Consider the following 1,153,433-nt stretch of genomic DNA (forward strand, 5'->3'; position numbering starts at 1 on the left):
CTGCAGCTTTGTTTCTTGAGAGGGGAGTATAAGAACCTTCCCTTAGAGAACAACACATATATCTCCAAGGGCCTTTATCTTCAAGAACCAAGATGTTCGCACGAAAGCTTGTTTGACGTGGCCTTGTTTCTCAGAGTTCAGTGTAAGTCTACTAGGCCTGAGGCGAGCCCACGTCCATTTGAAGACCCATCCACCTGCATGACACAGGACTTAAAGGAATGAAACCCTCCGCACAACGTTTTCCTCCCTGTACAGGGTCACGCGTTCCATCTCTTTCCTTGCACACAACGCTTAACAAGCTGCTTCCAACCTTACGAAAGAGATGGTAGTCGGAGGACGGCAACACTATAGATTTGTTCTTACAGTTAAACACACGTATGCCATCTTCCTTAGGCTTGCTCACATCCTCCATTTCCATACATCGTTCTTCATGTCACGACTGTAGGCACATTCGACACGGAAAGTTAAGTGTAGGCCATGTCCCTTACGCCTTCACACCCACTACGGAAAGCACTTTCATCTCACTGAAACCATAGGACAGCTGAGGGAAGCCTACTTCCGAAGAGGTTTCTCCAGCACCGTCACAGGACCCTTTCAAGATGCCTTCACCCTTTCATGCTAAAGTGCTTCTCATCCTTACGTGTATGGCTTTCCTGATGGATTTCCTTCTCACAATGAAAACCTTGACACTTTCCTTCTGCTCTATCTACTACTCTTGCAAACACTTCTCACAGAACAAGATTCGAATGGGGACAGGTATTCTACACTAAGGATGTCTGTGGGACAGGCACGGGGCACATTCCTCGCGATTTCACACTTACGCTGGTAAAGTCTACCATGTTCAGGGAAGATGTTAGGAGAAACACGGTTTCTCTGTAGTGGTGTTTCCTCAGAATGAATAGTACTCCCTTTGTTTAGGATTCAACACATATATTTTGTGACAATGAATTCTTCGCCAACCCAGATGGGAGCTCGAAGTCGCGTTTGATATAGACTTGTTTCGCACAGATTCGTTTATGCGTTTCTTCTGAAAAACTCGCATACTTTGGAAGACACTTCTATCTTCGTGACCCATGAATGGTGCTCGTTGAGAAAACCCTCCGTAAGAAGTTGTTCCGCGGGTAAGGTAGATCACGCTTCCCCTCTGCTTTCTTTCACACTTTGCCTCAATCCGTTCGTTTCTTAGCAGAGGAGATGGCACTCGAAGGACCGCACCTCAACAGCGTTGTTTTGTGGAACTAAGTGTATAGCACGTTCCTTACGCTTCCTCCGATTTCCAGACACACACCTCTATAGGGGACAACTTGTGACTTGGTGGTCACATTCGACCCACATTTTCTTCACAATTCAGCCTATGACATTTCCCTTACGCTTTCAGGCAAAGAACCGAAAACGTTTCTAGCTTCCTGAAACAAGATCTGAGTAGGAGAAACATTCGACATAACTTCTTTCTCAAGCAGTGGTACATGACACAGTATTTGTGCCTTCACTGCGAACGTTGGAAATGGATTCCGTCTTCGTCCCTATAGGTGGTAGTGGAAAGACTATTTCCCTGCAGTTTTGCTTCTTGAGAGGTGAGTATAAGAACCTTCTCTTAGAGAACAACACATATATCTCCAAGGGCCTTTATCTTCAAGAACCAAGATGTTCGCATGAAAGCCTGTTTGACGTGGCCTTGTTTCTCAGAGTTCAGTGTAAGGCTACTAGGCCTGAGGCGAGCCCACGTCCATTTGAAGACCCGTCCACCTTCATGACACAGGACTTAAAGGAGAGAAACCCTCCGCACAACGTGTTCCTCGCTGTACAGGATCGCGCGTTCCATCTCTTTCCTTGCACAGAACGCTTAACAAGCTGCTTCCAACCTTACGAAAGAGATGGTAGTCGAAGGACGGCAACACTATAGATTTGTTCTTAGAGTTAAACACACGTATGCCATCTTCCTTAGGCTTGCTCACATCGTCCATTTCCATACATCGTTCTTCATGTCACGACTGTAGGCACATTCGACACAGAGAGTTAAGTCTAGGCCATGTCCCTTACGCCTTCACACCGACTACAGAAAGCACTTTCATCTCACTGAAGCCATTGGACAGCTGAGGGAAGCCTACTTCAGAAGAGGTTTCTCCAGCACCGTCACAGGGCCCTTTCAAGATGCCTTCACCCTTTCATGCTAAAGTGTTTCTCATCCTTACGTGTATGGCTTTCCTGATGGATTTCCTTCTCACAATGTGAACCTTCATACGTTCCATCTGCTCTCTCTCCTACTCCTGAAATCACTTCTCCCAGAACAAGATTCGAATGGGGACAGACATTCTACACTAAGTATGTCTGTGGGATAGGCACGGGGCTCATTCCTTGCGATTTCACACTTACGTTGGAAAAGTCTACCATGTTCAGGGATGATGTTAGTAGAAACACGGTTTCTCTGCAGTGGTGTTTCTTCAGACTGAATAGTATTCCCTTTGTTTAGGATTCAACACATACGTTTTGTGACTATGAATTCCTCACGAACCCAGAAGGGAGCTCGAAGTCGCGTTTGAGATAGACTTGGTTCGCACACATTCGTGTATGCCTTTCTTCTGCATAACTCGCATACTTTGGAAGAGGCTTCTATCTTCGTGAACCATGAATGGTGCTCGTTGAGAAAACCCTCCGTAAGAAGTTGTTCCGCGGGTAAGGTAGATCACGCTTCCCCTCTGCTTTCTTTCACACTTTGCCTCAATCCGTTCGTTTCTTAGCAGAGGAGATGGCAGTTGAAGGACCGCCCCTCCACAGCGTTGTTTTGTGGAACTAAGTGTATAGCACGTTCCTTACGCTTCCTCCGATTCCCAGACACACACCTCTGTAGGGGACAACTTGTGACGTGGTGGTCACATTCGACCCACTTTTTTCTTCACAATTCAGCCTATTGCATTTTCCTTACGCTTTCAGGCAAAGAACTGAAAACGCTTTTATCTTCCTGAAACAAGATCTGAGTAGGGAGAAACTTTCGACACAACTTTTTCTCAAGCAGTGGTACATGACACAGTATTTGTGCCTTCACTGCGAACGTTGGAAATGGCTTCCGCCTTCGTCCCTATAGGTGGTAGTGGAAAGACTATTTCCCTGCAGCTTTGTTTCTTGAGAGGGGAGTATAAGAACATTCCCTTGGAGAACAACACATATATCTCCAAGGGCCTTTATCTTCAAGAACCAAGATGTTCGCACGAAAGCCTGTTTGACGTGGCCTTGTTTCTCAGAGTTCAGTGTAAGGCTACTAGGCCTGAGGGGAGCCCACGTCCATTTGAAGACCCATCCACCTGCAGGGCACCGGACTTAAAAGAGAGAAACCCTCCGCACAACGTGTTCCTCGCTGTACAGGATCGCGCGTTCCATCTCTTTCCTTGCACACAACGTTTAACAAGCTGATTCCAACCTTACGAAAAGAGATGGTAGTCGAAGGACGGCAACCCCATAGATTTGTTCTTACAGTTAAACAAACATATGCCATCTTCCTTAGGCTTGCTCACATCCTCCATTTCCATACATCGTTCTTCATGTCACGACTGTAGGCACATTCGACACGGAGAGTTAAGTCTAGGCCATGTCCCTTACGCCTTCACAGCCACTACGGAAATCACTTTCATCTCACTGAGACCATAGGACAGCTGAGGGAAGCCTACTTCCGAAGAGTTTTCTCCAGCACCGTCACAGGGCCCTTTCAAGATGCCTTCACCGTTTCATGCTAAAGTGCTTCTCATCCTTACGTGTATGGCTTTCCTGATGGATTTCCTTCTCACAATGAAAACCTGGACACGTTCCTTCTGCTCTATCTCCTACTCTTGCAAACACTTCTCACAGAACAAGATTCGAATGGGGACAGGTATTCTACACTAAGTATGTCTGTGGGACAGGCACGGGGCACATTCCTCGCGATTTCACACTTACGCTGGTAAAGTCTACCATGTTCAGGGAAGATGTTAGGAGAAACACGGTTTCTCTGTAGTGGTGTTTCCTCAGAATGAATAGTACTCCCTTTCTTTAGGATTCAACACATATATTTTGTGACTATGAATTCTTCGCCAACCCAGATGGGAGCTCGAAGTCGCGTTTGAGATAGGCTTGTTTCGCACAGATTCGTGTATGCCTTTCTTCTGCATAACTCGCATACTTTGGAAGAGGCTTCTCTCTTCGTGACCCATGAATGGTGCTCGTTGAGAAAACCCTCCGTAAGAAGTTGTTCCGCGGGTAAGTTAGATCACGCTTCCCCTCTGCTTTCTTTCACACTTTGCCTCAATCCGTTCGTTTCTTAGCAGAAGAGATGGCAGTCGAAGGACCGCCCCTCCACAGTGTTGTTTTGTGGAACTAAGTGTATAGCACGTTCCTTACGCTTCCTCCGATTTCCAGACACACACCTCTGTAGGGGACAACTTGTGACGTGGTGGTCACATTCGACCCACTTCTTTCTTCACAATTCAGGCTATTGCATTTTCCTTACGCTTTCAGGCAAAGAACTGAAAACGCTTTTATCTTCCTGAAACAAGATCTGAGTAGGGAGAAACTTTCGACACAACTTTTTCTCAAGCAGTGGTACATGACACAGTATTTGTGCCTTCACTGCGAACGTTGGAAATGGCTTCCGTCTTCGTCCCTATAGGTGGTAGTGGAAAGACTATTTCCCTGCAGCTTTGTTTCTTGAGAGGGGAGTATAAGAACCTTCCCTTAGAGAACAACACATATATCTCCAAGGGCCTTTATCTTCAAGAACCAAGATGTTCGCACGAAAGCTTGTTTGACGTGGCCTTGTTTCTCAGAGTTCAGTGTAAGGCTACTAGGCCTGAGGCGAGCCCACGTCCATTTGAAGACCCATCCACCTGCATGACACAGGACTTAAAGGAGAGAAACCCTCCGCACAACGTTTTCCTCCCTGTATAGGGTCACGCGTTCCATCTCTTTCCTTGCACACAACGCTTAACAAGCTGCTTCCAACCTTACGAAAGAGATGGTAGTCGAAGGACGGCAACACTATAGATTTGTTCTTACAGTTAAACACACGTATGCCATCTTCCTTAGGCTTGCTCACATCCTCCATTTCCATACATCGTTCTTCATGTCACGACTGTAGGCACATTCGACACGGAAAGTTAAGTGTAGGCCATGTCCCTTACGCCTTCACACCCACTACGGAAAGCACTTTCATCTCACTGAAACCATAGGACAGCTGAGGGAAGCCTACTTCCGAAGAGGTTTCTCCAGCACCGTCACAGGACCCTTTCAAGATGCCTTCACCCTTTCATGCTAAAGTGCTTCTCATCCTTACGTGTATGGCTTTCCTGATGGATTTCCTTCTCACAATGAAAACCTTGACACTTTCCTTCTGCTCTATCTACTACTCTTGCAAACACTTCTCACAGAACAAGATTCGAATGGGGACAGGTATTCTACACTAAGGATGTCTGTGGGACAGGCACGGGGCACATTCCTCGCGATTTCACACTTACGCTGGTAAAGTCTACCATGTTCAGGGAAGATGTTAGGAGAAACACGGTTTCTCTGTAGTGGTGTTTCCTCAGAATGAATAGTACTCCCTTTGTTTAGGATTCAACACATATATTTTGTGACTATGAATTCTTCGCCAACCCAGATGGGAGCTCGAAGTCGCGTTTGATATAGACTTGTTTCGCACAGATTCGTTTATGCGTTTCTTCTGAAAAACTCGCATACTTTGGAAGACACTTCTATCTTCGTGACCCATGAATGGTGCTCGTTGAGAAAACCCTCCGTAAGAAGTTGTTCCGCGGGTAAGGTAGATCACGCTTCCCCTCTGCTTTCTTTCACACTTTGCCTCAATCCGTTCGTTTCTTAGCAGAGGAGATGGCACTCGAAGGACCGCACCTCAACAGCGTTGTTTTGTGGAACTAAGTGTATAGCACGTTCCTTACGCTTCCTCCGATTTCCAGACACACACCTCTATAGGGGACAACTTGTGACTTGGTGGTCACATTCGACCCACATTTTCTTCACAATTCAGCCTATGGCATTTCCCTTACGCTTTCAGGCAAAGAACCGAAAACGTTTCTAGCTTCCTGAAACAAGATCTGAGTAGGAGAAACATTCGACATAACTTCTTTCTCAAGCAGTGGTACATGACACAGTATTTGTGCCTTCACTGCGAACGTTGGAAATGGATTCCGTCTTCGTCCCTATAGGTGGTAGTGGAAAGACTATTTCCCTGCAGTTTTGCTTCTTGAGAGGTGAGTATAAGAACCTTCTCTTAGAGAACAACACATATATCTCCAAGGGCCTTTATCTTCAAGAACCAAGATGTTCGCATGAAAGCCTGTTTGACGTGGCCTTGTTTCTCAGAGTTCAGTGTAAGGCTACTAGGCCTGAGGCGAGCCCACGTCCATTTGAAGACCCGTCCACCTTCATGACACAGGACTTAAAGGAGAGAAACCCTCCGCACAACGTGTTCCTCGCTGTACAGGATCGCGCGTTCCATCTCTTTCCTTGCACAGAACGCTTAACAAGCTGCTTCCAACCTTACGAAAGAGATGGTAGTCGAAGGACGGCAACACTATAGATTTGTTCTTAGAGTTAAACACACGTATGCCATCTTCCTTAGGCTTGCTCACATCGTCCATTTCCATACATCGTTCTTCATGTCACGACTGTAGGCACATTCGACACAGAGAGTTAAGTCTAGGCCATGTCCCTTACGCCTTCACACCGACTACAGAAAGCACTTTCATCTCACTGAAGCCATTGGACAGCTGAGGGAAGCCTACTTCAGAAGAGGTTTCTCCAGCACCGTCACAGGGCCCTTTCAAGATGCCTTCACCCTTTCATGCTAAAGTGTTTCTCATCCTTACGTGTATGGCTTTCCTGATGGATTTCCTTCTCACAATGTGAACCTTCATACGTTCCATCTGCTCTCTCTCCTACTCCTGAAATCACTTCTCCCAGAACAAGATTCGAATGGGGACAGACATTCTACACTAAGTATGTCTGTGGGATAGGCACGGGGCTCATTCCTTGCGATTTCACACTTACGTTGGAAAAGTCTACCATGTTCAGGGATGATGTTAGTAGAAACACGGTTTCTCTGCAGTGGTGTTTCTTCAGACTGAATAGTATTCCCTTTGTTTAGGATTCAACACATACGTTTTGTGACTATGAATTCCTCACGAACCCAGAAGGGAGCTCGAAGTCGCGTTTGAGATAGACTTGGTTCGCACACATTCGTGTATGCCTTTCTTCTGCATAACTCGCATACTTTGGAAGAGGCTTCTATCTTCGTGAACCATGAATGGTGCTCGTTGAGAAAACCCTCCGTAAGAAGTTGTTCCGCGGGTAAGGTAGATCACGCTTCCCCTCTGCTTTCTTTCACACTTTGCCTCAATCCGTTCGTTTCTTAGCAGAGGAGATGGCAGTTGAAGGACCGCCCCTCCACAGCGTTGTTTTGTGGAACTAAGTGTATAGCACGTTCCTTACGCTTCCTCCGATTCCCAGACACACACCTCTGTAGGGGACAACTTGTGACGTGGTGGTCACATTCGACCCACTTTTTTCTTCACAATTCAGCCTATTGCATTTTCCTTACGCTTTCAGGCAAAGAACTGAAAACGCTTTTATCTTCCTGAAACAAGATCTGAGTAGGGAGAAACTTTCGACACAACTTTTTCTCAAGCAGTGGTACATGACACAGTATTTGTGCCTTCACTGCGAACGTTGGAAATGGCTTCCGCCTTCGTCCCTATAGGTGGTAGTGGAAAGACTATTTCCCTGCAGCTTTGTTTCTTGAGAGGGGAGTATAAGAACATTCCCTTGGAGAACAACACATATATCTCCAAGGGCCTTTATCTTCAAGAACCAAGATGTTCGCACGAAAGCCTGTTTGACGTGGCCTTGTTTCTCAGAGTTCAGTGTAAGGCTACTAGGCCTGAGGGGAGCCCACGTCCATTTGAAGACCCATCCACCTGCAGGGCACCGGACTTAAAAGAGAGAAACCCTCCGCACAACGTGTTCCTCGCTGTACAGGATCGCGCGTTCCATCTCTTTCCTTGCACACAACGTTTAACAAGCTGATTCCAACCTTACGAAAAGAGATGGTAGTCGAAGGACGGCAACCCCATAGATTTGTTCTTACAGTTAAACAAACATATGCCATCTTCCTTAGGCTTGCTCACATCCTCCATTTCCATACATCGTTCTTCATGTCACGACTGTAGGCACATTCGACACGGAGAGTTAAGTCTAGGCCATGTCCCTTACGCCTTCACAGCCACTACGGAAATCACTTTCATCTCACTGAGACCATAGGACAGCTGAGGGAAGCCTACTTCCGAAGAGTTTTCTCCAGCACCGTCACAGGGCCCTTTCAAGATGCCTTCACCGTTTCATGCTAAAGTGCTTCTCATCCTTACGTGTATGGCTTTCCTGATGGATTTCCTTCTCACAATGAAAACCTGGACACGTTCCTTCTGCTCTATCTCCTACTCTTGCAAACACTTCTCACAGAACAAGATTCGAATGGGGACAGGTATTCTACACTAAGTATGTCTGTGGGACAGGCACGGGGCACATTCCTCGCGATTTCACACTTACGCTGGTAAAGTCTACCATGTTCAGGGAAGATGTTAGGAGAAACACGGTTTCTCTGTAGTGGTGTTTCCTCAGAATGAATAGTACTCCCTTTCTTTAGGATTCAACACATATATTTTGTGACTATGAATTCTTCGCCAACCCAGATGGGAGCTCGAAGTCGCGTTTGAGATAGGCTTGTTTCGCACAGATTCGTGTATGCCTTTCTTCTGCATAACTCGCATACTTTGGAAGAGGCTTCTCTCTTCGTGACCCATGAATGGTGCTCGTTGAGAAAACCCTCCGTAAGAAGTTGTTCCGCGGGTAAGTTAGATCACGCTTCCCCTCTGCTTTCTTTCACACTTTGCCTCAATCCGTTCGTTTCTTAGCAGAAGAGATGGCAGTCGAAGGACCGCCCCTCCACAGTGTTGTTTTGTGGAACTAAGTGTATAGCACGTTCCTTACGCTTCCTCCGATTTCCAGACACACACCTCTGTAGGGGACAACTTGTGACGTGGTGGTCACATTCGACCCACTTCTTTCTTCACAATTCAGGCTATTGCATTTTCCTTACGCTTTCAGGCAAAGAACTGAAAACGCTTTTATCTTCCTGAAACAAGATCTGAGTAGGGAGAAACTTTCGACACAACTTTTTCTCAAGCAGTGGTACATGACACAGTATTTGTGCCTTCACTGCGAACGTTGGAAATGGCTTCCGTCTTCGTCCCTATAGGTGGTAGTGGAAAGACTATTTCCCTGCAGCTTTGTTTCTTGAGAGGGGAGTATAAGAACCTTCCCTTAGAGAACAACACATATATCTCCAAGGGCCTTTATCTTCAAGAACCAAGATGTTCGCACGAAAGCTTGTTTGACGTGGCCTTGTTTCTCAGAGTTCAGTGTAAGGCTACTAGGCCTGAGGCGAGCCCACGTCCATTTGAAGACCCATCCACCTGCATGACACAGGACTTAAAGGAGAGAAACCCTCCGCACAACGTTTTCCTCCCTGTATAGGGTCACGCGTTCCATCTCTTTCCTTGCACACAACGCTTAACAAGCTGCTTCCAACCTTACGAAAGAGATGGTAGTCGAAGGACGGCAACACTATAGATTTGTTCTTACAGTTAAACACACGTATGCCATCTTCCTTAGGCTTGCTCACATCCTCCATTTCCATACATCGTTCTTCATGTCACGACTGTAGGCACATTCGACACGGAAAGTTAAGTGTAGGCCATGTCCCTTACGCCTTCACACCCACTACGGAAAGCACTTTCATCTCACTGAAACCATAGGACAGCTGAGGGAAGCCTACTTCCGAAGAGGTTTCTCCAGCACCGTCACAGGACCCTTTCAAGATGCCTTCACCCTTTCATGCTAAAGTGCTTCTCATCCTTACGTGTATGGCTTTCCTGATGGATTTCCTTCTCACAATGAAAACCTTGACACTTTCCTTCTGCTCTATCTACTACTCTTGCAAACACTTCTCACAGAACAAGATTCGAATGGGGACAGGTATTCTACACTAAGGATGTCTGTGGGACAGGCACGGGGCACATTCCTCGCGATTTCACACTTACGCTGGTAAAGTCTACCATGTTCAGGGAAGATGTTAGGAGAAACACGGTTTCTCTGTAGTGGTGTTTCCTCAGAATGAATAGTACTCCCTTTGTTTAGGATTCAACACATATATTTTGTGACTATGAATTCTTCGCCAACCCAGATGGGAGCTCGAAGTCGCGTTTGATATAGACTTGTTTCGCACAGATTCGTTTATGCGTTTCTTCTGAAAAACTCGCATACTTTGGAAGACACTTCTATCTTCGTGACCCATGAATGGTGCTCGTTGAGAAAACCCTCCGTAAGAAGTTGTTCCGCGGGTAAGGTAGATCACGCTTCCCCTCTGCTTTCTTTCACACTTTGCCTCAATCCGTTCGTTTCTTAGCAGAGGAGATGGCACTCGAAGGACCGCACCTCAACAGCGTTGTTTTGTGGAACTAAGTGTATAGCACGTTCCTTACGCTTCCTCCGATTTCCAGACACACACCTCTATAGGGGACAACTTGTGACTTGGTGGTCACATTCGACCCACATTTTCTTCACAATTCAGCCTATGGCATTTCCCTTACGCTTTCAGGCAAAGAACCGAAAACGTTTCTAGCTTCCTGAAACAAGATCTGAGTAGGAGAAACATTCGACATAACTTCTTTCTCAAGCAGTGGTACATGACACAGTATTTGTGCCTTCACTGCGAACGTTGGAAATGGATTCCGTCTTCGTCCCTATAGGTGGTAGTGGAAAGACTATTTCCCTGCAGTTTTGCTTCTTGAGAGGTGAGTATAAGAACCTTCTCTTAGAGAACAACACATATATCTCCAAGGGCCTTTATCTTCAAGAACCAAGATGTTCGCATGAAAGCCTGTTTGACGTGGCCTTGTTTCTCAGAGTTCAGTGTAAGGCTACTAGGCCTGAGGCGAGCCCACGTCCATTTGAAGACCCGTCCACCTTCATGACACAGGACTTAAAGGAGAGAAACCCTCCGCACAACGTGTTCCTCGCTGTACAGGATCGCGCGTTCCATCTCTTTCCTTGCACAGAACGCTTAACAAGCTGCTTCCAACCTTACGAAAGAGATGGTAGTCGAAGGACGGCAACACTATAGATTTGTTCTTAGAGTTAAACACACGTATGCCATCTTCCTTAGGCTTGCTCACATCGTCCATTTCCATACATCGTTCTTCATGTCACGACTGTAGGCACATTCGACACAGAGAGTTAAGTCTAGGCCATGTCCCTTACGCCTTCACACCGACTACAGAAAGCACTTTCATCTCACTGAAGCCATTGGACAGCTGAGGGAAGCCTACTTCAGAAGAGGTTTCTCCAGCACCGTCACAGGGCCCTTTCAAGATGCCTTCACCCTTTCATGCTAAAGTGTTTCTCATCCTTACGTGTATGGCTTTCCTGATGGATTTCCTTCTCACAATGTGAACCTTCATACGTTCCATCTGCTCTCTCTCCTACTCCTGAAATCACTTCTCCCAGAACAAGATTCGAATGGGGACAGACATTCTACACTAAGTATGTCTGTGGGATAGGCACGGGGCTCATTCCTTGCGATTTCACACTTACGTTGGAAAAGTCTACCATGTTCAGGGATGATGTTAGTAGAAACACGGTTTCTCTGCAGTGGTGTTTCTTCAGACTGAATAGTATTCCCTTTGTTTAGGATTCAACACATACGTTTTGTGACTATGAATTCCTCACGAACCCAGAAGGGAGCTCGAAGTCGCGTTTGAGATAGACTTGGTTCGCACACATTCGTGTATGCCTTTCTTCTGCATAACTCGCATACTTTGGAAGAGGCTTCTATCTTCGTGAACCATGAATGGTGCTCGTTGAGAAAACCCTCCGTAAGAAGTTGTTCCGCGGGTAAGGTAGATCACGCTTCCCCTCTGCTTTCTTTCACACTTTGCCTCAATCCGTTCGTTTCTTAGCAGAGGAGATGGCAGTTGAAGGACCGCCCCTCCACAGCGTTGTTTTGTGGAACTAAGTGTATAGCACGTTCCTTACGCTTCCTCCGATTCCCAGACACACACCTCTGTAGGGGACAACTTGTGACGTGGTGGTCACATTCGACCCACTTTTTTCTTCACAATTCAGCCTATTGCATTTTCCTTACGCTTTCAGGCAAAGAACTGAAAACGCTTTTATCTTCCTGAAACAAGATCTGAGTAGGGAGAAACTTTCGACACAACTTTTTCTCAAGCAGTGGTACATGACACAGTATTTGTGCCTTCACTGCGAACGTTGGAAATGGCTTCCGCCTTCGTCCCTATAGGTGGTAGTGGAAAGACTATTTCCCTGCAGCTTTGTTTCTTGAGAGGGGAGTATAAGAACATTCCCTTGGAGAACAACACATATATCTCCAAGGGCCTTTATCTTCAAGAACCAAGATGTTCGCACGAAAGCCTGTTTGACGTGGCCTTGTTTCTCAGAGTTCAGTGTAAGGCTACTAGGCCTGAGGGGAGCCCACGTCCATTTGAAGACCCATCCACCTGCAGGGCACCGGACTTAAAAGAGAGAAACCCTCCGCACAACGTGTTCCTCGCTGTACAGGATCGCGCGTTCCATCTCTTTCCTTGCACACAACGTTTAACAAGCTGATTCCAACCTTACGAAAAGAGATGGTAGTCGAAGGACGGCAACCCCATAGATTTGTTCTTACAGTTAAACAAACATATGCCATCTTCCTTAGGCTTGCTCACATCCTCCATTTCCATACATCGTTCTTCATGTCACGACTGTAGGCACATTCGACACGGAGAGTTAAGTCTAGGCCATGTCCCTTACGCCTTCACAGCCACTACGGAAATCACTTTCATCTCACTGAGACCATAGGACAGCTGAGGGAAGCCTACTTCCGAAGAGTTTTCTCCAGCACCGTCACAGGGCCCTTTCAAGATGCCTTCACCGTTTCATGCTAAAGTGCTTCTCATCCTTACGTGTATGGCTTTCCTGATGGATTTCCTTCTCACAATGAAAACCTGGACACGTTCCTTCTGCTCTATCTCCTACTCTTGCAAACACTTCTCACAGAACAAGATTCGAATGGGGACAGGTATTCTACACTAAGTATGTCTGTGGGACAGGCACGGGGCACATTCCTCGCGATTTCACACTTACGCTGGTAAAGTCTACCATGTTCAGGGAAGATGTTAGGAGAAACACGGTTTCTCTGTAGTGGTGTTTCCTCAGAATGAATAGTACTCCCTTTCTTTAGGATTCAACACATATATTTTGTGACTATGAATTCTTCGCCAACCCAGATGGGAGCTCGAAGTCGCGTTTGAGATAGGCTTGTTTCGCACAGATTCGTGTATGCCTTTCTTCTGCATAACTCGCATACTTTGGAAGAGGCTTCTCTCTTCGTGACCCATGAATGGTGCTCGTTGAGAAAACCCTCCGTAAGAAGTTGTTCCGCGGGTAAGTTAGATCACGCTTCCCCTCTGCTTTCTTTCACACTTTGCCTCAATCCGTTCGTTTCTTAGCAGAAGAGATGGCAGTCGAAGGACCGCCCCTCCACAGTGTTGTTTTGTGGAACTAAGTGTATAGCACGTTCCTTACGCTTCCTCCGATTTCCAGACACACACCTCTGTAGGGGACAACTTGTGACGTGGTGGTCACATTCGACCCACTTCTTTCTTCACAATTCAGGGTATTGCATTTTCCTTACGCTTTCAGGCAAAGAACTGAAAACGCTTTTATCTTCCTGAAACAAGATCTGAGTAGGGAGAAACTTTCGACACAACTTTTTCTCAAGCAGTGGTACATGACACAGTATTTGTGCCTTCACTGCGAACGTTGGAAATGGCTTCCGTCTTCGTCCCTATAGGTGGTAGTGGAAAGACTATTTCCCTGCAGCTTTGTTTCTTGAGAGGGGAGTATAAGAACCTTCCCTTAGAGAACAACACATATATCTCCAAGGGCCTTTATCTTCAAGAACCAAGATGTTCGCACGAAAGCTTGTTTGACGTGGCCTTGTTTCTCAGAGTTCAGTGTAAGGCTACTAGGCCTGAGGCGAGCCCACGTCCATTTGAAGACCCATCCACCTGCATGACACAGGACTTAAAGGAGAGAAACCCTCCGCACAACGTTTTCCTCCCTGTATAGGGTCACGCGTTCCATCTCTTTCCTTGCACACAACGCTTAACAAGCTGCTTCCAACCTTACGAAAGAGATGGTAGTCGAAGGACGGCAACACTATAGATTTGTTCTTACAGTTAAACACACGTATGCCATCTTCCTTAGGCTTGCTCACATCCTCCATTTCCATACATCGTTCTTCATGTCACGACTGTAGGCACATTCGACACGGAGAGTTAAGTCTAGGCCATGTCCCTTACGCCTTCACACCCACTACGGAAAGCACTTTCATCTCACTGAAACCATAGGACAGCTGAGGGAAGCCTACTTCCGAAGAGGTTTCTCCAGCACCGTCACAGGACCCTTTCAAGATGCCTTCACCCTTTCATGCTAAAGTGCTTCTCATCCTTACGTGTATGGCTTTCCTGATGGATTTCCTTCTCACAATGAAAACCTTCATACGTTCCATCTGCTCTCTCTCCTACTCCTGAAAACACTTCTCCCAGAACAAGATTCGAATGGGGACAGACATTCTACACTAAGTATGTCTGTGGGATAGGCACGGGGCTCATTCCTTGCGATTTCACACTTACGTTGGTAAAGTCTACCATGTTCAGGGAAGATGTTAGGAGAAACACGGTTTCTCTGTAGTGGTGTTTCCTCAGAATGAATAGTACTCCCTTTCTTTAGGATTCAACACATATATTTTGTGACTATGAATTCTTCGCCAACCCAGATGGGAGCTCAAAGTCGCGTTTGAGATAGACTTGTTTCGCACAGATTCGTGTATGCCTTTCTTCTGCATAACTCGCATACTTTGGAAGAGGCTTCTCTCTTCGTGACCCATGAATGGTGCTCGTTGAGAAAACCCTCCGTAAGAAGTTGTTCCGCGGGTAAGGTAGATCACGCTTCCCCTCTGGTTTCTTTCACACTTTGCCTCAATCCGTTCGTTTCTTAGCAGAGGAGATGGCAGTCGAAGGACCGCCCCTCCACAGCGTTGTTTTGTGGAACTAAGTGTATAGCACGTTCCTTACGCTTCCTCCGATTTCCAGACACACACCTCTGCAGGGGACAACATGTGACGTGGTGGTCACATTCGACCCACTTTTTTCTTCACAATTCAGCCTATTGCATTTACCTTACGCTTTCAGCAAAGAACTGAAAACGCTTTTATCTTCCTGAAACAAGATCTGAGTAGGGAGAAACTTTCGACACAACTTTTTCTCAAGCAGTGGTACATGACACAGTATTTGTGCCTTCACTGCGAACGTTGGAAATGGCTTCCGCCTTCGTCCCTATAGGTGGTAGTGGAAAGACTATTTCCCTGCAGCTTTGTTTCTTGAGAGGGGAGTATAAGAACATTCCCTTGGAGAACAACACATATATCTCCAAGGGCCTTTATCTTCAAGAACCAAGATGTTCGCACGAAAGCCTGTTTGACGTGGCCTTGTTTCTCAGAGTTCAGTGTTAGGCTACTAGGCCTGAGGGGAGCCCACGTCCATTTGAAGACCCATCCACCTGCAGGGCACCGGACTTAAAAGAGAGAAACCCTCCGCACAACGTGTTCCTCGCTGTACAGGATCGCGCGTTCCATCTCTTTCCTTGCACACAACGTTTAACAAGCTGATTCCAACCTTACGAAAAGAGATGGTAGTCGAAGGACGGCAACACCATAGATTTGTTCTTACAGTTAAACAAACATATGCCATCTTCCTTAGGCTTGCTCACATCCTCCATTTCCATACATCGTTCTTCATGTCACGACTGTAGGCACATTCGACACGGAGAGTTAAGTCTAGGCCATGTCCCTTACGCCTTCACAGCCACTACGGAAAACACTTTCATCTCACTGAAACCATAGGGCAGCTGAGGGAAGCCTACTTCCGAAGAGTTTTCTCCAGCACCGTCACAGGGCCCTTTCAAGATGCCTTCACCGTTTCACGCTAAAGTGCTTCTCATTCTTACGTGTATGGCTTTCCTGATGGATTTCCTTCTCACAATGAAAACCTTGACACTTTCCTTCTGCTCTATCTACTACTCTTGCAAAGACTTCTCACAGAACAAGATTCGAATGGGGACAGGTATTCTACACTAAGTATGTCTGTGGGACAGGCACGGGGCACATTCCTCGCGATTTCACACTTACGCTGGTAAAGTCTACCATGTTCAGGGAAGATGTTAGGAGAAACACGGTTTCTCTGTAGTGGTGTTTCCTCAGAATGAATAGTACTCCCTTTGTTTAGGATTCAACACATATATTTTGTGACTATGAATTCTTCGCCAACCCAGATGGGAGCTCGAAGTCGCGTTTGATATAGACTTGTTTCGCACAGATTCGTGTATGCGTTTCTTCTGAAAAACTCGCATACTTTGGAAGACACTTCTATCTTCGTGACCCATGAATGGTGCTCGTTGAGAAAACCCTCCGTAAGAAGTTTTTCCGCGGGTAAGGTAGATCACGCTTCCCCTCTGCTTTCTTTCACACTTTGCCTCGATCCGTTCGTTTCTTAGCAGAGGAGATGGCAGTTGAAGGACCGCCCCTCCACAGCGTTGTTTTGTGGAACTAAGAGTATAGCACGTTCCTTACGCTTCCTCCGATTTCCAGACACACACCTCTGCAGGGGACAACTTGTGACGTGGTGGTCACATTCGACCCACTTTTTTCTTCACAATTCAGCCTATTGCATTTTCCTTACGCTTTCAGGCAAAGAACTGAAAACGCTTTTATCTTCCTGAAACAAGATCTGAGTAGGGAGAAACTTTCGACACAACTTTTTCTCAAGCAGTGGTACATGACACAGTATTTGTGCCTTCACTGCGAACGTTGGAAATGGCTTCCGCCTTCGTCCCTATAGGTGGTAGTGGAAAGACTATTTCCCTGCAGCTTTGTTTCTTGAGAGGGGAGTATAAGAACATTCCCTTGGAGAACAACACATATATCTCCAAGGGCCTTTATCTTCAAGAACCAAGATGTTCGCACGAAAGCCTGTTTGACGTGGCCTTGTTTCTCAGAGTTCAGTGTAAGGCTACTAGGCCTGAGGGGAGCCCACGTCCATTTGAAGACCCATCCACCTGCAGGGCACCGGACTTAAAAGAGAGAAACCCTCCGCACAACGTGTTCCTCGCTGTACAGGATCGCGCGTTCCATCTCTTTCCTTGCACACAACGTTTAACAAGCTGCTTCCAACCTTACGAAAGAGATGGTAGTCGAAGGACGGCAACACTATAGATTTGTTCTTACAGTTAAACACACGTATGCCATCTTCCTTAGGCTTGCTCACATCCTCCATTTCCATACATCGTTCTTCATGTCACGACTGTAGGCACATTCGACACGGAAAGTTAAGTGTAGGCCATGTCCCTTACGCCTTCACACCCACTACGGAAAGCACTTTCATCTCACTGAAACCATAGGACAGCTGAGGGAAGCCTACTTCCGAAGAGGTTTCTCCAGCACCGTCACAGGACCCTTTCAAGATGCCTTCACCCTTTCATGCTAAAGTGCTTCTCATCCTTACGTGTATGGCTTTCCTGATGGATTTCCTTCTCACAATGAAAACCTTCATACGTTCCATCTGCTCTCTCTCCTACTCCTGAAAACACTTCTCCCAGAACAAGATTCGAATGGGGACAGACATTCTACACTAAGTATGTCTGTGGGATAGGCACGGGGCTCATTCCTTGCGATTTCACACTTACGTTGGTAAAGTCTACCATGTTCAGGGAAGATGTTAGGAGAAACACGGTTTCTCTGTAGTGGTGTTTCCTCAGAATGAATAGTACTCCCTTTCTTTAGGATTCAACACATATATTTTGTGACTATGAATTCTTCGCCAACCCAGATGGGAGCTCAAAGTCGCGTTTGAGATAGACTTGTTTCGCACAGATTCGTGTATGCCTTTCTTCTGCATAACTCGCATACTTTGGAAGAGGCTTCTCTCTTCGTGACCCATGAATGGTGCTCGTTGAGAAAACCCTCCATAAGAAGTTGTTCCGCGGGTAAGGTAGATCACGCTTCCCCTCTGCTTTCTTTCACACTTTGCCTCAATCCGTTCGTTTCTTAGCAGAGGAGATGGCAGTCGAAGGACCGCCCCTCCACAGCGTTGTTTAGTGGAACTAAGTGTATAGCACGTTCCTTACGCTTCCTCCGATTTCCAGACACACACCTCTGCAGGGGACAACTTGTGACGTGGTGGTCACATTCGACCCACTTTTTTCTTCACAATTCAGCCTATTGCATTTTCCTTACGCTTTCAGGCAAAGAACTGAAAACGCTTTTATCTTCCTGAAACAAGATCTGAGTAGGGAGAAACTTTCGACACAACTTTTTCTCAAGCAGTGGTATATGACACAGTGTTTGTGCCTTCACTGCGAACGTTGGAAATGGCTTCCGCCTTCGTCCCTATAGGTGGTAGTGGAAAGACTATTTCCCTGCAGCTTTGTTTCTTGAGAGGGGAGTATAAGAACATTCCCTTGGAGAACAACACATATATCTCCAAGGGCCTTTATCTTCAAGAACCAAGATGTTCGCACGAAAGCCTGTTTGACGTGGCCTTGTTTCTCAGAGTTCAGTGTAAGGCTACTAGGCCTGAGGGGAGCCCACGTCCATTTGAAGACCCATCCACCTGCAGGGCACCGGACTTAAAAGAGAGAAACCCTCCGCACAACGTGTTCCTCGCTGTACAGGATCGCGCGTTCCATCTCTTTCCTTGCACACAACGTTTAACAAGCTGATTCCAACCTTACGAAAAGAGATGGTAGTCGAAGGACGGCAACCCCATAGATTTGTTCTTACAGTTAAACAAACATATGCCATCTTCCTTAGGCTTGCTCACATCCTCCATTTCCATACATCGTTCTTCATGTCACGACTGTAGGCACATTCGACACGGAGAGTTAAGTCTAGGCCATGTCCCTTACGCCTTCACAGCCACTACGGAAATCACTTTCATCTCACTGAGACCATAGGACAGCTGAGGGAAGCCTACTTCCGAAGAGTTTTCTCCAGCACCGTCACAGGGCCCTTTCAAGATGCCTTCACCGTTTCATGCTAAAGTGCTTCTCATCCTTACGTGTATGGCTTTCCTGACGGATTTCCTTCTCACAATGAAAACCTGGACACGTTCCTTCTGCTCTATCTACTACTCTTGCAAACACTTCTCACAGAACAAGATGCGAATGGGGACAGGTATTCTACACTAAGTATGTCTGTGGGACAGGCACGGGGCACATTCCTCGCGATTTCACACTTACGCTGGTAAAGTCTACCATGTTCAGGGAAGATGTTAGGAGAAACACGGTTTCTCTGTAGTGGTGTTTCCTCAGAATGAATAGTACTCCCTTTGTTTAGGATTCAACACATATATTTTGTGACTATGAATTCTTCGCCAACCCAGATGGGAGCTCGAAGTCGCGTTTGATATAGACTTGTTTCGCACAGATTCGTGTATGCGTTTCTTCTGAAAAACTCGCATACTTTGGAAGACACTTCTATCTTCGTGACCCATGAATGGTGCTCGTTGAGAAAACCCTCCGTAAGAAGTTGTTCCGCGGGTAAGGTAGATCACGCTTCCCCTCTGCTTTCTTTCACACTTTGCCTCGATCCGTTCGTTTCTTAGCAGAGGGGATGGCAGTTGAAGGACCGCCCCTCCACAGCGTTGTTTTGTGGAACTAAGAGTATAGCACGTTCCTTACGCTTCCTCCGATTTCCAGACACACACCTCTGCAGGGGACAACTTGTGACGTGGTGGTCACATTCGACCCACTTTTTTCTTCACAATTCAGCCTATTGCATTTTCCTTACGCTTTCAGGCAAAGAACTGAAAACGCTTTTATCTTCCTGAAACAAGATCTGAGTAGGGAGAAACTTTCGACACAACTTTTTCTCAAGCAGTGGTACATGACACAGTATTTGTGCCTTCACTGCGAACGTTGGAAATGGCTTCCGCCTTCGTCCCTATAGGTGGTAGTGGAAAGACTATTTCCCTGCAGCTTTGTTTCTTGAGAGGGGAGTATAAGAACATTCCCTTGGAGAACAACACATATATCTCCAAGGGCCTTTATCTTCAAGAACCAAGATGTTCGCACGAAAGCCTGTTTGACGTGGCCTTGTTTCTCAGAGTTCAGTGTAAGGCTACTAGGCCTGAGGGGAGCCCACGTCCATTTGAAGACCCATCCACCTGCAGGGCACCGGACTTAAAAGAGAGAAACCCTCCGCACAACGTGTTCCTCGCTGTACAGGATCGCGCGTTCCATCTCTTTCCTTGCACACAACGTTTAACAAGCTGCTTCCAACCTTACGAAAGAGATGGTAGTCGAAGGACGGCAACACTATAGATTTGTTCTTACAGTTAAACACACGTATGCCATCTTCCTTAGGCTTGCTCACATCCTCCATTTCCATACATCGTTCTTCATGTCACGACTGTAGGCACATTCGACACGGAAAGTTAAGTGTAGGCCATGTCCCTTACGCCTTCACACCCACTACGGAAAGCACTTTCATCTCACTGAAACCATAGGACAGCTGAGGGAAGCCTACTTCCGAAGAGGTTTCTCCAGCACCGTCACAGGACCCTTTCAAGATGCCTTCACCCTTTCATGCTAAAGTGCTTCTCATCCTTACGTGTATGGCTTTCCTGATGGATTTCCTTCTCACAATGAAAACCTTCATACGTTCCATCTGCTCTCTCTCCTACTCCTGAAAACACTTCTCCCAGAACAAGATTCCAATGGGGACAGACATTCTACACTAAGTATGTCTGTGGGATAGGCACGGGGCTCATTCCTTGCGATTTCACACTTACGTTGGTAAAGTCTACCATGTTCAGGGAAGATGTTAGGAGAAACACGGTTTCTCTGTAGTGGTGTTTCCTCAGAATGAATAGTACTCCCTTTCTTTAGGATTCAACACATATATTTTGTGACTATGAATTCTTCGCCAACCCAGATGGGAGCTCAAAGTCGCGTTTGAGATAGACTTGTTTCGCACAGATTCGTGTATGCCTTTCTTCTGCATAACTCGCATACTATGGAAGAGGCTTCTCTCTTCGTGACCCATGAATGGTGCTCGTTGAGAAAACCCTCCGTAAGAAGTTGTTCCGCGGGTAAGGTAGATCACGCTTCGCCTCTGGTTTCTTTCACACTTTGCCTCAATCCGTTCGTTTCTTAGCAGAGGAGATGGCAGTCGAAGGACCGCCCCTCCACAGCGTTGTTTTGTGGAACTAAGTGAATAGCACGTTCCTTACGCTTCCTCCGATTTCCAGACACACACCTCTGCAGGGGACAACATGTGACGTGGTGGTCACATTCGACCCACTTTTTTCTTCACAATTCAGCCTATTGCATTTACCTTACGCTTTCAGCAAAGAACTGAAAACGCTTTTATCTTCCTGAAACAAGATCTGAGTAGGGAGAAACTTTCGACACAACTTTTTCTCAAGCAGTGGTACATGACACAGTATTTGTGCCTTCACTGCGAACGTTGGAAATGGCTTCCGCCTTCGTCCCTATAGGTGGTAGTGGAAAGACTATTTCCCTGCAGCTTTGTTTCTTGAGAGGGGAGTATAAGAACATTCCCTTGGAGAACAACACATATATCTCCAAGGGCCTTTATCTTCAAGAACCAAGATGTTCGCACGAAAGCCTGTTTGACGTGCCCTTGTTTCTCAGAGTTCAGTGTAAGGCTACTAGGCCTGAGGCGAGCCCACGTCCATTTGAAGACCCATCCACCTGCAGGGCACAGGACTTAAAAGAGAGAAACCCTCCGCACAACGTGTTCCTCGCTGTACAGGATCGCGCGTTCCATCTCTTTCCTTGCACACAACGTTTAACAAGCTGATTCCAACCTTACGAAAAGAGATGGTAGTCGAAGGACGGCAACACCATAGATTTGTTCTTACAGTTAAACAAACATATGCCATCTTCCTTAGGCTTGCTCACATCCTCCATTTCCATACATCGTTCTTCATGTCACGACTGTAGGCACATTCGACACGGAGAGTTAAGTCTAGGCCATGTCCCTTACGCCTTCACAGCCACTACGGAAAACACTTTCATCTCACTGAAACCATAGGGCAGCTGAGGGAAGCCTACTTCCGAAGAGTTTTCTCCAGCACCGTCACAGGGCCCTTTCAAGATGCCTTCACCGTTTCACGCTAAAGTGCTTCTCATCCTTACGTGTATGGCTTTCCTGATGGATTTCCTTCTCACAATGAAAACCTTGACACGTTCCTTCTGCTCTATCTACTACTCTTGCAAACACTTCTCACAGAACAAGATGCGAATGGGGACAGGTATTCTACACTAAGTATGTCTGTGGGACAGGCACGGGGCCCATTCCTCGCGATTTCACACTTACGCTGGTAAAGTCTACCATGTTCAGGGAAGATGTTAGGAGAAACACGGTTTCTCTGTAGTGGTGTTTCCTCAGAATGAATAGTACTCCCTTTGTTTAGGATTCAACACATATATTTTGTGACTATGAATTCTTCGCCAACCCAGATGGGAGCTCGAAGTCGCGTTTGATATAGAGTTGTTTCGCACAGATTCGTGTATGCGTTTCTTCTGAAAAACTCGCATACTTTGGAAGACACTTCTATCTTCGTGACCCATGAATGGTGCTCGTTGAGAAAACCCTCCGTAAGAAGTTGTTCCGCGGGTAAGGTAGATCACGCTTCCCCTCTGCTTTCTTTCACACTTTGCCTCAATCCGTTCGTTTCTTAGCAGAGGAGATGGCACTCGAAGGACCGCACCTCCACAGCGTTGTTTTGTGGAACTAAGTGTATAGCACGTTCCTTACGCTTCCTCCGATTTCCAGACACACACCTCTATAGGGGACAACTTGTGACTTGGTGGTCACATTCGACCCACATTTTTCTTCACAATTCAGCCTATGGCATTTCCCTTACGCTTTCAGGCAAAGAACCGAAAACGTTTCTAGCTTCCTGAAACAAGATCTGAGTAGGAGAAACATTCGACATAACTTCTTTCTCAAGCAGTGGTACATGACACAGTATTTGTGCCTTCACTGCGAACGTTGGAAATGGATTCCGTCTTCGTCCCTATAGGTGGTAGTGGAAAGACTATTTCCCTGCAGTTTTGCTTCTTGAGAGGTGAGTATAAGAACCTTCTCTTAGAGAACAACACATATATCTCCAAGGGCCTTTATCTTCAAGAACCAAGATGTTCGCATGAAAGCCTGTTTGACGTGGCCTTGTTTCTCAGAGTTCAGTGTAAGGCTACTAGGCCTGAGGCGAGCCCACGTCCATTTGAAGACCCGTCCACCTGCATGACACAGGACTTAAAGGAGAGAAACCCTCCGCACAACGTGTTCCTCGCTGTACAGGATCGCGCGTTCCATCTCTTTCCTTGCACAGAACGCTTAACAAGCTGCTTCCAACCTTACGAAAGAGATGGTAGTCGAAGGACGGCAACACTATAGATTTGTTCTTAGAGTTAAACACACGTATGCCATCTTCCTTAGGCTTGCTCACATCCTCCATTTCCATACATCGTTCTTCATGTCACGACTGTAGGCACATTCGACACAGAGAGTTAAGTCTAGGCCATGTCCCTTACGCCTTCACACCGACTACAGAAAGCACTTTCATCTCACTGAAGCCATTGGACAGCTGAGGGAAGCCTACTTCAGAAGAGGTTTCTCCAGCACCGTCACAGGGCCCTTTCAAGATGCCTTCACCGTTTCATGCTAAAGTGCTTCTCATCCTTACGTGTATGGCTTTCCTGATGGATTTCCTTCTCACAATGAAAACCTTCATACGTTCCATCTGCTCTCTCTCCTACTCCTGAAAACACTTCTCCCAGAACAAGATTCGAATGGGGACAGACATTCTACACTAAGTATGTCTGTGGGATAGGCACGGGGCTCATTCCTTGCGATTTCACACTTACGTTGGTAAAGTCTACCATGTTCAGGGAAGATGTTAGGAGAAACACGGTTTCTCTGTAGTGGTGTTTCCTCAGAATGAATAGTACTCCCTTTCTTTAGGATTCAACACATATATTTTGTGACTGTGAATTCTTCGCCAACCCAGATGGGAGCTCAAAGTCGCGTTTGAGATAGACTTGTTTCGCACAGATTCGTGTATGCCTTTCTTCTGCATAACTCGCATACTTTGGAAGAGGCTTCTCTCTTCGTGACCCATGAATGGTGCTCGTTGAGAAAACCCTCCATAAGAAGTTGTTCCGCGGGTAAGGTAGATCACGCTTCCCCTCTGCTTTCTTTCACACTTTGCCTCAATCCGTTCGTTTCTTAGCAGAGGAGATGGCAGTCGAAGGACCGCCCCTCCACAGCGTTGTTTAGTGGAACTAAGTGTATAGCACGTTCCTTACGCTTCCTCCGATTTCCAGACACACACCTCTGCAGGGGACAACTTGTGACGTGGTGGTCACATTCGACCCACTTTTTTCTTCACAATTCAGCCTATTGCATTTTCCTTACGCTTTCAGGCAAAGAACTGAAAACGCTTTTATCTTCCTGAAACAAGATCTGAGTAGGGAGAAACTTTCGACACAACTTTTTCTCAAGCAGTGGTATATGACACAGTGTTTGTGCCTTCACTGCGAACGTTGGAAATGGCTTCCGCCTTCGTCCCTATAGGTGGTAGTGGAAAGACTATTTCCCTGCAGCTTTGTTTCTTGAGAGGGGAGTATAAGAACATTCCCTTGGAGAACAACACATATATCTCCAAGGGCCTTTATCTTCAAGAACCAAGATGTTCGCACGAAAGCCTGTTTGACGTGGCCTTGTTTCTCAGAGTTCAGTGTAAGGCTACTAGGCCTGAGGGGAGCCCACGTCCATTTGAAGACCCATCCACCTGCAGGGCACCGGACTTAAAAGAGAGAAACCCTCCGCACAACGTGTTCCTCGCTGTACAGGATCGCGCGTTCCATCTCTTTCCTTGCACACAACGTTTAACAAGCTGATTCCAACCTTACGAAAAGAGATGGTAGTCGAAGGACGGCAACCCCATAGATTTGTTCTTACAGTTAAACAAACATATGCCATCTTCCTTAGGCTTGCTCACATCCTCCATTTCCATACATCGTTCTTCATGTCACGACTGTAGGCACATTCGACACGGAGAGTTAAGTCTAGGCCATGTCCCTTACGCCTTCACAGCCACTACGGAAATCACTTTCATCTCACTGAGACCATAGGACAGCTGAGGGAAGCCTACTTCCGAAGAGTTTTCTCCAGCACCGTCACAGGGCCCTTTCAAGATGCCTTCACCGTTTCATGCTAAAGTGCTTCTCATCCTTACGTGTATGGCTTTCCTGACGGATTTCCTTCTCACAATGAAAACCTGGACACGTTCCTTCTGCTCTATCTACTACTCTTGCAAACACTTCTCACAGAACAAGATGCGAATGGGGACAGGTATTCTACACTAAGTAGGTCTGTGGGACAGGCACGGGGCACATTCCTCGCGATTTCACACTTACGCTGGTAAAGTCTACCATGTTCAGGGAAGATGTTAGGAGAAACACGGTTTCTCTGTAGTGGTGTTTCCTCAGAATGAATAGTACTCCCTTTGTTTAGGATTCAACACATATATTTTGTGACTATGAATTCTTCGCCAACCCAGATGGGAGCTCGAAGTCGCGTTTGATATAGACTTGTTTCGCACAGATTCGTGTATGCGTTTCTTCTGAAAAACTCGCATACTTTGGAAGACACTTCTATCTTCGTGACCCATGAATGGTGCTCGTTGAGAAAACCCTCCGTAAGAAGTTGTTCCGCGGGTAAGGTAGATCACGCTTCCCCTCTGCTTTCTTTCACACTTTGCCTCGATCCGTTCGTTTCTTAGCAGAGGAGATGGCAGTTGAAGGACCGCCCCTCCACAGCGTTGTTTTGTGGAACTAAGAGTATAGCACGTTCCTTACGCTTCCTCCGATTTCCAGACACACACCTCTGCAGGGGACAACTTGTGACGTGGTGGTCACATTCGACCCACTTTTTTCTTCACAATTCAGCCTATTGCATTTTCCTTACGCTTTCAGGCAAAGAACTGAAAACGCTTTTATCTTCCTGAAACAAGATCTGAGTAGGGAGAAACTTTCGACACAACTTTTTCTCAAGCAGTGGTACATGACACAGTATTTGTGCCTTCACTGCGAACGTTGGAAATGGCTTCCGCCTTCGTCCCTATAGGTGGTAGTGGAAAGACTATTTCCCTGCAGCTTTGTTTCTTGAGAGGGGAGTATAAGAACATTCCCTTGGAGAACAACACATATATCTCCAAGGGCCTTTATCTTCAAGAACCAAGATGTTCGCACGAAAGCCTGTTTGACGTGGCCTTGTTTCTCAGAGTTCAGTGTAAGGCTACTAGGCCTGAGGGGAGCCCACGTCCATTTGAAGACCCATCCACCTGCAGGGCACCGGACTTAAAAGAGAGAAACCCTCCGCACAACGTGTTCCTCGCTGTACAGGATCGCGCGTTCCATCTCTTTCCTTGCACACAACGTTTAACAAGCTGCTTCCAACCTTACGAAAGAGATGGTAGTCGAAGGACGGCAACACTATAGATTTGTTCTTACAGTTAAACACACGTATGCCATCTTCCTTAGGCTTGCTCACATCCTCCATTTCCATACATCGTTCTTCATGTCACGACTGTAGGCACATTCGACACGGAAAGTTAAGTGTAGGCCATGTCCCTTACGCCTTCACACCCACTACGGAAAGCACTTTCATCTCACTGAAACCATAGGACAGCTGAGGGAAGCCTACTTCCGAAGAGGTTTCTCCAGCACCGTCACAGGACCCTTTCAAGATGCCTTCACCCTTTCATGCTAAAGTGCTTCTCATCCTTACGTGTATGGCTTTCCTGATGGATTTCCTTCTCACAATGAAAACCTTCATACGTTCCATCTGCTCTCTCTCCTACTCCTGAAAACACTTCTCCCAGAACAAGATTCGAATGGGGACAGACATTCTACACTAAGTATGTCTGTGGGATAGGCACGGGGCTCATTCCTTGCGATTTCACACTTACGTTGGTAAAGTCTACCATGTTCAGGGAAGATGTTAGGAGAAACACGGTTTCTCTGTAGTGGTGTTTCCTCAGAATGAATAGTACTCCCTTTCTTTAGGATTCAACACATATATTTTGTGACTATGAATTCTTCGCCAACCCAGATGGGAGCTCAAAGTCGCGTTTGAGATAGACTTGTTTCGCACAGATTCGTGTATGCCTTTCTTCTGCATAACTCGCATACTTTGGAAGAGGCTTCTCTCTTCGTGACCCATGAATGGTGCTCGTTGAGAAAACCCTCCGTAAGAAGTTGTTCCGCGGGTAAGGTAGATCACGCTTCCCCTCTGGTTTCTTTCACACTTTGCCTCAATCCGTTCGTTTCTTAGCAGAGGAGATGGCAGTCGAAGGACCGCCCCTCCACAGCGTTGTTTTGTGGAACTAAGTGTATAGCACGTTCCTTACGCTTCCTCCGATTTCCAGACACACACCTCTGCAGGGGACAACATGTGACGTGGTGGTCACATTCGACCCACTTTTTTCTTCACAATTCAGCCTATTGCATTTACCTTACGCTTTCAGCAAAGAACTGAAAACGCTTTTATCTTCCTGAAACAAGATCTGAGTAGGGAGAAACTTTCGACACAACTTTTTCTCAAGCAGTGGTACATGACACAGTATTTGTGCCTTCACTGCGAACGTTGGAAATGGCTTCCGCCTTCGTCCCTATAGGTGGTAGTGGAAAGACTATTTCCCTGCAGCTTTGTTTCTTGAGAGGGGAGTATAAGAACATTCCCTTGGAGAACAACACATATATCTCCAAGGGCCTTTATCTTCAAGAACCAAGATGTTCGCACGAAAGCCTGTTTGACGTGGCCTTGTTTCTCAGAGTTCAGTGTAAGGCTACTAGGCCTGAGGGGAGCCCACGTCCATTTGAAGACCCATCCACCTGCAGGGCACAGGACTTAAAAGAGAGAAACCCTCCGCACAACGTGTTCCTCGCTGTAGAGGATCGCGCGTTCCATCTCTTTCCTTGCACACAACGTTTAACAAGCTGATTCCAACCTTACGAAAAGAGATGGTAGTCGAAGGACGGCAACACCATAGATTTGTTCTTACAGTTAAACAAACATATGCCATCTTCCTTAGGCTTGCTCACATCCTCCATTTCCATACATCGTTCTTCATGTCACGACTGTAGGCACATTCGACACGGAGAGTTAAGTCTAGGCCATGTCCCTTACGCCTTCACAGCCACTACGGAAAACACTTTCATCTCACTGAAACCATAGGGCAGCTGAGGGAAGCCTACTTCCGAAGAGTTTTCTCCAGCACCGTCACAGGGCCCTTTCAAGATGCCTTCACCGTTTCACGCTAAAGTGCTTCTCATCCTTACGTGTATGGCTTTCCTGATGGATTTCCTTCTCACAATGAAAACCTTGACACGTTCCTTCTGCTCTATCTACTACTCTTGCAAACACTTCTCACAGAACAAGATGCGAATGGGGACAGGTATTCTACACTAAGTATGTCTGTGGGACAGGCACGGGGCACATTCCTCGCGATTTCACACTTACGCTGGTAAAGTCTACCATGTTCAGGGAAGATGTTAGGAGAAACACGGTTTCTCTGTAGTGGTGTTTCCTCAGAATGAATAGTACTCCCTTTGTTTAGGATTCAACACATATATTTTGTGACTATGAATTCTTCGCCAACCCAGATGGGAGCTCGAAGTCGCGTTTGATATAGAGTTGTTTCGCACAGATTCGTGTATGCGTTTCTTCTGAAAAACTCGCATACTTTGGAAGACACTTCTATCTTCGTGACCCATGAATGGTGCTCGTTGAGAAAACCCTCCGTAAGAAGTTGTTCCGCGGGTAAGGTAGATCACGCTTCCCCTCTGCTTTCTTTCACACTTTGCCTCAATCCGTTCGTTTCTTAGCAGAGGAGATGGCACTCGAAGGACCGCACCTCCACAGCGTTGTTTTGTGGAACTAAGTGTATAGCACGTTCCTTACGCTTCCTCCGATTTCCAGACACACACCTCTATAGGGGACAACTTGTGACTTGGTGGTCACATTCGACCCACATTTTTCTTCACAATTCAGCCTATGGCATTTCCCTTACGCTTTCAGGCAAAGAACCGAAAACGTTTCTAGCTTCCTGAAACAAGATCTGAGTAGGAGAAACATTCGACATAACTTCTTTCTCAAGCAGTGGTACATGACACAGTATTTGTGCCTTCACTGCGAACGTTGGAAATGGATTCCGTCTTCGTCCCTATAGGTGGTAGTGGAAAGACTATTTCCCTGCAGTTTTGCTTCTTGAGAGGTGAGTATAAGAACCTTCTCTTAGAGAACAACACATATATCTCCAAGGGCCTTTATCTTCAAGAACCAAGATGTTCGCATGAAAGCCTGTTTGACGTGGCCTTGTTTCTCAGAGTTCAGTGTAAGGCTACTAGGCCTGAGGCGAGCCCACGTCCATTTGAAGACCCGTCCACCTGCATGACACAGGACTTAAAGGAGAGAAACCCTCCGCACAACGTGTTCCTCGCTGTACAGGATCGCGCGTTCCATCTCTTTCCTTGCACAGAACGCTTAACAAGCTGCTTCCAACCTTACGAAAGAGATGGTAGTCGAAGGACGGCAACACTATAGATTTGTTCTTAGAGTTAAACACACGTATGCCATCTTCCTTAGGCTTGCTCACATCCTCCATTTCCATACATCGTTCTTCATGTCACGACTGTAGGCACATTCGACACAGAGAGTTAAGTCCAGGCCATATCCCTTACGCCTTCACACCGACTACAGAAAGCACTTTCATCTCACTGAAGCCATTGGACAGCTGAGGGAAGCCTACTTCAGAAGAGGTTTCTCCAGCACCGTCACAGGGCCCTTTCAAGATGCCTTCACCGTTTCATGCTAAAGTGCTTCTCATCCTTACGTGTATGGCTTTCCTGATGGATTTCCTTCTCACAATGAAAACCTTCATACGTTCCATCTGCTCTCTCTCCTACTCCTGAAAACACTTCTCCCAGAACAAGATTCGAATGGGGACAGACATTCTACACTAAGTATGTCTGTGGGATAGGCACGGGGCTCATTCCTTGCGATTTCACACTTACGTTGGTAAAGTCTACCATGTTCAGGGAAGATGTTAGGAGAAACACGGTTTCTCTGTAGTGGTGTTTCCTCAGAATGAATAGTACTCCCTTTCTTTAGGATTCAACACATATATTTTGTGACTGTGAATTCTTCGCCAACCCAGATGGGAGCTCAAAGTCGCGTTTGAGATAGACTTGTTTCGCACAGATTCGTGTATGCCTTTCTTCTGCATAACTCGCATACTTTGGAAGAGGCTTCTCTCTTCGTGACCCATGAATGGTGCTCGTTGAGAAAACCCTCCATAAGAAGTTGTTCCGCGGGTAAGGTAGATCACGCTTCCCCTCTGCTTTCTTTCACACTTTGCCTCAATCCGTTCGTTTCTTAGCAGAGGAGATGGCAGTCGAAGGACCGCCCCTCCACAGCGTTGTTTAGTGGAACTAAGTGTATAGCACGTTCCTTACGCTTCCTCCGTTTTCCAGACACACACCTCTGCAGGGGACAACTTGTGACGTGGTGGTCACATTCGACCCACTTTTTTCTTCACAATTCAGCCTATTGCATTTTCCTTACGCTTTCAGGCAAAGAACTGAAAACGCTTTTATCTTCCTGAAACAAGATCTGAGTAGGGAGAAACTTTCGACACAACTTTTTCTCAAGCAGTGGTATATGACACAGTGTTTGTGCCTTCACTGCGAACGTTGGAAATGGCTTCCGCCTTCGTCCCTATAGGTGGTAGTGGAAAGACTATTTCCCTGCAGCTTTGTTTCTTGAGAGGGGAGTATAAGAACATTCCCTTGGAGAACAACACATATATCTCCAAGGGCCTTTATCTTCAAGAACCAAGATGTTCGCACGAAAGCCTGTTTGACGTGGCCTTGTTTCTCAGAGTTCAGTGTAAGGCTACTAGGCCTGAGGGGAGCCCACGTCCATTTGAAGACCCATCCACCTGCAGGGCACCGGACTTAAAAGAGAGAAACCCTCCGCACAACGTGTTCCTCGCTGTACAGGATCGCGCGTTCCATCTCTTTCCTTGCACACAACGTTTAACAAGCTGATTCCAACCTTACGAAAAGAGATGGTAGTCGAAGGACGGCAACCCCATAGATTTGTTCTTACAGTTAAACAAACATATGCCATCTTCCTTAGGCTTGCTCACATCCTCCATTTCCATACATCGTTCTTCATGTCACGACTGTAGGCACATTCGACACGGAGAGTTAAGTCTAGGCCATGTCCCTTACGCCTTCACAGCCACTACGGAAATCACTTTCATCTCACTGAGACCATAGGACAGCTGAGGGAAGCCTACTTCCGAAGAGTTTTCTCCAGCACCGTCACAGGGCCCTTTCATGATGCCTTCACCGTTTCACGCTAAAGTGCTTCTCATCCTTACGTGTATGGCTTTCCTGACGGATTTCCTTCTCACAATGAAAACCTGGACACGTTCCTTCTGCTCTATCTCCTACTCTTGCAAACACTTCTCACAGAACAAGATTCGAATGGGGACAGGTATTCTACACTAAGTATGTCTGTGGGACAGGCACGGGGCACATTCCTCGCGATTTCACACTTACGCTGGTAAAGTCTACCATGTTCAGGGAAGATGTTAGGAGAAACACGGTTTCTCTGTAGTGGTGTTTCCTCAGAATGAATAGTACTCCCTTTCTTTAGGATTCAACACATATATTTTGTGACTATGAATTCTTCGCCAACCCAGATGGGAGCTCGAAGTCGCGTTTGAGATAGACTTGTTTCGCACAGATTCGTGTATGCCTTTCCTCTGCATAACTCGCATACTTTGGAAGAGGCTTCTCTCTTCGTGACCCATGAATGGTGCTCGTTGAGAAAACCCTCCGTAAGAAGTTGTTCCGCGGGTAAGTTAGATCACGCTTCCCCTCTGCTTTCTTTCACACTTTGCCTCAATCCGTTCGTTTCTTAGCAGAAGAGATGGCAGTCGAAGGACCGCCCCTCCACAGTGTTGTTTTGTGGAACTAAGTGTATAGCACGTTCCTTACGCTTCCTCCGATTTCCAGACACACACCTCTGGGGGGGCCAACTTGTGACGTGGTGGTCACATTCGACCCACTTCTTTCTTCACAATTCAGGCTATTGCATTTTCCTTACGCTTTCAGGCAAAGAACTGAAAACGCTTTTATCTTCCTGAAACAAGATCTGAGTAGGGAGAAACTTTCGACACAACTTTTTCTCAAGCAGTGGTACATGACACAGTATTTGTGCCTTCACTGCGAACGTTGGAAATGGCTTCCGTCTTCGTCCCTATAGGTGGTAGTGGAAAGACTATTTCCCTGCAGCTTTGTTTCTTGAGAGGGGAGTATAAGAACCTTCCCTTAGAGAACAACACATATATCTCCAAGGGCCTTTATCTTCAAGAACCAAGATGTTCGCACGAAAGCTTGTTTGACGTGGCCTTGTTTCTCAGAGTTCAGTGTAAGTCTACTAGGCCTGAGGCGAGCCCACGTCCATTTGAAGACCCATCCACCTGCATGACACAGGACTTAAAGGAATGAAACCCTCCGCACAACGTTTTCCTCCCTGTACAGGGTCACGCGTTCCATCTCTTTCCTTGCACACAACGCTTAACAAGCTGCTTCCAACCTTACGAAAGAGATGGTAGTCGGAGGACGGCAACACTATAGATTTGTTCTTACAGTTAAACACACGTATGCCATCTTCCTTAGGCTTGCTCACATCCTCCATTTCCATACATCGTTCTTCATGTCACGACTGTAGGCACATTCGACACGGAAAGTTAAGTGTAGGCCATGTCCCTTACGCCTTCACACCCACTACGGAAAGCACTTTCATCTCACTGAAACCATAGGACAGCTGAGGGAAGCCTACTTCCGAAGAGGTTTCTCCAGCACCGTCACAGGACCCTTTCAAGATGCCTTCACCCTTTCATGCTAAAGTGCTTCTCATCCTTACGTGTATGGCTTTCCTGATGGATTTCCTTCTCACAATGAAAACCTTCATACGTTCCATCTGCTCTCTCTCCTACTCCTGAAAACACTTCTCCCAGAACAAGATTCGAATGGGGACAGACATTCTACACTAAGTATGTCTGTGGGATAGGCACGGGGCTCATTCCTTGCGATTTCACACTTACGTTGGTAAAGTCTACCATGTTCAGGGAAGATGTTAGGAGAAACACGGTTTCTCTGTAGTGGTGTTTCCTCAGAATGAATAGTACTCCCTTTCTTTAGGATTCAACACATATATTTTGTGACTATGAATTCTTCGCCAACCCAGATGGGAGCTCAAAGTCGCGTTTGAGATAGACTTGTTTCGCACAGATTCGTGTATGCCTTTCTTCTGCATAACTCGCATACTTTGGAAGAGGCTTCTCTCTTCGTGACCCATGAATGGTGCTCGTTGAGAAAACCCTCCATAAGAAGTTGTTCCGCGGGTAAGGTAGATCACGCTTCCCCTCTGCTTTCTTTCACACTTTGCCTCAATCCGTTCGTTTCTTAGCAGAGGAGATGGCAGTCGAAGGACCGCCCCTCCACAGCGTTGTTTTGTGGAACTAAGTGTATAGCACGTTCCTTATGCTTCCTCCGATTTCCAGACACACACCTCTGCAGGGGACAACTTGTGACGTGGTGGTCACATTCGACCCACTTTTTTCTTCACAATTCAGCCTATTGCATTTTCCTTACGCTTTCAGGCAAAGAACTGAAAACGCTTTTATCTTCCTGAAACAAGATCTGAGTAGGGAGAAACTTTCGACACAACTTTTTCTCAAGCAGTGGTATATGACACAGTATTTGTGCCTTCACTGCGAACGTTGGAAATGGCTTCCGCCTTCGTCCCTATAGGTGGTAGTGGAAAGACTATTTCCCTGCAGCTTTGTTTCTTGAGAGGGGAGTATAAGAACATTCCCTTGGAGAACAACACATATATCTCCAAGGGCCTTTATCTTCAAGAACCAAGATGTTCGCACGAAAGCCTGTTTGACGTGGCCTTGTTTCTCAGAGTTCAGTGTAAGGCTACTAGGCCTGAGGGGAGCCCACGTCCATTTGAAGACCCATCCACCTGCAGGGCACCGGACTTAAAAGAGAGAAACCCTCCGCACAACGTGTTCCTCGCTGTACAGGATCGCGCGTTCCATCTCTTTCCTTGCACACAACGTTTAACAAGCTGATTCCAACCTTACGAAAAGAGATGGTAGTCGAAGGACGGCAACCCCATAGATTTGTTCTTACAGTTAAACAAACATATGCCATCTTCCTTAGGCTTGCTCACATCCTCCATTTCCATACATCGTTCTTCATGTCACGACTGTAGGCACATTCGACACGGAGAGTTAAGTCTAGGCCATGTCCCTTACGCCTTCACAGCCACTACGGAAATCACTTTCATCTCACTGAGACCATAGGACAGCTGAGGGAAGCCTACTTCCGAAGAGTTTTCTCCAGCACCGTCACAGGGCCCTTTCAAGATGCCTTCACCGTTTCACGCTAAAGTGCTTCTCATCCTTACGTGTATGGCTTTCCTGACGGATTTCCTTCTCACAATGAAAACCTGGACACGTTCCTTCTGCTCTATCTCCTACTCTTGCAAACACTTCTCACAGAACAAGATTCGAATGGGGACAGGTATTCTACACTAAGTATGTCTGTGGGACAGGCACGGGTACATTCCTCGCGATTTCACACTTACGCTGGTAAAGTCTACCATGTTCAGGGAAGATGTTAGGAGAAACACGGTTTCTCTGTAGTGGTGTTTCCTCAGAATGAATAGTACTCCCTTTCTTTAGGATTCAACACATATATTTTGTGACTATGAATTCTTCGCCAACCCAGATGGGAGCTCGAAGTCGCGTTTGAGATAGACTTGTTTCGCACAGATTCGTGTATGCCTTTCCTCTGCATAACTCGCATACTTTGGAAGAGGCTTCTCTCTTCGTGACCCATGAATGGTGCTCGTTGAGAAAACCCTCCGTAAGATGTTGTTCCGCGGGTAAGTTAGATCACGCTTCCCCTCTGCTTTCTTTCACACTTTGCCTCAATCCGTTCGTTTCTTAGCAGAAGAGATGGCAGTCGAAGGACCGCCCCTCCACAGTGTTGTTTTGTGGAACTAAGTGTATAGCACGTTCCTTACGCTTCCTCCGATTTCCAGACACACACCTCTGGGGGGGCCAACTTGTGACGTGGTGGTCACATTCGACCCACTTCTTTCTTCACAATTCAGGCTATTGCATTTTCCTTACGCTTTCAGGCAAAGAACTGAAAACGCTTTTATCTTCCTGAAACAAGATCTGAGTAGGGAGAAACTTTCGACACAACTTTTTCTCAAGCAGTGGTACATGACACAGTATTTGTGCCTTCACTGCGAACGTTGGAAATGGCTTCCGTCTTCGTCCCTATAGGTGGTAGTGGAAAGACTATTTCCCTGCAGCTTTGTTTCTTGAGAGGGGAGTATAAGAACCTTCCCTTAGAGAACAACACATATATCTCCAAGGGCCTTTATCTTCAAGAACCAAGATGTTCGCACGAAAGCTTGTTTGACGTGGCCTTGTTTCTCAGAGTTCAGTGTAAGTCTACTAGGCCTGAGGCGAGCCCACGTCCATTTGAAGACCCATCCACCTGCATGACACAGGACTTAAAGGAATGAAACCCTCCGCACAACGTTTTCCTCCCTGTACAGGGTCACGCGTTCCATATCTTTCCTTGCACACAACGCTTAACAAGCTGCTTCCAACCTTACGAAAGAGATGGTAGTCGGAGGACGGCAACACTATAGATTTGTTCTTACAGTTAAACACACGTATGCCATCTTCCTTAGGCTTGCTCACATCCTCCATTTCCATACATCGTTCTTCATGTCACGACTGTAGGCACATTCGACACGGAAAGTTAAGTGTAGGCCATGTCCCTTACGCCTTCACACCCACTACGGAAAGCACTTTCATCTCACTGAAACCATAGGACAGCTGAGGGAAGCCTACTTCCGAAGAGGTTTCTCCAGCACCGTCACAGGACCCTTTCAAGATGCCTTCACCCTTTCATGCTAAAGTGCTTCTCATCCTTACGTGTATGGCTTTCCTGATGGATTTCCTTCTCACAATGAAAACCTTCATACGTTCCATCTGCTCTCTCTCCTACTCCTGAAAACACTTCTCCCAGAACAAGATTCGAATGGGGACAGACATTCTACACTAAGTATGTCTGTGGGATAGGCACGGGGCTCATTCCTTGCGATTTCACACTTACGTTGGTAAAGTCTACCATGTTCAGGGAAGATGTTAGGAGAAACACGGTTTCTCTGTAGTGGTGTTTCCTCAGAATGAATAGTACTCCCTTTCTTTAGGATTCAACACATATATTTTGTGACTATGAATTCTTCGCCAACCCAGATGGGAGCTCAAAGTCGCGTTTGAGATAGACTTGTTTCGCACAGATTCGTGTATGCCTTTCTTCTGCATAACTCGCATACTTTGGAAGAGGCTTCTCTCTTCGTGACCCATGAATGGTGCTCGTTGAGAAAACCCTCCATAAGAAGTTGTTCCGCGGGTAAGGTAGATCACGCTTCCCCTCTGCTTTCTTTCACACTTTGCCTCAATCCGTTCGTTTCTTAGCAGAGGAGATGGCAGTCGAAGGACCGCCCCTCCACAGCGTTGTTTTGTGGAACTAAGTGTATAGCACGTTCCTTACGCTTCCTCCGATTTCCAGACACACACCTCTGCAGGGGACAACTTGTGACGTGGTGGTCACATTCGACCCACTTTTTTCTTCACAATTCAGCCTATTGCATTTTCCTTACGCTTTCAGGCAAAGAACTGAAAACGCTTTTATCTTCCTGAAACAAGATCTGAGTAGGGAGAAACTTTCGACACAACTTTTTCTCAAGCAGTGGTATATGACACAGTATTTGTGCCTTCACTGCGAACGTTGGAAATGGCTTCCGCCTTCGTCCCTATAGGTGGTAGTGGAAAGACTATTTCCCTGCAGCTTTGTTTCTTGAGAGGGGAGTATAAGAACATTCCCTTGGAGAACAACACATATATCTCCAAGGGCCTTTATCTTCAAGAACCAAGATGTTCGCACGAAAGCCTGTTTGACGTGGCCTTGTTTCTCAGAGTTCAGTGTAAGGCTACTAGGCCTGAGGGGAGCCCACGTCCATTTGAAGACCCATCCACCTGCAGGGCACCGGACTTAAAAGAGAGAAACCCTCCGCACAACGTGTTCCTCGCTGTACAGGATCGCGCGTTCCATCTCTTTCCTTGCACACAACGTTTAACAAGCTGATTCCAACCTTACGAAAAGAGATGGTAGTCGAAGGACGGCAACCCCATAGATTTGTTCTTACAGTTAAACAAACATATGCCATCTTCCTTAGGCTTGCTCACATCCTCCATTTCCATACATCGTTCTTCATGTCACGACTGTAGGCACATTCGACACGGAGAGTTAAGTCTAGGCCATGTCCCTTACGCCTTCACAGCCACTACGGAAATCACTTTCATCTCACTGAGACCATAGGACAGCTGAGGGAAGCCTACTTCCGAAGAGTTTTCTCCAGCACCGTCACAGGGCCCTTTCAAGATGCCTTCACCCTTTCATGCTAAAGTGCTTCTCATCCTTACGTGTATGGCTTTCCTGACGGATTTCCTTCTCACAATGAAAACCTGGACACGTTCCTTCTGCTCTATCTCCTACTCTTGCAAACACTTCTCACAGAACAAGATTCGAATGGGGACAGGTATTCTACACTAAGTATGTCTGTGGGACAGGCACGGGGCACATTCCTCGCGATTTCACACTTACGCTGGTAAAGTCTACCATGTTCAGGGAAGATGTTAGGAGAAACACGGTTTCTCTGTAGTGGTGTTTCCTCAGAATGAATAGTACTCCCTTTCTTTAGGATTCAACACATATATTTGGTGACTATGAATTCTTCGCCAACCCAGATGGGAGCTCGAAGTCGCGTTTGAGATAGACTTGTTTCGCACAGATTCGTGTATGCCTTTCTTCTGCATAACTCGCATACTTTGGAAGAGGCTTCTCTCTTCGTGACCCATGAATGGTGCTCGTTGAGAAAACCCTCCGTAAGAAGTTGTTCCGCCGGTAAGTTAGATCACGCTTCCCCTCTGCTTTCTTTCACACTTTGCCTCAATCCGTTCGTTTCTTAGCAGAAGAGATGGCAGTCGAAGGACCGCCCCTCCACAGTGTTGTTTTGTGGAACTAAGTGTATAGCACGTTCCTTACGCTTCCTCCGATTTCCAGACACACACCTCTGTAGGGGACAACTTGTGACGTGGTGGTCACATTCGACCCACTTCTTTCTTCACAATTCAGGCTATTGCATTTTCCTTACGCTTTCAGGCAAAGAACTGAAAACGCTTTTATCTTCCTGAAACAAGATCTGAGTAGGGAGAAACTTTCGACACAACTTTTTCTCAAGCAGTGGTACATGACACAGTATTTGTGCCTTCACTGCGAACGTTGGAAATGGCTTCCGTCTTCGTCCCTATAGGTGGTAGTGGAAAGACTATTTCCCTGCAGCCTTGTTTCTTGAGAGGGGAGTATAAGAACCTTCCCTTAGAGAACAACACATATATCTCCAAGGGCCTTTATCTTCAAGAACCAAGATGTTCGCACGAAAGCTTGTTTGACGTGGCCTTGTTTCTCAGAGTTCAGTGTAAGGCTACTAGGCCTGAGGCGAGCCCACGTCCATTTGAAGACCCATCCACCTGCATGACACAGGACTTAAAGGAGAGAAACCCTCCGCACAACGTTTTCCTCCCTGTACAGGGTCACGCGTTCCATCTCTTTCCTTGCACACAACGCTTAACAAGCTGCTTCCAACCTTACGAAAGAGATGGTAGTCGGAGGACGGCAACACTATAGATTTGTTCTTACAGTTAAACACACGTATGCCATCTTCCTTAGGCTTGCTCACATCCTCCATTTCCATACATCGTTCTTCATGTCACGACTGTAGGCACATTCGACACGGAGAGTTAAGTGTAGGCCATGTCCCTTACGCCTTCACACCCACTACGGAAAGCACTTTCATCTCACTGAAACCATAGGACAGCTGAGGGAAGCCTACTTCCGAAGAGGTTTCTCCAGCACCGTCACAGGACCCTTTCAAGATGCCTTCACCCTTTCATGCTAAAGTGCTTCTCATCCTTACGTGTATGGCTTTCCTGATGGATTTCCTTCTCACAATGAAAACCTTCATACGTTCCATCTGCTCTCTCTCCTACTCCTGAAAACACTTCTCCCAGAACAAGATTCCAATGGGGACAGACATTCTACACTAAGTATGTCTGTGGGATAGGCACGGGGCTCATTCCTTGCGATTTCACACTTACGTTGGTAAAGTCTACCATGTTCAGGGAAGATGTTAGGAGAAACACGGTTTCTCTGTAGTGGTGTTTCCTCAGAATGAATAGTACTCCCTTTCTTTAGGATTCAACACATATATTTTGTGACTATGAATTCTTCGCCAACCCAGATGGGAGCTCAAAGTCGCGTTTGAGATAGACTTGTTTCGCACAGATTCGTGTATGCCTTTCTTCTGCATAACTCGCATACTTTGGAAGAGGCTTCTCTCTTCGTGACCCATGAATGGTGCTCGTTGAGAAAACCCTCCATAAGAAGTTGTTCCGCGGGTAAGGTAGATCACGCTTCCCCTCTGCTTTCTTTCACACTTTGCCTCAATCCGTTCGTTTCTTAGCAGAGGAGATGGCAGTCGAAGGACCGCCCCTCCACAGCGTTGTTTTGTGGAACTAAGTGTATAGCACGTTCCTTACGCTTCCTCCGATTTCCAGACACACACCTCTGCAGGGGACAACTTGTGACGTGGTGGTCACATTCGACCCACTTTTTTCTTCACAATTCAGCCTATTGCATTTTCCTTACGCTTTCAGGCAAAGAACTGAAAACGCTTTTATCTTCCTGAAACAAGATCTGAGTAGGGAGAAACTTTCGACACAACTTTTTCTCAAGCAGTGGTATATGACACAGTATTTGTGCCTTCACTGCGAACGTTGGAAATGGCTTCCGCCTTCGTCCCTATAGGTGGTAGTGGAAAGACTATTTCCCTGCAGCTTTGTTTCTTGAGAGGGGAGTATAAGAACATTCCCTTGGAGAACAACACATATATCTCCAAGGGCCTTTATCTTCAAGAACCAAGATGTTCGCACGAAAGCCTGTTTGACGTGGCCTTGTTTCTCAGAGTTCAGTGTAAGGCTACTAGGCCTGAGGGGAGCCCACGTCCATTTGAAGACCCATCCACCTGCAGGGCACCGGACTTAAAAGAGAGAAACCCTCCGCACAACGTGTTCCTCGCTGTACAGGATCGCGCGTTCCATCTCTTTCCTTGCACACAACGTTTAACAAGCTGATTCCAACCTTACGAAAAGAGATGGTAGTCGAAGGACGGCAACCCCATAGATTTGTTCTTACAGTTAAACAAACATATGCCATCTTCCTTAGGCTTGCTCACATCCTCCATTTCCATACATCGTTCTTCATGTCACGACTGTAGGCACATTCGACACGGAGAGTTAAGTCTAGGCCATGTCCCTTACGCCTTCACAGCCACTACGGAAATCACTTTCATCTCACTGAGACCATAGGACAGCTGAGGGAAGCCTACTTCCGAAGAGTTTTCTCCAGCACCGTCACAGGGCCCTTTCAAGATGCCTTCACCCTTTCATGCTAAAGTGCTTCTCATCCTTACGTGTATGGCTTTCCTGACGGATTTCCTTCTCACAATGAAAACCTGGACACGTTCCTTCTGCTCTATCTCCTACTCTTGCAAACACTTCTCACAGAACAAGATTCGAATGGGGACAGGTATTCTACACTAAGTATGTCTGTGGGACAGGCACGGGGCACATTCCTCGCGATTTCACACTTACGCTGGTAAAGTCTACCATGTTCAGGGAAGATGTTAGGAGAAACACGGTTTCTCTGTAGTGGTGTTTCCTCAGAATGAATAGTACTCCCTTTCTTTAGGATTCAACACATATATTTGGTGACTATGAATTCTTCGCCAACCCAGATGGGAGCTCGAAGTCGCGTTTGAGATAGACTTGTTTCGCACAGATTCGTGTATGCCTTTCTTCTGCATAACTCGCATACTTTGGAAGAGGCTTCTCTCTTCGTGACCCATGAATGGTGCTCGTTGAGAAAACCCTCCGTAAGAAGTTGTTCCGCCGGTAAGTTAGATCACGCTTCCCCTCTGCTTTCTTTCACACTTTGCCTCAATCCGTTCGTTTCTTAGCAGAAGAGATGGCAGTCGAAGGACCGCCCCTCCACAGTGTTGTTTTGTGGAACTAAGTGTATAGCACGTTCCTTACGCTTCCTCCGATTTCCAGACACACACCTCTGTAGGGGACAACTTGTGACGTGGTGGTCACATTCGACCCACTTCTTTCTTCACAATTCAGGCTATTGCATTTTCCTTACGCTTTCAGGCAAAGAACTGAAAACGCTTTTATCTTCCTGAAACAAGATCTGAGTAGGGAGAAACTTTCGACACAACTTTTTTTCAAGCAGTGGTACATGACACAGTATTTGTGCCTTCACTGCGAACGTTGGAAATGGCTTCCGTCTTCGTCCCTATAGGTGGTAGTGGAAAGACTATTTCCCTGCAGCCTTGTTTCTTGAGAGGGGAGTATAAGAACCTTCCCTTAGAGAACAACACATATATCTCCAAGGGCCTTTATCTTCAAGAACCAAGATGTTCGCACGAAAGCTTGTTTGACGTGGCCTTGTTTCTCAGAGTTCAGTGTAAGGCTACTAGGCCTGAGGCGAGCCCACGTCCATTTGAAGACCCATCCACCTGCATGACACAGGACTTAAAGGAGAGAAACCCTCCGCACAACGTTTTCCTCCCTGTACAGGGTCACGCGTTCCATCTCTTTCCTTGCACACAACGCTTAACAAGCTGCTTCCAACCTTACGAAAGAGATGGTAGTCGGAGGACGGCAACACTATAGATTTGTTCTTACAGTTAAACACACGTATGCCATCTTCCTTAGGCTTGCTCACATCCTCCATTTCCATACATCGTTCTTCATGTCACGACTGTAGGCACATTCGACACGGAGAGTTAAGTGTAGGCCATGTCCCTTACGCCTTCACACCCACTACGGAAAGCACTTTCATCTCACTGAAACCATAGGACAGCTGAGGGAAGCCTACTTCCGAAGAGGTTTCTCCAGCACCGTCACAGGACCCTTTCAAGATGCCTTCACCCTTTCATGCTAAAGTGCTTCTCATCCTTACGTGTATGGCTTTCCTGATGGATTTCCTTCTCACAATGAAAACCTTCATACGTTCCATCTGCTCTCTCTCCTACTCCTGAAAACACTTCTCCCAGAACAAGATTCCAATGGGGACAGACATTCTACACTAAGTATGTCTGTGGGATAGGCACGGGGCTCATTCCTTGCGATTTCACACTTACGTTGGTAAAGTCTACCATGTTCAGGGAAGATGTTAGGAGAAACACGGTTTCTCTGTAGTGGTGTTTCCTCAGAATGAATAGTACTCCCTTTCTTTAGGATTCAACACATATATTTTGTGACTATGAATTCTTCGCCAACCCAGATGGGAGCTCAAAGTCGCGTTTGAGATAGACTTGTTTCGCACAGATTCGTGTATGCCTTTCTTCTGCATAACTCGCATACTTTGGAAGAGGCTTCTCTCTTCGTGACCCATGAATGGTGCTCGTTGAGAAAACCCTCCGTAAGAAGTTGTTCCGCGGGTAAGGTAGATCACGCTTCCCCTCTGGTTTCTTTCACACTTTGCCTCAATCCGTTCGTTTCTTAGCAGAGGAGATGGCAGTCGAAGGACCGCCCCTCCACAGCATTGTTTTGTGGAACTAAGTGTATAGCACGTTCCTTACGCTTCCTCCGATTTCCAGACACACACCTCTGCAGGGGACAACATGTGACGTGGTGGTCACATTCGACCCACTTTTTTCTTCACAATTCAGCCTATTGCATTTACCTTACGCTTTCAGCAAAGAACTGAAAACGCTTTTATCCTCCTGAAACAAGATCTGAGTAGGGAGAAACTTTCGACACAACTTTTTCTCAAGCAGTGGTACATGACACAGTATTTGTGCCTTCACTGCGAACGTTGGAAATGGCTTCCGCCTTCGTCCCTATAGGTGGTAGTGGAAAGACTATTTCCCTGCAGCTTTGTTTCTTGAGAGGGGAGTATAAGAACATTCCCTTGGAGAACAACACATATATCTCCAAGGGCCTTTATCTTCAAGAACCAAGATGTTCGCACGAAAGCCTGTTTGACGTGCCCTTGTTTCTCAGAGTTCAGTGTAAGGCTACTAGGCCTGAGGCGAGCCCACGTCCATTTGAAGACCCATCCACCTGCAGGGCACAGGACTTAAAAGAGAGAAACCCTCCGCACAACGTGTTCCTCGCTGTAGAGGATCGCGCGTTCCATCTCTTTCCTTGCACACAACGTTTAACAAGCTGATTCCAACCTTACGAAAAGAGATGGTAGTCGAAGGACGGCAACACCATAGATTTGTTCTTACAGTTAAACAAACATATGCCATCTTCCTTAGGCTTGCTCACATCCTCCATTTCCATACATCGTTCTTCATGTCACGACTGTAGGCACATTCGACACGGAGAGTTAAGTCTAGGCCATGTCCCTTACGCCTTCACAGCCACTACGGAAAACACTTTCATCTCACTGAAACCATAGGGCAGCTGAGGGAAGCCTACTTCCGAAGAGTTTTCTCCAGCACCGTCACAGGGCCCTTTCAAGATGCCTTCACCGTTTCACGCTAAAGTGCTTCTCATCCTTACGTGTATGGCTTTCCTGATGGATTTCCTTCTCACAATGAAAACCTTGACACGTTCCTTCTGCTCTATCTACTACTCTTGCAAACACTTCTCACAGAACAAGATGCGAATGGGGACAGGTATTCTACACTAAGTATGTCTGTGGGACAGGCACGGGGCACATTCCTCGCGATTTCACACTTACGCTGGTAAAGTCTACCATGTTCAGGGAAGATGTTAGGAGAAACACGGTTTCTCTGTAGTGGTGTTTCCTCAGAATGAATAGTACTCCCTTTGTTTAGGATTCAACACATATATTTTGTGACTATGAATTCTTCGCCAACCCAGATGGGAGCTCGAAGTCGCGTTTGATATAGAGTTGTTTCGCACAGATTCGTGTATGCGTTTCTTCTGAAAAACTCGCATACTTTGGAAGACACTTCTATCTTCGTGACCCATGAATGGTGCTCGTTGAGAAAACCCTCCGTAAGAAGTTGTTCCGCGGGTAAGGTAGATCACGCTTCCCCTCTGCTTTCTTTCACACTTTGCCTCAATCCGTTCGTTTCTTAGCAGAGGAGATGGCACTCGAAGGACCGCACCTCCACAGCGTTGTTTTGTGGAACTAAGTGTATAGCACGTTCCTTACGCTTCCTCCGATTTCCAGACACACACCTCTATAGGGGACAACTTGTGACTTGGTGGTCACATTCGACCCACATTTTTCTTCACAATTCAGCCTATGGCATTTCCCTTACGCTTTCAGGCAAAGAACCGAAAACGTTTCTAGCTTCCTGAAACAAGATCTGAGTAGGAGAAACATTCGACATAACTTCTTTCTCAAGCAGTGGTACATGACACAGTATTTGTGCCTTCACTGCGAACGTTGGAAATGGATTCCGTCTTCGTCCCTATAGGTGGTAGTGGAAAGACTATTTCCCTGCAGTTTTGCTTCTTGAGAGGTGAGTATAAGAACCTTCTCTTAGAGAACAACACATATATCTCCAAGGGCCTTTATCTTCAAGAACCAAGATGTTCGCATGAAAGCCTGTTTGACGTGGCCTTGTTTCTCAGAGTTCAGTGTAAGGCTACTAGGCCTGAGGCGAGCCCACGTCCATTTGAAGACCCGTCCACCTGCATGACACAGGACTTAAAGGAGAGAAACCCTCCGCACAACGTGTTCCTCGCTGTACAGGATCGCGCGTTCCATCTCTTTCCTTGCACAGAACGCTTAACAAGCTGCTTCCAACCTTACGAAAGAGATGGTAGTCGAAGGACGGCAACACTATAGATTTGTTCTTAGAGTTAAACACACGTATGCCATCTTCCTTAGGCTTGCTCACATCCTCCATTTCCATACATCGTTCTTCATGTCACGACTGTAGGCACATTCGACACAGAGAGTTAAGTCTAGGCCATGTCCCTTACGCCTTCACACCGACTACAGAAAGCACTTTCATCTCACTGAAGCCATTGGACAGCTGAGGGAAGCCTACTTCAGAAGAGGTTTCTCCAGCACCGTCACAGGACCCTTTCAAGATGCCTTCACCCTTTCATGCTAAAGTGCTTCTCATCCTTACGTGTATGGCTTTCCTGATGGATTTCCTTCTCACAATGAAAACCTTCATACGTTCCATCTGCTCTCTCTCCTACTCCTGAAAACACTTCTCCCAGAACAAGATTCGAATGGGGACAGACATTCTACACTAAGTATGTCTGTGGGATAGGCACGGGGCTCATTCCTTGCGATTTCACACTTACGTTGGTAAAGTCTACCATGTTCAGGGAAGATGTTAGGAGAAACACGGTTTCTCTGTAGTGGTGTTTCCTCAGAATGAATAGTACTCCCTTTCTTTAGGATTCAACACATATATTTTGTGACTGTGAATTCTTCGCCAACCCAGATGGGAGCTCAAAGTCGCGTTTGAGATAGACTTGTTTCGCACAGATTCGTGTATGCCTTTCTTCTGCATAACTCGCATACTTTGGAAGAGGCTTCTCTCTTCGTGACCCATGAATGGTGCTCGTTGAGAAAACCCTCCATAAGAAGTTGTTCCGCGGGTAAGGTAGATCACGCTTCCCCTCTGCTTTCTTTCACACTTTGCCTCAATCCGTTCGTTTCTTAGCAGAGGAGATGGCAGTCGAAGGACCGCCCCTCCACAGCGTTGTTTAGTGGAACTAAGTGTATAGCACGTTCCTTACGCTTCCTCCGATTTCCAGACACACACCTCTGCAGGGGACAACTTGTGACGTGGTGGTCACATTCGACCCACTTTTTTCTTCACAATTCAGCCTATTGCATTTTCCTTACGCTTTCAGGCAAAGAACTGAAAACGCTTTTATCTTCCTGAAACAAGATCTGAGTAGGGAGAAACTTTCGACACAACTTTTTCTCAAGCAGTGGTATATGACACAGTATTTGTGCCTTCACTGCGAACGTTGGAAATGGCTTCCGCCTTCGTCCCTATAGGTGGTAGTGGAAAGACTATTTCCCTGCAGCTTTGTTTCTTGAGAGGGGAGTATAAGAACATTCCCTTGGAGAACAACACATATATCTCCAAGGGCCTTTATCTTCAAGAACCAAGATGTTCGCACGAAAGCCTGTTTGACGTGGCCTTGTTTCTCAGAGTTCAGTGTAAGGCTACTAGGCCTGAGGGGAGCCCACGTCCATTTGAAGACCCATCCACCTGCAGGGCACCGGACTTAAAAGAGAGAAACCCTCCGCACAACGTGTTCCTCGCTGTACAGGATCGCGCGTTCCATCTCTTTCCTTGCACACAACGTTTAACAAGCTGATTCCAACCTTACGAAAAGAGATGGTAGTCGAAGGACGGCAACCCCATAGATTTGTTCTTACAGTTAAACAAACATATGCCATCTTCCTTAGGCTTGCTCACATCCTCCATTTCCATACATCGTTCTTCATGTCACGACTGTAGGCACATTCGACACGGAGAGTTAAGTCTAGGCCATGTCCCTTACGCCTTCACAGCCACTACGGAAATCACTTTCATCTCACTGAGACCATAGGACAGCTGAGGGAAGCCTACTTCCGAAGAGTTTTCTCCAGCACCGTCACAGGGCCCTTTCAAGATGCCTTCACCGTTTCATGCTAAAGTGCTTCTCATCCTTACGTGTATGGCTTTCCTGACGGATTTCCTTCTCACAATGAAAACCTGGACACGTTCCTTCTGCTCTATCTCCTACTCTTGCAAACACTTCTCACAGAACAAGATTCGAATGGGGACAGGTATTCTACACTAAGTATGTCTGTGGGACAGGCACGGGGCACATTCCTCGCGATTTCACACTTACGCTGGTAAAGTCTACCATGTTCAGGGAAGATGTTAGGAGAAACACGGTTTCTCTGTAGTGGTGTTTCCTCAGAATGAATAGTACTCCCTTTCTTTAGGATTCAACACATATATTTTGTGACTATGAATTCTTCGCCAACCCAGATGGGAGCTCGAAGTCGCGTTTGAGATAGACTTGTTTCGCACAGATTCGTGTATGCCTTTCTTCTGCATAACTCGCATACTTTGGAAGAGGCTTCTCTCTTCGTGACCCATGAATGGTGCTCGTTGAGAAAACCCTCCGTAAGAAGTTGTTCCGCCGGTAATTTAGATCACGCTTCCCCTCTGCTTTCTTTCACACTTTGCCTCAATCCGTTCGTTTCTTAGCAGAGGAGATGGCAGTCGAAGGACCGCCCCTCCACAGCGTTGTTTTGTGGAACTAAGTGTATAGCACGTTCCTTACGCTTCCTCCGATTTCCAGACACACACCTCTGCAGGGGACAACTTGTGACGTGGTGGTCACATTCGACCCACTTTTTTCTTCACAATTCAGCCTATTGCATTTTCCTTACGCTTTCAGGCAAAGAACTGAAAACGCTTTTATCTTCCTGAAACAAGATCTGAGTAGGGAGAAACTTTCGACACAACTTTTTCTCAAGCAGTGGTATATGACACAGTATTTGTGCCTTCACTGCGAACGTTGGAAATGGCTTCCGCCTTCGTCCCTATAGGTGGTAGTGGAAAGACTATTTCCCTGCAGCTTTGTTTCTTGAGAGGGGAGTATAAGAACATTCCCTTGGAGAACAACACATATATCTCCAAGGGCCTTTATCTTCAAGAACCAAGATGTTCGCACGAAAGCCTGTTTGACGTGGCCTTGTTTCTCAGAGTTCAGTGTAAGGCTACTAGGCCTGAGGGGAGCCCACGTCCATTTGAAGACCCATCCACCTGCAGGGCACCGGACTTAAAAGAGAGAAACCCTCCGCACAACGTGTTCCTCGCTGTACAGGATCGCGCGTTCCATCTCTTTCCTTGCACACAACGTTTAACAAGCTGATTCCAACCTTACGAAAAGAGATGGTAGTCGAAGGACGGCAACCCCATAGATTTGTTCTTACAGTTAAACAAACATATGCCATCTTCCTTAGGCTTGCTCACATCCTCCATTTCCATACATCGTTCTTCATGTCACGACTGTAGGCACATTCGACACGGAGAGTTAAGTCTAGGCCATGTCCCTTACGCCTTCACAGCCACTACGGAAATCACTTTCATCTCACTGAGACCATAGGACAGCTGAGGGAAGCCTACTTCCGAAGAGTTTTCTCCAGCACCGTCACAGGGCCCTTTCAAGATGCCTTCACCCTTTCATGCTAAAGTGCTTCTCATCCTTACGTGTATGGCTTTCCTGACGGATTTCCTTCTCACAATGAAAACCTGGACACGTTCCTTCTGCTCTATCTCCTACTCTTGCAAACACTTCTCACAGAACAAGATTCGAATGGGGACAGGTATTCTACACTAAGTATGTCTGTGGGACAGGCACGGGGCACATTCCTCGCGATTTCACACTTACGCTGGTAAAGTCTACCATGTTCAGGGAAGATGTTAGGAGAAACACGGTTTCTCTGTAGTGGTGTTTCCTCAGAATGAATAGTACTCCCTTTCTTTAGGATTCAACACATATATTTGGTGACTATGAATTCTTCGCCAACCCAGATGGGAGCTCGAAGTCGCGTTTGAGATAGACTTGTTTCGCACAGATTCGTGTATGCCTTTCTTCTGCATAACTCGCATACTTTGGAAGAGGCTTCTCTCTTCGTGACCCATGAATGGTGCTCGTTGAGAAAACCCTCCGTAAGAAGTTGTTCCGCCGGTAAGTTAGATCACGCTTCCCCTCTGCTTTCTTTCACACTTTGCCTCAATCCGTTCGTTTCTTAGCAGAAGAGATGGCAGTCGAAGGACCGCCCCTCCACAGTGTTGTTTTGTGGAACTAAGTGTATAGCACGTTCCTTACGCTTCCTCCGATTTCCAGACACACACCTCTGTAGGGGACAACTTGTGACGTGGTGGTCACATTCGACCCACTTCTTTCTTCACAATTCAGGCTATTGCATTTTCCTTACGCTTTCAGGCAAAGAACTGAAAACGCTTTTATCTTCCTGAAACAAGATCTGAGTAGGGAGAAACTTTCGACACAACTTTTTCTCAAGCAGTGGTACATGACACAGTATTTGTGCCTTCACTGCGAACGTTGGAAATGGCTTCCGTCTTCGTCCCTATAGGTGGTAGTGGAAAGACTATTTCCCTGCAGCCTTGTTTCTTGAGAGGGGAGTATAAGAACCTTCCCTTAGAGAACAACACATATATCTCCAAGGGCCTTTATCTTCAAGAACCAAGATGTTCGCACGAAAGCTTGTTTGACGTGGCCTTGTTTCTCAGAGTTCAGTGTAAGGCTACTAGGCCTGAGGCGAGCCCACGTCCATTTGAAGACCCATCCACCTGCATGACACAGGACTTAAAGGAGAGAAACCCTCCGCACAACGTTTTCCTCCCTGTACAGGGTCACGCGTTCCATCTCTTTCCTTGCACACAACGCTTAACAAGCTGCTTCCAACCTTACGAAAGAGATGGTAGTCGGAGGACGGCAACACTATAGATTTGTTCTTACAGTTAAACACACGTATGCCATCTTCCTTAGGCTTGCTCACATCCTCCATTTCCATACATCGTTCTTCATGTCACGACTGTAGGCACATTCGACACGGAGAGTTAAGTGTAGGCCATGTCCCTTACGCCTTCACACCCACTACGGAAAGCACTTTCATCTCACTGAAACCATAGGACAGCTGAGGGAAGCCTACTTCCGAAGAGGTTTCTCCAGCACCGTCACAGGACCCTTTCAAGATGCCTTCACCCTTTCATGCTAAAGTGCTTCTCATCCTTACGTGTATGGCTTTCCTGATGGATTTCCTTCTCACAATGAAAACCTTCATACGTTCCATCTGCTCTCTCTCCTACTCCTGAAAACACTTCTCCCAGAACAAGATTCCAATGGGGACAGACATTCTACACTAAGTATGTCTGTGGGATAGGCACGGGGCTCATTCCTTGCGATTTCACACTTACGTTGGTAAAGTCTACCATGTTCAGGGAAGATGTTAGGAGAAACACGGTTTCTCTGTAGTGGTGTTTCCTCAGAATGAATAGTACTCCCTTTCTTTAGGATTCAACACATATATTTTGTGACTATGAATTCTTCGCCAACCCAGATGGGAGCTCAAAGTCGCGTTTGAGATAGACTTGTTTCGCACAGATTCGTGTATGCCTTTCTTCTGCATAACTCGCATACTTTGGAAGAGGCTTCTCTCTTCGTGACCCATGAATGGTGCTCGTTGAGAAAACCCTCCATAAGAAGTTGTTCCGCGGGTAAGGTAGATCACGCTTCCCCTCTGCTTTCTTTCACACTTTGCCTCAATCCGTTCGTTTCTTAGCAGAGGAGATGGCAGTCGAAGGACCGCCCCTCCACAGCGTTGTTTTGTGGAACTAAGTGTATAGCACGTTCCTTACGCTTCCTCCGATTTCCAGACACACACCTCTGCAGGGGACAACTTGTGACGTGGTGGTCACATTCGACCCACTTTTTTCTTCACAATTCAGCCTATTGCATTTTCCTTACGCTTTCAGGCAAAGAACTGAAAACGCTTTTATCTTCCTGAAACAAGATCTGAGTAGGGAGAAACTTTCGACACAACTTTTTCTCAAGCAGTGGTATATGACACAGTATTTGTGCCTTCACTGCGAACGTTGGAAATGGCTTCCGCCTTCGTCCCTATAGGTGGTAGTGGAAAGACTATTTCCCTGCAGCTTTGTTTCTTGAGAGGGGAGTATAAGAACATTCCCTTGGAGAACAACACATATATCTCCAAGGGCCTTTATCTTCAAGAACCAAGATGTTCGCACGAAAGCCTGTTTGACGTGGCCTTGTTTCTCAGAGTTCAGTGTAAGGCTACTAGGCCTGAGGGGAGCCCACGTCCATTTGAAGACCCATCCACCTGCAGGGCACCGGACTTAAAAGAGAGAAACCCTCCGCACAACGTGTTCCTCGCTGTACAGGATCGCGCGTTCCATCTCTTTCCTTGCACACAACGTTTAACAAGCTGATTCCAACCTTACGAAAAGAGATGGTAGTCGAAGGACGGCAACCCCATAGATTTGTTCTTACAGTTAAACAAACATATGCCATCTTCCTTAGGCTTGCTCACATCCTCCATTTCCATACATCGTTCTTCATGTCACGACTGTAGGCACATTCGACACGGAGAGTTAAGTCTAGGCCATGTCCCTTACGCCTTCACAGCCACTACGGAAATCACTTTCATCTCACTGAGACCATAGGACAGCTGAGGGAAGCCTACTTCCGAAGAGTTTTCTCCAGCACCGTCACAGGGCCCTTTCAAGATGCCTTCACCCTTTCATGCTAAAGTGCTTCTCATCCTTACGTGTATGGCTTTCCTGACGGATTTCCTTCTCACAATGAAAACCTGGACACGTTCCTTCTGCTCTATCTCCTACTCTTGCAAACACTTCTCACAGAACAAGATTCGAATGGGGACAGGTATTCTACACTAAGTATGTCTGTGGGACAGGCACGGGGCACATTCCTCGCGATTTCACACTTACGCTGGTAAAGTCTACCATGTTCAGGGAAGATGTTAGGAGAAACACGGTTTCTCTGTAGTGGTGTTTCCTCAGAATGAATAGTACTCCCTTTCTTTAGGATTCAACACATATATTTGGTGACTATGAATTCTTCGCCAACCCAGATGGGAGCTCGAAGTCGCGTTTGAGATAGACTTGTTTCGCACAGATTCGTGTATGCCTTTCTTCTGCATAACTCGCATACTTTGGAAGAGGCTTCTCTCTTCGTGACCCATGAATGGTGCTCGTTGAGAAAACCCTCCGTAAGAAGTTGTTCCGCCGGTAAGTTAGATCACGCTTCCCCTCTGCTTTCTTTCACACTTTGCCTCAATCCGTTCGTTTCTTAGCAGAAGAGATGGCAGTCGAAGGACCGCCCCTCCACAGTGTTGTTTTGTGGAACTAAGTGTATAGCACGTTCCTTACGCTTCCTCCGATTTCCAGACACACACCTCTGTAGGGGACAACTTGTGACGTGGTGGTCACATTCGACCCACTTCTTTCTTCACAATTCAGGCTATTGCATTTTCCTTACGCTTTCAGGCAAAGAACTGAAAACGCTTTTATCTTCCTGAAACAAGATCTGAGTAGGGAGAAACTTTCGACACAACTTTTTCTCAAGCAGTGGTACATGACACAGTATTTGTGCCTTCACTGCGAACGTTGGAAATGGCTTCCGTCTTCGTCCCTATAGGTGGTAGTGGAAAGACTATTTCCCTGCAGCCTTGTTTCTTGAGAGGGGAGTATAAGAACCTTCCCTTAGAGAACAACACATATATCTCCAAGGGCCTTTATCTTCAAGAACCAAGATGTTCGCACGAAAGCTTGTTTGACGTGGCCTTGTTTCTCAGAGTTCAGTGTAAGGCTACTAGGCCTGAGGCGAGCCCACGTCCATTTGAAGACCCATCCACCTGCATGACACAGGACTTAAAGGAGAGAAACCCTCCGCACAACGTTTTCCTCCCTGTACAGGGTCACGCGTTCCATCTCTTTCCTTGCACACAACGCTTAACAAGCTGCTTCCAACCTTACGAAAGAGATGGTAGTCGAAGGACGGCAACACTATAGATTTGTTCTTACAGTTAAACACACGTATGCCATCTTCCTTAGGCTTGCTCACATCCTCCATTTCCATACATCGTTCTTCATGTCACGACTGTAGGCACATTCGACACGGAAAGTTAAGTGTAGGCCATGTCCCTTACGCCTTCACACCCACTACGGAAAGCACTTTCATCTCACTGAAACCATTGGACAGCTGAGGGAATCCTACTTCCGAAGAGGTTTCTCCAGCACCGTCACAGGACCCTTTCAAGATGCCTTCACCCTTTCATGCTAAAGTGCTTCTCATCCTTACGTGTATGGCTTTCCTGATGGATTTCCTTCTCACAATGAAAACCTTCATACGTTCCATCTGCTCTCTCTCCTACTCCTGAAAACACTTCTCCCAGAACAAGATTCGAATGGGGACAGACATTCTACACTAAGTATGTCTGTGGGATAGGCACGGGGCTCATTCCTTGCGATTTCACACTTACGTTGGTAAAGTCTACCATGTTCAGGGAAGATGTTAGGAGAAACACGGTTTCTCTGTAGTGGTGTTTCCTCAGAATGAATAGTACTCCCTTTCTTTAGGATTCAACACATATATTTTGTGACTATGAATTCTTCGCCAACCCAGATGGGAGCTCAAAGTCGCGTTTGAGATAGACTTGTTTCGCACAGATTCGTGTATGCCTTTCTTCTGCATAACTCGCATACTTTGGAAGAGGCTTCTCTCTTCGTGACCCATGAATGGTGCTCGTTGAGAAAACCCTCCGTAAGAAGTTGTTCCGCGGGTAAGGTAGATCACGCTTCCCCTCTGGTTTCTTTCACACTTTGCTTCAATCCGTTCGTTTCTTAGCAGAGGAGATGGCAGTCGAAGGACCGCCCCTCCACAGCATTGTTTTGTGGAACTAAGTGTATAGCACGTTCCTTACGCTTCCTCCGATTTCCAGACACACACCTCTGCAGGGGACAACATGTGACGTGGTGGTCACATTCGACCCACTTTTTTCTTCACAATTCAGCCTATTGCATTTACCTTACGCTTTCAGCAAAGAACTGAAAACGCTTTTATCCTCCTGAAACAAGATCTGAGTAGGGAGAAACTTTCGACACAACTTTTTCTCAAGCAGTGGTACATGACACAGTATTTGTGCCTTCACTGCGAACGTTGGAAATGGCTTCCGCCTTCGTCCCTATAGGTGGTAGTGGAAAGACTATTTCCCTGCAGCTTTGTTTCTTGAGAGGGGAGTATAAGAACATTCCCTTGGAGAACAACACATATATCTCCAAGGGCCTTTATCTTCAAGAACCAAGATGTTCGCACGAAAGCCTGTTTGACGTGCCCTTGTTTCTCAGAGTTCAGTGTAAGGCTACTAGGCCTGAGGCGAGCCCACGTCCATTTGAAGACCCATCCACCTGCAGGGCACAGGACTTAAAAGAGAGAAACCCTCCGCACAACGTGTTCCTCGCTGTAGAGGATCGCGCGTTCCATCTCTTTCCTTGCACACAACGTTTAACAAGCTGATTCCAACCTTACGAAAAGAGATGGTAGTCGAAGGACGGCAACACCATAGATTTGTTCTTACAGTTAAACAAACATATGCCATCTTCCTTAGGCTTGCTCACATCCTCCATTTCCATACATCGTTCTTCATGTCACGACTGTAGGCACATTCGACACGGAGAGTTAAGTCTAGGCCATGTCCCTTACGCCTTCACAGCCACTACGGAAAACACTTTCATCTCACTGAAACCATAGGGCAGCTGAGGGAAGCCTACTTCCGAAGAGTTTTCTCCAGCACCGTCACAGGGCCCTTTCAAGATGCCTTCACCGTTTCACGCTAAAGTGCTTCTCATCCTTACGTGTATGGCTTTCCTGATGGATTTCCTTCTCACAATGAAAACCTTGACACGTTCCTTCTGCTCTATCTACTACTCTTGCAAACACTTCTCACAGAACAAGATGCGAATGGGGACAGGTATTCTACACTAAGTATGTCTGTGGGACAGGCACGGGGCACATTCCTCGCGATTTCACACTTACGCTGGTAAAGTCTACCATGTTCAGGGAAGATGTTAGGAGAAACACGGTTTCTCTGTAGTGGTGTTTCCTCAGAATGAATAGTACTCCCTTTGTTTAGGATTCAACACATATATTTTGTGACTATGAATTCTTCGCCAACCCAGATGGGAGCTCGAAGTCGCGTTTGATATAGAGTTGTTTCGCACAGATTCGTGTATGCGTTTCTTCTGAAAAACTCGCATACTTTGGAAGACACTTCTATCTTCGTGACCCATGAATGGTGCTCGTTGAGAAAACCCTCCGTAAGAAGTTGTTCCGCGGGTAAGGTAGATCACGCTTCCCCTCTGCTTTCTTTCACACTTTGCCTCAATCCGTTCGTTTCTTAGCAGAGGAGATGGCACTCGAAGGACCGCACCTCCACAGCGTTGTTTTGTGGAACTAAGTGTATAGCACGTTCCTTACGCTTCCTCCGATTTCCAGACACACACCTCTATAGGGGACAACTTGTGACTTGGTGGTCACATTCGACCCACATTTTTCTTCACAATTCAGCCTATGGCATTTCCCTTACGCTTTCAGGCAAAGAACCGAAAACGTTTCTAGCTTCCTGAAACAAGATCTGAGTAGGAGAAACATTCGACATAACTTCTTTCTCAAGCAGTGGTACATGACACAGTATTTGTGCCTTCACTGCGAACGTTGGAAATGGATTCCGTCTTCGTCCCTATAGGTGGTAGTGGAAAGACTATTTCCCTGCAGTTTTGCTTCTTGAGAGGTGAGTATAAGAACCTTCTCTTAGAGAACAACACATATATCTCCAAGGGCCTTTATCTTCAAGAACCAAGATGTTCGCATGAAAGCCTGTTTGACGTGGCCTTGTTTCTCAGAGTTCAGTGTAAGGCTACTAGGCCTGAGGCGAGCCCACGTCCATTTGAAGACCCGTCCACCTGCATGACACAGGACTTAAAGGAGAGAAACCCTCCGCACAACGTGTTCCTCGCTGTACAGGATCGCGCGTTCCATCTCTTTCCTTGCACAGAACGCTTAACAAGCTGCTTCCAACCTTACGAAAGAGATGGTAGTCGAAGGACGGCAACACTATAGATTTGTTCTTAGAGTTAAACACACGTATGCCATCTTCCTTAGGCTTGCTCACATCCTCCATTTCCATACATCGTTCTTCATGTCACGACTGTAGGCACATTCGACACAGAGAGTTAAGTCTAGGCCATGTCCCTTACGCCTTCACACCGACTACAGAAAGCACTTTCATCTCACTGAAGCCATTGGACAGCTGAGGGAAGCCTACTTCAGAAGAGGTTTCTCCAGCACCGTCACAGGACCCTTTCAAGATGCCTTCACCCTTTCATGCTAAAGTGCTTCTCATCCTTACGTGTATGGCTTTCCTGATGGATTTCCTTCTCACAATGAAAACCTTCATACGTTCCATCTGCTCTCTCTCCTACTCCTGAAAACACTTCTCCCAGAACAAGATTCGAATGGGGACAGACATTCTACACTAAGTATGTCTGTGGGATAGGCACGGGGCTCATTCCTTGCGATTTCACACTTACGTTGGTAAAGTCTACCATGTTCAGGGAAGATGTTAGGAGAAACACGGTTTCTCTGTAGTGGTGTTTCCTCAGAATGAATAGTACTCCCTTTCTTTAGGATTCAACACATATATTTTGTGACTGTGAATTCTTCGCCAACCCAGATGGGAGCTCAAAGTCGCGTTTGAGATAGACTTGTTTCGCACAGATTCGTGTATGCCTTTCTTCTGCATAACTCGCATACTTTGGAAGAGGCTTCTCTCTTCGTGACCCATGAATGGTGCTCGTTGAGAAAACCCTCCATAAGAAGTTGTTCCGCGGGTAAGGTAGATCACGCTTCCCCTCTGCTTTCTTTCACACTTTGCCTCAATCCGTTCGTTTCTTAGCAGAGGAGATGGCAGTCGAAGGACCGCCCCTCCACAGCGTTGTTTAGTGGAACTAAGTGTATAGCACGTTCCTTACGCTTCCTCCGATTTCCAGACACACACCTCTGCAGGGGACAACTTGTGACGTGGTGGTCACATTCGACCCACTTTTTTCTTCACAATTCAGCCTATTGCATTTTCCTTACGCTTTCAGGCAAAGAACTGAAAACGCTTTTATCTTCCTGAAACAAGATCTGAGTAGGGAGAAACTTTCGACACAACTTTTTCTCAAGCAGTGGTATATGACACAGTATTTGTGCCTTCACTGCGAACGTTGGAAATGGCTTCCGCCTTCGTCCCTATAGGTGGTAGTGGAAAGACTATTTCCCTGCAGCTTTGTTTCTTGAGAGGGGAGTATAAGAACATTCCCTTGGAGAACAACACATATATCTCCAAGGGCCTTTATCTTCAAGAACCAAGATGTTCGCACGAAAGCCTGTTTGACGTGGCCTTGTTTCTCAGAGTTCAGTGTAAGGCTACTAGGCCTGAGGGGAGCCCACGTCCATTTGAAGACCCATCCACCTGCAGGGCACCGGACTTAAAAGAGAGAAACCCTCCGCACAACGTGTTCCTCGCTGTACAGGATCGCGCGTTCCATCTCTTTCCTTGCACACAACGTTTAACAAGCTGATTCCAACCTTACGAAAAGAGATGGTAGTCGAAGGACGGCAACCCCATAGATTTGTTCTTACAGTTAAACAAACATATGCCATCTTCCTTAGGCTTGCTCACATCCTCCATTTCCATACATCGTTCTTCATGTCACGACTGTAGGCACATTCGACACGGAGAGTTAAGTCTAGGCCATGTCCCTTACGCCTTCACAGCCACTACGGAAATCACTTTCATCTCACTGAGACCATAGGACAGCTGAGGGAAGCCTACTTCCGAAGAGTTTTCTCCAGCACCGTCACAGGGCCCTTTCAAGATGCCTTCACCGTTTCATGCTAAAGTGCTTCTCATCCTTACGTGTATGGCTTTCCTGACGGATTTCCTTCTCACAATGAAAACCTGGACACGTTCCTTCTGCTCTATCTCCTACTCTTGCAAACACTTCTCACAGAACAAGATTCGAATGGGGACAGGTATTCTACACTAAGTATGTCTGTGGGACAGGCACGGGGCACATTCCTCGCGATTTCACACTTACGCTGGTAAAGTCTACCATGTTCAGGGAAGATGTTAGGAGAAACACGGTTTCTCTGTAGTGGTGTTTCCTCAGAATGAATAGTACTCCCTTTCTTTAGGATTCAACACATATATTTTGTGACTATGAATTCTTCGCCAACCCAGATGGGAGCTCGAAGTCGCGTTTGAGATAGACTTGTTTCGCACAGATTCGTGTATGCCTTTCTTCTGCATAACTCGCATACTTTGGAAGAGGCTTCTCTCTTCGTGACCCATGAATGGTGCTCGTTGAGAAAACCCTCCGTAAGAAGTTGTTCCGCCGGTAAGTTAGATCACGCTTCCCCTCTGCTTTCTTTCACACTTTGCCTCAATCCGTTCGTTTCTTAGCAGAAGAGATGGCAGTCGAAGGACCGCCCCTCCACAGTGTTGTTTTGTGGAACTAAGTGTATAGCACGTTCCTTACGCTTCCTCCGATTTCCAGACACACACCTCTGTAGGGGACAACTTGTGACGTGGTGGTCACATTCGACCCACTTCTTTCTTCACAATTCAGGCTATTGCATTTTCCTTACGCTTTCAGGCAAAGAACTGAAAACGCTTTTATCTTCCTGAAACAAGATCTGAGTAGGGAGAAACTTTCGACACAACTTTTTCTCAAGCAGTGGTACATGACACAGTATTTGTGCCTTCACTGCGAACGTTGGAAATGGCTTCCGTCTTCGTCCCTATAGGTGGTAGTGGAAAGACTATTTCCCTGCAGCCTTGTTTCTTGAGAGGGGAGTATAAGAACCTTCCCTTAGAGAACAACACATATATCTCCAAGGGCCTTTATCTTCAAGAACCAAGATGTTCGCACGAAAGCTTGTTTGACGTGGCCTTGTTTCTCAGAGTTCAGTGTAAGGCTACTAGGCCTGAGGCGAGCCCACGTCCATTTGAAGACCCATCCACCTGCATGACACAGGACTTAAAGGAGAGAAACCCTCCGCACAACGTTTTCCTCCCTGTACAGGGTCACGCGTTCCATCTCTTTCCTTGCACACAACGCTTAACAAGCTGCTTCCAACCTTACGAAAGAGATGGTAGTCGAAGGACGGCAACACTATAGATTTGTTCTTACAGTTAAACACACGTATGCCATCTTCCTTAGGCTTGCTCACATCCTCCATTTCCATACATCGTTCTTCATGTCACGACTGTAGGCACATTCGACACGGAAAGTTAAGTGTAGGCCATGTCCCTTACGCCTTCACACCCACTACGGAAAGCACTTTCATCTCACTGAAACCATTGGACAGCTGAGGGAATCCTACTTCCGAAGAGGTTTCTCCAGCACCGTCACAGGACCCTTTCAAGATGCCTTCACCCTTTCATGCTAAAGTGCTTCTCATCCTTACGTGTATGGCTTTCCTGATGGATTTCCTTCTCAGAATGAAAACCTTCATACGTTCCATCTGCTCTCTCTCCTACTCCTGAAAACACTTCTCCCAGAACAAGATTCGAATGGGGACAGACATTCTACACTAAGTATGTCTGTGGGATAGGCACGGGGCTCATTCCTTGCGATTTCACACTTACGTTGGTAAAGTCTACCATGTTCAGGGAAGATGTTAGGAGAAACACGGTTTCTCTGTAGTGGTGTTTCCTCAGAATGAATAGTACTCCCTTTCTTTAGGATTCAACACATATATTTTGTGACTATGAATTCTTCGCCAACCCAGATGGGAGCTCAAAGTCGCGTTTGAGATAGACTTGTTTCGCACAGATTCGTGTATGCCTTTCTTCTGCATAACTCGCATACTTTGGAAGAGGCTTCTCTCTTCGTGACCCATGAATGGTGCTCGTTGAGAAAACCCTCCGTAAGAAGTTGTTCGGCGGGTAAGGTAGATCACGCTTCCCCTCTGGTTTCTTTCACACTTTGCCTCAATCCGTTCGTTTCTTAGCAGAGGAGATGGCAGTCGAAGGACCGCCCCTCCACAGCATTGTTTTGTGGAACTAAGTGTATAGCACGTTCCTTACGCTTCCTCCGATTTCCAGACACACACCTCTGCAGGGGACAACATGTGACGTGGTGGTCACATTCGACCCACTTTTTTCTTCACAATTCAGCCTATTGCATTTACCTTACGCTTTCAGCAAAGAACTGAAAACGCTTTTATCCTCCTGAAACAAGATCTGAGTAGGGAGAAACTTTCGACACAACTTTTTCTCAAGCAGTGGTACATGACACAGTATTTGTGCCTTCACTGCGAACGTTGGAAATGGCTTCCGCCTTCGTCCCTATAGGTGGTAGTGGAAAGACTATTTCCCTGCAGCTTTGTTTCTTGAGAGGGGAGTATAAGAACATTCCCTTGGAGAACAACACATATATCTCCAAGGGCCTTTATCTTCAAGAACCAAGATGTTCGCACGAAAGCCTGTTTGACGTGCCCTTGTTTCTCAGAGTTCAGTGTAAGGCTACTAGGCCTGAGGCGAGCCCACGTCCATTTGAAGACCCATCCACCTGCAGGGCACAGGACTTAAAAGAGAGAAACCCTCCGCACAACGTGTTCCTCACTGTAGAGGATCGCGCGTTCCATCTCTTTCCTTGCACACAACGTTTAACAAGCTGATTCCAACCTTACGAAAAGAGATGGTAGTCGAAGGACGGCAACACCATAGATTTGTTCTTACAGTTAAACAAACATATGCCATCTTCCTTAGGCTTGCTCACATCCTCCATTTCCATACATCGTTCTTCATGTCACGACTGTAGGCACATTCGACACGGAGAGTTAAGTCTAGGCCATGTCCCTTACGCCTTCACAGCCACTACGGAAAACACTTTCATCTCACTGAAACCATAGGGCAGCTGAGGGAAGCCTACTTCCGAAGAGTTTTCTCCAGCACCGTCACAGGGCCCTTTCAAGATGCCTTCACCGTTTCACGCTAAAGTGCTTCTCATCCTTACGTGTATGGCTTTCCTGATGGATTTCCTTCTCACAATGAAAACCTTGACACGTTCCTTCTGCTCTATCTACTACTCTTGCAAACACTTCTCACAGAACAAGATGCGAATGGGGACAGGTATTCTACACTAAGTATGTCTGTGGGACAGGCACGGGGCACATTCCTCGCGATTTCACACTTACGCTGGTAAAGTCTACCATGTTCAGGGAAGATGTTAGGAGAAACACGGTTTCTCTGTAGTGGTGTTTCCTCAGAATGAATAGTACTCCCTTTGTTTAGGATTCAACACATATATTTTGTGACTATGAATTCTTCGCCAACCCAGATGGGAGCTCGAAGTCGCGTTTGATATAGAGTTGTTTCGCACAGATTCGTGTATGCGTTTCTTCTGAAAAACTCGCATACTTTGGAAGACACTTCTATCTTCGTGACCCATGAATGGTGCTCGTTGAGAAAACCCTCCGTAAGAAGTTGTTCCGCGGGTAAGGTAGATCACGCTTCCCCTCTGCTTTCTTTCACACTTTGCCTCAATCCGTTCGTTTCTTAGCAGAGGAGATGGCACTCGAAGGACCGCACCTCCACAGCGTTGTTTTGTGGAACTAAGTGTATAGCACGTTCCTTACGCTTCCTCCGATTTCCAGACACACACCTCTATAGGGGACAACTTGTGACTTGGTGGTCACATTCGACCCACATTTTTCTTCACAATTCAGCCTATGGCATTTCCCTTACGCTTTCAGGCAAAGAACCGAAAACGTTTCTAGCTTCCTGAAACAAGATCTGAGTAGGAGAAACATTCGACATAACTTCTTTCTCAAGCAGTGGTACATGACACAGTATTTGTGCCTTCACTGCGAACGTTGGAAATGGATTCCGTCTTCGTCCCTATAGGTGGTAGTGGAAAGACTATTTCCCTGCAGTTTTGCTTCTTGAGAGGTGAGTATAAGAACCTTCTCTTAGAGAACAACACATATATCTCCAAGGGCCTTTATCTTCAAGAACCAAGATGTTCGCATGAAAGCCTGTTTGACGTGGCCTTGTTTCTCAGAGTTCAGTGTAAGGCTACTAGGCCTGAGGCGAGCCCACGTCCATTTGAAGACCCGTCCACCTGCATGACACAGGACTTAAAGGAGAGAAACCCTCCGCACAACGTGTTCCTCGCTGTACAGGATCGCGCGTTCCATCTCTTTCCTTGCACAGAACGCTTAACAAGCTGCTTCCAACCTTACGAAAGAGATGGTAGTCGAAGGACGGCAACACTATAGATTTGTTCTTAGAGTTAAACACACGTATGCCATCTTCCTTAGGCTTGCTCACATCCTCCATTTCCATACATCGTTCTTCATGTCACGACTGTAGGCACATTCGACACAGAGAGTTAAGTCTAGGCCATGTCCCTTACGCCTTCACACCGACTACAGAAAGCACTTTCATCTCACTGAAGCCATTGGACAGCTGAGGGAAGCCTACTTCAGAAGAGGTTTCTCCAGCACCGTCACAGGAACCTTTCAAGATGCCTTCACCCTTTCATGCTAAAGTGCTTCTCATCCTTACGTGTATGGCTTTCCTGATGGATTTCCTTCTCACAATGAAAACCTTCATACGTTCCATCTGCTCTCTCTCCTACTCCTGAAAACACTTCTCCCAGAACAAGATTCGAATGGGGACAGACATTCTACACTAAGTATGTCTGTGGGATAGGCACGGGGCTCATTCCTTGCGATTTCACACTTACGTTGGTAAAGTCTACCATGTTCAGGGAAGATGTTAGGAGAAACACGGTTTCTCTGTAGTGGTGTTTCCTCAGAATGAATAGTACTCCCTTTCTTTAGGATTCAACACATATATTTTGTGACTGTGAATTCTTCGCCAACCCAGATGGGAGCTCAAAGTCGCGTTTGAGATAGACTTGTTTCGCACAGATTCGTGTATGCCTTTCTTCTGCATAACTCGCATACTTTGGAAGAGGCTTCTCTCTTCGTGACCCATGAATGGTGCTCGTTGAGAAAACCCTCCATAAGAAGTTGTTCCGCGGGTAAGGTAGATCACGCTTCCCCTCTGCTTTCTTTCACACTTTGCCTCAATCCGTTCGTTTCTTAGCAGAGGAGATGGCAGTCGAAGGACCGCCCCTCCACAGCGTTGTTTAGTGGAACTAAGTGTATAGCACGTTCCTTACGCTTCCTCCGATTTCCAGACACACACCTCTGCAGGGGACAACTTGTGACGTGGTGGTCACATTCGACCCACTTTTTTCTTCACAATTCAGCCTATTGCATTTTCCTTACGCTTTCAGGCAAAGAACTGAAAACGCTTTTATCTTCCTGAAACAAGATCTGAGTAGGGAGAAACTTTCGACACAACTTTTTCTCAAGCAGTGGTATATGACACAGTATTTGTGCCTTCACTGCGAACGTTGGAAATGGCTTCCGCCTTCGTCCCTATAGGTGGTAGTGGAAAGACTATTTCCCTGCAGCTTTGTTTCTTGAGAGGGGAGTATAAGAACATTCCCTTGGAGAACAACACATATATCTCCAAGGGCCTTTATCTTCAAGAACCAAGATGTTCGCACGAAAGCCTGTTTGACGTGGCCTTGTTTCTCAGAGTTCAGTGTAAGGCTACTAGGCCTGAGGGGAGCCCACGTCCATTTGAAGACCCATCCACCTGCAGGGCACCGGACTTAAAAGAGAGAAACCCTCCGCACAACGTGTTCCTCGCTGTACAGGATCGCGCGTTCCATCTCTTTCCTTGCACACAACGTTTAACAAGCTGATTCCAACCTTACGAAAAGAGATGGTAGTCGAAGGACGGCAACCCCATAGATTTGTTCTTACAGTTAAACAAACATATGCCATCTTCCTTAGGCTTGCTCACATCCTCCATTTCCATACATCGTTCTTCATGTCACGACTGTAGGCACATTCGACACGGAGAGTTAAGTCTAGGCCATGTCCCTTACGCCTTCACAGCCACTACGGAAATCACTTTCATCTCACTGAGACCATAGGACAGCTGAGGGAAGCCTACTTCCGAAGAGTTTTCTCCAGCACCGTCACAGGGCCCTTTCAAGATGCCTTCACCGTTTCATGCTAAAGTGCTTCTCATCCTTACGTGTATGGCTTTCCTGACGGATTTCCTTCTCACAATGAAAACCTGGACACGTTCCTTCTGCTCTATCTCCTACTCTTGCAAACACTTCTCACAGAACAAGATTCGAATGGGGACAGGTATTCTACACTAAGTATGTCTGTGGGACAGGCACGGGGCACATTCCTCGCGATTTCACACTTACGCTGGTAAAGTCTACCATGTTCAGGGAAGATGTTAGGAGAAACACGGTTTCTCTGTAGTGGTGTTTCCTCAGAATGAATAGTACTCCCTTTCTTTAGGATTCAACACATATATTTTGTGACTATGAATTCTTCGCCAACCCAGATGGGAGCTCGAAGTCGCGTTTGAGATAGACTTGTTTCGCACAGATTCGTGTATGCCTTTCTTCTGCATAACTCGCATACTTTGGAAGAGGCTTCTCTCTTCGTGACCCATGAATGGTGCTCGTTGAGAAAACCCTCCGTAAGAAGTTGTTCCGCCGGTAAGTTAGATCACGCTTCCCCTCTGCTTTCTTTCACACTTTGCCTCAATCCGTTCGTTTCTTAGCAGAAGAGATGGCAGTCGAAGGACCGCCCCTCCACAGTGTTGTTTTGTGGAACTAAGTGTATAGCACGTTCCTTACGCTTCCTCCGATTTCCAGACACACACCTCTGTAGGGGACAACTTGTGACGTGGTGGTCACATTCGACCCACTTCTTTCTTCACAATTCAGGCTATTGCATTTTCCTTACGCTTTCAGGCAAAGAACTGAAAACGCTTTTATCTTCCTGAAACAAGATCTGAGTAGGGAGAAACTTTCGACACAACTTTTTCTCAAGCAGTGGTACATGACACAGTATTTGTGCCTTCACTGCGAACGTTGGAAATGGCTTCCGTCTTCGTCCCTATAGGTGGTAGTGGAAAGACTATTTCCCTGCAGCCTTGTTTCTTGAGAGGGGAGTATAAGAACCTTCCCTTAGAGAACAACACATATATCTCCAAGGGCCTTTATCTTCAAGAACCAAGATGTTCGCACGAAAGCTTGTTTGACGTGGCCTTGTTTCTCAGAGTTCAGTGTAAGGCTACTAGGCCTGAGGCGAGCCCACGTCCATTTGAAGACCCATCCACCTGCATGACACAGGACTTAAAGGAGAGAAACCCTCCGCACAACGTTTTCCTCCCTGTACAGGGTCACGCGTTCCATCTCTTTCCTTGCACACAACGCTTAACAAGCTGCTTCCAACCTTACGAAAGAGATGGTAGTCGAAGGACGGCAACACTATAGATTTGTTCTTACAGTTAAACACACGTATGCCATCTTCCTTAGGCTTGCTCACATCCTCCATTTCCATACATCGTTCTTCATGTCACGACTGTAGGCACATTCGACACGGAAAGTTAAGTGTAGGCCATGTCCCTTACGCCTTCACACCCACTACGGAAAGCACTTTCATCTCACTGAAACCATTGGACAGCTGAGGGAATCCTACTTCCGAAGAGGTTTCTCCAGCACCGTCACAGGACCCTTTCAAGATGCCTTCACCCTTTCATGCTAAAGTGCTTCTCATCCTTACGTGTATGGCTTTCCTGATGGATTTCCTTCTCAGAATGAAAACCTTCATACGTTCCATCTGCTCTCTCTCCTACTCCTGAAAACACTTCTCCCAGAACAAGATTCGAATGGGGACAGACATTCTACACTAAGTATGTCTGTGGGATAGGCACGGGGCTCATTCCTTGCGATTTCACACTTACGTTGGTAAAGTCTACCATGTTCAGGGAAGATGTTAGGAGAAACACGGTTTCTCTGTAGTGGTGTTTCCTCAGAATGAATAGTACTCCCTTTCTTTAGGATTCAACACATATATTTTGTGACTATGAATTCTTCGCCAACCCAGATGGGAGCTCAAAGTCGCGTTTGAGATAGACTTGTTTCGCACAGATTCGTGTATGCCTTTCTTCTGCATAACTCGCATACTTTGGAAGAGGCTTCTCTCTTCGTGACCCATGAATGGTGCTCGTTGAGAAAACCCTCCATAAGAAGTTGTTCCGCGGGTAAGGTAGATCACGCTTCCCCTCTGCTTTCTTTCACACTTTGCCTCAATCCGTTCGTTTCTTAGCATAGGAGATGGCAGTCGAAGGACCGCCCCTCCACAGCGTTGTTTTGTGGAACTAAGTGTATAGCACGTTCCTTACGCTTCCTCCGATTTCCAGACACACACCTCTGCAGGGGACAACTTGTGACGTGGTGGTCACATTCGACCCACTTTTTTCTTCACAATTCAGCCTATTGCATTTTCCTTACGCTTTCAGGCAAAGAACTGAAAACGCTTTTATCTTCCTGAAACAAGATCTGAGTAGGGAGAAACTTTCGACACAACTTTTTCTCAAGCAGTGGTATATGACACAGTATTTGTGCCTTCACTGCGAACGTTGGAAATGGCTTCCGCCTTCGTCCCTATAGGTGGTAGTGGAAAGACTATTTCCCTGCAGCTTTGTTTCTTGAGAGGGGAGTATAAGAACATTCCCTTGGAGAACAACACATATATCTCCAAGGGCGTTTATCTTCAAGAACCAAGATGTTCGCACGAAAGCCTGTTTGACGTGGCCTTGTTTCTCAGAGTTCAGTGTAAGGCTACTAGGCCTGAGGGGAGCCCACGTCCATTTGAAGACCCATCCACCTGCAGGGCACCGGACTTAAAAGAGAGAAACCCTCCGCACAACGTGTTCCTCGCTGTACAGGATCGCGCGTTCCATCTCTTTCCTTGCACACAACGTTTAACAAGCTGATTCCAACCTTACGAAAAGAGATGGTAGTCGAAGGACGGCAACCCCATAGATTTGTTCTTACAGTTAAACAAACATATGCCATCTTCCTTAGGCTTGCTCACATCCTCCATTTCCATACATCGTTCTTCATGTCACGACTGTAGGCACATTCGACACGGAGAGTTAAGTCTAGGCCATGTCCCTTACGCCTTCACAGCCACTACGGAAATCACTTTCATCTCACTGAGACCATAGGACAGCTGAGGGAAGCCTACTTCCGAAGAGTTTTCTCCAGCACCGTCACAGGGCCCTTTCAAGATGCCTTCAACGTTTCATGCTAAAGTGCTTCTCATCCTTACGTGTATGGCTTTCCTGACGGATTTCCTTCTCACAATGAAAACCTGGACACGTTCCTTCTGCTCTATCTCCTACTCTTGCAAACACTTCTCACAGAACAAGATTCGAATGGGGACAGGTATTCTACACTAAGTATGTCTGTGGGACAGGCACGGGGCACATTCCTCGCGATTTCACACTTACGCTGGTAAAGTCTACCATGTTCAGGGAAGATGTTAGGAGAAACACGGTTTCTCTGTAGTGGTGTTTCCTCAGAATGAATAGTACTCCCTTTCTTTAGGATTCAACACATATATTTGGTGACTATGAATTCTTCGCCAACCCAGATGGGAGCTCGAAGTCGCGTTTGAGATAGACTTGTTTCGCACAGATTCGTGTATGCCTTTCTTCTGCATAACTCGCATACTTTGGAAGAGGCTTCTCTCTTCGTGACCCATGAATGGTGCTCGTTGAGAAAACCCTCCGTAAGAAGTTGTTCCGCCGGTAAGTTAGATCACGCTTCCCCTCTGCTTTCTTTCACACTTTGCCTCAATCCGTTCGTTTCTTAGCAGAAGAGATGGCAGTCGAAGGACCGCCCCTCCACAGTGTTGTTTTGTGGAACTAAGTGTATAGCACGTTCCTTACGCTTCCTCCGATTTCCAGACACACACCTCTGTAGGGGACAACTTGTGACGTGGTGGTCACATTCGACCCACTTCTTTCTTCACAATTCAGGCTATTGCATTTTCCTTACGCTTTCAGGCAAAGAACTGAAAACGCTTTTATCTTCCTGAAACAAGATCTGAGTAGGGAGAAACTTTCGACACAACTTTTTCTCAAGCAGTGGTACATGACACAGTATTTGTGCCTTCACTGCGAACGTTGGAAATGGCTTCCGTCTTCGTCCCTATAGGTGGTAGTGGAAAGACTATTTCCCTGCAGCCTTGTTTCTTGAGAGGGGAGTATAAGAACCTTCCCTTAGAGAACAACACATATATCTCCAAGGGCCTTTATCTTCAAGAACCAAGATGTTCGCACGAAAGCTTGTTTGACGTGGCCTTGTTTCTCAGAGTTCAGTGTAAGGCTACTAGGCCTGAGGCGAGCCCACGTCCATTTGAAGACCCATCCACCTGCATGACACAGGACTTAAAGGAGAGAAACCCTCCGCACAACGTTTTCCTCCCTGTACAGGGTCACGCGTTCCATCTCTTTCCTTGCACACAACGCTTAACAAGCTGCTTCCAACCTTACGAAAGAGATGGTAGTCGAAGGACGGCAACACTATAGATTTGTTCTTACAGTTAAACACACGTATGCCATCTTCCTTAGGCTTGCTCACATCCTCCATTTCCATACATCGTTCTTCATGTCACGACTGTAGGCACATTCGACACGGAAAGTTAAGTGTAGGCCATGTCCCTTACGCCTTCACACCCACTACGGAAAGCACTTTCATCTCACTGAAACCATTGGACAGCTGAGGGAATCCTACTTCCGAAGAGGTTTCTCCAGCACCGTCACAGGACCCTTTCAAGATGCCTTCACCCTTTCATGCTAAAGTGCTTCTCATCCTTACGTGTATGGCTTTCCTGATGGATTTCATTCTCACAATGAAAACCTTCATACGTTCCATCTGCTCTCTCTCCTACTCCTGAAAACACTTCTCCCAGAACAAGATTCGAATGGGGACAGACATTCTACACTAAGTATGTCTGTGGGATAGGCACGGGGCTCATTCCTTGCGATTTCACACTTACGTTGGTAAAGTCTACCATGTTCAGGGAAGATGTTAGGAGAAACACGGTTTCTCTGTAGTGGTGTTTCCTCAGAATGAATAGTACTCCCTTTCTTTAGGATTCAACACATATATTTTGTGACTATGAATTCTTCGCCAACCCAGATGGGAGCTCAAAGTCGCGTTTGAGATAGACTTGTTTCGCACAGATTCGTGTATGCCTTTCTTCTGCATAACTCGCATACTTTGGAAGAGGCTTCTCTCTTCGTGACCCATGAATGGTGCTCGTTGAGAAAACCCTCCGTAAGAAGTTGTTCCGCGGGTAAGGTAGATCACGCTTCCCCTCTGGTTTCTTTCACACTTTGCCTCAATCCGTTCGTTTCTTAGCAGAGGAGATGGCAGTCGAAGGACCGCCCCTCCACAGCATTGTTTTGTGGAACTAAGTGTATAGCACGTTCCTTACGCTTCCTCCGATTTCCAGACACACACCTCTGCAGGGGACAACATGTGACGTGGTGGTCACATTCGACCCACTTTTTTCTTCACAATTCAGCCTATTGCATTTACCTTACGCTTTCAGCAAAGAACTGAAAACGCTTTTATCCTCCTGAAACAAGATCTGAGTAGGGAGAAACTTTCGACACAACTTTTTCTCAAGCAGTGGTACATGACACAGTATTTGTGCCTTCACTGCGAACGTTGGAAATGGCTTCCGCCTTCGTCCCTATAGGTGGTAGTGGAAAGACTATTTCCCTGCAGCTTTGTTTCTTGAGAGGGGAGTATAAGAACATTCCCTTGGAGAACAACACATATATCTCCAAGGGCCTTTATCTTCAAGAACCAAGATGTTCGCACGAAAGCCTGTTTGACGTGCCCTTGTTTCTCAGAGTTCAGTGTAAGGCTACTAGGCCTGAGGCGAGCCCACGTCCATTTGAAGACCCATCCACCTGCAGGGCACAGGACTTAAAAGAGAGAAACCCTCCGCACAACGTGTTCCTCGCTGTAGAGGATCGCGCGTTCCATCTCTTTCCTTGCACACAACGTTTAACAAGCTGATTCCAACCTTACGAAAAGAGATGGTAGTCGAAGGACGGCAACACCATAGATTTGTTCTTACAGTTAAACAAACATATGCCATCTTCCTTAGGCTTGCTCACATCCTCCATTTCCATACATCGTTCTTCATGTCACGACTGTAGGCACATTCGACACGGAGAGTTAAGTCTAGGCCATGTCCCTTACGCCTTCACAGCCACTACGGAAAACACTTTCATCTCACTGAAACCATAGGGCAGCTGAGGGAAGCCTACTTCCGAAGAGTTTTCTCCAGCACCGTCACAGGGCCCTTTCAAGATGCCTTCACCGTTTCACGCTAAAGTGCTTCTCATCCTTACGTGTATGGCTTTCCTGATGGATTTCCTTCTCACAATGAAAACCTTGACACGTTCCTTCTGCTCTATCTACTACTCTTGCAAACACTTCTCACAGAACAAGATGCGAATGGGGACAGGTATTCTACACTAAGTATGTCTGTGGGACAGGCACGGGGCACATTCCTCGCGATTTCACACTTACGCTGGTAAAGTCTACCATGTTCAGGGAAGATGTTAGGAGAAACACGGTTTCTCTGTAGTGGTGTTTCCTCAGAATGAATAGTACTCCCTTTGTTTAGGATTCAACACATATATTTTGTGACTATGAATTCTTCGCCAACCCAGATGGGAGCTCGAAGTCGCGTTTGATATAGAGTTGTTTCGCACAGATTCGTGTATGCGTTTCTTCTGAAAAACTCGCATACTTTGGAAGACACTTCTATCTTCGTGACCCATGAATGGTGCTCGTTGAGAAAACCCTCCGTAAGAAGTTGTTCCGCGGGTAAGGTAGATCACGCTTCCCCTCTGCTTTCTTTCACACTTTGCCTCAATCCGTTCGTTTCTTAGCAGAGGAGATGGCACTCGAAGGACCGCACCTCCACAGCGTTGTTTTGTGGAACTAAGTGTATAGCACGTTCCTTACGCTTCCTCCGATTTCCAGACACACACCTCTATAGGGGACAACTTGTGACTTGGTGGTCACATTCGACCCACATTTTTCTTCACAATTCAGCCTATGGCATTTCCCTTACGCTTTCAGGCAAAGAACCGAAAACGTTTCTAGCTTCCTGAAACAAGATCTGAGTAGGAGAAACATTCGACATAACTTCTTTCTCAAGCAGTGGTACATGACACAGTATTTGTGCCTTCACTGCGAACGTTGGAAATGGATTCCGTCTTCGTCCCTATAGGTGGTAGTGGAAAGACTATTTCCCTGCAGTTTTGCTTCTTGAGAGGTGAGTATAAGAACCTTCTCTTAGAGAACAACACATATATCTCCAAGGGCCTTTATCTTCAAGAACCAAGATGTTCGCATGAAAGCCTGTTTGACGTGGCCTTGTTTCTCAGAGTTCAGTGTAAGGCTACTAGGCCTGAGGCGAGCCCACGTCCATTTGAAGACCCGTCCACCTGCATGACACAGGACTTAAAGGAGAGAAACCCTCCGCACAACGTGTTCCTCGCTGTACAGGATCGCGCGTTCCATCTCTTTCCTTGCACAGAACGCTTAACAAGCTGCTTCCAACCTTACGAAAGAGATGGTAGTCGAAGGACGGCAACACTATAGATTTGTTCTTAGAGTTAAACACACGTATGCCATCTTCCTTAGGCTTGCTCACATCCTCCATTTCCATACATCGTTCTTCATGTCACGACTGTAGGCACATTCGACACAGAGAGTTAAGTCTAGGCCATGTCCCTTACGCCTTCACACCGACTACAGAAAGCACTTTCATCTCACTGAAGCCATTGGACAGCTGAGGGAAGCCTACTTCAGAAGAGGTTTCTCCAGCACCGTCACAGGACCCTTTCAAGATGCCTTCACCCTTTCATGCTAAAGTGCTTCTCATCCTTACGTGTATGGCTTTCCTGATGGATTTCCTTCTCACAATGAAAACCTTCATACGTTCCATCTGCTCTCTCTCCTACTCCTGAAAACACTTCTCCCAGAACAAGATTCGAATGGGGACAGACATTCTACACTAAGTATGTCTGTGGGATAGGCACGGGGCTCATTCCTTGCGATTTCACACTTACGTTGGTAAAGTCTACCATGTTCAGGGAAGATGTTAGGAGAAACACGGTTTCTCTGTAGTGGTGTTTCCTCAGAATGAATAGTACTCCCTTTCTTTAGGATTCAACACATATATTTTGTGACTGTGAATTCTTCGCCAACCCAGATGGGAGCTCAAAGTCGCGTTTGAGATAGACTTGTTTCGCACAGATTCGTGTATGCCTTTCTTCTGCATAACTCGCATACTTTGGAAGAGGCTTCTCTCTTCGTGACCCATGAATGGTGCTCGTTGAGAAAACCCTCCATAAGAAGTTGTTCCGCGGGTAAGGTAGATCACGCTTCCCCTCTGCTTTCTTTCACACTTTGCCTCAATCCGTTCGTTTCTTAGCAGAGGAGATGGCAGTCGAAGGACCGCCCCTCCACAGCGTTGTTTAGTGGAACTAAGTGTATAGCACGTTCCTTACGCTTCCTCCGATTTCCAGACACACACCTCTGCAGGGGACAACTTGTGACGTGGTGGTCACATTCGACCCACTTTTTTCTTCACAATTCAGCCTATTGCATTTTCCTTACGCTTTCAGGCAAAGAACTGAAAACGCTTTTATCTTCCTGAAACAAGATCTGAGTAGGGAGAAACTTTCGACACAACTTTTTCTCAAGCAGTGGTATATGACACAGTATTTGTGCCTTCACTGCGAACGTTGGAAATGGCTTCCGCCTTCGTCCCTATAGGTGGTAGTGGAAAGACTATTTCCCTGCAGCTTTGTTTCTTGAGAGGGGAGTATAAGAACATTCCCTTGGAGAACAACACATATATCTCCAAGGGCCTTTATCTTCAAGAACCAAGATGTTCGCACGAAAGCCTGTTTGACGTGGCCTTGTTTCTCAGAGTTCAGTGTAAGGCTACTAGGCCTGAGGGGAGCCCACGTCCATTTGAAGACCCATCCACCTGCAGGGCACCGGACTTAAAAGAGAGAAACCCTCCGCACAACGTGTTCCTCGCTGTACAGGATCGCGCGTTCCATCTCTTTCCTTGCACACAACGTTTAACAAGCTGATTCCAACCTTACGAAAAGAGATGGTAGTCGAAGGACGGCAACCCCATAGATTTGTTCTTACAGTTAAACAAACATATGCCATCTTCCTTAGGCTTGCTCACATCCTCCATTTCCATACATCGTTCTTCATGTCACGACTGTAGGCACATTCGACACGGAGAGTTAAGTCTAGGCCATGTCCCTTACGCCTTCACAGCCACTACGGAAATCACTTTCATCTCACTGAGACCATAGGACAGCTGAGGGAAGCCTACTTCCGAAGAGTTTTCTCCAGCACCGTCACAGGGCCCTTTCAAGATGCCTTCACCCTTTCATGCTAAAGTGCTTCTCATCCTTACGTGTATGGCTTTCCTGACGGATTTCCTTCTCACAATGAAAACCTGGACACGTTCCTTCTGCTCTATCTCCTACTCTTGCAAACACTTCTCACAGAACAAGATTCGAATGGGGACAGGTATTCTACACTAAGTATGTCTGTGGGACAGGCACGGGGCACATTCCTCGCGATTTCACACTTACGCTGGTAAAGTCTACCATGTTCAGGGAAGATGTTAGGAGAAACACGGTTTCTCTGTAGTGGTGTTTCCTCAGAATGAATAGTACTCCCTTTCTTTAGGATTCAACACATATATTTGGTGACTATGAATTCTTCGCCAACCCAGATGGGAGCTCGAAGTCGCGTTTGAGATAGACTTGTTTCGCACAGATTCGTGTATGCCTTTCTTCTGCATAACTCGCATACTTTGGAAGAGGCTTCTCTCTTCGTGACCCATGAATGGTGCTCGTTGAGAAAACCCTCCGTAAGAAGTTGTTCCGCCGGTAAGTTAGATCACGCTTCCCCTCTGCTTTCTTTCACACTTTGCCTCAATCCGTTCGTTTCTTAGCAGAAGAGATGGCAGTCGAAGGACCGCCCCTCCACAGTGTTGTTTTGTGGAACTAAGTGTATAGCACGTTCCTTACGCTTCCTCCGATTTCCAGACACACACCTCTGTAGGGGACAACTTGTGACGTGGTGGTCACATTCGACCCACTTCTTTCTTCACAATTCAGGCTATTGCATTTTCCTTACGCTTTCAGGCAAAGAACTGAAAACGCTTTTATCTTCCTGAAACAAGATCTGAGTAGGGAGAAACTTTCGACACAACTTTTTCTCAAGCAGTGGTACATGACACAGTATTTGTGCCTTCACTGCGAACGTTGGAAATGGCTTCCGTCTTCGTCCCTATAGGTGGTAGTGGAAAGACTATTTCCCTGCAGCCTTGTTTCTTGAGAGGGGAGTATAAGAACCTTCCCTTAGAGAACAACACATATATCTCCAAGGGCCTTTATCTTCAAGAACCAAGATGTTCGCACGAAAGCTTGTTTGACGTGGCCTTGTTTCTCAGAGTTCAGTGTAAGGCTACTAGGCCTGAGGCGAGCCCACGTCCATTTGAAGACCCATCCACCTGCATGACACAGGACTTAAAGGAGAGAAACCCTCCGCACAACGTTTTCCTCCCTGTACAGGGTCACGCGTTCCATCTCTTTCCTTGCACACAACGCTTAACAAGCTGCTTCCAACCTTACGAAAGAGATGGTAGTCGAAGGACGGCAACACTATAGATTTGTTCTTACAGTTAAACACACGTATGCCATCTTCCTTAGGCTTGCTCACATCCTCCATTTCCATACATCGTTCTTCATGTCACGACTGTAGGCACATTCGACACGGAAAGTTAAGTGTAGGCCATGTCCCTTACGCCTTCACACCCACTACGGAAAGCACTTTCATCTCACTGAAACCATTGGACAGCTGAGGGAATCCTACTTCCGAAGAGGTTTCTCCAGCACCGTCACAGGACCCTTTCAAGATGCCTTCACCCTTTCATGCTAAAGTGCTTCTCATCCTTACGTGTATGGCTTTCCTGATGGATTTCCTTCTCACAATGAAAACCTTCATACGTTCCATCTGCTCTCTCTCCTACTCCTGAAAACACTTCTCCCAGAACAAGATTCGAATGGGGACAGACATTCTACACTAAGTATGTCTGTGGGATAGGCACGGGGCTCATTCCTTGCGATTTCACACTTACGTTGGTAAAGTCTACCATGTTCAGGGAAGATGTTAGGAGAAACACGGTTTCTCTGTAGTGGTGTTTCCTCAGAATGAATAGTACTCCCTTTCTTTAGGATTCAACACATATATTTTGTGACTATGAATTCTTCGCCAACCCAGATGGGAGCTCAAAGTCGCGTTTGAGATAGACTTGTTTCGCACAGATTCGTGTATGCCTTTCTTCTGCATAACTCGCATACTTTGGAAGAGGCTTCTCTCTTCGTGACCCATGAATGGTGCTCGTTGAGAAAACCCTCCGTAAGAAGTTGTTCCGCGGGTAAGGTAGATCACGCTTCCCCTCTGGTTTCTTTCACACTTTGCTTCAATCCGTTCGTTTCTTAGCAGAGGAGATGGCAGTCGAAGGACCGCCCCTCCACAGCATTGTTTTGTGGAACTAAGTGTATAGCACGTTCCTTACGCTTCCTCCGATTTCCAGACACACACCTCTGCAGGGGACAACATGTGACGTGGTGGTCACATTCGACCCACTTTTTTCTTCACAATTCAGCCTATTGCATTTACCTTACGCTTTCAGCAAAGAACTGAAAACGCTTTTATCCTCCTGAAACAAGATCTGAGTAGGGAGAAACTTTCGACACAACTTTTTCTCAAGCAGTGGTACATGACACAGTATTTGTGCCTTCACTGCGAACGTTGGAAATGGCTTCCGCCTTCGTCCCTATAGGTGGTAGTGGAAAGACTATTTCCCTGCAGCTTTGTTTCTTGAGAGGGGAGTATAAGAACATTCCCTTGGAGAACAACACATATATCTCCAAGGGCCTTTATCTTCAAGAACCAAGATGTTCGCACGAAAGCCTGTTTGACGTGCCCTTGTTTCTCAGAGTTCAGTGTAAGGCTACTAGGCCTGAGGCGAGCCCACGTCCATTTGAAGACCCATCCACCTGCAGGGCACAGGACTTAAAAGAGAGAAACCCTCCGCACAACGTGTTCCTCGCTGTAGAGGATCGCGCGTTCCATCTCTTTCCTTGCACACAACGTTTAACAAGCTGATTCCAACCTTACGAAAAGAGATGGTAGTCGAAGGACGGCAACACCATAGATTTGTTCTTACAGTTAAACAAACATATGCCATCTTCCTTAGGCTTGCTCACATCCTCCATTTCCATACATCGTTCTTCATGTCACGACTGTAGGCACATTCGACACGGAGAGTTAAGTCTAGGCCATGTCCCTTACGCCTTCACAGCCACTACGGAAAACACTTTCATCTCACTGAAACCATAGGGCAGCTGAGGGAAGCCTACTTCCGAAGAGTTTTCTCCAGCACCGTCACAGGGCCCTTTCAAGATGCCTTCACCGTTTCACGCTAAAGTGCTTCTCATCCTTACGTGTATGGCTTTCCTGATGGATTTCCTTCTCACAATGAAAACCTTGACACGTTCCTTCTGCTCTATCTACTACTCTTGCAAACACTTCTCACAGAACAAGATGCGAATGGGGACAGGTATTCTACACTAAGTATGTCTGTGGGACAGGCACGGGGCACATTCCTCGCGATTTCACACTTACGCTGGTAAAGTCTACCATGTTCAGGGAAGATGTTAGGAGAAACACGGTTTCTCTGTAGTGGTGTTTCCTCAGAATGAATAGTACTCCCTTTGTTTAGGATTCAACACATATATTTTGTGACTATGAATTCTTCGCCAACCCAGATGGGAGCTCGAAGTCGCGTTTGATATAGAGTTGTTTCGCACAGATTCGTGTATGCGTTTCTTCTGAAAAACTCGCATACTTTGGAAGACACTTCTATCTTCGTGACCCATGAATGGTGCTCGTTGAGAAAACCCTCCGTAAGAAGTTGTTCCGCGGGTAAGGTAGATCACGCTTCCCCTCTGCTTTCTTTCACACTTTGCCTCAATCCGTTCGTTTCTTAGCAGAGGAGATGGCACTCGAAGGACCGCACCTCCACAGCGTTGTTTTGTGGAACTAAGTGTATAGCACGTTCCTTACGCTTCCTCCGATTTCCAGACACACACCTCTATAGGGGACAACTTGTGACTTGGTGGTCACATTCGACCCACATTTTTCTTCACAATTCAGCCTATGGCATTTCCCTTACGCTTTCAGGCAAAGAACCGAAAACGTTTCTAGCTTCCTGAAACAAGATCTGAGTAGGAGAAACATTCGACATAACTTCTTTCTCAAGCAGTGGTACATGACACAGTATTTGTGCCTTCACTGCGAACGTTGGAAATGGATTCCGTCTTCGTCCCTATAGGTGGTAGTGGAAAGACTATTTCCCTGCAGTTTTGCTTCTTGAGAGGTGAGTATAAGAACCTTCTCTTAGAGAACAACACATATATCTCCAAGGGCCTTTATCTTCAAGAACCAAGATGTTCGCATGAAAGCCTGTTTGACGTGGCCTTGTTTCTCAGAGTTCAGTGTAAGGCTACTAGGCCTGAGGCGAGCCCACGTCCATTTGAAGACCCGTCCACCTGCATGACACAGGACTTAAAGGAGAGAAACCCTCCGCACAACGTGTTCCTCGCTGTACAGGATCGCGCGTTCCATCTCTTTCCTTGCACAGAACGCTTAACAAGCTGCTTCCAACCTTACGAAAGAGATGGTAGTCGAAGGACGGCAACACTATAGATTTGTTCTTAGAGTTAAACACACGTATGCCATCTTCCTTAGGCTTGCTCACATCCTCCATTTCCATACATCGTTCTTCATGTCACGACTGTAGGCACATTCGACACAGAGAGTTAAGTCTAGGCCATGTCCCTTACGCCTTCACACCGACTACAGAAAGCACTTTCATCTCACTGAAGCCATTGGACAGCTGAGGGAAGCCTACTTCAGAAGAGGTTTCTCCAGCACCGTCACAGGACCCTTTCAAGATGCCTTCACCCTTTCATGCTAAAGTGCTTCTCATCCTTACGTGTATGGCTTTCCTGATGGATTTCCTTCTCACAATGAAAACCTTCATACGTTCCATCTGCTCTCTCTCCTACTCCTGAAAACACTTCTCCCAGAACAAGATTCGAATGGGGACAGACATTCTACACTAAGTATGTCTGTGGGATAGGCACGGGGCTCATTCCTTGCGATTTCACACTTACGTTGGTAAAGTCTACCATGTTCAGGGAAGATGTTAGGAGAAACACGGTTTCTCTGTAGTGGTGTTTCCTCAGAATGAATAGTACTCCCTTTCTTTAGGATTCAACACATATATTTTGTGACTGTGAATTCTTCGCCAACCCAGATGGGAGCTCAAAGTCGCGTTTGAGATAGACTTGTTTCGCACAGATTCGTGTATGCCTTTCTTCTGCATAACTCGCATACTTTGGAAGAGGCTTCTCTCTTCGTGACCCATGAATGGTGCTCGTTGAGAAAACCCTCCATAAGAAGTTGTTCCGCGGGTAAGGTAGATCACGCTTCCCCTCTGCTTTCTTTCACACTTTGCCTCAATCCGTTCGTTTCTTAGCAGAGGAGATGGCAGTCGAAGGACCGCCCCTCCACAGCGTTGTTTAGTGGAACTAAGTGTATAGCACGTTCCTTACGCTTCCTCCGATTTCCAGACACACACCTCTGCAGGGGACAACTTGTGACGTGGTGGTCACATTCGACCCACTTTTTTCTTCACAATTCAGCCTATTGCATTTTCCTTACGCTTTCAGGCAAAGAACTGAAAACGCTTTTATCTTCCTGAAACAAGATCTGAGTAGGGAGAAACTTTCGACACAACTTTTTCTCAAGCAGTGGTATATGACACAGTATTTGTGCCTTCACTGCGAACGTTGGAAATGGCTTCCGCCTTCGTCCCTATAGGTGGTAGTGGAAAGACTATTTCCCTGCAGCTTTGTTTCTTGAGAGGGGAGTATAAGAACATTCCCTTGGAGAACAACACATATATCTCCAAGGGCCTTTATCTTCAAGAACCAAGATGTTCGCACGAAAGCCTGTTTGACGTGGCCTTGTTTCTCAGAGTTCAGTGTAAGGCTACTAGGCCTGAGGGGAGCCCACGTCCATTTGAAGACCCATCCACCTGCAGGGCACCGGACTTAAAAGAGAGAAACCCTCCGCACAACGTGTTCCTCGCTGTACAGGATCGCGCGTTCCATCTCTTTCCTTGCACACAACGTTTAACAAGCTGATTCCAACCTTACGAAAAGAGATGGTAGTCGAAGGACGGCAACCCCATAGATTTGTTCTTACAGTTAAACAAACATATGCCATCTTCCTTAGGCTTGCTCACATCCTCCATTTCCATACATCGTTCTTCATGTCACGACTGTAGGCACATTCGACACGGAGAGTTAAGTCTAGGCCATGTCCCTTACGCCTTCACAGCCACTACGGAAATCACTTTCATCTCACTGAGACCATAGGACAGCTGAGGGAAGCCTACTTCCGAAGAGTTTTCTCCAGCACCGTCACAGGGCCCTTTCAAGATGCCTTCACCGTTTCATGCTAAAGTGCTTCTCATCCTTACGTGTATGGCTTTCCTGACGGATTTCCTTCTCACAATGAAAACCTGGACACGTTCCTTCTGCTCTATCTCCTACTCTTGCAAACACTTCTCACAGAACAAGATTCGAATGGGGACAGGTATTCTACACTAAGTATGTCTGTGGGACAGGCACGGGGCACATTCCTCGCGATTTCACACTTACGCTGGTAAAGTCTACCATGTTCAGGGAAGATGTTAGGAGAAACACGGTTTCTCTGTAGTGGTGTTTCCTCAGAATGAATAGTACTCCCTTTCTTTAGGATTCAACACATATATTTTGTGACTATGAATTCTTCGCCAACCCAGATGGGAGCTCGAAGTCGCGTTTGAGATAGACTTGTTTCGCACAGATTCGTGTATGCCTTTCTTCTGCATAACTCGCATACTTTGGAAGAGGCTTCTCTCTTCGTGACCCATGAATGGTGCTCGTTGAGAAAACCCTCCGTAAGAAGTTGTTCCGCCGGTAAGTTAGATCACGCTTCCCCTCTGCTTTCTTTCACACTTTGCCTCAATCCGTTCGTTTCTTAGCAGAAGAGATGGCAGTCGAAGGACCGCCCCTCCACAGTGTTGTTTTGTGGAACTAAGTGTATAGCACGTTCCTTACGCTTCCTCCGATTTCCAGACACACACCTCTGTAGGGGACAACTTGTGACGTGGTGGTCACATTCGACCCACTTCTTTCTTCACAATTCAGGCTATTGCATTTTCCTTACGCTTTCAGGCAAAGAACTGAAAACGCTTTTATCTTCCTGAAACAAGATCTGAGTAGGGAGAAACTTTCGACACAACTTTTTCTCAAGCAGTGGTACATGACACAGTATTTGTGCCTTCACTGCGAACGTTGGAAATGGCTTCCGTCTTCGTCCCTATAGGTGGTAGTGGAAAGACTATTTCCCTGCAGCCTTGTTTCTTGAGAGGGGAGTATAAGAACCTTCCCTTAGAGAACAACACATATATCTCCAAGGGCCTTTATCTTCAAGAACCAAGATGTTCGCACGAAAGCTTGTTTGACGTGGCCTTGTTTCTCAGAGTTCAGTGTAAGGCTACTAGGCCTGAGGCGAGCCCACGTCCATTTGAAGACCCATCCACCTGCATGACACAGGACTTAAAGGAGAGAAACCCTCCGCACAACGTTTTCCTCCCTGTACAGGGTCACGCGTTCCATCTCTTTCCTTGCACACAACGCTTAACAAGCTGCTTCCAACCTTACGAAAGAGATGGTAGTCGAAGGACGGCAACACTATAGATTTGTTCTTACAGTTAAACACACGTATGCCATCTTCCTTAGGCTTGCTCACATCCTCCATTTCCATACATCGTTCTTCATGTCACGACTGTAGGCACATTCGACACGGAAAGTTAAGTGTAGGCCATGTCCCTTACGCCTTCACACCCACTACGGAAAGCACTTTCATCTCACTGAAACCATTGGACAGCTGAGGGAATCCTACTTCCGAAGAGGTTTCTCCAGCACCGTCACAGGACCCTTTCAAGATGCCTTCACCCTTTCATGCTAAAGTGCTTCTCATCCTTACGTGTATGGCTTTCCTGATGGATTTCCTTCTCAGAATGAAAACCTTCATACGTTCCATCTGCTCTCTCTCCTACTCCTGAAAACACTTCTCCCAGAACAAGATTCGAATGGGGACAGACATTCTACACTAAGTATGTCTGTGGGATAGGCACGGGGCTCATTCCTTGCGATTTCACACTTACGTTGGTAAAGTCTACCATGTTCAGGGAAGATGTTAGGAGAAACACGGTTTCTCTGTAGTGGTGTTTCCTCAGAATGAATAGTACTCCCTTTCTTTAGGATTCAACACATATATTTTGTGACTATGAATTCTTCGCCAACCCAGATGGGAGCTCAAAGTCGCGTTTGAGATAGACTTGTTTCGCACAGATTCGTGTATGCCTTTCTTCTGCATAACTCGCATACTTTGGAAGAGGCTTCTCTCTTCGTGACCCATGAATGGTGCTCGTTGAGAAAACCCTCCGTAAGAAGTTGTTCCGCGGGTAAGGTAGATCACGCTTCCCCTCTGCTTTCTTTCACACTTTGCCTCAATCCGTTCGTTTCTTAGCAGAGGAGATGGCAGTCGAAGGACCGCCCCTCCACAGCATTGTTTTGTGGAACTAAGTGTATAGCACGTTCCTTACGCTTCCTCCGATTTCCAGACACACACCTCTGCAGGGGACAACATGTGACGTGGTGGTCACATTCGACCCACTTTTTTCTTCACAATTCAGCCTATTGCATTTACCTTACGCTTTCAGCAAAGAACTGAAAACGCTTTTATCCTCCTGAAACAAGATCTGAGTAGGGAGAAACTTTCGACACAACTTTTTCTCAAGCAGTGGTACATGACACAGTATTTGTGCCTTCACTGCGAACGTTGGAAATGGCTTCCGCCTTCGTCCCTATAGGTGGTAGTGGAAAGACTATTTCCCTGCAGCTTTGTTTCTTGAGAGGGGAGTATAAGAACATTCCCTTGGAGAACAACACATATATCTCCAAGGGCCTTTATCTTCAAGAACCAAGATGTTCGCACGAAAGCCTGTTTGACGTGCCCTTGTTTCTCAGAGTTCAGTGTAAGGCTACTAGGCCTGAGGCGAGCCCACGTCCATTTGAAGACCCATCCACCTGCAGGGCACAGGACTTAAAAGAGAGAAACCCTCCGCACAACGTGTTCCTCGCTGTAGAGGATCGCGCGTTCCATCTCTTTCCTTGCACACAACGTTTAACAAGCTGATTCCAACCTTACGAAAAGAGATGGTAGTCGAAGGACGGCAACACCATAGATTTGTTCTTACAGTTAAACAAACATATGCCATCTTCCTTAGGCTTGCTCACATCCTCCATTTCCATACATCGTTCTTCATGTCACGACTGTAGGCACATTCGACACGGAGAGTTAAGTCTAGGCCATGTCCCTTACGCCTTCACAGCCACTACGGAAAACACTTTCATCTCACTGAAACCATAGGGCAGCTGAGGGAAGCCTACTTCCGAAGAGTTTTCTCCAGCACCGTCACAGGGCCCTTTCAAGATGCCTTCACCGTTTCACGCTAAAGTGCTTCTCATCCTTACGTGTATGGCTTTCCTGATGGATTTCCTTCTCACAATGAAAACCTTGACACGTTCCTTCTGCTCTATCTACTACTCTTGCAAACACTTCTCACAGAACAAGATGCGAATGGGGACAGGTATTCTACACTAAGTATGTCTGTGGGACAGGCACGGGGCACATTCCTCGCGATTTCACACTTACGCTGGTAAAGTCTACCATGTTCAGGGAAGATGTTAGGAGAAACACGGTTTCTCTGTAGTGGTGTTTCCTCAGAATGAATAGTACTCCCTTTGTTTAGGATTCAACACATATATTTTGTGACTATGAATTCTTCGCCAACCCAGATGGGAGCTCGAAGTCGCGTTTGATATAGAGTTGTTTCGCACAGATTCGTGTATGCGTTTCTTCTGAAAAACTCGCATACTTTGGAAGACACTTCTATCTTCGTGACCCATGAATGGTGCTCGTTGAGAAAACCCTCCGTAAGAAGTTGTTCCGCGGGTAAGGTAGATCACGCTTCCCCTCTGCTTTCTTTCACACTTTGCCTCAATCCGTTCGTTTCTTAGCAGAGGAGATGGCACTCGAAGGACCGCACCTCCACAGCGTTGTTTTGTGGAACTAAGTGTATAGCACGTTCCTTACGCTTCCTCCGATTTCCAGACACACACCTCTATAGGGGACAACTTGTGACTTGGTGGTCACATTCGACCCACATTTTTCTTCACAATTCAGCCTATGGCATTTCCCTTACGCTTTCAGGCAAAGAACCGAAAACGTTTCTAGCTTCCTGAAACAAGATCTGAGTAGGAGAAACATTCGACATAACTTCTTTCTCAAGCAGTGGTACATGACACAGTATTTGTGCCTTCACTGCGAACGTTGGAAATGGATTCCGTCTTCGTCCCTATAGGTGGTAGTGGAAAGACTATTTCCCTGCAGTTTTGCTTCTTGAGAGGTGAGTATAAGAACCTTCTCTTAGAGAACAACACATATATCTCCAAGGGCCTTTATCTTCAAGAACCAAGATGTTCGCATGAAAGCCTGTTTGACGTGGCCTTGTTTCTCAGAGTTCAGTGTAAGGCTACTAGGCCTGAGGCGAGCCCACGTCCATTTGAAGACCCGTCCACCTGCATGACACAGGACTTAAAGGAGAGAAACCCTCCGCACAACGTGTTCCTCGCTGTACAGGATCGCGCGTTCCATCTCTTTCCTTGCACAGAACGCTTAACAAGCTGCTTCCAACCTTACGAAAGAGATGGTAGTCGAAGGACGGCAACACTATAGATTTGTTCTTAGAGTTAAACACACGTATGCCATCTTCCTTAGGCTTGCTCACATCCTCCATTTCCATACATCGTTCTTCATGTCACGACTGTAGGCACATTCGACACAGAGAGTTAAGTCTAGGCCATGTCCCTTACGCCTTCACACCGACTACAGAAAGCACTTTCATCTCACTGAAGCCATTGGACAGCTGAGGGAAGCCTACTTCAGAAGAGGTTTCTCCAGCACCGTCACAGGACCCTTTCAAGATGCCTTCACCCTTTCATGCTAAAGTGCTTCTCATCCTTACGTGTATGGCTTTCCTGATGGATTTCCTTCTCACAATGAAAACCTTCATACGTTCCATCTGCTCTCTCTCCTACTCCTGAAAACACTTCTCCCAGAACAAGATTCGAATGGGGACAGACATTCTACACTAAGTATGTCTGTGGGATAGGCACGGGGCTCATTCCTTGCGATTTCACACTTACGTTGGTAAAGTCTACCATGTTCAGGGAAGATGTTAGGAGAAACACGGTTTCTCTGTAGTGGTGTTTCCTCAGAATGAATAGTACTCCCTTTCTTTAGGATTCAACACATATATTTTGTGACTGTGAATTCTTCGCCAACCCAGATGGGAGCTCAAAGTCGCGTTTGAGATAGACTTGTTTCGCACAGATTCGTGTATGCCTTTCTTCTGCATAACTCGCATACTTTGGAAGAGGCTTCTCTCTTCGTGACCCATGAATGGTGCTCGTTGAGAAAACCCTCCATAAGAAGTTGTTCCGCGGGTAAGGTAGATCACGCTTCCCCTCTGCTTTCTTTCACACTTTGCCTCAATCCGTTCGTTTCTTAGCAGAGGAGATGGCAGTCGAAGGACCGCCCCTCCACAGCGTTGTTTAGTGGAACTAAGTGTATAGCACGTTCCTTACGCTTCCTCCGATTTCCAGACACACACCTCTGCAGGGGACAACTTGTGACGTGGTGGTCACATTCGACCCACTTTTTTCTTCACAATTCAGCCTATTGCATTTTCCTTACGCTTTCAGGCAAAGAACTGAAAACGCTTTTATCTTCCTGAAACAAGATCTGAGTAGGGAGAAACTTTCGACACAACTTTTTCTCAAGCAGTGGTATATGACACAGTATTTGTGCCTTCACTGCGAACGTTGGAAATGGCTTCCGCCTTCGTCCCTATAGGTGGTAGTGGAAAGACTATTTCCCTGCAGCTTTGTTTCTTGAGAGGGGAGTATAAGAACATTCCCTTGGAGAACAACACATATATCTCCAAGGGCCTTTATCTTCAAGAACCAAGATGTTCGCACGAAAGCCTGTTTGACGTGGCCTTGTTTCTCAGAGTTCAGTGTAAGGCTACTAGGCCTGAGGGGAGCCCACGTCCATTTGAAGACCCATCCACCTGCAGGGCACCGGACTTAAAAGAGAGAAACCCTCCGCACAACGTGTTCCTCGCTGTACAGGATCGCGCGTTCCATCTCTTTCCTTGCACACAACGTTTAACAAGCTGATTCCAACCTTACGAAAAGAGATGGTAGTCGAAGGACGGCAACCCCATAGATTTGTTCTTACAGTTAAACAAACATATGCCATCTTCCTTAGGCTTGCTCACATCCTCCATTTCCATACATCGTTCTTCATGTCACGACTGTAGGCACATTCGACACGGAGAGTTAAGTCTAGGCCATGTCCCTTACGCCTTCACAGCCACTACGGAAATCACTTTCATCTCACTGAGACCATAGGACAGCTGAGGGAAGCCTACTTCCGAAGAGTTTTCTCCAGCACCGTCACAGGGCCCTTTCAAGATGCCTTCACCGTTTCATGCTAAAGTGCTTCTCATCCTTACGTGTATGGCTTTCCTGACGGATTTCCTTCTCACAATGAAAACCTGGACACGTTCCTTCTGCTCTATCTCCTACTCTTGCAAACACTTCTCACAGAACAAGATTCGAATGGGGACAGGTATTCTACACTAAGTATGTCTGTGGGACAGGCACGGGGCACATTCCTCGCGATTTCACACTTACGCTGGTAAAGTCTACCATGTTCAGGGAAGATGTTAGGAGAAACACGGTTTCTCTGTAGTGGTGTTTCCTCAGAATGAATAGTACTCCCTTTCTTTAGGATTCAACACATATATTTTGTGACTATGAATTCTTCGCCAACCCAGATGGGAGCTCGAAGTCGCGTTTGAGATAGACTTGTTTCGCACAGATTCGTGTATGCCTTTCTTCTGCATAACTCGCATACTTTGGAAGAGGCTTCTCTCTTCGTGACCCATGAATGGTGCTCGTTGAGAAAACCCTCCGTAAGAAGTTGTTCCGCCGGTAAGTTAGATCACGCTTCCCCTCTGCTTTCTTTCACACTTTGCCTCAATCCGTTCGTTTCTTAGCAGAAGAGATGGCAGTCGAAGGACCGCCCCTCCACAGTGTTGTTTTGTGGAACTAAGTGTATAGCACGTTCCTTACGCTTCCTCCGATTTCCAGACACACACCTCTGTAGGGGACAACTTGTGACGTGGTGGTCACATTCGACCCACTTCTTTCTTCACAATTCAGGCTATTGCATTTTCCTTACGCTTTCAGGCAAAGAACTGAAAACGCTTTTATCTTCCTGAAACAAGATCTGAGTAGGGAGAAACTTTCGACACAACTTTTTCTCAAGCAGTGGTACATGACACAGTATTTGTGCCTTCACTGCGAACGTTGGAAATGGCTTCCGTCTTCGTCCCTATAGGTGGTAGTGGAAAGACTATTTCCCTGCAGCCTTGTTTCTTGAGAGGGGAGTATAAGAACCTTCCCTTAGAGAACAACACATATATCTCCAAGGGCCTTTATCTTCAAGAACCAAGATGTTCGCACGAAAGCTTGTTTGACGTGGCCTTGTTTCTCAGAGTTCAGTGTAAGGCTACTAGGCCTGAGGCGAGCCCACGTCCATTTGAAGACCCATCCACCTGCATGACACAGGACTTAAAGGAGAGAAACCCTCCGCACAACGTTTTCCTCCCTGTACAGGGTCACGCGTTCCATCTCTTTCCTTGCACACAACGCTTAACAAGCTGCTTCCAACCTTACGAAAGAGATGGTAGTCGAAGGACGGCAACACTATAGATTTGTTCTTACAGTTAAACACACGTATGCCATCTTCCTTAGGCTTGCTCACATCCTCCATTTCCATACATCGTTCTTCATGTCACGACTGTAGGCACATTCGACACGGAAAGTTAAGTGTAGGCCATGTCCCTTACGCCTTCACACCCACTACGGAAAGCACTTTCATCTCACTGAAACCATTGGACAGCTGAGGGAATCCTACTTCCGAAGAGGTTTCTCCAGCACCGTCACAGGACCCTTTCAAGATGCCTTCACCCTTTCATGCTAAAGTGCTTCTCATCCTTACGTGTATGGCTTTCCTGATGGATTTCCTTCTCAGAATGAAAACCTTCATACGTTCCATCTGCTCTCTCTCCTACTCCTGAAAACACTTCTCCCAGAACAAGATTCGAATGGGGACAGACATTCTACACTAAGTATGTCTGTGGGATAGGCACGGGGCTCATTCCTTGCGATTTCACACTTACGTTGGTAAAGTCTACCATGTTCAGGGAAGATGTTAGGAGAAACACGGTTTCTCTGTAGTGGTGTTTCCTCAGAATGAATAGTACTCCCTTTCTTTAGGATTCAACACATATATTTTGTGACTATGAATTCTTCGCCAACCCAGATGGGAGCTCAAAGTCGCGTTTGAGATAGACTTGTTTCGCACAGATTCGTGTATGCCTTTCTTCTGCATAACTCGCATACTTTGGAAGAGGCTTCTCTCTTCGTGACCCATGAATGGTGCTCGTTGAGAAAACCCTCCATAAGAAGTTGTTCCGCGGGTAAGGTAGATCACGCTTCCCCTCTGCTTTCTTTCACACTTTGCCTCAATCCGTTCGTTTCTTAGCAGAGGAGATGGCAGTCGAAGGACCGCCCCTCCACAGCGTTGTTTTGTGGAACTAAGTGTATAGCACGTTCCTTACGCTTCCTCCGATTTCCAGACACACACCTCTGCAGGGGACAACTTGTGACGTGGTGGTCACATTCGACCCACTTTTTTCTTCACAATTCAGCCTATTGCATTTTCCTTACGCTTTCAGGCAAAGAACTGAAAACGCTTTTATCTTCCTGAAACAAGATCTGAGTAGGGAGAAACTTTCGACACAACTTTTTCTCAAGCAGTGGTATATGACACAGTATTTGTGCCTTCACTGCGAACGTTGGAAATGGCTTCCGCCTTCGTCCCTATAGGTGGTAGTGGAAAGACTATTTCCCTGCAGCTTTGTTTCTTGAGAGGGGAGTATAAGAACATTCCCTTGGAGAACAACACATATATCTCCAAGGGCCTTTATCTTCAAGAACCAAGATGTTCGCACGAAAGCCTGTTTGACGTGGCCTTGTTTCTCAGAGTTCAGTGTAAGGCTACTAGGCCTGAGGGGAGCCCACGTCCATTTGAAGACCCATCCACCTGCAGGGCACCGGACTTAAAAGAGAGAAACCCTCCGCACAACGTGTTCCTCGCTGTACAGGATCGCGCGTTCCATCTCTTTCCTTGCACACAACGTTTAACAAGCTGATTCCAACCTTACGAAAAGAGATGGTAGTCGAAGGACGGCAACCCCATAGATTTGTTCTTACAGTTAAACAAACATATGCCATCTTCCTTAGGCTTGCTCACATCCTCCATTTCCATACATCGTTCTTCATGTCACGACTGTAGGCACATTCGACACGGAGAGTTAAGTCTAGGCCATGTCCCTTACGCCTTCACAGCCACTACGGAAATCACTTTCATCTCACTGAGACCATAGGACAGCTGAGGGAAGCCTACTTCCGAAGAGTTTTCTCCAGCACCGTCACAGGGCCCTTTCAAGATGCCTTCAACGTTTCATGCTAAAGTGCTTCTCATCCTTACGTGTATGGCTTTCCTGACGGATTTCCTTCTCACAATGAAAACCTGGACACGTTCCTTCTGCTCTATCTCCTACTCTTGCAAACACTTCTCACAGAACAAGATTCGAATGGGGACAGGTATTCTACACTAAGTATGTCTGTGGGACAGGCACGGGGCACATTCCTCGCGATTTCACACTTACGCTGGTAAAGTCTACCATGTTCAGGGAAGATGTTAGGAGAAACACGGTTTCTCTGTAGTGGTGTTTCCTCAGAATGAATAGTACTCCCTTTCTTTAGGATTCAACACATATATTTGGTGACTATGAATTCTTCGCCAACCCAGATGGGAGCTCGAAGTCGCGTTTGAGATAGACTTGTTTCGCACAGATTCGTGTATGCCTTTCTTCTGCATAACTCGCATACTTTGGAAGAGGCTTCTCTCTTCGTGACCCATGAATGGTGCTCGTTGAGAAAACCCTCCGTAAGAAGTTGTTCCGCCGGTAAGTTAGATCACGCTTCCCCTCTGCTTTCTTTCACACTTTGCCTCAATCCGTTCGTTTCTTAGCAGAAGAGATGGCAGTCGAAGGACCGCCCCTCCACAGTGTTGTTTTGTGGAACTAAGTGTATAGCACGTTCCTTACGCTTCCTCCGATTTCCAGACACACACCTCTGTAGGGGACAACTTGTGACGTGGTGGTCACATTCGACCCACTTCTTTCTTCACAATTCAGGCTATTGCATTTTCCTTACGCTTTCAGGCAAAGAACTGAAAACGCTTTTATCTTCCTGAAACAAGATCTGAGTAGGGAGAAACTTTCGACACAACTTTTTCTCAAGCAGTGGTACATGACACAGTATTTGTGCCTTCACTGCGAACGTTGGAAATGGCTTCCGTCTTCGTCCCTATAGGTGGTAGTGGAAAGACTATTTCCCTGCAGCCTTGTTTCTTGAGAGGGGAGTATAAGAACCTTCCCTTAGAGAACAACACATATATCTCCAAGGGCCTTTATCTTCAAGAACCAAGATGTTCGCACGAAAGCTTGTTTGACGTGGCCTTGTTTCTCAGAGTTCAGTGTAAGGCTACTAGGCCTGAGGCGAGCCCACGTCCATTTGAAGACCCATCCACCTGCATGACACAGGACTTAAAGGAGAGAAACCCTCCGCACAACGTTTTCCTCCCTGTACAGGGTCACGCGTTCCATCTCTTTCCTTGCACACAACGCTTAACAAGCTGCTTCCAACCTTACGAAAGAGATGGTAGTCGAAGGACGGCAACACTATAGATTTGTTCTTACAGTTAAACACACGTATGCCATCTTCCTTAGGCTTGCTCACATCCTCCATTTCCATACATCGTTCTTCATGTCACGACTGTAGGCACATTCGACACGGAAAGTTAAGTGTAGGCCATGTCCCTTACGCCTTCACACCCACTACGGAAAGCACTTTCATCTCACTGAAACCATTGGACAGCTGAGGGAATCCTACTTCCGAAGAGGTTTCTCCAGCACCGTCACAGGACCCTTTCAAGATGCCTTCACCCTTTCATGCTAAAGTGCTTCTCATCCTTACGTGTATGGCTTTCCTGATGGATTTCCTTCTCACAATGAAAACCTTCATACGTTCCATCTGCTCTCTCTCCTACTCCTGAAAACACTTCTCCCAGAACAAGATTCGAATGGGGACAGACATTCTACACTAAGTATGTCTGTGGGATAGGCACGGGGCTCATTCCTTGCGATTTCACACTTACGTTGGTAAAGTCTACCATGTTCAGGGAAGATGTTAGGAGAAACACGGTTTCTCTGTAGTGGTGTTTCCTCAGAATGAATAGTACTCCCTTTCTTTAGGATTCAACACATATATTTTGTGACTATGAATTCTTCGCCAACCCAGATGGGAGCTCAAAGTCGCGTTTGAGATAGACTTGTTTCGCACAGATTCGTGTATGCCTTTCTTCTGCATAACTCGCATACTTTGGAAGAGGCTTCTCTCTTCGTGACCCATGAATGGTGCTCGTTGAGAAAACCCTCCGTAAGAAGTTGTTCCGCGGGTAAGGTAGATCACGCTTCCCCTCTGGTTTCTTTCACACTTTGCCTCAATCCGTTCGTTTCTTAGCAGAGGAGATGGCAGTCGAAGGACCGCCCCTCCACAGCATTGTTTTGTGGAACTAAGTGTATAGCACGTTCCTTACGCTTCCTCCGATTTCCAGACACACACCTCTGCAGGGGACAACATGTGACGTGGTGGTCACATTCGACCCACTTTTTTCTTCACAATTCAGCCTATTGCATTTACCTTACGCTTTCAGCAAAGAACTGAAAACGCTTTTATCCTCCTGAAACAAGATCTGAGTAGGGAGAAACTTTCGACACAACTTTTTCTCAAGCAGTGGTACATGACACAGTATTTGTGCCTTCACTGCGAACGTTGGAAATGGCTTCCGCCTTCGTCCCTATAGGTGGTAGTGGAAAGACTATTTCCCTGCAGCTTTGTTTCTTGAGAGGGGAGTATAAGAACATTCCCTTGGAGAACAACACATATATCTCCAAGGGCCTTTATCTTCAAGAACCAAGATGTTCGCACGAAAGCCTGTTTGACGTGCCCTTGTTTCTCAGAGTTCAGTGTAAGGCTACTAGGCCTGAGGCGAGCCCACGTCCATTTGAAGACCCATCCACCTGCAGGGCACAGGACTTAAAAGAGAGAAACCCTCCGCACAACGTGTTCCTCGCTGTAGAGGATCGCGCGTTCCATCTCTTTCCTTGCACACAACGTTTAACAAGCTGATTCCAACCTTACGAAAAGAGATGGTAGTCGAAGGACGGCAACACCATAGATTTGTTCTTACAGTTAAACAAACATATGCCATCTTCCTTAGGCTTGCTCACATCCTCCATTTCCATACATCGTTCTTCATGTCACGACTGTAGGCACATTCGACACGGAGAGTTAAGTCTAGGCCATGTCCCTTACGCCTTCACAGCCACTACGGAAAACACTTTCATCTCACTGAAACCATAGGGCAGCTGAGGGAAGCCTACTTCCGAAGAGTTTTCTCCAGCACCGTCACAGGGCCCTTTCAAGATGCCTTCACCGTTTCACGCTAAAGTGCTTCTCATCCTTACGTGTATGGCTTTCCTGATGGATTTCCTTCTCACAATGAAAACCTTGACACGTTCCTTCTGCTCTATCTACTACTCTTGCAAACACTTCTCACAGAACAAGATGCGAATGGGGACAGGTATTCTACACTAAGTATGTCTGTGGGACAGGCACGGGGCACATTCCTCGCGATTTCACACTTACGCTGGTAAAGTCTACCATGTTCAGGGAAGATGTTAGGAGAAACACGGTTTCTCTGTAGTGGTGTTTCCTCAGAATGAATAGTACTCCCTTTGTTTAGGATTCAACACATATATTTTGTGACTATGAATTCTTCGCCAACCCAGATGGGAGCTCGAAGTCGCGTTTGATATAGAGTTGTTTCGCACAGATTCGTGTATGCGTTTCTTCTGAAAAACTCGCATACTTTGGAAGACACTTCTATCTTCGTGACCCATGAATGGTGCTCGTTGAGAAAACCCTCCGTAAGAAGTTGTTCCGCGGGTAAGGTAGATCACGCTTCCCCTCTGCTTTCTTTCACACTTTGCCTCAATCCGTTCGTTTCTTAGCAGAGGAGATGGCACTCGAAGGACCGCACCTCCACAGCGTTGTTTTGTGGAACTAAGTGTATAGCACGTTCCTTACGCTTCCTCCGATTTCCAGACACACACCTCTATAGGGGACAACTTGTGACTTGGTGGTCACATTCGACCCACATTTTTCTTCACAATTCAGCCTATGGCATTTCCCTTACGCTTTCAGGCAAAGAACCGAAAACGTTTCTAGCTTCCTGAAACAAGATCTGAGTAGGAGAAACATTCGACATAACTTCTTTCTCAAGCAGTGGTACATGACACAGTATTTGTGCCTTCACTGCGAACGTTGGAAATGGATTCCGTCTTCGTCCCTATAGGTGGTAGTGGAAAGACTATTTCCCTGCAGTTTTGCTTCTTGAGAGGTGAGTATAAGAACCTTCTCTTAGAGAACAACACATATATCTCCAAGGGCCTTTATCTTCAAGAACCAAGATGTTCGCATGAAAGCCTGTTTGACGTGGCCTTGTTTCTCAGAGTTCAGTGTAAGGCTACTAGGCCTGAGGCGAGCCCACGTCCATTTGAAGACCCGTCCACCTGCATGACACAGGACTTAAAGGAGAGAAACCCTCCGCACAACGTGTTCCTCGCTGTACAGGATCGCGCGTTCCATCTCTTTCCTTGCACAGAACGCTTAACAAGCTGCTTCCAACCTTACGAAAGAGATGGTAGTCGAAGGACGGCAACACTATAGATTTGTTCTTAGAGTTAAACACACGTATGCCATCTTCCTTAGGCTTGCTCACATCCTCCATTTCCATACATCGTTCTTCATGTCACGACTGTAGGCACATTCGACACAGAGAGTTAAGTCTAGGCCATGTCCCTTACGCCTTCACACCGACTACAGAAAGCACTTTCATCTCACTGAAGCCATTGGACAGCTGAGGGAAGCCTACTTCAGAAGAGGTTTCTCCAGCACCGTCACAGGACCCTTTCAAGATGCCTTCACCCTTTCATGCTAAAGTGCTTCTCATCCTTACGTGTATGGCTTTCCTGATGGATTTCCTTCTCACAATGAAAACCTTCATACGTTCCATCTGCTCTCTCTCCTACTCCTGAAAACACTTCTCCCAGAACAAGATTCGAATGGGGACAGACATTCTACACTAAGTATGTCTGTGGGATAGGCACGGGGCTCATTCCTTGCGATTTCACACTTACGTTGGTAAAGTCTACCATGTTCAGGGAAGATGTTAGGAGAAACACGGTTTCTCTGTAGTGGTGTTTCCTCAGAATGAATAGTACTCCCTTTCTTTAGGATTCAACACATATATTTTGTGACTGTGAATTCTTCGCCAACCCAGATGGGAGCTCAAAGTCGCGTTTGAGATAGACTTGTTTCGCACAGATTCGTGTATGCCTTTCTTCTGCATAACTCGCATACTTTGGAAGAGGCTTCTCTCTTCGTGACCCATGAATGGTGCTCGTTGAGAAAACCCTCCATAAGAAGTTGTTCCGCGGGTAAGGTAGATCACGCTTCCCCTCTGCTTTCTTTCACACTTTGCCTCAATCCGTTCGTTTCTTAGCAGAGGAGATGGCAGTCGAAGGACCGCCCCTCCACAGCGTTGTTTAGTGGAACTAAGTGTATAGCACGTTCCTTACGCTTCCTCCGATTTCCAGACACACACCTCTGCAGGGGACAACTTGTGACGTGGTGGTCACATTCGACCCACTTTTTTCTTCACAATTCAGCCTATTGCATTTTCCTTACGCTTTCAGGCAAAGAACTGAAAACGCTTTTATCTTCCTGAAACAAGATCTGAGTAGGGAGAAACTTTCGACACAACTTTTTCTCAAGCAGTGGTATATGACACAGTATTTGTGCCTTCACTGCGAACGTTGGAAATGGCTTCCGCCTTCGTCCCTATAGGTGGTAGTGGAAAGACTATTTCCCTGCAGCTTTGTTTCTTGAGAGGGGAGTATAAGAACATTCCCTTGGAGAACAACACATATATCTCCAAGGGCCTTTATCTTCAAGAACCAAGATGTTCGCACGAAAGCCTGTTTGACGTGGCCTTGTTTCTCAGAGTTCAGTGTAAGGCTACTAGGCCTGAGGGGAGCCCACGTCCATTTGAAGACCCATCCACCTGCAGGGCACCGGACTTAAAAGAGAGAAACCCTCCGCACAACGTGTTCCTCGCTGTACAGGATCGCGCGTTCCATCTCTTTCCTTGCACACAACGTTTAACAAGCTGATTCCAACCTTACGAAAAGAGATGGTAGTCGAAGGACGGCAACCCCATAGATTTGTTCTTACAGTTAAACAAACATATGCCATCTTCCTTAGGCTTGCTCACATCCTCCATTTCCATACATCGTTCTTCATGTCACGACTGTAGGCACATTCGACACGGAGAGTTAAGTCTAGGCCATGTCCCTTACGCCTTCACAGCCACTACGGAAATCACTTTCATCTCACTGAGACCATAGGACAGCTGAGGGAAGCCTACTTCCGAAGAGTTTTCTCCAGCACCGTCACAGGGCCCTTTCAAGATGCCTTCACCGTTTCATGCTAAAGTGCTTCTCATCCTTACGTGTATGGCTTTCCTGACGGATTTCCTTCTCACAATGAAAACCTGGACACGTTCCTTCTGCTCTATCTCCTACTCTTGCAAACACTTCTCACAGAACAAGATTCGAATGGGGACAGGTATTCTACACTAAGTATGTCTGTGGGACAGGCACGGGGCACATTCCTCGCGATTTCACACTTACGCTGGTAAAGTCTACCATGTTCAGGGAAGATGTTAGGAGAAACACGGTTTCTCTGTAGTGGTGTTTCCTCAGAATGAATAGTACTCCCTTTCTTTAGGATTCAACACATATATTTTGTGACTATGAATTCTTCGCCAACCCAGATGGGAGCTCGAAGTCGCGTTTGAGATAGACTTGTTTCGCACAGATTCGTGTATGCCTTTCTTCTGCATAACTCGCATACTTTGGAAGAGGCTTCTCTCTTCGTGACCCATGAATGGTGCTCGTTGAGAAAACCCTCCGTAAGAAGTTGTTCCGCCGGTAAGTTAGATCACGCTTCCCCTCTGCTTTCTTTCACACTTTGCCTCAATCCGTTCGTTTCTTAGCAGAAGAGATGGCAGTCGAAGGACCGCCCCTCCACAGTGTTGTTTTGTGGAACTAAGTGTATAGCACGTTCCTTACGCTTCCTCCGATTTCCAGACACACACCTCTGTAGGGGACAACTTGTGACGTGGTGGTCACATTCGACCCACTTCTTTCTTCACAATTCAGGCTATTGCATTTTCCTTACGCTTTCAGGCAAAGAACTGAAAACGCTTTTATCTTCCTGAAACAAGATCTGAGTAGGGAGAAACTTTCGACACAACTTTTTCTCAAGCAGTGGTACATGACACAGTATTTGTGCCTTCACTGCGAACGTTGGAAATGGCTTCCGTCTTCGTCCCTATAGGTGGTAGTGGAAAGACTATTTCCCTGCAGCCTTGTTTCTTGAGAGGGGAGTATAAGAACCTTCCCTTAGAGAACAACACATATATCTCCAAGGGCCTTTATCTTCAAGAACCAAGATGTTCGCACGAAAGCTTGTTTGACGTGGCCTTGTTTCTCAGAGTTCAGTGTAAGGCTACTAGGCCTGAGGCGAGCCCACGTCCATTTGAAGACCCATCCACCTGCATGACACAGGACTTAAAGGAGAGAAACCCTCCGCACAACGTTTTCCTCCCTGTACAGGGTCACGCGTTCCATCTCTTTCCTTGCACACAACGCTTAACAAGCTGCTTCCAACCTTACGAAAGAGATGGTAGTCGAAGGACGGCAACACTATAGATTTGTTCTTACAGTTAAACACACGTATGCCATCTTCCTTAGGCTTGCTCACATCCTCCATTTCCATACATCGTTCTTCATGTCACGACTGTAGGCACATTCGACACGGAAAGTTAAGTGTAGGCCATGTCCCTTACGCCTTCACACCCACTACGGAAAGCACTTTCATCTCACTGAAACCATTGGACAGCTGAGGGAATCCTACTTCCGAAGAGGTTTCTCCAGCACCGTCACAGGACCCTTTCAAGATGCCTTCACCCTTTCATGCTAAAGTGCTTCTCATCCTTACGTGTATGGCTTTCCTGATGGATTTCCTTCTCAGAATGAAAACCTTCATACGTTCCATCTGCTCTCTCTCCTACTCCTGAAAACACTTCTCCCAGAACAAGATTCGAATGGGGACAGACATTCTACACTAAGTATGTCTGTGGGATAGGCACGGGGCTCATTCCTTGCGATTTCACACTTACGTTGGTAAAGTCTACCATGTTCAGGGAAGATGTTAGGAGAAACACGGTTTCTCTGTAGTGGTGTTTCCTCAGAATGAATAGTACTCCCTTTCTTTAGGATTCAACACATATATTTTGTGACTATGAATTCTTCGCCAACCCAGATGGGAGCTCAAAGTCGCGTTTGAGATAGACTTGTTTCGCACAGATTCGTGTATGCCTTTCTTCTGCATAACTCGCATACTTTGGAAGAGGCTTCTCTCTTCGTGACCCATGAATGGTGCTCGTTGAGAAAACCCTCCATAAGAAGTTGTTCCGCGGGTAAGGTAGATCACGCTTCCCCTCTGCTTTCTTTCACACTTTGCCTCAATCCGTTCGTTTCTTAGCAGAGGAGATGGCAGTCGAAGGACCGCCCCTCCACAGCGTTGTTTTGTGGAACTAAGTGTATAGCACGTTCCTTACGCTTCCTCCGATTTCCAGACACACACCTCTGCAGGGGACAACTTGTGACGTGGTGGTCACATTCGACCCACTTTTTTCTTCACAATTCAGCCTATTGCATTTTCCTTACGCTTTCAGGCAAAGAACTGAAAACGCTTTTATCTTCCTGAAACAAGATCTGAGTAGGGAGAAACTTTCGACACAACTTTTTCTCAAGCAGTGGTATATGACACAGTATTTGTGCCTTCACTGCGAACGTTGGAAATGGCTTCCGCCTTCGTCCCTATAGGTGGTAGTGGAAAGACTATTTCCCTGCAGCTTTGTTTCTTGAGAGGGGAGTATAAGAACATTCCCTTGGAGAACAACACATATATCTCCAAGGGCCTTTATCTTCAAGAACCAAGATGTTCGCACGAAAGCCTGTTTGACGTGGCCTTGTTTCTCAGAGTTCAGTGTAAGGCTACTAGGCCTGAGGGGAGCCCACGTCCATTTGAAGACCCATCCACCTGCAGGGCACCGGACTTAAAAGAGAGAAACCCTCCGCACAACGTGTTCCTCGCTGTACAGGATCGCGCGTTCCATCTCTTTCCTTGCACACAACGTTTAACAAGCTGATTCCAACCTTACGAAAAGAGATGGTAGTCGAAGGACGGCAACCCCATAGATTTGTTCTTACAGTTAAACAAACATATGCCATCTTCCTTAGGCTTGCTCACATCCTCCATTTCCATACATCGTTCTTCATGTCACGACTGTAGGCACATTCGACACGGAGAGTTAAGTCTAGGCCATGTCCCTTACGCCTTCACAGCCACTACGGAAATCACTTTCATCTCACTGAGACCATAGGACAGCTGAGGGAAGCCTACTTCCGAAGAGTTTTCTCCAGCACCGTCACAGGGCCCTTTCAAGATGCCTTCAACGTTTCATGCTAAAGTGCTTCTCATCCTTACGTGTATGGCTTTCCTGACGGATTTCCTTCTCACAATGAAAACCTGGACACGTTCCTTCTGCTCTATCTCCTACTCTTGCAAACACTTCTCACAGAACAAGATTCGAATGGGGACAGGTATTCTACACTAAGTATGTCTGTGGGACAGGCACGGGGCACATTCCTCGCGATTTCACACTTACGCTGGTAAAGTCTACCATGTTCAGGGAAGATGTTAGGAGAAACACGGTTTCTCTGTAGTGGTGTTTCCTCAGAATGAATAGTACTCCCTTTCTTTAGGATTCAACACATATATTTTGTGACTATGAATTCTTCGCCAACCCAGATGGGAGCTCGAAGTCGCGTTTGAGATAGACTTGTTTCGCACAGATTCGTGTATGCCTTTCCTCTGCATAACTCGCATACTTTGGAAGAGGCTTCTCTCTTCGTGACCCATGAATGGTGCTCGTTGAGAAAACCCTCCGTAAGAAGTTGTTCCGCGGGTAAGTTAGATCACGCTTCCCCTCTGCTTTCTTTCACACTTTGCCTCAATCCGTTCGTTTCTTAGCAGAAGAGATGGCAGTCGAAGGACCGCCCCTCCACAGTGTTGTTTTGTGGAACTAAGTGTATAGCACGTTCCTTACGCTTCCTCCGATTTCCAGACACACACCTCTGGGGGGGCCAACTTGTGACGTGGTGGTCACATTCGACCCACTTCTTTCTTCACAATTCAGGCTATTGCATTTTCCTTACGCTTTCAGGCAAAGAACTGAAAACGCTTTTATCTTCCTGAAACAAGATCTGAGTAGGGAGAAACTTTCGACACAACTTTTTCTCAAGCAGTGGTACATGACACAGTATTTGTGCCTTCACTGCGAACGTTGGAAATGGCTTCCGTCTTCGTCCCTATAGGTGGTAGTGGAAAGACTATTTCCCTGCAGCTTTGTTTCTTGAGAGGGGAGTATAAGAACCTTCCCTTAGAGAACAACACATATATCTCCAAGGGCCTTTATCTTCAAGAACCAAGATGTTCGCACGAAAGCTTGTTTGACGTGGCCTTGTTTCTCAGAGTTCAGTGTAAGTCTACTAGGCCTGAGGCGAGCCCACGTCCATTTGAAGACCCATCCACCTGCATGACACAGGACTTAAAGGAGAGAAACCCTCCGCACAACGTTTTCCTCCCTGTACAGGGTCACGCGTTCCATCTCTTTCCTTGCACACAACGCTTAACAAGCTGCTTCCAACCTTACGAAAGAGATGGTAGTCGGAGGACGGCAACACTATAGATTTGTTCTTACAGTTAAACACACGTATGCCATCTTCCTTAGGCTTGCTCACATCCTCCATTTCCATACATCGTTCTTCATGTCACGACTGTAGGCACATTCGACACGGAAAGTTAAGTGTAGGCCATGTCCCTTACGCCTTCACACCCACTACGGAAAGCACTTTCATCTCACTGAAACCATAGGACAGCTGAGGGAAGCCTACTTCCGAAGAGGTTTCTTCAGCACCGTCACAGGACCCTTTCAAGATGCCTTCACCCTTTCATGCTAAAGTGCTTCTCATCCTTACGTGTATGGCTTTCCTGATGGATTTCCTTCTCACAATGAAAACCTTCATACGTTCCATCTGCTCTCTCTCCTACTCCTGAAAACACTTCTCCCAGAACAAGATTCGAATGGGGACAGACATTCTACACTAAGTATGTCTGTGGGATAGGCACGGGGCTCATTCCTTGCGATTTCACACTTACGTTGGTAAAGTCTACCATGTTCAGGGAAGATGTTAGGAGAAACACGGTTTCTCTGTAGTGGTGTTTCCTCAGAATGAATAGTACTCCCTTTCTTTAGGATTCAACACATATATTTTGTGACTATGAATTCTTCGCCAACCCAGATGGGAGCTCAAAGTCGCGTTTGAGATAGACTTGTTTCGCACAGATTCGTGTATGCCTTTCTTCTGCATAACTCGCATACTTTGGAAGAGGCTTCTCTCTTCGTGACCCATGAATGGTGCTCGTTGAGAAAACCCTCCATAAGAAGTTGTTCCGCGGGTAAGGTAGATCACGCTTCCCCTCTGCTTTCTTTCACACTTTGCCTCAATCCGTTCGTTTCTTAGCAGAGGAGATGGCAGTCGAAGGACCGCCCCTCCACAGCGTTGTTTTGTGGAACTAAGTGTATAGCACGTTCCTTACGCTTCCTCCGATTTCCAGACACACACCTCTGCAGGGGACAACTTGTGACGTGGTGGTCACATTCGACCCACTTTTTTCTTCACAATTCAGCCTATTGCATTTTCCTTACGCTTTCAGGCAAAGAACTGAAAACGCTTTTATCTTCCTGAAACAAGATCTGAGTAGGGAGAAACTTTCGACACAACTTTTTCTCAAGCAGTGGTATATGACACAGTATTTGTGCCTTCACTGCGAACGTTGGAAATGGCTTCCGCCTTCGTCCCTATAGGTGGTAGTGGAAAGACTATTTCCCTGCAGCTTTGTTTCTTGAGAGGGGAGTATAAGAACATTCCCTTGGAGAACAACACATATATCTCCAAGGGCCTTTATCTTCAAGAACCAAGATGTTCGCACGAAAGCCTGTTTGACGTGGCCTTGTTTCTCAGAGTTCAGTGTAAGGCTACTAGGCCTGAGGGGAGCCCACGTCCATTTGAAGACCCATCCACCTGCAGGGCACCGGACTTAAAAGAGAGAAACCCTCCGCACAACGTGTTCCTCGCTGTACAGGATCGCGCGTTCCATCTCTTTCCTTGCACACAACGTTTAACAAGCTGATTCCAACCTTACGAAAAGAGATGGTAGTCGAAGGACGGCAACCCCATAGATTTGTTCTTACAGTTAAACAAACATATGCCATCTTCCTTAGGCTTGCTCACATCCTCCATTTCCATACATCGTTCTTCATGTCACGACTGTAGGCACATTCGACACGGAGAGTTAAGTCTAGGCCATGTCCCTTACGCCTTCACAGCCACTACGGAAATCACTTTCATCTCACTGAGACCATAGGACAGCTGAGGGAAGCCTACTTCCGAAGAGTTTTCTCCAGCACCGTCACAGGGCCCTTTCAAGATGCCTTCACCGTTTCATGCTAAAGTGCTTCTCATCCTTACGTGTATGGCTTTCCTGACGGATTTCCTTCTCACAATGAAAACCTGGACATGTTCCTTCTGCTCTATCTCCTACTCTTGCAAACACTTCTCACAGAACAAGATTCGAATGGGGACAGGTATTCTACACTAAGTATGTCTGTGGGACAGGCACGGGGCACATTCCTCGCGATTTCACACTTACGCTGGTAAAGTCTACCATGTTCAGGGAAGATGTTAGGAGAAACACGGTTTCTCTGTAGTGGTGTTTCCTCAGAATGAATAGTACTCCCTTTCTTTAGGATTCAACACATATATTTTGTGACTATGAATTCTTCGCCAACCCAGATGTGAGCTCGAAGTCGCGTTTGAGATAGACTTGTTTCGCACAGATTCGTGTATGCCTTTCTTCTGCATAACTCGCATACTTTGGAAGAGGCTTCTCTCTTCGTGACCCATGAATGGTGCTCGTTGAGAAAACCCTCCGTAAGAAGTTGTTCCGCCGGTAAGTTAGATCACGCTTCCCCTCTGCTTTCTTTCACACTTTGCCTCAATCCGTTCGTTTCTTAGCAGAAGAGATGGCAGTCGAAGGACCGCCCCTCCACAGTGTTGTTTTGTGGAACTAAGTGTATAGCACGTTCCTTACGCTTCCTCCGATTTCCAGACACACACCTCTGTAGGGGACAACTTGTGACGTGGTGGTCACATTCGACCCACTTCTTTCTTCACAATTCAGGCTATGGCATTTTCCTTACGCTTTCAGGCAAAGAACTGAAAACGCTTTTATCTTCCTGAAACAAGATCTGAGTAGGGAGAAACTTTCGACACAACTTTTTCTCAAGCAGTGGTACATGACACAGTATTTGTGCCTTCACTGCGAACGTTGGAAATGGCTTCCGTCTTCGTCCCTATAGGTGGTAGTGGAAAGACTATTTCCCTGCAGCCTTGTTTCTTGAGAGGGGAGTATAAGAACCTTCCCTTAGAGAACAACACATATATCTCCAAGGGCCTTTATCTTCAAGAACCAAGATGTTCGCACGAAAGCTTGTTTGACGTGGCCTTGTTTCTCAGAGTTCAGTGTAAGTCTACTAGGCGAGCCCACGTCCATTTGAAGACCCATCCACCTGCATGACACAGGACTTAAAGGAGAGAAACCCTCCGCACAACGTTTTCCTCCCTGTACAGGGTCACGCGTTCCATCTCTTTCCTTGCACACAACGCTTAACAAGCTGCTTCCAACCTTACGAAAGAGATGGTAGTCGGAGGACGGCAACACTATAGATTTGTTCTTACAGTTAAACACACGTATGCCATCTTCCTTAGGCTTGCTCACATCCTCCATTTCCATACATCGTTCTTCATGTCACGACTGTAGGCACATTCGACACGGAAAGTTAAGTGTAGGCCATGTCCCTTACGCCTTCACACCCACTACGGAAAGCACTTTCATCTCACTGAAACCATAGGACAGCTGAGGGAAGCCTACTTCCGAAGAGGTTTCTCCAGCACCGTCACAGGACCCTTTCAAGATGCCTTCACCCTTTCATGCTAAAGTGCTTCTCATCCTTACGTGTATGGCTTTCCTGATGGATTTCCTTCTCACAATGAAAACCTTCATACGTTCCATCTGCTCTCTCTCCTACTCCTGAAAACACTTCTCCCAGAACAAGATTCGAATGGGGACAGACATTCTACACTAAGTATGTCTGTGGGATAGGCACGGGGCTCATTCCTTGCGATTTCACACTTACGTTGGTAAAGTCTACCATGTTCAGGGAAGATGTTAGGAGAAACACGGTTTCTCTGTAGTGGTGTTTCCTCAGAATGAATAGTACTCCCTTTCTTTAGGATTCAACACATATATTTTGTGACTATGAATTCTTCGCCAACCCAGATGGGAGCTCAAAGTCGCGTTTGAGATAGACTTGTTTCGCAGAGATTCGTGTATGCCTTTCTTCTGCATAACTCGCATACTTTGGAAGAGGCTTCTCTCTTCGTGACCCATGAATGGTGCTCGTTGAGAAAACCCTCCATAAGAAGTTGTTCCGCGGGTAAGGTAGATCACGCTTCCCCTCTGCTTTCTTTCACACTTTGCCTCAATCCGTTCGTTTCTTAGCAGAGGAGATGGCAGTCGAAGGACCGCCCCTCCACAGCGTTGTTTTGTGGAACTAAGTGTATAGCACGTTCCTTACGCTTCCTCCGATTTCCAGACACACACCTCTGCAGGGGACAACTTGTGACGTGGTGGTCACATTCGACCCACTTTTTTCTTCACAATTCAGCCTATTGCATTTTCCTTACGCTTTCAGGCAAAGAACTGAAAACGCTTTTATCTTCCTGAAACAAGATCTGAGTAGGGAGAAACTTTCGACACAACTTTTTCTCAAGCAGTGGTATATGACACAGTATTTGTGCCTTCACTGCGAACGTTGGAAATGGCTTCCGCCTTCGTCCCTATAGGTGGTAGTGGAAAGACTATTTCCCTGCAGCTTTGTTTCTTGAGAGGGGAGTATAAGAACATTCCCTTGGAGAACAACACATATATCTCCAAGGGCCTTTATCTTCAAGAACCAAGATGTTCGCACGAAAGCCTGTTTGACGTGGCCTTGTTTCTCAGAGTTCAGTGTAAGGCTACTAGGCCTGAGGGGAGCCCACGTCCATTTGAAGACCCATCCACCTGCAGGGCACCGGACTTAAAAGAGAGAAACCCTCTGCACAACGTGTTCCTCGCTGTACAGGATCGCGCGTTCCATCTCTTTCCTTGCACACAACGTTTAACAAGCTGATTCCAACCTTACGAAAAGAGATGGTAGTCGAAGGACGGCAACCCCATAGATTTGTTCTTACAGTTAAACAAACATATGCCATCTTCCTTAGGCTTGCTCACATCCTCCATTTCCATACATCGTTCTTCATGTCACGACTGTAGGCACATTCGACACGGAGAGTTAAGTCTAGGCCATGTCCCTTACGCCTTCACAGCCACTACGGAAATCACTTTCATCTCACTGAGACCATAGGACAGCTGAGGGAAGCCTACTTCCGAAGAGTTTTCTCCAGCACCGTCACAGGGCCCTTTCAAGATGCCTTCACCGTTTCATGCTAAAGTGCTTCTCATCCTTACGTGTATGGCTTTCCTGACGGATTTCCTTCTCACAATGAAAACCTGGACACGTTCCTTCTGCTCTATCTCCTACTCTTGCAAACACTTCTCACAGAACAAGATTCGAATGGGGACAGGTATTCTACACTAAGTATGTCTGTGGGACAGGCACGGGGCACATTCCTCGCGATTTCACACTTACGCTGGTAAAGTCTACCATGTTCAGGGAAGATGTTAGGAGAAACACGGTTTCTCTGTAGTGGTGTTTCCTCAGAATGAATAGTACTCCCTTTCTTTAGGATTCAACACATATATTTGGTGACTATGAATTCTTCGCCAACCCAGATGGGAGCTCGAAGTCGCGTTTGAGATAGACTTGTTTCGCACAGATTCGTGTATGCCTTTCTTCTGCATAACTCGCATACTTTGGAAGAGGCTTCTCTCTTCGTGACCCATGAATGGTGCTCGTTGAGAAAACCCTCCGTAAGAAGTTGTTCCGCCGGTAAGTTAGATCACGCTTCCCCTCTGCTTTCTTTCACACTTTGCCTCAATCCGTTCGTTTCTTAGCAGAAGAGATGGCAGTCGAAGGACCGCCCCTCCACAGTGTTGTTTTGTGGAACTAAGTGTATAGCACGTTCCTTACGCTTCCTCCGATTTCCAGACACACACCTCTGTAGGGGACAACTTGTGACGTGGTGGTCACATTCGACCCACTTCTTTCTTCACAATTCAGGCTATTGCATTTTCCTTACGCTTTCAGGCAAAGAACTGAAAACGCTTTTATCTTCCTGAAACAAGATCTGAGTAGGGAGAAACTTTCGACACAACTTTTTCTCAAGCAGTGGTACATGACACAGTATTTGTGCCTTCACTGCGAACGTTGGAAATGGCTTCCGTCTTCGTCCCTATAGGTGGTAGTGGAAAGACTATTTCCCTGCAGCCTTGTTTCTTGAGAGGGGAGTATAAGAACCTTCCCTTAGAGAACAACACATATATCTCCAAGGGCCTTTATCTTCAAGAACCAAGATGTTCGCACGAAAGCTTGTTTGACGTGGCCTTGTTTCTCAGAGTTCAGTGTAAGGCTACTAGGCCTGAGGCGAGCCCACGTCCATTTGAAGACCCATCCACCTGCATGACACAGGACTTAAAGGAGAGAAACCCTCCGCACAACGTTTTCCTCCCTGTACAGGGTCACGCGTTCCATCTCTTTCCTTGCACACAACGCTTAACAAGCTGCTTCCAACCTTACGAAAGAGATGGTAGTCGGAGGACGGCAACACTATAGATTTGTTCTTACAGTTAAACACACGTATGCCATCTTCCTTAGGCTTGCTCACATCCTCCATTTCCATACATCGTTCTTCATGTCACGACTGTAGGCACATTCGACACGGAGAGTTAAGTGTAGGCCATGTCCCTTACGCCTTCACACCCACTACGGAAAGCACTTTCATCTCACTGAAACCATAGGACAGCTGAGGGAAGCCTACTTCCGAAGAGGTTTCTCCAGCACCGTCACAGGACCCTTTCAAGATGCCTTCACCCTTTCATGCTAAAGTGCTTCTCATCCTTACGTGTATGGCTTTCCTGATGGATTTCCTTCTCACAATGAAAACCTTCATACGTTCCATCTGCTCTCTCTCCTACTCCTGAAAACACTTCTCCCAGAACAAGATTCCAATGGGGACAGACATTCTACACTAAGTATGTCTGTGGGATAGGCACGGGGCTCATTCCTTGCGATTTCACACTTACGTTGGTAAAGTCTACCATGTTCAGGGAAGATGTTAGGAGAAACACGGTTTCTCTGTAGTGGTGTTTCCTCAGAATGAATAGTACTCCCTTTCTTTAGGATTCAACACATATATTTTGTGACTATGAATTCTTCGCCAACCCAGATGGGAGCTCAAAGTCGCGTTTGAGATAGACTTGTTTCGCACAGATTCGTGTATGCCTTTCTTCTGCATAACTCGCATACTTTGGAAGAGGCTTCTCTCTTCGTGACCCATGAATGGTGCTCGTTGAGAAAACCCTCCATAAGAAGTTGTTCCGCGGGTAAGGTAGATCACGCTTCCCCTCTGCTTTCTTTCACACTTTGCCTCAATCCGTTCGTTTCTTAGCAGAGGCGATGGCAGTCGAAGGACCGCCCCTCCACAGCGTTGTTTTGTGGAACTAAGTGTATAGCACGTTCCTTACGCTTCCTCCGATTTCCAGACACACACCTCTGCAGGGGACAACTTGTGACGTGGTGGTCACATTCGACCCACTTTTTTCTTCACAATTCAGCCTATTGCATTTTCCTTACGCTTTCAGGCAAAGAACTGAAAACGCTTTTATCTTCCTGAAACAAGATCTGAGTAGGGAGAAACTTTCGACACAACTTTTTCTCAAGCAGTGGTATATGACACAGTATTTGTGCCTTCACTGCGAACGTTGGAAATGGCTTCCGCCTTCGTCCCTATAGGTGGTAGTGGAAAGACTATTTCCCTGCAGCTTTGTTTCTTGAGAGGGGAGTATAAGAACATTCCCTTGGAGAACAACACATATATCTCCAAGGGCCTTTATCTTCAAGAACCAAGATGTTCGCACGAAAGCCTGTTTGACGTGGCCTTGTTTCTCAGAGTTCAGTGTAAGGCTACTAGGCCTGAGGGGAGCCCACGTCCATTTGAAGACCCATCCACCTGCAGGGCACCGGACTTAAAAGAGAGAAACCCTCCGCACAACGTGTTCCTCGCTGTACAGGATCGCGCGTTCCATCTCTTTCCTTGCACACAACGTTTAACAAGCTGATTCCAACCTTACGAAAAGAGATGGTAGTCGAAGGACGGCAACCCCATAGATTTGTTCTTACAGTTAAACAAACATATGCCATCTTCCTTAGGCTTGCTCACATCCTCCATTTCCATACATCGTTCTTCATGTCACGACTGTAGGCACATTCGACACGGAGAGTTAAGTCTAGGCCATGTCCCTTACGCCTTCACAGCCACTACGGAAATCACTTTCATCTCACTGAGACCATAGGACAGCTGAGGGAAGCCTACTTCCGAAGAGTTTTCTCCAGCACCGTCACAGGGCCCTTTCAAGATGCCTTCACCGTTTCATGCTAAAGTGCTTCTCATCCTTACGTGTATGGCTTTCCTGACGGATTTCCTTCTCACAATGAAAACCTGGACACGTTCCTTCTGCTCTATCTCCTACTCTTGCAAACACTTCTCACAGAACAAGATTCGAATGGGGACAGGTATTCTACACTAAGTATGTCTGTGGGACAGGCACGGGGCACATTCCTCGCGATTTCACACTTACGCTGGTAAAGTCTACCATGTTCAGGGAAGATGTTAGGAGAAACACGGTTTCTCTCTAGTGGTGTTTCCTCAGAATGAATAGTACTCCCTTTCTTTAGGATTCAACACATATATTTGGTGACTATGAATTCTTCGCCAACCCAGATGGGAGCTCGAAGTCGCGTTTGAGATAGACTTGTTTCGCACAGATTCGTGTATGCCTTTCTTCTGCATAACTCGCATACTTTGGAAGAGGCTTCTCTCTTCGTGACCCATGAATGGTGCTCGTTGAGAAAACCCTCCGTAAGAAGTTGTTCCGCCGGTAAGTTAGATCACGCTTCCCCTCTGCTTTCTTTCACACTTTGCCTCAATCCGTTCGTTTCTTAGCAGAAGAGATGGCAGTCGAAGGACCGCCCCTCCACAGTGTTGTTTTGTGGAACTAAGTGTATAGCACGTTCCTTACGCTTCCTCCGATTTCCAGACACACACCTCTGTAGGGGACAACTTGTGACGTGGTGGTCACATTCGACCCACTTCTTTCTTCACAATTCAGGCTATTGCATTTTCCTTACGCTTTCAGGCAAAGAACTGAAAACGCTTTTATCTTCCTGAAACAAGATCTGAGTAGGGAGAAACTTTCGACACAACTTTTTCTCAAGCAGTGGTACATGACACAGTATTTGTGCCTTCACTGCGAACGTTGGAAATGGCTTCCGTCTTCGTCCCTATAGGTGGTAGTGGAAAGACTATTTCCCTGCAGCCTTGTTTCTTGAGAGGGGAGTATAAGAACCTTCCCTTAGAGAACAACACATATATCTCCAAGGGCCTTTATCTTCAAGAACCAAGATGTTCGCACGAAAGCTTGTTTGACGTGGCCTTGTTTCTCAGAGTTCAGTGTAAGGCTACTAGGCCTGAGGCGAGCCCACGTCCATTTGAAGACCCATCCACCTGCATGACACAGGACTTAAAGGAGAGAAACCCTCCGCACAACGTTTTCCTCCCTGTACAGGGTCACGCGTTCCATCTCTTTCCTTGCACACAACGCTTAACAAGCTGCTTCCAACCTTACGAAAGAGATGGTAGTCGAAGGACGGCAACACTATAGATTTGTTCTTACAGTTAAACACACGTATGCCATCTTCCTTAGGCTTGCTCACATCCTCCATTTCCATACATCGTTCTTCATGTCACGACTGTAGGCACATTCGACACGGAAAGTTAAGTGTAGGCCATGTCCCTTACGCCTTCACACCCACTACGGAAAGCACTTTCATCTCACTGAAACCATTGGACAGCTGAGGGAATCCTACTTCCAAAGAGGTTTCTCCAGCACCGTCACAGGACCCTTTCAAGATGCCTTCACCCTTTCATGCTAAAGTGCTTCTCATCCTTACGTGTATGGCTTTCCTGATGGATTTCCTTCTCACAATGAAAACCTTCATACGTTCCATCTGCTCTCTCTCCTACTCCTGAAAACACTTCTCCCAGAACAAGATTCGAATGGGGACAGACATTCTACACTAAGTATGTCTGTGGGATAGGCACGGGGCTCATTCCTTGCGATTTCACACTTACGTTGGTAAAGTCTACCATGTTCAGGGAAGATGTTAGGAGAAACACGGTTTCTCTGTAGTGGTGTTTCCTCAGAATGAATAGTACTCCCTTTCTTTAGGATTCAACACATATATTTTGTGACTATGAATTCTTCGCCAACCCAGATGTGAGCTCGAAGTCGCGTTTGAGATAGACTTGTTTCGCACAGATTCGTGTATGCCTTTCTTCTGCATAACTCGCATACTTTGGAAGAGGCTTCTCTCTTCGTGACCCATGAATGGTGCTCGTTGAGAAAACCCTCCGTAAGAAGTTGTTCCGCCGGTAAGTTAGATCACGCTTCCCCTCTGCTTTCTTTCACACTTTGCCTCAATCCGTTCGTTTCTTAGCAGAAGAGATGGCAGTCGAAGGACCGCCCCTCCACAGTGTTGTTTTGTGGAACTAAGTGTATAGCACGTTCCTTACGCTTCCTCCGATTTCCAGACACACACCTCTGTAGGGGACAACTTGTGACGTGGTGGTCACATTCGACCCACTTCTTTCTTCACAATTCAGGCTATGGCATTTTCCTTACGCTTTCAGGCAAAGAACTGAAAACGCTTTTATCTTCCTGAAACAAGATCTGAGTAGGGAGAAACTTTCGACACAACTTTTTCTCAAGCAGTGGTACATGACACAGTATTTGTGCCTTCACTGCGAACGTTGGAAATGGCTTCCGTCTTCGTCCCTATAGGTGGTAGTGGAAAGACTATTTCCCTGCAGCCTTGTTTCTTGAGAGGGGAGTATAAGAACCTTCCCTTAGAGAACAACACATATATCTCCAAGGGCCTTTATCTTCAAGAACCAAGATGTTCGCACGAAAGCTTGTTTGACGTGGCCTTGTTTCTCAGAGTTCAGTGTAAGTCTACTAGGCGAGCCCACGTCCATTTGAAGACCCATCCACCTGCATGACACAGGACTTAAAGGAGAGAAACCCTCCGCACAACGTTTTCCTCCCTGTACAGGGTCACGCGTTCCATCTCTTTCCTTGCACACAACGCTTAACAAGCTGCTTCCAACCTTACGAAAGAGATGGTAGTCGGAGGACGGCAACACTATAGATTTGTTCTTACAGTTAAACACACGTATGCCATCTTCCTTAGGCTTGCTCACATCCTCCATTTCCATACATCGTTCTTCATGTCACGACTGTAGGCACATTCGACACGGAAAGTTAAGTGTAGGCCATGTCCCTTACGCCTTCACACCCACTACGGAAAGCACTTTCATCTCACTGAAACCATAGGACAGCTGAGGGAAGCCTACTTCCGAAGAGGTTTCTCCAGCACCGTCACAGGACCCTTTCAAGATGCCTTCACCCTTTCATGCTAAAGTGCTTCTCATCCTTACGTGTATGGCTTTCCTGATGGATTTCCTTCTCACAATGAAAACCTTCATACGTTCCATCTGCTCTCTCTCCTACTCCTGAAAACACTTCTCCCAGAACAAGATTCGAATGGGGACAGACATTCTACACTAAGTATGTCTGTGGGATAGGCACGGGGCTCATTCCTTGCGATTTCACACTTACGTTGGTAAAGTCTACCATGTTCAGGGAAGATGTTAGGAGAAACACGGTTTCTCTGTAGTGGTGTTTCCTCAGAATGAATAGTACTCCCTTTCTTTAGGATTCAACACATATATTTTGTGACTATGAATTCTTCGCCAACCCAGATGGGAGCTCAAAGTCGCGTTTGAGATAGACTTGTTTCGCAGAGATTCGTGTATGCCTTTCTTCTGCATAACTCGCATACTTTGGAAGAGGCTTCTCTCTTCGTGACCCATGAATGGTGCTCGTTGAGAAAACCCTCCATAAGAAGTTGTTCCGCGGGTAAGGTAGATCACGCTTCCCCTCTGCTTTCTTTCACACTTTGCCTCAATCCGTTCGTTTCTTAGCAGAGGAGATGGCAGTCGAAGGACCGCCCCTCCACAGCGTTGTTTTGTGGAACTAAGTGTATAGCACGTTCCTTACGCTTCCTCCGATTTCCAGACACACACCTCTGCAGGGGACAACTTGTGACGTGGTGGTCACATTCGACCCACTTTTTTCTTCACAATTCAGCCTATTGCATTTTCCTTACGCTTTCAGGCAAAGAACTGAAAACGCTTTTATCTTCCTGAAACAAGATCTGAGTAGGGAGAAACTTTCGACACAACTTTTTCTCAAGCAGTGGTATATGACACAGTATTTGTGCCTTCACTGCGAACGTTGGAAATGGCTTCCGCCTTCGTCCCTATAGGTGGTAGTGGAAAGACTATTTCCCTGCAGCTTTGTTTCTTGAGAGGGGAGTATAAGAACATTCCCTTGGAGAACAACACATATATCTCCAAGGGCCTTTATCTTCAAGAACCAAGATGTTCGCACGAAAGCCTGTTTGACGTGGCCTTGTTTCTCAGAGTTCAGTGTAAGGCTACTAGGCCTGAGGGGAGCCCACGTCCATTTGAAGACCCATCCACCTGCAGGGCACCGGACTTAAAAGAGAGAAACCCTCTGCACAACGTGTTCCTCGCTGTACAGGATCGCGCGTTCCATCTCTTTCCTTGCACACAACGTTTAACAAGCTGATTCCAACCTTACGAAAAGAGATGGTAGTCGAAGGACGGCAACCCCATAGATTTGTTCTTACAGTTAAACAAACATATGCCATCTTCCTTAGGCTTGCTCACATCCTCCATTTCCATACATCGTTCTTCATGTCACGACTGTAGGCACATTCGACACGGAGAGTTAAGTCTAGGCCATGTCCCTTACGCCTTCACAGCCACTACGGAAATCACTTTCATCTCACTGAGACCATAGGACAGCTGAGGGAAGCCTACTTCCGAAGAGTTTTCTCCAGCACCGTCACAGGGCCCTTTCAAGATGCCTTCACCGTTTCATGCTAAAGTGCTTCTCATCCTTACGTGTATGGCTTTCCTGACGGATTTCCTTCTCACAATGAAAACCTGGACACGTTCCTTCTGCTCTATCTCCTACTCTTGCAAACACTTCTCACAGAACAAGATTCGAATGGGGACAGGTATTCTACACTAAGTATGTCTGTGGGACAGGCACGGGGCACATTCCTCGCGATTTCACACTTACGCTGGTAAAGTCTACCATGTTCAGGGAAGATGTTAGGAGAAACACGGTTTCTCTGTAGTGGTGTTTCCTCAGAATGAATAGTACTCCCTTTCTTTAGGATTCAACACATATATTTGGTGACTATGAATTCTTCGCCAACCCAGATGGGAGCTCGAAGTCGCGTTTGAGATAGACTTGTTTCGCACAGATTCGTGTATGCCTTTCTTCTGCATAACTCGCATACTTTGGAAGAGGCTTCTCTCTTCGTGACCCATGAATGGTGCTCGTTGAGAAAACCCTCCGTAAGAAGTTGTTCCGCCGGTAAGTTAGATCACGCTTCCCCTCTGCTTTCTTTCACACTTTGCCTCAATCCGTTCGTTTCTTAGCAGAAGAGATGGCAGTCGAAGGACCGCCCCTCCACAGTGTTGTTTTGTGGAACTAAGTGTATAGCACGTTCCTTACGCTTCCTCCGATTTCCAGACACACACCTCTGTAGGGGACAACTTGTGACGTGGTGGTCACATTCGACCCACTTCTTTCTTCACAATTCAGGCTATTGCATTTTCCTTACGCTTTCAGGCAAAGAACTGAAAACGCTTTTATCTTCCTGAAACAAGATCTGAGTAGGGAGAAACTTTCGACACAACTTTTTCTCAAGCAGTGGTACATGACACAGTATTTGTGCCTTCACTGCGAACGTTGGAAATGGCTTCCGTCTTCGTCCCTATAGGTGGTAGTGGAAAGACTATTTCCCTGCAGCCTTGTTTCTTGAGAGGGGAGTATAAGAACCTTCCCTTAGAGAACAACACATATATCTCCAAGGGCCTTTATCTTCAAGAACCAAGATGTTCGCACGAAAGCTTGTTTGACGTGGCCTTGTTTCTCAGAGTTCAGTGTAAGGCTACTAGGCCTGAGGCGAGCCCACGTCCATTTGAAGACCCATCCACCTGCATGACACAGGACTTAAAGGAGAGAAACCCTCCGCACAACGTTTTCCTCCCTGTACAGGGTCACGCGTTCCATCTCTTTCCTTGCACACAACGCTTAACAAGCTGCTTCCAACCTTACGAAAGAGATGGTAGTCGGAGGACGGCAACACTATAGATTTGTTCTTACAGTTAAACACACGTATGCCATCTTCCTTAGGCTTGCTCACATCCTCCATTTCCATACATCGTTCTTCATGTCACGACTGTAGGCACATTCGACACGGAGAGTTAAGTGTAGGCCATGTCCCTTACGCCTTCACACCCACTACGGAAAGCACTTTCATCTCACTGAAACCATAGGACAGCTGAGGGAAGCCTACTTCCGAAGAGGTTTCTCCAGCACCGTCACAGGACCCTTTCAAGATGCCTTCACCCTTTCATGCTAAAGTGCTTCTCATCCTTACGTGTATGGCTTTCCTGATGGATTTCCTTCTCACAATGAAAACCTTCATACGTTCCATCTGCTCTCTCTCCTACTCCTGAAAACACTTCTCCCAGAACAAGATTCCAATGGGGACAGACATTCTACACTAAGTATGTCTGTGGGATAGGCACGGGGCTCATTCCTTGCGATTTCACACTTACGTTGGTAAAGTCTACCATGTTCAGGGAAGATGTTAGGAGAAACACGGTTTCTCTGTAGTGGTGTTTCCTCAGAATGAATAGTACTCCCTTTCTTTAGGATTCAACACATATATTTTGTGACTATGAATTCTTCGCCAACCCAGATGGGAGCTCAAAGTCGCGTTTGAGATAGACTTGTTTCGCACAGATTCGTGTATGCCTTTCTTCTGCATAACTCGCATACTTTGGAAGAGGCTTCTCTCTTCGTGACCCATGAATGGTGCTCGTTGAGAAAACCCTCCATAAGAAGTTGTTCCGCGGGTAAGGTAGATCACGCTTCCCCTCTGCTTTCTTTCACACTTTGCCTCAATCCGTTCGTTTCTTAGCAGAGGCGATGGCAGTCGAAGGACCGCCCCTCCACAGCGTTGTTTTGTGGAACTAAGTGTATAGCACGTTCCTTACGCTTCCTCCGATTTCCAGACACACACCTCTGCAGGGGACAACTTGTGACGTGGTGGTCACATTCGACCCACTTTTTTCTTCACAATTCAGCCTATTGCATTTTCCTTACGCTTTCAGGCAAAGAACTGAAAACGCTTTTATCTTCCTGAAACAAGATCTGAGTAGGGAGAAACTTTCGACACAACTTTTTCTCAAGCAGTGGTATATGACACAGTATTTGTGCCTTCACTGCGAACGTTGGAAATGGCTTCCGCCTTCGTCCCTATAGGTGGTAGTGGAAAGACTATTTCCCTGCAGCTTTGTTTCTTGAGAGGGGAGTATAAGAACATTCCCTTGGAGAACAACACATATATCTCCAAGGGCCTTTATCTTCAAGAACCAAGATGTTCGCACGAAAGCCTGTTTGACGTGGCCTTGTTTCTCAGAGTTCAGTGTAAGGCTACTAGGCCTGAGGGGAGCCCACGTCCATTTGAAGACCCATCCACCTGCAGGGCACCGGACTTAAAAGAGAGAAACCCTCCGCACAACGTGTTCCTCGCTGTACAGGATCGCGCGTTCCATCTCTTTCCTTGCACACAACGTTTAACAAGCTGATTCCAACCTTACGAAAAGAGATGGTAGTCGAAGGACGGCAACCCCATAGATTTGTTCTTACAGTTAAACAAACATATGCCATCTTCCTTAGGCTTGCTCACATCCTCCATTTCCATACATCGTTCTTCATGTCACGACTGTAGGCACATTCGACACGGAGAGTTAAGTCTAGGCCATGTCCCTTACGCCTTCACAGCCACTACGGAAATCACTTTCATCTCACTGAGACCATAGGACAGCTGAGGGAAGCCTACTTCCGAAGAGTTTTCTCCAGCACCGTCACAGGGCCCTTTCAAGATGCCTTCACCGTTTCATGCTAAAGTGCTTCTCATCCTTACGTGTATGGCTTTCCTGACGGATTTCCTTCTCACAATGAAAACCTGGACACGTTCCTTCTGCTCTATCTCCTACTCTTGCAAACACTTCTCACAGAACAAGATTCGAATGGGGACAGGTATTCTACACTAAGTATGTCTGTGGGACAGGCACGGGGCACATTCCTCGCGATTTCACACTTACGCTGGTAAAGTCTACCATGTTCAGGGAAGATGTTAGGAGAAACACGGTTTCTCTGTAGTGGTGTTTCCTCAGAATGAATAGTACTCCCTTTCTTTAGGATTCAACACATATATTTGGTGACTATGAATTCTTCGCCAACCCAGATGGGAGCTCGAAGTCGCGTTTGAGATAGACTTGTTTCGCACAGATTCGTGTATGCCTTTCTTCTGCATAACTCGCATACTTTGGAAGAGGCTTCTCTCTTCGTGACCCATGAATGGTGCTCGTTGAGAAAACCCTCCGTAAGAAGTTGTTCCGCCGGTAAGTTAGATCACGCTTCCCCTCTGCTTTCTTTCACACTTTGCCTCAATCCGTTCGTTTCTTAGCAGAAGAGATGGCAGTCGAAGGACCGCCCCTCCACAGTGTTGTTTTGTGGAACTAAGTGTATAGCACGTTCCTTACGCTTCCTCCGATTTCCAGACACACACCTCTGTAGGGGACAACTTGTGACGTGGTGGTCACATTCGACCCACTTCTTTCTTCACAATTCAGGCTATTGCATTTTCCTTACGCTTTCAGGCAAAGAACTGAAAACGCTTTTATCTTCCTGAAACAAGATCTGAGTAGGGAGAAACTTTCGACACAACTTTTTCTCAAGCAGTGGTACATGACACAGTATTTGTGCCTTCACTGCGAACGTTGGAAATGGCTTCCGTCTTCGTCCCTATAGGTGGTAGTGGAAAGACTATTTCCCTGCAGCCTTGTTTCTTGAGAGGGGAGTATAAGAACCTTCCCTTAGAGAACAACACATATATCTCCAAGGGCCTTTATCTTCAAGAACCAAGATGTTCGCACGAAAGCTTGTTTGACGTGGCCTTGTTTCTCAGAGTTCAGTGTAAGGCTACTAGGCCTGAGGCGAGCCCACGTCCATTTGAAGACCCATCCACCTGCATGACACAGGACTTAAAGGAGAGAAACCCTCCGCACAACGTTTTCCTCCCTGTACAGGGTCACGCGTTCCATCTCTTTCCTTGCACACAACGCTTAACAAGCTGCTTCCAACCTTACGAAAGAGATGGTAGTCGAAGGACGGCAACACTATAGATTTGTTCTTACAGTTAAACACACGTATGCCATCTTCCTTAGGCTTGCTCACATCCTCCATTTCCATACATCGTTCTTCATGTCACGACTGTAGGCACATTCGACACGGAAAGTTAAGTGTAGGCCATGTCCCTTACGCCTTCACACCCACTACGGAAAGCACTTTCATCTCACTGAAACCATTGGACAGCTGAGGGAATCCTACTTCCAAAGAGGTTTCTCCAGCACCGTCACAGGACCCTTTCAAGATGCCTTCACCCTTTCATGCTAAAGTGCTTCTCATCCTTACGTGTATGGCTTTCCTGATGGATTTCCTTCTCACAATGAAAACCTTCATACGTTCCATCTGCTCTCTCTCCTACTCCTGAAAACACTTCTCCCAGAACAAGATTCGAATGGGGACAGACATTCTACACTAAGTATGTCTGTGGGATAGGCACGGGGCTCATTCCTTGCGATTTCACACTTACGTTGGTAAAGTCTACCATGTTCAGGGAAGATGTTAGGAGAAACACGGTTTCTCTGTAGTGGTGTTTCCTCAGAATGAATAGTACTCCCTTTCTTTAGGATTCAACACATATATTTTGTGACTATGAATTCTTCGCCAACCCAGATGGGAGCTCAAAGTCGCGTTTGAGATAGACTTGTTTCGCACAGATTCGTGTATGCCTTTCTTCTGCATAACTCGCATACTTTGGAAGAGGCTTCTCTCTTCGTGACCCATGAATGGTGCTCGTTGAGAAAACCCTCCGTAAGAAGTTGTTCCGCGGGTAAGGTAGATCACGCTTCCCCTCTGGTTTCTTTCACACTTTGCCTCAATCCGTTCGTTTCTTAGCAGAGGAGATGGCAGTCGAAGGACCGCCCCTCCACAGCGTTGTTTTGTGGAACTAAGTGTATAGCACGTTCCTTACGCTTCCTCCGATTTCCAGACACACACCTCTGCAGGGGACAACATGTGACGTGGTGGTCACATTCGACCCACTTTTTTCTTCACAATTCAGCCTATTGCATTTACCTTACGCTTTCAGCAAAGAACTGAAAACGCTTTTATCTTCCTGAAACAAGATCTGAGTAGGGAGAAACTTTCGACACAACTTTTTCTCAAGCAGTGGTACATGACACAGTATTTGTGCCTTCACTGCGAACGTTGGAAATGGCTTCCGCCTTCGTCCCTATAGGTGGTAGTGGAAAGACTATTTCCCTGCAGCTTTGTTTCTTGAGAGGGGAGTATAAGAACATTCCCTTGGAGAACAACACATATATCTCCAAGGGCCTTTATCTTCAAGAACCAAGATGTTCGCACGAAAGCCTGTTTGACGTGCCCTTGTTTCTCAGAGTTCAGTGTAAGGCTACTAGGCCTGAGGCGAGCCCACGTCCATTTGAAGACCCATCCACCTGCAGGGCACAGGACTTAAAAGAGAGAAACCCTCCGCACAACGTGTTCCTCGCTGTAGAGGATCGCGCGTTCCATCTCTTTCCTTGCACACAACGTTTAACAAGCTGATTCCAACCTTACGAAAAGAGATGGTAGTCGAAGGACGGCAACACCATAGATTTGTTCTTACAGTTAAACAAACATATGCCATCTTCCTTAGGCTTGCTCACATCCTCCATTTCCATACATCGTTCTTCATGTCACGACTGTAGGCACATTCGACACGGAGAGTTAAGTCTAGGCCATGTCCCTTACGCCTTCACAGCCACTACGGAAAACACTTTCATCTCACTGAAACCATAGGGCAGCTGAGGGAAGCCTACTTCCGAAGAGTTTTCTCCAGCACCGTCACAGGGCCCTTTCAAGATGCCTTCACCGTTTCACGCTAAAGTGCTTCTCATCCTTACGTGTATGGCTTTCCTGATGGATTTCCTTCTCACAATGAAAACCTTGACACGTTCCTTCTGCTCTATCTACTACTCTTGCAAACACTTCTCACAGAACAAGATGCGAATGGGGACAGGTATTCTACACTAAGTATGTCTGTGGGACAGGCACGGGGCACATTCCTCGCGATTTCACACTTACGCTGGTAAAGTCTACCATGTTCAGGGAAGATGTTAGGAGAAACACGGTTTCTCTGTAGTGGTGTTTCCTCAGAATGAATAGTACTCCCTTTGTTTAGGATTCAACACACATATTTTGTGACTATGAATTCTTCGCCAACCCAGATGGGAGCTCGAAGTCGCGTTTGATATAGAGTTGTTTCGCACAGATTCGTGTATGCGTTTCTTCTGAAAAACTCGCATACTTTGGAAGACACTTCTATCTTCGTGACCCATGAATGGTGCTCGTTGATAAAACCCTCCGTAAGAAGTTGTTCCGCGGGTAAGGTAGATCACGCTTCCCCTCTGCTTTCTTTCACACTTTGCCTCAATCCGTTCGTTTCTTAGCAGAGGAGATGGCACTCGAAGGACCGCACCTCCACAGCGTTGTTTTGTGGAACTAAGTGTATAGCACGTTCCTTACGCTTCCTCCGATTTCCAGACACACACCTCTATAGGGGACAACTTGTGACTTGGTGGTCACATTCGACCCACATTTTTCTTCACAATTCAGCCTATGGCATTTCCCTTACGCTTTCAGGCAAAGAACCGAAAACGTTTCTAGCTTCCTGAAACAAGATCTGAATAGGAGAAACATTCGACATAACTTCTTTCTCAAGCAGTGGTACATGACACAGTATTTGTGCCTTCACTGCGAACGTTGGAAATGGATTCCGTCTTCGTCCCTATAGGTGGTAGTGGAAAGACTATTTCCCTGCAGTTTTGCTTCTTGAGAGGTGAGTATAAGAACCTTCTCTTAGAGAACAACACATATATCTCCAAGGGCCTTTATCTTCAAGAACCAAGATGTTCGCATGAAAGCCTGTTTGACGTGGCCTTGTTTCTCAGAGTTCAGTGTAAGGCTACTAGGCCTGAGGCGAGCCCACGTCCATTTGAAGACCCGTCCACCTGCATGACACAGGACTTAAAGGAGAGAAACCCTCCGCACAACGTGTTCCTCGCTGTACAGGATCGCGCGTTCCATCTCTTTCCTTGCACAGAACGCTTAACAAGCTGCTTCCAACCTTACGAAAGAGATGGTAGTCGAAGGACGGCAACACTATAGATTTGTTCTTAGAGTTAAACACACGTATGCCATCTTCCTTAGGCTTGCTCACATCCTCCATTTCCATACATCGTTCTTCATGTCACGACTGTAGGCACATTCGACACAGAGAGTTAAGTCTAGGCCATGTCCCTTACGCCTTCACACCGACTACAGAAAGCACTTTCATCTCACTGAAGCCATTGGACAGCTGAGGGAAGCCTACTTCAGAAGAGGTTTCTCCAGCACCGTCACAGGACCCTTTCAAGATGCCTTCACCCTTTCATGCTAAAGTGCTTCTCATCCTTACGTGTATGGCTTTCCTGATGGATTTCCTTCTCACAATGAAAACCTTCATACGTTCCATCTGCTCTCTCTCCTACTCCTGAAAACACTTCTCCCAGAACAAGATTCGAATGGGGACAGACATTCTACACTAAGTATGTCTGTGGGATAGGCACGGGGCTCATTCCTTGCGATTTCACACTTACGTTGGTAAAGTCTACCATGTTCAGGGAAGATGTTAGGAGAAACACGGTTTCTCTGTAGTGGTGTTTCCTCAGAATGAATAGTACTCCCTTTCTTTAGGATTCAACACATATATTTTGTGACTGTGAATTCTTCGCCAACCCAGATGGGAGCTCAAAGTCGCGTTTGAGATAGACTTGTTTCGCACAGATTCGTGTATGCCTTTCTTCTGCATAACTCGCATACTTTGGAAGAGGCTTCTCTCTTCGTGACCCATGAATGGTGCTCGTTGAGAAAACCCTCCATAAGAAGTTGTTCCGCGGGTAAGGTAGATCACGCTTCCCCTCTGCTTTCTTTCACACTTTGCCTCAATCCGTTCGTTTCTTAGCAGAGGAGATGGCAGTCGAAGGACCGCCCCTCCACAGCGTTGTTTAGTGGAACTAAGTGTATAGCACGTTCCTTACGCTTCCTCCGATTTCCAGACACACACCTCTGCAGGGGACAACTTGTGACGTGGTGGTCACATTCGACCCACTTTTTTCTTCACAATTCAGCCTATTGCATTTTCCTTACGCTTTCAGGCAAAGAACTGAAAACGCTTTTATCTTCCTGAAACAAGATCTGAGTAGGGAGAAACTTTCGACACAACTTTTTCTCAAGCAGTGGTATATGACACAGTATTTGTGCCTTCACTGCGAACGTTGGAAATGGCTTCCGCCTTCGTCCCTATAGGTGGTAGTGGAAAGACTATTTCCCTGCAGCTTTGTTTCTTGAGAGGGGAGTATAAGAACATTCCCTTGGAGAACAACACATATATCTCCAAGGGCCTTTATCTTCAAGAACCAAGATGTTCGCACGAAAGCCTGTTTGACGTGGCCTTGTTTCTCAGAGTTCAGTGTAAGGCTACTAGGCCTGAGGGGAGCCCACGTCCATTTGAAGACCCATCCACCTGCAGGGCACCGGACTTAAAAGAGAGAAACCCTCCGCACAACGTGTTCCTCGCTGTACAGGATCGCGCGTTCCATCTCTTTCCTTGCACACAACGTTTAACAAGCTGATTCCAACCTTACGAAAAGAGATGGTAGTCGAAGGACGGCAACCCCATAGATTTGTTCTTACAGTTAAACAAACATATGCCATCTTCCTTAGGCTTGCTCACATCCTCCATTTCCATACATCGTTCTTCATGTCACGACTGTAGGCACATTCGACACGGAGAGTTAAGTCTAGGCCATGTCCCTTACGCCTTCACAGCCACTACGGAAATCACTTTCATCTCACTGAGACCATAGGACAGCTGAGGGAAGCCTACTTCCGAAGAGTTTTCTCCAGCACCGTCACAGGGCCCTTTCAAGATGCCTTCACCGTTTCATGCTAAAGTGCTTCTCATCCTTACGTGTATGGCTTTCCTGACGGATTTCCTTCTCACAATGAAAACCTGGACACGTTCCTTCTGCTCTATCTCCTACTCTTGCAAACACTTCTCACAGAACAAGATTCGAATGGGGACAGGTATTCTACACTAAGTATGTCTGTGGGACAGGCACGGGGCACATTCCTCGCGATTTCACACTTACGCTGGTAAAGTCTACCATGTTCAGGGAAGATGTTAGGAGAAACACGGTTTCTCTGTAGTGGTGTTTCCTCAGAATGAATAGTACTCCCTTTCTTTAGGATTCAACACATATATTTTGTGACTATGAATTCTTCGCCAACCCAGATGGGAGCTCGAAGTCGCGTTTGAGATAGACTTGTTTCGCACAGATTCGTGTATGCCTTTCTTCTGCATAACTCGCATACTTTGGAAGAGGCTTCTCTCTTCGTGACCCATGAATGGTGCTCGTTGAGAAAACCCTCCGTAAGAAGTTGTTCCGCCGGTAAGTTAGATCACGCTTCCCCTCTGCTTTCTTTCACACTTTGCCTCAATCCGTTCGTTTCTTAGCAGAAGAGATGGCAGTCGAAGGACCGCCCCTCCACAGTGTTGTTTTGTGGAACTAAGTGTATAGCACGTTCCTTACGCTTCCTCCGATTTCCAGACACACACCTCTGTAGGGGACAACTTGTGACGTGGTGGTCACATTCGACCCACTTCTTTCTTCACAATTCAGGCTATTGCATTTTCCTTACGCTTTCAGGCAAAGAACTGAAAACGCTTTTATCTTCCTGAAACAAGATCTGAGTAGGGAGAAACTTTCGACACAACTTTTTCTCAAGCAGTGGTACATGACACAGTATTTGTGCCTTCACTGCGAACGTTGGAAATGGCTTCCGTCTTCGTCCCTATAGGTGGTAGTGGAAAGACTATTTCCCTGCAGCCTTGTTTCTTGAGAGGGGAGTATAAGAACCTTCCCTTAGAGAACAACACATATATCTCCAAGGGCCTTTATCTTCAAGAACCAAGATGTTCGCACGAAAGCTTGTTTGACGTGGCCTTGTTTCTCAGAGTTCAGTGTAAGGCTACTAGGCCTGAGGCGAGCCCACGTCCATTTGAAGACCCATCCACCTGCATGACACAGGACTTAAAGGAGAGAAACCCTCCGCACAACGTTTTCCTCCCTGTACAGGGTCACGCGTTCCATCTCTTTCCTTGCACACAACGCTTAACAAGCTGCTTCCAACCTTACGAAAGAGATGGTAGTCGAAGGACGGCAACACTATAGATTTGTTCTTACAGTTAAACACACGTATGCCATCTTCCTTAGGCTTGCTCACATCCTCCATTTCCATACATCGTTCTTCATGTCACGACTGTAGGCACATTCGACACGGAAAGTTAAGTGTAGGCCATGTCCCTTACGCCTTCACACCCACTACGGAAAGCACTTTCATCTCACTGAAACCATTGGACAGCTGAGGGAATCCTACTTCCAAAGAGGTTTCTCCAGCACCGTCACAGGACCCTTTCAAGATGCCTTCACCCTTTCATGCTAAAGTGCTTCTCATCCTTACGTGTATGGCTTTCCTGATGGATTTCCTTCTCACAATGAAAACCTTCATACGTTCCATCTGCTCTCTCTCCTACTCCTGAAAACACTTCTCCCAGAACAAGATTCGAATGGGGACAGACATTCTACACTAAGTATGTCTGTGGGATAGGCACGGGGCTCATTCCTTGCGATTTCACACTTACGTTGGTAAAGTCTACCATGTTCAGGGAAGATGTTAGGAGAAACACGGTTTCTCTGTAGTGGTGTTTCCTCAGAATGAATAGTACTCCCTTTCTTTAGGATTCAACACATATATTTTGTGACTATGAATTCTTCGCCAACCCAGATGGGAGCTCAAAGTCGCGTTTGAGATAGACTTGTTTCGCACAGATTCGTGTATGCCTTTCTTCTGCATAACTCGCATACTTTGGAAGAGGCTTCTCTCTTCGTGACCCATGAATGGTGCTCGTTGAGAAAACCCTCCGTAAGAAGTTGTTCCGCGGGTAAGGTAGATCACGCTTCCCCTCTGGTTTCTTTCACACTTTGCCTCAATCCGTTCGTTTCTTAGCAGAGGAGATGGCAGTCGAAGGACCGCCCCTCCACAGCGTTGTTTTGTGGAACTAAGTGTATAGCACGTTCCTTACGCTTCCTCCGATTTCCAGACACACACCTCTGCAGGGGACAACATGTGACGTGGTGGTCACATTCGACCCACTTTTTTCTTCACAATTCAGCCTATTGCATTTACCTTACGCTTTCAGCAAAGAACTGAAAACGCTTTTATCTTCCTGAAACAAGATCTGAGTAGGGAGAAACTTTCGACACAACTTTTTCTCAAGCAGTGGTACATGACACAGTATTTGTGCCTTCACTGCGAACGTTGGAAATGGCTTCCGCCTTCGTCCCTATAGGTGGTAGTGGAAAGACTATTTCCCTGCAGCTTTGTTTCTTGAGAGGGGAGTATAAGAACATTCCCTTGGAGAACAACACATATATCTCCAAGGGCCTTTATCTTCAAGAACCAAGATGTTCGCACGAAAGCCTGTTTGACGTGCCCTTGTTTCTCAGAGTTCAGTGTAAGGCTACTAGGCCTGAGGCGAGCCCACGTCCATTTGAAGACCCATCCACCTGCAGGGCACAGGACTTAAAAGAGAGAAACCCTCCGCACAACGTGTTCCTCGCTGTAGAGGATCGCGCGTTCCATCTCTTTCCTTGCACACAACGTTTAACAAGCTGATTCCAACCTTACGAAAAGAGATGGTAGTCGAAGGACGGCAACACCATAGATTTGTTCTTACAGTTAAACAAACATATGCCATCTTCCTTAGGCTTGCTCACATCCTCCATTTCCATACATCGTTCTTCATGTCACGACTGTAGGCACATTCGACACGGAGAGTTAAGTCTAGGCCATGTCCCTTACGCCTTCACAGCCACTACGGAAAACACTTTCATCTCACTGAAACCATAGGGCAGCTGAGGGAAGCCTACTTCCGAAGAGTTTTCTCCAGCACCGTCACAGGGCCCTTTCAAGATGCCTTCACCGTTTCACGCTAAAGTGCTTCTCATCCTTACGTGTATGGCTTTCCTGATGGATTTCCTTCTCACAATGAAAACCTTGACACGTTCCTTCTGCTCTATCTACTACTCTTGCAAACACTTCTCACAGAACAAGATGCGAATGGGGACAGGTATTCTACACTAAGTATGTCTGTGGGACAGGCACGGGGCACATTCCTCGCGATTTCACACTTACGCTGGTAAAGTCTACCATGTTCAGGGAAGATGTTAGGAGAAACACGGTTTCTCTGTAGTGGTGTTTCCTCAGAATGAATAGTACTCCCTTTGTTTAGGATTCAACACACATATTTTGTGACTATGAATTCTTCGCCAACCCAGATGGGAGCTCGAAGTCGCGTTTGATATAGAGTTGTTTCGCACAGATTCGTGTATGCGTTTCTTCTGAAAAACTCGCATACTTTGGAAGACACTTCTATCTTCGTGACCCATGAATGGTGCTCGTTGATAAAACCCTCCGTAAGAAGTTGTTCCGCGGGTAAGGTAGATCACGCTTCCCCTCTGCTTTCTTTCACACTTTGCCTCAATCCGTTCGTTTCTTAGCAGAGGAGATGGCACTCGAAGGACCGCACCTCCACAGCGTTGTTTTGTGGAACTAAGTGTATAGCACGTTCCTTACGCTTCCTCCGATTTCCAGACACACACCTCTATAGGGGACAACTTGTGACTTGGTGGTCACATTCGACCCACATTTTTCTTCACAATTCAGCCTATGGCATTTCCCTTACGCTTTCAGGCAAAGAACCGAAAACGTTTCTAGCTTCCTGAAACAAGATCTGAGTAGGAGAAACATTCGACATAACTTCTTTCTCAAGCAGTGGTACATGACACAGTATTTGTGCCACACTGCGAACGTTGGAAATGGATTCCGTCTTCGTCCCTATAGGTGGTAGTGGAAAGACTATTTCCCTGCAGTTTTGCTTCTTGAGAGGTGAGTATAAGAACCTTCTCTTAGAGAACAACACATATATCTCCAAGGGCCTTTATCTTCAAGAACCAAGATGTTCGCATGAAAGCCTGTTTGACGTGGCCTTGTTTCTCAGAGTTCAGTGTAAGGCTACTAGGCCTGAGGCGAGCCCACGTCCATTTGAAGACCCGTCCACCTGCATGACACAGGACTTAAAGGAGAGAAACCCTCCGCACAACGTGTTCCTCGCTGTACAGGATCGCGCGTTCCATCTCTTTCCTTGCACAGAACGCTTAACAAGCTGCTTCCAACCTTACGAAAGAGATGGTAGTCGAAGGACGGCAACACTATAGATTTGTTCTTAGAGTTAAACACACGTATGCCATCTTCCTTAGGCTTGCTCACATCCTCCATTTCCATACATCGTTCTTCATGTCACGACTGTAGGCACATTCGACACAGAGAGTTAAGTCTAGGCCATGTCCCTTACGCCTTCACACCGACTACAGAAAGCACTTTCATCTCACTGAAGCCATTGGACAGCTGAGGGAAGCCTACTTCAGAAGAGGTTTCTCCAGCACCGTCACAGGACCCTTTCAAGATGCCTTCACCCTTTCATGCTAAAGTGCTTCTCATCCTTACGTGTATGGCTTTCCTGATGGATTTCCTTCTCACAATGAAAACCTTCATACGTTCCATCTGCTCTCTCTCCTACTCCTGAAAACACTTCTCCCAGAACAAGATTCGAATGGGGACAGACATTCTACACTAAGTATGTCTGTGGGATAGGCACGGGGCTCATTCCTTGCGATTTCACACTTACGTTGGTAAAGTCTACCATGTTCAGGGAAGATGTTAGGAGAAACACGGTTTCTCTGTAGTGGTGTTTCCTCAGAATGAATAGTACTCCCTTTCTTTAGGATTCAACACATATATTTTGTGACTGTGAATTCTTCGCCAACCCAGATGGGAGCTCAAAGTCGCGTTTGAGATAGACTTGTTTCGCACAGATTCGTGTATGCCTTTCTTCTGCATAACTCGCATACTTTGGAAGAGGCTTCTCTCTTCGTGACCCATGAATGGTGCTCGTTGAGAAAACCCTCCATAAGAAGTTGTTCCGCGGGTAAGGTAGATCACGCTTCCCCTCTGCTTTCTTTCACACTTTGCCTCAATCCGTTCGTTTCTTAGCAGAGGAGATGGCAGTCGAAGGACCGCCCCTCCACAGCGTTGTTTAGTGGAACTAAGTGTATAGCACGTTCCTTACGCTTCCTCCGATTTCCAGACACACACCTCTGCAGGGGACAACTTGTGACGTGGTGGTCACATTCGACCCACTTTTTTCTTCACAATTCAGCCTATTGCATTTTCCTTACGCTTTCAGGCAAAGAACTGAAAACGCTTTTATCTTCCTGAAACAAGATCTGAGTAGGGAGAAACTTTCGACACAACTTTTTCTCAAGCAGTGGTATATGACACAGTATTTGTGCCTTCACTGCGAACGTTGGAAATGGCTTCCGCCTTCGTCCCTATAGGTGGTAGTGGAAAGACTATTTCCCTGCAGCTTTGTTTCTTGAGAGGGGAGTATAAGAACATTCCCTTGGAGAACAACACATATATCTCCAAGGGCCTTTATCTTCAAGAACCAAGATGTTCGCACGAAAGCCTGTTTGACGTGGCCTTGTTTCTCAGAGTTCAGTGTAAGGCTACTAGGCCTGAGGGGAGCCCACGTCCATTTGAAGACCCATCCACCTGCAGGGCACCGGACTTAAAAGAGAGAAACCCTCCGCACAACGTGTTCCTCGCTGTACAGGATCGCGCGTTCCATCTCTTTCCTTGCACACAACGTTTAACAAGCTGATTCCAACCTTACGAAAAGAGATGGTAGTCGAAGGACGGCAACCCCATAGATTTGTTCTTACAGTTAAACAAACATATGCCATCTTCCTTAGGCTTGCTCACATCCTCCATTTCCATACATCGTTCTTCATGTCACGACTGTAGGCACATTCGACACGGAGAGTTAAGTCTAGGCCATGTCCCTTACGCCTTCACAGCCACTACGGAAATCACTTTCATCTCACTGAGACCATAGGACAGCTGAGGGAAGCCTACTTCCGAAGAGTTTTCTCCAGCACCGTCACAGGGCCCTTTCAAGATGCCTTCACCGTTTCATGCTAAAGTGCTTCTCATCCTTACGTGTATGGCTTTCCTGACGGATTTCCTTCTCACAATGAAAACCTGGACACGTTCCTTCTGCTCTATCTCCTACTCTTGCAAACACTTCTCACAGAACAAGATTCGAATGGGGACAGGTATTCTACACTAAGTATGTCTGTGGGACAGGCACGGGGCACATTCCTCGCGATTTCACACTTACGCTGGTAAAGTCTACCATGTTCAGGGAAGATGTTAGGAGAAACACGGTTTCTCTGTAGTGGTGTTTCCTCAGAATGAATAGTACTCCCTTTCTTTAGGATTCAACACATATATTTTGTGACTATGAATTCTTCGCCAACCCAGATGGGAGCTCGAAGTCGCGTTTGAGATAGACTTGTTTCGCACAGATTCGTGTATGCCTTTCTTCTGCATAACTCGCATACTTTGGAAGAGGCTTCTCTCTTCGTGACCCATGAATGGTGCTCGTTGAGAAAACCCTCCGTAAGAAGTTGTTCCGCCGGTAAGTTAGATCACGCTTCCCCTCTGCTTTCTTTCACACTTTGCCTCAATCCGTTCGTTTCTTAGCAGAAGAGATGGCAGTCGAAGGACCGCCCCTCCACAGTGTTGTTTTGTGGAACTAAGTGTATAGCACGTTCCTTACGCTTCCTCCGATTTCCAGACACACACCTCTGTAGGGGACAACTTGTGACGTGGTGGTCACATTCGACCCACTTCTTTCTTCACAATTCAGGCTATTGCATTTTCCTTACGCTTTCAGGCAAAGAACTGAAAACGCTTTTATCTTCCTGAAACAAGATCTGAGTAGGGAGAAACTTTCGACACAACTTTTTCTCAAGCAGTGGTACATGACACAGTATTTGTGCCTTCACTGCGAACGTTGGAAATGGCTTCCGTCTTCGTCCCTATAGGTGGTAGTGGAAAGACTATTTCCCTGCAGCCTTGTTTCTTGAGAGGGGAGTATAAGAACCTTCCCTTAGAGAACAACACATATATCTCCAAGGGCCTTTATCTTCAAGAACCAAGATGTTCGCACGAAAGCTTGTTTGACGTGGCCTTGTTTCTCAGAGTTCAGTGTAAGTCTACTAGGCCTGAGGCGAGCCCACGTCCATTTGAAGACCCATCCACCTGCATGACACAGGACTTAAAGGAGAGAAACCCTCCGCACAACGTTTTCCTCCCTGTACAGGGTCACGCGTTCCATCTCTTTCCTTGCACACAACGCTTAACAAGCTGCTTCCAACCTTACGAAAGAGATGGTAGTCGGAGGACGGCAACACTATAGATTTGTTCTTACAGTTAAACACACGTATGCCATCTTCCTTAGGCTTGCTCACATCCTCCATTTCCATACATCGTTCTTCATGTCACGACTGTAGGCACATTCGACACGGAAAGTTAAGTGTAGGCCATGTCCCTTACGCCTTCACACCCACTACGGAAAGCACTTTCATCTCACTGAAACCATAGGACAGCTGAGGGAAGCCTACTTCCGAAGAGGTTTCTCCAGCACCGTCACAGGACCCTTTCAAGATGCCTTCACCCTTTCATGCTAAAGTGCTTCTCATCCTTACGTGTATGGCTTTCCTGATGGATTTCCTTCTCACAATGAAAACCTTCATACGTTCCATCTGCTCTCTCTCCTACTCCTGAAAACACTTCTCCCAGAACAAGATTCGAATGGGGACAGACATTCTACACTAAGTATGTCTGTGGGATAGGCACGGGGCTCATTCCTTGCGATTTCACACTTACGTTGGTAAAGTCTACCATGTTCAGGGAAGATGTTAGGAGAAACACGGTTTCTCTGTAGTGGTGTTTCCTCAGAATGAATAGTACTCCCTTTCTTTAGGATTCAACACATATATTTTGTGACTATGAATTCTTCGCCAACCCAGATGGGAGCTCAAAGTCGCGTTTGAGATAGACTTGTTTCGCAGAGATTCGTGTATGCCTTTCTTCTGCATAACTCGCATACTTTGGAAGAGGCTTCTCTCTTCGTGACCCATGAATGGTGCTCGTTGAGAAAACCCTCCATAAGAAGTTGTTCCGCGGGTAAGGTAGATCACGCTTCCCCTCTGCTTTCTTTCACACTTTGCCTCAATCCGTTCGTTTCTTAGCAGAGGAGATGGCAGTCGAAGGACCGCCCCTCCACAGCGTTGTTTTGTGGAACTAAGTGTATAGCACGTTCCTTACGCTTCCTCCGATTTCCAGACACACACCTCTGCAGGGGACAACTTGTGACGTGGTGGTCACATTCGACCCACTTTTTTCTTCACAATTCAGCCTATTGCATTTTCCTTACGCTTTCAGGCAAAGAACTGAAAACGCTTTTATCTTCCTGAAACAAGATCTGAGTAGGGAGAAACCTTCGACACAACTTTTTCTCAAGCAGTGGTATATGACACAGTATTTGTGCCTTCACTGCGAACGTTGGAAATGGCTTCCGCCTTCGTCCCTATAGGTGGTAGTGGAAAGACTATTTCCCTGCAGCTTTGTTTCTTGAGAGGGGAGTATAAGAACATTCCCTTGGAGAACAACACATATATCTCCAAGGGCCTTTATCTTCAAGAACCAAGATGTTCGCACGAAAGCCTGTTTGACGTGGCCTTGTTTCTCAGAGTTCAGTGTAAGGCTACTAGGCCTGAGGGGAGCCCACGTCCATTTGAAGACCCATCCACCTGCAGGGCACCGGACTTAAAAGAGAGAAACCCTCCGCACAACGTGTTCCTCGCTGTACAGGATCGCGCGTTCCATCTCTTTCCTTGCACACAACGTTTAACAAGCTGATTCCAACCTTACGAAAAGAGATGGTAGTCGAAGGACGGCAACCCCATAGATTTGTTCTTACAGTTAAACAAACATATGCCATCTTCCTTAGGCTTGCTCACATCCTCCATTTCCATACATCGTTCTTCATGTCACGACTGTAGGCACATTCGACACGGAGAGTTAAGTCTAGGCCATGTCCCTTACGCCTTCACAGCCACTACGGAAATCACTTTCATCTCACTGAGACCATAGGACAGCTGAGGGAAGCCTACTTCCGAAGAGTTTTCTCCAGCACCGTCACAGGGCCCTTTCAAGATGCCTTCAACGTTTCATGCTAAAGTGCTTCTCATCCTTACGTGTATGGCTTTCCTGACGGATTTCCTTCTCACAATGAAAACCTGGACACGTTCCTTCTGCTCTATCTCCTACTCTTGCAAACACTTCTCACAGAACAAGATTCGAATGGGGACAGGTATTCTACACTAAGTATGTCTGTGGGACAGGCACGGGGCACATTCCTCGCGATTTCACACTTACGCTGGTAAAGTCTACCATGTTCAGGGAAGATGTTAGGAGAAACACGGTTTCTCTGTAGTGGTGTTTCCTCAGAATGAATAGTACTCCCTTTCTTTAGGATTCAACACATATATTTGGTGACTATGAATTCTTCGCCAACCCAGATGGGAGCTCGAAGTCGCGTTTGATATAGACTTGTTTCGCACAGATTCGTGTATGCCTTTCTTCTGCATAACTCGCATACTTTGGAAGAGGCTTCTCTCTTCGTGACCCATGAATGGTGCTCGTTGAGAAAACCCTCCGTAAGAAGTTGTTCCGCCGGTAAGTTAGATCACGCTTCCCCTCTGCTTTCTTTCACACTTTGCCTCAATCCGTTCGTTTCTTAGCAGAAGAGATGGCAGTCGAAGGACCGCCCCTCCACAGTGTTGTTTTGTGGAACTAAGTGTATAGCACGTTCCTTACGCTTCCTCCGATTTCCAGACACACACCTCTGTAGGGGACAACTTGTGACGTGGTGGTCACATTCGACCCACTTCTTTCTTCACAATTCAGGCTATTGCATTTTCCTTACGCTTTCAGGCAAAGAACTGAAAACGCTTTTATCTTCCTGAAACAAGATCTGAGTAGGGAGAAACTTTCGACACAACTTTTTCTCAAGCAGTGGTACATGACACAGTATTTGTGCCTTCACTGCGAACGTTGGAAATGGCTTCCGTCTTCGTCCCTATAGGTGGTAGTGGAAAGACTATTTCCCTGCAGCCTTGTTTCTTGAGAGGGGAGTATAAGAACCTTCCCTTAGAGAACAACACATATATCTCCAAGGGCCTTTATCTTCAAGAACCAAGATGTTCGCACGAAAGCTTGTTTGACGTGGCCTTGTTTCTCAGAGTTCAGTGTAAGGCTACTAGGCCTGAGGCGAGCCCACGTCCATTTGAAGACCCATCCACCTGCATGACACAGGACTTAAAGGAGAGAAACCCTCCGCACAACGTTTTCCTCCCTGTACAGGGTCACGCGTTCCATCTCTTTCCTTGCACACAACGCTTAACAAGCTGCTTCCAACCTTACGAAAGAGATGGTAGTCGGAGGACGGCAACACTATAGATTTGTTCTTACAGTTAAACACACGTATGCCATCTTCCTTAGGCTTGCTCACATCCTCCATTTCCATACATCGTTCTTCATGTCACGACTGTAGGCACATTCGACACGGAAAGTTAAGTGTAGGCCATGTCCCTTACGCCTTCACACCCACTACGGAAAGCACTTTCATCTCACTGAAACCATAGGACAGCTGAGGGAAGCCTACTTCCGAAGAGGTTTCTCCAGCACCGTCACAGGACCCTTTCAAGATGCCTTCACCCTTTCATGCTAAAGTGCTTCTCATCCTTACGTGTATGGCTTTCCTGATGGATTTCCTTCTCACAATGAAAACCTTCATACGTTCCATCTGCTCTCTCTCCTACTCCTGAAAACACTTCTCCCAGAACAAGATTCGAATGGGGACAGACATTCTACACTAAGTATGTCTGTGGGATAGGCACGGGGCTCATTCCTTGCGATTTCACACTTACGTTGGTAAAGTCTACCATGTTCAGGGAAGATGTTAGGAGAAACACGGTTTCTCTGTAGTGGTGTTTCCTCAGAATGAATAGTACTCCCTTTCTTTAGGATTCAACACATATATTTTGTGACTATGAATTCTTCGCCAACCCAGATGGGAGCTCAAAGTCGCGTTTGAGATAGACTTGTTTCGCACAGATTCGTGTATGCCTTTCTTCTGCATAACTCGCATACTTTGGAAGAGGCTTCTCTCTTCGTGACCCATGAATGGTGCTCGTTGAGAAAACCCTCCGTAAGAAGTTGTTCCGCGGGTAAGGTAGATCACGCTTCCCCTCTGGTTTCTTTCACACTTTGCCTCAATCCGTTCGTTTCTTAGCAGAGGAGATGGCAGTCGAAGGACCGCCCCTCCACAGCATTGTTTGGGGAACTAAGTGTATAGCACGTTCCTTACGCGTCCTCCGATTTTCAGACACACACCTCTGCAGGGGACAACATGTGACGTGGTGGTCACATTCGACCCACTTTTTTCTTCACAATTCAGCCTATTGCATTTACCTTACGCTTTCAGCAAAGAACTGAAAACGCTTTTATCTTCCTGAAACAAGATCTGAGTAGGGAGAAACTTTCGACACAACTTTTTCTCAAGCAGTGGTACATGACACAGTATTTGTGCCTTCACTGCGAACGTTGGAAATGGCTTCCGCCTTCGTCCCTATAGGTGGTAGTGGAAAGACTATTTCCCTGCAGCTTTGTTTCTTGAGAGGGGAGTATAAGAACATTCCCTTGGAGAACAACACATATATCTCCAAGGGCCTTTATCTTCAAGAACCAAGATGTTCGCACGAAAGCCTGTTTGACGTGCCCTTGTTTCTCAGAGTTCAGTGTAAGGCTACTAGGCCTGAGGCGAGCCCACGTCCATTTGAAGACCCATCCACCTGCAGGGCACAGGACTTAAAAGAGAGAAACCCTCCGCACAACGTGTTCCTCGCTGTACAGGATCGCGCGTTCCATCTCTTTCCTTGCACACAACGTTTAACAAGCTGATTCCAACCTTACGAAAAGAGATGGTAGTCGAAGGACGGCAACACCATAGATTTGTTCTTACAGTTAAACAAACATATGCCATCTTCCTTAGGCTTGCTCACATCCTCCATTTCCATACATCGTTCTTCATGTCACGACTGTAGGCACATTCGACACGGAGAGTTAAGTCTAGGCCATGTCCCTTACGCCTTCACAGCCACTACGGAAAACACTTTCATCTCACTGAAACCATAGGGCAGCTGAGGGAAGCCTACTTCCGAAGAGTTTTCTCCAGCACCGTCACAGGGCCCTTTCAAGATGCCTTCACCGTTTCACGCTAAAGTGCTTCTCATCCTTACGTGTATGGCTTTCCTGATGGATTTCCTTCTCACAATGAAAACCTTGACACTTTCCTTCTGCTCTATCTACTACTCTTGCTAACACTTCTCACAGAACAAGATGCGAATGGGGACAGGTATTCTACACTAAGTATGTCTGTGGGACAGGCACGGGGCACATTCCTCGCGATTTCACACTTACGCTGGTAAAGTCTACCATGTTCAGGGAAGATGTTAGGAGAAACACGGTTTCTCTGTAGTGGTGTTTCCTCAGAATGAATAGTACTCCCTTTGTTTAGGATTCAACACATATATTTTGTGACTATGAATTCTTCGCCAACCCAGATGGGAGCTCGAAGTCGCGTTTGATATAGACTTGTTTCGCACAGATTCGTGTATGCGTTTCTTCTGAAAAACTCGCATACTTTGGAAGACACTTCTATCTTCGTGACCCATGAATGGTGCTCGTTGAGAAAACCCTCCGTAAGAAGTTGTTCCGCGGGTAAGGTAGATCACGCTTCCCCTCTGCTTTCTTTCACACTTTGCCTCAATCCGTTCGTTTCTTAGCAGAGGAGATGGCACTCGAAGGACCGCACCTCAACTGCGTTGTTTTGTGGAACTAAGTGTATAGCACGTTCCTTACGCTTCCTCCGATTTCCAGACACACACCTCTATAGGGGACAACTTGTGACTTGGTGGTCACATTCGACCCACATTTTTCTTCAGAATTCAGCCTATGGCATTTCCCTTACGCTTTCAGGCAAAGAACCGAAAACGTTTCTAGCTTCCTGAAACAAGATCTGAGTAGGAGAAACATTCGACATAACTTCTTTCTCAAGCAGTGGTACATGACACAGTATTTGTGCCTTCACTGCGAACGTTGGAAATGGATTCCGTCTTCGTCCCTATAGGTGGTAGTGGAAAGACTATTTCCCTGCAGTTTTGCTTCTTGAGAGGTGAGTATAAGAACCTTCTCTTAGAGAACAACACATATATCTCCAAGGGCCTTTATCTTCAAGAACCAAGATGTTCGCATGAAAGCCTGTTTGACGTGGCCTTGTTTCTCAGAGTTCAGTGTAAGGCTACTAGGCCTGAGGCGAGCCCACGTCCATTTGAAGACCCGTCCACCTTCATGACACAGGACTTAAAGGAGAGAAACCCTCCGCACAACGTGTTCCTCGCTGTACAGGATCGCGCGTTCCATCTCTTTCCTTGCACAGAACGCTTAACAAGCTGCTTCCAACCTTACGAAAGAGATGGTAGTCGAAGGACGGCAACACTATAGATTTGTTCTTAGAGTTAAACACACGTATGCCATCTTCCTTAGGCTTGCTCACATCCTCCATTTCCATACATCGTTCTTCATGTCACGACTGTAGGCACATTCGACACAGAGAGTTAAGTCTAGGCCATGTCCCTTACGCCTTCACACCGACTACAGAAAGCACTTTCATCTCACTGAAGCCATTGGACAGCTGAGGGAAGCCTACTTCAGAAGAGGTTTCTCCAGCACCGTCACAGGGCCCTTTCAAGATGCCTTCACCCTTTCATGCTAAAGTGTTTCTCATCCTTACGTGTATGGCTTTCCTGATGGATTTCCTTCTCACAATGTGAACCTTCATACGTTCCATCTGCTCTCTCTCCTACTCCTGAAATCACTTCTCCCAGAACAAGATTCGAATGGGGACAGACATTCTACACTAAGTATGTCTGTGGGATAGGCACGGGGCTCATTCCTTGCGATTTCACACTTACGTTGGAAAAGTCTACCATGTTCAGGGATGATGTTAGTAGAAACACGGTTTCTCTGCAGTGGTGTTTCTTCAGACTGAATAGTATTCCCTTTGTTTAGGATTCAACACATACGTTTTGTGACTATGAATTCCTCACGAACCCAGAAGGGAGCTCGAAGTCGCGTTTGAGATAGACTTGGTTCGCACACATTCGTGTATGCCTTTCTTCTGCATAACTCGCATACTTTGGAAGAGGCTTCTATCTTCGTGAACCATGAATGGTGCTCGTTGAGAAAACCCTCCGTAAGAAGTTGTTCCGCGGGTAAGGTAGATCACGCTTCCCCTCTGCTTTCTTTCACACTTTGCCTCAATCCGTTCGTTTCTTAGCAGAGGAGATGGCAGTTGAAGGACCGCCCCTCCACAGCGTTGTTTTGTGGAACTAAGTGTATAGCACGTTCCTTACGCTTCCTCCGATTTCCAGACACACACCTCTGTAGGGGACAACTTGTGACGTGGTGGTCACATTCGACCCACTTCTTTCTTCACAATTCAGCCTATTGCATTTTCCTTACGCTTTCAGGCAAAGAACTGAAAACGCTTTTATCTTCCTGAAACAAGATCTGAGTAGGGAGAAACTTTCGACACAACTTTTTCTCAAGCAGTGGTACATGACACAGTATTTGTGCCTTCACTGCGAACGTTGGAAATGGCTTCCGCCTTCGTCCCTATAGGTGGTAGTGGAAAGACTATTTCCCTGCAGCTTTGTTTCTTGAGAGGGGAGTATAAGAACATTCCCTTGGAGAACAACACATATATCTCCAAGGGCCTTTATCTTCAAGAACCAAGATGTTCGCACGAAAGCCTGTTTGACGTGGCCTTGTTTCTCAGAGTTCAGTGTAAGGCTACTAGGCCTGAGGGGAGCCCACGTCCATTTGAAGACCCATCCACCTGCAGGGCACCGGACTTAAAAGAGAGAAACCCTCCGCACAACGTGTTCCTCGCTGTACAGGATCGCGCGTTCCATCTCTTTCCTTGCACACAACGTTTAACAAGCTGATTCCAACCTTACGAAAAGAGATGGTAGTCGAAGGACGGCAACCCCATAGATTTGTTCTTACAGTTAAACAAACATATGCCATCTTCCTTAGGCTTGCTCACATCCTCCATTTCCATACATCGTTCTTCATGTCACGACTGTAGGCACATTCGACACGGAGAGTTAAGTCTAGGCCATGTCCCTTACGCCTTCACAGCCACTACGGAAATCACTTTCATCTCACTGAGACCATAGGACAGCTGAGGGAAGCCTACTTCCGAAGAGTTTTCTCCAGCACCGTCACAGGGCCCTTTCAAGATGCCTTCACCGTTTCATGCTAAAGTGCTTCTCATCCTTACGTGTATGGCTTTCCTGACGGATTTCCTTCTCACAATGAAAACCTGCACACGTTCCTTCTGCTCTATCTCCTACTCTTGCAAACACTTCTCACAGAACAAGATTCGAATGGGGACAGGTATTCTACACTAAGTATGTCTGTGGGACAGGCACGGGGCACATTCCTCGCGATTTCACACTTACGCTGGTAAAGTCTACCATGTTCAGGGAAGATGTTAGGAGAAACACGGTTTCTCTGTAGTGGTGTTTCCTCAGAATGAATAGTACTCCCTTTCTTTAGGATTCAACACATATATTTTGTGACTATGAATTCTTCGCCAACCCAGATGGGAGCTCGAAGTCGCGTTTGAGATAGGCTTGTTTCGCACAGATTCGTGTATGCCTTTCTTCTGCATAACTCGCATACTTTGGAAGACACTTCTATCTTCGTGACCCATGAATGGTGCTCGTTGAGAAAACCCTCCGTAAGAAGTTGTTCCGCGGGTAAGGTAGATCACGCTTCCCCTCTGCTTTCTTTCACACTTTGCCTCAATCCGTTCGTTTCTTAGCAGAGGAGATGGCACTCGAAGGACCGCACCTCCACAGCGTTGTTTTGTGGAACTAAGTGTATAGCACGTTCCTTACGCTTCCTCCGATTTCCAGACACACACCTCTATAGGGGACAACTTGTGACTTGGTGGTCACATTCGACCCACATTTTTCTTCACAATTCAGCCTATGGCATTTCCCTTACGCTTTCAGGCAAAGAACCGAAAACGTTTCTAGCTTCCTGAAACAAGATCTGAGTAGGAGAAACATTCGACATAACTTCTTTCTCAAGCAGTGGTACATGACACAGTATTTGTGCCTTCACTGCGAACGTTGGAAATGGATTCCGTCTTCGTCCCTATAGGTGGTAGTGGAAAGACTATTTCCCTGCAGTTTTGCTTCTTGAGAGGTGAGTATAAGAACCTTCTCTTAGAGAACAACACATATATCTCCAAGGGCCTTTATCTTCAAGAACCAAGATGTTCGCATGAAAGCCTGTTTGACGTGGCCTTGTTTCTCAGAGTTCAGTGTAAGGCTACTAGGCCTGAGGCGAGCCCACGTCCATTTGAAGACCCGTCCACCTGCATGACACAGGACTTAAAGGAGAGAAACCCTCCGCACAACGTGTTCCTCGCTGTACAGGATCGCGCGTTCCATCTCTTTCCTTGCACAGAACGCTTAACAAGCTGCTTCCAACCTTACGAAAGAGATGGTAGTCGAAGGACGGCAACACTATAGATTTGTTCTTAGAGTTAAACACACGTATGCCATCTTCCTTAGGCTTGCTCACATCCTCCATTTCCATACATCGTTCTTCATGTCACGACTGTAGGCACATTCGACACAGAGAGTTAAGTCTAGGCCATGTCCCTTACGCCTTCACACCGACTACAGAAAGCACTTTCATCTCACTGAAGCCATTGGACAGCTGAGGGAAGCCTACTTCAGAAGAGGTTTCTCCAGCACCGTCACAGGGCCCTTTCAAGATGCCTTCACCGTTTCATGCTAAAGTGCTTCTCATCCTTACGTGTATGGCTTTCCTGATGGATTTCCTTCTCACAATGAAAACCTTCATACGTTCCATCTGCTCTCTCTCCTACTCCTGAAAACACTTCTCCCAGAACAAGATTCGAATGGGGACAGACATTCTACACTAAGTATGTCTGTGGGATAGGCACGGGGCTCATTCCTTGCGATTTCACACTTACGTTGGTAAAGTCTACCATGTTCAGGGAAGATGTTAGGAGAAACACGGTTTCTCTGTAGTGGTGTTTCCTCAGAATGAATAGTACTCCCTTTCTTTAGGATTCAACACATATATTTTGTGACTGTGAATTCTTCGCCAACCCAGATGGGAGCTCGAAGTCGCGTTTGAGATAGACTTGTTTCGCACAGATTCGTGTATGCCTTTCTTCTGCATAACTCGCATACTTTGGAAGAGGCTTCTCTCTTCGTGACCCATGAATGGTGCTCGTTGAGAAAACCCTCCATAAGAAGTTGTTCCGCGGGTAAGGTAGATCACGCTTCCCCTCTGCTTTCTTTCACACTTTGCCTCAATCCGTTCGTTTCTTAGCAGAGGAGATGGCAGTCGAAGGACCGCCCCTCCACAGCGTTGTTTAGTGGAACTAAGTGTATAGCACGTTCCTTACGCTTCCTCCGATTTCCAGACACACACCTCTGCAGGGGACAACTTGTGACGTGGTGGTCACATTCGACCCACTTTTTTCTTCACAATTCAGCCTATTGCATTTTCCTTACGCTTTCAGGCAAAGAACTGAAAACGCTTTTATCTTCCTGAAACAAGATCTGAGTAGGGAGAAACTTTCGACACAACTTTTTCTCAAGCAGTGGTATATGACACAGTGTTTGTGCCTTCACTGCGAACGTTGGAAATGGCTTCCGCCTTCGTCCCTATAGGTGGTAGTGGAAAGACTATTTCCCTGCAGCTTTGTTTCTTGAGAGGGGAGTATAAGAACATTCCCTTGGAGAACAACACATATATCTCCAAGGGCCTTTATCTTCAAGAACCAAGATGTTCGCACGAAAGCCTGTTTGACGTGGCCTTGTTTCTCAGAGTTCAGTGTAAGGCTACTAGGCCTGAGGGGAGCCCAATTCCATTTGAAGACACATCCACCTGCAGGGCACCGGACTTAAAAGAGAGAAACCCTCCGCACAACGTGTTCCTCGCTGTACAGGATCGCGCGTTCCATCTCTTTCCTTGCACACAACGTTTAACAAGCTGATTCCAACCTTACGAAAAGAGATGGTAGTCGAAGGACGGCAACCCCATAGATTTGTTCTTACAGTTAAACAAACATATGCCATCTTCCTTAGGCTTGCTCACATCCTCCATTTCCATACATCGTTCTTCATGTCACGACTGTAGGCACATTCGACACGGAGAGTTAAGTCTAGGCCATGTCCCTTACGCCTTCACAGCCACTACGGAAATCACTTTCATCTCACTGAGACCATAGGACAGCTGAGGGAAGCCTACTTCCGAAGAGTTTTCTCCAGCACCGTCACAGGGCCCTTTCAAGATGCCTTCACCGTTTCATGCTAAAGTGCTTCTCATCCTTACGTGTATGGCTTTCCTGACGGATTTCCTTCTCACAATGAAAACCTGGACACGTTCCTTCTGCTCTATCTCCTACTCTTGCAAACACTTCTCACAGAACAAGATTCGAATGGGGACAGGTATTCTACACTAAGTATGTCTGTGGGACAGGCACGGGGCACATTCCTCGCGATTTCACACTTACGCTGGTAAAGTCTACCATGTTCAGGGAAGATGTTAGGAGAAACACGGTTTCTCTGTAGTGGTGTTTCCTCAGAATGAATAGTACTCCCTTTCTTTAGGATTCAACACATATATTTTGTGACTATGAATTCTTCGCCAACCCAGATGGGAGCTCGAAGTCGCGTTTGATATAGACTTGTTTCGCACAGATTCGTGTATGCGTTTCTTCTGAAAAACTCGCATACTTTGGAAGACACTTCTATCTTCGTGACCCATGAATGGTGCTCGTTGAGAAAACCCTCCGTAAGAAGTTGTTCCGCGGGTAAGGTAGATCACGCTTCCCCTCTGCTTTCTTTCACACTTTGCCTCGATCCGTTCGTTTCTTAGCAGAGGAGATGGCAGTTGAAGGACCGCCCCTCCACAGCGTTGTTTTGTGGAACTAAGAGTATAGCACGTTCCTTACGCTTCCTCCGATTTCCGGACACACACCTCTGCAGGGGACAACTTGTGACGTGGTGGTCACATTCGACCCACATTTTCTTCACAATTCAGCCTATTGCATTTTCCTTACGCTTTCAGGCAAAGAACTGAAAACGCTTTTATCTTCCTGAAACAAGATCTGAGTAGGGAGAAACTTTCGACACAACTTTTTCTCAAGCAGTGGTACATGACACAGTATTTGTGCCTTCACTGCGAACGTTGGAAATGGCTTCCGCCTTCGTCCCTATAGGTGGTAGTGGAAAGACTATTTCCCTGCAGCTTTGTTTCTTGAGAGGGGAGTATAAGAACATTCCCTTGGAGAACAACACATATATCTCCAAGGGCCTTTATCTTCAAGAACCAAGATGTTCGCACGAAAGCCTGTTTGACGTGGCCTTGTTTCTCAGAGTTCAGTGTAAGGCTACTAGGCCTGAGGGGAGCCCACGTCCATTTGAAGACCCATCCACCTGCAGGGCACCGGACTTAAAAGAGAGAAACCCTCCGCACAACGTGTTCCTCGCTGTACAGGATCGCGCGTTCCATCTCTTTCCTTGCACACAACGTTTAACAAGCTGCTTCCAACCTTACGAAAGAGATGGTAGTCGAAGGACGGCAACACTATAGATTTGTTCTTACAGTTAAACACACGTATGCCATCTTCCTTAGGCTTGCTCACATCCTCCATTTCCATACATCGTTCTTCATGTCACGACTGTAGGCACATTCGACACGGAAAGTTAAGTGTAGGCCATGTCCCTTACGCCTTCACACCCACTACGGAAAGCACTTTCATCTCACTGAAACCATAGGACAGCTGAGGGAAGCCTACTTCCGAAGAGGTTTCTCCAGCACCGTCACAGGACCCTTTCAAGATGCCTTCACCCTTTCATGCTAAAGTGCTTCTCATCCTTACGTGTATGGCTTTCCTGATGGATTTCCTTCTCACAATGAAAACCTTCATACGTTCCATCTGCTCTCTCTCCTACTCCTGAAAACACTTCTCCCAGAACAAGATTCGAATGGGGACAGACATTCTACACTAAGTATGTCTGTGGGATAGGCACGGGGCTCATTCCTTGCGATTTCACACTTACGTTGGTAAAGTCTACCATGTTCAGGGAAGATGTTAGGAGAAACACGGTTTCTCTGTAGTGGTGTTTCCTCAGAATGAATAGTACTCCCTTTCTTTAGGATTCAACACATATATTTTGTGACTATGAATTCTTCGCCAACCCAGATGGGAGCTCAAAGTCGCGTTTGAGATAGACTTGTTTCGCACAGATTCGTGTATGCCTTTCTTCTGCATAACTCGCATACTTTGGAAGAGGCTTCTCTCTTCGTGACCCATGAATGGTGCTCGTTGAGAAAACCCTCCGTAAGAAGTTGTTCCGCGGGTAAGGTAGATCACGCTTCCCCTCTGGTTTCTTTCACACTTTGCCTCAATCCGTTCGTTTCTTAGCAGAGGAGATGGCAGTCGAAGGACCGCCCCTCCACAGCGTTGTTTTGTGGAACTAAGTGTATAGCACGTTCCTTACGCTTCCTCCGATTTCCAGACACACACCTCTGCAGGGGACAACATGTGACGTGGTGGTCACATTCGACCCACTTTTTTCTTCACAATTCAGCCTATTGCATTTACCTTACGCTTTCAGCAAAGAACTGAAAACGCTTTTATCTTCCTGAAACAAGATCTGAGTAGGGAGAAACTTTCGACACAACTTTTTCTCAAGCAGTGGTACATGACACAGTATTTGTGCCTTCACTGCGAACGTTGGAAATGGCTTCCGCCTTCGTCCCCATAGGTGGTAGTGGAAAGACTATTTCCCTGCAGCTTTGTTTCTTGAGAGGGGAGTATAAGAACATTCCCTTGGAGAACAACACATATATCTCCAAGGGCCTTTATCTTCAAGAACCAAGATGTTCGCACGAAAGCCTGTTTGACGTGCCCTTGTTTCTCAGAGTTCAGTGTAAGGCTACTATGCCTGAGGCGAGCCCACGTCCATTTGAAGAACCATCCACCTGCAGGGCACAGGACTTAAAAGAGAGAAACCCTCCGCACAACGTGTTCCTCGCTGTAGAGGATCGCGCGTTCCATCTCTTTCCTTGCACACAACGTTTAACAAGCTGATTCCAACCTTACGAAAAGAGATGGTAGTCGAAGGACGGCAACACCATAGATTTGTTCTTACAGTTAAACAAATATATGCCATCTTCCTTAGGCTTGCTCACATCCTCCATTTCCATACATCGTTCTTCATGTCACGACTGTAGGCACATTCGACACGGAGAGTTAAGTCTAGGCCATGTCCCTTACGCCTTCACAGCCACTACGGAAAACACTTTCATCTCACTGAAACCATAGGGCAGCTGAGGGAAGCCTACTTCCGAAGAGTTTTCTCCAGCACCGTCACAGGGCCCTTTCAAGATGCCTTCACCGTTTCACGCTAAAGTGCTTCTCATCCTTACGTGTATGGCTTTCCTGATGGATTTCCTTCTCACAATGAAAACCTTGACACTTTCCTTCTGCTCTATCTACTACTCTTGCAAACACTTCTCACAGAACAAGATTCGAATGGGGACAGGTATTCTACACTAAGGATGTCTGTGGGACAGGCACGGGGCACATTCCTCGCGATTTCACACTTACGCTGGTAAAGTCTACCATGTTCAGGGAAGATGTTAGGAGAAACACGGTTTCTCTGTAGTGGTGTTTCCTCAGAATGAATAGTACTCCCTTTGTTTAGGATTCAACACATATATTTTGTGACTATGAATTCTTCGCCAACCCAGATGGGAGCTCGAAGTCGCGTTTGATATAGAGTTGTTTCGCACAGATTCGTGTATGCGTTTCTTCTGAAAAACTCGCATACTTTGGAAGACACTTCTATCTTCGTGACCCATGAATGGTGCTCGTTGAGAAAACCCTCCGTAAGAAGTTGTTCCGCGGGTAAGGTAGATCACGCTTCCCCTCTGCTTTCTTTCACACTTTGCCTCAATCCGTTCGTTTCTTAGCAGAGGAGATGGCACTCGAAGGACCGCACCTCCACAGCGTTGTTTTGTGGAACTAAGTGTATAGCACGTTCCTTACGCTTCCTCCGATTTCCAGACACACACCTCTATAGGGGACAACTTGTGACTTGGTGGTCACATTCGACCCACATTTTTCTTCACAATTCAGCCTATGGCATTTCCCTTACGCTTTCAGGCAAAGAACCGAAAACGTTTCTAGCTTCCTGAAACAAGATCTGAGTAGGAGAAACATTCGACATAACTTCTTTCTCAAGCAGTGGTACATGACACAGTATTTGTGCCTTCACTGCGAACGTTGGAAATGGATTCCGTCTTCGTCCCTATAGGTGGTAGTGGAAAGACTATTTCCCTGCAGTTTTGCTTCTTGAGAGGTGAGTATAAGAACCTTCTCTTAGAGAACAACACATATATCTCCAAGGGCCTTTATCTTCAAGAACCAAGATGTTCGCATGAAAGCCTGTTTGACGTGGCCTTGTTTCTCAGAGTTCAGTGTAAGGCTACTAGGCCTGAGGCGAGCCCACGTCCATTTGAAGACCCGTCCACCTGCATGACACAGGACTTAAAGGAGAGAAACCCTCCGCACAACGTGTTCCTCGCTGTACAGGATCGCGCGTTCCATCTCTTTCCTTGCACAGAACGCTTAACAAGCTGCTTCCAACCTTACGAAAGAGATGGTAGTCGAAGGACGGCAACACTATAGATTTGTTCTTAGAGTTAAACACACGTATGCCATCTTCCTTAGGCTTGCTCACATCCTCCATTTCCATACATCGTTCTTCATGTCACGACTGTAGGCACATTCGACACAGAGAGTTAAGTCTAGGCCATGTCCCTTACGCCTTCACACCGACTACAGAAAGCACTTTCATCTCACTGAAGCCATTGGACAGCTGAGGGAAGCCTACTTCAGAAGAGGTTTCTCCAGCACCGTCACAGGGCCCTTTCAAGATGCCTTCACCGTTTCATGCTAAAGTGCTTCTCATCCTTACGTGTATGGCTTTCCTGATGGATTTCCTTCTCACAATGAAAACCTTCATACGTTCCATCTGCTCTCTCTCCTACTCCTGAAAACACTTCTCCCAGAACAAGATTCGAATGGGGACAGACATTCTACACTAAGTATGTCTGTGGGATAGGCACGGGGCTCATTCCTTGCGATTTCACACTTACGTTGGTAAAGTCTACCATGTTCAGGGAAGATGTTAGGAGAAACACGGTTTCTCTGTAGTGGTGTTTCCTCAGAACGAATAGTACTCCCTTTCTTTAGGATTCAACACATATATTTTGTGACTGTGAATTCTTCGCCAACCCAGATGGGAGCTCAAAGTCGCGTTTGAGATAGACTTGTTTCGCACAGATTCGTGTATGCCTTTCTTCTGCATAACTCGCATACTTTGGAAGAGGCTTCTCTCTTCGTGACCCATGAATGGTGCTCGTTGAGAAAACCCTCCATAAGAAGTTGTTCCGCGGGTAAGGTAGATCACGCTTCCCCTCTGCTTTCTTTCACACTTTGCCTCAATCCGTTCGTTTCTTAGCAGAGGAGATGGCAGTCGAAGGACCGCCCCTCCACAGCGTTGTTTAGTGGAACTAAGTGTATAGCACGTTCCTTACGCTTCCTCCGATTTCCAGACACACACCTCTGCAGGGGACAACTTGTGACGTGGTGGTCACATTCGACCCACTTTTTTCTTCACAATTCAGCCTATTGCATTTTCCTTACGCTTTCAGGCAAAGAACTGAAAACGCTTTTATCTTCCTGAAACAAGATCTGAGTAGGGAGAAACTTTCGACACAACTTTTTCTCAAGCAGTGGTATATGACACAGTGTTTGTGCCTTCACTGCGAACGTTGGAAATGGCTTCCGCCTTCGTCCCTATAGGTGGTAGTGGAAAGACTATTTCCCTGCAGCTTTGTTTCTTGAGAGGGGAGTATAAGAACATTCCCTTGGAGAACAACACATATATCTCCAAGGGCCTTTATCTTCAAGAACCAAGATGTTCGCACGAAAGCCTGTTTGACGTGGCCTTGTTTCTCAGAGTTCAGTGTAAGGCTACTAGGCCTGAGGGGAGCCCACGTCCATTTGAAGACCCATCCACCTGCAGGGCACCGGACTTAAAAGAGAGAAACCCTCCGCACAACGTGTTCCTCGCTGTACAGGATCGCGCGTTCCATCTCTTTCCTTGCACACAACGTTTAACAAGCTGATTCCAACCTTACGAAAAGAGATGGTAGTCGAAGGACGGCAACCCCATAGATTTGTTCTTACAGTTAAACAAACATATGCCATCTTCCTTAGGCTTGCTCACATCCTCCATTTCCATACATCGTTCTTCATGTCACGACTGTAGGCACATTCGACACGGAGAGTTAAGTCTAGGCCATGTCCCTTACGCCTTCACAGCCACTACGGAAATCACTTTCATCTCACTGAGACCATAGGACAGCTGAGGGAAGCCTACTTCCGAAGAGTTTTCTCCAGCACCGTCACAGGGCCCTTTCAAGATGCCTTCACCGTTTCATGCTAAAGTGCTTCTCATCCTTACGTGTATGGCTTTCCTGACGGATTTCCTTCTCACAATGAAAACCTGGACACGTTCCTTCTGCTCTATCTCCTACTCTTGCAAACACTTCTCACAGAACAAGATTCGAATGGGGACAGGTATTCTACACTAAGTATGTCTGTGGGACAGGCACGGGGCACATTCCTCGCGATTTCACACTTACGCTGGTAAAGTCTACCATGTTCAGGGAAGATGTTAGGAGAAACACGGTTTCTCTGTAGTGGTGTTTCCTCAGAATGAATAGTACTCCCTTTCTTTAGGATTCAACACATATATTTTGTGACTATGAATTCTTCGCCAACCCAGATGGGAGCTCGAAGTCGCGTTTGAGATAGACTTGTTTCGCACAGATTCGTGTATGCCTTTCTTCTGCATAACTCGCATACTTTGGAAGAGGCTTCTCTCTTCGTGACCCATGAATGGTGCTCGTTGAGAAAACCCTCCGTAAGAAGTTGTTCCGCCGGTAAGTTAGATCACGCTTCCCCTCTGGTTTCTTTCACACTTTGCCTCAATCCGTTCGTTTCTTAGCAGAAGAGATGGCAGTCGAAGGACCGCCCCTCCACAGTGTTGTTTTGTGGAACTAAGTGTATAGCACGTTCCTTACGCTTCCTCCGATTTCCAGACACACACCTCTGTAGGGGACAACTTGTGACGTGGTGGTCACATTCGACCCACTTCTTTCTTCACAATTCAGGCTATTGCATTTTCCTTACGCTTTCAGGCAAAGAACTGAAAACGCTTTTATCTTCCTGAAACAAGATCTGAAGAGGGAGAAACTTTCGACACAACTTTTTCTCAAGCAGTGGTACATGACACAGTATTTGTGCCTTCACTGCGAACGTTGGAAATGGCTTCCGTCTTCGTCCCTATAGGTGGTAGTGGAAAGACTATTTCCCTGCAGCCTTGTTTCTTGAGAGGGGAGTATAAGAACCTTCCCTTAGAGAACAACACATATATCTCCAAGGGCCTTTATCTTCAAGAACCAAGATGTTCGCACGAAAGCTTGTTTGACGTGGCCTTGTTTCTCAGAGTTCAGTGTAAGGCTACTAGGCCTGAGGCGAGCCCACGTCCATTTGAAGACCCATCCACCTGCATGACACAGGACTTAAAGGAGAGAAACCCTCCGCACAACGTTTTCCTCCCTGTACAGGGTCACGCGTTCCATCTCTTTCCTTGCACACAACGCTTAACAAGCTGCTTCCAACCTTACGAAAGAGATGGTAGTCGAAGGACGGCAACACTATAGATTTGTTCTTACAGTTAAACACACGTATGCCATCTTCCTTAGGCTTGCTCACATCCTCCATTTCCATACATCGTTCTTCATGTCACGACTGTAGGCACATTCGACACGGAAAGTTAAGTGTAGGCCATGTCCCTTACGCCTTCACACCCACTACGGAAAGCACTTTCATCTCACTGAAACCATTGGACAGCTGAGGGAATCCTACTTCCGAAGAGGTTTCTCCAGCACCGTCACAGGACCCTTTCAAGATGCCTTCACCCTTTCATGCTAAAGTGCTTCTCATCCTTACGTGTATGGCTTTCCTGATGGATTTCCTTCTCACAATGAAAACCTTCATACGTTCCATCTGCTCTCTCTCCTACTCCTGAAAACACTTCTCCCAGAACAAGATTCGAATGGGGACAGACATTCTACACTAAGTATGTCTGTGGGATAGGCACGGGGCTCATTCCTTGCGATTTCACACTTACGTTGGTAACGTCTACCATGTTCAGGGAAGATGTTAGGAGAAACACGGTTTCTCTGTAGTGGTGTTTCCTCAGAATGAATAGTACTCCCTTTCTTTAGGATTCAACACATATATTTTGTGACTATGAATTCTTCGCCAACCCAGATGGGAGCTCAAAGTCGCGTTTGAGATAGACTTGTTTCGCACAGATTCGTGTATGCCTTTCTTCTGCATAACTCGCATACTTTGGAAGAGGCTTCTCTCTTCGTGACCCATGAATGGTGCTCGTTGAGAAAACCCTCCGTAAGAAGTTGTTCCGCGGGTAAGGTAGATCACGCTTCCCCTCTGGTTTCTTTCACACTTTGCCTCAATCCGTTCGTTTCTTAGCAGAGGAGATGGCAGTCGAAGGACCGCCCCTCCACAGCGTTGTTTTGTGGAACTAAGTGTATAGCACGTTCCTTACGCTTCCTCCGATTTCCAGACACACACCTCTGCAGGGGACAACATGTGACGTGGTGGTCACATTCGACCCACTTTTTTCTTCACAATTCAGCCTATTGCATTTACCTTACGCTTTCAGCAAAGAACTGAAAACGCTTTTATCTTCCTGAAACAAGATCTGAGTAGGGAGAAACTTTCGACACAACTTTTTCTCAAGCAGTGGTACATGACACAGTATTTGTGCCTTCACTGCGAACGTTGCAAATGGCTTCCGCCTTCGTCCCTATAGGTGGTAGTGGAAAGACTATTTCCCTGCAGCTTTGTTTCTTGAGAGGGGAGTATAAGAACATTCCCTTGGAGAACAACACATATATCTCCAAGGGCCTTTATCTTCAAGAACCAAGATGTTCGCACGAAAGCCTGTTTGACGTGCCCTTGTTTCTCAGAGTTCAGTGTAAGGCTACTAGGCCTGAGGCGAGCCCACGTCCATTTGAAGACCCATCCACCTGCAGGGCACAGGACTTAAAAGAGAGAAACCCTCCGCACAACGTGTTCCTCGCTGTAGAGGATCGCGCGTTCCATCTCTTTCCTTGCACACAACGTTTAACAAGCTGATTCCAACCTTACGAAAAGAGATGGTAGTCGAAGGACGGCAACACCATAGATTTGTTCTTACAGTTAAACAAACATATGCCATCTTCCTTAGGCTTGCTCACATCCTCCATTTCCATACATCGTTCTTCATGTCACGACTGTAGGCACATTCGACACGGAGAGTTAAGTCTAGGCCATGTCCCTTACGCCTTCACAGCCACTACGGAAAACACTTTCATCTCACTGAAACCATAGGGCAGCTGAGGGAAGCCTACTTCCGAAGAGTTTTCTCCAGCACCGTCACAGGGCCCTTTCAAGATGCCTTCACCGTTTCACGCTAAAGTGCTTCTCATCCTTACGTGTATGGCTTTCCTGATGGATTTCCTTCTCACAATGAAAACCTTGACACTTTCCTTCTGCTCTATCTACTACTCTTGCAAACACTTCTCACAGAACAAGATTCGAATGGGGACAGGTATTCTACACTAAGGATGTCTGTGGGACAGGCACGGGGCACATTCCTCGCGATTTCACACTTACGCTGGTAAAGTCTACCATGTTCAGGGAAGATGTTAGGAGAAACACGGTTTCTCTGTAGTGGTGTTTCCTCAGAATGAATAGTACTCCCTTTGTTTAGGATTCAACACATATATTTTGTGACTATGAATTCTTCGCCAACCCAGATGGGAGCTCGAAGTCGCGTTTGATATAGAGTTGTTTCGCACAGATTCGTGTATGCGTTTCTTCTGAAAAACTCGCATACTTTGGAAGACACTTCTATCTTCGTGACCCATGAATGGTGCTCGTTGAGAAAACCCTCCGTAAGAAGTTGTTCCGCGGGTAAGGTAGATCACGCTTCCCCTCTGCTTTCTTTCACACTTTGCCTCAATCCGTTCGTTTCTTAGCAGAGGAGATGGCACTCGAAGGACCGCACCTCCACAGCGTTGTTTTGTGGAACTAAGTGTATAGCACGTTCCTTACGCTTCCTCCGATTTCCAGACACACACCTCTATAGGGGACAACTTGTGACTTGGTGGTCACATTCGACCCACATTTTTCTTCACAATTCAGCCTATGGCATTTCCCTTACGCTTTCAGGCAAAGAACCGAAAACGTTTCTAGCTTCCTGAAACAAGATCTGAGTAGGAGAAACATTCGACATAACTTCTTTCTCAAGCAGTGGTACATGACACAGTATTTGTGCCTTCACTGCGAACGTTGGAAATGGATTCCGTCTTCGTCCCTATAGGTGGTAGTGGAAAGACTATTTCCCTGCAGTTTTGCTTCTTGAGAGGTGAGTATAAGAACCTTCTCTTAGAGAACAACACATATATCTCCAAGGGCCTTTATCTTCAAGAACCAAGATGTTCGCATGAAAGCCTGTTTGACGTGGCCTTGTTTCTCAGAGTTCAGTGTAAGGCTACTAGGCCTGAGGCGAGCCCACGTCCATTTGAAGACCCGTCCACCTGCATGACACAGGACTTAAAGGAGAGAAACCCTCCGCACAACGTGTTCCTCGCTGTACAGGATCGCGCGTTCCATCTCTTTCCTTGCACAGAACGCTTAACAAGCTGCTTCCAACCTTACGAAAGAGATGGTAGTCGAAGGACGGCAACACTATAGATTTGTTCTTAGAGTTAAACACACGTATGCCATCTTCCTTAGGCTTGCTCACATCCTCCATTTCCATACATCGTTCTTCATGTCACGACTGTAGGCACATTCGACACAGAGAGTTAAGTCTAGGCCATGTCCCTTACGCCTTCACACCGACTACAGAAAGCACTTTCATCTCACTGAAGCCATTGGACAGCTGAGGGAAGCCTACTTCAGAAGAGGTTTCTCCAGCACCGTCACAGGGCCCTTTCAAGATGCCTTCACCGTTTCATGCTAAAGTGCTTCTCATCCTTACGTGTATGGCTTTCCTGATGGATTTCCTTCTCACAATGAAAACCTTCATACGTTCCATCTGCTCTCTCTCCTACTCCTGAAAACACTTCTCCCAGAACAAGATTCGAATGGGGACAGACATTCTACACTAAGTATGTCTGTGGGATAGGCACGGGGCTCATTCCTTGCGATTTCACACTTACGTTGGTAAAGTCTACCATGTTCAGGGAAGATGTTAGGAGAAACACGGTTTCTCTGTAGTGGTGTTTCCTCAGAACGAATAGTACTCCCTTTCTTTAGGATTCAACACATATATTTTGTGACTGTGAATTCTTCGCCAACCCAGATGGGAGCTCAAAGTCGCGTTTGAGATAGACTTGTTTCGCACAGATTCGTGTATGCCTTTCTTCTGCATAACTCGCATACTTTGGAAGAGGCTTCTCTCTTCGTGACCCATGAATGGTGCTCGTTGAGAAAACCCTCCATAAGAAGTTGTTCCGCGGGTAAGGTAGATCACGCTTCCCCTCTGCTTTCTTTCACACTTTGCCTCAATCCGTTCGTTTCTTAGCAGAGGAGATGGCAGTCGAAGGACCGCCCCTCCACAGCGTTGTTTAGTGGAACTAAGTGTATAGCACGTTCCTTACGCTTCCTCCGATTTCCAGACACACACCTCTGCAGGGGACAACTTGTGACGTGGTGGTCACATTCGACCCACTTTTTTCTTCACAATTCAGCCTATTGCATTTTCCTTACGCTTTCAGGCAAAGAACTGAAAACGCTTTTATCTTCCTGAAACAAGATCTGAGTAGGGAGAAACTTTCGACACAACTTTTTCTCAAGCAGTGGTATATGACACAGTGTTTGTGCCTTCACTGCGAACGTTGGAAATGGCTTCCGCCTTCGTCCCTATAGGTGGTAGTGGAAAGACTATTTCCCTGCAGCTTTGTTTCTTGAGAGGGGAGTATAAGAACATTCCCTTGGAGAACAACACATATATCTCCAAGGGCCTTTATCTTCAAGAACCAAGATGTTCGCACGAAAGCCTGTTTGACGTGGCCTTGTTTCTCAGAGTTCAGTGTAAGGCTACTAGGCCTGAGGGGAGCCCACGTCCATTTGAAGACCCATCCACCTGCAGGGCACCGGACTTAAAAGAGAGAAACCCTCCGCACAACGTGTTCCTCGCTGTACAGGATCGCGCGTTCCATCTCTTTCCTTGCACACAACGTTTAACAAGCTGATTCCAACCTTACGAAAAGAGATGGTAGTCGAAGGACGGCAACCCCATAGATTTGTTCTTACAGTTAAACAAACATATGCCATCTTCCTTAGGCTTGCTCACATCCTCCATTTCCATACATCGTTCTTCATGTCACGACTGTAGGCACATTCGACACGGAGAGTTAAGTCTAGGCCATGTCCCTTACGCCTTCACAGCCACTACGGAAATCACTTTCATCTCACTGAGACCATAGGACAGCTGAGGGAAGCCTACTTCCGAAGAGTTTTCTCCAGCACCGTCACAGGGCCCTTTCAAGATGCCTTCACCGTTTCATGCTAAAGTGCTTCTCATCCTTACGTGTATGGCTTTCCTGACGGATTTCCTTCTCACAATGAAAACCTGGACACGTTCCTTCTGCTCTATCTCCTACTCTTGCAAACACTTCTCACAGAACAAGATTCGAATGGGGACAGGTATTCTACACTAAGTATGTCTGTGGGACAGGCACGGGGCACATTCCTCGCGATTTCACACTTACGCTGGTAAAGTCTACCATGTTCAGGGAAGATGTTAGGAGAAACACGGTTTCTCTGTAGTGGTGTTTCCTCAGAATGAATAGTACTCCCTTTCTTTAGGATTCAACACATATATTTTGTGACTATGAATTCTTCGCCAACCCAGATGGGAGCTCGAAGTCGCGTTTGAGATAGACTTGTTTCGCACAGATTCGTGTATGCCTTTCTTCTGCATAACTCGCATACTTTGGAAGAGGCTTCTCTCTTCGTGACCCATGAATGGTGCTCGTTGAGAAAACCCTCCGTAAGAAGTTGTTCCGCCGGTAAGTTAGATCACGCTTCCCCTCTGGTTTCTTTCACACTTTGCCTCAATCCGTTCGTTTCTTAGCAGAAGAGATGGCAGTCGAAGGACCGCCCCTCCACAGTGTTGTTTTGTGGAACTAAGTGTATAGCACGTTCCTTACGCTTCCTCCGATTTCCAGACACACACCTCTGTAGGGGACAACTTGTGACGTGGTGGTCACATTCGACCCACTTCTTTCTTCACAATTCAGGCTATTGCATTTTCCTTACGCTTTCAGGCAAAGAACTGAAAACGCTTTTATCTTCCTGAAACAAGATCTGAAGAGGGAGAAACTTTCGACACAACTTTTTCTCAAGCAGTGGTACATGACACAGTATTTGTGCCTTCACTGCGAACGTTGGAAATGGCTTCCGTCTTCGTCCCTATAGGTGGTAGTGGAAAGACTATTTCCCTGCAGCCTTGTTTCTTGAGAGGGGAGTATAAGAACCTTCCCTTAGAGAACAACACATATATCTCCAAGGGCCTTTATCTTCAAGAACCAAGATGTTCGCACGAAAGCTTGTTTGACGTGGCCTTGTTTCTCAGAGTTCAGTGTAAGGCTACTAGGCCTGAGGCGAGCCCACGTCCATTTGAAGACCCATCCACCTGCATGACACAGGACTTAAAGGAGAGAAACCCTCCGCACAACGTTTTCCTCCCTGTACAGGGTCACGCGTTCCATCTCTTTCCTTGCACACAACGCTTAACAAGCTGCTTCCAACCTTACGAAAGAGATGGTAGTCGAAGGACGGCAACACTATAGATTTGTTCTTACAGTTAAACACACGTATGCCATCTTCCTTAGGCTTGCTCACATCCTCCATTTCCATACATCGTTCTTCATGTCACGACTGTAGGCACATTCGACACGGAAAGTTAAGTGTAGGCCATGTCCCTTACGCCTTCACACCCACTACGGAAAGCACTTTCATCTCACTGAAACCATTGGACAGCTGAGGGAATCCTACTTCCGAAGAGGTTTCTCCAGCACCGTCACAGGACCCTTTCAAGATGCCTTCACCCTTTCATGCTAAAGTGCTTCTCATCCTTACGTGTATGGCTTTCCTGATGGATTTCCTTCTCACAATGAAAACCTTCATACGTTCCATCTGCTCTCTCTCCTACTCCTGAAAACACTTCTCCCAGAACAAGATTCGAATGGGGACAGACATTCTACACTAAGTATGTCTGTGGGATAGGCACGGGGCTCATTCCTTGCGATTTCACACTTACGTTGGTAACGTCTACCATGTTCAGGGAAGATGTTAGGAGAAACACGGTTTCTCTGTAGTGGTGTTTCCTCAGAATGAATAGTACTCCCTTTCTTTAGGATTCAACACATATATTTTGTGACTATGAATTCTTCGCCAACCCAGATGGGAGCTCAAAGTCGCGTTTGAGATAGACTTGTTTCGCACAGATTCGTGTATGCCTTTCTTCTGCATAACTCGCATACTTTGGAAGAGGCTTCTCTCTTCGTGACCCATGAATGGTGCTCGTTGAGAAAACCCTCCGTAAGAAGTTGTTCCGCGGGTAAGGTAGATCACGCTTCCCCTCTGGTTTCTTTCACACTTTGCCTCAATCCGTTCGTTTCTTAGCAGAGGAGATGGCAGTCGAAGGACCGCCCCTCCACAGCGTTGTTTTGTGGAACTAAGTGTATAGCACGTTCCTTACGCTTCCTCCGATTTCCAGACACACACCTCTGCAGGGGACAACATGTGACGTGGTGGTCACATTCGACCCACTTTTTTCTTCACAATTCAGCCTATTGCATTTACCTTACGCTTTCAGCAAAGAACTGAAAACGCTTTTATCTTCCTGAAACAAGATCTGAGTAGGGAGAAACTTTCGACACAACTTTTTCTCAAGCAGTGGTACATGACACAGTATTTGTGCCTTCACTGCGAACGTTGCAAATGGCTTCCGCCTTCGTCCCTATAGGTGGTAGTGGAAAGACTATTTCCCTGCAGCTTTGTTTCTTGAGAGGGGAGTATAAGAACATTCCCTTGGAGAACAACACATATATCTCCAAGGGCCTTTATCTTCAAGAACCAAGATGTTCGCACGAAAGCCTGTTTGACGTGCCCTTGTTTCTCAGAGTTCAGTGTAAGGCTACTAGGCCTGAGGCGAGCCCACGTCCATTTGAAGACCCATCCACCTGCAGGGCACAGGACTTAAAAGAGAGAAACCCTCCGCACAACGTGTTCCTCGCTGTAGAGGATCGCGCGTTCCATCTCTTTCCTTGCACACAACGTTTAACAAGCTGATTCCAACCTTACGAAAAGAGATGGTAGTCGAAGGACGGCAACACCATAGATTTGTTCTTACAGTTAAACAAACATATGCCATCTTCCTTAGGCTTGCTCACATCCTCCATTTCCATACATCGTTCTTCATGTCACGACTGTAGGCACATTCGACACGGAGAGTTAAGTCTAGGCCATGTCCCTTACGCCTTCACAGCCACTACGGAAAACACTTTCATCTCACTGAAACCATAGGGCAGCTGAGGGAAGCCTACTTCCGAAGAGTTTTCTCCAGCACCGTCACAGGGCCCTTTCAAGATGCCTTCACCGTTTCACGCTAAAGTGCTTCTCATCCTTACGTGTATGGCTTTCCTGATGGATTTCCTTCTCACAATGAAAACCTTGACACTTTCCTTCTGCTCTATCTACTACTCTTGCAAACACTTCTCACAGAACAAGATTCGAATGGGGACAGGTATTCTACACTAAGGATGTCTGTGGGACAGGCACGGGGCACATTCCTCGCGATTTCACACTTACGCTGGTAAAGTCTACCATGTTCAGGGAAGATGTTAGGAGAAACACGGTTTCTCTGTAGTGGTGTTTCCTCAGAATGAATAGTACTCCCTTTGTTTAGGATTCAACACATATATTTTGTGACTATGAATTCTTCGCCAACCCAGATGGGAGCTCGAAGTCGCGTTTGATATAGAGTTGTTTCGCACAGATTCGTGTATGCGTTTCTTCTGAAAAACTCGCATACTTTGGAAGACACTTCTATCTTCGTGACCCATGAATGGTGCTCGTTGAGAAAACCCTCCGTAAGAAGTTGTTCCGCGGGTAAGGTAGATCACGCTTCCCCTCTGCTTTCTTTCACACTTTGCCTCAATCCGTTCGTTTCTTAGCAGAGGAGATGGCACTCGAAGGACCGCACCTCCACAGCGTTGTTTTGTGGAACTAAGTGTATAGCACGTTCCTTACGCTTCCTCCGATTTCCAGACACACACCTCTATAGGGGACAACTTGTGACTTGGTGGTCACATTCGACCCACATTTTTCTTCACAATTCAGCCTATGGCATTTCCCTTACGCTTTCAGGCAAAGAACCGAAAACGTTTCTAGCTTCCTGAAACAAGATCTGAGTAGGAGAAACATTCGACATAACTTCTTTCTCAAGCAGTGGTACATGACACAGTATTTGTGCCTTCACTGCGAACGTTGGAAATGGATTCCGTCTTCGTCCCTATAGGTGGTAGTGGAAAGACTATTTCCCTGCAGTTTTGCTTCTTGAGAGGTGAGTATAAGAACCTTCTCTTAGAGAACAACACATATATCTCCAAGGGCCTTTATCTTCAAGAACCAAGATGTTCGCATGAAAGCCTGTTTGACGTGGCCTTGTTTCTCAGAGTTCAGTGTAAGGCTACTAGGCCTGAGGCGAGCCCACGTCCATTTGAAGACCCGTCCACCTGCATGACACAGGACTTAAAGGAGAGAAACCCTCCGCACAACGTGTTCCTCGCTGTACAGGATCGCGCGTTCCATCTCTTTCCTTGCACAGAACGCTTAACAAGCTGCTTCCAACCTTACGAAAGAGATGGTAGTCGAAGGACGGCAACACTATAGATTTGTTCTTAGAGTTAAACACACGTATGCCATCTTCCTTAGGCTTGCTCACATCCTCCATTTCCATACATCGTTCTTCATGTCACGACTGTAGGCACATTCGACACAGAGAGTTAAGTCTAGGCCATGTCCCTTACGCCTTCACACCGACTACAGAAAGCACTTTCATCTCACTGAAGCCATTGGACAGCTGAGGGAAGCCTACTTCAGAAGAGGTTTCTCCAGCACCGTCACAGGGCCCTTTCAAGATGCCTTCACCGTTTCATGCTAAAGTGCTTCTCATCCTTACGTGTATGGCTTTCCTGATGGATTTCCTTCTCACAATGAAAACCTTCATACGTTCCATCTGCTCTCTCTCCTACTCCTGAAAACACTTCTCCCAGAACAAGATTCGAATGGGGACAGACATTCTACACTAAGTATGTCTGTGGGATAGGCACGGGGCTCATTCCTTGCGATTTCACACTTACGTTGGTAAAGTCTACCATGTTCAGGGAAGATGTTAGGAGAAACACGGTTTCTCTGTAGTGGTGTTTCCTCAGAACGAATAGTACTCCCTTTCTTTAGGATTCAACACATATATTTTGTGACTGTGAATTCTTCGCCAACCCAGATGGGAGCTCAAAGTCGCGTTTGAGATAGACTTGTTTCGCACAGATTCGTGTATGCCTTTCTTCTGCATAACTCGCATACTTTGGAAGAGGCTTCTCTCTTCGTGACCCATGAATGGTGCTCGTTGAGAAAACCCTCCATAAGAAGTTGTTCCGCGGGTAAGGTAGATCACGCTTCCCCTCTGCTTTCTTTCACACTTTGCCTCAATCCGTTCGTTTCTTAGCAGAGGAGATGGCAGTCGAAGGACCGCCCCTCCACAGCGTTGTTTTGTGGAACTAAGTGTATAGCACGTTCCTTACGCTTCCTCCGATTTCCAGACACACACCTCTGCAGGGGACAACATGTGACGTGGTGGTCACATTCGACCCACTTTTTTCTTCACAATTCAGCCTATTGCATTTACCTTACGCTTTCAGCAAAGAACTGAAAACGCTTTTATCTTCCTGAAACAAGATCTGAGTAGGGAGAAACTTTCGACACAACTTTTTCTCAAGCAGTGGTACATGACACAGTATTTGTGCCTTCACTGCGAACGTTGGAAATGGCTTCCGCCTTCGTCCCCATAGGTGGTAGTGGAAAGACTATTTCCCTGCAGCTTTGTTTCTTGAGAGGGGAGTATAAGAACATTCCCTTGGAGAACAACACATATATCTCCAAGGGCCTTTATCTTCAAGAACCAAGATGTTCGCACGAAAGCCTGTTTGACGTGGCCTTGTTTCTCAGAGTTCAGTGTAAGGCTACTAGGCCTGAGGGGAGCCCACGTCCATTTGAAGACCCATCCACCTGCAGGGCACAGGACTTAAAAGAGAGAAACCCTCCGCACAACGTGTTCCTCGCTGTAGAGGATCGCGCGTTCCATCTCTTTCCTTGCACACAACGTTTAACAAGCTGATTCCAACCTTACGAAAAGAGATGGTAGTCGAAGGACGGCAACACCATAGATTTGTTCTTACAGTTAAACAAACATATGCCATCTTCCTTAGGCTTGCTCACATCCTCCATTTCCATACATCGTTCTTCATGTCACGACTGTAGGCACATTCGACACGGAGAGTTAAGTCTAGGCCATGTCCCTTACGCCTTCACAGCCACTACGGAAAACACTTTCATCTCACTGAAACCATAGGGCAGCTGAGGGAAGCCTACTTCCGAAGAGTTTTCTCCAGCACCGTCACAGGGCCCTTTCAAGATGCCTTCACCGTTTCACGCTAAAGTGCTTCTCATCCTTACGTGTATGGCTTTCCTGATGGATTTCCTTCTCACAATGAAAACCTTGACACGTTCCTTCTGCTCTATCTACTACTCTTGCAAACACTTCTCACAGAACAAGATGCGAATGGGGACAGGTATTCTACACTAAGGATGTCTGTGGGACAGGCACGGGGCACATTCCTCGCGATTTCACACTTACGCTGGTAAAGTCTACCATGTTCAGGGAAGATGTTAGGAGAAACACGGTTTCTCTGTAGTGGTGTTTCCTCAGAATGAATAGTACTCCCTTTGTTTAGGATTCAACACATATATTTTGTGACTATGAATTCTTCGCCAACCCAGATGGGAGCTCGAAGTCGCGTTTGAGATAGGCTTGTTTCGCACAGATTCGTGTATGCCTTTCTTCTGCATAACTCGCATACTTTGGAAGACACTTCTATCTTCGTGACCCATGAATGGTGCTCGTTGAGAAAACCCTCCGTAAGAAGTTGTTCCGCGGGTAAGGTAGATCACGCTTCCCCTCTGCTTTCTTTCACACTTTGCCTCAATCCGTTCGTTTCTTAGCAGAGGAGATGGCACTCGAAGGACCGCACCTCCACAGCGTTGTTTTGTGGAACTAAGTGTATAGCACGTTCCTTACGCTTCCTCCGATTTCCAGACACACACCTCTATAGGGGACAACTTGTGACTTGGTGGTCACATTCGACCCACATTTTTCTTCACAATTCAGCCTATGGCATTTCCCTTACGCTTTCAGGCAAAGAACCGAAAACGTTTCTAGCTTCCTGAAACAAGATCTGAGTAGGAGAAACATTCGACATAACTTCTTTCTCAAGCAGTGGTACATGACACAGTATTTGTGCCTTCACTGCGAACGTTGGAAATGGATTCCGTCTTCGTCCCTATAGGTGGTAGTGGAAAGACTATTTCCCTGCAGTTTTGCTTCTTGAGAGGTGAGTATAAGAACCTTCTCTTAGAGAACAACACATATATCTCCAAGGGCCTTTATCTTCAAGAACCAAGATGTTCGCATGAAAGCCTGTTTGACGTGGCCTTGTTTCTCAGAGTTCAGTGTAAGGCTACTAGGCCTGAGGCGAGCCCACGTCCATTTGAAGACCCGTCCACCTGCATGACACAGGACTTAAAGGAGAGAAACCCTCCGCACAACGTGTTCCTCGCTGTACAGGATCGCGCGTTCCATCTCTTTCCTTGCACAGAACGCTTAACAAGCTGCTTCCAACCTTACGAAAGAGATGGTAGTCGAAGGACGGCAACACTATAGATTTGTTCTTAGAGTTAAACACACGTATGCCATCTTCCTTAGGCTTGCTCACATCCTCCATTTCCATACATCGTTCTTCATGTCACGACTGTAGGCACATTCGACACAGAGAGTTAAGTCTAGGCCATGTCCCTTACGCCTTCACACCGACTACAGAAAGCACTTTCATCTCACTGAAGCCATTGGACAGCTGAGGGAAGCCTACTTCAGAAGAGGTTTCTCCAGCACCGTCACAGGGCCCTTTCAAGATGCCTTCACCGTTTCATGCTAAAGTGCTTCTCATCCTTACGTGTATGGCTTTCCTGATGGATTTCCTTCTCACAATGAAAACCTTCATACGTTCCATCTGCTCTCTCTCCTACTCCTGAAAACACTTCTCCCAGAACAAGATTCGAATGGGGACAGACATTCTACACTAAGTATGTCTGTGGGATAGGCACGGGGCTCATTCCTTGCGATTTCACACTTACGTTGGTAAAGTCTACCATGTTCAGGGAAGATGTTAGGAGAAACACGGTTTCTCTGTAGTGGTGTTTCCTCAGAACGAATAGTACTCCCTTTCTTTAGGATTCAACACATATATTTTGTGACTGTGAATTCTTCGCCAACCCAGATGGGAGCTCAAAGTCGCGTTTGAGATAGACTTGTTTCGCACAGATTCGTGTATGCCTTTCTTCTGCATAACTCGCATACTTTGGAAGAGGCTTCTCTCTTCGTGACCCATGAATGGTGCTCGTTGAGAAAACCCTCCATAAGAAGTTGTTCCGCGGGTAAGGTAGATCACGCTTCCCCTCTGCTTTCTTTCACACTTTGCCTCAATCCGTTCGTTTCTTAGCAGAGGAGATGGCAGTCGAAGGACCGCCCCTCCACAGCGTTGTTTAGTGGAACTAAGTGTATAGCACGTTCCTTACGCTTCCTCCGATTTCCAGACACACACCTCTGCAGGGGACAACTTGTGACGTGGTGGTCACATTCGACCCACTTTTTTCTTCACAATTCAGCCTATTGCATTTTCCTTACGCTTTCAGGCAAAGAACTGAAAACGCTTTTATCTTCCTGAAACAAGATCTGAGTAGGGAGAAACTTTCGACACAACTTTTTCTCAAGCAGTGGTATATGACACAGTGTTTGTGCCTTCACTGCGAACGTTGGAAATGGCTTCCGCCTTCGTCCCTATAGGTGGTAGTGGAAAGACTATTTCCCTGCAGCTTTGTTTCTTGAGAGGGGAGTATAAGAACATTCCCTTGGAGAACAACACATATATCTCCAAGGGCCTTTATCTTCAAGAACCAAGATGTTCGCACGAAAGCCTGTTTGACGTGGCCTTGTTTCTCAGAGTTCAGTGTAAGGCTACTAGGCCTGAGGGGAGCCCACGTCCATTTGAAGACCCATCCACCTGCAGGGCACCGGACTTAAAAGAGAGAAACCCTCCGCACAACGTGTTCCTCGCTGTACAGGATCGCGCGTTCCATCTCTTTCCTTGCACACAACGTTTAACAAGCTGATTCCAACCTTACGAAAAGAGATGGTAGTCGAAGGACGGCAACCCCATAGATTTGTTCTTACAGTTAAACAAACATATGCCATCTTCCTTAGGCTTGCTCACATCCTCCATTTCCATACATCGTTCTTCATGTCACGACTGTAGGCACATTCGACACGGAGAGTTAAGTCTAGGCCATGTCCCTTACGCCTTCACAGCCACTACGGAAATCACTTTCATCTCACTGAGACCATAGGACAGCTGAGGGAAGCCTACTTCCGAAGAGTTTTCTCCAGCACCGTCACAGGGCCCTTTCAAGATGCCTTCACCGTTTCATGCTAAAGTGCTTCTCATCCTTACGTGTATGGCTTTCCTGACGGATTTCCTTCTCACAATGAAAACCTGGACACGTTCCTTCTGCTCTATCTCCTACTCTTGCAAACACTTCTCACAGAACAAGATTCGAATGGGGACAGGTATTCTACACTAAGTATGTCTGTGGGACAGGCACGGGGCACATTCCTCGCGATTTCACACTTACGCTGGTAAAGTCTACCATGTTCAGGGAAGATGTTAGGAGAAACACGGTTTCTCTGTAGTGGTGTTTCCTCAGAATGAATAGTACTCCCTTTCTTTAGGATTCAACACATATATTTTGTGACTATGAATTCTTCGCCAACCCAGATGGGAGCTCGAAGTCGCGTTTGAGATAGACTTGTTTCGCACAGATTCGTGTATGCCTTTCCTCTGCATAACTCGCATACTTTGGAAGAGGCTTCTCTCTTCGTGACCCATGAATGGTGCTCGTTGAGAAAACCCTCCGTAAGAAGTTGTTCCGCGGGTAAGTTAGATCACGCTTCCCCTCTGCTTTCTTTCACACTTTGCCTCAATCCGTTCGTTTCTTAGCAGAAGAGATGGCAGTCGAAGGACCGCCCCTCCACAGTGTTGTTTTGTGGAACTAAGTGTATAGCACGTTCCTTACGCTTCCTCCGATTTCCAGACACACACCTCTGGGGGGGCCAACTTGTGACGTGGTGGTCACATTCGACCCACTTCTTTCTTCACAATTCAGGCTATTGCATTTTCCTTACGCTTTCAGGCAAAGAACTGAAAACGCTTTTATCTTCCTGAAACAAGATCTGAGTAGGGAGAAACTTTCGACACAACTTTTTCTCAAGCAGTGGTACATGACACAGTATTTGTGCCTTCACTGCGAACGTTGGAAATGGCTTCCGTCTTCGTCCCTATAGGTGGTAGTGGAAAGACTATTTCCCTGCAGCTTTGTTTCTTGAGAGGGGAGTATAAGAACCTTCCCTTAGAGAACAACACATATATCTCCAAGGGCCTTTATCTTCAAGAACCAAGATGTTCGCACGAAAGCTTGTTTGACGTGGCCTTGTTTCTCAGAGTTCAGTGTAAGGCTACTAGGCCTGAGGCGAGCCCACGTCCATTTGAAGACCCATCCACCTGCATGACACAGGACTTAAAGGAATGAAACCCTCCGCACAACGTTTTCCTCCCTGTACAGGGTCACGCGTTCCATCTCTTTCCTTGCACACAACGCTTAACAAGCTGCTTCCAACCTTACGAAAGAGATGGTAGTCGGAGGACGGCAACACTATAGATTTGTTCTTACAGTTAAACACACGTATGCCATCTTCCTTAGGCTTGCTCACATCCTCCATTTCCATACATCGTTCTTCATGTCACGACTGTAGGCACATTCGACACGGAAAGTTAAGTGTAGGCCATGTCCCTTACGCCTTCACACCCACTACGGAAAGCACTTTCATCTCACTGAAACCATAGGACAGCTGAGGGAAGCCTACTTCCGAAGAGGTTTCTCCAGCACCGTCACAGGACCCTTTCAAGATGCCTTCACCCTTTCATGCTAAAGTGCTTCTCATCCTTACGTGTATGGCTTTCCTGATGGATTTCCTTCTCACAATGAAAACCTTCATACGTTCCATCTGCTCTCTCTCCTACTCCTGAAAACACTTCTCCCAGAACAAGATTCGAATGGGGACAGACATTCTACACTAACTATGTCTGTGGGATAGGCACGGGGCTCATTCCTTGCGATTTCACACTTACGTTGGTAAAGTCTACCATGTTCAGGGAAGATGTTAGGAGAAACACGGTTTCTCTGTAGTGGTGTTTCCTCAGAATGAATAGTACTCCCTTTCTTTAGGATTCAACACATATATTTTGTGACTATGAATTCTTCGCCAACCCAGATGGGAGCTCAAAGTCGCGTTTGAGATAGACTTGTTTCGCACAGATTCGTGTATGCCTTTCTTCTGCATAACTCGCATACTTTGGAAGAGGCTTCTCTCTTCGTGACCCATGAATGGTGCTCGTTGAGAAAACCCTCCATAAGAAGTTGTTCCGCGGGTAAGGTAGATCACGCTTCCCCTCTGCTTTCTTTCACACTTTGCCTCAATCCGTTCGTTTCTTAGCAGAGGAGATGGCAGTCGAAGGACCGCCCCTCCACAGCGTTGTTTTGTGGAACTAAGTGTATAGCACGTTCCTTACGCTTCCTCCGATTTCCAGACACACACCTCTGCAGGGGACAACTTGTGACGTGGTGGTCACATTCGACCCACTTTTTTCTTCACAATTCAGCCTATTGCATTTTCCTTACGCTTTCAGGCAAAGAACTGAAAACGCTTTTATCTTCCTGAAACAAGATCTGAGTAGGGAGAAACTTTCGACACAACTTTTTCTCAAGCAGTGGTATATGACACAGTATTTGTGCCTTCACTGCGAACGTTGGAAATGGCTTCCGCCTTCGTCCCTATAGGTGGTAGTGGAAAGACTATTTCCCTGCAGCTTTGTTTCTTGAGAGGGGAGTATAAGAACATTCCCTTGGAGAACAACACATATATCTCCAAGGGCCTTTATCTTCAAGAACCAAGATGTTCGCACGAAAGCCTGTTTGACGTGGCCTTGTTTCTCAGAGTTCAGTGTAAGGCTACTAGGCCTGAGGGGAGCCCACGTCCATTTGAAGACCCATCCACCTGCAGGGCACCGGACTTAAAAGAGAGAAACCCTCCGCACAACGTGTTCCTCGCTGTACAGGATCGCGCGTTCCATCTCTTTCCTTGCACACAACGTTTAACAAGCTGATTCCAACCTTACGAAAAGAGATGGTAGTCGAAGGACGGCAACCCCATAGATTTGTTCTTACAGTTAAACAAACATATGCCATCTTCCTTAGGCTTGCTCACATCCTCCATTTCCATACATCGTTCTTCATGTCACGACTGTAGGCACATTCGACACGGAGAGTTAAGTCTAGGCCATGTCCCTTACGCCTTCACAGCCACTACGGAAATCACTTTCATCTCACTGAGACCATAGGACAGCTGAGGGAAGCCTACTTCCGAAGAGTTTTCTCCATCACCGTCACAGGGCCCTTTCAAGATGCCTTCACCGTTTCATGCTAAAGTGCTTCTCATCCTTACGTGTATGGCTTTCCTGACGGATTTCCTTCTCACAATGAAAACCTGGACACGTTCCTTCTGCTCTATCTCCTACTCTTGCAAACACTTCTCACAGAACAAGATTCGAATGGGGACAGGTATTCTACACTAAGTATGTCTGTGGGACAGGCACGGGGCACATTCCTCGCGATTTCACACTTACGCTGGTAAAGTCTACCATGTTCAGGGAAGATGTTAGGAGAAACACGGTTTCTCTGTAGTGGTGTTTCCTCAGAATGAATAGTACTCCCTTTCTTTAGGATTCAACACATATATTTGGTGACTATGAATTCTTCGCCAACCCAGATGGGAGCTCGAAGTCGCGTTTGAGATAGACTTGTTTCGCACAGATTCGTGTATGCCTTTCTTCTGCATAACTCGCATACTTTGGAAGAGGCTTCTCTCTTCGTGACCCATGAATGGTGCTCGTTGAGAAAACCCTCCGTAAGAAGTTGTTCCGCCGGTAAGTTAGATCACGCTTCCCCTCTGCTTTCTTTCACACTTTGCCTCAATCCGTTCGTTTCTTAGCAGAAGAGATGGCAGTCGAAGGACCGCCCCTCCACAGTGTTGTTTTGTGGAACTAAGTGTATAGCACGTTCCTTACGCTTCCTCCGATTTCCAGACACACACCTCTGTAGAGGACAACTTGTGACGTGGTGGTCACATTCGACCCACTTCTTTCTTCACAATTCAGGCTATTGCATTTTCCTTACGCTTTCAGGCAAAGAACTGAAAACGCTTTTATCTTCCTGAAACAAGATCTGAGTAGGGAGAAACTTTCGACACAACTTTTTCTCAAGCAGTGGTACATGACACAGTATTTGTGCCTTCACTGCGAACGTTGGAAATGGCTTCCGTCTTCGTCCCTATAGGTGGTAGTGGAAAGACTATTTCCCTGCAGCCTTGTTTCTTGAGAGGGGAGTATAAGAACCTTCCCTTAGAGAACAACACATATATCTCCAAGGGCCTTTATCTTCAAGAACCAAGATGTTCGCACGAAAGCTTGTTTGACGTGGCCTTGTTTCTCAGAGTTCAGTGTAAGGCTACTAGGCCTGAGGCGAGCCCACGTCCATTTGAAGACCCATCCACCTGCATGACACAGGACTTAAAGGAGAGAAACCCTCCGCACAACGTTTTCCTCCCTGTACAGGGTCACGCGTTCCATCTCTTTCCTTGCACACAACGCTTAACAAGCTGCTTCCAACCTTACGAAAGAGATGGTAGTCGGAGGACGGCAACACTATAGATTTGTTCTTACAGTTAAACACACGTATGCCATCTTCCTTAGGCTTGCTCACATCCTCCATTTCCATACATCGTTCTTCATGTCACGACTGTAGGCACATTCGACACGGAGAGTTAAGTGTAGGCCATGTCCCTTACGCCTTCACACCCACTACGGAAAGCACTTTCATCTCACTGAAACCATAGGACAGCTGAGGGAAGCCTACTTCCGAAGAGGTTTCTCCAGCACCGTCACAGGACCCTTTCAAGATGCCTTCACCCTTTCATGCTAAAGTGCTTCTCATCCTTACGTGTATGGCTTTCCTGATGGATTTCCTTCTCACAATGAAAACCTTCATACGTTCCATCTGCTCTCTCTCCTACTCCTGAAAACACTTCTCCCAGAACAAGATTCCAATGGGGACAGACATTCTACACTAAGTATGTCTGTGGGATAGGCACGGGGCTCATTCCTTGCGATTTCACACTTACGTTGGTAAAGTCTACCATGTTCAGGGAAGATGTTAGGAGAAACACGGTTTCTCTGTAGTGGTGTTTCCTCAGAATGAATAGTACTCCCTTTCTTTAGGATTCAACACATATATTTTGTGACTATGAATTCTTCGCCAACCCAGATGGGAGCTCAAAGTCGCGTTTGAGATAGACTTGTTTCGCACAGATTCGTGTATGCCTTTCTTCTGCATAACTCGCATACTTTGGAAGAGGCTTCTCTCTTCGTGACCCATGAATGGTGCTCGTTGAGAAAACCCTCCATAAGAAGTTGTTCCGCGGGTAAGGTAGATCACGCTTCCCCTCTGCTTTCTTTCACACTTTGCCTCAATCCGTTCGTTTCTTAGCAGAGGAGATGGCAGTCGAAGGACCGCCCCTCCACAGCGTTGTTTAGTGGAACTAAGTGTATAGCACGTTCCTTACGCTTCCTCCGATTTCCAGACACACACCTCTGCAGGGGACAACTTGTGACGTGGTGGTCACATTCGACCCACTTTTTTCTTCACAATTCAGCCTATTGCATTTTCCTTACGCTTTCAGGCAAAGAACTGAAAACGCTTTTATCTTCCTGAAACAAGATCTGAGTAGGGAGAAACTTTCGACACAACTTTTTCTCAAGCAGTGGTATATGACACAGTATTTGTGCCTTCACTGCGAACGTTGGAAATGGCTTCCGCCTTCGTCCCTATAGGTGGTAGTGGAAAGACTATTTCCCTGCAGCTTTGTTTCTTGAGAGGGGAGTATAAGAACATTCCCTTGGAGAACAACACATATATCTCCAAGGGCCTTTATCTTCAAGAACCAAGATGTTCGCACGAAAGCCTGTTTGACGTGGCCTTGTTTCTCAGAGTTCAGTGTAAGGCTACTAGGCCTGAGGGGAGCCCACGTCCATTTGAAGACCCATCCACCTGCAGGGCACCGGACTTAAAAGAGAGAAACCCTCCGCACAACGTGTTCCTCGCTGTACAGGATCGCGCGTTCCATCTCTTTCCTTGCACACAACGTTTAACAAGCTGATTCCAACCTTACGAAAAGAGATGGTAGTCGAAGGACGGCAACCCCATAGATTTGTTCTTACAGTTAAACAAACATATGCCATCTTCCTTAGGCTTGCTCACATCCTCCATTTCCATACATCGTTCTTCATGTCACGACTGTAGGCACATTCGACACGGAGAGTTAAGTCTAGGCCATGTCCCTTACGCCTTCACAGCCACTACGGAAATCACTTTCATCTCACTGAGACCATAGGACAGCTGAGGGAAGCCTACTTCCGAAGAGTTTTCTCCAGCACCGTCACAGGGCCCTTTCAAGATGCCTTCACCGTTTCATGCTAAAGTGCTTCTCATCCTTACGTGTATGGCTTTCCTGACGGATTTCCTTCTCACAATGAAAACCTGGACACGTTCCTTCTGCTCTATCTCCTACTCTTGCAAACACTTCTCACAGAACAAGATTCGAATGGGGACAGGTATTCTACACTAAGTATGTCTGTGGGACAGGCACGGGGCACATTCCTCGCGATTTCACACTTACGCTGGTAAAGTCTACCATGTTCAGGGAAGATGTTAGGAGAAACACGGTTTCTCTGTAGTGGTGTTTCCTCAGAATGAATAGTACTCCCTTTCTTTAGGATTCAACACATATATTTGGTGACTATGAATTCTTCGCCAACCCAGATGGGAGCTCGAAGTCGCGTTTGAGATAGACTTGTTTCGCACAGATTCGTGTATGCCTTTCTTCTGCATAACTCGCATACTTTGGAAGAGGCTTCTCTCTTCGTGACCCATGAATGGTGCTCGTTGAGAAAACCCTCCGTAAGAAGTTGTTCCGCCGGTAAGTTAGATCACGCTTCCCCTCTGCTTTCTTTCACACTTTGCCTCAATCCGTTCGTTTCTTAGCAGAAGAGATGGCAGTCGAAGGACCGCCCCTCCACAGTGTTGTTTTGTGGAACTAAGTGTATAGCACGTTCCTTACGCTTCCTCCGATTTCCAGACACACACCTCTGTAGAGGACAACTTGTGACGTGGTGGTCACATTCGACCCACTTCTTTCTTCACAATTCAGGCTATTGCATTTTCCTTACGCTTTCAGGCAAAGAACTGAAAACGCTTTTATCTTCCTGAAACAAGATCTGAGTAGGGAGAAACTTTCGACACAACTTTTTCTCAAGCAGTGGTACATGACACAGTATTTGTGCCTTCACTGCGAACGTTGGAAATGGCTTCCGTCTTCGTCCCTATAGGTGGTAGTGGAAAGACTATTTCCCTGCAGCCTTGTTTCTTGAGAGGGGAGTATAAGAACCTTCCCTTAGAGAACAACACATATATCTCCAAGGGCCTTTATCTTCAAGAACCAAGATGTTCGCACGAAAGCTTGTTTGACGTGGCCTTGTTTCTCAGAGTTCAGTGTAAGGCTACTAGGCCTGAGGCGAGCCCACGTCCATTTGAAGACCCATCCACCTGCATGACACAGGACTTAAAGGAGAGAAACCCTCCGCACAACGTTTTCCTCCCTGTACAGGGTCACGCGTTCCATCTCTTTCCTTGCACACAACGCTTAACAAGCTGCTTCCAACCTTACGAAAGAGATGGTAGTCGGAGGACGGCAACACTATAGATTTGTTCTTACAGTTAAACACACGTATGCCATCTTCCTTAGGCTTGCTCACATCCTCCATTTCCATACATCGTTCTTCATGTCACGACTGTAGGCACATTCGACACGGAGAGTTAAGTGTAGGCCATGTCCCTTACGCCTTCACACCCACTACGGAAAGCACTTTCATCTCACTGAAACCATAGGACAGCTGAGGGAAGCCTACTTCCGAAGAGGTTTCTCCAGCACCGTCACAGGACCCTTTCAAGATGCCTTCACCCTTTCATGCTAAAGTGCTTCTCATCCTTACGTGTATGGCTTTCCTGATGGATTTCCTTCTCACAATGAAAACCTTCATACGTTCCATCTGCTCTCTCTCCTACTCCTGAAAACACTTCTCCCAGAACAAGATTCCAATGGGGACAGACATTCTACACTAAGTATGTCTGTGGGATAGGCACGGGGCTCATTCCTTGCGATTTCACACTTACGTTGGTAAAGTCTACCATGTTCAGGGAAGATGTTAGGAGAAACACGGTTTCTCTGTAGTGGTGTTTCCTCAGAATGAATAGTACTCCCTTTCTTTAGGATTCAACACATATATTTTGTGACTATGAATTCTTCGCCAACCCAGATGGGAGCTCAAAGTCGCGTTTGAGATAGACTTGTTTCGCACAGATTCGTGTATGCCTTTCTTCTGCATAACTCGCATACTTTGGAAGAGGCTTCTCTCTTCGTGACCCATGAATGGTGCTCGTTGAGAAAACCCTCCATAAGAAGTTGTTCCGCGGGTAAGGTAGATCACGCTTCCCCTCTGCTTTCTTTCACACTTTGCCTCAATCCGTTCGTTTCTTAGCAGAGGAGATGGCAGTCGAAGGACCGCCCCTCCACAGCGTTGTTTAGTGGAACTAAGTGTATAGCACGTTCCTTACGCTTCCTCCGATTTCCAGACACACACCTCTGCAGGGGACAACTTGTGACGTGGTGGTCACATTCGACCCACTTTTTTCTTCACAATTCAGCCTATTGCATTTTCCTTACGCTTTCAGGCAAAGAACTGAAAACGCTTTTATCTTCCTGAAACAAGATCTGAGTAGGGAGAAACTTTCGACACAACTTTTTCTCAAGCAGTGGTATATGACACAGTATTTGTGCCTTCACTGCGAACGTTGGAAATGGCTTCCGCCTTCGTCCCTATAGGTGGTAGTGGAAAGACTATTTCCCTGCAGCTTTGTTTCTTGAGAGGGGAGTATAAGAACATTCCCTTGGAGAACAACACATATATCTCCAAGGGCCTTTATCTTCAAGAACCAAGATGTTCGCACGAAAGCCTGTTTGACGTGGCCTTGTTTCTCAGAGTTCAGTGTAAGGCTACTAGGCCTGAGGGGAGCCCACGTCCATTTGAAGACCCATCCACCTGCAGGGCACCGGACTTAAAAGAGAGAAACCCTCCGCACAACGTGTTCCTCGCTGTACAGGATCGCGCGTTCCATCTCTTTCCTTGCACACAACGTTTAACAAGCTGATTCCAACCTTACGAAAAGAGATGGTAGTCGAAGGACGGCAACCCCATAGATTTGTTCTTACAGTTAAACAAACATATGCCATCTTCCTTAGGCTTGCTCACATCCTCCATTTCCATACATCGTTCTTCATGTCACGACTGTAGGCACATTCGACACGGAGAGTTAAGTCTAGGCCATGTCCCTTACGCCTTCACAGCCACTACGGAAATCACTTTCATCTCACTGAGACCATAGGACAGCTGAGGGAAGCCTACTTCCGAAGAGTTTTCTCCAGCACCGTCACAGGGCCCTTTCAAGATGCCTTCACCGTTTCATGCTAAAGTGCTTCTCATCCTTACGTGTATGGCTTTCCTGACGGATTTCCTTCTCACAATGAAAACCTGGACACGTTCCTTCTGCTCTATCTCCTACTCTTGCAAACACTTCTCACAGAACAAGATTCGAATGGGGACAGGTATTCTACACTAAGTATGTCTGTGGGACAGGCACGGGGCACATTCCTCGCGATTTCACACTTACGCTGGTAAAGTCTACCATGTTCAGGGAAGATGTTAGGAGAAACACGGTTTCTCTGTAGTGGTGTTTCCTCAGAATGAATAGTACTCCCTTTCTTTAGGATTCAACACATATATTTGGTGACTATGAATTCTTCGCCAACCCAGATGGGAGCTCGAAGTCGCGTTTGAGATAGACTTGTTTCGCACAGATTCGTGTATGCCTTTCTTCTGCATAACTCGCATACTTTGGAAGAGGCTTCTCTCTTCGTGACCCATGAATGGTGCTCGTTGAGAAAACCCTCCGTAAGAAGTTGTTCCGCCGGTAAGTTAGATCACGCTTCCCCTCTGCTTTCTTTCACACTTTGCCTCAATCCGTTCGTTTCTTAGCAGAAGAGATGGCAGTCGAAGGACCGCCCCTCCACAGTGTTGTTTTGTGGAACTAAGTGTATAGCACGTTCCTTACGCTTCCTCCGATTTCCAGACACACACCTCTGTAGGGGACAACTTGTGACGTGGTGGTCACATTCGACCCACTTATTTCTTCACAATTCAGGCTATTGCATTTTCCTTACGCTTTCAGGCAAAGAACTGAAAACGCTTTTATCTTCCTGAAACAAGATCTGAGTAGGGAGAAACTTTCGACACAACTTTTTCTCAAGCAGTGGTACATGACACAGTATTTGTGCCTTCACTGCGAACGTTGGAAATGGCTTCCGTCTTCGTCCCTATAGGTGGTAGTGGAAAGACTATTTCCCTGCAGCCTTGTTTCTTGAGAGGGGAGTATAAGAACCTTCCCTTAGAGAACAACACATATATCTCCAAGGGCCTTTATCTTCAAGAACCAAGATGTTCGCACGAAAGCTTGTTTGACGTGGCCTTGTTTCTCAGAGTTCAGTGTAAGACTACTAGGCCTGAGGCGAGCCCACGTCCATTTGAAGACCCATCCACCTGCATGACACAGGACTTAAAGGAGAGAAACCCTCCGCACAACGTTTTCCTCCCTGTACAGGGTCACGCGTTCCATCTCTTTCCTTGCACACAACGCTTAACAAGCTGCTTCCAACCTTACGAAAGAGATGGTAGTCGAAGGACGGCAACACTATAGATTTGTTCTTACAGTTAAACACACGTATGCCATCTTCCTTAGGCTTGCTCACATCCTCCATTTCCATACATCGTTCTTCATGTCACGACTGTAGGCACATTCGACACGGAAAGTTAAGTGTAGGCCATGTCCCTTACGCCTTCACACCCACTACGGAAAGCACTTTCATCTCACTGAAACCATTGGACAGCTGAGGGAATCCTACTTCCGAAGAAGTTTCTCCAGCACCGTCACAGGACCCTTTCAAGATGCCTTCACCCTTTCATGCTAAAGTGCTTCTCATCCTTACGTGTATGGCTTTCCTGATGGATTTCCTTCTCACAATGAAAACCTTCATACGTTCCATCTGCTCTCTCTCCTACTCCTGAAAACACTTCTCCCAGAACAAGATTCGAATGGGGACAGACATTCTACACTAAGTATGTCTGTGGGATAGGCACGGGGCTCATTCCTTGCGATTTCACACTTACGTTGGTAAAGTCTACCATGTTCAGGGAAGATGTTAGGAGAAACACGGTTTCTCTGTAGTGGTGTTTCCTCAGAATGAATAGTACTCCCTTTCTTTAGGATTCAACACATATATTTTGTGACTATGAATTCTTCGCCAACCCAGATGGGAGCTCAAAGTCGCGTTTGAGATAGACTTGTTTCGCACAGATTCGTGTATGCCTTTCTTCTGCATAACTCGCATACTTTGGAAGAGGCTTCTCTCTTCGTGACCCATGAATGGTGCTCGTTGAGAAAACCCTCCGTAAGAAGTTGTTCCGCGGGTAAGGTAGATCACGCTTCCCCTCTGGTTTCTTTCACACTTTGCCTCAATCCGTTCGTTTCTTAGCAGAGGAGATGGCAGTCGAAGGACCGCCCCTCCACAGCGTTGTTTTGTGGAACTAAGTGTATAGCACGTTCCTTACGCTTCCTCCGATTTCCAGACACACACCTCTGCAGGGGACAACATGTGACGTGGTGGTCACATTCGACCCACTTTTTTCTTCACAATTCAGCCTATTGCATTTACCTTACGCTTTCAGCAAAGAACTGAAAACGCTTTTATCTTCCTGAAACAAGATCTGAGTAGGGAGAAACTTTCGACACAACTTTTTCTCAAGCAGTGGTACATGACACAGTATTTGTGCCTTCACTGCGAACGTTGGAAATGGCTTCCGCCTTCGTCCCTATAGGTGGTAGTGGAAAGACTATTTCCCTGCAGCTTTGTTTCTTGAGAGGGGAGTATAAGAACATTCCCTTGGAGAACAACACATATATCTCCAAGGGCCTTTATCTTCAAGAACCAAGATGTTCGCACGAAAGCCTGTTTGACGTGCCCTTGTTTCTCAGAGTTCAGTGTAAGGCTACTAGGCCTGAGGCGAGCCCACGTCCATTTGAAGACCCATCCACCTGCAGGGCACAGGACTTAAAAGAGAGAAACCCTCCGCACAACGTGTTCCTCGCTGTAGAGGATCGCGCGTTCCATCTCTTTCCTTGCACACAACGTTTAACAAGCTGATTCCAATCTTACGAAAAGAGATGGTAGTCGAAGGACGGCAACACCATAGATTTGTTCTTACAGTTAAACAAACATATGCCATCTTCCTTAGGCTTGCTCACATCCTCCATTTCCATACATCGTTCTTCATGTCACGACTGTAGGCACATTCGACACGGAGAGTTAAGTCTAGGCCATGTCCCTTACGCCTTCACAGCCACTACGGAAAACACTTTCATCTCACTGAAACCATAGGGCAGCTGAGGGAAGCCTACTTCCGAAGAGTTTTCTCCAGCACCGTCACAGGGCCCTTTCAAGATGCCTTCACCGTTTCACGCTAAAGTGCTTCTCATCCTTACGTGTATGGCTTTCCTGATGGATTTCCTTCTCACAATGAAAACCTTGACACGTTCCTTCTGCTCTATCTACTACTCTTGCAAACACTTCTCACAGAACAAGATGCGAATGGGGACAGGTATTCTACACTAAGGATGTCTGTGGGACAGGCACGGGGCACATTCCTCGCGATTTCACACTTACGCTGGTAAAGTCTACCATGTTCAGGGAAGATGTTAGGAGAAACACGGTTTCTCTGTAGTGGTGTTTCCTCAGAATGAATAGTACTCCCTTTGTTTAGGATTCAACACATATATTTTGTGACTATGAATTCTTCGCCAACCCAGATGGGAGCTCGAAGTCGCGTTTGATATAGAGTTGTTTCGCACAGATTCGTGTATGCGTTTCTTCTGAAAAACTCGCATACTTTGGAAGACACTTCTATCTTCGTGACCCATGAATGGTGCTCGTTGAGAAAACCCTCCGTAAGAAGTTGTTCCGCGGGTAAGGTAGATCACGCTTCCCCTCTGCTTTCTTTCACACTTTGCCTCAATCCGTTCGTTTCTTAGCAGAGGAGATGGCACTCGAAGGACCGCACCTCCACAGCGTTGTTTTGTGGAACTAAGTGTATAGCACGTTCCTTACGCTTCCTCCGATTTCCAGACACACACCTCTATAGGGGACAACTTGTGACTTGGTGGTCACATTCGACCCACATTTTTCTTCACAATTCAGCCTATGGCATTTCCCTTACGCTTTCAGGCAAAGAACCGAAAACGTTTCTAGCTTCCTGAAACAAGATCTGAGTAGGAGAAACATTCGACATAACTTCTTTCTCAAGCAGTGGTACATGACACAGTATTTGTGCCTTCACTGCGAACGTTGGAAATGGATTCCGTCTTCGTCCCTATAGGTGGTAGTGGAAAGACTATTTCCCTGCAGTTTTGCTTCTTGAGAGGTGAGTATAAGAACCTTCTCTTAGAGAACAACACATATATCTCCAAGGGCCTTTATCTTCAAGAACCAAGATGTTCGCATGAAAGCCTGTTTGACGTGGCCTTGTTTCTCAGAGTTCAGTGTAAGGCTACTAGGCCTGAGGCGAGCCCACGTCCATTTGAAGACCCGTCCACCTGCATGACACAGGACTTAAAGGAGAGAAACCCTCCGCACAACGTGTTCCTCGCTGTACAGGATCGCGCGTTCCATCTCTTTCCTTGCACAGAACGCTTAACAAGCTGCTTCCAACCTTACGAAAGAGATGGTAGTCGAAGGACGGCAACACTATAGATTTGTTCTTAGAGTTAAACACACGTATGCCATCTTCCTTAGGCTTGCTCACATCCTCCATTTCCATACATCGTTCTTCATGTCACGACTGTAGGCACATTCGACACAGAGAGTTAAGTCTAGGCCATGTCCCTTACGCCTTCACACCGACTACAGAAAGCACTTTCATCTCACTGAAGCCATTGGACAGCTGAGGGAAGCCTACTTCAGAAGAGGTTTCTCCAGCACCGTCACAGGACCCTTTCAAGATGCCTTCACCCTTTCATGCTAAAGTGCTTCTCATCCTTACGTGTATGGCTTTCCTGATGGATTTCCTTCTCACAATGAAAACCTTCATACGTTCCATCTGCTCTCTCTCCTACTCCTGAAAACACTTCTCCCAGAACAAGATTCGAATGGGGACAGACATTCTACACTAAGTATGTCTGTGGGATAGGCACGGGGCTCATTCCTTGCGATTTCACACTTACGTTGGTAAAGTCTACCATGTTCAGGGAAGATGTTAGGAGAAACACGGTTTCTCTGTAGTGGTGTTTCCTCAGAATGAATAGTACTCCCTTTCTTTAGGATTCAACACATATATTTTGTGACTGTGAATTCTTCGCCAACCCAGATGGGAGCTCAAAGTCGCGTTTGAGATAGACTTGTTTCGCACAGATTCGTGTATGCCTTTCTTCTGCATAACTCGCATACTTTGGAAGAGGCTTCTCTCTTCGTGACCCATGAATGGTGCTCGTTGAGAAAACCCTCCATAAGAAGTTGTTCCGCGGGTAAGGTAGATCACGCTTCCCCTCTGCTTTCTTTCACACTTTGCCTCAATCCGTTCGTTTCTTAGCAGAGGAGATGGCAGTCGAAGGACCGCCCCTCCACAGCGTTGTTTAGTGGAACTAAGTGTATAGCACGTTCCTTACGCTTCCTCCGATTTCCAGACACACACCTCTGCAGGGGACAACTTGTGACGTGGTGGTCACATTCGACCCACTTTTTTCTTCACAATTCAGCCTATTGCATTTTCCTTACGCTTTCAGTCAAAGAACTGAAAACGCTTTTATCTTCCTGAAACAAGATCTGAGTAGGGAGAAACTTTCGACACAACTTTTTCTCAAGCAGTGGTATATGACACAGTGTTTGTGCCTTCACTGCGAACGTTGGAAATGGCTTCCGCCTTCGTCCCTATAGGTGGTAGTGGAAAGACTATTTCCCTGCAGCTTTGTTTCTTGAGAGGGGAGTATAAGAACATTCCCTTGGAGAACAACACATATATCTCCAAGGGCCTTTATCTTCAAGAACCAAGATGTTCGCACGAAAGCCTGTTTGACGTGGCCTTGTTTCTCAGAGTTCAGTGTAAGGCTACTAGGCCTGAGGGGAGCCCACGTCCATTTGAAGACCCATCCACCTGCAGGGCACCGGACTTAAAAGAGAGAAACCCTCCGCACAACGTGTTCCTCGCTGTACAGGATCGCGCGTTCCATCTCTTTCCTTGCACACAACGTTTAACAAGCTGATTCCAACCTTACGAAAAGAGATGGTAGTCGAAGGACGGCAACCCCATAGATTTGTTCTTACAGTTAAACAAACATATGCCATCTTCCTTAGGCTTGCTCACATCCTCCATTTCCATACATCGTTCTTCATGTCACGACTGTAGGCACATTCGACACGGAGAGTTAAGTCTAGGCCATGTCCCTTACGCCTTCACAGCCACTACGGAAATCACTTTCATCTCACTGAGACCATAGGACAGCTGAGGGAAGCCTACTTCCGAAGAGTTTTCTCCAGCACCGTCACAGGGCCCTTTCAAGATGCCTTCACCGTTTCATGCTAAAGTGCTTCTCATCCTTACGTGTATGGCTTTCCTGACGGATTTCCTTCTCACAATGAAAACCTGGACACGTTCCTTCTGCTCTATCTCCTACTCTTGCAAACACTTCTCACAGAACAAGATTCGAATGGGGACAGGTATTCTACACTAAGTATGTCTGTGGGACAGGCACGGGGCACATTCCTCGCGATTTCACACTTACGCTGGTAAAGTCTACCATGTTCAGGGAAGATGTTAGGAGAAACACGGTTTCTCTGTAGTGGTGTTTCCTCAGAATGAATAGTACTCCCTTTCTTTAGGATTCAACACATATATTTTGTGACTATGAATTCTTCGCCAACCCAGATGGGAGCTCGAAGTCGCGTTTGAGATAGACTTGTTTCGCACAGATTCGTGTATGCCTTTCTTCTGCATAACTCGCATACTTTGGAAGAGGCTTCTCTCTTCGTGACCCATGAATGGTGCTCGTTGAGAAAACCCTCCGTAAGAAGTTGTTCCGCCGGTAAGTTAGATCACGCTTCCCCTCTGCTTTCTTTCACACTTTGCCTCAATCCGTTCGTTTCTTAGCAGAAGAGATGGCAGTCGAAGGACCGCCCCTCCACAGTGTTGTTTTGTGGAACTAAGTGTATAGCACGTTCCTTACGCTTCCTCCGATTTCCAGACACACACCTCTGTAGGGGACAACTTGTGACGTGGTGGTCACATTCGACCCACTTCTTTCTTCACAATTCAGGCTATTGCATTTTCCTTACGCTTTCAGGCAAAGAACTGAAAACGCTTTTATCTTCCTGAAACAAGATCTGAGTAGGGAGAAACTTTCGACACAACTTTTTCTCAAGCAGTGGTATATGACACAGTATTTGTGCCTTCACTGCGAACGTTGGAAATGGCTTCCGCCTTCGTCCCTATAGGTGGTAGTGGAAAGACTATTTCCCTGCAGCTTTGTTTCTTGAGAGGGGAGTATAAGAACATTCCCTTGGAGAACAACACATATATCTCCAAGGGCCTTTATCTTCAAGAACCAAGATGTTCGCACGAAAGCCTGTTTGACGTGGCCTTGTTTCTCAGAGTTCAGTGTAAGGCTACTAGGCCTGAGGGGAGCCCACGTCCATTTGAAGACCCATCCACCTGCAGGGCACCGGACTTAAAAGAGAGAAACCCTCCGCACAACGTGTTCCTCGCTGTACAGGATCGCGCGTTCCATCTCTTTCCTTGCACACAACGTTTAACAAGCTGATTCCAACCTTACGAAAAGAGATGGTAGTCGAAGGACGGCAACCCCATAGATTTGTTCTTACAGTTAAACAAACATATGCCATCTTCCTTAGGCTTGCTCACATCCTCCATTTCCATACATCGTTCTTCATGTCACGACTGTAGGCACATTCGACACGGAGAGTTAAGTCTAGGCCATGTCCCTTACGCCTTCACAGCCACTACGGAAATCACTTTCATCTCACTGAGACCATAGGACAGCTGAGGGAAGCCTACTTCCGAAGAGTTTTCTCCAGCACCGTCACAGGGCCCTTTCAAGATGCCTTCACCGTTTCATGCTAAAGTGCTTCTCATCCTTACGTGTATGGCTTTCCTGATGGATTTCCTTCTCACAATGAAAACCTGGACACGTTCCTTCTGCTCTATCTCCTACTCTTGCAAACACTTCTCACAGAACAAGATTCGAATGGGGACAGGTATTCTACACTAAGTATGTCTGTGGGACAGGCACGGGGCACATTCCTCGCGATTTCACACTTACGCTGGTAAAGTCTACCATGTTCAGGGAAGATGTTAGGAGAAACACGGTTTCTCTGTAGTGGTGTTTCCTCAGAATGAATAGTACTCCCTTTCTTTAGGATTCAACACATATATTTTGTGACTATGAATTCTTCCCCAACCCAGATGGGAGCTCGAAGTCGCGTTTGAGATAGGCTTGTTTCGCACAGATTCGTGTATGCCTTTCTTCTGCATAACTCGCATACTTTGGAAGAGGCTTCTCTCTTCGTGACCCATGAATGGTGCTCGTTGAGAAAACCCTCCATAAGAAGTTGTTCCGCGGGTAAGGTAGATCACGCTTCCCCTCTGCTTTCTTTCACACTTTGCCTCAATCCGTTCGTTTCTTAGCAGAGGAGATGGCACTCGAAGGACCGCACCTCCACAACGTTGTTTTGTGGAACTAAGTGTATAGCACGTTCCTTACGCTTCCTCCGATTTCCAGACACACACCTCTATAGGGGACAACTTGTGACTTGGTGGTCACATTCGACCCACACTTTTCTTCACAATTCAGCCTATGGCATTTCCCTTACGCTTTCAGGCAAAGAACCGAAAACGTTTCTAGCTTCCTGAAACAAGATCTGAGTAGGAGAAACATTCGACATAACTTCTTTCTCAAGCAGTGGTACATGACACAGTATTTGTGCCTTCACTGCGAACGTTGGAAATGGATTCCGTCTTCGTCCCTATAGGTGGTAGTGGAAAGACTATTTCCCTGCAGTTTTGCTTCTTGAGAGGTGAGTATAAGAACCTTCTCTTAGAGAACAACACATATATCTCCAAGGGCCTTTATCTTCAAGAACCAAGATGTTCGCATGAAAGCCTGTTTGACGTGGCCTTGTTTCTCAGAGTTCAGTGTAAGGCTACTAGGCCTGAGGCGAGCCCACGTCCATTTGAAGACCCGTCCACCTGCATGACACAGGACTTAAAGGAGAGAAACCCTCCGCACAACGTGTTCCTCGCTGTACAGGATCGCGCGTTCCATCTCTTTCCTTGCACAGAACGCTTAACAAGCTGCTTCCAACCTTACGAAAGAGATGGTAGTCGAAGGACGGCAACACTATAGATTTGTTCTTAGAGTTAAACACACGTATGCCATCTTCCTTAGGCTTGCTCACATCCTCCATTTCCATACATCGTTCTTCATGTCACGACTGTAGGCACATTCGACACAGAGAGTTAAGTCTAGGCCATGTCCCTTACGCCTTCACACCGACTACAGAAAGCACTTTCATCTCACTGAAGCCATTGGACAGCTGAGGGAAGCCTACTTCAGAAGAGGTTTCTCCAGCACCGTCACAGGGCCCTTTCAAGATGCCTTCACCGTTTCATGCTAAAGTGCTTCTCATCCTTACGTGTATGGCTTTCCTAATGGATTTCCTTCTCACAATGAAAACCTTCATACGTTCCATCTGCTCTCTCTCCTACTCCTGAAAACACTTCTCCCAGAACAAGATTCGAATGGGGACAGACATTCTACACTAAGTATGTCTGTGGGATAGGCACGGGGCTCATTCCTTGCGATTTCACACTTACGTTGGTAAAGTCTACCATGTTCAGGGAAGATGTTAGGAGAAACACGGTTTCTCTGTAGTGGTGTTTCCTCAGAATGAATAGTACTCCCTTTCTTTAGGATTCAACACATATATTTTGTGACTGTGAATTCTTCGCCAACCCAGATGGGAGCTCGAAGTCGCGTTTGAGATAGACTTGTTTCGCACAGATTCGTGTATGCCTTTCTTCTGCATAACTCGCATACTTTGGAAGAGGCTTCTCTCTTCGTGACCCATGAATGGTGCTCGTTGAGAAAACCCTCCATAAGAAGTTGTTCCGCGGGTAAGGTAGATCACGCTTCCCCTCTGCTTTCTTTCACACTTTGCCTCAATCCGTTCGTTTCTTAGCAGAGGAGATGGCAGTCGAAGGACCGCCCCTCCACAGCGTTGTTTAGTGGAACTAAGTGTATAGCACGTTCCTTACGCTTCCTCCGATTTCCAGACACACACCTCTGCAGGGGACAACTTGTGACGTGGTGGTCACATTCGACCCACTTTTTTCTTCACAATTCAGCCTATTGCATTTTCCTTACGCTTTCAGGCAAAGAACTGAAAACGCTTTTATCTTCCTGAAACAAGATCTGAGTAGGGAGAAACTTTCGACACAACTTTTTCTCAAGCAGTGGTATATGACACAGTGTTTGTGCCTTCACTGCGAACGTTGGAAATGGCTTCCGCCTTCGTCCCTATAGGTGGTAGTGGAAAGACTATTTCCCTGCAGCTTTGTTTCTTGAGAGGGGAGTATAAGAACATTCCCTTGGAGAACAACACATATATCTCCAAGGGCCTTTATCTTCAAGAACCAAGATGTTCGCACGAAAGCCTGTTTGACGTGGCCTTGTTTCTCAGAGTTCAGTGTAAGGCTACTAGGCCTGAGGGGAGCCCACGTCCATTTGAAGACCCATCCACCTGCAGGGCACCGGACTTAAAAGAGAGAAACCCTCCGCACAACGTGTTCCTCGCTGTACAGGATCGCGCGTTCCATCTCTTTCCTTGCACACAACGTTTAACAAGCTGATTCCAACCTTACGAAAAGAGATGGTAGTCGAAGGACGGCAACCCCATAGATTTGTTCTTACAGTTAAACAAACATATGCCATCTTCCTTAGGCTTGCTCACATCCTCCATTTCCATACATCGTTCTTCATGTCACGACTGTAGGCACATTCGACACGGAGAGTTAAGTCTAGGCCATGTCCCTTACGCCTTCACAGCCACTACGGAAATCACTTTCATCTCACTGAGACCATAGGACAGCTGAGGGAAGCCTACTTCCGAAGAGTTTTCTCCAGCACCGTCACAGGGCCCTTTCAAGATGCCTTCACCGTTTCATGCTAAAGTGCTTCTCATCCTTACGTGTATGGCTTTCCTGACGGATTTCCTTCTCACAATGAAAACCTGGACACGTTCCTTCTGCTCTATCTACTACTCTTGCAAACACTTCTCACAGAACAAGATGCGAATGGGGACAGGTATTCTACACTAAGTATGTCTGTGGGACAGGCACGGGGCACATTCCTCGCGATTTCACACTTACGCTGGTAAAGTCTACCATGTTCAGGGAAGATGTTAGGAGAAACACGGTTTCTCTGTAGTGGTGTTTCCTCAGAATGAATAGTACTCCCTTTGTTTAGGATTCAACACATATATTTTGTGACTATGAATTCTTCGCCAACCCAGATGGGAGCTCGAAGTCGCGTTTGATATAGACTTGTTTCGCACAGATTCGTGTATGCGTTTCTTCTGAAAAACTCGCATACTTTGGAAGACACTTCTATCTTCGTGACCCATGAATGGTGCTCGTTGAGAAAACCCTCCGTAAGAAGTTGTTCCGCGGGTAAGGTAGATCACGCTTCCCCTCTGCTTTCTTTCACACTTTGCCTCGATCCGTTCGTTTCTTAGCAGAGGAGATGGCAGTTGAAGGACCGCCCCTCCACAGCGTTGTTTTGTGGAACTAAGAGTATAGCACGTTCCTTACGCTTCCTCCGATTTCCGGACACACACCTCTGCAGGGGACAACTTGTGACGTGGTGGTCACATTCGACCCACTTTTTTCTTCACAATTCAGCCTATTGCATTTTCCTTACGCTTTCAGGCAAAGAACTGAAAACGCTTTTATCTTCCTGAAACAAGATCTGAGTAGGGAGAAACTTTCGACACAACTTTTTCTCAAGCAGTGGTACATGACACAGTATTTGTGCCTTCACTGCGAACGTTGGAAATGGCTTCCGCCTTCGTCCCTATAGGTGGTAGTGGAAAGACTATTTCCCTGCAGCTTTGTTTCTTGAGAGGGGAGTATAAGAACATTCCCTTGGAGAACAACACATATATCTCCAAGGGCCTTTATCTTCAAGAACCAAGATGTTCGCACGAAAGCCTGTTTGACGTGGCCTTGTTTCTCAGAGTTCAGTGTAAGGCTACTAGGCCTGAGGGGAGCCCACGTCCATTTGAAGACCCATCCACCTGCAGGGCACCGGACTTAAAAGAGAGAAACCCTCCGCACAACGTGTTCCTCGCTGTACAGGATCGCGCGTTCCATCTCTTTCCTTGCACACAACGTTTAACAAGCTGCTTCCAACCTTACGAAAGAGAAGGTAGTCGAAGGACGGCAACACTATAGATTTGTTCTTACAGTTAAACACACGTATGCCATCTTCCTTAGGCTTGCTCACATCCTCCATTTCCATACATCGTTCTTCATGTCACGACTGTAGGCACATTCGACACGGAAAGTTAAGTGTAGGCCATGTCCCTTAGGCCTTCACACCCACTACGGAAAGCACTTTCATCTCACTGAAACCATAGGACAGCTGAGGGAAGCCTACTTCCGAAGAGGTTTCTCCAGCACCGTCACAGGACCCTTTCAAGATGCCTTCACCCTTTCATGCTAAAGTGCTTCTCATCCTTACGTGTATGGCTTTCCTGATGGATTTCCTTCTCACAATGAAAACCTTCATACGTTCCATCTGCTCTCTCTCCTACTCCTGAAAACACTTCTCCCAGAACAAGATTCGAATGGGGACAGACATTCTACACTAAGTATGTCTGTGGGATAGGCACGGGGCTCATTCCTTGCGATTTCACACTTACGTTGGTAAAGTCTACCATGTTCAGGGAAGATGTTAGGAGAAACACGGTTTCTCTGTAGTGGTGTTTCCTCAGAATGAATAGTACTCCCTTTCTTTAGGATTCAACACATATATTTTGTGACTATGAATTCTTCGCCAACCCAGATGGGAGCTCAAAGTCGCGTTTGAGATAGACTTGTTTCGCACAGATTCGTGTATGCCTTTCTTCTGCATAGCTCGCATACTTTGGAAGAGGCTTCTCTCTTCGTGACCCATGAATGGTGCTCGTTGAGAAAACCCTCCGTAAGAAGTTGTTCCGCGGGTAAGGTAGATCACGCTTCCCCTCTGGTTTCTTTCACACTTTGCCTCAATCCGTTCGTTTCTTAGCAGAGGAGATGGCAGTCGAAGGACCGCCCCTCCACAGCGTTGTTTTGTGGAACTAAGTGTATAGCACGTTCCTTACGCTTCCTCCGATTTCCAGACACACACCTCTGCAGGGGACAACATGTGACGTGGTGGTCACATTCGACCCACTTTTTTCTTCACAATTCAGCCTATTGCATTTACCTTACGCTTTCAGCAAAGAACTGAAAACGCTTTTATCTTCCTGAAACAAGATCTGAGTAGGGAGAAACTTTCGACACAACTTTTTCTCAAGCAGTGGTACATGACACAGTATTTGTGCCTTCACTGCGAACGTTGGAAATGGCTTCCGCCTTCGTCCCCATAGGTGGTAGTGGAAAGACTATTTCCCTGCAGCTTTGTTTCTTGAGAGGGGAGTATAAGAACATTCCCTTGGAGAACAACACATATATCTCCAAGGGCCTTTATCTTCAAGAACCAAGATGTTCGCACGAAAGCCTGTTTGACGTGCCCTTGTTTCTCAGAGTTCAGTGTAAGGCTACTAGGCCTGAGGCGAGCCCACGTCCATTTGAAGACCCATCCACCTGCAGGGCACAGGACTTAAAAGAGAGAAACCCTCCGCACAACGTGTTCCTCGCTGTACAGGATCGCGCGTTCCATCTCTTTCCTTGCACACAACGTTTAACAAGCTGATTCCAACCTTACGAAAAGAGATGGTAGTCGAAGGACGGCAACACCATAGATTTGTTCTTACAGTTAAACAAACATATGCCATCTTCCTTAGGCTTGCTCACATCCTCCATTTCCATACATCGTTCTTCATGTCACGACTGTAGGCACATTCGACACGGAGAGTTAAGTCTAGGCCATGTCCCTTACGCCTTCACAGCCACTACGGAAAACACTTTCATCTCACTGAAACCATAGGGCAGCTGAGGGAAGCCTACTTCCGAAGAGTTTTCTCCAGCACCGTCACAGGGCCCTTTCAAGATGCCTTCACCGTTTCACGCTAAAGTGCTTCTCATCCTTACGTGTATGGCTTTCCTGATGGATTTCCTTCTCACAATGAAAACCTTGACACTTTCCTTCTGCTCTATCTACTACTCTTGCAAACACTTCTCACAGAACAAGATTCGAATGGGGACAGGTATTCTACACTAAGGATGTCTGTGGGACAGGCACGGGGCACATTCCTCGCGATTTCACACTTACGCTGGTAAAGTCTACCATGTTCAGGGAAGATGTTAGGAGAAACACGGTTTCTCTGTAGTGGTGTTTCCTCAGAATGAATAGTACTCCCTTTGTTTAGGATTCAACACATATATTTTGTGACTATGAATTCTTCGCCAACCCAGATGGGAGCTCGAAGTCGCGTTTGATATAGAGTTGTTTCGCACAGATTCGTGTATGCGTTTCTTCTGAAAAACTCGCATACTTTGGAAGACACTTCTATCTTCGTGACCCATGAATGGTGCTCGTTGAGAAAACCCTCCGTAAGAAGTTGTTCCGCGGGTAAGGTAGATCACGCTTCCCCTCTGCTTTCTTTCACACTTTGCCTCAATCCGTTCGTTTCTTAGCAGAGGAGATGGCACTCGAAGGACCGCACCTCCACAGCGTTGTTTTGTGGAACTAAGTGTATAGCACGTTCCTTACGCTTCCTCCGATTTCCAGACACACACCTCTATAGGGGACAACTTGTGACTTGGTGGTCACATTCGACCCACATTTTTCTTCACAATTCAGCCTATGGCATTTCCCTTACGCTTTCAGGCAAAGAACCGAAAACGTTTCTAGCTTCCTGAAACAAGATCTGAGTAGGAGAAACATTCGACATAACTTCTTTCTCAAGCAGTGGTACATGACACAGTATTTGTGCCTTCACTGCGAACGTTGGAAATGGATTCCGTCTTCGTCCCTATAGGTGGTAGTGGAAAGACTATTTCCCTGCAGTTTTGCTTCTTGAGAGGTGAGTATAAGAACCTTCTCTTAGAGAACAACACATATATCTCCAAGGGCCTTTATCTTCAAGAACCAAGATGTTCGCATGAAAGCCTGTTTGACGTGGCCTTGTTTCTCAGAGTTCAGTGTAAGGCTACTAGGCCTGAGGCGAGCCCACGTCCATTTGAAGACCCGTCCACCTGCATGACACAGGACTTAAAGGAGAGAAACCCTCCGCACAACGTGTTCCTCGCTGTACAGGATCGCGCGTTCCATCTCTTTCCTTGCACAGAACGCTTAACAAGCTGCTTCCAACCTTACGAAAGAGATGGTAGTCGAAGGACGGCAACACTATAGATTTGTTCTTAGAGTTAAACACACGTATGCCATCTTCCTTAGGCTTGCTCACATCCTCCATTTCCATACATCGTTCTTCATGTCACGACTGTAGGCACATTCGACACAGAGAGTTAAGTCTAGGCCATGTCCCTTACGCCTTCACACCGACTACAGAAAGCACTTTCATCTCACTGAAGCCATTGGACAGCTGAGGGAAGCCTACTTCAGAAGAGGTTTCTCCAGCACCGTCACAGGGCCCTTTCAAGATGCCTTCACCGTTTCATGCTAAAGTGCTTCTCATCCTTACGTGTATGGCTTTCCTGATGGATTTCCTTCTCACAATGAAAACCTTCATACGTTCCATCTGCTCTCTCTCCTACTCCTGAAAACACTTCTCCCAGAACAAGATTCGAATGGGGACAGACATTCTACACTAAGTATGTCTGTGGGATAGGCACGGGGCTCATTCCTTGCGATTTCACACTTACGTTGGTAAAGTCTACCATGTTCAGGGAAGATGTTAGGAGAAACACGGTTTCTCTGTAGTGGTGTTTCCTCAGAACGAATAGTACTCCCTTTCTTTAGGATTCAACACATATATTTTGTGACTGTGAATTCTTCGCCAACCCAGATGGGAGCTCAAAGTCGCGTTTGAGATAGACTTGTTTCGCACAGATTCGTGTATGCCTTTCTTCTGCATAACTCGCATACTTTGGAAGAGGCTTCTCTCTTCGTGACCCATGAATGGTGCTCGTTGAGAAAAACCTCCATAAGAAGTTGTTCCGCGGGTAAGGTAGATCACGCTTCCCCTCTGCTTTCTTTCACACTTTGCCTCAATCCGTTCGTTTCTTAGCAGAGGAGATGGCAGTCGAAGGACCGCCCCTCCACAGCGTTGTTTAGTGGAACTAAGTGTATAGCACGTTCCTTACGCTTCCTCCGATTTCCAGACACACACCTCTGCAGGGGACAACTTGTGACGTGGTGGTCACATTCGACCCACTTTTTTCTTCACAATTCAGCCTATTGCATTTTCCTTACGCTTTCAGGCAAAGAACTGAAAACGCTTTTATCTTCCTGAAACAAGATCTGAGTAGGGAGAAACTTTCGACACAACTTTTTCTCAAGCAGTGGTATATGACACAGTGTTTGTGCCTTCACTGCGAACGTTGGAAATGGCTTCCGCCTTCGTCCCTATAGGTGGTAGTGGAAAGACTATTTCCCTGCAGCTTTGTTTCTTGAGAGGGGAGTATAAGAACATTCCCTTGGAGAACAACACATATATCTCCAAGGGCCTTTATCTTCAAGAACCAAGATGTTCGCACGAAAGCCTGTTTGACGTGGCCTTGTTTCTCAGAGTTCAGTGTAAGGCTACTAGGCCTGAGGGGAGCCCACGTCCATTTGAAGACCCATCCACCTGCAGGGCACCGGACTTAAAAGAGAGAAACCCTCCGCACAACGTGTTCCTCGCTGTACAGGATCGCGCGTTCCATCTCTTTCCTTGCACACAACGTTTAACAAGCTGATTCCAACCTTACGAAAAGAGATGGTAGTCGAAGGACGGCAACCCCATAGATTTGTTCTTACAGTTAAACAAACATATGCCATCTTCCTTAGGCTTGCTCACATCCTCCATTTCCATACATCGTTCTTCATGTCACGACTGTAGGCACATTCGACACGGAGAGTTAAGTCTAGGCCATGTCCCTTACGCCTTCACAGCCACTACGGAAATCACTTTCATCTCACTGAGACCATAGGACAGCTGAGGGAAGCCTACTTCCGAAGAGTTTTCTCCAGCACCGTCACAGGGCCCTTTCAAGATGCCTTCACCGTTTCATGCTAAAGTGCTTCTCATCCTTACGTGTATGGCTTTCCTGACGGATTTCCTTCTCACAATGAAAACCTGGACACGTTCCTTCTGCTCTATCTCCTACTCTTGCAAACACTTCTCACAGAACAAGATTCGAATGGGGACAGGTATTCTACACTAAGTATGTCTGTGGGACAGGCACGGGGCACATTCCTCGCGATTTCACACTTACGCTGGTAAAGTCTACCATGTTCAGGGAAGATGTTAGGAGAAACACGGTTTCTCTGTAGTGGTGTTTCCTCAGAATGAATAGTACTCCCTTTCTTTAGGATTCAACACATATATTTTGTGACTATGAATTCTTCGCCAACCCAGATGGGAGCTCGAAGTCGCGTTTGAGATAGACTTGTTTCGCACAGATTCGTGTATGCCTTTCTTCTGCATAACTCGCATACTTTGGAAGAGGCTTCTCTCTTCGTGACCCATGAATGGTGCTCGTTGAGAAAACCCTCCGTAAGAAGTTGTTCCGCCGGTAAGTTAGATCACGCTTCCCCTCTGCTTTCTTTCACACTTTGCCTCAATCCGTTCGTTTCTTAGCAGAAGAGATGGCAGTCGAAGGACCGCCCCTCCACAGTGTTGTTTTGTGGAACTAAGTGTATAGCACGTTCCTTACGCTTCCTCCGATTTCCAGACACACACCTCTGTAGGGGACAACTTGTGACGTGGTGGTCACATTCGACCCACTTCTTTCTTCACAATTCAGGCTATTGCATTTTCCTTACGCTTTCAGGCAAAGAACTGAAAACGCTTTTATCTTCCTGAAACAAGATCTGAAGAGCGAGAAACTTTCGACACAACTTTTTCTCAAGCAGTGGTACATGACACAGTATTTGTGCCTTCACTGCGAACGTTGGAAATGGCTTCCGTCTTCGTCCCTATAGGTGGTAGTGGAAAGACTATTTCCCTGCAGCCTTGTTTCTTGAGAGGGGAGTATAAGAACCTTCCCTTAGAGAACAACACATATATCTCCAAGGGCCTTTATCTTCAAGAACCAAGATGTTCGCACGAAAGCTTGTTTGACGTGGCCTTGTTTCTCAGAGTTCAGTGTAAGGCTACTAGGCCTGAGGCGAGCCCACGTCCATTTGAAGACCCATCCACCTGCATGACACAGGACTTAAAGGAGAGAAACCCTCCGCACAACGTTTTCCTCCCTGTACAGGGTCACGCGTTCCATCTCTTTCCTTGCACACAACGCTTAACAAGCTGCTTCCAACCTTACGAAAGAGATGGTAGTCGAAGGACGGCAACACTATAGATTTGTTCTTACAGTTAAACACACGTATGCCATCTTCCTTAGGCTTGCTCACATCCTCCATTTCCATACATCGTTCTTCATGTCACGACTGTAGGCACATTCGACACGGAAAGTTAAGTGTAGGCCATGTCCCTTACGCCTTCACACCCACTACGGAAAGCACTTTCATCTCACTGAAACCATTGGACAGCTGAGGGAATCCTACTTCCGAAGAGGTTTCTCCAGCACCGTCACAGGACCCTTTCAAGATGCCTTCACCCTTTCATGCTAAAGTGCTTCTCATCCTTACGTGTATGGCTTTCCTGATGGATTTCCTTCTCACAATGAAAACCTTCATACGTTCCATCTGCTCTCTCTCCTACTCCTGAAAACACTTCTCCCAGAACAAGATTCGAATGGGGACAGACATTCTACACTAAGTATGTCTGTGGGATAGGCACGGGGCTCATTCCTTGCGATTTCACACTTACGTTGGTAACGTCTACCATGTTCAGGGAAGATGTTAGGAGAAACACGGTTTCTCTGTAGTGGTGTTTCCTCAGAATGAATAGTACTCCCTTTCTTTAGGATTCAACACATATATTTTGTGACTATGAATTCTTCGCCAACCCAGATGGGAGCTCAAAGTCGCGTTTGAGATAGACTTGTTTCGCACAGATTCGTGTATGCCTTTCTTCTGCATAACTCGCATACTTTGGAAGAGGCTTCTCTCTTCGTGACCCATGAATGGTGCTCGTTGAGAAAACCCTCCGTAAGAAGTTGTTCCGCGGGTAAGGTAGATCACGCTTCCCCTCTGGTTTCTTTCACACTTTGCCTCAATCCGTTCGTTTCTTAGCAGAGGAGATGGCAGTCGAAGGACCGCCCCTCCACAGCGTTGTTTTGTGGAACTAAGTGTATAGCACGTTCCTTACGCTTCCTCCGATTTCCAGACACACACCTCTGCAGGGGACAACATGTGACGTGGTGGTCACATTCGACCCACTTTTTTCTTCACAATTCAGCCTATTGCATTTACCTTACGCTTTCAGCAAAGAACTGAAAACGCTTTTATCTTCCTGAAACAAGATCTGAGTAGGGAGAAACTTTCGACACAACTTTTTCTCAAGCAGTGGTACATGACACAGTATTTGTGCCTTCACTGCGAACGTTGGAAATGGCTTCCGCCTTCGTCCCCATAGGTGGTAGTGGAAAGACTATTTCCCTGCAGCTTTGTTTCTTGAGAGGGGAGTATAAGAACATTCCCTTGGAGAACAACACATATATCTCCAAGGGCCTTTATCTTCAAGAACCAAGATGTTCGCACGAAAGCCTGTTTGACGTGCCCTTGTTTCTCAGAGTTCAGTGTAAGGCTACTAGGCCTGAGGCGAGCCCACGTCCATTTGAAGACCCATCCACCTGCAGGGCACAGGACTTAAAAGAGAGAAACCCTCCGCACAACGTGTTCCTCGCTGTAGAGGATCGCGCGTTCCATCTCTTTCCTTGCACACAACGTTTAACAAGCTGATTCCAACCTTACGAAAAGAGATGGTAGTCGAAGGACGGCAACACCATAGATTTGTTCTTACAGTTAAACAAACATATGCCATCTTCCTTAGGCTTGCTCACATCCTCCATTTCCATACATCGTTCTTCATGTCACGACTGTAGGCACATTCGACACGGAGAGTTAAGTCTAGGCCATGTCCCTTACGCCTTCACAGCCACTACGGAAAACACTTTCATCTCACTGAAACCATAGGGCAGCTGAGGGAAGCCTACTTCCGAAGAGTTTTCTCCAGCACCGTCACAGGGCCCTTTCAAGATGCCTTCACCGTTTCACGTTAAAGTGCTTCTCATCCTTACGTGTATGGCTTTCCTGATGGATTTCCTTCTCACAATGAAAACCTTGACACTTTCCTTCTGCTCTATCTACTACTCTTGCAAACACTTCTCACAGAACAAGATTCGAATGGGGACAGGTATTCTACACTAAGGATGTCTGTGGGACAGGCACGGGGCACATTCCTCGCGATTTCACACTTACGCTGGTAAAGTCTACCATGTTCAGGGAAGATGTTAGGAGAAACACGGTTTCTCTGTAGTGGTGTTTCCTCAGAATGAATAGTACTCCCTTTGTTTAGGATTCAACACATATATTTTGTGACTATGAATTCTTCGCCAACCCAGATGGGAGCTCGAAGTCGCGTTTGATATAGAGTTGTTTCGCACAGATTCGTGTATGCGTTTCTTCTGAAAAACTCGCATACTTTGGAAGACACTTCTATCTTCGTGACCCATGAATGGTGCTCGTTGAGAAAACCCTCCGTAAGAAGTTGTTCCGCGGGTAAGGTAGATCACGCTTCCCCTCTGCTTTCTTTCACACTTTGCCTCAATCCGTTCGTTTCTTAGCAGAGGAGATGGCACTCGAAGGACCGCACCTCCACAGCGTTGTTTTGTGGAACTAAGTGTATAGCACGTTCCTTACGCTTCCTCCGATTTCCAGACACACACCTCTATAGGGGACAACTTGTGACTTGGTGGTCACATTCGACCCACATTTTTCTTCACAATTCAGCCTATGGCATTTCCCTTACGCTTTCAGGCAAAGAACCGAAAACGTTTCTAGCTTCCTGAAACAAGATCTGAGTAGGAGAAACATTCGACATAACTTCTTTCTCAAGCAGTGGTACATGACACAGTATTTGTGCCTTCACTGCGAACGTTGGAAATGGATTCCGTCTTCGTCCCTATAGGTGGTAGTGGAAAGACTATTTCCCTGCAGTTTTGCTTCTTGAGAGGTGAGTATAAGAACCTTCTCTTAGAGAACAACACATATATCTCCAAGGGCCTTTATCTTCAAGAACCAAGATGTTCGCATGAAAGCCTGTTTGACGTGGCCTTGTTTCTCAGAGTTCAGTGTAAGGCTACTAGGCCTGAGGCGAGCCCACGTCCATTTGAAGACCCGTCCACCTGCATGACACAGGACTTAAAGGAGAGAAACCCTCCGCACAACGTGTTCCTCGCTGTACAGGATCGCGCGTTCCATCTCTTTCCTTGCACAGAACGCTTAACAAGCTGCTTCCAACCTTACGAAAGAGATGGTAGTCGAAGGACGGCAACACTATAGATTTGTTCTTAGAGTTAAACACACGTATGCCATCTTCCTTAGGCTTGCTCACATCCTCCATTTCCATACATCGTTCTTCATGTCACGACTGTAGGCACATTCGACACAGAGAGTTAAGTCTAGGCCATGTCCCTTACGCCTTCACACCGACTACAGAAAGCACTTTCATCTCACTGAAGCCATTGGACAGCTGAGGGAAGCCTACTTCAGAAGAGGTTTCTCCAGCACCGTCACAGGGCCCTTTCAAGATGCCTTCACCGTTTCATGCTAAAGTGCTTCTCATCCTTACGTGTATGGCTTTCCTGATGGATTTCCTTCTCACAATGAAAACCTTCATACGTTCCATCTGCTCTCTCTCCTACTCCTGAAAACACTTCTCCCAGAACAAGATTCGAATGGGGACAGACATTCTACACTAAGTATGTCTGTGGGATAGGCACGGGGCTCATTCCTTGCGATTTCACACTTACGTTGGTAAAGTCTACCATGTTCAGGGAAGATGTTAGGAGAAACACGGTTTCTCTGTAGTGGTGTTTCCTCAGAACGAATAGTACTCCCTTTCTTTAGGATTCAACACATATATTTTGTGACTGTGAATTCTTCGCCAACCCAGATGGGAGCTCAAAGTCGCGTTTGAGATAGACTTGTTTCGCACAGATTCGTGTATGCCTTTCTTCTGCATAACTCGCATACTTTGGAAGAGGCTTCTCTCTTCGTGACCCATGAATGGTGCTCGTTGAGAAAACCCTCCATAAGAAGTTGTTCCGCGGGTAAGGTAGATCACGCTTCCCCTCTGCTTTCTATCACACTTTGCCTCAATCCGTTCGTTTCTTAGCAGAGGAGATGGCAGTCGAAGGACCGCCCCTCCACAGCGTTGTTTAGTGGAACTAAGTGTATAGCACGTTCCTTACGCTTCCTCCGATTTCCAGACACACACCTCTGCAGGGGACAACTTGTGACGTGGTGGTCACATTCGACCCACTTTTTTCTTCACAATTCAGCCTATTGCATTTTCCTTACGCTTTCAGGCAAAGAACTGAAAACGCTTTTATCTTCCTGAAACAAGATCTGAGTAGGGAGAAACTTTCGACACAACTTTTTCTCAAGCAGTGGTATATGACACAGTGTTTGTGCCTTCACTGCGAACGTTGGAAATGGCTTCCGCCTTCGTCCCTATAGGTGGTAGTGGAAAGACTATTTCCCTGCAGCTTTGTTTCTTGAGAGGGGAGTATAAGAACATTCCCTTGGAGAACAACACATATATCTCCAAGGGCCTTTATCTTCAAGAACCAAGATGTTCGCACGAAAGCCTGTTTGACGTGGCCTTGTTTCTCAGAGTTCAGTGTAAGGCTACTAGGCCTGAGGGGAGCCCACGTCCATTTGAAGACCCATCCACCTGCAGGGCACCGGACTTAAAAGAGAGAAACCCTCCGCACAACGTGTTCCTCGCTGTACAGGATCGCGCGTTCCATCTCTTTCCTTGCACACAACGTTTAACAAGCTGATTCCAACCTTACGAAAAGAGATGGTAGTCGAAGGACGGCAACCCCATAGATTTGTTCTTACAGTTAAACAAACATATGCCATCTTCCTTAGGCTTGCTCACATCCTCCATTTCCATACATCGTTCTTCATGTCACGACTGTAGGCACATTCGACACGGAGAGTTAAGTCTAGGCCATGTCCCTTACGCCTTCACAGCCACTACGGAAATCACTTTCATCTCACTGAGACCATAGGACAGCTGAGGGAAGCCTACTTCCGAAGAGTTTTCTCCAGCACCGTCACAGGGCCCTTTCAAGATGCCTTCACCGTTTCATGCTAAAGTGCTTCTCATCCTTACGTGTATGGCTTTCCTGACGGATTTCCTTCTCACAATGAAAACCTGGACACGTTCCTTCTGCTCTATCTCCTACTCTTGCAAACACTTCTCACAGAACAAGATTCGAATGGGGACAGGTATTCTACACTAAGTATGTCTGTGGGACAGGCACGGGGCACATTCCTCGCGATTTCACACTTACGCTGGTAAAGTCTACCATGTTCAGGGAAGATGTTAGGAGAAACACGGTTTCTCTGTAGTGGTGTTTCCTCAGAATGAATAGTACTCCCTTTCTTTAGGATTCAACACATATATTTTGTGACTATGAATTCTTCGCCAACCCAGATGGGAGCTCGAAGTCGCGTTTGAGATAGACTTGTTTCGCACAGATTCGTGTATGCCTTTCTTCTGCATAACTCGCATACTTTGGAAGAGGCTTCTCTCTTCGTGACCCATGAATGGTGCTCGTTGAGAAAACCCTCCGTAAGAAGTTGTTCCGCCGGTAAGTTAGATCACGCTTCCCCTCTGCTTTCTTTCACACTTTGCCTCAATCCGTTCGTTTCTTAGCAGAAGAGATGGCAGTCGAAGGACCGCCCCTCCACAGTGTTGTTTTGTGGAACTAAGTGTATAGCACGTTCCTTACGCTTCCTCCGATTTCCAGACACACACCTCTGTAGGGGACAACTTGTGACGTGGTGGTCACATTCGACCCACTTCTTTCTTCACAATTCAGGCTATTGCATTTTCCTTACGCTTTCAGGCAAAGAACTGAAAACGCTTTTATCTTCCTGAAACAAGATCTGAAGAGGGAGAAACTTTCGACACAACTTTTTCTCAAGCAGTGGTACATGACACAGTATTTGTGCCTTCACTGCGAACGTTGGAAATGGCTTCCGTCTTCGTCCCTATAGGTGGTAGTGGAAAGACTATTTCCCTGCAGCCTTGTTTCTTGAGAGGGGAGTATAAGAACCTTCCCTTAGAGAACAACACATATATCTCCAAGGGCCTTTATCTTCAAGAACCAAGATGTTCGCACGAAAGCTTGTTTGACGTGGCCTTGTTTCTCAGAGTTCAGTGTAAGGCTACTAGGCCTGAGGCGAGCCCACGTCCATTTGAAGACCCATCCACCTGCATGACACAGGACTTAAAGGAGAGAAACCCTCCGCACAACGTTTTCCTCCCTGTACAGGGTCACGCGTTCCATCTCTTTCCTTGCACACAACGCTTAACAAGCTGCTTCCAACCTTACGAAAGAGATGGTAGTCGAAGGACGGCAACACTATAGATTTGTTCTTACAGTTAAACACACGTATGCCATCTTCCTTAGGCTTGCTCACATCCTCCATTTCCATACATCGTTCTTCATGTCACGACTGTAGGCACATTCGACACGGAAAGTTAAGTGTAGGCCATGTCCCTTACGCCTTCACACCCACTACGGAAAGCACTTTCATCTCACTGAAACCATTGGACAGCTGAGGGAATCCTACTTCCGAAGAGGTTTCTCCAGCACCGTCACAGGACCCTTTCAAGATGCCTTCACCCTTTCATGCTAAAGTGCTTCTCATCCTTACGTGTATGGCTTTCCTGATGGATTTCCTTCTCACAATGAAAACCTTCATACGTTCCATCTGCTCTCTCTCCTACTCCTGAAAACACTTCTCCCAGAACAAGATTCGAATGGGGACAGACATTCTACACTAAGTATGTCTGTGGGATAGGCACGGGGCTCATTCCTTGCGATTTCACACTTACGTTGGTAACGTCTACCATGTTCAGGGAAGATGTTAGGAGAAACACGGTTTCTCTGTAGTGGTGTTTCCTCAGAATGAATAGTACTCCCTTTCTTTAGGATTCAACACATATATTTTGTGACTATGAATTCTTCGCCAACCCAGATGGGAGCTCAAAGTCGCGTTTGAGATAGACTTGTTTCGCACAGATTCGTGTATGCCTTTCTTCTGCATAACTCGCATACTTTGGAAGAGGCTTCTCTCTTCGTGACCCATGAATGGTGCTCGTTGAGAAAACCCTCCGTAAGAAGTTGTTCCGCGGGTAAGGTAGATCACGCTTCCCCTCTGGTTTCTTTCACACTTTGCCTCAATCCGTTCGTTTCTTAGCAGAGGAGATGGCAGTCGAAGGACCGCCCCTCCACAGCGTTGTTTTGTGGAACTAAGTGTATAGCACGTTCCTTACGCTTCCTCCGATTTCCAGACACACACCTCTGCAGGGGACAACATGTGACGTGGTGGTCACATTCGACCCACTTTTTTCTTCACAATTCAGCCTATTGCATTTACCTTACGCTTTCAGCAAAGAACTGAAAACGCTTTTATCTTCCTGAAACAAGATCTGAGTAGGGAGAAACTTTCGACACAACTTTTTCTCAAGCAGTGGTACATGACACAGTATTTGTGCCTTCACTGCGAACGTTGGAAATGGCTTCCGCCTTCGTCCCTATAGGTGGTAGTGGAAAGACTATTTCCCTGCAGCTTTGTTTCTTGAGAGGGGAGTATAAGAATATTCCCTTGGAGAACAACACATATATCTCCAAGGGCCTTTATCTTCAAGAACCAAGATGTTCGCACGAAAGCCTGTTTGACGTGCCCTTGTTTCTCAGAGTTCAGTGTAAGGCTACTAGGCCTGAGGCGAGCCCACGTCCATTTGAAGACCCATCCACCTGCAGGGCACAGGACTTAAAAGAGAGAAACCCTCCGCACAACGTGTTCCTCGCTGTAGAGGATCGCGCGTTCCATCTCTTTCCTTGCACACAACGTTTAACAAGCTGATTCCAACCTTACGAAAAGAGATGGTAGTCGAAGGACGGCAACACCATAGATTTGTTCTTACAGTTAAACAAACATATGCCATCTTCCTTAGGCTTGCTCACATCCTCCATTTCCATACATCGTTCTTCATGTCACGACTGTAGGCACATTCGACACGGAGAGTTAAGTCTAGGCCATGTCCCTTACGCCTTCACAGCCACTACGGAAAACACTTTCATCTCACTGAAACCATAGGGCAGCTGAGGGAAGCCTACTTCCGAAGAGTTTTCTCCAGCACCGTCACAGGGCCCTTTCAAGATGCCTTCACCGTTTCACGCTAAAGTGCTTCTCATCCTTACGTGTATGGCTTTCCTGATGGATTTCCTTCTCACAATGAAAACCTTGACACTTTCCTTCTGCTCTATCTACTACTCTTGCAAACACTTCTCACAGAACAAGATTCGAATGGGGACAGGTATTCTACACTAAGGATGTCTGTGGGACAGGCACGGGGCACATTCCTCGCGATTTCACACTTACGCTGGTAAAGTCTACCATGTTCAGGGAAGATGTTAGGAGAAACACGGTTTCTCTGTAGTGGTGTTTCCTCAGAATGAATAGTACTCCCTTTGTTTAGGATTCAACACATATATTTTGTGACTATGAATTCTTCGCCAACCCAGATGGGAGCTCGAAGTCGCGTTTGATATAGAGTTGTTTCGCACAGATTCGTGTATGCGTTTCTTCTGAAAAACTCGCATACTTTGGAAGACACTTCTATCTTCGTGACCCATGAATGGTGCTCGTTGAGAAAACCCTCCGTAAGAAGTTGTTCCGCGGGTAAGGTAGATCACGCTTCCCCTCTGCTTTCTTTCACACTTTGCCTCAATCCGTTCGTTTCTTAGCAGAGGAGATGGCACTCGAAGGACCGCACCTCCACAGCGTTGTTTTGTGGAACTAAGTGTATAGCACGTTCCTTACGCTTCCTCCGATTTCCAGACACACACCTCTATAGGGGACAACTTGTGACTTGGTGGTCACATTCGACCCACATTTTTCTTCACAATTCAGCCTATGGCATTTCCCTTACGCTTTCAGGCAAAGAACCGAAAACGTTTCTAGCTTCCTGAAACAAGATCTGAGTAGGAGAAACATTCGACATAACTTCTTTCTCAAGCAGTGGTACATGACACAGTATTTGTGCCTTCACTGCGAACGTTGGAAATGGATTCCGTCTTCGTCCCTATAGGTGGTAGTGGAAAGACTATTTCCCTGCAGTTTTGCTTCTTGAGAGGTGAGTATAAGAAACTTCTCTTAGAGAACAACACATATATCTCCAAGGGCCTTTATCTTCAAGAACCAAGATGTTCGCATGAAAGCCTGTTTGACGTGGCCTTGTTTCTCAGAGTTCAGTGTAAGGCTACTAGGCCTGAGGCGAGCCCACGTCCATTTGAAGACCCGTCCACCTGCATGACACAGGACTTAAAGGAGAGAAACCCTCCGCACAACGTGTTCCTCGCTGTACAGGATCGCGCGTTCCATCTCTTTCCTTGCACAGAACGCTTAACAAGCTGCTTCCAACCTTACGAAAGAGATGGTAGTCGAAGGACGGCAACACTATAGATTTGTTCTTAGAGTTAAACACACGTATGCCATCTTCCTTAGGCTTGCTCACATCCTCCATTTCCATACATCGTTCTTCATGTCACGACTGTAGGCACATTCGACACAGAGAGTTAAGTCTAGGCCATGTCCCTTACGCCTTCACACCGACTACAGAAAGCACTTTCATCTCACTGAAGCCATTGGACAGCTGAGGGAAGCCTACTTCAGAAGAGGTTTCTCCAGCACCGTCACAGGGCCCTTTCAAGATGCCTTCACCGTTTCATGCTAAAGTGCTTCTCATCCTTACGTGTATGGCTTTCCTGATGGATTTCCTTCTCACAATGAAAACCTTCATACGTTCCATCTGCTCTCTCTCCTACTCCTGAAAACACTTCTCCCAGAACAAGATTCGAATGGGGACAGACATTCTACACTAAGTATGTCTGTGGGATAGGCACGGGGCTCATTCCTTGCGATTTCACACTTACGTTGGTAAAGTCTACCATGTTCAGGGAAGATGTTAGGAGAAACACGGTTTCTCTGTAGTGGTGTTTCCTCAGAACGAATAGTACTCCCTTTCTTTAGGATTCAACACATATATTTTGTGACTGTGAATTCTTCGCCAACCCAGATGGGAGCTCGAAGTCGCGTTTGAGATAGACTTGTTTCGCACAGATTCGTGTATGCCTTTCTTCTGCATAACTCGCATACTTTGGAAGAGGCTTCTCTCTTCGTGACCCATGAATGGTGCTCGTTGAGAAAACCCTCCATAAGAAGTTGTTCCGCGGGTAAGGTAGATCACGCTTCCCCTCTGCTTTCTTTCACACTTTGCCTCAATCCGTTCGTTTCTTAGCAGAGGAGATGGCAGTCGAAGGACCGCCCCTCCACAGCGTTGTTTAGTGGAACTAAGTGTATAGCACGTTCCTTACGCTTCCTCCGATTTCCAGACACACACCTCTGCAGGGGACAACTTGTGACGTGGTGGTCACATTCGACCCACTTTTTTCTTCACAATTCAGCCTATTGCATTTTCCTTACGCTTTCAGGCAAAGAACTGAAAACGCTTTTATCTTCCTGAAACAAGATCTGAGTAGGGAGAAACTTTCGACACAACTTTTTCTCAAGCAGTGGTATATGACACAGTGTTTGTGCCTTCACTGCGAACGTTGGAAATGGCTTCCGCCTTCGTCCCTATAGGTGGTAGTGGAAAGACTATTTCCCTGCAGCTTTGTTTCTTGAGAGGGGAGTATAAGAACCTTCCCTTGGAGAACAACACATATATCTCCAAGGGCCTTTATCTTCAAGAACCAAGATGTTCGCACGAAAGCCTGTTTGACGTGGCCTTGTTTCTCAGAGTTCAGTGTAAGGCTACTAGGCCTGAGGGGAGCCCACGTCCATTTGAAGACCCATCCACCTGCAGGGCACCGGACTTAAAAGAGAGAAACCCTCCGCACAACGTGTTCCTCGCTGTACAGGATCGCGCGTTCCATCTCTTTCCTTGCACACAACGTTTAACAAGCTGATTCCAACCTTACGAAAAGAGATGGTAGTCGAAGGACGGCAACCCCATAGATTTGTTCTTACAGTTAAACAAACATATGCCATCTTCCTTAGGCTTGCTCACATCCTCCATTTCCATACATCGTTCTTCATGTCACGACTGTAGGCACATTCGACACGGAGAGTTAAGTCTAGGCCATGTCCCTTACGCCTTCACAGCCACTACGGAAATCACTTTCATCTCACTGAGACCATAGGACAGCTGAGGGAAGCCTACTTCCGAAGAGTTTTCTCCAGCACCGTCACAGGGCCCTTTCAAGATGCCTTCACCGTTTCATGCTAAAGTGCTTCTCATCCTTACGTGTATGGCTTTCCTGACGGATTTCCTTCTCACAATGAAAACCTGGACACGTTCCTTCTGCTCTATCTCCTACTCTTGCAAACACTTCTCACAGAACAAGATTCGAATGGGGACAGGTATTCTACACTAAGTATGTCTGTGGGACAGGCACGGGGCACATTCCTCGCGATTTCACACTTACGCTGGTAAAGTCTACCATGTTCAGGGAAGATGTTAGGAGAAACACGGTTTCTCTGTAGTGGTGTTTCCTCAGAATGAATAGTACTCCCTTTCTTTAGGATTCAACACATATATTTTGTGACTATGAATTCTTCGCCAACCCAGATGGGAGCTCGAAGTCGCGTTTGAGATAGACTTGTTTCGCACAGATTCGTGTATGCCTTTCTTCTGCATAACTCGCATACTTTGGAAGAGGCTTCTCTCTTCGTGACCCATGAATGGTGCTCGTTGAGAAAACCCTCCGTAAGAAGTTGTTCCGCCGGTAAGTTAGATCACGCTTCCCCTCTGCTTTCTTTCACACTTTGCCTCAATCCGTTCGTTTCTTAGCAGAAGAGATGGCAGTCGAAGGACCGCCCCTCCACAGTGTTGTTTTGTGGAACTAAGTGTATAGCACGTTCCTTACGCTTCCTCCGATTTCCAGACACACACCTCTGTAGGGGACAACTTGTGACGTGGTGGTCACATTCGACCCACTTCTTTCTTCACAATTCAGGCTATTGCATTTTCCTTACGCTTTCAGGCAAAGAACTGAAAACGCTTTTATCTTCCTGAAACAAGATGTGAAGAGGGAGAAACTTTCGACACAACTTTTTCTCAAGCAGTGGTACATGACACAGTATTTGTGCCTTCACTGCGAACGTTGGAAATGGCTTCCGTCTTCGTCCCTATAGGTGGTAGTGGAAAGACTATTTCCCTGCAGCCTTGTTTCTTGAGAGGGGAGTATAAGAACCTTCCCTTAGAGAACAACACATATATCTCCAAGGGCCTTTATCTTCAAGAACCAAGATGTTCGCACGAAAGCTTGTTTGACGTGGCCTTGTTTCTCAGAGTTCAGTGTAAGGCTACTAGGCCTGAGGCGAGCCCACGTCCATTTGAAGACCCATCCACCTGCATGACACAGGACTTAAAGGAGAGAAACCCTCCGCACAACGTTTTCCTCCCTGTACAGGGTCACGCGTTCCATCTCTTTCCTTGCACACAACGCTTAACAAGCTGCTTCCAACCTTACGAAAGAGATGGTAGTCGAAGGACGGCAACACTATAGATTTGTTCTTACAGTTAAACACACGTATGCCATCTTCCTTAGGCTTGCTCACATCCTCCATTTCCATACATCGTTCTTCATGTCACGACTGTAGGCACATTCGACACGGAAAGTTAAGTGTAGGCCATGTCCCTTACGCCTTCACACCCACTACGGAAAGCACTTTCATCTCACTGAAACCATTGGACAGCTGAGGGAATCCTACTTCCGAAGAGGTTTCTCCAGCACCGTCACAGGACCCTTTCAAGATGCCTTCACCCTTTCATGCTAAAGTGCTTCTCATCCTTACGTGTATGGCTTTCCTGATGGATTTCCTTCTCACAATGAAAACCTTCATACGTTCCATCTGCTCTCTCTCCTACTCCTGAAAACACTTCTCCCAGAACAAGATTCGAATGGGGACAGACATTCTACACAAAGTATGTCTGTGGGATAGGCACGGGGCTCATTCCTTGCGATTTCACACTTACGTTGGTAACGTCTACCATGTTCAGGGAAGATGTTAGGAGAAACACGGTTTCTCTGTAGTGGTGTTTCCTCAGAATGAATAGTACTCCCTTTCTTTAGGATTCAACACATATATTTTGTGACTATGAATTCTTCGCCAACCCAGATGGGAGCTCAAAGTCGCGTTTGAGATAGACTTGTTTCGCACAGATTCGTGTATGCCTTTCTTCTGCATAACTCGCATACTTTGGAAGAGGCTTCTCTCTTCATGACCCATGAATGGTGCTCGTTGAGAAAACCCTCCGTAAGAAGTTGTTCCGCGGGTAAGGTAGATCACGCTTCCCCTCTGGTTTCTTTCACACTTTGCCTCAATCCGTTCGTTTCTTAGCAGAGGAGATGGCAGTCGAAGGACCGCCCCTCCACAGTGTTGTTTTGTGGAACTAAGTGTATAGCACGTTCCTTACGCTTCCTCCGATTTCCAGACACACACCTCTGCAGGGGACAACATGTGACGTGGTGGTCACATTCGACCCACTTTTTTCTTCACAATTCAGCCTATTGCATTTACCTTACGCTTTCAGCAAAGAACTGAAAACGCTTTTATCTTCCTGAAACAAGATCTGAGTAGGGAGAAACTTTCGACACAACTTTTTCTCAAGCAGTGGTACATGACACAGTATTTGTGCCTTCACTGCGAACGTTGGAAATGGCTTCCGCCTTCGTCCCTATAGGTGGTAGTGGAAAGACTATTTCCCTGCAGCTTTGTTTCTTGAGAGGGGAGTATAAGAACATTCCCTTGGAGAACAACACATATATCTCCAAGGGCCTTTATCTTCAAGAACCAAGATGTTCGCACGAAAGCCTGTTTGACGTGCCCTTGTTTCTCAGAGTTCAGTGTAAGGCTACTAGGCCTGAGGCGAGCCCACGTCCATTTGAAGACCCATCCACCTGCAGGGCACAGGACTTAAAAGAGAGAAACCCTCCGCACAACGTGTTCCTCGCTGTAGAGGATCGCGCGTTCCATCTCTTTCCTTGCACACAACGTTTAACAAGCTGATTCCAACCTTACGAAAAGAGATGGTAGTCGAAGGACGGCAACACCATAGATTTGTTCTTACAGTTAAACAAACATATGCCATCTTCCTTAGGCTTGCTCACATCCTCCATTTCCATACATCGTTCTTCATGTCACGACTGTAGGCACATTCGACACGGAGAGTTAAGTCTAGGCCATGTCCCTTACGCCTTCACAGCCACTACGGAAAACACTTTCATCTCACTGAAACCATAGGGCAGCTGAGGGAAGCCTACTTCCGAAGAGTTTTCTCCAGCACCGTCACAGGGCCCTTTCAAGATGCCTTCACCGTTTCACGCTAAAGTGCTTCTCATCCTTACGTGTATGGCTTTCCTGATGGATTTCCTTCTCACAATGAAAACCTTGACACTTTCCTTCTGCTCTATCTACTACTCTTGCAAACACTTCTCACAGAACAAGATTCGAATGGGGACAGGTATTCTACACTAAGGATGTCTGTGGGACAGGCACGGGGCACATTCCTCGCGATTTCACACTTACGCTGGTAAAGTCTACCATGTTCAGGGAAGATGTTAGGAGAAACACGGTTTCTCTGTAGTGGTGTTTCCTCAGAATGAATAGTACTCCCTTTGTTTAGGATTCAACACATATATTTTGTGACTATGAATTCTTCGCCAACCCAGATGGGAGCTCGAAGTCGCGTTTGATATAGAGTTGTTTCGCACAGATTCGTGTATGCGTTTCTTCTGAAAAACTCGCATACTTTGGAAGACACTTCTATCTTCGTGACCCATGAATGGTGCTCGTTGAGAAAACCCTCCGTAAGAAGTTGTTCCGCGGGTAAGGTAGATCACGCTTCCCCTCTGCTTTCTTTCACACTTTGCCTCAATCCGTTCGTTTCTTAGCAGAGGAGATGGCACTCGAAGGACCGCACCTCCACAGCGTTGTTTTGTGGAACTAAGTGTATAGCACGTTCCTTACGCTTCCTCCGATTTCCAGACACACACCTCTATAGGGGACAACTTGTGACTTGGTGGTCACATTCGACCCACATTTTTCTTCACAATTCAGCCTATGGCATTTCCCTTACGCTTTCAGGCAAAGAACCGAAAACGTTTCTAGCTTCCTGAAACAAGATCTGAGTAGGAGAAACATTCGACATAACTTCTTTCTCAAGCAGTGGTACATGACACAGTATTTGTGCCTTCACTGCGAACGTTGGAAATGGATTCCGTCTTCGTCCCTATAGGTGGTAGTGGAAAGACTATTTCCCTGCAGTTTTGCTTCTTGAGAGGTGAGTATAAGAACCTTCTCTTAGAGAACAACACATATATCTCCAAGGGCCTTTATCTTCAAGAACCAAGATGTTCGCATGAAAGCCTGTTTGACGTGGCCTTGTTTCTCAGAGTTCAGTGTAAGGCTACTAGGCCTGAGGCGAGCCCACGTCCATTTGAAGACCCGTCCACCTGCATGACACAGGACTTAAAGGAGAGAAACCCTCCGCACAACGTGTTCCTCGCTGTACAGGATCGCGCGTTCCATCTCTTTCCTTGCACAGAACGCTTAACAAGCTGCTTCCAACCTTACGAAAGAGATGGTAGTCGAAGGACGGCAACACTATAGATTTGTTCTTAGAGTTAAACACACGTATGCCATCTTCCTTAGGCTTGCTCACATCCTCCATTTCCATACATCGTTCTTCATGTCACGACTGTAGGCACATTCGACACAGAGAGTTAAGTCTAGGCCATGTCCCTTACGCCTTCACACCGACTACAGAAAGCACTTTCATCTCACTGAAGCCATTGGACAGCTGAGGGAAGCCTACTTCAGAAGAGGTTTCTCCAGCACCGTCACAGGGCCCTTTCAAGATGCCTTCACCGTTTCATGCTAAAGTGCTTCTCATCCTTACGTGTATGGCTTTCCTGATGGATTTCCTTCTCACAATGAAAACCTTCATACGTTCCATCTGCTCTCTCTCCTACTCCTGAAAACACTTCTCCCAGAACAAGATTCGAATGGGGACAGACATTCTACACTAAGTATGTCTGTGGGATAGGCACGGGGCTCATTCCTTGCGATTTCACACTTACGTTGGTAAAGTCTACCATGTTCAGGGAAGATGTTAGGAGAAACACGGTTTCTCTGTAGTGGTGTTTCCTCAGAACGAATAGTACTCCCTTTCTTTAGGATTCAACACATATATTTTGTGACTGTGAATTCTTCGCCAACCCAGATGGGAGCTCGAAGTCGCGTTTGAGATAGACTTGTTTCGCACAGATTCGTGTATGCCTTTCTTCTGCATAACTCGCATACTTTGGAAGAGGCTTCTCTCTTCGTGACCCATGAATGGTGCTCGTTGAGAAAACCCTCCATAAGAAGTTGTTCCGCGGGTAAGGTAGATCACGCTTCCCCTCTGCTTTCTTTCACACTTTGCCTCAATCCGTTCGTTTCTTAGCAGAGGAGATGGCAGTCGAAGGACCGCCCCTCCACAGCGTTGTTTAGTGGAACTAAGTGTATAGCACGTTCCTTACGCTTCCTCCGATTTCCAGACACACACCTCTGCAGGGGACAACTTGTGACGTGGTGGTCACATTCGACCCACTTTTTTCTTCACAATTCAGCCTATTGCATTTTCCTTACGCTTTCAGGCAAAGAACTGAAAACGCTTTTATCTTCCTGAAACAAGATCTGAGTAGGGAGAAACTTTCGACACAACTTTTTCTCAAGCAGTGGTATATGACACAGTGTTTGTGCCTTCACTGCGAACGTTGGAAATGGCTTCCGCCTTCGTCCCTATAGGTGGTAGTGGAAAGACTATTTCCCTGCAGCTTTGTTTCTTGAGAGGGGAGTATAAGAACATTCCCTTGGAGAACAACACATATATCTCCAAGGGCCTTTATCTTCAAGAACCAAGATGTTCGCACGAAAGCCTGTTTGACGTGGCCTTGTTTCTCAGAGTTCAGTGTAAGGCTACTAGGCCTGAGGGGAGCCCACGTCCATTTGAAGACCCATCCACCTGCAGGGCACCGGACTTAAAAGAGAGAAACCCTCCGCACAACGTGTTCCTCGCTGTACAGGATCGCGCGTTCCATCTCTTTCCTTGCACACAACGTTTAACAAGCTGATTCCAACCTTACGAAAAGAGATGGTAGTCGAAGGACGGCAACCCCATAGATTTGTTCTTACAGTTAAACAAACATATGCCATCTTCCTTAGGCTTGCTCACATCCTCCATTTCCATACATCGTTCTTCATGTCACGACTGTAGGCACATTCGACACGGAGAGTTAAGTCTAGGCCATGTCCCTTACGCCTTCACAGCCACTACGGAAATCACTTTCATCTCACTGAGACCATAGGACAGCTGAGGGAAGCCTACTTCCGAAGAGTTTTCTCCAGCACCGTCACAGGGCCCTTTCAAGATGCCTTCACCGTTTCATGCTAAAGTGCTTCTCATCCTTACGTGTATGGCTTTCCTGACGGATTTCCTTCTCACAATGAAAACCTGGACACGTTCCTTCTGCTCTATCTACTACTCTTGCAAACACTTCTCACAGAACAAGATGCGAATGGGGACAGGTATTCTACACTAAGTATGTCTGTGGGACAGGCACGGGGCACATTCCTCGCGATTTCACACTTACGCTGGTAAAGTCTACCATGTTCAGGGAAGATGTTAGGAGAAACACGGTTTCTCTGTAGTGGTGTTTCCTCAGAATGAATAGTACTCCCTTTGTTTAGGATTCAACACATATATTTTGTGACTATGAATTCTTCGCCAACCCAGATGGGAGCTCGAAGTCGCGTTTGATATAGACTTGTTTCGCACAGATTCGTGTATGCGTTTCTTCTGAAAAACTCGCATACTTTGGAAGACACTTCTATCTTCGTGACCCATGAATGGTGCTCGTTGAGAAAACCCTCCGTAAGAAGTTGTTCCGCGGGTAAGGTAGATCACGCTTCCCCTCTGCTTTCTTTCACACTTTGCCTCGATCCGTTCGTTTCTTAGCAGAGGAGATGGCAGTCGAAGGACCGCCCCTCCACAGCGTTGTTTTGTGGAACTAAGAGTATAGCACGTTCCTTACGCTTCCTCCGATTTCCAGACACACACCTCTGCAGGGGACAACTTGTGACGTGGTGGTCACATTCGACCCACTTTTTTCTTCACAATTCAGCCTATTGCATTTTCCTTACGCTTTCAGGCAAAGAACTGAAAACGCTTTTATCTTCCTGAAACAAGATCTGAGTAGGGAGAAACTTTCGACACAACTTTTTCTCAAGCAGTGGTACATGACACAGTATTTGTGCCTTCACTGCGAACGTTGGAAATGGCTTCCGCCTTCGTCCCTATAGGTGGTAGTGGAAAGACTATTTCCCTGCAGCTTTGTTTCTTGAGAGGGGAGTATAAGAACATTCCCTTGGAGAACAACATATATATCTCCAAGGGCCTTTATCTTCAAGAACCAAGATGTTCGCACGAAAGCCTGTTTGACGTGGCCTTGTTTCTCAGAGTTCAGTGTAAGGCTACTAGGCCTGAGGGGAGCCCACGTCCATTTGAAGACCCATCCACCTGCAGGGCACCGGACTTAAAAGAGAGAAACCCTCCGCACAACGTGTTCCTCGCTGTACAGGATCGCGCGTTCCATCTCTTTCCTTGCACACAACGTTTAACAAGCTGCTTCCAACCTTACGAAAGAGATGGTAGTCGAAGGACGGCAACACTATAGATTTGTTCTTACAGTTAAACACACGTATGCCATCTTCCTTAGGCTTGCTCACATCCTCCATTTCCATACATCGTTCTTCATGTCACGACTGTAGGCACATTCGACACGGAAAGTTAAGTGTAGGCCATGTCCCTTACGCCTTCACACCCACTACGGAAAGCACTTTCATCTCACTGAAACCATAGGACAGCTGAGGGAAGCCTACTTCCGAAGAGGTTTCTCCAGCACCGTCACAGGACCCTTTCAAGATGCCTTCACCCTTTCATGCTAAAGTGCTTCTCATCCTTACGTGTATGGCTTTCCTGATGGATTTCCTTCTCACAATGAAAACCTTCATACGTTCCATCTGCTCTCTCTCCTACTCCTGAAAACACTTCTCCCAGAACAAGATTCGAATGGGGACAGACATTCTACACTAAGTATGTCTGTGGGATAGGCACGGGGCTCATTCCTTGCGATTTCACACTTACGTTGGTAAAGTCTACCATGTTCAGGGAAGATGTTAGGAGAAACACGGTTTCTCTGTAGTGGTGTTTCCTCAGAATGAATAGTACTCCCTTTCTTTAGGATTCAACACATATATTTTGTGACTATGAATTCTTCGCCAACCCAGATGGGAGCTCAAAGTCGCGTTTGAGATAGACTTGTTTCGCACAGATTCGTGTATGCCTTTCTTCTGCATAACTCGCATACTTTGGAAGAGGCTTCTCTCTTCGTGACCCATGAATGGTGCTCGTTGAGAAAACCCTCCGTAAGAAGTTGTTCCGCGGGTAAGGTAGATCACGCTTCCCCTCTGGTTTCTTTCACACTTTGCCTCAATCCGTTCGTTTCTTAGCAGAGGAGATGGCAGTCGAAGGACCGCCCCTCCACAGCGTTGTTTTGTGGAACTAAGTGTATAGCACGTTCCTTACGCTTCCTCCGATTTCCAGACACACACCTCTGCAGGGGACAACATGTGACGTGGTGGTCACATTCGACCCACTTTTTTCTTCACAATTCAGCCTATTGCATTTACCTTACGCTTTCAGCAAAGAACTGAAAACGCTTTTATCTTCCTGAAACAAGATCTGAGTAGGGAGAAACTTTCGACACAACTTTTTCTCAAGCAGTGGTACATGACACAGTATTTGTGCCTTCACTGCGAACGTTGGAAATGGCTTCCGCCTTCGTCCCCATGGGTGGTAGTGGAAAGACTATTTCCCTGCAGCTTTGTTTCTTGAGAGGGGAGTATAAGAACATTCCCTTGGAGAACAACACATATATCTCCAAGGGCCTTTATCTTCAAGAACCAAGATGTTCGCACGAAAGCCTGTTTGACGTGCCCTTGTTTCTCAGAGTTCAGTGTAAGGCTACTAGGCCTGAGGCGAGCCCACGTCCATTTGAAGACCCATCCACCTGCAGGGCACAGGACTTAAAAGAGAGAAACCCTCCGCACAACGTGTTCCTCGCTGTAGAGGATCGCGCGTTCCATCTCTTTCCTTGCACACAACGTTTAACAAGCTGATTCCAACCTTACGAAAAGAGATGGTAGTCGAAGGACGGCAACACCATAGATTTCTTCTTACAGTTAAACAAACATATGCCATCTTCCTTAGGCTTGCTCACATCCTCCATTTCCATACATCGTTCTTCATGTCACGACTGTAGGCACATTCGACACGGAGAGTTAAGTCTAGGCCATGTCCCTTACGCCTTCACAGCCACTACGGAAAACACTTTCATCTCACTGAAACCATAGGGCAGCTGAGGGAAGCCTACTTCCGAAGAGTTTTCTCCAGCACCGTCACAGGGCCCTTTCAAGATGCCTTCACCGTTTCACGCTAAAGTGCTTCTCCTCCTTACGTGTATGGCTTTCCTGATGGATTTCCTTCTCACAATGAAAACCTTGACACTTTCCTTCTGCTCTATCTACTACTCTTGCAAACACTTCTCACAGAACAAGATTCGAATGGGGACAGGTATTCTACACTAAGGATGTCTGTGGGACAGGCACGGGGCACATTCCTCGCGATTTCACACTTACGCTGGTAAAGTCTACCATGTTCAGGGAAGATGTTAGGAGAAACACGGTTTCTCTGTAGTGGTGTTTCCTCAGAATGAATAGTACTCCCTTTGTTTAGGATTCAACACATATATTTTGTGACTATGAATTCTTCGCCAACCCAGATGGGAGCTCGAAGTCGCGTTTGATATAGAGTTGTTTCGCACAGATTCGTGTATGCGTTTCTTCTGAAAAACTCGCATACTTTGGAAGACACTTCTATCTTCGTGACCCATGAATGGTGCTCGTTGAGAAAACCCTCCGTAAGAAGTTGTTCCGCGGGTAAGGTAGATCACGCTTCCCCTCTGCTTTCTTTCACACTTTGCCTCAATCCGTTCGTTTCTTAGCAGAGGAGATGGCACTCGAAGGACCGCACCTCCACAGCGTTGTTTTGTGGAACTAAGTGTATAGCACGTTCCTTACGCTTCCTCCGATTTCCAGACACACACCTCTATAGGGGACAACTTGTGACTTGGTGGTCACATTCGACCCACATTTTTCTTCACAATTCAGCCTATGGCATTTCCCTTACGCTTTCAGGCAAAGAACCGAAAACGTTTCTAGCTTCCTGAAACAAGATCTGAGTAGGAGAAACATTCGACATAACTTCTTTCTCAAGCAGTGGTACATGACACAGTATTTGTGCCTTCACTGCGAACGTTGGAAATGGATTCCGTCTTCGTCCCTATAGGTGGTAGTGGAAAGACTATTTCCCTGCAGTTTTGCTTCTTGAGAGGTGAGTATAAGAACCTTCTCTTAGAGAACAACACATATATCTCCAAGGGCCTTTATCTTCAAGAACCAAGATGTTCGCATGAAAGCCTGTTTGACGTGGCCTTGTTTCTCAGAGTTCAGTGTAAGGCTACTAGGCCTGAGGCGAGCCCACGTCCATTTGAAGACCCGTCCACCTGCATGACACAGGACTTAAAGGAGAGAAACCCTCCGCACAACGTGTTCCTCGCTGTACAGGATCGCGCGTTCCATCTCTTTCCTTGCACAGAACGCTTAACAAGCTGCTTCCAACCTTACGAAAGAGATGGTAGTCGAAGGACGGCAACACTATAGATTTGTTCTTAGAGTTAAACACACGTATGCCATCTTCCTTAGGCTTGCTCACATCCTCCATTTCCATACATCGTTCTTCATGTCACGACTGTAGGCACATTCGACACAGAGAGTTAAGTCTAGGCCATGTCCCTTACGCCTTCACACCGACTACAGAAAGCACTTTCATCTCACTGAAGCCATTGGACAGCTGAGGGAAGCCTACTTCAGAAGAGGTTTCTCCAGCACCGTCACAGGGCCCTTTCAAGATGCCTTCACCGTTTCATGCTAAAGTGCTTCTCATCCTTACGTGTATGGCTTTCCTGATGGATTTCCTTCTCACAATGAAAACCTTGACACTTTCCTTCTGCTCTATCTACTACTCTTGCAAACACTTCTCACAGAACAAGATTCGAATGGGGACAGGTATTCTACACTAAGGATGTCTGTGGGACAGGCACGGGGCACATTCCTCGCGATTTCACACTTACGCTGGTAAAGTCTACCATGTTCAGGGAAGATGTTAGGAGAAACACGGTTTCTCTGTAGTGGTGTTTCCTCAGAATGAATAGTACTCCCTTTGTTTAGGATTCAACACATATATTTTGTGACTATGAATTCTTCGCCAACCCAGATGGGAGCTCGAAGTCGCGTTTGATATAGAGTTGTTTCGCACAGATTCGTGTATGCGTTTCTTCTGAAAAACTCGCATACTTTGGAAGACACTTCTATCTTCGTGACCCATGAATGGTGCTCGTTGAGAAAACCCTCCGTAAGAAGTTGTTCCGCGGGTAAGGTAGATCACGCTTCCCCTCTGCTTTCTTTCACACTTTGCCTCAATCCGTTCGTTTCTTAGCAGAGGAGATGGCACTCGAAGGACCGCACCTCCACAGCGTTGTTTTGTGGAACTAAGTGTATAGCACGTTCCTTACGCTTCCTCCGATTTCCAGACACACACCTCTATAGGGGACAACTTGTGACTTGGTGGTCACATTCGACCCACATTTTTCTTCACAATTCAGCCTATGGCATTTCCCTTACGCTTTCAGGCAAAGAACCGAAAACGTTTCTAGCTTCCTGAAACAAGATCTGAGTAGGAGAAACATTCGACATAACTTCTTTCTCAAGCAGTGGTACATGACACAGTATTTGTGCCTTCACTGCGAACGTTGGAAATGGATTCCGTCTTCGTCCCTATAGGTGGTAGTGGAAAGACTATTTCCCTGCAGTTTTGCTTCTTGAGAGGTGAGTATAAGAACCTTCTCTTAGAGAACAACACATATATCTCCAAGGGCCTTTATCTTCAAGAACCAAGATGTTCGCATGAAAGCCTGTTTGACGTGGCCTTGTTTCTCAGAGTTCAGTGTAAGGCTACTAGGCCTGAGGCGAGCCCACGTCCATTTGAAGACCCGTCCACCTGCATGACACAGGACTTAAAGGAGAGAAACCCTCCGCACAACGTGTTCCTCGCTGTACAGGATCGCGCGTTCCATCTCTTTCCTTGCACAGAACGCTTAACAAGCTGCTTCCAACCTTACGAAAGAGATGGTAGTCGAAGGACGGCAACACTATAGATTTGTTCTTAGAGTTAAACACACGTATGCCATCTTCCTTAGGCTTGCTCACATCCTCCATTTCCATACATCGTTCTTCATGTCACGACTGTAGGCACATTCGACACAGAGAGTTAAGTCTAGGCCATGTCCCTTACGCCTTCACACCGACTACAGAAAGCACTTTCATCTCACTGAAGCCATTGGACAGCTGAGGGAAGCCTACTTCAGAAGAGGTTTCTCCAGCACCGTCACAGGGCCCTTTCAAGATGCCTTCACCGTTTCATGCTAAAGTGCTTCTCATCCTTACGTGTATGGCTTTCCTGATGGATTTCCTTCTCACAATGAAAACCTTCATACGTTCCATCTGCTCTCTCTCCTACTCCTGAAAACACTTCTCCCAGAACAAGATTCGAATGGGGACAGACATTCTACACTAAGTATGTCTGTGGGATAGGCACGGGGCTCATTCCTTGCGATTTCACACTTACGTTGGTAAAGTCTACCATGTTCAGGGAAGATGTTAGGAGAAACACGGTTTCTCTGTAGTGGTGTTTCCTCAGAACGAATAGTACTCCCTTTCTTTAGGATTCAACACATATATTTTGTGACTGTGAATTCTTCGCCAACCCAGATGGGAGCTCGAAGTCGCGTTTGAGATAGACTTGTTTCGCACAGATTCGTGTATGCCTTTCTTCTGCATAACTCGCATACTTTGGAAGAGGCTTCTCTCTTCGTGACCCATGAATGGTGCTCGTTGAGAAAACCCTCCATAAGAAGTTGTTCCGCGGGTAAGGTAGATCACGCTTCCCCTCTGCTTTCTTTCACACTTTGCCTCAATCCGTTCGTTTCTTAGCAGAGGAGATGGCAGTCGAAGGACCGCCCCTCCACAGCGTTGTTTAGTGGAACTAAGTGTATAGCACGTTCCTTACGCTTCCTCCGATTTCCAGACACACACCTCTGCAGGGGACAACTTGTGACGTGGTGGTCACATTCGACCCACTTTTTTCTTCACAATTCAGCCTATTGCATTTTCCTTACGCTTTCAGGCAAAGAACTGAAAACGCTTTTATCTTCCTGAAACAAGATCTGAGTAGGGAGAAACTTTCGACACAACTTTTTCTCAAGCAGTGGTATATGACACAGTGTTTGTGCCTTCACTGCGAACGTTGGAAATGGCTTCCGCCTTCGTCCCTATAGGTGGTAGTGGAAAGACTATTTCCCTGCAGCTTTGTTTCTTGAGAGGGGAGTATAAGAACATTCCCTTGGAGAACAACACATATATCTCCAAGGGCCTTTATCTTCAAGAACCAAGATGTTCGCACGAAAGCCTGTTTGACGTGGCCTTGTTTCTCAGAGTTCAGTGTAAGGCTACTAGGCCTGAGGGGAGCCCACGTCCATTTGAAGACCCATCCACCTGCAGGGCACCGGACTTAAAAGAGAGAAACCCTCCGCACAACGTGTTCCTCGCTGTACAGGATCGCGCGTTCCATCTCTTTCCTTGCACACAACGTTTAACAAGCTGATTCCAACCTTACGAAAAGAGATGGTAGTCGAAGGACGGCAACCCCATAGATTTGTTCTTACAGTTAAACAAACATATGCCATCTTCCTTAGGCTTGCTCACATCCTCCATTTCCATACATCGTTCTTCATGTCACGACTGTAGGCACATTCGACACGGAGAGTTAAGTCTAGGCCATGTCCCTTACGCCTTCACAGCCACTACGGAAATCACTTTCATCTCACTGAGACCATAGGACAGCTGAGGGAAGCCTACTTCCGAAGAGTTTTCTCCAGCACCGTCACAGGGCCCTTTCAAGATGCCTTCACCGTTTCATGCTAAAGTGCTTCTCATCCTTACGTGTATGGCTTTCCTGACGGATTTCCTTCTCACAATGAAAACCTGGACACGTTCCTTCTGCTCTATCTACTACTCTTGCAAACACTTCTCACAGAACAAGATGCGAATGGGGACAGGTATTCTACACTAAGTATGTCTGTGGGACAGGCACGGGGCACATTCCTCGCGATTTCACACTTACGCTGGTAAAGTCTACCATGTTCAGGGAAGATGTTAGGAGAAACACGGTTTCTCTGTAGTGGTGTTTCCTCAGAATGAATAGTACTCCCTTTGTTTAGGATTCAACACATATATTTTGTGACTATGAATTCTTCGCCAACCCAGATGGGAGCTCGAAGTCGCGTTTGATATAGACTTGTTTCGCACAGATTCGTGTATGCGTTTCTTCTGAAAAACTCGCATACTTTGGAAGACACTTCTATCTTCGTGACCCATGAATGGTGCTCGTTGAGAAAACCCTCCGTAAGAAGTTGTTCCGCGGGTAAGGTAGATCACGCTTCCCCTCTGCTTTCTTTCACACTTTGCCTCGATCCGTTCGTTTCTTAGCAGAGGAGATGGCAGTCGAAGGACCGCCCCTCCACAGCGTTGTTTTGTGGAACTAAGAGTATAGCACGTTCCTTACGCTTCCTCCGATTTCCAGACACACACCTCTGCAGGGGACAACTTGTGACGTGGTGGTCACATTCGACCCACTTTTTTCTTCACAATTCAGCCTATTGCATTTTCCTTACGCTTTCAGGCAAAGAACTGAAAACGCTTTTATCTTCCTGAAACAAGATCTGAGTAGGGAGAAACTTTCGACACAACTTTTTCTCAAGCAGTGGTACATGACACAGTATTTGTGCCTTCACTGCGAACGTTGGAAATGGCTTCCGCCTTCGTCCCTATAGGTGGTAGTGGAAAGACTATTTCCCTGCAGCTTTGTTTCTTGAGAGGGGAGTATAAGAACATTCCCTTGGAGAACAACATATATATCTCCAAGGGCCTTTATCTTCAAGAACCAAGATGTTCGCACGAAAGCCTGTTTGACGTGGCCTTGTTTCTCAGAGTTCAGTGTAAGGCTACTAGGCCTGAGGGGAGCCCACGTCCATTTGAAGACCCATCCACCTGCAGGGCACCGGACTTAAAAGAGAGAAACCCTCCGCACAACGTGTTCCTCGCTGTACAGGATCGCGCGTTCCATCTCTTTCCTTGCACACAACGTTTAACAAGCTGCTTCCAACCTTACGAAAGAGATGGTAGTCGAAGGACGGCAACACTATAGATTTGTTCTTACAGTTAAACACACGTATGCCATCTTCCTTAGGCTTGCTCACATCCTCCATTTCCATACATCGTTCTTCATGTCACGACTGTAGGCACATTCGACACGGAAAGTTAAGTGTAGGCCATGTCCCTTACGCCTTCACACCCACTACGGAAAGCACTTTCATCTCACTGAAACCATAGGACAGCTGAGGGAAGCCTACTTCCGAAGAGGTTTCTCCAGCACCGTCACAGGACCCTTTCAAGATGCCTTCACCCTTTCATGCTAAAGTGCTTCTCATCCTTACGTGTATGGCTTTCCTGATGGATTTCCTTCTCACAATGAAAACCTTCATACGTTCCATCTGCTCTCTCTCCTACTCCTGAAAACACTTCTCCCAGAACAAGATTCGAATGGGGACAGACATTCTACACTAAGTATGTCTGTGGGATAGGCACGGGGCTCATTCCTTGCGATTTCACACTTACGTTGGTAAAGTCTACCATGTTCAGGGAAGATGTTAGGAGAAACACGGTTTCTCTGTAGTGGTGTTTCCTCAGAATGAATAGTACTCCCTTTCTTTAGGATTCAACACATATATTTTGTGACTATGAATTCTTCGCCAACCCAGATGGGAGCTCAAAGTCGCGTTTGAGATAGACTTGTTTCGCACAGATTCGTGTATGCCTTTCTTCTGCATAACTCGCATACTTTGGAAGAGGCTTCTCTCTTCGTGACCCATGAATGGTGCTCGTTGAGAAAACCCTCCGTAAGAAGTTGTTCCGCGGGTAAGGTAGATCACGCTTCCCCTCTGGTTTCTTTCACACTTTGCCTCAATCCGTTCGTTTCTTAGCAGAGGAGATGGCAGTCGAAGGACCGCCCCTCCACAGCGTTGTTTTGTGGAACTAAGTGTATAGCACGTTCCTTACGCTTCCTCCGATTTCCAGACACACACCTCTGCAGGGGACAACATGTGACGTGGTGGTCACATTCGACCCACTTTTTTCTTCACAATTCAGCCTATTGCATTTACCTTACGCTTTCAGCAAAGAACTGAAAACGCTTTTATCTTCCTGAAACAAGATCTGAGTAGGGAGAAACTTTCGACACAACTTTTTCTCAAGCAGTGGTACATGACACAGTATTTGTGCCTTCACTGCGAACGTTGGAAATGGCTTCCGCCTTCGTCCCCATGGGTGGTAGTGGAAAGACTATTTCCCTGCAGCTTTGTTTCTTGAGAGGGGAGTATAAGAACATTCCCTTGGAGAACAACACATATATCTCCAAGGGCCTTTATCTTCAAGAACCAAGATGTTCGCACGAAAGCCTGTTTGACGTGCCCTTGTTTCTCAGAGTTCAGTGTAAGGCTACTAGGCCTGAGGCGAGCCCACGTCCATTTGAAGACCCATCCACCTGCAGGGCACAGGACTTAAAAGAGAGAAACCCTCCGCACAACGTGTTCCTCGCTGTAGAGGATCGCGCGTTCCATCTCTTTCCTTGCACACAACGTTTAACAAGCTGATTCCAACCTTACGAAAAGAGATGGTAGTCGAAGGACGGCAACACCATAGATTTCTTCTTACAGTTAAACAAACATATGCCATCTTCCTTAGGCTTGCTCACATCCTCCATTTCCATACATCGTTCTTCATGTCACGACTGTAGGCACATTCGACACGGAGAGTTAAGTCTAGGCCATGTCCCTTACGCCTTCACAGCCACTACGGAAAACACTTTCATCTCACTGAAACCATAGGGCAGCTGAGGGAAGCCTACTTCCGAAGAGTTTTCTCCAGCACCGTCACAGGGCCCTTTCAAGATGCCTTCACCGTTTCACGCTAAAGTGCTTCTCATCCTTACGTGTATGGCTTTCCTGATGGATTTCCTTCTCACAATGAAAACCTTGACACTTTCCTTCTGCTCTATCTACTACTCTTGCAAACACTTCTCACAGAACAAGATTCGAATGGGGACAGGTATTCTACACTAAGGATGTCTGTGGGACAGGCACGGGGCACATTCCTCGCGATTTCACACTTACGCTGGTAAAGTCTACCATGTTCAGGGAAGATGTTAGGAGAAACACGGTTTCTCTGTAGTGGTGTTTCCTCAGAATGAATAGTACTCCCTTTGTTTAGGATTCAACACATATATTTTGTGACTATGAATTCTTCGCCAACCCAGATGGGAGCTCGAAGTCGCGTTTGATATAGACTTGTTTCGCACAGATTCGTGTATGCGTTTCTTCTGAAAAACTCGCATACTTTGGAAGACACTTCTATCTTCGTGACCCATGAATGGTGCTCGTTGAGAAAACCCTCCGTAAGAAGTTGTTCCGCGGGTAAGGTAGATCACGCTTCCCCTCTGCTTTCTTTCACACTTTGCCTCAATCCGTTCGTTTCTTAGCAGAGGAGATGGCACTCGAAGGACCGCACCTCCACAGCGTTGTTTTGTGGAACTAAGTGTATAGCACGTTCCTTACGCTTCCTCCGATTTCCAGACACACACCTCTATAGGGGACAACTTGTGACTTGGTGGTCACATTCGACCCACATTTTTCTTCACAATTCAGCCTATGGCATTTCCCTTACGCTTTCAGGCAAAGAACCGAAAACGTTTCTAGCTTCCTGAAACAAGATCTGAGTAGGAGAAACATTCGACATAACTTCTTTCTCAAGCAGTGGTACATGACACAGTATTTGTGCCTTCACTGCGAACGTTGGAAATGGATTCCGTCTTCGTCCCTATAGGTGGTAGTGGAAAGACTATTTCCCTGCAGTTTTGCTTCTTGAGAGGTGAGTATAAGAACCTTCTCTTAGAGAACAACACATATATCTCCAAGGGCCTTTATCTTCAAGAACCAAGATGTTCGCATGAAAGCCTGTTTGACGTGGCCTTGTTTCTCAGAGTTCAGTGTAAGGCTACTAGGCCTGAGGCGAGCCCACGTCCATTTGAAGACCCGTCCACCTGCATGACACAGGACTTAAAGGAGAGAAACCCTCCGCACAACGTGTTCCTCGCTGTACAGGATCGCGCGTTCCATCTCTTTCCTTGCACAGAACGCTTAACAAGCTGCTTCCAACCTTACGAAAGAGATGGTAGTCGAAGGACGGCAACACTATAGATTTGTTCTTAGAGTTAAACACACGTATGCCATCTTCCTTAGGCTTGCTCACATCCTCCATTTCCATACATCGTTCTTCATGTCACGACTGTAGGCACATTCGACACAGAGAGTTAAGTCTAGGCCATGTCCCTTACGCCTTCACACCGACTACAGAAAGCACTTTCATCTCACTGAAGCCATTGGACAGCTGAGGGAAGCCTACTTCAGAAGAGGTTTCTCCAGCACCGTCACAGGGCCCTTTCAAGATGCCTTCACCGTTTCATGCTAAAGTGCTTCTCATCCTTACGTGTATGGCTTTCCTGATGGATTTCCTTCTCACAATGAAAACCTTCATACGTTCCATCTGCTCTCTCTCCTACTCCTGAAAACACTTCTCCCAGAACAAGATTCGAATGGGGACAGACATTCTACACTAAGTATGTCTGTGGGATAGGCACGGGGCTCATTCCTTGCGATTTCACACTTACGTTGGTAAAGTCTACCATGTTCAGGGAAGATGTTAGGAGAAACACGGTTTCTCTGTAGTGGTGTTTCCTCAGAATGAATAGTACTCCCTTTCTTTAGGATTCAACACATATATTTTGTGACTGTGAATTCTTCGCCAACCCAGATGGGAGCTCAAAGTCGCGTTTGAGATAGACTTGTTTCGCACAGATTCGTGTATGCCTTTCTTCTGCATAACTCGCATACTTTGGAAGAGGCTTCTCTCTTCGTGACCCATGAATGGTGCTCGTTGAGAAAACCCTCCATAAGAAGTTGTTCCGCGGGTAAGGTAGATCACGCTTCCCCTCTGCTTTCTTTCACACTTTTCCTCAATCCGTTCGTTTCTTAGCAGAGGAGATGGCAGTCGAAGGACCGCCCCTCCACAGCGTTGTTTAGTGGAACTAAGTGTATAGCACGTTCCTTACGCTTCCTCCGTTTTCCAGACACACACCTCTGCAGGGGACAACTTGTGACGTGGTGGTCACATTCGACCCACTTTTTTCTTCACAATTCAGCCTATTGCATTTTCCTTACGCTTTCAGGCAAAGAACTGAAAACGCTTTTATCTTCCTGAAACAAGATCTGAGTAGGGAGAAACTTTCGACACAACTTTTTCTCAAGCAGTGGTATATGACACAGTGTTTGTGCCTTCACTGCGAACGTTGGAAATGGCTTCCGCCTTCGTCCCTATAGGTGGTAGTGGAAAGACTATTTCCCTGCAGCTTTGTTTCTTGAGAGGGGAGTATAAGAACATTCCCTTGGAGAACAACACATATATCTCCAAGGGCCTTTATCTTCAAGAACCAAGATGTTCGCACGAAAGCCTGTTTGACGTGGCCTTGTTTCTCAGAGTTCAGTGTAAGGCTACTAGGCCTGAGGGGAGCCCACGTCCATTTGAAGACCCATCCACCTGCAGGGCACCGGACTTAAAAGAGAGAAACCCTCCGCACAACGTGTTCCTCGCTGTACAGGATCGCGCGTTCCATCTCTTTCCTTGCACACAACGTTTAACAAGCTGATTCCAACCTTACGAAAAGAGATGGTAGTCGAAGGACGGCAACCCCATAGATTTGTTCTTACAGTTAAACAAACATATGCCATCTTCCTTAGGCTTGCTCACATCCTCCATTTCCATACATCGTTCTTCATGTCACGACTGTAGGCACATTCGACACGGAGAGTTAAGTCTAGGCCATGTCCCTTACGCCTTCACAGCCACTACGGAAATCACTTTCATCTCACTGAGACCATAGGACAGCTGAGGGAAGCCTACTTCCGAAGAGTTTTCTCCAGCACCGTCACAGGGCCCTTTCAAGATGCCTTCACCGTTTCATGCTAAAGTGCTTCTCATCCTTACGTGTATGGCTTTCCTGACGGATTTCCTTCTCACAATGAAAACCTGGACACGTTCCTTCTGCTCTATCTCCTACTCTTGCAAACACTTCTCACAGAACAAGATTCGAATGGGGACAGGTATTCTACACTAAGTATGTCTGTGGGACAGGCACGGGGCACATTCCTCGCGATTTCACACTTACGCTGGTAAAGTCTACCATGTTCAGGGAAGATGTTAGGAGAAACACGGTTTCTCTGTAGTGGTGTTTCCTCAGAATGAATAGTACTCCCTTTCTTTAGGATTCAACACATATATTTTGTGACTATGAATTCTTCGCCAACCCAGATGGGAGCTCGAAGTCGCGTTTGAGATAGACTTGTTTCGCACAGATTCGTGTATGCCTTTCCTCTGCATAACTCGCATACTTTGGAAGAGGCTTCTCTCTTCGTGACCCATGAATGGTGCTCGTTGAGAAAACCCTCCGTAAGAAGTTGTTCCGCGGGTAAGTTAGATCACGCTTCCCCTCTGCTTTCTTTCACACTTTGCCTCAATCCGTTCGTTTCTTAGCAGAAGAGGTGGCAGTCGAAGGACCGCCCCTCCACAGTGTTGTTTTGTGGAACTAAGTGTATAGCACGTTCCTTACGCTTCCTCCGATTTCCAGACACACACCTCTGGGGGGGCCAACTTGTGACGTGGTGGTCACATTCGACCCACTTCTTTCTTCACAATTCAGGCTATTGCATTTTCCTTACGCTTTCAGGCAAAGAACTGAAAACGCTTTTATCTTCCTGAAACAAGATCTGAGTAGGGAGAAACTTTCGACACAACTTTTTCTCAAGCAGTGGTACATGACACAGTATTTGTGCCTTCACTGCGAACGTTGGAAATGGCTTCCGTCTTCGTCCCTATAGGTGGTAGTGGAAAGACTATTTCCCTGCAGCTTTGTTTCTTGAGAGGGGAGTATAAGAACCTTCCCTTAGAGAACAACACATATATCTCCAAGGGCCTTTATCTTCAAGAACCAAGATGTTCGCACGAAAGCTTGTTTGACGTGGCCTTGTTTCTCAGAGTTCAGTGTAAGTCTACTAGGCCTGAGGCGAGCCCACGTCCATTTGAAGACCCATCCACCTGCATGACACAGGACTTAAAGGAATGAAACCCTCCGCACAACGTTTTCCTCCCTGTACAGGGTCACGCGTTCCATCTCTTTCCTTGCACACAACGCTTAACAAGCTGCTTCCAACCTTACGAAAGAGATGGTAGTCGGAGGACGGCAACACTATAGATTTGTTCTTACAGTTAAACACACGTATGCCATCTTCCTTAGGCTTGCTCACATCCTCCATTTCCATACATCGTTCTTCATGTCACGACTGTAGGCACATTCGACACGGAAAGTTAAGTGTAGGCCATGTCCCTTACGCCTTCACACCCACTACGGAAAGCACTTTCATCTCACTGAAACCATAGGACAGCTGAGGGAAGCCTACTTCCGAAGAGGTTTCTCCAGCACCGTCACAGGACCCTTTCAAGATGCCTTCACCCTTTCATGCTAAAGTGCTTCTCATCCTTACGTGTATGGCTTTCCTGATGGATTTCCTTCTCACAATGAAAACCTTCATACGTTCCATCTGCTCTCTCTCCTACTCCTGAAAACACTTCTCCCAGAACAAGATTCGAATGGGGACAGACATTCTACACTAAGTATGTCTGTGGGATAGGCACGGGGCTCATTCCTTGCGATTTCACACTTACGTTGGTAAAGTCTACCATGTTCAGGGAAGATGTTAGGAGAAACACGGTTTCTCTGTAGTGGTGTTTCCTCAGAATGAATAGTACTCCCTTTCTTTAGGATTCAACACATATATTTTGTGACTATGAATTCTTCGCCAACCCAGATGGGAGCTCAAAGTCGCGTTTGAGATAGACTTGTTTCGCACAGATTCGTGTATGCCTTTCTTCTGCATAACTCGCATACTTTGGAAGAGGCTTCTCTCTTCGTGACCCATGAATGGTGCTCGTTGAGAAAACCCTCCATAAGAAGTTGTTCCGCGGGTAAGGTAGATCACGCTTCCCCTCTGCTTTCTTTCACACTTTGCCTCAATCCGTTCGTTTCTTAGCAGAGGAGATGGCAGTCGAAGGACCGCCCCTCCACAGCGTTGTTTTGTGGAACTAAGTGTATAGCACGTTCCTTACGCTTCCTCCGATTTCCAGACACACACCTCTGCAGGGGACAACTTGTGACGTGGTGGTCACATTCGACCCACTTTTTTCTTCACAATTCAGCCTATTGCATTTTCCTTACGCTTTCAGGCAAAGAACTGAAAACGCTTTTATCTTCCTGAAACAAGATCTGAGTAGGGAGAAACTTTCGACACAACTTTTTCTCAAGCAGTGGTATATGACACAGTATTTGTGCCTTCACTGCGAACGTTGGAAATGGCTTCCGCCTTCGTCCCTATAGGTGGTAGTGGAAAGACTATTTCCCTGCAGCTTTGTTTCTTGAGAGGGGAGTATAAGAACATTCCCTTGGAGAACAACACATATATCTCCAAGGGCCTTTATCTTCAAGAACCAAGAAGTTCGCACGAAAGCCTGTTTGACGTGGCCTTGTTTCTCAGAGTTCAGTGTAAGGCTACTAGGCCTGAGGGGAGCCCACGTCCATTTGAAGACCCATCCACCTGCAGGGCACCGGACTTAAAAGAGAGAAACCCTCCGCACAACGTGTTCCTCGCTGTACAGGATCGCGCGTTCCATCTCTTTCCTTGCACACAACGTTTAACAAGCTGATTCCAACCTTACGAAAAGAGATGGTAGTCGAAGGACGGCAACCCCATAGATTTGTTCTTACAGTTAAACAAACATATGCCATCTTCCTTAGGCTTGCTCACATCCTCCATTTCCATACATCGTTCTTCATGTCACGACTGTAGGCACATTCGACACGGAGAGTTAAGTCTAGGCCATGTCCCTTACGCCTTCACAGCCACTACGGAAATCACTTTCATCTCACTGAGACCATAGGACAGCTGAGGGAAGCCTACTTCCGAAGAGTTTTCTCCAGCACCGTCACAGGGCCCTTTCAAGATGCCTTCACCGTTTCATGCTAAAGTGCTTCTCATCCTTACGTGTATGGCTTTCCTGACGGATTTCCTTCTCACAATGAAAACCTGGACACGTTCCTTCTGCTCTATCTCCTACTCTTGCAAACACTTCTCACAGAACAAGATTCGAATGGGGACAGGTATTCTACACTAGGTATGTCTGTGGGACAGGCACGGGGCACATTCCTCGCGATTTCACACTTACGCTGGTAAAGTCTACCATGTTCAGGGAAGATGTTAGGAGAAACACGGTTTCTCTGTAGTGGTGTTTCCTCAGAATGAATAGTACTCCCTTTCTTTAGGATTCAACACATATATTTGGTGACTATGAATTCTTCGCCAACCCAGATGGGAGCTCGAAGTCGCGTTTGAGATAGACTTGTTTCGCACAGATTCGTGTATGCCTTTCTTCTGCATAACTCGCATACTTTGGAAGAGGCTTCTCTCTTCGTGACCCATGAATGGTGCTCGTTGAGAAAACCCTCCGTAAGAAGTTGTTCCGCCGGTAAGTTAGATCACGCTTCCCCTCTGCTTTCTTTCACACTTTGCCTCAATCCGTTCGTTTCTTAGCAGAAGAGATGGCAGTCGAAGGACCGCCCCTCCACAGTGTTGTTTTGTGGAACTAAGTGTATAGCACGTTCCTTACGCTTCCTCCGATTTCCAGACACACACCTCTGTAGGGGACAACTTGTGACGTGGTGGTCACATTCGACCCACTTCTTTCTTCACAATTCAGGCTATTGCATTTTCCTTACGCTTTCAGGCAAAGAACTGAAAACGCTTTTATCTTCCTGAAACAAGATCTGAGTAGGGAGAAACTTTCGACACAACTTTTTCTCAAGCAGTGGTACATGACACAGTATTTGTGCCTTCACTGCGAACGTTGGAAATGGCTTCCGTCTTCGTCCCTATAGGTGGTAGTGGAAAGACTATTTCCCTGCAGCCTTGTTTCTTGAGAGGGGAGTATAAGAACCTTCCCTTAGAGAACAACACATATATCTCCAAGGGCCTTTATCTTCAAGAACCAAGATGTTCGCACGAAAGCTTGTTTGACGTGGCCTTGTTTCTCAGAGTTCAGTGTAAGGCTACTAGGCCTGAGGCGAGCCCACGTCCATTTGAAGACCCATCCACCTGCATGACACAGGACTTAAAGGAGAGAAACCCTCCGCACAACGTTTTCCTCCCTGTACAGGGTCACGCGTTCCATCTCTTTCCTTGCACACAACGCTTAACAAGCTGCTTCCAACCTTACGAAAGAGATGGTAGTCGGAGGACGGCAACACTATAGATTTGTTCTTACAGTTAAACACACGTATGCCATCTTCCTTAGGCTTGCTCACATCCTCCATTTCCATACATCGTTCTTCATGTCACGACTGTAGGCACATTCGACACGGAGAGTTAAGTGTAGGCCATGTCCCTTACGCCTTCACACCCACTACGGAAAGCACTTTCATCTCACTGAAACCATAGGACAGCTGAGGGAAGCCTACTTCCGAAGAGGTTTCTCCAGCACCGTCACAGGACCCTTTCAAGATGCCTTCACCCTTTCATGCTAAAGTGCTTCTCATCCTTACGTGTATGGCTTTCCTGATGGATTTCCTTCTCACAATGAAAACCTTCATACGTTCCATCTGCTCTCTCTCCTACTCCTGAAAACACTTCTCCCAGAACAAGATTCCAATGGGGACAGACATTCTACACTAAGTATGTCTGTGGGATAGGCACGGGGCTCATTCCTTGCGATTTCACACTTACGTTGGTAAAGTCTACCATGTTCAGGGAAGATGTTAGGAGAAACACGGTTTCTCTGTAGTGGTGTTTCCTCAGAATGAATAGTACTCCCTTTCTTTAGGATTCAACACATATATTTTGTGACTATGAATTCTTCGCCAACCCAGATGGGAGCTCAAAGTCGCGTTTGAGATAGACTTGTTTCGCACAGATTCGTGTATGCCTTTCTTCTGCATAACTCGCATACTTTGGAAGAGGTTTCTCTCTTCGTGACCCATGTATGGTGCTCGTTGAGAAAACCCTCCATAAGAAGTTGTTCCGCGGGTAAGGTAGATCACGCTTCCCCTCTGCTTTCTTTCACACTTTGCCTCAATCCGTTCGTTTCTTAGCAGAGGAGATGGCAGTCGAAGGACCGCCCCTCCACAGCGTTGTTTTGTGGAACTAAGTGTATAGCACGTTCCTTACGCTTCCTCCGATTTCCAGACACACACCTCTGCAGGGGACAACTTGTGACGTGGTGGTCACATTCGACCCACTTTTTTCTTCACAATTCAGCCTATTGCATTTTCCTTACGCTTTCAGGCAAAGAACTGAAAACGCTTTTATCTTCCTGAAACAAGATCTGAGTAGGGAGAAACTTTCGACACAACTTTTTCTCAAGCAGTGGTATATGACACAGTATTTGTGCCTTCACTGCGAACGTTGGAAATGGCTTCCGCCTTCGTCCCTATAGGTGGTAGTGGAAAGACTATTTCCCTGCAGCTTTGTTTCTTGAGAGGGGAGTATAAGAACATTCCCTTGGAGAACAACACATATATCTCCAAGGGCCTTTATCTTCAAGAACCAAGATGTTCGCACGAAAGCCTGTTTGACGTGGCCTTGTTTCTCAGAGTTCAGTGTAAGGCTACTAGGCCTGAGGGGAGCCCACGTCCATTTGAAGACCCATCCACCTGCAGGGCACCGGACTTAAAAGAGAGAAACCCTCCGCACAACGTGTTCCTCGCTGTACAGGATCGCGCGTTCCATCTCTTTCCTTGCACACAACGTTTAACAAGCTGATTCCAACCTTACGAAAAGAGATGGTAGTCGAAGGACGGCAACCCCATAGATTTGTTCTTACAGTTAAACAAACATATGCCATCTTCCTTAGGCTTGCTCACATCCTCCATTTCCATACATCGTTCTTCATGTCACGACTGTAGGCACATTCGACACGGAGAGTTAAGTCTAGGCCATGTCCCTTACGCCTTCACAGCCACTACGGAAATCACTTTCATCTCACTGAGACCATAGGACAGCTGAGGGAAGCCTACTTCCGAAGAGTTTTCTCCAGCACCGTCACAGGGCCCTTTCAAGATGCCTTCACCGTTTCATGCTAAAGTGCTTCTCATCCTTACGTGTATGGCTTTCCTGACGGATTTCCTTCTCACAATGAAAACCTGGACACGTTCCTTCTGCTCTATCTCCTACTCTTGCAAACACTTCTCACAGAACAAGATTCGAATGGGGACAGGTATTCTACACTAAGTATGTCTGTGGGACAGGCACGGGGCACATTCCTCGCGATTTCACACTTACGCTGGTAAAGTCTACCATGTTCAGGGAAGATGTTAGGAGAAACACGGTTTCTCTGTAGTGGTGTTTCCTCAGAATGAATAGTACTCCCTTTCTTTAGGATTCAACACATATATTTGGTGACTATGAATTCTTCGCCAACCCAGATGGGAGCTCGAAGTCGCGTTTGAGATAGACTTGTTTCGCACAGATTCGTGTATGCCTTTCTTCTGCATAACTCGCATACTTTGGAAGAGGCTTCTCTCTTCGTGACCCATGAATGGTGCTCGTTGAGAAAACCCTCTGTAAGAAGTTGTTCCGCCGGTAAGTTAGATCACGCTTCCCCTCTGCTTTCTTTCACACTTTGCCTCAATCCGTTCGTTTCTTAGCAGAAGAGATGGCAGTCGAAGGACCGCCCCTCCACAGTGTTGTTTTGTGGAACTAAGTGTATAGCACGTTCCTTACGCTTCCTCCGATTTCCAGACACACACCTCTGTAGGGGACAACTTGTGACGTGGTGGTCACATTCGACCCACTTCTTTCTTCACAATTCAGGCTATTGCATTTTCCTTACGCTTTCAGGCAAAGAACTGAAAACGCTTTTATCTTCCTGAAACAAGATCTGAGTAGGGAGAAACTTTCGACACAACTTTTTCTCAAGCAGTGGTACATGACACAGTATTTGTGCCTTCACTGCGAACGTTGGAAATGGCTTCCGTCTTCGTCCCTATAGGTGGTAGTGGAAAGACTATTTCCCTGCAGCCTTGTTTCTTGAGAGGGGAGTATAAGAACCTTCCCTTAGAGAACAACACATATATCTCCAAGGGCCTTTATCTTCAAGAACCAAGATGTTCGCACGAAAGCTTGTTTGACGTGGCCTTGTTTCTCAGAGTTCAGTGTAAGGCTACTAGGCCTGAGGCGAGCCCACGTCCATTTGAAGACCCATCCACCTGCATGACACAGGACTTAAAGGAGAGAAACCCTCCGCACAACGTTTTCCTCCCTGTACAGGGTCACGCGTTCCATCTCTTTCCTTGCACACAACGCTTAACAAGCTGCTTCCAACCTTACGAAAGAGATGGTAGTCGAAGGACGGCAACACTATAGATTTGTTCTTACAGTTAAACACACGTATGCCATCTTCCTTAGGCTTGCTCACATCCTCCATTTCCATACATCGTTCTTCATGTCACGACTGTAGGCACATTCGACACGGAAAGTTAAGTGTAGGCCATGTCCCTTACGCCTTCACACCCACTACGGAAAGCACTTTCATCTCACTGAAACCATTGGACAGCTGAGGGAATCCTACTTCCGAAGAGGTTTCTCCAGCACCGTCACAGGACCCTTTCAAGATGCCTTCACCCTTTCATGCTAAAGTGCTTCTCATCCTTACGTGTATGGCTTTCCTGATGGATTTCCTTCTCACAATGAAAACCTTCATACGTTCCATCTGCTCTCTCTCCTACTCCTGAAAACACTTCTCCCAGAACAAGATTCGAATGGGGACAGACATTCTACACTAAGTATGTCTGTGGGATAGGCACGGGGCTCATTCCTTGCGATTTCACACTTACGTTGGTAAAGTCTACCATGTTCAGGGAAGATGTTAGGAGAAACACGGTTTCTCTGTAGTGGTGTTTCCTCAGAATGAATAGTACTCCCTTTCTTTAGGATTCAACACATATATTTTGTGACTATGAATTCTTCGCCAACCCAGATGGGAGCTCAAAGTCGCGTTTGAGATAGACTTGTTTCGCACAGATTCGTGTATGCCTTTCTTCTGCATAACTCGCATACTTTGGAAGAGGCTTCTCTCTTCGTGACCCATGAATGGTGCTCGTTGAGAAAACCCTCCGTAAGAAGTTGTTCCGCGGGTAAGGTAGATCACGCTTCCCCTCTGGTTTCTTTCACACTTTGCCTCAATCCGTTCGTTTCTTAGCAGAGGAGATGGCAGTCGAAGGACCGCCCCTCCACAGCGTTGTTTTGTGGAACTAAGTGTATAGCACGTTCCTTACGCTTCCTCCGATTTCCAGACACACACCTCTGCAGGGGACAACATGTGACGTGGTGGTCACATTCGACCCACTTTTTTCTTCACAATTCAGCCTATTGCATTTACCTTACGCTTTCAGCAAAGAACTGAAAACGCTTTTATCTTCCTGAAACAAGATCTGAGTAGGGAGAAACTTTCGACACAACTTTTTCTCAAGCAGTGGTACATGACACAGTATTTGTGCCTTCACTGCGAACGTTGGAAATGGCTTCCGCCTTCGTCCCTATAGGTGGTAGTGGAAAGACTATTTCCCTGCAGCTTTGTTTCTTGAGAGGGGAGTATAAGAACATTCCCTTGGAGAACAACACATATATCTCCAAGGGCCTTTATCTTCAAGAACCAAGATGTTCGCACGAAAGCCTGTTTGACGTGCCCTTGTTTCTCAGAGTTCAGTGTAAGGCTACTAGGCCTGAGGCGAGCCCACGTCCATTTGAAGACCCATCCACCTGCAGGGCACAGGACTTAAAAGAGAGAAACCCTCCGCACAACGTGTTCCTCGCTGTAGAGGATCGCGCGTTCCATCTCTTTCCTTGCACACAACGTTTAACAAGCTGATTCCAACCTTACGAAAAGAGATGGTAGTCGAAGGACGGCAACACCATAGATTTGTTCTTACAGTTAAACAAACATATGCCATCTTCCTTAGGCTTGCTCACATCCTCCATTTCCATACATCGTTCTTCATGTCACGACTGTAGGCACATTCGACACGGAGAGTTAAGTCTAGGCCATGTCCCTTACGCCTTCACAGCCACTACGGAAAACACTTTCATCTCACTGAAACCATAGGACAGCTGAGGGAAGCCTACTTCCGAAGAGTTTTCTCCAGCACCGTCACAGGGCCCTTTCAAGATGCCTTCACCGTTTCACGCTAAAGTGCTTCTCATCCTTACGTGTATGGCTTTCCTGATGGATTTCCTTCTCACAATGAAAACCTTGACACGTTCCTTCTGCTCTATCTACTACTCTTGCAAACACTTCTCACAGAACAAGATGCGAATGGGGACAGGTATTCTACACTAAGTATGTCTGTGGGACAGGCACGGGGCACATTCCTCGCGATTTCACACTTACGCTGGTAAAGTCTACCATGTTCAGGGAAGATGTTAGGAGAAACACGGTTTCTCTGTAGTGGTGTTTCCTCAGAATGAATAGTACTCCCTTTGTTTAGGATTCAACACATATATTTTGTGACTATGAATTCTTCGCCAACCCAGATGGGAGCTCGAAGTCGCGTTTGATATAGAGTTGTTTCGCACAGATTCGTGTATGCGTTTCTTCTGAAAAACTCGCATACTTTGGAAGACACTTCTATCTTCGTGACCCATGAATGGTGCTCGTTGAGAAAACCCTCCGTAAGAAGTTGTTCCGCGGGTAAGGTAGATCACGCTTCCCCTCTGCTTTCTTTCACACTTTGCCTCAATCCGTTCGTTTCTTAGCAGAGGAGATGGCACTCGAAGGACCGCACCTCCACAGCGTTGTTTTGTGGAACTAAGTGTATAGCACGTTCCTTACGCTTCCTCCGATTTCCAGACACACACCTCTATAGGGGACAACTTGTGACTTGGTGGTCACATTCGACCCACATTTTTCTTCACAATTCAGCCTATGGCATTTCCCTTACGCTTTCAGGCAAAGAACCGAAAACGTTTCTAGCTTCCTGAAACAAGATCTGAGTAGGAGAAACATTCGACATAACTTCTTTCTCAAGCAGTGGTACATGACACAGTATTTGTGCCTTCACTGCGAACGTTGGAAATGGATTCCGTCTTCGTCCCTATAGGTGGTAGTGGAAAGACTATTTCCCTGCAGTTTTGCTTCTTGAGAGGTGAGTATAAGAACCTTCTCTTAGAGAACAACACATATATCTCCAAGGGCCTTTATCTTCAAGAACCAAGATGTTCGCATGAAAGCCTGTTTGACGTGGCCTTGTTTCTCAGAGTTCAGTGTAAGGCTACTAGGCCTGAGGCGAGCCCACGTCCATTTGAAGACCCGTCCACCTGCATGACACAGGACTTAAAGGAGAGAAACCCTCCGCACAACGTGTTCCTCGCTGTACAGGATCGCGCGTTCCATCTCTTTCCTTGCACAGAACGCTTAACAAGCTGCTTCCAACCTTACGAAAGAGATGGTAGTCGAAGGACGGCAACACTATAGATTTGTTCTTAGAGTTAAACACACGTATGCCATCTTCCTTAGGCTTGCTCACATCCTCCATTTCCATACATCGTTCTTCATGTCACGACTGTAGGCACATTCGACACAGAGAGTTAAGTCTAGGCCATGTCCCTTACGCCTTCACACCGACTACAGAAAGCACTTTCATCTCACTGAAGCCATTGGACAGCTGAGGGAAGCCTACTTCAGAAGAGGTTTCTCCAGCACCGTCACAGGGCCCTTTCAAGATGCCTTCACCGTTTCATGCTAAAGTGCTTCTCATCCTTACGTGTATGGCTTTCCTGATGGATTTCCTTCTCACAATGAAAACCTTCATACGTTCCATCTGCTCTCTCTCCTACTCCTGAAAACACTTCTCCCAGAACAAGATTCGAATGGGGACAGACATTCTACACTAAGTATGTCTGTGGGATAGGCACGGGGCTCATTCCTTGCGATTTCACACTTACGTTGGTAAAGTCTACCATGTTCAGGGAAGATGTTAGGAGAAACACGGTTTCTCTGTAGTGGTGTTTCCTCAGAACGAATAGTACTCCCTTTCTTTAGGATTCAACACATATATTTTGTGACTGTGAATTCTTCGCCAACCCAGATGGGAGCTCGAAGTCGCGTTTGAGATAGACTTGTTTCGCACAGATTCGTGTATGCCTTTCTTCTGCATAACTCGCATACTTTGGAAGAGGCTTCTCTCTTCGTGACCCATGAATGGTGCTCGTTGAGAAAACCCTCCATAAGAAGTTGTTCCGCGGGTAAGGTAGATCACGCTTCCCCTCTGCTTTCTTTCACACTTTGCCTCAATCCGTTCGTTTCTTAGCAGAGGAGATGGCAGTCGAAGGACCGCCCCTCCACAGCGTTGTTTAGTGGAACTAAGTGTATAGCACGTTCCTTACGCTTCCTCCGATTTCCAGACACACACCTCTGCAGGGGACAACTTGTGACGTGGTGGTCACATTCGACCCACTTTTTTCTTCACAATTCAGCCTATTGCATTTTCCTTACGCTTTCAGGCAAAGAACTGAAAACGCTTTTATCTTCCTGAAACAAGATCTGAGTAGGGAGAAACTTTCGACACAACTTTTTCTCAAGCAGTGGTATATGACACAGTGTTTGTGCCTTCACTGCGAACGTTGGAAATGGCTTCCGCCTTCGTCCCTATAGGTGGTAGTGGAAAGACTATTTCCCTGCAGCTTTGTTTCTTGAGAGGGGAGTATAAGAACATTCCCTTGGAGAACAACACATATATCTCCAAGGGCCTTTATCTTCAAGAACCAAGATGTTCGCACGAAAGCCTGTTTGACGTGGCCTTGTTTCTCAGAGTTCAGTGTAAGGCTACTAGGCCTGAGGGGAGCCCACGTCCATTTGAAGACCCATCCACCTGCAGGGCACCGGACTTAAAAGAGAGAAACCCTCCGCACAACGTGTTCCTCGCTGTACAGGATCGCGCGTTCCATCTCTTTCCTTGCACACAACGTTTAACAAGCTGATTCCAACCTTACGAAAAGAGATGGTAGTCGAAGGACGGCAACCCCATAGATTTGTTCTTACAGTTAAACAAACATATGCCATCTTCCTTAGGCTTGCTCACATCCTCCATTTCCATACATCGTTCTTCATGTCACGACTGTAGGCACATTCGACACGGAGAGTTAAGTCTAGGCCATGTCCCTTACGCCTTCACAGCCACTACGGAAATCACTTTCATCTCACTGAGACCATAGGACAGCTGAGGGAAGCCTAATTCCGAAGAGTTTTCTCCAGCACCGTCACAGGGCCCTTTCAAGATGCCTTCACCGTTTCATGCTAAAGTGCTTCTCATCCTTACGTGTATGGCTTTCCTGACGGATTTCCTTCTCACAATGAAAACCTGGACACGTTCCTTCTGCTCTATCTACTACTCTTGCAAACACTTCTCACAGAACAAGATGCGAATGGGGACAGGTATTCTACACTAAGTATGTCTGTGGGACAGGCACGGGGCACATTCCTCGCGATTTCACACTTACGCTGGTAAAGTCTACCATGTTCAGGGAAGATGTTAGGAGAAACACGGTTTCTCTGTAGTGGTGTTTCCTCAGAATGAATAGTACTCCCTTTGTTTAGGATTCAACACATATATTTTGTGACTATGAATTCTTCGCCAACCCAGATGGGAGCTCGAAGTCGCGTTTGATATAGACTTGTTTCGCACAGATTCGTGTATGCGTTTCTTCTGAAAAACTCGCATACTTTGGAAGACACTTCTATCTTCGTGACCCATGAATGGTGCTCGTTGAGAAAACCCTCCGTAAGAAGTTGTTCCGCGGGTAAGGTAGATCACGCTTCCCCTCTGCTTTCTTTCACACTTTGCCTCGATCCGTTCGTTTCTTAGCAGAGGAGATGGCAGTTGAAGGACCGCCCCTCCACAGCGTTGTTTTGTGGAACTAAGAGTATAGCACGTTCCTTACGCTTCCTCCGATTTCCAGACACACACCTCTGCAGGGGACAACTTGTGACGTGGTGGTCACATTCGACCCACTTTTTTCTTCACAATTCAGCCTATTGCATTTTCCTTACGCTTTCAGGCAAAGAACTGAAAACGCTTTTATCTTCCTGAAACAAGATCTGAGTAGGGAGAAACTTTCGACACAACTTTTTCTCAAGCAGTGGTACATGACACAGTATTTGTGCCTTCACTGCGAACGTTGGAAATGGCTTCCGCCTTCGTCCCTATAGGTGGTAGTGGAAAGACTATTTCCCTGCAGCTTTGTTTCTTGAGAGGGGAGTATAAGAACATTCCCTTGGAGAACAACACATATATCTCCAAGGGCCTTTATCTTCAAGAACCAAGATGTTCGCACGAAAGCCTGTTTGACGTGGCCTTGTTTCTCAGAGTTCAGTGTAAGGCTACTAGGCCTGAGGGGAGCCCACGTCCATTTGAAGACCCATCCACCTGCAGGGCACCGGACTTAAAAGAGAGAAACCCTCCGCACAACGTGTTCCTCGCTGTACAGGATCGCGCGTTCCATCTCTTTCCTTGCACACAACGTTTAACAAGCTGCTTCCAACCTTACGAAAGAGATGGTAGTCGAAGGACGGCAACACTATAGATTTGTTCTTACAGTTAAACACACGTATGCCATCTTCCTTAGGCTTGCTCACATCCTCCATTTCCATACATCGTTCTTCATGTCACGACTGTAGGCACATTCGACACGGAAAGTTAAGTGTAGGCCATGTCCCTTACGCCTTCACACCCACTACGGAAAGCACTTTCATCTCACTGAAACCATAGGACAGCTGAGGGAAGCCTACTTCCGAAGAGGTTTCTCCAGCACCGTCACAGGACCCTTTCAAGATGCCTTCACCCTTTCATGCTAAAGTGCTTCTCATCCTTACGTGTATGGCTTTCCTGATGGATTTCCTTCTCACAATGAAAACCTTCATACGTTCCATCTGCTCTCTCTCCTACTCCTGAAAACACTTCTCCCAGAACAAGATTCGAATGGGGACAGACATTCTACACTAAGTATGTCTGTGGGATAGGCACGGGGCTCATTCCTTGCGATTTCACACTTACGTTGGTAAAGTCTACCATGTTCAGGGAAGATGTTAGGAGAAACACGGTTTCTCTGTAGTGGTGTTTCCTCAGAATGAATAGTACTCCCTTTCTTTAGGATTCAACACATATATTTTGTGACTATGAATTCTTCGCCAACCCAGATGGGAGCTCAAAGTCGCGTTTGAGATAGACTTGTTTCGCACAGATTCGTGTATGCCTTTCTTCTGCATAACTCGCATACTTTGGAAGAGGCTTCTCTCTTCGTGACCCATGAATGGTGCTCGTTGAGAAAACCCTCCGTAAGAAGTTGTTCCGCGGGTAAGGTAGATCACGCTTCCCCTCTGGTTTCTTTCACACTTTGCCTCAATCCGTTCGTTTCTTAGCAGAGGAGATGGCAGTCGAAGGACCGCCCCTCCACAGCGTTGTTTTGTGGAACTAAGTGTATAGCACGTTCCTTACGCTTCCTCCGATTTCCAGACACACACCTCTGCAGGGGACAACATGTGACGTGGTGGTCACATTCGACCCACTTTTTTCTTCACAATTCAGCCTATTGCATTTACCTTACGCTTTCAGCAAAGAACTGAAAACGCTTTTATCTTCCTGAAACAAGATCTGAGTAGGGAGAAACTTTCGACACAACTTTTTCTCAAGCAGTGGTACATGACACAGTATTTGTGCCTTCACTGCGAACGTTGGAAATGGCTTCCGCCTTCGTCCCCATGGGTGGTAGTGGAAAGACTATTTCCCTGCAGCTTTGTTTCTTGAGAGGGGAGTATAAGAACATTCCCTTGGAGAACAACACATATATCTCCAAGGGCCTTTATCTTCAAGAACCAAGATGTTCGCACGAAAGCCTGTTTGACGTGCCCTTGTTTCTCAGAGTTCAGTGTAAGGCTACTAGGCCTGAGGCGAGCCCACGTCCATTTGAAGACCCATCCACCTGCAGGGCACAGGACTTAAAAGAGAGAAACCCTCCGCACAACGTGTTCCTCGCTGTAGAGGATCGCGCGTTCCATCTCTTTCCTTGCACACAACGTTTAACAAGCTGATTCCAACCTTACGAAAAGAGATGGTAGTCGAAGGACGGCAACACCATAGATTTGTTCTTACAGTTAAACAAACATATGCCATCTTCCTTAGGCTTGCTCACATCCTCCATTTCCATACATCGTTCTTCATGTCACGACTGTAGGCACATTCGACACGGAGAGTTAAGTCTAGGCCATGTCCCTTACGCCTTCACAGCCACTACGGAAAACACTTTCATCTCACTGAAACCATAGGGCAGCTGAGGGAAGCCTACTTCCGAAGAGTTTTCTCCAGCACCGTCACAGGGCCCTTTCAAGATGCCTTCACCGTTTCACGCTAAAGTGCTTCTCATCCTTACGTGTATGGCTTTCCTGATGGATTTCCTTCTCACAATGAAAACCTTGACACTTTCCTTCTGCTCTATCTACTACTCTTGCAAACACTTCTCACAGAACAAGATTCGAATGGGGACAGGTATTCTACACTAAGGATGTCTGTGGGACAGGCACGGGGCACATTCCTCGCGATTTCACACTTACGCTGGTAAAGTCTACCATGTTCAGGGAAGATGTTAGGAGAAACACGGTTTCTCTGTAGTGGTGTTTCCTCAGAATGAATAGTACTCCCTTTGTTTAGGATTCAACACATATATTTTGTGACTATGAATTCTTCGCCAACCCAGATGGGAGCTCGAAGTCGCGTTTGATATAGACTTGTTTCGCACAGATTCGTGTATGCGTTTCTTCTGAAAAACTCGCATACTTTGGAAGACACTTCTATCTTCGTGACCCATGAATGGTGCTCGTTGAGAAAACCCTCCGTAAGAAGTTGTTCCGCGGGTAAGGTAGATCACGCTTCCCCTCTGCTTTCTTTCACACTTTGCCTCAATCCGTTCGTTTCTTAGCAGAGGAGATGGCACTCGAAGGACCGCACCTCCACAGCGTTGTTTTGTGGAACTAAGTGTATAGCACGTTCCTTACGCTTCCTCCGATTTCCAGACACACACCTCTATAGGGGACAACTTGTGACTTGGTGGTCACATTCGACCCACATTTTTCTTCACAATTCAGCCTATGGCATTTCCCTTACGCTTTCAGGCAAAGAACCGAAAACGTTTCTAGCTTCCTGAAACAAGATCTGAGTAGGAGAAACATTCGACATAACTTCTTTCTCAAGCAGTGGTACATGACACAGTATTTGTGCCTTCACTGCGAACGTTGGAAATGGATTCCGTCTTCGTCCCTATAGGTGGTAGTGGAAAGACTATTTCCCTGCAGTTTTGCTTCTTGAGAGGTGAGTATAAGAACCTTCTCTTAGAGAACAACACATATATCTCCAAGGGCCTTTATCTTCAAGAACCAAGATGTTCGCATGAAAGCCTGTTTGACGTGGCCTTGTTTCTCAGAGTTCAGTGTAAGGCTACTAGGCCTGAGGCGAGCCCACGTCCATTTGAAGACCCGTCCACCTGCATGACACAGGACTTAAAGGAGAGAAACCCTCCGCACAACGTGTTCCTCGCTGTACAGGATCGCGCGTTCCATCTCTTTCCTTGCACAGAACGCTTAACAAGCTGCTTCCAACCTTACGAAAGAGATGGTAGTCGAAGGACGGCAACACTATAGATTTGTTCTTAGAGTTAAACACACGTATGCCATCTTCCTTAGGCTTGCTCACATCCTCCATTTCCATACATCGTTCTTCATGTCACGACTGTAGGCACATTCGACACAGAGAGTTAAGTCTAGGCCATGTCCCTTACGCCTTCACACCGACTACAGAAAGCACTTTCATCTCACTGAAGCCATTGGACAGCTGAGGGAAGCCTAATTCAGAAGAGGTTTCTCCAGCACCGTCACAGGGCCCTTTCAAGATGCCTTCACCGTTTCATGCTAAAGTGCTTCTCATCCTTACGTGTATGGCTTTCCTGATGGATTTCCTTCTCACAATGAAAACCTTCATACGTTCCATCTGCTCTCTCTCCTACTCCTGAAAACACTTCTCCCAGAACAAGATTCGAATGGGGACAGACATTCTACACTAAGTATGTCTGTGGGATAGGCACGGGGCTCATTCCTTGCGATTTCACACTTACGTTGGTAAAGTCTACCATGTTCAGGGAAGATGTTAGGAGAAACACGGTTTCTCTGTAGTGGTGTTTCCTCAGAACGAATAGTACTCCCTTTCTTTAGGATTCAACACATATATTTTGTGACTGTGAATTCTTCGCCAACCCAGATGGGAGCTCAAAGTCGCGTTTGAGATAGACTTGTTTCGCACAGATTCGTGTATGCCTTTCTTCTGCATAACTCGCATACTTTGGAAGAGGCTTCTCTCTTCGTGACCCATGAATGGTGCTCGTTGAGAAAACCCTCCATAAGAAGTTGTTCCGCGGGTAAGGTAGATCACGCTTCCCCTCTGCTTTCTTTCACACTTTGCCTCAATCCGTTCGTTTCTTAGCAGAGGAGATGGCAGTCGAAGGACCGCCCCTCCACAGCGTTGTTCAGTGGAACTAAGTGTATAGCACGTTCCTTACGCTTCCTCCGATTTCCAGACACACACCTCTGCAGGGGACATCTTGTGACGTGGTGGTCACATTCGACCCACTTTTTTCTTCACAATTCAGCCTATTGCATTTTCCTTACGCTTTCAGGCAAAGAACTGAAAACGCTTTTATCTTCCTGAAACAAGATCTGAGTAGGGAGAAACTTTCGACACAACTTTTTCTCAAGCAGTGGTATATGACACAGTGTTTGTGCCTTCACTGCGAACGTTGGAAATGGCTTCCGCCTTCGTCCCTATAGGTGGTAGTGGAAAGACTATTTCCCTGCAGCTTTGTTTCTTGAGAGGGGAGTATAAGAACATTCCCTTGGAGAACAACACATATATCTCCAAGGGCCTTTATCTTCAAGAACCAAGATGTTCGCACGAAAGCCTGTTTGACGTGGCCTTGTTTCTCAGAGTTCAGTGTAAGGCTACTAGGCCTGAGGGGAGCCCACGTCCATTTGAAGACCCATCCACCTGCAGGGCACCGGACTTAAAAGAGAGAAACCCTCCGCACAACGTGTTCCTCGCTGTACAGGATCGCGCGTTCCATCTCTTTCCTTGCACACAACGTTTAACAAGCTGATTCCAACCTTACGAAAAGAGATGGTAGTCGAAGGACGGCAACCCCATAGATTTGTTCTTACAGTTAAACAAACATATGCCATCTTCCTTAGGCTTGCTCACATCCTCCATTTCCATACATCGTTCTTCATGTCACGACTGTAGGCACATTCGACACGGAGAGTTAAGTCTAGGCCATGTCCCTTACGCCTTCACAGCCACTACGGAAATCACTTTCATCTCACTGAGACCATAGGACAGCTGAGGGAAGCCTACTTCCGAAGAGTTTTCTCCAGCACCGTCACAGGGCCCTTTCAAGATGCCTTCACCGTTTCACGCTAAAGTGCTTCTCATCCTTACGTGTATGGCTTTCCTGACGGATTTCCTTCTCACAATGAAAACCTGGACACGTTCCTTCTGCTCTATCTACTACTCTTGCAAACACTTCTCACAGAACAAGATGCGAATGGGGACAGGTATTCTACACTAAGTAGGTCTGTGGGACAGGCACGGGGCACATTCCTCGCGATTTCACACTTACGCTGGTAAAGTCTACCATGTTCAGGGAAGATGTTAGGAGAAACACGGTTTCTCTGTAGTGGTGTTTCCTCAGAATGAATAGTACTCCCTTTGTTTAGGATTCAACACATATATTTTGTGACTATGAATTCTTCGCCAACCCAGATGGGAGCTCGAAGTCGCGTTTGATATAGACTTGTTTCGCACAGATTCGTGTATGCGTTTCTTCTGAAAAACTCGCATACTTTGGAAGACACTTCTATCTTCGTGACCCATGAATGGTGCTCGTTGAGAAAACCCTCCGTAAGAAGTTGTTCCGCGGGTAAGGTAGATCACGCTTCCCCTCTGCTTTCTTTCACACTTTGCCTCGATCCGTTCGTTTCTTAGCAGAGGAGATGGCAGTTGAAGGACCGCCCCTCCACAGCGTTGTTTTGTGGAACTAAGAGTATAGCACGTTCCTTACGCTTCCTCCGATTTCCAGACACACACCTCTGCAGGGGACAACTTGTGACGTGGTGGTCACATTCGACCCACTTTTTTCTTCACAATTCAGCCTATTGCATTTTCCTTACGCTTTCAGGCAAAGAACTGAAAACGCTTTTATCTTCCTGAAACAAGATCTGAGTAGGGAGAAACTTTCGACACAACTTTTTCTCAAGCAGTGGTACATGACACAGTATTTGTGCCTTCACTGCGAACGTTGGAAATGGCTTCCGCCTTCGTCCCTATAGGTGGTAGTGGAAAGACTATTTCCCTGCAGCTTTGTTTCTTGAGAGGGGAGTATAAGAACATTCCCTTGGAGAACAACACATATATCTCCAAGGGCCTTTATCTTCAAGAACCAAGATGTTCGCACGAAAGCCTGTTTGACGTGGCCTTGTTTCTCAGAGTTCAGTGTAAGGCTACTAGGCCTGAGGGGAGCCCACGTCCATTTGAAGACCCATCCACCTGCAGGGCACCGGACTTAAAAGAGAGAAACCCTCCGCACAACGTGTTCCTCGCTGTACAGGATCGCGCGTTCCATCTCTTTCCTTGCACACAACGTTTAACAAGCTGCTTCCAACCTTACGAAAGAGATGGTAGTCGAAGGACGGCAACACTATAGATTTGTTCTTACAGTTAAACACACGTATGCCATCTTCCTTAGGCTTGCTCACATCCTCCATTTCCATACATCGTTCTTCATGTCACGACTGTAGGCACATTCGACACGGAAAGTTAAGTGTAGGCCATGTCCCTTACGCCTTCACACCCACTACGGAAAGCACTTTCATCTCACTGAAACCATAGGACAGCTGAGGGAAGCCTACTTCCGAAGAGGTTTCTCCAGCACCGTCACAGGACCCTTTCAAGATGCCTTCACCCTTTCATGCTAAAGTGCTTCTCATCCTTACGTGTATGGCTTTCCTGATGGATTTCCTTCTCACAATGAAAACCTTCATACGTTCCATCTGCTCTCTCTCCTACTCCTGAAAACACTTCTCCCAGAACAAGATTCGAATGGGGACAGACATTCTACACTAAGTATGTCTGTGGGATAGGCACGGGGCTCATTCCTTGCGATTTCACACTTACGTTGGTAAAGTCTACCATGTTCAGGGAAGATGTTAGGAGAAACACGGTTTCTCTGTAGTGGTGTTTCCTCAGAATGAATAGTACTCCCTTTCTTTAGGATTCAACACATATATTTTGTGACTATGAATTCTTCGCCAACCCAGATGGGAGCTCAAAGTCGCGTTTGAGATAGACTTGTTTCGCACAGATTCGTGTATGCCTTTCTTCTGCATAACTCGCATACTTTGGAAGAGGCTTCTCTCTTCGTGACCCATGAATGGTGCTCGTTGAGAAAACCCTCCGTAAGAAGTTGTTCCGCGGGTAAGGTAGATCACGCTTCCCCTCTGGTTTCTTTCACACTTTGCCTCAATCCGTTCGTTTCTTAGCAGAGGAGATGGCAGTCGAAGGACCGCCCCTCCACAGCGTTGTTTTGTGGAACTAAGTGTATAGCACGTTCCTTACGCTTCCTCCGATTTCCAGACACACACCTCTGTAGGGGACAACTTGTGACGTGGTGGTCACATTCGACCCACTTTTTTCTTCACAATTCAGCCTATTGCATTTACCTTACGCTTTCAGCAAAGAACTGAAAACGCTTTTATCTTCCTGAAACAAGATCTGAGTAGGGAGAAACTTTCGACACAACTTTTTCTCAAGCAGTGGTACATGACACAGTATTTGTGCCTTCACTGCGAACGTTGGAAATGGCTTCCGCCTTCGTCCCTATAGGTGGTAGTGGAAAGACTATTTCCCTGCAGCTTTGTTTCTTGAGAGGGGAGTATAAGAACATTCCCTTGGAGAACAACACATATATCTCCAAGGGCCTTTATCTTCAAGAACCAAGATGTTCGCACGAAAGCCTGTTTGACGTGCCCTTGTTTCTCAGAGTTCAGTGTAAGGCTACTAGGCCTGAGGCGAGCCCACGTCCATTTGAAGACCCATCCACCTGCAGGGCACAGGACTTAAAAGAGAGAAAACCTCCGCACAACGTGTTCCTCGCTGTAGAGGATCGCGCGTTCCATCTCTTTCCTTGCACACAACGTTTAACAAGCTGATTCCAACCTTACGAAAAGAGATGGTAGTCGAAGGACGGCAACACCATAGATTTGTTCTTACAGTTAAACAAACATATGCCATCTTCCTTAGGCTTGCTCACATCCTCCATTTCCATACATCGTTCTTCATGTCACGACTGTAGGCACATTCGACACGGAGAGTTAAGTCTAGGCCATGTCCCTTACGCCTTCACAGCCACTACGGAAAACACTTTCATCTCACTGAAACCATAGGGCAGCTGAGGGAAGCCTACTTCCGAAGAGTTTTCTCCAGCACCGTCACAGGGCCCTTTCAAGATGCCTTCACCGTTTCACGCTAAAGTGCTTCTCATCCTTACGTGTATGGCTTTCCTGATGGATTTCCTTCTCACAATGAAAACCTTGACACGTTCCTTCTGCTCTATCTACTACTCTTGCAAACACTTCTCACAGAACAAGATGCGAATGGGGACAGGTATTCTACACTAAGTATGTCTGTGGGACAGGCACGGGGCACATTCCTCGCGATTTCACACTTACGCTGGTAAAGTCTACCATGTTCAGGGAAGATGTTAGGAGAAACACGGTTTCTCTGTAGTGGTGTTTCCTCAGAATGAATAGTACTCCCTTTGTTTAGGATTCAACACATATATTTTGTGACTATGAATTCTTCGCCAACCCAGATGGGAGCTCGAAGTCGCGTTTGATATAGAGTTGTTTCGCACAGATTCGTGTATGCGTTTCTTCTGAAAAACTCGCATACTTTGGAAGACACTTCTATCTTCGTGACCCATGAATGGTGCTCGTTGAGAAAACCCTCCGTAAGAAGTTGTTCCGCGGGTAAGGTAGATCACGCTTCCCCTCTGCTTTCTTTCACACTTTGCCTCAATCCGTTCGTTTCTTAGCAGAGGAGATGGCACTCGAAGGACCGCACCTCCACAGCGTTGTTTTGTGGAACTAAGTGTATAGCACGTTCCTTACGCTTCCTCCGATTTCCAGACACACACCTCTATAGGGGACAACTTGTGACTTGGTGGTCACATTCGACCCACATTTTTCTTCACAATTCAGCCTATGGCATTTCCCTTACGCTTTCAGGCAAAGAACCGAAAACGTTTCTAGCTTCCTGAAACAAGATCTGAGTAGGAGAAACATTCGACATAACTTCTTTCTCAAGCAGTGGTACATGACACAGTATTTGTGCCTTCACTGCGAACGTTGGAAATGGATTCCGTCTTCGTCCCTATAGGTGGTAGTGGAAAGACTATTTCCCTGCAGTTTTGCTTCTTGAGAGGTGAGTATAAGAACCTTCTCTTAGAGAACAACACATATATCTCCAAGGGCCTTTATCTTCAAGAACCAAGATGTTCGCATGAAAGCCTGTTTGACGTGGCCTTGTTTCTCAGAGTTCAGTGTAAGGCTACTAGGCCTGAGGCGAGCCCACGTCCATTTGAAGACCCGTCCACCTGCATGACACAGGACTTAAAGGAGAGAAACCCTCCGCACAACGTGTTCCTCGCTGTACAGGATCGCGCGTTCCATCTCTTTCCTTGCACAGAACGCTTAACAAGCTGCTTCCAACCTTACGAAAGAGATGGTAGTCGAAGGACGGCAACACTATAGATTTGTTCTTAGAGTTAAACACACGTATGCCATCTTCCTTAGGCTTGCTCACATCCTCCATTTCCATACATCGTTCTTCATGTCACGACTGTAGGCACATTCGACACAGAGAGTTAAGTCTAGGCCATGTCCCTTACGCCTTCACACCGACTACAGAAAGCACATTCATCTCACTGAAGCCATTGGACAGCTGAGGGAAGCCTACTTCAGAAGAGGTTTCTCCAGCACCGTCACAGGGCCCTTTCAAGATGCCTTCACCGTTTCATGCTAAAGTGCTTCTCATCCTTACGTGTATGGCTTTCCTGATGGATTTCCTTCTCACAATGAAAACCTTCATACGTTCCATCTGCTCTCTCTCCTACTCCTGAAAACACTTCTCCCAGAACAAGATTCGAATGGGGACAGACATTCTACACTAAGTATGTCTGTGGGATAGGCACGGGGCTCATTCCTTGCGATTTCACACTTACGTTGGTAAAGTCTACCATGTTCAGGGAAGATGTTAGGAGAAACACGGTTTCATTGTAGTGGTGTTTCCTCAGAATGAATAGTACTCCCTTTCTTTAGGATTCAACACATATATTTTGTGACTGTGAATTCTTCGCCAACCCAGATGGGAGCTCAAAGTCGCGTTTGAGATAGACTTGTTTCGCACAGATTCGTGTATGCCTTTCTTCTGCATAACTCGCATACTTTGGAAGAGGCTTCTCTCTTCGTGACCCATGAATGGTGCTCGTTGAGAAAACCCTCCATAAGAAGTTGTTCCGCGGGTAAGGTAGATCACGCTTCCCCTCTGCTTTCTTTCACACTTTGCCTCAATCCGTTCGTTTCTTAGCAGAGGAGATGGCAGTCGAAGGACCGCCCCTCCACAGCGTTGTTTAGTGGAACTAAGTGTATAGCACGTTCCTTACGCTTCCTCCGTTTTCCAGACACACACCTCTGCAGGGGACAACTTGTGACGTGGTGGTCACATTCGACCCACTTTTTTCTTCACAATTCAGCCTATTGCATTTTCCTTACGCTTTCAGGCAAAGAACTGAAAACGCTTTTATCTTCCTGAAACAAGATCTGAGTAGGGAGAAACTTTCGACACAACTTTTTCTCAAGCAGTGGTATATGACACAGTGTTTGTGCCTTCACTGCGAACGTTGGAAATGGCTTCCGCCTTCGTCCCTATAGGTGGTAGTGGAAAGACTATTTCCCTGCAGCTTTGTTTCTTGAGAGGGGAGTATAAGAACCTTCCCTTGGAGAACAACACATATATCTCCAAGGGCCTTTATCTTCAAGAACCAAGATGTTCGCACGAAAGCCTGTTTGACGTGGCCTTGTTTCTCAGAGTTCAGTGTAAGGCTACTAGGCCTGAGGGGAGCCCACGTCCATTTGAAGACCCATCCACCTGCAGGGCACCGGACTTAAAAGAGAGAAACCCTCCGCACAACGTGTTCCTCGCTGTACAGGATCGCGCGTTCCATCTCTTTCCTTGCACACAACGTTTAACAAGCTGATTCCAACCTTACGAAAAGAGATGGTAGTCGAAGGACGGCAACCCCATAGATTTGTTCTTACAGTTAAACAAACATATGCCATCTTCCTTAGGCTTGCTCACATCCTCCATTTCCATACATCGTTCTTCATGTCACGACTGTAGGCACATTCGACACGGAGAGTTAAGTCTAGGCCATGTCCCTTACGCCTTCACAGCCACTACGGAAATCACTTTCATCTCACTGAGACCATAGGACAGCTGAGGGAAGCCTACTTCCGAAGAGTTTTCTCCAGCACCGTCACAGGGCCCTTTCAAGATGCCTTCACCGTTTCATGCTAAAGTGCTTCTCATCCTTACGTGTATGGCTTTCCTGACGGATTTCCTTCTCACAATGAAAACCTGGACACGTTCCTTCTGCTCTATCTCCTACTCTTGCAAACACTTCTCACAGAACAAGATTCGAATGGGGACAGGTATTCTACACTAAGTATGTCTGTGGGACAGGCACGGGGCACATTCCTCGCGATTTCACACTTACGCTGGTAAAGTCTACCATGTTCAGGGAAGATGTTAGGAGAAACACGGTTTCTCTGTAGTGGTGTTTCCTCAGAATGAATAGTACTCCCTTTCTTTAGGATTCAACACATATATTTTGTGACTATGAATTCTTCGCCAACCCAGATGGGAGCTCGAAGTCGCGTTTGAGATAGACTTGTTTCGCACAGATTCGTGTATGCCTTTCCTCTGCATAACTCGCATACTTTGGAAGAGGCTTCTCTCTTCGTGACCCATGAATGGTGCTCGTTGAGAAAACCCTCCGTAAGAAGTTGTTCCGCGGGTAAGTTAGATCACGCTTCCCCTCTGCTTTCTTTCACACTTTGCCTCAATCCGTTCGTTTCTTAGCAGAAGAGATGGCAGTCGAAGGACCGCCCCTCCACAGTGTTGTTTTGTGGAACTAAGTGTATAGCACGTTCCTTACGCTTCCTCCGATTTCCAGACACACACCTCTGGGGGGGCCAACTTGTGACGTGGTGGTCACATTCGACCCACTTCTTTCTTCACAATTCAGGCTATTGCATTTTCCTTACGCTTTCAGGCAAAGAACTGAAAACGCTTTTATCTTCCTGAAACAAGATCTGAGTAGGGAGAAACTTTCGACACAACTTTTTCTCAAGCAGTGGTACATGACACAGTATTTGTGCCTTCACTGCGAACGTTGGAAATGGCTTCCGTCTTCGTCCCTATAGGTGGTAGTGGAAAGACTATTTCCCTGCAGCTTTGTTTCTTGAGAGGGGAGTATAAGAACCTTCCCTTAGAGAACAACACATATATCTCCAAGGGCCTTTATCTTCAAGAACCAAGATGTTCGCACGAAAGCTTGTTTGACGTGGCCTTGTTTCTCAGAGTTCAGTGTAAGTCTACTAGGCCTGAGGCGAGCCCACGTCCATTTGAAGACCCATCCACCTGCATGACACAGGACTTAAAGGAATGAAACCCTCCGCACAACGTTTTCCTCCCTGTACAGGGTCACGCGTTCCATCTCTTTCCTTGCACACAACGCTTAACAAGCTGCTTCCAACCTTACGAAAGAGATGGTAGTCGGAGGACGGCAACACTATAGATTTGTTCTTACAGTTAAACACACGTATGCCATCTTCCTTAGGCTTGCTCACATCCTCCATTTCCATACATCGTTCTTCATGTCACGACTGTAGGCACATTCGACACGGAAAGTTAAGTGTAGGCCATGTCCCTTACGCCTTCACACCCACTACGGAAAGCACTTTCATCTCACTGAAACCATAGGACAGCTGAGGGAAGCCTACTTCCGAAGAGGTTTCTCCAGCACCGTCACAGGACCCTTTCAAGATGCCTTCACCCTTTCATGCTAAAGTGCTTCTCATCCTTACGTGTATGGCTTTCCTGATGGATTTCCTTCTCACAATGAAAACCTTCATACGTTCCATCTGCTCTCTCTCCTACTCCTGAAAACACTTCTCCCAGAACAAGATTCGAATGGGGACAGACATTCTACACTAAGTATGTCTGTGGGATAGGCACGGGGCTCATTCCTTGCGATTTCACACTTACGTTGGTAAAGTCTACCATGTTCAGGGAAGATGTTAGGAGAAACACGGTTTCTCTGTAGTGGTGTTTCCTCAGAATGAATAGTACTCCCTTTCTTTAGGATTCAACACATATATTTTGTGACTATGAATTCTTCGCCAACCCAGATGGGAGCTCAAAGTCGCGTTTGAGATAGACTTGTTTCGCACAGATTCGTGTATGCCTTTCTTCTGCATAACTCGCATACTTTGGAAGAGGCTTCTCTCTTCGTGACCCATGAATGGTGCTCGTTGAGAAAACCCTCCATAAGAAGTTGTTCCGCGGGTAAGGTAGATCACGCTTCCCCTCTGCTTTCTTTCACACTTTGCCTCAATCCGTTCGTTTCTTAGCAGAGGAGATGGCAGTCGAAGGACCGCCCCTCCACAGCGTTGTTTTGTGGAACTAAGTGTATAGCACGTTCCTTACGCTTCCTCCGATTTCCAGACACACACCTCTGCAGGGGACAACTTGTGACGTGGTGGTCACATTCGACCCACTTTTTTCTTCACAATTCAGCCTATTGCATTTTCCTTACGCTTTCAGGCAAAGAACTGAAAACGCTTTTATCTTCCTGAAACAAGATCTGAGTAGGGAGAAACTTTCGACACAACTTTTTCTCAAGCAGTGGTATATGACACAGTATTTGTGCCTTCACTGCGAACGTTGGAAATGGCTTCCGCCTTCGTCCCTATAGGTGGTAGTGGAAAGACTATTTCCCTGCAGCTTTGTTTCTTGAGAGGGGAGTATAAGAACATTCCCTTGGAGAACAACACATATATCTCCAAGGGCCTTTATCTTCAAGAACCAAGATGTTCGCACGAAAGCCTGTTTGACGTGGCCTTGTTTCTCAGAGTTCAGTGTAAGGCTACTAGGCCTGAGGGGAGCCCACGTCCATTTGAAGACCCATCCACCTGCAGGGCACCGGACTTAAAAGAGAGAAACCCTCCGCACAACGTGTTCCTCGCTGTACAGGATCGCGCGTTCCATCTCTTTCCTTGCACACAACGTTTAACAAGCTGATTCCAACCTTACGAAAAGAGATGGTAGTCGAAGGACGGCAACCCCATAGATTTGTTCTTACAGTTAAACAAACATATGCCATCTTCCTTAGGCTTGCTCACATCCTCCATTTCCATACATCGTTCTTCATGTCACGACTGTAGGCACATTCGACACGGAGAGTTAAGTCTAGGCCATGTCCCTTACGCCTTCACAGCCACTACGGAAATCACTTTCATCTCACTGAGACCATAGGACAGCTGAGGGAAGCCTACTTCCGAAGAGTTTTCTCCAGCACCGTCACAGGGCCCTTTCAAGATGCCTTCACCGTTTCATGCTAAAGTGCTTCTCATCCTTACGTGTATGGCTTTCCTGACGGATTTCCTTCTCACAATGAAAACCTGGACACGTTCCTTCTGCTCTATCTCCTACTCTTGCAAACACTTCTCACAGAACAAGATTCGAATGGGGACAGGTATTCTACACTAAGTATGTCTGTGGGACAGGCACGGGGCACATTCCTCGCGATTTCACACTTACGCTGGTAAAGTCTACCATGTTCAGGGAAGATGTTAGGAGAAACACGGTTTCTCTGTAGTGGTGTTTCCTCAGAATGAATAGTACTCCCTTTCTTTAGGATTCAACACATATATTTGGTGACTATGAATTCTTCGCCAACCCAGATGGGAGCTCGAAGTCGCGTTTGAGATAGACTTGTTTCGCACAGATTCGTGTATGCCTTTCTTCTGCATAACTCGCATACTTTGGAAGAGGCTTCTCTCTTCGTGACCCATGAATGGTGCTCGTTGAGAAAACCCTCCGTAAGAAGTTGTTCCGCCGGTAAGTTAGATCACGCTTCCCCTCTGCTTTCTTTCACACTTTGCCTCAATCCGTTCGTTTCTTAGCAGAAGAGATGGCAGTCGAAGGACCGGCCCTCCACAGTGTTGTTTTGTGGAACTAAGTGTATAGCACGTTCCTTACGCTTCCTCCGATTTCCAGACACACACCTCTGTAGGGGACAACTTGTGACGTGGTGGTCACATTCGACCCACTTCTTTCTTCACAATTCAGGCTATTGCATTTTCCTTACGCTTTCAGGCAAAGAACTGAAAACGCTTTTATCTTCTTGAAACAAGATCTGAGTAGGGAGAAACTTTCGACACAACTTTTTCTCAAGCAGTGGTACATGACACAGTATTTGTGCCTTCACTGCGAACGTTGGAAATGGCTTCCGTCTTCGTCCCTATAGGTGGTAGTGGAAAGACTATTTCCCTGCAGCCTTGTTTCTTGAGAGGGGAGTATAAGAACCTTCCCTTAGAGAACAACACATATATCTCCAAGGGCCTTTATCTTCAAGAACCAAGATGTTCGCACGAAAGCTTGTTTGACGTGGCCTTGTTTCTCAGAGTTCAGTGTAAGGCTACTAGGCCTGAGGCGAGCCCACGTCCATTTGAAGACCCATCCACCTGCATGACACAGGACTTAAAGGAGAGAAACCCTCCGCACAACGTTTTCCTCCCTGTACAGGGTCACGCGTTCCATCTCTTTCCTTGCACACAACGCTTAACAAGCTGCTTCCAACCTTACGAAAGAGATGGTAGTCGGAGGACGGCAACACTATAGATTTGTTCTTACAGTTAAACACACGTATGCCATCTTCCTTAGGCTTGCTCACATCCTCCATTTCCATACATCGTTCTTCATGTCACGACTGTAGGCACATTCGACACGGAGAGTTAAGTGTAGGCCATGTCCCTTACGCCTTCACACCCACTACGGAAAGCACTTTCATCTCACTGAAACCATAGGACAGCTGAGGGAAGCCTACTTCCGAAGAGGTTTCTCCAGCACCGTCACAGGACCCTTTCAAGATGCCTTCACCCTTTCATGCTAAAGTGCTTCTCATCCTTACGTGTATGGCTTTCCTGATGGATTTCCTTCTCACAATGAAAACCTTCATACGTTCCATCTGCTCTCTCTCCTACTCCTGAAAACACTTCTCCCAGAACAAGATTCCAATGGGGACAGACATTCTACACTAAGTATGTCTGTGGGATAGGCACGGGGCTCATTCCTTGCGATTTCACACTTACGTTGGTAAAGTCTACCATGTTCAGGGAAGATGTTAGGAGAAACACGGTTTCTCTGTAGTGGTGTTTCCTCAGAATGAATAGTACTCCCTTTCTTTAGGATTCAACACATATAATTTGTGACTATGAATTCTTCGCCAACCCAGATGGGAGCTCAAAGTCGCGTTTGAGATAGACTTGTTTCGCACAGATTCGTGTATGCCTTTCTTCTGCATAACTCGCATACTTTGGAAGAGGCTTCTCTCTTCGTGACCCATGAATGGTGCTCGTTGAGAAAACCCTCCATAAGAAGTTGTTCCGCGGGTAAGGTAGATCACGCTTCCCCTCTGCTTTCTTTCACACTTTGCCTCAATCCGTTCGTTTCTTAGCAGAGGAGATGGCAATCGAAGGACCGCCCCTCCACAGCGTTGTTTTGTGGAACTAAGTGTATAGCACGTTCCTTACGCTTCCTCCGATTTCCAGACACACACCTCTGCAGGGGACAACTTGTGACGTGGTGGTCACATTCGACCCACTTTTTTCTTCACAATTCAGCCTATTGCATTTTCCTTACGCTTTCAGGCAAAGAACTGAAAACGCTTTTATCTTCCTGAAACAAGATCTGAGTAGGGAGAAACTTTCGACACAACTTTTTCTCAAGCAGTGGTATATGACACAGTATTTGTGCCTTCACTGCGAACGTTGGAAATGGCTTCCGCCTTCGTCCCTATAGGTGGTAGTGGAAAGACTATTTCCCTGCAGCTTTGTTTCTTGAGAGGGGAGTATAAGAACATTCCCTTGGAGAACAACACATATATCTCCAAGGGCCTTTATCTTCAAGAACCAAGATGTTCGCACGAAAGCCTGTTTGACGTGGCCTTGTTTCTCAGAGTTCAGTGTAAGGCTACTAGGCCTGAGGGGAGCCCACGTCCATTTGAAGACCCATCCACCTGCAGGGCACCGGACTTAAAAGAGAGAAACCCTCCGCACAACGTGTTCCTCGCTGTACAGGATCGCGCGTTCCATCTCTTTCCTTGCACACAACGTTTAACAAGCTGATTCCAACCTTACGAAAAGAGATGGTAGTCGAAGGACGGCAACCCCATAGATTTGTTCTTACAGTTAAACAAACATATGCCATCTTCCTTAGGCTTGCTCACATCCTCCATTTCCATACATCGTTCTTCATGTCACGACTGTAGGCACATTCGACACGGAGAGTTAAGTCTAGGCCATGTCCCTTACGCCTTCACAGCCACTACGGAAATCACTTTCATCTCACTGAGACCATAGGACAGCTGAGGGAAGCCTACTTCCGAAGAGTTTTCTCCAGCACCGTCACAGGGCCCTTTCAAGATGCCTTCACCGTTTCATGCTAAAGTGCTTCTCATCCTTACGTGTATGGCTTTCCTGACGGATTTCCTTCTCACAATGAAAACCTGGACACGTTCCTTCTGCTCTATCTCCTACTCTTGCAAACACTTCTCACAGAACAAGATTCGAATGGGGACAGGTATTCTACACTAAGTATGTCTGTGGGACAGGCACGGGGCACATTCCTCGCGATTTCACACTTACGCTGGTAAAGTCTACCATGTTCAGGGAAGATGTTAGGAGAAACACGGTTTCTCTGTAGTGGTGTTTCCTCAGAATGAATAGTACTCCCTTTCTTTAGGATTCAACACATATATTTGGTGACTATGAATTCTTCGCCAACCCAGATGGGAGCTCGAAGTCGCGTTTGAGATAGACTTGTTTCGCACAGATTCGTGTATGCCTTTCTTCTGCATAACTCGCATACTTTGGAAGAGGCTTCTCTCTTCGTGACCCATGAATGGTGCTCGTTGAGAAAACCCTCTGTAAGAAGTTGTTCCGCCGGTAAGTTAGATCACGCTTCCCCTCTGCTTTCTTTCACACTTTGCCTCAATCCGTTCGTTTCTTAGCAGAAGAGATGGCAGTCGAAGGACCGCCCCTCCACAGTGTTGTTTTGTGGAACTAAGTGTATAGCACGTTCCTTACGCTTCCTCCGATTTCCAGACACACACCTCTGTAGGGGACAACTTGTGACGTGGTGGTCACATTCGACCCACTTCTTTCTTCACAATTCAGGCTATTGCATTTTCCTTACGCTTTCAGGCAAAGAACTGAAAACGCTTTTATCTTCCTGAAACAAGATCTGAGTAGGGAGAAACTTTCGACACAACTTTTTCTCAAGCAGTGGTACATGACACAGTATTTGTGCCTTCACTGCGAACGTTGGAAATGGCTTCCGTCTTCGTCCCTATAGGTGGTAGTGGAAAGACTATTTCCCTGCAGCCTTGTTTCTTGAGAGGGGAGTATAAGAACCTTCCCTTAGAGAACAACACATATATCTCCAAGGGCCTTTATCTTCAAGAACCAAGATGTTCGCACGAAAGCTTGTTTGACGTGGCCTTGTTTCTCAGAGTTCAGTGTAAGGCTACTAGGCCTGAGGCGAGCCCACGTCCATTTGAAGACCCATCCACCTGCATGACACAGGACTTAAAGGAGAGAAACCCTCCGCACAACGTTTTCCTCCCTGTACAGGGTCACGCGTTCCATCTCTTTCCTTGCACACAACGCTTAACAAGCTGCTTCCAACCTTACGAAAGAGATGGTAGTCGAAGGACGGCAACACTATAGATTTGTTCTTACAGTTAAACACACGTATGCCATCTTCCTTAGGCTTGCTCACATCCTCCATTTCCATACATCGTTCTTCATGTCACGACTGTAGGCACATTCGACACGGAAAGTTAAGTGTAGGCCATGTCCCTTACGCCTTCACACCCACTACGGAAAGCACTTTCATCTCACTGAAACCATTGGACAGCTGAGGGAATCCTACTTCCGAAGAGGTTTCTCCAGCACCGTCACAGGACCCTTTCAAGATGCCTTCACCCTTTCATGCTAAAGTGCTTCTCATCCTTACGTGTATGGCTTTCCTGATGGATTTCCTTCTCACAATGAAAACCTTCATACGTTCCATCTGCTCTCTCTCCTACTCCTGAAAACACTTCTCCCAGAACAAGATTCGAATGGGGACAGACATTCTACACTAAGTATGTCTGTGGGATAGGCACGGGGCTCATTCCTTGCGATTTCACACTTACGTTGGTAAAGTCTACCATGTTCAGGGAAGATGTTAGGAGAAACACGGTTTCTCTGTAGTGGTGTTTCCTCAGAATGAATAGTACTCCCTTTCTTTAGGATTCAACACATATATTTTGTGACTATGAATTCTTCGCCAACCCAGATGGGAGCTCAAAGTCGCGTTTGAGATAGACTTGTTTCGCACAGATTCGTGTATGCCTTTCTTCTGCATAACTCGCATACTTTGGAAGAGGCTTCTCTCTTCGTGACCCATGAATGGTGCTCGTTGAGAAAACCCTCCGTAAGAAGTTGTTCCGCGGGTAAGGTAGATCACGCTTCCCCTCTGGTTTCTTTCACACTTTGCCTCAATCCGTTCGTTTCTTAGCAGAGGAGATGGCAGTCGAAGGACCGCCCCTCCACAGCGTTGTTTTGTGGAACTAAGTGTATAGCACGTTCCTTACGCTTCCTCCGATTTCCAGACACACACCTCTGCAGGGGACAACATGTGACGTGGTGGTCACATTCGACCCACTTTTTTCTTCACAATTCAGCCTATTGCATTTACCTTACGCTTTCAGCAAAGAACTGAAAACGCTTTTATCTTCCTGAAACAAGATCTGAGTAGGGAGAAACTTTCGACACAACTTTTTCTCAAGCAGTGGTACATGACACAGTATTTGTGCCTTCACTGCGAACGTTGGAAATGGCTTCCGCCTTCGTCCCTATAGGTGGTAGTGGAAAGACTATTTCCCTGCAGCTTTGTTTCTTGAGAGGGGAGTATAAGAACATTCCCTTGGAGAACAACACATATATCTCCAAGGGCCTTTATCTTCAAGAACCAAGATGTTCGCACGAAAGCCTGTTTGACGTGCCCTTGTTTCTCAGAGTTCAGTGTAAGGCTACTAGGCCTGAGGCGAGCCCACGTCCATTTGAAGACCCATCCACCTGCAGGGCACAGGACTTAAAAGAGAGAAACCCTCCGCACAACGTGTTCCTCGCTGTAGAGGATCGCGCGTTCCATCTCTTTCCTTGCACACAACGTTTAACAAGCTGATTCCAACCTTACGAAAAGAGATGGTAGTCGAAGGACGGCAACACCATAGATTTGTTCTTACAGTTAAACAAACATATGCCATCTTCCTTAGGCTTGCTCACATCCTCCATTTCCATACATCGTTCTTCATGTCACGACTGTAGGCACATTCGACACGGAGAGTTAAGTCTAGGCCATGTCCCTTACGCCTTCACAGCCACTACGGAAAACACTTTCATGTCACTGAAACCATAGGGCAGCTGAGGGAAGCCTACTTCCGAAGAGTTTTCTCCAGCACCGTCACAGGGCCCTTTCAAGATGCCTTCACCGTTTCACGCTAAAGTGCTTCTCATCCTTACGTGTATGGCTTTCCTGATGGATTTCCTTCTCACAATGAAAACCTTGACACGTTCCTTCTGCTCTATCTACTACTCTTGCAAACACTTCTCACAGAACAAGATGCGAATGGGGACAGGTATTCTACACTAAGTATGTCTGTGGGACAGGCACGGGGCACATTCCTCGCGATTTCACACTTACGCTGGTAAAGTCTACCATGTTCAGGGAAGATGTTAGGAGAAACACGGTTTCTCTGTAGTGGTGTTTCCTCAGAATGAATAGTACTCCCTTTGTTTAGGATTCAACACATATATTTTGTGACTATGAATTCTTCGCCAACCCAGATGGGAGCTTGAAGTCGCGTTTGATATAGAGTTGTTTCGCACAGATTCGTGTATGCGTTTCTTCTGAAAAACTCGCATACTTTGGAAGACACTTCTATCTTCGTGACCCATGAATGGTGCTCGTTGAGAAAACCCTCCGTAAGAAGTTGTTCCGCGGGTAAGGTAGATCACGCTTCCCCTCTGCTTTCTTTCACACTTTGCCTCAATCCGTTCGTTTCTTAGCAGAGGAGATGGCACTCGAAGGACCGCACCTCCACAGCGTTGTTTTGTGGAACTAAGTGTATAGCACGTTCCTTACGCTTCCTCCGATTTCCAGACACACACCTCTATAGGGGACAACTTGTGACTTGGTGGTCACATTCGACCCACATTTTTCTTCACAATTCAGCCTATGGCATTTCCCTTACGCTTTCAGGCAAAGAACCGAAAACGTTTCTAGCTTCCTGAAACAAGATCTGAGTAGGAGAAACATTCGACATAACTTCTTTCTCAAGCAGTGGTACATGACACAGTATTTGTGCCTTCACTGCGAACGTTGGAAATGGATTCCGTCTTCGTCCCTATAGGTGGTAGTGGAAAGACTATTTCCCTGCAGTTTTGCTTCTTGAGAGGTGAGTATAAGAACCTTCTCTTAGAGAACAACACATATATCTCCAAGGGCCTTTATCTTCAAGAACCAAGATGTTCGCATGAAAGCCTGTTTGACGTGGCCTTGTTTCTCAGAGTTCAGTGTAAGGCTACTAGGCCTGAGGCGAGCCCACGTCCATTTGAAGACCCGTCCACCTGCATGACACAGGACTTAAAGGAGAGAAACCCTCCGCACAACGTGTTCCTCGCTGTACAGGATCGCGCGTTCCATCTCTTTCCTTGCACAGAACGCTTAACAAGCTGCTTCCAACCTTACGAAAGAGATGGTAGTCGAAGGACGGCAACACTATAGATTTGTTCTTAGAGTTAAACACACGTATGCCATCTTCCTTAGGCTTGCTCACATCCTCCATTTCCATACATCGTTCTTCATGTCACGACTGTAGGCACATTCGACACAGAGAGTTAAGTCTAGGCCATGTCCCTTACGCCTTCACACCGACTACAGAAAGCACTTTCATCTCACTGAAGCCATTGGACAGCTGAGGGAAGCCTACTTCAGAAGAGGTTTCTCCAGCACCGTCACAGGACCCTTTCAAGATGCCTTCACCCTTTCATGCTAAAGTGCTTCTCATCCTTACGTGTATGGCTTTCCTGATGGATTTCCTTCTCACAATGAAAACCTTCATACGTTCCATCTGCTCTCTCTCCTACTCCTGAAAACACTTCTCCCAGAACAAGATTCGAATGGGGACAGACATTCTACACTAAGTATGTCTGTGGGATAGGCACGGGGCTCATTCCTTGCGATTTCACACTTACGTTGGTAAAGTCTACCATGTTCAGGGAAGATGTTAGGAGAAACACGGTTTCTCTGTAGTGGTGTTTCCTCAGAATGAATAGTACTCCCTTTCTTTAGGATTCAACACATATATTTTGTGACTGTGAATTCTTCGCCAACCCAGATGGGAGCTCAAAGTCGCGTTTGAGATAGACTTGTTTCGCACAGATTCGTGTATGCCTTTCTTCTGCATAACTCGCATACTTTGGAAGAGGCTTCTCTCTTCGTGACCCATGAATGGTGCTCGTTGAGAAAACCCTCCATAAGAAGTTGTTCCGCGGGTAAGGTAGATCACGCTTCCCCTCTGCTTTCTTTCACACTTTGCCTCAATCCGTTCGTTTCTTAGCAGAGGAGATGGCACTCGAAGGACCGCCCCTCCACAGCGTTGTTTAGTGGAACTAAGTGTATACCACGTTCCTTACGCTTCCTCCGATTTCCAGACACACACCTCTGCAGGGGACAACTTGTGACGTGGTGGTCACATTCGACCCACTTTTTTCTTCACAATTCAGCCTATTGCATTTTCCTTACGCTTTCAGGCAAAGAACTGAAAACGCTTTTATCTTCCTGAAACAAGATCTGAGTAGGGAGAAACTTTCGACACAACTTTTTCTCAAGCAGTGGTATATGACACAGTGTTTGTGCCTTCACTGCGAACGTTGGAAATGGCTTCCGCCTTCGTCCCTATAGGTGGTAGTGGAAAGATTATTTCCCTGCAGCTTTGTTTCTTGAGAGGGGAGTATAAGAACATTCCCTTGGAGAACAACACATATATCTCCAAGGGCCTTTATCTTCAAGAACCAAGATGTTCGCACGAAAGCCTGTTTGACGTGGCCTTGTTTCTCAGAGTTCAGTGTAAGGCTACTAGGCCTGAGGGGAGCCCACGTCCATTTGAAGACCCATCCACCTGCAGGGCACCGGACTTAAAAGAGAGAAACCCTCCGCACAACGTGTTCCTCGCTGTACAGGATCGCGCGTTCCATCTCTTTCCTTGCACACAACGTTTAACAAGCTGATTCCAACCTTACGAAAAGAGATGGTAGTCGAAGGACGGCAACCCCATAGATTTGTTCTTACAGTTAAACAAACATATGCCATCTTCCTTAGGCTTGCTCACATCCTCCATTTCCATACATCGTTCTTCATGTCACGACTGTAGGCACATTCGACACGGAGAGTTAAGTCTAGGCCATGTCCCTTACGCCTTCACAGCCACTACGGAAATCACTTTCATCTCACTGAGACCATAGGACAGCTGAGGGAAGCCTACTTCCGAAGAGTTTTCTCCAGCACCGTCACAGGGCCCTTTCAAGATGCCTTCACCGTTTCATGCTAAAGTGCTTCTCATCCTTACGTGTATGGCTTTCCTGACGGATTTCCTTCTCACAATGAAAACCTGGACACGTTCCTTCTGCTCTATCTCCTACTCTTGCAAACACTTCTCACAGAACAAGATTCGAATGGGGACAGGTATTCTACACTAAGTATGTCTGTGGGACAGGCACGGGGCACATTCCTCGCGATTTCACACTTACGCTGGTAAAGTCTACCATGTTCAGGGAAGATGTTAGGAGAAACACGGTTTCTCTGTAGTGGTGTTTCCTCAGAATGAATAGTACTCCCTTTCTTTAGGATTCAACACATATATTTTGTGACTATGAATTCTTCGCCAACCCAGATGGGAGCTCGAAGTCGCGTTTGAGATAGACTTGTTTCGCACAGATTCGTGTATGCCTTTCTTCTGCATAACTCGCATACTTTGGAAGAGGCTTCTCTCTTCGTGACCCATGAATGGTGCTCGTTGAGAAAACCCTCCGTAAGAAGTTGTTCCGCCGGTAAGTTAGATCACGCTTCCCCTCTGCTTTCTTTCACACTTTGCCTCAATCCGTTCGTTTCTTAGCAGAAGAGATGGCAGTCGAAGGACCGCCCCTCCACAGTGTTGTTTTGTGGAACTAAGTGTATAGCACGTTCCTTACGCTTCCTCCGATTTCCAGACACACACCTCTGTAGGGGACAACTTGTGACGTGGTGGTCACATTCGACCCACTTCTTTCTTCACAATTCAGGGTATTGCATTTTCCTTACGCTTTCAGGCAAAGAACTGAAAACGCTTTTATCTTCCTGAAACAAGATCTGAGTAGGGAGAAACTTTCGACACAACTTTTTCTCAAGCAGTGGTACATGACACAGTATTTGTGCCTTCACTGCGAACGTTGGAAATGGCTTCCGTCTTCGTCCCTATAGGTGGTAGTGGAAAGACTATTTCCCTGCAGCCTTGTTTCTTGAGAGGGGAGTATAAGAACCTTCCCTTAGAGAACAACACATATATCTCCAAGGGCCTTTATCTTCAAGAACCAAGATGTTCGCACGAAAGCTTGTTTGACGTGGCCTTGTTTCTCAGAGTTCAGTGTAAGGCTACTAGGCCTGAGGCGAGCCCACGTCCATTTGAAGACCCATCCACCTGCATGACACAGGACTTAAAGGAGAGAAACCCTCCGCACAACGTTTTCCTCCCTGTACAGGGTCACGCGTTCCATCTCTTTCCTTGCACACAACGCTTAACAAGCTGCTTCCAACCTTACGAAAGAGATGGTAGTCGAAGGACGGCAACACTATAGATTTGTTCTTACAGTTAAACACACGTATGCCATCTTCCTTAGGCTTGCTCACATCCTCCATTTCCATACATCGTTCTTCATGTCACGACTGTAGGCACATTCGACACGGAAAGTTAAGTGTAGGCCATGTCCCTTACGCCTTCACACCCACTACGGAAAGCACTTTCATCTCACTGAAACCATTGGACAGCTGAGGGAATCCTACTTCCGAAGAGGTTTCTCCAGCACCGTCACAGGACCCTTTCAAGATGCCTTCACCCTTTCATGCTAAAGTGCTTCTCATCCTTACGTGTATGGCTTTCCTGATGGATTTCCTTCTCAGAATGAAAACCTTCATACGTTCCATCTGCTCTCTCTCCTACTCCTGAAAACACTTCTCCCAGAACAAGATTCGAATGGGGACAGACATTCTACACTAAGTATGTCTGTGGGATAGGCACGGGGCTCATTCCTTGCGATTTCACACTTACGTTGGTAAAGTCTACCATGTTCAGGGAAGATGTTAGGAGAAACACGGTTTCTCTGTAGTGGTGTTTCCTCAGAATGAATAGTACTCCCTTTCTTTAGGATTCAACACATATATTTTGTGACTATGAATTCTTCGCCAACCCAGATGGGAGCTCAAAGTCGCGTTTGAGATAGACTTGTTTCGCACAGATTCGTGTATGCCTTTCTTCTGCATAACTCGCATACTTTGGAAGAGGCTTCTCTCTTCGTGACCCATGAATGGTGCTCGTTGAGAAAACCCTCCATAAGAAGTTGTTCCGCGGGTAAGGTAGATCACGCTTCCCCTCTGCTTTCTTTCACACTTTGCCTCAATCCGTTCGTTTCTTAGCAGAGGAGATGGCAGTCGAAGGACCGCCCCTCCACAGCGTTGTTTTGTGGAACTAAGTGTATAGCACGTTCCTTACGCTTCCTCCGATTTCCAGACACACACCTCTGCAGGGGACAACTTGTGACGTGGTGGTCACATTCGACCCACTTTTTTCTTCACAATTCAGCCTATTGCATTTTCCTTACGCTTTCAGGCAAAGAACTGAAAACGCTTTTATCTTCCTGAAACAAGATCTGAGTAGGGAGAAACTTTCGACACAACTTTTTCTCAAGCAGTGGTATATGACACAGTATTTGTGCCTTCACTGCGAACGTTGGAAATGGCTTCCGCCTTCGTCCCTATAGGTGGTAGTGGAAAGACTATTTCCCTGCAGCTTTGTTTCTTGAGAGGGGAGTATAAGAACATTCCCTTGGAGAACAACACATATATCTCCAAGGGCCTTTATCTTCAAGAACCAAGATGTTCGCACGAAAGCCTGTTTGACGTGGCCTTGTTTCTCAGAGTTCAGTGTAAGGCTACTAGGCCTGAGGGGAGCCCACGTCCATTTGAAGACCCACCCACCTGCAGGGCACCGGACTTAAAAGAGAGAAACCCTCCGCACAACGTGTTCCTCGCTGTACAGGATCGCGCGTTCCATCTCTTTCCTTGCACACAACGTTTAACAAGCTGATTCCAACCTTACGAAAAGAGATGGTAGTCGAAGGACGGCAACCCCATAGATTTGTTCTTACAGTTAAACAAACATATGCCATCTTCCTTAGGCTTGCTCACATCCTCCATTTCCATACATCGTTCTTCATGTCACGACTGTAGGCACATTCGACACGGAGAGTTAAGTCTAGGCCATGTCCCTTACGCCTTCACAGCCACTACGGAAATCACTTTCATCTCACTGAGACCATAGGACAGCTGAGGGAAGCCTACTTCCGAAGAGTTTTCTCCAGCACCGTCACAGGGCCCTTTCAAGATGCCTTCACCGTTTCATGCTAAAGTGCTTCTCATCCTTACGTGTATGGCTTTCCTGACGGATTTCCTTCTCACAATGAAAACCTGGACACGTTCCTTCTGCTCTATCTCCTACTCTTGCAAACACTTCTCACAGAACAAGATTCGAATGGGGACAGGTATTCTACACTAAGTATGTCTGTGGGACAGGCACGGGGCACATTCCTCGCGATTTCACACTTACGCTGGTAAAGTCTACCATGTTCAGGGAAGATGTTAGGAGAAACACGGTTTCTCTGTAGTGGTGTTTCCTCAGAATGAATAGTACTCCCTTTCTTTAGGATTCAACACATATATTTTGTGACTATGAATTCTTCGCCAACCCAGATGGGAGCTCGAAGTCGCGTTTGAGATAGACTTGTTTCGCACAGATTCGTGTATGCCTTTCCTCTGCATAACTCGCATACTTTGGAAGAGGCTTCTCTCTTCGTGACCCATGAATGGTGCTCGTTGAGAAAACCCTCCGTAAGAAGTTGTTCCGCCGGTAAGTTAGATCACGCTTCCCCTCTGCTTTCTTTCACACTTTGCCTCAATCCGTTCGTTTCTTAGCAGAAGAGATGGCAGTCGAAGGACCGCCCCTCCACAGTGTTGTTTTGTGGAACTAAGTGTATAGCACGTTCCTTACGCTTCCTCCGATTTCCAGACACACACCTCTGGGGGGGCCAACTTGTGACGTGGTGGTCACATTCGACCCACTTCTTTCTTCACAATTCAGGCTATTGCATTTTCCTTACGCTTTCAGGCAAAGAACTGAAAACGCTTTTATCTTCCTGAAACAAGATCTGAGTAGGGAGAAACTTTCGACACAACTTTTTCTCAAGCAGTGGTACATGACACAGTATTTGTGCCTTCACTGCGAACGTTGGAAATGGCTTCCGTCTTCGTCCCTATAGGTGGTAGTGGAAAGACTATTTCCCTGCAGCTTTGTTTCTTGAGAGGGGAGTATAAGAACCTTCCCTTAGAGAACAACACATATATCTCCAAGGGCCTTTATCTTCAAGAACCAAGATGTTCGCACGAAAGCTTGTTTGACGTGGCCTTGTTTCTCAGAGTTCAGTGTAAGTCTACTAGGCCTGAGGCGAGCCCACGTCCATTTGAAGACCCATCCACCTGCATGACACAGGACTTAAAGGAGAGAAACCCTCCGCACAACGTTTTCCTCCCTGTACAGGGTCACGCGTTCCATCTCTTTCCTTGCACACAACGCTTAACAAGCTGCTTCCAACCTTACGAAAGAGATGGTAGTCGGAGGACGGCAACACTATAGATTTGTTCTTACAGTTAAACACACGTATGCCATCTTCCTTAGGCTTGCTCACATCCTCCATTTCCATACATCGTTCTTCATGTCACGACTGTAGGCACATTCGACACGGAAAGTTAAGTGTAGGCCATGTCCCTTACGCCTTCACACCCACTACGGAAAGCACTTTCATCTCACTGAAACCATAGGACAGCTGAGGGAAGCCTACTTCCGAAGAGGTTTCTTCAGCACCGTCACAGGACCCTTTCAAGATGCCTTCACCCTTTCATGCTAAAGTGCTTCTCATCCTTACGTGTATGGCTTTCCTGATGGATTTCCTTCTCACAATGAAAACCTTCATACGTTCCATCTGCTCTCTCTCCTACTCCTGAAAACACTTCTCCCAGAACAAGATTCGAATGGGGACAGACATTCTACACTAAGTATGTCTGTGGGATAGGCACGGGGCTCATTCCTTGCGATTTCACACTTACGTTGGTAAAGTCTACCATGTTCAGGGAAGATGTTAGGAGAAACACGGTTTCTCTGTAGTGGTGTTTCCTCAGAATGAATAGTACTCCCTTTCTTTAGGATTCAACACATATATTTTGTGACTATGAATTCTTCGCCAACCCAGATGGGAGCTCAAAGTCGCGTTTGAGATAGACTTGTTTCGCACAGATTCGTGTATGCCTTTCTTCTGCATAACTCGCATACTTTGGAAGAGGCTTCTCTCTTCGTGACCCATGAATGGTGCTCGTTGAGAAAACCCTCCATAAGAAGTTGTTCCGCGGGTAAGGTAGATCACGCTTCCCCTCTGCTTTCTTTCACACTTTGCCTCAATCCGTTCGTTTCTTAGCAGAGGAGATGGCAGTCGAAGGACCGCCCCTCCACAGCGTTGTTTTGTGGAACTAAGTGTATAGCACGTTCCTTACGCTTCCTCCGATTTCCAGACACACACCTCTGCAGGGGACAACTTGTGACGTGGTGGTCACATTCGACCCACTTTTTTCTTCACAATTCAGCCTATTGCATTTTCCTTACGCTTTCAGGCAAAGAACTGAAAACGCTTTTATCTTCCTGAAACAAGATCTGAGTAGGGAGAAACTTTCGACACAACTTTTTCTCAAGCAGTGGTATATGACACAGTATTTGTGCCTTCACTGCGAACGTTGGAAATGGCTTCCGCCTTCGTCCCTATAGGTGGTAGTGGAAAGACTATTTCCCTGCAGCTTTGTTTCTTGAGAGGGGAGTATAAGAACATTCCCTTGGAGAACAACACATATATCTCCAAGGGCCTTTATCTTCAAGAACCAAGATGTTCGCACGAAAGCCTGTTTGACGTGGCCTTGTTTCTCAGAGTTCAGTGTAAGGCTACTAGGCCTGAGGGGAGCCCACGTCCATTTGAAGACCCACCCACCTGCAGGGCACCGGACTTAAAAGAGAGAAACCCTCCGCACAACGTGTTCCTCGCTGTACAGGATCGCGCGTTCCATCTCTTTCCTTGCACACAACGTTTAACAAGCTGATTCCAACCTTACGAAAAGAGATGGTAGTCGAAGGACGGCAACCCCATAGATTTGTTCTTACAGTTAAACAAACATATGCCATCTTCCTTAGGCTTGCTCACATCCTCCATTTCCATACATCGTTCTTCATGTCACGACTGTAGGCACATTCGACACGGAGAGTTAAGTCTAGGCCATGTCCCTTACGCCTTCACAGCCACTACGGAAATCACTTTCATCTCACTGAGACCATAGGACAGCTGAGGGAAGCCTACTTCCGAAGAGTTTTCTCCAGCACCGTCACAGGGCCCTTTCAAGATGCCTTCACCGTTTCATGCTAAAGTGCTTCTCATCCTTACGTGTATGGCTTTCCTGACGGATTTCCTTCTCACAATGAAAACCTGGACACGTTCCTTCTGCTCTATCTCCTACTCTTGCAAACACTTCTCACAGAACAAGATTCGAATGGGGACAGGTATTCTACACTAAGTATGTCTGTGGGACAGGCACGGGGCACATTCCTCGCGATTTCACACTTACGCTGGTAAAGTCTACCATGTTCAGGGAAGATGTTAGGAGAAACACGGTTTCTCTGTAGTGGTGTTTCCTCAGAATGAATAGTACTCCCTTTCTTTAGGATTCAACACATATATTTTGTGACTATGAATTCTTCGCCAACCCAGATGGGAGCTCGAAGTCGCGTTTGAGATAGACTTGTTTCGCACAGATTCGTGTATGCCTTTCTTCTGCATAACTCGCATACTTTGGAAGAGGCTTCTCTCTTCGTGACCCATGAATGGTGCTCGTTGAGAAAACCCTCCGTAAGAAGTTGTTCCGCCGGTAAGTTAGATCACGCTTCCCCTCTGCTTTCTTTCACACTTTGCCTCAATCCGTTCGTTTCTTAGCAGAAGAGATGGCAGTCGAAGGACCGCCCCTCCACAGTGTTGTTTTGTGGAACTAAGTGTATAGCACGTTCCTTACGCTTCCTCCGATTTCCAGACACACACCTCTGTAGGGGACAACTTGTGACGTGGTGGTCACATTCGACCCACTTCTTTCTTCACAATTCAGGCTATTGCATTTTCCTTACGCTTTCAGGCAAAGAACTGAAAACGCTTTTATCTTCCTGAAACAAGATCTGAGTAGGGAGAAACTTTCGACACAACTTTTTCTCAAGCAGTGGTACATCACACAGTATTTGTGCCTTCACTGCGAACGTTGGAAATGGCTTCCGTCTTCGTCCCTATAGGTGGTAGTGGAAAGACTATTTCCCTGCAGCCTTGTTTCTTGAGAGGGGAGTATAAGAACCTTCCCTTAGAGAACAACACATATATCTCCAAGGGCCTTTATCTTCAAGAACCAAGATGTTCGCACGAAAGCTTGTTTGACGTGGCCTTGTTTCTCAGAGTTCAGTGTAAGTCTACTAGGCCTGAGGCGAGCCCACGTCCATTTGAAGACCCATCCACCTGCATGACACAGGACTTAAAGGAGAGAAACCCTCCGCACAACGTTTTCCTCCCTGTACAGGGTCACGCGTTCCATCTCTTTCCTTGCACACAACGCTTAACAAGCTGCTTCCAACCTTACGAAAGAGATGGTAGTCGGAGGACGGCAACACTATAGATTTGTTCTTACAGTTAAACACACGTATGCCATCTTCCTTAGGCTTGCTCACATCCTCCATTTCCATACATCGTTCTTCATGTCACGACTGTAGGCACATTCGACACGGAAAGTTAAGTGTAGGCCATGTCCCTTACGCCTTCACACCCACTACGGAAAGCACTTTCATCTCACTGAAACCATAGGACAGCTGAGGGAAGCCTACTTCCGAAGAGGTTTCTCCAGCACCGTCACAGGACCCTTTCAAGATGCCTTCACCCTTTCATGCTAAAGTGCTTCTCATCCTTACGTGTATGGCTTTCCTGATGGATTTCCTTCTCACAATGAAAACCTTCATACGTTCCATCTGCTCTCTCTCCTACTCCTGAAAACACTTCTCCCAGAACAAGATTCGAATGGGGACAGACATTCTACACTAAGTATGTCTGTGGGATAGGCACGGGGCTCATTCCTTGCGATTTCACACTTACGTTGGTAAAGTCTACCATGTTCAGGGAAGATGTTAGGAGAAACACGGTTTCTCTGTAGTGGTGTTTCCTCAGAATGAATAGTACTCCCTTTCTTTAGGATTCAACACATATATTTTGTGACTATGAATTCTTCGCCAACCCAGATGGGAGCTCAAAGTCGCGTTTGAGATAGACTTGTTTCGCACAGATTCGTGTATGCCTTTCTTCTGCATAACTCGCATACTTTGGAAGAGGCTACTCTCTTCGTGACCCATGAATGGTGCTCGTTGAGAAAACCCTCCATAAGAAGTTGTTCCGCGGGTAAGGTAGATCACGCTTCCCCTCTGCTTTCTTTCACACTTTGCCTCAATCCGTTCGTTTCTTAGCAGAGGAGATGGCAGTCGAAGGACCGCCCCTCCACAGCGTTGTTTTGTGGAACTAAGTGTATAGCACGTTCCTTACGCTTCCTCCGATTTCCAGACACACACCTCTGCAGGGGACAACTTGTGACGTGGTGGTCACATTCGACCCACTTTTTTCTTCACAATTCAGCCTATTGCATTTTCCTTACGCTTTCAGGCAAAGAACTGAAAACGCTTTTATCTTCCTGAAACAAGATCTGAGTAGGGAGAAACTTTCGACACAACTTTTTCTCAAGCAGTGGTATATGACACAGTATTTGTGCCTTCACTGCGAACGTTGGAAATGGCTTCCGCCTTCGTCCCTATAGGTGGTAGTGGAAAGACTATTTCCCTGCAGCTTTGTTTCTTGAGAGGGGAGTATAAGAACATTCCCTTGGAGAACAACACATATATCTCCAAGGGCCTTTATCTTCAAGAACCAAGATGTTCGCACGAAAGCCTGTTTGACGTGGCCTTGTTTCTCAGAGTTCAGTGTAAGGCTACTAGGCCTGAGGGGAGCCCACGTCCATTTGAAGACCCATCCACCTGCAGGGCACCGGACTTAAAAGAGAGAAACCCTCCGCACAACGTGTTCCTCGCTGTACAGGATCGCGCGTTCCATCTCTTTCCTTGCACACAACGTTTAACAAGCTGATTCCAACCTTACGAAAAGAGATGGTAGTCGAAGGACGGCAACCCCATAGATTTGTTCTTACAGTTAAACAAACATATGCCATCTTCCTTAGGCTTGCTCACATCCTCCATTTCCATACATCGTTCTTCATGTCACGACTGTAGGCACATTCGACACGGAGAGTTAAGTCTAGGCCATGTCCCTTACGCCTTCACAGCCACTACGGAAATCACTTTCATCTCACTGAGACCATAGGACAGCTGAGGGAAGCCTACTTCCGAAGAGTTTTCTCCAGCACCGTCACAGGGCCCTTTCAAGATGCCTTCACCGTTTCATGCTAAAGTGCTTCTCATCCTTACGTGTATGGCTTTCCTGACGGATTTCCTTCTCACAATGAAAACCTGGACACGTTCCTTCTGCTCTATCTCCTACTCTTGCAAACACTTCTCACAGAACAAGATTCGAATGGGGACAGGTATTCTACACTAAGTATGTCTGTGGGACAGGCACGGGGCACATTCCTCGCGATTTCACACTTACGCTGGTAAAGTCTACCATGTTCAGGGAAGATGTTAGGAGAAACACGGTTTCTCTGTAGTGGTGTTTCCTCAGAATGAATAGTACTCCCTTTCTTTAGGATTCAACACATATATTTTGTGACTATGAATTCTTCGCCAACCCAGATGGGAGCTCGAAGTCGCGTTTGAGATAGACTTGTTTCGCACAGATTCGTGTATGCCTTTCTTCTGCATAACTCGCATACTTTGGAAGAGGCTTCTCTCTTCGTGACCCATGAATGGTGCTCGTTGAGAAAACCCTCCGTAAGAAGTTGTTCCGCCGGTAAGTTAGATCACGCTTCCCCTCTGCTTTCTTTCACACTTTGCCTCAATCCGTTCGTTTCTTAGCAGAAGAGATGGCAGTCGAAGGACCGCCCCTCCACAGTGTTGTTTTGTGGAACTAAGTGTATAGCACGTTCCTTACGCTTCCTCCGATTTCCAGACACACACCTCTGTAGGGGACAACTTGTGACGTGGTGGTCACATTCGACCCACTTCTTTCTTCACAATTCAGGCTATTGCATTTTCCTTACGCTTTCAGGCAAAGAACTGAAAACGCTTTTATCTTCCTGAAACAAGATCTGAGTAGGGAGAAACTTTCGACACAACTTTTTCTCAAGCAGTGGTACATGACACAGTATTTGTGCCTTCACTGCGAACGTTGGAAATGGCTTCCGTCTTCGTCCCTATAGGTGGTAGTGGAAAGACTATTTCCCTGCAGCCTTGTTTCTTGAGAGGGGAGTATAAGAACCTTCCCTTAGAGAACAACACATATATCTCCAAGGGCCTTTATCTTCAAGAACCAAGATGTTCGCACGAAAGCTTGTTTGACGTGGCCTTGTTTCTCAGAGTTCAGTGTAAGGCTACTAGGCCTGAGGCGAACCCACGTCCATTTGAAGACCCATCCACCTGCATGACACAGGACTTAAAGGAGAGAAACCCTCCGCACAACGTTTTCCTCCCTGTACAGGGTCACGCGTTCCATCTCTTTCCTTGCACACAACGCTTAACAAGCTGCTTCCAACCTTACGAAAGAGATGGTAGTCGGAGGACGGCAACACTATAGATTTGTTCTTACAGTTAAACACACGTATGCCATCTTCCTTAGGCTTGCTCACATCCTCCATTTCCATACATCGTTCTTCATGTCACGACTGTAGGCACATTCGACACGGAAAGTTAAGTGTAGGCCATGTCCCTTACGCCTTCACACCCACTACGGAAAGCACTTTCATCTCACTGAAACCATAGGACAGCTGAGGGAAGCCTACTTCCGAAGAGGTTTCTCCAGCACCGTCACAGGACCCTTTCAAGATGCCTTCACCCTTTCATGCTAAAGTGCTTCTCATCCTTACGTGTATGGCTTTCCTGATGGATTTCCTTCTCACAATGAAAACCTTCATACGTTCCATCTGCTCTCTCTCCTACTCCTGAAAACACTTCTCCCAGAACAAGATTCGAATGGGGACAGACATTCTACACTAAGTATGTCTGTGGGATAGGCACGGGGCTCATTCCTTGCGATTTCACACTTACGTTGGTAAAGTCTACCATGTTCAGGGAAGATGTTAGGAGAAACACGGTTTCTCTGTAGTGGTGTTTCCTCAGAATGAATAGTACTCCCTTTCTTTAGGATTCAACACATATATTTTGTGACTATGAATTCTTCGCCAACCCAGATGGGAGCTCAAAGTCGCGTTTGAGATAGACTTGTTTCGCACAGATTCGTGTATGCCTTTCTTCTGCATAACTCGCATACTTTGGAAGAGGCTTCTCTCTTCGTGACCCATGAATGGTGCTCGTTGAGAAAACCCTCCATAAGAAGTTGTTCCGCGGGTAAGGTAGATCACGCTTCCCCTCTGCTTTCTTTCACACTTTGCCTCAATCCGTTCGTTTCTTAGCAGAGGAGATGGCAGTCGAAGGACCGCCCCTCCACAGCGTTGTTTTGTGGAACTAAGTGTATAGCACGTTCCTTACGCTTCCTCCGATTTCCAGACACACACCTCTGCAGGGGACAACTTGTGACGTGGTGGTCACATTCGACCCACTTTTTTCTTCACAATTCAGCCTATTGCATTTTCCTTACGCTTTCAGGCAAAGAACTGAAAACGCTTTTATCTTCCTGAAACAAGATCTGAGTAGGGAGAAACTTTCGACACAACTTTTTCTCAAGCAGTGGTATATGACACAGTATTTGTGCCTTCACTGCGAACGTTGGAAATGGCTTCCGCCTTCGTCCCTATAGGTGGTAGTGGAAAGACTATTTCCCTGCAGCTTTGTTTCTTGAGAGGGGAGTATAAGAACATTCCCTTGGAGAACAACACATATATCTCCAAGGGCCTTTATCTTCAAGAACCAAGATGTTCGCACGAAAGCCTGTTTGACGTGGCCTTGTTTCTCAGAGTTCAGTGTAAGGCTACTAGGCCTGAGGGGAGCCCACGTCCATTTGAAGACCCATCCACCTGCAGGGCACCGGACTTAAAAGAGAGAAACCCTCCGCACAACGTGTTCCTCGCTGTACAGGATCGCGCGTTCCATCTCTTTCCTTGCACACAACGTTTAACAAGCTGATTCCAACCTTACGAAAAGAGATGGTAGTCGAAGGACGGCAACCCCATAGATTTGTTCTTACAGTTAAACAAACATATGCCATCTTCCTTAGGCTTGCTCACATCCTCCATTTCCATACATCGTTCTTCATGTCACGACTGTAGGCACATTCGACACGGAGAGTTAAGTCTAGGCCATGTCCCTTACGCCTTCACAGCCACTACGGAAATCACTTTCATCTCACTGAGACCATAGGACAGCTGAGGGAAGCCTACTTCCGAAGAGTTTTCTCCAGCACCGTCACAGGGCCCTTTCAAGATGCCTTCACCGTTTCATGCTAAAGTGCTTCTCATCCTTACGTGTATGGCTTTCCTGACGGATTTCCTTCTCACAATGAAAACCTGGACACGTTCCTTCTGCTCTATCTCCTACTCTTGCAAACACTTCTCACAGAACAAGATTCGAATGGGGACAGGTATTCTACACTAAGTATGTCTGTGGGACAGGCACGGGGCACATTCCTCGCGATTTCACACTTACGCTGGTAAAGTCTACCATGTTCAGGGAAGATGTTAGGAGAAACACGGTTTCTCTGTAGTGGTGTTTCCTCAGAATGAATAGTACTCCCTTTCTTTAGGATTCAACACATATATTTTGTGACTATGAATTCTTCGCCAACCCAGATGGGAGCTCGAAGTCGCGTTTGAGATAGACTTGTTTCGCACAGATTCGTGTATGCCTTTCTTCTGCATAACTCGCATACTTTGGAAGAGGCTTCTCTCTTCGTGACCCATGAATGGTGCTCGTTGAGAAAACCCTCCGTAAGAAGTTGTTCCGCCGGTAAGTTAGATCACGCTTCCCCTCTGCTTTCTTTCACACTTTGCCTCAATCCGTTCGTTTCTTAGCAGAAGAGATGGCAGTCGAAGGACCGCCCCTCCACAGTGTTGTTTTGTGGAACTAGGTGTATAGCACGTTCCTTACGCTTCCTCCGATTTCCAGACACACACCTCTGTAGGGGACAACTTGTGACGTGGTGGTCACATTCGACCCACTTCTTTCTTCACAATTCAGGCTATTGCATTTTCCTTACGCTTTCAGGCAAAGAACTGAAAACGCTTTTATCTTCCTGAAACAAGATCTGAGTAGGGAGAAACTTTCGACACAACTTTTTCTCAAGCAGTGGTACATGACACAGTATTTGTGCCTTCACTGCGAACGTTGGAAATGGCTTCCGCCTTCGTCCCTATAGGTGGTAGTGGAAAGACTATTTCCCTGCAGCCTTGTTTCTTGAGAGGGGAGTATAAGAACCTTCCCTTAGAGAACAACACATATATCTCCAAGGGCCTTTATCTTCAAGAACCAAGATGTTCGCACGAAAGCTTGTTTGACGTGGCCTTGTTTCTCAGAGTTCAGTGTAAGGCTACTAGGCCTGAGGCGAGCCCACGTCCATTTGAAGACCCATCCACCTGCATGACACAGGACTTAAAGGAGAGAAACCCTCCGCACAACGTTTTCCTCCCTGTACAGGGTCACGCGTTCCATCTCTTTCCTTGCACACAACGCTTAACAAGCTGCTTCCAACCTTACGAAAGAGATGGTAGTCGAAGGACGGCAACACTATAGATTTGTTCTTACAGTTAAACACACGTATGCCATCTTCCTTAGGCTTGCTCACATCCTCCATTTCCATACATCGTTCTTCATGTCACGACTGTAGGCACATTCGACACGGAAAGTTAAGTGTAGGCCATGTCCCTTACGCCTTCACACCCACTACGGAAAGCACTTTCATCTCACTGAAACCATAGGACAGCTGAGGGAAGCCTACTTCCGAAGAGGTTTCTCCAGCACCGTCACAGGACCCTTTCAAGATGCCTTCACCCTTTCATGCTAAAGTGCTTCTCATCCTTACGTGTATGGCTTTCCTGATGGATTTCCTTCTCACAATGAAAACCTTCATACGTTCCATCTGCTCTCTCTCCTACTCCTGAAAACACTTCTCCCAGAACAAGATTCGAATGGGGACAGACATTCTACACTAAGTATGTCTGTGGGATAGGCACGGGGCTCATTCCTTGCGATTTCACACTTACGTTGGTAAAGTCTACCATGTTCAGGGAAGATGTTAGGAGAAACACGGTTTCTCTGTAGTGGTGTTTCCTCAGAATGAATAGTACTCCCTTTCTTTAGGATTCAACACATATATTTTGTGACTATGAATTCTTCGCCAACCCAGATGGGAGCTCAAAGTCGCGTTTGAGATAGACTTGTTTCGCACAGATTCGTGTATGCCTTTCTTCTGCATAACTCGCATACTTTGGAAGAGGCTTCTCTCTTCGTGACCCATGAATGGTGCTCGTTGAGAAAACCCTCCATAAGAAGTTGTTCCGCGGGTAAGGTAGATCACGCTTCCCCTCTGCTTTCTTTCACACTTTGCCTCAATCCGTTCGTTTCTTAGCAGAGGAGATGGCAGTCGAAGGACCGCCCCTCCACAGCGTTGTTTTGTGGAACTAAGTGTATAGCACGTTCCTTACGCTTCCTCCGATTTCCAGACACACACCTCTGCAGGGGACAACTTGTGACGTGGTGGTCACATTCGACCCACTTTTTTCTTCACAATTCAGCCTATTGCATTTTCCTTACGCTTTCAGGCAAAGAACTGAAAACGCTTTTATCTTCCTGAAACAAGATCTGAGTAGGGAGAAACTTTCGACACAACTTTTTCTCAAGCAGTGGTATATGACACAGTATTTGTGCCTTCACTGCGAACGTTGGAAATGGCTTCCGCCTTCGTCCCTATAGGTGGTAGTGGAAAGACTATTTCCCTGCAGCTTTGTTTCTTGAGAGGGGAGTATAAGAACATTCCCTTGGAGAACAACACATATATCTCCAAGGGCCTTTATCTTCAAGAACCAAGATGTTCGCACGAAAGCCTGTTTGACGTGGCCTTGTTTCTCAGAGTTCAGTGTAAGGCTACTAGGCCTGAGGGGAGCCCACGTCCATTTGAAGACCCATCCACCTGCAGGGCACCGGACTTAAAAGAGAGAAACCCTCCGCACAACGTGTTCCTCGCTGTACAGGATCGCGCGTTCCATCTCTTTCCTTGCACACAACGTTTAACAAGCTGATTCCAACCTTACGAAAAGAGATGGTAGTCGAAGGACGGCAACCCCATAGATTTGTTCTTACAGTTAAACAAACATATGCCATCTTCCTTAGGCTTGCTCACATCCTCCATTTCCATACATCGTTCTTCATGTCACGACTGTAGGCACATTCGACACGGAGAGTTAAGTCTAGGCCATGTCCCTTACGCCTTCACAGCCACTACGGAAATCACTTTCATCTCACTGAGACCATAGGACAGCTGAGGGAAGCCTACTTCCGAAGAGTTTTCTCCAGCACCGTCACAGGGCCCTTTCAAGATGCCTTCACCGTTTCATGCTAAAGTGCTTCTCATCCTTACGTGTATGGCTTTCCTGACGGATTTCCTTCTCACAATGAAAACCTGGACACGTTCCTTCTGCTCTATCTCCTACTCTTGCAAACACTTCTCACAGAACAAGATTCGAATGGGGACAGGTATTCTACACTAAGTATGTCTGTGGGACAGGCACGGGGCACATTCCTCGCGATTTCACACTTACGCTGGTAAAGTCTACCATGTTCAGGGAAGATGTTAGGAGAAACACGGTTTCTCTGTAGTGGTGTTTCCTCAGAATGAATAGTACTCCCTTTCTTTAGGATTCAACACATATATTTTGTGACTATGAATTCTTCGCCAACCCAGATGGGAGCTCGAAGTCGCGTTTGAGATAGACTTGTTTCGCACAGATTCGTGTATGCCTTTCTTCTGCATAACTCGCATACTTTGGAAGAGGCTTCTCTCTTCGTGACCCATGAATGGTGCTCGTTGAGAAAACCCTCCGTAAGAAGTTGTTCCGCCGGTAAGTTAGATCACGCTTCCCCTCTGCTTTCTTTCACACTTTGCCTCAATCCGTTCGTTTCTTAGCAGAAGAGATGGCAGTCGAAGGACCGCCCCTCCACAGTGTTGTTTTGTGGAACTAGGTGTATAGCACGTTCCTTACGCTTCCTCCGATTTCCAGACACACACCTCTGTAGGGGACAACTTGTGACGTGGTGGTCACATTCGACCCACTTCTTTCTTCACAATTCAGGCTATTGCATTTTCCTTACGCTTTCAGGCAAAGAACTGAAAACGCTTTTATCTTCCTGAAACAAGATCTGAGTAGGGAGAAACTTTCGACACAACTTTTTCTCAAGCAGTGGTACATGACACAGTATTTGTGCCTTCACTGCGAACGTTGGAAATGGCTTCCGCCTTCGTCCCTATAGGTGGTAGTGGAAAGACTATTTCCCTGCAGCCTTGTTTCTTGAGAGGGGAGTATAAGAACCTTCCCTTAGAGAACAACACATATATCTCCAAGGGCCTTTATCTTCAAGAACCAAGATGTTCGCACGAAAGCTTGTTTGACGTGGCCTTGTTTCTCAGAGTTCAGTGTAAGGCTACTAGGCCTGAGGCGAGCCCACGTCCATTTGAAGACCCATCCACCTGCATGACACAGGACTTAAAGGAGAGAAACCCTCCGCACAACGTTTTCCTCCCTGTACAGGGTCACGCGTTCCATCTCTTTCCTTGCACACAACGCTTAACAAGCTGCTTCCAACCTTACGAAAGAGATGGTAGTCGAAGGACGGCAACACTATAGATTTGTTCTTACAGTTAAACACACGTATGCCATCTTCCTTAGGCTTGCTCACATCCTCCATTTCCATACATCGTTCTTCATGTCACGACTGTAGGCACATTCGACACGGAAAGTTAAGTGTAGGCCATGTCCCTTACGCCTTCACACCCACTACGGAAAGCACTTTCATCTCACTGAAACCATAGGACAGCTGAGGGAAGCCTACTTCCGAAGAGGTTTCTCCAGCACCGTCACAGGACCCTTTCAAGATGCCTTCACCCTTTCATGCTAAAGTGCTTCTCATCCTTACGTGTATGGCTTTCCTGATGGATTTCCTTCTCACAATGAAAACCTTCATACGTTCCATCTGCTCTCTCTCCTACTCCTGAAAACACTTCTCCCAGAACAAGATTCGAATGGGGACAGACATTCTACACTAAGTATGTCTGTGGGATAGGCACGGGGCTCAATCCTTGCGATTTCACACTTACGTTGGTAAAGTCTACCATGTTCAGGGAAGATGTTAGGAGAAACACGGTTTCTCTGTAGTGGTGTTTCCTCAGAATGAATAGTACTCCCTTTCTTTAGGATTCAACACATATATTTTGTGACTGTGAATTCTTCGCCAACCCAGATGGGAGCTCAAAGTCGCGTTTGAGATAGACTTGTTTCGCACAGATTCGTGTATGCCTTTCTTCTGCATAACTCGCATACTTTGGAAGAGGCTTCTCTCTTCGTGACCCATGAATGGTGCTCGTTGAGAAAACCCTCCATAAGAAGTTGTTCCGCGGGTAAGGTAGATCACGCTTCCCCTCTGCTTTCTTTCACACTTTGCCTCAATCCGTTCGTTTCTTAGCAGAGGAGATGGCAGTCGAAGGACCGCCCCTCCACAGCGTTGTTTAGTGGAACTAAGTGTATAGCACGTTCCTTACGCTTCCTCCGATTTCCAGACACACACCTCTGCAGGGGACAACTTGTGACGTGGTGGTCACATTCGACCCACTTTTTTCTTCACAATTCAGCCTATTGCATTTTCCTTACGCTTTCAGGCAAAGAACTGAAAACGCTTTTATCTTCCTGAAACAAGATCTGAGTAGGGAGAAACTTTCGACACAACTTTTTCTCAAGCAGTGGTATATGACACAGTATTTGTGCCTTCACTGCGAACGTTGGAAATGGCTTCCGCCTTCGTCCCTATAGGTGGTAGTGGAAAGACTATTTCCCTGCAGCTTTGTTTCTTGAGAGGGGAGTATAAGAACATTCCCTTGGAGAACAACACATATATCTCCAAGGGCCTTTATCTTCAAGAACCAAGATGTTCGCACGAAAGCCTGTTTGACGTGGCCTTGTTTCTCAGAGTTCAGTGTAAGGCTACTAGGCCTGAGGGGAGCCCACGTCCATTTGAAGACCCATCCACCTGCAGGGCACCGGACTTAAAAGAGAGAAACCCTCCGCACAACGTGTTCCTCGCTGTACAGGATCGCGCGTTCCATCTCTTTCCTTGCACACAACGTTTAACAAGCTGATTCCAACCTTACGAAAAGAGATGGTAGTCGAAGGACGGCAACCCCATAGATTTGTTCTTACAGTTAAACAAACATATGCCATCTTCCTTAGGCTTGCTCACATCCTCCATTTCCATACATCGTTCTTCATGTCACGACTGTAGGCACATTCGACACGGAGAGTTAAGTCTAGGCCATGTCCCTTACGCCTTCACAGCCACTACGGAAATCACTTTCATCTCACTGAGACCATAGGACAGCTGAGGGAAGCCTACTTCCGAAGAGTTTTCTCCAGCACCGTCACAGGGCCCTTTCAAGATGCCTTCACCGTTTCATGCTAAAGTGCTTCTCATCCTTACGTGTATGGCTTTCCTGACGGATTTCCTTCTCACAATGAAAACCTGGACACGTTCCTTCTGCTCTATCTCCTACTCTTGCAAACACTTCTCACAGAACAAGATTCGAATGGGGACAGGTATTCTACACTAAGTATGTCTGTGGGACAGGCACGGGGCACATTCCTCGCGATTTCACACTTACGCTGGTAAAGTCTACCATGTTCAGGGAAGATGTTAGGAGAAACACGGTTTCTCTGTAGTGGTGTTTCCTCAGAATGAATAGTACTCCCTTTCTTTAGGATTCAACACATATATTTTGTGACTATGAATTCTTCGCCAACCCAGATGGGAGCTCGAAGTCGCGTTTGAGATAGACTTGTTTCGCACAGATTCGTGTATGCCTTTCTTCTGCATAACTCGCATACTTTGGAAGAGGCTTCTCTCTTCGTGACCCATGAATGGTGCTCGTTGAGAAAACCCTCCGTAAGAAGTTGTTCCGCCGGTAAGTTAGATCACGCTTCCCCTCTGCTTTCTTTCACACTTTGCCTCAATCCGTTCGTTTCTTAGCAGAAGAGATGGCAGTCGAAGGACCGCCCCTCCACAGTGTTGTTTTGTGGAACTAGGTGTATAGCACGTTCCTTACGCTTCCTCCGATTTCCAGACACACACCTCTGTAGGGGACAACTTGTGACGTGGTGGTCACATTCGACCCACTTCTTTCTTCACAATTCAGGCTATTGCATTTTCCTTACGCTTTCAGGCAAAGAACTGAAAACGCTTTTATCTTCCTGAAACAAGATCTGAGTAGGGAGAAACTTTCGACACAACTTTTTCTCAAGCAGTGGTACATGACACAGTATTTGTGCCTTCACTGCGAACGTTGGAAATGGCTTCCGCCTTCGTCCCTATAGGTGGTAGTGGAAAGACTATTTCCCTGCAGCCTTGTTTCTTGAGAGGGGAGTATAAGAACCTTCCCTTAGAGAACAACACATATATCTCCAAGGGCCTTTATCTTCAAGAACCAAGATGTTCGCACGAAAGCTTGTTTGACGTGGCCTTGTTTCTCAGAGTTCAGTGTAAGGCTACTAGGCCTGAGGCGAGCCCACGTCCATTTGAAGACCCATCCACCTGCATGACACAGGACTTAAAGGAGAGAAACCCTCCGCACAACGTTTTCCTCCCTGTACAGGGTCACGCGTTCCATCTCTTTCCTTGCACACAACGCTTAACAAGCTGCTTCCAACCTTACGAAAGAGATGGTAGTCGAAGGACGGCAACACTATAGATTTGTTCTTACAGTTAAACACACGTATGCCATCTTCCTTAGGCTTGCTCACATCCTCCATTTCCATACATCGTTCTTCATGTCACGACTGTAGGCACATTCGACACGGAAAGTTAAGTGTAGGCCATGTCCCTTACGCCTTCACACCCACTACGGAAAGCACTTTCATCTCACTGAAACCATAGGACAGCTGAGGGAAGCCTACTTCCGAAGAGGTTTCTCCAGCACCGTCACAGGACCCTTTCAAGATGCCTTCACCCTTTCATGCTAAAGTGCTTCTCATCCTTACGTGTATGGCTTTCCTGATGGATTTCCTTCTCACAATGAAAACCTTCATACGTTCCATCTGCTCTCTCTCCTACTCCTGAAAACACTTCTCCCAGAACAAGATTCGAATGGGGACAGACATTCTACACTAAGTATGTCTGTGGGATAGGCACGGGGCTCATTCCTTGCGATTTCACACTTACGTTGGTAAAGTCTACCATGTTCAGGGAAGATGTTAGGAGAAACACGGTTTCTCTGTAGTGGTGTTTCCTCAGAATGAATAGTACTCCCTTTCTTTAGGATTCAACACATATATTTTGTGACTGTGAATTCTTCGCCAACCCAGATGGGAGCTCAAAATCGCGTTTGAGATAGACTTGTTTCGCACAGATTCGTGTATGCCTTTCTTCTGCATAACTCGCATACTTTGGAAGAGGCTTCTCTCTTCGTGACCCATGAATGGTGCTCGTTGAGAAAACCCTCCATAAGAAGTTGTTCCGCGGGTAAGGTAGATCACGCTTCCCCTCTGCTTTCTTTCACACTTTGCCTCAATCCGTTCGTTTCTTAGCAGAGGAGATGGCAGTCGAAGGACCGCCCCTCCACAGCGTTGTTTAGTGGAACTAAGTGTATAGCACGTTCCTTACGCTTCCTCCGATTTCCAGACACACACCTCTGCAGGGGACAACTTGTGACGTGGTGGTCACATTCGACCCACTTTTTTCTTCACAATTCAGCCTATTGCATTTTCCTTACGCTTTCAGGCAAAGAACTGAAAACGCTTTTATCTTCCTGAAACAAGATCTGAGTAGGGAGAAACTTTCGACACAACTTTTTCTCAAGCAGTGGTATATGACACAGTATTTGTGCCTTCACTGCGAACGTTGGAAATGGCTTCCGCCTTCGTCCCTATAGGTGGTAGTGGAAAGACTATTTCCCTGCAGCTTTGTTTCTTGAGAGGGGAGTATAAGAACATTCCCTTGGAGAACAACACATATATCTCCAAGGGCCTTTATCTTCAAGAACCAAGATGTTCGCACGAAAGCCTGTTTGACGTGGCCTTGTTTCTCAGAGTTCAGTGTAAGGCTACTAGGCCTGAGGGGAGCCCACGTCCATTTGAAGACCCATCCACCTGCAGGGCACCGGACTTAAAAGAGAGAAACCCTCCGCACAACGTGTTCCTCGCTGTACAGGATCGCGCGTTCCATCTCTTTCCTTGCACACAACGTTTAACAAGCTGATTCCAACCTTACGAAAAGAGATGGTAGTCGAAGGACGGCAACCCCATAGATTTGTTCTTACAGTTAAACAAACATATGCCATCTTCCTTAGGCTTGCTCACATCCTCCATTTCCATACATCGTTCTTCATGTCACGACTGTAGGCACATTCGACACGGAGAGTTAAGTCTAGGCCATGTCCCTTACGCCTTCACAGCCACTACGGAAATCACTTTCATCTCACTGAGACCATAGGACAGCTGAGGGAAGCCTACTTCCGAAGAGTTTTCTCCAGCACCGTCACAGGGCCCTTTCAAGATGCCTTCACCGTTTCATGCTAAAGTGCTTCTCATCCTTACGTGTATGGCTTTCCTGACGGATTTCCTTCTCACAATGAAAACCTGGACACGTTCCTTCTGCTCTATCTCCTACTCTTGCAAACACTTCTCACAGAACAAGATTCGAATGGGGACAGGTATTCTACACTAAGTATGTCTGTGGGACAGGCACGGGGCACATTCCTCGCGATTTCACACTTACGCTGGTAAAGTCTACCATGTTCAGGGAAGATGTTAGGAGAAACACGGTTTCTCTGTAGTGGTGTTTCCTCAGAATGAATAGTACTCCCTTTCTTTAGGATTCAACACATATATTTTGTGACTATGAATTCTTCGCCAACCCAGATGGGAGCTCGAAGTCGCGTTTGAGATAGACTTGTTTCGCACAGATTCGTGTATGCCTTTCTTCTGCATAACTCGCATACTTTGGAAGAGGCTTCTCTCTTCGTGACCCATGAATGGTGCTCGTTGAGAAAACCCTCCGTAAGAAGTTGTTCCGCCGGTAAGTTAGATCACGCTTCCCCTCTGCTTTCTTTCACACTTTGCCTCAATCCGTTCGTTTCTTAGCAGAAGAGATGGCAGTCGAAGGACCGCCCCTCCACAGTGTTGTTTTGTGGAACTAGGTGTATAGCACGTTCCTTACGCTTCCTCCGATTTCCAGACACACACCTCTGTAGGGGACAACTTGTGACGTGGTGGTCACATTCGACCCACTTCTTTCTTCACAATTCAGGCTATTGCATTTTCCTTACGCTTTCAGGCAAAGAACTGAAAACGCTTTTATCTTCCTGAAACAAGATCTGAGTAGGGAGAAACTTTCGACACAACTTTTTCTCAAGCAGTGGTACATGACACAGTATTTGTGCCTTCACTGCGAACGTTGGAAATGGCTTCCGCCTTCGTCCCTATAGGTGGTAGTGGAAAGACTATTTCCCTGCAGCCTTGTTTCTTGAGAGGGGAGTATAAGAACCTTCCCTTAGAGAACAACACATATATCTCCAAGGGCCTTTATCTTCAAGAACCAAGATGTTCGCACGAAAGCTTGTTTGACGTGGCCTTGTTTCTCAGAGTTCAGTGTAAGGCTACTAGGCCTGAGGCGAGCCCACGTCCATTTGAAGACCCATCCACCTGCATGACACAGGACTTAAAGGAGAGAAACCCTCCGCACAACGTTTTCCTCCCTGTACAGGGTCACGCGTTCCATCTCTTTCCTTGCACACAACGCTTAACAAGCTGCTTCCAACCTTACGAAAGAGATGGTAGTCGAAGGACGGCAACACTATAGATTTGTTCTTACAGTTAAACACACGTATGCCATCTTCCTTAGGCTTGCTCACATCCTCCATTTCCATACATCGTTCTTCATGTCACGACTGTAGGCACATTCGACACGGAAAGTTAAGTGTAGGCCATGTCCCTTACGCCTTCACACCCACTACGGAAAGCACTTTCATCTCACTGAAACCATAGGACAGCTGAGGGAAGCCTACTTCCGAAGAGGTTTCTCCAGCACCGTCACAGGACCCTTTCAAGATGCCTTCACCCTTTCATGCTAAAGTGCTTCTCATCCTTACGTGTATGGCTTTCCTGATGGATTTCCTTCTCACAATGAAAACCTTCATACGTTCCATCTGCTCTCTCTCCTACTCCTGAAAACACTTCTCCCAGAACAAGATTCGAATGGGGACAGACATTCTACACTAAGTATGTCTGTGGGATAGGCACGGGGCTCATTCCTTGCGATTTCACACTTACGTTGGTAAAGTCTACCATGTTCAGGGAAGATGTTAGGAGAAACACGGTTTCTCTGTAGTGGTGTTTCCTCAGAATGAATAGTACTCCCTTTCTTTAGGATTCAACACATATATTTTGTGACTGTGAATTCTTCGCCAACCCAGATGGGAGCTCAAAGTCGCGTTTGAGATAGACTTGTTTCGCACAGATTCGTGTATGCCTTTCTTCTGCATAACTCGCATACTTTGGAAGAGGCTTCTCTCTTCGTGACCCATGAATGGTGCTCGTTGAGAAAACCCTCCATAAGAAGTTGTTCCGCGGGTAAGGTAGATCACGCTTCCCCTCTGCTTTCTTTCACACTTTGCCTCAATCCGTTCGTTTCTTAGCAGAGGAGATGGCAGTCGAAGGACCGCCCCTCCACAGCGTTGTTTAGTGGAACTAAGTGTATAGCACGTTCCTTACGCTTCCTCCGATTTCCAGACACACACCTCTGCAGGGGACAACTTGTGACGTGGTGGTCACATTCGACCCACTTTTTTCTTCACAATTCAGCCTATTGCATTTTCCTTACGCTTTCAGGCAAAGAACTGAAAACGCTTTTATCTTCCTGAAACAAGATCTGAGTAGGGAGAAACTTTCGACACAACTTTTTCTCAAGCAGTGGTATATGACACAGTATTTGTGCCTTCACTGCGAACGTTGGAAATGGCTTCCGCCTTCGTCCCTATAGGTGGTAGTGGAAAGACTATTTCCCTGCAGCTTTGTTTCTTGAGAGGGGAGTATAAGAACATTCCCTTGGAGAACAACACATATATCTCCAAGGGCCTTTATCTTCAAGAACCAAGATGTTCGCACGAAAGCCTGTTTGACGTGGCCTTGTTTCTCAGAGTTCAGTGTAAGGCTACTAGGCCTGAGGGGAGCCCACGTCCATTTGAAGACCCATCCACCTGCAGGGCACCGGACTTAAAAGAGAGAAACCCTCCGCACAACGTGTTCCTCGCTGTACAGGATCGCGCGTTCCATCTCTTTCCTTGCACACAACGTTTAACAAGCTGATTCCAACCTTACGAAAAGAGATGGTAGTCGAAGGACGGCAACCCCATAGATTTGTTCTTACAGTTAAACAAACATATGCCATCTTCCTTAGGCTTGCTCATATCCTCCATTTCCATACATCGTTCTTCATGTCACGACTGTAGGCACATTCGACACGGAGAGTTAAGTCTAGGCCATGTCCCTTACGCCTTCACAGCCACTACGGAAATCACTTTCATCTCACTGAGACCATAGGACAGCTGAGGGAAGCCTACTTCCGAAGAGTTTTCTCCAGCACCGTCACAGGGCCCTTTCAAGATGCCTTCACCGTTTCATGCTAAAGTGCTTCTCATCCTTACGTGTATGGCTTTCCTGACGGATTTCCTTCTCACAATGAAAACCTGGACACGTTCCTTCTGCTCTATCTCCTACTCTTGCAAACACTTCTCACAGAACAAGATTCGAATGGGGACAGGTATTCTACACTAAGTATGTCTGTGGGACAGGCACGGGGCACATTCCTCGCGATTTCACACTTACGCTGGTAAAGTCTACCATGTTCAGGGAAGATGTTAGGAGAAACACGGTTTCTCTGTAGTGGTGTTTCCTCAGAATGAATAGTACTCCCTTTCTTTAGGATTCAACACATATATTTTGTGACTATGAATTCTTCGCCAACCCAGATGGGAGCTCGAAGTCGCGTTTGAGATAGACTTGTTTCGCACAGATTCGTGTATGCCTTTCTTCTGCATAACTCGCATACTTTGGAAGAGGCTTCTCTCTTCGTGACCCATGAATGGTGCTCGTTGAGAAAACCCTCCGTAAGAAGTTGTTCCGCCGGTAAGTTAGATCACGCTTCCCCTCTGCTTTCTTTCACACTTTGCCTCAATCCGTTCGTTTCTTAGCAGAAGAGATGGCAGTCGAAGGACCGCCCCTCCACAGTGTTGTTTTGTGGAACTAAGTGTATAGCACGTTCCTTACGCTTCCTCCGATTTCCAGACACACACCTCTGTAGGGGACAACTTGTGACGTGGTGGTCACATTCGACCCACTTCTTTCTTCACAATTCAGGCTATTGCATTTTCCTTACGCTTTCAGGCAAAGAACTGAAAACGCTTTTATCTTCCTGAAACAAGATCTGAGTAGGGAGAAACTTTCGACACAACTTTTTCTCAAGCAGTGGTACATGACACAGTATTTGTGCCTTCACTGCGAACGTTGGAAATGGCTTCCGCCTTCGTCCCTATAGGTGGTAGTGGAAAGACTATTTCCCTGCAGCCTTGTTTCTTGAGAGGGGAGTATAAGAACCTTCCCTTAGAGAACAACACATATATCTCCAAGGGCCTTTATCTTCAAGAACCAAGATGTTCGCACGAAAGCTTGTTTGACGTGGCCTTGTTTCTCAGAGTTCAGTGTAAGGCTACTAGGCCTGAGGCGAGCCCACGTCCATTTGAAGACCCATCCTCCTGCATGACACAGGACTTAAAGGAGAGAAACCCTCCGCACAACGTTTTCCTCCCTGTACAGGGTCACGAGTTCTATCTCTTTCCTTGCACACAACGCTTAACAAGCTGCTTCCAACCTTACGAAAGAGATGGTAGTCGAAGGACGGCAACACTATAGATTTGTTCTTACAGTTAAACACACGTATGCCATCTTCCTTAGGCTTGCTCACATCCTCCATTTCCATACATCGTTCTTCATGTCACGACTGTAGGCACATTCGACACGGAAAGTTAAGTGTAGGCCATGTCCCTTACGCCTTCACACCCACTACGGAAAGCACTTTCATCTCACTGAAACCATTGGACAGCTGAGGGAATCCTACTTCCGAAGAGGTTTCTCCAGCACCGTCACAGGACCCTTTCAAGATGCCTTCACCCTTTCATGCTAAAGTGCTTCTCATCCTTACGTGTATGGCTTTCCTGATGGATTTCCTTCTCAGAATGAAAACCTTCATACGTTCCATCTGCTCTCTCTCCTACTCCTGAAAACACTTCTCCCAGAACAAGATTCGAATGGGGACAGACATTCTACACTAAGTATGTCTGTGGGATAGGCACGGGGCTCATTCCTTGCGATTTCACACTTACGTTGGTAAAGTCTACCATGTTCAGGGAAGATGTTAGGAGAAACACGGTTTCTCTGTAGTGGTGTTTCCTCAGAATGAATAGTACTCCCTTTCTTTAGGATTCAACACATATATTTTGTGACTATGAATTCTTCGCCAACCCAGATGGGAGCTCAAAGTCGCGTTTGAGATAGACTTGTTTCGCACAGATTCGTGTATGCCTTTCTTCTGCATAACTCGCATACTTTGGAAGAGGCTTCTCTCTTCGTGACCCATGAATGGTGCTCGTTGAGAAAACCCTCCATAAGAAGTTGTTCCGCGGGTAAGGTAGATCACGCTTCCCCTCTGCTTTCTTTCACACTTTGCCTCAATCCGTTCGTTTCTTAGCAGAGGAGATGGCAGTCGAAGGACCGCCCCTCCACAGCGTTGTTTTGTGGAACTAAGTGTATAGCACGTTCCTTACGCTTCCTCCGATTTCCAGACACACACCTCTGCAGGGGACAACTTGTGACGTGGTGGTCACATTCGACCCACTTTTTTCTTCACAATTCAGCCTATTGCATTTTCCTTACGCTTTCAGGCAAAGAACTGAAAACGCTTTTATCTTCCTGAAACAAGATCTGAGTAGGGAGAAACTTTCGACACAACTTTTTCTCAAGCAGTGGTATATGACACAGTATTTGTGCCTTCACTGCGAACGTTGGAAATGGCTTCCGCCTTCGTCCCTATAGGTGGTAGTGGAAAGACTATTTCCCTGCAGCTTTGTTTCTTGAGAGGGGAGTATAAGAACATTCCCTTGGAGAACAACACATATATCTCCAAGGGCCTTTATCTTCAAGAACCAAGATGTTCGCACGAAAGCCTGTTTGACGTGGCCTTGTTTCTCAGAGTTCAGTGTAAGGCTACTAGGCCTGAGGGGAGCCCACGTCCATTTGAAGACCCATCCACCTGCAGGGCACCGGACTTAAAAGAGAGAAACCCTCCGCACAACGTGTTCCTCGCTGTACAGGATCGCGCGTTCCATCTCTTTCCTTGCACACAACGTTTAACAAGCTGATTCCAACCTTACGAAAAGAGATGGTAGTCGAAGGACGGCAACCCCATAGATTTGTTCTTACAGTTAAACAAACATATGCCATCTTCCTTAGGCTTGCTCACATCCTCCATTTCCATACATCGTTCTTCATGTCACGACTGTAGGCACATTCGACACGGAGAGTTAAGTCTAGGCCATGTCCCTTACGCCTTCACAGCCACTACGGAAATCACTTTCATCTCACTGAGACCATAGGACAGCTGAGGGAAGCCTACTTCCGAAGAGTTTTCTCCAGCACCGTCACAGGGCCCTTTCAAGATGCCTTCACCGTTTCATGCTAAAGTGCTTCTCATCCTTACGTGTATGGCTTTCCTGACGGATTTCCTTCTCACAATGAAAACCTGGACACGTTCCTTCTGCTCTATCTCCTACTCTTGCAAACACTTCTCACAGAACAAGATTCGAATGGGGACAGGTATTCTACACTAAGTATGTCTGTGGGACAGGCACGGGGCACATTCCTCGCGATTTCACACTTACGCTGGTAAAGTCTACCATGTTCAGGGAAGATGTTAGGAGAAACACGGTTTCTCTGTAGTGGTGTTTCCTCAGAATGAATAGTACTCCCTTTCTTTAGGATTCAACACATATATTTTGTGACTATGAATTCTTCGCCAACCCAGATGGGAGCTCGAAGTCGCGTTTGAGATAGACTTGTTTCGCACAGATTCGTGTATGCCTTTCCTCTGCATAACTCGCATACTTTGGAAGAGGCTTCTCTCTTCGTGACCCATGAATGGTGCTCGTTGAGAAAACCCTCCGTAAGAAGTTGTTCCGCGGGTAAGTTAGATCACGCTTCCCCTCTGCTTTCTTTCACACTTTGCCTCAATCCGTTCGTTTCTTAGCAGAAGAGATGGCAGTCGAAGGACCGCCCCTCCACAGTGTTGTTTTGTGGAACTAAGTGTATAGCACGTTCCTTACGCTTCCTCCGATTTCCAGACACACACCTCTGGGGGGGCCAACTTGTGACGTGGTGGTCACATTCGACCCACTTCTTTCTTCACAATTCAGGCTATTGCATTTTCCTTACGCTTTCAGGCAAAGAACTGAAAACGCTTTTATCTTCCTGAAACAAGATCTGAGTAGGGAGAAACTTTCGACACAACTTTTTCTCAAGCAGTGGTACATGACACAGTATTTGTGCCTTCACTGCGAACGTTGGAAATGGCTTCCGTCTTCGTCCCTATAGGTGGTAGTGGAAAGACTATTTCCCTGCAGCTTTGTTTCTTGAGAGGGGAGTATAAGAACCTTCCCTTAGAGAACAACACATATATCTCCAAGGGCCTTTATCTTCAAGAACCAAGATGTTCGCACGAAAGCTTGTTTGACGTGGCCTTGTTTCTCAGAGTTCAGTGTAAGTCTACTAGGCCTGAGGCGAGCCCACGTCCATTTGAAGACCCATCCACCTGCATGACACAGGACTTAAAGGAGAGAAACCCTCCGCACAACGTTTTCCTCCCTGTACAGGGTCACGCGTTCCATCTCTTTCCTTGCACACAACGCTTAACAAGCTGCTTCCAACCTTACGAAAGAGATGGTAGTCGAAGGACGGCAACACTATAGATTTGTTCTTACAGTTAAACACACGTATGCCATCTTCCTTAGGCTTGCTCACATCCTCCATTTCCATACATCGTTCTTCATGTCACGACTGTAGGCACATTCGACACGGAAAGTTAAGTGTAGGCCATGTCCCTTACGCCTTCACACCCACTACGGAAAGCACTTTCATCTCACTGAAACCATAGGACAGCTGAGGGAAGCCTACTTCCGAAGAGGTTTCTCCAGCACCGTCACAGGACCCTTTCAAGATGCCTTCACCCTTTCATGCTAAAGTGCTTCTCATCCTTACGTGTATGGCTTTCCTGATGGATTTCCTTCTCACAATGAAAACCTTCATACGTTCCATCTGCTCTCTCTCCTACTCCTGAAAACACTTCTCCCAGAACAAGATTCGAATGGGGACAGACATTCTACACTAAGTATGTCTGTGGGATAGGCACGGGGCTCATTCCTTGCGATTTCACACTTACGTTGGTAAAGTCTACCATGTTCAGGGAAGATGTTAGGAGAAACACGGTTTCTCTGTAGTGGTGTTTCCTCAGAATGAATAGTACTCCCTTTCTTTAGGATTCAACACATATATTTTGTGACTGTGAATTCTTCGCCAACCCAGATGGGAGCTCAAAGTCGCGTTTGAGATAGACTTGTTTCGCACAGATTCGTGTATGCCTTTCTTCTGCATAACTCGCATACTTTGGAAGAGGCTTCTCTCTTCGTGACCCATGAATGGTGCTCGTTGAGAAAACCCTCCATAAGAAGTTGTTCCGCGGGTAAGGTAGATCACGCTTCCCCTCTGCTTTCTTTCACACTTTGCCTCAATCCGTTCGTTTCTTAGCAGAGGAGATGGCAGTCGAAGGACCGCCCCTCCACAGCGTTGTTTTGTGGAACTAAGTGTATAGCACGTTCCTTACGCTTCCTCCGATTTCCAGACACACACCTCTGCAGGGGACAACTTGTGACGTGGTGGTCACATTCGACCCACTTTTTTCTTCACAATTCAGCCTATTGCATTTTCCTTACGCTTTCAGGCAAAGAACTGAAAACGCTTTTATCTTCCTGAAACAAGATCTGAGTAGGGAGAAACTTTCGACACAACTTTTTCTCAAGAAGTGGTATATGACACAGTATTTGTGCCTTCACTGCGAACGTTGGAAATGGCTTCCGCCTTCGTCCCTATAGGTGGTAGTGGAAAGACTATTTCCCTGCAGCTTTGTTTCTTGAGAGGGGAGTATAAGAACATTCCCTTGGAGAACAACACATATATCTCCAAGAGCCTTTATCTTCAAGAACCAAGATGTTCGCACGAAAGCCTGTTTGACGTGGCCTTGTTTCTCAGAGTTCAGTGTAAGGCTACTAGGCCTGAGGGGAGCCCACGTCCATTTGAAGACCCATCCACCTGCAGGGCACCGGACTTAAAAGAGAGAAACCCTCCGCACAACGTGTTCCTCGCTGTACAGGATCGCGCGTTCCATCTCTTTCCTTGCACACAACGTTTAACAAGCTGATTCCAACCTTACGAAAAGAGATGGTAGTCGAAGGACGGCAACCCCATAGATTTGTTCTTACAGTTAAACAAACATATGCCATCTTCCTTAGGCTTGCTCATATCCTCCATTTCCATACATCGTTCTTCATGTCACGACTGTAGGCACATTCGACACGGAGAGTTAAGTCTAGGCCATGTCCCTTACGCCTTCACAGCCACTACGGAAATCACTTTCATCTCACTGAGACCATAGGACAGCTGAGGGAAGCCTACTTCCGAAGAGTTTTCTCCAGCACCGTCACAGGGCCCTTTCAAGATGCCTTCACCGTTTCATGCTAAAGTGCTTCTCATCCTTACGTGTATGGCTTTCCTGACGGATTTCCTTCTCACAATGAAAACCTGGACACGTTCCTTCTGCTCTATCTCCTACTCTTGCAAACACTTCTCACAGAACAAGATTCGAATGGGGACAGGTATTCTACACTAAGTATGTCTGTGGGACAGGCACGGGGCACATTCCTCGCGATTTCACACTTACGCTGGTAAAGTCTACCATGTTCAGGGAAGATGTTAGGAGAAACACGGTTTCTCTGTAGTGGTGTTTCCTCAGAATGAATAGTACTCCCTTTCTTTAGGATTCAACACATATATTTTGTGACTATGAATTCTTCGCCAACCCAGATGGGAGCTCGAAGTCGCGTTTGAGATAGACTTGTTTCGCACAGATTCGTGTATGCCTTTCTTCTGCATAACTCGCATACTTTGGAAGAGGCTTCTCTCTTCGTGACCCATGAATGGTGCTCGTTGAGAAAACCCTCCGTAAGAAGTTGTTCCGCCGGTAAGTTAGATCACGCTTCCCCTCTGCTTTCTTTCACACTTTGCCTCAATCCGTTCGTTTCTTAGCAGAAGAGATGGCAGTCGAAGGACCGCCCCTCCACAGTGTTGTTTTGTGGAACTAAGTGTATAGCACGTTCCTTACGCTTCCTCCGATTTCCAGACACACACCTCTGTAGGGGACAACTTGTGACGTGGTGGTCACATTCGACCCACTTCTTTCTTCACAATTCAGGCTATTGCATTTTCCTTACGCTTTCAGGCAAAGAACTGAAAACGCTTTTATCTTCCTGAAACAAGATCTGAGTAGGGAGAAACTTTCGACACAACTTTTTCTCAAGCAGTGGTACATGACACAGTATTTGTGCCTTCACTGCGAACGTTGGAAATGGCTTCCGCCTTCGTCCCTATAGGTGGTAGTGGAAAGACTATTTCCCTGCAGCCTTGTTTCTTGAGAGGGGAGTATAAGAACCTTCCCTTAGAGAACAACACATATATCTCCAAGGGCCTTTATCTTCAAGAACCAAGATGTTCGCACGAAAGCTTGTTTGACGTGGCCTTGTTTCTCAGAGTTCAGTGTAAGGCTACTAGGCCTGAGGCGAGCCCACGTCCATTTGAAGACCCATCCTCCTGCATGACACAGGACTTAAAGGAGAGAAACCCTCCGCACAACGTTTTCCTCCCTGTACAGGGTCACGAGTTCTATCTCTTTCCTTGCACACAACGCTTAACAAGCTGCTTCCAACCTTACGAAAGAGATGGTAGTCGAAGGACGGCAACACTATAGATTTGTTCTTACAGTTAAACACACGTATGCCATCTTCCTTAGGCTTGCTCACATCCTCCATTTCCATACATCGTTCTTCATGTCACGACTGTAGGCACATTCGACACGGAAAGTTAAGTGTAGGCCATGTCCCTTACGCCTTCACACCCACTACGGAAAGCACTTTCATCTCACTGAAACCATTGGACAGCTGAGGGAATCCTACTTCCGAAGAGGTTTCTCCAGCACCGTCACAGGACCCTTTCAAGATGCCTTCACCCTTTCATGCTAAAGTGCTTCTCATCCTTACGTGTATGGCTTTCCTGATGGATTTCCTTCTCAGAATGAAAACCTTCATACGTTCCATCTGCTCTCTCTCCTACTCCTGAAAACACTTCTCCCAGAACAAGATTCGAATGGGGACAGACATTCTACACTAAGTATGTCTGTGGGATAGGCACGGGGCTCATTCCTTGCGATTTCACACTTACGTTGGTAAAGTCTACCATGTTCAGGGAAGATGTTAGGAGAAACACGGTTTCTCTGTAGTGGTGTTTCCTCAGAATGAATAGTACTCCCTTTCTTTAGGATTCAACACATATATTTTGTGACTATGAATTCTTCGCCAACCCAGATGGGAGCTCAAAGTCGCGTTTGAGATAGACTTGTTTCGCACAGATTCGTGTATGCCTTTCTTCTGCATAACTCGCATACTTTGGAAGAGGCTTCTCTCTTCGTGACCCATGAATGGTGCTCGTTGAGAAAACCCTCCATAAGAAGTTGTTCCGCGGGTAAGGTAGATCACGCTTCCCCTCTGCTTTCTTTCACACTTTGCCTCAATCCGTTCGTTTCTTAGCAGAGGAGATGGCAGTCGAAGGACCGCCCCTCCACAGCGTTGTTTTGTGGAACTAAGTGTATAGCACGTTCCTTACGCTTCCTCCGATTTCCAGACACACACCTCTGCAGGGGACAACTTGTGACGTGGTGGTCACATTCGACCCACTTTTTTCTTCACAATTCAGCCTATTGCATTTTCCTTACGCTTTCAGGCAAAGAACTGAAAACGCTTTTATCTTCCTGAAACAAGATCTGAGTAGGGAGAAACTTTCGACACAACTTTTTCTCAAGCAGTGGTATATGACACAGTATTTGTGCCTTCACTGCGAACGTTGGAAATGGCTTCCGCCTTCGTCCCTATAGGTGGTAGTGGAAAGACTATTTCCCTGCAGCTTTGTTTCTTGAGAGGGGAGTATAAGAACATTCCCTTGGAGAACAACACATATATCTCCAAGGGCCTTTATCTTCAAGAACCAAGATGTTCGCACGAAAGCCTGTTTGACGTGGCCTTGTTTCTCAGAGTTCAGTGTAAGGCTACTAGGCCTGAGGGGAGCCCACGTCCATTTGAAGACCCATCCACCTGCAGGGCACCGGACTTAAAAGAGAGAAACCCTCCGCACAACGTGTTCCTCGCTGTACAGGATCGCGCGTTCCATCTCTTTCCTTGCACACAACGTTTAACAAGCTGATTCCAACCTTACGAAAAGAGATGGTAGTCGAAGGACGGCAACCCCATAGATTTGTTCTTACAGTTAAACAAACATATGCCATCTTCCTTAGGCTTGCTCACATCCTCCATTTCCATACATCGTTCTTCATGTCACGACTGTAGGCACATTCGACACGGAGAGTTAAGTCTAGGCCATGTCCCTTACGCCTTCACAGCCACTACGGAAATCACTTTCATCTCACTGAGACCATAGGACAGCTGAGGGAAGCCTACTTCCGAAGAGTTTTCTCCAGCACCGTCACAGGGCCCTTTCAAGATGCCTTCACCGTTTCATGCTAAAGTGCTTCTCATCCTTACGTGTATGGCTTTCCTGACGGATTTCCTTCTCACAATGAAAACCTGGACACGTTCCTTCTGCTCTATCTCCTACTCTTGCAAACACTTCTCACAGAACAAGATTCGAATGGGGACAGGTATTCTACACTAAGTATGTCTGTGGGACAGGCACGGGGCACATTCCTCGCGATTTCACACTTACGCTGGTAAAGTCTACCATGTTCAGGGAAGATGTTAGGAGAAACACGGTTTCTCTGTAGTGGTGTTTCCTCAGAATGAATAGTACTCCCTTTCTTTAGGATTCAACACATATATTTTGTGACTATGAATTCTTCGCCAACCCAGATGGGAGCTCGAAGTCGCGTTTGAGATAGACTTGTTTCGCACAGATTCGTGTATGCCTTTCCTCTGCATAACTCGCATACTTTGGAAGAGGCTTCTCTCTTCGTGACCCATGAATGGTGCTCGTTGAGAAAACCCTCCGTAAGAAGTTGTTCCGCGGGTAAGTTAGATCACGCTTCCCCTCTGCTTTCTTTCACACTTTGCCTCAATCCGTTCGTTTCTTAGCAGAAGAGATGGCAGTCGAAGGACCGCCCCTCCACAGTGTTGTTTTGTGGAACTAAGTGTATAGCACGTTCCTTACGCTTCCTCCGATTTCCAGACACACACCTCTGGGGGGGCCAACTTGTGACGTGGTGGTCACATTCGACCCACTTCTTTCTTCACAATTCAGGCTATTGCATTTTCCTTACGCTTTCAGGCAAAGAACTGAAAACGCTTTTATCTTCCTGAAACAAGATCTGAGTAGGGAGAAACTTTCGACACAACTTTTTCTCAAGCAGTGGTACATGACACAGTATTTGTGCCTTCACTGCGAACGTTGGAAATGGCTTCCGTCTTCGTCCCTATAGGTGGTAGTGGAAAGACTATTTCCCTGCAGCTTTGTTTCTTGAGAGGGGAGTATAAGAACCTTCCCTTAGAGAACAACACATATATCTCCAAGGGCCTTTATCTTCAAGAACCAAGATGTTCGCACGAAAGCTTGTTTGACGTGGCCTTGTTTCTCAGAGTTCAGTGTAAGTCTACTAGGCCTGAGGCGTGCCCACGTCCATTTGAAGACCCATCCACCTGCATGACACAGGACTTAAAGGAGAGAAACCCTCCGCACAACGTTTTCCTCCCTGTACAGGGTCACGCGTTCCATCTCTTTCCTTGCACACAACGCTTAACAAGCTGCTTCCAACCTTACGAAAGAGATGGTAGTCGGAGGACGGCAACACTATAGATTTGTTCTTACAGTTAAACACACGTATGCCATCTTCCTTAGGCTTGCTCACATCCTCCATTTCCATACATCGTTCTTCATGTCACGACTGTAGGCACATTCGACACGGAAAGTTAAGTGTAGGCCATGTCCCTTACGCCTTCACACCCACTACGGAAAGCACTTTCATCTCACTGAAACCATAGGACAGCTGAGGGAAGCCTACTTCCGAAGAGGTTTCTTCAGCACCGTCACAGGACCCTTTCAAGATGCCTTCACCCTTTCATGCTAAAGTGCTTCTCATCCTTACGTGTATGGCTTTCCTGATGGATTTCCTTCTCACAATGAAAACCTTCATACGTTCCATCTGCTCTCTCTCCTACTCCTGAAAACACTTCTCCCAGAACAAGATTCGAATGGGGACAGACATTCTACACTAAGTATGTCTGTGGGATAGGCACGGGGCTCATTCCTTGCGATTTCACACTTACGTTGGTAAAGTCTACCATGTTCAGGGAAGATGTTAGGAGAAACACGGTTTCTCTGTAGTGGTGTTTCCTCAGAATGAATAGTACTCCCTTTCTTTAGGATTCAACACATATATTTTGTGACTATGAATTCTTCGCCAACCCAGATGGGAGCTCAAAGTCGCGTTTGAGATAGACTTGTTTCGCACAGATTCGTGTATGCCTTTCTTCTGCATAACTCGCATACTTTGGAAGAGGCTTCTCTCTTCGTGACCCATGAATGGTGCTCGTTGAGAAAACCCTCCATAAGAAGTTGTTCCGCGGGTAAGGTAGATCACGCTTCCCCTCTGCTTTCTTTCACACTTTTCCTCAATCCGTTCGTTTCTTAGCAGAGGAGATGGCAGTCGAAGGACCGCCCCTCCACAGCGTTGTTTTGTGGAACTAAGTGTATAGCACGTTCCTTACGCTTCCTCCGATTTCCAGACACACACCTCTGCAGGGGACAACTTGTGACGTGGTGGTCACATTCGACCCACTTTTTTCTTCACAATTCAGCCTATTGCATTTTCCTTACGCTTTCAGGCAAAGAACTGAAAACGCTTTTATCTTCCTGAAACAAGATCTGAGTAGGGAGAAACTTTCGACACAACTTTTTCTCAAGCAGTGGTATATGACACAGTATTTGTGCCTTCACTGCGAACGTTGGAAATGGCTTCCGCCTTCGTCCCTATAGGTGGTAGTGGAAAGACTATTTCCCTGCAGCTTTGTTTCTTGAGAGGGGAGTATAAGAACATTCCCTTGGAGAACAACACATATATCTCCAAGGGCCTTTATCTTCAAGAACCAAGATGTTCGCACGAAAGCCTGTTTGACGTGGCCTTGTTTCTCAGAGTTCAGTGTAAGGCTACTAGGCCTGAGGGGAGCCCACGTCCATTTGAAGACCCATCCACCTGCAGGGCACCGGACTTAAAAGAGAGAAACCCTCCGCACAACGTGTTCCTCGCTGTACAGGATCGCGCGTTCCATCTCTTTCCTTGCACACAACGTTTAACAAGCTGATTCCAACCTTACGAAAAGAGATGGTAGTCGAAGGACGGCAACCCCATAGATTTGTTCTTACAGTTAAACAAACATATGCCATCTTCCTTAGGCTTGCTCACATCCTCCATTTCCATACATCGTTCTTCATGTCACGACTGTAGGCACATTCGACACGGAGAGTTAAGTCTAGGCCATGTCCCTTACGCCTTCACAGCCACTACGGAAATCACTTTCATCTCACTGAGACCATAGGACAGCTGAGGGAAGCCTACTTCCGAAGAGTTTTCTCCAGCACCGTCACAGGGCCCTTTCAAGATGCCTTCACCGTTTCATGCTAAAGTGCTTCTCATCCTTACGTGTATGGCTTTCCTGACGGATTTCCTTCTCACAATGAAAACCTGGACACGTTCCTTCTGCTCTATCTCCTACTCTTGCAAACACTTCTCACAGAACAAGATTCGAATGGGGACAGGTATTCTACACTAAGTATGTCTGTGGGACAGGCACGGGGCACATTCCTCGCGATTTCACACTTACGCTGGTAAAGTCTACCATGTTCAGGGAAGATGTTAGGAGAAACACGGTTTCTCTGTAGTGGTGTTTCCTCAGAATGAATAGTACTCCCTTTCTTTAGGATTCAACACATATATTTTGTGACTATGAATTCTTCGCCAACCCAGATGGGAGCTCGAAGTCGCGTTTGAGATAGACTTGTTTCGCACAGATTCGTGTATGCCTTTCCTCTGCATAACTCGCATACTTTGGAAGAGGCTTCTCTCTTCGTGACCCATGAATGGTGCTCGTTGAGAAAACCCTCCGTAAGAAGTTGTTCCGCGGGTAAGTTAGATCACGCTTCCCCTCTGCTTTCTTTCACACTTTGCCTCAATCCGTTCGTTTCTTAGCAGAAGAGATGGCAGTCGAAGGACCGCCCCTCCACAGTGTTGTTTTGTGGAACTAAGTGTATAGCACGTTCCTTACGCTTCCTCCGATTTCCAGACACACACCTCTGGGGGGGCCAACTTGTGACGTGGTGGTCACATTCGACCCACTTCTTTCTTCACAATTCAGGCTATTGCATTTTCCTTACGCTTTCAGGCAAAGAACTGAAAACGCTTTTATCTTCCTGAAACAAGATCTGAGTAGGGAGAAACTTTCGACACAACTTTTTCTCAAGCAGTGGTACATGACACAGTATTTGTGCCTTCACTGCGAACGTTGGAAATGGCTTCCGTCTTCGTCCCTATAGGTGGTAGTGGAAAGACTATTTCCCTGCAGCTTTGTTTCTTGAGAGGGGAGTATAAGAACCTTCCCTTAGAGAACAACACATATATCTCCAAGGGCCTTTATCTTCAAGAACCAAGATGTTCGCACGAAAGCTTGTTTGACGTGGCCTTGTTTCTCAGAGTTCAGTGTAAGTCTACTAGGCCTGAGGCGAGCCCACGTCCATTTGAAGACCCATCCACCTGCATGACACAGGACTTAAAGGAGAGAAACCCTCCGCACAACGTTTTCCTCCCTGTACAGGGTCACGCGTTCCATCTCTTTCCTTGCACACAACGCTTAACAAGCTGCTTCCAACCTTACGAAAGAGATGGTAGTCGGAGGACGGCAACACTATAGATTTGTTCTTACAGTTAAACACACGTATGCCATCTTCCTTAGGCTTGCTCACATCCTCCATTTCCATACATCGTTCTTCATGTCACGACTGTAGGCACATTCGACACGGAAAGTTAAGTGTAGGCCATGTCCCTTACGCCTTCACACCCACTACGGAAAGCACTTTCATCTCACTGAAACCATAGGACAGCTGAGGGAAGCCTACTTCCGAAGAGGTTTCTTCAGCACCGTCACAGGACCCTTTCAAGATGCCTTCACCCTTTCATGCTAAAGTGCTTCTCATCCTTACGTGTATGGCTTTCCTGATGGATTTCCTTCTCACAATGAAAACCTTCATACGTTCCATCTGCTCTCTCTCCTACTCCTGAAAACACTTCTCCCAGAACAAGATTCGAATGGGGACAGACATTCTACACTAAGTATGTCTGTGGGATAGGCACGGGGCTCATTCCTTGCGATTTCACACTTACGTTGGTAAAGTCTACCATGTTCAGGGAAGATGTTAGGAGAAACACGGTTTCTCTGTAGTGGTGTTTCCTCAGAATGAATAGTACTCCCTTTCTTTAGGATTCAACACATATATTTTGTGACTATGAATTCTTCGCCAACCCAGATGGGAGCTCAAAGTCGCGTTTGAGATAGACTTGTTTCGCACAGATTCGTGTATGCCTTTCTTCTGCATAACTCGCATACTTTGGAAGAGGCTTCTCTCTTCGTGACCCATGAATGGTGCTCGTTGAGAAAACCCTCCATAAGAAGTTGTTCCGCGGGTAAGGTAGATCACGCTTCCCCTCTGCTTTCTTTCACACTTTGCCTCAATCCGTTCTTTTCTTAGCAGAGGAGATGGCAGTCGAAGGACCGCCCCTCCACAGCGTTGTTTTGTGGAACTAAGTGTATAGCACGTTCCTTACGCTTCCTCCGATTTCCAGACACACACCTCTGCAGGGGACAACTTGTGACGTGGTGGTCACATTCGACCCACTTTTTTCTTCACAATTCAGCCTATTGCATTTTCCTTACGCTTTCAGGCAAAGAACTGAAAACGCTTTTATCTTCCTGAAACAAGATCTGAGTAGGGAGAAACTTTCGACACAACTTTTTCTCAAGCAGTGGTATATGACACAGTATTTGTGCCTTCACTGCGAACGTTGGAAATGGCTTCCGCCTTCGTCCCTATAGGTGGTAGTGGAAAGACTATTTCCCTGCAGCTTTGTTTCTTGAGAGGGGAGTATAAGAACATTCCCTTGGAGAACAACACATATATCTCCAAGGGCCTTTATCTTCAAGAACCAAGATGTTCGCACGAAAGCCTGTTTGACGTGGCCTTGTTTCTCAGAGTTCAGTGTAAGGCTACTAGGCCTGAGGGGAGCCCACGTCCATTTGAAGACCCATCCACCTGCAGGGCACCGGACTTAAAAGAGAGAAACCCTCCGCACAACGTGTTCCTCGCTGTACAGGATCGCGCGTTCCATCTCTTTCCTTGCACACAACGTTTAACAAGCTGATTCCAACCTTACGAAAAGAGATGGTAGTCGAAGGACGGCAACCCCATAGATTTGTTCTTACAGTTAAACAAACATATGCCATCTTCCTTAGGCTTGCTCACATCCTCCATTTCCATACATCGTTCTTCATGTCACGACTGTAGGCACATTCGACACGGAGAGTTAAGTCTAGGCCATGTCCCTTACGCCTTCACAGCCACTACGGAAATCACTTTCATCTCACTGAGACCATAGGACAGCTGAGGGAAGCCTACTTCCGAAGAGTTTTCTCCAGCACCGTCACAGGGCCCTTTCAAGATGCCTTCACCGTTTCATGCTAAAGTGCTTCTCATCCTTACGTGTATGGCTTTCCTGACGGATTTCCTTCTCACAATGAAAACCTGGACACGTTCCTTCTGCTCTATCTCCTACTCTTGCAAACACTTCTCACAGAACAAGATTCGAATGGGGACAGGTATTCTACACTAAGTATGTCTGTGGGACAGGCACGGGGCACATTCCTCGCGATTTCACACTTACGCTGGTAAAGTCTACCATGTTCAGGGAAGATGTTAGGAGAAACACGGTTTCTCTGTAGTGGTGTTTCCTCAGAATGAATAGTACTCCCTTTCTTTAGGATTCAACACATATATTTTGTGACTATGAATTCTTCGCCAACCCAGATGGGAGCTCGAAGTCGCGTTTGAGATAGACTTGTTTCGCACAGATTCGTGTATGCCTTTCCTCTGCATAACTCGCATACTTTGGAAGAGGCTTCTCTCTTCGTGACCCATGAATGGTGCTCGTTGAGAAAACCCTCCGTAAGAAGTTGTTCCGCGGGTAAGTTAGATCACGCTTCCCCTCTGCTTTCTTTCACACTTTGCCTCAATCCGTTCGTTTCTTAGCAGAAGAGATGGCAGTCGAAGGACCGCCCCTCCACAGTGTTGTTTTGTGGAACTAAGTGTATAGCACGTTCCTTACGCTTCCTCCGATTTCCAGACACACACCTCTGGGGGGGCCAACTTGTGACGTGGTGGTCACATTCGACCCACTTCTTTCTTCACAATTCAGGCTATTGCATTTTCCTTACGCTTTCAGGCAAAGAACTGAAAACGCTTTTATCTTCCTGAAACAAGATCTGAGTAGGGAGAAACTTTCGACACAACTTTTTCTCAAGCAGTGGTACATGACACAGTATTTGTGCCTTCACTGCGAACGTTGGAAATGGCTTCCGTCTTCGTCCCTATAGGTGGTAGTGGAAAGACTATTTCCCTGCAGCTTTGTTTCTTGAGAGGGGAGTATAAGAACCTTCCCTTAGAGAACAACACATATATCTCCAAGGGCCTTTATCTTCAAGAACCAAGATGTTCGCACGAAAGCTTGTTTGACGTGGCCTTGTTTCTCAGAGTTCAGTGTAAGTCTACTAGGCCTGAGGCGAGCCCACGTCCATTTGAAGACCCATCCACCTGCATGACACAGGACTTAAAGGAGAGAAACCCTCCGCACAACGTTTTCCTCCCTGTACAGGGTCACGCGTTCCATCTCTTTCCTTGCACACAACGCTTAACAAGCTGCTTCCAACCTTACGAAAGAGATGGTAGTCGGAGGACGGCAACACTATAGATTTGTTCTTACAGTTAAACACACGTATGCCATCTTCCTTAGGCTTGCTCACATCCTCCATTTCCATACATCGTTCTTCATGTCACGACTGTAGGCACATTCGACACGGAAAGTTAAGTGTAGGCCATGTCCCTTACGCCTTCACACCCACTACGGAAAGCACTTTCATCTCACTGAAACCATAGGACAGCTGAGGGAAGCCTACTTCCGAAGAGGTTTCTTCAGCACCGTCACAGGACCCTTTCAAGATGCCTTCACCCTTTCATGCTAAAGTGCTTCTCATCCTTACGTGTATGGCTTTCCTGATGGATTTCCTTCTCACAATGAAAACCTTCATACGTTCCATCTGCTCTCTCTCCTACTCCTGAAAACACTTCTCCCAGAACAAGATTCGAATGGGGACAGACATTCTACACTAAGTATGTCTGTGGGATAGGCACGGGGCTCATTCCTTGCGATTTCACACTTACGTTGGTAAAGTCTACCATGTTCAGGGAAGATGTTAGGAGAAACACGGTTTCTCTGTAGTGGTGTTTCCTCAGAATGAATAGTACTCCCTTTCTTTAGGATTCAACACATATATTTTGTGACTATGAATTCTTCGCCAACCCAGATGGGAGCTCAAAGTCGCGTTTGAGATAGACTTGTTTCGCACAGATTCGTGTATGCCTTTCTTCTGCATAACTCGCATACTTTGGAAGAGGCTTCTCTCTTCGTGACCCATGAATGGTGCTCGTTGAGAAAACCCTCCGTAAGAAGTTGTTCCGCGGGTAAGGTAGATCACGCTTCCCCTCTGGTTTCTTTCACACTTTGCCTCAATCCGTTCGTTTCTTAGCAGAGGAGATGGCAGTCGAAGGACCGCCCCTCCACAGCATTGTTTGGGGAACTAAGTGTATAGCACGTTCCTTACGCGTCCTCCGATTTCCAGACACACACCTCTGCAGGGGACAACATGTGACGTGGTGGTCACATTCGACCCACTTTTTTCTTCACAATTCAGCCTATTGCATTTACCTTACGCTTTCAGCAAAGAACTGAAAACGCTTTTATCTTCCTGAAACAAGATCTGAGTAGGGAGAAACTTTCGACACAACTTTTTCTCAAGCAGTGGTACATGACACAGTATTTGTGCCTTCACTGCGAACGTTGGAAATGGCTTCCGCCTTCGTCCCTATAGGTGGTAGTGGAAAGACTATTTCCCTGCAGCTTTGTTTCTTGAGAGGGGAGTATAAGAACATTCCCTTGGAGAACAACACATATATCTCCAAGGGCCTTTATCTTCAAGAACCAAGATGTTCGCACGAAAGCCTGTTTGACGTGCCCTTGTTTCTCAGAGTTCAGTGTAAGGCTACTAGGCCTGAGGCGAGCCCACGTCCATTTGAAGACCCATCCACCTGCAGGGCACAGGACTTAAAAGAGAGAAACCCTCCGCACAACGTGTTCCTCGCTGTACAGGATCGCGCGTTCCATCTCTTTCCTTGCACACAACGTTTAACAAGCTGATTCCAACCTTACGAAAAGAGATGGTAGTCGAAGGACGGCAACACCATAGATTTGTTCTTACAGTTAAACAAACATATGCCATCTTCCTTAGGCTTGCTCACATCCTCCATTTCCATACATCGTTCTTCATGTCACGACTGTAGGCACATTCGACACGGAGAGTTAAGTCTAGGCCATGTCCCTTACGCCTTCACAGCCACTACGGAAAACACTTTCATCTCACTGAGACCATAGGGCAGCTGAGGGAAGCCTACTTCCGAAGAGTTTTCTCCAGCACCGTCACAGGGCCCTTTCAAGATGCCTTCACCGTTTCACGCTAAAGTGCTTCTCATCCTTACGTGTATGGCTTTCCTGATGGATTTCCTTCTCACAATGAAAACCTTGACACTTTCCTTCTGCTCTATCTACTACTCTTGCAAACACTTCTCACAGAACAAGATGCGAATGGGGACAGGTATTCTACACTAAGTATGTCTGTGGGACAGGCACGGGGCACATTCCTCGCGATTTCACACTTACGCTGGTAAAGTCTACCATGTTCAGGGAAGATGTTAGGAGAAACACGGTTTCTCTGTAGTGGTGTTTCCTCAGAATGAATAGTACTCCCTTTGTTTAGGATTCAACACATATATTTTGTGACTATGAATTCTTCGCCAACCCAGATGGGAGCTCGAAGTCGCGTTTGATATAGACTTGTTTCGCACAGATTCGTGTATGCGTTTCTTCTGAAAAACTCGCATACTTTGGAAGACACTTCTATCTTCGTGACCCATGAATGGTGCTCGTTGAGAAAACCCTCCGTAAGAAGTTGTTCCGCGGGTAAGGTAGATCACGCTTCCCCTCTGCTTTCTTTCACACTTTGCCTCAATCCGTTCGTTTCTTAGCAGAGGAGATGGCACTCGAAGGACCGCACCTCAACAGCGTTGTTTTGTGGAACTAAGTGTATAGCACGTTCCTTACGCTTCCTCCGATTTCCAGACACACACCTCTATAGGGGACAACTTGTGACTTGGTGGTCACATTCGACCCACATTTTCTTCACAATTCAGCCTATGGCATTTCCCTTACGCTTTCAGGCAAAGAACCGAAAACGTTTCTAGCTTCCTGAAACAAGATCTGAGTAGGAGAAACATTCGACATAACTTCTTTCTCAAGCAGTGGTACATGACACAGTATTTGTGCCTTCACTGCGAACGTTGGAAATGGATTCCGTCTTCGTCCCTATAGGTGGTAGTGGAAAGACTATTTCCCTGCAGTTTTGCTTCTTGAGAGGTGAGTATAAGAACCTTCTCTTAGAGAACAACACATATATCTCCAAGGGCCTTTATCTTCAAGAACCAAGATGTTCGCATGAAAGCCTGTTTGACGTGGCCTTGTTTCTCAGAGTTCAGTGTAAGGCTACTAGGCCTGAGGCGAGCCCACGTCCATTTGAAGACCCGTCCACCTTCATGACACAGGACTTAAAGGAGAGAAACCCTCCGCACAACGTGTTCCTCGCTGTACAGGATCGCGCGTTCCATCTCTTTCCTTGCACAGAACGCTTAACAAGCTGCTTCCAACCTTACGAAAGAGATGGTAGTCGAAGGACGGCAACACTATAGATTTGTTCTTAGAGTTAAACACACGTATGCCATCTTCCTTAGGCTTGCTCACATCGTCCATTTCCATACATCGTTCTTCATGTCACGACTGTAGGCACATTCGACACAGAGAGTTAAGTCTAGGCCATGTCCCTTACGCCTTCACACCGACTACAGAAAGCACTTTCATCTCACTGAAGCCATTGGACAGCTGAGGGAAGCCTACTTCAGAAGAGGTTTCTCCAGCACCGTCACAGGGCCCTTTCAAGATGCCTTCACCCTTTCATGCTAAAGTGTTTCTCATCCTTACGTGTATGGCTTTCCTGATGGATTTCCTTCTCACAATGTGAACCTTCATACGTTCCATCTGCTCTCTCTCCTACTCCTGAAATCACTTCTCCCAGAACAAGATTCGAATGGGGACAGACATTCTACACTAAGTATGTCTGTGGGATAGGCACGGGGCTCATTCCTTGCGATTTCACACTTACGTTGGAAAAGTCTACCATGTTCAGGGATGATGTTAGTAGAAACACGGTTTCTCTGCAGTGGTGTTTCTTCAGACTGAATAGTATTCCCTTTGTTTAGGATTCAACACATACGTTTTGTGACTATGAATTCCTCACGAACCCAGAAGGGAGCTCGAAGTCGCGTTTGAGATAGACTTGGTTCGCACACATTCGTGTATGCCTTTCTTCTGCATAACTCGCATACTTTGGAAGAGGCTTCTATCTTCGTGAACCATGAATGGTGCTCGTTGAGAAAACCCTCCGTAAGAAGTTGTTCCGCGGGTAAGGTAGATCACGCTTCCCCTCTGCTTTCTTTCACACTTTGCCTCAATCCGTTCGTTTCTTAGCAGAGGAGATGGCAGTCGAAGGACCGCCCCTCCACAGCGTTGTTTTGTGGAACTAAGTGTATAGCACGTTCCTTACGCTTCCTCCGATTCCCAGACACACACCTCTGTAGGGGACAACTTGTGACGTGGTGGTCACATTCGACCCACTTTTTTCTTCACAATTCAGCCTATTGCATTTTCCTTACGCTTTCAGGCAAAGAACTGAAAACGCTTTTATCTTCCTGAAACAAGATCTGAGTAGGGAGAAACTTTCGACACAACTTTTTCTCAAGCAGTGGTACATGACACAGTATTTGTGCCTTCACTGCGAACGTTGGAAATGGCTTCCGCCTTCGTCCCTATAGGTGGTAGTGGAAAGACTATTTCCCTGCAGCTTTGTTTCTTGAGAGGGGAGTATAAGAACATTCCCTTGGAGAACAACACATATATCTCCAAGGGCCTTTATCTTCAAGAACCAAGATGTTCGCACGAAAGCCTGTTTGACGTGGCCTTGTTTCTCAGAGTTCAGTGTAAGGCTACTAGGCCTGAGGGGAGCCCACGTCCATTTGAAGACCCATCCACCTGCAGGGCACCGGACTTAAAAGAGAGAAACCCTCCGCACAACGTGTTCCTCGCTGTACAGGATCGCGCGTTCCATCTCTTTCCTTGCACACAACGTTTAACAAGCTGATTCCAACCTTACGAAAAGAGATGGTAGTCGAAGGACGGCAACCCCATAGATTTGTTCTTACAGTTAAACAAACATATGCCATCTTCCTTAGGCTTGCTCACATCCTCCATTTCCATACATCGTTCTTCATGTCACGACTGTAGGCACATTCGACACGGAGAGTTAAGTCTAGGCCATGTCCCTTACGCCTTCACAGCCACTACGGAAATCACTTTCATCTCACTGAGACCATAGGACAGCTGAGGGAAGCCTACTTCCGAAGAGTTTTCTCCAGCACCGTCACAGGGCCCTTTCAAGATGCCTTCACCGTTTCATGCTAAAGTGCTTCTCATCCTTACGTGTATGGCTTTCCTGATGGATTTCCTTCTCACAATGAAAACCTGGACACGTTCCTTCTGCTCTATCTCCTACTCTTGCAAACACTTCTCACAGAACAAGATTCGAATGGGGACAGGTATTCTACACTAAGTATGTCTGTGGGACAGGCACGGGGCACATTCCTCGCGATTTCACACTTACGCTGGTAAAGTCTACCATGTTCAGGGAAGATGTTAGGAGAAACACGGTTTCTCTGTAGTGGTGTTTCCTCAGAATGAATAGTACTCCCTTTCTTTAGGATTCAACACATATATTTTGTGACTATGAATTCTTCGCCAACCCAGATGGGAGCTCGAAGTCGCGTTTGAGATAGGCTTGTTTCGCACAGATTCGTGTATGCCTTTCTTCTGCATAACTCGCATACTTTGGAAGAGGCTTCTCTCTTCGTGACCCATGAATGGTGCTCGTTGAGAAAACCCTCCGTAAGAAGTTGTTCCGCGGGTAAGTTAGATCACGCTTCCCCTCTGCTTTCTTTCACACTTTGCCTCAATCCGTTCGTTTCTTAGCAGAAGAGATGGCAGTCGAAGGACCGCCCCTCCACAGTGTTGTTTTGTGGAACTAAGTGTATAGCACGTTCCTTACGCTTCCTCCGATTTCCAGACACACACCTCTGTAGGGGACAACTTGTGACGTGGTGGTCACATTCGACCCACTTCTTTCTTCACAATTCAGGCTATTGCATTTTCCTTACGCTTTCAGGCAAAGAACTGAAAACGCTTTTATCTTCCTGAAACAAGATCTGAGTAGGGAGAAACTTTCGACACAACTTTTTCTCAAGCAGTGGTACATGACACAGTATTTGTGCCTTCACTGCGAACGTTGGAAATGGCTTCCGTCTTCGTCCCTATAGGTGGTAGTGGAAAGACTATTTCCCTGCAGCTTTGTTTCTTGAGAGGGGAGTATAAGAACCTTCCCTTAGAGAACAACACATATATCTCCAAGGGCCTTTATCTTCAAGAACCAAGATGTTCGCACGAAAGCTTGTTTGACGTGGCCTTGTTTCTCAGAGTTCAGTGTAAGGCTACTAGGCCTGAGGCGAGCCCACGTCCATTTGAAGACCCATCCACCTGCATGACACAGGACTTAAAGGAGAGAAACCCTCCGCACAACGTTTTCCTCCCTGTACAGGGTCACGCGTTCCATCTCTTTCCTTGCACACAACGCTTAACAAGCTGCTTCCAACCTTACGAAAGAGATGGTAGTCGAAGGACGGCAACACTATAGATTTGTTCTTACAGTTAAACACACGTATGCCATCTTCCTTAGGCTTGCTCACATCCTCCATTTCCATACATCGTTCTTCATGTCACGACTGTAGGCACATTCGACACGGAGAGTTAAGTCTAGGCCATGTCCCTTACGCCTTCACACCCACTACGGAAAGCACTTTCATCTCACTGAAACCATAGGACAGCTGAGGGAAGCCTACTTCCGAAGAGGTTTCTCCAGCACCGTCACAGGACCCTTTCAAGATGCCTTCACCCTTTCATGCTAAAGTGCTTCTCATCCTTACGTGTATGGCTTTCCTGATGGATTTCCTTCTCACAATGAAAACCTTCATACGTTCCATCTGCTCTCTCTCCTACTCCTGAAAACACTTCTCCCAGAACAAGATTCGAATGGGGACAGACATTCTACACTAAGTATGTCTGTGGGATAGGCACGGGGCTCATTCCTTGCGATTTCACACTTACGTTGGTAAAGTCTACCATGTTCAGGGAAGATGTTAGGAGAAACACGGTTTCTCTGTAGTGGTGTTTCCTCAGAATGAATAGTACTCCCTTTCTTTAGGATTCAACACATATATTTTGTGACTATGAATTCTTCGCCAACCCAGATGGGAGCTCAAAGTCGCGTTTGAGATAGACTTGTTTCGCACAGATTCGTGTATGCCTTTCTTCTGCATAACTCGCATACTTTGGAAGAGGCTTCTCTCTTCGTGACCCATGAATGGTGCTCGTTGAGAAAAACCTCCGTAAGAAGTTGTTCCGCGGGTAAGGTAGATCACGCTTCCCCTCTGGTTTCTTTCACACTTTGCCTCAATCCGTTCGTTTCTTAGCAGAGGAGATGGCAGTCGAAGGACCGCCCCTCCACAGCGTTGTTTTGTGGAACTAAGTGTATAGCACGTTCCTTACGCTTCCTCCGATTTCCAGACACACACCTCTGTAGGGGACAACTTGTGACGTGGTGGTCACATTCGACCCACTTTTTTCTTCACAATTCAGCCTATTGCATTTACCTTACGCTTTCAGCAAAGAACTGAAAACGCTTTTATCTTCCTGAAACAAGATCTGAGTAGGGAGAAACTTTCGACACAACTTTTTCTCAAGCAGTGGTACATGACACAGTATTTGTGCCTTCACTGCGAACGTTGGAAATGGCTTCCGCCTTCGTCCCTATAGGTGGCAGTGGAAAGACTATTTCCCTGCAGCTTTGTTTCTTGAGAGGGGAGTATAAGAACATTCCCTTGGAGAACAACACATATATCTCCAAGGGCCTTTATCTTCAAGAACCAAGATGTTCGCACGAAAGCCTGTTTGACGTGCCCTTGTTTCTCAGAGTTCAGTGTAAGGCTACTAGGCCTGAGGCGAGCCCACGTCCATTTGAAGACCCATCCACCTGCAGGGCACAGGACTTAAAAGAGAGAAACCCTCCGCACAACGTGTTCCTCGCTGTACAGGATCGCGCGTTCCATCTCTTTCCTTGCACACAACGTTTAACAAGCTGCTTCCAACCTTACGAAAAGAGATGGTAGTCGAAGGACGGCAACACCATAGATTTGTTCTTACAGTTAAACAAACATATGCCATCTTCCTTAGGCTTGCTCACATCCTCCATTTCCATACATCGTTCTTCATGTCACGACTGTAGGCACATTCGACACGGAGAGTTAAGTCTAGGCCATGTCCCTTACGCCTTCACAGCCACTACGGAAAACACTTTCATCTCACTGAAACCATAGGGCAGCTGAGGGAAGCCTACTTCCGAAGAGGTTTCTCCAGCACCGTCACAGGACCCTTTCAAGATGCCTTCACCCTTTCATGCTAAAGTGCTTCTCATCCTTACGTGTATGGCTTTCCTGATGGATTTCCTTCTCACAATGAAAACCTTCATACGTTCCATCTGCTCTCTCTCCTACTCCTGAAAACACTTCTCCCAGAACAAGATTCGAATGGGGACAGACATTCTACACTAAGTATGTCTGTGGGATAGGCACGGGGCTCATTCCTTGCGATTTCACACTTACGTTGGTAAAGTCTACCATGTTCAGGGAAGATGTTAGGAGAAACACGGTTTCTCTGTAGTGGTGTTTCCTCAGAATGAATAGTACTCCCTTTCTTTAGGATTCAACACATATATTTTGTGACTGTGAATTCTTCGCCAACCCAGATGGGAGCTCAAAGTCGCGTTTGAGATAGACTTGTTTCGCACAGATTCGTGTATGCCTTTCTTCTGCATAACTCGCATACTTTGGAAGAGGCTTCTCTCTTCGTGACCCATGAATGGTGCTCGTTGAGAAAACCCTCCATAAGAAGTTGTTCCGCGGGTAAGGTAGATCACGCTTCCCCTCTGCTTTCTTTCACACTTTGCCTCAATCCGTTCGTTTCTTAGCAGAGGAGATGGCAGTTGAAGGACCGCCCCTCCACAGCGTTGTTTTGTGCAACTAAGTGTATAGCACGTTCCTTACGCTTCCTCCGATTTCCAGACACACACCTCTGCAGGGGACAACTTGTGACGTGGTGGTCACATTCGACCCACTTTTTTCTTCACAATTCAGCCTATTGCATTTTCCTTACGCTTTCAGGCAAAGAACTGAAAACGCTTTTATCTTCCTGAAACAAGATCTGAGTAGGGAGAAACTTTCGACACAACTTTTTCTCAAGCAGTGGTATATGACACAGTATTTGTGCCTTCACTGCGAACGTTGGAAATGGCTTCCGCCTTCGTCCCTATAGGTGGTAGTGGAAAGACTATTTCCCTGCAGCTTTGTTTCTTGAGAGGGGAGTATAAGAACATTCCCTTGGAGAACAACACATATATCTCCAAGGGCCTTTATCTTCAAGAACCAAGATGTTCGCACGAAAGCCTGTTTGACGTGGCCTTGTTTCTCAGAGTTCAGTGTAAGGCTACTAGGCCTGAGGCGAGCCCACGTCCATTTGAAGACCCATCCACCTGCAGGGCACCGGACTTAAAAGAGAGAAACCCTCCGCACAACGTGTTCCTCGCTGTACAGGATCGCGCGTTCCATCTCTTTCCTTGCACACAACGTTTAACAAGCTGATTCCAACCTTACGAAAAGAGATGGTAGTCGAAGGACGGCAACCCCATAGATTTGTTCTTACAGTTAAACAAACATATGCCATCTTCCTTAGGCTTGCTCACATCCTCCATTTCCATACATCGTTCTTCATGTCACGACTGTAGGCACATTCGACACGGAGAGTTAAGTCTAGGCCATGTCCCTTACACCTTCACAGCCACTACGGAAATCACTTTCATCTCACTGAGACCATAGGACAGCTGAGGGAAGCCTACTTCCGAAGAGTTTTCTCCAGCACCGTCACAGGGCCCTTTCAAGATGCCTTCACCGTTTCATGCTAAAGTGCTTCTCATCCTTACGTGTATGGCTTTCCTGACGGATTTCCTTCTCACAATGAAAACCTGGACACGTTCCTTCTGCTCTATCTCCTACTCTTGCAAACACTTCTCACAGAACAAGATTCGAATGGGGACAGGTATTCTACACTAAGTATGTCTGTGGGACAGGCACGGGGCACATTCCTCGCGATTTCACACTTACGCTGGTAAAGTCTACCATGTTCAGGGAAGATGTTAGGAGAAACACGGTTTCTCTGTAGTGGTGTTTCCTCAGAATGAATAGTACTCCCTTTCTTTAGGATTCAACACATATATTTTGTGACTATGAATTCTTCGCCAACCCAGATGGGAGCTCGAAGTCGCGTTTGAGATAGACTTGTTTCGCACAGATTCGTGTATGCCTTTCTTCTGCATAACTCGCATACTTTGGAAGAGGCTTCTCTCTTCGTGACCCATGAATGGTGCTCGTTGAGAAAACCCTCCGTAAGAAGTTGTTCCGCCGGTAAGTTAAATCACGCTTCCCCTCTGCTTTCTTTCACACTTTGCCTCAATCCGTTCGTTTCTTAGCAGAAGAGATGGCAGTCGAAGGACCGCCCCTCCACAGTGTTGTTTTGTGGAACTAAGTGTATAGCACGTTCCTTACGCTTCCTCCGATTTCCAGACACACACCTCTGTAGGGGACAACTTGTGACGTGGTGGTCACATTCGACCCACTTCTTTCTTCACAATTCAGGCTATTGCATTTTCCTTACGCTTTCAGGCAAAGAACTGAAAACGCTTTTATCTTCCTGAAACAAGATCTGAGTAGGGAGAAACTTTCGACACAACTTTTTCTCAAGCAGTGGTACATGACACAGTATTTGTGCCTTCACTGCGAACGTTGGAAATGGCTTCCGTCTTCGTCCCTATAGGTGGTAGTGGAAAGACTATTTCCCTGCAGCCTTGTTTCTTGAGAGGGGAGTATAAGAACCTTCCCTTAGAGAACAACACATATATCTCCAAGGGCCTTTATCTTCAAGAACCAAGATGTTCGCACGAAAGCTTGTTTGACGTGGCCTTGTTTCTCAGAGTTCAGTGTAAGGCTACTAGGCCTGAGGCGAGCCCACGTCCATTTGAAGACCCATCCACCTGCATGACACAGGACTTAAAGGAGAGAAACCCTCCGCACAACGTTTTCCTCCCTGTACAGGGTCACGCGTTCCATCTCTTTCCTTGCACACAACGCTTAACAAGCTGCTTCCAACCTTACGAAAGAGATGGTAGTCGAAGGACGGCAACACTATAGATTTGTTCTTACAGTTAAACACACGTATGCCATCTTCCTTAGCCTTGCTCACATCCTCCATTTCCATACATCGTTCTTCATGTCACGACTGTAGGCACATTCGACACGGAAAGTTAAGTGTAGGCCATGTCCCTTACGCCTTCACACCCACTACGGAAAGCACTTTCATCTCACTGAAACCATAGGACAGCTGAGGGAAGCCTACTTCCGAAGAGGTTTCTCCAGCACCGTCACAGGACCCTTTCAAGATGCCTTCACCCTTTCATGCTAAAGTGCTTCTCATCCTTACGTGTATGGCTTTCCTGATGGATTTCCTTCTCACAATGAAAACCTTCATACGTTCCATCTGCTCTCTCTCCTACTCCTGAAAACACTTCTCCCAGAACAAGATTCGAATGGGGACAGACATTCTACACTAAGTATGTCTGTGGGATAGGCACGGGGCTCATTCCTTGCGATTTCACACTTACGTTGGTAAAGTCTACCATGTTCAGGGAAGATGTTAGGAGAAACACGGTTTCTCTGTAGTGGTGTTTCCTCAGAATGAATAGTACTCCCTTTCTTTAGGATTCAACACATATATTTTGTGACTATGAATTCTTCGCCAACCCAGATGGGAGCTCAAAGTCGCGTTTGAGATAGACTTGTTTCGCACAGATTCGTGTATGCCTTTCTTCTGCATAACTCGCATACTTTGGAAGAGGCTTCTCTCTTCGTGACCCATGAATGGTGCTCGTTGAGAAAACCCTCCGTAAGAAGTTGTTCCGCGGGTAAGGTAGATCACGCTTCCCCTCTGGTTTCTTTCACACTTTGCCTCAATCCGTTCGTTTCTTAGCAGAGGAGATGGCAGTCGAAGGACCGCCCCTCCACAGCGTTGTTTTGTGGAACTAAGTGTATAGCACGTTCCTTACGCTTCCTCCGATTTCCAGACACACACCTCTGCAGGGGACAACATGTGACGTGGTGGTCACATTCGACCCACTTTTTTCTTCACAATTCAGCCTATTGCATTTACCTTACGCTTTCAGCAAAGAACTGAAAACGCTTTTATCTTCCTGAAACAAGATCTGAGTAGGGAGAAACTTTCGACACAACTTTTTCTCAAGCAGTGGTACATGACACAGTATTTGTGCCTTCACTGCGAACGTTGGAAATGGCTTCCGCCTTCGTCCCTATAGGTGGTAGTGGAAAGACTATTTCCCTGCAGCTTTGTTTCTTGAGAGGGGAGTATAAGAACATTCCCTTGGAGAACAACACATATATCTCCAAGGGCCTTTATCTTCAAGAACCAAGATGTTCGCACGAAAGCCTGTTTGACGTGGCCTTGTTTCTCAGAGTTCAGTGTTAGGCTACTAGGCCTGAGGGGAGCCCACGTCCATTTGAAGACCCATCCACCTGCAGGGCACAGGACTTAAAAGAGAGAAACCCTCCGCACAACGTGTTCCTCGCTGTACAGGATCGCGCGTTCCATCTCTTTCCTTGCACACAACGTTTAACAAGCTGATTCCAACCTTACGAAAAGAGATGGTAGTCGAAGGACGGCAACACCATAGATTTGTTCTTACAGTTAAACAAACATATGCCATCTTCCTTAGGCTTGCTCACATCCTCCATTTCCATACATCGTTCTTCATGTCACGACTGTAGGCACATTCGACACGGAGAGTTAAGTCTAGGCCATGTCCCTTACGCCTTCACAGCCACTACGGAAAACACTTTCATCTCACTGAAACCATAGGGCAGCTGAGGGAAGCCTACTTCCGAAGAGTTTTCTCCAGCACCGTCACAGGGCCCTTTCAAGATGCCTTCACCGTTTCACGCTAAAGTGCTTCTCATCCTTACGTGTATGGCTTTCCTGATGGATTTCCTTCTCACAATGAAAACCTTGACACTTTCCTTCTGCTCTATCTACTACTCTTGCAAAGACTTCTCACAGAACAAGATTCGAATGGGGACAGGTATTCTACACTAAGTATGTCTGTGGGACAGGCACGGGGCACATTCCTCGCGATTTCACACTTACGCTGGTAAAGTCTACCATGTTCAGGGAAGATGTTAGGAGAAACACGGTTTCTCTGTAGTGGTGTTTCCTCAGAATGAATAGTACTCCCTTTGTTTAGGATTCAACACATATATTTTGTGACTATGAATTCTTCGCCAACCCAGATGGGAGCTCGAAGTCGCGTTTGATATAGACTTGTTTCGCACAGATTCGTGTATGCGTTTCTTCTGAAAAACTCGCATACTTTGGAAGACACTTCTATCTTCGTGACCCATGAATGGTGCTCGTTGAGAAAACCCTCCGTAAGAAGTTGTTCCGCGGGTAAGGTAGATCACGCTTCCCCTCTGCATTCTTTCACACTTTGCCTCGATCCGTTCGTTTCTTAGCAGAGGAGATGGCAGTTGAAGGACCGCCCCTCCACTGCGTTGTTTTGTGGAACTAAGAGTATAGCACGTTCCTTACGCTTCCTCCGATTTCCAGACACACACCTCTGCAGGGGACAACTTGTGACGTGGTGGTCACATTCGACCCACTTTTTTCTTCACAATTCAGCCTATTGCATTTTCCTTACGCTTTCAGGCAAAGAACTGAAAACGCTTTTATCTTCCTGAAACAAGATCTGAGTAGGGAGAAACTTTCGACACAACTTTTTCTCAAGCAGTGGTACATGACACAGTATTTGTGCCTTCACTGCGAACGTTGGAAATGGCTTCCGCCTTCGTCCCTATAGGTGGTAGTGGAAAGACTATTTCCCTGCAGCTTTGTTTCTTGAGAGGGGAGTATAAGAACATTCCCTTGGAGAACAACACATATATCTCCAAGGGCCTTTATCTTCAAGAACCAAGATGTTCGCACGAAAGCCTGTTTGACGTGGCCTTGTTTCTCAGAGTTCAGTGTAAGGCTAGTAGGCCTGAGGGGAGCCCACGTCCATTTGAAGACCCATCCACCTGCAGGGCACCGGACTTAAAAGAGAGAAACCCTCCGCACAACGTGTTCCTCGCTGTACAGGATCGCGCGTTCCATCTCTTTCCTTGCACACAACGCTTAACAAGCTGCTTCCAACCTTACGAAAGAGATGGTAGTCGAAGGACGGCAACACTATAGATTTGTTCTTACAGTTAAACACACGTATGCCATCTTCCTTAGGCTTGCTCACATCCTCCATTTCCATACATCGTTCTTCATGTCACGACTGTAGGCACATTCGACACGGAGAGTTAAGTCTAGGCCATGTCCCTTACGCCTTCACACCCACTACGGAAAGCACTTTCATCTCACTGAAACCATAGGACAGCTGAGGGAAGCCTACTTCCGAAGAGGTTTCTCCAGCACCGTCACAGGACCCTTTCAAGATGCCTTCACCCTTTCATGCTAAAGTGCTTCTCATCCTTACGTGTATGGCTTTCCTGATGGATTTCCTTCTCACAATGAAAACCTTCATACGTTCCATCTGCTCTCTCTCCTACTCCTGAAAACACTTCTCCCAGAACAAGATTCGAATGGGGACAGACATTCTACACTAAGTATGTCTGTGGGATAGGCACGGGGCTCATTCCTTGCGATTTCACACTTACGTTGGTAAAGTCTACCATGTTCAGGGAAGATGTTAGGAGAAACACGGTTTCTCTGTAGTGGTGTTTCCTCAGAATGAATAGTACTCCCTTTCTTTAGGATTCAACACATATATTTTGTGACTATGAATTCTTCGCCAACCCAGATGGGAGCTCAAAGTCGCGTTTGAGATAGACTTGTTTCGCACAGATTCGTGTATGCCTTTCTTCTGCATAACTCGCATACTTTGGAAGAGGCTTCTCTCTTCGTGACCCATGAATGGTGCTCGTTGAGAAAAACCTCCGTAAGAAGTTGTTCCGCGGGTAAGGTAGATCACGCTTCCCCTCTGGTTTCTTTCACACTTTGCCTCAATCCGTTCGTTTCTTAGCAGAGGAGATGGCAGTCGAAGGACCGCCCCTCCACAGCGTTGTTTTGTGGAACTAAGTGTATAGCACGTTCCTTACGCTTCCTCCGATTTCCAGACACACACCTCTGTAGGGGACAACTTGTGACGTGGTGGTCACATTCGACCCACTTTTTTCTTCACAATTCAGCCTATTGCATTTACCTTACGCTTTCAGCAAAGAACTGAAAACGCTTTTATCTTCCTGAAACAAGATCTGAGTAGGGAGAAACTTTCGACACAACTTTTTCTCAAGCAGTGGTACATGACACAGTATTTGTGCCTTCACTGCGAACGTTGGAAATGGCTTCCGCCTTCGTCCCTATAGGTGGCAGTGGAAAGACTATTTCCCTGCAGCTTTGTTTCTTGAGAGGGGAGTATAAGAACATTCCCTTGGAGAACAACACATATATCTCCAAGGGCCTTTATCTTCAAGAACCAAGATGTTCGCACGAAAGCCTGTTTGACGTGCCCTTGTTTCTCAGAGTTCAGTGTAAGGCTACTAGGCCTGAGGCGAGCCCACGTCCATTTGAAGACCCATCCACCTGCAGGGCACAGGACTTAAAAGAGAGAAACCCTCCGCACAACGTGTTCCTCGCTGTACAGGATCGCGCGTTCCATCTCTTTCCTTGCACACAACGTTTAACAAGCTGCTTCCAACCTTACGAAAAGAGATGGTAGTCGAAGGACGGCAACACCATAGATTTGTTCTTACAGTTAAACAAACATATGCCATCTTCCTTAGGCTTGCTCACATCCTCCATTTCCATACATCGTTCTTCATGTCACGACTGTAGGCACATTCGACACGGAGAGTTAAGTCTAGGCCATGTCCCTTACGCCTTCACAGCCACTACGGAAAGCACTTTCATCTCACTGAAACCATAGGGCAGCTGAGGGAAGCCTATTTCCGAAGAGTTTTCTCCAGCACCGTCACAGGGCCCTTTCAAGATGCCTTCACCGTTTCACGCTAAAGTGCTTCTCATCCTTACGTGTATGGCTTTCCTGATGGATTTCCTTCTCACAATGAAAACCTTGACACTTTCCTTCTGCTCTATCTACTACTCTTGCAAACACTTCTCACAGAACAAGATGCGAATGGGGACAGGTATTCTACACTAAGTATGTCTGTGGGACAGGCACGGGGCACATTCCTCGCGATTTCACACTTACGCTGGTAAAGTCTACCATGTTCAGGGAAGATTTTAGGAGAAACACGGTTTCTCTGTAGTGGTGTTTCCTCAGAATGAATAGTACTCCCTTTGTTTAGGATTCAACACATATATTTTGTGACTATGAATTCTTCGCCAACCCAGATGGGAGCTCGAAGTCGCGTTTGATATAGACTTGTTTCGCACAGATTCGTGTATGCGTTTCTTCTGAAAAACTCGCATACTTTGGAAGACACTTCTATCTTCGTGACCCATGAATGGTGCTCGTTGAGAAAACCCTCCGTAAGAAGTTGTTCCGCGGGTAAGGTAGATCACGCTTCCCCTCTGCTTTCTTTCACACTTTGCCTCGATCCGTTCGTTTCTTAGCAGAGGAGATGGCAGTTGAAGGACCGCCCCTCCACAGCGTTGTTTTGTGGAACTAAGAGTATAGCACGTTCCTTACGCTTCCTCCGATTTCCAGACACACACCTCTGCAGGGGACAACTTGTGACGTGGTGGTCACATTCGACCCACTTTTTTCTTCACAATTCAGCCTATTGCATTTTCCTTACGCTTTCAGGCAAAGAACTGAAAACGCTTTTATCTTCCTGAAACAAGATCTGAGTAGGGAGAAACTTTCGACACAACTTTTTCTCAAGCAGTGGTACATGACACAGTATTTGTGCCTTCACTGCGAACGTTGGAAATGGCTTCCGCCTTCGTCCCTATAGGTGGTAGTGGAAAGACTATTTCCCTGCAGCTTTGTTTCTTGAGAGGGGAGTATAAGAACATTCCCTTGGAGAACAACACATATATCTCCAAGGGCCTTTATCTTCAAGAACCAAGATGTTCGCACGAAAGCCTGTTTGACGTGGCCTTGTTTCTCAGAGTTCAGTGTAAGGCTAGTAGGCCTGAGGGGAGCCCACGTCCATTTGAAGACCCATCCACCTGCAGGGCACCGGACTTAAAAGAGAGAAACCCTCCGCACAACGTGTTCCTCGCTGTACAGGATCGCGCGTTCCATCTCTTTCCTTGCACACAACGTTTAACAAGCTGCTTCCAACCTTACGAAAGAGATGGTAGTCGAAGGACGGCAACACTATAGATTTGTTCTTACAGTTAAACACACGTATGCCATCTTCCTTAGGCTTGCTCACATCCTCCATTTCCATACATCGTTCTTCATGTCACGACTGTAGGCACATTCGACACGGAAAGTTAAGTGTAGGCCATGTCCCTTACGCCTTCACACCCACTACGGAAAGCACTTTCATCTCACTGAAACCATAGGACAGCTGAGGGAAGCCTACTTCCGAAGAGGTTTCTCCAGCACCGTCACAGGACCCTTTCAAGATGCCTTCACCCTTTCATGCTAAAGTGCTTCTCATCCTTACGTGTATGGCTTTCCTGATGGATTTCCTTCTCACAATGAAAACCTTCATACGTTCCATCTGCTCTCTCTCCTACTCCTGAAAACACTTCTCCCAGAACAAGATTCGAATGGGGACAGACATTCTACACTAAGTATGTCTGTGGGATAGGCACGGGGCTCATTCCTTGCGATTTCACACTTACGTTGGTAAAGTCTACCATGTTCAGGGAAGATGTTAGGAGAAACACGGTTTCTCTGTAGTGGTGTTTCCTCAGAATGAATAGTACTCCCTTTCTTTAGGATTCAACACATATATTTTGTGACTATGAATTCTTCGCCAACCCAGATGGGAGCTCAAAGTCGCGTTTGAGATAGACTTGTTTCGCACAGATTCGTGTATGCCTTTCTTCTGCATAACTCGCATACTTTGGAAGAGGCTTCTCTCTTCGTGACCCATGAATGGTGCTCGTTGAGAAAAACCTCCGTAAGAAGTTGTTCCGCGGGTAAGGTAGATCACGCTTCCCCTCTGGTTTCTTTCACACTTTGCCTCAATCCGTTCGTTTCTTAGCAGAGGAGATGGCAGTCGAAGGACCGCCCCTCCACAGCGTTGTTTTGTGGAACTAAGTGTATAGCACGTTCCTTACGCTTCCTCCGATTTCCAGACACACACCTCTGTAGGGGACAACTTGTGACGTGGTGGTCACATTCGACCCACTTTTTTCTTCACAATTCAGCCTATTGCATTTACCTTACGCTTTCAGCAAAGAACTGAAAACGCTTTTATCTTCCTGAAACAAGATCTGAGTAGGGAGAAACTTTCGACACAACTTTTTCTCAAGCAGTGGTACATGACACAGTATTTGTGCCTTCACTGCGAACGTTGGAAATGGCTTCCGCCTTCGTCCCTATAGGTGGTAGTGGAAAGACTATTTCCCTGCAGCTTTGTTTCTTGAGAGGGGAGTATAAGAACATTCCCTTGGAGAACAACACAATAATCTCCAAGGGCCTTTATCTTCAAGAACCAAGATGTTCGCACGAAAGCCTGTTTGACGTGCCCTTGTTTCTCAGAGTTCAGTGTAAGGCTACTAGGCCTGAGGCGAGCCCACGTCCATTTGAAGACCCATCCACCTGCAGGGCACAGGACTTAAAAGAGAGAAACCCTCCGCACAACGTGTTCCTCGCTGTAGAGGATCGCGCGTTCCATCTCTTTCCTTGCACACAACGTTTAACAAGCTGATTCCAACCTTACGAAAAGAGATGGTAGTCGAAGGACGGCAACACCATAGATTTGTTCTTACAGTTAAACAAACATATGCCATCTTCCTTAGGCTTGCTCACATCCTCCATTTCCATACATCGTTCTTCATGTCACGACTGTAGGCACATTCGACACGGAGAGTTAAGTCTAGGCCATGTCCCTTACGCCTTCACAGCCACTACGGAAAACACTTTCATCTCACTGAAACCATAGGGCAGCTGAGGGAAGCCTACTTCCGAAGAGTTTTCTCCAGCACCGTCACAGGGCCCTTTCAAGATGCCTTCACCGTTTCACGCTAAAGTGCTTCTCATCCTTACGTGTATGGCTTTCCTGATGGATTTCCTTCTCACAATGAAAACCTTGACACTTTCCTTCTGCTCTATCTACTACTCTTGCAAACACTTCTCACAGAACAAGATTCGAATGGGGACAGGTATTCTACACTAAGTATGTCTGTGGGACAGGCACGGGGCACATTCCTCGCGATTTCACACTTACGCTGGTAAAGTCTACCATGTTCAGGGAAGATGTTAGGAGAAACACGGTTTCTCTGTAGTGGTGTTTCCTCAGAATGAATAGTACTCCCTTTGTTTAGGATTCAACACATATATTTTGTGACTATGAATTCTTCGCCAACCCAGATGGGAGCTCGAAGTCGCGTTTGATATAGACTTGTTTCGCACAGATTCGTGTATGCGTTTCTTCTGAAAAACTCGCATACTTTGGAAGACACTTCTATCTTCGTGACCCATGAATGGTGCTCGTTGAGAAAACCCTCCGTAAGAAGTTGTTCCGCGGGTAAGGTAGATCACGCTTCCCCTCTGCTTTCTTTCACACTTTGCCTCGATCCGTTCGTTTCTTAGCAGAGGAGATGGCAGTTGAAGGACCGCCCCTCCACAGCGTTGTTTTGTGGAACTAAGAGTATAGCACGTTCCTTACGCTTCCTCCGATTTCCAGACACACACCTCTGCAGGGGAAAACTTGTGACGTGGTGGTCACATTCGACCCACTTTTTTCTTCACAATTCAGCCTATTGCATTTTCCTTACGCTTTCAGGCAAAGAACTGAAAACGCTTTTATCTTCCTGAAACAAGATCTGAGTAGGGAGAAACTTTCGACACAACTTTTTCTCAAGCAGTGGTACATGACACAGTATTTGTGCCTTCACTGCGAACGTTGGAAATGGCTTCCGCCTTCGTCCCTATAGGTGGTAGTGGAAAGACTATTTCCCTGCAGCTTTGTTTCTTGAGAGGGGAGTATAAGAACATTCCCTTGGAGAACAACACATATATCTCCAAGGGCCTTTATCTTCAAGAACCAAGATGTTCGCACGAAAGCCTGTTTGACGTGGCCTTGTTTCTCAGAGTTCAGTGTAAGGCTACTAGGCCTGAGGGGAGCCCACGTCCATTTGAAGACCCATCCACCTGCAGGGCACCGGACTTAAAAGAGAGAAACCCTCCGCACAACGTGTTCCTCGCTGTACAGGATCGCGCGTTCCATCTCTTTCCTTGCACACAACGTTTAACAAGCTGCTTCCAACCTTACGAAAGAGATGGTAGTCGAAGGACGGCAACACTATAGATTTGTTCTTACAGTTAAACACACGTATGCCATCTTCCTTAGGCTTGCTCACATCCTCCATTTCCATACATCGTTCTTCATGTCACGACTGTAGGCACATTCGACACGGAAAGTTAAGTGTAGGCCATGTCCCTTACGCCTTCACACCCACTACGGAAAGCACTTTCATCTCACTGAAACCATAGGACAGCTGAGGGAAGCCTACTTCCGAAGAGGTTTCTCCAGCACCGTCACAGGACCCTTTCAAGATGCCTTCACCCTTTCATGCTAAAGTGCTTCTCATCCTTACGTGTATGGCTTTCCTGATGGATTTCCTTCTCACAATGAAAACCTTCATACGTTCCATCTGCTCTCTCTCCTACTCCTGAAAACACTTCTCCCAGAACAAGATTCGAATGGGGACAGACATTCTACACTAAGTATGTCTGTGGGATAGGCACGGGGCTCATTCTTTGCGATTTCACACTTACGTTGGTAAAGTCTACCATGTTCAGGGAAGATGTTAGGAGAAACACGGTTTCTCTGTAGTGGTGTTTCCTCAGAATGAATAGTACTCCCTTTCTTTAGGATTCAACACATATATTTTGTGACTATGAATTCTTCGCCAACCCAGATGGGAGCTCAAAGTCGCGTTTGAGATAGACTTGTTTCGCACAGATTCGTGTATGCCTTTCTTCTGCATAACTCGCATACTTTGGAAGAGGCTTCTCTCTTCGTGACCCATGAATGGTGCTCGTTGAGAAAACCCTCCGTAAGAAGTTGTTCCGCGGGTAAGGTAGATCACGCTTCCCCTCTGGTTTCTTTCACACTTTGCCTCAATCCGTTCGTTGCTTAGCAGAGGAGATGGCAGTCGAAGGACCGCCCCTCCACAGCGTTGTTTTGTGGAACTAAGTGTATAGCACGTTCCTTACGCTTCCTCCGATTTCCAGACACACACCTCTGCAGGGGACAACATGTGACGTGGTGGTCACATTCGACCCACTTTTTTCTTCACAATTCAGCCTATTGCATTTACCTTACGCTTTCAGCAAAGAACTGAAAACGCTTTTATCTTCCTGAAACAAGATCTGAGTAGGGAGAAACTTTCGACACAACTTTTTCTCAAGCAGTGGTACATGACACAGTATTTGTGCCTTCACTGCGAACGTTGGAAATGGCTTCCGCCTTCGTCCCTATAGGTGGTAGTGGAAAGACTATTTCCCTGCAGCTTTGTTTCTTGAGAGGGGAGTATAAGAACATTCCCTTGGAGAACAACACATATATCTCCAAGGGCCTTTATCTTCAAGAACCAAGATGTTCGCACGAAAGCCTGTTTGACGTGCCCTTGTTTCTCAGAGTTCAGTGTAAGGCTACTAGGCCTGAGGCGAGCCCACGTCCATTTGAAGACCCATCCACCTGCAGGGCACAGGACTTAAAAGAGAGAAACCCTCCGCACAACGTGTTCCTCGCTGTAGAGGATCGCGCGTTCCATCTCTTTCCTTGCACACAACGTTTAACAAGCTGATTCCAACCTTACGAAAAGAGATGGTAGTCGAAGGACGGCAACACCATAGATTTGTTCTTACAGTTAAACAAACATATGCCATCTTCCTTAGGCTTGCTCACATCCTCCATTTCCATACATCGTTCTTCATGTCACGACTGTAGGCACATTCGACACGGAGAGTTAAGTCTAGGCCATGTCCCTTACGCCTTCACAGCCACTACGGAAAACACTTTCATCTCACTGAAACCATAGGGCAGCTGAGGGAAGCCTACTTCCGAAGAGTTTTCTCCAGCACCGTCACAGGGCCCTTTCAAGATGCCTTCACCGTTTCACGCTAAAGTGCTTCTCATCCTTACGTGTATGGCTTTCCTGATGGATTTCCTTCTCACAATGAAAACCTTGACACTTTCCTTCTGCTCTATCTACTACTCTTGCAAAGACTTCTCACAGAACAAGATGCGAATGGGGACAGGTATTCTACACTAAGTATGTCTGTGGGACAGGCACGGGGCACATTCCTCGCGATTTCACACTTACGCTGGTAAAGTCTACCATGTTCAGGGAAGATGTTAGGAGAAACACGGTTTCTCTGTAGTCTTGTTTCCTCAGAATGAATAGTACTCCCTTTGTTTAGGATTCAACACATATATTTTGTGACTATGAATTCTTCGCCAACCCAGATGGGAGCTCGAAGTCGCGTTTGATATAGACTTGTTTCGCACAGATTCGTGTATGCGTTTCTTCTGAAAAACTCGCATACTTTGGAAGACACTTCTATCTTCGTGACCCATGAATGGTGCTCGTTGAGAAAACCCTCCGTAAGAAGTTGTTCCGCGGGTAAGGTAGATCACGCTTCCCCTCTGCTTTCTTTCACACTTTGCCTCAATCCGTTCGTTTCTTAGCAGAGGAGATGGCACTCGAAGGACCGCACCTCCACAGCGTTGTTTTGTGGAACTAAGTGTATAGCACGTTCCTTACGCTTCCTCCGATTTCCAGACACACACCTCTATAGGGGACAACTTGTGACTTGGTGGTCACATTCGACCCACATTTTTCTTCACAATTCAGCCTATGGCATTTCCCTTACGCTTTCAGGCAAAGAACCGAAAACGTTTCTAGCTTCCTGAAACAAGATCTGAGTAGGAGAAACATTCGACATAACTTCTTTCTCAAGCAGTGGTACATGACACAGTATTTGTGCCTTCACTGCGAACGTTGGAAATGGATTCCGTCTTCGTCCCTATAGGTGGTAGTGGAAAGACTATTTCCCTGCAGTTTTGCTTCTTGAGAGGGGAGTATAAGAACCTTCCCTTAGAGAACAACACATATATCTCCAAGGGCCTTTATCTTCAAGAACCAAGATGTTCGCACGAAAGCTTGTTTGACGTGGCCTTGTTTCTCAGAGTTCAGTGTAAGGCTACTAGGCCTGAGGCGAACCCACGTCCATTTGAAGACCCATCCACCTGCATGACACAGGACTTAAAGGAGAGAAACCCTCCGCACAACGTTTTCCTCCCTGTACAGGGTCACGCGTTCCATCTCTTTCCTTGCACACAACGCTTAACAAGCTGCTTCCAACCTTACGAAAGAGATGGTAGTCGGAGGACGGCAACACTATAGATTTGTTCTTACAGTTAAACACACGTATGCCATCTTCCTTAGGCTTGCTCACATCCTCCATTTCCATACATCGTTCTTCATGTCACGACTGTAGGCACATTCGACACGGAAAGTTAAGTGTAGGCCATGTCCCTTACGCCTTCACACCCACTACGGAAAGCACTTTCATCTCACTGAAACCATAGGACAGCTGAGGGAAGCCTACTTCCGAAGAGGTTTCTCCAGCACCGTCACAGGACCCTTTCAAGATGCCTTCACCCTTTCATGCTAAAGTGCTTCTCATCCTTACGTGTATGGCTTTCCTGATGGATTTCCTTCTCACAATGAAAACCTTCATACGTTCCATCTGCTCTCTCTCCTACTCCTGAAAACACTTCTCCCAGAACAAGATTCGAATGGGGACAGACATTCTACACTAAGTATGTCTGTGGGATAGGCACGGGGCTCATTCCTTGCGATTTCACACTTACGTTGGTAAAGTCTACCATGTTCAGGGAAGATGTTAGGAGAAACACGGTTTCTCTGTAGTGGTGTTTCCTCAGAATGAATAGTACTCCCTTTCTTTAGGATTCAACACATATATTTTGTGACTATGAATTCTTCGCCAACCCAGATGGGAGCTCAAAGTCGCGTTTGAGATAGACTTGTTTCGCACAGATTCGTGTATGCCTTTCTTCTGCATAACTCGCATACTTTGGAAGAGGCTTCTCTCTTCGTGACCCATGAATGGTGCTCGTTGAGAAAACCCTCCATAAGAAGTTGTTCCGCGGGTAAGGTAGATCACGCTTCCCCTCTGCTTTCTTTCACACTTTGCCTCAATCCGTTCGTTTCTTAGCAGAGGAGATGGCAGTCGAAGGACCGCCCCTCCACAGCGTTGTTTTGTGGAACTAAGTGTATAGCACGTTCCTTACGCTTCCTCCGATTTCCAGACACACACCTCTGCAGGGGACAACTTGTGACGTGGTGGTCACATTCGACCCACATTTTCTTTACAATTCAGCCTATTGCATTTTCCTTACGCTTTCAGGCAAAGAACTGAAAACGCTTTTATCTTCCTGAAACAAGATCTGAGTAGGGAGAAACTTTCGACACAACTTTTTCTCAAGCAGTGGTATATGACACAGTATTTGTGCCTTCACTGCGAACGTTGGAAATGGCTTCCGCCTTCGTCCCTATAGGTGGTAGTGGAAAGACTATTTCCCTGCAGCTTTGTTTCTTGAGAGGGGAGTATAAGAACATTCCCTTGGAGAACAACACATATATCTCCAAGGGCCTTTATCTTCAAGAACCAAGATGTTCGCACGAAAGCCTGTTTGACGTGGCCTTGTTTCTCAGAGTTCAGTGTAAGGCTACTAGGCCTGAGGGGAGCCCACGTCCATTTGAAGACCCATCCACCTGCAGGGCACCGGACTTAAAAGAGAGAAACCCTCCGCACAACGTGTTCCTCGCTGTACAGGATCGCGCGTTCCATCTCTTTCCTTGCACACAACGTTTAACAAGCTGATTCCAACCTTACGAAAAGAGATGGTAGTCGAAGGACGGCAACCCCATAGATTTGTTCTTACAGTTAAACAAACATATGCCATCTTCCTTAGGCTTGCTCACATCCTCCATTTCCATACATCGTTCTTCATGTCACGACTGTAGGCACATTCGACACGGAGAGTTAAGTCTAGGCCATGTCCCTTACGCCTTCACAGCCACTACGGAAATCACTTTCATCTCACTGAGACCATAGGACAGCTGAGGGAAGCCTACTTCCGAAGAGTTTTCTCCAGCACCGTTACAGGGCCGTTTCAAGATGCCTTCACCGTTTCATGCTAAAGTGCTTCTCATCCTTACGTGTATGGCTTTCCTGACGGATTTCCTTCTCTCAATGAAAACCTGGACACGTTCCTTCTGCTCTATCTCCTACTCTTGCAAACACTTCTCACAGAACAAGATTCGAATGGGGACAGGTATTCTACACTAAGTATGTCTGTGGGACAGGCACGGGGCACATTCCTCGCGATTTCACACTTACGCTGCTAAAGTCTACCATGTTCAGGGAAGATGTTAGGAGAAACACGGTTTCTCTGTAGTGGTGTTTCCTCAGAATGAATAGTACTCCCTTTCTTTAGGATTCAACACATATATTTTGTGACTATGAATTCTTCGCCAACCCAGATGGGAGCTCGAAGTCGCGTTTGAGATAGACTTGTTTCGCACAGATTCGTGTATGCCTTTCTTCTGCATAACTCGCATACTTTGGAAGAGGCTTCTCTCTTCGTGACCCATGAATGGTGCTCGTTGAGAAAACCCTCCGTAAGAAGTTGTTCCGCCGGTAAGTTAGATCACGCTTCCCCTCTGCTTTCTTTCACACTTTGCCTCAATCCGTTCGTTTCTTAGCAGAAGAGATGGCAGTCGAAGGACCGCCCCTCCACAGTGTTGTTTTGTGGAACTAAGTGTATAGCACGTTCCTTACGCTTCCTCCGATTTCCAGACACACACCTCTGTAGGGGACAACTTGTGACGTGGTGGTCACATTCGACCCACTTCTTTCTTCACAATTCAGGCTATTGCATTTTCCTTACGCTTTCAGGCAAAGAACTGAAAACGCTTTTATCTTCCTGAAACAAGATCTGAGTAGGGAGAAACTTTCGACACAACTTTTTCTCAAGCAGTGGTACATGACACAGTATTTGTGCCTTCACTGCGAACGTTGGAAATGGCTTCCGCCTTCGTCCCTATAGGTGGTAGTGGAAAGACTATTTCCCTGCAGCCTTGTTTCTTGAGAGGGGAGTATAAGAACCTTCCCTTAGAGAACAACACATATATCTCCAAGGGCCTTTATCTTCAAGAACCAAGATGTTCGCACGAAAGCTTGTTTGACGTGGCCTTGTTTCTCAGAGTTCAGTGTAAGGCTACTAGGCCTGAGGCGAGCCCACGTCCATTTGAAGACCCATCCACCTGCATGACACAGGACTTAAAGGAGAGAAACCCTCCGCACAACGTTTTCCTCCCTGTACAGGGTCACGCGTTCCATCTCTTTCCTTGCACACAACGCTTAACAAGCTGCTTCCAACCTTACGAAAGAGATGGTAGTCGAAGGACGGCAACACTATAGATTTGTTCTTACAGTTAAACACACGTATGCCATCTTCCTTAGGCTTGCTCACATCCTCCATTTCCATACATCGTTCTTCATGTCACGACTGTAGGCACATTCGACACGGAAAGTTAAGTGTAGGCCATGTCCCTTACGCCTTCACACCCACTACGGAAAGCACTTTCATCTCACTGAAACCATAGGACAGCTGAGGGAAGCCTACTTCCGAAGAGGTTTCTCCAGCACCGTCACAGGACCCTTTCAAGATGCCTTCACCCTTTCATGCTAAAGTGCTTCTCATCCTTACGTGTATGGCTTTCCTGATGGATTTCCTTCTCACAATGAAAACCTTCATACGTTCCATCTGCTCTCTCTCCTACTCCTGAAAACACTTCTCCCAGAACAAGATTCGAATGGGGACAGACATTCTACACTAAGTATGTCTGTGGGATAGGCACGGGGCTCATTCCTTGCGATTTCACACTTACGTTGGTAAAGTCTACCATGTTCAGGGAAGATGTTAGGAGAAACACGGTTTCTCTGTAGTGGTGTTTCCTCAGAATGAATAGTACTCCCTTTCTTTAGGATTCAACACATATATTTTGTGACTATGAATTCTTCGCCAACCCAGATGGGAGCTCAAACTCGCGTTTGAGATAGACTTGTTTCGCACAGATTCGTGTATGCCTTTCTTCTGCATAACTCGCATACTTTGGAAGAGGCTTCTCTCTTCGTGACCCATGAATGGTGCTCGTTGAGAAAACCCTCCATAAGAAGTTGTTCCGCGGGTAAGGTAGATCACGCTTCCCCTCTGCTTTCTTTCACACTTTGCCTCAATCCGTTCGTTTCTTAGCAGAGGAGATGGCAGTCGAAGGACCGCCCCTCCACAGCGTTGTTTTGTGGAACTAAGTGTATAGCACGTTCCTTACGCTTCCTCCGATTTCCAGACACACACCTCTGCAGGGGACAACTTGTGACGTGGTGGTCACATTCGACCCACTTTTTTCTTCACAATTCAGCCTATTGCATTTTCCTTACGCTTTCAGGCAAAGAACTGAAAACGCTTTTATCTTCCTGAAACAAGATCTGAGTAGGGAGAAACTTTCGACACAACTTTTTCTCAAGCAGTGGTATATGACACAGTATTTGTGCCTTCACTGCGAACGTTGGAAATGGCTTCCGCCTTCGTCCCTATAGGTGGTAGTGGAAAGACTATTTCCCTGCAGCTTTGTTTCTTGAGAGGGGAGTATAAGAACATTCCCTTGGAGAACAACACATATATCTCCAAGGGCCTTTATCTTCAAGAACCAAGATGTTCGCACGAAAGCCTGTTTGACGTGGCCTTGTTTCTCAGAGTTCAGTGTAAGGCTACTAGGCCTGAGGCGAGCCCACGTCCATTTGAAGACCCATCCACCTGCAGGGCACCGGACTTAAAAGAGAGAAACCCTCCGCACAACGTGTTCCTCGCTGTACAGGATCGCGCGTTCCATCTCTTTCCTTGCACACAACGTTTAACAAGGTGATTCCAACCTTACGAAAAGAGATGGTAGTCGAAGGACGGCAACCCCATAGATTTGTTCTTACAGTTAAACAAACATATGCCATCTTCCTTAGGCTTGCTCACATCCTCCATTTCCATACATCGTTCTTCATGTCACGACTGTAGGCACATTCGACACGGAGAGTTAAGTCTAGGCCATGTCCCTTACGCCTTCACAGCCACTACGGAAATCACTTTCATCTCACTGAGACCATAGGACAGCTGAGGGAAGCCTACTTCCGAAGAGTTTTCTCCAGCACCGTCACAGGGCCCTTTCAAGTTGCCTTCACCGTTTCATGCTAAAGTGCTTCTCATCCTTACGTGTATGGCTTTCCTGACGGATTTCCTTCTCACAATGAAAACCTGGACACGTTCCTTCTGCTCTATCTCCTACTCTTGCAAACACTTCTCACAGAACAAGATTCGAATGGGGACAGGTATTCTACACTAAGTATGTCTGTGGGACAGGCACGGGGCACATTCCTCGCGATTTCACACTTACGCTGGTAAAGTCTACCATGTTCAGGGAAGATGTTAGGAGAAACACGGTTTCTCTGTAGTGGTGTTTCCTCAGAATGAATAGTACTCCCTTTCTTTAGGATTCAACACATATATTTTGTGACTATGAATTCTTCGCCAACCCAGATGGGAGCTCGAAGTCGCGTTTGAGATAGACTTGTTTCGCACAGATTCGTGTATGCCTTTCTTCTGCATAACTCGCATACTTTGGAAGAGGCTTCTCTCTTCGTGACCCATGAATGGTGCTCGTTGAGAAAACCCTCCGTAAGAAGTTGTTCCGCCGGTAAGTTAGATCACGCTTCCCCTCTGCTTTCTTTCACACTTTGCCTCAATCCGTTCGTTTCTTAGCAGAAGAGATGGCAGTCGAAGAACCGCCCCTCCACAGTGTTGTTTTGTGGAACTAAGTGTATAGCACGTTCCTTACGCTTCCTCCGATTTCCAGACACACACCTCTGTAGGGGACAACTTGTGACGTGGTGGTCACATTCGACCCACTTCTTTCTTCACAATTCAGGCTATTGCATTTTCCTTACGCTTTCAGGCAAAGAACTGAAAACGCTTTTATCTTCCTGAAACAAGATCTGAGTAGGGAGAAACTTTCGACACAACTTTTTCTCAAGCAGTGGTACATGACACAGTATTTGTGCCTTCACTGCGAACGTTGGAAATGGCTTCCGCCTTCGTCCCTATAGGTGGTAGTGGAAAGACTATTTCCCTGCAGCCTTGTTTCTTGAGAGGGGAGTATAAGAACCTTCCCTTAGAGAACAACACATATATCTCCAAGGGCCTTTATCTTCAAGAACCAAGATGTTCGCACGAAAGCTTGTTTGACGTGGCCTTGTTTCTCAGAGTTCAGTGTAAGGCTACTAGGCCTGAGGCGAGCCCACGTCCATTTGAAGACCCATCCACCTGCATGACACAGGACTTAAAGGAGAGAAACCCTCCGCACAACGTTTTCCTCCCTGTACAGGGTCACGCGTTCCATCTCTTTCCTTGCACACAACGCTTAACAAGCTGCTTCCAACCTTACGAAAGAGATGGTAGTCGAAGGACGGCAACACTATAGATTTGTTCTTACAGTTAAACACACGTATGCCATCTTCCTTAGGCTTGCTCACATCCTCCATTTCCATACATCGTTCTTCATGTCACGACTGTAGGCACATTCGACACGGAAAGTTAAGTGTAGGCCATGTCCCTTACGCCTTCACACCCACTACGGAAAGCACTTTCATCTCACTGAAACCATAGGACAGCTGAGGGAAGCCTACTTCCGAAGAGGTTTCTCCAGCACCGTCACAGGACCCTTTCAAGATGCCTTCACCCTTTCATGCTAAAGTGCTTCTCATCCTTACGTGTATGGCTTTCCTGATGGATTTCCTTCTCACAATGAAAACCTTCATACGTTCCATCTGCTCTCTCTCCTACTCCTGAAAACACTTCTCCCAGAACAAGATTCGAATGGGGACAGACATTCTACACTAAGTATGTCTGTGGGATAGGCACGGGGCTCATTCCTTGCGATTTCACACTTACGTTGGTAAAGTCTACCATGTTCAGGGAAGATGTTAGGAGAAACACGGTTTCTCTGTAGTGGTGTTTCCTCAGAATGAATAGTACTCCCTTTCTTTAGGATTCAACACATATATTTTGTGACTATGAATTCTTCGCCAACCCAGATGGGAGCTCAAAGTCGCGTTTGAGATAGACTTGTTTCGCACAGATTCGTGTATGCCTTTCTTCTGCATAACTCGCATACTTTGGAAGAGGCTTCTCTCTTCGTGACCCATGAATGGTGCTCGTTGAGAAAACCCTCCGTAAGAAGTTGTTCCGCGGGTAAGGTAGATCACGCTTCCCCTCTGGTTTCTTTCACACTTTGCCTCAATCCGTTCGTTTCTTAGCAGAGGAGATGGCAGTCGAAGGACCGCCCCTCCACAGCATTGTTTGGGGAACTAAGTGTATAGCACGTTCCTTACGCGTCCTCCGATTTCCAGACACCCACCTCTGCAGGGGACAACATGTGACGTGGTGGTCACATTCGACCCACTTTTTTCTTCACAATTCAGCCTATTGCCTTTACCTTACGCTTTCAGCAAAGAACTGAAAACGCTTTTATCTTCCTGAAACAAGATCTGAGTAGGGAGAAACTTTCGACACAACTTTTTCTCAAGCAGTGGTACATGACACAGTATTTGTGCCTTCACTGCGAACGTTGGAAATGGCTTCCGCCTTCGTCCCTATAGGTGGTAGTGGAAAGACTATTTCCCTGCAGCTTTGTTTCTTGAGAGGGGAGTATAAGAACATTCCCTTGGAGAACAACACATATATCTCCAAGGGCCTTTATCTTCAAGAACCAAGATGTTCGCACGAAAGCCTGTTTGACGTGCCCTTGTTTCTCAGAGTTCAGTGTAAGGCTACTAGGCCTGAGGCGAGCCCACGTCCATTTGAAGACCCATCCACCTGCAGGGCACAGGACTTAAAAGAGAGAAACCCTCCGCACAACGTGTTCCTCGCTGTAGAGGATCGCGCGTTCCATCTCTTTCCTTGCACACAACGTTTAACAAGCTGATTCCAACCTTACGAAAAGAGATGGTAGTCGAAGGACGGCAACACCATAGATTTGTTCTTACAGTTAAACAAACATATGCCATCTTCCTTAGGCTTGCTCACATCCTCCATTTCCATACATCGTTCTTCATGTCACGACTGTAGGCACATTCGACACGGAGAGTTAAGTCTAGGCCATGTCCCTTACGCCTTCACAGCCACTACGGAAAACACTTTCATCTCACTGAAACCATAGGGCAGCTGAGGGAAGCCTACTTCCGAAGAGTTTTCTCCAGCACCGTCAGAGGGCCCTTTCAAGATGCCTTCACCGTTTCACGCTAAAGTGCTTCTCATCCTTACGTGTATGGCTTTCCTGATGGATTTCCTTCTCACAATGAAAACCTTGACACTTTCCTTCTGCTCTATCTACTACTCTTGCAAACACTTCTCACAGAACAAGATGCGAATGGGGACAGGTATTCTACACTAAGTATGTCTGTGGGACAGGCACGGGGCACATTCCTCGCGATTTCACACTTACGCTGGTAAAGTCTACCATGTTCAGGGAAGATGTTAGGAGAAACACGGTTTCTCTGTAGTGGTGTTTCCTCAGAATGAATAGTACTCCCTTTGTTTAGGATTCAACACATATATTTTGTGACTATGAATTCTTCGCCAACCCAGATGGGAGCTCGAAGTCGCGTTTGAGATAGACTTGTTTCGCACAGATTCGTGTATGCCTTTCTTCTGCATAACTCGCATACTTTGGAAGAGGCTTCTCTCTTCGTGACCCATGAATGGTGCTCGTTGAGAAAACCCTCCGTAAGAAGTTGTTCCGCCGGTAAGTTAGATCACGCTTCCCCTCTGCTTTCTTTCACACTTTGCCTCAATCCGTTCGTTTCTTAGCAGAAGAGATGGCAGTCGAAGGACCGCCCCTCCACAGTGTTGTTTTGTGGAACTAGGTGTATAGCACGTTCCTTACGCTTCCTCCGATTTCCAGACACACACCTCTGTAGGGGACAACTTGTGACGTGGTGGTCACATTCGACCCACTTCTTTCTTCACAATTCAGGCTATTGCATTTTCCTTACGCTTTCAGGCAAAGAACTGAAAACGCTTTTATCTTCCTGAAACAAGATCTGAGTAGGGAGAAACTTTCGACACAACTTTTTCTCAAGCAGTGGTACATGACACAGTATTTGTGCCTTCACTGCGAACGTTGGAAATGGCTTCCGCCTTCGTCCCTATAGGTGGTAGTGGAAAGACTATTTCCCTGCAGCCTTGTTTCTTGAGAGGGGAGTATAAGAACCTTCCCTTAGAGAACAACACATATATCTCCAAGGGCCTTTATCTTCAAGAACCAAGATGTTCGCACGAAAGCTTGTTTGACGTGGCCTTGTTTCTCAGAGTTCAGTGTAAGGCTACTAGGCCTGAGGCGAGCCCACGTCCATTTGAAGACCCATCCACCTGCATGACACAGGACTTAAAGGAGAGAAACCCTCCGCACAACGTTTTCCTCCCTGTACAGGGTCACGCGTTCCATCTCTTTCCTTGCACACAACGCTTAACAAGCTGCTTCCAACCTTACGAAAGAGATGGTAGTCGAAGGACGGCAACACTATAGATTTGTTCTTACAGTTAAACACACGTATGCCATCTTCCTTAGGCTTGCTCACATCCTCCATTTCCATACATCGTTCTTCATGTCACGACTGTAGGCACATTCGACACGGAAAGTTAAGTGTAGGCCATGTCCCTTACGCCTTCACACCCACTACGGAAAGCACTTTCATCTCACTGAAACCATAGGACAGCTGAGGGAAGCCTACTTCCGAAGAGGTTTCTCCAGCACCGTCACAGGACCCTTTCAAGATGCCTTCACCCTTTCATGCTAAAGTGCTTCTCATCCTTACGTGTATGGCTTTCCTGATGGATTTCCTTCTCACAATGAAAACCTTCATACGTTCCATCTGCTCTCTCTCCTACTCCTGAAAACACTTCTCCCAGAACAAGATTCGAATGGGGACAGACATTCTACACTAAGTATGTCTGTGGGATAGGCACGGGGCTCATTCCTTGCGATTTCACACTTACGTTGGTAAAGTCTACCATGTTCAGGGAAGATGTTAGGAGAAACACGGTTTCTCTGTAGTGGTGTTTCCTCAGAATGAATAGTACTCCCTTTCTTTAGGATTCAACACATATATTTTGTGACTATGAATTCTTCGCCAACCCAGATGGGAGCTCAAAGTCGCGTTTGAGATAGACTTGTTTCGCACAGATTCGTGTATGCCTTTCTTCTGCATAACTCGCATACTTTGGAAGAGGCTTCTCTCTTCGTGACCCATGAATGGTGCTCGTTGAGAAAACCCTCCATAAGAAGTTGTTCCGCGGGTAAGGTAGATCACGCTTCCCCTCTGCTTTCTTTCACACTTTGCCTCAATCCGTTCGTTTCTTAGCAGAGGAGATGGCAGTCGAAGGACCGCCCCTCCACAGCGTTGTTTTGTGGAACTAAGTGTATAGCACGTTCCTTACGCTTCCTCCGATTTCCAGACACACACCTCTGCAGGGGACAACTTGTGACGTGGTGGTCACATTCGACCCACTTTTTTCTTCACAATTCAGCCTATTGCATTTTCCTTACGCTTTCAGGCAAAGAACTGAAAACGCTTTTATCTTCCTGAAACAAGATCTGAGTAGGGAGAAACTTTCGACACAACTTTTTCTCAAGCAGTGGTATATGACACAGTATTTGTGCCTTCACTGCGAACGTTGGAAATGGCTTCCGCCTTCGTCCCTATAGGTGGTAGTGGAAAGACTATTTCCCTGCAGCTTTGTTTCTTGAGAGGGGAGTATAAGAACATTCCCTTGGAGAACAACACATATATCTCCAAGGGCCTTTATCTTCAAGAACCAAGATGTTCGCACGAAAGCCTGTTTGACGTGCCCTTGTTTCTCAGAGTTCAGTGTAAGGCTACTAGGCCTGAGGCGAGCCCACGTCCATTTGAAGACCCATCCACCTGCAGGGCACCGGACTTAAAAGAGAGAAACCCTCCGCACAACGTGTTCCTCGCTGTACAGGATCGCGCGTTCCATCTCTTTCCTTGCACACAACGTTTAACAAGCTGATTCCAACCTTACGAAAAGAGATGGTAGTCGAAGGACGGCAACCCCATAGATTTGTTCTTACAGTTAAACAAACATATGCCATCTTCCTTAGGCTTGCTCACATCCTCCATTTCCATACATCGTTCTTCATGTCACGACTGTAGGCACATTCGACACGGAGAGTTAAGTCTAGGCCATGTCCCTTACGCCTTCACAGCCACTACGGAAATCACTTTCATCTCACTGAGACCATAGGACAGCTGAGGGAAGCCTACTTCCGAAGAGTTTTCTCCAGCACCGTCACAGGGCCCTTTCAAGTTGCCTTCACCGTTTCATGCTAAAGTGCTTCTCATCCTTACGTGTATGGCTTTCCTGACGGATTTCCTTCTCACAATGAAAACCTGGACACGTTCCTTCTGCTCTATCTCCTACTCTTGCAAACACTTCTCACAGAACAAGATTCGAATGGGGACAGGTATTCTACACTAAGTATGTCTGTGGGACAGGCACGGGGCACATTCCTCGCGATTTCACACTTACGCTGGTAGAGTCTACCATGTTCAGGGAAGATGTTAGGAGAAACACGGTTTCTCTGTAGTGGTGTTTCCTCAGAATGAATAGTACTCCCTTTCTTTAGGATTCAACACATATATTTTGTGACTATGAATTCTTCGCCAACCCAGATGGGAGCTCGAAGTCGCGTTTGAGATAGACTTGTTTCGCACAGATTCGTGTATGCCTTTCTTCTGCATAACTCGCATACTTTGGAAGAGGCTTCTCTCTTCGTGACCCATGAATGGTGCTCGTTGAGAAAACCCTCCGTAAGAAGTTGTTCCGCCGGTAAGTTAGATCACGCTTCCCCTCTGCTTTCTTTCACACTTTGCCTCAATCCGTTCGTTTCTTAGCAGAAGAGATGGCAGTCGAAGAACCGCCCCTCCACAGTGTTGTTTTGTGGAACTAAGTGTATAGCACGTTCCTTACGCTTCCTCCGATTTCCAGACACACACCTCTGTAGGGGACAACTTGTGACGTGGTGGTCACATTCGACCCACTTCTTTCTTCACAATTCAGGCTATTGCATTTTCCTTACGCTTTCAGGCAAAGAACTGAAAACGCTTTTATCTTCCTGAAACAAGATCTGAGTAGGGAGAAACTTTCGACACAACTTTTTCTCAAGCAGTGGTACATGACACAGTATTTGTGCCTTCACTGCGAACGTTGGAAATGGCTTCCGCCTTCGTCCCTATAGGTGGTAGTGGAAAGACTATTTCCCTGCAGCCTTGTTTCTTGAGAGGGGAGTATAAGAACCTTCCCTTAGAGAACAACACATATATCTCCAAGGGCCTTTATCTTCAAGAACCAAGATGTTCGCACGAAAGCTTGTTTGACGTGGCCTTGTTTCTCAGAGTTCAGTGTAAGGCTACTAGGCCTGAGGCGAGCCCACGTCCATTTGAAGACCCATCCACCTGCATGACACAGGACTTAAAGGAGAGAAACCCTCCGCACAACGTTTTCCTCCCTGTACAGGGTCACGCGTTCCATCTCTTTCCTTGCACACAACGCTTAACAAGCTGCTTCCAACCTTACGAAAGAGATGGTAGTCGAAGGACGGCAACACTATAGATTTGTTCTTACAGTTAAACACACGTATGCCATCTTCCTTAGGCTTGCTCACATCCTCCATTTCCATACATCGTTCTTCATGTCACGACTGTAGGCACATTCGACACGGAAAGTTAAGTGTAGGCCATGTCCCTTACGCCTTCACACCCACTACGGAAAGCACTTTCATCTCACTGAAACCATAGGACAGCTGAGGGAAGCCTACTTCCGAAGAGGTTTCTCCAGCACCGTCACAGGACCCTTTCAAGATGCCTTCACCCTTTCATGCTAAAGTGCTTCTCATCCTTACGTGTATGGCTTTCCTGATGGATTTCCTTCTCACAATGAAAACCTTCATACGTTCCATCTGCTCTCTCTCCTACTCCTGAAAACACTTCTCCCAGAACAAGATTCGAATGGGGACAGACATTCTACACTAAGTATGTCTGTGGGATAGGCACGGGGCTCATTCCTTGCGATTTCACACTTACGTTGGTAAAGTCTACCATGTTCAGGGAAGATGTTAGGAGAAACACGGTTTCTCTGTAGTGGTGTTTCCTCAGAATGAATAGTACTCCCTTTCTTTAGGATTCAACACATATATTTTGTGACTATGAATTCTTCGCCAACCCAGATGGGAGCTCAAAGTCGCGTTTGAGATAGACTTGTTTCGCACAGATTCGTGTATGCCTTTCTTCTGCATAACTCGCATACTTTGGAAGAGGCTTCTCTCTTCGTGACCCATGAATGGTGCTCGTTGAGAAAACCCTCCGTAAGAAGTTGTTCCGCGGGTAAGGTAGATCACGCTTCCCCTCTGGTTTCTTTCACACTTTGCCTCAATCCGTTCGTTTCTTAGCAGAGGAGATGGCAGTCGAAGGACCGCCCCTCCACAGCATTGTTTGGGGAACTAAGTGTATAGCACGTTCCTTACGCGTCCTCCGATTTCCAGACACACACCTCTGCAGGGGACAACATGTGACGTGGTGGTCACATTCGACCCACTTTTTTCTTCACAATTCAGCCTATTGCATTTACCTTACGCTTTCAGCAAAGAACTGAAAACGCTTTTATCTTCCTGAAACAAGATCTGAGTAGGGAGAAACTTTCGACACAACTTTTTCTCAAGCAGTGGTACATGACACAGTATTTGTGCCTTCACTGCGAACGTTGGAAATGGCTTCCGCCTTCGTCCCTATAGGTGGTAGTGGAAAGACTATTTCCCTGCAGCTTTGTTTCTTGAGAGGGGAGTATAAGAACATTCCCTTGGAGAACAACACATATATCTCCAAGGGCCTTTATCTTCAAGAACCAAGATGTTCGCACGAAAGCCTGTTTGACGTGCCCTTGTTTCTCAGAGTTCAGTGTAAGGCTACTAGGCCTGAGGCGAGCCCACGTCCATTTGAAGACCCATCCACCTGCAGGGCACAGGACTTAAAAGAGAGAAACCCTCCGCACAACGTGTTCCTCGCTGTACAGGATCGCGCGTTCCATCTCTTTCCTTGCACACAACGTTTAACAAGCTGATTCCAACCTTACGAAAAGAGATGGTAGTCGAAGGACGGCAACACCATAGATTTGTTCTTACAGTTAAACAAACATATGCCATCTTCCTTAGGCTTGCTCACATCCTCCATTTCCATACATCGTTCTTCATGTCACGACTGTAGGCACATTCGACACGGAGAGTTAAGTCTAGGCCATGTCCCTTACGCCTTCACAGCCACTACGGAAAACACTTTCATCTCACTGAAACCATAGGGCAGCTGAGGGAAGCCTACTTCCGAAGAGTTTTCTCCAGCACCGTCACAGGGCCCTTTCAAGATGCCTTCACCGTTTCACGCTAAAGTGCTTCTCATCCTTACGTGTATGGCTTTCCTGATGGATTTCCTTCTCACAATGAAAACCTTGACACTTTCCTTCTGCTCTATCTACTACTCTTGCAAACACTTCTCACAGAACAAGATGCGAATGGGGACAGGTATTCTACACTAAGTATGTCTGTGGGACAGGCACGGGGCACATTCCTCGCGATTTCACACTTACGCTGGTAAAGTCTACCATGTTCAGGGAAGATGTTAGGAGAAACACGGTTTCTCTGTAGTGGTGTTTCCTCAGAATGAATAGTACTCCCTTTGTTTAGGATTCAACACATATATTTTGTGACTATGAATTCTTCGCCAACCCAGATGGGAGCTCGAAGTCGCGTTTGATATAGACTTGTTTCGCACAGATTCGTGTATGCGTTTCTTCTGAAAAACTCGCATACTTTGGAAGACACTTCTATCTTCGTGACCCATGAATGGTGCTCGTTGAGAAAACCCTCCGTAAGAAGTTGTTCCGCGGGTAAGGTAGATCACGCTTCCCCTCTGCTTTCTTTCACACTTTGCCTCAATCCGTTCGTTTCTTAGCAGAGGAGATGGCACTCGAAGGACCGCACCTCAACAGCGTTGTTTTGTGGAACTAAGTGTATAGCACGTTCCTTACGCTTCCTCCGATTTCCAGACACACACCTCTATAGGGGACAACTTGTGACTTGGTGGTCACATTCGACCCACATTTTCTTCACAATTCAGCCTATGGCATTTCCCTTACGCTTTCAGGCAAAGAACCGAAAACGTTTCTAGCTTCCTGAAACAAGATCTGAGTAGGAGAAACATTCGACATAACTTCTTTCTCAAGCAGTGGTACATGACACAGTATTTGTGCCTTCACTGCGAACGTTGGAAATGGATTCCGTCTTCGTCCCTATAGGTGGTAGTGGAAAGACTATTTCCCTGCAGTTTTGCTTCTTGAGAGGTGAGTATAAGAACCTTCTCTTAGAGAACAACACATATATCTCCAAGGGCCTTTATCTTCAAGAACCAAGATGTTCGCATGAAAGCCTGTTTGACGTGGCCTTGTTTCTCAGAGTTCAGTGTAAGGCTACTAGGCCTGAGGCGAGCCCACGTCCATTTGAAGACCCGTCCACCTTCATGACACAGGACTTAAAGGAGAGAAACCCTCCGCACAACGTGTTCCTCGCTGTACAGGATCGCGCGTTCCATCTCTTTCCTTGCACAGAACGCTTAACAAGCTGCTTCCAACCTTACGAAAGAGATGGTAGTCGATGGACGGCAACACTATAGATTTGTTCTTAGAGTTAAACACACGTATGCCATCTTCCTTAGGCTTGCTCACATCGTCCATTTCCATACATCGTTCTTCATGTCACGACGGTAGGCACATTCGACACAGAGAGTTAAGTCTAGGCCATGTCCCTTACGCCTTCACACCGACTACAGAAAGCACTTTCATCTCACTGAAGCCATTGGACAGCTGAGGGAAGCCTACTTCAGAAGAGGTTTCTCCAGCACCGTCACAGGGCCCTTTCAAGATGCCTTCACCCTTTCATGCTAAAGTGTTTCTCATCCTTACGTGTATGGCTTTCCTGATGGATTTCCTTCTCACAATGTGAACCTTCATACGTTCCATCTGCTCTCTCTCCTACTCCTGAAATCACTTCTCCCAGAACAAGATTCGAATGGGGACAGACATTCTACACTAAGTATGTCTGTGGGATAGGCACGGGGCTCATTCCTTGCGATTTCACACTTACGTTGGAAAAGTCTACCATGTTCAGGGATGATGTTAGTAGAAACACGGTTTCTCTGCAGTGGTGTTTCTTCAGACTGAATAGTATTCCCTTTGTTTAGGATTCAACACATACGTTTTGTGACTATGAATTCCTCACGAACCCAGAAGGGAGCTCGAAGTCGCGTTTGAGATAGACTTGGTTCGCACACATTCGTGTATGCCTTTCTTCTGCATAACTCGCATACTTTGGAAGAGGCTTCTATCTTCGTGAACCATGAATGGTGCTCGTTGAGAAAACCCTCCGTAAGAAGTTGTTCCGCGGGTAAGGTAGATCACGCTTCCCCTCTGCTTTCTTTCACACTTTGCCTCAATCCGTTCGTTTCTTAGCAGAGGAGATGGCAGTTGAAGGACCGCCCCTCCACAGCGTTGTTTTGTGGAACTAAGTGTATAGCACGTTCCTTACGCTTCCTCCGATTCCCAGACACACACCTCTGTAGGGGACAACTTGTGACGTGGTGGTCACATTCGACCCACTTTTTTCTTCACAATTCAGCCTATTGCATTTTCCTTACGCTTTCAGGCAAAGAACTGAAAACGCTTTTATCTTCCTGAAACAAGATCTGAGTAGGGAGAAACTTTCGACACAACTTTTTCTCAAGCAGTGGTACATGACACAGTATTTGTGCCTTCACTGCGAACGTTGGAAATGGCTTCCGCCTTCGTCCCTATAGGTGGTAGTGGAAAGACTATTTCCCTGCAGCTTTGTTTCTTGAGAGGGGAGTATAAGAACATTCCCTTGGAGAACAACACATATATCTCCAAGGGCCTTTATCTTCAAGAACCAAGATGTTCGCACGAAAGCCTGTTTGACGTGGCCTTGTTTCTCAGAGTTCAGTGTAAGGCTACTAGGCCTGAGGGGAGCCCACGTCCATTTGAAGACCCATCCACCTGCAGGGCACCGGACTTAAAAGAGAGAAACCCTCCGCACAACGTGTTCCTCGCTGTACAGGATCGCGCGTTCCATCTCTTTCCTTGCACACAACGTTTAACAAGCTGATTCCAACCTTACGAAAAGAGATGGTAGTCGAAGGACGGCAACCCCATAGATTTGTTCTTACAGTTAAACAAACATATGCCATCTTCCTTAGGCTTGCTCACATCCTCCATTTCCATACATCGTTCTTCATGTCACGACTGTAGGCACATTCGACACGGAGAGTTAAGTCTAGGCCATGTCCCTTACGCCTTCACAGCCACTACGGAAATCACTTTCATCTCACTGAGACCATAGGACAGCTGAGGGAAGCCTACTTCCGAAGAGTTTTCTCCAGCACCGTCACAGGGCCCTTTCAAGATGCCTTCACCGTTTCATGCTAAAGTGCTTCTCATCCTTACGTGTATGGCTTTCCTGATGGATTTCCTTCTCACAATGAAAACCTGGACACGTTCCTTCTGCTCTATCTCCTACTCTTGCAAACACTTCTCACAGAACAAGATTCGAATGGGGACAGGTATTCTACACTAAGTATGTCTGTGGGACAGGCACGGGGCACATTCCTCGCGATTTCACACTTACGCTGGTAAAGTCTACCATGTTCAGGGAAGATGTTAGGAGAAACACGGTTTCTCTGTAGTGGTGTTTCCTCAGAATGAATAGTATTCCCTTTCTTTAGGATTCAACACATATATTTTGTGACTATGAATTCTTCGCCAACCCAGATGGGAGCTCGAAGTCGCGTTTGAGATAGGCTTGTTTCGCACAGATTCGTGTATGCCTTTCTTCTGCATAACTCGCATACTTTGGAAGAGGCTTCTCTCTTCGTGACCCATGAATGGTGCTCGTTGAGAAAACCCTCCGTAAGAAGTTGTTCCGCGGGTAAGTTAGATCACGCTTCCCCTCTGCTTTCTTTCACACTTTGCCTCAATCCGTTCGTTTCTTAGCAGAAGAGATGGCAGTCGAAGGACCGCCCCTCCACAGTGTTGTTTTGTGGAACTAAGTGTATAGCACGTTCCTTACGCTTCCTCCGATTTCCAGACACACACCTCTGTAGGGGACAACTTGTGACGTGGTGGTCACATTCGACCCACTTCTTTCTTCACAATTCAGGCTATTGCATTTTCCTTACGCTTTCAGGCAAAGAACTGAAAACGCTTTTATCTTCCTGAAACAAGATCTGAGTAGGGAGAAACTTTCGACACAACTTTTTCTCAAGCAGTGGTACATGACACAGTATTTGTGCCTTCACTGCGAACGTTGGAAATGGCTTCCGTCTTCGTCCCTATAGGTGGTAGTGGAAAGACTATTTCCCTGCAGCTTTGTTTCTTGAGAGGGGAGTATAAGAACCTTCCCTTAGAGAACAACACATATATCTCCAAGGGCCTTTATCTTCAAGAACCAAGATGTTCGCACGAAAGCTTGTTTGACGTGGCCTTGTTTCTCAGAGTTCAGTGTAAGGCTACTAGGCCTGAGGCGAGCCCACGTCCATTTGAAGACCCATCCACCTGCATGACACAGGACTTAAAGGAGAGAAACTCTCCGCACAACGTTTTCCTCCCTGTATAGGGTCACGCGTTCCATCTCTTTCCTTGCACACAACGCTTAACAAGCTGCTTCCAACCTTACGAAAGAGATGGTAGTCGAAGGACGGCAACACTATAGATTTGTTCTTACAGTTAAACACACGTATGCCATCTTCCTTAGGCTTGCTCACATCCTCCATTTCCATACATCGTTCTTCATGTCACGACTGTAGGCACATTCGACACGGAGAGTTAAGTCTAGGCCATGTCCCTTACGCCTTCACACCCACTACGGAAAGCACTTTCATCTCACTGAAACCATAGGACAGCTGAGGGAAGCCTACTTCCGAAGAGGTTTCTCCAGCACCGTCACAGGACCCTTTCAAGATGCCTTCACCCTTTCATGCTAAAGTGCTTCTCATCCTTACGTGTATGGCTTTCCTGATGGATTTCCTTCTCACAATGAAAACCTTCATACGTTCCATCTGCTCTCTCTCCTACTCCTGAAAACACTTCTCCCAGAACAAGATTCGAATGGGGACAGACATTCTACACTAAGTATGTCTGTGGGATAGGCACGGGGCTCATTCCTTGCGATTTCACACTTACGTTGGTAAAGTCTACCATGTTCAGGGAAGATGTTAGGAGAAACACGGTTTCTCTGTAGTGGTGTTTCCTCAGAATGAATAGTACTCCCTTTCTTTAGGATTCAACACATATATTTTGTGACTATGAATTCTTCGCCAACCCAGATGGGAGCTCAAAGTCGCGTTTGAGATAGACTTGTTTCGCACAGATTCGTGTATGCCTTTCTTCTGCATAACTCGCATACTTTGGAAGAGGCTTCTCTCTTCGTGACCCATGAATGGTGCTCGTTGAGAAAACCCTCCGTAAGAAGTTGTTCCGCGGGTAAGTTAGATCACGCTTCCCCTCTGCTTTCTTTCACACTTTGCCTCAATCCGTTCGTTTCTTAGCAGAAGAGATGGCAGTCGAAGGACCGCCCCTCCACAGTGTTGTTTTGTGGAACTAAGTGTATAGCACGTTCCTTACGCTTCCTCCGATTTCCAGACACACACCTCTGTAGGGGACAACTTGTGACGTGGTGGTCACATTCGACCCACTTCTTTCTTCACAATTCAGGCTATTGCATTTTCCTTACGCTTTCAGGCAAAGAACTGAAAACGCTTTTATCTTCCTGAAACAAGATCTGAGTAGGGAGAAACTTTCGACACAACTTTTTCTCAAGCAGTGGTACATGACACAGTATTTGTGCCTTCACTGCGAACGTTGGAAATGGCTTCCGTCTTCGTCCCTATAGGTGGTAGTGGAAAGACTATTTCCCTGCAGCTTTGTTTCTTGAGAGGGGAGTATAAGAACCTTCCCTTAGAGAACAACACATATATCTCCAAGGGCCTTTATCTTCAAGAACCAAGATGTTCGCACGAAAGCTTGTTTGACGTGGCCTTGTTTCTCAGAGTTCAGTGTAAGGCTACTAGGCCTGAGGCGAGCCCACGTCCATTTGAAGACCCATCCACCTGCATGACACAGGACTTAAAGGAGAGAAACCCTCCGCACAACGTTTTCCTCCCTGTATAGGGTCACGCGTTCCATCTCTTTCCTTGCACACAACGCTTAACAAGCTGCTTCCAACCTTACGAAAGAGATGGTAGTCGAAGGACGGCAACACTATAGATTTGTTCTTACAGTTAAACACACGTATGCCATCTTCCTTAGGCTTGCTCACATCCTCCATTTCCATACATCGTTCTTCATGTCACGACTGTAGGCACATTCGACACGGAGAGTTAAGTGTAGGCCATGTCCCTTACGCCTTCACACCCACTACGGAAAGCACTTTCATCTCACTGAAACCATAGGACAGCTGAGGGAAGCCTACTTCCGAAGAGGTTTCTCCAGCACCGTCACAGGACCCTTTCAAGATGCCTTCACCCTTTCATGCTAAAGTGCTTCTCATCCTTACGTGTATGGCTTTCCTGATGGATTTCCTTCTCACAATGAAAACCTTCATACGTTCCATCTGCTCTCTCTCCTACTCCTGAAAACACTTCTCCCAGAACAAGATTCGAATGGGGACAGACATTCTACACTAAGTATGTCTGTGGGATAGGCACGGGGCTCATTCCTTGCGATTTCACACTTACGTTGGTAAAGTCTACCATGTTCAGGGAAGATGTTAGGAGAAACACGGTTTCTCTGTAGTGGTGTTTCCTCAGAATGAATAGTACTCCCTTTCTTTAGGATTCAACACATATATTTTGTGACTATGAATTCTTCGCCAACCCAGATGGGAGCTCAAAGTCGCGTTTGAGATAGACTTGTTTCGCACAGATTCGTGTATGCCTTTCTTCTGCATAACTCGCATACTTTGGAAGAGGCTTCTCTCTTCGTGACCCATGAATGGTGCTCGTTGAGAAAAACCTCCGTAAGAAGTTGTTCCGCGGGTAAGGTAGATCACGCTTCCCCTCTGGTTTCTTTCACACTTTGCCTCAATCCGTTCGTTTCTTAGCAGAGGAGATGGCAGTCGAAGGACCGCCCCTCCACAGCGTTGTTTTGTGGAACTAAGTGTATAGCACGTTCCTTACGCTTCCTCCGATTTCCAGACACACACCTCTGTAGGGGACAACTTGTGACGTGGTGGTCACATTCGACCCACTTTTTTCTTCACAATTCAGCCTATTGCATTTACCTTACGCTTTCAGCAAAGAACTGAAAACGCTTTTATCTTCCTGAAACAAGATCTGAGTAGGGAGAAACTTTCGACACAACTTTTTCTCAAGCAGTGGTACATGACACAGTATTTGTGCCTTCACTGCGAACGTTGGAAATGGCTTCCGCCTTCGTCCCTATAGGTGGTAGTGGAAAGACTATTTCCCTGCAGCTTTGTTTCTTGAGAGGGGAGTATAAGAACATTCCCTTGGAGAACAACACATATATCTCCAAGGGCCTTTATCTTCAAGAACCAAGATGTTCGCACGAAAGCCTGTTTGACGTGCCCTTGTTTCTCAGAGTTCAGTGTAAGGCTACTAGGCCTGAGGCGAGCCCACGTCCATTTGAAGACCCATCCACCTGCAGGGCACAGGACTTAAAAGAGAGAAACCCTCCGCACAACGTGTTCCTCGCTGTACAGGATCGCGCGTTCCATCTCTTTCCTTGCACACAACGTTTAACAAGCTGATTCCAACCTTACGAAAAGAGATGGTAGTCGAAGGACGGCAACACCATAGATTTGTTCTTACAGTTAAACAAACATATGCCATCTTCCTTAGGCTTGCTCACATCCTCCATTTCCATACATCGTTCTTCATGTCACGACTGTAGGCACATTCGACACGGAGAGTTAAGTCTAGGCCATGTCCCTTACGCCTTCACAGCCACTACGGAAAACACTTTCATCTCACTGAAACCATAGGGCAGCTGAGGGAAGCCTACTTCCGAAGAGTTTTCTCCAGCACCGTCACAGGGCCCTTTCAAGATGCCTTCACCGTTTCACGCTAAAGTGCTTCTCATCCTTACGTGTATGGCTTTCCTGATGGATTTCCTTCTCACAATGAAAACCTTGACACTTTCCTTCTGCTCTATCTACTACTCTTGCAAACACTTCTCACAGAACAAGATGCGAATGGGGACAGGTATTCTACACTAAGTATGTCTGTGGGACAGGCACGGGGCACATTCCTCGCGATTTCACACTTACGCTGGTAAAGTCTACCATGTTCAGGGAAGATTTTAGGAGAAACACGGTTTCTCTGTAGTGGTGTTTCCTCAGAATGAATAGTACTCCCTTTGTTTAGGATTCAACACATATATTTTGTGACTATGAATTCTTCGCCAACCCAGATGGGAGCTCGAAGTCGCGTTTGATATAGACTTGTTTCGCACAGATTCGTGTATGCGTTTCTTCTGAAAAACTCGCATACTTTGGAAGACACTTCTATCTTCGTGACCCATGAATGGTGCTCGTGGAGAAAACCCTCCGTAAGAAGTTGTTCCGCGGGTAAGGTAGATCACGCTTCCCCTCTGCTTTCTTTCACACTTTGCCTCGATCCGTTCGTTTCTTAGCAGAGGAGATGGCAGTTGAAGGACCGCCCCTCCACAGCGTTGTTTTGTGGAACTAAGAGTATAGCACGTTCCTTACGCTTCCTCCGATTTCCAGACACACACCTCTGCAGGGGACAACTTGTGACGTGGTGGTCACATTCGACCCACTTTTTTCTTCACAATTCAGCCTATTGCATTTTCCTTACGCTTTCAGGCAAAGAACTGAAAACGCTTTTATCTTCCTGAAACAAGATCTGAGTAGGGAGAAACTTTCGACACAACTTTTTCTCAAGCAGTGGTACATGACACAGTATTTGTGCCTTCACTGCGAACGTTGGAAATGGCTTCCGCCTTCGTCCCTATAGGTGGTAGTGGAAAGACTATTTCCCTGCAGCTTTGTTTCTTGAGAGGGGAGTATAAGAACATTCCCTTGGAGAACAACACATATATCTCCAAGGGCCTTTATCTTCAAGAACCAAGATGTTCGCACGAAAGCCTGTTTGACGTGGCCTTGTTTCTCAGAGTTCAGTGTAAGGCTAGTAGGCCTGAGGGGAGCCCACGTCCATTTGAAGACCCATCCACCTGCAGGGCACCGGACTTAAAAGAGAGAAACCCTCCGCACAACGTGTTCCTCGCTGTACAGGATCGCGCGTTCCATCTCTTTCCTTGCACACAACGTTTAACAAGCTGCTTCCAACCTTACGAAAGAGATGGTAGTCGAAGGACGGCAACACTATAGATTTGTTCTTACAGTTAAACACACGTATGCCATCTTCCTTAGGCTTGCTCACATCCTCCATTTCCATACATCGTTCTTCATGTCACGACTGTAGGCACATTCGACACGGAAAGTTAAGTGTAGGCCATGTCCCTTACGCCTTCACACCCACTACGGAAAGCACTTTCATCTCACTGAAACCATAGGACAGCTGAGGGAAGCCTACTTCCGAAGAGGTTTCTCCAGCACCGTCACAGGACCCTTTCAAGATGCCTTCACCCTTTCATGCTAAAGTGCTTCTCATCCTTACGTGTATGGCTTTCCTGATGGATTTCCTTCTCACAATGAAAACCTTCATACGTTCCATCTGCTCTCTCTCCTACTCCTGAAAACACTTCTCCCAGAACAAGATTCGAATGGGGACAGACATTCTACACTAAGTATGTCTGTGGGATAGGCACGGGGCTCATTCCTTGCGATTTCACACTTACGTTGGTAAAGTCTACCATGTTCAGGGAAGATGTTAGGAGAAACACGGTTTCTCTGTAGGGGTGTTTCCTCAGAATGAATAGTACTCCCTTTCTTTAGGATTCAACACATATATTTTGTGACTATGAATTCTTCGCCAACCCAGATGGGAGCTCAAAGTCGCGTTTGAGATAGACTTGTTTCGCACAGATTCGTGTATGCCTTTCTTCTGCATAACTCGCATACTTTGGAAGAGGCTTCTCTCTTCGTGACCCATGAATGGTGCTCGTTGAGAAAAACCTCCGTAAGAAGTTGTTCCGCGGGTAAGGTAGATCACGCTTCCCCTCTGGTTTCTTTCACACTTTGCCTCAATCCGTTCGTTTCTTAGCAGAGGAGATGGCAGTCGAAGGACCGCCCCTCCACAGCGTTGTTTTGTGGAACTAAGTGTATAGCACGTTCCTTACGCTTCCTCCGATTTCCAGACACACACCTCTGTAGGGGACAACTTGTGACGTGGTGGTCACATTCGACCCACTTTTTTCTTCACAATTCAGCCTATTGCATTTACCTTACGCTTTCAGCAAAGAACTGAAAACGCTTTTATCTTCCTGAAACAAGATCTGAGTAGGGAGAAACTTTCGACACAACTTTTTCTCAAGCAGTGGTACATGACACAGTATTTGTGCCTTCACTGCGAACGTTGGAAATGGCTTCCGCCTTCGTCCCTATAGGTGGTAGTGGAAAGACTATTTCCCTGCAGCTTTGTTTCTTGAGAGGGGAGTATAAGAACATTCCCTTGGAGAACAACACATATATCTCCAAGGGCCTTTATCTTCAAGAACCAAGATGTTCGCACGAAAGCCTGTTTGACGTGCCCTTGTTTCTCAGAGTTCAGTGTAAGGCTACTAGGCCTGAGGCGAGCCCACGTCCATTTGAAGACCCATCCACCTGCAGGGCACAGGACTTAAAAGAGAGAAACCCTCCGCACAACGTGTTCCTCGCTGTACAGGATCGCGCGTTCCATCTCTTTCCTTGCACACAACGTTTAACAAGCTGATTCCAACCTTACGAAAAGAGATGGTAGTCGAAGGACGGCAACACCATAGATTTGTTCTTACAGTTAAACAAACATATGCCATCTTCCTTAGGCTTGCTCACATCCTCCATTTCCATACATCGTTCTTCATGTCACGACTGTAGGCACATTCGACACGGAGAGTTAAGTCTAGGCCATGTCCCTTACGCCTTCACAGCCACTACGGAAAACACTTTCATCTCACTGAAACCATAGGGCAGCTGAGGGAAGCCTACTTCCGAAGAGTTTTCTCCAGCACCGTCACAGGGCCCTTTCAAGATGCCTTCACCGTTTCACGCTAAAGTGCTTCTCATCCTTACGTGTATGGCTTTCCTGATGGATTTCCTTCTCACAATGAAAACCTTGACACTTTCCTTCTGCTCTATCTACTACTCTTGCAAACACTTCTCACAGAACAAGATTCGAATGGGGACAGGTATTCTACACTAAGTATGTCTGTGGGACAGGCACGGGGCACATTCCTCGCGATTTCACACTTACGCTGGTAAAGTCTACCATGTTCAGGGAAGATGTTAGGAGAAACACGGTTTCTCTGTAGTGGTGTTTCCTCAGAATGAATAGTACTCCCTTTGTTTAGGATTCAACACATATATTTTGTGACTATGAATTCTTCGCCAACCCAGATGGGAGCTCGAAGTCGCGTTTGATATAGACTTGTTTCGCACAGATTCGTGTATGCGTTTCTTCTGAAAAACTCGCATACTTTGGAAGACACTTCTATCTTCGTGACCCATGAATGGTGCTCGTTGAGAAAACCCTCCGTAAGAAGTTGTTCCGCGGGTAAGGTAGATCACGCTTCCCCTCTGCTTTCTTTCACACTTTGCCTCGATCCGTTCGTTTCTTAGCAGAGGAGATGGCAGTTGAAGGACCGCCCCTCCACAGCGTTGTTTTGTGGAACTAAGAGTATAGCACGTTCCTTACGCTTCCTCCGATTTCCAGACACACACCTCTGCAGGGGACAACTTGTGACGTGGTGGTCACATTCGACCCACTTTTTTCTTCACAATTCAGCCTATTGCATTTTCCTTACGCTTTCAGGCAAAGAACTGAAAACGCTTTTATCTTCCTGAAACAAGATCTGAGTAGGGAGAAACTTTCGACACAACTTTTTCTCAAGCAGTGGTACATGACACAGTATTTGTGCCTTCACTGCGAACGTTGGAAATGGCTTCCGCCTTCGTCCCTATAGGTGGTAGTGGAAAGACTATTTCCCTGCAGCTTTGTTTCTTGAGAGGGGAGTATAAGAACATTCCCTTGGAGAACAACACATATATCTCCAAGGGCCTTTACCTTCAAGAACCAAGATGTTCGCACGAAAGCCTGTTTGACGTGGCCTTGTTTCTCAGAGTTCAGTGTAAGGCTAGTAGGCCTGAGGGGAGCCCACGTCCATTTGAAGACCCATCCACCTGCAGGGCACCGGACTTAAAAGAGAGAAACCCTCCGCACAACGTGTTCCTCGCTGTACAGGATCGCGCGTTCCATCTCTTTCCTTGCACACAACGTTTAACAAGCTGCTTCCAACCATACGAAAGAGATGGTAGTCGAAGGACGGCAACACTATAGATTTGTTCTTACAGTTAAACACACGTATGCCATCTTCCTTAGGCTTGCTCACATCCTCCATTTCCATACATCGTTCTTCATGTCACGACTGTAGGCACATTCGACACGGAAAGTTAAGTGTAGGCCATGTCCCTTACGCCTTCACACCCACTACGGAAAGCACTTTCATCTCACTGAAACCATAGGACAGCTGAGGGAAGCCTACTTCCGAAGAGGTTTCTCCAGCACCGTCACAGGACCCTTTCAAGATGCCTTCACCCTTTCATGCTAAAGTGCTTCTCATCCTTACGTGTATGGCTTTCCTGATGGATTTCCTTCTCACAATGAAAACCTTCATACGTTCCATCTGCTCTCTCTCCTACTCCTGAAAACACTTCTCCCAGAACAAGATTCGAATGGGGACAGACATTCTACACTAAGTATGTCTGTGGGATAGGCACGGGGCTCATTCCTTGCGATTTCACACTTACGTTGGTAAAGTCTACCATGTTCAGGGAAGATGTTAGGAGAAACACGGTTTCTCTGTAGTGGTGTTTCCTCAGAATGAATAGTACTCCCTTTCTTTAGGATTCAACACATATATTTTGTGACTATGAATTCTTCGCCAACCCAGATGGGAGCTCAAAGTCGCGTTTGAGATAGACTTGTTTCGCACAGATTCGTGTATGCCTTTCTTCTGCATAACTCGCATACTTTGGAAGAGGCTTCTCTCTTCGTGACCCATGAATGGTGCTCGTTGAGAAAACCCTCCGTAAGAAGTTGTTCCGCGGGTAAGTTAGATCACGCTTCCCCTCTGCTTTCTTTCACACTTTGCCTCAATCCGTTCGTTTCTTAGCAGAAGAGATGGCAGTCGAAGGACCGCCCCTCCACAGTGTTGTTTTGTGGAACTAAGTGTATAGCACGTTCCTTACGCTTCCTCCGATTTCCAGACACACACCTCTGTAGGGGACAACTTGTGACGTGGTGGTCACATTCGACCCACTTCTTTCTTCACAATTCAGGCTATTGCATTTTCCTTACGCTTTCAGGCAAAGAACTGAAAACGCTTTTATCTTCCTGAAACAAGATCTGAGTAGGGAGAAACTTTCGACACAACTTTTTCTCAAGCAGTGGTACATGACACAGTATTTGTGCCTTCACTGCGAACGTTGGAAATGGCTTCCGTCTTCGTCCCTATAGGTGGTAGTGGAAAGACTATTTCCCTGCAGCTTTGTTTCTTGAGAGGGGAGTATAAGAACCTTCCCTTAGAGAACAACACATATATCTCCAAGGGCCTTTATCTTCAAGAACCAAGATGTTCGCACGAAAGCTTGTTTGACGTGGCCTTGTTTCTCAGAGTTCAGTGTAAGGCTACTAGGCCTGAGGCGAGCCCACGTCCATTTGAAGACCCATCCACCTGCATGACACAGGACTTAAAGGAGAGAAACCCTCCGCACAACGTTTTCCTCCCTGTATAGGGTCACGCGTTCCATCTCTTTCCTTGCACACAACGCTTAACAAGCTGCTTCCAACCTTACGAAAGAGATGGTAGTCGAAGGACGGCAACACTATAGATTTGTTCTTACAGTTAAACACACGTATGCCATCTTCCTTAGGCTTGCTCACATCCTCCATTTCCATACATCGTTCTTCATGTCACGACTGTAGGCACATTCGACACGGAGAGTTAAGTGTAGGCCATGTCCCTTACGCCTTCACAACCACTACGGAAAGCACTTTCATCTCACTGAAACCATAGGACAGCTGAGGGAAGCCTACTTCCGAAGAGGTTTCTCCAGCACCGTCACAGGACCCTTTCAAGATGCCTTCACCCTTTCATGCTAAAGTGCTTCTCATCCTTACGTGTATGGCTTTCCTGATGGATTTCCTTCTCACAATGAAAACCTTCATACGTTCCATCTGCTCTCTCTCCTACTCCTGAAAACACTTCTCCCAGAACAAGATTCGAATGGGGACAGACATTCTACACTAAGTATGTCTGTGGGATAGGCACGGGGCTCATTCCTTGCGATTTCACACTTACGTTGGTAAAGTCTACCATGTTCAGGGAAGATGTTAGGAGAAACACGGTTTCTCTGTAGTGGTGTTTCCTCAGAATGAATAGTACTCCCTTTCTTTAGGATTCAACACATATATTTTGTGACTATGAATTCTTCGCCAACCCAGATGGGAGCTCAAAGTCGCGTTTGAGATAGACTTGTTTCGCACAGATTCGTGTATGCCTTTCTTCTGCATAACTCGCATACTTTGGAAGAGGCTTCTCTCTTCGTGACCCATGAATGGTGCTCGTTGAGAAAAACCTCCGTAAGAAGTTGTTCCGCGGGTAAGGTAGATCACGCTTCCCCTCTGGTTTCTTTCACACTTTGCCTCAATCCGTTCGTTTCTTAGCAGAGGAGATGGCAGTCGAAGGACCGCCCCTCCACAGCGTTGTTTTGTGGAACTAAGTGTATAGCACGTTCCTTACGCTTCCTCCGATTTCCAGACACACACCTCTGTAGGGGACAACTTGTGACGTGGTGGTCACATTCGACCCACTTTTTTCTTCACAATTCAGCCTATTGCATTTACCTTACGCTTTCAGCAAAGAACTGAAAACGCTTTTATCTTCCTGAAACAAGATCTGAGTAGGGAGAAACTTTCGACACAACTTTTTCTCAAGCAGTGGTACATGACACAGTATTTGTGCCTTCACTGCGAACGTTGGAAATGGCTTCCGCCTTCGTCCCTATAGGTGGTAGTGGAAAGACTATTTCCCTGCAGCTTTGTTTCTTGAGAGGGGAGTATAAGAACATTCCCTTGGAGAACAACACATATATCTCCAAGGGCCTTTATCTTCAAGAACCAAGATGTTCGCACGAAAGCCTGTTTGACGTGCCCTTGTTTCTCAGAGTTCAGTGTAAGGCTACTAGGCCTGAGGCGAGCCCACGTCCATTTGAAGACCCATCCACCTGCAGGGCACAGGACTTAAAAGAGAGAAACCCTCCGCACAACGTGTTCCTCGCTGTACAGGATCGCGCGTTCCATCTCTTTCCTTGCACACAACGTTTAACAAGCTGATTCCAACCTTACGAAAAGAGATGGTAGTCGAAGGACGGCAACACCATAGATTTGTTCTTACAGTTAAACAAACATATGCCATCTTCCTTAGGCTTGCTCACATCCTCCATTTCCATACATCGTTCTTCATGTCACGACTGTAGGCACATTCGACACGGAGAGTTAAGTCTAGGCCATGTCCCTTACGCCTTCACAGCCACTACGGAAAACACTTTCATCTCACTGAAACCATAGGGCAGCTGAGGGAAGCCTACTTCCGAAGAGTTTTCTCCAGCACCGTCACAGGGCCCTTTCAAGATGCCTTCACCGTTTCACGCTAAAGTGCTTCTCATCCTTACGTGTATGGCTTTCCTGATGGATTTCCTTCTCACAATGAAAACCTTGACACTTTCCTTCTGCTCTATCTACTACTCTTGCAAACACTTCTCACAGAACAAGATTCGAATGGGGACAGGTATTCTACACTAAGTATGTCTGTGGGAGAGGCACGGGGCACATTCCTCGCGATTTCACACTTACGCTGGTAAAGTCTACCATGTTCAGGGAAGATGTTAGGAGAAACACGGTTTCTCTGTAGTGGTGTTTCCTCAGAATGAATAGTACTCCCTTTGTTTAGGATTCAACACATATATTTTGTGACTATGAATTCTTCGCCAACCCAGATGGGAGCTCGAAGTCGCGTTTGATATAGACTTGTTTCGCACAGATTCGTGTATGCGTTTCTTCTGAAAAACTCGCATACTTTGGAAGACACTTCTAACTTCGTGACCCATGAATGGTGCTCGTTGAGAAAACCCTCCGTAAGAAGTTGTTCCGCGGGTAAGGTAGATCACGCTTCCCCTCTGCTTTCTTTCACACTTTGCCTCGATCCGTTCGTTTCTTAGCAGAGGAGATGGCAGTTGAAGGACCGCCCCTCCACAGCGTTGTTTTGTGGAACTAAGAGTATAGCACGTTCCTTACGCTTCCTCCGATTTCCAGACACACACCTCTGCAGGGGACAACTTGTGACGTGGTGGTCACATTCGACCCACTTTTTTCTTCACAATTCAGCCTATTGCATTTTCCTTACGCTTTCAGGCAAAGAACTGAAAACGCTTTTATCTTCCTGAAACAAGATCTGAGTAGGGAGAAACTTTCGACACAACTTTTTCTCAAGCAGTGGTACATGACACAGTATTTGTGCCTTCACTGCGAACGTTGGAAATGGCTTCCGCCTTCGTCCCTATAGGTGGTAGTGGAAAGACTATTTCCCTGCAGCTTTGTTTCTTGAGAGGGGAGTATAAGAACATTCCCTTGGAGAACAACACATATATCTCCAAGGGCCTTTATCTTCAAGAACCAAGATGTTCGCACGAAAGCCTGTTTGACGTGGCCTTGTTTCTCAGAGTTCAGTGTAAGGCTAGTAGGCCTGAGGGGAGCCCACGTCCATTTGAAGACCCATCCACCTGCAGGGCACCGGACTTAAAAGAGAGAAACCCTCCGCACAACGTGTTCCTCGCTGTACAGGATCGCGCGTTCCATCTCTTTCCTTGCACACAACGTTTAACAAGCTGCTTCCAACCATACGAAAGAGATGGTAGTCGAAGGACGGCAACACTATAGATTTGTTCTTACAGTTAAACACACGTATGCCATCTTCCTTAGGCTTGCTCACATCCTCCATTTCCATACATCGTTCTTCATGTCACGACTGTAGGCACATTCGACACGGAAAGTTAAGTGTAGGCCATGTCCCTTACGCCTTCACACCCACTACGGAAAGCACTTTCATCTCACTGAAACCATAGGACAGCTGAGGGAAGCCTACTTCCGAAGAGGTTTCTCCAGCACCGTCACAGGACCCTTTCAAGATGCCTTCACCCTTTCATGCTAAAGTGCTTCTCATCCTTACGTGTATGGCTTTCCTGATGGATTTCCTTCTCACAATGAAAACCTTCATACGTTCCATCTGCTCTCTCTCCTACTCCTGAAAACACTTCTCCCAGAACAAGATTCGAATGGGGACAGACATTCTACACTAAGTATGTCTGTGGGATAGGCACGGGGCTCATTCCTTGCGATTTCACACTTACGTTGGTAAAGTCTACCATGTTCAGGGAAGATGTTAGGAGAAACACGGTTTCTCTGTAGTGGTGTTTCCTCAGAATGAATAGTACTCCCTTTCTTTAGGATTCAACACATATATTTTGTGACTATGAATTCTTCGCCAACCCAGATGGGAGCTCAAAGTCGCGTTTGAGATAGACTTGTTTCGCACAGATTCGTGTATGCCTTTCTTCTGCATAACTCGCATACTTTGGAAGAGGCTTCTCTCTTCGTGACCCATGAATGGTGCTCGTTGAGAAAACCCTCCGTAAGAAGTTGTTCCGCGGGTAAGGTAGATCACGCTTCCCCTCTGGTTTCTTTCACACTTTGCCTCAATCCGTTCGTTTCTTAGCAGAGGAGATGGCAGTCGAAGGACCGCCCCTCCACAGCGTTGTTTTGTGGAACTAAGTGTATAGCACGTTCCTTACGCTTCCTCCGATTTCCAGACACACACCTCTGCAGGGGACAACATGTGACGTGGTGGTCACATTCGACCCACTTTTTTCTTCACAATTCAGCCTATTGCATTTACCTTACGCTTTCAGCAAAGAACTGAAAACGCTTTTATCTTCCTGAAACAAGATCTGAGTAGGGAGAAACTTTCGACACAACTTTTTCTCAAGCAGTGGTACATGACACAGTATTTGTGCCTTCACTGCGAACGTTGGAAATGGCTTCCGCCTTCGTCCCTATAGGTGGTAGTGGAAAGACTATTTCCCTGCAGCTTTGTTTCTTGAGAGGGGAGTATAAGAACATTCCCTTGGAGAACAACACATATATCTCCAAGGGCCTTTATCTTCAAGAACCAAGATGTTCGCACGAAAGCCTGTTTGACGTGCCCTTGTTTCTCAGAGTTCAGTGTAAGGCTACTAGGCCTGAGGCGAGCCCACGTCCATTTGAAGACCCATCCACCTGCAGGGCACAGGACTTAAAAGAGAGAAACCCTCCGCACAACGTGTTCCTCGCTGTAGAGGATCGCGCGTTCCATCTCTTTCCTTGCACACAACGTTTAACAAGCTGATTCCAACCTTACGAAAAGAGATGGTAGTCGAAGGACGGCAACACCATAGATTTGTTCTTACAGTTAAACAAACATATGCCATCTTCCTTAGGCTTGCTCACATCCTCCATTTCCATACATCGTTCTTCATGTCACGACTGTAGGCACATTCGACACGGAGAGTTAAGTCTAGGCCATGTCCCTTACGCCTTCACAGCCACTACGGAAAACACTTTCATCTCACTGAAACCATAGGGCAGCTGAGGGAAGCCTACTTCCGAAGAGTTTTCTCCAGCACCGTCACAGGGCCCTTTCAAGATGCCTTCACCGTTTCACGCTAAAGTGCTTCTCATCCTTACGTGTATGGCTTTCCTGATGGATTTCCTTCTCACAATGAAAACCTTGACACTTTCCTTCTGCTCTATCTACTACTCTTGCAAACACTTCTCACAGAACAAGATGCGAATGGGGACAGGTATTCTACACTAAGTATGTCTGTGGGACAGGCACGGGGCACATTCCTCGCGATTTCACACTTACGCTGGTAAAGTCTACCATGTTCAGGGAAGATGTTAGGAGAAACACGGTTTCTCTGTAGTCTTGTTTCCTCAGAATGAATAGTACTCCCTTTGTTTAGGATTCAACACATATATTTTGTGACTATGAATTCTTCGCCAACCCAGATGGGAGCTCGAAGTCGCGTTTGTTATAGAGTTGTTTCGCACAGATTCGTGTATGCGTTTCTTCTGAAAAACTCGCATACTTTGGAAGACACTTCTATCTTCGTGACCCATGAATGGTGCTCGTTGAGAAAACCCTCCGTAAGAAGTTGTTCCGCGGGTAAGGTAGATCACGCTTCCCCTCTGCTTTCTTTCACACTTTGCCTCAATCCGTTCGTTTCTTAGCAGAGGAGATGGCACTCGAAGGACCGCACCTCCACAGCGTTGTTTTGTGGAACTAAGTGTATAGCACGTTCCTTACGCTTCCTCCGATTTCCAGACACACACCTCTATAGGGGACAAATTGTGACTTGGTGGTCACATTCGACCCACATTTTTCTTCACAATTCAGCCTATGGCATTTCCCTTACGCTTTCAGGCAAAGAACCGAAAACGTTTCTAGCTTCCTGAAACAAGATCTGAGTAGGAGAAACATTCGACATAACTTCTTTCTCAAGCAGTGGTACATGACACAGTATTTGTGCCTTCACTGCGAACGTTGGAAATGGATTCCGTCTTCGTCCCTATAGGTGGTAGTGGAAAGACTATTTCCCTGCAGTTTTGCTTCTTGAGAGGTGAGTATAAGAACCTTCTCTTAGAGAACAACACATATATCTCCAAGGGCCTTTATCTTCAAGAACCAAGAGGTTCGCATGAAAGCCTGTTTGACGTGGCCTTGTTTCTCAGAGTTCAGTGTAAGGCTACTAGGCCTGAGGCGAGCCCACGTCCATTTGAAGACCCGTCCACCTGCATGACACAGGACTTAAAGGAGAGAAACCCTCCGCACAACGTGTTCCTCGCTGTACAGGATCGCGCGTTCCATCTCTTTCCTTGCACAGAACGCTTAACAAGCTGCTTCCAACCTTACGAAAGAGATGGTAGTCGAAGGACGGCAACACTATAGATTTGTTCTTAGAGTTAAACACACGTATGCCATCTTCCTTAGGCTTGCTCACATCCTCCATTTCCATACATCGTTCTTCATGTCACGACTGTAGGCACATTCGACACAGAGAGTTAAGTCTAGGCCATGTCCCTTACGCCTTCACACCGACTACAGAAAGCACTTTCATCTCACTGAAGCCATTGGACAGCTGAGGGAAGCCTACTTCAGAAGAGGTTTCTCCAGCACCGTCACAGGGCCCTTTCAAGATGCCTTCACCGTTTCATGCTAAAGTGCTTCTCATCCTTACGTGTATGGCTTTCCTGATGGATTTCCTTCTCACAATGAAAACCTTCATACGTTCCATCTGCTCTCTCTCCTACTCCTGAAAACACTTCTCCCAGAACAAGATTCGAATGGGGACAGACATTCTACACTAAGTATGTCTGTGGGATAGGCACGGGGCTCATTCCTTGCGATTTCACACTTACGTTGGTAAAGTCTACCATGTTCAGGGAAGATGTTAGGAGAAACACGGTTTCTCTGTAGTGGTGTTTCCTCAGAACGAATAGTACTCCCTTTCTTTAGGATTCAACACATATATTTTGTGACTGTGAATTCTTCGCCAACCCAGATGGGAGCTCAAAGTCGCGTTTGAGATAGACTTGTTTCGCACAGATTCGTGTATGCCTTTCTTCTGCATAACTCGCATACTTTGGAAGAGGCTTCTCTCTTCGTGACCCATGAATGGTGCTCGTTGAGAAAACCCTCCATAAGAAGTTGTTCCGCGGGTAAGGTAGATCACGCTTCCCCTCTGCTTTCTTTCACACTTTGCCTCAATCCGTTCGTTTCTTAGCAGAGGAGATGGCAGTCGAAGGACCGCCCCTCCACAGCGTTGTTTAGTGGAACTAAGTGTATAGCACGTTCCTTACGCTTCCTCCGATTTCCAGACACACACCTCTGCAGGGGACAACTTGTGACGTGGTGGTCACATTCGACCCACTTTTTTCTTCACAATTCAGCCTATTGCATTTTCCTTACGCTTTCAGGCAAAGAACTGAAAACGCTTTTATCTTCCTGAAACAAGATCTGAGTAGGGAGAAACTTTCGACACAACTTTTTCTCAAGCAGTGGTATATGACACAGTGTTTGTGCCTTCACTGCGAACGTTGGAAATGGCTTCCGCCTTCGTCCCTATAGGTGGTAGTGGAAAGACTATTTCCCTGCAGCTTTGTTTCTTGAGAGGGGAGTATAAGAACATTCCCTTGGAGAACAACACATATATCTCCAAGGGCCTTTATCTTCAAGAACCAAGATGTTCGCACGAAAGCCTGTTTGACGTGGCCTTGTTTCTCAGAGTTCAGTGTAAGGCTACTAGGCCTGAGGGGAGCCCACGTCCATTTGAAGACCCATCCACCTGCAGGGCACCGGACTTAAAAGAGAGAAACCCTCCGCACAACGTGTTCCTCGCTGTACAGGATCGCGCGTTCCATCTCTTTCCTTGCACACAACGTTTAACAAGCTGATTCCAACCTTACGAAAAGAGATGGTAGTCGAAGGACGGCAACCCCATAGATTTGTTCTTACAGTTAAACAAACATATGCCATCTTCCTTAGGCTTGCTCACATCCTCCATTTCCATACATCGTTCTTCATGTCACGACTGTAGGCACATTCGACACGGAGAGTTAAGTCTAGGCCATGTCCCTTACGCCTTCACAGCCACTACGGAAATCACTTTCATCTCACTGAGACCATAGGACAGCTGAGGGAAGCCTACTTCCGAAGAGTTTTTTCCAGCACCGTCACAGGGCCCTTTCAAGATGCCTTCACCGTTTCATGCTAAAGTGCTTCTCATCCTTACGTGTATGGCTTTCCTGACGGATTTCCTTCTCACAATGAAAACCTGGACACGTTCCTTCTGCTCTATCTCCTACTCTTGCAAACACTTCTCACAGAACAAGATTCGAATGGGGACAGGTATTCTACACTAAGTATGTCTGTGGGACAGGCACGGGGCACATTCCTCGCGATTTCACACTTACGCTGGTAAAGTCTACCATGTTCAGGGAAGATGTTAGGAGAAACACGGTTTCTCTGTAGTGGTGTTTCCTCAGAATGAATAGTACTCCCTTTCTTTAGGATTCAACACATATATTTTGTGACTATGAATTCTTCGCCAACCCAGATGGGAGCTCGAAGTCGCGTTTGAGATAGATTTGTTTCGCACAGATTCGTGTATGCCTTTCTTCTGCATAACTCGCATACTTTGGAAGAGGCTTCTCTCTTCGTGACCCATGAATGGTGCTCGTTGAGAAAACCCTCCGTAAGAAGTTGTTCCGCCGGTAAGTTAGATCACGCTTCCCCTCTGCTTTCTTTCACACTTTGCCTCAATCCGTTCGTTTCTTAGCAGAAGAGATGGCAGTCGAAGGACCGCCCCTCCACAGTGTTGTTTTGTGGAACTAAGTGTATAGCACGTTCCTTACGCTTCCTCCGATTTCCAGACACACACCTCTGTAGGGGACAACTTGTGACGTGGTGGTCACATTCGACCCACTTCTTTCTTCACAATTCAGGCTATTGCATTTTCCTTACGCTTTCAGGCAAAGAACTGAAAACGCTTTTATCTTCCTGAAACAAGATCTGAAGAGGGAGAAACTTTCGACACAACTTTTTCTCAAGCAGTGGTACATGACACAGTATTTGTGCCTTCACTGCGAACGTTGGAAATGGCTTCCGTCTTCGTCCCTATAGGTGGTAGTGGAAAGACTATTTCCCTGCAGCCTTGTTTCTTGAGAGGGGAGTATAAGAACCTTCCCTTAGAGAACAACACATATATCTCCAAGGGCCTTTATCTTCAAGAACCAAGATGTTCGCACGAAAGCTTGTTTGACGTGGCCTTGTTTCTCAGAGTTCTGTGTAAGGCTACTAGGCCTGAGGCGAGCCCACGTCCATTTGAAGACCCATCCACCTGCATGACACAGGACTTAAAGGAGAGAAACCCTCCGCACAACGTTTTCCTCCCTGTACAGGGTCACGCGTTCCATCTCTTTCCTTGCACACAACGCTTAACAAGCTGCTTCCAACCTTACGAAAGAGATGGTAGTCGAAGGACGGCAACACTATAGATTTGTTCTTACAGTTAAACACACGTATGCCATCTTCCTTAGGCTTGCTCACATCCTCCATTTCCATACATCGTTCTTCATGTCACGACTGTAGGCACATTCGACACGGAAAGTTAAGTGTAGGCCATGTCCCTTACGCCTTCACACCCACTACGGAAAGCACTTTCATCTCACTGAAACCATTGGACAGCTGAGGGAATCCTACTTCCGAAGAGGTTTCTCCAGCACCGTCACAGGACCCTTTCAAGATGCCTTCACCCTTTCATGCTAAAGTGCTTCTCATCCTTACGTGTATGGCTTTCCTGATGGATTTCCTTCTCACAATGAAAACCTTCATACGTTCCATCTGCTCTCTCTCCTACTCCTGAAAACACTTCTCCCAGAACAAGATTCGAATGGGGACAGACATTCTACACTAAGTATGTCTGTGGGATAGGCACGGGGCTCATTCCTTGCGATTTCACACTTACGTTGGTAACGTCTACCATGTTCAGGGAAGATGTTAGGAGAAACACGGTTTCTCTGTAGTGGTGTTTCCTCAGAATGAATAGTACTCCCTTTCTTTAGGATTCAACACATATATTTTGTGACTATGAATTCTTCGCCAACCCAGATGGGAGCTCAAAGTCGCGTTTGAGATAGACTTGTTTCGCACAGATTCGTGTATGCCTTTCTTCTGCATAACTCGCATACTTTGGAAGAGGCTTCTCTCTTCGTGACCCATGAATGGTGCTCGTTGAGAAAACCCTCCGTAAGAAGTTGTTCCGCGGGTAAGGTAGATCACGCTTCCCCTCTGGTTTCTTTCACACTTTGCCTCAATCCGTTCGTTTCTTAGCAGAGGAGATGGCAGTCGAAGGACCGCCCCTCCACAGCGTTGTTTTGTGGAACTAAGTGTATAGCACGTTCCTTACGCTTCCTCCGATTTCCAGACACACACCTCTGCAGGGGACAACATGTGACGTGGTGGTCACATTCGACCCACTTTTTTCTTCACAATTCAGCCTATTGCATTTACCTTACGCTTTCAGCAAAGAACTGAAAACGCTTTTATCTTCCTGAAACAAGATCTGAGTAGGGAGAAACTTTCGACACAACTTTTTCTCAAGCAGTGGTACATGACACAGTATTTGTGCCTTCACTGCGAACGTTGGAAATGGCTTCCGCCTTCGTCCCTATAGGTGGTAGTGGAAAGACTATTTCCCTGCAGCTTTGTTTCTTGAGAGGGGAGTATAAGAACATTCCCTTGGAGAACAACACATATATCTCCAAGGGCCTTTATCTTCAAGAACCAAGATGTTCGCACGAAAGCCTGTTTGACGTGCCCTTGTTTCTCAGAGTTCAGTGTAAGGCTACTAGGCCTGAGGCGAGCCCACGTCCATTTGAAGACCCATCCACCTGCAGGGCACAGGACTTAAAAGAGAGAAACCCTCCGCACAACGTGTTCCTCGCTGTAGAGGATCGCGCGTTCCATCTCTTTCCTTGCACACAACGTTTAACAAGCTGATTCCAACCTTACGAAAAGAGATGGTAGTCGAAGGACGGCAACACCATAGATTTGTTCTTACAGTTAAACAAACATATGCCATCTTCCTTAGGCTTGCTCACATCCTCCATTTCCATACATCGTTCTTCATGTCACGACTGTAGGCACATTCGACACGGAGAGTTAAGTCTAGGCCATGTCCCTTACGCCTTCACAGCCACTACGGAAAACACTTTCATCTCACTGAAACCATAGGGCAGCTGAGGGAAGCCTACTTTCGAAGAGTTTTCTCCAGCACCGTCACAGGGCCCTTTCAAGATGCCTTCACCGTTTCACGCTAAAGTGCTTCTCATCCTTACGTGTATGGCTTTCCTGATGGATTTCCTTCTCACAATGAAAACCTTGACACTTTCCTTCTGCTCTATCTACTACTCTTGCAAACACTTCTCACAGAACAAGATTCGAATGGGGACAGGTATTCTACACTAAGTATGTCTGTGGGAGAGGCACGGGGCACATTCCTCGCGATTTCACACTTACGCTGGTAAAGTCTACCATGTTCAGGGAAGATGTTAGGAGAAACACGGTTTCTCTGTAGTGGTGTTTCCTCAGAATGAATAGTACTCCCTTTGTTTAGGATTCAACACATATATTTTGTGACTATGAATTCTTCGCCAACCCAGATGGGAGCTCGAAGTCGCGTTTGATATAGACTTGTTTCGCACAGATTCGTGTATGCGTTTCTTCTGAAAAACTCGCATACTTTGGAAGACACTTCTATCTTCGTGACCCATGAATGGTGCTCGTTGAGAAAACCCTCCGTAAGAAGTTGTTCCGCGGGTAAGGTAGATCACGCTTCCCCTCTGCTTTCTTTCACACTTTGCCTCGATCCGTTCGTTTCTTAGCAGAGGAGATGGCAGTTGAAGGACCGCCCCTCCACAGCGTTGTTTTGTGGAACTAAGAGTATAGCACGTTCCTTACGCTTCCTCCGATTTCCAGACACACACCTCTGCAGGGGACAACTTGTGACTTGGTGGTCACATTCGACCCACATTTTTCTTCACAATTCAGCCTATGGCATTTCCCTTACGCTTTCAGGCAAAGAACCGAAAACGTTTCTAGCTTCCTGAAACAAGATCTGAGTAGGAGAAACATTCGACATAACTTCTTTCTCAAGCAGTGGTACATGACACAGTATTTGTGCCTTCACTGCGAACGTTGGAAATGGATTCCGTCTTCGTCCCTATAGGTGGTAGTGGAAAGACTATTTCCCTGCAGTTTTGCTTCTTGAGAGGTGAGTATAAGAACCTTCTCTTAGAGAACAACACATATATCTCCAAGGGCCTTTATCTTCAAGAACCAAGAGGTTCGCATGAAAGCCTGTTTGACGTGGCCTTGTTTCTCAGAGTTCAGTGTAAGGCTACTAGGCCTGAGGCGAGCCCACGTCCATTTGAAGACCCGTCCACCTGCATGACACAGGACTTAAAGGAGAGAAACCCTCCGCACAACGTGTTCCTCGCTGTACAGGATCGCGCGTTCCATCTCTTTCCTTGCACAGAACGCTTAACAAGCTGCTTCCAACCTTACGAAAGAGATGGTAGTCGAAGGACGGCAACACTATAGATTTGTTCTTAGAGTTAAACACACGTATGCCATCTTCCTTAGGCTTGCTCACATCCTCCATTTCCATACATCGTTCTTCATGTCACGACTGTAGGCACATTCGACACAGAGAGTTAAGTCTAGGCCATGTCCCTTACGCCTTCACACCGACTACAGAAAGCACTTTCATCTCACTGAAGCCATTGGACAGCTGAGGGAAGCCTACTTCAGAAGAGGTTTCTCCAGCACCGTCACAGGGCCCTTTCAAGATGCCTTCACCGTTTCATGCTAAAGTGCTTCTCATCCTTACGTGTATGGCTTTCCTGATGGATTTCCTTCTCACAATGAAAACCTTCATACGTTCCATCTGCTCTCTCTCCTACTCCTGAAAACACTTCTCCCAGAACAAGATTCGAATGGGGACAGACATTCTACACTAAGTATGTCTGTGGGATAGGCACGGGGCTCATTCCTTGCGATTTCACACTTACGTTGGTAAAGTCTACCATGTTCAGGGAAGATGTTAGGAGAAACACGGTTTCTCTGTAGTGGTGTTTCCTCAGAACGAATAGTACTCCCTTTCTTTAGGATTCAACACATATATTTTGTGACTGTGAATTCTTCGCCAACCCAGATGGGAGCTCAAAGTCGCGTTTGAGATAGACTTGTTTCGCACAGATTCGTGTATGCCTTTCTTCTGCATAACTCGCATACTTTGGAAGAGGCTTCTCTCTTCGTGACCCATGAATGGTGCTCGTTGAGAAAACCCTCCATAAGAAGTTGTTCCGCGGGTAAGGTAGATCACGCTTCCCCTCTGCTTTCTTTCACACTTTGCCTCAATCCGTTCGTTTCTTAGCAGAGGAGATGGCAGTCGAAGGACCGCCCCTCCACAGCGTTGTTTAGTGGAACTAAGTGTATAGCACGTTCCTTACGCTTCCTCCGATTTCCAGACACACACCTCTGCAGGGGACAACTTGTGACGTGGTGGTCACATTCGACCCACTTTTTTCTTCACAATTCAGCCTATTGCATTTTCCTTACGCTTTCAGGCAAAGAACTGAAAACGCTTTTATCTTCCTGAAACAAGATCTGAGTAGGGAGAAACTTTCGACACAACTTTTTCTCAAGCAGTGGTATATGACACAGTGTTTGTGCCTTCACTGCGAACGTTGGAAATGGCTTCCGCCTTCGTCCCTATAGGTGGTAGTGGAAAGACTATTTCCCTGCAGCTTTGTTTCTTGAGAGGGGAGTATAAGAACATTCCCTTGGAGAACAACACATATATCTCCAAGGGCCTTTATCTTCAAGAACCAAGATGTTCGCACGAAAGCCTGTTTGACGTGGCCTTGTTTCTCAGAGTTCAGTGTAAGGCTACTAGGCCTGAGGGGAGCCCACGTCCATTTGAAGACCCATCCACCTGCAGGGCACCGGACTTAAAAGAGAGAAACCCTCCGCACAACGTGTTCCTCGCTGTACAGGATCGCGCGTTCCATCTCTTTCCTTGCACACAACGTTTAACAAGCTGATTCCAACCTTACGAAAAGAGATGGTAGTCGAAGGACGGCAACCACATAGATTTGTTCTTACAGTTAAACAAACATATGCCATCTTCCTTAGGCTTGCTCACATCCTCCATTTCCATACATCGTTCTTCATGTCACGACTGTAGGCACATTCGACACGGAGAGTTAAGTCTAGGCCATGTCCCTTACGCCTTCACAGCCACTACGGAAATCACTTTCATCTCACTGAGACCATAGGACAGCTGAGGGAAGCCTACTTCCGAAGAGTTTTCTCCAGCACCGTCACAGGGCCCTTTCAAGATGCCTTCACCGTTTCATGCTAAAGTGCTTCTCATCCTTACGTGTATGGCTTTCCTGACGGATTTCCTTCTCACAATGAAAACCTGGACACGTTCCTTCTGCTCTATCTCCTACTCTTGCAAACACTTCTCACAGAACAAGATGCGAATGGGGACAGGTATTCTACACTAAGTATGTCTGTGGGACAGGCACGGGGCACATTCCTCGCGATTTCACACTTACGCTGGTAAAGTCTACCATGTTCAGGGAAGATGTTAGGAGAAACACGGTTTCTCTGTAGTGGTGTTTCCTCAGAATGAATAGTACTCCCTTTCTTTAGGATTCAACACATATATTTTGTGACTATGAATTCTTCGCCAACCCAGATGGGAGCTCGAAGTCGCGTTTGAGATAGATTTGTTTCGCACAGATTCGTGTATGCCTTTCTTCTGCATAACTCGCATACTTTGGAAGAGGCTTCTCTCTTCGTGACCCATGAATGGTGCTCGTTGAGAAAACCCTCCGTAAGAAGTTGTTCCGCCGGTAAGTTAGATCACGCTTCCCCTCTGCTTTCTTTCACACTTTGCCTCAATCCGTTCGTTTCTTAGCAGAAGAGATGGCAGTCGAAGGACCGCCCCTCCACAGTGTTGTTTTGTGGAACTAAGTGTATAGCACGTTCCTTACGCTTCCTCCGATTTCCAGACACACACCTCTGTAGGGGACAACTTGTGACGTGGTGGTCACATTCGACCCACTTCTTTCTTCACAATTCAGGCTATTGCATTTTCCTTACGCTTTCAGGCAAAGAACTGAAAACGCTTTTATCTTCCTGAAAGAAGATCTGAAGAGGGAGAAACTTTCGACACAACTTTTTCTCAAGCAGTGGTACATGACACAGTATTTGTGCCTTCACTGCGAACGTTGGAAATGGCTTCCGTCTTCGTCCCTATAGGTGGTAGTGGAAAGACTATTTCCCTGCAGCCTTGTTTCTTGAGAGGGGAGTATAAGAACCTTCCCTTAGAGAACAACACATATATCTCCAAGGGCCTTTATCTTCAAGAACCAAGATGTTCGCACGAAAGCTTGTTTGACGTGGCCTTGTTTCTCAGAGTTCAGTGTAAGGCTACTAGGCCTGAGGCGAGCCCACGTCCATTTGAAGACCCATCCACCTGCATGACACAGGACTTAAAGGAGAGAAACCCTCCGCACAACGTTTTCCTCCCTGTACAGGGTCACGCGTTCCATCTCTTTCCTTGCACACAACGCTTAACAAGCTGCTTCCAACCTTACGAAAGAGATGGTAGTCGAAGGACGGCAACACTATAGATTTGTTCTTACAGTTAAACACACGTATGCCATCTTCCTTAGGCTTGCTCACATCCTCCATTTCCATACATCGTTCTTCATGTCACGACTGTAGGCACATTCGACACGGAAAGTTAAGTGTAGGCCATGTCCCTTACGCCTTCACACCCACTACGGAAAGCACTTTCATCTCACTGAAACCATTGGACAGCTGAGGGAATCCTACTTCCGAAGAGGTTTCTCCAGCACCGTCACAGGACCCTTTCAAGATGCCTTCACCCTTTCATGCTAAAGTGCTTCTCATCCTTACGTGTATGGCTTTCCTGATGGATTTCCTTCTCACAATGAAAACCTTCATACGTTCCATCTGCTCTCTCTCCTACTCCTGAAAACACTTCTCCCAGAACAAGATTCGAATGGGGACAGACATTCTACACTAAGTATGTCTGTGGGATAGGCACGGGGCTCATTCCTTGCGATTTCACACTTACGTTGGTAACGTCTACCATGTTCAGGGAAGATGTTAGGAGAAACACGGTTTCTCTGTAGTGGTGTTTCCTCAGAATGAATAGTACTCCCTTTCTTTAGGATTCAACACATATATTTTGTGACTATGAATTCTTCGCCAACCCAGATGGGAGCTCAAAGTCGCGTTTGAGATAGACTTGTTTCGCACAGATTCGTGTATGCCTTTCTTCTGCATAACTCGCATACTTTGGAAGAGGCTTCTCTCTTCGTGACCCATGAATGGTGCTCGTTGAGAAAACCCTCCGTAAGAAGTTGTTCCGCGGGTAAGGTAGATCACGCTTCCCCTCTGGTTTCTTTCACACTTTGCCTCAATCCGTTCGTTTCTTAGCAGAGGAGATGGCAGTCGAAGGACCGCCCCTCCACAGCGTTGTTTTGTGGAACTAAGTGTATAGCACGTTCCTTACGCTTCCTCCGATTTCCAGACACACACCTCTGCAGGGGACAACATGTGACGTGGTGGTCACATTCGACCCACTTTTTTCTTCACAATTCAGCCTATTGCATTTACCTTACGCTTTCAGCAAAGAACTGAAAACGCTTTTATCTTCCTGAAACAAGATCTGAGTAGGGAGAAACTTTCGACACAACTTTTTCTCAAGCAGTGGTACATGACACAGTATTTGTGCCTTCACTGCGAACGTTGGAAATGGCTTCCGCCTTCGTCCCTATAGGTGGTAGTGGAAAGACTATTTCCCTGCAGCTTTGTTTCTTGAGAGGGGAGTATAAGAACATTCCCTTGGAGAACAACACATATATCTCCAAGGGCCTTTATCTTCAAGAACCAAGATGTTCGCACGAAAGCCTGTTTGACGTGCCCTTGTTTCTCAGAGTTCAGTGTAAGGCTACTAGGCCTGAGGCGAGCCCACGTCCATTTGAAGACCCATCCACCTGCAGGGCACAGGACTTAAAAGAGAGAAACCCTCCGCACAACGTGTTCCTCGCTGTAGAGGATCGCGCGTTCCATCTCTTTCCTTGCACACAACGTTTAACAAGCTGATTCCAACCTTACGAAAAGAGATGGTAGTCGAAGGACGGCAACACCATAGATTTGTTCTTACAGTTAAACAAACATATGCCATCTTCCTTAGGCTTGCTCACATCCTCCATTTCCATACATCGTTCTTCATGTCACGACTGTAGGCACATTCGACACGGAGAGTTAAGTCTAGGCCATGTCCCTTACGCCTTCACAGCCACTACGGAAAACACTTTCATCTCACTGAAACCATAGGGCAGCTGAGGGAAGCCTACTTCCGAAGAGTTTTCTCCAGCACCGTCACAGGGCCCTTTCAAGATGCCTTCACCGTTTCACGCTAAAGTGCTTCTCATCCTTACGTGTATGGCTTTCCTGATGGATTTCCTTCTCACAATGAAAACCTTGACACTTTCCTTCTGCTCTATCTACTACTCTTGCAAACACTTCTCACAGAACAAGATTCGAATGGGGACAGGTATTCTACACTAAGGATGTCTGTGGGACAGGCACGGGGCACATTCCTCGCGATTTCACACTTACGCTGGTAAAGTCTACCATGTTCAGGGAAGATGTTAGGAGAAACACGGTTTCTCTGTAGTGGTGTTTCCTCAGAATGAATAGTACTCCCTTTGTTTAGGATTCAACACATATATTTTGTGACTATGAATTCTTCGCCAACCCAGATGGGAGCTCGAAGTCGCGTTTGATATAGAGTTGTTTCGCACAGATTCGTGTATGCGTTTCTTCTGAAAAACTCGCATACTTTGGAAGACACTTCTATCTTCGTGACCCATGAATGGTGCTCGTTGAGAAAACCCTCCGTAAGAAGTTGTTCCGCGGGTAAGGTAGATCACGCTTCCCCTCTGCTTTCTTTCACACTTTGCCTCAATCCGTTCGTTTCTTAGCAGAGGAGATGGCACTCGAAGGACCGCACCTCCACAGCGTTGTTTTGTGGAACTAAGTGTATAGCACGTTCCTTACGCTTCCTCCGATTTCCAGACACACACCTCTATAGGGGACAACTTGTGACTTGGTGGTCACATTCGACCCACATTTTTCTTCACAATTCAGCCTATGGCATTTCCCTTACGCTTTCAGGCAAAGAACCGAAAACGTTTCTAGCTTCCTGAAACAAGATCTGAGTAGGAGAAACATTCGACATAACTTCTTTCTCAAGCAGTGGTACATGACACCGTATTTGTGCCTTCACTGCGAACGTTGGAAATGGATTCCGTCTTCGTCCCTATAGGTGGTAGTGGAAAGACTATTTCCCTGCAGTTTTGCTTCTTGAGAGGTGAGTATAAGAACCTTCTCTTAGAGAACAACACATATATCTCCAAGGGCCTTTATCTTCAAGAACCAAGATGTTCGCATGAAAGCCTGTTTGACGTGGCCTTGTTTCTCAGAGTTCAGTGTAAGGCTACTAGGCCTGAGGCGAGCCCACGTCCATTTGAAGACCCGTCCACCTGCATGACACAGGACTTAAAGGAGAGAAACCCTCCGCACAACGTGTTCCTCGCTGTACAGGATCGCGCGTTCCATCTCTTTCCTTGCACAGAACGCTTAACAAGCTGCTTCCAACCTTACGAAAGAGATGGTAGTCGAAGGACGGCAACACTATAGATTTGTTCTTAGAGTTAAACACACGTATGCCATCTTCCTTAGGCTTGCTCACATCCTCCATTTCCATACATCGTTCTTCATGTCACGACTGTAGGCACATTCGACACAGAGAGTTAAGTCTAGGCCATGTCCCTTACGCCTTCACACCGACTACAGAAAGCACTTTCATCTCACTGAAGCCATTGGACAGCTGAGGGAAGCCTACTTCAGAAGAGGTTTCTCCAGCACCGTCACAGGGCCCTTTCAAGATGCCTTCACCGTTTCATGCTAAAGTGCTTCTCATCAATACGTGTATGGCTTTCCTGATGGATTTCCTTCTCACAATGAAAACCTTCATACGTTCCATCTGCTCTCTCTCCTACTCCTGAAAACACTTCTCCCAGAACAAGATTCGAATGGGGACAGACATTCTACACTAAGTATGTCTGTGGGATAGGCACGGGGCTCATTCCTTGCGATTTCACACTTACGTTGGTAAAGTCTACCATGTTCAGGGAAGATGTTAGGAGAAACACGGTTTCTCTGTAGTGGTGTTTCCTCAGAATGAATAGTACTCCCTTTCTTTAGGATTCAACACATATATTTTGTGACTGTGAATTCTTCGCCAACCCAGATGGGAGCTCGAAGTCGCGTTTGAGATAGACTTGTTTCGCACAGATTCGTGTATGCCTTTCTTCTGCATAACTCGCATACTTTGGAAGAGGCTTCTCTCTTCGTGACCCATGAATGGTGCTCGTTGAGAAAACCCTCCATAAGAAGTTGTTCCGCGGGTAAGGTAGATCACGCTTCCCCTCTGCTTTCTTTCACACTTTGCCTCAATCCGTTCGTTTCTTAGCAGAGGAGATGGCAGTCGAAGGACCGCCCCTCCACAGCGTTGTTTAGTGGAACTAAGTGTATAGCACGTTCCTTACGCTTCCTCCGATTTCCAGACACACACCTCTGCAGGGGACAACTTGTGACGTGGTGGTCACATTCGACCCACTTTTTTCTTCACAATTCAGCCTATTGCATTTTCCTTACGCTTTCAGGCAAAGAACTGAAAACGCTTTTATCTTCCTGAAACAAGATCTGAGTAGGGAGAAACTTTCGACACAACTTTTTCTCAAGCAGTGGTATATGACACAGTGTTTGTGCCTTCACTGCGAACGTTGGAAATGGCTTCCGCCTTCGTCCCTATAGGTGGTAGTGGAAAGACTATTTCCCTGCAGCTTTGTTTCTTGAGAGGGGAGTATAAGAACATTCCCTTGGAGAACAACACATATATCTCCAAGGGCCTTTATCTTCAAGAACCAAGATGTTCGCACGAAAGCCTGTTTGACGTGGCCTTGTTTCTCAGAGTTCAGTGTAAGGCTACTAGGCCTGAGGGGAGCCCACGTCCATTTGAAGACCCATCCACCTGCAGGGCACCGGACTTAAAAGAGAGAAACCCTCCGCACAACGTGTTCCTCGCTGTACAGGATCGCGCGTTCCATCTCTTTCCTTGCACACAACGTTTAACAAGCTGATTCCAACCTTACGAAAAGAGATGGTAGTCGAAGGACGGCAACCCCATAGATTTGTTCTTACAGTTAAACAAACATATGCCATCTTCCTTAGGCTTGCTCACATCCTCCATTTCCATACATCGTTCTTCATGTCACGACTGTAGGCACATTCGACACGGAGAGTTAAGTCTAGGCCATGTCCCTTACGCCTTCACAGCCACTACGGAAATCACTTTCATCTCACTGAGACCATAGGACAGCTGAGGGAAGCCTACTTCCGAAGAGTTTTCTCCAGCACCGTCACAGGGCCCTTTCAAGATGCCTTCACCGTTTCATGCTAAAGTGCTTCTCATCCTTACGTGTATGGCTTTCCTGACGGATTTCCTTCTCACAATGAAAACCTGGACACGTTCCTTCTGCTCTATCTCCTACTCTTGCAAACACTTCTCACAGAAAAAGATTCGAATGGGGACAGGTATTCTACACTAAGTATGTCTGTGGGACAGGCACGGGGCACATTCCTCGCGATTTCACACTTACGCTGGTAAAGTCTACCATGTTCAGGGAAGATGTTAGGAGAAACACGGTTTCTCTGTAGTGGTGTTTCCTCAGAATGAATAGTACTCCCTTTCTTTAGGATTCAACACATATATTTTGTGACTATGAATTCTTCGCCAACCCAGATGGGAGCTCGAAGTCGCGTTTGAGATAGACTTGTTTCGCACAGATTCGTGTATGCCTTTCTTCTGCATAACTCGCATACTTTGGAAGAGGCTTCTCTCTTCGTGACCCATGAATGGTGCTCGTTGAGAAAACCCTCCGTAAGAAGTTGTTCCGCCGGTAAGTTAGATCACGCTTCCCCTCTGCTTTCTTTCACACTTTGCCTCAATCCGTTCGTTTCTTAGCAGAAGAGATGGCAGTCGAAGGACCGCCCCTCCACAGTGTTGTTTTGTGGAACTAAGTGTATAGCACGTTCCTTACGCTTCCTCCGATTTCCAGACACACACCTCTGTAGGGGACAACTTGTGACGTGGTGGTCACATTCGACCCACTTCTTTCTTCACAATTCAGGCTATTGCATTTTCCTTACGCTTTCAGGCAAAGAACTGAAAACGCTTTTATCTTCCTGAAACAAGATCTGAGTAGGGAGAAACTTTCGACACAACTTTTTCTCAAGCAGTGGTATATGACACAGTATTTGTGCCTTCACTGCGAACGTTGGAAATGGCTTCCGTCTTCGTCCCTATAGGTGGTAGTGGAAAGACTATTTCCCTGCAGCCTTGTTTCTTGAGAGGGGAGTATAAGAACCTTCCCTTAGAGAACAACACATATATCTCCAAGGGCCTTTATCTTCAAGAACCAAGATGTTCGCACGAAAGCTTGTTTGACGTGGCCTTGTTTCTCAGAGTTCAGTGTAAGGCTACTAGGCCTGAGGCGAGCCCACGTCCATTTGAAGACCCATCCACCTGCATGACACAGGACTTAAAGGAGAGAAACCCTCCGCACAACGTTTTCCTCCCTGTACAGGGTCACGCGTTCCATCTCTTTCCTTGCACACAACGCTTAACAAGCTGCTTCCAACCTTACGAAAGAGATGGTAGTCGAAGGACGGCAACACTATAGATTTGTTCTTACAGTTAAACACACGTATGCCATCTTCCTTAGGCTTGCTCACATCCTCCATTTCCATACATCGTTCTTCATGTCACGACTGTAGGCACATTCGAAACGGAAAGTTAAGTGTAGGCCATGTCCCTTACGCCTTCACACCCACTACGGAAAGCACTTTCATCTCACTGAAACCATTGGACAGCTGAGGGAATCCTACTTCCGAAGAGGTTTCTCCAGCACCGTCACAGGACCCTTTCAAGATGCCTTCACCCTTTCATGCTAAAGTGCTTCTCATCCTTACGTGTATGGCTTTCCTGATGGATTTCCTTCTCACAATGAAAACCTTCATACGTTCCATCTGCTCTCTCTCCTACTCCTGAAAACACTTCTCCCAGAACAAGATTCGAATGGGGACAGACATTCTACACTAAGTATGTCTGTGGGATAGGCACGGGGCTCATTCCTTGCGATTTCACACTTACGTTGGTAACGTCTACCATGTTCAGGGAAGATGTTAGGAGAAACACGGTTTCTCTGTAGTGGTGTTTCCTCAGAATGAATAGTACTCCCTTTCTTTAGGATTCAACACATATATTTTGTGACTATGAATTCTTCGCCAACCCAGATGGGAGCTCAAAGTCGCGTTTGAGATAGACTTGTTTCGCACAGATTCGTGTATGCCTTTCTTCTGCATAACTCGCATACTTTGGAAGAGGCTTCTCTCTTCGTGACCCATGAATGGTGCTCGTTGAGAAAACCCTCCGTAAGAAGTTGTTCCGCGGGTAAGGTAGATCACGCTTCCCCTCTGGTTTCTTTCACACTTTGCCTCAATCCGTTCGTTTCTTAGCAGAGGAGATGGCAGTCGAAGGACCGCCCCTCCACAGCGTTGTTTTGTGGAACTAAGTGTATAGCACGTTCCTTACGCTTCCTCCGATTTCCAGACACACACCTCTGCAGGGGACAACATGTGACGTGGTGGTCACATTCGACCCACTTTTTTCTTCACAATTCAGCCTATTGCATTTACCTTACGCTTTCAGCAAAGAACTGAAAACGCTTTTATCTTCCTGAAACAAGATCTGAGTAGGGAGAAACTTTCGACACAACTTTTTCTCAAGCAGTGGTACATGACACAGTATTTGTGCCTTCACTGCGAACGTTGGAAATGGCTTCCGCCTTCGTCCCTATAGGTGGTAGTGGAAAGACTATTTCCCTGCAGCTTTGTTTCTTGAGAGGGGAGTATAAGAACATTCCCTTGGAGAACAACACATATATCTCCAAGGGCCTTTATCTTCAAGAACCAAGATGTTCGCACGAAAGCCTGTTTGACGTGCCCTTGTTTCTCAGAGTTCAGTGTAAGGCTACTAGGCCTGAGGCGAGCCCACGTCCATTTGAAGACCCATCCACCTGCAGGGCACAGGACTTAAAAGAGAGAAACCCTCCGCACAACGTGTTCCTCGCTGTAGAGGATCGCGCGTTCCATCTCTTTCCTTGCACACAACGTTTAACAAGCTGATTCCAACCTTACGAAAAGAGATGGTAGTCGAAGGACGGCAACACCATAGATTTGTTCTTACAGTTAAACAAACATATGCCATCTTCCTTAGGCTTGCTCACATCCTCCATTTCCATACATCGTTCTTCATGTCACGACTGTAGGCACATTCGACACGGAGAGTTAAGTCTAGGCCATGTCCCTTACGCCTTCACAGCCACTACGGAAAACACTTTCATCTCACTGAAACCATAGGGCAGCTGAGGGAAGCCTACTTTCGAAGAGTTTTCTCCAGCACCGTCACAGGGCCCTTTCAAGATGCCTTCACCGTTTCACGCTAAAGTGCTTCTCATCCTTACGTGTATGGCTTTCCTGATGGATTTCCTTCTCACAATGAAAACCTTGACACTTTCCTTCTGCTCTATCTACTACTCTTGCAAACACTTCTCACAGAACAAGATTCGAATGGGGACAGGTATTCTACACTAAGTATGTCTGTGGGAGAGGCACGGGGCACATTCCTCGCGATTTCACACTTACGCTGGTAAAGTCTACCATGTTCAGGGAAGATGTTAGGAGAAACACGGTTTCTCTGTAGTGGTGTTTCCTCAGAATGAATAGTACTCCCTTTGTTTAGGATTCAACACATATATTTTGTGACTATGAATTCTTCGCCAACCCAGATGGGAGCTCGAAGTCGCGTTTGATATAGACTTGTTTCGCACAGATTCGTGTATGCGTTTCTTCTGAAAAACTCGCATACTTTGGAAGACACTTCTATCTTCGTGACCCATGAATGGTGCTCGTTGAGAAAACCCTCCGTAAGAAGTTGTTCCGCGGGTAAGGTAGATCACGCTTCCCCTCTGCTTTCTTTCACACTTTGCCTCGATCCGTTCGTTTCTTAGCAGAGGAGATGGCAGTTGAAGGACCGCCCCTCCACAGCGTTGTTTTGTGGAACTAAGAGTATAGCACGTTCCTTACGCTTCCTCCGATTTCCAGACACACACCTCTGCAGGGGACAACTTGTGACTTGGTGGTCACATTCGACCCACATTTTTCTTCACAATTCAGCCTATGGCATTTCCCTTACGCTTTCAGGCAAAGAACCGAAAACGTTTCTAGCTTCCTGAAACAAGATCTGAGTAGGAGAAACATTCGACATAACTTCTTTCTCAAGCAGTGGTACATGACACAGTATTTGTGCCTTCACTGCGAACGTTGGAAATGGATTCCGTCTTCGTCCCTATAGGTGGTAGTGGAAAGACTATTTCCCTGCAGTTTTGCTTCTTGAGAGGTGAGTATAAGAACCTTCTCTTAGAGAACAACACATATATCTCCAAGGGCCTTTATCTTCAAGAACCAAGAGGTTCGCATGAAAGCCTGTTTGACGTGGCCTTGTTTCTCAGAGTTCAGTGTAAGGCTACTAGGCCTGAGGCGAGCCCACGTCCATTTGAAGACCCGTCCACCTGCATGACACAGGACTTAAAGGAGAGAAACCCTCCGCACAACGTGTTCCTCGCTGTACAGGATCGCGCGTTCCATCTCTTTCCTTGCACAGAACGCTTAACAAGCTGCTTCCAACCTTACGAAAGAGATGGTAGTCGAAGGACGGCAACACTATAGATTTGTTCTTAGAGTTAAACACACGTATGCCATCTTCCTTAGGCTTGCTCACATCCTCCATTTCCATACATCGTTCTTCATGTCACGACTGTAGGCACATTCGACACAGAGAGTTAAGTCTAGGCCATGTCCCTTACGCCTTCACACCGACTACAGAAAGCACTTTCATCTCACTGAAGCCATTGGACAGCTGAGGGAAGCCTACTTCAGAAGAGGTTTCTCCAGCACCGTCACAGGGCCCTTTCAAGATGCCTTCACCGTTTCATGCTAAAGTGCTTCTCATCCTTACGTGTATGGCTTTCCTGATGGATTTCCTTCTCACAATGAAAACCTTCATACGTTCCATCTGCTCTCTCTCCTACTCCTGAAAACACTTCTCCCAGAACAAGATTCGAATGGGGACAGACATTCTACACTAAGTATGTCTGTGGGATAGGCACGGGGCTCATTCCTTGCGATTTCACACTTACGTTGGTAAAGTCTACCATGTTCAGGGAAGATGTTAGGAGAAACACGGTTTCTCTGTAGTGGTGTTTCCTCAGAACGAATAGTACTCCCTTTCTTTAGGATTCAACACATATATTTTGTGACTGTGAATTCTTCGCCAACCCAGATGGGAGCTCAAAGTCGCGTTTGAGATAGACTTGTTTCGCACAGATTCGTGTATGCCTTTCTTCTGCATAACTCGCATACTTTGGAAGAGGCTTCTCTCTTCGTGACCCATGAATGGTGCTCGTTGAGAAAACCCTCCATAAGAAGTTGTTCCGCGGGTAAGGTAGATCACGCTTCCCCTCTGCTTTCTTTCACACTTTGCCTCAATCCGTTCGTTTCTTAGCAGAGGAGATGGCAGTCGAAGGACCGCCCCTCCACAGCGTTGTTTAGTGGAACTAAGTGTATAGCACGTTCCTTACGCTTCCTCCGATTTCCAGACACACACCTCTGCAGGGGACAACTTGTGACGTGGTGGTCACATTCGACCCACTTTTTTCTTCACAATTCAGCCTATTGCATTTTCCTTACGCTTTCAGGCAAAGAACTGAAAACGCTTTTATCTTCCTGAAACAAGATCTGAGTAGGGAGAAACTTTCGACACAACTTTTTCTCAAGCAGTGGTATATGACACAGTGTTTGTGCCTTCACTGCGAACGTTGGAAATGGCTTCCGCCTTCGTCCCTATAGGTGGTAGTGGAAAGACTATTTCCCTGCAGCTTTGTTTCTTGAGAGGGGAGTATAAGAACATTCCCTTGGAGAACAACACATATATCTCCAAGGGCCTTTATCTTCAAGAACCAAGATGTTCGCACGAAAGCCTGTTTGACGTGGCCTTGTTTCTCAGAGTTCAGTGTAAGGCTACTAGGCCTGAGGGGAGCCCACGTCCATTTGAAGACCCATCCACCTGCAGGGCACCGGACTTAAAAGAGAGAAACCCTCCGCACAACGTGTTCCTCGCTGTACAGGATCGCGCGTTCCATCTCTTTCCTTGCACACAACGTTTAACAAGCTGATTCCAACCTTACGAAAAGAGATGGTAGTCGAAGGACGGCAACCCCATAGATTTGTTCTTACAGTTAAACAAACATATGCCATCTTCCTTAGGCTTGCTCACATCCTCCATTTCCATACATCGTTCTTCATGTCACGACTGTAGGCACATTCGACACGGAGAGTTAAGTCTAGGCCATGTCCCTTACGCCTTCACAGCCACTACGGAAATCACTTTCATCTCACTGAGACCATAGGACAGCTGAGGGAAGCCTACTTCCGAAGAGTTTTCTCCAGCACCGTCACAGGGCCCTTTCAAGATGCCTTCACCGTTTCATGCTAAAGTGCTTCTCATCCTTACGTGTATGGCTTTCCTGACGGATTTCCTTCTCACAATGAAAACCTGGACACGTTCCTTCTGCTCTATCTCCTACTCTTGCAAACACTTCTCACAGAACAAGATGCGAATGGGGACAGGTATTCTACACTAAGTATGTCTGTGGGACAGGCACGGGGCACATTCCTCGCGATTTCACACTTACGCTGGTAAAGTCTACCATGTTCAGGGAAGATGTTAGGAGAAACACGGTTTCTCTGTAGTGGTGTTTCCTCAGAATGAATAGTACTCCCTTTCTTTAGGATTCAACACATATATTTTGTGACTATGAATTCTTCGCCAACCCAGATGGGAGCTCGAAGTCGCGTTTGAGATAGATTTGTTTCGCACAGATTCGTGTATGCCTTTCTTCTGCATAACTCGCATACTTTGGAAGAGGCTTCTCTCTTCGTGACCCATGAATGGTGCTCGTTGAGAAAACCCTCCGTAAGAAGTTGTTCCGCCGGTAAGTTAGATCACGCTTCCCCTCTGCTTTCTTTCACACTTTGCCTCAATCCGTTCGTTTCTTAGCAGAAGAGATGGCAGTCGAAGGACCGCCCCTCCACAGTGTTGTTTTGTGGAACTAAGTGTATAGCACGTTCCTTACGCTTCCTCCGATTTCCAGACACACACCTCTGTAGGGGACAACTTGTGACGTGGTGGTCACATTCGACCCACTTCTTTCTTCACAATTCAGGCTATTGCATTTTCCTTACGCTTTCAGGCAAAGAACTGAAAACGCTTTTATCTTCCTGAAAGAAGATCTGAAGAGGGAGAAACTTTCGACACAACTTTTTCTCAAGCAGTGGTACATGACACAGTATTTGTGCCTTCACTGCGAACGTTGGAAATGGCTTCCGTCTTCGTCCCTATAGGTGGTAGTGGAAAGACTATTTCCCTGCAGCCTTGTTTCTTGAGAGGGGAGTATAAGAACCTTCCCTTAGAGAACAACACATATATCTCCAAGGGCCTTTATCTTCAAGAACCAAGATGTTCGCACGAAAGCTTGTTTGACGTGGCCTTGTTTCTCAGAGTTCAGTGTAAGGCTACTAGGCCTGAGGCGAGCCCACGTCCATTTGAAGACCCATCCACCTGCATGACACAGGACTTAAAGGAGAGAAACCCTCCGCACAACGTTTTCCTCCCTGTACAGGGTCACGCGTTCCATCTCTTTCCTTGCACACAACGCTTAACAAGCTGCTTCCAACCTTACGAAAGAGATGGTAGTCGAAGGACGGCAACACTATAGATTTGTTCTTACAGTTAAACACACGTATGCCATCTTCCTTAGGCTTGCTCACATCCTCCATTTCCATACATCGTTCTTCATGTCACGACTGTAGGCACATTCGACACGGAAAGTTAAGTGTAGGCCATGTCCCTTACGCCTTCACACCCACTACGGAAAGCACTTTCATCTCACTGAAACCATTGGACAGCTGAGGGAATCCTACTTCCGAAGAGGTTTCTCCAGCACCGTCACAGGACCCTTTCAAGATGCCTTCACCCTTTCATGCTAAAGTGCTTCTCATCCTTACGTGTATGGCTTTCCTGATGGATTTCCTTCTCACAATGAAAACCTTCATACGTTCCATCTGCTCTCTCTCCTACTCCTGAAAACACTTCTCCCAGAACAAGATTCGAATGGGGACAGACATTCTACACTAAGTATGTCTGTGGGATAGGCACGGGGCTCATTCCTTGCGATTTCACACTTACGTTGGTAACGTCTACCATGTTCAGGGAAGATGTTAGGAGAAACACGGTTTCTCTGTAGTGGTGTTTCCTCAGAATGAATAGTACTCCCTTTCTTTAGGATTCAACACATATATTTTGTGACTATGAATTCTTCGCCAACCCAGATGGGAGCTCAAAGTCGCGTTTGAGATAGACTTGTTTCGCACAGATTCGTGTATGCCTTTCTTCTGCATAACTCGCATACTTTGGAAGAGGCTTCTCTCTTCGTGACCCATGAATGGTGCTCGTTGAGAAAACCCTCCGTAAGAAGTTGTTCCGCGGGTAAGGTAGATCACGCTTCCCCTCTGGTTTCTTTCACACTTTGCCTCAATCCGTTCGTTTCTTAGCAGAGGAGATGGCAGTCGAAGGACCGCCCCTCCACAGCGTTGTTTTGTGGAACTAAGTGTATAGCACGTTCCTTACGCTTCCTCCGATTTCCAGACACACACCTCTGCAGGGGACAACATGTGACGTGGTGGTCACATTCGACCCACTTTTTTCTTCACAATTCAGCCTATTGCATTTACCTTACGCTTTCAGCAAAGAACTGAAAACGCTTTTATCTTCCTGAAACAAGATCTGAGTAGGGAGAAACTTTCGACACAACTTTTTCTCAAGCAGTGGTACATGACACAGTATTTGTGCCTTCACTGCGAACGTTGGAAATGGCTTCCGCCTTCGTCCCTATAGGTGGTAGTGGAAAGACTATTTCCCTGCAGCTTTGTTTCTTGAGAGGGGAGTATAAGAACATTCCCTTGGAGAACAACACATATATCTCCAAGGGCCTTTATCTTCAAGAACCAAGATGTTCGCACGAAAGCCTGTTTGACGTGCCCTTGTTTCTCAGAGTTCAGTGTAAGGCTACTAGGCCTGAGGCGAGCCCACGTCCATTTGAAGACCCATCCACCTGCAGGGCACAGGACTTAAAAGAGAGAAACCCTCCGCACAACGTGTTCCTCGCTGTAGAGGATCGCGCGTTCCATCTCTTTCCTTGCACACAACGTTTAACAAGCTGATTCCAACCTTACGAAAAGAGATGGTAGTCGAAGGACGGCAACACCATAGATTTGTTCTTACAGTTAAACAAACATATGCCATCTTCCTTAGGCTTGCTCACATCCTCCATTTCCATACATCGTTCTTCATGTCACGACTGTAGGCACATTCGACACGGAGAGTTAAGTCTAGGCCATGTCCCTTACGCCTTCACAGCCACTACGGAAAACACTTTCATCTCACTGAAACCATAGGGCAGCTGAGGGAAGCCTACTTCCGAAGAGTTTTCTCCAGCACCGTCACAGGGCCCTTTCAAGATGCCTTCACCGTTTCACGCTAAAGTGCTTCTCATCCTTACGTGTATGGCTTTCCTGATGGATTTCCTTCTCACAATGAAAACCTTGACACTTTCCTTCTGCTCTATCTACTACTCTTGCAAACACTTCTCACAGAACAAGATTCGAATGGGGACAGGTATTCTACACTAAGGATGTCTGTGGGACAGGCACGGGGCACATTCCTCGCGATTTCACACTTACGCTGGTAAAGTCTACCATGTTCAGGGAAGATGTTAGGAGAAACACGGTTTCTCTGTAGTGGTGTTTCCTCAGAATGAATAGTACTCCCTTTGTTTAGGATTCAACACATATATTTTGTGACTATGAATTCTTCGCCAACCCAGATGGGAGCTCGAAGTCGCGTTTGATATAGAGTTGTTTCGCACAGATTCGTGTATGCGTTTCTTCTGAAAAACTCGCATACTTTGGAAGACACTTCTATCTTCGTGACCCATGAATGGTGCTCGTTGAGAAAACCCTCCGTAAGAAGTTGTTCCGCGGGTAAGGTAGATCACGCTTCCCCTCTGCTTTCTTTCACACTTTGCCTCAATCCGTTCGTTTCTTAGCAGAGGAGATGGCACTCGAAGGACCGCACCTCCACAGCGTTGTTTTGTGGAACTAAGTGTATAGCACGTTCCTTACGCTTCCTCCGATTTCCAGACACACACCTCTATAGGGGACAACTTGTGACTTGGTGGTCACATTCGACCCACATTTTTCTTCACAATTCAGCCTATGGCATTTCCCTTACGCTTTCAGGCAAAGAACCGAAAACGTTTCTAGCTTCCTGAAACAAGATCTGAGTAGGAGAAACATTCGACATAACTTCTTTCTCAAGCAGTGGTACATGACACCGTATTTGTGCCTTCACTGCGAACGTTGGAAATGGATTCCGTCTTCGTCCCTATAGGTGGTAGTGGAAAGACTATTTCCCTGCAGTTTTGCTTCTTGAGAGGTGAGTATAAGAACCTTCTCTTAGAGAACAACACATATATCTCCAAGGGCCTTTATCTTCAAGAACCAAGATGTTCGCATGAAAGCCTGTTTGACGTGGCCTTGTTTCTCAGAGTTCAGTGTAAGGCTACTAGGCCTGAGGCGAGCCCACGTCCATTTGAAGACCCGTCCACCTGCATGACACAGGACTTAAAGGAGAGAAACCCTCCGCACAACGTGTTCCTCGCTGTACAGGATCGCGCGTTCCATCTCTTTCCTTGCACAGAACGCTTAACAAGCTGCTTCCAACCTTACGAAAGAGATGGTAGTCGAAGGACGGCAACACTATAGATTTGTTCTTAGAGTTAAACACACGTATGCCATCTTCCTTAGGCTTGCTCACATCCTCCATTTCCATACATCGTTCTTCATGTCACGACTGTAGGCACATTCGACACAGAGAGTTAAGTCTAGGCCATGTCCCTTACGCCTTCACACCGACTACAGAAAGCACTTTCATCTCACTGAAGCCATTGGACAGCTGAGGGAAGCCTACTTCAGAAGAGGTTTCTCCAGCACCGTCACAGGGCCCTTTCAAGATGCCTTCACCGTTTCATGCTAAAGTGCTTCTCATCAATACGTGTATGGCTTTCCTGATGGATTTCCTTCTCACAATGAAAACCTTCATACGTTCCATCTGCTCTCTCTCCTACTCCTGAAAACACTTCTCCCAGAACAAGATTCGAATGGGGACAGACATTCTACACTAAGTATGTCTGTGGGATAGGCACGGGGCTCATTCCTTGCGATTTCACACTTACGTTGGTAAAGTCTACCATGTTCAGGGAAGATGTTAGGAGAAACACGGTTTCTCTGTAGTGGTGTTTCCTCAGAATGAATAGTACTCCCTTTCTTTAGGATTCAACACATATATTTTGTGACTGTGAATTCTTCGCCAACCCAGATGGGAGCTCGAAGTCGCGTTTGAGATAGACTTGTTTCGCACAGATTCGTGTATGCCTTTCTTCTGCATAACTCGCATACTTTGGAAGAGGCTTCTCTCTTCGTGACCCATGAATGGTGCTCGTTGAGAAAACCCTCCATAAGAAGTTGTTCCGCGGGTAAGGTAGATCACGCTTCCCCTCTGCTTTCTTTCACACTTTGCCTCAATCCGTTCGTTTCTTAGCAGAGGAGATGGCAGTCGAAGGACCGCCCCTCCACAGCGTTGTTTAGTGGAACTAAGTGTATAGCACGTTCCTTACGCTTCCTCCGATTTCCAGACACACACCTCTGCAGGGGACAACTTGTGACGTGGTGGTCACATTCGACCCACTTTTTTCTTCACAATTCAGCCTATTGCATTTTCCTTACGCTTTCAGGCAAAGAACTGAAAACGCTTTTATCTTCCTGAAACAAGATCTGAGTAGGGAGAAACTTTCGACACAACTTTTTCTCAAGCAGTGGTATATGACACAGTGTTTGTGCCTTCACTGCGAACGTTGGAAATGGCTTCCGCCTTCGTCCCTATAGGTGGTAGTGGAAAGACTATTTCCCTGCAGCTTTGTTTCTTGAGAGGGGAGTATAAGAACATTCCCTTGGAGAACAACACATATATCTCCAAGGGCCTTTATCTTCAAGAACCAAGATGTTCGCACGAAAGCCTGTTTGACGTGGCCTTGTTTCTCAGAGTTCAGTGTAAGGCTACTAGGCCTGAGGGGAGCCCACGTCCATTTGAAGACCCATCCACCTGCAGGGCACCGGACTTAAAAGAGAGAAACCCTCCGCACAACGTGTTCCTCGCTGTACAGGATCGCGCGTTCCATCTCTTTCCTTGCACACAACGTTTAACAAGCTGATTCCAACCTTACGAAAAGAGATGGTAGTCGAAGGACGGCAACCCCATAGATTTGTTCTTACAGTTAAACAAACATATGCCATCTTCCTTAGGCTTGCTCACATCCTCCATTTCCATACATCGTTCTTCATGTCACGACTGTAGGCACATTCGACACGGAGAGTTAAGTCTAGGCCATGTCCCTTACGCCTTCACAGCCACTACGGAAATCACTTTCATCTCACTGAGACCATAGGACAGCTGAGGGAAGCCTACTTCCGAAGAGTTTTCTCCAGCACCGTCACAGGGCCCTTTCAAGATGCCTTCACCGTTTCATGCTAAAGTGCTTCTCATCCTTACGTGTATGGCTTTCCTGACGGATTTCCTTCTCACAATGAAAACCTGGACACGTTCCTTCTGCTCTATCTACTACTCTTGCAAACACTTCTCACAGAACAAGATGCGAATGGGGACAGGTATTCTACACTAAGTATGTCTGTGGGACAGGCACGGGGCACATTCCTCGCGATTTCACACTTACGCTGGTAAAGTCTACCATGTTCAGGGAAGATGTTAGGAGAAACACGGTTTCTCTGTAGTGGTGTTTCCTCAGAATGAATAGTACTCCCTTTGTTTAGGATTCAACACATATATTTTGTGACTATGAATTCTTCGCCAACCCAGATGGGAGCTCGAAGTCGCGTTTGATATAGACTTGTTTCGCACAGATTCGTGTATGCGTTTCTTCTGAAAAACTCGCATACTTTGGAAGACACTTCTATCTTCGTGACCCATGAATGGTGCTCGTTGAGAAAACCCTCCGTAAGAAGTTGTTCCGCGGGTAAGGTAGATCACGCTTCCCCTCTGCTTTCTTTCACACTTTGCCTCGATCCGTTCGTTTCTTAGCAGAGGAGATGGCAGTTGAAGGACCGCCCCTCCACAGCGTTGTTTTGTGGAACTAAGAGTATAGCACGTTCCTTACGCTTCCTCCGATTTCCAGACACACACCTCTGCAGGGGACAACTTGTGACGTGGTGGTCACATTCGACCCACTTTTTTCTTCACAATTCAGCCTATTGCATTTTCCTTACGCTTTCAGGCAAAGAACTGAAAACGCTTTTATCTTCCTGAAACAAGATCTGAGTAGGGAGAAACTTTCGACACAACTTTTTCTCAAGCAGTGGTACATGACACAGTATTTGTGCCTTCACTGCGAACGTTGGAAATGGCTTCCGCCTTCGTCCCTATAGGTGGTAGTGGAAAGACTATTTCCCTGCAGCTTTGTTTCTTGAGAGGGGAGTATAAGAACATTCCCTTGGAGAACAACACATATATCTCCAAGGGCCTTTATCTTCAAGAACCAAGATGTTCGCACGAAAGCCTGTTTGACGTGGCCTTGTTTCTCAGAGTTCAGTGTAAGGCTACTAGGCCTGAGGGGAGCCCACGTCCATTTGAAGACCCATCCACCTGCAGGGCACCGGACTTAAAAGAGAGAAACCCTCCGCACAACGTGTTCCTCGCTGTACAGGATCGCGCGTTCCATCTCTTTCCTTGCACACAACGTTTAACAAGCTGCTTCCAACCTTACGAAAGAGATGGTAGTCGAAGGACGGCAACACTATAGATTTGTTCTTACAGTTAAACACACGTATGCCATCTTCCTTAGGCTTGCTCACATCCTCCATTTCCATACATCGTTCTTCATGTCACGACTGTAGGCACATTCGACACGGAAAGTTAAGTGCAGGCCATGTCCCTTACGCCTTCACACCCACTACGGAAAGTACTTTCATCTCACTGAAACCATAGGACAGCTGAGGGAAGCCTACTTCCGAAGAGGTTTCTCCAGCACCGTCACAGGACCCTTTCAAGATGCCTTCACCCTTTCATGCTAAAGTGCTTCTCATCCTTACGTGTATGGCTTTCCTGATGGATTTCCTTCTCACAATGAAAACCTTCATACGTTCCATCTGCTCTCTCTCCTACTCCTGAAAACACTTCTCCCAGAACAAGATTCGAATGGGGACAGACATTCTACACTAAGTATGTCTGTGGGATAGGCACGGGGCTCATTCCTTGCGATTTCACACTTACGTTGGTAAAGTCTACCATGTTCAGGGAAGATGTTAGGAGAAACACGGTTTCTCTGTAGTGGTGTTTCCTCAGAATGAATAGTACTCCCTTTCTTTAGGATTCAACACATATATTTTGTGACTATGAATTCTTCGCCAACCCAGATGGGAGCTCAAAGTCGCGTTTGAGATAGACTTGTTTCGCACAGATTCGTGTATGCCTTTCTTCTGCATAACTCGCATACTTTGGAAGAGGCTTCTCTCTTCGTGACCCATGAATGGTGCTCGTTGAGAAAACCCTCCGTAAGAAGTTGTTCCGCGGGTAAGGTAGATCACGCTTCCCCTCTGGTTTCTTTCACACTTTGCCTCAATCCGTTCGTTTCTTAGCAGAGGAGATGGCAGTCGAAGGACCGCCCCTCCACAGCGTTGTTTTGTGGAACTAAGTGTATAGCACGTTCCTTACGCTTCCTCCGATTTCCAGACACACACCTCTGCAGGGGACAACATGTGACGTGGTGGTCACATTCGACCCACTTTTTTCTTCACAATTCAGCCTATTGCATTTACCTTACGCTTTCAGCAAAGAACTGAAAACGCTTTTATCTTCCTGAAACAAGATCTGAGTAGGGAGAAACTTTCGACACAACTTTTTCTCAAGCAGTGGTACATGACACAGTATTTGTGCCTTCACTGCGAACGTTGGAAATGGCTTCCGCCTTCGTCCCTATAGGTGGTAGTGGAAAGACTATTTCCCTGCAGCTTTGTTTCTTGAGAGGGGAGTATAAGAACATTCCCTTGGAGAACAACACATATATCTCCAAGGGCCTTTATCTTCAAGAACCAAGATGTTCGCACGAAAGCCTGTTTGACGTGCCCTTGTTTCTCAGAGTTCAGTGTAAGGCTACTAGGCCTGAGGCGAGCCCACGTCCGTTTGAAGACCCATCCACCTGCAGGGCACAGGACTTAAAAGAGAGAAACCCTCCGCACAACGTGTTCCTCGCTGTAGAGGATCGCGCGTTCCATCTCTTTCCTTGCACACAACGTTTAACAAGCTGATTCCAACCTTACGAAAAGAGATGGTAGTCGAAGGACGGCAACACCATAGATTTGTTCTTACAGTTAAACAAACATATGCCATCTTCCTTAGGCTTGCTCACATCCTCCATTTCCATACATCGTTCTTCATGTCACGACTGTAGGCACATTCGACACGGAGAGTTAAGTCTAGGCCATGTCCCTTACGCCTTCACAGCCACTACGGAAAACACTTTCATCTCACTGAAACCATAGGGCAGCTGAGGGAAGCCTACTTCCGAAGAGTTTTCTCCAGCACCGTCACAGGGCCCTTTCAAGATGCCTTCACCGTTTCACGCTAAAGTGCTTCTCATCCTTACGTGTATGGCTTTCCTGATGGATTTCCTTCTCACAATGAAAACCTTGACACTTTCCTTCTGCTCTATCTACTACTCTTGCAAACACTTCTCACAGAACAAGATTCGAATGGGGACAGGTATTCTACACTAAGGATGTCTGTGGGACAGGCACGGGGCACATTCCTCGCGATTTCACACTTACGCTGGTAAAGTCTACCATGTTCAGGGAAGATGTTAGGAGAAACACGGTTTCTCTGTAGTGGTGTTTCCTCAGAATGAATAGTACTCCCTTTGTTTAGGATTCAACACATATATTTTGTGACTATGAATTCTTCGCCAACCCAGATGGGAGCTCGAAGTCGCGTTTGATATAGAGTTGTTTCGCACAGATTCGTGTATGCGTTTCTTCTGAAAAACTCGCATACTTTGGAAGACACTTCTATCTTCGTGACCCATGAATGGTGCTCGTTGAGAAAACCCTCCGTAAGAAGTTGTTCCGCGGGTAAGGTAGATCACGCTTCCCCTCTGCTTTCTTTCACACTTTGCCTCAATCCGTTCGTTTCTTAGCAGAGGAGATGGCACTCGAAGGACCGCACCTCCACAGCGTTGTTTTGTGGAACTAAGTGTATAGCACGTTCCTTACGCTTCCTCCGATTTCCAGACACACACCTCTATAGGGGACAACTTGTGACTTGGTGGTCACATTCGACCCACATTTTTCTTCACAATTCAGCCTATGGCATTTCCCTTACGCTTTCAGGCAAAGAACCGAAAACGTTTCTAGCTTCCTGAAACAAGATCTGAGTAGGAGAAACATTCGACATAACTTCTTTCTCAAGCAGTGGTACATGACACCGTATTTGTGCCTTCACTGCGAACGTTGGAAATGGATTCCGTCTTCGTCCCTATAGGTGGTAGTGGAAAGACTATTTCCCTGCAGTTTTGCTTCTTGAGAGGTGAGTATAAGAACCTTCTCTTAGAGAACAACACATATATCTCCAAGGGCCTTTATCTTCAAGAACCAAGATGTTCGCATGAAAGCCTGTTTGACGTGGCCTTGTTTCTCAGAGTTCAGTGTAAGGCTACTAGGCCTGAGGCGAGCCCACGTCCATTTGAAGACCCGTCCACCTGCATGACACAGGACTTAAAGGAGAGAAACCCTCCGCACAACGTGTTCCTCGCTGTACAGGATCGCGCGTTCCATCTCTTTCCTTGCACAGAACGCTTAACAAGCTGCTTCCAACCTTACGAAAGAGATGGTAGTCGAAGGACGGCAACACTATAGATTTGTTCTTAGAGTTAAACACACGTATGCCATCTTCCTTAGGCTTGCTCACATCCTCCATTTCCATACATCGTTCTTCATGTCACGACTGTAGGCACATTCGACACAGAGAGTTAAGTCTAGGCCATGTCCCTTACGCCTTCACACCGACTACAGAAAGCACTTTCATCTCACTGAAGCCATTGGACAGCTGAGGGAAGCCTACTTCAGAAGAGGTTTCTCCAGCACCGTCACAGGGCCCTTTCAAGATGCCTTCACCGTTTCATGCTAAAGTGCTTCTCATCAATACGTGTATGGCTTTCCTGATGGATTTCCTTCTCACAATGAAAACCTTCATACGTTCCATCTGCTCTCTCTCCTACTCCTGAAAACACTTCTCCCAGAACAAGATTCGAATGGGGACAGACATTCTACACTAAGTATGTCTGTGGGATAGGCACGGGGCTCATTCCTTGCGATTTCACACTTACGTTGGTAAAGTCTACCATGTTCAGGGAAGATGTTAGGAGAAACACGGTTTCTCTGTAGTGGTGTTTCCTCAGAATGAATAGTACTCCCTTTCTTTAGGATTCAACACATATATTTTGTGACTGTGAATTCTTCGCCAACCCAGATGGGAGCTCGAAGTCGCGTTTGAGATAGACTTGTTTCGCACAGATTCGTGTATGCCTTTCTTCTGCATAACTCGCATACTTTGGAAGAGGCTTCTCTCTTCGTGACCCATGAATGGTGCTCGTTGAGAAAACCCTCCATAAGAAGTTGTTCCGCGGGTAAGGTAGATCACGCTTCCCCTCTGCTTTCTTTCACACTTTGCCTCAATCCGTTCGTTTCTTAGCAGAGGAGATGGCAGTCGAAGGACCGCCCCTCCACAGCGTTGTTTAGTGGAACTAAGTGTATAGCACGTTCCTTACGCTTCCTCCGATTTCCAGACACACACCTCTGCAGGGGACAACTTGTGACGTGGTGGTCACATTCGACCCACTTTTTTCTTCACAATTCAGCCTATTGCATTTTCCTTACGCTTTCAGGCAAAGAACTGAAAACGCTTTTATCTTCCTGAAACAAGATCTGAGTAGGGAGAAACTTTCGACACAACTTTTTCTCAAGCAGTGGTATATGACACAGTGTTTGTGCCTTCACTGCGAACGTTGGAAATGGCTTCCGCCTTCGTCCCTATAGGTGGTAGTGGAAAGACTATTTCCCTGCAGCTTTGTTTCTTGAGAGGGGAGTATAAGAACATTCCCTTGGAGAACAACACATATATCTCCAAGGGCCTTTATCTTCAAGAACCAAGATGTTCGCACGAAAGCCTGTTTGACGTGGCCTTGTTTCTCAGAGTTCAGTGTAAGGCTACTAGGCCTGAGGGGAGCCCACGTCCATTTGAAGACCCATCCACCTGCAGGGCACCGGACTTAAAAGAGAGAAACCCTCCGCACAACGTGTTCCTCGCTGTACAGGATCGCGCGTTCCATCTCTTTCCTTGCACACAACGTTTAACAAGCTGATTCCAACCTTACGAAAAGAGATGGTAGTCGAAGGACGGCAACCCCATAGATTTGTTCTTACAGTTAAACAAACATATGCCATCTTCCTTAGGCTTGCTCACATCCTCCATTTCCATACATCGTTCTTCATGTCACGACTGTAGGCACATTCGACACGGAGAGTTAAGTCTAGGCCATGTCCCTTACGCCTTCACAGCCACTACGGAAATCACTTTCATCTCACTGAGACCATAGGACAGCTGAGGGAAGCCTACTTCCGAAGAGTTTTCTCCAGCACCGTCACAGGGCCCTTTCAAGATGCCTTCACCGTTTCATGCTAAAGTGCTTCTCATCCTTACGTGTATGGCTTTCCTGACGGATTTCCTTCTCACAATGAAAACCTGGACACGTTCCTTCTGCTCTATCTACTACTCTTGCAAACACTTCTCACAGAACAAGATGCGAATGGGGACAGGTATTCTACACTAAGTATGTCTGTGGGACAGGCACGGGGCACATTCCTCGCGATTTCACACTTACGCTGGTAAAGTCTACCATGTTCAGGGAAGATGTTAGGAGAAACACGGTTTCTCTGTAGTGGTGTTTCCTCAGAATGAATAGTACTCCCTTTGTTTAGGATTCAACACATATATTTTGTGACTATGAATTCTTCGCCAACCCAGATGGGAGCTCGAAGTCGCGTTTGATATAGACTTGTTTCGCACAGATTCGTGTATGCGTTTCTTCTGAAAAACTCGCATACTTTGGAAGACACTTCTATCTTCGTGACCCATGAATGGTGCTCGTTGAGAAAACCCTCCGTAAGAAGTTGTTCCGCGGGTAAGGTAGATCACGCTTCCCCTCTGCTTTCTTTCACACTTTGCCTCGATCCGTTCGTTTCTTAGCAGAGGAGATGGCAGTTGAAGGACCGCCCCTCCACAGCGTTGTTTTGTGGAACTAAGAGTATAGCACGTTCCTTACGCTTCCTCCGATTTCCAGACACACACCTCTGCAGGGGACAACTTGTGACGTGGTGGTCACATTCGACCCACTTTTTTCTTCACAATTCAGCCTATTGCATTTTCCTTACGCTTTCAGGCAAAGAACTGAAAACGCTTTTATCTTCCTGAAACAAGATCTGAGTAGGGAGAAACTTTCGACACAACTTTTTCTCAAGCAGTGGTACATGACACAGTATTTGTGCCTTCACTGCGAACGTTGGAAATGGCTTCCGCCTTCGTCCCTATAGGTGGTAGTGGAAAGACTATTTCCCTGCAGCTTTGTTTCTTGAGAGGGGAGTATAAGAACATTCCCTTGGAGAACAACACATATATCTCCAAGGGCCTTTATCTTCAAGAACCAAGATGTTCGCACGAAAGCCTGTTTGACGTGGCCTTGTTTCTCAGAGTTCAGTGTAAGGCTACTAGGCCTGAGGGGAGCCCACGTCCATTTGAAGACCCATCCACCTGCAGGGCACCGGACTTAAAAGAGAGAAACCCTCCGCACAACGTGTTCCTCGCTGTACAGGATCGCGCGTTCCATCTCTTTCCTTGCACACAACGTTTAACAAGCTGCTTCCAACCTTACGAAAGAGATGGTAGTCGAAGGACGGCAACACTATAGATTTGTTCTTACAGTTAAACACACGTATGCCATCTTCCTTAGGCTTGCTCACATCCTCCATTTCCATACATCGTTCTTCATGTCACGACTGTAGGCACATTCGACACGGAAAGTTAAGTGCAGGCCATGTCCCTTACGCCTTCACACCCACTACGGAAAGTACTTTCATCTCACTGAAACCATAGGACAGCTGAGGGAAGCCTACTTCCGAAGAGGTTTCTCCAGCACCGTCACAGGACCCTTTCAAGATGCCTTCACCCTTTCATGCTAAAGTGCTTCTCATCCTTACGTGTATGGCTTTCCTGATGGATTTCCTTCTCACAATGAAAACCTTCATACGTTCCATCTGCTCTCTCTCCTACTCCTGAAAACACTTCTCCCAGAACAAGATTCGAATGGGGACAGACATTCTACACTAAGTATGTCTGTGGGATAGGCACGGGGCTCATTCCTTGCGATTTCACACTTACGTTGGTAAAGTCTACCATGTTCAGGGAAGATGTTAGGAGAAACACGGTTTCTCTGTAGTGGTGTTTCCTCAGAATGAATAGTACTCCCTTTCTTTAGGATTCAACACATATATTTTGTGACTATGAATTCTTCGCCAACCCAGATGGGAGCTCAAAGTCGCGTTTGAGATAGACTTGTTTCGCACAGATTCGTGTATGCCTTTCTTCTGCATAACTCGCATACTTTGGAAGAGGCTTCTCTCTTCGTGACCCATGAATGGTGCTCGTTGAGAAAACCCTCCGTAAGAAGTTGTTCCGCGGGTAAGGTAGATCACGCTTCCCCTCTGGTTTCTTTCACACTTTGCCTCAATCCGTTCGTTTCTTAGCAGAGGAGATGGCAGTCGAAGGACCGCCCCTCCACAGCGTTGTTTTGTGGAACTAAGTGTATAGCACGTTCCTTACGCTTCCTCCGATTTCCAGACACACACCTCTGCAGGGGACAACATGTGACGTGGTGGTCACATTCGACCCACTTTTTTCTTCACAATTCAGCCTATTGCATTTACCTTACGCTTTCAGCAAAGAACTGAAAACGCTTTTATCTTCCTGAAACAAGATCTGAGTAGGGAGAAACTTTCGACACAACTTTTTCTCAAGCAGTGGTACATGACACAGTATTTGTGCCTTCACTGCGAACGTTGGAAATGGCTTCCGCCTTCGTCCCTATAGGTGGTAGTGGAAAGACTATTTCCCTGCAGCTTTGTTTCTTGAGAGGGGAGTATAAGAACATTCCCTTGGAGAACAACACATATATCTCCAAGGGCCTTTATCTTCAAGAACCAAGATGTTCGCACGAAAGCCTGTTTGACGTGCCCTTGTTTCTCAGAGTTCAGTGTAAGGCTACTAGGCCTGAGGCGAGCCCACGTCCGTTTGAAGACCCATCCACCTGCAGGGCACAGGACTTAAAAGAGAGAAACCCTCCGCACAACGTGTTCCTCGCTGTAGAGGATCGCGCGTTCCATCTCTTTCCTTGCACACAACGTTTAACAAGCTGATTCCAACCTTACGAAAAGAGATGGTAGTCGAAGGACGGCAACACCATAGATTTGTTCTTACAGTTAAACAAACATATGCCATCTTCCTTAGGCTTGCTCACATCCTCCATTTCCATACATCGTTCTTCATGTCACGACTGTAGGCACATTCGACACGGAGAGTTAAGTCTAGGCCATGTCCCTTACGCCTTCACAGCCACTACGGAAAACACTTTCATCTCACTGAAACCATAGGGCAGCTGAGGGAAGCCTACTTCCGAAGAGTTTTCTCCAGCACCGTCACAGGGCCCTTTCAAGATGCCTTCACCGTTTCACGCTAAAGTGCTTCTCATCCTTACGTGTATGGCTTTCCTGATGGATTTCCTTCTCACAATGAAAACCTTGACACTTTCCTTCTGCTCTATCTACTACTCTTGCAAACACTTCTCACAGAACAAGATGCGAATGGGGACAGGTATTCTACACTAAGGATGTCTGTGGGACAGGCACGGGGCACATTCCTCGCGATTTCACACTTACGCTGGTAAAGTCTACCATGTTTTGGGAAGATGTTAGGAGAAACACGGTTTCTCTGTAGTGGTGTTTCCTCAGAATGAATAGTACTCCCTTTGTTTAGGATTCAACACATATATTTTGTGACTATGAATTCTTCGCCAACCCAGATGGGAGCTCGAAGTCGCGTTTGATATAGAGTTGTTTCGCACAGATTCGTGTATGCGTTTCTTCTGAAAAACTCGCATACTTTGGAAGACACTTCTATCTTCGTGACCCATGAATGGTGCTCGTTGAGAAAACCCTCCGTAAGAAGTTGTTCCGCGGGTAAGGTAGATCACGCTTCCCCTCTGCTTTCTTTCACACTTTGCCTCAATCCGTTCGTTTCTTAGCAGAGGAGATGGCACTCGAAGGACCGCACCTCCACAGCGTTGTTTTGTGGAACTAAGTGTATAGCACGTTCCTTACGCTTCCTCCGATTTCCAGACACACACCTCTATAGGGGACAACTTGTGACTTGGTGGTCACATTCGACCCACATTTTTCTTCACAATTCAGCCTATGGCATTTCCCTTACGCTTTCAGGCAAAGAACCGAAAACGTTTCTAGCTTCCTGAAACAAGATCTGAGTAGGAGAAACATTCGACATAACTTCTTTCTCAAGCAGTGGTACATGACACAGTATTTGTGCCTTCACTGCGAACGTTGGAAATGGATTCCGTCTTCGTCCCTATAGGTGGTAGTGGAAAGACTATTTCCCTGCAGTTTTGCTTCTTGAGAGGTGAGTATAAGAACCTTCTCTTAGAGAACAACACATATATCTCCAAGGGCCTTTATCTTCAAGAACCAAGAGGTTCGCATGAAAGCCTGTTTGACGTGGCCTTGTTTCTCAGAGTTCAGTGTAAGGCTACTAGGCCTGAGGCGAGCCCACGTCCATTTGAAGACCCGTCCACCTGCATGACACAGGACTTAAAGGAGAGAAACCCTCCGCACAACGTGTTCCTCGCTGTACAGGATCGCGCGTTCCATCTCTTTCCTTGCACAGAACGCTTAACAAGCTGCTTCCAACCTTACGAAAGAGATGGTAGTCGAAGGACGGCAACACTATAGATTTGTTCTTAGAGTTAAACACACGTATGCCATCTTCCTTAGGCTTGCTCACATCCTCCATTTCCATACATCGTTCTTCATGTCACGACTGTAGGCACATTCGACACAGAGAGTTAAGTCTAGGCCATGTCCCTTACGCCTTCACACCGACTACAGAAAGCACTTTCATCTCACTGAAGCCATTGGACAGCTGAGGGAAGCCTACTTCAGAAGAGGTTTCTCCAGCACCGTCACAGGGCCCTTTCAAGATGCCTTCACCGTTTCATGCTAAAGTGCTTCTCATCCTTACGTGTATGGCTTTCCTGATGGATTTCCTTCTCACAATGAAAACCTTCATACGTTCCATCTGCTCTCTCTCCTACTCCTGAAAACACTTCTCCCAGAACAAGATTCGAATGGGGACAGACATTCTACACTAAGTATGTCTGTGGGATAGGCACGGGGCTCATTCCTTGCGATTTCACACTTACGTTGGTAAAGTCTACCATGTTCAGGGAAGATGTTAGGAGAAACACGGTTTCTCTGTAGTGGTGTTTCCTCAGAACGAATAGTACTCCCTTTCTTTAGGATTCAACACATATATTTTGTGACTGTGAATTCTTCGCCAACCCAGATGGGAGCTCAAAGTCGCGTTTGAGATAGACTTGTTTCGCACAGATTCGTGTATGCCTTTCTTCTGCATAACTCGCATACTTTGGAAGAGGCTTCTCTCTTCGTGACCCATGAATGGTGCTCGTTGAGAAAACCCTCCATAAGAAGTTGTTCCGCGGGTAAGGTAGATCACGCTTCCCCTCTGCTTTCTTTCACACTTTGCCTCAATCCGTTCGTTTCTTAGCAGAGGAGATGGCAGTCGAAGGACCGCCCCTCCACAGCGTTGTTTAGTGGAACTAAGTGTATAGCACGTTCCTTACGCTTCCTCCGATTTCCAGACACACACCTCTGCAGGGGACAACTTGTGACGTGGTGGTCACATTCGACCCACTTTTTTCTTCACAATTCAGCCTATTGCATTTTCCTTACGCTTTCAGGCAAAGAACTGAAAACGCTTTTATCTTCCTGAAACAAGATCTGAGTAGGGAGAAACTTTCGACACAACTTTTTCTCAAGCAGTGGTATATGACACAGTGTTTGTGCCTTCACTGCGAACGTTGGAAATGGCTTCCGCCTTCGTCCCTATAGGTGGTAGTGGAAAGACTATTTCCCTGCAGCTTTGTTTCTTGAGAGGGGAGTATAAGAACATTCCCTTGGAGAACAACACATATATCTCCAAGGGCCTTTATCTTCAAGAACCAAGATGTTCGCACGAAAGCCTGTTTGACGTGGCCTTGTTTCTCAGAGTTCAGTGTAAGGCTACTAGGCCTGAGGGGAGCCCACGTCCATTTGAAGACCCATCCACCTGCAGGGCACCGGACTTAAAAGAGAGAAACCCTCCGCACAACGTGTTCCTCGCTGTACAGGATCGCGCGTTCCATCTCTTTCCTTGCACACAACGTTTAACAAGCTGATTCCAACCTTACGAAAAGAGATGGTAGTCGAAGGACGGCAACCCCATAGATTTGTTCTTACAGTTAAACAAACATATGCCATCTTCCTTAGGCTTGCTCACATCCTCCATTTCCATACATCGTTCTTCATGTCACGACTGTAGGCACATTCGACACGGAGAGTTAAGTCTAGGCCATGTCCCTTACGCCTTCACAGCCACTACGGAAATCACTTTCATCTCACTGAGACCATAGGACAGCTGAGGGAAGCCTACTTCCGAAGAGTTTTCTCCAGCACCGTCACAGGGCCCTTTCAAGATGCCTTCACCGTTTCATGCTAAAGTGCTTCTCATCCTTACGTGTATGGCTTTCCTGACGGATTTCCTTCTCACAATGAAAACCTGGACACGTTCCTTCTGCTCTATCTCCTACTCTTGCAAACACTTCTCACAGAAAAAGATTCGAATGGGGACAGGTATTCTACACTAAGTATGTCTGTGGGACAGGCACGGGGCACATTCCTCGCGATTTCACACTTACGCTGGTAAAGTCTACCATGTTCAGGGAAGATGTTAGGAGAAACACGGTTTCTCTGTAGTGGTGTTTCCTCAGAATGAATAGTACTCCCTTTCTTTAGGATTCAACACATATATTTTGTGACTATGAATTCTTCGCCAACCCAGATGGGAGCTCGAAGTCGCGTTTGAGATAGACTTGTTTCGCACAGATTCGTGTATGCCTTTCTTCTGCATAACTCGCATACTTTGGAAGAGGCTTCTCTCTTCGTGACCCATGAATGGTGCTCGTTGAGAAAACCCTCCGTAAGAAGTTGTTCCGCCGGTAAGTTAGATCACGCTTCCCCTCTGCTTTCTTTCACACTTTGCCTCAATCCGTTCGTTTCTTAGCAGAAGAGATGGCAGTCGAAGGACCGCCCCTCCACAGTGTTGTTTTGTGGAACTAAGTGTATAGCACGTTCCTTACGCTTCCTCCGATTTCCAGACACACACCTCTGTAGGGGACAACTTGTGACGTGGTGGTCACATTCGACCCACTTCTTTCTTCACAATTCAGGCTATTGCATTTTCCTTACGCTTTCAGGCAAAGAACTGAAAACGCTTTTATCTTCCTGAAACAAGATCTGAGTAGGGAGAAACTTTCGACACAACTTTTTCTCAAGCAGTGGTATATGACACAGTATTTGTGCCTTCACTGCGAACGTTGGAAATGGCTTCCGTCTTCGTCCCTATAGGTGGTAGTGGAAAGACTATTTCCCTGCAGCCTTGTTTCTTGAGAGGGGAGTATAAGAACCTTCCCTTAGAGAACAACACATATATCTCCAAGGGCCTTTATCTTCAAGAACCAAGATGTTCGCACGAAAGCTTGTTTGACGTGGCCTTGTTTCTCAGAGTTCAGTGTAAGGCTACTAGGCCTGAGGCGAGCCCACGTCCATTTGAAGACCCATCCACCTGCATGACACAGGACTTAAAGGAGAGAAACCCTCCGCACAACGTTTTCCTCCCTGTACAGGGTCACGCGTTCCATCTCTTTCCTTGCACACAACGCTTAACAAGCTGCTTCCAACCTTACGAAAGAGATGGTAGTCGAAGGACGGCAACACTATAGATTTGTTCTTACAGTTAAACACACGTATGCCATCTTCCTTAGGCTTGCTCACATCCTCCATTTCCATACATCGTTCTTCATGTCACGACTGTAGGCACATTCGAAACGGAAAGTTAAGTGTAGGCCATGTCCCTTACGCCTTCACACCCACTACGGAAAGCACTTTCATCTCACTGAAACCATTGGACAGCTGAGGGAATCCTACTTCCGAAGAGGTTTCTCCAGCACCGTCACAGGACCCTTTCAAGATGCCTTCACCCTTTCATGCTAAAGTGCTTCTCATCCTTACGTGTATGGCTTTCCTGATGGATTTCCTTCTCACAATGAAAACCTTCATACGTTCCATCTGCTCTCTCTCCTACTCCTGAAAACACTTCTCCCAGAACAAGATTCGAATGGGGACAGACATTCTACACTAAGTATGTCTGTGGGATAGGCACGGGGCTCATTCCTTGCGATTTCACACTTACGTTGGTAAAGTCTACCATGTTCAGGGAAGATGTTAGGAGAAACACGGTTTCTCTGTAGTGGTGTTTCCTCAGAATGAATAGTACTCCCTTTCTTTAGGATTCAACACATATATTTTGTGACTATGAATTCTTCGCCAACCCAGATGGGAGCTCAAAGTCGCGTTTGAGATAGACTTGTTTCGCACAGATTCGTGTATGCCTTTCTTCTGCATAACTCGCATACTTTGGAAGAGGCTTCTCTCTTCGTGACCCATGAATGGTGCTCGTTGAGAAAACCCTCCGTAAGAAGTTGTTCCGCGGGTAAGGTAGATCACGCTTCCCCTCTGGTTTCTTTCACACTTTGCCTCAATCCGTTCGTTTCTTAGCAGAGGAGATGGCAGTCGAAGGACCGCCCCTCCACAGCGTTGTTTTGTGGAACTAAGTGTATAGCACGTTCCTTACGCTTCCTCCGATTTCCAGACACACACCTCTGCAGGGGACAACATGTGACGTGGTGGTCACATTCGACCCACTTTTTTCTTCACAATTCAGCCTATTGCATTTACCTTACGCTTTCAGCAAAGAACTGAAAACGCTTTTATCTTCCTGAAACAAGATCTGAGTAGGGAGAAACTTTCGACACAACTTTTTCTCAAGCAGTGGTACATGACACAGTATTTGTGCCTTCACTGCGAACGTTGGAAATGGCTTCCGCCTTCGTCCCCATAGGTGGTAGTGGAAAGACTATTTCCCTGCAGCTTTGTTTCTTGAGAGGGGAGTATAAGAACATTCCCTTGGAGAACAACACATATATCTCCAAGGGCCTTTATCTTCAAGAACCAAGATGTTCGCACGAAAGCCTGTTTGACGTGCCCTTGTTTCTCAGAGTTCAGTGTAAGGCTACTAGGCCTGAGGCGAGCCCACGTCCATTTGAAGACCCATCCACCTGCAGGGCACAGGACTTAAAAGAGAGAAACCCTCCGCACAACGTGTTCCTCGCTGTAGAGGATCGCGCGTTCCATCTCTTTCCTTGCACACAACGTTTAACAAGCTGATTCCAACCTTACGAAAAGAGATGGTAGTCGAAGGACGGCAACACCATAGATTTGTTCTTACAGTTAAACAAACATATGCCATCTTCCTTAGGCTTGCTCACATCCTCCATTTCCATACATCGTTCTTCATGTCACGACTGTAGGCACATTCGACACGGAGAGTTAAGTCTAGGCCATGTCCCTTACGCCTTCACAGCCACTACGGAAAACACTTTCATCTCACTGAAACCATAGGGCAGCTGAGGGAAGCCTACTTCCGAAGAGTTTTCTCCAGCACCGTCACAGGGCCCTTTCAAGATGCCTTCACCGTTTCACGCTAAAGTGCTTCTCATCCTTACGTGTATGGCTTTCCTGATGGATTTCCTTCTCACAATGAAAACCTTGACACTTTCCTTCTGCTCTATCTACTACTCTTGCAAACACTTCTCACAGAATAAGATTCGAATGGGGACAGGTATTCTACACTAAGGATGTCTGTGGGACAGGCACGGGGCACATTCCTCGCGATTTCACACTTACGCTGGTAAAGTCTACCATGTTCAGGGAAGATGTTAGGAGAAACACGGTTTCTCTGTAGTGGTGTTTCCTCAGAATGAATAGTACTCCCTTTGTTTAGGATTCAACACATATATTTTGTGACTATGAATTCTTCGCCAACCCAGATGGGAGCTCGAAGTCGCGTTTGATATAGAGTTGTTTCGCACAGTTTCGTGTATGCGTTTCTTCTGAAAAACTCGCATACTTTGGAAGACACTTCTATCTTCGTGACCCATGAATGGTGCTCGTTGAGAAAACCCTCCGTAAGAAGTTGTTCCGCGGGTAAGGTAGATCACGCTTCCCCTCTGCTTTCTTTCACACTTTGCCTCAATCCGTTCGTTTCTTAGCAGAGGAGATGGCACTCGAAGGACCGCACCTCCACAGCGTTGTTTTGTGGAACTAAGTGTATAGCACGTTCCTTACGCTTCCTCCGATTTCCAGACACACACCTCTATAGGGGACAACTTGTGACTTGGTGGTCACATTCGACCCACATTTTTCTTCACAATTCAGCCTATGGCATTTCCCTTACGCTTTCAGGCAAAGAACCGAAAACGTTTCTAGCTTCCTGAAACAAGATCTGAGTAGGAGAAACATTCGACATAACTTCTTTCTCAAGCAGTGGTACATGACACAGTATTTGTGCCTTCACTGCGAACGTTGGAAATGGATTCCGTCTTCGTCCCTATAGGTGGTAGTGGAAAGACTATTTCCCTGCAGTTTTGCTTCTTGAGAGGTGAGTATAAGAACCTTCTCTTAGAGAACAACACATATATCTCCAAGGGCCTTTATCTTCAAGAACCAAGATGTTCGCATGAAAGCCTGTTTGACGTGGCCTTGTTTCTCAGAGTTCAGTGTAAGGCTACTAGGCCTGAGGCGAGCCCACGTCCATTTGAAGACCCGTCCACCTGCATGACACAGGACTTAAAGGAGAGAAACCCTCCGCACAACGTGTTCCTCGCTGTACAGGATCGCGCGTTCCATCTCTTTCCTTGCACAGAACGCTTAACAAGCTGCTTCCAACCTTACGAAAGAGATGGTAGTCGAAGGACGGCAACACTATAGATTTGTTCTTAGAGTTAAACACACGTATGCCATCTTCCTTAGGCTTGCTCACATCCTCCATTTCCATACATCGTTCTTCATGTCACGACTGTAGGCACATTCGACACAGAGAGTTAAGTCTAGGCCATGTCCCTTACGCCTTCACACCGACTACAGAAAGCACTTTCATCTCACTGAAGCCATTGGACAGCTGAGGGAAGCCTACTTCAGAAGAGGTTTCTCCAGCACCGTCACAGGGCCCTTTCAAGATGCCTTCACCGTTTCATGCTAAAGTGCTTCTCATCCTTACGTGTATGGCTTTCCTGATGGATTTCCTTCTCACAATGAAAACCTTCATACGTTCCATCTGCTCTCTCTCCTACTCCTGAAAACACTTCTCCCAGAAAAAGATTCGAATGGGGACAGACATTCTACACTAAGTATGTCTGTGGGATAGGCACGGGGCTCATTCCTTGCGATTTCACACTTACGTTGGTAAAGTCTACCATGTTCAGGGAAGATGTTAGGAGAAACACGGTTTCTCTGTAGTGGTGTTTCCTCAGAATGAATAGTACTCCCTTTCTTTAGGATTCAACACATATATTTTGTGACTGTGAATTCTTCGCCAACCCAGATGGGAGCTCAAAGTCGCGTTTGAGGTAGACTTGTTTCGCACAGATTCGTGTATGCCTTTCTTCTGCATAACTCGCATACTTTGGAAGAGGCTTCTCTCTTCGTGACCCATGAATGGTGCTCGTTGAGAAAACCCTCCATAAGAAGTTGTTCCGCGGGTAAGGTAGATCACGCTTCCCCTCTGCTTTCTTTCACACTTTGCCTCAATCCGTTCGTTTCTTAGCAGAGGAGATGGCAGTCGAAGGACCGCCCCTCCACAGCGTTGTTTAGTGGAACTAAGTGTATAGCACGTTCCTTACGCTTCCTCCGATTTCCAGACACACACCTCTGCAGGGGACAACTTGTGACGTGGTGGTCACATTCGACCCACTTTTTTCTTCACAATTCAGCCTATTGCATTTTCCTTACGCTTTCAGGCAAAGAACTGAAAACGCTTTTATCTTCCTGAAACAAGATCTGAGTAGGGAGAAACTTTCGACACAACTTTTTCTCAAGCAGTGGTATATGACACAGTGTTTGTGCCTTCACTGCGAACGTTGGAAATGGCTTCCGCCTTCGTCCCTATAGGTGGTAGTGGAAAGACTATTTCCCTGCAGCTTTGTTTCTTGAGAGGGGAGTATAAGAACATTCCCTTGGAGAACAACACATATATCTCCAAGGGCCTTTATCTTCAAGAACCAAGATGTTCGCACGAAAGCCTGTTTGACGTGGCCTTGTTTCTCAGAGTTCAGTGTAAGGCTACTAGGCCTGAGGGGAGCCCACGTCCATTTGAAGACCCATCCACCTGCAGGGCACCGGACTTAAAAGAGAGAAACCCTCCGCACAACGTGTTCCTCGCTGTACAGGATCGCGCGTTCCATCTCTTTCCTTGCACACAACGTTTAACAAGCTGATTCCAACCTTACGAAAAGAGATGGTAGTCGAAGGACGGCAACCCCATAGATTTGTTCTTACAGTTAAACAAACATATGCCATCTTCCTTAGGCTTGCTCACATCCTCCATTTCCATACATCGTTCTTCATGTCACGACTGTAGGCACATTCGACACGGAGAGTTAAGTCTAGGCCATGTCCCTTACGCCTTCACAGCCACTACGGAAATCACTTTCATCTCACTGAGACCATAGGACAGCTGAGGGAAGCCTACTTCCGAATAGTTTTCTCCAGCACCGTCACAGGGCCCTTTCAAGTTGCCTTCACCGTTTCACGCTAAAGTGCTTCTCATCCTTACGTGTATGGCTTTCCTGACGGATTTCCTTCTCACAATGAAAACCTGGACACGTTCCTTCTGCTCTATCTACTACTCTTGCAAACACTTCTCACAGAACAAGATGCGAATGGGGACAGGTATTCTACACTAAGTAGGTCTGTGGGACAGGCACGGGGCACATTCCTCGCGATTTCACACTTACGCTGGTAAAGTCTACCATGTTCAGGGAAGATGTTAGGAGAAACACGGTTTCTCTGTAGTGGTGTTTCCTCAGAATGAATAGTACTCCCTTTGTTTAGGATTCAACACATATATTTTGTGACTATGAATTCTTCGCCAACCCAGATGGGAGCTCGAAGTCGCGTTTGATATAGACTTGTTTCGCACAGATTCGTGTATGCGTTTCTTCTGAAAAACTCGCATACTTTGGAAGACACTTCTATCTTCGTGACCCATGAATGGTGCTCGTTGAGAAAACCCTCCGTAAGAAGTTGTTCCGCGGGTAAGGTAGATCACGCTTCCCCTCTGCTTTCTTTCACACTTTGCCTCGATCCGTTCGTTTCTTAGCAGAGGAGATGGCAGTTGAAGGACCGCCCCTCCACAGCGTTGTTTTGTGGAACTAAGAGTATAGCACGTTCCTTACGCTTCCTCCGATTTCCAGACACACACCTCTGCAGGGGACAACTTGTGACGTGGTGGTCACATTCGACCCACTTTTTTCTTCACAATTCAGCCTATTGCATTTTCCTTACGCTTTCAGGCAAAGAACTGAAAACGCTTTTATCTTCCTGAAACAAGATCTGAGTAGGGAGAAACTTTCGACACAACTTTTTCTCAAGCAGTGGTACATGACACAGTATTTGTGCCTTCACTGCGAACGTTGGAAATGGCTTCCGCCTTCGTCCCTATAGGTGGTAGTGGAAAGACTATTTCCCTGCAGCTTTGTTTCTTGAGAGGGGAGTATAAGAACATTCCCTTGGAGAACAACACATATATCTCCAAGGGCCTTTATCTTCAAGAACCAAGATGTTCGCACGAAAGCCTGTTTGACGTGGCCTTGTTTCTCAGAGTTCAGTGTAAGGCTACTAGGCCTGAGGGGAGCCCACGTCCATTTGAAGACCCATCCACCTGCAGGGCACCGGACTTAAAAGAGAGAAACCCTCCGCACAACGTGTTCCTCGCTGTACAGGATCGCGCGTTCCATCTCTTTCCTTGCACACAACGTTTAACAAGCTGCTTCCAACCTTACGAAAGAGATGGTAGTCGAAGGACGGCAACACTATAGATTTGTTCTTACAGTTAAACACACGTATGCCATCTTCCTTAGGCTTGCTCACATCCTCCATTTCCATACATCGTTCTTCATGTCACGACTGTAGGCACATTCGACACGGAAAGTTAAGTGTAGGCCATGTCCCTTACGCCTTCACACCCACTACGGAAAGCACTTTCATCTCACTGAAACCATAGGACAGCTGAGGGAAGCCTACTTCCGAAGAGGTTTCTCCAGCACCGTCACAGGACCCTTTCAAGATGCCTTCACCCTTTCATGCTAAAGTGCTTCTCATCCTTACGTGTATGGCTTTCCTGATGGATTTCCTTCTCACAATGAAAACCTTCATACGTTCCATCTGCTCTCTCTCCTACTCCTGAAAACACTTCTCCCAGAACAAGATTCGAATGGGGACAGACATTCTACACTAAGTATGTCTGTGGGATAGGCACGGGGCTCATTCCTTGCGATTTCACACTTACGTTGGTAAAGTCTACCATGTTCAGGGAAGATGTTAGGAGAAACACGGTTTCTCTGTAGTGGTGTTTCCTCAGAATGAATAGTACTCCCTTTCTTTAGGATTCAACACATATATTTTGTGACTATGAATTCTTCGCCAACCCAGATGGGAGCTCAAAGTCGCGTTTCAGATAGACTTGTTTCGCACAGATTCGTGTATGCCTTTCTTCTGCATAACTCGCATACTTTGGAAGAGGCTTCTCTCTTCGTGACCCATGAATGGCGCTCGTTGAGAAAAACCTCCGTAAGAAGTTGTTCCGCGGGTAAGGTAGATCACGCTTCCCCTCTGGTTTCTTTCACACTTTGCCTCAATCCGTTCGTTTCTTAGCAGAGGAGATGGCAGTCGAAGGACCGCCCCTCCACAGCGTTGTTTTGTGGAACTAAGTGTATAGCACGTTCCTTACGCTTCCTCCGATTTCCAGACACACACCTCTGTAGGGGACAACTTGTGACGTGGTGGTCACATTCGACCCACTTTTTTCTTCACAATTCAGCCTATTGCATTTACCTTACGCTTTCAGCAAAGAACTGAAAACGCTTTTATCTTCCTGAAACAAGATCTGAGTAGGGAGAAACTTTCGACACAACTTTTTCTCAAGCAGTGGTACATGACACAGTATTTGTGCCTTCACTGCGAACGTTGGAAATGGCTTCCGCCTTCGTCCCTATAGGTGGTAGTGGAAAGACTATTTCCCTGCAGCTTTGTTTCTTGAGAGGGGAGTATAAGAACATTCCCTTGGAGAACAACACATATATCTCCAAGGGCCTTTATCTTCAAGAACCAAGATGTTCGCACGAAAGCCTGTTTGACGTGCCCTTGTTTCTCAGAGTTCAGTGTAAGGCTACTAGGCCTGAGGCGAGCCCACGTCCATTTGAAGACCCATCCACCTGCAGGGCACAGGACTTAAAAGAGAGAAACCCTCCGCACAACGTGTTCCTCGCTGTACAGGATCGCGCGTTCCATCTCTTTCCTTGCACACAACGTTTAACAAGCTGATTCCAACCTTACGAAAAGAGATGGTAGTCGAAGGACGGCAACACCATAGATTTGTTCTTACAGTTAAACAAACATATGCCATCTTCCTTAGGCTTGCTCACATCCTCCATTTCCATACATCGTTCTTCATGTCACGACTGTAGGCACATTCGACACGGAGAGTTAAGTCTAGGCCATGTCCCTTACGCCTTCACAGCCACTACGGAAAACACTTTCATCTCACTGAAACCATAGGGCAGCTGAGGGAAGCCTACTTCCGAAGAGTTTTCTCCAGCACCGTCACAGGGCCCTTTCAAGATGCCTTCAACGTTTCACGCTAAAGTGCTTCTCATCCTTACGTGTATGGCTTTCCTGATGGATTTCCTTCTCACAATGAAAACCTTGACACTTTCCTTCTGCTCTATCTACTACTCTTGCAAACACTTCTCACAGAACAAGATTCGAATGGGGACAGGTATTCTACACTAAGTATGTCTGTGGGACAGGCACGGGGCACATTCCTCGCGATTTCACACTTACGCTGGTAAAGTCTACCATGTTCAGGGAAGATGTTAGGAGAAACACGGTTTCTCTGTAGTGGTGTTTCCTCAGAATGAATAGTACTCCCTTTGTTTAGGATTCAACACATATATTTTGTGACTATGAATTCTTCGCCAACCCAGATGGGAGCTCGAAGTCGCGTTTGATATAGACTTGTTTCGCACAGATTCGTGTATGCGTTTCTTCTGAAAAACTCGCATACTTTGGAAGACACTTCTATCTTCGTGACCCATGAATGGTGCTCGTTGAGAAAACCCTCCGTAAGAAGTTGTTCCGCGGGTAAGGTAGATCACGCTTCCCCTCTGCTTTCTTTCACACTTTGCCTCGATCCGTTCGTTTCTTAGCAGAGGGGATGGCAGTTGAAGGACCGCCCCTCCACAGCGTTGTTTTGTGGAACTAAGAGTATAGCACGTTCCTTACGCTTCCTCCGATTTCCAGACACACACCTCTGCAGGGGACAACTTGTGACGTGGTGGTCACATTCGACCCACTTTTTTCTTCACAATTCAGCCTATTGCATTTTCCTTACGCTTTCAGGCAAAGAACTGAAAACGCTTTTATCTTCCTGAAACAAGATCTGAGTAGGGAGAAACTTTCGACACAACTTTTTCTCAAGCAGTGGTACATGACACAGTATTTGTGCCTTCACTGCGAACGTTGGAAATGGCTTCCGCCTTCGTCCCTATAGGTGGTAGTGGAAAGACTATTTCCCTGCAGCTTTGTTTCTTGAGAGGGGAGTATAAGAACATTCCCTTGGAGAACAACACATATATCTCCAAGGGCCTTTATCTTCAAGAACCAAGATGTTCGCACGAAAGCCTGTTTGACGTGGCCTTGTTTCTCAGAGTTCAGTGTAAGGCTACTAGGCCTGAGGGGAGCCCACGTCCATTTGAAGACCCATCCACCTGCAGGGCACCGGACTTAAAAGAGAGAAACCCTCCGCACAACGTGTTCCTCGCTGTACAGGATCGCGCGTTCCATCTCTTTCCTTGCACACAACGTTTAACAAGCTGCTTCCAACCTTACGAAAGAGATGGTAGTCGAAGGACGGCAACACTATAGATTTGTTCTTACAGTTAAACACACGTATGCCATCTTCCTTAGGCTTGCTCACATCCTCCATTTCCATACATCGTTCTTCATGTCACGACTGTAGGCACATTCGACACGGAAAGTTAAGTGTAGGCCATGTCCCTTACGCCTTCACACCCACTACGGAAAGCACTTTCATCTCACTGAAACCATAGGACAGCTGAGGGAAGCCTACTTCCGAAGAGGTTTCTCCAGCACCGTCACAGGACCCTTTCAAGATGCCTTCACCCTTTCATGCTAAAGTGCTTCTCATCCTTACGTGTATGGCTTTCCTGATGGATTTCCTTCTCACAATGAAAACCTTCATACGTTCCATCTGCTCTCTCTCCTACTCCTGAAAACACTTCTCCCAGAACAAGATTCGAATGGGGACAGACATTCTACACTAAGTATGTCTGTGGGATAGGCACGGGGCTCATTCCTTGCGATTTCACACTTACGTTGGTAAAGTCTACCATGTTCAGGGAAGATGTTAGGAGAAACACGGTTTCTCTGTAGTGGTGTTTCCTCAGAATGAATAGTACTCCCTTTCTTTAGGATTCAACACATATATTTTGTGACTATGAATTCTTCGCCAACCCAGATGGGAGCTCAAAGTCGCGTTTGAGATAGACTTGTTTCGCACAGATTCGTGTATGCCTTTCTTCTGCATAACTCGCATACTTTGGAAGAGGCTTCTCTCTTCGTGACCCATGAATGGTGCTCGTTGAGAAAACCCTCCGTAAGAAGTTGTTCCGCGGGTAAGGTAGATCACGCTTCCCCTCTGGTTTCTTTCACACTTTGCCTCAATCCATTCGTTTCTTAGCAGAGGAGATGGCAGTCGAAGGACCGCCCCTCCACAGCGTTGTTTTGTGGAACTAAGTGAATAGCACGTTCCTTACGCTTCCTCCGATTTCCAGACACACACCTCTGCAGGGGACAACATGTGACGTGGTGGTCACATTCGACCCACTTTTTTCTTCACAATTCAGCCTATTGCATTTACCTTACGCTTTCAGCAAAGAACTGAAAACGCTTTTATCTTCCTGAAACAAGATCTGAGTAGGGAGAAACTTTCGACACAACTTTTTCTCAAGCAGTGGTACATGACACAGTATTTGTGCCTTCACTGCGAACGTTGGAAATGGCTTCCGCCTTCGTCCCTATAGGTGGTAGTGGAAAGACTATTTCCCTGCAGCTTTGTTTCTTGAGAGGGGAGTATAAGAACATTCCCTTGGAGAACAACACATATATCTCCAAGGGCCTTTATCTTCAAGAACCAAGATGTTCGCACGAAAGCCTGTTTGACGTGCCCTTGTTTCTCAGAGTTCAGTGTAAGGCTACTAGGCCTGAGGCGAGCCCACGTCCATTTGAAGACCCATCCACCTGCAGGGCACAGGACTTAAAAGAGAGAAACCCTCCGCACAACGTGTTCCTCGCTGTACAGGATCGCGCGTTCCATCTCTTTCCTTGCACACAACGTTTAACAAGCTGATTCCAACCTTACGAAAAGAGATGGTAGTCGAAGGACGGCAACACCATAGATTTGTTCTTACAGTTAAACAAACATATGCCATCTTCCTTAGGCTTGCTCACATCCTCGATTTCCATACATCGTTCTTCATGTCACGACTGTAGGCACATTCGACACGGAGAGTTAAGTCTAGGCCATGTCCCTTACGCCTTCACAGCCACTACGGAAAACACTTTCATCTCACTGAAACCATAGGGCAGCTGAGGGAAGCCTACTTCCGAAGAGTTTTCTCCAGCACCGTCACAGGGCCCTTTCAAGATGCCTTCACCGTTTCACGCTAAAGTGCTTCTCATCCTTACGTGTATGGCTTTCCTGATGGATTTCCTTCTCACAATGAAAACCTTGACACGTTCCTTCTGCTCTATCTACTACTCTTGCAAACACTTCTCACAGAACAAGATGCGAATGGGGACAGGTATTCTACACTAAGTATGTCTGTGGGACAGGCACGGGGCACATTCCTCGCGATTTCACACTTACGCTGGTAAAGTCTACCATGTTCAGGGAAGATGTTAGGAGAAACACGGTTTCTCTGTAGTGGTGTTTCCTCAGAATGAATAGTACTCCCTTTGTTTAGGATTCAACACATATATTTTGTGACTATGAATTCTTCGCCAACCCAGATGGGAGCTCGAAGTCGCGTTTGATATAGAGTTGTTTCGCACAGATTCGTGTATGCGTTTCTTCTGAAAAACTCGCATACTTTGGAAGACACTTCTATCTTCGTGACCCATGAATGGTGCTCGTTGAGAAAACCCTCCGTAAGAAGTTGTTCCGCGGGTAAGGTAGATCACGCTTCCCCTCTGCTTTCTTTCACACTTTGCCTCAATCCGTTCGTTTCTTAGCAGAGGAGATGGCACTCGAAGGACCGCACCTCCACAGCGTTGTTTTGTGGAACTAAGTGTATAGCACGTTCCTTACGCTTCCTCCGATTTCCAGACACACACCTCTATAGGGGACAACTTGTGACTTGGTGGTCACATTCGACCCACATTTTTCTTCACAATTCAGCCTATGGCATTTCCCTTACGCTTTCAGGCAAATAACCGAAAACGTTTCTAGCTTCCTGAAACAAGATCTGAGTAGGAGAAACATTCGACATAACTTCTTTCTCAAGCAGTGGTACATGACACAGTATTTGTGCCTTCACTGCGAACGTTGGAAATGGATTCCGTCTTCGTCCCTATAGGTGGTAGTGGAAAGACTATTTCCCTGCAGTTTTGCTTCTTGAGAGGTGAGTATAAGAACCTTCTCTTAGAGAACAACACATATATCTCCAAGGGCCTTTATCTTCAAGAACCAAGATGTTCGCATGAAAGCCTGTTTGACGTGGCCTTGTTTCTCAGAGTTCAGTGTAAGGCTACTAGGCCTGAGGCGAGCCCACGTCCATTTGAAGACCCGTCCACCTGCATGACACAGGACTTAAAGGAGAGAAACCCTCCGCACAACGTGTTCCTCGCTGTACAGGATCGCGCGTTCCATCTCTTTCCTTGCACAGAACGCTTAACAAGCTGCTTCCAACCTTACGAAAGAGATGGTAGTCGAAGGACGGCAACACTATAGATTTGTTCTTAGAGTTAAACACACGTATGCCATCTTCCTTAGGCTTGCTCACATCCTCCATTTCCATACATCGTTCTTCATGTCACGACTGTAGGCACATTCGACACAGAGAGTTAAGTCTAGGCCATGTCCCTTACGCCTTCACACCGACTACAGAAAGCACTTTCATCTCACTGAAGCCATTGGACAGCTGAGGGAAGCCTACTTCAGAAGAGGTTTCTCCAGCACCGTCACAGGGCCCTTTCAAGATGCCTTCACCGTTTCATGCTAAAGTGCTTCTCATCCTTACGTGTATGGCTTTCCTGATGGATTTCCTTCTCACAATGAAAACCTTCATACGTTCCATCTGCTCTCTCTCCTACTCCTGAAAACACTTCTCCCAGAACAAGATTCGAATGGGGACAGACATTCTACACTAAGTATGTCTGTGGGATAGGCACGGGGCTCATTCCTTGCGATTTCACACTTACGTTGGTAAAGTCTACCATGTTCAGGGAAGATGTTAGGAGAAACACGGTTTCTCTGTAGTGGTGTTTCCTCAGAATGAATAGTACTCCCTTTCTTTAGGATTCAACACATATATTTTGTGACTGTGAATTCTTCGCCAACCCAGATGGGAGCTCAAAGTCGCGTTTGAGATAGACTTGTTTCGCACAGATTCGTGTATGCCTTTCTTCTGCATAACTCGCATACTTTGGAAGAGGCTTCTCTCTTCGTGACCCATGAATGGTGCTCGTTGAGAAAACCCTCCATAAGAAGTTGTTCCGCGGGTAAGGTAGATCACGCTTCCCCTCTGCTTTCTTTCACACTTTGCCTCAATCCGTTCGTTTCTTAGCAGAGGAGATGGCAGTCGAAGGACCGCCCCTCCACAGCGTTGTTTAGTGGAACTAATTGTATAGCACGTTCCTTACGCTTCCTCCGTTTTCCAGACACACACCTCTGCAGGGGACAACTTGTGACGTGGTGGTCACATTCGACCCACTTTTTTCTTCACAATTCAGCCTATTGCATTTTCCTTACGCTTTCAGGCAAAGAACTGAAAACGCTTTTATCTTCCTGAAACAAGATCTGAGTAGGGAGAAACTTTCGACACAACTTTTTCTCAAGCAGTGGTATATGACACAGTGTTTGTGCCTTCACTGCGAACGTTGGAAATGGCTTCCGCCTTCGTCCCTATAGGTGGTAGTGGAAAGACTATTTCCCTGCAGCTTTGTTTCTTGAGAGGGGAGTATAAGAACATTCCCTTGGAGAACAACACATATATCTCCAAGGGCCTTTATCTTCAAGAACCAAGATGTTCGCACGAAAGCCTGTTTGACGTGGCCTTGTTTCTCAGAGTTCAGTGTAAGGCTACTAGGCCTGAGGGGAGCCCACGTCCATTTGAAGACCCATCCACCTGCAGGGCACCGGACTTAAAAGAGAGAAACCCTCCGCACAACGTGTTCCTCGCTGTACAGGATCGCGCGTTCCATCTCTTTCCTTGCACACAACGTTTAACAAGCTGATTCCAACCTTACGAAAAGAGATGGTAGTCGAAGGACGGCAACCCCATAGATTTGTTCTTACAGTTAAACAAACATATGCCATCTTCCTTAGGCTTGCTCACATCCTCCATTTCCATACATCGTTCTTCATGTCACGACTGTAGGCACATTCGACACGGAGAGTTAAGTCTAGGCCATGTCCCTTACGCCTTCACAGCCACTACGGAAATCACTTTCATCTCACTGAGACCATAGGACAGCTGAGGGAAGCCTACTTCCGAAGAGTTTTCTCCAGCACCGTCACAGGGCCCTTTCAAGATGCCTTCACCGTTTCATGCTAAAGTGCTTCTCATCCTTACGTGTATGGCTTTCCTGACGGATTTCCTTCTCACAATGAAAACCTGGACACGTTCCTTCTGCTCTATCTCCTACTCTTGCAAACACTTCTCACAGAACAAGATTCGAATGGGGACAGGTATTCTACACTAAGTATGTCTGTGGGACAGGCACGGGGCACATTCCTCGCGATTTCACACTTACGCTGGTAAAGTCTACCATGTTCAGGGAAGATGTTAGGAGAAACACGGTTTCTCTGTAGTGGTGTTTCCTCAGAATGAATAGTACTCCCTTTCTTTAGGATTCAACACATATATTTTGTGACTATGAATTCTTCGCCAACCCAGATGGGAGCTCGAAGTCGCGTTTGAGATAGACTTGTTTCGCACAGATTCGTGTATGCCTTTCTTCTGCATAACTCGCATACTTTGGAAGAGGCTTCTCTCTTCGTGACCCATGAATGGTGCTCGTTGAGAAAACCCTCCGTAAGAAGTTGTTCCGCCGGTAAGTTAGATCACGCTTCCCCTCTGCTTTCTTTCACACTTTGCCTCAATCCGTTCGTTTCTTAGCAGAAGAGATGGCAGTCGAAGGACCGCCCCTCCACAGTGTTGTTTTGTGGAACTAAGTGTATAGCACGTTCCTTACGCTTCCTCCGATTTCCAGACACACACCTCTGTAGGGGACAACTTGTGACGTGGTGGTCACATTCGACCCACTTCTTTCTTCACAATTCAGGCTATTGCATTTTCCTTACACTTTCAGGCAAAGAACTGAAAACGCTTTTATCTTCCTGAAACAAGATCTGAGTAGGGAGAAACTTTCGACACAACTTTTTCTCAAGCAGTGGTACATGACACAGTATTTGTGCCTTCACTGCGAACGTTGGAAATGGCTTCCGTCTTCGTCCCTATAGGTGGTAGTGGAAAGAATATTTCCCTGCAGCCTTGTTTCTTGAGAGGGGAGTATAAGAACCTTCCCTTAGAGAACAACACATATATCTCCAAGGGCCTTTATCTTCAAGAACCAAGATGTTCGCACGAAAGCTTGTTTGACGTGGCCTTGTTTCTCAGAGTTCAGTGTAAGGCTACTAGGCCTGAGGCGAGCCCACGTCCATTTGAAGACCCATCCACCTGCATGACACAGGACTTAAAGGAGAGAAACCCTCCGCACAACGTTTTCCTCCCTGTACAGGGTCACGCGTTCCATCTCTTTCCTTGCACACAACGCTTAACAAGCTGCTTCCAACCTTACGAAAGAGATGGTAGTCGAAGGACGGCAACACTATAGATTTGTTCTTACAGTTAAACACACGTATGCCATCTTCCTTAGGCTTGCTCACATCCTCCATTTCCATACATCGTTCTTCATGTCACGACTGTAGGCACATTCGACACGGAAAGTTAAGTGTAGGCCATGTCCCTTACGCCTTCACACCCACTACGGAAAGCACTTTCATCTCACTGAAACCATTGGACAGCTGAGGGAATCCTACTTCCGAAGAGGTTTCTCCAGCACCGTCACAGGACCCTTTCAAGATGCCTTCACCCTTTCATGCTAAAGTGCTTCTCATCCTTACGTGTATGGCTTTCCTGATGGATTTCCTTCTCACAATGAAAACCTTCATACGTTCCATCTGCTCTCTCTCCTACTCCTGAAAACACTTCTCCCAGAACAAGATTCGAATGGGGACAGACATTCTACACTAAGTATGTCTGTGGGATAGGCACGGGGCTCATTCCTTGCGATTTCACACTTACGTTGGTAAAGTCTACCATGTTCAGGGAAGATGTTAGGAGAAACACGGTTTCTCTGTAGTGGTGTTTCCTCAGAATGAATAGTACTCCCTTTCTTTAGGATTCAACACATATATTTTGTGACTATGAATTCTTCGCCAACCCAGATGGGAGCTCAAAGTCGCGTTTGAGATAGACTTGTTTCGCACAGATTCGTGTATGCCTTTCTTCTGCATAACTCGCATACTTTGGAAGAGGCTTCTCTCTTCGTGACCCATGAATGGTGCTCGTTGAGAAAACCCTCCATAAGAAGTTGTTCCGCGGGTAAGGTAGATCACGCTTCCCCTCTGCTTTCTTTCACACTTTGCCTCAATCCGTTCGTTTCTTAGCAGAGGAGATGGCAGTGGAAGGACCGCCCCTCCACAGCGTTGTTTTGTGGAACTAAGTGTATAGCACGTTCCTTACGCTTCCTCCGATTTCCAGACACACACCTCTGCAGGGGACAACTTGTGACGTGGTGGTCACATTCGACCCACTTTTTTCTTCACAATTCAGCCTATTGCATTTTCCTTACGCTTTCAGGCAAAGAACTGAAAACGCTTTTATCTTCCTGAAACAAGATCTGAGTAGGGAGAAACTTTCGACACAACTTTTTCTCAAGCAGTGGTATATGACACAGTATTTGTGCCTTCACTGCGAACGTTGGAAATGGCTTCCGCCTTCGTCCCTATAGGTGGTAGTGGAAAGACTATTTCCCTGCAGCTTTGTTTCTTGAGAGGGGAGTATAAGAACATTCCCTTGGAGAACAACACATATATCTCCAAGGGCCTTTATCTTCAAGAACCAAGATGTTCGCACGAAAGCCTGTTTGACGTGGCCTTGTTTCTCAGAGTTCAGTGTAAGGCTACTAGGCCTGAGGGGAGCCCACGTCCATTTGAAGACCCATCCACCTGCAGGGCACCGGACTTAAAAGAGAGAAACCCTCCGCACAACGTGTTCCTCGCTGTACAGGATCGCGCGTTCCATCTCTTTCCTTGCACACAACGTTTAACAAGCTGATTCCAACCTTACGAAAAGAGATGGTAGTCGAAGGACGGCAACCCCATAGATTTGTTCTTACAGTTAAACAAACATATGCCATCTTCCTTAGGCTTGCTCACATCCTCCATTTCCATACATCGTTCTTCATGTCACGACTGTAGGCACATTCGACACGGAGAGTTAAGTCTAGGCCATGTCCCTTACGCCTTCACAGCCACTACGGAAATCACTTTCATCTCACTGAGACCATAGGACAGCTGAGGGAAGCCTACTTCCGAAGAGTTTTCTCCAGCACCGTCACAGGGCCCTTTCAAGATGCCTTCACCGTTTCATGCTAAAGTGCTTCTCATCCTTACGTGTATGGCTTTCCTGACGGATTTCCTTCTCACAATGAAAACCTGGACACGTTCCTTCTGCTCTATCTCCTACTCTTGCAAACACTTCTCACAGAACAAGATTCGAATGGGGACAGGTATTCTACACTAAGTATGTCTGTGGGACAGGCACGGGGCACATTCCTCGCGATTTCACACTTACGCTGGTAAAGTCTACCATGTTCAGGGAAGATGTTAGGAGAAACACGGTTTCTCTGTAGTGGTGTTTCCTCAGAATGAATAGTACTCCCTTTCTTTAGGATTCAACACATATATTTTGTGACTATGAATTCTTCGCCAACCCAGATGGGAGCTCGAAGTCGCGTTTGAGATAGACTTGTTTCGCACAGATTCGTGTATGCCTTTCCTCTGCATAACTCGCATACTTTGGAAGAGGCTTCTCTCTTCGTGACCCATGAATGGTGCTCGTTGAGAAAACCCTCCGTAAGAAGTTGTTCCGCGGGTAAGTTAGATCACGCTTCCCCTCTGCTTTCTTTCACACTTTGCCTCAATCCGTTCGTTTCTTAGCAGAAGAGATGGCAGTCGAAGGACCGCCCCTCCACAGTGTTGTTTTGTGGAACTAAGTGTATAGCACGTTCCTTACGCTTCCTCCGATTTCCAGACACACACCTCTGGGGGGGCCAACTTGTGACGTGGTGGTCACATTCGACCCACTTCTTTCTTCACAATTCAGGCTATTGCATTTTCCTTACGCTTTCAGGCAAAGAACTGAAAACGCTTTTATCTTCCTGAAACAAGATCTGAGTAGGGAGAAACTTTCGACACAACTTTTTCTCAAGCAGTGGTACATGACACAGTATTTGTGCCTTCACTGCGAACGTTGGAAATGGCTTCCGTCTTCGTCCCTATAGGTGGTAGTGGAAAGACTATTTCCCTGCAGCTTTGTTTCTTGAGAGGGGAGTATAAGAACCTTCCCTTAGAGAACAACACATATATCTCCAAGGGCCTTTATCTTCAAGAACCAAGATGTTCGCACGAAAGCTTGTTTGACGTGGCCTTGTTTCTCAGAGTTCAGTGTAAGGCTACTAGGCCTGAGGCGAGCCCACGTCCATTTGAAGACCCATCCACCTGCATGACACAGGACTTAAAGGAGAGAAACCCTCCGCACAACGTTTTCCTCCCTGTACAGGGTCACGCGTTCCATCTCTTTCCTTGCACACAACGCTTAACAAGCTGCTTCCAACCTTACGAAAGAGATGGTAGTCGAAGGACGGCAACACTATAGATTTGTTCTTACAGTTAAACACACGTATGCCATCTTCCTTAGGCTTGCTCACATCCTCCATTTCCATACATCGTTCTTCATGTCACGACTGTAGGCACATTCGACACGGAGAGTTAAGTCTAGGCCATGTCCCTTACGCCTTCACACCCACTACGGAAAGCACTTTCATCTCACTGAAACCATAGGACAGCTGAGGGAAGCCTACTTCCGAAGAGGTTTCTCCAGCACCGTCACAGGACCCTTTCAAGATGCCTTCAGCCTTTCATGCTAAAGTGCTTCTCATCCTTACGTGTATGGCTTTCCTGATGGATTTCCTTCTCACAATGAAAACCTTCATACGTTCCATCTGCTCTCTCTCCTACTCCTGAAAACACTTCTCCCAGAACAAGATTCGAATGGGGACAGACATTCTACACTAAGTATGTCTGTGGGATAGGCACGGGGCTCATTCCTTGCGATTTCACACTTACGTTGGTAAAGTCTACCATGTTCAGGGAAGATGTTAGGAGAAACACGGTTTCTCTGTAGTGGTGTTTCCTCAGAATGAATAGTACTCCCTTTCTTTAGGATTCAACACATATATTTTGTGACTATGAATTCTTCGCCAACCCAGATGGGAGCTCAAAGTCGCGTTTGAGATAGACTTGTTTCGCACAGATTCGTGTATGCCTTTCTTCTGCATAACTCGCATACTTTGGAAGAGGCTTCTCTCTTCGTGACCCATGAATGGTGCTCGTTGAGAAAAACCTCCGTAAGAAGTTGTTCCGCGGGTAAGGTAGATCACGCTTCCCCTCTGGTTTCTTTCACACTTTGCCTCAATCCGTTCGTTTCTTAGCAGAGGAGATGGCAGTCGAAGGACCGCCCCTCCACAGCGTTGTTTTGTGGAACTAAGTGTATAGCACGTTCCTTACGCTTCCTCCGATTTCCAGACACACACCTCTGTAGGGGACAACTTGTGACGTGGTGGTCACATTCGACCCACTTTTTTCTTCACAATTCAGCCTATTGCATTTACCTTACGCTTTCAGCAAAGAACTGAAAACGCTTTTATCTTCCTGAAACAAGATCTGAGTAGGGAGAAACTTTCGACACAACTTTTTCTCAAGCAGTGGTACATGACACAGTATTTGTGCCTTCACTGCGAACGTTGGAAATGGCTTCCGCCTTCGTCCCTATAGGTGGCAGTGGAAAGACTATTTCCCTGCAGCTTTGTTTCTTGAGAGGGGAGTATAAGAACATTCCCTTGGAGAACAACACATATATCTCCAAGGGCCTTTATCTTCAAGAACCAAGATGTTCGCACGAAAGCCTGTTTGACGTGCCCTTGTTTCTCAGAGTTCAGTGTAAGGCTACTAGGCCTGAGGCGAGCCCACGTCCATTTGAAGACCCATCCACCTGCAGGGCACAGGACTTAAAAGAGAGAAACCCTCCGCACAACGTGTTCCTCGCTGTACAGGATCGCGCGTTCCATCTCTTTCCTTGCACACAACGTTTAACAAGCTGCTTCCAACCTTACGAAAAGAGATGGTAGTCGAAGGACGGCAACACCATAGATTTGTTCTTACAGTTAAACAAACATATGCCATCTTCCTTAGGCTTGCTCACATCCTCCATTTCCATACATCGTTCTTCATGTCACGACTGTAGGCACATTCGACACGGAGAGTTAAGTCTAGGCCATGTCCCTTACGCCTTCACAGCCACTACGGAAAACACTTTCATCTCACTGAAACCATAGGGCAGCTGAGGGAAGCCTACTTCCGAAGAGGTTTCTCCAGCACCGTCACAGGACCCTTTCAAGATGCCTTCACCCTTTCATGCTAAAGTGCTTCTCATCCTTACGTGTATGGCTTTCCTGATGGATTTCCTTCTCACAATGAAAACCTTCATACGTTCCATCTGCTCTCTCTCCTACTCCTGAAAACACTTCTCCCAGAACAAGATTCGAATGGGGACAGACATTCTACACTAAGTATGTCTGTGGGATAGGCACGGGGCTCATTCCTTGCGATTTCACACTTACGTTGGTAAAGTCTACCATGTTCAGGGAAGATGTTAGGAGAAACACGGTTTCTCTGTAGTGGTGTTTCCTCAGAATGAATAGTACTCCCTTTCTTTAGGATTCAACACATATATTTTGTGACTGTGAATTCTTCGCCAACCCAGATGGGAGCTCAAAGTCGCGTTTGAGATAGACTTGTTTCGCACAGATTCGTGTATGCCTTTCTTCTGCATAACTCGCATACTTTGGAAGAGGCTTCTCTCTTCGTGACCCATGAATGGTGCTCGTTGAGAAAACCCTCCATAAGAAGTTGTTCCGCGGGTAAGGTAGATCACGCTTCCCCTCTGCTTTCTTTCACACTTTGCCTCAATCCGTTCGTTTCTTAGCAGAGGAGATGGCAGTTGAAGGACCGCCCCTCCACAGCGTTGTTTTGTGCAACTACGTGTATAGCACGTTCCTTACGCTTCCTCCGATTTCCAGACACACACCTCTGCAGGGGACAACTTGTGACGTGGTGGTCACATTCGACCCACTTTTTTCTTCACAATTCAGCCTATTGCATTTTCCTTACGCTTTCAGGCAAAGAACTGAAAACGCTTTTATCTTCCTGAAACAAGATCTGAGTAGGGAGAAACTTTCGACACAACTTTTTCTCAAGCAGTGGTATATGACACAGTATTTGTGCCTTCACTGCGAACGTTGGAAATGGCTTCCGCCTTCGTCCCTATAGGTGGTAGTGGAAAGACTATTTCCCTGCAGCTTTGTTTCTTGAGAGGGGAGTATAAGAACATTCCCTTGGAGAACAACACATATATCTCCAAGGGCCTTTATCTTCAAGAACCAAGATGTTCGCACGAAAGCCTGTTTGACGTGCCCTTGTTTCTCAGAGTTCAGTGTAAGGCTACTAGGCCTGAGGCGAGCCCACGTCCATTTGAAGACCCATCCACCTGCAGGGCACAGGACTTAAAAGAGAGAAACCCTCCGCACAACGTGTTCCTCGCTGTACAGGATCGCGCGTTCCATCTCTTTCCTTGCACACAACGTTTAACAAGCTGATTCCAACCTTACGAAAAGAGATGGTAGTCGAAGGACGGCAACACCATAGATTTGTTCTTACAGTTAAACAAACATATGCCATCTTCCTTAGGCTTGCTCACATCCTCGATTTCCATACATCGTTCTTCATGTCACGACTGTAGGCACATTCGACACGGAGAGTTAAGTCTAGGCCATGTCCCTTACGCCTTCACAGCCACTACGGAAAACACTTTCATCTCACTGAAACCATAGGGCAGCTGAGGGAAGCCTACTTCCGAAGAGTTTTCTCCAGCACCGTCACAGGGCCCTTTCAAGATGCCTTCACCGTTTCACGCTAAAGTGCTTCTCATCCTTACGTGTATGGCTTTCCTGATGGATTTCCTTCTCACAATGAAAACCTTGACACGTTCCTTCTGCTCTATCTACTACTCTTGCAAACACTTCTCACAGAACAAGATGCGAATGGGGACAGGTATTCTACACTAAGTATGTCTGTGGGACAGGCACGGGGCACATTCCTCGCGATTTCACACTTACGCTGGTAAAGTCTACCATGTTCAGGGAAGATGTTAGGAGAAACACGGTTTCTCTGTAGTGGTGTTTCCTCAGAATGAATAGTACTCCCTTTGTTTAGGATTCAACACATATATTTTGTGACTATGAATTCTTCGCCAACCCAGATGGGAGCTCGAAGTCGCGTTTGATATAGAGTTGTTTCGCACAGATTCGTGTATGCGTTTCTTCTGAAAAACTCGCATACTTTGGAAGACACTTCTATCTTCGTGACCCATGAATGGTGCTCGTTGAGAAAACCCTCCGTAAGAAGTTGTTCCGCGGGTAAGGTAGATCACGCTTCCCCTCTGCTTTCTTTCACACTTTGCCTCAATCCGTTCGTTTCTTAGCAGAGGAGATGGCACTCGAAGGACCGCACCTCCACAGCGTTGTTTTGTGGAACTAAGTGTATAGCACGTTCCTTACGCTTCCTCCGATTTCCAGACACACACCTCTATAGGGGACAACTTGTGACTTGGTGGTCACATTCGACCCACATTTTTCTTCACAATTCAGCCTATGGCATTTCCCTTACGCTTTCAGGCAAAGAACCGAAAACGTTTCTAGCTTCCTGAAACAAGATCTGAGTAGGAGAAACATTCGACATAACTTCTTTCTCAAGCAGTGGTACATGACACAGTATTTGTGCCTTCACTGCGAACGTTGGAAATGGATTCCGTCTTCGTCCCTATAGGTGGTAGTGGAAAGACTATTTCCCTGCAGTTTTGCTTCTTGAGAGGTGAGTATAAGAACCTTCTCTTAGAGAACAACACATATATCTCCAAGGGCCTTTATCTTCAAGAACCAAGATGTTCGCATGAAAGCCTGTTTGACGTGGCCTTGTTTCTCAGAGTTCAGTGTAAGGCTACTAGGCCTGAGGCGAGCCCACGTCCATTTGAAGACCCGTCCACCTGCATGACACAGGACTTAAAGGAGAGAAACCCTCCGCACAACGTGTTCCTCGCTGTACAGGATCGCGCGTTCCATCTCTTTCCTTGCACAGAACGCTTAACAAGCTGCTTCCAACCTTACGAAAGAGATGGTAGTCGAAGGACGGCAACACTATAGATTTGTTCTTAGAGTTAAACACACGTATGCCATCTTCCTTAGGCTTGCTCACATCCTCCATTTCCATACATCGTTCTTCATGTCACGACTGTAGGCACATTCGACACAGAGAGTTAAGTCTAGGCCATGTCCCTTACGCCTTCACACCGACTACAGAAAGCACTTTCATCTCACTGAAGCCATTGGACAGCTGAGGGAAGCCTACTTCAGAAGAGGTTTCTCCAGCACCGTCACAGGGCCCTTTCAAGATGCCTTCACCGTTTCATGCTAAAGTGCTTCTCATCCTTACGTGTATGGCTTTCCTGATGGATTTCCTTCTCACAATGAAAACCTTCATACGTTCCATCTGCTCTCTCTCCTACTCCTGAAAACACTTCTCCCAGAACAAGATTCGAATGGGGACAGACATTCTACACTAAGTATGTCTGTGGGATAGGCACGGGGCTCATTCCTTGCGATTTCACACTTACGTTGGTAAAGTCTACCATGTTCAGGGAAGATGTTAGGAGAAACACGGTTTCTCTGTAGTGGTGTTTCCTCAGAATGTATAGTACTCCCTTTCTTTAGGATTCAACACATATATTTTGTGACTGTGAATTCTTCGCCAACCCAGATGGGAGCTCAAAGTCGCGTTTGAGATAGACTTGGTTCGCACAGATTCGTGTATGCCTTTCTTCTGCATAACTCGCATACTTTGGAAGAGGCTTCTCTCTTCGTGACCCATGAATGGTGCTCGTTGAGAAAACCCTCCATAAGAAGTTGTTCCGCGGGTAAGGTAGATCACGCTTCCCCTCTGCTTTCTTTCACACTTTGCCTCAATCCGTTCGTTTCTTAGCAGAGGAGATGGCAGTCGAAGGACCGCCCCTCCACAGCGTTGTTTAGTGGAACTAAGTGTATAGCACGTTCCTTACGCTTCCTCCGTTTTCCAGACACACACCTCTGCAGGGGACAACTTGTGACGTGGTGGTCACATTCGACCCACTTTTTTCTTCACAATTCAGCCTATTGCATTTTCCTTACGCTTTCAGGCAAAGAACTGAAAACGCTTTTATCTTCCTGAAACAAGATCTGAGTAGGGAGAAACTTTCGACACAACTTTTTCTCAAGCAGTGGTATATGACACAGTGTTTGTGCCTTCACTGCGAACGTTGGAAATGGCTTCCGCCTTCGTCCCTATAGGTGGTAGTGGAAAGACTATTTCCCTGCAGCTTTGTTTCTTGAGAGGGGAGTATAAGAACATTCCCTTGGAGAACAACACATATATCTCCAAGGGCCTTTATCTTCAAGAACCAAGATGTTCGCACGAAAGCCTGTTTGACGTGGCCTTGTTTCTCAGAGTTCAGTGTAAGGCTACTAGGCCTGAGGGGAGCCCACGTCCATTTGAAGACCCATCCACCTGCAGGGCACCGGACTTAAAAGAGAGAAACCCTCCGCACAACGTGTTCCTCGCTGTACAGGATCGCGCGTTCCATCTCTTTCCTTGCACACAACGTTTAACAAGCTGATTCCAACCTTACGAAAAGAGATGGTAGTCGAAGGACGGCAACCCCATAGATTTGTTCTTACAGTTAAACAAACATATGCCATCTTCCTTAGGCTTGCTCACATCCTCCATTTCCATACATCGTTCTTCATGTCACGACTGTAGGCACATTCGACACGGAGAGTTAAGTCTAGGCCATGTCCCTTACGCCTTCACAGCCACTACGGAAATCACTTTCATCTCACTGAGACCATAGGACAGCTGAGGGAAGCCTACTTCCGAAGAGTTTTCTCCAGCACCGTCACAGGGCCCTTTCAAGATGCCTTCACCGTTTCATGCTAAAGTGCTTCTCATCCTTACGTGTATGGCTTTCCTGACGGATTTCCTTCTCACAATGAAAACCTGGACACGTTCCTTCTGCTCTATCTACTACTCTTGCAAACACTTCTCACAGAACAAGATGCGAATGGGGACAGGTATTCTACACTAAGTAGGTCTGTGGGACAGGCACGGGGCACATTCCTCGCGATTTCACACTTACGCTGGTAAAGTCTACCATGTTCAGGGAAGATGTTAGGAGAAACACGGTTTCTCTGTAGTGGTGTTTCCTCAGAATGAATAGTACTCCCTTTGTTTAGGATTCAACACATATATTTTGTGACTATGAATTCTTCGCCAACCCAGATGGGAGCTCGAAGTCGCGTTTGATATAGACTTGTTTCGCACAGATTCGTGTATGCGTTTCTTCTGAAAAACTCGCATACTTTGGAAGACACTTCTATCTTCGTGACCCATGAATGGTGCTCGTTGAGAAAACCCTCCGTAAGAAGTTGTTCCGCGGGTAAGGTAGATCACGCTTCCCCTCTGCTTTCTTTCACACTTTGCCTCGATCCGTTCGTTTCTTAGCAGAGGAGATGGCAGTTGAAGGACCGCCCCTCCACAGCGTTGTTTTGTGGAACTAAGAGTATAGCACGTTCCTTACGCTTCCTCCGATTTCCAGACACACACCTCTGCAGGGGACAACTTGTGACGTGGTGGTCACATTCGACCCACTTTTTTCTTCACAATTCAGCCTATTGCATTTTCCTTACGCTTTCAGGCAAAGAACTGAAAACGCTTTTATCTTCCTGAAACAAGATCTGAGTAGGGAGAAACTTTCGACACAACTTTTTCTCAAGCAGTGGTACATGACACAGTATTTGTGCCTTCACTGCGAACGTTGGAAATGGCTTCCGCCTTCGTCCCTATAGGTGGTAGTGGAAAGACTATTTCCCTGCAGCTTTGTTTCATGAGAGGGGAGTATAAGAACATTCCCTTGGAGAACAACACATATATCTCCAAGGGCCTTTATCTTCAAGAACCAAGATGTTCGCACGAAAGCCTGTTTGACGTGGCCTTGTTTCTCAGAGTTCAGTGTAAGGCTACTAGGCCTGAGGGGAGCCCACGTCCATTTGAAGACCCATCCACCTGCAGGGCACCGGACTTAAAAGAGAGAAACCCTCCGCACAACGTGTTCCTCGCTGTACAGGATCGCGCGTTCCATCTCTTTCCTTGCACACAACGTTTAACAAGCTGCTTCCAACCTTACGAAAGAGATGGTAGTCGAAGGACGGCAACACTATAGATTTGTTCTTACAGTTAAACACACGTATGCCATCTTCCTTAGGCTTGCTCACATCCTCCATTTCCATACATCGTTCTTCATGTCACGACTGTAGGCACATTCGACACGGAAAGTTAAGTGTAGGCCATGTCCCTTACGCCTTCACACCCACTACGGAAAGCACTTTCATCTCACTGAAACCATAGGACAGCTGAGGGAAGCCTACTTCCGAAGAGGTTTCTCCAGCACCGTCACAGGACCCTTTCAAGATGCCTTCACCCTTTCATGCTAAAGTGCTTCTCATCCTTACGTGTATGGCTTTCCTGATGGATTTCCTTCTCACAATGAAAACCTTCATACGTTCCATCTGCTCTCTCTCCTACTCCTGAAAACACTTCTCCCAGAACAAGATTCGAATGGGGACAGACATTCTACACTAAGTATGTCTGTGGGATAGGCACGGGGCTCATTCCTTGCGATTTCACACTTACGTTGGTAAAGTCTACCATGTTCAGGGAAGATGTTAGGAGAAACACGGTTTCTCTGTAGTGGTGTTTCCTCAGAATGAATAGTACTCCCTTTCTTTAGGATTCAACACATATATTTTGTGACTATGAATTCTTCGCCAACCCAGATGGGAGCTCAAAGTCGCGTTTGAGATAGACTTGTTTCGCACAGATTCGTGTATGCCTTTCTTCTGCATAACTCGCATACTTTGGAAGAGGCTTCTCTCTTCGTGACCCATGAATGGTGCTCGTTGAGAAAAACCTCCGTAAGAAGTTGTTCCGCGGGTAAGGTAGATCACGCTTCCCCTCTGGTTTCTTTCACACTTTGCCTCAATCCGTTCGTTTCTTAGCAGAGGAGATGGCAGTCGAAGGACCGCCCCTCCACAGCGTTGTTTTGTGGAACTAAGTGTATAGCACGTTCCTTACGCTTCCTCCGATTTCCAGACACACACCTCTGCAGGGGACAACATGTGACGTGGTGGTCACATTCGACCCACTTTTTTCTTCACAATTCAGCCTATTGCATTTACCTTACGCTTTCAGCAAAGAACTGAAAACGCTTTTATCTTCCTGAAACAAGATCTGAGTAGGGAGAAACTTTCGACACAACTTTTTCTCAAGCAGTGGTACATGACACAGTATTTGTGCCTTCACTGCGAACGTTGGAAATGGCTTCCGCCTTCGTCCCTATAGGTGGTAGTGGAAAGACTATTTCCCTGCAGCTTTGTTTCTTGAGAGGGGAGTATAAGAACATTCCCTTGGAGAACAACACATATATCTCCAAGGGCCTTTATCTTCAAGAACCAAGATGTTCGCACGAAAGCCTGTTTGACGTGGCCTTGTTTCTCAGAGTTCAGTGTAAGGCTACTAGGCCTGAGGGGAGCCCACGTCCATTTGAAGACCCATCCACCTGCAGGGCACAGGACTTAAAAGAGAGAAACCCTCCGCACAACGTGTTCCTCGCTGTAGAGGATCGCGCGTTCCATCTCTTTCCTTGCACACAACGTTTAACAAGCTGATTCCAAACTTACGAAAAGAGATGGTAGTCGAAGGACGGCAACACCATAGATTTGTTCTTACAGTTAAACAAACATATGCCATCTTCCTTAGGCTTGCTCACATCCTCGATTTCCATACATCGTTCTTCATGTCACGACTGTAGGCACATTCGACACGGAGAGTTAAGTCTAGGCCATGTCCCTTACGCCTTCACAGCCACTACGGAAAACACTTTCATCTCACTGAAACCATAGGGCAGCTGAGGGAAGCCTACTTCCGAAGAGTTTTCTCCAGCACCGTCACAGGGCCCTTTCAAGATGCCTTCACCGTTTCACGCTAAAGTGCTTCTCATCCTTACGTGTATGGCTTTCCTGATGGATTTCCTTCTCACAATGAAAACCTTGACACGTTCCTTCTGCTCTATCTACTACTCTTGCAAACACTTCTCACAGAACAAGATGCGAATGGGGACAGGTATTCTACACTAAGTATGTCTGTGGGACAGGCACGGGGCACATTCCTCGCGATTTCACACTTACGCTGGTAAAGTCTACCATGTTCAGGGAAGATGTTAGGAGAAACACGGTTTCTCTGTAGTGGTGTTTCCTCAGAATGAATAGTACTCCCTTTGTTTAGGATTCAACACATATATTTTGTGACTATGAATTCTTCGCCAACCCAGATGGGAGCTCGAAGTCGCGTTTGATATAGAGTTGTTTCGCACAGATTCGTGTATGCGTTTCTTCTGAAAAACTCGCATACTTTGGAAGACACTTCTATCTTCGTGACCCATGAATGGTGCTCGTTGAGAAAACCCTCCGTAAGAAGTTGTTCCGCGGGTAAGGTAGATCACGCTTCCCCTCTGCTTTCTTTCACACTTTGCCTCAATCCGTTCGTTTCTTAGCAGAGGAGATGGCACTCGAAGGACCGCACCTCCACAGCGTTGTTTTGTGGAACTAAGTGTATAGCACGTTCCTTACGCTTCCTCCGATTTCCAGACACACACCTCTATAGGGGACAACTTGTGACTTGGTGGTCACATAAGACCCACATTTTTCTTCACAATTCAGCCTATGGCATTTCCCTTACGCTTTCAGGCAAAGAACCGAAAACGTTTCTAGCTTCCTGAAACAAGATCTGAGTAGGAGAAACATTCGACATAACTTCTTTCTCAAGCAGTGGTACATGACACAGTATTTGTGCCTTCACTGCGAACGTTGGAAATGGATTCCGTCTTCGTCCCTATAGGTGGTAGTGGAAAGACTATTTCCCTGCAGTTTTGCTTCTTGAGAGGTGAGTATAAGAACCTTCTCTTAGAGAACAACACATATATCTCCAAGGGCCTTTATCTTCAAGAACCAAGATGTTCGCATGAAAGCCTGTTTGACGTGGCCTTGTTTCTCAGAGTTCAGTGTAAGGCTACTAGGCCTGAGGCGAGCCCACGTCCATTTGAAGACCCGTCCACCTGCATGACACAGGACTTAAAGGAGAGAAACCCTCCGCACAACGTGTTCCTCGCTGTACAGGATCGCGCGTTCCATCTCTTTCCTTGCACAGAACGCTTAACAAGCTGCTTCCAACCTTACGAAAGAGATGGTAGTCGAAGGACGGCAACACTATAGATTTGTTCTTAGAGTTAAACACACGTATGCCATCTTCCTTAGGCTTGCTCACATCCTCCATTTCCATACATCGTTCTTCATGTCACGACTGTAGGCACATTCGACACAGAGAGTTAAGTCTAGGCCATGTCCCTTACGCCTTCACACCGACTACAGAAAGCACTTTCATCTCACTGAAGCCATTGGACAGCTGAGGGAAGCCTACTTCAGAAGAGGTTTCTCCAGCACCGTCACAGGGCCCTTTCAAGATGCCTTCACCGTTTCATGCTAAAGTGCTTCTCATCCTTACGTGTATGGCTTTCCTGATGGATTTCCTTCTCACAATGAAAACCTTCATACGTTCCATCTGCTCTCTCTCCTACTCCTGAAATCACTTCTCCCAGAACAAGATTCGAATGGGGACAGGTATTCTACACTAAGTATGTCTGTGGGACAGGCACGGGGCACATTCCTCGCGATTTCACACTTACGCTGGTAAAGTCTACCATGTTCAGGGAAGATGTTAGGAGAAACACGGTTTCTCTGTACTGGTGTTTCCTCAGAATGAATAGTACTCCCTTTCTTTAGGATTCAACACATATATTTTGTGACTATGAATTCTTCGCCAACCCAGATGGGAGCTCGAAGTCGCGTTTGAGATAGGCTTGTTTCGCACAGATTCGTGTATGCCTTTCTTCTGCATAACTCGCATACTTTGGAAGAGGCTTCTCTCTTCGTGACCCATGAATGGTGCTCGTTGAGAAAACCCTCCGTAAGAAGTTGTTCCGCGGGTAAGTTAGATCACGCTTCCCCTCTGCTTTCTTTCACACTTTGCCTCAATCCGTTCGTTTCTTAGCAGAAGAGATGGCAGTCGAAGGACCGCCCCTCCACAGTGTTGTTTTGTGGAACTAAGTGTATAGCACGTTCCTTACGCTTCCTCCGATTTCCAGACACACACCTCTGTAGGGGACAACTTGTGACGTGGTGGTCACATTCGACCCACTTCTTTCTTCACAATTCAGGCTATTGCATTTTCCTTACGCTTTCAGGCAAAGAACTGAAAACGCTTTTATCTTCCTGAAACAAGATCTGAGTAGGGAGAAACTTTCGACACAACTTTTTCTCAAGCAGTGGTACATGACACAGTATTTGTGCCTTCACTGCGAACGTTGGAAATGGCTTCCGTCTTCGTCCCTATAGGTGGTAGTGGAAAGACTATTTCCCTGCAGCTTTGTTTCTTGAGAGGGGAGTATAAGAACCTTCCCTTAGAGAACAACACATATATCTCCAAGGGCCTTTATCTTCAAGAACCAAGATGTTCGCACGAAAGCTTGTTTGACGTGGCCTTGTTTCTCAGAGTTCAGTGTAAGGCTACTAGGCCTGAGGCGAGCCCACGTCCATTTGAAGACCCATCCACCTGCATGACACAGGACTTAAAGGAGAGAAACCCTCCGCACAACGTTTTCCTCCCTGTACAGGGTCACGCGTTCCATCTCTTTCCTTGCACACAACGCTTAACAAGCTGCTTCCAACCTTACGAAAGAGATGGTAGTCGAAGGACGGCAACACTATAGATTTGTTCTTACAGTTAAACACACGTATGCCATCTTCCTTAGGCTTGCTCACATCCTCCATTTCCATACATCGTTCTTCATGTCACGACTGTAGGCACATTCGACACGGAGAGTTAAGTCTAGGCCATGTCCCTTACGCCTTCACACCCACTACGGAAAGCACTTTCATCTCACTGAAACCATAGGACAGCTGAGGGAAGCCTACTTCCGAAGAGGTTTCTCCAGCACCGTCACAGGACCCTTTCAAGATGCCTTCACCCTTTCATGCTAAAGTGCTTCTCATCCTTACGTGTATGGCTTTCCTGATGGATTTCCTTCTCACAATGAAAACCTTCATACGTTCCATCTGCTCTCTCTCCTACTCCTGAAAACACTTCTCCCAGAACAAGATTCGAATGGGGACAGACATTCTACACTAAGTATGTCTGTGGGATAGGCACGGGGCTCATTCCTTGCGATTTCACACTTACGTTGGTAAAGTCTACCATGTTCAGGGAAGATGTTAGGAGAAACACGGTTTCTCTGTAGTGGTGTTTCCTCAGAATGAATAGTACTCCCTTTCTTTAGGATTCAACACATATATTTTGTGACTATGAATTCTTCGCCAACCCAGATGGGAGCTCAAAGTCGCGTTTGAGATAGACTTGTTTCGCACAGATTCGTGTATGCCTTTCTTCTGCATAACTCGCATACTTTGGAAGAGGCTTCTCTCTTCGTGACCCATGAATGGTGCTCGTTGAGAAAAACCTCCGTAAGAAGTTGTTCCGCGGGTAAGGTAGATCACGCTTCCCCTCTGGTTTCTTTCACACTTTGCCTCAATCCGTTCGTTTCTTAGCAGAGGAGATGGCAGTCGAAGGACCGCCCCTCCACAGCGTTGTTTTGTGGAACTAAGTGTATAGCACGTTCCTTACGCTTCCTCCGATTTCCAGACACACACCTCTGTAGGGGACAACTTGTGACGTGGTGGTCACATTCGACCCACTTTTTTCTTCACAATTCAGCCTATTGCATTTACCTTACGCTTTCAGCAAAGAACTGAAAACGCTTTTATCTTCCTGAAACAAGATCTGAGTAGGGAGAAACTTTCGACACAACTTTTTCTCAAGCAGTGGTACATGACACAGTATTTGTGCCTTCACTGCGAACGTTGGAAATGGCTTCCGCCTTCGTCCCTATAGGTGGCAGTGGAAAGACTATTTCCCTGCAGCTTTGTTTCTTGAGAGGGCAGTATAAGAACATTCCCTTGGAGAACAACACATATATCTCCAAGGGCCTTTATCTTCAAGAACCAAGATGTTCGCACGAAAGCCTGTTTGACGTGCCCTTGTTTCTCAGAGTTCAGTGTAAGGCTACTAGGCCTGAGGCGAGCCCACGTCCATTTGAAGACCCATCCACCTGCAGGGCACAGGACTTAAAAGAGAGAAACCCTCCGCACAACGTGTTCCTCGCTGTACAGGATCGCGCGTTCCATCTCTTTCCTTGCACACAACGTTTAACAAGCTGCTTCCAACCTTACGAAAAGAGATGGTAGTCGAAGGACGGCAACACCATAGATTTGTTCTTACAGTTAAACAAACATATGCCATCTTCCTTAGGCTTGCTCACATCCTCCATTTCCATACATCGTTCTTCATGTCACGACTGTAGGCACATTCGACACGGAGAGTTAAGTCTAGGCCATGTCCCTTACGCCTTCACAGCCACTACGGAAAACACTTTCATCTCACTGAAACCATAGGGCAGCTGAGGGAAGTCTACTTCCGAAGAGGTTTCTCCAGCACCGTCACAGGACCCTTTCAAGATGCCTTCACCCTTTCATGCTAAAGTGCTTCTCATCCTTACGTGTATGGCTTTCCTGATGGATTTCCTTCTCACAATGAAAACCTTCATACGTTCCATCTGCTCTCTCTCCTACTCCTGAAAACACTTCTCCCAGAACAAGATTCGAATGGGGACAGACATTCTACACTAAGTATGTCTGTGGGATAGGCACGGGGCTCATTCCTTGCGATTTCACACTTACGTTGGTAAAGTCTACCATGTTCAGGGAAGATGTTAGGAGAAACACGGTTTCTCTGTAGTGGTGTTTCCTCAGAATGAATAGTACTCCCTTTCTTTAGGATTCAACACATATATTTTGTGACTGTGAATTCTTCGCCAACCCAGATGGGAGCTCAAAGTCGCGTTTGAGATAGACTTGTTTCGCACAGATTCGTGTATGCCTTTCTTCTGCATAACTCGCATACTTTGGAAGAGGCTTCTCTCTTCGTGACCCATGAATGGTGCTCGTTGAGAAAACCCTCCATAAGAAGTTGTTCCGCGGGTAAGGTAGATCACGCTTCCCCTCTGCTTTCTTTCACACTTTGCCTCAATCCGTTCGTTTCTTAGCAGAGGAGATGGCAGTTGAAGGACCGCCCCTCCACAGCGTTGTTTTGTGCAACTAAGTGTATAGCACGTTCCTTACGCTTCCTCCGATTTCCAGACACACACCTCTGCAGGGGACAACTTGTGACGTGGTGGTCACATTCGACCCACTTTTTTCTTCACAATTCAGCCTATTGCATTTTCCTTACGCTTTCAGGCAAAGAACTGAAAACGCTTTTATCTTCCTGAAACAAGATCTGAGTAGGGAGAAACTTTCGACACAACTTTTTCTCAAGCAGTGGTATATGACACAGTATTTGTGCCTTCACTGCGAACGTTGGAAATGGCTTCCGCCTTCGTCCCTATAGGTGGTAGTGGAAAGACTATTTCCCTGCAGCTTTGTTTCTTGAGAGGGGAGTATAAGAACATTCCCTTGGAGAACAACACATATATCTCCAAGGGCCTTTATCTTCAAGAACCAAGATGTTCGCACGAAAGCCTGTCTGACGTGGCCTTGTTTCTCAGAGTTCAGTGTAAGGCTACTAGGCCTGAGGCGAGCCCACGTCCATTTGAAGACCCATCCACCTGCAGGGCACCGGACTTAAAAGAGAGAAACCCTCCGCACAACGTGTTCCTCGCTGTACAGGATCGCGCGTTCCATCTCTTTCCTTGCACACAACGTTTAACAAGCTGATTCCAACCTTACGAAAAGAGATGGTAGTCGAAGGACGGCAACCCCATAGATTTGTTCTTACAGTTAAACAAACATATGCCATCTTCCTTAGGCTTGCTCACATCCTCCATTTCCATACATCGTTCTTCATGTCACGACTGTAGGCACATTCGACACGGAGAGTTAAGTCTAGGCCATGTCCCTTACGCCTTCACAGCCACTACGGAAATCACTTTCATCTCACTGAGACCATAGGACAGCTGAGGGAAGCCTACTTCCGAAGAGTTTTCTCCAGCACCGTCACAGGGCCCTTTCAAGATGCCTTCACCGTTTCATGCTAAAGTGCTTCTCATCCTTACGTGTATGGCTTTCCTGACGGATTTCCTTCTCACAATGAAAACCTGGACACGTTCCTTCTGCTCTATCTCCTACTCTTGCAAACACTTCTCACAGAACAAGATTCGAATGGGGACAGGTATTCTACACTAAGTATGTCTGTGGGACAGGCACGGGGCACATTCCTCGCGATTTCACACTTACGCTGGTAAAGTCTACCATGTTCAGGGAAGATGTTAGGAGAAACACGGTTTCTCTGTAGTGGTGTTTCCTCAGAATGAATAGTACTCCCTTTCTTTAGGATTCAACACATATATTTTGTGACTATGAATTCTTCGCCAACCCAGATGGGAGCTCGAAGTCGCGTTTGAGATAGACTTGTTTCGCACAGATTCGTGTATGCCTTTCTTCTGCATAACTCGCATACTTTGGAAGAGGCTTCTCTCTTCGTGACCCATGAATGGTGCTCGTTGAGAAAACCCTCCGTAAGAAGTTGTTCCGCCGGTAAGTTAGATCACGCTTCCCCTCTGCTTTCTTTCACACTTTGCCTCAATCCGTTCGTTTCTTAGCAGAAGAGATGGCAGTCGAAGGACCGCCCCTCCACAGTGTTGTTTTGTGGAACTAAGTGTATAGCACGTTCCTTACGCTTCCTCCGATTTCCAGACACACACCTCTGTAGGGGACAACTTGTGACGTGGTGGTCACATTCGACCCACTTCTTTCTTCACAATTCAGGCTATTGCATTTTCCTTACGCTTTCAGGCAAAGAAATGAAAACGCTTTTATCTTCCTGAAACAAGATCTGAGTAGGGAGAAACTTTCGACACAACTTTTTCTCAAGCAGTGGTACATGACACAGTATTTGTGCCTTCACTGCGAACGTTGGAAATGGCTTCCGTCTTCGTCCCTATAGGTGGTAGTGGAAAGACTATTTCCCTGCAGCCTTGTTTCTTGAGAGGGGAGTATAAGAACCTTCCCTTAGAGAACAACACATATATCTCCAAGGGCCTTTATCTTCAAGAACCAAGATGTTCGCACGAAAGCTTGTTTGACGTGGCCTTGTTTCTCAGAGTTCAGTGTAAGGCTACTAGGCCTGAGGCGAGCCCACGTCCATTTGAAGACCCATCCACCTGCATGACACAGGACTTAAAGGAGAGAAACCCTCCGCACAACGTTTTCCTCCCTGTACAGGGTCACGCGTTCCATCTCTTTCCTTGCACACAACGCTTAACAAGCTGCTTCCAACCTTACGAAAGAGATGGTAGTCGAAGGACGGCAACACTATAGATTTGTTCTTACAGTTAAACACACGTATGCCATCTTCCTTAGGCTTGCTCACATCCTCCATTTCCATACATCGTTCTTCATGTCACGACTGTAGGCACATTCGACACGGAAAGTTAAGTGTAGGCCATGTCCCTTACGCCTTCACACCCACTACGGAAAGCACTTTCATCTCACTGAAACCATAGGACAGCTGAGGGAAGCCTACTTCCGAAGAGGTTTCTCCAGCACCGTCACAGGACCCTTTCAAGATGCCTTCACCCTTTCATGCTAAAGTGCTTCTCATCCTTACGTGTATGGCTTTCCTGATGGATTTCCTTCTCACAATGAAAACCTTCATACGTTCCATCTGCTCTCTCTCCTACTCCTGAAAACACTTCTCCCAGAACAAGATTCGAATGGGGACAGACATTCTACACTAAGTATGTCTGTGGGATAGGCACGGGGCTCATTCCTTGCGATTTCACACTTACGTTGGTAAAGTCTACCATGTTCAGGGAAGATGTTAGGAGAAACACGGTTTCTCTGTAGTGGTGTTTCCTCAGAATGAATAGTACTCCCTTTCTTTAGGATTCAACACATATATTTTGTGACTATGAATTCTTCGCCAACCCAGATGGGAGCTCAAAGTCGCGTTTGAGATAGACTTGTTTCGCACAGATTCGTGTATGCCTTTCTTCTGCATAACTCGCATACTTTGGAAGAGGCTTCTCTCTTCGTGACCCATGAATGGTGCTCGTTGAGAAAACCCTCCGTAAGAAGTTGTTCCGCGGGTAAGGTAGATCACGCTTCCCCTCTGGTTTCTTTCACACTTTGCCTCAATCCGTTCGTTTCTTAGCAGAGGAGATGGCAGTCGAAGGACCGCCCCTCCACAGCGTTGTTTTGTGGAACTAAGTGTATAGCACGTTCCTTACGCTTCCTCCGATTTCCAGACACACACCTCTGCAGGGGACAACATGTGACGTGGTGGTCACATTCGACCCACTTTTTTCTTCACAATTCAGCCTATTGCATTTACCTTACGCTTTCAGCAAAGAACTGAAAACGCTTTTATCTTCCTGAAACAAGATCTGAGTAGGGAGAAACTTTCGACACAACTTTTTCTCAAGCAGTGGTACATGACACAGTATTTGTGCCTTCACTGCGAACGTTGGAAATGGCTTCCGCCTTCGTCCCTATAGGTGGTAGTGGAAAGACTATTTCCCTGCAGCTTTGTTTCTTGAGAGGGGAGTATAAGAACATTCCCTTGGAGAACAACACATATATCTCCAAGGGCCTTTATCTTCAAGAACCAAGATGTTCGCACGAAAGCCTGTTTGACGTGGCCTTGTTTCTCAGAGTTCAGTGTTAGGCTACTAGGCCTGAGGGGAGCCCACGTCCATTTGAAGACCCATCCACCTGCAGGGCACAGGACTTAAAAGAGAGAAACCCTCCGCACAACGTGTTCCTCGCTGTACAGGATCGCGCGTTCCATCTCTTTCCTTGCACACAACGTTTAACAAGCTGATTCCAACCTTACGAAAAGAGATGGTAGTCGAAGGACGGCAACACCATAGATTTGTTCTTACAGTTAAACAAACATATGCCATCTTCCTTAGGCTTGCTCACATCCTCCATTTCCATACATCGTTCTTCATGTCACGACTGTAGGCACATTCGACACGGAGAGTTAAGTCTAGGCCATGTCCCTTACGCCTTCACAGCCACTACGGAAAACACTTTCATCTCACTGAAACCATAGGGCAGCTGAGGGAAGCCTACTTCCGAAGAGTTTTCTCCAGCACCGTCACAGGGCCCTTTCAAGATGCCTTCACCGTTTCACGCTAAAGTGCTTCTCATCCTTACGTGTATGGCTTTCCTGATGGATTTCCTTCTCACAATGAAAACCTTGACACTTTCCTTCTGCTCTATCTACTACTCTTGCAAAGACTTCTCACAGAACAAGATTCGAATGGGGACAGGTATTCTACACTAAGTATGTCTGTGGGACAGGCACGGGGCACATTCCTCGCGATTTCACACTTACGCTGGTAAAGTCTACCATGTTCAGGGAAGATGTTAGGAGAAACACGGTTTCTCTGTAGTGGTGTTTCCTCAGAATGAATAGTACTCCCTTTGTTTAGGATTCAACACATATATTTTGTGACTATGAATTCTTCGCCAACCCAGATGGGAGCTCGAAGTCGCGTTTGATATAGACTTGTTTCGCACAGATTCGTGTATGCGTTTCTTCTGAAAAACTCGCATACTTTGGAAGACACTTCTATCTTCGTGACCCATGAATGGTGCTCGTTGAGAAAACCCTCCGTAAGAAGTTGTTCCGCGGGTAAGGTAGATCACGCTTCCCCTCTGCTTTCTTTCACACTTTGCCTCGATCCGTTCGTTTCTTAGCAGAGGAGATGGCAGTGGAAGGACCGCTCCTCCACAGCGTTGTTTTGTGGAACTAAGAGTATAGCACGTTCCTTACGCTTCCTCCGATTTCCAGACACACACCTCTGCAGGGGACAACTTGTGACGTGGTGGTCACATTCGACCCACTTTTTTCTTCACAATTCAGCCTATTGCATTTTCCTTACGCTTTCAGGCAAAGAACTGAAAACGCTTTTATCTTCCTGAAACAAGATCTGAGTAGGGAGAAACTTTCGACACAACTTTTTCTCAAGCAGTGGTACATGACACAGTATTTGTGCCTTCACTGCGAACGTTGGAAATGGCTTCCGCCTTCGTCCCTATAGGTGGTAGTGGAAAGACTATTTCCCTGCAGCTTTGTTTCTTGAGAGGGGAGTATAAGAACATTCCCTTGGAGAACAACACATATATCTCCAAGGGCCTTTATCTTCAAGAACCAAGATGTTCGCACGAAAGCCTGTTTGACGTGGCCTTGTTTCTCAGAGTTCAGTGTAAGGCTACTAGGCCTGAGGGGAGCCCACGTCCATTTGAAGACCCATCCACCTGCAGGGCACCGGACTTAAAAGAGAGAAACCCTCCGCACAACGTGTTCCTCGCTGTACAGGATCGCGCGTTCCATCTCTTTCCTTGCACACAACGTTTAACAAGCTGCTTCCAACCTTACGAAAGAGATGGTAGTCGAAGGACGGCAACACTATAGATTTGTTCTTACAGTTAAACACACGTATGCCATCTTCCTTAGGCTTGCTCACATCCTCCATTTCCATACATCGTTCTTCATGTCACGACTGTAGGCACATTCGACACGGAAAGTTAAGTGTAGGCCATGTCCCTTACGCCTTCACACCCACTACGGAAAGCACTTTCATCTCACTGAAACCATAGGACAGCTGAGGGAAGCCTACTTCCGAAGAGGTTTCTCCAGCACCGTCACAGGACCCTTTCAAGATGCCTTCACCCTTTCATGCTAAAGTGCTTCTCATCCTTACGTGTATGGCTTTCCTGATGGATTTCCTTCTCACAATGAAAACCTTCATACGTTCCATCTGCTCTCTCTCCTACTCCTGAAAACACTTCTCCCAGAACAAGATTCGAATGGGGACAGACATTCTACACTAAGTATGTCTGTGGGATAGGCACGGGGCTCATTCCTTGCGATTTCACACTTACGTTGGTAAAGTCTACCATGTTCAGGGAAGATGTTAGGAGAAACACGGTTTCTCTGTAGTGGTGTTTCCTCAGAATGAATAGTACTCCCTTTCTTTAGGATTCAACACATATATTTTGTGACTATGGATTCTTCGCCAACCCAGATGGGAGCTCAAAGTCGCGTTTGAGATAGACTTGTTTCGCACAGATTCGTGTATGCCTTTCTTCTGCATAACTCGCATACTTTGGAAGAGGCTTCTCTCTTCGTGACCCATGAATGGTGCTCGTTGAGAAAAACCTCCGTAAGAAGTTGTTCCGCGGGTAAGGTAGATCACGCTTCCCCTCTGGTTTCTTTCACACTTTGCCTCAATCCGTTCGTTTCTTAGCAGAGGAGATGGCAGTCGAAGGACCGCCCCTCCACAGCGTTGTTTTGTGGAACTAAGTGTATAGCACGTTCCTTACGCTTCCTCCGATTTCCAGACACACACCTCTGTAGGGGACAACTTGTGACGTGGTGGTCACATTCGACCCACTTTTTTCTTCACAATTCAGCCTATTGCATTTACCTTACGCTTTCAGCAAAGAACTGAAAACGCTTTTATCTTCCTGAAACAAGATCTGAGTAGGGAGAAACTTTCGACACAACTTTTTCTCAAGCAGTGGTACATGACACAGTATTTGTGCCTTCACTGCGAACGTTGGAAATGGCTTCCGCCTTCGTCCCTATAGGTGGTAGTGGAAAGACTATTTCCCTGCAGCTTTGTTTCTTGAGAGGGGAGTATAAGAACATTCCCTTGGAGAACAACACATATATCTCCAAGGGCCTTTATCTTCAAGAACCAAGATGTTCGCACGAAAGCCTGTTTGACGTGCCCTTGTTTCTCAGAGTTCAGTGTAAGGCTACTAGGCCTGAGGCGAGCCCACGTCCATTTGAAGACCCATCCACCTGCAGGGCACAGGACTTAAAAGAGAGAAACCCTCCGCACAACGTGTTCCTCGCTGTACAGGATCGCGCGTTCCATCTCTTTCCTTGCACACAACGTTTAACAAGCTGATTCCAACCTTACGAAAAGAGATGGTAGTCGAAGGACGGCAACACCATAGATTTGTTCTTACAGTTAAACAAACATATGCCATCTTCCTTAGGCTTGCTCACATCCTCCATTTCCATACATCGTTCTTCATGTCACGACTGTAGGCACATTCGACACGGAGAGTTAAGTCTAGGCCATGTCCCTTACGCCTTCACAGCCACTACGGAAAACACTTTCATCTCACTGAAACCATAGGGCAGCTGAGGGAAGCCTACTTCCGAAGAGTTTTCTCCAGCACCGTCACAGGGCCCTTTCAAGATGCCTTCACCGTTTCACGCTAAAGTGCTTCTCATCCTTACGTGTATGGCTTTCCTGATGGATTTCCTTCTCACAATGAAAACCTTGACACTTTCCTTGTGCTCTATCTACTACTCTTGCAAACACTTCTCACAGAACAAGATGCGAATGGGGACAGGTATTCTACACTAAGTATGTCTGTGGGACAGGCACGGGGCACATTCCTCGCGATTTCACACTTACGCTGGTAAAGTCTACCATGTTCAGGGAAGATGTTAGGAGAAACACGGTTTCTCTGTAGTGGTGTTTCCTCAGAATGAATAGTACTCCCTTTGTTTAGGATTCAACACATATATTTTGTGACTATTAATTCTTCGCCAACCCAGATGGGAGCTCGAAGTCGCGTTTGATATAGACTTGTTTCGCACAGATTCGTGTATGCGTTTCTTCTGAAAAACTCGCATACTTTGGAAGACACTTCTATCTTCGTGACCCATGAATGGTGCTCGTTGAGAAAACCCTCCGTAAGAAGTTGTTCCGCGGGTAAGGTAGATCACGCTTCCCCTCTGCTTTCTTTCACACTTTGCCTCGATCCGTTCGTTTCTTAGCAGAGGAGATGGCAGTTGAAGGACCGCCCCTCCACAGCGTTGTTTTGTGGAACTAAGAGTATAGCACGTTCCTTACGCTTCCTCCGATTTCCAGACACACACCTCTGCAGGGGACAACTTGTGACGTGGTGGTCACATTCGACCCACTTTTTTCTTCACAATTCAGCCTATTGCATTTTCCTTACGCTTTCAGGCAAAGAACTGAAAACGCTTTTATCTTCCTGAAACAAGATCTGAGTAGGGAGAAACTTTCGACACAACTTTTTCTCAAGCAGTGGTACATGACACAGTATTTGTGCCTTCACTGCGAACGTTGGAAATGGCTTCCGCCTTCGTCCCTATAGGTGGTAGTGGAAAGACTATTTCCCTGCAGCTTTGTTTCTTGAGAGGGGAGTATAAGAACATTCCCTTGGAGAACAACACATATATCTCCAAGGGCCTTTATCTTCAAGAACCAAGATGTTCGCACGAAAGCCTGTTTGACGTGGCCTTGTTTCTCAGAGTTCAGTGTAAGGCTAGTAGGCCTGAGGGGAGCCCACGTCCATTTGAAGACCCATCCACCTGCAGGGCACCGGACTTAAAAGAGAGAAACCCTCCGCACAACGTGTTCCTCGCTGTACAGGATCGCGCGTTCCATCTCTTTCCTTGCACACAACGTTTAACAAGCTGCTTCCAACCTTACGAAAGAGATGGTAGTCGAAGGACGGCAACACTATAGATTTGTTCTTACAGTTAAACACACGTATGCCATCTTCCTTAGGCTTGCTCACATCCTCCATTTCCATACATCGTTCTTCATGTCACGACTGTAGGCACATTCGACACGGAAAGTTAAGTGTAGGCCATGTCCCTTACGCCTTCACACCCACTACGGAAAGCACTTTCATCTCACTGAAACCATAGGACAGCTGAGGGAAGCCTACTTCCGAAGAGGTTTCTCCAGCACCGTCACAGGACCCTTTCAAGATGCCTTCACCCTTTCATGCTAAAGTGCTTCTCATCCTTACGTGTATGGCTTTCCTGATGGATTTCCTTCTCACAATGAAAACCTTCATACGTTCCATCTGCTCTCTCTCCTACTCCTGAAAACACTTCTCCCAGAACAAGATTCGAATGGGGACAGACATTCTACACTAAGTATGTCTGTGGGATAGGCACGGGGCTCATTCCTTGCGATTTCACACTTACGTTGGTAAAGTCTACCATGTTCAGGGAAGATGTTAGGAGAAACACGGTTTCTCTGTAGTGGTGTTTCCTCAGAATGAATAGTACTCCCTTTCTTTAGGATTCAACACATATATTTTGTGACTATGAATTCTTCGCCAACCCAGATGGGAGCTCAAAGTCGCGTTTGAGATAGACTTGTTTCGCACAGATTCGTGTATGCCTTTCTTCTGCATAACTCGCATACTTTGGAAGAGGCTTCTCTCTTCGTGACCCATGAATGGTGCTCGTTGAGAAAACCCTCCGTAAGAAGTTGTTCCGCGGGTAAGTTAGATCACGCTTCCCCTCTGCTTTCTTTCACACTTTGCCTCAATCCGTTCGTTTCTTAGCAGAAGAGATGGCAGTCGAAGGACCGCCCCTCCACAGTGTTGTTTTGTGGAACTAAGTGTATAGCACGTTCCTTACGCTTCCTCCGATTTCCAGACACACACCTCTGTAGGGGACAACTTGTGACGTGGTGGTCACATTCGACCCACTTCTTTCTTCACAATTCAGGCTATTGCATTTTCCTTACGCTTTCAGGCAAAGAACTGAAAACGCTTTTATCTTCCTGAAACAAGATCTGAGTAGGGAGAAACTTTCGACACAACTTTTTCTCAAGCAGTGGTACATGACACAGTATTTGTGCCTTCACTGCGAACGTTGGAAATGGCTTCCGTCTTCGTCCCTATAGGTGGTAGTGGAAAGACTATTTCCCTGCAGCTTTGTTTCTTGAGAGGGGAGTATAAGAACCTTCCCTTAGAGAACAACACATATATCTCCAAGGGCCTTTATCTTCAAGAACCAAGATGTTCGCACGAAAGCTTGTTTGACGTGGCCTTGTTTCTCAGAGTTCAGTGTAAGGCTACTAGGCCTGAGGCGAGCCCACGTCCATTTGAAGACCCATCCACCTGCATGACACAGGACTTAAAGGAGAGAAACCCTCCGCACAACGTTTTCCTCCCTGTATAGGGTCACGCGTTCCATCTCTTTCCTTGCACACAACGCTTAACAAGCTGCTTCCAACCTTACGAAAGAGATGGTAGTCGAAGGACGGCAACACTATAGATTTGTTCTTACAGTTAAACACACGTATGCCATCTTCCTTAGGCTTGCTCACATCCTCCATTTCCATACATCGTTCTTCATGTCACGACTGTAGGCACATTCGACACGGAGAGTTAAGTCTAGGCCATGTCCCTTACGCCTTCACACCCACTACGGAAAGCACTTTCATCTCACTGAAACCATAGGACAGCTGAGGGAAGCCTACTTCCGAAGAGGTTTCTCCAGCACCGTCACAGGACCCTTTCAAGATGCCTTCACCCTTTCATGCTAAAGTGCTTCTCATCCTTACGTGTATGGCTTTCCTGATGGATTTCCTTCTCACAATGAAAACCTTCATACGTTCCATCTGCTCTCTCTCCTACTCCTGAAAACACTTCTCCCAGAACAAGATTCGAATGGGGACAGACATTCTACACTAAGTATGTCTGTGGGATAGGCACGGGGCTCATTCCTTGCGATTTCACACTTACGTTGGTAAAGTCTACCATGTTCAGGGAAGATGTTAGGAGAAACACGGTTTCTCTGTAGTGGTGTTTCCTCAGAATGAATAGTACTCCCTTTCTTTAGGATTCAACACATATATTTTGTGACTATGAATTCTTCGCCAACCCAGATGGGAGCTCAAAGTCGCGTTTGAGATAGACTTGTTTCGCACAGATTCGTGTATGCCTTTCTTCTGCATAACTCGCATACTTTGGAAGAGGCTTCTCTCTTCGTGACCCATGAATGGTGCTCGTTGAGAAAAACCTCCGTAAGAAGTTGTTCCGCGGGTAAGGTAGATCACGCTTCCCCTCTGGTTTCTTTCACACTTTGCCTCAATCCGTTCGTTTCTTAGCAGAGGAGATGGCAGTCGAAGGACCGCCCCTCCACAGCGTTGTTTTGTGGAACTAAGTGTATAGCACGTTCCTTACGCTTCCTCCGATTTCCAGACACACACCTCTGTAGGGGACAACTTGTGACGTGGTGGTCACATTCGACCCACTTTTTTCTTCACAATTCAGCCTATTGCATTTACCTTACGCTTTCAGCAAAGAACTGAAAACGCTTTTATCTTCCTGAAACAAGATCTGAGTAGGGAGAAACTTTCGACACAACTTTTTCTCAAGCAGTGGTACATGACACAGTATTTGTGCCTTCACTGCGAACGTTGGAAATGGCTTCCGCCTTCGTCCCTATAGGTGGTAGTGGAAAGACTATTTCCCTGCAGCTTTGTTTCTTGAGAGGGGAGTATAAGAACATTCCCTTGGAGAACAACACATATATCTCCAAGGGCCTTTATCTTCAAGAACCAAGATGTTCGCACGAAAGCCTGTTTGACGTGCCCTTGTTTCTCAGAGTTCAGTGTAAGGCTACTAGGCCTGAGGCGAGCCCACGTCCATTTGAAGACCCATCCACCTGCAGGGCACAGGACTTAAAAGAGAGAAACCCTCCGCACAACGTGTTCCTCGCTGTACAGGATCGCGCGTTCCATCTCTTTCCTTGCACACAACGTTTAACAAGCTGATTCCAACCTTACGAAAAGAGATGGTAGTCGAAGGACGGCAACACCATAGATTTGTTCTTACAGTTAAACAAACATATGCCATCTTCCTTAGGCTTGCTCACATCCTCCATTTCCATACATCGTTCTTCATGTCACGACTGTAGGCACATTCGACACGGAGAGTTAAGTCTAGGCCATGTCCCTTACGCCTTCACAGCCACTACGGAAAACACTTTCATCTCACTGAAACCATAGGGCAGCTGAGGGAAGCCTACTTCCGAAGAGTTTTCTCCAGCACCGTCACAGGGCCCTTTCAAGATGCCTTCACCGTTTCACGCTAAAGTGCTTCTCATCCTTACGTGTATGGCTTTCCTGATGGATTTCCTTCTCACAATGAAAACCTTGACACTTTCCTTCTGCTCTATCTACTACTCTTGCAAACACTTCTCACAGAACAAGATGCGAATGGGGACAGGTATTCTACACTAAGTATGTCTGTGGGACAGGCACGGGGCACATTCCTCGCGATTTCACACTTACGCTGGTAAAGTCTACCATGTTCAGGGAAGATTTTAGGAGAAACACGGTTTCTCTGTAGTGGTGTTTCCTCAGAATGAATAGTACTCCCTTTGTTTAGGATTCAACACATATATTTTGTGACTATGAATTCTTCGCCAACCCAGATGGGAGCTCGAAGTCGCGTTTGATATAGACTTGTTTCGCACAGATTCGTGTATGCGTTTCTTCTGAAAAACTCGCATACTTTGGAAGACACTTCTATCTTCGTGACCCATGAATGGTGCTCGTTGAGAAAACCCTCCGTAAGAAGTTGTTCCGCGGGTAAGGTAGATCACGCTTCCCCTCTGCTTTCTTTCACACTTTGCCTCGATCCGTTCGTTTCTTAGCAGAGGAGATGGCAGTTGAAGGACCGCCCCTCCACAGCGTTGTTTTGTGGAACTAAGAGTATAGCACGTTCCTTACGCTTCCTCCGATTTCCAGACACACACCTCTGCAGGGGACAACTTGTGACGTGGTGGTCACATTCGACCCACTTTTTTCTTCACAATTCAGCCTATTGCATTTTCCTTACGCTTTCAGGCAAAGAACTGAAAACGCTTTTATCTTCCTGAAACAAGATCTGAGTAGGGAGAAACTTTCGACACAACTTTTTCTCAAGCAGTGGTACATGACACAGTATTTGTGCCTTCACTGCGAACGTTGGAAATGGCTTCCGCCTTCGTCCCTATAGGTGGTAGTGGAAAGACTATTTCCCTGCAGCTTTGTTTCTTGAGAGGGGAGTATAAGAACATTCCCTTGGAGAACAACACATATATCTCCAAGGGCCTTTATCTTCAAGAACCAAGATGTTCGCACGAAAGCCTGTTTGACGTGGCCTTGTTTCTCAGAGTTCAGTGTAAGGCTAGTAGGCCTGAGGGGAGCCCACGTCCATTTGAAGACCCATCCACCTGCAGGGCACCGGACTTAAAAGAGAGAAACCCTCCGCACAACGTGTTCCTCGCTGTACAGGATCGCGCGTTCCATCTCTTTCCTTGCACACAACGTTTAACAAGCTGCTTCCAACCTTACGAAAGAGATGGTAGTCGAAGGACGGCAACACTATAGATTTGTTCTTACAGTTAAACACACGTATGCCATCTTCCTTAGGCTTGCTCACATCCTCCATTTCCATACATCGTTCTTCATGTCACGACTGTAGGCACATTCGACACGGAAAGTTAAGTGTAGGCCATGTCCCTTACGCCTTCACACCCACTACGGAAAGCACTTTCATCTCACTGAAACCATAGGACAGCTGAGGGAAGCCTACTTCCGAAGAGGTTTCTCCAGCACCGTCACAGGACCCTTTCAAGATGCCTTCACCCTTTCATGCTAAAGTGCTTCTCATCCTTACGTGTATGGCTTTCCTGATGGATTTCCTTCTCACAATGAAAACCTTCATACGTTCCATCTGCTCTCTCTCCTACTCCTGAAAACACTTCTCCCAGAACAAGATTCGAATGGGGACAGACATTCTACACTAAGTATGTCTGTGGGATAGGCACGGGGCTCATTCCTTGCGATTTCACACTTACGTTGGTAAAGTCTACCATGTTCAGGGAAGATGTTAGGAGAAACACGGTTTCTCTGTAGTGGTGTTTCCTCAGAATGAATAGTACTCCCTTTCTTTAGGATTCAACACATATATTTTGTGACTATGAATTCTTCGCCAACCCAGATGGGAGCTCAAAGTCGCGTTTGAGATAGACTTGTTTCGCACAGATTCGTGTATGCCTTTCTTCTGCATAACTCGCATACTTTGGAAGAGGCTTCTCTCTTCGTGACCCATGAATGGTGCTCGTTGAGAAAAACCTCCGTAAGAAGTTGTTCCGCGGGTAAGGTAGATCACGCTTCCCCTCTGGTTTCTTTCACACTTTGCCTCAATCCGTTCGTTTCTTAGCAGAGGAGATGGCAGTCGAAGGACCGCCCCTCCACAGCGTTGTTTTGTGGAACTAAGTGTATAGCACGTTCCTTACGCTTCCTCCGATTTCCAGACACACACCTCTGTAGGGGACAACTTGTGACGTGGTGGTCACATTCGACCCACTTTTTTCTTCACAATTCAGCCTATTGCATTTACCTTACGCTTTCAGCAAAGAACTGAAAACGCTTTTATCTTCCTGAAACAAGATCTGAGTAGGGAGAAACTTTCGACACAACTTTTTCTCAAGCAGTGGTACATGACACAGTATTTGTGCCTTCACTGCGAACGTTGGAAATGGCTTCCGCCTTCGTCCCTATAGGTGGTAGTGGAAAGACTATTTCCCTGCAGCTTTGTTTCTTGAGAGGGGAGTATAAGAACATTCCCTTGGAGAACAACACATATATCTCCAAGGGCCTTTATCTTCAAGAACCAAGATGTTCGCACGAAAGCCTGTTTGACGTGCCCTTGTTTCTCAGAGTTCAGTGTAAGGCTACTAGGCCTGAGGCGAGCCCACGTCCATTTGAAGACCCATCCACCTGCAGGGCACAGGACTTAAAAGAGAGAAACCCTCCGCACAACGTGTTCCTCGCTGTACAGGATCGCGCGTTCCATCTCTTTCCTTGCACACAACGTTTAACAAGCTGATTCCAACCTTACGAAAAGAGATGGTAGTCGAAGGACGGCAACACCATAGATTTGTTCTTACAGTTAAACAAACATATGCCATCTTCCTTAGGCTTGCTCACATCCTCCATTTCCATACATCGTTCTTCATGTCACGACTGTAGGCACATTCGACACGGAGAGTTAAGTCTAGGCCATGTCCCTTACGCCTTCACAGCCACTACGGAAAACACTTTCATCTCACTGAAACCATAGGGCAGCTGAGGGAAGCCTACTTCCGAAGAGTTTTCTCCAGCACCGTCACAGGGCCCTTTCAAGATGCCTTCACCGTTTCACGCTAAAGTGCTTCTCATCCTTACGTGTATGGCTTTCCTGATGGATTTCCTTCTCACAATGAAAACCTTGACACTTTCCTTCTGCTCTATCTACTACTCTTGCAAACACTTCTCACAGAACAAGATTCGAATGGGGACAGGTATTCTACACTAAGTATGTCTGTGGGACAGGCACGGGGCACATTCCTCGCGATTTCACACTTACGCTGGTAAAGTCTACCATGTTCAGGGAAGATGTTAGGAGAAACACGGTTTCTCTGTAGTGGTGTTTCCTCAGAATGAATAGTACTCCCTTTGTTTAGGATTCAACACATATATTTTGTGACTATGAATTCTTCGCCAACCCAGATGGGAGGTCGAAGTCGCGTTTGATATAGACTTGTTTCGCACAGATTCGTGTATGCGTTTCTTCTGAAAAACTCGCATACTTTGGAAGACACTTCTATCTTCGTGACCCATGAATGGTGCTCGTTGAGAAAACCCTCCGTAAGAAGTTGTTCCGCGGGTAAGGTAGATCACGCTTCCCCTCTGCTTTCTTTCACACTTTGCCTCGATCCGTTCGTTTCTTAGCAGAGGAGATGGCAGTTGAAGGACCGCCCCTCCACAGCGTTGTTTTGTGGAACTAAGAGTATAGCACGTTCCTTACGCTTCCTCCGATTTCCAGACACACACCTCTGCAGGGGACAACTTGTGACGTGGTGGTCACATTCGACCCACTTTTTTCTTCACAATTCAGCCTATTGCATTTTCCTTACGCTTTCAGGCAAAGAACTGAAAACGCTTTTATCTTCCTGAAACAAGATCTGAGTAGGGAGAAACTTTCGACACAACTTTTTCTCAAGCAGTGGTACATGACACAGTATTTGTGCCTTCACTGCGAACGTTGGAAATGGCTTCCGCCTTCGTCCCTATAGGTGGTAGTGGAAAGACTATTTCCCTGCAGCTTTGTTTCTTGAGAGGGGAGTATAAGAACATTCCCTTGGAGAACAACACATATATCTCCAAGGGCCTTTATCTTCAAGAACCAAGATGTTCGCACGAAAGCCTGTTTGACGTGGCCTTGTTTCTCAGAGTTCAGTGTAAGGCTACTAGGCCTGAGGGGAGCCCACGTCCATTTGAAGACCCATCCACCTGCAGGGCACCGGACTTAAAAGAGAGAAACCCTCCGCACAACGTGTTCCTCGCTGTACAGGATCGCGCGTTCCATCTCTTTCCTTGCACACAACGTTTAACAAGCTGCTTCCAACCATACGAAAGAGATGGTAGTCGAAGGACGGCAACACTATAGATTTGTTCTTACAGTTAAACACACGTATGCCATCTTCCTTAGGCTTGCTCACATCCTCCATTTCCATACATCGTTCTTCATGTCACGACTGTAGGCACATTCGACACGGAAAGTTAAGTGTAGGCCATGTCCCTTACGCCTTCACACCCACTACGGAAAGCACTTTCATCTCACTGAAACCATAGGACAGCTGAGGGAAGCCTACTTCCGAAGAGGTTTCTCCAGCACCGTCACAGGACCCTTTCAAGATGCCTTCACCCTTTCATGCTAAAGTGCTTCTCATCCTTACGTGTATGGCTTTCCTGATGGATTTCCTTCTCACAATGAAAACCTTCATACGTTCCATCTGCTCTCTCTCCTACTCCTGAAAACACTTCTCCCAGAACAAGATTCGAATGGGGACAGACATTCTACACTAAGTATGTCTGTGGGATAGGCACGGGGCTCATTCCTTGCGATTTCACACTTACGTTGGTAAAGTCTACCATGTTCAGGGAAGATGTTAGGAGAAACACGGTTTCTCTGTAGTGGTGTTTCCTCAGAATGAATAGTACTCCCTTTCTTTAGGATTCAACACATATATTTTGTGACTATGAATTCTTCGCCAACCCAGATGGGAGCTCAAAGTCGCGTTTGAGATAGACTTGTTTCGCACAGATTCGTGTATGCCTTTCTTCTGCATAACTCGCATACTTTGGAAGAGGCTTCTCTCTTCGTGACCCATGAATGGTGCTCGTTGAGAAAACCCTCCGTAAGAAGTTGTTCCGCGGGTAAGTTAGATCACGCTTCCCCTCTGCTTTCTTTCACACTTTGCCTCAATCCGTTCGTTTCTTAGCAGAAGAGATGGCAGTCGAAGGACCGCCCCTCCACAGTGTTGTTTTGTGGAACTAAGTGTATAGCACGTTCCTTACGCTTCCTCCGATTTCCAGACACACACCTCTGTAGGGGACAACTTGTGACGTGGTGGTCACATTCGACCCACTTCTTTCTTCACAATTCAGGCTATTGCATTTTCCTTACGCTTTCAGGCAAAGAACTGAAAACGCTTTTATCTTCCTGAAACAAGATCTGAGTAGGGAGAAACTTTCGACACAACTTTTTCTCAAGCAGTGGTACATGACACAGTGTTTGTGCCTTCACTGCGAACGTTGGAAATGGCTTCCGCCTTCGTCCCTATAGGTGGTAGTGGAAAGACTATTTCCCTGCAGCTTTGTTTCTTGAGAGGGGAGTATAAGAACCTTCCCTTAGAGAACAACACATATATCTCCAAGGGCCTTTATCTCCAAGAACCAAGATGTTCGCACGAAAGCTTGTTTGACGTGGCCTTGTTTCTCAGAGTTCAGTGTAAGGCTACTAGGCCTGAGGCGAGCCCACGTCCATTTGAAGACCCATCCACCTGCATGACACAGGACTTAAAGGAGAGAAACCCTCCGCACAACGTTTTCCTCCCTGTATAGGGTCACGCGTTCCATCTCTTTCCTTGCACACAACGCTTAACAAGCTGCTTCCAACCTTACGAAAGAGATGGTAGTCGAAGGACGGCAACACTATAGATTTGTTCTTACAGTTAAACACACGTATGCCATCTTCCTTAGGCTTGCTCACATCCTCCATTTCCATACATCGTTCTTCATGTCACGACTGTAGGCACATTCGACACGGAGAGTTAAGTCTAGGCCATGTCCCTTACGCCTTCACACCCACTACGGAAAGCACTTTCATCTCACTGAAACCATAGGACAGCTGAGGGAAGCCTACTTCCGAAGAGGTTTCTCCAGCACCGTCACAGGACCCTTTCAAGATGCCTTCAGCCTTTCATGCTAAAGTGCTTCTCATCCTTACGTGTATGGCTTTCCTGATGGATTTCCTTCTCACAATGAAAACCTTCATACGTTCCATCTGCTCTCTCTCCTACTCCTGAAAACACTTCTCCCAGAACAAGATTCGAATGGGGACAGACATTCTACACTAAGTATGTCTGTGGGATAGGCACGGGGCTCATTCCTTGCGATTTCACACTTACGTTGGTAAAGTCTACCATGTTCAGGGAAGATGTTAGGAGAAACACGGTTTCTCTGTAGTGGTGTTTCCTCAGAATGAATAGTACTCCCTTTCTTTAGGATTCAACACATATATTTTGTGACTATGAATTCTTCGCCAACCCAGATGGGAGCTCAAAGTCGCGTTTGAGATAGACTTGTTTCGCACAGATTCGTGTATGCCTTTCTTCTGCATAACTCGCATACTTTGGAAGAGGCTTCTCTCTTCGTGACCCATGAATGGTGCTCGTTGAGAAAAACCTCCGTAAGAAGTTGTTCCGCGGGTAAGGTAGATCACGCTTCCCCTCTGGTTTCTTTCACACTTTGCCTCAATCCGTTCGTTTCTTAGCAGAGGAGATGGCAGTCGAAGGACCGCCCCTCCACAGCGTTGTTTTGTGGAACTAAGTGTATAGCACGTTCCTTACGCTTCCTCCGATTTCCAGACACACACCTCTGTAGGGGACAACTTGTGACGTGGTGGTCACATTCGACCCACTTTTTTCTTCACAATTCAGCCTATTGCATTTACCTTACGCTTTCAGCAAAGAACTGAAAACGCTTTTATCTTCCTGAAACAAGATCTGAGTAGGGAGAAACTTTCGACACAACTTTTTCTCAAGCAGTGGTACATGACACAGTATTTGTGCCTTCACTGCGAACGTTGGAAATGGCTTCCGCCTTCGTCCCTATAGGTGGCAGTGGAAAGACTATTTCCCTGCAGCTTTGTTTCTTGAGAGGGGAGTATAAGAACATTCCCTTGGAGAACAACACATATATCTCCAAGGGCCTTTATCTTCAAGAACCAAGATGTTCGCACGAAAGCCTGTTTGACGTGCCCTTGTTTCTCAGAGTTCAGTGTAAGGCTACTAGGCCTGAGGCGAGCCCACGTCCATTTGAAGACCCATCCACCTGCAGGGCACAGGACTTAAAAGAGAGAAACCCTCCGCACAACGTGTTCCTCGCTGTACAGGATCGCGCGTTCCATCTCTTTCCTTGCACACAACGTTTAACAAGCTGCTTCCAACCTTACGAAAAGAGATGGTAGTCGAAGGACGGCAACACCATAGATTTGTTCTTACAGTTAAACAAACATATGCCATCTTCCTTAGGCTTGCTCACATCCTCCATTTCCATACATCGTTCTTCATGTCACGACTGTAGGCACATTCGACATGGAGAGTTAAGTCTAGGCCATGTCCCTTACGCCTTCACAGCCACTACGGAAAACACTTTCATCTCACTGAAACCATAGGGCAGCTGAGGGAAGCCTACTTCCGAAGAGGTTTCTCCAGCACCGTCACAGGACCCTTTCAAGATGCCTTCACCCTTTCATGCTAAAGTGCTTCTCATCCTTACGTGTATGGCTTTCCTGATGGATTTCCTTCTCACAATGAAAACCTTCATACGTTCCATCTGCTCTCTCTCCTACTCCTGAAAACACTTCTCCCAGAACAAGATTCGAATGGGGACAGACATTCTACACTAAGTATGTCTGTGGGATAGGCACGGGGCTCATTCCTTGCGATTTCACACTTACGTTGGTAAAGTCTACCATGTTCAGGGAAGATGTTAGGAGAAACACGGTTTCTCTGTAGTGGTGTTTCCTCAGAATGAATAGTACTCCCTTTCTTTAGGATTCAACACATATATTTTGTGACTGTGAATTCTTCGCCAACCCAGATGGGAGCTCAAAGTCGCGTTTGAGATAGACTTGTATCGCACAGATTCGTGTATGCCTTTCTTCTGCATAACTCGCATACTTTGGAAGAGGCTTCTCTCTTCGTGACCCATGAATGGTGCTCGTTGAGAAAACCCTCCATAAGAAGTTGTTCCGCGGGTAAGGTAGATCACGCTTCCCCTCTGCTTTCTTTCACACTTTGCCTCAATCCGTTCGTTTCTTAGCAGAGGAGATGGCAGTTGAAGGACCGCCCCTCCACAGCGTTGTTTTGTGCAACTAAGTGTATAGCACGTTCCTTACGCTTCCTCCGATTTCCAGACACACACCTCTGCAGGGGACAACTTGTGACGTGGTGGTCACATTCGACCCACTTTTTTCTTCACAATTCAGCCTATTGCATTTTCCTTACGCTTTCAGGCAAAGAACTGAAAACGCTTTTATCTTCCTGAAACAAGATCTGAGTAGGGAGAAACTTTCGACACAACTTTTTCTCAAGCAGTGGTATATGACACAGTATTTGTGCCTTCACTGCGAACGTTGGAAATGGCTTCCGCCTTCGTCCCTATAGGTGGTAGTGGAAAGACTATTTCCCTGCAGCTTTGTTTCTTGAGAGGGGAGTATAAGAACATTCCCTTGGAGAACAACACATATATCTCCAAGGGCCTTTATCTTCAAGAACCAAGATGTTCGCACGAAAGCCTGTTTGACGTGGCCTTGTTTCTCAGAGTTCAGTGTAAGGCTACTAGGCCTGAGGCGAGCCCACGTCCATTTGAAGACCCATCCACCTGCAGGGCACCGGACTTAAAAGAGAGAAACCCTCCGCACAACGTGTTCCTCGCTGTACAGGATCGCGCGTTCCATCTCTTTCCTTGCACACAACGTTTAACAAGCTGATTCCAACCTTACGAAAAGAGATGGTAGTCGAAGGACGGCAACCCCATAGATTTGTTCTTACAGTTAAACAAACATATGCCATCTTCCTTAGGCTTGCTCACATCCTCCATTTCCATACATCGTTCTTCATGTCACGACTGTAGGCACATTCGACACGGAGAGTTAAGTCTAGGCCATGTCCCTTACGCCTTCACAGCCACTACGGAAATCACTTTCATCTCACTGAGACCATAGGACAGCTGAGGGAAGCCTACTTCCGAAGAGTTTTCTCCAGCACCGTCACAGGGCCCTTTCAAGATGCCTTCACCGTTTCATGCTAAAGTGCTTCTCATCCTTACGTGTATGGCTTTCCTGACGGATTTCCTTCTCACAATGAAAACCTGGACACGTTCCTTCTGCTCTATCTCCTACTCTTGCAAACACTTCTCACAGAACAAGATTCGAATGGGGACAGGTATTCTACACTAAGTATGTCTGTGGGACAGGCACGGGGCACATTCCTCGCGATTTCACACTTACGCTGGTAAAGTCTACCATGTTCAGGGAAGATGTTAGGAGAAACACGGTTTCTCTGTAGTGGTGTTTCCTCAGAATGAATAGTACTCCCTTTCTTTAGGATTCAACACATATATTTTGTGACTATGAATTCTTCGCCAACCCAGATGGGAGCTCGAAGTCGCGTTTGAGATAGACTTGTTTCGCACAGATTCGTGTATGCCTTTCTTCTGCATAACTCGCATACTTTGGAAGAGGCTTCTCTCTTCGTGACCCATGAATGGTGCTCGTTGAGAAAACCCTCCGTAAGAAGTTGTTCCGCCGGTAAGTTAGATCACGCTTCCCCTCTGCTTTCTTTCACACTTTGCCTCAATCCGTTCGTTTCTTAGCAGAAGAGATGGCAGTCGAAGGACCGCCCCTCCACAGTGTTGTTTTGTGGAACTAAGTGTATAGCACGTTCCTTACGCTTCCTCCGATTTCCAGACACACACCTCTGTAGGGGACAACTTGTGACGTGGTGGTCACATTCGACCCACTTCTTTCTTCACAATTCAGGCTATTGCATTTTCCTTACGCTTTCAGGCAAAGAACTGAAAACGCTTTTATCTTCCTGAAACAAGATCTGAGTAGGGAGAAACTTTCGACACAACTTTTTCTCAAGCAGTGGTACATGACACAGTATTTGTGCCTTCACTGCGAACGTTGGAAATGGCTTCCGTCTTCGTCCCTATAGGTGGTAGTGGAAAGACTATTTCCCTGCAGCCTTGTTTCTTGAGAGGGGAGTATAAGAACCTTCCCTTAGAGAACAACACATATATCTCCAAGGGCCTTTATCTTCAAGAACCAAGATGTTCGCACGAAAGCTTGTTTGACGTGGCCTTGTTTCTCAGAGTTCAGTGTAAGGCTACTAGGCCTGAGGCGAGCCCACGTCCATTTGAAGACCCATCCACCTGCATGACACAGGACTTAAAGGAGAGAAACCCTCCGCACAACGTTTTCCTCCCTGTACAGGGTCACGCGTTCCATCTCTTTCCTTGCACACAACGCTTAACAAGCTGCTTCCAACCTTACGAAAGAGATGGTAGTCGAAGGACGGCAACACTATAGATTTGTTCTTACAGTTAAACACACGTATGCCATCTTCCTTAGGCTTGCTCACATCCTCCATTTCCATACATCGTTCTTCATGTCACGACTGTAGGCACATTCGACACGGAGAGTTAAGTCTAGGCCATGTCCCTTACGCCTTCACACCCACTACGGAAAGCACTTTCATCTCACTGAAACCATAGGACAGCTGAGGGAAGCCTACTTCCGAAGAGGTTTCTCCAGCACCGTCACAGGACCCTTTCAAGATGCCTTCACCCTTTCATGCTAAAGTGCTTCTCATCCTTACGTGTATGGCTTTCCTGATGGATTTCCTTCTCACAATGAAAACCTTCATACGTTCCATCTGCTCTCTCTCCTACTCCTGAAAACACTTCTCCCAGAACAAGATTCGAATGGGGACAGACATTCTACACTAAGTATGTCTGTGGGATAGGCACGGGGCTCATTCCTTGCGATTTCACACTTACGTTGGTAAAGTCTACCATGTTCAGGGAAGATGTTAGGAGAAACACGGTTTCTCTGTAGTGGTGTTTCCTCAGAATGAATAGTACTCCCTTTCTTTAGGATTCAACACATATATTTTGTGACTATGAATTCTTCGCCAACCCAGATGGGAGCTCAAAGTCGCGTTTGAGATAGACTTGTTTCGCACAGATTCGTGTATGCCTTTCTTCTGCATAACTCGCATACTTTGGAAGAGGCTTCTCTCTTCGTGACCCATGAATGGTGCTCGTTGAGAAAACCCTCCGTAAGAAGTTGTTCCGCGGGTAAGGTAGATCACGCTTCCCCTCTGGTTTCTTTCACACTTTGCCTCAATCCGTTCGTTTCTTAGCAGAGGAGATGGCAGTCGAAGGACCGCCCCTCCACAGCGTTGTTTTGTGGAACTAAGTGTATAGCACGTTCCTTACGCTTCCTCCGATTTCCAGACACACACCTCTGCAGGGGACAACATGAGACGTGGTGGTCACATTCGACCCACTTTTTTCTTCACAATTCAGCCTATTGCATTTACCTTACGCTTTCAGCAAAGAACTGAAAACGCTTTTATCTTCCTGAAACAAGATCTGAGTAGGGAGAAACTTTCGACACAACTTTTTCTCAAGCAGTGGTACATGACACAGTATTTGTGCCTTCACTGCGAACGTTGGAAATGGCTTCCGCCTTCGTCCCTATAGGTGGTAGTGGAAAGACTATTTCCCTGCAGCTTTGTTTCTTGAGAGGGGAGTATAAGAACATTCCCTTGGAGAACAACACATATATCTCCAAGGGCCTTTATCTTCAAGAACCAAGATGTTCGCACGAAAGCCTGTTTGACGTGGCCTTGTTACTCAGAGTTCAGTGTTAGGCTACTAGGCCTGAGGGGAGCCCACGTCCATTTGAAGACCCATCCACCTGCAGGGCACAGGACTTAAAAGAGAGAAACCCTCCGCACAACGTGTTCCTCGCTGTACAGGATCGCGCGTTCCATCTCTTTCCTTGCACACAACGTTTAACAAGCTGATTCCAACCTTACGAAAAGAGATGGTAGTCGAAGGACGGCAACACCATAGATTTGTTCTTACAGTTAAACAAACATATGCCATCTTCCTTAGGCTTGCTCACATCCTCCATTTCCATACATCGTTCTTCATGTCACGACTGTAGGCACATTCGACACGGAGAGTTAAGTCTAGGCCATGTCCCTTACGCCTTCACAGCCACTACGGAAAACACTTTCATCTCACTGAAACCATAGGGCAGCTGAGGGAAGCCTACTTCCGAAGAGTTTTCTCCAGCACCGTCACAGGGCCCTTTCAAGATGCCTTCACCGTTTCACGCTAAAGTGCTTCTCATCCTTACGTGTATGGCTTTCCTGATGGATTTCCTTCTCACAATGAAAACCTTGACACTTTCCTTCTGCTCTATCTACTACTCTTGCAAAGACTTCTCACAGAACAAGATTCGAATGGGGACAGGTATTCTACACTAAGTATGTCTGTGGGACAGGCACGGGGCACATTCCTCGCGATTTCACACTTACGCTGGTAAAGTCTACCATGTTCAGGGAAGATGTTAGGAGAAACACGGTTTCTCTGTAGTGGTGTTTCCTCAGAATGAATAGTACTCCCTTTGTTTAGGATTCAACACATATATTTTGTGACTATGAATTCTTCGCCAACCCAGATGGGAGCTCAAAGTCGCGTTTGATATAGACTTGTTTCGCACAGATTCGTGTATGCGTTTCTTCTGAAAAACTCGCATACTTTGGAAGACACTTCTATCTTCGTGACCCATGAATGGTGCTCGTTGAGAAAACCCTCCGTAAGAAGTTGTTCCGCGGGTAAGGTAGATCACGCTTCCCCTCTGCTTTCTTTCACACTTTGCCTCGATCCGTTCGTTTCTTAGCAGAGGAGATGGCAGTTGAAGGACCGCCCCTCCACAGCGTTGTTTTGTGGAACTAAGAGTATAGCACGTTCCTTACGCTTCCTCCGATTTCCAGACACACACCTCTGCAGGGGACAACTTGTGACGTGGTGGTCACATTCGACCCACTTTTTTCTTCACAATTCAGCCTATTGCATTTTCCTTACGCTTTCAGGCAAAGAACTGAAAACGCTTTTATCTTCCTGAAACAAGATCTGAGTAGGGAGAAACTTTCGACACAACTTTTTCTCAAGCAGTGGTACATGACACAGTATTTGTGCCTTCACTGCGAACGTTGGAAATGGCTTCCGCCTTCGTCCCTATAGGTGGTAGTGGAAAGACTATTTCCCTGCAGCTTTGTTTCTTGAGAGGGGAGTATAAGAACATTCCCTTGGAGAACAACACATATATCTCCAAGGGCCTTTATCTTCAAGAACCAAGATGTTCGCACGAAAGCCTGTTTGACGTGGCCTTGTTTCTCAGAGTTCAGTGTAAGGCTACTAGGCCTGAGGGGAGCCCACGTCCATTTGAAGACCCATCCACCTGCAGGGCACCGGACTTAAAAGAGAGAAACCCTCCGCACAACGTGTTCCTCGCTGTACAGGATCGCGCGTTCCATCTCTTTCCTTGCACACAACGTTTAACAAGCTGATTCCAACCTTACGAAAAGAGATGGTAGTCGAAGGACGGCAACCCCATAGATTTGTTCTTACAGTTAAACAAACATATGCCATCTTCCTTAGGCTTGCTCACATCCTCCATTTCCATACATCGTTCTTCATGTCACGACTGTAGGCACATTCGACACGGAGAGTTAAGTCTAGGCCATGTCCCTTACGCCTTCACAGCCACTACGGAAATCACTTTCATCTCACTGAGACCATAGGACAGCTGAGGGAAGCCTACTTCCGAAGAGTTTTCTCCAGCACCGTCACAGGGCCCTTTCAAGATGCCTTCACCGTTTCATGCTAAAGTGCTTCTCATCCTTACGTGTATGGCTTTCCTGACGGATTTCCTTCTCACAATGAAAACCTGGACACGTTCCTTCTGCTCTATCTCCTACTCTTGCAAACACTTCTCACAGAACAAGATTCGAATGGGGACAGGTATTCTACACTAAGTATGTCTGTGGGACAGGCACGGGGCACATTCCTCGCGATTTCACACTTACGCTGGTAAAGTCTACCATGTTCAGGGAAGATGTTAGGAGAAACACGGTTTCTCTGTAGTGGTGTTTCCTCAGAATGAATAGTACTCCCTTTCTTTAGGATTCAACACATATATTTTGTGACTATGAATTCTTCGCCAACCCAGATGGGAGCTCGAAGTCGCGTTTGAGATAGACTTGTTTCGCACAGATTCGTGTATGCCTTTCTTCTGCATAACTCGCATACTTTGGAAGAGGCTTCTCTCTTCGTGACCCATGAATGGTGCTCGTTGAGAAAACCCTCCGTAAGAAGTTGTTCCGCCGGTAAGTTAGATCACGCTTCCCCTCTGCTTTCTTTCACACTTTGCCTCAATCCGTTCGTTTCTTAGCAGAAGAGATGGCAGTCGAAGGACCGCCCCTCCACAGTGTTGTTTTGTGGAACTAAGTGTATAGCACGTTCCTTACGCTTCCTCCGATTTCCAGACACACACCTCTGTAGGGGACAACTTGTGACGTGGTGGTCACATTCGACCCACTTCTTTCTTCACAATTCAGGCTATTGCATTTTCCTTACGCTTTCAGGCAAAGAACTGAAAACGCTTTTATCTTCCTGAAACAAGATCTGAGTAGGGAGAAACTTTCGACACAACTTTTTCTCAAGCAGTGGTACATGACACAGTATTTGTGCCTTCACTGCGAACGTTGGAAATGGCTTCCGTCTTCGTCCCTATAGGTGGTAGTGGAAAGACTATTTCCCTGCAGCCTTGTTTCTTGAGAGGGGAGTATAAGAACCTTCCCTTAGAGAACAACACATATATCTCCAAGGGCCTTTATCTTCAAGAACCAAGATGTTCGCACGAAAGCTTGTTTGACGTGGCCTTGTTTCTCAGAGTTCAGTGTAAGGCTACTAGGCCTGAGGCGAGCCCACGTCCATTTGAAGACCCATCCACCTGCATGACACAGGACTTAAAGGAGAGAAACCCTCCGCACAACGTTTTCCTCCCTGTACAGGGTCACGCGTTCCATCTCTTTCCTTGCACACAACGCTTAACAAGCTGCTTCCAACCTTACGAAAGAGATGGTAGTCGAAGGACGGCAACACTATAGATTTGTTCTTACAGTTAAACACACGTATGCCATCTTCCTTAGGCTTGCTCACATCCTCCATTTCCATACATCGTTCTTCATGTCACGACTGTAGGCACATTCGACACGGAGAGTTAAGTCTAGGCCATGTCCCTTACGCCTTCACACCCACTACGGAAAGCACTTTCATCTCACTGAAACCATAGGACAGCTGAGGGAAGCCTACTTCCGAAGAGGTTTCTCCAGCACCGTCACAGGACCCTTTCAAGATGCCTTCACCCTTTCATGCTAAAGTGCTTCTCATCCTTACGTGTATGGCTTTCCTGATGGATTTCCTTCTCACAATGAAAACCTTCATACGTTCCATCTGCTCTCTCTCCTACTCCTGAAAACACTTCTCCCAGAACAAGATTCGAATGGGGACAGACATTCTACACTAAGTATGTCTGTGGGATAGGCACGGGGCTCATTCCTTGCGATTTCACACTTACGTTGGTAAAGTCTACCATGTTCAGGGAAGATGTTAGGAGAAACACGGTTTCTCTGTAGTGGTGTTTCCTCAGAATGAATAGTACTCCCTTTCTTTAGGATTCAACACATATATTTTGTGACTATGAATTCTTCGCCAACCCAGATGGGAGCTCAAAGTCGCGTTTGAGATAGACTTGTTTCGCACAGATTCGTGTATGCCTTTCTTCTGCATAACTCGCATACTTTGGAAGAGGCTTCTCTCTTCGTGACCCATGAATGGTGCTCGTTGAGAAAACCCTCCGTAAGAAGTTGTTCCGCGGGTAAGGTAGATCACGCTTCCCCTCTGGTTTCTTTCACACTTTGCCTCAATCCGTTCGTTTCTTAGCAGAGGAGATGGCAGTCGAAGGACCGCCCCTCCACAGCGTTGTTTTGTGGAACTAAGTGTATAGCACGTTCCTTACGCTTCCTCCGATTTCCAGACACACACCTCTGCAGGGGACAACATGAGACGTGGTGGTCACATTCGACCCACTTTTTTCTTCACAATTCAGCCTATTGCATTTACCTTACGCTTTCAGCAAAGAACTGAAAACGCTTTTATCTTCCTGAAACAAGATCTGAGTAGGGAGAAACTTTCGACACAACTTTTTCTCAAGCAGTGGTACATGACACAGTATTTGTGCCTTCACTGCGAACGTTGGAAATGGCTTCCGCCTTCGTCCCTATAGGTGGTAGTGGAAAGACTATTTCCCTGCAGCTTTGTTTCTTGAGAGGGGAGTATAAGAACATTCCCTTGGAGAACAACACATATATCTCCAAGGGCCTTTATCTTCAAGAACCAAGATGTTCGCACGAAAGCCTGTTTGACGTGGCCTTGTTTCTCAGAGTTCAGTGTTAGGCTACTAGGCCTGAGGGGAGCCCACGTCCATTTGAAGACCCATCCACCTGCAGGGCACAGGACTTAAAAGAGAGAAACCCTCCGCACAACGTGTTCCTCGCTGTACAGGATCGCGCGTTCCATCTCTTTCCTTGCACACAACGTTTAACAAGCTGATTCCAACCTTACGAAAAGAGATGGTAGTCGAAGGACGGCAACACCATAGATTTGTTCTTACAGTTAAACAAACATATGCCATCTTCCTTAGGCTTGCTCACATCCTCCATTTCCATACATCGTTCTTCATGTCACGACTGTAGGCACATTCGACACGGAGAGTTAAGTCTAGGCCATGTCCCTTACGCCTTCACAGCCACTACGGAAAACACTTTCATCTCACTGAAACCATAGGGCAGCTGAGGGAAGCCTACTTCCGAAGAGTTTTCTCCAGCACCGTCACAGGGCCCTTTCAAGATGCCTTCACCGTTTCACGCTAAAGTGCTTCTCATCCTTACGTGTATGGCTTTCCTGATGGATTTCCTTCTCACAATGAAAACCTTGACACTTTCCTTCTGCTCTATCTACTACTCTTGCAAAGACTTCTCACAGAACAAGATTCGAATGGGGACAGGTATTCTACACTAAGTATGTCTGTGGGACAGGCACGGGGCACATTCCTCGCGATTTCACACTTACGCTGGTAAAGTCTACCATGTTCAGGGAAGATGTTAGGAGAAACACGGTTTCTCTGTAGTGGTGTTTCCTCAGAATGAATAGTACTCCCTTTGTTTAGGATTCAACACATATATTTTGTGACTATGAATTCTTCGCCAACCCAGATGGGAGCTCAAAGTCGCGTTTGATATAGACTTGTTTCGCACAGATTCGTGTATGCGTTTCTTCTGAAAAACTCGCATACTTTGGAAGACACTTCTATCTTCGTGACCCATGAATGGTGCTCGTTGAGAAAACCCTCCGTAAGAAGTTGTTCCGCGGGTAAGGTAGATCACGCTTCCCCTCTGCTTTCTTTCACACTTTGCCTCGATCCGTTCGTTTCTTAGCAGAGGAGATGGCAGTTGAAGGACCGCCCCTCCACAGCGTTGTTTTGTGGAACTAAGAGTATAGCACGTTCCTTACGCTTCCTCCGATTTCCAGACACACACCTCTGCAGGGGACAACTTGTGACGTGGTGGTCACATTCGACCCACTTTTTTCTTCACAATTCAGCCTATTGCATTTTCCTTACGCTTTCAGGCAAAGAACTGAAAACGCTTTTATCTTCCTGAAACAAGATCTGAGTAGGGAGAAACTTTCGACACAACTTTTTCTCAAGCAGTGGTACATGACACAGTATTTGTGCCTTCACTGCGAACGTTGGAAATGGCTTCCGCCTTCGTCCCTATAGGTGGTAGTGGAAAGACTATTTCCCTGCAGCTTTGTTTCTTGAGAGGGGAGTATAAGAACATTCCCTTGGAGAACAACACATATATCTCCAAGGGCCTTTATCTTCAAGAACCAAGATGTTCGCACGAAAGCCTGTTTGACGTGGCCTTGTTTCTCAGAGTTCAGTGTAAGGCTACTAGGCCTGAGGGGAGCCCACGTCCATTTGAAGACCCATCCACCTGCAGGGCACCGGACTTAAAAGAGAGAAACCCTCCGCACAACGTGTTCCTCGCTGTACAGGATCGCGCGTTCCATCTCTTTCCTTGCACACAACGTTTAACAAGCTGCTTCCAACCTTACGAAAGAGATGGTAGTCGAAGGACGGCAACACTATAGATTTGTTCTTACAGTTAAACACACGTATGCCATCTTCCTTAGGCTTGCTCACATCCTCCATTTCCATACATCGTTCTTCATGTCACGACTGTAGGCACATTCGACACGGAAAGTTAAGTGTAGGCCATGTCCCTTACGCCTTCACACCCACTACGGAAAGCACTTTCATCTCACTGAAACCATAGGACAGCTGAGGGAAGCCTACTTCCGAAGAGGTTTCTCCAGCACCGTCACAGGACCCTTTCAAGATGCCTTCACCCTTTCATGCTAAAGTGCTTCTCATCCTTACGTGTATGGCTTTCCTGATGGATTTCCTTCTCACAATGAAAACCTTCATACGTTCCATCTGTTCTCTCTCCTACTCCTGAAAACACTTCTCCCAGAACAAGATTCGAATGGGGACAGACATTCTACACTAAGTATGTCTGTGGGATAGGCACGGGGCTCATTCCTTGCGATTTCACACTTACGTTGGTAAAGGCTACCATGTTCAGGGAAGATGTTAGGAGAAACACGGTTTCTCTGTAGTGGTGTTTCCTCAGAATGAATAGTACTCCCTTTCTTTAGGATTCAACACATATATTTTGTGACTATGAATTCTTCGCCAACCCAGATGGGAGCTCAAAGTCGCGTTTGAGATAGACTTGTTTCGCACAGATTCGTGTATGCCTTTCTTCTGCATAACTCGCATACTTTGGAAGAGGCTTCTCTCTTCGTGACCCATGAATGGTGCTCGTTGAGAAAAACCTCCGTAAGAAGTTGTTCCGCGGGTAAGGTAGATCACGCTTCCCCTCTGGTTTCTTTCACACTTTGCCTCAATCCGTTCGTTTCTTAGCAGAGGAGATGGCAGTCGAAGGACCGCCCCTCCACAGCGTTGTTTTGTGGAACTAAGTGTATAGCACGTTCCTTACGCTTCCTCCGATTTCCAGACACACACCTCTGTAGGGGACAACTTGTGACGTGGTGGTCACATTCGACCCACTTTTTTCTTCACAATTCAGCCTATTGCATTTACCTTACGCTTTCAGCAAAGAAATGAAAACGCTTTTATCTTCCTGAAACAAGATCTGAGTAGGGAGAAACTTTCGACACAACTTTTTCTCAAGCAGTGGTACATGACACAGTATTTGTGCCTTCACTGCGAACGTTGGAAATGGCTTCCGCCTTCGTCCCTATAGGTGGTAGTGGAAAGACTATTTCCCTGCAGCTTTGTTTCTTGAGAGGGGAGTATAAGAACATTCCCTTGGAGAACAACACATATATCTCCAAGGGCCTTTATCTTCAAGAACCAAGATGTTCGCACGAAAGCCTGTTTGACGTGCCCTTGTTTCTCAGAGTTCAGTGTAAGGCTACTAGGCCTGAGGCGAGCCCACGTCCATTTGAAGACCCATCCACCTGCAGGGCACAGGACTTAAAAGAGAGAAACCCTCCGCACAACGTGTTCCTCGCTGTACAGGATCGCGCGTTCCATCTCTTTCCTTGCACACAACGTTTAACAAGCTGATTCCAACCTTACGAAAAGAGATGGTAGTCGAAGGACGGCAACACCATAGATTTGTTCTTACAGTTAAACAAACATATGCCATCTTCCTTAGGCTTGCTCACATCCTCCATTTCCATACATCGTTCTTCATGTCACGACTGTAGGCACATTCGACACGGAGAGTTAAGTCTAGGCCATGTCCCTTACGCCTTCACAGCCACTACGGAAAACACTTTCATCTCACTGAAACCATAGGGCAGCTGAGGGAAGCCTACTTCCGAAGAGTTTTCTCCAGCACCGTCACAGGGCCCTTTCAAGATGCCTTCACCGTTTCACGCTAAAGTGCTTCTCATCCTTACGTGTATGGCTTTCCTGATGGATTTCCTTCTCACAATGAAAACCTTGACACTTTCCTTCTGCTCTATCTACTACTCTTGCAAACACTTCTCACAGAACAAGATTCGAATGGGGACAGGTATTCTACACTAAGTATGTCTGTGGGAGAGGCACGGGGCACATTCCTCGCGATTTCACACTTACGCTGGTAAAGTCTACCATGTTCAGGGAAGATGTTAGGAGAAACACGGTTTCTCTGTAGTGGTGTTTCCTCAGAATGAATAGTACTCCCTTTGTTTAGGATTCAACACATATATTTTGTGACTATGAATTCTTCGCCAACCCAGATGGGAGCTCGAAGTCGCGTTTGATATAGACTTGTTTCGCACAGATTCGTGTATGCGTTTCTTCTGAAAAACTCGCATACTTTGGAAGACACTTCTATCTTCGTGACCCATGAATGGTGCTCGTTGAGAAAACCCTCCGTAAGAAGTTGTTCCGCGGGTAAGGTAGATCACGCTTCCCCTCTGCTTTCTTTCACACTTTGCCTCGATCCGTTCGTTTCTTAGCAGAGGAGATGGCAGTTGAAGGACCGCCCCTCCACAGCGTTGTTTTGTGGAACTAAGAGTATAGCACGTTCCTTACGCTTCCTCCGATTTCCAGACACACACCTCTGCAGGGGACAACTTGTGACGTGGTGGTCACATTCGACCCACTTTTTTCTTCACAATTCAGCCTATTGCATTTTCCTTACGCTTTCAGGCAAAGAACTGAAAACGCTTTTATCTTCCTGAAACAAGATCTGAGTAGGGAGAAACTTTCGACACAACTTTTTCTCAAGCAGTGGTACATGACACAGTATTTGTGCCTTCACTGCGAACGTTGGAAATGGCTTCCGCCTTCGTCCCTATAGGTGGTAGTGGAAAGACTATTTCCCTGCAGCTTTGTTTCTTGAGAGGGGAGTATAAGAACATTCCCTTGGAGAACAACACATATATCTCCAAGGGCCTTTATCTTCAAGAACCAAGATGTTCGCACGAAAGCCTGTTTGACGTGGCCTTGTTTCTCAGAGTTCAGTGTAAGGCTACTAGGCCTGAGGGGAGCCCACGTCCATTTGAAGACCCATCCACCTGCAGGGCACCGGACTTAAAAGAGAGAAACCCTCCGCACAACGTGTTCCTCGCTGTACAGGATCGCGCGTTCCATCTCTTTCCTTGCACACAACGTTTAACAAGCTGCTTCCAACCATACGAAAGAGATGGTAGTCGAAGGACGGCAACACTATAGATTTGTTCTTACAGTTAAACACACGTATGCCATCTTCCTTAGGCTTGCTCACATCCTCCATTTCCATACATCGTTCTTCATGTCACGACTGTAGGCACATTCGACACGGAAAGTTAAGTGTAGGCCATGTCCCTTACGCCTTCACACCCACTACGGAAAGCACTTTCATCTCACTGAAACCATAGGACAGCTGAGGGAAGCCTACTTCCGAAGAGGTTTCTCCAGCACCGTCACAGGACCCTTTCAAGATGCCTTCACCCTTTCATGCTAAAGTGCTTCTCATCCTTACGTGTATGGCTTTCCTGATGGATTTCCTTCTCACAATGAAAACCTTCATACGTTCCATCTGCTCTCTCTCCTACTCCTGAAAACACTTCTCCCAGAACAAGATTCGAATGGGGACAGACATTCTACACTAAGTATGTCTGTGGGATAGGCACGGGGCTCATTCCTTGCGATTTCACACTTACGTTGGTAACGTCTACCATGTTCAGGGAAGATGTTAGGAGAAACACGGTTTCTCTGTAGTGGTGTTTCCTCAGAATGAATAGTACTCCCTTTCTTTAGGATTCAACACATATATTTTGTGACTATGAATTCTTCGCCAACCCAGATGGGAGCTCAAAGTCGCGTTTGAGATAGACTTGTTTCGCACAGATTCTTGTATGCCTTTCTTCTGCATAACTCGCATACTTTGGAAGAGGCTTCTCTCTTCGTGACCCATGAATGGTGCTCGTTGAGAAAACCCTCCGTAAGAAGTTGTTCCGCGGGTAAGGTAGATCACGCTTCCCCTCTGGTTTCTTTCACACTTTGCCTCAATCCGTTCGTTTCTTAGCAGAGGAGATGGCAGTCGAAGGACCGCCCCTCCACAGCGTTGTTTTGTGGAACTAAGTGTATAGCACGTTCCTTACGCTTCCTCCGATTTCCAGACACACACCTCTGCAGGGGACAACATGTGACGTGGTGGTCACATTCGACCCACTTTTTTCTTCACAATTCAGCCTATTGCATTTACCTTACGCTTTCAGCAAAGAACTGAAAACGCTTTTATCTTCCTGAAACAAGATCTGAGTAGGGAGAAACTTTCGACACAACTTTTTCTCAAGCAGTGGTACATGACACAGTATTTGTGCCTTCACTGCGAACGTTGGAAATGGCTTCCGCCTTCGTCCCTATAGGTGGTAGTGGAAAGACTATTTCCCTGCAGCTTTGTTTCTTGAGAGGGGAGTATAAGAACATTCCCTTGGAGAACAACACATATATCTCCAAGGGCCTTTATCTTCAAGAACCAAGATGTTCGCACGAAAGCCTGTTTGACGTGCCCTTGTTTCTCAGAGTTCAGTGTAAGGCTACTAGGCCTGAGGCGAGCCCACGTCCATTTGAAGACCCATCCACCTGCAGGGCACAGGACTTAAAAGAGAGAAACCCTCCGCACAACGTGTTCCTCGCTGTAGAGGATCGCGCGTTCCATCTCTTTCCTTGCACACAACGTTTAACAAGCTGATTCCAACCTTACGAAAAGAGATGGTAGTCGAAGGACGGCAACACCATAGATTTGTTCTTACAGTTAAACAAACATATGCCATCTTCCTTAGGCTTGCTCACATCCTCCATTTCCATACATCGTTCTTCATGTCACGACTGTAGGCACATTCGACACGGAGAGTTAAGTCTAGGCCATGTCCCTTACGCCTTCACAGCCACTACGGAAAACACTTTCATCTCACTGAAACCATAGGGCAGCTGAGGGAAGCCTACTTCCGAAGAGTTTTCTCCAGCACCGTCACAGGGCCCTTTCAAGATGCCTTCACCGTTTCACGCTAAAGTGCTTCTCATCCTTACGTGTATGGCTTTCCTGATGGATTTCCTTCTCACAATGAAAACCTTGACACTTTCCTTCTGCTCTATCTACTACTCTTGCAAACACTTCTCACAGAACAAGATGCGAATGGGGACAGGTATTCTACACTAAGTATGTCTGTGGGACAGGCACGGGGCACATTCCTCGCGATTTCACACTTACGCTGGTAAAGTCTACCATGTTCAGGGAAGATGTTAGGAGAAACACGGTTTCTCTGTAGTCTTGTTTCCTCAGAATGAATAGTACTCCCTTTGTTTAGGATTCAACACATATATTTTGTGACTATGAATTCTTCGCCAACCCAGATGGGAGCTCGAAGTCGCGTTTGTTATAGAGTTGTTTCGCACAGATTCGTGTATGCGTTTCTTCTGAAAAACTCGCATACTTTGGAAGACACTTCTACCTTCGTGACCCATGAATGGTGCTCGTTGAGAAAACCCTCCGTAAGAAGTTGTTCCGCGGGTAAGGTAGATCACGCTTCCCCTCTGCTTTCTTTCACACTTTGCCTCAATCCGTTCGTTTCTTAGCAGAGGAGATGGCACTCGAAGGACCGCACCTCCACAGCGTTGTTTTGTGGAACTAAGTGTATAGCACGTTCCTTACGCTTCCTCCGATTTCCAGACACACACCTCTATAGGGGACAACTTGTGACTTGGTGGTCACATTCGACCCACATTTTTCTTCACAATTCAGCCTATGGCATTTCCCTTACGCTTTCAGGCAAAGAACCGAAAACGTTTCTAGCTTCCTGAAACAAGATCTGAGTAGGAGAAACATTCGACATAACTTCTTTCTCAAGCAGTGGTACATGACACAGTATTTGTGCCTTCACTGCGAACGTTGGAAATGGATTCCGTCTTCGTCCCTATAGGTGGTAGTGGAAAGACTATTTCCCTGCAGTTTTGCTTCTTGAGAGGTGAGTATAAGAACCTTCTCTTAGAGAACAACACATATATCTCCAAGGGCCTTTATCTTCAAGAACCAAGAGGTTCGCATGAAAGCCTGTTTGACGTGGCCTTGTTTCTCAGAGTTCAGTGTAAGGCTACTAGGCCTGAGGCGAGCCCACGTCCATTTGAAGACCCGTCCACCTGCATGACACAGGACTTAAAGGAGAGAAACCCTCCGCACAACGTGTTCCTCGCTGTACAGGATCGCGCGTTCCATCTCTTTCCTTGCACAGAACGCTTAACAAGCTGCTTCCAACCTTACGAAAGAGATGGTAGTCGAAGGACGGCAACACTATAGATTTGTTCTTAGAGTTAAACACACGTATGCCATCTTCCTTAGGCTTGCTCACATCCTCCATTTCCATACATCGTTCTTCATGTCACGACTGTAGGCACATTCGACACAGAGAGTTAAGTCTAGGCCATGTCCCTTACGCCTTCACACCGACTACAGAAAGCACTTTCATCTCACTGAAGCCATTGGACAGCTGAGGGAAGCCTACTTCAGAAGAGGTTTCTCCAGCACCGTCACAGGGCCCTTTCAAGATGCCTTCACCGTTTCATGCTAAAGTGCTTCTCATCCTTACGTGTATGGCTTTCCTGATGGATTTCCTTCTCACAATGAAAACCTTCATACGTTCCATCTGCTCTCTCTCCTACTCCTGAAAACACTTTTCCCAGAACAAGATTCGAATGGGGACAGACATTCTACACTAAGTATGTCTGTGGGATAGGCACGGGGCTCATTCCTTGCGATTTCACACTTACGTTGGTAAAGTCTACCATGTTCAGGGAAGATGTTAGGAGAAACACGGTTTCTCTGTAGTGGTGTTTCCTCAGAACGAATAGTACTCCCTTTCTTTAGGATTCAACACATATATTTTGTGACTGTGAATTCTTCGCCAACCCAGATGGGAGCTCAAAGTCGCGTTTGAGATAGACTTGTTTCGCACAGATTCGTGTATGCCTTTCTTCTGCATAACTCGCATACTTTGGAAGAGGCTTCTCTCTTCGTGACCCATGAATGGTGCTCGTTGAGAAAACCCTCCATAAGAAGTTGTTCCGCGGGTAAGGTAGATCACGCTTCCCCTCTGCTTTCTTTCACACTTTGCCTCAATCCGTTCGTTTCTTAGCAGAGGAGATGGCAGTCGAAGGACCGCCCCTCCACAGCGTTGTTTAGTGGAACTAAGTGTATAGCACGTTCCTTACGCTTCCTCCGATTTCCAGACACACACCTCTGCAGGGGACAACTTGTGACGTGGTGGTCACATTCGACCCACTTTTTTCTTCACAATTCAGCCTATTGCATTTTCCTTACGCTTTCAGGCAAAGAACTGAAAACGCTTTTATCTTCCTGAAACAAGATCTGAGTAGGGAGAAACTTTCGACACAACTTTTTCTCAAGCAGTGGTATATGACACAGTGTTTGTGCCTTCACTGCGAACGTTGGAAATGGCTTCCGCCTTCGTCCCTATAGGTGGTAGTGGAAAGACTATTTCCCTGCAGCTTTGTTTCTTGAGAGGGGAGTATAAGAACATTCCCTTGGAGAACAACACATATATCTCCAAGGGCCTTTATCTTCAAGAACCAAGATGTTCGCACGAAAGCCTGTTTGACGTGGCCTTGTTTCTCAGAGTTCAGTGTAAGGCTACTAGGCCTGAGGGGAGCCCACGTCCATTTGAAGACCCATCCACCTGCAGGGCACCGGACTTAAAAGAGAGAAACCCTCCGCACAACGTGTTCCTCGCTGTACAGGATCGCGCGTTCCATCTCTTTCCTTGCACACAACGTTTAACAAGCTGATTCCAACCTTACGAAAAGAGATGGTAGTCGAAGGACGGCAACCCCATAGATTTGTTCTTACAGTTAAACAAACATATGCCATCTTCCTTAGGCTTGCTCACATCCTCCATTTCCATACATCGTTCTTCATGTCACGACTGTAGGCACATTCGACACGGAGAGTTAAGTCTAGGCCATGTCCCTTACGCCTTCACAGCCACTACGGAAATCACTTTCATCTCACTGAGACCATAGGACAGCTGAGGGAAGCCTACTTCCGAAGAGTTTTCTCCAGCACCGTCACAGGGCCCTTTCAAGATGCCTTCACCGTTTCATGCTAAAGTGCTTCTCATCCTTACGTGTATGGCTTTCCTGACGGATTTCCTTCTCACAATGAAAACCTGGACACGTTCCTTCTGCTCTATCTACTACTCTTGCAAACACTTCTCACAGAACAAGATGCGAATGGGGACAGGTATTCTACACTAAGTATGTCTGTGGGACAGGCACGGGGCACATTCCTCGCGATTTCACACTTACGCTGGTAAAGTCTACCATGTTCAGGGAAGATGTTAGGAGAAACACGGTTTCTCTGTAGTGGTGTTTCCTCAGAATGAATAGTACTCCCTTTGTTTAGGATTCAACACATATATTTTGTGACTATGAATTCTTCGCCAACCCAGATGGGAGCTCGAAGTCGCGTTTGATATAGACTTGTTTCGCACAGATTCGTGTATGCGTTTCTTCTGAAAAACTCGCATACTTTGGAAGACACTTCTATCTTCGTGACCCATGAATGGTGCTCGTTGAGAAAACCCTCCGTAAGAAGTTGTTCCGCGGGTAAGGTAGATCACGCTTCCCCTCTGCTTTCTTTCACACTTTGCCTCGATCCGTTCGTTTCTTAGCAGAGGAGATGGCAGTTGAAGGACCGCCCCTCCACAGCGTTGTTTTGTGGAACTAAGAGTATAGCACGTTCCTTACGCTTCCTCCGATTTCCAGACACACACCTCTGCAGGGGACAACTTGTGACGTGGTGGTCACATTCGACCCACTTTTTTCTTCACAATTCAGCCTATTGCATTTTCCTTACGCTTTCAGGCAAAGAACTGAAAACGCTTTTATCTTCCTGAAACAAGATCTGAGTAGGGAGAAACTTTCGACACAACTTTTTCTCAAGCAGTGGTACATGACACAGTATTTGTGCCTTCACTGCGAACGTTGGAAATGGCTTCCGCCTTCGTCCCTATAGGTGGTAGTGGAAAGACTATTTCCCTGCAGCTTTGTTTCTTGAGAGGGGAGTATAAGAACATTCCCTTGGAGAACAACACATATATCTCCAAGGGCCTTTATCTTCAAGAACCAAGATGTTCGCACGAAAGCCTGTTTGACGTGGCCTTGTTTCTCAGAGTTCAGTGTAAGGCTACTAGGCCTGAGGGGAGCCCACGTCCATTTGAAGACCCATCCACCTGCAGGGCACCGGACTTAAAAGAGAGAAACCCTCCGCACAACGTGTTCCTCGCTGTACAGGATCGCGCGTTCCATCTCTTTCCTTGCACACAACGTTTAACAAGCTGCTTCCAACCTTACGAAAGAGATGGTAGTCGAAGGACGGCAACACTATAGATTTGTTCTTACAGTTAAACACACGTATGCCATCTTCCTTAGGCTTGCTCACATCCTCCATTTCCATACATCGTTCTTCATGTCACGACTGTAGGCACATTCGACACGGAAAGTTAAGTGTAGGCCATGTCCCTTACGCCTTCACACCCACTACGGAAAGCACTTTCATCTCACTGAAACCATAGGACAGCTGAGGGAAGCCTACTTCCGAAGAGGTTTCTCCAGCACCGTCACAGGACCCTTTCAAGATGCCTTCACCCTTTCATGCTAAAGTGCTTCTCATCCTTACGTGTATGGCTTTCCTGACGGATTTCCTTCTCACAATGAAAACCTGGACACGTTCCTTCTGCTCTATCTCCTACTCTTGCAAACACTTCTCACAGAACAAGATTCGAATGGGGACAGGTATTCTACACTAAGTATGTGTGTGGGACAGGCACGGGGCACATTCCTCGCGATTTCACACTTACGCTGGTAAAGTCTACCATGTTCAGGGAAGATGTTAGGAGAAACACGGTTTCTCTGTAGTGGTGTTTCCTCAGAATGAATAGTACTCCCTTTCTTTAGGATTCAACACATATATTTTGTGACTATGAATTCTTCGCCAACCCAGATGGGAGCTCGAAGTCGCGTTTGAGATAGACTTGTTTCGCACAGATTCGTGTATGCCTTTCTTCTGCATAACTCGCATACTTTGGAAGAGGCTTCTCTCTTCGTGACCCATGAATGGTGCTCGTTGAGAAAACCCTCCGTAAGAAGTTGTTCCGCCGGTAAGTTAGATCACGCTTCCCCTCTGCTTTCTTTCACACTTTGCCTCAATCCGTTCGTTTCTTAGCAGAAGAGATGGCAGTCGAAGGACCGCCCCTCCACAGTGTTGTTTTGTGGAACTAAGTGTATAGCACGTTCCTTACGCTTCCTCCGATTTCCAGACACACACCTCTGTAGGGGACAACTTGTGACGTGGTGGTCACATTCGACCCACTTCTTTCTTCACAATTCAGGCTATTGCATTTTCCTTACGCTTTCAGGCAAAGAACTGAAAACGCTTTTATCTTCCTGAAACAAGATCTGAGTAGGGAGAAACTTTCGACACAACTTTTTCTCAAGCAGTGGTACATGACACAGTATTTGTGCCTTCACTGCGAACGTTGGAAATGGCTTCCGTCTTCGTCCCTATAGGTGGTAGTGGAAAGACTATTTCCCTGCAGCCTTGTTTCTTGAGAGGGGAGTATAAGAACCTTCCCTTAGAGAACAACACATATATCTCCAAGGGCCTTTATCTTCAAGAACCAAGATGTTCGCACGAAAGCTTGTTTGACGTGGCCTTGTTTCTCAGAGTTCAGTGTAAGGCTACTAGGCCTGAGGCGAGCCCACGTCCATTTGAAGACCCATCCACCTGCATGACACAGGACTTAAAGGAGAGAAACCCTCCGCACAACGTTTTCCTCCCTGTACAGGGTCACGCGTTCCATCTCTTTCCTTGCACACAACGCTTAACAAGCTGCTTCCAACCTTACGAAAGAGATGGTAGTCGAAGGACGGCAACACTATAGATTTGTTCTTACAGTTAAACACACGTATGCCATCTTCCTTAGGCTTGCTCACATCCTCCATTTCCATACATCGTTCTTCATGTCACGACTGTAGGCACATTCGAAACGGAAAGTTAAGTGTAGGCCATGTCCCTTACGCCTTCACACCCACTACGGAAAGCACTTTCATCTCACTGAAACCATTGGACAGCTGAGGGAAGCCTACTTCCGAAGAGGTTTCTCCAGCACCGTCACAGGACCCTTTCAAGATGCCTTCACCCTTTCATGCTAAAGTGCTTCTCATCCTTACGTGTATGGCTTTCCTGATGGATTTCCTTCTCACAATGAAAACCTTCATACGTTCCATCTGCTCTCTCTCCTACTCCTGAAAACACTTCTCCCAGAACAAGATTCGAATGGGGACAGACATTCTACACTAAGTATGTCTGTGGGATAGGCACGGGGCTCATTCCTTGCGATTTCACACTTACGTTGGTAAAGTCTACCATGTTCAGGGAAGATGTTAGGAGAAACACGGTTTCTCTGTAGTGGTGTTTCCTCAGAATGAATAGTACTCCCTTTCTTTAGGATTCAACACATATATTTTGTGACTATGAATTCTTCGCCAACCCAGATGGGAGCTCAAAGTCGCGTTTGAGATAGACTTGTTTCGCACAGATTCGTGTATGCCTTTCTTCTGCATAACTCGCATACTTTGGAAGAGGCTTCTCTCTTCGTGACCCATGAATGGTGCTCGTTGAGAAAACCCTCCGTAAGAAGTTGTTCCGCGGGTAAGGTAGATCACGCTTCCCCTCTGGTTTCTTTCACACTTTGCCTCAATCCGTTCGTTTCTTAGCAGAGAAGATGGCAGTCGAAGGACCGCCCCTCCACAGCGTTGTTTTGTGGAACTAAGTGTATAGCACGTTCCTTACGCTTCCTCCGATTTCCAGACACACACCTCTGCAGGGGACAACATGTGACGTGGTGGTCACATTCGACCCACTTTTTTCTTCACAATTCAGCCTTTTGCATTTACCTTACGCTTTCAGCAAAGAACTGAAAACGCTTTTATCTTCCTGAAACAAGATCTGAGTAGGGAGAAACTTTCGACACAACTTTTTCTCAAGCAGTGGTACATGACACAGTATTTGTGCCTTCACTGCGAACGTTGGAAATGGCTTCCGCCTTCGTCCCCATAGGTGGTAGTGGAAAGACTATTTCCCTGCAGCTTTGTTTCTTGAGAGGGGAGTATAAGAACATTCCCTTGGAGAACAACACATATATCTCCAAGGGCCTTTATCTTCAAGAACCAAGATGTTCGCACGAAAGCCTGTTTGACGTGCCCTTGTTTCTCAGAGTTCAGTGTAAGGCTACTAGGCCTGAGGCGAGCCCACGTCCATTTGAAGACCCATCCACCTGCAGGGCACAGGACTTAAAAGAGAGAAACCCTCCGCACAACGTGTTCCTCGCTGTAGAGGATCGCGCGTTCCATCTCTTTCCTTGCACAAAACGTTTAACAAGCTGATTCCAACCTTACGAAAAGAGATGGTAGTCGAAGGACGGCAACACCATAGATTTGTTCTTACAGTTAAACAAACATATGCCATCTTCCTTAGGCTTGCTCACATCCTCCATTTCCATACATCGTTCTTCATGTCACGACTGTAGGCTCATTCGACACGGAGAGTTAAGTCTAGGCCATGTCCCTTACGCCTTCACAGCCACTACGGAAAACACTTTCATCTCACTGAAACCATAGGGCAGCTGAGGGAAGCCTACTTCCGAAGAGTTTTCTCCAGCACCGTCACAGGGCCCTTTCAAGATGCCTTCACCGTTTCACGCTAAAGTGCTTCTCATCCTTACGTGTATGGCTTTCCTGATGGATTTCCTTCTCACAATGAAAACCTTGACACTTTCCTTCTGCTCTATCTACTACTCTTGCAAACACTTCTCACAGAATAAGATTCGAATGGGGACAGGTATTCTACACTAAGGATGTCTGTGGGACAGGCACGGGGCACATTCCTCGCGATTTCACACTTACGCTGGTAAAGTCTACCATGTTCAGGGAAGATGTTAGGAGAAACACGGTTTCTCTGTAGTGGTGTTTCCTCAGAATGAATAGTACTCCCTTTGTTTAGGAATCAACACATATATTTTGTGACTATGAATTCTTCGCCAACCCAGATGGGAGCTCGAAGTCGCGTTTGATATAGAGTTGTTTCGCACAGATTCGTGTATGCGTTTCTTCTGAAAAACTCGCATACTTTGGAAGACACTTCTATCTTCGTGACCCATGAATGGTGCTCGTTGAGAAAACCCTCCGTAAGAAGTTGTTCCGCGGGTAAGGTAGATCACGCTTCCCCTCTGCTTTCTTTCACACTTTGCCTCAATCCGTTCGTTTCTTAGCAGAGGAGATGGCACTCGAAGGACCGCACCTCCACAGCGTTGTTTTGTGGAACTAAGTGTATAGCACGTTCCTTACGCTTCCTCCGATTTCCAGACACACACCTCTATAGGGGACAACTTGTGACTTGGTGGTCACATTCGACCCACATTTTTCTTCACAATTCAGCCTATGGCATTTCCCTTACGCTTTCAGGCAAAGAACCGAAAACGTTTCTAGCTTCCTGAAACAAGATCTGAGTAGGAGAAACATTCGACATAACTTCTTTCTCAAGCAGTGGTACATGACACAGTATTTGTGCCTTCACTGCGAACGTTGGAAATGGATTCCGTCTTCGTCCCTATAGGTGGTAGTGGAAAGACTATTTCCCTGCAGTTTTGCTTCTTGAGAGGTGAGTATAAGAACCTTCTCTTAGAGAACAACACATATATCTCCAAGGGCCTTTATCTTCAAGAACCAAGATGTTCGCATGAAAGCCTGTTTGACGTGGCCTTGTTTCTCAGAGTTCAGTGTAAGGCTACTAGGCCTGAGGCGAGCCCACGTCCATTTGAAGACCCGTCCACCTGCATGACACAGGACTTAAAGGAGAGAAACCCTCCGCACAACGTGTTCCTCGCTGTACAGGATCGCGCGTTCCATCTCTTTCCTTGCACAGAACGCTTAACAAGCTGCTTCCAACCTTACGAAAGAGATGGTAGTCGAAGGACGGCAACACTATAGATTTGTTCTTAGAGTTAAACACACGTATGCCATCTTCCTTAGGCTTGCTCACATCCTCCATTTCCATACATCGTTCTTCATGTCACGACTGTAGGCACATTCGACACAGAGAGTTAAGTCTAGGCCATGTCCCTTACGCCTTCACACCGACTACAGAAAGCACTTTCATCTCACTGAAGCCATTGGACAGCTGAGGGAAGCCTACTTCAGAAGAGGTTTCTCCAGCACCGTCACAGGGCCCTTTCAAGATGCCTTCACCGTTTCATGCTAAAGTGCTTCTCATCCTTACGTGTATGGCTTTCCTGATGGATTTCCTTCTCACAATGAAAACCTTCATACGTTCCATCTGCTCTCTCTCCTACTCCTGAAAACACTTCTCCCAGAAAAAGATTCGAATGGGGACAGACATTCTACACTAAGTATGTCTGTGGGATAGGCACGGGGCTCATTCCTTGCGATTTCACACTTACGTTGGTAAAGTCTACCATGTTCAGGGAAGATGTTAGGAGAAACACGGTTTCTCTGTAGTGGTGTTTCCTCAGAATGAATAGTACTCCCTTTCTTTAGGATTCAACACATATATTTTGTGACTGTGAATTCTTCGCCAACCCAGATGGGAGCTCAAAGTCGCGTTTGAGGTAGACTTGTTTCGCACAGATTCGTGTATGCCTTTCTTCTGCATAACTCGCATACTTTGGAAGAGGCTTCTCTCTTCGTGACCCATGAATGGTGCTCGTTGAGAAAACCCTCCATAAGAAGTTGTTCCGCGGGTAAGGTAGATCACGCTTCCCCTCTGCTTTCTTTCACACTTTGCCTCAATCCGTTCGTTTCTTAGCAGAGGAGATGGCAGTCGAAGGACCGCCCCTCCACAGCGTTGTTTAGTGGAACTAAGTGTATAGCACGTTCCTTACGCTTCCTCCGATTTCCAGACACACACCTCTGCAGGGGACAACTTGTGACGTGGTGGTCACATTCGACCCACTTTTTTCTTCACAATTCAGCCTATTGCATTTTCCTTACGCTTTCAGGCAAAGAACTGAAAACGCTTTTATCTTCCTGAAACAAGATCTGAGTAGGGAGAAACTTTCGACACAACTTTTTCTCAAGCAGTGGTATATGACACAGTGTTTGTGCCTTCACTGCGAACGTTGGAAATGGCTTCCGCCTTCGTCCCTATAGGTGGTAGTGGAAAGACTATTTCCCTGCAGCTTTGTTTCTTGAGAGGGGAGTATAAGAACATTCCCTTGGAGAACAACACATATATCTCCAAGGGCCTTTATCTTCAAGAACCAAGATGTTCGCACGAAAGCCTGTTTGACGTGGCCTTGTTTCTCAGAGTTCAGTGTAAGGCTACTAGGCCTGAGGGGAGCCCACGTCCATTTGAAGACCCATCCACCTGCAGGGCACCGGACTTAAAAGAGAGAAACCCTCCGCACAACGTGTTCCTCGCTGTACAGGATCGCGCGTTCCATCTCTTTCCTTGCACACAACGTTTAACAAGCTGATTCCAACCTTACGAAAAGAGATGGTAGTCGAAGGACGGCAACCCCATAGATTTGTTCTTACAGTTAAACAAACATATGCCATCTTCCTTAGGCTTGCTCACATCCTCCATTTCCATACATCGTTCTTCATGTCACGACTGTAGGCACATTCGACACGGAGAGTTAAGTCTAGGCCATGTCCCTTACGCCTTCACAGCCACTACGGAAATCACTTTCATCTCACTGAGACCATAGGACAGCTGAGGGAAGCCTACTTCCGAATAGTTTTCTCCAGCACCGTCACAGGGCCCTTTCAAGTTGCCTTCACCGTTTCACGCTAAAGTGCTTCTCATCCTTACGTGTATGGCTTTCCTGACGGATTTCCTTCTCACAATGAAAACCTGGACACGTTCCTTCTGCTCTATCTACTACTCTTGCAAACACCTCTCACAGAACAAGATGCGAATGGGGACAGGTATTCTACACTAAGTAGGTCTGTGGGACAGGCACGGGGCACATTCCTCGCGATTTCACACTTACGCTGGTAAAGTCTACCATGTTCAGGGAAGATGTTAGGAGAAACACGGTTTCTCTGTAGTGGTGTTTCCTCAGAATGAATAGTACTCCCTTTGTTTAGGATTCAACACATATATTTTGTGACTATGAATTCTTCGCCAACCAAGATGGGAGCTCGAAGTCGCGTTTGATATAGACTTGTTTCGCACAGATTCGTGTATGCGTTTCTTCTGAAAAACTCGCATACTTTGGAAGACACTTCTATCTTCGTGACCCATGAATGGTGCTCGTTGAGAAAACCCTCCGTAAGAAGTTGTTCCGCGGGTAAGGTAGATCACGCTTCCCCTCTGCTTTCTTTCACACTTTGCCTCGATCCGTTCGTTTCTTAGCAGAGGAGATGGCAGTTGAAGGACCGCCCCTCCACAGCGTTGTTTTGTGGAACTAAGAGTATAGCACGTTCCTTACGCTTCCTCCGATTTCCAGACACACACCTCTGCAGGGGACAACTTGTGACGTGGTGGTCACATTCGACCCACTTTTTTCTTCACAATTCAGCCTATTGCATTTTCCTTATGCTTTCAGGCAAAGAACTGAAAACGCTTTTATCTTCCTGAAACAAGATCTGAGTAGGGAGAAACTTTCGACACAACTTTTTCTCAAGCAGTGGTACATGACACAGTATTTGTGCCTTCACTGCGAACGTTGGAAATGGCTTCCGCCTTCGTCCCTATAGGTGGTAGTGGAAAGACTATTTCCCTGCAGCTTTGTTTCTTGAGAGGGGAGTATAAGAACATTCCCTTGGAGAACAACACATATATCTCCAAGGGCCTTTATCTTCAAGAACCAAGATGTTCGCACGAAAGCCTGTTTGACGTGGCCTTGTTTCTCAGAGTTCAGTGTAAGGCTACTAGGCCTGAGGGGAGCCCACGTCCATTTGAAGACCCATCCACCTGCAGGGCACCGGACTTAAAAGAGAGAAACCCTCCGCACAACGTGTTCCTCGCTGTACAGGATCGCGCGTTCCATCTCTTTCCTTGCACACAACGTTTAACAAGCTGCTTCCAACCTTACGAAAGAGATGGTAGTCGAAGGACGGCAACACTATAGATTTGTTCTTACAGTTAAACACACGTATGCCATCTTCCTTAGGCTTGCTCACATCCTCCATTTCCATACATCGTTCTTCATGTCACGACTGTAGGCACATTCGACACGGAAAGTTAAGTGTAGGCCATGTCCCTTACGCCTTCACACCCACTACGGAAAGCACTTTCATCTCACTGAAACCATAGGACAGCTGAGGGAAGCCTACTTCCGAAGAGGTTTCTCCAGCACCGTCACAGGACCCTTTCAAGATGCCTTCACCCTTTCATGCTAAAGTGCTTCTCATCCTTACGTGTATGGCTTTCCTGATGGATTTCCTTCTCACAATGAAAACCTTCATACGTTCCATCTGCTCTCTCTCCTACTCCTGAAAACACTTCTCCCAGAACAAGATTCGAATGGGGACAGACATTCTACACTAAGTATGTCTGTGGGATAGGCACGGGGCTCATTCCTTGCGATTTCACACTTACGTTGGTAAAGTCTACCATGTTCAGGGAAGATGTTAGGAGAAACACGGTTTCTCTGTAGTGGTGTTTCCTCAGAATGAATAGTACTCCCTTTCTTTAGGATTCAACACATATATTTTGTGACTATGAATTCTTCGCCAACCCAGATGGGAGCTCAAAGTCGCGTTTCAGATAGACTTGTTTCGCACAGATTCGTGTATGCCTTTCTTCTGCATAACTCGCATACTTTGGAAGAGGCTTCTCTCTTCGTGACCCATGAATGGCGCTCGTTGAGAAAAACCTCCGTAAGAAGTTGTTCCGCGGGTAAGGTAGATCACGCTTCCCCTCTGGTTTCTTTCACACTTTGCCTCAATCCGTTCGTTTCCTAGCAGAGGAGATGGCAGTCGAAGGACCGCCCCTCCACAGCGTTGTTTTGTGGAACTAAGTGTATAGCACGTTCCTTACGCTTCCTCCGATTTCCAGACACACACCTCTGTAGGGGACAACTTGTGACGTGGTGGTCACATTCGACCCACTTTTTTCTTCACAATTCAGCCTATTGCATTTACCTTACGCTTTCAGCAAAGAACTGAAAACGCTTTTATCTTCCTGAAACAAGATCTGAGTAGGGAGAAACTTTCGACACAACTTTTTCTCAAGCAGTGGTACATGACACAGTATTTGTGCCTTCACTGCGAACGTTGGAAATGGCTTCCGCCTTCGTCCCTATAGGTGGTAGTGGAAAGACTATTTCCCTGCAGCTTTGTTTCTTGAGAGGGGAGTATAAGAACATTCCCTTGGAGAACAACACATATATCTCCAAGGGCCTTTATCTTCAAGAACCAAGATGTTCGCACGAAAGCCTGTTTGACGTGCCCTTGTTTCTCAGAGTTCAGTGTAAGGCTACTAGGCCTGAGGCGAGCCCACGTCCATTTGAAGACCCATCCACCTGCAGGGCACAGGACTTAAAAGAGAGAAACCCTCCGCACAACGTGTTCCTCGCTGTACAGGATCGCGCGTTCCATCTCTTTCCTTGCACACAACGTTTAACAAGCTGATTCCAACCTTACGAAAAGAGATGGTAGTCGAAGGACGGCAACACCATAGATTTGTTCTTACAGTTAAACAAACATATGCCATCTTCCTTAGGCTTGCTCACATCCTCCATTTCCATACATCGTTCTTCATGTCACGACTGTAGGCACATTCGACACGGAGAGTTAAGTCTAGGCCATGTCCCTTACGCCTTCACAGCCACTACGGAAAACACTTTCATCTCACTGAAACCATAGGGCAGCTGAGGGAAGCCTACTTCCGAAGAGTTTTCTCCAGCACCGTCACAGGGCCCTTTCAAGATGCCTTCAACGTTTCACGCTAAAGTGCTTCTCATCCTTACGTGTATGGCTTTCCTGATGGATTTCCTTCTCACAATGAAAACCTTGACACTTTCCTTCTGCTCTATCTACTACTCTTGCAAACACTTCTCACAGAACAAGATTCGAATGGGGACAGGTATTCTACACTAAGTATGTCTGTGGGACAGGAACGGGGCACATTCCTCGCGATTTCACACTTACGCTGGTAAAGTCTACCATGTTCAGGGAAGATGTTAGGAGAAACACGGTTTCTCTGTAGTGGTGTTTCCTCAGAATGAATAGTACTCCCTTTGTTTAGGATTCAACACATATATTTTGTGACTATGAATTCTTCGCCAACCCAGATGGGAGCTCGAAGTCGCGTTTGATATAGACTTGTTTCGCACAGATTCGTGTATGCGTTTCTTCTGAAAAACTCGCATACTTTGGAAGACACTTCTATCTTCGTGACCCATGAATGGTGCTCGTTGAGAAAACCCTCCGTAAGAAGTTGTTCCGCGGGTAAGGTAGATCACGCTTCCCCTCTGCTTTCTTTCACACTTTGCCTCGATCCGTTCGTTTCTTAGCAGAGGGGATGGCAGTTGAAGGACCGCCCCTCCACAGCGTTGTTTTGTGGAACTAAGAGTATAGCACGTTCCTTACGCTTCCTCCGATTTCCAGACACACACCTCTGCAGGGGACAACTTGTGACGTGGTGGTCACATTCGACCCACTTTTTTCTTCACAATTCAGCCTATTGCATTTTCCTTACGCTTTCAGGCAAAGAACTGAAAACGCTTTTATCTTCCTGAAACAAGATCTGAGTAGGGAGAAACTTTCGACACAACTTTTTCTCAAGCAGTGGTACATGACACAGTATTTGTGCCTTCACTGCGAACGTTGGAAATGGCTTCCGCCTTCGTCCCTATAGGTGGTAGTGGAAAGACTATTTCCCTGCAGCTTTGTTTCTTGAGAGGGGAGTATAAGAACATTCCCTTGGAGAACAACACATATATCTCCAAGGGCCTTTATCTTCAAGAACCAAGATGTTCGCACGAAAGCCTGTTTGACGTGGCCTTGTTCTCAGAGTTCAGTGTAAGGCTACTAGGCCTGAGGGGAGCCCACGTCTATTTGAAGACCCATCCACCTGCAGGGCACCGGACTTAAAAGAGAGAAACCCTCCGCACAACGTGTTCCTCGCTGTACAGGATCGCGCGTTCCATCTCTTTCCTTGCACACAACGTTTAACAAGCTGCTTCCAACCTTACGAAAGAGATGGTAGTCGAAGGACGGCAACACTATAGATTTGTTCTTACAGTTAAACACACGTATGCCATCTTCCTTAGGCTTGCTCACATCCTCCATTTCCATACATCGTTCTTCATGTCACGACTGTAGGCACATTCGACACGGAAAGTTAAGTGTAGGCCATGTCCCTTACGCCTTCACACCCACTACGGAAAGCACTTTCATCTCACTGAAACCATAGGACAGCTGAGGGAAGCCTACTTCCGAAGAGGTTTCTCCAGCACCGTCACAGGACCCTTTCAAGATGCCTTCACCCTTTCATGCTAAAGTGCTTCTCATCCTTACGTGTATGGCTTTCCTGATGGATTTCCTTCTCACAATGAAAACCTTCATACGTTCCATCTGCTCTCTCTCCTACTCCTGAAAACACTTCTCCCAGAACAAGATTCGAATGGGGACAGACATTCTACACTAAGTATGTCTGTGGGATAGGCACGGGGCTCATTCCTTGCGATTTCACACTTACGTTGGTAAAGTCTACCATGTTCAGGGAAGATGTTAGGAGAAACACGGTTTCTCTGTAGTGGTGTTTCCTCAGAATGAATAGTACTCCCTTTCTTTAGGATTCAACACATATATTTTGTGACTATGAATTCTTCGCCAACCCAGATGGGAGCTCAAAGTCGCGTTTGAGATAGACTTGTTTCGCACAGATTCGTGTATGCCTTTCTTCTGCATAACTCGCATACTTTGGAAGAGGCTTCTCTCTTCGTGACCCATGAATGGTGCTCGTTGAGAAAACCCTCCGTAAGAAGTTGTTCCGCGGGTAAGGTAGATCACGCTTCCCCTCTGGTTTCTTTCACACTTTGCCTCAATCCGTTCGTTTCTTAGCAGAGGAGATGGCAGTCGAAGGACCGCCCCTCCACAGCGTTGTTTTGTGGAACTAAGTGAATAGCACGTTCCTTACGCTTCCTCCGATTTCCAGACACACACCTCTGCAGGGGACAACATGTGACGTGGTGGTCACATTCGACCCACTTTTTTCTTCACAATTCAGCCTATTGCATTTACCTTACGCTTTCAGCAAAGAACTGAAAACGCTTTTATCTTCCTGAAACAAGATCTGAGTAGGGAGAAACTTTCGACACAACTTTTTCTCAAGCAGTGGTACATGACACAGTATTTGTGCCTTCACTGCGAACGTTGGAAATGGCTTCCGCCTTCGTCCCTATAGGTGGTAGTGGAAAGACTATTTCCCTGCAGCTTTGTTTCTTGAGAGGGGAGTATAAGAACATTCCCTTGGAGAACAACACATATATCTCCAAGGGCCTTTATCTTCAAGAACCAAGATGTTCGCACGAAAGCCTGTTTGACGTGCCCTTGTTTCTCAGAGTTCAGTGTAAGGCTACTAGGCCTGAGGCGAGCCCACGTCCATTTGAAGACCCATCCACCTGCAGGGCACAGGACTTAAAAGAGAGAAACCCTCCGCACAACGTGTTCCTCGCTGTACAGGATCGCGCGTTCCATCTCTTTCCTTGCACACAACGTTTAACAAGCTGATTCCAACCTTACGAAAAGAGATGGTAGTCGAAGGACGGCAACACCATAGATTTGTTCTTACAGTTAAACAAACATATGCCATCTTCCTTAGGCTTGCTCACATCCTCGATTTCCATACATCGTTCTTCATGTCACGACTGTAGGCACATTCGACACGGAGAGTTAAGTCTAGGCGATGTCCCTTACGCCTTCACAGCCACTACGGAAAACACTTTCATCTCACTGAAACCATAGGGCAGCTGAGGGAAGCCTACTTCCGAAGAGTTTTCTCCAGCACCGTCACAGGGCCCTTTCAAGATGCCTTCACCGTTTCACGCTAAAGTGCTTCTCATCCTTACGTGTATGGCTTTCCTGATGGATTTCCTTCTCACAATGAAAACCTTGACACGTTCCTTCTGCTCTATCTACTACTCTTGCAAACACTTCTCACAGAACAAGATGCGAATGGGGACAGGTATTCTACACTAAGTATGTCTGTGGGACAGGCACGGGGCACATTCCTCGCGATTTCACACTTACGCTGGTAAAGTCTACCATGTTCAGGGAAGATGTTAGGAGAAACACGGTTTCTCTGTAGTGGTGTTTCCTCAGAATGAATAGTACTCCCTTTGTTTAGGAATCAACACATATATTTTGTGACTATGAATTCTTCGCCAACCCAGATGGGAGCTCGAAGTCGCGTTTGATATAGAGTTGTTTCGCACAGATTCGTGTATGCGTTTCTTCTGAAAAACTCGCATACTTTGGAAGACACTTCTATCTTCGTGACCCATGAATGGTGCTCGTTGAGAAAACCCTCCGTAAGAAGTTGTTCCGCGGGTAAGGTAGATCACGCTTCCCCTCTGCTTTCTTTCACACTTTGCCTCAATCCGTTCGTTTCTTAGCAGAGGAGATGGCACTCGAAGGACCGCACCTCCACAGCGTTGTTTTGTGGAACTAAGTGTATAGCACGTTCCTTACGCTTCCTCCGATTTCCAGACACACACCTCTATAGGGGACAACTTGTGACTTGGTGGTCACATTCGACCCACATTTTTCTTCACAATTCAGCCTATGGCATTTCCCTTACGCTTTCAGGCAAAGAACCGAAAACGTTTCTAGCTTCCTGAAACAAGATCTGAGTAGGAGAAACATTCGACATAACTTCTTTCTCAAGCAGTGGTACATGACACAGTATTTGTGCCTTCACTGCGAACGTTGGAAATGGATTCCGTCTTCGTCCCTATAGGTGGTAGTGGAAAGACTATTTCCCTGCAGTTTTGCTTCTTGAGAGGTGAGTATAAGAACCTTCTCTTAGAGAACAACACATATATCTCCAAGGGCCTTTATCTTCAAGAACCAAGATGTTCGCATGAAAGCCTGTTTGACGTGGCCTTGTTTCTCAGAGTTCAGTGTAAGGCTACTAGGCCTGAGGCGAGCCCACGTCCATTTGAAGACCCGTCCACCTGCATGACACAGGACTTAAAGGAGAGAAACCCTCCGCACAACGTGTTCCTCGCTGTACAGGATCGCGCGTTCCATCTCTTTCCTTGCACAGAACGCTTAACAAGCTGCTTCCAACCTTACGAAAGAGATGGTAGTCGAAGGACGGCAACACTATAGATTTGTTCTTAGAGTTAAACACACGTATGCCATCTTCCTTAGGCTTGCTCACATCCTCCATTTCCATACATCGTTCTTCATGTCACGACTGTAGGCACATTCGACACAGAGAGTTAAGTCTAGGCCATGTCCCTTACGCCTTCACACCGACTACAGAAAGCACTTTCATCTCACTGAAGCCATTGGACAGCTGAGGGAAGCCTACTTCAGAAGAGGTTTCTCCAGCACCGTCACAGGGCCCTTTCAAGATGCCTTCACCGTTTCATGCTAAAGTGCTTCTCATCCTTACGTGTATGGCTTTCCTGATGGATTTCCTTCTCACAATGAAAACCTTCATACGTTCCATCTGCTCTCTCTCCTACTCCTGAAAACACTTCTCCCAGAAAAAGATTCGAATGGGGACAGACATTCTACACTAAGTATGTCTGTGGGATAGGCACGGGGCTCATTCCTTGCGATTTCACACTTACGTTGGTAAAGTCTACCATGTTCAGGGAAGATGTTAGGAGAAACACGGTTTCTCTGTAGTGGTGTTTCCTCAGAATGAATAGTACTCCCTTTCTTTAGGATTCAACACATATATTTTGTGACTGTGAATTCTTCGCCAACCCAGATGGGAGCTCAAAGTCGCGTTTGAGGTAGACTTGTTTCGCACAGATTCGTGTATGCCTTTCTTCTGCATAACTCGCATACTTTGGAAGAGGCTTCTCTCTTCGTGACCCATGAATGGTGCTCGTTGAGAAAACCCTCCATAAGAAGTTGTTCCGCGGGTAAGGTAGATCACGCTTCCCCTCTGCTTTCTTTCACACTTTGCCTCAATCCGTTCGTTTCTTAGCAGAGGAGATGGCAGTCGAAGGACCGCCCCTCCACAGCGTTGTTTAGTGGAACTAAGTGTATAGCACGTTCCTTACGCTTCCTCCGATTTCCAGACACACACCTCTGCAGGGGACAACTTGTGACGTGGTGGTCACATTCGACCCACTTTTTTCTTCACAATTCAGCCTATTGCATTTTCCTTACGCTTTCAGGCAAAGAACTGAAAACGCTTTTATCTTCCTGAAACAAGATCTGAGTAGGGAGAAACTTTCGACACAACTTTTTCTCAAGCAGTGGTATATGACACAGTGTTTGTGCCTTCACTGCGAACGTTGGAAATGGCTTCCGCCTTCGTCCCTATAGGTGGTAGTGGAAAGACTATTTCCCTGCAGCTTTGTTTCTTGAGAGGGGAGTATAAGAACATTCCCTTGGAGAACAACACATATATCTCCAAGGGCCTTTATCTTCAAGAACCAAGATGTTCGCACGAAAGCCTGTTTGACGTGGCCTTGTTTCTCAGAGTTCAGTGTAAGGCTACTAGGCCTGAGGGGAGCCCACGTCCATTTGAAGACCCATCCACCTGCAGGGCACCGGACTTAAAAGAGAGAAACCCTCCGCACAACGTGTTCCTCGCTGTACAGGATCGCGCGTTCCATCTCTTTCCTTGCACACAACGTTTAACAAGCTGATTCCAACCTTACGAAAAGAGATGGTAGTCGAAGGACGGCAACCCCATAGATTTGTTCTTACAGTTAAACAAACATATGCCATCTTCCTTAGGCTTGCTCACATCCTCCATTTCCATACATCGTTCTTCATGTCACGACTGTAGGCACATTCGACACGGAGAGTTAAGTCTAGGCCATGTCCCTTACGCCTTCACAGCCACTACGGAAATCACTTTCATCTCACTGAGACCATAGGACAGCTGAGGGAAGCCTACTTCCGAATAGTTTTCTCCAGCACCGTCACAGGGCCCTTTCAAGTTGCCTTCACCGTTTCACGCTAAAGTGCTTCTCATCCTTACGTGTATGGCTTTCCTGACGGATTTCCTTCTCACAATGAAAACCTGGACACGTTCCTTCTGCTCTATCTACTACTCTTGCAAACACCTCTCACAGAACAAGATGCGAATGGGGACAGGTATTCTACACTAAGTAGGTCTGTGGGACAGGCACGGGGCACATTCCTCGCGATTTCACACTTACGCTGGTAAAGTCTACCATGTTCAGGGAAGATGTTAGGAGAAACACGGTTTCTCTGTAGTGGTGTTTCCTCAGAATGAATAGTACTCCCTTTGTTTAGGATTCAACACATATATTTTGTGACTATGAATTCTTCGCCAACCAAGATGGGAGCTCGAAGTCGCGTTTGATATAGACTTGTTTCGCACAGATTCGTGTATGCGTTTCTTCTGAAAAACTCGCATACTTTGGAAGACACTTCTATCTTCGTGACCCATGAATGGTGCTCGTTGAGAAAACCCTCCGTAAGAAGTTGTTCCGCGGGTAAGGTAGATCACGCTTCCCCTCTGCTTTCTTTCACACTTTGCCTCGATCCGTTCGTTTCTTAGCAGAGGAGATGGCAGTTGAAGGACCGCCCCTCCACAGCGTTGTTTTGTGGAACTAAGAGTATAGCACGTTCCTTACGCTTCCTCCGATTTCCAGACACACACCTCTGCAGGGGACAACTTGTGACGTGGTGGTCACATTCGACCCACTTTTTTCTTCACAATTCAGCCTATTGCATTTTCCTTATGCTTTCAGGCAAAGAACTGAAAACGCTTTTATCTTCCTGAAACAAGATCTGAGTAGGGAGAAACTTTCGACACAACTTTTTCTCAAGCAGTGGTACATGACACAGTATTTGTGCCTTCACTGCGAACGTTGGAAATGGCTTCCGCCTTCGTCCCTATAGGTGGTAGTGGAAAGACTATTTCCCTGCAGCTTTGTTTCTTGAGAGGGGAGTATAAGAACATTCCCTTGGAGAACAACACATATATCTCCAAGGGCCTTTATCTTCAAGAACCAAGATGTTCGCACGAAAGCCTGTTTGACGTGGCCTTGTTTCTCAGAGTTCAGTGTAAGGCTACTAGGCCTGAGGGGAGCCCACGTCCATTTGAAGACCCATCCACCTGCAGGGCACCGGACTTAAAAGAGAGAAACCCTCCGCACAACGTGTTCCTCGCTGTACAGGATCGCGCGTTCCATCTCTTTCCTTGCACACAACGTTTAACAAGCTGCTTCCAACCTTACGAAAGAGATGGTAGTCGAAGGACGGCAACACTATAGATTTGTTCTTACAGTTAAACACACGTATGCCATCTTCCTTAGGCTTGCTCACATCCTCCATTTCCATACATCGTTCTTCATGTCACGACTGTAGGCACATTCGACACGGAAAGTTAAGTGTAGGCCATGTCCCTTACGCCTTCACACCCACTACGGAAAGCACTTTCATCTCACTGAAACCATAGGACAGCTGAGGGAAGCCTACTTCCGAAGAGGTTTCTCCAGCACCGTCACAGGACCCTTTCAAGATGCCTTCACCCTTTCATGCTAAAGTGCTTCTCATCCTTACGTGTATGGCTTTCCTGATGGATTTCCTTCTCACAATGAAAACCTTCATACGTTCCATCTGCTCTCTCTCCTACTCCTGAAAACACTTCTCCCAGAACAAGATTCGAATGGGGACAGACATTCTACACTAAGTATGTCTGTGGGATAGGCACGGGGCTCATTCCTTGCGATTTCACACTTACGTTGGTAAAGTCTACCATGTTCAGGGAAGATGTTAGGAGAAACACGGTTTCTCTGTAGTGGTGTTTCCTCAGAATGAATAGTACTCCCTTTCTTTAGGATTCAACACATATATTTTGTGACTATGAATTCTTCGCCAACCCAGATGGGAGCTCAAAGTCGCGTTTCAGATAGACTTGTTTCGCACAGATTCGTGTATGCCTTTCTTCTGCATAACTCGCATACTTTGGAAGAGGCTTCTCTCTTCGTGACCCATGAATGGCGCTCGTTGAGAAAAACCTCCGTAAGAAGTTGTTCCGCGGGTAAGGTAGATCACGCTTCCCCTCTGGTTTCTTTCACACTTTGCCTCAATCCGTTCGTTTCCTAGCAGAGGAGATGGCAGTCGAAGGACCGCCCCTCCACAGCGTTGTTTTGTGGAACTAAGTGTATAGCACGTTCCTTACGCTTCCTCCGATTTCCAGACACACACCTCTGTAGGGGACAACTTGTGACGTGGTGGTCACATTCGACCCACTTTTTTCTTCACAATTCAGCCTATTGCATTTACCTTACGCTTTCAGCAAAGAACTGAAAACGCTTTTATCTTCCTGAAACAAGATCTGAGTAGGGAGAAACTTTCGACACAACTTTTTCTCAAGCAGTGGTACATGACACAGTATTTGTGCCTTCACTGCGAACGTTGGAAATGGCTTCCGCCTTCGTCCCTATAGGTGGTAGTGGAAAGACTATTTCCCTGCAGCTTTGTTTCTTGAGAGGGGAGTATAAGAACATTCCCTTGGAGAACAACACATATATCTCCAAGGGCCTTTATCTTCAAGAACCAAGATGTTCGCACGAAAGCCTGTTTGACGTGCCCTTGTTTCTCAGAGTTCAGTGTAAGGCTACTAGGCCTGAGGCGAGCCCACGTCCATTTGAAGACCCATCCACCTGCAGGGCACAGGACTTAAAAGAGAGAAACCCTCCGCACAACGTGTTCCTCGCTGTACAGGATCGCGCGTTCCATCTCTTTCCTTGCACACAACGTTTAACAAGCTGATTCCAACCTTACGAAAAGAGATGGTAGTCGAAGGACGGCAACACCATAGATTTGTTCTTACAGTTAAACAAACATATGCCATCTTCCTTAGGCTTGCTCACATCCTCCATTTCCATACATCGTTCTTCATGTCACGACTGTAGGCACATTCGACACGGAGAGTTAAGTCTAGGCCATGTCCCTTACGCCTTCACAGCCACTACGGAAAACACTTTCATCTCACTGAAACCATAGGGCAGCTGAGGGAAGCCTACTTCCGAAGAGTTTTCTCCAGCACCGTCACAGGGCCCTTTCAAGATGCCTTCAACGTTTCACGCTAAAGTGCTTCTCATCCTTACGTGTATGGCTTTCCTGATGGATTTCCTTCTCACAATGAAAACCTTGACACTTTCCTTCTGCTCTATCTACTACTCTTGCAAACACTTCTCACAGAACAAGATTCGAATGGGGACAGGTATTCTACACTAAGTATGTCTGTGGGACAGGAACGGGGCACATTCCTCGCGATTTCACACTTACGCTGGTAAAGTCTACCATGTTCAGGGAAGATGTTAGGAGAAACACGGTTTCTCTGTAGTGGTGTTTCCTCAGAATGAATAGTACTCCCTTTGTTTAGGATTCAACACATATATTTTGTGACTATGAATTCTTCGCCAACCCAGATGGGAGCTCGAAGTCGCGTTTGATATAGACTTGTTTCGCACAGATTCGTGTATGCGTTTCTTCTGAAAAACTCGCATACTTTGGAAGACACTTCTATCTTCGTGACCCATGAATGGTGCTCGTTGAGAAAACCCTCCGTAAGAAGTTGTTCCGCGGGTAAGGTAGATCACGCTTCCCCTCTGCTTTCTTTCACACTTTGCCTCGATCCGTTCGTTTCTTAGCAGAGGGGATGGCAGTTGAAGGACCGCCCCTCCACAGCGTTGTTTTGTGGAACTAAGAGTATAGCACGTTCCTTACGCTTCCTCCGATTTCCAGACACACACCTCTGCAGGGGACAACTTGTGACGTGGTGGTCACATTCGACCCACTTTTTTCTTCACAATTCAGCCTATTGCATTTTCCTTACGCTTTCAGGCAAAGAACTGAAAACGCTTTTATCTTCCTGAAACAAGATCTGAGTAGGGAGAAACTTTCGACACAACTTTTTCTCAAGCAGTGGTACATGACACAGTATTTGTGCCTTCACTGCGAACGTTGGAAATGGCTTCCGCCTTCGTCCCTATAGGTGGTAGTGGAAAGACTATTTCCCTGCAGCTTTGTTTCTTGAGAGGGGAGTATAAGAACATTCCCTTGGAGAACAACACATATATCTCCAAGGGCCTTTATCTTCAAGAACCAAGATGTTCGCACGAAAGCCTGTTTGACGTGGCCTTGTTCTCAGAGTTCAGTGTAAGGCTACTAGGCCTGAGGGGAGCCCACGTCTATTTGAAGACCCATCCACCTGCAGGGCACCGGACTTAAAAGAGAGAAACCCTCCGCACAACGTGTTCCTCGCTGTACAGGATCGCGCGTTCCATCTCTTTCCTTGCACACAACGTTTAACAAGCTGCTTCCAACCTTACGAAAGAGATGGTAGTCGAAGGACGGCAACACTATAGATTTGTTCTTACAGTTAAACACACGTATGCCATCTTCCTTAGGCTTGCTCACATCCTCCATTTCCATACATCGTTCTTCATGTCACGACTGTAGGCACATTCGACACGGAAAGTTAAGTGTAGGCCATGTCCCTTACGCCTTCACACCCACTACGGAAAGCACTTTCATCTCACTGAAACCATAGGACAGCTGAGGGAAGCCTACTTCCGAAGAGGTTTCTCCAGCACCGTCACAGGACCCTTTCAAGATGCCTTCACCCTTTCATGCTAAAGTGCTTCTCATCCTTACGTGTATGGCTTTCCTGATGGATTTCCTTCTCACAATGAAAACCTTCATACGTTCCATCTGCTCTCTCTCCTACTCCTGAAAACACTTCTCCCAGAACAAGATTCGAATGGGGACAGACATTCTACACTAAGTATGTCTGTGGGATAGGCACGGGGCTCATTCCTTGCGATTTCACACTTACGTTGGTAAAGTCTACCATGTTCAGGGAAGATGTTAGGAGAAACACGGTTTCTCTGTAGTGGTGTTTCCTCAGAATGAATAGTACTCCCTTTCTTTAGGATTCAACACATATATTTTGTGACTATGAATTCTTCGCCAACCCAGATGGGAGCTCAAAGTCGCGTTTGAGATAGACTTGTTTCGCACAGATTCGTGTATGCCTTTCTTCTGCATAACTCGCATACTTTGGAAGAGGCTTCTCTCTTCGTGACCCATGAATGGTGCTCGTTGAGAAAACCCTCCGTAAGAAGTTGTTCCGCGGGTAAGGTAGATCACGCTTCCCCTCTGGTTTCTTTCACACTTTGCCTCAATCCGTTCGTTTCTTAGCAGAGGAGATGGCAGTCGAAGGACCGCCCCTCCACAGCGTTGTTTTGTGGAACTAAGTGAATAGCACGTTCCTTACGCTTCCTCCGATTTCCAGACACACACCTCTGCAGGGGACAACATGTGACGTGGTGGTCACATTCGACCCACTTTTTTCTTCACAATTCAGCCTATTGCATTTACCTTACGCTTTCAGCAAAGAACTGAAAACGCTTTTATCTTCCTGAAACAAGATCTGAGTAGGGAGAAACTTTCGACACAACTTTTTCTCAAGCAGTGGTACATGACACAGTATTTGTGCCTTCACTGCGAACGTTGGAAATGGCTTCCGCCTTCGTCCCTATAGGTGGTAGTGGAAAGACTATTTCCCTGCAGCTTTGTTTCTTGAGAGGGGAGTATAAGAACATTCCCTTGGAGAACAACACATATATCTCCAAGGGCCTTTATCTTCAAGAACCAAGATGTTCGCACGAAAGCCTGTTTGACGTGCCCTTGTTTCTCAGAGTTCAGTGTAAGGCTACTAGGCCTGAGGCGAGCCCACGTCCATTTGAAGACCCATCCACCTGCAGGGCACAGGACTTAAAAGAGAGAAACCCTCCGCACAACGTGTTCCTCGCTGTACAGGATCGCGCGTTCCATCTCTTTCCTTGCACACAACGTTTAACAAGCTGATTCCAACCTTACGAAAAGAGATGGTAGTCGAAGGACGGCAACACCATAGATTTGTTCTTACAGTTAAACAAACATATGCCATCTTCCTTAGGCTTGCTCACATCCTCGATTTCCATACATCGTTCTTCATGTCACGACTGTAGGCACATTCGACACGGAGAGTTAAGTCTAGGCCATGTCCCTTACGCCTTCACAGCCACTACGGAAAACACTTTCATCTCACTGAAACCATAGGGCAGCTGAGGGAAGCCTACTTCCGAAGAGTTTTCTCCAGCACCGTCACAGGGCCCTTTCAAGATGCCTTCACCGTTTCACGCTAAAGTGCTTCTCATCCTTACGTGTATGGCTTTCCTGATGGATTTCCTTCTCACAATGAAAACCTTGACACGTTCCTTCTGCTCTATCTACTACTCTTGCAAACACTTCTCACAGAACAAGATGCGAATGGGGACAGGTATTCTACACTAAGTATGTCTGTGGGACAGGCACGGGGCACATTCCTCGCGATTTCACACTTACGCTGGTAAAGTCTACCATGTTCAGGGAAGATGTTAGGAGAAACACGGTTTCTCTGTAGTGGTGTTTCCTCAGAATGAATAGTACTCCCTTTGTTTAGGATTCAACACATATATTTTGTGACTATGAATTCTTCGCCAACCCAGATGGGAGCTCGAAGTCGCGTTTGATATAGAGTTGTTTCGCACAGATTCGTGTATGCGTTTCTTCTGAAAAACTCGCATACTTTGGAAGACACTTCTATCTTCGTGACCCATGAATGGTGCTCGTTGAGAAAACCCTCCGTAAGAAGTTGTTCCGCGGGTAAGGTAGATCACGCTTCCCCTCTGCTTTCTTTCACACTTTGCCTCAATCCGTTCGTTTCTTAGCAGAGGAGATGGCACTCGAAGGACCGCACCTCCACAGCGTTGTTTTGTGGAACTAAGTGTATAGCACGTTCCTTACGCTTCCTCCGATTTCCAGACACACACCTCTATAGGGGACAACTTGTGACTTGGTGGTCACATTCGACCCACATTTTTCTTCACAATTCAGCCTATGGCATTTCCCTTACGCTTTCAGGCAAAGAACCGAAAACGTTTCTAGCTTCCTGAAACAAGATCTGAGTAGGAGAAACATTCGACATAACTTCTTTCTCAAGCAGTGGTACATGACACAGTATTTGTGCCTTCACTGCGAACGTTGGAAATGGATTCCGTCTTCGTCCCTATAGTTGGTAGTGGAAAGACTATTTCCCTGCAGTTTTGCTTCTTGAGAGGTGAGTATAAGAACCTTCTCTTAGAGAACAACACATATATCTCCAAGGGCCTTTATCTTCAAGAACCAAGAGGTTCGCATGAAAGCCTGTTTGACGTGGCCTTGTTTCTCAGAGTTCAGTGTAAGGCTACTAGGCCTGAGGCGAGCCCACGTCCATTTGAAGACCCGTCCACCTGCATGACACAGGACTTAAAGGAGAGAAACCCTCCGCACAACGTGTTCCTCGCTGTACAGGATCGCGCGTTCCATCTCTTTCCTTGCACAGAACGCTTAACAAGCTGCTTCCAACCTTACGAAAGAGATGGTAGTCGAAGGACGGCAACACTATAGATTTGTTCTTAGAGTTAAACACACGTATGCCATCTTCCTTAGGCTTGCTCACATCCTCCATTTCCATACATCGTTCTTCATGTCACGACTGTAGGCACATTCGACACAGAGAGTTAAGTCTAGGCCATGTCCCTTACGCCTTCACACCGACTACAGAAAGCACTTTCATCTCACTGAAGCCATTGGACAGCTGAGGGAAGCCTACTTCAGAAGAGGTTTCTCCAGCACCGTCACAGGGCCCTTTCAAGATGCCTTCACCGTTTCATGCTAAAGTGCTTCTCATCCTTACGTGTATGGCTTTCCTGATGGATTTCCTTCTCACAATGAAAACCTTCATACGTTCCATCTGCTCTCTCTCCTACTCCTGAAAACACTTCTCCCAGAACAAGATTCGAATGGGGACAGACATTCTACACTAAGTATGTCTGTGGGATAGGCACGGGGCTCATTCCTTGCGATTTCACACTTACGTTGGTAAAGTCTACCATGTTCAGGGAAGATGTTAGGAGAAACACGGTTTCTCTGTAGTGGTGTTTCCTCAGAATGAATAGTACTCCCTTTCTTTAGGATTCAACACATATATTTTGTGACTGTGAATTCTTCGCCAACCCAGATGGGAGCTCAAAGTCGCGTTTGAGATAGACTTGTTTCGCACAGATTCGTGTATGCCTTTCTTCTGCATAACTCGCATACTTTGGAAGAGGCTTCTCTCTTCGTGACCCATGAATGGTGCTCGTTGAGAAAACCCTCCATAAGAAGTTGTTCCGCGGGTAAGGTAGATCACGCTTCCCCTCTGCTTTCTTTCACACTTTGCCTCAATCCGTTCGTTTCTTAGCAGAGGAGATGGCAGTCGAAGGACCGCCCCTCCACAGCGTTGTTTAGTGGAACTAAGTGTATAGCACGTTCCTTACGCTTCCTCCGTTTTCCAGACACACACCTCTGCAGGGGACAACTTGTGACGTGGTGGTCACATTCGACCCACTTTTTTCTTCACAATTCAGCCTATTGCATTTTCCTTACGCTTTCAGGCAAAGAACTGAAAACGCTTTTATCTTCCTGAAACAAGATCTGAGTAGGGAGAAACTTTCGACACAACTTTTTCTCAAGCAGTGGTATATGACACAGTGATTGTGCCTTCACTGCGAACGTTGGAAATGGCTTCCGCCTTCGTCCCTATAGGTGGTAGTGGAAAGACTATTTCCCTGCAGCTTTGTTTCTTGAGAGGGGAGTATAAGAACATTCCCTTGGAGAACAACACATATATCTCCAAGGGCCTTTATCTTCAAGAACCAAGATGTTCGCACGAAAGCCTGTTTGACGTGGCCTTGTTTCTCAGAGTTCAGTGTAAGGCTACTAGGCCTGAGGGGAGCCCACGTCCATTTGAAGACCCATCCACCTGCAGGGCACTGGACTTAAAAGAGAGAAACCCTCCGCACAACGTGTTCCTCGCTGTACAGGATCGCGCGTTCCATCTCTTTCCTTGCACACAACGTTTAACAAGCTGATTCCAACCTTACGAAAAGAGATGGTAGTCGAAGGACGGCAACCCCATAGATTTGTTCTTACAGTTAAACAAACATATGCCATCTTCCTTAGGCTTGCTCACATCCTCCATTTCCATACATCGTTCTTCATGTCACGACTGTAGGCACATTCGACACGGAGAGTTAAGTCTAGGCCATGTCCCTTACGCCTTCACAGCCACTACGGAAATCACTTTCATCTCACTGAGACCATAGGACAGCTGAGGGAAGCCTACTTCCGAAGAGTTTTCTCCAGCACCGTCACAGGGCCCTTTCAAGATGCCTTCACCGTTTCATGCTAAAGTGCTTCTCACCCTTACGTGTATGGCTTTCCTGACGGATTTCCTTCTCACAATGAAAACCTGGACACGTTCCTTCTGCTCTATCTACTACTCTTGCAAACACTTCTCACAGAACAAGATGCGAATGCGGACAGGTATTCTACACTAAGTAGGTCTGTGGGACAGGCACGGGGCACATTCCTCGCGATTTCACACTTACGCTGGTAAAGTCTACCATGTTCAGGGAAGATGTTAGGAGAAACACGGTTTCTCTGTAGTGGTGTTTCCTCAGAATGAATAGTACTCCCTTTGTTTAGGATTCAACACATATATTTTGTGACTATGAATTCTTCGCCAACCCAGATGGGAGCTCGAAGTCGCGTTTGATATAGACTTGTTTCGCACAGATTCGTGTATGCGTTTCTTCTGAAAAACTCGCATACTTTGGAAGACACTTCTATCTTCGTGACCCATGAATGGTGCTCGTTGAGAAAACCCTCCGTAAGAAGTTGTTCCGCGGGTAAGGTAGATCACGCTTCCCCTCTGCTTTCTTTCACACTTTGCCTCGATCCGTTCGTTTCTTAGCAGAGGAGATGGCAGTTGAAGGACCGCCCCTCCACAGCGTTGTTTTGTGGAACTAAGAGTATAGCACGTTCCTTACGCTTCCTCCGATTTCCAGACACACACCTCTGCAGGGGACAACTTGTGACGTGGTGGTCACATTCGACCCACTTTTTTCTTCACAATTCAGCCTATTGCATTTTCCTTACGCTTTCAGGCAAAGAACTGAAAACGCTTTTATCTTCCTGAAACAAGATCTGAGTAGGGAGAAACTTTCGACACAACTTTTTCTCAAGCAGTGGTACATGACACAGTATTTGTGCCTTCACTGCGAACGTTGGAAATGGCTTCCGCCTTCGTCCCTATAGGTGGTAGTGGAAAGACTATTTCCCTGCAGCTTTGTTTCTTGAGAGGGGAGTATAAGAACATTCCCTTGGAGAACAACACATATATCTCCAAGGGCCTTTATCTTCAAGAACCAAGATGTTCGCACGAAAGCCTGTTTGACGTGGCCTTGTTTCTCAGAGTTCAGTGTAAGGCTACTAGGCCTGAGGGGAGCCCACGTCCATTTGAAGACCCATCCACCTGCAGGGCACCGGACTTAAAAGAGAGAAACCCTCCGCACAACGTGTTCCTCGCTGTACAGGATCGCGCGTTCCATCTCTTTCCTTGCACACAACGTTTAACAAGCTGCTTCCAACCTTACGAAAGAGATGGTAGTCGAAGGACGGCAACACTATAGATTTGTTCTTACAGTTAAACACACGTATGCCATCTTCCTTAGGCTTGCTCACATCCTCCATTTCCATACATCGTTCTTCATGTCACGACTGTAGGCACATTCGACACGGAAAGTTAAGTGTAGGCCATGTCCCTTACGCCTTCACACCCACTACGGAAAGCACTTTCATCTCACTGAAACCATAGGACAGCTGAGGGAAGCCTACTTCCGAAGAGGTTTCTCCAGCACCGTCACAGGACCCTTTCAAGATGCCTTCATCCTTTCATGCTAAAGTGCTTCTCATCCTTACGTGTATGGCTTTCCTGATGGATTTCCTTCTCACAATGAAAACCTTCATACGTTCCATCTGCTCTCTCTCCTACTCCTGAAAACACTTCTCCCAGAACAAGATTCGAATGGGGACAGACATTCTACACTAAGTATGTCTGTGGGATAGGCACGGGGCTCATTCCTTGCGATTTCACACTTACGTTGGTAAAGTCTACCATGTTCAGGGAAGATGTTAGGAGAAACACGGTTTCTCTGTAGTGGTGTTTCCTCAGAATGAATAGTACTCCCTTTCTTTAGGATTCAACACATATATTTTGTGACTATGAATTCTTCGCCAACCCAGATGGGAGCTCAAAGTCGCGTTTGAGATAGACTTGTTTCGCACAGATTCGTGTATGCCTTTCTTCTGCATAACTCGCATACTTTGGAAGAGGCTTCTCTCTTCGTGACCCATGAATGGTGCTCGTTGAGAAAAACCTCCGTAAGAAGTTGTTCCGCGGGTAAGGTAGATCACGCTTCCCCTCTGGTTTCTTTCACACTTTGCCTCAATCCGTTCGTTTCTTAGCAGAGGAGATGGCAGTCGAAGGACCGCCCCTCCACAGCGTTGTTTTGTGGAACTAAGTGTATAGCACGTTCCTTACGCTTCCTCCGATTTCCAGACACACACCTCTGCAGGGGACAACATGTGACGTGGTGGTCACATTCGACCCACTTTTTTCTTCACAATTCAGCCTATTGCATTTACCTTACGCTTTCAGCAAAGAACTGAAAACGCTTTTATCTTCCTGAAACAAGATCTGAGTAGGGAGAAACTTTCGACACAACTTTTTCTCAAGCAGTGGTACATGACACAGTATTTGTGCCTTCACTGCGAACGTTGGAAATGGCTTCCGCCTTCGTCCCTATAGGTGGTAGTGGAAAGACTATTTCCCTGCAGCTTTGTTTCTTGAGAGGGGAGTATAAGAACATTCCCTTGGAGAACAACACATATATCTCCAAGGGCCTTTATCTTCAAGAACCAAGATGTTCGCACGAAAGCCTGTTTGACGTGGCCTTGTTTCTCAGAGTTCAGTGTAAGGCTACTAGGCCTGAGGGGAGCCCACGTCCATTTGAAGACCCATCCACCTGCAGGGCACAGGACTTAAAAGAGAGAAACCCTCCGCACAACGTGTTCCTCGCTGTAGAGGATCGCGCGTTCCATCTCTTTCCTTGCACACAACGTTTAACAAGCTGATTCCAACCTTACGAAAAGAGATGGTAGTCGAAGGACGGCAACACCATAGATTTGTTCTTACAGTTAAACAAACATATGCCATCTTCCTTAGGCTTGCTCACATCCTCGATTTCCATACATCGTTCTTCATGTCACGACTGTAGGCACATTCGACACGGAGAGTTAAGTCTAGGCCATGTCCCTTACGCCTTCACAGCCACTACGGAAAACACTTTCATCTCACTGAAACCATAGGGCAGCTGAGGGAAGCCTACTTCCGAAGAGTTTTCTCCAGCACCGTCACAGGGCCCTTTCAAGATGCCTTCACCGTTTCACGCTAAAGTGCTTCTCATCCTTACGTGTATGGCTTTCCTGATGGATTTCCTTCTCACAATGAAAACCTTGACACGTTCCTTCTGCTCTATCTACTACTCTTGCAAACACTTCTCACAGAACAAGATGCGAATGGGGACAGGTATTCTACACTAAGTATGTCTGTGGGACAGGCACGGGGCACATTCCTCGCGATTTCACACTTACGCTGGTAAAGTCTACCATGTTCAGGGAAGATGTTAGGAGAAACACGGTTTCTCTGTAGTGGTGTTTCCTCAGAATGAATAGTACTCCCTTTGTTTAGGATTCAACACATATATTTTGTGACTATGAATTCTTCGCCAACCCAGATGGGAGCTCGAAGTCGCGTTTGATATAGAGTTGTTTCGCACAGATTCGTTTATGCGTTTCTTCTGAAAAACTCGCATACTTTGGAAGACACTTCTATCTTCGTGACCCATGAATGGTGCTCGTTGAGAAAACCCTCCGTAAGAAGTTGTTCCGCGGGTAAGGTAGATCACGCTTCCCCTCTGCTTTCTTTCACACTTTGCCTCAATCCGTTCGTTTCTTAGCAGAGGAGATGGCACTCGAAGGACCGCACCTCCACAGCGTTGTTTTGTGGAACTAAGTGTATAGCACGTTCCTTACGCTTCCTCCGATTTCCAGACACACACCTCTATAGGGGACAACTTGTGACTTGGTGGTCACATTCGACCCACATTTTTCTTCACAATTCAGCCTATGGCATTTCCCTTACGCTTTCAGGCAAAGAACCGAAAACGTTTCTAGCTTCCTGAAACAAGATCTGAGTAGGAGAAACATTCGACATAACTTCTTTCTCAAGCAGTGGTACATGACACAGTATTTGTGCCTTCACTGCGAACGTTGGAAATGGATTCCGTCTTCGTCCCTATAGGTGGTAGTGGAAAGACTATTTCCCTGCAGTTTTGCTTCTTGAGAGGTGAGTATAAGAACCTTCTCTTAGAGAACAACACATATATCTCCAAGGGCCTTTATCTTCAAGAACCAAGATGTTCGCATGAAAGCCTGTTTGACGTGGCCTTGTTTCTCAGAGTTCAGTGTAAGGCTACTAGGCCTGAGGCGAGCCCACGTCCATTTGAAGACCCGTCCACCTGCATGACACAGGACTTAAAGGAGAGAAACCCTCCGCACAACGTGTTCCTCGCTGTACAGGATCGCGCGTTCCATCTCTTTCCTTGCACAGAACGCTTAACAAGCTGCTTCCAACCTTACGAAAGAGATGGTAGTCGAAGGACGGCAACACTATAGATTTGTTCTTAGAGTTAAACACACGTATGCCATCTTCCTTAGGCTTGCTCACATCCTCCATTTCCATACATCGTTCTTCATGTCACGACTGTAGGCACATTCGACACAGAGAGTTAAGTCTAGGCCATGTCCCTTACGCCTTCACACCGACTACAGAAAGCACTTTCATCTCACTGAAGCCATTGGACAGCTGAGGGAAGCCTACTTCAGAAGAGGTTTCTCCAGCACCGTCACAGGGCCCTTTCAAGATGCCTTCACCGTTTCATGCTAAAGTGCTTCTCATCCTTACGTGTATGGCTTTCCTGATGGATTTCCTTCTCACAATGAAAACCTTCATACGTTCCATCTGCTCTCTCTCCTACTCCTGAAAACACTTCTCCCAGAACAAGATTCGAATGGGGACAGACATTCTACACTAAGTATGTCTGTGGGATAGGCACGGGGCTCATTCCTTGCGATTTCACACTTACGTTGGTAAAGTCTACCATGTTCAGGGAAGATGTTAGGAGAAACACGGTTTCTCTGTAGTGGTGTTTCCTCAGAATGAATAGTACTCCCTTTCTTTAGGATTCAACACATATATTTTGTGACTGTGAATTCTTCGCCAACCCAGATGGGAGCTCGAAGTCGCGTTTGAGATAGACTTGTTTCGCACAGATTCGTGTATGCCTTTCTTCTGCATAACTCGCATACTTTGGAAGAGGCTTCTCTCTTCGTGACCCATGAATGGTGCTCGTTGAGAAAACCCTCCATAAGAAGTTGTTCCGCGGGTAAGGTAGATCACGCTTCCCCTCTGCTTTCTTTCACACTTTGCCTCAATCCGTTCGTTTCTTAGCAGAGGAGATGGCAGTCGAAGGACCGCCCCTCCACAGCGTTGTTTAGTGGAACTAAGTGTATAGCACGTTCCTTACGCTTCCTCCGATTTCCAGACACACACCTCTGCAGGGGACAACTTGTGACGTGGTGGTCACATTCGACCCACTTTTTTCTTCACAATTCAGCCTATTGCATTTTCCTTACGCTTTCAGGCAAAGAACTGAAAACGCTTTTATCTTCCTGAAACAAGATCTGAGTAGGGAGAAACTTTCGACACAACTTTTTCTCAAGCAGTGGTATATGACACAGTGTTTGTGCCTTCACTGCGAACGTTGGAAATGGCTTCCGCCTTCGTCCCTATAGGTGGTAGTGGAAAGACTATTTCCCTGCAGCTTTGTTTCTTGAGAGGGGAGTATAAGAACATTCCCTTGGAGAACAACACATATATCTCCAAGGGCCTTTATCTTCAAGAACCAAGATGTTCGCACGAAAGCCTGTTTGACGTGGCCTTGTTTCTCAGAGTTCAGTGTAAGGCTACTAGGCCTGAGGGGAGCCCACGTCCATTTGAAGACCCATCCACCTGCAGGGCACCGGACTTAAAAGAGAGAAACCCTCCGCACAACGTGTTCCTCGCTGTACAGGATCGCGCGTTCCATCTCTTTCCTTGCACACAACGTTTAACAAGCTGCTTCCAACCTTACGAAAGAGATGGTAGTCGAAGGACGGCAACACTATAGATTTGTTCTTACAGTTAAACACACGTATGCCATCTTCCTTAGGCTTGCTCACATCCTCCATTTCCATACATCGTTCTTCATGTCACGACTGTAGGCACATTCGACACGGAAAGTTAAGTGTAGGCCATGTCCCTTACGCCTTCACACCCACTACGGAAAGCACTTTCATCTCACTGAAACCATAGGACAGCTGAGGGAAGCCTACTTCCGAAGAGGTTTCTCCAGCACCGTCACAGGACCCTTTCAAGATGCCTTCATCCTTTCATGCTAAAGTGCTTCTCATCCTTACGTGTATGGCTTTCCTGATGGATTTCCTTCTCACAATGAAAACCTTCATACGTTCCATCTGCTCTCTCTCCTACTCCTGAAAACACTTCTCCCAGAACAAGATTCGAATGGGGACAGACATTCTACACTAAGTATGTCTGTGGGATAGGCACGGGGCTCATTCCTTGCGATTTCACACTTACGTTGGTAAAGTCTACCATGTTCAGGGAAGATGTTAGGAGAAACACGGTTTCTCTGTAGTGGTGTTTCCTCAGAATGAATAGTACTCCCTTTCTTTAGGATTCAACACATATATTTTGTGACTATGAATTCTTCGCCAACCCAGATGGGAGCTCAAAGTCGCGTTTGAGATAGACTTGTTTCGCACAGATTCGTGTATGCCTTTCTTCTGCATAACTCGCATACTTTGGAAGAGGCTTCTCTCTTCGTGACCCATGAATGGTGCTCGTTGAGAAAAACCTCCGTAAGAAGTTGTTCCGCGGGTAAGGTAGATCACGCTTCCCCTCTGGTTTCTTTCACACTTTGCCTCAATCCGTTCGTTTCTTAGCAGAGGAGATGGCAGTCGAAGGACCGCCCCTCCACAGCGTTGTTTTGTGGAACTAAGTGTATAGCACGTTCCTTACGCTTCCTCCGATTTCCAGACACACACCTCTGCAGGGGACAACATGTGACGTGGTGGTCACATTCGACCCACTTTTTTCTTCACAATTCAGCCTATTGCATTTACCTTACGCTTTCAGCAAAGAACTGAAAACGCTTTTATCTTCCTGAAACAAGATCTGAGTAGGGAGAAACTTTCGACACAACTTTTTCTCAAGCAGTGGTACATGACACAGTATTTGTGCCTTCACTGCGAACGTTGGAAATGGCTTCCGCCTTCGTCCCTATAGGTGGTAGTGGAAAGACTATTTCCCTGCAGCTTTGTTTCTTGAGAGGGGAGTATAAGAACATTCCCTTGGAGAACAACACATATATCTCCAAGGGCCTTTATCTTCAAGAACCAAGATGTTCGCACGAAAGCCTGTTTGACGTGGCCTTGTTTCTCAGAGTTCAGTGTAAGGCTACTAGGCCTGAGGGGAGCCCACGTCCATTTGAAGACCCATCCACCTGCAGGGCACAGGACTTAAAAGAGAGAAACCCTCCGCACAACGTGTTCCTCGCTGTAGAGGATCGCGCGTTCCATCTCTTTCCTTGCACACAACGTTTAACAAGCTGATTCCAACCTTACGAAAAGAGATGGTAGTCGAAGGACGGCAACACCATAGATTTGTTCTTACAGTTAAACAAACATATGCCATCTTCCTTAGGCTTGCTCACATCCTCGATTTCCATACATCGTTCTTCATGTCACGACTGTAGGCACATTCGACACGGAGAGTTAAGTCTAGGCCATGTCCCTTACGCCTTCACAGCCACTACGGAAAACACTTTCATCTCACTGAAACCATAGGGCAGCTGAGGGAAGCCTACTTCCGAAGAGTTTTCTCCAGCACCGTCACAGGGCCCTTTCAAGATGCCTTCACCGTTTCACGCTAAAGTGCTTCTCATCCTTACGTGTATGGCTTTCCTGATGGATTTCCTTCTCACAATGAAAACCTTGACACGTTCCTTCTGCTCTATCTACTACTCTTGCAAACACTTCTCACAGAACAAGATGCGAATGGGGACAGGTATTCTACACTAAGTATGTCTGTGGGACAGGCACGGGGCACATTCCTCGCGATTTCACACTTACGCTGGTAAAGTCTACCATGTTCAGGGAAGATGTTAGGAGAAACACGGTTTCTCTGTAGTGGTGTTTCCTCAGAATGAATAGTACTCCCTTTGTTTAGGATTCAACACATATATTTTGTGACTATGAATTCTTCGCCAACCCAGATGGGAGCTCGAAGTCGCGTTTGATATAGAGTTGTTTCGCACAGATTCGTGTATGCGTTTCTTCTGAAAAACTCGCATACTTTGGAAGACACTTCTATCTTCGTGACCCATGAATGGTGCTCGTTGAGAAAACCCTCCGTAAGAAGTTGTTCCGCGGGTAAGGTAGATCACGCTTCCCCTCTGCTTTCTTTCACACTTTGCCTCAATCCGTTCGTTTCTTAGCAGAGGAGATGGCACTCGAAGGACCGCACCTCCACAGCGTTGTTTTGTGGAACTAAGTGTATAGCACGTTCCTTACGCTTCCTCCGATTTCCAGACACACACCTCTATAGGGGACAACTTGTGACTTGGTGGTCACATTCGACCCACATTTTTCTTCACAATTCAGCCTATGGCATTTCCCTTACGCTTTCAGGCAAAGAACCGAAAACGTTTCTAGCTTCCTGAAACAAGATCTGAGTAGGAGAAACATTCGACATAACTTCTTTCTCAAGCAGTGGTACATGACACAGTATTTGTGCCTTCACTGCGAACGTTGGAAATGGATTCCGTCTTCGTCCCTATAGGTGGTAGTGGAAAGACTATTTCCCTGCAGTTTTGCTTCTTGAGAGGTGAGTATAAGAACCTTCTCTTAGAGAACAACACATATATCTCCAAGGGCCTTTATCTTCAAGAACCAAGATGTTCGCATGAAAGCCTGTTTGACGTGGCCTTGTTTCTCAGAGTTCAGTGTAAGGCTACTAGGCCTGAGGCGAGCCCACGTCCATTTGAAGACCCGTCCACCTGCATGACACAGGACTTAAAGGAGAGAAACCCTCCGCACAACGTGTTCCTCGCTGTACAGGATCGCGCGTTCCATCTCTTTCCTTGCACAGAACGCTTAACAAGCTGCTTCCAACCTTACGAAAGAGATGGTAGTCGAAGGACGGCAACACTATAGATTTGTTCTTAGAGTTAAACACACGTATGCCATCTTCCTTAGGCTTGCTCACATCCTCCATTTCCATACATCGTTCTTCATGTCACGACTGTAGGCACATTCGACACAGAGAGTTAAGTCTAGGCCATGTCCCTTACGCCTTCACACCGACTACAGAAAGCACTTTCATCTCACTGAAGCCATTGGACAGCTGAGGGAAGCCTACTTCAGAAGAGGTTTCTCCAGCACCGTCACAGGGCCCTTTCAAGATGCCTTCACCGTTTCATGCTAAAGTGCTTCTCATCCTTACGTGTATGGCTTTCCTGATGGATTTCCTTCTCACAATGAAAACCTTCATACGTTCCATCTGCTCTCTCTCCTACTCCTGAAAACACTTCTCCCAGAACAAGATTCGAATGGGGACAGACATTCTACACTAAGTATGTCTGTGGGATAGGCACGGGGCTCATTCCTTGCGATTTCACACTTACGTTGGTAAAGTCTACCATGTTCAGGGAAGATGTTAGGAGAAACACGGTTTCTCTGTAGTGGTGTTTCCTCAGAATGAATAGTACTCCCTTTCTTTAGGATTCAACACATATATTTTGTGACTGTGAATTCTTCGCCAACCCAGATGGGAGCTCAAAGTCGCGTTTGAGATAGACTTGTTTCGCACAGATTCGTGTATGCCTTTCTTCTGCATAACTCGCATACTTTGGAAGAGGCTTCTCTCTTCGTGACCCATGAATGGTGCTCGTTGAGAAAACCCTCCATAAGAAGTTGTTCCGCGGGTAAGGTAGATCACGCTTCCCCTCTGCTTTCTTTCACACTTTGCCTCAATCCGTTCGTTTCTTAGCAGAGGAGATGGCAGTCGAAGGACCGCCCCTCCACAGCGTTGTTTAGTGGAACTAAGTGTATAGCACGTTCCTTACGCTTCCTCCGTTTTCCAGACACACACCTCTGCAGGGGACAACTTGTGACGTGGTGGTCACATTCGACCCACTTTTTTCTTCACAATTCAGCCTATTGCATTTTCCTTACGCTTTCAGGCAAAGAACTGAAAACGCTTTTATCTTCCTGAAACAAGATCTGAGTAGGGAGAAACTTTCGACACAACTTTTTCTCAAGCAGTGGTATATGACACAGTGTTTGTGCCTTCACTGCGAACGTTGGAAATGGCTTCCGCCTTCGTCCCTATAGGTGGTAGTGGAAAGACTATTTCCCTGCAGCTTTGTTTCTTGAGAGGGGAGTATAAGAACATTCCCTTGGAGAACAACACATATATCTCCAAGGGCCTTTATCTTCAAGAACCAAGATGTTCGCACGAAAGCCTGTTTGACGTGGCCTTGTTTCTCAGAGTTCAGTGTAAGGCTACTAGGCCTGAGGGGAGCCCACGTCCATTTGAAGACCCATCCACCTGCAGGGCACCGGACTTAAAAGAGAGAAACCCTCCGCACAACGTGTTCCTCGCTGTACAGGATCGCGCGTTCCATCTCTTTCCTTGCACACAACGTTTAACAAGCTGATTCCAACCTTACGAAAAGAGATGGTAGTCGAAGGACGGCAACCCCATAGATTTGTTCTTACAGTTAAACAAACATATGCCATCTTCCTTAGGCTTGCTCACATCCTCCATTTCCATACATCGTTCTTCATGTCACGACTGTAGGCACATTCGACACGGAGAGTTAAGTCTAGGCCATGTCCCTTACGCCTTCACAGCCACTACGGAAATCACTTTCATCTCACTGAGACCATAGGACAGCTGAGGGAAGCCTACTTCCGAAGAGTTTTCTCCAGCACCGTCACAGGGCCCTTTCAAGATGCCTTCACCGTTTCATGCTAAAGTGCTTCTCATCCTTACGTGTATGGCTTTCCTGACGGATTTCCTTCTCACAATGAAAACCTGGACACGTTCCTTCTGCTCTATCTCCTACTCTTGCAAACACTTCTCACAGAACAAGATTCGAATGGGGACAGGTATTCTACACTAAGTATGTCTGTGGGACAGGCACGGGGCACATTCCTCGCGATTTCACACTTACGCTGGTAAAGTCTACCATGTTCAGGGAAGATGTTAGGAGAAACACGGTTTCTCTGTAGTGGTGTTTCCTCAGAATGAATAGTACTCCCTTTCTTTAGGATTCAACACATATATTTTGTGACTATGAATTCTTCGCCAACCCAGATGGGAGCTCGAAGTCGCGTTTGAGATAGACTTGTTTCGCACAGATTCGTGTATGCCTTTCTTCTGCATAACTCGCATACTTTGGAAGAGGCTTCTCTCTTCGTGACCCATGAATGGTGCTCGTTGAGAAAACCCTCCGTAAGAAGTTGTTCCGCCGGTAAGTTAGATCACGCTTCCCCTCTGCTTTCTTTCACACTTTGCCTCAATCCGTTCGTTTCTTAGCAGAAGAGATGGCAGTCGAAGGACCGCCCCTCCACAGTGTTGTTTTGTGGAACTAAGTGTATAGCACGTTCCTTACGCTTCCTCCGATTTCCAGACACACACCTCTGTAGGGGACAACTTGTGACGTGGTGGTCACATTCGACCCACTTCTTTCTTCACATTTCAGGCTATTGCATTTTCCTTACGCTTTCAGGCAAAGAACTGAAAACGCTTTTATCTTCCTGAAACAAGATCTGAGTAGGGAGAAACTTTCGACACAACTTTTTCTCAAGCAGTGGTACATGACACAGTATTTGTGCCTTCACTGCGAACGTTGGAAATGGCTTCCGTCTTCGTCCCTATAGGTGGTAGTGGAAAGACTATTTCCCTGCAGCCTTGTTTCTTGAGAGGGGAGTATAAGAACCTTCCCTTAGAGAACAACACATATATCTCCAAGGGCCTTTATCTTCAAGAACCAAGATGTTCGCACGAAAGCTTGTTTGACGTGGCCTTGTTTCTCAGAGTTCAGTGTAAGGCTACTAGGCCTGAGGCGAGCCCACGTCCATTTGAAGACCCATCCACCTGCATGACACAGGACTTAAAGGAGAGAAACCCTCCGCACAACGTTTTCCTCCCTGTACAGGGTCACGCGTTCCATCTCTTTCCTTGCACACAACGCTTAACAAGCTGCTTCCAACCTTACGAAAGAGATGGTAGTCGAAGGACGGCAACACTATAGATTTGTTCTTACAGTTAAACACACGTATGCCATCTTCCTTAGGCTTGCTCACATCCTCCATTTCCATACATCGTTCTTCATGTCACGACTGTAGGCACATTCGACACGGAAAGTTAAGTGTAGGCCATGTCCCTTACGCCTTCACACCCACTACGGAAAGCACTTTCATCTCACTGAAACCATTGGACAGCTGAGGGAATCCTACTTCCGAAGAGGTTTCTCCAGCACCGTCACAGGACCCTTTCAAGATGCCTTCACCCTTTCATGCTAAAGTGCTTCTCATCCTTACGTGTATGGCTTTCCTGATGGATTTCCTTCTCACAATGAAAACCTTCATACGTTCCATCTGCTCTCTCTCCTACTCCTGAAAACACTTCTCCCAGAACAAGATTCGAATGGGGACAGACATTCTACACTAAGTATGTCTGTGGGATAGGCACGGGGCTCATTCCTTGCGATTTCACACTTACGTTGGTAAAGTCTACCATGTTCAGGGAAGATGTTAGGAGAAACACGGTTTCTCTGTAGTGGTGTTTCCTCAGAATGAATAGTACTCCCTTTCTTTAGGATTCAACACATATATTTTGTGACTATGAATTCTTCGCCAACCCAGATGGGAGCTCAAAGTCGCGTTTGAGATAGACTTGTTTCGCACAGATTCGTGTATGCCTTTCTTCTGCATAACTCGCATACTTTGGAAGAGGCTTCTCTCTTCGTGACCCATGAATGGTGCTCGTTGAGAAAACCCTCCATAAGAAGTTGTTCCGCGGGTAAGGTAGATCACGCTTCCCCTCTGCTTTCTTTCACACTTTGCCTCAATCCGTTCGTTTCTTAGCAGAGGAGATGGCAGTGGAAGGACCGCCCCTCCACAGCGTTGTTTTGTGGAACTAAGTGTATAGCACGTTCCTTACGCTTCCTCCGATTTCCAGACACACACCTCTGCAGGGGACAACTTGTGACGTGGTGGTCACATTCGACCCACTTTTTTCTTCACAATTCAGCCTATTGCATTTTCCTTACGCTTTCAGGCAAAGAACTGAAAACGCTTTTATCTTCCTGAAACAAGATCTGAGTAGGGAGAAACTTTCGACACAACTTTTTCTCAAGCAGTGGTATATGACACAGTATTTGTGCCTTCACTGCGAACGTTGGAAATGGCTTCCGCCTTCGTCCCTATAGGTGGTAGTGGAAAGACTATTTCCCTGCAGCTTTGTTTCTTGAGAGGGGAGTATAAGAACATTCCCTTGGAGAACAACACATATATCTCCAAGGGCCTTTATCTTCAAGAACCAAGATGTTCGCACGAAAGCCTGTTTGACGTGGCCTTGTTTCTCAGAGTTCAGTGTAAGGCTACTAGGCCTGAGGGGAGCCCACGTCCATTTGAAGACCCATCCACCTGCAGGGCACCGGACTTAAAAGAGAGAAACCCTCCGCACAACGTGTTCCTCGCTGTACAGGATCGCGCGTTCCATCTCTTTCCTTGCACACAACGTTTAACAAGCTGATTCCAACCTTACGAAAAGAGATGGTAGTCGAAGGACGGCAACCCCATAGATTTGTTCTTACAGTTAAACAAACATATGCCATCTTCCTTAGGCTTGCTCACATCCTCCATTTCCATACATCGTTCTTCATGTCACGACTGTAGGCACATTCGACACGGAGAGTTAAGTCTAGGCCATGTCCCTTACGCCTTCACAGCCACTACGGAAATCACTTTCATCTCACTGAGACCATAGGACAGCTGAGGGAAGCCTACTTCCGAAGAGTTTTCTCCAGCACCGTCACAGGGCCCTTTCAAGATGCCTTCACCGTTTCATGCTAAAGTGCTTCTCATCCTTACGTGTATGGCTTTCCTGACGGATTTCCTTCTCACAATGAAAACCTGGACACGTTCCTTCTGCTCTATCTCCTACTCTTGCAAACACTTCTCACAGAACAAGATTCGAATGGGGACAGGTATTCTACACTAAGTATGTCTGTGGGACAGGCACGGGGCACATTCCTCGCGATTTCACACTTACGCTGGTAAAGTCTACCATGTTCAGGGAAGATGTTAGGAGAAACACGGTTTCTCTGTAGTGGTGTTTCCTCAGAATGAATAGTACTCCCTTTCTTTAGGATTCAACACATATATTTTGTGACTATGAATTCTTCGCCAACCCAGATGGGAGCTCGAAGTCGCGTTTGAGATAGACTTGTTTCGCACAGATTCGTGTATGCCTTTCCTCTGCATAACTCGCATACTTTGGAAGAGGCTTCTCTCTTCGTGACCCATGAATGGTGCTCGTTGAGAAAACCCTCCGTAAGAAGTTGTTCCGCGGGTAAGTTAGATCACGCTTCCCCTCTGCTTTCTTTCACACTTTGCCTCAATCCGTTCGTTTCTTAGCAGAAGAGATGGCAGTCGAAGGACCGCCCCTCCACAGTGTTGTTTTGTGGAACTAAGTGTATAGCACGTTCCTTACGCTTCCTCCGATTTCCAGACACACACCTCTGGGGGGGCCAACTTGTGACGTGGTGGTCACATTCGACCCACTTCTTTCTTCACAATTCAGGCTATTGCATTTTCCTTACGCTTTCAGGCAAAGAACTGAAAACGCTTTTATCTTCCTGAAACAAGATCTGAGTAGGGAGAAACTTTCGACACAACTTTTTCTCAAGCAGTGGTACATGACACAGTATTTGTGCCTTCACTGCGAACGTTAGAAATGGCTTCCGTCTTCGTCCCTATAGGTGGTAGTGGAAAGACTATTTCCCTGCAGCTTTGTTTCTTGAGAGGGGAGTATAAGAACCTTCCCTTAGAGAACAACACATATATCTCCAAGGGCCTTTATCTTCAAGAACCAAGATGTTCGCACGAAAGCTTGTTTGACGTGGCCTTGTTTCTCAGAGTTCAGTGTAAGTCTACTAGGCCTGAGGCGAGCCCACGTCCATTTGAAGACCCATCCACCTGCATGACACAGGACTTAAAGGAGAGAAACCCTCCGCACAACGTTTTCCTCCCTGTACAGGGTCACGCGTTCCATCTCTTTCCTTGCACACAATGCTTAACAAGCTGCTTCCAACCTTACGAAAGAGATGGTAGTCGGAGGACGGCAACACTATAGATTTGTTCTTACAGTTAAACACACGTATGCCATCTTCCTTAGGCTTGCTCACATCCTCCATTTCCATACATCGTTCTTCATGTCACGACTGTAGGCACATTCGACACGGAAAGTTAAGTGTAGGCCATGTCCCTTACGCCTTCACACCCACTACGGAAAGCACTTTCATCTCACTGAAACCATAGGACAGCTGAGGGAAGCCTACTTCCGAAGAGGTTTCTTCAGCACCGTCACAGGACCCTTTCAAGATGCCTTCACCCTTTCATGCTAAAGTGCTTCTCATCCTTACGTGTATGGCTTTCCTGATGGATTTCCTTCTCACAATGAAAACCTTCATACGTTCCATCTGCTCTCTCTCCTACTCCTGAAAACACTTCTCCCAGAACAAGATTCGAATGGGGACAGACATTCTACACTAAGTATGTCTGTGGGATAGGCACGGGGCTCATTCCTTGCGATTTCACACTTACGTTGGTAAAGTCTACCATGTTCAGGGAAGATGTTAGGAGAAACACGGTTTCTCTGTAGTGGTGTTTCCTCAGAATGAATAGTACTCCCTTTCTTTAGGATTCAACACATATATTTTGTGACTATGAATTCTTCGCCAACCCAGATGGGAGCTCAAAGTCGCGTTTGAGATAGACTTGTTTCGCACAGATTCGTGTATGCCTTTCTTCTGCATAACTCGCATACTTTGGAAGAGGCTTCTCTCTTCGTGACCCATGAATGGTGCTCGTTGAGAAAACCCTCCGTAAGAAGTTGTTCCGCGGGTAAGGTAGATCACGCTTCCCCTCTGGTTTCTTTCACACTTTGCCTCAATCCGTTCGTTTCTTAGCAGAGGAGATGGCAGTCGAAGGACCGCCCCTCCACAGCATTGTTTGGGGAACTAAGTGTATAGCACGTTCCTTACGCGTCCTCCGATTTCCAGACACACACCTCTGCAGGGGACAACATGTGACGTGGTGGTCACATTCGACCCACTTTTTTCTTCACAATTCAGCCTATTGCATTTACCTTACGCTTTCAGCAAAGAACTGAAAACGCTTTTATCTTCCTGAAACAAGATCTGAGTAGGGAGAAACTTTCGACACAACTTTTTCTCAAGCAGTGGTACATGACACAGTATTTGTGCCTTCACTGCGAACGTTGGAAATGGCTTCCGCCTTCGTCCCTATAGGTGGTAGTGGAAAGACTATTTCCCTGCAGCTTTGTTTCTTGAGAGGGGAGTATAAGAACATTCCCTTGGAGAACAACACATATATCTCCAAGGGCCTTTATCTTCAAGAACCAAGATGTTCGCACGAAAGCCTGTTTGACGTGCCCTTGTTTCTCAGAGTTCAGTGTAAGGCTACTAGGCCTGAGGCGAGCCCACGTCCATTTGAAGACCCATCCACCTGCAGGGCACAGGACTTAAAAGAGAGAAACCCTCCGCACAACGTGTTCCTCGCTGTACAGGATCGCGCGTTCCATCTCTTTCCTTGCACACAACGTTTAACAAGCTGATTCCAACCTTACGAAAAGAGATGGTAGTCGAAGGACGGCAACACCATAGATTTGTTCTTACAGTTAAACAAACATATGCCATCTTCCTTAGGCTTGCTCACATCCTCCATTTCCATACATCGTTCTTCATGTCACGACTGTAGGCACATTCGACACGGAGAGTTAAGTCTAGGCCATGTCCCTTACGCCTTCACAGCCACTACGGAAAACACTTTCATCTCACTGAGACCATAGGGCAGCTGAGGGAAGCCTACTTCCGAAGAGTTTTCTCCAGCACCGTCACAGGGCCCTTTCAAGATGCCTTCACCGTTTCACGCTAAAGTGCTTCTCATCCTTACGTGTATGGCTTTCCTGATGGATTTCCTTCTCACAATGAAAACCTTGACACTTTCCTTCTGCTCTATCTACTACTCTTGCAAACACTTCTCACAGAACAAGATGCGAATGGGGACAGGTATTCTACACTAAGTATGTCTGTGGGACAGGCACGGGGCACATTCCTCGCGATTTCACACTTACGCTGGTAAAGTCTACCATGTTCAGGGAAGATGTTAGGAGAAACACGGTTTCTCTGTAGTGGTGTTTCCTCAGAATGAATAGTACTCCCTTTGTTTAGGATTCAACACATATATTTTGTGACTATGAATTCTTCGCCAACCCAGATGGGAGCTCGAAGTCGCGTTTGATATAGACTTGTTTCGCACAGATTCGTGTATGCGTTTCTTCTGAAAAACTCGCATACTTTGGAAGACACTTCTATCTTCGTGACCCATGAATGGTGCTCGTTGAGAAAACCCTCCGTAAGAAGTTGTTCCGCGGGTAAGGTAGATCACGCTTCCCCTCTGCTTTCTTTCACACTTTGCCTCAATCCGTTCGTTTCTTAGCAGAGGAGATGGCACTCGAAGGACCGCACCTCAACAGCGTTGTTTTGTGGAACTAAGTGTATAGCACGTTCCTTACGCTTCCTCCGATTTCCAGACACACACCTCTATAGGGGACAACTTGTGACTTGGTGGTCACATTCGACCCACATTTTCTTCACAATTCAGCCTATGGCATTTCCCTTACGCTTTCAGGCAAAGAACCGAAAACGTTTCTAGCTTCCTGAAACAAGATCTGAGTAGGAGAAACATTCGACATAACTTCTTTCTCAAGCAGTGGTACATGACACAGTATTTGTGCCTTCACTGCGAACGTTGGAAATGGATTCCGTCTTCGTCCCTATAGGTGGTAGTGGAAAGACTATTTCCCTGCAGTTTTGCTTCTTGAGAGGTGAGTATAAGAACCTTCTCTTAGAGAACAACACATATATCTCCAAGGGCCTTTATCTTCAAGAACCAAGATGTTCGCATGAAAGCCTGTTTGACGTGGCCTTGTTTCTCAGAGTTCAGTGTAAGGCTACTAGGCCTGAGGCGAGCCCACGTCCATTTGAAGACCCGTCCACCTTCATGACACAGGACTTAAAGGAGAGAAACCCTCCGCACAACGTGTTCCTCGCTGTACAGGATCGCGCGTTCCATCTCTTTCCTTGCACAGAACGCTTAACAAGCTGCTTCCAACCTTACGAAAGAGATGGTAGTCGAAGGACGGCAACACTATAGATTTGTTCTTAGAGTTAAACACACGTATGCCATCTTCCTTAGGCTTGCTCACATCGTCCATTTCCATACATCGTTCTTCATGTCACGACTGTAGGCACATTCGACACAGAGAGTTAAGTCTAGGCCATGTCCCTTACGCCTTCACACCGACTACAGAAAGCACTTTCATCTCACTGAAGCCATTGGACAGCTGAGGGAAGCCTACTTCAGAAGAGGTTTCTCCAGCACCGTCACAGGGCCCTTTCAAGATGCCTTCACCCTTTCATGCTAAAGTGTTTCTCATCCTTACGTGTATGGCTTTCCTGATGGATTTCCTTCTCACAATGTGAACCTTCATACGTTCCATCTGCTCTCTCTCCTACTCCTGAAATCACTTCTCCCAGAACAAGATTCGAATGGGGACAGACATTCTACACTAAGTATGTCTGTGGGATAGGCACGGGGCTCATTCCTTGCGATTTCACACTTACGTTGGAAAAGTCTACCATGTTCAGGGATGATGTTAGTAGAAACACGGTTTCTCTGCAGTGGTGTTTCTTCAGACTGAATAGTATTCCCTTTGTTTAGGATTCAACACATACGTTTTGTGACTATGAATTCCTCACGAACCCAGAAGGGAGCTCGAAGTCGCGTTTGAGATAGACTTGGTTCGCACACATTCGTGTATGCCTTTCTTCTGCATAACTCGCATACTTTGGAAGAGGCTTCTATCTTCGTGAACCATGAATGGTGCTCGTTGAGAAAACCCTCCGTAAGAAGTTGTTCCGCGGGTAAGGTAGATCACGCTTCCCCTCTGCTTTCTTTCACACTTTGCCTCAATCCGTTCGTTTCTTAGCAGAGGAGATGGCAGTTGAAGGACCGCCCCTCCACAGCGTTGTTTAGTGGAACTAAGTGTATAGCACGTTCCTTACGCTTCCTCCGATTTCCAGACACACACCTCTGCAGGGGACAACTTGTGACGTGGTGGTCACATTCGACCCACTTTTTTCTTCACAATTCAGCCTATTGCATTTTCCTTACGCTTTCAGGCAAAGATCTGAAAACGCTTTTATCTTCCTGAAACAAGATCTGAGTAGGGAGAAACTTTCGACACAACTTTTTCTCAAGCAGTGGTATATGACACAGTGTTTGTGCCTTCACTGCGAACGTTGGAAATGGCTTCCGCCTTCGTCCCTATAGGTGGTAGTGGAAAGACTATTTCCCTGCAGCTTTGTTTCTTGAGAGGGGAGTATAAGAACATTCCCTTGGAGAACAACACATATATCTCCAAGGGCCTTTATCTTCAAGAACCAAGATGTTCGCACGAAAGCCTGTTTGACGTGGCCTTGTTTCTCAGAGTTCAGTGTAAGGCTACTAGGCCTGAGGGGAGCCCACGTCCATTTGAAGACCCATCCACCTGCAGGGCACCGGACTTAAAAGAGAGAAACCCTCCGCACAACGTGTTCCTCGCTGTACAGGATCGCGCGTTCCATCTCTTTCCTTGCACACAACGTTTAACAAGCTGATTCCAACCTTACGAAAAGAGATGGTAGTCGAAGGACGGCAACCCCATAGATTTGTTCTTACAGTTAAACAAACATATGCCATCTTCCTTAGGCTTGCTCACATCCTCCATTTCCATACATCGTTCTTCATGTCACGACTGTAGGCACATTCGACACGGAGAGTTAAGTCTAGGCCATGTCCCTTACGCCTTCACAGCCACTACGGAAATCACTTTCATCTCACTGAGACCATAGGACAGCTGAGGGAAGCCTACTTCCGAAGAGTTTTCTCCAGCACCGTCACAGGGCCCTTTCAAGATGCCTTCACCGTTTCATGCTAAAGTGCTTCTCATCCTTACGTGTATGGCTTTCCTGATGGATTTCCTTCTCACAATGAAAACCTGGACACGTTCCTTCTGCTCTATCTCCTACTCTTGCAAACACTTCTCACAGAACAAGATTCGAATGGGGACAGGTATTCTACACTAAGTATGTCTGTGGGACAGGCACGGGGCACATTCCTCGCGATTTCACACTTACGCTGGTAAAGTCTACCATGTTCAGGGAAGATGTTAGGAGAAACACGGTTTCTCTGTAGTGGTGTTTCCTCAGAATGAATAGTACTCCCTTTCTTTAGGATTCAACACATATATTTTGTGACTATGAATTCTTCGCCAACCCAGATGGGAGCTGGAAGTCGCGTTTGAGATAGGCTTGTTTCGCACAGATTCGTGTATGCCTTTCTTCTGCATAACTCGCATACTTTGGAAGAGGCTTCTCTCTTCGTGACCCATGAATGGTGCTCGTTGAGAAAACCCTCCGTAAGAAGTTGTTCCGCGGGTAAGTTAGATCACGCTTCCCCTCTGCTTTCTTTCACACTTTGCCTCAATCCGTTCGTTTCTTAGCAGAAGAGATGGCAGTCGAAGGACCGCCCCTCCACAGTGTTGTTTTGTGGAACTAAGTGTATAGCACGTTCCTTACGCTTCCTCCGATTTCCAGACACACACCTCTGTAGGGGACAACTTGTGACGTGGTGGTCACATTCGACCCACTTCTTTCTTCACAATTCAGGCTATTGCATTTTCCTTACGCTTTCAGGCAAAGAACTGAAAACGCTTTTATCTTCCTGAAACAAGATCTGAGTAGGGAGAAACTTTCGACACAACTTTTTCTCAAGCAGTGGTACATGACACAGTATTTGTGCCTTCACTGCGAACGTTGGAAATGGCTTCCGTCTTCGTCCCTATAGGTGGTAGTGGAAAGACTATTTCCCTGCAGCTTTGTTTCTTGAGAGGGGAGTATAAGAACCTTCCCTTAGAGAACAACACATATATCTCCAAGGGCCTTTATCTTCAAGAACCAAGATGTTCGCACGAAAGCTTGTTTGACGTGGCCTTGTTTCTCAGAGTTCAGTGTAAGGCTACTAGGCCTGAGGCGAGCCCACGTCCATTTGAAGACCCATCCACCTGCATGACACAGGACTTAAAGGAGAGAAACCCTCCGCACAACGTTTTCCTCCCTGTACAGGGTCACGCGTTCCATCTCTTTCCTTGCACACAACGCTTAACAAGCTGCTTCCAACCTTACGAAAGAGATGGTAGTCGAAGTACGGCAACACTATAGATTTGTTCTTACAGTTAAACACACGTATGCCATCTTCCTTAGGCTTGCTCACATCCTCCATTTCCATACATCGTTCTTCATGTCACGACTGTAGGCACATTCGACACGGAGAGTTAAGTCTAGGCCATGTCCCTTACGCCTTCACACCCACTACGGAAAGCACTTTCATCTCACTGAAACCATAGGACAGCTGAGGGAAGCCTACTTCCGAAGAGGTTTCTCCAGCACCGTCACAGGACCCTTTCAAGATGCCTTCACCCTTTCATGCTAAAGTGCTTCTCATCCTTACGTGTATGGCTTTCCTGATGGATTTCCTTCTCACAATGAAAACCTTCATACGTTCCATCTGCTCTCTCTCCTACTCCTGAAAACACTTCTCCCAGAACAAGATTCGAATGGGGACAGACATTCTACACTAAGTATGTCTGTGGGATAGGCACGGGGCTCATTCCTTGCGATTTCACACTTACGTTGGTAAAGTCTACCATGTTCAGGGAAGATGTTAGGAGAAACACGGTTTCTCTGTAGTGGTGTTTCCTCAGAATGAATAGTACTCCCTTTCTTTAGGATTCAACACATATATTTTGTGACTATGAATTCTTCGCCAACCCAGATGGGAGCTCAAAGTCGCGTTTGAGATAGACTTGTTTCGCACAGATTCGTGTATGCCTTTCTTCTGCATAACTCGCATACTTTGGAAGAGGCTTCTCTCTTCGTGACCCATGAATGGTGCTCGTTGAGAAAAACCTCCGTAAGAAGTTGTTCCGCGGGTAAGGTAGATCACGCTTCCCCTCTGGTTTCTTTCACACTTTGCCTCAATCCGTTCGTTTCTTAGCAGAGGAGATGGCAGTCGAAGGACCGCCCCTCCACAGCGTTGTTTTGTGGAACTAAGTGTATAGCACGTTCCTTACGCTTCCTCCGATTTCCAGACACACACCTCTGTAGGGGACAACTTGTGACGTGGTGGTCACATTCGACCCACTTTTTTCTTCACAATTCAGGCTATTGCATTTACCTTACGCTTTCAGCAAAGAACTGAAAACGCTTTTATCTTCCTGAAACAAGATCTGAGTAGGGAGAAACTTTCGACACAACTTTTTCTCAAGCAGTGGTACATGACACAGTATTTGTGCCTTCACTGCGAACGTTGGAAATGGCTTCCGCCTTCGTCCCTATAGGTGGCAGTGGAAAGACTATTTCCCTGCAGCTTTGTTTCTTGAGAGGGGAGTATAAGAACATTCCCTTGGAGAACAACACATATATCTCCAAGGGCCTTTATCTTCAAGAACCAAGATGTTCGCACGAAAGCCTGTTTGACGTGCCCTTGTTTCTCAGAGTTCAGTGTAAGGCTACTAGGCCTGAGGCGAGCCCACGTCCATTTGAAGACCCATCCACCTGCAGGGCACAGGACTTAAAAGAGAGAAACCCTCCGCACAACGTGTTCCTCGCTGTACAGGATCGCGCGTTCCATCTCTTTCCTTGCACACAACGTTTAACAAGCTGCTTCCAACCTTACGAAAAGAGATGGTAGTCGAAGGACGGCAACACCATAGATTTGTTCTTACAGTTAAACAAACATATGCCATCTTCCTTAGGCTTGCTCACATCCTCCATTTCCATACATCGTTCTTCATGTCACGACTGTAGGCACATTCGACACGGAGAGTTAAGTCTAGGCCATGTCCCTTACGCCTTCACAGCCACTACGGAAAACACTTTCATCTCACTGAAACCATAGGGCAGCTGAGGGAAGCCTACTTCCAAAGAGGTTTCTCCAGCACCGTCACAGGACCCTTTCAAGATGCCTTCACCCTTTCATGCTAAAGTGCTTCTCATCCTTACGTGTATGGCTTTCCTGATGGATTTCCTTCTCACAATGAAAACCTTCATACGTTCCATCTGCTCTCTCTCCTACTCCTGAAAACACTTCTCCCAGAACAAGATTCGAATGGGGACAGACATTCTACACTAAGTATGTCTGTGGGATAGGCACGGGGCTCATTCCTTGCGATTTCACACTTACGTTGGTAAAGTCTACCATGTTCAGGGAAGATGTTAGGAGAAACACGGTTTCTCTGTAGTGGTGTTTCCTCAGAATGAATAGTACTCCCTTTCTTTAGGATTCAACACATATATTTTGTGACTGTGAATTCTTCGCCAACCCAGATGGGAGCTCGAAGTCGCGTTTGAGATAGACTTGTTTCGCACAGATTCGTGTATGCCTTTCTTCTGCATAACTCGCATACTTTGGAAGAGGCTTCTCTCTTCGTGACCCATGAATGGTGCTCGTTGAGAAAACCCTCCATAAGAAGTTGTTCCGCGGGTAAGGTAGATCACGCTTCCCCTCTGCTTTCTTTCACACTTTGCCTCAATCCGTTCGTTTCTTAGCAGAGGAGATGGCAGTCGAAGGACCGCCCCTCCACAGCGTTGTTTAGTGGAACTAAGTGTATAGCACGTTCCTTACGCTTCCTCCGTTTTCCAGACACACACCTCTGCAGGGGACAACTTGTGACGTGGTGGTCACATTCGACCCACTTTTTTCTTCACAATTCAGCCTATTGCATTTTCCTTACGCTTTCAGGCAAAGAACTGAAAACGCTTTTATCTTCCTGAAACAAGATCTGAGTAGGGAGAAACTTTCGACACAACTTTTTCTCAAGCAGTGGTATATGACACAGTGTTTGTGCCTTCACTGCGAACGTTGGAAATGGCTTCCGCCTTCGTCCCTATAGGTGGTAGTGGAAAGACTATTTCCCTGCAGCTTTGTTTCTTGAGAGGGGAGTATAAGAACATTCCCTTGGAGAACAACACATATATCTCCAAGGGCCTTTATCTTCAAGAACCAAGATGTTCGCACGAAAGCCTGTTTGACGTGGCCTTGTTTCTCAGAGTTCAGTGTAAGGCTACTAGGCCTGAGGGGAGCCCACGTCCATTTGAAGACCCATCCACCTGCAGGGCACCGGACTTAAAAGAGAGAAACCCTCCGCACAACGTGTTCCTCGCTGTACAGGATCGCGCGTTCCATCTCTTTCCTTGCACACAACGTTTAACAAGCTGATTCCAACCTTACGAAAAGAGATGGTAGTCGAAGGACGGCAACCCCATAGATTTGTTCTTACAGTTAAACAAACATATGCCATCTTCCTTAGGCTTGCTCACATCCTCCATTTCCATACATCGTTCTTCATGTCACGACTGTAGGCACATTCGACACGGAGAGTTAAGTCTAGGCCATGTCCCTTACGCCTTCACAGCCACTACGGAAATCACTTTCATCTCACTGAGACCATAGGACAGCTGAGGGAAGCCTACTTCCGAAGAGTTTTCTCCAGCACCGTCACAGGGCCCTTTCAAGATGCCTTCACCGTTTCATGCTAAAGTGCTTCTCATCCTTACGTGTATGGCTTTCCTGACGGATTTCCTTCTCACAATGAAAACCTGGACACGTTCCTTCTGCTCTATCTCCTACTCTTGCAAACACTTCTCACAGAACAAGATTCGAATGGGGACAGGTATTCTACACTAAGTATGTCTGTGGGACAGGCACGGGGCACATTCCTCGCGATTTCACACTTACGCTGGTAAAGTCTACCATGTTCAGGGAAGATGTTAGGAGAAACACGGTTTCTCTGTAGTGGTGTTTCCTCAGAATGAATAGTACTCCCTTTCTTTAGGATTCAACACATATATTTTGTGACTATGAATTCTTCGCCAACCCAGATGGGAGCTCGAAGTCGCGTTTGAGATAGACTTGTTTCGCACAGATTCGTGTATGCCTTTCTTCTGCATAACTCGCATACTTTGGAAGAGGCTTCTCTCTTCGTGACCCATGAATGGTGCTCGTTGAGAAAACCCTCCGTAAGAAGTTGTTCCGCCGGTAAGTTAGATCACGCTTCCCCTCTGCTTTCTTTCACACTTTGCCTCAATCCGTTCGTTTCTTAGCAGAAGAGATGGCAGTCGAAGGACCGCCCCTCCACAGTGTTGTTTTGTGGAACTAAGTGTATAGCACGTTCCTTACGCTTCCTCCGATTTCCAGACACACACCTCTGTAGGGGACAACTTGTGACGTGGTGGTCACATTCGACCCACTTCTTTCTTCACAATTCAGGCTATTGCATTTTCCTTACGCTTTCAGGCAAAGAACTGAAAACGCTTTTATCTTCCTGAAACAAGATCTGAGTAGGGAGAAACTTTCGACACAACTTTTTCTCAAGCAGTGGTACATGACACAGTATTTGTGCCTTCACTGCGAACGTTGGAAATGGCTTCCGTCTTCGTCCCTATAGGTGGTAGTGGAAAGACTATTTCCCTGCAGCCTTGTTTCTTGAGAGGGGAGTATAAGAACATTCCCTTGGAGAACAACACATATATCTCCAAGGGCCTTTATCTTCAAGAACCAAGATGTTCGCACGAAAGCCTGTTTGACGTGGCCTTGTTTCTCAGAGTTCAGTGTAAGGCTACTAGGCCTGAGGGGAGCCCACGTCCATTTGAAGACCCATCCACCTGCAGGGCACCGGACTTAAAAGAGAGAAACCCTCCGCACAACGTGTTCCTCGCTGTACAGGATCGCGCGTTCCATCTCTTTCCTTGCACACAACGTTTAACAAGCTGATTCCAACCTTACGAAAAGAGATGGTAGTCGAAGGACGGCAACCCCATAGATTTGTTCTTACAGTTAAACAAACATATGCCATCTTCCTTAGGCTTGCTCACATCCTCCATTTCCATACATCGTTCTTCATGTCACGACTGTAGGCACATTCGACACGGAGAGTTAAGTCTAGGCCATGTCCCTTACGCCTTCACAGCCACTACGGAAATCACTTTCATCTCACTGAGACCATAGGACAGCTGAGGGAAGCCTACTTCCGAAGAGTTTTCTCCAGCACCGTCACAGGGCCCTTTCAAGATGCCTTCACCGTTTCATGCTAAAGTGCTTCTCATCCTTACGTGTATGGCTTTCCTGATGGATTTCCTTCTCACAATGAAAACCTGGACACGTTCCTTCTGCTCTATCTCCTACTCTTGCAAACACTTCTCACAGAACAAGATTCGAATGGGGACAGGTATTCTACACTAAGTATGTCTGTGGGACAGGCACGGGGCACATTCCTCGCGATTTCACACTTACGCTGGTAAAGTCTACCATGTTCAGGGAAGATGTTAGGAGAAACACGGTTTCTCTGTAGTGGTGTTTCCTCAGAATGAATAGTACTCCCTTTCTTTAGGATTCAACACATATATTTTGTGACTATGAATTCTTCGCCAACCCAGATGGGAGCTGGAAGTCGCGTTTGAGATAGGCTTGTTTCGCACAGATTCGTGTATGCCTTTCTTCTGCATAACTCGCATACTTTGGAAGAGGCTTCTCTCTTCGTGACCCATGAATGGTGCTCGTTGAGAAAACCCTCCGTAAGAAGTTGTTCCGCGGGTAAGTTAGATCACGCTTCCCCTCTGCTTTCTTTCACACTTTGCCTCAATCCGTTCGTTTCTTAGCAGAAGAGATGGCAGTCGAAGGACCGCCCCTCCACAGTGTTGTTTTGTGGAACTAAGTGTATAGCACGTTCCTTACGCTTCCTCCGATTTCCAGACACACACCTCTGTAGGGGACAACTTGTGACGTGGTGGTCACATTCGACCCACTTCTTTCTTCACAATTCAGGCTATTGCATTTTCCTTACGCTTTCAGGCAAAGAACTGAAAACGCTTTTATCTTCCTGAAACAAGATCTGAGTAGGGAGAAACTTTCGACACAACTTTTTCTCAAGCAGTGGTACATGACACAGTATTTGTGCCTTCACTGCGAACGTTGGAAATGGCTTCCGTCTTCGTCCCTATAGGTGGTAGTGGAAAGACTATTTCCCTGCAGCTTTGTTTCTTGAGAGGGGAGTATAAGAACCTTCCCTTAGAGAACAACACATATATCTCCAAGGGCCTTTATCTTCAAGAACCAAGATGTTCGCACGAAAGCTTGTTTGACGTGGCCTTGTTTCTCAGAGTTCAGTGTAAGGCTACTAGGCCTGAGGCGAGCCCACGTCCATTTGAAGACCCATCCACCTGCATGACACAGGACTTAAAGGAGAGAAACCCTCCGCACAACGTTTTCCTCCCTGTACAGGGTCACGCGTTCCATCTCTTTCCTTGCACACAACGCTTAACAAGCTGCTTCCAACCTTACGAAAGAGATGGTAGTCGAAGTACGGCAACACTATAGATTTGTTCTTACAGTTAAACACACGTATGCCATCTTCCTTAGGCTTGCTCACATCCTCCATTTCCATACATCGTTCTTCATGTCACGACTGTAGGCACATTCGACACGGAGAGTTAAGTCTAGGCCATGTCCCTTACGCCTTCACACCCACTACGGAAAGCACTTTCATCTCACTGAAACCATAGGACAGCTGAGGGAAGCCTACTTCCGAAGAGGTTTCTCCAGCACCGTCACAGGACCCTTTCAAGATGCCTTCACCCTTTCATGCTAAAGTGCTTCTCATCCTTACGTGTATGGCTTTCCTGATGGATTTCCTTCTCACAATGAAAACCTTCATACGTTCCATCTGCTCTCTCTCCTACTCCTGAAAACACTTCTCCCAGAACAAGATTCGAATGGGGACAGACATTCTACACTAAGTATGTCTGTGGGATAGGCACGGGGCTCATTCCTTGCGATTTCACACTTACGTTGGTAAAGTCTACCATGTTCAGGGAAGATGTTAGGAGAAACACGGTTTCTCTGTAGTGGTGTTTCCTCAGAATGAATAGTACTCCCTTTCTTTAGGATTCAACACATATATTTTGTGACTATGAATTCTTCGCCAACCCAGATGGGAGCTCAAAGTCGCGTTTGAGATAGACTTGTTTCGCACAGATTCGTGTATGCCTTTCTTCTGCATAACTCGCATACTTTGGAAGAGGCTTCTCTCTTCGTGACCCATGAATGGTGCTCGTTGAGAAAAACCTCCGTAAGAAGTTGTTCCGCGGGTAAGGTAGATCACGCTTCCCCTCTGGTTTCTTTCACACTTTGCCTCAATCCGTTCGTTTCTTAGCAAAGGAGATGGCAGTCGAAGGACCGCCCCTCCACAGCGTTGTTTTGTGGAACTAAGTGTATAGCACGTTCCTTACGCTTCCTCCGATTTCCAGACACACACCTCTGTAGGGGACAACTTGTGACGTGGTGGTCACATTCGACCCACTTTTTTCTTCACAATTCAGCCTATTGCATTTACCTTACGCTTTCAGCAAAGAACTGAAAACGCTTTTATCTTCCTGAAACAAGATCTGAGTAGGGAGAAACTTTCGACACAACTTTTTCTCAAGCAGTGGTACATGACACAGTATTTGTGCCTTCACTGCGAACGTTGGAAATGGCTTCCGCCTTCGTCCCTATAGGTGGCAGTGGAAAGACTATTTCCCTGCAGCTTTGTTTCTTGAGAGGGGAGTATAAGAACATTCCCTTGGAGAACAACACATATATCTCCAAGGGCCTTTATCTTCAAGAACCAAGATGTTCGCACGAAAGCCTGTTTGACGTGCCCTTGTTTCTCAGAGTTCAGTGTAAGGCTACTAGGCCTGAGGCGAGCCCACGTCCATTTGAAGACCCATCCACCTGCAGGGCACAGGACTTAAAAGAGAGAAACCCTCCGCACAACGTGTTCCTCGCTGTACAGGATCGCGCGTTCCATCTCTTTCCTTGCACACAACGTTTAACAAGCTGCTTCCAACCTTACGAAAAGAGATGGTAGTCGAAGGACGGCAACACCATAGATTTGTTCTTACAGTTAAACAAACATATGCCATCTTCCTTAGGCTTGCTCACATCCTCCATTTCCATACATCGTTCTTCATGTCACGACTGTAGGCACATTCGACACGGAGAGTTAAGTCTAGGCCATGTCCCTTACGCCTTCACAGCCACTACGGAAAACACTTTCATCTCACTGAAACCATAGGGCAGCTGAGGGAAGCCTACTTCCAAAGAGGTTTCTCCAGCACCGTCACAGGACCCTTTCAAGATGCCTTCACCCTTTCATGCTAAAGTGCTTCTCATCCTTACGTGTATGGCTTTCCTGATGGATTTCCTTCTCACAATGAAAACCTTCATACGTTCCATCTGCTCTCTCTCCTACTCCTGAAAACACTTCTCCCAGAACAAGATTCGAATGGGGACAGACATTCTACACTAAGTATGTCTGTGGGATAGGCACGGGGCTCATTCCTTGCGATTTCACACTTACGTTGGTAAAGTCTACCATGTTCAGGGAAGATGTTAGGAGAAACACGGTTTCTCTGTAGTGGTGTTTCCTCAGAATGAATAGTACTCCCTTTCTTTAGGATTCAACACATATATTTTGTGACTGTGAATTCTTCGCCAACCCAGATGGGAGCTCAAAGTCGCGTTTGAGATAGACTTGTTTCGCACAGATTCGTGTATGCCTTTCTTCTGCATAACTCGCATACTTTGGAAGAGGCTTCTCTCTTCGTGACCCATGAATGGTGCTCGTTGAGAAAACCCTCCATAAGAAGTTGTTCCGCGGGTAAGGTAGATCACGCTTCCCCTCTGCTTTCTTTCACACTTTGCCTCAATCCGTTCGTTTCTTAGCAGAGGAGATGGCAGTTGAAGGACCGCCCCTCCACAGCGTTGTTTTGTGCAACTAAGTGTATAGCACGTTCCTTACGCTTCCTCCGATTTCCAGACACACACCTCTGCAGGGGACAACTTGTGACGTGGTGGTCACATTCGACCCACTTTTTTCTTCACAATTCAGCCTATTGCATTTTCCTTACGCTTTCAGGCAAAGAACTGAAAACGCTTTTATCTTCCTGAAACAAGATCTGAGTAGGGAGAAACTTTCGACACAACTTTTTCTCAAGCAGTGGTATATGACACAGTATTTGTGCCTTCACTGCGAACGTTGGAAATGGCTTCCGCCTTCGTCCCTATAGGTGGTAGTGGAAAGACTATTTCCCTGCAGCTTTGTTTCTTGAGAGGGGAGTATAAGAACATTCCCTTGGAGAACAACACATATATCTCCAAGGGCCTTTATCTTCAAGAACCAAGATGTTCGCACGAAAGCCTGTTTGACGTGCCCTTGTTTCTCAGAGTTCAGTGTAAGGCTACTAGGCCTGAGGCGAGCCCACGTCCATTTGAAGACCCATCCACCTGCAGGGCACAGGACTTAAAAGAGAGAAACCCTCCGCACAACGTGTTCCTCGCTGTACAGGATCGCGCGTTCCATCTCTTTCCTTGCACACAACGTTTAACAAGCTGATTCCAACCTTACGAAAAGAGATGGTAGTCGAAGGACGGCAACACCATAGATTTGTTCTTACAGTTAAACAAACATATGCCATCTTCCTTAGGCTTGCTCACATCCTCGATTTCCATACATCGTTCTTCATGTCACGACTGTAGGCACATTCGACACGGAGAGTTAAGTCTAGGCCATGTCCCTTACGCCTTCACAGCCACTACGGAAAACACTTTCATCTCACTGAAACCATAGGGCAGCTGAGGGAAGCCTACTTCCGAAGAGTTTTCTCCAGCACCGTCACAGGGCCCTTTCAAGATGCCTTCACCGTTTCACGCTAAAGTGCTTCTCATCCTTACGTGTATGGCTTTCCTGATGGATTTCCTTCTCACAATGAAAACCTTGACACGTTCCTTCTGCTCTATCTACTACTCTTGCAAACACTTCTCACAGAACAAGATGCGAATGGGGACAGGTATTCTACACTAAGTATGTCTGTGGGACAGGCACGGGGCACATTCCTCGCGATTTCACACTTACGCTGGTAAAGTCTACCATGTTCAGGGAAGATGTTAGGAGAAACACGGTTTCTCTGTAGTGGTGTTTCCTCAGAATGAATAGTACTCCCTTTGTTTAGGATTCAACACATATATTTTGTGACTATGAATTCTTCGCCAACCCAGATGGGAGCTCGAAGTCGCGTTTGATATAGAGTTGTTTCGCACAGATTCGTGTATGCGTTTCTTCTGAAAAACTCGCATACTTTGGAAGACACTTCTATCTTCGTGACCCATGAATGGTGCTCGTTGAGAAAACCCTCCGTAAGAAGTTGTTCCGCGGGTAAGGTAGATCACGCTTCCCCTCTGCTTTCTTTCACACTTTGCCTCAATCCGTTCGTTTCTTAGCAGAGGAGATGGCACTCGAAGGACCGCACCTCCACAGCGTTGTTTTGTGGAACTAAGTGTATAGCACGTTCCTTACGCTTCCTCCGATTTCCAGACACACACCTCTATAGGGGACAACTTGTGACTTGGTGGTCACATTCGACCCACATTTTTCTTCACAATTCAGCCTATGGCATTTCCCTTACGCTTTCAGGCAAAGAACCGAAAACGTTTCTAGCTTCCTGAAACAAGATCTGAGTAGGAGAAACATTCGACATAACTTCTTTCTCAAGCAGTGGTACATGACACAGTATTTGTGCCTTCACTGCGAACGTTGGAAATGGATTCCGTCTTCGTCCCTATAGGTGGTAGTGGAAAGACTATTTCCCTGCAGTTTTGCTTCTTGAGAGGTGAGTATAAGAACCTTTTCTTAGAGAACAACACATATATCTCCAAGGGCCTTTATCTTCAAGAACCAAGATGTTCGCATGAAAGCCTGTTTGACGTGGCCTTGTTTCTCAGAGTTCAGTGTAAGGCTACTAGGCCTGAGGCGAGCCCACGTCCATTTGAAGACCCGTCCACCTGCATGACACAGGACTTAAAGGAGAGAAACCCTCCGCACAACGTGTTCCTCGCTGTACAGGATCGCGCGTTCCATCTCTTTCCTTGCACAGAACGCTTAACAAGCTGCTTCCAACCTTACGAAAGAGATGGTAGTCGAAGGACGGCAACACTATAGATTTGTTCTTAGAGTTAAACACACGTATGCCATCTTCCTTAGGCTTGCTCACATCCTCCATTTCCATACATCGTTCTTCATGTCACGACTGTAGGCACATTCGACACAGAGAGTTAAGTCTAGGCCATGTCCCTTACGCCTTCACACCGACTACAGAAAGCACTTTCATCTCACTGAAGCCATTGGACAGCTGAGGGAAGCCTACTTCAGAAGAGGTTTCTCCAGCACCGTCACAGGGCCCTTTCAAGATGCCTTCACCGTTTCATGCTAAAGTGCTTCTCATCCTTACGTGTATGGCTTTCCTGATGGATTTCCTTCTCACAATGAAAACCTTCATACGTTCCATCTGCTCTCTCTCCTACTCCTGAAAACACTTCTCCCAGAACAAGATTCGAATGGGGACAGACATTCTACACTAAGTATGTCTGTGGGATAGGCACGGGGCTCATTCCTTGCGATTTCACACTTACGTTGGTAAAGTCTACCATGTTCAGGGAAGATGTTAGGAGAAACACGGTTTCTCTGTAGTGGTGTTTCCTCAGAATGAATAGTACTCCCTTTCTTTAGGATTCAACACATATATTTTGTGACTGTGAATTCTTCGCCAACCCAGATGGGAGCTCAAAGTCGCGTTTGAGATAGACTTGTTTCGCACAGATTCGTGTATGCCTTTCTTCTGCATAACTCGCATACTTTGGAAGAGGCTTCTCTCTTCGTGACCCATGAATGGTGCTCGTTGAGAAAACCCTCCATAAGAAGTTGTTCCGCGGGTAAGGTAGATCACGCTTCCCCTCTGCTTTCTTTCACACTTTGCCTCAATCCGTTCGTTTCTTAGCAGAGGAGATGGCAGTCGAAGGACCGCCCCTCCACAGCGTTGTTTAGTGGAACTAAGTGTATAGCACGTTCCTTACGCTTCCTCCGTTTTCCAGACACACACCTCTGCAGGGGACAACTTGTGACGTGGTGGTCACATTCGACCCACTTTTTTCTTCACAATTCAACCTATTGCATTTTCCTTACGCTTTCAGGCAAAGAACTGAAAACGCTTTTATCTTCCTGAAACAAGATCTGAGTAGGGAGAAACTTTCGACACAACTTTTTCTCAAGCAGTGGTATATGACACAGTGATTGTGCCTTCACTGCGAACGTTGGAAATGGCTTCCGCCTTCGTCCCTATAGGTGGTAGTGGAAAGACTATTTCCCTGCAGCTTTGTTTCTTGAGAGGGGAGTATAAGAACATTCCCTTGGAGAACAACACATATATCTCCAAGGGCCTTTATCTTCAAGAACCAAGATGTTCGCACGAAAGCCTGTTTGACGTGGCCTTGTTTCTCAGAGTTCAGTGTAAGGCTACTAGGCCTGAGGGGAGCCCACGTCCATTTGAAGACCCATCCACCTGCAGGGCACCGGACTTAAAAGAGAGAAACCCTCCGCACAACGTGTTCCTCGCTGTACAGGATCGCGCGTTCCATCTCTTTCCTTGCACACAACGTTTAACAAGCTGATTCCAACCTTACGAAAAGAGATGGTAGTCGAAGGACGGCAACCCCATAGATTTGTTCTTACAGTTAAACAAACATATGCCATCTTCCTTAGGCTTGCTCACATCCTCCATTTCCATACATCGTTCTTCATGTCACGACTGTAGGCACATTCGACACGGAGAGTTAAGTCTAGGCCATGTCCCTTACGCCTTCACAGCCACTACGGAAATCACTTTCATCTCACTGAGACCATAGGACAGCTGAGGGAAGCCTACTTCCGAAGAGTTTTCTCCAGCACCGTCACAGGGCCCTTTCAAGATGCCTTCACCGTTTCATGCTAAAGTGCTTCTCACCCTTACGTGTATGGCTTTCCTGACGGATTTCCTTCTCACAATGAAAACCTGGACACGTTCCTTCTGCTCTATCTACTACTCTTGCAAACACTTCTCACAGAACAAGATGCGAATGGGGACAGGTATTCTACACTAAGTAGGTCTGTGGGACAGGCACGGGGCACATTCCTCGCGATTTCACACTTACGCTGGTAAAGTCTACCATGTTCAGGGAAGATGTTAGGAGAAACACGGTTTCTCTGTAGTGGTGTTTCCTCAGAATGAATAGTACTCCCTTTGTTTAGGATTCAACACATATATTTTGTGACTATGAATTCTTCGCCAACCCAGATGGGAGCTCGAAGTCGCGTTTGATATAGACTTGTTTCGCACAGATTCGTGTATGCGTTTCTTCTGAAAAACTCGCATACTTTGGAAGACACTTCTATCTTCGTGACCCATGAATGGTGCTCGTTGAGAAAACCCTCCGTAAGAAGTTGTTCCGCGGGTAAGGTAGATCACGCTTCCCCTCTGCTTTCTTTCACACTTTGCCTCGATCCGTTCGTTTCTTAGCAGAGGAGATGGCAGTTGAAGGACCGCCCCTCCACAGCGTTGTTTTGTGGAACTAAGAGTATAGCACGTTCCTTACGCTTCCTCCGATTTCCAGACACACACCTCTGCAGGGGACAACTTGTGACGTGGTGGTCACATTCGACCCACTTTTTTCTTCACAATTCAGCCTATTGCATTTTCCTTACGCTTTCAGGCAAAGAACTGAAAACGCTTTTATCTTCCTGAAACAAGATCTGAGTAGGGAGAAACTTTCGACACAACTTTTTCTCAAGCAGTGGTACATGACACAGTATTTGTGCCTTCACTGCGAACGTTGGAAATGGCTTCCGCCTTCGTCCCTATAGGTGGTAGTGGAAAGACTATTTCCCTGCAGCTTTGTTTCTTGAAAGGGGAGTATAAGAACATTCCCTTGGAGAACAACACATATATCTCCAAGGGCCTTTATCTTCAAGAACCAAGATGTTCGCACGAAAGCCTGTTTGACGTGGCCTTGTTTCTCAGAGTTCAGTGTAAGGCTACTAGGCCTGAGGGGAGCCCACGTCCATTTGAAGACCCATCCACCTGCAGGGCACCGGACTTAAAAGAGAGAAACCCTCCGCACAACGTGTTCCTCGCTGTACAGGATCGCGCGTTCCATCTCTTTCCTTGCACACAACGTTTAACAAGCTGCTTCCAACCTTACGAAAGAGATGGTAGTCGAAGGACGGCAACACTATAGATTTGTTCTTACAGTTAAACACACGTATGCCATCTTCCTTAGGCTTGCTCACATCCTCCATTTCCATACATCGTTCTTCATGTCACGACTGTAGGCACATTCGACACGGAAAGTTAAGTGTAGGCCATGTCCCTTACGCCTTCACACCCACTACGGAAAGCACTTTCATCTCACTGAAACCATAGGACAGCTGAGGGAAGCCTACTTCCGAAGAGGTTTCTCCAGCACCGTCACAGGACCCTTTCAAGATGCCTTCACCCTTTCATGCTAAAGTGCTTCTCATCCTTACGTGTATGGCTTTCCTGATGGATTTCCTTCTCACAATGAAAACCTTCATACGTTCCATCTGCTCTCTCTCCTACTCCTGAAAACACTTCTCCCAGAACAAGATTCGAATGGGGACAGACATTCTACACTAAGTATGTCTGTGGGATAGGCACGGGGCTCATTCCTTGCGATTTCACACTTACGTTGGTAAAGTCTACCATGTTCAGGGAAGATGTTAGGAGAAACACGGTTTCTCTGTAGTGGTGTTTCCTCAGAATGAATAGTACTCCCTTTCTTTAGGATTCAACACATATATTTTGTGACTATGAATTCTTCGCCAACCCAGATGGGAGCTCAAAGTCGCGTTTGAGATAGACTTGTTTCGCACAGATTCGTGTATGCCTTTCTTCTGCATAACTCGCATACTTTGGAAGAGGCTTCTCTCTTCGTGACCCATGAATGGTGCTCGTTGAGAAAAACCTCCGTAAGAAGTTGTTCCGCGGGTAAGGTAGATCACGCTTCCCCTCTGGTTTCTTTCACACTTTGCCTCAATCCGTTCGTTTCTTAGCAGAGGAGATGGCAGTCGAAGGACCGCCCCTCCACAGCGTTGTTTTGTGGAACTAAGTGTATAGCACGTTCCTTACGCTTCCTCCGATTTCCAGACACACACCTCTGCAGGGGACAACATGTGACGTGGTGGTCACATTCGACCCACTTTTTTCTTCACAATTCAGCCTATTGCATTTACCTTACGCTTTCAGCAAAGAACTGAAAACGCTTTTATCTTCCTGAAACAAGATCTGAGTAGGGAGAAACTTTCGACACAACTTTTTCTCAAGCAGTGGTACATGACACAGTATTTGTGCCTTCACTGCGAACGTTGGAAATGGCTTCCGCCTTCGTCCCTATAGGTGGTAGTGGAAAGACTATTTCCCTGCAGCTTTGTTTCTTGAGAGGGGAGTATAAGAACATTCCCTTGGAGAACAACACATATATCTCCAAGGGCCTTTATCTTCAAGAACCAAGATGTTCGCACGAAAGCCTGTTTGACGTGGCCTTGTTTCTCAGAGTTCAGTGTAAGGCTACTAGGCCTGAGGGGAGCCCACGTCCATTTGAAGACCCATCCACCTGCAGGGCACAGGACTTAAAAGAGAGAAACCCTCCGCACAACGTGTTCCTCGCTGTAGAGGATCGCGCGTTCCATCTCTTTCCTTGCACACAACGTTTAACAAGCTGATTCCAACCTTACGAAAAGAGATGGTAGTCGAAGGACGGCAACACCATAGATTTGTTCTTACAGTTAAACAAACATATGCCATCTTCCTTAGGCTTGCTCACATCCTCGATTTCCATACATCGTTCTTCATGTCACGACTGTAGGCACATTCGACACGGAGAGTTAAGTCTAGGCCATGTCCCTTACGCCTTCACAGCCACTACGGAAAACACTTTCATCTCACTGAAACCATAGGGCAGCTGAGGGAAGCCTACTTCCGAAGAGTTTTCTCCAGCACCGTCACAGGGCCCTTTCAAGATGCCTTCACCGTTTCACGCTAAAGTGCTTCTCATCCTTACGTGTATGGCTTTCCTGATGGATTTCCTTCTCACAATGAAAACCTTGACACGTTCCTTCTGCTCTATCTACTACTCTTGCAAACACTTCTCACAGAACAAGATGCGAATGGGGACAGGTATTCTACACTAAGTATGTCTGTGGGACAGGCACGGGGCACATTCCTCGCGATTTCACACTTACGCTGGTAAAGTCTACCATGTTCAGGGAAGATGTTAGGAGAAACACGGTTTCTCTGTAGTGGTGTTTCCTCAGAATGAATAGTACTCCCTTTGTTTAGGATTCAACACATATATTTTGTGACTATGAATTCTTCGCCAACCCAGATGGGAGCTCGAAGTCGCGTTTGATATAGAGTTGTTTCGCACAGATTCGTGTATGCGTTTCTTCTGAAAAACTCGCATACTTTGGAAGACACTTCTATCTTCGTGACCCATGAATGGTGCTCGTTGAGAAAACCCTCCGTAAGAAGTTGTTCCGCGGGTAAGGTAGATCACGCTTCCCCTCTGCTTTCTTTCACACTTTGCCTCAATCCGTTCGTTTCTTAGCAGAGGAGATGGCACTCGAAGGACCGCACCTCCACAGCGTTGTTTTGTGGAACTAAGTGTATAGCACGTTCCTTACGCTTCCTCCGATTTCCAGACACACACCTCTATAGGGGACAACTTGTGACTTGGTGGTCACATTCGACCCACATTTTTCTTCACAATTCAGCCTATGGCATTTCCCTTACGCTTTCAGGCAAAGAACCGAAAACGTTTCTAGCTTCCTGAAACAAGATCTGAGTAGGAGAAACATTCGACATAACTTCTTTCTCAAGCAGTGGTACATGACACAGTATTTGTGCCTTCACTGCGAACGTTGGAAATGGATTCCGTCTTCGTCCCTATAGGTGGTAGTGGAAAGACTATTTCCCTGCAGTTTTGCTTCTTGAGAGGTGAGTATAAGAACCTTCTCTTAGAGAACAACACATATATCTCCAAGGGCCTTTATCTTCAAGAACCAAGATGTTCGCATGAAAGCCTGTTTGACGTGGCCTTGTTTCTCAGAGTTCAGTGTAAGGCTACTAGGCCTGAGGCGAGCCCACGTCCATTTGAAGACCCGTCCACCTGCATGACACAGGACTTAAAGGAGAGAAACCCTCCGCACAACGTGTTCCTCGCTGTACAGGATCGCGCGTTCCATCTCTTTCCTTGCACAGAACGCTTAACAAGCTGCTTCCAACCTTACGAAAGAGATGGTAGTCGAAGGACGGCAACACTATAGATTTGTTCTTAGAGTTAAACACACGTATGCCATCTTCCTTAGGCTTGCTCACATCCTCCATTTCCATACATCGTTCTTCATGTCACGACTGTAGGCACATTCGACACAGAGAGTTAAGTCTAGGCCATGTCCCTTACGCCTTCACACCGACTACAGAAAGCACTTTCATCTCACTGAAGCCATTGGACAGCTGAGGGAAGCCTACTTCAGAAGAGGTTTCTCCAGCACCGTCACAGGGCCCTTTCAAGATGCCTTCACCGTTTCATGCTAAAGTGCTTCTCATCCTTACGTGTATGGCTTTCCTGATGGATTTCCTTCTCACAATGAAAACCTTCATACGTTCCATCTGCTCTCTCTCCTACTCCTGAAAACACTTCTCCCAGAACAAGATTCGAATGGGGACAGACATTCTACACTAAGTATGTCTGTGGGATAGGCACGGGGCTCATTCCTTGCGATTTCACACTTACGTTGGTAAAGTCTACCATGTTCAGGGAAGATGTTAGGAGAAACACGGTTTCTCTGTAGTGGTGTTTCCTCAGAATGAATAGTACTCCCTTTCTTTAGGATTCAACACATATATTTTGTGACTGTGAATTCTTCGCCAACCCAGATGGGAGCTCAAAGTCGCGTTTGAGATAGACTTGTTTCGCACAGATTCGTGTATGCCTTTCTTCTGCATAACTCGCATACTTTGGAAGAGGCTTCTCTCTTCGTGACCCATGAATGGTGCTCGTTGAGAAAACCCTCCATAAGAAGTTGTTCCGCGGGTAAGGTAGATCACGCTTCCCCTCTGCTTTCTTTCACACTTTGCCTCAATCCGTTCGTTTCTTAGCAGAGGAGATGGCAGTCGAAGGACCGCCCCTCCACAGCGTTGTTTAGTGGAACTAAGTGTATAGCACGTTCCTTACGCTTCCTCCGTTTTCCAGACACACACCTCTGCAGGGGACAACTTGTGACGTGGTGGTCACATTCGACCCACTTTTTTCTTCACAATTCAGCCTATTGCATTTTCCTTACGCTTTCAGGCAAAGAACTGAAAACGCTTTTATCTTCCTGAAACAAGACCTGAGTACGGAGAAACTTTCGACACAACTTTTTCTCAAGCAGTGGTATATGACACAGTGTTTGTGCCTTCACTGCGAACGTTGGAAATGGCTTCCGCCTTCGTCCCTATAGGTGGTAGTGGAAAGACTATTTCCCTGCAGCTTTGTTTCTTGAGAGGGGAGTATAAGAACATTCCCTTGGAGAACAACACATATATCTCCAAGGGCCTTTATCTTCAAGAACCAAGATGTTCGCACGAAAGCCTGTTTGACGTGGCCTTGTTTCTCAGAGTTCAGTGTAAGGCTACTAGGCCTGAGGGGAGCCCACGTCCATTTGAAGACCCATCCACCTGCAGGGCACCGGACTTAAAAGAGAGAAACCCTCCGCACAACGTGTTCCTCGCTGTACAGGATCGCGCGTTCCATCTCTTTCCTTGCACACAACGTTTAACAAGCTGATTCCAACCTTACGAAAAGAGATGGTAGTCGAAGGACGGCAACCCCATAGATTTGTTCTTACAGTTAAACAAACATATGCCATCTTCCTTAGGCTTGCTCACATCCTCCATTTCCATACATCGTTCTTCATGTCACGACTGTAGGCACATTCGACACGGAGAGTTAAGTCTAGGCCATGTCCCTTACGCCTTCACAGCCACTACGGAAATCACTTTCATCTCACTGAGACCATAGGACAGCTGAGGGAAGCCTACTTCCGAAGAGTTTTCTCCAGCACCGTCACAGGGCCCTTTCAAGATGCCTTCACCGTTTCATGCTAAAGTGCTTCTCATCCTTACGTGTATGGCTTTCCTGACGGATTTCCTTCTCACAATGAAAACCTGGACACGTTCCTTCTGCTCTATCTACTACTCTTGCAAACACTTCTCACAGAACAAGATGCGAATGGGGACAGGTATTCTACACTAAGTAGGTCTGTGGGACAGGCACGGGGCACATTCCTCGCGATTTCACACTTACGCTGGTAAAGTCTACCATGTTCAGGGAAGATGTTAGGAGAAACACGGTTTCTCTGTAGTGGTGTTTCCTCAGAATGAATAGTACTCCCTTTGTTTAGGATTCAACACATATATTTTGTGACTATGAATTCTTCGCCAACCCAGATGGGAGCTCGAAGTCGCGTTTGATATAGACTTGTTTCGCACAGATTCGTGTATGCGTTTCTTCTGAAAAACTCGCATACTTTGGAAGACACTTCTATCTTCGTGACCCATGAATGGTGCTCGTTGAGAAAACCCTCCGTAAGAAGTTGTTCCGCGGGTAAGGTAGATCACGCTTCCCCTCTGCTTTCTTTCACACTTTGCCTCAATCCGTTCGTTTCTTAGCAGAGGAGATGGCAGTTGAAGGACCGCCCCTCCACAGCGTTGTTTTGTGGAACTAAGAGTATAGCACGTTCCTTACGCTTCCTCCGATTTCCAGACACACACCTCTGCAGGGGACAACTTGTGACGTGGTGGTCACATTCGACCCACTTTTTTCTTCACAATTCAGCCTATTGCATTTTCCTTACGCTTTCAGGCAAAGAACTGAAAACGCTTTTATCTTCCTGAAACAAGATCTGAGTAGGGAGAAACTTTCGACACAACTTTTTCTCAAGCAGTGGTACATGACACAGTATTTGTGCCTTCACTGCGAACGTTGGAAATGGCTTCCGTCTTCGTCCCTATAGGTGGTAGTGGAAAGACTATTTCCCTGCAGCCTTGTTTCTTGAGAGGGGAGTATAAGAACCTTCCCTTAGAGAACAACACATATATCTCCAAGGGCCTTTATCTTCAAGAACCAAGATGTTCGCACGAAAGCTTGTTTGACGTGGCCTTGTTTCTCAGAGTTCAGTGTAAGGCTACTAGGCCTGAGGCGAGCCCACGTCCATTTGAAGACCCATCCACCTGCATGACACAGGACTTAAAGGAGAGAAACCCTCCGCACAACGTTTTCCTCCCTGTACAGGGTCACGCGTTCCATCTCTTTCCTTGCACACAACGCTTAACAAGCTGCTTCCAACCTTACGAAAGAGATGGTAGTCGAAGGACGGCAACACTATAGATTTGTTCTTACAGTTAAACACACGTATGCCATCTTCCTTAGGCTTGCTCACATCCTCCATTTCCATACATCGTTCTTCATGTCACGACTGTAGGCACATTCGACACGGAAAGTTAAGTGTAGGCCATGTCCCTTACGCCTTCACACCCACTACGGAAAGCACTTTCATCTCACTGAAACCATTGGACAGCTGAGGGAATCCTACTTCCGAAGAGGTTTCTCCAGCACCGTCACAGGACCCTTTCAAGATGCCTTCACCCTTTCATGCTAAAGTGCTTCTCATCCTTACGTGTATGGCTTTCCTGATGGATTTCCTTCTCACAATGAAAACCTTCATACGTTCCATCTGCTCTCTCTCCTACTCCTGAAAACACTTCTCCCAGAACAAGATTCGAATGGGGACAGACATTCTACACTAAGTATGTCTGTGGGATAGGCACGGGGCTCATTCCTTGCGATTTCACACTTACGTTGGTAAAGTCTACCATGTTCAGGGAAGATGTTAGGAGAAACACGGTTTCTCTGTAGTGGTGTTTCCTCAGAATGAATAGTACTCCCTTTCTTTAGGATTCAACACATATATTTTGTGACTATGAATTCTTCGCCAACCCAGATGGGAGCTCGAAGTCGCGTTTGAGATAGACTTGTTTCGCACAGATTCGTGTATGCCTTTCTTCTGCATAACTCGCATACTTTGGAAGAGGCTTCTCTCTTCGTGACCCATGAATGGTGCTCGTTGAGAAAACCCTCCATAAGAAGTTGTTCCGCGGGTAAGGTAGATCACGCTTCCCCTCTGCTTTCTTTCACACTTTGCCTCAATCCGTTCGTTTCTTAGCAGAGGAGATGGCAGTGGAAGGACCGCCCCTCCACAGCGTTGTTTTGTGGAACTAAGTGTATAGCACGTTCCTTACGCTTCCTCCGATTTCCAGACACACACCTCTGCAGGGGACAACTTGTGACGTGGTGGTCACATTCGACCCACTTTTTTCTTCACAATTCAGCCTATTGCATTTTCCTTACGCTTTCAGGCAAAGAACTGAAAACGCTTTTATCTTCCTGAAACAAGATCTGAGTAGGGAGAAACTTTCGACACAACTTTTTCTCAAGCAGTGGTATATGACACAGTATTTGTGCCTTCACTGCGAACGTTGGAAATGGCTTCCGCCTTCGTCCCTATAGGTGGTAGTGGAAAGACTATTTCCCTGCAGCTTTGTTTCTTGAGAGGGGAGTATAAGAACATTCCCTTGGAGAACAACACATATATCTCCAAGGGCCTTTATCTTCAAGAACCAAGAGGTTCGCACGAAAGCCTGTTTGACGTGGCCTTGTTTCTCAGAGTTCAGTGTAAGGCTACTAGGCCTGAGGGGAGCCCACGTCCATTTGAAGACCCATCCACCTGCAGGGCACCGGACTTAAAAGAGAGAAACCCTCCGCACAACGTGTTCCTCGCTGTACAGGATCGCGCGTTCCATCTCTTTCCTTGCACACAACGTTTAACAAGCTGATTCCAACCTTACGAAAAGAGATGGTAGTCGAAGGACGGCAACCCCATAGATTTGTTCTTACAGTTAAACAAACATATGCCATCTTCCTTAGGCTTGCTCACATCCTCCATTTCCATACATCGTTCTTCATGTCACGACTGTAGGCACATTCGACACGGAGAGTTAAGTCTAGGCCATGTCCCTTACGCCTTCACAGCCACTACGGAAATCACTTTCATCTCACTGAGACCATAGGACAGCTGAGGGAAGCCTACTTCCGAAGAGTTTTCTCCAGCACCGTCACAGGGCCCTTTCAAGATGCCTTCACCGTTTCATGCTAAAGTGCTTCTCATCCTTACGTGTATGGCTTTCCTGACGGATATCCTTCTCACAATGAAAACCTGGACACGTTCCTTCTGCTCTATCTCCTACTCTTGCAAACACTTCTCACAGAACAAGATTCGAATGGGGACAGGTATTCTACACTAAGTATGTCTGTGGGACAGGCACGGGGCACATTCCTCGCGATTTCACACTTACGCTGGTAACGTCTACCATGTTCAGGGAAGATGTTAGGAGAAACACGGTTTCTCTGTAGTGGTGTTTCCTCAGAATGAATAGTACTCCCTTTCTTTAGGATTCAACACATATATTTTGTGACTATGAATTCTTCGCCAACCCAGATGGGAGCTCGAAGTCGCGTTTGAGATAGACTTGTTTCGCACAGATTCGTGTATGCCTTTCTTCTGAAAAACTCGCATACTTTGGAAGACACTTCTATCTTCGTGACCCATGAATGGTGCTCGTTGAGAAAACCCTCCGTAAGAAGTTGTTCCGCGGGTAAGGTAGATCACGCTTCCCCTCTGCTTTCTTTCACACTTTGCCTCGATCCGTTCGTTTCTTAGCAGAGGAGATGGCAGTTGAAGGACCGCCCCTCCACAGCGTTGTTTTGTGGAACTAAGAGTATAGCACGTTCCTTACGCTTCCTCCGATTTCCAGACACACACCTCTGCAGGGGACAACTTGTGACGTGGTGGTCACATTCGACCCACTTTTTTCTTCACAATTCAGCCTATTGCATTTTCCTTACGCTTTCAGGCAAAGAACTGAAAACGCTTTTATCTTCCTGAAACAAGATCTGAGTAGGGAGAAACTTTCGACACAACTTTTTCTCAAGCAGTGGTACATGACACAGTATTTGTGCCTTCACTGCGAACGTTGGAAATGGCTTCCGCCTTCGTCCCTATAGGTGGTAGTGGAAAGACTATTTCCCTGCAGCTTTGTTTCTTGAGAGGGGAGTATAAGAACATTCCCTTGGAGAACAACACATATATCTCCAAGGGCCTTTATCTTCAAGAACCAAGATGTTCGCACGAAAGCCTGTTTGACGTGGCCTTGTTTCTCAGAGTTCAGTGTAAGGCTACTAGGCCTGAGGGGAGCCCACGTCCATTTGAAGACCCATCCACCTGCAGGGCACCGGACTTAAAAGAGAGAAACCCTCCGCACAACGTGTTCCTCGCTGTACAGGATCGCGCGTTCCATCTCTTTCCTTGCACACAACGTTTAACAAGCTGCTTCCAACCATACGAAAGAGATGGTAGTCGAAGGACGGCAACACTATAGATTTGTTCTTACAGTTAAACACACGTATGCCATCTTCCTTAGGCTTGCTCACATCCTCCATTTCCATACATCGTTCTTCATGTCACGACTGTAGGCACATTCGACACGGAAAGTTAAGTGTAGGCCATGTCCCTTACGCCTTCACACCCACTACGGAAAGCACTTTCATCTCACTGAAACCATAGGACAGCTGAGGGAAGCCTACTTCCGAAGAGGTTTCTCCAGCACCGTCACAGGACCCTTTCAAGATGCCTTCACCCTTTCATGCTAAAGTGCTTCTCATCCTTACGTGTATGGCTTTCCTGATGGATTTCCTTCTCACAATGAAAACCTTCATACGTTCCATCTGCTCTCTCTCCTACTCCTGAAAACACTTCTCCCAGAACAAGATTCGAATGGGGACAGACATTCTACACTAAGTATGTCTGTGGGATAGGCACGGGGCTCATTCCTTGCGATTTCACACTTACGTTGGTAAAGTCTACCATGTTCAGGGAAGATGTTAGGAGAAACACGGTTTCTCTGTAGTGGTGTTTCCTCAGAATGAATAGTACTCCCTTTCTTTAGGATTCAACACATATATTTTGTGACTATGAATTCTTCGCCAACCCAGATGGGAGCTCAAAGTCGCGTTTGAGATAGACTTGTTTCGCACAGATTCGTGTATGCCTTTCTTCTGCATAACTCGCATACTTTGGAAGAGGCTTCTCTCTTCGTGACCCATGAATGGTGCTCGTTGAGAAAACCCTCCGTAAGAAGTTGTTCCGCGGGTAAGTTAGATCACGCTTCCCCTCTGCTTTCTTTCACACTTTGCCTCAATCCGTTCGTTTCTTAGCAGAAGAGATGGCAGTCGAAGGACCGCCCCTCCACAGTGTTGTTTTGTGGAACTAAGTGTATAGCACGTTCCTTACGCTTCCTCCGATTTCCAGACACACACCTCTGGGGGGGCCAACTTGTGACGTGGTGGTCACATTCGACCCACTTCTTTCTTCACAATTCAGGCTATTGCATTTTCCTTACGCTTTCAGGCAAAGAACTGAAAACGCTTTTATCTTCCTGAAACAAGATCTGAGTAGGGAGAAACTTTCGACACAACTTTTTCTCAAGCAGTGGTACATGACACAGTATTTGTGCCTTCACTGCGAACGTTGGAAATGGCTTCCGTCTTCGTCCCTATAGGTGGTAGTGGAAAGACTATTTCCCTGCAGCTTTGTTTCTTGAGAGGGGAGTATAAGAACCTTCCCTTAGAGAACAACACATATATCTCCAAGGGCCTTTATCTTCAAGAACCAAGATGTTCGCACGAAAGCTTGTTTGACGTGGCCTTGTTTCTCAGAGTTCAGTGTAAGTCTACTAGGCCTGAGGCGAGCCCACGTCCATTTGAAGACCCATCCACCTGCATGACACAGGACTTAAAGGAGAGAAACCCTCCGCACAACGTTTTCCTCCCTGTACAGGGTCACGCGTTCCATCTCTTTCCTTGCACACAACGCTTAACAAGCTGCTTCCAACCTTACGAAAGAGATGGTAGTCGGAGGACGGCAACACTATAGATTTGTTCTTACAGTTAAACACACGTATGCCATCTTCCTTAGGCTTGCTCACATCCTCCATTTCCATACATCGTTCTTCATGTCACGACTGTAGGCACATTCGACACGGAAAGTTAAGTGTAGGCCATGTCCCTTACGCCTTCACACCCACTACGGAAAGCACTTTCATCTCACTGAAACCATAGGACAGCTGAGGGAAGCCTACTTCCGAAGAGGTTTCTCCAGCACCGTCACAGGACCCTTTCAAGATGCCTTCACCCTTTCATGCTAAAGTGCTTCTCATCCTTACGTGTATGGCTTTCCTGATGGATTTCCTTCTCACAATGAAAACCTTCATACGTTCCATCTGCTCTCTCTCCTACTCCTGAAAACACTTCTCCCAGAACAAGATTCGAATGGGGACAGACATTCTACACTAAGTATGTCTGTGGGATAGGCACGGGGCTCATTCCTTGCGATTTCACACTTACGTTGGTAAAGTCTACCATGTTCAGGGAAGATGTTAGGAGAAACACGGTTTCTCTGTAGTGGTGTTTCCTCAGAATGAATAGTACTCCCTTTCTTTAGGATTCAACACATATATTTTGTGACTATGAATTCTTCGCCAACCCAGATGGGAGCTCAAAGTCGCGTTTGAGATAGACTTGTTTCGCACAGATTCGTGTATGCCTTTCTTCTGCATAACTCGCATACTTTGGAAGAGGCTTCTCTCTTCGTGACCCATGAATGGTGCTCGTTGAGAAAACCCTCCGTAAGAAGTTGTTCCGCGGGTAAGGTAGATCACGCTTCCCCTCTGGTTTCTTTCACACTTTGCCTCAATCCGTTCGTTTCTTAGCAGAGGAGATGGCAGTCGAAGGACCGCCCCTCCACAGCATTGTTTGGGGAACTAAGTGTATAGCACGTTCCTTACGCGTCCTCCGATTTCCAGACACACACCTCTGCAGGGGACAACATGTGACGTGGTGGTCACATTCGACCCACTTTTTTCTTCACAATTCAGCCTATTGCATTTACCTTACGCTTTCAGCAAAGAACTGAAAACGCTTTTATCTTCCTGAAACAAGATCTGAGTAGGGAGAAACTTTCGACACAACTTTTTCTCAAGCAGTGGTACATGACACAGTATTTGTGCCTTCACTGCGAACGTTGGAAATGGCTTCCGCCTTCGTCCCTATAGGTGGTAGTGGAAAGACTATTTCCCTGCAGCTTTGTTTCTTGAGAGGGGAGTATAAGAACATTCCCTTGGAGAACAACACATATATCTCCAAGGGCCTTTATCTTCAAGAACCAAGATGTTCGCACGAAAGCCTGTTTGACGTGCCCTTGTTTCTCAGAGTTCAGTGTAAGGCTACTAGGCCTGAGGCGAGCCCACGTCCATTTGAAGACCCATCCACCTGCAGGGCACAGGACTTAAAAGAGAGAAACCCTCCGCACAACGTGTTCCTCGCTGTACAGGATCGCGCGTTCCATCTCTTTCCTTGCACACAACGTTTAACAAGCTGATTCCAACCTTACGAAAAGAGATGGTAGTCGAAGGACGGCAACACCATAGATTTGTTCTTACAGTTAAACAAACATATGCCATCTTCCTTAGGCTTGCTCACATCCTCCATTTCCATACATCGTTCTTCATGTCACGACTGTAGGCACATTCGACACGGAGAGTTAAGTCTAGGCCATGTCCCTTACGCCTTCACAGCCACTACGGAAAACACTTTCATCTCACTGAGACCATAGGGCAGCTGAGGGAAGCCTACTTCCGAAGAGTTTTCTCCAGCACCGTCACAGGGCCCTTTCAAGATGCCTTCACCGTTTCACGCTAAAGTGCTTCTCATCCTTACGTGTATGGCTTTCCTGATGGATTTCCTTCTCACAATGAAAACCTTGACACTTTCCTTCTGCTCTATCTACTACTCTTGCAAACACTTCTCACAGAACAAGATGCGAATGGGGACAGGTATTCTACACTAAGTATGTCTGTGGGACAGGCACGGGGCACATTCCTCGCGATTTCACACTTACGCTGGTAAAGTCTACCATGTTCAGGGAAGATGTTAGGAGAAACACGGTTTCTCTGTAGTGGTGTTTCCTCAGAATGAATAGTACTCCCTTTGTTTAGGATTCAACACATATATTTTGTGACTATGAATTCTTCGCCAACCCAGATGGGAGCTCGAAGTCGCGTTTGATATAGACTTGTTTCGCACAGATTCGTGTATGCGTTTCTTCTGAAAAACTCGCATACTTTGGAAGACACTTCTATCTTCGTGACCCATGAATGGTGCTCGTTGAGAAAACCCTCCGTAAGAAGTTGTTCCGCGGGTAAGGTAGATCACGCTTCCCCTCTGCTTTCTTTCACACTTTGCCTCAATCCGTTCGTTTCTTAGCAGAGGAGATGGCACTCGAAGGACCGCACCTCAACAGCGTTGTTTTGTGGAACTAAGTGTATAGCACGTTCCTTACGCTTCCTCCGATTTCCAGACACACACCTCTATAGGGGACAACTTGTGACTTGGTGGTCACATTCGACCCACATTTTCTTCACAATTCAGCCTATGGCATTTCCCTTACGCTTTCAGGCAAAGAACCGAAAACGTTTCTAGCTTCCTGAAACAAGATCTGAGTAGGAGAAACATTCGACATAACTTCTTTCTCAAGCAGTGGTACATGACACAGTATTTGTGCCTTCACTGCGAACGTTGGAAATGGATTCCGTCTTCGTCCCTATAGGTGGTAGTGGAAAGACTATTTCCCTGCAGTTTTGCTTCTTGAGAGGTGAGTATAAGAACCTTCTCTTAGAGAACAACACATATATCTCCAAGGGCCTTTATCTTCAAGAACCAAGATGTTCGCATGAAAGCCTGTTTGACGTGGCCTTGTTTCTCAGAGTTCAGTGTAAGGCTACTAGGCCTGAGGCGAGCCCACGTCCATTTGAAGACCCGTCCACCTTCATGACACAGGACTTAAAGGAGAGAAACCCTCCGCACAACGTGTTCCTCGCTGTACAGGATCGCGCGTTCCATCTCTTTCCTTGCACAGAACGCTTAACAAGCTGCTTCCAACCTTACGAAAGAGATGGTAGTCGAAGGACGGCAACACTATAGATTTGTTCTTAGAGTTAAACACACGTATGCCATCTTCCTTAGGCTTGCTCACATCGTCCATTTCCATACATCGTTCTTCATGTCACGACTGTAGGCACATTCGACACAGAGAGTTAAGTCTACACCATGTCCCTTACGCCTTCACACCGACTACAGAAAGCACTTTCATCTCACTGAAGCCATTGGACAGCTGAGGGAAGCCTACTTCAGAAGAGGTTTCTCCAGCACCGTCACAGGGCCCTTTCAAGATGCCTTCACCCTTTCATGCTAAAGTGTTTCTCATCCTTACGTGTATGGCTTTCCTGATGGATTTCCTTCTCACAATGTGAACCTTCATACGTTCCATCTGCTCTCTCTCCTACTCCTGAAATCACTTCTCCCAGAACAAGATTCGAATGGGGACAGACATTCTACACTAAGTATGTCTGTGGGATAGGCACGGGGCTCATTCCTTGCGATTTCACACTTACGTTGGAAAAGTCTACCATGTTCAGGGATGATGTTAGTAGAAACACGGTTTCTCTGCAGTGGTGTTTCTTCAGACTGAATAGTATTCCCTTTGTTTAGGATTCAACACATACGTTTTGTGACTATGAATTCCTCACGAACCCAGAAGGGAGCTCGAAGTCGCGTTTGAGATAGACTTGGTTCGCACACATTCGTGTATGCCTTTCTTCTGCATAACTCGCATACTTTGGAAGAGGCTTCTATCTTCGTGAACCATGAATGGTGCTCGTTGAGAAAACCCTCCGTAAGAAGTTGTTCCGCGGGTAAGGTAGATCACGCTTCCCCTCTGCTTTCTTTCACACTTTGCCTCAATCCGTTCGTTTCTTAGCAGAGGAGATGGCAGTTGAAGGACCGCCCCTCCACAGCGTTGTTTAGTGGAACTAAGTGTATAGCACGTTCCTTACGCTTCCTCCGATTTCCAGACACACACCTCTGCAGGGGACAACTTGTGACGTGGTGGTCACATTCGACCCACTTTTTTCTTCACAATTCAGCCTATTGCATTTTCCTTACGCTTTCAGGCAAAGAACTGAAAACGCTTTTATCTTCCTGAAACAAGATCTGAGTAGGGAGAAACTTTCGACACAACTTTTTCTCAAGCAGTGGTATATGACACAGTGTTTGTGCCTTCACTGCGAACGTTGGAAATGGCTTCCGCCTTCGTCCCTATAGGTGGTAGTGGAAAGACTATTTCCCTGCAGCTTTGTTTCTTGAGAGGGGAGTATAAGAACATTCCCTTGGAGAACAACACATATATCTCCAAGGGCCTTTATCTTCAAGAACCAAGATGTTCGCACGAAAGCCTGTTTGACGTGGCCTTGTTTCTCAGAGTTCAGTGTAAGGCTACTAGGCCTGAGGGGAGCCCACGTCCATTTGAAGACCCATCCACCTGCAGGGCACCGGACTTAAAAGAGAGAAACCCTCCGCACAACGTGTTCCTCGCTGTACAGGATCGCGCGTTCCATCTCTTTCCTTGCACACAACGTTTAACAAGCTGATTCCAACCTTACGAAAAGAGATGGTAGTCGAAGGACGGCAACCCCATAGATTTGTTCTTACAGTTAAACAAACATATGCCATCTTCCTTAGGCTTGCTCACATCCTCCATTTCCATACATCGTTCTTCATGTCACGACTGTAGGCACATTCGACACGGAGAGTTAAGTCTAGGCCATGTCCCTTACGCCTTCACAGCCACTACGGAAATCACTTTCATCTCACTGAGACCATAGGACAGCTGAGGGAAGCCTACTTCCGAAGAGTTTTCTCCAGCACCGTCACAGGGCCCTTTCAAGATGCCTTCACCGTTTCATGCTAAAGTGCTTCTCATCCTTACGTGTATGGCTTTCCTGATGGATTTCCTTCTCACAATGAAAACCTGGACACGTTCCTTCTGCTCTATCTCCTACTCTTGCAAACACTTCTCACAGAACAAGATTCGAATGGGGACAGGTATTCTACACTAAGTATGTCTGTGGGACAGGCACGGGGCACATTCCTCGCGATTTCACACTTACGCTGGTAAAGTCTACCATGTTCAGGGAAGATGTTAGGAGAAACACGGTTTCTCTGTAGTGGTGTTTCCTCAGAATGAATAGTACTCCCTTTGTTTAGGATTCAACACATATATTTTGTGACTATGAATTCTTCGCCAACCCAGATGGGAGCTCGAAGTCGCGTTTGATATAGACTTGTTTTGCACAGATTCGTGTATGCGTTTCTTCTGAAAAACTCGCATACTTTGGAAGACACTTCTATCTTCGTGACCCATGAATGGTGCTCGTTGAGAAAACCCTCCGTAAGAAGTTGTTCCGCGGGTAAGGTAGATCACGCTTCCCCTCTGCTTTCTTTCACACTTTGCCTCGATCCGTTCGTTTCTTAGCAGAGGAGATGGCAGTGGAAGGACCGCCCCTCCACAGCGTTGTTTTGTGGAACTAAGAGTATAGCACGTTCCTTACGCTTCCTCCGATTTCCAGACACACACCTCTGCAGGGGACAACTTGTGACGTGGTGGTCACATTCGACCCACTTTTTTCTTCACAATTCAGCCTATTGCATTTTCCTTACGCTTTCAGGCAAAGAACTGAAAACGCTTTTATCTTCCTGAAACAAGATCTGAGTAGGGAGAAACTTTCGACACAACTTTTTCTCAAGCAGTGGTACATGACACAGTATTTGTGCCTTCACTGCGAACGTTGGAAATGGCTTCCGCCTTCGTCCCTATAGGTGGTAGTGGAAAGACTATTTCCCTGCAGCTTTGTTTCTTGAGAGGGGAGTATAAGAACATTCCCTTGGAGAACAACACATATATCTCCAAGGGCCTTTATCTTCAAGAACCAAGATGTTCGCACGAAAGCCTGTTTGACGTGGCCTTGTTTCTCAGAGTTGAGTGTAAGGCTACTAGGCCTGAGGGGAGCCCACGTCCATTTGAAGACCCATCCACCTGCAGGGCACCGGACTTAAAAGAGAGAAACCCTCCGCACAACGTGTTCCTCGCTGTACAGGATCGCGCGTTCCATCTCTTTCCTTGCACACAACGTTTAACAAGCTGCTTCCAACCATACGAAAGAGATGGTAGTCGAAGGACGGCAACACTATAGATTTGTTCTTACAGTTAAACACACGTATGCCATCTTCCTTAGGCTTGCTCACATCCTCCATTTCCATACATCGTTCTTCATGTCACGACTGTAGGCACATTCGACACGGAAAGTTAAGTGTAGGCCATGTCCCTTACGCCTTCACACCCACTACGGAAAGCACTTTCATCTCACTGAAACCATAGGACAGCTGAGGGAAGCCTACTTCCGAAGAGGTTTCTCCAGCACCGTCACAGGACCCTTTCAAGATGCCTTCACCCTTTCATGCTAAAGTGCTTCTCATCCTTACGTGTATGGCTTTCCTGATGGATTTCCTTCTCACAATGAAAACCTTCATACGTTCCATCTGCTCTCTCTCCTACTCCTGAAAACACTTCTCCCAGAACAAGATTCGAATGGGGACAGACATTCTACACTAAGTATGTCTGTGGGATAGGCACGGGGCTCATTCCTTGCGATTTCACACTTACGTTGGTAAAGTCTACCATGTTCAGGGAAGATGTTAGGAGAAACACGGTTTCTCTGTAGTGGTGTTTCCTCAGAATGAATAGTACTCCCTTTCTTTAGGATTCAACACATATATTTTGTGACTATGAATTCTTCGCCAACCCAGATGGGAGCTCAAAGTCGCGTTTGAGATAGACTTGTTTCGCACAGATTCGTGTATGCCTTTCTTCTGCATAACTCGCATACTTTGGAAGAGGCTTCTCTCTTCGTGACCCATGAATGGTGCTCGTTGAGAAAACCCTCCGTAAGAAGTTGTTCCGCGGGTAAGTTAGATCACGCTTCCCCTCTGCTTTCTTTCACACTTTGCCTCAATCCGTTCGTTTCTTAGCAGAAGAGATGGCAGTCGAAGGACCGCCCCTCCACAGTGTTGTTTTGTGGAACTAAGTGTATAGCACGTTCCTTACGCTTCCTCCGATTTCCAGACACACACCTCTGTAGGGGACAACTTGTGACGTGGTGGTCACATTCGACCCACTTCTTTCTTCACAATTCAGGCTATTGCATTTTCCTTACGCTTTCAGGCAAAGAACTGAAAACGCTTTTATCTTCCTGAAACAAGATCTGAGTAGGGAGAAACTTTCGACACAACTTTTTCTCAAGCAGTGGTACATGACACAGTATTTGTGCCTTCACTGCGAACGTTGGAAATGGCTTCCGTCTTCGTCCCTATAGGTGGTAGTGGAAAGACTATTTCCCTGCAGCTTTGTTTCTTGAGAGGGGAGTATAAGAACCTTCCCTTAGAGAACAACACATATATCTCCAAGGGCCTTTATCTTCAAGAACCAAGATGTTCGCACGAAAGCTTGTTTGACGTGGCCTTGTTTCTCAGAGTTCAGTGTAAGGCTACTAGGCCTGAGGCGAGCCCACGTCCATTTGAAGACCCATCCACCTGCATGACACAGGACTTAAAGGAGAGAAACCCTCCGCACAACGTTTTCCTCCCTGTATAGGGTCACGCGTTCCATCTCTTTCCTTGCACACAACGCTTAACAAGCTGCTTCCAACCTTACGAAAGAGATGGTAGTCGAAGGACGGCAACACTATAGATTTGTTCTTACAGTTAAACACACGTATGCCATCTTCCTTAGGCTTGCTCACATCCTCCATTTCCATACATCGTTCTTCATGTCACGACTGTAGGCACATTCGACACGGAGAGTTAAGTCTAGGCCATGTCCCTTACGCCTTCACACCCACTACGGAAAGCACTTTCATCTCACTGAAACCATAGGACAGCTGAGGGAAGCCTACTTCCGAAGAGGTTTCTCCAGCACCGTCACAGGACCCTTTCAAGATGCCTTCACCCTTTCATGCTAAAGTGCTTCTCATCCTTACGTGTATGGCTTTCCTGATGGATTTCCTTCTCACAATGAAAACCTTCATACGTTCCATCTGCTCTCTCTCCTACTCCTGAAAACACTTCTCCCAGAACAAGATTCGAATGGGGACAGACATTCTACACTAAGTATGTCTGTGGGATAGGCACGGGGCTCATTCCTTGCGATTTCACACTTACGTTGGTAAAGTCTACCATGTTCAGGGAAGATGTTAGGAGAAACACGGTTTCTCTGTAGTGGTGTTTCCTCAGAATGAATAGTACTCCCTTTCTTTAGGATTCAACACATATATTTTGTGACTATGAATTCTTCGCCAACCCAGATGGGAGCTCAAAGTCGCGTTTGAGATAGACTTGTTTCGCACAGATTCGTGTATGCCTTTCTTCTGCATAACTCGCATACTTTGGAAGAGGCTTCTCTCTTCGTGACCCATGAATGGTGCTCGTTGAGAAAAACCTCCGTAAGAAGTTGTTCCGCGGGTAAGGTAGATCACGCTTCCCCTCTGGTTTCTTTCACACTTTGCCTCAATCCGTTCGTTTCTTAGCAGAGGAGATGGCAGTCGAAGGACCGCCCCTCCACAGCGTTGTTTTGTGGAACTAAGTGTATAGCACGTTCCTTACGCTTCCTCCGATTTCCAGACACACACCTCTGTAGGGGACAACTTGTGACGTGGTGGTCACATTCGACCCACTTTTTTCTTCACAATTCAGCCTATTGCATTTACCTTACGCTTTCAGCAAAGAACTGAAAACGCTTTTATCTTCCTGAAACAAGATCTGAGTAGGGAGAAACTTTCGACACAACTTTTTCTCAAGCAGTGGTACATGACACAGTATTTGTGCCTTCACTGCGAACGTTGGAAATGGCTTCCGCCTTCGTCCCTATAGGTGGCAGTGGAAAGACTATTTCCCTGCAGCTTTGTTTCTTGAGAGGGGAGTATAAGAACATTCCCTTGGAGAACAACACATATATCTCCAAGGGCCTTTATCTTCAAGAACCAAGATGTTCGCACGAAAGCCTGTTTGACGTGCCCTTGTTTCTCAGAGTTCAGTGTAAGGCTACTAGGCCTGAGGCGAGCCCACGTCCATTTGAAGACCCATCCACCTGCAGGGCACAGGACTTAAAAGAGAGAAACCCTCCGCACAACGTGTTCCTCGCTGTACAGGATCGCGCGTTCCATCTCTTTCCTTGCACACAACGTTTAACAAGCTGCTTCCAACCTTACGAAAAGAGATGGTAGTCGAAGGACGGCAACACCATAGATTTGTTCTTACAGTTAAACAAACATATGCCATCTTCCTTAGGCTTGCTCACATCCTCCATTTCCATACATCGTTCTTCATGTCACGACTGTAGGCACATTCGACACGGAGAGTTAAGTCTAGGCCATGTCCCTTACGCCTTCACAGCCACTACGGAAAACACTTTCATCTCACTGAAACCATAGGGCAGCTGAGGGAAGCCTACTTCCGAAGAGGTTTCTCCAGCACCGTCACAGGACCCTTTCAAGATGCCTTCACCCTTTCATGCTAAAGTGCTTCTCATCCTTACGTGTATGGCTTTCCTGATGGATTTCCTTCTCACAATGAAAACCTTCATACGTTCCATCTGCTCTCTCTCCTACTCCTGAAAACACTTCTCCCAGAACAAGATTCGAATGGGGACAGACATTCTACACTAAGTATGTCTGTGGGATAGGCACGGGGCTCATTCCTTGCGATTTCACACTTACGTTGGTAAAGTCTACCATGTTCAGGGAAGATGTTAGGAGAAACACGGTTTCTCTGTAGTGGTGTTTCCTCAGAATGAATAGTACTCCCTTTCTTTAGGATTCAACACATATATTTTGTGACTGTGAATTCTTCGCCAACCCAGATGGGAGCTCAAAGTCGCGTTTGAGATAGACTTGTTTCGCACAGATTCGTGTATGCCTTTCTTCTGCATAATTCGCATACTTTGGAAGAGGCTTCTCTCTTCGTGACCCATGAATGGTGCTCGTTGAGAAAACCCTCCATAAGAAGTTGTTCCGCGGGTAAGGTAGATCACGCTTCCCCTCTGCTTTCTTTCACACTTTGCCTCAATCCGTTCGTTTCTTAGCAGAGGAGATTGCAGTTGAAGGACCGCCCCTCCACAGCGTTGTTTTGTGCAACTAAGTGTATAGCACGTTCCTTACGCTTCCTCCGATTTCCAGACACACACCTCTGCAGGGGACAACTTGTGACGTGGTGGTCACATTCGACCCACTTTTTTCTTCACAATTCAGCCTATTGCATTTTCCTTACGCTTTCAGGCAAAGAACTGAAAACGCTTTTATCTTCCTGAAACAAGATCTGAGTAGGGAGAAACTTTCGACACAACTTTTTCTCAAGCAGTGGTATATGACACAGTATTTGTGCCTTCACTGCGAACGTTGGAAATGGCTTCCGCCTTCGTCCCTATAGGTGGTAGTGGAAAGACTATTTCCCTGCAGCTTTGTTTCTTGAGAGGGGAGTATAAGAACATTCCCTTGGAGAACAATACATATATCTCCAAGGGCCTTTATCTTCAAGAACCAAGATGTTCGCACGAAAGCCTGTTTGACGTGGCCTTGTTTCTCAGAGTTCAGTGTAAGGCTACTAGGCCTGAGGCGAGCCCACGTCCATTTGAAGACCCATCCACCTGCAGGGCACCGGACTTAAAAGAGAGAAACCCTCCGCACAACGTGTTCCTCGCTGTACAGGATCGCGCGTTCCATCTCTTTCCTTGCACACAACGTTTAACAAGCTGATTCCAACCTTACGAAAAGAGATGGTAGTCGAAGGACGGCAACCCCATAGATTTGTTCTTACAGTTAAACAAACATATGCCATCTTCCTTAGGCTTGCTCACATCCTCCATTTCCATACATCGTTCTTCATGTCACGACTGTAGGCACATTCGACACGGAGAGTTAAGTCTAGGCCATGTCCCTTACGCCTTCACAGCCACTACGGAAATCACTTTCATCTCACTGAGACCATAGGACAGCTGAGGGAAGCCTACTTCCGAAGAGTTTTCTCCAGCACCGTCACAGGGCCCTTTCAAGATGCCTTCACCGTTTCATGCTAAAGTGCTTCTCATCCTTACGTGTATGGCTTTCCTGACGGATTTCCTTCTCACAATGAAAACCTGGACACGTTCCTTCTGCTCTATCTCCTACTCTTGCAAACACTTCTCACAGAACAAGATTCGAATGGGGACAGGTATTCTACACTAAGTATGTCTGTGGGACAGGCACGGGGCACATTCCTCGCGATTTCACACTTACGCTGGTAAAGTCTACCATGTTCAGGGAAGATGTTAGGAGAAACACGGTTTCTCTGTAGTGGTGTTTCCTCAGAATGAATAGTACTCCCTTTCTTTAGGATTCAACACATATATTTTGTGACTATGAATTCTTCGCCAACCCAGATGGGAGCTCGAAGTCGCGTTTGAGATAGACTTGTTTCGCACAGATTCGTGTATGCCTTTCTTCTGCATAACTCGCATACTTTGGAAGAGGCTTCTCTCTTCGTGACCCATGAATGGTGCTCGTTGAGAAAACCCTCCGTAAGAAGTTGTTCCGCCGGTAAGTTAGATCACGCTTCCCCTCTGCTTTCTTTCACACTTTGCCTCAATCCGTTCGTTTCTTAGCAGAAGAGATGGCAGTCGAAGGACCGCCCCTCCACAGTGTTGTTTTGTGGAACTAAGTGTATAGCACGTTCCTTACGCTTCCTCCGATTTCCAGACACACACCTCTGTAGGGGACAACTTGTGACGTGGTGGTCACATTCGACCCACTTCTTTCTTCACAATTCAGGCTATTGCATTTTCCTTACGCTTTCAGGCAAAGAACTGAAAACGCTTTTATCTTCCTGAAACAAGATCTGAGTAGGGAGAAACTTTCGACACAACTTTTTCTCAAGCAGTGGTACATGACACAGTATTTGTGCCTTCACTGCGAACGTTGGAAATGGCTTCCGTCTTCGTCCCTATAGGTGGTAGTGGAAAGACTATTTCCCTGCAGCCTTGTTTCTTGAGAGGGGAGTATAAGAACCTTCCCTTAGAGAACAACACATATATCTCCAAGGGCCTTTATCTTCAAGAACCAAGATGTTCGCACGAAAGCTTGTTTGACGTGGCCTTGTTTCTCAGAGTTCAGTGTAAGGCTACTAGGCCTGAGGCGAGCCCACGTCCATTTGAAGACCCATCCACCTGCATGACACAGGACTTAAAGGAGAGAAACCCTCCGCACAACGTTTTCCTCCCTGTACAGGGTCACGCGTTCCATCTCTTTCCTTGCACACAACGCTTAACAAGCTGCTTCCAACCTTACGAAAGAGATGGTAGTCGAAGGACGGCAACACTATAGATTTGTTCTTACAGTTAAACACACGTATGCCATCTTCCTTAGGCTTGCTCACATCCTCCATTTCCATACATCGTTCTTCATGTCACGACTGTAGGCACATTCGACACGGAAAGTTAAGTGTAGGCCATGTCCCTTACGCCTTCACACCCACTACGGAAAGCACTTTCATCTCACTGAAACCATAGGACAGCTGAGGGAAGCCTACTTCCGAAGAGGTTTCTCCAGCACCGTCACAGGACCCTTTCAAGATGCCTTCACCCTTTCATGCTAAAGTGCTTCTCATCCTTACGTGTATGGCTTTCCTGATGGATTTCCTTCTCACAATGAAAACCTTCATACGTTCCATCTGCTCTCTCTCCTACTCCTGAAAACACTTCTCCCAGAACAAGATTCGAATGGGGACAGACATTCTACACTAAGTATGTCTGTGGGATAGGCACGGGGCTCATTCCTTGCGATTTCACACTTACGTTGGTAAAGTCTACCATGTTCAGGGAAGATGTTAGGAGAAACACGGTTTCTCTGTAGTGGTGTTTCCTCAGAATGAATAGTACTCCCTTTCTTTAGGATTCAACACATATATTTTGTGACTATGAATTCTTCGCCAACCCAGATGGGAGCTCAAAGTCGCGTTTGAGATAGACTTGTTTCGCACAGATTCGTGTATGCCTTTCTTCTGCATAACTCGCATACTTTGGAAGAGGCTTCTCTCTTCGTGACCCATGAATGGTGCTCGTTGAGAAAACCCTCCGTAAGAAGTTGTTCCGCGGGTAAGGTAGATCACGCTTCCCCTCTGGTTTCTTTCACACTTTGCCTCAATCCGTTCGTTTCTTAGCAGAGGAGATGGCAGTCGAAGGACCGCCCCTCCACAGCGTTGTTTTGTGGAACTAAGTGTATAGCACGTTCCTTACGCTTCCTCCGATTTCCAGACACACACCTCTGCAGGGGACAACATGTGACGTGGTGGTCACATTCGACCCATTTTTTCTTCACAATTCAGCCTATTGCATTTACCTTACGCTTTCAGCAAAGAACTGAAAACGCTTTTATCTTCCTGAAACAAGATCTGAGTAGGGAGAAACTTTCGACACAACTTTTTCTCAAGCAGTGGTATATGACACAGTGTTTGTGCCTTCACTGCGAACGTTGGAAATGGCTTCCGCCTTCGTCCCTATAGGTGGTAGTGGAAAGACTATTTCCCTGCAGCTTTGTTTCTTGAGAGGGGAGTATAAGAACATTCCCTTGGAGAACAACACATATATCTCCAAGGGCCTTTATCTTCAAGAACCAAGATGTTCGCACGAAAGCCTGTTTGACGTGGCCTTGTTTCTCAGAGTTCAGTGTAAGGCTACTAGGCCTGAGGGGAGCCCACGTCCATTTGAAGACCCATCCACCTGCAGGGCACCGGACTTAAAAGAGAGAAACCCTCCGCACAACGTGTTCCTCGCTGTACAGGATCGCGCGTTCCATCTCTTTCCTTGCACACAACGTTTAACAAGCTGATTCCAACCTTACGAAAAGAGATGGTAGTCGAAGGACGGCAACCCCATAGATTTGTTCTTACAGTTAAACAAACATATGCCATCTTCCTTAGGCTTGCTCACATCCTCCATTTCCATACATCGTTCTTCATGTCACGACTGTAGGCACATTCGACACGGAGAGTTAAGTCTAGGCCATGTCCCTTACGCCTTCACAGCCACTACGGAAATCACTTTCATCTCACTGAGACCATAGGACAGCTGAGGGAAGCCTTCTTCCGAAGAGTTTTCTCCAGCACCGTCACAGGGCCCTTTCAAGATGCCTTCACCGTTTCATGCTAAAGTGCTTCTCATCCTTACGTGTATGGCTTTCCTGACGGATTTCCTTCTCACAATGAAAACCTGGACACGTTCCTTCTGCTCTATCTCCTACTCTTGCAAACACTTCTCACAGAACAAGATTCGAATGGGGACAGGTATTCTACACTAAGTATGTCTGTGGGACAGGCACGGGGCACATTCCTCGCGATTTCACACTTACGCTGGTAAAGTCTACCATGTTCAGGGAAGATGTTAGGAGAAACACGGTTTCTCTGTAGTGGTGTTTCCTCAGAATGAATAGTACTCCCTTTCTTTAGGATTCAACACATATATTTGGTGAGTATGAATTCTTCGCCAACCCAGATGGGAGCTCGAAGTCGCGTTTGAGATAGACTTGTTTCGCACAGATTCGTGTATGCCTTTCTTCTGCATAACTCGCATACTTTGGAAGAGGCTTCTCTCTTCGTGACCCATGAATGGTGCTCGTTGAGAAAACCCTCCGTAAGAAGTTGTTCCGCCGGTAAGTTAGATCACGCTTCCCCTCTGCTTTCTTTCACACTTTGCCTCAATCCGTTCGTTTCTTAGCAGAAGAGATGGCAGTCGAAGGACCGCCCCTCCACAGTGTTGTTTTGTGGAACTAAGTGTATAGCACGTTCCTTACGCTTCCTCCGATTTCCAGACACACACCTCTGTAGGGGACAACTTGTGACGTGGTGGTCACATTCGACCCACTTCTTTCTTCACAATTCAGGCTATTGCATTTTCCTTACGCTTTCAGGCAAAGAACTGAAAACGCTTTTATCTTCCTGAAACAAGATCTGAAGAGGGAGAAACTTTCGACACAACTTTTTCTCAAGCAGTGGTACATGACACAGTATTTGTGCCTTCACTGCGAACGTTGGAAATGGCTTCCGTCTTCGTCCCTATAGGTGGTAGTGGAAAGACTATTTCCCTGCAGCCTTGTTTCTTGAGAGGGGAGTATAAGAACCTTCCCTTAGAGAACAACACATATATCTCCAAGGGCCTTTATCTTCAAGAACCAAGATGTTCGCACGAAAGCTTGTTTGACGTGGCCTTGTTTCTCAGAGTTCAGTGTAAGGCTACTAGGCCTGAGGCGAGCCCACGTCCATTTGAAGACCCATCCACCTGCATGACACAGGACTTAAAGGAGAGAAACCCTCCGCACAACGTTTTCCTCCCTGTACAGGGTCACGCGTTCCATCTCTTTCCTTGCACACAACGCTTAACAAGCTGCTTCCAACCTTACGAAAGAGATGGTAGTCGAAGGACGGCAACACTATAGATTTGTTCTTACAGTTAAACACACGTATGCCATCTTCCTTAGGCTTGCTCACATCCTCCATTTCCATACATCGTTCTTCATGTCACGACTGTAGGCACATTCGACACGGAAAGTTAAGTGTAGGCCATGTCCCTTACGCCTTCACACCCACTACGGAAAGCACTTTCATCTCACTGAAACCATTGGACAGCTGAGGGAATCCTACTTCCGAAGAGGTTTCTCCAGCACCGTCACAGGACCCTTTCAAGATGCCTTCACCCTTTCATGCTAAAGTGCTTCTCATCCTTACGTGTATGGCTTTCCTGATGGATTTCCTTCTCACAATGAAAACCTTCATACGTTCCATCTGCTCTCTCTCCTACTCCTGAAAACACTTCTCCCAGAACAAGATTCGAATGGGGACAGACATTCTACACTAAGTATGTCTGTGGGATAGGCACGGGGCTCATTCCTTGCGATTTCACACTTACGTTGGTAACGTCTACCATGTTCAGGGAAGATGTTAGGAGAAACACGGTTTCTCTGTAGTGGTGTTTCCTCAGAATGAATAGTACTCCCTTTCTTTAGGATTCAACACATATATTTTGTGACTATGAATTCTTCGCCAACCCAGATGGGAGCTCAAAGTCGCGTTTGAGATAGACTTGTTTCGCACAGATTCGTGTATGCCTTTCTTCTGCATAACTCGCATACTTTGGAAGAGGCTTCTCTCTTCGTGACCCATGAATGGTGCTCGTTGAGAAAACCCTCCGTAAGAAGTTGTTCCGCGGGTAAGGTAGATCACGCTTCCCCTCTGGTTTCTTTCACACTTTGCCTCAATCCGTTCGTTTCTTAGCAGAGGAGATGGCAGTCGAAGGACCGCCCCTCCACAGCGTTGTTTTGTGGAACTAAGTGTATAGCACGTTCCTTACGCTTCCTCCGATTTCCAGACACACCCCTCTGCAGGGGACAACATGTGACGTGGTGGTCACATTCGACCCACTTTTTTCTTCACAATTCAGCCTATTGCATTTACCTTACGCTTTCAGCAAAGAACTGAAAACGCTTTTATCTTCCTGAAACAAGATCTGAGTAGGGAGAAACTTTCGACACAACTTTTTCTCAAGCAGTGGTACATGACACAGTATTTGTGCCTTCACTGCGAACGTTGGAAATGGCTTCCGCCTTCGTCCCTATAGGTGGTAGTGGAAAGACTATTTCCCTGCAGCTTTGTTTCTTGAGAGGGGAGTATAAGAACATTCCCTTGGAGAACAACACATATATCTCCAAGGGCCTTTATCTTCAAGAACCAAGATGTTCGCACGAAAGCCTGTTTGACGTGCCCTTGTTTCTCAGAGTTCAGTGTAAGGCTACTAGGCCTGAGGCGAGCCCACGTCCATTTGAAGACCCATCCACCTGCAGGGCACAGGACTTAAAAGAGAGAAACCCTCCGCACAACGTGTTCCTCGCTGTAGAGGATCGCGCGTTCCATCTCTTTCCTTGCACACAACGTTTAACAAGCTGATTCCAACCTTACGAAAAGAGATGGTAGTCGAAGGACGGCAACACCATAGATTTGTTCTTACAGTTAAACAAACATATGCCATCTTCCTTAGGCTTGCTCACATCCTCCATTTCCATACATCGTTCTTCATGTCACGACTGTAGGCACATTCGACACGGAGAGTTAAGTCTAGGCCATGTCCCTTACGCCTTCACAGCCACTACGGAAAACACTTTCATCTCACTGAAACCATAGGGCAGCTGAGGGAAGCCTACTTCCGAAGAGTTTTCTCCAGCACCGTCACAGGGCCCTTTCAAGATGCCTTCACCGTTTCACGCTAAAGTGCTTCTCATCCTTACGTGTATGGCTTTCCTGATGGATTTCCTTCTCACAATGAAAACCTTGACACTTTCCTTCTGCTCTATCTACTACTCTTGCAAACACTTCTCACAGAACAAGATTCGAATGGGGACAGGTATTCTACACTAAGGATGTCTGTGGGACAGGCACGGGGCACATTCCTCGCGATTTCACACTTACGCTGGTAAAGTCTACCATGTTCAGGGAAGATGTTAGGAGAAACACGGTTTCTCTGTAGTGGTGTTTCCTCAGAATGAATAGTACTCCCTTTGTTTAGGATTCAACACATATATTTTGTGACTATGAATTTTTCGCCAACCCAGATGGGAGCTCGAAGTCGCGTTTGATATAGAGTTGTTTCGCACAGATTCGTGTATGCGTTTCTTCTGAAAAACTCGCATACTTTGGAAGACACTTCTATCTTCGTGACCCATAAATGGTGCTCGTTGAGAAAACCCTCCGTAAGAAGTTGTTCCGCGGGTAAGGTAGATCACGCTTCCCCTCTGCTTTCTTTCACACTTTGCCTCAATCCGTTCGTTTCTTAGCAGAGGAGATGGCACTCGAAGGACCGCACCTCCACAGCGTTGTTTTGTGGAACTAAGTGTATAGCACGTTCCTTACGCTTCCTCCGATTTCCAGACACACACCTCTATAGGGGACAACTTGTGACTTGGTGGTCACATTCGACCCACATTTTTCTTCACAATTCAGCCTATGGCATTTCCCTTACGCTTTCAGGCAAAGAACCGAAAACGTTTCTAGCTTCCTGAAACAAGATCTGAGTAGGAGAAACATTCGACATAACTTCTTTCTCAAGCAGTGGTACATGACACAGTATTTGTGCCTTCACTGCGAACGTTGGAAATGGATTCCGTCTTCGTCCCTATAGGTGGTAGTGGAAAGACTATTTCCCTGCAGTTTTGCTTCTTGAGAGGTGAGTATAAGAACCTTCTCTTAGAGAACAACACATATATCTCCAAGGGCCTTTATCTTCAAGAACCAAGATGTTCGCATGAAAGCCTGTTTGACGTGGCCTTGTTTCTCAGAGTTCAGTGTAAGGCTACTAGGCCTGAGGCGAGCCCACGTCCATTTGAAGACCCGTCCACCTGCATGACACAGGACTTAAAGGAGAGAAACCCTCCGCACAACGTGTTCCTCGCTGTACAGGATCGCGCGTTCCATCTCTTTCCTTGCACAGAACGCTTAACAAGCTGCTTCCAACCTTACGAAAGAGATGGTAGTCGAAGGACGGCAACACTATAGATTTGTTCTTAGAGTTAAACACACGTATGCCATCTTCCTTAGGCTTGCTCACATCCTCCATTTCCATACATCGTTCTTCATGTCACGACTGTAGGCACATTCGACACAGAGAGTTAAGTCTAGGCCATGTCCCTTACGCCTTCACACCGACTACAGAAAGCACTTTCATCTCACTGAAGCCATTGGACAGCTGAGGGAAGCCTACTTCAGAAGAGGTTTCTCCAGCACCGTCACAGGGCCCTTTCAAGATGCCTTCACCGTTTCATGCTAAAGTGCTTCTCATCCTTACGTGTATGGCTTTCCTGATGGATTTCCTTCTCACAATGAAAACCTTCATACGTTCCATCTGCTCTCTCTCCTACTCCTGAAAACACTTCTCCCAGAACAAGATTCGAATGGGGACAGACATTCTACACTAAGTATGTCTGTGGGATAGGCACGGGGCTCATTCCTTGCGATTTCACACTTACGTTGGTAAAGTCTACCATGTTCAGGGAAGATGTTAGGAGAAACACGGTTTCTCTGTAGTGGTGTTTCCTCAGAATGAATAGTACTCCCTTTCTTTAGGATTCAACACATATATTTTGTGACTGTGAATTCTTCGCCAACCCAGATGGGAGCTCGAAGTCGCGTTTGAGATAGACTTCTTTCGCACAGATTCGTGTATGCCTTTCTTCTGCATAACTCGCATACTTTGGAAGAGGCTTCTCTCTTCGTGACCCATGAATGGTGCTCGTTGAGAAAACCCTCCATAAGAAGTTGTTCCGCGGGTAAGGTAGATCACGCTTCCCCTCTGCTTTCTTTCACACTTTGCCTCAATCCGTTCGTTTCTTAGCAGAGGAGATGGCAGTCGAAGGACCGCCCCTCCACAGCGTTGTTTAGTGGAACTAAGTGTATAGCACGTTCCTTACGCTTCCTCCGATTTCCAGACACACACCTCTGCAGGGGACAACTTGTGACGTGGTGGTCACATTCGACCCACTTTTTTCTTCACAATTCAGCCTATTGCATTTTCCTTACGCTTTCAGGCAAAGAACTGAAAACGCTTTTATCTTCCTGAAACAAGATCTGAGTAGGGAGAAACTTTCGACACAACTTTTTCTCAAGCAGTGGTATATGACACAGTGTTTGTGCCTTCACTGCGAACGTTGGAAATGGCTTCCGCCTTCGTCCCTATAGGTGGTAGTGGAAAGACTATTTCCCTGCAGCTTTGTTTCTTGAGAGGGGAGTATAAGAACATTCCCTTGGAGAACAACACATATATCTCCAAGGGCCTTTATCTTCAAGAACCAAGATGTTCGCACGAAAGCCTGTTTGACGTGGCCTTGTTTCTCAGAGTTCAGTGTAAGGCTACTAGGCCTGAGGGGAGCCCACGTCCATTTGAAGACCCATCCACCTGCAGGGCACCGGACTTAAAAGAGAGAAACCCTCCGCACAACGTGTTCCTCGCTGTACAGGATCGCGCGTTCCATCTCTTTCCTTGCACACAACGTTTAACAAGCTGATTCCAACCTTACGAAAAGAGATGGTAGTCGAAGGACGGCAACCCCATAGATTTGTTCTTACAGTTAAACAAACATATGCCATCTTCCTTAGGCTTGCTCACATCCTCCATTTCCATACATCGTTCTTCATGTCACGACTGTAGGCACATTCGACACGGAGAGTTAAGTCTAGGCCATGTCCCTTACGCCTTCACAGCCACTACGGAAATCACTTTCATCTCACTGAGACCATAGGACAGCTGAGGGAAGCCTACTTCCGAAGAGTTTTCTCCAGCACCGTCACAGGGCCCTTTCAAGATGCCTTCACCGTTTCATGCTAAAGTGCTTCTCATCCTTACGTGTATGGCTTTCCTGACGGATTTCCTTCTCACAATGAAAACCTGGACACGTTCCTTCTGCTCTATCTACTACTCTTGCAAACACTTCTCACAGAACAAGATGCGAATGGGGACAGGTATTCTACACTAAGTAGGTCTGTGGGACAGGCACGGGGCACATTCCTCGCGATTTCACACTTACGCTGGTAAAGTCTACCATGTTCAGGGAAGATGTTAGGAGAAACACGGTTTCTCTGTAGTGGTGTTTCCTCAGAATGAATAGTACTCCCTTTGTTTAGGATTCAACACATATATTTTGTGACTATGAATTCTTCGCCAACCCAGATGGGAGCTCGAAGTCGCGTTTGATATAGACTTGTTTCGCACAGATTCGTGTATGCGTTTCTTCTGAAAAACTCGCATACTTTGGAAGACACTTCTATCTTCGTGACCCATGAATGGTGCTCGTTGAGAAAACCCTCCGTAAGAAGTTGTTCCGCGGGTAAGGTAGATCACGCTTCCCCTCTGCTTTCTTTCACACTTTGCCTCGATCCGTTCGTTTCTTAGCAGAGGAGATGGCAGTTGAAGGACCGCCCCTCCACAGCGTTGTTTTGTGGAACTAAGAGTATAGCACGTTCCTTACGCTTCCTCCGATTTCCAGACACACACCTCTGCAGGGGACAACTTGTGACGTGGTGGTCACATTCGACCCACTTTTTTCTTCACAATTCAGCCTATTGCATTTTCCTTACGCTTTCAGGCAAAGAACTGAAAACGCTTTTATCTTCCTGAAACAAGATCTGAGTAGGGAGAAACTTTCGACACAACTTTTTCTCAAGCAGTGGTACATGACACAGTATTTGTGCCTTCACTGAGAACGTTGGAAATGGCTTCCGCCTTCGTCCCTATAGGTGGTAGTGGAAAGACTATTTCCCTGCAGCTTTGTTTCTTGAGAGGGGAGTATAAGAACATTCCCTTGGAGAACAACACATATATCTCCAAGGGCCTTTATCTTCAAGAACCAAGATGTTCGCACGAAAGCCTGTTTGACGTGGCCTTGTTTCTCAGAGTTCAGTGTAAGGCTACTAGGCCTGAGGGGAGCCCACGTCCATTTGAAGACCCATCCACCTGCAGGGCACCGGACTTAAAAGAGAGAAACCCTCCGCACAACGTGTTCCTCGCTGTACAGGATCGCGCGTTCCATCTCTTTCCTTGCACACAACGTTTAACAAGCTGCTTCCAACCTTACGAAAGAGATGGTAGTCGAAGGACGGCAACACTATAGATTTGTTCTTACAGTTAAACACACGTATGCCATCTTCCTTAGGCTTGCTCACATCCTCCATTTCCATACATCGTTCTTCATGTCACGACTGTAGGCACATTCGACACGGAAAGTTAAGTGTAGGCCATGTCCCTTACGCCTTCACACCCACTACGGAAAGCACTTTCATCTCACTGAAACCATAGGACAGCTGAGGGAAGCCTACTTCCGAAGAGGTTTCTCCAGCACCGTCACAGGACCCTTTCAAGATGCCTTCACCCTTTCATGCTAAAGTGCTTCTCATCCTTACGTGTATGGCTTTCCTGATGGATTTCCTTCTCACAATGAAAACCTTCATACGTTCCATCTGCTCTCTCTCCTACTCCTGAAAACACTTCTCCCAGAACAAGATTCGAATGGGGACAGACATTCTACACTAAGTATGTCTGTGGGATAGGCACGGGGCTCATTCCTTGCGATTTCACACTTACGTTGGTAAAGTCTACCATGTTCAGGGAAGATGTTAGGAGAAACACGGTTTCTCTGTAGTGGTGTTTCCTCAGAATGAATAGTACTCCCTTTCTTTAGGATTCAACACATATATTTTGTGACTATGAATTCTTCGCCAACCCAGATGGGAGCTCAAAGTCGCGTTTGAGATAGACTTGTTTCGCACAGATTCGTGTATGCCTTTCTTCTGCATAACTCGCATACTTTGGAAGAGGCTTCTCTCTTCGTGACCCATGAATGGTGCTCGTTGAGAAAACCCTCCGTAAGAAGTTGTTCCGCGGGTAAGGTAGATCACGCTTCCCCTCTGGTTTCTTTCACACTTTGCCTCAATCCGTTCGTTTCTTAGCAGAGGAGATGGCAGTCGAAGGACCGCCCCTCCACAGCGTTGTTTTGTGGAACTAAGTGTATAGCACGTTCCTTACGCTTCCTCCGATTTCCAGACACACACCTCTGCAGGGGACAACATGTGACGTGGTGGTCACATTCGACCCACTTTTTTCTTCACAATTCAGCCTATTGCATTTACCTTACGCTTTCAGCAAAGAACTGAAAACGCTTTTATCCTCCTGAAACAAGATCTGAGTAGGGAGAAACTTTCGACACAACTTTTTCTCAAGCAGTGGTACATGACACAGTATTTGTGCCTTCACTGCGAACGTTGGAAATGGCTTCCGCCTTCGTCCCTATAGGTGGTAGTGGAAAGACTATTTCCCTGCAGCTTTGTTTCTTGAGAGGGGAGTATAAGAACATTCCCTTGGAGAACAACACATATATCTCCAAGGGCCTTTATCTTCAAGAACCAAGATGTTCGCACGAAAGCCTGTTTGACGTGCCCTTGTTTCTCAGAGTTCAGTGTAAGGCTACTAGGCCTGAGGCGAGCCCACGTCCATTTGAAGACCCATCCACCTGCAGGGCACAGGACTTAAAAGAGAGAAACCCTCCGCACAACGTGTTCCTCGCTGTAGAGGATCGCGCGTTCCATCTCTTTCCTTGCACACAACGTTTAACAAGCTGATTCCAACCTTACGAAAAGAGATGGTAGTCGAAGGACGGCAACACCATAGATTTGTTCTTACAGTTAAACAAACATATGCCATCTTCCTTAGGCTTGCTCACATCCTCCATTTCCATACATCGTTCTTCATGTCACGACTGTAGGCACATTCGACACGGAGAGTTAAGTCTAGGCCATGTCCCTTACGCCTTCACAGCCACTACGGAAAACACTTTCATCTCACTGAAACCATAGGGCAGCTGAGGGAAGCCTACTTCCGAAGAGTTTTCTCCAGCACCGTCACAGGGCCCTTTCAAGATGCCTTCACCGTTTCACGCTAAAGTGCTTCTCATCCTTACGTGTATGGCTTTCCTGATGGATTTCCTTCTCACAATGAAAACCTTGACACTTTCCTTCTGCTCTATCTACTACTCTTGCAAACACTTCTCACAGAACAAGATGCGAATGGGGACAGGTATTCTACACTAAGTATGTCTGTGGGACAGGCACGGGGCACATTCCTCGCGATTTCACACTTACGCTGGTAAAGTCTACCATGTTCAGGGAAGATGTTAGGAGAAACACGGTTTCTCTGTAGTCTTGTTTCCTCAGAATGAATAGTACTCCCTTTGTTTAGGATTCAACACATATATTTTGTGACTATGAATTCTTCGCCAACCCAGATGGGAGCTCGAAGTCGCGTTTGATATAGAGTTGTTTCGCACAGATTCGTGTATGCGTTTCTTCTGAAAAACTCGCATACTTTGGAAGACACTTCTATCTTCGTGACCCATGAATGGTGCTCGTTGAGAAAACCCTCCGTAAGAAGTTGTTCCGCGGGTAAGGTAGATCACGCTTCCCCTCTGCTTTCTTTCACACTTTGCCTCAATCCGTTCGTTTCTTAGCAGAGGAGATGGCACTCGAAGGACCGCACCTCCACAGCGTTGTTTTGTGGAACTAAGTGTATAGCACGTTCCTTACGCTTCCTCCGATTTCCAGACACACACCTCTATAGGGGACAACTTGTGACTTGGTGGTCACATTCGACCCACATTTTTCTTCACAATTCAGCCTATGGCATTTCCCTTACGCTTTCAGGCAAAGAACCGAAAACGTTTCTAGCTTCCTGAAACAAGATCTGAGTAGGAGAAACATTCGACATAACTTCTTTCTCAAGCAGTGGTACATGACACAGTATTTGTGCCTTCACTGCGAACGTTGGAAATGGATTCCGTCTTCGTCCCTATAGGTGGTAGTGGAAAGACTATTTCCCTGCAGTTTTGCTTCTTGAGAGGTGAGTATAAGAACCTTCTCTTAGAGAACAACACATATATCTCCAAGGGCCTTTATCTTCAAGAACCAAGAGGTTCGCATGAAAGCCTGTTTGACGTGGCCTTGTTTCTCAGAGTTCAGTGTAAGGCTACTAGGCCTGAGGCGAGCCCACGTCCATTTGAAGACCCGTCCACCTGCATGACACAGGACTTAAAGGAGAGAAACCCTCCGCACAACGTGTTCCTCGCTGTACAGGATCGCGTGTTCCATCTCTTTCCTTGCACAGAACGCTTAACAAGCTGCTTCCAACCTTACGAAAGAGATGGTAGTCGAAGGACGGCAACACTATAGATTTGTTCTTAGAGTTAAACACACGTATGCCATCTTCCTTAGGCTTGCTCACATCCTCCATTTCCATACATCGTTCTTCATGTCACGACTGTAGGCACATTCGACACAGAGAGTTAAGTCTAGGCCATGTCCCTTACGCCTTCACACCGACTACAGAAAGCACTTTCATCTCACTGAAGCCATTGGACAGCTGAGGGAAGCCTACTTCAGAAGAGGTTTCTCCAGCACCGTCACAGGGCCCTTTCAAGATGCCTTCACCGTTTCATGCTAAAGTGCTTCTCATCCTTACGTGTATGGCTTTCCTGATGGATTTCCTTCTCACAATGAAAACCTTCATACGTTCCATCTGCTCTCTCTCCTACTCCTGAAAACACTTCTCCCAGAACAAGATTCGAATGGGGACAGACATTCTACACTAAGTATGTCTGTGGGATAGGCACGGGGCTCATTCCTTGCGATTTCACACTTACGTTGGTAAAGTCTACCATGTTCAGGGAAGATGTTAGGAGAAACACGGTTTCTCTGTAGTGGTGTTTCCTCAGAACGAATAGTACTCCCTTTCTTTAGGATTCAACACATATATTTTGTGACTGTGAATTCTTCGCCAACCCAGATGGGAGCTCAAAGTCGCGTTTGAGATAGACTTGTTTCGCACAGATTCGTGTATGCCTTTCTTCTGCATAACTCGCATACTTTGGAAGAGGCTTCTCTCTTCGTGACCCATGAATGGTGCTCGTTGAGAAAACCCTCCATAAGAAGTTGTTCCGCGGGTAAGGTAGATCACGCTTCCCCTCTGCTTTCTTTCACACTTTGCCTCAATCCGTTCGTTTCTTAGCAGAGGAGATGGCAGTCGAAGGACCGCCCCTCCACAGCGTTGTTTAGTGGAACTAAGTGTATAGCACGTTCCTTACGCTTCCTCCGATTTCCAGACACACACCTCTGCAGGGGACAACTTGTGACGTGGTGGTCACATTCGACCCACTTTTTTCTTCACAATTCAGCCTATTGCATTTTCCTTACGCTTTCAGGCAAAGAACTGAAAACGCTTTTATCTTCCTGAAACAAGATCTGAGTAGGGAGAAACTTTCGACACAACTTTTTCTCAAGCAGTGGTATATGACACAGTGTTTGTGCCTTCACTGCGAACGTTGGAAATGGCTTCCGCCTTCGTCCCTATAGGTGGTAGTGGAAAGACTATTTCCCTGCAGCTTTGTTTCTTGAGAGGGGAGTATAAGAACATTCCCTTGGAGAACAACACATATATCTCCAAGGGCCTTTATCTTCAAGAACCAAGATGTTCGCACGAAAGCCTGTTTGACGTGGCCTTGTTTCTCAGAGTTCAGTGTAAGGCTACTAGGCCTGAGGGGAGCCCACGTCCATTTGAAGACCCATCCACCTGCAGGGCACCGGACTTAAAAGAGAGAAACCCTCCGCACAACGTGTTCCTCGCTGTACAGGATCGCGCGTTCCATCTCTTTCCTTGCACACAACGTTTAACAAGCTGATTCCAACCTTACGAAAAGAGATGGTAGTCGAAGGACGGCAACCCCATAGATTTGTTCTTACAGTTAAACAAACATATGCCATCTTCCTTAGGCTTGCTCACATCCTCCATTTCCATACATCGTTCTTCATGTCACGACTGTAGGCACATTCGACACGGAGAGTTAAGTCTAGGCCATGTCCCTTACGCCTTCACAGCCACTACGGAAATCACTTTCATCTCACTGAGACCATAGGACAGCTGAGGGAAGCCTACTTCCGAAGAGTTTTCTCCAGCACCGTCACAGGGCCCTTTCAAGATGCCTTCACCGTTTCATGCTAAAGTGCTTCTCATCCTTACGTGTATGGCTTTCCTGACGGATTTCCTTCTCACAATGAAAACCTGGACACGTTCCTTCTGCTCTATCTCCTACTCTTGCAAACACTTCTCACAGAACAAGATTCGAATGGGGACAGGTATTCTACACTAAGTATGTCTGTGGGACAGGCACGGGGCACATTCCTCGCGATTTCACACTTACGCTGGTAAAGTCTACCATGTTCAGGGAAGATGTTAGGAGAAACACGGTTTCTCTGTAGTGGTGTTTCCTCAGAATGAATAGTACTCCCTTTCTTTAGGATTCAACACATATATTTTGTGACTATGAATTCTTCGCCAACCCAGATGGGAGCTCGAAGTCGCGTTTGAGATAGACTTGTTTCGCACAGATTCGTGTATGCCTTTCTTCTGCATAACTCGCATACTTTGGAAGAGGCTTCTCTCTTCGTGACCCATGAATGGTGCTCGTTGAGAAAACCCTCCGTAAGAAGTTGTTCCGCCGGTAAGTTAGATCACGCTTCCCCTCTGCTTTCTTTCACACTTTGCCTCAATCCGTTCGTTTCTTAGCAGAAGAGATGGCAGTCGAAGGACCGCCCCTCCACAGTGTTGTTTTGTGGAACTAAGTGTATAGCACGTTCCTTACGCTTCCTCCGATTTCCAGACACACACCTCTGTAGGGGACAACTTGTGACGTGGTGGTCACATTCGACCCACTTTTTTCTTCACAATTCAGCCTATTGCATTTACCTTACGCTTTCAGCAAAGAACTGAAAACGCTTTTATCTTCCTGAAACAAGATCTGAGTAGGGAGAAACTTTCGACACAACTTTTTCTCAAGCAGTGGTACATGACACAGTATTTGTGCCTTCACTGCGAACGTTGGAAATGGCTTCCGCCTTCGTCCCTATAGGTGGCAGTGGAAAGACTATTTCCCTGCAGCTTTGTTTCTTGAGAGGGGAGTTTAAGAACATTCCCTTGGAGAACAACACATATATCTCCAAGGGCCTTTATCTTCAAGAACCAAGATGTTCGCACGAAAGCCTGTTTGACGTGCCCTTGTTTCTCAGAGTTCAGTGTAAGGCTACTAGGCCTGAGGCGAGCCCACGTCCATTTGAAGACCCATCCACCTGCAGGGCACAGGACTTAAAAGAGAGAAACCCTCCGCACAACGTGTTCCTCGCTGTACAGGATCGCGCGTTCCATCTCTTTCCTTGCACACAACGTTTAACAAGCTGCTTCCAACCTTACGAAAAGAGATGGTAGTCGAAGGACGGCAACACCATAGATTTGTTCTTACAGTTAAACAAACATATGCCATCTTCCTTAGGCTTGCTCACATCCTCCATTTCCATACATCGTTCTTCATGTCACGACTGTAGGCACATTCGACACGGAGAGTTAAGTCTAGGCCATGTCCCTTACGCCTTCACAGCCACTACGGAAAACACTTTCATCTCACTGAAACCATAGGGCAGCTGAGGGAAGCCTACTTCCGAAGAGGTTTCTCCAGCACCGTCACAGGACCCTTTCAAGATGCCTTCACCCTTTCATGCTAAAGTGCTTCTCATCCTTACGTGTATGGCTTTCCTGATGGATTTCCTTCTCACAATGAAAACCTTCATACGTTCCATCTGCTCTCTCTCCTACTCCTGAAAACACTTCTCCCAGAACAAGATTCGAATGGGGACAGACATTCTACACTAAGTATGTCTGTGGGATAGGCACGGGGCTCATTCCTTGCGATTTCACACTTACGTTGGTAAAGTCTACCATGTTCAGGGAAGATGTTAGGAGAAACACGGTTTCTCTGTAGTGGTGTTTCCTCAGAATGAATAGTACTCCCTTTCTTTAGGATTCAACACATATATTTTGTGACTGTGAATTCTTCGCCAACCCAGATGGGAGCTCAAAGTCGCGTTTGAGATAGACTTGTTTCGCACAGATTCGTGTATGCCTTTCTTCTGCATAACTCGCATACTTTGGAAGAGGCTTCTCTCTTCGTGACCCATGAATGGTGCTCGTTGAGAAAACCCTCCATAAGAAGTTGTTCCGCGGGTAAGGTAGATCACGCTTCCCCTCTGCTTTCTTTCACACTTTGCCTCAATCCGTTCGTTTCTTAGCAGAGGAGATGGCAGTTGAAGGACCGCCCCTCCACAGCGTTGTTTTGTGCAACTAAGTGTATAGCACGTTCCTTACGCTTCCTCCGATTTCCAGACACACACCTCTGCAGGGGACAACTTGTGACGTGGTGGTCACATTCGACCCACTTTTTTCTTCACAATTCAGCCTATTGCATTTTCCTTACGCTTTCAGGCAAAGAACTGAAAACGCTTTTATCTTCCTGAAACAAGATCTGAGTAGGGAGAAACTTTCGACACAACTTTTTCTCAAGCAGTGGTATATGACACAGTATTTGTGCCTTCACTGCGAACGTTGGAAATGGCTTCCGCCTTCGTCCCTATAGGTGGTAGTGGAAAGACTATTTCCCTGCAGCTTTGTTTCTTGAGAGGGGAGTATAAGAACATTCCCTTGGAGAACAACACATATATCTCCAAGGGCCTTTATCTTCAAGAACCAAGATGTTCGCACGAAAGCCTGTTTGACGTGGCCTTGTTTCTCAGAGTTCAGTGTAAGGCTACTAGGCCTGAGGCGAGCCCACGTCCATTTGAAGACCCATCCACCTGCAGGGCACCGGACTTAAAAGAGAGAAACCCTCCGCACAACGTGTTCCTCGCTGTACAGGATCGCGCGTTCCATCTCTTTCCTTGCACACAACGTTTAACAAGCTGATTCCAACCTTACGAAAAGAGATGGTAGTCGAAGGACGGCAACCCCATAGATTTGTTCTTACAGTTAAACAAACATATGCCATCTTCCTTAGGCTTGCTCACATCCTCCATTTCCATACATCGTTCTTCATGTCACGACTGTAGGCACATTCGACACGGAGAGTTAAGTCTAGGCCATGTCCCTTACGCCTTCACAGCCACTACGGAAATCACTTTCATCTCACTGAGACCATAGGACAGCTGAGGGAAGCCTACTTCCGAAGAGTTTTCTCCAGCACCGTCACAGGGCCCTTTCAAGATGCCTTCACCGTTTCATGCTAAAGTGCTTCTCATCCTTACGTGTATGGCTTTCCTGACGGATTTCCTTCTCACAATGAAAACCTGGACACGTTCCTTCTGCTCTATCTCCTACTCTTGCAAACACTTCTCACAGAACAAGATTCGAATGGGGACAGGTATTCTACACTAAGTATGTCTGTGGGACAGGCACGGGGCACATTCCTCGCGATTTCACACTTACGCTGGTAAAGTCTACCATGTTCAGGGAAGATGTTAGGAGAAACACGGTTTCTCTGTAGTGGTGTTTCCTCAGAATGAATAGTACTCCCTTTCTTTAGGATTCAACACATATATTTTGTGACTATGAATTCTTCGCCAACCCAGATGGGAGCTCGAAGTCGCGTTTGAGATAGACTTGTTTCGCACAGATTCGTGTATGCCTTTCTTCTGCATAACTCGCATACTTTGGAAGAGGCTTCTCTCTTCGTGACCCATGAATGGTGCTCGTTGAGAAAACCCTCCGTAAGAAGTTGTTCCGCCGGTAAGTTAGATCACGCTTCCCCTCTGCTTTCTTTCACACTTTGCCTCAATCCGTTCGTTTCTTAGCAGAAGAGATGGCAGTCGAAGGACCGCCCCTCCACAGTGTTGTTTTGTGGAACTAAGTGTATAGCACGTTCCTTACGCTTCCTCCGATTTCCAGACACACACCTCTGTAGGGGACAACTTGTGACGTGGTGGTCACATTCGACCCACTTCTTTCTTCACAATTCAGGCTATTGCATTTTCCTTACGCTTTCAGGCAAAGAACTGAAAACGCTTTTATCTTCCTGAAACAAGATCTGAGTAGGGAGAAACTTTCGACACAACTTTTTCTCAAGCAGTGGTACATGACACAGTATTTGTGCCTTCACTGCGAACGTTGGAAATGGCTTCCGTCTTCGTCCCTATAGGTGGTAGTGGAAAGACTATTTCCCTGCAGCCTTGTTTCTTGAGAGGGGAGTATAAGAACCTTCCCTTAGAGAACAACACATATATCTCCAAGGGCCTTTATCTTCAAGAACCAAGATGTTCGCACGAAAGCTTGTTTGACGTGGCCTTGTTTCTCAGAGTTCAGTGTAAGGCTACTAGGCCTGAGGCGAGCCCACGTCCATTTGAAGACCCATCCACCTGCATGACACAGGACTTAAAGGAGAGAAACCCTCCGCACAACGTTTTCCTCCCTGTACAGGGTCACGCGTTCCATCTCTTTCCTTGCACACAACGCTTAACAAGCTGCTTCCAACCTTACGAAAGAGATGGTAGTCGAAGGACGGCAACACTATAGATTTGTTCTTACAGTTAAACACACGTATGCCATCTTCCTTAGGCTTGCTCACATCCTCCATTTCCATACATCGTTCTTCATGTCACGACTGTAGGCACATTCGACACGGAAAGTTAAGTGTAGGCCATGTCCCTTACGCCTTCACACCCACTACGGAAAGCACTTTCATCTCACTGAAACCATAGGACAGCTGAGGGAAGCCTACTTCCGAAGAGGTTTCTCCAGCACCGTCACAGGACCCTTTCAAGATGCCTTCACCCTTTCATGCTAAAGTGCTTCTCATCCTTACGTGTATGGCTTTCCTGATGGATTTCCTTCTCACAATGAAAACCTTCATACGTTCCATCTGCTCTCTCTCCTACTCCTGAAAACACTTCTCCCAGAACAAGATTCGAATGGGGACAGACATTCTACACTAAGTATGTCTGTGGGATAGGCACGGGGCTCATTCCTTGCGATTTCACACTTACGTTGGTAAAGTCTACCATGTTCAGGGAAGATGTTAGGAGAAACACGGTTTCTCTGTAGTGGTGTTTCCTCAGAATGAATAGTACTCCCTTTCTTTAGGATTCAACACATATATTTTGTGACTATGAATTCTTCGCCAACCCAGATGGGAGCTCAAAGTCGCGTTTGAGATAGACTTGTTTCGCACAGATTCGTGTATGCCTTTCTTCTGCATAACTCGCATACTTTGGAAGAGGCTTCTCTCTTCGTGACCCATGAATGGTGCTCGTTGAGAAAAACCTCCGTAAGAAGTTGTTCCGCGGGTAAGGTAGATCACGCTTCCCCTCTGGTTTCTTTCACACTTTGCCTCAATCCGTTCGTTTCTTAGCAGAGGAGATGGCAGTCGAAGGACCGCCCCTCCACAGCGTTGTTTTGTGGAACTAAGTGTATAGCACGTTCCTTACGCTTCCTCCGATTTCCAGACACACACCTCTGTAGGGGACAACTTGTGACGTGGTGGTCACATTCGACCCACTTTTTTCTTCACAATTCAGCCTATTGCATTTACCTTACGCTTTCAGCAAAGAACTGAAAACGCTTTTATCTTCCTGAAACAAGATCTGAGTAGGGAGAAACTTTCGACACAACTTTTTCTCAAGCAGTGGTACATGACACAGTATTTGTGCCTTCACTGCGAACGTTGGAAATGGCTTCCGCCTTCGTCCCTATAGGTGGTAGTGGAAAGACTATTTCCCTGCAGCTTTGTTTCTTGAGAGGGGAGTATAAGAACATTCCCTTGGAGAACAACACATATATCTCCAAGGGCCTTTATCTTCAAGAACCAAGATGTTCGCACGAAAGCCTGTTTGACGTGCCCTTGTTTCTCAGAGTTCAGTGTAAGGCTACTAGGCCTGAGGCGAGCCCACGTCCATTTGAAGACCCATCCACCTGCAGGGCACAGGACTTAAAAGAGAGAAACCCTCCGCACAACGTGTTCCTCGCTGTACAGGATCGCGCGTTCCATCTCTTTCCTTGCACACAACGTTTAACAAGCTGATTCCAACCTTACGAAAAGAGATGGTAGTCGAAGGACGGCAACACCATAGATTTGTTCTTACAGTTAAACAAACATATGCCATCTTCCTTAGGCTTGCTCACATCCTCCATTTCCATACATCGTTCTTCATGTCACGACTGTAGGCACATTCGACACGGAGAGTTAAGTCTAGGCCATGTCCCTTACGCCTTCACAGCCACTACGGAAAACACTTTCATCTCACTGAAACCATAGGGCAGCTGAGGGAAGCCTACTTCCGAAGAGTTTTCTCCAGCACCGTCACAGGGCCCTTTCAAGATGCCTTCACCGTTTCACGCTAAAGTGCTTCTCATCCTTACGTGTATGGCTTTCCTGATGGATTTCCTTCTCACAATGAAAACCTTGACACTTTCCTTCTGCTCTATCTACTACTCTTGCAAACACTTCTCACAGAACAAGATGCGAATGGGGACAGGTATTCTACACTAAGTATGTCTGTGGGACAGGCACGGGGCACATTCCTCGCGATTTCACACTTACGCTGGTAAAGTCTACCATGTTCAGGGAAGATTTTAGGAGAAACACGGTTTCTCTGTAGTGGTGTTTCCTCAGAATGAATAGTACTCCCTTTGTTTAGGATTCAACACATATATTTTGTGACTATGAATTCTTCGCCAACCCAGATGGGAGCTCGAAGTCGCGTTTGATATAGACTTGTTTCGCACAGATTCGTGTATGCGTTTCTTCTGAAAAACTCGCATACTTTGGAAGACACTTCTATCTTCGTGACCCATGAATGGTGCTCGTTGAGAAAACCCTCCGTAAGAAGTTGTTCCGCGGGTAAGGTAGATCACGCTTCCCCTCTGCTTTCTTTCACACTTTGCCTCGATCCGTTCGTTTCTTAGCAGAGGAGATGGCAGTTGAAGGACCGCCCCTCCACAGCGTTGTTTTGTGGAACTAAGAGTATAGCACGTTCCTTACGCTTCCTCCGATTTCCAGACACACACCTCTGCAGGGGACAACTTGTGACGTGGTGGTCACATTCGACCCACTTTTTTCTTCACAATTCAGCCTATTGCATTTTCCTTACGCTTTCAGGCAAAGAACTGAAAACGCTTTTATCTTCCTGAAACAAGATCTGAGTAGGGAGAAACTTTCGACACAACTTTTTCTCAAGCAGTTGTACATGACACAGTATTTGTGCCTTCACTGCGAACGTTGGAAATGGCTTCCGCCTTCGTCCCTATAGGTGGTAGTGGAAAGACTATTTCCCTGCAGCTTTGTTTCTTGAGAGGGGAGTATAAGAACATTCCCTTGGAGAACAACACATATATCTCCAAGGGCCTTTATCTTCAAGAACCAAGATGTTCGCACGAAAGCCTGTTTGACGTGGCCTTGTTTCTCAGAGTTCAGTGTAAGGCTAGTAGGCCTGAGGGGAGCCCACGTCCATTTGAAGACCCATCCACCTGCAGGGCACCGGACTTAAAAGAGAGAAACCCTCCGCACAACGTGTTCCTCGCTGTACAGGATCGCGCGTTCCATCTCTTTCCTTGCACACAACGTTTAACAAGCTGCTTCCAACCTTACGAAAGAGATGGTAGTCGAAGGACGGCAACACTATAGATTTGTTCTTACAGTTAAACACACGTATGCCATCTTCCTTAGGCTTGCTCACATCCTCCATTTCCATACATCGTTCTTCATGTCACGACTGTAGGCACATTCGACACGGAAAGTTAAGTGTAGGCCATGTCCCTTACGCCTTCACACCCACTACGGAAAGCACTTTCATCTCACTGAAACCATAGGACAGCTGAGGGAAGCCTACTTCCGAAGAGGTTTCTCCAGCACCGTCACAGGACCCTTTCAAGATGCCTTCACCCTTTCATGCTAAAGTGCTTCTCATCCTTACGTGTATGGCTTTCCTGATGGATTTCCTTCTCACAATGAAAACCTTCATACGTTCCATCTGCTCTCTCTCCTACTCCTGAAAACACTTCTCCCAGAACAAGATTCGAATGGGGACAGACATTCTACACTAAGTATGTCTGTGGGATAGGCACGGGGCTCATTCCTTGCGATTTCACACTTACGTTGGTAAAGTCTACCATGTTCAGGGAAGATGTTAGGAGAAACACGGTTTCTCTGTAGTGGTGTTTTCTCAGAATGAATAGTACTCCCTTTCTTTAGGATTCAACACATATATTTTGTGACTATGAATTCTTCGCCAACCCAGATGGGAGCTCAAAGTCGCGTTTGAGATAGACTTGTTTCGCACAGATTCGTGTATGCCTTTCTTCTGCATAACTCGCATACTTTGGAAGAGGCTTCTCTCTTCGTGACCCATGAATGGTGCTCGTTGAGAAAAACCTCCGTAAGAAGTTGTTCCGCGGGTAAGGTAGATCACGCTTCCCCTCTGGTTTCTTTCACACTTTGCCTCAATCCGTTCGTTTCTTAGCAGAGGAGATGGCAGTCGAAGGACCGCCCCTCCACAGCGTTGTTTTGTGGAACTAAGTGTATAGCACGTTCCTTACGCTTCCTCCGATTTCCAGACACACACCTCTGTAGGGGACAACTTGTGACGTGGTGGTCACATTCGACCCACTTTTTTCTTAACAATTCAGCCTATTGCATTTACCTTACGCTTTCAGCAAAGAACTGAAAACGCTTTTATCTTCCTGAAACAAGATCTGAGTAGGGAGAAACTTTCGACACAACTTTTTCTCAAGCAGTGGTACATGACACAGTATTTGTGCCTTCACTGCGAACGTTGGAAATGGCTTCCGCCTTCGTCCCTATAGGTGGTAGTGGAAAGACTATTTCCCTGCAGCTTTGTTTCTTGAGAGGGGAGTATAAGAACATTCCCTTGGAGAACAACACATATATCTCCAAGGGCCTTTATCTTCAAGAACCAAGATGTTCGCACGAAAGCCTGTTTGACGTGCCCTTGTTTCTCAGAGTTCAGTGTAAGGCTACTAGGCCTGAGGCGAGCCCACGTCCATTTGAAGACCCATCCACCTGCAGGGCACAGGACTTAAAAGAGAGAAACCCTCCGCACAACGTGTTCCTCGCTGTACAGGATCGCGCGTTCCATCTCTTTCCTTGCACACAACGTTTAACAAGCTGATTCCAACCTTACGAAAAGAGATGGTAGTCGAAGGACGGCAACACCATAGATTTGTTCTTACAGTTAAACAAACATATGCCATCTTCCTTAGGCTTGCTCACATCCTCCATTTCCATACATCGTTCTTCATGTCACGACTGTAGGCACATTCGACACGGAGAGTTAAGTCTAGGCCATGTCCCTTACGCCTTCACAGCCACTACGGAAAACACTTTCATCTCACTGAAACCATAGGGCAGCTGAGGGAAGCCTACTTCCGAAGAGTTTTCTCCAGCACCGTCACAGGGCCCTTTCAAGATGCCTTCACCGTTTCACGCTAAAGTGCTTCTCATCCTTACGTGTATGGCTTTCCTGATGGATTTCCTTCTCACAATGAAAACCTTGACACTTTCCTTCTGCTCTATCTACTACTCTTGCAAACACTTCTCACAGAACAAGATTCGAATGGGGACAGGTATTCTACACTAAGTATGTCTGTGGGACAGGCACGGGGCACATTCCTCGCGATTTCACACTTACGCTGGTAAAGTCTACCATGTTCAGGGAAGATGTTAGGAGAAACACGGTTTCTCTGTAGTGGTGTTTCCTCAGAATGAATAGTACTCCCTTTGTTTAGGATTCAACACATATATTTTGTGACTATGAATTCTTCGCCAACCCAGATGGGAGCTCGAAGTCGCGTTTGATATAGACTTGTTTCGCACAGATTCGTGTATGCGTTTCTTCTGAAAAACTCGCATACTTTGGAAGACACTTCTATCTTCGTGACCCATGAATGGTGCTCGTTGAGAAAACCCTCCGTAAGAAGTTGTTCCGCGGGTAAGGTAGATCACGCTTCCCCTCTGCTTTCTTTCACACTTTGCCTCGATCCGTTCGTTTCTTAGCAGAGGAGATGGCAGTTGAAGGACCGCCCCTCCACAGCGTTGTTTTGTGGAACTAAGAGTATAGCACGTTCCTTACGCTTCCTCCGATTTCCAGACACACACCTCTGCAGGGGACAACTTGTGACGTGGTGGTCACATTCGACCCACTTTTTTCTTCACAATTCAGCCTATTGCATTTTCCTTACGCTTTCAGGCAAAGAACTGAAAACGCTTTTATCTTCCTGAAACAAGATCTGAGTAGGGAGAAACTTTCGACACAACTTTTTCTCAAGCAGTGGTACATGACACTGTATTTGTGCCTTCACTGCGAACGTTGGAAATGGCTTCCGCCTTCGTCCCTATAGGTGGTAGTGGAAAGACTATTTCCCTGCAGCTTTGTTTCTTGAGAGGGGAGTATAAGAACATTCCCTTGGAGAACAACACATATATCTCCAAGGGCCTTTATCTTCAAGAACCAAGATGTTCGCACGAAAGCCTGTTTGACGTGGCCTTGTTTCTCAGAGTTCAGTGTAAGGCTACTAGGCCTGAGGGGAGCCCACGTCCATTTGAAGACCCATCCACCTGCAGGGCACCGGACTTAAAAGAGAGAAACCCTCCGCACAACGTGTTCCTCGCTGTACAGGATCGCGCGTTCCATCTCTTTCCTTGCACACAACGTTTAACAAGCTGCTTCCAACCATACGAAAGAGATGGTAGTCGAAGGACGGCAACACTATAGATTTGTTCTTACAGTTAAACACACGTATGCCATCTTCCTTAGGCTTGCTCACATCCTCCATTTCCATACATCGTTCTTCATGTCACGACTGTAGGCACATTCGACACGGAAAGTTAAGTGTAGGCCATGTCCCTTACGCCTTCACACCCACTACGGAAAGCACTTTCATCTCACTGAAACCATAGGACAGCTGAGGGAAGCCTACTTCCGAAGAGGTTTCTCCAGCACCGTCACAGGACCCTTTCAAGATGCCTTCACCCTTTCATGCTAAAGTGCTTCTCATCCTTACGTGTATGGCTTTCCTGATGGATTTCCTTCTCACAATGAAAACCTTCATACGTTCCATCTGCTCTCTCTCCTACTCCTGAAAACACTTCTCCCAGAACAAGATTCGAATGGGGACAGACATTCTACACTAAGTATGTCTGTGGGATAGGCACGGGGCTCATTCCTTGCGATTTCACACTTACGTTGGTAAAGTCTACCATGTTCAGGGAAGATGTTAGGAGAAACACGGTTTCTCTGTAGTGGTGTTTCCTCAGAATGAATAGTACTCCCTTTCTTTAGGATTCAACACATATATTTTGTGACTATGAATTCTTCGCCAACCCAGATGGGAGCTCAAAGTCGCGTTTGAGATAGACTTGTTTCGCACAGATTCGTGTATGCCTTTCTTCTGCATAACTCGCATACTTTGGAAGAGGCTTCTCTCTTCGTGACCCATGAATGGTGCTCGTTGAGAAAACCCTCCGTAAGAAGTTGTTCCGCGGGTAAGGTAGATCACGCTTCCCCTCTGGTTTCTTTCACACTTTGCCTCAATCCGTTCGTTTCTTAGCAGAGGAGATGGCAGTCGAAGGACCGCCCCTCCACAGCGTTGTTTTGTGGAACTAAGTGTATAGCACGTTCCTTACGCTTCCTCCGATTTCCAGACACACACCTCTGCAGGGGACAACATGTGACGTGGTGGTCACATTCGACCCACTTTTTTCTTCACAATTCAGCCTATTGCATTTACCTTACGCTTTCAGCAAAGAACTGAAAACGCTTTTATCTTCCTGAAACAAGATCTGAGTAGGGAGAAACTTTCGACACAACTTTTTCTCAAGCAGTGGTACATGACACAGTATTTGTGCCTTCACTGCGAACGTTGGAAATGGCTTCCGCCTTCGTCCCTATAGGTGGTAGTGGAAAGACTATTTCCCTGCAGCTTTGTTTCTTGAGAGGGGAGTATAAGAACATTCCCTTGGAGAACAACACATATATCTCCAAGGGCCTTTATCTTCAAGAACCAAGATGTTCGCACGAAAGCCTGTTTGACGTGCCCTTGTTTCTCAGAGTTCAGTGTAAGGCTACTAGGCCTGAGGCGAGCCCACGTCCATTTGAAGACCCATCCACCTGCAGGGCACAGGACTTAAAAGAGAGAAACCCTCCGCACAACGTGTTCCTCGCTGTAGAGGATCGCGCGTTCCATCTCTTTCCTTGCACACAACGTTTAACAAGCTGATTCCAACCTTACGAAAAGAGATGGTAGTCGAAGGACGGCAACACCATAGATTTGTTCTTACAGTTAAACAAACATATGCCATCTTCCTTAGGCTTGCTCACATCCTCCATTTCCATACATCGTTCTTCATGTCACGACTGTAGGCACATTCGACACGGAGAGTTAAGTCTAGGCCATGTCCCTTACGCCTTCACAGCCACTACGGAAAACACTTTCATCTCACTGAAACCATAGGGCAGCTGAGGGAAGCCTACTTCCGAAGAGTTTTCTCCAGCACCGTCACAGGGCCCTTTCAAGATGCCTTCACCGTTTCACGCTAAAGTGCTTCTCATCCTTACGTGTATGGCTTTCCTGATGGATTTCCTTCTCACAATGAAAACCTTGACACTTTCCTTCTGCTCTATCTACTACTCTTGCAAACACTTCTCACAGAACAAGATGCGAATGGGGACAGGTATTCTACACTAAGTATGTCTGTGGGACAGGCACGGGGCACATTCCTCGCGATTTCACACTTACGCTGGTAAAGTCTACCATGTTCAGGGAAGATGTTAGGAGAAACACGGTTTCTCTGTAGTCTTGTTTCCTCAGAATGAATAGTACTCCCTTTGTTTAGGATTCAACACATATATTTTGTGACTATGAATTCTTCGCCAACCCAGATGGGAGCTCGAAGTCGCGTTTGATATAGAGTTGTTTCGCACAGATTCGTGTATGCGTTTCTTCTGAAAAACTCGCATACTTTGGAAGACACTTCTATCTTCGTGACCCATGAATGGTGCTCGTTGAGAAAACCCTCCGTAAGAAGTTGTTCCGCGGGTAAGGTAGATCACGCTTCCCCTCTGCTTTCTTTCACACTTTGCCTCAATCCGTTCGTTTCTTAGCAGAGGAGATGGCACTCGAAGGACCGCACCTCCACAGCGTTGTTTTGTGGAACTAAGTGTATAGCACGTTCCTTACGCTTCCTCCGATTTCCAGACACACACCTCTATAGGGGACAACTTGTGACTTGGTGGTCACATTCGACCCACATTTTTCTTCACAATTCAGCCTATGGCATTTCCCTTACGCTTTCAGGCAAAGAACCGAAAACGTTTCTAGCTTCCTGAAACAAGATCTGAGTAGGAGAAACATTCGACATAACTTCTTTCTCAAGCAGTGGTACATGACACAGTATTTGTGCCTTCACTGCGAACGTTGGAAATGGATTCCGTCTTCGTCCCTATAGGTGGTAGTGGAAAGACTATTTCCCTGCAGTTTTGCTTCTTGAGAGGTGAGTATAAGAACCTTCTCTTAGAGAACAACACATATATCTCCAAGGGCCTTTATCTTCAAGAACCAAGATGTTCGCATGAAAGCCTGTTTGACGTGGCCTTGTTTCTCAGAGTTCAGTGTAAGGCTACTAGGCCTGAGGCGAGCCCACGTCCATTTGAAGACCCGTCCACCTGCATGACACAGGACTTAAAGGAGAGAAACCCTCCGCACAACGTGTTCCTCGCTGTACAGGATCGCGCGTTCCATCTCTTTCCTTGCACAGAACGCTTAACAAGCTGCTTCCAACCTTACGAAAGAGATGGTAGTCGAAGGACGGCAACACTATAGATTTGTTCTTAGAGTTAAACACACGTATGCCATCTTCCTTAGGCTTGCTCACATCCTCCATTTCCATACATCGTTCTTCATGTCACGACTGTAGGCACATTCGACACAGAGAGTTAAGTCTAGGCCATGTCCCTTACGCCTTCACACCGACTACAGAAAGCACTTTCATCTCACTGAAGCCATTGGACAGCTGAGGGAAGCCTACTTCAGAAGAGGTTTCTCCAGCACCGTCACAGGGCCCTTTCAAGATGCCTTCACCGTTTCATGCTAAAGTGCTTCTCATCCTTACGTGTATGGCTTTCCTGATGGATTTCCTTCTCACAATGAAAACCTTCATACGTTCCATCTGCTCTCTCTCCTACTCCTGAAAACACTTCTCCCAGAACAAGATTCGAATGGGGACAGACATTCTACACTAAGTATGTCTGTGGGATAGGCACGGGGCTCATTCCTTGCGATTTCACACTTACGTTGGTAAAGTCTACCATGTTCAGGGAAGATGTTAGGAGAAACACGGTTTCTCTGTAGTGGTGTTTCCTCAGAACGAATAGTACTCCCTTTCTTTAGGATTCAACACATATATTTTGTGACTGTGAATTCTTCGCCAACCCAGATGGGAGCTCAAAGTCGCGTTTGAGATAGACTTGTTTCGCACAGATTCGTGTATGCCTTTCTTCTGCATAACTCGCATACTTTGGAAGAGGCTTCTCTCTTCGTGACCCATGAATGGTGCTCGTTGAGAAAACCCTCCATAAGAAGTTGTTCCGCGGGTAAGGTAGATCACGCTTCCCCTCTGCTTTCTTTCACACTTTGCCTCAATCCGTTCGTTTCTTAGCAGAGGAGATGGCAGTCGAAGGACCGCCCCTCCACAGCGTTGTTTAGTGGAACTAAGTGTATAGCACGTTCCTTACGCTTCCTCCGATTTCCAGACACACACCTCTGCAGGGGACAACTTGTGACGTGGTGGTCACATTCGACCCACTTTTTTCTTCACAATTCAGCCTATTGCATTTTCCTTACGCTTTCAGGCAAAGAACTGAAAACGCTTTTATCTTCCTGAAACAAGATCTGAGTAGGGAGAAACTTTCGACACAACTTTTTCTCAAGCAGTGGTATATGACACAGTGTTTGTGCCTTCACTGCGAACGTTGGAAATGGCTTCCGCCTTCGTCCCTATAGGTGGTAGTGGAAAGACTATTTCCCTGCAGCTTTGTTTCTTGAGAGGGGAGTATAAGAACATTCCCTTGGAGAACAACACATATATCTCCAAGGGCCTTTATCTTCAAGAACCAAGATGTTCGCACGAAAGCCTGTTTGACGTGGCCTTGTTTCTCAGAGTTCAGTGTAAGGCTACTAGGCCTGAGGGGAGCCCACGTCCATTTGAAGACCCATCCACCTGCAGGGCACCGGACTTAAAAGAGAGAAACCCTCCGCACAACGTGTTCCTCGCTGTACAGGATCGCGCGTTCCATCTCTTTCCTTGCACACAACGTTTAACAAGCTGATTCCAACCTTACGAAAAGAGATGGTAGTCGAAGGACGGCAACCCCATAGATTTGTTCCTACAGTTAAACAAACATATGCCATCTTCCTTAGGCTTGCTCACATCCTCCATTTCCATACATCGTTCTTCATGTCACGACTGTAGGCACATTCGACACGGAGAGTTAAGTCTAGGCCATGTCCCTTACGCCTTCACAGCCACTACGGAAATCACTTTCATCTCACTGAGACCATAGGACAGCTGAGGGAAGCCTACTTCCGAAGAGTTTTCTCCAGCACCGTCACAGGGCCCTTTCAAGATGCCTTCACCGTTTCATGCTAAAGTGCTTCTCATCCTTACGTGTATGGCTTTCCTGACGGATTTCCTTCTCACAATGAAAACCTGGACACGTTCCTTCTGCTCTATCTCCTACTCTTGCAAACACTTCTCACAGAACAAGATTCGAATGGGGACAGGTATTCTACACTAAGTATGTCTGTGGGACAGGCACGGGGCACATTCCTCGCGATTTCACACTTACGCTGGTAAAGTCTACCATGTTCAGGGAAGATGTTAGGAGAAACACGGTTTCTCTGTAGTGGTGTTTCCTCAGAATGAATAGTACTCCCTTTCTTTAGGATTCAACACATATATTTTGTGACTATGAATTCTTCGCCAACCCAGATGGGAGCTCGAAGTCGCGTTTGAGATAGACTTGTTTCGCACAGATTCGTGTATGCCTTTCTTCTGCATAACTCGCATACTTTGGAAGAGGCTTCTCTCTTCGTGACCCATGAATGGTGCTCGTTGAGAAAACCCTCCGTAAGAAGTTGTTCCGCCGGTAAGTTAGATCACGCTTCCCCTCTGCTTTCTTTCACACTTTGCCTCAATCCGTTCGTTTCTTAGCAGAAGAGATGGCAGTCGAAGGACCGCCCCTCCACAGTGTTGTTTTGTGGAACTAAGTGTATAGCACGTTCCTTACGCTTCCTCCGATTTCCAGACACACACCTCTGTAGGGGACAACTTGTGACGTGGTGGTCACATTCGACCCACTTCTTTCTTCACAATTCAGGCTATTGCATTTTCCTTACGCTTTCAGGCAAAGAACTGAAAACGCTTTTATCTTCCTGAAACAAGATCTGAGTAGGGAGAAACTTTCGACACAACTTTTTCTCAAGCAGTGGTACATGACACAGTATTTGTGCCTTCACTGCGAACGTTGGAAATGGCTTCCGTCTTCGTCCCTATAGGTGGTAGTGGAAAGACTATTTCCCTGCAGCCTTGTTTCTTGAGAGGGGAGTATAAGAACCTTCCCTTAGAGAACAACACATATATCTCCAAGGGCCTTTATCTTCAAGAACCAAGATGTTCGCACGAAAGCTTGTTTGACGTGGCCTTGTTTCTCAGAGTTCAGTGTAAGGCTACTAGGCCTGAGGCGAGCCCACGTCCATTTGAAGACCCATCCACCTGCATGACACAGGACTTAAAGGAGAGAAACCCTCCGCACAACGTTTTCCTCCCTGTACAGGGTCACGCGTTCCATCTCTTTCCTTGCACACAACGCTTAACAAGCTGCTTCCAACCTTACGAAAGAGATGGTAGTCGAAGGACGGCAACACTATAGATTTGTTCTTACAGTTAAACACACGTATGCCATCTTCCTTAGGCTTGCTCACATCCTCCATTTCCATACATCGTTCTTCATGTCACGACTGTAGGCACATTCGACACGGAAAGTTAAGTGTAGGCCATGTCCCTTACGCCTTCACACCCACTACGGAAAGCACTTTCATCTCACTGAAACCATTGGACAGCTGAGGGAATCCTACTTCCGAAGAGGTTTCTCCAGCACCGTCACAGGACCCTTTCAAGATGCCTTCATCCTTTCATGCTAAAGTGCTTCTCATCCTTACGTGTATGGCTTTCCTGATGGATTTCCTTCTCACAATGAAAACCTTCATACGTTCCATCTGCTCTCTCTCCTACTCCTGAAAACACTTCTCCCAGAACAAGATTCGAATGGGGACAGACATTCTACACTAAGTATGTCTGTGGGATAGGCACGGGGCTCATTCCTTGCGATTTCACACTTACGTTGGTAACGTCTACCATGTTCAGGGAAGATGTTAGGAGAAACACGGTTTCTCTGTAGTGGTGTTTCCTCAGAATGAATAGTACTCCCTTTCTTTAGGATTCAACACATATATTTTGTGACTATGAATTCTTCGCCAACCCAGATGGGAGCTCAAAGTCGCGTTTGATATAGAGTTGTTTCGCACAGATTCGTGTATGCGTTTCTTCTGAAAAACTCGCATACTTTGGAAGACACTTCTATCTTCGTGACCCATGAATGGTGCTCGTTGAGAAAACCCTCCGTAAGAAGTTGTTCCGCGGGTAAGGTAGATCACGCTTCCCCTCTGGTTTCTTTCACACTTTGCCTCAATCCGTTCGTTTCTTAGCAGAGGAGATGGCAGTCGAAGGACCGCCCCTCCACAGCGTTGTTTTGTGGAACTAAGTGTATAGCACGTTCCTTACGCTTCCTCCGATTTCCAGACACACACCTCTGCAGGGGACAACATGTGACGTGGTGGTCACATTCGACCCACTTTTTTCTTCACAATTCAGCCTATTGCATTTACCTTACGCTTTCAGCAAAGAACTGAAAACGCTTTTATCTTCCTGAAACAAGATCTGAGTAGGGAGAAACTTTCGACACAACTTTTTCTCAAGCAGTGGTACATGACACAGTATTTGTGCCTTCACTGCGAACGTTGGAAATGGCTTCCGCCTTCGTCCCCATAGGTGGTAGTGGAAAGACTATTTCCCTGCAGCTTTGTTTCTTGAGAGGGGAGTATAAGAACATTCCCTTGGAGAACAACACATATATCTCCAAGGGCCTTTATCTTCAAGAACCAAGATGTTCGCACGAAAGCCTGTTTGACGTGCCCTTGTTTCTCAGAGTTCAGTGTAAGGCTACTAGGCCTGAGGCGAGCCCACGTCCATTTGAAGACCCATCCACCTGCAGGGCACAGGACTTAAAAGAGAGAAACCCTCCGCACAACGTGTTCCTCGCTGTAGAGGATCGCGCGTTCCATCTCTTTCCTTGCACACAACGTTTAACAAGCTGATTCCAACCTTACGAAAAGAGATGGTAGTCGAAGGACGGCAACACCATAGATTTGTTCTTACAGTTAAACAAACATATGCCATCTTCCTTAGGCTTGCTCACATCCTCCATTTCCATACATCGTTCTTCATGTCACGACTGTAGGCACATTCGACACGGAGAGTTAAGTCTAGGCCATGTCCCTTACGCCTTCACAGCCACTACGGAAAACACTTTCATCTCACTGAAACCATAGGGCAGCTGAGGGAAGCCTACTTCCGAAGAGTTTTCTCCAGCACCGTCACAGGGCCCTTTCAAGATGCCTTCACCGTTTCACGCTAAAGTGCTTCTCATCCTTACGTGTATGGCTTTCCTGATGGATTTCCTTCTCACAATGAAAACCTTGACACTTTCCTTCTGCTCTATCTACTACTCTTGCAAACACTTCTCACAGAATAAGATTCGAATGGGGACAGGTATTCTACACTAAGGATGTCTGTGGGACAGGCACGGGGCACATTCCTCGCGATTTCACACTTACGCTGGTAAAGTCTACCATGTTCAGGGAAGATGTTAGGAGAAACACGGTTTCTCTGTAGTGGTGTTTCCTCAGAATGAATAGTACTCCCTTTGTTTAGGATTCAACACATATATTTTGTGACTATGAATTCTTCGCCAACCCAGATGGGAGCTCGAAGTCGCGTTTGATATAGAGTTGTTTCGCACAGATTCGTGTATGCGTTTCTTCTGAAAAACTCGCATACTTTGGAAGACACTTCTATCTTCGTGACCCATGAATGGTGCTCGTTGAGAAAACCCTCCGTAAGAAGTTGTTCCGCGGGTAAGGTAGATCACGCTTCCCCTCTGCTTTCTTTCACACTTTGCCTCAATCCGTTCGTTTCTTAGCAGAGGAGATGGCACTCGAAGGACCGCACCTCCACAGCGTTGTTTTGTGGAACTAAGTGTATAGCACGTTCCTTACGCTTCCTCCGATTTCCAGACACACACCTCTATAGGGGACAACTTGTGACTTGGTGGTCACATTCGACCCACATTTTTCTTCACAATTCAGCCTATGGCATTTCCCTTACGCTTTCAGGCAAAGAACCGAAAACGTTTCTAGCTTCCTGAAACAAGATCTGAGTAGGAGAAACATTCGACATAACTTCTTTCTCAAGCAGTGGTACATGACACAGTATTTGTGCCTTCACTGCGAACGTTGGAAATGGATTCCGTCTTCGTCCCTATAGGTGGTAGTGGAAAGACTATTTCCCTGCAGTTTTGCTTCTTGAGAGGTGAGTATAAGAACCTTCTCTTAGAGAACAACACATATATCTCCAAGGGCCTTTATCTTCAAGAACCAAGAGGTTCGCATGAAAGCCTGTTTGACGTGGCCTTGTTTCTCAGAGTTCAGTGTAAGGCTACTAGGCCTGAGGCGAGCCCACGTCCATTTGAAGACCCGTCCACCTGCATGACACAGGACTTAAAGGAGAGAAACCCTCCGCACAACGTGTTCCTCGCTGTACAGGATCGCGCGTTCCATCTCTTTCCTTGCACAGAACGCTTAACAAGCTGCTTCCAACCTTACGAAAGAGATGGTAGTCGAAGGACGGCAACACTATAGATTTGTTCTTAGAGTTAAACACACGTATGCCATCTTCCTTAGGCTTGCTCACATCCTCCATTTCCATACATCGTTCTTCATGTCACGACTGTAGGCACATTCGACACAGAGAGTTAAGTCTAGGCCATGTCCCTTACGCCTTCACACCGACTACAGAAAGCACTTTCATCTCACTGAAGCCATTGGACAGCTGAGGGAAGCCTACTTCAGAAGAGGTTTCTCCAGCACCGTCACAGGGCCCTTTCAAGATGCCTTCACCGTTTCATGCTAAAGTGCTTCTCATCCTTACGTGTATGGCTTTCCTGATGGATTTCCTTCTCACAATGAAAACCTTCATACGTTCCATCTGCTCTCTCTCCTACTCCTGAAAACACTTCTCCCAGAACAAGATTCGAATGGGGACAGACATTCTACACTAAGTATGTCTGTGGGATAGGCACGGGGCTCATTCCTTGCGATTTCACACTTACGTTGGTAAAGTCTACCATGTTCAGGGAAGATGTTAGGAGAAACACGGTTTCTCTGTAGTGGTGTTTCCTCAGAACGAATAGTACTCCCTTTCTTTAGGATTCAACACATATATTTTGTGACTGTGAATTCTTCGCCAACCCAGATGGGAGCTCAAAGTCGCGTTTGAGATAGACTTGTTTCGCACAGATTCGTGTATGCCTTTCTTCTGCATAACTCGCATACTTTGGAAGAGGCTTCTCTCTTCGTGACCCATGAATGGTGCTCGTTGAGAAAACCCTCCATAAGAAGTTGTTCCGCGGGTAAGGTAGATCACGCTTCCCCTCTGCTTTCTTTCACACTTTGCCTCAATCCGTTCGTTTCTTAGCAGAGGAGATGGCAGTCGAAGGACCGCCCCTCCACAGCGTTGTTTAGTGGAACTAAGTGTATAGCACGTTCCTTACGCTTCCTCCGATTTCCAGACACACACCTCTGCAGGGGACAACTTGTGACGTGGTGGTCACATTCGACCCACTTTTTTCTTCACAATTCAGCCTATTGCATTTTCCTTACGCTTTCAGGCAAAGAACTGAAAACGCTTTTATCTTCCTGAAACAAGATCTTAGTAGGGAGAAACTTTCGACACAACTTTTTCTCAAGCAGTGGTATATGACACAGTGTTTGTGCCTTCACTGCGAACGTTGGAAATGGCTTCCGCCTTCGTCCCTATAGGTGGTAGTGGAAAGACTATTTCCCTGCAGCTTTGTTTCTTGAGAGGGGAGTATAAGAACATTCCCTTGGAGAACAACACATATATCTCCAAGGGCCTTTATCTTCAAGAACCAAGATGTTCGCACGAAAGCCTGTTTGACGTGGCCTTGTTTCTCAGAGTTCAGTGTAAGGCTACTAGGCCTGAGGGGAGCCCACGTCCATTTGAAGACCCATCCACCTGCAGGGCACCGGACTTAAAAGAGAGAAACCCTCCGCACAACGTGTTCCTCGCTGTACAGGATCGCGCGTTCCATCTCTTTCCTTGCACACAACGTTTAACAAGCTGATTCCAACCTTACGAAAAGAGATGGTAGTCGAAGGACGGCAACCCCATAGATTTGTTCCTACAGTTAAACAAACATATGCCATCTTCCTTAGGCTTGCTCACATCCTCCATTTCCATACATCGTTCTTCATGTCACGACTGTAGGCACATTCGACACGGAGAGTTAAGTCTAGGCCATGTCCCTTACGCCTTCACAGCCACTACGGAAATCACTTTCATCTCACTGAGACCATAGGACAGCTGAGGGAAGCCTACTTCCGAAGAGTTTTCTCCAGCACCGTCACAGGGCCCTTTCAAGATGCCTTCACCGTTTCATGCTAAAGTGCTTCTCATCCTTACGTGTATGGCTTTCCTGACGGATTTCCTTCTCACAATGAAAACCTGGACACGTTCCTTCTGCTCTATCTCCTACTCTTGCAAACACTTCTCACAGAACAAGATTCGAATGGGGACAGGTATTCTACACTAAGTATGTCTGTGGGACAGGCACGGGGCACATTCCTCGCGATTTCACACTTACGCTGGTAAAGTCTACCATGTTCAGGGAAGATGTTAGGAGAAACACGGTTTCTCTGTAGTTGTGTTTCCTCAGAATGAATAGTACTCCCTTTCTTTAGGATTCAACACATATATTTTGTGACTATGAATTCTTCGCCAACCCAGATGGGAGCTCGAAGTCGCGTTTGAGATAGACTTGTTTCGCACAGATTCGTGTATGCCTTTCTTCTGCATAACTCGCATACTTTGGAAGAGGCTTCTCTCTTCGTGACCCATGAATGGTGCTCGTTGAGAAAACCCTCCGTAAGAAGTTGTTCCGCCGGTAAGTTAGATCACGCTTCCCCTCTGCTTTCTTTCACACTTTGCCTCAATCCGTTCGTTTCTTAGCAGAAGAGATGGCAGTCGAAGGACCGCCCCTCCACAGTGTTGTTTTGTGGAACTAAGTGTATAGCACGTTCCTTACGCTTCCTCCGATTTCCAGACACACACCTCTGTAGGGGACAACTTGTGACGTGGTGGTCACATTCGACCCACTTCTTTCTTCACAATTCAGGCTATTGCATTTTCCTTACGCTTTCAGGCAAAGAACTGAAAACGCTTTTATCTTCCTGAAACAAGATCTGAGTAGGGAGAAACTTTCGACACAACTTTTTCTCAAGCAGTGGTACATGACACAGTATTTGTGCCTTCACTGCGAACGTTGGAAATGGCTTCCGTCTTCGTCCCTATAGGTGGTAGTGGAAAGACTATTTCCCTGCAGCCTTGTTTCTTGAGAGGGGAGTATAAGAACCTTCCCTTAGAGAACAACACATATATCTCCAAGGGCCTTTATCTTCAAGAACCAAGATGTTCGCACGAAAGCTTGTTTGACGTGGCCTTGTTTCTCAGAGTTCAGTGTAAGGCTACTAGGCCTGAGGCGAGCCCACGTCCATTTGAAGACCCATCCACCTGCATGACACAGGACTTAAAGGAGAGAAACCCTCCGCACAACGTTTTCCTCCCTGTACAGGGTCACGCGTTCCATCTCTTTCCTTGCACACAACGCTTAACAAGCTGCTTCCAACCTTACGAAAGAGATGGTAGTCGAAGGACGGCAACACTATAGATTTGTTCTTACAGTTAAACACACGTATGCCATCTTCCTTAGGCTTGCTCACATCCTCCATTTCCATACATCGTTCTTCATGTCACGACTGTAGGCACATTCGACACGGAAAGTTAAGTGTAGGCCATGTCCCTTACGCCTTCACACCCACTACGGAAAGCACTTTCATCTCACTGAAACCATTGGACAGCTGAGGGAATCCTACTTCCGAAGAGGTTTCTCCAGCACCGTCACAGGACCCTTTCAAGATGCCTTCACCCTTTCATGCTAAAGTGCTTCTCATCCTTACGTGTATGGCTTTCCTGATGGATTTCCTTCTCACAATGAAAACCTTCATACGTTCCATCTGCTCTCTCTCCTACTCCTGAAAACACTTCTCCCAGAACAAGATTCGAATGGGGACAGACATTCTACACTAAGTATGTCTGTGGGATAGGCACGGGGCTCATTCCTTGCGATTTCACACTTACGTTGGTAAAGTCTACCATGTTCAGGGAAGATGTTAGGAGAAACACGGTTTCTCTGTAGTGGTGTTTCCTCAGAATGAATAGTACTCCCTTTCTTTAGGATTCAACACATATATTTTGTGACTATGAATTCTTCGCCAACCCAGATGGGAGCTCAAAGTCGCGTTTGAGATAGACTTGTTTCGCACAGATTCGTGTATGCCTTTCTTCTGCATAACTCGCATACTTTGGAAGAGGCTTCTCTCTTCGTGACCCATGAATGGTGCTCGTTGAGAAAACCCTCCGTAAGAAGTTGTTCCGCGGGTAAGGTAGATCACGCTTCCCCTCTGGTTTCTTTCACACTTTGCCTCAATCCGTTCGTTTCTTAGCAGAGGAGATGGCAGTCGAAGGACCGCCCCTCCACAGCGTTGTTTTGTGGAACTAAGTGAATAGCACGTTCCTTACGCTTCCTCCGATTTCCAGACACACACCTCTGCAGGGGACAACATGTGACGTGGTGGTCACATTCGACCCACTTTTTTCTTCACAATTCAGCCTATTGCATTTACCTTACGCTTTCAGCAAAGAACTGAAAACGCTTTTATCTTCCTGAAACAAGATCTGAGTAGGGAGAAACTTTCGACACAACTTTTTCTCAAGCAGTGGTACATGACACAGTATTTGTGCCTTCACTGCGAACGTTGGAAATGGCTTCCGCCTTCGTCCCCATAGGTGGTAGTGGAAAGACTATTTCCCTGCAGCTTTGTTTCTTGAGAGGGGAGTATAAGAACATTCCCTTGGAGAACAACACATATATCTCCAAGGGCCTTTATCTTCAAGAACCAAGATGTTCGCACGAAAGCCTGTTTGACGTGCCCTTGTTTCTCAGAGTTCAGTGTAAGGCTACTAGGCCTGAGGCGAGCCCACGTCCATTTGAAGACCCATCCACCTGCAGGGCACAGGACTTAAAAGAGAGAAACCCTCCGCACAACGTGTTCCTCGCTGTAGAGGATCGCGCGTTCCATCTCTTTCCTTGCACACAACGTTTAACAAGCTGATTCCAACCTTACGAAAAGAGATGGTAGTCGAAGGACGGCAACACCATAGATTTGTTCTTACAGTTAAACAAACATATGCCATCTTCCTTAGGCTTGCTCACATCCTCCATTTCCATACATCGTTCTTCATGTCACGACTGTAGGCACATTCGACACGGAGAGTTAAGTCTAGGCCATGTCCCTTACGCCTTCACAGCCACTACGGAAAACACTTTCATCTCACTGAAACCATAGGGCAGCTGAGGGAAGCCTACTTCCGAAGAGTTTTCTCCAGCACCGTCACAGGGCCCTTTCAAGATGCCTTCACCGTTTCACGCTAAAGTGCTTCTCATCCTTACGTGTATGGCTTTCCTGATGGATTTCCTTCTCACAATGAAAACCTTGACACTTTCCTTCTGCTCTATCTACTACTCTTGCAAACACTTCTCACAGAATAAGATTCGAATGGGGACAGGTATTCTACACTAAGGATGTCTGTGGGACAGGCACGGGGCACATTCCTCGCGATTTCACACTTACGCTGGTAAAGTCTACCATGTTCAGGGAAGATGTTAGGAGAAACACGGTTTCTCTGTAGTGGTGTTTCCTCAGAATGAATAGTACTCCCTTTGTTTAGGATTCAACACATATATTTTGTGACTATGAATTCTTCGCCAACCCAGATGGGAGCTCGAAGTCGCGTTTGATATAGAGTTGTTTCGCACAGATTCGTGTATGCGTTTCTTCTGAAAAACTCGCATACTTTGGAAGACACTTCTATCTTCGTGACCCATGAATGGTGCTCGTTGAGAAAACCCTCCGTAAGAAGTTGTTCCGCGGGTAAGGTAGATCACGCTTCCCCTCTGCTTTCTTTCACACTTTGCCTCAATCCGTTCGTTTCTTAGCAGAGGAGATGGCACTCGAAGGACCGCACCTCCACAGCGTTGTTTTGTGGAACTAAGTGTATAGCACGTTCCTTACGCTTCCTCCGATTTCCAGACACACACCTCTATAGGGGACAACTTGTGACTTGGTGGTCACATTCGACCCACATTTTTCTTCACAATTCAGCCTACGGCATTTCCCTTACGCTTTCAGGCAAAGAACCGAAAACGTTTCTAGCTTCCTGAAACAAGATCTGAGTAGGAGAAACATTCGACATAACTTCTTTCTCAAGCAGTGGTACATGACACAGTATTTGTGCCTTCACTGCGAACGTTGGAAATGGATTCCGTCTTCGTCCCTATAGGTGGTAGTGGAAAGACTATTTCCCTGCAGTTTTGCTTCTTGAGAGGTGAGTATAAGAACCTTCTCTTAGAGAACAACACATATATCTCCAAGGGCCTTTATCTTCAAGAACCAAGATGTTCGCATGAAAGCCTGTTTGACGTGGCCTTGTTTCTCAGAGTTCAGTGTAAGGCTACTAGGCCTGAGGCGAGCCCACGTCCATTTGAAGACCCGTCCACCTGCATGACACAGGACTTAAAGGAGAGAAACCCTCCGCACAACGTGTTCCTCGCTGTACAGAATCGCGCGTTCCATCTCTTTCCTTGCACAGAACGCTTAACAAGCTGCTTCCAACCTTACGAAAGAGATGGTAGTCGAAGGACGGCAACACTATAGATTTGTTCTTAGAGTTAAACACACGTATGCCATCTTCCTTAGGCTTGCTCACATCCTCCATTTCCATACATCGTTCTTCATGTCACGACTGTAGGCACATTCGACACAGAGAGTTAAGTCTAGGCCATGTCCCTTACGCCTTCACACCGACTACAGAAAGCACTTTCATCTCACTGAAGCCATTGGACAGCTGAGGGAAGCCTACTTCAGAAGAGGTTTCTCCAGCACCGTCACAGGGCCCTTTCAAGATGCCTTCACCGTTTCATGCTAAAGTGCTTCTCATCCTTACGTGTATGGCTTTCCTGATGGATTTCCTTCTCACAATGAAAACCTTCATACGTTCCATCTGCTCTCTCTCCTACTCCTGAAAACACTTCTCCCAGAAAAAGATTCGAATGGGGACAGACATTCTACACTAAGTATGTCTGTGGGATAGGCACGGGGCTCATTCCTTGCGATTTCACACTTACGTTGGTAAAGTCTACCATGTTCAGGGAAGATGTTAGGAGAAACACGGTTTCTCTGTAGTGGTGTTTCCTCAGAATGAATAGTACTCCCTTTCTTTAGGATTCAACACATATATTTTGTGACTGTGAATTCTTCGCCAACCCAGATGGGAGCTCAAAGTCGCGTTTGAGGTAGACTTGTTTCGCACAGATTCGTGTATGCCTTTCTTCTGCATAACTCGCATACTTTGGAAGAGGCTTCTCTCTTCGTGACCCATGAATGGTGCTCGTTGAGAAAACCCTCCATAAGAAGTTGTTCCGCGGGTAAGGTAGATCACGCTTCCCCTCTGCTTTCTTTCACACTTTGCCTCAATCCGTTCGTTTCTTAGCAGAGGAGATGGCAGTCGAAGGACCGCCCCTCCACAGCGTTGTTTAGTGGAACTAAGTGTATAGCACGTTCCTTACGCTTCCTCCGATTTCCAGACACACACCTCTGCAGGGGACAACTTGTGACGTGGTGGTCACATTCGACCCACTTTTTTCTTCACAATTCAGCCTATTGCATTTTCCTTACGCTTTCAGGCAAAGAACTGAAAACGCTTTTATCTTCCTGAAACAAGATCTGAGTAGGGAGAAACTTTCGACACAACTTTTTCTCAAGCAGTGGTATATGACACAGTGTTTGTGCCTTCACTGCGAACGTTGGAAATGGCTTCCGCCTTCGTCCCTATAGGTGGTAGTGGAAAGACTATTTCCCTGCAGCTTTGTTTCTTGAGAGGGGAGTATAAGAACATTCCCTTGGAGAACAACACATATATCTCCAAGGGCCTTTATCTTCAAGAACCAAGATGTTCGCACGAAAGCCTGTTTGACGTGGCCTTGTTTCTCAGAGTTCAGTGTAAGGCTACTAGGCCTGAGGGGAGCCCACGTCCATTTGAAGACCCATCCACCTGCAGGGCACCGGACTTAAAAGAGAGAAACCCTCCGCACAACGTGTTCCTCGCTGTACAGGATCGCGCGTTCCATCTCTTTCCTTGCACACAACGTTTAACAAGCTGATTCCAACCTTACGAAAAGAGATGGTAGTCGAAGGACGGCAACCCCATAGATTTGTTCTTACAGTTAAACAAACATATGCCATCTTCCTTAGGCTTGCTCACATCCTCCATTTCCATACATCGTTCTTCATGTCACGACTGTAGGCACATTCGACACGGAGAGTTAAGTCTAGGCCATGTCCCTTACGCCTTCACAGCCACTACGGAAATCACTTTCATCTCACTGAGACCATAGGACAGCTGAGGGAAGCCTACTTCCGAAGAGTTTTCTCCAGCACCGTCACAGGGCCCTTTCAAGATGCCTTCACCGTTTCACGCTAAAGTGCTTCTCATCCTTACGTGTATGGCTTTCCTGACGGATTTCCTTCTCACAATGAAAACCTGGACACGTTCCTTCTGCTCTATCTACTACTCTTGCAAACACTTCTCACAGAACAAGATGCGAAAGGGGACAGGTATTCTACACTAAGTAGGTCTGTGGGACAGGCACGGGGCACATTCCTCGCGATTTCACACTTACGCTGGTAAAGTCTACCATGTTCAGGGAAGATGTTAGGAGAAACACGGTTTCTCTGTAGTGGTGTTTCCTCAGAATGAATAGTACTCCCTTTGTTTAGGATTCAACACATATATTTTGTGACTATGAATTCTTCGCCAACCCAGATGGGAGCTCGAAGTCGCGTTTGATATAGACTTGTTTCGCACAGATTCGTGTATGCGTTTCTTCTGAAAAACTCGCATACTTTGGAAGACACTTCTATCTTCGTGACCCATGAATGGTGCTCGTTGAGAAAACCCTCCGTAAGAAGTTGTTCCGCGGGTAAGGTAGATCACGCTTCCCCTCTGCTTTCTTTCACACTTTGCCTCGATCCGTTCGTTTCTTAGCAGAGGAGATGGCAGTTGAAGGACCGCCCCTCCACAGCGTTGTTTTGTGGAACTAAGAGTATAGCACGTTCCTTACGCTTCCTCCGATTTCCAGACACACACCTCTGCAGGGGACAACTTGTGACGTGGTGGTCACATTCGACCCACTTTTTTCTTCACAATTCAGCCTATTGCATTTTCCTTACGCTTTCAGGCAAAGAACTGAAAACGCTTTTATCTTCCTGAAACAAGATCTGAGTAGGGAGAAACTTTCGACACAACTTTTTCTCAAGCAGTGGTACATGACACAGTATTTGTGCCTTCACTGCGAACGTTGGAAATGGCTTCCGCCTTCGTCCCTATAGGTGGTAGTGGAAAGACTATTTCCCTGCAGCTTTGTTTCTTGAGAGGGGAGTATAAGAACATTCCCTTGGAGAACAACACATATATCTCCAAGGGCCTTTATCTTCAAGAACCAAGATGTTCGCACGAAAGCCTGTTTGACGTGGCCTTGTTTCTCAGAGTTCAGTGTAAGGCTACTAGGCCTGAGGGGAGCCCACGTCCATTTGAAGACCCATCCACCTGCAGGGCACCGGACTTAAAAGAGAGAAACCCTCCGCACAACGTGTTCCTCGCTGTACAGGATCGCGCGTTCCATCTCTTTCCTTGCACACAACGTTTAACAAGCTGCTTCCAACCTTACGAAAGAGATGGTAGTCGAAGGACGGCAACACTATAGATTTGTTCTTACAGTTAAACACACGTATGCCATCTTCCTTAGGCTTGCTCACATCCTCCATTTCCATACATCGTTCTTCATGTCACGACTGTAGGCACATTCGACACGGAAAGTTAAGTGTAGGCCATGTCCCTTACGCCTTCACACCCACTACGGAAAGCACTTTCATCTCACTGAAACCATAGGACAGCTGAGGGAAGCCTACTTCCGAAGAGGTTTCTCCAGCACCGTCACAGGACCCTTTCAAGATGCCTTCACCCTTTCATGCTAAAGTGCTTCTCATCCTTACGTGTATGGCTTTCCTGATGGATTTCCTTCTCACAATGAAAACCTTCATACGTTCCATCTGCTCTCTCTCCTACTCCTGAAAACACTTCTCCCAGAACAAGATTCGAATGGGGACAGACATTCTACACTAAGTATGTCTGTGGGATAGGCACGGGGCTCATTCCTTGCGATTTCACACTTACGTTGGTAAAGTCTACCATGTTCAGGGAAGATGTTAGGAGAAACACGGTTTCTCTGTAGTGGTGTTTCCTCAGAATGAATAGTACTCCCTTTCTTTAGGATTCAACACATATATTTTGTGACTATGAATTCTTCGCCAACCCAGATGGGAGCTCAAAGTCGCGTTTGAGATAGACTTGTTTCGCACAGATTCGTGTATGCCTTTCTTCTGCATAACTCGCATACTTTGGAAGAGGCTTCTCTCTTCGTGACCCATGAATGGTGCTCGTTGAGAAAAACCTCCGTAAGAAGTTGTTCCGCGGGTAAGGTAGATCACGCTTCCCCTCTGGTTTCTTTCACACTTTGCCTCAATCCGTTCGTTTCTTAGCAGAGGAGATGGCAGTCGAAGGACCGCCCCTCCACAGCGTTGTTTTGTGGAACTAAGTGTATAGCACGTTCCTTACGCTTCCTCCGATTTCCAGACACACACCTCTGTAGGGGACAACTTGTGACGTGGTGGTCACATTCGACCCACTTTTTTCTTCACAATTCAGCCTATTGCATTTACCTTACGCTTTCAGCAAAGAACTGAAAACGCTTTTATCTTCCTGAAACAAGATCTGAGTAGGGAGAAACTTTCGACACAACTTTTTCTCAAGCAGTGGTACATGACACAGTATTTGTGCCTTCACTGCGAACGTTGGAAATGGCTTCCGCCTTCGTCCCTATAGGTGGTAGTGGAAAGACTATTTCCCTGCAGCTTTGTTTCTTGAGAGGGGAGTATAAGAACATTCCCTTGGAGAACAACACATATATCTCCAAGGGCCTTTATCTTCAAGAACCAAGATGTTCGCACGAAAGCCTGTTTGACGTGCCCTTGTTTCTCAGAGTTCAGTGTAAGGCTACTAGGCCTGAGGCGAGCCCACGTCCATTTGAAGACCCATCCACCTGCAGGGCACAGGACTTAAAAGAGAGAAACCCTCCGCACAACGTGTTCCTCGCTGTACAGGATCGCGCGTTCCATCTCTTTCCTTGCACACAACGTTTAACAAGCTGATTCCAACCTTACGAAAAGAGATGGTAGTCGAAGGACGGCAACACCATAGATTTGTTCTTACAGTTAAACAAACATATGCCATCTTCCTTAGGCTTGCTCACATCCTCCATTTCCATACATCGTTCTTCATGTCACGACTGTAGGCACATTCGACACGGAGAGTTAAGTCTAGGCCATGTCCCTTACGCCTTCACAGCCACTACGGAAAACACTTTCATCTCACTGAAACCATAGGGCAGCTGAGGGAAGCCTACTTCCGAAGAGTTTTCTCCAGCACCGTCACAGGGCCCTTTCAAGATGCCTTCAACGTTTCACGCTAAAGTGCTTCTCATCCTTACGTGTATGGCTTTCCTGATGGATTTCCTATTCACAATGAAAACCTTGACACTTTCCTTCTGCTCTATCTACTACTCTTGCAAACACTTCTCACAGAACAAGATTCGAATGGGGACAGGTATTCTACACTAAGTATGTCTGTGGGACAGGCACGGGGCACATTCCTCGCGATTTCACACTTACGCTGGTAAAGTCTACCATGTTCAGGGAAGATGTTAGGAGAAACACGGTTTCTCTGTAGTGGTGTTTCCTCAGAATGAATAGTACTCCCTTTGTTTAGGATTCAACACATATATTTTGTGACTATGAATTCTTCGCCAACCCAGATGGGAGCTCGAAGTCGCGTTTGATATAGACTTGTTTCGCACAGATTCGTGTATGCGTTTCTTCTGAAAAACTCGCATACTTTGGAAGACACTTCTATCTTCGTGACCCATGAATGGTGCTCGTTGAGAAAACCCTCCGTAAGAAGTTGTTCCGCGGGTAAGGTAGATCACGCTTCCCCTCTGCTTTCTTTCACACTTTGCCTCGATCCGTTCGTTTCTTAGCAGAGGGGATGGCAGTTGAAGGACCGCCCCTCCACAGCGTTGTTTTGTGGAACTAAGAGTATAGCACGTTCCTTACGCTTCCTCCGATTTCCAGACACACACCTCTGCAGGGGACAACTTGTGACGTGGTGGTCACATTCGACCCACTTTTTTCTTCACAATTCAGCCTATTGCATTTTCCTTACGCTTTCAGGCAAAGAACTGAAAACGCTTTTATCTTCCTGAAACAAGATCTGAGTAGGGAGAAACTTTCGACACAACTTTTTCTCAAGCAGTGGTACATGACACAGTATTTGTGCCTTCACTGCGAACGTTGGAAATGGCTTCCGCCTTCGTCCCTATAGGTGGTAGTGGAAAGACTATTTCCCTGCAGCTTTGTTTCTTGAGAGGGGAGTATAAGAACATTCCCTTGGAGAACAACACATATATCTCCAAGGGCCTTTATCTTCAAGAACCAAGATGTTCGCACGAAAGCCTGTTTGACGTGGCCTTGTTTCTCAGAGTTCAGTGTAAGGCTACTAGGCCTGAGGGGAGCCCACGTCCATTTGAAGACCCATCCACCTGCAGGGCACCGGACTTAAAAGAGAGAAACCCTCCGCACAACGTGTTCCTCGCTGTACAGGATCGCGCGTTCCATCTCTTTCCTTGCACACAACGTTTAACAAGCTGCTTCCAACCTTACGAAAGAGATGGTAGTCGAAGGACGGCAACACTATAGATTTGTTCTTACAGTTAAACACACGTATGCCATCTTCCTTAGGCTTGCTCACATCCTCCATTTCCATACATCGTTCTTCATGTCACGACTGTAGGCACATTCGACACGGAAAGTTAAGTGTAGGCCATGTCTCTTACGCCTTCACACCCACTACGGAAAGCACTTTCATCTCACTGAAACCATAGGACAGCTGAGGGAAGCCTACTTCCGAAGAGGTTTCTCCAGCACCGTCACAGGACCCTTTCAAGATGCCTTCACCCTTTCATGCTAAAGTGCTTCTCATCCTTACGTGTATGGCTTTCCTGATGGATTTCCTTCTCACAATGAAAACCTTCATACGTTCCATCTGCTCTCTCTCCTACTCCTGAAAACACTTCTCCCAGAACAAGATTCGAATGGGGACAGACATTCTACACTAAGTATGTCTGTGGGATAGGCACGGGGCTCATTCCTTGCGATTTCACACTTACGTTGGTAAAGTCTACCATGTTCAGGGAAGATGTTAGGAGAAACACGGTTTCTCTGTAGTGGTGTTTCCTCAGAATGAATAGTACTCCCTTTCTTTAGGATTCAACACATATATTTTGTGACTATGAATTCTTCGCCAACCCAGATGGGAGCTCAAAGTCGCGTTTGAGATAGACTTGTTTCGCACAGATTCGTGTATGCCTTTCTTCTGCATAACTCGCATACTTTGGAAGAGGCTTCTATCTTCGTGAACCATGAATGGTGCTCGTTGAGAAAACCCTCCGTAAGAAGTTGTTCCGCGGGTAAGGTAGATCACGCTTCCCCTCTGGTTTCTTTCACACTTTGCCTCAATCCGTTCGTTTCTTAGCAGAGGAGATGGCAGTCGAAGGACCGCCCCTCCACAGCGTTGTTTTGTGGAACTAAGTGAATAGCACGTTCCTTACGCTTCCTCCGATTTCCAGACACACACCTCTGCAGGGGACAACATGTGACGTGGTGGTCACATTCGACCCACTTTTTTCTTCACAATTCAGCCTATTGCATTTACCTTACGCTTTCAGCAAAGAACTGAAAACGCTTTTATCTTCCTGAAACAAGATCTGAGTAGGGAGAAACTTTCGACACAACTTTTTCTCAAGCAGTGGTACATGACACAGTATTTGTGCCTTCACTGCGAACGTTGGAAATGGCTTCCGCCTTCGTCCCTATAGGTGGTAGTGGAAAGACTATTTCCCTGCAGCTTTGTTTCTTGAGAGGGGAGTATAAGAACATTCCCTTGGAGAACAACACATATATCTCCAAGGGCCTTTATCTTCAAGAACCAAGATGTTCGCACGAAAGCCTGTTTGACGTGCCCTTGTTTCTCAGAGTTCAGTGTAAGGCTACTAGGCCTGAGGCGAGCCCACGTCCATTTGAAGACCCATCCACCTGCAGGGCACAGGACTTAAAAGAGAGAAACCCTCCGCACAACGTGTTCCTCGCTGTACAGGATCGCGCGTTCCATCTCTTTCCTTGCACACAACGTTTAACAAGCTGATTCCAACCTTACGAAAAGAGATGGTAGTCGAAGGACGGCAACACCATAGATTTGTTCTTACAGTTAAACAAACATATGCCATCTTCCTTAGGCTTGCTCACATCCTCCATTTCCATACATCGTTCTTCATGTCACGACTGTAGGCACATTCGACACGGAGAGTTAAGTCTAGGCCATGTCCCTTACGCCTTCACAGCCACTACGGAAAACACTTTCATCTCACTGAAACCATAGGGCAGCTGAGGGAAGCCTACTTCCGAAGAGTTTTCTCCAGCACCGTCACAGGGCCCTTTCAAGATGCCTTCACCGTTTCACGCTAAAGTGCTTCTCATCCTTACGTGTATGGCTTTCCTGATGGATTTCCTTCTCACAATGAAAACCTTGACACGTTCCTTCTGCTCTATCTACTACTCTTGCAAACACTTCTCACAGAACAAGATGCGAATGGGGACAGGTATTCTACACTAAGTATGTCTGTGGGACAGGCACGGGGCCCATTCCTCGCGATTTCACACTTACGCTGGTAAAGTCTACCATGTTCAGGGAAGATGTTAGGAGAAACACGGTTTCTCTGTAGTGGTGTTTCCTCAGAATGAATAGTACTCCCTTTGTTTAGGATTCAACACATATATTTTGTGACTATGAATTCTTCGCCAACCCAGATGGGAGCTCGAAGTCGCGTTTGATATAGAGTTGTTTCGCACAGATTCGTGTATGCGTTTCTTCTGAAAAACTCGCATACTTTGGAAGACACTTCTATCTTCGTGACCCATGAATGGTGCTCGTTGAGAAAACCCTCCGTAAGAAGTTGTTCCGCGGGTAAGGTAGATCACGCTTCCCCTCTGCTTTCTTTCACACTTTGCCTCAATCCGTTCGTTTCTTAGCAGAGGAGATGGCACTCGAAGGACCGCACCTCCACAGCGTTGTTTTGTGGAACTAAGTGTATAGCACGTTCCTTACGCTTCCTCCGATTTCCAGACACACACCTCTATAGGGGACAACTTGTGACTTGGTGGTCACATTCGACCCACATTTTTCTTCACAATTCAGCCTATGGCATTTCCCTTACGCTTTCAGGCAAAGAACCGAAAACGTTTCTAGCTTCCTGAAACAAGATCTGAGTAGGAGAAACATTCGACATAACTTCTTTCTCAAGCAGTGGTACATGACACAGTATTTGTGCCTTCACTGCGAACGTTGGAAATGGATTCCGTCTTCGTCCCTATAGGTGGTAGTGGAAAGACTATTTCCCTGCAGTTTTGCTTCTTGAGAGGTGAGTATAAGAACCTTCTCTTAGAGAACAACACATATATCTCCAAGGGCCTTTATCTTCAAGAACCAAGAGGTTCGCATGAAAGCCTGTTTGACGTGGCCTTGTTTCTCAGAGTTCAGTGTAAGGCTACTAGGCCTGAGGCGAGCCCACGTCCATTTGAAGACCCGTCCACCTGCATGACACAGGACTTAAAGGAGAGAAACCCTCCGCACAACGTGTTCCTCGCTGTACAGGATCGCGCGTTCCATCTCTTTCCTTGCACAGAACGCTTAACAAGCTGCTTCCAACCTTACGAAAGAGATGGTAGTCGAAGGACGGCAACACTATAGATTTGTTCTTAGAGTTAAACACACGTATGCCATCTTCCTTAGGCTTGCTCACATCCTCCATTTCCATACATCGTTCTTCATGTCACGACTGTAGGCACATTCGACACAGAGAGTTAAGTCTAGGCCATGTCCCTTACGCCTTCACACCGACTACAGAAAGCACTTTCATCTCACTGAAGCCATTGGACAGCTGAGGGAAGCCTACTTCAGAAGAGGTTTCTCCAGCACCGTCACAGGGCCCTTTCAAGATGCCTTCACCGTTTCATGCTAAAGTGCTTCTCATCCTTACGTGTATGGCTTTCCTGATGGATTTCCTTCTCACAATGAAAACCTTCATACGTTCCATCTGCTCTCTCTCCTACTCCTGAAAACACTTCTCCCAGAACAAGATTCGAATGGGGACAGACATTCTACACTAAGTATGTCTGTGGGATAGGCACGGGGCTCATTCCTTGCGATTTCACACTTACGTTGGTAAAGTCTACCATGTTCAGGGAAGATGTTAGGAGAAACACGGTTTCTCTGTAGTGGTGTTTCCTCAGAACGAATAGTACTCCCTTTCTTTAGGATTCAACACATATATTTTGTGACTGTGAATTCTTCGCCAACCCAGATGGGAGCTCAAAGTCGCGTTTGAGATAGACTTGTTTCGCACAGATTCGTGTATGCCTTTCTTCTGCATAACTCGCATACTTTGGAAGAGGCTTCTCTCTTCGTGACCCATGAATGGTGCTCGTTGAGAAAACCCTCCATAAGAAGTTGTTCCGCGGGTAAGGTAGATCACGCTTCCCCTCTGCTTTCTTTCACACTTTGCCTCAATCCGTTCGTTTCTTAGCAGAGGAGATGGCAGTCGAAGGACCGCCCCTCCACAGCGTTGTTTAGTGGAACTAAGTGTATAGCACGTTCCTTACGCTTCCTCCGATTTCCAGACACACACCTCTGCAGGGGACAACTTGTGACGTGGTGGTCACATTCGACCCACTTTTTTCTTCACAGTTCAGCCTATTGCATTTTCCTTACGCTTTCAGGCAAAGAACTGAAAACGCTTTTATCTTCCTGAAACAAGATCTGAGTAGGGAGAAACTTTCGACACAACTTTTTCTCAAGCAGTGGTATATGACACAGTGTTTGTGCCTTCACTGCGAACGTTGGAAATGGCTTCCGCCTTCGTCCCTATAGGTGGTAGTGGAAAGACTATTTCCCTGCAGCTTTGTTTCTTGAGAGGGGAGTATAAGAACATTCCCTTGGAGAACAACACATATATCTCCAAGGGCCTTTATCTTCAAGAACCAAGATGTTCGCACGAAAGCCTGTTTGACGTGGCCTTGTTTCTCAGAGTTCAGTGTAAGGCTACTAGGCCTGAGGGGAGCCCACGTCCATTTGAAGACCCATCCACCTGCAGGGCACCGGACTTAAAAGAGAGAAACCCTCCGCACAACGTGTTCCTCGCTGTACAGGATCGCGCGTTCCATCTCTTTCCTTGCACACAACGTTTAACAAGCTGATTCCAACCTTACGAAAAGAGATGGTAGTCGAAGGACGGCAACCCCATAGATTTGTTCTTACAGTTAAACAAACATATGCCATCTTCCTTAGGCTTGCTCACATCCTCCATTTCCATACATCGTTCTTCATGTCACGACTGTAGGCACATTCGACACGGAGAGTTAAGTCTAGGCCATGTCCCTTACGCCTTCACAGCCACTACGGAAATCACTTTCATCTCACTGAGACCATAGGACAGCTGAGGGAAGCCTACTTCCGAAGAGTTTTCTCCAGCACCGTCACAGGGCCCTTTCAAGATGCCTTCACCGTTTCATGCTAAAGTGCTTCTCATCCTTACGTGTATGGCTTTCCTGACGGATTTCCTTCTCACAATGAAAACCTGGACACGTTCCTTCTGCTCTATCTACTACTCTTGCAAACACTTCTCACAGAACAAGATGCGAATGGGGACAGGTATTCTACACTAAGTAGGTCTGTGGGACAGGCACGGGGCACATTCCTCGCGATTTCACACTTACGCTGGTAAAGTCTACCATGTTCAGGGAAGATGTTAGGAGAAACACGGTTTCTCTGTAGTGGTGTTTCCTCAGAATGAATAGTACTCCCTTTGTTTAGGATTCAACACATATATTTTGTGACTATGAATTCTTCGCCAACCCAGATGGGAGCTCGAAGTCGCGTTTGATATAGACTTGTTTCGCACAGATTCGTGTATGCGTTTCTTCTGAAAAACTCGCATACTTTGGAAGACACTTCTATCTTCGTGACCCATGAATGGTGCTCGTTGAGAAAACCCTCCGTAAGAAGTTGTTCCGCGGGTAAGGTAGATCACGCTTCCCCTCTGCTTTCTTTCACACTTTGCCTCGATCCGTTCGTTTCTTAGCAGAGGAGATGGCAGTTGAAGGACCGCCCCTCCACAGCGTTGTTTTGTGGAACTAAGAGTATAGCACGTTCCTTACGCTTCCTCCGATTTCCAGACACACACCTCTGCAGGGGACAACTTGTGACGTGGTGGTCACATTCGACCCACTTTTTTCTTCACAATTCAGCCTATTGCATTTTCCTTACGCTTTCAGGCAAAGAACTGAAAACGCTTTTATCTTCCTGAAACAAGATCTGAGTAGGGAGAAACTTTCGACACAACTTTTTCTCAAGCAGTGGTACATGACACAGTATTTGTGCCTTCACTGCGAACGTTGGAAATGGCTTCCGCCTTCGTCCCTATAGGTGGTAGTGGAAAGACTATTTCCCTGCAGCTTTGTTTCTTGAGAGGGGAGTATAAGAACATTCCCTTGGAGAACAACACATATATCTCCAAGGGCCTTTATCTTCAAGAACCAAGATGTTCGCACGAAAGCCTGTTTGACGTGGCCTTGTTTCTCAGAGTTCAGTGTAAGGCTACTAGGCCTGAGGGGAGCCCACGTCCATTTGAAGACCCATCCACCTGCAGGGCACCGGACTTAAAAGAGAGAAACCCTCCGCACAACGTGTTCCTCGCTGTACAGGATCGCGCGTTCCATCTCTTTCCTTGCACACAACGTTTAACAAGCTGCTTCCAACCTTACGAAAGAGATGGTAGTCGAAGGACGGCAACACTATAGATTTGTTCTTACAGTTAAACACACGTATGCCATCTTCCTTAGGCTTGCTCACATCCTCCATTTCCATACATCGTTCTTCATGTCACGACTGTAGGCACATTCGACACGGAAAGTTAAGTGTAGGCCATGTCCCTTACGCCTTCACACCCACTACGGAAAGCACTTTCATCTCACTGAAACCATAGGACAGCTGAGGGAAGCCTACTTCCGAAGAGGTTTCTCCAGCACCGTCACAGGACCCTTTCAAGATGCCTTCACCCTTTCATGCTAAAGTGCTTCTCATCCTTACGTGTATGGCTTTCCTGATGGATTTCCTTCTCACAATGAAAACCTTCATACGTTCCATCTGCTCTCTCTCCTACTCCTGAAAACACTTCTCCCAGAACAAGATTCGAATGGGGACAGACATTCTACACTAAGTATGTCTGTGGGATAGGCACGGGGCTCATTCCTTGCGATTTCACACTTACGTTGGTAAAGTCTACCATGTTCAGGGAAGATGTTAGGAGAAACACGGTTTCTCTGTAGTGGTGTTTCCTCAGAATGAATAGTACTCCCTTTCTTTAGGATTCAACACATATATTTTGTGACTATGAATTCTTCGCCAACCCAGATGGGAGCTCAAAGTCGCGTTTGAGATAGACTTGTTTCGCACAGATTCGTGTATGCCTTTCTTCTGCATAACTCGCATACTTTGGAAGAGGCTTCTCTCTTCGTGACCCATGAATGGTGCTCGTTGAGAAAAACCTCCGTAAGAAGTTGTTCCGCGGGTAAGGTAGATCACGCTTCCCCTCTGGTTTCTTTCACACTTTGCCTCAATCCGTTCGTTTCTTAGCAGAGGAGATGGCAGTCGAAGGACCGCCCCTCCACAGCGTTGTTTTGTGGAACTAAGTGTATAGCACGTTCCTTACGCTTCCTCCGATTTCCAGACACACACCTCTGCAGGGGACAACATGTGACGTGGTGGTCACATTCGACCCACTTTTTTCTTCACAATTCAGCCTATTGCATTTACCTTACGCTTTCAGCAAAGAACTGAAAACGCTTTTATCTTCCTGAAACAAGATCTGAGTAGGGAGAAACTTTCGACACAACTTTTTCTCAAGCAGTGGTACATGACACAGTATTTGTGCCTTCACTGCGAACGTTGGAAATGGCTTCCGCCTTCGTCCCTATAGGTGGTAGTGGAAAGACTATTTCCCTGCAGCTTTGTTTCTTGAGAGGGGAGTATAAGAACATTCCCTTGGAGAACAACACATATATCTCCAAGGGCCTTTATCTTCAAGAACCAAGATGTTCGCACGAAAGCCTGTTTGACGTGGCCTTGTTTCTCAGAGTTCAGTGTAAGGCTACTAGGCCTGAGGGGAGCCCACGTCCATTTGAAGACCCATCCACCTGCAGGGCACAGGACTTAAAAGAGAGAAACCCTCCGCACAACGTGTTCCTCGCTGTAGAGGATCGCGCGTTCCATCTCTTTCCTTGCACACAACGTTTAACAAGCTGATTCCAACCTTACGAAAAGAGATGGTAGTCGAAGGACGGCAACACCATAGATTTGTTCTTACAGTTAAACAAACATATGCCATCTTCCTTAGGCTTGCTCACATCCTCGATTTCCATACATCGTTCTTCATGTCACGACTGTAGGCACATTCGACACGGAGAGTTAAGTCTAGGCCATGTCCCTTACGCCTTCACAGCCACTACGGAAAACACTTTCATCTCACTGAAACCATAGGGCAGCTGAGGGAAGCCTACTTCCGAAGAGTTTTCTCCAGCACCGTCACAGGGCCCTTTCAAGATGCCTTCACCGTTTCACGCTAAAGTGCTTCTCATCCTTACGTGTATGGCTTTCCTGATGGATTTCCTTCTCACAATGAAAACCTTGACACGTTCCTTCTGCTCTATCTACTACTCTTGCAAACACTTCTCACAGAACAAGATGCGAATGGGGACAGGTATTCTACACTAAGTATGTCTGTGGGACAGGCACGGGGCACATTCCTCGCGATTTCACACTTACGCTGGTAAAGTCTACCATGTTCAGGGAAGATGTTAGGAGAAACACGGTTTCTCTGTAGTGGTGTTTCCTCAGAATGAATAGTACTCCCTTTGTTTAGGATTCAACACATATATTTTGTGACTATGAATTCTTCGCCAACCCAGATGGGAGCTCGATGTCGCGTTTGATATAGAGTTGTTTCGCACAGATTCGTGTATGCGTTTCTTCTGAAAAACTCGCATACTTTGGAAGACACTTCTATCTTCGTGACCCATGAATGGTGCTCGTTGAGAAAACCCTCCGTAAGAAGTTGTTCCGCGGGTAAGGTAGATCACGCTTCCCCTCTGCTTTCTTTCACACTTTGCCTCAATCCGTTCGTTTCTTAGCAGAGGAGATGGCACACGAAGGACCGCACCTCCACAGCGTTGTTTTGTGGAACTAAGTGTATAGCACGTTCCTTACGCTTCCTCCGATTTCCAGACACACACCTCTATAGGGGACAACTTGTGACTTGGTGGTCACATTCGACCCACATTTTTCTTCACAATTCAGCCTATGGCATTTCCCTTACGCTTTCAGGCAAAGAACCGAAAACGTTTCTAGCTTCCTGAAACAAGATCTGAGTAGGAGAAACATTCGACATAACTTCTTTCTCAAGCAGTGGTACATGACACAGTATTTGTGCCTTCACTGCGAACGTTGGAAATGGATTCCGCCTTCGTCCCTATAGGTGGTAGTGGAAAGACTATTTCCCTGCAGTTTTGCTTCTTGAGAGGTGAGTATAAGAACCTTCTCTTAGAGAACAACACATATATCTCCAAGGGCCTTTATCTTCAAGAACCAAGATGTTCGCATGAAAGCCTGTTTGACGTGGCCTTGTTTCTCAGAGTTCAGTGTAAGGCTACTAGGCCTGAGGCGAGCCCACGTCCATTTGAAGACCCGTCCACCTGCATGACACAGGACTTAAAGGAGAGAAACCCTCCGCACAACGTGTTCCTCGCTGTACAGGATCGCGCGTTCCATCTCTTTCCTTGCACAGAACGCTTAACAAGCTGCTTCCAACCTTACGAAAGAGATGGTAGTCGAAGGACGGCAACACTATAGATTTGTTCTTAGAGTTAAACACACGTATGCCATCTTCCTTAGGCTTGCTCACATCCTCCATTTCCATACATCGTTCTTCATGTCACGACTGTAGGCACATTCGACACAGAGAGTTAAGTCTAGGCCATGTCCCTTACGCCTTCACACCGACTACAGAAAGCACTTTCATCTCACTGAAGCCATTGGACAGCTGAGGGAAGCCTACTTCAGAAGAGTTTTCTCCAGCACCGTCACAGGGCCCTTTCAAGATGCCTTCACCGTTTCATGCTAAAGTGCTTCTCATCCTTACGTGTATGGCTTTCCTGATGGATTTCCTTCTCACAATGAAAACCTTCATACGTTCCATCTGCTCTCTCTCCTACTCCTGAAAACACTTCTCCCAGAACAAGATTCGAATGGGGACAGACATTCTACACTAAGTATGTCTGTGGGATAGGCACGGGGCTCATTCCTTGCGATTTCACACTTACGTTGGTAAAGTCTACCATGTTCAGGGAAGATGTTAGGAGAAACACGGTTTCTCTGTAGTGGTGTTTCCTCAGAATGAATAGTACTCCCTTTCTTTAGGATTCAACACATATATTTTGTGACTGTGAATTCTTCGCCAACCCAGATGGGAGCTCAAAGTCGCGTTTGAGATAGACTTGTTTCGCACAGATTCGTGTATGCCTTTCTTCTGCATAACTCGCATACTTTGGAAGAGGCTTCTCTCTTCGTGACCCATGAATGGTGCTCGTTGAGAAAACCCTCCATAAGAAGTTGTTCCGCGGGTAAGGTAGATCACGCTTCCCCTCTGCTTTCTTTCACACTTTGCCTCAATCCGTTCGTTTCTTAGCAGAGGAGATGGCAGTCGAAGGACCGCCCCTCCACAGCGTTGTTTAGTGGAACTAAGTGTATAGCACGTTCCTTACGCTTCCTCCGTTTTCCAGACACACACCTCTGCAGGGGACAACTTGTGACGTGGTGGTCACATTCGACCCACTTTTTTCTTCACAATTCAGCCTATTGCATTTTCCTTACGCTTTCAGGCAAAGAACTGAAAACGCTTTTATCTTCCTGAAACAAGATCTGAGTAGGGAGAAACTTTCGACACAACTTTTTCTCAAGCAGTGGTATATGACACAGTGTTTGTGCCTTCACTGCGAACGTTGGAAATGGCTTCCGCCTTCGTCCCTATAGGTGGTAGTGGAAAGACTATTTCCCTGCAGCTTTGTTTCTTGAGAGGGGAGTATAAGAACATTCCCTTGGAGAACAACACATATATCTCCAAGGGCCTTTATCTTCAAGAACCAAGATGTTCGCACGAAAGCCTGTTTGACGTGGCCTTGTTTCTCAGAGTTCAGTGTAAGGCTACTAGGCCTGAGGGGAGCCCACGTCCATTTGAAGACCCATCCACCTGCAGGGCACCGGACTTAAAAGAGAGAAACCCTCCGCACAACGTGTTCCTCGCTGTACAGGATCGCGCGTTCCATCTCTTTCCTTGCACACAACGTTTAACAAGCTGATTCCAACCTTACGAAAAGAGATGGTAGTCGAAGGACGGCAACCCCATAGATTTGTTCTTACAGTTAAACAAACATATGCCATCTTCCTTAGGCTTGCTCACATCCTCCATTTCCATACATCGTTCTTCATGTCACGACTGTAGGCACATTCGACACGGAGAGTTAAGTCTAGGCCATGTCCCTTACGCCTTCACAGCCACTACGGAAATCACTTTCATCTCACTGAGACCATAGGACAGCTGAGGGAAGCCTACTTCCGAAGAGTTTTCTCCAGCACCGTCACAGGGCCCTTTCAAGATGCCTTCACCGTTTCATGCTAAAGTGCTTCTCATCCTTACGTGTATGGCTTTCCTGACGGATTTCCTTCTCACAATGAAAACCTGGACACGTTCCTTCTGCTCTATCTACTACTCTTGCAAACACTTCTCACAGAACAAGATGCGAATGGGGACAGGTATTCTACACTAAGTAGGTCTGTGGGACAGGCACGGGGCACATTCCTCGCGATTTCACACTTACGCTGGTAAAGTCTACCATGTTCAGGGAAGATGTTAGGAGAAACACGGTTTCTCTGTAGTGGTGTTTCCTCAGAATGAATAGTACTCCCTTTGTTTAGGATTCAACACATATATTTTGTGACTATGAATTCTTCGCCAACCCAGATGGGAGCTCGAAGTCGCGTTTGATATAGACTTGTTTCGCACAGATTCGTGTATGCGTTTCTTCTGAAAAACTCGCATACTTTGGAAGACACTTCTATCTTCGTGACCCATGAATGGTGCTCGTTGAGAAAACCCTCCGTAAGAAGTTGTTCCGCGGGTAAGGTAGATCACGCTTCCCCTCTGCTTTCTTTCACACTTTGCCTCGATCCGTTCGTTTCTTAGCAGAGGAGATGGCAGTTGAAGGACCGCCCCTCCACAGCGTTGTTTTGTGGAACTAAGAGTATAGCACGTTCCTTACGCTTCCTCCGATTTCCAGACACACACCTCTGCAGGGGACAACTTGTGACGTGGTGGTCACATTCGACCCACTTTTTTCTTCACAATTCAGCCTATTGCATTTTCCTTACGCTTTCAGGCAAAGAACTGAAAACGCTTTTATCTTCCTGAAACAAGATCTGAGTAGGGAGAAACTTTCGACACAACTTTTTCTCAAGCAGTGGTACATGACACAGTATTTGTGCCTTCACTGCGAACGTTGGAAATGGCTTCCGCCTTCGTCCCTATAGGTGGTAGTGGAAAGACTATTTCCCTGCAGCTTTGTTTCTTGAGAGGGGAGTATAAGAACATTCCCTTGGAGAACAACACATATATCTCCAAGGGCCTTTATCTTCAAGAACCAAGATGTTCGCACGAAAGCCTGTTTGACGTGCCCTTGTTTCTCAGAGTTCAGTGTAAGGCTACTAGGCCTGAGGGGAGCCCACGTCCATTTGAAGACCCATCCACCTGCAGGGCACCGGACTTAAAAGAGAGAAACCCTCCGCACAACGTGTTCCTCGCTGTACAGGATCGCGCGTTCCATCTCTTTCCTTGCACACAACGTTTAACAAGCTGCTTCCAACCTTACGAAAGAGATGGTAGTCGAAGGACGGCAACACTATAGATTTGTTCTTACAGTTAAACACACGTATGCCATCTTCCTTAGGCTTGCTCACATCCTCCATTTCCATACATCGTTCTTCATGTCACGACTGTAGGCACATTCGACACGGAAAGTTAAGTGTAGGCCATGTCCCTTACGCCTTCACACCCACTACGGAAAGCACTTTCATCTCACTGAAACCATAGGACAGCTGAGGGAAGCCTACTTCCGAAGAGGTTTCTCCAGCACCGTCACAGGACCCTTTCAAGATGCCTTCACCCTTTCATGCTAAAGTGCTTCTCATCCTTACGTGTATGGCTTTCCTGATGGATTTCCTTCTCACAATGAAAACCTTCATACGTTCCATCTGCTCTCTCTCCTACTCCTGAAAACACTTCTCCCAGAACAAGATTCGAATGGGGACAGACATTCTACACTAAGTATGTCTGTGGGATAGGCACGGGGCTCATTCCTTGCGATTTCACACTTACGTTGGTAAAGTCTACCATGTTCAGGGAAGATGTTAGGAGAAACACGGTTTCTCTGTAGTGGTGTTTCCTCAGAATGAATAGTACTCCCTTTCTTTAGGATTCAACACATATATTTTGTGACTATGAATTCTTCGCCAACCCAGATGGGAGCTCAAAGTCGCGTTTGAGATAGACTTGTTTCGCACAGATTCGTGTATGCCTTTCTTCTGCATAACTCGCATACTTTGGAAGAGGCTTCTCTCTTCGTGACCCATGAATGGTGCTCGTTGAGAAAAACCTCCGTAAGAAGTTGTTCCGCGGGTAAGGTAGATCACGCTTCCCCTCTGGTTTCTTTCACACTTTGCCTCAATCCGTTCGTTTCTTAGCAGAGGAGATGGCAGTCGAAGGACCGCCCCTCCACAGCGTTGTTTTGTGGAACTAAGTGTATAGCACGTTCCTTACGCTTCCTCCGATTTCCAGACACACACCTCTGCAGGGGACAACATGTGACGTGGTGGTCACATTCGACCCACTTTTTTCTTCACAATTCAGCCTATTGCATTTACCTTACGCTTTCAGCAAAGAACTGAAAACGCTTTTATCTTCCTGAAACAAGATCTGAGTAGGGAGAAACTTTCGACACAACTTTTTCTCAAGCAGTGGTACATGACACAGTATTTGTGCCTTCACTGCGAACGTTGGAAATGGCTTCCGCCTTCGTCCCTATAGGTGGTAGTGGAAAGACTATTTCCCTGCAGCTTTGTTTCTTGAGAGGGGAGTATAAGAACATTCCCTTGGAGAACAACACATATATCTCCAAGGGCCTTTATCTTCAAGAACCAAGATGTTCGCACGAAAGCCTGTTTGACGTGGCCTTGTTTCTCAGAGTTCAGTGTAAGGCTACTAGGCCTGAGGGGAGCCCACGTCCATTTGAAGACCCATCCACCTGCAGGGCACAGGACTTAAAAGAGAGAAACCCTCCGCACAACGTGTTCCTCGCTGTAGAGGATCGCGCGTTCCATCTCTTTCCTTGCACACAACGTTTAACAAGCTGATTCCAACCTTACGAAAAGAGATGGTAGTCGAAGGACGGCAACACCATAGATTTGTTCTTACAGTTAAACAAACATATGCCATCTTCCTTAGGCTTGCTCACATCCTCGATTTCCATACATCGTTCTTCATGTCACGACTGTAGGCACATTCGACACGGAGAGTTAAGTCTAGGCCATGTCCCTTACGCCTTCACAGCCACTACGGAAAACACTTTCATCTCACTGAAACCATAGGGCAGCTGAGGGAAGCCTACTTCCGAAGAGTTTTCTCCAGCACCGTCACAGGGCCCTTTCAAGATGCCTTCACCGTTTCACGCTAAAGTGCTTCTCATCCTTACGTGTATGGCTTTCCTGATGGATTTCCTTCTCACAATGAAAACCTTGACACGTTCCTTCTGCTCTATCTACTACTCTTGCAAACACTTCTCACAGAACAAGATGCGAATGGGGACAGGTATTCTACACTAAGTATGTCTGTGGGACAGGCACGGGGCACATTCCTCGCGATTTCACACTTACGCTGGTAAAGTCTACCATGTTCAGGGAAGATGTTAGGAGAAACACGGTTTCTCTGTAGTGGTGTTTCCTCAGAATGAATAGTACTCCCTTTGTTTAGGATTCAACACATATATTTTGTGACTATGAATTCTTCGCCAACCCAGATGGGAGCTCGATGTCGCGTTTGATATAGAGTTGTTTCGCACAGATTCGTGTATGCGTTTCTTCTGAAAAACTCGCATACTTTGGAAGACACTTCTATCTTCGTGACCCATGAATGGTGCTCGTTGAGAAAACCCTCCGTAAGAAGTTGTTCCGCGGGTAAGGTAGATCACGCTTCCCCTCTGCTTTCTTTCACACTTTGCCTCAATCCGTTCGTTTCTTAGCAGAGGAGATGGCACTCGAAGGACCGCACCTCCACAGCGTTGTTTTGTGGAACTAAGTGTATAGCACGTTCCTTACGCTTCCTCCGATTTCCAGACACACACCTCTATAGGGGACAACTTGTGACTTGGTGGTCACATTCGACCCACATTTTTCTTCACAATTCAGCCTATGGCATTTCCCTTACGCTTTCAGGCAAAGAACCGAAAACGTTTCTAGCTTCCTGAAACAAGATCTGAGTAGGAGAAACATTCGACATAACTTCTTTCTCAAGCAGTGGTACATGACACAGTATTTGTGCCTTCACTGCGAACGTTGGAAATGGATTCCGTCTTCGTCCCTATAGGTGGTAGTGGAAAGACTATTTCCCTGCAGTTTTGCTTCTTGAGAGGTGAGTATAAGAACCTTCTCTTAGAGAACAACACATATATCTCCAAGGGCCTTTATCTTCAAGAACCAAGATGTTCGCATGAAAGCCTGTTTGACGTGGCCTTGTTTCTCAGAGTTCAGTGTAAGGCTACTAGGCCTGAGGCGAGCCCACGTCCATTTGAAGACCCGTCCACCTGCATGACACAGGACTTAAAGGAGAGAAACCCTCCGCACAACGTGTTCCTCGCTGTACAGGATCGCGCGTTCCATCTCTTTCCTTGCACAGAACGCTTAACAAGCTGCTTCCAACCTTACGAAAGAGATGGTAGTCGAAGGACGGCAACACTATAGATTTGTTCTTAGAGTTAAACACACGTATGCCATCTTCCTTAGGCTTGCTCACATCCTCCATTTCCATACATCGTTCTTCATGTCACGACTGTAGGCACATTCGACACAGTGAGTTAAGTCTAGGCCATGTCCCTTACGCCTTCACACCGACTACAGAAAGCACTTTCATCTCACTGAAGCCATTGGACAGCTGAGGGAAGCCTACTTCAGAAGAGGTTTCTCCAGCACCGTCACAGGGCCCTTTCAAGATGCCTTCACCGTTTCATGCTAAAGTGCTTCTCATCCTTACGTGTATGGCTTTCCTGATGGATTTCCTTCTCACAATGAAAACCTTCATACGTTCCATCTGCTCTCTCTCCTACTCCTGAAAACACTTCTCCCAGAACAAGATTCGAATGGGGACAGACATTCTACACTAAGTATGTCTGTGGGATAGGCACGGGGCTCATTCCTTGCGATTTCACACTTACGTTGGTAAAGTCTACCATGTTCAGGGAAGATGTTAGGAGAAACACGGTTTCTCTGTAGTGGTGTTTCCTCAGAATGAATAGTACTCCCTTTCTTTAGGATTCAACACATATATTTTGTGACTATGAATTCTTCGCCAACCCAGATGGGAGCTCAAAGTCGCGTTTGAGATAGACTTGTTTCGCACAGATTCGTGTATGCCTTTCTTCTGCATAACTCGCATACTTTGGAAGAGGCTTCTCTCTTCGTGACCCATGAATGGTGCTCGTTGAGAAAACCCTCCATAAGAAGTTGTTCCGCGGGTAAGGTAGATCACGCTTCCCCTCTGCTTTCTTTCACACTTTGCCTCAATCCGTTCGTTTCTTAGCAGAGGAGATGGCAGTCGAAGGACCGCCCCTCCACAGCGTTGTTTTGTGGAACTAAGTGTATAGCACGTTCCTTACGCTTCCTCCGTTTTCCAGACACACACCTCTGCAGGGGACAACTTGTGACGTGGTGGTCACATTCGACCCACTTTTTTCTTCACAATTCAGCCTATTGCATTTTCCTTACGCTTTCAGGCAAAGAACTGAAAACGCTTTTATCTTCCTGAAACAAGATCTGAGTAGGGAGAAACTTTCGACACAACTTTTTCTCAAGCAGTGGTATATGACACAGTGTTTGTGCCTTCACTGCGAACGTTGGAAATGGCTTCCGCCTTCGTCCCTATAGGTGGTAGTGGAAAGACTATTTCCCTGCAGCTTTGTTTCTTGAGAGGGGAGTATAAGAACATTCCCTTGGAGAACAACACATATATCTCCAAGGGCCTTTATCTTCAAGAACCAAGATGTTCGCACGAAAGCCTGTTTGACGTGGCCTTGTTTCTCAGAGTTCAGTGTAAGGCTACTAGGCCTGAGGGGAGCCCACGTCCATTTGAAGACCCATCCACCTGCAGGGCACCGGACTTAAAAGAGAGAAACCCTCCGCACAACGTGTTCCTCGCTGTACAGGATCGCGCGTTCCATCTCTTTCCTTGCACACAACGTTTAACAAGCTGATTCCAACCTTACGAAAAGAGATGGTAGTCGAAGGACGGCAACCCCATAGATTTGTTCTTACAGTTAAACAAACATATGCCATCTTCCTTAGGCTTGCTCACATCCTCCATTTCCATACATCGTTCTTCATGTCACGACTGTAGGCACATTCGACACGGAGAGTTAAGTCTAGGCCATGTCCCTTACGCCTTCACAGCCACTACGGAAATCACTTTCATCTCACTGAGACCATAGGACAGCTGAGGGAAGCCTACTTCCGAAGAGTTTTCTCCAGCACCGTCACAGGGCCCTTTCAAGATGCCTTCACCGTTTCATGCTAAAGTGCTTCTCATCCTTACGTGTATGGCTTTCCTGACGGATTTCCTTCTCACAATGAAAACCTGGACACGTTCCTTCTGCTCTATCTCCTACTCTTGCAAACACTTCTCACAGAACAAGATTCGAATGGGGACAGGTATTCTACACTAAGTATGTCTGTGGGACAGGCACGGGGCACATTCCTCGCGATTTCACACTTACGCTGGTAAAGTCTACCATGTTCAGGGAAGATGTTAGGAGAAACACGGTTTCTCTGTAGTGGTGTTTCCTCAGAATGAATAGTACTCCCTTTCTTTAGGATTCAACACATATATTTTGTGACTATGAATTCTTCGCCAACCCAGATGGGAGCTCGAAGTCGCGTTTGAGATAGACTTGTTTCGCACAGATTCGTGTATGCCTTTCTTCTGCATAACTCGCATACTTTGGAAGAGGCTTCTCTCTTCGTGACCCATGAATGGTGCTCGTTGAGAAAACCCTCCGTAAGAAGTTGTTCCGCGGGTAAGTTAGATCACGCTTCCCCTCTGCTTTCTTTCACACTTTGCCTCAATCCGTTCGTTTCTTAGCAGAAGAGATGGCAGTCGAAGGACCGCCCCTCCACAGTGTTGTTTTGTGGACCTAAGTGTATAGCACGTTCCTTACGCTTCCTCCGATTTCCAGACACACACCTCTGTAGGGGACAACTTGTGACGTGGTGGTCACATTCGACCCACTTCTTTCTTCACAATTCAGGCTATTGCATTTTCCTTACGCTTTCAGGCAAAGAACTGAAAACGCTTTTATCTTCCTGAAACAAGATCTGAGTAGGGAGAAACTTTCGACACAACTTTTTCTCAAGCAGTGGTACATGACACAGTATTTGTGCCTTCACTGCGAACGTTGGAAATGGCTTCCGTCTTCGTCCCTATAGGTGGTAGTGGAAAGACTATTTCCCTGCAGCCTTGTTTCTTGAGAGGGGAGTATAAGAACCTTCCCTTAGAGAACAACACATATATCTCCAAGGGCCTTTATCTTCAAGAACCAAGATGTTCGCACGAAAGCTTGTTTGACGTGGCCTTGTTTCTCAGAGTTCAGTGTAAGTCTACTAGGCCTGAGGCGAGCCCACGTCCATTTGAAGACCCATCCACCTGCATGACACAGGACTTAAAGGAGAGAAACCCTCCGCACAACGTTTTCCTCCCTGTACAGGGTCACGCGTTCCATCTCTTTCCTTGCACACAACGCTTAACAAGCTGCTTCCAACCTTACGAAAGAGATGGTAGTCGGAGGACGGCAACACTATAGATTTGTTCTTACAGTTAAACACACGTATGCCATCTTCCTTAGGCTTGCTCACATCCTCCATTTCCATACATCGTTCTTCATGTCACGACTGTAGGCACATTCGACACGGAAAGTTAAGTGTAGGCCATGTCCCTTACGCCTTCACACCCACTACGGAAAGCACTTTCATCTCACTGAAACCATAGGACAGCTGAGGGAAGCCTACTTCCGAAGAGGTTTCTCCAGCACCGTCACAGGACCCTTTCAAGATGCCTTCACCCTTTCATGCTAAAGTGCTTCTCATCCTTACGTGTATGGCTTTCCTGATGGATTTCCTTCTCACAATGAAAACCTTCATACGTTCCATCTGCTCTCTCTCCTACTCCTGAAAACACTTCTCCCAGAACAAGATTCGAATGGGGACAGACATTCTACACTAAGTATGTCTGTGGGATAGGCACGGGGCTCATTCCTTGCGATTTCACACTTACGTTGGTAAAGTCTACCATGTTCAGGGAAGATGTTAGGAGAAACACGGTTTCTCTGTAGTGGTGTTTCCTCAGAATGAATAGTACTCCCTTTCTTTAGGATTCAACACATATATTTTGTGACTATGAATTCTTCGCCAACCCAGATGGGAGCTCAAAGTCGCGTTTGAGATAGACTTGTTTCGCACAGATTCGTGTATGCCTTTCTTCTGCATAACTCGCATACTTTGGAAGAGGCTTCTCTCTTCGTGACCCATGAATGGTGCTCGTTGAGAAAACCCTCCATAAGAAGTTGTTCCGCGGGTAAGGTAGATCACGCTTCCCCTCTGCTTTCTTTCACACTTTGCCTCAATCCGTTCGTTTCTTAGCAGAGGAGATGGCAGTCGAAGGACCGCCCCTCCACAGCGTTGTTTTGTGGAACTAAGTGTATAGCACGTTCCTTACGCTTCCTCCGATTTCCAGACACACACCTCTGCAGGGGACAACTTGTGACGTGGTGGTCACATTCGACCCACTTTTTTCTTCACAATTCAGCCTATTGCATTTTCCTTACGCTTTCAGGCAAAGAACTGAAAACGCTTTTATCTTCCTGAAACAAGATCTGAGTAGGGAGAAACTTTCGACACAACTTTTTCTCAAGCAGTGGTATATGACACAGTATTTGTGCCTTCACTGCGAACGTTGGAAATGGCTTCCGCCTTCGTCCCTATAGGTGGTAGTGGAAAGACTATTTCCCTGCAGCTTTGTTTCTTGAGAGGGGAGTATAAGAACATTCCCTTGGAGAACAACACATATATCTCCAAGGGCCTTTATCTTCAAGAACCAAGATGTTCGCACGAAAGCCTGTTTGACGTGGCCTTGTTTCTCAGAGTTCAGTGTAAGGCTACTAGGCCTGAGGGGAGCCCACGTCCATTTGAAGACCCATCCACCTGCAGGGCACCGGACTTAAAAGAGAGAAACCCTCCGCACAACGTGTTCCTCGCTGTACAGGATCGCGCGTTCCATCTCTTTCCTTGCACACAACGTTTAACAAGCTGATTCCAACCTTACGAAAAGAGATGGTAGTCGAAGGACGGCAACCCCATAGATTTGTTCTTACAGTTAAACAAACATATGCCATCTTCCTTAGGCTTGCTCACATCCTCCATTTCCATACATCGTTCTTCATGTCACGACTGTAGGCACATTCGACACGGAGAGTTAAGTCTAGGCCATGTCCCTTACGCCTTCACAGCCACTACGGAAATCACTTTCATCTCACTGAGACCATAGGACAGCTGAGGGAGGCCTACTTCCGAAGAGTTTTCTCCAGCACCGTCACAGGGCCCTTTCAAGATGCCTTCACCGTTTCATGCTAAAGTGCTTCTCATCCTTACGTGTATGGCTTTCCTGACGGATTTCCTTCTCACAATGAAAACCTGGACACGTTCCTTCTGCTCTATCTCCTACTCTTGCAAACACTTCTCACAGAACAAGATTCGAATGGGGACAGGTATTCTACACTAAGTATGTCTGTGGGACAGGCACGGGGCACATTCCTCGCGATTTCACACTTACGCTGGTAAAGTCTACCATGTTCAGGGAAGATGTTAGGAGAAACACGGTTTCTCTGTAGTGGTGTTTCCTCAGAATGAATAGTACTCCCTTTCTTTAGGATTCAACACATATATTTTGTGACTATGAATTCTTCGCCAACCCAGATGGGAGCTCGAAGTCGCGTTTGAGATAGACTTGTTTCGCACAGATTCGTGTATGCCTTTCTTCTGCATAACTCGCATACTTTGGAAGAGGCTTCTCTCTTCGTGACCCATGAATGGTGCTCGTTGAGAAAACCCTCCGTAAGAAGTTGTTCCGCCGGTAAGTTAGATCACGCTTCCCCTCTGCTTTCTTTCACACTTTGCCTCAATCCGTTCGTTTCTTAGCAGAAGAGATGGCAGTCGAAGGACCGCCCCTCCACAGTGTTGTTTTGTGGAACTAAGTGTATAGCACGTTCCTTACGCTTCCTCCGATTTCCAGACACACACCTCTGTAGGGGACAACTTGTGACGTGGTGGTCACATTCGACCCACTTCTTTCTTCACAATTCAGGCTATTGCATTTTCCTTACGCTTTCAGGCAAAGAACTGAAAACGCTTTTATCTTCCTGAAACAAGATCTGAGTAGGGAGAAACTTTCGACACAACTTTTTCTCAAGCAGTGGTACATGACACAGTATTTGTGCCTTCACTGCGAACGTTGGAAATGGCTTCCGTCTTCGTCCCTATAGGTGGTAGTGGAAAGACTATTTCCCTGCAGCCTTGTTTCTTGAGAGGGGAGTATAAGAACCTTCCCTTAGAGAACAACACATATATCTCCAAGGGCCTTTATCTTCAAGAACCAAGATGTTCGCACGAAAGCTTGTTTGACGTGGCCTTGTTTCTCAGAGTTCAGTGTAAGGCTACTAGGCCTGAGGCGAGCCCACGTCCATTTGAAGACCCATCCACCTGCATGACACAGGACTTAAAGGAGAGAAACCCTCCGCACAACGTTTTCCTCCCTGTACAGGGTCACGCGTTCCATCTCTTTCCTTGCACACAACGCTTAACAAGCTGCTTCCAACCTTACGAAAGAGATGGTAGTCGGAGGACGGCAACACTATAGATTTGTTCTTACAGTTAAACACACGTATGCCATCTTCCTTAGGCTTGCTCACATCCTCCATTTCCATACATCGTTCTTCATGTCACGACTGTAGGCACATTCGACACGGAAAGTTAAGTGTAGGCCATGTCCCTTACGCCTTCACACCCACTACGGAAAGCACTTTCATCTCACTGAAACCATAGGACAGCTGAGGGAAGCCTACTTCCGAAGAGGTTTCTCCAGCACCGTCACAGGACCCTTTCAAGATGCCTTCACCCTTTCATGCTAAAGTGCTTCTCATCCTTACGTGTATGGCTTTCCTGATGGATTTCCTTCTCACAATGAAAACCTTCATACGTTCCATCTGCTCTCTCTCCTACTCCTGAAAACACTTCTCCCAGAACAAGATTCGAATGGGGACAGACATTCTACACTAAGTATGTCTGTGGGATAGGCACGGGGCTCATTCCTTGCGATTTCACACTTACGTTGGTAAAGTCTACCATGTTCAGGGAAGATGTTAGGAGAAACACGGTTTCTCTGTAGTGGTGTTTCCTCAGAATGAATAGTACTCCCTTTCTTTAGGATTCAACACATATATTTTGTGACTATGAATTCTTCGCCAACCCAGATGGGAGCTCAAAGTCGCGTTTGAGATAGACTTGTTTCGCACAGATTCGTGTATGCCTTTCTTCTGCATAACTCGCATACTTTGGAAGAGGCTTCTCTCTTCGTGACCCATGAATGGTGCTCGTTGAGAAAACCCTCCATAAGAAGTTGTTCCGCGGGTAAGGTAGATCACGCTTCCCCTCTGCTTTCTTTCACACTTTGCCTCAATCCGTTCGTTTCTTAGCAGAGGAGATGGCAGTCGAAGGACCGCCCCTCCACAGCGTTGTTTTGTGGAACTAAGTGTATAGCACGTTCCTTACGCTTCCTCCGATTTCCAGACACACACCTCTGCAGGGGACAACTTGTGACGTGGTGGTCACATTCGACCCACTTTTTTCTTCACAATTCAGCCTATTGCATTTTCCTTACGCTTTCAGGCAAAGAACTGAAAACGCTTTTATCTTCCTGAAACAAGATCTGAGTAGGGAGAAACTTTCGACACAACTTTTTCTCAAGCAGTGGTATATGACACAGTATTTGTGCCTTCACTGCGAACGTTGGAAATGGCTTCCGCCTTCGTCCCTATAGGTGGTAGTGGAAAGACTATTTCCCTGCAGCTTTGTTTCTTGAGAGGGGAGTATAAGAACATTCCCTTGGAGAACAACACATATATCTCCAAGGGCCTTTATCTTCAAGAACCAAGATGTTCGCACGAAAGCCTGTTTGACGTGGCCTTGTTTCTCAGAGTTCAGTGTAAGGCTACTAGGCCTGAGGGGAGCCCACGTCCATTTGAAGACCCATCCACCTGCAGGGCACCGGACTTAAAAGAGAGAAACCCTCCGCACAACGTGTTCCTCGCTGTACAGGATCGCGCGTTCCATCTCTTTCCTTGCACACAACGTTTAACAAGCTGATTCCAACCTTACGAAAAGAGATGGTAGTCGAAGGACGGCAACCCCATAGATTTGTTCTTACAGTTAAACAAACATATGCCATCTTCCTTAGGCTTGCTCACATCCTCCATTTCCATACATCGTTCTTCATGTCACGACTGTAGGCACATTCGACACGGAGAGTTAAGTCTAGGCCATGTCCCTTACGCCTTCACAGCCACTACGGAAATCACTTTCATCTCACTGAGACCATAGGACAGCTGAGGGAAGCCTACTTCCGAAGAGTTTTCTCCAGCACCGTCACAGGGCCCTTTCAAGATGCCTTCACCGTTTCATGCTAAAGTGCTTCTCATCCTTACGTGTATGGCTTTCCTGACGGATTTCCTTCTCACAATGAAAACCTGGACACGTTCCTTCTGCTCTATCTCCTACTCTTGCAAACACTTCTCACAGAACAAGATTCGAATGGGGACAGGTATTCTACACTAAGTATGTCTGTGGGACAGGCACGGGGCACATTCCTCGCGATTTCACACTTACGCTGGTAAAGTCTACCATGTTCAGGGAAGATGTTAGGAGAAACACGGTTTCTCTGTAGTGGTGTTTCCTCAGAATGAATAGTACTCCCTTTCTTTAGGATTCAACACATATATTTTGTGACTATGAATTCTTCGCCAACCCAGATGGGAGCTCGAAGTCGCGTTTGAGATAGACTTGTTTCGCACAGATTCGTGTATGCCTTTCTTCTGCATAACTCGCATACTTTGGAAGAGGCTTCTCTCTTCGTGACCCATGAATGGTGCTCGTTGAGAAAACCCTCCGTAAGAAGTTGTTCCGCCGGTAAGTTAGATCACGCTTCCCCTCTGCTTTCTTTCACACTTTGCCTCAATCCGTTCGTTTCTTAGCAGAAGAGATGGCAGTCGAAGGACCGCCCCTCCACAGTGTTGTTTTGTGGAACTAAGTGTATAGCACGTTCCTTACGCTTCCTCCGATTTCCAGACACACACCTCTGTAGGGGACAACTTGTGACGTGGTGGTCACATTCGACCCACTTCTTTCTTCACAATTCAGGCTATTGCATTTTCCTTACGCTTTCAGGCAAAGAACTGAAAACGCTTTTATCTTCCTGAAACAAGATCTGAGTAGGGAGAAACTTTCGACACAACTTTTTCTCAAGCAGTGGTACATGACACAGTATTTGTGCCTTCACTGCGAACGTTGGAAATGGCTTCCGTCTTCGTCCCTATAGGTGGTAGTGGAAAGACTATTTCCCTGCAGCCTTGTTTCTTGAGAGGGGAGTATAAGAACCTTCCCTTAGAGAACAACACATATATCTCCAAGGGCCTTTATCTTCAAGAACCAAGATGTTCGCACGAAAGCTTGTTTGACGTGGCCTTGTTTCTCAGAGTTCAGTGTAAGTCTACTAGGCCTGAGGCGAGCCCACGTCCATTTGAAGACCCATCCACCTGCATGACACAGGACTTAAAGGAGAGAAACCCTCCGCACAACGTTTTCCTCCCTGTACAGGGTCACGCGTTCCATCTCTTTCCTTGCACACAACGCTTAACAAGCTGCTTCCAACCTTACGAAAGAGATGGTAGTCGAAGGACGGCAACACTATAGATTTGTTCTTACAGTTAAACACACGTATGCCATCTTCCTTAGGCTTGCTCACATCCTCCATTTCCATACATCGTTCTTCATGTCACGACTGTAGGCACATTCGACACGGAAAGTTAAGTGTAGGCCATGTCCCTTACGCCTTCACACCCACTACGGAAAGCACTTTCATCTCACTGAAACCATTGGACAGCTGAGGGAATCCTACTTCCGAAGAGGTTTCTCCAGCACCGTCACAGGACCCTTTCAAGATGCCTTCACCCTTTCATGCTAAAGTGCTTCTCATCCTTACGTGTATGGCTTTCCTGATGGATTTCCTTCTCACAATGAAAACCTTCATACGTTCCATCTGCTCTCTCTCCTACTCCTGAAAACACTTCTCCCAGAACAAGATTCGAATGGGGACAGACATTCTACACTAAGTATGTCTGTGGGATAGGCACGGGGCTCATTCCTTGCGATTTCACACTTACGTTGGTAAAGTCTACCATGTTCAGGGAAGATGTTAGGAGAAACACGGTTTCTCTGTAGTGGTGTTTCCTCAGAATGAATAGTACTCCCTTTCTTTAGGATTCAACACATATATTTTGTGACTATGAATTCTTCGCCAACCCAGATGGGAGCTCAAAGTCGCGTTTGAGATAGACTTGTTTCGCACAGATTCGTGTATGCCTTTCTTCTGCATAACTCGCATACTTTGGAAGAGGCTTCTCTCTTCGTGACCCATGAATGGTGCTCGTTGAGAAAACCCTCCATAAGAAGTTGTTCCGCGGGTAAGGTAGATCACGCTTCCCCTCTGCTTTCTTTCACACTTTGCCTCAATCCGTTCGTTTCTTAGCAGAGGAGATGGCAGTGGAAGGACCGCCCCTCCACAGCGTTGTTTTGTGGAACTAAGTGTATAGCACGTTCCTTACGCTTCCTCCGATTTCCAGACACACACCTCTGCAGGGGACAACTTGTGACGTGGTGGTCACATTCGACCCACTTTTTTCTTCACAATTCAGCCTATTGCATTTTCCTTACGCTTTCAGGCAAAGAACTGAAAACGCTTTTATCTTCCTGAAACAAGATGTGAGTAGGGAGAAACTTTCGACACAACTTTTTCTCAAGCAGTGGTATATGACACAGTATTTGTGCCTTCACTGCGAACGTTGGAAATGGCTTCCGCCTTCGTCCCTATAGGTGGTAGTGGAAAGACTATTTCCCTGCAGCTTTGTTTCTTGAGAGGGGAGTATAAGAACATTCCCTTGGAGAACAACACATATATCTCCAAGGGCCTTTATCTTCAAGAACCAAGATGTTCGCACGAAAGCCTGTTTGACGTGGCCTTGTTTCTCAGAGTTCAGTGTAAGGCTACTAGGCCTGAGGGGAGCCCACGTCCATTTGAAGACCCATCCACCTGCAGGGCACCGGACTTAAAAGAGAGAAACCCTCCGCACAACGTGTTCCTCGCTGTACAGGATCGCGCGTTCCATCTCTTTCCTTGCACACAACGTTTAACAAGCTGATTCCAACCTTACGAAAAGAGATGGTAGTCGAAGGACGGCAACCCCATAGATTTGTTCTTACAGTTAAACAAACATATGCCATCTTCCTTAGGCTTGCTCACATCCTCCATTTCCATACATCGTTCTTCATGTCACGACTGTAGGCACATTCGACACGGAGAGTTAAGTCTAGGCCATGTCCCTTACGCCTTCACAGCCACTACGGAAATCACTTTCATCTCACTGAGACCATAGGACAGCTGAGGGAAGCCTACTTCCGAAGAGTTTTCTCCAGCACCGTCACAGGGCCCTTTCAAGATGCCTTCACCGTTTCATGCTAAAGTGCTTCTCATCCTTACGTGTATGGCTTTCCTGACGGATTTCCTTCTCACAATGAAAACCTGGACACGTTCCTTCTGCTCTATCTCCTACTCTTGCAAACACTTCTCACAGAACAAGATTCGAATGGGGACAGGTATTCTACACTAAGTATGTCTGTGGGACAGGCACGGGGCACATTCCTCGCGATTTCACACTTACGCTGGTAAAGTCTACCATGTTCAGGGAAGATGTTAGGAGAAACACGGTTTCTCTGTAGTGGTGTTTCCTCAGAATGAATAGTACTCCCTTTCTTTAGGATTCAACACATATATTTTGTGACTATGAATTCTTCGCCAACCCAGATGGGAGCTCGAAGTCGCGTTTGAGATAGACTTGTTTCGCACAGATTCGTGTATGCCTTTCCTCTGCATAACTCGCATACTTTGGAAGAGGCTTCTCTCTTCGTGACCCATGAATGGTGCTCGTTGAGAAAACCCTCCGTAAGAAGTTGTTCCGCGGGTAAGTTAGATCACGCTTCCCCTCTGCTTTCTTTCACACTTTGCCTCAATCCGTTCGTTTCTTAGCAGAAGAGATGGCAGTCGAAGGACCGCCCCTCCACAGTGTTGTTTTGTGGAACTAAGTGTATAGCACGTTCCTTACGCTTCCTCCGATTTCCAGACACACACCTCTGGGGGGGCCAACTTGTGACGTGGTGGTCACATTCGACCCACTTCTTTCTTCACAATTCAGGCTATTGCATTTTCCTTACGCTTTCAGGCAAAGAACTGAAAACGCTTTTATCTTCCTGAAACAAGATCTGAGTAGGGAGAAACTTTCGACACAACTTTTTCTCAAGCAGTGGTACATGACACAGTATTTGTGCCTTCACTGCGAACGTTGGAAATGGCCTCCGTCTTCGTCCCTATAGGTGGTAGTGGAAAGACTATTTCCCTGCAGCCTTGTTTCTTGAGAGGGGAGTATAAGAACCTTCCCTTAGAGAACAACACATATATCTCCAAGGGCCTTTATCTTCAAGAACCAAGATGTTCGCACGAAAGCTTGTTTGACGTGGCCTTGTTTCTCAGAGTTCAGTGTAAGTCTACTAGGCCTGAGGCGAGCCCACGTCCATTTGAAGACCCATCCACCTGCATGACACAGGACTTAAAGGAGAGAAACCCTCCGCACAACGTTTTCCTCCCTGTACAGGGTCACGCGTTCCATCTCTTTCCTTGCACACAACGCTTAACAAGCTGCTTCCAACCTTACGAAAGAGATGGTAGTCGGAGGACGGCAACACTATAGATTTGTTCTTACAGTTAAACACACGTATGCCATCTTCCTTAGGCTTGCTCACATCCTCCATTTCCATACATCGTTCTTCATGTCACGACTGTAGGCACATTCGACACGGAAAGTTAAGTGTAGGCCATGTCCCTTACGCCTTCACACCCACTACGGAAAGCACTTTCATCTCACTGAAACCATAGGACAGCTGAGGGAAGCCTACTTCCGAAGAGGTTTCTCCAGCACCGTCACAGGACCCTTTCAAGATGCCTTCACCCTTTCATGCTAAAGTGCTTCTCATCCTTACGTGTATGGCTTTCCTGATGGATTTCCTTCTCACAATGAAAACCTTCATACGTTCCATCTGCTCTCTCTCCTACTCCTGAAAACACTTCTCCCAGAACAAGATTCGAATGGGGACAGACATTCTACACTAAGTATGTCTGTGGGATAGGCACGGGGCTCATTCCTTGCGATTTCACACTTACGTTGGTAAAGTCTACCATGTTCAGGGAAGATGTTAGGAGAAACACGGTTTCTCTGTAGTGGTGTTTCCTCAGAATGAATAGTACTCCCTTTCTTTAGGATTCAACACATATATTTTGTGACTATGAATTCTTCGCCAACCCAGATGGGAGCTCAAAGTCGCGTTTGAGATAGACTTGTTTCGCACAGATTCGTGTATGCCTTTCTTCTGCATAACTCGCATACTTTGGAAGAGGCTTCTCTCTTCGTGACCCATGAATGGTGCTCGTTGAGAAAACCCTCCATAAGAAGTTGTTCCGCGGGTAAGGTAGATCACGCTTCCCCTCTGCTTTCTTTCACACTTTGCCTCAATCCGTTCGTTTCTTAGCAGAGGAGATGGCAGTCGAAGGACCGCCCCTCCACAGCGTTGTTTTGTGGAACTAAGTGTATAGCACGTTCCTTACGCTTCCTCCGATTTCCAGACACACACCTCTGCAGGGGACAACTTGTGACGTGGTGGTCACATTCGACCCACTTTTTTCTTCACAATTCAGCCTATTGCATTTTCCTTACGCTTTCAGGCAAAGAACTGAAAACGCTTTTATCTTCCTGAAACAAGATCTGAGTAGGGAGAAACTTTCGACACAACTTTTTCTCAAGCAGTGGTATATGACACAGTATTTGTGCCTTCACTGCGAACGTTGGAAATGGCTTCCGCCTTCGTCCCTATAGGTGGTAGTGGAAAGACTATTTCCCTGCAGCTTTGTTTCTTGAGAGGGGAGTATAAGAACATTCCCTTGGAGAACAACACATATATCTCCAAGGGCCTTTATCTTCAAGAACCAAGATGTTCGCACGAAAGCCTGTTTGACGTGGCCTTGTTTCTCAGAGTTCAGTGTAAGGCTACTAGGCCTGAGGGGAGCCCACGTCCATTTGAAGACCCATCCACCTGCAGGGCACCGGACTTAAAAGAGAGAAACCCTCCGCACAACGTGTTCCTCGCTGTACAGGATCGCGCGTTCCATCTCTTTCCTTGCACACAACGTTTAACAAGCTGATTCCAACCTTACGAAAAGAGATGGTAGTCGAAGGACGGCAACCCCATAGATTTGTTCTTACAGTTAAACAAACATATGCCATCTTCCTTAGGCTTGCTCACATCCTCCATTTCCATACATCGTTCTTCATGTCACGACTGTAGGCACATTCGACACGGAGAGTTAAGTCTAGGCCATGTCCCTTACGCCTTCACAGCCACTACGGAAATCACTTTCATCTCACTGAGACCATAGGACAGCTGAGGGAAGCCTACTTCCGAAGAGTTTTCTCCAGCACCGTCACAGGGCCCTTTCAAGATGCCTTCACCGTTTCATGCTAAAGTGCTTCTCATCCTTACGTGTATGGCTTTCCTGACGGATTTCCTTCTCACAATGAAAACCTGGACACGTTCCTTCTGCTCTATCTCCTACTCTTGCAAACACTTCTCACAGAACAAGATTCGAATGGGGACAGGTATTCTACACTAAGTATGTCTGTGGGACAGGCACGGGGCACATTCCTCGCGATTTCACACTTACGCTGGTAAAGTCTACCATGTTCAGGGAAGATGTTAGGAGAAACACGGTTTCTCTGTAGTGGTGTTTCCTCAGAATGAATAGTACTCCCTTTCTTTAGGATTCAACACATATATTTGGTGACTATGAATTCTTCGCCAACCCAGATGGGAGCTCGAAGTCGCGTTTGAGATAGACTTGTTTCGCACAGATTCGTGTATGCCTTTCTTCTGCATAACTCGCATACTTTGGAAGAGGCTTCTCTCTTCGTGACCCATGAATGGTGCTCGTTGAGAAAACCCTCCGTAAGAAGTTGTTCCGCCGGTAAGTTAGATCACGCTTCCCCTCTGCTTTCTTTCACACTTTGCCTCAATCCGTTCGTTTCTTAGCAGAAGAGATGGCAGTCGAAGGACCGCCCCTCCACAGTGTTGTTTTGTGGAACTAAGTGTATAGCACGTTCCTTACGCTTCCTCCGATTTCCAGACACACACCTCTGTAGGGGACAACTTGTGACGTGGTGGTCACATTCGACCCACTTCTTTCTTCACAATTCAGGCTATTGCATTTTCCTTACGCTTTCAGGCAAAGAACTGAAAACGCTTTTATCTTCCTGAAACAAGATCTGAGTAGGGAGAAACTTTCGACACAACTTTTTCTCAAGCAGTGGTACATGACACAGTATTTGTGCCTTCACTGCGAACGTTGGAAATGGCTTCCGTCTTCGTCCCTATAGGTGGTAGTGGAAAGACTATTTCCCTGCAGCCTTGTTTCTTGAGAGGGGAGTATAAGAACCTTCCCTTAGAGAACAACACATATATCTCCAAGGGCCTTTATCTTCAAGAACCAAGATGTTCGCACGAAAGCTTGTTTGACGTGGCCTTGTTTCTCAGAGTTCAGTGTAAGGCTACTAGGCCTGAGGCGAGCCCACGTCCATTTGAAGACCCATCCACCTGCATGACACAGGACTTAAAGGAGAGAAACCCTCCGCACAACGTTTTCCTCCCTGTACAGGGTCACGCGTTCCATCTCTTTCCTTGCACACAACGCTTAACAAGCTGCTTCCAACCTTACGAAAGAGATGGTAGTCGGAGGACGGCAACACTATAGATTTGTTCTTACAGTTAAACACACGTATGCCATCTTCCTTAGGCTTGCTCACATCCTCCATTTCCATACATCGTTCTTCATGTCACGACTGTAGGCACATTCGACACGGAGAGTTAAGTGTAGGCCATGTCCCTTACGCCTTCACACCCCCTACGGAAAGCACTTTCATCTCACTGAAACCATAGGACAGCTGAGGGAAGCCTACTTCCGAAGAGGTTTCTCCAGCACCGTCACAGGACCCTTTCAAGATGCCTTCACCCTTTCATGCTAAAGTGCTTCTCATCCTTACGTGTATGGCTTTCCTGATGGATTTCCTTCTCACAATGAAAACCTTCATACGTTCCATCTGCTCTCTCTCCTACTCCTGAAAACACTTCTCCCAGAACAAGATTCCAATGGGGACAGACATTCTACACTAAGTATGTCTGTGGGATAGGCACGGGGCTCATTCCTTGCGATTTCACACTTACGTTGGTAAAGTCTACCATGTTCAGGGAAGATGTTAGGAGAAACACGGTTTCTCTGTAGTGGTGTTTCCTCAGAATGAATAGTACTCCCTTTCTTTAGGATTCAACACATATATTTTGTGACTATGAATTCTTTGCCAACCCAGATGGGAGCTCAAAGTCGCGTTTGAGATAGACTTGTTTCGCACAGATTCGTGTATGCCTTTCTTCTGCATAACTCGCATACTTTGGAAGAGGCTTCTCTCTTCGTGACCCATGAATGGTGCTCGTTGAGAAAACCCTCCATAAGAAGTTGTTCCGCGGGTAAGGTAGATCACGCTTCCCCTCTGCTTTCTTTCACACTTTGCCTCAATCCGTTCGTTTCTTAGCAGAGGAGATGGCAGTCGAAGGACCGCCCCTCCACAGCGTTGTTTTGTGGAACTAAGTGTATAGCACGTTCCTTACGCTTCCTCCGATTTCCAGACACACACCTCTGCAGGGGACAACTTGTGACGTGGTGGTCACATTCGACCCACTTTTTTCTTCACAATTCAGCCTATTGCATTTTCCTTACGCTTTCAGGCAAAGAACTGAAAACGCTTTTATCTTCCTGAAACAAGATCTGAGTAGGGAGAAACTTTCGACACAACTTTTTCTCAAGCAGTGGTATATGACACAGTGTTTGTGCCTTCACTGCGAACGTTGGAAATGGCTTCCGCCTTCGTCCCTATAGGTGGTAGTGGAAAGACTATTTCCCTGCAGCTTTGTTTCTTGAGAGGGGAGTATAAGAACATTCCCTTGGAGAACAACACATATATCTCCAAGGGCCTTTATCTTCAAGAACCAAGATGTTCGCACGAAAGCCTGTTTGACGTGGCCTTGTTTCTCAGAGTTCAGTGTAAGGCTACTAGGCCTGAGGGGAGCCCACGTCCATTTGAAGACCCATCCACCTGCAGGGCACCGGACTTAAAAGAGAGAAACCCTCCGCACAACGTGTTCCTCGCTGTACAGGATCGCGCGTTCCATCTCTTTCCTTGCACACAACGTTTAACAAGCTGATTCCAACCTTACGAAAAGAGATGGTAGTCGAAGGACGGCAACCCCATAGATTTGTTCTTACAGTTAAACAAACATATGCCATCTTCCTTAGGCTTGCTCACATCCTCCATTTCCATACATCGTTCTTCATGTCACGACTGTAGGCACATTCGACACGGAGAGTTAAGTCTAGGCCATGTCCCTTACGCCTTCACAGCCACTACGGAAATCACTTTCATCTCACTGAGACCATAGGACAGCTGAGGGAAGCCTACTTCCGAAGAGTTTTCTCCAGCACCGTCACAGGGCCCTTTCAAGATGCCTTCACCGTTTCATGCTAAAGTGCTTCTCATCCTTACGTGTATGGCTTTCCTGACGGATTTCCTTCTCACAATGAAAACCTGGACACGTTCCTTCTGCTCTATCTCCTACTCTTGCAAACACTTCTCACAGAACAAGATTCGAATGGGGACAGGTATTCTACACTAAGTATGTCTGTGGGACAGGCACGGGGCACATTCCTCGCGATTTCACACTTACGCTGGTAAAGTCTACCATGTTCAGGGAAGATGTTAGGAGAAACACGGTTTCTCTGTAGTGGTGTTTCCTCAGAATGAATAGTACTCCCTTTCTTTAGGATTCAACACATATATTTGGTGACTATGAATTCTTCGCCAACCCAGATGGGAGCTCGAAGTCGCGTTTGAGATAGACTTGTTTCGCACAGATTCGTGTATGCCTTTCTTCTGTATAACTCGCATACTTTGGAAGAGGCTTCTCTCTTCGTGACCCATGAATGGTGCTCGTTGAGAAAACCCTCCGTAAGAAGTTGTTCCGCCGGTAAGTTAGATCACGCTTCCCCTCTGCTTTCTTTCACACTTTGCCTCAATCCGTTCGTTTCTTAGCAGAAGAGATGGCAGTCGAAGGACCGCCCCTCCACAGTGTTGTTTTGTGGAACTAAGTGTATAGCACGTTCCTTACGCTTCCTCCGATTTCCAGACACACACCTCTGTAGGGGACAACTTGTGACGTGGTGGTCACATTCGACCCACTTCTTTCTTCACAATTCAGGCTATTGCATTTTCCTTACGCTTTCAGGCAAAGAAGTGAAAACGCTTTTATCTTCCTGAAACAAGATCTGAGTAGGGAGAAACTTTCGACACAACTTTTTCTCAAGCAGTGGTACATGACACAGTATTTGTGCCTTCACTGCGAACGTTGGAAATGGCTTCCGTCTTCGTCCCTATAGGTGGTAGTGGAAAGACTATTTCCCTGCAGCCTTGTTTCTTGAGAGGGGAGTATAAGAACCTTCCCTTAGAGAACAACACATATATCTCCAAGGGCCTTTATCTTCAAGAACCAAGATGTTCGCACGAAAGCTTGTTTGACGTGGCCTTGTTTCTCAGAGTTCAGTGTAAGGCTACTAGGCCTGAGGCGAGCCCACGTCCATTTGAAGACCCATCCACCTGCATGACACAGGACTTAAAGGAGAGAAACCCTCCGCACAACGTTTTCCTCCCTGTACAGGGTCACGCGTTCCATCTCTTTCCTTGCACACAACGCTTAACAAGCTGCTTCCAACCTTACGAAAGAGATGGTAGTCGAAGGACGGCAACACTATAGATTTGTTCTTACAGTTAAACACACGTATGCCATCTTCCTTAGGCTTGCTCACATCCTCCATTTCCATACATCGTTCTTCATGTCACGACTGTAGGCACATTCGACACGGAAAGTTAAGTGTAGGCCATGTCCCTTACGCCTTCACACCCACTACGGAAAGCACTTTCATCTCACTGAAACCATTGGACAGCTGAGGGAATCCTACTTCCGAAGAGGTTTCTCCAGCACCGTCACAGGACCCTTTCAAGATGCCTTCACCCTTTCATGCTAAAGTGCTTCTCATCCTTACGTGTATGGCTTTCCTGATGGATTTCCTTCTCACAATGAAAACCTTCATACGTTCCATCTGCTCTCTCTCCTACTCCTGAAAACACTTCTCCCAGAACAAGATTCGAATGGGGACAGACATTCTACACTAAGTATGTCTGTGGGATAGGCACGGGGCTCATTCCTTGCGATTTCACACTTACGTTGGTAAAGTCTACCATGTTCAGGGAAGATGTTAGGAGAAACACGGTTTCTCTGTAGTGGTGTTTCCTCAGAATGAATAGTACTCCCTTTCTTTAGGATTCAACACATATATTTTGTGACTATGAATTCTTCGCCAACCCAGATGGGAGCTCAAAGTCGCGTTTGAGATAGACTTGTTTCGCACAGATTCGTGTATGCCTTTCTTCTGCATAACTCGCATACTTTGGAAGAGGCTTCTCTCTTCGTGACCCATGAATGGTGCTCGTTGAGAAAACCCTCCATAAGAAGTTGTTCCGCGGGTAAGGTAGATCACGCTTCCCCTCTGCTTTCTTTCACACTTTGCCTCAATCCGTTCGTTTCTTAGCAGAGGAGATGGCAGTCGAAGGACCGCCCCTCCACAGCGTTGTTTTGTGGAACTAAGTGTATAGCACGTTCCTTACGCTTCCTCCGATTTCCAGACACACACCTCTGCAGGGGACAACTTGTGACGTGGTGGTCACATTCGACCCACTTTTTTCTTCACAATTCAGCCTATTGCATTTTCCTTACGCTTTCAGGCAAAGAACTGAAAACGCTTTTATCTTCCTGAAACAAGATGTGAGTAGGGAGAAACTTTCGACACAACTTTTTCTCAAGCAGTGGTATATGACACAGTATTTGTGCCTTCACTGCGAACGTTGGAAATGGCTTCCGCCTTCGTCCCTATAGGTGGTAGTGGAAAGACTATTTCCCTGCAGCTTTGTTTCTTGAGAGGGGAGTATAAGAACATTCCCTTGGAGAACAACACATATATCTCCAAGGGCCTTTATCTTCAAGAACCAAGATGTTCGCACGAAAGCCTGTTTGACGTGGCCTTGTTTCTCAGAGTTCAGTGTAAGGCTACTAGGCCTGAGGGGAGCCCACGTCCATTTGAAGACCCATCCACCTGCAGGGCACCGGACTTAAAAGAGAGAAACCCTCCGCACAACGTGTTCCTCGCTGTACAGGATCGCGCGTTCCATCTCTTTCCTTGCACACAACGTTTAACAAGCTGATTCCAACCTTACGAAAAGAGATGGTAGTCGAAGGACGGCAACCCCATAGATTTGTTCTTACAGTTAAACAAACATATGCCATCTTCCTTAGGCTTGCTCACATCCTCCATTTCCATACATCGTTCTTCATGTCACGACTGTAGGCACATTCGACACGGAGAGTTAAGTCTAGGCCATGTCCCTTACGCCTTCACAGCCACTACGGAAATCACTTTCATCTCACTGAGACCATAGGACAGCTGAGGGAAGCCTACTTCCGAAGAGTTTTCTCCAGCACCGTCACAGGGCCCTTTCAAGATGCCTTCACCGTTTCATGCTAAAGTGCTTCTCATCCTTACGTGTATGGCTTTCCTGACGGATTTCCTTCTCACAATGAAAACCTGGACACGTTCCTTCTGCTCTATCTCCTACTCTTGCAAACACTTCTCACAGAACAAGATTCGAATGGGGACAGGTATTCTACACTAAGTATGTCTGTGGGACAGGCACGGGGCACATTCCTCGCGATTTCACACTTACGCTGGTAAAGTCTACCATGTTCAGGGAAGATGTTAGGAGAAACACGGTTTCTCTGTAGTGGTGTTTCCTCAGAATGAATAGTACTCCCTTTCTTTAGGATTCAACACATATATTTTGTGACTATGAATTCTTCGCCAACCCAGATGGGAGCTCGAAGTCGCGTTTGAGATAGACTTGTTTCGCACAGATTCGTGTATGCCTTTCCTCTGCATAACTCGCATACTTTGGAAGAGGCTTCTCTCTTCGTGACCCATGAATGGTGCTCGTTGAGAAAACCCTCCGTAAGAAGTTGTTCCGCGGGTAAGTTAGATCACGCTTCCCCTCTGCTTTCTTTCACACTTTGCCTCAATCCGTTCGTTTCTTAGCAGAAGAGATGGCAGTCGAAGGACCGCCCCTCCACAGTGTTGTTTTGTGGAACTAAGTGTATAGCACGTTCCTTACGCTTCCTCCGATTTCCAGACACACACCTCTGGGGGGGCCAACTTGTGACGTGGTGGTCACATTCGACCCACTTCTTTCTTCACAATTCAGGCTATTGCATTTTCCTTACGCTTTCAGGCAAAGAACTGAAAACGCTTTTATCTTCCTGAAACAAGATCTGAGTAGGGAGAAACTTTCGACACAACTTTTTCTCAAGCAGTGGTACATGACACAGTATTTGTGCCTTCACTGCGAACGTTGGAAATGGCCTCCGTCTTCGTCCCTATAGGTGGTAGTGGAAAGACTATTTCCCTGCAGCCTTGTTTCTTGAGAGGGGAGTATAAGAACCTTCCCTTAGAGAACAACACATATATCTCCAAGGGCCTTTATCTTCAAGAACCAAGATGTTCGCACGAAAGCTTGTTTGACGTGGCCTTGTTTCTCAGAGTTCAGTGTAAGTCTACTAGGCCTGAGGCGAGCCCACGTCCATTTGAAGACCCATCCACCTGCATGACACAGGACTTAAAGGAGAGAAACCCTCCGCACAACGTTTTCCTCCCTGTACAGGGTCACGCGTTCCATCTCTTTCCTTGCACACAACGCTTAACAAGCTGCTTCCAACCTTACGAAAGAGATGGTAGTCGGAGGACGGCAACACTATAGATTTGTTCTTACAGTTAAACACACGTATGCCATCTTCCTTAGGCTTGCTCACATCCTCCATTTCCATACATCGTTCTTCATGTCACGACTGTAGGCACATTCGACACGGAAAGTTAAGTGTAGGCCATGTCCCTTACGCCTTCACACCCACTACGGAAAGCACTTTCATCTCACTGAAACCATAGGACAGCTGAGGGAAGCCTACTTCCGAAGAGGTTTCTCCAGCACCGTCACAGGACCCTTTCAAGATGCCTTCACCCTTTCATGCTAAAGTGCTTCTCATCCTTACGTGTATGGCTTTCCTGATGGATTTCCTTCTCACAATGAAAACCTTCATACGTTCCATCTGCTCTCTCTCCTACTCCTGAAAACACTTCTCCCAGAACAAGATTCGAATGGGGACAGACATTCTACACTAAGTATGTCTGTGGGATAGGCACGGGGCTCATTCCTTGCGATTTCACACTTACGTTGGTAAAGTCTACCATGTTCAGGGAAGATGTTAGGAGAAACACGGTTTCTCTGTAGTGGTGTTTCCTCAGAATGAATAGTACTCCCTTTCTTTAGGATTCAACACATATATTTTGTGACTATGAATTCTTCGCCAACCCAGATGGGAGCTCAAAGTCGCGTTTGAGATAGACTTGTTTCGCACAGATTCGTGTATGCCTTTCTTCTGCATAACTCGCATACTTTGGAAGAGGCTTCTCTCTTCGTGACCCATGAATGGTGCTCGTTGAGAAAACCCTCCATAAGAAGTTGTTCCGCGGGTAAGGTAGATCACGCTTCCCCTCTGCTTTCTTTCACACTTTGCCTCAATCCGTTCGTTTCTTAGCAGAGGAGATGGCAGTCGAAGGACCGCCCCTCCACAGCGTTGTTTTGTGGAACTAAGTGTATAGCACGTTCCTTACGCTTCCTCCGATTTCCAGACACACACCTCTGCAGGGGACAACTTGTGACGTGGTGGTCACATTCGACCCACTTTTTTCTTCACAATTCAGCCTATTGCATTTTCCTTACGCTTTCAGGCAAAGAACTGAAAACGCTTTTATCTTCCTGAAACAAGATCTGAGTAGGGAGAAACTTTCGACACAACTTTTTCTCAAGCAGTGGTATATGACACAGTATTTGTGCCTTCACTGCGAACGTTGGAAATGGCTTCCGCCTTCGTCCCTATAGGTGGTAGTGGAAAGACTATTTCCCTGCAGCTTTGTTTCTTGAGAGGGGAGTATAAGAACATTCCCTTGGAGAACAACACATATATCTCCAAGGGCCTTTATCTTCAAGAACCAAGATGTTCGCACGAAAGCCTGTTTGACGTGGCCTTGTTTCTCAGAGTTCAGTGTAAGGCTACTAGGCCTGAGGGGAGCCCACGTCCATTTGAAGACCCATCCACCTGCAGGGCACCGGACTTAAAAGAGAGAAACCCTCCGCACAACGTGTTCCTCGCTGTACAGGATCGCGCGTTCCATCTCTTTCCTTGCACACAACGTTTAACAAGCTGATTCCAACCTTACGAAAAGAGATGGTAGTCGAAGGACGGCAACCCCATAGATTTGTTCTTACAGTTAAACAAACATATGCCATCTTCCTTAGGCTTGCTCACATCCTCCATTTCCATACATCGTTCTTCATGTCACGACTGTAGGCACATTCGACACGGAGAGTTAAGTCTAGGCCATGTCCCTTACGCCTTCACAGCCACTACGGAAATCACTTTCATCTCACTGAGACCATAGGACAGCTGAGGGAAGCCTACTTCCGAAGAGTTTTCTCCAGCACCGTCACAGGGCCCTTTCAAGATGCCTTCACCGTTTCATGCTAAAGTGCTTCTCATCCTTACGTGTATGGCTTTCCTGACGGATTTCCTTCTCACAATGAAAACCTGGACACGTTCCTTCTGCTCTATCTCCTACTCTTGCAAACACTTCTCACAGAACAAGATTCGAATGGGGACAGGTATTCTACACTAAGTATGTCTGTGGGACAGGCACGGGGCACATTCCTCGCGATTTCACACTTACGCTGGTAAAGTCTACCATGTTCAGGGAAGATGTTAGGAGAAACACGGTTTCTCTGTAGTGGTGTTTCCTCAGAATGAATAGTACTCCCTTTCTTTAGGATTCAACACATATATTTGGTGACTATGAATTCTTCGCCAACCCAGATGGGAGCTCGAAGTCGCGTTTGAGATAGACTTGTTTCGCACAGATTCGTGTATGCCTTTCTTCTGCATAACTCGCATACTTTGGAAGAGGCTTCTCTCTTCGTGACCCATGAATGGTGCTCGTTGAGAAAACCCTCCGTAAGAAGTTGTTCCGCCGGTAAGTTAGATCACGCTTCCCCTCTGCTTTCTTTCACACTTTGCCTCAATCCGTTCGTTTCTTAGCAGAAGAGATGGCAGTCGAAGGACCGCCCCTCCACAGTGTTGTTTTGTGGAACTAAGTGTATAGCACGTTCCTTACGCTTCCTCCGATTTCCAGACACACACCTCTGTAGGGGACAACTTGTGACGTGGTGGTCACATTCGACCCACTTCTTTCTTCACAATTCAGGCTATTGCATTTTCCTTACGCTTTCAGGCAAAGAACTGAAAACGCTTTTATCTTCCTGAAACAAGATCTGAGTAGGGAGAAACTTTCGACACAACTTTTTCTCAAGCAGTGGTACATGACACAGTATTTGTGCCTTCACTGCGAACGTTGGAAATGGCTTCCGTCTTCGTCCCTATAGGTGGTAGTGGAAAGACTATTTCCCTGCAGCCTTGTTTCTTGAGAGGGGAGTATAAGAACCTTCCCTTAGAGAACAACACATATATCTCCAAGGGCCTTTATCTTCAAGAACCAAGATGTTCGCACGAAAGCTTGTTTGACGTGGCCTTGTTTCTCAGAGTTCAGTGTAAGGCTACTAGGCCTGAGGCGAGCCCACGTCCATTTGAAGACCCATCCACCTGCATGACACAGGACTTAAAGGAGAGAAACCCTCCGCACAACGTTTTCCTCCCTGTACAGGGTCACGCGTTCCATCTCTTTCCTTGCACACAACGCTTAACAAGCTGCTTCCAACCTTACGAAAGAGATGGTAGTCGGAGGACGGCAACACTATAGATTTGTTCTTACAGTTAAACACACGTATGCCATCTTCCTTAGGCTTGCTCACATCCTCCATTTCCATACATCGTTCTTCATGTCACGACTGTAGGCACATTCGACACGGAGAGTTAAGTGTAGGCCATGTCCCTTACGCCTTCACACCCCCTACGGAAAGCACTTTCATCTCACTGAAACCATAGGACAGCTGAGGGAAGCCTACTTCCGAAGAGGTTTCTCCAGCACCGTCACAGGACCCTTTCAAGATGCCTTCACCCTTTCATGCTAAAGTGCTTCTCATCCTTACGTGTATGGCTTTCCTGATGGATTTCCTTCTCACAATGAAAACCTTCATACGTTCCATCTGCTCTCTCTCCTACTCCTGAAAACACTTCTCCCAGAACAAGATTCCAATGGGGACAGACATTCTACACTAAGTATGTCTGTGGGATAGGCACGGGGCTCATTCCTTGCGATTTCACACTTACGTTGGTAAAGTCTACCATGTTCAGGGAAGATGTTAGGAGAAACACGGTTTCTCTGTAGTGGTGTTTCCTCAGAATGAATAGTACTCCCTTTCTTTAGGATTCAACACATATATTTTGTGACTATGAATTCTTTGCCAACCCAGATGGGAGCTCAAAGTCGCGTTTGAGATAGACTTGTTTCGCACAGATTCGTGTATGCCTTTCTTCTGCATAACTCGCATACTTTGGAAGAGGCTTCTCTCTTCGTGACCCATGAATGGTGCTCGTTGAGAAAACCCTCCATAAGAAGTTGTTCCGCGGGTAAGGTAGATCACGCTTCCCCTCTGCTTTCTTTCACACTTTGCCTCAATCCGTTCGTTTCTTAGCAGAGGAGATGGCAGTCGAAGGACCGCCCCTCCACAGCGTTGTTTTGTGGAACTAAGTGTATAGCACGTTCCTTACGCTTCCTCCGATTTCCAGACACACACCTCTGCAGGGGACAACTTGTGACGTGGTGGTCACATTCGACCCACTTTTTTCTTCACAATTCAGCCTATTGCATTTTCCTTACGCTTTCAGGCAAAGAACTGAAAACGCTTTTATCTTCCTGAAACAAGATCTGAGTAGGGAGAAACTTTCGACACAACTTTTTCTCAAGCAGTGGTATATGACACAGTGTTTGTGCCTTCACTGCGAACGTTGGAAATGGCTTCCGCCTTCGTCCCTATAGGTGGTAGTGGAAAGACTATTTCCCTGCAGCTTTGTTTCTTGAGAGGGGAGTATAAGAACATTCCCTTGGAGAACAACACATATATCTCCAAGGGCCTTTATCTTCAAGAACCAAGATGTTTGCACGAAAGCCTGTTTGACGTGGCCTTGTTTCTCAGAGTTCAGTGTAAGGCTACTAGGCCTGAGGGGAGCCCACGTCCATTTGAAGACCCATCCACCTGCAGGGCACCGGACTTAAAAGAGAGAAACCCTCCGCACAACGTGTTCCTCGCTGTACAGGATCGCGCGTTCCATCTCTTTCCTTGCACACAACGTTTAACAAGCTGATTCCAACCTTACGAAAAGAGATGGTAGTCGAAGGACGGCAACCCCATAGATTTGTTCTTACAGTTAAACAAACATATGCCATCTTCCTTAGGCTTGCTCACATCCTCCATTTCCATACATCGTTCTTCATGTCACGACTGTAGGCACATTCGACACGGAGAGTTAAGTCTAGGCCATGTCCCTTACGCCTTCACAGCCACTACGGAAATCACTTTCATCTCACTGAGACCATAGGACAGCTGAGGGAAGCCTACTTCCGAAGAGTTTTCTCCAGCACCGTCACAGGGCCCTTTCAAGATGCCTTCACCGTTTCATGCTAAAGTGCTTCTCATCCTTACGTGTATGGCTTTCCTGACGGATTTCCTTCTCACAATGAAAACCTGGACACGTTCCTTCTGCTCTATCTCCTACTCTTGCAAACACTTCTCACAGAACAAGATTCGAATGGGGACAGGTATTCTACACTAAGTATGTCTGTGGGACAGGCACGGGGCACATTCCTCGCGATTTCACACTTACGCTGGTAAAGTCTACCATGTTCAGGGAAGATGTTAGGAGAAACACGGTTTCTCTGTAGTGGTGTTTCCTCAGAATGAATAGTACTCCCTTTCTTTAGGATTCAACACATATATTTGGTGACTATGAATTCTTCGCCAACCCAGATGGGAGCTCGAAGTCGCGTTTGAGATAGACTTGTTTCGCACAGATTCGTGTATGCCTTTCTTCTGTATAACTCGCATACTTTGGAAGAGGCTTCTCTCTTCGTGACCCATGAATGGTGCTCGTTGAGAAAACCCTCCGTAAGAAGTTGTTCCGCCGGTAAGTTAGATCACGCTTCCCCTCTGCTTTCTTTCACACTTTGCCTCAATCCGTTCGTTTCTTAGCAGAAGAGATGGCAGTCGAAGGACCGCCCCTCCACAGTGTTGTTTTGTGGAACTAAGTGTATAGCACGTTCCTTACGCTTCCTCCGATTTCCAGACACACACCTCTGTAGGGGACAACTTGTGACGTGGTGGTCACATTCGACCCACTTCTTTCTTCACAATTCAGGCTATTGCATTTTCCTTACGCTTTCAGGCAAAGAAGTGAAAACGCTTTTATCTTCCTGAAACAAGATCTGAGTAGGGAGAAACTTTCGACACAACTTTTTCTCAAGCAGTGGTACATGACACAGTATTTGTGCCTTCACTGCGAACGTTGGAAATGGCTTCCGTCTTCGTCCCTATAGGTGGTAGTGGAAAGACTATTTCCCTGCAGCCTTGTTTCTTGAGAGGGGAGTATAAGAACCTTCCCTTAGAGAACAACACATATATCTCCAAGGGCCTTTATCTTCAAGAACCAAGATGTTCGCACGAAAGCTTGTTTGACGTGGCCTTGTTTCTCAGAGTTCAGTGTAAGGCTACTAGGCCTGAGGCGAGCCCACGTCCATTTGAAGACCCATCCACCTGCATGACACAGGACTTAAAGGAGAGAAACCCTCCGCACAACGTTTTCCTCCCTGTACAGGGTCACGCGTTCCATCTCTTTCCTTGCACACAACGCTTAACAAGCTGCTTCCAACCTTACGAAAGAGATGGTAGTCGAAGGACGGCAACACTATAGATTTGTTCTTACAGTTAAACACACGTATGCCATCTTCCTTAGGCTTGCTCACATCCTCCATTTCCATACATCGTTCTTCATGTCACGACTGTAGGCACATTCGACACGGAAAGTTAAGTGTAGGCCATGTCCCTTACGCCTTCACACCCACTACGGAAAGCACTTTCATCTCACTGAAACCATTGGACAGCTGAGGGAATCCTACTTCCGAAGAGGTTTCTCCAGCACCGTCACAGGACCCTTTCAAGATGCCTTCACCCTTTCATGCTAAAGTGCTTCTCATCCTTACGTGTATGGCTTTCCTGATGGATTTCCTTCTCACAATGAAAACCTTCATACGTTCCATCTGCTCTCTCTCCTACTCCTGAAAACACTTCTCCCAGAACAAGATTCGAATGGGGACAGACATTCTACACTAAGTATGTCTGTGGGATAGGCACGGGGCTCATTCCTTGCGATTTCACACTTACGTTGGTAAAGTCTACCATGTTCAGGGAAGATGTTAGGAGAAACACGGTTTCTCTGTAGTGGTGTTTCCTCAGAATGAATAGTACTCCCTTTCTTTAGGATTCAACACATATATTTTGTGACTATGAATTCTTCGCCAACCCAGATGGGAGCTCAAAGTCGCGTTTGAGATAGACTTGTTTCGCACAGATTCGTGTATGCCTTTCTTCTGCATAACTCGCATACTTTGGAAGAGGCTTCTCTCTTCGTGACCCATGAATGGTGCTCGTTGAGAAAACCCTCCGTAAGAAGTTGTTCCGCGGGTAAGGTAGATCACGCTTCCCCTCTGGTTTCTTTCACACTTTGCCTCAATCCGTTCGTTTCTTAGCAGAGGAGATGGCAGTCGAAGGACCGCCCCTCCACAGCGTTGTTTTGTGGAACTAAGTGTATAGCACGTTCCTTACGCTTCCTCCGATTTCCAGACACACACCTCTGCAGGGGACAACATGTGACGTGGTGGTCACATTCGACCCACTTTTTTCTTCACAATTCAGCCTATTGCATTTACCTTACGCTTTCAGCAAAGAACTGAAAACGCTTTTATCTTCCTGAAACAAGATCTGAGTAGGGAGAAACTTTCGACACAACTTTTTCTCAAGCAGTGGTACATGACACAGTATTTGTGCCTTCACTGCGAACGTTGGAAATGGCTTCCGCCTTCGTCCCTATAGGTGGTAGTGGAAAGACTATTTCCCTGCAGCTTTGTTTCTTGAGAGGGGAGTATAAGAACATTCCCTTGGAGAACAACACATATATCTCCAAGGGCCTTTATCTTCAAGAACCAAGATGTTCGCACGAAAGCCTGTTTGACGTGCCCTTGTTTCTCAGAGTTCAGTGTAAGGCTACTAGGCCTGAGGCGAGCCCACGTCCATTTGAAGACCCATCCACCTGCAGGGCACAGGACTTAAAAGAGAGAAACCCTCCGCACAACGTGTTCCTCGCTGTAGAGGATCGCGCGTTCCATCTCTTTCCTTGCACACAACGTTTAACAAGCTGATTCCAACCTTACGAAAAGAGATGGTAGTCGAAGGACGGCAACACCATAGATTTGTTCTTACAGTTAAACAAACATATGCCATCTTCCTTAGGCTTGCTCACATCCTCCATTTCCATACATCGTTCTTCATGTCACGACTGTAGGCACATTCGACACGGAGAGTTAAGTCTAGGCCATGTCCCTTACGCCTTCACAGCCACTACGGAAAACACTTTCATCTCACTGAAACCATAGGGCAGCTGAGGGAAGCCTACTTCCGAAGAGTTTTCTCCAGCACCGTCACAGGGCCCTTTCAAGATGCCTTCACCGTTTCACGCTAAAGTGCTTGTCATCCTTACGTGTATGGCTTTCCTGATGGATTTCCTTCTCACAATGAAAACCTTGACACGTTCCTTCTGCTCTATCTACTACTCTTGCAAACACTTCTCACAGAACAAGATGCGAATGGGGACAGGTATTCTACACTAAGTATGTCTGTGGGACAGGCACGGGGCACATTCCTCGCGATTTCACACTTACGCTGGTAAAGTCTACCATGTTCAGGGAAGATGTTAGGAGAAACACGGTTTCTCTGTAGTGGTGTTTCCTCAGAATGAATAGTACTCCCTTTGTTTAGGATTCAACACATATATTTTGTGACTATGAATTCTTCGCCAACCCAGATGGGAGCTCGAAGTCGCGTTTGATATAGAGTTGTTTCGCACAGATTCGTGTATGCGTTTCTTCTGAAAAACTCGCATACTTTGGAAGACACTTCTATCTTCGTGACCCATGAATGGTGCTCGTTGAGAAAACCCTCCGTAAGAAGTTGTTCCGCGGGTAAGGTAGATCACGCTTCCCCTCTGCTTTCTTTCACACTTTGCCTCAATCCGTTCGTTTCTTAGCAGAGGAGATGGCACTCGAAGGACCGCACCTCCACAGCGTTGTTTTGTGGAACTAAGTGTATAGCACGTTCCTTACGCTTCCTCCGATTTCCAGACACACACCTCTATAGGGGACAACTTGTGACTTGGTGGTCACATTCGACCCACATTTTTCTTCACAATTCAGCCTATGGCATTTCCCTTACGCTTTCAGGCAAAGAACCGAAAACGTTTCTAGCTTCCTGAAACAAGATCTGAGTAGGAGAAACATTCGACATAACTTCTTTCTCAAGCAGTGGTACATGACACAGTATTTGTGCCTTCACTGCGAACGTTGGAAATGGATTCCGTCTTCGTCCCTATAGGTGGTAGTGGAAAGACTATTTCCCTGCAGTTTTGCTTCTTGAGAGGTGAGTATAAGAACCTTCTCTTAGAGAACAACACATATATCTCCAAGGGCCTTTATCTTCAAGAACCAAGATGTTCGCATGAAAGCCTGTTTGACGTGGCCTTGTTTCTCAGAGTTCAGTGTAAGGCTACTAGGCCTGAGGCGAGCCCACGTCCATTTGAAGACCCGTCCACCTGCATGACACAGGACTTAAAGGAGAGAAACCCTCCGCACAACGTGTTCCTCGCTGTACAGGATCGCGCGTTCCATCTCTTTCCTTGCACAGAACGCTTAACAAGCTGCTTCCAACCTTACGAAAGAGATGGTAGTCGAAGGACGGCAACACTATAGATTTGTTCTTAGAGTTAAACACACGTATGCCATCTTCCTTAGGCTTGCTCACATCCTCCATTTCCATACATCGTTCTTCATGTCACGACTGTAGGCACATTCGACACAGAGAGTTAAGTCTAGGCCATGTCCCTTACGCCTTCACACCGACTACAGAAAGCACTTTCATCTCACTGAAGCCATTGGACAGCTGAGGGAAGCCTACTTCAGAAGAGGTTTCTCCAGCACCGTCACAGGACCCTTTCAAGATGCCTTCACCCTTTCATGCTAAAGTGCTTCTCATCCTTACGTGTATGGCTTTCCTGATGGATTTCCTTCTCACAATGAAAACCTTCATACGTTCCATCTGCTCTCTCTCCTACTCCTGAAAACACTTCTCCCAGAACAAGATTCGAATGGGGACAGACATTCTACACTAAGTATGTCTGTGGGATAGGCACGGGGCTCATTCCTTGCGATTTCACACTTACGTTGGTAAAGTCTACCATGTTCAGGGAAGATGTTAGGAGAAACACGGTTTCTCTGCAGTGGTGTTTCCTCAGAATGAATAGTACTCCCTTTCTTTAGGATTCAACACATATATTTTGTGACTGTGAATTCTTCGCCAACCCAGATGGGAGCTCAAAGTCGCGTTTGAGATAGACTTGTTTCGCACAGATTCGTGTATGCCTTTCTTCTGCATAACTCGCATACTTTGGAAGAGGCTTCTCTCTTCGTGACCCATGAATGGTGCTCGTTGAGAAAACCCTCCATAAGAAGTTGTTCCGCGGGTAAGGTAGATCACGCTTCCCCTCTGCTTTCTTTCACACTTTGCCTCAATCCGTTCGTTTCTTAGCAGAGGAGATGGCAGTCGAAGGACCGCCCCTCCACAGCGTTGTTTAGTGGAACTAAGTGTATAGCACGTTCCTTACGCTTCCTCCGATTTCCAGACACACACCTCTGCAGGGGACAACTTGTGACGTGGTGGTCACATTCGACCCACTTTTTTCTTCACAATTCAGCCTATTGCATTTTCCTTACGCTTTCAGGCAAAGAACTGAAAACGCTTTTATCTTCCTGAAACAAGATCTGAGTAGGGAGAAACTTTCGACACAACTTTTTCTCAAGCAGTGGTATATGACACAGTATTTGTGCCTTCACTGCGAACGTTGGAAATGGCTTCCGCCTTCGTCCCTATAGGTGGTAGTGGAAAGACTATTTCCCTGCAGCTTTGTTTCTTGAGAGGGGAGTATAAGAACATTCCCTTGGAGAACAACACATATATCTCCAAGGGCCTTTATCTTCAAGAACCAAGATGTTCGCACGAAAGCCTGTTTGACGTGGCCTTGTTTCTCAGAGTTCAGTGTAAGGCTACTAGGCCTGAGGGGAGCCCACGTCCATTTGAAGACCCATCCACCTGCAGGGCACCGGACTTAAAAGAGAGAAACCCTCCGCACAACGTGTTCCTCGCTGTACAGGATCGCGCGTTCCATCTCTTTCCTTGCACACAACGTTTAACAAGCTGATTCCAACCTTACGAAAAGAGATGGTAGTCGAAGGACGGCAACCCCATAGATTTGTTCTTACAGTTAAACAAACATATGCCATCTTCCTTAGGCTTGCTCACATCCTCCATTTCCATACATCGTTCTTCATGTCACGACTGTAGGCACATTCGACACGGAGAGTTAAGTCTAGGCCATGTCCCTTACGCCTTCACAGCCTCTACGGAAATCACTTTCATCTCACTGAGACCATAGGACAGCTGAGGGAAGCCTACTTCCGAAGAGTTTTCTCCAGCACCGTCACAGGGCCCTTTCAAGATGCCTTCACCGTTTCATGCTAAAGTGCTTCTCATCCTTACGTGTATGGCTTTCCTGACGGATTTCCTTCTCACAATGAAAACCTGGACACGTTCCTTCTGCTCTATCTCCTACTCTTGCAAACACTTCTCACAGAACAAGATTCGAATGGGGACAGGTATTCTACACTAAGTATGTCTGTGGGACAGGCACGGGGCACATTCCTCGCGATTTCACACTTACGCTGGTAAAGTCTACCATGTTCAGGGAAGATGTTAGGAGAAACACGGTTTCTCTGTAGTGGTGTTTCCTCAGAATGAATAGTACTCCCTTTCTTTAGGATTCAACACATATATTTTGTGACTATGAATTCTTCGCCAACCCAGATGGGAGCTCGAAGTCGCGTTTGAGATAGACTTGTTTCGCACAGATTCGTGTATGCCTTTCTTCTGCATAACTCGCATACTTTGGAAGAGGCTTCTCTCTTCGTGACCCATGAATGGTGCTCGTTGAGAAAACCCTCCGTAAGAAGTTGTTCCGCCGGTAAGTTAGATCACGCTTCCCCTCTGCTTTCTTTCACACTTTGCCTCAATCCGTTCGTTTCTTAGCAGAAGAGATGGCAGTCGAAGGACCGCCCCTCCACAGTGTTGTTTTGTGGAACTAAGTGTATAGCACGTTCCTTACGCTTCCTCCGATTTCCAGACACACACCTCTGTAGGGGACAACTTGTGACGTGGTGGTCACATTCGACCCACTTCTTTCTTCACAATTCAGGCTATTGCATTTTCCTTACGCTTTCAGGCAAAGAACTGAAAACGCTTTTATCTTCCTGAAACAAGATCTGAGTAGGGAGAAACTTTCGACACAACTTTTTCTCAAGCAGTGGTACATGACACAGTATTTGTGCCTTCACTGCGAACGTTGGAAATGGCTTCCGTCTTCGTCCCTATAGGTGGTAGTGGAAAGACTATTTCCCTGCAGCCTTGTTTCTTGAGAGGGGAGTATAAGAACCTTCCCTTAGAGAACAACACATATATCTCCAAGGGCCTTTATCTTCAAGAACCAAGATGTTCGCACGAAAGCTTGTTTGACGTGGCCTTGTTTCTCAGAGTTCAGTGTAAGGCTACTAGGCCTGAGGCGAGCCCACGTCCATTTGAAGACCCATCCACCTGCATGACACAGGACTTAAAGGAGAGAAACCCTCCGCACAACGTTTTCCTCCCTGTACAGGGTCACGCGTTCCATCTCTTTCCTTGCACACAACGCTTAACAAGCTGCTTCCAACCTTACGAAAGAGATGGTAGTCGAAGGACGGCAACACTATAGATTTGTTCTTACAGTTAAACACACGTATGCCATCTTCCTTAGGCTTGCTCACATCCTCCATTTCCATACATCGTTCTTCATGTCACGACTGTAGGCACATTCGACACGGAAAGTTAAGTGTAGGCCATGTCCCTTACGCCTTCACACCCACTACGGAAAGCACTTTCATCTCACTGAAACCATTGGACAGCTGAGGGAATCCTACTTCCGAAGAGGTTTCTCCAGCACCGTCACAGGACCCTTTCAAGATGCCTTCACCCTTTCATGCTAAAGTGCTTCTCATCCTTACGTGTATGGCTTTCCTGATGGATTTCCTTCTCACAATGAAAACCTTCATACGTTCCATCTGCTCTCTCTCCTACTCCTGAAAACACTTCTCCCAGAACAAGATTCGAATGGGGACAGACATTCTACACTAAGTAGGTCTGTGGGATAGGCACGGGGCTCATTCCTTGCGATTTCACACTTACGTTGGTAAAGTCTACCATGTTCAGGGAAGATGTTAGGAGAAACACGGTTTCTCTGTAGTGGTGTTTCCTCAGAATGAATAGTACTCCCTTTCTTTAGGATTCAACACATATATTTTGTGACTATGAATTCTTCGCCAACCCAGATGGGAGCTCAAAGTCGCGTTTGAGATAGACTTGTTTCGCACAGATTCGTGTATGCCTTTCTTCTGCATAACTCGCATACTTTGGAAGAGGCTTCTCTCTTCGTGACCCATGAATGGTGCTCGTTGAGAAAACCCTCCATAAGAAGTTGTTCCGCGGGTAAGGTAGATCACGCTTCCCCTCTGCTTTCTTTCACACTTTGCCTCAATCCGTTCGTTTCTTAGCAGAGGAGATGGCAGTCGAAGGACCGCCCCTCCACAGCGTTGTTTTGTGGAACTAAGTGTATAGCACGTTCCTTACGCTTCCTCCGATTTCCAGACACACACCTCTGCAGGGGACAACTTGTGACGTGGTGGTCACATTCGACCCACTTTTTTCTTCACAATTCAGCCTATTGCATTTTCCTTACGCTTTCAGGCAAAGAACTGAAAACGCTTTTATCTTCCTGAAACAAGATCTGAGTAGGGAGAAACTTTCGACACAACTTTTTCTCAAGCAGTGGTATATGACACAGTATTTGTGCCTTCACTGCGAACGTTGGAAATGGCTTCCGCCTTCGTCCCTATAGGTGGTAGTGGAAAGACTATTTCCCTGCAGCTTTGTTTCTTGAGAGGGGAGTATAAGAACATTCCCTTGGAGAACAACACATATATCTCCAAGGGCCTTTATCTTCAAGAACCAAGATGTTCGCACGAAAGCCTGTTTGACGTGGCCTTGTTTCTCAGAGTTCAGTGTAAGGCTACTAGGCCTGAGGGGAGCCCACGTCCATTTGAAGACCCATCCACCTGCAGGGCACCGGACTTAAAAGAGAGAAACCCTCCGCACAACGTGTTCCTCGCTGTACAGGATCGCGCGTTCCATCTCTTTCCTTGCACACAACGTTTAACAAGCTGATTCCAACCTTACGAAAAGAGATGGTAGTCGAAGGACGGCAACCCCATAGATTTGTTCTTACAGTTAAACAAACATATGCCATCTTCCTTAGGCTTGCTCACATCCTCCATTTCCATACATCGTTCTTCATGTCACGACTGTAGGCACATTCGACACGGAGAGTTAAGTCTAGGCCATGTCCCTTACGCCTTCACAGCCACTACGGAAATCACTTTCATCTCACTGAGACCATAGGACAGCTGAGGGAAGCCTACTTCCGAAGAGTTTTCTCCAGCACCGTCACAGGGCCCTTTCAAGATGCCTTCACCGTTTCAGGCTAAAGTGCTTCTCATCCTTACGTGTATGGCTTTCCTGACGGATTTCCTTCTCACAATGAAAACCTGGACACGTTCCTTCTGCTCTATCTCCTACTCTTGCAAACACATCTCACAGAACAAGATTCGAATGGGGACAGGTATTCTACACTAAGTATGTCTGTGGGACAGGCACGGGGCACATTCCTCGCGATTTCACACTTACGCTGGTAAAGTCTACCATGTTCAGGGAAGATGTTAGGAGAAACACGGTTTCTCTGTAGTGGTGTTTCCTCAGAATGAATAGTACTCCCTTTCTTTAGGATTCAACACATATATTTTGTGACTATGAATTCTTCGCCAACCCAGATGGGAGCTCGAAGTCGCGTTTGAGATAGACTTGTTTCGCACAGATTCGTGTATGCCTTTCCTCTGCATAACTCGCATACTTTGGAAGAGGCTTCTCTCTTCGTGACCCATGAATGGTGCTCGTTGAGAAAACCCTCCGTAAGAAGTTGTTCCGCGGGTAAGTTAGATCACGCTTCCCCTCTGCTTTCTTTCACACTTTGCCTCAATCCGTTCGTTTCTTAGCAGAAGTGATGGCAGTCGAAGGACCGCCCCTCCACAGTGTTGTTTTGTGGAACTAAGTGTATAGCACGTTCCTTACGCTTCCTCCGATTTCCAGACACACACCTCTGGGGGGGCCAACTTGTGACGTGGTGGTCACATTCGACCCACTTCTTTCTTCACAATTCAGGCTATTGCATTTTCCTTACGCTTTCAGGCAAAGAACTGAAAACGCTTTTATCTTCCTGAAACAAGATCTGAGTAGGGAGAAACTTTCGACACAACTTTTTCTCAAGCAGTGGTACATGACACAGTATTTGTGCCTTCACTGCGAACGTTGGAAATGGCTTCCGTCTTCGTCCCTATAGGTGGTAGTGGAAAGACTATTTCCCTGCAGCTTTGTTTCTTGAGAGGGGAGTATAAGAACCTTCCCTTGGAGAACAACACATATATCTCCAAGGGCCTTTATCTTCAAGAACCAAGATGTTCGCACGAAAGCTTGTTTGACGTGGCCTTGTTTCTCAGAGTTCAGTGTAAGGCTACTAGGCCTGAGGCGAGCCCACGTCCATTTGAAGACCCATCCACCTGCATGACACAGGACTTAAAGGAGAGAAACCCTCCGCACAACGTTTTCCTCCCTGTACAGGGTCACGCGTTCCATCTCTTTCCTTGCACACAACGCTTAACAAGCTGCTTCCAACCTTACGAAAGAGATGGTAGTCGGAGGACGGCAACACTATAGATTTGTTCTTACAGTTAAACACACGTATGCCATCTTCCTTAGGCTTGCTCACATCCTCCATTTCCATACATCGTTCTTCATGTCACGACTGTAGGCACATTCGACACGGAAAGTTAAGTGTAGGCCATGTCCCTTACGCCTTCACACCCACTACGGAAAGCACTTTCATCTCACTGAAACCATAGGACAGCTGAGGGAAGCCTACTTCCGAAGAGGTTTCTTCAGCACCGTCACAGGACCCTTTCAAGATGCCTTCACCCTTTCATGCTAAAGTGCTTCTCATCCTTACGTGTATGGCTTTCCTGATGGATTTCCTTCTCACAATGAAAACCTTCATACGTTCCATCTGCTCTCTCTCCTACTCCTGAAAACACTTCTCCCAGAACAAGATTCGAATGGGGACAGACATTCTACACTAAGTATGTCTGTGGGATAGGCACGGGGCTCATTCCTTGCGATTTCACACTTACGTTGGTAAAGTCTACCATGTTCAGGGAAGATGTTAGGAGAAACACGGTTTCTCTGTAGTGGTGTTTCCTCAGAATGAATAGTACTCCCTTTCTTTAGGATTCAACACATATATTTTGTGACTATGAATTCTTCGCCAACCCAGATGGGAGCTCAAAGTCGCGTTTGAGATAGACTTGTTTCGCACAGATTCGTGTATGCCTTTCTTCTGCATAACTCGCATACTTTGGAAGAGGCTTCTCTCTTCGTGACCCATGAATGGTGCTCGTTGAGAAAACCCTCCATAAGAAGTTGTTCCGCGGGTAAGGTAGATCACGCTTCCCCTCTGCTTTCTTTCACACTTTGCCTCAATCCGTTCGTTTCTTAGCAGAGGAGATGGCAGTCGAAGGACCGCCCCTCCACAGCGTTGTTTTGTGGAACTAAGTGTATAGCACGTTCCTTACGCTTCCTCCGATTTCCAGACACACACCTCTGCAGGGGACAACTTGTGACGTGGTGGTCACATTCGACCCACTTTTTTCTTCACAATTCAGCCTATTGCATTTTCCTTACGCTTTCAGGCAAAGAACTGAAAACGCTTTTATCTTCCTGAAACAAGATCTGAGTAGGGAGAAACTTTCGACACAACTTTTTCTCAAGCAGTGGTATATGACACAGTATTTGTGCCTTCACTGCGAACGTTGGAAATGGCTTCCGCCTTCGTCCCTATAGGTGGTAGTGGAAAGACTATTTCCCTGCAGCTTTGTTTCTTGAGAGGGGAGTATAAGAACATTCCCTTGGAGAACAACACATATATCTCCAAGGGCCTTTATCTTCAAGAACCAAGATGTTCGCACGAAAGCCTGTTTGACGTGGCCTTGTTTCTCAGAGTTCAGTGTAAGGCTACTAGGCCTGAGGGGAGCCCACGTCCATTTGAAGACCCATCCACCTGCAGGGCACCGGACTTAAAAGAGAGAAACCCTCCGCACAACGTGTTCCTCGCTGTACAGGATCGCGCGTTCCATCTCTTTCCTTGCACACAACGTTTAACAAGCTGATTCCAACCTTACGAAAAGAGATGGTAGTCGAAGGACGGCAACCCCATAGATTTGTTCTTACAGTTAAACAAACATATGCCATCTTCCTTAGGCTTGCTCACATCCTCCATTTCCATACATCGTTCTTCATGTCACGACTGTAGGCACATTCGACACGGAGAGTTAAGTCTAGGCCATGTCCCTTACGCCTTCACAGCCACTACGGAAATCACTTTCATCTCACTGAGACCATAGGACAGCTGAGGGAAGCCTACTTCCGAAGAGTTTTCTCCAGCACCGTCACAGGGCCCTTTCAAGATGCCTTCACCGTTTCATGCTAAAGTGCTTCTCATCCTTACGTGTATGGCTTTCCTGACGGATTTCCTTCTCACAATGAAAACCTGGACACGTTCCTTCTGCTCTATCTCCTACTCTTGCAAACACATCTCACAGAACAAGATTCGAATGGGGACAGGTATTCTACACTAAGTATGTCTGTGGGACAGGCACGGGGCACATTCCTCGCGATTTCACACTTACGCTGGTAAAGTCTACCATGTTCAGGGAAGATGTTAGGAGAAACACGGTTTCTCTGTAGTGGTGTTTCCTCAGAATGAATAGTACTCCCTTTCTTTAGGATTCAACACATATATTTGGTGACTATGAATTCTTCGCCAACCCAGATGGGAGCTCGAAGTCGCGTTTGAGATAGACTTGTTTCGCACAGATTCGTGTATGCCTTTCCTCTGCATAACTCGCATACTTTGGAAGAGGCTTCTCTCTTCGTGACCCATGAATGGTGCTCGTTGAGAAAACCCTCCGTAAGAAGTTGTTCCGCGGGTAAGTTAGATCACGCTTCCCCTCTGCTTTCTTTCACACTTTGCCTCAATCCGTTCGTTTCTTAGCAGAAGTGATGGCAGTCGAAGGACCGCCCCTCCACAGTGTTGTTTTGTGGAACTAAGTGTATAGCACGTTCCTTACGCTTCCTCCGATTTCCAGACACACACCTCTGGGGGGGCCAACTTGTGACGTGGTGGTCACATTCGACCCACTTCTTTCTTCACAATTCAGGCTATTGCATTTTCCTTACGCTTTCAGGCAAAGAACTGAAAACGCTTTTATCTTCCTGAAACAAGATCTGAGTAGGGAGAAACTTTCGACACAACTTTTTCTCAAGCAGTGGTACATGACACAGTATTTGTGCCTTCACTGCGAACGTTGGAAATGGCTTCCGTCTTCGTCCCTATAGGTGGTAGTGGAAAGACTATTTCCCTGCAGCTTTGTTTCTTGAGAGGGGAGTATAAGAACCTTCCCTTAGAGAACAACACATATATCTCCAAGGGCCTTTATCTTCAAGAACCAAGATGTTCGCACGAAAGCTTGTTTGACGTGGCCTTGTTTCTCAGAGTTCAGTGTAAGGCTACTAGGCCTGAGGCGAGCCCACGTCCATTTGAAGACCCATCCACCTGCATGACACAGGACTTAAAGGAGAGAAACCCTCCGCACAACGTTTTCCTCCCTGTACAGGGTCACGCGTTCCATCTCTTTCCTTGCACACAACGCTTAACAAGCTGCTTCCAACCTTACGAAAGAGATGGTAGTCGGAGGACGGCAACACTATAGATTTGTTCTTACAGTTAAACACACGTATGCCATCTTCCTTAGGCTTGCTCACATCCTCCATTTCCATACATCGTTCTTCATGTCACGACTGTAGGCACATTCGACACGGAAAGTTAAGTGTAGGCCATGTCCCTTACGCCTTCACACCCACTACGGAAAGCACTTTCATCTCACTGAAACCATAGGACAGCTGAGGGAAGCCTACTTCCGAAGAGGTTTCTTCAGCACCGTCACAGGACCCTTTCAAGATGCCTTCACCCTTTCATGCTAAAGTGCTTCTCATCCTTACGTGTATGGCTTTCCTGATGGATTTCCTTCTCACAATGAAAACCTTCATACGTTCCATCTGCTCTCTCTCCTACTCCTGAAAACACTTCTCCCAGAACAAGATTCGAATGGGGACAGACATTCTACACTAAGTATGTCTGTGGGATAGGCACGGGGCTCATTCCTTGCGATTTCACACTTACGTTGGTAAAGTCTACCATGTTCAGGGAAGATGTTAGGAGAAACACGGTTTCTCTGTAGTGGTGTTTCCTCAGAATGAATAGTACTCCCTTTCTTTAGGATTCAACACATATATTTTGTGACTATGAATTCTTCGCCAACCCAGATGGGAGCTCAAAGTCGCGTTTGAGATAGACTTGTTTCGCACAGATTCGTGTATGCCTTTCTTCTGCATAACTCGCATACTTTGGAAGAGGCTTCTCTCTTCGTGACCCATGAATGGTGCTCGTTGAGAAAACCCTCCATAAGAAGTTGTTCCGCGGGTAAGGTAGATCACGCTTCCCCTCTGCTTTCTTTCACACTTTGCCTCAATCCGTTCGTTTCTTAGCAGAGGAGATGGCAGTCGAAGGACCGCCCCTCCACAGCGTTGTTTTGTGGAACTAAGTGTATAGCACGTTCCTTACGCTTCCTCCGATTTCCAGACACACACCTCTGCAGGGGACAACTTGTGACGTGGTGGTCACATTCGACCCACTTTTTTCTTCACAATTCAGCCTATTGCATTTTCCTTACGCTTTCAGGCAAAGAACTGAAAACGCTTTTATCTTCCTGAAACAAGATCTGAGTAGGGAGAAACTTTCGACACAACTTTTTCTCAAGCAGTGGTATATGACACAGTATTTGTGCCTTCACTGCGAACGTTGGAAATGGCTTCCGCCTTCGTCCCTATAGGTGGTAGTGGAAAGACTATTTCCCTGCAGCTTTGTTTCTTGAGAGGGGAGTATAAGAACATTCCCTTGGAGAACAACACATATATCTCCAAGGGCCTTTATCTTCAAGAACCAAGATGTTCGCACGAAAGCCTGTTTGACGTGGCCTTGTTTCTCAGAGTTCAGTGTAAGGCTACTAGGCCTGAGGGGAGCCCACGTCCATTTGAAGACCCATCCACCTGCAGGGCACCGGACTTAAAAGAGAGAAACCCTCCGCACAACGTGTTCCTCGCTGTACAGGATCGCGCGTTCCATCTCTTTCCTTGCACACAACGTTTAACAAGCTGATTCCAACCTTACGAAAAGAGATGGTAGTCGAAGGACGGCAACCCCATAGATTTGTTCTTACAGTTAAACAAACATATGCCATCTTCCTTAGGCTTGCTCACATCCTCCATTTCCATACATCGTTCTTCATGTCACGACTGTAGGCACATTCGACACGGAGAGTTAAGTCTAGGCCATGTCCCTTACGCCTTCACAGCCACTACGGAAATCACTTTCATCTCACTGAGACCATAGGACAGCTGAGGGAAGCCTACTTCCGAAGAGTTTTCTCCAGCACCGTCACAGGGCCCTTTCAAGATGCCTTCACCGTTTCATGCTAAAGTGCTTCTCATCCTTACGTGTATGGCTTTCCTGACGGATTTCCTTCTCACAATGAAAACCTGGACACGTTCCTTCTGCTCTATCTCCTACTCTTGCAAACACATCTCACAGAACAAGATTCGAATGGGGACAGGTATTCTACACTAAGTATGTCTGTGGGACAGGCACGGGGCACATTCCTCGCGATTTCACACTTACGCTGGTAAAGTCTACCATGTTCAGGGAAGATGTTAGGAGAAACACGGTTTCTCTGTAGTGGTGTTTCCTCAGAATGAATAGTACTCCCTTTCTTTAGGATTCAACACATATATTTTGTGACTATGAATTCTTCGCCAACCCAGATGGGAGCTCGAAGTCGCGTTTGAGATAGACTTGTTTCGCACAGATTCGTGTATGCCTTTCCTCTGCATAACTCGCATACTTTGGAAGAGGCTTCTCTCTTCGTGACCCATGAATGGTGCTCGTTGAGAAAACCCTCCGTAAGAAGTTGTTCCGCGGGTAAGTTAGATCACGCTTCCCCTCTGCTTTCTTTCACACTTTGCCTCAATCCGTTCGTTTCTTAGCAGAAGTGATGGCAGTCGAAGGACCGCCCCTCCACAGTGTTGTTTTGTGGAACTAAGTGTATAGCACGTTCCTTACGCTTCCTCCGATTTCCAGACACACACCTCTGGGGGGGCCAACTTGTGACGTGGTGGTCACATTCGACCCACTTCTTTCTTCACAATTCAGGCTATTGCATTTTCCTTACGCTTTCAGGCAAAGAACTGAAAACGCTTTTATCTTCCTGAAACAAGATCTGAGTAGGGAGAAACTTTCGACACAACTTTTTCTCAAGCAGTGGTACATGACACAGTATTTGTGCCTTCACTGCGAACGTTGGAAATGGCTTCCGTCTTCGTCCCTATAGGTGGTAGTGGAAAGACTATTTCCCTGCAGCTTTGTTTCTTGAGAGGGGAGTATAAGAAACTTCCCTTAGAGAACAACACATATATCTCCAAGGGCCTTTATCTTCAAGAACCAAGATGTTCGCACGAAAGCTTGTTTGACGTGGCCTTGTTTCTCAGAGTTCAGTGTAAGGCTACTAGGCCTGAGGCGAGCCCACGTCCATTTGAAGACCCATCCACCTGCATGACACAGGACTTAAAGGAGAGAAACCCTCCGCACAACGTTTTCCTCCCTGTACAGGGTCACGCGTTCCATCTCTTTCCTTGCACACAACGCTTAACAAGCTGCTTCCAACCTTACGAAAGAGATGGTAGTCGGAGGACGGCAACACTATAGATTTGTTCTTACAGTTAAACACACGTATGCCATCTTCCTTAGGCTTGCTCACATCCTCCATTTCCATACATCGTTCTTCATGTCACGACTGTAGGCACATTCGACACGGAAAGTTAAGTGTAGGCCATGTCCCTTACGCCTTCACACCCACTACGGAAAGCACTTTCATCTCACTGAAACCATAGGACAGCTGAGGGAAGCCTACTTCCGAAGAGGTTTCTTCAGCACCGTCACAGGACCCTTTCAAGATGCCTTCACCCTTTCATGCTAAAGTGCTTCTCATCCTTACGTGTATGGCTTTCCTGATGGATTTCCTTCTCACAATGAAAACCTTCATACGTTCCATCTGCTCTCTCTCCTACTCCTGAAAACACTTCTCCCAGAACAAGATTCGAATGGGGACAGACATTCTACACTAAGTATGTCTGTGGGATAGGCACGGGGCTCATTCCTTGCGATTTCACACTTACGTTGGTAAAGTCTACCATGTTCAGGGAAGATGTTAGGAGAAACACGGTTTCTCTGTAGTGGTGTTTCCTCAGAATGAATAGTACTCCCTTTCTTTAGGATTCAACACATATATTTTGTGACTATGAATTCTTCGCCAACCCAGATGGGAGCTCAAAGTCGCGTTTGAGATAGACTTGTTTCGCACAGATTCGTGTATGCCTTTCTTCTGCATAACTCGCATACTTTGGAAGAGGCTTCTCTCTTCGTGACCCATGAATGGTGCTCGTTGAGAAAACCCTCCATAAGAAGTTGTTCCGCGGGTAAGGTAGATCACGCTTCCCCTCTGCTTTCTTTCACACTTTGCCTCAATCCGTTCGTTTCTTAGCAGAGGAGATGGCAGTCGAAGGACCGCCCCTCCACAGCGTTGTTTTGTGGAACTAAGTGTATAGCACGTTCCTTACGCTTCCTCCGATTTCCAGACACACACCTCTGCAGGGGACAACTTGTGACGTGGTGGTCACATTCGACCCACTTTTTTCTTCACAATTCAGCCTATTGCATTTTCCTTACGCTTTCAGGCAAAGAACTGAAAACGCTTTTATCTTCCTGAAACAAGATCTGAGTAGGGAGAAACTTTCGACACAACTTTTTCTCAAGCAGTGGTATATGACACAGTATTTGTGCCTTCACTGCGAACGTTGGAAATGGCTTCCGCCTTCGTCCCTATAGGTGGTAGTGGAAAGACTATTTCCCTGCAGCTTTGTTTCTTGAGAGGGGAGTATAAGAACATTCCCTTGGAGAACAACACATATATCTCCAAGGGCCTTTATCTTCAAGAACCAAGATGTTCGCACGAAAGCCTGTTTGACGTGGCCTTGTTTCTCAGAGTTCAGTGTAAGGCTACTAGGCCTGAGGGGAGCCCACGTCCATTTGAAGACCCATCCACCTGCAGGGCACCGGACTTAAAAGAGAGAAACCCTCCGCACAACGTGTTCCTCGCTGTACAGGATCGCGCGTTCCATCTCTTTCCTTGCACACAACGTTTAACAAGCTGATTCCAACCTTACGAAAAGAGATGGTAGTCGAAGGACGGCAACCCCATAGATTTGTTCTTACAGTTAAACAAACATATGCCATCTTCCTTAGGCTTGCTCACATCCTCCATTTCCATACATCGTTCTTCATGTCACGACTGTAGGCACATTCGACACGGAGAGTTAAGTCTAGGCCATGTCCCTTACGCCTTCACAGCCACTACGGAAATCACTTTCATCTCACTGAGACCATAGGACAGCTGAGGGAAGCCTACTTCCGAAGAGTTTTCTCCAGCACCGTCACAGGGCCCTTTCAAGATGCCTTCACCGTTTCATGCTAAAGTGCTTCTCATCCTTACGTGTATGGCTTTCCTGACGGATTTCCTTCTCACAATGAAAACCTGGACACGTTCCTTCTGCTCTATCTCCTACTCTTGCAAACACTTCTCACAGAACAAGATTCGAATGGGGACAGGTATTCTACACTAAGTATGTCTGTGGGACAGGCACGGGGCACATTCCTCGCGATTTCACACTTACGCTGGTAAAGTCTACCATGTTCAGGGAAGATGTTAGGAGAAACACGGTTTCTCTGTAGTGGTGTTTCCTCAGAATGAATAGTACTCCCTTTCTTTAGGATTCAACACATATATTTGGTGACTATGAATTCTTCGCCAACCCAGATGGGAGCTCGAAGTCGCGTTTGAGATAGACTTGTTTCGCACAGATTCGTGTATGCCTTTCTTCTGCATAACTCGCATACTTTGGAAGAGGCTTCTCTCTTCGTGACCCATGAATGGTGCTCGTTGAGAAAACCCTCCGTAAGAAGTTGTTCCGCCGGTAAGTTAGATCACGCTTCCCCTCTGCTTTCTTTCACACTTTGCCTCAATCCGTTCGTTTCTTAGCAGAAGAGATGGCAGTCGAAGGACCGCCCCTCCACAGTGTTGTTTTGTGGAACTAAGTGTATAGCACGTTCCTTACGCTTCCTCCGATTTCCAGACACACACCTCTGTAGGGGACAACTTGTGACGTGGTGGTCACATTCGACCCACTTCTTTCTTCACAATTCAGGCTATTGCATTTTCCTTACGCTTTCAGGCAAAGAACTGAAAACGCTTTTATCTTCCTGAAACAAGATCTGAGTAGGGAGAAACTTTCGACACAACTTTTTCTCAAGCAGTGGTACATGACACAGTATTTGTGCCTTCACTGCGAACGTTGGAAATGGCTTCCGTCTTCGTCCCTATAGGTGGTAGTGGAAAGACTATTTCCCTGCAGCCTTGTTTCTTGAGAGGGGAGTATAAGAACCTTCCCTTAGAGAACAACACATATATCTCCAAGGGCCTTTATCTTCAAGAACCAAGATGTTCGCACGAAAGCTTGTTTGACGTGGCCTTGTTTCTCAGAGTTCAGTGTAAGGCTACTAGGCCTGAGGCGAGCCCACGTCCATTTGAAGACTCATCCACCTGCATGACACAGGACTTAAAGGAGAGAAACCCTCCGCACAACGTTTTCCTCCCTGTACAGGGTCACGCGTTCCATCTCTTTCCTTGCACACAACGCTTAACAAGCTGCTTCCAACCTTACGAAAGAGATGGTAGTCGGAGGACGGCAACACTATAGATTTGTTCTTACAGTTAAACACACGTATGCCATCTTCCTTAGGCTTGCTCACATCCTCCATTTCCATACATCGTTCTTCATGTCACGACTGTAGGCACATTCGACACGGAAAGTTAAGTGTAGGCCATGTCCCTTACGCCTTCACACCCACTACGGAAAGCACTTTCATCTCACTGAAACCATAGGACAGCTGAGGGAAGCCTACTTCCGAAGAGGTTTCTCCAGCACCGTCACAGGACCCTTTCAAGATGCCTTCACCCTTTCATGCTAAAGTGCTTCTCATCCTTACGTGTATGGCTTTCCTGATGGATTTCCTTCTCACAATGAAAACCTTCATACGTTCCATCTGCTCTCTCTCCTACTCCTGAAAACACTTCTCCCAGAACAAGATTCGAATGGGGACAGACATTCTACACTAAGTATGTCTGTGGGATAGGCACGGGGCTCATTCCTTGCGATTTCACACTTACGTTGGTAAAGTCTACCATGTTCAGGGAAGATGTTAGGAGAAACACGGTTTCTCTGTAGTGGTGTTTCCTCAGAATGAATAGTACTCCCTTTCTTTAGGATTCAACACATATATTTTGTGACTATGAATTCTTCGCCAACCCAGATGGGAGCTCAAAGTCGCGTTTGAGATAGACTTGTTTCGCACAGATTCGTGTATGCCTTTCTTCTGCATAACTCGCATACTTTGGAAGAGGCTTCTCTCTTCGTGACCCATGAATGGTGCTCGTTGAGAAAACCCTCCGTAAGAAGTTGTTCCGCGGGTAAGGTAGATCACGCTTCCCCTCTGGTTTCTTTCACACTTTGCCTCAATCCGTTCGTTTCTTAGCAGAGGAGATGGCAGTCGAAGGACCGCCCCTCCACAGCATTGTTTGGGGAACTAAGTGTATAGTACGTTCCTTACGCGTCCTCCGATTTTCAGACACACACCTCTGCAGGGGACAACATGTGACGTGGTGGTCACATTCGACCCACTTTTTTCTTCACAATTCAGCCTATTGCATTTACCTTACGCTTTCAGCAAAGAACTGAAAACGCTTTTATCTTCCTGAAACAAGATCTGAGTAGGGAGAAACTTTCGACACAACTTTTTCTCAAGCAGTGGTACATGACACAGTATTTGTGCCTTCACGGCGAACGTTGGAAATGGCTTCCGCCTTCGTCCCTATAGGTGGTAGTGGAAAGACTATTTCCCTGCAGCTTTGTTTCTTGAGAGGGGAGTATAAGAACATTCCCTTGGAGAACAACACATATATCTCCAAGGGCCTTTATCTTCAAGAACCAAGATGTTCGCACGAAAGCCTGTTTGACGTGCCCTTGTTTCTCAGAGTTCAGTATAAGGCTACTAGGCCTGAGGCGAGCCCACGTCCATTTGAAGACCCATCCACCTGCAGGGCACAGGACTTAAAAGAGAGAAACCCTCCGCACAACGTGTTCCTCGCTGTACAGGATCGCGCGTTCCATCTCTTTCCTTGCACACAACGTTTAACAAGCTGATTCCAACCTTACGAAAAGAGATGGTAGTCGAAGGACGGCAACACCATAGATTTGTTCTTACAGTTAAACAAACATATGCCATCTTCCTTAGGCTTGCTCACATCCTCCATTTCCATACATCGTTCTTCATGTCACGACTGTAGGCACATTCGACACGGAGAGTTAAGTCTAGGCCATGTCCCTTACGCCTTCACAGCCACTACGGAAAACACTTTCATCTCACTGAAACCATAGGGCAGCTGAGGGAAGCCTACTTCCGAAGAGTTTTCTCCAGCACCGTCACAGGGCCCTTTCAAGATGCCTTCACCGTTTCACGCTAAAGTGCTTCTCATCCTTACGTGTATGGCTTTCCTGATGGATTTCCTTCTCACAATGAAAACCTTGACACTTTCCTTCTGCTCTATCTACTACTCTTGCAAACACTTCTCACAGAACAAGATTCGAATGGGGACAGGTATTCTACACTAAGTATGTCTGTGGGACAGGCACGGGGCACATTCCTCGCGATTTCACACTTACGCTGGTAAAGTCTACCATGTTCAGGGAAGATGTTAGGAGAAACACGGTTTCTCTGTAGTGGTGTTTCCTCAGAATGAATAGTACTCCCTTTGTTTAGGATTCAACACATATATTTTGTGACTATGAATTCTTCGCCAACCCAGATGGGAGCTCGAAGTCGCGTTTGATATAGACTTGTTTCGCACAGATTCGTGTATGCGTTTCTTCTGAAAAACTCGCATACTTTGGAAGACACTTCTATCTTCGTGACCCATGAATGGTGCTCGTTGAGAAAACCCTCCGTAAGAAGTTGTTCCGCGGGTAAGGTAGATCACGCTTCCCCTCTGCTTTCTTTCACACTTTGCCTCAATCCGTTCGTTTCTTAGCAGAGGAGATGGCACTCGAAGGACCGCACCTCAACTGCGTTGTTTTGTGGAACTAAGTGTATAGCACGTTCCTTACGCTTCCTCCGATTTCCAGACACACACCTCTATAGGGGACAACTTGTGACTTGGTGGTCACATTCGACCCACATTTTTCTTCACAATTCAGCCTATGGCATTTCCCTTACGCTTTCAGGCAAAGAACCGAAAACGTTTCTAGCTTCCTGAAACAAGATCTGAGTAGGAGAAACATTCGACATAACTTCTTTCTCAAGCAGTGGTACATGACACAGTATTTGTGCCTTCACTGCGAACGTTGGAAATGGATTCCGTCTTCGTCCCTATAGGTGGTAGTGGAAAGACTATTTCCCTGCAGTTTTGCTTCTTGAGAGGTGAGTATAAGAACCTTCTCTTAGAGAACAACACATATATCTCCAAGGGCCTTTATCTTCAAGAACCAAGATGTTCGCATGAAAGCCTGTTTGACGTGGCCTTGTTTCTCAGAGTTCAGTGTAAGGCTACTAGGCCTGAGGCGAGCCCACGTCCATTTGAAGACCCGTCCACCTTCATGACACAGGACTTAAAGGAGAGAAACCCTCCGCACAACGTGTTCCTCGCTGTACAGGATCGCGCGTTCCATCTCTTTCCTTGCACAGAACGCTTAACAAGCTGCTTCCAACCTTACGAAAGAGATGGTAGTCGAAGGACGGCAACACTATAGATTTGTTCTTAGAGTTAAACACACGTATGCCATCTTCCTTAGGCTTGCTCACATCCTCCATTTCCATACATCGTTCTTCATGTCACGACTGTAGGCACATTCGACACAGAGAGTTAAGTCTAGGCCATGTCCCTTACGCCTTCACACCGACTACAGAAAGCACTGTCATCTCACTGAAGCCATTGGACAGCTGAGGGAAGCCTACTTCAGAAGAGGTTTCTCCAGCACCGTCACAGGGCCCTTTCAAGATGCCTTCACCCTTTCATGCTAAAGTGTTTCTCATCCTTACGTGTATGGCTTTCCTGATGGATTTCCTTCTCACAATGTGAACCTTCATACGTTCCATCTGCTCTCTCTCCTACTCCTGAAATCACTTCTCCCAGAACAAGATTCGAATGGGGACAGACTTTCTACACTAAGTATGTCTGTAGGATAGGCACGGGGCTCATTCCTTGCGATTTCACACTTACGTTGGAAAAGTCTACCATGTTCAGGGATGATGTTAGTAGAAACACGGTTTCTCTGCAGTGGTGTTTCTTCAGACTGAATAGTATTCCCTTTGTTTAGGATTCAACACATACGTTTTGTGACTATGAATTCCTCACGAACCCAGAAGGGAGCTCGAAGTCGCGTTTGAGATAGACTTGGTTCGCACACATTCGTGTATGCCTTTCTTCTGCATAACTCGCATACTTTGGAAGAGGCTTCTATCTTCGTGAACCATGAATGGTGCTCGTTGAGAAAACCCTCCGTAAGAAGTTGTTCCGCGGGTAAGGTAGATCACGCTTCCCCTCTGCTTTCTTTCACACTTTGCCTCAATCCGTTCGTTTCTTAGCAGAGGAGATGGCAGTTGAAGGACCGCCCCTCCACAGCGTTGTTTTGTGGAACTAAGTGTATAGCACGTTCCTTACGCTTCCTCCGATTTCCAGACACACACCTCTGTAGGGGACAACTTGTGACGTGGTGGTCACATTCGACCCACTTTTTTCTTCACAATTCAGCCTATTGCATTTTCCTTACGCTTTCAGGCAAAGAACTGAAAACGCTTTTATCTTCCTGAAACAAGATCTGAGTAGGGAGAAACTTTCGACACAACTTTTTCTCAAGCAGTGGTACATGACACAGTATTTGTGCCTTCACTGCGAACGTTGGAAATGGCTTCCGCCTTCGTCCCTATAGGTGGTAGTGGAAAGACTATATCCCTGCAGCTTTGTTTCTTGAGAGGGGAGTATAAGAACATTCCCTTGGAGAACAACACATATATCTCCAAGGGCCTTTATCTTCAAGAACCAAGATGTTCGCACGAAAGCCTGTTTGACGTGGCCTTGTTTCTCAGAGTTCAGTGTAAGGCTACTAGGCCTGAGGGGAGCCCACGTCCATTTGAAGACCCATCCACCTGCAGGGCACCGGACTTAAAAGAGAGAAACCCTCCGCACAACGTGTTCCTCGCTGTACAGGATCGCGCGTTCCATCTCTTTCCTTGCACACAACGTTTAACAAGCTGATTCCAACCTTACGAAAAGAGATGGTAGTCGAAGGACGGCAACCCCATAGATTTGTTCTTACAGTTAAACAAACATATGCCATCTTCCTTAGGCTTGCTCACATCCTCCATTTCCATACATCGTTCTTCATGTCACGACTGTAGGCACATTCGACACGGAGAGTTAAGTCTAGGCCATGTCCCTTACGCCTTCACAGCCACTACGGAAATCACTTTCATCTCACTGAGACCATAGGACAGCTGAGGGAAGCCTACTTCCGAAGAGTTTTCTCCAGCACCGTCACAGGGCCCTTTCAAGATGCCTTCACCGTTTCATGCTAAAGTGCTTCTCATCCTTACGTGTATGGCTTTCCTGATGGATTTCCTTCTCACAATGAAAACCTGGACACGTTCCTTCTGCTCTATCTCCTACTCTTGCAAACACTTCTCACAGAACAAGATTCGAATGGGGACAGGTATTCTACACTAAGTATGTCTGTGGGACAGGCACGGGGCACATTCCTCGCGATTTCACACTTACGCTGGTAAAGTCTACCATGTTCAGGGAAGATGTTAGGAGAAACACGGTTTCTCTGTAGTGGTGTTTCCTCAGAATGAATAGTACTCCCTTTCTTTAGGATTCAACACATATATTTTGTGACTATGAATTCTTCGCCAACCCAGATGGGAGCTCGAAGTCGCGTTTGAGATAGGCTTGTTTCGCACAGATTCGTGTATGCCTTTCTTCTGCATAACTCGCATACTTTGGAAGAGGCTTCTCTCTTCGTGACCCATGAATGGTGCTCGTTGAGAAAACCCTCCGTAAGAAGTTGTTCCGCGGGTAAGTTAGATCACGCTTCCCCTCTGCTTTCTTTCACACTTTGCCTCAATCCGTTCGTTTCTTAGCAGAAGAGATGGCAGTCGAAGGACCGCCCCTCCACAGTGTTGTTTTGTGGAACTAAGTGTATAGCACGTTCCTTACGCTTCCTCCGATTTCCAGACACACACCTCTGTAGGGGACAACTTGTGACGTGGTGGTCACATTCGACCCACTTCTTTCTTCACAATTCAGGCTATTGCATTTTCCTTACGCTTTCAGGCAAAGAACTGAAAACGCTTTTATCTTCCTGAAACAAGATCTGAGTAGGGAGAAACTTTCGACACAACTTTTTCTCAAGCAGTGGTACATGACACAGTATTTGTGCCTTCACTGCGAACGTTGGAAATGGCTTCCGTCTTCGTCCCTATAGGTGGTAGTGGAAAGACTATTTCCCTGCAGCTTTGTTTCTTGAGAGGGGAGTATAAGAACCTTCCCTTAGAGAACAACACATATATCTCCAAGGGCCTTTATCTTCAAGAACCAAGATGTTCGCACGAAAGCTTGTTTGACGTGGCCTTGTTTCTCAGAGTTCAGTGTAAGGCTACTAGGCCTGAGGCGAGCCCACGTCCATTTGAAGACCCATCCACCTGCATGACACAGGACTTAAAGGAGAGAAACCCTCCGCACAACGTTTTCCTCCCTGTACAGGGTCACGCGTTCCATCTCTTTCCTTGCACACAACGCTTAACAAGCTGCTTCCAACCTTACGAAAGAGATGGTAGTCGGAGGACGGCAACACTATAGATTTGTTCTTACAGTTAAACACACGTATGCCATCTTCCTTAGGCTTGCTCACATCCTCCATTTCCATACATCGTTCTTCATGTCACGACTGTAGGCACATTCGACACGGAAAGTTAAGTGTAGGCCATGTCCCTTACGCCTTCACACCCACTACGGAAAGCACTTTCATCTCACTGAAACCATAGGACAGCTGAGGGAAGCCTACTTCCGAAGAGGTTTCTCCAGCACCGTCACAGGACCCTTTCAAGATGCCTTCACCCTTTCATGCTAAAGTGCTTCTCATCCTTACGTGTATGGCTTTCCTGATGGATTTCCTTCTCACAATGAAAACCTTCATACGTTCCATCTGCTCTCTCTCCTACTCCTGAAAACACTTCTCCCAGAACAAGATTCGAATGGGGACAGACATTCTACACTAAGTATGTCTGTGGGATAGGCACGGGGCTCATTCCTTGCGATTTCACACTTACGTTGGTAAAGTCTACCATGTTCAGGGAAGATGTTAGGAGAAACACGGTTTCTCTGTAGTGGTGTTTCCTCAGAATGAATAGTACTCCCTTTCTTTAGGATTCAACACATATATTTTGTGACTATGAATTCTTCGCCAACCCAGATGGGAGCTCAAAGTCGCGTTTGAGATAGACTTGTTTCGCACAGATTCGTGTATGCCTTTCTTCTGCATAACTCGCATACTTTGGAAGAGGCTTCTCTCTTCGTGACCCATGAATGGTGCTCGTTGAGAAAACCCTCCATAAGAAGTTGTTCCGCGGGTAAGGTAGATCACGCTTCCCCTCTGCTTTCTTTCACACTTTGCCTCAATCCGTTCGTTTCTTAGCAGAGGAGATGGCAGTCGAAGGACCGCCCCTCCACAGCGTTGTTTTGTGGAACTAAGTGTATAGCACGTTCCTTACGCTTCCTCCGATTTCCAGACACACACCTCTGCAGGGGACAACTTGTGACGTGGTGGTCACATTCGACCCACTTTTTTCTTCACAATTCAGCCTATTGCATTTTCCTTACGCTTTCAGGCAAAGAACTGAAAACGCTTTTATCTTCCTGAAACAAGATCTGAGTAGGGAGAAACTTTCGACACAACTTTTTCTCAAGCAGTGGTATATGACACAGTATTTGTGCCTTCACTGCGAACGTTGGAAATGGCTTCCGCCTTCGTCCCTATAGGTGGTAGTGGAAAGACTATTTCCCTGCAGCTTTGTTTCTTGAGAGGGGAGTATAAGAACATTCCCTTGGAGAACAACACATATATCTCCAAGGGCCTTTATCTTCAAGAACCAAGATGTTCGCACGAAAGCCTGTTTGACGTGGCCTTGTTTCTCAGAGTTCAGTGTAAGGCTACTAGGCCTGAGGGGAGCCCACGTCCATTTGAAGACCCATCCACCTGCAGGGCACCGGACTTAAAAGAGAGAAACCCTCCGCACAACGTGTTCCTCGCTGTACAGGATCGCGCGTTCCATCTCTTTCCTTGCACACAACGTTTAACAAGCTGATTCCAACCTTACGAAAAGAGATGGTAGTCGAAGGACGGCAACCCCATAGATTTGTTCTTACAGTTAAACAAACATATGCCATCTTCCTTAGGCTTGCTCACATCCTCCATTTCCATACATCGTTCTTCATGTCACGACTGTAGGCACATTCGACACGGAGAGTTAAGTCTAGGCCATGTCCCTTACGCCTTCACAGCCACTACGGAAATCACTTTCATCTCACTGAGACCATAGGACAGCTGAGGGAAGCCTACTTCCGAAGAGTTTTCTCCAGCACCGTCACAGGGCCCTTTCAAGATGCCTTCACCGTTTCATGCTAAAGTGCTTCTCATCCTTACGTGTATGGCTTTCCTGACGGATTTCCTTCTCACAATGAAAACCTGGACACGTTCCTTCTGCTCTATCTCCTACTCTTGCAAACACTTCTCACAGAACAAGATTCGAATGGGGACAGGTATTCTACACTAAGTATGTCTGTGGGACAGGCACGGGGCACATTCCTCGCGATTTCACACTTACGCTGGTAAAGTCTACCATGTTCAGGGAAGATGTTAGGAGAAACACGGTTTCTCTGTAGTGGTGTTTCCTCAGAATGAATAGTACTCCCTTTCTTTAGGATTCAACACATATATTTTGTGACTATGAATTCTTCGCCAACCCAGATGGGAGCTCGAAGTCGCGTTTGAGATAGACTTGTTTCGCACAGATTCGTGTATGCCTTTCTTCTGCATAACTCGCATACTTTGGAAGAGGCTTCTCTCTTCGTGACCCATGAATGGTGCTCGTTGAGAAAACCCTCCGTAAGAAGTTGTTCCGCCGGTAAGTTAGATCACGCTTCCCCTCTGCTTTCTTTCACACTTTGCCTCAATCCGTTCGTTTCTTAGCAGAAGAGATGGCAGTCGAAGGACCGCCCCTCCACAGTGTTGTTTTGTGGAACTAAGTGTATAGCACGTTCCTTACGCTTCCTCCGATTTCCAGACACACACCTCTGTAGGGGACAACTTGTGACGTGGTGGTCACATTCGACCCACTTCTTTCTTCACAATTCAGGCTATTGCATTTTCCTTACGCTTTCAGGCAAAGAACTGAAAACGCTTTTATCTTCCTGAAACAAGATCTGAGTAGGGAGAAACTTTCGACACAACTTTTTCTCAAGCAGTGGTACATGACACAGTATTTGTGCCTTCACTGCGAACGTTGGAAATGGCTTCCGTCTTCGTCCCTATAGGTGGTAGTGGAAAGACTATTTCCCTGCAGCCTTGTTTCTTGAGAGGGGAGTATAAGAACCTTCCCTTAGAGAACAACACATATATCTCCAAGGGCCTTTATCTTCAAGAACCAAGATGTTCGCACGAAAGCTTGTTTGACGTGGCCTTGTTTCTCAGAGTTCAGTGTAAGGCTACTAGGCCTGAGGCGAGCCCACGTCCATTTGAAGACTCATCCACCTGCATGACACAGGACTTAAAGGAGAGAAACCCTCCGCACAACGTTTTCCTCCCTGTACAGGGTCACGCGTTCCATCTCTTTCCTTGCACACAACGCTTAACAAGCTGCTTCCAACCTTACGAAAGAGATGGTAGTCGGAGGACGGCAACACTATAGATTTGTTCTTACAGTTAAACACACGTATGCCATCTTCCTTAGGCTTGCTCACATCCTCCATTTCCATACATCGTTCTTCATGTCACGACTGTAGGCACATTCGACACGGAAAGTTAAGTGTAGGCCATGTCCCTTACGCCTTCACACCCACTACGGAAAGCACTTTCATCTCACTGAAACCATAGGACAGCTGAGGGAAGCCTACTTCCGAAGAGGTTTCTCCAGCACCGTCACAGGACCCTTTCAAGATGCCTTCACCCTTTCATGCTAAAGTGCTTCTCATCCTTACGTGTATGGCTTTCCTGATGGATTTCCTTCTCACAATGAAAACCTTCATACGTTCCATCTGCTCTCTCTCCTACTCCTGAAAACACTTCTCCCAGAACAAGATTCGAATGGGGACAGACATTCTACACTAAGTATGTCTGTGGGATAGGCACGGGGCTCATTCCTTGCGATTTCACACTTACGTTGGTAAAGTCTACCATGTTCAGGGAAGATGTTAGGAGAAACACGGTTTCTCTGTAGTGGTGTTTCCTCAGAATGAATAGTACTCCCTTTCTTTAGGATTCAACACATATATTTTGTGACTATGAATTCTTCGCCAACCCAGATGGGAGCTCAAAGTCGCGTTTGAGATAGACTTGTTTCGCACAGATTCGTGTATGCCTTTCTTCTGCATAACTCGCATACTTTGGAAGAGGCTTCTCTCTTCGTGACCCATGAATGGTGCTCGTTGAGAAAACCCTCCGTAAGAAGTTGTTCCGCGGGTAAGGTAGATCACGCTTCCCCTCTGGTTTCTTTCACACTTTGCCTCAATCCGTTCGTTTCTTAGCAGAGGAGATGGCAGTCGAAGGACCGCCCCTCCACAGCATTGTTTGGGGAACTAAGTGTATAGTACGTTCCTTACGCGTCCTCCGATTTTCAGACACACACCTCTGCAGGGGACAACATGTGACGTGGTGGTCACATTCGACCCACTTTTTTCTTCACAATTCAGCCTATTGCATTTACCTTACGCTTTCAGCAAAGAACTGAAAACGCTTTTATCTTCCTGAAACAAGATCTGAGTAGGGAGAAACTTTCGACACAACTTTTTCTCAAGCAGTGGTACATGACACAGTATTTGTGCCTTCACGGCGAACGTTGGAAATGGCTTCCGCCTTCGTCCCTATAGGTGGTAGTGGAAAGACTATTTCCCTGCAGCTTTGTTTCTTGAGAGGGGAGTATAAGAACATTCCCTTGGAGAACAACACATATATCTCCAAGGGCCTTTATCTTCAAGAACCAAGATGTTCGCACGAAAGCCTGTTTGACGTGCCCTTGTTTCTCAGAGTTCAGTATAAGGCTACTAGGCCTGAGGCGAGCCCACGTCCATTTGAAGACCCATCCACCTGCAGGGCACAGGACTTAAAAGAGAGAAACCCTCCGCACAACGTGTTCCTCGCTGTACAGGATCGCGCGTTCCATCTCTTTCCTTGCACACAACGTTTAACAAGCTGATTCCAACCTTACGAAAAGAGATGGTAGTCGAAGGACGGCAACACCATAGATTTGTTCTTACAGTTAAACAAACATATGCCATCTTCCTTAGGCTTGCTCACATCCTCCATTTCCATACATCGTTCTTCATGTCACGACTGTAGGCACATTCGACACGGAGAGTTAAGTCTAGGCCATGTCCCTTACGCCTTCACAGCCACTACGGAAAACACTTTCATCTCACTGAAACCATAGGGCAGCTGAGGGAAGCCTACTTCCGAAGAGTTTTCTCCAGCACCGTCACAGGGCCCTTTCAAGATGCCTTCACCGTTTCACGCTAAAGTGCTTCTCATCCTTACGTGTATGGCTTTCCTGATGGATTTCCTTCTCACAATGAAAACCTTGACACTTTCCTTCTGCTCTATCTACTACTCTTGCAAACACTTCTCACAGAACAAGATTCGAATGGGGACAGGTATTCTACACTAAGTATGTCTGTGGGACAGGCACGGGGCACATTCCTCGCGATTTCACACTTACGCTGGTAAAGTCTACCATGTTCAGGGAAGATGTTAGGAGAAACACGGTTTCTCTGTAGTGGTGTTTCCTCAGAATGAATAGTACTCCCTTTGTTTAGGATTCAACACATATATTTTGTGACTATGAATTCTTCGCCAACCCAGATGGGAGCTCGAAGTCGCGTTTGATATAGACTTGTTTCGCACAGATTCGTGTATGCGTTTCTTCTGAAAAACTCGCATACTTTGGAAGACACTTCTATCTTCGTGACCCATGAATGGTGCTCGTTGAGAAAACCCTCCGTAAGAAGTTGTTCCGCGGGTAAGGTAGATCACGCTTCCCCTCTGCTTTCTTTCACACTTTGCCTCAATCCGTTCGTTTCTTAGCAGAGGAGATGGCACTCGAAGGACCGCACCTCAACTGCGTTGTTTTGTGGAACTAAGTGTATAGCACGTTCCTTACGCTTCCTCCGATTTCCAGACACACACCTCTATAGGGGACAACTTGTGACTTGGTGGTCACATTCGACCCACATTTTTCTTCACAATTCAGCCTATGGCATTTCCCTTACGCTTTCAGGCAAAGAACCGAAAACGTTTCTAGCTTCCTGAAACAAGATCTGAGTAGGAGAAACATTCGACATAACTTCTTTCTCAAGCAGTGGTACATGACACAGTATTTGTGCCTTCACTGCGAACGTTGGAAATGGATTCCGTCTTCGTCCCTATAGGTGGTAGTGGAAAGACTATTTCCCTGCAGTTTTGCTTCTTGAGAGGTGAGTATAAGAACCTTCTCTTAGAGAACAACACATATATCTCCAAGGGCCTTTATCTTCAAGAACCAAGATGTTCGCATGAAAGCCTGTTTGACGTGGCCTTGTTTCTCAGAGTTCAGTGTAAGGCTACTAGGCCTGAGGCGAGCCCACGTCCATTTGAAGACCCGTCCACCTTCATGACACAGGACTTAAAGGAGAGAAACCCTCCGCACAACGTGTTCCTCGCTGTACAGGATCGCGCGTTCCATCTCTTTCCTTGCACAGAACGCTTAACAAGCTGCTTCCAACCTTACGAAAGAGATGGTAGTCGAAGGACGGCAACACTATAGATTTGTTCTTAGAGTTAAACACACGTATGCCATCTTCCTTAGGCTTGCTCACATCCTCCATTTCCATACATCGTTCTTCATGTCACGACTGTAGGCACATTCGACACAGAGAGTTAAGTCTAGGCCATGTCCCTTACGCCTTCACACCGACTACAGAAAGCACTGTCATCTCACTGAAGCCATTGGACAGCTGAGGGAAGCCTACTTCAGAAGAGGTTTCTCCAGCACCGTCACAGGGCCCTTTCAAGATGCCTTCACCCTTTCATGCTAAAGTGTTTCTCATCCTTACGTGTATGGCTTTCCTGATGGATTTCCTTCTCACAATGTGAACCTTCATACGTTCCATCTGCTCTCTCTCCTACTCCTGAAATCACTTCTCCCAGAACAAGATTCGAATGGGGACAGACTTTCTACACTAAGTATGTCTGTAGGATAGGCACGGGGCTCATTCCTTGCGATTTCACACTTACGTTGGAAAAGTCTACCATGTTCAGGGATGATGTTAGTAGAAACACGGTTTCTCTGCAGTGGTGTTTCTTCAGACTGAATAGTATTCCCTTTGTTTAGGATTCAACACATACGTTTTGTGACTATGAATTCCTCACGAACCCAGAAGGGAGCTCGAAGTCGCGTTTGAGATAGACTTGGTTCGCACACATTCGTGTATGCCTTTCTTCTGCATAACTCGCATACTTTGGAAGAGGCTTCTATCTTCGTGAACCATGAATGGTGCTCGTTGAGAAAACCCTCCGTAAGAAGTTGTTCCGCGGGTAAGGTAGATCACGCTTCCCCTCTGCTTTCTTTCACACTTTGCCTCAATCCGTTCGTTTCTTAGCAGAGGAGATGGCAGTTGAAGGACCGCCCCTCCACAGCGTTGTTTTGTGGAACTAAGTGTATAGCACGTTCCTTACGCTTCCTCCGATTTCCAGACACACACCTCTGTAGGGGACAACTTGTGACGTGGTGGTCACATTCGACCCACTTTTTTCTTCACAATTCAGCCTATTGCATTTTCCTTACGCTTTCAGGCAAAGAACTGAAAACGCTTTTATCTTCCTGAAACAAGATCTGAGTAGGGAGAAACTTTCGACACAACTTTTTCTCAAGCAGTGGTACATGACACAGTATTTGTGCCTTCACTGCGAACGTTGGAAATGGCTTCCGCCTTCGTCCCTATAGGTGGTAGTGGAAAGACTATATCCCTGCAGCTTTGTTTCTTGAGAGGGGAGTATAAGAACATTCCCTTGGAGAACAACACATATATCTCCAAGGGCCTTTATCTTCAAGAACCAAGATGTTCGCACGAAAGCCTGTTTGACGTGGCCTTGTTTCTCAGAGTTCAGTGTAAGGCTACTAGGCCTGAGGGGAGCCCACGTCCATTTGAAGACCCATCCACCTGCAGGGCACCGGACTTAAAAGAGAGAAACCCTCCGCACAACGTGTTCCTCGCTGTACAGGATCGCGCGTTCCATCTCTTTCCTTGCACACAACGTTTAACAAGCTGATTCCAACCTTACGAAAAGAGATGGTAGTCGAAGGACGGCAACCCCATAGATTTGTTCTTACAGTTAAACAAACATATGCCATCTTCCTTAGGCTTGCTCACATCCTCCATTTCCATACATCGTTCTTCATGTCACGACTGTAGGCACATTCGACACGGAGAGTTAAGTCTAGGCCATGTCCCTTACGCCTTCACAGCCACTACGGAAATCACTTTCATCTCACTGAGACCATAGGACAGCTGAGGGAAGCCTACTTCCGAAGAGTTTTCTCCAGCACCGTCACAGGGCCCTTTCAAGATGCCTTCACCGTTTCATGCTAAAGTGCTTCTCATCCTTACGTGTATGGCTTTCCTGATGGATTTCCTTCTCACAATGAAAACCTGGACACGTTCCTTCTGCTCTATCTCCTACTCTTGCAAACACTTCTCACAGAACAAGATTCGAATGGGGACAGGTATTCTACACTAAGTATGTCTGTGGGACAGGCACGGGGCACATTCCTCGCGATTTCACACTTACGCTGGTAAAGTCTACCATGTTCAGGGAAGATGTTAGGAGAAACACGGTTTCTCTGTAGTGGTGTTTCCTCAGAATGAATAGTACTCCCTTTCTTTAGGATTCAACACATATATTTTGTGACTATGAATTCTTCGCCAACCCAGATGGGAGCTCGAAGTCGCGTTTGAGATAGGCTTGTTTCGCACAGATTCGTGTATGCCTTTCTTCTGCATAACTCGCATACTTTGGAAGAGGCTTCTCTCTTCGTGACCCATGAATGGTGCTCGTTGAGAAAACCCTCCGTAAGAAGTTGTTCCGCGGGTAAGTTAGATCACGCTTCCCCTCTGCTTTCTTTCACACTTTGCCTCAATCCGTTCGTTTCTTAGCAGAAGAGATGGCAGTCGAAGGACCGCCCCTCCACAGTGTTGTTTTGTGGAACTAAGTGTATAGCACGTTCCTTACGCTTCCTCCGATTTCCAGACACACACCTCTGTAGGGGACAACTTGTGACGTGGTGGTCACATTCGACCCACTTCTTTCTTCACAATTCAGGCTATTGCATTTTCCTTACGCTTTCAGGCAAAGAACTGAAAACGCTTTTATCTTCCTGAAACAAGATCTGAGTAGGGAGAAACTTTCGACACAACTTTTTCTCAAGCAGTGGTACATGACACAGTATTTGTGCCTTCACTGCGAACGTTGGAAATGGCTTCCGTCTTCGTCCCTATAGGTGGTAGTGGAAAGACTATTTCCCTGCAGCTTTGTTTCTTGAGAGGGGAGTATAAGAACCTTCCCTTAGAGAACAACACATATATCTCCAAGGGCCTTTATCTTCAAGAACCAAGATGTTCGCACGAAAGCTTGTTTGACGTGGCCTTGTTTCTCAGAGTTCAGTGTAAGGCTACTAGGCCTGAGGCGAGCCCACGTCCATTTGAAGACCCATCCACCTGCATGACACAGGACTTAAAGGAGAGAAACCCTCCGCACAACGTTTTCCTCCCTGTACAGGGTCACGCGTTCCATCTCTTTCCTTGCACACAACGCTTAACAAGCTGCTTCCAACCTTACGAAAGAGATGGTAGTCGAAGGACGGCAACACTATAGATTTGTTCTTACAGTTAAACACACGTATGCCATCTTCCTTAGGCTTGCTCACATCCTCCATTTCCATACATCGTTCTTCATGTCACGACTGTAGGCACATTCGACACGGAGAGTTAAGTCTAGGCCATGTCCCTTACGCCTTCACACCCACTACGGAAAGCACTTTCATCTCACTGAAACCATAGGACAGCTGAGGGAAGCCTACTTCTGAAGAGGTTTCTCCAGCACCGTCACAGGACCCTTTCAAGATGCCTTCACCCTTTCATGCTAAAGTGCTTCTCATCCTTACGTGTATGGCTTTCCTGATGGATTTCCTTCTCACAATGAAAACCTTCATACGTTCCATCTGCTCTCTCTCCTACTCCTGAAAACACTTCTCCCAGAACAAGATTCGAATGGGGACAGACATTCTACACTAAGTATGTCTGTGGGATAGGCACGGGGCTCATTCCTTGCGATTTCACACTTACGTTGGTAAAGTCTACCATGTTCAGGGAAGATGTTAGGAGAAACACGGTTTCTCTGTAGTGGTGTTTCCTCAGAATGAATAGTACTCCCTTTCTTTAGGATTCAACACATATATTTTGTGACTATGAATTCTTCGCCAACCCAGATGGGAGCTCAAAGTCGCGTTTGAGATAGACTTGTTTCGCACAGATTCGTGTATGCCTTTCTTCTGCATAACTCGCATACTTTGGAAGAGGCTTCTCTCTTCGTGACCCATGAATGGTGCTCGTTGAGAAAAACCTCCGTAAGAAGTTGTTCCGCGGGTAAGGTAGATCACGCTTCCCCTCTGGTTTCTTTCACACTTTGCCTCAATCCGTTCGTTTCTTAGCAGAGGAGATGGCAGTCGAAGGACCGCCCCTCCACAGCGTTGTTTTGTGGAACTAAGTGTATAGCACGTTCCTTACGCTTCCTCCGATTTCCAGACACACACCTCTGTAGGGGACAACTTGTGACGTGGTGGTCACATTCGACCCACTTTTTTCTTCACAATTCAGCCTATTGCATTTACCTTACGCTTTCAGCAAAGAACTGAAAACGCTTTTATCTTCCTGAAACAAGATCTGAGTAGGGAGAAACTTTCGACACAACTTTTTCTCAAGCAGTGGTACATGACACAGTATTTGTGCCTTCACTGCGAACGTTGGAAATGGCTTCCGCCTTCGTCCCTATAGGTGGCAGTGGAAAGACTATTTCCCTGCAGCTTTGTTTCTTGAGAGGGGAGTATAAGAACATTCCCTTGGAGAACAACACATATATCTCCAAGGGCCTTTATCTTCAAGAACCAAGATGTTCGCACGAAAGCCTGTTTGACGTGCCCTTGTTTCTCAGAGTTCAGTGTAAGGCTACTAGGCCTGAGGCGAGCCCACGTCCATTTGAAGACCCATCCACCTGCAGGGCACAGGACTTAAAAGAGAGAAACCCTCCGCACAACGTGTTCCTCGCTGTACAGGATCGCGCGTTCCATCTCTTTCCTTGCACACAACGTTTAACAAGCTGCTTCCAACCTTACGAAAAGAGATGGTAGTCGAAGGACGGCAACACCATAGATTTGTTCTTACAGTTAAACAAACATATGCCATCTTCCTTAGGCTTGCTCACATCCTCCATTTCCATACATCGTTCTTCATGTCACGACTGTAGGCACATTCGACACGGAGAGTTAAGTCTAGGCCATGTCCCTTACGCCTTCACAGCCACTACGGAAAACACTTTCATCTCACTGAAACCATAGGGCAGCTGAGGGAAGCCTACTTCCGAAGAGGTTTCTCCAGCACCGTCACAGGACCCTTTCAAGATGCCTTCACCCTTTCATGCTAAAGTGCTTCTCATCCTTACGTGTATGGCTTTCCTGATGGATTTCCTTCTCACAATGAAAACCTTCATACGTTCCATCTGCTCTCTCTCCTACTCCTGAAAACACTTCTCCCAGAACAAGATTCGAATGGGGACAGACATTCTACACTAAGTATGTCTGTGGGATAGGCACGGGGCTCATTCCTTGCGATTTCACACTTACGTTGGTAAAGTCTACCATGTTCAGGGAAGATGTTAGGAGAAACACGGTTTCTCTGTAGTGGTGTTTCCTCAGAATGAATAGTACTCCCTTTCTTTAGGATTCAACACATATATTTTGTGACTGTGAATTCTTCGCCAACCCAGATGGGAGCTCAAAGTCGCGTTTGAGATAGACTTGTTTCGCACAGATTCGTGTATGCCTTTCTTCTGCATAACTCGCATACTTTGGAAGAGGCTTCTCTCTTCGTGACCCATGAATGGTGCTCGTTGAGAAAACCCTCCATAAGAAGTTGTTCCGCGGGTAAGGTAGATCACGCTTCCCCTCTGCTTTCTTTCACACTTTGCCTCAATCCGTTCGTTTCTTAGCAGAGGAGATGGCAGTTGAAGGACGGCCCCTCCACAGCGTTGTTTTGTGCAACTAAGTGTATAGCACGTTCCTTACGCTTCCTCCGATTTCCAGACACACACCTCTGCAGGGGACAACTTGTGACGTGGTGGTCACATTCGACCCACTTTTTTCTTCACAATTCAGCCTATTGCATTTTCCTTACGCTTTCAGGCAAAGAACTGAAAACGCTTTTATCTTCCTGAAACAAGATCTGAGTAGGGAGAAACTTTCGACACAACTTTTTCTCAAGCAGTGGTATATGACACAGTATTTGTGCCTTCACTGCGAACGTTGGAAATGGCTTCCGCCTTCGTCCCTATAGGTGGTAGTGGAAAGACTATTTCCCTGCAGCTTTGTTTCTTGAGAGGGGAGTATAAGAACATTCCCTTGGAGAACAACACATATATCTCCAAGGGCCTTTATCTTCAAGAACCAAGATGTTCGCACGAAAGCCTGTTTGACGTGGCCTTGTTTCTCAGAGTTCAGTGTAAGGCTACTAGGCCTGAGGCGAGCCCACGTCCATTTGAAGACCCATCCACCTGCAGGGCACCGGACTTAAAAGAGAGAAACCCTCCGCACAACGTGTTCCTCGCTGTACAGGATCGCGCGTTCCATCTCTTTCCTTGCACACAACGTTTAACAAGCTGATTCCAACCTTACGAAAAGAGATGGTAGTCGAAGGACGGCAACCCCATAGATTTGTTCTTACAGTTAAACAAACATATGCCATCTTCCTTAGGCTTGCTCACATCCTCCATTTCCATACATCGTTCTTCATGTCACGACTGTAGGCACATTCGACACGGAGAGTTAAGTCTAGGCCATGTCCCTTACGCCTTCACAGCCACTACGGAAATCACTTTCATCTCACTGAGACCATAGGACAGCTGAGGGAAGCCTACTTCCGAAGAGTTTTCTCCAGCACCGTCACAGGGCCCTTTCAAGATGCCTTCACCGTTTCATGCTAAAGTGCTTCTCATCCTTACGTGTATGGCTTTCCTGACGGATTTCCTTCTCACAATGAAAACCTGGACACGTTCCTTCTGCTCTATCTCCTACTCTTGCAAACACTTCTCACAGAACAAGATTCGAATGGGGACAGGTATTCTACACTAAGTATGTCTGTGGGACAGGCACGGGGCACATTCCTCGCGATTTCACACTTACGCTGGTAAAGTCTACCATGTTCAGGGAAGATGTTAGGAGAAACACGGTTTCTCTGTAGTGGTGTTTCCTCAGAATGAATAGTACTCCCTTTCTTTAGGATTCAACACATATATTTTGTGACTATGAATTCTTCGCCAACCCAGATGGGAGCTCGAAGTCGCGTTTGAGATAGACTTGTTTCGCACAGATTCGTGTATGCCTTTCTTCTGCATAACTCGCATACTTTGGAAGAGGCTTCTCTCTTCGTGACCCATGAATGGTGCTCGTTGAGAAAACCCTCCGTAAGAAGTTGTTCCGCCGGTAAGTTAGATCACGCTTCCCCTCTGCTTTCTTTCACACTTTGCCTCAATCCGTTCGTTTCTTAGCAGAAGAGATGGCAGTCGAAGGACCGCCCCTCCACAGTGTTGTTTTGTGGAACTAAGTGTATAGCACGTTCCTTACGCTTCCTCCGATTTCCAGACACACACCTCTGTAGGGGACAACTTGTGACGTGGTGGTCACATTCGACCCACTTCTTTCTTCACAATTCAGGCTATTGCATTTTCCTTACGCTTTCAGGCAAAGAACTGAAAACGCTTTTATCTTCCTGAAACAAGATCTGAGTAGGGAGAAACTTTCGACAGAACTTTTTCTCAAGCAGTGGTACATGACACAGTATTTGTGCCTTCACTGCGAACGTTGGAAATGGCTTCCGTCTTCGTCCCTATAGGTGGTAGTGGAAAGACTATTTCCCTGCAGCCTTGTTTCTTGAGAGGGGAGTATAAGAACCTTCCCTTAGAGAACAACACATATATCTCCAAGGGCCTTTATCTTCAAGAACCAAGATGTTCGCACGAAAGCTTGTTTGACGTGGCCTTGTTTCTCAGAGTTCAGTGTAAGGCTACTAGGCCTGAGGCGAGCCCACGTCCATTTGAAGACCCATCCACCTGCATGACACAGGACTTAAAGGAGATAAACCCTCCGCACAACGTTTTCCTCCCTGTACAGGGTCACGCGTTCCATCTCTTTCCTTGCACACAACGCTTAACAAGCTGCTTCCAACCTTACGAAAGAGATGGTAGTCGGAGGACGGCAACACTATAGATTTGTTCTTACAGTTAAACACACGTATGCCATCTTCCTTAGGCTTGCTCACATCCTCCATTTCCATACATCGTTCTTCATGTCACGACTGTAGGCACATTCGACACGGAAAGTTAAGTGTAGGCCATGTCCCTTACGCCTTCACACCCACTACGGAAAGCACTTTCATCTCACTGAAACCATAGGACAGCTGAGGGAAGCCTACTTCCGAAGAGGTTTCTCCAGCACCGTCACAGGACCCTTTCAAGATGCCTTCACCCTTTCATGCTAAAGTGCTTCTCATCCTTACGTGTATGGCTTTCCTGATGGATTTCCTTCTCACAATGAAAACCTTCATACGTTCCATCTGCTCTCTCTCCTACTCCTGAAAACACTTCTCCCAGAACAAGATTCGAATGGGGACAGACATTCTACACTAAGTATGTCTGTGGGATAGGCACGGGGCTCATTCCTTGCGATTTCACACTTACGTTGGTAAAGTCTACCATGTTCAGGGAAGATGTTAGGAGAAACACGGTTTCTCTGTAGTGGTGTTTCCTCAGAATGAATAGTACTCCCTTTCTTTAGGATTCAACACATATATTTTGTGACTATGAATTCTTCGCCAACCCAGATGGGAGCTCAAAGTCGCGTTTGAGATAGACTTGTTTCGCACAGATTCGTGTATGCCTTTCTTCTGCATAACTCGCATACTTTGGAAGAGGCTTCTCTCTTCGTGACCCATGAATGGTGCTCGTTGAGAAAACCCTCCATAAGAAGTTGTTCCGCGGGTAAGGTAGATCACGCTTCCCCTCTGCTTTCTTTCACACTTTGCCTCAATCCGTTCGTTTCTTAGCAGAGGAGATGGCAGTCGAAGGACCGCCCCTCCACAGCGTTGTTTTGTGGAACTAAGTGTATAGCACGTTCCTTACGCTTCCTCCGATTTCCAGACACACACCTCTGCAGGGGACAACTTGTGACGTGGTGGTCACATTCGACCCACTTTTTTCTTCACAATTCAGCCTATTGCATTTTCCTTACGCTTTCAGGCAAAGAACTGAAAACGCTTTTATCTTCCTGAAACAAGATCTGAGTAGGGAGAAACTTTCGACACAACTTTTTCTCAAGCAGTGGTATATGACACAGTATTTGTGCCTTCACTGCGAACGTTGGAAATGGCTTCCGCCTTCGTCCCTATAGGTGGTAGTGGAAAGACTATTTCCCTGCAGCTTTGTTTCTTGAGAGGGGAGTATAAGAACATTCCCTTGGAGAACAACACATATATCTCCAAGGGCCTTTATCTTCAAGAACCAAGATGTTCGCACGAAAGCCTGTTTGACGTGGCCTTGTTTCTCAGAGTTCAGTGTAAGGCTACTAGGCCTGAGGGGAGCCCACGTCCATTTGAAGACCCATCCACCTGCAGGGCACCGGACTTAAAAGAGAGAAACCCTCCGCACAACGTGTTCCTCGCTGTACAGGATCGCGCGTTCCATCTCTTTCCTTGCACACAACGTTTAACAAGCTGATTCCAACCTTACGAAAAGAGATGGTAGTCGAAGGACGGCAACCCCATAGATTTGTTCTTACAGTTAAACAAACATATGCCATCTTCCTTAGGCTTGCTCACATCCTCCATTTCCATACATCGTTCTTCATGTCACGACTGTAGGCACATTCGACACGGAGAGTTAAGTCTAGGCCATGTCCCTTACGCCTTCACACCCACTACGGAAAGCACTTTCATCTCACTGAGACCATAGGACAGCTGAGGGAAGCCTACTTCCGAAGAGTTTTCTCCAGCACCGTCACAGGGCCCTTTCAAGATGCCTTCACCGTTTCATGCTAAAGTGCTTCTCATCCTTACGTGTATGGCTTTCCTGACGGATTTCCTTCTCACAATGAAAACCTGGACACGTTCCTTCTGCTCTATCTCCTACTCTTGCAAACACATCTCACAGAACAAGATTCGAATGGGGACAGGTATTCTACACTAAGTATGTCTGTGGGACAGGCACGGGGCACATTCCTCGCGATTTCACACTTACGCTGGTAAAGTCTACCATGTTCAGGGAAGATGTTAGGAGAAACACGGTTTCTCTGTAGTGGTGTTTCCTCAGAATGAATAGTACTCCCTTTCTTTAGGATTCAACACATATATTTTGTGACTATGAATTCTTCGCCAACCCAGATGGGAGCTCGAAGTCGCGTTTGAGATAGACTTGTTTCGCACAGATTCGTGTATGCCTTTCCTCTGCATAACTCGCATACTTTGGAAGAGGCTTCTCTCTTCGTGACCCATGAATGGTGCTCGTTGAGAAAACCCTCCGTAAGAAGTTGTTCCGCGGGTAAGTTAGATCACGCTTCCCCTCTGCTTTCTTTCACACTTTGCCTCAATCCGTTCGTTTCTTAGCAGAAGAGATGGCAGTCGAAGGACCGCCCCTCCACAGTGTTGTTTTGTGGAACTAAGTGTATAGCACGTTCCTTACGCTTCCTCCGATTTCCAGACACACACCTCTGGGGGGGCCAACTTGTGACGTGGTGGTCACATTCGACCCACTTCTTTCTTCACAATTCAGGCTATTGCATTTTCCTTACGCTTTCAGGCAAAGAACTGAAAACGCTTTTATCTTCCTGAAACAAGATCTGAGTAGGGAGAAACTTTCGACACAACTTTTTCTCAAGCAGTGGTACATGACACAGTATTTGTGCCTTCACTGCGAACGTTGGAAATGGCTTCCGTCTTCGTCCCTATAGGTGGTAGTGGAAAGACTATTTCCCTGCAGCTTTGTTTCTTGAGAGGGGAGTATAAGAACCTTCCCTTAGAGAACAACACATATATCTCCAAGGGCCTTTATCTTCAAGAACCAAGATGTTCGCACGAAAGCTTGTTTGACGTGGCCTTGTTTCTCAGAGTTCAGTGTAAGTCTACTAGGCCTGAGGCGAGCCCACGTCCATTTGAAGACCCATCCACCTGCATGACACAGGACTTAAAGGAGAGAAACCCTCCGCACAACGTTTTCCTCCCTGTACAGGGTCACGCGTTCCATCTCTTTCCTTGCACACAACGCTTAACAAGCTGCTTCCAACCTTACGAAAGAGATGGTAGTCGGAGGACGGCAACACTATAGATTTGTTCTTAGAGTTAAACACACGTATGCCATCTTCCTTAGGCTTGCTCACATCCTCCATTTCCATACATCGTTCTTCATGTCACGACTGTAGGCACATTCGACACGGAAAGTTAAGTGTAGGCCATGTCCCTTACGCCTTCACACCCACTACGGAAAGCACTTTCATCTCACTGAAACCATAGGACAGCTGAGGGAAGCCTACTTCCGAAGAGGTTTCTTCAGCACCGTCACAGGACCCTTTCAAGATGCCTTCACCCTTTCATGCTAAAGTGCTTCTCATCCTTACGTGTATGGCTTTCCTGATGGATTTCCTTCTCACAATGAAAACCTTCATACGTTCCATCTGCTCTCTCTCCTACTCCTGAAAACACTTCTCCCAGAACAAGATTCGAATGGGGACAGACATTCTACACTAAGTATGTCTGTGGGATAGGCACGGGGCTCATTCCTTGCGATTTCACACTTACGTTGGTAAAGTCTACCATGTTCAGGGAAGATGTTAGGAGAAACACGGTTTCTCTGTAGTGGTGTTTCCTCAGAATGAATAGTACTCCCTTTCTTTAGGATTCAACACATATATTTTGTGACTATGAATTCTTCGCCAACCCAGATGGGAGCTCAAAGTCGCGTTTGAGATAGACTTGTTTCGCACAGATTCGTGTATGCCTTTCTTCTGCATAACTCGCATACTTTGGAAGAGGCTTCTCTCTTCGTGACCCATGAATGGTGCTCGTTGAGAAAACCCTCCATAAGAAGTTGTTCCGCGGGTAAGGTAGATCACGCTTCCCCTCTGCTTTCTTTCACACTTTGCCTCAATCCGTTCGTTTCTTAGCAGAGGAGATGGCAGTCGAAGGACCGCCCCTCCACAGCGTTGTTTTGTGGAACTAAGTGTATAGCACGTTCCTTACGCTTCCTCCGATTTCCAGACACACACCTCTGCAGGGGACAACTTGTGACGTGGTGGTCACATTCGACCCACTTTTTTCTTCACAATTCAGCCTATTGCATTTTCCTTACGCTTTCAGGCAAAGAACTGAAAACGCTTTTATCTTCCTGAAACAAGATCTGAGTAGGGAGAAACTTTCGACACAACTTTTTCTCAAGCAGTGGTATATGACACAGTATTTGTGCCTTCACTGCGAACGTTGGAAATGGCTTCCGCCTTCGTCCCTATAGGTGGTAGTGGAAAGACTATTTCCCTGCAGCTTTGTTTCTTGAGAGGGGAGTATAAGAACATTCCCTTGGAGAACAACACATATATCTCCAAGGGCCTTTATCTTCAAGAACCAAGATGTTCGCACGAAAGCCTGTTTGACGTGGCCTTGTTTCTCAGAGTTCAGTGTAAGGCTACTAGGCCTGAGGGGAGCCCACGTCCATTTGAAGACCCATCCACCTGCAGGGCACCGGACTTAAAAGAGAGAAACCCTCTGCACAACGTGTTCCTCGCTGTACAGGATCGCGCGTTCCATCTCTTTCCTTGCACACAACGTTTAACAAGCTGATTCCAACCTTACGAAAAGAGATGGTAGTCGAAGGACGGCAACCCCATAGATTTGTTCTTACAGTTAAACAAACATATGCCATCTTCCTTAGGCTTGCTCACATCCTCCATTTCCATACATCGTTCTTCATGTCACGACTGTAGGCACATTCGACACGGAGAGTTAAGTCTAGGCCATGTCCCTTACGCCTTCACAGCCACTACGGAAATCACTTTCATCTCACTGAGACCATAGGACAGCTGAGGGAAGCCTACTTCCGAAGAGTTTTCTCCAGCACCGTCACAGGGCCCTTTCAAGATGCCTTCACCGTTTCATGCTAAAGTGCTTCTCATCCTTACGTGTATGGCTTTCCTGACGGATTTCCTTCTCACAATGAAAACCTGGACACGTTCCTTCTGCTCTATCTCCTACTCTTGCAAACACTTCTCACAGAACAAGATTCGAATGGGGACAGGTATTCTACACTAAGTATGTCTGTGGGACAGGCACGGGGCACATTCCTCGCGATTTCACACTTACGCTGGTAAAGTCTACCATGTTCAGGGAAGATGTTAGGAGAAACACGGTTTCTCTGTAGTGGTGTTTCCTCAGAATGAATAGTACTCCCTTTCTTTAGGATTCAACACATATATTTTGTGACTATGAATTCTTCGCCAACCCAGATGGGAGCTCGAAGTCGCGTTTGAGATAGACTTGTTTCGCACAGATTCGTGTATGCCTTTCTTCTGCATAACTCGCATACTTTGGAAGAGGCTTCTCTCTTCGTGACCCATGAATGGTGCTCGTTGAGAAATCCCTCCGTAAGAAGTTGTTCCGCCGGTAAGTTAGATCACGCTTCCCCTCTGCTTTCTTTCACACTTTGCCTCAATCCGTTCGTTTCTTAGCAGAAGAGATGGCAGTCGAAGGACCGCCCCTCCACAGTGTTGTTTTGTGGAACTAAGTGTATAGCACGTTCCTTACGCTTCCTCCGATTTCCAGACACACACCTCTGTAGGGGACAACTTGTGACGTGGTGGTCACATTCGACCCACTTCTTTCTTCACAATTCAGGCTATTGCATTTTCCTTACGCTTTCAGGCAAAGAACTGAAAACGCTTTTATCTTCCTGAAACAAGATCTGAGTAGGGAGAAACTTTCGACACAACTTTTTCTCAAGCAGTGGTACATGACACAGTATTTGTGCCTTCACTGCGAACGTTGGAAATGGCTTCCGTCTTCGTCCCTATAGGTGGTAGTGGAAAGACTATTTCCCTGCAGCCTTGTTTCTTGAGAGGGGAGTATAAGAACCTTCCCTTAGAGAACAACACATATATCTCCAAGGGCCTTTATCTTCAAGAACCAAGATGTTCGCACGAAAGCTTGTTTGACGTGGCCTTGTTTCTCAGAGTTCAGTGTAAGGCTACTAGGCCTGAGGCGAGCCCACGTCCATTTGAAGACTCATCCACCTGCATGACACAGGACTTAAAGGAGAGAAACCCTCCGCACAACGTTTTCCTCCCTGTACAGGGTCACGCGTTCCATCTCTTTCCTTGCACACAACGCTTAACAAGCTGCTTCCAACCTTACGAAAGAGATGGTAGTCGGAGGACGGCAACACTATAGATTTGTTCTTACAGTTAAACACACGTATGCCATCTTCCTTAGGCTTGCTCACATCCTCCATTTCCATACATCGTTCTTCATGTCACGACTGTAGGCACATTCGACACGGAAAGTTAAGTGTAGGCCATGTCCCTTACGCCTTCACACCCACTACGGAAAGCACTTTCATCTCACTGAAACCATAGGACAGCTGAGGGAAGCCTACTTCCGAAGAGGTTTCTCCAGCACCGTCACAGGACCCTTTCAAGATGCCTTCACCCTTTCATGCTAAAGTGCTTCTCATCCTTACGTGTATGGCTTTCCTGATGGATTTCCTTCTCACAATGAAAACCTTCATACGTTCCATCTGCTCTCTCTCCTACTCCTGAAAACACTTCTCCCAGAACAAGATTCGAATGGGGACAGACATTCTACACTAAGTATGTCTGTGGGATAGGCACGGGGCTCATTCCTTGCGATTTCACACTTACGTTGGTAAAGTCTACCATGTTCAGGGAAGATGTTAGGAGAAACACGGTTTCTCTGTAGTGGTGTTTCCTCAGAATGAATAGTACTCCCTTTCTTTAGGATTCAACACATATATTTTGTGACTATGAATTCTTCGCCAACCCAGATGGGAGCTCAAAGTCGCGTTTGAGATAGACTTGTTTCGCACAGATTCGTGTATGCCTTTCTTCTGCATAACTCGCATACTTTGGAAGAGGCTTCTCTCTTCGTGACCCATGAATGGTGCTCGTTGAGAAAACCCTCCGTAAGAAGTTGTTCCGCGGGTAAGGTAGATCACGCTTCCCCTCTGGTTTCTTTCACACTTTGCCTCAATCCGTTCGTTTCTTAGCAGAGGAGATGGCAGTCGAAGGACCGCCCCTCCACAGCATTGTTTGGGGAACTAAGTGTATAGTACGTTCCTTACGCGTCCTCCGATTTTCAGACACACACCTCTGCAGGGGACAACATGTGACGTGGTGGTCACATTCGACCCACTTTTTTCTTCACAATTCAGCCTATTGCATTTACCTTACGCTTTCAGCAAAGAACTGAAAACGCTTTTATCTTCCTGAAACAAGATCTGAGTAGGGAGAAACTTTCGACACAACTTTTTCTCAAGCAGTGGTACATGACACAGTATTTGTGCCTTCACGGCGAACGTTGGAAATGGCTTCCGCCTTCGTCCCTATAGGTGGTAGTGGAAAGACTATTTCCCTGCAGCTTTGTTTCTTGAGAGGGGAGTATAAGAACATTCCCTTGGAGAACAACACATATATCTCCAAGGGCCTTTATCTTCAAGAACCAAGATGTTCGCACGAAAGCCTGTTTGACGTGCCCTTGTTTCTCAGAGTTCAGTGTAAGGCTACTAGGCCTGAGGCGAGCCCACGTCCATTTGAAGACCCATCCACCTGCAGGGCACAGGACTTAAAAGAGAGAAACCCTCCGCACAACGTGTTCCTCGCTGTACAGGATCGCGCGTTCCATCTCTTTCCTTGCACACAACGTTTAACAAGCTGATTCCAACCTTACGAAAAGAGATGGTAGTCGAAGGACGGCAACACCATAGATTTGTTCTTACAGCTAAACAAACATATGCCATCTTCCTTAGGCTTGCTCACATCCTCCATTTCCATACATCGTTCTTCATGTCACGACTGTAGGCACATTCGACACGGAGAGTTAAGTCTAGGCCATGTCCCTTACGCCTTCACAGCCACTACGGAAAACACTTTCATCTCACTGAAACCATAGGGCAGCTGAGGGAAGCCTACTTCCGAAGAGTTTTCTCCAGCACCGTCACAGGGCCCTTTCAAGATGCCTTCACCGTTTCACGCTAAAGTGCTTCTCATCCTTACGTGTATGGCTTTCCTGATGGATTTCCTTCTCACAATGAAAACCTTGACACTTTCCTTCTGCTCTATCTACTACTCTTGCAAACACTTCTCACAGAACAAGATTCGAATGGGGACAGGTATTCTACACTAAGTATGTCTGTGGGACAGGCACGGGGCACATTCCTCGCGATTTCACACTTACGCTGGTAAAGTCTACCATGTTCAGGGAAGATGTTAGGAGAAACACGGTTTCTCTGTAGTGGTGTTTCCTCAGAATGAATAGTACTCCCTTTGTTTAGGATTCAACACATATATTTTGTGACTATGAATTCTTCGCCAACCCAGATGGGAGCTCGAAGTCGCGTTTGATATAGACTTGTTTCGCACAGATTCGTGTATGCGTTTCTTCTGAAAAACTCGCATACTTTGGAAGACACTTCTATCTTCGTGACCCATGAATGGTGCTCGTTGAGAAAACCCTCCGTAAGAAGTTGTTCCGCGGGTAAGGTAGATCACGCTTCCCCTCTGCTTTCTTTCACACTTTGCCTCAATCCGTTCGTTTCTTAGCAGAGGAGATGGCACTCGAAGGACCGCACCTCAACTGCGTTGTTTTGTGGAACTAAGTGTATAGCACGTTCCTTACGCTTCCTCCGATTTCCAGACACACACCTCTATAGGGGACAACTTGTGACTTGGTGGTCACATTCGACCCACATTTTTCTTCACAATTCAGCCTATGGCATTTCCCTTACGCTTTCAGGCAAAGAACCGAAAACGTTTCTAGCTTCCTGAAACAAGATCTGAGTAGGAGAAACATTCGACATAACTTCTTTCTCAAGCAGTGGTACATGACACAGTATTTGTGCCTTCACTGCGAACGTTGGAAATGGATTCCGTCTTCGTCCCTATAGGTGGTAGTGGAAAGACTATTTCCCTGCAGTTTTGCTTCTTGAGAGGTGAGTATAAGAACCTTCTCTTAGAGAACAACACATATATCTCCAAGGGCCTTTATCTTCAAGAACCAAGATGTTCGCATGAAAGCCTGTTTGACGTGGCCTTGTTTCTCAGAGTTCAGTGTAAGGCTACTAGGCCTGAGGCGAGCCCACGTCCATTTGAAGACCCGTCCACCTTCATGACACAGGACTTAAAGGAGAGAAACCCTCCGCACAACGTGTTCCTCGCTGTACAGGATCGCGCGTTCCATCTCTTTCCTTGCACAGAACGCTTAACAAGCTGCTTCCAACCTTACGAAAGAGATGGTAGTCGAAGGACGGCAACACTATAGATTTGTTCTTAGAGTTAAACACACGTATGCCATCTTCCTTAGGCTTGCTCACATCCTCCATTTCCATACATCGTTCTTCATGTCACGACTGTAGGCACATTCGACACAGAGAGTTAAGTCTAGGCCATGTCCCTTACGCCTTCACACCGACTACAGAAAGCACTGTCATCTCACTGAAGCCATTGGACAGCTGAGGGAAGCCTACTTCAGAAGAGGTTTCTCCAGCACCGTCACAGGGCCCTTTCAAGATGCCTTCACCCTTTCATGCTAAAGTGTTTCTCATCCTTACGTGTATGGCTTTCCTGATGGATTTCCTTCTCACAATGTGAACCTTCATACGTTCCATCTGCTCTCTCTCCTACTCCTGAAATCACTTCTCCCAGAACAAGATTCGAATGGGGACAGACTTTCTACACTAAGTATGTCTGTAGGATAGGCACGGGGCTCATTCCTTGCGATTTCACACTTACGTTGGAAAAGTCTACCATGTTCAGGGATGATGTTAGTAGAAACACGGTTTCTCTGCAGTGGTGTTTCTTCAGACTGAATAGTATTCCCTTTGTTTAGGATTCAACACATACGTTTTGTGACTATGAATTCCTCACGAACCCAGAAGGGAGCTCGAAGTCGCGTTTGAGATAGACTTGGTTCGCACACATTCGTGTATGCCTTTCTTCTGCATAACTCGCATACTTTGGAAGAGGCTTCTATCTTCGTGAACCATGAATGGTGCTCGTTGAGAAAACCCTCCGTAAGAAGTTGTTCCGCGGGTAAGGTAGATCACGCTTCCCCTCTGCTTTCTTTCACACTTTGCCTCAATCCGTTCGTTTCTTAGCAGAGGAGATGGCAGTTGAAGGACCGCCCCTCCACAGCGTTGTTTTGTGGAACTAAGTGTATAGCACGTTCCTTACGCTTCCTCCGATTTCCAGACACACACCTCTGTAGGGGACAACTTGTGACGTGGTGGTCACATTCGACCCACTTTTTTCTTCACAATTCAGCCTATTGCATTTTCCTTACGCTTTCAGGCAAAGAACTGAAAACGCTTTTATCTTCCTGAAACAAGATCTGAGTAGGGAGAAACTTTCGACACAACTTTTTCTCAAGCAGTGGTACATGACACAGTATTTGTGCCTTCACTGCGAACGTTGGAAATGGCTTCCGCCTTCGTCCCTATAGGTGGTAGTGGAAAGACTATATCCCTGCAGCTTTGTTTCTTGAGAGGGGAGTATAAGAACATTCCCTTGGAGAACAACACATATATCTCCAAGGGCCTTTATCTTCAAGAACCAAGATGTTCGCACGAAAGCCTGTTTGACGTGGCCTTGTTTCTCAGAGTTCAGTGTAAGGCTACTAGGCCTGAGGGGAGCCCACGTCCATTTGAAGACCCATCCACCTGCAGGGCACCGGACTTAAAAGAGAGAAACCCTCCGCACAACGTGTTCCTCGCTGTACAGGATCGCGCGTTCCATCTCTTTCCTTGCACACAACGTTTAACAAGCTGATTCCAACCTTACGAAAAGAGATGGTAGTCGAAGGACGGCAACCCCATAGATTTGTTCTTACAGTTAAACAAACATATGCCATCTTCCTTAGGCTTGCTCACATCCTCCATTTCCATACATCGTTCTTCATGTCACGACTGTAGGCACATTCGACACGGAGAGTTAAGTCTAGGCCATGTCCCTTACGCCTTCACAGCCACTACGGAAATCACTTTCATCTCACTGAGACCATAGGACAGCTGAGGGAAGCCTACTTCCGAAGAGTTTTCTCCAGCACCGTCACAGGGCCCTTTCAAGATGCCTTCACCGTTTCATGCTAAAGTGCTTCTCATCCTTACGTGTATGGCTTTCCTGATGGATTTCCTTCTCACAATGAAAACCTGGACACGTTCCTTCTGCTCTATCTCCTACTCTTGCAAACACTTCTCACAGAACAAGATTCGAATGGGGACAGGTATTCTACACTAAGTATGTCTGTGGGACAGGCACGGGGCACATTCCTCGCGATTTCACACTTACGCTGGTAAAGTCTACCATGTTCAGGGAAGATGTTAGGAGAAACACGGTTTCTCTGTAGTGGTGTTTCCTCAGAATGAATAGTACTCCCTTTCTTTAGGATTCAACACATATATTTTGTGACTATGAATTCTTCGCCAACCCAGATGGGAGCTCGAAGTCGCGTTTGAGATAGGCTTGTTTCGCACAGATTCGTGTATGCCTTTCTTCTGCATAACTCGCATACTTTGGAAGAGGCTTCTCTCTTCGTGACCCATGAATGGTGCTCGTTGAGAAAACCCTCCGTAAGAAGTTGTTCCGCGGGTAAGTTAGATCACGCTTCCCCTCTGCTTTCTTTCACACTTTGCCTCAATCCGTTCGTTTCTTAGCAGAAGAGATGGCAGTCGAAGGACCGCCCCTCCACAGTGTTGTTTTGTGGAACTAAGTGTATAGCACGTTCCTTACGCTTCCTCCGATTTCCAGACACACACCTCTGTAGGGGACAACTTGTGACGTGGTGGTCACATTCGACCCACTTCTTTCTTCACAATTCAGGCTATTGCATTTTCCTTACGCTTTCAGGCAAAGAACTGAAAACGCTTTTATCTTCCTGAAACAAGATCTGAGTAGGGAGAAACTTTCGACACAACTTTTTCTCAAGCAGTGGTACATGACACAGTATTTGTGCCTTCACTGCGAACGTTGGAAATGGCTTCCGTCTTCGTCCCTATAGGTGGTAGTGGAAAGACTATTTCCCTGCAGCTTTGTTTCTTGAGAGGGGAGTATAAGAACCTTCCCTTAGAGAACAACACATATATCTCCAAGGGCCTTTATCTTCAAGAACCAAGATGTTCGCACGAAAGCTTGTTTGACGTGGCCTTGTTTCTCAGAGTTCAGTGTAAGGCTACTAGGCCTGAGGCGAGCCCACGTCCATTTGAAGACCCATCCACCTGCATGACACAGGACTTAAAGGAGAGAAACCCTCCGCACAACGTTTTCCTCCCTGTACAGGGTCACGCGTTCCATCTCTTTCCTTGCACACAACGCTTAACAAGCTGCTTCCAACCTTACGAAAGAGATGGTAGTCGAAGGACGGCAACACTATAGATTTGTTCTTACAGTTAAACACACGTATGCCATCTTCCTTAGGCTTGCTCACATCCTCCATTTCCATACATCGTTCTTCATGTCACGACTGTAGGCACATTCGACACGGAGAGTTAAGTCTAGGCCATGTCCCTTACGCCTTCACACCCACTACGGAAAGCACTTTCATCTCACTGAAACCATAGGACAGCTGAGGGAAGCCTACTTCTGAAGAGGTTTCTCCAGCACCGTCACAGGACCCTTTCAAGATGCCTTCACCCTTTCATGCTAAAGTGCTTCTCATCCTTACGTGTATGGCTTTCCTGATGGATTTCCTTCTCACAATGAAAACCTTCATACGTTCCATCTGCTCTCTCTCCTACTCCTGAAAACACTTCTCCCAGAACAAGATTCGAATGGGGACAGACATTCTACACTAAGTATGTCTGTGGGATAGGCACGGGGCTCATTCCTTGCGATTTCACACTTACGTTGGTAAAGTCTACCATGTTCAGGGAAGATGTTAGGAGAAACACGGTTTCTCTGTAGTGGTGTTTCCTCAGAATGAATAGTACTCCCTTTCTTTAGGATTCAACACATATATTTTGTGACTATGAATTCTTCGCCAACCCAGATGGGAGCTCAAAGTCGCGTTTGAGATAGACTTGTTTCGCACAGATTCGTGTATGCCTTTCTTCTGCATAACTCGCATACTTTGGAAGAGGCTTCTCTCTTCGTGACCCATGAATGGTGCTCGTTGAGAAAAACCTCCGTAAGAAGTTGTTCCGCGGGTAAGGTAGATCACGCTTCCCCTCTGGTTTCTTTCACACTTTGCCTCAATCCGTTCGTTTCTTAGCAGAGGAGATGGCAGTCGAAGGACCGCCCCTCCACAGCGTTGTTTTGTGGAACTAAGTGTATAGCACGTTCCTTACGCTTCCTCCGATTTCCAGACACACACCTCTGTAGGGGACAACTTGTGACGTGGTGGTCACATTCGACCCACTTTTTTCTTCACAATTCAGCCTATTGCATTTACCTTACGCTTTCAGCAAAGAACTGAAAACGCTTTTATCTTCCTGAAACAAGATCTGAGTAGGGAGAAACTTTCGACACAACTTTTTCTCAAGCAGTGGTACATGACACAGTATTTGTGCCTTCACTGCGAACGTTGGAAATGGCTTCCGCCTTCGTCCCTATAGGTGGCAGTGGAAAGACTATTTCCCTGCAGCTTTGTTTCTTGAGAGGGGAGTATAAGAACATTCCCTTGGAGAACAACACATATATCTCCAAGGGCCTTTATCTTCAAGAACCAAGATGTTCGCACGAAAGCCTGTTTGACGTGCCCTTGTTTCTCAGAGTTCAGTGTAAGGCTACTAGGCCTGAGGCGAGCCCACGTCCATTTGAAGACCCATCCACCTGCAGGGCACAGGACTTAAAAGAGAGAAACCCTCCGCACAACGTGTTCCTCGCTGTACAGGATCGCGCGTTCCATCTCTTTCCTTGCACACAACGTTTAACAAGCTGCTTCCAACCTTACGAAAAGAGATGGTAGTCGAAGGACGGCAACACCATAGATTTGTTCTTACAGTTAAACAAACATATGCCATCTTCCTTAGGCTTGCTCACATCCTCCATTTCCATACATCGTTCTTCATGTCACGACTGTAGGCACATTCGACACGGAGAGTTAAGTCTAGGCCATGTCCCTTACGCCTTCACAGCCACTACGGAAAACACTTTCATCTCACTGAAACCATAGGGCAGCTGAGGGAAGCCTACTTCCGAAGAGGTTTCTCCAGCACCGTCACAGGACCCTTTCAAGATGCCTTCACCCTTTCATGCTAAAGTGCTTCTCATCCTTACGTGTATGGCTTTCCTGATGGATTTCCTTCTCACAATGAAAACCTTCATACGTTCCATCTGCTCTCTCTCCTACTCCTGAAAACACTTCTCCCAGAACAAGATTCGAATGGGGACAGACATTCTACACTAAGTATGTCTGTGGGATAGGCACGGGGCTCATTCCTTGCGATTTCACACTTACGTTGGTAAAGTCTACCATGTTCAGGGAAGATGTTAGGAGAAACACGGTTTCTCTGTAGTGGTGTTTCCTCAGAATGAATAGTACTCCCTTTCTTTAGGATTCAACACATATATTTTGTGACTGTGAATTCTTCGCCAACCCAGATGGGAGCTCAAAGTCGCGTTTGAGATAGACTTGTTTCGCACAGATTCGTGTATGCCTTTCTTCTGCATAACTCGCATACTTTGGAAGAGGCTTCTCTCTTCGTGACCCATGAATGGTGCTCGTTGAGAAAACCCTCCATAAGAAGTTGTTCCGCGGGTAAGGTAGATCAGGCTTCCCCTCTGCTTTCTTTCACACTTTGCCTCAATCCGTTCGTTTCTTAGCAGAGGAGATGGCAGTTGAAGGACGGCCCCTCCACAGCGTTGTTTTGTGCAACTAAGTGTATAGCACGTTCCTTACGCTTCCTCCGATTTCCAGACACACACCTCTGCAGGGGACAACTTGTGACGTGGTGGTCACATTCGACCCACTTTTTTCTTCACAATTCAGCCTATTGCATTTTCCTTACGCTTTCAGGCAAAGAACTGAAAACGCTTTTATCTTCCTGAAACAAGATCTGAGTAGGGAGAAACTTTCGACACAACTTTTTCTCAAGCAGTGGTATATGACACAGTATTTGTGCCTTCACTGCGAACGTTGGAAATGGCTTCCGCCTTCGTCCCTATAGGTGGTAGTGGAAAGACTATTTCCCTGCAGCTTTGTTTCTTGAGAGGGGAGTATAAGAACATTCCCTTGGAGAACAACACATATATCTCCAAGGGCCTTTATCTTCAAGAACCAAGATGTTCGCACGAAAGCCTGTTTGACGTGGCCTTGTTTCTCAGAGTTCAGTGTAAGGCTACTAGGCCTGAGGCGAGCCCACGTCCATTTGAAGACCCATCCACCTGCAGGGCACCGGACTTAAAAGAGAGAAACCCTCCGCACAACGTGTTCCTCGCTGTACAGGATCGCGCGTTCCATCTCTTTCCTTGCACACAACGTTTAACAAGCTGATTCCAACCTTACGAAAAGAGATGGTAGTCGAAGGACGGCAACCCCATAGATTTGTTCTTACAGTTAAACAAACATATGCCATCTTCCTTAGGCTTGCTCACATCCTCCATTTCCATACATCGTTCTTCATGTCACGACTGTAGGCACATTCGACACGGAGAGTTAAGTCTAGGCCATGTCCCTTACGCCTTCACAGCCACTACGGAAATCACTTTCATCTCACTGAGACCATAGGACAGCTGAGGGAAGCCTACTTCCGAAGAGTTTTCTCCAGCACCGTCACAGGGCCCTTTCAAGATGCCTTCACCGTTTCATGCTAAAGTGCTTCTCATCCTTACGTGTATGGCTTTCCTGACGGATTTCCTTCTCACAATGAAAACCTGGACACGTTCCTTCTGCTCTATCTCCTACTCTTGCAAACACTTCTCACAGAACAAGATTCGAATGGGGACAGGTATTCTACACTAAGTATGTCTGTGGGACAGGCACGGGGCACATTCCTCGCGATTTCACACTTACGCTGGTAAAGTCTACCATGTTCAGGGAAGATGTTAGGAGAAACACGGTTTCTCTGTAGTGGTGTTTCCTCAGAATGAATAGTACTCCCTTTCTTTAGGATTCAACACATATATTTTGTGACTATGAATTCTTCGCCAACCCAGATGGGAGCTCGAAGTCGCGTTTGAGATAGACTTGTTTCGCACAGATTCGTGTATGCCTTTCTTCTGCATAACTCGCATACTTTGGAAGAGGCTTCTCTCTTCGTGACCCATGAATGGTGCTCGTTGAGAAAACCCTCCGTAAGAAGTTGTTCCGCCGGTAAGTTAGATCACGCTTCCCCTCTGCTTTCTTTCACACTTTGCCTCAATCCGTTCGTTTCTTAGCAGAAGAGATGGCAGTCGAAGGACCGCCCCTCCACAGTGTTGTTTTGTGGAACTAAGTGTATAGCACGTTCCTTACGCTTCCTCCGATTTCCAGACACACACCTCTGTAGGGGACAACTTGTGACGTGGTGGTCACATTCGACCCACTTCTTTCTTCACAATTCAGGCTATTGCATTTTCCTTACGCTTTCAGGCAAAGAACTGAAAACGCTTTTATCTTCCTGAAACAAGATCTGAGTAGGGAGAAACTTTCGACAGAACTTTTTCTCAAGCAGTGGTACATGACACAGTATTTGTGCCTTCACTGCGAACGTTGGAAATGGCTTCCGTCTTCGTCCCTATAGGTGGTAGTGGAAAGACTATTTCCCTGCAGCCTTGTTTCTTGAGAGGGGAGTATAAGAACCTTCCCTTAGAGAACAACACATATATCTCCAAGGGCCTTTATCTTCAAGAACCAAGATGTTCGCACGAAAGCTTGTTTGACGTGGCCTTGTTTCTCAGAGTTCAGTGTAAGGCTACTAGGCCTGAGGCGAGCCCACGTCCATTTGAAGACCCATCCACCTGCATGACACAGGACTTAAAGGAGATAAACCCTCCGCACAACGTTTTCCTCCCTGTACAGGGTCACGCGTTCCATCTCTTTCCTTGCACACAACGCTTAACAAGCTGCTTCCAACCTTACGAAAGAGATGGTAGTCGGAGGACGGCAACACTATAGATTTGTTCTTACAGTTAAACACACGTATGCCATCTTCCTTAGGCTTGCTCACATCCTCCATTTCCATACATCGTTCTTCATGTCACGACTGTAGGCACATTCGACACGGAAAGTTAAGTGTAGGCCATGTCCCTTACGCCTTCACACCCACTACGGAAAGCACTTTCATCTCACTGAAACCATAGGACAGCTGAGGGAAGCCTACTTCCGAAGAGGTTTCTCCAGCACCGTCACAGGACCCTTTCAAGATGCCTTCACCCTTTCATGCTAAAGTGCTTCTCATCCTTACGTGTATGGCTTTCCTGATGGATTTCCTTCTCACAATGAAAACCTTCATACGTTCCATCTGCTCTCTCTCCTACTCCTGAAAACACTTCTCCCAGAACAAGATTCGAATGGGGACAGACATTCTACACTAAGTATGTCTGTGGGATAGGCACGGGGCTCATTCCTTGCGATTTCACACTTACGTTGGTAAAGTCTACCATGTTCAGGGAAGATGTTAGGAGAAACACGGTTTCTCTGTAGTGGTGTTTCCTCAGAATGAATAGTACTCCCTTTCTTTAGGATTCAACACATATATTTTGTGACTATGAATTCTTCGCCAACCCAGATGGGAGCTCAAAGTCGCGTTTGAGATAGACTTGTTTCGCACAGATTCGTGTATGCCTTTCTTCTGCATAACTCGCATACTTTGGAAGAGGCTTCTCTCTTCGTGACCCATGAATGGTGCTCGTTGAGAAAACCCTCCATAAGAAGTTGTTCCGCGGGTAAGGTAGATCACGCTTCCCCTCTGCTTTCTTTCACACTTTGCCTCAATCCGTTCGTTTCTTAGCAGAGGAGATGGCAGTCGAAGGACCGCCCCTCCACAGCGTTGTTTTGTGGAACTAAGTGTATAGCACGTTCCTTACGCTTCCTCCGATTTCCAGACACACACCTCTGCAGGGGACAACTTGTGACGTGGTGGTCACATTCGACCCACTTTTTTCTTCACAATTCAGCCTATTGCATTTTCCTTACGCTTTCAGGCAAAGAACTGAAAACGCTTTTATCTTCCTGAAACAAGATCTGAGTAGGGAGAAACTTTCGACACAACTTTTTCTCAAGCAGTGGTATATGACACAGTATTTGTGCCTTCACTGCGAACGTTGGAAATGGCTTCCGCCTTCGTCCCTATAGGTGGTAGTGGAAAGACTATTTCCCTGCAGCTTTGTTTCTTGAGAGGGGAGTATAAGAACATTCCCTTGGAGAACAACACATATATCTCCAAGGGCCTTTATCTTCAAGAACCAAGATGTTCGCACGAAAGCCTGTTTGACGTGGCCTTGTTTCTCAGAGTTCAGTGTAAGGCTACTAGGACTGAGGGGAGCCCACGTCCATTTGAAGACCCATCCACCTGCAGGGCACCGGACTTAAAAGAGAGAAACCCTCCGCACAACGTGTTCCTCGCTGTACAGGATCGCGCGTTCCATCTCTTTCCTTGCACACAACGTTTAACAAGCTGATTCCAACCTTACGAAAAGAGATGGTAGTCGAAGGACGGCAACCCCATAGATTTGTTCTTACAGTTAAACAAACATATGCCATCTTCCTTAGGCTTGCTCACATCCTCCATTTCCATACATCGTTCTTCATGTCACGACTGTAGGCACATTCGACACGGAGAGTTAAGTCTAGGCCATGTCCCTTACGCCTTCACAGCCACTACGGAAATCACTTTCATCTCACTGAGACCATAGGACAGCTGAGGGAAGCCTACTTCCGAAGAGTTTTCTCCAGCACCGTCACAGGGCCCTTTCAAGATGCCTTCACCGTTTCATGCTAAAGTGCTTCTCATCCTTACGTGTATGGCTTTCCTGACGGATTTCCTTCTCACAATGAAAACCTGGACACGTTCCTTCTGCTCTATCTCCTACTCTTGCAAACACTTCTCACAGAACAAGATTCGAATGGGGACAGGTATTCTACACTAAGTATGTCTGTGGGACAGGCACGGGGCACATTCCTCGCGATTTCACACATACGCTGGTAAAGTCTACCATGTTCAGGGAAGATGTTAGGAGAAACACGGTTTCTCTGTAGTGGTGTTTCCTCAGAATGAATAGTACTCCCTTTCTTTAGGATTCAACACATATATTTTGTGACTATGAATTCTTCGCCAACCCAGATGGGAGCTCGAAGTCGCGTTTGAGATAGACTTGTTTCGCACAGATTCGTGTATGCCTTTCTTCTGCATAACTCGCATACTTTGGAAGAAGCTTCTCTCTTCGTGACCCATGAATGGTGCTCGTTGAGAAAACCCTCCGTAAGAAGTTGTTCCGCCGGTAAGTTAGATCACGCTTCCCCTCTGCTTTCTTTCACACTTTGCCTCAATCCGTTCGTTTCTTAGCAGAAGAGATGGCAGTCGAAGGACCGCCCCTCCACAGTGTTGTTTTGTGGAACTAGGTGTATAGCACGTTCCTTACGCTTCCTCCGATTTCCAGACACACACCTCTGTAGGGGACAACTTGTGACGTGGTGGTCACATTCGACCCACTTCTTTCTTCACAATTCAGGCTATTGCATTTTCCTTACGCTTTCAGGCAAAGAACTGAAAACGCTTTTATCTTCCTGAAACAAGATCTGAGTAGGGAGAAACTTTCGACACAACTTTTTCTCAAGCAGTGGTACATGACACAGTATTTGTGCCTTCACTGCGAACGTTGGAAATGGCTTCCGCCTTCGTCCCTATAGGTGGTAGTGGAAAGACTATTTCCCTGCAGCTTTGTTTCTTGAGAGGGGAGTATAAGAACCTTCCCTTAGAGAACAACACATATATCTCCAAGGGCCTTTATCTTCAAGAACCAAGATGTTCGCACGAAAGCTTGTTTGACGTGGCCTTGTTTCTCAGAGTTCAGTGTAAGGCTACTAGGCCTGAGGCGAGCCCACGTCCATTTGAAGACCCATCCACCTGCATGACACAGGACTTAAAGGAGAGAAACCCTCCGCACAACGTTTTCCTCCCTGTACAGGGTCACGCGTTCCATCTCTTTCCTTGCACACAACGCTTAACAAGCTGCTTCCAACCTTACGAAAGAGATGGTAGTCGAAGGACGGCAACACTATAGATTTGTTCTTACAGTTAAACACACGTATGCCATCTTCCTTAGGCTTGCTCACATCCTCCATTTCCATACATCGTTCTTCATGTCACGACTGTAGGCACATTCGACACGGAAAGTTAAGTGTAGGCCATGTCCCTTACGCCTTCACACCCACTACGGAAAGCACTTTCATCTCACTGAAACCATAGGACAGCTGAGGGAAGCCTACTTCCGAAGAGGTTTCTCCAGCACCGTCACAGGACCCTTTCAAGATGCCTTCACCCTTTCATGCTAAAGTGCTTCTCATCCTTACGTGTATGGCTTTCCTGATGGATTTCCTTCTCACAATGAAAACCTTCATACGTTCCATCTGCTCTCTCTCCTACTCCTGAAAACACTTCTCCCAGAACAAGATTCGAATGGGGACAGACATTCTACACTAAGTATGTCTGTGGGATAGGCACGGGGCTCATTCCTTGCGATTTCACACTTACGTTGGTAAAGTCTACCATGTTCAGGGAAGATGTTAGGAGAAACACGGTTTCTCTGTAGTGGTGTTTCCTCAGAATGAATAGTACTCCCTTTCTTTAGGATTCAACACATATATTTTGTGACTATGAATTCTTCGCCAACCCAGATGGGAGCTCAAAGTCGCGTTTGAGATAGACTTGTTTCGCACAGATTCGTGTATGCCTTTCTTCTGCATAACTCGCATACTTTGGAAGAGGCTTCTCTCTTCGTGACCCATGAATGGTGCTCGTTGAGAAAACCCTCCGTAAGAAGTTGTTCCGCCGGTAAGTTAGATCACGCTTCCCCTCTGCTTTCTTTCACACTTTGCCTCAATCCGTTCGTTTCTTAGCAGAAGAGATGGCAGTCGAAGGACCGCCCCTCCACAGTGTTGTTTTGTGGAACTAAGTGTATAGCACGTTCCTTACGCTTCCTCCGATTTCCAGACACACACCTCTGTAGGGGACAACTTGTGACGTGGTGGTCACATTCGACCCACTTCTTTCTTCACAATTCAGGCTATTGCATTTTCCTTACGCTTTCAGGCAAAGAACTGAAAACGCTTTTATCTTCCTGAAACAAGATCTGAGTAGGGAGAAACTTTCGACACAACTTTTTCTCAAGCAGTGGTACATGACACAGTATTTGTGCCTTCACTGCGAACGTTGGAAATGGCTTCCGTCTTCGTCCCTATAGGTGGTAGTGGAAAGACTATTTCCCTGCAGCCTTGTTTCTTGAGAGGGGAGTATAAGAACCTTCCCTTAGAGAACAACACATATATCTCCAAGGGCCTTTATCTTCAAGAACCAAGATGTTCGCACGAAAGCTTGTTTGACGTGGCCTTGTTTCTCAGAGTTCAGTGTAAGTCTACTAGGCCTGAGGCGAGCCCACGTCCATTTGAAGACCCATCCACCTGCATGACACAGGACTTAAAGGAGAGAAACCCTCCGCACAACGTTTTCCTCCCTGTACAGGGTCACGCGTTCCATCTCTTTCCTTGCACACAACGCTTAACAAGCTGCTTCCAACCTTACGAAAGAGATGGTAGTCGGAGGACGGCAACACTATAGATTTGTTCTTACAGTTAAACACACGTATGCCATCTTCCTTAGGCTTGCTCACATCCTCCATTTCCATACATCGTTCTTCATGTCACGACTGTAGGCACATTCGACACGGAAAGTTAAGTGTAGGCCATGTCCCTTACGCCTTCACACCCACTACGGAAAGCACTTTCATCTCACTGAAACCATAGGACAGCTGAGGGAAGCCTACTTCCGAAGAGGTTTCTTCAGCACCGTCACAGGACCCTTTCAAGATGCCTTCACCCTTTCATGCTAAAGTGCTTCTCATCCTTACGTGTATGGCTTTCCTGATGGATTTCCTTCTCACAATGAAAACCTTCATACGTTCCATCTGCTCTCTCTCCTACTCCTGAAAACACTTCTCCCAGAACAAGATTCGAATGGGGACAGACATTCTACACTAAGTATGTCTGTGGGATAGGCACGGGGCTCATTCCTTGCGATTTCACACTTACGTTGGTAAAGTCTACCATGTTCAGGGAAGATGTTAGGAGAAACACGGTTTCTCTGTAGTGGTGTTTCCTCAGAATGAATAGTACTCCCTTTCTTTAGGATTCAACACATATATTTTGTGACTATGAATTCTTCGCCAACCCAGATGGGAGCTCAAAGTCGCGTTTGAGATAGACTTGTTTCGCACAGATTCGTGTATGCCTTTCTTCTGCATAACTCGCATACTTTGGAAGAGGCTTCTCTCTTCGTGACCCATGAATGGTGCTCGTTGAGAAAACCCTCCGTAAGAAGTTGTTCCGCGGGTAAGGTAGATCACGCTTCCCCTCTGGTTTCTTTCACACTTTGCCTCAATCCGTTCGTTTCTTAGCAGAGGAGATGGCAGTCGAAGGACCGCCCCTCCACAGCATTGTTTGGGGAACTAAGTGTATAGCACGTTCCTTACGCGTCCTCCGATTTCCAGACACACACCTCTGCAGGGGACAACATGTGACGTGGTGGTCACATTCGACCCACTTTTTTCTTCACAATTCAGCCTATTGCATTTACCTTACGCTTTCAGCAAAGAACTGAAAACGCTTTTATCTTCCTGAAACAAGATCTGAGTAGGGAGAAACTTTCGACACAACTTTTTCTCAAGCAGTGGTACATGACACAGTATTTGTGCCTTCACTGCGAACGTTGGAAATGGCTTCCGCCTTCGTCCCTATAGGTGGTAGTGGAAAGACTATTTCCCTGCAGCTTTGTTTCTTGAGAGGGGAGTATAAGAACATTCCCTTGGAGAACAACACATATATCTCCAAGGGCCTTTATCTTCAAGAACCAAGATGTTCGCACGAAAGCCTGTTTGACGTGCCCTTGTTTCTCAGAGTTCAGTGTAAGGCTACTAGGCCTGAGGCGAGCCCACGTCCATTTGAAGACCCATCCACCTGCAGGGCACAGGACTTAAAAGAGAGAAACCCTCCGCACAACGTGTTCCTCGCTGTACAGGATCGCGCGTTCCATCTCTTTCCTTGCACACAACGTTTAACAAGCTGAATCCAACCTTACGAAAAGAGATGGTAGTCGAAGGACGGCAACACCATAGATTTGTTCTTACAGTTAAACAAACATATGCCATCTTCCTTAGGCTTGCTCACATCCTCCATTTCCATACATCGTTCTTCATGTCACGACTGTAGGCACATTCGACACGGAGAGTTAAGTCTAGGCCATGTCCCTTACGCCTTCACAGCCACTACGGAAAACACTTTCATCTCACTGAGACCATAGGGCAGCTGAGGGAAGCCTACTTCCGAAGAGTTTTCTCCAGCACCGTCACAGGGCCCTTTCAAGATGCCTTCACCGTTTCACGCTAAAGTGCTTCTCATCCTTACGTGTATGGCTTTCCTGATGGATTTCCTTCTCACAATGAAAACCTTGACACTTTCCTTCTGCTCTATCTACTACTCTTGCAAACACTTCTCACAGAACAAGATGCGAATGGGGACAGGTATTCTACACTAAGTATGTCTGTGGGACAGGCACGGGGCACATTCCTCGCGATTTCACACTTACGCTGGTAAAGTCTACCATGTTCAGGGAAGATGTTAGGAGAAACACGGTTTCTCTGTAGTGGTGTTTCCTCAGAATGAATAGTACTCCCTTTGTTTAGGATTCAACACATATATTTTGTGACTATGAATTCTTCGCCAACCCAGATGGGAGCTCGAAGTCGCGTTTGATATAGACTTGTTTCGCACAGATTCGTGTATGCGTTTCTTCTGAAAAACTCGCATACTTTGGAAGACACTTCTATCTTCGTGACCCATGAATGGTGCTCGTTGAGAAAACCCTCCGTAAGAAGTTGTTCCGCGGGTAAGGTAGATCACGCTTCCCCTCTGCTTTCTTTCACACTTTGCCTCAATCCGTTCGTTTCTTAGCAGAGGAGATGGCACTCGAAGGACCGCACCTCAACAGCGTTGTTTTGTGGAACTAAGTGTATAGCACGTTCCTTACGCTTCCTCCGATTTCCAGACACACACCTCTATAGGGGACAACTTGTGACTTGGTGGTCACATTCGACCCACATTTTCTTCACAATTCAGCCTATGGCATTTCCCTTACGCTTTCAGGCAAAGAACCGAAAACGTTTCTAGCTTCCTGAAACAAGATCTGAGTAGGAGAAACATTCGACATAACTTCTTTCTCAAGCAGTGGTACATGACACAGTATTTGTGCCTTCACTGCGAACGTTGGAAATGGATTCCGTCTTCGTCCCTATAGGTGGTAGTGGAAAGACTATTTCCCTGCAGTTTTGCTTCTTGAGAGGTGAGTATAAGAACCTTCTCTTAGAGAACAACACATATATCTCCAAGGGCCTTTATCTTCAAGAACCAAGATGTTCGCATGAAAGCCTGTTTGACGTGGCCTTGTTTCTCAGAGTTCAGTGTAAGGCTACTAGGCCTGAGGCGAGCCCACGTCCATTTGAAGACCCGTCCACCTTCATGACACAGGACTTAAAGGAGAGAAACCCTCCGCACAACGTGTTCCTCGCTGTACAGGATCGCGCGTTCCATCTCTTTCCTTGCACAGAACGCTTAACAAGCTGCTTCCAACCTTACGAAAGAGATGGTAGTCGAAGGACGGCAACACTATAGATTTGTTCTTAGAGTTAAACACACGTATGCCATCTTCCTTAGGCTTGCTCACATCGTCCATTTCCATACATCGTTCTTCATGTCACGACTGTAGGCACATTCGACACAGAGAGTTAAGTCTAGGCCATGTCCCTTACGCCTTCACACCGACTACAGAAAGCACTTTCATCTCACTGAAGCCATTGGACAGCTGAGGGAAGCCTACTTCAGAAGAGGTTTCTCCAGCACCGTCACAGGGCCCTTTCAAGATGCCTTCACCCTTTGATGCTAAAGTGTTTCTCATCCTTACGTGTATGGCTTTCCTGATGGATTTCCTTCTCACAATGTGAACCTTCATACGTTCCATCTGCTCTCTCTCCTACTCCTGAAATCACTTCTCCCAGAACAAGATTCGAATGGGGACAGACATTCTACACTAAGTACGTCTGTGGGATAGGCACGGGGCTCATTCCTTGCGATTTCACACTTACGTTGGAAAAGTCTACCATGTTCAGGGATGATGTTAGTAGAAACACGGTTTCTCTGCAGTGGTGTTTCTTCAGACTGAATAGTATTCCCTTTGTTTAGGATTCAACACATACGTTTTGTGACTATGAATTCCTCACGAACCCAGAAGGGAGCTCGAAGTCGCGTTTGAGATAGACTTGGTTCGCACACATTCGTGTATGCCTTTCTTCTGCATAACTCGCATACTTTGGAAGAGGCTTCTATCTTCGTGAACCATGAATGGTGCTCGTTGAGAAAACCCTCCGTAAGAAGTTGTTCCGCGGGTAAGGTAGATCACGCTTCCCCTCTGCTTTCTTTCACACTTTGCCTCAATCCGTTCGTTTCTTAGCAGAGGAGATGGCAGTTGAAGGACCGCCCCTCCACAGCGTTGTTTTGTGGAACTAAGTGTACAGCACGTTCCTTACGCTTCCTCCGATTTCCAGACACACACCTCTGGGGGGGCCAACTTGTGACGTGGTGGTCACATTCGACCCACTTCTTTCTTCACAATTCAGGCTATTGCATTTTCCTTACGCTTTCAGGCAAAGAACTGAAAACGCTTTTATCTTCCTGAAACAAGATCTGAGTAGGGAGAAACTTTCGACACAACTTTTTCTCAAGCAGTGGTACATGACACAGTATTTGTGCCTTCACTGCGAACGTTGGAAATGGCTTCCGTCTTCGTCCCTATAGGTGGTAGTGGAAAGACTATTTCCCTGCAGCTTTGTTTCTTGAGAGGGGAGTATAAGAACCTTCCCTTAGAGAACAACACATATATCTCCAAGGGCCTTTATCTTCAAGAACCAAGATGTTCGCACGAAAGCTTGTTTGACGTGGCCTTGTTTCTCAGAGTTCAGTGTAAGGCTACTAGGCCTGAGGCGAGCCCACGTCCATTTGAAGACCCATCCACCTGCATGACACAGGACTTAAAGGAGAGAAACCCTCCGCACAACGTTTTCCTCCCTGTACAGGGTCACGCGTTCCATCTCTTTCCTTGCACACAACGCTTAACAAGCTGCTTCCAACCTTACGAAAGAGATGGTAGTCGGAGGACGGCAACACTATAGATTTGTTCTTACAGTTAAACACACGTATGCCATCTTCCTTAGGCTTGCTCACATCCTCCATTTCCATACATCGTTCTTCATGTCACGACTGTAGGCACATTCGACACGGAAAGTTAAGTGTAGGCCATGTCCCTTACGCCTTCACACCCACTACGGAAATCACTTTCATCTCACTGAGACCATAGGACAGCTGAGGGAAGCCTACTTCCGAAGAGTTTTCTCCAGCACCGTCACAGGGCCCTTTCAAGATGCCTTCACCGTTTCATGCTAAAGTGCTTCTCATCCTTACGTGTATGGCTTTCCTGATGGATTTCCTTCTCACAATGAAAACCTTCATACGTTCCATCTGCTCTCTCTCCTACTCCTGAAAACACTTCTCCCAGAACAAGATTCGAATGGGGACAGACATTCTACACTAAGTATGTCTGTGGGATAGGCACGGGGCTCATTCCTTGCGATTTCACACTTACGTTGGTAAAGTCTACCATGTTCAGGGAAGATGTTAGGAGAAACACGGTTTCTCTGTAGTGGTGTTTCCTCAGAATGAATAGTACTCCCTTTCTTTAGGATTCAACACATATATTTTGTGACTATGAATTCTTCGCCAACCCAGATGGGAGCTCAAAGTCGCGTTTGAGATAGACTTGTTTCGCACAGATTCGTGTATGCCTTTCTTCTGCATAACTCGCATACTTTGGAAGAGGCTTCTCTCTTCGTGACCCATGAATGGTGCTCGTTGAGAAAACCCTCCATAAGAAGTTGTTCCGCGGGTAAGGTAGATCACGCTTCCCCTCTGCTTTCTTTCACACTTTGCCTCAATCCGTTCGTTTCTTAGCAGAGGAGATGGCAGTCGAAGGACCGCCCCTCCACAGCGTTGTTTTGTGGAACTAAGTGTATAGCACGTTCCTTACGCTTCCTCCGATTTCCAGACACACACCTCTGCAGGGGACAACTTGTGACGTGGTGGTCACATTCGACCCACTTTTTTCTTCACAATTCAGCCTATTGCATTTTCCTTACGCTTTCAGGCAAAGAACTGAAAACGCTTTTATCTTCCTGAAACAAGATCTGAGTAGGGAGAAACTTTCGACACAACTTTTTCTCAAGCAGTGGTATATGACACAGTATTTGTGCCTTCACTGCGAACGTTGGAAATGGCTTCCGCCTTCGTCCCTATAGGTGGTAGTGGAAAGACTATTTCCCTGCAGCTTTGTTTCTTGAGAGGGGAGTATAAGAACATTCCCTTGGAGAACAACACATATATCTCCAAGGGCCTTTATCTTCAAGAACCAAGATGTTCGCACGAAAGCCTGTTTGACGTGGCCTTGTTTCTCAGAGTTCAGTGTAAGGCTACTAGGCCTGAGGGGAGCCCACGTCCATTTGAAGACCCATCCACCTGCAGGGCACCGGACTTAAAAGAGAGAAACCCTCCGCACAACGTGTTCCTCGCTGTACAGGATCGCGCGTTCCATCTCTTTCCTTGCACACAACGTTTAACAAGCTGATTCCAACCTTACGAAAAGAGATGGTAGTCGAAGGACGGCAACCCCATAGATTTGTTCTTACAGTTAAACAAACATATGCCATCTTCCTTAGGCTTGCTCACATCCTCCATTTCCATACATCGTTCTTCATGTCACGACTGTAGGCACATTCGACACGGAGAGTTAAGTCTAGGCCATGTCCCTTACGCCTTCACAGCCACTACGGAAATCACTTTCATCTCACTGAGACCATAGGACAGCTGAGGGAAGCCTACTTCCGAAGAGTTTTCTCCAGCACCGTCACAGGGCCCTTTCAAGATGCCTTCACCGTTTCATGCTAAAGTGCTTCTCATCCTTACGTGTATGGCTTTCCTGACGGATTTCCTTCTCACAATGAAAACCTGGACACGTTCCTTCTGCTCTATCTCCTACTCTTGCAAACACTTCTCACAGAACAAGATTCGAATGGGGACAGGTATTCTACACTAAGTATGTCTGTGGGACAGGCACGGGGCACATTCCTCGCGATTTCACACTTACGCTGGTAAAGTCTACCATGTTCAGGGAAGATGTTAGGAGAAACACGGTTTCTCTGTAGTGGTGTTTCCTCAGAATGAATAGTACTCCCTTTCTTTAGGATTCAACACATATATTTTGTGACTATGAATTCTTCGCCAACCCAGATGGGAGCTCGAAGTCGCGTTTGAGATAGACTTGTTTCGCACAGATTCGTGTATGCCTTTCTTCTGCATAACTCGCATACTTTGGAAGAGGCTTCTCTCTTCGTGACCCATGAATGGTGCTCGTTGAGAAAACCCTCCGTAAGAAGTTGTTCCGCCGGTAAGTTAGATCACGCTTCCCCTCTGCTTTCTTTCACACTTTGCCTCAATCCGTTCGTTTCTTAGCAGAAGAGATGGCAGTCGAAGGACCGCCCCTCCACAGTGTTGTTTTGTGGAACTAAGTGTATAGCACGTTCCTTACGCTTCCTCCGATTTCCAGACACACACCTCTGTAGGGGACAACTTGTGACGTGGTGGTCACATTCGACCCACTTCTTTCTTCACAATTCAGGCTATTGCATTTTCCTTACGCTTTCAGGCAAAGAACTGAAAACGCTTTTATCTTCCTGAAACAAGATCTGAGTAGGGAGAAACTTTCGACACAACTTTTTCTCAAGCAGTGGTACATGACACAGTATTTGTGCCTTCACTGCGAACGTTGGAAATGGCTTCCGTCTTCGTCCCTATAGGTGGTAGTGGAAAGACTATTTCCCTGCAGCTTTGTTTCTTGAGAGGGGAGTATAAGAACCTTCCCTTAGAGAACAACACATATATCTCCAAGGGCCTTTATCTTCAAGAACCAAGATGTTCGCACGAAAGCTTGTTTGACGTGCCCTTGTTTCTCAGAGTTCAGTGTAAGGCTACTAGGCCTGAGGCGAGCCCACGTCCATTTGAAGACCCATCCACCTGCATGACACAGGACTTAAAGGAGAGAAACCCTCCGCACAACGTTTTCCTCCCTGTACAGGGTCACGCGTTCCATCTCTTTCCTTGCACACAACGCTTAACAAGCTGCTTCCAACCTTACGAAAGAGATGGTAGTCGAAGGACGGCAACACTATAGATTTGTTCTTACAGTTAAACACACGTATGCCATCTTCCTTAGGCTTGCTCACATCCTCCATTTCCATACATCGTTCTTCATGTCACGACTGTAGGCACATTCGACACGGAGAGTTAAGTCTAGGCCATGTCCCTTACGCCTTCACACCCACTACGGAAAGCACTTTCATCTCACTGAAACCATAGGACAGCTGAGGGAAGCCTACTTCCGAAGAGGTTTCTCCAGCACCGTCACAGGACCCTTTCAAGATGCCTTCACCCTTTCATGCTAAAGTGCTTCTCATCCTTACGTGTATGGCTTTCCTGATGGATTTCCTTCTCACAATGAAAACCTTCATACGTTCCATCTGCTCTCTCTCCTACTCCTGAAAACACTTCTCCCAGAACAAGATTCGAATGGGGACAGACATTCTACACTAAGTATGTCTGTGGGATAGGCACGGGGCTCATTCCTTGCGATTTCACACTTACGTTGGTAAAGTCTACCATGTTCAGGGAAGATGTTAGGAGAAACACGGTTTCTCTGTAGTGGTGTTTCCTCAGAATGAATAGTACTCCCTTTCTTTAGGATTCAACACATATATTTTGTGACTATGAATTCTTCGCCAACCCAGATGGGAGCTCAAAGTCGCGTTTGAGATAGACTTGTTTCGCACAGATTCGTGTATGCCTTTCTTCTGCATAACTCGCATACTTTGGAAGAGGCTTCTCTCTTCGTGACCCATGAATGGTGCTCGTTGAGAAAAACCTCCGTAAGAAGTTGTTCCGCGGGTAAGGTAGATCACGCTTCCCCTCTGGTTTCTTTCACACTTTGCCTCAATCCGTTCGTTTCTTAGCAGAGGAGATGGCAGTCGAAGGACCGCCCCTCCACAGCGTTGTTTTGTGGAACTAAGTGTATAGCACGTTCCTTACGCTTCCTCCGATTTCCAGACACACACCTCTGTAGGGGACAACTTGTGACGTGGTGGTCACATTCGACCCACTTTTTTCTTCACAATTCAGCCTATTGCATTTACCTTACGCTTTCAGCAAAGAACTGAAAACGCTTTTATCTTCCTGAAACAAGATCTGAGTAGGGAGAAACTTTCGACACAACTTTTTCTCAAGCAGTGGTACATGACACAGTATTTGTGCCTTCACTGCGAACGTTGGAAATGGCTTCCGCCTTCGTCCCTATAGGTGGCAGTGGAAAGACTATTTCCCTGCAGCTTTGTTTCTTGAGAGGGGAGTATAAGAACATTCCCTTGGAGAACAACACATATATCTCCAAGGGCCTTTATCTTCAAGAACCAAGATGTTCGCACGAAAGCCTGTTTGACGTGCCCTTGTTTCTCAGAGTTCAGTGTAAGGCTACTAGGCCTGAGGCGAGCCCACGTCCATTTGAAGACCCATCCACCTGCAGGGCACAGGACTTAAAAGAGAGAAACCCTCCGCACAACGTGTTCCTCGCTGTACAGGATCGCGCGTTCCATCTCTTTCCTTGCACACAATGTTTAACAAGCTGCTTCCAACCTTACGAAAAGAGATGGTAGTCGAAGGACGGCAACACCATAGATTTGTTCTTACAGTTAAACAAACATATGCCATCTTCCTTAGGCTTGCTCACATCCTCCATTTCCATACATCGTTCTTCATGTCACGACTGTAGGCACATTCGACACGGAGAGTTAAGTCTAGGCCATGTCCCTTACGCCTTCACAGCCACTACGGAAAACACTTTCATCTCACTGAAACCATAGGGCAGCTGAGGGAAGCCTACTTCCGAAGAGGTTTCTCCAGCACCGTCACAGGACCCTTTCAAGATGCCTTCACCCTTTCATGCTAAAGTGCTTCTCATCCTTACGTGTATGGCTTTCCTGATGGATTTCCTTCTCACAATGAAAACCTTCATACGTTCCATCTGCTCTCTCTCCTACTCCTGAAAACACTTCTCCCAGAACAAGATTCGAATGGGGACAGACATTCTACACTAAGTATGTCTGTGGGATAGGCACGGGGCTCATTCCTTGCGATTTCACACTTACGTTGGTAAAGTCTACCATGTTCAGGGAAGATGTTAGGAGAAACACGGTTTCTCTGTAGTGGTGTTTCCTCAGAATGAATAGTACTCCCTTTCTTTAGGATTCAACACATATATTTTGTGACTATGAATTCTTCGCCAACCCAGATGGGAGCTCAAAGTCGCGTTTGAGATAGACTTGTTTCGCACAGATTCGTGTATGCCTTTCTTCTGCATAACTCGCATACTTTGGAAGAGGCTTCTCTCTTCGTGACCCATGAATGGTGCTCGTTGAGAAAACCCTCCATAAGAAGTTGTTCCGCGGGTAAGGTAGATCACGCTTCCCCTCTGCTTTCTTTCACACTTTGCCTCAATCCGTTCGTTTCTTAGCAGAGGAGATGGCAGTTGAAGGACCGCCCCTCCACAGCGTTGTTTTGTGGAACTAAGTGTATAGCACGTTCCTTACGCTTCCTCCGATTTCCAGACACACACCTCTGCAGGGGACAACTTGTGACGTGGTGGTCACATTCGACCCACTTTTTTCTTCACAATTCAGCCTATTGCATTTTCCTTACGCTTTCAGGCAAAGAACTGAAAACGCTTTTATCTTCCTGAAACAAGATCTGAGTAGGGAGAAACTTTCGACACAACTTTTTCTCAAGCAGTGGTATATGACACAGTATTTGTGCCTTCACTGCGAACGTTGGAAATGGCTTCCGCCTTCGTCCCTATAGGTGGTAGTGGAAAGACTATTTCCCTGCAGCTTTGTTTCTTGAGAGGGGAGTATAAGAACATTCCCTTGGAGAACAACACATATATCTCCAAGGGCCTTTATCTTCAAGAACCAAGATGTTCGCACGAAAGCCTGTTTGACGTGGCCTTGTTTCTCAGAGTTCAGTGTAAGGCTACTAGGCCTGAGGCGAGCCCACGTCCATTTGAAGACCCATCCACCTGCAGGGCACCGGACTTAAAAGAGAGAAACCCTCCGCACAACGTGTTCCTCGCTGTACAGGATCGCGCGTTCCATCTCTTTCCTTGCGCACAACGTTTAACAAGCTGATTCCAACCTTACGAAAAGAGATGGTAGTCGAAGGACGGCAACCCCATAGATTTGTTCTTACAGTTAAACAAACATATGCCATCTTCCTTAGGCTTGCTCACATCCTCCATTTCCATACATCGTTCTTCATGTCACGACTGTAGGCACATTCGACACGGAGAGTTAAGTCTAGGCCATGTCCCTTACGCCTTCACAGCCACTACGGAAATCACTTTCATCTCACTGAGACCATAGGACAGCTGAGGGAAGCCTACTTCCGAAGAGTTTTCTCCAGCACCGTCACAGGGCCCTTTCAGGATGCCTTCACCGTTTCATGCTAAAGTGCTTCTCATCCTTACGTGTATGGCTTTCCTGACGGATTTCCTTCTCACAATGAAAACCTGGACACGTTCCTTCTGCTCTATCTCCTACTCTTGCAAACACTTCTCACAGAACAAGATTCGAATGGGGACAGGTATTCTACACTAAGTATGTCTGTGGGACAGGCACGGGGCACATTCCTCGCGATTTCACACTTACGCTGGTAAAGTCTACCATGTTCAGGGAAGATGTTAGGAGAAACACGGTTTCTCTGTAGTGGTGTTTCCTCAGAATGAATAGTACTCCCTTTCTTTAGGATTCAACACATATATTTTGTGACTATGAATTCTTCGCCAACCCAGATGGGAGCTCGAAGTCGCGTTTGAGATAGACTTGTTTCGCACAGATTCGTGTATGCCTTTCTTCTGCATAACTCGCATACTTTGGAAGAGGCTTCTCTCTTCGTGACCCATGAATGGTGCTCGTTGAGAAAACCCTCCGTAAGAATTTGTTCCGCCGGTAAGTTAGATCACGCTTCCCCTCTGCTTTCTTTCACACTTTGCCTCAATCCGTTCGTTTCTTAGCAGAAGAGATGGCAGTCGAAGGACCGCCCCTCCACAGTGTTGTTTTGTGGAACTAAGTGTATAGCACGTTCCTTACGCTTCCTCCGATTTCCAGACACACACCTCTGTAGGGGACAACTTGTGACGTGGTGGTCACATTCGACCCACTTCTTTCTTCACAATTCAGGCTATTGCATTTTCCTTACGCTTTCAGGCAAAGAACTGAAAACGCTTTTATCTTCCTGAAACAAGATCTGAGTAGGGAGAAACTTTCGACACAACTTTTTCTCAAGCAGTGGTACATGACACAGTATTTGTGCCTTCACTGCGAACGTTGGAAATGGCTTCCGTCTTCGTCCCTATAGGTGGTAGTGGAAAGACTATTTCCCTGCAGCCTTGTTTCTTGAGAGGGGAGTATAAGAACCTTCCCTTAGAGAACAACACATATATCTCCAAGGGCCTTTATCTTCAAGAACCAAGATGTTCGCACGAAAGCTTGTTTGACGTGGCCTTGTTTCTCAGAGTTCAGTGTAAGGCTACTAGGCCTGAGGCGAGCCCACGTCCATTTGAAGACCCATCCACCTGCATGACACAGGACTTAAAGGAGAGAAACCCTCCGCACAACGTTTTCCTCCCTGTACAGGGTCACGCGTTCCATCTCTTTCCTTGCACACAACGCTTAACAAGCTGCTTCCAACCTTACGAAAGAGATGGTAGTCGAAGGACGGCAACACTATAGATTTGTTCTTACAGTTAAACACACGTATGCCATCTTCCTTAGGCTTGCTCACATCCTCCATTTCCATACATCGTTCTTCATGTCACGACTGTAGGCACATTCGACACGGAAAGTTAAGTGTAGGCCATGTCCCTTACGCCTTCACACCCACTACGGAAAGCACTTTCATCTCACTGAAACCATAGGACAGCTGAGGGAAGCCTACTTCCGAAGAGGTTTCTCCAGCACCGTCACAGGACCCTTTCAAGATGCCTTCACCCTTTCATGCTAAAGTGCTTCTCATCCTTACGTGTATGGCTTTCCTGATGGATTTCCTTCTCACAATGAAAACCTTCATACGTTCCATCTGCTCTCTCTCCTACTCCTGAAAACACTTCTCCCAGAACAAGATTCGAATGGGGACAGACATTCTACACTAAGTATGTCTGTGGGATAGGCACGGGGCTCATTCCTTGCGATTTCACACTTACGTTGGTAAAGTCTACCATGTTCAGGGAAGATGTTAGGAGAAACACGGTTTCTCTGTAGTGGTGTTTCCTCAGAATGAATAGTACTCCCTTTTTTTAGGATTCAACACATATATTTTGTGACTATGAATTCTTCGCCAACCCAGATGGGAGCTCAAAGTCGCGTTTGAGATAGACTTGTTTCGCACAGATTCGTGTATGCCTTTCTTCTGCATAACTCGCATACTTTGGAAGAGGCTTCTCTCTTCGTGACCCATGAATGGTGCTCGTTGAGAAAACCCTCCGTAAGAAGTTGTTCCGCGGGTAAGGTAGATCACGCTTCCCCTCTGGTTTCTTTCACACTTTGCCTCAATCCGTTCGTTTCTTAGCAGAGGAGATGGCAGTCGAAGGACCGCCCCTCCACAGCATTGTTTGGGGAACTAAGTGTATAGCACGTTCCTTACGCGTCCTCCGATTTCCAGACACACACCTCTGCAGGGGACAACATGTGACGTGGTGGTCACATTCGACCCACTTTTTTCTTCACAATTCAGCCTATTGCATTTACCTTACGCTTTCAGGCAAAGAACTGAAAACGCTTTTATCTTCCTGAAACAAGATCTGAGTAGGGAGAAACTTTCGACACAACTTTTTCTCAAGCAGTGGTACATGACACAGTATTTGTGCCTTCACTGCGAACGTTGGAAATGGCTTCCGCCTTCGTCCCTATAGGTGGTAGTGGAAAGACTATTTCCCTGCAGCTTTGTTTCTTGAGAGGGGAGTATAAGAACATTCCCTTGGAGAACAACACATATATCTCCAAGGGCCTTTATCTTCAAGAACCAAGATGTTCGCACGAAAGCCTGTTTGACGTGGCCTTGTTTCTCAGAGTTCAGTGTAAGGCTACTAGGCCTGAGGCGAGCCCACGTCCATTTGAAGACCCATCCACCTGCAGGGCACAGGACTTAAAAGAGAGAAACCCTCCGCACAACGTGTTCCTCGCTGTACAGGATCGCGCGTTCCATCTCTTTCCTTGCACACAACGTTTAACAAGCTGATTCCAACCTTACGAAAAGAGATGGTAGTCGAAGGACGGCAACACCATAGATTTGTTCTTACAGTTAAACAAACATATGCCATCTTCCTTAGGCTTGCTCACATCCTCCATTTCCATACATCGTTCTTCATGTCACGACTGTAGGCACATTCGACACGGAGAGTTAAGTCTAGGCCATGTCCCTTACGCCTTCACAGCCACTACGGAAAACACTTTCATCTCACTGAAACCATAGGGCAGCTGAGGGAAGCCTACTTCCGAAGAGTTTTCTCCAGCACCGTCACAGGGCCCTTTCAAGATGCCTTCACCGTTTCACGCTAAAGTGCTTCTCATCCTTACGTGTATGGCTTTCCTGATGGATTTCCTTCTCACAATGAAAACCTTGACACTTTCCTTCTGCTCTATCTACTACTCTTGCAAACACTTCTCACAGAACAAGATGCGAATGGGGACAGGTATTCTACACTAAGTATGTCTGTGGGACAGGCACGGGGCACATTCCTCGCGATTTCACACTTACGCTGGTAAAGTCTACCATGTTCAGGGAAGATGTTAGGAGAAACACGGTTTCTCTGTAGTGGTGTTTCCTCAGAATGAATAGTACTCCCTTTGTTTAGGATTCAACACATATATTTTGTGACTATGAATTCTTCGCCAACCCAGATGGGAGCTCGAAGTCGCGTTTGATATAGACTTGTTTCGCACAGATTCGTGTATGCGTTTCTTCTGAAAAACTCGCATACTTTGGAAGACACTTCTATCTTCGTGACCCATGAATGGTGCTCGTTGAGAAAACCCTCCGTAAGAAGTTGTTCCGCGGGTAAGGTAGATCACGCTTCCCCTCTGCTTTCTTTCACACTTTGTCTCGATCCGTTCGTTTCTTAGCAGAGGAGATGGCAGTTGAAGGACCGCCCCTCCACAGCGTTGTTTTGTGGAACTAAGAGTATAGCACGTTCCTTACGCTTCCTCCGATTTCCAGACACACACCTCTGCAGGGGACAACTTGTGACGTGGTGGTCACATTCGACCCACTTTTTTCTTCACAATTGAGCCTATTGCATTTTCCTTACGCTTTCAGGCAAAGAACTGAAAACGCTTTTATCTTCCTGAAACAAGATCTGAGTAGGGAGAAACTTTCGACACAACTTTTTCTCAAGCAGTGGTACATGACACAGTATTTGTGCCTTCACTGCGAACGTTGGAAATGGCTTCCGCCTTCGTCCCTATAGGTGGTAGTGGAAAGACTATTTCCCTGCAGCTTTGTTTCTTGAGAGGGGAGTATAAGAACATTCCCTTGGAGAACAACACATATATCTCCAAGGGCCTTTATCTTCAAGAACCAAGATGTTCGCACGAAAGCCTGTTTGACGTGGCCTTGTTTCTCAGAGTTCAGTGTAAGGCTACTAGGCCTGAGGGGAGCCCACGTCCATTTGAAGACCCATCCACCTGCAGGGCACCGGACTTAAAAGAGAGAAACCCTCCGCACAACGTGTTCCTCGCTGTACAGGATCGCGCGTTCCATCTCTTTCCTTGCACACAACGTTTAACAAGCTGCTTCCAACCTTACGAAAGAGATGGTAGTCGAAGGACGGCAACACTATAGATTTGTTCTTACAGTTAAACACACGTATGCCATCTTCCTTAGGCTTGCTCACATCCTCCATTTCCATACATCGTTCTTCATGTCACGACTGTAGGCACATTCGACACGGAAAGTTAAGTGTAGGCCATGTCCCTTACGCCTTCACACCCACTACGGAAAGCACTTTCATCTCACTGAAACCATAGGACAGCTGAGGGAAGCCTACTTCCGAAGAGGTTTCTCCAGCACCGTCACAGGACCCTTTCAAGATGCCTTCACCCTTTCATGCTAAAGTGCTTCTCATCCTTACGTGTATGGCTTTCCTGATGGATTTCCTTCTCACAATGAAAACCTTCATACGTTCCATCTGCTCTCTCTCCTACTCCTGAAAACACTTCTCCCAGAACAAGATTCGAATGGGGACAGACATTCTACACTAAGTATGTCTGTGGGATAGGCACGGGGCTCATTCCTTGCGATTTCACACTTACGTTGGTAAAGTCTACCATGTTCAGGGAAGATGTTAGGAGAAACACGGTTTCTCTGTAGTGGTGTTTCCTCAGAATGAATAGTACTCCCTTTCTTTAGGATTCAACACATATATTTTGTGACTATGAATTCTTCGCCAACCCAGATGGGAGCTCAAAGTCGCGTTTGAGATAGACTTGTTTCGCACAGATTCGTGTATGCCTTTCTTCTGCATAACTCGCATACTTTGGAAGAGGCTTCTCTCTTCGTGACCCATGAATGGTGCTCGTTGAGAAAAACCTCCGTAAGAAGTTGTTCCGCGGGTAAGGTAGATCACGCTTCCCCTCTGGTTTCTTTCACACTTTGCCTCAATCCTTTCGTTTCTTAGCAGAGGAGATGGCAGTCGAAGGACCGCCCCTCCACAGCGTTGTTTTGTGGAACTAAGTGTATAGCACGTTCCTTACGCTTCCTCCGATTCCCAGACACACACCTCTGTAGGGGACAACTTGTGACGTGGTGGTCACATTCGACCCACTTTTTTCTTCACAATTCAGCCTATTGCATTTTCCTTACGCTTTCAGGCAAAGAACTGAAAACGCTTTTATCTTCCTGAAACAAGATCTGAGTAGGGAGAAACTTTCGACACAACTTTTTCTCAAGCAGTGGTACATGACACAGTATTTGTGCCTTCACTGCGAACGTTGGAAATGGCTTCCGCCTTCGTCCCTATAGGTGGTAGTGGAAAGACTATTTCCCTGCAGCTTTGTTTCTTGAGAGGGGAGTATAAGAACATTCCCTTGGAGAACAACACATATATCTCCAAGGGCCTTTATCTTCAAGAACCAAGATGTTCGCACGAAAGCCTGTTTGACGTGGCCTTGTTTCTCAGAGTTCAGTGTAAGGCTACTAGGCCTGAGGGGAGCCCACGTCCATTTGAAGACCCATCCACCTGCAGGGCACCGGACTTAAAAGAGAGAAACCCTCCGCACAACGTGTTCCTCGCTGTACAGGATCGCGCGTTCCATCTCTTTCCTTGCACACAACGTTTAACAAGCTGATTCCAACCTTACGAAAAGAGATGGTAGTCGAAGGACGGCAACACCATAGATTTGTTCTTACAGTTAAACAAACATATGCCATCTTCCTTAGGCTTGCTCACATCCTCCATTTCCATACATCGTTCTTCATGTCACGACTGTAGGCACATTCGACACGGAGAGTTAAGTCTAGGCCATGTCCCTTACGCCTTCACAGCCACTACGGAAAACACTTTCATCTCACTGAGACCATAGGGCAGCTGAGGGAAGCCTACTTCCGAAGAGTTTTCTCCAGCACCGTCACAGGGCCCTTTCAAGATGCCTTCACCGTTTCACGCTAAAGTGCTTCTCATCCTTACGTGTATGGCTTTCCTGATGGATTTCCTTCTCACAATGAAAACCTTGACACTTTCCTTCTGCTCTATCTACTACTCTTGCAAACACTTCTCACAGAACAAGATGCGAATGGGGACAGGTATTCTACACTAAGTATGTCTGTGGGACAGGCACGGGGCACATTCCTCGCGATTTCACACTTACGCTGGTAAAGTCTACCATGTTCAGGGAAGATGTTAGGAGAAACACGGTTTCTCTGTAGTGGTGTTTCCTCAGAATGAATAGTACTCCCTTTGTTTAGGATTCAACACATATATTTTGTGACTATGAATTCTTCGCCAACCCAGATGGGAGCTCGAAGTCGCGTTTGATATAGACTTGTTTCGCACAGATTCGTGTATGCGTTTCTTCTGAAAAACTCGCATACTTTGGAAGACACTTCTATCTTCGTGACCCATGAATGGTGCTCGTTGAGAAAACCCTCCGTAAGAAGTTGTTCCGCGGGTAAGGTAGATCACGCTTCCCCTCTGCTTTCTTTCACACTTTGCCTCGATCCGTTCGTTTCTTAGCAGAGGAGATGGCAGTTGAAGGACCGCCCCTCCACAGCGTTGTTTTGTGGAACTAAGAGTATAGCACGTTCCTTACGCTTCCTCCGATTTCCAGACACACACCTCTGCAGGGGACAACTTGTGACGTGGTGGTCACATTCGACCCACTTTTTTCTTCACAATTCAGCCTATTGCATTTTCCTTACGCTTTCAGGCAAAGAACTGAAAACGCTTTTATCTTCCTGAAACAAGATCTGAGTAGGGAGAAACTTTCGACACAACTTTTTCTCAAGCAGTGGTACATGACACAGTATTTGTGCCTTCACTGCGAACGTTGGAAATGGCTTCCGCCTTCGTCCCTATAGGTGGTAGTGGAAAGACTATTTCCCTGCAGCTTTGTTTCTTGAGAGGGGAGTATAAGAACATTCCCTTGGAGAACAACACATATATCTCCAAGGGCCTTTATCTTCAAGAACCAAGATGTTCGCACGAAAGCCTGTTTGACGTGGCCTTGTTTCTCAGAGTTCAGTGTAAGGCTAGTAGGCCTGAGGGGAGCCCACGTCCATTTGAAGACCCATCCACCTGCAGGGCACCGGACTTAAAAGAGAGAAACCCTCCGCACAACGTGTTCCTCGCTGTACAGGATCGCGCGTTCCATCTCTTTCCTTGCACACAACGTTTAACAAGCTGCTTCCAACCTTACGAAAGAGATGGTAGTCGAAGGACGGCAACACTATAGATTTGTTCTTACAGTTAAACACACGTATGCCATCTTCCTTAGGCTTGCTCACATCCTCCATTTCCATACATCGTTCTTCATGTCACGACTGTAGGCACATTCGACACGGAAAGTTAAGTGTAGGCCATGTCCCTTACGCCTTCACACCCACTACGGAAAGCACTTTCATCTCACTGAAACCATAGGACAGCTGAGGGAAGCCTACTTCCGAAGAGGTTTCTCCAGCACCGTCACAGGACCCTTTCAAGATGCCTTCACCCTTTCATGCTAAAGTGCTTCTCATCCTTACGTGTATGGCTTTCCTGATGGATTTCCTTCTCACAATGAAAACCTTCATACGTTCCATCTGCTCTCTCTCCTACTCCTGAAAACACTTCTCCCAGAACAAGATTCGAATGGGGACAGACATTCTACACTAAGTATGTCTGTGGGATAGGCACGGGGCTCATTCCTTGCGATTTCACACTTACGTTGGTAAAGTCTACCATGTTCAGGGAAGATGTTAGGAGAAACACGGTTTCTCTGTAGTGGTGTTTCCTCAGAATGAATAGTACTCCCTTTCTTTAGGATTCAACACATATATTTTGTGACTATGAATTCTTCGCCAACCCAGATGGGAGCTCAAAGTCGCGTTTGAGATAGACTTGTTTCGCACAGATTCGTGTATGCCTTTCTTCTGCATAACTCGCATACTTTGGAAGAGGCTTCTCTCTTCGTGACCCATGAATGGTGCTCGTTGAGAAAAACCTCCGTAAGAAGTTGTTCCGCGGGTAAGGTAGATCACGCTTCCCCTCTGGTTTCTTTCACACTTTGCCTCAATCCGTTCGTTTCTTAGCAGAGGAGATGGCAGTAGAAGGACCGCCCCTCCACAGCGTTGTTTTGTGGAACTAAGTGTATAGCACGTTCCTTACGCTTCCTCCGATTTCCAGACACACACCTCTGTAGGGGACAACTTGTGACGTGGTGGTCACATTCGACCCACTTTTTTCTTCACAATTCAGCCTATTGCATTTACCTTACGCTTTCAGCAAAGAACTGAAAACGCTTTTATCTTCCTGAAACAAGATCTGAGTAGGGAGAAACTTTCGACACAACTTTTTCTCAAGCAGTGGTACATGACACAGTATTTGTGCCTTCACTGAGAACGTTGGAAATGGCTTCCGCCTTCGTCCCTATAGGTGGTAGTGGAAAGACTATTTCCCTGCAGCTTTGTTTCTTGAGAGGGGAGTATAAGAACATTCCCTTGGAGAACAACACATATATCTCCAAGGGCCTTTATCTTCAAGAACCAAGATGTTCGCACGAAAGCCTGTTTGACGTGCCCTTGTTTCTCAGAGTTCAGTGTAAGGCTACTAGGCCTGAGGCGAGCCCACGTCCATTTGAAGACCCATCCACCTGCAGGGCACAGGACTTAAAAGAGAGAAACCCTCCGCACAACGTGTTCCTCGCTGTACAGGATCGCGCGTTCCATCTCTTTCCTTGCACACAACGTTTAACAAGCTGATTCCAACCTTACGAAAAGAGATGGTAGTCGAAGGACGGCAACACCATAGATTTGTTCTTACAGATAAACAAACATATGCCATCTTCCTTAGGCTTGCTCACATCCTCCATTTCCATACATCGTTCTTCATGTCACGACTGTAGGCACATTCGACACGGAGAGTTAAGTCTAGGCCATGTCCCTTACGCCTTCACAGCCACTACGGAAAACACTTTCATCTCACTGAAACCATAGGGCAGCTGAGGGAAGCCTACTTCCGAAGAGTTTTCTCCAGCACCGTCACAGGGCCCTTTCAAGATGCCTTCACCGTTTCACGCTAAAGTGCTTCTCATCCTTACGTGTATGGCTTTCCTGATGGATTTCCTTCTCACAATGAAAACCTTGACACTTTCCTTCTGCTCTATCTACTACTCTTGCAAACACTTCTCACAGAACAAGATGCGAATGGGGACAGGTATTCTACACTAAGTATGTCTGTGGGACAGGCACGGGGCACATTCCTCGCGATTTCACACTTACGCTGGTAAAGTCTACCATGTTCAGGGAAGATGTTAGGAGAAACACGGTTTCTCTGTAGTGGTGTTTCCTCAGAATGAATAGTACTCCCTTTGTTTAGGATTCAACACATATATTTTGTGACTATGAATTCTTCGCCAACCCAGATGGGAGCTCGAAGTCGCGTTTGATATAGACTTGTTTCGCACAGATTCGTGTATGCGTTTCTTCTGAAAAACTCGCATACTTTGGAAGACACTTCTATCTTCGTGACCCATGAATGGTGCTCGTTGAGAAAACCCTCCGTAAGAAGTTGTTCCGCGGGTAAGGTAGATCACGCTTCCCCTCTGCTTTCTTTCACACTTTGCCTCGATCCGTTCGTTTCTTAGCAGAGGAGATGGCAGTTGAAGGACCGCCCCTCCACAGCGTTGTTTTGTGGAACTAAGAGTATAGCACGTTCCTTACGCTTCCTCCGATTTCCAGACACACACCTCTGCAGGGGACAACTTGTGACGTGGTGGTCACATTCGACCCACTTTTTTCTTCACAATTCAGCCTATTGCATTTTCCTTACGCTTTCAGGCAAAGAACTGAAAACGCTTTTATCTTCCTGAAACAAGATCTGAGTAGGGAGAAACTTTCGACACAACTTTTTCTCAAGCAGTGGTACATGACACAGTATTTGTGCCTTCACTGCGAACGTTGGAAATGGCTTCCGCCTTCGTCCCTATAGGTGGTAGTGGAAAGACTATTTCCCTGCAGCTTTGTTTCTTGAGAGGGGAGTATAAGAACATTCCCTTGGAGAACAACACATATATCTCCAAGGGCCTTTATCTTCAAGAACCAAGATGTTCGCACGAAAGCCTGTTTGACGTGGCCTTGTTTCTCAGAGTTCAGTGTAAGGCTACTAGGCCTGAGGGGAGCCCACGTCCATTTGAAGACCCATCCACCTGCAGGGCACCGGACTTAAAAGAGAGAAACCCTCCGCACAACGTGTTCCTCGCTGTACAGGATCGCGCGTTCCATCTCTTTCCTTGCACACAACGTTTAACAAGCTGCTTCCAACCTTACGAAAGAGATGGTAGTCGAAGGACGGCAACACTATAGATTTGTTCTTACAGTTAAACACACGTATGCCATCTTCCTTAGGCTTGCTCACATCCTCCATTTCCATACATCGTTCTTCATGTCACGACTGTAGGCACATTCGACACGGAAAGTTAAGTGTAGGCCATGTCCCTTACGCCTTCACACCCACTACGGAAAGCACTTTCATCTCACTGAAACCATAGGACAGCTGAGGGAAGCCTACTTCCGAAGAGGTTTCTCCAGCACCGTCACAGGACCCTTTCAAGATGCCTTCACCCTTTCATGCTAAAGTGCTTCTCATCCTTACGTGTATGGCTTTCCTGATGGATTTCCTTCTCACAATGAAAACCTTCATACGTTCCATCTGCTCTCTCTCCTACTCCTGAAAACACTTCTCCCAGAACAAGATTCGAATGGGGACAGACATTCTACACTAAGTATATCTGTGGGATAGGCACGGGGCTCATTCCTTGCGATTTCACACTTACGTTGGTAAAGTCTACCATGTTCAGGGAAGATGTTAGGAGAAACACGGTTTCTCTGTAGTGGTGTTTCCTCAGAATGAATAGTACTCCCTTTCTTTAGGATTCAACACATATATTTTGTGACTATGAATTCTTCGCCAACCCAGATGGGAGCTCAAAGTCGCGTTTGAGATAGACTTGTTTCGCACAGATTCGTGTATGCCTTTCTTCTGCATAACTCGCATACTTTGGAAGAGGCTTCTCTCTTCGTGACCCATGAATGGTGCTCGTTGAGAAAACCCTCCGTAAGAAGTTGTTCCGCGGGTAAGGTAGATCACGCTTCCCCTCTGCTTTCTTTCACACTTTGCCTCAATCCGTTCGTTTCTTAGCAGAGGAGATGGCAGTCGAAGGACCGCCCCTCCACAGCGTTGTTTTGTGGAACTAAGTGTATAGCACGTTCCTTACGCTTCCTCCGATTTCCAGACACACACCTCTGCAGGGGACAACATGTGACGTGGTGGTCACATTCGACCCACTTTTTTCTTCACAATTCAGCCTATTGCATTTACCTTACGCTTTCAGCAAAGAACTGAAAACGCTTTTATCTTCCTGAAACAAGATCTGAGTAGGGAGAAACTTTCGACACAACTTTTTCTCAAGCAGTGGTACATGACACAGTATTTGTGCCTTCACTGCGAACGTTGGAAATGGCTTCCGCCTTCGTCCCTATAGGTGGTAGTGGAAAGACTATTTCCCTGCAGCTTTGTTTCTTGAGAGGGGAGTATAAGAACATTCCCTTGGAGAACAACACATATATCTCCAAGGGCCTTTATCTTCAAGAACCAAGATGTTCGCACGAAAGCCTGTTTGACGTGCCCTTGTTTCTCAGAGTTCAGTGTAAGGCTACTAGGCCTGAGGCGAGCCCACGTCCATTTGAAGACCCATCCACATGCAGGGCACAGGACTTAAAAGAGAGAAACCCTCCGCACAACGTGTTCCTCGCTGTACAGGATCGCGCGTTCCATCTCTTTCCTTGCACACAACGTTTAACAAGCTGATTCCAACCTTACGAAAAGAGATGGTAGTCGAAGGACGGCAACACCATAGATTTGTTCTTACAGTTAAACAAACATATGCCATCTTCCTTAGGCTTGCTCACATCCTCCATTTCCATACATCGTTCTTCATGTCACGACTGTAGGCACATTCGACACGGAGAGTTAAGTCTAGGCCATGTCCCTTACGCCTTCACAGCCAATACGGAAAACACTTTCATCTCACTGAAACCATAGGGCAGCTGAGGGAAGCCTACTTCCGAAGAGTTTTCTCCAGCACCGTCACAGGGCCCTTTCAAGATGCCTTCACCGTTTCACGCTAAAGTGCTTCTCATCCTTACGTGTATGGCTTTCCTGATGGATTTCCTTCTCACAATGAAAACCTTGACACTTTCCTTCTGCTCTATCTACTACTCTTGCAAACACTTCTCACAGAACAAGATGCGAATGGGGACAGGTATTCTACACTAAGTATGTCTGTGGGACAGGCACGGGGCACATTCCTCGCGATTTCACACTTACGCTGGTAAAGTCTACCATGTTCAGGGAAGATGTTAGGAGAAACACGGTTTCTCTGTAGTCTTGTTTCCTCAGAATGAATAGTACTCCCTTTGTTTAGGATTCAACACATATATTTTGTGACTATGAATTCTTCGCCAACCCAGATGGGAGCTCGAAGTCGCGTTTGATATAGAGTTGTTTCGCACAGATTCGTGTATGCGTTTCTTCTGAAAAACTCGCATACTTTGGAAGACACTTCTATCTTCGTGACCCATGAATGGTGCTCGTTGAGAAAACCCTCCGTAAGAAGTTGTTCCGCGGGTAAGGTAGATCACGCTTCCCCTCTGCTTTCTTTCACACTTTGCCTCAATCCGTTCGTTTCTTAGCAGAGGAGATGGCACTCGAAGGACCGCACCTCCACAGCGTTGTTTTGTGGAACTAAGTGTATAGCACGTTCCTTACGCTTCCTCCGATTTCCAGACACACACCTCTATAGGGGACAACTTGTGACTTGGTGGTCACATTCGACCCACATTTTTCTTCACAATTCAGCCTATGGCATTTCCCTTACGCTTTCAGGCAAAGAACCGAAAACGTTTCTAGCTTCCTGAAACAAGATCTGAGTAGGAGAAACATTCGACATAACTTCTTTCTCAAGCAGTGGTACATGACACAGTATTTGTGCCTTCACTGCGAACGTTGGAAATGGATTCCGTCTTCGTCCCTATAGGTGGTAGTGGAAAGACTATTTCCCTGCAGTTTTGCTTCTTGAGAGGTGAGTATAAGAACCTTCTCTTAGAGAACAACACATATATCTCCAAGGGCCTTTATCTTCAAGAACCAAGATGTTCGCATGAAAGCCTGTTTGACGTGGCCTTGTTTCTCAGAGTTCAGTGTAAGGCTACTAGGCCTGAGGCGAGCCCACGTCCATTTGAAGACCCGTCCACCTGCATGACACAGGACTTAAAGGAGAGAAACCCTCCGCACAACGTGTTCCTCGCTGTACAGGATCGCGCGTTCCATCTCTTTCCTTGCACAGAACGCTTAACAAGCTGCTTCCAACCTTACGAAAGAGATGGTAGTCGAAGGACGGCAACACTATAGATTTGTTCTTAGAGTTAAACACACGTATGCCATCTTCCTTAGGCTTGCTCACATCCTCCATTTCCACACATCGTTCTTCATGTCACGACTGTAGGCACATTCGACACAGAGAGTTAAGTCTAGGCCATGTCCCTTACGCCTTCACACCGACTACAGAAAGCACTTTCATCTCACTGAAGCCATTGGACAGCTGAGGGAAGCCTACTTCAGAAGAGGTTTCTCCAGCACCGTCACAGGGCCCTTTCAAGATGCCTTCACCGTTTCATGCTAAAGTGCTTCTCATCCTTACGTGTATGGCTTTCCTGATGGATTTCCTTCTCACAATGAAAACCTTCATACGTTCCATCTGCTCTCTCTCCTACTCCTGAAAACACTTCTCCCAGAACAAGATTCGAATGGGGACAGACATTCTACACTAAGTATGTCTGTGGGATAGGCACGGGGCTCATTCCTTGCGATTTCACACTTACGTTGGTAAAGTCTACCATGTTCAGGGAAGATGTTAGGAGAAACACGGTTTCTCTGTAGTGGTGTTTCCTCAGAACGAATAGTACTCCCTTTCTTTAGGATTCAACACATATATTTTGTGACTGTGAATTCTTCGCCAACCCAGATGGGAGCTCAAAGTCGCGTTTGAGATAGACTTGTTTCGCACAGATTCGTGTATGCCTTTCTTCTGCATAACTCGCATACTTTGGAAGAGGCTTCTCTCTTCGTGACCCATGAATGGTGCTCGTTGAGAAAACCCTCCATAAGAAGTTGTTCCGCGGGTAAGGTAGATCACGCTTCCCCTCTGCTTTCTTTCACACTTTGCCTCAATCCGTTCGTTTCTTAGCAGAGGAGATGGCAGTCGAAGGACCGCCCCTCCACAGCGTTGTTTAGTGGAACTAAGTGTATAGCACGTTCCTTACGCTTCCTCCGATTTCCAGACACACACCTCTGCAGGGGACAACTTGTGACGTGGTGGTCACATTCGACCCACTTTTTTCTTCACAATTCAGCCTATTGCATTTTCCTTACGCTTTCAGGCAAAGAACTGAAAACGCTTTTATCTTCCTGAAACAAGATCTGAGTAGGGAGAAACTTTCGACACAACTTTTTCTCAAGCAGTGGTATATGACACAGTGTTTGTGCCTTCACTGCGAACGTTGGAAATGGCTTCCGCCTTCGTCCCTATAGGTGGTAGTGGAAAGACTATTTCCCTGCAGCTTTGTTTCTTGAGAGGGGAGTATAAGAACATTCCCTTGGAGAACAACACATATATCTCCAAGGGCCTTTATCTTCAAGAACCAAGATGTTCGCACGAAAGCCTGTTTGACGTGGCCTTGTTTCTCAGAGTTCAGTGTAAGGCTACTAGGCCTGAGGGGAGCCCACGTCCATTTGAAGACCCATCCACCTGCAGGGCACCGGACTTAAAAGAGAGAAACCCTCCGCACAACGTGTTCCTCGCTGTACAGGATCGCGCGTTCCATCTCTTTCCTTGCACACAACGTTTAACAAGCTGATTCCAACCTTACGAAAAGAGATGGTAGTCGAAGGACGGCAACCCCATAGATTTGTTCTTACAGTTAAACAAACATATGCCATCTTCCTTAGGCTTGCTCACATCCTCCATTTCCATACATCGTTCTTCATGTCACGACTGTAGGCACATTCGACACGGAGAGTTAAGTCTAGGCCATGTCCCTTACGCCTTCACAGCCACTACGGAAATCACTTTCATCTCACTGAGACCATAGGACAGCTGAGGGAAGCCTACTTCCGAAGAGTTTTCTCCAGCACCGTCACAGGGCCCTTTCAAGATGCCTTCACCGTTTCATGCTAAAGTGCTTCTCATCCTTACGTGTATGGCTTTCCTGACGGATTTCCTTCTCACAATGAAAACCTGGACACGTTCCTTCTGCTCTATCTACTACTCTTGCAAACACTTCTCACAGAACAAGATGCGAATGGGGACAGGTATTCTACACTAAGTATGTCTGTGGGACAGGCACGGGGCACATTCCTCGCGATTTCACACTTACGCTGGTAAAGTCTACCATGTTCAGGGAAGATGTTAGGAGAAACACGGTTTCTCTGTAGTGGTGTTTCCTCAGAATGAATAGTACTCCCTTTGTTTAGGATTCAACACATATATTTTGTGACTATGAATTCTTCGCCAACCCAGATGGGAGCTCGAAGTCGCGTTTGATATAGACTTGTTTCGCACAGATTCGTGTATGCGTTTCTTCTGAAAAACTCGCATACTTTGGAAGACACTTCTATCTTCGTGACCCATGAATGGTGCTCGTTGAGAAAACCCTCCGTAAGAAGTTGTTCCGCGGGTAAGGTAGATCACGCTTCCCCTCTGCTTTCTTTCACACTTTGCCTCGATCCGTTCGTTTCTTAGCAGAGGAGATGGCAGTTGAAGGACCGCCCCTCCACAGCGTTGTTTTGTGGAACTAAGAGTATAGCACGTTCCTTACGCTTCCTCCGATTTCCAGACACACACCTCTGCAGGGGACAACTTGTGACGTGGTGGTCACATTCGACCCACTTTTTTCTTCACAATTCAGCCTATTGCATTTTCCTTACGCTTTCAGGCAAAGAACTGAAAACGCTTTTATCTTCCTGAAACAAGATCTGAGTAGGGAGAAACTTTCGACACAACTTTTTCTCAAGCAGTGGTACATGACACAGTATTTGTGCCTTCACTGCGAACGTTGGAAATGGCTTCCGCCTTCGTCCCTATAGGTGGTAGTGGAAAGACTATTTCCCTGCAGCTTTGTTTCTTGAGAGGGGAGTATAAGAACATTCCCTTGGAGAACAACACATATATCTCCAAGGGCCTTTATCTTCAAGAACCAAGATGTTCGCACGAAAGCCTGTTTGACGTGGCCTTGTTTCTCAGAGTTCAGTGTAAGGCTACTAGGCCTGAGGGGAGCCCACGTCCATTTGAAGACCCATCCACCTGCAGGGCACCGGACTTAAAAGAGAGAAACCCTCCGCACAACGTGTTCCTCGCTGTACAGGATCGCGCGTTCCATCTCTTTCCTTGCACACAACGTTTAACAAGCTGCTTCCAACCTTACGAAAGAGATGGTAGTCGAAGGACGGCAACACTATAGATTTGTTCTTACAGTTAAACACACGTATGCCATCTTCCTTAGGCTTGCTCACATCCTCCATTTCCATACATCGTTCTTCATGTCACGACTGTAGGCACATTCGACACGGAAAGTTAAGTGTAGGCCATGTCCCTTACGCCTTCACACCCACTACGGAAAGCACTTTCATCTCACTGAAACCATAGGACAGCTGAGGGAAGCCTACTTCCGAAGAGGTTTCTCCAGCACCGTCACAGGACCCTTTCAAGATGCCTTCACCCTTTCATGCTAAAGTGCTTCTCATCCTTACGTGTATGGCTTTCCTGATGGATTTCCTTCTCACAATGAAAACCTTCATACGTTCCATCTGCTCTCTCTCCTACTCCTGAAAACACTTCTCCCAGAACAAGATTCGAATGGGGACAGACATTCTACACTAAGTATGTCTGTGGGATAGGCACGGGGCTCATTCCTTGCGATTTCACACTTACGTTGGTAAAGTCTACCATGTTCAGGGAAGATGTTAGGAGAAACACGGTTTCTCTGTAGTGGTGTTTCCTCAGAATGAATAGTACTCCCTTTCTTTAGGATTCAACACATATATTTTGTGACTATGAATTCTTCGCCAACCCAGATGGGAGCTCAAAGTCGCGTTTGAGATAGACTTGTTTCGCACAGATTCGTGTATGCCTTTCTTCTGCATAACTCGCATACTTTGGAAGAGGCTTCTCTCTTCGTGACCCATGAATGGTGCTCGTTGAGAAAAACCTCCGTAAGAAGTTGTTCCGCGGGTAAGGTAGATCACGCTTCCCCTCTGGTTTCTTTCACACTTTGCCTCAATCCGTTCGTTTCTTAGCAGAGGAGATGGCAGTAGAAGGACCGCCCCTCCACAGCGTTGTTTTGTGGAACTAAGTGTATAGCACGTTCCTTACGCTTCCTCCGATTTCCAGACACACACCTCTGTAGGGGACAACTTGTGACGTGGTGGTCACATTCGACCCACTTTTTTCTTCACAATTCAGCCTATTGCATTTACCTTACGCTTTCAGCAAAGAACTGAAAACGCTTTTATCTTCCTGAAACAAGATCTGAGTAGGGAGAAACTTTCGACACAACTTTTTCTCAAGCAGTGGTACATGACACAGTATTTGTGCCTTCACTGAGAACGTTGGAAATGGCTTCCGCCTTCGTCCCTATAGGTGGTAGTGGAAAGACTATTTCCCTGCAGCTTTGTTTCTTGAGAGGGGAGTATAAGAACATTCCCTTGGAGAACAACACATATATCTCCAAGGGCCTTTATCTTCAAGAACCAAGATGTTCGCACGAAAGCCTGTTTGACGTGCCCTTGTTTCTCAGAGTTCAGTGTAAGGCTACTAGGCCTGAGGCGAGCCCACGTCCATTTGAAGACCCATCCACCTGCAGGGCACAGGACTTAAAAGAGAGAAACCCTCCGCACAACGTGTTCCTCGCTGTACAGGATCGCGCGTTCCATCTCTTTCCTTGCACACAACGTTTAACAAGCTGATTCCAACCTTACGAAAAGAGATGGTAGTCGAAGGACGGCAACACCATAGATTTGTTCTTACAGATAAACAAACATATGCCATCTTCCTTAGGCTTGCTCACATCCTCCATTTCCATACATCGTTCTTCATGTCACGACTGTAGGCACATTCGACACGGAGAGTTAAGTCTAGGCCATGTCCCTTACGCCTTCACAGCCACTACGGAAAACACTTTCATCTCACTGAAACCATAGGGCAGCTGAGGGAAGCCTACTTCCGAAGAGTTTTCTCCAGCACCGTCACAGGGCCCTTTCAAGATGCCTTCACCGTTTCACGCTAAAGTGCTTCTCATCCTTACGTGTATGGCTTTCCTGATGGATTTCCTTCTCACAATGAAAACCTTGACACTTTCCTTCTGCTCTATCTACTACTCTTGCAAACACTTCTCACAGAACAAGATGCGAATGGGGACAGGTATTCTACACTAAGTATGTCTGTGGGACAGGCACGGGGCACATTCCTCGCGATTTCACACTTACGCTGGTAAAGTCTACCATGTTCAGGGAAGATGTTAGGAGAAACACGGTTTCTCTGTAGTGGTGTTTCCTCAGAATGAATAGTACTCCCTTTCTTTAGGATTCAACACATATATTTTGTGACTATGAATTCTTCGCCAACCCAGATGGGAGCTCGAAGTCGCGTTTGATATAGACTTGTTTCGCACAGATTCGTGTATGCGTTTCTTCTGAAAAACTCGCATACTTTGGAAGACACTTCTATCTTCGTGACCCATGAATGGTGCTCGTTGAGAAAACCCTCCGTAAGAAGTTGTTCCGCGGGTAAGGTAGATCACGCTTCCCCTCTGCTTTCTTTCACACTTTGCCTCGATCCGTTCGTTTCTTAGCAGAGGAGATGGCAGTTGAAGGACCGCCCCTCCACAGCGTTGTTTTGTGGAACTAAGAGTATAGCACGTTCCTTACGCTTCCTCCGATTTCCAGACACACACCTCTGCAGGGGACAACTTGTGACGTGGTGGTCACATTCGACCCACTTTTTTCTTCACAATTCAGCCTATTGCATTTTCCTTACGCTTTCAGGCAAAGAACTGAAAACGCTTTTATCTTCCTGAAACAAGATCTGAGTAGGGAGAAACTTTCGACACAACTTTTTCTCAAGCAGTGGTACATGACACAGTATTTGTGCCTTCACTGCGAACGTTGGAAATGGCTTCCGCCTTCGTCCCTATAGGTGGTAGTGGAAAGACTATTTCCCTGCAGCTTTGTTTCTTGAGAGGGGAGTATAAGAACATTCCCTTGGAGAACAACACATATATCTCCAAGGGCCTTTATCTTCAAGAACCAAGATGTTCGCACGAAAGCCTGTTTGACGTGGCCTTGTTTCTCAGAGTTCAGTGTAAGGCTACTAGGCCTGAGGGGAGCCCACGTCCATTTGAAGACCCATCCACCTGCAGGGCACCGGACTTAAAAGAGAGAAACCCTCCGCACAACGTGTTCCTCGCTGTACAGGATCGCGCGTTCCATCTCTTTCCTTGCACACAACGTTTAACAAGCTGCTTCCAACCTTACGAAAGAGATGGTAGTCGAAGGACGGCAACACTATAGATTTGTTCTTACAGTTAAACACACGTATGCCATCTTCCTTAGGCTTGCTCACATCCTCCATTTCCATACATCGTTCTTCATGTCACGACTGTAGGCACATTCGACACGGAAAGTTAAGTGTAGGCCATGTCCCTTACGCCTTCACACCCACTACGGAAAGCACTTTCATCTCACTGAAACCATAGGACAGCTGAGGGAAGCCTACTTCCGAAGAGGTTTCTCCAGCACCGTCACAGGACCCTTTCAAGATGCCTTCACCCTTTCATGCTAAAGTGCTTCTCATCCTTACGTGTATGGCTTTCCTGATGGATTTCCTTCTCACAATGAAAACCTTCATACGTTCCATCTGCTCTCTCTCCTACTCCTGAAAACACTTCTCCCAGAACAAGATTCGAATGGGGACAGACATTCTACACTAAGTATATCTGTGGGATAGGCACGGGGCTCATTCCTTGCGATTTCACACTTACGTTGGTAAAGTCTACCATGTTCAGGGAAGATGTTAGGAGAAACACGGTTTCTCTGTAGTGGTGTTTCCTCAGAATGAATAGTACTCCCTTTCTTTAGGATTCAACACATATATTTTGTGACTATGAATTCTTCGCCAACCCAGATGGGAGCTCAAAGTCGCGTTTGAGATAGACTTGTTTCGCACAGATTCGTGTATGCCTTTCTTCTGCATAACTCGCATACTTTGGAAGAGGCTTCTCTCTTCGTGACCCATGAATGGTGCTCGTTGAGAAAACCCTCCGTAAGAAGTTGTTCCGCGGGTAAGGTAGATCACGCTTCCCCTCTGCTTTCTTTCACACTTTGCCTCAATCCGTTCGTTTCTTAGCAGAGGAGATGGCAGTCGAAGGACCGCCCCTCCACAGCGTTGTTTTGTGGAACTAAGTGTATAGCACGTTCCTTACGCTTCCTCCGATTTCCAGACACACACCTCTGCAGGGGACAACATGTGACGTGGTGGTCACATTCGACCCACTTTTTTCTTCACAATTCAGCCTATTGCATTTACCTTACGCTTTCAGCAAAGAACTGAAAACGCTTTTATCTTCCTGAAACAAGATCTGAGTAGGGAGAAACTTTCGACACAACTTTTTCTCAAGCAGTGGTACATGACACAGTATTTGTGCCTTCACTGCGAACGTTGGAAATGGCTTCCGCCTTCGTCCCTATAGGTGGTAGTGGAAAGACTATTTCCCTGCAGCTTTGTTTCTTGAGAGGGGAGTATAAGAACATTCCCTTGGAGAACAACACATATATCTCCAAGGGCCTTTATCTTCAAGAACCAAGATGTTCGCACGAAAGCCTGTTTGACGTGCCCTTGTTTCTCAGAGTTCAGTGTAAGGCTACTAGGCCTGAGGCGAGCCCACGTCCATTTGAAGACCCATCCACATGCAGGGCACAGGACTTAAAAGAGAGAAACCCTCCGCACAACGTGTTCCTCGCTGTACAGGATCGCGCGTTCCATCTCTTTCCTTGCACACAACGTTTAACAAGCTGATTCCAACCTTACGAAAAGAGATGGTAGTCGAAGGACGGCAACACCATAGATTTGTTCTTACAGTTAAACAAACATATGCCATCTTCCTTAGGCTTGCTCACATCCTCCATTTCCATACATCGTTCTTCATGTCACGACTGTAGGCACATTCGACACGGAGAGTTAAGTCTAGGCCATGTCCCTTACGCCTTCACAGCCAATACGGAAAACACTTTCATCTCACTGAAACCATAGGGCAGCTGAGGGAAGCCTACTTCCGAAGAGTTTTCTCCAGCACCGTCACAGGGCCCTTTCAAGATGCCTTCACCGTTTCACGCTAAAGTGCTTCTCATCCTTACGTGTATGGCTTTCCTGATGGATTTCCTTCTCACAATGAAAACCTTGACACTTTCCTTCTGCTCTATCTACTACTCTTGCAAACACTTCTCACAGAACAAGATGCGAATGGGGACAGGTATTCTACACTAAGTATGTCTGTGGGACAGGCACGGGGCACATTCCTCGCGATTTCACACTTACGCTGGTAAAGTCTACCATGTTCAGGGAAGATGTTAGGAGAAACACGGTTTCTCTGTAGTCTTGTTTCCTCAGAATGAATAGTACTCCCTTTGTTTAGGATTCAACACATATATTTTGTGACTATGAATTCTTCGCCAACCCAGATGGGAGCTCGAAGTCGCGTTTGATATAGAGTTGTTTCGCACAGATTCGTGTATGCGTTTCTTCTGAAAAACTCGCATACTTTGGAAGACACTTCTATCTTCGTGACCCATGAATGGTGCTCGTTGAGAAAACCCTCCGTAAGAAGTTGTTCCGCGGGTAAGGTAGATCACGCTTCCCCTCTGCTTTCTTTCACACTTTGCCTCAATCCGTTCGTTTCTTAGCAGAGGAGATGGCACTCGAAGGACCGCACCTCCACAGCGTTGTTTTGTGGAACTAAGTGTATAGCACGTTCCTTACGCTTCCTCCGATTTCCAGACACACACCTCTATAGGGGACAACTTGTGACTTGGTGGTCACATTCGACCCACATTTTTCTTCACAATTCAGCCTATGGCATTTCCCTTACGCTTTCAGGCAAAGAACCGAAAACGTTTCTAGCTTCCTGAAACAAGATCTGAGTAGGAGAAACATTCGACATAACTTCTTTCTCAAGCAGTGGTACATGACACAGTATTTGTGCCTTCACTGCGAACGTTGGAAATGGATTCCGTCTTCGTCCCTATAGGTGGTAGTGGAAAGACTATTTCCCTGCAGTTTTGCTTCTTGAGAGGTGAGTATAAGAACCTTCTCTTAGAGAACAACACATATATCTCCAAGGGCCTTTATCTTCAAGAACCAAGATGTTCGCATGAAAGCCTGTTTGACGTGGCCTTGTTTCTCAGAGTTCAGTGTAAGGCTACTAGGCCTGAGGCGAGCCCACGTCCATTTGAAGACCCGTCCACCTGCATGACACAGGACTTAAAGGAGAGAAACCCTCCGCACAACGTGTTCCTCGCTGTACAGGATCGCGCGTTCCATCTCTTTCCTTGCACAGAACGCTTAACAAGCTGCTTCCAACCTTACGAAAGAGATGGTAGTCGAAGGACGGCAACACTATAGATTTGTTCTTAGAGTTAAACACACGTATGCCATCTTCCTTAGGCTTGCTCACATCCTCCATTTCCACACATCGTTCTTCATGTCACGACTGTAGGCACATTCGACACAGAGAGTTAAGTCTAGGCCATGTCCCTTACGCCTTCACACCGACTACAGAAAGCACTTTCATCTCACTGAAGCCATTGGACAGCTGAGGGAAGCCTACTTCAGAAGAGGTTTCTCCAGCACCGTCACAGGGCCCTTTCAAGATGCCTTCACCGTTTCATGCTAAAGTGCTTCTCATCCTTACGTGTATGGCTTTCCTGATGGATTTCCTTCTCACAATGAAAACCTTCATACGTTCCATCTGCTCTCTCTCCTACTCCTGAAAACACTTCTCCCAGAACAAGATTCGAATGGGGACAGACATTCTACACTAAGTATGTCTGTGGGATAGGCACGGGGCTCATTCCTTGCGATTTCACACTTACGTTGGTAAAGTCTACCATGTTCAGGGAAGATGTTAGGAGAAACACGGTTTCTCTGTAGTGGTGTTTCCTCAGAACGAATAGTACTCCCTTTCTTTAGGATTCAACACATATATTTTGTGACTGTGAATTCTTCGCCAACCCAGATGGGAGCTCAAAGTCGCGTTTGAGATAGACTTGTTTCGCACAGATTCGTGTATGCCTTTCTTCTGCATAACTCGCATACTTTGGAAGAGGCTTCTCTCTTCGTGACCCATGAATGGTGCTCGTTGAGAAAACCCTCCATAAGAAGTTGTTCCGCGGGTAAGGTAGATCACGCTTCCCCTCTGCTTTCTTTCACACTTTGCCTCAATCCGTTCGTTTCTTAGCAGAGGAGATGGCAGTCGAAGGACCGCCCCTCCACAGCGTTGTTTAGTGGAACTAAGTGTATAGCACGTTCCTTACGCTTCCTCCGATTTCCAGACACACACCTCTGCAGGGGACAACTTGTGACGTGGTGGTCACATTCGACCCACTTTTTTCTTCACAATTCAGCCTATTGCATTTTCCTTACGCTTTCAGGCAAAGAACTGAAAACGCTTTTATCTTCCTGAAACAAGATCTGAGTAGGGAGAAACTTTCGACACAACTTTTTCTCAAGCAGTGGTATATGACACAGTGTTTGTGCCTTCACTGCGAACGTTGGAAATGGCTTCCGCCTTCGTCCCTATAGGTGGTAGTGGAAAGACTATTTCCCTGCAGCTTTGTTTCTTGAGAGGGGAGTATAAGAACATTCCCTTGGAGAACAACACATATATCTCCAAGGGCCTTTATCTTCAAGAACCAAGATGTTCGCACGAAAGCCTGTTTGACGTGGCCTTGTTTCTCAGAGTTCAGTGTAAGGCTACTAGGCCTGAGGGGAGCCCACGTCCATTTGAAGACCCATCCACCTGCAGGGCACCGGACTTAAAAGAGAGAAACCCTCCGCACAACGTGTTCCTCGCTGTACAGGATCGCGCGTTCCATCTCTTTCCTTGCACACAACGTTTAACAAGCTGATTCCAACCTTACGAAAAGAGATGGTAGTCGAAGGACGGCAACCCCATAGATTTGTTCTTACAGTTAAACAAACATATGCCATCTTCCTTAGGCTTGCTCACATCCTCCATTTCCATACATCGTTCTTCATGTCACGACTGTAGGCACATTCGACACGGAGAGTTAAGTCTAGGCCATGTCCCTTACGCCTTCACAGCCACTACGGAAATCACTTTCATCTCACTGAGACCATAGGACAGCTGAGGGAAGCCTACTTCCGAAGAGTTTTCTCCAGCACCGTCACAGGGCCCTTTCAAGATGCCTTCACCGTTTCATGCTAAAGTGCTTCTCATCCTTACGTGTATGGCTTTCCTGACGGATTTCCTTCTCACAATGAAAACCTGGACACGTTCCTTCTGCTCTATCTACTACTCTTGCAAACACTTCTCACAGAACAAGATGCGAATGGGGACAGGTATTCTACACTAAGTATGTCTGTGGGACAGGCACGGGGCACATTCCTCGCGATTTCACACTTACGCTGGTAAAGTCTACCATGTTCAGGGAAGATGTTAGGAGAAACACGGTTTCTCTGTAGTGGTGTTTCCTCAGAATGAATAGTACTCCCTTTGTTTAGGATTCAACACATATATTTTGTGACTATGAATTCTTCGCCAACCCAGATGGGAGCTCGAAGTCGCGTTTGATATAGACTTGTTTCGCACAGATTCGTGTATGCGTTTCTTCTGAAAAACTCGCATACTTTGGAAGACACTTCTATCTTCGTGACCCATGAATGGTGCTCGTTGAGAAAACCCTCCGTAAGAAGTTGTTCCGCGGGTAAGGTAGATCACGCTTCCCCTCTGCTTTCTTTCACACTTTGCCTCGATCCGTTCGTTTCTTAGCAGAGGAGATGGCAGTTGAAGGACCGCCCCTCCACAGCATTGTTTTGTGGAACTAAGAGTATAGCACGTTCCTTACGCTTCCTCCGATTTCCAGACACACACCTCTGCAGGGGACAACTTGTGACGTGGTGGTCACATTCGACCCACTTTTTTCTTCACAATTCAGCCTATTGCATTTTCCTTACGCTTTCAGGCAAAGAACTGAAAACGCTTTTATCTTCCTGAAACAAGATCTGAGTAGGGAGAAACTTTCGACACAACTTTTTCTCAAGCAGTGGTACATGACACAGTATTTGTGCCTTCACTGCGAACGTTGGAAATGGCTTCCGCCTTCGTCCCTATAGGTGGTAGTGGAAAGACTATTTCCCTGCAGCTTTGTTTCTTGAGAGGGGAGTATAAGAACATTCCCTTGGAGAACAACACATATATCTCCAAGGGCCTTTATCTTCAAGAACCAAGATGTTCGCACGAAAGCCTGTTTGACGTGGCCTTGTTTCTCAGAGTTCAGTGTAAGGCTACTAGGCCTGAGGGGAGCCCACGTCCATTTGAAGACCCATCCACCTGCAGGGCACCGGACTTAAAAGAGAGAAACCCTCCGCACAACGTGTTCCTCGCTGTACAGGATCGCGCGTTCCATCTCTTTCCTTGCACACAACGTTTAACAAGCTGCTTCCAACCTTACGAAAGAGATGGTAGTCGAAGGACGGCAACACTATAGATTTGTTCTTACAGTTAAACACACGTATGCCATCTTCCTTAGGCTTGCTCACATCCTCCATTTCCATACATCGTTCTTCATGTCACGACTGTAGGCACATTCGACACGGAAAGTTAAGTGTAGGCCATGTCCCTTACGCCTTCACACCCACTACGGAAAGCACTTTCATCTCACTGAAACCATAGGACAGCTGAGGGAAGCCTACTTCCGAAGAGGTTTCTCCAGCACCGTCACAGGACCCTTTCAAGATGCCTTCACCCTTTCATGCTAAAGTGCTTCTCATCCTTACGTGTATGGCTTTCCTGATGGATTTCCTTCTCACAATGAAAACCTTCATACGTTCCATCTGCTCTCTCTCCTACTCCTGAAAACACTTCTCCCAGAACAAGATTCGAATGGGGACAGACATTCTACACTAAGTATGTCTGTGGGATAGGCACGGGGCTCATTCCTTGCGATTTCACACTTACGTTGGTAAAGTCTACCATGTTCAGGGAAGATGTTAGGAGAAACACGGTTTCTCTGTAGTGGTGTTTCCTCAGAATGAATAGTACTCCCTTTCTTTAGGATTCAACACATATATTTTGTGACTATGAATTCTTCGCCAACCCAGATGGGAGCTCAAAGTCGCGTTTGAGATAGACTTGTTTCGCACAGATTCGTGTATGCCTTTCTTCTGCATAACTCGCATACTTTGGAAGAGGCTTCTCTCTTCGTGACCCATGAATGGTGCTCGTTGAGAAAACCCTCCGTAAGAAGTTGTTCCGCGGGTAAGGTAGATCACGCTTCCCCTCTGGTTTCTTTCACACTTTGCCTCAATCCGTTCGTTTCTTAGCAGAGGAGATGGCAGTCGAAGGACCGCCCCTCCACAGCGTTGTTTTGTGGAACTAAGTGTATAGCACGTTCCTTACGCTTCCTCCGATTTCCAGACACACACCTCTGCAGGGGACAACATGTGACGTGGTGGTCACATTCGACCCACTTTTTTCTTCACAATTCAGCCTATTGCATTTACCTTACGCTTTCAGCAAAGAACTGAAAACGCTTTTATCTTCCTGAAACAAGATCTGAGTAGGGAGAAACTTTCGACACAACTTTTTCTCAAGCAGTGGTACATGACACAGTATTTGTGCCTTCACTGCGAACGTTGGAAATGGCTTCCGCCTTCGTCCCTATAGGTGGTAGTGGAAAGACTATTTCCCTGCAGCTTTGTTTCTTGAGAGGGGAGTATAAGAACATTCCCTTGGAGAACAACACATATATCTCCAAGGGCCTTTATCTTCAAGAACCAAGATGTTCGCACGAAAGCCTGTTTGACGTGCCCTTGTTTCTCAGAGTTCAGTGTAAGGCTACTAGGCCTGAGGCGAGCCCACGTCCATTTGAAGACCCATCCACCTGCAGGGCACAGGACTTAAAAGAGAGAAACCCTCCGCACAACGTGTTCCTCGCTGTAGAGGATCGCGCGTTCCATCTCTTTCCTTGCACACAACGTTTAACAAGCTGATTCCAACCTTACGAAAAGAGATGGTAGTCGAAGGACGGCAACACCATAGATTTGTTCTTACAGTTAAACAAACATATGCCATCTTCCTTAGGCTTGCTCACATCCTCCATTTCCATACATCGTTCTTCATGTCACGACTGTAGGCACATTCGACACGGAGAGTTAAGTCTAGGCCATGTCCCTTACGCCTTCACAGCCACTACGGAAAACACTTTCATCTCACTGAAACCATAGGGCAGCTGAGGGAAGCCTACTTCCGAAGAGTTTTCTCCAGCACCGTCACAGGGCCCTTTCAAGATGCCTTCACCGTTTCACGCTAAAGTGCTTCTCATCCTTACGTGTATGGCTTTCCTGATGGATTTCCTTCTCACAATGAAAACCTTGACACTTTCCTTCTGCTCTATCTACTACTCTTGCAAACACTTCTCACAGAACAAGATGCGAATGGGGACAGGTATTCTACACTAAGTATGTCTGTGGGACAGGCACGGGGCACATTCCTCGCGATTTCACACTTACGCTGGTAAAGTCTACCATGTTCAGGGAAGATGTTAGGAGAAACACGGTTTCTTTGTAGTGGTGTTTCCTCAGAATGAATAGTACTCCCTTTGTTTAGGATTCAACACATATATTTTGTGACTATGAATTCTTCGCCAACCCAGATGGGAGCTCGAAGTCGCGTTTGATATAGAGTTGTTTCGCACAGATTCGTGTATGCGTTTCTTCTGAAAAACTCGCATACTTTGGAAGACACTTCTATCTTCGTGACCCATGAATGGTGCTCGTTGAGAAAACCCTCCGTAAGAAGTTGTTCCGCGGGTAAGGTAGATCACGCTTCCCCTCTGCTTTCTTTCACACTTTGCCTCAATCCGTTCGTTTCTTAGCAGAGGAGATGGCACTCGAAGGACCGCACCTCCACAGCGTTGTTTTGTGGAACTAAGTGTATAGCACGTTCCTTACGCTTCCTCCGATTTCCAGACACACACCTCTATAGGGGACAACTTGTGACTTGGTGGTCACATTCGACCCACATTTTTCTTCACAATTCAGCCTATGGCATTTCCCTTACGCTTTCAGGCAAAGAACCGAAAACGTTTCTAGCTTCCTGAAACAAGATCTGAGTAGGAGAAACATTCGACATAACTTCTTTCTCAAGCGGTGGTACATGACACAGTATTTGTGCCTTCACTGCGAACGTTGGAAATGGATTCCGTCTTCGTCCCTATAGGTGGTAGTGGAAAGACTATTTCCCTGCAGTTTTGCTTCTTGAGAGGTGAGTATAAGAACCTTCTCTTAGAGAACAACACATATATCTCCAAGGGCCTTTATCTTCAAGAACCAAGAGGTTCGCATGAAAGCCTGTTTGACGTGGCCTTGTTTCTCAGAGTTCAGTGTAAGGCTACTAGGCCTGAGGCGAGCCCACGTCCATTTGAAGACCCGTCCACCTGCATGACACAGGACTTAAAGGAGAGAAACCCTCCGCACAACGTGTTCCTCGCTGTACAGGATCGCGCGTTCCATCTCTTTCCTTGCACAGAACGCTTAACAAGCTGCTTCCAACCTTACGAAAGAGATGGTAGTCGAAGGACGGCAACACTATAGATTTGTTCTTAGAGTTAAACACACGTATGCCATCTTCCTTAGGCTTGCTCACATCCTCCATTTCCATACATCGTTCTTCATGTCACGACTGTAGGCACATTCGACACAGAGAGTTAAGTCTAGGCCATGTCCCTTACGCCTTCACACCGACTACAGAAAGCACTTTCATCTCACTGAAGCCATTGGACAGCTGAGGGAAGCCTACTTCAGAAGAGGTTTCTCCAGCACCGTCACAGGGCCCTTTCAAGATGCCTTCACCGTTTCATGCTAAAGTGCTTCTCATCCTTACGTGTATGGCTTTCCTGATGGATTTCCTTCTCACAATGAAAACCTTCATACGTTCCATCTGCTCTCTCTCCTACTCCTGAAAACACTTCTCCCAGAACAAGATTCGAATGGGGACAGACATTCTACACTAAGTATGTCTGTGGGATAGGCACGGGGCTCATTCCTTGCGATTTCACACTTACGTTGGTAATGTCTACCATGTTCAGGGAAGATGTTAGGAGAAACACGGTTTCTCTGTAGTGGTGTTTCCTCAGAACGAATAGTACTCCCTTTCTTTAGGATTCAACACATATATTTTGTGACTGTGAATTCTTCGCCAACCCAGATGGGAGCTCAAAGTCGCGTTTGAGATAGACTTGTTTCGCACAGATTCGTGTATGCCTTTCTTCTGCATAACTCGCATACTTTGGAAGAGGCTTCTCTCTTCGTGACCCATGAATGGTGCTCGTTGAGAAAACCCTCCATAAGAAGTTGTTCCGCGGGTAAGGTAGATCACGCTTCCCCTCTGCTTTCTTTCACACTTTGCCTCAATCCGTTCGTTTCTTAGCAGAGGAGATGGCAGTCGAAGGACCGCCCCTCCACAGCGTTGTTTAGTGGAACTAAGTGTATAGCACGTTCCTTACGCTTCCTCCGATTTCCAGACACACACCTCTGCAGGGGACAACTTGTGACGTGGTGGTCACATTCGACCCACTTTTTTCTTCACAATTCAGCCTATTGCATTTTCCTTACGCTTTCAGGCAAAGAACTGAAAACGCTTTTATCTTCCTGAAACAAGATCTGAGTAGGGAGAAACTTTCGACACAACTTTTTCTCAAGCAGTGGTATATGACACAGTGTTTGTGCCTTCACTGCGAACGTTGGAAATGGCTTCCGCCTTCGTCCCTATAGGTGGTAGTGGAAAGACTATTTCCCTGCAGCTTTGTTTCTTGAGAGGGGAGTATAAGAACATTCCCTTGGAGAACAACACATATATCTCCAAGGGCCTTTATCTTCAAGAACCAAGATGTTCGCACGAAAGCCTGTTTGACGTGGCCTTGTTTCTCAGAGTTCAGTGTAAGGCTACTAGGCCTGAGGGGAGCCCACGTCCATTTGAAGACCCATCCACCTGCAGGGCACCGGACTTAAAAGAGAGAAACCCTCCGCACAACGTGTTCCTCGCTGTACAGGATCGCGCGTTCCATCTCTTTCCTTGCACACAACGTTTAACAAGCTGATTCCAACCTTACGAAAAGAGATGGTAGTCGAAGGACGGCAACCCCATAGATTTGTTCTTACAGTTAAACAAACATATGCCATCTTCCTTAGGCTTGCTCACATCCTCCATTTCCATACATCGTTCTTCATGTCACGACTGTAGGCACATTCGACACGGAGAGTTAAGTCTAGGCCATGTCCCTTACGCCTTCACAGCCACTACGGAAATCACTTTCATCTCACTGAGACCATAGGACAGCTGAGGGAAGCCTACTTCCGAAGAGTTTTCTCCAGCACCGTCACAGGGCCCTTTCAAGATGCCTTCACCGTTTCACGCTAAAGTGCTTCTCATCCTTACGTGTATGGCTTTCCTGACGGATTTCCTTCTCACAATGAAAACCTGGACACGTTCCTTCTGCTCTATCTACTACTCTTGCAAACACTTCTCACAGAACAAGATGCGAATGGGGACAGGTATTCTACACTAAGTATGTCTGTGGGACAGGCACGGGGCACATTCCTCGCGATTTCACACTTACGCTGGTAAAGTCTACCATGTTCAGGGAAGATGTTAGGAGAAACACGGTTTCTCTGTAGTGGTGTTTCCTCAGAATGAATAGTACTCCCTTTGTTTAGGATTCAACACATATATTTTGTGACTATGAATTCTTCGCCAACCCAGATGGGAGCTCGAAGTCGCGTTTGATATAGACTTGTTTCGCACAGATTCGTGTATGCGTTTCTTCTGAAAAACTCGCATACTTTGGAAGACACTTCTATCTTCGTGACCCATGAATGGTGCTCGTTGAGAAAACCCTCCGTAAGAAGTTGTTCCGCGGGTAAGGTAGATCACGCTTCCCCTCTGCTTTCTTTCACACTTTGCCTCGATCCGTTCGTTTCTTAGCAGAGGAGATGGCAGTTGAAGGACCGCCCCTCCACAGCGTTGTTTTGTGGAACTAAGAGTATAGCACGTTCCTTACGCTTCCTCCGATTTCCAGACACACACCTCTGCAGGGGACAACTTGTGACGTGGTGGTCACATTCGACCCACTTTTTTCTTCACAATTCAGCCTATTGCATTTTCCTTACGCTTTCAGGCAAAGAACTGAAAACGCTTTTATCTTCCTGAAACAAGATCTGAGTAGGGAGAAACTTTCGACACAACTTTTTCTCAAGCAGTGGTACATGACACAGTATTTGTGCCTTCACTGCGAACGTTGGAAATGGCTTCCGCCTTCGTCCCTATAGGTGGTAGTGGAAAGACTATTTCCCTGCAGCTTTGTTTCTTGAGAGGGGAGTATAAGAACATTCCCTTGGAGAACAACACATATATCTCCAAGGGCCTTTATCTTCAAGAACCAAGATGTTCGCACGAAAGCCTGTTTGACGTGGCCTTGTTTCTCAGAGTTCAGTGTAAGGCTACTAGGCCTGAGGGGAGCCCACGTCCATTTGAAGACCCATCCACTTGCAGGGCACCGGACTTAAAAGAGAGAAACCCTCCGCACAACGTGTTCCTCGCTGTACAGGATCGCGCGTTCCATCTCTTTCCTTGCACACAACGTTTAACAAGCTGCTTCCAACCTTACGAAAGAGATGGTAGTCGAAGGACGGCAACACTATAGATTTGTTCTTACAGTTAAACACACGTATGCCATCTTCCTTAGGCTTGCTCACATCCTCCATTTCCATACATCGTTCTTCATGTCACGACTGTAGGCACATTCGACACGGAAAGTTAAGTGTAGGCCATGTCCCTTACGCCTTCACACCCACTACGGAAAGCACTTTCATCTCACTGAAACCATAGGACAGCTGAGGGAAGCCTACTTCCGAAGAGGTTTCTCCAGCACCGTCACAGGACCCTTTCAAGATGCCTTCACCCTTTCATGCTAAAGTGCTTCTCATCCTTACGTGTATGGCTTTCCTGATGGATTTCCTTCTCACAATGAAAACCTTCATACGTTCCATCTGCTCTCTCTCCTACTCCTGAAAACACTTCTCCCAGAACAAGATTCGAATGGGGACAGACATTCTACACTAAGTATGTCTGTGGGATAGGCACGGGGCTCATTCCTTGCGATTTCACACTTACGTTGGTAAAGTCTACCATGTTCAGGGAAGATGTTAGGAGAAACACGGTTTCTCTGTAGTGGTGTTTCCTCAGAATGAATAGTACTCCCTTTCTTTAGGATTCAACACATATATTTTGTGACTATGAATTCTTCGCCAACCCAGATGGGAGCTCAAAGTCGCGTTTGAGATAGACTTGTTTCGCACAGATTCGTGTATGCCTTTCTTCTGCATAACTCGCATACTTTGGAAGAGGCTTCTCTCTTCGTGACCCATGAATGGTGCTCGTTGAGAAAACCCTCCGTAAGAAGTTGTTCCGCGGGTAAGGTAGATCACGCTTCCCCTCTGGTTTCTTTCACACTTTGCCTCAATCCGTTCGTTTCTTAGCAGAGGAGATGGCAGTCGAAGGACCGCCCCTCCACAGCGTTGTTTTGTGGAACTAAGTGTATAGCACGTTCCTTACGCTTCCTCCGATTTCCAGACACACACCTCTGCAGGGGACAACATGTGACGTGGTGGTCACATTCGACCCACTTTTTTCTTCACAATTCAGCCTATTGCATTTACCTTACGCTTTCAGCAAAGAACTGAAAACGCTTTTATCTTCCTGAAACAAGATCTGAGTAGGGAGAAACTTTCGACACAACTTTTTCTCAAGCAGTGGTACATGACACAGTATTTGTGCCTTCACTGCGAACGTTGGAAATGGCTTCCGCCTTCGTCCCCATAGGTGGTAGTGGAAAGACTATTTCCCTGCAGCTTTGTTTCTTGAGAGGGGAGTATAAGAACATTCCCTTGGAGAACAACACATATATCTCCAAGGGCCTTTATCTTCAAGAACCAAGATGTTCGCACGAAAGCCTGTTTGACGTGCCCTTGTTTCTCAGAGTTCAGTGTAAGGCTACTAGGCCTGAGGCGAGCCCACGTCCATTTGAAGACCCATCCACCTGCAGGGCACAGGACTTAAAAGAGAGAAACCCTCCGCACAACGTGTTCCTCGCTGTAGAGGATCGCGCGTTCCATCTCTTTCCTTGCACACAACGTTTAACAAGCTGATTCCAACCTTACGAAAAGAGATGGTAGTCGAAGGACGGCAACACCATAGATTTGTTCTTACAGTTAAACAAACATATGCCATCTTCCTTAGGCTTGCTCACATCCTCCATTTCCATACATCGTTCTTCATGTCACGACTGTAGGCACATTCGACACGGAGAGTTAAGTCTAGGCCATGTCCCTTACGCCTTCACAGCCACTACGGAAAACACTTTCATCTCACTGAAACCATAGGGCAGCTGAGGGAAGCCTACTTCCGAAGAGTTTTCTCCAGCACCGTCACAGGGCCCTTTCAAGATGCCTTCACCGTTTCACGCTAAAGTGCTTCTCATCCTTACGTGTATGGCTTTCCTGATGGATTTCCTTCTCACAATGAAAACCTTGACACTTTCCTTCTGCTCTATCTACTACTCTTGCAAACACTTCTCACAGAACAAGATTCGAATGGGGACAGGTATTCTACACTAAGGATGTCTGTGGGACAGGCACGGGGCACATTCCTCGCGATTTCACACTTACGCTGGTAAAGTCTACCATGTTCAGGGAAGATGTTAGGAGAAACACGGTTTCTCTGTAGTGGTGTTTCCTCAGAATGAATAGTACTCCCTTTGTTTAGGATTCAACACATATATTTTGTGACTATGAATTCTTCGCCAACCCAGATGGGAGCTCGAAGTCGCGTTTGATATAGAGTTGTTTCGCACAGATTCGTGTATGCGTTTCTTCTGAAAAACTCGCATACTTTGGAAGACACTTCTATCTTCGTGACCCATGAATGGTGCTCGTTGAGAAAACCCTCCGTAAGAAGTTGTTCCGCGGGTAAGGTAGATCACGCTTCCCCTCTGCTTTCTTTCACACTTTGCCTCAATCCGTTCGTTTCTTAGCAGAGGAGATGGCACTCGAAGGACCGCACCTCCACAGCGTTGTTTTGTGGAACTAAGTGTATAGCACGTTCCTTACGCTTCCTCCGATTTCCAGACACACACCTCTATAGGGGACAACTTGTGACTTGGTGGTCACATTCGACCCACATTTTTCTTCACAATTCAGCCTATGGCATTTCCCTTACGCTTTCAGGCAAAGAACCGAAAACGTTTCTAGCTTCCTGAAACAAGATCTGAGTAGGAGAAACATTCGACATAACTTCTTTCTCAAGCAGTGGTACATGACACAGTATTTGTGCCTTCACTGCGAACGTTGGAAATGGATTCCGTCTTCGTCCCTATAGGTGGTAGTGGAAAGACTATTTCCCTGCAGTTTTGCTTCTTGAGAGGTGAGTATAAGAACCTTCTCTTAGAGAACAACACATATATCTCCAAGGGCCTTTATCTTCAAGAACCAAGATGTTCGCATGAAAGCCTGTTTGACGTGGCCTTGTTTCTCAGAGTTCAGTGTAAGGCTACTAGGCCTGAGGCGAGCCCACGTCCATTTGAAGACCCGTCCACCTGCATGACACAGGACTTAAAGGAGAGAAACCCTCCGCACAACGTGTTCCTCGCTGTACAGGATCGCGCGTTCCATCTCTTTCCTTGCACAGAACGCTTAACAAGCTGCTTCCAACCTTACGAAAGAGATGGTAGTCGAAGGACGGCAACACTATAGATTTGTTCTTAGAGTTAAACACACGTATGCCATCTTCCTTAGGCTTGCTCACATCCTCCATTTCCATACATCGTTCTTCATGTCACGACTGTAGGCACATTCGACACAGAGAGTTAAGTCTAGGCCATGTCCCTTACGCCTTCACACCGACTACAGAAAGCACTTTCATCTCACTGAAGCCATTGGACAGCTGAGGGAAGCCTACTTCAGAAGAGGTTTCTCCAGCACCGTCACAGGGCCCTTTCAAGATGCCTTCACCGTTTCATGCTAAAGTGCTTCTCATCCTTACGTGTATGGCTTTCCTGATGGATTTCCTTCTCACAATGAAAACCTTCATACGTTCCATCTGCTCTCTCTCCTACTCCTGAAAACACTTCTCCCAGAAAAAGATTCGAATGGGGACAGACATTCTACACTAAGTATGTCTGTGGGATAGGCACGGGGCTCATTCCTTGCGATTTCACACTTACGTTGGTAAAGTCTACCATGTTCAGGGAAGATGTTAGGAGAAACACGGTTTCTCTGTAGTGGTGTTTCCTCAGAATGAATAGTACTCCCTTTCTTTAGGATTCAACACATATATTTTGTGACTGTGAATTCTTCGCCAACCCAGATGGGAGCTCAAAGTCGCGTTTGAGGTAGACTTGTTTCGCACAGATTCGTGTATGCCTTTCTTCTGCATAACTCGCATACTTTGGAAGAGGCTTCTCTCTTCGTGACCCATGAATGGTGCTCGTTGAGAAAACCCTCCATAAGAAGTTGTTCCGCGGGTAAGGTAGATCACGCTTCCCCTCTGCTTTCTTTCACACTTTGCCTCAATCCGTTCGTTTCTTAGCAGAGGAGATGGCAGTCGAAGGACCGCCCCTCCACAGCGTTGTTTAGTGGAACTAAGTGTATAGCACGTTCCTTACGCTTCCTCCGATTTCCAGACACACACCTCTGCAGGGGACAACTTGTGACGTGGTGGTCACATTCGACCCACTTTTTTCTTCACAATTCAGCCTATTGCATTTTCCTTACGCTTTCAGGCAAAGAACTGAAAACGCTTTTATCTTCCTGAAACAAGATCTGAGTAGGGAGAAACTTTCGACACAACTTTTTCTCAAGCAGTGGTATATGACACAGTGTTTGTGCCTTCACTGCGAACGTTGGAAATGGCTTCCGCCTTCGTCCCTATAGGTGGTAGTGGAAAGACTATTTCCCTGCAGCTTTGTTTCTTGAGAGGGGAGTATAAGAACATTCCCTTGGAGAACAACACATATATCTCCAAGGGCCTTTATCTTCAAGAACCAAGATGTTCGCACGAAAGCCTGTTTGACGTGGCCTTGTTTCTCAGAGTTCAGTGTAAGGCTACTAGGCCTGAGGGGAGCCCACGTCCATTTGAAGACCCATCCACCTGCAGGGCACCGGACTTAAAAGAGAGAAACCCTCCGCACAACGTGTTCCTCGCTGTACAGGATCGCGCGTTCCATCTCTTTCCTTGCACACAACGTTTAACAAGCTGATTCCAACCTTACGAAAAGAGATGGTAGTCGAAGGACGGCAACCCCATAGATTTGTTCTTACAGTTAAACAAACATATGCCATCTTCCTTAGGCTTGCTCACATCCTCCATTTCCATACATCGTTCTTCATGTCACGACTGTAGGCACATTCGACACGGAGAGTTAAGTCTAGGCCATGTCCCTTACGCCTTCACAGCCACTACGGAAATCACTTTCATCTCACTGAGACCATAGGACAGCTGAGGGAAGCCTACTTCCGAAGAGTTTTCTCCAGCACCGTCACAGGGCCCTTTCAAGATGCCTTCACCGTTTCATGCTAAAGTGCTTCTCATCCTTACGTGTATGGCTTTCCTGACGGATTTCCTTCTCACAATGAAAACCTGGACACGTTCCTTCTGCTCTATCTCCTACTCTTGCAAACACTTCTCACAGAACAAGATTCGAATGGGGACAGGTATTCTACACTAAGTATGTCTGTGGGACAGGCACGGGGCACATTCCTCGCGATTTCACACTTACGCTGGTAAAGTCTACCATGTTCAGGGAAGATGTTAGGAGAAACACGGTTTCTCTGTAGTGGTGTTTCCTCAGAATGAATAGTACTCCCTTTCTTTAGGATTCAACACATATATTTTGTGACTATGAATTCTTCGCCAACCCAGATGGGAGCTCGAAGTCGCGTTTGAGATAGACTTGTTTCGCACAGATTCGTGTATGCCTTTCTTCTGCATAACTCGCATACTTTGGAAGAGGCTTCTCTCTTCGTGACCCATGAATGGTGCTCGTTGAGAAAACCCTCCGTAAGAAGTTGTTCCGCCGGTAAGTTAGATCACGCTTCCCCTCTGCTTTCTTTCACACTTTGCCTCAATCCGTTCGTTTCTTAGCAGAAGAGATGGCAGTCGAAGGACCGCCCCTCCACAGTGTTGTTTTGTGGAACTAAGTGTATAGCACGTTCCTTACGCTTCCTCCGATTTCCAGACACACACCTCTGTAGGGGACAACTTGTGACGTGGTGGTCACATTCGACCCACTTCTTTCTTCACAATTCAGGCTATTGCATTTTCCTTACGCTTTCAGGCAAAGAACTGAAAACGCTTTTATCTTCCTGAAACAAGATCTGAGTAGGGAGAAACTTTCGACACAACTTTTTCTCAAGCAGTGGTACATGACACAGTATTTGTGCCTTCACTGCGAACGTTGGAAATGGCTTCCGTCTTCGTCCCTATAGGTGGTAGTGGAAAGACTATTTCCCTGCAGCCTTGTTTCTTGAGAGGGGAGTATAAGAACCTTCCCTTAGAGAACAACACATATATCTCCAAGGGCCTTTATCTTCAAGAACCAAGATGTTCGCACGAAAGCTTGTTTGACGTGGCCTTGTTTCTCAGAGTTCAGTGTAAGGCTACTAGGCCTGAGGCGAGCCCACGTCCATTTGAAGACCCATCCACCTGCATGACACAGGACTTAAAGGAGAGAAACCCTCCGCACAACGTTTTCCTCCCTGTACAGGGTCACGCGTTCCATCTCTTTCCTTGCACACAACGCTTAACAAGCTGCTTCCAACCTTACGAAAGAGATGGTAGTCGAAGGACGGGAACACTATAGATTTGTTCTTACAGTTAAACACACGTATGCCATCTTCCTTAGGCTTGCTCACATCCTCCATTTCCATACATCGTTCTTCATGTCACGACTGTAGGCACATTCGACACGGAAAGTTAAGTGTAGGCCATGTCCCTTACGCCTTCACACCCACTACAGAAAGCACTTTCATCTCACTGAAACCATTGGACAGCTGAGGGAATCCTACTTCCGAAGAGGTTTCTCCAGCACCGTCACAGGACCCTTTCAAGATGCCTTCACCCTTTCATGCTAAAGTGCTTCTCATCCTTACGTGTATGGCTTTCCTGATGGATTTCCTTCTCACAATGAAAACCTTCATACGTTCCATCTGCTCTCTCTCCTACTCCTGAAAACACTTCTCCCAGAACAAGATTCGAATGGGGACAGACATTCTACACTAAGTATGTCTGTGGGATAGGCACGGGGCTCATTCCTTGCGATTTCACACTTACGTTGGTAAAGTCTACCATGTTCAGGGAAGATGTTAGGAGAAACACGGTTTCTCTGTAGTGGTGTTTCCTCAGAATGAATAGTACTCCCTTTCTTTAGGATTCAACACATATATTTTGTGACTATGAATTCTTCGCCAACCCAGATGGGAGCTCAAAGTCGCGTTTGAGATAGACTTGTTTCGCACAGATTCGTGTATGCCTTTCTTCTGCATAACTCGCATACTTTGGAAGAGGCTTCTCTCTTCGTGACCCATGAATGGTGCTCGTTGAGAAAACCCTCCATAAGAAGTTGTTCCGCGGGTAAGGTAGATCACGCTTCCCCTCTGCTTTCTTTCACACTTTGCCTCAATCCGTTCGTTTCTTAGCAGAGGAGATGGCAGTGGAAGGACCGCCCCTCCACAGCGTTGTTTTGTGGAACTAAGTGTATAGCACGTTCCTTACGCTTCCTCCGATTTCCAGACACACACCTCTGCAGGGGACAACTTGTGACGTGGTGGTCACATTCGACCCACTTTTTTCTTCACAATTCAGCCTATTGCATTTTCCTTACGCTTTCAGGCAAAGAACTGAAAACGCTTTTATCTTCCTGAAACAAGATCTGAGTAGGGAGAAACTTTCGACACAACTTTTTCTCAAGCAGTGGTATATGACACAGTATTTGTGCCTTCACTGCGAACGTTGGAAATGGCTTCCGCCTTCGTCCCTATAGGTGGTAGTGGAAAGACTATTTCCCTGCAGCTTTGTTTCTTGAGAGGGGAGTATAAGAACATTCCCTTGGAGAACAACACATATATCTCCAAGGGCCTTTATCTTCAAGAACCAAGATGTTCGCACGAAAGCCTGTTTGACGTGGCCTTGTTTCTCAGAGTTCAGTGTAAGGCTACTAGGCCTGAGGGGAGCCCACGTCCATTTGAAGACCCATCCACCTGCAGGGCACCGGACTTAAAAGAGAGAAACCCTCCGCACAACGTGTTCCTCGCTGTACAGGATCGCGCGTTCCATCTCTTTCCTTGCACACAACGTTTAACAAGCTGATTCCAACCTTACGAAAAGAGATGGTAGTCGAAGGACGGCAACCCCATAGATTTGTTCTTACAGTTAAACAAACATATGCCATCTTCCTTAGGCTTGCTCACATCCTCCATTTCCATACATCGTTCTTCATGTCACGACTGTAGGCACATTCGACACGGAGAGTTAAGTCTAGGCCATGTCCCTTACGCCTTCACAGCCACTACGGAAATCACTTTCATCTCACTGAGACCATAGGACAGCTGAGGGAAGCCTACTTCCGAAGAGTTTTCTCCAGCACCGTCACAGGGCCCTTTCAAGATGCCTTCACCGTTTCATGCTAAAGTGCTTCTCATCCTTACGTGTATGGCTTTCCTGACGGATTTCCTTCTCACAATGAAAACCTGGACACGTTCCTTCTGCTCTATCTCCTACTCTTGCAAACACTTCTCACAGAACAAGATTCGAATGGGGACAGGTATTCTACACTAAGTATGTCTGTGGGACAGGCACGGGGCACATTCCTCGCGATTTCACACTTACGCTGGTAAAGTCTACCATGTTCAGGGAAGATGTTAGGAGAAACACGGTTTCTCTGTAGTGGTGTTTCCTCAGAATGAATAGTACTCCCTTTCTTTAGGATTCAACACATATATTTTGTGACTATGAATTCTTCGCCAACCCAGATGGGAGCTCGAAGTCGCGTTTGAGATAGACTTGTTTCGCACAGATTCGTGTATGCCTTTCCTCTGCATAACTCGCATACTTTGGAAGAGGCTTCTCTCTTCGTGACCCATGAATGGTGCTCGTTGAGAAAACCCTCCGTAAGAAGTTGTTCCGCGGGTAAGTTAGATCACGCTTCCCCTCTGCTTTCTTTCACACTTTGCCTCAATCCGTTCGTTTCTTAGCAGAAGAGATGGCAGTCGAAGGACCGCCCCTCCACAGCGTTGTTTTGTGGAACTAAGTGTATAGCACGTTCCTTACGCTTCCTCCGATTTCCAGACACACACCTCTGTAGGGGACAACTTGTGACGTGGTGGTCACATTCGACCCACTTTTTTCTTCACAATTCAGCCTATTGCATTTACCTTACGCTTTCAGCAAAGAACTGAAAACGCTTTTATCTTCCTGAAACAAGATCTGAGTAGGGAGAAACTTTCGACACAACTTTTTCTCAAGCAGTGGTACATGACACAGTATTTGTGCCTTCACTGCGAACGTTGGAAATGGCTTCCGCCTTCGTCCCTATAGGTGGTAGTGGAAAGACTATTTCCCTGCAGCTTTGTTTCTTGAGAGGGGAGTATAAGAACATTCCCTTGGAGAACAACACATATATCTCCAAGGGCCTTTATCTTCAAGAACCAAGATGTTCGCACGAAAGCCTGTTTGACGTGCCCTTGTTTCTCAGAGTTCAGTGTAAGGCTACTAGGCCTGAGGCGAGCCCACGTCCATTTGAAGACCCATCCACCTGCAGGGCACAGGACTTAAAAGAGAGAAACCCTCCGCACAACGTGTTCCTCGCTGTACAGGATCGCGCGTTCCATCTCTTTCCTTGCACACAACGTTTAACAAGCTGATTCCAACCTTACGAAAAGAGATGGTAGTCGAAGGACGGCAACACCATAGATTTGTTCTTACAGTTAAACAAACATGTGCCATCTTCCTTAGGCTTGCTCACATCCTCCATTTCCATACATCGTTCTTCATGTCACGACTGTAGGCACATTCGACACGGAGAGTTAAGTCTAGGCCATGTCCCTTACGCCTTCACAGCCACTACGGAAAACACTTTCATCTCACTGAAACCATAGGGCAGCTGAGGGAAGCCTACTTCCGAAGAGTTTTCTCCAGCACCGTCACAGGGCCCTTTCAAGATGCCTTCAACGTTTCACGCTAAAGTGCTTCTCATCCTTACGTGTATGGCTTTCCTGATGGATTTCCTTCTCACAATGAAAACCTTGACACTTTCCTTCTGCTCTATCTACTACTCTTGCAAACACTTCTCACAGAACAAGATTCGAATGGGGACAGGTATTCTACACTAAGTATGTCTGTGGGACAGGCACGGGGCACATTCCTCGCGATTTCACACTTACGCTGGTAAAGTCTACCATGTTCAGGGAAGATGTTAGGAGAAACACGGTTTCTCTGTAGTGGTGTTTCCTCAGAATGAATAGTACTCCCTTTGTTTAGGATTCAACACATATATTTTGTGACTATGAATTCTTCGCCAACCCAGATGGGAGCTCGAAGTCGCGTTTGATATAGACTTGTTTCGCACAGATTCGTGTATGCGTTTCTTCTGAAAAACTCGCATACTTTGGAAGACACTTCTATCTTCGTGACCCATGAATGGTGCTCGTTGAGAAAACCCTCCGTAAGAAGTTGTTCCGCGGGTAAGGTAGATCACGCTTCCCCTCTGCTTTCTTTCACACTTTGCCTCGATCCGTTCGTTTCTTAGCAGAGGGGATGGCAGTTGAAGGACCGCCCCTCCACAGCGTTGTTTTGTGGAACTAAGAGTATAGCACGTTCCTTACGCTTCCTCCGATTTCCAGACACACACCTCTGCAGGGGACAACTTGTGACGTGGTGGTCACATTCGACCCACTTTTTTCTTCACAATTCAGCCTATTGCATTTTCCTTACGCTTTCAGGCAAAGAACTGAAAACGCTTTTATCTTCCTGAAACAAGATCTGAGTAGGGAGAAACTTTCGACACAACTTTTTCTCAAGCAGTGGTACATGACACAGTATTTGTGCCTTCACTGCGAACGTTGGAAATGGCTTCCGCCTTCGTCCCTATAGGTGGTAGTGGAAAGACTATTTCCCTGCAGCTTTGTTTCTTGAGAGGGGAGTATAAGAACATTCCCTTGGAGAACAACACATATATCTCCAAGGGCCTTTATCTTCAAGAACCAAGATGTTCGCACGAAAGCCTGTTTGACGTGGCCTTGTTTCTCAGAGTTCAGTGTAAGGCTACTAGGCCTGAGGGGAGCCCACGTCCATTTGAAGACCCATCCACCTGCAGGGCACCGGACTTAAAAGAGAGAAACCCTCCGCACAACGTGTTCCTCGCTGTACAGGATCGCGCGTTCCATCTCTTTCCTTGCACACAACGTTTAACAAGCTGCTTCCAACCTTACGAAAGAGATGGTAGTCGAAGGACGGCAACACTATAGATTTGTTCTTACAGTTAAACACACGTATGCCATCTTCCTTAGGCTTGCTCACATCCTCCATTTCCATACATCGTTCTTCATGTCACGACTGTAGGCACATTCGACACGGAAGGTTAAGTGTAGGCCATGTCCCTTACGCCTTCACACCCACTACGGAAAGCACTTTCATCTCACTGAAACCATAGGACAGCTGAGGGAAGCCTACTTCCGAAGAGGTTTCTCCAGCACCGTCACAGGACCCTTTCAAGATGCCTTCACCCTTTCATGCTAAAGTGCTTCTCATCCTTACGTGTATGGCTTTCCTGATGGATTTCCTTCTCACAATGAAAACCTTCATACGTTCCATCTGCTCTCTCTCCTACTCCTGAAAACACTTCTCCCAGAACAAGATTCGAATGGGGACAGACATTCTACACTAAGTATGTCTGTGGGATAGGCACGGGGCTCATTCCTTGCGATTTCACACTTACGTTGGTAAAGTCTACCATGTTCAGGGAAGATGTTAGGAGAAACACGGTTTCTCTGTAGTGGTGTTTCCTCAGAATGAATAGTACTCCCTTTCTTTAGGATTCAACACATATATTTTGTGACTATGAATTCTTCGCCAACCCAGATGGGAGCTCAAAGTCGCGTTTGAGATAGACTTGTTTCGCACAGATTCGTGTATGCCTTTCTTCTGCATAACTCGCATACTTTGGAAGAGGCTTCTCTCTTCGTGACCCATGAATGGTGCTCGTTGAGAAAACCCTCCGTAAGAAGTTGTTCCGCGGGTAAGGTAGATCACGCTTCCCCTCTGGTTTCTTTCACACTTTGCCTCAATCCGTTCGTTTCTTAGCAGAGGAGATGGCAGTCGAAGGACCGCCCCTCCACAGCGTTGTTTTGTGGAACTAAGTGTATAGCACGTTCCTTACGCTTCCTCCGATTTCCAGACACACACCTCTGCAGGGGACAACATGTGACGTGGTGGTCACATTCGACCCACTTTTTTCTTCACAATTCAGCCTATTGCATTTACCTTACGCTTTCAGCAAAGAACTGAAAACGCTTTTATCTTCCTGAAACAAGATCTGAGTAGGGAGAAACTTTCGACACAACTTTTTCTCAAGCAGTGGTACATGACACAGTATTTGTGCCTTCACTGCGAACGTTGGAAATGGCTTCCGCCTTCGTCCCTATAGGTGGTAGTGGAAAGACTATTTCCCTGCAGCTTTGTTTCTTGAGAGGGGAGTATAAGAACATTCCCTTGGAGAACAACACATATATCTCCAAGGGCCTTTATCTTCAAGAACCAAGATGTTCGCACGAAAGCCTGTTTGACGTGCCCTTGTTTCTCAGAGTTCAGTGTAAGGCTACTAGGCCTGAGGCGAGCCCACGTCCATTTGAAGACCCATCCACCTGCAGGGCACAGGACTTAAAAGAGAGAAACCCTCCGCACAACGTGTTCCTCGCTGTAGAGGATCGCGCGTTCCATCTCTTTCCTTGCACACAACGTTTAACAAGCTGATTCCAACCTTACGAAAAGAGATGGTAGTCGAAGGACGGCAACACCATAGATTTGTTCTTACAGTTAAACAAACATATGCCATCTTCCTTAGGCTTGCTCACATCCTCCATTTCCATACATCGTTCTTCATGTCACGACTGTAGGCACATTCGACACGGAGAGTTAAGTCTAGGCCATGTCCCTTACGCCTTCACAGCCACTACGGAAAACACTTTCATCTCACTGAAACCATAGGGCAGCTGAGGGAAGCCTACTTCCGAAGAGTTTTCTCCAGCACCGTCACAGGGCCCTTTCAAGATGCCTTCACCGTTTCACGCTAAAGTGCTTCTCATCCTTACGTGTATGGCTTTCCTGATGGATTTCCTTCTCACAATGAAAACCTTGACACTTTCCTTCTGCTCTATCTACTACTCTTGCAAACACTTCTCACAGAACAAGATGCGAATGGGGACAGGTATTCTACACTAAGGATGTCTGTGGGACAGGCACGGGGCACATTCCTCGCGATTTCACACTTACGCTGGTAAAGTCTACCATGTTCAGGGAAGATGTTAGGAGAAACACGGTTTCTCTGTAGTGGTGTTTCCTCAGAATGAATAGTACTCCCTTTGTTTAGGATTCAACACATATATTTTGTGACTATGAATTCTTCGCCAACCCAGATGGGAGCTCGAAGTCGCGTTTGATATAGAGTTGTTTCGCACAGATTCGTGTATGCGTTTCTTCTGAAAAACTCGCATACTTTGGAAGACACTTCTATCTTCGTGACCCATGAATGGTGCTCGTTGAGAAAACCCTCCGTAAGAAGTTGTTCCGCGGGTAAGGTAGATCACGCTTCCCCTCTGCTTTCTTTCACACTTTGCCTCAATCCGTTCGTTTCTTAGCAGAGGAGATGGCACTCGAAGGACCGCACCTCCACAGCGTTGTTTTGTGGAACTAAGTGTATAGCACGTTCCTTACGCTTCCTCCGATTTCCAGACACACACCTCTATAGGGGACAACTTGTGACTTGGTGGTCACATTCGACCCACATTTTTCTTCACAATTCAGCCTATGGCATTTCCCTTACGCTTTCAGGCAAAGAACCGAAAACGTTTCTAGCTTCCTGAAACAAGATCTGAGTAGGAGAAACATTCGACATAACTTCTTTCTCAAGCAGTGGTACATGACACAGTATTTGTGCCTTCACTGCGAACGTTGGAAATGGATTCCGTCTTCGTCCCTATAGGTGGTAGTGGAAAGACTATTTCCCTGCAGTTTTGCTTCTTGAGAGGTGAGTATAAGAACCTTCTCTTAGAGTACAACACATATATCTCCAAGGGCCTTTATCTTCAAGAACCAAGATGTTCGCATGAAAGCCTGTTTGACGTGGCCTTGTTTCTCAGAGTTCAGTGTAAGGCTACTAGGCCTGAGGCGAGCCCACGTCCATTTGAAGACCCGTCCACCTGCATGACACAGGACTTAAAGGAGAGAAACCCTCCGCACAACGTGTTCCTCGCTGTACAGGATCGCGCGTTCCATCTCTTTCCTTGCACAGAACGCTTAACAAGCTGCTTCCAACCTTACGAAAGAGATGGTAGTCGAAGGACGGCAACACTATAGATTTGTTCTTAGAGTTAAACACACGTATGCCATCTTCCTTAGGCTTGCTCACATCCTCCATTTCCATACATCGTTCTTCATGTCACGACTGTAGGCACATTCGACACAGAGAGTTAAGTCTAGGCCATGTCCCTTACGCCTTCACACCGACTACAGAAAGCACTTTCATCTCACTGAAGCCATTGGACAGCTGAGGGAAGCCTACTTCAGAAGAGGTTTCTCCAGCACCGTCACAGGGCCCTTTCAAGATGCCTTCACCGTTTCATGCTAAAGTGCTTCTCATCCTTACGTGTATGGCTTTCCTGATGGATTTCCTTCTCACAATGAAAACCTTCATACGTTCCATCTGCTCTCTCTCCTACTCCTGAAAACACTTCTCCCAGAACAAGATTCGAATGGGGACAGACATTCTACACTAAGTATGTCTGTGGGATAGGCACGGGGCTCATTCCTTGCGATTTCACACTTACGTTGGTAAAGTCTACCATGTTCAGGGAAGATGTTAGGAGAAACACGGTTTCTCTGTAGTGGTGTTTCCTCAGAATGAATAGTACTCCCTTTCTTTAGGATTCAACACATATATTTTGTGACTGTGAATTCTTCGCCAACCCAGATGGGAGCTCAAAGTCGCGTTTGAGATAGACTTGTTTCGCACAGATTCGTGTATGCCTTTCTTCTGCATAACTCGCATACTTTGGAAGAGGCTTCTCTCTTCGTGACCCATGAATGGTGCTCGTTGAGAAAACCCTCCATAAGAAGTTGTTCCGCGGGTAAGGTAGATCACGCTTCCCCTCTGCTTTCTTTCACACTTTGCCTCAATCCGTTCGTTTCTTAGCAGAGGAGATGGCAGTGGAAGGACCGCCCCTCCACAGCGTTGTTTTGTGGAACTAAGTGTATAGCACGTTCCTTACGCTTCCTCCGATTTCCAGACACACACCTCTGCAGGGGACAACTTGTGACGTGGTGGTCACATTCGACCCACTTTTTTCTTCACAATTCAGCCTATTGCATTTTCCTTACGCTTTCAGGCAAAGAACTGAAAACGCTTTTATCTTCCTGAAACAAGATCTGAGTAGGGAGAAACTTTCGACACAACTTTTTCTCAAGCAGTGGTATATGACACAGTATTTGTGCCTTCACTGCGAACGTTGGAAATGGCTTCCGCCTTCGTCCCTATAGGTGGTAGTGGAAAGACTATTTCCCTGCAGCTTTGTTTCTTGAGAGGGGAGTATAAGAACATTCCCTTGGAGAACAACACATATATCTCCAAGGGCCTTTATCTTCAAGAACCAAGATGTTCGCACGAAAGCCTGTTTGACGTGGCCTTGTTTCTCAGAGTTCAGTGTAAGGCTACTAGGCCTGAGGGGAGCCCACGTCCATTTGAAGACCCATCCACCTGCAGGGCACCGGACTTAAAAGAGAGAAACCCTCCGCACAACGTGTTCCTCGCTGTACAGGATCGCGCGTTCCATCTCTTTCCTTGCACACAACGTTTAACAAGCTGATTCCAACCTTACGAAAAGAGATGGTAGTCGAAGGACGGCAACCCCATAGATTTGTTCTTACAGTTAAACAAACATATGCCATCTTCCTTAGGCTTGCTCACATCCTCCATTTCCATACATCGTTCTTCATGTCACGACTGTAGGCACATTCGACACGGAGAGTTAAGTCTAGGCCATGTCCCTTACGCCTTCACAGCCACTACGGAAATCACTTTCATCTCACTGAGACCATAGGACAGCTGAGGGAAGCCTACTTCCGAAGAGTTTTCTCCAGCACCGTCACAGGGCCCTTTCAAGATGCCTTCACCGTTTCATGCTAAAGTGCTTCTCATCCTTACGTGTATGGCTTTCCTGACGGATTTCCTTCTCACAATGAAAACCTGGACACGTTCCTTCTGCTCTATCTCCTACTCTTGCAAACACTTCTCACAGAACAAGATTCGAATGGGGACAGGTATTCTACACTAAGTATGTCTGTGGGACAGGCACGGGGCACATTCCTCGCGATTTCACACTTACGCTGGTAAAGTCTACCATGTTCAGGGAAGATGTTAGGAGAAACACGGTTTCTCTGTAGTGGTGTTTCCTCAGAATGAATAGTACTCCCTTTCTTTAGGATTCAACACATATATTTTGTGACTATGAATTCTTCGCCAACCCAGATGGGAGCTCGAAGTCGCGTTTGAGATAGACTTGTTTCGCACAGATTCGTGTATGCCTTTCCTCTGCATAACTCGCATACTTTGGAAGAGGCTTCTCTCTTCGTGACCCATGAATGGTGCTCGTTGAGAAAACCCTCCGTAAGAAGTTGTTCCGCGGGTAAGTTAGATCACGCTTCCCCTCTGCTTTCTTTCACACTTTGCCTCAATCCGTTCGTTTCTTAGCAGAAGAGATGGCAGTCGAAGGACCGCCCCTCCACAGTGTTGTTTTGTGGAACTAAGTGTATAGCACGTTCCTTACGCTTCCTCCGATTTCCAGACACACACCTCTGGGGGGGCCAACTTGTGACGTGGTGGTCACATTCGACCCACTTCTTTCTTCACAATTCAGGCTATTGCATTTTCCTTACGCTTTCAGGCAAAGAACTGAAAACGCTTTTATCTTCCTGAAACAAGATCTGAGTAGGGAGAAACTTTCGACACAACTTTTTCTCAAGCAGTGGTATATGACACAGTATTTGTGCCTTCACTGCGAACGTTGGAAATGGCTTCCGTCTTCGTCCCTATAGGTGGTAGTGGAAAGACTATTTCCCTGCAGCTTTGTTTCTTGAGAGGGGAGTATAAGAACCTTCCCTTAGAGAACAACACATATATCTCCAAGGGCCTTTATCTTCAAGAACCAAGATGTTCGCACGAAAGCTTGTTTGACGTGGCCTTGTTTCTCAGAGTTCAGTGTAAGTCTACTAGGCCTGAGGCGAGCCCACGTCCATTTGAAGACCCATCCACCTGCATGACACAGGACTTAAAGGAGAGAAACCCTCCGCACAACGTTTTCCTCCCTGTACAGGGTCACGCGTTCCATCTCTTTCCTTGCACACAACGCTTAACAAGCTGCTTCCAACCTTACGAAAGAGATGGTAGTCGGAGGACGGCAACACTATAGATTTGTTCTTACAGTTAAACACACGTATGCCATCTTCCTTAGGCTTGCTCACATCCTCCATTTCCATACATCGTTCTTCATGTCACGACTGTAGGCACATTCGACACGGAAAGTTAAGTGTAGGCCATGTCCCTTACGCCTTCACACCCACTACGGAAAGCACTTTCATCTCACTGAAACCATAGGACAGCTGAGGGAAGCCTACTTCCGAAGAGGTTTCTCCAGCACCGTCACAGGGCCCTTTCAAGATGCCTTCACCCTTTCATGCTAAAGTGCTTCTCATCCTTACGTGTATGGCTTTCCTGATGGATTTCCTTCTCACAATGAAAACCTTCATACGTTCCATCTGCTCTCTCTCCTACTCCTGAAAACACTTCTCCCAGAACAAGATTCGAATGGGGACAGACATTCTACACTAAGTATGTCTGTGGGATAGGCACGGGGCTCATTCCTTGCGATTTCACACTTACGTTGGTAAAGTCTACCATGTTCAGGGAAGATGTTAGGAGAAACACGGTTTCTCTGTAGTGGTGTTTCCTCAGAATGAATAGTACTCCCTTTCTTTAGGATTCAACACATATATTTTGTGACTATGAATTCTTCGCCAACCCAGATGGGAGCTCAAAGTCGCGTTTGAGATAGACTTGTTTCGCACAGATTCGTGTATGCCTTTCTTCTGCATAACTCGCATACTTTGGAAGAGGCTTCTCTCTTCGTGACCCATGAATGGTGCTCGTTGAGAAAACCCTCCATAAGAAGTTGTTCCGCGGGTAAGGTAGATCACGCTTCCCCTCTGCTTTCTTTCACACTTTGCCTCAATCCGTTCGTTTCTTAGCAGAGGAGATGGCAGTGGAAGGACCGCCCCTCCACAGCGTTGTTTTGTGGAACTAAGTGTATAGCACGTTCCTTACGCTTCCTCCGATTTCCAGACACACACCTCTGCAGGGGACAACTTGTGACGTGGTGGTCACATTCGACCCACTTTTTTCTTCACAATTCAGCCTATTGCATTTTCCTTACGCTTTCAGGCAAAGAACTGAAAACGCTTTTATCTTCCTGAAACAAGATCTGAGTAGGGAGAAACTTTCGACACAACTTTTTCTCAAGCAGTGGTATATGACACAGTATTTGTGCCTTCACTGCGAACGTTGGAAATGGCTTCCGCCTTCGTCCCTATAGGTGGTAGTGGAAAGACTATTTCCCTGCAGCTTTGTTTCTTGAGAGGGGAGTATAAGAACATTCCCTTGGAGAACAACACATATATCTCCAAGGGCCTTTATCTTCAAGAACCAAGATGTTCGCACGAAAGCCTGTTTGACGTGCCCTTGTTTCTCAGAGTTCAGTGTAAGGCTACTAGGCCTGAGGCGAGCCCACGTCCATTTGAAGACCCATCCACCTGCAGGGCACCGGACTTAAAAGAGAGAAACCCTCCGCACAACGTGTTCCTCGCTGTACAGGATCGCGCGTTCCATCTCTTTCCTTGCACACAACGTTTAACAAGCTGATTCCAACCTTACGAAAAGAGATGGTAGTCGAAGGACGGCAACCCCATAGATTTGTTCTTACAGTTAAACAAACATATGCCATCTTCCTTAGGCTTGCTCACATCCTCCATTTCCATACATCGTTCTTCATGTCACGACTGTAGGCACATTCGACACGGAGAGTTAAGTCTAGGCCATGTCCCTTACGCCTTCACAGCCACTACGGAAATCACTTTCATCTCACTGAGACCATAGGACAGCTGAGGGAAGCCTACTTCCGAAGAGTTTTCTCCAGCACCGTCACAGGGCCCTTTCAAGATGCCTTCACCGTTTCATGCTAAAGTGCTTCTCATCCTTACGTGTATGGCTTTCCTGACGGATTTCCTTCTCACAATGAAAACCTGGACACGTTCCTTCTGCTCTATCTCCTACTCTTGCAAACACTTCTCACAGAACAAGATTCGAATGGGGACAGGTATTCTACACTAAGTATGTCTGTGGGACAGGCACGGGGCACATTCCTCGCGATTTCACACTTACGCTGGTAAAGTCTACCATGTTCAGGGAAGATGTTAGGAGAAACACGGTTTCTCTGTAGTGGTGTTTCCTCAGAATGAATAGTACTCCCTTTCTTTAGGATTCAACACATATATTTGGTGACTATGAATTCTTCGCCAACCCAGATGGGAGCTCGAAGTCGCGTTTGAGATAGACTTGTTTCGCACAGATTCGTGTATGCCTTTCTTCTGCATAACTCGCATACTTTGGAAGAGGCTTCTCTCTTCGTGACCCATGAATGGTGCTCGTTGAGAAAACCCTCCGTAAGAAGTTGTTCCGCCGGTAAGTTAGATCACGCTTCCCCTCTGCTTTCTTTCACACTTTGCCTCAATCCGTTCGTTTCTTAGCAGAAGAGATGGCAGTCGAAGGACCGCCCCTCCACAGTGTTGTTTTGTGGAACTAAGTGTATAGCACGTTCCTTACGCTTCCTCCGATTTCCAGACACACACCTCTGTAGGGGACAACTTGTGACGTGGTGGTCACATTCGACCCACTTCTTTCTTCACAATTCAGGCTATTGCATTTTCCTTACGCTTTCAGGCAAAGAACTGAAAACGCTTTTATCTTCCTGAAACAAGATCTGAGTAGGGAGAAACTTTCGACACAACTTTTTCTCAAGCAGTGGTACATGACACAGTATTTGTGCCTTCACTGCGAACGTTGGAAATGGCTTCCGTCTTCGTCCCTATAGGTGGTAGTGGAAAGACTATTTCCCTGCAGCCTTGTTTCTTGAGAGGGGAGTATAAGAACCTTCCCTTAGAGAACAACACATATATCTCCAAGGGCCTTTATCTTCAAGAACCAAGATGTTCGCACGAAAGCTTGTTTGACGTGGCCTTGTTTCTCAGAGTTCAGTGTAAGGCTACTAGGCCTGAGGCGAGCCCACGTCCATTTGAAGACCCATCCACCTGCATGACACAGGACTTAAAGGAGAGAAACCCTCCGCACAACGTTTTCCTCCCTGTACAGGGTCACGCGTTCCATCTCTTTCCTTGCACACAACGCTTAACAAGCTGCTTCCAACCTTACGAAAGAGATGGTAGTCGAAGGACGGCAACACTATAGATTTGTTCTTACAGTTAAACACACGTATGCCATCTTCCTTAGGCTTGCTCACATCCTCCATTTCCATACATCGTTCTTCATGTCACGACTGTTGGCACATTCGACACGGAAAGTTAAGTGTAGGCCATGTCCCTTACGCCTTCACACCCACTACAGAAAGCACTTTCATCTCACTGAAACCATTGGACAGCTGAGGGAATCCTACTTCCGAAGAGGTTTCTCCAGCACCGTCACAGGACCCTTTCAAGATGCCTTCACCCTTTCATGCTAAAGTGCTTCTCATCCTTACGTGTATGGCTTTCCTGATGGATTTCCTTCTCACAATGAAAACCTTCATACGTTCCATCTGCTCTCTCTCCTACTCCTGAAAACACTTCTCCCAGAACAAGATTCGAATGGGGACAGACATTCTACACTAAGTATGTCTGTGGGATAGGCACGGGGCTCATTCCTTGCGATTTCACACTTACGTTGGTAAAGTCTACCATGTTCAGGGAAGATGTTAGGAGAAACACGGTTTCTCTGTAGTGGTGTTTCCTCAGAATGAATAGTACTCCCTTTCTTTAGGATTCAACACATATATTTTGTGACTATGAATTCTTCGCCAACCCAGATGGGAGCTCAAAGTCGCGTTTGAGATAGACTTGTTTCGCACAGATTCGTGTATGCCTTTCTTCTGCATAACTCGCATACTTTGGAAGAGGCTTCTCTCTTCGTGACCCATGAATGGTGCTCGTTGAGAAAACCCTCCATAAGAAGTTGTTCCGCGGGTCTGGTAGATCACGCTTCCCCTCTGCTTTCTTTCACACTTTGCCTCAATCCGTTCGTTTCTTAGCAGAGGAGATGGCAGTCGAAGGACCGCCCCTCCACAGCGTTGTTTTGTGGAACTAAGTGTATAGCACGTTCCTTACGCTTCCTCCGATTTCCAGACACACACCTCTGCAGGGGACAACTTGTGACGTGGTGGTCACATTCGACCCACTTTTTTCTTCACAATTCAGCCTATTGCATTTTCCTTACGCTTTCAGGCAAAGAACTGAAAACGCTTTTATCTTCCTGAAACAAGATCTGAGTAGGGAGAAACTTTCGACACAACTTTTTCTCAAGCAGTGGTATATGACACAGTATTTGTGCCTTCACTGCGAACGTTGGAAATGGCTTCCGCCTTCGTCCCTATAGGTGGTAGTGGAAAGACTATTTCCCTGCAGCTTTGTTTCTTGAGAGGGGAGTATAAGAACATTCCCTTGGAGAACAACACATATATCTCCAAGGGCCTTTATCTTCAAGAACCAAGATGTTCGCACGAAAGCCTGTTTGACGTGGCCTTGTTTCTCAGAGTTCAGTGTAAGGCTACTAGGCCTGAGGGGAGCCCACGTCCATTTGAAGACCCATCCACCTGCAGGGCACCGGACTTAAAAGAGAGAAACCCTCCGCACAACGTGTTCCTCGCTGTACAGGATCGCGCGTTCCATCTCTTTCCTTGCACACAACGTTTAACAAGCTGATTCCAACCTTACGAAAAGAGATGGTAGTCGAAGGACGGCAACCCCATAGATTTGTTCTTACAGTTAAACAAACATATGCCATCTTCCTTAGGCTTGCTCACATCCTCCATTTCCATACATCGTTCTTCATGTCACGACTGTAGGCACATTCGACACGGAGAGTTAAGTCTAGGCCATGTCCCTTACGCCTTCACAGCCACTACGGAAATCACTTTCATCTCACTGAGACCATAGGACAGCTGAGGGAAGCCTACTTCCGAAGAGTTTTCTCCAGCACCGTCACAGGGCCCTTTCAAGATGCCTTCACCGTTTCATGCTAAAGTGCTTCTCATCCTTACGTGTATGGCTTTCCTGACGGATTTCCTTCTCACAATGAAAACCTGGACACGTTCCTTCTGCTCTATCTCCTACTCTTGCAAACACTTCTCACAGAACAAGATTCGAATGGGGACAGGTATTCTACACTAAGTATGTCTGTGGGACAGGCACGGGGCACATTCCTCGCGATTTCACACTTACGCTGGTAAAGTCTACCATGTTCAGGGAAGATGTTAGGAGAAACACGGTTTCTCTGTAGTGGTGTTTCCTCAGAATGAATAGTACTCCCTTTCTTTAGGATTCAACACATATATTTTGTGACTATGAATTCTTCGCCAACCCAGATGGGAGCTCGAAGTCGCGTTTGAGATAGACTTGTTTCGCACAGATTCGTGTATGCCTTTCTTCTGCATAACTCGCATACTTTGGAAGAGGCTTCTCTCTTCGTGACCCATGAATGGTGCTCGTTGAGAAAACCCTCCGTAAGAAGTTGTTCCGCCGGTAAGTTAGATCACGCTTCCCCTCTGCTTTCTTTCACACTTTGCCTCAATCCGTTCGTTTCTTAGCAGAAGAGATGGCAGTCGAAGGACCGCCCCTCCACAGTGTTGTTTTGTGGAACTAAGTGTATAGCACGTTCCTTACGCTTCCTCCGATTTCCAGACACACACCTCTGTAGGGGACAACTTGTGACGTGGTGGTCACATTCGACCCACTTCTTTCTTCACAATTCAGGCTATTGCATTTTCCTTACGCTTTCAGGCAAAGAACTGAAAACGCTTTTATCTTCCTGAAACAAGATCTGAGTAGGGAGAAACTTTCGACACAACTTTTTCTCAAGCAGTGGTACATGACACAGTATTTGTGCCTTCACTGCGAACGTTGGAAATGGCTTCCGTCTTCGTCCCTATAGGTGGTAGTGGAAAGACTATTTCCCTGCAGCTTTGTTTCTTGAGAGGGGAGTATAAGAACATTCCCTTGGAGAACAACACATATATCTCCAAGGGCCTTTATCTTCAAGAAGCAAGATGTTCGCACGAAAGCCTGTTTGACGTGGCCTTGTTTCTCAGAGTTCAGTGTAAGGCTACTAGGCCTGAGGGGAGCCCACGTCCATTTGAAGACCCATCCACCTGCAGGGCACCGGACTTAAAAGAGAGAAACCCTCCGCACAACGTGTTCCTCGCTGTACAGGATCGCGCGTTCCATCTCTTTCCTTGCACACAACGCTTAACAAGCTGCTTCCAACCTTACGAAAGAGATGGTAGTCGGAGGACGGCAACACTATAGATTTGTTCTTACAGTTAAACACACGTATGCCATCTTCCTTAGGCTTGCTCACATCCTCCATTTCCATACATCGTTCTTCATGTCACGACTGTAGGCACATTCGACACGGAAAGTTAAGTGTAGGCCATGTCCCTTACGCCTTCACACCCACTACGGAAAGCACTTTCATCTCACTGAAACCATAGGACAGCTGAGGGAAGCCTACTTCCGAAGAGGTTTCTCCAGCACCGTCACAGGACCCTTTCAAGATGCCTTCACCCTTTCATGCTAAAGTGCTTCTCATCCTTACGTGTATGGCTTTCCTGATGGATTTCCTTCTCACAATGAAAACCTTCATACGTTCCATCTGCTCTCTCTCCTACTCCTGAAAACACTTCTCCCAGAACAAGATTCGAATGGGGACAGACATTCTACACTAAGTATGTCTGTGGGATAGGCACGGGGCTCATTCCTTGCGATTTCACACTTACGTTGGTAAAGTCTACCATGTTCAGGGAAGATGTTAGGAGAAACACGGTTTCTCTGTAGTGGTGTTTCCTCAGAATGAATAGTACTCCCTTTCTTTAGGATTCAACACATATATTTTGTGACTATGAATTCTTCGCCAACCCAGATGGGAGCTCAAAGTCGCGTTTGAGATAGACTTGTTTCGCACAGATTCGTGTATGCCTTTCTTCTGCATAACTCGCATACTTTGGAAGAGGCTTCTCTCTTCGTGACCCATGAATGGTGCTCGTTGAGAAAACCCTCCATAAGAAGTTGTTCCGCGGGTAAGGTAGATCACGCTTCCCCTCTGCTTTCTTTCACACTTTGCCTCAATCCGTTCGTTTCTTAGCAGAGGAGATGGCAGTCGAAGGACCGCCCCTCCACAGCGTTGTTTTGTGGAACTAAGTGTATAGCACGTTCCTTACGCTTCCTCCGATTTCCAGACACACACCTCTGTAGGGGACAACTTGTGACGTGGTGGTCACATTCGACCCACTTTTTTCTTCACAATTCAGCCTATTGCATTTTCCTTACGCTTTCAGGCAAAGAACTGAAAACGCTTTTATCTTCCTGAAACAAGATCTGAGTAGGGAGAAACTTTCGACACAACTTTTTCTCCAGCAGTGGTATATGACACAGTATTTGTGCCTTCACTGCGAACGTTGGAAATGGCTTCCGCCTTCGTCCCTATAGGTGGTAGTGGAAAGACTATTTCCCTGCAGCTTTGTTTCTTGAGAGGGGAGTATAAGAACATTCCCTTGGAGAACAACACATATATCTCCAAGGGCCTTTATCTTCAAGAACCAAGATGTTCGCACGAAAGCCTGTTTGACGTGGCCTTGTTTCTCAGAGTTCAGTGTAAGGCTACTAGGCCTGAGGGGAGCCCACGTCCATTTGAAGACCCATCCACCTGCAGGGCACCGGACTTAAAAGAGAGAAACCCTCCGCACAACGTGTTCCTCGCTGTACAGGATCGCGCGTTCCATCTCTTTCCTTGCACACAACGTTTAACAAGCTGATTCCAACCTTACGAAAAGAGATGGTAGTCGAAGGACGGCAACCCCATAGATTTGTTCTTACAGTTAAACAAACATATGCCATCTTCCTTAGGCTTGCTCACATCCTCCATTTCCATACATCGTTCTTCATGTCACGACTGTAGGCACATTCGACACGGAGAGTTAAGTCTAGGCCATGTCCCTTACGCCTTCACAGCCACTACGGAAATCACTTTCATCTCACTGAGACCATAGGACAGCTGAGGGAAGCCTACTTCCGAAGAGTTTTCTCCAGCACCGTCACAGGGCCCTTTCAAGATGCCTTCACCGTTTCATGCTAAAGTGCTTCTCATCCTTACGTGTATGGCTTTCCTGACGGATTTCCTTCTCACAATGAAAACCTGGACACGTTCCTTCTGCTCTATCTCCTACTCTTGCAAACACTTCTCACAGAACAAGATTCGAATGGGGACAGGTATTCTACACTAAGTATGTCTGTGGGACAGGCACGGGGCACATTCCTCGCGATTTCACACTTACGCTGGTAAAGTCTACCATGTTCAGGGAAGATGTTAGGAGAAACACGGTTTCTCTGTAGTGGTGTTTCCTCAGAATGAATAGTACTCCCTTTCTTTAGGATTCAACACATATATTTTGTGACTATGAATTCTTCGCCAACCCAGATGGGAGCTCGAAGTCGCGTTTGAGATAGACTTGTTTCGCACAGATTCGTGTATGCCTTTCTTCTGCATAACTCGCATACTTTGGAAGAGGCTTCTCTCTTCGTGACCCATGAATGGTGCTCGTTGAGAAAACCCTCCGTAAGAAGTTGTTCCGCCGGTAAGTTAGATCACGCTTCCCCTCTGCTTTCTTTCACACTTTGCCTCAATCCGTTCGTTTCTTAGCAGAAGAGATGGCAGTCGAAGGACCGCCCCTCCACAGTGTTGTTTTGTGGAACTAAGTGTATAGCACGTTCCTTACGCTTCCTCCGATTTCCAGACACACACCTCTGTAGGGGACAACTTGTGACGTGGTGGTCACATTCGACCCACTTCTTTCTTCACAATTCAGGCTATTGCATTTTCCTTACGCTTTCAGGCAAAGAACTGAAAACGCTTTTATCTTCCTGAAACAAGATCTGAGTAGGGAGAAACTTTCGACACAACTTTTTCTCAAGCAGTGGTACATGACACAGTATTTGTGCCTTCACTGCGAACGTTGGAAATGGCTTCCGTCTTCGTCCCTATAGGTGGTAGTGGAAAGACTATTTCCCTGCAGCCTTGTTTCTTGAGAGGGGAGTATAAGAACCTTCCCTTAGAGAACAACACATATATCTCCAAGGGCCTTTATCTTCAAGAACCAAGATGTTCGCACGAAAGCTTGTTTGACGTGGCCTTGTTTCTCAGAGTTCAGTGTAAGGCTACTAGGCCTGAGGCGAGCCCACGTCCATTTGAAGACCCATCCACCTGCATGACACAGGACTTAAAGGAGAGAAACCCTCCGCACAACGTTTTCCTCCCTGTACAGGGTCACGCGTTCCATCTCTTTCCTTGCACACAACGCTTAACAAGCTGCTTCCAACCTTACGAAAGAGATGGTAGTCGGAGGACGGCAACACTATAGATTTGTTCTTACAGTTAAACACACGTATGCCATCTTCCTTAGGCTTGCTCACATCCTCCATTTCCATACATCGTTCTTCATGTCACGACTGTAGGCACATTCGACACGGAAAGTTAAGTGTAGGCCATGTCCCTTACGCCTTCACACCCACTACGGAAAGCACTTTCATCTCACTGAAACCATAGGACAGCTGAGGGAAGCCTACTTCCGAAGAGGTTTCTCCAGCACCGTCACAGGACCCTTTCAAGATGCCTTCACCCTTTCATGCTAAAGTGCTTCTCATCCTTACGTGTATGGCTTTCCTGATGGATTTCCTTCTCACAATGAAAACCTTCATACGTTCCATCTGCTCTCTCTCCTACTCCTGAAAACACTTCTCCCAGAACAAGATTCGAATGGGGACAGACATTCTACACTAAGTATGTCTGTGGGATAGGCACGGGGCTCATTCCTTGCGATTTCACACTTACGTTGGTAAAGTCTACCATGTTCAGGGAAGATGTTAGGAGAAACACGGTTTCTCTGTAGTGGTGTTTCCTCAGAATGAATAGTACTCCCTTTCTTTAGGATTCAACACATATATTTTGTGACTATGAATTCTTCGCCAACCCAGATGGGAGCTCAAAGTCGCGTTTGAGATAGACTTGTTTCGCACAGATTCGTGTATGCCTTTCTTCTGCATAACTCGCATACTTTGGAAGAGGCTTCTCTCTTCGTGACCCATGAATGGTGCTCGTTGAGAAAACCCTCCATAAGAAGTTGTTCCGCGGGTAAGGTAGATCACGCTTCCCCTCTGCTTTCTTTCACACTTTGCCTCAATCCGTTCGTTTCTTAGCAGAGGAGATGGCAGTCGAAGGACCGCCCCTCCACAGCGTTGTTTTGTGGAACTAAGTGTATAGCACGTTCCTTACGCTTCCTCCGATTTCCAGACACACACCTCTGTAGGGGACAACTTGTGACGTGGTGGTCACATTCGACCCACTTTTTTCTTCACAATTCAGCCTATTGCATTTTCCTTACGCTTTCAGGCAAAGAACTGAAAACGCTTTTATCTTCCTGAAACAAGATCTGAGTAGGGAGAAACTTTCGACACAACTTTTTCTCAAGCAGTGGTATATGACACAGTATTTGTGCCTTCACTGCGAACGTTGGAAATGGCTTCCGCCTTCGTCCCTATAGGTGGTAGTGGAAAGACTATTTCCCTGCAGCTTTGTTTCTTGAGAGGGGAGTATAAGAACATTCCCTTGGAGAACAACACATATATCTCCAAGGGCCTTTATCTTCAAGAACCAAGATGTTCGCACGAAAGCCTGTTTGACGTGGCCTTGTTTCTCAGAGTTCAGTGTAAGGCTACTAGGCCTGAGGGGAGCCCACGTCCATTTGAAGACCCATCCACCTGCAGGGCACCGGACTTAAAAGAGAGAAACCCTCCGCACAACGTGTTCCTCGCTGTACAGGATCGCGCGTTCCATCTCTTTCCTTGCACACAACGTTTAACAAGCTGATTCCAACCTTACGAAAAGAGATGGTAGTCGAAGGACGGCAACCCCATAGATTTGTTCTTACAGTTAAACAAACATATGCCATCTTCCTTAGGCTTGCTCACATCCTCCATTTCCATACATCGTTCTTCATGTCACGACTGTAGGCACATTCGACACGGAGAGTTAAGTCTAGGCCATGTCCCTTACGCCTTCACAGCCACTACGGAAATCACTTTCATCTCACTGAGACCATAGGACAGCTGAGGGAAGCCTACTTCCGAAGAGTTTTCTCCAGCACCGTCACAGGGCCCTTTCAAGATGCCTTCACCGTTTCATGCTAAAGTGCTTCTCATCCTTACGTGTATGGCTTTCCTGACGGATTTCCTTCTCACAATGAAAACCTGGACACGTTCCTTCTGCTCTATCTCCTACTCTTGCAAACACTTCTCACAGAACAAGATTCGAATGGGGACAGGTATTCTACACTAAGTATGTCTGTGGGACAGGCACGGGGCACATTCCTCGCGATTTCACACTTACGCTGGTAAAGTCTACCATGTTCAGGGAAGATGTTAGGAGAAACACGGTTTCTCTGTAGTGGTGTTTCCTCAGAATGAATAGTACTCCCTTTCTTTAGGATTCAACACATATATTTTGTGACTATGAATTCTTCGCCAACCCAGATGGGAGCTCGAAGTCGCGTTTGAGATAGACTTGTTTCGCACAGATTCGTGTATGCCTTTCTTCTGCATAACTCGCATACTTTGGAAGAGGCTTCTCTCTTCGTGACCCATGAATGGTGCTCGTTGAGAAAACCCTCCGTAAGAAGTTGTTCCGCCGGTAAGTTAGATCACGCTTCCCCTCTGCTTTCTTTCACACTTTGCCTCAATCCGTTCGTTTCTTAGCAGAAGAGATGGCAGTCGAAGGACCGCCCCTCCACAGTGTTGTTTTGTGGAACTAAGTGTATAGCACGTTCCTTACGCTTCCTCCGATTTCCAGACACACACCTCTGTAGGGGACAACTTGTGACGTGGTGGTCACATTCGACCCACTTCTTTCTTCACAATTCAGGCTATTGCATTTTCCTTACGCTTTCAGGCAAAGAACTGAAAACGCTTTTATCTTCCTGAAACAAGATCTGAGTAGGGAGAAACTTTCGACACAACTTTTTCTCAAGCAGTGGTACATGACACAGTATTTGTGCCTTCACTGCGAACGTTGGAAATGGCTTCCGTCTTCGTCCCTATAGGTGGTAGTGGAAAGACTATTTCCCTGCAGCCTTGTTTCTTGAGAGGGGAGTATAAGAACCTTCCCTTAGAGAACAACACATATATCTCCAAGGGCCTTTATCTTCAAGAACCAAGATGTTCGCACGAAAGCTTGTTTGACGTGGCCTTGTTTCTCAGAGTTCAGTGTAAGGCTACTAGGCCTGAGGCGAGCCCACGTCCATTTGAAGACCCATCCACCTGCATGACACAGGACTTAAAGGAGAGAAACCCTCCGCACAACGTTTTCCTCCCTGTACAGGGTCACGCGTTCCATCTCTTTCCTTGCACACAACGCTTAACAAGCTGCTTCCAACCTTACGAAAGAGATGGTAGTCGGAGGACGGCAACACTATAGATTTGTTCTTACAGTTAAACACACGTATGCCATCTTCCTTAGGCTTGCTCACATCCTCCATTTCCATACATCGTTCTTCATGTCACGACTGTAGGCACATTCGACACGGAAAGTTAAGTGTAGGCCATGTCCCTTACGCCTTCACACCCACTACGGAAAGCACTTTCATCTCACTGAAACCATAGGACAGCTGAGGGAAGCCTACTTCCGAAGAGGTTTCTCCAGCACCGTCACAGGACCCTTTCAAGATGCCTTCACCCTTTCATGCTAAAGTGCTTCTCATCCTTACGTGTATGGCTTTCCTGATGGATTTCCTTCTCACAATGAAAACCTTCATACGTTCCATCTGCTCTCTCTCCTACTCCTGAAAACACTTCTCCCAGAACAAGATTCGAATGGGGACAGACATTCTACACTAAGTATGTCTGTGGGATAGGCACGGGGCTCATTCCTTGCGATTTCACACTTACGTTGGTAAAGTCTACCATGTTCAGGGAAGATGTTAGGAGAAACACGGTTTCTCTGTAGTGGTGTTTCCTCAGAATGAATAGTACTCCCTTTCTTTAGGATTCAACACATATATTTTGTGACTATGAATTCTTCGCCAACCCAGATGGGAGCTCAAAGTCGCGTTTGAGATAGACTTGTTTCGCACAGATTCGTGTATGCCTTTCTTCTGCATAACTCGCATACTTTGGAAGAGGCTTCTCTCTTCGTGACCCATGAATGGTGCTCGTTGAGAAAACCCTCCATAAGAAGTTGTTCCGCGGGTAAGGTAGATCACGCTTCCCCTCTGCTTTCTTTCACACTTTGCCTCAATCCGTTCGTTTCTTAGCAGAGGAGATGGCAGTCGAAGGACCGCCCCTCCACAGCGTTGTTTTGTGGAACTAAGTGTATAGCACGTTCCTTACGCTTCCTCCGATTTCCAGACACACACCTCTGCAGGGGACAACTTGTGACGTGGTGGTCACATTCGACCCACTTTTTTCTTCACAATTCAGCCTATTGCATTTTCCTTACGCTTTCAGGCAAAGAACTGAAAACGCTTTTATCTTCCTGAAACAAGATCTGAGTAGGGAGAAACTTTCGACACAACTTTTTCTCAAGCAGTGGTATATGACACAGTATTTGTGCCTTCACTGCGAACGTTGGAAATGGCTTCCGCCTTCGTCCCTATAGGTGGTAGTGGAAAGACTATTTCCCTGCAGCTTTGTTTCTTGAGAGGGGAGTATAAGAACATTCCCTTGGAGAACAACACATATATCTCCAAGGGCCTTTATCTTCAAGAACCAAGATGTTCGCACGAAAGCCTGTTTGACGTGGCCTTGTTTCTCAGAGTTCAGTGTAAGGCTACTAGGCCTGAGGGGAGCCCACGTCCATTTGAAGACCCATCCACCTGCAGGGCACCGGACTTAAAAGAGAGAAACCCTCCGCACAACGTGTTCCTCGCTGTACAGGATCGCGCGTTCCATCTCTTTCCTTGCACACAACGTTTAACAAGCTGATTCCAACCTTACGAAAAGAGATGGTAGTCGAAGGACGGCAACCCCATAGATTTGTTCTTACAGTTAAACAAACATATGCCATCTTCCTTAGGCTTGCTCACATCCTCCATTTCCATACATCGTTCTTCATGTCACGACTGTAGGCACATTCGACACGGAGAGTTAAGTCTAGGCCATGTCCCTTACGCCTTCACAGCCACTACGGAAATCACTTTCATCTCACTGAGACCATAGGACAGCTGAGGGAAGCCTACTTCCGAAGAGTTTTCTCCAGCACCGTCACAGGGCCCTTTCAAGATGCCTTCACCGTTTCATGCTAAAGTGCTTCTCATCCTTACGTGTATGGCTTTCCTGACGGATTTCCTTCTCACAATGAAAACCTGGACACGTTCCTTCTGCTCTATCTCCTACTCTTGCAAACACTTCTCACAGAACAAGATTCGAATGGGGACAGGTATTCTACACTAAGTATGTCTGTGGGACAGGCACGGGGCACATTCCTCGCGATTTCACACTTACGATGGTAAAGTCTACCATGTTCAGGGAAGATGTTAGGAGAAACACGGTTTCTCTGTAGTGGTGTTTCCTCAGAATGAATAGTACTCCCTTTCTTTAGGATTCAACACATATATTTGGTGACTATGAATTCTTCGCCAACCCAGATGGGAGCTCGAAGTCGCGTTTGAGATAGACTTGTTTCGCACAGATTCGTGTATGCCTTTCTTCTGCATAACTCGCATACTTTGGAAGAGGCTTCTCTCTTCGTGACCCATGAATGGTGCTCGTTGAGAAAACCCTCCGTAAGAAGTTGTTCCGCCGGTAAGTTAGATCACGCTTCCCCTCTGCTTTCTTTCACACTTTGCCTCAATCCGTTCGTTTCTTAGCAGAAGAGATGGCAGTCGAAGGACCGCCCCTCCACAGTGTTGTTTTGTGGAACTAAGTGTATAGCACGTTCCTTACGCTTCCTCCGATTTCCAGACACACACCTCTGTAGGGGACAACTTGTGACGTGGTGGTCACATTCGACCCACTTCTTTCTTCACAATTCAGGCTATTGCATTTTCCTTACGCTTTCAGGCAAAGAACTGAAAACGCTTTTATCTTCCTGAAACAAGATCTGAGTAGGGAGAAACTTTCGACACAACTTTTTCTCAAGCAGTGGTACATGACACAGTATTTGTGCCTTCACTGCGAACGTTGGAAATGGCTTCCGTCTTCGTCCCTATAGGTGGTAGTGGAAAGACTATTTCCCTGCAGCCTTGTTTCTTGAGAGGGGAGTATAAGAACCTTCCCTTAGAGAACAACACATATATCTCCAAGGGCCTTTATCTTCAAGAACCAAGATGTTCGCACGAAAGCTTGTTTGACGTGGCCTTGTTTCTCAGAGTTCAGTGTAAGGCTACTAGGCCTGAGGCGAGCCCACGTCCATTTGAAGACCCATCCACCTGCATGACACAGGACTTAAAGGAGAGAAACCCTCCGCACAACGTTTTCCTCCCTGTACAGGGTCACGCGTTCCATCTCTTTCCTTGCACACAACGCTTAACAAGCTGCTTCCAACCTTACGAAAGAGATGGTAGTCGGAGGACGGCAACACTATAGATTTGTTCTTACAGTTAAACACACGTATGCCATCTTCCTTAGGCTTGCTCACATCCTCCATTTCCATACATCGTTCTTCATGTCACGACTGTAGGCACATTCGACACGGAAAGTTAAGTGTAGGCCATGTCCCTTACGCCTTCACACCCACTACGGAAAGCACTTTCATCTCACTGAAACCATAGGACAGCTGAGGGAAGCCTACTTCCGAAGAGGTTTCTCCAGCACCGTCACAGGACCCTTTCAAGATGCCTTCACCCTTTCATGCTAAAGTGCTTCTCATCCTTACGTGTATGGCTTTCCTGATGGATTTCCTTCTCACAATGAAAACCTTCATACGTTCCATCTGCTCTCTCTCCTACTCCTGAAAACACTTCTCCCAGAACAAGATTCGAATGGGGACAGACATTCTACACTAAGTATGTCTGTGGGATAGGCACGGGGCTCATTCCTTGCGATTTCACACTTACGTTGGTAAAGTCTACCATGTTCAGGGAAGATGTTAGGAGAAACACGGTTTCTCTGTAGTGGTGTTTCCTCAGAATGAATAGTACTCCCTTTCTTTAGGATTCAACACATATATTTTGTGACTATGAATTCTTCGCCAACCCAGATGGGAGCTCAAAGTCGCGTTTGAGATAGACTTGTTTCGCACAGATTCGTGTATGCCTTTCTTCTGCATAACTCGCATACTTTGGAAGAGGCTTCTCTCTTCGTGACCCATGAATGGTGCTCGTTGAGAAAACCCTCCATAAGAAGTTGTTCCGCGGGTAAGGTAGATCACGCTTCCCCTCTGCTTTCTTTCACACTTTGCCTCAATCCGTTCGTTTCTTAGCAGAGGAGATGGCAGTCGAAGGACCGCCCCTCCACAGCGTTGTTTTGTGGAACTAAGTGTATAGCACGTTCCTTACGCTTCCTCCGATTTCCAGACACACACCTCTGCAGGGGACAACTTGTGACGTGGTGGTCACATTCGACCCACTTTTTTCTTCACAATTCAGCCTATTGCATTTTCCTTACGCTTTCAGGCAAAGAACTGAAAACGCTTTTATCTTCCTGAAACAAGATCTGAGTAGGGAGAAACTTTCGACACAACTTTTTCTCAAGCAGTGGTATATGACACAGTATTTGTGCCTTCACTGCGAACGTTGGAAATGGCTTCCGCCTTCGTCCCTATAGGTGGTAGTGGAAAGACTATTTCCCTGCAGCTTTGTTTCTTGAGAGGGGAGTATAAGAACATTCCCTTGGAGAACAACACATATATCTCCAAGGGCCTTTATCTTCAAGAACCAAGATGTTCGCACGAAAGCCTGTTTGACGTGGCCTTGTTTCTCAGAGTTCAGTGTAAGGCTACTAGGCCTGAGGGGAGCCCACGTCCATTTGAAGACCCATCCACCTGCAGGGCACCGGACTTAAAAGAGAGAAACCCTCCGCACAACGTGTTCCTCGCTGTACAGGATCGCGCGTTCCATCTCTTTCCTTGCACACAACGTTTAACAAGCTGATTCCAACCTTACGAAAAGAGATGGTAGTCGAAGGACGGCAACCCCATAGATTTGTTCTTACAGTTAAACAAACATATGCCATCTTCCTTAGGCTTGCTCACATCCTCCATTTCCATACATCGTTCTTCATGTCACGACTGTAGGCACATTCGACACGGAGAGTTAAGTCTAGGCCATGTCCCTTACGCCTTCACAGCCACTACGGAAATCACTTTCATCTCACTGAGACCATAGGACAGCTGAGGGAAGCCTACTTCCGAAGAGTTTTCTCCAGCACCGTCACAGGGCCCTTTCAAGATGCCTTCACCGTTTCATGCTAAAGTGCTTCTCATCCTTACGTGTATGGCTTTCCTGACGGATTTCCTTCTCACAATGAAAACCTGGACACGTTCCTTCTGCTCTATCTCCTACTCTTGCAAACACTTCTCACAGAACAAGATTCGAATGGGGACAGGTATTCTACACTAAGTATGTCTGTGGGACAGGCACGGGGCACATTCCTCGCGATTTCACACTTACGCTGGTAAAGTCTACCATGTTCAGGGAAGATGTTAGGAGAAACACGGTTTCTCTGTAGTGGTGTTTCCTCAGAATGAATAGTACTCCCTTTCTTTAGGATTCAACACATATATTTTGTGACTATGAATTCTTCGCCAACCCAGATGGGAGCTCGAAGTCGCGTTTGAGATAGACTTGTTTCGCACAGATTCGTGTATGCCTTTCTTCTGCATAACTCGCATACTTTGGAAGAGGCTTCTCTCTTCGTGACCCATGAATGGTGCTCGTTGAGAAAACCCTCCGTAAGAAGTTGTTCCGCCGGTAAGTTAGATCACGCTTCCCCTCTGCTTTCTTTCACACTTTGCCTCAATCCGTTCGTTTCTTAGCAGAAGAGATGGCAGTCGAAGGACCGCCCCTCCACAGTGTTGTTTTGTGGAACTAAGTGTATAGCACGTTCCTTACGCTTCCTCCGATTTCCAGACACACACCTCTGTAGGGGACAACTTGTGACGTGGTGGTCACATTCGACCCACTTCTTTCTTCACAATTCAGGCTATTGCATTTTCCTTACGCTTTCAGGCAAAGAACTGAAAACGCTTTTATCTTCCTGAAACAAGATCTGAGTAGGGAGAAACTTTCGACACAACTTTTTCTCAAGCAGTGGTACATGACACAGTATTTGTGCCTTCACTGCGAACGTTGGAAATGGCTTCCGTCTTCGTCCCTATAGGTGGTAGTGGAAAGACTATTTCCCTGCAGCCTTGTTTCTTGAGAGGGGAGTATAAGAACCTTCCCTTAGAGAACAACACATATATCTCCAAGGGCCTTTATCTTCAAGAACCAAGATGTTCGCACGAAAGCTTGTTTGACGTGGCCTTGTTTCTCAGAGTTCAGTGTAAGGCTACTAGGCCTGAGGCGAGCCCACGTCCATTTGAAGACCCATCCACCTGCATGACACAGGACTTAAAGGAGAGAAACCCTCCGCACAACGTTTTCCTCCCTGTACAGGGTCACGCGTTCCATCTCTTTCCTTGCACACAACGCTTAACAAGCTGCTTCCAACCTTACGAAAGAGATGGTAGTCGAAGGACGGCAACACTATAGATTTGTTCTTACAGTTAAACACACGTATGCCATCTTCCTTAGGCTTGCTCACATCCTCCATTTCCATACATCGTTCTTCATGTCACGACTGTAGGCACATTCGACACGGAAAGTTAAGTGTAGGCCATGTCCCTTACGCCTTCACACCCACTACGGAAAGCACTTTCATCTCACTGAAACCATAGGACAGCTGAGGGAAGCCTACTTCCGAAGAGGTTTCTCCAGCACCGTCACAGGACCCTTTCAAGATGCCTTCACCCTTTCATGCTAAAGTGCTTCTCATCCTTACGTGTATGGCTTTCCTGATGGATTTCCTTCTCACAATGAAAACCTTCATACGTTCCATCTGCTCTCTCTCCTACTCCTGAAAACACTTCTCCCAGAACAAGATTCGAATGGGGACAGACATTCTACACTAAGTATGTCTGTGGGATAGGCACGGGGCTCATTCCTTGCGATTTCACACTTACGTTGGTAAAGTCTACCATGTTCAGGGAAGATGTTAGGAGAAACACGGTTTCTCTGTAGTGGTGTTTCCTCAGAATGAATAGTACTCCCTTTCTTTAGGATTCAACACATATATTTTGTGACTATGAATTCTTCGCCAACCCAGATGGGAGCTCAAAGTCGCGTTTGAGATAGACTTGTTTCGCACAGATTCGTGTATGCCTTTCTTCTGCATAACTCGCATACTTTGGAAGAGGCTTCTCTCTTCGTGACCCATGAATGGTGCTCGTTGAGAAAACCCTCCATAAGAAGTTGTTCCGCGGGTAAGGTAGATCACGCTTCCCCTCTGCTTTCTTTCACACTTTGCCTCAATCCGTTCGTTTCTTAGCAGAGGAGATGGCAGTCGAAGGACCGCCCCTCCACAGCGTTGTTTTGTGGAACTAAGTGTATAGCACGTTCCTTACGCTTCCTCCGATTTCCAGACACACACCTCTGCAGGGGACAACTTGTGACGTGGTGGTCACATTCGACCCACTTTTTTCTTCACAATTCAGCCTATTGCATTTTCCTTACGCTTTCAGGCAAAGAACTGAAAACGCTTTTATCTTCCTGAAACAAGATCTGAGTAGGGAGAAACTTTCGACACAACTTTTTCTCAAGCAGTGGTATATGACACAGTATTTGTGCCTTCACTGCGAACGTTGGAAATGGCTTCCGCCTTCGTCCCTATAGGTGGTAGTGGAAAGACTATTTCCCTGCAGCTTTGTTTCTTGAGAGGGGAGTATAAGAACATTCCCTTGGAGAACAACACATATATCTCCAAGGGCCTTTATCTTCAAGAACCAAGATGTTCGCACGAAAGCCTGTTTGACGTGGCCTTGTTTCTCAGAGTTCAGTGTAAGGCTACTAGGCCTGAGGGGAGCCCACGTCCATTTGAAGACCCATCCACCTGCAGGGCACCGGACTTAAAAGAGAGAAACCCTCCGCACAACGTGTTCCTCGCTGTACAGGATCGCGCGTTCCATCTCTTTCCTTGCACACAACGTTTAACAAGCTGATTCCAACCTTACGAAAAGAGATGGTAGTCGAAGGACGGCAACCCCATAGATTTGTTCTTACAGTTAAACAAACATATGCCATCTTCCTTAGGCTTGCTCACATCCTCCATTTCCATACATCGTTCTTCATGTCACGACTGTAGGCACATTCGACACGGAGAGTTAAGTCTAGGCCATGTCCCTTACGCCTTCACAGCCACTACGGAAATCACTTTCATCTCACTGAGACCATAGGACAGCTGAGGGAAGCCTACTTCCGAAGAGTTTTCTCCAGCACCGTCACAGGGCCCTTTCAAGATGCCTTCACCGTTTCATGCTAAAGTGCTTCTCATCCTTACGTGTATGGCTTTCCTGACGGATTTCCTTCTCACAATGAAAACCTGGACACGTTCCTTCTGCTCTATCTCCTACTCTTGCAAACACTTCTCACAGAACAAGATTCGAATGGGGACAGGTATTCTACACTAAGTATGTCTGTGGGACAGGCACGGGGCACATTCCTCGCGATTTCACACTTACGCTGGTAAAGTCTACCATGTTCAGGGAAGATGTTAGGAGAAACACGGTTTCTCTGTAGTGGTGTTTCCTCAGAATGAATAGTACTCCCTTTCTTTAGGATTCAACACATATATTTTGTGACTATGAATTCTTCGCCAACCCAGATGGGAGCTCGAAGTCGCGTTTGAGATAGACTTGTTTCGCACAGATTCGTGTATGCCTTTCTTCTGCATAACTCGCATACTTTGGAAGAGGCTTCTCTCTTCGTGACCCATGAATGGTGCTCGTTGAGAAAACCCTCCGTAAGAAGTTGTTCCGCCGGTAAGTTAGATCACGCTTCCCCTCTGCTTTCTTTCACACTTTGCCTCAATCCGTTCGTTTCTTAGCAGAAGAGATGGCAGTCGAAGGACCGCCCCTCCACAGTGTTGTTTTGTGGAACTAAGTGTATAGCACGTTCCTTACGCTTCCTCCGATTTCCAGACACACACCTCTGTAGGGGACAACTTGTGACGTGGTGGTCACATTCGACCCACTTCTTTCTTCACAATTCAGGCTATTGCATTTTCCTTACGCTTTCAGGCAAAGAACTGAAAACGCTTTTATCTTCCTGAAACAAGATCTGAGTAGGGAGAAACTTTCGACACAACTTTTTCTCAAGCAGTGGTACATGACACAGTATTTGTGCCTTCACTGCGAACGTTGGAAATGGCTTCCGTCTTCGTCCCTATAGGTGGTAGTGGAAAGACTATTTCCCTGCAGCCTTGTTTCTTGAGAGGGGAGTATAAGAACCTTCCCTTAGAGAACAACACATATATCTCCAAGGGCCTTTATCTTCAAGAACCAAGATGTTCGCACGAAAGCTTGTTTGACGTGGCCTTGTTTCCCAGAGTTCAGTGTAAGGCTACTAGGCCTGAGGCGAGCCCACGTCCATTTGAAGACCCATCCACCTGCATGACACAGGACTTAAAGGAGAGAAACCCTCCGCACAACGTTTTCCTCCCTGTACAGGGTCACGCGTTCCATCTCTTTCCTTGCACACAACGCTTAACAAGCTGCTTCCAACCTTACGAAAGAGATGGTAGTCGGAGGACGGCAACACTATAGATTTGTTCTTACAGTTAAACACACGTATGCCATCTTCCTTAGGCTTGCTCACATCCTCCATTTCCATACATCGTTCTTCATGTCACGACTGTAGGCACATTCGACACGGAAAGTTAAGTGTAGGCCATGTCCCTTACGCCTTCACACCCACTACGGAAAGCACTTTCATCTCACTGAAACCATAGGACAGCTGAGGGAAGCCTACTTCCGAAGAGGTTTCTCCAGCACCGTCACAGGACCCTTTCAAGATGCCTTCACCCTTTCATGCTAAAGTGCTTCTCATCCTTACGTGTATGGCTTTCCTGATGGATTTCCTTCTCACAATGAAAACCTTCATACGTTCCATCTGCTCTCTCTCCTACTCCTGAAAACACTTCTCCCAGAACAAGATTCGAATGGGGACAGACATTCTACACTAAGTATGTCTGTGGGATAGGCACGGGGCTCATTCCTTGCGATTTCACACTTACGTTGGTAAAGTCTACCATGTTCAGGGAAGATGTTAGGAGAAACACGGTTTCTCTGTAGTGGTGTTTCCTCAGAATGAATAGTACTCCCTTTCTTTAGGATTCAACACATATATTTTGTGACTATGAATTCTTCGCCAACCCAGATGGGAGCTCAAAGTCGCGTTTGAGATAGACTTGTTTCGCACAGATTCGTGTATGCCTTTCTTCTGCATAACTCGCATACTTTGGAAGAGGCTTCTCTCTTCGTGACCCATGAATGGTGCTCGTTGAGAAAACCCTCCATAAGAAGTTGTTCCGCGGGTAAGGTAGATCACGCTTCCCCTCTGCTTTCTTTCACACTTTGCCTCAATCCGTTCGTTTCTTAGCAGAGGAGATGGCAGTCGAAGGACCGCCCCTCCACAGCGTTGTTTTGTGGAACTAAGTGTATAGCACGTTCCTTACGCTTCCTCCGATTTCCAGACACACACCTCTGCAGGGGACAACTTGTGACGTGGTGGTCACATTCGACCCACTTTTTTCTTCACAATTCAGCCTATTGCATTTTCCTTACGCTTTCAGGCAAAGAACTGAAAACGCTTTTATCTTCCTGAAACAAGATCTGAGTAGGGAGAAACTTTCGACACAACTTTTTCTCAAGCAGTGGTATATGACACAGTATTTGTGCCTTCACTGCGAACGTTGGAAATGGCTTCCGCCTTCGTCCCTATAGGTGGTAGTGGAAAGACTATTTCCCTGCAGCTTTGTTTCTTGAGAGGGGAGTATAAGAACATTCCCTTGGAGAACAACACATATATCTCCAAGGGCCTTTATCTTCAAGAACCAAGATGTTCGCACGAAAGCCTGTTTGACGTGGCCTTGTTTCTCAGAGTTCAGTGTAAGGCTACTAGGCCTGAGGGGAGCCCACGTCCATTTGAAGACCCATCCACCTGCAGGGCACCGGACTTAAAAGAGAGAAACCCTCCGCACAACGTGTTCCTCGCTGTACAGGATCGCGCGTTCCATCTCTTTCCTTGCACACAACGTTTAACAAGCTGATTCCAACCTTACGAAAAGAGATGGTAGTCGAAGGACGGCAACCCCATAGATTTGTTCTTACAGTTAAACAAACATATGCCATCTTCCTTAGGCTTGCTCACATCCTCCATTTCCATACATCGTTCTTCATGTCACGACTGTAGGCACATTCGACACGGAGAGTTAAGTCTAGGCCATGTCCCTTACGCCTTCACAGCCACTACGGAAATCACTTTCATCTCACTGAGACCATAGGACAGCTGAGGGAAGCCTACTTCCGAAGAGTTTTCTCCAGCACCGTCACAGGGCCCTTTCAAGATGCCTTCACCGTTTCATGCTAAAGTGCTTCTCATCCTTACGTGTATGGCTTTCCTGACGGATTTCCTTCTCACAATGAAAACCTGGACACGTTCCTTCTGCTCTATCTCCTACTCTTGCAAACACTTCTCACAGAACAAGATTCGAATGGGGACAGGTATTCTACACTAAGTATGTCTGTGGGACAGGCACGGGGCACATTCCTCGCGATTTCACACTTACGCTGGTAAAGTCTACCATGTTCAGGGAAGATGTTAGGAGAAACACGGTTTCTCTGTAGTGGTGTTTCCTCAGAATGAATAGTACTCCCTTTCTTTAGGATTCAACACATATATTTTGTGACTATGAATTCTTCGCCAACCCAGATGGGAGCTCGAAGTCGCGTTTGAGATAGACTTCTTTCGCACAGATTCGTGTATGCCTTTCTTCTGCATAACTCGCATACTTTGGAAGAGGCTTCTCTCTTCGTGACCCATGAATGGTGCTCGTTGAGAAAACCCTCCGTAAGAAGTTGTTCCGCCGGTAAGTTAGATCACGCTTCCCCTCTGCTTTCTTTCACACTTTGCCTCAATCCGTTCGTTTCTTAGCAGAAGAGATGGCAGTCGAAGGACCGCCCCTCCACAGTGTTGTTTTGTGGAACTAAGTGTATAGCACGTTCCTTACGCTTCCTCCGATTTCCAGACACACACCTCTGTAGGGGACAACTTGTGACGTGGTGGTCACATTCGACCCACTTCTTTCTTCACAATTCAGGCTATTGCATTTTCCTTACGCTTTCAGGCAAAGAACTGAAAACGCTTTTATCTTCCTGAAACAAGATCTGAGTAGGGAGAAACTTTCGACACAACTTTTTCTCAAGCAGTGGTACATGACACAGTATTTGTGCCTTCACTGCGAACGTTGGAAATGGCTTCCGTCTTCGTCCCTATAGGTGGTAGTGGAAAGACTATTTCCCTGCAGCCTTGTTTCTTGAGAGGGGAGTATAAGAACCTTCCCTTAGAGAACAACACATATATCTCCAAGGGCCTTTATCTTCAAGAACCAAGATGTTCGCACGAAAGCTTGTTTGACGTGGCCTTGTTTCTCAGAGTTCAGTGTAAGGCTACTAGGCCTGAGGCGAGCCCACGTCCATTTGAAGACCCATCCACCTGCATGACACAGGACTTAAAGGAGAGAAACCCTCCGCACAACGTTTTCCTCCCTGTACAGGGTCACGCGTTCCATCTCTTTCCTTGCACACAACGCTTAACAAGCTGCTTCCAACCTTACGAAAGAGATGGTAGTCGGAGGACGGCAACACTATAGATTTGTTCTTACAGTTAAACACACGTATGCCATCTTCCTTAGGCTTGCTCACATCCTCCATTTCCATACATCGTTCTTCATGTCACGACTGTAGGCACATTCGACACGGAAAGTTAAGTGTAGGCCATGTCCCTTACGCCTTCACACCCACTACGGAAAGCACTTTCATCTCACTGAAACCATAGGACAGCTGAGGGAAGCCTACTTCCGAAGAGGTTTCTCCAGCACCGTCACAGGACCCTTTCAAGATGCCTTCACCCTTTCATGCTAAAGTGCTTCTCATCCTTACGTGTATGGCTTTCCTGATGGATTTCCTTCTCACAATGAAAACCTTCATACGTTCCATCTGCTCTCTCTCCTACTCCTGAAAACACTTCTCCCAGAACAAGATTCGAATGGGGACAGACATTCTACACTAAGTATGTCTGTGGGATAGGCACGGGGCTCATTCCTTGCGATTTCACACTTACGTTGGTAAAGTCTACCATGTTCAGGGAAGATGTTAGGAGAAACACGGTTTCTCTGTAGTGGTGTTTCCTCAGAATGAATAGTACTCCCTTTCTTTAGGATTCAACACATATATTTTGTGACTATGAATTCTTCGCCAACCCAGATGGGAGCTCAAAGTCGCGTTTGAGATAGACTTGTTTCGCACAGATTCGTGTATGCCTTTCTTCTGCATAACTCGCATACTTTGGAAGAGGCTTCTCTCTTCGTGACCCATGAATGGTGCTCGTTGAGAAAACCCTCCATAAGAAGTTGTTCCGCGGGTAAGGTAGATCACGCTTCCCCTCTGCTTTCTTTCACACTTTGCCTCAATCCGTTCGTTTCTTAGCAGAGGAGATGGCAGTCGAAGGACCGCCCCTCCACAGCGTTGTTTTGTGGAACTAAGTGTATAGCACGTTCCTTACGCTTCCTCCGATTTCCAGACACACACTTCTGCAGGGGACAACTTGTGACGTGGTGGTCACATTCGACCCACTTTTTTCTTCACAATTCAGCCTATTGCATTTTCCTTACGCTTTCAGGCAAAGAACTGAAAACGCTTTTATCTTCCTGAAACAAGATCTGAGTAGGGAGAAACTTTCGACACAACTTTTTCTCAAGCAGTGGTATATGACACAGTATTTGTGCCTTCACTGCGAACGTTGGAAATGGCTTCCGCCTTCGTCCCTATAGGTGGTAGTGGAAAGACTATTTCCCTGCAGCTTTGTTTCTTGAGAGGGGAGTATAAGAACATTCCCTTGGAGAACAACACATATATCTCCAAGGGCCTTTATCTTCAAGAACCAAGATGTTCGCACGAAAGCCTGTTTGACGTGGCCTTGTTTCTCAGAGTTCAGTGTAAGGCTACTAGGCCTGAGGGGAGCCCACGTCCATTTGAAGACCCATCCACCTGCAGGGCACCGGACTTAAAAGAGAGAAACCCTCCGCACAACGTGTTCCTCGCTGTACAGGATCGCGCGTTCCATCTCTTTCCTTGCACACAACGTTTAACAAGCTGATTCCAACCTTACGAAAAGAGATGGTAGTCGAAGGACGGCAACCCCATAGATTTGTTCTTACAGTTAAACAAACATATGCCATCTTCCTTAGGCTTGCTCACATCCTCCATTTCCATACATCGTTCTTCATGTCACGACTGTAGGCACATTCGACACGGAGAGTTAAGTCTAGGCCATGTCCCTTACGCCTTCACAGCCACTACGGAAATCACTTTCATCTCACTGAGACCATAGGACAGCTGAGGGAAGCCTACTTCCGAAGAGTTTTCTCCAGCACCGTCACAGGGCCCTTTCAAGATGCCTTCACCGTTTCATGCTAAAGTGCTTCTCATCCTTACGTGTATGGCTTTCCTGACGGATTTCCTTCTCACAATGAAAACCTGGACACGTTCCTTCTGCTCTATCTCCTACTCTTGCAAACACTTCTCACAGAACAAGATTCGAATGGGGACAGGTATTCTACACTAAGTATGTCTGTGGGACAGGCACGGGGCACATTCCTCGCGATTTCACACTTACGCTGGTAAAGTCTACCATGTTCAGGGAAGATGTTAGGAGAAACACGGTTTCTCTGTAGTGGTGTTTCCTCAGAATGAATAGTACTCCCTTTCTTTAGGATTCAACACATATATTTTGTGACTATGAATTCTTCGCCAACCCAGATGGGAGCTCGAAGTCGCGTTTGAGATAGACTTGTTTCGCACAGATTCGTGTATGCCTTTCCTCTGCATAACTCGCATACTTTGGAAGAGGCTTCTCTCTTCGTGACCCATGAATGGTGCTCGTTGAGAAAACCCTCCGTAAGAAGTTGTTCCGCGGGTAAGTTAGATCACGCTTCCCCTCTGCTTTCTTTCACACTTTGCCTCAATCCGTTCGTTTCTTAGCAGAAGAGATGGCAGTCGAAGGACCGCCCCTCCACAGTGTTGTTTTGTGGAACTAAGTGTATAGCACGTTCCTTACGCTTCCTCCGATTTCCAGACACACACCTCTGGGGGGGCCAACTTGTGACGTGGTGGTCACATTCGACCCACTTCTTTCTTCACAATTCAGGCTATTGCATTTTCCTTACGCTTTCAGGCAAAGAACTGAAAACGCTTTTATCTTCCTGAAACAAGATCTGAGTAGGGAGAAACTTTCGACACAACTTTTTCTCAAGCAGTGGTACATGACACAGTATTTGTGCCTTCACTGCGAACGTTGGAAATGGCTTCCGTCTTCGTCCCTATAGGTGGTAGTGGAAAGACTATTTCCCTGCAGCTTTGTTTCTTGAGAGGGGAGTATAAGAACCTTCCCTTAGAGAACAACACATATATCTCCAAGGGCCTTTATCTTCAAGAACCAAGATGTTCGCACGAAAGCTTGTTTGACGTGGCCTTGTTTCTCAGAGTTCAGTGTAAGTCTACTAGGCCTGAGGCGAGCCCACGTCCATTTGAAGACCCATCCACCTGCATGACACAGGACTTAAAGGAGAGAAACCCTCCGCACAACGTTTTCCTCCCTGTACAGGGTCACGCGTTCCATCTCTTTCCTTGCACACAACGCTTAACAAGCTGCTTCCAACCTTACGAAAGAGATGGTAGTCGGAGGACGGCAACACTATAGATTTGTTCTTACAGTTAAACACACGTATGCCATCTTCCTTAGGCTTGCTCACATCCTCCATTTCCATACATCGTTCTTCATGTCACGACTGTAGGCACATTCGACACGGAAAGTTAAGTGTAGGCCATGTCCCTTACGCCTTCACACCCACTACGGAAAGCACTTTCATCTCACTGAAACCATAGGACAGCTGAGGGAAGCCTACTTCCGAAGAGGTTTCTCCAGCACCGTCACAGGACCCTTTCAAGATGCCTTCACCCTTTCATGCTAAAGTGCTTCTCATCCTTACGTGTATGGCTTTCCTGATGGATTTCCTTCTCACAATGAAAACCTTCATACGTTCCATCTGCTCTCTCTCCTACTCCTGAAAACACTTCTCCCAGAACAAGATTCGAATGGGGACAGACATTCTACACTAAGTATGTCTGTGGGATAGGCACGGGGCTCATTCCTTGCGATTTCACACTTACGTTGGTAAAGTCTACCATGTTCAGGGAAGATGTTAGGAGAAACACGGTTTCTCTGTAGTGGTGTTTCCTCAGAATGAATAGTACTCCCTTTCTTTAGGATTCAACACATATATTTTGTGACTATGAATTCTTCGCCAACCCAGATGGGAGCTCAAAGTCGCGTTTGAGATAGACTTGTTTCGCACAGATTCGTGTATGCCTTTCTTCTGCATAACTCGCATACTTTGGAAGAGGCTTCTCTCTTCGTGACCCATGAATGGTGCTCGTTGAGAAAACCCTCCATAAGAAGTTGTTCCGCGGGTAAGGTAGATCACGCTTCCCCTCTGCTTTCTTTCACACTTTGCCTCAATCCGTTCGTTTCTTAGCAGAGGAGATGGCAGTCGAAGGACCGCCCCTCCACAGCGTTGTTTTGTGGAACTAAGTGTATAGCACGTTCCTTACGCTTCCTCCGATTTCCAGACACACACCTCTGCAGGGGACAACTTGTGACGTGGTGGTCACATTCGACCCACTTTTTTCTTCACAATTCAGCCTATTGCATTTTCCTTACGCTTTCAGGCAAAGAACTGAAAACGCTTTTATCTTCCTGAAACAAGATCTGAGTAGGGAGAAACTTTCGACACAACTTTTTCTCAAGCAGTGGTATATGACACAGTATTTGTGCCTTCACTGCGAACGTTGGAAATGGCTTCCGCCTTCGTCCCTATAGGTGGTAGTGGAAAGACTATTTCCCTGCAGCTTTGTTTCTTGAGAGGGGAGTATAAGAACATTCCCTTGGAGAACAACACATATATCTCCAAGGGCCTTTATCTTCAAGAACCAAGATGTTCGCACGAAAGCCTGTTTGACGTGGCCTTGTTTCTCAGAGTTCAGTGTAAGGCTACTAGGCCTGAGGGGAGCCCACGTCCATTTGAAGACCCATCCACCTGCAGGGCACCGGACTTAAAAGAGAGAAACCCTCCGCACAACGTGTTCCTCGCTGTACAGGATCGCGCGTTCCATCTCTTTCCTTGCACACAACGTTTAACAAGCTGATTCCAACCTTACGAAAAGAGATGGTAGTCGAAGGACGGCAACCCCATAGATTTGTTCTTACAGTTAAACAAACATATGCCATCTTCCTTAGGCTTGCTCACATCCTCCATTTCCATACATCGTTCTTCATGTCACGACTGTAGGCACATTCGACACGGAGAGTTAAGTCTAGGCCATGTCCCTTACGCCTTCACAGCCACTACGGAAATCACTTTCATCTCACTGAGACCATAGGACAGCTGAGGGAAGCCTACTTCCGAAGAGTTTTCTCCAGCACCGTCACAGGGCCCTTTCAAGATGCCTTCACCGTTTCATGCTAAAGTGCTTCTCATCCTTACGTGTATGGCTTTCCTGACGGATTTCCTTCTCACAATGAAAACCTGGACACGTTCCTTCTGCTCTATCTCCTACTCTTGCAAACACTTCTCACAGAACAAGATTCGAATGGGGACAGGTATTCTACACTAAGTATGTCTGTGGGACAGGCACGGGGCACATTCCTCGCGATTTCACACTTACGCTGGTAAAGTCTACCATGTTCAGGGAAGATGTTAGGAGAAACACGGTTTCTCTGTAGTGGTGTTTCCTCAGAATGAATAGTACTCCCTTTCTTTAGGATTCAACACATATATTTTGTGACTATGAATTCTTCGCCAACCCAGATGGGAGCTCGAAGTCGCGTTTGAGATAGACTTGTTTCGCACAGATTCGTGTATGCCTTTCTTCTGCATAACTCGCATACTTTGGAAGAGGCTTCTCTCTTCGTGACCCATGAATGGTGCTCGTTGAGAAAACCCTCCGTAAGAAGTTGTTCCGCCGGTAAGTTAGATCACGCTTCCCCTCTGCTTTCTTTCACACTTTGCCTCAATCCGTTCGTTTCTTAGCAGAAGAGATGGCAGTCGAAGGACCGCCCCTCCACAGTGTTGTTTTGTGGAACTAAGTGTATAGCACGTTCCTTACGCTTCCTCCGATTTCCAGACACACACCTCTGTAGGGGACAACTTGTGACGTGGTGGTCACATTCGACCCACTTCTTTCTTCACAATTCAGGCTATTGCATTTTCCTTACGCTTTCAGGCAAAGAACTGAAAACGCTTTTATCTTCCTGAAACAAGATCTGAGTAGGGAGAAACTTTCGACACAACTTTTTCTCAAGCAGTGGTACATGACACAGTATTTGTGCCTTCACTGCGAACGTTGGAAATGGCTTCCGTCTTCGTCCCTATAGGTGGTAGTGGAAAGACTATTTCCCTGCAGCCTTGTTTCTTGAGAGGGGAGTATAAGAACCTTCCCTTAGAGAACAACACATATATCTCCAAGGGCCTTTATCTTCAAGAACCAAGATGTTCGCACGAAAGCTTGTTTGACGTGGCCTTGTTTCTCAGAGTTCAGTGTAAGGCTACTAGGCCTGAGGCGAGCCCACGTCCATTTGAAGACCCATCCACCTGCATGACACAGGACTTAAAGGAGAGAAACCCTCCGCACAACGTTTTCCTCCCTGTACAGGGTCACGCGTTCCATCTCTTTCCTTGCACACAACGCTTAACAAGCTGCTTCCAACCTTACGAAAGAGATGGTAGTCGGAGGACGGCAACACTATAGATTTGTTCTTACAGTTAAACACACGTATGCCATCTTCCTTAGGCTTGCTCACATCCTCCATTTCCATACATCGTTCTTCATGTCACGACTGTAGGCACATTCGACACGGAAAGTTAAGTGTAGGCCATGTCCCTTACGCCTTCACACCCACTACGGAAAGCACTTTCATCTCACTGAAACCATAGGACAGCTGAGGGAAGCCTACTTCCGAAGAGGTTTCTCCAGCACCGTCACAGGACCCTTTCAAGATGCCTTCACCCTTTCATGCTAAAGTGCTTCTCATCCTTACGTGTATGGCTTTCCTGATGGATTTCCTTCTCACAATGAAAACCTTCATACGTTCCATCTGCTCTCTCTCCTACTCCTGAAAACACTTCTCCCAGAACAAGATTCGAATGGGGACAGACATTCTACACTAAGTATGTCTGTGGGATAGGCACGGGGCTCATTCCTTGCGATTTCACACTTACGTTGGTAAAGTCTACCATGTTCAGGGAAGATGTTAGGAGAAACACGGTTTCTCTGTAGTGGTGTTTCCTCAGAATGAATAGTACTCCCTTTCTTTAGGATTCAACACATATATTTTGTGACTATGAATTCTTCGCCAACCCAGATGGGAGCTCAAAGTCGCGTTTGAGATAGACTTGTTTCGCACAGATTCGTGTATGCCTTTCTTCTGCATAACTCGCATACTTTGGAAGAGGCTTCTCTCTTCGTGACCCATGAATGGTGCTCGTTGAGAAAACCCTCCATAAGAAGTTGTTCCGCGGGTAAGGTAGATCACGCTTCCCCTCTGCTTTCTTTCACACTTTGCCTCAATCCGTTCGTTTCTTAGCAGAGGAGATGGCAGTCGAAGGACCGCCCCTCCACAGCGTTGTTTTGTGGAACTAAGTGTATAGCACGTTCCTTACGCTTCCTCCGATTTCCAGACACACACCTCTGCAGGGGACAACTTGTGACGTGGTGGTCACATTCGACCCACTTTTTTCTTCACAATTCAGCCTATTGCATTTTCCTTACGCTTTCAGGCAAAGAACTGAAAACGCTTTTATCTTCCTGAAACAAGATCTGAGTAGGGAGAAACTTTCGACACAACTTTTTCTCAAGCAGTGGTATATGACACAGTATTTGTGCCTTCACTGCGAACGTTGGAAATGGCTTCCGCCTTCGTCCCTATAGGTGGTAGTGGAAAGACTATTTCCCTGCAGCTTTGTTTCTTGAGAGGGGAGTATAAGAACATTCCCTTGGAGAACAACACATATATCTCCAAGGGCCTTTATCTTCAAGAACCAAGATGTTCGCACGAAAGCCTGTTTGACGTGGCCTTGTTTCTCAGAGTTCAGTGTAAGGCTACTAGGCCTGAGGGGAGCCCACGTCCATTTGAAGACCCATCCACCTGCAGGGCACCGGACTTAAAAGAGAGAAACCCTCCGCACAACGTGTTCCTCGCTGTACAGGATCGCGCGTTCCATCTCTTTCCTTGCACACAACGTTTAACAAGCTGATTCCAACCTTACGAAAAGAGATGGTAGTCGAAGGACGGCAACCCCATAGATTTGTTCTTACAGTTAAACAAACATATGCCATCTTCCTTAGGCTTGCTCACATCCTCCATTTCCATACATCGTTCTTCATGTCACGACTGTAGGCACATTCGACACGGAGAGTTAAGTCTAGGCCATGTCCCTTACGCCTTCACAGCCACTACGGAAATCACTTTCATCTCACTGAGACCATAGGACAGCTGAGGGAAGCCTACTTCCGAAGAGTTTTCTCCAGCACCGTCACAGGGCCCTTTCAAGATGCCTTCACCGTTTCATGCTAAAGTGCTTCTCATCCTTACGTGTATGGCTTTCCTGACGGATTTCCTTCTCACAATGAAAACCTGGACACGTTCCTTCTGCTCTATCTCCTACTTTTGCAAACACTTCTCACAGAACAAGATTCGAATGGGGACAGGTATTCTACACTAAGTATGTCTGTGGGACAGGCACGGGGCACATTCCTCGCGATTTCACACTTACGCTGGTAAAGTCTACCATGTTCAGGGAAGATGTTAGGAGAAACACGGTTTCTCTGTAGTGGTGTTTCCTCAGAATGAATAGTACTCCCTTTCTTTAGGATTCAACACATATATTTTGTGACTATGAATTCTTCGCCAACCCAGATGGGAGCTCAAAGTCGCGTTTGAGATAGACTTGTTTCGCACAGATTCGTGTATGCCTTTCTTCTGCATAACTCGCATACTTTGGAAGAGGCTTCTCTCTTCGTGACCCATGAATGGTGCTCGTTGAGAAAACCCTCCATAAGAAGTTGTTCCGCGGGTAAGGTAGATCACGCTTCCCCTCTGCTTTCTTTCACACTTTGCCTCAATCCGTTCGTTTCTTAGCAGAGGAGATGGCAGTCGAAGGACCGCCCCTCCACAGCGTTGTTTTGTGGAACTAAGTGTATAGCACGTTCCTTACGCTTCCTCCGATTTCCAGACACACACCTCTGCAGGGGACAACTTGTGACGTGGTGGTCACATTCGACCCACTTTTTTCTTCACAATTCAGCCTATTGCATTTTCCTTACGCTTTCAGGCAAAGAACTGAAAACGCTTTTATCTTCCTGAAACAAGATCTGAGTAGGGAGAAACTTTCGACACAACTTTTTCTCAAGCAGTGGTATATGACACAGTATTTGTGCCTTCACTGCGAACGTTGGAAATGGCTTCCGCCTTCGTCCCTATAGGTGGTAGTGGAAAGACTATTTCCCTGCAGCTTTGTTTCTTGAGAGGGGAGTATAAGAACATTCCCTTGGAGAACAACACATATATCTCCAAGGGCCTTTATCTTCAAGAACCAAGATGTTCGCACGAAAGCCTGTTTGACGTGGCCTTGTTTCTCAGAGTTCAGTGTAAGGCTACTAGGCCTGAGGGGAGCCCACGTCCATTTGAAGACCCATCCACCTGCAGGGCACCGGACTTAAAAGAGAGAAACCCTCCGCACAACGTGTTCTTCGCTGTACAGGATCGCGCGTTCCAGCTCTTTCCTTGCACACAACGTTTAACAAGCTGATTCCAACCTTACGAAAAGAGATGGTAGTCGAAGGACGGCAACCCCATAGATTTCTTCTTACAGTTAAACAAACATATGCCATCTTCCTTAGGCTTGCTCACATCCTCCATTTCCATACATCGTTCTTCATGTCACGACTGTAGGCACATTCGACACGGAGAGTTAAGTCTAGGCCATGTCCCTTACGCCTTCACAGCCACTACGGAAATCACTTTCATCTCACTGAGACCATAGGACAGCTGAGGGAAGCCTACTTCCGAAGAGTTTTCTCCAGCACCGTCACAGGGCCCTTTCAAGATGCCTTCACCGTTTCATGCTAAAGTGCTTCTCATCCTTACGTGTATGGCTTTCCTGACGGATTTCCTTCTCACAATGAAAACCTGGACACGTTCCTTCTGCTCTATCTCCTACTCTTGCAAACACTTCTCACAGAACAAGATTCGAATGGGGACAGGTATTCTACACTAAGTATGTCTGTGGGACAGGCACGGGGCACATTCCTCGCGATTTCACACTTACGCTGGTAAAGTCTACCATGTTCAGGGAAGATGTTAGGAGAAACACGGTTTCTCTGTAGTGGTGTTTCCTCAGAATGAATAGTACTCCCTTTCTTTAGGATTCAACACATATATTTTGTGACTATGAATTCTTCGCCAACCCAGATGGGAGCTCGAAGTCGCGTTTGAGATAGACTTGTTTCGCACAGATTCGTGTATGCCTTTCTTCTGCATAACTCGCATACTTTGGAAGAGGCTTCTCTCTTCGTGACCCATGAATGGTGCTCGTTGAGAAAACCCTCCGTAAGAAGTTGTTCCGCGGGTAAGGTAGATCACGCTTCCCCTCTGCTTTCTTTCACACTTTGCCTCAATCCGTTCGTTTCTTAGCAGAGGAGATGGCACTCGAAGGACCGCACCTCCACAGCGTTGTTTTGTGGAACTAAGTGTATAGCACGTTCCTTACGCTTCCTCCGATTTCCAGACACACACCTCTATAGGGGACAACTTGTGACTTGGTGGTCACATTCGACCCACATTTTTCTTCACAATTCAGCCTATGGCATTTCCCTTACGCTTTCAGGCAAAGAACCGAAAACGTTTCTAGCTTCCTGAAACAAGATCTGAGTAGGAGAAACATTCGACATAACTTCTTTCTCAAGCAGTGGTACATGACACAGTATTTGTGCCTTCACTGCGAACGTTGGAAATGGATTCCGTCTTCGTCCCTATAGGTGGTAGTGGAAAGACTATTTCCCTGCAGTTTTGCTTCTTGAGAGGTGAGTATAAGAACCTTCTCTTAGAGAACAACACATATATCTCCAAGGGCCTTTATCTTCAAGAACCAAGATGTTCGCACGAAAGCCTGTTTGACGTGGCCTTGTTTCTCAGAGTTCAGTGTAAGGCTACTAGGCCTGAGGCGAGCCCACGTCCATTTGAAGACCCGTCCACCTGCATGACACAGGACTTAAAGGAGAGAAACCCTCCGCACAACGTGTTCCTCGCTGTACAGGATCGCGCGTTCCATCTCTTTCCTTGCACAGAACGCTTAACAAGCTGCTTCCAACCTTACGAAAGAGATGGTAGTCGAAGGACGGCAACACTATAGATTTGTTCTTAGAGTTAAACACACGTATGCCATCTTCCTTAGGCTTGCTCACATCCTCCATTTCCATACATCGTTCTTCATGTCACGACTGTAGGCACATTCGACACAGAGAGTTAAGTCTAGGCCATGTCCCTTACGCCTTCACACCGACTACAGAAAGCACTTTCATCTCACTGAAGCCATTGGACAGCTGAGGGAAGCCTACTTCAGAAGAGGTTTCTCCAGCACCGTCACAGGGCCCTTTCAAGATGCCTTCACCCTTTCATGCTAAAGTGTTTCTCATCCTTACGTGTATGGCTTTCCTGATGGATTTCCTTCTCACAATGTGAACCTTCATACGTTCCATCTGCTCTCTCTCCTACTCCTGAAATCACTTCTCCCAGAACAAGATTCGAATGGGGACAGACATTCTACACTAAGTATGTCTGTGGGATAGGCACGGGGCTCATTCCTTGCGATTTCACACTTACGTTGGAAAAGTCTACCATGTTCAGGGATGATGTTAGTAGAAACACGGTTTCTCTGCAGTGGTGTTTCTTCAGACTGAATAGTATTCCCTTTGTTTAGGATTCAACACATACGTTTTGTGACTATGAATTCCTCACGAACCCAGAAGGGAGCTCGAAGTCGCGTTTGAGATAGACTTGGTTCGCACACATTCGTGTATGCCTTTCTTGTGCATAACTCGCATACTTTGGAAGAGGCTTCTATCTTCGTGAACCATGAATGGTGCTCGTTGAGAAAACCCTCCGTAAGAAGTTGTTCCGCGGGTAAGGTAGATCACGCTTCCCCTCTGCTTTCTTTCACACTTTGCCTCAATCCGTTCGTTTCTTAGCAGAGGAGATGGCAGTTGAAGGACCGCCCCTCCACAGCGTTGTTTTGTGGAACTAAGTGTATAGCACGTTCCTTACGCTTCCTCCGATTTCCAGACACACACCTCTGTAGGGGACAACTTGTGACTTGGTGGACATATTCGACCCACTTTTTTCTTCACAATTCAGCCTATTCCATTTTCCTTACGCTTTCAGGCAAAGAACTGAAAACGCTTTTATCTTCCTGAAACAAGATCTGAGTAGGGAGAAACTTTCGACACAACCTTTTCTCAAGCAGTGGTACATGACACAGTATTTGTGCCTTCACGGCGAACGTTGGAAATGGCTTCCGCCTTCGTCCCTATAGGTGGTAGTGGAAAGACTATTTCCCTGCAGCTTTGTTTCTTGAGAGGGGAGTATAAGAACATTCCCTTGGAGAACAACACATATATCTCCAAGGGCCTTTATCTTCAAGAACCAAGATGTTCGCACGAAAGCCTGTTTGACGTGGCCTTGTTTCTCAGAGTTCAGTGTAAGGCTACTAGGCCTGAGGCGAGCCCACGTCCATTTGAAGACCCATCCACCTGCAGGGCACAGGACTTAAAAGAGAGAAACCCTCCGCACAACGTGTTCCTCGCTGTACAGGATCGCGCGTTCCATCTCTTTCCTTGCACACAACGTTTAACAAGCTGATTCCAACCTTACGAAAAGAGATGGTAGTCGAAGGACGGCAACACCATAGATTTGTTCTTACAGTTAAACAAACATATGCCATCTTCCTTAGGCTTGCTCACATCCTCCATTTCCATACATCGTTCTTCATGTCACGACTGTAGGCACATTCGACACGGAGAGTTAAGTCTAGGCCATGTCCCTTACTCCTTCACAGCCACTACGGAAAACACTTTCATCTCACTGAAACCATAGGGCAGCTGAGGGAAGCCTACTTCCGAAGAGTTTTCTCCAGCACCGTCACAGGGCCCTTTCAAGATGCCTTCACCGTTTCATGCTAAAGTGCTTCTCATCCTTACGTGTATGGCTTTCCTGATGGATTTCCTTCTCACAATGAAAACCTTGACACTTTCCTTCTGCTATATCTACTACTCTTGCAAACACTTCTCACAGAACAAGATTCGAATGGGGACAGGTATTCTGCACTAAGTATGTCTGTGGGACAGGCACGGGGCACATTCCTCGCGATTTCACACTTACGCTGATAAAGTCTACCATGTTCAGGGAAGATGTTAGGAGAAACACGGTTTCTCTGTAGTGGTGTTTCCTCAGAATGAATAGTACTCCCTTTGTTTAGGATTCAACACATATATTTTGTGACTATGAATTCTTCGCCAACCCAGATGGGAGCTCAAAGTCGCGTTTGAGATAGACTTGTTTCGCACAGATTCGTGAATGCGTTTCTTCTGAAAAACTCGCATACTTTGGAAGACACTTCTATCTTCGTGACCCATGAATGGTGCTCGTTGAGAAAACCCTCCGTAAGAAGTTGTTCCGCGGGTAAGGTAGATCACGCTTCCCCTCTGCTTTCTTTCACACTTTGCCTCAATCCGTTCGTTTCTTAGCAGAGGAGATGGCAATTGAAGGACCGCCCCTCCACAGCGTTGTTTTGTGGAACTAAGTGTATAGCACGTTCCTTACGCTTCCTCCGATTTCCAGACACACACCTCTGTAGGGGACAACTTGTGACGTGGTGGTCACATTCGACCCACTTTTTTCTTCACAATTCAGCCTATTGCATTTTCCTTACGCTTTCAGGCAAAGAACTGAAAACGCTTTTATCTTCCTGAAACAAGATCTGAGTAGGGAGAAACTTTCGACACAACTTTTTCTCAAGCAGTGGTACATGACACAGTATTTGTGCCTTCACTGCGAACGTTGGAAATGGCTTCCGCCTTCGTCCCTATAGGTGGTAGTGGAAAGACTATTTCCCTGCAGCTTTGTTTCTTGAGAGGGGAGTATAAGAACCTTCCCTTGGAGAACAACACATATATCTCCAAGGGCCTTTATCTTCAAGAACCAAGATGTTCGCACGAAAGCCTGTTTGACGTGGCCTTGTTTCTCAGAGTTCAGTGTAAGGCTACTAGGCCTGAGGGGAGCCCACGTCCATTTGAAGACCCATCCACCTGCAGGGCACAGGACTTAAAAGAGAGAAACCCTCCGCACAACGTGTTCCTCGCTGTACAGGATCGCGCGTTCCATCTCTTTCATTGCACACAACGTTTAACAAGCTGATTCCAACCTTACGAAAAGAGATGGTATTCGAAGGACGGCAACCCCATAGATTTGTTCTTACAGTTAAACAAACATATGCCATCTTCCTTAGGCTTGCTCACATCCTCCATTTCCATACATCGTTCTTCATGTCACGACTGTAGGCACATTCGACACGGAGAGTTAAGTCTAGGCCATGTCCCTTACGCCTTCACAGCCACTACGGAAAACACTTTCATCTCACTGAGACCATAGGACAGCTGAGGGAAGCCTACTTCCGAAGAGTTTTCTCCAGCACCGTCACAGGGCCCTTTCAAGATGCCTTCACCGTTTCATGCTAAAGTGCTTCTCATCCTTACGTGTATGGCTTTCCTGATGGATTTCCTTCTCACAATGAAAACCTGGACACGTTCCTTCTGCTCTATCTCCTACTCTTGCAAACACTTCTCACAGAACAAGATTCGAATGGGGACAGGTATTCTACACTAAGTATGTTTGTGGGACAGGCACGGGGCACATTCCTCGCGATTTCACACTTACGCTGGTAAAGTCTACCATGTTCAGGGAAGATGTTAGGAGAAACACGGTTTCTCTGTACTGGTGTTTCCTCAGAATGAATAGTACTCCCTTTCTTTAGGATTCAACACATATATTTTGTGACTATGAATTCTTCGCCAACCCAGATGGGAGCTCGAAGTCGCGTTTGAGATAGACTTGTTTCGCACAGATTCGTGTATGCCTTTCTTCTGCATAACTCGCATACTTTGGAAGAGGCTTCTCTCTTCGTGACCCATGAATGGTGCTCGTTGAGAAAACCCTCCGTAAGAAGTTGTTCCGCGGGTAAGTTAGATCACGCTTCCCCTCTGCTTTCTTTCACACTTTGCCTCAATCCGTTCGTTTCTTAGCAGAAGAGATGGCAGTCGAAGGACCGCCCCTCCACAGTGTTGTTTTGTGGAACTAAGTGTATAGCACGTTCCTTACGCTTCCTCCGATTTCCAGACACACACCTCTGGGGGGGCCAACTTGTGACGTGGTGGTCACATTCGACCCACTTCTTTCTTCACAATTCAGGCTATTGCATTTTCCTTACGCTTTCAGGCAAAGAACTGAAAACGCTTTTATCTTCCTGAAACAAGATCTGAGTAGGGAGAAACTTTCGACACAACTTTTTCTCAAGCAGTGGTACATGACACAGTATTTGTGCCTTCACTGCGAACGTTGGAAATGGCTTCCGTCTTCGTCCCTATAGGTGGTAGTGGAAAGACTATTTCCCTGCAGCTTTGTTTCTTGAGAGGGGAGTATAAGAACCTTCCCTTAGAGAACAACACATATATCTCCAAGGGCCTTTATCTTCAAGAACCAAGATGTTCGCACGAAAGCTTGTTTGACGTGGCCTTGTTTCTCAGAGTTCAGTGTAAGGCTACTAGGCCTGAGGCGAGCCCACGTCCATTTGAAGACCCATCCACCTGCATGACACAGGACTTAAAGGAGAGAAACCCTCCGCACAACGTTTTCCTCCCTGTACAGGGTCACGCGTTCCATCTCTTTCCTTGCACACAACGCTTAACAAGCTGCTTCCAACCTTACGAAAGAGATGGTAGTCGGAGGACGGCAACACTATAGATTTGTTCTTACAGTTAAACACACGTATGCCATCTTCCTTAGGCTTGCTCACATCCTCCATTTCCATACATCGTTCTTCATGTCACGACTGTAGGCACATTCGACACGGAAAGTTAAGTGTAGGCCATGTCCCTTACGCCTTCACACCCACTACGGAAAGCACTTTCATCTCACTGAAACCATAGGACAGCTGAGGGAAGCCTACTTCCGAAGAGGTTTCTCCAGCACCGTCACAGGGCCCTTTCAAGATGCCTTCACCCTTTCATGCTAAAGTGCTTCTCATCCTTACGTGTATGGCTTTCCTGATGGATTTCCTTCTCACAATGAAAACCTTCATACGTTCCATCTGCTCTCTCTCCTACTCCTGAAAACACTTCTCCCAGAACAAGATTCGAATGGGGACAGACATTCTACACTAAGTATGTCTGTGGGATAGGCACGGGGCTCATTCCTTGCGATTTCACACTTACGTTGGTAAAGTCTACCATGTTCAGGGAAGATGTTAGGAGAAACACGGTTTCTCTGTAGTGGTGTTTCCTCAGAATGAATAGTACTCCCTTTCTTTAGGATTCAACACATATATTTTGTGACTATGAATTCTTCGCCAACCCAGATGGGAGCTCAAAGTCGCGTTTGAGATAGACTTGTTTCGCACAGATTCGTGTATGCCTTTCTTCTGCATAACTCGCATACTTTGGAAGAGGCTTCTCTCTTCGTGACCCATGAATGGTGCTCGTTGAGAAAACCCTCCATAAGAAGTTGTTCCGCGGGTAAGGTAGATCACGCTTCCCCTCTGCTTTCTTTCACACTTTGCCTCAATCCGTTCGTTTCTTAGCAGAGGAGATGGCAGTCGAAGGACCGCCCCTCCACAGCGTTGTTTTGTGGAACTAAGTGTATAGCACGTTCCTTACGCTTCCTCCGATTTCCAGACACACACCTCTGCAGGGGACAACTTGTGACGTGGTGGTCACATTCGACCCACTTTTTTCTTCACAATTCAGCCTATTGCATTTTCCTTACGCTTTCAGGCAAAGAACTGAAAACGCTTTTATCTTCCTGAAACAAGATCTGAGTAGGGAGAAACTTTCGACACAACTTTTTCTCAAGCAGTGGTATATGACACAGTATTTGTGCCTTCACTGCGAACGTTGGAAATGGCTTCCGCCTTCGTCCCTATAGGTGGTAGTGGAAAGACTATTTCCCTGCAGCTTTGTTTCTTGAGAGGGGAGTATAAGAACATTCCCTTGGAGAACAACACATATATCTCCAAGGGCCTTTATCTTCAAGAACCAAGATGTTCGCACGAAAGCCTGTTTGACGTGGCCTTGTTTCTCAGAGTTCAGTGTAAGGCTACTAGGCCTGAGGGGAGCCCACGTCCATTTGAAGACCCATCCACCTGCAGGGCACCGGACTTAAAAGAGAGAAACCCTCCGCACAACGTGTTCCTCGCTGTACAGGATCGCGCGTTCCATCTCTTTCCTTGCACACAACGTTTAACAAGCTGATTCCAACCTTACGAAAAGAGATGGTAGTCGAAGGACGGCAACCCCATAGATTTGTTCTTACAGTTAAACAAACATATGCCATCTTCCTTAGGCTTGCTCACATCCTCCATTTCCATACATCGTTCTTCATGTCACGACTGTAGGCACATTCGACACGGAGAGTTAAGTCTAGGCCATGTCCCTTACGCCTTCACAGCCACTACGGAAATCACTTTCATCTCACTGAGACCATAGGACAGCTGAGGGAAGCCTACTTCCGAAGAGTTTTCTCCAGCACCGTCACAGGGCCCTTTCAAGATGCCTTCACCGTTTCATGCTAAAGTGCTTCTCATCCTTACGTGTATGGCTTTCCTGACGGATTTCCTTCACACAATGAAAACCTGGACACGTTCCTTCTGCTCTATCTCCTACTCTTGCAAACACTTCTCACAGAACAAGATTCGAATGGGGACAGGTATTCTACACTAAGTATGTCTGTGGGACAGGCACGGGGCACATTCCTCGCGATTTCACACTTACGCTGGTAAAGTCTACCATGTTCAGGGAAGATGTTAGGAGAAACACGGTTTCTCTGTAGTGGTGTTTCCTCAGAATGAATAGTACTCCCTTTCTTTAGGATTCAACACATATATTTTGTGACTATGAATTCTTCGCCAACCCAGATGGGAGCTCGAAGTCGCGTTTGAGATAGACTTGTTTCGCACAGATTCGTGTATGCCTTTCTTCTGCATAACTCGCATACTTTGGAAGAGGCTTCTCTCTTCGTGACCCATGAATGGTGCTCGTTGATAAAACCCTCCGTAAGAAGTTGTTCCGCCGGTAAGTTAGATCACGCTTCCCCTCTGCTTTCTTTCACACTTTGCCTCAATCCGTTCGTTTCTTAGCAGAAGAGATGGCAGTCGAAGGACCGCCCCTCCACAGTGTTGTTTTGTGGAACTAAGTGTATAGCACGTTCCTTACGCTTCCTCCGATTTCCAGACACACACCTCTGTAGGGGACAACTTGTGACGTGGTGGTCACATTCGACCCACTTCTTTCTTCACAATTCAGGCTATTGCATTTTCCTTACGCTTTCAGGCAAAGAACTGAAAACGCTTTTATCTTCCTGAAACAAGATCTGAGTAGGGAGAAACTTTCGACACAACTTTTTCTCAAGCAGTGGTACATGACACAGTATTTGTGCCTTCACTGCGAACGTTGGAAATGGCTTCCGTCTTCGTCCCTATAGGTGGTAGTGGAAAGACTATTTCCCTGCAGCCTTGTTTCTTGAGAGGGGAGTATAAGAACCTTCCCTTAGAGAACAACACATATATCTCCAAGGGCCTTTATCTTCAAGAACCAAGATGTTCGCACGAAAGCCTGTTTGACGTGGCCTTGTTTCTCAGAGTTCAGTGTAAGGCTACTAGGCCTGAGGCGAGCCCACGTCCATTTGAAGACCCATCCACCTGCATGACACAGGACTTAAAGGAGAGAAACCCTCCGCACAACGTTTTCCTCCCTGTACAGGGTCACGCGTTCCATCTCTTTCCTTGCACACAACGCTTAACAAGCTGCTTCCAACCTTACGAAAGAGATGGTAGTCGAAGGACGGCAACACTATAGATTTGTTCTTACAGTTAAACACACGTATGCCATCTTCCTTAGGCTTGCTCACATCCTCCATTTCCATACATCGTTCTTCATGTCACGACTGTAGGCACATTCGACACGGAAAGTTAAGTGTAGGCCATGTCCCTTACGCCTTCACACCCACTACGGAAAGCACTTTCTTCTCACTGAAACCATAGGACAGCTGAGGGAAGCCTACTTCCGAAGAGGTTTCTCCAGCACCGTCACAGGACCCTTTCAAGATGCCTTCACCCTTTCATGCTAAAGTGCTTCTCATCCTTACGTGTATGGCTTTCCTGATGGATTTCCTTCTCACAAAGAAAACCTTCATACGTTCCATCTGCTCTCTCTCCTACTCCTGAAAACACTTCTCCCAGAACAAGATTCGAATGGGGACAGACATTCTACACTAAGTATGTCTGTGGGATAGGCACGGGGCTCATTCCTTGCGATTTCACACTTACGTTGGTAAAGTCTACCATGTTCAGGGAAGATGTTAGGAGAAACACGGTTTCTCTGTAGTGGTGTTTCCTCAGAATGAATAGTACTCCCTTTCTTTAGGATTCAACACATATATTTTGTGACTATGAATTCTTCGCCAACCCAGATGGGAGCTCAAAGTCGCGTTTGAGATAGACTTGTTTCGCACAGATTCGTGTATGCCTTTCTTCTGCATAACTCGCATACTTTGGAAGAGGCTTCTCTCTTCGTGACCCATGAATGGTGCTCGTTGAGAAAAACCTCCGTAAGAAGTTGTTCCGCGGGTAAGGTAGATCACGCTTCCCCTCTGCTTTCTTTCACACTTTGCCTCAATCCGTTCGTTTCTTAGCAGAGGAGATGGCAGTTGAAGGACCGCCCCTCCACAGCGTTGTTTTGTGGAACTAAGTGTATAGCACGTTCCTTACGCTTCCTCCGATTTCCAGACACACACCTCTGTAGGGGACAACTTGTGACGTGGTGGTCACATTCGACCCACTTTTTTCTTCACAATTCAGCCTATTGCATTTTCCTTACGCTTTCAGGCAAAGAACTGAAAACGCTTTTATCTTCCTGAAACAAGATCTGAGTAGGGAGAAACTTTCGACACAACTTTTTCTCAAGCAGTGGTACATGACACAGTATTTGTGCCTTCACTGCGAACGTTGGAAATGGCTTCCGCCTTCGTCCCTATAGGTGGTAGTGGAAAGACTATTTCCCTGCAGCTTTGTTTCTTGAGAGGGGAGTATAAGAACATTCCCTTGGAGAACAACACATATATCTCCAAGGGCCTTTATCTTCAAGAACCAAGATGTTCGCACGAAAGCCTGTTTGACGTGGCCTTGTTTCTCAGAGTTCAGTGTAAGGCTACTAGGCCTGAGGGGAGCCCACGTCCATTTGAAGACCCATCCACCTGCAGGGCACCGGACTTAAAAGGGAGAAACCCTCCGCACAACGTGTTCCTCGCTGTACAGGATCGCGCGTTCCATCTCTTTCCTTGCACAGAACGCTTAACAAGCTGCTTCCAACCTTACGAAAGAGATGGTAGTCGAAGGACGGCAACACTATAGATTTGTTCTTAGAGTTAAACACACGTATGCCATCTTCCTTAGGCTTGCTCACATCCTCCATTTCCATACATCGTTCTTCATGTCACGACTGTAGGCACATTCGACACAGAGAGTTAAGTCTAGGCCATGTCCCTTACGCCTTCACACCGACTACAGAAAGCACTTTCATCTCACTGAAGCCATTGGACAGCTGAGGGAAGCCTACTTCAGAAGAGGTTTCTCCAGCACCGTCACAGGGCCCTTTCAAGATGCCTTCACCCTTTCATGCTAAAGTGTTTCTCATCCTTACGTGCATGGCTTTCCTGATGGATTTCCTTCTCACAATGTGAACCTTCATACGTTCCATCTGCTCTCTCTCCTACTCCTGAAATCACTTCTCCCAGAACAAGATTCGAATGGGGACAGACATTCTACACTAAGTATGTCTGTGGGATAGGCACGGGGCTCATTCCTTGCGATTTCACACTTACGTTGGAAAAGTCTACCATGTTCAGGGATGATGTTAGTAGAAACACGGTTTCTCTGCAGTGGTGTTTCTTCAGACTGAATAGTATTCCCTTTGTTTAGGATTCAACACATACGTTTTGTGACTATGAATTCCTCACGAACCCAGAAGGGAGCTCGAAGTCGCGTTTGAGATAGACTTGGTTCGCACACATTCGTGTATGCCTTTCTTCTGCATAACTCGCATACTTTGGAAGAGGCTTCTATCTTCGTGAACCATGAATGGTGCTCGTTGAGAAAACCCTCCGTAAGAAGTTGTTCCGCGGGTAAGGTAGATCACGCTTCCCCTCTGCTTTCTTTCACACTTTGCCTCAATCCGTTCGTTTCTTAGCAGAGGAGATGGCACTCGAAGGACCGCACCTCCACAGCGTTGTTTTGTGGAACTAAGTGTATAGCACGTTCCTTACGCTTCCTCCGATTTCCAGACACACACCTCTGTAGGGGACAACTTGTGACTTGGTGGACATATTCGACCCACTTTTTTCTTCACAATTCAGCCTATTCCATTTTCCTTACGCTTTCAGGCAAAGAACTGAAAACGCTTTTATCTTCCTGAAACAAGATCTGAGTAGGGAGAAACTTTCGACACAACCTTTTCTCAAGCAGTGGTACATGACACAGTATTTGTGCCTTCACGGCGAACGTTGGAAATGGCTTCCGCCTTCGTCCCTATAGGTGGTAGTGGAAAGACTATTTCCCTGCAGCTTTGTTTCTTGAGAGGGGAGTATAAGAACTTTCCCTTGGAGAACAACACATATATCTCCAAGGGCCTTTATCTTCAAGAACCAAGATGTTCGCACGAAAGCCTGTTTGACGTGCCCTTGTTTCTCAGAGTTCAGTGTAAGGCTACTAGGCCTGAGGCGAGCCCACGTCCATTTGAAGACCCATCCACCTGCAGGGCACAGGACTTAAAAGAGAGAAACCCTCCGCACAACGTGTTCCTCGCTGTACAGGATCGCGCGTTCCATCTCTTTCCTTGCACACAACGTTTAACAAGCTGATTCCAACCTTACGAAAAGAGATGGTAGTCGAAGGACGGCAACTCCATAGATTTGTTCTTACAGTTAAACAAACATATGCCATCTTCCTTAGGCTTGCTCACATCCTCCATTTCCATACATCGTTCTTCATGTCACGACTGTAGGCACATTCGACACGGAGAGTTAAGTCTAGGCCATGTCCCTTACGCCTTCACAGCCACTACGGAAAACACTTTCATCTCACTGAAACCATAGGGCAGCTGAGGGAAGCCTACTTCCGAAGAGTTTTCTCCAGCACCGTCACAGGGCCCTTTCAAGATGCCTTCACCGTTTCATGCTAAAGTGCTTCTCATCCTTACGTGTATGGCTTTCCTGATGGATTTCCTTCTCACAATGAAAACCTTGACACTTTCCTTCTGCTCTATCTACTACTCTTGCAAACACTTCTCACAGAACAAGATTCGAATGGGGACAGGTATTCTACACTAAGGATGTCTGTGGGACAGGCACGGGGCACATTCCTCGCGATTTCACACTTACGCTGGTAAAGTCTACCATGTTCAGGGAAGATGTTAGGAGAAACACGGTTTCTCTGTAGTGGTGTTTCCTCAGAATGAATAGTACTCCCTTTGTTTAGGATTCAACACATATATTTTGTGACTATGAATTCTTCGCCAACCCAGATGGGAGCTCGAAGTCGCGTTTGATATAGACTTGTTTCGCACAGATTCGTGTATGCGTTTCTTCTGAAAAACTCGCATACTTTGGAAGACACATCTATCTTCGTGACCCATGAATGGTGCTCGTTGAGAAAACCCTCCGTAAGAAGTTGTTCCGCGGGTAAGGTAGATCACGCTTCCCCTCTGCTTTCTTTCACACTTTGCCTCAATCCGTTCGTTTCTTAGCAGAGGAGATGGCAGTTGAAGGACCGCCCCTCCACAGCGTTGTTTTGTGGAACTAAGTGTATAGCACGTTCCTTACGCTTCCTCCGATTTCCAGACACACACCTCTGTAGGGGACAACTTGTGACGTGGTGGTCACATTCGACCCACTTTTTTCTTCACAATTCAGCCTATTGCATTTTCCTTACGCTTTCAGGCAAAGAACTGAAAACGCTTTTATCTTCCTGAAACAAGATCTGAGTAGGGAGAAACTTTCGACACAACTTTTTCTCAAGCAGTGGTACATGACACCGTATTTGTGCCTTCACTGCGAACGTTGGAAATGGCTTCCGCCTTCGTCCCTATAGGTGGTAGTGGAAAGACTATTTCCCTGCAGCTTTGTTTCTTGAGAGGGGAGTATAAGAACATTCCCTTGGAGAACAACACATATATCTCCAAGGGCCTTTATCTTCAAGAACCAAGATGTTCGCACGAAAGCCTGTTTGACGTGGCCTTGTTTCTCAGAGTTCAGTGTAAGGCTACTAGGCCTGAGGGGAGCCCACGTCCATTTGAAGACCCATCCACCTGCAGGGCACCGGACTTAAAAGAGAGAAACCCTCCGCACAACGTGTTCCTCGCTGTACAGGATCGCGCGTTCCATCTCTTTCCTTGCACACAACGTTTAACAAGCTGATTCCAACCTTACGAAAAGAGATGGTAGTCGAAGGACGGCAACCCCATAGATTTGTTCTTACAGTTAAACAAACATATGCCATCTTCCTTAGGCTTGCTCACATCCTCCATTTCCATATATCGTTCTTCATGTCACGACTGTAGGCACATTCGACACGGAGAGTTAAGTCTAGGCCATGTCCCTTACGCCTTCACAGCCACTACGGAAAACACTTTCATCTCACTGAGACCATAGGACAGCTGAGGGAAGCCTACTTCCGAAGAGTTTTCTCCAGCACCGTCACAGGGCCCTTTCAAGATGCCTTCACCGTTTCATGCTAAAGTGCTTCTCATCCTTACGTGTATGGCTTTCCTGATGGATTTCCTTCTCACAATGAAAACCTTGACACGTTCCTTCTGCTCTATCTCCTACTCTTTCAAACACTTCTCACAGAACAAGATTCGAATGGGGACAGGTATTCTACACTAAGTATGTCTGTGGGACAGGCACGGGGCACATTCCTCGCGATTTCACACTTACGCTGGTAAAGTCTACCATGTTCAGGGAAGATGTTAGGAGAAACACGGTTTCTCTGTAGTGGTGTTTCCTCAGAATGAATAGTACTCCCTTTCTTTAGGATTCAACACATATATTTTGTGACTATGAATTCTTCGCCAACCCAGATGGGAGCTCGAAGTCGCGTTTGAGATAGACTTGTTTCGCACAGATTCGTGTATGCCTTTCTTCTGCATAACTCGCCTACTTTGGAAGACGCTTCTATCTTCGTGACCCATGAATGGTGCTCGTTGAGAAAACCCTCCGTAAGAAGTTGTTCCGCGGGTAAGGTAGATCACGCTTCCCCTCTGCTTTCTTTCACACTTTGCCTCAATCCGTTCGTTTCTTAGCAGAGGAGATGGCACTCGAAGGACCGCACCTTCACAGCGTTGTTTTGTGGAACTAAGTGTATAGCACGTTCCTTACGCTTCCTCCGATTTCCAGACACACACCTCTGTAGGGGACAACTTGTGACTTGGTGGACATATTCGACCCACTTTTTTCTTCACAATTCAGCCTATTCCATTTTCCTTACGCTTTCAGGGAAAGAACTGAAAACGCTTTTATCTTCCTGAAACAAGATCTGAGTAGGGAGAAACTTTCGACACAACCTTTTCTCAAGCAGTGGTACATGACACAGTATTTGTGCCTTCACGGCGAACGTTGGAAATGGCTTCCGCCTTCGTCCCTATAGGTGGTAGTGGAAAGACTATTTCCCTGCAGCTTTGTTTCTTGAGAGGGGAGTATAAGAACATTCCCTTGGAGAACAACACATATATCTCCAAGGGCCTTTATCTTCAAGAACCAAGATGTTCGCACGAAAGCCTGTTTGACGTGGCCTTGTTTCTCAGAGTTCAGTGTAAGGCTACTAGGCCTGAGGCGAGCCCACGTCCATTTGAAGACCCATCCACCTGCAGGGCACAGGACTTAAAAGAGAGAAACCCTCCGCACAACGTGTTCCTCGCTGTACAGGATCGCGCGTTCCATCTCTTTCCTTGCACACAACGTTTAACAAGCTGATTCCAACCTTACGAAAAAGATGGTAGTCGAAGGACGGCAACACCATAGATTTGTTCTTACAGTTAAACAAACATATGCCATCTTCCTTAGGCTTGCTCACATCCTCCATTTCCATACATCGTTCTTCATGTCACGACTGTAGGCACATTCGACACGGAGAGTTAAGTCTAGGCCATGTCCCTTACGCCTTCACAGCCACTACGGAAAACACTTTCATCTCACTGAAACCATAGGGCAGCTGAGGGAAGCCTACTTCCGAAGAGTTTTCTCCAGCACCGTCACAGGGCCCTTTCAAGATGCCTTCACCGTTTCATGCTAAAGTGCTTCTCATCCTTACTGTATGGCTTTCCTGATGGATTTCCTTCTCACAATGAAAACCTTGACACTTTCCTTCTGCTCTATCTACTACTCTTGCAAACACTTCTCACAGAACAAGATTCGAATGGGGACAGGTATTCTACACTAAGGATGTCTGTGGGACAGGCACGGGGCACATTCCTCGCGATTTCACACTTACGCTGGTAAAGTCTACCATGTTCAGGGAAGATGTTAGGAGAAACACGGTTTCTCTGTAGTGGTGTTTCCTCAGAATGAATAGTACTCCCTTTGTTTAGGATTCAACACATATATTTTGTGACTATGAATTCTTCGCCAACCCAGATGGGAGCTCGAAGTCGCGTTTGATATAGACTTGTTTCGCACAGATTCGTGTATGCGTTTCTTCTGAAAAACTCGCATACTTTGGAAGACACTTCTATCTTCGTGACCCATGAATGGTGCTCGTTGAGAAAACCCTCCGTAAGAAGTTGTTCCGCGGGTAAGGTAGATCACGCTTCCCCTCTGCTTTCTTTCACACTTTGCCTCGATCCGTTCGTTTCTTAGCAGAGGAGATGGCAGTTGAAGGACCGCCCCTCCACAGCGTTGTTTTGTGGAACTAAGTGTATAGCACGTTCCTTACGCTTCCTCCGATTTCCAGACACACACCTCTGCAGGGGACAACTTGTGACGTGGTGGTCACATTCGACCCACTTTTTTCTTCACAATTCAGCCTATTGCATTTTCCTTACGCTTTCAGGCAAAGAACTGAAAACGCTTTTATCTTCCTGAAACAAGATCTGAGTAGGGAGAAACTTTCGACACAACTTTTTCTCAAGCAGTGGTATATGACACAGTATTTGTGCCTTCACTGCGAACGTTGGAAATGGCTTCCGCCTTCGTCCCTATAGGTGGTAGTGGAAAGACTATTTCCCTGCAGCTTTGTTTCTTGAGAGGGGAGTATAAGAACATTCCCTTGGAGAACAACACATATATCTCCAAGGGCCTTTATCTTCAAGAACCAAGATGTTCGCACGAAAGCCTCTTTGACGTGGCCTTGTTTCTCAGAGTTCAGTGTAAGGCTACTAGGCCTGAGGCGAGCCCACGTCCATTTGAAGACCCATCCACCTGCAGGGCACCGGACTTAAAAGAGAGAAACCCTCCGCACAACGTGTTCCTCGCTGTACAGGATCGCGCGTTCCATCTCTTTCCTTGCACACAACGTTTAACAAGCTGATTCCAACCTTACGAAAAGAGATGGTAGTCGAAGGACGGCAACCCCATAGATTTGTTCTTACAGTTAAACAAACATATGCCATCTTCCTTAGGCTTGCTCACATCCTCCATTTCCATACATCGTTCTTCATGTCACGACTGTAGGCACATTCGACACGGAGAGTTAAGTCTAGGCCATGTCCCTTACGCCTTCACAGCCACTACGGAAATCACTTTCATCTCACTGAGACCATAGGACAGCTGAGGGAAGCCTACTTCCGAAGAGTTTTCTCCAGCACCGTCACAGGGCCCTTTCAAGATGCCTTCACCGTTTCATGCTAAAGTGCTTCTCATCCTTACGTGTATGGCTTTCCTGACGGATTTCCTTCTCACAATGAAAACCTGGACACGTTCCTTCTGCTCTATCTCCTACTCTTGCAAACACTTCTCACAGAACAAGATTCGAATGGGGACAGGTATTCTACACTAAGGATGTCTGTGGGACAGGCACGGGGCACATTCCTCGCGATTTCACACTTACGCTGGTAAAGTCTACCATGTTCAGGGAAGATGTTAGGAGAAACACGGTTTCTCTGTAGTGGTGTTTCCTCAGAATGAATAGTACTCCCTTTGTTTAGGATTCAACACATATATTTGGTGACTATGAATTCTTCGCCAACCCAGATGGGAGCTCGAAGTCGCGTTTGAGATAGACTTGTTTCGCACAGATTCGTGTATGCCTTTCTTCTGCATAACTCGCATACTTTGGAAGAGGCTTCTCTCTTCGTGACCCATGAATGGTGCTCGTTGAGAAAACCCTCCGTAAGAAGTTGTTCCGCCGGTAAGTTAGATCACGCTTCCCCTCTGCTTTCTTTCACACTTTGCCTCAATCCGTTCGTTTCTTAGCAGAAGAGATGGCAGTCGAAGGACCGCCCCTCCACAGTGTTGTTTTGTGGAACTAAGTGTATAGCACGTTCCTTACGCTTCCTCCGATTTCCAGACACACACCTCTGTAGGGGACAACTTGTGACGTGGTGGTCACATTCGACCCACTTCTTTCTTCACAATTCAGGCTATTGCATTTTCCTTACGCTTTCAGGCAAAGAACTGAAAACGCTTTTATCTTCCTGAAACAAGATCTGAGTAGGGAGAAACTTTCGACACAACTTTTTCTCAAGCAGTGGTACATGACACAGTATTTGTGCCTTCACTGCGAACGTTGGAAATGGCTTCCGTCTTCGTCCCTATAGGTGGTAGTGGAAAGACTATTTCCCTGCAGCCTTGTTTCTTGAGAGGGGAGTATAAGAACCTTCCCTTAGAGAACAACACATATATCTCCAAGGGCCTTTATCTTCAAGAACCAAGATGTTCGCACGAAAGCTTGTTTGACGTGGCCTTGTTTCTCAGAGTTCAGTGTAAGGCTACTAGGCCTGAGGCGAGCCCACGTCCATTTGAAGACCCATCCACCTGCATGACACAGGACTTAAAGGAGAGAAACCCTCCGCACAACGTTTTCCTCCCTGTACAGGGTCACGCGTTCCATCTCTTTCCTTGCACACAACGCTTAACAAGCTGCTTCCAACCTTACGAAAGAGATGGTAGTCGAAGGACGGCAACACTATAGATTTGTTCTTACAGTTAAACACACGTATGCCATCTTCCTTAGGCTTGCTCACATCCTCCATTTCCATACATCGTTCTTCATGTCACGACTGTAGGCACATTCGACACGGAAAGTTAAGTGTAGGCCATGTCCCTTACGCCTTCACACCCACTACGGAAAGCACTTTCATCTCACTGAAACCATAGGACAGCTGAGGGAAGCCTACTTCCGAAGAGTTTTCTCCAGCACCGTCACAGGGCCCTTTCAAGATGCCTTCACCGTTTCATGCTAAAGTGCTTCTCATCCTTACGTGTATGGCTTTCCTGACGGATTTCCTTCTCACAATGAAAACCTGGACACGTTCCTTCTGCTCTATCTCCTACTCTTGCAAACACTTCTCACAGAACAAGATGCGAATGGGGACAGGTATTCTACACTAAGTATGTCTGTGGGACAGGCACGGGGCACATTCCTCGCGATTTCACACTTACGCTGGTAAAGTCTACCATGTTCAGGGAAGATGTTAGGAGAAACACGGTTTCTCTGTAGTGGTGTTTCCTCAGAATGAATAGTACTCCCTTTGTTTAGGATTCAACACATATATTTTGTGACTATGAATTCTTCGCCAACCCAGATGGGAGCTCGAAGTCGCATTTGATATAGACTTGTTTCGCACAGATTCGTGTATGCGTTTCTTCTGAAAAACTCGCATACTTTGGAAGACACTTCTATCTTCGTGACCCATGAATGGTGCTCGTTGAGAAAACCCTCCGTAAGAAGTTGTTCCGCGGGTAAGGTAGATCACGCTTCCCCTCTGCTTTCTTTCACACTTTGCCTCGATCCGTTCGTTTCTTAGCAGAGGAGATGGCAGTTGAAGGACCGCCCCTCCACAGCGTTGTTTTGTGGAACTAAGAGTATAGCACGTTCCTTACGCTTCCTCCGATTTCCAGACACACACCTCTGCAGGGGACAACTTGTGACGTGGTGGTCACATTCGACCCACTTTTTTCTTCACAATTCAGCCTATTGCATTTTCCTTACGCTTTCAGGCAAAGAACTGAAAACGCTTTTATCTTCCTGAAACAAGATCTGAGTAGGGAGAAACTTTCGACACAACTTTTTCTCAAGCAGTGGTACATGACACAGTATTTGTGCCTTCACTGCGAACGTTGGAAATGGCTTCCGCCTTCGTCCCTATAGGTGGTAGTGGAAAGACTATTTCCCTGCAGCTTTGTTTCTTGAGAGGGGAGTATAAGAACATTCCCTTGGAGAACAACACATATATCTCCAAGGGCCTTTATCTTCAAGAACCAAGATGTTCGCACGAAAGCCTGTTTGACGTGGCCTTGTTTCTCAGAGTTCAGTGTAAGGCTACTAGGCCTGAGGGGAGCCCACGTCCATTTGAAGACCCATCCACCTGCAGGGCACCGGACTTAAAAGAGAGAAACCCTCCGCACAACGTGTTCCTCGCTGTACAGGATCGCGCGTTCCATCTCTTTCCTTGCACACAACGTTTAACAAGCTGCTTCCAACCTTACGAAAGAGATGGTAGTCGAAGGACGGCAACACTATAGATTTGTTCTTACAGTTAAACACACGTATGCCATCTTCCTTAGGCTTGCTCACATCCTCCATTTCCATACATCGTTCTTCATGTCACGACTGTAGGCACATTCGACACGGAAAGTTAAGTGTAGGCCATGTCCCTTACGCCTTCACACCCACTACGGAAAGCACTTTCATCTCACTGAAACCATAGGACAGCTGAGGGAAGCCTACTTCCGAAGAGGTTTCTCCAGCACCGTCACAGGACCCTTTCAAGATGCCTTCACCCTTTCATGCTAAAGTGCTTCTCATCCTTACGTGTATGGCTTTCCTGATGGATTTCCTTCTCACAATGAAAACCTTCATACGTTCCATCTGCTCTCTCTCCTACTCCTGAAAACACTTCTCCCAGAACAAGATTCGAATGGGGACAGACATTCTACACTAAGTATGTCTGTGGGATAGGCACGGGGCTCATTCCTTGCGATTTCACACTTACGTTGGTAAAGTCTACCATGTTCAGGGAAGATGTTAGGAGAAACACGGTTTCTCTGTAGTGGTGTTTCCTCAGAATGAATAGTACTCCCTTTCTTTAGGATTCAACACATATATTTTGTGACTATGAATTCTTCGCCAACCCAGATGGGAGCTCAAAGTCGCGTTTGAGATAGACTTGTTTCGCACAGATTCGTGTATGCCTTTCTTCTGCATAACTCGCATACTTTGGAAGAGGCTTCTCTCTTCGTGACCCATGAATGGTGCTCGTTGAGAAAACCCTCCGTAAGAAGTTGTTCCGCGGGTAAGGTAGATCACGCTTCCCCTCTGGTTTCTTTCACACTTTGCCTCAATCCGTTCGTTTCTTAGCAGAGGAGATGGCAGTCGAAGGACCGCCCCTCCACAGCGTTGTTTTGTGGAACTAAGTGTATAGCACGTTCCTTACGCTTCCTCCGATTTCCAGACACACACCTCTGCAGGGGACAACATGTGACGTGGTGGTCACATTCGACCCACTTTTTTCTTCACAATTCAGCCTATTGCATTTACCTTACGCTTTCAGCAAAGAACTGAAAACGCTTTTATCTTCCTGAAACAAGATCTGAGTAGGGAGAAACTTTCGACACAACTTTTTCTCAAGCAGTGGTACATGACACAGTATTTGTGCCTTCACTGCGAACGTTGGAAATGGCTTCCGCCTTCGTCCCTATAGGTGGTAGTGGAAAGACTATTTCCCTGCAGCTTTGTTTCTTGAGAGGGGAGTATAAGAACATTCCCTTGGAGAACAACACATATATCTCCAAGGGCCTTTATCTTCAAGAACCAAGATGTTCGCACGAAAGCCTGTTTGACGTGCCCTTGTTTCTCAGAGTTCAGTGTAAGGCTACTAGGCCTGAGGCGAGCCCACGTCCATTTGAAGACCCATCCACCTGCAGGGCACAGTACTTAAAAGAGAGAAACCCTCCGCACAACGTGTTCCTCGCTGTAGAGGATCGCGCGTTCCATCTCTTTCCTTGCACACAACGTTTAACAAGCTGATTCCAACCTTACGAAAAGAGATGGTAGTCGAAGGACGGCAACACCATAGATTTGTTCTTACAGTTAAACAAACATATGCCATCTTCCTTAGGCTTGCTCACATCCTCCATTTCCATACATCGTTCTTCATGTCACGACTGTAGGCACATTCGACACGGAGAGTTAAGTCTAGGCCATGTCCCTTACGCCTTCACAGCCACTACGGAAAACACTTTCATCTCACTGAAACCATAGGGCAGCTGAGGGAAGCCTACTTCCGAAGAGTTTTCTCCAGCACCGTCACAGGGCCCTTTCAAGATGCCTTCACCGTTTCACGCTAAAGTGCTTCTCATCCTTACGTGTATGGCTTTCCTGATGGATTTCCTTCTCACAATGAAAACCTTGACACTTTCCTTCTGCTCTATCTACTACTCTTGCAAACACTTCTCACAGAACAAGATGCGAATGGGGACAGGTATTCTACACTAAGTATGTCTGTGGGACAGGCACGGGGCACATTCCTCGCGATTTCACACTTACGCTGGTAAAGTCTACCATGTTCAGGGAAGATGTTAGGAGAAACACGGTTTCTCTGTAGTGGTGTTTCCTCAGAATGAATAGTACTCCCTTTCTTTAGGATTCAACACATATATTTTGTGACTATGAATTCTTCGCCAACCCAGATGGGAGCTCGAAGTCGCGTTTGATATAGAGTTGTTTCGCACAGATTCGTGTATGCGTTTCTTCTGAAAAACTCGCATACTTTGGAAGACACTTCTATCTTCGTGACCCATGAATGGTGCTCGTTGAGAAAACCCTCCGTAAGAAGTTGTTCCGCGGGTAAGGTAGATCACGCTTCCCCTCTGCTTTCTTTCACACTTTGCCTCAATCCGTTCGTTTCTTAGCAGAGGAGATGGCACTCGAAGGACCGCACCTCCACAGCGTTGTTTTGTGGAACTAAGTGTATAGCACGTTCCTTACGCTTCCTCCGATTTCCAGACACACACCTCTATAGGGGACAACTTGTGACTTGGTGGTCACATTCGACCCACATTTTTTCACAATTCAGCCTATGGCATTTCCCTTACGCTTTCAGGCAAAGAACCGAAAACGTTTCTAGCTTCCTGAAACAAGATCTGAGTAGGAGAAACATTCGACATAACTTCTTTCTCAAGCAGTGGTACATGACACAGTATTTGTGCCTTCACTGCGAACGTTGGAAATGGCTTCCGCCTTCGTCCCTATAGGTGGTAGTGGAAAGACTATTTCCCTGCAGCTTTGTTTCTTGAGAGGGGAGTATAAGAACATTCCCTTGGAGAACAACACATATATCTCCAAGGGCCTTTATCTTCAAGAACCAAGATGTTCGCACGAAAGCCTGTTTGACGTGGCCTTGTTTCTCAGAGTTCAGTGTAAGGCTACTAGGCCTGAGGGGAGCCCACGTCCATTTGAAGACCCATCCACCTGCAGGGCACCGGACTTAAAAGAGAGAAACCCTCCGCAAAACGTGTTCCTCGCTGTACAGGATCGCGCGTTCGATCTCTTTCCTTGCACACAACGTTTAACAAGCTGATTCCAACCTTACGAAAAGAGATGGTAGTCGAAGGACGGCAACACTATAGATTTGTTCTTAGAGTTAAACACACGTATGCCATCTTCCTTAGGCTTGCTCACATCCTCCATTTCCATACATCGTTCTTCATGTCACGACTGTAGGCACATTCGACACAGAGAGTTAAGTCTAGGCCATGTCCCTTACGCCTTCATACCGACTAGAGAAAGCACTTTCATCTCACTGAAGCCATTGGACAGCTGAGGGAAGCCTACTTCAGAAGAGGTTTCTCCAGCACCGTCACAGGGCCCTTTCAAGATGCCTTCACCCTTTCATGCTAAAGTGTTTCTCATCCTTACGTGTATGGCTTTCCTGATGGATTTCCTTCTCACAATGTGAACCTCCATACGTTCCATCTGCTCTCTCTCCTACTCCTGAAATCACTTCTCCCAGAACAAGATTCGAATGGGGACAGACATTCTACACTAAGTATGTCTGTGGGATAGGCACGGGGCTCATTCCTTGCGATTTCACACTTACGTTGGAAAAGTCTACCATGTTCAGGGATGATGTTAGTAGAAACACGGTTTCTCTGCAGTGGTGTTTCTTCAGACTGAATAGTATTCCCTTTGTTTAGGATTCAACACATACGTTTTGTGACTATGAATTCCTCACGAACCCAGAAGGGAGCTCGAAGTCGCGTTTGAGATAGACTTGGTTCGCACACATTCGTGTATGCCTTTCTTCTGCATAACTCGCATACTTTGGAAGAGGCTTCTATCTTCGTGAACCATGAATGGTGCTCGTTGAGAAAACCCTCCGTAAGAAGTTGTTCCGCGGGTAAGGTAGATCACGCTTCCCCTCTGCTTTCTTTCACACTTTGCCTCAATCCGTTCGTTTCTTAGCAGAGGAGATGGCAGTGGAAGGACCGCCCCTCCACAGCGTTGTTTTGTGGAACTAAGTGTATAGCACGTTCCTTACGCTTCCTCCGATTTCCAGACACACACCTCTGTAGGGGACAACTTGTGACTTGGTGGACATATTCGACCCACTTTTTTCTTCACAATTCAGCCTATTCCATTTTCCTTACGCTTTCAGGCAAAGAACTGAAAACGCTTTTATCTTCCTGAAACAAGATCTGAGTAGGGAGAAACTTTCGACACAACTTTTTCTCAAGCAGTGGTATATGACACAGTATTTGTGCCTTCACTGCGAAAGTTGGAAATGGCTTCCGCCTTCGTCCCTATAGGTGGTAGTGGAAAGACTATTTCCCTGCAGCTTTGTTTCTTGAGAGGGGAGTATAAGAACATTCCCTTGGAGAACAACACATATATCTCCAAGGGCCTTTATCTTCAAGAACCAAGATGTTCGCACGAAAGCCTGTTTGACGTGGCCTTGTTTCTCAGAGTTCAGTGTAAGGCTACTAGGCCTGAGGCGAGCCCACGTCCATTTGAAGACCCATCCACCTGCAGGGCACCGGACTTAAAAGAGAGAAACCCTCCGCACAACGTGTTCCTCGCTGTACAGGATCGCGCGTTCCATCTCTTTCCTTGCACACAACGTTTAACAAGCTGATTCCAACCTTACGAAAAGAGATGGTAGTCGAAGGACGGCAACCCCATAGATTTGTTCTTACAGTTAAACAAACATATGCCATCTTCCTTAGGCTTGCTCACATCCTCCATTTCCATACATCGTTCTTCATGTCACGACTGTAGGCACATTCGACACGGAGAGTTAAGTCTAGGCCATGTCCCTTACGCCTTCACAGCCACTACGGAAAACACTTTCATCTCACTGAAACCATAGGACAGCTGAGGGAAGCCTACTTCCGAAGAGTTTTCTCCAGCACCGTCACAAGGGCCCTTTCAAGATGCCTTCACCGTTTCATGCTAAAGTCCTTCTCATCCTTACGTGTATGGCTTTCCTGATGGATTTCCTTCTCACAATGAAAACCTTGACACGTTCCTTCTGCTCTATCTCCTACTCTTTCAAACACTTCTCACAGAACAAGATTCGAATGGGGACAGGTATTCTACACTAAGTATGTCTGTGGGACAGGCACGGGGCACATTCCTCGCGATTTCACACTTACGCTGGTAAAGTCTACCATGTTCAGGGAAGATGTTAGGAGAAACACGGTTTCTCTGTAGTGGTGTTTCCTCAGAATGAATAGTACTCCCTTTGTTTAGGATTCAACACATATATTTTGTGACTATGAATTCTTCGCCAACCCAGATGGGAGCTCGAAGTCGCGTTTGATATAGACTTGTTTCGCACAGATTCGTGTATGCGTTTCTTCTGAAAAACTCGCATACTTTGGAAGACACTTCTATCTTTGTGACCCATGAATGGTGCTCGTTGAGAAAACCCTCCGTAAGAAGTTGTTCCGCGGGTAAGGTAGATCACGCTTCCCCTCTGCTTTCTTTCACACTTTGCCTCAATCCGTTCGTTTCTTAGCAGAGGAGATGGCAGTTGAAGGACCGCCCCTCCACAGCGTTGTTTTGTGGAACTAAGTGTATAGCACGTTCCTTACGCTTCCTCCGATTTCCAGACACACACCTCTGTAGGGGACAACTTGTGACGTGGTGGTCACATTCGACCCACTTTTTTCTTCACAATTCAGCCTATTGCATTTTCCTTACGCTTTCAGGCAAAGAACTGAAAACGCTTTTATCTTCCTGAAACAAGATCTGAGTAGGGAGAAACTTTCGACACAACTTTTTCTCAAGCAGTGGTACATGACACAGTATTTGTGCCTTCACTGCGAACGTTGGAAATGGCTTCCGCCTTCGTCCCTATAGGTGGTAGTGGAAAGACTATTTCCCTGCAGCTTTGTTTCTTGAGAGGGGAGTATACGAACATTCCCTTGGAGAACAACACATATATCTCCAAGGGCCTTTATCTTCAAGAACCAAGGTGTTCGCACGAAAGCCTGTTTGACGTGGCCTTGTTTCTCAGAGTTCAGTGTAAGGCTACTAGGCCTGAGGGGAGCCCACGTCCATTTGAAGACCCATCCACCTGCAGGGCACAGGACTTAAAAGAGAGAAACCCTCCGCACAACGTGTTCCTCGCTGTACAGGATCGCGCGTTCCATCTCTTTCCTTGCACACAACGTTTAACAAGCTGATTCCAACCTTACGAAAAGAGATGGTAGTCGAAGGACGGCAACCCCATAGATTTGTTCTTACAGTTAAACAAACATATGCCATCTTCCTTAGGCTTGCTCACATCCTCCATTTCCATACATCGTTCTTCATGTCACGACTGTAGGCACATTCGACACGGAGAGTTATGTCTAGGCCATGTCCCTTACGCCTTCACAGCCACTACGGAAAACACTTTCATCTCACTGAAACCATAGGACAGCTGAGGGAAGCCTACTTCCGAAGAGTTTTCTCCAGCACCGTCACAAGGGCCCTTTCAAGATGCCTTCACCGTTTCATGCTAAAGTGCTTCTCATCCTTACGTGTATGGCTTTCCTGATGGATTTCCTTCTCACAATGAAAACCTTGACACGTTCCTTCTGCTCTATCTCCTACTCTTTCAAACACTTCTCACAGAACAAGATTCGAATGGGGACAGGTATTCTACACTAAGTATGTCTGTGGGACAGGCACGGGGCACATTCCTCGCGATTTCACACTTACGCTGGTAAAGTCTACCAAGTTCAGGGAAGATGTTAGGAGAAACACGGTTTCTCTGTAGTGGTGTTTCCTCAGAATGAATAGTACTCCCTTTCTTTAGGATTCAACACATATATTTTGTGACTATGAATTCTTCGCCAACCCAGATGGGAGCTCGAAGTCGCGTTTGAGATAGACTTGTTTCGCACAGATTCGTGTATGCCTTTCTTCTGCATAACTCGCCTACTTTGGAAGACGCTTCTATCTTCGTGACCCATGAATGGTGCTCGTTGAGAAAACCCTCCGTAAGAAGTTGTTCCGCGGGTAAGGTAGATCACGCTTCCCCTCTGCTTTCTTTCACACTTTGCCTCAATCCGTTCGTTTCTTAGCAGAGGAGATGGCACTCGAAGGACCGCACCTTCACAGCGTTGTTTTGTGGAACTAAGTGTATAGCACGTTCCTTACGCTTCCTCCGATTTCCAGACACACACCTCTGTAGGGGACAACTTGTGACTTGGTGGACATATTCGACCCACTTTTTTCTTCACAATTCAGCCTATTCCATTTTCCTTACGCTTTCAGGCAAAGAACTGAAAACGCTTTTATCTTCCTGAAACAAGATCTGAGTAGGGAGAAACTTTCGACACAACCTTTTCTCAAGCAGTGGTACATGACACAGTATTTGTGCCTTCACGGCGAACGTTGGAAATGGCTTCCGCCTTCGTCCCTATAGGTGGTAGTGGAAAGACTATTTCCCTGCAGCTTTGTTTCTTGAGAGGGGAGTATAAGAACATTCCCTTGGAGAACAACACATATATCTCCAAGGGCCTTTATCTTCAAGAACCAAGATGTTCGCACGAAAGCCTGTTTGACGTGGCCTTGTTTCTCAGAGTTCAGTGTAAGGCTACTAGGCCTGAGGCGAGCCCACGTCCATTTGAAGACCCATCCACCTGCAGGGCACAGGACTTAAAAGAGAGAAACCCTCCGCACAACGTGTTCCTCGCTGTACAGGATCGCGCGTTCCATCTCTTTCCTTGCACACAACGTTTAACAAGCTGATTCCAACCTTACGAAAAGAGATGGTAGTCGAAGGACGGCAACACCATAGATTTGTTCTTACAGTTAAACAAACATATGCCATCTTCCTTAGGCTTGCTCAAATCCTCCATTTCCATACATCGTTCTTCATGTCACGACTGTAGGCACATTCGACACGGAGAGTTAAGTCTAGGCCATGTCCCTTACGCCTTCACAGCCACTACGGAAAACACTTTCATCTCACTGAAACCATAGGGCAGCTGAGGGAAGCCTACTTCCGAAGAGTTTTCTCCAGCACCGTCACAGGGCCCTTTCAAGATGCCTTCACCGTTTCATGCTAAAGTGCTTCTCATCCTTACTGTATGGCTTTCCTGATGGATTTCCTTCTCACAATGAAAACCTTGACACTTTCCTTCTGCTCTATCTACTACTCTTGCAAACACTTCTCACAGAACAAGATTCGAATGGGGACAGGTATTCTACACTAAGGATGTCTGTGGGACAGGCACGGGGCACATTCCTCGCGATTTCACACTTACGCTGGTAAAGTCTACCATGTTCAGGGAAGATGTTAGGAGAAACACGGTTTCTCTGTAGTGGTGTTTCCTCAGAATGAATAGTACTCCCTTTGTTTAGGATTCAACACATATATTTTGTGACTATGAATTCTTCGCCAACCCAGATGGGAGCTCGAAGTCGCGTTTGATATAGACTTGTTTCGCACAGATTCGTGTATGCGTTTCTTCTGAAAAACTCGCATACTTTGGAAGACACTTCTATCTTCGTGACCCATGAATGGTGCTCGTTGAGAAAACCCTCTGTAAGAAGTTGTTCCGCGGGTAAGGTAGATCACGCTTCCCCTCTGCTTTCTTTCACACTTTGCCTCGATCCGTTCGTTTCTTAGCAGAGGAGATGGCAGTTGAAGGACCGCCCCTCCACAGCGTTGTTTTGTGGAACTAAGTGTATAGCACGTTCCTTACGCTTCCTCCGATTTCCAGACACACACCTCTGTAGGGGACAACTTGTGACGTGGTGGTCACATTCGACCCACTTTTTTCTTCACAATTCAGCCTATTGCATTTTCCTTACGCTTTCAGGCAAAGAACTGAAAACGCTTTTATCTTCCTGAAACAAGATCTGAGTAGGGAGAAACTTTCGACACAACTTTTTCTCAAGCAGTGGTACATGACACAGTATTTGTGCCTTCACTGCGAACGTTGGAAATGGCTTCCGCCTTCGTCCCTATAGGTGGTAGTGGAAAGACTATTTCCCTGCAGCTTTGTTTCTTGAGAGGGGAGTATAAGAACATTCCCTTGGAGAACAACACATATATCTCCAAGGGCCTTTATCTTCAAGAACCAAGATGTTCGCACGAAAGCCTGTTTGACGTGGCCTTGTTTCTCAGAGTTCAGTGTAAGGCTACTAGGCCTGAGGGGAGCCCACGTCCATTTGAAGACCCATCCACCTGCAGGGCACCGGACTTAAAAGGGAGAAACCCTCCGCACAACGTGTTCCTCGCTGTACAGGATCGCGCGTTCCATCTCTTTCCTTGCACACAACGTTTAACAAGCTGATTCCAACCTTACGAAAAGAGATGGTAGTCGAAGGACGGCAACCCCATAGATTTGTTCTTACAGTTAAACAAACATATGCCATCTTCCTTAGGCTTGCTCACATCCTCCATTTCCATACATCGTTCTTCATGTCACGACTGTAGGCACATTCGACACGGAGAGTTAAGTCTAGGCCATGTCCCTTACGCCTTCACAGCCACTACGGAAAACACTTTCATCTCACTGAGACCATAGGACAGCTGAGGGAAGCCTACTTCCGAAGAGTTTTCTCCAGCACCGTCACCGGGCCCTTTCAAGATGCCTTCACCGTTTCATGCTAAAGTGCTTCTCATCCTTACGTGTATGGCTTTCCTGATGGATTTCCTTCTCACAATGAAAACCTGGACACGTTCCTTCTGCTCTATCTCCTACTCTTGCAAACACTTCTCACAGAACAAGATTCGAATGGGGACAGGTATTCTACACTAAGGATGTCTGTGGGACAGGCACGGGGCACATTCCTCGCGATTTCACACTTACGCTGGTAAAGTCTACCATGTTCAGGGAAGATGTTAGGAGAAACACGGTTTCTCTGTAGTGGTGTTTCCCCAGAATGAATAGTACTCCCTTTGTTTAGGATTCAACACATATATTTTGTGACTATGAATTCTTCGCCAACCCAGATGGGAGCTCGAAGTCGCGTTTGATATAGACTTGTTTCGCACAGATTCGTGTATGCGTTTCTTCTGAAAAACTCGCATACTTTGGAAGACACTTCTATCTTCGTGACCCATGAATGGTGCTCGTTGAGAAAACCCTCCGTAAGAAGTTGTTCCGCGGGTAAGGTAGATCACGCTTCCCCTCTGCTTTCTTTCACACTTTGCCTCAATCCGTTCGTTTCTTAGCAGAGGAGATGGCAGTTGAAGGACCGCCCCTCCACAGCGTTGTTTTGTGGAACTAAGTGTATAGCACGTTCCTTACGCTTCCTCCGATTTCCAGACACACACCTCTGTAGGGTACAACTTGTGACGTGGTGGTCACATTCGACCTACTTTTTTCTTCACAATTCAGCCTATTGCATTTTCCTTACGCTTTCAGGCAAAGAACTGAAAACGCTTTTATCTTCCTGAAACAAGATCTGAGTAGGGAGAAACTTTCGACACAACTTTTTCTCAAGCAGTGGTACATGACACAGTATTTGTGCCTTCACTGCGAACGTTGGAAATGGCTTCCGCCTTCGTCCCTATAGGTGGTAGTGGAAAGACTATTTCCCTGCAGCTTTGTTTCTTGAGAGGGGAGTATAAGAACATTCCCTTGGAGAACAACACATATATCTCCAAGGGCCTTTATCTTCAAGAACCAAGATGTTCGCACGAAAGCCTGTTTGACGTGGCCTTGTTTCTCAGAGTTCAGTGTAAGGCTACTAGGCCTGAGGGGAGCCCACGTCCATTTGAAGACCCATCCACCTGCAGGGCACCGGACTTAAAAGGGAGAAACCCTCCGCACAACGTGTTCCTCGCTGTACAGGATCGCGCGTTCCATCTCTTTCCTTGCACAGAACGCTTAACAAGCTGCTTCCAACCTTACGAAAGAGATGGTAGTCGAAGGACGGCAACACTATAGATTTGTTCTTAGAGTTAAACACACGTATGCCATCTTCCTTAGGCTTGCTCACATCTTCCATTTCCATACATCGTTCTTCATGTCACGACTGTAGGCACATTCGACACAGAGAGTTAAGTCTAGGCCATGTCCCTTACGCCTTCACACCGACTAGAGAAAGCACTTTCATCTCACTGAAGCCATTGGACAGCTGAGGGTAGCCTACTTCAGAAGAGGTTTCTCCAGCACCGTCACAGGGCCCTTTCAAGATGCCTTCACCCTTTCATGCTAAAGTGTTTCTCATCCTTACGTGTATGGCTTTCCTGATGGATTTCCTTCTCACAATGTGAACCTCCATACGTTCCATCTGCTCTCTCTCCTACTCCTGAAATCACTTCTCCCAGAACAAGATTCGAATGGGGACAGACATTCTACACTAAGTATGTCTGTGGGATAGGCACGGGGCTCATTCCTTCCGATTTCACACTTACGTTGGAAAAGTCTACCATGTTCAGGGATGATGTTAGTAGAAACACGGTTTCTCTGCAGTGGTGTTTCTTCAGACTGAATAGTATTCCCTTTGTTTAGGATTCAACACATACGTTTTGTGACTATGAATTCCTCACGAACCCAGAAGGGAGCTCGAAGTCGCGTTTGAGATAGACTTGGTTCGCACACATTCGTGTATGCCTTTCTTCTGCATAACTCGCATACTTTGGAAGAGGCTTCTATCTTCGTTAACCATGAATGGTGCTCGTTGAGAAAACCCTCCGTAAGAAGTTGTTCCGCGGGTAAGGTAGATCACGCTTCCCCTCTGCTTTCTTTCACACTTTGCCTCAATCCGTTCGTTTCTTAGCAGAGGAGATGGCAGTGGAAGGACCGCCCCTCCACAGCGTTGTTTTGTGGAACTAAGTGTATAGCACGTTCCTTACGCTTCCTCCGATTTCCAGACACACACCTCTGTAGGGGACAACTTGTGACTTGGTGGACATATTCGACCCACTTTTTTCTTCACAATTCAGCCTATTCCATTTTCCTTACGCTTTCAGGCAAAGAACTGAAAACGCTTTTATCTTCCTGAAACAAGATCTGAGTAGGGAGAAACTTTCGACACAACTTTTTCTCAAGCAGTGGTATATGACACAGTATTTGTGCCTTCACTGCGAACGTTGGAAATGGCTTCCGCCTTCGTCCCTATAGGTGGTAGTGGAAAGACTATTTCCCTGCAGCTTTGTTTCTTGAGAGGGGAGTATAAGAACATTCCCTTGGAGAACAACACATATATCTCCAAGGGCCTTTATCTTCAAGAACCAAGATGTTCGCACGAAAGCCTGTTTGACGTGGCCTTGTTTCTCAGAGTTCAGTGTAAGGCTACTAGGCCTGAGGCGAGCCCACGTCCATTTGAAGACCCATCCACCTGCAGGGCACCGGACTTAAAAGAGAGAAACCCTCCGCACAACGTGTTCCTCGCTGTACAGGATCGCGCGTTCCATCTCTTTCCTTGCACACAACGTTTAACAAGCTGATTCCAACCTTACGAAAAGAGATGGTAGTCGAAGGACGGCAACCCCATAGATTTGTTCTTACAGTTAAACAAACATATGCCATCTTCCTTAGGCTTGCTCACATCCTCCATTTCCATACATCGTTCTTCATGTCACGACTGTAGGCACATTCGACACGGAGAGTTAAGTCTAGGCCATGTCCCTTACGCCTTCACAGCCACTACGGAAAACACTTTCATCTCACTGAAACCATAGGACAGCTGAGGGAAGCCTACTTCCGAAGAGTTTTCTCCAGCACCGTCACAAGGGCCCTTTCAAGATGCCTTCACCGTTTCATGCTAAAGTGCTTCTCATCCTTACGTGTATGGCTTTCCTGATGGATTTCCTTCTCACAATGAAAACCTTGACACGTTCCTTCTGCTCTATCTCCTACTCTTTCAAACACTTCTCACAGAACAAGATTCGAATGGGGACAGGTATTCTACACTAAGTATGTCTGTGGGACAGGCACGGGGCACATTCCTCGCGATTTCACACTTACGCTGGTAAAGTCTACCATGTTCAGGGAAGATGTTAGGAGAAACACGGTTTCTCTGTAGTGGTGTTTCCTCAGAATGAATAGTACTCCCTTTGTTTAGGATTCAACACATATATTTTGTGACTATGAATTCTTCGCCAACCCAGATGGGAGCTCGAAGTCGCGTTTGATATAGACTTGTTTCGCACAGATTCGTGTATGCGTTTCTTCTGAAAAACTCGCATCCTTTGAAGACACTTCTATCTTTGTGACCCATGAATGGTGCTCGTTGAGAAAACCCTCCGTAAGAAGTTGTTCCGCGGGTAAGGTAGATCACGCTTCCCCTCTGCTTTCTTTCACACTTTGCCTCAATCCGTTCGTTTCTTAGCAGAGGAGATGGCAGTTGAAGGACCGCCCCTCCACAGCGTTGTTTTGTGGAACTAAGTGTATAGCACGTTCCTTACGCTTCCTCCGATTTCCAGACACACACCTCTTTAGGGGACAACTTGTGACGTGGTGGTCACATTCGACCCACTTTTTTCTTCACAATTCAGCCTATTGCATTTTCCTTACGCTTTCAGGCAAAGAACTGAAAACGCTTTTATCTTCCTGAAACAAGATCTGAGTAGGGAGAAACTTTCGACACAACTTTTTCTCAAGCAGTGGTACATGACACAGTATTTGTGCCTTCACTGCGAACGTTGGAAATGGCTTCCGCCTTCGTCCCTATAGGTGGTAGTGGAAAGACTATTTCCCTGCAGCTTTGTTTCTTGAGAGGGGAGTATAAGAACATTCCCTTGGAGAACAACACATATATCTCCAAGGGCCTTTATCTTCAAGAACCAAGATGTTCGCACGAAAGCCTGTTTGACGTGGCCTTGTTTCTCAGAGTTCAGTGTAAGGCTACTAGGCCTGAGGGGAGCCCACGTCCATTTGAAGACCCATCCACTTGCAGGGCACAGGACTTAAAAGAGAGAAACCCTCCGCACAACGTGTTCCTCGCTGTACAGGATCGCGCGTTCCATCTCTTTCCTTGCACACAACGTTTAACAAGCTGATTCCAACCTTACGAAAAGAGATGGTAGTCGAAGGACGGCAACCCCATAGATTTGTTCTTACAGTTAAACAAACATATGCCATCTTCCTTAGGCTTGCTCACATCCTCCATTTCCATACATCGTTCTTCATGTCACGACTGTAGGCACATTCGACACGGAGAGTTAAGTCTAGGCCATGTCCCTTACGCCTTCACAGCCACTACGGAAAACACTTTCATCTCACTGAAACCATAGGACAGCTGAGGGAAGCCTACTTCCGAAGAGTTTTCTCCAGCACCGTCACAAGGGCCCTTTCAAGATGCCTTCACCGTTTCATGCTAAAGTGCTTCTCATCCTTACGTGTATGGCTTTCCTGATGGATTTCCTTCTCACAATGAAAACCTTGACACGTTCCTTCTGCTCTATCTCCTACTCTTTCAAACACTTCTCACAGAACAAGACTCGAATGGGGACAGGTATTCTACACTAAGTATGTCTGTGGGACAGGCACGGGGCACATTCCTCGCGATTTCACACTTACGCTGGTAAAGTCTACCAAGTTCAGGGAAGATGTTAGGAGAAACACGGTTTCTCTGTAGTGGTGTTTCCTCAGAATGAATAGTACTCCCTTTCTTTAGGATTCAAAACATATATTTTGTGACTATGAATTCTTCGCCAACCCAGATGGGAGCTCGAAGTCGCGTTTGAGATAGACTTGTTTCGCACAGATTCGTGTATGCCTTTCTTCTGCATAACTCGCCTACTTTGGAAGACGCTTCTATCTTCGTGACCCATGAATGGTGCTCGTTGAGAAAACCCTCCGTAAGAAGTTGTTCCGCGGGTAAGGTAGATCACGCTTCCCCTCTGCTTTCTTTCACACTTTGCCTCAATCCGTTCGTTTCTTAGCAGAGGAGATGGCACTCGAAGGACCGCACCTTCACAGCGTTGTTTTGTGGAACTAAGTGTATAGCACGTTCCTTACGCTTCCTCCGATTTCCAGACACACACCTCTGTAGGGGACAACTTGTGACTTGGTGGACATATTCGACCCACTTTTTTCTTCACAATTCAGCCTATTCCATTTTCCTTACGCTTTCAGGCAAAGAACTGAAAACGCTTTTATCTTCCTGAAACAAGATCTGAGTAGGGAGAAACTTTCGACACAACCTTTTCTCAAGCAGTGGTACATGACACAGTATTTGTGCCTTCACGGCGAACGTTGGAAATGGCTTCCGCCTTCGTCCCTATAGGTGGTAGTGGAAAGACTATTTCCCTGCAGCTTTGTTTCTTGAGAGGGGAGTATAAGAACATTCCCTTGGAGAACAACACATATATCTCCAAGGGCCTTTATCTTCAAGAACCAAGATGTTCGCACGAAAGCCTGTTTGACGTGGCCTTGTTTCTCAGAGTTCAGTGTAAGGCTACTAGGCCTGAGGCGAGCCCACGTCCATTTGAAGACCCATCCACCTGCAGGGCACAGGACTTAAAAGAGAGAAACCCTCCGCACAACGTGTTCCTCGCTGTACAGGATCGCGCGTTCCATCTCTTTCCTTGCACACAACGTTTAACAAGCTGATTCCAACCTTACGAAAAGAGATGGTAGTCGAAGGACGGCAACACCATAGATTTGTTCTTACAGTTAAACAAACATATGCCATCTTCCTTAGGCTTGCTCACATCCTCCATTTCCATACATCGTTCTTCATGTCACGACTGTAGGCACATTCGACACGGAGAGTTAAGTCTAGGCCATGTCCCTTACGCCTTCACAGCCACTACGGAAAACACTTTCATCTCACTGAAACCATAGGGCAGCTGAGGGAAGCCTACTTCCGAAGAGTTTTCTCCAGCACCGTCACAGGGCCCTTTCAAGATGCCTTCACCGTTTCATGCTAAAGTGCTTCTCATCCTTACTGTATGGCTTTCCTGATGGATTTCCTTCTCACAATGAAAACCTTGACACTTTCCTTCTGCTCTATCTACTACTCTTGCAAACACTTCTCACAGAACAAGATTCGAATGGGGACAGGTATTCTACACTAAGGATGTCTGTGGGACAGGCACGGGGCACATTCCTCGCGATTTCACACTTACGCTGGTAAAGTCTACCATGTTCAGGGAAGATGTTAGGAGAAACACGGTTTCTCTGTAGTGGTGTTTCCTCAGAATGAATAGTACTCCCTTTGTTTAGGATTCAAGACATATATTTTGTGACTATGAATTCTTCGCCAACCCAGATGGGAGCTCGAAGTCGCGTTTGATATAGACTTGTTTCGCACAGATTCGTGTATGCGTTTCTTCTGAAAAACTCGCATACTTTGGAAGACACTTCTATCTTCGTGACCCATGAATGGTGCTCGTTGAGAAAACCCTCCGTAAGAAGTTGTTCCGCGGGTAAGGTAGATCACGCTTCCCCTCTGCTTTCTTTCACACTTTGCCTCGATCCGTTCGTTTCTTAGCAGAGGAGATGGCAGTTGAAGGACCGCCCCTCCACAGCGTTGTTTTGTGGAACTAAGTGTATAGCACGTTCCTTACGCTTCCTCCGATTTCCAGACACACACCTCTGTAGGGGACAACTTGTGACGTGGTGGTCACATTCGACCCACTTTTTTCTTCACAATTCAGCCTATTGCATTTTCCTTACGCTTTCAGGCAAAGAACTGAAAACGCTTTTATCTTCCTGAAACAAGATCTGAGTAGGGAGAAACTTTCGACACAACTTTTTCTCAAGCAGTGGTACATGACACAGTATTTGTGCCTTCACTGCGAACGTTGGAAATGGCTTCCGCCTTCGTCCCTATAGGTGGTAGTGGAAAGACTATTTCCCTGCAGCTTTGTTTCTTGAGAGGGGAGTATAAGAACATTCCCTTGGAGAACAACACATATATCTCCAAGGGCCTTTATCTTCAAGAACCAAGATGTTCGCACGAAAGCCTGTTTGACGTGGCCTTGTTTCTCAGAGTTCAGTGTAAGGCTACTAGGCCTGAGGGGAGCCCACGTCCATTTGAAGACCCATCCACCTGCAGGGCACCGGACTTAAAAGGGAGAAACCCTCCGCACAACGTGTTCCTCGCTGTACAGGATCGCGCGTTCCATCTCTTTCCTTGCACACAACGTTTAACAAGCTGATTCCAACCTTACGAAAAGAGATGGTAGTCGAAGGACGGCAACCCCATAGATTTGTTCTTACAGTTAAACAAACATATGCCATCTTCCTTAGGCTTGCTCACATCCTCCATTTCCATACATCGTTCTTCATGTCACGACTGTAGGCACATTCGACACGGAGAGTTAAGTCTAGGCCATGTCCCTTACGCCTTCACAGCCACTACGGAAAACACTTTCATCTCACTGAGACCATAGGACAGCTGAGGGAAGCCTACTTCCGAAGAGTTTTCTCCAGCACCGTCACCGGGCCCTTTCAAGATGCCTTCACCGTTTCATGCTAAAGTGCTTCTCATCCTTACGTGTATGGCTTTCCTGATGGATTTCCTTCTCACAATGAAAACCTGGACACGTTCCTTCTGCTCTATCTCCTACTCTTGCAAACACTTCTCACAGAACAAGATTCGAATGGGGACAGGTATTCTACACTAAGGATGTCTGTGGGACAGGCACGGGGCACATTCCTCGCGATTTCACACTTACGCTGGTAAAGTCTACCATGTTCAGGGAAGATGTTAGGAGAAACACGGTTTCTCTGTAGTGGTGTTTCCCCAGAATGAATAGTACTCCCTTTGTTTAGGATTCAACACATATATTTTGTGACTATGAATTCTTCGCCAACCCAGATGGGAGCTCGAAGTCGCGTTTGATATAGACTTGTTTCGCACAGATTCGTGTATGCGTTTCTTCTGAAAAACTCGCATACTTTGGAAGACACTTCTATCTTCGTGACCCATGAATGGTGCTCGTTGAGAAAACCCTCCGTAAGAAGTTGTTCCGCGGGTAAGGTAGATCACGCTTCCCCTCTGCTTTCTTTCACACTTTGCCTCAATCCGTTCGTTTCTTAGCAGAGGAGATGGCAGTTGAAGGACCGCCCCTCCACAGCGTTGTTTTGTGGAACTAAGTGTATAGCACGTTCCTTACGCTTCCTCCGATTTCCAGACACACACCTCTGTAGGGTACAACTTGTGACGTGGTGGTCACATTCGACCTACTTTTTTCTTCACAATTCAGCCTATTGCATTTTCCTTACGCTTTCAGGCAAAGAACTGAAAACGCTTTTATCTTCCTGAAACAAGATCTGAGTAGGGAGAAACTTTTGACACAACTTTTTCTCAAGCAGTGGTACATGACACAGTATTTGTGCCTTCACTGCGAACGTTGGAAATGGCTTCCGCCTTCGTCCCTATAGGTGGTAGTGGAAAGACTATTTCCCTGCAGCTTTGTTTCTTGAGAGGGGAGTATAAGAACATTCCCTTGGAGAACAACACATATATCTCCAAGGGCCTTTATCTTCAAGAACCAAGATGTTCGCACGAAAGCCTGTTTGACGTGGCCTTGTTTCTCAGAGTTCAGTGTAAGGCTACTAGGCCTGAGGGGAGCCCACGTCCATTTGAAGACCCATCCACCTGCAGGGCACCGGACTTAAAAGGGAGAAACCCTCCGCACAACGTGTTCCTCGCTGTACAGGATCGCGCGTTCCATCTCTTTCCTTGCACAGAACGCTTAACAAGCTGCTTCCAACCTTACGAAAGAGATGGTAGTCGAAGGACGGCAACACTATAGATTTGTTCTTAGAGTTAAACACACGTATGCCATCTTCCTTAGGCTTGCTCACATCCTCCATTTCCATACATCGTTCTTCATGTCACGACTGTAGGCACATTCGACACAGAGAGTTAAGTCTAGGCCATGTCCCTTACGCCTTCACACCGACTAGAGAAAGCACTTTCATCTCACTGAAGCCATTGGACAGCTGAGGGAAGCCTACTTCAGAAGAGGTTTCTCCAGCACCGTCACAGGGCCCTTTCAAGATGCCTTCACCCTTTCATGCTAAAGTGTTTCTCATCCTTACGTGTATGGCTTTCCTGATGGATTTCCTTCTCACAATGTGAACCTCCATACGTTCCATCTGCTCTCTCTCCTACTCCTGAAATCACTTCTCCCAGAACAAGATTCGAATGGGGACAGACATTCTACACTAAGTATGTCTGTGGGATAGGCACGGGGCTCATTCCTTGCGATTTCACACTTACGTTGGAAAAGTCTACCATGTTCAGGGATGATGTTAGTAGAAACACGGTTTCTCTGCAGTGGTGTTTCTTCAGACTGAATAGTATTCCCTTTGTTTAGGATTCAACACATACGTTTTGTGACTATGAATTCCTCACGAACCCAGAAGGGAGCTCGAAGTCGCGTTTGAGATAGACTTGGTTCGCACATATTCGTGTATGCCTTTCTTCTGCATAACTCGCATACTTTGGAAGAGGCTTCTATCTTCGTGAACCATGAATGGTGCTCGTTGAGAAAACCCTCCGTAAGAAGTTGTTCCGCGGGTAAGGTAGATCACGCTTCCCCTCTGCTTTCTTTCACACTTTGCCTCAATCCGTTCGTTTCTTAGCAGAGGAGATGGCAGTGGAAGGACCGCCCCTCCACAGCGTTGTTTTGTGGAACTAAGTGTATAGCACGTTCCTTACGCTTCCTCCGATTTCCAGACACACACCTCTGTAGGGGACAACTTGTGACTTGGTGGACATATTCGACCCACTTTTTTCTTCACAATTCAGCCTATTCCATTTTCCTTACGCTTTCAGGCAAAGAACTGAAAACGCTTTTATCTTCCTGAAACAAGATCTGAGTAGGGAGAAACTTTCGACACAACTTTTTCTCAAGCAGTGGTACATGACACAGTATTTGTGCCTTCACTGCGAACGTTGGAAATGGCTTCCGTCTTCGTCCCTATAGGTGGTAGTGGAAAGACTATTTCCCTGAAGCCTTGTTTCTTGAGAGGGGTGTATAAGAACCTTCCCTTAGAGAACAACACATATATCTCCAAGGGCCTTTATCTTCAAGAACCAAGATGTTCGCACGAAAGCTTGTTTGACGTGGCCTTGTTTCTCAGAGTTCAGTGTAAGGCTACTAGGCCTGAGGCGAGCCCACGTCCATTTGAAGACCCATCCACCTGCATGACACAGGACTTAAAGGAGAGAAACCCTCCGCACAACGTTTTCCTCCCTGTACAGGGTCACGCGTTCCATCTCTTTCCTTGCACACAACGCTTAACAAGCTGCTTCCAACCTTACGAAAGAGATGGTAGTCGAAGGACGGCAACACTATAGATTTGTTCTTACAGTTAAACACACGTATGCCATCTTCCTTAGGCTTGCTCACATCCTCCATTTCCATACATCGTTCTTCATGTCACGACTGTAGGCACATTCGACACGGAAAGTTAAGTGTAGGCCATGTCCCTTACGCCTTCACACCCACTACGGAAAGCACTTTCATCTCACTGAAACCATAGGACAGCTGAGGGAAGCCTACTTCCGAAGAGGTTTCTCCAGCACCGTCACAGGACCCTTTCAAGATGCCTTCACCCTTTCATGCTAAAGTGCTTCTCATCCTTACGTGTATGGCTTTCCTGATGGATTTCCTTCTCACAATGAAAACCTTCATACGTTCCATCTGCTCTCTCTCCTACTCCTGAAAACACTTCTCCCAGAACAAGATTCGAATGGGGACAGACATTCTACACTAAGTATGTCTGTGGGATAGGCACGGGGCTCATTCCTTGCGATTTCACACTTACGTTGGTAAAGTCTACCATGTTCAGGGAAGATGTTAGGAGAAACACGGTTTCTCTGTAGTGGTGTTTCCTCAGAATGAATAGTACTCCCTTTCTTTAGGATTCAACACATATATTTTGTGACTATGAATTCTTCGCCAACCCAGATGGGAGCTCAAAGTCGCGTTTGAGATAGACTTGTTTCGCACAGATTCGTGTATGCCTTTCTTCTGCATAACTCGCATACTTTGGAAGAGGCTTCTCTCTTCGTGACCCATGAATGGTGCTCGTTGAGAAAACCCTCCATAAGAAGTTGTTCCGCGGGTAAGGTAGATCACGCTTCCCCTCTGCTTTCTTTCACACTTTGCCTCAATCCGTTCGTTTCTTAGCAGAGGAGATGGCAGTCGAAGGACCGCCCCTCCACAGCGTTGTTTTGTGGAACTAAGTGTATAGCACGTTCCTTACGCTTCCTCCGATTTCCAGACACACACCTCTGCAGGGGACAACTTGTGACGTGGTGGTCACATTCGACCCACTTTTTTCTTCACAATTCAGCCTATTGCATTTTCCTTACGCTTTCAGGCAAAGAACTGAAAACGCTTTTATCTTCCTGAAACAAGATCTGAGTAGGGAGAAACTTTCGACACAACTTTTTCTCAAGCAGTGGTATATGACACAGGATTTGTGCCTTCACTGCGAACGTTGGAAATGGCTTCCGCCTTCGTCCCTATAGGTGGTAGTGGAAAGACTATTTCCCTGCAGCTTTGTTTCTTGAGAGGGGAGTATAAGAACATTCCCTTGGAGAACAACACATATATCTCCAAGGGCCTTTATCTTCAAGAACCAAGATGTTCGCACAAAAGCCTGTTTGACGTGGCCTTGTTTCTCAGAGTTCAGTGTAAGGCTACTAGGCCTGAGGGGAGCCCACGTCCATTTGAAGACCCATCCACCTGCAGGGCACCGGACTTAAAAGAGAGAAACCCTCCGCACAACGTGTTCCTCGCTGTACAGGATCGCGCGTTCCATCTCTTTCCTTGCACACAACGTTTAACAAGCTGATTCCAACCTTACGAAAAGAGATGGTAGTCGAAGGACGGCAACCCCATAGATTTGTTCTTACAGTTAAACAAACATATGCCATCTTCCTTAGGCTTGCTCACATCCTCCATTTCCATACATCGTTCTTCATGTCACGACTGTAGGCACATTCGACACGGAGAGTTAAGTCTAGGCCATGTCCCTTACGCCTTCACAGCCACTACGGAAATCACTTTCATCTCACTGAGACCATAGGACAGCTGAGGGAAGCCTACTTCCGAAGAGTTTTCTCCAGCACCGTCACAGGGCCCTTTCAAGTTGCCTTCACCGTTTCATGCTAAAGTGCTTCTCATCCTTACGTGTATGGCTTTCCTGACGGATTTCCTTCTCACAATGAAAACCTGGACACGTTCCTTCTGCTCTATCTCCTACTCTTGCAAACACTTCTCACAGAACAAGATTCGAATGGGGACAGGTATTCTACACTAAGTATGTCTGTGGGACAGGCACGGGGCACATTCCTCGCGATTTCACACTTACGCTGGTAAAGTCTACCATGTTCAGGGAAGATGTTAGGAGAAACACGGTTTCTCTGTAGTGGTGTTTCCTCAGAATGAATAGTACTCCCTTTCTTTAGGATTCAACACATATATTTGGTGACTATGAATTCTTCGCCAACCCAGATGGGAGCTCGAAGTCGCGTTTGAGATAGGCTTGTTTCGCACAGATTCGTGTATGCCTTTCTTCTGCATAACTCGCATACTTTGGAAGAGGCTTCTCTCTTCGTGACCCATGAATGGTGCTCGTTGAGAAAACCCTCCGTAAGAAGTTGTTCCGCCGGTAAGTTAGATCACGCTTCCCCTCTGCTTTCTTTCACACTTTGCCTCAATCCGTTCGTTTCTTAGCAGAAGAGATGGCAGTCGAAGGACCGCCCCTCCACAGTGTTGTTTTGTGGAACTAAGTGTATAGCACGTTCCTTACGCTTCCTCCGATTTCCAGACACACACCTCTGTAGGGGACAACTAGTGACGTGGTGGTCACATTCGACCCACTTCTTTCTTCACAATTCAGGCTATTGCATTTTCCTTACGCTTTCAGGCAAAGAACTGAAAACGCTTTTATCTTCCTGAAACAAGATCTGAGTAGGGAGAAACTTTCGACACAACTTTTTCTCAAGCAGTGGTACATGACACAGTATTTGTGCCTTCACTGCGAACGTTGGAAATGGATTCCGTCTTCGTCCCTATAGGTGGTAGTGGAAAGACTATTTCCCTGCAGCCTTGTTTCTTGAGAGGGGAGTATAAGAACCTTCCCTTAGAGAACAACACATATATCTCCAAGGGCCTTTATCTTCAAGAACCAAGATGTTCGCACGAAAGCTTGTTTGACGTGGCCTTGTTTCTCAGAGTTCAGTGTAAGGCTACTAGGCCTGAGGCGAGCCCACGTCCATTTGAAGACCCATCCACCTGCATGACACAGGACTTAAAGGAGAGAAACCCTCCGCACAACGTTTTCCTCCCTGTACAGGGTCACGCGTTCCATCTCTTTCCTTGCACACAACGCTTAACAAGCTGCTTCCAACCTTACGAAAGAGATGGTAGTCGAAGGACGGCAACACTATAGATTTGTTCTTACAGTTAAACACACGTATGCCATCTTCCTTAGGCTTGCTCACATCCTCCATTTCCATACATCGTTCTTCATGTCACGACTGTAGGCACATTCGACACGGAAAGTTAAGTGTAGGCCATGTCCCTTACGCCTTCACACCCACTACGGAAAGCACTTTCATCTCACTGAAACCATAGGACAGCTGAGGGAAGCCTACTTCCGAAGAGGTTTCTCCAGCACCGTCACAGGACCCTTTCAAGATGCCTTCACCCTTTCATGCTAAAGTGCTTCTCATCCTTACGTGTATGGCTTTCCTGATGGATTTCCTTCTCACAATGAAAACCTTCATACGTTCCATCTGCTCTCTCTCCTACTCCTGAAAACACTTCTCCCAGAACAAGATTCGAATGGGGACAGACATTCTACACTAAGTATGTCTGTGGGATAGGCACGGGGCTCATTCCTTGCGATTTCACACTTACGTTGGTAAAGTCTACCATGTTCAGGGAAGATGTTAGGAGAAACACGGTTTCTCTGTAGTGGTGTTTCCTCAGAATGAATAGTACTCCCTTTCTTTAGGATTCAACACATATATTTTGTGACTATGAATTCTTCGCCAACCCAGATGGGAGCTCAAAGTCGCGTTTGAGATAGACTTGTTTCGCACAGATTCGTGTATGCCTTTCTTCTGCATAACTCGCATACTTTGGAAGAGGCTTCTCTCTTCGTGACCCATGAATGGTGCTCGTTGAGAAAACCCTCCATAAGAAGTTGTTCCGCGGGTAAGGTAGATCACGCTTCCCCTCTGCTTTCTTTCACACTTTGCCTCAATCCGTTCGTTTCTTAGCAGAGGAGATGGCAGTCGAAGGACCGCCCCTCCACAGCGTTGTTTTGTGGAACTAAGTGTATAGCACGTTCCTTACGCTTCCTCCGATTTCCAGACACACACCTCTGCAGGGGACAACTTGTGACGTGGTGGTCACATTCGACCCACTTTTTTCTTCACAATTCAGCCTATTGCATTTTCCTTACGCTTTCAGGCAAAGAACTGAAAACGCTTTTATCTTCCTGAAACAAGATCTGAGTAGGGAGAAACTTTCGACACAACTTTTTCTCAAGCAGTGGTATATGACACAGGATTTGTGCCTTCACTGCGAACGTTGGAAATGGCTTCCGCCTTCGTCCCTATAGGTGGTAGTGGAAAGACTATTTCCCTGCAGCTTTGTTTCTTGAGAGGGGAGTATAAGAACATTCCCTTGGAGAACAACACATATATCTCCAAGGGCCTTTATCTTCAAGAACCAAGATGTTCGCACAAAAGCCTGTTTGCGTGGCCTTGTTTCTCAAAGTTCAGTGTAAGGCTACTAGGCCTGAGGGGAGCCCACGTCCATTTGAAGACCCATCCACCTGCAGGGCACCGGACTTAAAAGAGAGAAACCCTCCGCACAACGTGTTCCTCGCTGTACAGGATCGCGCGTTCCATCTCTTTCCTTGCACACAACGTTTAACAAGCTGATTCCAACCTTACGAAAAGAGATGGTAGTCGAAGGACGGCAACCCCATAGATTTGTTCTTACAGTTAAACAAACATATGCCATCTTCCTTAGGCTTGCTCACATCCTCCATTTCCATACATCGTTCTTCATGTCACGACTGTAGGCACATTCGACACAGAGAGTTAAGTCTAGGCCATGTCCCTTACGCCTTCACACCGACTAGAGAAAGCACTTTCATCTCACTGAAGCCATTGGACAGCTGAGGGAAGCCTACTTCAGAAGAGGTTTCTCCAGCACCGTCACAGGGCCCTTTCAAGATGCCTTCACCCTTTCATGCTAAAGTGTTTCTCATCCTTACGTGTATGGCTTTCCTGATGGATTTCCTTCTCACAATGTGAACCTCCATACGTTCCATCTGCTCTCTCTCCTACTCCTGAAATCACTTCTCCCAGAACAAGATTCGAATGGGGACAGACATTCTACACTAAGTATGTCTGTGGGATAGGCACGGGGCTCATTCCTTGCGATTTCACACTTACGTTGGAAAAGTCTACCATGTTCAGGGATGATGTTAGTAGAAACACGGTTTCTCTGCAGTGGTGTTTCTTCAGACTGAATAGTATTCCCTTTGTTTAGGATTCAACACATACGTTTTGTGACTATGAATTCCTCACGAACCCAGAAGGGAGCTCGAAGTCGCGTTTGAGATAGACTTGGTTCGCACACATTCGTGTATGCCTTTCTTCTGCATAACTCGCATACTTTGGAAGAGGCTTCTCTCTTCGTGAACCATGAATGGTGCTCGTTGAGAAAACCCTCCGTAAGAAGTTGTTCCGCGGGTAAGGTAGATCACGCTTCCCCTCTGCTTTCTTTCACACTTTGCCTCAATCCGTTCGTTTCTTAGCAGAGAAGATGGCAGTGGAAGGACCGCCCCTCCACAGCGTTGTTTTGTGGAACTAAGTGTATAGCACGTTCCTTACGCTTCCTCCGATTTCCAGACACACACCTCTGTAGGGGACAACTTGTGACTTGGTGGACATATTCGACCCACTTTTTTCTTCACAATTCAGCCTATTCCATTTTCCTTACGCTTTCAGGCAAAGAACTGAAAACGCTTTTATCTTCCTGAAACAAGATCTGAGTAGGGAGAAACTTTCGACACAACTTTTTCTCAAGCAGTGGTATATGACACAGTATTTCTGCCTTCACTGCGAACGTTGGAAATGGCTTCCGCCTTCGTTCCTATAGGTGGTAGTGGAAAGACTATTTCCCTGCAGCTTTGTTTCTTGAGAGGGGAGTATAAGAACATTCCCTTGGAGAACAACACATATATCTCCAAGGGCCTTTATCTTCAAGAACCAAGATGTTCGCACGAAAGCCTGTTTGACGTGGCCTTGTTTCTCAGAGTTCAGTGTAAGGCTACTAGGCCTGAGGCGAGCCCACGTCCATTTGAAGACCCATCCACCTGCAGGGCACCGGACTTAAAAGAGAGAAACCCTCCGCACAACGTGTTCCTCGCTGTACAGGATCGCGCGTTCCATCTCTTTCCTTGCACACAACGTTTAACAAGCTGATTCCAACCTTACGAAAAGAGATGGTAGTCGAAGGACGGCAACCCCATAGATTTGTTCTTACAGTTAAACAAACATATGCCATCTTCCTTAGGCTTGCTCACATCCTCCATTTCCATACATCGTTCTTCATGTCACGACTGTAGGCACATTCGACACGGAGAGTTAAGTCTAGGCCATGTCCCTTACGCCTTCACAGCCACTACGGAAATCACTTTCATCTCACTGAGACCATAGGACAGCTGAGGGAAGCCTACTTCCGAAGAGTTTTCTCCAGCACCGTCACAGGGCCCTTTCAAGATGCCTTCACCGTTTCATGCTAAAGTGCTTCTCATCCTTACGTGTATGGCTTTCCTGACGGATTTCCTTCTCACAATGAAAACCTGGACACGTTCCTTCTGCTCTATCTCCTACTCTTGCAAACACTTCTCACAGAACAAGATTCGAATGGGGACAGGTATTCTACACTAAGTATGTCTGTGGGACAGGCACGGGGCACATTCCTCGCGATTTCACACTTACGCTGGTAAAGTCTACCATGTTCAGGGAAGATGTTAGGAGAAACACGGTTTCTCTGTAGTGGTGTTTCCTCAGAATGAATAGTACTCCCTTTCTTTAGGATTCAACACATATATTTGGTGACTATGAATTCTTCGCCAACCCAGATGGGAGCTCGAAGTCGCGTTTGAGATAGACTTGTTTCGCACAGATTCGTGTATGCCTTTCTTCTGCATAACTCGCATACTTTGGAAGAGGCTTCTCTCTTCGTGACCCATGAATGGTGCTCGTTGAGAAAACCCTCCGTAAGAAGTTGTTCCGCCGGTAAGTTAGATCACGCTTCCCCTCTGCTTTCTTTCACACTTTGCCTCAATCCGTTCGTTTCTTAGCAGAAGAGATGGCAGTCGAAGGACCGCCCCTCCACAGTGTTGTTTTGTGGAACTAAGTGTATAGCACGTTCCTTACGCTTCCTCCGATTTCCAGACACACACCTCTGTAGGGGACAACTTGTGACGTGGTGGTCACATTCGACCCACTTCTTTCTTCACAATTCAGGCTATTGCATTTTCCTTACGCTTTCAGGCAAAGAACTGAAAACGCTTTTATCTTCCTGAAACAAGATCTGAGTAGGGAGAAACTTTCGACACAACTTTTTCTCAAGCAGTGGTACATGACACAGTATTTGTGCCTTCACTGCGAACGTTGGAAATGGCTTCCGTCTTCGTCCCTATAGGTGGTAGTGGAAAGACTATTTCCCTGCAGCCTTGTTTCTTGAGAGGGGAGTATAAGAACCTTCCCTTAGAGAACAACACATATATCTCCAAGGGCCTTTATCTTCAAGAACCAAGATGTTCGCACGAAAGCTTGTTTGACGTGGCCTTGTTTCTCAGAGTTCAGTGTAAGGCTACTAGGCCTGAGGCGAGCCCACGTCCATTTGAAGACCCATCCACCTGCAGGGCACAGGACTTAAAAGAGAGAAACCCTCCGCACAACGTGTTCCTCGCTGTACAGGATCGCGCGTTCCATCTCTTTCCTTGCACACAACGTTTAACAAGCTGATTCCAACCTTACGAAAAGAGATGGTAGTCGAAGGACGGCAACACCATAGATTTGTTCTTACAGTTAAACAAACATATGCCATCTTCCTTAGGCTTGCTCACATCCTCCATTTCCATACATCGTTCTTCATGTCACGACTGTAGGCACATTCGACACGGAGAGTTAAGTCTAGGCCATGTCCCTTACGCCTTCACAGCCACTACGGAAAACACTTTCATCTCACTGAAACCATAGGGCAGCTGAGGGAAGCCTACTTCCGAAGAGTTTTCTCCAGCACCGTCACAGGGCCCTTTCAAGATGCCTTCACCGTTTCACGCTAAAGTGCTTCTCATCCTTACGTGTATGGCTTTCCTGATGGATTTCCTTCTCACAATGAAAACCTTGACACTTTCCTTCTGCTCTATCTACTACTCTTGCAAACACTTCTCACAGAACAAGATGCGAATGGGGACAGGTATTCTACACTAAGTATGTCTGTGGGACAGGCACGGGGCACATTCCTCGCGATTTCACACTTACGCTGGTAAAGTCTACCATGTTCAGGGAAGATGTTAGGAGAAACACGGTTTCTCTGTAGTGGTGTTTCCTCAGAATGAATAGTACTCCCTTTCTTTAGGATTCAACACATATATTTTGTGACTATGAATTCTTCGCCAACCCAGATGGGAGCTCGAAGTCGCGTTTGATATAGACTTGTTTCGCACAGATTCGTGTATGCGTTTCTTCTGAAAAACTCGCATACTTTGGAAGACACTTCTATCTTCGTGACCCATGAATGGTGCTCGTTGAGAAAACCCTCCGTAAGAAGTTGTTCCGCGGGTAAGGTAGATCACGCTTCCCCTCTGCTTTCTTTCACACTTTGCCTCAATCCGTTCGTTTCTTAGCAGAGGAGATGGCACTCGAAGGACCGCACCTCAACAGCGTTGTTTTGTGGAACTAAGTGTATAGCACGTTCCTTACGCTTCCTCCGATTTCCAGACACACACCTCTATAGGGGACAACTTGTGACTTGGTGGTCACATTCGACCCACATTTTTCTTCACAATTCAGCCTATGGCATTTCCCTTATGCTTTCAGGCAAAGAACCGAAAACGTTTCTAGCTTCCTGAAACAAGATCTGAGTAGGAGAAACATTCGACATAACTTCTTTTTCAAGCAGTGGTACATGACACAGTATTTGTGCCTTCACTGCGAACGTTGGAAATGGATTCCGTCTTCGTCCCTATAGGTGGTAGTGGAAAGACTATTTCCCTGCAGTTTTGCTTCTTGAGAGGTGAGTATAAGAACCTTCTCTTAGAGAACAACACATATATCTCCAAGGGCCTTTATCTTCAAGAACCAAGATGTTCGCATGAAAGCCTGTTTGACGTGGCCTTGTTTCTCAGAGTTCAGTGTAAGGCTACTAGGCCTGAGGCGAGCCCACGTCCATTTGAAGACCCGTCCACCTGCATGACACAGGACTTAAAGGAGAGAAACCCTCCGCACAACGTGTTCCTCGCTGTACAGGATCGCGCGTTCCATCTCTTTCCTTGCACAGAACGCTTAACAAGCTGCTTCCAACCTTACGAAAGAGATGGTAGTCGAAGGACGGCAACACTATAGATTTGTTCTTAGAGTTAAACACACGTATGCCATCTTCCTTAGGCTTGCTCACATCCTCCATTTCCATACATCGTTCTTCATGTCACGACTGTAGGCACATTCGACACAGAGAGTTAAGTCTAGGCCATGTCCCTTACGCCTTCACACCGACTACAGAAAGCACTTTCATCTCACTGAAGCCATTGGACAGCTGAGGGAAGCCTACTTCAGAAGAGGTTTCTCCAGCACCGTCACAGGGCCCTTTCAAGATGCCTTCACCCTTTCATGCTAAAGTGTTTCTCATCCTTACGTGTATGGCTTTCCTGATGGATTTCCTTCTCACAATGTGAACCTTCATACGTTCCATCTGCTCTCTCTCCTACTCCTGAAATCACTTCTCCCAGAACAAGATTCGAATGGGGACAGACATTCTACACTAAGTATGTCTGTGGGATAGGCACGGGGCTCATTCCTTGCGATTTCACACTTACGTTGGAAAAGTCTACCATGTTCAGGGATGATGTTAGTAGAAACACGGTTTCTCTGCAGTGGTGTTTCTTCAGACTGAATAGTATTCCCTTTGTTTAGGATTCAACACATACGTTTTGTGACTATGAATTCCTCACGAACCCAGAAGGGAGCTCGAAGTCGCGTTTGAGATAGACTTGGTTCGCACACATTCGTGTATGCCTTTCTTCTGCATAACTCGCATACTTTGGAAGAGGCTTCTATCTTCGTGAACCATGAATGGTGCTCGTTGAGAAAACCCTCCGTAAGAAGTTGTTCCGCGGGTAAGGTAGATCACGCTTCCCCTCTGCTTTCTTTCACACTTTGCCTCAATCCGTTCGTTTCTTAGCAGAGGAGATGGCAGTTGAAGGACCGCCCCTCCACAGCGTTGTTTTGTGGAACTAAGTGTATAGCACGTTCCTTACGCTTCCTCCGATTTCCAGACACACACCTCTGTAGGGGACAACTTGTGACTTGGTGGACATATTCGACCCACTTTTTTCTTCACAATTCAGCATATTCCATTTTCCTTACGCTTTCAGGCAAAGAACTGAAAACGCTTTTATCTTCCTGAAACAAGATCTGAGTAGGGAGAAACTTTCGACACAACCTTTTCTCAAGCAGTGGTACATGACACAGTATTTGTGCCTTCACGGCGAACGTTGGAAATGGCTTCCGCCTTCGTCCCTATAGGTGGTAGTGGAAAGACTATTTCCCTGCAGCTTTGTTTCTTGAGAGGGGAGTATAAGAACATTCCCTTGGAGAACAACACATATATCTCCAAGGGCCTTTATCTTCAAGAACCAAGATGTTCGCACGAAAGCCTGTTTCACGTGCCCTTGTTTCTCAGAGTTCAGTGTAAGGCTACTAGGCCTGAGGCGAGCCCACGTCCATTTGAAGACCCATCCACCTGCAGGGCACAGGACTTAAAAGAGAGAAACCCTCCGCACAACGTGTTCCTCGCTGTACAGGATCGCGCGTTCCATCTCTTTCCTTGCACACAACGTTTAACAAGCTGATTCCAACCTTACGAAAAGAGATGGTAGTCGAAGGACGGCAACACCATAGATTTGTTCTTACAGTTAAACAAACATATGCCATCTTCCTTAGGCTTGCTCACATCCTCCATTTCCATACATCGTTCTTCATGTCACGACTGTAGGCACATTCGACACGGAGAGTTAAGTCTAGGCCATGTCCCTTACGCCTTCACAGCCACTACGGAAAACACTTTCATCTCACTGAAACCATAGGGCAGCTGAGGGAAGCCTACTTCCGAAGAGTTTTCTCCAGCACCGTCACAGGGCCCTTTCAAGATGCCTTCACCGTTTCATGCTAAAGTGCTTCTCATCCTTACGTGTATGGCTTTCCTGATGGATTTCCTTCTCACAATGAAAACCTTGACACTTTCCTTCTGCTCTATCTACTACTCTTGCAAACACTTCTCACAGAACAAGATTCGAATGGGGACAGGTATTCTGCACTAAGTATGTCTGTGGGACAGGCACGGGGCACATTCCTCGCGATTTCACACTTACGCTGATAAAGTCTACCATGTTCAGGGAAGATGTTAGGAGAAACACGGTTTCTCTGTAGTGGTGTTTCCTCAGAATGAATAGTACTCCCTCTGTTTAGGATTCAACACATATATTTTGTGACTATGAATTCTTCGCCAACCCAGATGGGAGCTCAAAGTCGCGTTTGAGATAGACTTGTTTCGCACAGATTCGTGTATGCGTTTCTTCTGAAAAACTCGCATACTTTGGAAGACACTTCTATCTTCGTGACCCATGAATGGTGCTCGTTGAGAAAACCCTCCGTAAGAAGTTGTTCCGCGGGTAAGGTAGATCACGCTTCCCCTCTGCTTTCTTTCACACTTTGCCTCAATCCGTTCGTTTCTTAGCAGAGGAGATGGCAGTTGAAGGACCGCCCCTCCACAGCGTTGTTTTGTGGAACTAAGTGTATAGCACGTTCCTTACGCTTCCTCCGATTTCCAGACACACACCTCTGTAGGGGACAACTTGTGACGTGGTGGTCACATTCGACCCACTTTTTTCTTCACAATTCAGCCTATTGCATTTTCCTTACGCTTTCAGGCAAAGAACTGAAAACCCTTTTATCTTCCTGAAACAAGATCTGAGTAGGGAGAAACTTTCGACACAACTTTTTCTCAAGCAGTGGTACATGACACAGTATTTGTGCCTTCACTGCGAACGTTGGAAATGGCTTCCGCCTTCGTCCCTATAGGTGGTAGTGGAAAGACTATTTCCCTGCAGCTTTGTTTCTTGAGAGGGGAGTATAAGAACATTCCCTTGGAGAACAACACATATATCTCCAAGGGCCTTTACCTTCAAGAACCAAGATGTTCGCACGAAAGCCTGTTTGACGTGGCCTTGTTTCTCAGAGTTCAGTGTAAGGCTACTAGGCCTGAGGGGAGCCCACGTCCATTTGAAGCCCCATCCACCTGCAGGGCACAGGACTTAAAAGAGAGAAACCCTCCGCACAACGTGTTCCTCGCTGTACAGGATCGCGCGTTCCATCTCTTTCCTTGCACACAACGTTTAACAAGCTGATTCCAACCTTACGAAAAGAGATGGTATTCGAAGGACGGCAACCCCATAGATTTGTTCTTACAGTTAAACAAACATATGCCATCTTCCTTAGGCTTGCTCACATCCTCCATTTCCATACATCGTTCTTCATGTCACGACTGTAGGCACATTCGACACGGAGAGTTAAGTCTAGGCCATGTCCCTTACGCCTTCACAGCCACTACGGAAAACACTTTCATCTCACTGAGACCATAGGACAGCTGAGGGAAGCCTACTTCCGAAGAGTTTTCTCCAGCACCGTCACAGGGCCCTTTCAAGATGCCTTCACCGTTTCATGCTAAAGTGCTTCTCATCCTTACGTGTATGGCTTTCCTGATGGATTTCCTTCTCACAATGAAAACCTGGACACGTTCCTTCTGCTCTATCTCCTACTCTTGCAAACACTTCTCACAGAACAAGATTCGAATGGGGACAGGTATTCTACACTAAGTATGTTTGTGGGACAGGCACGGGGCACATTCCTCGCGATTTCACACTTACGCTGGTAAAGTCTACCATGTTCAGGGAAGATGTTAGGAGAAACACGGTTTCTCTGTAGTGGTGTTTCCTCAGAATGAATAGTACTCCCTTTCTTTAGGATTCAACACATATATTTTGTGACTATGAATTCTTCGCCAACCCAGATGGGAGCTCGAAGTCGCGTTTGAGATAGATTGTTTCGCACAGATTCGTGTATGCCTTTCTTCTGCATAACTCGCATACTTTGGAAGAGGCTTCTCTCTTCGTGACCCATGAATGGTGCTCGTTGAGAAAACCCTCCGTAAGAAGTTGTTCCGCCGGTAAGTTAGATCACGCTTCCCCTCTGCTTTCTTTCACACTTTGCCTCAATCCGTTCGTTTCTTAGCAGAAGAGATGGCAGTCGAAGGACCGCCCCTCCACAGTGTTGTTTTGTGGAACTAAGTGTATAGCACGTTCCTTACGCTTCCTCCGATTTCCAGACACACACCTCTGTAGGGGACAACTTGTGACGTGGTGGTCACATTCGACCCACTTCTTTCTTCACAATTCAGGCTATTGCATTTTCCTTACGCTTTCAGGCAAAGAACTGAAAACGCTTTTATCTTCCTGAAACAAGATCTGAGTAGGGAGAAACTTTCGACACAACTTTTTCTCAAGCAGTGGTACATGACACAGTATTTGTGCCTTCACTGCGAACGTTGGAAATGGCTTCCGTCTTCGTCCCTATAGGTGGTAGTGGAAAGACTATTTCCCTGCAGCTTTGTTTCTTGAGAGGGGAGTATAAGAACCTTCCCTTAGAGAACAACACATATATCTCCAAGGGCCTTTATCTTCAAGAACCAAGATGTTCGCACGAAAGCTTGTTTGACGTGGCCTTGTTTCTCAGAGTTCAGTGTAAGGCTACTAGGCCTGAGGCGAGCCCACGTCCATTTGAAGACCCATCCACCTGCATGACACAGGACTTAAAGGAGAGAAACCCTCCGCACAACGTTTTCCTCCCTGTACAGGGTCACTCGTTCCATCTCTTTCCTTGCACACAACGCTTAACAAGCTGCTTCCAACCTTACGAAAGTGATGGTAGTCGAAGGACGGCAACACTATAGATTTGTTCTTACAGTTAAACACACGTATACCATCTTCCTTAGGCTTGCTCACATCCTCCATTTCCATACATCGTTCTTCATGTCAGGACTGTAGGCACATTCGACACGGAAAGTTAGGTGTAGGCCATGTCCCTTACGCCTTCACACCCACTACGGAAAGCACTTTCATCTCACTGAAACCATAGGACAGCTGAGGGAAGCCTACTTCCGAAGAGGTTTCTCCAGCACCGTCACAGGACCCTTTCAAGATGCCTTCACCCTTTCATGCTAAAGTGCTTCTCATCCTTACGTGTATGGCTTTCCTGATGGATTTCCTTCTCACAATGAAAACCTTCATACGTTCCATCTGCTCTCTCTCCTACTCCTGAAAACACTTCTCCCAGAACAAGATTCGAATGGGGACAGACATTCTACACTAAGTATGTCTGTGGGATAGGCACGGGGCTCATTCCTTGCGATTTCACACTTACGTTGGTAAAGTCTACCATGTTCAGGGAAGATGTTAGGAGAAACACGGTTTCTCTGTAGTGGTGTTTCCTCAGAATGAATAGTACTCCCTTTCTTTAGGATTCAACACATATATTTTGTGACTATGAATTCTTCGCCAACCCAGATGGGAGCTCAAAGTCGCGTTTGAGATAGACTTGTTTCGCACAGATTCGTGTATGCCTTTCTTCTGCATAACTCGCATACTTTGGAAGAGGCTTCTCTCTTCGTGACCCATGAATGGTGCTCGTTGATAAAAACCTCCGTAAGAAGTTGTTCCGCGGGTAAGGTAGATCACGCTTCCCCTCTGGTTTCTTTCACACTTTGCCTCAATCCGTTCGTTTCTTAGCAGAGGAGATGGCAGTCGAAGGACCGCCCCTCCACAGCGTTGTTTTGTGGAACTAAGTGTATAGCACGTTCCTTACGCTTCCTCCGATTTACAGACACACACCTCTGCAGGGGACAACATGTGACGTGGTGGTCACATTCGACCCACTTTTTTCTTCACAATTCAGCCTATTGCATTTACCTTACGCTTTCAGCAAAGAACTGAAAACGCTTTTATCTTCCTGAAACAAGATCTGAGTAGGGAGAAATTTTCGACACAACTTTTTCTCAAACAGTGGTACATGACACAGTATTTGTGCCTTCACTGCGAACGTTGGAAATGGCTTCCGCCTTCGTCCCTATAGGTGGTAGTGGAAAGACTATTTCCCTGCAGCTTTGTTTCTTGAGAGGGGAGTATAAGAACATTCCCTTGGAGAACAACACATATATCTCCAAGGGCCTTTATCTTCAAGAACCAAGATGTTCGCACGAAAGCCTGTTTGACGTGCCCTTGTTTCTCAGAGTTCAGTGTAAGGCTACTAGGCCTGAGGCGAGCCCACGTCCATTTGAAGACCCATCCACCTGCAGGGCACAGGACTTAAAAGAGAGAAACCCTCCGCACAACGTGTTCCTCGCTGTACAGGATCGCGCGTTCCATCTCTTTCCTTGCACACAACGTTTAACAAGCTGATTCCAACCTTACGAAAAGAGATGGTAGTCGAAGGACGGCAACACCATAGATTTGTTTTTACAGTTAAACAAACATATGCCATCTTCCTTAGGCTTGCTCACATCCTCCATTTCCATACATCGTTCTTCATGTCACGACTGTAGGCACATTCGACACGGAGAGTTAAGTCTAGGCCATGTCCCTTACGCCTTCACAGCCACTACGGAAAACACTTTCATCTCACTGAAACCATAGGGCAGCTGAGGGAAGCCTACTTCCGAAGAGTTTTCTCCAGCACCGTCACAGGGCCCTTTCAAGATGCCTTCACCGTTTCACGCTAAAGTGCTTCTCATCCTTACGTGTATGGCTTTCCTGATGGATTTCCTTCTCACAATGAAAACCTTGACACTTTCCTTCTGCTCTATCTACTACTCTTGCAAACACTTCTCACAGAACAAGATGCGAATGGGGACAGGTATTCTACACTAAGTATGTCTGTGGGACAGGCACGGGGCACATTCCTCGCGTTTCACACTTACGCTGGTAAAGTCTACCATGTTCAGGGAAGATGTTAGGAGAAACACGGTTTCTCTGTAGTGGTGTTTCCTCAGAATGAATAGTACTCCCTTTGTTTAGGATTCAACACATATATTTTGTGACTATGAATTCTTCACCAACCCAGATGGGAGCTCGAAGTCGCGTTTGATAAAGACTTGTTTCGCACAGATTCGTGTATGCGTTTCTTCTGAAAAACTCGCATACTTTGGAAGACACTTCTATCTTCGTGACCCATGAATGGTGCTCGTTGAGAAAACCCTCCGTAAGAAGTTGTTCCGCGGGTAAGGTAGATCACGCTTCCCCTCTGCTTTCTTTCACACTTTGCCTCAATCCGTTCGTTTCTTAGCAGAGGAGATGGCACTCGAAGGACCGCCCCTCCACAGCGTTGTTTTGTGGAACTAAGTGTATAGCACGTTCCTTACGCTTCCTCCGATTTCCAGACACACACCTCTGCAGGGGACAACTTGTGACTTGGTGGTCACATTCGACCCACATTTTTCTTCACAATTCAGCCTATGGCATTTCCCTTACGCTTTCAGGCAAAGAACTGAAAACGCTTTTATCTTCCTGAAACAAGATCTGAGTAGGGAGAAACTTTCGACACAACTTTTTCTCAAGCAGTGGTACATGACACAGTATTTGTGCCTTCACTGCGAACGTTGGAAATGGCTTCCGTCTTCGTCCCTATCGGTGGTAGTGGAAAGACTATTTCCCTGCAGCCTTGTTTCTTGAGAGGGGAGTATAAGAACCTTCCCTTAGAGAACAACACATATATCTCCAAGGGCCTTTATCTTCAAGAACCAAGATGTTCGCACGAAAGCTTGTTTGACGTGGCCTTGTTTCTCAGAGTTCAGTGTAAGGCTACTAGGCCTGAGGCGAGCCCACGTCCATTTGAAGACCCATCCACCTGCATGACACAGGACTTAAAGGAGAGAAACCCTCCGCACAACGTTTTCCTCCCTGTACAGGGTCACGCGTTCCATCTCTTTCCTTGCACACAACGCTTAACAAGCTGCTTCCAACCTTACGAAAGAGATGGTAGTCGGAGGACGGCAACACTATAGATTTGTTCTTACAGTTAAACACACGTATGCCATCTTCCTTAGGCTTGCTCACATCCTCCATTTCCATACATCGTTCTTCATGTCACGACTGTAGGCACATTCGACACGGAAAGTTAAGTGTAGGCCATGTCCCTTACGCCTTCACACCCACTACGGAAAGCACTTTCATCTCACTGAAACCATAGGACAGCTGAGGGAAGCCTACTTCCGAAGAGGTTTCTCCAGCACCGTCACAGGACCCTTTCAAGATGCCTTCACCCTTTCATGCTAAAGTGCTTCTCATCCTTACGTGTATGGCTTTCCTGATGGATTTCCTTCTCACAATGACAACCTTCATACGTTCCATCTGCTCTCTCTCCTACTCCTGAAAACACTTCTCCCAGAACAAGATTCGAATGGGGACAGACATTCTACACTAAGTATGTCTGTGGGATAGGCACGGGGCTCATTCCTTGCGATTTCACACTTACGTTGGTAAAGTCTACCATGTTCAGGGAAGATGTTAGGAGAAACACGGTTTCTCTGTAGTGGTGTTTCCTCAGAATGAATAGTACTCCCTTTCTTTAGGATTCAACACATATATTTTGTGACTATGAATTCTTCGCCAACCCAGATGGGAGCTCAAAGTCGCGTTTGAGATAGACTTGTTTCGCACAGATTCGTGTATGCCTTTCTTCTGCATAACTCGCATACTTTGGAAGAGGCTTCTCTCTTCGTGACCCATGAATGGTGCTCGTTGATAAAAACCTCCGTAAGAAGTTGTTCCGCGGGTAAGGTAGATCACGCTTCCCCTCTGGTTTCTTTCACACTTTGCCTCAATCCGTTCGTTTCTTAGCAGAGGAGATGGCAGTCGAAGGACCGCCCCTCCACAGCGTTGTTTTGTGGAACTAAGTGTATAGCACGTTCCTTACGCTTCCTCCGATTTACAGACACACACCTCTGCAGGGGACAACATGTGACGTGGTGGTCACATTCGACCCACTTTTTTCTTCACAATTCAGCCTATTGCATTTACCTTACGCTTTCAGCAAAGAACTGAAAACGCTTTTATCTTCCTGAAACAAGATCTGAGTAGGGAGAAACTTTCGACACAACTTTTTCTCAAGCAGTGGTATATGACACAGTATTTGTGCCTTCACTGCGAACGTTGGAAATGGCTTCCGCCTTCGTCCCTATAGGTGGTAGTGGAAAGACTATTTCCCTGCAGCTTTGTTTCTTGAGAGGGGAGTATAAGAACATTCCCTTGGAGAACAACACATATATCTCCAAGGGCCTTTATCTTCAAGAACCAAGATGTTCGCACGAAAGCCTGTTTGACGTGGCCTTGTTTCTCAGAGTTCAGTGTAAGGCTACTAGGCCTGAGGGGAGCCCACGTCCATTTGAAGACCCATCCACCTGCAGGGCACCGGACTTAAAAGAGAGAAACCCTCCGCACAACGTGTTCCTCGCTGTACAGGATCGCGCGTTCCATCTCTTTCCTTGCACACAACGTTTAACAAGCTGATTCCAACCTTACGAAAAGAGATGGTAGTCGAAGGACGGCAACCCCATAGATTTGTTCTTACAGTTAAACAAACATATGCCATCTTCCTTAGGCTTGCTCACATCCTCCATTTCCATACATCGTTCTTCATGTCACGACTGTAGGCACATTCGACACGGAGAGTTAAGTCTAGGCCATGTCCCTTACGCCTTCACAGCCACTACGGAAATCACTTTCATCTCACTGAAACCATAGGGCAGCTGAGGGAAGCCTACTTCCGAAGAGTTTTCTCCAGCACCGTCACAGGGCCCTTTCAAGATGCCTTCACCGTTTCATGCTAAAGTGCTTCTCATCCTTACGTGTATGGCTTTCCTGACGGATTTCCTTCTCACAATGAAAACCTGGACACGTTCCTTCTGCTCTATCTCCTACTCTTGCAAACACTTCTCACAGAACAAGATTCGAATGGGGACAGGTATTCTACACTAAGTATGTCTGTGGGACAGGCACGGGGCACATTCCTCGCGATTTCACACTTACGCTGGTAAAGTCTACCATGTTCAGGGAAGATGTTAGGAGAAACACGGTTTCTCTGTAGTGGTGTTTCCTCAGAATGAATAGTACTCCCTTTCTTTAGGATTCAACACATATATTTGGTGACTATGAATTCTTCGCCAACCCAGATGGGAGCTCGAAGTCGCGTTTGAGATAGACTTGTTTCGCACAGATTCGTGTATGCCTTTCTTCTGCATAACTCGCATACTTTGGAAGAGGCTTCTCTCTTCGTGACCCATGAATGGTGCTCGTTGAGAAAACCCTCCGTAAGAAGTTGTTCCGCCGGTAAGTTAGATCACGCTTCCCCTCTGCTTTCTTTCACACTTTGCCTCAATCCGTTCGTTTCTTAGCAGAAGAGATGGCAGTCGAAGGACCGCCCCTCCACAGTGTTGTTTTGTGGAACTAAGTGTATAGCACGTTCCTTACGCTTCCTCCGATTTCCAGACACACACCTCTGTAGGGGACAACTTGTGACGTGGTGGTCACATTCGACCCACTTCTTTCTTCACAATTCAGGCTATTGCATTTTCCTTACGCTTTCAGGCAAAGAACTGAAAACGCTTTTATCTTCCTGAAACAAGATCTGAGTAGGGAGAAACTTTCGACACAACTTTTTCTCAAGCAGTGGTACATGACACAGTATTTGTGCCTTCACTGCGAACGTTGGAAATGGCTTCCGTCTTCGTCCCTATAGGTGGTAGTGGAAAGACTATTTCCCTGCAGCCTTGTTTCTTGAGAGGGGAGTATAAGAACCTTCCCTTAGAGAACAACACATATATCTCCAAGGGCCTTTATCTTCAAGAACCAAGATGTTCGCACGAAAGCTTGTTTGACGTGGCCTTGTTTCTCAGAGTTCAGTGTAAGGCTACTAGGCCTGAGGCGAGCCCACGTCCATTTGAAGACCCATCCACCTGCATGACACAGGACTTAAAGGAGAGAAACCCTCCGCACAACGTTTTCCTCCCTGTACAGGGTCACGCGTTCCATCTCTTTCCTTGCACACAACGCTTAACAAGCTGCTTCCAACCTTACGAAAGAGATGGTAGTCGGAGGACGGCAACACTATAGATTTGTTCTTACAGTTAAACACACGTATGCCATCTTCCTTAGGCTTGCTCACATCCTCCATTTCCATACATCGTTCTTCATGTCACGACTGTAGGCACATTCGACACGGAAAGTTAAGTGTAGGCCATGTCCCTTACGCCTTCACACCCACTACGGAAAGCACTTTCATCTCACTGAAACCATAGGACAGCTGAGGGAAGCCTACTTCCGAAGAGGTTTCTCCAGCACCGTCACAGGACCCTTTCAAGATGCCTTCACCCTTTCATGCTAAAGTGCTTCTCATCCTTACGTGTATGGCTTTCCTGATGGATTTCCTTCTCACAATGAAAACCTTCATACGTTCCATCTGCTCTCTCTCCTACTCCTGAAAACACTTCTCCCAGAACAAGATTCGAATGGGGACAGACATTCTACACTAAGTATGTCTGTGGGATAGGCACGGGGCTCATTCCTTGCGATTTCACACTTACGTTGGTAAAGTCTACCATGTTCAGGGAAGATGTTAGGAGAAACACGGTTTCTCTGTAGTGGTGTTTCCTCAGAATGAATAGTACTCCCTTTCTTTAGGATTCAACACATATATTTTGTGACTATGAATTCTTCGCCAACCCAGATGGGAGCTCAAAGTCGCGTTTGAGATAGACTTGTTTCGCACAGATTCGTGTATGCCTTTCTTCTGCATAACTCGCATACTTTGGAAGAGGCTTCTCTCTTCGTGACCCATGAATGGTGCTCGTTGAGAAAACCCTCCATAAGAAGTTGTTCCGCGGGTAAGGTAGATCACGCTTCCCCTCTGCTTTCTTTCACACTTTGCCTCAATCCGTTCGTTTCTTAGCAGAGGAGATGGCAGTCGAAGGACCGCCCCTCCACAGCGTTGTTTTGTGGAACTAAGTGTATAGCACGTTCCTTACGCTTCCTCCGATTTCCAGACACACACCTCTGCAGGGGACAACTTGTGACGTGGTGGTCACATTCGACCCACTTTTTTCTTCACAATTCAGCCTATTGCATTTTCCTTACGCTTTCAGGCAAAGAACTGAAAACGCTTTTATCTTCCTGAAACAAGATCTGAGTAGGGAGAAACTTTCGACACAACTTTTTCTCAAGCAGTGGTATATGACACAGTGTTTGTGCCTTCACTGCGAACGTTGGAAATGGCTTCCGCCTTCGTCCCTATAGGTGGTAGTGGAAAGACTATTTCCCTGCAGCTTTGTTTCTTGAGAGGGGAGTATAAGAACATTCCCTTGGAGAACAACACATATATCTCCAAGGGCCTTTATCTTCAAGAACCAAGATGTTCGCACGAAAGCCTGTTTGACGTGGCCTTGTTTCTCAGAGTTCAGTGTAAGGCTACTAGGCCTGAGGGGAGCCCACGTCCATTTGAAGACCCATCCACCTGCAGGGCACCGGACTTAAAAGAGAGAAACCCTCCGCACAACGTGTTCCTCGCTGTACAGGATCGCGCGTTCCATCTCTTTCCTTGCACACAACGTTTAACAAGCTGATTCCAACCTTACGAAAAGAGATGGTAGTCGAAGGACGGCAACCCCATAGATTTGTTCTTACAGTTAAACAAACATATGCCATCTTCCTTAGGCTTGCTCACATCCTCCATTTCCATACATCGTTCTTCATGTCACGACTGTAGGCACATTCGACACGGAGAGTTAAGTCTAGGCCATGTCCCTTACGCCTTCACAGCCACTACGGAAATCACTTTCATCTCACTGAGACCATAGGACAGCTGAGGGAAGCCTACTTCCGAAGAGTTTTCTCCAGCACCGTCACAGGGCCCTTTCAAGATGCCTTCACCGTTTCATGCTAAAGTGCTTCTCATCCTTACGTGTATGGCTTTCCTGACGGATTTCCTTCTCACAATGAAAACCTGGACACGTTCCTTCTGCTCTATCTCCTACTCTTGCAAACACTTCTCACAGAACAAGATTCGAATGGGGACAGGTATTCTACACTAAGTATGTCTGTGGGACAGGCACGGGGCACATTCCTCGCGATTTCACACTTACGCTGGTAAAGTCTACCATGTTCAGGGAAGATGTTAGGAGAAACACGGTTTCTCTGTAGTGGTGTTTCCTCAGAATGAATAGTACTCCCTTTCTTTAGGATTCAACACATATATTTGGTGACTATGAATTCTTCGCCAACCCAGATGGGAGCTCGAAGTCGCGTTTGAGATAGACTTGTTTCGCACAGATTCGTGTATGCCTTTCTTCTGCATAACTCGCATACTTTGGAAGAGGCTTCTCTCTTCGTGACCCATGAATGGTGCTCATTGAGAAAACCCTCCGTAAGAAGTTGTTCCGCCGGTAAGTTAGATCACGCTTCCCCTCTGCTTTCTTTCACACTTTGCCTCAATCCGTTCGTTTCTTAGCAGAAGAGATGGCAGTCGAAGGACCGCCCCTCCACAGTGTTGTTTTGTGGAACTAAGTGTATAGCACGTTCCTTACGCTTCCTCCGATTTCCAGACACACACCTCTGTAGGGGACAACTTGTGACGTGGTGGTCACATTCGACCCACTTCTTTCTTCACAATTCAGGCTATTGCATTTTCCTTACGCTTTCAGGCAAAGAACTGAAAACGCTTTTATCTTCCTGAAACAAGATCTGAGTAGGGAGAAACTTTCGACACAACTTTTTCTCAAGCAGTGGTACATGACACAGTATTTGTGCCTTCACTGCGAACGTTGGAAATGGCTTCCGTCTTCGTCCCTATAGGTGGTAGTGGAAAGACTATTTCCCTGCAGCCTTGTTTCTTGAGAGGGGAGTATAAGAACCTTCCCTTAGAGAACAACACATATATCTCCAAGGGCCTTTATCTTCAAGAACCAAGATGTTCGCACGAAAGCTTGTTTGACGTGGCCTTGTTTCTCAGAGTTCAGTGTAAGGCTACTAGGCCTGAGGCGAGCCCACGTCCATTTGAAGACCCATCCACCTGCAGGGCACAGGACTTAAAAGAGAGAAACCCTCCGCACAACGTGTTCCTCGCTGTACAGGATCGCGCGTTCCATCTCTTTCCTTGCACACAACGTTTAACAAGCTGATTCCAACCTTACGAAAAGAGATGGTAGTCGAAGGACGGCAACACCATAGATTTGTTCTTACAGTTAAACAAACATATGCCATCTTCCTTAGGCTTGCTCACATCCTCCATTTCCATACATCGTTCTTCATGTCACGACTGTAGGCACATTCGACACGGAGAGTTAAGTCTAGGCCATGTCCCTTACGCCTTCACAGCCACTACGGAAAACACTTTCATCTCACTGAAACCATAGGGCAGCTGAGGGAAGCCTACTTCCGAAGAGTTTTCTCCAGCACCGTCACAGGGCCCTTTCAAGATGCCTTCACCGTTTCACGCTAAAGTGCTTCTCATCCTTACGTGTATGGCTTTCCTGATGGATTTCCTTCTCACAATGAAAACCTTGACACTTTCCTTCTGCTCTATCTACTACTCTTGCAAACACTTCTCACAGAACAAGATGCGAATGGGGACAGGTATTCTACACTAAGTATGTCTGTGGGACAGGCACGGGGCACATTCCTCGCGATTTCACACTTACGCTGGTAAAGTCTACCATGTTCAGGGAAGATGTTAGGAGAAACACGGTTTCTCTGTAGTGGTGTTTCCTCAGAATGAATAGTACTCCCTTTCTTTAGGATTCAACACATATATTTTGTGACTATGAATTCTTCGCCAACCCAGATGGGAGCTCGAAGTCGCGTTTGATATAGAGTTGTTTCGCACAGATTCGTGTATGCGTTTCTTCTGAAAAACTCGCATACTTTGGAAGACACTTCTATCTTCGTGACCCATGAATGGTGCTCGTTGAGAAAACCCTCCGTAAGAAGTTGTTCCGCGGGTAAGGTAGATCACGCTTCCCCTCTGCTTTCTTTCACACTTTGCCTCAATCCGTTCGTTTCTTAGCAGAGGAGATGGCACTCGAAGGACCGCACCTCAACAGCGTTGTTTTGTGGAACTAAGTGTATAGCACGTTCCTTACGCTTCCTCCGATTTCCAGACACACACCTCTATAGGGGACAACTTGTGACTTGGTGGTCACATTCGACCCACATTTTTCTTCACAATTCAGCCTATGGCATTTCCCTTATGCTTTCAGGCAAAGAACCGAAAACGTTTCTAGCTTCCTGAAACAAGATCTGAGTAGGAGAAACATTCGACATAACTTCTTTTTCAAGCAGTGGTACATGACACAGTATTTGTGCCTTCACTGCGAACGTTGGAAATGGATTCCGTCTTCGTCCCTATAGGTGGTAGTGGAAAGACTATTTCCCTGCAGTTTTGCTTCTTGAGAGGTGAGTATAAGAACCTTCTCTTAGAGAAAAACACATATATCTCCAAGGGCCTTTATCTTCAAGAACCAAGATGTTCGCATGAAAGCCTGTTTGACGTGGCCTTGTTTCTCAGAGTTCAGTGTAAGGCTACTAGGCCTGAGGCGAGCCCACGTCCATTTGAAGACCCGTCCACCTGCATGACACAGGACTTAAAGGAGAGAAACCCTCCGCACAACGTGTTCCTCGCAGTACAGGATCGCGCGTTCCATCTCTTTCCTTGCACAGAACGCTTAACAAGCTGCTTCCAACCTTACGAAAGAGATGGTAGTCGAAGGACGGCAACACTATAGATTTGTTCTTAGAGTTAAACACACGTATGCCATCTTCCTTAGGCTTGCTCACATCCTCCATTTCCATACATCGTTCTTCATGTCACGACTGTAGGCACATTCGACACAGAGAGTTAAGTCTAGGCCATGTCCCTTACGCCTTCACACCGACTACAGAAAGCACTTTCATCTCACTGAAGCCATTGGACAGCTGAGGGAAGCCTACTTCAGAAGAGGTTTCTCCAGCACCGTCACAGGGCCCTTTCAAGATGCCTTCACCCTTTCATGCTAAAGTGTTTCTCATCCTTACGTGTATGGCTTTCCTGATGGATTTCCTTCTCACAATGTGAACCTTCATACGTTCCATCTGCTCTCTCTCCTACTCCTGAAATCACTTCTCCCAGAACAAGATTCGAATGGGGACAGACATTCTACACTAAGTATGTCTGTGGGATAGGCACGGGGCTCATTCCTTGCGATTTCACACTTACGTTGGAAAAGTCTACCATGTTCAGGGATGATGTTAGTAGAAACACGGTTTCTCTGCAGTGGTGTTTCTTCAGACTGAATAGTATTCCCTTTGTTTAGGATTCAACACATACGTTTTGTGACTATGAATTCCTCACGAACCCAGAAGGGAGCTCGAAGTCGCGTTTGAGATAGACTTGGTTCGCACACATTCGTGTATGCCTTTCTTCTGCATAACTCGCATACTTTGGAAGAGGCTTCTATCTTCGTGAACCATGAATGGTGCTCGTTGAGAAAACCCTCCGTAAGAAGTTGTTCCGCGGGTAAGGTAGATCACGCTTCCCCTCTGCTTTCTTTCACACTTTGCCTCAATCCGTTCGTTTCTTAGCAGAGGAGATGGCAGTTGAAGGACCGCCCCTCCACAGCGTTGTTTTGTGGAACTAAGTGTATAGCACGTTCCTTACGCTTCCTCCGATTTCCAGACACACACCTCTGTAGGGGACAACTTGTGACTTGGTGGACATATTCGACCCACTTTTTTCTTCACAATTCAGCCTATTCCATTTTCCTTACGCTTTCAGGCAAAGAACTGAAAACGCTTTTATCTTCCTGAAACAAGATCTGAGTAGGGAGAAACTTTCGACACAACCTTTTCTCAAGCAGTGGTACATGACACAGTATTTGTGCCTTCACGGCGAACGTTGGAAATGGCTTCCGCCTTCGTCCCTATAGGTGGTAGTGGAAAGACTATTTCCCTGCAGCTTTGTTTCTTGAGAGGGGAGTATAAGAACATTCCCTTGGAGAACAACACATATATCTCCAAGGGCCTTTATCTTCAAGAACCAAGATGTTCGCACGAAAGCCTGTTTAACGTGCCCTTGTTTCTCAGAGTTCAGTGTAAGGCTACTAGGCCTGAGGCGAGCCCACGTCCATTTGAAGACCCATCCACCTGCAGGGCACAGGACTTAAAAGAGAGAAACCCTCCGCACAACGTGTTCCTCGCTGTACAGGATCGCGCGTTCCATCTCTTTCCTTGCACACAACGTTTAACAAGCTGATTCCAACCTTACGAAAAGAGATGGTAGTCGAAGGACGGCAACACCATAGATTTGTTCTTACAGTTAAACAAACATATGCCATCTTCCTTAGGCTTGCTCACATCCTCCATTTCCATACATCGTTCTTCATGTCACGACTGTAGGCACATTCGACACGGAGAGTTAAGTCTAGGCCATGTCCCTTACGCCTTCACAGCCACTACGGAAAACACTTTCATCTCACTGAAACCATAGGGCAGCTGAGGGAAGCCTACTTCCGAAGAGTTTTCTCCAGCACCGTCACAGGGCCCTTTCAAGATGCCTTCACCGTTTCATGCTAAAGTGCTTCTCATCCTTACGTGTATGGCTTTCCTGATGGATTTCCTTCTCACAATGAAAACCTTGACACTTTCCTTCTGCTCTATCTACTACTCTTGCAAACACTTCTCACAGAACAAGATTCGAATGGGGACAGGTATTCTGCACTAAGTATGTCTGTGGGACAGGCACGGGGCACATTCCTCGCGATTTCACACTTACGCTGATAAAGTCTACCATGTTCAGGGAAGATGTTAGGAGAAACACGGTTTCTCTGTAGTGGTGTTTCCTCAGAATGAATAGTACTCCCTCTGTTTAGGATTCAACACATATATTTTGTGACTATGAATTCTTCGCCAACCCAGATGGGAGCTCAAAGTCGCGTTTGAGATAGACTTGTTTCGCACAGATTCGTGTATGCGTTTCTTCTGAAAAACTCGCATACTTTGGAAGACACTTCTATCTTCGTGACCCATGAATGGTGCTCGTTGAGAAAACCCTCCGTAAGAAGTTGTTCCGCGGGTAAGGTAGATCACGCTTCCCCTCTGCTTTCTTTCACACTTTGCCTCAATCCGTTCGTTTCTTAGCAGAGGAGATGGCAGTTGAAGGACCGCCCCTCCACAGCGTTGTTTTGTGGAACTAAGTGTATAGCACGTTCCTTACGCTTCCTCCGATTTCCAGACACACACCTCTGTAGGGGACAACTTGTGACGTGGTGGTCACATTCGACCCACTTTTTTCTTCACAATTCAGCCTATTGCATTTTCCTTACGCTTTCAGGCAAAGAACTGAAAACCCTTTTATCTTCCTGAAACAAGATCTGAGTAGGGAGAAACTTTCGACACAACTTTTTCTCAAGCAGTGGTACATGACACAGTATTTGTGCCTTCACTGCGAACGTTGGAAATGGCTTCCGCCTTCGTCCCTATAGGTGGTAGTGGAAAGACTATTTCCCTGCAGCTTTGTTTCTTGAGAGGGGAGTATAAGAACATTCCCTTGGAGAACAACACATATATCTCCAAGGGCCTTTATCTTCAAGAACCAAGATGTTCGCACGAAAGCCTGTTTGACGTGGCCTTGTTTCTCAGAGTTCAGTGTAAGGCTACTAGGCCTGAGGGGAGCCCACGTCCATTTGAAGCCCCATCCACCTGCAGGGCACAGGACTTAAAAGAGAGAAACCCTCCGCACAACGTATTCCTCGCTGTACAGGATCGCGCGTTCCATCTCTTTCCTTGCACACAACGTTTAACAAGCTGATTCCAACCTTACGAAAAGAGATGGTATTCGAAGGACGGCAACCCCATAGATTTGTTCTTACAGTTAAACAAACATATGCCATCTTCCTTAGGCTTGCTCACATCCTCCATTTCCATACATCGTTCTTCATGTCACGACTGTAGGCACATTCGACACGGAGAGTTAAGTCTAGGCCATGTCCCTTACGCCTTCACAGCCACTACGGAAAACACTTTCATCTCACTGAGACCATAGGACAGCTGAGGGAAGCCTACTTCCGAAGAGTTTTCTCCAGCACCGTCACAGGGCCCTTTCAAGATGCCTTCACCGTTTCATGCTAAAGTGCTTCTCATCCTTACGTGTATGGCTTTCCTGATGGATTTCCTTCTCACAATGAAAACCTGGACACGTTCCTTCTGCTCTATCTCCTACTCTTGCAAACACTTCTCACAGAACAAGATTCGAATGGGGACAGGTATTCTACACTAAGTATGTTTGTGGGACAGGCACGGGGCACATTCCTCGCGATTTCACACTTACGCTGGTAAAGTCTACCATGTTCAGGGAAGATGTTAGGAGAAACACGGTTTCTCTGTAGTGGTGTTTCCTCAGAATGAATAGTACTCCCTTTCTTTAGGATTCAACACATATATTTTGTGACTATGAATTCTTCGCCAACCCAGATGGGAGCTCGAAGTCGCGTTTGAGATAGACTTGTTTCGCACAGATTCGTGTATGCCTTTCTTCTGCATAACTCGCATACTTTGGAAGAGGCTTCTCTCTTCATGACCCATGAATGGTGCTCGTTGAGAAAACCCTCCGTAAGAAGTTGTTCCACCGGTAAGTTAGATCACGCTTCCCCTCTGCTTTCTTTCACACTTTGCCTCAATCCGTTCGTTTCTTAGCAGAAGAGATGGCAGTCGAAGGACCGCCCCTCCACAGTGTTGTTTTGTGGAACTAAGTGTATAGCACGTTCCTTACGCTTCCTCCGATTTCCAGACACACACCTCTGTAGGGGACAACTTGTGACGTGGTGGTCACATTCGACCCACTTCTTTCTTCACAATTCAGGCTATTGCATTTTCCTTACGCTTTCAGGCAAAGAACTGAAAACGCTTTTATCTTCCTGAAACAAGATCTGAGTAGGGAGAAACTTTCGACACAACTTTTTCTCAAGCAGTGGTACATGACACAGTATTTGTGCCTTCACTGCGAACGTTGGAAATGGCTTCCGTCTTCGTCCCTATAGGTGGTAGTGGAAAGACTATTTCCCTGCAGCTTTGTTTCTTGAGAGGGGAGTATAAGAACCTTCCCTTAGAGAACAACACATATATCTCCAAGGGCCTTTATCTTCAAGAACCAAGATGTTCGCACGAAAGCTTGTTTGACGTGGCCTTGTTTCTCAGAGTTCAGTGTAAGGCTACTAGGCCTGAGGCGAGCCCACGTCCATTTGAAGACCCATCCACCTGCATGACACAGGACTTAAAGGAGAGAAACCCTCCGCACAACGTTTTCCTCCCTGTACAGGGTCACTCGTTCCATCTCTTTCCTTGCACACAACGCTTAACAAGCTGCTTCCAACCTTACGAAAGTGATGGTAGTCGAAGGACGGCAACACTATAGATTTGTTCTTACAGTTAAACACACGTATACCATCTTCCTTAGGCTTGCTCACATCCTCCATTTCCATACATCGTTCTTCATGTCAGGACTGTAGGCACATTCGACACGGAAAGTTAAGTGTAGGCCATGTCCCTTACGCCTTCACACCCACTACGGAAAGCACTTTCATCTCACTGAAACCATAGGACAGCTGAGGGAAGCCTACTTCCGAAGAGGTTTCTCCAGCACCGTCACAGGACCCTTTCAAGATGCCTTCACCCTTTCATGCTAAAGTGCTTCTCATCCTTACGTGTATGGCTTTCCTGATGGATTTCCTTCTCACAATGAAAACCTTCATACGTTCCATCTGCTCTCTCTCCTACTCCTGAAAACACTTCTCCCAGAACAAGATTCGAATGGGGACAGACATTCTACACTAAGTATGTCTGTGGGATAGGCACGGGGCTCATTCCTTGCGATTTCACACTTACGTTGGTAAAGTCTACCATGTTCAGGGAAGATGTTAGGAGAAACACGGTTTCTCTGTAGTGGTGTTTCCTCAGAATGAATAGTACTCCCTTTCTTTAGGATTCAACACATATATTTTGTGACTATGAATTCTTCGCCAACCCAGATGGGAGCTCAAAGTCGCGTTTGAGATAGACTTGTTTCGCACAGATTCGTGTATGCCTTTCTTCTGCATAACTCGCATACTTTGGAAGAGGCTTCTCTCTTCGTGACCCATGAATGGTGCTCGTTGATAAAAACCTCCGTAAGAAGTTGTTCCGCGGGTAAGGTAGATCACGCTTCCCCTCTGGTTTCTTTCACACTTTGCCTCAATCCGTTCGTTTCTTAGCAGAGGAGATGGCAGTCGAAGGACCGCCCCTCCACAGCGTTGTTTTGTGGAACTAAGTGTATAGCACGTTCCTTACGCTTCCTCCGATTTACAGACACACACCTCTGCAGGGGACAACATGTGACGTGGTGGTCACATTCGACCCACTTTTTTCTTCACAATTCAGCCTATTGCATTTACCTTACGCTTTCATCAAAGAACTGAAAACGCTTTTATCTTCCTGAAACAAGATCTGAGTAGGGAGAAATTTTCGACACAACTTTTTCTCAAACAGTGGTACATGACACAGTATTTGTGCCTTCACTGCGAACGTTGGAAATGGCTTCCGCCTTCGTCCCTATAGGTGGTAGTGGAAAGACTATTTCCCTGCAGCTTTGTTTCTTGAGAGGGGAGTATAAGAACATTCCCTTGGAGAACAACACATATATCTCCAAGGGCCTTTATCTTCAAGAACCAAGATGTTCGCACGAAAGCCTGTTTGACGTGCCCTTGTTTCTCAGAGTTCAGTGTAAGGCTACTAGGCCTGAGGCGAGCCCACGTCCATTTGAAGACCCATCCACCTGCAGGGCACAGGACTTAAAAGAGAGAAACCCTCCGCACAACGTGTTCCTCGCTGTACAGGATCGCGCGTTCCATCTCTTTCCTTGCACACAACGTTTAACAAGCTGATTCCAACCTTACGAAAAGAGATGGTAGTCGAAGGACGGCAACACCATAGATTTGTTTTTACAGTTAAACAAACATATGCCATCTTCCTTAGGCTTGCTCACATCCTCCATTTCCATACATCGTTCTTCATGTCACGACTGTAGGCACATTCGACACGGAGAGTTAAGTCTAGGCCATGTCCCTTACGCCTTCACAGCCACTACGGAAAACACTTTCATCTCACTGAAACCATAGGGCAGCTGAGGGAAGCCTACTTCCGAAGAGTTTTCTCCAGCACCGTCACAGGGCCCTTTCAAGATGCCTTCACCGTTTCACGCTAAAGTGCTTCTCATCCTTACGTGTATGGCTTTCCTGATGGATTTCCTTCTCACAATGAAAACCTTGACACTTTCCTTCTGCTCTATCTACTACTCTTGCAAACACTTCTCACAGAACAAGATGCGAATGGGGACAGGTATTCTACACTAAGTATGTCTGTGGGACAGGCACGGGGCACATTCCTCGCGTTTCACACTTACGCTGGTAAAGTCTACCATGTTCAGGGAAGATGTTAGGAGAAACACGGTTTCTCTGTAGTGGTGTTTCCTCAGAATGAATAGTACTCCCTTTGTTTAGGATTCAACAGATATATTTTGTGACTATGAATTCTTCACCAACCCAGATGGGAGCTCGAAGTCGCGTTTGATAAAGACTTGTTTCGCACAGATTCGTGTATGCGTTTCTTCTGAAAAACTCGCATACTTTGGAAGACACTTCTATCTTCGTGACCCATGAATGGTGCTCGTTGAGAAAACCCTCCGTAAGAAGTTGTTCCGCGGGTAAGGTAGATCACGCTTCCCCTCTGCTTTCTTTCACACTTTGCCTCAATCCGTTCGTTTCTTAGCAGAGGAGATGGCACTCGAAGGACCGCCCCTCCACAGCGTTGTTTTGTGGAACTAAGTGTATAGCACGTTCCTTACGCTTCCTCCGATTTCCAGACACACACCTCTGCAGGGGACAACTTGTGACTTGGTGGTCACATTCGACCCACATTTTTCTTCACAATTCAGCCTATGGCATTTCCCTTACGCTTTCAGGCAAAGAACAGAAAACGCTTTTATCTTCCTGAAACAAGATCTGAGTAGGGAGAAACTTTCGACACAACTTTTTCTCAAGCAGTGGTACATGACACAGTATTTGTGCCTTCACTGCGAACGTTGGAAATGGCTTCCGTCTTCGTCCCTATCGGTGGTAGTGGAAAGACTATTTCCCTGCAGCCTTGTTTCTTGAGAGGGGAGTATAAGAACCTTCCCTTAGAGAACAACACATATATCTCCAAGGGCCTTTATCTTCAAGAACCAAGATGTTCGCACGAAAGCTTGTTTGACGTGGCCTTGTTTCTCAGAGTTCAGTGTAAGGCTACTAGGCCTGAGGCGAGCCCACGTCCATTTGAAGACCCATCCACCTGCATGACACAGGACTTAAAGGAGAGAAACCCTCCGCACAACGTTTTCCTCCCTGTACAGGGTCACGCGTTCCATCTCTTTCCTTGCACACAACGCTTAACAAGCTGCTTCCAACCTTACGAAAGAGATGGTAGTCGGAGGACGGCAACACTATAGATTTGTTCTTACAGTTAAACACACGTATGCCATCTTCCTTAGGCTTGCTCACATCCTCCATTTCCATACATCGTTCTTCATGTCACGACTGTAGGCACATTCGACACGGAAAGTTAAGTGTAGGCCATGTCCCTTACGCCTTCACACCCACTACGGAAAGCACTTTCATCTCACTGAAACCATAGGACAGCTGAGGGAAGCCTACTTCCGAAGAGGTTTCTCCAGCACCGTCACAGGACCCTTTCAAGATGCCTTCACCCTTTCATGCTAAAGTGCTTCTCATCCTTACGTGTATGGCTTTCCTGATGGATTTCCTTCTCACAATGACAACCTTCATACGTTCCATCTGCTCTCTCTCCTACTCCTGAAAACACTTCTCCCAGAACAAGATTCGAATGGGGACAGACATTCTACACTAAGTATGTCTGTGGGATAGGCACGGGGCTCATTCCTTGCGATTTCACACTTACGTTGGTAAAGTCTACCATGTTCAGGGAAGATGTTAGGAGAAACACGGTTTCTCTGTAGTGGTGTTTCCTCAGAATGAATAGTACTCCCTTTCTTTAGGATTCAACACATATATTTTGTGACTATGAATTCTTCGCCAACCCAGATGGGAGCTCAAAGTCGCGTTTGAGATAGACTTGTTTCGCACAGATTCGTGTATGCCTTTCTTCTGCATAACTCGCATACTTTGGAAGAGGCTTCTCTCTTCGTGACCCATGAATGGTGCTCGTTGAGAAAACCCTCCATAAGAAGTTGTTCCGCGGGTAAGGTAGATCACGCTTCCCCTCTGCTTTCTTTCACACTTTGCCTCAATCCGTTCGTTTCTTAGCAGAGGAGATGGCAGTCGAAGGACCGCCCCTCCACAGCGTTGTTTTGTGGAACTAAGTGTATAGCACGTTCCTTACGCTTCCTCCGATTTCCAGACACACACCTCTGCAGGGGACAACTTGTGACGTGGTGGTCACATTCGACCCACTTTTTTCTTCACAATTCAGCCTATTGCATTTTCCTTACGCTTTCAGGCAAAGAACTGAAAACGCTTTTATCTTCCTGAAACAAGATCTGAGTAGGGAGAAACTTTCGACACAAATTTTTCTCAAGCAGTGGTATATGACACAGTATTTGTGCCTTCACTGCGAACGTTGGAAATGGCTTCCGCCTTCGTCCCTATAGGTGGTAGTGGAAAGACTATTTCCCTGCAGCTTTGTTTCTTGAGAGGGGAGTATAAGAACATTCCCTTGGAGAACAACACATATATCTCCAAGGGCCTTTATCTTCAAGAACCAAGATGTTCGCACGAAAGCCTGTTTGACGTGGCCTTGTTTCTCAGAGTTCAGTGTAAGGCTACTAGGCCTGAGGGGAGCCCACGTCCATTTGAAGACCCATCCACCTGCAGGGCACCGGACTTAAAAGAGAGAAACCCTCCGCACAACGTGTTCCTCGCTGTACAGGATCGCGCGTTCCATCTCTTTCCTTGCACACAACGTTTAACAAGCTGATTCCAACCTTACGAAAAGAGATGGTAGTCGAAGGACGGCAACCCCATAGATTTGTTCTTACAGTTAAACAAACATATGCCATCTTCCTTAGGCTTGCTCACATCCTCCATTTCCATACATCGTTCTTCATGTCACGACTGTAGGCACATTCGACACGGAGAGTTAAGTCTAGGCCATGTCCCTTACGCCTTCACAGCCACTACGGAAATCACTTTCATCTCACTGAGACCATAGGACAGCTGAGGGAAGCCTACTTCCGAAGAGTTTTCTCCAGCACCGTCACAGGGCCCTTTCAAGATGCCTTCACCGTTTCATGCTAAAGTGCTTCTCATCCTTACGTGTATGGCTTTCCTGACGGATTTCCTTCTCACAATGAAAACCTGGACACGTTCCTTCTGCTCTATCTCCTACTCTTGCAAACACTTCTCCCAGAACAAGATTCGAATGGGGACAGACATTCTACACTAAGTATGTCTGTGGGATAGGCACGGGGCACATTCCTCGCGATTTCACACTTACGTTGGTAAAGTTTACCATGTTCAGGGAAGATGTTAGGAGAAACACGGTTTCTCTGTAGTGGTGTTTCCTCAGAATGAATAGTACTCCCTTTCTTTAGGATTCAACACATATATTTTGTGACTATGAATTCTTCGCCAACCCAGATGGGAGCTCAAAGTCGCGTTTGAGATAGACTTGTTTCGCACAGATTCGTGTATGCCTTTCTTCTGCATAACTCGCATACTTTGGAAGAGGCTTCTCTCTTCGTGACCCATGAATGGTGCTCGTTGAGAAAACCCTCCATAAGAAGTTGTTCCGCGGGTAAGGTAGATCACGCTTCCCCTCTGCTTTCTTTCACACTTTGCCTCAATCCGTTCGTTTCTTAGCAGAGGAGATGGCAGTCGAAGGACCGCCCCTCCACAGCGTTGTTTTGTGGAACTAAGTGTATAGCACGTTCCTTACGCTTCCTCCGATTTCCAGACACACACCTCTGCAGGGGACAACTTGTGACGTGGTGGTCACATTCGACCCACTTTTTTCTTCACAATTCAGCCTATTGCATTTTCCTTACGCTTTCAGGCAAAGAACTGAAAACGCTTTTATCTTCCTGAAACAAGATCTGAGTAGGGAGAAACTTTCGACACAACTTTTTCTCAAGCAGTGGTATATGACACAGTGTTTGTGCCTTCACTGCGAACGTTGGAAATGGCTTCCGCCTTCGTCCCTATAGGTGGTAGTGGAAAGACTATTTCCCTGCAGCTTTGTTTCTTGAGAGGGGAGTATAAGAACATTCCCTTGGAGAACAACACATATATCTCCAAGGGCCTTTATCTTCAAGAACCAAGATGTTCGCACGAAAGCCTGTTTGACGTGGCCTTGTTTCTCAGAGTTCAGTGTAAGGCTACTAGGCCTGAGGGGAGCCCACGTCCATTTGAAGACCCATCCACCTGCAGGGCACCGGACTTAAAAGAGAGAAACCCTCCGCACAACGTGTTCCTCGCTGTACAGGATCGCGCGTTCCATCTCTTTCCTTGCACACAACGTTTAACAAGCTGATTCCAACCTTACGAAAAGAGATGGTAGTCGAAGGACGGCAACCCCATAGATTTGTTCTTACAGTTAAACAAACATATGCCATCTTCCTTAGGCTTGCTCACATCCTCCATTTCCATACATCGTTCTTCATGTCACGACTGTAGGCACATTCGACACGGAGAGTTAAGTCTAGGCCATGTCCCTTACGCCTTCACAGCCACTACGGAAATCACTTTCATCTCACTGAGACCATAGGACAGCTGAGGGAAGCCTACTTCCGAAGAGTTTTCTCCAGCACCGTCACAGGGCCCTTTCAAGATGCCTTCACCGTTTCATGCTAAAGTGCTTCTCATCCTTACGTGTATGGCTTTCCTGACGGATTTCCTTCTCACAATGAAAACCTGGACACGTTCCTTCTGCTCTATCTCCTACTCTTGCAAACACTTCTCCCAGAACAAGATTCGAATGGGGACAGACATTCTACACTAAGTATGTCTGTGGGATAGGCACGGGGCACATTCCTCGCGATTTCACACTTACGTTGGTAAAGTTTACCATGTTCAGGGAAGATGTTAGGAGAAACACGGTTTCTCTGTAGTGGTGTTTCCTCAGAATGAATAGTACTCCCTTTCTTTAGGATTCAACACATATATTTTGTGACTATGAATTCTTCGCCAACCCAGATGGGAGCTCAAAGTCGCGTTTGAGATAGACTTGTTTCGCACAGATTCGTGTATGCCTTTCTTCTGCATAACTCGCATACTTTGGAAGAGGCTTCTCTCTTCGTGACCCATGAATGGTGCTCGTTGAGAAAACCCTCCATAAGAAGTTGTTCCGCGGGTAAGGTAGATCACGCTTCCCCTCTGCTTTCTTTCACACTTTGCCTCAATCCGTTCGTTTCTTAGCAGAGGAGATGGCAGTCGAAGGACCGCCCCTCCACAGCGTTGTTTTGTGGAACTAAGTGTATAGCACGTTCCTTACGCTTCCTCCGATTTCCAGACACACACCTCTGCAGGGGACAACTTGTGACGTGGTGGTCACATTCGACCCACTTTTTTCTTCACAATTCAGCCTATTGCATTTTCCTTACGCTTTCAGGCAAAGAACTGAAAACGCTTTTATCTTCCTGAAACAAGATCTGAGTAGGGAGAAACTTTCGACACAACTTTTTCTCAAGCAGTGGTATATGACACAGTGTTTGTGCCTTCACTGCGAACGTTGGAAATGGCTTCCGCCTTCGTCCCTATAGGTGGTAGTGGAAAGACTATTTCCCTGCAGCTTTGTTTCTTGAGAGGGGAGTATAAGAACATTCCCTTGGAGAACAACACATATATCTCCAAGGGCCTTTATCTTCAAGAACCAAGATGTTCGCACGAAAGCCTGTTTGACGTGGCCTTGTTTCTCAGAGTTCAGTGTAAGGCTACTAGGCCTGAGGGGAGCCCACGTCCATTTGAAGACCCATCCACCTGCAGGGCACCGGACTTAAAAGAGAGAAACCCTCCGCACAACGTGTTCCTCGCTGTACAGGATCGCGCGTTCCATCTCTTTCCTTGCACACAACGTTTAACAAGCTGATTCCAACCTTACGAAAAGAGATGGTAGTCGAAGGACGGCAACCCCATAGATTTGTTCTTACAGTTAAACAAACATATGCCATCTTCCTTAGGCTTGCTCACATCCTCCATTTCCATACATCGTTCTTCATGTCACGACTGTAGGCACATTCGACACGGAGAGTTAAGTCTAGGCCATGTCCCTTACGCCTTCACAGCCACTACGGAAATCACTTTCATCTCACTGAGACCATAGGACAGCTGAGGGAAGCCTACTTCCGAAGAGTTTTCTCCAGCACCGTCACAGGGCCCTTTCAAGATGCCTTCACCGTTTCATGCTAAAGTGCTTCTCATCCTTACGTGTATGGCTTTCCTGACGGATTTCCTTCTCACAATGAAAACCTGGACACGTTCCTTCTGCTCTATCTCCTACTCTTGCAAACACTTCTCACAGAACAAGATTCGAATGGGGACAGGTATTCTACACTAAGTATGTCTGTGGGACAGGCACGGGGCACATTCCTCGCGATTTCACACTTACGCTGGTAAAGTCTACCATGTTCAGGGAAGATGTTAGGAGAAACACGGTTTCTCTGTAGTGGTGTTTCCTCAGAATGAATAGTACTCCCTTTCTTTAGGATTCAACACATATATTTGGTGACTATGAATTCTTCGCCAACCCAGATGGGAGCTCGAAGTCGCGTTTGAGATAGACTTGTTTCGCACAGATTCGTGTATGCCTTTCTTCTGCATAACTCGCATACTTTGGAAGAGGCTTCTCTCTTCGTGACCCATGAATGGTGCTCGTTGAGAAAACCCTCCGTAAGAAGTTGTTCCGCCGGTAAGTTAGATCACGCTTCCCCTCTGCTTTCTTTCACACTTTGCCTCAATCCGTTCGTTTCTTAGCAGAAGAGATGGCAGTCGAAGGACCGCCCCTCCACAGTGTTGTTTTGTGGAACTAAGTGTATAGCACGTTCCTTACGCTTCCTCCGATTTCCAGACACACACCTCTGTAGGGGACAACTTGTGACGTGGTGGTCACATTCGACCCACTTCTTTCTTCACAATTCAGGCTATTGCATTTTCCTTACGCTTTCAGGCAAAGAACTGAAAACGCTTTTATCTTCCTGAAACAAGATCTGAGTAGGGAGAAACTTTCGACACAACTTTTTCTCAAGCAGTGGTACATGACACAGTATTTGTGCCTTCACTGCGAACGTTGGAAATGGCTTCCGTCTTCGTCCCTATAGGTGGTAGTGGAAAGACTATTTCCCTGCAGCCTTGTTTCTTGAGAGGGGAGTATAAGAACCTTCCCTTAGAGAACAACACATATATCTCCAAGGGCCTTTATCTTCAAGAACCAAGATGTTCGCACGAAAGCTTGTTTGACGTGGCCTTGTTTCTCAGAGTTCAGTGTAAGGCTACTAGGCCTGAGGCGAGCCCACGTCCATTTGAAGACCCATCCACCTGCAGGGCACAGGACTTAAAAGAGAGAAACCCTCCGCACAACGTGTTCCTCGCTGTACAGGATCACGCGTTCCATCTCTTTCCTTGCACACAACGTTTAACAAGCTGATTCCAACCTTACGAAAAGAGATGGTAGTCGAAGGACGGCAACACCATAGATTTGTTCTTACAGTTAAACAAACATATGCCATCTTCCTTAGGCTTGCTCACATCCTCCATTTCCATACATCGTTCTTCATGTCACGACTGTAGGCACATTCGACACGGAGAGTTAAGTCTAGGCCATGTCCCTTACGCCTTCACAGCCACTACGGAAAACACTTTCATCTCACTGAAACCATAGGGCAGCTGAGGGAAGCCTACTTCCGAAGAGTTTTCTCCAGCACCGTCACAGGGCCCTTTCAAGATGCCTTCACCGTTTCACGCTAAAGTGCTTCTCATCCTTACGTGTATGGCTTTCCTGACGGATTTCCTTCTCACAATGAAAACCTGGACACGTTCCTTCTGCTCTATCTCCTACTCTTGCAAACACTTCTCACAGAACAAGATTCGAATGGGGACAGGTATTCTACACTAAGTATGTCTGTGGGACAGGCACGGGGCACATTCCTCGCGATTTCACACTTACGCTGGTAAAGTCTACCATGTTCAGGGAAGATGTTAGGAGAAACACGGTTTCTCTGTAGTGGTGTTTCCTCAGAATGAATAGTATTCCCTTTGTTTAGGATTCAACACATATATTTTGTGACTATGAATTCTTCGCCAACCCAGATGGGAGCTCGAAGTCGCGTTTGAGATAGACTTGTTTCGCACAGATTCGTGTATGCCTTTCTTCTGCATAACTCGCATACTTTGGAAGAGGCTTCTCTCTTCGTGACCCATGAATGGTGCTCGTTGAGAAAACCCTCCGTAAGAAGTTGTTCCGCCGGTAAGTTAGATCACGCTTCCCCTCTGCTTTCTTTCACACTTTGCCTCAATCCGTTCGTTTCTTAGCAGAAGAGATGGCAGTCGAAGGACCGCCCCTCCACAGTGTTGTTTTGTGGAACTAAGTGTATAGCACGTTCCTTACGCTTCCTCCGATTTCCAGACACACACCTCTGTAGGGGACAACTTGTGACGTGGTGGTCACATTCGACCCACTTCTTTCTTCACAATTCAGGCTATTGCATTTTCCTTACGCTTTCAGGCAAAGAACTGAAAACGCTTTTATCTTCCTGAAACAAGATCTGAGTAGGGAGAAACTTTCGACACAACTTTTTCTCAAGCAGTGGTACATGACACAGTATTTGTGCCTTCACTGCGAACGTTGGAAATGGCTTCCGTCTTCGTCCCTATAGGTGGTAGTGGAAAGACTATTTCCCTGCAGCCTTGTTTCTTGAGAGGGGAGTATAAGAACCTTCCCTTAGAGAACAACACATATATCTCCAAGGGCCTTTATCTTCAAGAACCAAGATGTTCGCACGAAAGCTTGTTTGACGTGGCCTTGTTTCTCAGAGTTCAGTGTAAGGCTACTAGGCCTGAGGCGAGCCCACGTCCATTTGAAGACCCATCCACCTGCATGACACAGGACTTAAAGGAGAGAAACCCTCCGCACAACGTTTTCCTCCCTGTACAGGGTCACGCGTTCCATCTCTTTCCTTGCACACAACGCTTAACAAGCTGCTTCCAACCTTACGAAAGAGATGGTAGTCGAAGGACGGCAACACTATAGATTTGTTCTTACAGTTAAACACACGTATGCCATCTTCCTTAGGCTTGCTCACATCCTCCATTTCCATACATCGTTCTTCATGTCACGACTGTAGGCACATTCGACACGGAAAGTTAAGTGTAGGCCATGTCCCTTACGCCTTCACACCCACTACGGAAAGCACTTTCATCTCACTGAAACCATAGGACAGCTGAGGGAAGCCTACTTCCGAAGAGGTTTCTCCAGCACCGTCACAGGACCCTTTCAAGATGCCTTCACCCTTTCATGCTAAAGTGCTTCTCATCCTTACGTGTATGGCTTTCCTGATGGATTTCCTTCTCACAATGAAAACCTTCATACGTTCCATCTGCTCTCTCTCCTACTCCTGAAAACACTTCTCCCAGAACAAGATTCGAATGGGGACAGACATTCTACACTAAGTATGTCTGTGGGATAGGCACGGGGCTCATTCCTTGCGATTTCACACTTACGTTGGTAAAGTCTACCATGTTCAGGGAAGATGTTAGGAGAAACACGGTTTCTCTGTAGTGGTGTTTCCTCAGAATGAATAGTACTCCCTTTCTTTAGGATTCAACACATATATTTTGTGACTATGAATTCTTCGCCAACCCAGATGGGAGCTCGAAGTCGCGTTTGAGATAGACTTGTTTCGCACAGATTCGTGTATGCCTTTCTTCTGCATAACTCGCATACTTTGGAAGAGGCTTCTCTCTTCGTGACCCATGAATGGTGCTCGTTGAGAAAACCCTCCGTAAGAAGTTGTTCCGCCGGTAAGTTAGATCACGCTTCCCCTCTGCTTTCTTTCACACTTTGCCTCAATCCGTTCGTTTCTTAGCAGAAGAGATGGCAGTCGAAGGACCGCCCCTCCACAGTGTTGTTTTGTGGAACTAAGTGTATAGCACGTTCCTTACGCTTCCTCCGATTTCCAGACACACACCTCTGTAGGGGACAACTTGTGACGTGGTGGTCACATTCGACCCACTTCTTTCTTCACAATTCAGGCTATTGCATTTTCCTTACGCTTTCAGACAAAGAACTGAAAACGCTTTTATCTTCCTGAAACAAGATCTGAGTAGGGAGAAACTTTCGACACAACTTTTTCTCAAGCAGTGGTACATGACACAGTATTTGTGCCTTCACTGCGAACGTTGGAAATGGCTTCCGTCTTCGTCCCTATAGGTGGTAGTGGAAAGACTATTTCCCTGTAGCTTTGTTTCTTGAGAGGGGAGTATAAGAACCTTCCCTTAGAGAACAACACATATATCTCCAAGGGCCTTTATCTTCAAGAACCAAGATGTTCGCACGAAAGCTTGTTTGACGTGGCCTTGTTTCTCAGAGTTCAGTGTAAGGCTACTAGGCCTGAGGCGAGCCCACGTCCATTTGAAGACCCATCCACCTGCATGACACAGGACTTAAAGGAGAGAAACCCTCCGCACAACGTTTTCCTCCCTGTACAGGGTCACTCGTTCCATCTCTTTCCTTGCACACAACGCTTAACAAGCTGCTTCCAACCTTACGAAAGTGATGGTAGTCGAAGGACGGCAACACTATAGATTTGTTCTTACAGTTAAACACACGTATGCCATCTTCCTTAGGCTTGCTCACATCCTCCATTTCCATACATCGTTCTTCATGTCAGGACTGTAGGCACATTCGACACGGAAAGTTAAGTGTAGGCCATGTCCCTTACGCCTTCACACCCACTACGGAAAGCACTTTCATCTCACTGAAACCATAGGACAGCTGAGGGAAGCCTACTTCCGAAGAGGTTTCTCCAGCACCGTCACAGGACCCTTTCAAGATGCCTTCACCCTTTCATGCTAAAGTGCTTCTCATCCTTACGTGTATGGCTTTCCTGATGGATTTCCTTCTCACAATGAAAACCTTCATACGTTCCATCTGCTCTCTCTCCTACTCCTGAAAACACTTCTCCCAGAACAAGATTCGAATGGGGACAGACATTCTACACTAAGTATGTCTGTGGGATAGGCACGGGGCTCATTCCTTGCGATTTCACACTTACGTTGGTAAAGTCTACCATGTTCAGGGAAGATGTTAGGAGAAACACGGTTTCTCTGTAGTGGTGTTTCCTCAGAATGAATAGTACTCCCTTTCTTTAGTATTCAACACATATATTTTGTGACTATGAATTCTTCGCCAACCCAGATGGGAGCTCAAAGTCGCGTTTGAGATAGACTTGTTTCGCACAGATTCGTGTATGCCTTTCTTCTGCATAACTCGCATACTTTGGAAGAGGCTTCTCTCTTCGTGACCCATGAATGGTGCTCGTTGATAAAAACCTCCGTAAGAAGTTGTTCCGCGGGTAAGGTAGATCACGCTTCCCCTCTGGTTTCTTTCACACTTTGCCTCAATCCGTTCGTTTCTTAGCAGAGGAGATGGCAGTCGAAGGACCGCCCCTCCACAGCGTTGTTTTGTGGAACTAAGTGTATAGCACGTTCCTTACGCTTCCTCCGATTTCCAGACACACACCTCTGCAGGGGACAACATGTGACGTGGTGGTCACATTCGACCCACTTTTTTCTTCACAATTCAGCCTATTGCATTTACCTTACGCTTTCAGCAAAGAACTGAAAACGCTTTTATCTTCCTGAAACAAGATCTGAGTAGGGAGAAATTTTCGACACAACTTTTTCTCAAACAGTGGTACATGACACAGTATTTGTGCCTTCACTGCGAACGTTGGAAATGGCTTCCGCCTTCGTCCCTATAGGTGGTAGTGGAAAGACTATTTCCCTGCAGCTTTGTTTCTTGAGAGGGGAGTATAAGAACATTCCCTTGGAGAACAACACATATATCTCCAAGGGCCTTTATCTTCAAGAACCAAGATGTTCGCACGAAAGCCTGTTTGACGTGCCCTTGTTCCTCAGAGTTCAGTGTAAGGCTACTAGGCCTGAGGCGAGCCCACGTCCATTTGAAGACCCATCCACCTGCAGGGCACAGGACTTAAAAGAGAGAAACCCTCCGCACAACGTGTTCCTCGCTGTACAGGATCGCGCGTTCCATCTCTTTCCTTGCACACAACGTTTAACAAGCTGATTCCAACCTTACGAAAAGAGATGGTAGTCGAAGGACGGCAACACCATAGATTTGTTTTTACAGTTAAACAAACATATGCCATCTTCCTTAGGCTTGCTCACATCCTCCATTTCCATACATCGTTCTTCATGTCACGACTGTAGGCACATTCGACACGGAGAGTTAAGTCTAGGCCATGTCCCTTACGCCTTCACAGCCACTACGGAAAACACTTTCATCTCACTGAAACCATAGGGCAGCTGAGGGAAGCCTACTTCCGAAGAGTTTTCTCCAGCACCGTCACAGGGCCCTTTCAAGATGCCTTCACCGTTTCACGCTAAAGTGCTTCTCATCCTTACGTGTATGGCTTTCCTGATGGATTTCCTTCTCACAATGAAAACCTTGACACTTTCCTTCTGCTCTATCTACTACTCTTGCAAACACTTCTCACAGAACAAGATGCGAATGGGGACAGGTATTCTACACTAAGTATGTCTGTGGGACAGGCACGGGGCACATTCCTCGCGTTTCACACTTACGCTGGTAAAGTCTACCATGTTCAGGGAAGATGTTAGGAGAAACACGGTTTCTCTGTAGTGGTGTTTCCTCAGAATGAATAGTACTCCCTTTGTTTAGGATTCAACACATATATTTTGTGAGTATGAATTCTTCACCAACCCAGATGGGAGCTCGAAGTCGCGTTTGATAAAGACTTGTTTCGCACAGATTCGTGTATGCGTTTCTTCTGAAAAACTCGCATACTTTGGAAGACACTTCTATCTTCGTGACCCATGAATGGTGCTCGTTGAGAAAACCCTCCGTAAGAAGTTGTTCCGCGGGTAAGGTAGATCACGCTTCCCCTCTGCTTTGTTTCACACTTTGCCTCAATCCGTTCGTTTCTTAGCAGAGGAGATGGCACTCGAAGGACCGCCCCTCCACAGCGTTGTTTTGTGGAACTAAGTGTATAGCACGTTCCTTACGCTTCCTCCGATTTCCAGACACACACCTCTATAGGGGACAACTTGTGACTTGGTGGTCACATTCGACCCACATTTTTCTTCACAATTCAGCCTATGGCATTTCCCTTACGCTTTCAGGCAAAGAACCGAAAACGTTTCTAGCTTCCTGAAACAAGATCTGAGTAGGGAGAAACTTTCGACACAACTTTTTCTCAAGCAGTGGTACATGACACAGTATTTGTGCCTTCACTGCGAACGTTGGAAATGGCTTCCGCCTTCGTCCCTATAGGTGGTAGTGTAAAGACTATTTCCCTGCAGCTTTGTTTCTTGAGAGGGGAGTATAAGAACATTCCCTTGGAGAACAACACATATATCTCCAAGGGCCTTTATCTTCAAGAACCAAGATGTTCGCACGAAAGCCTGTTTGACGTGGCCTTGTTTCTCAGAGTTCAGTGTAAGGCTACTAGGCCTGAGGGGAGCCCACGTCCATTTGAAGACCCATCCACCTGCAGGGCACCGGACTTAAAAGAGAGAAACCCTCCGCACAACGTGTTCCTCGCTGTACAGGATCACGCGTTCCATCTCTTTCCTTGCACACAACGTTTAACAAGCTGCTTCCAACCTTACGAAAGAGATGGTAGTCGAAGGACGGCAACACTATAGATTTGTTCTTACAGTTAAACACACGTATGCCATCTTCCTTAGGCTTGCTCACATCCTCCATTTCCATACATCGTTCTTCATGTCACGACTGTAGGCACATTCGACACGGAGAGTTAAGTCTAGGCCATGTCCCTTACGCCTTCACACCCACTACGGAAAGCACTTTCATCTCACTGAAACCATAGGACAGCTGAGGGAAGCCTACTTCCGAAGAGGTTTCTCCAGCACCGTCACAGGACCCTTTCAAGATGCCTTCACCCTTTCATGCTAAAGTGCTTCTCATCCTTACGTGTATGGCTTTCCTGATGGATTTCCTTCTCACAATGAAAACCTTCATACGTTCCATCTGCTCTCTCTCCTACTCCTGAAAACACTTCTCCCAGAACAAGATTCGAATGGGGACAGACATTCTACACTAAGTATGTCTGTGGGATAGGCACGGGGCTCATTCCTTGCGATTTCACACTTACGTTGGTAAAGTCTACCATGTTCAGGGAAGATGTTAGGAGAAACACGGTTTCTCTGTAGTGGTGTTTCCTCAGAATGAATAGTACTCCCTTTCTTTAGGATTCAACACATATATTTTGTGACTATGGATTCTTCGCCAACCCAGATGGGAGCTCAAAGTCGCGTTTGAGATAGACTTGTTTCGCACAGATTCGTGTATGCCTTTCTTCTGCATAACTCGCATACTTTGGAAGAGGCTTCTCTCTTCGTGACCCATGAATGGTGCTCGTTGAGAAAAACCTCCGTAAGAAGTTGTTCCGCGGGTAAGGTAGATCACGCTTCCCCTCTGGTTTCTTTCACACTTTGCCTCAATCCGTTCGTTTCTTAGCAGAGGAGATGGCAGTCGAAGGACCGCCCCTCCACAGCGTTGTTTTGTGGAACTAAGTGTATAGCACGTTCCTTACGCTTCCTCCGATTTCCAGACACACACCTCTGTAGGGGACAACTTGTGACGTGGTGGTCACATTCGACCCACTTTTTTCTTCACAATTCAGCCTATTGCATTTACCTTACGCTTTCAGCAAAGAACTGAAAACGCTTTTATCTTCCTGAAACAAGATCTGAGTAGGGAGAAACTTTCGACACAACTTTTTCTCAAGCAGTGGTACATGACACAGTATTTGTGCCTTCACTGCGAACGTTGGAAATGGCTTCCGCCTTCGTCCCTATAGGTGGTAGTGGAAAGACTATTTCCCTGCAGCTTTGTTTCTTGAGAGGGGAGTATAAGAACATTCCCTTGGAGAACAACACATATATCTCCAAGGGCCTTTATCTTCAAGAACCAAGATGTTCGCACGAAAGCCTGTTTGACGTGCCCTTGTTTCTCAGAGTTCAGTGTAAGGCTACTAGGTCTGAGGCGAGCCCACGTCCATTTGAAGACCCATCCACCTGCAGGGCACAGGACTTAAAAGAGAGAAACCCTCCGCACAACGTGTTCCTCGCTGTACAGGATCGCGCGTTCCATCTCTTTCCTTGCACACAACGTTTAACAAGCTGATTCCAACCTTACGAAAAGAGATGGTAGTCGAAGGACGGCAACACCATAGATTTGTTCTTACAGTTAAACAAACATATGCCATCTTCCTTAGGCTTGCTCACATCCTCCATTTCCATACATCGTTCTTCATGTCACGACTGTAGGCACATTCGACACGGAGAGTTAAGTCTAGGCCATGTCCCTTACGCCTTCACAGCCACTACGGAAAACACTTTCATCTCACTGAAACCATAGGGCAGCTGAGGGAAGCCTACTTCCGAAGAGTTTTCTCCAGCACCGTCACAGGGCCCTTTCAAGATGCCTTCACCGTTTCACGCTAAAGTGCTTCTCATCCTTACGTGTATGGCTTTCCTGATGGATTTCCTTCTCACAATGAAAACCTTGACACTTTCCTTCTGCTCTATCTACTACTCTTGCAAACACTTCTCACAGAACAAGATGCGAATGGGGACAGGTATTCTACACTAAGGATGTCTGTGGGACAGGCACGGGGCACATTCCTCGCGATTTCACACTTACGCTGGTAAAGTCTACCATGTTCAGGGAAGATGTTAGGAGAAACACGGTTTCTCTGTAGTGGTGTTTCCTCAGAATGAATAGTACTCCCTTTCTTTAGGATTCAACACATATATTTTGTGACTATGAATTCTTCGCCAACCCAGATGGGAGCTCGAAGTCGCGTTTGAGATAGGCTTGTTTCGCACAGATTCGTGTATGCCTTTCTTCTGCATAACTCGCATACTTTGGAAGAGGCTTCTCTCTTCGTGACCCATGAATGGTGCTCGTTGAGAAAACCCTCCGTAAGAAGTTGTTCCGCGGGTAAGTTAGATCACGCTTCCCCTCTGCTTTCTTTCACACTTTGCCTCAATCCGTTCGTTTCTTAGCAGAAGAGATGGCAGTCGAAGGACCGCCCCTCCACAGTGTTGTTTTGTGGAACTAAGTGTATAGCACGTTCCTTACGCTTCCTCCGATTTCCAGACACACACCTCTGTAGGGGACAACTTGTGACGTGGTGGTCACATTCGACCCACTTCTTTCTTCACAATTCAGGCTATTGCATTTTCCTTACGCTTTCAGGCAAAGAACTGAAAACGCTTTTATCTTCCTGAAACAAGATCTGAGTAGGGAGAAACTTTCGACACAACTTTTTCTCAAGCAGTGGTACATGACACAGTATTTGTGCCTTCACTGCGAACGTTGGAAATGGCTTCCGTCTTCGTCCCTATAGGTGGTAGTGGAAAGACTATTTCCCTGCAGCTTTGTTTCTTGAGAGGGGAGTATAAGAACCTTCCCTTAGAGAACAACACATATATCTCCAAGGGCCTTTATCTTCAAGAACCAAGATGTTCGCACGAAAGCTTGTTTGACGTGGCCTTGTTTCTCAGAGTTCAGTGTAAGGCTACTAGGCCTGAGGCGAGCCCACGTCCATTTGAAGACCCATCCACCTGCATGACACAGGACTTAAAGGAGAGAAACCCTCCGCACAACGTTTTCCTCCCTGTACAGGGTCACGCGTTCCATCTCTTTCCTTGCACACAACGCTTAACAAGCTGCTTCCAACCTTACGAAAGAGATGGTAGTCGAAGGACGGCAACACTATAGATTTGTTCTTACAGTTAAACACACGTATGCCATCTTCCTTAGGCTTGCTCACATCCTCCATTTCCATACATCGTTCTTCATGTCACGACTGTAGGCACATTCGACACGGAAAGTTAAGTGTAGGCCATGTCCCTTACGCCTTCACACCCACTACGGAAAGCACTTTCATCTCACTGAAACCATAGGACAGCTGAGGGAAGCCTACTTCCGAAGAGGTTTCTCCAGCACCGTCACAGGACCCTTTCAAGATGCCTTCACCCTTTCATGCTAAAGTGCTTCTCATCCTTACGTGTATGGCTTTCCTGATGGATTTCCTTCTCACAATGAAAACCTTCATACGTTCCATCTGCTCTCTCTCCTACTCCTGAAAACACTTCTCCCAGAACAAGATTCGAATGGGGACAGACATTCTACACTAAGTATGTCTGTGGGATAGGCACGGGGCTCATTCCTTGCGATTTCACACTTACGTTGGTAAAGTCTACCATGTTCAGGGAAGATGTTAGGAGAAACACGGTTTCTCTGTAGTGGTGTTTCCTCAGAATGAATAGTACTCCCTTTCTTTAGGATTCAAAACATATATTTTGTGACTGTGAATTCTTCGCCAACCCAGATGGGAGCTCAAAGTCGCGTTTGAGATAGACTTGTTTCGCACAGATTCGTGTATGCCTTTCTTCTGCATAACTCGCATACTTTGGAAGAGGCTTCTCTCTTCGTGACCCATGAATGGTGCTCGTTGAGAAAACCCTCCGTAAGAAGTTGTTCCGCGGGTAAGGTAGATCACGCTTCCCCTCTGGTTTCTTTCACACTTTGCCTCAATCCGTTCGTTTCTTAGCAGAGGAGATGGCAGTCGAAGGACCGCCCCTCCACAGCGTTGTTTTGTGGAACTAAGTGTATAGCACGTTCCTTACGCTTCCTCCGATTTCCAGACACACACCTCTGCAGGGGACAACATGTGACGTGGTGGTCACATTCGACCCACTTTTTTCTTCACAATTCAGCCTATTGCATTTACCTTACGCTTTCAGCAAAGAACTGAAAAAGCTTTTATCTTCCTGAAACAAGATCTGAGTAGGGAGAAACTTTCGACACAACTTTTTCTCAAGCAGTGGTACATGACACAGTATTTGTGCCTTCACTGCGAACGTTGGAAATGGCTTCCGCCTTCGTCCCTATAGGTGGTAGTGGAAAGACTATTTCCCTGCAGCTTTGTTTCTTGAGAGGGGAGTATAAGAACATTCCCTTGGAGAACAACACATATATCTCCAAGGGCCTTTATCTTCAAGAACCAAGATGTTCGCACGAAAGCCTGTTTGACGTGCCCTTGTTTCTCAGAGTTCAGTGTAAGGCTACTAGGCCTGAGGCGAGCCCACGTCCATTTGAAGACCCATCCACCTGCAGGGCACAGGACTTAAAAGAGAGAAACCCTCCGCACAACGTGTTCCTCGCTGTACAGGATCGCGCGTTCCATCTCTTTCCTTGCACACAACGTTTAACAAGCTGATTCCAACCTTACGAAAAGAGATGGTAGTCGAAGGACGGCAACACCATAGATTTGTTCTTACAGTTAAACAAACATATGCCATCTTCCTTAGGCTTGCTCACATCCTCCATTTCCATACATCGTTCTTCATGTCACGACTGTAGGCACATTCGACACGGAGAGTTAAGTCTAGGCCATGTCCCTTACGCCTTCACAGCCACTACGGAAAACACTTTCATCTCACTGAAACCATAGGGCAGCTGAGGGAAGCCTACTTCCGAAGAGTTTTCTCCAGCACCGTCACAGGGCCCTTTCAAGATGCCTTCACCGTTTCACGCTAAAGTGCTTCTCATCCTTACGTGTATGGCTTTCCTGATGGATTTCCTTCTCACAATGAAAACCTTGACACTTTCCTTCTGCTCTATCTACTACTCTTGCAAACACTTCTCACAGAACAAGATGCGAATGGGGACAGGTATTCTACACTAAGTATGTCTGTGGGACAGGCACGGGGCACATTCCTCGCGATTTCACACTTACGCTGGTAAAGTCTACCATGTTCAGGGAAGATGTTAGGAGAAACACGGTTTCTCTGTAGTGGTGTTTCCTCAGAATGAATAGTACTCCCTTTGTTTAGGATTCAACACATATATTTTGTGACTATGAATTCTTCGCCAACCCAGATGGGAGCTCGAAGTCGCGTTTGATATAGAGTTGTTTCGCACAGATTCGTGTATGCGTTTCTTCTGAAAAACTCGCATACTTTGGAAGACACTTCTATCTTCGTGACCCATGAATGGTGCTCGTTGAGAAAACCCTCCGTAAGAAGTTGTTCCGCGGGTAAGGTAGATCACGCTTCCCCTCTGCTTTCTTTCACACTTTGCCTCAATCCGTTCGTTTCTTAGCAGAGGAGATGGCACTCGAAGGACCGCACCTCCACAGCGTTGTTTTGTGGAACTAAGTGTATAGCACGTTCCTTACGCTTCCTCCGATTTCCAGACACACACCTCTATAGGGGACAACTTGTGACTTGGTGGTCACATTCGACCCACATTTTTCTTCACAATTCAGCCTATGGCATTTCCCTTACGCTTTCAGGCAAAGAACCGAAAACGTTTCTAGCTTCCTGAAACAAGATCTGAGTAGGAGAAACATTCGACATAACTTCTTTCTCAAGCAGTGGTACATGACACAGTATTTGTGCCTTCACTGCGAACGTTGGAAATGGATTCCGTCTTCGTCCCTATAGGTGGTAGTGGAAAGACTATTTCCCTGCAGTTTTGCTTCTTGAGAGGTGAGTATAAGAACCTTCTCTTAGAGAACAACACATATATCTCCAAGGGCCTTTATCTTCAAGAACCAAGATGTTCGCATGAAAGCCTGTTTGACGTGGCCTTGTTTCTCAGAGTTCAGTGTAAGGCTACTAGGCCTGAGGCGAGCCCACGTCCATTTGAAGACCCGTCCACCTGCATGACACAGGACTTAAAGGAGAGAAACCCTCCGCACAACGTGTTCCTCGCTGTACAGGATCGCGCGTTCCATCTCTTTCCTTGCACAGAACGCTTAACAAGCTGCTTCCAACCTTACGAAAGAGATGGTAGTCGAAGGACGGCAACACTATAGATTTGTTCTTAGAGTTAAACACACGTATGCCATCTTCCTTAGGCTTGCTCACATCCTCCATTTCCATACATCGTTCTTCATGTCACGACTGTAGGCACATTCGACACAGAGAGTTAAGTCTAGGCCATGTCCCTTACGCCTTCACACCGACTACAGAAAGCACTTTCATCTCACTGAAGCCATTGGACAGCTGAGGGAAGCCTACTTCAGAAGAGGTTTCTCCAGCACCGTCACAGGGCCCTTTCAAGATGCCTTCACCGTTTCATGCTAAAGTGCTTCTCATCCTTACGTGTATGGCTTTCCTGATGGATTTCCTTCTCACAATGAAAACCTTCATACGTTCCATCTGCTCTCTCTCCTACTCCTGAAAACACTTCTCCCAGAACAAGATTCGAATGGGGACAGACATTCTACACTAAGTATGTCTGAGGGATAGGCACGGGGCTCATTCCTTGGGATTTCACACTTACGTTGGTAAAGTCTACCATGTTCAGGGAAGATGTTAGGAGAAACACGGTTTCTCTGTAGTGGTGTTTCCTCAGAATGAATAGTACTCCCTTTCTTTAGGATTCAACACATATATTTTGTGACTGTGAATTCTTCGCCAACCCAGATGGGAGCTCAAAGTCGCGTTTGAGATAGACTTGTTTCGCACAGATTCGTGTATGCCTTTCTTCTGCATAACTCGCATACTTTGGAAGAGGCTTCTCTCTTCGTGACCCATGAATGGTGCTCGTTGAGAAAACCCTCCATAAGAAGTTGTTCCGCGGGTAAGGTAGATCACGCTTCCCCTCTGGTTTCTTTCACACTTTGCCTCAATCCGTTCGTTTCTTAGCAGAGGAGATGGCAGTCGAAGGACCGCCCCTCCACAGCGTTGTTTTGTGGAACTAAGTGTATAGCACGTTCCTTACGCTTCCTCCGATTTCCAGACACACACCTCTGTAGGGGACAACTTGTGACGTGGTGGTCACATTCGACCCACTTTTTTCTTCACAATTCAGCCTATTGCATTTACCTTACGCTTTCAGCAAAGAACTGAAAACGCTTTTATCTTCCTGAAACAAGATCTGAGTAGGGAGAAACTTTCGACACAACTTTTTCTCAAGCAGTGGTACATGACACAGTATTTGTGCCTTCACTGCGAACGTTGGAAATGGCTTCCGCCTTCGTCCCTATAGGTGGTAGTGGAAAGACTATTTCCCTGCAGCTTTGTTTCTTGAGAGGGGAGTATAAGAACATTCCCTTGGAGAACAACACATATATCTCCAAGGGCCTTTATCTTCAAGAACCAAGATGTTCGCACGAAAGCCTGTTTGACGTGCCCTTGTTTCTCAGAGTTCAGTGTAAGGCTACTAGGCCTGAGGCGAGCCCACGTCCATTTGAAGACCCATCCACCTGCAGGGCACAGGACTTAAAAGAGAGAAACCCTCCGCACAACGTGTTCCTCGCTGTAGAGGATCGCGCGTTCCATCTCTTTCCTTGCACACAACGTTTAACAAGCTGATTCCAACCTTACGAAAAGAGATGGTAGTCGAAGGACGGCAACACCATAGATTTGTTCTTACAGTTAAACAAACATATGCCATCTTCCTTAGGCTTGCTCACATCCTCCATTTCCATACATCGTTCTTCATGTCATGACTGTAGGCACATTCGACACGGAGAGTTAAGTCTAGGCCATGTCCCTTACGCCTTCACAGCCACTACGGAAAACACTTTCATCTCACTGAAACCATAGGGCAGCTGAGGGAAGCCTACTTCCGAAGAGTTTTCTCCAGCACCGTCACAGGGCCCTTTCAAGATGCCTTCACCGTTTCACGCTAAAGTGCTTCTCATCCTTACGTGTATGGCTTTCCTGATGGATTTCCTTCTCACAATGAAAACCTTGACACTTTCCTTCTGCTCTATCTACTACTCTTGCAAACACTTCTCACAGAACAAGATGCGAATGGGGACAGGTATTCTACACTAAGTATGTCTGTGGGACAGGCACGGGGCACATTCCTCGCGATTTCACACTTACGCTGGTAAAGTCTACCATGTTCAGGGAAGATGTTAGGAGAAACACGGTTTCTCTGTAGTGGTGTTTCCTCAGAATGAATAGTACTCCCTTTGTTTAGGATTCAACACATATATTTTGTGACTATGAATTCTTCGCCAACCCAGATGGGAGCTCGAAGTCGCGTTTGATATAGACTTGTTTCGCACAGATTCGTGTATGCGTTTCTTCTGAAAAACTCGCATACTTTGGAAGACACTTCTATCTTCGTGACCCATGAATGGTGCTCGTTGAGAAAACCCTCCGTAAGAAGTTGTTCCGCGGGTAAGGTAGATCACGCTTCCCCTCTGCTTTCTTTCACACTTTGCCTCGATCCGTTCGTTTCTTAGCAGAGGAGATGGCAGTTGAAGGACCGCCCCTCCACAGCGTTGTTTTGTGGAACTAAGAGTATAGCACGTTCCTTACGCTTCCTCCGATTTCCAGACACACACCTCTGCAGGGGACAACTTGTGACGTGGTGGTCACATTCGACCCACTTTTTTCTTCACAATTCAGCCTATTGCATTTTCCTTACGCTTTCAGGCAAAGAACTGAAAACGCTTTTATCTTCCTGAAACAAGATCTGAGTAGGGAGAAACTTTCGACACAACTTTTTCTCAAGCAGTGGTACATGACACAGTATTTGTGCCTTCACTGCGAACGTTGGAAATGGCTTCCGCCTTCGTCCCTATAGGTGGTAGTGGAAAGACTATTTCCCTGCAGCTTTGTTTCTTGAGAGGGGAGTATAAGAACATTCCCTTGGAGAACAACACATATATCTCCAAGGGCCTTTATCTTCAAGAACCAAGATGTTCGCACGAAAGCCTGTTTGACGTGGCCTTGTTTCTCAGAGTTCAGTGTAAGGCTACTAGGCCTGAGGGGAGCCCACGTCCATTTGAAGACCCATCCACCTGCAGGGCACCGGACTTAAAAGAGAGAAACCCTCCGCACAACGTGTTCCTCGCTGTACAGGATCGCGCGTTCCATCTCTTTCCTTGCACACAACGTTTAACAAGCTGCTTCCAACCTTACGAAAGAGATGGTAGTCGAAGGACGGCAACACTATAGATTTGTTCTTACAGTTAAACACACGTATGCCATCTTCCTTAGGCTTGCTCACATCCTCCATTTCCATACATCGTTCTTCATGTCACGACTGTAGGCACATTCGACACGGAAAGTTAAGTGTAGGCCATGTCCCTTACGCCTTCACACCCACTACGGAAAGCACTTTCATCTCACTGAAACCATAGGACAGCTGAGGGAAGCCTACTTCCGAAGAGGTTTCTCCAGCACCGTCACAGGACCCTTTCAAGATGCCTTCACCCTTTCATGCTAAAGTGCTTCTCATCCTTACGTGTATGGCTTTCCTGATGGATTTCCTTCTCACAATGAAAACCTTCATACGTTCCATCTGCTCTCTCTCCTACTCCTGAAAACACTTCTCCCAGAACAAGATTCGAATGGGGACAGACATTCTACACTAAGTATGTCTGTGGGATAGGCACGGGGCTCATTCCTTGCGATTTCACACTTACGTTGGTAAAGTCTACCATGTTCAGGGAAGATGTTAGGAGAAACACGGTTTCTCTGTAGTGGTGTTTCCTCAGAATGAATAGTACTCCCTTTCTTTAGGATTCAACACATATATTTTGTGACTATGAATTCTTCGCCAACCCAGATGGGAGCTCAAAGTCGCGTTTGAGATAGACTTGTTTCGCACAGATTCGTGTATGCCTTTCTTCTGCATAACTCGCATACTTTGGAAGAGGCTTCTCTCTTCGTGACCCATGAATGGTGCTCGTTGAGAAAAACCTCCGTAAGAAGTTGTTCCGCGGGTAAGGTAGATCACGCTTCCCCTCTGGTTTCTTTCACACTTTGCCTCAATCCGTTCGTTTCTTAGCAGAGGAGATGGCAGTCGAAGGACCGCCCCTCCACAGCGTTGTTTTGTGGAACTAAGTGTATAGCACGTTCCTTACGCTTCCTCCGATTTCCAGACACACACCTCTGTAGGGGACAACTTGTGACGTGGTGGTCACATTCGACCCACTTTTTTCTTCACAATTCAGCCTATTGCATTTACCTTAAGCTTTCAGCAAAGAACTGAAAACGCTTTTATCTTCCTGAAACAAGATCTGAGTAGGGAGAAACTTTCGACACAACTTTTTCTCAAGCAGTGGTACATGACACAGTATTTGTGCCTTCACTGCGAACGTTGGAAATGGCTTCCGCCTTCGTCCCTATAGGTGGTAGTGGAAAGACTATTTCCCTGCAGCTTTGTTTCTTGAGAGGGGAGTATAAGAACATTCCCTTGGAGAACAACACATATATCTCCAAGGGCCTTTATCTTCAAGAACCAAGATGTTCGCACGAAAGCCTGTTTGACGTGCCCTTGTTTCTCAGAGTTCAGTGTAAGGCTACTAGGCCTGAGGCGAGCCCACGTCCATTTGAAGACCCATCCACCTGCAGGGCACAGAACTTAAAAGAGAGAAACCCTCCGCACAACGTGTTCCTCGCTGTAGAGGATCGCGCGTTCCATCTCTTTCCTTGCACACAACGTTTAACAAGCTGATTCCAACCTTACGAAAAGAGATGGTAGTCGAAGGACGGCAACACCATAGATTTGTTCTTACAGTTAAACAAACATATGCCATCTTCCTTAGGCTTGCTCACATCCTCCATTTCCATACATCGTTCTTCATGTCACGACTGTAGGCACATTCGACACGGAGAGTTAAGTCTAGGCCATGTCCCTTACGCCTTCACAGCCACTACGGAAAACACTTTCATCTCACTGAAACCATAGGGCAGCTGAGGGAAGCCTACTTCCGAAGAGTTTTCTCCAGCACCGTCACAGGGCCCTTTCAAGATGCCTTCACCGTTTCACGCTAAAGTGCTTCTCATCCTTACGTGTATGGCTTTCCTGATGGATTTCCTTCTCACAATGAAAACCTTGACACTTTCCTTCTGCTCTATCTACTACTCTTGCAAACACTTCTCACAGAACAAGATGCGAATGGGGACAGGTATTCTACACTAAGTATGTCTGTGGGACAGGCACGGGGCACATTCCTCGCGATTTCACACTTACGCTGGTAAAGTCTACCATGTTCAGGGAAGATGTTAGGAGAAACACGGTTTCTCTGTAGTGGTGTTTCCTCAGAATGAATAGTACTCCCTTTGTTTAGGATTCAACACATATATTTTGTGACTATGAATTCTTCGCCAACCCAGATGGGAGCTCGAAGTCGCGTTTGATATAGACTTGTTTCGCACAGATTCGTGTATGCGTTTCTTCTGAAAAACTCGCATACTTTGGAAGACACTTCTATCTTCGTGACCCATGAATGGTGCTCGTTGAGAAAACCCTCCGTAAGAAGTTGTTCCGCGGGTAAGGTAGATCACGCTTCCCCTCTGCTTTCTTTCACACTTTGCCTCAATCCGTTCGTTTCTTAGCAGAGGAGATGGCACTCGAAGGACCGCACCTCCACAGCGTTGTTTTGTGGAACTAAGTGTATAGCACGTTCCTTACGCTTCCTCCGATTTCCAGACACACACCTCTATAGGGGACAACTTGTGACTTGGTGGTCACATTCGACCCACATTTTTCTTCACAATTCAGCCTATGGCATTTCCCTTACGCTTTCAGGCAAAGAACCGAAAACGTTTCTAGCTTCCTGAAACAAGATCTGAGTAGGAGAAACATTCGACATAACTTCTTTCTCAAGCAGTGGTACATGACACAGTATTTGTGCCTTCACTGCGAACGTTGGAAATGGATTCCGTCTTCGTCCCTATAGGTGGTAGTGGAAAGACTATTTCCCTGCAGTTTTGCTTCTTGAGAGGTGAGTATAAGAACCTTCTCTTAGAGAACAACACATATATCTCCAAGAGCCTTTATCTTCAAGAACCAAGATGTTCGCATGAAAGCCTGTTTGACGTGGCCTTGTTTCTCAGAGTTCAGTGTAAGGCTACTAGGCCTGAGGCGAGCCCACGTCCATTTGAAGACCCGTCCACCTGCATGACACAGGACTTAAAGGAGAGAAACCCTCCGCACAACGTGTTCCTCGCTGTACAGGATCGCGCGTTCCATCTCTTTCCTTGCACAGAACGCTTAACAAGCTGCTTCCAACCTTACGAAAGAGATGGTAGTCGAAGGACGGCAACACTATAGATTTGTTCTTAGAGTTAAACACACGTATGCCATCTTCCTTAGGCTTGCTCACATCCTCCATTTCCATACATCGTTCTTCATGTCACGACTGTAGGCACATTCGACACAGAGAGTTAAGTCTAGGCCATGTCCCTTACGCCTTCACACCGACTACAGAAAGCACTTTCATCTCACTGAAGCCATTGGACAGCTGAGGGAAGCCTACTTCAGAAGAGGTTTCTCCAGCACCGTCACAGCGCCCTTTCAAGATGCCTTCACCCTTTCATGCTAAAGTGTTTCTCATCCTTACGTGTATGGCTTTCCTGATGGATTTCCTTCTCACAATGTAAACCTTCATACGTTCCATCTGCTCTCTCTCCTACTCCTGAAATCACTTCTCCCAGAACAAGATTCGAATGGGGACAGACATTCTACACTAAGTATGTCTGTGGGATAGGCACGGGGCTCATTCCTTGCGATTTCACACTTACGTTGGAAAAGTCTACCATGTTCAGGGATGATGTTAGTAGAAACACGGTTTCTCTGCAGTGGTGTTTCTTCAGACTGAATAGTATTCCCTTTGTTTAGGCTTCAACACATACGTTTTGTGACTATGAATTCCTCACGAACCCAGAAGGGAGCTCGAAGTCGCGTTTGAGATAGACTTGGTTCGCACACATTCGTGTATGCCTTTCTTCTGCATAACTCGCATACTTTGGAAGAGGCTTCTATCTTCGTGAACCATGAATGGTGCTCGTTGAGAAAACCCTCCGTAAGAAGTTGTTCCGCGGGTAAGGTAGATCACGCTTCCCCTCTGCTTTCTTTCACACTTTGCCTCAATCCGTTCGTTTCTTAGCAGAGGAGATGGCAGTTGAAGGACCGCCCCTCCACAGCGTTGTTTTGTGGAACTAAGTGTATAGCACGTTCCTTACGCTTCCTCCGATTTCCAGACACACACCTCTGCAGGGGACAACATGTGACGTGGTGGTCACATTCGACCCACTTTTTTCTTCACAATTCAGCCTATTGCATTTACCTTACGCTTTCAGCAAAGAACTGAAAACGCTTTTATCTTCCTGAAACAAGATCTGAGTAGGGAGAAACTTTCGACACAACTTTTTCTCAAGCAGTGGTACATGACACAGTATTTGTGCCTTCACTGCGAACGTTGGAAATGGCTTCCGCCTTCGTCCCTATAGGTGGTAGTGGAAAGACTATTTCCCTGCAGCTTTGTTTCTTGAGAGGGGAGTATAAGAACATTCCCTTGGAGAACAACACATATATCTCCAAGGGCCTTTATCTTCAAGAACCAAGATGTTCGCACGAAAGCCTGTTTGACGTGCCCTTGTTTCTCAGAGTTCAGTGTTAGGCTACTAGGCCTGAGGGGAGCCCACGTCCATTTGAAGACCCATCCACCTGCAGGGCACAGGACTTAAAAGAGAGAAAACCTCCGCACAACGTGTTCCTCGCTGTACAGGATCGCGCGTTCCATCTCTTTCCTTGCACACAACGTTTAACAAGCTGATTCCAACCTTACGAAAAGAGATGGTAGTCGAAGGACGGCAACACCATAGATTTGTTCTTACAGTTAAACAAACATATGCCATCTTCCTTAGGCTTGCTCACATCCTCCATTTCCATACATCGTTCTTCATGTCACGACTGTAGGCACATTCGACACGGAGAGTTAAGTCTAGGCCATGTCCCTTACGCCTTCACAGCCACTACGGAAAACACTTTCATCTCACTGAAACCATAGGGCAGCTGAGGGAAGCCTACTTCCGAAGAGTTTTCTCCAGCACCGTCACAGGGCCCTTTCAAGATGCCTTCACCGTTTCACGCTAAAGTGCTTCTCATCCTTACGTGTATGGCTTTCCTGATGGATTTCCTTCTCACAATGAAAACCTTGACACTTTCCTTCTGCTCTATCTACTACTCTTGCAAACACTTCTCACAGAACAAGATGCGAATGGGGACAGGTATTCTACACTAAGTATGTCTGTGGGACAGGCACGGGGCACATTCCTCGCGATTTCACACTTACGCTGGTAAAGTCTACCATGTTCAGGGAAGATGTTAGGAGAAACACGGTTTCTCTGTAGTGGTGTTTCCTCAGAATGAATAGTACTCCCTTTGTTTAGGATTCAACACATATATTTTGTGACTATGAATTCTTCGCCAACCCAGATGGGAGCTCGAAGTCGCGTTTGATATAGACTTGTTTCGCACAGATTCGTGTATGCGTTTCTTCTGAAAAACTCGCATACTTTGGAAGACACTTCTATCTTCGTGACCCATGAATGGTGCTCGTTGAGAAAACCCTCCGTAAGAAGTTGTTCCGCGGGTAAGGTAGATCACGCTTCCCCTCTGCTTTCTTTCACACTTTGCCTCGATCCGTTCGTTTCTTAGCAGAGGAGATGGCAGTTGAAGGACCGCCCCTCCACAGCGTTGTTTTGTGGAACTAAGAGTATAGCACGTTCCTTACGCTTCCTCCGATTTCCAGACACACACCTCTGCAGGGGACAACTTGTGACGTGGTGGTCACATTCGACCCACTTTTTTCTTCACAATTCAGCCTATTGCATTTTCCTTACGCTTTCAGGCAAAGAACTGAAAACGCTTTTATCTTCCTGAAACAAGATCTGAGTAGGGAGAAACTTTCGACACAACTTTTTCTCAAGCAGTGGTACATGACACAGTATTTGTGCCTTCATTGCGAACGTTGGAAATGGCTTCCGCCTTCGTCCCTATAGGTGGTAGTGGAAAGACTATTTCCCTGCAGCTTTGTTTCTTGAGAGGGGAGTATAAGAACATTCCCTTGGAGAACAACACATATATCTCCAAGGGCCTTTATCTTCAAGAACCAAGATGTTCGCACGAAAGCCTGTTTGACGTGGCCTTGTTTCTCAGAGTTCAGTGTAAGGCTACTAGGCCTGAGGGGAGCCCACGTCCATTTGAAGACCCATCCACCTGCAGGGCACCGGACTTAAAAGAGAGAAACCCTCCGCACAACGTGTTCCTCGCTGTACAGGATCGCGCGTTCCATCTCTTTCCTTGCACACAACGTTTAACAAGCTGCTTCCAACCTTACGAAAGAGATGGTAGTCGAAGGACGGCAACACTATAGATTTGTTCTTACAGTTAAACACACGTATGCCATCTTCCTTAGGCTTGCTCACATCCTCCATTTCCATACATCGTTCTTCATGTCACGACTGTAGGCACATTCGACACGGAAAGTTAAGTGTAGGCCATGTCCCTTACGCCTTCACACCCACTACGGAAAGCACTTTCATCTCACTGAAACCATAGGACAGCTGAGGGAAGCCTACTTCCGAAGAGGTTTCTCCAGCACCGTCACAGGACCCTTTCAAGATGCCTTCACCCTTTCATGCTAAAGTGCTTCTCATCCTTACGTGTATGGCTTTCCTGATGGATTTCCTTCTCACAATGAAAACCTTCATACGTTCCATCTGCTCTCTCTCCTACTCCTGAAAACACTTCTCCCAGAACAAGATTCGAATGGGGACAGACATTCTACACTAAGTATGTCTGTGGGATAGGCACGGGGCTCATTCCTTGCGATGTCACACTTACGTTGGTAAAGTCTACCATGTTCAGGGAAGATGTTAGGAGAAACACGGTTTCTCTGTAGTGGTGTTTCCTCAGAATGAATAGTACTCCCTTTCTTTAGGATTCAACACATATATTTTGTGACTATGAATTCTTCGCCAACCCAGATGGGAGCTCAAAGTCGCGTTTGAGATAGACTTGTTTCGCACAGATTCGTGTATGCCTTTCTTCTGCATAACTCGCATACTTTGGAAGAGGCTTCTCTCTTCGTGACCCATGAATGGTGCTCGTTGAGAAAAACCTCCGTAAGAAGTTGTTCCGCGGGTAAGGTAGATCACGCTTCCCCTCTGGTTTCTTTCACACTTTGCCTCAATCCGTTCGTTTCTTAGCAGAGGAGATGGCAGTCGAAGGACCGCCCCTCCACAGCGTTGTTTTGTGGAACTAAGTGTATAGCACGTTCCTTACGCTTCCTCCGATTTCCAGACACACACCTCTGTAGGGGACAACTTGTGACGTGGTGGTCACATTCGACCCACTTTTTTCTTCACAATTCAGCCTATTGCATTTACCTTACGCTTTCAGCAAAGAACTGAAAACGCTTTTATCTTCCTGAAACAAGATCTGAGTAGGGAGAAACTTTCGACACAACTTTTTCTCAAGCAGTGGTACATGACACAGTATTTGTGCCTTCACTGCGAACGTTGGAAATGGCTTCCGCCTTCGTCCCTATAGGTGGTAGTGGAAAGACTATTTCCCTGCAGCTTTGTTTCTTGAGAGGGGAGTATAAGAACATTCCCTTGGAGAACAACACATATATCTCCAAGGGCCTTTATCTTCAAGAACCAAGATGTTCGCACGAAAGCCTGTTTGACGTGCCCTTGTTTCTCAGAGTTCAGTGTAAGGCTACTAGGCCTGAGGCGAGCCCACGTCCATTTGAAGACCCATCCACCTGCAGGGCACAGGACTTAAAAGAGAGAAAGCCTCCGCACAACGTGTTCCTCGCTGTACAGGATCGCGCGTTCCATCTCTTTCCTTGCACACAACGTTTAACAAGCTGATTCCAACCTTACGAAAAGAGATGGTAGTCGAAGGACGGCAACACCATAGATTTGTTCTTACAGTTAAACAAACATATGCCATCTTCCTTAGGCTTGCTCACATCCTCCATTTCCATACATCGTTCTTCATGTCACGACTGTAGGCACATTCGACACGGAGAGTTAAGTCTAGGCCATGTCCCTTACGCCTTCACAGCCACTACGGAAAACACTTTCATCTCACTGAAACCATAGGGCAGCTGAGGGAAGCCTACTTCCGAAGAGTTTTCTCCAGCACCGTCACAGGGCCCTTTCAAGATGCCTTCACCGTTTCACGCTAAAGTGCTTCTCATCCTTACGTGTATGGCTTTCCTGATGGATTTCCTTCTCACAATGAAAACCTTGACACTTTCCTTCTGCTCTATCTACTACTCTTGCAAACACTTCTCACAGAACAAGATGCGAATGGGGACAGGTATTCTACACTAAGTATGTCTGTGGGACAGGCACGGGGCACATTCCTCGCGATTTCACACTTACGCTGGTAAAGTCTACCATGTTCAGGGAAGATGTTAGGAGAAACACGGTTTCTCTGTAGTGGTGTTTCCTCAGAATGAATAGTACTCCCTTTGTTTAGGATTCAACACATATATTTTGTGACTATGAATTCTTCGCCAACCCAGATGGGAGCTCGAAGTCGCGTTTGATATAGACTTGTTTCGCACAGATTCGTGTATGCGTTTCTTCTGAAAAACTCGCATACTTTGGAAGACACTTCTATCTTCGTGACCCATGAATGGTGCTCGTTGAGAAAACCCTCCGTAAGAAGTTGTTCCGCGGGTAAGGTAGATCACGCTTCCCCTCTGCTTTCTTTCACACTTTGCCTCGATCCGTTCGTTTCTTAGCAGAGGAGATGGCAGTTGAAGGACCGCCCCTCCACAGCGTTGTTTTGTGGAACTAAGAGTATAGCACGTTCCTTACGCTTCCTCCGATTTCCAGACACACACCTCTGCAGGGGACAACTTGTGACGTGGTGGTCACATTCGACCCACTTTTTTCTTCACAATTCAGCCTATTGCATTTTCCTTACGCTTTCAGGCAAAGAACTGAAAACGCTTTTATCTTCCTGAAACAAGATCTGAGTAGGGAGAAACTTTCGACACAACTTTTTCTCAAGCAGTGGTACATGACACAGTATTTGTGCCTTCACTGCGAACGTTGGAAATGGCTTCCGCCTTCGTCCCTATAGGTGGTAGTGGAAAGACTCTTTCCCTGCAGCTTTGTTTCTTGAGAGGGGAGTATAAGAACATTCCCTTGGAGAACAACACATATATCTCCAAGGGCCTTTATCTTCAAGAACCAAGATGTTCGCACGAAAGCCGGTTTGACGTGGCCTTGTTTCTCAGAGTTCAGTGTAAGGCTACTAGGCCTGAGGGGAGCCCACGTCCATTTGAAGACCCATCCACCTGCAGGGCACCGGACTTAAAAGAGAGAAACCCTCCGCACAACGTGTTCCTCGCTGTACAGGATCGCGCGTTCCATCTCTTTCCTTGCACACAACGTTTAACAAGCTGCTTCCAACCTTACGAAAGAGATGGTAGTCGAAGGACGGCAACACTATAGATTTGTTCTTACAGTTAAACACACGTATGCCATCTTCCTTAGGCTTGCTCACATCCTCCATTTCCATACATCGTTCTTCATGTCACGACTGTAGGCACATTCGACACGGAAAGTTAAGTGTAGGCCATGTCCCTTACGCCTTCACACCCACTACGGAAAGCACTTTCATCTCACTGAAACCATAGGACAGCTGAGGGAAGCCTACTTCCGAAGAGGTTTCTCCAGCACCGTCACAGGACCCTTTCAAGATGCCTTCACCCTTTCATGCTAAAGTGCTTCTCATCCTTACGTGTATGGCTTTCCTGATGGATTTCCTTCTCACAATGAAAACCTTCATACGTTCCATCTGCTCTCTCTCCTACTCCTGAAAACACTTCTCCCAGAACAAGATTCGAATGGGGACAGACATTCTACACTAAGTATGTCTGTGGGATAGGCACGGGGCTCATTCCTTGCGATTTCACACTTACGTTGGTAAAGTCTACCATGTTCAGGGAAGATGTTAGGAGAAACACGGTTTCTCTGTAGTGGTGTTTCCTCAGAATGAATAGTACTCCCTTTCTTTAGGATTCAACACATATATTTTGTGACTATGAATTCTTCGCCAACCCAGATGGGAGCTCAAAGTCGCGTTTGAGATAGACTTGTTTCGCACAGATTCGTGTATGCCTTTCTTCTGCATAACTCGCATACTTTGGAAGAGGCTTCTCTCTTCGTGACCCATGAATGGTGCTCGTTGAGAAAAACCTCCGTAAGAAGTTGTTCCGCGGGTAAGGTAGATCACGCTTCCCCTCTGGTTTCTTTCACACTTTGCCTCAATCCGTTCGTTTCTTAGCAGAGGAGATGGCAGTCGAAGGACCGCCCCTCCACAGCGTTGTTTTGTGGAACTAAGTGTATAGCACGTTCCTTACGCTTCCTCCGATTTCCAGACACACACCTCTGTAGGGGACAACTTGTGACGTGGTGGTCACATTCGACCCACTTTTTTCTTCACAATTCAGCCTATTGCATTTACCTTACGCTTTCAGCAAAGAACTGAAAACGCTTTTATCTTCCTGAAACAAGATCTGAGTAGGGAGAAACTTTCGACACAACTTTTTCTCAAGCAGTGGTACATGACACAGTATTTGTGCCTTCACTGCGAACGTTGGAAATGGCTTCCGCCTTCGTCCCTATAGGTGGTAGTGGAAAGACTATTTCCCTGCAGCTTTGTTTCTTGAGAGGGGAGTATAAGAACATTCCCTTGGAGAACAACACATATATCTCCAAGGGCCTTTATCTTCAAGAACCAAGATGTTCGCACGAAAGCCTGTTTGACGTGCCCTTGTTTCTCAGAGTTCAGTGTAAGGCTACTAGGCCTGAGGCGAGCCCACGTCCATTTGAAGACCCATCCACCTGCAGGGCACAGGACTTAAAAGAGAGAAACCCTCCGCACAACGTGTTCCTCGCTGTACAGGATCGCGCGTTCCATCTCTTTCCTTGCACACAACGTTTAACAAGCTGATTCCAACCTTACGAAAAGAGATGGTAGTCGAAGGACGGCAACACCATAGATTTGTTCTTACAGTTAAACAAACATATGCCATCTTCCTTAGGCTTGCTCACATCCTCCATTTCCATACATCGTTCTTCATGTCACGACTGTAGGCACATTCGACACGGAGAGTTAAGTCTAGGCCATGTCCCTTACGCCTTCACAGCCACTACGGAAAACACTTTCATCTCACTGAAACCATAGGGCAGCTGAGGGAAGCCTACTTCCGAAGAGTTTTCTCCAGCACCGTCACAGGGCCCTTTCAAGATGCCTTCACCGTTTCACGCTAAAGTGCTTCTCATCCTTACGTGTATGGCTTTCCTGATGGATTTCCTTCTCACAATGAAAACCTTGACACTTTCCTTCTGCTCTATCTACTACTCTTGCAAACACTTCTCACAGAACAAGATGCGAATGGGGACAGGTATTCTACACTAAGTATGACTGTGGGACAGGCACGGGGCACATTCCTCGCGATTTCACACTTACGCTGGTAAAGTCTACCATGTTCAGGGAAGATGTTAGGAGAAACACGGTTTCTCTGTAGTGGTGTTTCCTCAGAATGAATAGTACTCCCTTTGTTTAGGATTCAACACATATATTTTGTGACTATGAATTCTTCGCCAACCCAGATGGGAGCTCGAAGTCGCGTTTGATATAGACTTGTTTCGCACAGATTCGTGTATGCGTTTCTTCTGAAAAACTCGCATACTTTGGAAGACACTTCTATCTTCGTGACCCATGAATGGTGCTCGTTGAGAAAACCCTCCGTAAGAAGTTGTTCCGCGGGTAAGGTAGATCACGCTTCCCCTCTGCTTTCTTTCACACTTTGCCTCAATCCGTTCGTTTCTTAGCAGAGGAGATGGCAGTTGAAGGACCGCCCCTCCACAGCGTTGTTTTGTGGAACTAAGTGTATAGCACGTTCCTTACGCTTCCTCCGATTTCCAGACACACACCTCTGCAGGGGACAACTTGTGACGTGGTGGTCACATTCGACCCACTTTTTTCTTCACAATTCAGCCTATTGCATTTTCCTTACGCTTTCAGGCAAAGAACTGAAAACGCTTTTATCTTCCTGAAACAAGATCTGAGTAGGGAGAAACTTTCGACACAACTTTTTCTCAAGCAGTGGTACATGACACAGTATTTGTGCCTTCACTGCGAACGTTGGAAATGGCTTCCGCCTTCGTCCCTATAGGTGGTAGTGGAAAGACTATTTCCCTGCAGCTTTGTTTCTTGAGAGGGGAGTATAAGAACATTCCCTTGGAGAACAACACATATATCTCCAAGGGCCTTTATCTTCAAGAACCAAGATGTTCGCACGAAAGCCTGTTTGACGTGGCCTTGTTTCTCAGAGTTCAGTGTAAGGCTACTAGGCCTGAGGGGAGCCCACGTCCATTTGAAGACCCATCCACCTGCAGGGCACCGGACTTAAAAGAGAGAAACCCTCCGCACAACGTGTTCCTCGCTGTACAGGATCGCGCGTTCCATCTCTTTCCTTGCACACAACGTTTAACAAGCTGCTTCCAACCTTACGAAAGAGATGGTAGTCGAAGGACGGCAACACTATAGATTTGTTCTTACAGTTAAACACACGTATGCCATCTTCCTTAGGCTTGCTCACATCCTCCATTTCCATACATCGTTCTTCATGTCACGACTGTAGGCACATTCGACACGGAAAGTTAAGTGTAGGCCATGTCCCTTACGCCTTCACACCCACTACGGAAAGCACTTTCATCTCACTGAAACCATAGGACAGCTGAGGGAAGCCTACTTCCGAAGAGGTTTCTCCAGCACCGTCACAGGACCCTTTCAAGATGCCTTCACCCTTTCATGCTAAAGTGCTTCTCATCCTTACGTGTATGGCTTTCCTGATGGATTTCCTTCTCACAATGAAAACCTTCATACGTTCCATCTGCTCTCTCTCCTACTCCTGAAAACACTTCTCCCAGAACAAGATTCGAATGGGGACAGACATTCTACACTAAGTATGTCTGTGGGATAGGCACGGGGCTCATTCCTTGCGATTTCACACTTACGTTGGTAAAGTCTACCATGTTCAGGGAAGATGTTAGGAGAAACACGGTTTCTCTGTAGTGGTGTTTCCTCAGAATGAATAGTACTCCCTTTCTTTAGGATTCAACACATATATTTTGTGACTATGAATTCTTCGCCAACCCAGATGGGAGCTCAAAGTCGCGTTTGAGATAGACTTGTTTCGCACAGATTCGTGTATGCCTTTCTTCTGCATAACTCGCATACTTTGGAAGAGGCTTCTCTCTTCGTGACCCATGAATGGTGCTCGTTGAGAAAAACCTCCGTAAGAAGTTGTTCCGCGGGTAAGGTAGATCACGCTTCCCCTCTGGTTTCTTTCACACTTTGCCTCAATCCGTTCGTTTCTTAGCAGAGGAGATGGCAGTCGAAGGACCGCCCCTCCACAGCGTTGTTTTGTGGAACTAAGTGTATAGCACGTTCCTTACGCTTCCTCCGATTTCCAGACACACACCTCTGTAGGGGACAACTTGTGACGTGGTGGTCACATTCGACCCACTTTTTTCTTCACAATTCAGCCTATTGCATTTACCTTACGCTTTCAGCAAAGAACTGAAAACGCTTTTATCTTCCTGAAACAAGATCTGAGTAGGGAGAAACTTTCGACACAACTTTTTCTCAAGCAGTGGTACATGACACAGTATTTGTGCCTTCACTGCGAACGTTGGAAATGGCTTCCGCCTTCGTCCCTATAGGTGGTAGTGGAAAGACTATTTCCCTGCAGCTTTGTTTCTTGAGAGGGGAGTATAAGAACATTCCCTTGGAGAACAACACATATATCTCCAAGGGCCTTTATCTTCAAGAACCAAGATGTTCGCACGAAAGCCTGTTTGACGTGCCCTTGTTTCTCAGAGTTCAGTGTAAGGCTACTAGGCCTGAGGCGAGCCCACGTCCATTTGAAGACCCATCCACCTGCAGGGCACAGGACTTAAAAGAGAGAAACCCTCCGCACAACGTGTTCCTCGCTGTAGAGGATCGCGCGTTCCATCTCTTTCCTTGCACACAACGTTTAACAAGCTGATTCCAACCTTACGAAAAGAGATGGTAGTCGAAGGACGGCAACACCATAGATTTGTTCTTACAGTTAAACAAACATATGCCATCTTCCTTAGGCTTGCTCACATCCTCCATTTCCATACATCGTTCTTCATGTCACGACTGTAGGCACATTCGACACGGAGAGTTAAGTCTAGGCCATGTCCCTTACGCCTTCACAGCCACTACGGAAAACACTTTCATCTCACTGAAACCATAGGGCAGCTGAGGGAAGCCTACTTCCGAAGAGTTTTCTCCAGCACCGTCACAGGGCCCTTTCAAGATGCCTTCACCGTTTCACGCTAAAGTGCTTCTCATCCTTACGTGTATGGCTTTCCTGATGGATTTCCTTCTCACAATGAAAACCTTGACACTTTCCTTCTGCTCTATCTACTACTCTTGCAAACACTTCTCACAGAACAAGATGCGAATGGGGACAGGTATTCTACACTAAGTATGTCTGTGGGACAGGCACGGGGCACATTCCTCGCGATTTCACACTTACGCTGGTAAAGTCTACCATGTTCAGGGAAGATGTTAGGAGAAACACGGTTTCTCTGTAGTGGTGTTTCCTCAGAATGAATAGTACTCCCTTTGTTTAGGATTCAACACATATATTTTGTGACTATGAATTCTTCGCCAACCCAGATGGGAGCTCGAAGTCGCGTTTGATATAGACTTGTTTCGCACAGATTCGTGTATGCGTTTCTTCTGAAAAACTCACATACTTTGGAAGACACTTCTATCTTCGTGACCCATGAATGGTGCTCGTTGAGAAAACCCTCCGTAAGAAGTTGTTCCGCGGGTAAGGTAGATCACGCTTCCCCTCTGCTTTCTTTCACACTTTGCCTCGATCCGTTCGTTTCTTAGCAGAGGAGATGGCAGTTGAAGGACCGCCCCTCCACAGCGTTGTTTTGTGGAACTAAGAGTATAGCACGTTCCTTACGCTTCCTCCGATTTCCAGACACACACCTCTGCAGGGGACAACTTGTGACGTGGTGGTCACATTCGACCCACTTTTTTCTTCACAATTCAGCCTATTGCATTTTCCTTACGCTTTCAGGCAAAGAACTGAAAACGCTTTTATCTTCCTGAAACAAGATCTGAGTAGGGAGAAACTTTCGACACAACTTTTTCTCAAGCAGTGGTACATGACACAGTATTTGTGCCTTCACTGCGAACGTTGGAAATGGCTTCCGCCTTCGTCCCTATAGGTGGTAGTGGAAAGACTATTTCCCTGCAGCTTTGTTTCTTGAGAGGGGAGTATAAGAACATTCCCTTGGAGAACAACACATATATCTCCAAGGGCCTTTATCTTCAAGAACCAAGATGTTCGCACGAAAGCCTGTTTGACGTGGCCTTGTTTCTCAGAGTTCAGTGTAAGGCTAGTAGGCCTGAGGGGAGCCCACGTCCATTTGAAGACCCATCCACCTGCAGGGCACCGGACTTAAAAGAGAGAAACCCTCCGCACAACGTGTTCCTCGCTGTACAGGATCGCGCGTTCCATCTCTTTCCTTGCACACAACGTTTAACAAGCTGCTTCCAACCTTACGAAAGAGATGGTAGTCGAAGGACGGCAACACTATAGATTTGTTCTTACAGTTAAACACACGTATGCCATCTTCCTTAGGCTTGCTCACATCCTCCATTTCCATACATCGTTCTTCATGTCACGACTGTAGGCACATTCGACACGGAGAGTTAAGTGTAGGCCATGTCCCTTACGCCTTCACACCCACTACGGAAAGCACTTTCATCTCACTGAAACCATAGGACAGCTGAGGGAAGCCTACTTCCGAAGAGGTTTCTCCAGCACCGTCACAGGACCCTTTCAAGATGCCTTCACCCTTTCATGCTAAAGTGCTTCTCATCCTTACGTGTATGGCTTTCCTGATGGATTTCCTTCTCACAATGAAAACCTTCATACGTTCCATCTGCTCTCTCTCCTACTCCTGAAAACACTTCTCCCAGAACAAGATTCGAATGGGGACAGACATTCTACACTAAGTATGTCTGTGGGATAGGCACGGGGCTCATTCCTTGCGATTTCACACTTACGTTGGTAAAGTCTACCATGTTCAGGGAAGATGTTAGGAGAAACACGGTTTCTCTGTAGTGGTGTTTCCTCAGAATGAATAGTACTCCCTTTCTTTAGGATTCAACACATATATTTTGTGACTATGAATTCTTCGCCAACCCAGATGGGAGCTCAAAGTCGCGTTTGAGATAGACTTGTTTCGCACAGATTCGTGTATGCCTTTCTTCTGCATAACTCGCATACTTTGGAAGAGGCTTCTCTCTTCGTGACCCATGAATGGTGCTCGTTGAGAAAAACCTCCGTAAGAAGTTGTTCCGCGGGTAAGGTAGATCACGCTTCCCCTCTGGTTTCTTTCACACTTTGCCTCAATCCGTTCGTTTCTTAGCAGAGGAGATGGCAGTCGAAGGACCGCCCCTCCACAGCGTTGTTTTGTGGAACTAAGTGTATAGCACGTTCCTTACGCTTCCTCCGATTTCCAGACACACACCTCTGTAGGGGACAACTTGTGACGTGGTGGTCACATTCGACCCACTTTTTTCTTCACAATTCAGCCTATTGCATTTACCTTACGCTTTCAGCAAAGAACTGAAAACGCTTTTATCTTCCTGAAACAAGATCTGAGTAGGGAGAAACTTTCGACACAACTTTTTCTCAAGCAGTGGTACATGACACAGTATTTGTGCCTTCACTGCGAACGTTGGAAATGGCTTCCGCCTTCGTCCCTATAGGTGGTAGTGGAAAGACTATTTCCCTGCAGCTTTGTTTCTTGAGAGGGGAGTATAAGAACATTCCCTTGGAGAACAACACATATATCTCCAAGGGCCTTTATCTTCAAGAACCAAGATGTTCGCACGAAAGCCTGTTTGACGTGCCCTTGTTTCTCAGAGTTCAGTGTAAGGCTACTAGGCCTGAGGCGAGCCCACGTCCATTTGAAGACCCATCCACCTGCAGGGCACCGGACTTAAAAGAGAGAAACCCTCCGCACAACGTGTTCCTCGCTGTACAGGATCGCGCGTTCCATCTCTTTCCTTGCACACAACGTTTAACAAGCTGATTCCAACCTTACGAAAAGAGATGGTAGTCGAAGGACGGCAACCCCATAGATTTGTTCTTACAGTTAAACAAACATATGCCATCTTCCTTAGGCTTGCTCACATCCTCCATTTCCATACATCGTTCTTCATGTCACGACTGTAGGCACATTCGACACGGAGAGTTAAGTCTAGGCCATGTCCCTTACGCCTTCACAGCCACTACGGAAAACACTTTCATCTCACTGAAACCATAGGGCAGCTGAGGGAAGCCTACTTCCGAAGAGTTTTCTCCAGCACCGTCACAGGGCCCTTTCAAGATGCCTTCACCGTTTCACGCTAAAGTGCTTCTCATCCTTACGTGTATGGCTTTCCTGATGGATTTCCTTCTCACAATGAAAACCTTGACACTTTCCTTCTGCTCTATCTACTACTCTTGCAAACACTTCTCACAGAACAAGATGCGAATGGGGACAGGTATTCTACACTAAGTATGTCTGTGGGACAGGCACGGGGCACATTCCTCGCGATTTCACACTTACGCTGGTAAAGTCTACCATGTTCAGGGAAGATGTTAGGAGAAACACGGTTTCTCTGTAGTGGTGTTTCCTCAGAATGAATAGTACTCCCTTTGTTTAGGATTCAACACATATATTTTGTGACTATGAATTCTTCGCCAACCCAGATGGGAGCTCGAAGTCGCGTTTGATATAGACTTGTTTCGCACAGATTCGTGTATGCGTTTCTTCTGAAAAACTCGCATACTTTGGAAGACACTTCTATCTTCGTGACCCATGAATGGTGCTCGTTGAGAAAACCCTCCGTAAGAAGTTGTTCCGCGGGTAAGGTAGATCACGCTTCCCCTCTGCTTTCTTTCACACTTTGCCTCGATCCGTTCGTTTCTTAGCAGAGGAGATGGCAGTTGAAGGACCGCCCCTCCACAGCGTTGTTTTGTGGAACTAAGAGTATAGCACGTTCCTTACGCTTCCTCCGATTTCCAGACACACACCTCTGCAGGGGACAACTTGTGACGTGGTGGTCACATTCGACCCACTTTTTTCTTCACAATTCAGCCTATTGCATTTTCCTTACGCTTTCAGGCAAAGAACTGAAAACGCTTTTATCTTCCTGAAACAAGATCTGAGTAGGGAGAAACTTTCGACACAACTTTTTCTCAAGCAGTGGTACATGACACAGTATTTGTGCCTTCACTGCGAACGTTGGAAATGGCTTCCGCCTTCGTCCCTATAGGTGGTAGTGGAAAGACTATTTCCCTGCAGCTTTGTTTCTTGAGAGGGGAGTATAAGAACATTCCCTTGGAGAACAACACATATATCTCCAAGGGCCTTTATCTTCAAGAACCAAGATGTTCGCACGAAAGCCTGTTTGACGTGGCCTTGTTTCTCAGAGTTCAGTGTAAGGCTACTAGGCCTGAGGGGAGCCCACGTCCATTTGAAGACCCATCCACCTGCAGGGCACCGGACTTAAAAGAGAGAAACCCTCCGCACAACGTGTTCCTCGCTGTACAGGATCGCGCGTTCCATCTCTTTCCTTGCACACAACGTTTAACAAGCTGCTTCCAACCTTACGAAAGAGATGGTAGTCGAAGGACGGCAACACTATAGATTTGTTCTTACAGTTAAACACACGTATGCCATCTTCCTTAGGCTTGCTCACATCCTCCATTTCCATACATCGTTCTTCATGTCACGACTGTAGGCACATTCGACACGGAAAGTTAAGTGTAGGCCATGTCCCTTACGCCTTCACACCCACTACGGAAAGCACTTTCATCTCACTGAAACCATAGGACAGCTGAGGGAAGCCTACTTCCGAAGAGGTTTCTCCAGCACCGTCACAGGACCCTTTCAAGATGCCTTCACCCTTTCATGCTAAAGTGCTTCTCATCCTTACGTGTATGGCTTTCCTGATGGATTTCCTTCTCACAATGAAAACCTTCATACGTTCCATCTGCTCTCTCTCCTACTCCTGAAAACACTTCTCCCAGAACAAGATTCGAATGGGGACAGACATTCTACACTAAGTATGTCTGTGGGATAGGCACGGGGCTCATTCCTTGCGATTTCACACTTACGTTGGTAAAGTCTACCATGTTCAGGGAAGATGTTAGGAGAAACACGGTTTCTCTGTAGTGGTGTTTCCTCAGAATGAATAGTACTCCCTTTCTTTAGGATTCAACACATATATTTTGTGACTATGAATTCTTCGCCAACCCAGATGGGAGCTCAAAGTCGCGTTTGAGATAGACTTGTTTCGCACAGATTCGTGTATGCCTTTCTTCTGCATAACTCGCATACTTTGGAAGAGGCTTCTCTCTTCGTGACCCATGAATGGTGCTCGTTGAGAAAAACCTCCGTAAGAAGTTGTTCCGCGGGTAAGGTAGATCACGCTTCCCCTCTGGTTTCTTTCACACTTTGCCTCAATCCGTTCGTTTCTTAGCAGAGGAGATGGCAGTCGAAGGACCGCCCCTCCACAGCGTTGTTTTGTGGAACTAAGTGTATAGCACGTTCCTTACGCTTCCTCCGATTTCCAGACACACACCTCTGTAGGGGACAACTTGTGACGTGGTGGTCACATTCGACCCACTTTTTTCTTCACAATTCAGCCTATTGCATTTACCTTACGCTTTCAGCAAAGAACTGAAAACGCTTTTATCTTCCTGAAACAAGATCTGAGTAGGGAGAAACTTTCGACACAACTTTTTCTCAAGCAGTGGTACATGACACAGTATTTGTGCCTTCACTGCGAACGTTGGAAATGGCTTCCGCCTTCGTCCCTATAGGTGGTAGTGGAAAGACTATTTCCCTGCAGCTTTGTTTCTTGAGAGGGGAGTATAAGAACATTCCCTTGGAGAACAACACATATATCTCCAAGGGCCTTTATCTTCAAGAACCAAGATGTTCGCACGAAAGCCTGTTTGACGTGCCCTTGTTTCTCAGAGTTCAGTGTAAGGCTACTAGGCCTGAGGCGAGCCCACGTCCATTTGAAGACCCATCCACCTGCAGGGCACCGGACTTAAAAGAGAGAAACCCTCCGCACAACGTGTTCCTCGCTGTACAGGATCGCGCGTTCCATCTCTTTCCTTGCACACAACGTTTAACAAGCTGATTCCAACCTTACGAAAAGAGATGGTAGTCGAAGGACGGCAACACCATAGATTTGTTCTTACAGTTAAACAAACATATGCCATCTTCCTTAGGCTTGCTCACATCCTCCATTTCCATACATCGTTCTTCATGTCACGACTGTAGGCACATTCGACACGGAGAGTTAAGTCTAGGCCATGTCCCTTACGCCTTCACAGCCACTACGGAAAACACTTTCATCTCACTGAAACCATAGGGCAGCTGAGGGAAGCCTACTTCCGAAGAGTTTTCTCCAGCACCGTCACAGGGCCCTTTCAAGATGCCTTCACCGTTTCACGCTAAAGTGCTTCTCATCCTTACGTGTATGGCTTTCCTGATGGATTTCCTTCTCACAATGAAAACCTTGACACTTTCCTTCTGCTCTATCTACTACTCTTGCAAACACTTCTCACAGAACAAGATGCGAATGGGGACAGGTATTCTACACTAAGTATGTCTGTGGGACAGGCACGGGGCACATTCCTCGCGATTTCACACTTACGCTGGTAAAGTCTACCATGTTCAGGGAAGATGTTAGGAGAAACACGGTTTCTCTGTAGTGGTGTTTCCTCAGAATGAATAGTACTCCCTTTGTTTAGGATTCAACACATATATTTTGTGACTATGAATTCTTCGCCAACCCAGATGGGAGCTCGAAGTCGCGTTTGATATAGACTTGTTTCGCACAGATTCGTGTATGCGTTTCTTCTGAAAAACTCGCATACTTTGGAAGACACTTCTATCTTCGTGACCCATGAATGGTGCTCGTTGAGAAAACCCTCCGTAAGAAGTTGTTCCGCGGGTAAGGTAGATCACGCTTCCCCTCTGCTTTCTTTCACACTTTGCCTCAATCCGTTCGTTTCTTAGCAGAGGAGATGGCACTCGAAGGACCGCACCTCCACAGCGTTGTTTTGTGGAACTAAGTGTATAGCACGTTCCTTACGCTTCCTCCGATTTCCAGACACACACCTCTATAGGGGACAACTTGTGACTTGGTGGTCACATTCGACCCACATTTTTCTTCACAATTCAGCCTATGGCATTTCCCTTACGCTTTCAGGCAAAGAACCGAAAACGTTTCTAGCTTCCTGAAACAAGATCTGAGTAGGAGAAACATTCGACATAACTTCTTTCTCAAGCAGTGGTACATGACACAGTATTTGTGCCTTCACTGCGAACGTTGGAAATGGATTCCGTCTTCGTCCCTATAGGTGGTAGTGGAAAGACTATTTCCCTGCAGTTTTGCTTCTTGAGAGGTGAGTATAAGAACCTTCTCTTAGAGAACAACACATATATCTCCAAGGGCCTTTATCTTCAAGAACCAAGATGTTCGCATGAAAGCCTGTTTGACGTGGCCTTGTTTCTCAGAGTTCAGTGTAAGGCTACTAGGCCTGAGGCGAGCCCACATCCATTTGAAGACCCGTCCACCTGCATGACACAGGACTTAAAGGAGAGAAACCCTCCGCACAACGTGTTCCTCGCTGTACAGGATCGCGCGTTCCATCTCTTTCCTTGCACAGAACGCTTAACAAGCTGCTTCCAACCTTACGAAAGAGATGGTAGTCGAAGGACGGCAACACTATAGATTTGTTCTTAGAGTTAAACACACGTATGCCATCTTCCTTAGGCTTGCTCACATCCTCCATTTCCATACATCGTTCTTCATGTCACGACTGTAGGCACATTCGACACAGAGAGTTAAGTCTAGGCCATGTCCCTTACGCCTTCACACCGACTACAGAAAGCACTTTCATCTCACTGAAGCCATTGGACAGCCGAGGGAAGCCTACTTCAGAAGAGGTTTCTCCAGCACCGTCACAGGGCCCTTTCAAGATGCCTTCACCCTTTCATGCTAAAGTGTTTCTCATCCTTACGTGTATGGCTTTCCTGATGGATTTCCTTCTCACAATGTAAACCTTCATACGTTCCATCTGCTCTCTCTCCTACTCCTGAAATCACTTCTCCCAGAACAAGATTCCAATGGGGACAGACATTCTACACTAAGGATGTCTGTGGGACAGGCACGGGGCACATTCCTCGCGATTTCACACTTACGCTGGTAAAGTCTACCATGTTCAGGGAAGATGTTAGGAGAAACACGGTTTCTCTGTAGTGGTGTTTCCTCAGAATGAATACTACTCCCTTTCTTTAGGATTCAACACATACGTTTTGTGACTATGAATTCTTCGCCAACCCAGATGGGAGCTCGAAGTCGCGTTTGAGATAGACTTGTTTCGCACAGATTCGTGTATGCGTTTCTTCTGAAAAACTCGCATAATTTGGAAGACACTTCTATCTTCGTGACCCATGAATGGTGCTCGTTGAGAAAACCCTCCGTAAGAAGTTGTTCCGCGGGTAAGGTAGATCACGCTTCCCCTCTGCTTTCTTTCACACTTTGCCTCAATCCGTTCGTTTCTTAGCAGAGGAGATGGCAGTTGAAGGACCGCCCCCCCACAGCGTTGTTTTGTGGAACTAAGTGTATAGCAAGTTCCTTACGCTTCCTCCGATTTCCAGACACACACCTCTGTAGGGAACAACTTGTGACGTGGTGGTCACATTCGACCCACTTTTTTCTTCACAATTCAGCCTATTGCATTCTCCTTACGCTTTCAGGCAAAGAACTGAAAACGCTTTTATCTTCCTGAAACAAGATCTGAGTAGGGAGAAACTTTCGACACAACTTTTTCTCAAGCAGTGGTACATGACACAGTATTTGTGCCTTCACTGCGAACGTTGGAAATGGCTTCCGCCTTCGTCCCTATAGGTGGTAGTGGAAAGACTATTTCCCTGCAGCTTTGTTTCTTGAGAGGGGAGTATAAGAACATTCCCTTGGAGAACAACACATATATCTCCAAGGGCCTTTATCTTCAAGAACCAAGATGTTCGCACGAAAGCCTGTTTGACGTGGCCTTGTTTCTCAGAGTTCAGTGTAAGGCTACTAGGCCTGAGGGGAGCCCACGTCCATTTGAAGACCCATCCACCTGCAGGGCACCGGACTTAAAAGGGAGAAACCCTCCGCACAACGTGTTCCTCGCTGTACAGGATCGCGCGTTCCATCTCTTTCCTTGCACAGAACGCTTAACAAGCTGATTCCAACCTTACGAAAGAGATGGTAGTCGAAGGACGGCAACACTATAGATTTGTTCTTAGAGTTAAACACATGTATGCCATCTTCCTTAGGCTTGCTCACATCCTCCATTTCCATACATCGTTCTTCATGTCACGACTGTAGGCACATTCGACACAGAGAGTTAAGTCTAGGCCATGTCCCTTACGCCTTCACACCGACTACAGAAAGCACTTTCATCTCACTGAAGCCATTGGACAGCTGAGGGAAGCCTACTTCAGAAGAGGTTTCTCCAGCACCGTCACAGGGCCCTTTCAAGATGCCTTCACCGTTTCATGCTAAAGTGCTTCTCATCCTTACGTGTATGGCTTTCCTGATGGATTTCCTTCTCACAATGAAAACCTGGACACGTTCCTTCTGCTCTATCTCCTACTCTTGCAAACACTTCTCACAGAACAAGATTCGAATGGGGACAGGTATACTACATTAAGTATGTCTGTGGGACAGGCACGGGGCACATTCCTCGCGATTTCATACTTACGCTGGTAAAGTCTACCATGTTCAGGGAAGATGTTAGGAGAAACACGGTTTCTCTGTAGTGGTGTTTCCTCAGAATGAATAATACTCCCTTTCTTTAGGATTCAACACATATATTTTGTGACTATGAATTCTTCGCCAACCCAGATGGGAGCTCGAAGTCGCGTTTGAGATAGACTTGTTTCGCACAGATTCGTGTATGCCTTTCTTCTGCATAACTCGCATACTTTGGAAGAGGCTTCTCTCTTCGTGACCCATGAATGGTGCTCGTTGAGAAAACCCTCCGTAAGAAGTTGTTCCGCGGGTAAGTTAGATCACGCTTCCCCTCTGCTTTCTTTCACACTTTGCCTCAATCCGTTCGTTTCTTAGCAGAAGAGATGGCAGTCGAAGGACCGCCCCTCCACAGTGTTGTTTTGTGGAACTAAGTGTATAGCACGTTCCTTACGCTTCCTCCGATTTCCAGACACACACCTCTGTGGGGGACAACTTGTGACGTGGTGGTCACATTCGACCCACTTCTTTCTTCACAATTCAGGCTATTGCATTTTCCTTACGCTTTCAGGCAAAGAACTGAAAACGCTTTTATCTTCCTGAAACAAGATCTGAGTAGGGAGAAACTTTCGACACAACTTTTTCTCAAGCAGTGGTACATGACACAGTATTTGTGCCTTCACTGCGAACGTTGGAAATGGCTTCCGTCTTCGTCCCTATAGGTGGTAGTGGAAAGACTATTTCCCTGCAGCTTTGTTTCTTGAGAGGGGAGTATAAGAACCTTCCCTTAGAGAACAACACATATATCTCCAAGGGCCTTTATCTTCAAGAACCAAGATGTTCGCACGAAAGCTTGTTTGACGTGGCCTTGTTTCTCAGAGTTCAGTGTAAGTCTACTAGGCCTGAGGCGAGCCCACGTCCATTTGAAGACCCATCCACCTGCATGACACAGGACTTAAAGGAGAGAAACCCTCCGCACAACGTTTTCCTCCCTGTACAGGGTCACGCGTTCCATCTCTTTCCTTGCACACAACGCTTAACAAGCTGCTTCCAACCTTACGAAAGAGATGGTAGTCGGAGGACGGCAACACTATAGATTTGTTCTTACAGTTAAACACACGTATGCCATCTTCCTTAGGCTTGCTCACATCCTCCATTTCCATACATCGTTCTTCATGTCACGACTGTAGGCACATTCGACACGGAAAGTTAAGTGTAGGCCATGTCCCTTACGCCTTCACACCCACTACGGAAAGCACTTTCATCTCACTGAAACCATAGGACAGCTGAGGGAAGCCTACTTCCGAAGAGGTTTCTCCAGCACCGTCACAGGACCCTTTCAAGATGCCTTCACCCTTTCATGCTAAAGTGCTTCTCATCCTTACGTGTATGGCTTTCCTGATGGATTTCCTTCTCACAATGAAAACCTTCATACGTTCCATCTGCTCTCTCTCCTACTCCTGAAAACACTTCTCCCAGAACAAGATTCGAATGGGGACAGACATTCTACACTAAGTATGTCTGTGGGATAGGCACGGGGCTCATTCCTTGCGATTTCACACTTACGTTGGTAAAGTCTACCATGTTCAGGGAAGATGTTAGGAGAAACACGGTTTCTCTGTAGTGGTGTTTCCTCAGAATGAATAGTACTCCCTTTCTTTAGGATTCAACACATATATTTTGTGACTATGAATTCTTCGCCAACCCAGATGGGAGCTCAAAGTCGCGTTTGAGATAGACTTGTTTCGCACAGATTCGTGTATGCCTTTCTTCTGCATAACTCACATACTTTGGAAGAGGCTTCTCTCTTCGTGACCCATGAATGGTGCTCGTTGAGAAAACCCTCCATAAGAAGTTGTTCCGCGGGTAAGGTAGATCACGCTTCCCCTCTGCTTTCTTTCACACTTTGCCTCAATCCGTTCGTTTCTTAGCAGAGGAGATGGCAGTTGAAGGACCGCCCCTCCACAGCGTTGTTTTGTGGAACTAAGTGTATAGCACGTTCCTTACGCTTCCTCCGATTTCCAGACACACACCTCTACAGGGGACAACTTGTGACGTGGTGGTCACATTCGACCCACTTTTTTCTTCACAATTCAGCCTATTGCATTTTCCTTACGCTTTCAGGCAAAGAACTGAAAACGCTTTTATCTTCCTGAAACAAGATCTGAGTAGGGAGAAACTTTCGACACAACTTTTTCTCAAGCAGTGGTATATGACACAGTATTTGTGCCTTCACTGCGAACGTTGGAAATGGCTTCCGCCTTCGTCCCTATAGGTGGTAGTGGAAAGACTATTTCCCTGCAGCTTTGTTTCTTGAGAGGGGAGTATAAGAACATTCCCTTGGAGAACAACACATATATCTCCAAGGGCCTTTATCTTCAAGAACCAAGATGTTCGCACGAAAGCCTGTTTGACGTGGCCTTGTTTCTCAGAGTTCAGTGTAAGGCTACTAGGCCTGAGGGGAGCCCACGTCCATTTGAAGACCCATCCACCTGCAGGGCACCGGACTTAAAAGAGAGAAACCCTCCGCACAACGTGTTCCTCGCTGTACAGGATCGCGCGTTCCATCTCTTTCCTTGCACACAACGTTTAACAAGCTGATTCCAACCTTACGAAAAGAGATGGTAGTCGAAGGACGGCAACCCCATAGATTTGTTCTTACAGTTAAACAAACATATGCCATCTTCCTTAGGCTTGCTCACATCCTCCATTTCCATACATCGTTCTTCATGTCACGACTGTAGGCACATTCGACACAGAGAGTTAAGTCTAGGCCATGTCCCTTACGCCTTCACAGCCACTACGGAAATCACTTTCATCTCACTGAGACCATAGGACAGCTGAGGGAAGCCTACTTCCGAAGAGTTTTCTCCAGCACCGTCACAGGGCCCTTTCAAGATGCCTTCACCGTTTCATGCTAAAGTGCTTCTCATCCTTACGTGTATGGCTTTCCTGACGGATTTCCTTCTCACAATGAAAACCTGGACACGTTCCTTCTGCTCTATCTCCTACTCTTGCAAACACTTCTCACAGAACAAGATTCGAATGGGGACAGGTATTCTACACTAAGTATGTCTGTGGGACAGGCACGGGGCACATTCCTCGCGATTTCACACTTACGCTGGTAAAGTCTACCATGTTCAGGGAAGATGTTAGGAGAAACACGGTTTCTCTGTAGTGGTGTTTCCTCAGAATGAATAGTACTCCCTTTCTTTAGGATTCAACACATATATTTTGTGAGTATGAATTCTTCGCCAACCCAGATGGGAGCTCGAAGTCGCGTTTGAGATAGACTTGTTTCGCACAGATTCGTGTATGCCTTTCTTCTGCATAACTCGCATACTTTGGAAGAGGCTTCTCTCTTCGTGACCCATGAATGGTGCTCGTTGAGAAAACCCTCCGTAAGAAGTTGTTCCGCCGGTAAGTTACATCACGCTTCCCCTCTGCTTTCTTTCACACTTTGCCTCAATCCGTTCGTTTCTTAGCAGAAGAGATGGCAGTCGAAGGACCGCCCCTCCACAGTGTTGTTTTGTGGAACTAAGTGTATAGCACGTTCCTTACGCTTCCTCCGATTTCCAGACACACACCTCTGTAGGGGACAACTTGTGACGTGGTGGTCACATTCGACCCACTTCTTTCTTCACAATTCAGGCTATTGCATTTTCCTTACGCTTTCAGGCAAAGAACTGAAAACGCTTTTATCTTCCTGAAACAAGATCTGAGTAGGGAGAAACTTTCGACACAACTTTTTCTCAAGCAGTGGTACATGACACAGTATTTGTGCCTTCACTGCGAACGTTGGAAATGGCTTCCGTCTTCGTCCCTATAGGTGGTAGTGGAAAGACTATTTCCCTGCAGCCTTGTTTCTTGAGAGGGGAGTATAAGAACCTTCCCTTAGAGAACAACACATATATCTCCAAGGGCCTTTATCTTCAAGAACCAAGATGTTCGCACGAAAGCTTCTTTGACGTGGCCTTGTTTCTCAGAGTTCAGTGTAAGGCTACTAGGCCTGAGGCGAGCCCACGTCCATTTGAAGACCCATCCACCTGCATGACACAGGACTTAAAGGAGAGAAACCCTCCGCACAACGTTTTCCTCCCTGTACAGGGTCACGCGTTCCATCTCTTTCCTTGCACACAACGCTTAACAAGCTGCTTCCAACCTTACGAAAGAGATGGTAGTCGAAGGACGGCAACACTATAGATTTGTTCTTACAGTTAAACACACGTATGCCATCTTCCTTAGGCTTGCTCACATCCTCCATTTCCATACATCGTTCTTCATGTCACGACTGTAGGCACATTCGACACGGAGAGTTAAGTCTAGGCCATGTCCCTTACGCCTTCACAGCCACTACGGAAAACACTTTCATCTCACTGAAACCATAGGGCAGCTGAGGGAAGCCTACTTCCGAAGAGTTTTCTCCAGCACCGTCACAGGGCCCTTTCAAGATGCCTTCACCGTTTCACGCTAAAGTGCTTCTCAACCTTACGTGTATGGCTTTCCTGATGGATTTCCTTCTCACAATGAAAACCTTGACACTTTCCTTCTGCTCTATCTACTACTCTTTCAAACACTTCTCACAGAACAAGATGCGAATGGGGACAGGTATTCTACACTAAGTATGTCTGTGGGACAGGCACGGGGCACATTCCTCGCGATTTCACACTTACGCTGGTAAAGTCTACCATGTTCAGGGAAGATGTTAGGAGAAACACGGTTTCTCTGTAGTGGTGTTTCCTCAGAATGAATAGTACTCCCTTTGTTTAGGATTCAACACATATATTTTGTGACTATGAATTCTTCGCCAACCCAGATGGGAGCTCGAAGTCGCGTTTGATATAGACTTGTTTCGCACAGATTCGTGTATGCGTTTCTTCTAAAAAACTCGCATACTTTGGAAGACACTTCTATCTTCGTGACCCATGAATGGTGCTCGTTGAGAAAACCCTCCGTAAGAAGTTGTTCCGCGGGTAAGGTAGATCACGCTTCCCCTCTGCTTTCTTTCACACTTTGCCTCAATCCGTTCGTTTCTTAGCAGAGGAGATGGCACTCGAAGGACCGCACCTCCACAGCGTTGTTTTGTGGAACTAAGTGTATAGCACGTTCCTTACGCTTCCTCCGATTTCCAGACACACACCTCTATAGGGGACAACTTGTGACTTGGTGGTCACATTCGACCCACATTTTTCTTCACAATTCAGCCTATGGCATTTCCCTTACGCTTTCAGGCAAAGAACCGAAAACGTTTCTAGCTTCCTGAAACAAGATCTGAGTAGGAGAAACATTCGACATAACTTCTTTCTCAAGCAGTGGTACATGACACAGTATTTGTGCCTTCACTGCGAACGTTGGAAATGGATTCCGTCTTCGTCCCTATAGGTGGTAGTGGAAAGACTATTTCCCTGCAGTTTTGCTTCTTGAGAGGTGAGTATAAGAACCTTCTCTTAGAGAACAACACATATATCTCCAAGGGCCTTTATCTTCAAGAACCAAGATGTTCGCATGAAAGCCTGTTTGACGTGGCCTTGTTTCTCAGAGTTCAGTGTAAGGCTACTAGGCCTGAGGCGAGCCCACGTCCATTTGAAGACCCGTCCACCTGCATGACACAGGACTTAAAGGAGAGAAACCCTCCGCACAACGTGTTCCTCGCTGTACAGGATCGCGCGTTCCATCTCTTTCCTTGCACAGAACGCTTAACAAGCTGCTTCCAACCTTACGAAAGAGATGGTAGTCGAAGGACGGCAACACTATAGATTTGTTCTTAGAGTTAAACACACGTATGCCATCTTCCTTAGGCTTGCTCACATCCTCCATTTCCATACATCGTTCTTCATGTCACGACTGTAGGCACATTCGACACAGAGAGTTAAGTCTAGGCCATGTCCCTTACGCCTTCACACCGACTACAGAAAGCACTTTCATCTCACTGAAGCCATTGGACAGCTGAGGGAAGCCTACTTCAGAAGAGGTTTCTCCAGCACCGTCACAGGGCCCTTTCAAGATGCCTTCACCCTTTCATGCTAAAGTGTTTCTCATCCTTACGTGTATGGCTTTCCTGATGGATTTCCTTCTCACAATGTGAACCTTCATACGTTCCATCTGCTCTCTCTCCTACTCCTGAAATCACTTCTCCCAGAACAAGATTCGAATGGGGACAGACATTCTACACTAAGTATGTCTGTGGGATAGGCACGGGGCTCATTCCTTGCGATTTCACACTTACGTTGGAAAAGTCTACCATGTTCAGGGATGATGTTAGTAGAAACACGGTTTCTCTGCAGTGGTGTTTCTTCAGACTGAATAGTATTCCCTTTGTTTAGGATTCAACACATACGTTTTGTGACTATGAATTCCTCACGAACCCAGAAGGGAGCTCGAAGTCGCGTTTGAGATAGACTTGGTTCGCACACATTCGTGTATGCCTTTCTTCTGCATAACTCGCATACTTTGGAAGAGGCTTCTATCTTCGTGACCCATGAATGGTGCTCGTTGAGAAAACCCTCCGTAAGAAGTTGTTCCGCGGGTAAGGTAGATCACGCTTCCCCTCTGCTTTCTTTCACACTTTGCCTCAATCCGTTCGTTTCTTAGCAGAGGAGATGGCACTCGAAGGACCGCACCTCCACAGCGTTGTTTTGTGGAACTAAGTGTATAGCACGTTCCTTACGCTTCCTCCGATTTCCAGACACACACCTCTGTAGGGGACAACTTGTGACGTGGTGGTCACATTCGACCCACTTTTTTCTTCACAATTCAGCCTATTGCATTTTCCTTACGCTTTCAGGCAAAGAACTGAAAACGCTTTTATCTTCCTGAAACAAGATCTGAGTAGGGAGAAACTTTCGACACAACTTTTTCTCAAGCAGTGGTACATGACACAGTATTTGTGCCTTCACTGCGAACGTTGGAAATGGCTTCCGCCTTCGTCCCTATAGGTGGTAGTGGAAAGACTATTTCCCTGCAGCTTTGTTTCTTGAGAGGGGAGTATAAGAACATTCCCTTGGAGAACAACACATATATCTCCAAGGACCTTTATCTTCAAGAACCAAGATGTTCGCACGAAAGCCTGTTTGACGTGGCCTTGTTTCTCAGAGTTCAGTGTAAGGCTACTAGGCCGGAGGGGAGCCCACGTCCATTTGAAGACCCATCCACCTGCAGGGCACAGGACTTAAAAGAGAGAAACCCTCCGCACAACGTGTTCCTCGCTGTACAGGATCGCGCGTTCCATCTCTTTCCTTGCACACAACGTTTAACAAGCTGATTCCAACCTTACGAAAAGAGATGGTAGTCGAAGGACGGCAACCCCATAGATTTGTTCTTACAGTTAAACAAACATATGCCATCTTCCTTAGGCTTGCTCACATCCTCCATTTCCATACATCATTCTTCATGTCACGACTGTAGGCACATTCGACACGGAGAGTTAAGTCTAGGCCATGTCCCTTACGCCTTCACAGCCACTACGGAAAACACTTTCATCTCACTGAAACCATAGGACAGCTGAGTGAAGCCTACTTCCGAAGAGTTTTCTCCAGCACCGTCACAAGGGCCCTTTCAAGATGCCTTCACCGTTTCATGCTAAAGTGCTTCTCATCCTTACGTGTATGGCTTTCCTGATGGATTTCCTTCTCACAATGAAAACCTTGACACGTTCCTTCTGCTCTATCTCCTACTCTTTCAAACACTTCTCACAGAACAAGATTCGAATGGGGACAGGTATTCTACACTAAGTATGTCTGTGGGACAGGCACGGGGCACATTCCTCGCGATTTCACACTTACGCTGGTAAAGTCTACCAAGTTCAGGGAAGATGTTAGGAGAAACACGGTTTCTCTGTAGTGGTGTTTCCTCAGAATGAATAGTACTCCCTTTCTTTAGGATTCAACACATATATTTTGTGACTATGAATTCTTCGCCAACCCAGATGGGAGCTCGAAGTCGCGTTTGAGATAGACTTGTTTCGCACAGATTCGTGTATGCCTTTCTTCTGCATAACTCGCCTACTTTGGAAGACGCTTCTATCTTCGTGACCCATGAATGGTGCTCGTTGAGAAAACCCTCCGTAAGAAGTTGTTCCGCGGGTAAGGTAGATCACGCTTCCCCTCTGCTTTCTTTCACACTTTGCCTCAATCCGTTCGTTTCTTAGCAGAGGAGATGGCACTCGAAGGACCGCACCTTCACAGCGTTGTTTTGTGGAACTAAGTGTATAGCACGTTCCTTACGCTTCCTCCGATTTCCAGACACACACCTCTGTAGGGGACAGCTTGTGACTTGGTGGATATATTCGACCCACTTTTTTCTTCACAATTCAGCCTATTCCATTTTCCTTACGCTTTCAGGCAAAGAACTGAAAACGCTTTTATCTTCCTGAAACAAGATCTGAGTAGGGAGAAACTTTCGACACAACCTTTTCTCAAGCAGTGGTACATGACACAGTATTTGTGCCTTCACGGCGAACGTTGGAAATGGCTTCCGCCTTCGTCCCTATAGGTGGTAGTGGAAAGACTATTTCCCTGCAGCTTTGTTTCTTGAGAGGGGAGTATAAGAACATTCCCTTGGAGAACAACACATATATCTCCAAGGGCCTTTATCTTCAAGAACCAAGATGTTCGCACGAAAGCCTGTTTGACGTGGCCTTGTTTCTCAGAGTTCAGTGTAAGGCTACTAGGCCTGAGGCGAGCCCACGTCCATTTGAAGACCCATCCACCTGCAGGGCACAGGACTTAAAAGAGAGAAACCCTCCGCACAACGTGTTCCTCGCTGTACAGGATCGCGCGTTCCATTTCTTTCCTTGCACACAACGTTTAACAAGCTGATTCCAACCTTACGAAAAGAGATGGTAGTCGAAGGACGGCAACACCATAGATTCGTTCTTACAGTTAAACAAACATATGCCATCTTCCTTAGGCTTGCTCACATCCTCCATTTCCATACATCGTTCTTCATGTCACGACTGTAGGCACATTCGACACGGAGAGTTAAGTCTAGGCCATGTCCCTTACGCCTTCACAGCCACTACGGAAAACACTTTCATCTCACTGAAACCATAGGGCAGCTGAGGGAAGCCTACTTCCGAAGAGTTTTCTCCAGCACCGTCACAGGGCCCTTTCAAGATGCCTTCACCGTTTCATGCTAAAGTGCTTCTCATCCTTACTGTATGGCTTTCCTGATGGATTTCCTTCTCACAATGAAAACCTTGACACTTTCCTTCTGCTCTATCTACTACTCTTGCAAACACTTCTCACAGAACAAGATTCGAATGGGGACAGGTATTCTACACTAAGGATGTCTGTGGGACAGGCACGGGGCACATTCCTCGCGATTTCACACTTACGCTGGTAAAGTCTACCATGTTCAGGGAAGATGTTAGGAGAAACACGGTTTCTCTGTAGTGGTGTTTCCTCAGAATGAATAGTACTCCCTTTGTTTAGGATTCAACACATATATTTTGTGACTATGAATTCTTCGCCAACCCAGATGGGAGCTCGAAGTCGCGTTTGATATAGACTTGTTTCGCACAGATTCGTGTATGCGTTTCTTCTGAAAAACTCGCATACTTTGGAAGACACTTCTATCTTCGTGACCCATGAATGGTGCTCGTTGAGAAAACCCTCCGTAAGAAGTTCTTCCGCGGGTAAGGTAGATCACGCTTCCCCTCTGCTTTCTTTCACACTTTGCCTCAATCCGTTCGTTTCTTAGCAGAGGAGATGGCAGTTGAAGGACCGCCCCTCCACAGCGTTGTTTTGTGGAACTAAGTGTATAGCACGTTCCTTACGCTTCCTCCGATTTCCAGACACTCACCTCTGTAGGGGACAACTTGTGACGTGGTGGTCACATTCGACCCACTTTTTTCTTCACAATTCAGCCTATTGCATTTTCCTTACGCTTTCAGGCAAAGAACTGAAAACGCTTTTATCTTCCTGAAACAAGATCTGAGTAGGGAGAAACTTTCGACACAACTTTTTCTCAAGCAGTGGTACATGACACAGTATTTGTGCCTTCACTGCGAACGTTGGAAATGGCTTCCGCCTTCGTCCCTATAGGTGGTAGTGGAAAGACTATTTCCCTGCAGCTTTGTTTCTTGAGAGGGGAGTATAAGAACATTCCCTTGGAGAACAACACATATATCTCCAAGGGCCTTTATCTTCAAGAACCAAGATGTTCGCACGAAAGCCTGTTTGACGTGGCCTTGTTTCTCAGAGTTCAGTGTAAGGCTACTAGGCCTGAGGCGAGCCCACGTCCATTTGAAGACCCATCCACCTGCAGGGCACAGGACTTAAAAGAGAGAAACCCTCCGCACAACGTGTTCCTCGCTGTACAGGATCGCGCGTTCCATTTCTTTCCTTGCACACAACGTTTAACAAGCTGATTCCAACCTTACGAAAAGAGATGGTAGTCGAAGGACGGCAACACCATAGATTCGTTCTTACAGTTAAACAAACATATGCCATCTTCCTTAGGCTTGCTCACATCCTCCATTTCCATACATCGTTCTTCATGTCACGACTGTAGGCACATTCGACACGGAGAGTTAAGTCTAGGCCATGTCCCTTACGCCTTCACAGCCACTACGGAAAACACTTTCATCTCACTGAAACCATAGGGCAGCTGAGGGAAGCCTACTTCCGAAGAGTTTTCTCCAGCACCGTCACAGGGCCCTTTCAAGATGCCTTCACCGTTTCATGCTAAAGTGCTTCTCATCCTTACTGTATGGCTTTCCTGATGGATTTCCTTCTCACAATGAAAACCTTGACACTTTCCTTCTGCTCTATCTACTACTCTTGCAAACACTTCTCACAGAACAAGATTCGAATGGGGACAGGTATTCTACACTAAGGATGTCTGTGGGACAGGCACGGGGCACATTCCTCGCGATTTCACACTTACGCTGGTAAAGTCTACCATGTTCAGGGAAGATGTTAGGAGAAACACGGTTTCTCTGTAGTGGTGTTTCCTCAGAATGAATAGTACTCCCTTTGTTTAGGATTCAACACATATATTTTGTGACTATGAATTCTTCGCCAACCCAGATGGGAGCTCGAAGTCGCGTTTGATATAGACTTGTTTCGCACAGATTCGTGTATGCGTTTCTTCTGAAAAACTCGCATACTTTGGAAGACACTTCTATCTTCGTGACCCATGAATGGTGCTCGTTGAGAAAACCCTCCGTAAGAAGTTCTTCCGCGGGTAAGGTAGATCACGCTTCCCCTCTGCTTTCTTTCACACTTTGCCTCAATCCGTTCGTTTCTTAGCAGAGGAGATGGCAGTTGAAGGACCGCCCCTCCACAGCGTTGTTTTGTGGAACTAAGTGTATAGCACGTTCCTTACGCTTCCTCCGATTTCCAGACACTCACCTCTGTAGGGGACAACTTGTGACGTGGTGGTCACATTCGACCCACTTTTTTCTTCACAATTCAGCCTATTGCATTTTCCTTACGCTTTCAGGCAAAGAACTGAAAACGCTTTTATCTTCCTGAAACAAGATCTGAGTAGGGAGAAACTTTCGACACAACTTTTTCTCAAGCAGTGGTACATGACACAGTATTTGTGCCTTCACTGCGAACGTTGGAAATGGCTTCCGCCTTCGTCCCTATAGGTGGTAGTGGAAAGACTATTTCCCTGCAGCTTTGTTTCTTGAGAGGGAAGTATAAGAACATTCCCTTGGAGAACAACACATATATCTCCAAGGGCCTTTATCTTCAAGAACCAAGATGTTCGCACGAAAGCCTGTTTGACGTGGCCTTGTTTCTCAGAGTTCAGTGTAAGGCTACTAGGCCTGAGGGGAGCCCACGTCCATTTGAAGACCCATCCACCTGCAGGGCACAGGACTTAAAAGAGAGAAACCCTCCGCACAACATGTTCCTCGCTGTACAGGATCGCGCGTTCCATCTCTTTCCTTGCACACAACGTTTAACAAGCTGATTCCAACCTTACGAAAAGAGATGGTAGTCGAAGGACGGCAACCCCATAGATTTGTTCTTCCAGTTAAACAAACATATGCCATCTTCCTTAGGCTTGCTCACATCCTCCATTTCCATACATCGTTCTTCATGTCACGACTGTAGGCACATTCGACACGGAGAGTTAAGTCTAGGCCATGTCCCTTACGCCTTCACAGCCACTACGGAAAACACTTTCATCTCACTGAAACCATAGGACAGCTGAGGGAAGCCTACTTCCGAAGAGTTTTCTCCAGCACCGTCACAGGGCCCTTTCAAGATGCCTTCACCGTTTCATGCTAAAGTGCTTCTCATCCTTCCGTGTATGGCTTTCCTGATGGATTTCCTTCTCACAATGAAAACCTTGACACTTTCCTTCTGCTCTATCTACTACTCTTGCAAACACTTCTCACAGAACAAGATTCGAATGGGGACAGGTATTCTGCACTAAGTATGTCTGTGGGACAGGCACGGGGCACATTCCTCGCGATTTCACACTTACGCTGGTAAAGTCTACCATGTTCAGGGAAGATGTTAGGAGAAACACGGTTTCTCTGTAGTGGTGTTTCCTCAGAATGAATAGTACTCCCTTTCTTTAGGATTCCACACATATATTTTGTGACTATGAATTCTTCGCCAACCCAGATGGGAGCTCGAAGTCGCGTTTGAGATAGACTTGTTTCGCACAGATCCGTGTATGCCTTTCTTCTGCATAACTCGCATACTTTGGAAGACGCTTCTATCTTCGTGACCCATGAATGGTGCTCGTTGAGAAAACCCTCCGTAAGAAGTTGTTCCGCGGGTAAGGGAGATCACGCTTCCCCTCTGCTTTCTTTCACACTTTGCCTCAATCCGTTCGTTTCTTAGCAGAAGAGATGGCAGTCGAAGGACCGCCCCTCCACAGTGTTGTCTTGTGGAACTAAGTGTATAGCACGTTCCTTACGCTTCCTCCGATTTCCAGACACACACCTCTGTAGGGGACAACTTGTGACGTGGTGGTCACATTCGACCCACTTCTTTCTTCACAATTCAGGCTATTGCATTTTCCTTACGCTTTCAGGCAAAGAACTGAAAACGCTTTTATCTTCCTGAAACAAGATCTGAGTAGGGAGAAACTTTCGACACAACTTTTTCTCAAGCAGTGGTACATGACACAGTATTTGTGCCTTCACTGCGAACGTTGGAAATGGCTTCCGTCTTCGTCCCTATAGGTGGTAGTGGAAAGACTATTTCCCTGCAGCCTTGTTTCTTGAGAGGGGAGTATAAGAACCTTCCCTTAGAGAACAACACATATATCTCCAAGGGCCTTTATCTTCAAGAACCAAGATGTTCGCACGAAAGCTTGTTTGACGTGGCCTTGTTTCTCAGAGTTCAGTGTAAGGCTACTAGGCCTGAGGCGAGCCCACGTCCATTTGAAGACCCATCCACCTGCATGACACAGGACTTAAAGGAGAGAAACCCTCCGCACAACGTTTTCCTCCCTGTACAGGGTCACGCGTTCCATCTCTTTCCTTGCACACAACGCTTAACAAGCTGCTTCCAACCTTACGAAAGAGATGGTAGTCGAAGGACGGCAACACTATAGATTTGTTCTTACAGTTAAACACACGTATGCCATCTTCCTTAGGCTTGCTCACATCCTCCATTTCCATACATCGTTCTTCATGTCACGACTGTAGGCACATTCGACACGGAAAGTTAAGTGTAGGCCATGTCCCTTACGCCTTCACACCCACTACGGAAAGCACTTTCATCTCACTGAAACCATAGGACAGCTGAGGGAAGCCTACTTCCGAAGAGGTTTCTCCAGCACCGTCACAGGACCCTTTCAAGATGCCTTCACCCTTTCATGCTAAAGTGCTTCTCATCCTTACGTGTATGGCTTTCCTGATGGATTTCCTTCTCACAATGAAAACCTTCATACGTTCCATCTGCTCTCTCTCCTACTCCTGAAAACACTTCTCCCAGAACAAGATTCGAATGGGGACAGACATTCTACACTAAGTATGTCTGTGGGATAGGCACGGGGCTCATTCCTTGCGATTTCACACTTACGTTGGTAAAGTCTACCATGTTCAGGGAAGATGTTAGGAGAAACACGGTTTCTCTGTAGTGGTGTTTCCTCAGAATGAATAGTACTCCCTTTCTTTAGGATTCAACACATATATTTTGTGACTATGAATTCTTCGCCAACCCAGATGGGAGCTCAAAGTCGCGTTTGAGATAGACTTGTTTCGCACAGATCCGTGTATGCCTTTCTTCTGCATAACTCGCATACTTTGGAAGACGCTTCTATCTTCGTGACCCATGAATGGTGCTCGTTGAGAAAACCCTCCGTAAGAAGTTGTTCCGCGGGTAAGGGAGATCACGCTTCCCCTCTGCTTTCTTTCACACTTTGCCTCAATCCGTTCGTTTCTTAGCAGAGGAGATGGCACTCGAAGGACCGCACCTCCACAGCGTTGTTTTGTGGAACTAAGTGTATAGCACGTTCCTTACGCTTCCTCCGATTTCCAGACACACACCTCTATAGGGGACAACTTGTGACTTGGTGGTCACATTCGACCCACATTTTTCTTCAAAATTCAGCCTATGACATTTCCCTTACGCTTTCAGGCAAAGAACCGAAAACGTTTCTAGCTTCCTGAAACAAGATCTGAGTAGGAGAAACATTCGACATAACTTCCTTCTCAAGCAGTGGTACATGACACAGTATTTGTGCCTTCACTGCGAACGTTGGAAATGGATTCCGTCTTCGTCCCTATAGGTGGTAGTGGAAAGACTATTTCCCTGCAGTTTTGCTTCTTGAGAGGTGAGTATAAGAACCTTCTCTTAGAGAACAACACATATATCTCCAAGGGCCTTTATCTTCAAGAACCAAGATGTTCGCATGAAAGCCTGTTTGACGTGGCCTTGTTTCTCAGAGTTCAGTGTAAGGCTACTAGGCCTGAGGCGAGCCCACGTCCATTTGAAGACCCGTCCACCTGCATGACACAGGACTTAAAGGAGAGAAACCCTCCGCACAACGTGTTCCTCGCTGTACAGGATCGCGCGTTCCATCTCTTTCCTTGCACAGAACGCTTAACAAGCTGCTTCCAACCTTACGAAAGAGATGGTAGTCGAAGGACGGCAACACTATAGATTTGTTCTTAGAGTTAAACACACGTATGCCATCTTCCTTAGGCTTGCTCACATCCTCCATTTCCATACATCGTTCTTCATGTCACGACTGTAGGCACATTCGACACAGAGAGTTAAGTCTAGGCCATGTCCCTTACGCCTTCACACCGACTACAGAAAGCACTTTCATCTCACTGAAGCCACTGGACAGCTGAGGGAAGCCTACTTCAGAAGAGGTTTCTCCAGCACCGTCACAGGGCCCTGGATGCTTCTCATCCTTACGTGTATGGCTTTCCTGATGGATTTCCTTCTCACAATGAAAACCTGGACACGTTCCTTCTGCTCTATCTCCTACTCTTGCAAACACTTCTCACAGAACAAGATTCGAATGGGGACAGGTATTCTACACTAAGTATGTCTGTGGGACAGGCACGGGGCACATTCCTCGCGATTTCACACTTACGCTGGTAAAGTCTACCATGTTCAGGGAAGATGTTAGGAGAAACACGGTTTCTCTGTAGTGGTGTTTCCTCAGAATGAATAGTACTCCCTTTCTTTAGGATTCAACACATATATTTTGTGACTATGAATTCTTCGCCAACCCAGATGGGAGCTCGAAGTCGCGTTTGAGATAGACTTGTTTCGCACAGATTCGTGTATGCCTTTCTTCTGCATAACTCGCATACTTTGGAAGAGGCTTCTCTCTTCGTGACCCATGAATGGTGCTCGTTGAGAAAACCCTCCGTAAGAAGTTGTTCCGCCGGTAAGTTAGATCACGCTTCCCCTCTGCTTTCTTTCACACTTTGCCTCAATCCGTTCGTTTCTTAGCAGAAGAGATGGCAGTCGAAGGACCGCCCCTCCACAGCGTTGTTTTGTGGAACTAAGTGTATAGCACGTTCCTTACGCTTCCTCCGATTTCCAGACACACACCTCTGTAGGGGACAACTTGTGACGTGGTGGTCACATTCGACCCACTTCTTTCTTCACAATTCAGCCTATTGCATTTTCCTTACGCTTTCAGGCAAAGAACTGAAAACGCTTTTATCTTCCTGAAACAAGATCTGAGTAGGGAGAAACTTTCGACACAACTTTTTCTGAAGCAGTGGTACATGACACAGTATTTGTGCCTTCACTGCGAACGTTGGAAATGGCTTCCGCCTTCATCCCTATAGGTGGTAGTGGAAAGACTATTTCCCTGCAGCTTTGTTTCTTGAGAGGGGAGTATAAGAACATTCCCTTGGAGAACAACACATATATCTCCAAGGGCCTTTATCTTCAAGAACCAAGATGTTCGCACGAAAGCCTGGTTGACGTGCCCTTGTTTCTCAGAGTTCAGTGTAAGGCTACTAGGCCTGAGGCGAGCCCACGTCCATTTGAAGACCCATCCACCTGCAGGGCACAGGACTTAAAAGAGAGAAACCCTCCGCACAACGTGTTCCTCGCTGTACAGGATCGCGCGTTCCATCTCTTTCCTTGCACACAACGTTTAACAAGCTGATTCCAACCTTACGAAAAGAGATGGTAGTCGAAGGACGGCAACACCATAGATTTGTTCTTACAGTTAAACAAACATATGCCATCTTCCTTAGGCTTGCTCACATCCTCCATTTCCATACATCGTTCTTCATGTCACGACTGTAGGCACATTCGACACGGAGAGTTAAGTCTAGGCCATGTCCCTTACGCCTTCACAGCCACTACGGAAAACACTTTCATCTCACTGAAACCATAGGGCAGCTGAGGGAAGCCTACTTCCGAAGAGTTTTCTCCAGCACCGTCACAGGGCCCTTTCAAGATGCCTTCACCGTTTCATGCTAAAGTGCTTCTCATCCTTACGTGTATGGCTTTCCTGATGGATTTCCTTCTCACAATGAAAACCTTGACACTTTCCTTCTGCTCTATCTACTACTCTTGCAAACACTTCTCACAGAACAAGATTCGAATGGGGACAGGTATTCTACACTAAGTATGTCTGTGGGACAGGCACGGGGCACATTCCTCGCGATTTCACACTTACGCTGGTAAAGTCTACCATGTTCAGGGAAGATGTTAGGAGAAACACGGTTTCTCTGTAGTGGTGTTTCCTCAGAATGAATAGTACTCCCTTTGTTTAGGATTCCACACATATATTTTGTGACTATGAATTCTTCGCCAACCCAGATGGGAGCTCGAAGTCGCGTTTGATATAGACTTGTTTCGCACAGATTCGTGTATGCGTTTCTTCTGAAAAACTCGCATACTTTGGAAGACACTTCTATCTTCGTGACCCATGAATGGTGCTCGTTGAGAAAACCCTCCGTAAGAAGTTGTTCCGCGGGTAAGGTAGATCACGCTTCCCCTCTGCTTTCTTTCACACTTTGCCTCGATCCGTTCGTTTCTTAGCAGAGGAGATGGCAGTCGAAGGACCGCCCCTCCACAGCGTTGTTTTGTGGAACTAAGTGTATAGCACGTTCCTTACGCTTCCTCCGATTTCCAGACACACACCTCTGTAGGGGACAACTTGTGACGTGGTGGTCACATTCGACCCACTTTTTTCTTCACAATTCAGCCTATTGCATTTTCCTTACGCTTTCAGGCAAAGAACTGAAAACGCTTTTATCTTCCTGAAACAAGATCTGAGTAGGGAGAAACTTTCGACACAACTTTTTCTCAAGCAGTGGTACATGACACAGTATTTGTGCCTTCACTGCGAACGTTGGAAATGGCTTCCGCCTTCGTCCCTATAGGTGGTAGTGGAAAGACTATTTCCCTGCAGCTTTGTTTCTTGAGAGGGGAGTATAAGAACATTCCCTTGGAGAACAACACATATATCTCCAAGGGCCTTTATCTTCAAGAACCAAGATGTTCGCACGAAAGCCTGGTTGACGTGCCCTTGTTTCTCAGAGTTCAGTGTAAGGCTACTAGGCCTGAGGGGAGCCCACGTCCATTTGAAGACCCATCCACCTGCAGGGCACCGGACTTAAAAGAGAGAAACCCTCCGCACAACGTGTTCCTCGCTGTACAGGATCGCGCGTTCCATCTCTTTCCTTGCACACAACGTTTAACAAGCTGATTCCAACCTTACGAAAAGAGATGGTAGTCGAAGGACGGCAACCCCATAGATTTGTTCTTACAGTTAAACAAACATATGCCATCTTCCTTAGGCTTGCTCACATCCTCCATTTCCATACATCGTTCTTCATGTCACGACTGTAGGCACATTCGACACGGAGAGTTAAGTCTAGGCCATGTCCCTTACGCCTTCACAGCCACTACGGAAAACACTTTCATCTCACTGAGACCATAGGACAGCTGAGGGAAGCCTACTTCCGAAGAGTTTTCTCCAGCACCGTCACAGGGCCCTTTCAAGATGCCTTCACCGTTTCATGCTAAAGTGCTTCTCATCCTTACGTGTATGGCTTTCCTGATGGATTTCCTTCTCACAATGAAAACCTGGACACGTTCCTTCTGCTCTATCTCCTACTCTTGCAAACACTTCTCACAGAACAGGATTCGAATGGGGACAGGTATTCTACACTAAGTATGTCTGTGGGACAGGCACGGGGCACATTCCTCGCGATTTCACACTTACGCTGGTAAAGTCTACCATGTTCAGGGAAGATGTTAGGAGAAACACGGTTTCTCTGTAGTGGTGTTTCCTCAGAATGAATAGTACTCCCTTTCTTTAGGATTCAACACATATATTTTGTGACTATGAATTCTTCGCCAACCCAGATGGGAGCTCGAAGTCGCGTTTGAGATAGACTTGTTTCGCACAGATTCGTGTATGCCTTTCTTCTGAAAAACTCGCATACTTTGGAAGAGGCTTCTCTCTTCGTGACCCATGAATGGTGCTCGTTGAGAAAACCCTCCGTAAGAAGTTGTTCCGCCGGTAAGTTAGATCACGCTTCCCCTCTGCTTTCTTTCACACTTTGCCTCAATCCGTTCGTTTCTTAGCAGAGGAGATGGCAGTTGAAGGACCTCCCCTCCACAGCGTTGTTTTGTGGAACTAAGTGTATAGCACGTTCCTTACGCTTCCTCCGATTTCCAGACACACACCTCTGTAGGGGACAACTTGTGACGTGGTGGTCACATTCGACCCACTTCTTTCTTCACAATTCAGCCTATTGCATTTTCCTTACGCTTTCAGGCAAAGAACTGAAAACGCTTTTATCTTCCTGAAACAAGATCTGAGTAGGGAGAAACTTTCGACACAACTTTTTCTCAAGCAGTGGTACATGACACAGTATTTGTGCCTTCACGGCGACCGTTGGAAATAACTTCCGCCTTCGTCCCTATAGGTGGTAGTGGAAAGACTATTTCCCTGCAGCTTTGTTTCTTGAGAGGGGAGTATAAGAACATTCCCTTGGAGAACAACACATATATCTCCAAGGGCCTTTATCTTCAAGAACCAAGATGTTCGCACGAAAGCCTGTTTGACGTGGCCTTGTTTCTCAGAGTTCAGTGTAAGGCTACTAGGCCTGAGGGGAGCCCACGTCCATTTGAAGACCCATCCACCTGCAGGGCACCGGACTTAAAAGAGAGAAACCCTCCGCACAACGTGTTCCTCGCTGTACAGGATCGCGCGTTCCATCTCTTTCCTTGCACACAACGTTTAACAAGCTGATTCCAACCTTACGAAAAGAGATGGTAGTCGAAGGACGGCAACCCCATAGATTTGTTCTTACAGTTAAACAAACATATGCCATCTTCCTTAGGCTTGCTCACATCCTCCATTTCCATACATCGTTCTTCATGTCACGACTGTAGGCACATTCGACACGGAGAGTTAAGTCTAGGCCATGTCCCTTACGCCTTCACAGCCACTACCGAAAACACTTTCATCTCACTGAGACCATAGGACAGCTGAGGGAAGCCTACTTCCGAAGAGTTTTCTCCAGCACCGTCACAGGGCCCTTTCAAGATGCCTTCACCGTTTCATGCTAAAGTGCTTCTCATCCTTACGTGTATGGCTTTCCTGATGGATTTCCTTCTCACAATGAAAACCTGGACACGTTCCTTCTGCTCTATCTCCTACTCTTGCAAACACTTCTCACAGAACAAGATTCGAATGGGGACAGGTATTCTACACTAAGTATGTCTGTGGGACAGGCACGGGGCACATTCCTCGCGATTTCACACTTACGCTGGTAAAGTCTACCATGTTCAGGGAAGATGTTAGGAGAAACACGGTTTCTCTGTAGTGGTGTTTCCTCAGAATGAATAGTACTCCCTTTCTTTAGGATTCAACACATATATTTTGTGACTATGAATTCTTCGCCAACCCAGATGGGAGCTCGAAGTCGCGTTTGAGATAGACTTGTTTCGCACAGATTCGTGTATGCCTTTCTTCTGCATAACTCGCATACTTTGGAAGAGGCTTCTCTCTTCGTGACCCATGAATGGTGCTCGTTGAGAAAACCCTCCGTAAGAAGTTGTTCCGCCGGTAAGTTAGATCACGCTTCCCCTCTGCTTTCTTTCACACTTTGCCTCAATCCGTTCGTTTCTTAGCAGAAGAGATGGCAGTCGAAGGACCGCCCCTCCACAGCGTTGTTTTGTGGAACTAAGTGTATAGCACGTTCCTTACGCTTCCTCCGATTTCCAGACACACACCTCTGTAGGGGACAACTTGTGACGTGGTGGTCACATTCGACCCACTTCTTTCTTCACAATTCAGCCTATTGCATTTTCCTTACGCTTTCAGGCAAAGAACTGAAAACGCTTTTATCTTCCTGAAACAAGATCTGAGTAGGGAGAAACTTTCGACACAACTTTTTCTGAAGCAGTGGTACATGACACAGTATTTGTGCCTTCACTGCGAACGTTGGAAATGGCTTCCGCCTTCATCCCTATAGGTGGTAGTGGAAAGACTATTTCCCTGCAGCTTTGTTTCTTGAGAGGGGAGTATAAGAACATTCCCTTGGAGAACAACACATATATCTCCAAGGGCCTTTATCTTCAAGAACCAAGATGTTCGCACGAAAGCCTGGTTGACGTGCCCTTGTTTCTCAGAGTTCAGTGTAAGGCTACTAGGCCTGAGGCGAGCCCACGTCCATTTGAAGACCCATCCACCTGCAGGGCACAGGACTTAAAAGAGAGAAACCCTCCGCACAACGTGTTCCTCGCTGTACAGGATCGCGCGTTCCATCTCTTTCCTTGCACACAACGTTTAACAAGCTGATTCCAACCTTACGAAAAGAGATGGTAGTCGAAGGACGGCAACACCATAGATTTGTTCTTACAGTTAAACAAACATATGCCATCTTCCTTAGGCTTGCTCACATCCTCCATTTCCATACATCGTTCTTCATGTCACGACTGTAGGCACATTCGACACGGAGAGTTAAGTCTAGGCCATGTCCCTTACGCCTTCACAGCCACTACGGAAAACACTTTCATCTCACTGAAACCATAGGGCAGCTGAGGGAAGCCTACTTCCGAAGAGTTTTCTCCAGCACCGTCACAGGGCCCTTTCAAGATGCCTTCACCGTTTCATGCTAAAGTGCTTCTCATCCTTACGTGTATGGCTTTCCTGATGGATTTCCTTCTCACAATGAAAACCTTGACACTTTCCTTCTGCTCTATCTACTACTCTTGCAAACACTTCTCACAGAACAAGATTCGAATGGGGACAGGTATTCTACACTAAGTATGTCTGTGGGACAGGCACGGGGCACATTCCTCGCGATTTCACACTTACGCTGGTAAAGTCTACCATGTTCAGGGAAGATGTTAGGAGAAACACGGTTTCTCTGTAGTGGTGTTTCCTCAGAATGAATAGTACTCCCTTTGTTTAGGATTCAACACATATATTTTGTGACTATGAATTCTTCGCCAACCCAGATGGGAGCTCGAAGTCGCGTTTGATATAGACTTTTTTCGCACAGATTCGTGTATGAGTTTCTTCTGAAAAACTCGCATACTTTGGAAGACACTTCTATCTTCGTGACCCATGAATGGTGCTCGTTGAGAAAACCCTCCGTAAGAAGTTGTTCCGCGGGAAAGGTAGATCACGCTTCCCCTCTGCTTTCTTTCACACTTTGCCTCAATCCGTTCGTTTCTTAGCAGAGGAGATGGCAGTTGAAGGACCGCCCCTCCAGAGCGTTGTTTTGTGGAACTAAGTGTATAGCACGTTCCTTACGCTTCCTCCGATTTCCAGACACACACCTCTGCAGGGGACAACTTGTGACGTGGTGGTCACATTCGACCCACTTTTTTCTTCACAATTCAGCCTATTGCATTTTCCTTACGCTTTCAGGCAAAGAACTGAAAACGCTTTTATCTTCCTGAAACAAGATCTGAGTAGGGAGAAACTTTCGACACAACTTTTTCTCAAGCAGTGGTACATGACACAGTATTTGTGCCTTCACTGCGAACGTTGGAAATGGCTTCCGCCTTCGTCCCTATAGGTGGTAGTGGAAAGACTATTTCCCTGCAGCTTTGTTTCTTGAGAGGGGAGTATAAGAACATTCCCTTGGAGAACAACACATATATCTCCAAGGGCCTTTATCTTCAAGAACCAAGATGTTCGCACGAAAGCCTGTTTGACGTGGCCTTGTTTCTCAGAGTTCAGTGTAAGGCTACTAGGCCTGAGGGGAGCCCACGTCCATTTGAAGACCCATCCACCTGCAGGGCACCGGACTTAAAAGAGAGAAACCCTCCGCACAACGTGTTCCTCGCTGTACAGGATCGCGCGTTCCATCTCTTTCCTTGCACACAACGTTTAACAAGCTGATTCCAACCTTACGAAAAGAGATGGTAGTCGAAGGACGGCAACCCCATAGATTTGTTCTTACAGTTAAACAAACATATGCCATCTTCCTTAGGCTTGCTCACATCCTCCATTTCCATACATCGTTCTTCATGTCACGACTGTAGGCACATTCGACACGGAGAGTTAAGTCTAGGCCATGTCCCTTACGCCTTCACAGCCACTACGGAAATCACTTTCATCTCACTGAGACCATAGGACAGCTGAGGGAAGCCTACTTCCGAAGAGTTTTCTCCAGCACCGTCACAAGGGCCCTTTCAAGATGCCTTCACCGTTTCATGCTAAAGTGCTTCTCATCCTTACGTGTATGGCTTTCCTGATGGATTTCCTTCTCACAATGAAAACCTGGACACGTTCCTTCTGCTCTATCTCCTACTCTTGCAAACACTTCTCACAGAACAAGATTCGAATGGGGACAGGTATTCTACACTAAGTATGTCTGTGGGACAGGCACGGGGCACATTCCTCGCGATTTCACACTTACGCTGGTAAAGTCTACCATGTTCAGGGAAGATGTTAGGAGAAACACGGTTTCTCTGTAGTGGTGTTTCCTCAGAATGAATAGTACTCCCTTTCTCTAGGATTCAACACATATATTTTGTGACTATGAATTCTTCGCCAACCCAGATGGGAGCTCGAAGTCGCGTTTGAGATAGACTTGTTTCGCACAGATTCGTGTATGCCTTTCTTCTGCATAACTCGCCTACTTTGGAAGACGCTTCTATCTTCGTGACCCATGAATGGTGCTCGTTGAGAAAACCCTCCGTAAGAAGTTGTTCCGCGGGTAAGGTAGATCACGCTTCCCCTCTGCTTTCTTTCACACTTTGCCTCAATCCGTTCGTTTCTTACCAGAGGAGATGGCACTCGAAGGACCGCACCTCCACAGCGTTGTTTTGTGGAACTAAGTGTATAGCACGTTCCTTACGCTTCCTCCGATTTCCAGACACACACCTCTATAGGGGACAACTTGTGACTTGGTGGTCACATTCGACCCACATTTTTCTTCACAATTCAGCCTATGGCATTTCCCTTACGCTTTCAGGCAAAGAACCGAAAACGTTTCTAGCTTCCTGAAACAAGATCTGAGTAGGGAGAAACATTCGACATAACTTCTTTCTCAAGCAGTGGTACATGACACAGTATTTGTGCCTTCACTGCGTACGTTGGAAATGGATTCCGTCTTCGTCCCTATAGGTGGTAGTATAAAGACTATTTCCCTGCAGTTTTGCTTCTTGAGAGGTGAGTATAAGAACCTTCTCTTAGAGAACAACACATATATCTCCAAGGGCCTTTATCTTCAAGAACCAAGATGTTCGCATGAAAGCCTGTTTGACGTGGCCTTGTTTCTCAGAGTTCAGTGTAAGGCTACTAGGCCTGAGGCGAGCCCACGTCCATTTGAAGACCCGTCCACCTGCATGACACAGGACTTAAAGGAGAGAAACCCTCCGCACAACGTGTTCCTCGCTGTACAGGATCGCGCGTTCCATCTCTTTCCTTGCACAGAACGCTTAACAAGCTGCTTCCAACCTTACGAAAGAGATGGTAGTCGAAGGACGGCAACACTATAGATTTGTTCTTAGAGTTAAACACACGTATGCCATCTTCCTTAGGCTTGCTCACATCCTCCATTTCCATACATCGTTCTTCATGTCACGACTGTAGGCACATTCGACACAGAGAGTTAAGTCTAGGCCATGTCCCTTACGCCTTCACACCGACTACAGAAAGCACTTTCATCTCACTGAAGCCATTGGACAGCTGAGGGAAGCCTACTTCAGAAGAGGTTTCTCCAGCACCGTCACAGGGCCCTTTCAAGATGCCTTCACCCTTTCATGCTAAAGTGTTTCTCATCCTTACGTGTATGGCTTTCCTGATGGATTTCCTTCTCACAATGTGAACCTTCATACGTTCCATCTGCTCTCTCCCCTACTCCTGAAATCACTTCTCCCAGAACAAGATTCGAATGGGGACAGACATTCTACACTAAGTATGTCTGTGGGATAGGCACGGGGCTCATTCCTTGCGATTTCACACTTACGTTGGAAAAGTCTACCATGTTCAGGGATGATGTTAGTAGAAACACGGTTTCTCTGCAGTGGTGTTTCTTCAGACTGAATAGTATTCCCTTTGTTTAGGATTCAACACATACGTTTTGTGACTATGAATTCCTCACGAACCCAGAAGGGAGCTCGAAGTCGCGTTTGAGATAGACTTGGTTCGCACACATTCGTGTATGCCTTTCTTCTGCATAACTCGCATACTTTGGAAGAGGCTTCTATCTTCGTGAACCATGAATGGTGCTCGTTGAGAAAACCCTCCGTAAGAAGTTGTTCCGCGGGTAAGGTAGATCACGCTTCCCCTCTGCTTTCTTTCACACTTTGCCTCAATCCGTTCGTTTCTTAGCAGAGGAGATGGCAGTTGAAGGACCGCCCCTCCACAGCGTTGTTTTGTGGAACTAAGTGTATAGCACGTTCCTTACGCTTCCTCCGATTTCCAGACACACACCTCTGTAGGGGACAACTTGTGACTTGGTGGACATATTCGACGCACTTTTTTCTTCACAATTCAGCCTATTCCATTTTCCTTACGCTTTCAGGCAAAGAACTGAAAACGCTTTTATCTTCCTGAAACAAGATCTGAGTAGGGAGAAACTTTCCACACAACCTTTTCTCAAGCAGTGGTACATGACACAGTATTTGTGCCTTCACGGCGAACGTTGGAAATGGCTTCCGCCTTCGTCCCTATAGGTGGTAGTGGAAAGACTATTTCCCTGCAGCTTTGTTTCTTGAGAGGGGAGTATAAGAACATTCCCTTGGAGAACAACACATATATCTCCAAGGGCCTTTATCTTCAAGAACCAAGATGTTCGCACGAAAGCCTGTTTGACGTGCCCTTGTTTCTCAGAGTTCAGTGTAAGGCTACTAGGCCTGAGGCGAGCCCACGTCCATTTGAAGACCCATCCACCTGCAGGGCACCGGACTTAAAAGAGAGAAACCCTCCGCACAACGTGTTCCTCGCTGTACAGGATCGCGCGTTCCATCTCTTTCCTTGCACACAACGTTTAACAAGCTGATTCCAACCTTACGAAAAGAGATGGTAGTCGAAGGACGGCAACACCATAGATTTGTTCTTACAGTTAAACAAACATATGCCATCTTCCTTAGGCTTGCTCACATCCTCCATTTCCATACATCGTTCTTCATGTCACGACTGTAGGCACATTCGACACGGAGAGTTAAGTCTAGGCCAAGTCCCTTACGCCTTCACAGCCACTACGGAAAACACTTTCATCTCACTGAAACCATAGGGCAGCTGAGGGAAGCCTACTTCCGAAGAGTTTTCTCCAGCACCGTCACAGGGCCCTTTCAAGATGCCTTCACCGTTTCATGCTAAAGTGCTTCTCATCCTTACGTGTATGGCTTTCCTGATGGATTTCCTTCTCACAATGAAAACCTTGACACTTTCCTTCTGCTCTATCTACTACTCTTGCAAACACTTCTCACAGAACAAGATTCGAATGGGGACAGGTATTCTACACTAAGGATGTCTGTGGGACAGGCACGGGGCACATTCCTCGCGATTTCACACTTACGCTGGTAAAGTCTACCATGTTCAGGGAAGATGTTAGGAGAAACACGGTTTCTCTGTAGTGGTGTTTCCTCAGAATGAATAGTACTCCCTTTGTTTAGGGTTCAACACATATATTTTGTGACTATGAATTCTTCGCCAACCCAGATGGGAGCTCGAAGTCGCGTTTGATATAGACTTGTTTCGCACAGATTCGTGTATGCGTTTCTTCTGAAAAACTCGCATACTTTGGAAGACACTTCTATCTTCGTGACCCATGAATGGTGCTCGTTGAGAAAACCCTCCGTAAGAAGTTGTTCCGCGGGTAAGGTAGATCACGCTTCCCCTCTGCTTTCTTTCACACTTTGCCTCAATCCGTTCGTTTCTTAGCAGAGGAGATGGCAGTTGAAGGACCGCCCCTCCACAGCGTTGTTTTGTGGAACTAAGTGTATAGCACGTTCCTTACGCTTCCTCCGATTTCCAGACACACACCTCTGTAGGGGACAACTTGTGACGTGGTGGTCACATTCGACCCACTTTTTTCTTCACAATTCAGCCTATTGCATTTTCCTTACGCTTTCAGGCAAAGAACTGAAAACGCTTTTATCTTCCTGAAACAAGATCTGAGTAGGGAGAAACTTTCGACACAACTTTTTCTCAAGCAGTGGTACATGACACAGTATTTGTGCCTTCACTGCGAACGTTGGAAATGGCTTCTGCCTTCGTCCCTATAGGTGGTAGTGGAAAGACTATTTCCCTGCAGCTTTGTTTCTTGAGAGGGGAGTATAAGAACATTCCCTTGGAGAACAACACATATATCTCCAAGGGCCTTTATCTTCAAGAACCAAGATGTTCGCACGAAAGCCTGTTTGACGTGGCCTTGTTTCTCAGAGTTCAGTGTAAGGCTACTAGGCCTGAGGGGAGCCCACGTCCATTTGAAGACCCATCCACCTGCAGGGCACCGGACTTAAAAGAGAGAAACCCCTCCGCACAACGTGTTCCTCGCTGTACAGGATCGCGCGTTCCATCTCTTTCCTTGCACACAACGTTTAACAAGCTGATTCCAACCTTACGAAAAGAGATGGTAGTCGAAGGACGGCAACCCCATAGATTTGTTCTTACAGTTAAACAAACATATGCCATCTTCCTTAGGCTTGCTCACATCCTCCATTTCCATACATCGTTCTTCATGTCACGACTGTAGGCACATTCGACACGGAGAGTTAAGTCTAGGCCATATCCCTTACGCCTTCACAGCCACTACGGAAAACACTTTCATCTCACTGAGACCATAGGACAGCTGAGGGAAGCCTACTTCCGAAGAGTTTTCTCCAGCACCGTCACAGGGCCCTTTCAAGATGCCTTCACCGTTTCATGCTAAAGTGCTTCTCATCCTTACGTGTATGGCTTTCCTGACGGATTTCCTTCTCACAATGAAAACCTGGACACGTTCCTTCTGCTCTATCTCCTACTCTTGCAAACACTTCTCACAGAACAAGATTCGAATGGGGACAGGTATTCTACACTAAGTATATCTGTGGGACAGGCACGGGGCACATTCCTCGCGATTTCACACTTACGCTGGTAAAGTCTACCATGTTCAGGGAAGATGTTAGGAGAAACACGGTTTCTCTGTAGTGGTGTTTCCTCAGAATGAATAGTACTCCCTTTCTTTAGGATTCAACACATATATTTTGTGACTATGAATTCTTCGCCAACCCAGATGGGAGCTCGAAGTCGCGTTTGAGATAGACTTGTTTCGCACAGATTCGTGTATGCCTTTCTTCCGCATAACTCGCATACTTTGGAAGACGCTTCTATCTTCGTGACCCATCAATGGTGCTCGTTGAGAAAACCCTCCGTAAGAAGTTGTTCCGCGGGTAAGGTAGATCACGCTTCCCCTCTGCTTTCTTTCACACTTTGCCTCAATCCGTTCGTTTCTTAGCAGAGGAGATGGCACTCGAAGGACCGCTCCTCCACAGCGTTGTTTTGTGGAACTAAGTGTATAGCACGTTCCTTACGCTTCCTCCGATTTCCAGACACACACCTCTATAGGGGACAACTTGTGACTTGGTGGTCACATTCGACCCACATTTTTCTTCACAATTCAGCCTATGGCATTTCCCTTACGCTTTCAGGCAAAGAACCGAAAACGTTTCTAGCTTCCTGAAACAAGATCTGAGTAGGGAGAAACATTCGACATAACTTCTTTCTCAAGCAGTGGTACATGACACAGTATTTGTGCCTTCACTGCGAACGTTGGAAATGGATTCCGTCTTCGTCCCTATAGGTGGTAGTGTAAAGACTATTTCCCTGCAGTTTTGCTTCTTGAGAGGTGAGTATAAGAACCTTCTCTTAGAGAACAACACATATATCTCCAAGGGCCTTTATCTTCAAGAACCAAGATGTTCGCATGAAAGCCTGTTTGACGTGGCCTTGTTTCTCAGAGTTCAGTGTAAGGCTACTAGGCCTGAGGCGAGCCCACGTCCATTTGAAGACCCGTCCACCTGCATGACACAGGACTTAAAGGAGAGAAACCCTCCGCACAACGTGTTCCTCGCTGTACAGGATCGCGCGTTCCATCTCTTTCCTTGCACAGAACGCTTAACAAGCTGCTTCCAACCTTACGAAAGAGATGGTAGTCGAAGGACGGCAACACTATAGATTTGTTCTTAGAGTTAAACACACGTATGCCATCTTCCTTAGGCTTGCTCACATCCTCCATTTCCATACATCGTTCTTCATGTCACGACTGTAGGCACATTCGACACAGAGAGTTAAGTCTAGGCCATGTCCCTTACGCCTTCACACCGACTACAGAAAGCACTTTCATCTCACTGAAGCCATTGGACAGCTGAGGGAAGCCTACTTCAGAAGAGGTTTCTCCAGCACCGTCACAGGGCCCTTTCAAGATGCCTTCACCCTTTCATGCTAAAGTGTTTCTCATCCTTACGTGTATGGCTTTCCTGATGGATTTCCTTCTCACAATGTGAACCTTCATACGTTCCATCTGCTCTCTCTCCTACTCCTGAAATCACTTCTCCCAGAACAAGATTCGAATGGGGACAGACATTCTACACTAAGGATGTCTGTGGGACAGGCACGGGGCACATTCCTCGCGATTTCACACTTACGCTGGTAAAGTCTACCATGTTCAGGGAAGATGTTAGGAGAAACACGGTTTCTCTGTAGTGGTGTTTCCTCAGAATGAATAGTACTCCCTTTGTTTAGGGTTCAACACATATATTTTGTGACTATGAATTCTTCGCCAACCCAGATGGGAGCTCGAAGTCGCGTTTGATATAGACTTGTTTCGCACAGATTCGTGTATGCGTTTCTTCTGAAAAACTCGCATACTTTGGAAGACACTTCTATCTTCGTGACCCATGAATGGTGCTCGTTGAGAAAACCCTCCGTAAGAAGTTGTTCCGCGGGTAAGGTAGATCACGCTTCCCCTCTGCTTTCTTTCACACTTTGCCTCAATCCGTTCGTTTCTTAGCAGAGGAGATGGCAGTTGAAGGACCGCCCCTCCACAGCGTTGTTTTGTGGAACTAAGTGTATAGCACGTTCCTTACGCTTCCTCCGATTTCCAGACACACACCTCTGTAGGGGACAACTTGTGACGTGGTGGTCACATTCGACCCACTTTTTTCTTCACAATTCAGCCTATTGCATTTTCCTTACGCTTTCAGGCAAAGAACTGAAAACGCTTTTATCTTCCTGAAACAAGATCTGAGTAGGGAGAAACTTTCGACACAACTTTTTCTCAAGCAGTGGTACATGACACAGTATTTGTGCCTTCACTGCGAACGTTGGAAATGGCTTCTGCCTTCGTCCCTATAGGTGGTAGTGGAAAGACTATTTCCCTGCAGCTTTGTTTCTTGAGAGGGGAGTATAAGAACATTCCCTTGGAGAACAACACATATATCTCCAAGGGCCTTTATCTTCAAGAACCAAGATGTTCGCACGAAAGCCTGTTTGACGTGGCCTTGTTTCTCAGAGTTCAGTGTAAGGCTACTAGGCCTGAGGGGAGCCCACGTCCATTTGAAGACCCATCCACCTGCAGGGCACCGGACTTAAAAGAGAGAAACCCCTCCGCACAACGTGTTCCTCGCTGTACAGGATCGCGCGTTCCATCTCTTTCCTTGCACACAACGTTTAACAAGCTGATTCCAACCTTACGAAAAGAGATGGTAGTCGAAGGACGGCAACCCCATAGATTTGTTCTTACAGTTAAACAAACATATGCCATCTTCCTTAGGCTTGCTCACATCCTCCATTTCCATACATCGTTCTTCATGTCACGACTGTAGGCACATTCGACACGGAGAGTTAAGTCTAGGCCATATCCCTTACGCCTTCACAGCCACTACGGAAAACACTTTCATCTCACTGAGACCATAGGACAGCTGAGGGAAGCCTACTTCCGAAGAGTTTTCTCCAGCACCGTCACAGGGCCCTTTCAAGATGCCTTCACCGTTTCATGCTAAAGTGCTTCTCATCCTTACGTGTATGGCTTTCCTGACGGATTTCCTTCTCACAATGAAAACCTGGACACGTTCCTTCTGCTCTATCTCCTACTCTTGCAAACACTTCTCACAGAACAAGATTCGAATGGGGACAGGTATTCTACACTAAGTATATCTGTGGGACAGGCACGGGGCACATTCCTCGCGATTTCACACTTACGCTGGTAAAGTCTACCATGTTCAGGGAAGATGTTAGGAGAAACACGGTTTCTCTGTAGTGGTGTTTCCTCAGAATGAATAGTACTCCCTTTCTTTAGGATTCAACACATATATTTTGTGACTATGAATTCTTCGCCAACCCAGATGGGAGCTCGAAGTCGCGTTTGAGATAGACTTGTTTCGCACAGATTCGTGTATGCCTTTCTTCCGCATAACTCGCATACTTTGGAAGACGCTTCTATCTTCGTGACCCATCAATGGTGCTCGTTGAGAAAACCCTCCGTAAGAAGTTGTTCCGCGGGTAAGGTAGATCACGCTTCCCCTCTGCTTTCTTTCACACTTTGCCTCAATCCGTTCGTTTCTTAGCAGAGGAGATGGCACTCGAAGGACCGCTCCTCCACAGCGTTGTTTTGTGGAACTAAGTGTATAGCACGTTCCTTACGCTTCCTCCGATTTCCAGACACACACCTCTATAGGGGACAACTTGTGACTTGGTGGTCACATTCGACCCACATTTTTCTTCACAATTCAGCCTATGGCATTTCCCTTACGCTTTCAGGCAAAGAACCGAAAACGTTTCTAGCTTCCTGAAACAAGATCTGAGTAGGGAGAAACATTCGACATAACTTCTTTCTCAAGCAGTGGTACATGACACAGTATTTGTGCCTTCACTGCGAACGTTGGAAATGGATTCCGTCTTCGTCCCTATAGGTGGTAGTGTAAAGACTATTCCCCTGCAGTTTTGCTTCTTGAGAGGTGAGTATAAGAACCTTCTCTTAGAGAACAACACATATATCTCCAAGGGCCTTTATCTTCAAGAACCAAGATGTTCGCATGAAAGCCTGTTTGACGTGGCCTTGTTTCTCAGAGTTCAGTGTAAGGCTACTAGGCCTGAGGCGAGCCCACGTCCATTTGAAGACCCGTCCACCTGCATGACACAGGACTTAAAGGAGAGAAACCCTCCGCACAACGTGTTCCTCGCTGTACAGGATCGCGCGTTCCATCTCTTTCCTTGCACAGAACGCTTAACAAGCTGCTTCCAACCTTACGAAAGAGATGGTAGTCGAAGGACGGCAACACTATAGATTTGTTCTTAGAGTTAAACACACGTATGCCATCTTCCTTAGGCTTGCTCACATCCTCCATTTCCATACATCGTTCTTCATGTCACGACTGTAGGCACATTCGACACAGAGAGTTAAGTCTAGGCCATGTCCCTTACGCCTTCACACCGACTACAGAAAGCACTTTCATCTCACTGAAGCCATTGGACAGCTGAGGGAAGCCTACTTCAGAAGAGGTTTCTCCAGCACCGTCACAGGGCCCTTTCAAGATGCCTTCACCCTTTCATGCTAAAGTGTTTCTCATCCTTACGTGTATGGCTTTCCTGATGGATTTCCTTCTCACAATGTGAACCTTCATACGTTCCATCTGCTCTCTCTCCTACTCCTGAAATCACTTCTCCCAGAACAAGATTCGAATGGGGACAGACATTCTACACTAAGTATGTCTGTGGGATAGGCACGGGGCTCATTCCTTGCGATTTCACACTTACGTTGGAAAAGTCTACCATGTTCAGGGATGATGTTAGTAGAAACACGGTTTCTCTGCAGTGGTGTTTCTTCAGACTGAATAGTATTCCCTTTGTTTAGGATTCAACACATACGTTTTGTGACTATGAATTCCTCACGAACCCAGAAGGGAGCTCGAAGTCGCGTTTGAGATAGACTTGGTTCGCACACATTCGTGTATGCCTTTCTTCTGCATAACTCGCATACTTTGGAAGAGGCTTCTATCTTCGTGAACCATGAATGGTGCTCGTTGAGAAAACCCTCCGTAAGAAGTTGTTCCGCGGGTAAGGTAGATCACGCTTCCCCTCTGCTTTCTTTCACACTTTGCCTCAATCCGTTCGTTTCTTAGCAGAGGAGATGGCAGTTGAAGGACCGCCCCTCCACAGCGTTGTTTTGTGGAACTAAGTGTATAGCACGTTCCTTACGCTTCCTCCGATTTCCAGACACACACCTCTGTAGGGGACAACTTGTGACTTGGTGGACATATTCGACGCACTTTTTTCTTCACACTTCAGCCTATTCCATTTTCCTTACGCTTTCAGGCAAAGAACTGAAAACGCTTTTATCTTCCTGAAACAAGATCTGAGTAGGGAGAAACTTTCCACACAACCTTTTCTCAAGCAGTGGTACATGACACAGTATTTGTGCCTTCACGGCGAACGTTGGAAATGGCTTCCGCCTTCGTCCCTATAGGTGGTAGTGGAAAGACTATTTCCCTGCAGCTTTGTTTCTTGAGAGGGGAGTATAAGAACATTCCCTTGCAGAACAACACATATATCTCCAAGGGCCTTTATCTTCAAGAACCAAGGTGTTCGCACGAAAGCCTGTTTGACGTGCCCTTGTTTCTCAGAGTTCAGTGTAAGGCTACTAGGCCTGAGGCGAGCCCACGTCCATTTGAAGACCCATCCACCTGCAGGGCACCGGACTTAAAAGAGAGAAACCCTCCGCACAACGTGTTCCTCGCTGTACAGGATCGCGCGTTCCATCTCTTTCCTTGCACACAACGTTTAACAAGCTGATTCCAACCTTACGAAAAGAGATGGTAGTCGAAGGACGGCAACCCCATAGATTTGTTCTTACAGTTAAACAAACATATGCCATCTTCCTTAGGCTTGCTCACATCCTCCATTTCCATACATCGTTCTTCATGTCACGACTGTAGGCACATTCGACACGGAGAGTTAAGTCTAGGCCATGTCCCTTACGCCTTCACAGCCACTACGGAAATCACTTTCATCTCACTGAGACCATAGGACAGCTGAGGGAAGCCTACTTCCGAAGAGTTTTCTCCAGCACCGTCACAGGGCCCTTTCAAGATGCCTTCACCGTTTCATGCTAAAGTGCTTCTCATCCTTACGTGTATGGCTTTCCTGACGGATTTCCTTCTCACAATGAAAACCTGGACACGTTCCTTCTGCTCTATCTCCTACTCTTGCAAACACTTCTCACAGAACAAGATTCGAATGGGGACAGGTATTCTACACTAAGTATGTCTGTGGGACAGGCACGGGGCACATTCCTCGCGATTTCACACTTACGCTGGTAAAGTCTACCATGTTCAGGGAAGATGTTAGGAGAAACACGGTTTCTCTGTAGTGGTGTTTCCTCAGAATGAATAGTACTCCCTTTCTTTAGGATTCAACACATATATTTTGTGACTATGAATTCTTCGCCAACCCAGATGGGAGCTCGAAGTCGCGTTTGAGATAGACTTGTTTCGCACAGATTCGTGTATGCCTTTCTTCTGCATAACTCGCATACTTTGGAAGAGGCTTCTCTCTTCGTGACCCATGAATGGTGCTCGTTGAGAAAACCCTCCGTAAGAAGTTGTTCCGCCGGTAAGTTAGATCACGCTTCCCCTCTGCTTTCTTTCACACTTTGCCTCAATCCGTTCGTTTCTTAGCAGAAGAGATGGCAGTCGAAGGACCGCCCCTCCACAGCGTTGTTTTGTGGAACTAAGTGTATAGCACGTTCCTTACGCTTCCTCCGATTTCCAGACACACACCTCTGTAGGGGACAACTTGTGACGTGGTGGTCACATTCGACCCACTTCTTTCTTCACAATTCAGCCTATTGCATTTTCCTTACGCTTTCAGCAAAGAACTGAAAACGCTTTTATCTTCCTGAAACAAGATCTGAGTAGGGAGAAACTTTCGACACAACTTTTTCTCAAGCAGTGGTACATGACACAGTATTTGTGCCTTCACTGCGAACGTTGGAAATGGCTTCCGCCTTCATCCCTATAGGTGGTAGTGGAAAGACTATTTCCCTGCAGCTTTGTTTCTTGAGAGGGGAGTATAAGAACATTCCCTTGGAGAACAACACATATATCTCCAAGGGCCTTTATCTTCAAGAACCAAGATGTTCGCACGAAAGCCTGGTTGACGTGCCCTTGTTTCTCAGAGTTCAGTGTAAGGCTACTAGGCCTGAGGCGAGCCCACGTCCATTTGAAGACCCATCCACCTGCAGGGCACAGGACTTAAAAGAGAGAAACCCTCCGCACAACGTGTTCCTCGCTGTACAGGATCGCGCGTTCCATCTCTTTCCTTGCACACAACGTTTAACAAGCTGATTCCAACCTTACGAAAAGAGATGGTAGTCGAAGGACGGCAACACCATAGATTTGTTCTTACAGTTAAACAAACATATGCCATCTTCCTTAGGCTTGCTCACATCCTCCATTTCCATACATCGTTCTTCATGTCACGACTGTAGGCACATTCGACACGGAGAGTTAAGTCTAGGCCATGTCCCTTACGCCTTCACAGCCACTACGGAAAACACTTTCATCTCACTGAAACCATAGGGCAGCTGAGGGAAGCCTACTTCCGAAGAGTTTTCTCCAGCACCGTCACAGGGCCCTTTCAAGATGCCTTCACCGTTTCATGCTAAAGTGCTTCTCATCCTTACGTGTATGGCTTTCCTGATGGATTTCCTTCTCACAATGAAAACCTTGACACTTTCCTTCTGCTCTATCTACTACTCTTGCAAACACTTCTCACAGAACAAGATTCGAATGGGGACAGGTATTCTACACTAAGTATGTCTGTGGGACAGGCACGGGGCACATTCCTCGCGATTTCACACTTACGCTGGTAAAGTCTACCATGTTCAGGGAAGATGTTAGGAGAAACACGGTTTCTCTGTAGTGGTGTTTCCTCAGAATGAATAGTACTCCCTTTGTATAGGATTCAACACATATATTTTGTGACTATGAATTCTTCGCCAACCCAGATGGGAGCTCGAAGTCGCGTTTGAGATAGACTTTTTTCGCACAGATTCGTGTATGCGTTTCTTCTGAAAAACTCGCATACTTTGGAAGACACTTCTATCTTCGTGACCCATGAATGGTGCTCGTTGAGAAAACCCTCCGTAAGAAGTTGTTCCGCGGGAAAGGTAGATCACGCTTCCCCTCTGCTTTCTTTCACACTTTGCCTCAATCCGTTCGTTTCTTAGCAGAGGAGATGGCAGTTGAAGGACCGCCCCTCCACAGCGTTGTTTTGTGGAACTAAGTGTATAGCACGTTCCTTACGCTTCCTCCGATTTCCAGACACACACCTCTGCAGGGGACAACTTGTGACGTGGTGGTCACATTCGACCCACTTTTTTCTTCACAATTCAGCCTATTGCATTTTCCTTACGCTTTCAGGCAAAGAACCGAAAACGTTTCTAGCTTCCTGAAACAAGATCTGAGTAGGGAGAAACATTCGACATAACTTCTTTCTCAAGCAGTGGTACATGACACAGTATTTGTGCCTTCACTGCGTACGTTGGAAATGGATTCCGTCTTCGTCCCTATAGGTGGTAGTGTAAAGACTATTTCCCTGCAGTTTTGCTTCTTGAGAGGTGAGTATAAGAACCTTCTCTTAGAGAACAACACATATATCTCCAAGGGCCTTTATCTTCAAGAACCAAGATGTTCGCATGAAAGCCTGTTTGACGTGGCCTTGTTTCTCAGAGTTCAGTGTAAGGCTACTAGGCCTGAGGCGAGCCCACGTCCATTTGAAGACCCGTCCACCTGCATGACACAGGACTTAAAGGAGAGAAACCCTCCGCACAACGTGTTCCTCGCTGTACAGCATCGCGCGTTCCATCTCTTTCCTTGCACAGAACGCTTAACAAGCTGCTTCCAACCTTACGAAAGAGATGGTAGTCGAAGGACGGCAACACTATAGATTTGTTCTTAGAGTTAAACACACGTATGCCATCTTCCTTAGGCTTGCTCACATCCTCCATTTCCATACATCGTTCTTCATGTCACGACTGTAGGCACATTCGACACAGAGAGTTAAGTCTAGGCCATGTCCCTTACGCCTTCACACCGACTACAGAAAGCACTTTCATCTCACTGAAGCCATTGGACAGCTGAGGGAAGCCTACTTCAGAAGAGGTTTCTCCAGCACCGTCACAGGGCCCTTTCAAGATGCCTTCACCCTTTCATGCTAAAGTGTTTCTCATCCTTACGTGTATGGCTTTCCTGATGGATTTCCTTCTCACAATGTGAACCTTCATACGTTCCATCTGCTCTCTCTCCTACTCCTGAAATCACTTCTCCCAGAACAAGATTCGAATGGGGACAGACATTCTACACTAAGTATGTCTGTGGGATAGGCACGGGGCTCATTCCTTGCGATTTCACACTTACGTTGGAAAAGTCTACCATGTTCAGGGATGATGTTAGTAGAAACACGGTTTCTCTGCAGTGGTGTTTCTTCAGACTGAATAGTATTCCCTTTGTTTAGGATTCAACACATACGTTTTGTGACTATGAATTCCTCACGAACCCAGAAGGGAGCTCGAAGTCGCGTTTGAGATAGACTTGGTTCGCACACATTCGTGTATGCCTTTCTTCTGCATAACTCGCATACTTTGGAAGAGGCTTCTATCTTCGTGAACCATGAATGGTGCTCGTTGAGAAAACCCTCCGTAAGAAGTTGTTCCGCGGGTAAGGTAGATCACGCTTCCCCTCTGCTTTCTTTCACACTTTGCCTCAATCCGTTCGTTTCTTAGCAGAGGAGATGGCAGTTGAAGGACCGCCCCTCCACAGCGTTGTTTTGTGGAACTAAGTGTATAGCACGTTCCTTACGCTTCCTCCGATTTCCAGACACACACCTCTGTAGGGGACAACTTGTGACTTGGTGGACATATTCGACGCACTTTTTTCTTCACAATTCAGCCTATTCCATTTTCCTTACGCTTTCAGGCAAAGAACTGAAAACGCTTTTATCTTCCTGAAACAAGATCTGAGTAGGGAGAAACTTTCCACACAACCTTTTCTCAAGCAGTGGTACATGACACAGTATTTGTGCCTTCACGGCGAACGTTGGAAATGGCTTCCGCCTTCGTCCCTATAGGTGGTAGTGGAAAGACTATTTCCCTGCAGCTTTGTTTCTTGAGAGGGGAGTATAAGAACATTCCCTTGGAGAACAACACATATATCTCCAAGGGCCTTTATCTTCAAGAACCAAGATGTTCGCACGAAAGCCTGTTTGACGTGCCCTTGTTTCTCAGAGTTCAGTGTAAGGCTACTAGGCCTGAGGCGAGCCCACGTCCATTTGAAGACCCATCCACCTGCAGGGCACCGGACTTAAAAGAGAGAAACCCTCCGCACAACGTGTTCCTCGCTGTACAGGATCGCGCGTTCCATCTCTTTCCTTGCACACAACGTTTAACAAGCTGATTCCAACCTTACGAAAAGAGATGGTAGTCGAAGGACGGCAACACCATAGATTTGTTCTTACAGTTAAACAAACATATGCCATCTTCCTTAGGCTTGCTCACATCCTCCATTTCCATACATCGTTCTTCATGTCACGACTGTAGGCACATTCGACACGGAGAGTTAAGTCTAGGCCAAGTCCCTTACGCCTTCACAGCCACTACGGAAAACACTTTCATCTCACTGAAACCATAGGGCAGCTGAGGGAAGCCTACTTCCGAAGAGTTTTCTCCAGCACCGTCACAGGGCCCTTTCAAGATGCCTTCACCGTTTCATGCTAAAGTGCTTCTCATCCTTACGTGTATGGCTTTCCTGATGGATTTCCTTCTCACAATGAAAACCTTGACACTTTCCTTCTGCTCTATCTACTACTCTTGCAAACACTTCTCACAGAACAAGATTCGAATGGGGACAGGTATTCTACACTAAGGATGTCTGTGGGACAGGCACGGGGCACATTCCTCGCGATTTCACACTTACGCTGGTAAAGTCTACCATGTTCAGGGAAGATGTTAGGAGAAACACGGTTTCTCTGTAGTGGTGTTTCCTCAGAATGAATAGTACTCCCTTTGTTTAGGGTTCAACACATATATTTTGTGACTATGAATTCTTCGCCCACCCAGATGGGAGCTCGAAGTCGCGTTTGATATAGACTTGTTTCGCACAGATTCGTGTATGCGTTTCTTCTGAAAAACTCGCATACTTTGGAAGACACTTCTATCTTCGTGACCCATGAATGGTGCTCGTTGATAAAAACCTCCGTAAGAAGTTGTTCCGCGGGTAAGGTAGATCACGCTTCCCCTCTGGTTTCTTTCACACTTTGCCTCAATCCGTTCGTTTCTTAGCAGAGGAGATGGCAGTCGAAGGACCGCCCCTCCATAGCGTTGTTTTGTGGAACTAAGTGTATAGCACGTTCCTTACGCTTCCTCCGATTTCCAGACACACACCTCTGCAGGGGACAACATGTGACGTGGTGGTCACATTCGACCCACTTTTTTCTTCACAATTCAGCCTATTGCATTTACCTTACGCTTTCAGCAAAGAACTGAAAACGCTTTTATCTTCCTGAAACAAGATCTGAGTAGGGAGAAATTTTCGACACAACTTTTTCTCAAGCAGTGGTACATGACACAGTATTTGTGCCTTCACTGCGAACGTTGGAAATGGCTTCCGCCTTCGTCCCTATAGGTGGTAGTGGAAAGACTATTTCCCTGCAGCTTTGTTTCTTGAGAGGGGAGTATAAGAACATTCCCTTGGAGAACAACACATATATCTCCAAGGGCCTTTATCTTCAAGAACCAAGATATTCGCACAAAAGCCTGTTTGACGTGCCCTTGTTTCTAGGAGTTCAGTGTAAGGCTACTAGGCCTGAGGCGAGCCCACGTCCATTTGAAGACCCATCCACCTGCAGGGCACAGGACTTAAAAGAGAGAAACCCTCCGCACAACGTGTTCCTCGCTGTACAGGATCGCGCGTTCCATCTCTTTCCTTGCACACAACGTTTAACAAGCTGATTCCAACCTTACGAAAAGAGATGGTAGTCGAAGGACGGCAACACCATAGATTTGTTTTTACAGTTAAACAAACATATGCCATCTTCCTTAGGCTTGCTCACATCCTCCATTTCCATACATCGTTCTTCATGTCACGACTGTAGGCACATTCGACACGGAGAGTTAAGTCTAGGCCATGTCCCTTACGCCTTCACAGCCACTACGGAAAACACTTTCATCTCACTGAAACCATAGGGCAGCTGAGGGAAGCCTACTTCCGAAGAGTTTTCTCCAGCACCGTCACAGGGCCCTTTCAAGATGCCTTCACCGTTTCACGCTAAAGTGCTTCTCATCCTTACGTGTATGGCTTTCCTGATGGATTTCCTTCTCACAATGAAAACCTTGACACTTTCCTTCTGCTCTATCTACTACTCTTGCAAACACTTCTCACAGAACAAGATTCGAATGGGGACAGGTATTCTACACTAAGTATGTCTGTGGGACAGGCACGGGGCACATTCCTCGCGATTTCACACTTACGCTGGTAAAGTCTACCATGTTCAGGGAAGATGTTAGGAGAAACACGGTTTCTCTGTAGTGGTGTTTCCTCAGAATGAATAGTACTCCCTTTGTTTAGGATTCAACACATATATTTTGTGACTATGATTCTTCACCAACCCAGATGGGAGCTCGAAGTCGCGTTTGATATAGACTTGTTTCGCACAGATTCGTGTCTGCGTTTCTTCTGAAAAACTCGCATACTTTGGAAGACACTTCTATCTTCGTGACCCATGAATGGTGCTCGTTGAGAAAACCCTCCGTAAGAAGTTGTTCCGCGGGTAAGGTAGATCACGCTTCCCCTCTGCTTTCTTTCACACTTTGCCTCAATCCGTTCGTTTCTTAGCAGAGGAGATGGCACTCGAAGGACCGCCCCTCCACAGCGTTGTTTTGTGGAACTAAGTGTATAGCACGTTCCTTACGCTTCCTCCGATTTCCAGACACACACCTCTATAGGGGACAACTTGTGACTTGGTGGTCACATTCGACCCACATTTTTCTTCACAATTCAGCCTATGGCATTTCCCTTACGCTTTCAGGCAAAGAACCGAAAACGTTTCTAGCTTCCTGAAACAAGATCTGAGTAGGAGAAACATTCGACATAACTTCTTTCTCAAGCAGTGGTACATGACACAGTATTTGTGCCTTCACTGCGAACGTTGGAAATGGATTCCGTCTTCGTCCCTATAGGTGGTAGTGTAAAGACTATTTCCCTGCAGTTTTGCTTCTTGAAAGGTGAGTATAAGAACCTTCTCTTAGAGAACAACACATATATCTCCAAGGGCCTTTATCTTCAAGAACCAAGATGTTCGCATGAAAGCCTGTTTGACGTGGCCTTGTTTCTCAGAGTTCAGTGTAAGGCTACTAGGCCTGAGGCGAGCCCACGTCCATTTGAAGACCCGTCCACCTGCATGACACAGGACTTAAAGGAGAGAAACCCTCCGCACAACGTGTTCCTCGCTGTACAGGATCGCGCGTTCCATCTCTTTCCTTGCACAGAACGCTTAACAAGCTGCTTCCAACCTTACGAAAGAGATGGTAGTCGAAGGACGGCAACACTATAGATTTGTTCTTAGAGTTAAACACACGTATGCCATCTTCCTTAGGCTTGCTCACATCCTCCATTTCCATACATCGTTCTTCATGTCACGACTGTAGGCACATTCGACACAGAGAGTTAAGTCTAGGCCATGTCCCTTACGCCTTCACACCGACTACAGAAAGCACTTTCATCTCACTGAAGCCATTGGACAGCTGAGGGAAGCCTACTTCAGAAGAGGTTTCTCCAGCACCGTCACAGGGCCCTTTCAAGATGCCTTCACCCTTTCATGCTAAAGTGTTTCTCATCCTTACGTGTATGGCTTTCCTGATGGATTTCCTTCTCACAATGTGAACCTTCATACGTTCCATCTGCTCTCTCTCCTACTCCTGAAATCACTTCTCCCAGAACAAGATTCGAATGGGGACAGACATTCTACACTAAGTATGTCTGTGGGATAGGCACGGGGCTCATTCCTTGCGATTTCACACTTACGTTGGAAAAGTCTACCATGTTCAGGGATGATGTTAGTAGAAACACGGTTTCTCTGCAGTGGTGTTTCTTCAGACTGAATAGTATTCCCTTTGTTTAGGATTCAACACATACGTTTTGTGACTATGAATTCCTCACGAACCCAGAAGGGAGCTCGAAGTCGCGTTTGAGATAGACTTGGTTCGCACACATTCGTGTATGACTTTCTTCTGCATAACTCGCATACTTTGGAAGATGCTTCTATCTTCGTGACCCATGAATGGTGCTCGTTGAGAAAACCCTCCGTAAGAAGTTGTTCCGCGGGTAAGGTAGATCACGCTTCCCCTCTGCTTTCTTTCACACTTTGCCTCAAACCGTTCGTTTCTTAGCAGAGGAGATGGCAGTTGAAGGACCGCCCCTCCACAGCGTTGTTTTGTGGAACTAAGTGTATAGCACGTTCCTTACGCTTCCTCCGATTTCCAGACACACACCTCTGTAGGGGACAACTTGTGACTTGGTGGACATATTCGACCCACTTTTTTCTTCACAATTCAGCCTATTCCATTTTTCTTACGCTTTCAGGCAAAGAACTGAAAACGCTTTTATCTTCCTGAAACAAGATCTGAGTAGGGAGAAACTTTCGACACAACCTTTTCTCAAGCAGTGGTACATGACACAGTATTTGTGCCTTCACGGCGAACGTTGGAAATGGCTTCCGCCTTCGTCCCTATAGGTGGTAGTGGAAAGACTATTTCCCTGCAGCTTTGTTTCTTGAGAGGGGAGTATAAGAACATTCCCTTGGAGAACAACACATATATCTCCAAGGGCCTTTATCTTCAAGAACCAAGATGTTCGCACGAAAGCCTGTTTGACGTGCCCTTGTTTCTCAGAGTTCAGTGTAAGGCTACTAGGCCTGAGGCGAGCCCACGTCCATTTGAAGACCCATCCACCTGCAGGGCACCGGACTTAAAAGAGAGAAACCCTCCGCACAACGTGTTCCTCGCTGTACAGGATCGCGCGTTCCATCTCTTTCCTTGCACACAACGTTTAACAAGCTGATTCCAACCTTACGAAAAGAGATGGTAGTCGAAGGACGGCAACCCCATAGATTTGTTCTTACAGTTAAACAAACATATGCCATCTTCCTTAGGCTTGCTCACATCCTCCATTTCCATACATCGTTCTTCATGTCACGACTGTAGGCACATTCGACACGGAGAGTTAAGTCTAGGCCATGTCCCTTACGCCTTCACAGCCACTACGGAAATCACTTTCATCTCACTGAGACCATAGGACAGCTGAGGGAAGCCTACTTCCGAAGAGTTTTCTCCAGCACCGTCACAGGGCCCTTTCAAGATGCCTTCACCGTTTCATGCTAAAGTGCTTCTCATCCTTACGTGTATGGCTTTCCTGATGGATTTCCTTCTCACAATGAAAACCTTGACACTTTCCTTCTGCTCTATCTACTACTCTTGCAAACACTTCTCACAGAACAAGATTCGAATGGGGACAGGTATTCTACACTAAGTATGTCTGTGGGACAGGCACGGGGCACATTCCTCGCGATTTCACACTTACGCTGGTAAAGTCTACCATGTTCAGGGAAGATGTTAGGAGAAACACGGTTTCTCTGTAGTGGTGTTTCCTCAGAATGAATAGTACTCCCTTTGTTTAGGATTCAACACATATATTTTGTGACTATGAATTCTTCGCCAACCCAGATGGGAGCTCGAAGTCGCGTTTGAGATAGACTTGTTTCGCACAGATTCGTGTATGCGTTTCTTCTGAAAAACTCTCATACTTTGGAAGACACTTCTATCTTCGTGACCCATGAATGGTGCTCGTTGAGAAAACCCTCCGTAAGAAGTTGTTCCGCGGGTAAGGTAGATCACGCGTCCCCTCTGCTTTCTTTCACACTTTGCCTCAATCCGTTCGTTTCTTAGCAGAGGAGATGGCAGTTGAAGGACCGCCCCTCCACAGCGTTGTTTTGTGGAACTAAGTGTATAGCACGTTCCTTACGCTTCCTCCGATTTCCAGACACACACCTCTGTAGGGGACAACTTGTGACGTGGTGGTCACATTCGACCCACTTTTTTCTTCACAATTCAGCCTATTGCATTTTCCTTACGCTTTCAGGCCAAGAACTGAAAACGCTTTTATCTTCCTGAAACAAGATCTGAGTAGGGAGAAACTTTCGACACAACTTTTTCTCAAGCAGTGGTACATGACACAGTATTTGTGCCTTCACTGCGAACGTTGGAAATGGATTCCGCCTTCGTCCCTATAGGTGGTAGTGGAAAGACTATTTCCCTGCAGCTTTGTTTCTTGAGAGGGGAGTATAAGAACATTCCCTTGGAGAACAACACATATATCTCCAAGGGCCTTTATCTTCAAGAACCAAGATGTTCCCACGAAAGCCTGTTTGACGTGGCCTTGTTTCTCAGAGTTCAGTGTAAGGCTACTAGGCCTGAGGGGAGCCCACGTCCATTTGAAGACCCATCCACCTGCAGGGCACCGGACTTAAAAGAGAGAAACCCTCCGCACAACGTGTTCCTCGCTGTACAGGATCGCGCGTTCCATCTCTTTCCTTGCACACAACGTTTAACAAGCTGATTCCAACCTTACGAAAAGAGATGGTAGTCGAAGGACGGCAACCCCATAGATTTGTTCTTACAGTTAAACAAACATATGCCATCTTCCTTAGGCTTGCTCACATCCTCCATTTCCATACATCGTTCTTCATGTCACGACTGTAGGCACATTCGACACGGAGAGTTAAGTCTAGGCCATGTCCCTTACGCCTTCACAGCCACTACGGAAATCACTTTCATCTCACTGAGACCATAGGACAGCTGAGGGAAGCCTACTTCCGAAGAGTTTTCCCCAGCACCGTCACAGGGCCCTTTCAAGATGCCTTCACCGTTTCATGCTAAAGTGCTTCTCATCCTTACGTGTATGGCTTTCCTGATGGATTTCCTTCTCACAATGAAAACCTGGACACGTTCCTTCTGCTCTATCTCCTACTCTTGCAAACACTTCTCACAGAACAAGATTCGAATGGGGACAGGTATTCTACACTAAGTATGTCTGTGGGACAGGCACGGGGCACATTCCTCGCGATTTCACACTTACGCTGGTAAAGTCTACCATGTTCAGGGAAGATGTTAGGAGAAACACGGTTTCTCTGTAGTGGTGTTTCCTCAGAATGAATAGTACTCCCTTTCTTTAGGATTCAACACATATATTTTGTGACTATGAATTCTTCGCCAACCCAGATGGGAGCTCGAAGTCGCGTTTGAGATAGGCTTGTTTCGCACAGATTCGTGTATGCCTTTCTTCTGCATAACTCGCATACTTTGGAAGAGGCTTCTCTCTTCGTGACCCATGAATGGTGCTCGTTGAGAAAACCCTCCGTAAGAAGTTGTTCCGCGGGTAAGTTAGATCACGCTTCCCCTCTGCTTTCTTTCACACTTTGCCTCAATCCGTTCGTTTCTTAGCAGAAGAGATGGCAGTCGAAGGACCGCCCCTCCACAGTGTTGTTTTGTGGAACTAAGTGTATAGCACGTTCCTTACGATTCCTCCGATTTCCAGACACACACCTCTGTAGGGGACAACTTGTGACGTGGTGGTCACATTCGACCCACTTCTTTCTTCACAATTCAGGCTATTGCATTTTCCTTACGCTTTCAGGCAAAGAACTGAAAACGCTTTTATCTTCCTGAAACAAGATCTGAGTAGGGAGAAACTTTCGACACAACTTTTTCTCAAGCAGTGGTACATGACACAGTATTTGTGCCTTCACTGCGAACGTTGGAAATGGCTTCCGTCTTCGTCCCTATAGGTGGTAGTGGAAAGACTATTTCCCTGCAGCCTTGTTTCTTGAGAGGGGAGTATAAGAACCTTCCCTTAGAGAACAACACATATATCTCCAAGGGCCTTTATCTTCAAGAACCAAGATGTTCGCACGAAAGCTTGTTTGACGTGGCCTTGTTTCTCAGAGTTCAGTGTAAGGCTACTAGGCCTGAGGCGAGCCCACGTCCATTTGAAGACCCATCCACCTGCATGACACAGGACTTAAAGGAGAGAAACCCTCCGCACAACGTTTTCCTCCCTGTACAGGGTCACGCGTTCCATCTCTTTCCTTGCACACAACGCTTAACAAGCTGCTTCCAACCTTACGAAAGAGATGGTAGTCGAAGGACGGCAACACTATAGATTTGTTCTTACAGTTAAACACACGTATGCCATCTTCCTTAGGCTTGCTCACATCCTCCATTTCCATACATCGTTCTTCATGTCACGACTGTAGGCACATTCGACACGGAAAGTTAAGTGTAGGCCATGTCCCTTACGCCTTCACACCCACTACGGAAAGCACTTTCATCTCACTGAAACCATAGGACAGCTGAGGGAAGCCTACTTCCGAAGAGGTTTCTCCAGCACCGTCACAGGACCCTTTCAAGATGCCTTCACCCTTTCATGCTAAAGTGCTTCTCATCCTTACGTGTATGGCTTTCCTGATGGATTTCCTTCTCACAATGAAAACCTTCATACGTTCCATCTGCTCTCTCTCCTACTCCTGAAAACACTTCTCCCAGAACAAGATTCGAATGGGGACAGACATTCTACACTAAGTATGTCTGTGGGATAGGCACGGGGCTCATTCCTTGCGATTTCACACTTACGTTGGTAAAGTCTACCATGTTCAGGGAAGATGTTAGGAGAAACACGGTTTCTCTGTAGTGGTGTTTCCTCAGAATGAATAGTACTCCCTTTCTTTAGGATTCAACACATATATTTTGTGACTATGAATTCTTCGCCAACCCAGATGGGAGCTCAAAGTCGCGTTTGAGATAGACTTGTTTCGCACAGATTCGTGTATGCCTTTCTTCTGCATAACTCGCATACTTTGGAAGAGGCTTCTCTCTTCGTGACCCATGAATGGTGCTCGTTGAGAAAACCCTCCGTAAGAAGTTGTTCCGCGGGTAAGGTAGATCACGCTTCCCCTCTGGTTTCTTTCACACTTTGCCTCAATCCGTTCGTTTCTTAGCAGAGGAGATGGCAGTCGAAGGACCGTCCCTCCACAGCGTTGTTTTGTGGAACTAAGTGTATAGCACGTTCCTTACGCTTCCTCCGATTTCCAGACACACACCTCTGCAGGGGACAACATGTGACGTGGTGGTCACATTCGACCCACTTTTTTCTTCACAATTCAGCCTATTGCATTTACCTTACGCTTTCAGCAAAGAACTGAAAACGCTTTTATCTTCCTGAAACAAGATCTGAGTAGGGAGAAACTTTCGACACAACTTTTTCTCAAGCAGTGGTACATGACACAGTATTTGTGCCTTCACTGCGAACGTTGGAAATGGCTTCCGCCTTCGTCCCTATAGGTGGTAGTGGAAAGACTATTTCCCTGCAGCTTTGTTTCTTGAGAGGGGAGTATAAGAACATTCCCTTGGAGAACAAAACATATATCTCCAAGGGCCTTTATCTTCAAGAACCAAGATGTTCGCACGAAAGCCTGTTTGACGTGGCCTTGTTTCTCAGAGTTCAGTGTTAGGCTACTAGGCCTGAGGGGAGCCCACGTCCATTTGAAGACCCATCCACCTGCAGGGCACAGGACTTAAAAGAGAGAAACCCTCCGCACAACGTGTTCCTCGCTGTACAGGATCGCGCGTTCCATCTCTTTCCTTGCACACAACGTTTAACAAGCTGATTCCAACCTTACGAAAAGAGATGGTAGTCGAAGGACGGCAACCCCATAGATTTGTTCTTACAGTTAAACAAACATATGCCATCTTCCTTAGGCTTGCTCACATCCTCCATTTCCATACATCGTTCTTCATGTCACGACTGTAGGCACATTCGACACGGAGAGTTAAGTCTAGGCCATGTCCCTTACGCCTTCACAGCCACTACGGAAAACACTTTCATCTCACTGAAACCATAGGGCAGCTGAGGGAAGCCTACTTCCGAAGAGTTTTCTCCAGCACCGTCACAGGGCCCTTTCAAGATGCCTTCACCGTTTCACGCTAAAGTGCTTCTCATCCTTACGTGTATGGCTTTCCTGATGGATTTCCTTCTCACAATGAAAACCTTGACACTTTCCTTCTGCTCTATCTACTACTCTTGCAAACACTTCTCACAGAACAAGATTCGAATGGGGACAGGTATTCTACACTAAGGATGTCTGTGGGACAGGCACGGGGCACATTCCTCGCGATTTCACACTTACGCTGGTAAAGTCTACCATGTTCAGGGAAGATGTTAGGAGAAACACGGTTTCTCTGTAGTGGTGTTTCCTCAGAATGAATAGTACTCCCTTTGTTTAGGATTCAACACATATATTTTGTGACTATGAATTCTTCGCCAACCCAGATGGGAGCTCGAAGTCGCGTTTGATATAGACTTGTTTCGCACAGATTCGTGTATGCGTTTCTTCTGAAAAACTCGCATACTTTGGAAGACACTTCTATCTTCGTGACCCATGAATGGTGCTCGTTGAGAAAACCCTCCGTAAGAAGTTGTTCCGCGGGTAAGGTAGATCACGCTTCCCCTCTGCTTTCTTTCACACTTTGCCTCGATCCGTTCGTTTCTTAGCAGAGGAGATGGCAGTTGAAGGACCGCCCCTCCACAGCGTTGTTTTGTGGAACTAAGAGTATAGCACGTTCCTTACGCTTCCTCCGATTTCCAGACACACACCTCTGCAGGGGACAACTTGTGACGTGGTGGTCACATTCGACCCACTTTTTTCTTCACAATTCAGCCTATTGCATTTTCCTTACGCTTTCAGGCAAAGAACTGAAAACGCTTTTATCTTCCTGAAACAAGATCTGAGTAGGGAGAAACTTTCGACACAACTTTTTCTCAAGCAGTGGTACATGACACAGTATTTGTGCCTTCACTGCGAACGTTGGAAATGGCTTCCGCCTTCGTCCCTATAGGTGGTAGTGGAAAGACTATTTCCCTGCAGCTTTGTTTCTTGACAGGGGAGTATAAGAACATTCCCTTGGAGAACAACACATATATCTCCAAGGGCCTTTATCTTCAAGAACCAAGATGTTCGCACGAAAGCCTGTTTGACGTGGCCTTGTTTCTCAGAGTTCAGTGTAAGGCTACTAGGCCTGAGGGGAGCCCACGTCCATTTGAAGACCCATCCACCTGCAGGGCACCGGACTTAAAAGAGAGAAACCCTCCGCACAACGTGTTCCTCGCTGTACAGGATCGCGCGTTCCATCTCTTTCCTTGCACACAACGTTTAACAAGCTGCTTCCAACCTTACGAAAGAGATGGTAGTCGAAGGACGGCAACACTATAGATTTGTTCTTACAGTTAAACACACGTATGCCATCTTCCTTAGGCTTGCTCACATCCTCCATTTCCATACATCGTTCTTCATGTCACGACTGTAGGCACATTCGACACGGAAAGTTAAGTGTAGGCCATGTCCCTTACGCCTTCACACCCACTACGGAAAGCACTTTCATCTCACTGAAACCATAGGACAGCTGAGGGAAGCCTACTTCCGAAGAGGTTTCTCCAGCACCGTCACAGGACCCTTTCAAGATGCCTTCACCCTTTCATGCTAAAGTGCTTCTCATCCTTACGTGTATGGCTTTCCTGATGGATTTCCTTCTCACAATGAAAACCTTCATACGTTCCATCTGCTCTCTCTCCTACTCCTGAAAACACTTCTCCCAGAACAAGATTCGAATGGGGACAGACATTCTACACTAAGTATGTCTGTGGGATAGGCACGGGGCTCATTCCTTGCGATTTCACACTTACGTTGGAAAAGTCTACCATGTTCAGGGATGATGTTAGTAGAAACACGGTTTCTCTGCAGTGGTGTTTCTTCAGACTGAATAGTATTCCCTTTGTTTAGGATTCAACACATACGTTTTGTGACTATGAATTCCTCACGAACCCAGAAGGGAGCTCGAAGTCGCGTTTGAGATAGACTTGGTTCGCACACATTCGTGTATGCCTTTCTTCTGCATAACTCGCATACTTTGGAAGATGCTTCTATCTTCGTGAACCATGAATGGTGCTCGTTGAGAAAACCCTCCGTAAGAAGTTGTTCCGCGGGTAAGGTAGATCACGCTTCCCCTCTGCTTTCTTTCACACTTTGCCTCAAACCGTTCGTTTCTTAGCAGAGGAGATGGCAGTTGAAGGACCGCCCCTCCACAGCGTTGTTTTGTGGAACTAAGTGTATAGCACGTTCCTTACGCTTCCTCCGATTTCCAGACACACACCTCTGTAGGGGACAACTTGTGACTTGGTGGACATATTCGACCCACTTTTTTCTTCACAATTCAGCCTATTCCATTTTTCTTACGCTTTCAGGCAAAGAACTGAAAACGCTTTTATCTTCCTGAAACAAGATCTGAGTAGGGAGAAACTTTCGACACAACCTTTTCTCAAGCAGTGGTACATGACACAGTATTTGTGCCTTCACGGCGAACGTTGGAAATGGCTTCCGCCTTCGTCCCTATAGGTGGTAGTGGAAAGACTATTTCCCTGCAGCTTTGTTTCTTGAGAGGGGAGTATAAGAACATTCCCTTGGAGAACAACACATATATCTCCAAGGGCCTTTATCTTCAAGAACCAAGATGTTCGCACGAAAGCCTGTTTGACGTGGCCTTGTTTCTCAGAGTTCAGTGTTAGGCTACTAGGCCTGAGGGGAGCCCACGTCCATTTGAAGACCCATCCACCTGCAGGGCACAGGACTTAAAAGAGAGAAACCCTCCGCACAACGTGTTCCTCGCTGTACAGGATCGCGCGTTCCATCTCTTTCCTTGCACACAACGTTTAACAAGCTGATTCCAACCTTACGAAAAGAGATGGTAGTCGAAGGACGGCAACACCATAGATTTGTTCTTACAGTTAAACAAACATATGCCATCTTCCTTAGGCTTGCTCACATCCTCCATTTCCATACATCGTTCTTCATGTCACGACTGTAGGCACATTCGACACGGAGAGTTAAGTCTAGGCCATGTCCCTTACGCCTTCACAGCCACTACGGAAAACACTTTCATCTCACTGAAACCATAGGGCAGCTGAGGGAAGCCTACTTCCGAAGAGTTTTCTCCAGCACCGTCACAGGGCCCTTTCAAGATGCCTTCACCGTTTCACGCTAAAGTGCTTCTCATCCTTACGTGTATGGCTTTCCTGATGGATTTCCTTCTCACAATGAAAACCTTGACACTTTCCTTCTGCTCTATCTACTACTCTTGCAAACACTTCTCACAGAACAAGATTCGAATGGGGACAGGTATTCTACACTAAGTATGTCTGTGGGACAGGCACGGGGCACATTCCTCGCGATTTCACACTTACGCTGGTAAAGTCTACCATGTTCAGGGAAGATGTTAGGAGAAACACGGTTTCTCTGTAGTGGTGTTTCCTCAGAATGAATAGTACTCCCTTTGTTTAGGATTCAACACATATATTTTGTGACTATGAATTCTTCGCCAACCCAGATGGGAGCTCGAAGTCGCGTTTGATATAGACTTGTTTCGCACAGATTCGTGTATGCGTTTCTTCTGAAAAACTCGCATACTTTGGAAGACACTTCTATCTTCGTGACCCATGAATGGTGCTCGTTGAGAAAACCCTCCGTAAGAAGTTGTTCCGCGGGTAAGGTAGATCACGCTTCCCCTCTGCTTTCTTTCACACTTTGCCTCGATCCGTTCGTTTCTTAGCAGAGGAGATGGCAGTTGAAGGACCGCCCCTCCACAGCGTTGTTTTGTGGAACTAAGAGTATAGCACGTTCCTTACGCTTCCTCCGATTTCCAGACACACACCTCTGCAGGGGACAACTTGTGACGTGGTGGTCACATTCGACCCACTTTTTTCTTCACAATTCAGCCTATTGCATTTTCCTTACGCTTTCAGGCAAGGAACTGAAAACGCTTTTATCTTCCTGAAACAAGATCTGAGTAGGGAGAAACTTTCGACACAACTTTTTCTCAAGCAGTGGTACATGACACAGTATTTGTGCCTTCACTGCGAACGTTGGAAATGGCTTCCGCCTTCGTCCCTATAGGTGGTAGTGGAAAGACTATTTCCCTGCAGCTTTGTTTCTTGAGAGGGGAGTATAAGAACATTCCCTTGGAGAACAACACATATATCTCCAAGGGCCTTTATCTTCAAGAACCAAGATGTTCGCACGAAAGCCTGTTTGACGTGGCCTTGTTTCTCAGAGTTCAGTGTAAGGCTACTAGGCCTGAGGGGAGCCCACGTCCATTTGAAGACCCATCCACCTGCAGGGCACCGGACTTAAAAGAGAGAAACCCTCCGCACAACGTGTTCCTCGCTGTACAGGATCGCGCGTTCCATCTCTTTCCTTGCACACAACGTTTAAGAAGCTGATTCCAACCTTACGAAAAGAGATGGTAGTCGAAGGACGGCAACCCCATAGATTTGTTCTTACAGTTAAACAAACATATGCCATCTTCCTTAGGCTTGCTCACATCCTCCATTTCCATACATCGTTCTTCATGTCACGACTGTAGGCACATTCGACACGGAGAGTTAAGTCTAGGCCATGTCCCTTACGCCTTCACAGCCACTACGGAAATCACTTTCATCTCACTGAGACCATAGGACAGCTGAGGGAAGCCTACTTCCGAAGAGTTTTCTCCAGCACCGTCACAGGGCCCTTTCAAGATGCCTTCACCGTTTCATGCTAAAGTGCTTCTCATCCTTACGTGTATGGCTTTCCTGACGGATTTCCTTCTCACAATGAAAACCTGGACACGTTCCTTCTGCTCTATCTCCTACTCTTGCAAACACTTCTCACAGAACAAGATGCGAATGGGGACAGGTATTCTACACTAAGTATGTCTGTGGGACAGGCACGGGGCACATTCCTCGCGATTTCACACTTACGCTGGTAAAGTCTACCATGTTCAGGGAAGATGTTAGGAGAAACACGGTTTCTCTGTAGTGGTGTTTCCTCAGAATGAATAGTACTCCCTTTGTTTAGGATTCAACACATATATTTTGTGACTATGAATTCTTCGCCAACCCAGATGGGAGCTCGAAGTCGCGTTTGAGATAGACTTGTTTCGCACAGATTCGTGTATGCCTTTCTTCTGCATAACTCGCATACTTTGGAAGAGGCTTCTCTCTTCGTGACCCATGAATGGTGCTCGTTGAGAAAACCCTCCGTAAGAAGTTGTTCCGCCGGTAAGTTAGATCACGCTTCCCCTCTGCTTTCTTTCACACTTTGCCTCAATCCGTTCGTTTCTTAGCAGAAGAGATGGCAGTCGAAGGACCGCCCCTCCACAGTGTTGTTTTGTGGAACTAAGTGTATAGCACGTTCCTTACGATTCCTCCGATTTCCAGACACACACCTCTGTAGGGGACAACTTGTGACGTGGTGGTCACATTCGACCCACTTCTTTCTTCACAATTCAGGCTATTGCATTTTCCTTACGCTTTCAGGCAAAGAACTGAAAACGCTTTTATCTTCCTGAAACAAGATCTGAGTAGGGAGAAACTTTCGACACAACTTTTTCTCAAGCAGTGGTACATGACACAGTATTTGTGCCTTCACTGCGAACGTTGGAAATGGCTTCCGTCTTCGTCCCTCTAGGTGGTAGTGGAAAGACTATTTCCCTGCAGCCTTGTTTCTTGAGAGGGGAGTATAAGAACCTTCCCTTAGAGAACAACACATATATCTCCAAGGGCCTTTATCTTCAAGAACCAAGATGTTCGCACGAAAGCTTGTTTGACGTGGCCTTGTTTCTCAGAGTTCAGTGTAAGGCTACTAGGCCTGAGGCGAGCCCACGTCCATTTGAAGACCCATCCATCTGCATGACACAGGACTTAAAGGAGAGAAACCCTCCGCACAACGTTTTCCTCCCTGTACAGGGTCACGCGTTCCATCTCTTTCCTTGCACACAACGCTTAACAAGCTGCTTCCAACCTTACGAAAGAGATGGTAGTCGAAGGACGGCAACACTATAGATTTGTTCTTACAGTTAAACACACGTATGCCATCTTCCTTAGGCTTGCTCACATCCTCCATTTCCATACATCGTTCTTCATGTCACGACTGTAGGCACATTCGACACGGAAAGTTAAGTGTAGGCCATGTCCCTTACGCCTTCACACCCACTACGGAAAGCACTTTCATCTCACTGAAACCATAGGACAGCTGAGGGAAGCCTACTTCCGAAGAGGTTTCTCCAGCACCGTCACAGGACCCTTTCAAGATGCCTTCACCCTTTCATGCTAAAGTGCTTCTCATCCTTACGTGTATGGCTTTCCTGATGGATTTCCTTCTCACAATGAAAACCTTCATACGTTCCATCTGCTCTCTCTCCTACTCCTGAAAACACTTCTCCCAGAACAAGATTCGAATGGGGACAGACATTCTACACTAAGTATGTCTGTGGGATAGGCACGGGGCTCATTCCTCGCGATTTCACACTTACGCTGGTAAAGTCTACCATGTTCAGGGAAGATGTTAGGAGAAACACGGTTTCTCTGTAGTGGTGTTTCCTCAGAATGAATAGTACTCCCTTTGTTTAGGATTCAACACATATATTTTGTGACTATGAATTCTTCGCCAACCCAGATGGGAGCTCGAAGTCGCGTTTGATATAGACTTGTTTCGCACAGATTCGTGTATGCGTTTCTTCTGAAAAACTCGCATACTTTGGAAGACACTTCTATCTTCGTGACCCATGAATGGTGCTCGTTGAGAAAACCCTCCGTAAGAAGTTGTTCCGCGGGTAAGGTAGATCACGCTTCCCCTCTGCTTTCTTTCACACTTTGCCTCGATCCGTTCGTTTCTTAGCAGAGGAGATGGCAGTTGAAGGACCGCCCCTCCACAGCGTTGTTTTGTGGAACTAAGAGTATAGCACGTTCCTTACGCTTCCTCCGATTTCCAGACACACACCTCTGCAGGGGACAACTTGTGACGTGGTGGTCACATTCGACCCACTTTTTTCTTCACAATTCAGCCTATTGCATTTTCCTTACGCTTTCAGGCAAAGAACTGAAAACGCTTTTATCTTCCTGAAACAAGATCTGAGTAGGGAGAAACTTTCGACACAACTTTTTCTCAAGCAGTGGTACATGACACAGTATTTGTGCCTTCACTGCGAACGTTGGAAATGGCTTCCGCCTTCGTCCCTATAGGTGGTAGTGGAAAGACTATTTCCCTGCAGCTTTGTTTCTTGACAGGGGAGTATAAGAACATTCCCTTGGAGAACAACACATATATCTCCAAGGGCCTTTATCTTCAAGAACCAAGATGTTCGCACGAAAGCCTGTTTGACGTGGCCTTGTTTCTCAGAGTTCAGTGTAAGGCTACTAGGCCTGAGGGGAGCCCACGTCCATTTGAAGACCCATCCACCTGCAGGGCACCGGACTTAAAAGAGAGAAACCCTCCGCACAACGTGTTCCTCGCTGTACAGGATCGCGCGTTCCATCTCTTTCCTTGCACACAACGTTTAACAAGCTGCTTCCAACCTTACGAAAGAGATGGTAGTCGAAGGACGGCAACACTATAGATTTGTTCTTACAGTTAAACACACGTATGCCATCTTCCTTAGGCTTGCTCACATCCTCCATTTCCATACATCGTTCTTCATGTCACGACTGTAGGCACATTCGACACGGAAAGTTAAGTGTAGGCCATGTCCCTTACGCCTTCACACCCACTACGGAAAGCACTTTCATCTCACTGAAACCATAGGACAGCTGAGGGAAGCCTACTTCCGAAGAGGTTTCTCCAGCACCGTCACAGGACCCTTTCAAGATGCCTTCACCCTTTCATGCTAAAGTGCTTCTCATCCTTACGTGTATGGCTTTCCTGATGGATTTCCTTCTCACAATGAAAACCTTCATACGTTCCATCTGCTCTCTCTCCTACTCCTGAAAACACTTCTCCCAGAACAAGATTCGAATGGGGACAGACATTCTACACTAAGTATGTCTGTGGGATAGGCACGGGGCTCATTCCTTGCGATTTCACACTTACGTTGGAAAAGTCTACCATGTTCAGGGATGATGTTAGTAGAAACACGGTTTCTCTGCAGTGGTGTTTCTTCAGACTGAATAGTATTCCCTTTGTTTAGGATTCAACACATACGTTTTGTGACTATGAATTCCTCACGAACCCAGAAGGGAGCTCGAAGTCGCGTTTGAGATAGACTTGGTTCGCACACATTCGTGTATGCCTTTCTTCTGCATAACTCGCATACTTTGGAAGATGCTTCTATCTTCGTGAACCATGAATGGTGCTCGTTGAGAAAACCCTCCGTAAGAAGTTGTTCCGCGGGTAAGGTAGATCACGCTTCCCCTCTGCTTTCTTTCACACTTTGCCTCAAACCGTTCGTTTCTTAGCAGAGGAGATGGCAGTTGAAGGACCGCCCCTCCACAGCGTTGTTTTGTGGAACTAAGTGTATAGCACGTTCCTTACGCTTCCTCCGATTTCCAGACACACACCTCTGTAGGGGACAACTTGTGACTTGGTGGACATATTCGACCCACTTTTTTCTTCACAATTCAGCCTATTCCATTTTTCTTACGCTTTCAGGCAAAGAACTGAAAACGCTTTTATCTTCCTGAAACAAGATCTGAGTAGGGAGAAACTTTCGACACAACCTTTTCTCAAGCAGTGGTACATGACACAGTATTTGTGCCTTCACGGCGAACGTTGGAAATGGCTTCCGCCTTCGTCCCTATAGGTGGTAGTGGAAAGACTATTTCCCTGCAGCTTTGTTTCTTGAGAGGGGAGTATAAGAACATTCCCTTGGAGAACAACACATATATCTCCAAGGGCCTTTATCTTCAAGAACCAAGATGTTCGCACGAAAGCCTGTTTGACGTGGCCTTGTTTCTCAGAGTTCAGTGTTAGGCTACTAGGCCTGAGGGGAGCCCACGTCCATTTGAAGACCCATCCACCTGCAGGGCACAGGACTTAAAAGAGAGAAACCCTCCGCACAACGTGTTCCTCGCTGTACAGGATCGCGCGTTCCATCTCTTTCCTTGCACACAACGTTTAACAAGCTGATTCCAACCTTACGAAAAGAGATGGTAGTCGAAGGACGGCAACACCATAGATTTGTTCTTACAGTTAAACAAACATATGCCATCTTCCTTAGGCTTGCTCACATCCTCCATTTCCATACATCGTTCTTCATGTCACGACTGTAGGCACATTCGACACGGAGAGTTAAGTCTAGGCCATGTCCCTTACGCCTTCACAGCCACTACGGAAAACACTTTCATCTCACTGAAACCATAGGGCAGCTGAGGGAAGCCTACTTCCGAAGAGTTTTCTCCAGCACCGTCACAGGGCCCTTTCAAGATGCCTTCACCGTTTCACGCTAAAGTGCTTCTCATCCTTACGTGTATGGCTTTCCTGATGGATTTCCTTCTCACAATGAAAACCTTGACACTTTCCTTCTGCTCTATCTACTACTCTTGCAAACACTTCTCACAGAACAAGATTCGAATGGGGACAGGTATTCTACACTAAGTATGTCTGTGGGACAGGCACGGGGCACATTCCTCGCGATTTCACACTTACGCTGGTAAAGTCTACCATGTTCAGGGAAGATGTTAGGAGAAACACGGTTTCTCTGTAGTGGTGTTTCCTCAGAATGAATAGTACTCCCTTTGTTTAGGATTCAACACATATATTTTGTGACTATGAATTCTTCGCCAACCCAGATGGGAGCTCGAAGTCGCGTTTGATATAGACTTGTTTCGCACAGATTCGTGTATGCGTTTCTTCTGAAAAACTCGCATACTTTGGAAGACACTTCTATCTTCGTGACCCATGAATGGTGCTCGTTGAGAAAACCCTCCGTAAGAAGTTGTTCCGCGGGTAAGGTAGATCACGCTTCCCCTCTGCTTTCTTTCACACTTTGCCTCGATCCGTTCGTTTCTTAGCAGAGGAGATGGCAGTTGAAGGACCGCCCCTCCACAGCGTTGTTTTGTGGAACTAAGAGTATAGCACGTTCCTTACGCTTCCTCCGATTTCCAGACACACACCTCTGCAGGGGACAACTTGTGACGTGGTGGTCACATTCGACCCACTTTTTTCTTCACAATTCAGCCTATTGCATTTTCCTTACGCTTTCAGGCAAGGAACTGAAAACGCTTTTATCTTCCTGAAACAAGATCTGAGTAGGGAGAAACTTTCGACACAACTTTTTCTCAAGCAGTGGTACATGACACAGTATTTGTGCCTTCACTGCGAACGTTGGAAATGGCTTCCGCCTTCGTCCCTATAGGTGGTAGTGGAAAGACTATTTCCCTGCAGCTTTGTTTCTTGAGAGGGGAGTATAAGAACATTCCCTTGGAGAACAACACATATATCTCCAAGGGCCTTTATCTTCAAGAACCAAGATGTTCGCACGAAAGCCTGTTTGACGTGGCCTTGTTTCTCAGAGTTCAGTGTAAGGCTACTAGGCCTGAGGGGAGCCCACGTCCATTTGAAGACCCATCCACCTGCAGGGCACCGGACTTAAAAGAGAGAAACCCTCCGCACAACGTGTTCCTCGCTGTACAGGATCGCGCGTTCCATCTCTTTCCTTGCACACAACGTTTAAGAAGCTGATTCCAACCTTACGAAAAGAGATGGTAGTCGAAGGACGGCAACCCCATAGATTTGTTCTTACAGTTAAACAAACATATGCCATCTTCCTTAGGCTTGCTCACATCCTCCATTTCCATACATCGTTCTTCATGTCACGACTGTAGGCACATTCGACACGGAGAGTTAAGTCTAGGCCATGTCCCTTACGCCTTCACAGCCACTACGGAAATCACTTTCATCTCACTGAGACCATAGGACAGCTGAGGGAAGCCTACTTCCGAAGAGTTTTCTCCAGCACCGTCACAGGGCCCTTTCAAGATGCCTTCACCGTTTCATGCTAAAGTGCTTCTCATCCTTACGTGTATGGCTTTCCTGACGGATTTCCTTCTCACAATGAAAACCTGGACACGTTCCTTCTGCTCTATCTCCTACTCTTGCAAACACTTCTCACAGAACAAGATGCGAATGGGGACAGGTATTCTACACTAAGTATGTCTGTGGGACAGGCACGGGGCACATTCCTCGCGATTTCACACTTACGCTGGTAAAGTCTACCATGTTCAGGGAAGATGTTAGGAGAAACACGGTTTCTCTGTAGTGGTGTTTCCTCAGAATGAATAGTACTCCCTTTGTTTAGGATTCAACACATATATTTTGTGACTATGAATTCTTCGCCAACCCAGATGGGAGCTCGAAGTCGCGTTTGAGATAGACTTGTTTCGCACAGATTCGTGTATGCCTTTCTTCTGCATAACTCGCATACTTTGGAAGAGGCTTCTCTCTTCGTGACCCATGAATGGTGCTCGTTGAGAAAACCCTCCGTAAGAAGTTGTTCCGCCGGTAAGTTAGATCACGCTTCCCCTCTGCTTTCTTTCACACTTTGCCTCAATCCGTTCGTTTCTTAGCAGAAGAGATGGCAGTCGAAGGACCGCCCCTCCACAGTGTTGTTTTGTGGAACTAAGTGTATAGCACGTTCCTTACGATTCCTCCGATTTCCAGACACACACCTCTGTAGGGGACAACTTGTGACGTGGTGGTCACATTCGACCCACTTCTTTCTTCACAATTCAGGCTATTGCATTTTCCTTACGCTTTCAGGCAAAGAACTGAAAACGCTTTTATCTTCCTGAAACAAGATCTGAGTAGGGAGAAACTTTCGACACAACTTTTTCTCAAGCAGTGGTACATGACACAGTATTTGTGCCTTCACTGCGAACGTTGGAAATGGCTTCCGTCTTCGTCCCTATAGGTGGTAGTGGAAAGACTATTTCCCTGCAGCCTTGTTTCTTGAGAGGGGAGTATAAGAACCTTCCCTTAGAGAACAACACATATATCTCCAAGGGCCTTTATCTTCAAGAACCAAGATGTTCGCACGAAAGCTTGTTTGACGTGGCCTTGTTTCTCAGAGTTCAGTGTAAGGCTACTAGGCCTGAGGCGAGCCCACGTCCATTTGAAGACCCATCCACCTGCATGACACAGGACTTAAAGGAGAGAAACCCTCCGCACAACGTTTTCCTCCCTGTACAGGGTCACGCGTTCCATCTCTTTCCTTGCACACAACGCTTAACAAGCTGCTTCCAACCTTACGAAAGAGATGGTAGTCGAAGGACGGCAACACTATAGATTTGTTCTTACAGTTAAACACACGTATGCCATCTTCCTTAGGCTTGCTCACATCCTCCATTTCCATACATCGTTCTTCATGTCACGACTGTAGGCACATTCGACACGGAAAGTTAAGTGTAGGCCATGTCCCTTACGCCTTCACACCCACTACGGAAAGCACTTTCATCTCACTGAAACCATAGGACAGCTGAGGGAAGCCTACTTCCGAAGAGGTTTCTCCAGCACCGTCACAGGACCCTTTCAAGATGCCTTCACCCTTTCATGCTAAAGTGCTTCTCATCCTTACGTGTATGGCTTTCCTGATGGATTTCCTTCTCACAATGAAAACCTTCATACGTTCCATCTGCTCTCTCTCCTACTCCTGAAAACACTTCTCCCAGAACAAGATTCGAATGGGGACAGACATTCTACACTAAGTATGTCTGTGGGATAGGCACGGGGCTCATTCCTTGCGATTTCACACTTACGTTGGTAAAGTCTACCATGTTCAGGGAAGATGTTAGGAGAAACACGGTTTCTCTGTAGTGGTGTTTCCTCAGAATGAATAGTACTCCCTTTCTTTAGGATTCAACACATATATTTTGTGACTATGAATTCTTCGCCAACCCAGATGGGAGCTCAAAGTCGCGTTTGAGATAGACTTGTTTCGCACAGATTCGTGTATGCCTTTCTTCTGCATAACTCGCATACTTTGGAAGAGGCTTCTCTCTTCGTGACCCATGAATGGTGCTCGTTGAGAAAACCCTCCGTAAGAAGTTGTTCCGCGGGTAAGGTAGATCACGCTTCCCCTCTGGTTTCTTTCACACTTTGCCTCAATCCGTTCGTTTCTTAGCAGAGGAGATGGCAGTCGAAGGACCGCCCCTCCACAGCGTTGTTTTGTGGAACTAAGTGTATAGCACGTTCCTTACGCTTCCTCCGATTTCCAGACACACACCTCTGCAGGGGACAACATGTGACGTGGTGGTCACATTCGACCCACTTTTTTCTTCACAATTCAGCCTATTGCATTTACCTTACGCTTTCAGCAAAGAACTGAAAACGCTTTTATCTTCCTGAAACAAGATCTGAGTAGGGAGAAACTTTCGACACAACTTTTTCTCAAGCAGTGGTACATGACACAGTATTTGTGCCTTCACTGCGAACGTTGGAAATGGCTTCCGCCTTCGTCCCTATAGGTGGTAGTGGAAAGACTATTTCCCTGCAGCTTTGTTTCTTGAGAGGGGAGTATAAGAACATTCCCTTGGAGAACAACACATATATCTCCAAGGGCCTTTATCTTCAAGAACCAAGATGTTCGCACGAAAGCCTGTTTGACGTGCCCTTGTTTCTCAGAGTTCAGTGTTAGGCTACTAGGCCTGAGGGGAGCCCACGTCCATTTGAAGACCCATCCACCTGCAGGGCACAGGACTTAAAAGAGAGAAACCCTCCGCACAACGTGTTCCTCGCTGTACAGGATCGCGCGTTCCATCTCTTTCCTTGCACACAACGTTTAACAAGCTGATTCCAACCTTACGAAAAGAGATGGTAGTCGAAGGACGGCAACACCATAGATTTGTTCTTACAGTTAAACAAACATATGCCATCTTCCTTAGGCTTGCTCACATCCTCCATTTCCATACATCGTTCTTCATGTCACGACTGTAGGCACATTCGACACGGAGAGTTAAGTCTAGGCCATGTCCCTTACGCCTTCACAGCCACTACGGAAAACACATTCATCTCACTGAAACCATAGGGCAGCTGAGGGAAGCCTACTTCCGAAGAGTTTTCTCCAGCACCGTCACAGGGCCCTTTCAAGATGCCTTCACCGTTTCACGCTAAAGTGCTTCTCATCCTTACGTGTATGGCTTTCCTGATGGATTTCCTTCTCACAATGAAAACCTTGACACTTTCCTTCTGCTCTATCTACTACTCTTGCAAACACTTCTCACAGAACAAGATTCGAATGGGGACAGGTATTCTACACTAAGTATGTCTGTGGGACAGGCACGGGGCACATTCCTCGCGATTTCACACTTACGCTGGTAAAGTCTACCATGTTCAGGGAAGATGTTAGGAGAAACACGGTTTCTCTGTAGTGGTGTTTCCTCAGAATGAATAGTACTCCCTTTGTTTAGGATTCAACACATATATTTTGTGACTATGAATTCTTCGCCAACCCAGATGGGAGCTCGAAGTCGCGTTTGATATAGACTTGTTTCGCACAGATTCGTGTATGCGTTTCTTCTGAAAAACTCGCATACTTTGGAAGACACTTCTATCTTCGTGACCCATGAATGGTGCTCGTTGAGAAAACCCTCCGTAAGAAGTTGTTCCGCGGGTAAGGTAGATCACGCTTCCCCTCTGCTTTCTTTCACACTTTGCCTCGATCCGTTCGTTTCTTAGCAGAGGAGATGGCAGTTGAAGGACCGCCCCTCCACAGCGTTGTTTTGTGGAACTAAGAGTATAGCACGTTCCTTACGCTTCCTCCGATTTCCAGACACACACCTCTGCAGGGGACAAGTTGTGACGTGGTGGTCACATTCGACCCACTTTTTTCTTCACAATTCAGCCTATTGCATTTTCCTTACGCTTTCAGGCAAAGAACTGAAAACGCTTTTATCTTCCTGAAACAAGATCTGAGTAGGGAGAAACTTTCGACACAACTTTTTCTCAAGCAGTGGTACATGACACAGTATTTGTGCCTTCACTGCGAACGTTGGAAATGGCTTCCGCCTTCGTCCCTATACGTGGTAGTGGAAAGACTATTTCCCTGCAGCTTTGTTTCTTGAGAGGGGAGTATAAGAACATTCCCTTGGAGAACAACACATATATCTCCAAGGGCCTTTATCTTCAAGAACCAAGATGTTCGCACGAAAGCCTGTTTGACGTGGCCTTGTTTCTCAGAGTTCAGTGTAAGGCTACTAGGCCTGAGGGGAGCCCACGTCCATTTGAAGACCCATCCACCTGCAGGGCACCGGACTTAAAAGAGAGAAACCCTCCGCACAACGTGTTCCTCGCTGTACAGGATCGCGCGTTCCATCTCTTTCCTTGCACACAACGTTTAACAAGCTGCTTCCAACCTTACGAAAGAGATGGTAGTCGAAGGACGGCAACACTATAGATTTGTTCTTACAGTTAAACACACGTATGCCATCTTCCTTAGGCTTGCTCACATCCTCCATTTCCATACATCGTTCTTCATGTCACGACTGTAGGCACATTCGACACGGAAAGTTAAGTGTAGGCCATGTCCCTTACGCCTTCACACCCACTACGGAAAGCACTTTCATCTCACTGAAACCATAGGACAGCTGAGGGAAGCCTACTTCCGAAGAGGTTTCTCCAGCACCGTCACAGGACCCTTTCAAGATGCCTTCACCCTTTCATGCTAAAGTGCTTCTCATCCTTACGTGTATGGCTTTCCTGATGGATTTCCTTCTCACAATGAAAACCTTCATACGTTCCATCTGCTCTCTCTCCTACTCCTGAAAACACTTCTCCCAGAACAAGATTCGAATGGGGACAGACATTCTACACTAAGTATGTCTGTGGGATAGGCACGGGGCTCATTCCTTGCGATTTCACACTTACGTTGGTAAAGTCTACCATGTTCAGGGAAGATGTTAGGAGAAACACGGTTTCTCTGTAGTGGTGTTTCCTCAGAATGAATAGTACTCCCTTTGTTTAGGATTCAACACATATATTTTGTGACTATGAATTCTTCGCCAACCCAGATGGGAGCTCAAAGTCGCGTTTGAGATAGACTTGTTTCGCACAGATTCGTGTATGCCTTTCTTCTGCATAACTCGCATACTTTGGAAGAGGCTTCTCTCTTCGTGACCCATGAATGGTGCTCGTTGAGAAAAACCTCCGTAAGAAGTTGTTCCGCGGGTAAGGTAGATCACGCTTCCCCTCTGGTTTCTTTCACACTTTGCCTCAATCCGTTCGTTTCTTAGCAGAGGAGATGGCAGTCGAAGGACCGCCCCTCCACAGCGTTGTTTTGTGGAACTAAGTGTATAGCACGTTCCTTACGCTTCCTCCGATTTCCAGACACACACCTCTGTAGGGGACAACTTGTGACGTGGTGGTCACATTCGACCCACTTTTTTCTTCACAATTCAGTCTATTGCATTTACCTTACGCTTTCAGCAAAGAACTGAAAACGCTTTTATCTTCCTGAAACAAGATCTGAGTAGGGAGAAACTTTCGACACAACTTTTTCTCAAGCAGTGGTACATGACACAGTATTTGTGCCTTCACTGCGAACGTTGGAAATGGCTTCCGCCTTCGTCCCTATAGGTGGTAGTGGAAAGACTATTTCCCTGCAGCTTTGTTTCTTGAGAGGGGAGTATAAGAACATTCCCTTGGAGAACAACACATATATCTCCAAGGGCCTTTATCTTCAAGAACCAAGATGTTCGCACGAAAGCCTGTTTGACGTGCCCTTGTTTCTCAGAGTTCAGTGTAAGGCTACTAGGCCTGAGGCGAGCCCACGTCCATTTGAAGACCCATCCACCTGCAGGACACAGGACTTAAAAGAGAGAAACCCTCCGCACAACGTGTTCCTCGCTGTACAGGATCGCGCGTTCCATCTCTTTCCTTGCACACAACGTTTAACAAGCTGATTCCAACCTTACGAAAAGAGATGGTAGTCGAAGGACGGCAACACCATAGATTTGTTGTTACAGTTAAACAAACATATGCCATCTTCCTTAGGCTTGCTCACATCCTCCATTTCCATACATCGTTCTTCATGTCACGACTGTAGGCACATTCGACACGGAGAGTTAAGTCTAGGCCATGTCCCTTACGCCTTCACAGCCACTACGGAAAACACTTTCATCTCACTGAAACCATAGGGCAGCTGAGGGAAGCCTACTTCCGAAGAGTTTTCTCCAGCACCGTCACAGGGCCCTTTCAAGATGCCTTCACCGTTTCACGCTAAAGTGCTTCTCATCCTTACGTGTATGGCTTTCCTGATGGATTTCCTTCTCACAATGAAAACCTTGACACTTTCCTTCTGCTCTATCTACTACTCTTGCAAACACTTCTCACAGAACAAGATTCGAATGGGGACAGGTATTCTACACTAAGTATGTCTGTGGGACAGGCACGGGGCACATTCCTCGCGATTTCACACTTACGCTGGTAAAGTCTACCATGTTCAGGGAAGATGTTAGGAGAAACACGGTTTCTCTGTAGTGGTGTTTCCTCAGAATGAATAGTACTCCCTTTGTTTAGGATTCAACACATATATTTTGTGACTATGAATTCTTCGCCAACCCAGATGGGAGCTCGAAGTCGCGTTTGATATAGACTTGTTTCGCACAGATTCGTGTATGCGTTTCTTCTGAAAAACTCGCATACTTTGGAAGACACTTCTATCTTCGTGACCCATGAATGGTGCTCGTTGAGAAAACCCTCCGTAAGAAGTTGTTCCGCGGGTAAGGTAGATCACGCTTCCCCTCTGCTTTCTTTCACACTTTGCCTCGATCCGTTCGTTTCTTAGCAGAGGAGATGGCAGTTGAAGGACCGCCCCTCCACAGCGTTGTTTTGTGGAACTAAGAGTATAGCACGTTCCTTACGCTTCCTCCGATTTCCAGACACACACCTCTGCAGGGGACAACTTGTGACGTGGTGGTCACATTCGACCCACTTTTTTCTTCACAATTCAGCCTATTGCATTTTCCTTACGCTTTCAGGCAAAGAACTGAAAACGCTTTTATCTTCCTGAAACAAGATCTGAGTAGGGAGAAACTTTCGACACAACTTTTTCTCAAGCAGTGGTACATGACACAGTATTTGTGCCTTCACTGCGAACGTTGGAAATGGCTTCCGCCTTCGTCCCTATAGGTGGTAGTGGAAAGACTATTTCCCTGCAGCTTTGTTTCTTGAGAGGGGAGTATAAGAACATTCCCTTGGAGAACAACACATATATCTCCAAGGGCCTTTATCTTCAAGAACCAAGATGTTCGCACGAAAGCCTGTTTGACGTGGCCTTGTTTCTCAGAGTTCAGTGTAAGGCTACTAGGCCTGAGGGGAGCCCACGTCCATTTGAAGACCCATCCACCTGCAGGGCACCGGACTTAAAAGAGAGAAACCCTCCGCACAACGTGTTCCTCGCTGTACAGGATCGCGCGTTCCATCTCTTTCCTTGCACACAACGTTTAACAAGCTGCTTCCAACCTTACGAAAGAGATGGTAGTCGAAGGACGGCAACACTATAGATTTGTTCTTACAGTTAAACACACGTATGCCATCTTCCTTAGGCTTGCTCACATCCTCCATTTCCATACATCGTTCTTCATGTCACGACTGTAGGCACATTCGACACGGAAAGTTAAGTGTAGGCCATGTCCCTTACGCCTTCACACCCACTACGGAAAGCACTTTCATCTCACTGAAACCATAGGACAGCTGAGGGAAGCCTACTTCCGAAGAGGTTTCTCCAGCACCGTCACAGGACCCTTTCAAGATGCCTTCACCCTTTCATGCTAAAGTGCTTCTCATCCTTACGTGTATGGCTTTCCTGATGGATTTCCTTCTCACAATGAAAACCTTCATACGTTCCATCTGCTCTCTCTCCTACTCCTGAAAACACTTCTCCCAGAACAAGATTCGAATGGGGACAGACATTCTACACTAAGTATGTCTGTGGGATAGGCACGGGGCTCATTCCTTGCGATTTCACACTTACGTTGGTAAAGTCTACCATGTTCAGGGAAGATGTTAGGAGAAACACGGTTTCTCTGTAGTGGTGTTTCCTCAGAATGAATAGTACTCCCTTTGTTTAGGATTCAACACATATATTTTGTGACTATGAATTCTTCGCCAACCCAGATGGGAGCTCAAAGTCGCGTTTGAGATAGACTTGTTTCGCAGAGATTCGTGTATGCCTTTCTTCTGCATAACTCGCATACTTTGGAAGAGGCTTCTCTCTTCGTGACCCATGAATGGTGCTCGTTGAGAAAAACCTCCGTAAGAAGTTGTTCCGCGGGTAAGGTAGATCACGCTTCCCCTCTGGTTTCTTTCACACTTTGCCTCAATCCGTTCGTTTCTTAGCAGAGGAGATGGCAGTCGAAGGACCGCCCCTCCACAGCGTTGTTTTGTGGAACTAAGTGTATAGCACGTTCCTTACGCTTCCTCCGATTTCCAGACACACACCTCTGTAGGGGACAACTTGTGACGTGGTGGTCACATTCGACCCACTTTTTTCTTCACAATTCAGCCTATTGCATTTACCTTACGCTTTCAGCAAAGAACTGAAAACGCTTTTATCTTCCTGAAACAAGATCTGAGTAGGGAGAAACTTTCGACACAACTTTTTCTCAAGCAGTGGTACATGACACAGTATTTGTGCCTTCACTGCGAACGTTGGAAATGGCTTCCGCCTTCGTCCCTATAGGTGGTAATGGAAAGACTATTTCCCTGCAGCTTTGTTTCTTGAGAGGGGAGTATAAGAACATTCCCTTGGAGAACAACACATATATCTCCAAGGGCCTTTATCTTCAAGAACCAAGATGTTCGCACGAAAGCCTGTTTGACGTGCCCTTGTTTCTCAGAGTTCAGTGTAAGGCTACTAGGCCTGAGGCGAGCCCACGTCCATTTGAAGACCCATCCACCTGCAGGGCACAGGACTTAAAAGAGAGAAACCCTCCGCACAACGTGTTCCTCGCTGTACAGGATCGCGCGTTCCATCTCTTTCCTTGCACACAACGTTTAACAAGCTGATTCCAACCTTACGAAAAGAGATGGTAGTCGAAGGACGGCAACACCATAGATTTGTTCTTACAGTTAAACAAACATATGCCATCTTCCTTAGGCTTGCTCACATCCTCCATTTCCATACATCGTTCTTCATGTCACGACTGTAGGCACATTCGACACGGAGAGTTAAGACTAGGCCATGTCCCTTACGCCTTCACAGCCACTACGGAAAACACTTTCATCTCACTGAAACCATAGGGCAGCTGAGGGAAGCCTACTTCCGAAGAGTTTTCTCCAGCACCGTCACAGGGCCCTTTCAAGATGCCTTCACCGTTTCACGCTAAAGTGCTTCTCATCCTTACGTGTATGGCTTTCCTGATGGATTTCCTTCTCACAATGAAAACCTTGACACTTTCCTTCTGCTCTATCTACTACTCTTGCAAACACTTCTCACAGAACAAGATGCGAATGGGGACAGGTATTCTACACTAAGTATGTCTGTGGGACAGGCACGGGGCACATTCCTCGCGATTTCACACTTACGCTGGTAAAGTCTACCATGTTCAGGGAAGATGTTAGGAGAAACACGGTTTCTCTGTAGTGGTGTTTCCTCAGAATGAATAGTACTCCCTTTGTTTAGGATTCAACACATATATTTTGTGACTATGAATTCTTCGCCAACCCAGATGGGAGCTCGAAGTCGCGTTTGATATAGACTTGTTTCGCACAGATTCGTGTATGCGTTTCTTCTGAAAAACTCGCATACTTTGGAAGACACTTCTATCTTCGTGACCCATGAATGGTGCTCGTTGAGAAAACCCTCCGTAAGAAGTTGTTCCGCGGGTAAGGTAGATCACGCTTCCCCTCTGCTTTCTTTCACACTTTGCCTCAATCCGTTCGTTTCTTAGCAGAGGAGATGGCAGTTGAAGGACCGCCCCTCCACAGCGTTGTTTTGTGGAACTAAGAGTATAGCACGTTCCTTACGCTTCCTCCGATTTCCAGACACACACCTCTATAGGGGACAACTTGTGACTTGGTGGTCACATTCGACCCACATTTTTCTTCACAATTCAGCCTATGGCATTTCCCTTACGCTTTCAGGCAAAGAACCGAAAACGTTTCTATCTTCCTGAAACAAGATCTGAGTAGGAGAAACATTCGACATAACTTCTTTCTCAAGCAGTGGTACATGACACAGTATTTGTGCCTTCACTGCGAACGTTGGAAATGGATTCCGTCTTCGTCCCTATAGGTGGTAGTGGAAAGACTATTTCCCCGCAGTTTTGCTTCTTGAGAGGTGAGTATAAGAACCTTCTCTTAGAGAACAACACATATATCTCCAAGGGCCTTTATCTTCAAGAACCAAGATGTTAGCATGAAAGCCTGTTTGACGTGGCCTTGTTTCTCAGAGTTCAGTGTAAGGCTACTAGGCCTGAGGCGAGCCCACGTCCATTTGAAGACCCGTCCACCTGCATGACACAGGACTTAAAGGAGAGAAACCCTCCGCACAACGTGTTCCTCGCTGTACAGGATCGCGCGTTCCATCTCTTTCCTTGCACAGAACGCTTAACAAGCTGCTTCCAACCTTAAGAAAGAGATGGTAGTCGAAGGACGGCAACACTATAGATTTGTTCTTAGAGTTAAACACACGTATGCCATCTTCCTTAGGCTTGCTCACATCCTCCATTTCCATACATCGTTCTTCATGTCACGACTGTAGGCACATTCGACACAGAGAGTTAAGTCTAGGCCATGTCCCTTACGCCTTCACACCGACTACAGAAAGCACTTTCATCTCACTGAAGCCATTGGACAGCTGAGGGAAGCCTACTTCAGAAGAGGTTTCTCCAGCACCGTCACAGGGCCCTTTCAAGATGCCTTCACCCTTTCATGCTAAAGTGTTTCTCATCCTTACGTGTATGGCTTTCCTGATGGATTTCCTTCTCACAATGTAAACCTTCATACGTTCCATCTGCTCTCTCTCCTACTCCTGAAATCACTTCTCCCAGAACAAGATTCGAATGGGGACAGACATTCTACACTAAGTATGTCTGTGGGATAGGCACGGGGCTCATTCCTTGCGATTTCACACTTACGTTGGAAAAGTCTACCATGTTCAGGGATGATGTTAGTAGAAACACGGTTTCTCTGCAGTGGTGTTTCTTCAGACTGAATAGTATTCCCTTTGTTTAGGATTCAACACATACGTTTTGTGACTATGAATTCCTCACGAACCCAGAAGGGAGCTCGAAGTCGCGTTTGAGATAGACTTGGTTCGCACACATTCGTGTATGCCTTTCTTCTGCATAACTCGCATACTTTGGAAGAGGCTTCTATCTTCGTGAACCATGAATGGTGCTCGTTGAGAAAACCCTCCGTAAGAAGTTGTTCCGCGGGTAAGGTAGATCACGCTTCCCCTCTGCTTTCTTTCACACTTTGCCTCAATCCGTTCGTTTCTTAGCAGAGGAGATGGCAGCTGAAGGACCGCCCCTCCACAGCGTTGTTTTGTGGAACTAAGTGTATAGCACGTTCCTTACGCTTCCTCCGATTTCCAGACACACACCTCTGTAGGGGACAACTTGTGACGTGGTGGTCACATTCGACCCACTTCTTTCTTCACAATTCAGGCTATTGCATTTTCCTTACGCTTTCAGGCAAAGAACTGAAAACGCTTTTATCTTCCTGAAACAAGATCTGAGTAGGGAGAAACTTTCGACACAACTTTTTCTCAAGCAGTGGTACATGACACAGTATTTGTGCCTTCACTGCGAACGTTGGAAATGGCTTCCGTCTTCGTCCCTATAGGTGGTAGTGGAAAGACTATTTCCCTGCAGCTTTGTTTCTTAAGAGGGGAGTATAAGAACCTTCCCTTAGAGAACAACACATATATCTCCAAGGGCCTTTATCTTCAAGAACCAAGATGTTCGCACGAAAGCTTGTTTGACGTGGCCTTGTTTCTCAGAGTTCAGTGTAAGGCTACTAGGCCTGAGGCGAGCCCACGTCCATTTGAAGACCCATCCACCTGCATGACACAGGACTTAAAGGAGAGAAACCCTCCGCACAACGTTTTCCTCCCTGTACAGGGTCACGCGTTCCATCTCTTTCCTTGCACACAACGCTTAACAAGCTGCTTCCAACCTTACGAAAGAGATGGTAGTCGAAGGACGGCAACACTATAGATTTGTTCTTACAGTTAAACACACGTATGCCATCTTCCTTAGGCTTGCTCACATCCTCCATTTCCATACATCGTTCTTCATGTCACGACTGTAGGCACATTCGACACGGAAAGTTAAGTGTAGGCCATGTCCCTTACGCCTTCACACCCACTACGGAAAGCACTTTCATCTCACTGAAACCATAGGACAGCTGAGGGAAGCCTACTTCCGAAGAGGTTTCTCCAGCACCGTCACAGGACCCTTTCAAGATGCCTTCACCCTTTCATGCTAAAGTGCTTCTCATCCTTACGTGTATGGCTTTCCTGATGGATTTCCTTCTCACAATGAAAACCTTCATACGTTCCATCTGCTCTCTCTCCTACTCCTGAAAACACTTCTCCCAGAACAAGATTCGAATGGGGACAGACATTCTACACTAAGTATGTCTGTGGGATACGCACGGGGCTCATTCCTTGCGATTTCACACTTACGTTGGTAAAGTCTACCATGTTCAGGGAAGATGTTAGGAGAAACACGGTTTCTCTGTAGTGGTGTTTCCTCAGAATGAATAGTACTCCCTTTCTTTAGGATTCAACACATATATTTTGTGACTGTGAATTCTTCGCCAACCCAGATGGGAGCTCAAAGTCGCGTTTGAGATAGACTTGTTTCGCACAGATTCGTGTATGCCTTTCTTCTGCATAACTCGCATACTTTGGAAGAGGCTTCTCTCTTCGTGACCCATGAATGGTGCTCGTTGAGAAAACCCTCCATAAGAAGTTGTTCCGCGGGTAAGGTAGATCACGCTTCCCCTCTGCTTTCTTTCACACTTTGCCTCAATCCGTTCGTTTCTTAGCAGAGGAGATGGCAGTTGAAGGACCGCCCCTCCACAGCGTTGTTTTGTGCAACTAAGTGTATAGCACGTTCCTTACGCTTCCTCCGATTTCCAGACACACACCTCTGCAGGGGACAACTTGTGACGTGGTGGTCACATTCGACCCACTTTTTTCTTCACAATTCAGCCTATTGCATTTTCCTTACGCTTTCAGGCAAAGAACTGAAAACGCTTTTATCTTCCTGAAACAAGATCTGAGTAGGGAGAAACTTTCGACACAACTTTTTCTCAAGCAGTGGTATATGACACAGTATTTGTGCCTTCACTGCGAACGTTGGAAATGGCTTCCGCCTTCGTCCCTATAGGTGGTAGTGGAAAGACTATTTCCCTGCAGCTTTGTTTCTTGAGAGGGGAGTATAAGAACATTCCCTTGGAGAACAACACATATATCTCCAAGGGCCTTTATCTTCAAGAACCAAGATGTTCGCACGAAAGCCTGTTTGACGTGGCCTTGTTTCTCAGAGTTCAGTGTAAGGCTACTAGGCCTGAGGCGAGCCCACGTCCATTTGAAGACCCATCCACCTGTAGGGCACCGGACTTAAAAGAGAGAAACCCTCCGCACAACGTGTTCCTCGCTGTACAGGATCGCGCGTTCCATCTCTTTCCTTGCACACAACGTTTAACAAGCTGATTCCAACCTTACGAAAAGAGATGGTAGTCGAAGGACGGCAACCCCATAGATTTGTTCTTACAGTTAAACAAACATATGCCATCTTCCTTAGGCTTGCTCACATCCTCCATTTCCATACATCGTTCTTCATGTCACGACTGTAGGCACATTCGACACGGAGAGTTAAGTCTAGGCCATGTCCCTTACGCCTTCACAGCCACTACGGAAATCACTTTCATCTCACTGAGACCATAGGACAGCTGAGGGAAGCCTACTTCCGAAGAGTTTTCTCCAGCACCGTCACAGGGCCCTTTCAAGATGCCTTCACCGTTTCATGCTAAAGTGCTTCTCATCCTTACGTGTATGGCTTTCCTGACGGATTTCCTTCTCACAATGAAAACCTGGACACGTTCCTTCTGCTCTATCTCCTACTCTTGCAAACACTTCTCACAGAACAAGATTCGAATGGGGACAGGTATTCTACACTAAGTATGTCTGTGGGACAGGCACGGGGCACATTCCTCGCGATTTCACACTTACGCTGGTAAAGTCTACCATGTTCAGGGAAGATGTTAGGAGAAACACGGTTTCTCTGTAGTGGTGTTTCCTCAGAATGAATAGTACTCCCTTTGTTTAGGATTCAACACATATATTTTGTGACTATGAATTCTTCGCCAACCCAGATGGGAGCTCGAAGTCGCGTTTGAGATAGACTTGTTTCGCACAGATTCGTGTATGCCTTTCTTCTGCATAACTCGCATACTTTGGAAGAGGCTTCTCTCTTCGTGACCCATGAATGGTGCTCGTTGAGAAAACCCTCCGTAAGAAGTTGTTCCGCCGGTAAGTTAGATCACGCTTCCCCTCTGCTTTCTTTCACACTTTGCCTCAATCCGTTCGTTTCTTAGCAGAAGAGATGGCAGTCGAAGAACCGCCCCTCCACAGTGTTGTTTTGTGGAACTAAGTGTATAGCACGTTCCTTACGCTTCCTCCGATTTCCAGACACACACCTCTGTAGGGGACAACTTGTGACGTGGTGGTCACATTCGACCCACTTCTTTCTTCACAATTCAGGCTATTGCATTTTCCTTACGCTTTCAGGCAAAGAACTGAAAACGCTTTTATCTTCCTGAAACAAGATCTGAGTAGGGAGAAACTTTCGACACAACTTTTTCTCAAGCAGTGGTACATGACACAGTATTTGTGCCTTCACTGCGAACGTTGGAAATGGCTTCCGTCTTCGTCCCTATAGGTGGTAGTGGAAAGACTATTTCCCTGCAGCCTTGTTTCTTGAGAGGGGAGTAGAAGAACCTTCCCTTAGAGAACAACACATATATCTCCAAGGGCCTTTATCTTCAAGAACCAAGATGTTCGCACGAAAGCTTGTTTGACGTGGCCTTGTTTCTCAGAGTTCAGTGTAAGGCTACTAGGCCTGAGGCGAGCCCACGTCCATTTGAAGACCCATCCACCTGCATGACACAGGACTTAAAGGAGAGAAACCCTCCGCACAACGTTTTCCTCCCTGTACAGGGTCACGCGTTCCATCTCTTTCCTTGCACACAACGCTTAACAAGCTGCTTCCAACCTTACGAAAGAGATGGTAGTCGAAGGACGGCAACACTATAGATTTGTTCTTACAGTTAAACACACGTATGCCATCTTCCTTAGGCTTGCTCACATCCTCCATTTCCATACATCGTTCTTCATGTCACGACTGTAGGCACATTCGACACGGAAAGTTAAGTGTAGGCCATGTCCCTTACGCCTTCACACCCACTACGGAAAGCACTTTCATCTCACTGAAACCATAGGACAGCTGAGGGAAGCCTACTTCCGAAGAGGTTTCTCCAGCACCGTCACAGGACCCTTTCAAGATGCCTTCACCCTTTCATGCTAAAGTGCTTCTCATCCTTACGTGTATGGCTTTCCTGATGGATTTCCTTCTCACAATGAAAACCTTCATACGTTCCATCTGCTCTCTCTCCTACTCCTGAAAACACTTCTCCCAGAACAAGATTCGAATGGGGACAGACATTCTACACTAAGTATGTCTGTGGGATAGGCACGGGGCTCATTCCTTGCGATTTCACACTTACGTTGGTAAAGTCTACCATGTTCAGGGAAGATGTTAGGAGAAACACGGTTTCTCTGTAGTGGTGTTTCCTCAGAATGAATAGTACTCCCTTTCTTTAGGATTCAACACATATATTTTGTGACTATGAATTCTTCGCCAACCCAGATGGGAGCTCAAAGTCGCGTTTGAGATAGACTTGTTTCGCACAGATTCGTGTATGCCTTTCTTCTGCATAACTCGCATACTTTGGAAGAGGCTTCTCTCTTCGTGACCCATGAATGGTGCTCGTTGAGAAAACCCTCCGTAAGAAGTTGTTCCGCGGGTAAGGTAGATCACGCTTCCCCTCTGGTTTCTTTCACACTTTGCCTCAATCCGTTCGTTTCTTAGCAGAGGAGATGGCAGTCGAAGGACCGCCCCTCCACAGCGTTGTTTTGTGGAACTAAGTGTATAGCACGTTCCTTACGCTTCCTCCGATTTCCAGACACACACCTCTGCAGGGGACAACATGTGACGTGGTGGTCACATTCGACCCACTTTTTTCTTCACAATTCAGCCTATTGCATTTACCTTACGCTTTCAGCAAAGAACTGAAAACGCTTTTATCTTCCTGAAACAAGATCTGAGTAGGGAGAAACTTTCGACACAACTTTTTCTCAAGCAGTGGTACATGACACAGTATTTGTGCCTTCACTGCGAACGTTGGAAATGGCTTCCGCCTTCGTCCCTATAGGTGGTAGTGGAAAGACTATTTCCCTGCAGCTTTGTTTCTTGAGAGGGGAGTATAAGAACATTCCCTTGGAGAACAAAACATATATCTCCAAGGGCCTTTATCTTCAAGAACCAAGATGTTCGCACGAAAGCCTGTTTGACGTGGCCTTGTTTCTCAGAGTTCAGTGTTAGGCTACTAGGCCTGAGGGGAGCCCACGTCCATTTGAAGACCCATCCACCTGCAGGGCACAGGACTTAAAAGAGAGAAACCCTCCGCACAACGTGTTCCTCGCTGTACAGGATCGCGCGTTCCATCTCTTTCCTTGCACACAACGTTTAACAAGCTGATTCCAACCTTACGAAAAGAGATGGTAGTCGAAGGACGGCAACCCCATAGATTTGTTCTTACAGTTAAACAAACATATGCCATCTTCCTTAGGCTTGCTCACATCCTCCATTTCCATACATCGTTCTTCATGTCACGACTGTAGGCACATTCGACACGGAGAGTTAAGTCTAGGCCATGTCCCTTACGCCTTCACAGCCACTACGGAAAACACTTTCATCTCACTGAAACCATAGGGCAGCTGAGGGAAGCCTACTTCCGAAGAGTTTTCTCCAGCACCGTCACAGGGCCCTTTCAAGATGCCTTCACCGTTTCACGCTAAAGTGCTTCTCATCCTTACGTGTATGGCTTTCCTGATGGATTTCCTTCTCACAATGAAAACCTTGACACTTTCCTTCTGCTCTATCTACTACTCTTGCAAACACTTCTCACAGAACAAGATTCGAATGGGGACAGGTATTCTACACTAAGTATGTCTGTGGGACAGGCACGGGGCACATTCCTCGCGATTTCACACTTACGCTGGTAAAGTCTACCATGTTCAGGGAAGATGTTAGGAGAAACACGGTGTCTCTGTAGTGGTGTTTCCTCAGAATGAATAGTACTCCCTTTGTTTAGGATTCAACACATATATTTTGTGACTATGAATTCTTCGCCAACCCAGATGGGAGCTCGAAGTCGCGTTTGATATAGACTTGTTTCGCACAGATTCGTGTATGCGTTTCTTCTGAAAAACTCGCATACTTTGGAAGACACTTCTATCTTCGTGACCCATGAATGGTGCTCGTTGAGAAAACCCTCCGTAAGAAGTTGTTCCGCGGGTAAGGTAGATCACGCTTCCCCTCTGCTTTCTTTCACACTTTGCCTCGATCCGTTCGTTTCTTAGCAGAGGAGATGGCAGTTGAAGGACCGCCCCTCCACAGCGTTGTTTTGTGGAACTAAGAGTATAGCACGTTCCTTACGCTTCCTCCGATTTCCAGACACACACCTCTGCAGGGGACAACTTGTGACGTGGTGGTCACATTCGACCCACTTTTTTCTTCACAATTCAGCCTATTGCATTTTCCTTACGCTTTCAGGCAAAGAACTGAAAACGCTTTTATCTTCCTGAAACAAGATCTGAGTAGGGAGAAACTTTCGACACAACTTTTTCTCAAGCAGTGGTACATGACACAGTATTTGTGCCTTCACTGCGAACGTTGGAAATGGCTTCCGCCTTCGTCCCTATAGGTGGTAGTGGAAAGACTATTTCCCTGCAGCTTTGTTTCTTGACAGGGGAGTATAAGAACATTCCCTTGGAGAACAACACATATATCTCCAAGGGCCTTTATCTTCAAGAACCAAGATGTTCGCACGAAAGCCTGTTTGACGTGGCCTTGTTTCTCAGAGTTCAGTGTAAGGCTACTAGGCCTGAGGGGAGCCCACGTCCATTTGAAGACCCATCCACCTGCAGGGCACCGGACTTAAAAGAGAGAAACCCTCCGCACAACGTGTTCCTCGCTGTACAGGATCGCGCGTTCCATCTCTTTCCTTGCACACAACGTTTAACAAGCTGCTTCCAACCTTACGAAAGAGATGGTAGTCGAAGGACGGCAACACTATAGATTTGTTCTTACAGTTAAACACACGTATGCCATCTTCCTTAGGCTTGCTCACATCCTCCATTTCCATACATCGTTCTTCATGTCACGACTGTAGGCACATTCGACACGGAAAGTTAAGTGTAGGCCATGTCCCTTACGCCTTCACACCCACTACGGAAAGCACTTTCATCTCACTGAAACCATAGGACAGCTGAGGGAAGCCTACTTCCGAAGAGGTTTCTCCAGCACCGTCACAGGACCCTTTCAAGATGCCTTCACCCTTTCATGCTAAAGTGCTTCTCATCCTTACGTGTATGGCTTTCCTGATGGATTTCCTTCTCACAATGAAAACCTTCATACGTTCCATCTGCTCTCTCTCCTACTCCTGAAAACACTTCTCCCAGAACAAGATTCGAATGGGGACAGACATTCTACACTAAGTATGTCTGTGGGATAGGCACGGGGCTCATTCCTTGCGATTTCACACTTACGTTGGAAAAGTCTACCATGTTCAGGGATGATGTTAGTAGAAACACGGTTTCTCTGCAGTGGTGTTTCTTCAGACTGAATAGTATTCCCTTTGTTTAGGATTCAACACATACGTTTTGTGACTATGAATTCCTCACGAACCCAGAAGGGAGCTCGAAGTCGCGTTTGAGATAGACTTGGTTCGCACACATTCGTGTATGCCTTTCTTCTGCATAACTCGCATACTTTGGAAGATGCTTCTATCTTCGTGAACCATGAATGGTGCTCGTTGAGAAAACCCTCCGTAAGAAGTTGTTCCGCGGGTAAGGTAGATCACGCTTCCCCTCTGCTTTCTTTCACACTTTGCCTCAAACCGTTCGTTTCTTAGCAGAGGAGATGGCAGTTGAAGGACCGCCCCTCCACAGCGTTGTTTTGTGGAACTAAGTGTATAGCACGTTCCTTACGCTTCCTCCGATTTCCAGACACACACCTCTGTAGGGGACAACTTGTGACTTGGTGGACATATTCGACCCACTTTTTTCTTCACAATTCAGCCTATTCCATTTTTCTTACGCTTTCAGGCAAAGAACTGAAAACGCTTTTATCTTCCTGAAACAAGATCTGAGTAGGGAGAAACTTTCGACACAACCTTTTCTCAAGCAGTGGTACATGACACAGTATTTGTGCCTTCACGGCGAACGTTGGAAATGGCTTCCGCCTTCGTCCCTATAGGTGGTAGTGGAAAGACTATTTCCCTGCAGCTTTGTTTCTTGAGAGGGGAGTATAAGAACATTCCCTTGGAGAACAACACATATATCTCCAAGGGCCTTTATCTTCAAGAACCAAGATGTTCGCACGAAAGCCTGTTTGACGTGGCCTTGTTTCTCAGAGTTCAGTGTTAGGCTACTAGGCCTGAGGGGAGCCCACGTCCATTTGAAGACCCATCCACCTGCAGGGCACAGGACTTAAAAGAGAGAAACCCTCCGCACAACGTGTTCCTCGCTGTATAGGATCGCGCGTTCCATCTCTTTCCTTGCACACAACGTTTAACAAGCTGATTCCAACCTTACGAAAAGAGATGGTAGTCGAAGGACGGCAACACCATAGATTTGTTCTTACAGTTAAACAAACATATGCCATCTTCCTTAGGCTTGCTCACATCCTCCATTTCCATACATCGTTCTTCATGTCACGACTGTAGGCACATTCGACACGGAGAGTTAAGTCTAGGCCATGTCCCTTACGCCTTCACAGCCACTACGGAAAACACTTTCATCTCACTGAAACCATAGGGCAGCTGAGGGAAGCCTACTTCCGAAGAGTTTTCTCCAGCACCGTCACAGGGCCCTTTCAAGATGCCTTCACCGTTTCACGCTAAAGTGCTTCTCATCCTTACGTGTATGGCTTTCCTGATGGATTTCCTTCTCACAATGAAAACCTTGACACTTTCCTTCTGCTCTATCTACTACTCTTGCAAACACTTCTCACAGAACAAGATTCGAATGGGGACAGGTATTCTACACTAAGTATGTCTGTGGGACAGGCACGGGGCACATTCCTCGCGATTTCACACTTACGCTGGTAAAGTCTACCATGTTCAGGGAAGATGTTAGGAGAAACACGGTTTCTCTGTAGTGGTGTTTCCTCAGAATGAATAGTACTCCCTTTGTTTAGGATTCAACACATATATTTTGTGACTATGAATTCTTCGCCAACCCAGATGGGAGCTCGAAGTCGCGTTTGATATAGACTTGTTTCGCACAGATTCGTGTATGCGTTTCTTCTGAAAAACTCGCATACTTTGGAAGACACTTCTATCTTCGTGACCCATGAATGGTGCTCGTTGAGAAAACCCTCCGTAAGAAGTTGTTCCGCGGGTAAGGTAGATCACGCTTCCCCTCTGCTTTCTTTCACACTTTGCCTCGATCCGTTCGTTTCTTAGCAGAGGAGATGGCAGTTGAAGGACCGCCCCTCCACAGCGTTGTTTTGTGGAACTAAGAGTATAGCACGTTCCTTACGCTTCCTCCGATTTCCAGACACACACCTCTGCAGGGGACAACTTGTGACGTGGTGGTCACATTCGACCCACTTTTTTCTTCACAATTCAGCCTATTGCATTTTCCTTACGCTTTCAGGCAAGGAACTGAAAACGCTTTTATCTTCCTGAAACAAGATCTGAGTAGGGAGAAACTTTCGACACAACTTTTTCTCAAGCAGTGGTACATGACACAGTATTTGTGCCTTCACTGCGAACGTTGGAAATGGCTTCCGCCTTCGTCCCTATAGGTGGTAGTGGAAAGACTATTTCCCTGCAGCTTTGTTTCTTGAGAGGGGAGTATAAGAACATTCCCTTGGAGAACAACACATATATCTCCAAGGGCCTTTATCTTCAAGAACCAAGATGTTCGCACGAAAGCCTGTTTGACGTGGCCTTGTTTCTCAGAGTTCAGTGTAAGGCTACTAGGCCTGAGGGGAGCCCACGTCCATTTGAAGACCCATCCACCTGCAGGGCACCGGACTTAAAAGAGAGAAACCCTCCGCACAACGTGTTCCTCGCTGTACAGGATCGCGCGTTCCATCTCTTTCCTTGCACACAACGTTTAAGAAGCTGATTCCAACCTTACGAAAAGAGATGGTAGTCGAAGGACGGCAACCCCATAGATTTGTTCTTACAGTTAAACAAACATATGCCATCTTCCTTAGGCTTGCTCACATCCTCCATTTCCATACATCGTTCTTCATGTCACGACTGTAGGCACATTCGACACGGAGAGTTAAGTCTAGGCCATGTCCCTTACGCCTTCACAGCCACTACGGAAATCACTTTCATCTCACTGAGACCATAGGACAGCTGAGGGAAGCCTACTTCCGAAGAGTTTTCTCCAGCACCGTCACAGGGCCCTTTCAAGATGCCTTCACCGTTTCATGCTAAAGTGCTTCTCATCCTTACGTGTATGGCTTTCCTGACGGATTTCCTTCTCACAATGAAAACCTGGACACGTTCCTTCTGCTCTATCTCCTACTCTTGCAAACACTTCTCACAGAACAAGATGCGAATGGGGACAGGTATTCTACACTAAGTATGTCTGTGGGACAGGCACGGGGCACATTCCTCGCGATTTCACACTTACGCTGGTAAAGTCTACCATGTTCAGGGAAGATGTTAGGAGAAACACGGTTTCTCTGTAGTGGTGTTTCCTCAGAATGAATAGTACTCCCTTTGTTTAGGATTCAACACATATATTTTGTGACTATGAATTCTTCGCCAACCCAGATGGGAGCTCGAAGTCGCGTTTGAGATAGACTTGTTTCGCACAGATTCGTGTATGCCTTTCTTCTGCATAACTCGCATACTTTGGAAGAGGCTTCTCTCTTCGTGACCCATGAATGGTGCTCGTTGAGAAAACCCTCCGTAAGAAGTTGTTCCGCCGGTAAGTTAGATCACGCTTCCCCTCTGCTTTCTTTCACACTTTGCCTCAATCCGTTCGTTTCTTAGCAGAAGAGATGGCAGTCGAAGGACCGCCCCTCCACAGTGTTGTTTTGTGGAACTAAGTGTATAGCACGTTCCTTACGATTCCTCCGATTTCCAGACACACACCTCTGTAGGGGACAACTTGTGACGTGGTGGTCACATTCGACCCACTTCTTTCTTCACAATTCAGGCTATTGCATTTTCCTTACGCTTTCAGGCAAAGAACTGAAAACGCTTTTATCTTCCTGAAACAAGATCTGAGTAGGGAGAAACTTTCGACACAACTTTTTCTCAAGCAGTGGTACATGACACAGTATTTGTGCCTTCACTGCGAACGTTGGAAATGGCTTCCGTCTTCGTCCCTATAGGTGGTAGTGGAAAGACTATTTCCCTGCAGCCTTGTTTCTTGAGAGGGGAGTATAAGAACCTTCCCTTAGAGAACAACACATATATCTCCAAGGGCCTTTATCTTCAAGAACCAAGATGTTCGCACGAAAGCTTGTTTGACGTGGCCTTGTTTCTCAGAGTTCAGTGTAAGGCTACTAGGCCTGAGGCGAGCCCACGTCCATTTGAAGACCCATCCACCTGCATGACACAGGACTTAAAGGAGAGAAACCCTCCGCACAACGTTTTCCTCCCTGTACAGGGTCACGCGTTCCATCTCTTTCCTTGCACACAACGCTTAACAAGCTGCTTCCAACCTTACGAAAGAGATGGTAGTCGAAGGACGGCAACACTATAGATTTGTTCTTACAGTTAAACACACGTATGCCATCTTCCTTAGGCTTGCTCACATCCTCCATTTCCATACATCGTTCTTCATGTCACGACTGTAGGCACATTCGACACGGAAAGTTAAGTGTAGGCCATGTCCCTTACGCCTTCACACCCACTACGGAAAGCACTTTCATCTCACTGAAACCATAGGACAGCTGAGGGAAGCCTACTTCCGAAGAGGTTTCTCCAGCACCGTCACAGGACCCTTTCAAGATGCCTTCACCCTTTCATGCTAAAGTGCTTCTCATCCTTACGTGTATGGCTTTCCTGATGGATTTCCTTCTCACAATGAAAACCTTCATACGTTCCATCTGCTCTCTCTCCTACTCCTGAAAACACTTCTCCCAGAACAAGATTCGAATGGGGACAGACATTCTACACTAAGTATGTCTGTGGGATAGGCACGGGGCTCATTCCTTGCGATTTCACACTTACGTTGGTAAAGTCTACCATGTTCAGGGAAGATGTTAGGAGAAACACGGTTTCTCTGTAGTGGTGTTTCCTCAGAATGAATAGTACTCCCTTTCTTTAGGATTCAACACATATATTTTGTGACTATGAATTCTTCGCCAACCCAGATGGGAGCTCAAAGTCGCGTTTGAGATAGACTTGTTTCGCACAGATTCGTGTATGCCTTTCTTCTGCATAACTCGCATACTTTGGAAGAGGCTTCTCTCTTCGTGACCCATGAATGGTGCTCGTTGAGAAAACCCTCCGTAAGAAGTTGTTCCGCGGGTAAGGTAGATCACGCTTCCCCTCTGGTTTCTTTCACACTTTGCCTCAATCCGTTCGTTTCTTAGCAGAGGAGATGGCAGTCGAAGGACCGCCCCTCCACAGCGTTGTTTTGTGGAACTAAGTGTATAGCACGTTCCTTACGCTTCCTCCGATTTCCAGACACACACCTCTGCAGGGGACAACATGTGACGTGGTGGTCACATTCGACCCACTTTTTTCTTCACAATTCAGCCTATTGCATTTACCTTACGCTTTCAGCAAAGAACTGAAAACGCTTTTATCTTCCTGAAACAAGATCTGAGTAGGGAGAAACTTTCGACACAACTTTTTCTCAAGCAGTGGTACATGACACAGTATTTGTGCCTTCACTGCGAACGTTGGAAATGGCTTCCGCCTTCGTCCCTATAGGTGGTAGTGGAAAGACTATTTCCCTGCAGCTTTGTTTCTTGAGAGGGGAGTATAAGAACATTCCCTTGGAGAACAACACATATATCTCCAAGGGCCTTTATCTTCAAGAACCAAGATGTTCGCACGAAAGCCTGTTTGACGTGCCCTTGTTTCTCAGAGTTCAGTGTTAGGCTACTAGGCCTGAGGGGAGCCCACGTCCATTTGAAGACCCATCCACCTGCAGGGCACAGGACTTAAAAGAGAGAAACCCTCCGCACAACGTGTTCCTCGCTGTACAGGATCGCGCGTTCCATCTCTTTCCTTGCACACAACGTTTAACAAGCTGATTCCAACCTTACGAAAAGAGATGGTAGTCGAAGGACGGCAACACCATAGATTTGTTCTTACAGTTAAACAAACATATGCCATCTTCCTTAGGCTTGCTCACATCCTCCATTTCCATACATCGTTCTTCATGTCACGACTGTAGGCACATTCGACACGGAGAGTTAAGTCTAGGCCATGTCCCTTACGCCTTCACAGCCACTACGGAAAACACTTTCATCTCACTGAAACCATAGGGCAGCTGAGGGAAGCCTACTTCCGAAGAGTTTTCTCCAGCACCGTCACAGGGCCCTTTCAAGATGCCTTCACCGTTTCACGCTAAAGTGCTTCTCATCCTTACGTGTATGGCTTTCCTGATGGATTTCCTTCTCACAATGAAAACCTTGACACTTTCCTTCTGCTCTATCTACTACTCTTGCAAACACTTCTCACAGAAAAAGATTCGAATGGGGACAGGTATTCTACACTAAGTATGTCTGTGGGACAGGCACGGGGCACATTCCTCGCGATTTCACACTTACGCTGGTAAAGTCTACCATGTTCAGGGAAGATGTTAGGAGAAACACGGTTTCTCTGTAGTGGTGTTTCCTCAGAATGAATAGTACTCCCTTTGTTTAGGATTCAACACATATATTTTGTGACTATGAATTCTTCGCCAACCCAGATGGGAGCTCGAAGTCGCGTTTGATATAGAGTTGTTTCGCACAGATTCGTGTATGCGTTTCTTCTGAAAAACTCGCATACTTTGGAAGACACTTCTATCTTCGTGACCCATGAATGGTGCTCGTTGAGAAAACCCTCCGTAAGAAGTTGTTCCGCGGGTAAGGTAGATCACGCTTCCCCTCTGCTTTCTTTCACACTTTGCCTCGATCCGTTCGTTTCTTAGCAGAGGAGATGGCAGTTGAAGGACCGCCCCTCCACAGCGTTGTTTTGTGGAACTAAGAGTATAGCACGTTCCTTACGCTTCCTCCGATTTCCAGACACACACCTCTGCAGGGGACAAGTTGTGACGTGGTGGTCACATTCGACCCAATTTTTCTTCACAATTCAGCCTATTGCATTTTCCTTACGCTTTCAGGCAAAGAACTGAAAACGCTTTTATCTTCCTGAAACAAGATCTGAGTAGGGAGAAACTTTCGACACAACTTTTTCTCAAGCAGTGGTACATGACACAGTATTTGTGCCTTCACTGCGAACGTTGGAAATGGCTTCCGCCTTCGTCCCTATACGTGGTAGTGGAAAGACTATTTCCCTGCAGCTTTGTTTCTTGAGAGGGGAGTATAAGAACATTCCCTTGGAGAACAACACATATATCTCCAAGGGCCTTTATCTTCAAGAACCAAGATGTTCGCACGAAAGCCTGTTTGACGTGGCCTTGTTTCTCAGAGTTCAGTGTAAGGCTACTAGGCCTGAGGGGAGCCCACGTCCATTTGAAGACCCATCCACCTGCAAGGCACCGGACTTAAAAGAGAGAAACCCTCCGCACAACGTGTTCCTCGCTGTACAGGATCGCGCGTTCCATCTCTTTCCTTGCACACAACGTTTAACAAGCTGCTTCCAACCTTACGAAAGAGATGGTAGTCGAAGGACGGCAACACTATAGATTTGTTCTTACAGTTAAACACACGTATGCCATCTTCCTTAGGCTTGCTCACATCCTCCATTTCCATACATCGTTCTTCATGTCACGACTGTAGGCACATTCGACACGGAAAGTTAAGTGTAGGCCATGTCCCTTACGCCTTCACACCCACTACGGAAAGCACTTTCATCTCACTGAAACCATAGGACAGCTGAGGGAAGCCTACTTCCGAAGAGGTTTCTCCAGCACCGTCACAGGACCCTTTCAAGATGCCTTCACCCTTTCATGCTAAAGTGCTTCTCATCCTTACGTGTATGGCTTTCCTGATGGATTTCCTTCTCACAATGAAAACCTTCATACGTTCCATCTGCTCTCTCTCCTACTCCTGAAAACACTTCTCCCAGAACAAGATTCGAATGGGGACAGACATTCTACACTAAGTATGTCTGTGGGATAGGCACGGGGCTCATTCCTTGCGATTTCACACTTACGTTGGTAAAGTCTACCATGTTCAGGGAAGATGTTAGGAGAAACACGGTTTCTCTGTAGTGGTGTTTCCTCAGAATGAATAGTACTCCCTTTGTTTAGGATTCAACACATATATTTTGTGACTATGAATTCTTCGCCAACCCAGATGGGAGCTCAAAGTCGCGTTTGAGATAGACTTGTTTCGCACAGATTCGTGTATGCCTTTCTTCTGCATAACTCGCATACTTTGGAAGAGGCTTCTCTCTTCGTGACCCATGAATGGTGCTCGTTGAGAAAAACCTCCGTAAGAAGTTGTTCCGCGGGTAAGGTAGATCACGCTTCCCCTCTGGTTTCTTTCACACTTTGCCTCAATCCGTTCGTTTCTTAGCAGAGGAGATGGCAGTCGAAGGACCGCCCCTCCACAGCGTTGTTTTGTGGAACTAAGTGTATAGCACGTTCCTTACGCTTCCTCCGATTTCCAGACACACACCTCTGTAGGGGACAACTTGTGACGTGGTGGTCACATTCGACCCACTTTTTTCTTCACAATTCAGCCTATTGCATTTACCTTACGCTTTCAGCAAAGAACTGAAAACGCTTTTATCTTCCTGAAACAAGATCTGAGTAGGGAGAAACTTTCGACACAACTTTTTCTCAAGCAGTGGTACATGACACAGTATTTGTGCCTTCACTGCGAACGTTGGAAATGGCTTCCGCCTTCGTCCCTATAGGTGGTAGTGGAAAGACTATTTCCCTGCATCTTTGTTTCTTGAGAGGGGAGTATAAGAACATTCCCTTGGAGAACAACACATATATCTCCAAGGGCCTTTATCTTCAAGAACCAAGATGTTCGCACGAAAGCCTGTTTGACGTGCCCTTGTTTCTCAGAGTTCAGTGTAAGGCTACTAGGCCTGAGGCGAGCCCACGTCCATTTGAAGACCCATCCACCTGCAGGACACAGGACTTAAAAGAGAGAAACCCTCCGCACAACGTGTTCCTCGCTGTACAGGATCGCGCGTTCCATCTCTTTCCTTGCACACAACGTTTAACAAGCTGATTCCAACCTTACGAAAAGAGATGGTAGTCGAAGGACGGCAACCCCATAGATTTGTTCTTACAGTTAAACAAACATATGCCATCTTCCTTAGGCTTGCTCACATCCTCCATTTCCATACATCGTTCTTCATGTCACGACTGTAGGCACATTCGACACGGAGAGTTAAGTCTAGGCCATGTCCCTTACGCCTTCACAGCCACTACGGAAAACACTTTCATCTCACTGAAACCATAGGGCAGCTGAGGGAAGCCTACTTCCGAAGAGTTTTCTCCAGCACCGTCACAGGGCCCTTTCAAGATGCCTTCACCGTTTCACGCTAAAGTGCTTCTCATCCTTACGTGTATGGCTTTCCTGATGGATTTCCTTCTCACAATGAAAACCTTGACACTTTCCTTCTGCTCTATCTACTACTCTTGCAAACACTTCTCACAGAACAAGATTCGAATGGGGACAGGTATTCTACACTAAGTATGTCTGTGGGACAGGCACGGGGCACATTCCTCGCGATTTCACACTTACGCTGGTAAAGTCTACCATGTTCAGGGAAGATGTTAGGAGAAACATGGTTTCTCTGTAGTGGTGTTTCCTCAGAATGAATAGTACTCCCTTTGTTTAGGATTCAACACATATATTTTGTGACTATGAATTCTTCGCCAACCCAGATGGGAGCTCGAAGTCGCGTTTGATATAGACTTGTTTCGCACAGATTCGTGTATGCGTTTCTTCTGAAAAACTCGCATACTTTGGAAGACACTTCTATCTTCGTGACCCATGAATGGTGCTCGTTGAGAAAACCCTCCGTAAGAAGTTGTTCCGCGGGTAAGGTAGATCACGCTTCCCCTCTGCTTTCTTTCACACTTTGCCTCGATCCGTTCGTTTCTTAGCAGAGGAGATGGCAGTTGAAGGACCGCCCCTCCACAGCGTTGTTTTGTGGAACTAAGAGTATAGCACGTTCCTTACGCTTCCTCCGATTTCCAGACACACACCTCTGCAGGGGACAACTTGTGACGTGGTGGTCACATTCGACCCACTTTTTTCTTCACAATTCAGCCTATTGCATTTTCCTTACGCTTTCAGGCAAAGAACTGAAAACGCTTTTATCTTCCTGAAACAAGATCTGAGTAGGGAGAAACTTTCGACACAACTTTTTCTCAAGCAGTGGTACATGACACAGTATTTGTGCCTTCACTGCGAACGTTGGAAATGGCTTCCGCCTTCGTCCCTATAGGTGGTAGTGGAAAGACTATTTCCCTGCAGCTTTGTTTCTTGAGAGGGGAGTATAAGAACATTCCCTTGGAGAACAACACATATATCTCCAAGGGCCTTTATCTTCAAGAACCAAGATGTTCGCACGAAAGCCTGTTTGACGTGGCCTTGTTTCTCAGCGTTCAGTGTAAGGCTACTAGGCCTGAGGGGAGCCCACGTCCATTTGAAGACCCATCCACCTGCAGGGCACCGGACTTAAAAGAGAGAAACCCTCCGCACAACGTGTTCCTCGCTGTACAGGATCGCGCGTTCCATCTCTTTCCTTGCACACAACGTTTAACAAGCTGCTTCCAACCTTACGAAAGAGATGGTAGTCGAAGGACGGCAACACTATAGATTTGTTCTTACAGTTAAACACACGTATGCCATCTTCCTTAGGCTTGCTCACATCCTCCATTTCCATACATCGTTCTTCATGTCACGACTGTAGGCACATTCGACACGGAAAGTTAAGTGTAGGCCATGTCCCTTACGCCTTCACACCCACTACGGAAAGCACTTTCATCTCACTGAAACCATAGGACAGCTGAGGGAAGCCTACTTCCGAAGAGGTTTCTCCAGCACCGTCACAGGACCCTTTCAAGATGCCTTCACCCTTTCATGCTAAAGTGCTTCTCATCCTTACGTGTATGGCTTTCCTGATGGATTTCCTTCTCACAATGAAAACCTTCATACGTTCCATCTGCTCTCTCTCCTACTCCTGAAAACACTTCTCCCAGAACAAGATTCGAATGGGGACAGACATTCTACACTAAGTATGTCTGTGGGATAGGCACGGGGCTCATTCCTTGCGATTTCACACTTACGTTGGTAAAGTCTACCATGTTCAGGGAAGATGTTAGGAGAAACACGGTTTCTCTGTAGTGGTGTTTCCTCAGAATGAATAGTACTCCCTTTCTTTAGGATTCAACACATATATTTTGTGACTATGAATTCTTCGCCAACCCAGATGGGAGCTCAAAGTCGCGTTTGAGATAGACTTGTTTCGCAGAGATTCGTGTATGCCTTTCTTCTGCATAACTCGCATACTTTGGAAGAGGCTTCTCTCTTCGTGACCCATGAATGGTGCTCGTTGAGATAAACCTCCGTAAGAAGTTGTTCCGCGGGTAAGGTAGATCACGCTTCCCCTCTGGTTTCTTTCACACTTTGCCTCAATCCGTTCGTTTCTTAGCAGAGGAGATGGCAGTCGAAGGACCGCCCCTCCACAGCGTTGTTTTGTGGAACTAAGTGTATAGCACGTTCCTTACGCTTCCTCCGATTTCCAGACACACACCTCTGTAGGGGACAACTTGTGACGTGGTGGTCACATTCGACCCACTTTTTTCTTCACAATTCAGCCTATTGCATTTACCTTACGCTTTCAGCAAAGAACTGAAAACGCTTTTATCTTCCTGAAACAAGATCTGAGTAGGGAGAAACTTTCGACACAACTTTTTCTCAAGCAGTGGTACATGACACAGTATTTGTGCCTTCACTGCGAACGTTGGAAATGGCTTCCGCCTTCGTCCCTATAGGTGGTAGTGGAAAGACTATTTCCCTGCAGCTTTGTTTCTTGAGAGGGGAGTATAAGAACATTCCCTTGGAGAACAACACATATATCTCCAAGGGCCTTTATCTTCAAGAACCAAGATGTTCGCACGAAAGCCTGTTTGACGTGCCCTTGTTTCTCAGAGTTCAGTGTAAGGCTACTAGGCCTGAGGCGAGCCCACGTCCATTTGAAGACCCATCCACCTGCAGGGCACAGGACTTAAAAGAGAGAAACCCTCCGCACAACGTGTTCCTCGCTGTACAGGATCGCGCGTTCCATCTCTTTCCTTGCACACAACGTTTAACAAGCTGATTCCAACCTTACGAAAAGAGATGGTAGTCGAAGGACGGCAACACCATAGATTTGTTCTTACAGTTAAACAAACATATGCCATCTTCCTTAGGCTTGCTCACATCCTCCATTTCCATACATCGTTCTTCATGTCACGACTGTAGGCACATTCGACACGGAGAGTTAAGACTAGGCCATGTCCCTTACGCCTTCACAGCCACTACGGAAAACACTTTCATCTCACTGAAACCATAGGGCAGCTGAGGGAAGCCTACTTCCGAAGAGTTTTCTCCAGCACCGTCACAGGGCCCTTTCAAGATGCCTTCACCGTTTCACGCTAAAGTGCTTCTCATCCTTACGTGTATGGCTTTCCTGATGGATTTCCTTCTCACAATGAAAACCTTGACACTTTCCTTCTGCTCTATCTACTACTCTTGCAAACACTTCTCACAGAACAAGATGCGAATGGGGACAGGTATTCTACACTAAGTATGTCTGTGGGACAGGCACGGGGCACATTCCTCGCGATTTCACACTTACGCTGGTAAAGTCTACCATGTTCAGGGAAGATGTTAGGAGAAACACGGTTTCTCTGTAGTGGTGTTTCCTCAGAATGAATAGTACTCCCTTTGTTTAGGATTCAACACATATATTTTGTGACTATGAATTCTTCGCCAACCCAGATGGGAGCTCGAAGTCGCGTTTGATATAGACTTGTTTCGCACAGATTCGTGTATGCGTTTCTTCTGAAAAACTCGCATACTTTGGAAGACACTTCTATCTTCGTGACCCATGAATGGTGCTCGTTGAGAAAACCCTCCGTAAGAAGTTGTTCCGCGGGTAAGGTAGATCACGCTTCCCCTCTGCTTTCTTTCACACTTTGCCTCAATCCGTTCGTTTCTTAGCAGAGGAGATGGCAGTTGAAGGACCGCCCCTCCACAGCGTTGTTTTGTGGAACTAAGAGTATAGCACGTTCCTTACGCTTCCTCCGATTTCCAGACACACACCTCTATAGGGGACAACTTGTGACTTGGTGGTCACATTCGACCCACATTTTTCTTCACAATTCAGCCTATGGCATTTCCCTTACGCTTTCAGGCAAAGAACCGAAAACGTTTCTATCTTCCTGAAACAAGATCTGAGTAGGAGAAACATTCGACATAACTTCTTTCTCAAGCAGTGGTACATGACACAGTATTTGTGCCTTCACTGCGAACGTTGGAAATGGATTCCGTCTTCGTCCCTATAGGTGGTAGTGGAAAGACTATTTCCCCGCAGTTTTGCTTCTTGAGAGGTGAGTATAAGAACCTTCTCTTAGAGAACAACACATATATCTCCAAGGGCCTTTATCTTCAAGAACCAAGATGTTAGCATGAAAGCCTGTTTGACGTGGCCTTGTTTCTCAGAGTTCAGTGTAAGGCTACTAGGCCTGAGGCGAGCCCACGTCCATTTGAAGACCCGTCCACCTGCATGACACAGGACTTAAAGGAGAGAAACCCTCCGCACAACGTGTTCCTCGCTGTACAGGATCGCGCGTTCCATCTCTTTCCTTGCACAGAACGCTTAACAAGCTGCTTCCAACCTTAAGAAAGAGATGGTAGTCGAAGGACGGCAACACTATAGATTTGTTCTTAGAGTTAAACACACGTATGCCATCTTCCTTAGGCTTGCTCACATCCTCCATTTCCATACATCGTTCTTCATGTCACGACTGTAGGCACATTCGACACAGAGAGTTAAGTCTAGGCCATGTCCCTTACGTCTTCACACCGACTACAGAAAGCACTTTCATCTCACTGAAGCCATTGGACAGCTGAGGGAAGCCTACTTCAGAAGAGGTTTCTCCAGCACCGTCACAGGGCACTTTCAAGATGCCTTCACCCTTTCATGCTAAAGTGTTTCTCATCCTTACGTGTATGGCTTTCCTGATGGATTTCCTTCTCACAATGTAAACCTTCATACGTTCCATCTGCTCTCTCTCCTACTCCTGAAATCACTTCTCCCAGAACAAGATTCGAATGGGGACAGACATTCTACACTAAGTATGTCTGTGGGATAGGCACGGGGCTCATTCCTTGCGATTTCACACTTACGTTGGAAAAGTCTACCATGTTCAGGGATGATGTTAGTAGAAACACGGTTTCTCTGCAGTGGTGTTTCTTCAGACTGAATAGTATTCCCTTTGTTTAGGATTCAACACATACGTTTTGTGACTATGAATTCCTCACGAACCCAGAAGGGAGCTCGAAGTCGCGTTTGAGATAGACTTGGTTCGCACACATTCGTGTATGCCTTTCTTCTGCATAACTCGCATACTTTGGAAGAGGCTTCTATCTTCGTGAACCATGAATGGTGCTCGTTGAGAAAACCCTCCGTAAGAAGTTGTTCCGCGGGTAAGGTAGATCACGCTTCCCCTCTGCTTTCTTTCACACTTTGCCTCAATCCGTTCGTTTCTTAGCAGAGGAGATGGCAGTTGAAGGACCGCCCCTCCACAGCGTTGTTTTGTGGAACTAAGTGTATAGCACGTTCCTTACGCTTCCTCCGATTTCCAGACACACACCTCTGTAGGGGACAACTTGTGACGTGGTGGTCACATTCGACCCACTTCTTTCTTCACAATTCAGGCTATTGCATTTTCCTTACGCTTTCAGGCAAAGAACTGAAAACGCTTTTATCTTCCTGAAACAAGATCTGAGTAGGGAGAAACTTTCGACACAACTTTTTCTCAAGCAGTGGTACATGACACAGTATTTGTGCCTTCACTGCGAACGTTGGAAATGGCTTCCGTCTTCGTCCCTATAGGTGGTAGTGGAAAGACTATTTCCCTGCAGCTTTGTTTCTTAAGAGGGGAGTATAAGAACCTTCCCTTAGAGAACAACACATATATCTCCAAGGGCCTTTATCTTCAAGAACCAAGATGTTCGCACGAAAGCTTGTTTGACGTGGCCTTGTTTCTCAGAGTTCAGTGTAAGGCTACTAGGCCTGAGGCGAGCCCACGTCCATTTGAAGACCCATCCACCTGCATGACACAGGACTTAAAGGAGAGAAACCCTCCGCACAACGTTTTCCTCCCTGTACAGGGTCACGCGTTCCATCTCTTTCCTTGCACACAACGCTTAACAAGCTGCTTCCAACCTTACGAAAGAGATGGTAGTCGAAGGACGGCAACACTATAGATTTGTTCTTACAGTTAAACACACGTATGCCATCTTCCTTAGGCTTGCTCACATCCTCCATTTCCATACATCGTTCTTCATGTCACGACTGTAGGCACATTCGACACGGAAAGTTAAGTGTAGGCCATGTCCCTTACGCCTTCACACCCACTACGGAAAGCACTTTCATCTCACTGAAACCATAGGACAGCTGAGGGAAGCCTACTTCCGAAGAGGTTTCTCCAGCACCGTCACAGGACCCTTTCAAGATGCCTTCACCCTTTCATGCTAAAGTGCTTCTCATCCTTACGTGTATGGCTTTCCTGATGGATTTCCTTCTCACAATGAAAACCTTCATACGTTCCATCTGCTCTCTCTCCTACTCCTGAAAACACTTCTCCCAGAACAAGATTCGAATGGGGACAGACATTCTACACTAAGTATGTCTGTGGGATACGCACGGGGCTCATTCCTTGCGATTTCACACTTACGTTGGTAAAGTCTACCATGTTCAGGGAAGATGTTAGGAGAAACACGGTTTCTCTGTAGTGGTGTTTCCTCAGAATGAATAGTACTCCCTTTCTTTAGGATTCAACACATATATTTTGTGACTATGAATTCTTCGCCAACCCAGATGGGAGCTCAAAGTCGCGTTTGAGATAGACTTGTTTCGCACAGATTCGTGTATGCCTTTCTTCTGCATAACTCGCATACTTTGGAAGAGGCTTCTCTCTTCGTGACCCATGAATGGTGCTCGTTGAGAAAACCCTCCGTAAGAAGTTGTTCCGCGGGTAAGGTAGATCACGCTTCCCCTCTGGTTTCTTTCACACTTTGCCTCAATCCGTTCGTTTCTTAGCAGAGGAGATGGCAGTCGAAGGACCGCCCCTCCACAGCGTTGTTTTGTGGAACTAAGTGTATAGCACGTTCCTTACGCTTCCTCCGATTTCCAGACACACACCTCTGCAGGGGACAACATGTGACGTGGTGGTCACATTCGACCCACTTTTTTCTTCACAATTCAGCCTATTGCATTTACCTTACGCTTTCAGCAAAGAACTGAAAACGCTTTTATCTTCCTGAAACAAGATCTGAGTAGGGAGAAACTTTCGACACAACTTTTTCTCAAGCAGTGGTACATGACACAGTATTTGTGCCTTCACTGCGAACGTTGGAAATGGCTTCCGCCTTCGTCCCTATAGGTGGTAGTGGAAAGACTATTTCCCTGCAGCTTTGTTTCTTGAGAGGGGAGTATAAGAACATTCCCTTGGAGAACAACACATATATCTCCAAGGGCCTTTATCTTCAAGAACCAAGATGTTCGCACGAAAGCCTGTTTGACGTGGCCTTGTTTCTCAGAGTTCAGTGTTAGGCTACTAGGCCTGAGGGGAGCCCACGTCCATTTGAAGACCCATCCACCTGCAGGGCACAGGACTTAAAAGAGAGAAACCCTCCGCACAACGTGTTCCTCGCTGTACAGGATCGCGCGTTCCATCTCTTTCCTTGCACACAACGTTTAACAAGCTGATTCCAACCTTACGAAAAGAGATGGTAGTCGAAGGACGGCAACCCCATAGATTTGTTCTTACAGTTAAACAAACATATGCCATCTTCCTTAGGCTTGCTCACATCCTCCATTTCCATACATCGTTCTTCATGTCACGACTGTAGGCACATTCGACACGGAGAGTTAAGTCTAGGCCATGTCCCTTACGCCTTCACAGCCACTACGGAAAACACTTTCATCTCACTGAAACCATAGGGCAGCTGAGGGAAGCCTACTTCCGAAGAGTTTTCTCCAGCACCGTCACAGGGCCCTTTCAAGATGCCTTCACCGTTTCACGCTAAAGTGCTTCTCATCCTTACGTGTATGGCTTTCCTGATGGATTTCCTTCTCACAATGAAAACCTTGACACTTTCCTTCTGCTCTATCTACTACTCTTGCAAACACTTCTCACAGAACAAGATTCGAATGGGGACAGGTATTCTACACTAAGTATGTCTGTGGGACAGGCACGGGGCACATTCCTCGCGATTTCACACTTACGCTGGTAAAGTCTACCATGTTCAGGGAAGATGTTAGGAGAAACATGGTTTCTCTGTAGTGGTGTTTCCTCAGAATGAATAGTACTCCCTTTGTTTAGGATTCAACACATATATTTTGTGACTATGAATTCTTCGCCAACCCAGATGGGAGCTCGAAGTCGCGTTTGATATAGACTTGTTTCGCACAGATTCGTGTATGCGTTTCTTCTGAAAAACTCGCATACTTTGGAAGACACTTCTATCTTCGTGACCCATGAATGGTGCTCGTTGAGAAAACCCTCCGTAAGAAGTTGTTCCGCGGGTAAGGTAGATCACGCTTCCCCTCTGCTTTCTTTCACACTTTGCCTCGATCCGTTCGTTTCTTAGCAGAGGAGATGGCAGTTGAAGGACCGCCCCTCCACAGCGTTGTTTTGTGGAACTAAGAGTATAGCACGTTCCTTACGCTTCCTCCGATTTCCAGACACACACCTCTGCAGGGGACAACTTGTGACGTGGTGGTCACATTCGACCCACTTTTTTCTTCACAATTCAGCCTATTGCATTTTCCTTACGCTTTCAGGCAAAGAACTGAAAACGCTTTTATCTTCCTGAAACAAGATCTGAGTAGGGAGAAACTTTCGACACAACTTTTTCTCAAGCAGTGGTACATGACACAGTATTTGTGCCTTCACTGCGAACGTTGGAAATGGCTTCCGCCTTCGTCCCTATAGGTGGTAGTGGAAAGACTATTTCCCTGCAGCTTTGTTTCTTGACAGGGGAGTATAAGAACATTCCCTTGGAGAACAACACATATATCTCCAAGGGCCTTTATCTTCAAGAACCAAGATGTTCGCACGAAAGCCTGTTTGACGTGGCCTTGTTTCTCAGAGTTCAGTGTAAGTCTACTAGGCCTGAGGCGAGCCCACGTCCATTTGAAGACCCATCCACCTGCATGACACAGGACTTAAAGGAGAGAAACCCTCCGCACAACGTTTTCCTCCCTGTACAGGGTCACGCGTTCCATCTCTTTCCTTGCACACAACGCTTAACAAGCTGCTTCCAACCTTACGAAAGAGATGGTAGTCGGAGGACGGCAACACTATAGATTTGTTCTTACAGTTAAACACACGTATGCCATCTTCCTTAGGCTTGCTCACATCCTCCATTTCCATACATCGTTCTTCATGTCACGACTGTAGGCACATTCGACACGGAAAGTTAAGTGTAGGCCATGTCCCTTACGCCTTCACACCCACTACGGAAAGCACTTTCATCTCACTGAAACCATAGGACAGCTGAGGGAAGCCTACTTCCGAAGAGGTTTCTCCAGCACCGTCACAGGACCCTTTCAAGATGCCTTCACCCTTTCATGCTAAAGTGCTTCTCATCCTTACGTGTATGGCTTTCCTGATGGATTTCCTTCTCACAATGAAAACCTTCATACGTTCCATCTGCTCTCTCTCCTACTCCTGAAAACACTTCTCCCAGAACAAGATTCGAATGGGGACAGACATTCTACACTAAGTATGTCTGTGGGATAGGCACGGGGCTCATTCCTTGCGATTTCACACTTACGTTGGTAAAGTCTACCATGTTCAGGGAAGATGTTAGGAGAAACACGGTTTCTCTGTAGTGGTGTTTCCTCAGAATGAATAGTACTCCCTTTCTTTAGGATTCAACACATATATTTTGTGACTATGAATTCTTCGCCAACCCAGATGGGAGCTCAAAGTCGCGTTTGAGATAGACTTGTTTCGCAGAGATTCGTGTATGCCTTTCTTCTGCATAACTCGCATACTTTGGAAGAGGCTTCTCTCTTCGTGACCCATGAATGGTGCTCGTTGAGATAAACCTCCGTAAGAAGTTGTTCCGCGGGTAAGGTAGATCACGCTTCCCCTCTGGTTTCTTTCACACTTTGCCTCAATCCGTTCGTTTCTTAGCAGAGGAGATGGCAGTCGAAGGACCGCCCCTCCACAGCGTTGTTTTGTGGAACTAAGTGTATAGCACGTTCCTTACGCTTCCTCCGATTTCCAGACACACACCTCTGTAGGGGACAACTTGTGACGTGGTGGTCACATTCGACCCACTTTTTTCTTCACAATTCAGCCTATTGCATTTACCTTACGCTTTCAGCAAAGAACTGAAAACGCTTTTATCTTCCTGAAACAAGATCTGAGTAGGGAGAAACTTTCGACACAACTTTTTCTCAAGCAGTGGTACATGACACAGTATTTGTGCCTTCACTGCGAACGTTGGAAATGGCTTCCGCCTTCGTCCCTATAGGTGGTAGTGGAAAGACTATTTCCCTGCAGCTTTGTTTCTTGAGAGGGGAGTATAAGAACATTCCCTTGGAGAACAACACATATATCTCCAAGGGCCTTTATCTTCAAGAACCAAGATGTTCGCACGAAAGCCTGTTTGACGTGCCCTTGTTTCTCAGAGTTCAGTGTAAGGCTACTAGGCCTGAGGCGAGCCCACGTCCATTTGAAGACCCATCCACCTGCAGGGCACAGGACTTAAAAGAGAGAAACCCTCCGCACAACGTGTTCCTCGCTGTACAGGATCGCGCGTTCCATCTCTTTCCTTGCACACAACGTTTAACAAGCTGATTCCAACCTTACGAAAAGAGATGGTAGTCGAAGGACGGCAACACCATAGATTTGTTCTTACAGTTAAACAAACATATGCCATCTTCCTTAGGCTTGCTCACATCCTCCATTTCCATACATCGTTCTTCATGTCACGACTGTAGGCACATTCGACACGGAGAGTTAAGACTAGGCCATGTCCCTTACGCCTTCACAGCCACTACGGAAAACACTTTCATCTCACTGAAACCATAGGGCAGCTGAGGGAAGCCTACTTCCGAAGAGTTTTCTCCAGCACCGTCACAGGGCCCTTTCAAGATGCCTTCACCGTTTCACGCTAAAGTGCTTCTCATCCTTACGTGTATGGCTTTCCTGATGGATTTCCTTCTCACAATGAAAACCTTGACACTTTCCTTCTGCTCTATCTACTACTCTTGCAAACACTTCTCACAGAACAAGATGCGAATGGGGACAGGTATTCTACACTAAGTATGTCTGTGGGACAGGCACGGGGCACATTCCTCGCGATTTCACACTTACGCTGGTAAAGTCTACCATGTTCAGGGAAGATGTTAGGAGAAACACGGTTTCTCTGTAGTGGTGTTTCCTCAGAATGAATAGTACTCCCTTTGTTTAGGATTCAACACATATATTTTGTGACTATGAATTCTTCGCCAACCCAGATGGGAGCTCGAAGTCGCGTTTGATATAGACTTGTTTCGCACAGATTCGTGTATGCGTTTCTTCTGAAAAACTCGCATACTTTGGAAGACACTTCTATCTTCGTGACCCATGAATGGTGCTCGTTGAGAAAACCCTCCGTAAGAAGTTGTTCCGCGGGTAAGGTAGATCACGCTTCCCCTCTGCTTTCTTTCACACTTTGCCTCAATCCGTTCGTTTCTTAGCAGAGGAGATGGCAGTTGAAGGACCGCCCCTCCACAGCGTTGTTTTGTGGAACTAAGAGTATAGCACGTTCCTTACGCTTCCTCCGATTTCCAGACACACACCTCTATAGGGGACAACTTGTGACTTGGTGGTCACATTCGACCCACATTTTTCTTCACAATTCAGCCTATGGCATTTCCCTTACGCTTTCAGGCAAAGAACCGAAAACGTTTCTATCTTCCTGAAACAAGATCTGAGTAGGAGAAACATTCGACATAACTTCTTTCTCAAGCAGTGGTACATGACACAGTATTTGTGCCTTCACTGCGAACGTTGGAAATGGATTCCGTCTTCGTCCCTATAGGTGGTAGTGGAAAGACTATTTCCCCGCAGTTTTGCTTCTTGAGAGGTGAGTATAAGAACCTTCTCTTAGAGAACAACACATATATCTCCAAGGGCCTTTATCTTCAAGAACCAAGATGTTAGCATGAAAGCCTGTTTGACGTGGCCTTGTTTCTCAGAGTTCAGTGTAAGGCTACTAGGCCTGAGGCGAGCCCACGTCCATTTGAAGACCCGTCCACCTGCATGACACAGGACTTAAAGGAGAGAAACCCTCCGCACAACGTGTTCCTCGCTGTACAGGATCGCGCGTTCCATCTCTTTCCTTGCACAGAACGCTTAACAAGCTGCTTCCAACCTTAAGAAAGAGATGGTAGTCGAAGGACGGCAACACTATAGATTTGTTCTTAGAGTTAAACACACGTATGCCATCTTCCTTAGGCTTGCTCACATCCTCCATTTCCATACATCGTTCTTCATGTCACGACTGTAGGCACATTCGACACAGAGAGTTAAGTCTAGGCCATGTCCCTTACGTCTTCACACCGACTACAGAAAGCACTTTCATCTCACTGAAGCCATTGGACAGCTGAGGGAAGCCTACTTCAGAAGAGGTTTCTCCAGCACCGTCACAGGGCACTTTCAAGATGCCTTCACCCTTTCATGCTAAAGTGTTTCTCATCCTTACGTGTATGGCTTTCCTGATGGATTTCCTTCTCACAATGTAAACCTTCATACGTTCCATCTGCTCTCTCTCCTACTCCTGAAATCACTTCTCCCAGAACAAGATTCGAATGGGGACAGACATTCTACAATAAGTATGTCTGTGGGATAGGCACGGGGCTCATTCCTTGCGATTTCACACTTACGTTGGAAAAGTCTACCATGTTCAGGGATGATGTTAGTAGAAACACGGTTTCTCTGCAGTGGTGTTTCTTCAGACTGAATAGTATTCCCTTTGTTTAGGATTCAACACATACGTTTTGTGACTATGAATTCCTCACGAACCCAGAAGGGAGCTCGAAGTCGCGTTTGAGATAGACTTGGTTCGCACACATTCGTGTATGCCTTTCTTCTGCATAACTCGCATACTTTGGAAGAGGCTTCTATCTTCGTGAACCATGAATGGTGCTCGTTGAGAAAACCCTCCGTAAGAAGTTGTTCCGCGGGTAAGGTAGATCACGCTTCCCCTCTGCTTTCTTTCACACTTTGCCTCAATCCGTTCGTTTCTTAGCAGAGGAGATGGCAGTTGAAGGACCGCCCCTCCACAGCGTTGTTTTGTGGAACTAAGTGTATAGCACGTTCCTTACGCTTCCTCCGATTTCCAGACACACACCTCTGTAGGGGACAACTTGTGACGTGGTGGTCACATTCGACCCACTTCTTTCTTCACAATTCAGGCTATTGCATTTTCCTTACGCTTTCAGGCAAAGAACTGAAAACGCTTTTATCTTCCTGAAACAAGATCTGAGTAGGGAGAAACTTTCGACACAACTTTTTCTCAAGCAGTGGTACATGACACAGTATTTGTGCCTTCACTGCGAACGTTGGAAATGGCTTCCGTCTTCGTCCCTATAGGTGGTAGTGGAAAGACTATTTCCCTGCAGCTTTGTTTCTTAAGAGGGGAGTATAAGAACCTTCCCTTAGAGAACAACACATATATCTCCAAGGGCCTTTATCTTCAAGAACCAAGATGTTCGCACGAAAGCTTGTTTGACGTGGCCTTGTTTCTCAGAGTTCAGTGTAAGGCTACTAGGCCTGAGGCGAGCCCACGTCCATTTGAAGACCCATCCACCTGCATGACACAGGACTTAAAGGAGAGAAACCCTCCGCACAACGTTTTCCTCCCTGTACAGGGTCACGCGTTCCATCTCTTTCCTTGCACACAACGCTTAACAAGCTGCTTCCAACCTTACCAAAGAGATGGTAGTCGAAGGACGGCAACACTATAGATTTGTTCTTACAGTTAAACACACGTATGCCATCTTCCTTAGGCTTGCTCACATCCTCCATTTCCATACATCGTTCTTCATGTCACGACTGTAGGCACATTCGACACGGAAAGTTAAGTGTAGGCCATGTCCCTTACGCCTTCACACCCACTACGGAAAGCACTTTCATCTCACTGAAACCATAGGACAGCTGAGGGAAGCCTACTTCCGAAGAGGTTTCTCCAGCACCGTCACAGGACCCTTTCAAGATGCCTTCACCCTTTCATGCTAAAGTGCTTCTCATCCTTACGTGTATGGCTTTCCTGATGGATTTCCTTCTCACAATGAAAACCTTCATACGTTCCATCTGCTCTCTCTCCTACTCCTGAAAACACTTCTCCCAGAACAAGATTCGAATGGGGACAGACATTCTACACTAAGTATGTCTGTGGGATACGCACGGGGCTCATTCCTTGCGATTTCACACTTACGTTGGTAAAGTCTACCATGTTCAGGGAAGATGTTAGGAGAAACACGGTTTCTCTGTAGTGGTGTTTCCTCAGAATGAATAGTACTCCCTTTCTTTAGGATTCAACACATATATTTTGTGACTATGAATTCTTCGCCAACCCAGATGGGAGCTCAAAGTCGCGTTTGAGATAGACTTGTTTCGCACAGATTCGTGTATGCCTTTCTTCTGCATAACTCGCATACTTTGGAAGAGGCTTCTCTCTTCGTGACCCATGAATGGTGCTCGTTGAGAAAACCCTCCGTAAGAAGTTGTTCCGCGGGTAAGGTAGATCACGCTTCCCCTCTGGTTTCTTTCACACTTTGCCTCAATCCGTTCGTTTCTTAGCAGAGGAGATGGCAGTCGAAGGACCGCCCCTCCACAGTGTTGTTTTGTGGAACTAAGTGTATAGCACGTTCCTTACGCTTCCTCCGATTTCCAGACACACACCTCTGCAGGGGACAACATGTGACGTGGTGGTCACATTCGACCCACTTTTTTCTTCACAATTCAGCCTATTGCATTTACCTTACGCTTTCAGCAAAGAACTGAAAACGCTTTTATCTTCCTGAAACAAGATCTGAGTAGGGAGAAACTTTCGACACAACTTTTTCTCAAGCAGTGGTACATGACACAGTATTTGTGCCTTCACTGCGAACGTTGGAAATGGCTTCCGCCTTCGTCCCTATAGGTGGTAGTGGAAAGACTATTTCCCTGCAGCTTTGTTTCTTGAGAGGGGAGTATAAGAACATTCCCTTGGAGAACAACACATATATCTCCAAGGGCCTTTATCTTCAAGAACCAAGATGTTCGCACGAAAGCCTGTTTGACGTGGCCTTGTTTCTCAGAGTTCAGTGTTAGGCTACTAGGCCTGAGGGGAGCCCACGTCCATTTGAAGACCCATCCACCTGCAGGGCACAGGACTTAAAAGAGAGAAACCCTCCGCACAACGTGTTCCTCGCTGTACAGGATCGCGCGTTCCATCTCTTTCCTTGCACACAACGTTTAACAAGCTGATTCCAACCTTACGAAAAGAGATGGTAGTCGAAGGACGGCAACCCCATAGATTTGTTCTTACAGTTAAACAAACATATGCCATCTTCCTTAGGCTTGCTCACATCCTCCATTTCCATACATCGTTCTTCATGTCACGACTGTAGGCACATTCGACACGGAGAGTTAAGTCTAGGCCATGTCCCTTACGCCTTCACAGCCACTACGGAAAACACTTTCATCTCACTGAAACCATAGGGCAGCTGAGGGAAGCCTACTTCCGAAGAGTTTTCTCCAGCACCGTCACAGGGCCCTTTCAAGATGCCTTCACCGTTTCACGCTAAAGTGCTTCTCATCCTTACGTGTATGGCTTTCCTGATGGATTTCCTTCTCACAATGAAAACCTTGACACTTTCCTTCTGCTCTATCTACTACTCTTGCAAACACTTCTCACAGAACAAGATTCGAATGGGGACAGGTATTCTACACTAAGTATGTCTGTGGGACAGGCACGGGGCACATTCCTCGCGATTTCACACTTACGCTGGTAAAGTCTACCATGTTCAGGGAAGATGTTAGGAGAAACACGGTTTCTCTGTAGTGGTGTTTCCTCAGAATGAATAGTACTCCCTTTGTTTAGGATTCAACACATATATTTTGTGACTATGAATTCTTCGCCAACCCAGATGGGAGCTCGAAGTCGCGTTTGATATAGACTTGTTTCGCACAGATTCGTGTATGCGTTTCTTCTGAAAAACTCGCATACTTTGGAAGACACTTCTATCTTCGTGACCCATGAATGGTGCTCGTTGAGAAAACCCTCCGTAAGAAGTTGTTCCGCGGGTAAGGTAGATCACGCTTCCCCTCTGCTTTCTTTCACACTTTGCCTCGATCCGTTCGTTTCTTAGCAGAGGAGATGGCAGTTGAAGGACCGCCCCTCCACAGCGTTGTTTTGTGGAACTAAGAGTATAGCACGTTCCTTACGCTTCCTCCGATTTCCAGACACACACCTCTGCAGGGGACAACTTGTGACGTGGTGGTCACATTCGACCCACTTTTTTCTTCACAATTCAGCCTATTGCATTTTCCTTACGCTTTCAGGCAAAGAACTGAAAACGCTTTTATCTTCCTGAAACAAGATCTGAGTAGGGAGAAACTTTCGACACAACTTTTTCTCAAGCAGTGGTACATGACACAGTATTTGTGCCTTCACTGCGAACGTTGGAAATGGCTTCCGCCTTCGTCCCTATAGGTGGTAGTGGAAAGACTATTTCCCTGCAGCTTTGTTTCTTGACAGGGGAGTATAAGAACATTCCCTTGGAGAACAACACATATATCTCCAAGGGCCTTTATCTTCAAGAACCAAGATGTTCGCACGAAAGCCTGTTTGACGTGGCCTTGTTTCTCAGAGTTCAGTGTAAGGCTACTAGGCCTGAGGGGAGCCCACGTCCATTTGAAGACCCATCCACCTGCAGGGCACCGGACTTAAAAGAGAGAAACCCTCCGCACAACGTGTTCCTCGCTGTACAGGATCGCGCGTTCCATCTCTTTCCTTGCACACAACGTTTAACAAGCTGCTTCCAACCTTACGAAAGAGATGGTAGTCGAAGGACGGCAACACTATAGATTTGTTCTTACAGTTAAACACACGTATGCCATCTTCCTTAGGCTTGCTCACATCCTCCATTTCCATACATCGTTCTTCATGTCACGACTGTAGGCACATTCGACACGGAAAGTTAAGTGTAGGCCATGTCCCTTACGCCTTCACACCCACTACGGAAAGCACTTTCATCTCACTGAAACCATAGGACAGCTGAGGGAAGCCTACTTCCGAAGAGGTTTCTCCAGCACCGTCACAGGACCCTTTCAAGATGCCTTCACCCTTTCATGCTAAAGTGCTTCTCATCCTTACGTGTATGGCTTTCCTGATGGATTTCCTTCTCACAATGAAAACCTTCATACGTTCCATCTGCTCTCTCTCCTACTCCTGAAAACACTTCTCCCAGAACAAGATTCGAATGGGGACAGACATTCTACACTAAGTATGTCTGTGGGATAGGCACGGGGCTCATTCCTTGCGATTTCACACTTACGTTGGAAAAGTCTACCATGTTCAGGGATGATGTTAGTAGAAACACGGTTTCTCTGCAGTGGTGTTTCTTCAGACTGAATAGTATTCCCTTTGTTTAGGATTCAACACATACGTTTTGTGACTATGAATTCCTCACGAACCCAGAAGGGAGCTCGAAGTCGCGTTTGAGATAGACTTGGTTCGCACACATTCGTGTATGCCTTTCTTCTGCATAACTCGCATACTTTGGAAGATGCTTCTATCTTCGTGAACCATGAATGGTGCTCGTTGAGAAAACCCTCCGTAAGAAGTTGTTCCGCGGGTAAGGTAGATCACGCTTCCCCTCTGCTTTCTTTCACACTTTGCCTCAAACCGTTCGTTTCTTAGCAGAGGAGATGGCAGTTGAAGGACCGCCCCTCCACAGCGTTGTTTTGTGGAACTAAGTGTATAGCACGTTCCTTACGCTTCCTCCGATTTCCAGACACACACCTCTGTAGGGGACAACTTGTGACTTGGTGGACATATTCGACCCACTTTTTTCTTCACAATTCAGCCTATTCCATTTTTCTTACGCTTTCAGGCAAAGAACTGAAAACGCTTTTATCTTCCTGAAACAAGATCTGAGTAGGGAGAAACTTTCGACACAACCTTTTCTCAAGCAGTGGTACATGACACAGTATTTGTGCCTTCACGGCGAACGTTGGAAATGGCTTCCGCCTTCGTCCCTATAGGTGGTAGTGGAAAGACTATTTCCCTGCAGCTTTGTTTCTTGAGAGGGGAGTATAAGAACATTCCCTTGGAGAACAACACATATATCTCCAAGGGCCTTTATCTTCAAGAACCAAGATGTTCGCACGAAAGCCTGTTTGACGTGGCCTTGTTTCTCAGAGTTCAGTGTTAGGCTACTAGGCCTGAGGGGAGCCCACGTCCATTTGAAGACCCATCCACCTGCAGGGCACAGGACTTAAAAGAGAGAAACCCTCCGCACAACGTGTTCCTCGCTGTACAGGATCGCGCGTTCCATCTCTTTCCTTGCACACAACGTTTAACAAGCTGATTCCAACCTTACGAAAAGAGATGGTAGTCGAAGGACGGCAACACCATAGATTTGTTCTTACAGTTAAACAAACATATGCCATCTTCCTTAGGCTTGCTCACATCCTCCATTTCCATACATCGTTCTTCATGTCACGACTGTAGGCACATTCGACACGGAGAGTTAAGTCTAGGCCATGTCCCTTACGCCTTCACAGCCACTACGGAAAACACTTTCATCTCACTGAAACCATAGGGCAGCTGAGGGAAGCCTACTTCCGAAGAGTTTTCTCCAGCACCGTCACAGGGCCCTTTCAAGATGCCTTCACCGTTTCACGCTAAAGTGCTTCTCATCCTTACGTGTATGGCTTTCCTGATGGATTTCCTTCTCACAATGAAAACCTTGACACTTTCCTTCTGCTCTATCTACTACTCTTGCAAACACTTCTCACAGAACAAGATTCGAATGGGGACAGGTATTCTACACTAAGTATGTCTGTGGGACAGGCACGGGGCACATTCCTCGCGATTTCACACTTACGCTGGTAAAGTCTACCATGTTCAGGGAAGATGTTAGGAGAAACACGGTTTCTCTGTAGTGGTGTTTCCTCAGAATGAATAGTACTCCCTTTGTTTAGGATTCAACACATATATTTTGTGACTATGAATTCTTCGCCAACCCAGATGGGAGCTCGAAGTCGCGTTTGATATAGACTTGTTTCGCACAGATTCGTGTATGCGTTTCTTCTGAAAAACTCGCATACTTTGGAAGACACTTCTATCTTCGTGACCCATGAATGGTGCTCGTTGAGAAAACCCTCCGTAAGAAGTTGTTCCGCGGGTAAGGTAGATCACGCTTCCCCTCTGCTTTCTTTCACACTTTGCCTCGATCCGTTCGTTTCTTAGCAGAGGAGATGGCAGTTGAAGGACCGCCCCTCCACAGCGTTGTTTTGTGGAACTAAGAGTATAGCACGTTCCTTACGCTTCCTCCGATTTCCAGACACACACCTCTGCAGGGGACAACTTGTGACGTGGTGGTCACATTCGACCCACTTTTTTCTTCACAATTCAGCCTATTGCATTTTCCTTACGCTTTCAGGCAAAGAACTGAAAACGCTTTTATCTTCCTGAAACAAGATCTGAGTAGGGAGAAACTTTCGACACAACTTTTTCTCAAGCAGTGGTACATGACACAGTATTTGTGCCTTCACTGCGAACGTTGGAAATGGCTTCCGCCTTCGTCCCTATAGGTGGTAGTGGAAAGACTATTTCCCTGCAGCTTTGTTTCTTGACAGGGGAGTATAAGAACATTCCCTTGGAGAACAACACATATATCTCCAAGGGCCTTTATCTTCAAGAACCAAGATGTTCGCACGAAAGCCTGTTTGACGTGGCCTTGTTTCTCAGAGTTCAGTGTAAGGCTACTAGGCCTGAGGGGAGCCCACGTCCATTTGAAGACCCATCCACCTGCAGGGCACCGGACTTAAAAGAGAGAAACCCTCCGCACAACGTGTTCCTCGCTGTACAGGATCGCGCGTTCCATCTCTTTCCTTGCACACAACGTTTAACAAGCTGCTTCCAACCTTACGAAAGAGATGGTAGTCGAAGGACGGCAACACTATAGATTTGTTCTTACAGTTAAACACACGTATGCCATCTTCCTTAGGCTTGCTCACATCCTCCATTTCCATACATCGTTCTTCATGTCACGACTGTAGGCACATTCGACACGGAAAGTTAAGTGTAGGCCATGTCCCTTACGCCTTCACACCCACTACGGAAAGCACTTTCATCTCACTGAAACCATAGGACAGCTGAGGGAAGCCTACTTCCGAAGAGGTTTCTCCAGCACCGTCACAGGACCCTTTCAAGATGCCTTCACCCTTTCATGCTAAAGTGCTTCTCATCCTTACGTGTATGGCTTTCCTGATGGATTTCCTTCTCACAATGAAAACCTTCATACGTTCCATCTGCTCTCTCTCCTACTCCTGAAAACACTTCTCCCAGAACAAGATTCGAATGGGGACAGACATTCTACACTAAGTATGTCTGTGGGATAGGCACGGGGCTCATTCCTTGCGATTTCACACTTACGTTTGAAAAGTCTACCATGTTCAGGGATGATGTTAGTAGAAACACGGTTTCTCTGCAGTGGTGTTTCTTCAGACTGAATAGTATTCCCTTTGTTTAGGATTCAACACATACGTTTTGTGACTATGAATTCCTCACGAACCCAGAAGGGAGCTCGAAGTCGCGTTTGAGATAGACTTGGTTCGCACACATTCGTGTATGCCTTTCTTCTGCATAACTCGCATACTTTGGAAGATGCTTCTATCTTCGTGAACCATGAATGGTGCTCGTTGAGAAAACCCTCCGTAAGAAGTTGTTCCGCGGGTAAGGTAGATCACGCTTCCCCTCTGCTTTCTTTCACACTTTGCCTCAAACCGTTCGTTTCTTAGCAGAGGAGATGGCAGTTGAAGGACCGCCCCTCCACAGCGTTGTTTTGTGGAACTAAGTGTATAGCACGTTCCTTACGCTTCCTCCGATTTCCAGACACACACCTCTGTAGGGGACAACTTGTGACTTGGTGGACATATTCGACCCACTTTTTTCTTCACAATTCAGCCTATTCCATTTTTCTTACGCTTTCAGGCAAAGAACTGAAAACGCTTTTATCTTCCTGAAACAAGATCTGAGTAGGGAGAAACTTTCGACACAACCTTTTCTCAAGCAGTGGTACATGACACAGTATTTGTGCCTTCACGGCGAACGTTGGAAATGGCTTCCGCCTTCGTCCCTATAGGTGGTAGTGGAAAGACTATTTCCCTGCAGCTTTGTTTCTTGAGAGGGGAGTATAAGAACATTCCCTTGGAGAACAACACATATATCTCCAAGGGCCTTTATCTTCAAGAACCAAGATGTTCGCACGAAAGCCTGTTTGACGTGGCCTTGTTTCTCAGAGTTCAGTGTTAGGCTACTAGGCCTGAGGGGAGCCCACGTCCATTTGAAGACCCATCCACCTGCAGGGCACAGGACTTAAAAGAGAGAAACCCTCCGCACAACGTGTTCCTCGCTGTACAGGATCGCGCGTTCCATCTCTTTCCTTGCACACAACGTTTAACAAGCTGATTCCAACCTTACGAAAAGAGATGGTAGTCGAAGGACGGCAACACCATAGATTTGTTCTTACAGTTAAACAAACATATGCCATCTTCCTTAGGCTTGCTCACATCCTCCATTTCCATACATCGTTCTTCATGTCACGACTGTAGGCACATTCGACACGGAGAGTTAAGTCTAGGCCATGTCCCTTACGCCTTCACAGCCACTACGGAAAACACTTTCATCTCACTGAAACCATAGGGCAGCTGAGGGAAGCCTACTTCCGAAGAGTTTTCTCCAGCACCGTCACAGGGCCCTTTCAAGATGCCTTCACCGTTTCACGCTAAAGTGCTTCTCATCCTTACGTGTATGGCTTTCCTGATGGATTTCCTTCTCACAATGAAAACCTTGACACTTTCCTTCTGCTCTATCTACTACTCTTGCAAACACTTCTCACAGAACAAGATTCGAATGGGGACAGGTATTCTACACTAAGTATGTCTGTGGGACAGGCACGGGGCACATTCCTCGCGATTTCACACTTACGCTGGTAAAGTCTACCATGTTCAGGGAAGATGTTAGGAGAAACACGGTTTCTCTGTAGTGGTGTTTCCTCAGAATGAATAGTACTCCCTTTGTTTAGGATTCAACACATATATTTTGTGACTATGAATTCTTCGCCAACCCAGATGGGAGCTCGAAGTCGCGTTTGATATAGACTTGTTTCGCACAGATTCGTGTATGCGTTTCTTCTGAAAAACTCGCATACTTTGGAAGACACTTCTATCTTCGTGACCCATGAATGGTGCTCGTTGAGAAAACCCTCCGTAAGAAGTTGTTCCGCGGGTAAGGTAGATCACGCTTCCCCTCTGCTTTCTTTCACACTTTGCCTCGATCCGTTCGTTTCTTAGCAGAGGAGATGGCAGTTGAAGGACCGCCCCTCCACAGCGTTGTTTTGTGGAACTAAGAGTATAGCACGTTCCTTACGCTTCCTCCGATTTCCAGACACACACCTCTGCAGGGGACAACTTGTGACGTGGTGGTCACATTCGACCCACTTTTTTCTTCACAATTCAGCCTATTGCATTTTCCTTACGCTTTCAGGCAAGGAACTGAAAACGCTTTTATCTTCCTGAAACAAGATCTGAGTAGGGAGAAACTTTCGACACAACTTTTTCTCAAGCAGTGGTACATGACACAGTATTTGTGCCTTCACTGCGAACGTTGGAAATGGCTTCCGCCTTCGTCCCTATAGGTGGTAGTGGAAAGACTATTTCCCTGCAGCTTTGTTTCTTGAGAGGGGAGTATAAGAACATTCCCTTGGAGAACAACACATATATCTCCAAGGGCCTTTATCTTCAAGAACCAAGATGTTCGCACGAAAGCCTGTTTGACGTGGCCTTGTTTCTCAGAGTTCAGTGTAAGGCTACTAGGCCTGAGGGGAGCCCACGTCCATTTGAAGACCCATCCACCTGCAGGGCACCGGACTTAAAAGAGAGAAACCCTCCGCACAACGTGTTCCTCGCTGTACAGGATCGCGCGTTCCATCTCTTTCCTTGCACACAACGTTTAAGAAGCTGATTCCAACCTTACGAAAAGACATGGTAGTCGAAGGACGGCAACCCCATAGATTTGTTCTTACAGTTAAACAAACATATGCCATCTTCCTTAGGCTTGCTCACATCCTCCATTTCCATACATCGTTCTTCATGTCACGACTGTAGGCACATTCGACACGGAGAGTTAAGTCTAGGCCATGTCCCTTACGCCTTCACAGCCACTACGGAAATCACTTTCATCTCACTGAGACCATAGGACAGCTGAGGGAAGCCTACTTCCGAAGAGTTTTCTCCAGCACCGTCACAGGGCCCTTTCAAGATGCCTTCACCGTTTCATGCTAAAGTGCTTCTCATCCTTACGTGTATGGCTTTCCTGACGGATTTCCTTCTCACAATGAAAACCTGGACACGTTCCTTCTGCTCTATCTCCTACTCTTGCAAACACTTCTCACAGAACAAGATGCGAATGGGGACAGGTATTCTACACTAAGTATGTCTGTGGGACAGGCACGGGGCACATTCCTCGCGATTTCACACTTACGCTGGTAAAGTCTACCATGTTCAGGGAAGATGTTAGGAGAAACACGGTTTCTCTGTAGTGGTGTTTCCTCAGAATGAATAGTACTCCCTTTGTTTAGGATTCAACACATATATTTTGTGACTATGAATTCTTCGCCAACCCAGATGGGAGCTCGAAGTCTCGTTTGAGATAGACTTGTTTCGCACAGATTCGTGTATGCCTTTCTTCTGCATAACTCGCATACTTTGGAAGAGGCTTCTCTCTTCGTGACCCATGAATGGTGCTCGTTGAGAAAACCCTCCGTAAGAAGTTGTTCCGCCGGTAAGTTAGATCACGCTTCCCCTCTGCTTTCTTTCACACTTTGCCTCAATCCGTTCGTTTCTTAGCAGAAGAGATGGCAGTCGAAGGACCGCCCCTCCACAGTGTTGTTTTGTGGAACTAAGTGTATAGCACGTTCCTTACGATTCCTCCGATTTCCAGACACACACCTCTGTAGGGGACAACTTGTGACGTGGTGGTCACATTCGACCCACTTCTTTCTTCACAATTCAGGCTATTGCATTTTCCTTACGCTTTCAGGCAAAGAACTGAAAACGCTTTTATCTTCCTGAAACAAGATCTGAGTAGGGAGAAACTTTCGACACAACTTTTTCTCAAGCAGTGGTACATGACACAGTATTTGTGCCTTCACTGCGAACGTTGGAAATGGCTTCCGTCTTCGTCCCTATAGGTGGTAGTGGAAAGACTATTTCCCTGCAGCCTTGTTTCTTGAGAGGGGAGTATAAGGACCTTCCCTTAGAGAACAACACATATATCTCCAAGGGCCTTTATCTTCAAGAACCAAGATGTTCGCACGAAAGCTTGTTTGACGTGGCCTTGTTTCTCAGAGTTCAGTGTAAGGCTACTAGGCCTGAGGCGAGCCCACGTCCATTTGAAGACCCATCCACCTGCATGACACAGGACTTAAAGGAGAGAAACCCTCCGCACAACGTTTTCCTCCCTGTACAGGGTCACGCGTTCCATCTCTTTCCTTGCACACAACGCTTAACAAGCTGCTTCCAACCTTACGAAAGAGATGGTAGTCGAAGGACGGCAACACTATAGATTTGTTCTTACAGTTAAACACACGTATGCCATCTTCCTTAGGCTTGCTCACATCCTCCATTTCCATACATCGTTCTTCATGTCACGACTGTAGGCACATTCGACACGGAAAGTTAAGTGTAGGCCATGTCCCTTACGCCTTCACACCCACTACGGAAAGCACTTTCATCTCACTGAAACCATAGGACAGCTGAGGGAAGCCTACTTCCGAAGAGGTTTCTCCAGCACCGTCACAGGACCCTTTCAAGATGCCTTCACCCTTTCATGCTAAAGTGCTTCTCATCCTTACGTGTATGGCTTTCCTGATGGATTTCCTTCTCACAATGAAAACCTTCATACGTTCCATCTGCTCTCTCTCCTACTCCTGAAAACACTTCTCCCAGAACAAGATTCGAATGGGGACAGACATTCTACACTAAGTATGTCTGTGGGATAGGCACGGGGCTCATTCCTTGCGATTTCACACTTACGTTGGTAAAGTCTACCATGTTCAGGGAAGATGTTAGGAGAAACACGGTTTCTCTGTAGTGGTGTTTCCTCAGAATGAATAGTACTCCCTTTCTTTAGGATTCAACACATATATTTTGTGACTATGAATTCTTCGCCAACCCAGATGGGAGCTCAAAGTCGCGTTTGAGATAGACTTGTTTCGCACAGATTCGTGTATGCCTTTCTTCTGCATAACTCGCATACTTTGGAAGAGGCTTCTCTCTTCGTGACCCATGAATGGTGCTCGTTGAGAAAACCCTCCGTAAGAAGTTGTTCCGCGGGTAAGGTAGATCATGCTTCCCCTCTGGTTTCTTTCACACTTTGCCTCAATCCGTTCGTTTCTTAGCAGAGGAGATGGCAGTCGAAGGACCGCCCCTCCACAGCGTTGTTTAGTGGAACTAAGTGTATAGCACGTTCCTTACGCTTCCTCCGATTTCCAGACACACACCTCTGCAGGGGACAACTTGTGACGTGGTGGTCACATTCGACCCACTTTTTTCTTCACAATTCAGCCTATTGCATTTTCCTTACGCTTTCAGGCAAAGAACTGAAAACGCTTTTATCTTCCTGAAACAAGATCTGAGTAGGGAGAAACTTTCGACACAACTTTTTCTCAAGCAGTGGTATATGACACAGTGTTTGTGCCTTCACTGCGAACGTTGGAAATGGCTTCCGCCTTCGTCCCTATAGGTGGTAGTGGAAAGACTATTTCCCTGCAGCTTTGTTTCTTGAGAGGGGAGTATAAGAACATTCCCTTGGAGAACAACACATATATCTCCAAGGGCCTTTATCTTCAAGAACCAAGATGTTCGCACGAAAGCCTGTTTGACGTGGCCTTGTTTCTCAGAGTTCAGTGTAAGGCTACTAGGCCTGAGGGGAGCCCACGTCCATTTGAAGACCCATCCACCTGCAGGGCACCGGACTTAAAAGAGAGAAACCCTCCGCACAACGTGTTCCTCGCTGTAGAGGATCGCGCGTTCCATCTCTTTCCTTGCACACAACGTTTAACAAGCTGATTCCAACCTTACGAAAAGAGATGGTAGTCGAAGGACGGCAACCCCATAGATTTGTTCTTACAGTTAAACAAACATATGCCATCTTCCTTAGGCTTGCTCACATCCTCCATTTCCATACATCGTTCTTCATGTCACGACTGTAGGCACATTCGACACGGAGAGTTAAGTCTAGGCCATGTCCCTTACGCCTTCACAGCCACTACGGAAAACACTTTCATCTCACTGAAACCATAGGGCAGCTGAGGGAAGCCTACTTCCGAAGAGTTTTCTCCAGCACCGTCACAGGGCCCTTTCAAGATGCCTTCAACGTTTCACGCTAAAGTGCTTCTCATCCTTACGTGTATGGCTTTCCTGATGGATTTCCTTCTCACAATGAAAACCTTGACACTTTCCTTCTGCTCTATCTACTACTCTTGCAAACACTTCTCACAGAACAAGATTCGAATGGGGACAGGTATTCTACACTAAGTATGTCTGTGGGACAGACACGGGGCACATTCCTCGCGATTTCACACTTACGCTGGTAAAGTCTACCATGTTCAGGGAAGATGTTAGGAGAAACACGGTTTCTCTGTAGTGGTGTTTCCTCAGAATGAATAGTACTCCCTTTGTTTAGGATTCAACACATATATTTTGTGACTATGAATTCTTCGCCAACCCAGATGGGAGCTCGAAGTCGCGTTTGATATAGACTTGTTTCGCACAGATTCGTGTATGCGTTTCTTCTGAAAAACTCGCATACTTTGGAAGACACTTCTATCTTCGTGACCCATGAATGGTGCTCGTTGAGAAAACCCTCCGTAAGAAGTTGTTCCGCGGGTAAGGTAGATCACGCTTCCCCTCTGCTTTCTTTCACACTTTGCCTCGATCCGTTCGTTTCTTAGCAGAGGGGATGGCAGTTGAAGGACCGCCCCTCCACAGCGTTGTTTTGTGGAACTAAGAGTATAGCACGTTCCTTACGCTTCCTCCGATTTCCAGACACACACCTCTGCAGGGGACAACTTGTGACGTGGTGGTCACATTCGACCCACTTTTTTCTTCACAATTCAGCCTATTGCATTTTCCTTACGCTTTCAGGCAAAGAACTGAAAACGCTTTTATCTTCCTGAAACAAGATCTGAGTAGGGAGAAACTTTCGACACAACTTTTTCTCAAGCAGTGGTACCATGACACAGTATTTGTGCCTTCACTGCGAACGTTGGAAATGGCTTCCGCCTTCGTCCCTATAGGTGGTAGTGGAAAGACTATTTCCCTGCAGCTTTGTTTCTTGAGAGGGGAGTATAAGAACATTCCCTTGGAGAACAACACATATATCTCCAAGGGCCTTTATCTTCAAGAACCAAGATGTTCGCACGAAAGCCTGTTTGACGTGGCCTTGTTTCTCAGAGTTCAGTGTAAGGCTACTAGGCCTGAGGGGAGCCCACGTCCATTTGAAGACCCATCCACCTGCAGGGCACCGGACTTAAAAGAGAGAAACCCTCCGCACAACGTGTTCCTCGCTGTACAGGATCGCGCGTTCCATCTCTTTCCTTGCACACAACGTTTAACAAGCTGCTTCCAACCTTACGAAAGAGATGGTAGTCGAAGGACGGCAACACTATAGATTTGTTCTTACAGTTAAACACACGTATGCCATCTTCCTTAGGCTTGCTCACATCCTCCATTTCCATACATCGTTCTTCATGTCACGACTGTAGGCACATTCGACACGGAAAGTTAAGTGTAGGCCATGTCCCTTACGCCTTCACACCCACTACGGAAAGCACTTTCATCTCACTGAAACCATAGGACAGCTGAGGGAAGCCTACTTCCGAAGAGGTTTCTCCAGCACCGTCACAGGACCCTTTCAAGATGCCTTCACCCTTTCATGCTAAAGTGCTTCTCATCCTTACGTGTATGGCTTTCCTGATGGATTTCCTTCTCACAATGAAAACCTTCATACGTTCCATCTGCTCTCTCTCCTACTCCTGAAAACACTTCTCCCAGAACAAGATTCGAATGGGGACAGACATTCTACACTAAGTATGTCTGTGGGATAGGCACGGGGCTCATTCCTTGCGATTTCACACTTACGTTGGTAAAGTCTACCATGTTCAGGGAAGATGTTAGGAGAAACACGGTTTCTCTGTAGTGGTGTTTCCTCAGAATGAATAGTACTCCCTTTCTTTAGGATTCAACACATATATTTTGTGACTATGAATTCTTCGCCAACCCAGATGGGAGCTCAAAGTCGCGTTTGAGATAGACTTGTTTCGCACAGATTCGTGTATGCCTTTCTTCTGCATAACTCGCATACTTTGGAAGAGGCTTCTCTCTTCGTGACCCATGAATGGTGCTCGTTGAGAAAACCCTCCGTAAGAAGTTGTTCCGCGGGTAAGGTAGATCACGCTTCCCCTCTGGTTTCTTTCACACTTTGCCTCAATCCGTTCGTTTCTTAGCAGAGGAGATGGCAGTCGAAGGACCGCCCCTCCACAGCGTTGTTTTGTGGAACTAAGTGAATAGCACGTTCCTTACGCTTCCTCCGATTTCCAGACACACACCTCTGCAGGGGACAACATGTGACGTGGTGGTCACATTCGACCCACTTTTTTCTTCACAATTCAGCCTATTGCATTTACCTTACGCTTTCAGCAAAGAACTGAAAACGCTTTTATCTTCCTGAAACAAGATCTGAGTAGGGAGAAACTTTCGACACAACTTTTTCTCAAGTAGTGGTACATGACACAGTATTTGTGCCTTCACTGCGAACGTTGGAAATGGATTCCGTCTTCGTCCCTATAGGTGGTAGTGGAAAGACTATTTCCCTGCAGTTTTGCTTCTTGAGAGGTGAGTATAAGAACCTTCTCTTAGAGAACAACACATATATCTCCAAGGGCCTTTATCTTCAAGAACCAAGATGTTCGCATGAAAGCCTGTTTGACGTGGCCTTGTTTCTCAGAGTTCAGTGTAAGGCTACTAGGCCTGAGGCGAGCCCACGTCCATTTGAAGACCCATCCACCTGCAGGGCACAGGACGTAAAAGAGAGAAACCCTCCGCACAACGTGTTCCTCGCTGTACAGGATCGCGCGTTCCATCTCTTTCCTTGCACACAACGTTTAACAAGCTGATTCCAACCTTACGAAAAGAGATGGTAGTCGAAGGACTGCAACACCATAGATTTGTTCTTACAGTTAAACAAACATATGCCATCTTCCTTAGGCTTGCTCACATCCTCCATTTCCATACATCGTTCTTCATGTCACGACTGTAGGCACATTCGACACGGAGAGTTAAGTCTAGGCCATGTCCCTTACGCCTTCACAGCCACTACGGAAAACACTTTCATCTCACTGAAACCATAGGGCAGCTGAGGGAAGCCTACTTCCGAAGAGTTTTCTCCAGCACCGTCACAGGGCCCTTTCAAGATGCCTTCACCGTTTCACGCTAAAGTGCTTCTCATCTTTACGTGTATGGCTTTCCTGATGGATTTCCTTCTCACAATGAAAACCTTGACACGTTCCTTCTGCTCTATCTACTACTCTTGCAAACACTTCTCACAGAACAAGATGCGAATGGGGACAGGTATTCTACACTAAGTATGTCTGTGGGACAGGCACGGGGCCCATTCCTCGCGATTTCACACTTACGCTGGTAAAGTCTACCATGTTCAGGGAAGATGTTAGGAGAAACACGGTTTCTCTGTAGTGGTGTTTCCTCAGAATGAATAGTACTCCCTTTGTTTAGGATTCAACACATATATTTTGTGACTATGAATTTTTCGCCAACCCAGATGGGAGCTCGAAGTCGCGTTTGATATAGAGTTGTTTCGCACAGATTCGTGTATGCGTTTCTTCTGAAAAACTCGCATACTTTGGAAGACACTTCTATCTTCGTGACCCATGAATGGTGCTCGTTGAGAAAACCCTCCGTAAGAAGTTGTTCCGCGGGTAAGGTAGATCACGCTTCCCCTCTGCTTTCTTTCACACTTTGCCTCAATCCGTTCGTTTCCTAGCAGAGGAGATGGCACTCGAAGGACCGCACCTCCACAGCGTTGTTTTGTGGAACTAAGTGTATAGCACGTTCCTTACGCTTCCTCCGATTTCCAGACACACACCTCTATAGGGGACAACTTGTGACTTGGTGGTCACATTCGACCCACATTTTTCTTCACAATTCAGCCTATGGCATTTCCCTTACGCTTTCAGGCAAAGAACCGAAAACGTTTCTAGCTTCCTGAAACAAGATCTGAGTAGGAGAAACATTCGACATAACTTCTTTCTCAAGCAGTGGTACATGACACAGTATTTGTGCCTTCACTGCGAACGTTGGAAATGGATTCCGTCTTCGTCCCTATAGGTGGTAGTGGAAAGACTATTTCCCTGCAGTTTTGCTTCTTGAGAGGTGAGTATAAGAACCTTCTCTTAGAGAACAACACATATATCTCCAAGGGCCTTTATCTTCAAGAACCAAGATGTTCGCATGAAAGCCTGTTTGACGTGGCCTTGTTTCTCAGAGTTCAGTGTAAGGCTACTAGGCCTGAGGCGAGCCCACGTCCATTTGAAGACCCGTCCACCTGCATGACACAGGACTTAAAGGAGAGAAACCCTCCGCACAACGTGTTCCTCGCTGTACAGGATCGCCCGTTCCATCTCTTTCCTTGCACAGAACGCTTAACAAGCTGCTTCCAACCTTACGAAAGAGATGGTAGTCGAAGGACGGCAACACTATAGATTTGTTCTTAGAGTTAAACACACGTATGCCATCTTCCTTAGGCTTGCTCACATCCTCCATTTCCATACATCGTTCTTCATGTCACGACTGTAGGCACATTCGACACAGAGAGTTAAGTCTAGGCCATGTCCCTTACGCCTTCACACTGACTACAGAAAGCACTTTCATCTCACTGAAGCCATTGGACAGCTGAGGGAAGCCTACTTCAGAAGAGGTTTCTCCAGCACCGTCACAGGGCCCTTTCAAGATGCCTTCACCGTTTCATGCTAAAGTGCTTCTCATCCTTACGTGTATGGCTTTCCTGATGGATTTCCTTCTCACAATGAAAACCTTCATACGTTCCATCTGCTCTCTCTCCTACTCCTGAAAACACTTCTCCCAGAACAAGATTCGAATGGGGACAGACATTCTACACTAAGTATGTCTGTGGGATAGGCACGGGGCTCATTCCTTGCGATTTCACACTTACGTTGGTAAAGTCTACCATGTTCAGGGAAGATGTTAGGAGAAACACGGTTTCTCTGTAGTGGTGTTTCCTCAGAATGAATAGTACTCCCTTTCTTTAGGATTCAACACATATATTTTGTGACTGTGAATTCTTCGCCAACCCAGATGGGAGCTCAAAGTCGCGTTTGAGATAGACTTGTTTCGCACAGATTCGTGTATGCCTTTCTTCTGCATAACTCGCATACTTTGGAAGAGGCTTCTCTCTTCGTGACCCATGAATGGTGCTCGTTGAGAAAACCCTCCATAAGAAGTTGTTCCGCGGGTAAGGTAGATCACGCTTCCCCTCTGCTTTCTTTCACACTTTGCCTCAATCCGTTCGTTTCTTAGCAGAGGAGATGGCAGTCGAAGGACCGCCCCTCCACAGCGTTGTTTAGTGGAACTAAGTGTATAGCACGTTCCTTACGCTTCCTCCGATTTCCAGACACACACCTCTGCAGGGGACAACTTGTGACGTGGTGGTCACATTCGACCCACTTTTTTCTTCACAATTCAGCCTATTGCATTTTCCTTACGCTTTCAGGCAAAGAACTGAAAACGCTTTTATCTTCCTGAAACAAGATCTGAGTAGGGAGAAACTTTCAACACAACTTTTTCTCAAGCAGTGGTATATGACACAGTGTTTGTGCCTTCACTGCGAACGTTGGAAATGGCTTCCGCCTTCGTCCCTATAGGTGGTAGTGGAAAGACTATTTCCCTGCAGCTTTGTTTCTTGAGAGGGGAGTATAAGAACATTCCCTTGGAGAACAACACATATATCTCCAAGGGCCTTTATCTTCAAGAACCAAGATGTTCGCACGAAAGCCTGTTTGACGTGGCCTTGTTTCTCAGAGTTCAGTGTAAGGCTACTAGGCCTGAGGGGAGCCCACGTCCATTTGAAGACCCATCCACCTGCAGGGCACCGGACTTAAAAGAGAGAAACCCTCCGCACAACGTGTTCCTCGCTGTACAGGATCGCGCGTTCCATCTCTTTCCTTGCACACAACGTTTAACAAGCTGATTCCAACCTTACGAAAAGAGATGGTAGTCGAAGGACGGCAACACCATAGATTTGTTCTTACAGTTAAACAAACATATGCCATCTTCCTTAGGCTTGCTCACATCCTCCATTTCCATACATCGTTCTTCATGTCACGACTGTAGGCACATTCGACACGGAGAGTTAAGTCTAGGCCATGTCCCTTACGCCTTCACAGCCACTACGGAAATCACTTTCATCTCACTGAAACCATAGGGCAGCTGAGGGAAGCCTACTTCCGAAGAGTTTTCTCCAGCACCGTCACAGGGCCCTTTCAAGATGCCTTCACCGTTTCACGCTAAAGTGCTTCTCATCCTTACGTGTATGGCTTTCCTGATGGATTTCCTTCTCACAATGAAAACCTTGACACGTTCCTTCTGCTCTATCTACTACTCTTGCAAACACTTCTCACAGAACAAGATGCGAATGGGGACAGGTATTCTACACTAAGTATGTCTGTGGGACAGGCACGGGGCACATTCCTCGCGATTTCACACTTACGCTGGTAAAGTCTACCATGTTCAGGGAAGATGTTAGGAGAAACACGGTTTCTCTGTAGTGGTGTTTCCTCAGAATGAATAGTACTCCCTTTCTTTAGGATTCAACACATATATTTTGTGACTATGAATTCTTCGCCAACCCAGATGGGAGCTCGAAGTCGCGTTTGATATAGAGTTGTTTCGCACAGATTCGTGTATGCGTTTCTTCTGAAAAACTCGCATACTTTGGAAGACACTTCTATCTTCGTGACCCATGAATGGTGCTCGTTGAGAAAAACCTCCGTAAGAAGTTGTTCCGCGGGTAAGGTAGATCACGCTTCCCCTCTGCTTTCTTTCACACTTTGCCTCAATCCGTTCGTTTCTTAGCAGAGGAGATGGCACTCGAAGGACCGCACCTCCACAGCGTTGTTTTGTGGAACTAAGTGTATAGCACGTTCCTTACGCTTCCTCCGATTTCCAGACACACACCTCTGTAGGGGACAACTTGTGACGTGGTGGTCACATTCGACCCACTTCTTTCTTCACAATTCAGGCTATTGCATTTTCCTTACGCTTTCAGGCAAAGAACTGAAAACGCTTTTATCTTCCTGAAACAAGATCTGAGTAGGGAGAAACTTTCGACACAACTTTTTCTCAAGCAGTGGTACATGACACAGTATTTGTGCCTTCACTGCGAACGTTGGAAATGGCTTCCGTCTTCGTCCCTATAGGTGGTAGTGGAAAGACTATTTCCCTGCAGCCTTGTTTCTTGAGAGGGGAGTATAAGAACCTTCCCTTAGAGAACAACACATATATCTCCAAGGGCCTTTATCTTCAAGAACCAAGATGTTCGCACGAAAGCTTGTTTGACGTGGCCTTGTTTCTCAGAGTTCAGTGTAAGGCTACTAGGCCTGAGGCGAGCCCACGTCCATTTGAAGACCCATCCACCTGCATGACACAGGACTTAAAGGAGAGAAACCCTCCGCACAACGTTTTCCTCCCTGTACAGGGTCACGCGTTCCATCTCTTTCCTTGCACACAACGCTTAACAAGCTGCTTCCAACCTTACGAAAGAGATGGTAGTCGAAGGACGGCAACACTATAGATTTGTTCTTACAGTTAAACACACGTATGCCATCTTCCTTAGGCTTGCTCACATCCTCCATTTCCATACATCGTTCTTCATGTCACGACTGTAGGCACATTCGACACGGAAAGTTAAGTGTAGGCCATGTCCCTTACGCCTTCACACCCACTACGGAAAGCACTTTCATCTCACTGAAACCATTGGACAGCTGAGGGAATCCTACTTCCGAAGAGGTTTCTCCAGCACCGTCACAGGACCCTTTCAAGATGCCTTCACCCTTTCATGCTAAAGTGCTTCTCATCCTTACGTGTATGGCTTTCCTGATGGATTTCCTTCTCACAATGAAAACCTTCATACGTTCCATCTGCTCTCTCTCCTACTCCTGAAAACACTTCTCCCAGAACAAGATTCGAATGGGGACAGACATTCTACACTAAGTATGTCTGTGGGATAGGCACGGGGCTCATTCCTTGCGATTTCACACTTACGTTGGTAAAGTCTACCATGTTCAGGGAAGATGTTAGGAGAAACACGGTTTCTCTGTAGTGGTGTTTCCTCAGAATGAATAGTACTCCCTTTCTTTAGGATTCAACACATATATTTTGTGACTGTGAATTCTTCGCCAACCCAGATGGGAGCTCAAAGTCGCGTTTGAGATAGACTTGTTTCGCACAGATTCGTGTATGCCTTTCTTCTGCATAACTCGCATACTTTGGAAGAGGCTTCTCTCTTCGTGACCCATGAATGGTGCTCGTTGAGAAAACCCTCCATAAGAAGTTGTTCCGCGGGTAAGGTAGATCACGCTTCCCCTCTGCTTTCTTTCACACTTTGCCTCAATCCGTTCGTTTCTTAGCAGAGGAGATGGCAGTGGAAGGACCGCCCCTCCACAGCGTTGTTTTGTGGAACTAAGTGTATAGCACGTTCCTTACGCTTCCTCCGATTTCCAGACACACACCTCTGCAGGGGACAACTTGTGACGTGGTGGTCACATTCGACCCACTTTTTTCTTCACAATTCAGCCTATTGCATTTTCCTTACGCTTTCAGCAAAGAACTGAAAACGCTTTTATCTTCCTGAAACAAGATCTGAGTAGGGAGAAACTTTCGACACAACTTTTTCTCAAGCAGTGGTACATGACACAGTATTTGTGCCTTCACTGCGAACGTTGGAAATGGCTTCCGCCTTCGTCCCTATAGGTGGTAGTGGAAAGACTATTTCCCTGCAGCTTTGTTTCTTGAGAGGGGAGTATAAGAACATTCCCTTGGAGAACAACACATATATCTCCAAGGGCCTTTATCTTCAAGAACCAAGATGTTCGCACGAAAGCCTGTTTGACGTGGCCTTGTTTCTCAGAGTTCAGTGTAAGGCTACTAGGCCTGAGGGGAGCCCACGTCCATTTGAAGACCCATCCACCTGCAGGGCACAGGACTTAAAAGAGAGAAACCCTCCGCACAACGTGTTCCTCGCTGTAGAGGATCGCGCGTTCCATCTCTTTCCTTGCACACAACGTTTAACAAGCTGATTCCAACCTTACGAAAAGAGATGGTAGTCGAAGGACGGCAACACCATAGATTTGTTCTTACAGTTAAACAAACATATGCCATCTTCCTTAGGCTTGCTCACATCCTCCATTTCCATACATCGTTCTTCATGTCACGACTGTAGGCACATTCGACACGGAGAGTTAAGTCTAGGCCATGTCCCTTACGCCTTCACAGCCACTACGGAAAACACTTTCATCTCACTGAAACCATAGGGCAGCTGAGGGAAGCCTACTTCCGAAGAGTTTTCTCCAGCACCGTCACAGGGCCCTTTCAAGATGCCTTCACCGTTTCACGCTAAAGTGCTTCTCATCCTTACGTGTATGGCTTTCCTGATGGATTTCCTTCTCACAATGAAAACCTTGACACGTTCCTTCTGCTCTATCTACTACTCTTGCAAACACTTCTCACAGAACAAGATGCGAATGGGGACAGGTATTCTACACTAAGTATGTCTGTGGGACAGGCACGGGGCACATTCCTCGCGATTTCACACTTACGCTGGTAAAGTCTACCATGTTCAGGGAAGATGTTAGGATAAACACGGTTTCTCTGTAGTGGTGTTTCCTCAGAATGAATAGTACTCCCTTTGTTTAGGATTCAACACATATATTTTGTGACTATGAATTCTTCGCCAACCCAGATGGGAGCTCGAAGTCGCGTTTGATATAGAGTTGTTTCGCACAGATTCGTGTATGCGTTTCTTCTGAAAAACTCGCATACTTTGGAAGACACTTCTATCTTCGTGACCCATGAATGGTGCTCGTTGAGAAAACCCTCCGTAAGAAGTTGTTCCGCGGGTAAGGTAGATCACGCTTCCCCTCTGCTTTCTTTCACACTTTGCCTCAATCCGTTCGTTTCTTAGCAGAGGAGATGGCACTCGAAGGACCGCACCTCCACAGCGTTGTTTTGTGGAACTAAGTGTATAGCACGTTCCTTACGCTTCCTCCGATTTCCAGACACACACCTCTATAGGGGACAACTTGTGACGTGGTGGTCACATTCGACCCACTTTTTTCTTCACAATTCAGCCTATTGCATTTTCCTTACGCTTTCAGGCAAAGAACTGAAAACGCTTTTATCTTCCTGAAACAAGATCTGAGTAGGGAGAAACTTTCGACACAACTTTTTCTCAAGCAGTGGTATATGACACAGTATTTGTGCCTTCACTGCGAACGTTGGAAATGGCTTCCGCCTTCGTCCCTATAGGTGGTAGTGGAAAGACTATTTCCCTGCAGCTTTGTTTCTTGAGAGGGGAGTATAAGAACATTCCCTTGGAGAACAACACATATATCTCCAAGGGCCTTTATCTTCAAGAACCAAGATGTTCGCACGAAAGCCTGTTTGACGTGGCCTTGTTTCTCAGAGTTCAGTGTAAGGCTACTAGGCCTGAGGGGAGCCCACGTCCATTTGAAGACCCATCCACCTGCAGGGCACCGGACTTAAAAGAGAGAAACCCTCCGCACAACGTGTTCCTCGCTGTACAGGATCGCGCGTTCCATCTCTTTCCTTGCACACAACGTTTAACAAGCTGATTCCAACCTTACGAAAAGAGATGGTAGTCGAAGGACGGCAACCCCATAGATTTGTTCTTACAGTTAAACAAACATATGCCATCTTCCTTAGGCTTGCTCACATCCTCCATTTCCATACATCGTTCTTCATGTCACGACTGTAGGCACATTCGACACGGAGAGTTAAGTCTAGGCCATGTCCCTTACGCCTTCACAGCCACTACGGAAATCACTTTCATCTCACTGAGACCATAGGACAGCTGAGGGAAGCCTACTTCCGAAGAGTTTTCTCCAGCACCGTCACAGGGCCCTTTCAAGATGCCTTCACCGTTTCATGCTAAAGTGCTTCTCATCCTTACGTGTATGGCTTTCCTGACGGATTTCCTTCTCACAATGAAAACCTGGACACGTTCCTTCTGCTCTATCTCCTACTCTTGCAAACACTTCTCACAGAACAAGATTCGAATGGGGACAGGTATTCTACACTAAGTATGTCTGTGGGACAGGCACGGGGCACATTCCTCGCGATTTCACACTTACGCTGGTAAAGTCTACCATGTTCAGGGAAGATGTTAGGAGAAACACGGTTTCTCTGTAGTGGTGTTTCCTCAGAATGAATAGTACTCCCTTTCTTTAGGATTCAACACATATATTTGGTGACTATGAATTCTTCGCCAACCCAGATGGGAGCTCGAAGTCGCGTTTGAGATAGACTTGTTTCGCACAGATTCGTGTATGCCTTTCTTCTGCATAACTCGCATACTTTGGAAGAGGCTTCTCTCTTCGTGACCCATGAATGGTGCTCGTTGAGAAAACCCTCCGTAAGAAGTTGTTCCGCCGGTAAGTTAGATCACGCTTCCCCTCTGCTTTCTTTCACACTTTGCCTCAATCCGTTCGTTTCTTAGCAGAAGAGATGGCAGTCGAAGGACCGCCCCTCCACAGTGTTGTTTTGTGGAACTAAGTGTATAGCACGTTCCTTACGCTTCCTCCGATTTCCAGACACACACCTCTGTAGGGGACAACTTGTGACGTGGTGGTCACATTCGACCCACTTCTTTCTTCACAATTCAGGCTATTGCATTTTCCTTACGCTTTCAGGCAAAGAACTGAAAACGCTTTTATCTTCCTGAAACAAGATCTGAGTAGGGAGAAACTTTCGACACAACTTTTTCTCAAGCAGTGGTACATGACACAGTATTTGTGCCTTCACTGCGAACGTTGGAAATGGCTTCCGTCTTCGTCCCTATAGGTGGTAGTGGAAAGACTATTTCCCTGCAGCCTTGTTTCTTGAGAGGGGAGTATAAGAACCTTCCCTTAGAGAACAACACATATATCTCCAAGGGCCTTTATCTTCAAGAACCAAGATGTTCGCACGAAAGCTTGTTTGACGTGGCCTTGTTTCTCAGAGTTCAGTGTAAGGCTACTAGGCCTGAGGCGAGCCCACGTCCATTTGAAGACCCATCCACCTGCATGACACAGGACTTAAAGGAGAGAAACCCTCCGCACAACGTTTTCCTCCCTGTACAGGGTCACGCGTTCCATCTCTTTCCTTGCACACAACGCTTAACAAGCTGCTTCCAACCTTACGAAAGAGATGGTAGTCGGAGGACGGCAACACTATAGATTTGTTCTTACAGTTAAACACACGTATGCCATCTTCCTTAGGCTTGCTCACATCCTCCATTTCCATACATCGTTCTTCATGTCACGACTGTAGGCACATTCGACACGGAGAGTTAAGTGTAGGCCATGTCCCTTACGCCTTCACACCCACTACGGAAAGCACTTTCATCTCACTGAAACCATAGGACAGCTGAGGGAAGCCTACTTCCGAAGAGGTTTCTCCAGCACCGTCACAGGACCCTTTCAAGATGCCTTCACCCTTTCATGCTAAAGTGCTTCTCATCCTTACGTGTATGGCTTTCCTGATGGATTTCCTTCTCACAATGAAAACCTTCATACGTTCCATCTGCTCTCTCTCCTACTCCTGAAAACACTTCTCCCAGAACAAGATTCGAATGGGGACAGACATTCTACACTAAGTATGTCTGTGGGATAGGCACGGGGCTCATTCCTTGCGATTTCACACTTACGTTGGTAAAGTCTACCATGTTCAGGGAAGATGTTAGGAGAAACACGGTTTCTCTGTAGTGGTGTTTCCTCAGAATGAATAGTACTCCCTTTCTTTAGGATTCAACACATATATTTTGTGACTATGAATTCTTCGCCAACCCAGATGGGAGCTCAAAGTCGCGTTTGAGATAGACTTGTTTCGCACAGATTCGTGTATGCCTTTCTTCTGCATAACTCGCATACTTTGGAAGAGGCTTCTCTCTTCGTGACCCATGAATGGTGCTCGTTGAGAAAACCCTCCATAAGAAGTTGTTCCGCGGGTAAGGTAGATCACGCTTCCCCTCTGCTTTCTTTCACACTTTGCCTCAATCCGTTCGTTTCTTAGCAGAGGAGATGGCAGTCGAAGGACCGCCCCTCCACAGCGTTGTTTTGTGGAACTAAGTGTATAGCACGTTCCTTACGCTTCCTCCGATTTCCAGACACACACCTCTGCAGGGGACAACTTGTGACGTGGTGGTCACATTCGACCCACTTTTTTCTTCACAATTCAGCCTATTGCATTTTCCTTACGCTTTCAGGCAAAGAACTGAAAACGCTTTTATCTTCCTGAAACAAGATCTGAGTAGGGAGAAACTTTCGACACAACTTTTTCTCAAGCAGTGGTATATGACACAGTATTTGTGCCTTCACTGCGAACGTTGGAAATGGCTTCCGCCTTCGTCCCTATAGGTGGTAGTGGAAAGACTATTTCCCTGCAGCTTTGTTTCTTGACAGGGGAGTATAAGAACATTCCCTTGGAGAACAACACATATATCTCCAAGGGCCTTTATCTTCAAGAACCAAGATGTTCGCACGAAAGCCTGTTTGACGTGGCCTTGTTTCTCAGAGTTCAGTGTAAGGCTACTAGGCCTGAGGGGAGCCCACGTCCATTTGAAGACCCATCCACCTGCAGGGCACCGGACTTAAAAGAGAGAAACCCTCCGCACAACGTGTTCCTCGCTGTACAGGATCGCGCGTTCCATCTCTTTCCTTGCACACAACGTTTAACAAGCTGATTCCAACCTTACGAAAAGAGATGGTAGTCGAAGGACGGCAACCCCATAGATTTGTTCTTACAGTTAAACAAACATATGCCATCTTCCTTAGGCTTGCTCACATCCTCCATTTCCATACATCGTTCTTCATGTCACGACTGTAGGCACATTCGACACGGAGAGTTAAGTCTAGGCCATGTCCCTTACGCCTTCACAGCCACTACGGAAATCACTTTCATCTCACTGAGACCATAGGACAGCTGAGGGAAGCCTACTTCCGAAGAGTTTTCTCCAGCACCGTCACAGGGCCCTTTCAAGATGCCTTCACCGTTTCATGCTAAAGTGCTTCTCATCCTTACGTGTATGGCTTTCCTGACGGATTTCCTTCTCACAATGAAAACCTGGACACGTTCCTTCTGCTCTATCTCCTACTCTTGCAAACACTTCTCACAGAACAAGATTCGAATGGGGACAGGTATTCTACACTAAGTATGTCTGTGGGACAGGCACGGGGCACATTCCTCGCGATTTCACACTTACGCTGGTAAAGTCTACCATGTTCAGGGAAGATGTTAGGAGAAACACGGTTTCTCTGTAGTGGTGTTTCCTCAGAATGAATAGTACTCCCTTTCTTTAGGATTCAACACATATATTTTGTGACTATGAATTCTTCGCCAACCCAGATGGGAGCTCGAAGTCGCGTTTGAGATAGACTTGTTTCGCACAGATTCGTGTATGCCTTTCTTCTGCATAACTCGCATACTTTGGAAGAGGCTTCTCTCTTCGTGACCCATGAATGGTGCTCGTTGAGAAAACCCTCCGTAAGAAGTTGTTCCGCCGGTAAGTTAGATCACGCTTCCCCTCTGCTTTCTTTCACACTTTGCCTCAATCCGTTCGTTTCTTAGCAGAAGAGATGGCAGTCGAAGGACCGCCCCTCCACAGTGTTGTTTTGTGGAACTAAGTGTATAGCACGTTCCTTACGCTTCCTCCGATTTCCAGACACACACCTCTGTAGGGGACAACTTGTGACGTGGTGGTCACATTCGACCCACTTCTTTCTTCACAATTCAGGCTATTGCATTTTCCTTACGCTTTCAGGCAAAGAACTGAAAACGCTTTTATCTTCCTGAAACAAGATCTGAGTAGGGAGAAACTTTCGACACAACTTTTTCTCAAGCAGTGGTACATGACACAGTATTTGTGCCTTCACTGCGAACGTTGGAAATGGCTTCCGTCTTCGTCCCTATAGGTGGTAGTGGAAAGACTATTTCCCTGCAGCCTTGTTTCTTGAGAGGGGAGTATAAGAACCTTCCCTTAGAGAACAACACATATATCTCCAAGGGCCTTTATCTTCAAGAACCAAGATGTTCGCACGAAAGCTTGTTTGACGTGGCCTTGTTTCTCAGAGTTCAGTGTAAGGCTACTAGGCCTGAGGCGAGCCCACGTCCATTTGAAGACCCATCCACCTGCATGACACAGGACTTAAAGGAGAGAAACCCTCCGCACAACGTTTTCCTCCCTGTACAGGGTCACGCGTTCCATCTCTTTCCTTGCACACAACGCTTAACAAGCTGCTTCCAACCTTACGAAAGAGATGGTAGTCGAAGGACGGCAACACTATAGATTTGTTCTTACAGTTAAACACACGTATGCCATCTTCCTTAGGCTTGCTCACATCCTCCATTTCCATACATCGTTCTTCATGTCACGACTGTAGGCACATTCGACACGGAAAGTTAAGTGTAGGCCATGTCCCTTACGCCTTCACACCCACTACGGAAAGCACTTTCATCTCACTGAAACCATTGGACAGCTGAGGGAATCCTACTTCCGAAGAGGTTTCTCCAGCACCGTCACAGGACCCTTTCAAGATGCCTTCACCCTTTCATGCTAAAGTGCTTCTCATCCTTACGTGTATGGCTTTCCTGATGGATTTCCTTCTCACAATGAAAACCTTCATACGTTCCATCTGCTCTCTCTCCTACTCCTGAAAACACTTCTCCCAGAACAAGATTCGAATGGGGACAGACATTCTACACTAAGTATGTCTGTGGGATAGGCACGGGGCTCATTCCTTGCGATTTCACACTTACGTTGGTAAAGTCTACCATGTTCAGGGAAGATGTTAGGAGAAACACGGTTTCTCTGTAGTGGTGTTTCCTCAGAATGAATAGTACTCCCTTTCTTTAGGATTCAACACATATATTTTGTGACTATGAATTCTTCGCCAACCCAGATGGGAGCTCAAAGTCGCGTTTGAGATAGACTTGTTTCGCACAGATTCGTGTATGCCTTTCTTCTGCATAACTCGCATACTTTGGAAGAGGCTTCTCTCTTCGTGACCCATGAATGGTGCTCGTTGAGAAAACCCTCCATAAGAAGTTGTTCCGCGGGTAAGGTAGATCACGCTTCCCCTCTGCTTTCTTTCACACTTTGCCTCAATCCGTTCGTTTCTTAGCAGAGGAGATGGCAGTCGAAGGACCGCCCCTCCACAGCGTTGTTTTGTGGAACTAAGTGTATAGCACGTTCCTTACGCTTCCTCCGATTTCCAGACACACACCTCTGCAGGGGACAACTTGTGACGTGGTGGTCACATTCGACCCACTTTTTTCTTCACAATTCAGCCTATTGCATTTTCCTTACGCTTTCAGGCAAAGAACTGAAAACGCTTTTATCTTCCTGAAACAAGATCTGAGTAGGGAGAAACTTTCGACACAACTTTTTCTCAAGCAGTGGTATATGACACAGTATTTGTGCCTTCACTGCGAACGTTGGAAATGGCTTCCGCCTTCGTCCCTATAGGTGGTAGTGGAAAGACTATTTCCCTGCAGCTTTGTTTCTTGAGAGGGGAGTATAAGAACATTCCCTTGGAGAACAACACATATATCTCCAAGGGCCTTTATCTTCAAGAACCAAGATGTTCGCACGAAAGCCTGTTTGACGTGGCCTTGTTTCTCAGAGTTCAGTGTAAGGCTACTAGGCCTGAGGGGAGCCCACGTCCATTTGAAGACCCATCCACCTGCAGGGCACCGGACTTAAAAGAGAGAAACCCTCCGCACAACGTGTTCCTCGCTGTACAGGATCGCGCGTTCCATCTCTTTCCTTGCACACAACGTTTAACAAGCTGATTCCAACCTTACGAAAAGAGATGGTAGTCGAAGGACGGCAACCCCATAGATTTGTTCTTACAGTTAAACAAACATATGCCATCTTCCTTAGGCTTGCTCACATCCTCCATTTCCATACATCGTTCTTCATGTCACGACTGTAGGCACATTCGACACGGAGAGTTAAGTCTAGGCCATGTCCCTTACGCCTTCACAGCCACTACGGAAATCACTTTCATCTCACTGAGACCATAGGACAGCTGAGGGAAGCCTACTTCCGAAGAGTTTTCTCCAGCACCGTCACAGGGCCCTTTCAAGATGCCTTCACCGTTTCATGCTAAAGTGCTTCTCATCCTTACGTGTATGGCTTTCCTGACGGATTTCCTTCTCACAATGAAAACCTGGACACGTTCCTTCTGCTCTATCTCCTACTCTTGCAAACACTTCTCACAGAACAAGATTCGAATGGGGACAGGTATTCTACACTAAGTATGTCTGTGGGACAGGCACGGGGCACATTCCTCGCGATTTCACACTTACGCTGGTAAAGTCTACCATGTTCAGGGAAGATGTTAGGAGAAACACGGTTTCTCTGTAGTGGTGTTTCCTCAGAATGAATAGTACTCCCTTTCTTTAGGATTCAACACATATATTTTGTGACTATGAATTCTTCGCCAACCCAGATGGGAGCTCGAAGTCGCGTTTGAGATAGACTTGTTTCGCACAGATTCGTGTATGCCTTTCCTCTGCATAACTCGCATACTTTGGAAGAGGCTTCTCTCTTCGTGACCCATGAATGGTGCTCGTTGAGAAAACCCTCCGTAAGAAGTTGTTCCGCGGGTAAGTTAGATCACGCTTCCCCTCTGCTTTCTTTCACACTTTGCCTCAATCCGTTCGTTTCTTAGCAGAAGAGATGGCAGTCGAAGGACCGCCCCTCCACAGTGTTGTTTTGTGGAACTAAGTGTATAGCACGTTCCTTACGCTTCCTCCGATTTCCAGACACACACCTCTGGGGGGGCCAACTTGTGACGTGGTGGTCACATTCGACCCACTTCTTTCTTCACAATTCAGGCTATTGCATTTTCCTTACGCTTTCAGGCAAAGAACTGAAAACGCTTTTATCTTCCTGAAACAAGATCTGAGTAGGGAGAAACTTTCGACACAACTTTTTCTCAAGCAGTGGTACATGACACAGTATTTGTGCCTTCACTGCGAACGTTGGAAATGGCTTCCGTCGTCGTCCCTATAGGTGGTAGTGGAAAGACTATTTCCCTGCAGCTTTGTTTCTTGAGAGGGGAGTATAAGAACCTTCCCTTAGAGAACAACACATATATCTCCAAGGGCCTTTATCTTCAAGAACCAAGATGTTCGCACGAAAGCTTGTGTGACGTGGCGTTGTTTCTCAGAGTTCAGTGTAAGTCTACTAGGCCTGAGGCGAGCCCACGTCCATTTGAAGACCCATCCACCTGCATGACACAGGACTTAAAGGAGAGAAACCCTCCGCACAACGTTTTCCTCCCTGTACAGGGTCACGCGTTCCATCTCTTTCCTTGCACACAACGCTTAACAAGCTGCTTCCAACCTTACGAAAGAGATGGTAGTCGGAGGACGGCAACACTATAGATTTGTTCTTACAGTTAAACACACGTATGCCATCTTCCTTAGGCTTGCTCACATCCTCCATTTCCATACATCGTTCTTCATGTCACGACTGTAGGCACATTCGACACGGAAAGTTAAGTGTAGGCCATGTCCCTTACGCCTTCACACCCACTACGGAAAGCACTTTCATCTCACTGAAACCATAGGACAGCTGAGGGAAGCCTACTTCCGAAGAGGTTTCTCCAGCACCGTCACAGGACCCTTTCAAGATGCCTTCACCCTTTCATGCTAAAGTGCTTCTCATCCTTACGTGTATGGCTTTCCTGATGGATTTCCTTCTCACAATGAAAACCTTCATACGTTCCATCTGCTCTCTCTCCTACTCCTGAAAACACTTCTCCCAGAACAAGATTCGAATGGGGACAGACATTCTACACTAAGTATGTCTGTGGGATAGGCACGGGGCTCATTCCTTGCGATTTCACACTTACGTTGGTAAAGTCTACCATGTTCAGGGAAGATGTTAGGAGAAACACGGTTTCTCTGTAGTGGTGTTTCCTCAGAATGAATAGTACTCCCTTTCTTTAGGATTCAACACATATATTTTGTGACTATGAATTCTTCGCCAACCCAGATGGGAGCTCAAAGTCGCGTTTGAGATAGACTTGTTTCGCACAGATTCGTGTATGCCTTTCTTCTGCATAACTCGCATACTTTGGAAGAGGCTTCTCTCTTCGTGACCCATGAATGGTGCTCGTTGAGAAAACCCTCCGTAAGAAGTTGTTCCGCAGGTAAGGTAGATCACGCTTCCCCTCTGGTTTCTTTCACACTTTGCCTCAATCCGTTCGTTTCTTAGCAGAGGAGATGGCAGTCGAAGGACCGCCCCTCCACAGCATTGTTTGGGGAACTAAGTGTATAGCACGTTCCTTACGCGTCCTCCGATTTTCAGACACACACCTCTGCAGGGGACAACATGTGACGTGGTGGTCACATTCGACCCACTTTTTTCTTCACAATTCAGCCTATTGCATTTACCTTACGCTTTCAGCAAAGAACTGAAAACGCTTTTATCTTCCTGAAACAAGATCTGAGTAGGGAGAAACTTTCGACACAACTTTTTCTCAAGCAGTGGTACATGACACAGTATTTGTGCCTTCACTGCGAACGTTGGAAATGGCTTCCGCCTTCGTCCCTATAGGTGGTAGTGGAAAGACTATTTCCCTGCAGCTTTGTTTCTTGAGAGGGGAGTATAAGAACATTCCCTTGGAGAACAACACATATATCTCCAAGGGCCTTTATCTTCAAGAACCAAGATGTTCGCACGAAAGCCTGTTTGACGTGCCCTTGTTTCTCAGAGTTCAGTGTAAGGCTACTAGGCCTGAGGCGAGCCCACGTCCATTTTAAGACCCATCCACCTGCAGGGCACAGGACTTAAAAGAGAGAAACCCTCCGCACAACGTGTTCCTCGCTGTACAGGATCGCGCGTTCCATCTCTTTCCTTGCACACAACGTTTAACAAGCTGATTCCAACCTTACGAAAAGAGATGGTAGTCGAAGGACGGCAACACCATAGATTTGTTCTTACAGTTAAACAAACATATGCCATCTTCCTTAGGCTTGCTCACATCCTCCATTTCCATACATCGTTCTTCATGTCACGACTGTAGGCACATTCGACACGGAGAGTTAAGTCTAGGCCATGTCCCTTACGCCTTCACAGCCACTACGGAAAACACTTTCATCTCACTGAAACCATAGGGCAGCTGAGGGAAGCCTACTTCCGAAGAGTTTTCTCCAGCACCGTCACAGGGCCCTTTCAAGATGCCTTCACCGTTTCACGCTAAAGTGCTTCTCATCCTTACGTGTATGGCTTTCCTGATGGATTTCCTTCTCACAATGAAAACCTTGACACTTTCCTTCTGCTCTATCTACTACTCTTGCAAACACTTCTCACAGAACAAGATGCGAATGGGGACAGGTATTCTACACTAAGTATGTCTGTGGGACAGGCACGGGGCACATTCCTCGCGATTTCACACTTACGCTGGTAAAGTCTACCATGTTCAGGGAAGATGTTAGGAGAAACACGGTTTCTCTGTAGTGGTGTTTCCTCAGAATGAATAGTACTCCCTTTGTTTAGGATTCAACACATATATTTTGTGACTATGAATTCTTCGCCAACCCAGATGGGAGCTCGAAGTCGCGTTTGATATAGACTTGTTTCGCACAGATTCGGGTATGCGTTTCTTCTGAAAAACTCGCATACTTTGGAAGACACTTCTATCTTCGTGACCCATGAATGGTGCTCGTTGAGAAAACCCTCCGTAAGAAGTTGTTCCGCGGGTAAGGTAGATCACGCTTCCCCTCTGCTTTCTTTCACACTTTGCCTCAATCCGTTCGTTTCTTAGCAGAGGAGATGGCACTCGAAGGACCGCACCTCAACTGCGTTGTTTTGTGGAACTAAGTGTATAGCACGTTCCTTACGCTTCCTCCGATTTCCAGACACACACCTCTATAGGGGACAACTTGTGACTTGGTGGTCACATTCGACCCACATTTTTCTTCACAATTCAGCCTATGGCATTTCCCTTACGCTTTCAGGCAAAGAACCGAAAACGTTTCTAGCTTCCTGAAACAAGATCTGAGTAGGAGAAACATTCGACATAACTTCTTTCTCAAGCAGTTGTACATGACACAGTATTTGTGCCTTCACTGCGAACGTTGGAAATGGATTCCGTCTTCGTCCCTATAGGTGGTAGTGGAAAGACTATTTCCCTGCAGTTTTGCTTCTTGAGAGGTGAGTATAAGAACCTTCTCTTAGAGAACAACACATATATCTCCAAGGGCCTTTATCTTCAAGAACCAAGATGATCGCATGAAAGCCTGTTTGACGTGGCCTTGTTTCTCAGAGTTCAGTGTAAGGCTACTAGGCCTGAGGCGAGCCCACGTCCATTTGAAGACCCGTCCACCTTCATGACACAGGACTTAAAGGAGAGAAACCCTCCGCACAACGTGTTCCTCGCTGTACAGGATCGCGCGTTCCATCTCTTTCCTTGCACAGAACGCTTAACAAGCTGCTTCCAACCTTACGAAAGAGATGGTAGTCGAAGGACGGCAACACTATAGATTTGTTCTTAGAGTTAAACACACGTATGCCATCTTCCTTAGGCTTGCTCACATCCTCCATTTCCATACATCGTTCTTCATGTCACGACTGTAGGCACATTCGACACAGAGAGTTAAGTCTAGGCCATGTCCCTTACGCCTTCACACCGACTACAGAAAGCACTTTCATCTCACTGAAGCCATTGGACAGCTGAGGGAAGCCTACTTCAGAAGAGGTTTCTCCAGCACCGTCACAGGGCCCTTTCAAGATGCCTTCACCCTTTCATGCTAAAGTGTTTCTCATCCTTACGTGTATGGCTTTCCTGATGGATTTCCTTCTCACAATGTGAACCTTCATACGTTCCATCTGCTCTCTCTCCTACTCCTGAAATCACTTCTCCCAGAACAAGATTCGAATGGGGACAGACATTCTACACTAAGTATGTCTGTGGGATAGGCACGGGGCTCATTCCTTGCGATTTCACACTTACGTTGGAAAAGTCTACCATGTTCAGGGATGATGTTAGTAGAAACACGGTTTCTCTGCAGTGGTGTTTCTTCAGACTGAATAGTATTCCCTTTGTTTAGGATTCAACACATACGTTTTGTGACTATGAATTCCTCACGAACCCAGAAGGGAGCTCGAAGTCGCGTTTGAGATAGACTTGGTTCGCACACATTCGTGTATGCCTTTCTTCTGCATAACTCGCATACTTTGGAAGAGGCTTCTATCTTCGTGAACCATGAATGGTGCTCGTTGAGAAAACCCTCCGTAAGAAGTTGTTCCGCGGGTAAGGTAGATCACGCTTCCCCTCTGCTTTCTTTCACACTTTGCCTCAATCCGTTCGTTTCTTAGCAGAGGAGATGGCAGTTGAAGGACCGCCCCTCCACAGCGTTGTTTTGTGGAACTAAGTGTATAGCACGTTCCTTACGCTTCCTCCGATTTCCAGACACACACCTCTGTAGGGGACAACTTGTGACGTGGTGGTCACATTCGACCCACTTTTTTCTTCACAATTCAGCCTATTGCATTTTCCTTACGCTTTCAGGCAAAGAACTGAAAACGCTTTTATCTTCCTGAAACAAGATCTGAGTAGGGAGAAACTTTCGACACAACTTTTTCTCAAGCAGTGGTACATGACACAGTATTTGTGCCTTCACTGCGAACGTTGGAAATGGCTTCCGCCTTCGTCCCTATAGGTGGTAGTGGAAAGACTATTTCCCTGCAGCTTTGTTTCTTGAGAGGGGAGTATAAGAACATTCCCTTGGAGAACAACACATATATCTCCAAGGGCCTTTATCTTCAAGAACCAAGATGTTCGCACGAAAGCCTGTTTGACGTGGCCTTGTTTCTCAGAGTTCAGTGTAAGGCTACTAGGCCTGAGGGGAGCCCACGTCCATTTGAAGACCCATCCACCTGCAGGGCACCGGACTTAAAAGAGAGAAACCCTCCGCACAACGTGTTCCTCGCTGTACAGGATCGCGCGTTCCATCTCTTTCCTTGCACACAACGTTTAACAAGCTGATTCCAACCTTACGAAAAGAGATGGTAGTCGAAGGACGGCAACCCCATAGATTTGTTCTTACAGTTAAACAAACATATGCCATCTTCCTTAGGCTTGCTCACATCCTCCATTTCCATACATCGTTCTTCATGTCACGACTGTAGGCACATTCGACACGGAGAGTTAAGTCTAGGCCATGTCCCTTACGCCTTCACAGCCACTACGGAAATCACTTTCATCTCACTGAGACCATAGGACAGCTGAGGGAAGCCTACTTCCGAAGAGTTTTCTCCAGCACCGTCACAGGGCCCTTTCAAGATGCCTTCACCGTTTCATGCTAAAGTGCTTCTCATCCTTACGTGTATGGCTTTCCTGATGGATTTCCTTCTCACAATGAAAACCTGGACACGTTCCTTCTTCTCTATCTCCTACTCTTGCAAACACTTCTCACAGAACAAGATTCGAATGGGGACAGGTATTCTACACTAAGTATGTCTGTGGGACAGGCACGGGGCACATTCCTCGCGATTTCACACTTACGCTGGTAAAGTCTACCATGTTCAGGGAAGATGTTAGGAGAAACACGGTTTCTCTGTAGTGGTGTTTCCTCAGAATGAATAGTACTCCCTTTCTTTAGGATTCAACACATATATTTTGTGACTATGAATTCTTCGCCAACCCAGATGGGAGCTCGAAGTCGCGTTTGAGATAGGCTTGTTTCGCACAGATTCGTGTATGCCTTTCTTCTGCATAACTCGCATACTTTGGAAGAGGCTTCTCTCTTCGTGACCCATGAATGGTGCTCGTTGAGAAAACCCTCCGTAAGAAGTTGTTCCGCGGGTAAGTTAGATCACGCTTCCCCTCTGCTTTCTTTCACACTTTGCCTCAATCCGTTCGTTTCTTAGCAGAAGAGATGGCAGTCGAAGGACCGCCCCTCCACAGTGTTGTTTTGTGGAACTAAGTGTATAGCACGTTCCTTACGCTTCCTCCGATTTCCAGACACACACCTCTGTAGGGGACAACTTGTGACGTGGTGGTCACATTCGACCCACTTCTTTCTTCACAATTCAGGCTATTGCATTTTCCTTACGCTTTCAGGCAAAGAACTGAAAACGCTTTTATCTTCCTGAAACAAGATCTGAGTAGGGAGAAACTTTCGACACAACTTTTTCTCAAGCAGTGGTACATGACACAGTATTTGTGCCTTCACTGCGAACGTTGGAAATGGCTTCCGTCTTCGTCCCTATAGGTGGTAGTGGAAAGACTATTTCCCTGCAGCTTTGTTTCTTGAGAGGGGAGTATAAGAACCTTCCCTTAGAGAACAACACATATATCTCCAAGGGCCTTTATCTTCAAGAACCAAGATGTTCGCACGAAAGCTTGTTTGACGTGGCCTTGTTTCTCAGAGTTCAGTGTAAGGCTACTAGGCCTGAGGCGAGCCCACGTCCATTTGAAGACCCATCCACCTGCATGACACAGGACTTAAAGGAGAGAAACCCTCCGCACAACGTTTTCCTCCCTGTACAGGGTCACGCGTTCCATCTCTTTCCTTGCACACAACGCTTAACAAGCTGCTTCCAACCTTACGAAAGAGATGGTAGTCGAAGGACGGCAACACTATAGATTTGTTCTTACAGTTAAACACACGTATGCCATCTTCCTTAGGCTTGCTCACATCCTCCATTTCCATACATCGTTCTTCATGTCACGACTGTAGGCACATTCGACACGGAGAGTTAAGTCTAGGCCATGTCCCTTACGCCTTCACACCCACTACGGAAAGCACTTTCATCTCACTGAAACCATAGGACAGCTGAGGGAAGCCTACTTCCGAAGAGGTTTCTCCAGCACCGTCACAGGACCCTTTCAAGATGCCTTCACCCTTTCATGCTAAAGTGCTTCTCATCCTTACGTGTATGGCTTTCCTGATGGATTTCCTTCTCACAATGAAAACCTTCATACGTTCCATCTGCTCTCTCTCCTACTCCTGAAAACACTTCTCCCAGAACAAGATTCGAATGGGGACAGACATTCTACACTAAGTATGTCTGTGGGATAGGCACGGGGCTCATTCCTTGCGATTTCACACTTACGTTGGTAAAGTCTACCATGTTCAGGGAAGATGTTAGGAGAAACACGGTTTCTCTGTAGTGGTGTTTCCTCAGAATGAATAGTACTCCCTTTCTTTAGGATTCAACACATATATTTTGTGACTATGAATTCTTCGCCAACCCAGATGGGAGCTCAAAGTCGCGTTTGAGATAGACTTGTTTCGCACAGATTCGTGTATGCCTTTCTTCTGCATAACTCGCATACTTTGGAAGAGGCTTCTCTCTTCGTGACCCATGAATGGTGCTCGTTGAGAAAAACCTCCGTAAGAAGTTGTTCCGCGGGTAAGGTAGATCACGCTTCCCCTCTGGTTTCTTTCACACTTTGCCTCAATCCGTTCGTTTCTTAGCAGAGGAGATGGCAGTCGAAGGACCGCCCCTCCACAGCGTTGTTTTGTGGAACTAAGTGTATAGCACGTTCCTTACGCTTCCTCCGATTTCCAGACACACACCTCTGTAGGGGACAACTTGTGACGTGGTGGTCACATTCGACCCACTTTTTTCTTCACAATTCAGCCTATTGCATTTACCTTACGCTTTCAGCAAAGAACTGAAAACGCTTTTATCTTCCTGAAACAAGATCTGAGTAGGGAGAAACTTTCGACACAACTTTTTCTCAAGCAGTGGTACATGACACAGTATTTGTGCCTTCACTGCGAACGTTGGAAATGGCTTCCGCCTTCGTCCCCATAGGTGGCAGTGGAAAGACTATTTCCCTGCAGCTTTGTTTCTTGAGAGGGGAGTATAAGAACATTCCCTTGGAGAACAACACATATATCTCCAAGGGCCTTTATCTTCAAGAACCAAGATGTTCACACGAAAGCCTGTTTGACGTGCCCTTGTTTCTCAGAGTTCAGTGTAAGGCTACTAGGCCTGAGGCGAGCCCACGTCCATTTGAAGACCCATCCACCTGCAGGGCACAGGACTTAAAAGAGAGAAACCCTCCGCACAACGTGTTCCTCGCTGTACAGGATCGCGCGTTCCATCTCTTTCCTTGCACACAACGTTTAACAAGCTGCTTCCAACCTTACGAAAAGAGATGGTAGTCGAAGGACGGCAACACCATAGATTTGTTCTTACAGTTAAACAAACATATGCCATCTTCCTTAGGCTTGCTCACATCCTCCATTTCCATACATCGTTCTTCATGTCACGACTGTAGGCACATTCGACACGGTGAGTTAAGTCTAGGCCATGTCCCTTACGCCTTCACAGCCACTACGGAAAACACTTTCATCTCACTGAAACCATAGGGCAGCTGAGGGAAGCCTACTTCCGAAGAGGTTTCTCCAGCACCGTCACAGGACCCTTTCAAGATGCCTTCACCCTTTCATGCTAAAGTGCTTCTCATCCTTACGTGTATGGCTTTCCTGATGGATTTCCTTCTCACAATGAAAACCTTCATACGTTCCATCTGCTCTCTCTCCTACTCCTGAAAACACTTCTCCCAGAACAAGATTCGAATGGGGACAGACATTCTACACTAAGTATGTCTGTGGGATAGGCACGGGGCTCATTCCTTGCGATTTCACACTTACGTTGGTAAAGTCTACCATGTTCAGGGAAGATGTTAGGAGAAACACGGTTTCTCTGTAGTGGTGTTTCCTCAGAATGAATAGTACTCCCTTTCTTTAGGATTCAACACATATATTTTGTGACTGTGAATTCTTCGCCAACCCAGATGGGAGCTCAAAGTCGCGTTTGAGATAGACTTGTTTCGCACAGATTCGTGTATGCCTTTCTTCTGCATAACTCGCATACTTTGGAAGAGGCTTCTCTCTTCGTGACCCATGAATGGTGCTCGTTGAGAAAACCCTCCATAAGAAGTTGTTCCGCGGGTAAGGTAGATCACGCTTCCCCTCTGCTTTCTTTCACACTTTGCCTCAATCCGTTCGTTTCTTAGCAGAGGAGATGGCAGTTGAAGGACCGCCCCTCCACAGCGTTGTTTTGTGCAACTAAGTGTATAGCACGTTCCTTACGCTTCCTCCGATTTCCAGACACACACCTCTGCAGGGGACAACTTGTGACGTGGTGGTCACATTCGACCCACTTTTTTCTTCACAATTCAGCCTATTGCATTTTCCTTACGCTTTCAGGCAAAGAACTGAAAACGCTTTTATCTTCCTGAAACAAGATCTGAGTAGGGAGAAACTTTCGACACAACTTTTTCTCAAGCAGTGGTATATGACACAGTATTTGTGCCTTCACTGCGAACGTTGGAAATGGCTTCCGCCTTCGTCCCTATAGGTGGTAGTGGAAAGACTATTTCCCTGCAGCTTTGTTTCTTGAGAGGGGAGTATAAGAACATTCCCTTGGAGAACAACACATATATCTCCAAGGGCCTTTATCTTCAAGAACCAAGATGTTCGCACGAAAGCCTGTTTGACGTGCCCTTGTTTCTCAGAGTTCAGTGTAAGGCTACTAGGCCTGAGGCGAGCCCACGTCCATTTGAAGACCCATCCACCTGCAGGGCACCGGACTTAAAAGAGAGAAACCCTCCGCACAACGTGTTCCTCGCTGTACAGGATCGCGCGTTCCATCTCTTTCCTTGCACACAACGTTTAACAAGCTGATTAAAACCTTACGAAAAGAGATGGTAGTCGAAGGACGGCAACCCCATAGATTTGTTCTTACAGTTAAACAAACATATGCCATCTTCCTTAGGCTTGCTCACATCCTCCATTTCCATACATCGTTCTTCATGTCACGACTGTAGGCACATTCGACACGGAGAGTTAAGTCTAGGCCATGTCCCTTACGCCTTCACAGCCACTACGGAAATCACTTTCATCTCACTGAGACCATAGGACAGCTGAGGGAAGCCTACTTCCGAAGAGTTTTCTCCAGCACCGTCACAGGGCCCTTTCAAGATGCCTTCACCGTTTCATGCTAAAGTGCTTCTCATCCTTACGTGTATGGCTTTCCTGACGGATTTCCTTCTCACAATGAAAACCTGGACACGTTCCTTCTGCTCTATCTCCTACTCTTGCAAACACTTCTCACAGAACAAGATTCGAATGGGGACAGGTATTCTACACTAAGTATGTCTGTGGGACAGGCACGGGGCACATTCCTCGCGATTTCACACTTACGCTGGTAAAGTCTACCATGTTCAGGGAAGATGTTAGGAGAAACACGGTTTCTCTGTAGTGGTGTTTCCTCAGAATGAATAGTACTCCCTTTCTTTAGGATTCAACACATATATTTTGTGACTATGAATTCTTCGCCAACCCAGATGGGAGCTCGAAGTCGCGTTTGAGATAGGCTTGTTTCGCACAGATTCGTGTATGCCTTTCTTCTGCATAACTCGCATACTTTGGAAGAGGCTTCTCTCTTCGTGACCCATGAATGGTGCTCGTTGAGAAAACCCTCCGTAAGAAGTTGTTCCGCGGGTAAGTTAGATCACGCTTCCCCTCTGCTTTCTTTCACACTTTGCCTCAATCCGTTCGTTTCTTAGCAGAAGAGATGGCAGTCGAAGGACCGCCCCTCCACAGTGTTGTTTTGTGGAACTAAGTGTATAGCACGTTCCTTACGCTTCCTCCGATTTCCAGACACACACCTCTGTAGGGGACAACTTGTGACGTGGTGGTCACATTCGACCCACTTCTTTCTTCACAATTCAGGCTATTGCATTTTCCTTACGCTTTCAGGCAAAGAACTGAAAACGCTTTTATCTTCCTGAAACAAGATCTGAGTAGGGAGAAACTTTCGACACAACTTTTTCTCAAGCAGTGGTACATGACACAGTATTTGTGCCTTCACTGCGAACGTTGGAAATGGCTTCCGTCTTCGTCCCTATAGGTGGTAGTGGAAAGACTATTTCCCTGCAGCTTTGTTTCTTGAGAGGGGAGTATAAGAACCTTCCCTTAGAGAACAACACATATATCTCCAAGGGCCTTTATCTTCAAGAACCAAGATGTTCGCACGAAAGCTTGTTTGACGTGGCCTTGTTTCTCAGAGTTCAGTGTAAGGCTACTAGGCCTGAGGCGAGCCCACGTCCATTTGAAGACCCATCCACCTGCATGACACAGGACTTAAAGGAGAGAAACCCTCCGCACAACGTTTTCCTCCCTGTACAGGGTCACGCGTTCCATCTCTTTCCTTGCACACAACGCTTAACAAGCTGCTTCCAACCTTACGAAAGAGATGGTAGTCGAAGGACGGCAACACTATAGATTTGTTCTTACAGTTAAACACACGTATGCCATCTTCCTTAGGCTTGCTCACATCCTCCATTTCCATACATCGTTCTTCATGTCACGACTGTAGGCACATTCGACACGGAGAGTTAAGTCTAGGCCATGTCCCTTACGCCTTCACACCCACTACGGAAAGCACTTTCATCTCACTGAAACCATAGGACAGCTGAGGGAAGCCTACTTCCGAAGAGGTTTCTCCAGCACCGTCACAGGACCCTTTCAAGATGCCTTCACCCTTTCATGCTAAAGTGCTTCTCATCCTTACGTGTATGGCTTTCCTGATGGATTTCCTTCTCACAATGAAAACCTTCATACGTTCCATCTGCTCTCTCTCCTACTCCTGAAAACACTTCTCCCAGAACAAGATTCGAATGGGGACAGACATTCTACACTAAGTATGTCTGTGGGATAGGCACGGGGCTCATTCCTTGCGATTTCACACTTACGTTGGTAAAGTCTACCATGTTCAGGGAAGATGTTAGGAGAAACACGGTTTCTCTGTAGTGGTGTTTCCTCAGAATGAATAGTACTCCCTTTCTTTAGGATTCAACACATATATTTTGTGACTATGAATTCTTCGCCAACCCAGATGGGAGCTCAAAGTCGCGTTTGAGATAGACTTGTTTCGCACAGATTCGTGTATGCCTTTCTTCTGCATAACTCGCATACTTTGGAAGAGGCTTCTCTCTTCGTGACCCATGAATGGTGCTCGTTGAGAAAAACCTCCGTAAGAAGTTGTTCCGCGGGTAAGGTAGATCACGCTTCCCCTCTGGTTTCTTTCACACTTTGCCTCAATCCGTTCGTTTCTTAGCAGAGGAGATGGCAGTCGAAGGACCGCCCCTCCACAGCGTTGTTTTGTGGAACTAAGTGTATAGCACGTTCCTTACGCTTCCTCCGATTTCCAGACACACACCTCTGTAGGGGACAACTTGTGACGTGGTGGTCACATTCGACCCACTTTTTTCTTCACAATTCAGCCTATTGCATTTACCTTACGCTTTCAGCAAAGAACTGAAAACGCTTTTATCTTCCTGAAACAAGATCTGAGTAGGGAGAAACTTTCGACACAACTTTTTCTCAAGCAGTGGTACATGACACAGTATTTGTGCCTTCACTGCGAACGTTGGAAATGGCTTCCGCCTTCGTCCCTATAGGTGGCAGTGGAAAGACTATTTCCCTGCAGCTTTGTTTCTTGAGAGGGGAGTATAAGAACATTCCCTTGGAGAACAACACATATATCTCCAAGGGCCTTTATCTTCAAGAACCAAGATGTTCACACGAAAGCCTGTTTGACGTGCCCTTGTTTCTCAGAGTTCAGTGTAAGGCTACTAGGCCTGAGGCGAGCCCACGTCCATTTGAAGACCCATCCACCTGCAGGGCACAGGACTTAAAAGAGAGAAACCCTCCGCACAACGTGTTCCTCGCTGTACAGGATCGCGCGTTCCATCTCTTTCCTTGCACACAACGTTTAACAAGCTGCTTCCAACCTTACGAAAAGAGATGGTAGTCGAAGGACGGCAACACCATAGATTTGTTCTTACAGTTAAACAAACATATGCCATCTTCCTTAGGCTTGCTCACATCCTCCATTTCCATACATCGTTCTTCATGTCACGACTGTAGGCACATTCGACACGGTGAGTTAAGTCTAGGCCATGTCCCTTACGCCTTCACAGCCACTACGGAAAACACTTTCATCTCACTGAAACCATAGGGCAGCTGAGGGAAGCCTACTTCCGAAGAGGTTTCTCCAGCACCGTCACAGGACCCTTTCAAGATGCCTTCACCCTTTCATGCTAAAGTGCTTCTCATCCTTACGTGTATGGCTTTCCTGATGGATTTCCTTCTCACAATGAAAACCTTCATACGTTCCATCTGCTCTCTCTCCTACTCCTGAAAACACTTCTCCCAGAACAAGATTCGAATGGGGACAGACATTCTACACTAAGTATGTCTGTGGGATAGGCACGGGGCTCATTCCTTGCGATTTCACACTTACGTTGGTAAAGTCTACCATGTTCAGGGAAGATGTTAGGAGAAACACGGTTTCTCTGTAGTGGTGTTTCCTCAGAATGAATAGTACTCCCTTTCTTTAGGATTCAACACATATATTTTGTGACTGTGAATTCTTCGCCAACCCAGATGGGAGCTCAAAGTCGCGTTTGAGATAGACTTGTTTCGCACAGATTCGTGTATGCCTTTCTTCTGCATAACTCGCATACTTTGGAAGAGGCTTCTCTCTTCGTGACCCATGAATGGTGCTCGTTGAGAAAACCCTCCATAAGAAGTTGTTCCGCGGGTAAGGTAGATCACGCTTCCCCTCTGCTTTCTTTCACACTTTGCCTCAATCCGTTCGTTTCTTAGCAGAGGAGATGGCAGTTGAAGGACCGCCCCTCCACAGCGTTGTTTTGTGCAACTAAGTGTATAGCACGTTCCTTACGCTTCCTCCGATTTCCAGACACACACCTCTGCAGGGGACAACTTGTGACGTGGTGGTCACATTCGACCCACTTTTTTCTTCACAATTCAGCCTATTGCATTTTCCTTACGCTTTCAGGCAAAGAACTGAAAACGCTTTTATCTTCCTGAAACAAGATCTGAGTAGGGAGAAACTTTCGACACAACTTTTTCTCAAGCAGTGGTATATGACACAGTATTTGTGCCTTCACTGCGAACGTTGGAAATGGCTTCCGCCTTCGTCCCTATAGGTGGTAGTGGAAAGACTATTTCCCTGCAGCTTTGTTTCTTGAGAGGGGAGTATAAGAACATTCCCTTGGAGAACAACACATATATCTCCAAGGGCCTTTATCTTCAAGAACCAAGATGTTCGCACGAAAGCCTGTTTGACGTGCCCTTGTTTCTCAGAGTTCAGTGTAAGGCTACTAGGCCTGAGGCGAGCCCACGTCCATTTGAAGACCCATCCACCTGCAGGGCACCGGACTTAAAAGAGAGAAACCCTCCGCACAACGTGTTCCTCGCTGTACAGGATCGCGCGTTCCATCTCTTTCCTTGCACACAACGTTTAACAAGCTGATTCCAACCTTACGAAAAGAGATGGTAGTCGAAGGACGGCAACCCCATAGATTTGTTCTTACAGTTAAACAAACATATGCCATCTTCCTTAGGCTTGCTCACATCCTCCATTTCCATACATCGTTCTTCATGTCACGACTGTAGGCACATTCGACACGGAGAGTTAAGTCTAGGCCATGTCCCTTACGCCTTCACAGCCACTACGGAAATCACTTTCATCTCACTGAGACCATAGGACAGCTGAGGGAAGCCTACTTCCGAAGAGTTTTCTCCAGCACCGTCACAGGGCCCTTTCAAGATGCCTTCACCGTTTCATGCTAAAGTGCTTCTCATCCTTACGTGTATGGCTTTCCTGACGGATTTCCTTCTCACAATGAAAACCTGGACACGTTCCTTCTGCTCTATCTCCTACTCTTGCAAACACTTCTCACAGAACAAGATTCGAATGGGGACAGGTATTCTACACTAAGTATGTCTGTGGGACAGGCACGGGGCACATTCCTCGCGATTTCACACTTACGCTGGTAAAGTCTACCATGTTCAGGGAAGATGTTAGGAGAAACACGGTTTCTCTGTAGTGGTGTTTCCTCAGAATGAATAGTACTCCCTTTCTTTAGGATTCAACACATATATTTTGTGACTATGAATTCTTCGCCAACCCAGATGGGAGCTCGAAGTCGCGTTTGAGATAGACTTGTTTCGCACAGATTCGTGTATGCCTTTCTTCTGCATAACTCGCATACTTTGGAAGAGGCTTCTCTCTTCGTGACCCATGAATGGTGCTCGTTGAGAAAACCCTCCGTAAGAAGTTGTTCCGCCGGTAAGTTAGATCACGCTTCCCCTCTGCTTTCTTTCACACTTTGCCTCAATCCGTTCGTTTCTTAGCAGAAGAGATGGCAGTCGAAGGACCGCCCCTCCACAGTGTTGTTTTGTGGAACTAAGTGTATAGCACGTTCCTTACGCTTCCTCCGATTTCCAGACACACACCTCTGTAGGGGACAACTTGTGACGTGGTGGTCACATTCGACCCACTTCTTTCTTCACAATTCAGGCTATTGCATTTTCCTTACGCTTTCAGGCAAAGAACTGAAAACGCTTTTATCTTCCTGAAACAAGATCTGAGTAGGGAGAAACTTTCGACACAACTTTTTCTCAAGCAGTGGTACATGACACAGTATTTGTGCCTTCACTGCGAACGTTGGAAATGGCTTCCGTCTTCGTCCCTATAGGTGGTAGTGGAAAGACTATTTCCCTGCAGCCTTGTTTCTTGAGAGGGGAGTATAAGAACCTTCCCTTAGAGAACAACACATATATCTCCAAGGGCCTTTATCTTCAAGAACCAAGATGTTCGCACGAAAGCTTGTTTGACGTGGCCTTGTTTCTCAGAGTTCAGTGTAAGGCTACTAGGCCTGAGGCGAGCCCACGTCCATTTGAAGACCCATCCACCTGCATGACACAGGACTTAAAGGAGAGAAACCCTCCGCACAACGTTTTCCTCCCTGTACAGGGTCACGCGTTCCATCTCTTTCCTTGCACACAACGCTTAACAAGCTGCTTCCAACCTTACGAAAGAGATGGTAGTCGGAGGACGGCAACACTATAGATTTGTTCTTACAGTTAAACACACGTATGCCATCTTCCTTAGGCTTGCTCACATCCTCCATTTCCATACATCGTTCTTCATGTCACGACTGTAGGCACATTCGACACGGAAAGTTAAGTGTAGGCCATGTCCCTTACGCCTTCACACCCACTACGGAAAGCACTTTCATCTCACTGAAACCATAGGACAGCTGAGGGAAGCCTACTTCCGAAGAGGTTTCTCCAGCACCGTCACAGGACCCTTTCAAGATGCCTTCACCCTTTCATGCTAAAGTGCTTCTCATCCTTACGTGTATGGCTTTCCTGATGGATTTCCTTCTCACAATGAAAACCTTCATACGTTCCATCTGCTCTCTCTCCTACTCCTGAAAACACTTCTCCCAGAACAAGATTCGAATGGGGACAGACATTCTACACTAAGTATGTCTGTGGGATAGGCACGGGGCTCATTCCTTGCGATTTCACACTTACGTTGGTAAAGTCTACCATGTTCAGGGAAGATGTTAGGAGAAACACGGTTTCTCTGTAGTGGTGTTTCCTCAGAATGAATAGTACTCCCTTTCTTTAGGATTCAACACATATATTTTGTGACTATGAATTCTTCGCCAACCCAGATGGGAGCTCAAAGTCGCGTTTGAGATAGACTTGTTTCGCACAGATTCGTGTATGCCTTTCTTCTGCATAACTCGCATACTTTGGAAGAGGCTTCTCTCTTCGTGACCCATGAATGGTGCTCGTTGAGAAAACCCTCCATAAGAAGTTGTTCCGCGGGTAAGGTAGATCACGCTTCCCCTCTGCTTTCTTTCACACTTTGCCTCAATCCGTTCGTTTCTTAGCAGAGGAGATGGCAGTCGAAGGACCGCCCCTCCACAGCGTTGTTTTGTGGAACTAAGTGTATAGCACGTTCCTTACGCTTCCTCCGATTTCCAGACACACACCTCTGCAGGGGACAACTTGTGACGTGGTGGTCACATTCGACCCACTTTTTTCTTCACAATTCAGCCTATTGCATTTTCCTTACGCTTTCAGGCAAAGAACTGAAAACGCTTTTATCTTCCTGAAACAAGATCTGAGTAGGGAGAAACTTTCGACACAACTTTTTCTCAAGCAGTGGTATATGACACAGTATTTGTGCCTTCACTGCGAACGTTGGAAATGGCTTCCGCCTTCGTCCCTATAGGTGGTAGTGGAAAGACTATTTCCCTGCAGCTTTGTTTCTTGAGAGGGGAGTATAAGAACATTCCCTTGGAGAACAACACATATATCTCCAAGGGCCTTTATCTTCAAGAACCAAGATGTTCGCACGAAAGCCTGTTTGACGTGGCCTTGTTTCTCAGAGTTCAGTGTAAGGCTACTAGGCCTGAGGGGAGCCCACGTCCATTTGAAGACCCATCCACCTGCAGGGCACCGGACTTAAAAGAGAGAAACCCTCCGCACAACGTGTTCCTCGCTGTACAGGATCGCGCGTTCCATCTCTTTCCTTGCACACAACGTTTAAGAAGCTGATTCCAACCTTACGAAAAGAGATGGTAGTCGAAGGACGGCAACCCCATAGATTTGTTCTTACAGTTAAACAAACATATGCCATCTTCCTTAGGCTTGCTCACATCCTCCATTTCCATACATCGTTCTTCATGTCACGACTGTAGGCACATTCGACACGGAGAGTTAAGTCTAGGCCATGTCCCTTACGCCTTCACAGCCACTACGGAAATCACTTTCATCTCACTGAGACCATAGGACAGCTGAGGGAAGCCTACTTCCGAAGAGTTTTCTCCAGCACCGTCACAGGGCCCTTTCAAGATGCCTTCACCGTTTCATGCTAAAGTGCTTCTCATCCTTACGTGTATGGCTTTCCTGACGGATTTCCTTCTCACAATGAAAACCTGGACACGTTCCTTCTGCTCTATCTCCTACTCTTGCAAACACTTCTCACAGAACAAGATTCGAATGGGGACAGGTATTCTACACTAAGTATGTCTGTGGGACAGGCACGGGGCACATTCCTCGCGATTTCACACTTACGCTGGTAAAGTCTACCATGTTCAGGGAAGATGTTAGGAGAAACACGGTTTCTCTGTAGTGGTGTTTCCTCAGAATGAATAGTACTCCCTTTCTTTAGGATTCAACACATATATTTTGTGACTATGAATTCTTCGCCAACCCAGATGGGAGCTCGAAGTCGCGTTTGAGATAGACTTGTTTCGCACAGATTCGTGTATGCCTTTCTTCTGCATAACTCGCATACTTTGGAAGAGGCTTCTCTCTTCGTGACCCATGAATGGTGCTCGTTGAGAAAACCCTCCGTAAGAAGTTGTTCCGCCGGTAAGTTAGATCACGCTTCCCCTCTGCTTTCTTTCACACTTTGCCTCAATCCGTTCGTTTCTTAGCAGAAGAGATGGCAGTCGAAGGACCGCCCCTCCACAGTGTTGTTTTGTGGAACTAGGTGTATAGCACGTTCCTTACGCTTCCTCCGATTTCCAGACACACACCTCTGTAGGGGACAACTTGTGACGTGGTGGTCACATTCGACCCACTTCTTTCTTCACAATTCAGGCTATTGCATTTTCCTTACGCTTTCAGGCAAAGAACTGAAAACGCTTTTATCTTCCTGAAACAAGATCTGAGTAGGGAGAAACTTTCGACACAACTTTTTCTCAAGCAGTGGTACATGACACAGTATTTGTGCCTTCACTGCGAACGTTGGAAATGGCTTCCGCCTTCGTCCCTATAGGTGGTAGTGGAAAGACTATTTCCCTGCAGCCTTGTTTCTTGAGAGGGGAGTAGAAGAACCTTCCCTTAGAGAACAACACATATATCTCCAAGGGCCTTTATCTTCAAGAACCAAGATGTTCGCACGAAAGCTTGTTTGACGTGGCCTTGTTTCTCAGAGTTCAGTGTAAGGCTACTAGGCCTGAGGCGAGCCCACGTCCATTTGAAGACCCATCCACCTGCATGACACAGGACTTAAAGGAGAGAAACCCTCCGCACAACGTTTTCCTCCCTGTACAGGGTCACGCGTTCCATCTCTTTCCTTGCACACAACGCTTAACAAGCTGCTTCCAACCTTACGAAAGAGATGGTAGTCGAAGGACGGCAACACTATAGATTTGTTCTTACAGTTAAACACACGTATGCCATCTTCCTTAGGCTTGCTCACATCCTCCATTTCCATACATCGTTCTTCATGTCACGACTGTAGGCACATTCGACACGGAAAGTTAAGTGTAGGCCATGTCCCTTACGCCTTCACACCCACTACGGAAAGCACTTTCATCTCACTGAAACCATAGGACAGCTGAGGGAAGCCTACTTCCGAAGAGGTTTCTCCAGCACCGTCACAGGACCCTTTCAAGATGCCTTCACCCTTTCATGCTAAAGTGCTTCTCATCCTTACGTGTATGGCTTTCCTGATGGATTTCCTTCTCACAATGAAAACCTTCATACGTTCCATCTGCTCTCTCTCCTACTCCTGAAAACACTTCTCCCAGAACAAGATTCGAATGGGGACAGACATTCTACACTAAGTATGTCTGTGGGATAGGCACGGGGCTCATTCCTTGCGATTTCACACTTACGTTGGTAAAGTCTACCATGTTCAGGGAAGATGTTAGGAGAAACACGGTTTCTCTGTAGTGGTGTTTCCTCAGAATGAATAGTACTCCCTTTCTTTAGGATTCAACACATATATTTTGTGACTATGAATTCTTCGCCAACCCAGATGGGAGCTCAAAGTCGCGTTTGAGATAGACTTGTTTCGCACAGATTCGTGTATGCCTTTCTTCTGCATAACTCGCATACTTTGGAAGAGGCTTCTCTCTTCGTGACCCATGAATGGTGCTCGTTGAGAAAACCCTCCGTAAGAAGTTGTTCCGCGGGTAAGGTAGATCACGCTTCCCCTCTGGTTTCTTTCACACTTTGCCTCAATCCGTTCGTTTCTTAGCAGAGGAGATGGCAGTCGAAGGACCGCCCTCCACAGCATTGTTTGGGGAACTAAGTGTATAGCACGTTCCTTACGCGTCCTCCGATTTCCAGACACACACCTCTGCAGGGGACAACATGTGACGTGGTGGTCACATTCGACCCACTTTTTTCTTCACAATTCAGCCTATTGCATTTACCTTACGCTTTCAGCAAAGAACTGAAAACGCTTTTATCTTCCTGAAACAAGATCTGAGTAGGGAGAAACTTTCGACACAACTTTTTCTCAAGCAGTGGTACATGACACAGTATTTGTGCCTTCACTGCGAACGTTGGAAATGGCTTCCGCCTTCGTCCCTATAGGTGGTAGTGGAAAGACTATTTCCCTGCAGCTTTGTTTCTTGAGAGGGGAGTATAAGAACATTCCCTTGGAGAACAACACATATATCTCCAAGGGCCTTTATCTTCAAGAACCAAGATGTTCGCACGAAAGCCTGTTTGACGTGCCCTTGTTTCTCAGAGTTCAGTGTAAGGCTACTAGGCCTGAGGCGAGCCCACGTCCATTTGAAGACCCATCCACCTGCAGGGCACAGGACTTAAAAGAGAGAAACCCTCCGCACAACGTGTTCCTCGCTGTACAGGATCGCGCGTTCCATCTCTTTCCTTGCACACAACGTTTAACAAGCTGATTCCAACCTTACGAAAAGAGATGGTAGTCGAAGGACGGCAACACCATAGATTTGTTCTTACAGTTAAACAAACATATGCCATCTTCCTTAGGCTTGCTCACATCCTCCATTTCCATACATCGTTCTTCATGTCACGACTGTAGGCACATTCGACACGGAGAGTTAAGTCTAGGCCATGTCCCTTACGCCTTCACAGCCACTACGGAAAACACTTTCATCTCACTGAAACCATAGGGCAGCTGAGGGAAGCCTACTTCCGAAGAGTTTTCTCCAGCACCGTCACAGGGCCCTTTCAAGATGCCTTCACCGTTTCACGCTAAAGTGCTTCTCATCCTTACGTGTATGGCTTTCCTGATGGATTTCCTTCTCACAATGAAAACCTTGACACTTTCCTTCTGCTCTATCTACTACTCTTGCAAACACTTCTCACAGAACAAGATGCGAATGGGGACAGGTATTCTACACTAAGTATGTCTGTGGGACAGGCACGGGGCACATTCCTCGCGATTTCACACTTACGCTGGTAAAGTCTACCATGTTCAGGGAAGATGTTAGGAGAAACACGGTTTCTCTGTAGTGGTGTTTCCTCAGAATGAATAGTACTCCCTTTGTTTAGGATTCAACACATATATTTTGTGACTATGAATTCTTCGCCAACCCAGATGGGAGCTCGAAGTCGCGTTTGATATAGACTTGTTTCGCACAGATTCGTGTATGCGTTTCTTCTGAAAAACTCGCATACTTTGGAAGACACTTCTATCTTCGTGACCCATGAATGGTGCTCGTTGAGAAAACCCTCCGTAAGAAGTTGTTCCGCGGGTAAGGTAGATCACGCTTCCCCTCTGCTTTCTTTCACACTTTGCCTCAATCCGTTCGTTTCTTAGCAGAGGAGATGGCACTCGAAGGACCGCACCTCAACAGCGTTGTTTTGTGGAACTAAGTGTATAGCACGTTCCTTACGCTTCCTCCGATTTCCAGACACACACCTCTATAGGGGACAACTTGTGACTTGGTGGTCACATTCGACCCACATTTTCTTCACAATTCAGCCTATGGCATTTCCCTTACGCTTTCAGGCAAAGAACCGAAAACGTTTCTAGCTTCCTGAAACAAGATCTGAGTAGGAGAAACATTCGACATAACTTCTTTCTCAAGCAGTGGTACATGACACAGTATTTGTGCCTTCACTGCGAACGTTGGAAATGGATTCCGTCTTCGTCCCTATAGGTGGTAGTGGAAAGACTATTTCCCTGCAGTTTTGCTTCTTGAGAGGTGAGTATAAGAACCTTCTCTTAGAGAACAACACATATATCTCCAAGGGCCTTTATCTTCAAGAACCAAGATGTTCGCATGAAAGCCTGTTTGACGTGGCCTTGTTTCTCAGAGTTCAGTGTAAGGCTACTAGGCCTGAGGCGAGCCCACGTCCATTTGAAGACCCGTCCACCTTCATGACACAGGACTTAAAGGAGAGAAACCCTCCGCACAACGTGTTCCTCGCTGTACAGGATCGCGCGTTCCATCTCTTTCCTTGCACAGAACGCTTAACAAGCTGCTTCCAACCTTACGAAAGAGATGGTAGTCGAAGGACGGCAACACTATAGATTTGTTCTTAGAGTTAAACACACGTATGCCATCTTCCTTAGGCTTGCTCACATCGTCCTTTTCCATACATCGTTCTTCATGTCACGACTGTAGGCACATTCGACACAGAGAGTTAAGTCTAGGCCATGTCCCTTACGCCCTCACACCGACTACAGAAAGCACTTTCATCTCACTGAAGCCATTGGACAGCTGAGGGAAGCCTACTTCAGAAGAGGTTTCTCCAGCACCGTCACAGGGCCCTTTCAAGATGCCTTCACCCTTTCATGCTAAAGTGTTTCTCATCCTTACGTGTATGGCTTTCCTGATGGATTTCCTTCTCACAATGTGAACCTTCATACGTTCCATCTGCTCTCTCTCCTACTCCTGAAATCACTTCTCCCAGAACAAGATTCGAATGGGGACAGACATTCTACACTAAGTATGTCTGTGGGATAGGCACGGGGATCATTCCTTGCGATTTCACACTTACGTTGGAAAAGTCTACCATGTTCAGGGATGATGTTAGTAGAAACACGGTTTCTCTGCAGTGGTGTTTCTTCAGACTGAATAGTATTCCCTTTGTTTAGGATTCAACACATACGTTTTGTGACTATGAATTCCTCACGAACCCAGAAGGGAGCTCGAAGTCGCGTTTGAGATAGACTTGGTTCGCACACATTCGTGTATGCCTTTCTTCTGCATAACTCGCATACTTTGGAAGAGGCTTCTATCTTCGTGAACCATGAATGGTGCTCGTTGAGAAAACCCTCCGTAAGAAGTTGTTCCGCGGGTAAGGTAGATCACGCTTCCCCTCTGCTTTCTTTCACACTTTGCCTCAATCCGTTCGTTTCTTAGCAGAGGAGATGGCAGTTGAAGGACCGCCCCTCCACAGCGTTGTTTTGTGGAACTAAGTGTACAGCACGTTCCTTACGCTTCCTCCGATTCCCAGACACACACCTCTGTAGGGGACAACTTGTGACGTGGTGGTCACATTCGACCCACTTTTTTCTTCACAATTCAGCCTATTGCATTTTCCTTACGCTTTCAGGCAAAGAACTGAAAACGCTTTTATCTTCCTGAAACAAGATCTGAGTAGGGAGAAACTTTCGACACAACTTTTTCTCAAGCAGTGGTACATGACACAGTATTTGTGCCTTCACTGCGAACGTTGGAAATGGCTTCCGCCTTCGTCCCTATAGGTGGTAGTGGAAAGACTATTTCCCTGCAGCTTTGTTTCTTGAGAGGGGAGTATAAGAACATTCCCTTGGAGAACAACACATATATCTCCAAGGGCCTTTATCTTCAAGAACCAAGATGTTCGCACGAAAGCCTGTTTGACGTGGCCTTGTTTCTCAGAGTTCAGTGTAAGGCTACTAGGCCTGAGGGGAGCCCACGTCCATTTGAAGACCCATCCACCTGCAGGGCACCGGACTTAAAAGAGAGAAACCCTCCGCACAACGTGTTCCTCGCTGTACAGGATCGCGCGTTCCATCTCTTTCCTTGCACACAACGTTTAACAAGCTGATTCCAACCTTACGAAAAGAGATGGTAGTCGAAGGACGGCAACCCCATAGATTTGTTCTTACAGTTAAACAAACATATGCCATCTTCCTTAGGCTTGCTCACATCCTCCATTTCCATACATCGTTCTTCATGTCACGACTGTAGGCACATTCGACACGGAGAGTTAAGTCTAGGCCATGTCCCTTACGCCTTCACAGCCACTACGGAAATCACTTTCATCTCACTGAGACCATAGGACAGCTGAGGGAAGCCTACTTCCGAAGAGTTTTCTCCAGCACCGTCACAGGGCCCTTTCAAGATGCCTTCACCGTTTCATGCTAAAGTGCTTCTCATCCTTACGTGTATGGCTTTCCTGATGGATTTCCTTCTCACAATGAAAACCTGGACACGTTCCTTCTGCTCTATCTCCTACTCTTGCAAACACTTCTCACAGAACAAGATTCGAATGGGGACAGGTATTCTACACTAAGTATGTCTGTGGGACAGGCACGGGGCACATTCCTCGCGATTTCACACTTACGCTGGTAAAGTCTACCATGTTCAGGGAAGATGTTAGGAGAAACACGGTTTCTCTGTAGTGGTGTTTCCTCAGAATGAATAGTACTCCCTTTGTTTAGGATTCAACACATATATTTTGTGACTATGAATTCTTCGCCAACCCAGATGGGAGCTCGAAGTCGCGTTTGAGATAGGCTTGTTTCGCACAGATTCGTGTATGCCTTTCTTCTGCATAACTCGCATACTTTGGAAGAGGCTTCTCTCTTCGTGACCCATGAATGGTGCTCGTTGAGAAAACCCTCCGTAAGAAGTTGTTCCGCGGGTAAGTTAGATCACGCTTCCCCTCTGCTTTCTTTCACACTTTGCCTCAATCCGTTCGTTTCTTAGCAGAAGAGATGGCAGTCGAAGGACCGCCCCTCCACAGTGTTGTTTTGTGGAACTAAGTGTATAGCACGTTCCTTACGCTTCCTCCGATTTCCAGACACACACCTCTGTAGGGGACAACTTGTGACGTGGTGGTCACATTCGACCCACTTCTTTCTTCACAATTCAGGCTATTGCATTTTCCTTACGCTTTCAGGCAAAGAACTGAAAACGCTTTTATCTTCCTGAAACAAGATCTGAGTAGGGAGAAACTTTCGACACAACTTTTTCTCAAGCAGTGGTACATGACACAGTATTTGTGCCTTCACTGCGAACGTTGGAAATGGCTTCCGTCTTCGTCCCTATAGGTGGTAGTGGAAAGACTATTTCCCTGCAGCTTTGTTTCTTGAGAGGGGAGTATAAGAACCTTCCCTTAGAGAACAACACATATATCTCCAAGGGCCTTTATCTTCAAGAACCAAGATGTTCGCACGAAAGCTTGTTTGACGTGGCCTTGTTTCTCAGAGTTCAGTGTAAGGCTACTAGGCCTGAGGCGAGCCCACGTCCATTTGAAGACCCATCCACCTGCATGACACAGGACTTAAAGGAGAGAAACCCTCCGCACAACGTTTTCCTCCCTGTACAGGGTCACGCGTTCCATCTCTTTCCTTGCACACAACGCTTAACAAGCTGCTTCCAACCTTACGAAAGAGATGGTAGTCGAAGGACGGCAACACTATAGATTTGTTCTTACAGTTAAACACACGTATGCCATCTTCCTTAGGCTTGCTCACATCCTCCATTTCCATACATCGTTCTTCATGTCACGACTGTAGGCACATTCGACACGGAGAGTTAAGTCTAGGCCATGTCCCTTACGCCTTCACACCCACTACGGAAAGCACTTTCATCTCACTGAAACCATAGGACAGCTGAGGGAAGCCTACTTCCGAAGAGGTTTCTCCAGCACCGTCACAGGACCCTTTCAAGATGCCTTCACCCTTTCATGCTAAAGTGCTTCTCATCCTTACGTGTATGGCTTTCCTGATGGATTTCCTTCTCACAATGAAAACCTTCATACGTTCCATCTGCTCTCTCTCCTACTCCTGAAAACACTTCTCCCAGAACAAGATTCGAATGGGGACAGACATTCTACACTAAGTATGTCTGTGGGATAGGCACGGGGCTCATTCCTTGCGATTTCACACTTACGTTGGTAAAGTCTACCATGTTCAGGGAAGATGTTAGGAGAAACACGGTTTCTCTGTAGTGGTGTTTCCTCAGAATGAATAGTACTCCCTTTCTTTAGGATTCAACACATATATTTTGTGACTATGAATTCTTCGCCAACCCAGATGGGAGCTCAAAGTCGCGTTTGAGATAGACTTGTTTCGCACAGATTCGTGTATGCCTTTCTTCTGCATAACTCGCATACTTTGGAAGAGGCTTCTCTCTTCGTGACCCATGAATGGTGCTCGTTGAGAAAAACCTCCGTAAGAAGTTGTTCCGCGGGTAAGGTAGATCACGCTTCCCCTCTGGTTTCTTTCACACTTTGCCTCAATCCATTCGTTTCTTAGCAGAGGAGATGGCAGTCGAAGGACCGCCCCTCCACAGCGTTGTTTTGTGGAACTAAGTGTATAGCACGTTCCTTACGCTTCCTCCGATTTCCAGACACACACCTCTGTAGGGGACAACTTGTGACGTGGTGGTCACATTCGACCCACTTTTTTCTTCACAATTCAGCCTATTGCATTTACCTTACGCTTTCAGCAAAGAACTGAAAACGCTTTTATCTTCCTGAAACAAGATCTGAGTAGGGAGAAACTTTCGACACAACTTTTTCTCAAGCAGTGGTACATGACACAGTATTTGTGCCTTCACTGCGAACGTTGGAAATGGCTTCCGCCTTCGTCCCTATAGGTGGCAGTGGAAAGACTATTTCCCTGCAGCTTTGTTTCTTGAGAGGGGAGTATAAGAACATTCCCTTGGAGAACAACACATATATCTCCAAGGGCCTTTATCTTCAAGAACCAAGATGTTCGCACGAAAGCCTGTTTGACGTGCCCTTGTTTCTCAGAGTTCAGTGTAAGGCTACTAGGCCTGAGGCGAGCCCACGTCCATTTGAAGACCCATCCACCTGCAGGGCACAGGACTTAAAAGAGAGAAACCCTCCGCACAACGTGTTCCTCGCTGTACAGGATCGCGCGTTCCATCTCTTTCCTTGCACACAACGTTTAACAAGCTGCTTCCAACCTTACGAAAAGAGATGGTAGTCGAAGGACGGCAACACCATAGATTTGTTCTTACAGTTAAACAAACATATGCCATCTTCCTTAGGCTTGCTCACATCCTCCATTTCCATACATCGTTCTTCATGTCACGACTGTAGGCACATTCGACACGGAGAGTTAAGTCTAGGCCATGTCCCTTACGCCTTCACAGCCACTACGGAAAACCCTTTCATCTCACTGAAACCATAGGGCAGCTGAGGGAAGCCTACTTCCGAAGAGGTTTCTCCAGCACCGTCACAGGACCCTTTCAAGATGCCTTCACCCTTTCATGCTAAAGTGCTTCTCATCCTTACGTGTATGTCTTTCCTGATGGATTTCCTTCTCACAATGAAAACCTTCATACGTTCCATCTGCTCTCTCTCCTACTCCTGAAAACACTTCTCCCAGAACAAGATTCGAATGGGGACAGACATTCTACACTAAGTATGTCTGTGGGATAGGCACGGGGCTCATTCCTTGCGATTTCACACTTACGTTGGTAAAGTCTACCATGTTCAGGGAAGATGTTAGGAGAAACACGGTTTCTCTGTAGTGGTGTTTCCTCAGAATGAATAGTACTCCCTTTCTTTAGGATTCAACACATATATTTTGTGACTGTGAATTCTTCGCCAACCCAGATGGGAGCTCAAAGTCGCGTTTGAGATAGACTTGTTTCGCACAGATTCGTGTATGCCTTTCTTCTGCATAACTCGCATACTTTGGAAGAGGCTTCTCTCTTCGTGACCCATGAATGGTGCTCGTTGAGAAAACCCTCCATAAGAAGTTGTTCCGCGGGTAAGGTAGATCACGCTTCCCCTCTGCTTTCTTTCACACTTTGCCTCAATCCGTTCGTTTCTTAGCAGAGGAGATGGCAGTTGAAGGACCGCCCCTCCACAGCGTTGTTTTGTGCAACTAAGTGTATAGCACGTTCCTTACGCTTCCTCCGATTTCCAGACACACACCTCTGCAGGGGACAACTTGTGACGTGGTGGTCACATTCGACCCACTTTTTTCTTCACAATTCAGCCTATTGCATTTTCCTTACGCTTTCAGGCAAAGAACTGAAAACGCTTTTATCTTCCTGAAACAAGATCTGAGTAGGGAGAAACTTTCGACACAACTTTTTCTCAAGCAGTGGTATATGACACAGTATTTGTGCCTTCACTGCGAACGTTGGAAATGGCTTCCGCCTTCGTCCCTATAGGTGGTAGTGGAAAGACTATTTCCCTGCAGCTTTGTTTCTTGAGAGGGGAGTATAAGAACATTCCCTTGGAGAACAACACATATATCTCCAAGGGCCTTTATCTTCAAGAACCAAGATGTTCGCACGAAAGCCTGTTTGACGTGGCCTTGTTTCTCAGAGTTCAGTGTAAGGCTACTAGGCCTGAGGCGAGCCCACGTCCATTTGAAGACCCATCCACCTGCAGGGCACCGGACTTAAAAGAGAGAAACCCTCCGCACAACGTGTTCCTCGCTGTACAGGATCGTGCGTTCCATCTCTTTCCTTGCACACAACGTTTAACAAGCTGATTCCAACCTTACGAAAAGAGATGGTAGTCGAAGGACGGCAACCCCATAGATTTGTTCTTACAGTTAAACAAACATATGCCATCTTCCTTAGGCTTGCTCACATCCTCCATTTCCATACATCGTTCTTCATGTCACGACTGTAGGCACATTCGACACGGAGAGTTAAGTCTAGGCCATGTCCCTTACGCCTTCACAGCCACTACGGAAATCACTTTCATCTCACTGAGACCATAGGACAGCTGAGGGAAGCCTACTTCCGAAGAGTTTTCTCCAGCACCGTCACAGGGCCCTTTCAAGATGCCTTCACCGTTTCATGCTAAAGTGCTTCTCATCCTTACGTGTATGGCTTTCCTGACGGATTTCCTTCTCACAATGAAAACCTGGACACGTTCCTTCTGCTCTATCTCCTACTCTTGCAAACACTTCTCACAGAACAAGATTCGAATGGGGACAGGTATTCTACACTAAGTATGTCTGTGGGACAGGCACGGGGCACATTCCTCGCGATTTCACACTTACGCTGGTAAAGTCTACCATGTTCAGGGAAGATGTTAGGAGAAACACGGTTTCTCTGTAGTGGTGTTTCCTCAGAATGAATAGTACTCCCTTTCTTTAGGATTCAACACATATATTTTGTGACTATGAATTCTTCGCCAACCCAGATGGGAGCTCGAAGTCGCGTTTGAGATAGACTTGTTTCGCACAGATTCGTGTATGCCTTTCTTCTGCATAACTCGCATACTTTGGAAGAGGCTTCTCTCTTCGTGACCCATGAATGGTGCTCGTTGAGAAAACCCTCCGTAAGAAGTTGTTCCGCCGGTAAGTTAGATCACGCTTCCCCTCTGATTTCTTTCACACTTTGCCTCAATCCGTTCGTTTCTTAGCAGAAGAGATGGCAGTCGAAGGACCGCCCCTCCACAGTGTTGTTTTTTGGAACTAAGTGTATAGCACGTTCCTTACGCTTCCTCCGATTTCCAGACACACACCTCTGTAGGGGACAACTTGTGACGTGGTGGTCACATTCGACCCACTTCTTTCTTCACAATTCAGGCTATTGCATTTTCCTTACGCTTTCAGGCAAAGAACTGAAAACGCTTTTATCTTCCTGAAACAAGATCTGAGTAGGGAGAAACTTTCGACACAACTTTTTCTCAAGCAGTGGTACATGACACAGTATTTGTGCCTTCACTGCGAACGTTGGAAATGGCTTCCGTCTTCGTCCCTATAGGTGGTAGTGGAAAGACTATTTCCCTGCAGCCTTGTTTCTTGAGAGGGGAGTATAAGAACCTTCCCTTAGAGAACAACACATATATCTCCAAGGGCCTTTATCTTCAAGAACCAAGATGTTCGCACGAAAGCTTGTTTGACGTGGCCTTGTTTCTCAGAGTTCAGTGTAAGGCTACTAGGCCTGAGGCGAGCCCACGTCCATTTGAAGACCCATCCACCTGCATGACACAGGACTTAAAGGAGAGAAACCCTCCGCACAACGTTTTCCTCCCTGTACAGGGTCACGCGTTCCATCTCTTTCCTTGCACACAACGCTTAACAAGCTGCTTCCAACCTTACGAAAGAGATGGTAGTCGAAGGACGGCAACACTATAGATTTGTTCTTACAGTTAAACACACGTATGCCATCTTCCTTAGGCTTGCTCACATCCTCCATTTCCATACATCGTTCTTCATGTCACGACTGTAGGCACATTCGACACGGAAAGTTAAGTGTAGGCCATGTCCCTTACGCCTTCACACCCACTACGGAAAGCACTTTCATCTCACTGAAACCATAGGACAGCTGAGGGAAGCCTACTTCCGAAGAGGTTTCTCCAGCACCGTCACAGGACCCTTTCAAGATGCCTTCACCCTTTCATGCTAAAGTGCTTCTCATCCTTACGTGTATGGCTTTCCTGATGGATTTCCTTCTCACAATGAAAACCTTCATACGTTCCATCTGCTCTCTCTCCTACTCCTGAAAACACTTCTCCCAGAACAAGATTCGAATGGGGACAGACATTCTACACTAAGTATGTCTGTGGGATAGGCACGGGGCTCATTCCTTGCGATTTCACACTTACGTTGGTAAAGTCTACCATGTTCAGGGAAGATGTTAGGAGAAACACGGTTTCTCTGTAGTGGTGTTTCCTCAGAATGAATAGTACTCCCTTTCTTTAGGATTCAACACATATATTTTGTGACTATGAATTCTTCGCCAACCCAGATGGGAGCTCAAAGTCCCGTTTGAGATAGACTTGTTTCGCACAGATTCGTGTATGCCTTTCTTCTGCATAACTCGCATACTTTGGAAGAGGCTTCTCTCTTCGTGACCCATGAATGGTGCTCGTTGAGAAAACCCTCCGTAAGAAGTTGTTCCGCGGGTAAGGTAGATCACGCTTCCCCTCTGGTTTCTTTCACACTTTGCCTCAATCCGTTCGTTTCTTAGCAGAGGAGATGGCAGTCGAAGGACCGCCCCTCCACAGCGTTGTTTTGTGGAACTAAGTGTATAGCACGTTCCTTACGCTTCCTCCGATTTCCAGACACACACCTCTGCAGGGGACAACATGTGACGTGGTGGTCACATTCGACCCACTTTTTTCTTCACAATTCAGCCTATTGCATTTACCTTACGCTTTCAGCAAAGAACTGAAAACGCTTTTATCTTCCTGAAACAAGATCTGAGTAGGGAGAAACTTTCGACACAACTTTTTCTCAAGCAGTGGTACATGACACAGTATTTGTGCCTTCACTGCGAACGTTGGAAATGGCTTCCGCCTTCGTCCCTATAGGTGGTAGTGGAAAGACTATTTCCCTGCAGCTTTGTTTCTTGAGAGGGGAGTATAAGAACATTCCCTTGGAGAACAACACATATATCTCCAAGGGCCTTTATCTTCAAGAACCAAGATGTTCGCACGAAAGCCTGTTTGACGTGGCCTTGTTTCTCAGAGTTCAGTGTTAGGCTACTAGGCCTGAGGGGAGCCCACGTCCATTTGAAGACCCATCCACCTGCAGGGCACAGGACTTAAAAGAGAGAAACCCTCCGCACAACGTGTTCCTCGCTGTACAGGATCGCGCGTTCCATCTCTTTCCTTGCACACAACGTTTAACAAGCTGATTCCAACCTTACGAAAAGAGATGGTAGTCGAAGGACGGCAACACCATAGATTTGTTCTTACAGTTAAACAAACATATGCCATCTTCCTTAGGCTTGCTCACATCCTCCATTTCCATACATCGTTCTTCATGTCACGACTGTAGGCACATTCGACACGGAGAGTTAAGTCTAGGCCATGTCCCTTACGCCTTCACAGCCACTACGGAAAACACTTTCATCTCACTGAAACCATAGGGCAGCTGAGGGAAGCCTACTTCCGAAGAGTTTTCTCCAGCACCGTCACAGGGCCCTTTCAAGATGCCTTCACCGTTTCACGCTAAAGTGCTTCTCATCCTTACGTGTATGGCTTTCCTGATGGATTTCCTTCTCACAATGAAAACCTTGACACTTTCCTTCTGCTCTATCTACTACTCTTGCAAAGACTTCTCACAGAACAAGATTCGAATGGGGACAGGTATTCTACACTAAGTATGTCTGTGGGACAGGCACGGGGCACATTCCTCGCGATTTCACACTTACGCTGGTAAAGTCTACCATGTTCAGGGAAGATGTTAGGAGAAACACGGTTTCTCTGTAGTGGTGTTTCCTCAGAATGAATAGTACTCCCTTTGTTTAGGATTCAACACATATATTTTGTGACTATGAATTCTTCGCCAACCCAGATGGGAGCTCGACGTCGCGTTTGATATAGACTTGTTTCGCACAGATTCGTGTATGCGTTTCTTCTGAAAAACTCGCATACTTTGGAAGACACTTCTATCTTCGTGACCCATGAATGGTGCTCGTTGAGAAAACCCTCCGTAAGAAGTTGTTCCGCGGGTAAGGTAGATCACGCTTCCCCTCTGCTTTCTTTCACACTTTGCCTCAATCCGTTCGTTTCTTAGCAGAGGAGATGGCACTCGAAGGACCGCACCTCCACAGCGTTGTTTTCTGGAACTAAGTGTATAGCACGTTCCTTACGCTTCCTCCGATTTCCAGACACACACCTCTATAGGGGACAACTTGTGACTTGGTGGTCACATTCGACCCACATTTTTCTTCACAATTCAGCCTATGGCATTTCCCTTACGCTTTCAGGCAAAGAACCGAAAACGTTTCTAGCTTCCTGAAACAAGATCTGAGTAGGAGAAACATTCGACATAACTTCTTTCTCAAGCAGTGGTACATGACACAGTATTTGTGCCTTCACTGCGAACGTTGGAAATGGATTCCGTCTTCGTCCCTATAGGTGGTAGTGGAAAGACTATTTCCCTGCAGTTTTGCTTCTTGAGAGGTGAGTATAAGAACCTTCTCTTAGAGAACAACACATATATCTCCAAGGGCCTTTATCTTCAAGAACCAAGATGTTCGCATGAAAGCCTGTTTGACGTGGCCTTGTTTCTCAGAGTTCAGTGTAAAGCTACTAGACCTGAGGCGAGCCCACGTCCATTTGAAGACCCGTCCACCTGCATGACACAGGACTTAAAGGAGAGAAACCCTCCGCACACCGTGTTCCTCGCTGTACAGGATCGCGCGTTCCATCTCTTTCCTTGCACAGAACGCTTAACAAGCTGCTTCCAACCTTACGAAAGAGATGGTAGTCGAAGGACGGCAACACTATAGATTTGTTCTTAGAGTTAAACACACCTATGCCATCTTCCTTAGGCTTGCTCACATCCTCCATTTCCATACATCGTTCTTCATGTCACGACTGTAGGCACATTCGATACGGAAAGTTAAGTGTAGGCCATGTCCCTTACGCCTTCACACCCACTACGGAAAGCACTTTCATCTCACTGAAACCATTGGACAGCTGAGGGAATCCTACTTCCGAAGAGGTTTCTCCAGCACCGTCACAGGACCCTTTCAAGATGCCTTCACCCTTTCATGCTAAAGTGCTTCTCATCCTTACGTGTATGGCTTTCCTGATGGATTTCCTTCTCACAATGAAAACCTTCATACGTTCCATCTGCTCTCTCTCCTACTCCTGAAAACACTTCTCCCAGAACAAGATTCGAATGGGGACAGACATTCTACACTAAGTATGTCTGTGGGATAGGCACGGGGCTCATTCCTTGCGATTTCACACTTACGTTGGTAACGTCTACCATGTTCAGGGAAGATGTTAGGAGAAACACGGTTTCTCTGTAGTGGTGTTTCCTCAGAATGAATAGTACTCCCTTTCTTTAGGATTCAACACATATATTTTGTGACTATGAATTCTTCGCCAACCCAGATGGGAGCTCAAAGTCGCGTTTGAGATAGACTTGTTTCGCACAGATTCGTGTATGCCTTTCTTCTGCATAACTCGCATACTTTGGAAGAGGCTTCTCTCTTCGTGACCCATGAATGGTGCTCGTTGAGAAAACCCTCCGTAAGAAGTTGTTCCGCGGGTAAGGTAGATCACACTTCCCCTCTGGTTTCTTTCACACTTTGCCTCAATCCGTTCGTTTCTTAGCAGAGGAGATGGCAGTCGAAGGACCGCCCCTCCACAGCGTTGTTTTGTGGAACTAAGTGTATAGCACGTTCCTTACGCTTCCTCCGATTTCCAGACACACACCTCTGCAGGGGACAACATGTGACGTGGTGGTCACATTCGACCCACTTTTTTCTTCACAATTCAGCCTATTGCATTTACCTTACGCTTTCAGCAAAGAACTGAAAACGCTTTTATCTTCCTGAAACAAGATCTGAGTAGGGAGAAACTTTCGACACAACTTTTTCTCAAGCAGTGGTACATGACACAGTATTTGTGCCTTCACTGCGAACGTTGGAAATGGCTTCCGCCTTCGTCCCTATAGGTGGTAGTGGAAAGACTATTTCCCTGCAGCTTTGTTTCTTGAGAGGGGAGTATAAGAACATTCCCTTGGAGAACAACACATATATCTCCAAGGGCCTTTATCTTCAAGAACCAAGATGTTCGCACGAAAGCCTGTTTGACGTGCCCTTGTTTCTCAGAGTTCAGTGTAAGGCTACTAGGCCTGAGGCGAGCCCACGTCCATTTGAAGACCCATCCACCTGCAGGGCACAGGACTTAAAAGAGAGAAACCCTCCGCACAACGTGTTCCTCGCTGTAGAGGATCGCGCGTTCCATCTCTTTCCTTGCACACAACGTTTAACAAGCTGATTCCAACCTTACGAAAAGAGATGGTAGTCGAAGGACGGCAACACCATAGATTTGTTCTTACAGTTAAACAAACATATGCCATCTTCCTTAGGCTTGCTCACATCCTCCATTTCCATACATCGTTCTTCATGTCACGACTGTAGGCACATTCGACACGGAGAGTTAAGTCTAGGCCATGTCCCTTACGCCTTCACAGCCACTACGGAAAACACTTTCATCTCACTGAAACCATAGGGCAGCTGAGGGAAGCCTACTTCCGAAGAGTTTTCTCCAGCACCGTCACAGGGCCCTTTCAAGATGCCTTCACCGTTTCACGCTAAAGTGCTTCTCATCCTTACGTGTATGGCTTTCCTGATGGATTTCCTTCTCACAATGAAAACCTTGACACTTTCCTTCTGCTCTATCTACTACTCTTGCAAACACTTCTCACAGAACAAGATTCGAATGGGGACAGGTATTCTACACTAAGGATGTCTGTGGGACAGGCACGGGGCACATTCCTCGCGATTTCACACTTACGCTGGTAAAGTCTACCATGTTCAGGGAAGATGTTAGGAGAAACACGGTTTCTCTGTAGTGGTGTTTCCTCAGAATGAATAGTACTCCCTTTGTTTAGGATTCAACACATATATTTTGTGACTATGAATTCTTCGCCAACCCAGATGGGAGCTCGAAGTCGCGTTTGATATAGAGTTGTTTCGCACAGATTCGTGTATGCGTTTCTTCTGAAAAACTCGCATACTTTGGAAGACACTTCTATCTTCGTGACCCATGAATGGTGCTCGTTGAGAAAACCCTCCGTAAGAAGTTGTTCCGCGGGTAAGGTAGATCACGCTTCCCCTCTGCTTTCTTTCACACTTTGCCTCAATCCGTTCGTTTCTTAGCAGAGGAGATGGCACTCGAAGGACCGCACCTCCACAGCGTTGTTTTGTGGAACTAAGTGTATAGCACGTTCCTTACGCTTCCTCCGATTTCCAGACACACACCTCTATAGGGGACAACTTGTGACTTGGTGGTCACATTCGACCCACATTTTTCTTCACAATTCAGCCTATGGCATTTCCCTTACGCTTTCAGGCAAAGAACCGAAAACGTTTCTAGCTTCCTGAAACAAGATCTGAGTAGGAGAAACATTCGACATAACTTCTTTCTCAAGCAGTGGTACATGACACAGTATTTGTGCCTTCACTGCGAACGTTGGAAATGGATTCCGTCTTCGTCCCTATAGGTGGTAGTGGAAAGACTATTTCCCTGCAGTTTTGCTTCTTGAGAGGTGAGTATAAGAACCTTCTCTTAGAGAACAACACATATATCTCCAAGGGCCTTTATCTTCAAGAACCAAGAGGTTCGCATGAAAGCCTGTTTGACGTGGCCTTGTTTCTCAGAGTTCAGTGTAAGGCTACTAGGCCTGAGGCGAGCCCACGTCCATTTGAAGACCCGTCCACCTGCATGACACAGGACTTAAAGGAGAGAAACCCTCCGCACAACGTGTTCCTCGCTGTACAGGATCGCGCGTTCCATCTCTTTCCTTGCACAGAACGCTTAACAAGCTGCTTCCAACCTTACGAAAGAGATGGTAGTCGAAGGACGGCAACACTATAGATTTGTTCTTAGAGTTAAACACACGTATGCCATCTTCCTTAGGCTTGCTCACATCCTCCATTTCCATACATCGTTCTTCATGTCACGACTGTAGGCACATTCGACACAGAGAGTTAAGTCTAGGCCATGTCCCTTACGCCTTCACACCGACTACAGAAAGCACTTTCATCTCACTGAAGCCATTGGACAGCTGAGGGAAGCCTACTTCAGAAGAGGTTTCTCCAGCACCGTCACAGGGCCCTTTCAAGATGCCTTCACCGTTTCATGCTAAAGTGCTTCTCATCCTTACGTGTATGGCTTTCCTGATGGATTTCCTTCTCACAATGAAAACCTTCATACGTTCCATCTGCTCTCTCTCCTACTCCTGAAAACACTTCTCCCAGAACAAGATTCGAATGGGGACAGACATTCTACACTAAGTATGTCTGTGGGATAGGCACGGGGCTCATTCCTTGCGATTTCACACTTACGTTGGTAAAGTCTACCATGTTCAGGGAAGATGTTAGGAGAAACACGGTTTCTCTGTAGTGGTGTTTCCTCAGAACGAATAGTACTCCCTTTCTTTAGGATTCAACACATATATTTTGTGACTGTGAATTCTTCGCCAACCCAGATGGGAGCTCGAAGTCGCGTTTGAGATAGACTTGTTTCGCACAGATTCGTGTATGCCTTTCTTCTGCATAACTCGCATACTTTGGAAGAGGCTTCTCTCTTCGTGACCCATGAATGGTGCTCGTTGAGAAAACCCTCCATAAGAAGTTGTTCCGCGGGTAAGGTAGATCACGCTTCCCCTCTGCTTTCTTTCACACTTTGCCTCAATCCGTTCGTTTCTTAGCAGAGGAGATGGCAGTCGAAGGACCGCCCCTCCACAGCGTTGTTTAGTGGAACTAAGTGTATAGCACGTTCCTTACGCTTCCTCCGATTTCCAGACACACACCTCTGCAGGGGACAACTTGTGACGTGGTGGTCACATTCGACCCACTTTTTTCTTCACAATTCAGCCTATTGCATTTTCCTTACGCTTTCAGGCAAAGAACTGAAAACGCTTTTATCTTCCTGAAACAAGATCTGAGTAGGGAGAAACTTTCGACACAACTTTTTCTCAAGCAGTGGTATATGACACAGTGTTTGTGCCTTCACTGCGAACGTTGGAAATGGCTTCCGCCTTCGTCCCTATAGGTGGTAGTGGAAAGACTATTTCCCTGCAGCTTTGTTTCTTGAGAGGGGAGTATAAGAACATTCCCTTAGAGAACAACACATATATCTCCAAGGGCCTTTATCTTCAAGAACCAAGATGTTCGCACGAAAGCCTGTTTGACGTGGCCTTGTTTCTCAGAGTTCAGTGTAAGGCTACTAGGCCTGAGGGGAGCCCACGTCCATTTGAAGACCCATCCACCTGCAGGGCACCGGACTTAAAAGAGAGAAACCCTCCGCACAACGTGTTCCTCGCTGTACAGGATCGCGCGTTCCATCTCTTTCCTTGCACACAACGTTTAACAAGCTGATTCCAACCTTACGAAAAGAGATGGTAGTCGAAGGACGGCAACCCCATAGATTTGTTCTTACAGTTAAACAAACATATGCCATCTTCCTTAGGCTTGCTCACATCCTCCATTTCCATACATCGTTCTTCATGTCACGACTGTAGGCACATTCGACACGGAGAGTTAAGTCTAGGCCATGTCCCTTACGCCTTCACAGCCACTACGGAAATCACTTTCATCTCACTGAGACCATAGGACAGCTGAGGGAAGCCTACTTCCGAAGAGTTTTCTCCAGCACCGTCACAGGGCCCTTTCAAGATGCCTTCACCGTTTCATGCTAAAGTGCTTCTCATCCTTACGTGTATGGCTTTCCTGACGGATTTCCTTCTCACAATGAAAACCTGGACACGTTCCTTCTGCTCTATCTCCTACTCTTGCAAACACTTCTCACAGAACAAGATTCGAATGGGGACAGGTATTCTACACTAAGTAGGTCTGTGGGACAGGCACGGGGCACATTCCTCGCGATTTCACACTTACGCTGGTAAAGTCTACCATGTTCAGGGAAGATGTTAGGAGAAACACGGTTTCTCTGTAGTGGTGTTTCCTCAGAATGAATAGTACTCCCTTTCTTTAGGATTCAACACATATATTTTGTGACTATGAATTCTTCGCCAACCCAGATGGGAGCTCGAAGTCGCGTTTGAGATAGACTTGTTTCGCACAGATTCGTGTATGCCTTTCTTCTGCATAACTCGCATAATTTGGAAGAGGCTTCTCTCTTCGTGACCCATGAATGGTGCTCGTTGAGAAAACCCTCCGTAAGAAGTTGTTCCGCCGGTAAGTTAGATCACGCTTCCCCTCTGCTTTCTTTCACACTTTGCCTCAATCCGTTCGTTTCTTAGCAGAAGAGATGGCAGTCGAAGGACCGCCCCTCCACAGTGTTGTTTTGTGGAACTAAGTGTATAGCACGTTCCTTACGCTTCCTCCGATTGCCAGACACACACCTCTGTAGGGGACAACTTGTGACGTGGTGGTCACATTCGACCCACTTCTTTCTTCACAATTCAGGCTATTGCATTTTCCTTACGCTTTCAGGCAAAGAACTGAAAACGCTTTTATCTTCCTGAAACAAGATCTGAGTAGGGAGAAACTTTCGACACAACTTTTTCTCAAGCAGTGGTACATGACACAGTATTTGTGCCTTCACTGCGAACGTTGGAAATGGCTTCCGTCTTCGTCCCTATAGGTGGTAGTGGAAAGACTATTTCCCTGCAGCCTTGTTTCTTGAGAGGGGAGTATAAGAACCTTCCCTTAGAGAACAACACATATATCTCCAAGGGCCTTTATCTTCAAGAACCAAGATGTTCGCACGAAAGCCTGTTTGACGTGGCCTTGTTTCTCAGAGTTCAGTGTAAGACTACTAGGCCTGAGGGGAGCCCACGTCCATTTGAAGACCCATCCACCTGCAGGGCACCGGACTTAAAAGAGAGAAACCCTCCGCACAACGTGTTCCTCGCTGTACAGGATCGCGCGTTCCATCTCTTTCCTTGCACACAACGTTTAACAAGCTGCTTCCAACCTTACGAAAGAGATGGTAGTCGAAGGACGGCAACACTATAGATTTGTTCTTACAGTTAAACACACGTATGCCATCTTCCTTAGGCTTGCTCACATCCTCCATTTCCATACATCGTTCTTCATGTCACGACTGTAGGCACATTCGACACGGAGAGTTAAGTGTAGGCCATGTCCCTTACGCCTTCACACCCACTACGGAAAGCACTTTCATCTCACTGAAACCATAGGACAGCTGAGGGAAGCCTACTTCCGAAGAGGTTTCTCCAGCACCGTCACAGGACCCTTTCAAGATGCCTTCACCCTTTCATGCTAAAGTGCTTCTCATCCTTACGTGTATGGCTTTCCTGATGGATTTCCTTCTCACAATGAAAACCTTCATACGTTCCATCTGCTCTCTCTCCTACTCCTGAAAACACTTCTCCCAGAACAAGATTCGAATGGGGACAGACATTCTACACTAAGTATGTCTGTGGGATAGGCACGGGGCTCATTCCTTGCGATTTCACACTTACGTTGGTAAAGTCTACCATGTTCAGGGAAGATGTTAGGAGAAACACGGTTTCTCTGTAGTGGTGTTTCCTCAGAATGAATAGTACTCCCTTTCTTTAGGATTCAACACATATATTTTGTGACTATGAATTCTTCGCCAACCCAGATGGGAGCTCAAAGTCGCGTTTGAGATAGACTTGTTTCGCACAGATTCGTGTATGCCTTTCTTCTGCATAACTCGCATACTTTGGAAGAGGCTTCTCTCTTCGTGACCCATGAATGGTGCTCGTTGAGAAAAACCTCCGTAAGAAGTTGTTCCACGGGTAAGGTAGATCACGCTTCCCCTCTGGTTTCTTTCACACTTTGCCTCAATCCGTTCGTTTCTTAGCAGAGGAGATGGCAGTCGAAGGACCGCCCCTCCACAGCGTTGTTTTGTGGAACTAAGTGTATAGCACGTTCCTTACGCTTCCTCCGATTTCCAGACACACACCTCTGTAGGGGACAACTTGTGACGTGGTGGTCACATTCGACCCACTTTTTTCTTCACAATTCAGCCTATTGCATTTACCTTACGCTTTCAGCAAAGAACTGAAAACGCTTTTATCTTCCTGAAACAAGATCTGAGTAGGGAGAAACTTTCGACACAACTTTTTCTCAAGCAGTGGTACATGACACAGTATTTGTGCCTTCACTGCGAACGTTGGAAATGGCTTCCGCCTTCGTCCCTATAGGTGGTAGTGGAAAGACTATTTCCCTGCAGCTTTGTTTCTTGAGAGGGGAGTATAAGAACATTCCCTTGGAGAACAACACATATATCTCCAAGGGCCTTTATCTTCAAGAACCAAGATGTTCGCACGAAAGCCTGTTTGACGTGCCCTTGTTTCTCAGAGTTCAGTGTAAGGCTACTAGGCCTGAGGCGAGCCCACGTCCATTTGAAGACCCATCCACCTGCAGGGCACAGGACTTAAAAGAGAGAAACCCTCCGCACAACGTGTTCCTCGCTGTACAGGATCGCGCGTTCCATCTCTTTCCTTGCACACAACGTTTAACAAGCTGATTCCAACCTTACGAAAAGAGATGGTAGTCGAAGGACGGCAACACCATAGATTTGTTCTTACAGTTAAACAAACATATGCCATCTTCCTTAGGCTTGCTCACATCCTCCATTTCCATACATCGTTCTTCATGTCACGACTGTAGGCACATTCGACACGGAGAGTTAAGTCTAGGCCATGTCCCTTACGCCTTCACAGCCACTACGGAAAACACTTTCATCTCACTGAAACCATAGGGCAGCTGAGGGAAGCCTACTTCCGAAGAGTTTTCTCCAGCACCGTCACAGGGCCCTTTCAAGATGCCTTCAACGTTTCACGCTAAAGTGCTTCTCATCCTTACGTGTATGGCTTTCCTGATGGATTTCCTTCTCACAATGAAAACCTTGACACTTTCCTTCTGCTCTATCTACTACTCTTGCAAACACTTCTCACAGAACAAGATTCGAATGGGGACAGGTATTCTACACTAAGTATGTCTGTGGGACAGGCACGGGGCACATTCCTCGCGATTTCACACTTACGCTGGTAAAGTCTACCATGTTCAGGGAAGATGTTAGGAGAAACACGGTTTCTCTGTAGTGGTGTTTCCTCAGAATGAATAGTACTCCCTTTGTTTAGGATTCAACACATATATTTTGTGACTATGAATTCTTCGCCAACCCAGATGGGAGCTCGAAGTCGCGTTTGATATAGACTTGTTTCGCACAGATTCGTGTATGCGTTTCTTCTGAAAAACTCGCATACTTTGGAAGACACTTCTATCTTCGTGACCCATGAGTGGTGCTCGTTGAGAAAACCCTCCGTAAGAAGTTGTTCCGCGGGTAAGGTAGATCACGCTTCCCCTCTGCTTTCTTTCACACTTTGCCTCAATCCGTTCGTTTCTTAGCAGAGGGGATGGCAGTTGAAGGACCGCCCCTCCACAGCGTTGTTTTGTGGAACTAAGAGTATAGCACGTTCCTTACGCTTCCTCCGATTTCCAGACACACACCTCTGCAGGGGACAACTTGTGACGTGGTGGTCACATTCGACCCACTTTTTTCTTCACAATTCAGCCTATTGCATTTTCCTTACGCTTTCAGGCAAAGAACTGAAAACGCTTTTATCTTCCTGAAACAAGATCTGAGTAGGGAGAAACTTTCGACACAACTTTTTCTCAAGCAGTGGTACATGACACAGTATTTGTGCCTTCACTGCGAACGTTGGAAATGGCTTCCGCCTTCGTCCCTATAGGTGGTAGTGGAAAGACTATTTCCCTGCAGCTTTGTTTCTTGAGAGGGGAGTATAAGAACATTCCCTTGGAGAACAACACATATATCTCCAAGGGCCTTTATCTTCAAGAACCAAGATGTTCGCACGAAAGCCTGTTTGACGTGGCCTTGTTTCTCAGAGGTCAGTGTAAGGCTACTAGGCCTGAGGGGAGCCCACGTCCATTTGAAGACCCATCCACCTGCAGGGCACCGGACTTAAAAGAGAGAAACCCTCCGCACAACGTGTTCCTCGCTGTACAGGATCGCGCGTTCCATCTCTTTCCTTGCACACAACGTTTAACAAGCTGCTTCCAACCTTACGAAAGAGATGGTAGTCGAAGGACGGCAACACTATAGATTTGTTCTTACAGTTAAACACACGTATGCCATCTTCCTTAGGCTTGCTCACATCCTCCATTTCCATACATCGTTCTTCATGTCACGACTGTAGGCACATTCGACACGGAAAGTTAAGTGTAGGCCATGTCCCTTACGCCTTCACACCCACTACGGAAAGCACTTTCATCTCACTGAAACCATAGGACAGCTGAGGGAAGCCTACTTCCGAAGAGGTTTCTCCAGCACCGTCACAGGACCCTTTCAAGATGCCTTCACCCTTTCATGCTAAAGTGCTTCTCATCCTTACGTGTATGGCTTTCCTGATGGATTTCCTTCTCACAATGAAAACCTTCATACGTTCCATCTGCTCTCTCTCCTACTCCTGAAAACACTTCTCCCAGAACAAGATTCGAATGGGGACAGACATTCTACACTAAGTATGTCTGTGGGATAGGCACGGGGCTCATTCCTTGCGATTTCACACTTACGTTGGTAAAGTCTACCATGTTCAGGGAAGATGTTAGGAGAAACACGGTTTCTCTGTAGTGGTGTTTCCTCAGAATGAATAGTACTCCCTTTCTTTAGGATTCAACACATATATTTTGTGACTATGAATTCTTCGCCAACCCAGATGGGAGCTCAAAGTCGCGTTTGAGATAGACTTGTTTCGCACAGATTCGTGTATGCCTTTCTTCTGCATAACTCGCATACTTTGGAAGAGGCTTCTCTCTTCGTGACCCATGAATGGTGCTCGTTGAGAAAACCCTCCGTAAGAAGTTGTTCCGCGGGTAAGGTAGATCACGCTTCCCCTCTGGTTTCTTTCACACTTTGCCTCAATCCGTTCGTTTCTTAGCAGAGGAGATGGCAGTCGAAGGACCGCCCCTCCACAGCGTTGTTTTGTGGAACTAAGTGAATAGCACGTTCCTTACGCTTCCTCCGATTTCCAGACACACACCTCTGCAGGGGACAACATGTGACGTGGTGGTCACATTCGACCCACTTTTTTCTTCACAATTCAGCCTATTGCATTTACCTTACGCTTTCAGCAAAGAACTGAAAACGCTTTTATCTTCCTGAAAGAAGATCTGAGTAGGGAGAAACTTTCGACACAACTTTTTCTCAAGCAGTGGTACATGACACAGTATTTGTGCCTTCACTGCGAACGTTGGAAATGGCTTCCGCCTTCGTCCCTATAGGTGGTAGTGGAAAGACTATTTCCCTGCAGCTTTGTTTCTTGAGAGGGGAGTATAAGAACATTCCCTTGGAGAACAACACATATATCTCCAAGGGCCTTTATCTTCAAGAACCAAGATGTTCGCACGAAAGCCTGTTTGACGTGCCCTTGTTTCTCAGAGTTCAGTGTAAGGCTACTAGGCCTGAGGCGAGCCCACGTCCATTTGAAGACCCATCCACCTGCAGGGCACAGGACTTAAAAGAGAGAAACCCTCCGCACAACGTGTTCCTCGCTGTAGAGGATCGCGCGTTCCATCTCTTTCCTTGCACACAACGTTTAACAAGCTGATTCCAACCTTACGAAAAGAGATGGTAGTCGAAGGACGGCAACACCATAGATTTGTTCTTACAGTTAAACAAACATATGCCATCTTCCTTAGGCTTGCTCACATCCTCCATTTCCATACATCGTTCTTCATGTCACGACTGTAGGCACATTCGATACGGAGAGTTAAGTCTAGGCCATGTCCCTTACGCCTTCACAGCCACTACGGAAAACACTTTCATCTCACTGAAACCATAGGGCAGCTGAGGGAAGCCTACTTCCGAAGAGTTTTCTCCAGCACCGTCACAGGGCCCTTTCAAGATGCCTTCACCGTTTCACGCTAAAGTGCTTCTCATCCTTACGTGTATGGCTTTCCTGATGGATTTCCTTCTCACAATGAAAACCTTGACACGTTCCTTCTGCTCTATCTACTACTCTTGCAAACACTTCTCACAGAACAAGATGCGAATGGGGACAGGTATTCTACACTAAGTATGTCTGTGGGACAGGCACGGGGCACATTCCTCGCGATTTCACACTTACGCTGGTAAAGTCTACCATGTTCAGGGAAGATGTTAGGAGAAACACGGTTTCTCTGTAGTGGTGTTTCCTCAGAATGAATAGTACTCCCTTTGTTTAGGATTCAACACATATATTTTGTGACTATGAATTCTTCGCCAACCCAGATGGGAGCTCGAAGTCGCGTTTGATATAGAGTTGTTTCGCACAGATTCGTGTATGCGTTTCTTCTGAAAAACTCGCATACTTTGGAAGACACTTCTATCTTCGTGACCCATGAATGGTGCTCGTTGAGAAAACCCTCCGTAAGAAGTTGTTCCGCGGGTAAGGTAGATCACGCTTCCCCTCTGCTTTCTTTCACACTTTGCCTCAATCCGTTCGTTTCTTAGCAGAGGAGATGGCACTCGAAGGACCGCACCTCCACAGCGTTGTTTTGTGGAACTAAGTGTATAGCACGTTCCTTACGCTTCCTCCGATTTCCAGACACACACCTCTATGGGGGACAACTTGTGACTTGGTGGTCACATTCGACCCACATTTTTCTTCACAATTCAGCCTATGGCATTTCCCTTACGCTTTCAGGCAAAGAACCGAAAACGTTTCTAGCTTCCTGAAACAAGATCTGAGTAGGAGAAACATTCGACATAACTTCTTTCTCAAGCAGTGGTACATGACACAGTATTTGTGCCTTCACTGCGAACGTTGGAAATGGATTCCGTCTTCGTCCCTATAGGTGGTAGTGGAAAGACTATTTCCCTGCAGTTTTGCTTCTTGAGAGGTGAGTATAAGAACCTTCTCTTAGAGAACAACACATATATCTCCAAGGGCCTTTATCTTCAAGAACCAAGATGTTCGCATGAAAGCCTGTTTGACGTGGCCTTGTTTCTCAGAGTTCAGTGTAAGGCTACTAGGCCTGAGGCGAGCCCACGTCCATTTGAAGACCCGTCCACCTGCATGACACAGGACTTAAAGGAGAGAAACCCTCCGCACAACGTGTTCCTCGCTGTACAGGATCGCGCGTTCCATCTCTTTCCTTGCACAGAACGCTTAACAAGCTGCTTCCAACCTTACGAAAGAGATGGTAGTCGAAGGACGGCAACACTATAGATTTGTTCTTAGAGTTAAACACACGTATGCCATCTTCCTTAGGCTTGCTCACATCCTCCATTTCCATACATCGTTCTTCATGTCACGACTGTAGGCACATTCGACACAGAGAGTTAAGTCTAGGCCATGTCCCTTACGCCTTCACACCGACTACAGAAAGCACTTTCATCTCACTGAAGCCATTGGACAGCTGAGGGAAGCCTACTTCAGAAGAGGTTTCTCCAGCACCGTCACAGGGCCCTTTCAAGATGCCTTCACCGTTTCATGCTAAAGTGCTTCTCATCCTTACGTGTATGGCTTTCCTGATGGATTTCCTTCTCACAATGAAAACCTTCATACGTTCCATCTGCTCTCTCTCCTACTCCTGAAAACACTTCTCCCAGAACAAGATTCGAATGGGGACAGACATTCTACACTAAGTATGTCTGTGGGATAGGCACGGGGCTCATTCCTTGCGATTTCACACTTACGTTGGTAAAGTCTACCATGTTCAGGGAAGATGTTAGGAGAAACACGGTTTCTCTGTAGTGGTGTTTCCTCAGAACGAATAGTACTCCCTTTCTTTAGGATTCAACACATATATTTTGTGACTGTGAATTCTTCGCCAACCCAGATGGGAGCTCAAAGTCGCGTTTGAGATAGACTTGTTTCGCACAGATTCGTGTATGCCTTTCTTCTGCATAACTCGCATACTTTGGAAGAGGCTTCTCTCTTCGTGACCCATGAATGGTGCTCGTTGAGAAAACCCTCCATAAGAAGTTGTTCCGCGGGTAAGGTAGATCACGCTTCCCCTCTGCTTTCTTTCACACTTTGCCTCAATCCGTTCGTTTCTTAGCAGAGGAGATGGCAGTCGAAGGACCGCCCCTCCACAGCGTTGTTTAGTGGAACTAAGTGTATAGCACGTTCCTTACGCTTCCTCCGTTTTCCAGACACACACATCTGCAGGGGACAACTTGTGACGTGGTGGTCACATTCGACCCACTTTTTTCTTCACAATTCAGCCTATTGCATTTTCCTTACGCTTTCAGGCAAAGAACTGAAAACGCTTTTATCTTCCTGAAACAAGATCTGAGTAGGGAGAAACTTTCGACACAACTTTTTCTCAAGCAGTGGTATATGACACAGTGTTTGTGCCTTCACTGCGAACGTTGGAAATGGCTTCCGCCTTCGTCCCTATAGGTGGTAGTGGAAAGACTATTTCCCTGCAGCTTTGTTTCTTGAGAGGGGAGTATAAGAACATTCCCTTGGAGAACAACACATATATCTCCAAGGGCCTTTATCTTCAAGAACCAAGATGTTCGCACGAAAGCCTGTTTGACGTGGCCTTGTTTCTCAGAGTTCAGTGTAAGGCTACTAGGCCTGAGGGGAGCCCACGTCCATTTGAAGACCCATCCACCTGCAGGGCACCGGACTTAAAAGAGAGAAACCCTCCGCACAACGTGTTCCTCGCTGTACAGGATCGCGCGTTCCATCTCTTTCCTTGCACACAACGTTTAACAAGCTGATTCCAACCTTACGAAAAGAGATGGTAGTCGAAGGACGGCAACCCCATAGATTTGTTCTTACAGTTAAACAAACATGCCATCTTCCTTAGGCTTGCTCACATCCTCCATTTCCATACATCGTTCTTCATGTCACGACTGTAGGCACATTCGACACGGAGAGTTAAGTCTAGGCCATGTCCCTTACGCCTTCACAGCCACTACGGAAATCACTTTCATCTCACTGAGACCATAGGACAGCTGAGGGAAGCCTACTTCCGAAGAGTTTTCTCCAGCACCGTCACAGGGCCCTTTCAAGATGCCTTCACCGTTTCATGCTAAAGTGCTTCTCATCCTTACGTGTATGGCTTTCCTGACGGATTTCCTTCTCACAATGAAAACCTGGACACGTTCCTTCTGCTCTATCTCCTACTCTTGCAAACACTTCTCACAGAACAAGATTCGAATGGGGACAGGTATTCTACACTAAGTATGTCTGTGGGACAGGCACGGGGCACATTCCTCGCGATTTCACACTTACGCTGGTAAAGTCTACCATGTTCAGGGAAGATGTTAGGAGAAACACGGTTTCTCTGTAGTGGTGTTTCCTCAGAATGAATAGTACTCCCTTTCTTTAGGATTCAACACATATATTTTGTGACTATGAATTCTTCGCCAACCCAGATGGGAGCTCGAAGTCGCGTTTGAGATAGACTTTTTTCGCACAGATTCGTGTATGCCTTTCTTCTGCATAACTCGCATACTTTGGAAGAGGCTTCTCTCTTCGTGACCCATGAATGGTGCTCGTTGAGAAAACCCTCCGTAAGAAGTTGTTCCGCCGGTAAGTTAGATCACGCTTCCCCTCTGCTTTCTTTCACACTTTGCCTCAATCCGTTCGTTTCTTAGCAGAAGAGATGGCAGTCGAAGGACCGCCCCTCCACAGTGTTGTTTTGTGGAACTAAGTGTATAGCACGTTCCTTACGCTTCCTCCGATTTCCAGACACACACCTCTGTAGGGGACAACTTGTGACGTGGTGGTCACATTCGACCCACTTCTTTCTTCACAATTCAGGCTATTGCATTTTCCTTACGCTTTCAGGCAAAGAACTGAAAACGCTTTTATCTTCCTGAAACAAGATCTGAGTAGGGAGAAACTTTCGACACAACTTTTTCTCAAGCAGTGGTACATGACACAGTATTTGTGCCTTCACTGCGAACGTTGGAAATGGCTTCCGTCTTCGTCCCTATAGGTGGTAGTGGAAAGACTATTTCCCTGCAGCCTTGTTTCTTGAGAGGGGAGTATAAGAACCTTCCCTTAGAGAACAACACATATATCTCCAAGGGCCTTTATCTTCAAGAACCAAGATGTTCGCACGAAAGCTTGTTTGACGTGGCCTTGTTTCTCAGAGTTCAGTGTAAGGCTACTAGGCCTGAGGCGAGCCCACGTCCATTTGAAGACCCATCCACCTGCATGACACAGGACTTAAAGGAGAGAAACCCTCCGCACAACGTTTTCCTCCCTGTACAGGGTCACGCGTTCCATCTCTTTCCTTGCACACAACGCTTAACAAGCTGCTTCCAACCTTACGAAAGAGATGGTAGTCGAAGGACGGCAACACTATAGATTTGTTCTTACAGTTAAACACACGTATGCCATCTTCCTTAGGCTTGCTCACATCCTCCATTTCCATACATCGTTCTTCATGTCACGACTGTAGGCACATTCGACACGGAAAGTTAAGTGTAGGCCATGTCCCTTACGCCTTCACACCCACTACAGAAAGCACTTTCATCTCACTGAAACCATTGGACAGCTGAGGGAATCCTACTTCCGAAGAGGTTTCTCCAGCACCGTCACAGGACCCTTTCAAGATGCCTTCACCCTTTCATGCTAAAGTGCTTCTCATCCTTACGTGTATGGCTTTCCTGATGGATTTCCTTCTCACAATGAAAACCTTCATACGTTCCATCTGCTCTCTCTCCTACTCCTGAAAACACTTCTCCCAGAACAAGATTCGAATGGGGACAGACATTCTACACTAAGTATGTCTGTGGGATAGGCACGGGGCTCATTCCTTGCGATTTCACACTTACGTTGGTAAAGTCTACCATGTTCAGGGAAGATGTTAGGAGAAACACGGTTTCTCTGTAGTGGTGTTTCCTCAGAATGAATAGTACTCCCTTTCTTTAGGATTCAACACATATATTTTGTGACTATGAATTCTTCGCCAAACCAGATGGGAGCTCAAAGTCGCGTTTGAGATAGACTTGTTTCGCACAGATTCGTGTATGCCTTTCTTCTGCATAACTCGCATACTTTGGAAGAGGCTTCTCTCTTCGTGACCCATGAATGGTGCTCGTTGAGAAAACCCTCCATAAGAAGTTGTTCCGCGGGTAAGGTAGATCACGCTTCCCCTCTGCTTTCTTTCACACTTTGCCTCAATCCGTTCGTTTCTTAGCAGAGGAGATGGCAGTGGAAGGACCGCCCCTCCACAGCGTTGTTTTGTGGAACTAAGTGTATAGCACGTTCCTTACGCTTCCTCCGATTTCCAGACACACACCTCTGCAGGGGACAACTTGTGACGTGGTGGTCACATTCGACCGACTTTTTTCTTCACAATTCAGCCTATTGCATTTTCCTTACGCTTTCAGGCAAAGAACTGAAAACGCTTTTATCTTCCTGAAACAAGATCTGAGTAGGGAGAAACTTTCGACACAACTTTTTCTCAAGCAGTGGTATATGACACAGTATTTGTGCCTTCACTGCGAACGTTGGAAATGGCTTCCGCCTTCGTCCCTATAGGTGGTAGTGGAAAGACTATTTCCCTGCAGCTTTGTTTCTTGAGAGGGGAGTATAAGAACATTCCCTTGGAGAACAACACATATATCTCCAAGGGCCTTTATCTTCAAGAACCAAGATGTTCGCACGAAAGCCTGTTTGACGTGGCCTTGTTTCTCAGAGTTCAGTGTAAGGCTACTAGGCCTGAGGCGAGCCCACGTCCATTTGAAGACCCATCCACCTGCAGGGCACAGGACTTAAAAGAGAGAAACCCTCCGCACAACGTGTTCCTCGCTGTACAGGATCGCGCGTTCCATCTCTTTCCTTGCACACAACGTTTAACAAGCTGATTCCAACCTTACGAAAAGAGATGGTAGTCGAAGGACGGCAACACCATAGATTTGTTTTTACAGTTAAACAAACATATGCCATCTTCCTTAGGCTTGCTCACATCCTCCATTTCCATACATCGTTCTTCATGTCACGACTGTAGGCACATTCGACACGGAGAGTTAAGTCTAGGCCATGTCCCTTACGCCTTCACAGCCACTACGGAAAACACTTTCATCTCACTGAAACCATAGGGCAGCTGAGGGAAGCCTACTTCCGAAGAGTTTTCTCCAGCACCGTCACAGGGCCCTTTCAAGATGCCTTCACCGTTTCACGCTAAAGTGCTTCTCATCCTTACGTGTATGGCTTTCCTGATGGATTTCCTTCTCACAATGAAAACCTTGACACTTTCCTTCTGCTCTATCTACTACTCTTGCAAACACTTCTCACAGAACAAGATGCGAATGGGGACAGGTATTCTACACTAAGTATGTCTGTGGGACAGGCACGGGGCACATTCCTCGCGATTTCACACTTACGCTGGTAAAGTCTACCATGTTCAGGGAAGATGTTAGGAGAAACACGGTTTCTCTGTAGTGGTGTTTCCTCAGAATGAATAGTACTCCCTTTGTTTAGGATTCAACACATATATTTTGTGACTATGAATTCTTCACCAACCCAGATGGGAGCTCGAAGTCGCGTTTGATATAGACTTGTTTCGCACAGATTCGTGTATGCGTTTCTTCTGAAAAACTCGCATACTTTGGAAGACACTTCTATCTTCGTGACCCATGAATGGTGCTCGTTGAGAAAACCCTCCGTAAGAAGTTGTTCCGCGGGTAAGGTAGATCACGCTTCCCCTCTGCTTTCTTTCACACTTTGCCTCAATCCGTTCGTTTCTTAGCAGAGGAGATGGCACTCGAAGGACCGCCCCTCCACAGCGTTGTTTTGTGGAACTAAGTGTATAGCACGTTCCTTACGCTTCCTCCGATTTCCAGACACACACCTCTATAGGGGACAACTTGTGACTTGGTGGTCACATTCGACCCACATTTTTCTTCACAATTCAGCCTATGGCATTTCCCTTACGCTTTCAGGCAAAGAACCGAAAACGTTTCTAGCTTCCTGAAACAAGATCTGAGTAGGAGAAACATTCGACATAACTTCTTTCTCAAGCAGTGGTACATGACACAGTATTTGTGCCTTCACTGCGAACGTTGGAAATGGATTCCGTCTTCGTCCCTATAGGTGGTAGTGTAAAGACTATTTCCCTGCAGTTTTGCTTCTTGAAAGGTGAGTATAAGAACCTTCTCTTAGAGAACAACACATATATCTCCAAGGGCCTTTATCTTCAAGAACCAAGATGTTCGCATGAAAGCCTGTTTGACGTGGCCTTGTTTCTCAGAGTTCAGTGTAAGGCTACTAGGCCTGAGGCGAGCCCACGTCCATTTGAAGACCCGTCCACCTGCATGACACAGGACTTAAAGGAGAGAAACCCTCCGCACAACGTGTTCCTCGCTGTACAGGATCGCGCGTTCCATCTCTTTCCTTGCACAGAACGCTTAACAAGCTGCTTCCAACCTTACGAAAGAGATGGTAGTCGAAGGACGGCAACACTATAGATTTGTTCTTAGAGTTAAACACACGTATGCCATCTTCCTTAGGCTTGCTCACATCCTCCATTTCCATACATCGTTCTTCATGTCACGACTGTAGGCACATTCGACTCAGAGAGTTAAGTCTAGGCCATGTCCCTTACGCCTTCACACCGACTACAGAAAGCACTTTCATCTCACTGAAGCCATTGGACAGCTGAGGGAAGCCTACTTCAGAAGAGGTTTCTCCAGCACCGTCACAGGGCCCTTTCAAGATGCCTTCACCCTTTCATGCTAAAGTGTTTCTCATCCTTACGTGTATGGCTTTCCTGATGGATTTCCTTCTCACAATGTGAACCTTCATACGTTCCATCTGCTCTCTCTCCTACTCCTGAAATCACTTCTCCCAGAACAAGATTCGAATGGGGACAGACATTCTACACTAAGTATGTCTGTGGGATAGGCACGGGGCTCATTCCTTGCAATTTCACACTTACGTTGGAAAAGTCTACCATGTTCAGGGATGATGTTAGTAGAAACACGGTTTCTCTGCAGTGGTGTTTCTTCAGACTGAATAGTATTCCCTTTGTTTAGGATTCAACACATACGTTTTGTGACTATGAATTCCTCACGAACCCAGAAGGGAGCTCGAAGTCGCGTTTGAGATAGACTTGGTTCGCACACATTCGTGTATGCCTTTCTTCTGCATAACTCGCATACTTTGGAAGATGCTTCTATCTTCGTGAACCATGAATGGTGCTCGTTGAGAAAAACCTCCGTAAGAAGTTGTTCCGCGGGTAAGGTAGATCACGCTTCCCCTCTGCTTTCTTTCACACTTTGCCTCAAACCGTTCGTTTCTTAGCAGAGGAGATGGCAGTTGAAGGACCGCCCCTCCACAGCGTTGTTTTGTGGAACTAAGTGTATAGCACGTTCCTTACGCTTCCTCCGATTTCCAGACACACACCTGTGTAGGGGACAACTTGTGACTTGGTGGACATATTCGACCCACTTTTTTCTTCACAATTCAGCCTATTCCATTTTTCTTACGCTTTCAGGCAAAGAACTGAAAACGCTTTTATCTTCCTGAAACAAGATCTGAGTAGGGAGAAACTTTCGACACAACCTTTTCTCAAGCAGTGGTACATGACACAGTATTTGTGCCTTCACGGCGAACGTTGGAAATGGCTTCCGCCTTCGTCCCTATAGGTGGTAGTGGAAAGACTATTTCCCTGCAGCTTTGTTTCTTGAGAGGGCAGTATAAGAACATTCCCTTGGAGAACAACACATATATCTCCAAGGGCCTTTATCTTCAAGAACCAAGATGTTCGCACGAAAGCCTGGTTGACGTGCCCTTGTTTCTCAGAGTTCAGTGTAAGGCTACTAGGCCTGAGGCGAGCCCACGTCCATTTGAAGACCCATCCACCTGCAGGGCACAGGACTTAAAAGAGAGAAACCCTCCGCACAACGTTTTCCTCGCTGTACAGGATCGCGCGTTCCATCTCTTTCCTTGCACACAACGTTTAACAAGCTGATTCCAACCTTACGAAAAGAGATGGTAGTCGAAGGACGGCAACACCATAGATTTGTTCTTACAGTTAAACAAACATATGCCATCTTCCTTAGGCTTGCTCACATCCTCCATTTCCATACATCGTTCTTCATGTCACGACTGTAGGCACATTCGACACGGAGAGTTAAGTCTAGGCCATGTCCCTTACGCCTTCACAGCCACTACGGAAAACACTTTCATCTCACTGAAACCATAGGGCAGCTGAGGGAAGCCTACTTCCGAAGAGTTTTCTCCAGCACCGTCACAGGGCCCTTTCAAGATGCCTTCACCGTTTCATGCTAAAGTGCTTCTCATCCTTACGTGTATGGCTTTCCTGATGGATTTCCTTCTCACAATGAAAACCTTGACACTTTCCTTCTGCTCTATCTACTACTCTTGCAAACACTTCTCACAGAACAAGATTCGAATGGGGACAAGTATTCTACACTAAGTATGTCTGTGGGACAGGCACGGGGCACATTCCTCGCGATTTCACACTTACGCTGGTAAAGTCTACCATGTTCAGGGAAGATGTTAGGAGAAACACGGTTTCTCTGTAGTGGTGTTTCCTCAGAATGAATAGTACTCCCTTTGTTTAGGATTCAACACATATATTTTGTGACTATGAATTCTTCGCCAACCCAGATGGGAGCTCGAAGTCGCGTTTGATATAGACTTGTTTCGCACAGATTCGTGTATGCGTTTCTTCTGAAAAACTCGCATACTTTGGAAGACACTTCTATCTTCGTGACCCATGAATGGTGCTCGTTGAGAAAACCCTCCGTAAGAAGTTGTTCCGCGGGTAAGGTAGATCACGCTTCCCCTCTGCTTTCTTTCACACTTTGCCTCAATCCGTTCGTTTCTTAGCAGAGGAGATGGCAGTTGAAGGACCGCCCCTCCACAGCGTTGTTTTGTGGAACTAAGTGTATAGCACGTTCCTTACGCTTCCTCCGATTTCCAGACACACACCTCTGTAGGGGACAACTTGTGACGTGGTGGTCACATTCGACCCACTTTTTTCTTCACAATTCAGCCTATTGCATTTTCCTTACGCTTTCAGGCAAAGAACTGAAAACGCTTTTATCTTCCTGAAACAAGATCTGAGTAGGGAGAAACTTTCGACACAACTTTTTCTCAAGCAGTGGTACATGACACAGTATTTGTGCCTTCACTGCGAACGTTGGAAATGGCTTCCGCCTTCGTCCCTATAGGTGGTAGTGGAAAGACTATTTCCCTGCAGCTTTGTTTCTTGAGAGGGGAGTATAAGAACATTCCCTTGGAGAACAACACATATATCTCCAAGGGCCTTTATCTTCAAGAACCAAGATGTTCGCACGAAAGCCTGTTTGACGTGGCCTTGTTTCTCAGAGTTCAGTGTAAGGCTACTAGGCCTGAGGGGAGCCCACGTCCATTTGAAGACCCATCCACCTGCAGGGCACCGGACTTAAAAGAGAGAAACCCTCCGCACAACGTGTTCCTCGCTGTACAGGATCGCGCGTTCCATCTCTTTCCTTGCACACAACGTTTAACAAGCTGATTCCAACCTTACGAAAAGAGATGGTAGTCGAAGGACGGCAACACCATAGATTTGTTCTTACAGTTAAACAAACATATGCCATCTTCCTTAGGCTTGCTCACATCCTCCATTTCCATACATCGTTCTTCATGTCACGACTGTAGGCACATTCGACACGGAGAGTTAAGTCTAGGCCATGTCCCTTACGCCTTCACAGCCACTACGGAAATCACTTTCATCTCACTGAGACCATAGGACAGATGAGGGAAGCCTACTTCCGAAGAGTTTTCTCCAGCACCGTCACAGGGCCCTTTCAAGATGCCTTCACCGTTTCATGCTAAAGTGCTTCTCATCCTTACGTGTATGGCTTTCCTGATGGATTTCCTTCTCACAATGAAAACCTGGACACGTTCCTTCTGCTCTATCTCCTACTCTTGCAAACACTTCTCACAGAACAAGATTCGAATGGGGACAGGTATTCTACACTAAGTATGTCTGTGGGACAGGCACGGGGCACATTCCTCGCGATTTCACACTTACGCTGGTAAAGTCTACCATGTTCAGGGAAGATGTTAGGAGAAACACGGTTTCTCTGTAGTGGTGTTTCCTCAGAATGAATAGTACTCCCTTTCTTTAGGATTCAACACATATATTTTGTGACTATGAATTCTTCGCCAACCCAGATGGGAGCTCGAAGTCGCGTTTGAGATAGGCTTGTTTCGCACAGATTCGTGTATGCCTTTCTTCTGCATAACTCGCATACTTTGGAAGAGGCTTCTCTCTTCGTGACCCATGAATGGTGCTCGTTGAGAAAACCCTCCGTAAGAAGTTGTTCCGCGGGTAAGTTAGATCACGCTTCCCCTCTGCTTTCTTTCACACTTTGCCTCAATCCGTTCGTTTCTTAGCAGAAGAGATGGCAGTCGAAGGACCGCCCCTCCACAGTGTTGTTTTGTGGAACTAAGTGTATAGCACGTTCCTTACGCTTCCTCCGATTTCCAGACACACACCTCTGTAGGGGACAACTTGTGACGTGGTGGTCACATTCGACCCACTTCTTTCTTCACAATTCAGGCTATTGCATTTTCCTTACGCTTTCAGGCAAAGAACTGAAAACGCTTTTATCTTCCTGAAACAAGATCTGAGTAGGGAGAAACTTTCGACACAACTTTTTCTCAAGCAGTGGTACATGACACAGTATTTGTGCCTTCACTGCGAACGTTGGAAATGGCTTCCGTCTTCGTCCCTATAGGTGGTAGTGGAAAGACTATTTCCCTGCAGCTTTGTTTCTTGAGAGGGGAGTATAAGAACCTTCCCTTAGAGAACAACACATATATCTCCAAGGGCCTTTATCTTCAAGAACCAAGATGTTCGCACGAAAGCTTGTTTGACGTGGCCTTGTTTCTCAGAGTTCAGTGTAAGGCTACTAGGCCTGAGGCGAGCCCACGTCCATTTGAAGACCCATCCACCTGCATGACACAGGACTTAAAGGAGAGAAACCCTCCTCACAACGTTTTCCTCCCTGTACAGGGTCACGCGTTCCATCTCTTTCCTTGCACACAACGCTTAACAAGCTGCTTCCAACCTTACGAAAGAGATGGTAGTCGAAGGACGGCAACACTATAGATTTGTTCTTACAGTTAAACACACGTATGCCATCTTCCTTAGGCTTGCTCACATCCTCCATTTCCATACATCGTTCTTCATGTCACGACTGTAGGCACATTCGACACGGAAAGTTAAGTGTAGGCCATGTCCCTTACGCCTTCACACCCACTACGGAAAGCACTTTCATCTCACTGAAACCATAGGACAGCTGAGGGAAGCCTACTTCCGAAGAGGTTTCTCCAGCACCGTCACAGGACCCTTTCAAGATGCCTTCACCCTTTCATGCTAAAGTGCTTCTCATCCTTACGTGTATGGCTTTCCTGATGGATTTCCTTCTCACAATGAAAACCTTCATACGTTCCATCTGCTCTCTCTCCTACTCCTGAAAACACTTCTCCCAGAACAAGATTCGAATGGGGACAGACATTCTACACTAAGTATGTCTGTGGGATAGGCACGGGGCTCATTCCTTGCGATTTCACACTTACGTTGGTAAAGTCTACCATGTTCAGGGAAGATGTTAGGAGAAACACGGTTTCTCTGTAGTGGTGTTTCCTCAGAATGAATAGTACTCCCTTTCTTTAGGATTCAACACATATATTTTGTGACTGTGAATTCTTCGCCAACCCAGATGGGAGCTCAAAGTCGCGTTTGAGATAGACTTGTTTCGCACAGATTCGTGTATGCCTTTCTTCTGCATAACTCGCATACTTTGGAAGAGGCTTCTCTCTTCGTGACCCATGAATGGTGCTCGTTGAGAAAACCCTCCATAAGAAGTTGTTCCGCGGGTAAGGTAGATCACGCTTCCCCTCTGCTTTCTTTCACACTTTGCCTCAATCCGTTCGTTTCTTAGCAGAGGAGATGGCAGTCGAAGGACCGCCCCTCCACAGCGTTGTTTTGTGGAACTAAGTGTATAGCACGTTCCTTACGCTTCCTCCGATTTCCAGACACACACCTCTGCAGGGGACAACTTGTGACGTGGTGGTCACATTCGACCCACTTTTTTCTTCACAATTCAGCCTATTGCATTTTCCTTACGCTTTCAGGCAAAGAACTGAAAACGCTTTTATCTTCCTGAAACAAGATCTGAGTAGGGAGAAACTTTCGACACAACTTTTTCTCAAGCAGTGGTATATGACACAGTGTTTGTGCCTTCACTGCGAACGTTGGAAATGGCTTCCGCCTTCGTCCCTATAGGTGGTAGTGGAAAGACTATTTCCCTGCAGCTTTGTTTCTTGAGAGGGGAGTATAAGAACATTCCCTTGGAGAACAACACATATATCTCCAAGGGCCTTTATCTTCAAGAACCAAGATGTTCGCACGAAAGCCTGTTTGACGTGGCCTTGTTTCTCAGAGTTCAGTGTAAGGCTACTAGGCCTGAGGGGAGCCCACGTCCATTTGAAGACCCATCCACCTGCAGGGCACCGGACTTAAAAGAGAGAAACCCTCTGCACAACGTGTTCCTCGCTGTACAGGATCGCGCGTTCCATCTCTTTCCTTGCACACAACGTTTAACAAGCTGATTCCAACCTTACGAAAAGAGATGGTAGTCGAAGGACGGCAACCCCATAGATTTGTTCTTACAGTTAAACAAACATATGCCATCTTCCTTAGGCTTGCTCACATCCTCCATTTCCATACATCGTTCTTCATGTCACGACTGTAGGCACATTCGACACGGAGAGTTAAGTCTAGGCCATGTCCCTTACGCCTTCACAGCCACTACGGAAATCACTTTCATCTCACTGAGACCATAGGACAGCTGAGGGAAGCCTACTTCCGAAGAGTTTTCTCCAGCACCGTCACAGGGCCCTTTCAAGATGCCTTCACCGTTTCATGCTAAAGTGCTTCTCATCCTTACGTGTATGGCTTTCCTGACGGATTTCCTTCTCACAATGAAAACCTGGACACGTTCCTTCTGCTCTATCTCCTACTCTTGCAAACACTTCTCACAGAACAAGATTCGAATGGGGACAGGTATTCTACACTAAGTATGTCTGTGGGACAGGCACGGGGCACATTCCTCGCGATTTCACACTTACGCTGGTAAAGTCTACCATGTTCAGGGAAGATGTTAGGAGAAACACGGTTTCTCTGTAGTCGTGTTTCCTCAGAATGAATAGTACTCCCTTTCTTTAGGATTCAACACATATATTTTGTGACTATGAATTCTTCGCCAACCCAGATGGGAGCTCGAAGTCGCGTTTGAGATAGACTTGTTTCGCACAGATTCGTGTATGCCTTTCTTCTGCATAACTCGCATACTTTGGAAGAGGCTTCTCTCTTCGTGACCCATGAATGGTGCTCGTTGAGAAAACCCTCCGTAAGAAGTTGTTCCGCCGGTAAGTTAGATCACGCTTCCCCTCTGCTTTCTTTCACACTTTGCCTCAATCCGTTCGTTTCTTAGCAGAAGAGATGGCAGTCGAAGGACCGCCCCTCCACAGTGTTGTTTTGTGGAACTAAGTGTATAGCACGTTCCTTACGCTTCCTCCGATTTCCAGACACACACCTCTGTAGGGGACAACTTGTGACGTGGTGGTCACATTCGACCCACTTCTTTCTTCACAATTCAGGCTATTGCATTTTCCTTACGCTTTCAGGCAAAGAACTGAAAACGCTTTTATCTTCCTGAAACAAGATCTGAGTAGGGAGAAACTTTCGACACAACTTTTTCTCAAGCAGTGGTACATGACACAGTATTTGTGCCTTCACTGCGAACGTTGGAAATGGCTTCCGTCTTCGTCCCTATAGGTGGTAGTGGAAAGACTATTTCCCTGCAGCTTTGTTTCTTGAGAGGGGAGTATAAGAACCTTCCCTTAGAGAACAACACATATATCTCCAAGGGCCTTTATCTTCAAGAACCAAGATGTTCGCACGAAAGCTTGTTTGACGTGGCCTTGTTTCTCAGAGTTCAGTGTAAGGCTACTAGGCCTGAGGCGAGCCCACGTCCATTTGAAGACCCATCCACCTGCATGACACAGGACTTAAAGGAGAGAAACCCTCCGCACAACGTTTTCCTCCCTGTACAGGGTCACTCGTTCCATCTCTTTCTTTGCACACAACGCTTAACAAGCTGCTTCCAACCTTACGAAAGTGATGGTAGTCGAAGGACGGCAACACTATAGATTTGTTCTTACAGTTAAACACACGTATGCCATCTTCCTTAGGCTTGCTCACATCCTCCATTTCCATACATCGTTCTTCATGTCAGGACTGTAGGCACATTCGACACGGAAAGTTAAGTGTAGGCCATGTCCCTTACGCCTTCACACCCACTACGGAAAGCACTTTCATCTCACTGAAACCATAGGACAGCTGAGGGAAGCCTACTTCCGAAGAGGTTTCTCCAGCACCGTCACAGGACCCTTTCAAGATGCCTTCACCCTTTCATGCTAAAGTGCTTCTCATCCTTACGTGTATGGCTTTCCTGATGGATTTCCTTCTCACAATGAAAACCTTCATACGTTCCATCTGCTCTCTCTCCTACTCCTGAAAACACTTCTCCCAGAACAAGATTCGAATGGGGACAGACATTCTACACTAAGTATGTCTGTGGGATAGGCACGGGGCTCATTCCTTGCGATTTCACACTTACGTTGGTAAAGTCTACCATGTTCAGGGAAGATGTTAGGAGAAACACGGTTTCTCTGTAGTGGTGTTTCCTCAGAATGAATAGTACTCCCTTTCTTTAGGATTCAACACATATATTTTGTGACTGTGAATTCTTCGCCAACCCAGATGGGAGCTCAAAGTCGCGTTTGAGATAGACTTGTTTCGCACAGATTCGTGTATGCCTTTCTTCTGCATAACTCGCATACTTTGGAAGAGGCTTCTCTCTTCGTGACCCATGAATGGTGCTCGTTGAGAAAACCCTCCATAAGAAGTTGTTCCGCGGGTAAGGTAGATCACGCTTCCCCTCTGCTTTCTTTCACACTTTGCCTCAATCCGTTCGTTTCTTAGCAGAGGAGATGGCAGTCGAAGGACCGCCCCTCCACAGCGTTGTTTTGTGGAACTAAGTGTATAGCACGTTCCTTACGCTTCCTCCGATTTCCAGACACACACCTCTGCAGGGGACAACTTGTGACGTGGTGGTCACATTCGACCCACTTTTTTCTTCACAATTCAGCCTATTGCATTTTCCTTACGCTTTCAGGCAAAGAACTGAAAACGCTTTTATCTTCCTGAAACAAGATCTGAGTAGGGAGAAACTTTCGACACAACTTTTTCTCAAGCAGTGGTATATGACACAGTGTTTGTGCCTTCACTGCGAACGTTGGAAATGGCTTCCGCCTTCGTCCCTATAGGTGGTAGTGGAAAGACTATTTCCCTGCAGCTTTGTTTCTTGAGAGGGGAGTATAAGAACATTCCCTTGGAGAACAACACATATATCTCCAAGGGCCTTTATCTTCAAGAACCAAGATGTTCGCACGAAAGCCTGTTTGACGTGGCCTTGTTTCTCAGAGTTCAGTGTAAGGCTACTAGGCCTGAGGGGAGCCCACGTCCATTTGAAGACCCATCCACCTGCAGGGCACCGGACTTAAAAGAGAGAAACCCTCCGCACAACGTGTTCCTCGCTGTACAGGATCGCGCGTTCCATCTCTTTCCTTGCACACAACGTTTAACAAGCTGATTCCAACCTTACGAAAAGAGATGGTAGTCGAAGGACGGCAACCCCATAGATTTGTTCTTACAGTTAAACAAACATATGCCATCTTCCTTAGGCTTGCTCACATCCTCCATTTCCATACATCGTTCTTCATGTCACGACTGTAGGCACATTCGACACGGAGAGTTAAGTCTAGGCCATGTCCCTTACGCCTTCACAGCCACTACGGAAATCACTTTCATCTCACTGAGACCATAGGACAGCTGAGGGAAGCCTACTTCCGAAGAGTTTTCTCCAGCACCGTCACAGGGCCCTTTCAAGATGCCTTCACCGTTTCATGCTAAAGTGCTTCTCATCCTTACGTGTATGGCTTTCCTGACGGATTTCCTTCTCACAATGAAAACCTGGACACGTTCCTTCTGCTCTATCTCCTACTCTTGCAAACACTTCTCACAGAACAAGATTCGAATGGGGACAGGTATTCTACACTAAGTATGTCTGTGGGACAGGCACGGGGCACATTCCTCGCGATTTCACACTTACGCTGGTAAAGTCTACCATGTTCAGGGAAGATGTTAGGAGAAACACGGTTTCTCTGTAGTGGTGTTTCCTCAGAATGAATAGTACTCCCTTTCTTTAGGATTCAACACATATATTTTGTGACTATGAATTCTTCGCCAACCCAGATGGGAGCTCGAAGTCGCGTTTGAGATAGACTTGTTTCGCACAGATTCGTGTATGCCTTTCTTCTGCATAACTCGCATACTTTGGAAGAGGCTTTTCTCTTCGTGACCCATGAATGGTGCTCGTTGAGAAAACCCTCCGTAAGAAGTTGTTCCGCCGGTAAGTTAGATCACGCTTCCCCTCTGCTTTCTTTCACACTTTGCCTCAATCCGTTCGTTTCTTAGCAGAAGAGATGGCAGTCGAAGGACCGCCCCTCCACAGCGTTGTTTTGTGGAACTAAGTGTATAGCACGTTCCTTACGCTTCCTCCGATTTCCAGACACACACCTCTGTAGGGGACAACTTGTGACGTGGTGGTCACATTCGACCCACTTTTTTCTTCACAATTCAGCCTATTGCATTTACCTTACGCTTTCAGCAAAGAACTGAAAACGCTTTTATCTTCCTGAAACAAGATCTGAGTAGGGAGAAACTTTCGACACAACTTTTTCTCAAGCAGTGGTACATGACACAGTATTTGTGCCTTCACTGCGAACGTTGGAAATGGCTTCCGCCTTCGTCCCTATAGGTGGTAGTGGAAAGACTATTTCCCTGCAGCTTTGTTTCTTGAGAGGGGAGTATAAGAACATTCCCTTGGAGAACAACACATATATCTCCAAGGGCCTTTATCTTCAAGAACCAAGATGTTCGCACGAAAGCCTGTTTGACGTGCCCTTGTTTCTCAGAGTTCAGTGTAAGGCTACTAGGCCTGAGGCGAGCCCACGTCCATTTGAAGACCCATCCACCTGCAGGGCACAGGACTTAAAAGAGAGAAACCCTCCGCACAACGTGTTCCTCGCTGTACAGGATCGCGCGTTCCATCTCTTTCCTTGCACACAACGTTTAACAAGCTGATTCCAACCTTACGAAAAGAGATGGTAGTCGAAGGACGGCAACACCATAGATTTGTTTTTACAGTTAAACAAACATATGCCATCTTCCTTAGGCTTGCTCACATCCTCCATTTCCATACATCGTTCTTCATGTCACGACTGTAGGCACATTCGACACGGAGAGTTAAGTCTAGGCCATGTCCCTTACGCCTTCACAGCCACTACGGAAAACACTTTCATCTCACTGAAACCATAGGGCAGCTGAGGGAAGCCTAATTCCGAAGAGTTTTCTCCAGCACCGTCACAGGGCCCTTTCAAGATGCCTTCACCGTTTCACGCTAAAGTGCTTCTCATCCTTACGTGTATGGCTTTCCTGATGGATTTCCTTCTCACAATGAAAACCTTGACACTTTCCTTCTGCTCTATCTACTACTCTTGCAAACACTTCTCACAGAACAAGATGCGAATGGGGACAGGTATTCTACACTAAGTATGTCTGTGGGACAGGCACGGGGCACATTCCTCGCGATTTCACACTTACGCTGGTAAAGTCTACCATGTTCAGGGAAGATGTTAGGAGAAACACGGTTTCTCTGTAGTGGTGTTTCCTCAGAATGAATAGTACTCCCTTTGTTTAGGATTCAACACATATATTTTGTGACTATGAATTCTTCACCAACCCAGATGGGAGCTCGAAGTCGCGTTTGATATAGACTTGTTTCGCACAGATTCGTGTATGCGTTTCTTCTGAAAAACTCGCATACTTTGGAAGACACTTCTATCTTCGTGACCCATGAATGGTGCTCGTTGAGAAAACCCTCCGTAAGAAGTTGTTCCGCGGGTAAGGTAGATCACGCTTCCCCTCTGCTTTCTTTCACACTTTGCCTCAATCCGTTCGTTTCTTAGCAGAGGAGATGGCACTCGAAGGACCGCCCCTCCACAGCGTTGTTTTGTGGAACTAAGTGTATAGCACGTTCCTTACGCTTCCTCCGATTTCCAGACACACACCTCTATAGGGGACAACTTGTGACTTGGTGGTCACATTCGACCCACATTTTTCTTCACAATTCAGCCTATGGCATTTCCCTTACGCTTTCAGGCAAAGAACCGAAAACGTTTCTAGCTTCCTGAAACAAGATCTGAGTAGGAGAAACATTCGACATAACTTCTTTCTCAAGCAGTGGTACATGACACAGTATTTGTGCCTTCACTGCGAACGTTGGAAATGGATTCCGTCTTCGTCCCTATAGGTGGTAGTGTAAAGACTATTTCCCTGCAGTTTTGCTTCTTGAAAGGTGAGTATAAGAACCTTCTCTTAGAGAACAACACATATATCTCCAAGGGCCTTTATCTTCAAGAACCAAGATGTTCGCATGAAAGCCTGTTTGACGTGGCCTTGTTTCTCAGAGTTCAGTGTAAGGCTACTAGGCCTGAGGCGAGCCCACGTCCATTTGAAGACCCGTCCACCTGCATGACACAGGACTTAAAGGAGAGAAACCCTCCGCACAACGTGTTCCTCGCTGTACAGGATCGCGCGTTCCATCTCTTTCCTTGCACAGAACGCTTAACAAGCTGCTTCCAACCTTACGAAAGAGATGGTAGTCGAAGGACGGCAACACTATAGATTTGTTCTTAGAGTTAAACACACGTATGCCATCTTCCTTAGGCTTGCTCACATCCTCCATTTCCATACATCGTTCTTCATGTCACGACTGTAGGCACATTCGACTCAGAGAGTTAAGTCTAGGCCATGTCCCTTACGCCTTCACACCGACTACAGAAAGCACTTTCATCTCACTGAAGCCATTGGACAGCTGAGGGAAGCCTACTTCAGAAGAGGTTTCTCCAGCACCGTCACAGGGCCCTTTCAAGATGCCTTCACCCTTTCATGCTAAAGTGTTTCTCATCCTTACGTGTATGGCTTTCCTGATGGATTTCCTTCTCACAATGTGAACCTTCATACGTTCCATCTGCTCTCTCTCCTACTCCTGAAATCACTTCTCCCAGAACAAGATTCGAATGGGGACAGACATTCTACACTAAGTATGTCTGTGGGATAGGCACGGGGCTCATTCCTTGCGATTTCACACTTACGTTGGAAAAGTCTACCATGTTCAGGGATGATGTTAGTAGAAACACGGTTTCTCTGCAGTGGTGTTTCTTCAGACTGAATAGTATTCCCTTTGTTTAGGATTCAACACATACGTTTTGTGACTATGAATTCCTCACGAACCCAGAAGGGAGCTCGAAGTCGCGTTTGAGATAGACTTGGTTCGCACACATTCGTGTATGCCTTTCTTCTGCATAACTCGCATACTTTGGAAGATGCTTCTATCTTCGTGAACCATGAATGGTGCTCGTTGAGAAAACCCTCCGTAAGAAGTTGTTCCGCGGGTAAGGTAGATCACGCTTCCCCTCTGCTTTCTTTCACACTTTGCCTCAAACCGTTCGTTTCTTAGCAGAGGAGATGGCAGTTGAAGGACCGCCCCTCCACAGCGTTGTTTTGTGGAACTAAGTGTATAGCACGTTCCTTACGCTTCCTCCGATTTCCAGACACACACCTCTGCAGGGGACAACTTGTGACGTGGTGGTCACATTCGACCCACTTTTTTCTTCACAATTCAGCCTATTGCATTTTCCTTACGCTTTCAGGCAAAGAACTGAAAACGCTTTTATCTTCCTGAAACAAGATCTGAGTAGGGAGAAACTTTCGACACAACTTTTTCTCAAGCAGTGGTATATGACACAGTATTTGTGCCTTCACTGCGAACGTTGGAAATGGCTTCCGCCTTCGTCCCTATAGGTGGTAGTGGAAAGACTATTTCCCTGCAGCTTTGTTTCTTGAGAGGGGAGTATAAGAACATTCCCTTGGAGAACAACACATATATCTCCAAGGGCCTTTATCTTCAAGAACCAAGATGTTCGCACGAAAGCCTGTTTGACGTGGCCTTGTTTCTCAGAGTTCAGTGTAAGGCTACTAGGCCTGAGGGGAGCCCACGTCCATTTGAAGACCCATCCACCTGCAGGGCACCGGACTTAAAAGAGAGAAACCCTCCGCACAACGTGTTCCTCGCTGTACAGGATCGCGCGTTCCATCTCTTTCCTTGCACACAACGTTTAACAAGCTGATTCCAACCTTACGAAAAGAGATGGTAGTCGAAGGACGGCAACCCCATAGATTTGTTCTTACAGTTAAACAAACATATGCCATCTTCCTTAGGCTTGCTCACATCCTCCATTTCCATACATCGTTCTTCATGTCACGACTGTAGGCACATTCGACACGGAGAGTTAAGTCTAGGCCATGTCCCTTACGCCTTCACAGCCACTACGGAAATCACTTTCATCTCACTGAGACCATAGGACAGCTGAGGGAAGCCTACTTCCGAAGAGTTTTCTACAGCACCGTCACAGGGCCCTTTCAAGATGCCTTCACCGTTTCATGCTAAAGTGCTTCTCATCCTTACGTGTATGGCTTTCCTGACGGATTTCCTTCTCACAATGAAAACCTGGACACGTTCCTTCTGCTCTATCTCCTACTCTTGCAAACACTTCTCACAGAACAAGATTCGAATGGGGACAGGTATTCTACACTAAGTATGTCTGTGGGACAGGCACGGGGCACATTCCTCGCGATTTCACACTTACGCTGGTAAAGTCTACCATGTTCAGGGAAGATGTTAGGAGAAACACGGTTTCTCTGTAGTGGTGTTTCCTCAGAATGAATAGTACTCCCTTTCTTTAGGATTCAACACATATATTTTGTGACTATGAATTCTTCGCCAACCCAGATGGGAGCTCGAAGTCGCGTTTGAGATAGACTTGTTTCGCACAGATTCGTGTATGCCTTTCCTCTGCATAACTCGCATACTTTGGAAGAGGCTTCTCTCTTCGTGACCCATGAATGGTGCTCGTTGAGAAAACCCTCCGTAAGAAGTTGTTCCGCGGGTAAGTTAGATCACGCTTCCCCTCTGCTTTCTTTCACACTTTGCCTCAATCCGTTCGTTTCTTAGCAGAAGAGATGGCAGTCGAAGGACCGCCCCTCCACAGTGTTGTTTTGTGGAACTAAGTGTATAGCACGTTCCTTACGCTTCCTCCGATTTCCAGACACACACCTCTGGGGGGGCCAACTTGTGACGTGGTGGTCACATTCGACCCACTTCTTTCTTCACAATTCAGGCTATTGCATTTTCCTTACGCTTTCAGGCAAAGAACTGAAAACGCTTTTATCTTCCTGAAACAAGATCTGAGTAGGGAGAAACTTTCGACACAACTTTTTCTCAAGCAGTGGTACATGACACAGTATTTGTGCCTTCACTGCGAACGTTGGAAATGGCTTCCGTCTTCGTCCCTATAGGTGGTAGTGGAAAGACTATTTCCCTGCAGCTTTGTTTCTTGAGAGGGGAGTATAAGAACCTTCCCTTAGAGAACAACACATATATCTCCAAGGGCCTTTATCTTCAAGAACCAAGATGTTCGCACGAAAGCTTGTTTGACGTGGCCTTGTTTCTCAGAGTTCAGTGTAAGTCTACTAGGCCTGAGGCGAGCCCACGTCCATTTGAAGACCCATCCACCTGCATGACACAGGACTTAAAGGAGAGAAACCCTCCGCACAACGTTTTCCTCCCTGTACAGGGTCACGCGTTCCATCTCTTTCCTTGCACACAACGCTTAACAAGCTGCTTCCAACCTTACGAAAGAGATGGTAGTCGGAGGACGGCAACACTATAGATTTGTTCTTACAGTTAAACACACGTATGCCATCTTCCTTAGGCTTGCTCACATCCTCCATTTCCATACATCGTTCTTCATGTCACGACTGTAGGCACATTCGACACGGAAAGTTAAGTGTAGGCCATGTCCCTTACGCCTTCACACCCACTACGGAAAGCACTTTCATCTCACTGAAACCATAGGACAGCTGAGGGAAGCCTACTTCCGAAGAGGTTTCTCCAGCACCGTCACAGGACCCTTTCAAGATGCCTTCACCCTTTCATGCTAAAGTGCTTCTCATCCTTACGTGTATGGCTTTCCTGATGGATTTCCTTCTCACAATGAAAACCTTCATACGTTCCATCTGCTCTCTCTCCTACTCCTGAAAACACTTCTCCCAGAACAAGATTCGAATGGGGACAGACATTCTACACTAAGTATGTCTGTGGGATAGGCACGGGGCTCATTCCTTGCGATTTCACACTTACGTTGGTAAAGTCTACCATGTTCAGGGAAGATGTTAGGAGAAACACGGTTTCTCTGTAGTGGTGTTTCCTCAGAATGAATAGTACTCCCTTTCTTTAGGATTCAACACATATATTTTGTGACTGTGAATTCTTCGCCAACCCAGATGGGAGCTCAAAGTCGCGTTTGAGATAGACTTGTTTCGCACAGATTCGTGTATGCCTTTCTTCTGCATAACTCGCATACTTTGGAAGAGGCTTCTCTCTTCGTGACCCATGAATGGTGCTCGTTGAGAAAACCCTCCATAAGAAGTTGTTCCGCGGGTAAGGTAGATCACGCTTCCCCTCTGCTTTCTTTCACACTTTGCCTCAATCCGTTCGTTTCTTAGCAGAGGAGATGGCAGTCGAAGGACCGCCCCTCCACAGCGTTGTTTTGTGGAACTAAGTGTATAGCACGTTCCTTACGCTTCCTCCGATTTCCAGACACACACCTCTGCAGGGGACAACTTGTGACGTGGTGGTCACATTCGACCCACTTTTTTCTTCACAATTCAGCCTATTGCATTTTCCTTACGCTTTCAGGCAAAGAACTGAAAACGCATTTTATCTTCCTGAAACAAGATCTGAGTAGGGAGAAACTTTCGACACAACTTTTTCTCAAGCAGTGGTATATGACACAGTGTTTGTGCCTTCACTGCGAACGTTGGAAATGGCTTCCGCCTTCGTCCCTATAGGTGGTAGTGGAAAGACTATTTCCCTGCAGCTTTGTTTCTTGAGAGGGGAGTATAAGAACATTCCCTTGGAGAACAACACATATATCTCCAAGGGCCTTTATCTTCAAGAACCAAGATGTTCGCACGAAAGCCTGTTTGACGTGCCCTTGTTTCTCAGAGTTCAGTGTAAGGCTACTAGGCCTGAGGGGAGCCCACGTCAATTTGAAGACCCATCCACCTGCAGGGCACCGGACTTAAAAGAGAGAAACCCTCCGCACAACGTGTTCCTCGCTGTACAGGATCGCGCGTTCCATCTCTTTCCTTGCACACAACGTTTAACAAGCTGATTCCAACCTTACGAAAAGAGATGGTAGTCGAAGGACGGCAACCCCATAGATTTGTTCTTACAGTTAAACAAACATATGCCATCTTCCTTAGGCTTGCTCACATCCTCCATTTCCATACATCGTTCTTCATGTCACGACTGTAGGCACATTCGACACGGAGAGTTAAGTCTAGGCCATGTCCCTTACGCCTTCACAGCCACTACGGAAATCACTTTCATCTCACTGAGACCATAGGACAGCTGAGGGAAGCCTACTTCCGAAGAGTTTTCTCCAGCACCGTCACAGGGCCCTTTCAAGATGCCTTCACCGTTTCATGCTAAAGTGCTTCTCATCCTTACGTGTATGGCTTTCCTGACGGATTTCCTTCTCACAATGAAAACCTGGACACGTTCCTTCTGCTCTATCTCCTACTCTTGCAAACACTTCTCACAGAACAAGATTCGAATGGGGACAGGTATTCTACACTAAGTATGTCTGTGGGACAGGCACGGGGCACATTCCTCGCGATTTCACACTTACGCTGGTAAAGTCTACCATGTTCAGGGAAGATGTTAGGAGAAACACGGTTTCTCTGTAGTGGTGTTTCCTCAGAATGAATAGTACTCCCTTTCTTTAGGATTCAACACATATATTTTGTGACTATGAATTCTTCGCCAACCCAGATGGGAGCTCGAAGTCGCGTTTGAGATAGACTTGTTTCGCACAGATTCGTGTATGCCTTTCTTCTGCATAACTCGCATACTTTGGAAGAGGCTTCTCTCTTCGTGACCCATGAATGGTGCTCGTTGAGAAAACCCTCCGTAAGAAGTTGTTCCGCCGGTAAGTTAGATCACGCTTCCCCTCTGCTTTCTTTCACACTTTGCCTCAATCCGTTCGTTTCTTAGCAGAAGAGATGGCAGTCGAAGGACCGCCCCTCCACAGTGTTGTTTTGTGGAACTAAGTGTATAGCACGTTCCTTACGCTTCCTCCGATTTCCAGACACACACCTCTGCAGGGGACAACTTGTGACGTGGTGGTCACATTCGACCCACTTCTTTCTTCACAATTCAGGCTATTGCATTTTCCTTACGCTTTCAGGCAAAGAACTGAAAACGCTTTTATCTTCCTGAAACAAGATCTGAGTAGGGAGAAACTTTCGACACAACTTTTTCTCAAGCAGTGGTACATGACACAGTATTTGTGCCTTCACTGCGAACGTTGGAAATGGCTTCCGTCTTCGTCCCTATAGGTGGTAGTGGAAAGACTATTTCCCTGCAGCCTTGTTTCTTGAGAGGGGAGTATAAGAACCTTCCCTTAGAGAACAACACATATATCTCCAAGGGCCTTTATCTTCAAGAACCAAGATGTTCGCACGAAAGCTTGTTTGACGTGGCCTTGTTTCTCAGAGTTCAGTGTAAGGCTACTAGGCCTGAGGCGAGCCCACGTCCATTTGAAGACCCATCCACCTGCATGACACAGGACTTAAAGGAGAGAAACCCTCCGCACAACGTTTTCCTCCCTGTACAGGGTCACGCGTTCCATCTCTTTCCTTGCACACAACGCTTAACAAGCTGCTTCCAACCTTACGAAAGAGATGGTAGTCGGAGGACGGCAACACTATAGATTTGTTCTTACAGTTAAACACACGTATGCCATCTTCCTTAGGCTTGCTCACATCCTCCATTTCCTTACATCGTTCTTCATGTCACGACTGTAGGCACATTCGACACGGAAAGTTAAGTGTAGGCCATGTCCCTTACGCCTTCACACCCACTACGGAAAGCACTTTCATCTCACTGAAACCATAGGACAGCTGAGGGAAGCCTACTTCCGAAGAGGTTTCTCCAGCACCGTCACAGGACCCTTTCAAGATGCCTTCACCCTTTCATGCTAAAGTGCTTCTCATCCTTACGTGTATGGCTTTCCTGATGGATTTCCTTCTCACAATGAAAACCTTCATACGTTCCATCTGCTCTCTCTCCTACTCCTGAAAACACTTCTCCCAGAACAAGATTCGAATGGGGACAGACATTCTACACTAAGTATGTCTGTGGGATAGGCACGGGGCTCGTTCCTTGCGATTTCACACTTACGTTGGTAAAGTCTACCATGTTCAGGGAAGATGTTAGGAGAAACACGGTTTCTCTGTAGTGGTGTTTCCTCAGAATGAATAGTACTCCCTTTCTTTAGGATTCAACACATATATTTTGTGACTATGAATTCTTCGCCAACCCAGATGGGAGCTCAAAGTCGCGTTTGAGATAGACTTGTTTCGCACAGATTCGTGTATGCCTTTCTTCTGCATAACTCGCATACTTTGGAAGAGGCTTCTCTCTTCGTGACCCATGAATGGTGCTCGTTGAGAAAACCCTCCGTAAGAAGTTGTTCCGCGGGTAAGGTAGATCACGCTTCCCCTCTGGTTTCTTTCACACTTTGCCTCAATCCGTTCGTTTCTTAGCAGAGGAGATGGCAGTCGAAGGACCGCCCCTCCACAGCGTTGTTTGGGGAACTAAGTGTATAGCACGTTCCTTACGCTTCCTCCGATTTCCAGACACACACCTCTGCAGGGGACAACATGTGACGTGGTGGTCACATTCGACCCACTTTTTTCTTCACAATTCAGCCTATTGCATTTACCTTACGCTTTCAGCAAAGAACTGAAAACGCTTTTATCTTCCTGAAACAAGATCTGAGTAGGGAGAAACTTTCGACACAACTTTTTCTCAAGCAGTGGTACATGACACAGTATTTGTGCCTTCACTGCGAACGTTGGAAATGGCTTCCGCCTTCGTCCCTATAGGTGGTAGTGGAAAGACTATTTCCCTGCAGCTTTGTTTCTTGAGAGGGGAGTATAAGAACATTCCCTTGGAGAACAACACATATATCTCCAAGGGCCTTTATCTTCAAGAACCAAGATGTTCGCACGAAAGCCTGTTTGACGTGCCCTTGTTTCTCAGAGTTCAGTGTAAGGCTACTAGGCCCGAGGCGAGCCCACGTCCATTTGAAGACCCATCCACCTGCAGGGCACAGGACTTAAAAGAGAGAAACCCTCCGCACAACGTGTTCCTCGCTGTACAGGATCGCGCATTCCATCTCTTTCCTTGCACACAACGTTTAACAAGCTGATTCCAACCTTACGAAAAGAGATGGTAGTCGAAGGACGGCAACACCATAGATTTGTTCTTACAGTTAAACAAACATATGCCATCTTCCTTAGGCTTGCTCACATCCTCCATTTCCATACATCGTTCTTCATGTCACGACTGTAGGCACATTCGACACGGAGAGTTAAGTCTAGGCCATGTCCCTTACGCCTTCACAGCCACTACGGAAAACACTTTCATCTCACTGAAACCATAGGGCAGCTGAGGGAAGCCTACTTCCGAAGAGTTTTCTCCAGCACCGTCACAGGGCCCTTTCAAGATGCCTTCACCGTTTCACGCTAAAGTGCTTCTCATCCTTACGAGTATGGCTTTCCTGATGGATTTCCTTCTCACAATGAAAACCTTGACACTTTCCTTCTGCTCTATCTACTACTCTTGCAAACACTTCTCACAGAACAAGATGCGAATGGGGACAGGTATTCTACACTAAGTATGTCTGTGGGACAGGCACGGGGCACATTCCTCGCGATTTCACACTTACGCTGGTAAAGTCTACCATGTTCAGGGAAGATGTTAGGAGAAACACGGTTTCTCTGTAGTGGTGTTTCCTCAGAATGAATAGTACTCCCTTTGTTTAGGATTCAACACATATATTTTGTGACTATGAATTCTTCGCCAACCCAGATGGGAGCTCGAAGTCGCGTTTGATATACACTTGTTTCGCACAGATTCGTGTATGCGTTTCTTCTGAAAAACTCGCATACTTTGGAAGACACTTCTATCTTCGTGACCCATGAATGGTGCTCGTTGAGAAAACCCTCCGTAAGCAGTTGTTCCGCGGGTAAGGTAGATCACGCTTCCCCTCTGCTTTCTTTCACACTTTGCCTCAATCCGTTCGTTTCTTAGCAGAGGAGATGGCACTCGAAGGACCGCACCTCCACAGCGTTGTTTTGTGGAACTAAGTGTATAGCACGTTCCTTACGCTTCCTCCGATTTCCAGACACACACCTCTATAGGGGACAACTTGTGACTTGGTGGTCACATTCGACCCACATTTTTCTTCACAATTCAGCCTATGGCATTTCCCTTACGCTTTCAGGCAAAGAACCGAAAACGTTTCTAGCTTCCTGAAACAAGATCTGAGTAGGAGAAACATTCGACATAACTTCTTTCTCAAGCAGTGGTACATGACACAGTATTTATGCCTTCACTGCGAACGTTGGAAATGGATTCCGTCTTCGTCCCTATAGGTGGTAGTGGAAAGACTATTTCCCTGCAGTTTTGCTTCTTGAGAGGTGAGTATAAGAACCTTCTCTTAGAGAACAACACATATATCTCCAAGGGCCTTTATCTTCAAGAACCAAGATGTTCGCATGAAAGCCTGTTTGACGTGGCCTTGTTTCTCAGAGTTCAGTGTAAGGCTACTAGGCCTGAGGCGAGCCCACGTCCATTTGAAGACCCGTCCACCTGCATGACACAGGACTTAAAGGAGAGAAACCCTCCGCACAACGTGTTCCTCGCTGTACAGGATCGCGCGTTCCATCTCTTTCCTTGCACAGAACGCTTAACAAGCTGCTTCCAACCTTACGAAAGAGATGGTAGTCGAAGGACGGCAACACTATAGATTTGTTCTTAGAGTTAAACACACGTATGCCATCTTCCTTAGGCTTGCTCACATCCTCCATTTCCATACATCGTTCTTCATGTCACGACTGTAGGCACATTCGACACAGAGAGTTAAGTCTAGGCCATGTCCCTTACGCCTTCACACCGACTACAGAAAGCACTTTCATCTCACTGAAGCCATTGGACAGCTGAGGGAAGCCTACTTCAGAAGAGGTTTCTCCAGCACCGTCACAGGGCCCTTTCAAGATGCCTTCACCCTTTCATGCTAAAGTGTTTCTCATCCTTACGTGTATGGCTTTCCTGATGGATTTCCTTCTCACAATGTAAACCTTCATACGTTCCATCTGCTCTCTCTCCTACTCCTGAAATCACTTCTCCCAGAACAAGATTCGAATGGGGACAGACATTCTACACTAAGTATGTCTGTGGGATAGGCACGGGGCTCATTCCTTGCGATTTCACACTTACGTTGGAAAAGTCTACCATGTTCAGGGATGATGTTAGTAGAAACACGGTTTCTCTGCAGTGGTGTTTCTTCAGACTGAATAGTATTCCCTTTGTTTAGGATTCAACACATACGTTTTGTGACTATGAATTCCTCACGAACCCAGAAGGGAGCTCGAAGTCGCGTTTGAGATAGACTTGGTTCGCACACATTCGTGTATGCCTTTCTTCTGCATAACTCGCATACTTTGGAAGAGGCTTCTCTCTTCGTGACCCATGAATGGTGCTCGTTGATAAAAACCTCCGTAAGAAGTTGTTCCGCGGGTAAGGTAGATCACGCTTCCCCTCTGGTTTCTTTCACACTTTGCCTCAATCCGTTCGTTTCTTAGCAGAGGAGATGGCAGTCGAAGGACCGCCCCTCCACAGCGTTGTTTTGTGGAACTAAGTGTATAGCACGTTCCTTACGCTTCCTCCGATTTCCAGACACACACCTCTGCAGGGGACAACATGTGACGTGGTGGTCACATTCGACCCACTTTTTTCTTCACAATTCAGCCTATTGCATTTACCTTACGCTTTCAGCAAAGAACTGAAAACGCTTTTATCTTCCTGAAACAAGATCTGAGTAGGGAGAAATTTTCGACACAACTTTTTCTCAAGCAGTGGTACATGACACAGTATTTGTGCCTTCACTGCGAACGTTGGAAATGGCTTCCGCCTTCGTCCCTATAGGTGGTAGTGGAAAGACTATTTCCCTGCAGCTTTGTTTCTTGAGAGGGGAGTATAAGAACATTCCCTTGGAGAACAACACATATATCTCCAAGGGCCTTTATCTTCAAGAACCAAGATGTTCGCACGAAAGCCTGTTTGACGTGCCCTTGTTTCTCAGAGTTCAGTGTAAGGCTACTAGGCCTGAGGCGAGCCCACGTCCATTTGAAGACCCATCCACCTGCAGGGCACAGGACTTAAAAGAGAGAAACCCTCCGCACAACGTGTTCCTCGCTGTACAGGATCGCGCGTTCCATCTCTTTCCTTGCACACAACGTTTAACAAGCTGATTCCAACCTTACGAAAAGAGATGGTAGTCGAAGGACGGCAACACCATAGATTTGTTCTTACAGTTAAACAAACATATGCCATCTTCCTTAGGCTTGCTCACATCCTCCATTTCCATACATCGTTCTTCATGTCACGACTGTAGGCACATTCGACACGGAGAGTTAAGTCTAGGCCATGTCCCTTACGCCTTCACAGCCACTACGGAAAACACTTTCATCTCACTGAAACCATAGGGCAGCTGAGGGAAGCCTACTTCCGAAGAGTTTTCTCCAGCACCGTCACAGGGCCCTTTCAAGATGCCTTCACCGTTTCACGCTAAAGTGCTTCTCATCCTTACGTGTATGGCTTTCCTGATGGATTTCCTTCTCACAATGAAAACCTTGACACTTTCCTTCTGCTCTATCTACTACTCTTGCAAACACTTCTCACAGAACAAGATGCGAATGGGGACAGGTATTCTACACTAAGTATGTCTGTGGGACAGGCACGGGGCACATTCCTCGCGATTTCACACTTACGCTGGTAAAGTCTACCATGTTCAGGGAAGATGTTAGGAGAAACACGGTTTCTCTGTAGTGGTGTTTCCTCAGAATGAATAGTACTCCCTTTGTTTAGGATTCAACACATATATTTTGTGACTATGAATTCTTCACCAACCCAGATGGGAGCTCGAAGTCGCGTTTGATATAGACTTGTTTCGCACAGATTCGTGTATGCGTTTCTTCTGAAAAACTCGCATACTTTGGAAGACACTTCTATCTTCGTGACCCATGAATGGTGCTCGTTGAGAAAACCCTCCGTAAGAAGTTGTTCCGCGGGTAAGGTAGATCACGCTTCCCCTCTGCTTTCTTTCACACTTTGCCTCAATCCGTTCGTTTCTTAGCAGAGGAGATGGCACTCGAAGGACCGCCCCTCCACAGCGTTGTTTTGTGGAACTAAGTGTATAGCACGTTCCTTACGCTTCCTCCGATTTCCAGACACACACCTCTATAGGGGACAACTTGTGACTTGGTGGTCACATTCGACCCACATTTTTCTTCACAATTCAGCCTATGGCATTTCCCTTACGCTTTCAGGCAAAGAACCGAAAACGTTTCTAGCTTCCTGAAACAAGATCTGAGTAGGAGAAACATTCGACATAACTTCTTTCTCAAGCAGTGGTACATGACACAGTATTTGTGCCTTCACTGCGAACGTTGGAAATGGATTCCGTCTTCGTCCCTATAGGTGGTAGTGTAAAGACTATTTCCCTGCAGTTTTGCTTCTTGAAAGGTGAGTATAAGAACCTTCTCTTAGAGAACAACACATATATCTCCAAGGGCCTTTATCTTCAAGAACCAAGATGTTCGCATGAAAGCCTGTTTGACGTGGCCTTGTTTCTCAGAGTTCAGTGTAAGGCTACTAGGCCTGAGGCGAGCCCACGTCCATTTGAAGACCCGTCCACCTGCATGACACAGGACTTAAAGGAGAGAAACCCTCCGCACAACGTGTTCCTCGCTGTACAGGATCGCGCGTTCCATCTCTTTCCTTGCACAGAACGCTTAACAAGCTGCTTCCAACCTTACGAAAGAGATGGTAGTCGAAGGACGGCAACACTATAGATTTGTTCTTAGAGTTAAACACACGTATGCCATCTTCCTTAGGCTTGCTCACATCCTCCATTTCCATACATCGTTCTTCATGTCACGACTGTAGGCACATTCGACTCAGAGAGTTAAGTCTAGGCCATGTCCCTTACGCCTTCACACCGACTACAGAAAGCACTTTCATCTCACTGAAGCCATTGGACAGCTGAGGGAAGCCTACTTCAGAAGAGGTTTCTCCAGCACCGTCACAGGGCCCTTTCAAGATGCCTTCACCCTTTCATGCTAAAGTGTTTCTCATCCTTACGTGTATGGCTTTCCTGATGGATTTCCTTCTCACAATGTGAACCTTCATACGTTCCATCTGCTCTCTCTCCTACTCCTGAAATCACTTCTCCCAGAACAAGATTCGAATGGGGACAGACATTCTACACTAAGTATGTCTGTGGGATAGGCACGGGGCTCATTCCTTGCGATTTCACACTTACGTTGGAAAAGTCTACCATGTTCAGGGATGATGTTAGTAGAAACACGGTTTCTCTGCAGTGGTGTTTCTTCAGACTGAATAGTATTCCCTTTGTTTAGGATTCAACACATACGTTTTGTGACTATGAATTCCTCACGAACCCAGAAGGGAGCTCGAAGTCGCGTTTGAGATAGACTTGGTTCGCACACATTCGTGTATGCCTTTCTTCTGCATAACTCGCATACTTTGGAAGATGCTTCTATCTTCGTGAACCATGAATGGTGCTCGTTGAGAAAACCCTCCGTAAGAAGTTGTTCCGCGGGTAAGGTAGATCACGCTTCCCCTCTGCTTTCTTTCACACTTTGCCTCAAACCGTTCGTTTCTTAGCAGAGGAGATGGCAGTTGAAGGACCGCCCCTCCACAGCGTTGTTTTGTGGAACTAAGTGTATAGCACGTTCCTTACGCTTCCTCCGATTTCCAGACACACACCTCTGCAGGGGACAACTTGTGACGTGGTGGTCACATTCGACCCACTTTTTTCTTCACAATTCAGCCTATTGCATTTTCCTTACGCTTTCAGGCAAAGAACTGAAAACGCTTTTATCTTCCTGAAACAAGATCTGAGTAGGGAGAAACTTTCGACACAACTTTTTCTCAAGCAGTGGTATATGACACAGTATTTGTGCCTTCACTGCGAACGTTGGAAATGGCTTCCGCCTTCGTCCCTATAGGTGGTAGTGGAAAGACTATTTCCCTGCAGCTTTGTTTCTTGAGAGGGGAGTATAAGAACATTCCCTTGGAGAACAACACATATATCTCCAAGGGCCTTTATCTTCAAGAACCAAGATGTTCGCACGAAAGCCTGTTTGACGTGGCCTTGTTTCTCAGAGTTCAGTGTAAGGCTACTAGGCCTGAGGGGAGCCCACGTCCATTTGAAGACCCATCCACCTGCAGGGCACCGGACTTAAAAGAGAGAAACCCTCCGCACAACGTGTTCCTCGCTGTACAGGATCGCGCGTTCCATCTCTTTCCTTGCACACAACGTTTAACAAGCTGATTCCAACCTTACGAAAAGAGATGGTAGTCGAAGGACGGCAACCCCATAGATTTGTTCTTACAGTTAAACAAACATATGCCATCTTCCTTAGGCTTGCTCACATCCTCCATTTCCATACATCGTTCTTCATGTCACGACTGTAGGCACATTCGACACGGAGAGTTAAGTCTAGGCCATGTCCCTTACGCCTTCACAGCCACTACGGAAATCACTTTCATCTCACTGAGACCATAGGACAGCTGAGGGAAGCCTACTTCCGAAGAGTTTTCTACAGCACCGTCACAGGGCCCTTTCAAGATGCCTTCACCGTTTCATGCTAAAGTGCTTCTCATCCTTACGTGTATGGCTTTCCTGACGGATTTCCTTCTCACAATGAAAACCTGGACACGTTCCTTCTGCTCTATCTCCTACTCTTGCAAACACTTCTCACAGAACAAGATTCGAATGGGGACAGGTATTCTACACTAAGTATGTCTGTGGGACAGGCACGGGGCACATTCCTCGCGATTTCACACTTACGCTGGTAAAGTCTACCATGTTCAGGGAAGATGTTAGGAGAAACACGGTTTCTCTGTAGTGGTGTTTCCTCAGAATGAATAGTACTCCCTTTCTTTAGGATTCAACACATATATTTTGTGACTATGAATTCTTCGCCAACCCAGATGGGAGCTCGAAGTCGCGTTTGAGATAGACTTGTTTCGCACAGATTCGTGTATGCCTTTCCTCTGCATAACTCGCATACTTTGGAAGAGGCTTCTCTCTTCGTGACCCATGAATGGTGCTCGTTGAGAAAACCCTCCGTAAGAAGTTGTTCCGCGGGTAAGTTATATCACGCTTCCCCTCTGCTTTCTTTCACACTTTGCCTCAATCCGTTCGTTTCTTAGCAGAAGAGATGGCAGTCGAAGGACCGCCCCTCCACAGTGTTGTTTTGTGGAACTAAGTGTATAGCACGTTCCTTACGCTTCCTCCGATTTCCAGACACACACCTCTGGGGGGGCCAACTTGTGACGTGGTGGTCACATTCGACCCACTTCTTTCTTCACAATTCAGGCTATTGCATTTTCCTTACGCTTTCAGGCAAAGAACTGAAAACGCTTTTATCTTCCTGAAACAAGATCTGAGTAGGGAGAAACTTTCGACACAACTTTTTCTCAAGCAGTGGTACATGACACAGTATTTGTGCCTTCACTGCGAACGTTGGAAATGGCTTCCGTCTTCGTCCCTATAGGTGGTAGTGGAAAGACTATTTCCCTGCAGCTTTGTTTCTTGAGAGGGGAGTATAAGAACCTTCCCTTAGAGAACAACACATATATCTCCAAGGGCCTTTATCTTCAAGAACCAAGATGTTCGCACGAAAGCTTGTTTGACGTGGCCTTGTTTCTCAGAGTTCAGTGTAAGTCTACTAGGCCTGAGGCGAGCCCACGTCCATTTGAAGACCCATCCACCTGCATGACACAGGACTTAAAGGAGAGAAACCCTCCGCACAACGTTTTCCTCCCTGTACAGGGTCACGCGTTCCATCTCTTTCCTTGCACACAACGCTTAACAAGCTGCTTCCAACCTTACGAAAGAGATGGTAGTCGGAGGACGGCAACACTATAGATTTGTTCTTACAGTTAAACACACGTATGCCATCTTCCTTAGGCTTGCTCACATCCTCCATTTCCATACATCGTTCTTCATGTCACGACTGTAGGCACATTCGACACGGAAAGTTAAGTGTAGGCCATGTCCCTTACGCCTTCACACCCACTACGGAAAGCACTTTCATCTCACTGAAACCATAGGACAGCTGAGGGAAGCCTACTTCCGAAGAGGTTTCTCCAGCACCGTCACAGGACCCTTTCAAGATGCCTTCACCCTTTCATGCTAAAGTGCTTCTCATCCTTACGTGTATGGCTTTCCTGATGGATTTCCTTCTCACAATGAAAACCTTCATACGTTCCATCTGCTCTCTCTCCTACTCCTGAAAACACTTCTCCCAGAACAAGATTCGAATGGGGACAGACATTCTACACTAAGTATGTCTGTGGGATAGGCACGGGGCTCATTCCTTGCGATTTCACACTTACGTTGGTAAAGTCTACCATGTTCAGGGAAGATGTTAGGAGAAACACGGTTTCTCTGTAGTGGTGTTTCCTCAGAATGAATAGTACTCCCTTTCTTTAGGATTCAACACATATATTTTGTGACTGTGAATTCTTCGCCAACCCAGATGGGAGCTCAAAGTCGCGTTTGAGATAGACTTGTTTCGCACAGATTCGTGTATGCCTTTCTTCTGCATAACTCGCATACTTTGGAAGAGGCTTCTCTCTTCGTGACCCATGAATGGTGCTCGTTGAGAAAACCCTCCATAAGAAGTTGTTCCGCGGGTAAGGTAGATCACGCTTCCCCTCTGCTTTCTTTCACACTTTCCCTCAATCCGTTCGTTTCTTAGCAGAGGAGATGGCAGTCGAAGGACCGCCCCTCCACAGCGTTGTTTTGTGGAACTAAGTGTATAGCACGTTCCTTACGCTTCCTCCGATTTCCAGACACACACCTCTGCAGGGGACAACTTGTGACGTGGTGGTCACATTCGACCCACTTTTTTCTTCACAATTCAGCCTATTGCATTTTCCTTACGCTTTCAGGCAAAGAACTGAAAACGCATTTTATCTTCCTGAAACAAGATCTGAGTAGGGAGAAACTTTCGACACAACTTTTTCTCAAGCAGTGGTATATGACACAGTGTTTGTGCCTTCACTGCGAACGTTGGAAATGGCTTCCGCCTTCGTCCCTATAGGTGGTAGTGGAAAGACTATTTCCCTGCAGCTTTGTTTCTTGAGAGGGGAGTATAAGAACATTCCCTTGGAGAACAACACATATATCTCCAAGGGCCTTTATCTTCAAGAACCAAGATGTTCGCACGAAAGCCTGTTTGACGTGCCCTTGTTTCTCAGAGTTCAGTGTAAGGCTACTAGGCCTGAGGGGAGCCCACGTCCATTTGAAGACCCATCCACCTGCAGGGCACCGGACTTAAAAGAGAGAAACCCTCCGCACAACGTGTTCCTCGCTGTACAGGATCGCGCGTTCCATCTCTTTCCTTGCACACAACGTTTAACAAGCTGATTCCAACCTTACGAAAAGAGATGGTAGTCGAAGGACGGCAACCCCATAGATTTGTTCTTACAGTTAAACAAACATATGCCATCTTCCTTAGGCTTGCTCACATCCTCCATTTCCATACATCGTTCTTCATGTCACGACTGTAGGCACATTCGACACGGAGAGTTAAGTCTAGGCCATGTCCCTTACGCCTTCACAGCCACTACGGAAATCACTTTCATCTCACTGAGACCATAGGACAGCTGAGGGAAGCCTACTTCCGAAGAGTTTTCTCCAGCACCGTCACAGGGCCCTTTCAAGATGCCTTCACCGTTTCATGCTAAAGTGCTTCTCATCCTTACGTGTATGGCTTTCCTGACGGATTTCCTTCTCACAATGAAAACCTGGACACGTTCCTTCTGCTCTATCTCCTACTCTTGCAAACACTTCTCACAGAACAAGATTCGAATGGGGACAGGTATTCTACACTAAGTATGTCTGTGGGACAGGCACGGGGCACATTCCTCGCGATTTCACACTTACGCTGGTAAAGTCTACCATGTTCAGGGAAGATGTTAGGAGAAACACGGTTTCTCTGTAGTGGTGTTTCCTCAGAATGAATAGTACTCCCTTTCTTTAGGATTCAACACATATATTTTGTGACTATGAATTCTTCGCCAACCCAGATGGGAGCTCGAAGTCGCGTTTGAGATAGACTTGTTTCGCACAGATTCGTGTATGCCTTTCTTCTGCATAACTCGCATACTTTGGAAGAGGCTTCTCTCTTCGTGACCCATGAATGGTGCTCGTTGAGAAAACCCTCCGTAAGAAGTTGTTCCGCCGGTAAGTTAGATCACGCTTCCCCTCTGCTTTCTTTCACACTTTGCCTCAATCCGTTCGTTTCTTAGCAGAAGAGATGGCAGTCGAAGGACCGCCCCTCCACAGTGTTGTTTTGTGGAACTAAGTGTATAGCACGTTCCTTACGCTTCCTCCGATTTCCAGACACACACCTCTGCAGGGGACAACTTGTGACGTGGTGGTCACATTCGACCCACTTCTTTCTTCACAATTCAGGCTATTGCATTTTCCTTACGCTTTCAGGCAAAGAACTGAAAACGCTTTTATCTTCCTGAAACAAGATCTGAGTAGGGAGAAACTTTCGACACAACTTTTTCTCAAGCAGTGGTACATGACACAGTATTTGTGCCTTCACTGCGAACGTTGGAAATGGCTTCCGTCTTCGTCCCTATAGGTGGTAGTGGAAAGACTATTTCCCTGCAGCCTTGTTTCTTGAGAGGGGAGTATAAGAACCTTCCCTTAGAGAACAACACATATATCTCCAAGGGCCTTTATCTTCAAGAACCAAGATGTTCGCACGAAAGCTTGTTTGACGTGGCCTTGTTTCTCAGAGTTCAGTGTAAGGCTACTAGGCCTGAGGCGAGCCCACGTCCATTTGAAGACCCATCCACCTGCATGACACAGGACTTAAAGGAGAGAAACCCTCCGCACAACGTTTTCCTCCCTGTACAGGGTCACGCGTTCCATCTCTTTCCTTGCACACAACGCTTAACAAGCTGCTTCCAACCTTACGAAAGAGATGGTAGTCGGAGGACGGCAACACTATAGATTTGTTCTTACAGTTAAACACACGTATGCCATCTTCCTTAGGCTTGCTCACATCCTCCATTTCCTTACATCGTTCTTCATGTCACGACTGTAGGCACATTCGACACGGAAAGTTAAGTGTAGGCCATGTCCCTTACGCCTTCACACCCACTACGGAAAGCACTTTCATCTCACTGAAACCATAGGACAGCTGAGGGAAGCCTACTTCCGAAGAGGTTTCTCCAGCACCGTCACAGGACCCTTTCAAGATGCCTTCACCCTTTCATGCTAAAGTGCTTCTCATCCTTACGTGTATGGCTTTCCTGATGGATTTCCTTCTCACAATGAAAACCTTCATACGTTCCATCTGCTCTCTCTCCTACTCCTGAAAACACTTCTCCCAGAACAAGATTCGAATGGGGACAGACATTCTACACTAAGTATGTCTGTGGGATAGGCACGGGGCTCGTTCCTTGCGATTTCACACTTACGTTGGTAAAGTCTACCATGTTCAGGGAAGATGTTAGGAGAAACACGGTTTCTCTGTAGTGGTGTTTCCTCAGAATGAATAGTACTCCCTTTCTTTAGGATTCAACACATATATTTTGTGACTATGAATTCTTCGCCAACCCAGATGGGAGCTCAAAGTCGCGTTTGAGATAGACTTGTTTCGCACAGATTCGTGTATGCCTTTCTTCTGCATAACTCGCATACTTTGGAAGAGGCTTCTCTCTTCGTGACCCATGAATGGTGCTCGTTGAGAAAACCCTCCGTAAGAAGTTGTTCCGCGGGTAAGGTAGATCACGCTTCCCCTCTGGTTTCTTTCACACTTTGCCTCAATCCGTTCGTTTCTTAGCAGAGGAGATGGCAGTCGAAGGACCGCCCCTCCACAGCGTTGTTTGGGGAACTAAGTGTATAGCACGTTCCTTACGCTTCCTCCGATTTCCAGACACACACCTCTGCAGGGGACAACATGTGACGTGGTGGTCACATTCGACCCACTTTTTTCTTCACAATTCAGCCTATTGCATTTACCTTACGCTTTCAGCAAAGAACTGAAAACGCTTTTATCTTCCTGAAACAAGATCTGAGTAGGGAGAAACTTTCGACACAACTTTTTCTCAAGCAGTGGTACATGACACAGTATTTGTGCCTTCACTGCGAACGTTGGAAATGGCTTCCGCCTTCGTCCCTATAGGTGGTAGTGGAAAGACTATTTCCCTGCAGCTTTGTTTCTTGAGAGGGGAGTATAAGAACATTCCCTTGGAGAACAACACATATATCTCCAAGGGCCTTTATCTTCAAGAACCAAGATGTTCGCACGAAAGCCTGTTTGACGTGCCCTTGTTTCTCAGAGTTCAGTGTAAGGCTACTAGGCCCGAGGCGAGCCCACGTCCATTTGAAGACCCCTCCACCTGCAGGGCACAGGACTTAAAAGAGAGAAACCCTCCGCACAACGTGTTCCTCGCTGTACAGGATCGCGCATTCCATCTCTTTCCTTGCACACAACGTTTAACAAGCTGATTCCAACCTTACGAAAAGAGATGGTAGTCGAAGGACGGCAACACCATAGATTTGTTCTTACAGTTAAACAAACATATGCCATCTTCCTTAGGCTTGCTCACATCCTCCATTTCCATACATCGTTCTTCATGTCACGACTGTAGGCACATTCGACACGGAGAGTTAAGTCTAGGCCATGTCCCTTACGCCTTCACAGCCACTACGGAAAACACTTTCATCTCACTGAAACCATAGGGCAGCTGAGGGAAGCCTACTTCCGAAGAGTTTTCTCCAGCACCGTCACAGGGCCCTTTCAAGATGCCTTCACCGTTTCACGCTAAAGTGCTTCTCATCCTTACGAGTATGGCTTTCCTGATGGATTTCCTTCTCACAATGAAAACCTTGACACTTTCCTTCTGCTCTATCTACTACTCTTGCAAACACTTCTCACAGAACAAGATGCGAATGGGGACAGGTATTCTACACTAAGTATGTCTGTGGGACAGGCACGGGGCACATTCCTCGCGATTTCACACTTACGCTGGTAAAGTCTACCATGTTCAGGGAAGATGTTAGGAGAAACACGGTTTCTCTGTAGTGGTGTTTCCTCAGAATGAATAGTACTCCCTTTGTTTAGGATTCAACACATATATTTTGTGACTATGAATTCTTCGCCAACCCAGATGGGAGCTCGAAGTCGCGTTTGATATACACTTGTTTCGCACAGATTCGTGTATGCGTTTCTTCTGAAAAACTCGCATACTTTGGAAGACACTTCTATCTTCGTGACCCATGAATGGTGCTCGTTGAGAAAACCCTCCGTAAGCAGTTGTTCCGCGGGTAAGGTAGATCACGCTTCCCCTCTGCTTTCTTTCACACTTTGCCTCAATCCGTTCGTTTCTTAGCAGAGGAGATGGCACTCGAAGGACCGCACCTCCACAGCGTTGTTTTGTGGAACTAAGTGTATAGCACGTTCCTTACGCTTCCTCCGATTTCCAGACACACACCTCTATAGGGGACAACTTGTGACTTGGTGGTCACATTCGACCCACATTTTTCTTCACAATTCAGCCTATGGCATTTCCCTTACGCTTTCAGGCAAAGAACCGAAAACGTTTCTAGCTTCCTGAAACAAGATCTGAGTAGGAGAAACATTCGACATAACTTCTTTCTCAAGCAGTGGTACATGACACAGTATTTGTGCCTTCACTGCGAACGTTGGAAATGGATTCCGTCTTCGTCCCTATAGGTGGTAGTGGAAAGACTATTTCCCTGCAGTTTTGCTTCTTGAGAGGTGAGTATAAGAACCTTCTCTTAGAGAACAACACATATATCTCCAAGGGCCTTTATCTTCAAGAACCAAGATGTTCGCATGAAAGCCTGTTTGACGTGGCCTTGTTTCTCAGAGTTCAGTGTAAGGCTACTAGGCCTGAGGCGAGCCCACGTCCATTTGAAGACCCGTCCACCTGCATGACACAGGACTTAAAGGAGAGAAACCCTCCGCACAACGTGTTCCTCGCTGTACAGGATCGCGCGTTCCATCTCTTTCCTTGCACAGAACGCTTAACAAGCTGCTTCCAACCTTACGAAAGAGATGGTAGTCGAAGGACGGCAACACTATAGATTTGTTCTTAGAGTTAAACACACGTATGCCATCTTCCTTAGGCTTGCTCACATCCTCCATTTCCATACATCGTTCTTCATGTCACGACTGTAGGCACATTCGACACAGAGAGTTAAGTCTAGGCCATGTCCCTTACGCCTTCACACCGACTACAGAAAGCACTTTCATCTCACTGAAGCCATTGGACAGCTGAGGGAAGCCTACTTCAGAAGAGGTTTCTCCAGCACCGTCACAGGGCCCTTTCAAGATGCCTTCACCCTTTCATGCTAAAGTGTTTCTCATCCTTACGTGTATGGCTTTCCTGATGGATTTCCTTCTCACAATGTAAACCTTCATACGTTCCATCTGCTCTCTCTCCTACTCCTGAAATCACTTCTCCCAGAACAAGATTCGAATGGGGACAGACATTCTACACTAAGTATGTCTGTGGGATAGGCACGGGGCTCATTCCTTGCGATTTCACACTTACGTTGGAAAAGTCTACCATGTTCAGGGATGATGTTAGTAGAAACACGGTTTCTCTGCAGTGGTGTTTCTTCAGACTGAATAGTATTCCCTTTGTTTAGGATTCAACACATACGTTTTGTGACTATGAATTCCTCACGAACCCAGAAGGGAGCTCGAAGTCGCGTTTGAGATAGACTTGGTTCGCACACATTCGTGTATGCCTTTCTTCTGCATAACTCGCATACTTTGGAAGAGGCTTCTCTCTTCGTGACCCATGAATGGTGCTCGTTGATAAAAACCTCCGTAAGAAGTTGTTCCGCGGGTAAGGTAGATCACGCTTCCCCTCTGGTTTCTTTCACACTTTGCCTCAATCCGTTCGTTTCTTAGCAGAGGAGATGGCAGTCGAAGGACCGCCCCTCCACAGCGTTGTTTTGTGGAACTAAGTGTATAGCACGTTCCTTACGCTTCCTCCGATTTCCAGACACACACCTCTGCAGGGGACAACATGTGACGTGGTGGTCACATTCGACCCACTTTTTTCTTCACAATTCAGCCTATTGCATTTACCTTACGCTTTCAGCAAAGAACTGAAAACGCTTTTATCTTCCTGAAACAAGATCTGAGTAGGGAGAAATTTTCGACACAACTTTTTCTCAAGCAGTGGTACATGACACAGTATTTGTGCCTTCACTGCGAACGTTGGAAATGGCTTCCGCCTTCGTCCCTATAGGTGGTAGTGGAAAGACTATTTCCCTGCAGCTTTGTTTCTTGAGAGGGGAGTATAAGAACATTCCCTTGGAGAACAACACATATATCTCCAAGGGCCTTTATCTTCAAGAACCAAGATGTTCGCACGAAAGCCTGTTTGACGTGCCCTTGTTTCTCAGAGTTCAGTGTAAGGCTACTAGGCCTGAGGCGAGCCCACGTCCATTTGAAGACCCATCCACCTGCAGGGCACAGGACTTAAAAGAGAGAAACCCTCCGCACAACGTGTTCCTCGCTGTACAGGATCGCGCGTTCCATCTCTTTCCTTGCACACAACGTTTAACAAGCTGATTCCAACCTTACGAAAAGAGATGGTAGTCGAAGGACGGCAACACCATAGATTTGTTTTTACAGTTAAACAAACATATGCCATCTTCCTTAGGCTTGCTCACATCCTCCATTTCCATACATCGTTCTTCATGTCACGACTGTAGGCACATTCGACACGGAGAGTTAAGTCTAGGCCATGTCCCTTACGCCTTCACAGCCACTACGGAAAACACTTTCATCTCACTGAAACCATAGGGCAGCTGAGGGAAGCCTACTTCCGAAGAGTTTTCTCCAGCACCGTCACAGGGCCCTTTCAAGATGCCTTCACCGTTTCACGCTAAAGTGCTTCTCATCCTTACGTGTATGGCTTTCCTGATGGATTTCCTTCTCACAATGAAAACCTTGACACTTTCCTTCTGCTCTATCTACTACTCTTGCAAACACTTCTCACAGAACAAGATGCGAATGGGGACAGGTATTCTACACTAAGTATGTCTGTGGGACAGGCACGGGGCACATTCCTCGCGATTTCACACTTACGCTGGTAAAGTCTACCATGTTCAGGGAAGATGTTAGGAGAAACACGGTTTCTCTGTAGTGGTGTTTCCTCAGAATGAATAGTACTCCCTTTGTTTAGGATTCAACACATATATTTTGTGACTATGAATTCTTCACCAACCCAGATGGGAGCTCGAAGTCGCGTTTGATATAGACTTGTTTCGCACAGATTCGTGTATGCGTTTCTTCTGAAAAACTCGCATACTTTGGAAGACACTTCTATCTTCGTGACCCATGAATGGTGCTCGTTGAGAAAACCCTCCGTAAGAAGTTGTTCCGCGGGTAAGGTAGATCACGCTTCCCCTCTGCTTTCTTTCACACTTTGCCTCAATCCGTTCGTTTCTTAGCAGAGGAGATGGCACTCGAAGGACCGCCCCTCCACAGCGTTGTTTTGTGGAACTAAGTGTATAGCACGTTCCTTACGCTTCCTCCGATTTCCAGACACACACCTCTATAGGGGACAACTTGTGACTTGGTGGTCACATTCGACCCACATTTTTCTTCACAATTCAGCCTATGGCATTTCCCTTACGCTTTCAGGCAAAGAACCGAAAACGTTTCTAGCTTCCTGAAACAAGATCTGAGTAGGAGAAACATTCGACATAACTTCTTTCTCAAGCAGTGGTACATGACACAGTATTTGTGCCTTCACTGCGAACGTTGGAAATGGATTCCGTCTTCGTCCCTATAGGTGGTAGTGTAAAGACTATTTCCCTGCAGTTTTGCTTCTTGAAAGGTGAGTATAAGAACCTTCTCTTAGAGAACAACACATATATCTCCAAGGGCCTTTATCTTCAAGAACCAAGATGTTCGCATGAAAGCCTGTTTGACGTGGCCTTGTTTCTCAGAGTTCAGTGTAAGGCTACTAGGCCTGAGGCGAGCCCACGTCCATTTGAAGACCCGTCCACCTGCATGACACAGGACTTAAAGGAGAGAAACCCTCCGCACAACGTGTTCCTCGCTGTACAGGATCGCGCGTTCCATCTCTTTCCTTGCACAGAACGCTTAACAAGCTGCTTCCAACCTTACGAAAGAGATGGTAGTCGAAGGACGGCAACACTATAGATTTGTTCTTAGAGTTAAACACACGTATGCCATCTTCCTTAGGCTTGCTCACATCCTCCATTTCCATACATCGTTCTTCATGTCACGACTGTAGGCACATTCGACACAGAGAGTTAAGTCTAGGCCATGTCCCTTACGCCTTCACACCGACTACAGAAAGCACTTTCATCTCACTGAAGTCATTGGACAGCTGAGGGAAGCCTACTTCAGAAGAGGTTTCTCCAGCACCGTCACAGGGCCCTTTCAAGATGCCTTCACCCTTTCATGCTAAAGTGTTTCTCATCCTTACGTGTATGGCTTTCCTGATGGATTTCCTTATCACAATGTGAACCTTCATACGTTCCATCTGCTCTCTCTCCTACTCCTGAAATCACTTCCCAGAACAAGATTCGAATGGGGACAGACATTCTACACTAAGTATGTCTGTGGGATAGGCACGGGGCTCATTCCTTGCGATTTCACACTTACGTTGGAAAAGTCTACCATGTTCAGGGATGATGTTAGTAGAAACACGGTTTCTCTGCAGTGGTGTTTCTTCAGACTGAATAGTATTCCCTTTGTTTAGGATTCAACACATACGTTTTGTGACTATGAATTCCTCACGAACCCAGAAGGGAGCTCGAAGTCGCGTTTGAGATAGACTTGGTTCGCACACATTCGTGTATGCCTTTCTTCTGCATAACTCGCATACTTTGGAAGATGCTTCTATCTTCGTGAACCATGAATGGTGCTCGTTGAGAAAACCCTCCGTAAGAAGTTGTTCCGCGGGTAAGGTAGATCACGCTTCCCCTCTGCTTTCTTTCACACTTTGCCTCAAACCGTTCGTTTCTTAGCAGAGGAGATGGCAGTTGAAGGACCGCCCCTCCACAGCGTTGTTTTGTGGAACTAAGTGTATAGCACGTTCCTTACGCTTCCTCCGATTTCCAGACACACACCTCTGTAGGGGACAACTTGTGACTTGGTGGACATATTCGACCCACTTTTTTCTTCACAATTCAGCCTATTCCATTTTTCTTACGCTTTCAGGCAAAGAACTGAAAACGCTTTTATCTTCCTGAAACAAGATCTGAGTAGGGAGAAACTTTCGACACAACCTTTTCTCAAGCAGTGGTACATGACACAGTATTTGTGCCTTCACGGCGAACGTTGGAAATGGCTTCCGCCTTCGTCCCTATAGGTGGTAGTGGAAAGACTATTTCCCTGCAGCTTTGTTTCTTGAGAGGGGAGTATAAGAACATTCCCTTGGAGAACAACACATATATCTCCAAGGGCCTTTATCTTCAAGAACCAAGATGTTCGCACGAAAGCCTGGTTGACGTGCCCTTGTTTCTCAGAGTTCAGTGTAAGGCTACTAGGCCTGAGGCGAGCCCACGTCCATTTGAAGACCCATCCACCTGCAGGGCACAGGACTTAAAAGAGAGAAACCCTCCGCACAACGTGTTCCTCGCTGTACAGGATCGCGCGTTCCATCTCTTTCCTTGCACACAACGTTTAACAAGCTGATTCCAACCTTACGAAAAGAGATGGTAGTCGAAGGACGGCAACACCATAGATTTGTTCTTACAGTTAAACAAACATATGCCATCTTCCTTAGGCTTGCTCACATCCTCCATTTCCATACATCGTTCTTCATGTCACGACTGTAGGCACATTCGACACGGAGAGTTAAGTCTAGGCCATGTCCCTTACGCCTTCACAGCCACTACGGAAAACACTTTCATCTCACTGAAACCATAGGGCAGCTGAGGGAAGCCTACTTCCGAAGAGTTTTCTCCAGCACCGTCACAGGGCCCTTTCAAGATGCCTTCACCGTTTCATGCTAAAGTGTTTCTCATCCTTACGTGTATGGCTTTCCTGATGGATTTCCTTCTCACAATGAAAACCTTGACACTTTCCTTCTGCTCTATCTACTACTCTTGCAAACACTTCTCACAGAACAAGATTCGAATGGGGACAGGTATTCTACACTAAGTATGTCTGTGGGACAGGCACGGGGCACATTCCTCGCGATTTCACACTTACGCTGGTAAAGTCTACCATGTTCAGGGAAGATGTTAGGAGAAACACGGTTTCTCTGTAGTGGTGTTTCCTCAGAATGAATAGTACTCCCTTTGTTTAGGATTCAACACATATATTTTGTGACTATGAATTCTTCGCCAACCCAGATGGGAGCTCGAAGTCGCGTTTGATATAGACTTGTTTCGCACAGATTCGTGTATGCGTTTCTTCTGAAAAACTCGCATACTTTGGAAGACACTTCTATCTTCGTGACCCATGAATGGTGCTCGTTGAGAAAACCCTCCGTAAGAAGTTGTTCCGCGGGTAAGGTAGATCACGCTTCCCCTCTGCTTTCTTTCACACTTTGCCTCAATCCGTTCGTTTCTTAGCAGAGGAGATGGCAGTTGAAGGACCGCCCCTCCACAGCGTTGTTTTGTGGAACTAAGTGTATAGCACGTTCCTTACGCTTCCTCCGATTTCCAGACACACACCTCTGTAGGGGACAACTTGTGACGTGGTGGTCACATTCGACCCACTTTTTTCTTCACAATTCAGCCTATTGCATTTTCCTTACGCTTTCAGGCAAAGAACTGAAAACGCTTTTATCTTCCTGAAACAAGATCTGAGTAGGGAGAAACTTTCGACACAACTTTTTCTCAAGCAGTGGTACATGACACAGTATTTGTGCCTTCACTGCGAACGTTGGAAATGGCTTCCGCCTTCGTCCCTATAGGTGGTAGTGGAAAGACTATTTCCCTGCAGCTTTGTTTCTTGAGAGGGGAGTATAAGAACATTCCCTTGGAGAACAACACATATATCTCCAAGGGCCTTTATCTTCAAGAACCAAGATGTTCGCACGAAAGCCTGTTTGACGTGGCCTTGTTTCTCAGAGTTCAGTGTAAGGCTACTAGGCCTGAGGGGAGCCCACGTCCATTTGAAGACCCATCCACCTGCAGGGCACCGGACTTAAAAGAGAGAAACCCTCCGCACAACGTGTTCCTCGCTGTACAGGATCGCGCGTTCCATCTCTTTCCTTGCACACAACGTTTAACAAGCTGATTCCAACCTTACGAAAAGAGATGGTAGTCGAAGGACGGCAACCCCATAGATTTGTTCTTACAGTTAAACAAACATGCCATCTTCCTTAGGCTTGCTCACATCCTCCATTTCCATACATCGTTCTTCATGTCACGACTGTAGGCACATTCGACACGGAGAGTTAAGTCTAGGCCATGTCCCTTACGCCTTCACAGCCACTACGGAAATCACTTTCATCTCACTGAGACCATAGGACAGCTGAGGGAAGCCTACTTCCGAAGAGTTTTCTCCAGCACCGTCACAGGGCCCTTTCAAGATGCCTTCACCGTTTCATGCTAAAGTGCTTCTCATCCTTACGTGTATGGCTTTCCTGATGGATTTCCTTCTCACAATGAAAACCTGGACACGTTCCTTCTGCTCTATCTCCTACTCTTGCAAACACTTCTCACAGAACAAGATTCGAATGGGGACAGGTATTCTACACTAAGTATGTCTGTGGGACAGGCACGGGGCACATTCCTCGCGATTTCACACTTACGCTGGTAAAGTCTAAGATGTTCAGGGAAGATGTTAGGAGAAACACGGTTTCTCTGTAGTGGTGTTTCCTCAGAATGAATAGTACTCCCTTTCTTTAGGATTCAACACATATATTTTGTGACTATGAATTCTTCGCCAACCCAGATGGGAGCTCGAAGTCGCGTTTGAGATAGGCTTGTTTCGCACAGATTCGTGTATGCCTTTCTTCTGCATACCTCGCATACTTAGGAAGAGGCTTCTCTCTTCGTGACCCATGAATGGTGCTCGTTGAGAAAACCCTCCGTAAGAAGTTGTTCCGCGGGTAAGTTAGATCACGCTTCCCCTCTGCTTTCTTTCACACTTTGCCTCAATCCGTTCGTTTCTTAGCAGAAGAGATGGCAGTCGAAGGACCGCCCCTCCACAGTGTTGTTTTGTGGAACTAAGTGTATAGCACGTTCCTTACGCTTCCTCCGATTTCCAGACACACACCTCTGTAGGGGACAACTTGTGACGTGGTGGTCACATTCGACCCACTTCTTTCTTCACAATTCAGGCTATTGCATTTTCCTTACGCTTTCAGGCAAAGAACTGAAAACGCTTTTATCTTCCTGAAACAAGATCTGAGTAGGGAGAAACTTTCGACACAACTTTTTCTCAAGCAGTGGTACATGACACAGTATTTGTGCCTTCACTGCGAACGTTGGAAATGGCTTCCGTCTTCGTCCCTATAGGTGGTAGTGGAAAGACTATTTCCCTGCAGCTTTGTTTCTTGAGAGGGGAGTATAAGAACCTTCCCTTAGAGAACAACACATATATCTCCAAGGGCCTTTATCTTCAAGAACCAAGATGTTCGCACGAAAGCTTGTTTGACGTGGCCTTGTTTCTCAGAGTTCAGTGTAAGGCTACTAGGCCTGAGGCGAGCCCACGTCCATTTGAAGACCCATCCACCTGCATGACACAGGACTTAAAGGAGAGAAACCCTCCGCACAACGTTTTCCTCCCTGTACAGGGTCACGCGTTCCATCTCTTTCCTTGCACACAACGCTTAACAAGCTGCTTCCAACCTTACGAAAGAGATGGTAGTCGAAGGACGGCAACACTATAGATTTGTTCTTACAGTTAAACACACGTATGCCATCTTCCTTAGGCTTGCTCACATCCTCCATTTCCATACATCGTTCTTCATGTCACGACTGTAGGCACATTCGACACGGAAAGTTAAGTGTAGGCCATGTCCCTTACGCCTTCACACCCACTACGGAAAGCACTTTCATCTCACTGAAACCATAGGACAGCTGAGGGAAGCCTACTTCCGAAGAGGTTTCTCCAGCACCGTCACAGGACCCTTTCAAGAAGCCTTCACCCTTTCATGCTAAAGTGCTTCTCATCCTTACGTGTATGGCTTTCCTGATGGATTTCCTTCTCACAATGAAAACCTTCATACGTTCCATCTGCTCTCTCTCCTACTCCTGAAAACACTTCTCCCAGAACAAGATTCGAATGGGGACAGACATTCTACACTAAGTATGTCTGTGGGATAGGCACGGGGCTCATTCCTTGCGATTTCACACTTACGTTGGTAAAGTCTACCATGTTCAGGGAAGATGTTAGGAGAAACACGGTTTCTCTGTAGTGGTGTTTCCTCAGAATGAATAGTACTCCCTTTCTTTAGGATTCAACACATATATTTTGTGACTATGAATTCTTCGCCAACCCAGATGGGAGCTCAAAGTCGCGTTTGAGATAGACTTGTTTCGCACAGATTCGTGTATGCCTTTCTTCTGCATAACTCGCATACTTTGGAAGAGGCTTCTCTCTTCGTGACCCATGAATGGTGCTCGTTGAGAAAAACCTCCGTAAGAAGTTGTTCCGCGGGTAAGGTAGATCACGCTTCCCCTCTGGTTTCTTTCACACTTTGCCTCAATCCGTTCGTTTCTTAGCAGAGGAGATGGCAGTCGAAGGACCGCCCCTCCACAGCGTTGTTTTGTGGAACTAAGTGTATAGCACGTTCCTTACGCTTCCTCCGATTTCCAGACACACACCTCTGTAGGGGACAACTTGTGACGTGGTGGTCACATTCGACCCACTTTTTTCTTCACAATTCAGCCTATTGCATTTACCTTACGCTTTCAGCAAAGAACTGAAAACGCTTTTATCTTCCTGAAACAAGATCTGAGTAGGGAGAAACTTTCGACACAACTTTTTCTCAAGCAGTGGTACATGACACAGTATTTGTGCCTTCACTGCGAACGTTGGAAATGGCTTCCGCCTTGGTCCCTATAGGTGGTAGTGGAAAGACTATTTCCCTGCAGCTTTGTTTCTTGAGAGGGGAGTATAAGAACATTCCCTTGGAGAACAACACATATATCTCCAAGGGCCTTTATCTTCAAGAACCAAGATGTTCGCACGAAAGCCTGTTTGACGTGCCCTTGTTTCTCAGAGTTCAGTGTAAGGCTACTAGGCCTGAGGCGAGCCCACGTCCATTTGAAGACCCATCCACCTGCAGGGCACAGGACTTAAAAGAGAGAAACCCTCCGCACAACGTGTTCCTCGCTGTACAGGATCGCGCGTTCCATCTCTTTCCTTGCACACAACGTTTAACAAGCTGATTCCAACCTTACGAAAAGAGATGGTAGTCGAAGGACGGCAACACCATAGATTTGTTCTTACAGTTAAACAAACATATGCCATCTTCCTTAAGCTTGCTCACATCCTCCATTTCCATACATCGTTCTTCATGTCACGACTGTAGGCACATTCGACACGGAGAGTTAAGTCTAGGCCATGTCCCTTACGCCTTCACAGCCACTACGGAAAACACTTTCATCCCACTGAAACCATAGGGCAGCTGAGGGAAGCCTACTTCCGAAGAGTTTTCTCCAGCACCGTCACAGGGCCCTTTCAAGATGCCTTCACCGTTTCACGCTAAAGTGCTTCTCATCCTTACGTGTATGGCTTTCCTGATGGATTTCCTTCTCACAATGAAAACCTTGACACTTTCCTTCTGCTCTATCTACTACTCTTGCAAACACTTCTCACAGAACAAGATGCGAATGGGGACAGGTATTCTACACTAAGTATGTCTGTGGGACAGGCACGGGGCACATTCCTCGCGATTTCACACTTACGCTGGTAAAGTCTACCATGTTCAGGGAAGATGTTAGGAGAAACACGGTTTCTCTGTAGTGGTGTTTCCTCAGAATGAATAGTACTCCCTTTGTTTAGGATTCAACACATATATTTTGTGACTATGAATTCTTCGCCAACCCAGATGGGAGCTCGAAGTCGCGTTTGATATAGACTTGTTTCGCACAGATTCGTGTATGCGTTTCTTCTGAAAAACTCGCATACTTTGGAAGACACTTCTATCTTCGTGACCCATGAATGGTGCTCGTTGAGAAAACCCTCCGTAAGAAGTTGTTCCGCGGGTAAGGTAGATCACGCTTCCCCTCTGCTTTCTTTCACACTTTGCCTCAATCCGTTCGTTTCTTAGCAGAGGAGATGGCAGTTGAAGGACCGCCCCTCCACAGCGTTGTTTTGTGGAACTAAGTGTATAGCACGTTCCTTACGCTTCCTCCGATTTCCAGACACACACCTCTGTAGGGGACAACTTGTGACGTGGTGGTCACATTCGACCCACTTTTTTCTTCACAATTCAGCCTATTGCATTTTCCTTACGCTTTCAGGCAAAGAACTGAAAACGCTTTTATCTTCCTGAAACAAGATCTGAGTAGGGAGAAACTTTCGACACAACTTTTTCTCAAGCAGTGGTACATGACACAGTATTTGTGCCTTCACTGCGAACGTTGGAAATGGCTTCCGCCTTCGTCCCTATAGGTGGTAGTGGAAAGACTATTTCCCTGCAGCTTTGTTTCTTGAGAGGGGAGTATAAGAACATTCCCTTGGAGAACAACACATATATCTCCAAGGGCCTTTATCTTCAAGAACCAAGATGTTCGCACGAAAGCCTGTTTGACGTGGCCTTGTTTCTCAGAGTTCAGTGTAAGGCTACTAGGCCTGAGGGGAGCCCACGTCCATTTGAAGACCCATCCACCTGCAGGGCACCGGACTTAAAAGAGAGAAACCCTCCGCACAACGTGTTCCTCGCTGTACAGGATCGCGCGTTCCATCTCTTTCCTTGCACACAACGTTTAACAAGCTGATTCCAACCTTACGAAAAGAGATGGTAGTCGAAGGACGGCAACCCCATAGATTTGTTCTTACAGTTAAACAAACATGCCATCTTCCTTAGGCTTGCTCACATCCTCCATTTCCATACATCGTTCTTCATGTCACGACTGTAGGCACATTCGACACGGAGAGTTAAGTCTAGGCCATGTCCCTTACGCCTTCACAGCCACTACGGAAATCACTTTCATCTCACTGAGACCATAGGACAGCTGAGGGAAGCCTACTTCCGAAGAGTTTTCTCCAGCACCGTCACAGGGCCCTTTCAAGATGCCTTCACCGTTTCATGCTAAAGTGCTTCTCATCCTTACGTGTATGGCTTTCCTGATGGATTTCCTTCTCACAATGAAAACCTGGACACGTTCCTTCTGCTCTATCTCCTACTCTTGCAAACACTTCTCACAGAACAAGATTCGAATGGGGACAGGTATTCTACACTAAGTATGTCTGTGGGACAGGCACGGGGCACATTCCTCGCGATTTCACACTTACGCTGGTAAAGTCTAAGATGTTCAGGGAAGATGTTAGGAGAAACACGGTTTCTCTGTAGTGGTGTTTCCTCAGAATGAATAGTACTCCCTTTCTTTAGGATTCAACACATATATTTTGTGACTATGAATTCTTCGCCAACCCAGATGGGAGCTCGAAGTCGCGTTTGAGATAGGCTTGTTTCGCACAGATTCGTGTATGCCTTTCTTCTGCATACCTCGCATACTTAGGAAGAGGCTTCTCTCTTCGTGACCCATGAATGGTGCTCGTTGAGAAAACCCTCCGTAAGAAGTTGTTCCGCGGGTAAGTTAGATCACGCTTCCCCTCTGCTTTCTTTCACACTTTGCCTCAATCCGTTCGTTTCTTAGCAGAAGAGATGGCAGTCGAAGGACCGCCCCTCCACAGTGTTGTTTTGTGGAACTAAGTGTATAGCACGTTCCTTACGCTTCCTCCGATTTCCAGACACACACCTCTGTAGGGGACAACTTGTGACGTGGTGGTCACATTCGACCCACTTCTTTCTTCACAATTCAGGCTATTGCATTTTCCTTACGCTTTCAGGCAAAGAACTGAAAACGCTTTTATCTTCCTGAAACAAGATCTGAGTAGGGAGAAACTTTCGACACAACTTTTTCTCAAGCAGTGGTACATGACACAGTATTTGTGCCTTCACTGCGAACGTTGGAAATGGCTTCCGTCTTCGTCCCTATAGGTGGTAGTGGAAAGACTATTTCCCTGCAGCTTTGTTTCTTGAGAGGGGAGTATAAGAACCTTCCCTTAGAGAACAACACATATATCTCCAAGGGCCTTTATCTTCAAGAACCAAGATGTTCGCACGAAAGCTTGTTTGACGTGGCCTTGTTTCTCAGAGTTCAGTGTAAGGCTACTAGGCCTGAGGCGAGCCCACGTCCATTTGAAGACCCATCCACCTGCATGACACAGGACTTAAAGGAGAGAAACCCTCCGCACAACGTTTTCCTCCCTGTACAGGGTCACGCGTTCCATCTCTTTCCTTGCACACAACGCTTAACAAGCTGCTTCCAACCTTACGAAAGAGATGGTAGTCGAAGGACGGCAACACTATAGATTTGTTCTTACAGTTAAACACACGTATGCCATCTTCCTTAGGCTTGCTCACATCCTCCATTTCCATACATCGTTCTTCATGTCACGACTGTAGGCACATTCGACACGGAAAGTTAAGTGTAGGCCATGTCCCTTACGCCTTCACACCCACTACGGAAAGCACTTTCATCTCACTGAAACCATAGGACAGCTGAGGGAAGCCTACTTCCGAAGAGGTTTCTCCAGCACCGTCACAGGACCCTTTCAAGAAGCCTTCACCCTTTCATGCTAAAGTGCTTCTCATCCTTACGTGTATGGCTTTCCTGATGGATTTCCTTCTCACAATGAAAACCTTCATACGTTCCATCTGCTCTCTCTCCTACTCCTGAAAACACTTCTCCCAGAACAAGATTCGAATGGGGACAGACATTCTACACTAAGTATGTCTGTGGGATAGGCACGGGGCTCATTCCTTGCGATTTCACACTTACGTTGGTAAAGTCTACCATGTTCAGGGAAGATGTTAGGAGAAACACGGTTTCTCTGTAGTGGTGTTTCCTCAGAATGAATAGTACTCCCTTTCTTTAGGATTCAACACATATATTTTGTGACTATGAATTCTTCGCCAACCCAGATGGGAGCTCAAAGTCGCGTTTGAGATAGACTTGTTTCGCACAGATTCGTGTATGCCTTTCTTCTGCATAACTCGCATACTTTGGAAGAGGCTTCTCTCTTCGTGACCCATGAATGGTGCTCGTTGAGAAAAACCTCCGTAAGAAGTTGTTCCGCGGGTAAGGTAGATCACGCTTCCCCTCTGGTTTCTTTCACACTTTGCCTCAATCCGTTCGTTTCTTAGCAGAGGAGATGGCAGTCGAAGGACCGCCCCTCCACAGCGTTGTTTTGTGGAACTAAGTGTATAGCACGTTCCTTACGCTTCCTCCGATTTCCAGACACACACCTCTGTAGGGGACAACTTGTGACGTGGTGGTCACATTCGACCCACTTTTTTCTTCACAATTCAGCCTATTGCATTTACCTTACGCTTTCAGCAAAGAACTGAAAACGCTTTTATCTTCCTGAAACAAGATCTGAGTAGGGAGAAACTTTCGACACAACTTTTTCTCAAGCAGTGGTACATGACACAGTATTTGTGCCTTCACTGCGAACGTTGGAAATGGCTTCCGCCTTGGTCCCTATAGGTGGTAGTGGAAAGACTATTTCCCTGCAGCTTTGTTTCTTGAGAGGGGAGTATAAGAACATTCCCTTGGAGAACAACACATATATCTCCAAGGGCCTTTATCTTCAAGAACCAAGATGTTCGCACGAAAGCCTGTTTGACGTGCCCTTGTTTCTCAGAGTTCAGTGTAAGGCTACTAGGCCTGAGGCGAGCCCACGTCCATTTGAAGACCCATCCACCTGCAGGGCACAGGACTTAAAAGAGAGAAACCCTCCGCACAACGTGTTCCTCGCTGTACAGGATCGCGCGTTCCATCTCTTTCCTTGCACACAACGTTTAACAAGCTGATTCCAACCTTACGAAAAGAGATGGTAGTCGAAGGACGGCAACACCATAGATTTGTTCTTACAGTTAAACAAACATATGCCATCTTCCTTAAGCTTGCTCACATCCTCCATTTCCATACATCGTTCTTCATGTCACGACTGTAGGCACATTCGACACGGAGAGTTAAGTCTAGGCCATGTCCCTTACGCCTTCACAGCCACTACGGAAAACACTTTCATCCCACTGAAACCATAGGGCAGCTGAGGGAAGCCTACTTCCGAAGAGTTTTCTCCAGCACCGTCACAGGGCCCTTTCAAGATGCCTTCACCGTTTCACGCTAAAGTGCTTCTCATCCTTACGTGTATGGCTTTCCTGATGGATTTCCTTCTCACAATGAAAACCTTGACACTTTCCTTCTGCTCTATCTACTACTCTTGCAAACACTTCTCACAGAACAAGATGCGAATGGGGACAGGTATTCTACACTAAGTATGTCTGTGGGACAGGCACGGGGCACATTCCTCGCGATTTCACACTTACGCTGGTGAAGTCTACCATGTTCAGGGAAGATGTTAGGAGAAACACGGTTTCTCTGTAGTGGTGTTTCCTCAGAATGAATAGTACTCCCTTTGTTTAGGATTCAACACATATATTTTGTGACTATGAATTCTTCGCCAACCCAGATGGGAGCTCGAAGTCGCGTTTGATATAGACTTGTTTCGCACAGATTCGTGTATGCGTTTCTTCTGAAAAACTCGCATACTTTGGAAGACACTTCTATCTTCGTGACCCATGAATGGTGCTCGTTGAGAAAACCCTCCGTAAGAAGTTGTTCCGCGGGTAAGGGAGATCACGCTTTCCCTCTGCTTTCTTTCACACTTTGCCTCAATCCGTTCGTTTCTTAGCAGAGGAGATGGCACTCGAAGGACCGCACCTCCACAGCGTTGTTTTGTGGAACTAAGTGTATAGCACGTTCCTTACGCTTCCTCCGATTTCCAGACACACACCTCTATAGGGGACAACTTGTGACTTGGTGGTCACATTCGACCCACATTTTTCTTCTCAATTCAGGCTATGGCATTTCCCTTACGCTTTCAGGCAAAGAACCGAAAACGTTTCTAGCTTCCTGAAACAAGATCTGAGTAGGAGAAACATTCGACATAACTTCCTTCTCAAGCAGTGGTACATGACACAGTATTTGTGCCTTCACTGCGAACGTTGGAAATGGATTCCGTCTTCGTCCCTATAGGTGGTAGTGGAAAGACTATTTCCCTGCAGTTTTGCTTCTTGAGAGGTGAGTATAAGAACCTTCTCTTAGAGAACAACACATATATCTCCAAGGGCCTTTATCTTCAAGAACCAAGATGTTCGCATGAAAGCCTGTTTGACGTGGCCTTGTTTCTCAGAGTTCAGTGTAAGGCTACTAGGCCTGAGGCGAGCCCACGTCCATTTGAAGACCCGTCCACCTGCATGACACAGGACTTAAAGGAGAGAAACCCTCCGCACAACGTGTTCCTCGCTGTACAGGATCGCGCGTTCCATCTCTTTCCTTGCACAGAACGCTTAACAAGCTGCTTCCAACCTTACGAAAGAGATGGTAGTCGAAGGACGGCAACACTATAGATTTGTTCTTAGAGTTAAACACACGTATGCCATCTTCCTTAGGCTTGCTCACATCCTCCATTTCCATACATCGTTCTTCATGTCACGACTGTAGGCACATTCGACACAGAGAGTTAAGTCTAGGCCATGTCCCTTACGCCTTCACACCGACTACAGAAAGCACTTTCATCTCACTGAAGCCATTGGACAGCTGAGGGAAGCCTACTTCAGAAGAGGTTTCTCCAGCACCGTCACAGGGCCCTGGATGCTTCTCATCCTTACGTGTATGGCTTTCCTGATGGATTTCCTTCTCACAATGAAAACCTGGACACGTTCCTTCTGCTCTATCTCCTACTCTTGCAAACACTTCTCACAGAACAAGATTCGAATGGGGACAGTTATTCTACACTAAGTATGTCTGTGGGACAGGCACGGGGCACATTCCTCGCGATTTCACACTTACGCTGGTAAAGTCTACCATGTTCAGGGAAGATGTTAGGAGAAACACGGTTTCTCTGTAGTGGTGTTTCCTCAGAATGAATAGTACTCCCTTTCTTTAGGATTCAACACATATATTTTGTGACTATGAATTCTACGCCAACCCAGATGGGAGCTCGAAGTCGCGTTTGAGATAGACTTGTTTCGCACAGATTCGTGTATGCCTTTCTTCTGCATAACTCGCATACTTTGGAAGAGGCTTCTCTCTTCGTGACCCATGAATGGTGCTCGTTGAGAAAACCCTCCGTAAGAAGTTGTTCCGCCGGTAAGTTAGATCACGCTTCCCCTCTGCTTTCTTTCACACTTTGCCTCAATCCGTTCGTTTCTTAGCAGAAGAGATGGCAGTCGAAGGACCGCCCCTCCACAGCGTTGTTTTGTGGAACTAAGTGTATAGCACGTTCCTTACGCTTCCTCCGATTTCCAGACACACACCTCTGTAGGGGACAACTTGTGACGTGGTGGTCACATTCGACCCACTTCTTTCTTCACAATTCAGCCTATTGCATTTTCCTTACGCTTTCAGGCAAAGAACTGAAAACGCTTTTATCTTCCTGAAACAAGATCTGAGTAGGGAGAAACTTTCGACACAACTTTTTCTCAAGCAGTGGTACATGACACAGTATTTGTGCCTTCACTGCGAACGTTGGAAATGGCTTCCGCCTTCATCCCTATAGGTGGTAGTGGAAAGACTATTTCCCTGCAGCTTTGTTTCTTGAGAGGGGAGTATAAGAACATTCCCTTGGAGAACAACACATATATCTCCAAGGGCCTTTATCTTCAAGAACAAAGATGTTCGCACGAAAGCCTGTTTGACGTGGCCTTGTTTCTCAGAGTTCAGTGTAAGGCTACTAGCCCTGAGGCGAGCCCACGTCCATTTGAAGACCCATCCACCTGCAGGGCACAGGACTTAAAAGAGAGAAACCCTCCGCACAACGTGTTCCTCGCTGTACAGGATCGCGCGTTCCATCTCTTTCCTTGCACACAACGTTTAACAAGCTGATTCCAACCTTACGAAAATAGATGGTAGTCGAAGGACGGCAACACCATAGATTTGTTCTTACAGTTAAACAAACATATGCCATCTTCCTTAGGCTTGCTCACATCCTCCATTTCCATACATCGTTCTTCATGTCACGACTGTAGGCACATTCGACACGGAGAGTTAAGTCTAGGCCATGTCCCTTACGCCTTCACAGCCACTACGGAAAACACTTTCATCTCACTGAAACCATAGGGCAGCTGAGGGAAGCCTACTTCCGAAGAGTTTTCTCCAGCACCGTCACAGGGCCCTTTCAAGATGCCTTCACCGTTTCATGCTAAAGTGCTTCTCATCCTTACGTGTATGGCTTTCCTGATGGATTTCCTTCTCACAATGAAAACCTTGACACTTTCCTTCTGCTCTATCTCCTACTCTTGCAAACACTTCTCACAGAACAAGATTCGAATGGGGACAGGTATTCTACACTAAGTATGTCTGTGGGACAGGCACGGGGCACATTCCTCGCGATTTCACACTTACACTGGTAAAGTCTACCATGTTCAGGGAAGATGTTAGGAGAAACACGGTTTCTCTGTAGTGGTATTTCCTCAGAATGAATAGTACTCCCTTTGTTTAGGATTCAACACATATATTTTGTGACTATGAATTCTTCGCCAACCCAGATGGGAGCTCGAAGT

Source organism: Eumetopias jubatus, unplaced genomic scaffold, assembly GCF_037043125.1.
Source record: "Eumetopias jubatus isolate StellerSeaLion01/CBP00866 unplaced genomic scaffold, mEumJub1_p1.0 scaffold_10, whole genome shotgun sequence".
Lineage (NCBI taxonomy): Eukaryota > Metazoa > Chordata > Mammalia > Carnivora > Otariidae > Eumetopias > Eumetopias jubatus.